Source organism: Pygocentrus nattereri, chromosome 2 (assembly GCF_015220715.1).
Source record: "Pygocentrus nattereri isolate fPygNat1 chromosome 2, fPygNat1.pri, whole genome shotgun sequence".
In the NCBI taxonomy this organism is placed as follows: domain Eukaryota; kingdom Metazoa; phylum Chordata; class Actinopteri; order Characiformes; family Serrasalmidae; genus Pygocentrus; species Pygocentrus nattereri.
In genome coordinates, this window is record NC_051212.1 from 29,222,434 (window position 1) to 30,375,866 (window position 1,153,433).

A 1,153,433-nucleotide genomic window follows, 5' to 3' on the forward strand; every position below is an offset into this window, starting at 1 on the left:
TTGTTCACCAATTCACATACTACACTGCACTAATCCAATTATCAGGCCTAATTACACTATTTATAATGCAAAATGCCGTTAGTTTTACCAACCAAGTACTAACAATATTCAAGACATCTAAGAAAAAGCAGAGTGATATAATTTATCACGACAATGATTAATAAGGTTATATTGTCTATATTTTACCAATAGCCTGTGTTGCTGCAACAGTGGCCACATCTAATGTGCATGTGTCTAATGAGAACTCTTTCTATTCTGATGCCTTTGCAGAAGTAAGACCACCCATCCGCAGTGGAACTACTGTTTCTTTAAATTTTGCAAGAAATTATGTTCTTTTCCTGAGAAAAGGGAGGCAATTTTTAGATGGCAGGCACCCTTACACACCAAACTGATGCTTTGTTATCGGTTATAAATGCATCAGATTTGCTGCACAGTGTCATTCATACTGCACACAATGCTGAGAAATGCCAATTAAAGGGAACTCTGACAGCCTTGAGATACATATCCCCTTATTACTGAAAGTAAGCCGGTATATCACTACAACTCCTCCACGAGTAGCTTCCATAACGTACAGTGCTGTGCAAAATCCAGAGATGTATGTGTTTATTTCCAGTAAGCAGCCATCAAGTACAAGTTAATCTTTTTCAGTGTCAGGAAAAAAAAGTAAAAATAATTAACAGAAAATTACACAGAAACCTAGATAACTGGATAAATCATGTTGAGTGAGTTTGACTTTATTTGCCTCCATTCTTTTAAGAGACTTGCTTTTCAAACAAAGTGATATACAGTGATATTTTCCACACCTCCAAGGTTCAGTCTTACAAGTTGGTTGCATTTTTTGCTTCTCACCATCCAAGCAATCCAAACACATTCAGTGATGTTGAGGTCTGGACATTGGGGTGGTCAATCACTGCCAAAAAAAAATGAATAACTTGCAACAGCCATTTTGACTGGAAATGACAAATGTAGCATGTTCTATGACAGTACTGTATGAGCCTGTCTGCCTGTGTATGACACACACATGCTTTCAAAGAAAATGTCTCCTTATCACAAGAGTTAAGGCACACAGATCACCTGAGAAAAGCAGGGGATTGGGTCTATATTTTAGAAACGACAGCAACAATATGGAATGCCTTTAGGCTATACCCACTGGACAACACAGAGCCTTAGGAGAAACACTAAGGTGGACACAGTTGCACTACAATTTCATGGCTGGGAGTTTGAGGTGAAAGGTGGGCTTTTATTGATTCCCGCAAGCCTGTCAATCACACAGCAGAGAGCAGCTGCAGTTCCAATGAGCAATGCTACGGCGTGAGCTGGAGACGGCAGCAAGTCTTTATTTTACATAAAAAAGGACGGTAACCCAGCACTCGCTCACACTCTCTGACACACACAAAAGCATACAGAGGCACAGAGCTCAGGGTGAATCACTCTGTCGACACCTCTGGCCTCTGAGAGACTTATTAGCATAACAAAAGCAGAATGTCATGCGCTGTTAAAAGGAGAGGGAAATGGGGGGGGGGTGACAGACACAAGACACAGAGCAAGACACAGAGACTAAAAGAGACACAGAGACCGGCCAACCGGCAGACTCATCCGTTCTGCCTAACCGCAATGAGGCAAACCTGAATTCCTCAGGCTTCCAAGGCGTAGGAGGATCAAAGCTGTTTACACTTTTGATGGGCTCTAAAAGACATCCATTTATCTGCCTCTCCTGAATTTTACCATTTCAGCCACTTTGCAACATGACAGAGCGTAAACAAGGAAATGTGTAGTTCTAATCTTGAGCTCAGAGATGTCAGGATGAAGCTTTGCACCTGGAGCAAAAGGTAGCATTTACACTCTTCAAAATAAAGGTTCCTAAACAGATCCTGACTTGGACACCTGGATCTAAGGAAAAAATAATTAGTATAGAATCTAGGCATGGGTGATATGGCCAAAATATAACATCACAATACCTCTTCACAATACACTATAGGTACAACAACATTTAGCTTTCTGGAGGTTTGATACGTTTGAATGAACAAAAAACAAAAAATACATTTGTAGCATTTTATAAAATGCTATAAAAATCTATGATTTTTACTCAGTACTTACATACTGAGCTGCACTACATTTTTGTTTACGTAATGAGGATAAATATCATCATAGTGCCCACTCCTGATAGCCTGATGGAAGCTTTACATTACGTGGAGAAACAATTGATTGCATAATTCTTAGAAAAGACTATCTATCTATCTATCTATCTATCTATCTATCTATCTATCTATCTATATATACACACACACACATACATACATACATACATACATATATACATACACACACACACACACACACACACACACACACATACATATATGTGTCTTTTCTAAGAATTATCCACTGAAAAATACATTAGAGAACCTAACTGGTTCTTCTCTGGCAAAAGAAACCTTTCTGGCACCACTATATAGCGTAGTGCAGAAGGCTTGATTGTACTCACAGGGCATACTTTTCTGAGATAAGATGGGTAACTGGAATTCTGGAGTCAGCTCTGCTGAACACAGCCCGTCATATATCTTATACAGAATAATTTGTTTCACAGATGTCCACCTGGTACAATTCCAACCATTTATCGGCTTAAAAAGACAGCTAAAATACAGGACTTCAATATCTCTGTAAACAGTGAGATTACACAGCATGCTTTTAAGGCCAAGGGCACAGCAGCAGGGTCAAAGGGAGCAGTGCTTGAGATGTGTCTGTAGCCAGCATCACCTCACCACTGCCAGATTATCCAGAAATACCTCAGCAAGGCCCCTTTCCTTGGCTCTTCTTTTACATATTACACAGGACTCACAATAATGACACGGAAAATATGCCCTTCGAATTCCACTTGGATTGAGTCATGTTATTTTAGCCCTCATTGAAACACAAGGCCTATTAATGGCCTGGTTATTTTATCTGCACGGAGCTGTTTTTCAAGCAGTAAATCACCTCAAGAGCTACACAGTAGGACCTTAACATTTCCCCTTATTCTCCAGAGAAACACAGTTCTAACTCCAGACATTTTGGCCCATAACAAGATAGGTTTTCATAACTTTTATGTAAAGTAAATTTAAGCAATGCAAAAATGTCAATGACCTGAACTTTAGAAAAAGGTCTTAACATGAGCTTAGTATCTTCACCCAATTGTTCAATGCATCCATAAAATAAGAGTCATGTCAATCAATGGAAAGGGTTTAGGTTTAACCTCTTGTACAGCACAACCCAGGTCAGACAATAGTGCGCCCTGAGGGCAGTCACTAAAATTAACTCTCTCTTCTACCATCCCCCTTCTCCACAGGCACTTAAAGATTCCTCAAATATACAGACACACTTTTGCTGGCAGCTGACTGGCTAATATAGTAAGAGAGTGTTCACTCTCCATTTGGCAGCACTGCACTCACAACAGCAGCAGTCAGTAAAACCAAATGAATAAGTTGGTTGCCCACAACTATTTTCTTAGCCAACATTTGTTCAGCATTTTATTTACAGCCGTTATGAATTTCAAAAACACTAACTGGCAATTTGTGTAATACGGCATATTTTAAACTCCCCTAGGCAGAACTAGAGCCTCATCACACAATGTCTATGTTTTAATAGACCTTTTTAAAGGATTCAGGGTTGAACCTTTTCCCAATAAAGTATTTTGGAATATTTCAATATTTTGGATAATATTTGGATATATTGCTTGGCCTTTAAAAAATAATAATAATAATAATAATAATAATAATAATAATAATACTTTTACTATCAGCATGTTCAATATAATCACACTACAACAAAAATAATACAAGCAGAATCAAGGAAACAGAGTGCAACTTACAGCCTCTCGAGCGTGGACAAACCGATGAAGGAGCCATTTAGGAGTTCTTGGATTTTATTGTTGCTTAAAATCCTGCAAAGACAAAAGTGCCATTAATAGTCAGATTATAACAAGCAAATAAAGCACAACTCACATCAGGTCACTTGAATCACCCACCTTCAAAAAGTATCATTAAAAGTATATTGCTGTATTGAAATAATTGCTAATTGAAATAATTAACTGATGCATTTGTTTTGTTCTATTGTTTATCTAAGCAGTTTCAAAGTGTTGAACTATCACGTTTTTCCTACGTGGAGCACAGAAAACCCACTAGGCTCACTCCCTCTTGTAGTATCACACTTCAACAGAGGACTTGGTAGACTGACTTTGCAAATCACAACCGAGATAAGACGGGTGTTTCCACATCCTGGCTACCGCTCTCATGTATGAACTAGTAAAGGCATGTTAATCTGATCATGTACAGGGAAAGACTGTTTGTTTTAATGTGCCACAGATGTACAGCACAGTGTGAAGTAAGTTTAAACATCATTAGTGGCTAAATTATGGAGGCCTGAAGACAAATGTTGACGAATTATCTACAACTGACTAGTGTTGTAAAGCTGCACTCAAGCAGAAGTTCAGACAGACTATTTCAGTCGAGGTGAAAGTGCTTTTTCTACGGACATGCTTGAGTAGGAACAGAAGCGTAGGTGTTTTTGAACTCATGAAGTTATGCTACTTGTGTTATATCTAAGATCAACAGCACGACTACTGTTATTTTCATTACTTACTGCTGTATTAGCTTACACCCCATGAGACGAACTTCAGCTCAGGAAACACAGATACAGCAATGGTATGCAACAGAATAATAGAATGCAACTGCAATTAGACACATTTTGAGGGACAAAGTAAAACACTTGTGCTAATGCACGATCAAGCTCAAGCAAACCGACATGAAATGCTCAAAAGGGAAAAGGAAAATCTAAGAGGGAAATGCTTGTAAGGACCGTATGTAAACTTACAATTGCTCATATTCTACTGCTAAGAATCCTGTTTTTCATCATTAGCTACTTCAAAGCTTTTCTTATGAGATTTTACTACATATTTCAGAACACACAGCAGCACTACTTTAAAGTACTAGAAGGACCTCGCTTTATGCCAATTGTTAACTCTTAAGCACTATGCTAAATTGTTTGCAACAATGGATGGTAGGAAACAGAGTTAATCAACGCGCCCTACAGGAAAACTACTTCCTGGCCAGAACTTTCTCAGAAAGCTCCAGAGAGCATAGTGGTTTGCACAGTCAGCCTTTACTCACACAGCCACACTGTTGTTGTCACAGGGTGCTGAAGGCTAACTTTATTGCAGGCTAGGTCAGTTTCAACAGCTCAGCCAGCATCGATATTTCTCTCTCGCCACCCCCCCCCCCCCCCCCAAGAGTTGATAGCACTAACTTCCTGCATTGAGCTAAAGCTCTTACAGTAAAGTTTGCTCTGAGTCAATCTCAATGTCTCCTGATTGCATTATATGTTCAAAAGTCTTTAGACACCTGCTCATCCTTTGCTTCCTCTGAAATCAAGGGTATTAATAGCCCCCCACCCTCACTGCAATAACAGCCTTTACACTAGATGCTGGAACACTACTGTGAGGATTTGATTGCATTCAGCCACAAGAGCATTACTGAAATCAAGTACTGGTGCTAGATGATCATTTCTGGATCATTAATGCCACACCAACTCATGTCAAAAGGCATTGGTGGAGCTCCATCTCTCCAGAGAATGTGGTTCCACTGTTTTGGGAGTCTGGATACTTTTGACCATTTACTGTATTTGAATGAGGAGAGACATAAATCACTAGTAAAATCTGACAAATCTGACATACAGCTCAAGGTGTTTGGCTCAAACGACACAAAAATACCCCATTCATATTTCAACTTCTCTGTCTCAGACTCTGCATAACACCAAACATGCACCAAAGCGCTACACCATACACAGCCTGTGTGATGGCATCACATCATATTTAGGTCAAATAAAGTCAGACACTACACTAGCTACAACTACAGATTTGCTTGGCTACTTGCATTGGAACATAGCCCTGCTTCATATGCACACATGCATGCTCACTGGTCACCTGGCACCCAAGAGCTGGAAATAAATGTGCTATGATAATGAGGCAAAGGAATAAAATATGGCTGACAAAGAAACTGGACTACTGGATAAATCTAATTATTGGTTTTGGTGACTGCAGGTTGGTAGCTAATCAAGATAGACAAATGGCTGGAGGAAAAAAAATAAATCTGATTTGTATGCTCACGTGAAATTGTGCAACAAAGCAAGCTAATGCAGTACAATCTGGATCTGTGTAATATCCCTCTGCAATTTCAGCAGCGATCACCCACAAATAATTATGCTTTCATACTGAACAGCTGTAATTTGGATTATGGAGCCAATTCCCAGGCAAGGGAGAAATATTCTGGAGATTGCCTAGATAAATATGCACGCAACCTTGTGACTCTCCAACTGCTGAAATAAACTGGTATAAAAGGGCCAACCAAGAGCCATGTGTACAAGCAGCATGCCTATAACTGTCCTTCAGCCTGTGCCTCTCTCCTCTTGAGAATGAGTTCCCAGAATATGGGAAAAATACCAGAGATAGAAGACTCAATTCTATGGCTAAAATGGTCAACTACTGCCAGAAATGACTCCAATTATCACTCTAGCAGTGAAAAGGCTGCATTTAAAGGGAGGTTCAATATTCTGGTTAACTCAAACTACCCAAAATGCTTTAAAATACCAAAATTTTTAAAAATGGCATGTCAGGTTTATTTGCAAACTGCATTCTTCTGGTACATCAGTATCAAAAGTCAATACTACAGTAATGACTGACAATCAATATGCTGTGCAGCACAATTAAACCCTGACAACCACTCAGCGATGGTTCTTCCTACTAACTATGAAAGCTATAGAGAGCTTCAGCAACAGACTTTGCTAGGTCTGATGTACTGGTTGTCCAATACTGAGAATGTTTTTATCTGTATCTGCAAAAATATCAGTGATTATCAGCAACCTTTCTGGTCAAGACACCACTGGAACTTCACCTTGTGATCTCCTGCCAATGTGGCAAAGCCTTAGATGGGGAATCCAACATGATACATGCACTACTTGACTATATGACAGCAAAACAGGCTGAACTGGTGAATCCGAACACAAAACAAAATAATAGCCAGAATATTAGTTATCACAATTTTTACCCACTAAACATTGGCATTAGCCACAAATTTTTCCCATCTCTCACACCCTAGACTTTGAAACAGACTGAAATCACCATCGCACAAATGACAATGCCTTATTATAATGAATTCCTTTCCAGTATGTTTCTTAATTTACCCAGATTTTTTTACTTCCCCTTTCAGATGTTTCAGAACGACGAAGTGCAAATAATCTTCCCTTATCTCTTGTTCTAAAGATCAGCATAAATATCTAGCAAACTGAGAGACTCCAGAAAAGACCGTTTATGAAGCACAGGGACAGGCCAACCTGATTCAGACCTCTCCTGCAGCCTTTAAGCATGGACAGGAAGCTCAGACAATTAGCATGTAAATGAAAATTTGCCTTGGTGCCTGTGCGTCTCAGAGGCCAGGAGACAGGAATCTTCTGGGGTATTCTAGCCCTTATCTTCATATTCAGATACAAACCAAGAGCCCAAGGGCCTCAGTGCAACCAGGACAAGTCAAGTCACAACTGTGAGTTGCCAATTGGCTAGACATGGTAGAAATCTCAGCCCAAGCGTTTCTTGCCTCAGGGCCAAACACATGTTTAATTACCTACTAGAGTCTGACAGCTCGAGGGGCCTCTGGTGGGATGGGAGACTATGCTCAGCCAGTCGCGAAGTTGATAGAATTCAGAAAACTTGGATATCTTTGACGGTGCTGAACTGGACATTTTCAAAAAGACTCTCCATGTTTTCAGGGAGGCCCAAGAGAGGGTAAATAATAGCCAGCAATAACTTGTTCATGTTACACCAGCCTTTCAGAGACAAAACTGAAAGACCTGATTAGCCAGCCCCAGATTTCAGGCTGACAGACAGACCCAAAAGGCATGGTTTATTTACAAGTTACTTTAATATACTTTTCAATTATTATATATTTTCTAAAATAAGACAGAATCTAGTCAAACTTGCTTCAGCACTTGCATGCTGCGCCACAGAACATAAAATATCAACAGCCGAAATCAGGCAGTTAGCCTAGGTTTATATCGAAAGTGACGCTACATGGCAGCAAAGCAGAACTGTTTTTAAAAAGTTCATTTTCCCATGGTGAAGAACTTGCTATGAGTAATCTGTACATGCTTGTAGGCACATGCAATTAATAACAAGCACTAAACAATTGCACATCATGCGCTCATGACTGTTGCTTGCTGCACACATTCAATATAAAAGGGTGCACTGACTAACACAGCACAGTCAGCAGTGCACTGCAGAAAGTTCCACCATCTGTGCTCCAAGAAAAACAAAAAAAACAAGAAACAAATAAAAGGGTGTAAATATATGCAGCTATGGTGGAGATGTGTCCAGCACTGTAGCTGCCATGTTACAAAGCACTGCGTTAACTGCCAGCCCCAATTGAATCGACTGATTAGAGGTGGGGAATATGATGACTTTATCGTAATCGTGATAAACAATACACTTTTCTACGCATATTGTGCAAAATCATCCATATGACAAAATGTCTAAAAATCACACTCTTTAATAGCCATTTTTAAATGTCACACTACTAGTGCACTGTGTTTTGCCAGGATACATAGCGCATCATGACAATCACCCATGACTGATACAATATTTCTGCTGTATTGCTCACACCCATGACTGACTTCAATCAAAACATCATAAACATACATCTCATGGAACAATGGTGCTTATTTGCTGGTATCCACTTAGCTTAACTGGCAAGTTAGCTAGCCAGGTAATGTTAACATGACAGCTGTTTGAGAAGTCTTGCGCTTGTGTTTGTTCTGCATTGTTAGCATTTCTAGTCTCTGAAACCTGCTCTACAGTATACACCCTGCTTCCTCACAACATATACTTAAGATATCTTCGCCAGTAGGAAGTGGATGGGGCTAAGAGGTAAAAGGCCAGTTGCTGAATACACACTGGATTACTAATTACCCTTAAGAACATTTAAACAGCAAGCATGGCTGTAAAATCTCACCAGCAATGCTAATGCTACTGCTAAAAACAGCACAGGCAGAGGCAGTAAATACCTTTGGCAAGCACTGTAATGTAACATAAACCATCACTTCCAGGTTCTTCACAAATATATACAATGAGGTATGTGTGTTGGGTAGTATCAGTTATCTGGTTTGAAAATGTATACCCCAATATCAAATCCATACACTTGTATAACAGCTGACCGGCTTGGAAGGTATACTAGAACTATCACGTCTCACTATTGTTCTACTGTGAAAGTTGCCACAGTGAAAGGCTCGCTGACCTGTAGGCCTAAAACTATTCAGATAGGTTTGCTGGAGGTAGCATTCACCTCAACATGCATCCTCAGCTTTTTGCCAAGAAAATAAAGGCACACATAGTCAGCTTTTGTGAAGTCAAAGCTGAATAGGTTTAGGTAAAGAGAGCTTTCCTGAGCAGCAAGCTGCCAAATATCTCCTTTCACTTCCAGTTGGTTAAGGCATAAGGCGCAAATGGAAGCCACTTTATAGCACACAAGGTAAAATAATAACCTTTATGGGTAAAAACAGAGTAAATGGTTTTACATTTGGGAAGACTCCACACTGCTAGAAATAAAGGTACTGTACAGGTACATTTTTCTTTCCTTAAGGCACAAACAAAGTGCCCCCTCAAGGTAGAGTGGTTTTAAGGTCAAATTGTGTACTTTAAATAAGCTTTTCCCAGTAGACAAGTATGTATTTGTACCCTAACATAGCCTAATGTTTTAAAACAGAACAATAAAATGAAAAGCCTAGAGATGATAAATGATACATGGGTTCAATGCAACTTAAATGTCATTTCAATGGGTTATGGTACAATGATGTTCACTGACTAGAAGTACTGAAGTGTACCCTTGAGGGTACCAGCCCAGTGACAGTTTTTTACCATTTTTTCTGAGAGTTTAGCACAGAAATCAACAAATCCCACCCGAGTTCTCTCTAAAACCACTGAAAAATACTTTTTGGTGGAACTTTGGGAAGAACACAGTTGGTAAAATAGGACTAAACTGCCTAGATTTGCTTAATCTACAAAAATCTTCTTTTGTAGACAGAACAATAAAAGAAAATGTTTTTCTCTGCCAGCAATGCAACCGAACCCAGAACAGTGCCTGAAAGGTAAAAGCAAACAGCAACACACAGGAGCTCTGCATGTTTTCCTGGGCACCCCTTACACAAACACTTCAAACAATCCCAAGTTCATCTTTTCATGTGGCAGCAGCTAAACAAATCAAACAAGCCAGTAAAGTGCTCTACCACCTGAAGCAACAACTTCTTAGAGCAAAAACACATCTGCCAGAAATAGTAAGAATCTTAAAAAGGGAAAAAGCAGCCATGTCAAAATGAAAAGCATATCAGATGCTTCTCTATGTGTTATAATATTCTTTTAGAATTAAAGGTTCATAAATGGTTCTTGTCTTGCACTTATGGATCTACGGGGGGTCAAGCATTTAACAGGTATAAAAAAGGGTTATCAGAATACTAGAATTTTGATTTTGTTACCGATACCAAGTGTCAGGAGGCTCAATACCGAATCAACAAAAAAAAAAAAAAAAAAAAAAAAAAAAAAAAAATCAATAAAAAGACGCTATGATAAAAAGGTAAACGTTCAACACATTGTGAACAAGTGTTTATTGAATTGAAAATCAGATTTCTACAGCTTAATTGACATGTTTGTGTTTTTTCATTTAATCTCTATCAATATAAAACTTCTAAATGCATGCAAAATATGAGGTCAACCTGGCACAAGCTTAATTGAGAGTACAGAAAGTTAGAATACTGAATTGTTGGTCAGACTGAGGTACTGAAAAAAGTACTGGACTTTCATACACAACCTTGACATTATATAGAGGTTTTTGACACTCAAATGTCTCATTTAAAAATGTAGTACTGGCTTAAAAAAGATCTTAAGGCAATCAAAAGGGATCTATAGCATCTCTTTTGGCAAAGATTTTTGAGCCCGTCTTGTCAGCATCACATCTGGCTAAATTATGGCCTGATTCCATTTACACTTTAATGAAATGTGTCCCCAGTTTGACCAGTTGACATCCAATTTTACTTTACTCGCATAAAAAGCACCTGAATGTAAACACAGTACCTGTTTTACTTCTGTTCAATTTTTTCCTATCACGATACGAAGTTTTAATCAGTCTGGAGATAACTCCCGTCTTGCATATTTATCCTCTCACCTACCAGTCAGCCCTCAGCAGCCGTATTTCCACTCACATTATTCTACTGATATGAAAAATGCATTTTGTCCACACTTGTGCACCTCCAAGTGGGGTTTAGGTGACCTGATCACAATCCGATCACACTGTGATCTGTGGATGTTTACACCTGGCTGTAACGTCGGATCAAGTGAAATCAGAAAACGACCCAAATACCAAATGTGCCTGTTGACTCAAGGTGTCAACAGGCCCTTTGGTTCCATTTGGCAACTTTCATTTGAAATAGTGTCCAAGACAAAAATATATACTTCAGCATGGTTGGAGGGTTGCGTTCTACTGATCAGAACTGATCCGGTTTCACCCTGAACCACACATTTAATGGAGCTCTGCTGGAGTATTAAACTGAGGCTGCTCTTCCTGCCATGGGAGGAACTCTTGTATTCCCCAGTGTTTTGCTTTGGGCACCAGGTGTGCCTTGGGGAGAGAGAAATAGCCAGGTGCTCCTAAAGAGTGATTATGTTCGCACTCGACATCAGCCTTCTAAAGACACACAAGAGCCACAGCTGTGTGTACACACACCCGGAAATGCATTCAAAGATATTTCACACACTGCCATTCTCAATTCTTTCTCTTCACTAAATGGAACACAGATAATGCAGATCTTCTGAAAGAGTGAGACAAAAAAGCGAACAATACGTCTGCAAAACACATCAAACATGAATCATCAGTGCAGCGGAACCTCTGCTTAAAGACAGGAACCAACAGTCAAAGTAAACAGTACCTCATGTACTGCGTGGTTTCCACACACAGTCCAAACTGAAGCCCAAAAGAACACTTCATCACACAGCAACAATGGGATGTCTAGTTGCTTGTAGTTTTTGGTATGGTTGAAATCGGGAAAAACCTTACAAAACGTGACCAGCTACACTTGCACAAAAAAGCAGATCACCACCATAAATATCAGCTCTAACAGTATTTATCAGCCTTTTCCACCAGAGTTCTAAAAGAGAGTGGGCTCCTTTTCAAGTTAGAAGTATAAACAGGACATTTTCTCCACATATGTGATAACATTCAATTATACATCTCATGTGAGAATCCTGAAAATTACCTTGCCTGCAGCAACTTCAAGACGACAAGTGTTCCTCTCCCGAGTTAATTGCTCTTCCAAGTTAACTGCCAAGGATGACAGAGCAAACGTGATGACCTCACAGATTTTATGTATGTGCTGAGACTCAGTCTAGGCCAGAGGAAGTAAGTGACTGAAAGGTTCAGAAAAGGCACCGCAGGGCTTCAGATAACTGCTCCAACAAGGTGCTAAACTATGCAGCGAAGTGAGAGGTCAGTCAATAGGTCATGAATAGACATTAAAGTTCAAATGCTTAAACAAATTTACAAAGTCACTCTCTCTTTTATCCTTTAAAATATTTTCTGTTAAAAGAGAAAAAAAAACTTTCTGAAGTTCTTAGAAGACCATCCATTTACTACCCAGTCTTACTACACATTCTATATATGGAAGCTATGCTGAAGAAGAAAAAAATAATAAATAAAATAAAAAAAATAAGTGTTTAATTCACTGTTATCAACACATTTACATCCATTCAGCCTACAGCAGTTTAGCCACATTAATTCTTGCCCAAGACTATTTTCTGAATGAGGCATGATGCAGGACAACCCATAAACTCAAAGGTCATTTACGTATTTAATCTTAAAGGCACAGTAACAAAAACAGTGTGTTTAATAGTGAAGTAAAAATGGATCCACTTAAATAAAAGGATTAAGTGAATATTTAAAGTGAACATTTGTAAATGTATCCGACTGCTATTAATAAACCCTGAAAATATTTTGCCATCTTCATTATTCATTTCCCCACACAGTATCTCCTTTCCATTTTCCGGTACATACACAAACTGTGAAACATTAGAATTCTGTTTTCTTTTCACCATCCAGCAGGCCGTCTGCTAAACAACCTAAACTCAATCTCCTAATTTCTTCACAATTCACAGAAAGATTGGACAGATTTGTTTTGGCTGGTCTGCATGATTCATGCTCAGGAGGCCACAGAGACACCATGAGTTAAAATGGGAGTTTAGATACACCAGTGGAATGTGCAAACATCCCACAGAGAGGCCAAGAACTTGACACTGGCTGAGGTTTAATTACCCTGTTATTCACAGAGGACAAACTTTCAAATTTTAACTGCCAGAAAGTTATTCATAGAAAACATATGTACAAATATTGTATACCAAAATAATGAAACAGTTTTTGAACCGTATACAAAGTTTGTTTGAGTGTACCCATTTATAAATAAGAATATTTGGCAGTAGTATGCAGCCTAAAGCAAATCATGTATTTTACTTAGATATGGCTTTGTATCAAGCACCTTGGGAAGTCTGGAACAACTGCACTCTCTCAATGAAATGGAATGTGGTCCGGTTCAAGTGCAGCAATTGAACAGTAATTTAAAAAAAAAAAAAACAACAACAACAAAAAAAAAAAAAAAATCAAAACTTTGGCTAAAAGTACAAAAACCCCACCAGAGATTTGTCCCTTCACATTTAAGACTACAATTACATGAACAGTTAGGACAAATGCTTCACTCTGCCAACTTTACTTTCTAAAGGCAAAAGGAAGCTGTGAAAACCTCTTTTGTCCAGAAAAATCAAACTCATTTGCACTTAAACAATGCAAATACACAAAAAGTGAAGGGCAAATGGCTGATCAGTGGATAACAGCTAAAACAATACAAAGACAATGGCCCATTAGAGCAGTTACTCAAAGACTGGCAATTGTAAAAGTCTGGAAATACTCTGAACCACTGCCAGCTCTTTATAGAAATTGTTTACACTAATCAAGATGTCTTGCACTGCACATTTCGGTGTGTCCCCTCCTTTATCACATCTAACTAAACTCCTTAGCTCATTATCAAAGCCTTGATTATGGATGCACCAATATGGGAACTGCAAGCCAGTGCAGATCTCTAATATATGGTACAAAAACATTTATTGATATTGGGACAAATAGCTACCTGGTTCAGTGCTACAAATCCAGCAAAATGAATAAAATAGATTTTTTTTGCACAGCAGACCAGCGTCATCTGAACAATAACTACATCACCAAACACTGGTTTGAAATATCAGTCAAATGTTTGTCTTTTTTTCAAGCAAATACAGTACATGCCAATGTCAAGATGATTCTGACATCATACATCCCTAATCTTAAGAATGTGGTTTTGTCAAAGGAAAGGAAAACAATATGAAGTGTAGGGTGACTGCCAGGACTATTCACAGCATTCGATTACATCATTAAGAACACCGCTCTCCCATGCCGATAGGCAAGCCGTAACTCTGACTGTGCTCTGAGAGATCCCGTCTCATCACAGTTACTGCTGTTACAACTCTGCAGGTGGAGCATATGTTTTAGACGCAGTCTCCAGAAAACACTATGACAAGATTAGCTAGACTGGTGGACTGATAACAAATAAAACTGGCTACCAAAACTGCCAAAGCTCTTAAATAATAAACTCAAACATATATATCAAACTTAGCCCGCTTCTTTGGGAAACCTCGACCGATTTGGCTTTAGCTTTCATTTGTTATCACTATAGCAACAAATCAAATAACATCAAGTCAATACACTCAAATACACCGGTTAATATACTTTGTAAATGAGATTTCAAAAGTGCTTCGTCTGTTTTGGCTTTTTTTCTTTACAAACCTCCACAGCACTGCTTAAAGTTGCCTACCAAAATGGTGGCAGCACAATTGTGACGTCATGGGAATACTATCAACGACTGCCAAACACTGCTGCTTGATCTTAGGATAGACTAGAAGAAATGCTGGTGACAAACTTAAACTGAGATTAGGACCTGTATTCGTGAAGCTTCTCAGAGTATGAGTGCTGATCTAGGATTTGTTCCTGTCAGTAAAGTCATAGCAAATGAGGGAGAAATCTGATCTTAGATCAGCACATCTACTCTGAGGAGCTTTGTGAACACAGGCCTAGAACTTGACCAAAGTCATAACAATAAATACGCAGTCTTGCTGAACAACAGACATTTTATACTGCCACATCTTTTTTGAACCAAAAGCTTAACTAATTACAGTGACGGATGGAAAAAAAGACTGGAGCCTCCGTTACTGGCAGGAAACATGACTATACACCATCTGCAGCTGCTGATGAGACGTTAAATGATATTTTGGTTGATTTTTCAAAACAAAACTAAGATAATCTATATTTTGGGGATGTTGTGCCTGGATGGCATTTTTCATAATATACCACAGCATTTCAGCTGCACTGAGGTCAAGCCTATGAATTGGTGGTTCAAAAACGGGCAAGTTCTTCTGTTTCTGCCACTGTTATTGATTTACTCCTACTTTTCATACGACTGTCATGTTACACAACCCAACTGCTTGGGTTTTAGACTGCAAAGTGATGCAGTGACATTCTGCTGTAGGCTTTTCTGATACAACTTGGAATTTATTGGTCCCTGAATAATTGCGAGCCAATCAGGCCCTGAAAAAAATCTCTTGAAATTCTTCTGTAAACGTTTCCAGTCAGATGGTTCTGTGAAGTTTCTTCACTGTGCTATATTGTGCTGGAACAGAACTTTGTGGTGAAGAGTAGGCAATCAAAACAGTAGTTTGTACATGGGGCCCCCACCTCAAATGACTGGAACACCTGAGATCAATTACCTTCTTTTCAAAAAGGACATTATCTTAAAGGCTGACATGCTGTTTCCATCAATGACCTTGATTTTTATTATATTGTTTTTTCAATAAAAACATGCCACAGTAAAATGAGAGTTTTGTTGGGTAAATAAGATTGACTTTATTTATTATTATGACTTCGGAGCCATTCATACAGAAACCTAGATAATTCTAAAGCATTCACTAACTTTTTCTTCACTATTGTGTCATGTTGTTTGAGCCCTCCCCTTTCGGGAGGTGACAACAAAGAAAAAGAACTGGCCTGACAATTCGCTGAAGCTGCACAGAGGAAAAACATGCAAACAGTGGACAGACACAACAACCCACATTTGCGCAATGCTGGTAAACACTGCTGTATCGAAGACGTCCAATAATCCCATGCACCATGTTAGCATCTCACACTTTAGTCAAGGAAATATACTGATGTGCAGTTTTGGAACAGCTTAAAAGTGATTCTTCAAGGGCTCTTTACAGAACTGTGAACACTTGTAGATCCACTTGCTTTCTTTTGCATATGACCCTCTAAAGAACCTCTCCTTAAATGGTTCTGTATAGCACCACAAAGAGGTCTGGTTTGTTACAAGTCATAAAATCCGTTTTGCTAAGAGAGCAGGTCTACTTCTGCACTCAAACAGGGTCAGCGACTAGGCCTAACTGGCAAGCAAGTCAGAGAGAGTACTTTAGTAGCAGCAGCCATGTTCAGGTTACATTATGTACAAGATGATTTGCTTGCTTACATATTACATATACATGTGGAGACAGACAGAGAAATAATTTATTGCATAAAGAGAACTATTCACTTTACTAAAGAACCTCTTTTTTATCATGTGCAGCAAGTGGAAGGCTAGCAGTGTTTTAGAAATTAGTGCAATATCCTGCCACTGCACTGTCATGTCATGAGTCCTCACTTCATCATCAACTCTGGGGCCTAACTTGACTTTGGCCTAGTAAATTATATAGTATGATGTGTTTAGTGTGAGAACTTCTACCCCCCAGCGTCGGGACAGCCAACACCCACAAGAAATGGTAGGCAAAACAGTGAAGTAGAAGGTGATTATATGTGGTGCCTATTTTACTTACAGTGTGACTGTCCGGTTGGGGAAAGACTCTGGAGGCAGCACCTGATGGAGCTCCATGTTGCTGCAAACCACTTTCCTGTCCTCCGTGGCCACCGACGGCGAGCCTTTCCCTGCATTTCTGGAGCGCTCGTCATATGATTTACAATCAGATGATACTGCAGAGTCTGAGCCTCCGAGCAGCTCCAAAGCCAAGACAAGGAGCCACAGACCGCAGACCGACATTTCTCGCTCTTCTCAGGCGATAATAGCCACAGTCGACGATGAGAATTCAGCGTAGCCTCTAATTAAATCTCGAAGAAAGAAAGAAAGAAAAAAGAAAGCAAGCGGGCTCTGGCGGGGGTTCTTTGAGAAGGTAGCCGCTTATCTCCGCGAGAAAAGACTCGCTCTCAAGCACAAATCAGGGCAATTCAGACACAGGCTTGATCAGGTCATGTTGGAAGCCGTCGTGCCCAAAGCAGCGGTTTACGCCTTGGTTTCTCGTGGCTATGAAAGCCCCACATTAACGCGGAGAGGTGGTGGGAGATCCTTTGTTTTCCTGGCGCCTCGGTTCAGCATTCCGCTCCGCTGCTGCATCGTTCCTCCGGCACACTAAAAGTTCACCAGCGCAAAGTAGCTAAGCGAGAAAACAGGCAACTTTAACTCGAGCATGCTTTATTTCATTTCTTGTTGCTCCTCTATTGAATCCAAGTCTTTTCTTTCTAAGCTACTCCACGACGAGAGCGCTGGACAGCTGCAGCCGAGCTAAGATAACACACACACACGCACACACTTGGGGGAAATCTGATCACACTTCGATCAAGAGCAACTTTTCCCTCGCGCTCCTCTCATGACACACCGACTCCCAGGTCTGAACACCAAGCAGAAGACAAAGCCACGAGCGCTCGCAGAGACGCCGTGCGTCCCAACTCTGTGCGTTAATTGCATATCCGCATGCCAAAAGATGAGCTTCTTGAACTACAGCAGACCGAGGACTTTTTCTGTCAGGTCTTGAGAATTTTATGCGATATCCACGTGTCGGAAACACGTCTGCGGCTACTTCAGATTAAAGGAGCGTGGAGAGCCCAGCGCTGTAGTCTCGGCGGCTGCCCGTAGTTTATGAACTCCGTCCATTCACACTGAACTCTCCCAGCCTGAGAGCTCCATGTTCCAGTTCCTCTGCTGACGTCACGGCAGCTCGTTAGAAGAGGAGCAGCACTGGAGCGTCCGATTCAATTCCCCAAACCGATTCTTTGGAACGACTCGATTCAAGGAATCGAGCTGTCCGATTCGGCGATTCATTTTAACAGGCACACATTTATTCAATGCAATATAAGCAATAATAAGACATTCATTGGAATTTTGTCTTGTCAGTAGCTCACATTAAAGGAGCATTGCACAATTTTTGTGCATAATTAAATATTTAAGATATAAGGAAAGTCTTTCAGAGTGGTTTGATGTGAAACACTGAGTCAGAATTGTTTGCAGAGCACTTTCAGGAAAAAAAGGTACTAAATCACTGGGGTGGTAATCTCAAGGGTACAAAACCGTTAGTTATGGAAAGTGGAAGCAGAGATTTCATAAAAAATAGTGTTAAGTAGATTCATGCTATATTATATTACTTTATATTTTGTTGTGTTATAATGTTTTAGTATAAGATGAAATCTAAACAATCACCGCAAACTGAGAATTTTTGTTGCACTTGGCAAAGTGATTTTTTTTCTCCTTGTGTGTCAAAATTGTGACCTAATATTTAAAAATGACTTATTTTCTCAAACGTACGACTTAAGGTTATTTCTCAAAAATCTAAAAATATGGATTTTCATAGTACACATTAATACTGTGACTACTACACAAAGTACAAAACTGAACTTGTAGGTTGAAAAACTAAACGTGACATAAATGACCATGGAAAGTTTCAAAATATTGACCAAAACGATTACTTATTTTGGTCATATGGTTACTTCTGGTCACCCAGCATGATCAAACTAGTACTTAAATCACTGGTTTGTTTTTCTAGCAGTGTTGAATTAATATGTTGAAATAATTATTTTCTCAAAATATCCACTTACTCAGTCAACATTACATATTTAATAGGTAAAAACAGGAAAATATCATTCGAAGCATTAGGATTAAAACCTGATGGTTTTGCTTTCTAATGGGAATTGGCTTATTGTTTACCATTAGAGACCACTAGGTTCCTGTAGAACAGCTTTAGATTCCACTAGGAAACCATCAAATGCATCTAGAATCAGCCACAGTTCCCCTGTTAAACTAACAGCAACTTTACTCTGTGATATCAACCCATCAAGAAAACACAGAACACAGAAAAGCCAGCATTTCGAGAAAAGTACTTATTATTTCGAGATATTTAGCCGATATATTGACGTACTGCTGCCAGAAACAGTGGAGTTAGAGGAATGTGCTTTCATGCCACCGCAGAGGACTAAACAACCCCGAGCCTCTGTAAACGGGCAGTTCAGACCAGTGGTCAACCGGAAAGTCGAGAAGACCCTGTGTGAAGGTGTGGATTAACACTGGAGCCATAACTGGACCTGGTGTGATATTTGTGATAATTCCACCTCCTTCTAATCCCTCATTCAGACAGTCTGCTCACTCCGGCAGACCCGCTGACCTCAAGCAGAGCGTCTTCCTCTTGACTGCGCGATGACGTAGGCGACGTAGGGCTGCGCGTACGGACGCTCGGCGCTGCGTTTCCTTTTCGTGCGAATACAGGAGAACATCTCGAAACAAAACCGCAGATGCCAAGGAAGCGCTGACAGAGCAGGAGCGCGTTATATGAACGCTGCTCTGGGATAAAGATGTCTCTTTCTAAAGAGGTACCAGCGGATGCCTTTCCACAGGGTTTCGCGTGGGGAGCTGCAACCGCTGCTTATCAAATCGAAGGTAAACTCCAGCTCCAGCTGACCTGCATGTCCAATCCAGCTTTTACGGTGTACTCCACAGTTCATAGAACCAATTTAAAGGGGAATTCCAGTGAGTTTACAAAATTCCTCCATAACTCAGTGGTTGAGATGTAAGAGTAATTCAGAATAGTTTGCTGTGCAGTGGTTCATCATAGAGCCATTGCCTGATCGGATGTCTGTACAGTAACGTTATTGGTTTAAAAGCAGGGGTTATGATGTCTGCAGCACTGATGTCTACTGTACAGAACAACCAGTGACTCTACACATCTTCTACTACTGGTGAAATAGTGGTAACTGTTGGGGGGAAAAGTTTTATTTGGCAACTTTTTTGGCAAACAACAATGTAAACATGCAAGGTGTTCCTGAGCAGGTGGATTACCGAACTGCTAGACATTAGCCCACCAGGACGGGAGCTCTGCACCCCTGAGTTAATCTGTTCAAAAGTCTGGTTCCTGTCACCACCACTGGAAACAGTTCTGACTGTTTCTCTAGAATGGAAGAATGCCTGCTTGACTGTTATACCAAAGACATTTAATCATGGAGCTGCATTAATAAACTGGGTTATGACATTCAAAGAAAGGAACAGAATGAATGAAACTAAAGATTTACAGTACAAATCATATGCTTCCTGTATTCTGTTTGAAAATAAAGTATTATTTAGAATCATTTTTCTAAGATGTCGTCTTTGATGCAGGGTGCTGGGACATGGATGGTAAAGGCCCCAGCATATGGGACACGTTCTGCCATGCTAAAGGCAGAGTATTTGAGGATCAGACAGGAGATGTGGCCTGCAACAGTTACCAGCTTTGGGAAGAAGACCTGAAATGTATCCAGCAGTTAGGCCTCACCCATTACCGCCTGTCCTTATCTTGGTCCCGACTGCTTCCTGATGGAACCACAAATTATATCAATCCAAAAGGTACAGTATTGTACACGGGGTGGACAGTATGATATTTATCATTATTGTCATAAACAGTCATTTTAGAGCACAATACACATTTCTGAGAATACTGTGGATAGTGTCAGTACTTAAAGAGCAACTGCATATTTGATTACAAAGAAAGCATTATTAGGCCTGTTTAACTGAATATTGTACAATATAGTATGTGAAATAATAAATAAAAATCACTGTACTCATAGTTTTTGACAGTATTGATGCATTTTGTCTTTTCCAACTTTTCAAACCTCAGAAAACAGAAATATTGTGATGCACATTATGTATCAGCAGAACGTCTTAAAATATCAATATGTAACATTTATGCCATATCTAACACCCTTAACTGTACATTGAAAACCGGTATCTGAAGAGTAGATAAGACACATGCTGTCATGCATGATGCACTACATTGCCAAAAGTATTCGCTCGTCTGCCTTCACACGCATGTGAACTTGAGTGACATCCCATTCTTAATCCATTGGGTTTAATATTATGTTGGCCCACCCTTTGCAGCTATAACAGCTTCGACTCTTCTGGGAAGGCTCTCCACAAGGTTTAGGAGTGTGTTTGTCTGAATTTTTGATCATTCTTCCAGAAGCGCATTTGTGAGGTCAGACACTGATGTTGGACAAGAAGGCCTGGCTCGCAGTAAAGTTGGCGACCTCTGTGCACTATGTGCCTCAGCATTCGCTGACCCTGCACTGTCATTTTATGTGGCCTACATGAGTTGCAGCCGTTCCTAATCGCTTCCACTTTGACATTGGACTTGTTGCACAGGTGGCATCCTATCACGGTACCATGCTGGAATTCACTGAGCTCCTGAGAGCGACACATTCTTTTACAAATGTTTGTAGAAGCAGTCTGCAGGCCTAGGCACTTGGTTTTATACACCTGTGGGTGTGGAAGTGATTGCAACACATGAATTCAGTGATTTGGATGGGTGAGTGAATACTTTTGGCAATATACTGTATTTCAATACAAAAAGGTGGTATGCACCAAATATCATAAACATACACCAAAAATATTTCAAGGTTTATTAAAGCTACACTCTGTAATTTTTGGAGATTTGGAGTCCTCTCTGGTGGAAATGTGCATAATAATACTTTGTAATGTTGACTGAGCTTCCGACTCCTTCCCTGAGCATATGAAACTGATAATTGCGAGTTCATTGAAAGAGTATTCAAGAAGAACTCAGTCAAAACTTGTTGACCGATGTCAACATTGAAAATATGTTAACCGATAATGCAAGTGAATTACTACTATTACTGTCATCAAATCGTCATCTTTTTTTTTTTTTTTTGGAGCCTGTGATTGTGACGTTAATATGTAAAGACATGTGACATAGTCCAAAAAACATCTGTGAAATCCAACCCAACAGCTCTGACTTTTACATGATTGTTTATAGGGCTTACAGGTGACTTCACAGCAGCACAAACACACCATTAGCATGCTTTTTTCCTTCTGACTCCTTTCACTTTTACCAAAAATCTTACACAACTCAGCTTTAATACACACCTGATTCATTGTCAGGACATGACTTCCGAAAAAAGATGAATGAATTATTTTATCTTTTAATCTGCAGGTGTTGCATATTATAACAAAGTGATCAATGATCTCATTGCCAGTGCTGTTATGCCCATGGTCACCCTGAACCACTTTGACCTGCCCCAGGCCCTGGAGAATCGTGGTGGATGGAAATCTCCAGAGATTGCAGATGTTTTTGATTCATATGCAAAGTTTTGCTTTAAAACCTTTGGGGACAGGGTGAAGCTCTGGATTACAGTGAATGAGCCTTACGTGTGTGCTAAACATGGGTACGAGGATGGCCTTTATGCCCCAGGGCTCAGAGAACCAGGCACCTCTGTCTACCTGGTGGGTCACAACATGCTGCGTGCCCACTCCAAAGCCTGGCATAGTTATGATGCTAATTTCAGACATCTCCAAGGAGGGAAAGTGTCCATAGCTCTTAGTAGTGACTGGGCTGAGCCTTTGGACCCAAGCAATCCCGAGGATGTATCAGCCACAGAACGATACATGGACTTCATTCTGGGCTGGTTCGCTTGCCCTGTATTTTGCACAGGGGACTATCCAGAGAAAATGAAGACCAGGATTGAGGCCAGGAACCTGGAACTAGGGTTCTCTGAGGGTCCTCGGCTGCCAAAGTTTTCAGAGGATGAGCCCAACCCTTTAGGCACAGCAGATTTCTTTGCACTGAACTACTACACTTCACGTAAAGTGAAGAATACAAGTTCTCATCGCAGTGAGCTCAGTTTCAAAGGGGACCAGGGAGCAGAGGTTGTGATGGATCCGTCATGGCCAATCTGTGGGGTATCCTGGCTCGCTGTAGTGCCGGAAGGACTGCGCAAGTTGTTAAATTACATAAAGGTACAGAGAGATGTTTACGCCACATTTTTCAATCCATGCATTTTGTATTTAATCTCTGAAAGCAAAACCTTGTACCTCCAAAAAAGTAAGTAGGAGTAGGAAACAACAGTCAACAGTGAAATTCAAACTAACAAGATTTCATTCCAAGTCATTTTAGATTATTTGTTTTGGCCCATTTATTATGAAATTTTAAAACAATGTAAAGGGCAGCTGGTATTTTCAAATGACATAAAAAGCTACAACAATGGAGATACAAGGTTTTGTTCTGACAGCAATGATTTACGCATTATCTTACTGACCTGGAACGTTTTCTCAGGAGACCTACAACAACCCAGACATCTACATCACTGAAAACGGCTTCTCACAGATAGGACCGGTTGAACTGGAGGACATTGAGCGCTGGCAATTTTATCAGGACACTCTTCAGGAAGTATCTAAAGGTCTTTCAATATCAGTGAATGTTACAAAAGCTATGTCAAATACCCATTACACATCTCAATATCACAGGATTACATGGCATTAAAATGATTGTAGTTACTGAACACATGCGTCAAAAAAAATTGTAGTGTGACACCAATACCAGTATACTAGTACAGAAGTTGCTCGACACGATTCATACTTGCCATATATACATATATATATATATATATATGTGTGTGTGTGTGTATGTGTATATATATATATATATATACACACATATATATATATATATATACACATATATATATATATATATATATATATGGCGAGTATAAATCATGAATGACGTTTTGTTGATAAATCATGAATGACGTTTTTTGTTGTTCCTCTATATGCAATGCAATTTTTCTTTACTGCAGTGTTTCTTTGCTGAATTGAACATACTGGAGGGTTTTTCTATTTTTTTCTCCAATATAGTAAATCTAAACAAAAAAATAAACATAAAATAAAGTAAATAAACAAATAAACCAAGTGGTCTGTAGTGGGCCATAGATTGCATTAAATATAAACAAAAAATGAATTATTTTTGCAAAAGAATGAAATAAAATGTTTTCAAACATTTTAAAACAAAATACTCCGTTATTCACATCCATGGTCATTCACATAGGGGTATTTAAACTTTTGCGCTAGACTGTACAATTAGACATTGTCCTATTTCCTTTCCAATCACTTATCAACATACCCGCCTTGTTTTCCAGCTATCAGAGATGATGGTGTGAGTGTGACGGGATATTTTGCATGGACGCTCATGGATAACTTTGAGTGGGCAGAAGGCTTCAGAGCACGATTTGGCCTCTTTCATGTGGACTTCTCCAGAGCTGAGCTGAAGCGCACCGTTTACCACTCCGGTAGAGAATATGCAGCTGTGATATCCAGACATCGCACCCACATCAAGCTGGAAAAGACCTGAACACAGAATTTTGTGTTCTCACTATTCTGGAGGCATGTCTAACCGTGATGAGAACATTCTATCCGGACTGAAAAAGGAAGTAATAATCCATAGTTTAAGTGAAGAATGAAAAAAACATTTTCAAACTTTTATAAACATGAAATACTTGAAAAACATGAAATATACAAATGTTTCCTGTGGTCAAGTGAGTGAAAAAAGTCATTTGAAAACATCTCAACATATGAAGTCTGTGCTTTTTCACAGCTTTGAAAAACTGTTTAAGAACTTTCTTAAATCACTTCTGGAATAAAGTATTAATAATAAGGAATAATGGTCTCTATTTAAGCTGAAATGAATGCTGTAAAGTGGGAGGACCAGAGATTGACAGGCAGGTAGTGATTTGCTGTTATCTACTGCCACAGTGTGGCAGAAAATGGTATCACAAGTGTATAAGCTTCAAGTCAGTGGTCACCAACCCCTGGTCCTGGCGATCTGCCTTCCTGTTAAGTCTAGTTCCAACTGCAATCTCCCACACCTGCTCCAGTTAATTAACTTCTTCAGAAGTCCTTGATTGGCTGGATTAGATGCATTGGAGGTACAAAAAAGGGGGTAGCATGTTAGAGGCAGGTTGATGACCACTGGTTCAAGCAATAAATCTGTTTTCACTACATTGTTGAATTTAAGCTGTTTAGTTTTTCAGATTCAAATATTTTTACAGTTTGGGTTTTTAATGTTTCAAAATGAAATGCCTTCCATTCTCCTCAGATCATATAAAAATGACCTCATAGTTTTATGGATACGAAGGGACAGTACATTCATTATAAATAAATCCATAGGTTATTATAAATCATTAAGAAATAACATAATTATTCACCCCCATACAAATCACATGCTAATAATTACTTCCATGCTGGTTTCACATCAAGCAAATGTATCAATATTTACTTAGACATGGTTGTCATATATATGTCATATTTAAGCCTGTCTGAATTATGAATTTTCACCAATATTTTAATGGTTGTATTAATAGTGTACTTAAATGTCATCCCCCTCTTGTTCTGATCAGATTATATATTGTTATTATTATGATTATAGATGATATTCTATATATACATTTTATATATCTGAGTTGATGTGTATCAGTTATATTTTGAGCAGCAATGAAAGGCCTTTCTACAGCTGTTTCTGCAGATCCATCATGTGCAGTAAAGTAACTTGCGAAGATGCATTAGTATGTTTAATTGTAATATTTAATCATATTCTGCAGTGGCTGTGGGGACAGATGAGCCCATTTGCAGACGAGACACACATTTGTATTTGACCAAAGTTAACTTGTTATATTTTGACAGGCTTTTAATGAAATATTCAACGACAAGGGAACTCATTTGCTTAATATAAATTAACTGAATAATTTAGCCGCTAATTAAGTATCTCTGTTATGAATTATATACAAAACTGGGAGCTTATGTCCTGAGCTTATATAGCACATACAGGTACAGGGGAGTTGACTTGTGGCAAATAATTAGCCACTCTATTACCCATCACCCTCATCTGCATATTCCCGCAAGTAAGTTTGTAATGAAATTGTTTCTGTGATAATCAGTTGAGGATGAGGATGATCTCTCTTTACCCTTGAGCTCCCTTATCACACACGCTCCATCTCCAACTATCCCTCCTTCAAACTCGCGCTTTTCTCTCCAAACACGAGGCCGAGAAGCCTGCTTTTCCCTTCACCTTTGCTTCCTTTTCTTCTTCGCTCTCAGGAGAGGGAAAGAGAGCAGGAGGGGGACGTGAGGAGAGAGGAGAAAACCATCTGCTCTGCTGCTTCCACTCCAGCGTTCAGCTTCCAGCGGTCAGTGTTCGTGTCTCTCTTCAGTCTACAACAATCTTCATTCTGCAACCTGACCCGGACACATACTGCTCCTTACTTTCTCCTCTTCCCTTCTTTTTTTTGTCTTCCCTTTTTCCTTTCCATTCATTCTTTCATTTGCTTCACCTTCCTTTTTCAATCTTTTTCGGGTTCTTTTTTCTGTATTATTTATTTTGAACTTTTCCTAGTTTTTTCTTCCTTTCTTATTTCATTCTATTTTTTCACCTCTGTTCTTTGTTTCTTTTATCTTTATCTATTTTCTCTCTTTTCTGTTTCCCTTTTCATTGTGTTCTATATTCTTCCTAATTTTTCTCTTTTTCTTTCTTTCAGTTATCTTTTATCTTTTTTTTCAGAATTGATGTTAATCGCATTGGTTTCGATTTGTCATCTGTGAAATAATCAAACATTAAAAAAATCTCATTGACCTATTTCTCCTCTCACTGCTGCTGGGAACAAATTTCTGCTCGTCGTACCGTGTGTGTGTGTGTGTGTGTGTGTGTGTGTGTGTGTGTGTGTGAGAGAGAGAGAGAGAGAGAGAGAGAGAGAGAGTAGCAAGCTGGATGGATAAGTGCTTCCAGTAGCATTACTTGTCCTTTGAATCCATAGTGTGACTTTTATCAATGCGGTAAAAAGCGTGACGCTGGAGTTAGAGAGCGATTTAGAGCCTCTTCCCAAGTTTGAACATTGATTTCTGAGTTTGTGGGCTGCAGACAGAGATGGAACAGTCGAGAACATGTAGATGATGCTTTTGCGTGTTCTAATCACTACAGATAAAATTGTTTAACAGGTTATTTGGAAATAAATCAGGCTGAAGGTTTTCTCATAAGACTGAGATCTAAAACACTGCAGAACATCGGCTTCAGCTGCAGCAGTGCTCTGGTTTGTAACAGAGACTGAATAGAAAATAAAAACAGAAAGCAGAAGTGAAACGACTCAAATCACGGAGAAAATCACAAGAACATCTGAGGTGATGAGTGTAGAGACCAGATACACACAGCAGACCTGCTACACTGTACTGCACCGATCATTACACCACCCTAAATACACACATCTCTCCTCTCTTTCCTCTTTCCTTCTTCCTCTGAAGACTTTCTGTACTTCATTCTTTCTTTGATGATTTTTATTCTTTCCTTCACTCTTGGAGGCTTTTCTTTGCTTCTTTCTTTAAGGATTTTCCATCTTTCCTTGAGGTCTTTCTTTGCTTCCATATTTCTTTGATTACGTTTGTTCATTCTTTCCTTCTTTATTTGAGGACATTGCTTCATTTTTTTCTCAAAAGGTTTTCTTTTTTCCTTCTTTGAGGACTTTTATTATTTCCTTCTTTCATGGAATGTTTTTTTCTTTCTTTTTTTGATGTATGTCTCTTTTTTGGGCCTTCTTTCTATCTTTTTCTTCCCTTCCTTCACCTTCTTTCCTTCCCTTTTCTTTATTTCCCTTCCCTTTTCCTTACTTCCTCCCTTCGCCATCTTTCTTTCCCTTCCTTCTTTTCCCTTTCCTTTACCTTCTTTCATTCCCTTTCCTTTCCTTCACCTTCCTTCCTTCCCTTTGCTTTCTTTCCTTCCCTTTTCTTTCCTTACTTCCCTTCCCCTCGCCTTCTTTCCTTCCCTTCCTTCCTTTCCCTTTCCTTCACCTTCCTTTCCTTTGCCTTCTTTCCTTCCTTTCCTTTCTTTTCTTCCTTCCCTTCGCCTTCTTTCCTTCCCTTACGTCCGTTCCCTTTCCTTCACCTTCTTTCCTTCCCTTTCCTTTTCCTTCCTCCCTTTCCTTCACCTTCTTTCTTTCCCTTTTCTTCCTTCCTTCCCTCCTTCCTGTTCACTGCTCATGCTTCCTCTCAGCATTCACTGCATCTCTTGTCTACTGCACTGATTAATCCGTGTTCAGGAAAGTGCGAATACGTTAAACACATCTGTCAGGTACTTCAATCAGTTCCAGCCCTGAACTCCTCTGTAATGAATAGATGCACCATCATCATCCTCTTTATTACCTCTGGAGTAAAGATGGAATAACAATGCACTCTGACTAGTTAACATGCGCTCCAGTAACACCTGAATGAAGACATGATCCTGCTAGAACACTTACATGCCAGTCAGGGTTTGAATAATTCTGTTGAGACCAGTCTTAGACGATTACATTAATTGTAAAAGAACATGACGGGGCTGACCCCTGCTGCTGTTAGTTCACATGAGGATGAGCCGTAATGCTAATGAGATTAGCACTTGGGCTACCCTACCTGCATAATATCCAAACACTTAATTTATGCGATTGTTATGCAAATACTTGATTAATATGTATACTAAGGCTATTGTACATGCATAACCTGTAAACACTGGTGAAGTGAAGTAACTGAGTGTGTGTATCCCCCCTTATCATGTATATGCAGAGGAGGATTAACAGGTTAATAAGATCACAAATTTACTGCCAAAATTCTCCCCAAAATAAATAAAGAAAAAGAGACACTATGCACTGTGGCTAAATATGAAAGTGTAGTCCACAAACAGAATCCCCATGACAAATTACATGTTTGTTATTGACCTGCTTTATTCATATGCAACATAATTACCCATTTTCAATGCTAATATGACCGTGTATGTTATATAAAGCAGGATAATTAAGTGCTTGTAGCCTAATAGATGAGCTACTACAAAAATAATGAATTGCACCCATTTTCAGTACGTATGCTAAAGTAAGCAGCAGCGAGCAGCATGTAAAAGATGAATGCTCCTGAAATAGGCCACTTGGTGTGCAGAATTCCATAAAGCGCATACAGGCTTCATCTAAATCAGAATATAAGACAGTCTTTTGCCACAAAACAGAATGAATTAGACTAGTCTTCTCACTATGCATCCGCAGCAGCCTTGAACTCCACTACTTTCAGCCATAACCTCATTCTGATACTGCAGTGCTGTTGTCTTTTCATCCTCAGCGATACCAATCTAAACAGTGCATTAGCCTTAGAGTTCAAGGTTGCTTGCAGATGCTTCACTACATTTTCTCTGCCTTTTTTGCCATGAACAGCATGCACTCATGTGTACTTGCTGGGGATTGTATTAAAGGTGAACTCTTACAAACAAAGGTTCCTAAATCATTCTTAGCTTGTATGTTCAAGGAAAAACTTAAAAGGACCATATCATCAAAACGGAATTTTTTCTACATTCAACACTTACCCCCACTCAGAAAAATATATATTTTTAATTTTTTATGATGAAGTCTTTTAGGATGGATTTACTCTACATTCTTCAAAAAGATAAACTTCTTAATGATGCAAAGAACCATTTAATGATGCAATGGGCTCTTTTAATGTTCATGGTTCTATATAGAATCATTTTCTTTATTAAAGAACCCTTAAAAAAACCCCTCTTTTTAAAGTGTGAGAGTGCATTACTACAGAGCAGAATTCACAAGTTTTCATCCAAAACCCTGGTTTTCTCAGTATATCAGACAACTTGTGAAGCACTTTACAGCAGCTTAGCTTTGTACATCACAAATGAGCTTGAGCCTATAACAGGCCTATTTACTAAATGTGCTAAAGAGAGGATCATGCCGGGCACTGGTGAGAGCACCGAGAGGCATCATGAGTGTAGCGTCTGAGCTCCGAGCGCAGACGGGGGAAGCAGCGTGAGCCCATGCTGCCTATGCTATGCTTTTTTCTCAAGCCCTTATTCCTTCGGCCCTCTCATCCCACTGAACACCAAACATGAGGGTGGCCTGGCAGACACACTGCTAGATGTTAGGACTAGACGTTTGCGTTAGCTTAATGAGAGAGACTATACACACAACCATGCAGGTTCATTTCGGCTTACTAAACCTTACTGACCCAAGTTTAGAGAATAAAGGCTTAAATGAGTTAATATATTTATATGTTTGTGTTTCCAAACTGTTTCTGCAGTGGCAGAACAATTATCTCTTTCTAATCTGCCGCATCTCAAATATAAACTCAGCATGCAGGATAGTGGGAAAGGGATGGGGGTCACAATTTGCATAACTGTTCGTGTTCATAGATCTTCGCATTCTTGATGGGTGTTGAGAACTAGGCACGCTCCTATCCCATTTTAGTTGTTTAGGGCATAACAATATGGAAAAAACTTAACACATTTAAAATGTATTAGTCAACATAGATTTCTTTGTGTGTTTTAGTTTATGGCTTTAGGGGTACTCTAAGTGAAAGTGTTTGATGTACTATGTGAACATACAGTCCAAATATGGAAACTAAGCTGCAAATCAGCCGCTTTTAATTTATTTTGTGATGTCTCAAATTCCAGGGTATGTGAATGTAACCACTTACAACAGTTTAGCTCCACTCATGAAGTTATAAGGAGTGACTCTGTCTGGACTTTTGAAAGAGGTACAATGCAGGGCGGCCAATCAGAGCAGATGTTATTACATATATTAGTCTTAAAGTCACAGTAACAAAAACAGTTAATTCCTCCCTTTTAGAGAATTCTGGTGTGCCACACAAGATGAAAACACTTTTTTTCTTCATTTTGGACATCATAACTTACAAGAAAAATGTAGGATATGGACCCTTTAATTGGTATATAACCTTTCTGTGGAGGTTCTTCACATCTGCACATCAACTTCAACTATTTTTGTAAAGAACCATCCATTTAAAGGAACCCAAAGTGACGTCTCTATGGCAACTCTCGAGAGAACTATTTTGGGTCCCCTTATTTTTAAGAGTGTGCATGAATGTATTTTGGGATAACAGAGTAAGAGGCGTAACACACACTCAGTACAGTTGGTTTTCAGAGGAGGAGCAAAAGGTGAGCAAGACACTCACAAGTGCATTCAGCAGCTTGACTGCTGACTGTTTGAAACGTAGCGAATAAGCACCCTAATGACACAATTATGAGGGATTACAAGTGAACACGGCATATAGTTTTAGTAGCTCACTTAGTGTTGAACGTACATTTTCGGTTCCATTTACAGCAGAATAATAGGCACTTGCTGTGAACCGGCAGCACTGAAGAGGCTCAACGAGGGCTCCCTGGGGTCGCAATAATCACAGCATTACATTCTTACACTCGTACTGCCGCAGTCTTTGTTTATATCACGACTGGTGTCATGCTAAAACCCCCTCATCAGGCTCCTCTAAATAGCTGCAAATACTATCATTCGGAGCATATTGCTCTTCAGGAGAAAAATGTAGACTCTTCTTTGCGAAGCATGCAGACAATCTGAACCATGCAGTCACAAATTAGATAAATGCAGATCCTGTTAAGCATAATAACAATGTCAGCTGAAGTGCGCTAGTAATGCCCTACTTCCTTATTTGTTTAACTCTTAGATGATGCAGTCATAGCTGGCAATATCAAAAGAAAGGCATATTTATATGAATTATTTCTCACCCCTGGCTCATTAAACAAAGTGTAGAAATTCTGCTGAAAGTGCAGGTTCTAAACTTTGAATCAATATCAGTATAGGACGACAATTTTTTATGGTGACTTAACTATCTACAGTACTGTGCAAAAGAGAGCAAAATTTCTACTCAAAATGGCCATTAAGTTTTTGGGAGACATGTCTGAGGAGATTAGATGCAAGTTAATCCACTTGCATTAGGAAGGGGAAAGTCAAAGTCAAAGAAAAACAAGTGAATAATTTTCAGTGAGAAAAAAATGAGAGCAAAAGAGTTTCTAAAACAGTACTCATTTATACTTATGTAGAGTGACATCCCATTCTTAATCCATAAGATTTAATATGATGTTGGTCCACCCTTTGCAGCTATAACATCTTCAACTCTTTTGGGAAGACTTTCCACAAAGTTTAGGAATGTGTTTATGGGAATTTTTGACCATTCTTTCATAAGCACATCTGTGAGGTCAGACACTGATGTAGGAAGAGAAGGCCTTTTCTGTAGGGTTAAGGACTCTGTGCAGGCCAGTCAAGTTCTTCTACACCAAACTCACTCACCCATGTCTTTATGGACCTTGCTTAGTGCTCTTGTGCACAGTCATGTTGGAACAAGAAGGGGCCGTCCCCAAACTGTTCCCACAAAGTTGGGAGCATGAAATTGTCCAAAATCTCTTGGTCTGCTGAAGCATTAAGAGTTCCTTTCACTGGAACTAAGGGGCCGAGCCAAACTCCTGAAAAGCAACCCCACACCATAATCCCCCCTCCACCTCCACTTTACACTTGGCACAATGCAGTCAGACAAGTACTGTTCTCCTGGAAACCACCAAACCCAGACTCGTCCATCGGATTATCAGACAGAGAAGTGCAATTTGCCACTCCAGAGAACACAGCTCCACTGCTTCTAGAGTCCAGTGGTGGCACTTTACACCACTGCATTCAACACTTTGCATTGCGCTTGGTGATGTAAGGCTTGGATGCAAGTGCTTGGCTATGGAAGCCCATTCCATGAAGCTCTCTACACTGTTCTTGAGCTAATCTGCAGGTCACATGAAGTTTGGAGGTCTGTAGTGATTGACTTTGTAGAAAGTTGGCAGTCTCTGTGCACTATGCGCCTCAGCATCTGCTGACCCCGCTCTGTTATTTTACGTGGCCTACCACTTTGTGGCTGAGTTGCTGCCGTTCCCAATTGCTTCCACTTTGTTACAATACCACTGACAGTTGACTGGAATATTTAGTAGCGAGGAAATTTCACGATGGGACTTGTTGCACAGGTGGCATGTGGAATTCCACACTGGAATTCACTGAACTCCTGAGAGCGACCCATTCTTTCATAAATGTCTGTAGAAGCAGTCTGCAGGCCTAGGTGCTTGGTTTTATACTCCTGTGGCCATGGAAGTGATTGGAACACATGAATTCAATGATTTGGGTGGATGAATGAATGGCTGAATGAGTACTTTTGGCAATATAGTGTATACATATAAATTTATAGTGACAAATGTGACAAAGGTGCAAGACCTGGTAGACCAGCAAAACTGTCTTCATCTTTCATCTTGAAGAGAAGAAAATCCAGTCTTTAAAAAAAATCCATATACTTTAAAAATTGATTGTGTTTTAACAATAAAAAAGTAAATAACCAGGTTCAGTTGAGTTCACTGAAACATATGAATGTAACATATTATTGTTCTGTAACTTACTATTTAACTTCTATGAACTCAAAATCTTAAGACAATCAGGTACTTATTACAGTGCAGCTATTTCTGTCTATCCTTCCACTGAGATATTTTTCCACACCTCCAAAGTTCAGTCTTCCAATCTGGTTGCATTGTTTGCTTTGACAAACTGAAAGCAAGTGTCTTATAAAGAATGGAAGCTGTAATAAAGGGAAAGGATGGGTTGTTGAGGCTTGTGTGTTTAATGTCTGTTTTGACTGGCAAGGGTGGGTTCTATCTTTTTCACTGTGCTGTACTTAACCAATTATGTAATTGCATAATTAAATGTAAAGAGTACAGCAAATCTACAGTGATAACTCTAGACATGTAAAGGTTAAACATAAGTGTGTAAAAATGCATCAGTGATGTAATCAGAAGGTGGGACTAACCTGCATCAAATATGTCATGCCAAATTTTATCATTTTTTAAGTTTTCATTTTTGTCCAAAACTGAGGGGTTTTTTTTTCAAACCTAAAAATAAAAAGCTGTATATTTTTTGTCTATATTCCACTACTGTGTAAACATCTGGTCACATCTGTTTATTCAACATATTTTGAAAAAATGATCACATTAAATACTCAATCAACTCACAAATATTATGATGCACTGACTCACTTCCTACAGATCATAATTAGAATGCATCAGCATGAGGTCAGAGATCTACACCCCTGCTTAAATATAAATGATTATAACCAATCATTATAGAGCCATCTTGCCATTCCCTCATTATGGAGCGTTTGAGCAAAGCGAGTGTGCCATTATGTGTAAGTGGGAGTCCATTGGCATGCAGGTCCTCACAGGTAAGCGACAGTCATCCATACAGCTGACACGAGGAGCTATCAGTGGAGACACAGACTGATTTATGGGCGAGGGTGCCATGCCAGCGGGGGTGTCCTGGAGCCTGGAGCCGGGTGCAGCTGAGAGGAGATGGATGCCACCCCGCTCTGTGAGCTCTGGGGTGGCCGTCACAGAGGAGGGGGCAAGGCTGAATCTCTACAACCTAGACAAGAAGAATGGGCATGCTGGCTGAGAACGGCTCCAGAGGTGATAGATTGGTTGATGTGATGGTGCCAGACTGAAGGAGGGTGCTCAGCGATGTGTGTGTGTGTGTGTGAGTGGGTGTTTGTGTACCTGTTGCTGTTGATTTGGTAAGTGCATTGGTAAATGCATGGTAGCCAGTTTACTGGACAGGATTATGAAATAACACTAGTCCAATGACCCCTTAAACTCCAAGGGTCTGCACTTCAATTCTTTACTCTCATAACCAACATACATATTAGCTACATAGTAGTTCCTCAGTAACTCACAGCAGTCACTGAATAATTCCTTGTACTTATGAATATGATATGCTTTTTGTTTTTTTAAAAAAAGCAAAAGCAAAATACTTTTTCTTGTCTACTTAATTGGTACTACTGGCAGGCCCATATGTTTATTACACACTTATATAGACTAAGGCTTTTTGCACTAAGCCAGTTTGCATTGAAATTCATTTAGCTACTGAATAATAATCTCGGATTTAAAGGGTTTAACATGTAAATTTTCATGAACATAGATTTTCCAGAAATTGAAAATGTTTTAGTTTTGACTGTAATGAAACCCTAATTTTGAGAAAAACTGTTTGGGCCTACAAGTTGCATTACCTAGTAAGATTTAGTACAAAAGAAATAGAAGTACAAGGACAAATTCTACAAGAATCTACCTTTTCTGTGATATATGACAACATGGCTGTGTCTGGTGTGGGTGCAACTAAGTCTTTATTAAAATTGCTGATATTTGGGATATATACAGTTAGATGCGAGCGCACACAAATTTCAAATATAAACATTTATGTTTATGTTTATGTGGAGTTGAGATATTTTTGTGATTGTAATTTAAGAGAAGACATGTTATGCAACTTCTCGGAAAATCTGAAAGCTAATTGACGCTTCCAAAATTTCTGACAGACATGTCTTGCCTTAAAGCTTCAGCACTTGCCACTGGCTTCTGTATATTTCTGGTCAAATTGTCCTGTTCTTTTTTTCTGCTCATAGGTAAATGCACCAAAATCATCGTCCATTATAATTGACTACATGCTACAGATGTGATTAGGTTAAAAATGCTGGAGTATTTCATGTTCATTTAATTGGTTACAGGTTTGGGTCTCGCTGTATTGCACTTTTCATTTGGACAAGCCTGCAGTAAGTACTTCTGTGTAAACTTTGTCTCATCAAGCCCAAAACCACTTAAACAAACATCTTCTCAAACATGATGGTAAACGAACACCAGCCCACGTTAGTAGATGGCCACAAAGGTGCACTGCTGAATTAGCATGATGCTAAAGCAGCTCAGCTGACGTTTCATGCGAGTACTATATTGGTTAGAAAGGGCAAAGCCCCAGAGACAGCAAGCTATAAGCATTCTCTTTGTCCTTTACATCTAGCCTCCTCCCTGCATCTCGCTGGCGGCCTGCATTTTATAATAGCCGCTCCCCGACCTGCCTGCTAATGCATAGCCTTCTCATGTCCTTCCCCCAGCCCACATGCAGCTCAGCGGGCCCAGTTTTATTGCTTACCATATATGTATGTCATATTTTTAGAGGGTGTTTATGCTTTAACCGTCCAGTGTGTACTCCTAGCTGCAGAATGAAATAATGACCACAGTTATAGCCCATCATTCCACCCATATGGAGCATGGAGTAAATTTGTTTTATGGCCTGCCTGAATCAGGATGTGTGCTAAAACTACTATGTATAAAACAGAGATAAATGTTAAAAGGGGTGCTTTAACGGTACCCTATAATAGCCCGAGTGATCATTTATAGAAGAAAAGACCCTCGTGGTCATTTAAAAGAAAGATGTGAAAACCTTTGTGATCATTTATATGCTTAACCTCTATTATTTAACCATGGCTTTACATCAGAGTAGCTATAAAGTGCAATTTCGACCTGCCACCAATAAAATTCCACAAATTGTATTTATTTATATTATTTAAAAACACCAGATTGGGTATTTTTGGATTTCCATTCTGAAGGTGGACTAGGGCATCTGCAGCAAGAGGCTACAGGAATGTAGGTGTGTCACCATCATAACATTTTCACTGAAAATGAACTGCTATATAAATAATTGAGATTAACAGTTTAATTAAATTTTTTTGTACATCATACAACTATAAAAGTACAACCCTAAATATGGCCATCTTGGTGGGTTAGCTGTCTTGCTTCACAGCTGTTGAATCTTAGTATTTTCCAACTGAAATGTGTTATAGCACTATTTAGAACTACTGTAATGACTCGTATGTTTCAATAAATGGATTTTCATTTCCTTTATGTCCCTTCTTTTGCTTTAAGTCAAGTAATCAATCAATTCTCTGTTTATTGGTTCTTTAGCATAGGTTCAGTTAACATGGACACTGATTTCGACATGTTTCCCTGCTTTTCAAAAGAACAGAACATTTGCTGGCAAAAAAGACAAACGCAGTGGGATGCTAAAGCAACTGTCCATTTGCTTCAGTTATGTGCTGGAGTATTCCTTCAATTTTCATGTTTACTGGCTTAGTTCTTACTGTGTCACATTACTAATTCGGATACTTGCTTCACATACTTCTGACCTGCCCATTGATTTCTACCACAAGCATGTTTTGAGTTTTTTTGTTCGTTCCTACATCCAAAAAAAGGACTGTCCATGGTAATCGACCATATGTTACAGATGGGGTAGATAGAGAGGTTGAAAAATGCTGGACTATTCCTTTAAGATCTATCATACATCTTTTCTTACTTACATCAAACAGCCTCTGAAGTGCAAGCCACTCAGAAATCAATGCGTCTCCACTGCTGTTGTCTCACTTACCTCACACGCATTGGGGAGGGGAGCGCCTGTCCACCAGAGGACATAGGAATCAATTTCCTTTATTGAAACAAATGAAGGCTCGCCGCCTGAGCTGCATATTTTTGGCTGGACCCTTGTTATCCTAATCAACCCTCCCCTTCCAAATCTCCGACCCCGGCTCTCCCATATAGGCAATGGCCATTCCTTTTAATGTAATGAAAAGTCCTAGCTCCCAGGTAAGCCCCTGGCTTGATTCATGGCATCTCCGACATGCAGAAAGGTGTGCCCAAACCTGGGGGGACGTATTAAGGACAACAACTGCAAATCAGCGCAATGTGCTGGGGTAACACTTTGATTTTATGGTCCTTCAATAAGCGTCACAAATCGCCCACCTCTAGAAGATGGAAAGAGCATGCTAATAAGTACGGAGAGGCTCTTCTTATGGGAAAACGCTATCAAGATGGCTTGCAAAATAGGCCATGTTATTATGTTTAACCTTCATTTGGGTTGTCCTCTTTTCTCATTATATTTCATTTTTAAGCATGCCTTAGGTTTGATGGTTCTTGCAAGCTATGTGAAAAATTCATTCCACATTCTTAATTTGCAACCATGTAATTTTATTTGAAGTTTTAAGGGTCTCACCGCAGTGCCCTTTGGAGTTTTTTTTTCTTTTTGCAATGGCCAGAGCACCCTGATTGATCTTAAGCCTGCCATGAGCAATGTAGAGGATCAATACTAAGAGAGAAAGAAAAATAAATAAATACAGGGTCACCTCACAGTGTGAGTGACCTCCAAACTGCCACTACATCTGTCATTTGACACCCCAGACCACTCCATCTAATGGCCTATGTATAAACACCACACCAATTCACCTGAGACTCAACAGAGCTCCAGCCACAATGCACTATCAAAATGACCTCTGTAAGCAATCAAATTTGGTATCAGCTCCTGTTTCAGTCAAGAAGAAAACAATGTTTTCCCCCTGAGTGCACAGGAGAACAGTGATAGTAGCATGCACAAAGCCACTGTGCTGATATGAGCTTGATATTTCACAATCGATAGGCCAATCCTTCATCTGCAGAGTGCAGAACAGCTGAACATCCACAAAGCCTACTTAAAAAAGTTAAGGCCATACTTCACATGGATCTTTTGCGCTGGTTTAACTCACAGCACATAGATCATTTTTATCATAAACACCAGTTTGCACTAATTAGCTCTACTATTTGGATTTAGCATTAATAACCTGCATTGAGCCAACATTAACGGATCTGTGCTTTGACTATGAGAGCATAAATCCTTTAACACAATATAAGGTTTTTGGGTCCTGTAGACCTCAGACCCTCTTTAGAAGATCAGAAAGCATACTTAACATTGACTTAACAGCCTTTCATGATTTTGTAAGGACCAGTAATAGACATAACTTGAAACCAGAAACCACCCTTCATTTATTTAATTTTCAAACAAAATGGCCTATAAGTTATTATTCTTGCAGCGTCAGGAATAAAAGCAGAAAACATATTTAACAGAAAATCGCACAAAAGCCTCAGCAACTGAAAACAATATCATTTTTTGTTATTTATTCTGGATACCCTGTACCTTTATTACTGTTTCCATTCTTTTAGGGAGACTTGTTTTAAATGTTCTGAAGAAATCTGCAGGGATATTTTCCATTTCCATATACTTCTCATTATACAAGTGATCCTAAACACATTCAGTGATGTTGAGGTCAGGACTCTGGGACGGTCAGTCCACGGTTCTGAGAAAAACAGCTGCTAGTTTGTTTGAGTTACAAATGCTCTTCTTTTATTGTTTATTTCCTTTTCTTACTAACAGCTACATATCCTTTCAGACTCATAGTGTTGAGTTGTCTTCTCACAGTGTAAGGATGGACAGAAATATTTTAGATTGTTTTAGATCTGAAGTGAGAGTGAAGCTTGATTTTTTTTCTTAAAGATAAAAAGCTTTAAAAAATAAGCAGAAGTATTGTTTGTCCAGTGGTGATATTCTTTTGTTTTGTGGTCTACCAGGTCTTGCACAGTTGTCAGCAGTCCCATTTTCTCAGTCACCGATTATTTTTCTTTAGCTTTTTTGAACTCCAGTTTTGGAAAAGCTTGTTTTTTCACTTATTTTCCTTTGACTCTTCTCTTCCTAATGCAAGTGAATAGCCTTATATCTAATCTCCTCAGAAATACAGCGCCCTCCACAATTATTGACACATCTTGTTAAGATGTGTTCTTAGGCTTCTAATATTTTTTTTTAAATAATATAAGACAACAATGCAAAAAAAGAAAAATCCAACCTTTAATTCAAGTGCATTTATTCAGTGGGAAAAAAATCCCACATTAAGAAATAATTCTTTACATGAAAACCCCTCAGGTTTTCAATTGGGTTGAGGTCTGGGGACTGAGCTGGCCATGGGAGGAGCTTGATTTAGTGTCTGGTGAACCATTTTTATGTAGATTTAGCCACATGTTTAGCGTCATTATCTTGCTGAAAGACCAAGTGAGGACCCATCTTCAGCTTTCGGGGAGAGGCCACCAGAGTTTGATTTAAAATGTCCTGGTATTTCAAAGAGTTCATGATGCCATGCACCCTAACAAGTTTCCCGGGGCCTTTGGAAGAGAAACAGGCCCACAGCATCACCAATCCTCCCCCATACTTCACAGTGGGCATGAGGTGCTTTTCCACATACTCGTCTTTTGTGTTACACCAGACCCACTCAGTGTTTGTTGCCAAAAAGCTCTATCTTGGTCTCATCTGACCAAAGCACATAGTCCCAGTTGAAGTCCCAGTACCGCTTAGCGAACTCCAGACGTTTATGTTTATGCTTGTAAGTGAGAAAAGGCTTTTTCCATGCAGCCTCCCAAACAGCTTGTTGGCATGTAGATAGTGCCTGATGGTTTTTATAGAGACTTTGTGACCCCAAGATACTACTCTTTGATGCAATTCTCTAACAGTGAGCTTTAGAGAACTTTTTACTTCTCTTACCATCCTCCTCACTGTGCGTGGTGGCAAGATAAACTTGCGTCCTCGTCCAGGCTTGTTTGCCACTGTTCCAGTTGTTTTAAACTTCTTGATGATTCCTCTGACTGTAGATATGGGCAGGTGTAGGCGAGTGGCTATTTCCTTGTAGCCATTGCCTGACTTACGAAGGTCGACACACATCTGCCTTATTTTAATGGTGTGTTCTCTTGTTCTTCCCATGTTGTGACACATCATAATTATACCCCAGGGAAATAGGAAGTCATGAATTACTAATTAAAGGTTCCTAGATACTCTGATTAACTTCATAAACTACAGTAGAAATGACAGAAATGCTTCAATTACATTTATTTTCTAGGGATTGTTAGGGGTGCCAATAATTGTGGAACGGGTGACTTTAATTCACTTGAGTTAAAGGTAACATTTTTCTACAATTTTCAGCGTGAGGTTATGCTTCTGAAATAAAAACTGAATTTATTTTAAGGCTTTTAACACATCTTAACGAGGGTTACCAGTTCTCAGACAAACTTTTAATTGCTATAGAGCCTATACATTATGTAGAGGTTCTTTAAACTTTGAAACGGTTACTCACATTCACACATCTCACCCACTGAACGTTTCTTTAGAGAACCATGTGTGGTTATTTTATGGAATCTCTCCAGAGAACCCTTTCTGGCTCCTGTACATGTACCAGTGAAGTACTGTGTTAAAACGCTGTTAATTTGAAGGAAGAGATTCAGGTAGGAGGTCACTCTGGATGCTCTCTTCCTCACAGCTGGCTTGTGTGTAAGTAAGCAGCGGGCAACACTGATAGTACCCATTACTGCCATGCCATTTTGCATAAGCTGCACGACGTGCTGATGAAAACAAGTGTGGCTTCAGGTGCAAAGCAGACATGCAGAAAATGAGCTCCCCTGTCTCTCTCTCTCTCTCTCTCTCACTCACACACACTCACACACACACACGCATAAAACAATAGGGAGCTATTTTGTGAAAATGTCAGCCTTGAGAGGGAGCCAGGGGCAGCCAGCGTGACCAAAGGCGGTCATTGGGCACTCTGGACTGACTGACCTTGTGCCTGCCAATGCACTCACTAACATTTGCATCAACATGCACAAATGGATATCCCAGGCTTCTGTGCCAATGGACAGCTGCGTTTATGGTAAAGATAAGGCTCATTTGAGAGGTCTAAAAACTATAGGAGATCTTTACATTGACAACTGTTTTGCTTCTTTCCAACAACTGCAAACGGCATACAAATTTCCCTCTTCACATTTTTTCACGTATTTACAAATTCGGCATTTCACCAGAATACATTTAGCTGAATTTGAAACCAAACCGCATCATTCATATTTGGAGAAGAGTCTTTCTATCTGTCCAAATACTAAAGGAACGGTTTCCACTTTTTATAAAATCTTACGTGATCACATTATCATCCAGCCCAACTCTTTCAAACAAGCATTGGTATAGATATTACTCATGAACAATGGAAAGATGCTGTAAAGAATATCAACAAATGTTCAATAAATACAAGACATACATTGATACAGTTTAAAATACTTCATAGACTTCACTATTCAAAGGCCAAATTACATAAGCCCTTTCCTGAGATTTCCCCCATATGCAGTAAATGTTATACTGAAGAAGGAACTTTGCTTCATCAATTTTGGACATGCTCTAGTCTTCACAAGTTTTGGAAGTCTGTTTTTGACTTCTTTTCTGTAGCATTCGATACAATATTGCTTAGTTGCAATATTGGGAATAAGAGATTCTAATTTATATCTTAATAAATTTCAGAAACAAGCAATTTCTCTTGGTGTACTTTTGGCAAATAGATTAATATTACAACAGTGGAAATCAGACACTACACCATCATTTGAAGCATGGATCAGAGATTTTGGTAATGTGCTCCATTTGGAGCAGCTACGATACAGTCTAACCAATAGACCAGAGGTTTTTGCCAAAATATGGCAACCAATACTGGGCCATATAGGAGAAAGATAACTGATGTCCCCACCCACTGTGCAGCTTTTCTTTCTGTTTTGTGTAACTCTATCCAAAAAATGCAATTTTAAGTGCTGTGTTTACTGCCATCGTATGTAAAGAATGTTGCTGTGCAGGAGGCAGTTTTTAGTTGAAGGCTTTTACTATGTCCACATAACTGTCTGTTACATTATCTTATTAATTTACTTATTTGTTGCCTGTTTTTTTTTTCTTTCCCCCTTTTCTTTTCCCCCCTTGTCTGTTTTTCTTTTTATATGTATCACATCCTGAGTGGGGAGCGATGAGGCGGAAGCACGTGCTGAGATAAGCGACTTTTATTATGGGCAAATCCAGGGTCATGGTCAAAATGCTCCAGGTTCATATAGCCAACACGAAGAGCAGGAGGGACAGACATGACAACCAGCACAAAACCACTGCACAATCAAACAGAACAGTACAAAGACCAACACAGACCAGGGCAAACACAGGGCTTAAATACATGAGGGCTAACAAGGGATCACAAGACACAGGTGGAAAACAGGTGGAAATAATCAAGGGCGGAGACAAGAAACAAGGGGCAGAACCAGGAGGAAACCAAACAAGAAGTACATGGACGATAAAAAGTAAACAGAAAAGCACATGGAGGAGTGGGAGGAGCCAATCGTGACACTAAGCTTAATTACAACAAATGCATAATTTCTTTGAGTTGCATTTGAAAAACCAAATAAAAATATTTCTGAAGATGAGGCCCATTTGAAATCTGGAGAACTGTAGAAACAGCTGCTCACAATCATCATGTATGACTTTCTCCTTATGTCATCTTTAAACAGACCTATTGATCAAGTCCTTCAAGCTGCATTATATAAATTTGGGGGATGTGGAAGAACATTTTGTAACATTGGACCCCTTCCCCAAGTGGATGAACCTTATGATTGCGAGTGTACTGAAACAATGTCAGTCAAAACTGAGAGAGGATGTATCTTCTGAAGATGTGAGTGAATTATCTACTAACGTCATCTTATCTTCATCAGTTTAATGTTGATTTTGCATTTGAGACCTAAATATCAAACCAGACCTTCTTTCTGGCCCTGTGCGTGTGCTGTTAATACATAAAGACATATGACGTGGTCTGAAAAAGTCCCACAAAATCCGAACAGACAACAGAGTACAGCATACATACTTATTATTTGTTACTGACTACAGGTATAACCACTAGCAAATACTACCATACACAACCTAATGCACAGAAAAGGGCTAAATGATGTTAAAAGAAATATGTTTTACATTAATATTAGTTTCTGTTATATCATAGCTAGCTAGCTAAGTGTTCTTCTAAACGCTTTAATCAGGTTATTTCCGAGCATAAAGCACTCTTCTTCTAAACTTCCGATCAGAAAAACATGTAATGTTCAGCTACAATCTTTATAATCTCAGTACACACAACAAAAATGTCTTTATATATATATATATATATATATATATATATATATATATATATATATAGTCAATACACTGAGAAGCTGCCAGAGTGTAACACATCATTTGAATGGAGAAAAAATATCTGAACACACCATTTATCACTGTTTTAGAGACTTTTTAAAAACTGTTTGGACAGGTTTATGTTGTTAGCTATGTTGAAGATTTTAATCATACATTTTTTAAAAACCTTGGGGTTAAAATGGGACACATCATAGGAACATTATAATAAGGGGTGTGGGAAAAAAATCGATACTTAGATGCATCGCGATGCAGATGTGAATGATTCTGAATCGATTCATAAATGTTAAGAAGAGCCATTTTGTCCTTTCAACAAAAATCAGACCTTGGGAGCCACAATATTTAATGCCCAGTATGTTTCAGTGAGTGCTGATGTCCTACTGTAGGCTAAACAATTATTACTCTGCTCTGCTTTAAGCTTTAACTCAGCTTTAGCCGCTTTCCTCCGCTTTCCATCGGGAAACTTTTCCTCAGAAGTAGAGCAGCTTATTGTAAAATGTCTCTCAGCGTTCGACTGTTTTACGAGGCTGAAGTCGCTTCTTATTCTCCAGCTTCTCGTTCAAATTTTTCCATTCCACTTAAATTCTGACTGAGGCGGCGAATGTAAATGCGGCACCATTTAAGGTGGAACGGGAAAATTTGAAAGAGAAACGACTTCTGCTTCACAACTTTTTAGTGTTTGACAGCCTTGTTGCAGATTTAACGTACCAGGAAACCAACTGCGCTGCTTATAAATGTGAATAAGTCTCCAAATGTTCGTCTGAGCTAAATCTCTCTCTGTCTTTTTGTAGCTACTAGCCAGGAGGGACTGTGTTGCTAAGTGACCTGCAGTCTTGTTGAGAAATGAGGCTTTCTCGCAAAGTTGCGCAGGTATTTCACTGACACAGTGACCCCAGACTCTCTACAACACGTCCAAATCCAGAGTTATAAAATCACTAAAGGAAACAGGCTGGACGGCTGTAACATGCGCTGCGTGGACATCCATCATCACTGGATCTTATTTCACTGTAACAGTGCATTTTATCGCAGATGAGTGGCAGCAGCGTTTGATGTGCTCCAAACAAAAGCAGTGAATGAGTCTTCGAGTTCACTAACCACATCACTTCCATTTGTTTTACTAATAAAAGATATTAGAAGTAAATTCATTAAAGATCATTACAAATACTTCACTTTAAAAGTACCAAGTCGTCACACAGTGAGAAAAAAAATCCTGTATAGAAAAAAAGGTCAACAAGAAGCATCGAAAATCGTTTTATAATGGCATTGCGGCCCTCTGAATCGTAATTGAATCAAATCGTGAGGTGCCAAGAAATTCCCCACCCCTAATTATAATATATAGCATATCGTATTGTATACAAGACGTATACAGAATTGTTGAGTATGGGCCCCTCAACTCAATATATATGATATTGAAGAATACATTCAAGAGCCAATACTCAGTTCAATAATAATTATTTTGCCTAAAATATACTAGAAATTAAACAAGCAAGGCCCCAATGAAGGCAATGAAGACCCCCCTCCTCCAAAAAGATCAGATTCTCTTCACCTCAAAATCAAGAGCAGGAAGGATAAGCACCCTCCCCGTGAGCAAGTAGAGCTAATGGCCAACATATTAGCTTGTGGCTAGCATATCATCACGTTCTGTTGACTTTCTAAGTGAAAATAACAGATCCTTCACAGAGAACACACTTCTCCACATTTTAATGCACAATTACTGTTTATTCGTCAAATATAGTACAGTACAAAAAATAAGACATAAAATGTTTTTTAAAATGATAAATTAGCAGGAAAATGCCATATTTATTATGTCATATATTCTGTGTAGAGGACATGTTGACTTATTTTCAATTAGAAAATCAACAAAACATGTAATCTGATTGGAGGAGTTGAAACTTTGCAAAATGACTGTACTACAGCAAATGACTGTATAAGAGTGAGGAACTGAACTGACCCACATAAATAACTCCCCTTCCACACACACATGAAAATTGACCAATGGTGCTTGCATCTCCAACTCTCTCACTGGCCATAGTAACCAAGGCACCACATCCATTTTTCTCCTGCATTTTGTTCTCCTGCTCACTCTCTCTCGCTCTCTCTTGCTTTTTCTCTCTTTAGAGAGCTGATTACAAATGGTCAATTTGAAAATGGAGTCTGAAGACCCCAAGGCCACTCGCTTGTCAAACTGAAAAGGCACAAGGACAAGCGGGGCCCAAGTCGCTCCTCCTTGTCCGGAAATGGAGAGATGAGAGAACATAACAAATTCCCCCGTGTGACACCGCGCCGCCCGGCCGAGGGAGGAGGGAGGGGAGAGAGGAGAGAAACTTGGATCTGCAACATCTCGCCCTCAGCATTTATATCACAAGTCTCCACAAAGCGGCCATGGATCATCCCAGTCAGCTGGTGTTAGTGGTATCGAGAAAAGCCATGGGCTGTCACCGAGTGCAGGCCTTTCATATTTTACTCGAGACAGCGCCTCCTCTCTCCCAGCCTCACTCAAAGCTGCCGCTTTGCCTTTGAGGATAATATCTTCAAAATCTCTCCCCTCTCCCTGCTGAGAGGCTATTTTTGAAACCGTTGTCTTCACTGCCATGCCATTCGCCGACCGCTTGAGGAATCGGGGCGCAGTCATCCTCCACTACTGGATGTGACACTGTTCATTTTTCTGTCAACTGCAATCTGGAAAGCCTTTGTTTCTGCCCAGCTTTGTCACTTCTGATCAGTTTTTTAAAGGCCATACTGTGTTTTTTCTCTTTAAACAGTCGAGCACGTTGCATTTATTTGTCGTAGATGGTTTAACTGTGACAATAGGCCCAAGAAGAAAGTAAGAAGCTGGGGAGCAAGATGCAGTTGTGAAAGAATAAAGGCTTGCAATTTCGTGACTCATCTTCACAGATATTTTCGTGCACTTCAGTTCCCATTCTAATCGTGAAGGAACGCAGCTTCTGAAATTCTATGACCCTATGATTCATGGCGGGGGTACTTGTAATGAGGTAAAGTGTATTGTGGTGTATTCTCTGCACTTCTCATCAAAGAGGCTTACGCATTACTCAGAGGTTTGAATCAGACAACACCAAGGAACCAATCGTACAGTACATAAACTCACAACACCTTTAAAACTTATAAATAGCAACAGAGAAATGAAATGCTTGTAGTCATCACTATGAGTCATTGTTAAACCCAAGCTTAAAGCCACGGCTCAGACAAAAATCAAACAATTTTTCCCTTAGCCCAAATGTAAACAATCAACAAAAGATTTTGAGGGCTGAACCTAAGTTTGGAGCTATGATGCTACTGTAGCAAATGAAAGCTTAGAGGCACCAATCTATCATGCTAACTGCTTGCCTATATTACATCCATCCATTTTCTAAGCCGCTTCTCCGTCAGGGTCGCGGGGGGTGCTGGAGCCTATCCCAGCAGTCATCGGGCGGAAGGCAGGATACACCCTGGACAGGTCGCCAGTCCATTGCAGGGCAGACAGACAGACAGAGACAGTCACTCACACTTAGGGGCAATTTAGCATGTCCAATTGGCCTGACTGCACGTCTTTAGACTGTGGGAGGAAACCGACGCAGACAAGGGGAGAACATGCAAACTCCACACAGAGAGGACCCTGGTCACCCGGCTGGGGAATCGAACCCAGGCCCTCCTCACTGTGAGGCGACAGCGCTACCCACCATGCCGCCCTGCCTATATTACATTCTTGTCTAAATGCATGGTCCATTATTATGTAGCCTCAAACAGACTTGCTTATGTGGTTTCTGATACACTATGACATTATCTATAAACATGAACAATAGAATGGCTCAAGATGGCTACTAGTCTTTAGGTATGTAATGATATCAGCTAAACAGTGTCAGAAACCACATAAGCAAGTGTATTTGATACGATGTAACACCGCAACATTGTATTAGCATGATGTAGTCATACTACTTGCACAATGCTAACATGTTCCCTTACATAAGTTTACATTGCTTGTTAGCTACATCAGCCCTATGGTACTGTTCTATTTCGTAAGCTATATTAGCCCTAAACTAACAAAGCCAACTTCAGACACCAAACGTGGTTTGACTGACTGACTACATCTGGGGTAAGGAGAAAATTGCATGAATTTGATTTTCTGGCAGAACTACTGCTTTATGTCTCTGAGTCAACCATTACTTTATTGACCGAGTCAATTTGATCGATTCATTCCTTTTTAATTACATTAGGTGAAAAAAGCTTTGAAGAAAGTTTTAAACATTTTTATTTTAGTGTGGGGTTCAGTTTCAGATCTCAGTTGTGCCATTGCCAAAGGCCAGAGACTGCAATTTCTCACCATGGTCCCTTTCTTCTGTGTCAACACGTCATTTGAGAATACAGCGGCAGATTTCATACATACTGAAGAGACACATTACAATTCGTCTGTTATGTGGTGCTGAAACACAAGCAAAAGAGATCTAGAACAGGCTACAACCACACTATGAGAGAAATAAGGCCACATAAAGGGGAATCCCACTGGAATACAATGGTTGAGATGGTCGTTCAAGAAAGATTTGATGTGAAATTGTACAGAAATTTACTATCTTGGATTTCTTCATGATGGTGGTGATAGTAAACAGTAAAGTTGCAATGTTTATGAGGCAAACAATCATTTTATGTGCTATCTAAAAACAACTTTGAGCCTACACATGTGCTTTGAGTTTTATATGTAATGCTGGTGATGATAAAATAAACCAAATTTTATTGTTGTGGACTGTTTTTACATTTACAGCATTTTCGCTGATGCTCTAATCCAGCGCGACTTACAATTTGATCAATTTACACAGGTAGGCGAAGGTGGTGTTAGGCATCTTGCTCAAGGACTCTTACTGGTATAGTGTAGGGTGTTTGTCCAGGCAGGGGATTGAACCCCAGTCTACAGTACAGAAGGCAGAGGTGTTACCCACTACACTATACCAAGGACATCACACTGCATCTACCCCTCCACCATCAATGATGGTGACCTTAATTCAGGTCAAAATTAGGTCATAATCTTACCTCAAAACTATGGTGAAAAGCACCTCTGGCATCAGGTATTCCTAATTATTTCATGTATTAACTTTTTCTGAGCTGGCATTTAGAGACATTAAACACTTCCAATGTTCCCATCACCACCCCTGTGAACAACTCTGAGTCTCTAAGTTTCTCTAGAAAGAGCATTTGATATCAAACTATGAATGACTTTGTTTGCATATTAATGATTTAATTACATAAAAATTCAACAGCATTCCTTTAATGACATACCTACTAATGAAAAGTTTCTCATTCTGAACACATTTGACTGAGAAGGCCTCATTGGCAAAAGGAACGTCACAATACATTTTTATGAACGAGCTCAAATGAACAAAATACACCAGCAAAACAGTAGAACCCCATATGAGGAAGGCTATAAAATGGCATAATGGGCCAACATCCAATCAGCTACTTGCACCTAAGAAATTAACATAATCACTATATAGTAGTTGTTTTTTATGGGTTCTCTAAATTGTTTGTCATACATGCAGTTGTTCAGTGTTTCCGAAGTTCTACTGATACTCAGGATACACTCAAAAAATGTATCGTAATGTAATTTATCATAAAATGATAATGAGAACATATTGTCAGACTGCCCACCTCCAACTCCAGATGTCTTAAGCTATAACTTTCCTTTTGTGACCCCGACAATCTTGTTGCTGCTGACGATGATAGGTAATGTTTCTGTCTTCGCATGATGGAGAAGAACCTCAGAGGAATCGCATTGCACTTCGATCTGTCTTCCTCGCACTTCCCCTCTCTCGCTCACGCTGGGAAAAAGAGGGTGAAGGGTGCTAGAGGATAAATCCTTGTTTTTCCACAGCTATGTATTTTCATCATGGGGTGGTATATTGTGGCTTGAGACAGTTACAAAAAAAATCTACACAAGGCAATTTGTAGAGAAAACTGCAAAGGTATGAAATTTAAGCTTTGTAATTTTACATAATGTGCTATGTTTTTATATACATTTATTTTATTTTTGTGTACACAGACTTGAATAAATACCCTTCAGCATCAGTTCATTTAACATGACCAAAGTAATTATGTAGGACTTTTAGCTTTACCCCTTTTTTGGAGCCATGCACGCATAAATCAGCAATATATATCATAATTATCATAAAATAGCAGCATGCCTAAAGCAGTTTGAGTTTTTCTAAATCCATTTATTCTGGTATAACATTTTCAAAGCTTGCCAATAAGCCTCCATTTCTCTGCTATCCTCTGACCAAATGGGAAATGTTTTGACAATGGGACCTGACAGGGGCTTTGCTTTTGTAGACATGTGAACGTACCCCACAAGACAGCCGGCAGATAGCCTCCAAGCAAGCTGGCACAAATAAACAGCGATTCAGCCTCAGATCTTTAGACAGGCACCATGGTCGTCTGTCAAGCAGCGCTGGGCAATTTGAATGCACAGCATGCATCTGGACTTCATCGGCTTGGAGCGAGGGTTTGGATTTCTGCACTGCCCCCCCCTCCACTGATCTACTGTCACTCATTTGCATAACGTAGCCGTTTGATAGCAGCCTCCTGTCAGAGCATAAAACTTGCACAAAGCTGCAAAGGAACCGAACAACAGGTAGTGCAAGACTTTTGCTTTCTGTATTGATGAAGGACAGCTAGGCCGATATGCTGATTCTTACCATTGACATGATTTAACACAGCCAAGACATGTTTGCTTCTTTAGTTTTGCAATGGAGCTATGAGGTTAATAGGTTAATATAGCTAGCAAGTAGAAGGTTCAATAATTATGATGGTCCTCAAAATGGAACATCAAGATGGACAATTTGTTGGCTAAAAACAATAACAGCAGCCATCTACCCTAAAACATTTCTATACTTCTGTGCATTTTTAAGTATACAACAATATATTTGTATGCAAGTTTATACACTCTCCGGTCAAGTTACATATCTTGTGGAAAAAATCTTACTCTACAAGAAACCTAAAATTAGCATTTCTGCTAATTTTAGAGCATAATTTTTATTCACTTGCTGAATGTGCCATAACTTTTACACAGGCCATATTTTATATTTCATTTCCCCCAATACATTGAATTAAACTAAACAGTGATTGTGCATTAAAATGTGCACAAAAAGTGTATTTTCTGTAGTTCCTCTCTTGGCAAATCAACAAGTTATGTCAGTTGACAGCCGAACTGTTGCATATCTGTATATTACTTAACAACATCACACAGTTTAAAGCATGTGTGAAATGATCTAGCACAACGCTATCTCTTGCTATATATGCTTCTTTCTTAGCTACATTAGCACAGCTCCTGCGCAAAACTACGGGAGTAAACATCTGACACCAAACATGTTTGGGCTGATAATAATTTGGGGTAAAGGGAAAACTGTAAATTAGATTTTTTGCCAAACTACTGCTTCATTTTGCTTTCTGGACCTATGATCTGATTTAGAGAGTGCAAGGAGAGGCTGAAGGAACTAGCCACTCAGAAACGGTGCAACTGGCTAAGAAGGTTGCATCCCATCACGGGGACCTGAGTTCAATTCCCAGTGATGCCACGGCCATTTGTGAGACAGAACACAACTGGCCATGTTCTCATTGGCTTGGAAGGATGGCTTAGTTCAGTGGCTTCAATCCAGCCTTTGGGGATCCCCTGGATGCTCCACATTTTTATCCTGTTTCAGTTCCAAACATCCCTCAGCCAAGTAATCAAGGCTGTATAATTCTGATTACCTGGCGCAGGTGGGTCAGGAAATGGGACACAACAAAGGTGTGGACTGGAATCCCTATGTTAGATCATGGTGTGTGCAGAGATAATCAATAAAAACAAACATTTCCAATGTTACATAAAAATGAAATAGAATAGTTCATAAGGAACAGAAAGTCTTTTAGAGAATGCTGGTTTCAGAAACTCTGGACATCACTGTGGACATCACTGCATGGCACTGAGTGAAAATTACATTCTGGTGTCCAGTGGAAAGGTCGTTATTTTCACAGATCACAGTGTGTGTACATGCACTCAAAAATCCAGACATAATCGGATTTCCGCAATTATCTGATTATTCAAATGGTCATGTAAACAGCATACTCCCATTTCTTCGATCAGAGTGAGGTCTTTTAAGGTAAGGTAAATTTCAGCTGAGTAATCAGATATCTCAGTGCATGTGTACTCTTACTCTGATTTCTCAGCCTGTGTATGCGTGAAAACAGATGGTGGCACTGGAAATAAGCAAGTAGCGTTGCCGAAAGATGGCAAAACACTTTTGAGGTGACGCTGAAACCAAACACACACTTGGTGAACTGAAGGATTTAAATATTCTTCCTCTGTTAAATGATGCATGTTTATAATTTCAGGTAAAGTGATGTTATGTTTTAAAGATAAAAGCCACAGTATAAAGTTTGAGTTTTACATTACATTTATGTCATAAGTACATGTAAACGCTTTGATCAGATTACTGACAAAATCTGATTTTATAAAGCTATGGAATTATTAAGTGTATGTAAACCCACTCAGAGACTGATGCAATCATGTGTCAGTCAATCACATCAACATTCAGCAAGACTGAGGAGAAACTAATCGTTGCTGTCAGCTCACATCCAGAACTGCACCCAGCTCTAAAGATCTGTACACTACCTCAGTAACTATATATAGCCCTATAAAATCATATGTAGAAGTTTGGGCATCTCAGGTCAAATGACATGTTGATTTTCTAAGTGAAAATGAATGAACATATCCTCTATAGAGAACACACTTCTGCACATTTTAATGCATCACTATCAGGGAAAACATAAAACATAAGACATAAAATGTTCATTTTTTGCACCTGTAATAAACGACTCATCAAAAATAATATTTCAGGATTTAGGTGTTCATGGATTCATATATTAATGCAGGAATTATACAATTTTGAAGTATTTTCATGCACTTATGTTTAAGGTTGTGTAGTTATAGCGGATTGTGACACATAAATACTCTTTTGTAAGTGATGTAGGATTTATTAAGTTTTAAGCTATTCCTGTTTTAAAAAATGCACATAAATGTTTGTAAATGTAACATCAGGCTGACACAAGTGGCACCCACCTAATGCACATCTCTACAATTCCATGGTAAATACAACTTAGGACTGTGTCAAAATGGATTTACATCAAATGCTCTCTCTCGCTTTCATAGTGGTAAAAGTCCCTTTCACTGTTAATCCCAGAGCCATCACCATCATCTTGACCTTTGGCTCTGTTGCCTGCGGCATTGATTGGTCAGTCACTTAGCAGAGACCACAGGCACTCTGGCCCAGCCACTTAACCCCTGTGACTCTAGAAGAGCTTCACAAACCTCAGGTCACCCACCTTAGCCTTCCACACACACACACACACACACACACACACACACACACACACACACACACACACACACACACACAAACACTCCCCAAAGCCCACAAGATTTATTGCCTTTTAAATGAGCTGTCATTGAATTAAACAATGCTGGGAAAATGTTAGTTGGCATTCGTCAGCGGGGCCGCACACACTAAATATAGCTGGTGATAATTGTAGCGACCCAGTTGTCCTCTGCGCATGCAGCAGAAAGGCACAGTGGGGTCGTGCTCACGTGTCCGAGACCACCAGTCCTTCCCGACACCTTCTCAGCAAAGGCAGGGATTCCCTTAGGAAAGGTGAGAATCAACACTTCGGTCTAGCTTGTGCTACATATGCCAGCAACAAAGAACATAACATTGTGTTTGATTCTCAAAACGACTGAACGTAAATGCAGTGGTGGGATACAGGCTATTTATTTCTATTTATTTCTTTAACTTATTGAGAAAAAACTCAACATTAAATTTTCAATGTTTCATAACCTTTGCACAACCCACATTTTATGTTTATGTTAAATTCAGCAGATAAACAGAAATTGTGCAAAAAAGTATGTTCTCTGTCGAAGATGTGTTCACTTCTTTTCACTTGGGGCGTCCAAATTTTTGCATATGACTAACTCTAGTTCTAAAATCTGATTGGCGAAAAACATTCAAAGACATTGAAAAATACTCAACGTTCACATATCAAATCATTTATAATAAGTTATCAATAACCATTGTACTGTTTATCACTGTGACCTATGTTACAGTTATGTAACTAGCAGCACTGCCTGCTGTATAGGTGTTTAAGTACTGCCTTGCTTGGCAGAAGATAATAATAATAATAATAATAATAATAATACATATTTATCACACATTCATTATTATTTGTTGAACATTCATACAAATGAATAAAGATAATGAATTCAGGGACAATTCTTTATAATTAAGTTGCTAGAAAAAGCACAGCCTCTTGTAGTTAATTGCTTTAGTAACTACTATGAAAATAACTAAGGCTAACTAAAAGGGCTAAAACTATACCTACAACAGGTTAACATATGGCCATTTGATATATTTTAGCGTCTTTAAGTCCTAGGAAAGTGGTATAGAAAATGTCATGTATTATTATTTTTTAAATAAGGAAAATAAGGTTCTCTTCTTAAAGTGAGACTGTGATAGTTTTAAAGAATAGTTCAGTAATTAGTTCCACAATGACCTAGCAAAAGCATTTACCCTGTAGATAAAAGCTTTGTTATTACAATTATACATATTACTATGGCAATGCTGATCTACACCACAAACGTCGAAAAGCAGCTTAGGTATTTGCTGTAAAGGTAAGAGATTTTCTTTTCTCTTACTTTTTTACATGTTTTCTAGACTGTTTTGAATAATATTTGTGTCAAATGTTAAAGAGCAAAAAACACCAAACACTCTCAGTCTCATCCTGAAGCATTAGAGGAGGGAAACTGAACTGAACAGAATAAACTGTATTTATCCCTGAGGGACAATTCATTATCATCAGGACACTCATAATAAAAGCAATAGCACAGAACGTGAATAAAAACAACACAAATAAAGTGATGGACGAAAGATCACAGATCAGAGAAAGAATCTGAGGATTGTAAAGCACTTGAAATAATGCAGGGGAGAGGGTTGTAACGTGGGGCAAGGTATAAGTAAATAAGTTACATGGTTGAGATCACTACTGTACACATTCACCACCGTCCTGAGCTGAGAGGAAAGTCTGTAAGAAAGACAGTTTTCACATCTGGATTACAGCTGAGTTAGCACTCATATTAATGGAGGTCAAATGCTGTAACTGGTCTAGTTTAGCTTGATGTGCCAAATATATGCTATTCTCAAATACACCTGCCAAAAAAACAGCAGTGTCATGACTGGTCAGGACAGGACCAATGTGGGTTAGATATAGATCTATAGCTGGATTCCACTCCAGTGGTGCACACTCTTTGGAAGTGTTTCCGATAGACTTGCTTGATTTTTAAAAACTTTTTTTCTTAAATATATATGTGAATTAAATGTATTGTTTCTTTTTTTTAAGAAAAATGCTTTATTTATTTATTTATTTATTATAAATCCCATCATTACAGTAATGTCTTTTTGCTAGCATCTCTATAAGAATCACTATGGTATGTTAACACCAAGTTGTACTGGATGTATTCTGCCTGAGCTGTACATAAACAGGGATTTTTAAAGCTGGTTAAATATTCATATAACAAGTGTTCATTTTTTACTTTATTTTGCAGTTTCTTTCAGGGACAATATATCAGTTTCAAGCCCTACTCTGTATATTCCTGAAGGAGTATTTTAGCCTGTTAAAGCTGCTGAGCTGGTCAGCTGACAGCAAGCTACACTAACTAAATCACCACATACGTATACAGGGTATGTTGCTTGAGCACACAATGCAAACGTAAGTTATGTACCTTCCTGGTTGCGAGTGCAAAATATCTTGAAAATGACAAGATAATACATATTTATTTCTTTAAATGAATTAATTAAATTCTATTCTTTCTTTTTTGATTCCAAACTGAACTTGCCTTTTTTAGATACCCAAAGTTTGGCCATTCACATATTTGAACTGCTGCTGACCAAAGAACAGCAGGCCAACTCACAGTTCTTATATAAACACACTTAATTAAGGTGAACTTTAGTTGCTTGAAATCCACATGTAACTAAATCGCACTTAAAATATCCTGCAACTCATTTGAAACTCTTTGGTTGGTAGTTTCTCATTTTACCAGTTTTCTGATCCATGACAACAAACAGACAGGTTTCCCAAAGCTAATGTTCCTATAACCTGCTGGTTCAACTAGTCATCTAATCCTAACAGCTGTTTAAACGTCTGCCTGTGCCAGCGCTTATTGTTCTTTAGCTTGCTGTTAATGTGACATGCGTAACTAGATTAATTTATTTTCTTTCTTGACGCACCCTAATTTTACACAGAGCTCAGATTAAACTGGGATCTTAAGGATGAAAATGAATACAGATGAGAAATCACAAATGCAGCCCCCTATGAGCTTGCAGCACTTTAAAAACAGAATGAGCAAGACACCAAGTACTAACTATAGTAGTAACTATAATGGCTAATTTCCAAAGGCTTAACATTCACAGTATATATTTAAAATATGTACACATATGAGTCAATGACAAATAAGGTTTTTCAAAGCTACAATAAAAAAAAAAATCTTATTAAAAAGGACATGATGTGCACTGTTATATCTGCATATACACTTGCATTTATATCTATTTGCATTTTATGTCAAAGTTAGTGTTATCTTTTTTTATTGCCTATTGCGGTTATTAGAACTGTGCTGTTCTGGTAGCACCATTTGCCTATTACTGGTAGAGCCACCTGACTTTTCAGACTAATTAAACAGGCATCTACTAGGACACCCATAGAAAATTTTGTCCTTGAACATGTGTTTATACTTACATTTTTTCAGACAAATGAACATTATTATAATGATGACACATTTTCATGTTTTTCCTGAGGTCATTCCACTTGACATGGTAAACTGAACCATTCTAACCATGATTCAAATTTCTTTTTCAAAATTTTGGAAAGGCCTACTGACATGGCTTTGCACCATTAATGTCATTTGGGGTCTTCTTTATGGTAATATACACAAGCCCCTTTTTGTAAAAGCATGTCAAAATAAAAGTAATTAGTTTTTGCTTGTGCTGCCAAAAGTTTGAGGAAGCAAAAATTTGTAGACAAACGTTTCACTGAGTTGACTACTTTAAAAACCATGCCACACTATTTTATTCACAATTTTATGTAATCATATCTTTTTTGAAAGATGGTGCAAATATATAAATAACACCTCACAGATGGTGTGCCAAAAACAAGAAGTAATAAGTAATCAACGTGTTAGATTCTTGAATAGCATAGAAAATCTGTTAGTTGCAAGAAGTTTTTACACTCACAAACTGTTACTGGTTTAAAGTATTTCAGCATCAGTGATTTTTTTTTAGTGATTTTATTTAGAAAAATAAAGAGAAAAAATAAACATCCTTTATGAATGTGCAATAATCCATTCTTTCTTTCTCCACCTACTGTTACAACCTACACCCAAGACTGTATTTGACAAACTGTATTTGACACAGACTTTTTTTGGGGGGGAGTAAGTAGGAGAGGAGATTTCTACACTGATCTCTAAACAACCTCCAAGACTGATACAAAAGGGTTCCAGCCCCTACTTTAGAAAATGTTTGGCTTTCATCATTTAATTCAACTTATGGGGAATAAAGAATGTGATGCAAGTAGACTGATGAAAACATCAGAATATATGAACATCATGAAGTTCAGAGCAGCACAAAAACACACACCATACAAGAAATGATTACAGGAGAAATTTTAGAAACAGAAACCGATGTACATAAATCAACTTGATCGATCGATGAGTTTTCTTTTCCAACTAATGGCACAGCAACATTAGTCACACAGGATACTCACTGGCTGAAGTGTCATGCAAATAACAGGACATTTTTTGTATTGTTTCGTAAAACATATGAAAAGGAATATGGCACAACCCTCTAGTGCACTGTAATACTAAAAAAAAAAAACTATTTCTCCACACACTTATTCCCTGATGTCAAAATCAAATTTCAAGCCTTTTTCTTTGAGAATTTTAGCAGCAGCAGCAGCAGCAGGGCTAAATTACACTGCTGGATAATTAATCCACGTCAGCTAAAATAGCTGATGTAAGGTGCCTTTGATGATGCAATGCCTTTTTTTTCCTCCTCCATCCTGTGCATTGTTTGGCATTCAAAGTGAAATGTGTAAGCCCTTAGGAAGCCATTTCTTCAGTGCTTTCATGTTTCTGATGCCCACTAAAGAAGGATATGAGCTCTCCACATTCCAGTGGTAAAAGGCAGGGCCCTCAGAAAAAGCTACATTTACAATATTCAGTAGACATGTAAGTTTTAATATGTCTTTACACATAGTCACATGAAAATACTGGACACACCATGAAAACCTTTACCTTTTTAAACATATGAACAGGTGATTTTCATTGTAACAATACTGAGAGATGGAGGTAATATAACTAATCAAATAAAACTGAAAAAAATGTCTGAAAAATATTTAGTAAAGTGTAACAGAAATGCAATTGTCCTGTGACGAAAAAGTTAGGAGACCATATTTGCTAGTAAAACATCTAAAATTAGAATCGGGTGCAGCACATCAGCTGCTCATGATTAGAACATCATTATAGAGGATTTTGGAGGAGAGTGTCTTATATAAACCTCAGATATTTAGTTTGGTTTGCTCATGATTACTAAAGTGAGAGGTATCACCATGGCAAGATCCAAAGAGCTCCAAGGCCTTCAGAAGAAATCTTCAGATATCAAAAAAGATCTCAAAACAATTAAAAATCAGCCATTCCACTGTCTGTAAAATAATTCAATGTGAAGAACATTTAAAACAAATGCCAACATGTCCAGGTCAGGCCCTCCTAACAAGTTCAGCCCAAGAGTAGACTGTGAGATGTGTAAAGAAGTTTCCAACAATCCTACAATGTTATCATGGGACCTACAGGTGGCTCTTGCCACAGTTGATATCAAAGTATATGCATCTACCATCAGAAAGAGACTGTGCAAATCTGATTTTCATGGGAGATCTGCAAGGAGGAAACCCTTACTGTGGAAAAAAAAACATCAGACTAAAGCTTGCCAGATAAAACCTAGACAAAGACTAGGACTTCTAAAAAAATGTGCTTTAGACAGATGAATCCAATGTTAAATTATTCAGGAACAGTATCAGAAGACACAGCTTTGAACACAAGAATCTCCTACCAGCTGTGAAGCATGGAGGTGGACATGTCATGGTTTGGGGCTGCTTTGCTGCAGCAGGGCCTGGCAAGCTCTCTATCAACTATGGATTCTTTATTGGGTCAGAGGAAAATGTGAGACCATCTCTCCAAAACATGAAGCTGAAGCAGAAGTAGATCATGCAACATGACAATGACCCAAAACATACCAGAAAAGCCACCAAGGAATGGCTCAAAAGAAAGAAATGGAGAGTTCAGGAACAGCTAAGTCAAAGCCCAGATTCTACGGAGATGCTGTGAGGTGATCTAAAACAGGCTGTGCATGCAAAAAACCCCTCAAACATCACACAGCTTGAGTGATGCATGGAGGAGTGGGAAAACCTTTCTCCCAGATACCGGCAGATGGTTATAGGATATCTCAACCAAAGGGGAAAATGCCAGCTTTTAGGGCATAAGGTGTCCTAACGTTCTGGAATTTTTTTTCTATTTAGTTTGTTAAATAAATGCCAACAAACTACAATTTTCATTGGTGTTGAAACGATGATGCAATTATTATTATGATGCAAATTATTGTTTTCAAGAAGACTGAATATTAACATGTCCATATTTCTTAACAAAGAACTAATGATTTAATGGGGTAAGTTATGCAGTTCTAGTGTTTATGGTAGTTGCAGTCCACTGGTAATTCAAACACAATAGAGTGAATCCAAGTGCCTGTATAAAAAGGCCTTGCATAGAACAAAATGCACAGAAGCTGTTCGTTTTGGGGCTGCTACAATTTGGGGTTTTACCATTTATCTGCTGAAAAAAAAAATCAGCCCAAAAATTTCTGGGTACAAAGGCTAAACTCATATTAAATAACAGTGAGCCTTCCCTTTAGGCAAGTTGTGAAATACAGGGGGCCTTGGGGGATCCGAGACCCCCTAATTAACTTATTGGACCCCCTGAATGTCTCAGGGGATCACTGAAAATAAATGTCTTATGATGTTAGGCTTTGCATTAAGGAAAAAAAAGGTGTTCAAATGCAAATTCAGGGAAGAGTCAGTGTTCAGCCTTCTTCACTCATAAGACAGTGATCTTCTGTCTTTCCTAACTAACAAGAGCTGCAGTAGTGGGCTGCCTCAGAGAGGCGTTGTAGCAAACTGGTTTAGCGCTCACATTCACATTACGTTCAAGCATATTAGCTGACACCTGAAAATACACTCACCAGCCACCTTATTAGGTACACCTGTTCAATTAAGTAGCTAATCAGCCAATCACATGGCATGGCATGTAGAGGTGGTCAAGACAACTTGCTGAAGTGCAGACCGAGCATCAGAATGGGGAAGAAAGGTGATTTAAGTGACTTTGAATGTGACATGGTTGTTGGTGCCAGACAGCCTTGTCTGAGTATTTCAGAAACTGCTGATCTACCTGGATTTTCACACATAACCATCTCTAGGGTTTACAGAGAACGGTCTGAAAAAGAGAAAATATCCAGTGAGTGGCAGTTGTGTGGACAAAAATGCTTTGTTGATGTGAGAGATCAGAGGAGAATGGGCAGACTGGTTCGAGATGATAGAAAGGCAACAATAACTCAAATAACCACTTTCAACCAAGGAATGCAGAATAGCACGCACAACACGTTGAACCTTGAAGAAGATGGGCTACAGCAGCAGAAGACCACACCGGGTGCCACTCCTGTCAGCTAAGAACAGGAAACTGAGACTACAGTTCGCACAGGCTCACCGATATTGGACAATAGAAGACGGAAAAAATGTTGCCTGGTCTGATTAGTCTCAATTTCAGCTGTGACATTCAGATGGTAGGGTCAGAATTTGGTGTAAACAACATGAAAGCATGGATCCATCCTGCGTTGTATCAACGGTTCAGGCTGCTGGTGGTGGTGTAATGGTGTGGGGGATATTTTCTTGGCACACTTTGGGCGCCTTAGTACCTATTGAGCATCGTTTAAATGCCGCAGCCTACCTGAGTATGGTTGCTGACCATGTCCATCCCTTTATGACCACAGTGTATCCATCTTCTGATGGCTACTTCCAGCAGGATAATGCACCATGTCACAAAACTCATATCATCTCAAACTGGTTTCTTGAACATGACAATGAGTTCACTGTACTCCAATGGCCTCTACAGTCACCAGATCTCAATCCAATACCACCTTTGGGATGTGGTGGAACGGGAGATTCGCATCATAGATGTGCAGCCGACAAATCTGCAGCAACTGCACAATGCTATCATGTCAATATGGACCAAAATCCCAGTATGCCACAAAGAATTAAGGCAGTTCTGAAGGCAAAAGGGGGTCCAACCTTTTACTAGCAAGGTGTACCTAATACAGTGGCTGGTGAGGGTATATTTATAAATAAAGCATATGTTTGCAATTACGCAGATGCAGATTTATTATTGGGCCTCAAACACAAACACACACACACACAGAAATCTGTCATACTTTGAAGAATTTGCTCATCCTGCCAACAATTTTCCAATCACCTCTGTGTTGCCATCATGTTGGACCTTGTTGTTGCTTGGAGGATTAAAGTATCGACTGTGTAGATGAATCATTTACAGAGAAAGCAGCTCAGATCCAATCGATTCCAAAAAAGAGCAGTATGTTTTTAATAAGTGTGCCAGAACTGGGGGAAATAAATTTAAGCATGAGATGGAGGTGTAATCCAGGATCAGCTCCAGTTTTCAGCATGTATCTACTGAGACTATCATGATGTGCTAAAAAGACAGCATGCCCCCAATCTCTCTCTCTCTCACTCTCCCTTTCTCTCAAACCCTTTGGGAACGTACACAGAACATACATGATCCACACAGTCTATAAAAGGGAATTTAAAATTAGCAGGAATACACTGATATGGATATTCCTTGTGGGTTTTCATTTCCTTGACTTCTTTGCACAGGTGTTACCATGACCTTATTTCAAACATTTTTAGCTCAGCGTTTCCTACCTCAGAAATACAGAGCTGGAACAATGAGAAGTTCAAAAACGAAGAAGAAACAGGAAAAAAAAGTACAAAACCGCTGGATCTGAAGTCAGACAAGTAGAGAAGTAAGTGGTGAGAAAGTGCAGTGTGAAACTTCTAAACCCCATTTCCACCCTGGACAGATAATGTGTTCCACTGACGGCCCCCTCAAAGGATGAGGGATTTTCACTCTCATTCCCTACCCCGGCACTCATTTAGAACTTATTAATCTCATTACCGGCCCAATTGTACATATTTAACATTTTCGGCTCCATTCCTGCTTGATGATGGAAAGATGCAAGCCGAAACCAAGGTGCTTTACAATACCTATAAAAAATTGCTGGAGCATGCAGATAAGGTGCAAATGACTGCAATTTATCAAACGATTACGGCAATTAAATGGCAAGACTTTGAACCGGACAAAATCTCCGGCGGTTTGGTGGTACTTTCAGTGCCCGTCCTTAGCGCCCCATGACTCTGAGCTGCAAGCCATCACTCAGAGTTCAGCTCTAGCTCAATACGTCCAGCACATTCTTCTGAGTTAAGAAACGTCTAAGCCATAGTGGACAGGTAATGGAGAACAATAGGATACTGCTACCATCAGAATATGAGAATAAGAACAGTTAAGAGATGGTTGGCATATGACAACCTGATGGAACAGTAGACCTGAGTTAAACATTGAAACAAAGTTGCTGTGGTTTGCTGCTAGAAACTGCATGGTTGTCCTTGAAGACAAGTGAACAGTAGGTATTTAGACCTTAACCCTCAAGATATCAAGATCTTTTAGATTTCAGGTAAATCTAGACAGCACTGCAAAAATAATGTAAAAAAAAAGCTAAAAAAATATATTGTATCAGATAAAATGGACAAATCTATGAAACAAACATCTACAGCAAGTTAGTGCCAGCTTAGTTATCCTTGAAGAAACTACTGTACTACACAGTATACTTACAGTAATACCGCATGTTTTTACAGCTAAAGAGCACAGATACAGTAACTATAGCACAGTATCTTCATATTCCTATCATGTCTAACGCATTCAACTTTGCATGTATATTAAGCAAAGTTTAAATGCATTTAAATGCATTAGACATAACGGAAACAACAGAATAGAAATATGAAATCTTGCATAATTTGGATTGTACAACTGCAAACAATGTCATTAGTTTTCACATTTTACTTTTCTCTAAATTTCTGGAATTCTGGGATGATTAATTTTACAGAAAATTTTTTGTTTTGTAAACAAAGCTCCCAGAATTCATAGCAAAATACATTAACTACGCTAAGAAAACAGAACATTATTGAATTGTAAATTTGTTGTTTTCATTCTTAAAACATGCAGACACCAAAAAATGTATTTGTTCTTTACAGTGATGCCATAGCAGAACCCCTTTTGGTTCCCAAAAGCAGCTTTTATTGAATGTTTTTTATGGAACTATTATTGTAAATAAGATGTGCGAGTGTAAACAATGCTTTCAATCAAATGACTTTTTTATTTTGTTTGTTTTCTACATGAAAACAAGTGAACAGAGAACACACGTCTACACATTTTAATGCACAATTACTGTTCATTTCCTGATATATAAACTAAAAAAAATTATCTGTGCAAATTTAGAGTATGGTGCCAAACTATGTGAAATAAATGTACATTTGAGCACTAAAATTTACAGAAAAATGACGCGTGAAAGTTTATTTCATTGTAACTTATTTTTACATATAAAAAATCAACTAAACAAGTACTTTGACGAGGGAGTGTATAAATTTTAGCACATGACTGTACTGGTTTACAGTGAAAACTGAATTTAAATCTTTTGCTCCAGTCCTGTATAATTTAGACTGCTTGGAGTTCAGCTGGTGTGAAGAACCTGCATTCAGGTTCACTAGCTTGCATAAAGTTATGTAATGTATTTAAATAATGTAAAGTTATTACATTCAATCATTATAAATATGGCTGATATAGTTTCATGTTTTGGCCTAAAATTTATTTTTAGAGTCTATTAATGGTAAAGAGGCACATGAAGAACATTACAAGGCAAATTAGCACCTAAAGAAAAGGTATTTTTTGATCACTATTTATCATTATTTTTCCATCATCAATATGTATACAAAACCTCAAGAGACACATGTGGTTTTACATAGTACATAAATTGACCACATGCACTGTTGTAGATGCTGCGACCCCTGGTTCCTATTACCACCACTGTAAAAGAAATCTGCAGCTGTTATTTGCTCTACAGTGGACCAACAGTGGAGGTAGGGGTGCGGGAAAAAAATGATTCTTAGATGCATAGCAATGCGGACGTGAACGGTTCTGAATGTAAATGTTAATGGAATGCAAAGGGCGGAACTTGGATGTGGTAAGTGCAGTACCCGGACAGTCTGTGGCAGCACGTAACAAAAACACAACTGGATGAGTGAGAAATCCGACCGGCTCTGCATTAAAGCCAGTTTAGGTCCGGAGTCACACCACAAATGTTAAGAAGAGCCATTTTGTCCTTTCAACAAAAATCAGACCTTGGGAGTCACAACATTTATCTGTGCAAATTTAGAGTATGGTGCCAGACTATGTGAAATAAATGTACATTTGAGCACTAAAATTTACAGAAAAATGACGTGTGAAAGTTTATTTCATTGTAACTTATTTTTACATATAAAAAATCAACTAAACAAGTACTTTGACGAGGGACTGTATACATTTTAGCACATGACTGTACTGGTTTAGAGTGAAAACTGAATTTACATCTTTTGCTCCAGTCCTGTATAATTTAGACTGCTTGGAGTTCAGCTGGTGTGAAGAACCTGCATTCGTTAACAGTTTTTGTTGTTGCTTCATTATCGCTGAATGGTATGTTGCTCCTTCTGTGCCTTCTTAGGTCAATAAGGAGCTCTTTTACTTTGCTGACATTCAGGGCCAGGTTGCTGCTGCTGAAACATCTCTTTGTCAGCTCCACCACTTCATGTGTGTGGTTAATTAGCCCAATTGTGGTGCCATCTGCAAATGTGATGATGTGCTTGTTGTGTTTTCTTGTCCAGTCATAGATGAAGAGTGAACATGCTTCTGGCAGAAGTCGTGGCCAGTTACACTGGCATTCAGCATTGGGAAGCGTTTTTGAAGCATCCACATTGACATTTAATCAAAGAAATTAAAATGAACTGAAATCCACTGCAGATTTCCCCTTTGTGCTGTCCCTGTTTCTCTGCCCTGATTAGACACAAAACGGTTAAACTGTGCTCATAACTACATTAACCAACACTATTTGCTACCACTGCACCTTTTAAAAGCTGACAGAGCTGAGAACATTTCAGGTGGAAATGAAGAAATGGTGCTGAAGTACACAGTGTTACATCCTCACCGCTTGTCTTTGGACGGGTTTAAAACATGAAGGTGGGAATAGATTGGTAGCCTTAGGTAGGCGAAGGCAGGCCCATTCCCCCTGAGAGATGGATTAAGAGAGCTAGTGGAAATGAATGATCAGGCTTTAAATAGCTTTTTGGCTTTCTCTGTCCTTTCCCATTCTGTTTTCCAAATAGAGGATGGGTTGACATTCAGACTCCACTGCCTAACATCTACCACTTCACTTAGACTTTAGCATCCGTTTATCCACGACTGCACTCAAGGCAAGCCCAAGCCAACCCTTATCTTTATGTTGATGGCTGTTTTTGTTTATCTAGAGGTTCTACACATGCTCTGTACATTAGTCCTGTCTCAATTACTCAATTTAAAAATAACAGGTTAAAATTTACCTTCTCAATGAATCAGCAATGATCATAGTGCACAGAGACACCATCAAATATACCTGTTATATAAAATCTAATTTACATTAACTCCATTATTAATCCAGGTTTATTTCATACTAAGGCTTATTATTCAGTAAGTACAGGGACTTCAATGCAAACTAATGGAGCTATTCTTAGGTTACAGAAGTAATAAAACTTTGGGCCCACCATGGCTTGTTAAGGGTTTAACGTAACTTACATTAAAGCGCAGTCCTACAATTTTTTTCCCTAAATTTCTACATTATTTAAACATTTAGATGTAAACAAATCCATTCAGAATGGTTTGGTGGGAAATTCTCAGTTCTAGAGAAACTTGCCAAGTCAGAATTGTTCACAATGGTGATGACAGGAACCAGACATCCAAACTGTTTTATGCATCTAATAACTAGCTTGCATAAAGTTATGTAATGTATTTAAATAATGTAAAGTTATTACATTCAATCATTATAAATATGGCTGATATAGTTTAATGTTTTTAGCAGGTTTTGGCCTAAATTTATTTTTAGAGTCTATTAATGGTAAAGAGGCACATGAAGAACATTACAAGGCAAATTAGCACCTAAAGAAAAGGTATTTTTTGATCACTATTTATCATTATTTTTCCATCATCAATATGTATACAAAACCTCAAGAGACACATGTGGTTTTACATAGTACATAAATTGACCACATGCACTGTTGTAGATGCTGCGACCCCTGGTTCCTATCACCACCACTGTAAAAGAAATCTGCAGCTGTTATTTGCTCTACAGTGGACCAACAGTGGAGGTAGGGGTGCGGGAAAAAAATGATTCTTAGATGCATAGCAATGCGGACGTGAACGGTTCTGAATGTAAATGTTAATGGAATGCAAAGGGCGGAACTTGGATGTGGTAAGTGCAGTACCCGGACAGTCTGTGGCGGCACGTAACAAAAACACAACTGGATGAGTGAGAAATCCGACCGGCTCTGCATTAAAGCCAGTTTAGGTCAGGAGTCACAACACAAATGTTAAGAAGAGCCATTTTGTCCTTTCAACAAAAATCAGACATTGAGAGCCACAACATTTACTGCCCAGTATGTTTCAGTGAGTGCTGATGTCCTACTGTAGGCTAAACAATTATTACTCTGCTCTGCTTTAAGCTTTAACTCAGCTTTAGCCGCTTTCCTCCGCTTTCCATCGGGAAACTTTTCCTCAGAAGTAGAGCAGCTTATTGTAAAATGTCTCTCAGCGTTCGACTGTTTTACGAGGCTGAAGTCGCTTCTTATTCTCCAGCTTCTCGTTCAAATTTTTCCGTTCCACCTTTCCATCTTTCCATTCATCTTTTCCGTTCCACCTAATTCTGACTGACGCACCGAATGTAAGCACGGCACCATTTAAGATAGAATGGGAAAATTTGAAAGAGAACAACTTTTTAGTATTTGACAGCTTCTCGTTGCAGATTCAATGTACCAGAAAACCAACTAAGAAGCTTATAAATGTGAATAAGTCTCCAAATGTTCGTCTGAGCTAAATCTCTATCTGTCTTTTCGTAGCTACTAGCCAGGAGGGACTGTGTTGCTAAGTGACCTGCCATCTTGTTGAGAAACGGGGCTTCACGCTGTGTTGTGCGCGTCCTGTCTCACAGATATTTTACTGACACCATGACTCCTGACTCTCTACAACACGACCAAAGCCACTGAAGATAACGGGCTGGACGGCTGTAACGTGCGCTGCGTGGACATCCATCATCACTGGATCTTATTTCACTGTAACAGTGCATTTTATCGCAGATGAGTGGCAGCAGCGTTTGATGTGCTCCAAACAAAAGCAGTGAATGAGTCTTCGAGTTCACTAACCACATCACTTCCATTTGTTTTGTAATATAATAATATTATGAATAATAATCGTTATTCGTTATAATAAATTGATAATCGTTTTATAATCGCATCGTGGACCTCTGAATCATAATCAAATTGAATTGTGAAGTCCCAAGAGATTCCCACCCCTACTGATTTCTCACTTAATTGCCTGATTGTGAATATAATTGATAGCGACAGCTGTAGTTTTAAAGCAGAAGTCTAGTTAAAGTTAGGTGCAATGTTTCAAGAATCTCCTTTCCTACACCATGTCTGTGACTCTACATTCATGCTGTCAAAATACCAAATATCAAATGTGCAGTAATAATAATAATAATAATAATAATAATAATAATAATAATAATAATAATAATAAATGTACAGTGAATATATAATTCTTCCTAAATGCTTCTTAAAAAAGAGAGTATAATGGCAGTCAGTTAAACAATTGTCTTGCACTGAGTTGCCGGATTATTTTCAGTCTTTTCACTCTAGAGTGCTGACATAAGCAGTTCTACTAAGTTCTCTCACTTGAAGCAAAGGCAGTCTACTCAGTCAGAGAACATTCCCCCGGTGCTCACTGGTGAATGACACAGCTGGTCAAGGAAGAGCTGTGGTTGAGCCGAGTCTGGAGACTTAAACATCATGTCACATGGCATTACAAATATGATGTAATGACCTGGTAATGAAGGAGACCAGGGCGATCTGGTTTCTCCATATTCTCGGGTCTCATACAAATGATGTACTAAATTATGCTCAATTGATTTGAAACAACTTTAACAATTTTGTTTTAGATGTGGGTACAAAATTAATAAGTCATCTGGAGGATTTCACACGCCTTGTCAACCTTCAAGGGGGATGGAAACAGAATCCCACTCCTGCCTTTAACAAGACAAGAGTGATAATTAGGACATATGATGTAAACCGATGTGTAAATAACATAATGATGATGAAATGATACTACAAAGAAGAGAATGACAAGAAAGACAATAGGAAAATAAAATGAGTAGATGTATAGCCGTATTTAGAAGTCTGAACACTACACATTATACACTATATTAACTTAGTATAGAAAGGTCAACTCATTTTTGTAACGGGAGCGAGGAGGTGGACGCATGTGCTGAGATAAGCTACTTTTATTAAGGGCAAACCCAGCATTTGGGATAAGGCTTGCCACGGGAAGTGGCCACGGGATCAGGAACTCGGGCTGGGGACAGCTGCTCAAACCTGGAGGAACACCTTGGCTGTTCCCAAGGCTCACTCGAGCTATGGGAAGCTCGCAGCGGCACTTGAGAACGCACCGATTACCATAGTAAGGGTTATCTGTATGCTCCTTCCCTCTAGCCTTGTCTTGCACTGCAGGTTGCTCCTCTCTGCAGCGTTGCTCAAGACCCAAGGCGCTTACCTGAGCTCGTCATCCAAACCGAAGACGGGACGGTCCTTCGCCTTTCTACGGGGCCGAATAGACGCTGTCCCCTCAGTGCCAGAGGATTTGCTCTAACTGGCTTGGCAGCATTGGGACGCAGGTAACTAGGGCTGCATAGAAGCAGCCGAAGTTTTGTCCCAACGGAACAGCCACATCCCAGTGTGTCGCTTACTCGCTGCGTCCTCTGTTGGTTGGTCTTTATGTAACGGAGAGCCAGGAACCGGATGCATGTGCTGAGATAAGTGCTTTTTATATTAAAAATTCAGGGTTGTGGTCGATACAGTTCAGGTTCCAATGGCCAATGCGGAGAGCAGGAGGGACAAACAGGACAAAGAACATGGAAATCCAAATGCTGAACCGAACAAGCAAAACAAACACATCAAACATCAAACAATCAGCACGATCAAAAAGGCTTAAAAACAAAGACCAACAAAAACTAGGGGCAAACACAGGGCTTAAATAATCACAGAGATGACAGGGGACAGGTGGGAAACAGGTGAAATGAATCAGGGGTGGAGTCACTAAACAAGGGGGCTGGACCAAAAAAAACAAAACAAAGAAAACACGTGGACTATCAAAAGCACATGGGGGAGTGGGCGTGACAATTTTAGGTTAAAATATTGGTGACTTTATTTTGAGTGGTTCTTCTTAAATGAAATAAACTCTTTACAGATTCTAAGCAACATAACATATCTATTGTGAAGCAGCGAATACATTCAGTAGATTATCAATTTCACTTTAAATGAACTGCATGCATATATATATATATATATATATACACACACACACACACACACACACACACACACACACACACACACACACACACACACCGGCCACTTTATTAGGTACATCTGTTCAATTGCTTGTTAACACAAATAGCTAATCAGCCAATCACATGGCTGCAACTCAATGCATTTAGGCATGTAGAGGTGGTCAAGACAACTTGCTGAAGTGCAGACCGAGCCTTTAAACATGGCATGGTTGTTGGTGCCAGATGGGCTGGTCTAAGTATTACAGAAACTGCTGAGCTACTGGGATTTTCCCGCACAACGATCTCTAGGGTTTACAGAGAACGGTCAGAGAAAGAGAAAATATCCAGTGAGTGGCAGTTGTGTGGACGAAAATGCCTTGTTGATGTGAGAGGTCAGAGGAGAACGGACAGACTGGTTCAAGATGATAGAAAGGCAACAGTAACTCAAATCCTCTTACTCTTAACTCTTAAGTAACTCTTTCCCAGTCCTCAGGGAGCTCCTCACTGCCCCCAAGGGCCATCTTTGGCTCTGTCTTCACTCTCTTCCTCTTCTTTGTTTCTAACCTCATTCTACAGACAACCACCCTATGCTGCCTTGCTACACTTTCCCCTGGTACCACTTTACAATCTCCAATCTCCTTTAGGTGGCATCTCCTGCTAAGGATATAATCCACCTGTGTGCACCTCCCTCCACTCTTGTATATCACCCTGTGTTCTTCCCTCTTCTGAAAATATGTGTTCACCACAGCCATTTCCATTCTCTTTGCAAAATCTACAACCAACTGACCATCTGCATTTCTGTCTTTCACACCATACATACCCAGCACCTCTTCATCCCCTCTGTTGCCTTCACCAACATGTCCATTGAAGTCTGCACCAATCACTAATCTCTCCTCTCTAGGGACACCATCTACCACTTCATCCATCTTACTCCAAAATTCCTCTTTCTCCTCTAACTGACCTGTGGTGCATATGAACTGACCACATTCAAAATTACACCATCAACCTCCAACTTCAGGCTCATGATCCTGTTTGACACTCTCTTTACATCCAGAACACTTTTCACAAGCTGTTCCTTTAGAATTATCCCTACTCCATTTCGCTTCCTCTCTACACCATGATAGAACAGTTTGAATCCACCTCCAATGTTCCGGGCCTTGCTTCCTTTCCATCTGGTTTCCTGGACACACAGAATATCCACCTTCCTTCTCTCCATCATGTCTGCAAGCTCTCTGCCTTTACCAGTCATTGTCCCAATGTTCAGAGTCCCTACTCTAACCTCCACACTCCTGCCTTTCCTTCTCTCTCGCTGCCTTCTAACCCGCCTTCCTCCTCTCCTATTTGATGGTCTTCGACCTACAGTAGTCCAATTTCCACCGGCACCCTGTTGGTCAACAGCACCGGAGGCGGTCATTGTTAACCCGGGCCTCGACCGAACCGGTATGGCAATCATATTTGTGATCCACATGATAGATTTGGCACAAGTTTTACGCCGGATGCCCTTCCTGACGCAACCCTCACCATTTATCCGGGCTTGGGACCGGCGCCAAAAGTACACAAAGTACACCCCTAATGGCTGGTTTGCAACAGTAACTCAAATAACCAACCAAAGGAAGAACATCCTGAGGAATGTTTCCAACACCTTGTTGAAAGTATGCCACAGGTGGTTCTGAAGGCAAAAGGGGGTCCAACCTCTTACTAATAAAGTGGCCGGTGAGTGTATAATTAGTTTATAATCTGCTGAATTCAACTTTATTTGGAGGGTCCAAATTCATATCTGCAGATGTTAACCTGAGAGGTCATTGAACATGTAACAGATAAAATATAGACCATCTCAACGTCCTCAGCAAGCTGTTACAGACACACTGCTGACACAATTCTGTCACTGGAGCTTAACTGGATTAGGTTCTGGGTTGAGTTATAGATTAGGGTTGGGATTTAGGGCCAGGGTGAGGGTTCGGATTACATTCTGGATTTAGTTATAGATTGGGGTTGAGATTAGAGCCAGTTTGAGGGTTAGGATTAGGTTTTGGGTTGAGTTTAAAGTTAAGTCTTAAAAGTAAGGCCAGGGTGAGAGTCAGGATTAGGTTTTGAGTCGAGTTTAAGATTAAGGTTAGGAATTGGGCCGGGGTGAGGATTAGGATTACGTTTTGGGCTGAGTTCAAGATTAGGTTTGGGATTAGGGCCAGGATGAGGGCTAGGATTAGGTTTGGGTTGATTTAAAGTTTAAGGTTCGGAATTGGGCCAGGTTGAGTGTCAGGATTAGGTTTTGGGCTGAGTTTAAAATTAGGGTTTACATCAAGATAGTTACTTCAATGTATTCAGATGCTTCATTTACATGTTGTTGATTGTAACTGTTACTCTATTAAGAGTTTATTAATCATCTATAAAAGGAACCCTTCCAAATAAAGTGTTAACAAAATAAAAGGTTTTTCTTACAATGCAATTTGACACTTTTTTTTTTTTTTACAGAAAACTGTTTATTTGCTATTACACTAAAAAAGAAATGAACTGTATTTACTTGAATGAAGTCAACATTTATCTTTCAGTTTATTCACCTTTGGCAGTAATTGTGTTGATGTAACATTTTATTTGTGTAGAGCTCAAGCACACATTTGAAAATTCAAAGCATAACTCTGTTCAAAGTACTTGTTCTTGCACTCATAATAGTACTTGTGCTTCATATTGGCAGTTTGCATTAACATTAAGACCAGGGATTTTTCACAAATTCTCTTTTAGCCAGACAACTTAAGCCCAAAGATGAAGACTGTCCAATAGGAATGTCCCTCAGCTCTTTTCCTGTTGGATAGGCCTAATTTTGGGCTTAAGTTTTCTGGCTAAATTGAGAAATCCTGCTTTGTGAAATAACTCCCTGGTATTTGTGAAAGTTTTTTTATTATTTATTTTTGTGTTCAACAGTTAAAACAGCAAAGTGCCATTTCATTTTAATAATCTTCTCTTTTTATTCTACCAGCCTGCAAAGCAGTAATGCAGAGTAGGGCTGTTTCTAGCTATAAGTAGAAAAAGCAGTTACCTTAGGGTGTCTGAGCCGCAAGCCACACCCCTCACCCTGAGAATGTAAGGCTTCTGCTGTTTGTTTGCTTTTTTTTTCAATCACAATGTTAATAATATAAATAGTCATCAATAATGTGTTCATAAGATGTTTATAAATGTCTTAGAAACACATAACTCTTGAATTTGCTTTCAAAAAAGGAAAAATTAAGGAGGCACAATAAATATAAAAATATGCACATACTACTTAGACAGATATTCTATTTTATTTAGATTTTATTTGATTTATTTATAATATTTAGACATCTACATAAGAAATTTGCTTTATCATGTTAACATGGAATTTAAGGAATTAAGTATTTGTTGCTTTTCTTTCTTGCACACAAAATAATATGACAGGTGTGTGACCCTCCAAATGAAATGGCGTTGACACAAAGCAAAAAGTGAATGCAATAAAAAAACAACACCAAACACAGTGCCATGGTTGTTTGCTTGCACCAGGTACACAGTACATATAATGATTTATAATTTTTGTATGAATAAAAATGTATGTTTAAAGTAACACTAAACCTACATGGCGACAAAGCCTTCTGAAAATGATCTGTGAACTTTAACAAATTAATCACCAGACAACAGAATGACTGTGGGGCTTAAACAAAGTCTCTAAATTACGAGCACAGTATGTAACTCCTCGAAGGTCAGTATGAGGGGCATCCGAAGAGTGGAACAGCGTGCCTCCCCACAGATGACCACGTGAGCAAAGACGTGTTAAGAGAGCTATAATGCAGCGGCTATAAATAACACAGCAGTCAACACTAGCCCAAAATATAGCACAGCCATCCATCTTACAATATTTCATGCAGAAGTGGAATGGAAGTCAGTAATGCTTGAATAATACACCCCACTATTGCTTTATATGGAAATGTAGCCCCTGGGCCTGGAATAACAAATGTAGCCCGTTTTAATTTCTGTTATGCTAACTTTCATTAAGATTTCTTATCCAGGTCTGAGATCCATCTTCATAATCGGAGTGTGAGAACTATAATGGCTGATAATGATTTTGTTAGATTTATTTCTTCACTTTAAAGAACAAAGATAAAAAACTGTGTGTTATGAAATTCTGAAGCTGAAGCAGATTTCCACAGATTCCTTTCTCTGACATGCCATACAGGCAAATAAGAACAGATACCTATGAAGGATAACAGGTACCTCCAACCTAAACAGCTCAGGCACTAAGGATTAGGTTACATGAGTAACCATACAGCCAACATATATAAGTACATTTTAATGCTATCATGCTTTCATGTCTTTACTGTGACAACCAAAATCTATTTCAGAAGTATCTTCTATGAATCCATATGTGTAGGACCACATAGTGAATATATCAAACTTTCTTTTTGTTGAACGGGCCTGGGCACCTGAGTAGACCACCCAGATTAAATGAGTTTGGGGGGCTTGGGCTCTGGTCTGGAGAGAGACTGGCGATGAGGACAAGAGAGATCAAGATGGATGGGCAGCAGGACACTAGTCCTCTATCATCATTCTCCATCACAATGTGTGTGTGTGTGTGTGTGTGTGTGTGTGTTTGTGCGGGTGTGTGGGCAGGGGGCTGAAAGGTTTCTAATTTATTTATTTGAAAGCCCAAAACACATATCCAGATAAAGTTACAGTCATAAAGTCATATATATATATAAAATGTATATACAGCACATAAACTGAAAATCTATTATGTCAATATCACAGTATTCTGGCATAAAATGCTGGATTAGAAAACTCAGCCAAAAGAACTCAGACATTTACTGACAATCACAACCAAATTTTATATCGGTGAAATGGCAACTTTCCAGGAGAAGAAAAAAATTCTAAAATTTTAATAGAAATGAAAAGAACCGGATTTTCTGTACAAAACACACAAAAATAGAGATAAAAGGACAAGAATCAGTCACCATACGTATCTATGAAACTGAAAGTGACGATCTGGCCATCAAATTTACACAATTATCCTAAATGTAGTCAGGTGGCCAAAACTTAGACTTGAAAAATAGACTTGCTTATGTAGTTTCTGACACTGTATAATATTATTATTTATGAAAAGGGAAAAAGTTTTGACAAAATACATGTTTCAACATCACATAAGCAAGTCTGTTTGAAATGACTTAACTACTTTATGTGGACTGAGCAACTGTGAGAAAATTATGGACAAAATTCAGGTTTTACGACGTCTACAGTGAGGTACTTCTCCATTTCCACAGAGAACAGAACATCCAATAGTCTACGAAACCACGTAAGCATATCGAGTTGAGATTACTTAAAAACTTGACTTGGAGGCAGATGTGTGATGGTTTAGGCACACAGTTTGCATATTGCTAACAGAGGCTACAAACGTCCATTACATGTTAGCTACATTAGCTTCACAGTCCCAGTGTAAAACTAAAGAAATTACATTTGGACACCAAATATATGTTGGCTGATCAACTTCATTTTTAAGATGAGAAATGATTAGATTTATTCACCAAGTCATTGCTTTAGCATGCAAAAGAGACCAGGACACTTTCGACTTCTCTACACAGGACATTTACAATAGTCAAAGGGTGCAAACAGTAGCAGAGGTGAAAAACAGCTCAAGGGTGCAACCAGCAGATGTGTTCCTTAACACACAATACCCCATTTGTGACTTTTGTACAAAAACGCACAGAAAACCTTGGTCCTTTTGAGACACACACACATACACACGTATATCAGCACCGCACACTCAGCCGGGCATGCGGAAAATGGGCTTAGGGAGTCCCATCCTGTGTGGCCTGCTTCCTCAGCCCTGTTCAGACGGAGCCTGTCGATAACTAATCCTAACCTTTCCCCATCCGCAAAATTGAAAATAAGAATAAAATAAAATAGATGGTGGATGCTATCAAGGGGAGCACGGTGAGGGTGGAGGAAATTGTGTCACTAATGGATTTAGCGGAGGGAAGGTGGAAATATATATGATGTCTCTTCCCGGGACAGCCCTTCCACCCCTGGACACACACCAGAAGATGTCATTCTTCCCTCCGTCAAGCCAAAATATCCCTATTTCAGCTGCCAACCATGTGGCAATCGCTCACACACACACACATATGCGCACACACGCACACGTGTTGGATGGCATACCATGAGTATCCTTGTCAGCCTTGGAGGCAGGCGTAGATGAGAAGATGTGGTAGCATGCAAGCTGGAAAAGATGACCTATGCAGAAGTTGATGTTTATCTAGCCAGGCCTACTCTTCCAACCCACTGGCTCGTTCAGGTCGTGCAGGAATTGAGTTTGTATCGGAGTGCCAGCTTACCTGTGGCCTTTCCTCGCTCCGCTCCACACCAGTCACACCTGTTAGAGCTGGAAATTAGCTTCTCAGCAGCACTGCCAGCATCTCCACGCATCAGGAACGTGCTGCATACATTTGGTTACCATTATGCCCCAAGTTGCGAGGAAAATGGAATACTGCATAGGTATCAAAAAAAGCTGGCTGAGGGGAAAACAGCTTCTTTATTGGTCACCTTTGTCTGTAGAGCTAGTTATTGTACTAACTATGCACCCCGCAGTATCCACTTTCTTTAACACCACCTCTGGTTTACAGCGTTACCTGGGAGAGGAAAGGACTTTTCACTCCACCAGTCAATCGACTTCACTCCCTCAGACTGGAGTCTTTATTCTCCAAACTTCAGTGCAGCATCAGCCAGCAAAATTATCCTCTAAACTTGTGTCAGCAGAGTATCAGTTAGATGGAATCTAACCTGCCCATTTCAGTGTGGAGCTGAGAGTCTACTAGTTGAGCTAGCACTTCCCCACTCTAAGGTCCTAGTTAGCTGTCTTCAACATTTTGCAACTATTATTAGATTTTTCTGGTTTAATGTTTACTTAGAGATGCATGGAATTTGTTCACATGAACTGAAAACTGCACATGGCATTTATTTATTTATTTGGCTGTTTATTAGATAGCTGTAGAACAGAGATCTGACACTGCTACAATGCTGAAATGTTGTCCCAGTTTTCAAATACCATGAGATACCACATTACAGTCATAACGCCCAGCCTTACCCAACAATGATCAAAATCAATTGATTTTATTTCCCCTTTCAGCAAAAAGCCAGTGTTAGTCTAGTCTAGTCATGTCTGAACATGACTCTCTTTCACCTCAGGCTTGTACAGTTCTTCTCTGATAACCACTGTACTTCAGTTCTGCATAATTACCCTTTAAGTTCATTTATGCTCCAAACCGTACCGCAACATTAAAACTGCACCAGGAGCATCTTCCTAAATCCATCATGGAGAAATATCTCTACCTTTCCTCAAAAAGCCTCCTAAAGCATGACTCATTTTAAAAGGACAGCTAATAAAGAGACAGTAAATGTCTACGTTTTGTCCTCTCACCCTCTGGTGGATAAATCAGCACATTTCAAAGCTAAAACTCAGCCACAGGGATGGGCAGGGAATAGAGGAAGATTGCGGTGGATGTGCTGCCAGATGCCACTAGAGGGAGGTTTTGTATAGAACTGATAAGGCTGCGGCCAGTCCAGCTTGTTAATCCTTTAGAGAAGGGCTGTGGGGGCTCTTTGTAAGAAAAGAACCACCAGCCCATCTCTGAAGTTCCCTTGAATGAATCCAATTGCCTTGAATACTGTACAGGCATTTTAAAAGTGGTAAGAAAACAGCACGGACAATCTGCTTAATAATTTTCAATTGCTCTGATCTAATGATGATACTAAGTTCCAATTTAGCAAATGGATGATCACTGTTCTTAGCGGTGTGTGTGTGTGTCTGTGAATGTGTGTGTGATGGATACTTAATGTCTACTGAGATTTCAAAAGCTGAGTGTTTCCTCAACCTTTTTCTTTTTCTCCATCAGCTTGTGCAAAGCACATCTGTAGCACATCAGCATTTCCCCTACCAGTAAATGCACCTGCCACCTGGCTTGAATAGAAACTGACAGGCTGATGTTTGTTTCGTGTCATTTGTTTTTTATGTGATATGTACTTTTTTTTTTGGCCAAAGTAAAGTTCAATCCATTTTCACGTTTTATTCATGTAAAATTGCACTGAATTCAGATCCCAAATCTGGAACTAATCTGATTATTGATATAGATAGTATTCGACCGACATTTGTCACCACTGCTATACTGACGATATATCATCAGTCAACACAGCGATAACAGCAGCGAATGTAGAGCCAGCATTTGTTCACGGTTAGTTAATAAAACATCCTGACAGATAACATATAGCCATGGTGTGCTGCATGGTACATGGTTGTACTGACAGTGGCAAGAAAAAAGTAAATGGTGTAAGCTTATATAGCATCCCAGCTGTCTGACGGCGAGAGGGGAAAGAGGCTAAGAGCTGAGCTAGCTGGATAGTGAAAATAAACAGGAAAAAACTTTCAGCCGCATCCCAACCGCAAAGCCTGCTCTGCTCTCATCATTTTGTCACAGGTAGACAAACAGACAGTTGTAATTTCATGTTTGTGTTGGGACTGGTTTATTATTGACAACTGACAATGACTGATGGTTGACTTTTGCAGTCTTGACCTCTTCTTAATATCTTGTTTTTTTAAGCCATAGCCAGCTCATTTATAGTATACTCATGGAATGTTTATAACATGGCTGAAACAGGAATGTTTAGAACAAGCCCCAAAAGAGCAAACCAAAGGCAACCGTGATAAGGACAAAACTTCCTAAGAGCAAGAGGAAGAAACCTTGAGAGGAACCAAGACTCAAAAAAAACTATCATCCTAAGGTTGACATAGTATAATAACACAACAACAGGAATATGAACAAAGAAGAAAGCATTTCAGTGAATATCCAGTAGTGAAAGAAATAAAATGAGCCTGTCACTGGAAAGAAATATGTAGGCTAAACAAAGACAACCAATGACGAGATATTTCAATGAACCAGTGATAATCAATGACAACCGTTAAAAGCATATCGAAGTGACACACACAGAAATCACACATAAACAGTCCTTTGCAAACACACTTTAGCATGAACCATTAGTTACTCAGTGGGTGACGAGGCTACACCAGTGCAGAAAACCAACAAGACGGCGTGAAAGGCTTTTAAACAACGACTCTAAACGCCTCACGTCACTCTGAAAGCGCCCGACTCTAAAACACACCAACACCCCTCCACATACCTAACAAGCCTTTTTTCTCCACTCTGGGTCATTTGGCATTGCCCTCTAGTGGTTACCTGTCCTTTATGCAGCTACATTCCCCGATGTGGAATAGAAAATTGTGCCTCCAGTCATCCACAGCTTGCTTAATTAATTGGAGTAATTATTTGCTTAGGCAGACAAAGTAAACGCTTTGTCCACATTCGGCACTTTTAAGGGGGAACAATCTGTCCCAGGAGATGACAAAATGTACTGAAGAAAGAACGAACCAGAAGTGGCCAGAGATGTAAAGAGTGTGGGGGTGGGGAGAAATACTGTACGTAATGAGGGATTTTTCTTTCCTACACTCACTGTCCTGATCTGACTTCAAAACAGCTAAATGCAGGAAAAAGCACCCAGTGCTTAAATATATCACATTATGATGGTGTGAGATGAATAATATTAATGAGCCCATGCTTCCTGTGTATACCACTCTTAAAAATGACTGGTTCTTTGGAGCGATGCCATTAAGAACCTTTCAGTTGAGTGGTTTCTACTGAGTTTTAGGGCTGGTTTCCTGCACATGGATTAAGTCTAGTCTTGGGCTAAACTGCAGTGCCACAGTCTTTTTAGTCTAGATTTAGGCTTAATCTGGGTCTGAGAATCTTAAAAATAAATGTATTATCTATGAATAAATTCCTAAAATTGGTTCTTCTATGGTATTGCTTCAAAGAACCCCTTTTGGCACATTTATTTTTCTATAGCATACAAAACACAAACCTGACATCGCTTTTTTTCTGTGCTGCTTCTCTTGTTTTTAGCATTAACATGTACACATATTTAAGCTGGTTGGATATTCCATTCCAAAACCATATGGGCATCACTATGGAATTTCCTCTCCAATTTTGTGAAAGAAAGGCTTTCCATAAGACTTTGGAGTGTGGGAATTTGCTCCCATTCCGTCAAAAGAGCTTTACTCTTGGCACTATGCATTCCTTTAGATAGTGTTCCCTGGCATCTGCTTAACTCAGATTCACCCATCAGACAGTTGTGAAGTGTGATTCAGAGAACATGTTTCCGCTGTTCAAGCGTCCAGTGGCTGTGTGTTTTACACCACTCCAGTCGACGCTTGGCATTATGCATAGTGATCTTAGGCTTGAAGCTACTGACACACAGGCCTAGTGCTGCTGCTGCTTCCAGAAACAGTTTGGAACTCTGTAGTGACTCATGCAGGTTTCTTTTTTTTTGTGTGGGTGTGGGTGTGTGTGTGTTACATGCCTCAGCACTTGGTGGCACCTGTGACTGAGCTGTCACAGCACCACTATGTGAGTTTGCATGATCTATCCCTTCCTTGCCAAGTTGTTGCTTCTAGAGACTTCCATTTCACAATAATAGCACTTACAATTAACCTGGGCAGATCTAGGACAGAATTTTTTGTGGCATCCTATGACAGTACCACTTATTCAAGAGCTCAGTGTTTCTAGAGATGAGACAGTGACTGTACAGAGAATGAAGACTTCCAGTCCCATATCATCCCAGCAGTCTTGGAATCTTATTTACGCCTGTCAGGGAAACACTGTGACTGGATGTCAACCGAGTAAGCAAACTTTTTTTTTTTTGATGGAAATGGTGGTTCTTCCATGTATTTTGATAGTAAAGGTCACCATCATTTTCAAAAGTTATCCGTATTTATTTTACCACTATCAACAAAGAACAAGACAAAAGTCAAGTGCAAGTTCAACCATAGGTGAGGTGCACCCAAAAATCCAAAACACTCTTATAAAGATGAAAGTGAATCTACTCAAAAGACGGTGCAACACTCTCTCTCTCTTTAACCAGCAAAATCTCAAATTTTATTTAGTCAAAATGCTTTAACTAAATAAAGTAAGAACTTTAGCAGGTAAAGAGTGAGTGTTGCACCTTCTTTTCATATGACTATTACAAGTGATGCGTAAACAACCTAATGATGATGAAATGATGCTCCAAACAAAAGTATAACAAGAAAAAGACACAAGAATGAACACATGTATAGCCATATGCAAAAGTCTGAACACCTGTGTTATGACTTGTTGATTTCTAAGTAATAATTACACATGCTCTAAAGAGAACACACTTCTGCATAATTTAATACACAATTAGTGTTGATTTGCTGAATATAAATACATCTGTGTATACATGTATGTACACACACACACACACCCACACACACACACATACACACACACACACATTTAATAAAAAAATAAAAATACAAAAGATTGTTTGGACTTTGCAGTGGCTTGATGTATAGGGAGCCGGAAGAGAGAGAGAATGCAAAGTAGCTAGTACAGAAGCAGATTAGCCTAAAGCAGATGGAAAATGGTTCTTCTGTGGTATTGCTTCATAAAACCTCTTTTGGCATGATTATTTTTCTACACCATACAAAATACAAACCTGACATAGGTTTTTTTTTTCTGTGCTGCTTCTGTTAATAAGAGGATTCTCTTGTTTTTATCATAAAAATGTAAATTGTAATTTATGGGCAAAAGTATGTGGACACCTGATCATTACACCTATTTGATCTTGCTGGATTTTCCACTCCAAAACCATATGGGCATTAATATGTATTTATATATGGGCATTAATATGTATATACATATTATATATACATACACACACTGCTCAAAAAAATAAAGGGAACACTCAAATAACACATCCTAGATCTGAATGAATGAAATATTCTCATTGAATACTTTGTTCTGTACAAAGTTGAATGTGCTGACAACAAAATCACACAAAAATCATTAATGGAAATCAAATTATTAACCAATGGAGGCCTGGATTTGGAGTCACACACAAAATTAAAGTGGAAAAACACACTACAGGCTGATCCAACTTTGATGTGATGTCCTTAAAACAAGTCAAAATGAGGCTCAGTATTGTGTGTGGCCTCCACGTGCCTGTATGACCTCCCTACAACACCTGGGCATGCTCCTGATGAGGTGGCGGATGGTCTCCTGAGGGATCTCCTCCCAGACCTGGACTAAAGCATCCGCCAACTCCTGGGCAGTCTGTGGTGCAACGTGGCGTTGGTGGATGGAGCGAGACATGATGTCCCAGATGTGCTCAAACGAATTCAGGTCTGGGGAACGGGCGGGCCAGTCCATAGCTTCAATACCTTCATCTTGCAGGAACTGCTGAAACACTCTAACCACATGAGGTCTAGCATTGTCCTGCATTAGGAAGAGCCCAGGGCCAACCGCACCAGCATATGGTCTCACAAGGGGTCCGAGGATCTCATCTCAGTACCTAATGGCAGTCAGGCTACCTCTGGCGAGCACATGGAGGGCTGTGCAGCCCTCCAAAGAAATGCCACCCCACACCATTACTGACCCACTGCCAAACCGGTCATGCTGAATGATGTTGCAGGCAGCAGATCGCTCTCCACGGCGTCTGCAGAGTCTGTCACGTCTGTCCCATGTGCTCAGTGTGAACCTGCTTTCATTTGTGAACAGCACAGGGCGCCAGTGGCGAATTTGCCAATCCTGGTGTTCTCTGGCAAATGCCAAGCGTCCTGCACGGTGTTGGGCTGTGAGCACAACCCCCATCTGTGGACGTCGGGCCCTCATACCATCCTCATGGAGTCGGTTTCTAACCGTTTCTGCAGACACATGCACATTTGAGGCCTGCTGGAGGTCATTTTGCATGGCTCTGGCAGTGCTCCTCCTGTTCCTCCTTGCACAAAGGCGGAGGTAGCGGTCCTGCTGCGGGGTTGTTGCCCTCCTACGGCCTCCTCCACGTCTCCTGGTGTACTGGCCTGTCTCCTGGTAGCGCCTCCAGCCTCTGGACACTACGCTGACAGACACAGCAAACCTTCTTGATGTGCCATCCTGGATGAGCTGCACTACCTGAGCCACTTGTGTGGGTTGTAGAGTCCATCTTATGCTACCACGAGTGTGAAAGCACCACCAACATTCAAAAGTGACCAAAACATCAGCCAGAAAGCAGAAAGGTACTGAGAAGTGGTCTGTGGTCTCCACCTGCAGAACCACTCCTTTATTGAGTGTGTCTTGCTAATTGCCAATAATTTCCACCTGTTGTCTATTCCATTTGCACAACAGCTGTGAAATTGATTGTCAGTGTTGCTTCCTAAGTGGACAGTTTGATTTCACAGAAGTTTGATTTACTTGGAGTTACAGTATATTGTGTTGTTTAAGTGTTCCCTTTATTTTTTTGAGCAGTATATATATATATATATATATATATATATATATATACAAAATTCGAAAGGAAAATACATATAAAACATATAAAAAATTATTTATGTATGTTGTTTAAGGATAGATATATAGAACAGAAGGGTCGCCTCTTGATAGCTCTGCGTTGTGGGAGGGGCTAAGAGTTCAGGAGAGTAACAGAAGGGGGGAGGGTAAACAATGGTCTGTTCGCACTGGAGAAGAAAAGATGGAGTGGTAAAGCCAAACAGTTTTTTGCCCTCACTTTAGCTCCCCTTTTTGGTTGACTTTGGAACGAATTTTGGAAAGGAATCTGTTTCAACCTGTCTTTCAAGCAGTAAACTTTCAACCAAGTGGTTCTGTGGAATTTTTGTCGTATTCTTCCCTATTTCTTTTGGTGGACTTAAACCAATGGGAGAGTGGTAGAGCGTCAAGCTAAGGCTCATTACTACATGGAAACTATATAAGATAAGATAAGATAATCCTTTATTAGTCCCACAGCGGGGAAATTCACAGAAAAAAAAAAAAAAAAAATATATATATATATATATATATATATATATATATATATATATATATAATCACATTGTCGGAACAAAACCTTGTTTTGTTTCCAAAATGGTAACTTCACAGGAGAAGGAAAAAACACACTTTACTTTTATCATTCAAGTCATCATTCAAGTCATTGGAACCAGATTTTTTGCCAAGACATTTTGGTCCATTCATCATGAAATTTACACACAATGCAAAGAGCAACAGGTATTTTCAAATTATGACAAAAACTGAAAAAAGACAAAAATGGAGATACAAGCTTTTGTTCCGAAAGCAACTAATTATTATATATATATATATATATATATATATATATATATATATATATACACACACACATATACACACACACACACACACACACACACACACACACACACACACATATATATATGCTGAATTAACAAGGCGAAACGATGTGACACTAAAGCTTACAGATTACTGCAATTATCTTATCTAGTTTCAGCATCTGACAAGCAGCTAAACTGGGAGTTCCTCTGCTGGCTGACCATCCAAAGAACAAAACTGCATTGCAGGTGGAACAGTACATTCATAAGCATTCATTATATCTAAAAAGATATTACAAGCAGCAAGCATATGTGAGGGAACACAGTACTTATGATATCTAAGTAAGAAAGAGGGGTAGAGTAATGTGAGTAATGACCATCTCTTTCTCTCTCAGACACATACATGTTAATGCTGCAAGGACAAAGTGCTAGTATTGTAATTATATGGCTACACACTGCAATTGCAATTCTCCTTGCAATATTTTTAAACTTAACCAGTAATGTGACATGGTTGAAGATTATCCTGTATTATTTTGGCCAAAATAATTTTCTTTTGTAGGACTATGTCAATACCATAAATGGCCCATATGTCTGTTTGGGAAACTTTTTTTCTTTAATTATTTGAAATAAGAGTTTTATGTAACATGTAAACATAGCTAAAGCTTCAAAAAGTAACCTTCACGCCCATATATATAGACCATATATAGGAATTAATCTGTATAAAACTTTTAGAACTTTTGTGGTGTCACAAAACCCAAAACAGTTACATACATACTCTTGAGTCTTTTTCCTTTCCCTGTGTTAAAGGGTCAATTCAATGGAAAACCACAATTTCTGTTTTTAAAATAAACCATGACTATGAGCGCTTAGTCTTCAGTTCAGACCTTCAGTTCTACTCAAAAAATGAAGAAAAAAACATTTCTGTGAAAATGCTAATTTGTATGTTAAGTTGTTTGTTAGCTCTAAGCTAACAGTGTCCCACATCAACATTTTTGGTTGTTGTAGATTAAATACAAACCTTTTAAACGTGTAAAATACATTATACATTTCACTTGAAGCTTGTAACAGACATTATCATATTATGGCGATTTGCAGAAGTAGAGTCCGGGGAGCGTTCATTTTTCCCCATTAAATGCCCTTTTCTTTCGAGCAAGGCAGAGAAGCCATAGAAAATCAGTCTACTGCAGGGAGGACACTCCAAGCTATGTACCTTCACTACAGTAAACACTCAAACCCACACAATCAACCCCACAGCCCAACACATTAAACCACCATCAACACATACACACAACAATAGCAACTATAACAACAAACAGTATGGTTTGGGGGGGGTCATGCAATGGCATAGACTTTGCAGTCTATGCCATTCTCTCCCTCTCTCTCTCTGTACAAAGAGCTTATGGCAGCCACCACAATATATTTAAGCTTGCAGCAGTTTTAGAATGATTCTCTATAGAGTCCTGGAACAGAGCTGCTGCTGGTACCACAAGGTTACCACTTGTACTGGCTCTCAGTTAGGGCTGCTTGATTCATTTTTTCATAAATCAACTAAAATCACAATTTTTTGTTAAAATATTGTGTCAAGGAAAAGGGGTGCGCTGGATTTACAACACAACTGAAAAGGAGAGCATCATTGCTAAATGGAATGCAGTACAATAATCATTTATCTATTGTTTTATAATCGTTGGAAACCAAAAACATAAATGAATTCCAAAAGGCCTGTAGTAAAGTTTTTCCCTCACAAAGACGGTCCCCACTGAGGGCTCATGTGCATACTGCTGTATTCTTTAATATCACAAAAGCTGATATTGCAATATTGATATATTGTGCAGCTGTAGTGCATGCTTGATCCATGTAGACAGAACACATGGATATAGATATTCGTCTACTCTTAGAATATCTGCACCTACACAAAGAGCTTTGTATCCCATGTACTTGTCAAGATGTTGGAGTATGTCCCCACATACACACACAAACACACACATAAACACACATACACACCCCATAGTGACTCTCACACAAACACAATGAAAAATGTTTTCCATTTTGCCACCTGCATCAAGGATGAAGTCCCCAAAATACCTCAAATCTGTCCATCTGTCAAAGTGTCACAGCCTATGAATCATCAGTTGTCTTCAGTGCAGTGGAGTAAGACAAGCGAGCCGCTCAAAAAATGCAAAGGCAGAACCTCTCAAAATGGAATCTGATAGAAGAGCACAGTGAGAACAGTGCACACAGAGGTGTCCCCGCATAACTGCTTGGGTGAAGATCCACAGTGAAGTTATTTTCAACTGCAGAGCATCAACACTGAGAGAGAAAGAATGCCACACCCATCGTTCTAAACAGCTACAATTAAAGATATTTAAAAAGACACAGTAAAATTACTAAAACTTTACTGGAATGGTTGCAGTACTGTAGATTCTTAGCAGATGCTTCAGATTAATTTATCATAAACTAATTAAATTCTATGACTTTATACTTACTAACAGTACTTTACCCCCCAAAATCACTGATTAAAACTTGCCTTCTCAATGAATTGCCAATGATTACTTGATCATCTTTTGCTGTTAAAATAGACTGATGAACACACCCGTTCATGCTTTTTTAAGTGTGTAAAAGGGCTTTTGAAAAGTTTCAGTTTTTTTGACAAACCAGAAGGCTACTGGAACAAAGTTTTGTGGAAGGATGAGACCAAAATAGATCTAATTCATTTAAGTAAGAAGTGAAATGTTTGGAGAAAGGAAAACAATGCATTCAAGCATGAAAAACCTTATCCCATCTGTGAAATATGGTGGTGGTAGTATCATGGTTTGGACCTGTTTTGCTGCATTTGGGTCAGGGCAGCATACCAACATTGATAGAACAGTGAACTCTGAAGTATACGAGCAAATTCTGGAAAATGTCAGGACATCTGTCCATGAGCCATGCAGCAAGACCCTAAGCACACAAGTCATTGTAATAAAAAATGATTAAAGAAGAATAAAGATAACGTTTTAGAACAGCCAAGTCCTGAATTTCATCCTACAGAAATGTTGTGGAAGGACCTGAAGCAAGCAGGTCATGAGAGGAAACCCACAAACATAACAGAGGCTGTTTTGTATGGAGGAATGGGCTAAAATTCCACCAATCCAATGTGCAGGATTAATCAGCATTTACCAGAAACATTAGGTTACAGTTATTGATGCACAAGAAGGTCACACCAGATTCTGAAAGTCTCAGATACCTTTGCCACTCACAGATATGTAATACTGAACAAATTTCCTCAATAAATAAATGACCAAATCTAATATTTTTGCCTCATTTTATCTACTAGTAGGACTTGTGTAGGACAGTTTAAAAAATTGGGATATAATTTCTTCTGTAATTCATACTTTTAGTTCTTTCATCCATAACTGGATGTTCTCAGACAGTAATGAAGGGTCTTGGATCTGTGTGCAGTTCACCACTCTCTCGGTCTTTGCTAAGCTCTCTCAGTGCTGCTAAGCTAAACTGTCCAAGCTGGGTACTGTGAGTTCTTCAGGCCATGCTGTGAAGTGCTGGAGCCGTGCAGAAGAAGAATGATAATGTTCTCAAATTCCCAGCAGGCCGCTACCTGCTCTGCACCGTCTGTCTGACTCAACCACTGAACTGAACTTAGCATAGATGTCACAACCAGGCTTGCAAAAGTTCTTGTTTGTGAAAGTGAGATGGTTTCTTTGCGAAATATTTCAAAATGCAAAACACACAGACTCTTGACATTACCATTTTATTATAACATCATTAGTTGATACAGTTTCCACCATCATTTTTAATTCTCAACAGCTCTGATCAATAGGGCTGGGTATTGTACCGAGATGTTTTGGTCAGTGCCTTTTCGGTTTTGAATTTTGGTACCCATCCCTACTGATTACTATTCTGAACAAATCTAAAATTTCTAGCTTCCTGCCATATGTATGCATCTTGGTGAATGTACGACAACTCTATATAACCATAACCTCCTAATACATGCTTATATGCTTGTCTGTTCTAAACTGCTCATTTTATAGATATGCCTTTTTTATTCCATGAGATATATATATATATATATATATATATATATATATATATATATATATATATATAATATCTGTGTGCTTTTATGTACCAAAAACAGTCAGAATTCTTCTTTGAATGACCATTCCGAACTTCCCTTTTAGCCATTGTTGTTAATGTCACTGTGCCTTTAAGACTGATTTATGTAAACGATCTCTGTTGTGACTGGCTATACTATATTGTGCTATATTGCACTCTGGGATGAAACAAACTTAAAACATTAATGTGATCAGGTAGAAATTAACTGACGAGGGCTGAAGGGCAGTTTTTTTGTGACTTCACAACAATGAATTCAAGTGGGCTAGTTTTGCACTTTAGACTTCATATACGGACTTCATGTAGTGGGTAGTCAATGGCATTTTTTTACACAACTTGTGATTTAAAAGAATGGAGGAATATTCAGTGTTCCATGATATCAGCCCTTTAATGTCCTTTTAGCAAATAAATAAATAAAAAAAGTAAAAAATTTTTAGAAAAAACTTCTGAAAAAAAGTTTAAAAGATATGTACCAAATTGCTATAACAGTACATTCAGGAACCTTTGAGTTCACTTTACCTGTGTCACTCTTACATACTTTATTCTTCTATTTGGCACTTTTCCTGTATGTTCAAACTGAGCCAGTACACTTCTTCCTCTTCTTCGGAGCCATCCTCTCTTTGGTGGGTCCCAGCTCTCTGGCTGTGTGTGTGTGGTGGCGACATGGCAGATCACAGTGTGTGTGATGTGAAGGGGTTTAGTGTCAGAGCTGCTCTGCTGTGTGTGTGATGGAGTTTTTCAGCTCCTTCACTTCTCACTGTGGCCCTTCTGCCTCAGTCCTTCATTCTCCTGTTTGATACTGCAACCAGTCCGCTCCTCTCTGGTCTGCACTGCAGCCAGGTTTGGGGCTCAGCAAACATTTTAAATGACTGCGCACATCCAAGTACGAGTTCATCTACAGTCAACAGACTCCTTATATTATGCAGGGCTCTGTGACGCAACAATATTATTTTACATGCTAGGAGAATGAATCCTGTGCCAGTACAAACATGATGACAGTCACATGAATGTGATAGACTTTCAAATTGATCAAGTCCAAGTACTCATTTAAGTTGTCATCAACTATTTATAGTGAACTGTTTGTAAGCTATATTGCACATTTCCCCACTGCCCAAGCTAACTGCTCAAGCATACATGCTATGCAGATTTAGCTCTGGTGCTTACAGTAATTGTAGTCCATCAGGTAACACAAACACTAGAGATCAAATTTAGATGTTTGTACACAAAGGGCCTTGCAATTTACAGAATGCCCAAAAGGCATTTAGTTTGGTGCTGCAACATCATATTTAAAGCCTGCAACAATTTAAGTGTTTATGGTTTGAAAAATAAGCCCTCCTAAACACATTGCTTTGCATTCAGAGGCACCCTTTGCTTACTGGCTTTCTGTTTTTATCATGAGATCCTTGTGATGTTTTTGTGTGTGTTTGCTTATTTCAGTCACATGACTTATTTTTCCTTGTGGCCATATTAATACATAACTTGTGTAACATCTCAGTGGAATAGTCACAGTGAAGAATCAAAAGATAGCAAAACCTATTTTGGAATGAAATAATTAATAAAATAAAAACAAAATAACTGGTAATTATTCAAATCTAATTCCTATTAGTTCCTGTTTTTAGGTCTGTAACTCCAGATAACACACTGCCCCACACATGGAAGAGCAATTTTTTTACATTATATTACAGCAATAAAAGTACTGCACAACTCTTCATGCCACTGTTTTATACCTATGTGGATAACAGCTTCTGCTAAAGATCTACAAGTAACATTTACTGAAATATATTCTGTGTTCAGTACACAGTCCATTCCTTCTGCTGGGTGAGCAGCACAAATCTAAAGAGCACTAATCCTATTTTTTTTCTTGTGTTTTTCACTTTAGGTTCACTCTTTTTATCTCTTAGAATTAAACAGGCTGTTTTTGTTACTGAGCCCTTAAGACTGATATAAGATTAAAAAGCTCTTAGCTTGTATTGTGCTTCATTCCAAGAGCTTAGAGCTTTCACTTTGACCACACTTACATATTACTTCCTTTATTTCAAAAATGCAAGGGCAATTCCGTTTTCCATGATATGGGCCCTTTAAGGATGAAAAAACACTGTATGAGAATGGGGAGAGGATATGAACTCTTCTACCAGCCCAATTCCAAAAAAGTTGGGATGCTGTGTAAAATATAAATATCCATCCATCCATCCATCCATCCATCCATCCATCTTACATCCATATGTAAATAAAAACAGAATCTCATAGATCCACATTTTATTCACAATAGAACACAGAACACATATCAGATGGTAAAATGTCTCACTTTCAACATTTCATAAAAAACATTAACACATTAAGAACTTGATGGCAGCAATGCATCTCAAAAAGTTGGGGCAGAGGCAACAAAAGGCTGGAAACGAAAGTCATACTAATGAAAAACAGCCGGAGGAGCAAGTTGCAACTAACTCATATAACTGGGTATAAAAAGAACATTTCATAGAGTCTCTCAGAAGGAAAGATAGGCAGAGGTTCACCTGTGAAAAACTGTGAAAAACTGCATCTAAAAAATGTGTAACAATTTCAGAAAAATGTTCCTCAACGTAAAATTCTGAAGACTTTGGATATCCCACCACCAACAGTACTTAATATCAAATGATTCAGAGAATATGGAGAAATCCCTGGACATAAGGAACAAGGCCGACGGTGAATGGATGCTCGTCATATTCGGGCCTTCAGGAGGCACTTCATTTTTGAAGAACATCATATTTTTCCATATACGGACCACATGAAGAGGGAAGTGAACGGTATCTTGTTAAACTTTTGCAAAAAGAAAACACTACAGTGAAACTTACCTTGTAAGATGAATTGACTTCTTTGAAACACTAATTAGAGTTAGTTGTTGTTGTTCTCTGTATTTACCCTCCACTTTCTCTCATTATATGACACATTGGAGAGGAAATCAGTGTCTTCACAGATTGTAAATCCTTTGTATAATTTTCTGCCCAGTAACACTGGCTGTGGTGCTGGAATATGAACACATGAGTAGTGTTTAAACATTGCTTTTACACTTAGTCTGACTGCACTGGCTCTCGCATTCACTCTCCCTGTAAGACGTGGATAATGACACTTGTTCCAACAGAGCAGCAGCACATTGATCGACCTCAAATAACCAGATTACAGCTCATTCTACTTGAAGCTCCCTATAAGCTAGGCACCCAGCGCTCTTTCAAAACAGAGGCTTCCATTCAACTGAACGTCAAGATGGATTAGTTTTGATATGTGAAGAAAGCTTTGCTGTAGTTTTTTTTTATTTCATAGACTCATTTCATAGTGATGAATAGGAAAGAGTGGAACTAGGACAAACAGAAATCAACAACTGAATTAACTACATACATAGTTATATTCGCCTTGCTGGAAATCCTCAAGCTAAATGTACATCAGTGAACCTCAATGTGTGCAGTTTAATGTTCTATTGATTACCTACATCAGCTACTCATCACAACATCTGACAAAAGCTCCGTTTTATGTCTTATATACTGTTGAACATGAAGACGCAAAAAAGGGTTCTTTGGTTTTGATGCATTACAAGAAGCCAGTTCACTAAAGAATCTTTCACTGGATGGTTCTTTAAAGATTGCTCTTTTTGTAAGTAAGATGTGTGAGTGTAAAGAACCTTTTTCCCCACAAATTTGCTGTATAATTAAACCTGTAAGATGTTAACAAAGTCATTCAGAGTGGTGGATGTGAAATGTTCCATACTACAGAAACTTGCTGAGTCAGAATCACGCAATAATGGTGAAAGGAACCAGATGTTTTTCCAAAAGCTCCCCCACAGAAGCTCATTGCATTAAATCATTATGAATACACAACCTGATGTCTGCAAGGCTGTTTTATGATTTTGGCTTAAAACATATCTTTTCAAACCCATTCACAGCAGAGAGGTACATACAAGGGTGCTGAAAAACAAAAGTAAAAAACCCAAAGTACCCAAAGAAAACTTATTTCAGTTATATACTATTTTACCATCAACAATATTACATATAAAACCCCATAAGACAGGCATTTAATGGTTGTTTGAGCAAATATAATGGCTCTTTTTACATTGTAGAATGCTGGTTCCTATCATTAGGTAAAGATGTCAGAGACAATTACTAGAATGAACAATTTCACATCAAACTACTCTGAATGACTTTGTGTACACAACAACAATTAAAGTATGCAACATGCTTGGAACTAGCTCACACAGCTAACACAGCTCAGTTCCTACACTTTGCAGAAAGGACTGAGCAAAGTGAGGTCTGTTTTGGGACGATCAGAGTGAGCTTTGGTTGCCATTTTTTAGGGGAAAAAGGCATCCGGATCCAAGAAGTGCTTTTGGGTGTCATTCAGAAATATGGATCTACACATGCTGCATATACTGTAAAGGTTTCTACCAATTATGTTTTTTGTAGGATCTTATATATTTGGGAATGCTCATTTTTTACATTTTAAACCTTAACTACTCTGTTCATTACAGTGACTTCCTGCTCTTAAAAGTGAAAGTCCCAAAAAGGGTTCTATGGACCAATGGTTCCCTAAAGAACCTTTCAATCCAGTATTTTTTAAAACCTTAATAACACTGTTCGTTTGAAAGGTCCTTTTAGAAAAAAAGTGGCTGTTGTAAGACACTGCTCACAAAAAGTTTATTAGGTACCATTACTTTAGCCTTTATTATAGACCAGAAGGTTTAAGAAGCTACAGTTTCTTACTGCTCTCGCACAATTTAGACCAACATATCGTAACAGACCAAGTACTCAATAGTCAGGCTGACCTTAATATTACAGCGTATTTTGACCAAGCTTTTATGAGTTGTTTAGTGCACTATTTGAAAGGCACCTTCACTCAAAGTAACTCACTTCAATCAGTTTATGCCAGCATTATAATAAGGAAAGACATTTACATTTACATTCAGAGACCTTTAAAAAGGGGAATATGTGAGTCCCTTTACAAATATTGCTTTATTCAAAAGGTCTTTAATTAATGTTTAACACTGACAATGATGTTCAGACCTAATAAAGCAGTAATAATAATAAAAAAGGGGATGATTTTTTGCACACTGACCTTGAGCCAAAGCACTCAACAGACACAGTTTTGTGAGATCAAAAAGCCATACTCCATCATAGCACTAAACCATAAGGGTAACATTACTTTATTCTTCCATATATCAAAATAAGGGAGAGGTATGTCTTTTGTCTGTAAGTGTATATTTACAAATGAGAGCTTTTAATTTAAACAAATGACCCAATTCGACGGAGGTGTCAAAGACATGATGACTAATGCTTTGGCTGGCATGGTGCCGCGAGTGATTGGCTTTCTATTGCATCAAAATCAGAGATTCATAGATCATGATAAAGTACAGTGGCCTGAACCCCTCTTCATTAATGGCTGTGGGCTTAGACCTGAGACTGCTTTTGAAGACGGATTCTTCCAACCGTAGGCCTAATACATTGTTGAAAACTTCGGTAAGAAGATACAGAAGCAATGTTATCTCTGGTTTATGTGAAGCTCCAAACCCAGTGAATCACACTTTGATAGTGTCAGTTTTATTTAACTTTAGTGTTAGTAATACGCCACAATCTTGGAACATCCTACAGAAACTTGAAACTTGAGGAGCTCATTTCATCAGATTTTAGAAGCCACCACACTGTAAAAATGAGAAGCTAGCTCTGTTTAAAATGATGATGCAACTTAGTTAGCAGTGTTGCAGAGTTAATTCAACTTGAGAGCAAGAGAGTTCACCCAAAGTCAAACTTCTTCGTTTAGTCAAGAGTTCTCCTAACTTGTTCCTCCTCTTCGGCTTTCAGTTATGGATGGCGGTGGCATCAACTAGGGTTAAATTTATCACAACCTTTCAGTGATGGAGCAAATGCCTTGACAGCTGTGCCACTCAGAAGCAAATAGTAATAAAGTAAACCATAACAAATTACAAATTACTTCGTTCAAAGTTTAAGATTACCATTACTTCCTGGAAAAAGTAATCTCACTGCTCATTACTTCTGAGTGACTCTCTAAAACACATTGACTAGAAAGTAAAATGAAAACATGATCATTCTTTCAACAATTTATTTCGAAAACATCAAATAAAAGGTATTAATGTTCCTGACTTTACTCCCTGTCAGTTATGCTGATTAAGCCTAAAATGATGGATGGCTGATGCTGTTTAAAGACTGAGAAACTAGTCAGTAGAAAGAGTTGAGAAACACCAGCCTCCAAACAAAACCTTTAAAAAATAAAAAGTTTGCAGAGCTGTTTCTGAATGAAAACTGAATCAGGCCTGTTTATGTGGAATTCAGGCTCTCTCTTCTTCAGCACAGAGATCTCTATCCATGAGTTTCATCATCAATCAGAATAATTAGATGCAACAAATTGTTCTCACAATGCTCTGTGCACTCAAGCTGCCACTGCCCACATTAAAGTCTTGAGGTCTTGCACATTTTATGTACAATCAGACATGTATAATATACAGACAAAGTTTATAATTTAAATGCACTGCATGTCATATTTTCTTAGAGACACAAGCAATGGAATTTTTATTAAGTCAATAACTGTAATGTGATTACAAGAACTTAAACTACTACAAGGTAATCACTTTACTCCCACTATTATTAATAGTGTGGGGGTCCTGAAGTTAGTTACAGTTCTGAGTGCAAAAATGTTAAATATATAGTGAAAAAATCTAATAAGACTGCATTATTTTTTTTTCACTCACTGAAGATCTGAAAATATGTTTTCCTAACAGAATGAAAAGAAACATTATTTTGTTACTACTTGATGTTCAATTAACTCAATTGTAAGTCACTGTGTGGAATTAACTAAAACATTTTAACCTAAGATTTTTCAAATTTTTTTGTTAAGGCAGCAAAAAAGTGATACTCTTATAGTTGACCTGCAGCAATTGCAGATTTATTTATGATTAATTTAATATTTTATTGATTCGTCATTTTTGTATGCTGCCTTCTGTTAAAAACAATGGTTCCTAAATTGTTTCGGCCTGTACAAATTCTTGATAAAAATGCATTTAATTGGCCTACGCTGAATGAAGATTCCTTAAAAAAGTTTTTCACAGTTGCAAATCTCACAGAAATGGCTCTTTAAAGCATTGGTTCACGAAACTGGTTCTCTGGAACCCTCAAAGAACCCTCAACCCAACTTGCAGTGAACAGGGACACAGCAAAAACATGGACTGGTCCGGGAGTCCCTAGAAGCACTGCTTTAAAGAACCATCCTTTGACAGATTCTTTAGAGCACTGGTTCCCAACCAGGTCCTCAGGACCCCCCATATTTTTCATTCATCCTTATGTGTTGAGTTGAGCTAGACTTTAGCCATAATGTGGACTGTCTAGGAAAACCTGAGGACTGGCTTAGGAACCATTGCCTTAGAGAATCAAAAGTGGATCTTCTGAGGTATTACTCCAAAAAACCCTTTATGCCACTTTTATTTTGTATGACTCAACTGGAAAAGAGATTTTTAAAAGACATGCCGATGAGACTACCATTGTTAAAAATGTGTTTTTCAGGTTTGACTAAATGCAAAATATTGCTTTTATTCATTAAAAACAAAAATTCAGCCTGGCATCATTCTAATTAAAGCATTTACTTGAGTTGAAACAAGCCAGTTTAACTGCTTGTTACCATGTGAATTCATTTTTGACGAGCCATTTTTACTGTGTAGACCAGGTCTTGAGGGAACTGCTCTGACTGCATAGTTTAACAGAAACAATGATATCTGTGTAATGATACAGAAACAATTATAATGGAAATGCTGGTTTTTGTACTAGTCTTTAATTATCACTATCATTTTATTGCATCTGAAAGTCCTATTCACAGGACGCTGACTATCTCTTCATATTATTCTGAAATATTAATAACAGTGTGTCTTACTGGGTCCATAAGCTGCACACAGTGTAAAATGAGCAGTGGAATAATTCCTCTACATTAAACCATTTCCTGCCGCTGAAAAGTCGCCATTACTAGAGTCCAGGCTAGCAGCAAATGTGAGCAAGTCCTTGAGTTGTCCTGAAGACCCTCCCTCCAACTCCAGCCCTATTTACAGTTCCTCTATGTCCCTGCCAAATATGAGGACTCAAATAGAGATGTGAGGGGCAGAGAGAGAGGAACTCATCACTGGATACACTGAGAAATCAATGGCGTCTTTGAAATGAGTTTTTTTTATTTTTTTATGAAGAAGCAGGGAAGAGTGTGTTAGGGACGAGAGCAAGTGGAGCTTCCATTTTATGCAACTTTGAGGATGCCATTACACTTGAGGGTCACTGAGCTTATAGTGTCCATTTTGATGTTCATACAAACGGTTGGATGGTTTTACCTAAATGACTGTAAAGGCCAGATAAAGCATGCTGCTGCACTGGAATACCAGTGAAGGAACATCTGGCAGTTTCTACAGTTTATGATTTTTTTCAATTAAAACTGACCTATTCATGCTCCACCACAAATGCGTTCTTTCAACCGTTGTGAGGTTTGACAAGCTTTAGAGAATTTTGGCAAAAAACTCATTCAACCTAATGAGAAACTGTGGTGGTGATTATTTAGTTGTTATATATGTTGTGACAAACTGGAAACAACAACAACAACAACAACAAATCTGCCATCATACAAAACTGCCTACCCTTACAATTATTAACACACTGTTAATATCTTCATTCAGAATGCAGTGTTATCCAGGACTGAGCCCCTGTTTGAGAAACCAACCCTTAAAACAGATATTTTGTCAAAGATTGAGTTAAGCGCTTAATTTTATCATTAGGTTGAATGGGATTTTTTGTCAACATTCTGTAAACTTGTCCAAGCCAGCAACAGCAGCTATAAATGCATGCATTTGATGGTGGAGCATGAATAGTTCAATTCTGAAGGAAACCAGTATCACTGAACTTTTCTACACATTATTTTGGACACCTTCCATCAAACTGAAGTACTCGGTTTATGAAATAATGCAAAGAGCAGAGCTTAAAAACATCTGTCCCAATCTGACAGGACAGTGAGATTTGGGCAAGGTTGGACGCCATTTCTCAGACCAGGCTCAAAGGTAAAGGGAATTCTACAGTCCTACGTTATTCTTTGACCAAAGTCGTTTTTTTTTCTTTCTCATTTTTCTTCCCCCTGGTGAAGTGGATATCTGGTCATGAACTCTTATGGTAACTTCAATGTCAATGTACATCCCTAGTTCAGACTAGTTTTACAAAATTGTTTTACAACTGATATGGACTGAAACTTCAGTGCTGTGGGTCGCATCTGGTCTGTCTCCAACAGTGTGTACTTGGGTTTGGACCAGGTTTATCAAAGACCCTTGGTTTTAAACTCACACAATCAACAAAGAAACAACACATAAAACCAAAGGTCTAGACTCAACCCTGTAACACATAAAATCAAAATATTAGACTCAACGCAAACAACACTTAAAACCAGAAGTCTAGACTCAACACTAAACCACACAGAGACACATATGCTTTCTAAGTCACTTGTCCTTCTGGGTCACAGGTCACAACATAAAATAAAAAGTCCAGACTCAACACAAAAACAGTTATCATGACTATACAAACTCATTCATTCACAAAACCTGAATGAGAAAATCAGGGTATCTGTGCCAAATCACATGTACTACACGTGTCAGATGACAAATGGAAGAATGAAGTGATCCGGCTCCAACTGCCCATTAATCTTTGTTGAAATGTTTAGTTTGTGATTAACACTCTTGTCCTTTCCTCCACAAATGACAAAGCTGGCACTCTACATAATGGAACAGGCCAGAGTCAACAGCACAGCAGTTACAGATAAAACTCTGTGACGTCTACGTCTAACGTAGACCAACATGCCAAGGATAACATCTTCTCTAGAGCATATACGATATGTGATCATGTGATCTGATACGGAGATTACATGCAACAGTTGGCCTTGAAGGCATGGTGCTAAAAGAACATTGAATTTGTATGGTTAAAGGACCACACAACTGTTCCCACAAAGACTCATTCTGAATCTAGCAGAAGCACCTTCAGAGGGCCAGGAGTTGAAGATTAGCAAGAAAGCTTGAAGAGAGAAGGAAGTCTTCTGTGCGCTGGCACTGACAGGTGGCAGGGGTCTCCATGGACCAGAGCTGATTTTAGAAACCTCACAAGACTTATCAAACAGTATAAACACAAACACACAAATGCACAAGCTACATCTGCTTGACCCTACCAGGTCTTGAAGTAGCAGCAGGGTGTTTCTTCAGCACATGCTAACACCTCCATTAAGCTTAATTGAGGAGCTCCTCAGTTGGGTCGTACTGTGCACATATGGTCATCCAGTTCAAGTATGATGCTGCTGATAAATCTGTGAATATTGCACAAGAACACAAACTATTTTAGATGTTTATGCAGATCAAATTTTAAAGAGTCTGATGATTAAAGTAGTATAATTTGGTCATCTGTCCAAGATGGACAACACTGAAGTTTCTAGCTGGCTGCTCCTACTGTTTTAGATATGCACTCAACACTTAGCAGAGGGGTCGGCAACATGCAGCTCCACAGTAGAATAACATAAAAATAACAATAAACAAATCCCCTTTTGCTGTAAAATAAAGCTCGGCTGGTCGTTATAACACCGTTTTAACATTACATGGTCTTAAACACTAGAGTTAAAAGTAGCCTATATCTGCTAATTCACCAACTTTTACCCTGAAGATAGGTGTGCAGACTGCTGGTCACCATAACAATGCAGACAACAATCTTACCTAATTTGAAGCTAATTTAACAGCAAAGAGACAAATTTAAGATGAACGGCGATAATTTGGAGACAAAGCCTTATTGCGTTTATAATCACTGATACGTTTAATTTGCAATGAGAAACTGTCAAACACTGAAAAGTGGTGAAGCTGAAGTCAGCTTCGTAAAAAGTCGAACGTTGGGAGACATTTCACAAGAATTTATTCCACTTTTGCTATAAAGTTTCCTGCTGGAGATGAGAGAAAAGTGGCTATAGCTGAACTAAATTGTAAAGCACAGCAAAGTCTGTGTTTTCATTTATATTTTTTTTAGCCTTTATTATATTAGAAACTCATACTAAGATATATTTACAGCCAAGATGGTAAAATGGAGATAAAATGTTGTGGCTCCCAAGGTGGTTTGATATTTGCTGCTTTTCTTAATATTTGGGTTGCTAACCCCTGACTTTGCATCATGGAAACTGCACACTTGAACCAGCTGCCTCAAACCAGGTCAAACTGTTAGGTAACCTAAAACAGACATTTTATTTGGTTTCTGCCGTGCATTCAATCTACAAAAACAGACATATGTTGCATAGCTTTAACAGGCATCAGCTACCTCGATGCCAGAACTGTGCCCATGCATTATCGACTTTTGTAGATAAGTGTCATTTAGTGTCAGAAAGCAAATAAGTCTGTTTGTTATTACTTAGCCACTAAACACAGTAGGAACTGATTTATGTCTATAGGTTGCACAGTGCTAACTGATTGGTATAAGCTTTCATGATTTGTTATTTCGTTATTAACCTTGTAGCCTCAACGCAAAACTAAAGAAGTAAACTTTAGGCACCAAACATGTCATAAACTACCTACAACACCACTTTTCTTTTCTCTACACTTAAGATTAGCATCTCAAAGTAGGCAAAATTACTTATGTAGTCTATCCCACAGGGAGAAATACACAACTAACATCATCACATCACACAGTGCGAGTGTGAGCCATTTCAGGACAGATTTGTGGATCACATTCATTCTTTTTTCCATGACAAGCCAGCATCTTCTGCTGATACAGTCCTCATAACGATACCCATCTACACTGATATGCCATATCTAGTCAATTTGATTTCTATATCACTTTAATCTCCAAACTACAACCTGTAGTTGTAGTGTTGGAACCAGTGGGTCGCAGTGAAGCTGCATCAGGCTAATTTCAATTGTCAGCACGAGGCAGGCAGAGTATCACACTGCACTCAAAGCTTTGAAAAAAATGATGAGGCATAAAATAAGACAAGACTTGACATTTCTAATTGACAAATTAAAACATTCCTTTTTAATCAAGCTTACAACTGGCAAAATCTTTTTGGTTAATTAATTTATTTAGTCATTTTTATGAACCTTGTTGTTCTGTGCATTTTTCTATTATCCCTTTAATGTGTTGGATTTTTTTTTATTTGTTTTATTGTTGACAAACTTTCTCTGTTGTTTTTACTGTAAAGCAAAACAACAACGACATGTCCAACTAAATATCAATTAAATGTATTCATGCGTTCATCCTGAAGGTACGGGCTCACATCTAATAGATCACATCCAAATACAGAATAAATAGCAGTAATTATTTTATTTATTTTTTACTTCATTTACATTTGTGGCATTTTACAAGTAGGTAAAGGTTATATAAGGAGTCCTGCCCTAATATAATACACCTGCTCTGGTGGGGATCAAACCGCAGTCGACAGCGTGTAGGGCAGAGGTGTTACCCACTACACAATACCTTTCCCACAATCATTAAACATATAATACTAAAATACTGGTGGGTCTCAGGACAAACACTAAATGTAAAAGATGGGTCCTGGCATGGAAAAGTATGGGAACTGCTCTAGAGATACTAGAGAACCACTCACCACCATCATTTTACAATCACATAGAGACACAGATACACCCATTTTAACCAAAAACATTATTGCTTCATTATCTGTGGTAAATCTATGAGAAAAGTCTCATGTTTATCTTTTACAAGTGTGTGTCTCATTAGAGATGAATCACTGACTCCTTGTTATTTTTGATCATGAGGCTGAAGAAATGAAAGCATATGCAGTTAAAGCAACAGAGTTCACTAAATCAGAGGAACTAGTGTAGAAGCTATAGTGTACATTCTCATGCTGGGGAGGACGGGAATAACAAAACTTCACATACTGAAATGTTACCTTAGCTGATGTGTGCATTAACACATTTTCTACATTTTTACATGGACTCATCAGATGATGTGCATATATACACTAACAGAAGCGGCATCAGTGTGGAGTGATTCAGTGCAGCGTTATGGGTGATTATTATATACAGGCTGCACAGTGAGGCAGCAACATGTGGCGAGCGTGATTTACGATTAACGTTAAGTTTACGCCAAAGAAACAGATGCATCTTAAAGCAACAGAAAAACAGAGTTTGTCATTTGCGTTGACATTTTAAAGAACTGTTTTAAATAAATGCCAAACAGAGATCTTTGAAGCAAAGACGCAATTTTGTTCCATGAAGAACCTGAATGATGTTTCTCTCCCCGATAGAAATTTAAATAAGTAAATGAATAATCATCAGGGAACTAAATGTGCTTCTGCCAACCATGACAGCTCTCAGGTGAACCTTATTTGGTCCTTTTATTTACATTCTCATGTTGGTGCTGAAATAAATATGGCTAAATTCCTCATAGTGGTGACTGACAGTGTGACTGACAGCAGCATACAGCCATGTTAACGTTGCCACGGTGACAGCAAGTTGCTTGTTTATTTAAAGCCCCAAGGAAAAAATAAAAATAGAAGAAATACAAATTGGGTAAGGGGTGATCACTTTGCAGTGTTATGAACATCTTGTCAATGTCCACTAAATGGCCGATGTTGTAGTGACTGTTTTGGTAGTGACCATTTTAGCTCATTTTCAGCATGTTTCAAAAATGCTAGCTACTAGATGACCAGCAAACACAGCTTTAAACATGTGTACACAAATATAATCATATTTTTTTTTAAACACAGTGTTTAATTAATTGCAGAAAATGTTTTTTAGTGACAATTACTGATGTTACACAATGATTCAGACTTTTGAGACGTTGCTTCAGCTCAAACTGGGATCTAGTTTGGGCTGAAGATTTTTGAGCTGGGATCTGGGACAATGGGATCTAATTCCTCACCATGTGGCCATGAGGGACAGGGATGCAGGGTCACTTCCTGCTCTAAAATGCAGGGGTGAAGCTAAAATGAAGCTCTGCCAATGGACTTAAACTCTGTGTTTCAGTAGTGAGGAAAAACAATGGAACATCAGTTTTTTTATTAAACATAAAACTCATGATATGTTTAAATCTCCTCATTTTTTAAGATATATTTTACTTTTTACTTTTGAAGTGAAGTTGAATTGGATTAAAATATTTTAAATTTAGCATTGTTAAAAAATGTAATTGTGATTTTCACAAGTTGAAATGTAGGGGTTAAGGTTTGGGACAGCCTCCTCTCAATGGAAAGTAATCTAGAATGATTTTGAATACATTCAGTTTATTATTATCTCAATAAATGTCTGGTCTGGAAACCCAAGTGCTTTTTTAATGTTAAATAATTCTTAAGATATATTTAATTTATAGGTATTTTATTTATAGATATGTTTTACCATGCAACTGCAGTTTGAGCTAATTTAGTAGAATGATGCATATACATTACAATGAGAGAGAGAGAGAGAGAGAGAGAGAGAGAGAGAGAGAGAGAGAGAGACTCTCCTTAAATGACTCTGTGTATCAATCATGGCTTCTTTTCTCAGGGAAAAAACCCTCAAAGAGTAACACAGCTGTCAATCTCCAGCTAAATTGCTCCCATTCCCAGAGATGTGTCAGGCTTGATTTCCAGGGTCAGCCTAGAGTTTATCTCCCTCTTTCATCCAATTAGGATATGAGTTCACTTTAAAAAGTCCACGCGCAGCACTGAGGAATACCAACACACATGGACAGGCCAATCACTACTACTGAGTCCCCATTTAGATCACAGCACGGATAACCAGCCAGCACACAAACACACACTCCAACACAATCCCACTCACTTATCTGTTTCTATTCCACATAAACACACACGTACAGACACTCGTCGGTCCAGGAACACACACAAACACACACACACACACACACACCTACTCACATGCTACTTGAAGAGGTGGGGGCCTAGCGTGTGAGATAAGCAGCAAACCTGGCCTGACAGGCTCGGCTGGGCCATTATTGAATTGCAGTGAAGACTATATTACTTTAGAGTGAGATAAAAGACTACATACAAGACAGATGGGAGGGGGACATCAAACAAGAGCGTGTCCATATTGTGCCAAGAGCAATCCCGATGAAGGCGGCCTTGATTTCCCCTAGGCCAGGTGCCATTTCTCCTTGAATAATTCTTACGAGCAATTCAAGCGGCTTCGCTTTTTGGCCTTTATTCCTCTTCCCCAACTCCTGCACCCCCCCCCCCCCCCCCACCCCTCTATGTCTCTGCGTCTGCCCACCACCAGCGAACAAACACTACTCTGATGTTATGATTGGAATTCTTCAAAATCATTTAATTTCACCACGTGCTGTCGAGGGTCCACAGAGAATGCCATGCCATAAGAAGTGGGGTGGTGGTGGTGGTGGGGGGGGGGTTGGGGGGGGGGGGGTTAGTGGGCTCTACAGGGAAATCCACAATATGCTTGCAAGGATAGCCTCCAATAGCAACAAGCACTATTGTTGAAAGCAGCCTGCCGCCGACATGCTATTCATTAATCCAGGTGTTTATTGAGCCTGTTACGCTCCGATGAGCTTCATTGTCCCCTTCAACAAGAAATTAGCTGCGATGTACGCGGCGAGGAGATAAAGAGGCTCAGGTAGCGCTCTTGCTTTTTTTTTTTTTTTTTTTTGCAAGGCAACATTAGCACACAAACAACATGAAATAGTGGCCCTTAATGTAAAAGGGAGGCTCACTCAGTGATGTTAGTCACACTCTTTCCTGAGCGCCACAGTCAGAAACAAAGATGCCCTGTTTCAGCTGTCCATTAATGGCAAGTCAAAACGTGTACAAGATGAACAAACACTTGTTTACAGCTCTGTGGCAAGATACTGCTTTCTGAACCTCAGTGTCACTGCTGGACTGAGAATAGTCCCCCAACCAAAAATATCCAGCTAACAGTGTCCTGTGAAGGACTAGAGGATGACCAGAACAAACTGCAGCAGCAGATGAGCTATCGTCTCTGACTTTACATCTACAAGGTAGACTGACAAGGTAGAAGTGGACAGTGAGTGGACAGTGTTTAAAAAACTCCAGTAGCACTGCTGTGTCTGATCCTCCATACAGTCCATAATATCTTCAAAAGATTTAGAGAATCTGGAGAAATCTCTGCAAGTAAGCAGCAAGGCAGAAAACCAAGGCAGAGGCAGAAAGACCAAGCAAGGCAGAAAGACATTCAATCCCTCAGACGCCACTGCATTAAAAACCGTCGTCATTCTGTAACGGATATTACCACATGGGCTCAGGAACACTTCAGAAAACCACTGTCAGTGAACACAGTTCGTCGCTCCATCTACAAGTGCAAGTTAAAACTCTACCATGCAAAGTGAAAGCCACATATCAACACCACCCAGAAACGCCGCCGGCTTCTCTGGGCCCGAGCTCATCTGAGATGGACTGACGAAAAGTGGAAAAGTGTCCTGTGGTCTGATGAGTCCACATTTCAAATTGTTTTTGTAAATCATGGACGTCGTGTCCTCCGGGCCAAAGAGGAAAAGGACTATCCGGATTGTTATCAGCACAAAGTTCAAAAGCCAGCATCTCTGATGGTGTGGGGGTGTGTTAGTGCCCATGGCATGGGTAACTTGCACATCTGTGAAGGCACCATTAATGCTGAAAGGTACATACAGGTTTTGGAGCAACATATGCTGCCATCCAAGCAACGTCTTTTTTAGGGACGTCCCTGCTTATTTCAGCAAGACAATGCCAAGCCTCATTCTGCACGTGTTACAACAGCGTGGCTTCATAGTAAAAGAGTGCGGGTACTAGACTGGCCTGCCTGCAGTCCAGATCTGTCTCCCATTGAAAATGTGTGGCGCATTATGAAGCGCAAAATATGACGACGGAGACCCCGGACTGTTGAGCAACTGAAGTTGTACATCAAGCAAGAATGGGAAAGAATTCCACCTACAAAGCTTCAACAATTAGTGTCCTCAGTTCCCAAACACTTATTGAGTGTTGTTAAAAGGAAAGGTGATGTAACACAGTGGTAAACATGCCCCTGTCCCAACTTCTTTGGAACGTATTGCAGGCATCAAATTCAAAATGAGTGAATATTTGCAAAAAACAATAAAGTTTATCCGTTTGAACATTAAATATCTTGTCTTTGTAGTGTATTCAATTGAATATAAGTTGAAAAGAATTTGCAAATCATCGTATTCTGTTTTTATTTATGTTTTACACAACGTCCCAACTTCATTGGAATTGGGGTTGTAGTAAGTGGAGCTGATAAAACATCTTTTTAAAAAATGTCTCCTTGTTGTCTTTTCCAACAAAATATTTGAAGTATTAAAGTATTTTTAAAGACTGTGTGTGGTTTGTTATTGGCAAGTAAATTTTTTGCTGCCTAATTATCAGTAATTAGTAAGTAAACTAGCAACTCTGTTTATAGGAATTAACACAAAAGAAAACATTAAGCTTAAGGATCTTTTCAATACTAAGCCTTACATTTGCATGGGCAAGGAGAGAATGCTTACCGATGGCATTTCATGAACATAATGGCTGCCCTGAGGCTAGGTTTTACTTTTTTTTTTTTTCTTTTTTTTTATAAAGAAAATCCAATGGGATTTTGTCTTCTGTATAAGGATAAATCCAGAAATCTCGTAATTCATCAGCCGTTTCAGGGATTTACTTCAATGTAGAAACCAAAATCCTATCAGATATTTTTGGGGCAGAGAGTAGAGGTACAGCTTCACAATATATACGGAGATGTTTTGTTTAATATGCTTTATGATGAATATTTAACTGAAATATCTTGAGAGTAAAATCATTCTTAAGCTCAGGAGCTCTTGTTCCCAGTCAGTAAAATGTTCGATGAATACAAAACGCAAGCTCTTAATCGTTCCAAACTCCTATCTCTAGTTATGAGTGAACTTTTCTCACCTCATCATTAGATTTGTCTCATTGATTTAGAGCACAGAGCATGGCGAGTGGTGTCGAGGGATTCATCAAGAAAGCAAACACTGGTCTCTCTTTAATTAGACCACTGGATGAATTGCATAACAGTGTGCTAAACAAGTTACGACCACTTTCCATGATAGGGTGTCAGTAACTTTGTATTTTTTTTCTCTGTTGTGATTTGTGTGTGATAATAATAATAATAACAATTAAGTAACATGATTAATTTTTAATGAGGGGCCCAAATGATGTGCCCCTTGGGCCTTTCGCCTCTTGGTTTTAATTAATAAGCACATTAAGTCTTTCAATTAAATTGGTGGAGGAATGGCAATCAGTAGGTAGCTTTAATCCATACGCTTGTGAAGGTCCGAGTGGTGCTTTCTTAAATCAATCTGGACCTTGGAGAAATGGCTATCCACAAGTGCCAAGATCAAAACTTCAGAAACCAAAATTTTTTGAATTATGACTCTGTGAAAACTAGGGGTGCACCAGTATAGAATTTCTGTGCCGATAACAATAATTAATAATTAACATCATTCTGGGGTCAGTACCAAAAACCAGTGATTCTACTTTTTACAAGTAGAAAGTAGAGTGTGCATAAGAGAGAACGCTGAAGACAGATCATTAATTAAGTCTACCTTAGTATTACATAGGGGTGCAGGAAAAATCAATTAGATCCATCGTGATGCAGACGTGAACGATTCTGAATCGATTCACAAATGTCAAAAATCAATTTTCTAAATTTTTATTTATAACATAATGTTGATGGAATGTAAAAGGGCAGAACTTGGATGTGGTAAGTGCAGTGCCCGGACAGTCTGTGGTGGCACACAACAAAAAACACAACTGGATGAGCAAGAAATCCGACCCGCTCTGCACTAAAGCCAGTTTAGGTCAGGAGTCACAACACAGATGTTAAGAGCCATTTTGTCCATTAAACAAATCAGACATTGAGAGCCACAACATTTAATGCCCAGTATGTTTCAGTGTGTGCTGATGTCCTACTGTAGGCTAAACAATTATTACTCTGCTCTGCTTTAAGCTTTAACTCAGCTTTAGCCGCTTTCCTCCACTGACCATCGGGAAACTTTTCCTCAGAAGTAGAGCAGCTTATTGTAAAATGTCTCTCAGCGTTCGACTGTTTTACGAGGCTGAAGTCGCTTCTCATTTTCCAGCTTCTTGTTCGAATTCTTCCGTTCCACCTTAAATTCTGACTGAGGCACCAAATGTAAGCACGGCACCATTTAAGGTGGAACAGGAAAATTCGAAAGAGAAACGACTTCTGCTTCACAACTTTTTAGTGTTTGACAAGACTCTCTTTGCAGATTTAACGTACCAGGAAACCAACTGCGCTGCTTATAAATGTGAATAAGTCTCCAAATGTTTGTCTGAGCTAAATCTCTCTCTGTCTTTTTGTAGCTACTAGCCAGGAGGGACTGTGTTGCTAAGTGACCTGCAGTCTTGTTGAGAAATGGGGCTTTCTAGCAAAGTTGTGCGCAAGTCCCGTCTCGCAGATATTTCACTGACACAGTGACCCCCGACTCTCTACAACACGTCCAAATCCAGAGTTATAAAATCACTAAAGGAAACAGGCTGGACGGCTGTAACATGCGCTGCGTGGACATCCATCATCACTGGATCTTATTTCACTGTAACAGTGCATTTTATCGCAGATGAGTGGCAGCAGCGTTTGATGTGCTCCAAACAAAAGCAGTGAATGAGTCTTCGAGTTCACTAACCACATCACTTCCATTTGTTTTACTAATCAAACACAATTTAATAAAACTGGCTAAACGTAATACTTTATCATACGTCAAACTCAACTCAGTAACAGTGTTTATTTACCTTACATTGGTTCAACTTCCTCGTTGGTTTAACAGAAGCCACTGTAGTGCCCAGTCAGTTTAGAACCACAATTGGCAATACAGAATATGGTAGCATGCTCTTACAGCCCAGAATAACAAGACTAGAGGATTAACCAAAACATAAAATATGAGGAAAGATATCCTAGGAGGAAAGACAACACAGAGATGGTATGAAAAGTACAACAAACTTATTGCAGTCAGCTTGAAAGCCCACGAGACTTTGAAAAACACAGTTCATTCTCCTTAAATTGACTTGCTTCTCTTGGCAGATTTAACGCTTCTTTCAATGCTAATACTTTAAGTACATGTAAAAAAAATGATCGATTCAATTAAAATGGGTTTCATTTACTTTAACATACATGAGACAGTTCTAGGTCTTTTGAGTATGTAAAATCACTGAATTTTAGTGTGTGTGTGTGTGTGTGTGTGTGTGTGTGTGCGCGCAATATAACATTCAACAAAGATACATTTTTGAAGGTTCAAAGACTCAAAAGGCTAATCTGGTTAACACCAGAAACCAAAAACAACAGAATTACAAATTGAAATAGAATAGCGAGTAATAGAGGGATATAGTTGCAGTGCACAAGCACTTCATTACAAAAACACTGCTAGTTAACTTTTCTTAGCAGGGCCTTAAAATACAACAAATGTTTACAACTAGACTAAACTTTACATTACGGATCCTTGACCTTTTAAATTATGACTGGATTAACTCTGATGCCAACCCACCGGACTGGACTCTGACATCTCTAGTAAATCCGTTAATTAAGAGACATGCAGAGTCAATCACAATATTAAAACGACAAATAATACATCGGTTGCTAATTTGTGCAGTGCTAATAAAATAAAATTTGGGTGCAATTACTTTGTCAATATCTCTTCACTTTTTAAAGCATTGTGTAGGAGTGACATTAAAAATTCACAAGAGCACTCAGCGTAACGCTGCATGGAGCGAGACCTCGGGCTTCTGTTACCAAAACAAACTCAGCTTGCTGAGCTGTGGAGTCAATTAGTTGGTCAGGACTTCTGAAAGATAAGACAGCGCAATTGGTTTGATTTGAAAACAACATCATACCAGGCTAAATTAGTCTGCATGAGTCAGATATTTGGGACTAATCATATGATTCATGGCAAGCAGGTTTGTTACTCTCTGTCTGATTTAAGAAGCCCAGGCAAAATTGACTTCTGCTGCACTGGGAATGAAATAGGATTAAGACAGTAGTACAGCTTGAAAGAATTCAGGGAAGACATATGCTATAAGGCAGATTTCCATGAGGGGGAGGATTAATGAGATGCAAATCAGTCCACGTTTGTTGTGGAAGATGACTGCTGAAGTGTCACTTTGATGGACACAGGCCATCAGCTCAGCAATAGAATGATTTTCCCCCCCTATATTGCTTACTGTTTGTTCAGTTAAAACAGCAAATAATGTGGGGAAAAAAAATCATGCAGGAAAAAAATATACAACGAGAACAGACTTGGCTTAATAATAAAGTCTATTTATTATGGAAAGCCTCCTTTGCTCAGGATCTCACTCTCTCTCTCTCTCTCTCTCTCTCTCTCTGCAATAGCTGCATGTCACTGGTCCCAACACATTGTGCCACCTCCCCTGAGGTCAGCTAGAGTTTGACAAGGCCACAACAATCCTTGTTCAAAGCACTTTCCAGGAAAGAGTGAAGAAAACACTTCAGATCTGTCTCATAGACAGACTAGACCCTCTAGAACACCAGAACTTTTTTCTGTTCCAGTGTCTGTGAAGACACCTTGCAAGAGTGTATGAGGCCAAGAGTTCGGCAATACGATAACATTATTGTTTCATCGTGACATTCTTTTGTAAGTATTCTCTACGTAACACCATCATGGGTTTGCACTTGTGGAACACTGAACAACTGCGTATGTCACAGAAAAGAGTTTTAGATTCTGTAAGTCTGCAAGTGGCTGTTTGGATATTAGCCTACTATGTCATTATCTTACTTTTACCAGTTGTTTGTTTTTTTGTAAACACAGGATTGTGAAAGCTAAAACATGTGGTAACAGAATGTTTTAGCTGTTTCAGCTTGACAGCCTATTTTTAGACGCTTATCTTAAATTAAGTGCTTCAAATATATATGTTTTTTATTTTATACTTAGTTCTTTTCTTTACAAATATCCTTACTGATTTCCATAGTTTACTGCAGCTATGTTCAATTCCCACATGCTATCTAAGTCTCCCCATTACATGACGCTATCAAGCTGGGAAGGTGAAGGCTAGTACGTGCTTCCTTCGAGCCATGTGAAGCCAGCCACCACATCTTGTCCAGATTGCAATGTCACTGGATGGCTCAACATTACTAATTGGAATTGTTACATCAGATAACAGAGGTCTGTGCTGGCTAGCATCATGCTAAGTGATGGGAGAAAAGTAATGGCCATCCTACCCACCCAGAGACAGAGTCCAATTATGCTTTCTTGGCTAGGGCATCGCTGATGACCAATCTCAAAATGGCAGGGCCAACAATCAGGTGGTTGCGCCAGTCGGAGCCAAAGCTTAGTTGCTTTTAAAAAAAGAAATACTCAGTATTAGCCGATAACGATATTCACTAACAGTATTAATAATGCAAAAGAAAAAGTGCTATTGTGCCTTGTTCACTTCATCCATTCCAACTTGATCATAAACCTCTACATATTGTGATATTTAAAGCATTATACATATTATACATTATTCAATTCAATTCAAGTTTATTTATATAGCGCTTTTTACAACAAGGTTGTCACAAAGCAGCTTTACAGAAAAACAGGTCCACGCCTCTTATGAGCATCACCACAGTGAAGCCAATTTTGTGGTGACTACAGTGGTAAGGAAAAACTCCCTTTAAGAGGAAGAAACCTTAGAAGGGACCAAGGCTCAGTCCGAGGAACCCAACCCCCGTGGGTCGACCCGCACAGAAGAAACAGAACAGAAACAAGAACAACAGTACAAAGAGAGTGCAAAAAGATGGCTGGAACGCTGGAACCACGAATGGGGCACCTCCAGACAGGCCAACGGGGCATCTCGACACATGTGAGAGAGATAGAGAGAGAGAACGGAGTGGGAGGGAAGAAAGATAGGTTAGAAGGGTACATTATATATATATAATGCTTTAAAATATTGTGATGTTATATTTTTCATCATAATTTTTAACATATTGCCCACTATTAATTGGGCTTCAACAAAAGCTGATTCAGATGGTACCACACGAGCACACACACACACACACACACACACACACACACACACACACACACACAGATCCAGGGCAATCCATCATTAATGGGTTTCTCCACTGGTAGGGAGAAGAACACTGGTAGAAGAAGAGCACTTTCCTGTAAATAGATGTTACATATAAATGAAGGAAGGTACAGAATGAGTTCTGGATTCAGTGTAGAAGCAGTTTTCTGCTGATGGTTCAAAACAAGGGACTCCTGTTTTGATGTGTTAGAGTGTGGGTCTGTTTGTGGTTTGTGAAGAGTATGAGGACTCTACTAGGAAGTGTTTTGAAGTCATCAGCAGGATGTGTTTGTGGAACATACCAGGAATAAGGATGCAAAACATGTTTCACAGAAAAAGACCCAGGCCCATATTTGTCATGCAACGATAACTGAGACCAGGTCTGTTCTGTATACAATTACACATCATTAAGAAGTAAGAGGCAAACACAATACCACATCTGCGTCTTTAGTCTGATGGAGTTAAAACATACATGAGCTCAGGTTTGAATAAGGACACAAACGAAACACACAATACAATTACAGCAGGGTGGGTGGGAACCACTAGAGGCCAGATAAACATTATAATAGGCTTAAATGAAAAATGGCAGAGTCACTGTCTTTAGTTCAGCTGCAGATAACTATGAGCGTTATCGTTTTGACCTATCTAGGCACAATGTGAGACTTTATTGAGATCTCTTTTAAAACCTGATATTAATGGGCTCTTTTGGTCAGGAGAAATATCGGAGCAGCAAGAAACTTCAGTACAAGTCTCATTTGTCTTTCCATTGTTTCTACTGGATCTCATTGTTGTCTGCAGAAACTACTGAGATATTGGAGATCTCTTCATTTTTCTTTCCTACGGGCCTTGATATGATATTTTCATGATATTTAAGCCACCATATGATTCTAATGGGGATCTGTGATGTGCTAGTATGTACTATATAGTTATTTAATATATTAGACAACAAATAATTCCTGTAAATTAATACTTCTGCTTTATCAAATGAAGTTCACCCTTCATCTCTCTTTACCGTTTTCCTCAAAGCAAAACAGAACTGCGAAAGAAAACAGCATCCCAAATCTTCCTCCTATAACTGTGTCTTTAACAGATGTTCCTATCCAAAGTGATTTACTATATTAGGTGGAAGTAACACTGAGAGTCTACACTTTAAAAATAAAGGTGCCCAATGCGGTGCTTTGGAGAGATGCAAAGGAAGAATCTCACTTTTGGCTCCGTACAAAACTTCTTAATGGATGGCTCTTTAATACTTCTAGGCCAAAAAGTGACTATTTCTGCAATATAACATGATTTCTTAATGCTGTTGCTGCATCCATCCATCCATTTTCCAAGCCGCTTCTCCGTCAGGGTCGCGGGGGGGTGCTGGAGCCTATCCCAGCAGTCTTCGGGCGAAAGGCACGATACACCCTGGACAGGTCGCCAGTCCATCACAGGGCAGACACACAGACACAGACAGTCACTCACACACTCACAGGGGCAATGTAGCACGTCCAATTGGCCTGACTGCATGTCTTTGGACTGTGGGAGGAAACCGGAGAACCCGGAGGAAACCCACACAGACACGGGGAGAACATGCAAACTCCACACAGAGAGGACCCTGGTCGCCCGGCCGGGGAATCGAACCCAGGCCCTCCTCGCTGTGAGGCGACAGCGCTACCCACCACGCCACCGTGCCGCCCGCTGTTGCTGCAGTTACTTGATATATAACAGACATGACCTGACAAGGCTGAAAAATGTGTAGGTTTCAGTTTTTGTTTTTTAGTTTGTCACTATCTTGATCAACTATCTTTCTGAAAAAGAAAAAAAGTATGAATAGGAATGTGACACATCAGCCATGTTTTATTATACTAACCACTTACTGATCCAGAATGTGTTCTAGATATGCTTACAACAATACTACAAGCCTCACAGTGCAGGCTCTTATATAATGTGCACCTCTTATATAATGACAGAAAACACAGTAGCCACAGAAACCTTCAATTACAGACACTGATACATTTTACTATGGCCAACAAGGACATGCATGCACCGTAACTTCTCTGGCAGCAGATGTAAAGTCTCTGAATCACCAGCAAGACTTCTGATTTGATGGGACTTTTCTGTAAATGAGAGGTGTGAATGTGAGGAACCTTTTAATAACATATTGTAAAGTTTTCAAGAAGCTCTATGAAGTGGGATTAAAAAGCTTGAGAAAAAGTGAATATTTATGGCACGCTTCATTAAAAAGCCTTAATTTCAGGATGGCTGTGGACACAAAATCTCTCACAATGTAGTTTATATGCAAATTTTACTAGAGTAGTATGTCCTAGAAAAAGAACCATTTACAAATTCATGGGTTTTGTTAATCTGGACTTAATACACATAAAAAGTATTAAATAAAGCAAATTAATACTTGGGCCTCTTTGTATCAATACTTTTTCCATCCTAAAGTATTGCAATGTTATGTTGTATCTTCCAGCCCTTATTTATGCATGGCAATTCAAAGTTTGACTTATGAAATGTCAGCTATACTTCATTCGGAGGAGAACAATGTGAATGCAAAAACGGCACAATGCTGCTGAATGAAGTACTCTCTCATCGCCCAATATGGTGAGCATTTCACGAGTGGCTCCAAATTAGAAACACTCAACATTAGGGGAGTTACGACGACTGCTAATGCACACCGGCGATTACGCCTCTTTCTAATCACGGCATCCATTGACAACATAATCATAGCACAATCAGGTTGTGAATCACGAGCAATTTGCAAAGTACCCCCGACATCTTTAAGAGGTTGGCTTAGGCGTCACTGTGTATGTGAGCCCCTGAAAGGGCCTAATTAAGCTAATGAGGGGGTGCAAAGCAGGTATCCAACACTGCGGTTTGATATATCTTCATTGCAAACACACAAAACCACCATTAGCACTGTGCTTGCACTGAAACACCTGGAAAAAGGCAGTCAGCAGTAATGTTTAGCACCATTCCTTTCATAGCCAGATTGAAACACACAGGTGTCAAATTAACCTCAGTAGAGAACTCAAGACGAAGCAGATGGAGCACCGGAGTTGTGTTTCTGCTGTCCTTTGGGTGTGTTTCTGGAGGAAAAATAGAAAGAACGCATCAAGGTAAAGAGCTACATAAATATCTCGCTTATTTTCTTGCCCCGTAAGATTAATTATTCAAAGCAATGCTGTTGGGCCGCTTGCCAAGATGCGCAGTGATAAGGCTCAGTTTAGAATTCCAAAGACTAATGGGTACATTTGAGCATGAACATAAAAAGCATGCCCTCTAACCCTACAAAGAAGTTTCTTTTTGGAGCTGCAATGCACTGTAGATACCTTGAGGTAGCCGAACACTTATTAAACTTCAGAAATGACTAGCGAGGAAAGCATGAATTAATCTGCTGCAGACGGAAGCTGATACAGGGTGGCAAACAAACAGAGTTGGAATGTAAATGGTAAAAGCTGCACGTAGGGTTTTCTAAATCCAGTCATTGCTTTCTCCCCTCATTGCTCAAATATGTGGATAACAACAAAAATTAATTATACATACTAATGTTCCCTGCCAATTTATTTCCCAAAAACGCATCTCCAAGAAAACAGCTTTTCCTTGAAAAGTGCCTGTCTAGAATTTGAACTAATTCAGAGCTTCTAAAATGAGCACTTAGTGAAGTCCAGGCTTAATTCTGAATAAAACAGGCTACTTTTATGATGGCAAATAGCCTCAAAGGGGTTCAGGCATCTAAGTGAAAAACTGGCCAAAAATGGCAAATCACCCAGGAGCAGTAATGCCTTAATAAATTAACAAAAGGTTGCTAATATAATAGAACTTGGTGCCAAGGTTTAATGCCACAGTTCATATTTTTCCAACCCCCAGGTCTGTCTGTCAGTACAGAGTTAAGTTGGGGACATGATTGATTAGAACAGGCATCAAATCAAATCCTGCCATGCTAAAAGGGCTTAAGAAAGATGCGAGGGTGCTGTTGTGGCCTACATTTCTTCAGCCCTGTTCCCTGTGCTCTTCAAAAATCCTTTGTTATGTCAGGTACTTGCTGGACGTCTCCCAAAGCCCCTCAGGCTTATTGGTACTGCATGTCTGCAGAACTAATAGAGGACGACCAAAGGTAACAAGGCGTTTTGGAACAATGCTAAGCACCGAAATCGCAGCTGCAGTACTGGGGTGCACTGAGTAGGATTAAAGTGAACCACAGTCAAGTGCTACAACTACACAGGGCTGAGAGATCTCTCTGATACGTCCAAATGGAAATTCTTACCATACCTCACCCCATGACAGCTGACTGACTGAGTGATACACATTGTTTACAGGCTGTTGCCCTTGATCGCTGCATAAATGATGAAAAGGGTCAAAAAAAAAGGGTTCAGAATGGACTGTTTGCAAAATACGGAAAAAGTCCTGCCCCTCTTTTTAGTCATTGCTGCTACGTCCGGCAATCTTTCAGTCTTGGCTCATTCTGACTAATTCACCATCGTTCTTACTGCAGGTTTGCTCTGCCGAAGTTTTTCCTTTGCTTGATGGAGGAAGGAACATTTAGAGATGTTACTGTGTGTGGCTGAGAGATGCGTTAATCATTATTGTGCAAACCGGTAATTTACTATTTATTTGGTCATAAGCAGGTATTAACAAGTGCTGACATTCATGTAGGGTCGTCATGTCTACTTGATAGAACCCCTTAAAAATATTGGCAAATATTAGTTAGCAGTATGTAAGAAAACCCATTCCTATGCATTTTTTAAAAGTTATTCTTCAGTCCATTTCAAATCCATTTTTATTGTGTGGTCATTTTAAGCTCTGATTACTTAATTAAAAGTGAAAATAATCAATAGGTTGCTCAATTGCAAATAATGTGACAGTCCTAGTCCTATGTAATCTTGTGTAAATCTGAACAACTCCCAGGGCCTCCAAGTGGCCTGACTGTCATTAACGGAACGAAACGATCGGTTTACATTACAGTACACAACAAATTACAATGTGCTGTTTACAAAACAAACATCTGGCAGTGCTGTGGGTGCTGCAGCTTTATGAGCAACAATGAACCTTAAGAAATGCTGTGAGCACCATTACAGCCCTGAAGGCTTCATTTCAAATACATCACCTGAGACTCCTCATAAATGTTTGCAGAGGTTGCCCCTAACAGATGAAAACCTTTAATGTTATCACTTCTCTCTCTCTCTTTCTCTCTCTCTCTCTCTCTCTCTCTCTCTCTCTCCCTCTCTCTCATACAAGTCAATCTGAGAGAATATCTATTATGCACTTCATCAATCTTTCTGGATTCTGGCATTTTTCAGCAGCTCAACAAATTGTCAGTTATCAAAACTCAATTTCAGAAATGACATGTCGAACTTAGAGCAGCAGAGTTCACTAGGCACCTCATCTCCCTTCCTGCATTGGATAGAACTGCTGTCAAAGGACAAATGAAGTTCAGTTCGGTCCATGGCTGCTGCTAAACCAGCTAAGGGAGTGTATTTTACAAGGTTAATTTATCAGGGTTAATTGTCCCTTAGCACTATACTTCTTACTGAACACTGTATTATTGAGCATTTGTAAACTGATTTGGTCATGATAGGGACAGCAACCTAAGCAGCACACAAAGTTACTTTGGAGAAGTGATCAGGACCCTGGAAACACATAGTTAAAGGGAAACTCCACTGACTTTTCAAAATGTCTGCATAATTAAACCACTGTATGTAAAGATGTAAACAAAGTCATTCAGAGTGGTTTAACGTGAAATGATTCACTGCAGAGAAAGTTGCAGAATCAAATATTCAATACAGCGGTGGGGACAGAAACCAGGAGTCACAAACAGTGGTAAGTATAAAAAATGTTTTCTTTGGGGACTATTTCACCCCATAAGGCCCTGCATGTGTTTCTGTGCGCTGTATTTTAAAACATACACTTTATGTACTTTAGACCAAAACCATAATGCAAAACTATCACAAAACACCACCAGTGTGAACAGCTTTCACTGAGTTGCTCTAGAAAGGAGCATTTCACATCAAGCAACTTTGAATGACTCTGTTTACATCTTAATTTCACTATGCAGAAATGTGGAAAAAGTCAATGGAATTCCCGTTTAAGCCAAAACAAAATTCATGGGCAAAGCTTGTAATCCACCACAAATTAACATTAATTGCATCATGTATTATTGAATGTGTGTAAATAAGGAAAGCATGTCCATCTGAATATGAAGAGGTAACTTTCCATAACCCTTAATAGTATTCTTTCATGACTGACACCATGTCTACCCTGAAAAAGGCTATATTCTCTAAATGAAGAGCATATTAGCAGGTGTAGCTAATGTGATTTTTCATTTCATGGTTGCCTGACAAACCTATCAGCACAGACAAGATGATCATCCTAACCAAAACAGAAACAAAGGCTATTTTGATGTGTCGTCCTTTTGTGGGATCCTCAATATACTGACTAAGGCCCAGATTTAGCATGCACATGATTTATGCAACTACTCCAATAAGGGCGTATACTAAAGAGGTGAACTTTACACTCAGTGGCTTCCAAACGCCCATGATGGAGCCACGGTATCAAATTCAATTTACATTGCCATATAACCTTGACTGAAGTTTTGAATCATTTGATTAGTTTTCCACTAAACCTGCTCGATCAGTTTAATAGGATTGTGGGGCCTCTAAAATATGCCTCCTTCACATAGCAGGACAGCGCAGGGCTGAAGAGGATGCCTTCTTGCTGACTAGATGATTGTAGAGCCATATTTCATCCTTCCTTCTTAGGTCCTAGATTAGTGCTGATATTTGGCTCGTGAGGCAGGACCGGCCAATGTGTTATTGTTCTTGCTAGTGCTCACCCACAGTCTTAAAGATCAGAAAAGAACATACTCGAAGGTTTCTTGGCTTGGATGTACAGATCAAGAAACTGTTCTTCACTGGGATAGAACCTTTACACTATGTAAAGGTGAACTTTAAAAACGTTCTTCACTTTCAATACTGTGTTTACAAAAAAGCTTGTTTAACACTAGAAAAGTTGGAATTTGAACTACTACAGCATTTGAGTTTTATATGATTAGTAATAATCACAACAGGGGATATTTTTGTTTTGTTGGGATACATCATAAATATCTGGACAACAAATTTAAATAAATTTTAGATTTTTGATAATCATTTATTACCCTGCGATGGACTGGCGACCTGTCCAGGGTTTATCCTGCCTTATGAATGCTGGGATATACTCCAGCACCCCCCCCCCCCCCCCCGACCCTGAGGGAGAAGCAGCTTGGAGAATGAATGAATGAATGAATTTATTAATTAATTAATAAGCGCTAGTAGTGGTGCTAGACAACTGAGGCAATACAAATAACTTGAATTACTTTTTTTGGTAAGAAAAGCTTTACACTTCGAATCATTTACAGTCACAAGGGAACACAACGAACAATAAAACAGAAAAGACATGTTTCTGCTGTGTAATAAAAGCTTTTTATACTACTATGCAGTAAAAATCTAGCCTTTTACTGCTAAACAGCCAAATAAACACAGGGAATTAGACAACATGTTCATATCAACAGCTAGAAATGAACTTACATGTATTCATACCGCCATTAAGCATATATTAGTTTAATATTTTAGTATAATTGAATATTATTTGGTGTAATCAAAACGAAATTAAATCATCAGAATTTAATCATTCAAAAGACCATTCTGTGGCAAAATGCATGTTGTGTGGAATGGCACATGGCTAAAGGCCACACCACGTAAAAACGTGAACGCAGGGCACATTCTAAATAAAGTCATGTCTTTTGTCTTCCTTAGATGGAGCTCAACCTCTTTTAACACCTCACTCCCTCCTAGTTCCTGCCTGAGTGTTCGCGTCTCATCTTTGTCGAGAAACTCTGTTCACCACACGTTTACAGCCAACCAAAGCTTTCACATGAATTTGAAGGGTTTGTATGCCACATCCTATATTCTCTGGACTATTCCACTGTATTACTATTGTTTCATTCAATTCTGGATCATATTTTGTAAACTATTTGCCAGCTGTTTCCAGATGTTTTGTGAAGTAATTCAGATGAGGCAAGTGTGTGCTGTGGATTAACCACTGCTAAAATAAAGACTTGCTGGGATAACGGAAAAAAAGACTCTCAGAGGCAAACACAGCCTAATGACTATGATAAAAGTATTGATCCAGTAATACTGTTATTTATTTATTTATTTCTGGCAAAATGATCAAGCCAAAGACTTAAAACAGTCAAAATGACCGTCTTCACCTTCTAGTGTTAGGAATTTTATTTTCTTTCTCCTATAAAGTGGCCATTCCGGAGATAGGAGGTGATAACATACAAGCCAGTTAGAAGAACTCAGGTTTTGTTCTAGATTTCTTCACGCCTCCACCCATCATATAGATTTCTTTAAATCCACCCCAGCGTACCTAAGTAAACCTAATGAAGCATTGATTAGCCTAACTAGGAACTAGATTATAGCTACAAATCATTCAGGGCTTCCTCGAGTAAAGGTTTAGAAACAGTTAAACAAATATACTGATATACATAAAATCCCTACTTTTTGCATGAATGTTATTTGTATTTATTGTAATATATAAAATAAGTGTTTTTCTGAGCAAAATGTAATTTTCCCAAAACTTTAAAAGAACAAACAAATAAAGCAGACAGTATTCTGAACTCTAGCTCTGGAGAGCCAGCAAACTGTACAGTGTTTATAATGTTTAGCAAAGTAAAAGTCAGGGAACAGTAGATATGGGGGGTCTTATTCTGTTAAAGTTACCACATCTCAAAATTTCAAGTCAAAATGACCATCTCTGCCTTTCTGGTGTTGAAGAACCATCTTCTTATAGATTCTTTAGAGAACTAAAACTGGTTTATCTTTGTAAGATTGTAAGTACATGTATAATATGATTGGACATACTATACCTTTAATAAATGATGAAACAGATATGATAAAATAAGCCTACTTGTACAACGAGAAATGTACTGATCACCATCAGCAGAGTATCATTCAAGCCTATGAAGCTGTGAGGCCCGAGAGCCTGTCTACGCTGCTTGGGGACTCCTTTACGGAGGCTGGCAGTGCTGAAGCAAACGGAGAGAGGCCGAAAAACAGCAAAACATCGACTAAGCAGAAAGAAAAGCCTCAATTATCATAAACATCCGGCCCCGCACTCGCCGCCCCAGTAAATCCCCGCGGCCGGCTCATCAACATTCCAGGGACCTGCCAGATTACTCAGGGCACTCTGTAATTTGCAGTAAAGAATAAAGATGACGCCAAAACAAAAACAAATCTGAGATGATACAAATTAGGAGTGCGCTCCGTTAGTCTGTCAACGCTGTAAATTTCCACCATGTAAAAACGTCGTTCCGGGTGCGGGAGTGCGGAGGAATTAATGAGCTGTCCATTTGCGTTACTTTATTCCCTCGCGTCGCCGGCGCCTCCCAAACGACGGTGAATCAATCTGCCTTTATGGTAATGACGCTTCAATGCTGGAAATTATTACATTAAATGGATTGCGCTGGTTTGGAGTGCATAGGAAGGCCCACGGCAGGCTTTGCCTCTCTCGCCTGTGCACCTCATCCACACAAGCGCTTTTGGGTGCGACGGCGAAGGTTTCAGATGGTCTTGTCTTTTCTACACTTCACATCACATCTGTCTCTGACTAAAACACTTTAAAATACTCCTCCATTCTCTTAAATGTGTTTTAAAGCCTCCATTTGTAATGCATAGCCCATTAAACCATATTTACGTGTTGTGTGTAGTAGAGCATTGTTTGTTAGCTCTCTAGAACATTGCTTGGCCTTAAAGCTAAGGAATGTTCGCTTCCACTGAACAAGCTGAGCTAACTTCTTTTGAAAAGTAGAAGCTAGTTCAGAGGTAATGGTGACTGCAAGTCCAACAAGCTTTGTTTCACTTCCATGTTAGAGGAACCCTCCACAAATGAATAACGTTTCAGACGTGCCTTGCATGATTTATATGACGCAGGGGAAAGTGGTACCTCACCTGGTAGCATGTCAAGCCTCACGAGGCTGGCCCAGTAGCACCTCAGGGCTTGACTGCGCCATCAACCTGCTCTTGTCAGTCCCTGCATGGTTGAGTAGAATAGTTCTTCCAAGCCTTCAGTCATGCTAGCATCACACGCAACTTACGTAAAAACAATTCCTGGCTACAGCAGAGACTTCAAGTTGTGTCACACTGCTTCCACTGACCATTCATTAAATCTGAGATGAAAACCAATTCATTACAGCTACAACTGCCATTACAATTCCAAAGATGCTATATGATATGCTTTGAAAAGTTAAAGGATTCTTGATACTAAAATCTTATCATTATTAATTTTTCTATAACATTCACTATCTATAGCTCTGTTTCACCTTAATGGCACAGCAGTTACATTTTGGGGACTGTAATTTCTTAAGTCTGAATAGCGTATTCAACTGAAAAAACAAAAGGCATCTGTTATAATAAAAAGAGATGTATCCAATTTAAGAAAACAAACCAATTCCTCACTGCAGTGGGTGTGACCTTTGTTTTTTGACCTTTTATTCTCATCTTGTTCTGAGATATAAAAGGAATGAGACTCATGGCCTCTGAAGTTTCAACACTGAAAACAGCTGCGTTGCCAACTCTCTGGTCTAACGCTGAACTAATGGCTGTTACAAGTGAATGGACAGACTTTTCCACTTGCATTCACTGAGTAAATTGTGCAACCAAAATAGATTATTGTTCAATGTTTAAGGCTTTTCTGCTATTAGTGGATTGGAGAACAGAAAACAGTCATTTAACCAAAAACATCTAAAATATGCTGTACTGACATGAAGAAAATTATTGAAGAGCGATTGTTATGCCCAAGTCTACTTGATACCTATAAAATGTGCATCTTCTTGAGACACAGGCAAGAGATTTAAACATAGTGAGGTCAACAGAAGTTCACTGGAATGGGACAGATATCTCTAATAATACACAGCAGCTTTCTTTTCCCACACAATTCGCTGCGTGCCTTCCAATATAATTCACTTCAAACCAATCAACTGATAAGATACATTCCTTTCACAAAGAAATGCAGAAAACACTTGCAAAGGCAAAGCACCAGGTGTCACCTTGACAAAAAGAACATGCAAAAACTCTTCAAATAAAAATGCTGCTTAGAGAGAAAAAGCAAAAAGTGCTGATATAAACTGAGTCTGTATTTATAACTCAGGTGCTAAATATAAATATATACATTTGTGTTTTCCAATTGGGTAAGGGTGAGACGCATGGCTGGAGACAGAAGACCCAAATAATCCATCATGTCACCAGGAGCAGCAGCAGCAGAAATGCTCGAGGCCCTCTCGGTGGACCCCAGCACTCTGATGTCAGAGGTGATTCAGACAGCACTTCCTGTCGTTGTTGAAAAGGGGGGGCTTACGAGAAACGGAACACAAAAATACCCTCGTCCCTTACCCAATACCCAGGGGTTCCTGCTGCTGCCATGTATCCATTACGGGTGCTTTTTGCAGCTCGTACATCGATACGGCCCAGCGCAAACGGGCTGCAGGGAGCGCAACTGGCAGACCCTGCTGCAACAAAAGCCTGTCTCCATGGATCAATAGCTTATTAATACAGGACAATGGGGCATGAGGGCTGGAAAGACCAGGGCCGATGGGGCGAGTTTCCTGTGGAGGAATGGATGGGCTGGGGTGGGGGTTCTCTGGCTGCAAGGCTCCTGGGACAGTGGTCACTGAGCCACAGCGCTAACCTTCAGGTCAGGCACAACAAGGCTGTTAGTCTGCAGAGCTGGCAAGGCAACTGAGGTTGAGTGCTTAAAACTGTGGTCTGAGTGATACATTTCTCAGCACAGTACAAATTTAAAGGGACATAATACACATTTTTCTTGATTCCATGAAGTCCATGATCATTTTACAACTTGTGATTGTCCCTTACAATACAACAAGCTGATTGTGCCTTCAAGACTGATGCATGTAAATTACCTCCATTCTAAAAGCTACCATGTATTGTCCCTCATTCAATAAAAATGGTTGAGGCTAAATCACTCTTTATAAATCCAGTGTGAATGGGTGGAGCTGATCTGTGGAATGCTGAATGGGTGGATACATGTTAATGCACCTGACAACAAAAAAATTCAAAGTTATTTGTTCTTGTAGCTTAGCTTCCATATCTGGACTGGGTATTTATAAAGGGATGTTTTGAAACGTTGGCAATCTATTTACTAAATCACTAAATCACACAATATTTGGACCAAGGAGTGAATGGTATGCGAAAAAAAAAAGAAACCCCAAAACTAAACAGAAGAATTTAGTTTTCCTTGATGATACTTTTAAAAGGGACCAGCTCATTCCTCCACAATATGTGCCCTGTATGTTAAAGGATTTAATGGATGTCACTATTGTGTGATTTTGCGACTTTGGAAGCATCTTTTATGTCTATTGTCTAGTCTATGATTTACTTATTCATAATTATATAAGTGAATTTCTTAATAACTTGCTGCTCATTTATCTACTTTTTAAACTGTCACAGAAACAAATGTGAGCAAAAAAAAAATCCTTTTTTGCCGTTTACCTTCAACAGTATGGCATTTATTTATGACCTATCATATCCACAGTGCCTGTGGAATCTTCCCACAAAATCACATAACAACAGTAATCAATCAGCCAGAGCTTGCGCTATGGAATGGGCTGTGTCATAGCCATCCGTTTTGTGTACGCAATATGGCAACATAGCTAGCGTTTGGAGGTGTGATGATGTCAGTGGTGCGCATGTTAATTTTGTTAAAAGGCGAAGGATAAATCAATTCTTTATTCAACATCTTACTATATATGTTGGACGCATCTTCCGCGAGGGTGCATTGCATAAGGCAGGTCATATCTCATCGACTTAGAGTAAGGGAGGGGTGGGTCCTCCTTATATGCATGTGCACACATCCACACATGCACATGGGTGGAGGGATATGTGCCATTCCTTGGAGTAGGTGTTTTCCATTCAGTGGCCCTGCAGGGAACCTGTTTACAGCTTTTATTGGAGCCGTATGGAGGTCCACGCCGCACACACACACAGCACTCCTCAATGAATAAATCACCCCCATGCTGTGCTCAGGGTAGAGGGATCATGCCGCTGGATGTGGAAAGAGACTTGAAGCTCCAGTCTCTCCTCAACCACTTATTACGTGTGGGGGAAACGGCTGCTCTAAGGCCTGGTGGCCAGGGGCTTGTTTACTCCTCTATCCCCCTTGGTGGCAAGTGGCATGTTCCTGTACTGAGAAGATTGCCTGTGCCCTCCCCCTGCCTTCTCTAGAAGCCTGACCATTTCGAAAACCACACCCTGTGCCAAATAAAAGCAAATATGCACTGCAAGAACTGCTATCTTAGCAAGTGAAAGCACCTTAAATGTAGGTAATATAGTCTTCAGTTCCAGGCGATGCGATATTGCATGAATTTAAATGGCCACTGCTGTGGAATCAGCCTTCCATCTTAAGACTAGTCACAAGTCTACTACAGACACAAAGGCAGTATTGAAAAGGTGAGAATTCCAATGTAAACATACAAGTACATCCCGTTTAGAAATAAGTAACTAGCTGAGCCTTGGATCTCCTTCATCAAGTCAATTCAATTTATCTGGTATGCTTCAAACATAACTTCAAATTCATTGTGTTTAATGAGCACTTTATCTACAGCTAATGCTGCTCAATGAGGGCTTGTTTGAGGGATAGACTCCCTGATTGGTTGTGTAAGCTAGATTTTCTCAGAGTTGTACCCAACTGGAACCAGAATCACGTAAGATGATCCTTTATAGGCCCCACAACGGGGAAATTCTCAGATTCTTAGTTAAAACTTCCTGTGAAATTTAAGGCCTTTTGCACTGAGACTTCTGGTAAGATATCTGATATTTATCTAACATAATTTATTTACTTAACATACTGTGATCTTAAGTGATTTAATCCAGTGAATTACCAAATATTTTACTCCCTTCTAGCATTAGTTCTTGCAACAAGACAAATGATCTGCCAGAGAATCACTTAATTTGACTTCATTTTGAATTAATTAAAATAAATTAAAAATATAAACATGAATTCTGTGCAAAATCTAGGAAAATGATATGTAAAGTTCTCAGAAGCATCAGTTGGTATTTTTAAAAACAATATTAGAATTAATACAAGTAAATATCACATTGTGATGTGATTTGATGTCTGTCAATGAGTTAGCTTAACCATTTCCAAATATGTCCTTAAGTACGTGCAGTATTTACAGTTACCATTCAGTAAGTAGTTTATGTAATGAGTCCATCATTAAATTAACTCATGAGTGCTGTTGATAGAATTTAAAAAACCAATGCAATGACTGGAGTGCATTGAGAACCAAAGTCCTTCTGACTGTATTTTTCCATGACGGAAATAACGTTTTACTGATTAAGTCTTTTTGCTTATTTATGTTTGAGTTTATTGTAATGTTATAACTTTATTTAGCTCAGGACTGTATATCTGGAAACAGACTTACTGTCTTTTTTGTTACTGTCAGAACAAAACACTTTATCTCTATTTGTGTCTTTAGGTAAACATTTTGAAAGCATTTTTACATAATTCCAGTTGCCATGTATGGTGTCAAAACTTCACAACAAAAGAAAAAAACAAGAAATGGTCCAAAATGATTAAGGATAAAATCTTACACTCATCATGTGCTTTGCTTGTCCTTTAAAGTTCCATATATGAAATTATGCTTTGTCAGCACTGAAATAATGTCTATATTCACTTGCAAAGCCATTATTCTTTGCAGTGTGTGGACAAAGAAACTAGAGCAGTCACTGTCATTTATATTAGCAACAGTGTGAGCGACAGTTTTACATGTAATTGTTTTGATGATTATTTGAGAAATCAGAGTTTAAAAATAATCCAAACATTAAAAACATACTTAACAATACCAAGCCACGCACAGACGTTCAAAGGTTCTAAAATATTTACTGAAGATTTACTGAAATACTAAGTATTTTCAAATCTTAAGACAAGAAGTCTTCATTAAAAAGTACAAACATGTTATATGGCAGAACATACATGTGTGGATGGGTGGGTTTATCAGACTTCTTATTATAAGAGAGACCAGTAGGAGATAATATATGCATTATCATCATACAAACTGCCCACTAATAACTGCCTTCTCAACAAGATCAACTTTAATTGATGATTTTTTTTAGCTGCGTATTCATGACAGTCCTACATGGTACATCTTTCATCTTTCTATGCCATTTGAATTTAGATGTGTGCCCATTTAGGAGAGCATTCCACTCCGATAGTTACCTGAAAGAGTAGTTTCCTGTATTTTGGTAAATCAAATGTCCGTCCACTGATGAAGCTGTAGCTACATTCCCATGCAGCCAGAGTGAGCTGATGAGAGTTTTTTCTCTGTACCAGGTGAACGATCACCTCATTCTACAAAACCATTACTGCTGAATTATCATCATAATCGTTGTAATTATTTTCCCTATTTCGCTATTCGCCAAATATGCAACCTTGCGCTATCTTCTGCTTGCAGCGAGGCGAGCGTGCGAGAGGCAGCAGCCTGAGTGATTCGCAGAACTCACAAATTGATTTAGGAGGCTGGGGACCTACCTGCCATTTCGTTATCAAAGTTCATGCATCGTATTTACCCCAGTACGATTACCTTAACAAGGGACATATATCACATAATTAATCCAGCCGATTACCATCAAAAATCCATAAAGCTGTAGCATGTTTCTCTGCCTTGCCTCCATTAATTATGTTTGCCTGATAAAAAGCAAGAGAGTGAGAGAGAAAGAGTTATGCACACAATTATGTTACCATTTACTCTATATATAGTTTAGGTCAGGGTGCGCGTTGGGGTGGGTTAAGTATTCCACTGCTAGCATGCAGCCCGCATATTGAAGACTTTATTACTGAATAGAGTGCAAACATGAATGCTATTATGATATACCAGAGATTATCCATTCTACATGTCAGTAAATGTTCTTAGCCCTTTGTGATACTTCCATTAAGTAAGGTGCTCATTTCCAACTGCCTAGCAATAACTCTGATCAGTTACCGTCAAGAAACTAGTTCAGAAAAAAGACTGTATCTTGGGCATTAAGCACTATAAATGTTACACTGTTTTGTTCTTCAGTATCTAGAGCATGGGTTTTTGCAGGGTATTATACAACTGTTAATGCCAACTACACAGTCTGATTGCTTGGGTTCTGATTAGTTCTACTTGTGCCTTTTATTTGTGTTAACAGCACTTTTTTCTATCAACTCAACTCAACTCAAATTTATTTGTAAAGCACTTTAAAAACAACAGAGGCTGCAACAAAGTGCTGAACACTGCAGGTATAAAACAGACATATAGACCAGTAAACCAATAAAACCATACCAATAAAATAATATAAACTATAAGCAGTAAGAAAGTAAATATAAATAAAACCATACACAAATAAGATGCAGGAATAAAAAATGTTATGTTAATGTTAAATGAAAGGCCAAGGAATAAAAGTGGGTTTTGAGGCTGGTTTTAAAAGTGGACAAAGAAGAGGCCTGTCTAATAAAAACTGGCATTTCGTTCCATAATTTCGGAGCTGCTATTGAAAAGGCTCGGTCCCCTCTGAGCTTAAGCCTAGACCTTGGTACCTCCAGGAGTAGCTGATCAGCTGACCGGAGGCACCGTGTGGGCACATGCAGATGGAGGAGCTCAGAGAGGTAAGGCAGGGCAAGTCCATTTAAGGATTTAAAAACAAATAAGAGAATCTTAAAACGAATCATTCCTATCATTCCCCTGAGCACTGGCTGTTTAGCAACACTTGCTGCATCTAACTATTATTAGGTTTCTACTTTAGCATATCCAAACACAGATGAAATTAGATGAACATTACACTAAGTTCTATAAAATTGTCTTTAACCTGCAGCCCATTTGGTCAGATTCTGAAGAAGTGTGAAGTCTGAAAAACAGGCCTATATCAAATTCCAAAGCTGTCATTGCTATTCAGTCAGCAGCTGTGATGGCGAAACAGCTAAACAAACTAGAATTAGCCAAGAACAAACATAATACAATTTAGCAAACAAGAATGTCTTTGAAATGCTTTACAGACTGGCTGAAACACAACAATGTTCAGGCTCATCTGGCAAGTAATATCACTCGAGTTCAGAAAATTCCAATGCTTGAGATTTTCCAATCTCCTCAGTCAGGGTGGAGTGAGGATAGGGGCTACGGGGGCTGCTGCTAATTATCCATGCCCACTGCTGCATACTTGCAGCTCAGTATCAAACATTCCATGGCCTGGTACTGATCCATGGACCCATGGTTGGGAAGCTCCGGAATACAGAATAGCACAATAGTATCGGACAGCAAGAGTTGCAAGGCATATAGTGGCCAGCTCCATAATACATGTTCTAATAATTTTTCTTTTGTCTGGAATTTTCTGCAATGCATAACATTTGAAAGATCTGGCATGAGACTGTGAGACCTCTGGTCTCTCAATTTCCCCAAGATCGTGAGTCTCACAGTTAATGCTCGAGACTTGAGAGGTATGCAAGTGTCGTAAAAGCTGAGATGAATCTGGTATTGTGGCAGTTTTAAAGCTCTATTTGTACAGAAAAAGTGTGTTACTTTTTTGTCAGAAGGAACTGCCAACATCAAAGTACACTGAATACAGTGTTCAGGCTTTTTTACTTTACTTTTTCTTATTTTTGTAAAACAGTTGTTAGGACACTATTGACAACAACCTGACTCTTGTGTTATGAGTTGTTTAATTACCACTAAGCACTAAACAGAAATGCCAAATTATCACATAGTACCTCAAATTATTAAGCTTCCAAGGAAATGACCACCAATTTAAACAGTGTACAGGCAGTCTTGCTTGGTATGCTAGCCATTTTAAACATTTCAGAGAATGTTCAAACTTGTAGTTTGGCTCCCTTGGTCCAGACAAAAAGACTAAATAGACTAAATGACTATTCACAATGTCTCTGAACGCCATCACAAACCCTCTGCTGGACCCCCTGCAGTTTGCATAGAGAGCTAACAGGTCTGTTGACAGCACAGTCAACTTAGCCCTGCACATCATGCAACAGCATCTCAACAGTCCTGTAACCTATGCTAGAGTTCTGTTTGTGGACTTCGGCTTGGCTTTCAGCACCAAAGTGCCAGACCTGCTGCAGGTCAAACTGTCACGGCTGCCTGTGCCAAATTCCATCTGCTGGTGGCTCATGGATTTCATGACAAACAAAATACAGCAGGTGCAGCTAGGAAAACACACATCAGACCCCCAGACCCTCAGTACTGGTGTACCGCAAGGTTGCGTGCGCTCACCCTTTCTCTTCAGTTTCTATATCAACGACTAGCCTAGGAACCAACTGAGAAGATCATGACGTTTGCAGATGACACCACTAAGGTGGGCTTACAGCCAAAGGTGATGAGTCTGCTTACAGAAAAGAAATTGGGCAGCTGTTCTCCTGGAGCAGAGGCAATCACCTGCTTCTTAACTCCCACAAGAGCATAAAGATGGTGGATGGAGTCTCAACTCTTCAGAACATCTATAACAGCAGAGTAATGAAGCTTGCTGGCAAAATTACAGCTGACCCCTCTCATTCTGGACGTCTCTTCCAGCCACTTCCCTCCAGAGCCACCAAATCCAGCATATACAGACATGCTAACTGCTCCGCCTCCCCAGAGTTTTACTGTATTATAGTAATTCATCTGTAACATATGGCTATTTGCACAACTGTGCAGATGTAAAATTTCTGTAAATATGAATATCATTGTGTAATACACATCAGGCCTTCATATGTATAAGCATTCCTATCTGCATATGAACAGATATTCACACTTCTCTTTAGCTCCTCCATAGCTCTTGCTTATTCTTTATTCTATTATTTATTATTGTCTGGTCTGTGTAGTATGTTACATATCACACATGTGTGCAGGCAATAAGGCCAAGGCTAAGTATGTGTAACATACTTGGTAAAATAAGGCTTTAGGTGTTTAGGCATAGTGACTCTGATCAGTCATTAATGTGAACGAATCAGTGTCCTGAAATGACCCATATGTGCACACCCTAATCGGTAACGTCACGTGAATGAATCACCTGTGTCATAAACGGCAAACAAACTAGCCAGTAGAACAAGTCTTCACTGTGAAGACAATTAACTCTGAACATTACAAAACAAAGGCAAAAAAGGACGAGATGTGTCGCTTCTTCATCTTTTACAGGCTTTAACTTCTGTCAGCGCTGCCGCCATAGTAATGCAGAATAACGGCGCAAGCACAGCGAAAAAAATTTTAATTAAATTCCAATCTGAGTGCCCTCATTAAGGTTGCATGGCTTGATCTAGGACCACTCATGGCCACACACCTCTGAAATTACCATATCTGAGTCACATTAGGGCAAAAAATCAGATTTGTTCCACATCTACCTAGTAATATGAACACAGCCATAAAGTGATTCTGATTCGGTCTGGGCTCATTTGTTTTATTTATGTTTTGTTTTATCTGTTTTTTGATATTAAAGCAAATAAACCACAAGACGCCCTGCGTTACCACGGGTTTTGCACTTTGCAAAGTAGGGTGAAATCCTTCTAACACAGCTGCAAGTAGCTTACTGCTTTTCAAAAACAGAGAAAACTTGACTCCTTAATACATTCAATTATGCGTGTGGTTAAATATGTATCTTTAGAATTTAGACTTTAAAATGTGCCTCAACCCATTTAAAACCGGAACTATCCATTTCACAATTCACAATTCAGAGCTTGTGAGAAGATGAGAAAGTACAAGCACGTGTTTGGTATGTATTGTGTTCACACTTAAAATGAACCTAGTCTATTTTGAAGTGAAGTGACCTGCTCAGGGGGTCTCGATCCGCTTATTAACAGAGCAATCACACTAATGGGTGTTCATTTTAATTGAACCAAACCTGCCAGGTCCACAGTGGCCTCTGATGGATTCCTTCCACTTGTATGGCACTTTGTGGCCCATCAGTCCCAAGCACAATCAGTCCACTGTGAACACATTACCTGCACTAAGTGTCCAGAAGTGTAAAAGTTTGCAAACCAACCAGTACGACATTTATTTATGGCATTTATATATTAATCTGAAAAGACTGGTCAACTGTGATTTATCAAATATGACTATCAGGTCCCAATTTCAGATTTTTTAAAAAAAGTATGTAGTACTGAAATGTTAAAGTAATACCAGCAGTTTATCAACAGGATTTAATATCAGCCAACCAGTATATTGGTCAGGCCCTAGTTTTCAGGGCTTGAATCAGCATATACTTTCTGACATCATGGTGCGCACAGCTTGGAAGATCATGTCTCTTTTTCTCCCTCTATTGGATGAAATAGCTGTGGTTTAGATAAGTGAGCCTAACATAAAGCATTAGCAGTCACCTGCTTCTGATACTAGTGGCATACCCCTCTACCTGCCTTCTCTCCCTTTCATTTATCCTTCATTCTCCATCATCTACATGGCCTCCTTTCAGACAGTGGTCTCAACCCTGACAACCCTGGTAAGAGGAGGGCAGAGGAAAAAAAAGAAAAGAGGGGTCTTGAATGATTGTCAGCCTTTACTGTTCACCATTCTCCATCCAATGCCCCTTGACAAACATCTATTGGTGAAGACAGGCTGTTTGCACCGGGGCCTCACCCCACGGGACGTGGGGGTGACCTGGCCATCTTATCGTCCCATCTGGCCATCCCAGGCTGCTGTCTGGCCAACGCTGTCCCCACAGCTAGCCCGCCTTCAGTCCACTCCACTCCTGTCTTCAGACGATCTCATCTCCTCACATCAATCACAGCTGCTTTTGGAGAGGCCTGTGCTCTTCTAGGACACATACACCCTCAGTCTTTGCTTTTTCCCTACATCTACCTCTACCTCTTACATCTTCTGAGGATTTTTCTCTCTCTTCTCACTGACACATGGCTGCCTCTGGCTCTCTTTCTCTTGGTGCTGTCCTCTTGCTCTGGCTGCTCCTTTCCTTGCTATTCAAGTGGGCAACTGAGTAAATGCATGTTTCGATGTTACTGTCCAGTAGTTTCTCTATGAAGCATCTGATACGATTAGTCACAGGAGCAACTATAGCCAAAGCCAATTTAACTTATAGGGCTACGGGATCCCTCAGTGAAAAATTAAAGGCCAACTAATAAGAATGACTACCACAAACTGTCTAAATTATGTATATTTATTATTGGCTAATTTATTTATTGTTGATGATTAGATGCCCATTTGGAGTTCTAATAAGTTACAATTTAAATTACAGTTAATCTTCTCATCATTCTCAATTCAGGGCTCTGTCTCACAATGCAGTACTTCTTACTTAGCCAGCTAACTTTAAACTTCAGTCAATCTAACCCTGTTTAGCGGCAACCTGCTTTTTCACTGCTATAAATGTTTTACTTTCTACATATTTAGGTAGCATTTCCTTTTGAAATTGGCGTTGCCTCTTCAGGTTTTCATCTGTGTGACTGTCGGTTGGTCAAAAGCATCATTCTTTCATGTGCATGCTCACAAGTATTAATCACATCTAAATTGGTTTACTAGAGAAAGCTGTTAACCACTGTTATAAAATGAGTTATCCGCAGTTGTGCTCATTTGGTTCAGAGAATCCAGAAAGCCTGTCTATGTTGGGCCTGCTTTGCAAGAAGGACTCCAGATTAATTAGCTCTTGTTGTCCAACTACAAGTCAGAACAAATGATATAACGTTCACACCACAGAAAACAACACACATTCTTTATGCTTTGTCTCATTATCTTCTCTTGTTCCTTTTCCCTTTTTTGGCTCAGAATGCATACATTCGTTGTGAGGCACGACTAAACAGTTGCTTTTTACTCCCCTCACTTGAGCATCTTTCACAACACAATGGTACATGAGTTGTTAGGAAATTTGGCCCTAAGCAGCTGCTCAATAAGATGTTGCTTATTAGGTAGAGCCAGAACTGCTTCTAGGGCCCTGAAATGCAATGTATTGGAAAACAGATTGAAACTAATGATACTACTGATAGACACATCACAAGGTGTTTTAAACAGCTGAAACTTTGAGCAGCATATCTGTGATATAGACAGTTTAATTTCAGTTTAGTATAACAATTAATTTTTATTTGAATATTTTGGATAATTTACATCAAATAGAATGTGTCATATGTGCGCTATAATGTAGCACAAGAAGATAATATGGCTCTACACATATAACTCACACAGCAAAACCTATTGTCTAAACTCACGTGCCACCTGGCTTGGATAAGATACAGACATTAAGATGGAACATTTTTTAGGGTTTGTTATGTGGTATGTGCTAGGGCTTTGGCCAAAGTAGAATTCATAATCCATTTTCAAATGTAAATAGGCTCCAAATTCAGATCCAGTCACTGATGTAAACTAGGACTACATAAGCAACTGAGGAGCAGAAACTTGTAATGGAGGAGCAACATCTAACAGTGATATTTGCTTGTCTGTAAAACAACTAAGGTTTCATTACATCATCATGCATGAGTGGTCGGGAAAAAATAATACTGACCTGTAATATGTTTTACCTCTCCTCCAACAACCTCCACCTGTGATCAAGTGAAACACTCCATAATACCTGTTCTGGAATGTCCCAGAGTTCAATTGTCACAACTTCTGCTGTCAACCGCACCAGTGAAATAAATGGGATTGGGACTCAAAAAGAATGCCGACCATGTCATTTTTGTCCAGCTGTAGCCTTAGCAACGTTTCCATTTCCGTAGGGCATTGTTGGGTGTGTCCTGCTAGAAGGTGTGAAACAACAGTATTTTCAATGCTTGTGAAAGCAGGACTAGTATCAGGGTTAGGATTAGTACTACAGTCAGGTTTAGGACCCAGGTGAGATTTAGGTTTCAGGGTGAGGCTAGGTTAGGGAAAATTAAGGTGAATGCAATTTACATGCAAAATAAGCATCTACAGTGGGCTATCCAAATAAAGTGTTCTTTACATTCACTTATTATACACATTAAAACACTGCTGTTCCTCCGTTTCCTTTTAATAAGAATTTCATTCTCTCATATTTATTGAAATGTACAGCACCCTATCACGCTGTACATTTTGTGACATACAGATCACACAGCATCAGTCACAATACACAGTCCTACTTGTTTACACAGTAATATGAAAAGACATGGATGAAGGTGGAATGGGGTAACAAAACTGGAAAAATCAGGCAGTGTATAAATATATGGAAACTCGTCTTCAGAGCAGCTTCAGTCCTTCTTTTATTGCTGTTATACATGTAGGTATTGAACAATTTACAGTGGGGAAAGTAGGCCACTCTACATGGAGACAGGCCTGCTGCTGTGTTCTACAGTTGGGAGCAGCCAATGTAGGTTGAAGGCTTTCTGGGATTTGTTCTCATTACACCAGGTTATGTGTGTTAAATATTAGCTTTAGTTACATGAGGTTTCCAAATGGCAGTCTAGTCAAATATCAGCTTAGTGACGCCTAGATTTGGTCGAGACTGCACAATCGTTTGTAATTCATTCAGAGCTCATATACGCAATTCTTTTTTTGTACGAATACCAATCAGGTCTGTTCCTACTGCTCAATTCACTTGAGTACTCGATTTAATGGAAAAAAAAATTACTTTGATAATAAATCAACGATGGTTCATTGGAAGCTTTCATGGTGATGAGGCATTTTTTTAATTGTCCTACTGGTCTCTCTTACAGAATTCATGGACACACCCATTTATTATATGCATCATTTGCATATAATAAATGGATGCATATGCATATAGTGTTACAAAAATGTGTGTTCATTTATTATTTGAATGAATCATAAACATCTTTACTACATTGCTTATTTACTCACATTATCAGTAGTGATGTAACAGAGATAAAATAATACAAATATATTTTTACAGCAGCATTTTCTATAGTGATACACTGACATCAGTATAAATTTACTTGGATGGAAATAATGTGTTTTTAAACACTCCAGATGTTAAAACAGCACAGACTGGAGAAAACTGCCGGCGGGCCTTAGATGGGGTGTACTCTTGTTTGCAGCAGATTTCACTGCACTCCAGCATAAAAAGTTTAAAAGTTCAAGTTTTACCCAAATGTGTATTCTCACTATGATGACACTTCTAACCTACAAACTACAGGAAGGTTTTCAATGACTGCTGCAGTCACTAAGCACCATCACTGTATGAATTCACAGATCAATATTACCATGACAACCAAAAAGCAGGGTTTTTCTGGTTTCTGGCCTCATTCACCAATCATAACCATTCTTAAGAAAAATTTCATCTTAAAACCCACTTACACAGTTTTCACAAAGACAGCATAGTTTCAACAATGCTAAGAAATCAGTGGATCAACCACTGCTGATGACGGCGCAAATGACTAATATATACTGATCTCTAGCAGTGGTCTTACACTCTAAGGTCTAGGCGTGAGAAGCTAATAGGTGCTTACATGTAAAAACCTCAGGTTTATCTCTATATTATTTAGTTTTCTTTTTAACAGTTTTGCATAATAAAGTAATTTACATTTATTTGTTAAATATGGGTCTTATTAATAATCATATGATAGAAAAAAAATGCTGCCTGCATAATCACACAACAAAAGAAACTAAACATTTCCAGCATTTGTCACTCACCTAATGAGATGGCTGATGTTGTTTGCTAGCTACCAAATGGTGATTGTCAGGTTGAAGTGCAGAAAGTTGCAAAAATTTACCAAGGACTTTTGTGAAGAAATTAATTTTAAAGCACTGTCACAAGAGAGATCAATAAGGCTGTCCTGCTCAGACGCACTCAGACTTGTGATGGCTCCTTGGCATATGTCGACAAAGGGATTTTCTATCCAGCTGAAATGAACGTCTAGAGCTGGAAAGTAATCGCATAGCTGCATTTTCAAACTTTGCAGGTGCTCAACAATCGGTCTTGAAACCGCAGAGAAGCATTTTCTTTTGTCAGAAAATCTGACAGATCGTCAAACGACTCGTAGTTTACGCTTAAATCAAACTCTCCTCAATCGTATGTGGCTTTCCAGCCTTTGCTATTAGCTGCGCAACACGGTAGGAAGCCTCAACAGCTTTAGCATTATCGGTTCCAGAGCAAGCCAATTCAAGGGTCTTTTTCCTGCTTTAGTATTCTTTAAGTTTGTTCCCAAAAAATCCCACAGGTTTAGATGCATACTCGCTGGATTTTCTTCTTTTCGATTTATGCTTGCTTTTCTCGGTTCTCTCAGTAAGAGATACAGTGGCTGCTTCACTTGTAGATGGTCCAGCTTCAGGGTCTTTTGTTGTCAAAGACCCTGTTTTTAACCATTTATCCATGATGTGTACACAAGACAACAGCTTCACTCAGACTGAAGTAGCTAACTAACTAGCTAGTTAATCCACTAGCTAGCGCTGCGTGTCATGTGACTGTACTACGCCAAACCAAATCAACGAACTCAAACTAAACACGTTTTATTTTGCAAATAAACTAACTAAATATGCTGAACTATCTATTTATTGGAGAAAAAATACTTAGCAAAAAAAAGAAAAAAAAGATTTTTGGCCTACGGCCCCCTTGCAGTACGTCTGCGGCCCACTGGGGGTTGAAAACCACTGAGCTAGACCATTTACATAGAATAAGTATTGGCCGATACTCAAGGGTCAGGTATTGGTATCAAAAAGGAAAAAGTAGTATCAATGCATCTCTAGTGAATTGGGTAGTAATTCTAGCAAAGGTGACAATTAGCCAGTCTGTTTATCTTAAAGACTTCAGAATTATTTCTTTCTCTGCGTAGATTTCTGTCACGTGATCTACGGTGTTCTGTGATCTAGTTCTGGGTTTCATTTAACGCAATACAGACAAAATGCTGTGTTAACACCGAATGTTGGTCCCAGCATGTGCACTTTCATTAAACACAAATTTTCTGATGCTGTGTAACACACATCAGCCTTCAGTCACCACAAAATATGGCCTGATTTTCATCTGATGGTTTTGTTTTGGCCATCTGAATTGGCACAATGCCAAAAACATATATCCCCAAGCAACTCTACACTAAAACGCAATTAGATAGCCTCTGAAACGTAACACACCTGGCCCTTCTCCTCCACAATGAGCTGTTTAACTAGCACAGGTTAACATATTTTAAAATGTAATCATGTCTAGCTACCCCACAGGGAAACAGGCAGTGGCTTTAGTATTGGCAGGAGCACTTGGAGCCTGTTTGCTCAGCATGTTCCCCCACATTTAATGATTATTTACATGTTACACAAACAAATAAACTGGCCTGTTTGCATATGCAAAAGAACACTGGTAGGTCACGATGGCACAAACAGAAAAGACAAAGATGTGGGAATGAGAAAGAGCCGCCACTGCTCAAAAAGAAAGACAAGCCAAGCAACAAACCACAGGGTTCCCACTCCATGTGTCACAACTCTGACAATGGGGTATGAATGACATTTTGACAACAGACATTCTGTGCAGTGTCTGCCAATCATATTTGAATGCTCTGCTTGGAAAAGACATTTGACTCCATTTTCAGTGTGTAAATACATAAGATTGATTTAGAACACAAGTGTAAATATTGAATCAGGGAAATCAAACTGGCCTGCCACTTCACCTTGCATATACAAGCTACTTCATGTAAGGGCTGATCCCCCCCCTCCCCTTCGCAACACTAGACTATATTGATGTGACATTTTGATATGACACAAAGGCTAACTATATGTTTGAGACCACGAATCCCCAGATGAAGCTTGATTCAGTGGGCAGCCAGTTCCATTAGCATTAATAATCAGTTAAACTCAGAGTGTCAGAGTGATAAACCAGGGCTATAAAGTGCCAGGCTCCTCGTATAGTGGAATGTGCCATTCTGCCAACTCCTACAACTGGCTCTGCTAGCTGTTTGCTAACTGAGATAAAAGGTGTTTTCCATGCGTCACAATTCATCCTGTGTCAAAATGCAAATGTGGAACATTTGGAACGGTGGGGGGACCGTCCTGCACAAATCCTACCATATTAAGGTCAATCCTGTTCCTGTGTGATATAGCACAGGTGAGGCTATTAGCATGGAAAAGGTCACTTTGAAAAGTGGAAATCAAATATGTGATTCTGGAGGCCATTAAAGCGACCGAGCGATTAGTATTCATGTGGCGGGGATTAACAGAAAATATGAGTGCTACAGAGAGGCTGCGGCAACATTAAACTCAATCAGTTCTGATTTTCCAACCGGAGGACACTGTTTCTCCACCTCTCAGCTCAGGACTGGCATGAATATTAATAGCTTGAAAAGCAAACGCTATTAAAAACAAGTTGGTTGACTGACCAGCGCTGGTGACGCCGTAAAGTTTTCATGGCACTGATATCTTCTCACCTGTGATTCTGACTTGACTAAAGTTTCAGCCATGTGTGTTTTCAGGTGGTGTTTTCAGAGCAAGACAAACCATGCCTGTCCAGCTAATATGGACTTTTTTATTTGCCGAATGTTTTTAATAAAGCAGCACAAAAACATTACATTCTGAAGACTAACCAGGTCTGTTATGAGGAAAGCAATGTCACACATCTGTGACATTTGTGACAGCGCTGCCTTGTGAGAAATGACACACCTTACACATTTTATCCCCTTGTTGTGATTAATACTCGTCTTAAATCACTTTTGGGACAAAAGGTTTAACGTGATTTGAATAACTGTTTGGAAAAAGACAACTGTTAAGCAAAACTCTTCATACCAAGCAGGACTCTTTGATGAAAGAGCTGAAAAGCAGTCAAGTTTTTTACTATAGCACTTCTTACAACAGGCATCACAAAGCGGCTTTACGGAAAATTCAGGTCCAGGCTCCAGTGAGCAAGCCAAGGTTGACAGTGGCAAGGATAACACCTCTTTAACAGCAAGAGGAAAAAACCTTGAGAGGAACCAAGAAGCAAGACCTCCTCTGGTTCATCAGATAGCAAAACACAGGAACAATATGAAGAGAGAATAGGATTTTACAATTAAAATACAACACTGAATATAGAGAAAAAGAAAGAAATGAGCTTGTTAAGGAACAGAAGTATTTAGGTTTACCAGTGATAACTGATGATTACTGTTAGTGGTCTATCATAGTAACAATAAGTAATGGATCTATAAAGAATCAGTCACTGTTACCAGTGAAAACCTGTGACTACTGTTATGAGTGTATCATGAAAATGAGAGTTAAAGCCATGTACATCAGTGACTACTGAAGTAATGATGATATTACATGCATAGTAATATGCAATATCAATTTTCATCATCACTTTGATTTATACAGCGGCTGTCCCATGCTCAAGGACGCTTTACAATCAAAGAGCATGAATACATTAAACTATAAGCAACAAAGGGACGATGCAGGTATTGAAGTACTTATGGAACAATGCTAACAAGTGGAAAAAAATAAGTAAGAGATTTAAATAAACAGAGAGAGAAGGCACGGATGTAATAGTGTAATATATTTAATGTAATATAAAAATAACTATTAGTAAAAGGCTGTTTTGCTAACAAAACCTTTATATTTTTTCCGTACTTGATGATTAAGACTAGCAGATAAAATAAAACCAAAATGTTCTGAGATGTTCGCATTCTTTAAAAACACAGCGCAGATCACTAGTCAGTGTTTTATAAGCACAGTGTTTTGCCCTTTTTATGTTGATCAGTTATTTTCCGTTTTTATGCTGATGAGTTGCTTTCCCCATTTTTTATGTTGATCAGTTGTTCAATTAGGTTTACAGTGGGCTGGGCTGATTTTAGATCATCATAAATGGACTTTAAGTGGAGTTTGAAATGTAAACTGTAAATGAGTGCTGAGGAAGGTTCTGCCAGGATTCTGGAGGAGGAGATGAAATGCTGACAATCCCCACCCAACAGCTTCAGCCACCCCACCCAACAGCTTCTCCACCTTCTGCTTCAGGAGTACCATGCACAGTGAATACATGCGCACACACACACACACGTGCCTGCCACTACAGATAGAGCTACAGTAAATACACGCATGCACTATACATCTTTGCCTACCCATGCATACGTTTATGTTTTTCTACGTGTTGTGGGTGTTAAAATGTACTGATTCATTGTGATGAACTTGTGATTCATTGTGATGAACCAGTACATAAATGTTATACAATGTATAGACTACTTTCAGGAGTAAAGCAAATACACTATATTTCCAAAAGTATTCGCTCGTCTGCCTTCACACACATATATAAACTTGAGTGACATCCCATTCTTAATCCATAGGGTTTAATATGATGTCGGCCCACCCTTTGCAGCTATAACAGCTCTAACTCTTCTGGGAAGGCTTTCCACAAGGTTTAGGAGAATGTTTATGGGAATTGTTGACCATTCTTCCAGAAGCACATTTGTGAGGTCAGACACTGATGTTGGACGAGAAGGCCTGGCTCACAGTCTCTGCTCTAATTCATCCCAAAGATCGTTCTATCGGGTTGAGGTCAGGACTCCGTGTAGGCCAGTCAAGTTCTTCCACACCAAACTCTCTCATCCATGTCTTTATGGACCTGCTTTGTGCACTGGTGTGCAGTCATGTTGGAACAGGAAGAGGCCATCCCAAACTGTTCCCACAAAGTTGGAAGCATGAAATTGTCCAAAATCTTTGGTTTGCTGAAGCATTAAGAGTTCCTTTCACTGGAACGAAGGGGCCGAGCACAGCTCCATCGGACTGCCAGACGGAGAAGTGTGATTCGTCACTCCAGAGAACACGTCTCCACTGCTCTACAGGCCAATGGTGGTGCTTTACACCACTGCATTCGATGCTTTGCATTGCACTTGGTGATGTAAGGCTTGGATGCAGCTGCTCAGCCATGGAAACTCATTCCATGAAACTCTCTACACACTGTTCTTGAGCTAATCTGAAGGCCACATGAAGTCTGGAGGTCTCTATACATATATATACACATGTGTATATTAATGGAAAAGGTTAAATTCATTTTGAGTCATTTCTATTGATCCATTTTAATTAAATGTTTACATGATCTGAAGCACAGGTGTTTCCAAAAGCTAAAACGGTGTGGCTTGAGACAGAATAAAAACTTACTGCAATTATAACTTCATAAAAAAAAAAATGTTACATCATTAAAAAGACAATGGTCACCATGGTGACCTTACGAATCGCTCTTAGTTACCATGCTGCACGTTTTGTGTGGCACAGCGCTGTTACCATCCTGGTTTTATAAATCTGGCCCAAAGACACTCTGACATCACAGCCAGGCCAAGAACACCCATAAACCACATACTATACAGTGAAGAAATAAGCAGGACACAGCTTGCCTTCCCTCAGACAGACAGACAAACAGACAGACAAACAGACAGACAGAGATGCACATGCTCGCTGGTACAGTTATGATGTAAAGAGGACAGGAGCAGGGCCCGTGGGCACTATCTGGCTGTTACATTTCCTCAAGCAGAGGGATGGGAGGATGAATTTCAGTCCACTGAGAGAGAACTGCAATTAAGGGAAGGGCAGGAGAGCAGATCGTCCAGACTTCACTCGTTTTTCAAGCTCCTGTTGTACCCAGTCTGCCTCTGTCTTTCTCTCTTTTTTTTTTTTTTTTGGCTGAAGGTTGACCATTTGATGACAACACATCACTCTCAACATGTAGGACCATCTGCTTGCCCTGAAATACAGCTATACCATGGCCCACTTTCCAGAGACTCCAGAAGGCAGCAGTCATATAAAATAGTGTAGTAATCAGAGTGTCTAAAAATAATTTTATATTACTATATAACGAAAGCTTAGGGCTGCACAATATATTGTTCCTTAATCATTACTGCAATACTGATATGGCAGAAATGTGCAATATGGAGACAAGCCTCAAACCAACCACTGAAGAGGTTTTGGTCAAAAATAAGGCAAACCTCTAACCTTAAACCACATCACATCAAGAGATCACTGTGTTTTTAATATATTGGAAGGTATATTGCAATTGTGATATATTTGTAATGTGGTATTTTGTCCAAATCAGTCCTAACCAGAACATTGAACTCCTGGCTCGATGTACCGTCTAAACTCACTCCAGAGTGATTATTAATTATTATTATCTGGGAAGAGTTTGGACTAAATAAGTATAAAATAATTTGGCATGCACAATGATATCAATCATACTTACATTTCTGGATAATTGCTAAAAAACAGCAGCATTAGACAGATGATTACATTCAACATATTCGACAAATTACATATTTATTGTGTGCTGAAAGAGCAGAACATCTAGGCAACGCTTGGCTACTGAGCCAAAATGTCTCAGCACAGGAGTAAATGTAACGCTGATCCAGATGAACATAGTCCTAATTTTTACATTTCAGAAATGTTTTAACATCTACAGATATGCACATGAAAAAACACCAGATATCATGGACCCACAATTCCCATATAGAAGCATCCTTACAATATAAGGCAAAGTGACTTTTCCCAAATATCATTCAGTCCCTGTACAGCTAAACTGTACATTATATGCATTTGGAAGCTCAAATTTAAAACAGTTTAAAACTGAGAATCAGTAGTCATGCCAGAGAGGTTCTAAAAGAATTATGTTAAGCTTTCTGTACAAGACAAATAATGTTTTGCCACATTTAAAGTACATAGTTTATGAATAATTCTTGCCAAAGCCTGAATTCTCAATTTCACCATCAGATACTGTCAGGAATATTTGAGAATAAGTCAAACGATTCATTTATGGTAAATAGCTAAATGACTGTCAATAGACGCAAGCAAATATGGGTCTTGTGCTCAGCACTGGATCACAACTGAATGCAGGGGCCTGAGGCCAAAAAATACCCTGCCCACAAAAAACATTACAAAGCAATAACAATAGAGCCCTTCAACACACTCACGAGATGCCCCAGTCAGCTTCATCGTGTCAGCTGTGATTTTCTACATTCTGTCTTCCTCCAACCTCAATAAAAAAAAAGACCCACAATTAGTCAGCATTAGTCATAAATGAATAATTGATATCCATTTAAAATTTAGATGAAGCTGCAATAGGGTTTCAAACTGTGCCTCCTGTGTGTGAGCGTAAGAGAAAGCCTGTCAGGAGAAAATGTATGTTTCAGTATTAACAGCGGGCCCCTTGCCACTCGATGAGCAATATTCCACCTCTGTGTGGCCTCATCAATTCACTGCGCTACTGTTTTAGCTATCAAAAATGTTCTGCCGTACCCATCTATACAGGGGCTGCTGAGTTTCCTGAACATCAGTTCTCTGAGAAAACTCTGAGAGGTTTAGTAGACGTCAATATAACGCTGAAATGCTTAGTCACAGTCAGTCAAAGACATCATTTTATGTCAGTCAATCCCTGACACAGACACAAAATAACATTCTTTATAGAAAATATCAGTCACACTAGCACTCTGTCAGGGAGATTTTGTGAAAAGCATACATTTCTTCTGCAACTAACAGTTTTATATATTTAGATATTCTGTTGTTAGCATGATAAATTATGCCACAATGCTGTTTTCAGAGGATTTCGTAGATATTGTCAGTACTGAATAACTACATAAGCGGAATTAAGCCGGTTTACTTGGATTTAGTGCAGTGCGGTTTGTAAAATACTAAATAAAAAGCAAATGCAGTTGTAGATTTAGTATTTGTATAGTATTTTTTATACATGGCATTACAGGTTCCATTTTATTTGTTCCTGTAACTTTTTCTATATATCAATGAATAGACTATTTGCATAATGGAGCGTGAGACATATAATACCTTCCTGAACTACATGTACTTCTGGTTCATGCATGTCAACTGTTCTCTTTGCATCTGTAGGCAAGTCCTCCATCACTAACATCACTAACATCACTAAGCCGTCTTTCTGGCAACACTTCTATGCACTGTGTACAAAAGTCATGATTAATCTGTGAGAGGGGCTAACGCCAGTTCTGCACTGAGTAGGTTATATAACGTCACTCTTGAGAGAAAACTATAAGCAAAATGAATTAAACATAATTAAGAAATGATGGTGAGGAGATAACTGTAGATAACTAGCAGTTAATGGGCACTAACCAGAAGTATATACACGTCACACTTCGTTGTGCAAGTAGTCCATAACACTTTGACAGCATTTGGGAAGTCCTTTCTTATAGCAGCCTTAAACATCCAAAATGGAAGACATCCTAATTTTAGTAGAGTCTAACCCTCACACCATTTCCAGACTGACTACATTTTAAACCTAAAAGAGATGGTATGCAGTTAGACATGAGACTGGAATAGATGGTATAACTACATTCCAAAAACTAGTGTGCAGCTGTGAACACTGGGTCCTCTGAAGCCTCCCGGTTTGCATTACATAAGCAAAAATGGAGTGGTTTACCAAGGCTGAGCTATGAGGGATAGCTAGGCCAGTTGTGGACTGTTTATGGTTGGGGAGTTAGTTAGCTTCCTAAGTGCACCAAAATGAGATTATTTTTTATCATCTTCCAGTCCAGCATTGGTTATGCCTATTTTATAAGGCAACACAGAGGCAACTAGTAGTGACATCTGCTTAATGCTAGCTACTGAGAGAGAGGAGTTCATTGTCTACATAGTAATAAGTCGTGGAAACGGATTTGTAGAGTCAGCTGCTCTATATTTTGTCCAAACACATTTAGGCCAGTAACTTCAATAGCCCATAACCTCCTGTATGTTTCTTCAATAACTCATTGCACTTTTGAGCTGCAGAAGGAGTAGACAACTTTGACAGTCCTAACACTGTAAGCTCCATCCTCTCCTTAAAGAAACAGAGAATGCCATCACCCTAGTGGAGATAAGACTGCTCCTCAAATATACTGGCTCAAGGAGCATTCTTAGAGAAGCCAAGCAATTATGGTGACTTCAACTTGTCAAATCTGCTATGGAGCTATGCAACTGAGCAAAAGCATTTCAAGCAAGTTTTGACAGGATACTTTAAGAAAGAATAAATGTGCAGTAACCTTTTGGGGTTGCACTACTGAACTGTTCTGATACTTTTCCAACAGTAAAAAGAAGTAGAGGGGGAAAGAAGCAGACAGGGCCTAACATCTGTGTCCTTTTAGCAGCTTGCCTGCATGTGTGCGTGCTATATTTCCAGTCTATGACTTTTCACAATTTGATAATGGCTTACATTTTAAATGGAAAAGAAAGAATTTTGGGACCGCTTGTCAAATAAAGGGCGCGGTTGTCATCCAGCTTCTTGTCCTGATGCAGACAAACTCTCTTTACCCTGTCCCTTTCAGTCTCTGTCATTGTCTCCCTAAATCTGTCAGACACAGCCTAGAATATGTTCTTCCAGACTACACTGCATCGCTTAGCTGTAGCCCATAAACGCCCAGCACTTTAACACTGACTAATATCCCTTTGGTCAATTTGAATCCCAGTTGACCTTTTTATAGTGACAACAAGGCACAGAGTTGTCTACTTGCCCTACTGCATCTCTGCTGTGGACCAGGAAGCTGGATAATATTATACAATGGCACTGTCTCTCCTGTTTTGGGTCAAGATCGGGTTTTCACCTTTGAAGTGATTACAGATCTTTTGTTAATCTTGCCGATTTGTTTCTTCTGTTATTCTGTAGATTTTACTTCTGCAAGCGCTATACTTTTGGAAAGTGTCTCTCTATACTATACACACACACACACACACACACACACACACACACACACACACACACACACACTCCAACTTGCCAATACATCTACCTACCTAGACTAACTGACTTGATTAAGTGGTTAAGCTATTAAGACAGAAAGGCTATAAGCTTCCATGATTTCAAGATGCAATGACAGTGTTAATATTTTGTCCATATCATGCTAATCATGATAATACAACAGCACCTGAAATAAAAGGGAGCGTAAGCATCCTCTTCTACTTTTGCCGATACAACTTGATTGGAGACCAAGTCTCACCTGAATCCTATAGCATCTAACGTCAATCAATAGTTTCATTCACCCCAGGGGTTGATATCATTAATAACTTCTGACATGTCTGTGCTGATAATAAGCTGGTGAAATCTTGGCTTTTATAGTGCAGTAATGACACTCAGGCCATGTTCCACAGGCACCTCTTGATCAATAAACTGAACTAAATAGACTCAGACTTTCACAGTCCACTGCCCTGATGTTGGCCATTCTTTCATCAGTGTTGAAAAACTATATGCAATGTAGCCGAAGATCATAGCCTAGCTTAGTATGAAGCCTATGAAGATCATAGCCTAGCTTAGTATGAAGCCTATGAAGATCATAGCCTAGCTTAGTAGCTCTAGCTTGCTGGTTGGTAAGCTAGGACATGTTGAGAGCATCTAGCCCTGCTCAAAGCCACAAAGTTAACAAATGTTTAGCATTTGCTTGACTCAAGTTCCATGTTCTACACAGCTCAGTAAAGCCTTATCTAGCAATGCTACTAAAACTTTAGTTGTCTGGAAGGCCTTTAGCCCTTTACTGGTTGAACAGCTGAATTTGTATGACTGAGTTGGGCAAGTGAGGAGTTGCCTCACACCCATGGGGATGAAGCTCAGGCTAAGATGAGAGATTTCTCCACTAGCCCCTCTGACAAGCCTGAAATATGGTCTGTACTGGTTAACCAAAAGGAACACATACATTTTCTACATTAGAAGAGTTCCCATTATTTCTCCTTCAGCCATGAAAATCAATTCCGAAATGATTGCGTTCAGGGGAGAGGAAAAAATAGTTGATGTGTCTTTGGCTGGTCAAATGGATAGAAAGAAAGAGAGCTTGTTTTCTTTTTTTTGTTTTCTTTTCATTTTTCCCCCATTCCATTTTCCAATACCACCGAGAGCGACCTTTGAGAATAAGGCTTGTTTTTGTGCATTTCTCTCTCTTTTCTCTTTTTCAGTGGAGACTTCTGTTTGTCACAGGTGTCTGTGTTCTGTGTTTCTCTGGTGATCCTTGTGCTGTGCTTCTCAGTGAAGTGGCTCATGTTGGAGGTGTATGGATGCATTTGACTGTGAGGATGAAGTGGGGTTATGAAATATTAACTGTTGCCAGAATTAAGATAAGTTCAATAATCATCTCTTGTGAGCGGCTATGCTGAATGGGAGGAGGGTTCAGCCCACAATGACCATTCCCCAAGCAGACATCCACATAGTAGCGAGAGTCCACTGAAGACCCAAGAACAACAATGCACACCAACTCTCCCACTCTTGTGCAAGTTATCAACTCCTTTTTCAGATAAAAAAATCTGCTCAACTACATGCCTGCAGAACTCCTATCTGTATGTAAAGGTAAAGGCTAACTAGCTGTAAAACAAGCCTGAACAGGAGCTGCGTGACCCCATTTAAGCTCTGCTACACAATTCAGGCATAACTGTAAGATGCACTAAAACCAATAAAACTCAAAACTTTAACAAAAACACCATTCTAAATATTACTGTCTTCAAAATACTTTTAGGATAAAATAGTGGCTAACATCATCGCCATGCACACGGGCAAGCATGCCACAGCTGTTCCAGGAACAGTATCATCATGGTAATGTTGGCATGTGCTGCTGTTGATAAGACTGAATCTGTAAATCTTGTCCAATCTCACAACATTTGTGGATGCATTTGTGGACAGAGTATGTATGTCAATTGTTTTTTGTGTTCTGTGAGCATCTGTCCCACTCAAAGGCACTTCAAATAATCAAGGTGTTGAGGTGATCCTCCAAATGTAAACAGTACTGGTAAAAAAAAAAAAAAAAAAACGCAGGCCAGTCTGTAACTGTGTCATATTATGGGTTCAGAATTTAATATGCTGTGAGGCATATCATAGATGAGTAGCGATGACCAGCATAATATTATATTTAATCTATATCATCCAGCCCTCAGGTTCATATCAAGTTCTACATACAACATGTTCAACAAACACAGCAAAAAAGTGCCCTGGCATTACTTCATACTCACATCAGGTAATAACAGTACAAGCAAGGCTTTAGTGTACTAAGTACACTGATATCTGAAAGATAATAAGCAAACAGGTCTGTCAGTCTTCAGATGACATAGACTTTGGAGTTAGTAATAGGAATGTATTTGTAGAGTGCATGTGTATGTGCCACTGTATGTCCTCATGTGATGTATGTTAGGAGTGTAAAAGTGTGTGTGAGGAAATTAAAATGCCAACTTCACATCTGTTTGAGTGCTTCAGCACCATAGCTCATTCTAGATATGTTCATCTGTTAAAGTGGCATGGAGTGACATCCTCAAGGAGCCATTGCATCCCGTGGAGAAGCATGAATATAAACGAGGAGCTGCCTGAGGATGGGGAAGAAGGAGAAGAGGGGGAAGAGAGAGAGAGAGAGAGAGAGAGAGAGAGAGAGAGAGAGAGAGAGAGAGAGAGAGAGAGAGAGAGAGAGCGAGAGGGACGGAGAGAGAGGGAGGGAGAAAGAGAGAGGGAGAGAGGGAGGGAGGGAGGGAGGGAGGGAGGAAGAGAGAGTGAGAGAGAGAGAGACCCTGACACCAACCCTGTTCTTCAGTGGGACTCCAGCCTCCTAAAAATATCCCCTCTTAGATCGATTGGCACATTTCCTTAAATTACCCACAATCACAAGAGAGGGGCAATTTGCAAATTTGAGGAGCTAAAATTTGCATGTCGCACAAGAGGAGGGATAGACTTCTCTCTCTTTTTTCTTTTTGATCTGCAGTTCCTGGAGAGGTAAAGAAATACGAATGGCTTTGCCTCCATCTGGGTGGGGCGTGTTTGTCTGTCTGAGTCGGGGGAGTTCTAGGGAAAGAGGGAGAGAGAGAGAGAGAGTGAGAGAGCGAGAGAGAGAGAGAGAGAGAGAGAGAGAGAGAGAGAGAGAGAGAGAGAAATGAGCAAATAAGAAGCTACAAAAAGAACAGCCAGAAACATAAAGGGTGAGAGAGGGAGGGTTAAAGAAAGATTAGAAAAATGAGCGAGTTAAAGAAAGAGAATAAGAGAAAGAAAGAGAGGAGAAAGAAAAACAAATGAGCGAGAGACAGAAAAAATAAGATAGAGAGAAGGGAGAGTGAGGGTGAGAAAGAAATAAGGAATTGAACAGAGAGACAAAAAGAGACAGAACGAAAAAACAAAATATGAGATGGACAGAAAAAGAGACAAGGACAGAAAGAGGAGTGAGAGTAAGACAAGAGTGAACTGAGCATGTGATAGGGAGATAGGACACACAGAGAGAGAGAGAGAGAGAGAGAGAGAGAGAGAGAGAGAGAGAGAGAGAGAGAGAGAGAGAGAGAGAGAGAGAGAGAGAGAGCGCTCTGTGGACCTATCTAGCTTTACCTTGCGTCTTGACTGACTACTCTGAACCGATTAAAGATGAATGAGAGCGACTCAATATCGCTCATCACTCTCTGAACATGAAGTGTTGCTGCTGTATGGGCACCATATAGGCCACATCTGCCCGGCTAGCCATACACTTCACTCTCCCCAAGGTATTTCCAAAGGGTTTTTAGTATTTTCAAAATCATAACCTTCGCCTGAATGCTAAATGGTGAAATGCATGCTGCAGGAAAAGCCTGGGAGCTCTCCCACTATTCTGGCTTTTCTTAGTGTTCCAATGCCTCTTACAGAGTAAAGCTGATCACAGTACTTAATAAAATATGAAAGTACTGAACACACCCTGAGAAAAACAGCTGAGTTCTCCAGACCAGGCTATCATTTAACTGAGTTTTACTCTCTCTGAAAACTTAACTCTCATCGACAAGCTTTGACAGTTGAAGTCACAAAGTTCTGCATTGTAGAGACGACAGGCTGGAGAGAGCTGTGGGGAGAGCTGGGGCTGGCTTCAGCTGTTTATTGATTGGGCTAGAGTCATACATCAGGGCACTCTCTCTCTCATAGTGAAATGCTCTCACTGCTCTGCTAACATTCATTCTCTGCTCCTCTGTGTCAAAAACGCTGTTCAGCATGTTGACAGGACACCTATAAGAAAGCTCAAGCACATCAGCTGATAAAAAGCGATCAGTTACCATGATTAGTGCCGGAGCCAGAAGGCTACTCCAAATGCCCGATGCCAATGCATAACTGATGACACTTCTTGCGAGTTAAAGCATTAGGCCTGGGTATTATCACTGAGGTCACAATACAATACAGTTTTATCTCCACCACGATCAATGTGTAGCAAATGGCAAACCAGGTAAAGATGCTATAGAAATGAACTTTTGAGGTTTTCAGGGTTTTTGTAGCTACCATGATCTGTAGACGTTAAGTATGCACTTCTTCCACATTAACTGAACTATAACAATGGATATGAATACAGAGCACTGACACAGCTACAGGTGGGTCTGAGGTGGACTAGGGCCTCCTACTTGGTAGCCAGGTAGACCCCAATTATCTAGTTTAAACACAGAAGCTCTCCAATGCCAATGAAAATATTACGTTATAACAGATTATTTCCCCCTCAACATTAATTTGTAAACACAGCTAATGTATGTTCCACTGTTTCTCCTGATGGTGAGAACTTACCTAGCTGTGTTACTTCCTATAGGGTACATACCAAACCACAGAGTAGTGGTTCTTGACTATGGTAAATAAAACAAAGTTGAATACTGTCATAAAGTGATAACAACTACATACCTAGTCGACATCTAAAGAGAGAGAGAGAGAGAGAGAGAGAGAGAGAGAGAGAGAGAGAGAGAGAGAGAGAAATATCTACACCCACTGTTCTGAAAGGAGGGCTCTGGTTAATTAGCCCTTACCTCTGTATCAGTTGCAGTTTGCTTTATCAGTTGTAGCAAATAACATTGTTAGTCAGTTATATGTAAGGTAAACAGTTAAGTTACAGTCAAGTGTTTAATATTCATGTAAATGATTATGCTAATGATCAGACAGTTTTGTAATGATTTAGCTATAATGAAGTTAACTAGTTAGTGGTCATGAATCCTTACTGTAGTCTCTTGGCCTTAGCTTACTAGGCTGGCCCCTCCTGACATGTAGCCAGACCTACGCCCTAAAAATAAAATTCTGGCTTTGCCACTGATGCAGTTAAATAAGTAAATATCAATTCTTGAGTTTGTGATTAGAAAGGTATAGGATTGAAACCTGCTTTTCTTCCTTAAACCGATCTGTATAGCGATTTTATTTATTTTTTTATTAGTGATTAAAAATAAATAAATAAATAAATAGCCTCCAGACAAAGCCACAGTGTAATTTTCTCTATATGCAGAACTTGATGCATGCCCATCTGTGGCCATTGCCTTTAATATCTTTATCACTGACTGAAGTGACAGAATTAAAATAACACATTAAAAAACACTGACCTCATTTTTAGGTAACAAATTATTTCACTTACTATTTTGTATTTTGCAACTGCTGATAAAACACACATTCCTGAGATCCTACTGATGTGGGTAGACTTACTCCCAAAGCACAGAAGTGTTGCTTAAGTGATAGCGTTACTTTATAGGGATTCTGAATTATTATGGAGAAAATGTTTACACAAAATTAGCTTCACAATCCAAATATTTTATGACACTTCTTTTTTAGTTTAGTATTTAGTTTAGTATTTTATAACATTACAGCAACTTTCCCAGCACCAAAAAAAGCTTTCTGTTAACAAATTCCAGAACTTACAAAACTATACAGTACTGTATGACTTGCTGCACTCAATCTGTGCATGTGGTATGTTGGCATGTGGCTTGGTCACCTCTACAGAGATGCATGTTGACAAACACATGTGGTCCTACACGCATGATGCTATTAGCCTGCAGTCCCCCCTGCCAAGCATGGAAAGACAAGTTAATCATGTCTGACTAGCCTTTCCCATCACTGGCAGGCACTTTAATCAAATTATGACCTTGTAAAGCATGCACTTGTCATTGGGGACCTGAGAGTCCTTACTAATGACTAATTAGCCCCATCACCTGTTCTCCTAAACTTCCATTACACCCATAACTGCGCTTAACGTAATGAAATAAACAAGAAAACACAGCACCACTGAAACTTTGGAGACGACATCAATCAATGAGTCAGTAATTTGCAATGGGGGAGAAAGCGATGCCTTTCTGTTCCCAAAAAACCACCCTTCACTGGGCTAGAGGACGATAAGGATACACATTAATTACTAATTAGCTTGTGATTACTTCATCATGGAGGGCAAAGAGCAGAAGCTCAACTTAATGTCATAACCCTCACACCCCAGTTTAATATTGTAGTAATTATCAGTTAAAAAATGGCACAGGATTTTCATTTAAACATCATTTTATCATGACAAACAGATCTTTCCCTTACACAACAGATTTCACTCCAAAACACACGTTATTTGCCACTTTCAGGAACTTTCTTTTTTCATGATACAGTTGTTGTGAGAGACATAGACATGAAATATTAATGCTAAGTTACGATTAATACCAGGTTTATTAGAGAAATAAAAATGTGCTTTTTTCCTTTGTACATCAGCTGTATTTCTTGTCAATTCATAATATCCAAATTGTTATAAATGGCATGATGACAGCATTAAAAAACTCATAATTGCTGGCACAACAAAACCTCTCTGAAAGTCACATTTTGCACAGCAAAAAGAAAACATTCTTAAGCTTTAAGATTTTATTCCAAGATTTTTGATCTATATTTGGATCATTTCTATTGGTCCAGTAGGTACAGATTGAATCATACAACAATTAAGTTTAAAAAAACTGAACTTAAACGTATTTTAGTATAGAGGGTCTGCATTCTGTTTAATGCAGAGTTCAAAAAGTTTTAGTTCTGTGTCTCTTAAGACTTTGAAATAGGTGAGTGCTGAGTTATTCTCTTAGGGATGAAGGCTGGGTTTGGGCCATTGAGAGGCATACAGATGTGGCGGTTGGCGCTGAGCGCCTAAACAGTTGGGGTGATTCATTAAGGCTTTTATTTTACAGACACTCCATCTCTCTGGGGTCCCCAAGCATCTGCCTGCAATATCAGATAGAGAGGATCACAGTGAAACAGAGACAACTAATGGGGAATGGAAGGCAGAGAATAAATAAACAAGAGATAGGTGGAGAAAATAATAATAGTAATAGTAATATTTTATTTGCATACCACCTATACAGGTAGGCATCTTAGTAGGACTACGAAGAAAAAAAGAAAAAATAATAATTTTAAGCATCTATGTTTATACAGCACCTTCAATTTTCAAATATGTTCATGTGCTTTACATACCAGTAATGTAAGTACGTAGACACCTATAAATTCTATGAACTGTTTAAAAGGTAAAAAAAGAAAGAAAGGAAATAAGTAAAACCGACGGGAGAGAAAGCTGGAGAGCGAGCGAGTCTCCTGAAGGCTGTGGATAAAGAGGTAGTTGAGAGATGGAGTACGAGTCCCTGAGCTGACATCACAGACACATCTGGCTCAGGAACAAAATGGCGCCTTTTTGAGGCACACATGTGGTCAGACCAAATGCTTCATCTACCTCTTCTGGGTTTTTAGTCTCAATGCAACAGAGCTCAACTGAGCTTGGTTTAATTGAAGCACTGTGCAAATTAAACAAATCTGTGAAACGCTGCTCCTCACATTTCACACACTGATAGTAACTTACAGCAATGAGATGCTGACTGCATGCTAATCAGCTACAACCCCCCACAAACCATCACAACATCTGGATAAGGCCTCCTTCACACTCTACAGTTTTCACCAGGACTTCATTGTACGGTTATTACTATGACAACCATATGTTCTAAAAAATATTCAGAGGCAATTTGGAACTAGTATATTGGTGGGCCAGTTCTAATTTCAAAGCATGGTATCACATAAATGTCATTTTATAGGTCAGGCAGCGTCGGGTGATTCAAGCACTGGAATGCATCACAGAGGTCATGTTATACCCATGAAACACTACAGGAAAAAAATGTATATGTATTTGAACACAGCAGCTGTCCTTTACACTTAAAAGATTTCAAGAAATGCTCCAAAATTACTTTGAACAAAATCTCTTTACATGAAGAACATTTTTGCCTATTAAAGTTACTTCTAAAGTTACTTTTTTGGACAATATGCAACACTGATCTCTTTTGAAAGAACAGAACACAAAACCTGCTGAATCAAAACACACTGCCTGCTGGCATATTAGCATTTGTTTGGAGTCTATGTCCTTTTTGGTGTTTTATTAAGTACAGCAAAAAGTATCTGTGGTAGTCGACCACAACATACAGATGTGCCAGGTAGAGATTAAGTTGCAAACCAGTATTCCTTTAAACTCTAAGCATATTCAGTTCTTAAAGATGAATTACAGTACTGTGCGAAAGATCACTCGTCAATTATGTCATTTCCAGTCAAAACAGTTGTTAAGCACAAGTTATTCATATTTCAGAGAACACAAGATAATCCACTTTCATAAGGAAGAGCAAAATCAACAGAAAAAACCTAAAATGAACAAATAGCCATTTCCAAAACTGGAGTTAAAAAACTATTAAATGAGACGCCTAACAACTGTGTCAGACCGGGAAGACTACCAAAACCATTTCATAGACAGCACTTAAACATTTCATCTTGGAGAAATGGGTGAAAATCAAGCTCTACTCTTGCTTCAGATCTGAAAAAATCCACAGGTGTTTCTGTCCATCCTTCTAATGTGAGAGGACGACTCAACACTGAGTCTGAAAGGATGTGTAGCTGTCAACAAGCCATTATTGACAAAAGAAAATAGACAATAAAGAACACTTGCAAATCAAACAAAGAAGCTGCTGGCATTCTCAGTACAACAGACTGACCACCTCAGAGTGCAGACCTCAACATCACTGATCACTGAAACTATTCAGGAAAAATTTAGGATTACTTGGATTTTAAAAAGCATACAATGCAACCAACATCCAAGACTGAACTTCTGAAGTAAAAATAACCCTATAGATTTTTTTTGAAAGATTAAAAGCAAGGATCTCCTAAAAAAGTTTAAGCTGTAATAGGCAATGTATGGACCCCCCCAACACTTAAATATTATTGGCCTATACTAAATGGCTGTTTTGACTGGAAACTAATTAAATGAAATTTCTCAAACTTTTGCACAGGACAGTACTTCCTAACTACTATGAAACTAATATATGAGGTATGTAAAGAGAATGTATAAGCGAAGTCTGAATGTTTTTTGTTTTTTTTGTGAGCTTAGAGGGTTAAAGAGTTCCATTATAAACTTTCCATTATAAATGGCCCAGAGCATCTGAAACATGGCACCGGAGTTAGCTTCATGGTTAGTCACGCCAATGCAATCAAGAAGCACGCAAGACGTTGCGTTCATACTTGTCGCTGTGGCTCCGTGTTGTTATGGCGCTTCTCCAGTTCTTTATCTAGCATGATGAATGAGGGCTGCAGCATCCCAAATGAAGACATCCAGCCCCCACTGCCATTGTAATGAAGCACTTCAAAATAATGTGGCCAGCCCCAATGGAGGTTGCACTAAATTTGATCTCATTCAATTTTGTTAAACTATCTGCCAAGCATGCAAGGACAATGGCTGTCTTATATAAATCACGGTCTTAAAGGGCACCTGGGGGTTGTCCCTGGGGGGGAAAAAATAAAAAAATAAATAATTCTAGATAAATAAAAAGGGTAGGGAAACAGCAAAACACAGGCATATTCAGTGAATACTTTGAAGGAACTCAGCTGATAAGAGCACATCAGAGTTTAAACCATGTCTAATATAATAAGCTGAAATGTTATTTGTGGAGTAGCCAAATGTAGGTTAACACTGTAAACCTAGAGTGGGGTTTGTTCTGAAAAACGGTAAAAATCAAGATGCCACTCAGTATTCTCCTCCTGCCCTACACAGTGTTCTCCATTGTGATAATCCACCTTATGCTAATACCATGAGCCATGTGTGTAGAATGCTAAATGGAGATTAACAGTACCGAGAGCCGACTGCGGGCTATGTATGTAGAAGCAGTGTGCATGTCATAATAGAGTCTGAATGGCTTGTGGGCTTCATTACTTTGGAAAGCTGAGGAGATTAACTTCTACAATTAACCTTTATTTATCATGGACACAGCACCTCCAGCCAGGTCAAACGGCCCATTTAAGATCATTACCTCAAAGTACATTTTAGCAGACATGAGAGACATGATATGTTAGCATGATGAGAATAAATGAACTGACCAGCAGGAACCAAGGGAAGAAGTGAAGATGTGGGGCCTCACATTAGTCTAAAATTTTCTCACTTTTTTTAAAGACACAAAGACACATGGAGGGTAAAGAAAAGCATGTGCTAAATATGAAAACAAAATCATTACACATTTCAGAGCAATCTGCAGGTCCTGCAGTCCTAATCATTCTGTCGATAGCCCCTCCAGTGTGCAGGTGCGCTGTTACAGATGGTTTTATGAAGATCCATTAAAAATAATTTAGCTCATCGCTAGGCCCAGGAGGGGCTCCTAGGCTAAGACTAGTGCTTCCAACACCTCGCCGCTCTGCTCCCCTACAGTGCCAAGAGCCATCGCCATGGGAACACATGAGACATCCTGGTGCGGTAAAGCAGCCAGACGAGGTATAGAACCTCATTTGCGTCAGAACAGAGACTGTGCAGCCGCTTGATCAGAACGTTAGAGAAGTTGTTCACACAGAGATTTACAAAATCATGCAAGTCACATGACCTACAGTACTGACCTATGACGTTCTACCCATAGAAGCAGATGGACTGTCTGATACATACTGCACGCTAAGATGGCCACAGCTATCAGAATTGTCATCTGCACTCTGGCCATCTGCACTTTCATGCCTATGCACTTCTAAATAGCAGTTTTTAATCGGTCTGATGGGAAGCAAACTTACGTTTATTAAGTGAAATGCTATCTAGTTATCTTGTCTGCAGATGGTAACAATAACAAGCCTTTTGGAACTTTTCGGAAGTGTACATTGTAGACAAAAAAGTAACAAACATGATATCCTCATCTGTTCACAACTTTTGCTTTAAGCAGTTGTGTTATTGTTGTAGCTACTAGGGACATGCATTTCAACTAATTTGATGCTCAAGCATCATGAACAGTTTATGAATGGATGTCCAGTTAATTGAGGAGAAGAAAAACAACAACCACCACCAAATAAACTGGCTGGAAATCAGATGGTTTTCATGTAGGGTGAGTGACAACAAGTGACATGCTGGATGCTGATGTGTTGATGTTGCAAATAGGGCCGGGTCATAAAACAATAACTATACTTTTACTGCAATATAACTTCTCCAGATAGAAATATAAGAATTACTTGATATAATACACCATTCTAGCGACAGCACTGGTGGCATTTTCCGCTGCAAGAGGGAATAAAATGGATCCCCAAATATATTTAGATGTTAATGTCTGAAACACAGGGTTTGTCTGGTGCAAGAGAATCACACTGCAGTTACAGCCACAGAGGTTCATCTTTCAACAGCATCAGATATTTTGCAGTTCTTCCACCCCTCCAACTATTACGACAGTATAGAGAAACCCAGATGTCTGCTAGGTTGTGTTTAAATACTGTGACATGCTCTGACATGGATGTGGTAGGAGTGATAGGAGTAAGGCAGTGTGATCCATCATTAACATACCAAGCCAGCTAATGTTTACTGCTCGTACTAAGCTGACGCTGTTGAGTTTAGCAGCAGGTAGCCTTGCACTTGTCACTAGACAGACAAAAATAAACAGGCTTTTACTTAAAGTATTAATATTACAAAAATCACATCCATGTTGTGGGTGTGAGCTGGTAAAAATACCTAAACTGGGAAACTTTCTCTCACTTTTCCAGACAGACGTGAAATGTTCCTCTGTTCAGCAAGTGTTTGTCATGTTCTCTTCATAAAAAATACTTTAAAAACAATTACTGTCTAGTTTCTTCAACAACAAAGCAAAAATCAAATCAAATCAAATCATTAAAATAATGATTTGACATTTATCAGGGTAATTATCAATATCGACTGATATGCAAATTTCTGTCGTCTTAACATTTTTGGCCATATCACCCAGCCCTGCTTGCAAATATAAACTGTCCTGTTTCACTGAATTTTTAGCCTGTATATTTTCTGTTTTTCCACAATGAAATGTTAAAAAAAAAAAAAAAACCCAAATAGTGATTTCAATTTTTGAATAATGGCACCATGAACCGTTAACTGTGTTCGAGTACCCATGCACATTCCTAGCAGCAACAATGGCTTGCCCCTGCTTTTCATACTAATACGGTCGCTTTGCATGGCAGTCAAATGCCCCTTACTCGTCACTGAAGGTTGTGGAGCAAAAAAAACAGACAACAGTCTAATGTTTTGCTTGTGCAAACCATCTTTTTCAATTCCTGGCCATTTCTTCTTGAATTCATAAAAATGCAGCGTAAATGCACTGTGCCCAGCAGACATGATTATTTAATAATCAGAAACTGTTATTCAAATTACTCTAAATTTACATTACATTCAATTACAGATTCTGCATAGAAGGCAAGTGATTACAAGCTGATGACAGACTGGTCTGGGAAAAGGATGAATCGGACCACCAGTGTTTCATTTAAAACATTATTAACTGTTCATTTAATTTGCTTCAGCTTGTAAAAAATTGTGAAATAAACAGCTGTTCCATCATTAATATTTCTATGAGCATTCCCATAGATTCCACAGCTTGCACAAGGCTGAAGTGTTTGGACAGTTCTGGAACTGCTGATCTGGCCCAATAGCCTCCATGAGGACAGTTAAGTAGAATAATAAGCAGTGCTGTCAGATGTCACATTGTTGCAGTGATTGGCTGTCAATACACCAGTAACACAACACCTCGCGCACTGAGGAACAGTTTATTGGCTGACATCATAGCTGAAAGGGAGGGTAAGCCAGTCTGTAGATGTGACAAATGGAGAAAATGACTTATGAAAAGCTGCCACTGAACAAAGCGAGGTAGAGCAAATTAGAAAGAGGCTGGGAACTGCAGATGTGCGCCAACATTTATATGATAAGAAGGTTTATCAAGATGTGTGCAGGCAGTGTTTAACAATGAGGCTGTAGCGGCATATAAGATCAGAGGAACCATAGGAGGTTCTGCTGTCTGCACACTCTCCCTGAGGCATCAGATCTCAGGAAAAGGCAAATATTTTCAGGGTAAACACAAGTGACTAGCTCTCACATTGCTCTTTTTCAGCTTGAGAAAATTCAGCTCCCTTATATGCAGAGACTGCAAAGCCATTTACTTCGAAAAAATCTCCCAGACAGGAGAGCTAGGTAAAAGACATTTCAAAAGCATGCAGTCTCTGCATCGCTAAGAGCATTGCTTTATCCGGCGCTGATATGCATTTTAATCTACTTTTGATCAACGTGTAGGATGACGTTGGCAGAGAAGAACATTTGTATCAATTACCGAGGGATAGTCAGCTGGATGGCAGCGGCTGATAGTCTACGAATTACCTCTAATTAGCTCTCAAAAGTGACATGACTCATCTTTGCTGTTTTGCTTTTGCAATGTTGCTGTAATCTAGACTTAAAAATATGTGGACCATTTCATATTGAGCATGAAATCTACAAGCTAATGGATACTTAAGGCCCTCCAATTTATTTTACACAACTTTTACATTAAACAGCCAAATTATGCTTTATTCCCATTTTAGTGGTCCCTTCATTTAAAATACAGGTCATTATTATTATAATTATCACCTTACTGTGGTTGATAATACACATTTTAATGATTCACACTACAATGCATATACAAAGTATATAATACTTATTAAGTATTATATAAAAAGTATCTAATACATCTAAAGGTGACTGCATACTGGACACACTGAATTTTAGAACGCTGCTCAACATGGTGCAAAGTCATTCATTTTAATGAATGGTCATTTTTTCACAACCTGAATCAATTTTCCTGGTCAGGAACATGATTGAAAACGATTGGCAACATTGATTATCTAGTAGTACGAGTTGGAAAAAGTCAATATTTAATATTTCAATATTTAATATTTCAAACAGGTCTGATTTTTATGACTCAAAATGTTCATAAGTCTTGTAGTGTGAGGGATTCTGGGATTCTGAGTGCTTTTTCATAGACAAAACTTGTGTGGTACCTACTCTTTGCCTTATCATATGTTTATGCCCAGACAAGAATTTTAAAAGTTGTGTAGCGTAATAGTATATTAGATTATTGCTGCTAAAAGTCTCTGGTGTGTTTTCCCCATCAGTGTACCTTGGAGCATGAACATTTGTGGCAATCAAATTTTTTTGTAACTTTTATCAACTGCTGAAATTGTGAAATTCTGCCACATGCTGACATTTTCTGCATTTTCTTTTACAGCATTAATGCATGCAGTGTCCTTGCATGCATGTGCAAAAAATGGGGCGCCATCAACTGTAATTACTGACTGTAAATGCAAAACTGTACTAAAATTAACAATTAAGGTCTCTTACTTATCAGCATATACTAGTTGGCCATTATATATCATATGATTATGAGGTTACATTAAATTTACAATTGTATTGTATCCTGTGAGCTTCTATATACTGCTAAACTTTGTGCTGGTCTTGACCAGCAACAAGTATAAACACCACCTCACAGGGCACCTATTTTGATGTAGTAGCAGCACTCCTGCTAACGTCTTCTGTAAGCCTTTGAAATGGTGAACTGACACCTGCGAGCGCACCCTTCCACCAAATCCACATTCATCCAGATTAGCTCTCTGCAGCAACAGATGCTGCAGCGCACGCTAAACCAGCCATGCTGAATTCCCATAATTAATCTCCTATTACTCTCCATAGCTCTCCATCATGCCAGTTATCATACCAAAATATCATCCTCCAAGTAGACGGTGTAGGCAGGGATGTACATAAGCTCCTAGGCTGAAAAATACAAGAATTGGGTAATGCTAATAGCATGGGATTGCTTTAAGACTATTCTGGTCTATTTCTTTATGGGGAAACAGATGACAGCGCATTTGTGTAACATCTTGTGTAAACAGTGAACAAGGTCAGAGTGATGGGCATGTTATGATGCCCAAGATTCATACCACAGTGTGCTGTAGATGCTGCGATATTTTTTACCCACCATAACACAAATAAACTAAATGCCAGTGACACAAGGTACTCAAAATAGATGCCTCCTTGCAATCCAGAAATTAGCACATTTCTAGCAGAAAATCCTGAAAAAGAATGCTGAGCGGAAGAGACAAAGGTTTCAGTCGCTGTAAGATTCAAACATTGATGTTGATTACTGCAGTGCAATTAAAATAGCGACAAATGTTTAAGCATTTAGTTCAGTTATTGGGGTGTCTTCTCATGAAACAGTACATTCAAATACAGATATTTGACCTTTCTCTTGGTCATTTGAAATAGAATAAACAATTTACATAGCACTCTGCATATTACAGTCTCAATGAGACAAATCACACTTTAACACTTTGTCATGCATTTATATACTTGAGCATTTCCCAGCAGAGGTGTGAAGGTTACTTTCAGCATATAGGCCATTACAGATTAGCCTACTGACATGCTAAGCATGCTTGACATGCAGTTAATTTGCTTTTCATGGTTTTCCTGTGTTAAAGTAAGGATTCAGCATAAAATCAAGTTTACACAACTTTCTGCTTTCCCTAAATGTACTCTATCAGTCAGCACATATCTGATACATACACTATATTGCCAGATGTATTCACTCACCCAACCAAATCATTGAATTCAGGTGTTCCAATCACTTCCACAGCCAAATGTGTACAAAACCAAGCACCTACGCGTGCAGACTGCTTCTACAAACATCTGTGAAAGAATGGGTCGCTCTCAGGAGCTCAGTGAATTCCAGCGTGGTACCATGACAAGATGCCACTTGTGCAACAAGTCTAGTCGTGAAATTTCCTCGCTAATAAATATTCCACGGTCAACTGTCTGTCGTATTATAACAAAATGGAAGCGATTGGGAACGACAGCATCTCAGCCATGAAGTGGTAGGCCACGTAATATGACAACATGGGGTCAGCGGACGCTGAGGCGCATACTGCGCAGAGGTCGCCAACTTTCTGCAGTCAATCGCTACAATCGCTTCATTTGGCCTCAGATCAGTACGCAGTGCGTAGAAACCTTCATGGAATGGGTTTCCATACCTGAGCAGCTACATCCAAGCCTTACATCATCAAGCACAATGTAAAGCATCAAATGCTGTGGTGTAAAGCACCACCACTGGACTCTAGAACAGTGGAGACGTGTTCTCTGGAGTGACAAATCCGCTTCTCCGTCTGGCAATCTGATGGACGAGTCTGGGTTTGGTGGTTGCCAGGAGAACCGTACCTGTCTAACTGCCAAGTGTAAAGTTTGGTGGAGGGGGGATTATGGTGTGGGGTTGTTTTTCAGGAGTTGGGCTCGGCCCCTTAGTTCCAGTGAAAGGAACTCTTAATGCTTCAGCAGACCAAGAGATTTTGGACAATTTCATGCTCCAAACTTTGTGGCTCCAAACTTTTCATGCTCCAAAGTTTGGGCGTGGCCCCTTCCTGTTCCAACATGACTGCACACCAGTGCACAAAGCAGGTCCATAAAGACATGGATGAGTGAGTTTTGCTGTGGAAGAACTTGTCTGGCCTGCACAGAGTCCTGACCTTAACCTGATAGAACACCTTTGAGATAAATTAGAGTTGAGACTGAGAGCCAGGCCTTCTTGTCCAACATCGCTGTCTGACCTCACAAATGTGCTTCTGGAAGAACAGTCAAAAATTCCCATAAACATATTCCTAAACCTTGTTGAAAGCTTCCCCAGAAGAGTTGAAGCTGTTACAGCTGCAAAGGGTGGGCTGACATCATATTAAACTCTATGGATTAAGAATGGGATGTCACTCAAGTCCATATGCTTGTGAAGGAAGACAAGTGAATACTTTTGGCAATATAGTGTACATGTAATGGAATCTTACAGCATCCTGTTACTACTATGCATGCCTTAACCATCACTGACCTGCTTCAAACTGTAAGGAGTTGTTTAATAATCTCAAATAGATTTGCTTATGTGGTTTCTGATATTACATGACATGCTGTAAACTATGAACATGGACAAAGGTACACTGCCCAGACAAAACAAGAGTAGTAGCCATCCTGAAGTCTGATTTTTTTCTGAATTTTTATCCATTTTTATAGACAACAGTAACTCACACCCTCCCAAGCACGCACAGAAGCTCTTAGTGAAAGTTTGCATTTCTAAATAGAACACCATGCGGAACCCATCAGCAAACAACTGCCACTCAGTCACTCCATCTCCCCCAGAAAAGCCCAGAGCCCTTGAATTAAGTCAATCATTTAGTCGTAACAAATTAATTAAAAGAATAATTAAATCATTAACACATTAAATATAGCAATTAGAAATCATGTCTTACATGAGTGAATCTGAGTGGATTTGATGAGGGAGAGCAGAGAGAGCAATGGAGTGTGCCAACCCAACACAGAGTTGACGTTTTTTTTTTTTTGGAGGAGACGCCAAGCGAGGACTGGCGCAAGGACTTTACTCCATAATCTCTCTCTCTATTGCTCTCCTGCTCTCCCAGAGTGACACTGAGGCCAAGATTTTCTGGAAGGAATTATCTATAATTATCTCAAACATTATGTGTCTTGAATATCAAATGATGATGAACCTTGTCCTCCTCTTCTGAAGATTCGGTTACAGAGCCTCTTTCTTTAATTAATCAGTAAACAGTCTCAGTTTCGGTCGGTTCTGCAGTGATGTCTGGATTAGGTGCAATTTCACTGTGGATTTGTAGAGAGTAAGTATGACTGGCTGCAGGTACCATGACCAATCGTGAAGAAGCAGTGATGACTCACAGTGGTTAAATCCCACCTTGTCATGTCTCTGCAGTCATTTGATTTGTTGCATGAAAATGACTGACTTGATATTAAACACATTCCCTTTTTGCTCAAAACTGGAACATTTTTTCTGCGGTGCTGCTATATGGCCATATAATACTGTCCCATGATGCTAGAGCTAATCCAAGGACATTCTGATTGTGTTTCTCTGACTCATAACTGACGATCAAATCCTTGCATGTTCCCTGGAGCTAGTATCCATTCCCCATCCAAAAGTGCACTAAATGAAAGAGTACACTGAATTTATATGTACATGTTAACATGTGCATAATCTCCATGGGAATATTGGGATTAGGAATATAGACATTTTGTCTTTACATCATTTCAAAACCCCAGTGAACAATTTATCATTCAAAACTGCTTATAACATTAACATACATTAAACTGACCAATATTTCAAAATTTCTGCATAATTCAAATATAAACAGTGAACCTACATGTTTACATCTTTAAGTTGTATATGTAAAATGATGGTAAAACGGGTAAAAGTCCCTGTATGTGCCTCTCCACCATAACTGGAATTAAAAAAAATAGATGTTTCATGGCAGCGTTACACCAAAATTGTGTCACTGGTCCACAATGCTTGCTATTTGACAATAGGATGATAAGTGATGGATGAGTTAACGTAACCTGCAGAAGTCTTTATTCTGTTCACAAATTAAATAAACTTTATGCAGATAAAATATGAGCATAGCTATTAGTTAAATTCTTAATTTTTTCTCCCCAATTTAGTCATTTCTAATTCCACCCGCTAGTTAGGACTCCCCCAATCACATCATACTACCAACACTAGGGGGGTGAAGGCTAGCACAGGCTTCCTCCAAGACCTGTGAAACCAGGGATCGAACTCGCAATTTCCTGATGACAAAGCCAACGCTTAGACGGTTGCCACTCCGGAGCCCCAGCTATTAACTTAAAAAGGTGGTGTGATTACCTGATTCCATAGTTATTTCAGTCCAACAGACTCTGGAATCTTCTAGAGGTTTGTACATGTAGCTGGCTGTTATTTTGATTATGGACACTGGCTAGAAACCGCTATCATACTGCAAGCGTAAAGAGTTAAAAAAGGGCACGGGGTGTATTTCTGTGTTACTTGTGTTTACAATGATTCACATAGGAATGTGAATGCAGTATGGCATGTAAAGCTTTATTTAAAACTACCATAAGGCAATGTCTCTGGCATAAGACTGAGTACTCACAACCATTTCATGTTAGAAGCTTTATGCAAGGAGCTTCTGGAGGCATTAAACCCTTCAGATGTCTGATTCCCATCACCACCACTTCTAATTAGCAAGATTCTCAATTCCAACTACTGACTTTGTTTAAATGTTAACCATTTCATTATTTAGAAATTTTGAAAACTGGAATTTCCCAAATTTACCGTCTTCTCCTATAAACTTACAATGTCTTTCCGTTTACTTCTGGCAGAAACTTCATTGATGTAATGAATTTTAACCATGTGAAATTATGTACACATCATAATTAAATACATGCATTGCACCATCTTTCCAGTGTAGTGCAGCTTTAGTAACAGCAAGGAGTAAAACAAAATGCTATCACTGATGCGAGAAGAATGAACTGCAGTTTAGGTCAGATTACATTTAGACTGCCTGAGGGAGGTTGAATCTTAGAGAACTTGTATGTGATCAGATTAGCAACAGAATAAAAATAGAAAGAGGTTTTTCTTGGTGCAGTGAATAGGTCTTCCCTAGCTTAAACAAGGGTCAGTTTGAATGCCAGATGTCCATAAAAATACTCTTTCACGGGGGATCAATAAAAGTACGGTACATCAGCTGCATCCAAATGTGCATACTATATGATCTGTATCTACAATTTATCATTTGTCAGTTGTACTTGTCCTTGCAATGCATGGCTGCAATATGTAAACATGCTCTCTAAACAATCATCGTTTTTTGCTGTGTGCCATAAGCATCTTCACCAAACACAGATGTTACAGAGGAGTGTTTCTGAAGATGCTAATGAATCAGTCTAGGTAGTATGTAATGAATCAGTGTAAATTAGGGTGGAAAATATGGCAATATGTTTTTATTATAGAGAAATTACCTCTCAATATGCTTTTCTGAGTAACATTAGTATTTTCAGAGACACTGACCTACATGAACCAGAACAAAAGACGAATCTAGACCAAGTGTAGAGAGATTGTGAACAAAAGCATATAGTACTTGTACAAACTCTGTAGTACCAAAAAGCTAACTGGATGTCAACCTATAATGTCGTTATCTTTTTGTATTATTTCATTTTGAACAAGTTGAGTTTTCCTCCTGTCCTTCTTAAATTCTACATGAAATAGAAATCACCCTGCATTTAACTTCCATTTCGTGACAGACACATATGTAGACACGCACATTGTCCGGAAGACTTTTACCATGGCATGATTATTGGTGCCCAATGAGCTGGTTTGAATATTTCTTTATGTGCTGATCTCCTGAGATTTTCACGCAGAACAGTCTCTAGAGTTTACTCAGAATGGTGCAATAATGAAAAAGCATCCAGTGAGCGGCGGTTCTGTGGATGGAAACGCCTTGTTTATGACAGATGTCAATGGAGAACAGCCAGTCTGGTTCGAGCTGATGGAAAGGCTACAGTAACTCAGGTAATCACTCTGCACTGTGGCAAGCGAAAAAGAATCTCAGAATCAACAACACGTCAAACCTTGAGGGAGATGGACTTAAACAGTAAAAGACTATGTCCAGTTCTACTTCTGTCAGCCAAGAACAGAGGGTGTGAGGCTTTAGTGGGCACAGACTCACCATAACTGGACAGCTGAAGACAAGAAAAACACTCTTAATTACAGTTATGTCGTCAAAAAATAAATATCGGCACTGGTCTGATATTTGAATTTGACAGATGTTTCAAAACAATTTAATGATGGAGGGTACTGTACTAAAAAAAGCCCATTTCATTCATTTTACTGTATGTGTAGCCCTAAATAAATGTACATTTTTTCTGTTACGCTAATCCACCTACTCCCCATTTAATAAATCTTTTGTACCAGCATCAGTTTCTGCATCAGTAAATATGTACATGAAAAATATCGAATATTGAGATCAGCCCATATTGGTGCATCCTTACAAAATAATGCAGGCTAATCTTCAAACATGTCACACTGATTTACCAGTGTATTTTTAGCATGTAGTAAAGGATAATGGAATCACAATGTGTAGTAAGATAATCAAAAAACTATTATTTAGTCTATATCTTGCAGCCCCCGGAGTACCCTTTGAAAGGTTGTTTAAAAGCTACAGTAACCTGTGTGTTCTAAAGCAATGCTAAAAGTAGAAGGTTTCACAAAAGCAGTTGATATCATTAATTCCCTGGTCTAATCCCAGCACTCTCCTGTGAATAAGCATGGCTGAACAGCTTATCAGCTGCTGAGGCGGCACCTTTTTCTAATGGCTCCCAGCAGGACTGGTGTCATCTTGTGACTCTTGTTGGTCTTCTGCCGAGCTGGGCTATGACCTATTGTTTGATGTCCAGGAATCATGAAGGACACACACACACACACACACACACAATCCTTTGGGTCATGTTTTGAGTGATAAATCCTAAATCATTTGCATAATAATATTTAAAAATACTAATGTTTGGAGAGAAATTTATTTTTTGCATATCACTGGTGCAATATCAATTTTCTCAAACTATTTTTGGATGCCTATTTTTTCCCCCATTTTAATTACTGACATTAGTACTTACTGGCTAGGCTTGCTCTGATCACAGAGTACTACCAAGCTAGGAGGGTGAAGGCTATGACATACTTCAGAGTCATGCAAAGCCAGCCACCGCATCTTTTTAAACTGCCTAACGCCACATCATTAGAAAAACACTGACTGCCAATTCAGTTACTGATGTCCACGTTGGCTTTCATCGAGTGTTGGTGGAAGAGGGAGGTTTATCCTACCCACCAAGAGAGAGTATGTTTTTACACCTTTTGAAAATGCCAGCTGTGTCCCATATCTAGGTGTTGCTATTTGTATTCATCATGAATGAGTCATGGGAAATCCTCCAAAACTACTGGAGATACAGTCTTGTTACAACCTCATTTCTATAAAAGAGGGGACGCTGCGGAAAAGTTACAGAATGTACAAAGACTGGATGTCAAGGTGTTTTGAAAAACAAATCCCCATTTTGAATTTGATGCCAGCAATATTTCAAGAAAGTTGGGACAGGGGCAAGAAAAGACTCAAAGTTGTGTAATGTTTAAAAAAAAAGAGAAAAACCTGTTGTAACATCTAACAACCTATTAGGTTAATTGGCAACAGGTCAGTAACATGACTGAGTATAAAAAAAGCATCTCAGAGAGGCTGAGACTTTCAGAAGTAAAGATGTTTAGGGGTCACCACTCTGTGCAAGACTCCATGAGCAAATAGTGCAACAATTTAAGAATAACATTTCTCAACAAAGCAGCAAATAATCATCTTCTACAGTACATAATACCATTACAACATTCAGAGAATTTAGAAAATCTCTGTATGCAAGGGACAAGGCCAATAACCAGTACTGGCTGGTTGTGTTCTTCAGGACCTTAGAGATCACTGCAGTGGTGGAAAACCATTGTCTGCGAGTTCATCATTCTATCACACAAAGAAGAAACCAGATATAAACAGGATCCAGAAATCTTTGGGTCTGAGCACATTTAAAATGGACTGAGGCAAATTGGAAAACTGTCCTGTGGTCTGATGAACCAAAATTTGAAGTTCTTCTGGAAATCATAGGTGCTGTGTCCTCCAGGCTAAAAAGGAGAAATGTCACAATTGGCCCCTGCCAGTCTTCCATGTGCTTGTGTTTACCTTCTGGTCTTGTCCATGTGCTTTCTTTGTTTTGATTCTTCCCAGTCCTGCCCCCTTGTTTCCAGACCCTGCCCCTGATTGTAACCACCTGTGTTAACCCTCGTTATTCCTTGTATTTAAGCCCTGTGTTTTCCTGTTAGTTTGCTGGTCTTTGTTTGGTCTTTGTACTGTATTGTTTGATGTTTGTGCTGCCGGCCTCCGTTATTTTTTTCCAGTCTCTGTTTTTGTGCTTAGTCTGTGTTCCTTGTTGTCATGTCTGCCCATCGATCTATCCGTGTTGACTCTTTGACCATGGACCGTTTTGACCCTGAATCTGGATTTGCCCTCTTCGCATATGCGTCCGCCTCATCATCGCTCCCCGGCATTACAAGAGGGACCCTCTGGCTTGCTATCAGTGCTCAGACTCAGTTTCAATATTTGATATGTTGTCTTTGTACTATTTTCAATTAAATATAGGGTTTAAATGATTTGCTTTACAGTGGATCCAAACATATTTGAATATTTTAACCATTACTAAATGACAGTGAAGTTATTCAGGTTTCTTTATGAATTGTTTAAAAAAAATGACGTTCATTTCAGAAAACTTTCTGCAATTTCCCCCTGAGATCAATAAAGGAATCTGAATCTGAATCTATCAAACTGACAGCAGACCATTTGTATGGAGAAAAGTTGGAGAAGAATTCCAACCAGACAGCACCAAGACTACTATAATGTACAGAGTAGAAAACATCAAAATCTGTTTTTCTTTCAGTGGTGACAGTGAGCTTGCGTTCATTGTAAAGAAACTCCTCAAATGATGATCTGAAATACATTAGCCGTCTTTTGAAATAATACTTTTTTCAGTCTTCAAAATCATCTATTAAAAGCTGTAAGATTTCTCTGATAAAACGGAAAGACATAGTATTACCAAAAAAACAGTAAAATATGGTGTCCATGCGCTGCAGCGAGTCATGTGAGATGTCACAGACATTTTTGGACCATGTCATTCATCTTTACACACAGGCTCAAAAAAAGGCTTGATGTTTAGGTCTCAAATGTAATGACGATATGATGCCAAGAGATAATTCACCTATGTGCGCGGAAGACATGTCTTTCACCAAGTTTAGATGGAGTTCTTTTTGAATAGTCTTTCAACGCACTTGCAATCATAAGATTCATCCGCTTGGGGCAGGAGCCTGAAGCACAACGGATGTACAAAATGTTCTTCCCCATGTTATGTGCTATTACACATTTGCACCAGAGGTCTCCAAATCCACAAATTCTACATACTATAGCTTTAAAATATTGGTTTTGTTTCCTAAAATAGTGAGCCTGCTACATCAACACAAATATCTAAATACGTTTTGGGGTCTCTGTATATTAAAGGTTAAGGTTATTTCTTCCTCTCTCTGTAAAGTTTCAGAGATATGAGGTTTTGGTAAAACAGCAACAATGTGTCACATAACTATAAAAGCATCAGCAACTATAAAATTAACAGTGTGTCCATTAAAGGCATCATAAATGGGTGATATAAACTGGAGAGATGACCCACCACATATCTTCATCCCTGTTTGGATCGGTCTCCATGTTCACAATGTTCTTAATGCTCGACTGTTTTATGCATAACTCAGAGAAACACAAGCAGCAAAGGACAACCTGTGCACATGATGCAGCAGAGGATAGCAGTGAAAGACATTAAAGGGGCACAAAACAATCACTTTAGATGCCAAAGTCCACACACACACACCCATACACAGCACTTGTGTGTTCAGTAGGTGAGTCAAGCAGGTCTGGTAGCTTGTCGCCTCTCCATGTAAGTGGACTGCCAATGAGCTGCCTCGTTTGAGGGGCTTCTAAATAATGGAGGGTGCCAAGAGGCAGTCGCGCGTTGACTATGGAATGGGCCCCGGGAGAGAGGTAGTTGCTTATGTGTGCGCACACGCACGTGTGTGTGATCTGAACGACCGTCCTCAGGCAGGGGCACATGGCTCACTGGTTCTGGCTGCACGCACACGGGTAGAATTGACCAGCTAATTGTCTGTTTATCATTTCTGGAGGTTCAGCAGAGGCCGAGGCCTCCTGTTGCCCTCTGTTTGCTTCTGTCCTTTTTCCCCCTCCTCTGTCTCTTTTTATCTGCTTCTCCCACTGTCCTGTCCATCTTTTTTATTAAAGATTGTTCAACATTTCTGCACAGAGTGGTCTGATGTGAAATGATGCACTGTAGAGAAATTTACTGACTCAGATTTCGTAAGAATGGCAGTGATAGGAATCAGGGTAGCGATATTTTTTGTATGCAGTACTGACAATCTTGAAATAGAACAGAACAGATCACTCTTTGGGGACTATATGAATGTAACTGGCCACCACAGAAGTCTTAAAGAATATATTTCATGCCAAATCTGTGAGGCTGCATGACGCAGAGTGGGCATAAAGGACTGCGTTTGCTACAACTGACTGCACGGATTCCTCTAAGTAAGCTCCAGAGTTTTTTATTGAAGTGCAAACATGCAATTTACAATCTTGACAATAAACACTTACTTTAAGCTCATGTTTTGAGTGATCATTACATTTCTTTTAAGTCCTTAGACATGATGCATCAAATAAATAGTTGGGGTGATAGTCTTCATCACACCATCACACAATGTCAGGCATCAGGCAGTGCATACTTAACCATTTCACATAATAACATTGTGTCAAGTGGCTTTTAGAGGCTTTAGACGCCTGGTGTCATCACCACAATGCTGACTCTTCTCACTCTGGTTCTCTTTTGTACAATTTAATTATGCTGATATTTTAAAGGTAGAATTTCATTGCAAGCACTTAAACTGCAAGTATAGAGATATTATTCATTCAACTTCTTTTAAATTAAAATATGAGCAGTATGAGGGAGTTCACTGTTAACTAACATATTGATGGCACAGTATCATGTAATGTAATACTGAAATCAGCAGGTACATTTGGCTGTATTATATCTCATTAACTGTGAGTAGTTGCAGTCCATGGCTGGTTTTATTTCATTATTTCATTCAGTTTCTGTGCCTGTCTTTTATTCTCTTCCTTCTCTGTGCTCACGGATTGCTGAAAAAGCATACATTAAAAATACTTTCTGAAAGTCTGTCTCTACTGAACCCTGTCTAATAGGCAGTAAGAAACTCAGACAGTTAATGAGACATACTACAGCCAAATGTACCTGCTGATTTCTGAACATCATTACATGATACTGTGCCATCAATATACTAGTTAACAGTGAACTCCCTCATACTGGTTACAGTATGCTATAAGTAAGTAACACAAGAACTTTGAACTACCTGTGATTTCTGATCTAATCACTAACTGAGTGATCCAAAAAAAAGGGTTACATTTTACAGTGATGATCTGTTAACGACCATCATGAATTCTCACATAATTATGTTGCATGTTAGTCTACTGTATGTGTGCTGCATACCTGTAACATTACACCTTAAGCAGTTGTTCTGGGTAGCATTAGTGTAGTGTTTCAGAGATAAACACAGCAAGAACATAAACCTATGGCCAAACCACAGCCGTTCTAGGTCAGCTCAGAAGCAGTCACTGTTGACTGTGAAGTCTCATTGCTGGTTCCATATTGAACCATATACAACTCTTAAAATATTTCTGATTACCGCATGCTAGTTACAGGCATGACAGGTGCTGGAAATGAGCAGAAGGCTTGAGGCAATTGCATATAGCAACAGTTGCTAAGCAGTGATTGGAAGGCTGAAAAAATGAGGCGGACCATGGCTTTATGTTATTATTTTCACATTTTAATTGAATATGCACGTGAAGACTACACCCCTGAGTACATTACCATAATATCAGAATGACGCTATTTCCATATTAAATCTTATAAAGGATGATGTGTGTGTGTGTTGGGGGGGGGGGGGGGGGGGGGTTAATGAAACATCCGCTGTCTGAACCTGTGTCCTCAAATGCTAGTTACAGTCATGTATAAATCATGTAGTTATAAGAGTGAGCAACTGAACATGCACTTACACATGGACCAGTTAGATCATTTGATGCCAGTTTTTATTTCTGCATTTTAATGTACTCTTCTCCTGTAATGAGTTCCCTATTAATAAGAATAGACTTCATATTTTCAGTCATGTTTTATTGTTAGTTTGGTTAAATAAAATCAATTAATTGTGTAGCGACGTGAATTCTGTTCTGAACGTGTAGACAGATTTGAGCAGAACCTATCATGGTGTATCCAACAATGACATTGTGTTTCTTCTATACACAGATAGAAAACATGAAAACACACTGAAAGCTCCAGTTCCACATGCTGATGCATCTAAAATGCTCAGTGTGGACATGCATGCACTGCAACAACTCTGAGGGCAGATTGTAATGAGTTAAAAGGGACAAAGCCACAGTCTCTGAATGTATTGCAGATGAGGTGTTAGGTAAGGCAGGGATAGGGGCATAAAATCTTACATAGGAGAAAAGAGAAATTATATTAGAATAAATGTAAAAACTTGATTGATTGAATTGATTTTATGTATAAAGTTTCCATTAACCATTTCCATAGCTCTCCCTGAGGAAGCTCAGTACTATTAGCAGTTGTCATCCAATGCCTGGTTTGGCTAAGTAATACTTTAACAAAACCACGTGGTGGCTGTGGGTGTTGAGAAGTTGGGAACCATACCTGTGTTCTTCTAACTAGCTCACAACATGTCAACTACTTTTTTTTAAGAACAAGAAATTCTTGTTATTTTTTATGGCATTATTGAGCGTTCACATTTATTCTAATGTTATATGGTTTTTACAAGTAACTACAATGTTACTGTCTAGATAAACGGTTTTAAATTATTTGTTTTGATTATTCACACAGATTTTTGCACAGCAATGTATGACATGGCTTTTGTGTCTGTGTATGAGCATGTCATCATAATCATATAGTTACCCAACCAGATGAACAGAGAACTGCTGCAGTATAGTTGTGTGTGATGTGTGTGTTTGCACTTTAGCTACACGTGACCTCTGGCTGCAGTACACTCAAGCCTATCCACACAGCAGGCCCTGAGCAAATCCTTGCTCTCAGTAATGGTCAACTCTCAATCTGCTAATCCCTAAAGCATTCCGTTTGCACTCTCTATCCCCTACTCCAGATTGGTGCCCTTTGAAGCTGAATTGCTGTGTTAAGCAGTTGTGGAAACCTGAGGTGCTAGAAGGAGGTCCAAACACCAAGCACCTCATGGTGACCATCTCAGAAATGGCTATGCATCTGGATTTTTGATAGGCTTCAAAGATCACAACTCCATCGACTGCTGGCAGGGGGCCCAAAGGTGAAATTCCTGTTGCTTTTAGTGTCAACCTTAAATTATGGCAAGATTCTTAGTAATCTGGCAGCAGCTGGCTATCTGCTGCATTCTTATTTTTCCTCATATCGCAAACGGCATTAACAAGATATGGATCAAGCGCCATAAACAAAATCCCAACCGGATAATCTTGACAGCTGCTGCTTTTTGAAAGTTTATCATCTTACAATTTGCTGACAGATCAGAATTTCTGTTCTGCATTTATGTTGATTTAAATTCAGTTGTTCACTCCTGATGCATCAAAACACAGTGCACATTTTTCAATTAAACAAAAGAGACTGTAATAGGTAAGCTCAGTTACAATTAAACAAAGAATAAACATTAAAGCTAGTGATAAAAATTAAGCCCAGAGTAAAAATGTTTAATCAACTTCAAACACCTCTTTGAGGAAGCGCTATATCAATTGTAGCCATCACCCAAAACCTGGTTTGGCTAATCAGTACTTGATTATATTAAATCCAGTGCGCTGCTGATGGAATTTAACAAACCTAGGTGACTGCTGGGGCATCCAGGAGAAGTCCGTATTGTTCTTCAAATGAGCTCACAAGATATCGACTACTTTTTTAAAACAAGAAATTTGTTTTCTAGAGATTCGCTGTATTTTTACATGCAAAAATACCTTTATTGCCATGTACGTCTACACACGCACGCATGCATACACACACACACACACACACACTACTTACTACTTGACTAGGTGGTTACATAACAAGCACTCACAGTCCATCGATTACTGTGCCTATACCTATTTGTACTCATATACTTAATATTCTAGAATTTGTGGTGAGAAGAAATTGTGACTTCTGAAATTTTACATTTAGCTTTATCGTTAGATATTTCACTTTTTACAGTAATTTCTAACGGGTAATGTTATAAAGTCACATATTTCACACACTTGCCTGCAATTTTTTTATTTTTTTATTTTTAAATTAACTGATTACTTGATTTTTCATGCCCGAGTACTCAACATGCCCAAGAATCTGGCAATAAACTGTAGGAAGCTGCCTGAACATGTCACTCCTCTACACGCCAGGACTATAGAGTTGAGATAATCAAAAGGCTATTTTTTCATTGCACCAGCACAAAGGCATGAGAGTGATCTCTTCCATTGATCCAGTGTCTACATATTTTTAGAGAATTGATTTTATGCTGCAGTGTATTCCAGGAAGCACTACAACAGGAGTGTGTATACCCATGTGTGCATGTGCGTGTTCACTCAAGTGAAAGAAAGAAGATCCGCTCAGACGTTCTAGATGTTCTAGAATTCATGAACACAGTGAGAGCCAATGCGTCTTCTCTTGCAGTCATATGGGAATCACTTGCCTCAGAAAAGCATGTTTTCCACAACTGCCTTTTACTTTTTCAAAGCTACAATCATTTCACTTAATTTCATTTTGCACCACCTTTAACAACATTCAGCACCTGTGAAAGCTTCACTGAAACAAGCGTTTAACTATTAGCATACATCCTGAAACTAACAGATTTTTAATACAACCTCCTTTAATGTATGATGGGACTTTGAATGTTTGAACTTCAAAAGATCAAGCCCAAGGTCTGTTTGAGTTATGTGACCGTTTTCTTGCCGTAGCCATTAGGCGTGCAGGAAAAAATTGATTCTTAGATGCATTGCAATGCGGACGTGAACGATTCTGAATCAATTCACAAATGTCAAAAATAGATTTTCTAAATATTTAATTTATAACGTAATGTTGACGGAACGCAAAGGGCAGAACTTGGAAGTGGGAAAGTGCAGCGCCCGTCTGTGTCTCTGGCGGCACGTAACAAAAACACAACTGGATGAGTAAGAAATCTGACCGGCTCTGCACAGTTTAGGTCAGGAGTCACAACACAAATGTTAAGAGCAGCCATTTTGCCCTTTAAACAAATCAGACATTGAGAGCCACAACATTTAATGCCCAGTATGTTTCAGTGTGTGCTGATGTCCTACTGTAGGCTAAACAATTATTACTCTGCTCTGCTTTAAGCTTTAACTCAGCTTTAGCCGCTTTCCTCCACTGACCATCGGGAAACTTTTCCTCAGAAGTAGAGCAGCTTATTGTAAAATGTCTCTCAGCGTTCGACTGTTTTACGAGGCTGAAGTCGCTTCTCATTTTCCAGCTTCTTGTTCCAATTTTTCTGTTCCACCTTAAATTCTGACTGAGACGTCGAATGTAAATGCGGCACCATTTAAGGTGGAACGGGAAAATTCGAAAGAGAAACGACTTCTGCTTCACAACTTTTTAGTGTTTGACAGTCTCGTTGAAGATTTAACATTCCAGGAAACCAACTGCACTGCTTATAAATGTGAATAAGTCTGTTCGTCTTCAAGTGTTCACACATCCCATCGCAAAGATATTTTACTGACACAGTGACCCCAGACTCCGGAGTTATAAAATCACTAAAGAAAACGGGCTGAATGGCTCTAATGTGCTGCTGGACATCCATTACCACTGGACCTTATTTCACTGTAACAACAATTTTATCGTAGATAACATGCGCAGTGAATGAGAATCATCCAATTCACTAACCATATCACTTCCAGTTGGTTTATTAATAAAAGGTACTGGAAGTAAATTCATTGTGGACTGTTATATACACTATACATAAGTTGTAACACAGTGAGAAAAAGGAAAACCTGTATAGAAAAAAAGATGCATTGATAATCGCTTTATAATCACATCGCAGCCCTCTGAATCAAAATCGAATCGTGAGATGCCAAGAGATTTCCACCCCTAGTAGCCATAGTAGTGACCATCTTCTACGGTATCCCAACTGGACTAAAAGATTATAGAAATAATTGTTTTTGACTCATATGTAGTTCCATATAATTATTGATTTAAAGCCTTTAACAGCATAGTGAACAACACACCAACATGGGAAACCTGGGTTCGTTACTGCATTCAGAAAGTGCTATACCAACAAAAGTCCTTGGGCAAGACTCCTCATATGATACTCACTAACCATTGTAAATCTCAATAGGTAAGATTAGCCAGGTTTAAAGCTGCTGAGTTAAATTAAAAAATGGCTGAAATGTGAACACTACTTAATTTTCAATGGTTCTGTCCAGGAGAACAAAACTCTCCAGGTCATGTCTGTAAAAACATCTGTGAGAAATACAGACATGGTGTATGAAAAAATCTTTATGGCAAACATATGGCTCAAGAAATGGCCATTAATTGTCATTCTAATGTCCATTAAACCCGTGCTGCTTTTGGTTGCTTTTCCTGCTAGGGTACCAAGCCTATAGCTCTGGGATGTATGGCTGGAGCTAAAAATAGTACAGATCATTGATTGGTCAAATGCATTTGCCACAGAATCATCACAGGTCGTCACTCAAGTCAATCAACCGCCATTTTCAAAAAAGCCAGAATTGCTATCTGTGACATTCAAAAACACTCAGGGGCCTAATGCTTCTGATGCAGCCAATCAAGCATTTCTGAACACGCTCAATAGCTGAAGCAGGCATGGACTGTGGTTAGAACTAGACTCTGTAGATCTTCAAGACCAGAGTTAGCGACGTCTGGTGTAGCCAATTAATAAAGTGCCTACTGAATACATTTGTAAAAACAAGAAAAAAAAAGTGATCAGTCAGTGGGCTGACCAACTGAAGATGAATCTTTTCTTGTCGTGCTCTTACAGTAGCAAAAGTAATTGCGGATCTGAAACCAGTTATAAATGTCTCTGAACAGTTAATAAAAGCATTTAGATTAGAGAACAGATCCCAGAACAGTAAATTTGACTGTACTGAACAATCTCTGAACTGAACCCCCACAGAAGCCACAAACAGAGCACCCACCCACTTGGCTCAAAGGATAGCATCCCATTCTTCATCCTCATTTTTTATTAAATGGTGCAAAAGGATGCTTTAGATTTAAATTGATTTCTGGAGCTTAGTTAATCTGTGGGTGTATTTTAATAGAACTGCGGGGAATTTAGCATTAGTTGACTTTACAATGCACAAATAATGGATTAACTTCCTGAATTCATTATGAGCTAATGGTAAAGCTGACGCACAGGCCACTGTAAACATACCTAGAGTGTTTAGCCTCTGTGATAATCTTTCTCCAAATCAGTGATGATGATACAGATGATAACACTTTGTTGATATGCATCTGCTCAGATATTAATGCCGTCGGCTGGCAGTGGGCTGAAAATTAATTTTTCTGAAGCCTGTCTGCGTGAGGTGGCCATAATGACAGAATGACTTTGAAGAACAATTTGTTTGCTACATTAGCAGTGATACAACAAGATGATAAGCTTTTAATCAAAACTAAATCCTCTCTTCACAGGCTGATAGGCTCTTGTTTTCCATATAAGACCAATGACAATTTGAGCGAAACCATGCAAGGGTGTTTAAATCGCTCTTAAAAATCATTTGCAATGTTCAAGTGCTTCACTGACATGCTAATCATCTTTAAAGAATGCAAGAGCAATAAAATGTTCCAATAAAACACAAGTAACGTATTAGGGAACATCAGAAAACAAGGTTAATTTCAGAGGCATAAGATTGCAGTAAAAGTTTGGGTACCACTGAAAATGAACTGTAATTGTCTGCATGAGACAGGTTTAAATAGAACTTTGATGCACACTTATTATCCATCAACTACAACCCCAATTCCAATGAAGTTGGGACGTTGTGTAAAACAAATAAAAACAGAATACGATGATTTGCAAATCCTTTTCAACCTATATTCAATTGAATACACTACAAATACAAGATATTTAATGTTCAAACGGATAAACTTTATTGTTTTTTGCAAATATTCACTCATTTTTAATTTGATGCCTGCAACACGTTCCAAAGAAGTTGGGACAGGGGCAACAAAAGACTGGGAAAGTTGAGGAATGCTCAAAAATCACGTTTGGAACATTCCGCAGGTGAACAGGTTAATTGGAAACAGGTGAGTGTCATGATTGAGTATAAAGGGAGCATCCCTGAAAGGAAGTTGTTCACAAGCAAGGATGGGGCGAGGTTCACCACTCTGTAAACAACTGTGTGAGCAAATAGTCCAACAGTTTCAGAACAACTTTTCTCAACGTGCAATTGCAAGGAATTTAGGGATTTCATCATCTACAGTCCATAATATCATTAAAAGATTTAGAGAATCTGGAGAAATCTCTGCAAGTAAGCGGCAAGGCAGAAAACCAACACTGAATGCCCGTGACCTTCGATCCCTCAGGCGGCACTGCATTAAAAACCGTCATCATTCTGTAACGGATATTACCACATGGGCTCAGGAACACTTCAGAAAACCACTGTCAGTGAACACAGTTCATCGCTCCATCTACAAGTGCAAGTTAAAACCCTGCCATGCAAAGCGAAAGCCACATATCAACAACACCCAGAAACGCCGCCGACTTCTCTGGGCCCGAGCTCATCTGAGATGGACTGACGCAAAGTGGAAAAGTGTCCTGTGGTCTGACGAGTCCACATTTCAAATTGTTTTTGGAAATCATGGACGTCGTGTCCTCCGGGCCAAAGAGGAAAAGGACTGTCCAGATTGTTATCAGCACAAAGTTCAAAAGCCAGCATCTCTGATGGTGTGGGGGTGTGTTAGTGCCCATGGCATGGGTAACATGCACATCTGTGAAGGCACCATTAATGCTGAAAGGTACGTACAGGATTTGGAGCAACATATGCTGCCATCCAAGCAACGTCTTCTTCAGGGACGTCCTGCTTATTTCAGCAAGACAACGCCAAGCCTCATTCTGCACACGTTACAACAGCGTGGCTTCATAGTAAAAGAGTGTGGGTACTAGACTGGCCTGCCTGCAGTCCAGACCTGTCTCCCATTGAAAATGTGTGGCTCATTATGACGTGCAAAATACGACAATGGAGACCCCGGACTGTTGAGCAACTGAAGTTGTAGGAAGATGTAGCTAGCACAGGAATAGTAATGCTGTATAGTGTTGCTACTTAAACATTGTCTGCATGGAACAGTCATCAGAATCTAACTTTATGATCTCATCGCTAAACTTCTGAAGTCTGATAAAACAAAAATTAAACACTTTGGCTACAATCACCAAAAGTATGTTCGGAGAAACAAGAAGAACTATTTCAATAAAAGTACACCTCGCCAACTGTTAAGCATGGGGTGGTTTTATTACGCTTCAGGGTTGTGTGGCAGCCAGTGGCACAGGAAATGTGGGGATAGAGGTAACAAAGGATTCTACTAAATATCAACAACTCCTGGAAGCTAATATCCCAAAACCAATGAAGAAACCCAAGAAAGAAAATATTACAATGACACTGATTTGAAAATGTACATCAAAATCAAGCTTGAGCTACTTCAAGAAATGAAACATTGAGGTTTTGAAATTACCTTCACTTTCTTCAGACTTCAATATTATTGAAAATCTGTTGGTGGATATCAAACATGGTATGCATACAAGATGACCTATGAATATTTCAGTAACTTTCTGCATTCTGCAAAGAAAAGTGGAAAGAATTTCTACATAATGTTTCACCAAAGAGGGTCTTACTTGGTCATGTTTAGCATAGAGTGGCTGGGTGCCAACATTTATGCACATGCCACATTTTATGTCTTCATTTTTTATGTCTTTTCCCAAAATGTTAGATTCACCAAATAAATAATAGCCATGTATTACAATAAGCAGAAATGTGTCACATTTATAGTGGTGTGAAAAAGTGTTTGCCCCCTTCCTGATTTCTTTTTCACTTCTTTTGCATGTTTGTCACTCTTAAATGTTTCAGATCAAAGAAACTAATTTAAATATTAAACAAAGATAACATAAGTAAACACAAAATGCAATTTATAAATGAATGTCTTTATTATTAAGGGAAAAAGAATTCCAAATCTACAGGGCCCTGTGTGAAAAAGTGATTGACGTTAAAACATAAATTAATTGTGGCTTATCACATCTTTGGAAAGCTGTGTTCAATTTCCCACACCTATTCTCAATCATGAAATCACTTAAAGAGGACCTGCCTGACAAAGTGAAGTAGACCAAAAGGTCCTTAAAAGCTACACATCATGCTGCGATCCAAAGAAATTCAGGAACAAATGAGAAACAAAGTAATTGAGATCTAGCAGTCTGGAAAAGGTTATAAAGCCATTTCTAAAGCTTTGGGACTCCAGCGAACCACAGTGAGAGCCATTATCCACAAATGGCAAAAACATGGAACAGTGGTGAACCTTCCCAGGAGTGGCTGGCCGACCAAAATTACCCCAAGAGCGCAGCAATGACTCATCAAAGAGGTCACAAAAGACCCCACAACAACATCCAAAGAACTGCAGGCCTCACTTGCCTCATTTAAGGTCAGTGTTCTTGACTCCACCATAAGACAGAGGCTGGGCAAAAATGGCCTGCATGGCAGAGATCCAAGACAAAAACCACTGCTGAGCAAAAATAACAAAGGCTCATGTCAGAAAACATGCCAGAAAACATCTCGATGATCCCCAAGACTTTTGGGAGAATACTCTGTGGTCCGACGAGACAAAAGTTGAACTTTTTGGAAGGTGTATGGCCCACATCTGGCATAGAAGTAACACAGCATTTCAGAAAAGGAACTTCATACCAACAGTAAAATATGGTGGTGGTAGTGTGATGGTCTGGGGCTGTTTTACTGCTTCAGGACTTGGAAGACTTGCTGTGGTAAATTGAACCATGAATTCTGCTGTCTACCAAAAAACCCTAAAGGAGAATGTCCGGCCATCTGTTTGTGACCTCAAGCTGAAGCGCACTTGGGTTCGGTAGCAGGACAATGATCCAAAACATATCAGCAAGTCCATCTCTGAATGGCTTAAGAAAAACAAAATTAAGACTTTGGAGTGGCCTAGTCAAAGTCCTGACCTGATTCTGATTGAGATGCTGTGCCATGACCTTAAAAAGGCAGTTCATGCTCGGAAACCCTCCAGTGTGGCTGAATTACAACAATTCTGCAAAGATGAGTAGGCCAAAATTCCTCCACAGCACTGTAAAAGACTCATTGCCAGTTATTGAAAATGCTCGATTGCAGTTGTTGCTGCTAAGGGTGGCCCAACCAGTTACTAGGTTTAGAGGGCAATCACTTTTTCACACAGGGTCCTATAGGTTTGGATTTTTTTCCCCTTAATAACAAAGACCTTCATTTAAAAACTACATTTTGCGTTTACTTGTGTTATCTTTGTCTAACATTTGAATTTGTTTGTTGATCTGAAACATTTAAGTGTGACAAACATGCAAAAGAATAAGAAATCAGGAAGGGGGCAAACACTTCTTCACACCACTGTGAGTTTGTTTCATCCAGAAGTGGTTTTAGCTTCTTTTCATTTAGAAAATCAACAAAATGTGTCATTTGTCCAGGGGTGTCCAAACATACTGAGGCTCAGTATGAACAGAAATATGTGGAAATCCACATTCACATTCAAAGGTTCAAATCAGAATAGCAAACAAGCGAGTGGCCATCAAAAACCAATGAAAACACTCAGTGAACTTTGTCCTTAGGGGAAATCATGAAGCATAAACTCAGCCAGTTGTACCACATCTCCAAAAACACGTCTCAGATCAGCTTAAAGGGGCAACTTTACCAGCATGGAAGAGCATCAAATCAATGGTCACACTTGACTGAATATATTCTGAAATGTGGTCTGCCTGCTTCTACCATCTGAAAGTTGAAAGCTTCACACTGAGATGAGAAGTTCTTTTTGGTTCACCTCGTGTAAAAGATCCATAACTCTGGACCACTATGACAAGTCATAAGACTGCAACATGGAAGAAGGCCACATCAATGTTTGCTATCAAAGTGGTCAAGCAGAAACCAGACACATTCTGACATCAAACAACACTGAAAACTTCATCTGTCTACTCATTCGAGCAGAAAATAATCCAAACAACCCTGGCCTTCAGTAAAGAAAGTGCTCCTCTTGGTAGGTGTTATTACTTCCAATTGAGATGAGGTTTGCAGTGGTTAAAACTTGAAATGCATTGATATGGGAATTTTGGGCCAATACCAATATCCAATATTTTCAATGCATTAATCTGTCGATGCCAATATGTATATATTTATAAAATGTAGAAACGAACACAAAAATTAACCTGGATAAGAATTTCAGAGAAATATAACATTTATTTTTATAGGGTTACAAATGCAGCAAAACTAACAAAAAAATGCAGATATGTTACATCATCAAATGTTGGTTTGAAATATGGCCAATATTTTGAAGCCAATATCCAATTCTGATATTATTCCAATATCATTGTACATCCCTAGTGAAAACATTAACAGATCATGATCTACATTCAACATCAGTCTACACTTTTAAAAAACTGAAAAGAAGGTTCCTGGCTCTTGAATAAAATGTATGGTTCTAGCAAAAAATGTTAATTGGTTTCGAACCTTTGGATTACGGGGAGGTTCTGTAAATGTTAAAAGGTTTACACTTTAAAGAAACATTAACTGAAACCCAAACAGTGTTTCTTGATGTAGTACTGCTCCAAAGAACCCTGGAAGGTGCCTTTATTTTTAAGAGTGTAGAAAGGAAAACTTGACCTCTCAAACTAGAGCTCTTTTCCAGGTGGACGACCAAGGCCTTCAAGTCCTTGCTCTCCAAAACTAAATGCGCCATTCTAAAGGGTTCTTCACTTGCACAGATACCATGTGTTTAGACAAGATCTTTCACCCCTGCCTAGCGTGACATGATTAAGGCATCAGCTCCGCAGAGATAGACCTGGGGATAACACTGTCAATGTCCAGAGTCGCTCATTAGGATGCCAGTCATACTCCATTCTCTGTGCTGAGGAACATTCCCCTATTTGTCAGGAAAATGATCATGGAGAGGAATCAGGAAGAACAACTTAGCATCGAATATACAGCCAAATGTTAATACCACATAAAGATATTCCCTGGCATTAAATCCCCACTGGAACCCCTTGTGCTCTCGCAATCGCCAGTTGTAAAACGGCGGGCTGTAATGTGCTAGTGCCTTAGGGGCTTATTAAGAAACATAAAAGCCACATAAGACCTTCACTCCTGTTCTTCATGAACGAGTGCAGGTTCCTCTCTTTTCTTTCCTTCCTTCATGTCTAACGATGGCATACAGGAAAATGAGGCTGGTCTGCTATTCAGACAGCATGCTTTGTTTGCAAAATAGGTATTATCTGGAGACAAACTACAGTCAAACAACACCGTATTTGGTACTGTATGACTGAGCCATATCAATATGAAAATTATATGATATCCATTTACAATAAGGTACTGTTTTGTTCGTATGATATGTTAGGTAAATGGAATAAAGCATAATCAAGAATCATATCCACACATGAGCAAACGGTCTCTGAACTCTCCGAATGCAATTTTACCGACTCTGCTAAGGCAGCATAAAAACCTCACTTTCCTGACATTTCCTAGTCTCGGAATAAGGAAGTATCTGCGCATTCATTCAAGGTGGAGAATTATTCATTTTCCAGCGTGTGCAAAGTTCAATACCTGAATTTCAGTGCAGCCCGGGCTGCGGCAGAGACAATTACAGGCTCTGCGCTCCTTTACTGAATCTGCTTGCCGAGTCTATTATCTGAGGCCCAAAACAAATCTGGCAACAAGATCATACCTCTCCTTATCTGCCCTGTAAGAGCAGAGCACTGCAGTTAAATCACATCTGCACAAACACCCCACCCCCCACCCCCCACCCCCATATAAATGAAAAAGCTCAACTTTGCATCTGCTGAAAAAACCAAACTCAACTCATCTGCAGGAGAACCGCATGTGCACACTTGTGCTTGTATAAGTGCAGTAGGGCTATATTATATTAGTAACTGACTAATTATTTTGGCAAATAGAGTATTCAGGTGTTTTGTTAAAAGCAAAGAAGAAATAAAAATAAAATATAAAATGGAAAATAAATAGAATACAAGGCTGAATGATTTGGGCAAAATATCTAAATTTGAAACTGCCCACTGATACTCTTCTATATACTAAGCTCCAGGCCTGTTTGTCACCAAGAAAACCAGCACATCCATTTTTTTAGACTTGCCAATCCACCAGCTCATAGTTTAACCACTTGACAATGTTGACTAATGTAAGACATGCTTAAAATTGCAGCTCTTGTGATTTTTAAAAAACAGCCCTAGGGAATACAGATGCACAAAAAATGCACATAAATGCACTGTAAAAATGTTTTTTAAGCCAGATGAACTTATATAAAAGGACAATTATAAGGCCATATCTGTGTCGCCGCATACCTCTGTGGTCAACGCTTAGAGAGACATCATGTGAGACCTAACCTGCAGGTAGGAATTATTAATGACTAAGATGAGGGGGAGGAGGAAACAAACAATTCACCCAAAAAATGTGAGCAATTTATCTTCTAAGAAGGTAGTCTCACAGGTCAGATGTGATCTCATAACGAAATTACACACCTGGGAACAATCTGTTAAACTTTTAATGTTGGATTGCAATAAAATACTCCACAAACAAGAGCATGTCCACTCTAATACCCACCCTGGATTCCTCTACTCTGTGTTCTTTTAACATCCAGAGAAATCAATAACACAATAATAATACAGTTTTTATTGCATGTAATGTGTTCTCCACACATGCAACATGTCTACATGCTTAATTTGAGCATTTTTGGGAGGACTTTTCAGCTATGCCACTGCCCCCTACTTTAAGCTCTGCCTACACAAAGCATTAGATTGGTTTAGAAATTTTACACTCATTTTGTTCCTATCCGTGTTCCCACAGCAAGCACAAACAAACTCCCGTCTGGCTCCTATAAGGCAGCACAATTACAGGTTTTAGGAAGCTCATCTTAAACTGTATTGTTGACCTAAATCAGACGCAGTCTTAATATGTTAGCACAGCTTTTGACTACAATATAACCCAAAAATGTAAAACCACTTTTTAAAGTAATCAAGTTTAACCACGTAATCATGACGCCTCTAATGTGTACTCAGGCGAGAAAGTCACAGGGAGAGAAACTGATGTTACATAATGTGGGATGTTTGTAAAAATTAATGAATTCTGTTACTGGCAATAACAAAATATGCTTCAACAGTAAATCCTTAGGACTCATCATTTCATTTTAGGTGAATTTAGAACATTCTACCAAACCTGTTTCCAAAGCAAGTGAGAGGTGATGAGACTGAGCTGAAAAAGATGCCCCCAAGGCGAAGCTGTGACAGGTGAGCCATCCATCACAAAGCAGAAGCTTATTATACACGTGCCATCAGCCTGACAGGCACCTGCCACCACCATAAAACTCTGCTAATACAGCTGACAATGAGAAGAAAATATAACAGACAAAGACTTTGTTAAAGGGGACTGCGTTTAAGGTGCATCTAATGAATGCTAATAATGATTTTCAGTCGCATTTTGATTTGAGTAAGGCTGATATTCAGTACAATGGCTTGTCTTTGCCACCATATTTGACCGAAGCTGACTTAACAGGCCATATTAATTTCTCTCGTATTTTATTTGTTTTCACTGATGTTTGTTTTTCTTTCAAAAACAGTTATTCATTTTTACTTGTCCATTTTCCAACCTCTCTTTATCACTTAGAATTAAACAGACTGTTTTTGTTACTGTGCTTTTAATATGTAATATGTAAATGACCTCTATTTTAATTGACTGCCCTTTATTGTGGCTTACCCAAAAAGCAGTCTGAGCTGAAAAAATATATATAACTTCAATGTGAATGGGCAGGAGTAATCTGATATAAGCTTAATAGGTGGGTTTTTAATTATTTTAGTGATGTTGCAATGACATTGCTAAAACAAGTCATTGTTGGGCTGTTTTTGCAGCTTAGCTTATTTACTGGGGCATTTTCTGAGTGGTGGAAGCTGTTAGGTGCAATTCTGACTGGGAAGAATTTGTAATCCTTAAAAAATGACAGCACTCAGTGCATCCATGCACATGGACTCTGCCTTCCAGCTTTTCCAAGTAGGTCATGGCAAATCAGTGATGCTGAAAATACTCACAAAAGGTGTGACCCAGCTCCCTACAGGTACGAATGAAGGTTTCAAACAATAGAGCAACCGGGGAAAAAAACTGTTACTTTTACAAATGTACCGATGAGCAGTCCCGTAACTGTCTGCCATATTTACACGGAACATAAGCATGGAGAAAACACTATGTGGTAACATTTTTGGAAAAGTAAGTTGGAAGCTGCAGTGTAGTTTGAAAAAAAGCCGGAGAGTTTTGTGCGCTCTTTCGCCGCAGTGTGTCGTGCGGGTGTTTTTCCCATAGCGCCATGGCTAAAGTGGCCGAGTGGCTTTGCTGCGAGCTACAGCAGCACTCAGTCTAGCAGCAGCAGCGGCGTGTGAGTCCCAGTGTTGCTGCCCTAGCCTCGCCTCTATATGAGCAGTGTACATTGCGGTGTGATGTCCAGAGACTTGGCTTCATGCACAGTTAATGTCTCTGCTGTCCGGATGATTAACGCAGGCCGTTTCACGCTCCCGAACGGCCCCCAAAAATGTCCTCCCCTTTCGCCTTGTCTGCCACACTCTTGGGCCGCAGTAAAAATAGCTCACCGCTAACCTATGTACTTGCTTTTGTTACGCTGTGGCAAGAGCACAGCGATGCATTCTGTCTTCTGCTATGTCCTGACTGATTTTTACAGAGGAAAGTGATTTTAGTAACAATTCCATACAAGACATTCCAGGTATATCATGTATTTTGACAGCACTGGACTTTCGCACAGAGACTCACTGTCATCAGAGATGTGCATTCTGACTAATCTTGTTATTCAAGTATCCATAAGAGTTAAAGGGAACATCATCGATTTTGCAAAATGAATGAATCATTTAACGCTTTAGATATAAACAAAATCATTTCATGTAGTTTGTTGTGAAATGCACTTTTCTAAAGAAATTTACCAGTCAAAATTGTTCACCATTGTAGTACTAGGAAGCAGACGTCTTATGTCTACTCTACTAACATCACAATTTTATCTGCTATCCAAAATGACCAGTGAATTTACATGCGTCTTAAGTTTTTATATGTCAAACTGATAATGGTAAAGAAAAAAAACACATTCTTTGGGTACTATTTTTTCCTTACAACACCCCACATGTGATTTGGACAAGGGTCTGATCAGATTTACACACCTGCAGTTTCACTCCAGCAGAAACTGAAATCAAGGTAAGACACATTTGTGAGCAAAATAAATTGTACGGTCAGCCACCGTACATATATCACTGTTAGCCGTTAGCTTACAACAGACCTCCTAAAGTAGGCCTACGCAAAAATGACAAAAACAGCCTACATTGCTATCCTACCTTATAAACTGGTAAGCGGAGTAGCAAGTAGTTTGTTGTTGACACCAGCAGTTTCCATTTGCCCTGGGTTGTTCTGCACCGGCGCCAGCGGGTTAAGTCTGTCTCTCTCTGTCTTTTGGCTGTGTCTGATTTAAATCGCCGCAACTCCTTCGTCTACGACATCTTGGAAACAGACCTTGAAGTCCTCCACATACTCTGCCATCTTCCAAAATCAGCAAAAATAATGTAAAAATAATCTGTTAACAAAAGCCGCTGCTGGCATTAGCTGTGCTGAACAGCTGTAGCTACAGGCTAATAACAACAAAAGCACATTAGCTTGCGGTGCACTGATCTCACTCAAGAATGCGCTTTTGAGTGGAAATACAGAATTAATCCTGGAGTAAAATCTTATGCTAAAAATACGTTTTAGGTCGAAACTATGGCCAAACTATCACAAAACAGTCTTCTCAGTCATGAAGCTATGCATTCATTACTATTTTGTGTAATAACTGCTTTTAGATCCATTAAGTACTTTGGACGTCTGGTTCCTAGTATCACAGTTGTGAACAATTTTGAATAATTTTTCTGCATTTTATACCAAACGACTCTGAATGATTTTGGTCAAATCTAAACCACTGAATGATTAAGAAAATTAGCAAAATGGGTGGAGTTCCCTGTTAATGATTTGACATCTGTTTACACACTGATAAAGACAAAAGATGGACTGAAACTGAAAGCTGTGGCTTGCCATTTTTAGGTGACAGCACTGATGTTGACCAAAAAATAGCACCATGCAGAGAAATACATTTCAAAATGTGTTTTATTACTCAAAATTAGCTGAGGGAAAATTGGTAGAGTCTCATGTCAAATGAGTAAAATAACAGACTGTCTCAGACGATCTAATGAGCTAAAAGCTACAGCTAAGCAGAACAACACTGGATGTTGATGAAGTTTTGTCATTTTCTACAATATTTTAACTGTACCATCACCCTCTGTAGTGCTAAAAGCCACACTACCTCTGTCTTCTCATGTCCACAACAAAACGTCCTTAGCAACACATCAGTGTTAAGGCACTTGGGTTTGGGAGTAAAGTATAACATACTTGGCTGCAAATATGAGCAAAACTTTCATGTTTTACAGTTCTGCTGGAACATAGAAGTGGTGTTTAACTGAATTGCTGGTCTGTATATTTTCTCAGTCTTAATGTGATGAAATGTAAGAAATACCCGATTAGTGATTTCAATACTAGCACCATGACTGGATAACCGAATACTCGAGTACCTGTGTAGATGCTTAATTGTCATCATAATGATTCCTCCTCGTTTTGGAAAATCACTTATGTGCATCTTACAATAACACAAAACATAACAAGCCTTATGATTATGGCAACAGCAAATTCCTTAGACTTAACACTGACAAGACTTTTTAGTAAAGAGCTAAGCCAGAGACTGCATGTGTGATAAAACTGGTGTGAGGGCTATTAATTTCAGTGATAAAGTGTGGAAACTGCAAGGCCTCTCAGCGTGCTCGTGACAGTGGGGGAGTGTTGTGCTTGAATGGGAGACAGCTCTGTCCTTCACACTGTCTGATCTGCTTGGGAACGGTGTTCACGTCCAATGCTAATTTGAAAGACACCAGTGAAACTCTTGGCTTGATTTCAGGAGGCAAAATTTGGGCTGGCCCAACGACCTTCTTCGCAAGAACATGGAAAACTTATTTTCTTAATAAGTCAGATTCGCTGCAAAGGAGGATAACAAGTTGCTGAAATCATTTAAATATTTTCACAATAACATAACAGCTCAAGTTGGTATATTGGCTGTATTTCTAAGTGTTTATATAGGATTTGAAAAACAGGCAAAAACAAACGCGATTTGTTTTCCATCACTTTGTATCTAAGCCCTCATCTTCAACGCCATTCAACAGTCGTTCTAACATCCTATATGATACAGTACAAAGCAAATATGTGTGCAGAGAAGATAAACAACCCCTGCTTATATTTAGAGACCAAACGATAATTGCATTTAGTGAAGTTAAGTTTGAAGCAAATTAGCCCTGTAGAAAAAAGTTGAAACAAAAGTATTAAAATGGGGTTAATTGAATTTTAAGCCTCATCACAGAAGATTACCAAGCGCATGAAACACCACTTTAATTATGTTATTAGCACGTGGATTAAGGCATGAAGTATTTTTAACAAGTAATTATGGCCTGGCTGTCTGTACATTATAGTAGCCCGTTTGGACACAGTGAATTCACTCTACAGTTTTGTCATTCCAAGCATACACCAAACTAGGATGACATAGAAATGACAGCACTATTCAGCATAGAGAGGTATTACTGACCACTATGGACTCTTTTCTGAAATCTGAAACAAAAAATAAATTCAAACTGAAAAAAATCCATTAGTTTCACATAAACTACAACTGCTGTGATGGTATAATATGCTGAGTGGTCCACTGTAGGCCATGAATATTTGACAGAGTCGTGCATGTTACTTTACTCCTGTACGTTCTTGACTAAATTATTTGTAAGAACATCTAATAGGATAGATCATGGAACTCCCTGAGTTCCAGTAAGCTCTACATCATGGAGCAACCACCCATTTGCTTCTATTTAAAGTGCATTTTGAGTCGAGCGGCTTCCTGTTTCTGTACAGGGAAACGTGTTAAAATGACTGTCTGTGATAACCGACCATACCATGCAGATGTGGCAGACAGAGATTAGGCTGAGAAACCCTGGAGGAAACCTAAGGTTGAAAAATTCAGCACTCAAGTAATTAAAAAGAGACGAATTTATATAATTTAGGCAATCCTGTTTTTTTTAACAAACTGTACAGATCATGCTAAGGAAATACACATATCCAACATTTTGAATCTATAAATAATACTGAAATTTTCCATCATTTATAAAACTGTAAATAATCAGGGTATTTTTAGTCCTGACATTTGCTTTAAGCGAACGTGTTCGCATATTAGGGTGGCAACGTTCAGTGAACTGCTGTCTAAAAGTGCAAATGAAGTCATTTGGCTTGTCAGTGCCTGTCATTATAGGCCATGCACATGTCCAACATTACTTACTAATGAGTATTGATGACAGCTGATAATTACCAAATTACCGATGATATAGCAAATGCTTTCGCATCATTACATCTGCATGTTTTATTCAATGTGAGTGTGACAAGCTTTCACATAATTATTCCATTAAAAAGCTGCATTGCCCTGGACCATAAACCATTGAGCAGTGATGTCAGTTCAAGTTAATATTTACCCACCCCTGAACCCAGCCCACCCCCACTCCTTCCTTCCTTCCTTCCTCTTTCCTTTCCTGTCAATCCTTCACCTTCTCTCTTTCTTAATCTTAATACATTTCACTCTCCATCACTCTCCTCTTTCTCCCTCTCAGGTAATGCACTGACAAAAAGAACATCCCTTCCACTTCTCTCCGTCCTAACCGACTGTGTCAGCTGGCCGTCCCCACGGTCACCTCAGCCACCACGGCCACCTGACTTTCTGCTGACGTTCCCCGGGGCGCAGCGAGACTTGCCAGCCGCAGCATTCTGAAAGGCCTGTGCTGGCCTGGGGGCATGAAGCACACTTCTCCTCGCAAAGCTCACCAAATCCTCCCTACAATAACGCCCGCCACCCGCACCATCTCACTCGCTGCCTCCTCAGAGCTGACAGTTTATTTGATCCTCACTTTTTTGATGATGCTCTCCAAAAGTGTTTTTTTTCCTTGTGGCCGCTCTAATTAATAAATGTATCTTTGGTGCACTTGAGGTAATTAGCGTTGTGTTTTGCTGGAGGACCAGATGGTGAATTAGAATGGAAGTGAGTTGCTCAATCAGCTGCTGTTTGTCTGGTGTCATTAATTATCAAGTGAAGTATACGTTCTGCTCCCAAATGTTGATACTTTGGGAAAAGAATTATATTGTGCCTTCTGTTGCTCATTACTCCTTAAAGCCTAAAATGGCAGAGCACAGGTAGGGACGGAGACAGTGCTGCTGTTGTCGGGTCTCGATCAACAGCTGCCAGAGGCTCTGCTAGAGATGACAAATGCGTTTGGATTGCCTGTTACAAGCCAAATGGTTTGCTTTCACACCTAGTTAATTGAGTTAATAAGGTTAAGTTACTCAGCAGTTTTATATACGAAGTGTTTTAAAATGTTCCGTTCAGAAGTTCTCTTCTTGGGAGGGTTCTTTAGTAAAGGCAGTGATTATGCATTCAATTTTCTTTTCCCCCAAAATGAACACCGCTGGGAGTTGCATTACACACACTAAATATCAATGCTATATGATTGATACTACCTCTATTAAAAAATGAAGTGTATTAAATGTCAAGCGTTACTCTTTTCAAACCTTATCTTGATATCGCTGGATGCTCTGCATTTTGGAATGACACTTCATATAGAACCATGAAAACTCAGAACCATTTGAATGCTTGAATTGTTCTTTGCATGGTGAAAAGGTTCTTCTCCATGGTAGAGAACCTGCTATGCATACTGTATATCGCTGCTGTCGGATCAAAACCTTGTATCTCCGGAATCGTAACGTACAGGAGAAGTAAGTCAATGGAACCAGACAGTCATTTTGGGTCATTTCTTCTGGTCCGTTCGTTACGAAACGACATACAACGCAATGGACAATAGGCATTGAAAAACGACAAAAATGGTTTTGTTCCGACAGCAGCGGTATATTTATTTCTCACAAAACCTCGTATAAACAGTCACAATATTGTTATAAAATAAATAACCTTTTATTATACTATACAGAACACTTTTTGGCGAGAATGTTCTCTCCCCAAAGGCCCAGATGCCAGCTCAGGAGGTTTATAGGGTGCAGGGGCTGAAATTACACCGGCTGCCACAGGCTTTTTTTTTTCACTGAGTGAACACCACAAACACAACAAAGACCAAATGTCCATTGGTCAATCCCTATAATGTCCATTTAGAACAACCCTTGAAGCAACTGTTCTTTTTTTACTTGGGTTTTCAGCACACTTGTTTCTACCTCACTGAGTGTTATTTCAAGTTTGTCATTTGTAAGACTGGGTTGAAGTTTTTAGAAGCCAAGGAATTCCCCAATCTGCCATCCAGCAAGGTCTCAACAAGCACACAGCAAGTACTACCTGAAAACCAAGACATAAAAGCAGGAAAGGTTTACCTTTATTTAGACTTTAAGTCAGGAATCATTTGTCCACTACTCGACTCTTGCTCGTCCTCTCCCATTCCAGCCTAAAGAAGGCTTCCCGGAATATGTGGAAATCTTCAGAGAGCACCTGATGAAAAACATTCCAGCAGCCTCGGCCCAACACACCTGACACGATCTCTGCGGACGGACGCGGGTTTCACGTGGTGGTACATTCAAACCAAGCCGGAGCGTTTTTTTGTCTAAACCCTTTAAAAAGGAAAAGGAAGAGATGGAAAAGGAAGAGAATTGATTCTCTGAGCTGCAGTGAGGGTGAACTGGTTGTTTCATGTCACTGGGGAAAATGCAGTGCTCTGCTTCTGTTTGTTGCTCCTCGTTGAAAAGCAGCGCTCGTTAGCGAGGTAAGCTAACATCGTGCTCATAGCTCGTGGTTCTGTGTGGACATGAACAGACTTGAATCCACTTAGACAAACTAAAAAACTGCTGTAACGTACTCGTCGTCATTCCTCAGCCGTTCACGCCATATATTTTCTTTAACCTCCGCATTTTATAACCACCGTGTCGTTCAGGCGGCGGTGCGGCCGTTACAGGGAGGCTTGGTGTGATTGGTCAGCCACATTTTAACGCTTTCGTACAACGCCGAATATCGAGCAGCCTCTGAAGACCGTCGAAAAGACGACATCAACTTAGCTACGTGCCATTTTCCTCTGAACAGGCCTTTGCCTACACCCTTGAATGGACTGCGCCAGAAGGCCGTCGTTAAGGGCTCTAGATTCAGTTCCCAGCTTCCACGCGATTGAACGATATTTAATGTCAGCGTGTCTGTCCTGACTCGAGTGTCTAAGCAGCGATTTGAACGCGGTCAATATCCCTTTCAGAAAACTCGGACACACCTGCGAGCTCCGGTTTCGGGTTAGGTCCGGTAAAAGTTAAAGGATAACTCCACCAGTTTTTTAAAAACATTTCCCTAATTAAATTGTCAAGATGTAAACACTCAGAGTGGTTTGACGTGAAATGACGTGGTTGTACAGAAGCTTCCCGAGTCAGAGTTGTTTACAGTGGTGACAGGAACCAGACGTCTGAAGAGTTCAATGCCTCTCAAAGCTCGCTCACTCAAAGATATTACACATGATGGTGTGGCTACGCTGTCTAACGCCTGAGACACTGGTTTACAGTAGTTTTGTGCTAAAGGTTTGGCCTTAAACGTCTTGTTAACACATTACTTTTAGTCCGTCTGTGGCGGAGGCATGCAGAGCATTGCAAAAATAGTATTCAGGTTTTCCGCTATGTGACCATCATCAAAATTACATATATAAACTCGGACACGTACAGGTTCACTGGGGGTTTGGTTAGTAAATAATATGGGTACATTTGTACTGTAGACATTGAGACCCTCGGCCCATCACCAATAATGTAGAACTCTGAGTTGCTCTACAGTGAACCATTTCACATCAAACCACTCTGAATGACTTTTTTACCTCTCAGTGACAGCATTATGAAAAAAAAACCTTTGAAAAATCTGGAATTTCTCTTTATTGATAATTCATTCGAGTTGTGAAAGGTCTGTGTACGTTAGAAGAAAGCGCCATATGAAAAGAGCATAACACAAGCATATTTTACTTGGTCTTCTAGCAAGTGTAACCCAGAGGGTCACGGGTGCTAACTTTTTAACAAAACAGAAAATAAAGCTGACATTATGCTCAAAAAGAATAGCTCAGAGACAGCCATCACTATTTCCAGTCATGAATGGTTGGTCTAAAAAGTGCACCAAGTGGACGAGTTTATTAGCGTGGTTTACGGTGGATTTAGCTAAAGGAACAACAGCTAAAGTGAGTTGTAAGAAGAATGTGTCATTTAAGCCTACTTCACAGGACCTTCACATGCTAAAGGGAAGGCTGCGTTTTGGTTTGAAGGTTTCACGAAGCAGAACCCAACAGTGAAGATCAAAACACCTGAGTCACTTCCCACTGCCGGAGCTGCTGGAAAATTCGATTGCAGTTTGTTCTCTGCCTTCTCCTGAGAGAGAAAATGAAGCTTTGATCATTTTTGGACGTTTTGTTCACAAGAAATCGAAAAGAGAAACTCCAATATCCTCCAAATGTCCAGCATAAAAGCAGCTTGACCAGACTTTAATAAATATCAACAACTTTGTACAAATAACCCCTATTTTGGCTGTAGGAAATGCTGGGATCAGCCACAATAAATAGCTTGTTTCAACTATTGCCTCAGTAGAACAATCTGTTGAGAACTGGTGATATTTACTAGAAAGTCAATCCGTTTTTCAGGGCATGTAGAAGAAGAGTTTCCCACTGGGGTCTCTAATACCAAAATGACAGAGTAGAGGGGGAGCGAGAGCAGGCTTGCCTCTCATCATCCAATCCCATTGTATTTGTTATTAAACAATCTGGAAGGCACATCAAAAACATAACAGTCTTTAAGATCCATGTGCATGGATCTGATTTATCTGTGTTAATTTGAACTTACTGTGAAATCATTGTGATTTCAGGGTTTCTGTGGCTTCTTGAAGAAGACCAACATAGATGCAGCCTGACCGGTTACCAGCCGTGTGACAGCTCAGAGATGTGATGGATCATCACTTGCTAATGTGGCTTTATCAAGTAGGAAGATTGCAGGGAAGTGGAGTTCTCCAGTTTCCAGTTCCATTGTGTGGAAAAGGGCACACTGAGGGAGACCTCCTGCCTGTGCGTGGTTGCCGAGCCAAAATGAAAGAAACAGCTCTTTTCTCTGGGGCTAAACTGCAGCATTAATGAAAAAAAATACAATCGGATCCCTCTTCTTTAAAATTTAATGCCTACTCCTGCCATATTTCTCAAAGCAGAGAAAAGGTTATTCACCCTCACTGTGAGATTCACGTACAGGTTGAATAATAATAGCATGCTATTACGTTTCAGCTGGACAGATATGCTATCAGATGTAGCAAGCTATTTCTAAAGATGTTTCTGTTTTTTTGAAAGAGCAGCGATGCTGCTTTTGTTTTAATTCATATGCAAAACCTGTCAGAACAATTTATGTATGTTAGGAAACAAGACTCTGCAGGATTATCATCATTCATTTCCCAGGTTTGTGCAGAGTTGGCAAAAACATAAACATCAGCCAAAAATAACTGACTCCGCAAGTGAGTCATCCACAACAACCTTTTCCAGTGCTTATAGAGATAATATGGAAAATTCAACAAATGTTGCTCAGGTTCAATGCAAAATTAACCTAGACGTAGATACTTGAGTTTCATTAGGTGGAATTCCTTAAGGAACCAACTGCTGCTATTACTCCACTATTTGCAGAGAATCCGAACAGATTACTCTGGAATGGCTCTTGCTTGAGAGTTCATTTCACATTCTTTTCTGCACAAACATGCAAGCTCAGACAAAAGGAGGAGAGGACAAAAGAGAGGGGCAAGTTTGGGGTATCCAGTGTGTTTCTTTGAAACACATTTCCCTTTATTGGCATGGTGAGGCTGATGAGAATTGCACATAAAAAATAAAATTCACAAGAAAGATAGTACAATAGGTATAACCACAAAGGCATTGGTAAGGACTCAGCAGAAGGCAACATGGATAGGAGACAAAAAAAAGAAAGGTAACAACGAACAACCCCCCCCCACTCCCCCCATCCATATAATCACTATAACCACTCACTCTCATTCACACACACACACACACACACACACCTTTTCCTTCCAAACAAAATATGATCATCCACATACAAACGTCTACAGCAGTGGCAAATCCCTCAGTAGTTCACATTAGTAAAAACTCTGCCACACAGTTGAAAAAAAAACCCCGCTGGGGATTGTAATATATTGCTACTCTAGCAATTTACAAAGCATTTTTTTATATCACAATGATTAAAGCCACATATCAAATGGGACGTGACACCATTACCCAAGCTCTGTGCAGAAAGAAAACATTACAGAAAGAACAAAGAACGAAGGGTTTTCTCTCCATCCTGATATTGCCTCTTTTTGCAGATGCAGTCTCATCTACACAATCATACTTCATGAAAGGTGTTGTGGGGTCTGTTGAGATTAATACAAAAGATCTTGGGCTCGTTTGAAAAGAGACTGGCTTTCTTATTACTCTCGCTATAAATTGGACGTTAATTGGACTAGAAACCACAAGGTTACCTTAAGTGTCACTTGGAAAGTAGTGTGATTTCTGGGCAGCCTCACAGTTTCTCTGATGTTATATTGGGTTACTGAAAATGTATAAAAACAAAGCCTGTTCTTTTTTAGTGTGACATTTAAAGAGAAACTCTCATCTGCCAATACCAATGTACCAAAGGCTTTACTTCAAGCGAACAAGGAGTATGGGAAACAGAGTTGTTCTTTTTGGGTTTACCCATAGGTCAGTAGTAGTGTGATATTTTTCTCTTTAGTTCTTCAAAAAGACACACATATCCAAACTTGAATGTACAGCACATACACAGGAGCAAATGGTAAAAGTATTTTCTCAGTGTGATGACATGTACTAAGACACTGGAATGAGTCCCCCATGTTTAGACAGAGTCTGGGTACCAGGTCAGGTCAAACCGTACAACAACATGAGCTAAAATACAATTTCAAAAAATAATTTATTGCTTTTTATTTTTACCTTTTTTATACATGTTTTTGTCTTTCATTATTACTATTAATTTTTTTTATAATTATTGTGAATAATGTGAAGATTAGTATTATATATAGTTTTTTTACACATCAAATACAAGATTTTTTAAAAAATTCAGGAAAGGAAACTGTAAACTTTAGTTTGGCATTCACATAACCAAGCGTGTGAGGAGCAACGAGACAGATTGTGGGATGATAAAATACCCGCAAAATGAGTTTATTGCTTTATGTGTTTTAGAAAACAAAACGGGATGATCTGATACGGCTGCAAACCACCTGACAAAGTAATCACTTTTTCTTTTAAGAAATCATCACTGTAGAACAGCATTCATTATGTGCCTAGAGGTGATCACATGAACTGTTTTTTTGTTTCTGAAAGGCATAGAAAATAGATGATATTTCAACAGAACATTGTACATCTTTCTCAGCGAACGTTAAATAACAATATAAATAGCACAATTTGTATTGCACATCATAATCGATGGCAACTATAAATATTTTGATCAGAATACTGAAATAAATACATCTTTTCCTCATGAAAAATGAGCACGAGTTTCTCTGTGTTTGAGGAAGAGCAATCATCTCTTAGTGAAAGTGAAGTTCCAAAATAGCAACAATAAAAATGATTGGTATGCACAGAGAAATAAATTAAAAGCTTATTGATTCCTTCAAAAATCTTGGGCTATTGTTTTATACAGTCATGGAGATAAAAACAGTAAAATATACATAGGCTGTGTAAGAAAAACACTGAGTTTAAAATCAGACAAAACCATACATGACATAACATTTTAAAACAAATAAACAAAAGAAAACTTTAAAAAACATAAACAAACAAAAAAAAATCTGTTCGCATGCTCCCCCCAAGAGCAACCAATCTCCATACAATTTTTTTTACAATCATATCACATCACCTAACCGCCATGTTGGTTATACATCATTGTAATGACCACAGATCGACATTCTCCATTAAGAAAAATTCATCTTAAAAAGGCTGCATTTTACAGTGCATAGCTGTAACAAATAAAGAACTTTGCTTGATATGTACACAAAATAAAAATATTCCATTTAATAATATCTGTAAATATCTGACTACATTATTTTCCCCAAAATGTAGACAATATTATCTTGAACACCCAAGATATTAATCCCATACTCTTAACAATATTGTAACACCACATCCAAATACCAGGTTAAATAAAAAAGGCCAAAAAATAATAGTAAAATAAAAACAGACTGAACTGGCTGCACGTTTTCACTCCTCAAAGCGCTGAGACTGGAGCAGTGCATGGAGGAAATTTGTGCGGAGATCACTGTCTAATACAGCAGCACAGCACACGCACATCTGTGCACTCCTCTAAAAGTTCATTGGCTATCCCCACAGGTAAAGTCTCACCTCAGCTTTGCAGCAGCTATGTTCATGTAAACTTTGCTTTGAGATATATATATATAGAGAGAGAGAGAGACAGAGAGAGATAGTTATATATATATATATATATATATATATATATATATATATATATACATACATATATATAATTCTCTCTCTACATATACACATATATTTATTTATTTCCCTCTTTATATAGACTTTCCCTTTACACTGAGTGTAAAACTTATAGTAGTCTCAAATTCAGAGGACTGAAACAAAAGTGAGGTATCACAAATCCCTCTCTTTGTAGCCAGCAGGTGTGTTGGAGCTCGTTACCTTCTCAGGCTGCATTGGGCCTCACGCAACAAGCTGTCGAAATCCATAGAGTCATACTTGCTTTTAGTGGAAGCCGGATCAAAGTCGTCAGAATGGGAGTCTGAAAGAAGGAAGAGATATTGACAGAATTTGACATCAGAGCTGAGCAGGGACACTGGCCTCACGGCCAATTCTTGAATTTTAAACTCAGTTATTTCACCTCTGTGAAATAACTTGCTAAACTACTTTCCAATTCTGTATATTTTTGACTAGACTGTTAAGAGTTGCTTCAGTCTTGAATACTACAAGGAATTCAAAAGGATAACACTGTAAAGCTGCAAAGTCATGAAAAACATTGAAAAATCACAAACTTTAGGCTCATAATTTTGAAATTTAGCTTAATCAGCTTTGTGCACCTTGGCCTATGATATTATCTCAAAACACTCCCTTAATCTCCAGTGTAAATGCCCTTAATTAAACCATGTCTGAGTGCAAAAAAAAAACAAAAAAAAACCAGCTATCAAAGCAGGTGGCAAAAATAAGAAGCCAGTCAAAGTCAGTCAGCATAGGGCATGTATTATGATTTGTAGCTACGATAATAAATACGGCTGTCTTATCTCTGGTGGCAGGCAGCTTCACAAATGGGGCCCCCACACGGACAGTGGCATAGTTGGGGTGTGTGAGAAATGGGAATGACCATGGCAGGCAGGAGATGCCAGTTGTGATCTAATACTATGGCTAAGGGGAGGATTGTGTCACGTTGTGCACCTTGAAGGATGAAAAATGCCCCTGTGCTCTACTCTGAACTAATGGACAGTGTCTCAAAAAACAAGGAAGAGACAGGAAAAGACAGCCCCAAGCTGGAGAGGAGGGCACTGCTGGGGTGCAGCATTATTCAAGTCACTTTTTCCCCCTCTTTCTTTCCCCTCTTTGTCAGAACCTGACGCTGCTGTTCTGGCCAAACTTAATGTAAAACCCTCCGTTCTCTGAAAGGGGTGACAGAATGAAGGTCTCTTCATCCATTTGCTCCAAGGTAGGTGGTAGTCTCCTAAACACAGTGCCTCTATATGGCCCCTCATGTTAACAAATGTCACCCTGCTTGGATCTGGAGAATGTATGATCTCCACCATCTGACTACCTTTGGCCTTACCCGTAGCCATTGAAATACAGTAATGTCCTCATTATTTGAGAGAAAGTGCCCTTGTTCCCTTCCATTGGCCTGCACAACCATCAATGACACATAGACAGATCTTTCCAGTGTCCCCTACCATTCCGCATCCTTGACCTCACGTTTTGCAGAAAATAAATGAGAAGTGGAAAATCGACCAACTATTAAAGTCACCACCAGGCGTTCCCCACTATAACAAGAGAAAATGATCTTGGTTTTGTCTGTAATGAGCATCTCCTAGTGCTTGTGTGTTTAGACACTGCCCTTAGGATTCCCCTACTTCATCTTCCCATTTTCCTGCCCCTGGAAAAACGCTTGCCCCTTTTTCTAGAGAGATCATGGCCGGCTGTTACTTTATGCTCCTCCTTAATATAATGACTAGAAAGGGTCCTAGCACAATTTCTTGAGGAACTCCATTAACCCATAATACATAATACAATGTAATTCTCTATAGATGGTTACTCCTGTATGCCATTGTAGACAGATGGTATGGAGCACATGTACAAGAGCATTCTCTTTGAGATCACTGCAGCCAGAAGACACTATTCATACATGCTTTTAAATCTCAAGTCAGGGTAAGAGCATTACTTGAAAGAGAGAGCAAGAGAGAATAAAGAAAGAAAGAAAGAGGGAGGTGGGGGAGATACACAGGAGAGATGCATTCTGAGGAAAATGGGGGAGAACAGAAGACAGAAAAGCAAATGAAAAATGGAGAGCGTCAGGAGCAGATAGAGAACTGGCAAGATATAGAGCGATGGGGATAGAACTGATTAAATCAGACCCCCCAAGTCACAGCTCAGCCTCATCCTCAGCCTCTCTCTGTCTCCCTCCCTCACTCCCTCCCTCCACGTGCAGCTCAGTGTCATGACGATCTTGCCTCTGTTGAACATCCCAGCAGCTGGCAGCAGACAGAGGCCCGCTTGGGAAGAGTGAACTGATGGGACTTGACCTTGCCTTCCTCTCTTTTCTCTTCATTTTTTCAACCCCTTTTCTTCAGCCATCCAGTGAGGCAAAGCATGAAATATGCATGTACATGTGTACAGTATCAAACCGTTACTGGGGCATTTCCAAGGCTCTACTGCACCGAATCGCTACTATGCTGATTAACTGTCAAAAGTGGCATTCTGTGGGTAATGGTGTACCTTTTGCATTCCTCTACATACTGCTATAATGCAAAGATGTATAGACCTATGGTTCTATTTTGAGTTCAAAAACAGAGTGCCTGTTGAACTCCATATGCCCTCTTCAATGCCTAAGAGAAAGATACGGCCCTCGAGGGGATATGGCAAAAGCATCCTCTTTGATTTTAAGGCATCACTCAAGCCTTTTGCTTTCCAGCTATTTTCTCCTGCTTTGAAAGGCAGCCCTTTGTCTGTCGTGACTTCAGGCACTTATGTATGGCTGGAGCCAAGCTGGCGCACTTACCCAAGTCTGTGTAATTCGATTTGAAGAACTGCTTTTGTCCACCGAAGCACAGCTCAAACTGAGGCTCGTTTGACCTGCGCAAGGTGTGTCCATTCTCAAGGGCAGCAAAGGCATCACAAGTGTAGCGGTAGGTGATAAAGCCAAAATTGTCCCTGGATCAAGAACAGAAAATGAAGCGTCAAAGTATGGAGGAGACATCCACTGTGGGCCTCAAGCTGATGTTTACACAATATAAACACAAAACTGCAATCAATAAAACTATGATGAACTCTATTTTGGGGTCAAATCCTACTAATATTCAAGCCAGCCTGTCTTTTGTTGAGTTCGGCCAGTTTTCATATTTGGATAGCTCTGAAGTTGTGAGAACCCTTTTAATCGTCTGCCAATGGGGCCAAATCTAAACTAAATTTTTTTTTCCCCCCCCAGACGACAATGGAAATTGTCCCTCCTTGTAACTTGAAGTAGTGTGCACACACAAACTGGCTGATGGCCTTACCCGTCATGTCTTAAGTTGATGGCACACTCCTCGATCTCGCCGAAGACTTCAAAGCGGCGCTTGAGCTCAGAGCGTGTGCTGTCGGCGCGAAGACGTCCCACATACAGCACCCGCCTTTCCTCCTGGTCATTAAAGGCAAGGCAGAGGGAAGGATTAGAGAAGTACAGCGCCTCTGTCTTCTCTGTCTTTTTGCCCTTAACCCTTGCTTCATGACTATAATTAACAGTCACCACTGTGGGAAAGAGTAGTCCAAAGAGAGGGACTGGAGGACTCTCCTTTGTCTTTTACTCCCTCTTTCATCCTGTATGTGTGCATATGTGTATGCAATAGAGCTAAACTCTTCCTCTTATCTGATGTGAGAGTCAATTGGAGCAGCTTTGAACAGCCCACTCATCTAGAATGTTCCAATTCATGACAACTAAGCATTGACCATGGAAGTATGGTCACAAGATAAAAGCTCATGGAAAATAGAACAGCTCTTAATCTTTCCCCCTTTTTTCTGCCATAATGTACAGTGGCTGCCGTGGATGTTCTATGGAATAATGATCACTGGTTCTATCAATACAGAGCCTCAAAGATGCTGCATATATGAGGCCACAGAATATGCAGCTGGCCTCAGCTAAAAGTGCTGCTACTGCCGCATTCATTCAAAAAAGCTGAATTTTCTGAAATTTGAAGCTGAAAGGATTACTGATCAGTCTTTTACTAGCTGCATGAGGATATTTCAAAGGTACTAAACTGTTACTAGGGTGGCACACCTCATGTTGCTGGAGTTAGTTGGGGAATATAATTGTACCATATTCTATTATAGTGAATTTTATTTAGGGTACATTGGCTCAATACACTCGGTTTCCAGTCTTTTTATTGTACTTTACTATTTTAAAGTGTTTGGTTAGGGGAATGTTCAAATATGCACCTTTCTCCTGGGAAAGTGAAAGTAGTCTATCTGCAAACCTATTTAAGGTACACAATTGGACCACTGTTGTACTTTTATAGCTACATTTACAATGTTTGTTTACTGGTGAATGAAAATGAACCCATACAGTTACTTCTTCTGACAGTATGGGATAAAGCCACAATAAATTATCCATAGGCATAACAGGAACATATTGTTCCACTGTTTTACGGACTAAAAAGGACATTAAGGTCACAGTGCAAACAAGAAAGCTTAAAAAACCCACTAGGCTGAATATATAAAATTGGAGCCGTTTAATTCTGCTTGCTAATCATAAGACACAGCACAAGCCTTGGGCCATTTTTTGTATTACTGACATTATTTGTTTATGCACTCATTCACTTACTCGCCATTATCCCTAAAATATATGAATACATACAATTTGTAGTCATATCCAGAGGCCTGCTGTAACTTACACATGTAAATCAATTGCTGGCACTAAACTAATGGAACACCTTGGCACATGATGCCATTCTCAGGTCACAACATTGCCCTTTCCTCTGATTAAGCAAACATATTACAAATTAACCAGAATATTCTGCTTTCAGACCCACCCCCTCCATCCCCTCCTCCTTGCTATCATGTTAATGTAGAAGACAAAAGTGTTTGCTGAATTGGTGGTTTAGTTGCTGACAGCTGATAAATGCAGAGAGGTTTTAAAGATGACACCCCGAGGCTGGCGCTTCATATGAAGCTCTCACATACTCTGGCCCCCAAACCACTCCTGACAGCTCAGCCCCTGCTACCCATAATTGTCTCCCTGCCACAAAAGGGGGGTGGAGGAGGCGAACGTTGGGACCAAGTCACGCGTGCATTATTTGACGTGTGCATTTATCAGTGAAGGGCTGAACTGAGTTGGAAACCTGTCTTATTTCACACTCTGGTCAGGCAGAAATGAGAAGAGCAGAAATGATGTTTTGTTTAAGATTTAGGGAATTGTATTTAAAATAGTTATCCGCTTTAAGTCCACACTTCGGGACTCATATTTCCATAGCTTTGGGAAGCTGGGCCGTCTTATTTTAACACATTTTTTTAGCCGCTGTCTAGTCGATAGCATTTAGCCTGTGGTGTGATTAATAGGATCCGACAACATTCTAAGACGCCACAGAGACGTTAAAAATACACAACTGGGAGATAAAGAGGAAACGCGTGTAGCCTGAATGATTCAGAATTCTAGCTATGCATGAACTCCCTCACTGAAAGAGAATGCGAGGAAGACTGTGTGCTCGGAGCTGTCTGCAGGCATCGTCAGAGCAGGGAGTGGGAGACAGCTAGAGAGATTTTCTGCAGAAATGTGAGATTCCAATAAGAAAGGCTGTGGCACCAAAAATTAAATTAAATTAAATTACTAATAATAAATAAAATGGGGGAATGTGATCACATGTTAACTCACTATTGCTTTTTGTCGTTGCCGCTCCCTCTGTTCAGCCCTCTCACCCTCCCGTTTTTCATAGTCCCGCTGATACTCCTCCCTCTTCAGCTGCTCATGCTGGTATTCTTCATAGCTGTTGTACCTATGAGAGAAAAAATAAAGACACAGATTATTTTTTTCACAAAAGCAACCATGTGTGCATTCATGTTCTAACACTGGGTTCATCATACAGGGTCATAAAATGGCCAGATCACGGTGGACAGAGATTGTGTTTGTTTGTTTTTTTGGAAGCAAAGAAGAAAAACAAATGCATTAATAAGACATCTCCTCGCATTGCAAAAGGTTACGGCTCCCATAGGAAGCACTCCTGAGGGAGCACGTCAGGAATTGGGCAGCTGCTTCTGTCAGCACAACTTCACATGCCATTACTTTCTGCTTAGTTTGAGCTTTGTGCCCAAAAGTGGAACTTTTTTTCTCATTTGCAAATGGCTGACTCCCTTTGCAAAAAATAGGATTTTAAATCTTGAAAGCAAAATAGGCTGCTAACAGTACAGAGATGCAAAAGAATTTTGTTTAGATATTTACCTAGGTCTCCGACCGAGAGTAGAATGAGATTGGGACTGAGGGCTTCTGCGAGTCCTGGATTTGAAAGTGCTGTTGTCAACAGTGTGACGAGACCTGCATGTCGAATAACAAAAACACAGAATTTGTATACATTTCTTATTTATTTATAACAGAATTAGTAGGAGCTTAGTTCTTATTGAATATCTATCTTACACTCTTTCAGGACCACAACCAATTGAGTCTTACCTTTGCCTTAGACTTACACTGACACGTACATATGATCTGTACTGCATGAGGATAAAAGTGATAATGCAGACTAGAGATGTCAGCTATGGCATATCAGAGTGGTCGACATAGACATCTACACTTGTGGTCAGCACCTATGGCTGACAGTGGCCTTTTTGGGATTCTGTTACAGGTTATTGGGTTAGATCTATTAAATGACAGCTTATTACTATGTAGGAAACCTGGCATATCACAAATGTTTGTGAAACTCTGTGATGCTACTTCATTCAGAAGGTAGTCTAACAAGACAGTGTATTACCTCAGGAATGTCTGGGAACTCCCCTTTTTTTGGAGAATTCTCTTTCAGTACTATTCCTTTTGCCTTTGGTGCAAAATCAAAGGCAGCACTATAAATATTGTCTCCCTCGTGTTCTGTGATGATGTAACCCCCTTTAAAGGGGTCCGGTACTTTCATCTCCCAGGGACCGAGTGGCTAACACTGATGAGCCAAAACAACAGCTGCCACTAAAAAAACAACAAAGCCCTGTCAAGCAGTGAGGGACATAATCTAAAATCCAACATAAAAAGGATGAAGGTTGCGATGCTAAGAGCTGTGAGGTCTTCACATACTCTCACAGAAGACTTGTTTGTTCAAGGAATGACAGAAACACACCCCTATTTCCTTCACGTGTGATCAAGACTACATGTCTACAAGACACCATTCAGAGAGGTCAATTTTGTGTGCTGTAAGAATTTTTAAATGATTTCATTCAAGTTATATCTAAAGTTTGAAAATGCAGGTGGACTGAATAAACCAGCTCAGATTCTTGATATCAAAAACGCATAGCTTCTATCTCATGATGCCAGTGCCCTTTTATCTAGCACATAATGCAGGGGTCACCAGTCTTACCCTCAGATGGCATTGCAGTCAAGCAGAATAACATGTGATTCCACTCATTTTATCAGCTGGTTTCTGTCTTTAAAAAACTCAGTAGCTATATGAGGTGTGTTTTGCTTGTTTGAATGAAAACCTGCAGCCACATCGCCCTTTGTGGGTAACATTGGTGTAACATAGCATACACCTTTCAGGATGTGCAACATAAGCTGTCTGCACTCAAATGGTCATGTTGAGAGACTTGAACTAAACTACAAACACTGTGACTATGATGTGTAAGTAAGATCCTTCATCTGTACCTACCAAGAGGGGGAGCGGCTGTCTGGGGACTGGGAACAGGAGTAAGGAGACCTAGAGAGGGATCTACGTCTGTGGTGTGAGGAAGACCTGGAGCGGGACCTGGAGTGTGACCCAGACTGGGGCCACCTGAAGTGCCGTGGAGAGAGCAGAGTTGAGGGTGGCGAGACTGAGCTCCGGGAGGGCGAGCTACTGGATGGGGAGCAGGAGGGTGAGCGTTCAAAGAGGAGCTCCAGTGGAGTCCCTTCCCACGAACAGAGAAGACGCTCGCGGCCCACCTCCAGATCCTCAAAGTCAGGCAAACCCGTGTGCATGTAGCTCCCAAAAGGGTAATAGTTTTCATCCCCGGAGTCACTTTCATCTAGTGGCTGGGATCCTCTCTGCTCAGCCTCATTGAAGAAAGCTTGCTGGGGGTTACCAAAGTGCTTATTGAGCTCATCCCGTATCTCCTGGTCTCGCAGCAGCTTTCTGACAGCAGAGTTGCTCTCTGCTGAAGTTTTGGCACCCAAAGTGGGGTTGTGGTCCTGCCCCTGAGCCTCCTTGTCTGGAGAAGCCTCCTGAACGGTGGGGGGAAGGCCCTGCAGCTGCTTGGCCAGAGAGGAAGACAAGGGGGAGACGGAAGACGAAAAAGATGTAGGAGTAGAAGAGGACGGCATGGCTGAGTCTTTACATTCTACATGCCGGCCCTCCACCGGCCCAGTTAGTGAGGCAGCTATGGCGCTGCCATCTCGTTTTGTGCTGGCAGACTGGCAATAGTCATGATCACCAAAGACACGGGGCGTGGGCCGCTTGCCCCGGCGCTCCTCTGAGCCTCCCAGAGGCAAGGCAGAGGATGCCTTGCTCAGCTGGGCATAAAGCTCAGTCTGCTCTGGGCCCTTCCTGCTGGAGCCACTGGATGGCTGAGGGCATGGGCCTCCATTGCTCAGCTTGGCCCTCTTGCTCGTCAGGGCTGAAGAAGAGCATGAAGACAGCTTGGTTTTGAGTGATACTTTGAAAGGGTTCTCTTGACTGGCTTTGTGAGGAGGTGTGGTAGGTGGTGTCAGACCTGCACAGAAGAGGGAAGACAGGATATAAATTCACAATGCTGTTTTTTTTTTTGTTTTTTTACAGTGTGATGCAGTTCTGCCTGTACTCCATCTATTCAGTCAGTGAGTACCCTTGATTAAAATATTCCTTTTCATTCAGCCCTAATCCTGATCCGTATTTTATTGGAATATTGACAGATTAATGAAACCTCAGATGGCACACTGAAAGAGCACAAGTCACTTCTCCCGATTTCCTCCTGACCTTGCACAAACCCCATTCATTAGAGAAAAAAAAACTCTTTCCAACACCTACATCTTATTAGCAAAAAACACTGGAAATGTATAGAACTCTCTAAGGGTTCTTTGTAATAAGTACAGATTATGACAAAAACATCAGAGAGGTCTTAAAAGATCTGAATCCTGCATTTGCGTGGGTGTTGATGGCCTACTTCAGTACATGTATAAACTACATGCCTTTTAGTTTGGAATAAGAGCTCAGAGGCTGCTGGGGAATGTGTTATCATTCTCCTCGGCTGTGCCACCTCTTCCCCCTCATGAACCACGGCAGTCCTGACAGATTTATGTGGCACCAGATGGCAGCTATATGAGAAATCCTGAGATGTGCCGTTTTACGACATTGTTAATGCACTTGCACAAACAACTGAATGTAGTCCTTTCTCCTCTCTCTATCCCCCTCTTATCTCTTCCCAATGTCTTTCCTCTCTAGAAATGATTAGATATTTGTCTGATAGTCTTCTGAGCTGTACACATCTTGCACATGTACAGGTCTGATCATTAGTAGTCAAGAGAGGCTTGATGCAAATTTGATGGTCAAATTCTAGCAATAGGGAAAGGCCCTGTCTCTCAACCATAGCTCCTACAGCACCCTCTACAACTGTCCCTCTACACATGTACAATTGTGTATCTCTCTTTTAGAACGATGTGGTACAGGTACCAGCATGGCTAATGCGATATTTTAAATAAAACAGCCCTCAAAATAGATGTATTATTACAGTGGTGAAATGAGCTATGGAGAGTAGGGAGGAGGGGTGCTGCCAAAGGATTTTCTGCTGCACCAGTGAAACGCCATCTGGGCAAAACAATGCACACATGATCGTTAAAACTAAGAGCCATTAGCACCTTTGGAATAAATCAGAATTAGATAAATATATGCCGCACAGTCGGTGATGGATGTGACATAGACACAAACACTAATCATCCAGCTGTGGGTTTTCTCATCTGTTTCCATCCGGGTGTGAATTACACAGGGACCTTCCAAACGAATTACTACCTAAAGCTTACAGAGCTGATCCCTGTGGTAATCTCAAAAAGCCATGCGAGGAGTGACACATGGACTGACCTGGGTGTCATAGATACCATAATTAAAGACACCAGCAGCCCACAGTAAATCTATTAGAGAGGAGGGGATTAGGGAGCAGTATTAAAGCTCCTGCTCTCTGTCTATTCTGCAGGTGTCTTGCTTCAGTCATTTTCTCCACATCAGCCTTAACTAACTTCAGCATTCTCCAGTACGGTACATCCTAACCACTGCACTGTTTCTACCTCTGCACGTAACACAGCATTGCCTCAACTGAAGCCAAACTGTCACTGAAACATGTGTAAGGAAATGTGCTGATTTTTGCTACCTAAATGGACATTTTCCCTCACTAAAACATTTCTGCCAGTCTTGCTCTGACTCATTACCAATTAATCAGGTGTAACAGGAATTATCCTCTGCAGCTCCACATTATCTGAGCATGTAGAGCTTGAGGTAGGCCATAGGAAGTAATAACGGTACAGGACCCTGGCAAGCTAATCCCTAAGTGGAAAGGCTCTACATCAAAGTGCTTACTTTAATGGCCGCTTTACACTAATATCCAATCCCAAATCTGTGTTGTGTAAGGGGTGCAGGATGAAAATTTGTGTAGCATAGCTACATTTAGCACTAAATGGAGCTAAACCTTTCCTGAGGTTAGGAGACACAGCCAAGTGCGATAAATAAAGGGAAAAATTAACAGCCTCTGATGGTTCCTGAGCATGACTTCAGTTGCTCTAGGGGAGACCCAGTGTAACCTTTAACTCTTATGTACACAAAAGATTGAGCAGCAGTTTTATCAAAGTCAAATACAAGAGCCCACAGAAACCATAGATACCCCCCAAATCCTAAATCCTGTCAACCATAATACAAAGTGTCACCCTAAATCTCAGGGGTGAGTCAGATCTGTGCATTGAGGGCTATTAGTTGGTGGTAAATGAATATCAAATGACCCATTCATTCTGACACTTTGTGAGATGAAAAGGGCAGCCATTTTGTTTTTATTGACCTGAAATGATTCATCTCTGCATGGGGGCTACTGAAATAATTACCTGCATGAGAGAGAAAGACAAGGAGACATCTATCGAAACCTTGTGTTTAGCCTCAACTGACAATCATTTATTTGCCTTTAACTACTCTTTTCCTGCAGCTTTCAACAAAACAATTTATTAATAAATATGTAGTGGACAGCAATGACGGCAGTAAGAATAATAAAAATCCCTTCATATTAACCCATCACGTAAATGGCATTCTTCCCATAAATATTGGACTGAACATCGGAAATTACAGCAATGTCTCTAATCAGATTGCCAGACGGCAAAGATACAGATACTATCAGCAAACTAGATCACATGCCAAAACTAATTAAAACAATACTAATGCTGCATCAATTTGTGTGTGATATATTGAGGGAGACTGACTCCTAGTGAAAGAACATTAAGATCTAAATGAGAGGAGAACATTAACTCTTTGGAAGAAAGCAAAGCAAGTTCCCTTTTTTTTTTCTTTTCGCATTCATACAATTTATATTATGCTGGTCTTTCATGACTGAACAATGAGTAAAATACACTGATTTGCTTACCTGGGGTTCCAGAAATCTCCACACTCAATGTGCGTTCAATGGTCTTGTTCTCAAATGGAGATCCTTTGTGGTCACTGCAAGACATAAAAAACAACCGATTAATCACAATGAAGAGGCACTTTTAAATGGTTGTGTGGTTTTACAAATGGAAATGAAATCTAAAAAAAATGCCTCATGGTTGGAATAGATCACTTTCTTTGCTGCTTTAGTTCAGATTTTGTCTGCTCTACAAGAATGGTGGAAAAACTCACTTACTTTGGAGACTCTGGGGTCAAAGGAAGTGGCAAGGTGGTTGGTTTGGCTGCAGAACACAAAGGAGCATGGGTAATTAATTAACTAGATTAATTAACACACTGTGCCCAAAAGATATCAGGTCCACATCTACAAATCAATTTAAGATTTCGATCATTAACAGCGATGATGTGGAACTCCCAACCCAATACAAAGCGGCTAGAGTTTTATCCAGCCAAAAGTTTAAAAGAAAGCTAATGGTTTCTAGCTTGACCCCATTTGTTTGTTTGCTTTTTTGTCTCATTTTAGTCTCGCTGCTCACTTTCTGAGGCAAGGTGAAATGATGGCATGTGTCCAGATATCCAACCCATGTGAAAACTCCCCACAACACAGAAGACAGAAAATGAAAAGAGAATGAGTTGAAAAGAAAACAAACAGCACACGCATTACAAATGGAAATGATGGAAACCGAACTGAAAAGTAAAATATTTGGCATGCAATTTAAACCAAAGCAGGAGAAGAAAGAAGAGTCGAGGAAGCATGTGCAGTTGCCTGAGGCTGCGACTGTCTCCAACTGTAGCTAGGGAGTTTCTCTCAGTTAGACAGCTATGTCAAGGCAGCCATGTTTGCTTAGGACCACATGGAAATTCAGCGCACTTTGCTTGTTCCATGCTGGAAATCAGTTGACTCCAATTGCATTTGTGAGTCAAGGTTGCTGGCTCAGCCGCCCCTCATTTTGTCTCAAGTGAAGGGTCTGTACCCATTCAGAATGTTGCCCTTTGTAAAGCATGATGCAACTGGTTGCATTTCTAGGGTGTCTAGTTTAAGTTAGCATCAGGGTTAGTCTGGAATCAAACTGGGAAGCAGTTAGAGGAGGAGAGGCAGAAGAAAGAGAGGGTAGGGATGCAGCAATGTTTACCTAACAGTGGTGGGACCTGGTCATCAGGGTGCCTGCAGAGTGCCTGTCTGTGTGGGTTCTGCCCTTGTGTGGCGGAGGGGGTGTGCTCTGGAACTAAAGAGTCTGGGAAGAGTGGACTTGGCGAGCCCCATGGGAATGACACAGGGCTGCCTAAGACATCATTATAAACATCCACCCTATTTTGGCCCACTATATCTTTAGACTGTCCTGTCTCCTGCTCTGATTTCATTAACCAACTTTCTAAGTCCAAGTCAACCAGTATGGAAAGCTCGAGGTTTGATGGGTCAGCCTGACAAGCATCTTGGAAGTCTGGAACAGGTTTTTTTCTGTGTTGTTCCTGACTAGCTTTCACTTTATGCCCAGCCCACCCTTCATCTTTAGGAGTCATTTCGGGTGGGTCTTGCCTGTCCATCTGGGGGACATTAGGCAACTGCAAGTGGGCCCGGTAACGGGCTGGCCTGGGCCTGGAGGTCAGCAGCTGGCTGAGCATGGGATGCTCTTGCTCTTGCCTCCTCTTCCTAATGGTTAACATGATGTGCCTGTCGGCACGGCTGGCCCCAGTCCAGCCGCCCGCCTCAAGACAACGGCCACAGCTGCCTGCGCGACCCATCTCTCTAGGCGGTAGAGAGTAAGAGTGCATGTACCTAATGAAGCGGGCGGCGGCCAGGCTGCCTGTGTCTGCACCCGGCTGCAGGCCCGGCGGCCTCCCCTCTTCACTGGAGCAGGCGTGGCCACAGCCACTTCCACAGGATGGCACAACAGGGGCGGATTGCTCCCCATGTGTACATCGCCGCCAATGCCCTGCCCCCTCACCAGCCACACTACACGCTCCAGCTCCCTGGCTCTCACCTCTCTGGGCCTGCGCTGCCAGCTGCTGCTGCTGCTGCTGCTGTTGTGATGACAGGGAGGCAGAGGAGGTCTTCTTCTTTGAGGCTGTAGAGGAGGAGCAGGAGGACAGGGAGGAGAAGGAGGATGTGGACGAGGAGGACGGAGAGGAAGAGGATGAACAGGACGAGGTACCAGGCCCACCCCTGTCCTTGCCGCAGCCTGACCAGGTGCTCTTGGCTTCACTGGCTCTTGTCTGGAAGGCATCATCGCTGGCGGTGAGGTACTTGAGCAGCTCCGTGCAAGGGCGTCTCACCAGCCGGCTTGGCTGGGGACAGACCCCTCTTTGTTTGCTGTTCCAGGGGTTTTCCGTCTATAGAGAGAGAGCAAGAGAGAACCAAAAAGCATGGAGAAAGAGAGGAAAGGGCAGAAGGAAAGGGAAAGAAAAAAATGGGAGTCAGTTAGCACAGAGGTGATGTTGTACCCTGCATAGGGCAATACAAGCATGTATCAACCATCATCTTAATTACTAGGTCTTGGGATAGCTCTGGTGAGATCCGGATGCCAGTGGCAGGGGGAAGGCATCACAGTGTCCTCTGGGAGATTGCCATGTGTAGCACTCCAGAAACAGGAGTCAAAGTCATTAAAGAAAATTAACTCCTCAAAGAGAGGCATTTGTGAATGTGGGTAAGAGGGTCACACATGATGTGTGCAAATGACTAAGATGAATTGAGTCTAATTAACAATTTTACAATGTGATACACTTGATGATTGGTAAATATGTCAATTTTGGGGCATAGAGCATAACATAGCTTGATGTTTTTTTAACTTTTGTGGACAAATTTAACACAACAGCATCACTGAGATTGTAGGGGTATTGTAATCTGTACCACTTGGTAAGTTTTGGATAAAATATACCCAGCTTTGGAACGGCCTAAATCCCATTCCAAGAAACAATACTATATAGTAAGAAGAGAAAAGAACTGGGAGACAAAGGAGCAGTACTTTGATGAAGCATGTGACACAAAACTACCTTGGTAACAGCAGGTGTTGGTCTAATCCTGTGGTTGCTGGCTGCATGGTTCTGTGCCTTGCCACCTGGGTATTGATTATAGCTGAGTTGGGAATTAGGGGGAGCCAGGAGGAGCTTCTTTAGCTGCAAATTAAGCACATAAACAATTAGATGTTGGTATTACATTGAAACATTAGCAGTTGAAAAGCAGGTTTCAAAAGTTATATATTTTTGTGACATTTTTATGATTCCCAATAATTTTTATTTCATTGCATGTTTAGCTTATGAGCCCATTTAGGATAACTACTACTACTACTACTACTACTACTACTACTACTACTACTACTTTTAATAATAATAATAATAATAATAATAATAATAATAATAATAATAACAACAACAACAACAACAACAACAACAACAACAACAAGATTTACAATAGTGATAATAGTAATAATAAAAGAGAACACGAAATATCAGAAGAAAGCTAATCACACAGGTCTGGAGAGATGTTTGTATTATTTATATTAACCAGAAGCAAGTGGAACAAAAAATACTGCAAATACTAATAACTGTTTGTGCTAAAAAGTCAGCCCAAATCAAGCAAGTGTTGTCATAACACATACCCCCACGCATACTTTCAACATTTCTGTGATGAGCAAAATAATGAGACGTGGGGAGATGACTGATTGAAAATAAATAAACACAGTGTACGGAAGAGTTCCACACTGGTAGCGTCTTGGTACAGATCCCTGTTGTGGTCTGAAGCCATCTTGATCCTGGAAGACTGCAGATCTGCCTTATAACCCATAACAAGTGCCACTGCTGGTATATATGGTATTCTGGTCATGAGGAAATTTGCCACTTTTGCAGCCTTTCATCAAAGGTCACTATTTTCTGAACTTTTAACTGAATTTGTTAGATGCAGAGATTATCAGTACATAGTAAAATGAACGGCTTTCCTTCTCTTTGCTGCAGTTTGACTGCACAGGGTGCTGGAACATTACGCCGGGACCACCACTGTGCATGTGTGTCTTTCTGGAGTAATGTGCAATGCAGTTAACACTTCAAGAACACTGATCCACTTAGATTTGCTCTTTCATCTGTGCTGTATGGCTTAGTTCTGCCCACAGACGTCGTGCTGGGCCTGCCAGAGCTACTGCCTCCATAGCCTGTGCCCGTTTTTGGTCACAGGCCTGCAGCATGTCCTTATCTGGTGCATGCGAGAGCCAGACAGGGAGAGCAAGGGAAAGAAACAGGGAGAATGTGGCACTGAGAGAAGCTGAGTGAGGGTAAGAGACAGAAAGAGAGGGGCTGGACATGGCTCATGGCAGCAGGGGATTGGGGGCATGCAGAAGCAGAGGGAGCCTTACCAGGGAGGGCTCCTCTGGCTCTGGGGTGCGTGGCGAGCCATCAGGGGTGGAGGGACAGCTCTGATCGCTGGCGTTGGTCACGTCCCCATCTGCCAGGGCCTCGAACGAAGGCAATCCGTCCTCGTCCACCGGGATACTGTCCAGGGTTTCTGTGAGCACTGCCAGCAAGTTGGCCTCATTTTCCTCATCTATCTTCTTAGGAGGTGGAAAAGGAAAGGGGCGAGAGAAAGAACAGTGGGAGAAAATAGGACAGTTTAGTTTGGAGAAGTCGATTTCTGTCTGTCTCTATGTTGGCGCAAGCACCGGAGGGAGGGGTACTGCTCCACTGTTAATAGAATGTGGAGGGTTTTTTTTCTGCAGTGCTGTACGGGAAAAAGTGTGCACAGAAATTTCTTTCAACTACAAATTGCCTTAGCCACATGAGTCAGTGCTGTCAGTCATACATTAAGCATGCGGCTTACTGGACCAAAATAATATCTCCCCTAAGAAACCCATTAACTGGGCTGACACACAGCAACTACCCAGGGAAAGAAAAGGGAAGGGAGGGGGAACAATGGATAGGAAGTTGAGTTGCTCTAACTCCGTTCTCCGCAGAAGGGATGCAAGTAGCTTGTCCACAAGATGTTGTGAATAATTATCATCTGTTAATGCTAAATGAATGTAATTTTATGAAAATGGTACTAGACAACTGACAATATAGACTGTGAGAGATCCATTGAGAAGACAAAAATGAAGGCCATCCAACTCATGCGAAATAACAAATTTAAGTTGCTGGGACATTTTCCTCGTCAACATGGGGTTATGGTAACATGGGGCCGTGCCTGAGGAACAGCAACGGGCGGATGAGGAGGGGTTGTGACAGGCCCTGGAAGTTCCACTGCCAAAACTCTTGGGACTTAGCAACCACAGAAGATAAACACCCAAACTGCTGTGGGTCATGGCACATACAGCCCAACAAGAACAAATCCTTTTATGCACACCTAAGGATTAGTATCGCTTGCCGATAGCATTCGGGCGCAATCATTGTGGCTGCAGGCAAAGAGTCCTCTTTAGATAGGGGTGTTGCGCTACTTAGCCTCCAGTCCCATGTGCAACGATCACCCTGTTTGATCCTCTTTCTATTCATAGTTTCCCATGATTACATGCCAGCATGGCCTCATCCTCATAGGAGCAGCTTTTGAGAAAGCAAAACATGGGCCATTCCCCATATCTCTCCTCACTTAAAGGACCCCAGTAATTGATAACATTGATTGGATGAATGACTGGCACAAAGAAAATTCTAAGCGGAGCTTCACTGAGAAGATTATATATATATATATACACATATACACATACATACATACATACATACATATATACACACACACATATATATGTTATGAGCACCAGCAGCTAATATATACATAATATATACATACCTCATTCTAAAAAGTAACTCCTCAGCAAGCTAATTACAACGCAGATCATTTAGTATTATTTTCAATGTTGCTGTAACCTTCCTGAGACAGGTATGGATGAAACCTATCTTAACAGAGATTCCATCATAAGATGTCAGCGGCACCAGAAATGTCCGCATCTCCAGCTTCTGTGGCACAGAAAGGCTACCATCACTTAGTGCTCAAAGAACTGCACTCTGTGGCCTAGGCCCTTTACTAGTGAACATATTTTTACAGCAGCATGACACCACAGCTACAATCACTCAGAGCATAGTGTCTATTCCTAACAAGGGGACTTCTTAGAGATACACATGGCCTTTGATTGCACAACAATCAGGCACTGAGTCATACCAGAAATTGCTTTGCTGTCACTCTCTTTCACCAATCTGTTGCCACTACCAGTAGTCTACCATCCAAAAACCCCATTCAGACTGGTGTAGCTGACACTCAAAATGAAACAGAGAAGCTATAACCTGTGCCAAGGCAGATGCTGAAAGGAAGATCTGCCAAAAAAAATCACATGCAATCTCTGATAGGCATGTATACCTCCATTGATTGCCCGCAGCAAATGCTGCAAGGCTGGACTGCAGGGGAAAAAAGTAAAAACAAACAAACAAACAAATAAATAAATAAAAATAGCCAAGGCCTACCTATGACATTTATTGGGCCCAACAGAATTAAAGAGATCTTAACAATCGTGGGCTAATTGTGGGATCACAATATATTAACCTGCTTCAATTCTAAAGGGTGCCATTCATGGATGTTTTACTCCAAATGCTTCAATTAGCCATAAAAGACTCTGGCAAGCACCTGGCACCTTCACTCCATCTCCACCTCTATTTCCCTCCCCTTTACCCCCCCCCCCCCTCCCTCAGAGGCAAGGCAGCGCTCACGAGTCGTTCATTATCAGGTGAGCCCTTTTGTTATCAGACAGGCTGTCTTTGAAATCGTCCTTGCTTCAACTCTTTTATTGAGTTCCACCCGAGCCATTGTGTTCCCAAGATACAATTCATGCCACTGATAACAGGCAATGCTTTTTTTGCCCTCCTAAATATGCTTTTGCACTCCAAGGCAAAAAATTTAAGCAAGCACTAATTGTTATAGTAAGCCACCTTCATGGCCCTAGAAAAGGCAAAAAAAGATGGTGTATAAACAGCCGTGCACATGAAAATGAAAAACATTCTAAGGATAATAAAATTGAGGGCAGTTACTCAGAAAGTTTACAACCAAAACCTTGCACTGGCAGCGTAATGAGAGAGACTAAAGACTTAGTGTGATTGAAACTTTTCAAAGAGATCTATCTTATCTCAAATAGGCTTTATCTCTCTTTCTTTCTCTCTCTCTTTCGCTCACTGACTAACTTCCACTCAGATTGAAAACATTTAATAAACTGGTCTGCAGTTTGCTTGCGGTTAGCCACAGCTTTGACCATTTAATTGCAGTGAGTTTCGTAGGAGTTTTTTTTTTTTTGCCCTCACACAAATATCAAAGGCACCAGATGAGGTTAACGAAGTTGCCAGACCCTCTAATCACAACACAAGCTGAAACAAGGGTGTGCATGTGTGTAGGGGATTGAGTCCTAGTGTTTTTGGCCCAATGGAGAAACTACATTAGATCTGATAAACAAATAATGTCAGTCTGTGTTATTACTCTGCTCCCTGATTTCACAGCAAATAAATCAAAGTCATTCGAAGCAATATGTGAAGTGTGCTCACACACAACAGGCCAGCCACAGCAACATTACTTAAGCAGGGGTTTGTGATGGAAGACAGAGACAGAGCTGCTAGATTAAGAGAGAAAAGGCAAGACATTTTGATATAAAATGGCTCTCAAGCAAGACAAATACAAACACAAAAGTGCTATTTTCAGTCATTGTACAACATGGTGCAACCACAATGTCAAACACGTCCAAAACCTACAATAAAGAGCAAATCTCTGTAATTTCACATTATCCATCATATTCTAATGTGCCTACCAGATAATGTCACAGTGCATATAAAAATGGCCTAGCGTTCATCTGTCAACCGCAAAAATAGGATTCGGCCAGTGGAATGACTAGCACTATTTCAAACCTCATTTCCCCTGCAAATGATCCTGCAAGCCAGCCACTGATGCATGCTAGCTCCAGAGGCAATGATCACAGCACGCCAGGCTACCACATGGATTAACTTTTCATAACGCTCACCAACATTACAAGCCTTCCCCCTCCCTATCCTGCTGTAGATGGGCATGGAGTCTAAGGCTCTTCACTTTTAGATTGAAAACAGCCAGCCAAAAAAAAAAACAAAAAAAAAACCCAGCATGGCGCAGATCTCTCATCCTAATGGACTTGAAAGCAAGGAAGGACACAGTGGTGCACACTGGAGTAATTCTCGCCAGTCAAACGTATTGATGAGCGGCACGATTGCTTATTGGAACACTCCATTAGTGTCAATAGCGCTTTTAAAAAGGCACGCTTAAATGGAGCACACAGCAAGTGGTGTCAAGTCGCATGCTCTCCACTTGGTCCCTCTCAATAGAAATGACAGATTTGAGTGATATCATGTTACTCTGAACACCAAGAGAAGAGGGAAAAAAAAAATCACTCATGTAATGCATCACTACGTAACTCGAAAATCTCAGATACAGTAAATTTGTAGCACAGGGAAAAACATTATTAACTTAATACCTTTTAGAAAAGCTTACTGGTTTAATTATTAAAAATGGTCTCACAACATCAAGTACGGCTGACGTTTGACATTCAAACAGTGTAAAAATAATTAGCAAATGACAAAATGGAATTATGAAGTTTCTTCATGACAGTCACAATTTGATGTATTAATTGGAGAACAATCCTAATTAGATGGTGGCACATTGTTCTGAGTGTGTGTGTGTGTGTGTGTGTGTGTGTGTGTGTGTGTGTGTGTGTGTGTGTGTGTGTGTGTGTGTGTGTGTATGAGGAAAAAAAGAAAGCCTTCAGGCCTCAAAGGGGGCTACAGTCCTCCGCCCACCCTCTCTGACGACAGCTAGAACTCTCTAGTGACTGCAACATGCTCTATGGAGAGATGCAGCAACACGCACATGCAGTAACCTCCCATCTCCAAAGACAAACAGAGATAGGGGGAACAAAAAAGAGTAACAAAGCAACCAAGATTAAAAAGCACACAATGACACACAAAGGGAAAGAAAAAAACAAATGACACAAAGAAAGAAAACACTGCAGCATCTTGAGCCTCTGTGTACCAGTTTCTGTAATGTTTCTCAGCCGCCGCAGTACAGCAGATGGTCAAGGGGCCGCTTCTAATGCTGTTCTAATAGTGTGTAATGTTTGGATGCTCAGACATATTGTTGCTCTGCTTTTTTTAGAGTGTGCCGCCGCAGCGCTGCCAGAGCACTCTCATGTTCCTCAAGAAAAGCCTTTTGCTGGGATCAAACGCTTTAATGGAAGTAGTGAAAAAAAAAGAGAAAATACTGTGAAAAGAAATGTGAAGACACTATTTTGACAGATGGCAATGAGGTCTGTAGTACTGGACGATATGTTATCTGAACCATTATAGTAACACTGGTGTCAGAAGTGGTATCCATGACCTAACAGTTAACCACAACTAATGTTATTTCCTGGGCACTGGATACTGAACAAATTAAACAGTAACAATCTATGAAAACTAACCAGCAAGTTTCTTTCCTGGAAATGTGGGTTCTGTCTGGTTGAAGTGTACAATACTGGGAGGATACATTTGGTGGAAAAGAACACAACAGTCCAATCAAAAGAAGCTATATCACTATATCAGGAGCAGTATTTAGGAAGCATGGTTTCATTAAATTTATTAAAGCTAACTTCATCAAACTGATACAGTCATATCATGATATATTTGGATCGTGATTGGTATCGTGATACTGTCTCTATCAATATCGGCCAGTGCTTGAGGTCCACTCAAAGTATCCAATAGCGAGACCGAAAGTGCTGCTGCTGGTCACTGGATAGATGTAGTTAGAGAAGGAGAGAAGGCAGTGTTCACTTTATCCGGCTAAGCGGGTGAGCTCACATTTCATTATGAAGCACAGGGTGAGAAACTCTTGCAACATGGAGAGAGAGTGGCAGAGAGAGAGAAAGGGAGAGAGAACTTTGTCTTTAACTGAAATCACAGGTCTAACTGGCAGGTGTGAGCTCATGTGTATAGGGGTTTTCATTTGTTATCTCTTGTTGTCATACGTGTATGTATACAGCTTGTTTGGGTTTGTCTGTGTTGTGTGTCCTCTCTCGTTAAGAGCGCTTCGTTACCCTCCGGATCCCCCTCTGACCTTTCTGCTGCTGGCAGGCTCATCAGCGGCACTGAAGCGGGGCAGCCTGTCATTTATCACTGAAACTAGCAGGAAGGGCATGCCATCACAACCAGCAAAGCCAAGCAGGCCAAAGGAACCCACTCCGCTTAGGTGTGGGTGTGTGAGCCTACGTGTGAGCTTGTGTGCGAGAGCGCACGTGGATGAGCGTGTGCCGAAGGGGGAACAGGTTACATCCCCAATATCAAAAATTTATGATAATTGAAAGCGCCAAATCTTTGTGGAAATGCAGTCAATTTGATTCAGCGGCAAAAGGTCATGCTATTCAATTTACACTCAATGCTGACTACAGTAGCCAGCAAAACACCTGAAAGCAAACGATCTTATCAGAGTCTGCTATTGCACCCTCACCCTCTGCATAAAAGCTATTTGTTGATTACTAAATAAATGCATTATCTTTTACCTTGACTTCTATTGCGCACTCTATCACTCTCCCTTTCTCTCTCTTTCTCTCATTGGCCCTGGGGTGTTGTTGAGGGAAGCTTTGTCAGACCATGACTTTGTAAGGGGATTATTGCTGCAAGATTCATACATACTTTTTACCTTCTAAGGGTATGACTTTAGACTATAGTACGTGTAGGGGAGCATAGGTCCACTTCTCAGAAAACAGGGCTCAGGTTCAAATGAACAAGAAAAATCTTTTAGCACAGGAATCAATACGTGACCTAGACAAACAAGAAGGAAAACTGGACCTCAGTAAAATCCAAATACAAGAGTACAGAATCTCACAGAAAACTATCAACATTGACAGCCAAGCTATGACCCATTATGGTCAACTCTATATGTTGAATTCAAAAGTACATGTAAAAAAAAAAAAAAAAAAAAAAAACACTTCACAGTGAAAAACGAATTTACACAATTTTCCCTCTTTACTCCTGATGTAATACATCAGGCAAGACATGTTTGGTTTGTAAAGTTTGCTTCTTCAGGTCTGCACTGGGGCTAGAAGTCTCATGTAGCTAAAAGAAACTTATACCTCACAAGTTAGCACTGTGTAAACTGCCTGCTAAAATCACTTGCCTCCAACTATGCAGAGTTGTTAAGTAATCTCAAATAAAATTGATTATGTGGTTTCTGACACTGAACAAGCATGTGGGCCAACTGAGAATCACTTCGCTATTTTGTCTTAAGTCACCAGTTTATTTAAATGAGGTTTTTTGGCAAACTGTCGCTTAAAGACCAACATACCCAGCAATTTCAATCTTAGCTTTTAACAAGCACAGATAAGCCTAAATGACGCCATGCTCTGCATGTCATGATATTCCATGCTGCATTCTTCCCTTCCTGCCCAAAAGGACTATGATTTAAACCACCGTTGCGTAAGTCCAGAGAGTAGCAGTGTTCCTGGAATCTAGAGATCCAAACTCCCCCACACCAGAAGGCTGAACTATTAAATAATCCAGGAAGTGTCCGCGTTGAGGCGCTCTCCCTCTCTCTCTCTCTCTCTCTCTCTCTGAAGTGAGGTGAGCCAGACACCCAAGGCTTATTGGCTCAGTGTTTCCGGCCAGGTTAGAGAGAGAGAGACAGGCCCCGAAAGGCTCTTAGAAGAGATTACCCACCCGGGCTAAAAATAGGCCACACTGGCTTGCCCTACTACTCACAACGTAGCCAACGCTACTGCTCCAATTCAGTGTCCGAGAACTACAAAAAGCCTTCTGAAAACTGCACGTGTGGAGTTGTAGGACTGTGCATACCTGTGGATATGAAAGTCCGATGGCATGTGACAAGATATATATGTATGGACTGTGTAGCCTGTACATAATTTCTAAATACAGAATGTGATTAAGTGTTTACAATCATGCAGACTTCAAATGTTTATGTTTATTTATCAACCCTGAATGGTCAGTTTTGAGCAGAATATTTTTTTCCTGTTAACATGGTACAGTTGTATGCAAAGGTTTGGGCACCCCGGTCAGATACATTTTCTAAGTGAAGGTTTATATATATATTAGAATATATATTAAAATTAGAAGCCCTGGGTTAAAATATGTGGTGAGCACTGTATCAGCCTGGTATATATATACATATACCATATGTATATATACCAGGCTGATACATGCCATATTTAAGTGTGATCCCTGTACAGGAAGTGTAATTTGACTGGAGGTGTGCAAACTTTTACATGCAATTGCACCTCTATAATAATAACTGCACAGGATGAGAAAAACTTTCTTAAATTTAAAGGACAATGTGACGCAAGTCATTTTGAACTATTTCTACTGGTCCATTCATTATGACATGTTCACACAGCATAAAAAAGGCAGCTGGCATTTTCATATAAACATGAAAACAACTGGGTTACAAGGTTTTGACAGAGACAGCATGTAAGTTATGTAACTATGAGTGTGAGGCCCTTGCACGCTTAAAGGTTAGCGGTCAGGGAGAGGCAACAAGTGTGAAATCTGTGTGAAAGGGTGACTTCTAAATGGAGCAGCTTTGTCCCAATAAAATGTGATTTGTGAGAGGCCTTGTTGGTAACACAGGGTCACAAATGTGACCCCACTTGTAGTGCTTCAGTCCTGACCTCAGCTCAACTGGCATAGTACAGTGTGTTCCAGGTCCATGACAGCCAAATGCTTTTTATAAGCAGACGAAACTTTAGACATGTTGGGGTGGCTGAGGTAACACCAGTGCACTCATACATTCATACATGCATACACTGCAGCCACATGAAGAGGAATGCTTAAAGTAATCCACACCAGTGACTGGAAAGCCATAGATAAAGATTAGTATACACATGCAAAGTGTTGATAAACACTGCTGGATCACAAGCATGATGTTGATTGGTTCAGACTAGGTCGGTCAAGAGATTAAAATAATTCATCGTGATCAATCGCATTAATTGGTGTAGTTAATTGCATTTATTTCACATTTGACCCTGAGACAGATTTTTTTCCCCCCATTTCAAAAACAGTGCACATTTTGTTCTGACAATAATTCAGTAACATTAATTTCATGTTATAAATGCATGACACATCAAAATCACATGATTTCTATAGGGTGAATGCTGTTTCCATGTTTGATGTCCAGTGAAAGCAACAATCTCTGCATGTTCCAGCTCTCATATCGTTACTTTAGATTTTATTAAGAGGAACCGTAGCTGGAAATAATTTGCCATTTGAAAGCTGTATTTGAATGAGAAGGCTAAAGTTATGGACTCAAGCATTGCATGTTACAGTACGGGAACAGCTGGGCTTTAGCCTGGAACTGCAGATGGTTAGAGGGATCAAACTAGGAAAATGTGTTAATGGCTTCAATAACATTCATTTTGACACCACTATTGATTATATGTCTTCAATCACATACACAAACAAGCGCACACTTTTTTCCCCCAAAATCAGAAAAATAACAAAAACAAAAAACCGTCCACACTGCCACACCTCTGCGTGCTTCTGCTAAATGAATTCTTCCATTCTCTCAGGGTGGCACACATGCACAGGTATTCCTCATGTTCTCTCTCTGCTCTCCAGGGGTGTGTATAGGGGTAAAGGAGTGTTAAATGGGCTTTAAGATGAGTGTCAGGTAGCTGAGAGGAGAGCTCAGCTTGGGCTGTTTCCCTCAAGCTAAGCCTAAAATCAAGCTTCAGCGTCTCTCCCTGTCAGCAGCTCTAGACTTTGTACCATGGGTTAAAATTACGGACACCACGATCCGACTCTGCGGGAGCCGTTCCAGGCCTATTTTAATGCAGCAGTATCAGCTATATTAAGCTCGATCTAATTCCAATCCTTTCCTACGGCTATTTTACCCCATTGCTCTCTATTTTCGCCACTGCCATAGAAGTGACGTACACGGATCTTGTACATAACTTGCAGCAGTGAGACACACTTTTAGAAGTTCACAAAATGCCAGCAATGTGGAACTATTTTAAGACTAAAATGGAAGTTTTAAATATCTGAATTGTTGACTATTATTTGGTGACTATGGTTAAACTAGAGACTTTTCGTCAAAACACAGTAAAACTAGCTGCACGTAAAATACGAAGGTGTGGCTATTACACAGTTAGCAGTAAAAGTAACAGCGCGTTCAAAGCCGAAGTATTTCAGTTACATCGGAGCGACTTAAAATATTAAAGTAGGCATAGGTAAGACACCATAAAATGGCCATTTAAAAAAAAAAAGGTACTCACAGTATCAGTATCAGTATGGCTATGAATAGAGAGTGTGGAGAGACAGCAAGTGATGGAAAAAGAGAGATAGATGGAGAGAGAAATGCATAGAGAGGGAGGAAGGGGGTGGAAGAGCTGGGCAACAACCATAAGATGTTAACTTGCTCTTTTCCAAACATGCCCTACGGGGACAATTTTCCAACTGCAAGTGATGCTTCCTTCTCTCCCCCCTCCTTTCCTCCCTCTCTGCGTCCCTCCTTCCTCTCCTCCTCTCGCTTTTTTGCGTTTTCATTTCTTCTTCCCTTTTCTACCATGGTGAAGTAGCTGCAGGTGAATATATATTCGCCTGCTGGGAGTCCAGCCTTTTCTCTCCAGCTCGTCTGCTGGCCTTGCAGGCACCAGAGCAGAGATGATGAGGCTGAGATGTCCAGTCTGATTGAAATGCACTGAAGGAATTAAAGAAAAACTAACTTAACTCTTTGCGTCTTATTGGTATGCCTTAGTATTACTTTATTATTACTAATAGTATATCAACACTTTCATAACTACACAACATACATGTTAGTTCTATGGTAGTTGACTGATTCATAGTAGTTACTAAATAAATAAGCTGAGCAATACACTTGGAATCTACTCCTAGTTTACAGCATCCTTGTAAAGGAGAACTGCCTTTCAGAATGCAGAATGTTGTAGAAAAACTGACAGTTTGGCTCTCTTTACAGTGGTGGTTAAAGAAACCAGGGGTTGTGATGTTTACAACACACATATAATTTATTTACTATACAAAATGAAGAGTCACATGTCTTTTTTCTTTTTTTATATGCAGTGTTGATCATGGTAAACTGATGATAAGTCATGGAAAAAGCAAGTTTTCTCTGGGTACTGGTCTGCCTTACAATGTTCCATATGAATGGATTTTTTAAAATGTTGAAAAATATAGTTTAGGCCAAAATCTTGTCTCAAAACGATCACAAATCAAATGCATCAGGTAGCATATTCATGACCATTTCGTGTAATAACGTTCTTTGAGCATGCTTTCAGAGGAATTAAGCACTTCATAAGTCTGGTTCACACCTATATTGTCACACAGTATTTCATATCAAACCACTTTAAACAACTTTGTTTCCATCTTAATAATTTAACTATGCAAAATTTGTCAAAGATAGGTGGAACCCACAAAATATGTCCAGAAAACCAAGTTTGGTTGGCTTTAATTAATAATTATAGCTGTATATGTCTGGAGTCTGTTTCTTGCTTGATAAAAATTTCCACCAGTAATAGCAAGTCAGTTATTTACCGCTTATTCCATTCCAGGTTTATCTCATACAAAGTCTTACTATTCAGTAACTACAGGAACTTCAATGCAAACTAATGGATCTATTCTTAGGTTATAGAAGTGTGTAATAAAACTTGGGGCAGGCCCATGGCTTGTTATGGGGTAAAAGGAGTCTAAGAAAACAGCAAACTTCACCAAAAACTCACCCAAGATTATAAATTAGAAAGAGAAAGATACTCCAAATTATCTCACAAACAGTGCGCTTAAATTACACAAATGCCTTTAAAGCAAACAGCAGGATCAAAGTAGACCTGCCGGCAACGGCTCCTTGGTGGTGAGATGACACAGCACAGTAAACAACAGATGAAAAAAACAAAAACAACAACAGTCACTACAGAAGCTGTTAAACGGCAGCAAAGTATACAGCCGTTTTACCATTGTTAGCAATGTTTCTGAGTTGGCTGACACTGAGCCACTTATGAATGCATGTGCTTCAAGAAGGAGAGCAGCGACGCAATCCTCTGTGTGAGAATGTGTGTGTGTGTGTGTGTGTGTGTGTGTGTGTGTGTGTGTGTGAGCGTGCGTGCGTGTGTTTCATAAGTGTTCACTTGAGGAAATCATATTATACAGCACAATATGATAATGTGCTCAGCCCAGCTGAACTGCTGCAGCTCAAGTAGTGGTGTGCCTTCAAATGTCAGCATAAATTTGCAAATTAAACATGCGAAGCCATCAGCAGTCACTGTTAACGTGTGCGTGCACGCGTGTGTGTGTGTTCTGAGGTATGCTTGTTGACTTTGGAATGCAGCAAAGGCGAGCTGTAATCAATCACCCTCTCCTTCTATTGTTTGATGTATGACTGGACAGATGTGTCTATGTGATAGATCAACGAATTAGTAGACAAGCAGGAAGCAAACTAGCTACTGTCTGGGGGAAGTGTTTGTGCGCCATCTGATATTCTGTAGACTCTTCCACTTCTGTGATTAATGCATAAACACATACATCTCTAGTAGTAGAGTAATACTTAGAGGAAGGAGGAAGTACAATACTTCTGTACTTGAGTAAAAGTAGATGTGTTCTTCATAAAATACTACTTGAGTAAAAGTACTCTACTGTATTTCTTTTGGGGGTTCCATTTTTTCTCCCCAGTTTAGTCATATCCAATTCCACCCACTAGTTAGGACTCCCCCAGTCACAATGACACCTCCAGTACTAGGAGGGCGAATGCAAACACAAGCTTCCTCGGAATCATGTATAGCCAGCTACTGCATCTTTTTGAACTGCTGCTAACGCAATGTCATCAGACAGCTGAACACTTGGAGGAAAGCAGTAACTGACAGTTCTGTTACATCAGCCAACGCACACCTGTGCTGCCTAGCATCACGCTAAGTGATGGGGAGAGAAGAAGGGCCATCCGACCCACCCTCAAAGTGTAAGTCCAATTGTGCTCTCTTGGATTCTCAGCCATGGATGGCTGTAGCATCACTGGGGATTGAACTGCTGATCGTCTAATGATAGGGTCAATGCTTAGCCGGCTGCACCACTTAAGAACAACAAAACAAACAAATAACCCAAAAAATACTCCAAAATAGTAACTTCACAGGAAAAGGTAAATACATTCTTAACTTTTAATGTAAGTTAATTTTAAGAGATTTCATTACAAGCAAATTCAGAGCATTTCTGTTGGACCACTCAGTATGCATTGTTAACACAATGTAAAGGACAGCTCATGTGTTTAAACAGGCATGTATTTCATTTTGTGGTCAGTGAAGACATGTAAGTGATCACTGTTCTTATTGGATGAGCTGTATTGTGCCTCATTCAAAAAGCAGTCCAGGCACAGAATTGTGGTAGGCTGCTATGCGCAAATAATTTGCCTCAGTATATGAATTTCAAAATATACTGTTTTTCCAATACGGTTTCCGTATATGGACTGTGTAGTGAATTAATGATAAAATTTGAAAATTTAACACTGTTTTCATACTACACTAACACAAATGCAAGATAAAATGTGGTATGTAAAAGAACTTTGAGTTATATTTTATTTTGCTGATAAATAGACCTGTGTGGCTACAGATATGATGAAGTTTTTCATGTCTCCAGCCACATAGATCTCCATAACAGTCTATCAATACAATATTGTACAGGATCTGGAACTTTTACTTTTGGTTACTTTTACTCTATTACCTTTTTATGTATGCTCACAGGCAGTTACTTTTGAACGTTTACTCAGTAGAAACACAGATATAATACTTGTACTTTAACTCAAAGAACATCTACTTTTACTCCAGAACTTCATCAACCGATACCTCTTGTAATACTACAGGAATTTCTACAGGATCCCAATGGGAATCTTAGAGCTTCATTTATTGTGATCAAACTTTTTCTTATTGATGGGTTCTTATAGATCGAAGAATGCACAGACACTTTCTGTGGTTTACTGTTCTGAGTTCAGTTTCATAGCTTCAAAATTGTGGAACACCATTTGCCACTGCAAGGGAAATATTATAGTTTCTTATTGTATTACAACTGTTCTTTTTTTGTAAGGGACACACACAGTCCCCTTGGCAGTTGCACCTCATGAACAGCTGAGTGACATGTCAACGTGTGGTCAAAGTCTTGATCAGTCAACACCAGCCACACTCACATACCCCTGACAAAAGCAGGGACGGCGCCTTTTGCTTTTTACATTGTGACCAAGTCAGAATTCCACGCTCTCTCTGGCAGCACACTCATGCTTTCAAATAGCAATAAATCCTCATTGGATGATCTAATACAGTAGGGCAGTCGCTGGGCAGTTATTTTGACTAGGTGTCAAGTGCCCTCAAAATAAAGGGCCACGGCGATCTCTGTTGGAGCCAGGGACTGTTCTATTCCGTGCAGTACATAGAGAACACACTTCTGCTGTGGATACAGTAGCAGAGGCCATTCAAGGGCCAGCATGCTGGACAATCAAAGAGTTAACCAAGTTTAGCATGTATGCTAAGAAGGAGAGAGCCTCTCCATTAGAATATTAGGGCAGCTCGGAACTGCCCTAATCTGAATTTCATGACTACTTTTAAGACCAAACAGAATGCTCTGGCTACAGAATGTCACTTTGGAAGACAGCTGGGCAATAATTGGTGGCATATTTTATTTAGTGATTGAAAGCAGTGTATTAAAAAAAAAAATAATAATAATAAAAAAAAAAAAACAAGTTAGACTTGAGTCAGTAGATTATAGATTCAAGCCACTGATGTAGGCATGGCTATACAGCCTTTAGCATGTAGAGATTATAGTTTTGACCTTTGGTGATGGGGACTGATAGAAACACTGACGTTCTACACTCACGTCAAAGCTACTCTTCAAACAGGCCGGACGTAAACAGTTTCACCACCCCTCTGTTAATCATCAGTCTTTGGCCTGTTGAGCCATAAATTCTTTCATTTCTGTGAAACTTTCTACTTGGTTACCATTCTATTACACATTAGCCACTTTTTTAAACTGCTGATTAGGTTTAAATTGTAGGCATATCAAACAAAAACTGCTGGATACTAGCACTTCTAGAAAGACTACTGTAGCTATATAAGTGAGTGTATATACACGTAGTATTAGTAATATAATAATTATAATAATAATATACACGTACTAAGAAAAACTGAATATTGGTAATGTTGCTGTCATAAGAAAACCTTGGAATTCCTTGTGATTTATTTTTATAATTATTTATGGACCAGTGAGAAATTTTGAAAAGTAAACATTAAGTTTATAATAAGTTATAATAAATAACCAATTTCTCCTTCTATACACTTTCTGTTTCAGAGATATGAGCAGTAATGATGACATTGGCAATGTTTACTTGAGAATGAGGCCTAGAATGTTGCTTGGAAATTGGCAATGCTGTTTAAATGTCTTAAAAGGCATAGAAATGCATATTTCAGTGTGTCATCATGAACTGAACAAAACCTAAACAATATTTCGTTAATAATTAAGTCCGTTTTCAACCATTTCTGTTAGTCCGTTTGTTATGAAATTTTCACACAGCATAAATATCAGTTGCCATTTTCAAACAGAGACAAAAATGGAGGTATATGGTTGTGATTATATATTTATATGTAAACACAATAAAAAAAGAGAAAAGAAAGAAAAACAACCATGCCTTTTTGAAGACTTGAATGTACAGTTTGTAAATGCATGCAAATGCACACAAGAGTATCTACAGTATTTGGCATGTGACAGTATTTAAATGTATAGAAATTATGCATAAAGGGCAAAAAAGAGAAGAAGGGTAAGAAGACCTTGTCTCTGACTGCCATGTCTTTTACAAATTTGTTGGCGAATTGTTCTAACACCTCTCCAGTCCATTCCCAGGAGATGGCTGGTCAGTGACAGTGCAGCCCAGCATTATGGGGCAAAGGAAAGGCCCCCCCGCCGGCCCCCACCTCCACTGCATTTTAGCCCCAGAGATGTGCTTGATAACTGGGAACTGAAGGGCATTAGCTATCACGTCACACCCTTTCAGTAGGCAGCGCTGCCCTACTGACTGCTATCTCTCTCACTCATCTGCCTGCTAGCCAGCCCTGCACGGCCCTGCAATAATGGGACATGATGTAAAAATGTCAGAAAAGAGCAAGACATGAAATAAATGACTTCACTGAATCCGATTCATTAAAAAGGCCTGAAGCTAGATGCGCAGGAGGGGAGGGCGGAGTGCGTGTGGTGTAACTCGGACAGAGAGTATGAGGGGAGAGAGAGACAGAGAGAGAGAGAGAGAGAGAGAGAGAGAGAGAGTGTGAGAAAGTGTGTGCCTGAGTGTGTGAGTTTAGAAGACTAGGCAGGCCACCTATTAACTACACTGCAGTCATGCGGGTTAAGAAAACATTGCCAGGGGTTTGAATAGGAGCAAGGGGAGGAGATGAAAAAGTTCTGCCAACTCACTTTACACAAGAGCTGGCCATTTATTAACCTGTCTTCACGTCGCTGCTGAGCGCTGTAGTGACCCATACAGGCCAGCAGCGGCAGTGCACTGGAAACACGCATACTTAAGTGTTGATATGAATACCCTACACCACTGCTGCAGGGCCTACTCATAGCCCCTGGCCAATATCAGTAGTATAGGCATACAGTGCTAAATTCAACTCGAAGGATAAAAGTGAGACAGTAAATATGCATCAGTTCTTCAAATCTCTAATCAACAACAAGCTGCAAGCATTTTTCAGATTTTATCCCTTAACCTTTAAATGGCTCATTTAGTAACCTTATATCTAGCACAAACTGATCTACACACTCTTGGGGGGAAAAAGTATGAAACTGTCAGTGAGGCAGTACCCCTCTTGACACTGGGGTAGTACTGTCAAGGGTACATCTCAGCTACTTTAGTCAGGTAACAATTGTACCATAATCCATTGACATTACATTTACATTTGTGTTGACTCCACACACGCCATCTCTTCTCCAGGCTTTTCATTTTATTGTTCTGTTTTAAACATTAGGTTATGAAAAGGTACAAATTTGTACTTTTAGGAAAAACTTGTTTAAAGTGCACAATTGTACCTTATAACCACTGTTGTACTTTTGAGGGTACATTTACATTGTTTGTACCTTGATGAACAATAAATGTACCTGCACAGTACCTTTATGTCTAACAGTGCACCCTTAAAAATGAAGGTACCTAAAATACGCTGTTCAGAGAGATGCCACAGAACGGCTTTTGATCTCTAAGCATTTCTATGAATGAGATATGCAAATTGTCACTTTTTTTAAGTGCACAGTAAAACTTTTTTGTTGACATTTACAATAACAAAAGAAGAAATCAAATGCGTTACCTCTTCATATTTTCTTTGCCGCTTGTCTAAAAATGGACAGGATAGAGTGATGGAAATGCCATAAATTTAAGGTTTAAATCAAAGCTGTCCAGTGTGCCCTCCTTCAATGATATCTGTATCCTATATATAGCTTATTCAAATGCAATAAATGTATATGTATTTTTTAAGTATTTTAGCAACACAATGTAGTGAAATGTTATAAAATACACTAAAATGCACTAAAGATTAAGGTGCCTTTGTGTGATGCCATTCTGGGTTCCTCAAAGAACTTTTAAATGGGTGGTTTCTTAGAGAACTATATTTGCATATTTACCTCCATATAATGTAAAGAACCCTTAAATTGGTAAAGAATGTTTAAAAGTTTAGATTCTTTCCCACTCACACATCTCCTTTATAAACATGCATCTTCAAGTACCTAAAAATGGTTCTTCTATGCTTCTTCTACATTTTTAAAACTTCGATTGAAAACACCTGCTTTAAATAATGCTAAATGATCGGCTTTTATTATTACATTGAAGTTATGAACTGTGAGAGGAACAACAAAAATATGGATGTCTGAACAGGGCTTGGACATTGTTTCTAAGCCCCTTGACACTGATACAGTGTTTAAGACCCAACAAACACACAGGTATTTATATCCTGCCCTCTCTCTCCTCTTCCTCCCGCCACAGGAACCATGAGGCCCCACAGAGTGACTGTATAACACCACAGAGTCACTGTACAGTCCCCAGGGCCAGCACAGCGCACAGCCCTGTACACGCTCTCACAAACAAGCACCAGCGAGCCTGAGCAAAAACAGTCCCTGCTCTTTCACCAAGCGCTCGCTTCCACTGACGAAGAGCAAAGCCGTGTTATCATTTTTCCTCTGTATCTCCACAGATAAGAGCGTAATGAACTAGCCAGTTAGCCCGGGCCTGAGCCGCTTTGTTTCATCTGCCATGTTTCTTCTCCTCTGGACTTTGCTTTCTGTGTGAGTGATGGAAAATGCTACAGAGTAACAAGTGTAAAGCTTTAACCCCTCCTCCTCTTTCAGCAACATGACAGCACTGAAATCGGCCCGGCTCATTTAGAAGCTGACACGCTTGATTTACTGCTAGACTAAGATTTCAGTGAGCTAGAAGAACAGAGCATTACTCCACTGACTCAAAATAAACTACAGTATGTGTGCCATTAATGAGGGAGCTAATGTGTAGGTCGCTTGAGGTATTAACCCATTATTGTCTCCATCCACAATCAGTAGCATTCTGGCTTAACCACTACTTTGGGAGTTTATAAGCAGCCTCTCCTGTAAGTGAGCAATTTAAGGCTTGATAAGGCATCCACGACAGAAACACAAAGCTAACGTAGTAGGCAAAGGTTGCTGGCTTATCACAATATCAAGACCCTAAACATGAGTCAATAGAATATTCCTTTGTACTTTCCGAAGGATAACGAAAACCCAAACACAGCAGTTTATCCAATATTAACTATCAAAGCTTTCAAAGAATCCAGCACTCACTCGCTCATACTTTCCATGATCTCTAAACCCTGTAAACTAGAGCGTGAACATTCAATAGTCGGGTGCCTTATACTTTTGTGATGACCTCTTCAGAGTTCCAATCCAAGTCTTCAGTGTAACACACTGAACCTAACCAATGTCCTCTTGCATCTATTTAGTGAAAAAATACAACAGTGGGTATGTGCCAGCAAAAGATGGCCCTCCTTACCTCGAACAGATTGGACGTCTCATTGCCATACTGGCTGGAAATTATTTCTGATTGGTCGCTGTACCACTTGAGTCCACCCAGAAAGCTATCCGCATCTAGGTCGCTGACGTCCAGTTCGGAGAGGTCCAGTTCGGGCAAGTCAGGGCAAAGGGGCTGGTCTTCCCCAACCAAGGCAGCACACTGCAAAAGAAAAGAATGACCGTCATTCCTTCTGAGTGAAATGTGCACAAACCAGCCAATCTCAGACTACAGAAACAACACTAAAGATTATTCAGCAACTACTATGAAAGTTAGATGCAAGTAATGCTCCTATTTTTTATATAAGTTTATATGATGTAAGAATATAAGCTTCTATACAATTACAAATATCTACAGTATACTGTTTAACCCCTTAAATGGCCAAAGGTGTGTTACACACTTCTATAACCCATGAATAACCTGACAGCACTGAAGTCCCTGTAGTTACTGAAAAGTAAGCCTTATTATGTAATAAGCCTTGTTATTTCAGGGGTTAAACAATCTTCCTGAATGGTTCTAAGCCTGGACAGATGGTTCTAGGAAAAAACCCTTAACTTGTGTAGGTTCTTTAAGGTTCTTCACATGCACACTAAAATATTCTTTAGTGGCATCACTGCAGTAAGTCCTTTATTTTTCAGTATTTGGGGTTTAAAGTGTTGACTGAGAGAGAAGTAACATATGAACGTTGTGGTCAGTATAGTTTCTATAATTCTCTCCAGTTCTTCCACTATGCCACGCACTCCAATGCTTAACATGCTGTATGTAAGGACAATACTATATAATTTCTCTGTTTCTGTTGGAGAAAGATGTTTCTGCAGCGCTGCCTATTAATATTTCGACTGTTCGCCAACTGCCTCACTATGCAACAGTGCGGCAGCTGCTGCGTGGCTCCTCGAACACAAATTATAGGCTTCATCGAACTGCTAACACTGGGATCAACACACTTAAAACCTGCCAACCTTCAAATCTATCCAAGGCTTTATAACACTGCAGATCTACAATTGGCTTGTGTTTGCTGTGTAAACAAGTTCCTGGAATGATTTTGCAAACCTGCATTGTGTTTTTTTTTTTATTCATCTGTTTATTTGTTTATTCTGCTATTTTTTTCTGCATATGCATTAAGGATAGACACTGGAGTGTTTGGTCAGTCTGTCAGAGCTGTGCCATTATGTCTGGATCCTGTTATGATTGTGTAAGTAATCAAAGCAGCAGAGGAAGATTGTGTTCCTATGTCTGAACCTTCAAAACGGGAACAAAGCAGCCATAAACAAAATGCAGTGGTTTTGGTGTGAGTGAGTGTGTGAGTGTGTGTGTGTGGGGGGGGGGGTGGTCATACAGCCCTCAGGGGATAAATCATACAGTATCTACAGTAAAGAAGACTGAGAAGAGGGCTGTGGGCAGGATCCAGTCGAAACGCTTGCGCTGCATCCATAATGTGTTCACCTTTGCACCTTCTGCTCTGCGCACCCTGTGAGTTTTAATTACGAGCCCGTAACTGTGCTTACGCATTGCTTTCCAACACAAACATTTCCTCCATCCCTCTGGTTTCTATAAGTGACCGGGCCTTATTTGTGCAAGCTTGCGCAAAAAAAACGGTTTGGACATGTTTTGTGTATGTGCTGCCATGTTTTTAGCTCTACGCGGGGACCCCATGTTCCCAGGATGACAAGATATTGTCATTGTGGGGACATCTGGAAAATAACCACAAGGGGAAAAATGTTTTAGGTAGAAAAGCAGCCTTTACATCAAAGTACTCTTTTTATTCATTAATTATTCCCAGATTTCTTTTGGTTACTTTTGGGTTTTTGGTTTATTAAGTTAAAGTGGGAGATGGGTCAGGATAGACAGAATCCAGCTACAGTAACAGTTTAATTGAAAGACACCACGAAGAAAGCAATACAAACTGAGTGCTAAGTGAACGTCTATGCATGTGAAGTGTGTGTGTGTGTGGTGTGTATGTGTGTGTTTGTGTGAGAGGGAGACTGTGAGAGAGTGAGAGTGAGAGAGAGAGAGCGAGAGAGAGAGATGGGGGCGGGGCTACTGCTTACCCACGAGGCGCACGAGCATGACGCCAGAGTTCGACTAAGGGCGCGTGGCCACAAGACCCAAACACACACACACACACACACACACACACACACACAATCAGTGAGCCCCACTTCAGCAGCACTAACCCCTACAATGCGCGCAGCTTTGATTTCGCGCACAAACCTGCAGCGGCGCAACGCGCGCGATCCACAGGCTCACATTACAACAAGGAGAATCTAAACACCCACAACGTCTGTATCGACTTCCTCAGGTGCCGTTAGAAGAGAGAGAGAGAGAGAGAGAGAGAGAGAGAGAGAGAGAGCTACTGCAATTGTGCTTTACTGGAAAGCAGCCGCGAGACTGCCTGGCGAATGGAAAGAGCAGCATGACCGAAGTAATGAACGATAAATAGGCTAAACATAGACGGCAAAAAACTCGATATACAGCGTCAGACTTGAGCCGTCTATGCTATGAATAATTGAAATGTTGCACACCGCTTCAGTCTCACAGGCTACATTTACCGCTCCGGTAAATTAAGGCAGAAATAAACAAACGTGCTGCGCTGTGCAGGCAGTACACACACAGTCACACACACAGACAGACACATGTATGTACAGCTGTCTCTCAGCCAGCAGACTGACTCCCCTGAGCGCGATCACAGTGTAATCTCCTCATTTCACTCCAGTTCCCGTATTTAAACACATTAAAACACCTGTCCTGCACCACCACAGCTCATCAGCCCATCAGCGCAGCCTGGGTCGCTCCCTGCGCTCACACTCAGCATCGCCTGCGTTACTTCCCTTCATCCACCGAGCTGGTGAAATCCCGTCAGCTGGACGGACACAACCCCCCGGCCCCCTCGCGCTCTCTCTCTCTCTCTCTCTCTTCTCACACTCTCTCTCTCGCTCTCTTCCGAACGCGCTCACACGCGCGTCAGTGTCTGCATGCACTTCTCATCCCTTCGGGCTCCGTTTTAAAACGGCTGGAATCCGAGAGCACGGAGGAAGTTGCGGTGGGCAGCACCTGGCGCGGATACATGTGAGCGATCCCGAGCAGGTACCTGCATGTACGGCGCAGCTCGCCGTTCAACCTGCTGCCCAACCACACAAAAAAGGGAAAACATGCCAGACAACCCACCAAAAAAAGCACAATTTCTCTCAAAAAGATAAAAAACAGCCTTTCCTCTCTCGACCCGTGTATTCCCGTGCGGTCCGGAGCTCCGTTTATCTTTCGCTCAGGGCACCGGAGCAAACAGCCACTTCACTGAACGCAAAACGCTGCCAACGTCCACCTTCCCCCCTTAAAGAAAAGAAAGCCCGGCTCCGGCGGTCAGTTCAGCCTGTTAAGTTTGCCGTTATTTCTCACCTCTAGTTCTCTCCACACCGCGTCCTGGTTGCACCTGTCCCACGCCATCCAGACACTGAATGACGGTTGCGGAAGAAAAATATGTGTGTATAAAAAAGAAAATCAAAAAAGGAAAAAAAAAAAAGAAAATCAAAAGGATGAGGAGAAAGATCCGAGTGGTTCCAGCTTGCTCTCATGCAAGGAAGTGCCCCTCACTGTGCGAGAGAGCGAGGGCGACCTGTCTTACAACTGCTCTCCATCACATGACAAAGCTATTAAAAGTAGGCAGGCGAGTGACTCCCCTCTCGCCGCTACTCGCCGGAGACGTCACGGAGAAGAGGCGTGTGCTCCGCGTAGTAAAAGCCATCCCGTGCGCTCTGTTTTTCCTTTTCCCACCCGTATACCGCGAGGTCACGCCCATCCGCTGCGTGGATTGGCTAAGAAGAGTCTGCCTCCTGCCCTACGATTGGCTAGCTGAGCAGTCCGCCGTGCGCCTTGAGCACCAGCGAGGAGCCAATCACAGCTCAGAAAGGCGTGGCTTTCCGGACTACGGGTGGGAGAAAAAGGAACGTTACCTCCCTCCTCCCCCCAGCAACGACTCTCAGCGACGTGTTTCTGCCAAGAGACTCCGACACGGCTGCTTTCCTCTCAGGTTATCGAGTGGAGTTGGAATGGAAGTGAGGGAAAACAGCCAGCCGCTGTGTTTAGACTCTCTTCAGTTGTCACTGCAGTCGTTTAGAGCTAATCAAGCTCACGTTACTGGCTTCAGCAAGAGTCGTTTTTTTCCTGCTCGCTAGTCAAAACACTCGAAAGGATCTGATGTGCTGCCGTGGCTGCCGGAGACTGTTGAGCGTTCAGTGCCGGGCTCAGCGCTGGGCTCAGCGCCGGGCTCAGAGCTGCTACGCTCCGAGCGTATATACTTTACGTATTAGCGCCGCGGCGTAGACTTTTGCCTTTTCAGCGAACTGCTTACTCTCAGTGTAATTGCTGTATTGGTGCTGCTTAAGAAAAGCTTTTAATCCTTAATTACTTTCGCTCGGCGAAGTAAACAGTTGCCGAAGGGGCCGCGTTGTGAGCAAATCTGAAAAATCGTTATCGCAGATCTCCAAAACATGAGCAGCAAAAAAAAAAAAAAAAGATTAATTTTTTTATTGTCATGATATTTGCACGTCTTTTAAAAAGTTATTTCGACTTTTTAACACTTTTTCGCTTCATGAATTTTATGAACATTGTCCATGTATGTTTGCTGACGTTGTTTTCGAGGAGGATGGGTATCTGTTCTGTTGCTGCTGTGCCACACGCGCACGCCTCGACAGCTGTACTATGAGCGGTATTTGTTCTCTATGTAGTCTACAGAGTGACATGTGAGCACAGGCTCTGCTCACTGAGCCCTGTTCTCCATGTGAACGGCACGCTGCTCTCTTGGACGCAGTCTGGCTTCAAGCAGCAGAAAGAACCGGGCAGGAATGGAAAATCATCCCAACTGCCAGATTAGTTTTATCCGTTCTCCACGGCCTCTTTTTTCATGAAGCAGCAGGTGACAAGGTGTACAGTGTCAGCATTTCATGTGTACGAAACAGTGGCGTACAGACCAACAACAACAGCTCTGTAGACAGTCAAAACAAAGCATGAGGCAGAGTAGTGGCTAACGGTAGCTCAGCAGTTAATACTCTCTGTGATAGGATTTCATGTGGACGGTTTTTTTTCTTCCTGGTTTCAGATGGAAAATAAACTCATCTCCTTTCCAAGCAGGAGAAGGGCCGTCCATTAGATTGAATTCTGGATTTTTCAGAGCATGGACAGATGTCCAGCACAAACCATATATGCCTTTGCATGACATGCTACAGTTCACACGATTATATTGGTGGCATGCTGGCTGTAGGCTGCACTATAATATTGCATTTCATGACATTCTAGAGGAATATAATATATTTGGGGAGATATACAGCACCCTAAGGCTTTAACTCTGTATGCCTAACGCTCCAGCGCTGAGCCAAACACTCAAATCCACAAAACTTCAAGCAGGATGGATTTCATAATATGCAAAATCTGTTTGAACCATAGTGGCAAAGGCATGTGCTTTGACATGCTCTATACGGACAAATAGCACAGGCAACCTTTCCTATCCATTGCATGATTGAGTAGATACAATATGGGCGTAAAAAGAGATGAATCTGCAACCCACCAATGGTGCGATTGCAGGCTGGAGCAGAAGGGATGGAAGTGGATGGCTGCATATTGCACGGTAGAGGCATGTGAGACACACGCACACACACACACACATACACCCAAGCAAACCTTATCTGATTGTACTCGTCATGCCAATTAAGAAAACGCAGGCTAAAAATAGGCTTGTCTCTGTTGTGATTTTCTTTCAAATGGCTTTTGATTAGGTTTGCTTTTTTCCTGCTGGCAGATGAAGTCTCCAAGAGGGGTAGATAGTCTCTTCTAGACAGAGTCAGTCTACAGGCAAATCAGCGTGAAAGCATATGGCGGTACCCTGTTAGAATGACTGTACATCAACTTGACAATGGACAGTTGATTTAGGTGTCAGATGGGACCATGCTCGACCAAAAAATCAGCTCAACACAAGATGCATAATTCAGGGAGAAATTCAGGCCTAATAAATCTCAACAGTGCACAGTAATCCTGAAATTAAGAGTAAAACTATGATAAGATCTCAGTTGGAGGCAGGCTTTATTTCAGATACGACTATGTATATTTGCATGCCATGCATTTCACTGCCCAGTAAAGATAGTGTATATATAATTCTTTTCAGATAAGGTTACTTGCCCATAGAAATGCACTGATAAGCTATGTCTACTGAAAGCTTGGAGACACCAGCCCAGTAAAACATTTATTAATGTGGGCTTGGAGGCAGATTTGGGGCAAAGCCCGGTGAGCTTACCTTGCAGTTTGAAGGCATCTGTGCTCATGTTTGCTAAGCTGACTCTTTTCTTTTGTGGGCTGTATTCCACCATTTGTGGTGGGGGAAACCATGTTTCGTAGACATGAGGAAAGACTATGCCTCTGATTCTTTCAATGTGGTTTCTCCTAAAACCTGCTAAAGTAGAATGGATGCATTTTCCACAAGTCTCATATAGCAGTGTATACAAGATAGGGTAAGCAAATGGTTTAGACATTCTGGAACAGATGCCAATTACTCATGGGTTATGATTGCCCATGCATTGTGGCAAAGCTTTAATAATCCGCCTGGTATCCATGTTGCTATTCTTTGGCATTCTACCATGGTGCATGTTACTGCTGGCAGCATGCAAGGATCATGCTGGAACTGCAGCATGCCAATCCAAGTAAATTATATAGATAACATATTGCATGTCCTTCAGGATGGGTCTGCTGCCGCAGCATGCTTCCGATGAAATCCAACACAGGCGGATATCAGACATGGAAAAGCAATATACACAGATTATATACAATATGAAGAAATGAAGTCACGTCTTTATCCATATGATGAACAGCTCAATTAATGTCTCCAGGAATACTAAACCAACATCCAGCCCTGTATCTTCAAATCCAGCATCTCTGAAGCTTTTCTCCACTTTCTGAGAAGCGAACATGTTTTATCATCATTACATATCCCTCTGCAAGAAAAAAAAACAAAAGGAAAAATACATGAAAGCTACTTTAAAAAAGTAATGAGGGGGACTCACCTGAAATGCATCTCCACCTCAGCACACAGGATACCATCTTAAGTCTACAAATAAAGCTAAGGATAATTACAGCAAATGAAAGCCCCACACTTCTGAAAGGAAGTCATCTCCAGAGAAGAATGAAAGAAAGCTATTCAGCCCCACTCTAGCAGAACAATAGCCTTTCTATTGACGAAAGTCAGCCATTTCACAGAGGGTTTGGAGTGTGGCTGATTGCCACCTTGGAGAGTCCAGCGTGTATTACTGCGGTGAATGCCATAGCTGGGCTGGGGCATGCTAGCCAGGGCTCAACTATGAAATTGGAAATAACAATGGTGCGAAACAGCAGCGTGTCAACAACAGGAGACAACTCCAAAGAGAAGTATGGACTTGGTGGGGAAGCCCCATGTTATTTTGCAGAGAGGCCTTACGACGCCGAAGCCTCGCTCCCCCTTCGGGTGAAAATATCATGGTCATGTAAGAGATCAGGGCCCAGATGCATAGATTCATGTTGCAGCAACGCGTGAAAAAAGCCTCCCCATCTGTGCCTGTTATTAAGGTGAGTTAGAATCACCACGCAGTCATGAAAGATGCATGGAGAACAACACAAATCTGGCAGGAAAACAGGCACTGGCAGGGCAGCGTTTTTACGAGTCTGGAATGACATATGCGCATGAAAGCTGGAGGAGATTTGGACACTAGTGCAGTCTTTAAAATAAAGATGCCAGAAAAGTGTCTTTGGGGTGGTGCCACAAAAGAATCACTTTTGATTCACTGAAGAACCTTTCGGTGGTTGGTTCTTTAAAGCAGTGTTTTTTGATCCTAGTCCTGGAGACCCAATTATAAAGGACCTCATGAGCTGGATCAGATATATTGGGGGTAGAGAATACAATAAGATTGTATGCCAGTTAAAGGATATTCATAGAACCATATGTCTAGCCAAGAACCATTTAGGGACCTTTATCTTGAAGAGTGTAACTAGCCTAGCAGATGAAGCATTTGACCATTTGGAAAAGTCACACCTCCCCTTTACTGTTGCTAAGTCTGTCAAACTTTCAATGGGGCCCCTGATAGCATCTGTAGAACTTGTTCTAACAGATTAACAGTTCAGTAGTTTAAAGAAAAATTTAGAGGAGCTCATCTAAACATACTTTGCAATTCAATAATATTGGCTTTTCAAGAGACATACATATTTTGAGAACTGACAATATCACCGCAGACCAAGTTCAATAAAAAAACAACATTAATTAAACCTGGGAAATCATTTAATCACTAGATTGTGCCAGGTTTTTGTGGGTAATAAGGAGGAACTGTAAACGCTGCCCCTTCAGATGAGCTGTGCTAAAGCTGGAGTTAGGCAGTTGTATGTCATATTTGGTAAGCTTTATTATGTAGTATTATTTATCTTTAAAAAAAATTAATTGCAAAGAAAAGCAATAAAAGTACAGACCTATATATCAAACTGTCAGCAGCTAATCTCAGAAAAGCTAATTAGCTTAGCTGATGTTAAATCTGTTCTGTATTGTTTCTTACTGTTAGACATGATATTTAAAGGTGAATTAGCAAATACAGTAACCCAGTTGAAGCGTAGCTTACCTTAAAGCCGGTAAAAGTCTGCCTGTTAATAGTTTTCACACTGAGCTGTGTGTGACAGTTTAATCCAAAACTTTTTCAGCTTCAGGAATGAAATACAAACAAGCACTACCCTCTGTATGATCAGGATAGCATGTATTTGAATGAATTGGTCCACTGTAACACCTTTTCACATCTCTAAGATGACTGATTGACTGACTGACTGACTGATTTACCTTCAGCGCCACTCTCACTGCAGGTTTGTTGTAAGGAGTCTTTCTTCACTTGATGGAGGAAGTAGCTCTTGGAATCGATTGAAACTACCTGAGAGGTGTCAGTCATTATTTTAGAAATGGTCAGATTTTATGCTGCTGTTTATTGACATGTAAAAGGTTCCTTATCAGATAAAAGTATTCCCTAAATCTGTACACTGAAGTCAAGAACCATTTAGGAACCTTTACTTTTTTTTAGAGTGTAAAGGAAAAGGGTCCTCAGGCATTGTGAAGGGAAAACTGTCAAGTTCAACCAACTGAGGCCGCAAGCCCCAAACATCCAAATGCGTTAGCTACGTTGAACTGAGGGACGGGGAAAGCGCATTAGCAGCTGCTTTTATGAGGCACTGGTATGATTAGAACTAGAACTCCCTTTGTGTGAGAAGATGAGTTTGCCTCTCTTGCTCCCACAGCAGTGTGTTCATGCCAGAGAAGAATTAGGTCACTATTTGAGTGGTGTGCAAGCTGCAATTCTATGTTAAAATCATATCATGAGGTGGTGGTGTTGGAGGGGGGCGAGGTGGAACATTCAGGAAACGTTATCAAAAAGCCTGTGCACTGCCCATGACCGGCCTAATTATTTTTGAGAAAACGTGAGGGGCTGGAGAAAAAAATTACATGTGAGATGCATTTCTGTGGCTGGCCTGCATACAGGGGTGGAATGGTGAGGCTGAAAATCCTTACGGCATCATAAAAAACAGTGGATCATCATCTTTTTTTTTTTCCCCTTACAGAGGGACTTTCTCCCCCTACCCCACACCAGCTCTTGGGCTGTGCCGTGAAGCAGGGAAGGGGCAACTGGGAAGAGACAAAACAGTTCATTTCCATCTCCACTGAGGCTTCTCCTTACTGTCACACAGAGAGCGAGAGACAGAAAGTAAGAGAGAAAGAAGAGAGAGTGAGTCAGGGAGAGGTGGAAAATGAAAGAGCAAGACAGAAGACAATAGAGAGAGATGGAGACTAAGAGAGAAAGAAGACAGAGAGGCAAAGAGAAGTGAAAAATGGGAGATCCAGGCAGAAAGAAGAGAGAATGGAAGGAAAGAGAGAGATGGAGAGAAAGAGAGAGAGAGGCAGGGAGTGAAGAGAGCCAGAAAGAAGAGAATGGAGAGAGACAGAAAGAGAGATGCAGAGTCAAAGGGGGCAAAGAGTGAGAAGGTGAAGAGAGAGATGGAGAGTAAGAGAGAAAGAAGAGAGAGGGAGGCTGAGAGAAGTGGAGAGTAAGAGAGCTAGAAAGAAAGAAGAGAAAGAGTGGAGGAAGGTGGAGAGTGAGACAGACAGAATGAGGAGAGAGAGAGAGAGAAAAGACTGACAGAGATAAATTAATTGAGACAGCAAGAAAGTAAATAAAGGCAGATAAAGAGAAGAGAGGAAAAGAGAAAGAAAAAGAGCAGTGGGAATGACAGCGAAAGAAAGATGTAAAAGAGATGGAGGGTGAAAAAAGAGGGAAAGTAGACAGCGGAAAGTGAAAGACAAAACAGAGAGAAAGAAAGAGCAGTGAAATGAGAGATGGAGATCACAGAAACAGAGTTGTTTCATTAGAGAGCAATAAACAGAAGTTTATTCTCCCCTCCCTAACCAGTTCCCCAAGCCTCCTATGTAAATATATGTGGCTGCTGCAGGTCCAACATTTCTTGGTTTACTGCATTTCCTGCCTACAATGTGTATCTTGCCCATCATTGACTGTGCTATGTATTCATTTACAGTAACATGCACCCTCTCCCCCCTCTGCTACATGCTATAAGCAAACCGCTGCCTGAGACCAAAGTGAATATTGCATTGCATGTAAACGCCTGTGGAGCTTCTTTCACAGTTATTTGTATGAATTATTCTTATGTGAGAAAATTTCATGAATAATTGCAAATCGGATTCGGATTCACTCAGAATTAACCACACACTTTCCAGCTCCCTGGTGCATGTGAGGAAAAACTCTAACCTCTTGGACAGAATTGTGCAAGCATTCTGGCTGAGGTTTGTTCATGTTCTCTGCTTGTTCTCCAGAGCAGCTTGCTAACCACAGGAATCTTTTGCACGGTGGCTTTTGTGGTGTTCTCAACTTAGGTCAGAAATCTTCAAAGCAGCTCCCATGCTAATGAATATTTCTCAGGCTAGCTCCCAAACTCCTGACTCATTAAGTTTATGGTCAATGTCTCCATTTATACTCTGTACAGTGAAGTGTAGAGGCCTAGCTGGCCTCACAGTTAGCCATGCAGCAAAGTGTCAGCACCACAACACCGGCATAATTAAGCCAGAGATGGTTGGATGGTTCTGAGATGCAAGCAGTTAATGCTAAAAGTGGAAGGAAAGCCTCAATGCATGGTAATACCGGAGAAAAAGCGATGTCTGCTTCTCGAAAGAACTTTCAATGGAATAGAGTTCATGACCTCAAAAGTTTCTTCTGAGAAGGTAGAGCAAAACTTTTTTCCTCACCAAAAATAATCAATTCAGTGAGCACCTCATTCTCATATCAGCAGGTGCTGGAACTTGGCTGTTTGTTCGTTATTATTAGGCACGGCTGCTCTCTTAGAAATGAAGGTTCCTAAAAGGTTTTGGGCTTGGACATACAGTTCTGAAATGAAAAAAACACTTAATAATGACAGAATTTTCTATAAGCAATAGGCACATAAAAATGGTGCCACAAAGGGTTCTTTGAGTAATGCCGTAGAATAACTACTTTTAGGTCCATGAAGAACAAGAGATGTGTGAGTTTGAAAAACGTTTTTCAACGTTTAATGACCCTTTGCATAATGTAATGGTTCTATTCAAATCTGAAGGGTCTTCCTATGACCCTTTCAGTATGTGGAGATTCTTTACACAATCTTTAAAAATCATATTCTTCACAATCGCACACCTCTTTTAGAAAAATGATTCTGTACACAACTGAACCGATAGTGGTTCTTATATGGCATCACGCAAAGATTGTTGTTACAAGCTTGACATTGTAACAATAGCAGAGCCCTTTTTGTGCTACATAGAACCAAGGAATCTCTCAAGGAACCATCTCTCAAGGAACCGTCTTTTTAACAGTGAAGAGCACAACCTACTTCAACCTACTACAACGAGAGAAAAAGTATTTTTATACAACTTCTTGTTTTTAAAAGTTGGGTTTTCCTGTTAGGATTGTATTGAAGGTAAATGGCAAATACTTTTACCTTCACTACAAAATAAATTACGAATCCAGAGAGGCTATAAGGTAGTTCTAATTTTCTGGATTGTTATCTCGAGATATCAAGTTAATTATCTTGTGATCTCAAGTCAACAAAGTTATCTTAAAATAATGAGTTAGTTATCTTGTTATCACACGATCACAAAAGTTGTTATCTTGAGACAACAAGGTAATTACATTGTTGGCGCATGATGGCAAAGTAGTTATCTTGAAATAACAAGTTAGTTATCTTCTTATCTTGAGATGACAAAGTTGTTATCTTCAGACCACAAGATAATTAATCTATCTCAAGATAACAATCCAGACAGCAATTACAGCAACAGCTCATGGCCTGCAATAAATAGTGCAATATTACAGAATAGCATTTTTAAAAATACAATTTGCAACCCACATACCATCTTAACCTGCATACTGTTTAGTGTTTTTAGCCCTCCGAGACAAAAGAACCTCTGTTCCATGGCATCACTCCAAAGAACCCTTTGGCTGCCTTTATTTTGAATAGTGTATGTCTATTATCAATGTTGTTTGACAACACTGAACACTTGGCTTGGCTGTTCCATGAAGGTGCAACAACAGACTTAACTAACAACAAGTTCTCTAACTCATCTTGTGGCATTATTTGGGCTAAATTAGCCTGTCAGATATGAGCCATTGTTTGCATCCAAACACATTCTCAACCAGTTCTTCTAACAACTTCAATCCCACGTCGCCCTGAGGGCTATTATTCTAAACGCCCTCGTTTCATCCCTCCCTCTTCTCCACCTCCAGGTCCATCCCTCCATCAGTGCCTCTGGAGGCTAGCCGTGAGCACCGCGAGGCTTGTCAGCGCGGTAAACAGGATTTATCAGGCTGCAGTCGGCCCCTCTCATCCAGATGACGCATGTAATTAGGGAGTAATTGGCACATCATCTGGACATGAGGGAAGATGATCCACGTAAGGCAGAGATACGCAGACGCAGAGCTGCACAGACAGAGGGAGCACATTCAAAAAGCAGAAAGAGAAAGAACTCGGCTGCAAACAGACTTACTAGTTCGCCTGCAGCTGAAACACTTTTAAAGTCTTTTAATTAATAATGACTGCTGGGCCTTTTATGTGTTTATTTGTGTGGCTACACAAATATGGTAAACCTCCAGTCCACAAATTGCAAAAATAATTCCTTTAAATGCCATTAAAATAAAAATAATTTACATTTTTTGTAATATGTTGGAATGTAAATGTAATTTGTAACATATAACAGTATATTCCTTTTCCACAGGAGGATGGAGAGCCTTTGCTGTTTGTTTATTTTTTAATATTTTATCACATACTTATTCTTCCATTCATTCACTCACTTGCTTTGCTTTTGTCTTACTCTCTCTCTCTCCATCTTTGTCTCTCACATTACCCTCAATCCTTTTAAGTCATGTATTTATTCATTTATTTACATACTAAGCTATTTATTGACTTTCCCTTCGCTCTCTTATGCATGCATTTACATACAAACTCACTTATGTAACATTTTTATTCATTTACCTCTTCATCTATTTCCATTCTAATTCACTTATGGTGCTGGTCACTTACTTATGCACTAATTTACATACTAAATGATACTCTTCCATGTAGTAACTCATTGGGCACTCTTAATTGCCGATTTGGTTATTTACCCATATTTTTAGTCAACTCGCAGGGCTGGCATATTTACGACTATAGCACAATAGCACATTAGCTGAGGCCTCACAGGGCCTGGATCTGAGGGCACTGGGTGAAACTGTGAATCTGCATATAACAGAGTTATTAGGTATTCAGAGTCTGTGAGCATGGTGTCACTTAGCCATGAAGATGATGATGCGCAGGTCTATGCTACCTTAGATATGTTTTACTTAAACCGAGGGTAGGGTGTTATAAATATGTGAATATGATTTTTTTTTTTCTTCACATGGAATCTAAGCGATTTTTTCCCATTTGCCAGGACTTCAGGTGCCGAACTGAAGATTTTACTTGACGGAAAAACTGGCAATATAATTAGTGACAGTGGAATCAACTAATCACATTTTGATTTACAATGACGGGATAAGCAAAAAACATCACTCTTAAAGTCCTATATACATCACTGGCTACAAATATGAGCAGTAGTCTACCCAGAATACAGTCAGATATTAGACATGAAGAAGAGTGGCAGCTCTATGCCAGGGCTCTCTACTGAAGTCACTGCAAATCTGCCACATGGTAAATTATTTTGATGTCTGTCACAATCTTCAAATAAAAATAATGGAATGTCTTTTACAAGCTTCAAAATAGCCAAAACATGTCTTTGTGCACCAGCTATGTTACCACTAGCATACTAGAACTAGTACTAGAGCATTATTATTATAGCAACTAGTACTAGAGCATTATTTTTTTTTTTTTGACCAAATTTGGACATTTATGGCCCAAAATGAATGCCTAGCTATAGTATTGATGGTTTGCCACTGGTTATTCCTGAACACCTCTGGCTAACCAGACAGTATTTTTCATTATTTAGAGGTTCACTTAATTGCAACATCAAATTTCAAGAGCTTTGAAGCAACACACTAAACTTTTTCCAATATTCACATAGTGGTCTGTGTGCTCTCAATTTTGAAAACATTTATATAAAAAAAAAAAGTTTTATCTGGGCAGATGCTTATCTTAAACTTCAGGCTAATATAATAAACAAAACCTACTTATAGACATGACCATATATACGTATATATATTGGTCACATTACACAAATAATTTATCCTGTCTGATTCGGTCAGTCACATATCCCTTAAAACTGCATAACAAGATCTCCCCTTGCAAAATGAATCCAGCTCCAATACTGCTCAGTAAGCCTATTTGTTGTGATGTGTGATGTATTAAACAAAATGGCAGTCATGAGAATGAGATGGATGCTAGCCACAACCTGCCAGTCACAGGTCAGTCCCAGAAAGTGAAAGAGAGAGCACAGAACCAGAAGGTTGCCCCCACACCACATCAAAACGGAGGAAATGACTGAAAAAGTGTGTGTGGCCGTTCAACTGGAGCTTGGATGACTGAGCTTCAGGAGGGGAGTGAGTAGGGGTATTTCAGAGAGGGGGGTCATGGTTGTGGACTACTGATAACTTGCGATAGTGGCTGGGTAATTTGCAGCATGTCCCCCCTATCACAGCAGAGGCATGGGGACACGCTGGGGCGCAGGGCGGGGAATCTTAATGGCGCAGCCAATGGCTCAGAGAGATAGCCCAGTTGTTTTTCATCACGTCAATTTCATGCCTCCATCACCCATCCCCTCTGCACATGAGCCAGGAAAGACAGACAGACACAGAGGTGGAGAAAGAGAGAAAGAGAGATGAGAGACAAGAGGGAGTATATCCTTCTCAACAGGGTGAGAGACACAGGATAAAGAGAAGAGAGAGAGAGGTTTACCACTTACACTTCTAGAAATAAAGGTTCCTACAGGGTTCTTGGTTTGCACATATGGTTCTTGTTAAACTTTGAATTGGAACAAGACCTTTACATTATATGGAGGTTCTTTGGACCTTACAAAAGGTACTTAACACACACATATAAACATAGTTCTTTAAAGAACCAACAAACAAAAGTTGTTCTTCTATGACATTGTTCCAAAGGACCCTTTCTGGCTCAGTGCCAAAATGAACCATTTGAAAACTGCAAAGTAGTAGAAAAAAGCTAAGTGTAACCTAAGTCTAACTGTCCGCTGGTGTATATTCTCACGACGTACAGCACATCCCTATAATGCAGCCAATATAAAGTGATGCATGCAAACACTTTCATGTTAATTGATTTTTTAATTCACCTTTTATATCAAGCTTGAGTGGCAAGCAGTAGCAGCATGCAAGTGTTTCGACAACTAGCACCATAAAATCAGTATTTAAAAAGTAGAAGGTTTAGAAGAAGATCACTCAAATCAGTGAGCGGTGTAACAATACTTGCTTTCAGGATTGATATGATTTTTTAGTTTTGAGGTCAAGATTCTATTCAATTTTCAAATTTCATGTTTCAATTTTGTTAAAAATATCTTTATTTATAGTTCTAATACATACGGCACACTGGTTTAACCAGTATTGGTACTGACTGGTTTAACCAGTATAGTTGCAATGCAGCATGTTTTTGTGCAAAATAGTGATCTTAATAAGCACTGTACAAACATTATGAACATTGCATACAATGATAGACCCTCAGAAAAAAAAGGAAGAGCAATACCAGAGATGCACTTTGAAATTTCAATACACTATTTCCAAAATCCATTTTTGATACTGTCTTAAAATTGTTACATCTTCAGTGTTTTGAGCTTTTTTTTTTGAGAGAGAGAGAGAGAGAGAGAGAGAGAGAGCATGCAAAGGAGAGATAAATAAAGAGGAAAGAAAGAGAAGCACATGTACATATAGGGTAGGGAGGATCTAGGTCATGGCTTTTTAATATTTTCTGGAAGCATCGCAACAACAACAGCAGCTTATTTTACTCCCCCTTTTTGCATATTTATTATGTATTGGTATGTTAAACCAGCATGCTAAGTAAATTCCACTAATACTGATTCCAGGCAAGGCACGTGCATTTAAAGGTGAAGTTAAACAGAGCTCACAAAATTCTCTGGGGGGAAATTATAATCCTTTGTCTGTGCATATGGAAACAGTGCTGTCATTCTTTGACAGTGTGGAAAAAACAAATACCTTGCATGAGGGCATTTTTCCTTGAATCCTGGCTATTTTTATAGGACCTGATATTTCGTATCTTTCGGAGTATCTGCTACGCCAAGTTCCTCTTCAGTGGAATTGGAATCTCGCGTGACATGTCACGTTCTACTACGGGCTCCTTCCCCTTCCTGAGTCCAAACTTTTCCCTGCACTAACTTCTTTCTGCTTGGTTTCGATCTGTGCCCCATCAAATCAGCACTTAAACTACAATCTGTTTACTCATGCCTGGGGGCACTTTGAAGATCTAAGAACCCAATTTGAGCAAGTCTACAGGGCTGTTAATGTGTAACTTCATGTGTGTTTTTATGGTTTTCTTGACCTAATGGCTCTAGGTCGACATGCATAGGCATTTCTATAGACAACAGTCATGAAGGTTGATTTGAAGGGCTTTACTCCCTCACAACTCAAAGCCATGCACCGTCCACTAACCACAGAGAAAGGTTACATATACAGTATGTACAGTTTTCTGTCCTATCCACACTCCTGCATTTCTCCCTCAGGCCTGTTTACTCACTAGATAAAAAAGCAATAGAGGGGGTCAGTCACCATGTCTGTTTGTGATTTTTTTCATTTATTTATTTCCTTCATTCATTCTTTCATTCATTCATCTATTTACTTTACAAAAATTGAATATTAAAGAAGGAACAGGAGGTAAATATGTAAAAATTAAGTAATAAAATAAGGTGATATTATAATCAGCTGCTCAGTAACTACGCAGCGTATGCTGTTGCTATACACTGGCTGGCTGTTCTTGTTTACAGACTCTCCATAAAACACCTTAAGTGCTTCCCTTATGTATGAGCCTTAAGGGAAAGTTTTCCCTCACCCAAAGTACTTAGTTAAGAGTGTTGTATAAAACCCTTTAGATGTTTCTCATGGCTAAACGGAAAATGCTGAAGGCTTTACTACCGTCACTAAGGTGTCCAGTTAACTTCCATCCTATCTATGACGGCACTCTTTCATTACTTACCATCACCAGCTAAATTTGCTCAATACTGAAACTAACCCACTCTCCTAAAATCTGTTTTGATAGTCCGCTGCTCCTGCCAACATGAAAAATGAACAGTCGAGTTGTCCTTTTGGTGGCTAGCCTTACACATAAGAACACAAAAATGGAAAATATCTTCCACAATGAACTGGAAACTCCACTGGAACAGTCTAAGCAATGTTTTTTTTTACATACAGCCAATATAAATATAAATCAAAAAAACTTTAACCCAAAAAAAACAAGCAACTGTTTACTGCTCCTGTAATGCAGGTATGTTTTTAACATCATGGCTATGTATCATGCAAAACACTCTATAGTTCACCATTTTGCATGTCAGTCAAGCTGAATATCAAAGCTTATCAGTTTCTGTGGCTGGGGCAGAGATGAGTCTATTGTATATTCACACACACAAATCAAAACTCTTTTCATGATTACTGCATGGCTGCTACATTAGATTTTTTATGGTTATATATATATATATATATATATATATATATATATATATATATATATATATATATTAGGGGGTCCTGTCTCTAACTTAATGTCTGAAAGTTAGTATAAAAAAATAACATTTCTATATTTAATGCTCTGTCTGAAAAAATATGTTTGGTGCAGGTACATTTTTTATTCACCAAGATGCAAACAATGTGAACATATCTAATTGGTCTAATCGTGTGCCTTTAATAAGTTTTTGTACCTTTTCATAACCTAATGTTTCAAAACAGAACACCAAATAAAAGGCTAAAGATGAAACAGGGTCTGTGGCATCAAAACAACTTAAAAAATATAACTCAAATAGAAAATGGTAGATATGTTCCCTAACTAAAGGTACTGAAGTTACCACCCCAGTGTGAGAGTGTATATGTAAATAATTCCTAAGACATTATTTCAGAATGTTTCCCTATATACACAGAAAACATTGACATATTTTTGGGAATGCCCGGGTTGAGGTTATCTTCTAACTCACTAGCTGTTTCTTACATTGATTAAATCTCTACTGTCTCAAAACTTTCCATCACTTAACTTCGCAAAGAACTTGCATAGGTATATTCTCTTCTTCAAACATCTAAAACTCTATCATATCTTCAGCTTCTCATGTTGCTCAATAATTCTAAGGTGGCATTTTCCTTATCTTAAATGATCATATATCAAGGAAATGACAATTAAGAAAATTTATGAAATGATACTTAAGGCAAATTCCAAGGCTGCATAACAAAGTACATTTACCCCTACACTTAAATCACGATTTCACCAAATACTTTTGTTTGAGAATGTATTTAGGCTGCTCTACACTCTCAAAGCTTAAGGCTTGAGTTTGACACCCCTGGTATAAGGTGTAGAGATGTGCTGCTGATTTATGTGGGCAACTGGCCCTGTTAGACTCGCCTGGGTGAAGTTATTTCCTGAGCTTACAGACAACAGAATGCGACAAGAGTACAAGAATAGTTGGTGCATTTGCACTGACACAGGACACATAAGCACTGATGATGACATCCTACATTTTTGCTTTACTTAAGATGCTTTGTAGATGCTTGCCTTTAATTAAGATTTAGCTTAATATTGTTCAATTTTTCATAACCTTTACTAACGATGAATGTAATTCTCACTAACTCTAAGCTCCACCTGTGGAACCTAACCCTAATGCTCCAAAAAAGAGCACACTGAGGACCATTCAGACAATGCCTACAAGCGCCAATAACAGGTTCTGACGAAGGAACGCTACGTAATTAATGACGGCACATTTTTAATTGGCCCTGCATGGAGCAGACACCACTGCTTTTGTTTATTAAGCCCTGCTGCTTCCCATATTAACCCAGTTAGGTTAATGACACAGGTATTTTACTTAATAGCACTTTTATTACTCCTCTTAAGTATGCGGCAATTAGTTAGCGATGGGCAAATTAAGCTTCTTCTACATAATGGCCTACCATCGCAGGACATCAATGATCAAAACAATTTACAACGCAAAATGCCAAAGAAGAATTAACATGAGGAAAACAGATCACATTTTCCAGTAACATGGGATTATTATGCTTCTATGAGGTCGCTACATTTACATTAGCCTATGCATTATAGATTGAGATGACAGCATGCAGTTGGTGGGTGGTGTGATGAGCCATAAAAGGACACATAACAGCTAAAATAAAGTTTAGACAAACTCAACTCTGTTCAAAAAACAGCATCCAACAGACCAGACATACACTGAAGTCTGTAATCGCCTAAGCTGAAATCTAAAGTTAATCTTCTATTTAAGATATAAGTCATTTTGATATGAAAAGGAATTGCTAAGGCAGCAAAATCACTATAGAGGACACTTTTAAAGCAGTGGATGGTGACAAGACAAAAAGGTGAAAGAGAGCAATCTGCAGATTTCAGCCTTCACAGCGCTGCTTTTATTCTCTCTGAGATGTTGGACTCTTCTTATGTTAATGCTGGCTAATTCACGCAAGACTAAGCAGCACATGCTTAGCTGGTGCTACATCGTACACCTCGTCTGTGCTGCTGACACCCATTTTTTGGGTTGAGGTCTCAATTTGCATGACTTTCCAGCAAGGAATTAGTACGACTTTGGTAACTTTATAGGAGAATAAAGGAATGACTGTTCAAAACTTCATTCTCTGTTAATTTTGCACCATTTCACTGTCCCTTAACTCATACTGTGCTAGGGCTACAACTAATTTTAAATGATATTTGATCAATTTGAAAAGCCATTCCAATAACCGACACATTTACCACTTTTATGAAATCAGGAACTTCTGTGGGTAAACAAATGCTTATCAATTTATCAAGCCAAACACTGGCTTCTCACCAGCAGCACCTCTGCACACTGCAGAATATTTGACGTAGTATTGGTTTTAACTCCAGATGCAGTCCGGTTGTTTCCTACACCTCTGGACTGCTAGCTAGCAGGCTCTCAGTTGCATTTATTACAAATAAGAGCATGCTGGTTTGCTAGGTGTCCAAAGTTGCTCCAAGTACACTGGCTATTAAAGCAGAAGTGGCTGAGTTTAGCACATGTTCTAGTATAAAGTAGTTGTGAAAGGCTTAAAATCCTTAGTGATCCAGGGCGCCCCGAAAAGTTGTTTTCATTTTTCAAGAAGACGGAAAAATAGATGCTGTTTCTGCTCTCCGTCACCGCTCACTTCTGTTCAAACACAGCCAGATGAGGGCTGCCAGATTTTATAGCATCAGCTTTTTAATGTTACTTGCTATTAAATAATCATTTAATAGTTGTTTTTTCATTACCTTGTAGTATTTCAAAAAGGAAACACAATTTATACAATACTGCAAAAAATGAACAAAATACAGTACTGTGCGAATGTTTTAGGCATCTGAGCAAATTTTTTAAACCATTTACCTCAGCAGTGAGTTTATCACAATGTACATTAGAATAAAGTCATATTCATAATTCAAATAAACATAAAAACAATAAAAAGTAACAAGAATTTATTGGGTCCGTGTTTTTCATTGACACCTAAACAGCCACCACAGAGACTTGTTAATATCATCAGTTACATCATGAGCACAATTTAATGAAGCACTGATTGGTCAAAGCAGGAGCTGCTTTTTAACTACATATTAAGATTAAGAGACCCTTATTAGTCCCACAATGGGGAGATTTCACCTCCGCATTTAACCCATCCGTGAAGTGAAACACTACATACACACTAGTGAGCACACACACACTAGGGGGCAGTGAGCACACTTGCCCGGAGTGGTGGGCAGCCCAATCCGCAGCGCCCGGGGAGCAGTTGGGGGTTAGGTGTCTTGCTCAAGGACACCTCAGTCATGTGCTGTCGGCTCTGGGGATTGAACCGGCGACCTTCCGGTCATGAGGCTGGATCCCTAACCTCCAGCCCATGACTGCCCCAAAATATAATACTGGGCTTCCTCAAGGAGAGGTTTGAAAATGGTTAAACAAACACACTAACATCCATAAAAATCACTCTATCTATTATATATTTATATATATATATGATCATTATTAATTAATAATATATTAATACATATAAACACAATAAATTGTGTTTATTTAAATACTAACACTTTCCTCACAAATAAACAGATTTTGAAAATGTGTCTTGGGTGCCTAAGACTTTCGCACAGTACTGTAGATAAAATAGAATATTCAAAAATGTATATATTCATTAGTTGCAGCTTGACACTCTACATTGCTAAGACTCATGCTTTTATTTCCTCCTGTTTAGAGTATCTGAAGTGATTGTTAACTGGCTTATCTGAAAAGAATACAGACAAACTACAGCTTGTACAGAGTGCAGCAAGAGTTCTCACTTGAGCAAGGAAGAATAATCATATTACTCCAGTACTGACAGCACTCACTGACTTCCTGTTCAATACAGAATGCCTTTTAAAGTCCCTTTATTTGTTTTTAAAGCCATTAATGGACTAGCAACCTCTCACCGTCATACTGTCTAGGCCAATATGTTCCACAATGATGCATGTCTAAGATCATCAAGAACAAAACACAAAGTAAGTGGTGAGGCTGCATTTAGTGTATCTGCTCCCAGAACTGTGCAACTTCCTAACTCCCAAGACACACAGCAAGCATCCCTAGTTTCTTTCAGTTACTGTATTTTAGCTTATTAATTGCTTTTTTGAGTACAATTCCTTATTTTTTATTTCATTATTTTTTATTGTTTTTTGCTGTATTTAGAATGATTTATTTTTAGAATTTACATCATATTTTTATTGTTCCCCGCGGCCCTGACGGAGAAGCAGCTTAGAAAATGGATGGATGGATGGATGGATTTTTATTGTTCCTGCCTTTTTATCAATGGTTTTATCTTCTCTATTTTTTGGTTCTTCCCTTATGCTGCTTTTATTTGCCCCCCCCCCCCCCCCCCCCCTTATTGTAAAGCACTTTGGCCTACATTTTGCTCTGTGAGAGGAGCTATAAAAAAGTTTTCTATTGTCATCAGTAAATTAATAATAAATTAAATTTTAATAATACTAGTTTCTGGGGTTGCTACCATAATGTGGCCTCTTGATTAGTCTGTTTCACACATCGCTACACAAGGTGAATCTGAAAGCACCATCTGCACATTCTGTGTCAGTAAGAGTGACAACTATGTGTTCAGAAGTCCATAAGGTTGAAAAAAAAAGATTGACAGGATCTGCACATCAATATGTTGCCATGCATATGTGTGTGCAGGCATGGGGTGCCGAAGTGCTTCTGTGTGGCCAGCAGAGCTTTGCTGGCTGTGCCAGATTTCTGGCATCACGTGGCAGCCAGCTGGCATCTCATTCTGTGCCAGTGTCTGAAAACGGTAGGGGAACAGATCCTCATCCTATATAAATGCAGCCTGGTGGCTTTGGACCCCATTAAAAAAAATGTTAGATCATCCTGTGCCTGATTTCATGACCTGGCCTAGAGTACATTCTATAAACTGGTGCAATTAAAGCAGGTACTTTGAGCCCTCGGGCTGGATGAAGTGTTATATATAAGAATCAAGATGTGATTGGGCAAGACTGTTAGGTTGCACAATGAAAGATGGGTGGAAGATTCTAAATATAGAATTACAAGGATACAAGGGCATTTTTTTACTAACATGACCAGAATACTGACCCTTAGGCTGCTTTACACTTGTATGCAACATTTTGGGAGCCACTGGATATGTTACATTTTTAGTGGATTATTTTTTGTGTGTGTGTGAACAGAAACAACACAACCTCTGCTGCAAGAAACACCAATGTTCTGCAAATGCAAATGCTCAGTTACTTTATACTTGATTTGCTTTTTAAAAGTAGTAGTGGTAGCATAAAAAAATTTTGAAGACCCTATCAAGTCATTACTTAGTAACAGCCCCTTTGGCAGATATCACAGTTTGCAAATGCTTTTTGTTGCCATCTAAGAGTCTTTCTGTTCTTGTATTAGGAACTTTCACCTACTCTTCCTTGCAGAACACCTCTGGAAATGGGGTTGTACCTCAAAATCCACCATGAACTACTTGGCCCAAGACTAGCTTAGGACTTATGCTAGTCTTAGGCCAAGAAGTTTGAGGTACAACCCCATTTCCAAAAAAGTTGAGATGCTGTGCAAAATGTACATAAAACAGACTGTAATGATCATTTAAACCATGTATTTAAAAGAACACAGTACAAAGAAAATATATCAAAGGTTAACACAGAGTTTTATCGTTTTTTGAAAATATATGCCCATTTTGAATGTGATGCCAGTTACCCATTCAAAAACGTTGGGACAAGGCAATGTTTACCACTGTTTCGTCACAACCTCTTTTAACAACACTCTTGGCATTAACTTGAAGTAAGGCCTTCCCTGAAAAAGGTGTTGTCTGGATGGCAGCATGTGTTGCTCCAAATCCTGTAAATATTGTTCAGCATTAATGATGCCTATACAGATGTGAACTTTACATTTTGATTTGTTTGACCATAGGATACTTTTCCATTTTGCCTCTGTCCATCTTAAATAAGCTTAGGCCCAGAGAAGGCAGCAGTGTTTCTGAATGCAGTTTATGTATGATTGCTTTTTTGCATATTAGAGTTTTTAATTGCAATCGTGGATACAGTGATGAACTGTTGCCTTGATTTCCATGGTTCTCCCTAACTGCCATGTTTTATTGATACTTGATATTGAACAGTGGAAATTGTGAGCTGGAAGCACACTGATATCTTTTTATAGCCTTTCCCTGCTCTGGGCACCAATTAGCTTTATCCACCATCAGTTGCCAAGAGGATCCTATAGCTGTTGAGTGTTAGCACAAGGTTTGAAGAGTCACAAAGTTTATCATGCTCTGGAATTGTCATCAGCTGAAAATTAAAATTCTTCAACTGAAAACTCAAATTCTTGACTTGCCAAACCAGTCCTAACAAGCCAATTAAGGCCTAACTTTATTCCACAATTATTCGTTTTCATTTCAATTTTTCATTTAACCAAATATAGAATAACATCAACATTTGTGCATTAACATTTGCAGAAAATTGTTATTAAAAAAATGTCCAAACATGTGCATACAACTGCATCTACTGTATACTAGTAGATAGCCCAGTTGAACTGTCTTTAGGGAGAAGGTGGTTGTATGTGACTCACAGACAAATGAACACATTCTTTCTTCCCAAGTCACTCGACTGTGGAACATGAATCACGCTCATTTCTGAGGAGACAGTGGCATGTCAGAAATATATATTAGGCTGCTATTTCTGCAGGTACCCAACCCAGCAACTCCTACAAAACCTAAATGTTTGGCTGGTCCGCCAATCTTTTCTGACTGCCAGGAGATTTAACAACCTTGTCTTCCACCCACACTGTTCTAGAAACGTGTTCTAAGATGGCGCCGAGCATGGCTGCTGAGTTACAAGCTCCCTCAACTTCTGTTCGTTTTTTGTTCATTTTGTTTTTATTCGTAACTACTTTTGCACTTAATGTTGCCAGCACCTTTGTTTGCAACAGAAAAACACTTTTGGAAATCAGATTGAAGATCACGCACCGAAAACCGTACTTTGAATTCCTAAATGCAAATCCATTGTTTGGGAACCTCAAAGAGGCTCCATTCATCTAGGCCAACCAGCCGAGGAAACGGCGCAGATGCCGGGAAAGAGGCAGGAGAGCCGGCGTTCTGGTCAGGTTGACACAGCGTGCTAATCGCCCCCCACTCCCAAGCATACTGCTGGCAAACATACAGTACCAGCACAACAAAATCAGGAATGTACACTTCATCGAGTCTTTCTGCTCCCTGGACTTGGAATATCTAGATATTAGAGGCATCACACAATAGCATTGACGAATATGCAGACTTTTCATCAAAAAGTGTATAGAGGATATTGTGCCCACAAAAACAGTTTATGTTTACCCCAATCAGAAGCCATGGCTCAACTGTGAGGTCCACGCTGCTCTGAATGTGCATACCACTACTTTTAAATCAGGAAACACGGATGAGTATAAAAAAGCCAGCTATGATCTCTGTAAGACCACAAAAGCAGCCAAACACAACTATAGGGCTAAAGTGGAGTCACAGTTTAACACCAGGAACATGAGAAGCCTGTGGAAGGGACTAAGCACAATAATGGACTTTAAGAGGGAAAATCCTTCTGTGAATAACATCAGTGCTGTGCTCCAGACGAGCTGAATGCTTTCTACGCCCGTTTTGAGGCACATCACACCGCACACGTGGAAAGAATCCCTGCCCCTGCTACCCCCGAGTCAACACTCCCCTCTGTCTCCGCAGCTGACGTGTGCAGAGCCTTCAAGCGTGTTAACATCCGCAAGGCAGCTGGGCCTGACGGGATCCCTGCACGCACTATCAAAGCCTGTGCACATCAGCAGGGAGGAGTGTTTACAGACATTTTTAACCTCTCTCTCACTCTCAGTTGTTCCCGCATGCTTCAAACCAGCCACCATTGTGCCAGTTCCAAAGTCAGCTAGGGTTAATGCTCTAAATGACTGGCACCTGGTTGCTCTGACCTCCATCATAAGCAAGCGCTTTGAGAAGCTGGTCAGAGACTTTATGTGCTCCTTACTACCTGCCACTCTGGACCCACTGCAGTTTGCTTACAGACAGAACAGATCCACTGATAAAGCAAAAGCCCTGACTCTACACACTGCCCTCTCCCATTTGGACAAAAAGAACCCATATGTGAGAATGCTGTTTGTGGACTACAGCTCAGCATTGAACACCAGCATGCCGTCAAGGCTCGACATTAAGCTTCGGGATCAGGGTCTGAACAGTTCTCTGTGCAGCTGGATCCTGAACTTCCTGATGGGCCAATGCCAGGTGGTAAAGATGGGCAACATCACCTCCTCCTCATGACATCACCCTTCACACCAGAGCTCCTGAGGGCCGTGTGCTCAGCCCTCTCTTGTACTCCCTGTACACTCATGATTGCTCAGCCAGACACAGCTCTAAGGTCATCATCAATTTTGCAGATGACACCAGAATTGTTGGCTTGATCTCCAATGACAACGAGGAAGTCTACAGAAGAAGTCAGCTTTCTGACACTCTGGTGCCAGGAAAACATCCTCTCTCTCCATGTCAACAAGACCAAGGAGCTCAGAGTGGACTTCAGGAAGGAAGAGAGAGTGCACACCCCCATCACCATCAACAGTGCCATGGTAGAGAGGGTCAGCAGCTTTCAGATCCTCAGTGTTCACATCTCAGAGGAACTGACATGGAGCAAACACACCACATGGGTGATAAAAAAAAAAAAAACATGAATCCCTGCATCCTCAGAACATTCTCCACATGTACTGTGGAGAGCATTCTAACAGGCTCCATCACCACCTGGTATGGAAACTGCACTGCCACTGAGCAGAAAGCTCTGCAGAGGATGTTGCGGACAGCCCAGCACATCACCGGGGTCCAGCTCCCAAACCTTTTCAGCCACTGCCTGAGGAAGACCAGGAGGGTTTTAAAGGACTCCACCCACCACAGCCACTGTCTGTTCTCACAGCTGCTGAGCGGGAGGAGGTACGGAAGCATAAAGTCCAGAACCAGCCGTTCCGAGACAGCCGGTTCCGTTTCTTCTCCCGGGCCATCGGGCTGCTGAACAGCCAGTAGTGCTGATGTATCGGTCTATAGGCCTGTCACTGCACCTCCGAGTCATCATCTCCATGGACAATCACCACCTCATCCACATCTCATCAGACTCACTCTGATCCTCTGCACCTTCAATCTAGCAAATCTGTACTTACACATATAGATTGACATCTTCTATCCATATCCTGTACAATCTGGATGATTGTCATATCAGTATTCCATCCTGTGTACCTGCATCTCATTCAATATCTACCTCAGACTAACTGCAGATACGGAATGTGTACAACAGCAGCTTTCATAGTTTTATTTAATAACTTATTACTGTATACCTGTATATTGCAGTAGTGCAAGTATATTGTGTATATGTGTATATTCAGAGTTGGTGTGTATATCTTCTTCTTCTTCTTTCGGCTGCTCCCTTTAGGGGTCACCACAGCGGATCATCTGCCTCTATCTTGCCCTATCCACTGCCTCCTCTACTTTTACACTAACCATCTCCATGTCCACCTTCACTACATCCATAAACCTTCTCTGAGGTCTACCTGGTGTGTGTATATATATTTTTTTTTTCTTTTTTTCTTCTTAGATATTTATATTTTTCTATAAGGGGCTACACACCTAAGATTTTCACTCACTTTCCACCTGTGTAAATGTGATATGACAATAAACGTGATTTGATTTGAAATATTCTAGAATGTTCCTCCTATCCATGCTGTTCTACACTCCTAAAAAGGATGGTACATTTGTTATTACTGAAAATGGTTCTTTATAGAACCATGAACAATCACAGAATCCACTGCACAATTAAAGGGTTCCTTGCATCATGAAAAGATTTTCCAGAATGATGGAGCACCTTTTTGGTGTTAAACAGAACCATTTTCAAAAAGGTGCATATTAGAATAGCTTAGAGCACATTCCATCATTCTTAAAAATCTTTTCACGATGGAAAGAACCCTTTAATCACGCAATGGGTTCTGTAATTATTCTGTGATTGTTCTATGAAGAACACTTTTCTTCAACCAAAGAATCCTTAAAGAACCATCTTTTTAAGTATTTAGAATGCTCTTATCATTCATGATGTTCTAGAATGTTCACCTTAATATACACTGTCCTGCAATGGTCGCACCCATTCACACTGTTCTAGAATGTTCACCTCAATATACACTGTCCTGCAATGGTCCCCCCATTCACACTGTTCTAGAATGTTCACCTTAATATACACTGTCCTGCAATGGTCGCACCCATTCACACTGTTCTAGAATGTTCACCTTAATATACACTGTCCTGCAATGGTCGCACCCATTCACACTGTTCTAGAATGTTCACCTTAATATACACTGTCCTGCAATGGTCGCACCCATTCACACTGTTCTAGAATGTTCACCTTAATATACACTGTCCTGCAATGGTCGCACCCATTCACACTGTTCTAGAATGTTCACCTTAATATACACTGTCCTGCAATGGTCGCACCCATTCACACTGTTCTAGAATGTTCACCTCAATATACACTGTCCTGCAATGGTCCCCCCATTCACACTGTTCTAGAATGTTCACCTTAATATACACTGTCCTGCAATGGTCGCACCCATTCACACTGTTCTAGAATGTTCACCTCAATATACACTGTCCTGCAATGATCCCCCCATTCACACTGTTCTAGAATGTTCATGTCAATAGTGATTTACTTCATTATTTCTTGTTCTAAACATTCTAAAGCCAACTGTGAAAATCAAAATGCTGGGATTGTTAGTTTGTTGTGATCTGCTCTTAAGAGAGACACGGAGAAGAGTAGAAAAATAGGGGTCTATACTACCAACCCAAAAGGCAGATCAGTGTAAACCTGAGAACTTCTCCCTTTTCGTAGATGCAGGCTCTTTTAAAAGAGGGAAGTCAACTGCCTAAGAACTTCCATGTACATTAATTTATTTATGGAAGTCTTTGGGTTGTGGTTATATCTGGTTTGTCAGAAGATTTTCAAAGCCATGTTAAGCTTCCTTCATTGGACGTCACCATTCCACTCTGTGCCCTTTTGCCAAGCCCACCTGTTGGCACCATAATTCATAAATGCCTAGCAGGCCCCTCGCCCACATTCCTCAACCTGACTATTCATCTTGAATCAAAATGTCCCTGGTGTAAAGTGCATATGGTGTATATATATATATATATATCAGCAGTGGTTTGAGAAGCAGTGCATTGCAAGTGGAGTTTTATTGGCAGCCATTCGTTTAGCATGTAGGTTATGATGTCACAGTAGAACAGTGAGCAGTTGTTGTTTCATGCCCATATCAAGTCACATTGGATAACGATGTTGACAAGATGAATATGTAATAATGACAGCCATGAGGCTTTAATGTGCTGAGGGGGTGCGAAAGGCAATTAGGGAGTCAGCCAGGGAAAACAAGAAAGAGACATAAGAGATTGTGCTGGAGGAAGAAGACAGCGAGAGGCAGTCAAGTAGTCAGCTAAACAGGTGTTTGCGTGTGCCTGTGTGTGTGTCCGAGAGAGAGAGAGAGAGAGAGAGAGAGAGATAAAGAGAGAAAGAGAGAGGTAATTGAGAAACGTAGACAGACATAGATAGAAAGAGGGAGCGTGAACGTGCCTGTACACAACAGCTTAATGTGTATGTGTACACCTTCTCATAGTCGTGTGTGTAAGTCAGGGCGGATGTGTGCAGTTAGCAGCATGTGGGACCCAGCAGTGACTCTGTACTTTAACACTTGCCCTCGCTTTGCCCTCAATTTAGACTGGCGAGTAAACAAGTCAGAGATGTAAGAAGCAGTGGGCCAAAACAGAGAGTGTGATAGCACATCAGGAGGTAGTGACACATGCTAGCCTTTTTATAAATAACCCTCTGTATATAATAAGCACTATATGAGCGTGCCAGCTAGGCCGAAGGCTAGACACCCTCATTTCTTCCATTCTGACGTTTTGCCTGCATTACTTAACATCAACCTCAGCCCCAACCTCCACGCACCTACATTCACTTAACACGCTCTTCATCTGAACATTCCTCATGAAGGAAAATGCAAGGGAGATCAATTCTGCAAAGACATTGAATTTTATTCATTGCATCATTATTTGAAATGGTCAATTCCTGCATATTCTGGGACAGCACAATAACTACAGTATTGTCAGTAGGGAGCCTTTAGGGTTCTTTAGGCTTTCTGTGAAAAAAGGAAAAAAAAACTTAATTAATCTATCATTTTTAAGGGGATTCCACAGATGTTTCAAAATGCCTGCGTAATTAAATGGTAAAGACGTAAACAATGTCATTTAGAGCAGATACATGTGAAATAATTTGTTGTTTGAGTCAGAATTGTTCACAGTGGTTGTGATAGGAACCAGATGCCCAAAGAGTTTAATATCTCAAAGATCCCTCACAGAAAGCGAATTCATGAAATGGTGAAATATGTACTGCTTGATGCCTCATACAATGTTTTGTGATGATTTTGAAATAAGATTTTAGGCTGAAATTTGTCTTTTAATCCATTTAAAGAGGGAGGCGTACATGCAGCTGATTATAAGGCAAAACAGTCCCCAAAAAACACCCCTAGAAGTAAAGGCGTAAAGTTTTTTTTTTTGATCAAATTTTGACATTTAAAGCCTGAACTAAAGGCCTAGTTCTAATAGTTACAGAAGTCACAATAATTGCCACTGGATCTTATGAGCCTTTGGGGCCCTCATACAACATTTTCCTTCAATTAATAAAAAAAAGCAACACTATTTGCTTGTTTACTCGCTATTAATATGTAGTAACCAAGTGCTCTAATGAAGGCTAAGTTTTGGTAGTAATTAGCAATATAAGGGGTCCTTGAACATTAAAGATGTAAGCAGGCCCAGTTGCTATGGGCCACACTATGGGTTCCAGCAGGATTGCCCCTACTGCACTGTCAGACATTATGCCACTTTTCTTGACTTTCTTTCTAGGAAAAGCTACATGATCAACATAACAGCCACATTCTGTAATTCATTCAAGTACAACATTGTTAACCTTGCTGTTTTCAATCACCAGAAGTGCTAGAAATGCTTTTACAAAAGCACTGCCCTGAAAGAAAGAGATCTTTTTTGACATCTCGTTTAAGAAGATATATTTTTCTTGACAGGCTCTTTTATTAGCTTTAGCTTGACAATAATGTTTCTTAAAGAGCTATCAACCTGACAGAAAGCTAATTTAGACACAATTTATCTTGTATCCAGCGCTGTCTTCGGTCCAAGTCTTAGAAAACATTCCTTTCAGCTCTTTCAGCTCTTTACTGTCATCATTTTCAGTTGTGATCACTGGTCTGATGGTTTATTAAGATTCATTGATTGGCTTGATGAATCATATTTTAGTAAATATTTCATAGATGAAAGATTGTTCTTCCTTTGAGAGGAAAGTGAGTAGCTTAAACGTTGCTGTAATGATAAAGCACAAAAGCGAGGCAAAAAAAAAAAACAAAGCTCACATTTTTGCAGGCTGGCACTATATGAGACAAAGCAAGTTGGCTCAGGTGCACATTTTTTCCCTCTCACTCTGCCTATGCAATGAGGTCCAAGATTCAGATCTTTCTTTTTCATTCTCCTCCTTAGTGTCCTTTGTCTCCATTGTTACCACTTAGGAAAACAAGTCGGACTGCTCGCAGTCAATTATCTGCCAAGGTGTCTGACCGCCATCATTGTAAGCGATCCCGATGGCTCGGAGAAGGCCTCCAATGAGCCGCTCCTGAATTAACCGCGAACAAAACCCCAATTCAGCAGAAGCAAAAAGAGGCAGTGGTTTTAAATAGGAAAGGGAGAGAGAAAGGGAGCGAATGCAAAAAGAAAAGACTCCCCATAAAGTTGAATTCACGCTCTCTCTCTCTCTCTCCTCTGCTCCTTCCGTCACTGAGCCTATCACATGCTGTAGCCAGTCTTTTAGTGTGGTATAGCTGGAATTGCGAGTGTGGAGCTTCCAATACCTTTTTTGTAGCGAGGTTAATTACTGGCGAGGCTTGAGAAAATTACATTCTCAAAATAAAGTATTATGATTGGCTCTCCACTGGCTATTTTAAGTCGTGCATGCTTTTTCATGTGAGATTGCTAGGAAACCAGATTTGCGGACTTGTCCAATATCGAGTAACCTCATTTACAGTTCCCTATTAAACGCGCCGTTCTGACATGCAAATTACCTTGCCATCTCCCTGCCCAAAAAAACACAGCTACTCGCAATAAAGTTATCCCTTACTCTAGCAAATTCTCTACACTGTCCTAACAAGCTTCTTTTTATCAAAAGAACAGACTGTTTTCTTCCCTTTTTTGCTATCATCCACTCCCCGCTTCAAGCCTCGCATAAGGTAACTGTGAGTTTGCTGACATTTCAGGCTCTAGAAGGGCACCACTCCTCACTGATCAGAGCACAGCGAATTCTCTTAAGACATTATGAAGCGGTTTCAATGCATGATTTCCTTGAATTCTTAAGGCCCTTGGAGGAATTATGCCCAGAGGCCAGGTTGTTGGGTAATAGTCAACCCATGGTCACCCAACCGAACCCCAACACCACCTCCAACCACTCCACCCTGATAAAATCCAACTGGCTTAATAGTATTGGTTCCTTTCAGTCCCATTCACTGTTGTATATGCACTCCTCAATTAAGTCAATAGAACTCTACCGTCATTATTATGTTACACCTCTATGTCTCTTATGTCTTTTATAAGGTATATGATGTTTAAAGTGTCTACCTGTTTAGAACCTATTCCTGTATTGCACTTTATTGTTTACTTTATTGTTTGTGTACTTAGGCTATTCAAGCTGGAACACCCATTAGATTCAGGATTTTATTTCAGTATAAATCTGCATGTATCGTAGTTTTTATTGATCTGCTAACTAATAATTGTGGTGCGAATTACATTCTACAATAAGCTGAACCCATAGCTCTCCTGGGAACAGTAGCCATGTTTTTGTAGCCACAATTTTATGGCAATGTAATAGGAAATCCTGTTAACAGACAATGACATCTCTATTTTTGACAGTCACTAGACAAGGATAACAGCTAAAATGGAGTTCAACTTGGCAACGTTCCTTCATCCTTAACCCCTTAAAATCCCAGGCTTATTACATAGGCTTATGATTCAGTAACTACAGTGACTTCAATGCAAACTACCTGAGCTATTCTTAGGTTATAGAAGTGTGTAATAAAACTTTTGGCATGCCAGTGGGCCATTTAGTGGGAGAAGGTCACAACAATACTACTGTAATTTACAGCATTTTTGGTAATGGCCCAATTAAAAAAAAAATCTTGCAAGTATCTCTTGCAGGGCAGCTTGCTGTCCTGTTGGCCAGCATTAGGTATGCTACCTTACTAGCCTAATATTATCCTATCTAAAATTAACTGGCTGTTAACTTTTGTTATGATCTTCAATTTCGTTGTGCAAGTGTACGAGTACATGTGCAATGACAGTTAATTCATTCATTCATGACTGTTTGTACACTTTTGATTTTGATCTTAATGCTGAAGTGAATTTAGTTTTGTTCCGGGCTATTTGGGGAGATTATACAGATTTATTTTTATTTTTTTCCAGACTTTATTTTATACAAATTGGACAGTCAAATTACAAATGAAATAACTGGACCTCCTCTGGTAAAACTAATACTGCATGATTAGGGCTTTATATGCACAAATCTAAGTAACATCAAGGTTATGTAGGATCTAGAACTGTCACTATATTGTCAGTAAAAAATGAAGAAATCCATAAGCGTTATGGATAATTGATTAAGGCAAACAATAAAAATGGACTTAACACAACAGTAACAAAGCACGCATAGACATATCCAAAGACATGTCCCAGAAACTAAAAGAACCTTTCGGCTCTGTAAGCCAGTAGCCCAGTACAAGAATTCACATTATATCACATTTGTGTTATTTGCATTAATATGCACCATTACGCAACTTACAACTAATCACTGATGACTCATTAAGAAGTTACATTTAAAGTGAGTTTCAAGCAGTCGTGACAGCACTGTTTGAATCTTGACTCTTCTCAGAGCAGTGTGTAAATATGATGAAAGGTAGATCTAAGGCTAGGCCGGCGTGTGCTCCCTCACTCTCAACTTCCACATGAGCAGTCAGCGTCAAGCATGGTTTACATCTTCGCTTCCAGTCCACTAACTGGACACCACACGCGCACACACACACACACGCGCACACACTGGCGTGCGCATCGGTGCAAATAAACAAGATGCAGGGGATGAGCTCAGTAGGCATGGAGCTTGAAGCAGAAACCAAGGGGGTGTTTCCATGCATACAGCACACACACAGTGTGGGATTCACTTAGCAAGAATTCCACAAATAGGCACTACATGCTTCATATGCACATTAATGCACCTCGGAGCGAAGCGGACTGTTCCAGGCCCTTTTACGCAGGCTAACATGCACAATAGATGACCAGTAAGGAGCAACCTATGTGCACAAATTTCCCCTACAGCAAGGAAGAAAATGTCACATCCGCGTTAGCTGAATGAGTAATGATGCAGCCTGGCTCTGGCCATTGTTTGTACAGTTTTAGCCTGTGCGCTGACATGACTGTTACTACTGTTAGCAGACTCTACTTGATGTATGCAGGTACTGTGGATTGCAGCCAGTTTTTCAGGGGAAGCACATTTATGTGTGGATATGTTATGCATTCTGTAGGAACTGGAATATCATTTGAGTTGACTATCAATGCACTGCAAACCTAACCGGTTCTTATTATGGGAATGTGATATTTGTGTCAGGACATATAAACATATTTAGAATTGTTAACGTAATGATTGTTCAAACTTACTTGTTCAAAGTAAGTTGGCCTGCCTGGCCTTGGATGGTCTGATTAATAAAGGAGTTTTTGTGGGACTCAAGACATAAGACAAAACAAAATGTCTTCAAATAGAACCTCTAACTTGTAATAATTTAATAAAACCTCTCATTTCCAACCTTACATGTGTGACTTTGCCTGTCAACCTTGCTTTGTTCATGCACAGTCATTACTGCAATGTGGTTCTGTTACAGGTCACAGTAGTGTCAGATTTGATACAGCTATAAATAAGCTTTTTGTTATAAAATGATGTAGCTAACTAGCAGACTTGCTATCTCAACTACAGATTAACATTTTAAAGATGTTCTTTTCTTATATTTAAACTGCACATAGTATTTCAATTATGTTCCTCAAACAGAAGATCTTTCAGTAATAAAAGGCTCCTCATTTGAAGCCGTGTTCACAGATTTTTAAAGAGAGTTTACTTTTGTGCAATGCACCTGCACCCCAGAGACTCGAGACTCAACTTGGACTCACATAAAGCAACTTGTTAACATCTCTGGTTCTTGCAATATGTTAGAAATAATAAAAAGCTGTAGCACACAACTATTTTAAAGTGATTTTCCCCAAAAAACAATTTGGTCTATCAGCCAAAATATGTTTGGTGTCTGATATTTTCTTCTTCAGTTTTCATTGCAACTATGTAGTTAGCAAGTAATGGAAGCTTATGTCTACCAGTTAGCATTATGCTAACTGCATGCCTAATTCAGCACACACCACACTGTGAGCTATTATAATCTCAAGTAGACTTGCTTTTATAGATTCCAACACTGTTCTCTACAAAAAGGAACAAAAGTACAGACTTCAAGATTGTTGTTACTACTGTTTTTAGCTGTGCAACTTATTTTTGATGATTTTTACATATATATGTCAGAAGCCTCATAAACAGGTCTATAGCCTCTTATAATCTAAAGAAACAGGCTTCACACACCAAATGTGTTTTGACTGATGGATTATCTTTGGAGAAAGAGGAAAACAGTAAATGTATTATAGCTGTTTTGTAAATGTAATTTAATGTTTGCCCAAGCCTTTCTTGAAGCCTCTTGAAACAGGAGGACATCTGATATGGACCATTCTGAAGCTACTCTGTGCCGCTGTTCTGACAAATTTGACATTTCCCAATTAGCTGTCCCAAGAGGATCTCACACATGAGATTGAGAAGGCTGGGGGTGTGGGAGTGGCGATGGAAGGGGGTGGTAAAAGTATGATGGAGTGAAAAGAACGGAGTAAGGTTGAAATCCCATCTGCCAAAGACCACCTGCACAAAGCCAGCTTCAGCTGCTGTGTGTCACTTTGAGCTGACACCTTGTGTGTGACGTCTTTCTAGTGTGGGTCACTCCCCACCAATACACACACACTCCTGTAATGCCCTGTGATGTGTTAACTGCCACACTTTCAGAAAGATCAGAGACTTCAGTCCACTCTTCATAATTAACAGTGTGACTGAAGAACATTCACTTGGCCTTAAGTGCTTTTCCTTTACCAAGATTTAACATTGAGCTTTGAGGAACCCTCATGGAGGTGCTTATGCTAAGCTGGAAGCAGCTGTGAGTGTCTCCTGGTGAAAATGGCTTCGCACTTAACCCTTAATGACATATCAAAGGCATTTATGGCTTCATTTTGGTTTTATAGGAGGGAGATGATTACCAATTAGCTATATCATGCTATATCTACTGAGTGAAAACTCAATAGGCACCATCATTTGGGTAGAAAGTGTTGCCCAAATTACACCGTCAGGCCTTGTCGCCTTGTCGCAATTTTGACTCTACAGCTTAATATGAGCAAGCTACCTCTCAGTCAAAGTCAAATATTACCTTCTCAATAATATATTTATTGGTCCAGCTCATTGCCCACCCCAGCTACTAGGAACTTAAAGCAGCTCATTACAGAAGCAAGTGCACCCCATTCTGGGAAATGCAGTTTGGGTATAAAATGTAACTGGATGTTAGTCTGTTGCATTCCACAGAATAATGTGGATGGGTGGCTTTTCTTTGTAGCCGTGCCCGTAGCATGTGGATGACCTCTAAGAGCCTGTGTGCTCCCCAACGCGAAGAGAAGGAGCCTGTAAGCATCATAGCAGCCTAAGACTGCTGCTCACTGGCTATCACCACTCAACACAAGTGCAGTTAATTAGCCAAATCTGCCATGAGGCAACCCTTAAAAAGCATTTGTAATAGAAAGTGTAGAGAAGGAGTATGTGTGTGTGTGGAGGAGGAAAGGTGTATTTGCATGGGGTTGGGTGGAAGGTCAGCGTTATCCAGTGTGGTTCGTTGTGATTGGCATGTGAATGGGCCATCTCTTCATTCATAAAGTAGCAATAAGGAAACACAATGTGCAGGGACACAATGGGGGAGGTCAATACACACCAACAAGTGTCACTAATGCAAGGGCCGGTCAGTCAAGGTGCTGCTAAAGAGAGAAAGGTGATTGCTTTTAAAACTACATTTAAAGGACCAAATATAGGTGAATAAATAGATGTGATAAAATGATATATATATATATATTTTTTTCCCACTTAAAATAATAATAACTACTGCATCACACATCAATAATCTGATTGGTCAAAACCCAGCTTATTTACTGTTTGTCCCTGAATGTGAGCATATAGCACGTTATGACACATTCTGTTTTGCAAATAATACAAAAGGTTCTAATTAAAAATGGTTTATAATCATACATCATGTCACTGTACATCTTGTATTTGCTGCTTAAAATTTCAGCACCCCCAACTTAAAACACTTTTCCATATCCTTAGATATTTGTATTTTGCTATGTTTTTGTCATTGCTTAATATCAAAACAAACTAGTTGAAAAAGTTGGAAGCGCACACTCAGAGTTGTAACTATGTGGTTAAATATCGCTGCTGCCGGAAAACAAAACCTTCAAATCTTCAAATTGGTAACTGTACAGGAGAAGGAAAAAACATACTTTACTTTTAATGTTAGTCACTAATGTAACCAGACTTTTTTCCCAGTAATTGTTGGCTATTTCCTTTAGTCCATTCATAATGGGCTTTACATACAATGTAAAGGGCAGCAGGTATTTTCAAATGATGTCAAAAACTGAAAAATTACAATGGAGATACAAGATTTTCTTCTGACAGCAGTGATACGTAAATATGTAATTACATTTGAATAACATAGCAAAAGTTAACTTTGATTCAATTTTTGAAGTATTGGTCAAACTGAGAATGTTCTGCATTTCGAAATATTCATTTTTTCAAAGTTCTTTCAATTTGCCAACAAATTGGATGGAATCCCAAGAATTGCCTACTCTACAAAACATGTCTGGGTGATGATACTGTAAGCCAAGCAAAACCACCAGTTTATATATAAAGCTGCTCAAATATTTGTGTGGTGTATTAAAGGAGATTACACTCATGAGCTCTCAAACACCACCACATACTGGCAACATGTTTGGGATTTGCTAATTGATGCTCTCCTGATGACAGCATTTTATCTAAATCTTAATTCACTGACAGCATGAAGTTTACGACTAAGTCAGTTACGACTAAGCCTCCTGGATTCACAGTTTATGTAGGAAGATGAAAGATATGGTGTTGATATAGGGGGGAAGTCATAAAGACTTGCTTTAACAATCCTCAAGAAATAAGGGAACATAAAGGTTCTATTCAGTCCAAGTGTTCTGATAGACCTGCATACTGGCATGGAATTAGCGAGTCTCATTATAATTCAATGAGTATAACGCTTTCAGCTAATTACTGTTGCATTTTAATGAACATTGTTGTATCAACTTCACGCTCATTTGTAGGACATTTATGTAACAGTGTATTGTACAGTGAGTGAAAACATTGCTCTCTCAGCTTGAACTGTGAGCACAAAGCAAGCCTATAAAACATTTGTCTTCACATTCCCCCTAGAACTTTACACCATCATAAATTAACTGCTCAATGCTAACTCCACGTCCAAGCTCAGCCACAATAAGCTTTGACAAAGCACTTGTATAATCTCCCGTCTGCTTAGTCCCAGTGCCACAGTGATGTCTGGAAGTCCTTCATTCCTTCAGCTCCTTAAACTTTCTCAAAAAATCTGGGCCAAGCACATTACAAACATCGGTCAACCGATGTCACAATTAGCTGGAGTTGCGAGGATGGGTGGCTCCGTCCTCAGGGCCTGGGTTTAAATAATGTTTTGAATACCCTGACCTTGTTGACAGCAGTGTGAAATTTCCCAGAGCTGGAGGTCAATACAGACATCTGCCTGAAGACACACACACACACACACACACATAAAAGCGTTTTTTCAGTTTGAGGTTTTAAATTCCAAGATGGCGCCGAGCATGGCTGCTGTGTTGCAAGCTCCCTTAACTTCTGTTCGTTTTTTGTTCATTTTGTTTTTATTCGTAACTGATTTTACACTAAATGTTGCCAGCACCTTTGTTTACAACAGAAAAACACTTTTGGAAATCAGATCGACGATTGCTCACCAAAAACCGAACTTTGAGTTCCTGAACGCAGGTCCATTGTTTGGGAACCTCAAAGAGGCTCCATTCATCTGGGCTGAACGGCCGAGGAAATGGCGCAGATGCCAGAAAAGAGGCAGGAGAGCCGGCGTTCTGGTCAGGGTGAGATGGCATGCTAATTGCCCCCCACTCCCCAGCATACTACTGGCAAATGTGCAGTCCCTGGACAACAAAATCAGCGAACTCAGGACACAAATCTCTTTCCAGCGACAAACACAGGACTGCTGTATAATCAGCCTCACAGAGACCTGGCTATCAGTGGACATTTCCAGCATGGCCATTGAGCCCACGGGCTTCTCTGTGCACCATGCAGATAGAACAAAGGACCTCTCTGGGAAGAGCAAAGGGGGAGGTGTATGTTTTATGATCAGCAATGCTTGGTGTGATCAGAGGAATGTACACTTTATCGAGTCTTTCTGCTTCCCGAACTTGGAATACCTAATTGGTCTTGTCTGCATTCAAGGAAAGATTGTTGTCATGACACCAGGCCACCAGCTCAGTCAGCTCCTTCCTGTATGCTGTCTCATCTCCACCAGGGATCAGTCCAATGACTGTAGTATAATCAGCAAACTTGATGATGCTGGTGTTGTTCTGGCAGGCCACGCAAAGACAAAGGGGGCTCAGCACACAGTCCTTGGGGACCCCTGTACTCACTGTTCTTGTGCTAGATGTGTGGCTGCCAACTCTGACTGACTGGGGTCTGTCTGTTAGAAAGTTCGGCACCCAGTTGCAGAGGGTGGGTGTCAGTCTGAGGGTGAGGCGCTTTTGCAAGTTTGTGCAGGATGACCGTGTTAACTGCTGAGCTGTGGTCAATAAGAGCATTCTGACATACATGTCCTTGCCCTCCAGTTGTGTGAGGGCTGTGTGAAGGGCAGTGTTCACTCTGTGGACTTCGGGAGGGGCATGATGGTGGTGGTCTTGAAGCAGGATGGCACAAAAGCTTGTGTGAGGGACAGATTGAATATGTCCACAAATACGTCATCCAGTTCTGATGAGCAAACCTTGAGTGCACACCTGGGGATGTTGTCTGGGCCGACTGCTTTCCATGGGTTTATTCTCTTCAAGGTCCTGCACACATCCACTGGTGTCACAGTGAGCTATGTGTTCTGCTTGGCTCTCAGTCAGCCAGGGTTGAGGGCCTCGAAGCAAGCATAGAACTCATTCAGCTCATCAGGTAATGTAGTGTGGCTGGTTGTGACTGCCCTGCTTATCTGTTAGTAGTTAGTGATGTCCTTGCCACATACACTGGGAGTCTGTGGTGGTGTAGTAGCCCTCCAGCTTCAGCCTGTACTGTCTCTTGGCCTCTCTGATACATCTACGCAGATCATATCTGGACCTTTTGCAATCTTCAGTGTTACCTGAGAGAAACGCAGCATGGCAAGCATGTAGCATGGATCAAACTTCACTGTTTCTGGTTTGGGGTATTTTCTGCAGCACTTTGTAGGAACATTGCTTTCAATGCAGCTGCTGATGTAGCCCGTTACCCCAGAAGCATAGTTCCTCTAGATCAACAGTACAGTCCTCTCTCACAGCAGCAGTTCTGAGCACATGCCAGTTTGTACTGTCAAAGCAGACCTGAAGCATTAGGTCAGTTTCTTCATTCCACATTCTAACAGGCACCATCACCACCTGGTATGGAAACTGCACTGCCACTGAGCGGAAAGCTCTGCAGAGAGTGCTGCGGACAGCCCAGCACATCACCTGGGTCAAGCTCCCAAACCTTTTGGATTTATACACCAGCCGCTGCCTGAGGAAGACCAGGAGGATTCTAAAGGACTCCACCCACAAAAGCCACTGTCTGTTCTCACAGATGCTGAGCGGGAGGAGTTATGAAAGCATAAAGTCCAGAACCAGCCGGTTCTGAGACAGTATTTTTCCTCTGGGCCATTAGGCTGCTGAACAGCCAGTACTGCTGGTGTATCGGTCTATAGGCCTGAATCATCTCCATGGACAATCAACACCTCATCCACATTTTTTCTTCTAAGATAATTATATATTTTTTTGTATTTAAATTCTATAAGGGGGCTATGCATTCACTTTCCACCTGTGTAAATGTATTGTGACAATAAACATGATTTGATTTGAAATACCACCAGAGCAAATGAATGTGTGTGAGATGATTTGTTCATTAGTAGATGCTTTGCAAAGAAAAATTTCAGGGTTACTGCATGTGAGGAATCAGTGGAGTTCAGAGGAACGCGGAGTTCCGTAAAAAGAACAGTTGTATTTACAAAAGAAAGATCCGGTGTCAGAAAGCAAGCGTGGGTCAAAATCAGGAAGGCAGAAATGATCACGGTTGTGATCATTCCAACAGGCAAACACAAGCAAAAGGGTAATCCGAAAAGCAAGGTCGAGTACACAAACAGAGCAGTCCAAAGCACAAAGTCAAAAACAGGCAACCAGAATCCAAAGAACAAAGCAAAAATCACAGTCCACGTACACAGGCAAAAGGTCATACACAAAGAAGGGATATAGCAAACAGAAGGAACGCTCAGTATGTTCATGAATGAAGCAATACTTCACAATTAAACTAAGTGAAGCCCGGGCTATTCTAAGTAGCACTTGTGACAAACCAGTACAGGTGACATGAATCAGTAATCGGGAGACTGAGACCGCTGATAGGTGCGTGACCGATCGTCACCAATCACGTGATCTCCTTCATGCTCCTGGGAAATGGAGGTCGCTGCAACTAAAAGTACTTTGCAAAACACATTTATTAGGAAAAACTTTTGTGAGACATACAATAGACTGAAACAACAGTGAGTTTGAAGATATGAACATTTTCCTTAAACAAAAGTTTGAGCATCCCGGTAAATATTACATGTTTTGTTGATTTTCTAACTGCAAATAAGGTACAAACTGTATCCAGTTGTAAAAACTTGCACAATCAGTGTTTAGTGCTGAATGCTAAATTCAATTAACCTGAGAAGACTATATGGATTATATGGAAAATAAGTAGAAAACCAGGAGTTTCCTAATCTGGAAAAAATATTAAAAGATAGATAAATTGAGACTTCTAACAACAATGCAAGAGCTGGTAGACCATCAGATAAACAGCACTTAAAGCTTTCATCTTTGAGAGAGAGGAGAAAATCAAGCTCCAGTGTTGCTTCAGATCTAAAAAAATCCACAGGTGTTCATGTGCATCCTTCTCCTGTGAGAAGACAACTCAACACTACGAGTCTAAAAAGATGTGTAGCCGTCAAAAAGCCCTTACTGACAAAAGAACATTTATATATCAAACAAAGAAGCTGTTGGTGTTCTCAGAACAGTAGACTGACCCAGAGTCCAGACCTCAACATCATTGTATGTGTTTGCGATTATTTGGATCACGAGAAGGAGAAAATACAGCCAACATCTAAGACTGAAAAGCATGTCTCCCTAAAAGAATGGAAGCTATAATAAAAGTAAAGGGTGGACACAATAAATATTGAAAAAGTGATAACCTGTTTAGTTGTTGAGGCTTATGTAGTTTTTGGTTAAATATATTTTTTTCTGCTTTTTTCTTGACACTGAATAATGAATTATTTGTACTTAATAGCTGTTTTGGGTGGTCTCTTACTTTTGTACAGTACTGTATATATAACATAGGGCAATTTAAGTACAATATACTCTCCATAAACATGTACATGGTGTACATACCGATAGTTTTTTAAAAGTACTGTTCATTATATGTGTGTGATTGGTTCAGTGTACCACACAGTGCATCAGTGTGTGATGCAGCACAACTCAAGTAGTGGTATGAGAGGACATGTATTATTCTATTGGCTAATGATATCTTTCAGGCCAATGGTTGTCTGGGTGTGTATGTATGTATGTGTGTGGGGAATTAGAGATCAGAGACAGTACAAAGCCTTTCTTAGGCACACGCACAAACACACATACACACACACACACACACACACACACACACACACACACACACACTTACACTTTTAAAATAAAAGACCAGTCAGGTTCTGTTGACCTCTGGCAAATTCCAAGACCCCCAAACTTGGCCTTCATGTGTTTTTCCACCAAAGTTCAACAAAACACAATGAGGATACAGTTTCAGTCCCAGACATTAGAGATCTAAACCATTAAATTAAACAAAAGAGAAAGTGTCCATAGTTAAGCTCTGACTGGCACAACCACAATAAATACTAGCACAGGTGATGCTAGTATAGCTGTACTACAGCTGTATTTATTATAAAACAGCAGCTGTAGCTTCAACATGAGCTCAGAAAAGCTTTGGTTTGATTATAATATTGTTTCTAATATGAAGTATGCCATCACTAGAAAGACTCCGTCCCTGCTGGTTATTATTAGCATGTGGGTTGCTAGAGCTCCACTCATAGTCAAAGGGCAAATTTGAATTGGACAGGATGAGGGTTTTATGAGGAGATGTGGTGCGCGTGAGAAGGGAAGAGGAGGAAGCCATGAGGAGAAATCTGAGCTGGGACAGGTGCCTTTAGATAGGATGTATGAAACAACACAAACAACATGTGTTCTAGAGCACTTCATACAGAGATGCTTAGCGGGTCACGCGTGTTCTCGAGTGTGAAGGTCTATGACCACATTGGCATTGTGGAGGTGTGATGTTATCCTAGGAACAGCATGCAACGTCTCCGAGTTGGAGATTTATGGAAACGTTTTCATTTTAGCTGCTATTACTACCACAGATGATGATAATAACACTACTACTGCTACTACTATTAATGATAATAATAACTTTCTTGCAACAAAATAGCTTTATACAGAGAGTAAATAAAAAAAACATATGGCAACAACAGAAAACAATAATGGTCAAACACAAAAGCCAAACAAGTCAACGAGGAAGAAAAGAACATTTAAAACATGATAAAAATGAATATAAAAGCAACGGAATTTAAATGCAGCATGCTAGACAATAGACGCTATCATAGTGCCATCAGTCTTACTGTCAGGGGCATATGGCGTATACTTACTTGTAAAGATGCATTTTTGTTATATTACCCCTTGTATTTTTCACTCCAAAAGGCCTCATAAGACAAGGAGAAGAAAAATGGCACATGTGAGTTTCAAAGCGCCGAGTGTGATTAGTAAATTACATGATTAATAAACAATACTGACTGGTGCTGCATTTCTATGGATACTTTCACAAGTTAACACCATGTTTTAGTCTCTTGCACTCAGTCACAAATGTGCTGCTATGATCCGAGGTAAAAAATAGACACCCTCCTGTGAATGTTAATTCTGATAAATATTAGCCTGACATACTAGTCTAGCATACTAGAAGCATGACACGTTAATTAACCTTGGGCAAGGTTTGCTAGCACCAGCTCAGTGAAACTAGCAGCATTTCAGCAGCTATTAGACTATTAGCATTTTTGTAAAAGATAGAATGACATCAAAATAAAGCAAAACAATTCTGATATGTTTATAAACAAGAGGGCGGTCACTGATGTCAGCGTTTAAAAATGGATTTTTATATGATTAAACTATCATGTCACTATTTTATGTTGAAGAGAGAGGAAAGAACAGAGCAAGCAAGCAAAGTTTATTTATATAGCGCTTTTTACAACAGGTGGTGTCACAAAGCAGCTTTACAGAATAATCAGTATTACAGAAAGAAAAACAAAAGAAAAATCAGAGTCCAAGCCCCCATGAGCCAGCCAGTGGTGACAGTTGCAAGGAAAGACTCCCTAAGGGCAAGAGGAAGAAACCTTGAGAGGAACCAAGACTCAAAGGGGGAACCCATCCTCCTCCAGAGAAGTTACGTGAGCTCATGGATCTCTGACTTACACTCCCAGCAGTGTAAACCCAGACTACAGCAGTGTTATAGTGAACTATATACATTATAAATGAATAACTGTGTTTCAGGGTTTCAATTTCAATATCAAAAGTTTGGCACAGACACAAACATGTACACTTTTTTCCTTAGAAGTACATCAATAATCACCATACCAGTACTACACTCAAGCAGTAGAACTACTGTATTATTATTGTTGTTATTATTATTATTATTATTATTATTATTATTATTATTAGGAAGGAAAGATAGAATAGATTCAATAGAGTATATAATAACCGGCAATTCTAGCATATTTAGAAAGGCAAACATAAGCATTTGCTGACCCGCAAGTAACCATTTAATCATTCCAAAGGTTCTTTGAGTTGTCATGGTTCTGTAAATAATGGTTGCCTTTGTGGAAGAACCCATAAATAGCCCACTTCTTTAAGAATGTAGCATGCCAAATGACCTAGCTGAAGGATAGTGTAGGATTATGACACTGTAATAATATGAAGCTCTTTGAAAACACTATGGACTAGTTTTTCAGATGAAGAGTAAACTTAGGCTTGGACTACATTATGGTCTCTGCAGGGAATCTTCTCCGGAAAGCCTTTTGAGTCCAGAAAGCCAGCCCTAAATCTTTTAATTGCTTTTATATACATTGGGGACTGTTGTATTCCTCAGTCTTCTAAATCCCAAACACACCTCAAACACGCAGACAAACAAGAGCACTACAGCAAAAAGCGCAGACGCAAACAGCCCAGCACCGACAGGGAGCACGGAGAGCGCTGGACAGAGGCTAAATCTGTGAAGAGAAAGAAAAAAAAAGTCCTAATCCCTGGATTGCTGAAACTTCGGAAATCCTGGAAATAGATTAGAAGGCGGGCGGCCGGCTTTAATAAGGCTGCCTGTATTTCTCCAAAAGTCATGAAGCAGCACTTGCGTAATGTGCAAAGCCTCCAGTTCTTGCAATTATCATTTTCCATTTGGAGAATGATTTGATAAACAGTGATCGGGTGTGTCGTGAGCAAACTGACAGCAGTGCTGCTGAAAGGAGAGGGCTGTGTTTAAAAGAGCATGCGGCCACATCAGCGCTCAGAGGCACCCCCCCCCCCCCCCAACTTTGGGGGGCTAATCAAATGAGGGCTGACAATATTGACAGTCTTATGCAAAAAAGACAGTTAAATGCAGCGCAGGGCACAAGGCAGCCCAACATTATTTAATCCTGGGTGATGAGGATTGAAAATACCAGAATAGAAATTTTCATCAGCTCAGAAAGCTCAGGAAGTCCGGGGTCCGTCGTGTTAGAATGCCTTAGCATGGTTTGCGTAACTTTTGACAGCACATTTCTAATCCTGTTATTGTCATTGCAAGCCCAGTTCGGTGTTCAAGACTTTGATTTCCGAGGTAATCCAATTGAGCAGTTGGAATTCTGCGTTTATGCTTTAGTGGACGTGTACAATGAATAAGAAACACAAAATACAAGCCTTGGAGAATTACTTCAGGGTACCACAAGACTAGCTGGGCAGTTTTGTACAGGGTTTGACACAAAGTGATACCTCTTGTTGATGAGCACTTCATCCTGGGGGATTTAAATCATCATCTAAATTGAAAAGGATAATGATTTCCCCAGCTTCCTGATAACACTTTGCAAGATCCTCACTAATGCTTATCGCTCTGATCCATGGATTTGTGTCACCTCATAAGCATCCTTTGCAATTTAATTATGCTAATCTATCAACCAGGAGACAGCTGGAGTGGACAAGCCACACTGCTGTAATTGATGTGTTACAACGACAAATATTTACTGTGGTTGTCCCTCGATCAATTAAGAACACAGGTCAAGGATGAGAGGGCTGGAGGTTGAGACCTGAGTGAAATGAGCTAATCTGGTGGTACCAGTAAATATGCTTCATCACGTGTGTACAAAAACTGACCAAAGGCAATGCATCACTATAGCAAATAAATGCTGCTAAAGCCTTAGAAGGTCAGGGCTCAAAGTTTTATTACAAATGTCTATAACCTAAGGATAGCTCAACCAGTTTATATTGACTCCCCTGGAATTACAGAATAATAAACCTAAGAATGTAATAAGGCTGGGATTTTAAGGGGTTAAATAATCACTGCTCAGTCCTTAGACCAGCAGTTTAGCTCTGCCCACATTAAAGTTATAAGGAGCGTTTCAGCTTGGACTGCTTTTTAAATGAGGTGCAATACGGGACAGCCAATCAGCACAGAGCTAATTTACATATTTTAAAAGGCCAAGTAACAAAATACAGCCTATTTAATTCTAAGGGATAAAGAAAAGTTTGAAAATGGCCATGTAGAAATGAATTATGACTGTTTAAGTGCATAAACTCACAGATGCTTATAAATAGATATTAGGGGAAAACATCAACTACACAAAAATATGTGGCTCTTTAAAATCTGGTTTACAAATCCTTCACATAAAAAAAATGTTATTGAAATATGTCGCCTGCAGTGTCTGACAAAGGTTTTAGCACTCCTCACTAAAAATGTCCTCATCTGTTCCTCTCTTCCTCTGTCTCCTATGCAGAAGTGAGTGTAACGTGCTTTGAAAGGTATCCACTCTTTCACACCCTTGCTAGCCCACAGAGACTGCAGGGCCAGCTGTCCTTATCACATCCTTACTCCTCTCACACAGCCCCGGCCAGGCCTGACCACGGGTAGTCACACAGGCAGACGCGGGTGGCCAGCTGGAGGCCTGCCGAAAACACTCTGGGCCTGCACAGTGAGTGGAGGGCTTAAAGGTGCCACATAGCAACAGGCCAGGCACTGCGAGCCCTGAGGAAGAGGCGAGGGCTATTACAGGACTTATTGGGAGGTCTGGCGTCTTACCATAACACACACTCATACAGGGCAGGAAAGAGACGCACACACAAAATTCAATCTTTCTTCTCTGCTCTCAGTTACATGTAATAGATTAAGTGATTATAGAGTATGTAATACATAGCTGGTATGTGCATATATGTATGTGTATGTAGTCTGTAGTTTCTGTATCTGTGTGAATAATACATCACTGATCTGTCAAAGTATCCTTGTCAGACAGGTTAATAGCAAGAGTAAAGCAAAAACAATTATATATAATTTCACACCTAGTCATTGAAACACAATTTTCACTATTTTTAATAGCCAATGCCATTATTCAGTGATAAGTCATTACTATTAGAGCTAGACCTCCAGTTTCTGATTGCACCCCAAACATGGATATTTGAAGCCTGCATAAGACGTTACATGTTTTATTTGGTATGAACATGAACATATATTTTGCCTAGTATGCAGCAGTTTTAGTGAATCTTTCAGTAAAAAGCCCTGGAACCCACCATTATACATTGCTGATATTGCTGACATATAACTTTAAATCACAACCTGCTCATTAAAAAAAAAATCTTAAAGCCACCTTACATTTCTCAGTACTGGACATAGCAGTTTTGTTTCAGCACAACTAAAGAGCTACAATATGTATCATGTGATCCAGTGTGAGAATAATGTAGTTTTCCATTTACTAGTGTGATTTTCCACTGACAGGAGTCATTTTCCATTGATGGGTTGAATAAACTGTTTCCACCTGGTGAAGTAAAGAAACCCGGGAGGGTAACTATCCAAGGGAAAAAGAAGGAGCATAACAAACAGAACCACTACTCAGAGAGAGAGCTGGCCCAACATTATTTGGCCACTGCAAGGAAACTTAGGTTAAAATGTCTTGTCAATGGAACAGTGAGAGAGGCTCATACTGAACTCATGCTGAACCCACCATCCCTCTTAATCTTCTCAGGTTCTCTGACTGCTTGGTTAGCACTCGGCTAGAGTGACCTAACTAGAAAACCATGAAGTGACTAAGCAGGAAAAAAGAAAAAAGCATGAATCAAGAAGTCCAAGATAAAAGTAAAAAGTATAAAGTAAAAAGTGAAAGTGTTGACATCTTAATAAATCTCAGTAACTATTAGTTTAATGTTTTACTTCACGTATCATTTAACAATTAATATTTCGCTCTCGACAAACACACACATTTCAAAGTCAAACTATTATTCATGCTTCAGCAATAATGATCAAAAACAATAGGGGTTTTAAAATATGTATTTTCAGCCTTAAGAGCCTTGACAGCCTGACTTCTTCCATGGCTTCATAACCGTATGCTGCTCAGGATTTGGTCTCTGCAGTCGTTGCAGTGTAAGCTTAATGACCGTCTTTAATTGTGCTAGCTGCTACAGTGTTAGTATCTATTTTCAAAGAATAGGCTTTACATACTGAGTGATGCACTGTTTCAGACTATGATGCCTCAGTATACTTCTAAATAAGTTCTTCACACTTCCCTTCATGAGCCATGGTCAATGACAGCTGTTTACTGCAGGTCATTGGTTTTACCATGCAAACTCTAGGTGCACGCTCGCGGCATGTATAAGTTTATACACTTGTAAAGCCCCTAGTGAGGTAAGAGCAGTGCTGGTTAGCCCCCCATGCTATCCCTCACAGCATGAGCCCTCATTCCACAAGCCTTGCCCTCTCCTCTATCATGTCATATGAAGCACATTCAGTAGGGGACAGGGTGTTATTCAGAATATGCCGGGAGATGAAAGCCAGTCCCTAGCATTGATGACACATAGTTGGGCTTTAGACTGCCCACTGTGAGCCATGACCACTGGAGCTTTTGCTTCCATTGCACTAGCATTAGCGACAGAGGGGGTCATATGTCCTCACTCAGCCTTCGGTTTCACCAAGAAAAAGGTTGACGAGGTGACGCACATTTGTATTTCGCTGATTACAGTGGGCTATCTTGACTATCTTGGCTGCCTGCTGTGCTTCCCAATCATAACTTAGTGTTAAGGATCATTCTAGAAGAAAAAGGAATAGTGGGTAAATAGTGCCATCAGCTCAATGGGAAATGCTCTGTAAGTTTTGTAAGCCTTATAACTGAGTGTTTGTTTCTGCTTCTGTAATGTTATTTCAAGGAAGTCTTTCAATACTGAAAATCAGAGGACAGACATTACTGGGCAATGTGGAGCAAATCATTTTATATACAATCTCTCTCGCTCTCTCTCTCTCACCCACCCCCCCTCTCTCCGCACTGCACTGAGTTGGGTCCAGAATCCTAACCAGATCTGCTCAGGCCCTTAAGTGGCTTTTTACGATATCAGAATTGATAGCAGCAAAGCCTTAATAGCTATTTCTCTGTAATCTTTCCTATGAAAGGCTAAACTATGGGCTATTGATTGTTTGAAAAAAAAAGTGGGAAAAAGAAGCAGAGAGAGTTCTCGATCTGAATTAGACATCTAGAAGTGACAAAGCTCTTTATGGGCTGAGGAGATAAGCCAAGATTGAGCACCAAGATGTGATTAATCTAAGAGCGTTTTGGGGGACCAAAAGTGAAAACCAACTACCAAGCAAACAGCTCAAGAAAAATAGAAATTTAGTGCCATGTTCTGTCTGTTGGCTATGCCAGGTTGACGGCCAAATGCCTAGACTTTTAAACTGAAATTTGTCTTAGCTACACAAGCAGATTTCACATGCTTGGAAGCAAATATATTCACCAACATCTGAGCATAGAATATGCAGAGAAGCATCTATCTAGGCCAAGAGATAAACATTTCCTAGACTTTACTTTAGGATATATAAGGATATATAAGTTATTATTCTTGCACATCAGAAAATAACTTACTAAAGCACACTGATGTAATTTCTGCAGATACTGCTGTGCATTTCATTAGATAACAAGACAATGAACCTTTGCTGTGGCCCGCAATGTCTAGAGTGTTAGCAAGTCAATAGTGTGTCTGCGCCTGGAAACGTCTTGCTAACATTAGCAAGTTTAGAAAATGTTGTCTTTCCCGCTGCCTATTTATACATCTAATAAGGACTGGCCAGGCACTCTGTAAGGTGTGCGAAGCCATTAATATCTGTCCTCTTCTTCACTTTGCTTTTGGAAGTTGTGCAGTTTTGGTGAATATGTAACTGGAATATGCAACTGGAAGCCTGAACTTGAGACACTTTTTTGCAAACTCTTTTTAGGAAAAATAAGCAACTTGGAAAACACTCAGGTGCGCCCTTGAGGCTAAATTTTACAGTGCTGTGTATGTACGGTATCAGACACTGCTCTCTTTGTTGAACACATTGAGCTAAAGATCATTCAGAACTAACACAAACAACTGAGGGGGCCATTTCCCTTTGAAAAAGCAGTGATGTGACACAATCAGAGTAGGCAGTCTTTTGTTTTATGTATGTATTTCAACAAGCCAAGCAGATTAATCTACATACTGAAGACAAGCTTAATTTTGTCCGTCACTCTTTAAAGAAGAGCTTCATTAAATCTCTAAATGTCCTAGCATATCTTACTGATCTGTGAAGTGTCATAGCCTATCTAGACTTAACTGATGTAGGCTTACTGCAAACTCCTAGGATCACTCACAACGCAGTTTCTTATATTCTTGTGTAAAGCACTTTAATATTTTGTGTGTAATCTTAAAGTACAATATACACACACAGAATCTCACAAGACTGAGTACACCCCTCACATTTCTGAAAATATTTTATTATATCTTTTCATGGGACAACACCATAGAAATGAAACTTGGATATAACTTAAAGTAGTTAGTGTACAACTTGTATAGCAGTATACACTCACCGGCCACTTTATTAGGTAAAGTGCTAGTAAAAGGTTGGACCCCCTTTTGCCTTCAGAACTGCCTTAATTCTTCGTCACATACTTTCAACCAGGTGTTGGAAACATTCCTTTTGTTTTGGTTGGTTATTTGAGTTACTGTTGCCTTTCTATCATCTCGAACCTGTCTGCCCATTCTCCTCTGACCTCTCAGTTCAACAAGGCATTTTCGTCCACACAACTGCCGCTCACTGGATATTTTCTCTTTTTCAGACCGTTCTCTGTAAACCCTAGAGATGGTTGTACGTGAAAATCCCAGTAGATCAGCAGTTTCTGAAATACTCAGACAAGCCTGTCTGGCACCAACAACCATGTCACATTCAAAGTCACTTAAATCACCTTTCTTTCCCATTCTGATTGTCTAAGTTGTCTTGACCACCTGTACATGCCTAAATGCTATGAGTTGTGGCCATGTGATTGGCTGTTTAGCTAGTTGTGTTAACATGCAATTGAACCTAATAAAGTGGCTGGTGAGTGTAGATTCACTGTCCTCTGAAAATAACTCAACACACAGCCATTAATGTCTAAACAGCTGGCAACACAAGTGAGTACACCTCACAGTGAACATGTCCAAATTGTGCCCAATTGTGTCTTTGTCCCTCCCTGATGTCATGTGACTCATTAGAGTTACAAGGTTCCAGGTGTGAATGGGGAGCAGGGCTGTTAAATTTCTTCTTTTGGGTACAATTCACTCATACTGGCTACTGGATATTCAACATGGCAAAGAACTCTAAGGATGTGAGAAGTAGAATTATTGCTCTCCACCAAGATGACCTAGGCTATAAGAAGATTGCCAACACCCTTAAACTGAGCTATAGCACGTTGGCCAAGGTCATACAGTGGTTTTCCAGGACAGTTTCCACTCAGAACAGGCCTCGCAAGGCCATATCCAGAGGTTGGCTTCTACAAACAGACACTTGAGTGCTGCCAGCATTGCTGCAGAGGTTGAAGAAATGTGAAGTCAGCCTGTCAGTGCTCAGACTATACGCCGCACAATGTATCAACTTGGTCTGCATGGCTGTTGTCCCAGAAGTAAGCCTCTTCTGAAGCTGATGCACAAGAAAGCCCGGAAACAGTTTGCTGAAGACAAACAGTCCAAGAACATGGATTACTGGAACCATGTCCTGTGATCTGAAAAGACCAAGATAAATTTGTTTGGCTCAGATGATGTCCGGCATGTGTGGTGGTGCCCTGGTGAGGAGTACCAAGACAACTGTCTCTTGCCTACGGTCAAGCATGGTCGAGGAAGTTTTCCAACACAATAACAACCCCAAACACACCTCCAAGATGATAACTGCCTTGCTGAAGGTAAAACTGATGGACTGGCCATGTATGTCTCCAGACCTAAACCCAATTGAGCACCTGTGGGGCATCCTCAGGCAAAAGGAGGAGGAGCGCAAGGTGTCTAGGGCTACGTTTACACAGCAGGTTAAAGTGGCCCAAATCCGATTTTTTTGTTTGGCTGTTCACACTATCTTTTAAATGTTCAGACTAATGTCACATACAGATCATGCTCCCAAACCGACCTGTATGTGCAAAAGAATGCTTTGCGTGTCGTGCTCATCCGGAGGTAAACAGTCATGGTGGCCAGAGAACGCCTGTCACTCCCGGAGCTTCAGTTTCATCTTCATCAGCATCACAGGAGCGATTAAAGTTCTAATGACTGACAGCAACACAGTGCTGGCAAAAAAAATGGCATGTTATTTGGCCATGGCTTCTTTGGTTCCTGCCCTCTTTAAACTGTTCTCTGACACTGCAGCCTCAGGCTCCTCCAGCCGCGCTCGGATGTTTCGCTTGAAACCTTTTTAAACTCTGAGTCTCGATGAGTCTCTTCTATTTTTGGATTGACGTGAAAGTCGCATGAATTCTGATCTGGCTGTTCAGACTGAGTCGCACCGCCGCAGATCGGATACGGATCGGATTTCAGTACCACATATGAAAGTGTCTCAAATCGGAATTGAAAATGTCAGATTCAATGTGTTTTTGGCTGTTCACACTGCCACACAGATGATACATCTCTGTCACATACGAGGAGAAAGATCGGATTTGGGCCACTTTTACCTGCTGTGTAAACGTAACCTAACATCCACCAGCTCCGTTGTGTTATCATGGAGGAATGGAAGAGGATTCCAGCAGCAACCTGTGCAGCGCTGGTGAATGAAGAGGTTTAAAGCAGTGCTAGGTAAGGATGGTGGTCACACAAAATATTGACTCTTTGGTTGCGTTTACACAGCAGGTAAAAATGGCCCAAATCCCATCTTTTTCCTCACATGTGACACAGATGTCTAACTGGTGTGGCAGTGTGAACAGCAAAAAACACAGTGAATCTGACATTTTCAGTTCCGAATTGAGATGCTTTCAGATGTGGTACTGAAATCCGATCCGTATCCGATCTGCGGCGGTGCGAACAGCCAGATCAGAATTCATGCGACTTTTACGTCAATCCAACATTCGTCATCATTTCGCACTGATAGACTCAAACATTTAGGCTGGTGTTTCTGTACCAAAAAATAAAAAATAGAAGAAACTCATTGCAGCCGCTCCGGGTTCAAAGAGGTTTCGAACTAAACGGTCGAAAGCGGCTGAAGGAGCCCGAGGCTGCAGCATTTAAAGAATCTGAATACACAAACCAAAGAAGTGGCTGTGACCGAATAATGCGCCATTTTTACGGCAACTCGAACACATTGTGCGTAATGAGTCCAGCTGTCAGCTACTGGAACTTCATATTTGCTCCTGCGGTGCTGGCGAAGATGAAACTGAAAGCTCTGGGAGCGACAGGCGTTCGCTGGCCATCATGACTGTTTAGCTCCGCCTTGTGAAGTATTGTTCTTTTGCGCATGCGGGTCGGTTTAGGAGCCAGATCTGTTCAGACTGATGTCACATACAGATCACACCTAAAAGATAATGTTATCAGCCAAACAGCAAAATCGGATTTGGTGATAAAATCAGATTCATGCCAGTTTTGTCTGCTGTGTAAACGTAGCCTTTGAGCACTCACTTGTGTTGCCAGCTATTTAGACAATAATGGCTGTGTTTTGAGTTATTTTGAGAGGACAGTAAATCTATACTGCTATACAAGCTGTACACTAACTACTTTAAGTTATATCCAAGTTTCATTTCTATAGTGTTGTCCCATGAAAAGATATAATGAAACATTTACAGAAATGTGAGGGGTGTACTCACTTTTGTGAGATACTGTATAGGGGTTAATATGGACCTGCAACAGTCTGTTTGATAAATAGCATAAGGAAATAGTCACCATGTAAAGACACAACATGAATGCTCATCTAACAGTCCACTTAGTAGTGTGCAGGTAGTCCAGGAAAGACCAGTCTAAAAGAGCAGATGGAAGCCTTCCACATGGATTGTTGGCTCAATGGTCCGCAGCCCTTAGAAGTGAGCAGATCGACCTGAAGAAGCATAGTTAATATAAAGCTAAAATCCTATAGGATGCATGTTTGAGAGCATATACTGCATGCACACCTACACAACATTTACATTTGTGGCAGGCAGAAACACACACACAAACATCTTCTAAGTCGCTTCTCCTTCTGGGTCGTGGGGGGTGCTGGAGCCAATCCCAGCGGTCATTGGGCAGAAGGCAGTATACACTCTGGATAGGTCGCCAGTCCATCGCAGGGCAAGGCACAAATATATAAAATGGGAAGTAATGTAGAGGTAAAGCTGCCACAGCCAGGCCCACAGGCTTCATGTAAAGTCTATACCAGCATTATGTACTTTACCATACTATGCAACTTGCTGAGCTTGTGTTGGCAACTCCATTTCATAAGGTGTCAGCAAGTGACGAACACGGCCTGCAATGGGATACCTGGTGCAAGCACAGAATTTTAGTTCCATTTGGCATTAACCACTAACTAACTTTGCTGACAGCTGAGTAGCTATAATGCTAATAAGAGAGAGGTAGTAACTCATGCACAAGTAAACAAAAATGGATTGATAAGAGTCACAAACTAAATGAAGATGAGCAAAACGGTGTCAGACCAGATGGCACAGCTGGCATGCCACCAGAAGCATGGACAAAAATACCCCATGAAGAAAACTGCGGAGAAATGTTCAGCTGTACTGGCTATGCTGGGCACTTTTTATATAAATCAAGCTTTGGGCACTAAGATTTACGTATACTCATCTCCAGACTCCTCTGAACCAGCTCAGAGCCCTCAAATGGTCAACTTATATTTGCCTACATGTCCCTGCAGACCAATGGGCATCTTCTTTTTGCTTTAGTTAGCATAATGTAGATGTTTGCTTGCCTATGGCATACAGGGGGCCATCAAGTCCTTGAAATTCATTTTCAGTTCATTTTTAATGCTGGAATAATTTGATCGTTGTATTTTTAAGACTATTTGACAACAAACTCACTCAAAATGTCCATCACTTCTCTCTACATGACTACAATAAACAGAAATACAAAGTAAGGAAACACAAATGAGCAGAGAGATTTGCTGAAAAGTTGGGTTGACTATTATTAATAATTTATTGCTATCAATGTAATAATTTGGCATCAGAGTTCTTATGATATCAAATAAATAAATAAACAAATGTGGTTCTCCTGGTGATAATCTTCTGAATGTGTTGTTCTTTTAGTGAAAAAAGCAGAGAAGAAAAGAAGACCGAAAAAGTGGGGGAGGTGGAGGAGATCAATAATGTTTATTGGAGCAGCTGTTTGGATCCCATCACAGCATTGTGCATATGTGAATGTAAGGTGATTCATGAGAAACCTCCTTCCCCATCTTCCTTCTCTGTGAAGAATCTCTCTCTCTCTCTCTCTCTCTCTCTCTCACTCTCTCTCTCTCAATGACAGTGTTCCAGGATGGATGGGGTCTTTATTCAAATGAGCACAGTGGCTATTTGCATGGCAGTGCAGCTGTGCATAGTGACGTGATCGACACGACTCAATCACCTGCATGGCAGTGGCTAGTGGGCACTCATGCAAACATCTACATTATGCTAAACAAAGCAAGCAGTAGATACCCATTGAATTGCAGGGACATTTAGGCAAATGTAGTTGACCATTTAAGGGCTCTGAGTTCGTTCAGATGAGTCTTGAGATGGGCATACATAAATCCTAGCGTCCTAGTAATATCATTCTCAAAGATTCTACACTCTTCTGCATGTGGTTACTAAATTATAGTGTACTAACCAAAGCCGTTCACAATGATCTATTAACTATTAGCATGTAACCTAATCCCAAGGCAACTTATCTAGGGCCTGTCCAGTTATGTCATGGATTTCCATTTAAAATCCAAGCAAAGTACATGCTATCTCATGCAGTCTTGCCAAATTTTAAAGCTATGATTATTAGTTCTTATTATTTTTTACATTTTGTTCAATCAGATTCTAAATTGCATCTGAAATAGTAAGTTTAATGGATAACCAAGCTTAGATTACCAAGATTACCAAGCCTCCACATAGAGAGGAAAAGAAGCATTATGCCTGAATGCACACCCGATAACTTGGCACCATCTAGTAGTATACTGCTGTACATATAAGCATATATTAATAGGCAGAGACACTGGAACATAATCAGGGTATTTAGACAAATTAGCATCAATGAATGGATCGCTTGTGGCAGTGAAAGCGAATGTGGGATGAAGCCACAGTGTTTAGCCAGAAGAGATGCGTCACTCCTCACAATTGTACTGGCACTATGATGGTAAGTTCAGGTCTTCCTCTCCCCAAATAGGGGATGGCTAAGAAAGTGTTTTGTTTTCTTTAGAGGGTGAATTACTTTATTAACTAACATCTTCAAACACTGAGAGCTGCATGTGATGCGGAATGTGTGACAAAGTTTTGCTGTCTCAGTTTGCCATTGTTGGGGTTAGTGCAAGGCTCTTATATACTTATCATTACCATGTTTTTCTGCTCAGTCTGTTGACATATTCACTGCTATATTTGATACGTATGGATCAAAAGCTAGAGCCTCTTTACACTTGCAGTTTACACAGAAAATTGATAGTGAATCAGAAAGAGGTTAAGCGTGAATGCAAGCCAAAACCCAGGAAGATTGATATTGCAATTGACTGTAATCGTCATGATTACAGTTCCAGAGAAATTACCAGGAGGGGTTGTACGAATGGACGACAGAATTATCCGGAAAAAAGACATCTTGATTATGGAGTTATTATATAATTCACTGGCACCTTTTATTATTGATTTCTACCCAATTTTTCTACTCAGTTTAATCGTGATGAATTTCCAGCTGCTAGCTAGGCCACCTTCTACAACACAACATTACATTGGGAGCATGAGAGCTAGCACAGGCTTCTTCCAGCCACTGTATCTTTTCTATTGCATACCCCAGAAATTCTGGAGGAGCATGCTAACTGCTAATTCTGTATCAGCTAACAACACTGATGATACTGTCAAGAACTGATGTAAATTTACAGTGGAAACACTGCATTAATCTACTGTATTCCTTAAATACAACAGATTGCTGTAAAGAATGATGAGAGGTACAGGGCTCGTTCTTGTCAAAGATGTTAGATTTTACAGTAACTACTTGCAAAGCATATTGGGAAAGTGACTAGTCTTGAACAATCTGCAGTTTTGTGAGTTTTTGTTCATTTGTTTTACTTTTCTCATCTTTAGTTCATTTTGTAAGAGTTTTTTAAACATGCTATTCTTTCCCAAAGATATATTTAGTATATGTATTATGCATGTTTTGGTAACCTAATCATTCTGGTATTTTGCATTTCAGTTAACTAGTTCCCCCTGTAATAATTTCTTTAATAGATAGTAATAAAATAAGGTCTGCTGTAATATTCCTCGATTACAGTGTGAAAACACTTTAGGAAATGCAAATAAAACGAGCCAGCTGAACAAACTCCAATCACACATTAGCTACTATTCTCTGCACTCAGTTTCTGAGAAGACTGTACATATTAAATGAAATATAAACATACAAAATCTCACATGCTCCAATGCGCTGTAATCATCACCAATCTCATGATTCATCTTCCATGTGCCTACACCAGTGTTGTTACATAAATTCCTGTCCCATATAAATTTTTCCAAAAAGGCTCCAGAGGCACACAGGGGGAGCACGTCACACCATAATGTGTTCTAGGTGCAATGAAGGCTGCAGGCAGAGTTATTGGGCCTGGCACTGGCGTTGGTGAGTCAGAGAACACAGCCGGAGACTACAGACTTCCTGTCGAGAGAACATAAGCTCCATTGCGGAGCTCAGGCAAAATCTCCCCCCTCTGCTCGTGCGTGCGGGTTGCCAGATTAACAATGCAAAAACCTTTGTGTGCATAATCTGCCTGCCATTGCAGCGGCGGGAAGCCCCGCGTTTTTGTCCTAAACAGCAGAAATGCAGCAATGGACAGGTAGATTCTAAGCAGTTCTGGGCAATATGCCATCAGCCATAAAGTGAGGGAAATTCACCATTTCTGTCATTTTCAGTCAGTCAATACTTAGTACAAGTTATTTTTCAAGCGATTTCTGAGGATATTTTATGTAAGACAATCCACTTGTACGAGGAAAACGGAAGTAAAAGAAAAAGGAGTTTGCAAGTTCCCCTCAAGCTGGTGTGGGCACATGAGAGGCATGGCCATGCAGAGTGGCTGCATGAGGCGAAGAGATGCTTATTGTAAATAGGTTGGTATTGTTAGCTTAAAGGTACATGCGTTATTTTTACTATTTTGTGTTGGACTGTGAAGTGGTTAGTGCAGTGTTAGTGCCTACCACCTGGTGAAAGTGTATGGCTAGCAGTGACCTGCCTGCTATCTCATTTCAGCAGTTCTGAATGATGGTTGTCCTACTGCCTACTTAGTAAAAAGCATCTTATTCTTCACTGTTGCTCCACTGGTGTCAGAAGTGGGATATAAACCCCCCCCCCCTTTAAAGTATAATGGAAGCAGAAGAGAGTACAAGAGCACAAGAGAGGCATTTGAGAGGAATTATGCTTCCATGAACATCAAGGCAGAGAAGACTGAGCCTGCCCAAGTACTGTGGAAGAAGCAGCAGGCCGAGGATGGGCAGCAAAGATGGTGGAAGAAGAAGCAGCATGGTGAGGCTCAGCAGCAGAGCCTGGCTGGAGGACAACTGGTAGCCAGGACCTGCTGGTGGAGCAGCGTAGTGACCTGGCAGCATTGGCTACGGCCCTGCAGCGACGCTTTGAGCGGATGCTTGGAGCATGGTTAACTGTATCAGAGAGTCGTGGCTCCTGAGCACATGTGTAGCACCCTTGCTTGTGTTGACGGCCCAGTGGGTGGCAAAAGAAGTGGAGAGTGGCCGAGAGAGTGCCACCGCTGTTGCTACCACCACTAGTAGCATGAGAATTGCCGCCTAGAGCTGCGAGAAGTTCCACCATGCATGGGGAAGAGGAGGACAAAGCGCTCAGTCTCTTCGCTGCAGCACACTTAGAAAGAGAACATGGCCCTGAGAGAGGATTGAGGATGCACAGGGCTGAGGAGTGTGCAAGGAGACTACTGGGAAGTGCTGCAATTGTTGTGAGAGAGACATTTGTAATTGTACAATTGTAAACAAGTTGTTGTTGTCAGCTTAAAGAAGTGTATGGCTAGAAGTGACCAGTCTGCTGTCTCGGCTATTTCAGTTTTCCCTTGCTGCCTGTCTGATAAAAGAGCATTCGCCTTTAAAGTTTCCTGCATCTTATTCTACATATCACATGTTATTCTACATATTATTCTAAATATCACAATATAAAGAAAACGGGACTCCTACTGACAATACAAGACGTGCTAGAGCACCAAAACGGTCACCATCATATAGAATAGCAGTACATGCAACCAACTTCTAAGAATGAAATATATCCCTGCAGATTTTTCTGTGAAATATATGTTTTCTATTTTGTATTTTTCTCAAGACAAAATGGCAAAAATGAGTGGAAATTAAATAAATGAATGGTGGTTTATAGTGTGTAAATGCATCAAGTGGCTAAAGTATCTTAAATAGTCTTGCTCATGTAATTTCTAAAAATGAACAAAAACAGCTTAAAAAAGTAGAAGTGCCCATCATGAAGCCTGTATTTTCTTTGTACATGGTCTGCAGGGCAGCTCTCTGAAACACTCTGCTCTGCAGCGAGCTAGCATTAATAGACTGTGCCGTAGTTTTACACTCAGGCAGGAAAGAGAAGTGAGTGGCACATCATTCTGTGCATGGCGTGATTGCTTTCTGTCCTCAATTTTTTCTTTCAGACAACAATGCGAAGCTTTCCATTTGCTAATACATGGCAGATATTAAAACACCAAGTCTCTCTCTTTCTCTCTCATGCTTTTCCCCACTCTGTGATTAGGGGGTGTCTCGGAGAATGGACATGCTGTTCCTCAACTGTGTGCTGTCAACAGCGGCTTTGGCAGAGTGGGATCAGATAAGGGGGGCCCAGCGTGGAGAAGTGTACGCGAGGAGGCGGCTCAGCCACATGACTCCGGCTAGAAGGCACAGTCTTTGCCCTTCAGCTGAACTTTGGCTCACTTGAAGTGGTAATGCGAGGCAGGCTAGGCAGCCCGAGCCCAGCCAGGAGAGAGTCTGTGAGGGAAGCACGTGGAGGAAGAGTCAAAGGAAAACAGTGGAGGGGTGGACTTAGGATAACACCCTTAAAAGAAAAGGTGCCAAAAAAGGGCTCTTTGAAGAAATACCATAGGAGAACCACTTTTGGTCCCTAAAGGAACCTTTCAGTGGATTGTTCTTTAAGGAACTGTTTCTGTACATGAGATGTGTGAGTGTAAACAAATGTTTTTAAAGTTTAAATGACTCTGGATGTAATGTTACAGTTCTATACCAAAAGGGTTTTCCTAGAACCATACATTGTTTATGAAATGTAAGTCTGTTTTTTATTCTGAACTCAGTTGTATGTGGACTGTAGTTCAGTGTGGGTTGGGAAGAACGGTAGGCTATATTTAGGTTTGGACCAAAAGTTGAGCTCTACTTAGCATTAATGATAAGGCTGAAATGTCCAGCTCGTTTAAACAATTCTTTGGGAAGCCAATTCTTTAATTTATTTTTTAAAGACAATTCTTAGTGTTTGATTGGCTCACAGAGCAGGTACACTTTGGGTGGTGGATCATTCTCAGCACTGCAGTAACACTGATTCGGTGGTGATGTGGTGTGCTGGTATCAGTGGATCAGACACATCAGTGCTGCTGGAGTTTTTAAACACTCAGTGTCCCCTCACTGTCCACTCTATTAGACACTGGTGCTGCACAGTTTGTGCTGGTCATCCTCTAGACCTTAATCTGTGGTCACAGGACGCTATTGGCTGGATATTTCTGTTGGTTGACTATTCTCAGTCCAGCAGTGACTTTGAGGTTTTAAAAACTCCAGCAGCACTGCTGTGTCTGATCCACTTAGACCAGCACAACACACACGAACACACCACCACCACATCAGTGATACTGCAGTGCTGAGAATGATCCACCACCCAAATAGTACCTGCTCTGTGAGGGTCCATGGGGGTCCTGACTACTGAAGAACAGAGTAAAAGGGGGCTAACAAAGTATCAGAGAAACAGATGGACTACAGTCTGTAATTGTAGAACTACAAAGTGCATATATGTAGTAAGTGGAGCTGATAAAATGGACAATGAGTGTAGAAACAAGGAGGTGGTCATTATGTTATAATAATGCCTGATTGGTGTGTATATATGTGTGTATATAATATATATATACACACACACACACACACACACACACACACACACACACACACATTCATAATACATACAATGCTCTTCATTTGCTTAGAGAGAGAGAGAGAGAAAGAGAAAGAGAGAGAGAGAGAGAAAGAGAAAGAGAGACAGGCTGAAGCAGTGTACTATAAATAAGTGGCCTAGTGTTTAAGACCATACACTTCAAAAATTTGAACAAACATACCATAAAAACAAACATATGCACTTGCTCCAGCACACCTACACACACACTGATGCTCAAAGCAGTGAGGTACTGTAAGGTATATACCGTAACATATACAAACCCACACAGGTCCTCATACGCTCATACAAATATAGAACTTCTCTTGTAATATGGTTCTACTAGTGCAACTACTGCAAACTTACTCCATTAAAACATTTAACTTTTCTAACAGATTCTCAGATGTGTGTACGTGTGTTTACACCCACACATATAAAAGTTCAGTACGTGCACTTCTACAAAGTTCGTGGAAACTAAGCTGGTCCTATCAGTTCATTAGAGTCTCCTGGTGTGCTTAGGAGGAATGTCGTGCTGCCTTACTTTAAGCCGGAATGCCCTTCTATGGAGGTCTGTAGGCAGAGCTGCTGGCTGCAGAGAGCTCATTCCAAGCTCAAGAGCCTGCCCTTAGTTACACCAACAGCACAGCAAGGTGACAGTTCTGTGCCCTGGCTGGCCTAACTGGCCTTCCTCTCTGGATGCCTGTGCTGACAGGAATGGAGCATGTGAATGGGGGCAAAGCCTTTCTTTACTGCTCTTAACCTCAGGCTTCTTGGTTTACAGTTTATGTTCAGTTGTACATCAGCAGGCTCTACATGCTCACAGCTGGCTTGAAGCAGAAAGTTAGTAACACTGTTAGACAGAATGAAGCAATACACCTACGTAATGTCAATATTGAAAGCTTGATCTCTGAAAAGGCAAAACATTATTAATATCTTTTAATGTAGCTTAAAAACATTTGACATGCTTTTTGAATTTCTACTGCCCTGTTGGCCATCAAAATGAACTAAAAATGCCTGCTTTTCAAAATGTCTATTGGTTAATGTTCACACAATGCAGAGGATATTTGGCATTTTCTTAGGCCAAGTTCATAAAGCTACAAGACATTTACATATGCCTTTCAAAAATATTTATAACGGCTAATGCTGATTGGAATAAGCCTTTATGAATGTCTATATAGGTTTATGTCAGCTGTCATGAAAGGGTTATGTAATTATCCTGTAGACTTATGAAACTGACATACAGTAAACACTTCATTTTCTAATGGTGTAAAAAATAACTGAAAAAAGTAACTGAAAAAAAAAGTAATTTCCTTATAAGTCGGACAGCAAGAGATGCTAGCTTCCACGGTGTGACCACTTTAAGCTTTGAAGTCATGCTCATTTCAGGTGCCATGCACAAACAGACTCATCAGGCAGTTGAATTGCATGACAGAGCTAAACTGCACAGGTTTAAGTATCAACAACTGCAAATGCATATAGATATTCAAGCAATAGAACTTGAGATTAGGTCACAGGCACAAGCGAAGTAGAGTACTGTGTTTATTCGCTGTAACACACAATATCCAGTTGTTCTATTACTTTCATACAACAGTTCAGCAAAATAAACACAAAAGAATAAAAAAGATTCCTTATGCCATGAACTAACCCTAACCCTAACCCTACCCTTTTATATTGTGGACAGGGCCATAAACCTGTTACAATAACAGCCTCAGCTCAGCATTTTCAACATTGCCAGATTAACCTAAATGTTGTTTAGTTTCAGTCAGTCTGCAAAACATTTCACAGCCCATCTTGTTTGCTGAATTCTATAACCTTCTGGCTTAGTCTAGTTTGTATGGCTCATGCTAAGCTTGCTTAGGGGAAGTGACGGTATTGAGTAATCCTGCTGTCGCAGGCTTCTTCAGAATCTAACCAAATAGGCTACAGGCCGAATTATTATATATTATCTTATAGACGTTTTGTGTCCATTTTCTGATTTTTGTATGTGCTAAAGTAGAAACTTCATAAAAATGAGCTTCAGTGTAAGGCAAGTCGTTACTTAGCAGCCTATGCTCAGCAGAATTATAGTTATCGTGGAAACTGTGCTATCGCAAATAAAAAAGGCCAGAATGCTTCACAGCCAATCTGACTGTGCCTTCAAACTCAGATGAAGCTGGTACAGTCTGAGCCTTTTCAGTTGAAAATTATTAGGTTCTATGCCAAAATGGCTGACAGCAACTGCCAAAAGTATGCCATAAAACATAAGAACTGGATGTTCAAAAAAATCTCAAGCTGCCAGTGTTTAACATTTGTGTTATGCACCTTGCTATGCTGTTTGTTTAAATACAGTCCCAAAAATCAATTCATGCTGTTACTCAGTGCCAAGTCTCTAATTTTTCATTGTATTTCTTTGCAGAAGGAATGGACTACATGCCACTGATTAACACATCCAATTCTTCCACTTTTTAAAATAAATGTTATATATTTTTCTACTATAATACACAATATTCATTCCTTATAACAGAGATGTTTCACATAGTTCTATTTATAAAAAGGTGAAAGTAATAATGGCATAACTGTCCAGTGTGGGGTGGGGTTAGTTACACCAGAGCCTATGGCGAAGGAGGGCTTGCAGTGACTAGGCCTGCAGCGACTAGGCCTGCAGCGACCAGTTCCCCAAATTGTTCTACTGGGGCCCTCCACACTCGGACTGCCCTATCAGGCAAAACAAAAGATTTTCCAGCCAGTAGCCTGGCCTGTCAGTTGGACCGTCCAGGGCAGTTGCACTAAAGATGAACTAAACTAAAGCCCCGCGCAGCAACAGCCATTAAGACCAAGCCCCTTGGCCTAGAGACTAATTTTAGTATAAACCGGTGAGCTACCTTAGCCAGTTAATGAGCACAGCATCACGATTATTGTTCACAACTAAAAAAAATAGACGAGAAGAGCAGAGAAGCGTGGAGCTGAGAGGAAACGAGAGAGTGTGCTCAGAATAATTCAGCAAATGAGCAACAGGTCAGTCTTCATCCTCCTTGACTCACCTGATCACTCTGGTGAGATGATTTCCATTATCAATTTTGCCATGTTTTTGCTTACAGTAGTCCTGGTTCTGCATTCCCATCTTACAGCTGATTTTACTCAAGCAGAACCCAGCAGAACTGTCTTCAATCATGTGGAACCCTTCTGTGCACACACATATTTGTAGCTTCTGCCCTGGCACATTGAATCACTCAGCTATACTTTACATGTCCAAGTATTTAAAAATCATATGGATTGAGCATTATTTGTGCTGGAATGTTAAAGTGACTGAGCTGATTCTGGTACTGTCATTCAGTATCACATGATACAAATAAACAGATATTTTAAAAGTTTGGAAAAATGTCTTATTGTAAATAAGCAACAATATTCTAAAATGTACGCTCTACTGTGCAAATGTCTCATACATCTGAGAAAATGCTGTATATGGCTAATTATGTAGGCCATTTGTTTTATTAACTGAAGGTCGTTTTCATGTGGGGGGCCCATTAGTTGTTTTTGTACTTAGGCCTGTAAGACCCAGGTTACACCACTAAAAAGTACTGCTGGTGATCTTTGGTCAAGGGTTACAAGGTCTTCAATAAAAGATAGGAAGGACCAAGAATGTCTGCATATAAAAAATTAATAAGCCTTTATTCCATTTACTATTTCTATGAATAGATATTTAACATGCATATTTTGACCTTAGCTACAGCCAAAACTATCAGCATTTTTATCTGTTCACAGAACTGGCAGAGTGAGAGGCTTTTTAACCTTTTCTTGGAAGAGTTCCTTGATCTCCTTTTTTATAGGAGACATTTTATCAGTGTGCAGGCCTGCCAAACCAAGTGAGATGTCTGGATCTAGAATCTAGAATGCAGTAATCTAGAGGTTATGTGTTTTCAGTGTCACATGGCACTGCATAAACATGGGTCATAATGTAGCTTATCCATGGTACATGTAAATGGTAAATATCTCAGCTTGTTATAATGAGCTACAAGTGAGAAATTACATTGCTTTTGCCTTTGGTGTTGCCTGCAATAACTGTAACTTCTAGTGGGTTAAACACAAGTGGGTCAATCATAGTTTATATAAGTACCTACTGTCCTGCAGATATTGCCATGGACATTTGTGTGTGATAGTTTGTACAAAAGTCAAAGACCACCCTTCATTTATTCAATTTCCACTCAAAATGGCCTCAATGTTTTTCATTCCAGGAAATATGACTGAGGAGATTGGAAATAAGCTGATGTACTTGCATAAGGATGGGAAGAATCAAAAGAAAAGTCGAGAAAAAAAACAGGAGCTTTTTTTGCTGTTAAATAGATGTTTTATTGCTTTTTTTCTGATACTGAAGAATGAATAACTTGTACTTAATGGATGTTATGACTAGGAGTTAAATAAATAAAGGGTGGTCTCTCATTGTATATTTTGACACTATATATGTAGACACTGGGAAATTATTCATAACACTGACCTTGAACGTTCCTATTTAGTTATTGAGGCTTCTGTTTACTTTTCCTGATGCTAAAAAAATGAATAACTTGTTCTTTCTTGACTAGTGATTAAAGGAAGGATGGTCTTTGACTTTTGTACAATACTGTACATATCCAGGCTGTCCCTCTGAAAGTTCTCTTGAATTCAGCTGCCTTGGCTGCAGAAGATGTATCTCTTGGTCTTTTCTAACAGTTTTGGTGAATGCAGATGTTTTCAGCCTCCCTACTGATAAACCCTCAGCTTCGTTCTCTATTTAAATTTTATCTTTTACCCACTGACTTCAATCTTTCTGCCTAGCGCACAAGGAAGCATCCGTTAAGTTCACATCAGTTCTGCTGCATTTGAATGAGCAGTGTGTGTGATTCTTTGAGAGTGTGTGCAAATGACTGCATGCTTGTAGCCAGAGATGCATGTATGTTTTATTCTGTCTCATGTTATTTTATCAGAAACACATACATAGTTTTGCCTCACATGGCTCACATGCATCTTGACCAACATGAAATACATGCACATGATCATTAAGCATTAAACACTTGTCAAAAAATACATTAAGGCCCATCCACCTGTGTGTAGGCCAAGGTCTAGATCCATCACTCCTGGAGAGGTTAGATGTATGGAGGAGTGAGTGCCATGAGTAAGAAAAATAAAAGCAAGCAGCCTTTTGGCCCCCATGGCTGCTCACATATGGACACGTGAAAGAACCTCGGCCAGTGCATAAGGTAGCATGTCTCAAGGCCCAAAGTGTGAAGCCTCCATCTATTTGTATGTAATCCATAACACATGAGGGTCTAGCCTCTCCGCACAATTAGCAATGGTCACACAGCAACATGCTGCGTATCAGCCTTTCCCTCAGGCCTGGAGTCAAGGCAGAAGGAAGCTTTTCTTCTTCCTCTCCTTTTTCCCTTCCTCGCTCCACTCCTTAAGGTGTTGCTAGGCCATTGCTATGGTTTTCCAGGTGGTTGTTAATATGTGTGTGTATATGCTGCTTGTGCTAATATGTTTGTGAGCGTGAATGTAATGTCTGTGAGGGGCAAGTTACATTTTTTTAAAGTTACAAGTTACATTTTATTAAAGGCTTTATATAGTAATATAGTTACTTTTAAGAACTTTAGGTGGATACATTCTGAATACTTACTTATGCAGTAGTAAGAAAAACATAGACTTCATCAATTGTTGTTTTTTACCAATTTAAAATCGGCAAATGGTTTGCAGCAAGCATGCTTGCTAGATGGAGCTCAACAAACAGCTCCTTTACAAACACTGAAGTTACACTACCCATCAATGAATTTAAGAACAACAGCCACAGACTTTGATGTGTCCTCCTTTGTGATTTACAGTATTCCTTGTTTTCTCCACATCATTTTGTTAATCTAAAGAAACATTAAAGTTTACCACTTAAAAGGCCAGTGTTATTACAAACATCTTTATCCCAAGAATAGCTCGACCAGTTTGCTTCGGTGTACTAAGTATGGTGTAATAAGACTTAATGTGTAATAAGCCTGAGATTTTATGTAGTTAAATGTTTAAAGTGCCCAAATACCTTGAGGCCACTGTGTTTGTCATACATGGGACTGTGTTAAAGACATTTTGAAAAGTTAGGTGCCCCCAAACTTTTGACAGGCAAAGTACAAGCGCACAAACATACACACACACACATGGCTGGCAAATGTGCTCCAGGCCTCTAAGAAAATCTGTCTCCCCCTAGACCACATGAGGTGAGCATTTCTCAAACGCTGGGCCTTGCTCGCTCAATTTCTCCAGCACACCGTGGCAGCAGCAATAATCTGCCCTGGAGACAGAGTGACCAGCTTGCAACACACACATTCGCACACATACACACACACACACGCACAGTGCGCATTGTGCCTGCTGTCTGATACACCTGATGGATGTGTGTGAGGCTAACATTTAATCCAGCACAAGCAGAAGCTCTCTGCTCTTTGATTACTGCAACACATGAGAGAGAGAGAGAGAGAGAGAGAGAGAGAGAGAGAGAGAGAGAGAGAGGGGTTGACAGAGACTGAGAGAAGCAGAGAGAAACAGATGGCCAAATAGACAGACTTTGAGAGACAGTAAAAGAAAGGAAGGTAGAAATGGACAGATTTAGAGAGAGAGAGGTTGAGATAGAGAAAAAAGGGTTGGGAGGTCAAGTGATGAGAGAGAGAAAGAGACAGAGAGAAAGAGACAGAGAGAGGCAGAGGGAGAGGCGGAGGGAGAGAAAGAGAGCGTGAGAGAGAGGAAGAGAGAAGTTGAGAGAGAGAGAGAGGAAGAGAGAGATAGGAAGAGAGAGGTTAAGAGAGAGAGAGAGAGAGAGAGAGAGAGAGGAAGAGTGGAGTTGAGAGAGAGGAAGAGAGAGGAAAAGAGGTCGAAAGAGAGAAAGATAGGCAGAGAGAGAGAGAGAGAGAAGTGGACGGAGAGAAAGGAGAGGTTGAGAGAGAGAAAAAGAGACAGAATGTTTTTTTTTCATGCAAGCTCTACTTTAACTTATCACTTTGCTCAGTCAGTTCAGTTTCAGTTCTGCTGTTCTGTTTATTTAGCTTCAACTGCTGCAGTTAATAAACATCATCTTGAATAATGAGCCATGGAGCTGAGCGAAGATGTCGAGTGAGAAGCTCTCTCTTACTCACACACTCACACACACACACACACACACACACTCTCCCTCACCCAGCAGATACAGGGAATCACACACACGCAACAAAAATGTACTTTCCTTTGTGCAGAGAAAAGGAAAACAAATTACATTTCCCTCTCATTGCATATTTATATGGAATCATGGGTAGAGCTTTGCTGAACTGATCGCCCTCGTTTGAGAAATACACCTGCCTCAATTTGCACAACTACATATCCATTACAGCCTACATATTCTTCATTATTACATCACTCCCCATTATTCCTCTCCCATCCTCTGATGTATTTCTCTTGTCATTCAATTGAAAGAATTAGTTAAAGAATCCCAAACATAGGATGTAACACCCTATAAACTCTAAAATAAAGGAGCTAGAAAAAGTTCTTTGGAGTAATGGCATATTTCCCTAAACTTTATTTCAGTGGATGTTTTCTTGAGGAAAACTTGAGAATTTTTTTTACAAATGAGATGTGCACATGTGAAGAATCTTCACATAATTTATAGGTTCTATATCAATTAAAGGTTTTTGTCCTAGAACCTTACAACCAAGCCAAGAAACAATCAGGAATGTGTGAACAATCCGAACATGGAATGCCAATCCACAATGAGAAATATAGACCTTTAATATAGTTGGTTGAAATGTTACCTGACACAAGCCAAGAACCATTTAGGAGCCTGGAGGGTGTCTCTGAAGGTGGCCTTTAAAGGGGGTGATACCTCCAGGCTCCTAAATGGTGGGGAGGTTGTTGTGGGGCATGGGCAGGGGGAGGCAGGCAGCTTTATGCAAATGAGGAGAGAATTTCACCACGCTGCAGCCAATCAGCATGTTGAAAGATGGTCAATAAGCTTGTGCTGTCCATAATCAAGCTACAACCTTATTTCCAAAAACCTTGGGATGCTGTCCAAAACGTAAAAAAGACAGAGAGCAACGATATGCAAATCATGCAAACCTTTTCAACTGATAGCAGTGTTCAAAGTTTTCAGCCCGAAATCTGAGTAAAGGCTGTGATTGTACGCCTACTTTTGGGTGCTGGATTAGTGATGTAACTGATGAACTGATGACTCCAACTGACCTGAAGTGGCAGCAGTTGTTTTCACACTTCTTACCTTTTATGTTTAGTTCAGTGCTTTTCATTGTCTGTTGGAACGAATATGAAAGCTGTTTAAACAAAATAATCATTTTAACTATCATAACCATGTTTGCCAGAAATAATCCACTGTGACACTCTTGCAAGAGCAAAGTGAATAGATTTTTAGTAACGGACTGAAGATCAGTGTTTTAGGGTGTCAGCTAATGTTTTGGTTAAGAGAACTGATCTTATATGTGTGAGACAGTTAAACAATAGTCATATTTTGCAGAGAGGTGCAAATGATTCTGAACTTGTTAACTAATTGTATTTATGCTACATGAAACATGAAAAGGCACATGAGCATTTTCAGGGGGTGCTAATATGGGGCTGAATAATTTTCAAGAAGTGTCACCCCTGTTTAGGAAGCTTTTAAGACTTTTTGAGAGACATTCTGTGTTCCATTAATTCCTAGCAGTGATTAAACTATCAAACCTATAGCAGCTGGGACAAAAGCATGAGCGCTAGCTAAATGTTAATGACCCCTACCCCTGCAGTAAGGCCAGGAGCACACTTAACCTTCATCAGTGGCCTTGGGTAGGAAACAGTCATGGCTGGTTTTACACACTGTGCAGCTGCCATGACTGGGCTGACAGAAAGAATGGCTAGCATCTAACCACATGTTCAAAGACAAGACATCAAACCCGACAAGCTATATAACAGTAACTGCAGTAGGTCTTGTTTATTTTAGTTTAGTACTGTTAACACTAGATGTCAATAATCACCCAAATCTTGTCTGTAAATTCCTAAAACGTCTCTCAGCCCACTCAAACCCCATTCAGATCATTTTTAGGGAAATATTTACAGTAAAATGTGTCTATGGACTTTTAGTAATTGTTAGCAATGTTACCCTCGTAGTTCCAGTGCTATACTAAAGAATTTGGACACCAAACTTGTACATCTGAGATATGAAAATCATGTAAATTTGATTTTTCATCACACCATTCCTTTAAAGGCTCCATAATGAATTATGAATTATCAGTGGTGGAATGTTTCTGCCTTCTGCCAGATGACCACTGGTATAGGCCCCAGCATCCCTCTACAACCCAGAAGGATGAGCGGCAGTGGAATGTTTCCATATTAAGTGAGGAATAACTTAAGAAATTTTCAAGTATGAGTGGAAGCACGATCATTCACTTTGAAGCCATACTTTCATCCATACTACGTGTGAGAACCAAAACGGACGTTTCAGAGCAAACTATGAAGGTGAGTGGACTGTTTGTAAGAGACCTGAATGGTCATGCATGAGCGCTACCAACCTACTAACTTAACAAATGAGTCATGTGTATGCAAATGAAAGAAGGCACTGGTGAATCTGGAGAAAAAAATAACTGTGGAAATCTTCTGCGCGCCACACTTGTGGTTAGCACAATCAGCCTCATTTCTTGTTACTCAACAGGAACCTCAGAGGTTTAAAACATTAAAGAAGGAGGATTATTGTGCTCTATTTCTTTCCTTTGAAATCCAACCAGCTCAAAGCTGTAACTCACACCCCAACTCCCAGCTAAATACACCCAAGGACTTCAAACTCCAGCAAGGCCAACACTACATTCAGGTTTTACAGCCTTGCAGCTGCCATGACTCTGTCCACCTTGACACAGGGAATGGCCAGCATCCTACCACTTTTAGAAAGAGGAATCATCACACATACAAATTGACAATGTAAATTCGACAATATGTGTGCAGCTTCTGGTCTTATACGCGTAGCTGCATGAAACACAAAATAATGGGCTCTAATTGCTCACCATGTGCCCATTGGGGACAGAAATGCAGCCTCACTTCTTGCTCTAAAACGAAGGGGTGTGGCTAAAATAATACAGACTAAAAGTCTTTGAGTTTTGGTAGTGACATTGAAAAAGGGGGAAGCATTAAAAATTGAACTCAAGTTAAATCTAAATCTTTCCATTTCAGTTTCTAAGAAATCAAAAAGATTTCCTTGACATCATCAAGTTTTGAGTCCAACCCTGACTCGAGCCTGACCCAAAGCACATCATTCTGTTGAGTCCAAAATCAACCCACGTTCAGCAAAATCAACTAACACCTGAAAAGACAGCAGCACTTAAATTACTGCATTGTGACAACAACAGCACTAATTAGATCATGAGTAATAAACTTAAAAGAGTATAAAATACATATATGATCAAATAATCAGCTGTCCAGAATTATGTTTAAATTTCACTTTAATTCATTCAGTTATTCTCATTTAGCCCTCAAGATATGCTTTGGAACAACATCCCAGATCATTTAATCTATGGGACTAAAATAAACTTTTCATAATGAGCTGTTCTCACACTGTGCGGTGCTGATATAGGAAGAAAGGAAACAGAAAGGTAGCAAAATGCATATACCATGATGTATTTTATTTCTTTACACAGAACATTTCACATGTAACTTACAAAAAAAAAAAAAAAAACATACTTGTGACCAAAATGACATAAATAGAAATAGGAATATGGCTGCACTGAACTGTACTTTCCTGAATCGTTTCAATGTTTCAATTCATATACCTTCATTTTCTCACAAACAAAGGTACTCACAGACTAACATGCCACACAGCAGAACTACAAGAACATGCTAGAACTTGAACCATGGAAAAGGTAGAAGGTGTACATAATGACATAATGACTAAGATCAGCCTAACAGCTCTGTTTTGTTTGAGAACCTAAACAGTCTTTTATACAAGAAGCCAGCAGAGATGAGAGAGAGAGAGAACAAAGACAAAAGACTGATCCAAATTTTCAAACTCATTCCCAAAACTCTTCACCACTGTTTGGCAGAACCATAAAAAAGAGAAAGAAAACCAAAACTCTCTAGAAAACCAAAAGTCCTCTATAAGCAGCTGGAGAGCATAAAGCTTGTTGGAATGCAGGGACAAAAGGCTACAAAGCCAAAGTCAAATAGGCCTCAGAACTTAAAATCCGCATGAACACGACAATCCAACTGCTCCAAAGCTGCTCCGGATTATTTTCAATCCGACCAAAAGCTGCACATTTCCAATGCGCATTTTGTGCCTAACGCTGCTGAAATCACCAAATAATCATCCTGTGCTGGGTTTAGAAGGGCACTGCCTTATCACCATAGAACTTCATTTTGTTTCTTTAGGTCACAAAGGACCAGAACATACAAACAGTCTTCATTCACTGAAGTGCATGCTCAAGTGTGACCATAACAAATAAACATAAGCATGGACAGTTTTGTTATTTGTCAGTTTCATTTTTACTGTACAAACAGTGGATGGAGTGCATGTAACACTGAGCTTAACAACCTTTAACAACCTGAAAAATGCGTGACTTACAGGTACATCATCAAAATCATTCTCATTAACATCACCAGAAACAATATACAATCATTGTAATTGTGCACAGGGGAATGGTATTAAAATGGTAAGTAATTCAGTTTGAATACAGTCAACACATAATTTGCAAATGTTAATTAGAATTTGCAGACTTGGATTTAAAAAGTTCATTACTCCTTCACTTCAGAGGAACGTATAAATAAACATATGCTTGAAGATCTGGTATGTTTGGCAGATTGGAATGTTGGAACAGTCCATGACTAGATGGATATTTTTATGAAGCATAACCAACGGTTCATGATCCTGATGATTCTTTTATTGATATTAAATCAATAAAAGATACATATGAGAAACTAGTGAGTGAATGCTCGTTTCCATGTGGTTGAAGCTAATTCATCCGCTGTGCTCGGATCGTGGTTTGTTTCAAAGTTGTATGATAGTTTCATGAATCGAACAACATGTTCAATCAAACACGCCATTCCACTCCAGTTTGCACTGACTTTTACACCATTATTTTTTTACAATAAGTCATTAAGATCGCTATATGCTGCAGGGAGAACCCTAAATCTGTCCATGACTTATATCATTAAGACGTAAACAAAGTCATTCAGAGTTGCTCAGTGTGAAATGCACCATTCTAGGGAAACTTACAGTTTGAATTGTTCACAGTGGTGGTGATAAGAACCAGACATCGAAAGAGCTTCATACCTTTAACAGCTCCCTTACAGAAAATTCTTACCTGAAATGGTTATTAAAGTTATGAAGATATAGCAATAGTAAAACAGAAATAGTACAATATACAGTAAAAACACTCCGAATTACTTTGTTTACATCTCATTGTTTCAATTATGCAAACATTTTGAAAAATCTATGAAATTCCCCTCTAACCTAAGAAATAAGCCCTGGTCTATGGGCATAAATCCAACATCTTAAATCCACTCCAGCCCTCTCAGGAGCCATCAGTATAGGAGAAAGGACAGAAATAAAATTTGGGTAGTTCTGTTGTGCCACTATAAGCACACTGTAAAGAACCGAAAAGGTCAGAAGCCTTTCTCCCTCAGGGCCACATCAAATGGCATAAGAAGATTTGAAAGAAACTATAAGAGTTTGAAGGCAATGTACTGCTGTTTGGACATGGCAATGTCTAAGCATATACTGCAATCATCACACATTGCTGGCTTTGTCTTACGTGAAAGGAGTTCCCACGTAACAAAAGATGGCACCAGCAAACATGTCAACATAGATGGCTTTGCCACATGGGCTGGAATGCAGGCAGGAGAGCCACGTGGCACAGACAGACACACAAGGGTAGCAGCCCATGCCAGTTAGCCTGAGGCATTCACCACAAAATGCTTTATCTGCCAAATAGCATCACACACATACTGTAGCACCCAAAGCAGCTCTGTCATCATCTGCAGGGCCTCCAGCTCAACCTGCCTCATTGCATTAGGGTCAATATTAGATCTGGTCAATAATAGATTTCTCACAAGGACATTCATTTAATCTTAAATAGTATAATGATGACATATGTTTATGCACACAAGAATGACCATGATTATGCAAAACAAACATAAGGCAAGCTTGCAATTCATGCTTGATCAATCAGCCCAAAGAGATGCAATATATGCTATATCCAGAAATCAAATTTCTCTGAAACTGTATGTTTACAGGAAAAGGAAAAATGTACATAAAGCTGAACTATGCAAAAATGTTTTGGTTAAAATTGAAGAAAAACAACACACTAAAATATGGCGATTGTAAAGTCTGAAGTAATAGTTAGAAGCGTCTGGATTTTGTGGGAAATTTTCAGACCACAGCATACATCTTTACGTATTAACGTCACATGCACAGAGTAAAAAAGGTCTAGCTCGATGTTAAGATCTCAAATGCAAAATCAACGTTGTACAGGTAAAGAATAATTCAGTTACATCCTCATTACATACTCGTTTACTGTGCTTGCAATTATCATATTCTGCCACTCGGGAAGTGGTCTGAAGCACATTACAAAATGCTCTTCCAAATTTTATGTGCAATTACACATTTCCACCAGAGAGGTCTCCAAATCCTCAAAACTTACATAGTATATGTAAATTTTAATGTATAATAATGTAGCTAGATTTTAGTCAAAGCTGTTTTGGACCATTTTAATTGATCATGAAACTGAAACATGAAAGATATCTATCTATATATACACTATATTTCCAAAAGTATTTGGTCATCTGCCTTCACAAACATATGAACTTCAGTGGCATCCCATTCTTAATCAATTGGTTTTAAATATGATGTCAGCCCTCCCTTTGCAGCTATAACAGCTTAAACTCTTCTGGGAAGGCTTTCCACAAGGTTTAGGGGTGCATTTATGGAAATTTTTTGACCATTCATCCAGACGCGCCCATTTGTGAGGTCAGACACTGATGTTGGACGAAAAGGTCTGGCTCACTCTAATTCATCCCAAAGATGTTCTATAGGGTTCAGGTCAGGACTCTGTGCAGGCCGGTCAAGTTCTTCCACACAACTCACTCATCCATGTCTTTATGGACCTTGCTTTATGCACTGGAGTACAGTCATGTTGGAACAGGAAGGGACCTGTTGTTCTGCAGAAGCATGCTCTGTAGAGCCTCAGTAGCATCTTAAAAACATGAAACTAAATGTTAGATAGCAAATCTAAATGAATTAGGTACAAAAGAAAATACAAAAAAGATTCCCATTTGCCCTTAGCAACTCTGCAAACAGGGCCTGAAGCAAAAAACAGCTGAAATAGGGGGCTCGCAGGACAGGGCAAATGGCCCTCAGTGCAGCTATCAGATTGGCCTTGCTGTGCTCTGGGTCATCACTGGGCTTTATTATTGCTGTGGCAGGACTTTGAAATCTACTGAAGTCCACTCTGGGCCAAAAGAAAGTGGGCGATAGCATCAGAGCGCACTGGGCTGTAGGAGGTCAGCCTTGTATTAACCTGCACAAGGATTAGCTAAAGAACCACAGGGGGGATTCACTCACTGCTCTGAGCTGCCGTAAGGCAGGGTCCCCAAAAGGTGGCCTCGGCAGGTGTGTGTAGGTGATACAAAGACGATGTGTGTGTGACAGCAAGTGGCCGGGCAGGTGTGGGGATGTGGGTGTGTGTGTGCAAGTTGGAAAGTGCTTGTATGTGAGTATTTGAGGCCTAGATAAGCATTTGACTGTGTTTATGTGTGTGTATGTGCACGTATGCGTAAGTGTGTGTGTGTGTGTGTGTGTGTGTGGCCCCTGGCATTTCAGCAAGGCACCTCTAAAACATGACTGCCTGGGGTGCAGCACATCTCTACAGCTTGCTTATCTGCTGGTGCTGGCTGGCTGCAGAGGGGGCTCTGGGGCACATCAGTACATTTCTGTCTAACACACACACACAGCTGATGTAGGGGACTTGCAGCTTGATGGGGAGTCTTCAGACTGTCTCCTCCTGATCTCTATGTGAGGCCTTCAGGGCTGCAGCACAGGGTCAACCTATCATACCCACAAACTCCCTTTTAAAGCACATCTAAATCAACAACATCAACAAGAAGGTGTTGAGGCTGTTAGTATATGTTTAAAGGTCTTTGAACCATTTAAAGCAGGCTACTGAGCATGACACACATTCAGTACATGTTCAACCCTTTGAAGCCCAAAGGTATCTAAACAAGGCAATCTAAAGTGGACCCACACGTCAATACCCTCATACCTTACAACATACCTTACATGTTATTAGATTAGTACAGATTACTAATTACTGTAATATGCTTACTTTACTTATTACTTCCTAGTAAAGTAATCTCATTATTTACTTTATATCAACTTTGCTCTTTAAAACCCATACAAATCTGTACCTACTGTACAAGGGGAACCCAACAGCGCTTTCAATGCTTCATTTTGAAGAAACCAATTATAGTAAATATGGTTTAAAAAGCATTGCACTGTCCCAGCCTGTCATGATGATTACAAATCTAAATGGCTGATGCTGTTTGAAAGCCTACAACCTGGTTTAAGCTGCTTTAAAATGAAATATTTAAGAATAAAACGTAAAGATTACAGAGCTGTTTCACATGGAAATAGAGCCTGGCTTACTAGGTTGAGGTTGGAACACTCTTCTTATGCACAGAAACCTTTATCCATTAGTTTCACATTAGCATGATTACATGCTTTGACAGATTGTTCACTGAGTTTACAGTGCTTCCAGTGCTCATGCTGTGCTGGTCATATTCAATTCCAAAGTCGTGCAATCAGCACATGTATGAAAATTACACACAAGGACGGGCATGGAGAATTTATATAGAGTAAATGTTTGTTTAAATGTAACACACATAATTAATATTGTTCTGTTAAAGACATGTGAGTAGTGCAATTAACAAAGTTCTCATTAAGTCAGTGACTGTGATGTGGTAAATTAAACTGTTATGTATTGCTCTGTTTCACTTTGTACTACCCCAACACTGTTACCGAATAATAAGCCTTGCAGCTGGGGGATTTGGAGACCTCTCCAGTAGTAATGTGTAATTGCATGCAACAAGAAGAACATTACATAACATCGATTTTGCTTCGGACTCCTTCTCTGAGTGGATGAATCTGATGATTGATCAAAGAGAAGTCAATACTTGCTGTAGGACATGTCTTTCAGGGATGTAAGGGAATGATCTACTGTTATCATCATATCTTCGTTTGAGACCTAAACACTGCATGTGACATTAACACAAAGACATGATGTGTCAGAAAAACTCCCATAAGATCACTTTACACTTTGGAATTTTTATTTCAGGTCTTACAGGGAGACTCGCAGCAGTGCACATACACCATATTTTAGCATGTTTTTTGACTCAGTAATGCTGCTTCTTTTCAACAAAACATGTTCCGTGGTGCAACTTAAGATTAACAAACAATAAATAATAATCTTCAAAAACTTAACCTTTTATTTTCATATATTCATACACCAATTTCATGAGTTAATAAACACAAGATTATCCTGACTTAACAGTTTTGGTGACAAGGAGCAGAACCGCTGGTCCATGCCATCACTAACAGTCTGATAAGATCTGTTTGACACTGTGAGATATACAGGCAATCCCCTCTAGCTTCACTGGGAGTGGAGGCTACACAAAATATTCAAATTCTTTCGCTTAATCCCCTTAAAATTCCATTTTAACATATATTTTTTTGCCATTCCCACGGTTAACGTAAAGGAGATTAAGAGTCAGTCGTGCTATATGATGGTATTATTTGTGTATCATTACATGACCAGGAGATTAGCTGAGGCTTAAGTGATGAATGTAGTTGCTGACTTCCTAGAAGGTGACTGTGTGAGACTGTAAACGTGAAACATGAGTGTTGGTATACAATTAGGACAGTATTTCACACATTACTAAGTCATAATAACTTCAAACTAACTTTTCAGGTTTACTAACAGTTAGAAGTTGAATTTATCACTGTCTATAAGAAAAGGTGTGATTTTATATCAGTTATTTCTCACTCGTAGTTCATTATAACTAGCAAAGAGACTCTGTCCAAAATGTGGATTGATCTAGGAGCTATTTTATGACTTGAATGTGATGAAAAGTTACTGTTGGCAATAGAGTCTTGCTTTGCGAACAAAACAACTGTTCGTTCTTCAGCATGTTTTTGGCATTTCTTCACAAACCAAAAGGGAAGCAAAAAGAAGACAGAGGCACAGACTTGAACCTGTTGAAATACAATGTAAATGTAAATCAATAGGTCATTAATGTTATTAATAACTATGTAAATACTATATAATAACATGTTATTAACTACAGAATTTTATTAAAACCAAAACAACACCAATTCTCAATTTCTAAGGGCTAAGGTTAGTGATGCCTGCTTGAGTACTAAGCCTTATTACATTTTAGGGTAACTCTGCTGATTGGCTTGAAAAACACAAAGAGAAAAACAATATAAAACAGAGGGCTGTAGTTAAATGTGTCCACAGAATAGAAAAAGTATTAAGTTAGAACTCATTTGAGCCCTTGAGGTTTCATTCACCCAAACCCAATTCAAAATACTAGACTCCCTTTAATAAGTGCCTCTGTTATTTTGCTGAGAAACAAGCTCTGGTATTCAACCAATTCTACACTTACAATCAGAGCAAAATCTTAAAAGCCTAAAAAAGCTCAAAGGCCTAAAGCCACACCTAAAGCATAAAAATGTTACCCTGCATGGGTATAAAAAAGCTCTGTACTTCTATGTAGTTGTATCCAGCAATATCAATCTTTATTACAATTCCTAACAATAACATAAAGACAGCTAGACTATGATAAACCCCTGAAAAGACACCTCAAAATACTAATGATTTATTCAAAGAAGAAATAAGGCTTATAACAATAAGTATGACTTTTATAAATACACAGAGCCAAATTGTAAAGTTTTTCAAGGGTGAAAACCCTGACAGAAGTCGAGAGAACTGCACGAGATCATTTGTATGCACTTTGGGAGTCATCTCCGCAAGGCTTAAATGAATTGCATTTCAGGATGCTCAAAAATTACAGTCAAACTCCATTGACATTCTCAAAGTTCTGCAGCCATAATTGAGAATATTACAGTGCATAAAGCGTGCTCTATTTAAGATTATCCACGGCTGACCTTATGAATATCATTTAACATGTATATTTGGGGAGACAAAACGCATTTCAAAAAAGTGCCTTAAAAAGTGAAAAGCATGGTTCCAGCAAATTTGGACAGAATAAATATCCAAGCAAAATTCCAGAGGCCTTTTTTTGACAAATCTGTCTGTGTTTGGTCACTGCTGAGGACAATGAGGGAAGATCTGAAGACATTAGGGTTTAGGTTACTGCCACTACTCTGCTTTTTAAAAAGGCAGCCACTGTGCCTACACAGCTTGAACTGGACAGCACTCATAAAATTCATTCATTCATTCATTCATTATCTAAGCTGCTTATCCTCCTGGGTCATGGGGGAGCCTAAAATTAAAGATCAGTTCCAGTGCATTTCTTTATTAATTTCACTGATTTGATCATGTGAAATTAGTTCAGAAAAGGCCTGCACAATAATAAAACCAGAGAGATCTTAAAAAGAGAAAAATAATATAGAAAAACGAGGCAAACATTTTGTCACACTTCTTCACTGCATGACGTCTTTTTAAATAGTCTGCAGGCCTTTTATGTTCCACACTTTATGGCCGTAGGTGCAGTGCATTTGCTCTGGATGATTATTTAGTAATTTGTGTACATTCCACAGCTAGTCATTTATCTAATCTTTATATCTGCCGTCCCAAGTCTTTAAGTTATCCCAGGCCCTGTGAACTGAGGGCCTCCTGTACCCCTGTCAAAGGCTCCTGGAACTGGAAATGCACTGGAACTCCTGGCCCGGTCAATAATCCTGGTTTAGCTTAAAAGAACTACCCTTTTAAGGACTATATTTTTAAAATGGATAGAACACTTGTTATCTATTGGTAGTGGTAACATGATATTGTGACATCAATATCTTTACACAAAGGTTCATATGCAAAAAACATCCTTAAAATAAAAAAAAGCTGAAAATCATAAGTTATTCTTAACACACAGCACATTCTGAACCCTTAATACGTTCAGTCACAAAGGCTGGAAGGCACTGCACATTCACATTTTATAGCAGAAACAGTCAAACACCAGAGCTGCTCATGAGCAGAACCCAATGAATCTGTTCAGCGTATCAGTGTGCAGTATTCAGGTCAGGTGATGCAACACTCCCTACAAAGTGCAGTATGTAGGTCTTAAAATAATGGCTACTACATCTAAGCAGTGCACAGCATATCTACCAAAGAACCAATGCAGATTCAGCCATGTGTTCATATGGACACCCTAGCAGACAACTTTTGTTTCTTTTACACAACTTTTTGTCGAGTGATGCTTGTCGCCTACAAATTGGCCTTAACTCACACAGTGCACTGTACAGGGAGCCATTTGATATTCGGCCTTAAGATTTCTAAAAGAGATGATCTGATAGATGCTTAACATTACCCATTAATGGGCTGTTTTTGCTGCAGTTTTCAGCACTTTACTGACTTAAAATGTTTTTAAAATGTTAAATATTGGACTTGTATCTATGAAATGCCTTTGTTCAACTCTGAAACATAAAAAGACCAATGGAGTTATCTGATTTTGCCAAAAAACAAACTTTGAACAAAAATATGTTCAGTGTTGTGGAGGTATTATGTTGAGCTATTTTTACTTAATCAAAACAACCCAGCTGCAGTTATATTAGATCGATAGATTATATTACCTGGAATGCACAATAACATGATTTCTAAATCATTCAAATGGAGATATCCATTTTTTCTTCAAATATTGATTATGTGTATTTCACAGCACTTAGCTACGTGCCAGTGCACACTGTGATATGCGGTTTACTGTGCTGCCCTTAGCTTTTCATCATCACAAACCACATGTGTGCACATCAACATGGTAACTTAAAACATGTAATATATATATATAAAAAAACAGTACATTACAGATTTCTGTGTCTTTCTGTCCATGAAACAAGCATTTGATGGTGATTCATTCACAGTGTCTACAAAGCGGTTGAGGCTTGAATATTTCATTCAATTTCAAGGGTGTGGCTTTTATTATTTATGATGAAAAGAGCCGTGCGCAGTCTTGTGTAAGGACTATTGTAAAATAAATATTGCTTCACTGCTATAATGAGCATAAAGCTTTAATGGCACCTAAGCATAGACAATAAAATGTTATAAGATAGATATATCAGTCTACGCCTCCCAGGGTGATGACCCCTTTTCTCTTTCCTAAAACAAACAGCCCAAAAATATGGCTTAGAAATACAGAGATTTCTCATAGTTTGGCTCCTCTGTCCCTGGAGAGTGGCATCATATTTGGATTTTTGAATGCTAATCTATGGAGAGGCAAGAAATAGTGTGAATGACAGGCTCTGAATAGACCACTTTAATAGTTATAAAGCCAAGCAGATTATCTGTGAGATACTGGACACGTAGATGATGGCAATGCTGGTGATAATGCAGAAAATGTCTATTAGATACATAAACTGATATCAGTGCGTATATTAACTGCTTTATAAGAGACCTTTTGTGTTTGAGAAACGCAGCCAAATCTTCTGATGCCAAGTGAGATCATCCCCTGGCCTAACCTCTCATCATTAGCCTGGAACTCGCTCGCATCAGCAGTCATTTGCTGCCGCTTCTTGTCTCGCTGTAATGACCTGGATGAGCTGGTAGGTGGGTGCTGTGTGTAATGGAGTGGTGGGGGTGATCCCACTGCCACATCTGTTACCCACATCGCCTTCACGTGTCATTTGCCAAGTATAGCAAAGGAAGACAACAGCCAGACCCGACAAGTTGATATCAGAGTGCCATTAGCACTAAATGCTAATGAGTAAATCTGATGTTATTTCAAGAGACAAAAAAAGAAGTGTGTCTAATGACCTTCACCTTCAGTCAATGTAAACGTAGCTTTGTGTCCATGATTTTCATCAGGAGATCAATTAAGAACAGAGCTGTGAATTCTGAATAAATTTTCATTCATTTTTTTGAATTTTCACTGGTTTAAATAAGTGGATAAGCAAAATTTAAATGTGAGAAAAGCACATTTAAGAGAAGTAAAATAATTCTGAAATTGAAATAGGTCATAGTTGTTTTTTGCAGTTTATGCATTCATAAATGATGTCAAATGTTTTTCCTCAGCCATGTAGTCCATTATGAAATTCATAATTTGCCAGAAAAAACAACATGAACACTATTTGTGTATGTAATAACCTTTAACTTCCTGCAATTCATATTCAGTTCCTCTGGCCAATCAAGTAGGCTTGCATAAATCATGACAGATGGAAATCCACATTGAATTCAGACAATCAAACAAAACAAACAAACAAACAAACAAACAAACCCTCATTACCTAAACATAAACACACATCTCCCTGCCAGTTGGCTTCAGTAAAAAGGGCAGGGGGGCTGGTGCTGGCTGAGCAGTGGGGGGAGCTGTGTGTTAGTCTCATGTCTATCGGTGTGGATAATTGAATGTTGGAGCGTTCTTTCCCGCCTGTCTTTGTTGTTCAATCAATACAAGAGCTAATCTGTATTAGCAGAATTAGCCGCTCTCAACCTCAGATGTCTGAACCTTTTCAGACGGCTTGTACATGTCAACCTTTTCCCAATGCATGGAAAGACACTATGATGGGTAACGATTATTGTATCATCTGACAGAGCACAGTAAAATGAGGACCTCTACATATATAGCAGGTGGGAGATCTGAGGTTCAGTGTCTTTCAGAATAGAAAGAGAAAGTTATCTTCACAAGGTAAGTTAACCTCAGAGCTTGTTATTTCTTTTATTTTGTTATACTACGCAATGCAATGTGTTATAATAAAATTGTAATTACATAATTAGATTTACATTGCATTTATATTCTATCCATCAATAGCTTTGAGTTTGCAAAAAAGACTAAACTGTAAAAAAAAGAAAAACGTGCATTATAATTTTATATAATTTTTTAATCACATTAAATTACAATAAAATAATATTTAATGTTCAAACAAATGTTTATTGACTGGACGTTTAACAGAATTTCTTCACTTATTTCAATAAATTGCAAGTAAAAAGCAATGTAAAACTTTAACATGTCTTTGTTATTGCCTGTTATCTGCAGCTTCTAAGGGTCAAATGCAATATAAAGTGAATTATACTTTATCCAAGCAACTGCATTAAAATAAACTATTAAACCTATTATAACATGTCTGGTCCTGGTTGCGTCAGAGAACTAGTGCAGTGAATGTGTAAGCATAAGAGTCAGGCAGCATTTATTTATAAAGTGAAGAGGACGCTGTGGTGAATTAGCATTAGGGCCGAGAGGCCTGGCCCCTCTAATTAGAGGTGAAAGGGAGATGGTAATTAAATCTCAAAGGACGGAAATGGAGGCGCCAGATCGGAAAAACAACACGCACTCCAAACGTGTTTTCTCGACGAGGGAGCCGAAATGCTCTCCTGTGAGCGCTTGTCTCGGGACCTGTGTTAACACACCTGTCCTTGCCATGTGTATATGCATGTGTGAGTAAATACGGGGCAATAGGCAGAGTGCTGCTGAACACATGCATCACTGACCATGGCAACGATCTTGATTCACCTCTTGATTCGCCTTCTCTGCAGCATTTTAAAGAAAGATGAAAACCTGATTATGTGCTTTGTAATGCTGAGTCATTCAAAGCTAATGACTAGCTTAGTCTTCATTTTCAACCACATATAAATCACACCGCGTTAAAGACTGACTTAATACTGGTGTCAGTTTGAACTACTTTGAAAATGATAGTAGGCCTTGTGTTTTGCTTGGGACATAACTGGCTTTATATTAAGGCCTTTGGCTTTGTCACTTTTCCCTCATTCAAATCAGTCTCCAGAGTAGTTGAGACGTGTGCATATCCATGTTGAATATAATAAAATGCATCAGTATCTTGCTTTCAGCTAGTGTGTTGTTTTTTTTTTACTGTATCAAAGAAGCACAAGCCCATCTTTATTGCTGGTTTCTGAATTTCTAAGAGGTCATGACCCCCCTTCAGAGTGGAATTCAGATGGCTAAGGGCTTATTTGTTTCAGCAGTAAAATCTCTGATCTGTCTAAAATATCTGATACATCAGCAAGCCAAATTAGTAATACTGTGCATCAGTTATTAATTATACTGTTATCCATCTGGTACTGTACTGTAAATCTCTACTAATCAAGCAAACATGCCCTATCGCAAAGCATAAAGCAGCTAAGGGCTCAACAGGGGATCTGACAGCTTCTTCACACAGATACTGTAAGGCACTTTTACAACTTCTGTTTTAGTAGATGATTTGTGAGTTTGGAAACATCACTGTTGTTGAGCTTGCTTTCCTACAGCCATGTCAGAAATGATTTATTCACGACAACTGGCCGTCGAACGAGGACCCATGCGAGATAGACGGCTGCGTGTCCCATTACACTGCAATTTCGGCTCTGTACAGTCTGTAATTGCCATGGCTAACAGCAGCTGCATGCTTGCCCGGGACTGACTGTGACAGTGAAATAAGAATTGATAGGGCTTTGCTGTCCTCAGCCAACCTTTGATGTGGGACATAAAAAGTTAAATGTCTTCCCAGGAACCCTGGGAAGCCAACATGTGTACTTCGAACCTCACACTGCCCTACACCCACCCATCTCCCCTCAATACCCAAACACACACCACCACTCCAAAAGAGCTCTGGAGAATAACTCCTAACAAAAACAGAAGCTTACTGACAGACTACAAAGCAAGACTTTGCACTTAGCCATCCTTTCAGATCAGGTGCTAAATAACACAAAGCCGGGACTAACTGTGCACAATGCCAAGTTAGGCGATATATTGGCTGAGAAGACTTGTTAATGGTAAGTGAACAGTAACATAAGAATTATTGCTGGTTGTTATCTACAAAAGCAGTGCATTCTTGAAAATAAAGGTGCCAGAAAGGGTTCTCTGGAGAGATTCCATAGAAGAACCACTTTAGCTGCCTTAAAGAACTTCACTGCATAATTCTTTGAAGGAACATTTTCGTGTGCAAGTATGGCAAACTTTTTTAAAGTCTGAAGAACCTCCCTATAAGGTAAAATTTCTATACCAGTTAAATGTTCTTCCTACCCTCTTAAAACAAAGCTCTTTTTTACTCTCTAGAGTAAAGTTTGACTATATCGTCGCTGTCCAAAGAAAAACAAGTATCTCCTAAATAGCAACTTTACAGGAAAGGGCTAAAACATTATTTGCTTTCTTTGTGAAATAATAGAAAGAAGATTTATTCTAAGCAATTTTGGAGCATTTCTATTGGTCCAATCATCATGAAACGTTCACACAATGTAAAGGACAGCTGAGCTCAAATGATGCATAAAAGTAGAAATTGCTAAAAATTGATTTGTTTTTCATTGGACAATGATGAAATGTTGAATGTGAGCACTCACAGAACAATGTGAATTATTCACTCTTGGTCCTTCTATATGATGGTAAATCTGTTGAACCTTAATCAGTGGTTGTATAAACCACCAAATAGGGTTCCATTATTTTTGGCACTATGTGGAACCTTGGGGATTGATAGATGGTTGCTAAGATGTTGCCATGTCATAAATGATGGTTGCTAAAGCATTGCAAGGCCTTTGCTTTAGTATCCCAGGTGTTTGCTAATGTGTTTCTAAGCCATTGTTCTGGTATCTCAAGTGGTTGCTGAGGTGTTGCTAGCATACGTTTATGATGGAGATAAAGAGGAGTGTCCAAAAACATTTGGTTACGGAGTGTATACTAACTGTGGTGGAATAAGAGGTGGAGATGTAAGCACTGTATATCATATATCAAGCCAACATAATTACCTTTACATGGATTTGGTCATGGACTACAATTTGCTACACTTCTGTATTATATATCAAAGCAAGAGGCAAAGTTCAAGTCTCAGAAAGGTAATCCAAGTCACGATTCAGAAGGGTTACAGCTCGCACTATGAAGTCACGTGACCAGGTGTGAGATGTTGTAAGAAACTTAAGTTGTCACGGCTAGCTGAAAATGATCACACTTACTCTTGCCTACTCTCGTTTGCACCTGCCCAGTATGTCCTGAAACATGTAGGCCACTCATTCCACATAATATACACATAAATAAAAATGGTGGTGTTCAAAATTAGTCGGCAGGGTTAATACTCCACTAAGCTTGGTGGCACGCCTGCTGGTCCAGGCAGTCCATTAGACAGAGAGGGGGTTGTACGGCCCTGTCCTCAACCTCCTCTCCAGGGAAGTTCTGAGTGGCCAGGCTTGATGATAAGGGGGCAGGCAAGCGGAGAGGTTGGCCAGCGGCTGGCAGCCGTTCCAACAGCTGCGGCTGAGGCTAGCATTCCGCCTGGGCCACCGCAAGTAAATAAGCACATGGCCCAACTAATTTTGGGGGCGGCAGAGGAGAGAAGTGGCTGCAGCCATGCCATGTGCTCAAATGGTTGAGTGGCACTGACAATGGAATGGAGTTCAAACTCTTCAAGGGCTGGCTGGGCCCATGCTTGGCCGTTATGGCCAGAACATCATGGCCAAAAACACACCCATATAAATTTGGCCCCCAAGAGGCTTGATTTATGAGCGTTTGCTCAGTATGTAGGACCATGAAGGAGTGTGAACAAGAAGTCATGAGGACTACCTCATAAATTAGGCCAGTAGGTACAGGATGACCCTTTGTCAACAATTAAATCAGGAACAAATTTTCAGACATCCTACTATCAACTTGTCCTACTGCTTCAAACACATACTTGCCCATTTTAGCACATGCAGCACATTTAGTCCCTGAGAGTAGCAGCACTCTACAGCTTAGAGTTTCCTAGGGATGGGTGGGCAAAAAACAGAACATCATGATACTTTGATGATACATACCATATACAGTGGGTTGCAAAAGTATTCATACCCCTTGAACTTTTCCATATTTTGTCACATTACAACCACAAACATGAATATATTTCACTGGAATTTAATGTGAAAGACCAACACAAAGTGGTATACAATTGTGAAGTGGAAAGAAAATTATACATGAATCAAAACATTTTTTACAAATAAAAAACTAATAAGTGCGACGTGCAAAAGTATTCAGCCCCCCTGAGTCAATACTTTGTGGAGCCACCTTTTGCTGCAATTACAGCTGCAAGTCTTTTAGGGTATGTCTCCACCAGCTTTGCACATCTAGTGACTGAAATTCTTGCCCATTCCTCCTTGCAAAACAGCTCAAGCTCAGTCAGATTGGATGGAGAGCGTTTGTGAACAGCAGTTTTGAGATCTTGCCACAAATTCTCAATTGGGTTTAGGTCTGGACTCTGACTGGGCCATTCTAACACATGAATATTCTTTTTTTTAAACCACTCCATTGTAGCTCTGGCTTTATGTTTAGGGTCGTTGTCCTGCTGGAAGGTGAACCTCCGCCCCAGTCTCAAATCTTTTGCTGACTCCAACAGGTTTTCTTCCAAGATTGCCCTGTATTTGGCTCCATCCATCTTCCCATCAACTTTGACCAACTTCCCGGTCCCTGCTGAAGAGAAGCACCCCCAGAGCATGATGCTGCCACCACCATATTTGACAGTGGGGATGGTGTTTTCAGAGTGATGTGCAGTGTTATTTCTCCGCCACGCATAGCGTTTTGCATTGTGGCCAAAAAGTTCTATTTTGGTCTCGTCTGACCAAAGCACCTTCTTCCACATGTTTGCTGTGACCTCAACATGGCTTCTGGCAAACTGCAAACGGGACTTCTTATGGTTTTCTTTTAACAATGGCTTTCTCCTTGCCACTCTTCCATAAAGACCACATTTGTGTAGTGCACGACTAATTGTTGTCCTGTGGACAGTTTCCCCCACCTGAGCTGTGGCTCTCTGCATTTCATCCAGAGTCACCATGGGCCTCTTGGCTGCCTCTCTGATCAGTGATCTCCTTGTTCGGCCTGTAAGTTTAGGTGGACGGCCTTGTCTTGGCAGGTTTACTGTGGTGCCATACTCTTTCCATTTCCGGATGATGGATTGAACAGTGCTCCGTGAGATGTTCAAAGCTTGGGAAATCTTTTTATAACCTAAGCCTGCTTTAAACTTCTCCAAAACCATATTCCTAACCTGTCTGGTGTGTTCTTTGGACTTCATGATGCTGTTTGCTCCCCAATATTCTCTTAACCAACATCTGAGGCCGTCACGGAGCAGCTGTATTTGTACTGAGATTAGATTACACACAGGTGGACCCTTTTGAGTCATTAGCAGTCATCAGGCAACTTCTGAATGCAATTGGTTGCACTCAGGGAAAAGGGGGCTGAATACTTTTGCACGTCGCACTTATTAGTTTTTTATTTGTAAAAAATGTTTTGATTCATGTATAATTTTCTTTCCACTTCACAATTGTATACCACTTTGTGTTGGTCTTTCACATTAAATTCCAGTGAAATATATTTATGTTTGTGGTTGTAATGTGACAAAATATGGAAAAGTTCAAGGGGTATGAATACTTTTGCAACCCACTGTATGATATCATGATGTTTAGTGTTTTAGTTAGAATGGATAAAAGGCATCGACAAAACACAGTGGTCATCTAAATGGCTACTTTTTACTTGCACATTTTGCTGGTACTACATACTGCACTGCAAAAGTGGATCAATGTTTTATCTTAAAAAGAATGTTACCTCAGTTGCCTTACATTTTGAGTTCACTGAACTTGAAATTACAGAATTTACAGAACGTAAAACACAGATTACTATTCTTTTACCCCTTTACAATCCAGGTTTATTTCATACAAATGTTTATTACTTAGTAACTACGGGGACTAATTGAGTTGTTCTTAAGTTACAGAAGTGTGTAATAAAACTTTAATGGGTTACCAATGAACATTTCAAGGCAACCAGATCACAATTTTTTTAAGCTAAACGCTGAATAATTTTTACAATTTGTTGCTGTTTACAGGCATTCTATAAATTATCTATTTTATTATACCTGTAGTTCAATGTTCTAGAAGTACTTACAATCCCTACAATGCACTCAGAAAAGCATACTGTACAATTTACCATGTCAACAATAATATACTGACAAGTTTCTTTTGTATTTTCTAACTCATCTGCCAAATTATCAAGCTCATCCTGGTTGCCTGCAGCAAACTAGGAAGTGCAATGTTTCACTACAATAGCGGTAAAACCAATTTTGCATAACATATAGTTGAGCCTCTTCAGGTGCATCATTTATGACTGGTTTTCTCAGTGAAATGGTTTAGTGGTGTATATCATTTTATAATATAGTCCAGTCTAATGAAAGACCTCAAATTGACCTCCACACCTCCACTGTATCTCACTCTGTCAGACCAATGCTTTCAATCAGATGAGGAAAAATATGTATGCAGTCAGAGTAATCCAATGTTGTGAAGGCTTTGGCAAATCTGCCTTCTTTCCTGGAAAGGAAAGAGTCTGGGTGATGAATATCTTCTATTCCTAGGTGAAGCAACAGCCTGTTAAGCATCTACATGAGCTTAACGAATACTAAGCATTCTCTTGGGAGCAGGCATTCACAGTACTGTGTGGCTAGTAGTTTGACAAGCTACAAAAGAAGCATGTGTTGGCCTTCGTTTGCCAAGACTGACAGTACTGCTGTGCAGTAACCCACTAATCTAAAAACAGGCCATGTGTAAATAAATGTTAAATATATTTTAAAATATCTTGCTGTGAGCCTAAAATAACCAGTGAGTTACATGTCAAAAGCCAAAGTCTGAATTTCTTGCTGAACAGTCAGATCCAAGGGTGGACTTTTGGTTTGAGTAGTGTGGGAAGGCATTTCTCTGTAATGCTGTGCATCTTCTCAGAAATCATTGCTAGTGTAGCCATGGAAATTGATGTAGTCCATTGATACATATATCAATGAACTGGTCTACTTTACATTTTTATCAATTAACACATGATATAATTCTATCGTCCAAATAATGAAAGCTGGGCAACATGACTAGACTTATTTAGCAATCTACCCCCATAACCACTACCTACCACCTATGCTATATACACTCTAAAAACTAAATATAGCAAAAGCGTTCACTGGAGTGATGGCACTCCAAAGTTCCCCATAGAACACAATAAAAACCTGTTAATAGACAGGTTTTAATTCAGCTTTAAAAAATTCAATTGAAACCTGTCAATTGAAAGTGTGCATGTGCACTGACAGACCCCAAAGGGGGCTTGAACCTTTGCCACTTTGCTCTCAGAGTGCAAAAGTGCCCTCATGGTCAGCATGTATAATAATTGAGTTCAATATGGTCAAACTTCAAGATCTGTTTCAGTGAGACTCACCCCCTCATGGGCCATACATCAGCTCGGGCTCCACAAGCTTCAGGGCTGTTGAGCACCCTCTCTGGTGCAAGATCAGCCCCTTCTGATTTCAGTAACTCTGACCAGACACTAACAATCTCTATAGGAAAACCGTCACTCTGCATAACGTGCTTATTTTCAACAATGATCAATCAAATGGCAGCAAGGGGTTGATAATAATTGGTTTTTAATATGTTTTTGTTATTGTAAAAAATACCACACTCTTTCGCATTCTTAAATAGAGCTGCAGGTCTAAAGTCCATAGCAATTAGACATCATAGTGGGTAACATTACAGCTTAATAATTTGAAGAGCTTGTTGTTCAGATCTCTGTTTGGATGGAAATGTAAGTATTTTGGGGTTTTGTCTGAAACATGATTAAACTTGGTTTCTAAATAAGATTACGTTCATGTTTATGTTGCCTTTTTTCTTTTGTCCCTGCCTCCCAAAATGTCCATCCACGGGCTTGATTGAAAGGGTCTCACAACAATATGGGGATAACTTAAAAATGTGGACCATCTTGGAGGCCCTAAAGACTGGGTGTGGCATCTCTCCAAAGAACCCTTTTTTGCACCTTAATTTTTAAGAGTGTAATGCTGAGACTGGAGGGAGGGGTTATCCTGTAGGGGTCAGCCTACAGAGAGCACTTGTCTTTGCAACTGTTCTCCTGACCTACACTCATCTGAACCAAAACTGAGCATTGGATCAGGTGGATTAGAGGTTTGTAGCTGCACACAGGCCAACTCAACCTTCACCTTCACTTAAGCACCAAAGCCAAGCTGAGCCCTCACCTTCCCCTCTTCTGGGCCCAGGCATTCACATTCATTTGTTTGGATCACTTCCGCCTCAGGGACGCTAATCCGCTAACTGCTTCATTCATACGGATGACATCATCAAATCCTTTCTCAGATGTTGGCTGCCTTAATCCTGCTCATTCTCTCCCTGACTGAGTCTATTATGAAACACAAATCCTGCGGGTTTCAAGGAAGGGCCAAAACTGTGTTAAAGAAGCACCGGGCCTGTTAGCTCCTTCGGCATCTGTCCAAGAAACGAGCATGGCTGCTCTCGAACACTGTCATTGAGGAGCATGTCTGAACATTTACACAAGGCTAGAATACTGCGTGGCAAAGCTTTCATCTCTATGAGCCTGCGTGCTAACACATTTCCTGTGTCACTTGAGTGTGAATTTCTATTGATTACAGCTGCACATGAAAGAGCATGTGCCAGGTTACAGGCCTAGTCACCTGCATCAGAATGCATGGCTGCTCATGTGTACGGCTGTGTTTGTGATGTGACTGAGTGTGACTAAAATCCCCACCAGAATGCAGAGTGTGTTATGCTAGAGTACAAAGCAAGAGAGATATAAAAACAATACACATATTATTGCTGTCGCATGAAAACCTTCCTTCTTTTTTTTTATTACTTGAAAATACCAGCAGCCATTTACACTGTGTCATGAAACTTACATTAACGTGCATTAATGTTAAGAACAGTTTTTTCATTCTCCTATGGAACTAAACACATTATCCACTGATAGACATTTTACTAGGAAAAGAAGAAAGACATAGGTCTGTGGTCACACTAGTACACATGACAGCCGCAGCAAACAAATCTCTCTCTTTAAAAATATACCCTAAAATGACCCCTCCATGGACACACAGTAAGAGAGCACACCGTCATACACACACCATAGTAAAATTATATATATATATATATATATATATATATATAAAAAACAGCTGCAAGGAAGCAGGCAATATGAGGAATTTCCCTGTTGCCATGGATGGAGTGAGAGAGGGATTAGCAGGATTCTCCTTCTGCTGTTAAGCACACGCCTGCGGCAGCAGTTGTGTGTCTGTACAATATAAGGAGGACATGAGCTGAGAGACATGAGGGAGAAAGTGAGAAAGAAAGGAAGTGTAGAAGAGAGAGTAAGTGAGAAAGAGCAAGAGAGAGAGCAAGAGAGGGTGGTGGCAGAGGCAGGGGATAAGAAAGAGAAAGACAGCGAGAGAGATGCAGGGTGAGAGAGAGAGAGAGAGAGAGAGGGAGAGAGAGAGAGAGAGAGACAGACAGACATATAGAGAGATGCAGAAAGAGAGGGGTGAGGAAAGTGTGCGTGAGAGAGAGAAAGACAATGGGTATATTGAGAGACTGAGGCAGAGAGAGGGGCAGGGTGAGAGAGACTGGGAGACAGAGGAAGTGAGAGGATATAAGAGAGAGAGAGGCAGGGTGAGAAAATCAGAGACAGAGAGAGACAGAGAGAGAGAGAGAGAGAGAGAGGCTGTAAGCTGTGTTCCTTTGCGTGACAGTGCTGATGGGATTGCACATTGGCGGGAGTTTAAGAGCTTGAAGAGTTGAGGGGCAAACCAGGACAACCTGGCTGCATACACAGCCTGCACACAGTTAATACCACTGAGCTCCTCATCACAGACCGGCTTGATGCCTAGACGAGATTTATCAGAACTGAGTCTGGTTCAGCAGTTAAAGGCTAAAACGCTCTGCACTCCCACAATAGACTGTGAACAACATGCCGTGATGAGGTCAGGATCATGTAGTGACTTGTAATTAAGCATCTTAACTAAGCAACACAGTGTCCATAGTTAATACAGCATTAGCATTAATATTAGTAGAACTACATGTACTCATTCAGAGGACTGCATGTGTGTATGTATGTGCAGTTATTAGCTCCACCTACCTTGCATCTACATTCATTGGCCATTTTATTATGCACAGCTGCCATGTGCATATATTTTGTAGGTTTTGTAATATATATTAGCCCTTGCTACCCCACACTTCAATGGAATGGAACCACCACAGGTCCTCTTCTGACCAACATAACGCTACCACAGTCAGTGTAACTGCTGAAAATGGTCCACCAGCCAAGTAATATGGGGTCAGGAGTCCATTTCCATTGTTGTACAGGAGAGGGTAGGGGGTGGGTAATAAACTATATATAAAGTACCCCTATATGGTAGGTGTATCTGTTGAATTGCCAGTACTAGCACAAATAGCTTTAGCAACATTTATAATATATATTTTTAAAAATAGGAAACGAGTGAGTTTTATTAGTACAAAGCAGGCCTGTCACAATCATATAAATTCAGCTGGCGTTCTAGTATCATATAAATAATTAAAATAATTTTTCAATGTGTGTCACTCCTCAGTGGCCAAATTGGCTGATTAGCTATTCTGCTTCCCAGCTGTCGAAGCTCAGTCACTCCTACATGCTTGCTCAGCAGTAATGACAGTTTGGGAAGTCCATGTAGTCTCACCTTCAGAGTCTGACCAAATGAGTTGTTGGTCAGATGTGATCTTCATATTCATTTTCTGTTTGTGTGCAAAGCAGCAAAAACGTTCAAATGGCCTGAGCATCTCGTACAGCTGTCAAACTTGTTGCTTAGCAACGGCGTCTTAGCGTAGTGGTGCAGTGTTTGTGAAACACCCGTGATGTTATGGTGAAATATCAGCATGGTTAGAACGCCTCTCAACCAATCAGCTTGCGTGGCCGCAACTGTTGTGTAATATGACTTAGCTTGCCCAGTCAGGTTTGTTGAATGAAAGTGTTCTGTGGTCCTTAGACAAAGTGAGTTTCATTTCACCATTGATGAGATTTACATAAAGCTACAAAGTCATTTATTATAACTATGGTATGTCATTTCACTCAAAAAAAAGTATCATGACAACCTAATGTTGGAAAAAATTGGTCATAGACATAAGTTTTGTCAACTTGACATCAAAGCTGACAAAAGGAGCCTTTAAGACAGATGACACCTATTGGAATAAACCACAGACAGCTAATGTTATATTGTAATTCAGTGGTCCACATCATGCCCATATTATAAGCTGTTATAAGCCAATGACAATTAATGATGCATGACTTCCATGGTATTATAAATGTTTATGTGGGTTTATCTCAGTTGTCATGTCATATCATATAGCATTTTGAACACTGCAAACACAGCAAAACATTTCAGATTTTTTTTGCTTTTGTAAACTCTGCTGTGTGTTTATATATATATATATATATGTTTGTGCCTCAACCCAGCTGACTCAAACCCAATTCCCATTCTGTTTGTTGCCCTGTAAATATAAGATTATGAAAACTAACAACAGTGGAAAATAATTGTGGTCAGCTCACATAGCTACAATCAGGCAATCATGTAATAATTCTAACATGCTTAGCATAAAGGCAAAGCTGGATTTCAGTCAGTCTCAGGCACGGACATGTGGGAGTGTATGTGAACATCACTTGTCTTTTTGTTACAAATGCGAGTAGGCACACATGTGAATCCGTACACACACCACGCAGTCTGAATCAGTGTGTGTATCTACCGTTCTCGCCCCCTCTGTCTTTCTCTCTCTCTGTCTAGTTTTACTAGTGTACTCTCCATCAGCCTGGGGACTTGTTTAAAAACAGCAGCCGTACAGAGCTCCCTGCCTGACAGCATTCTGATTGGCTGGGAAAGAGAGGCTTCGCACCAAAGGCAGCATTAGTTGTGCTTTTTTTCCACTCTCCCTCTCTTTCCTCCCTCTCTCTGCCTTTCTCTCTCTCTCTCTCTCTCTCTCTCTCTCTCTCTCTCCCTCTCTCTCTCCTGTCAGTGAGAGGATGACAAGCGTGCGGGGCGATCTGTCACCATGCTGGCATCATCAGAGAGAGACACTGGAAGATGTGTCACAGATAGAGTGTCACGCTCTAGCCCCTCTAGTGAGGGGGGAGAGAGCGAGAGATAGAGAGGATGCATGCCAATGTCATATAGACTCGGACAGGACTTAACACATACTCTACTCACTTAGGCCTATACAAATAAACAGACAGAGCAACATACAGGGTTTCAGATACAGATCCAGGTACACGCACAAAAAACCTACATACAGTGTGTATACATGTTACACTCACATGCTGCTGGCACACACATAGAGAGACCCTAAATAGAGATTCTATTTAGAGCTTAACCATTAGAAATCACAGTTGTCACCAGTGTTAACAAAAGTGTGATATGATTTCACGTTAATCATTTCTCGCTCGAAGCAAGTGGAGAAATTGTGTTGAAAGTGTGGATTCTACATTTTGAATTGTTACCACATATTTGTTGGTAAGTAGAATAGAATATAATAGATATTTTATTATGATTTGAGTTCGTCACCTCTGTACGCACAGTCTTGTTTTGCATGAAGCAAAACCATTCATTACATTTTTACTGCATTTTTCAACAGCAAAACTAATACAAAAAGTCAGACACACACATGTTGATATAGAATGTGGGCCTCCTGAATGGCACAATTGTCCAAGCACTGGCCTTGTTGTCAATGTCCAGTGATGCCACCTGTGGCTGGGAGAATAATAGACTTTGCTTTCTCTAGATGGGTAGGATGGCCGTCCATCACTCAGCACAATGCTAGCCAGCATGGGTGTCTGTTAGTCTGGCTTTACATGGTGCAAATTTAGATAACAACTTCAGAAAATGGAACAAAAGTTGATTCACTGGATGGTTGAACTGGATGGACTTTATGCAAAGCTGGTAATTTTTCATTTTGTCAGTTACCTGACAAAGAAATAAATATGCGGTTCTCAAAGCTAACATTTCTGTGAACAGCTGGTTTAACAAAGCAGCCAATGCTAACAGCTCTTAAGTCCTTTAAATACCAATAATTTCATGCACTACAATACAAACTGGCTGAGTTATTCTTAGCTTATAGAAGTGTGCAGTAAAACATCTATGCAGGTAGACCATTCATTTTCACCTTTCTTGATGCCCCCAAATTGTACAGATCATAGTTTATTTTGTGATTTAAAGTATAAAAATTATTAAGGCAGGAGTCTGAGATTTGGTCCTCATGAACCTGTAGTGTTTCTAGGACAGGATAGACAGGATGGACAAGCCATCAAATACAACTGTAACTTAATGACTACATATTCATTATCCATCACTGGAAAAAATAACATGTTGTAGATGCCCTCATATAGCAAGAATGTGATATGATGCATTAAAAATTACCTGCTAGTTTGGTGAACTATTGGACTAACTAAAAATGTTGCATGCAAGTACCTGCCATATTGCAAATTATGTGGCATGCTGTAATGGTGGGTAGCAATGAGGTGGACGCACGTGCTGAGATAAGCAACGTTTATTATGGGCAAATCCAGGGTCGAAACGGTCCAGGTTCAAACAGCCAACATGAACAAATTGGGGTGCAGACATGATAAACAACACAGAACCTCAAACAAGAACCAAACAAAAGAATACAATACATATATCCAACAAACATCAAACATATCAAACAGTACATCCAACAAACATCAACCAAAGACCAACAAGAAACTCAGGAAAACACAGGGCTTAATACAAACAGGGATAACGAGGGATAACTGGATGCAGGTGGAAAACAGGTGGGAACAATCAGGGGTGAAGTCACAAAACAAGGGGCCGGACTAAAAACCAAAACAAAGAAGCACATGGACAGGACTGGGAAGTAAACACAACACGAGCACATGGACAGGACAGGGAGGGGCCAATCGTGACAGTACACAAACCCCACCGGAGGCGCGGGAGTGCCGCGGGGATGCAGCCACGGGATCAGGCTTGCTGCAGGGATGCAGCCATGGGATCAGGCTTGCCACGGGGTGTGGCCACGGGATCAGGAACTCAGGCTGGGGTCAGCTGCACCAACCTGGAGAAACAGGCAGAAACAGGACCCTCTCGTCCGTTCCCAAGGTTCACTCAAGGTATGGGAAGCTCACAGTGGCGCTTGAGAATGAGCTGAGTACCCCATTAAGGGTTATCTGCAGGTTCCTTCCATCTGAACATGTCTTGTGCTGCAGGTCGCTCCTCCCTGCAGCGTTGCTCAAGATGGGCAGACTCAAGGCGCTTACCTGAACTCTCGTCATCCATAGCGAAGACGGAATGGTCCTTCACCTTGCTACGGGACGGATGAGATGCTCATGTACCCTCAGCGCCATGGGGATTTGCTGTCACTGGCTTGGCGGCATTGGGAGGCGGGTAATTCGGGCTGCGTGGAAACAGCCGGCAACGAAACAGCCACAGACCAGTGTGTCGCTTACCCGCTGCGTCCTCTGTAGGTTGGTCTTTATGTAACAGTGGGGAGCGATGAGGCGGACGCATTTGCTGAGATAAGTGACTTTTATTATGGGCAAATCCAGGGTCATGGTCAAAACGGTCCAGGTTCATATAGCCGACATGAACAGATCGGGGTGCAGACATGATAAACAACACAGAACCTCAAACAAGAACCAAACGAGAATACAATACATACATCCAACAAACATCAAACAAAGACCAACAAGAAACTCAGGAAAACACAGGGCTAACGAGGGATAACTGGACACAGGGGGAAAACAGGAGGGAACAATCAGGGGTGGAGTCACAAACCAAAACAAAGAAGCACATGGACAGGACTGGGAAGTAAACACAAAACGAGCACATGGACAGGACAGGGAGGGGCTAATCGTGACACATGCAAATCATGGCTACATGTAAGTTTTAACTTGTAAAGCAAGTCTTAGTGGACATAAAATAATTGTCAATTAGTGTTCTCCTCTAATTGCTCAGAACTGTCCAGTGTTGTTGCATTAGCAGTAGTTCTGTCCTTTACCTCTTAGCTTGGCACCACTGTATGATAGTTGGTGGGACCTTGCTGTGACTTAATTAGATGGAAAAATGTATAAATTAAAAACTTTCATGATAATGAAGTGGGCCAATATAAAAGGCTTTAATACATTAAATACTAAACACAGACAGTAAAAAAAATGACAGTAATATCTCAGACATTAAAGGGTTAACCCTTGCATCACATTTCAATTAGGAAGCAAGTAGAATCAACAAACACCAAGACACTACTAATCTGGATAAACAAAGTGAAGTTTTCTCAAGAGAGATCAGCTCATTTTCAGAACATGGTATTATCATAACCTCAGCAGGTGTGATGATATAATTGTATATGGAGAGAGAGTTCATTATATTACTCTTCGCTGTTACGTATAGCTGCCTGAAGTTTAGGAAGCTAGATCTCACACATCAACACGAGTTGAATTCACATGACGGTCAGTTACACGTTAGGGGTAATACTGGAGCAGGGTCCACATCCCAGGCCTAAAACCCTCTCGCTGCTGACATATTTACAGAGTTGCTCATACATGAGTTGCCTGGAGGCCACTGATACATTATTAAGTGGACGGGGGTTCATGTTTCTTTCCACTGTTATTTATTGATCCGATGGGGGGCTTAAGAAGACTTAAGCAAGGCGAGTTGCCGTTCATCCGAGCCTGGCCTGCCAGCAGCAAGGTCTACAGGTTCCAAAGGGGAAGGTGAAGAGGGCCTGACTGGATCTGCAGTGCTAAAGCCACCCCCTAAATCCCCCTCACCAAACCACCCAGCCCACCTCAGTGAAGCTGGCTGAGTTTTAATGGAATTTCCAGCTCAACAGAATGCACCTGCTCTTCAGCCACAGAGACCCCCCCATATCGATTGGCCTGCCATGCCGCACCACCATTCATCAGGCGGCCCGTGACGCTCCAGCAGCACCTACATACCCCATCCCAGACCCCTCCATCCACCCCCCGGCAGACACACACACACATACACACATGAATGACTACACCCAGGTGTGTTTTCCTGACACCAATCACGTGCAACAGAGGATCACGACTGTTGGAGAGGATTGTTAGCTAAGGGGTAGGGGTGTTTTCCAGCAGGGAGGCAATTGAGGAGTGATGGTGAGTGTGTGTGTGGAAGGGAGTGGTACAAGACTCCAAGCTTACTTATAAAGAACTTCTAGGAGCCGTTTGTCTTTTTGACTGGAGGCTTGCTGAAGAAAACATTATTTTGCAGTTTTTACAATTCTAAATTCAACTAAAAGTCAATAGTGTTAGTGATGGACCTTAAACAGATTTTCCCATTACCCCATATATAGTCATTGAGACCAGACATTTTTAAAGTCTCTAGACTGCCAATTGGCGTTTGCACCACTGCACAAGGCTAACATACTGCTCTCTTTTTACTGCCTTAAATCATCACACAGTTGCTTCAAAATTTGTAAGGTAATCCAAACAGACTCACTTATATGCTTCCTGTCAGTTTGACATACTGCTATTGAGATACTATAGACCATTTCTACAAACCAAATTCTGTTTGTCTTGTGTTGAACTGTGATATTTGGTGTTTTACCTTATGAACTTTATTGGCTTTTTTGTAAATACATGCTTAATCCACATTTGATGGCTACAACACATGTGGCTTGGTGTGTGGCCTGTGGTTGTCATGAGAGCATGGACGTCCCTGAAAAAGATATGTTAACATTACTAGCTCACATTAAGCTGAATATCACCTATTTATTAGCCACTACATGAGTAACTATGCTAGCAGTTAGGATATCTTCATCACTGCGAAGGGGTTGTATGATGTATTTACGTTAAGTTTAAAAACACAAAGGATACACAATTGTGAAGTCTGTTAAACCAATTAGGGAAAGATGCAATGCTGCACTACCGAATACTGCATAGCATGACAAAAAACATGAAATAGTAATTTTAGGTCAGAATGCCCCTTTAACAACCTAAATTAACAGTAATACAGATGGAAGCCGATGCAGCTCTGAATGGTTTATACAATGCTAACTGATGCACACCAGCTTCCTTTACTTTCATTAACTAAAGAAACTTCAGACAGCAAATGCGTCTTGGCTGATTTACTATTTTTGGCTAAGGAGCGATTCTGTAAATTTGTTTTGTTGCTAAATTATCACTTTAATTTTGGTAGATTTCAATAGTCTTACTGGAAGGATGACTTTCATTGAAGCACATGCTACAAAGGAGCTTTACAGTGCTAAGTTTGTATCTTGGCATGGCGACAGTCAGCAGTGGGTTTGGTCCTCCTTTCAAAGGCAGGTCCGCACGTGACACGTGCCCTTCTGCTGCCATCAGTCACCTCAACACCATGGCTATGGCTCCTTGGCGATGTCATCATTACATCGCTATTCAATTACCCTGACCTCCACGCACGCCCTGGTCTCCCACCCCTGTCCCGCTCCGTTGCTACAGAAGGTTAATTGAAACAGAATGCGCAGCTAATTTCTTTTCTAACGAGAGCGGCCAAGGCGTAATAAGTCAAAGAGACATTATAGGGCTTTTCTTGAAAGAGCTTTGTGTGTGTGTGTGTGTGTGTGTGTGTGTAGTGGGGGTGCACAATCCTTTTGTCTGCTCTGTTGTTTCCTCAGTAGAGAGATATACAAGTGCATGGGTGAGGGAGGGAGACAGAAATGGAAGGAGAGAGAGAGAGAGAGAGAGATGGAGTGAGAGAAAGAGAAAGAGCACATTTCTAACTTATTTTTCAGTCAGCGCTTGAGCAGAATGGTAGGGGCTATAGTGGACCCAGCAGGTCAGGCCATGCGTGTTCATTACTGAGTGTGAATACATTTTCATATACATGCATCCAAAGGTCAGAGGTCATAATTGTTCTCATACCTGTAAACACAACCCTTGCTTTCGACAGCCCCCCTCGCAGATTTGAAAGCACAACCTCTTGTGCTATTCTTCCCTGAACAATAGTTATGTTAATAGCGCCAAGGCAAGACAAGAATTTCAATGCAAGGTTACAGTTCACACTCTCTACCCATAAGAACACTCAGCTTTGCCAGCATTGTAATTCTCTCTCAGCGCCAGCCTGCTACAACAGGATAAGATTTAAACTTTGTGCAGTCAAATAATAAGGTGGCACCTTCTCAGTTTATTCATACGAGTAACTGTCAACATAGTGAATTCTGAACAGCTAGTCCCCTATATCTGCTATACGTTCAGTTTGGGATTTGGTTACTTCTTGTCCTCTTGTATTGCACTTTTTTATCTGTTCCTGAAGCAAGCTGAGAGATGTGCTCCGATCTTCCTCCTCTTTTGTTTATCAGCCTAATGTCCAAGTCTATTAAAAAGCAATTAAATTTCACACAGGTAATGTGTATAATCCATCGTGCAAATCCTGGATCAAGTATAAGAACAGCAATAAGAAGGGGAGCTGGTGCAGCTCTGCTAGAGTTGTGGTTTTAGTGTAATTTTTTCACCACTCTGCTCAAAGCTCACAGCTCACAGAATGTATAGTACAGCAAATAGGTGCCACAGGTGCTGCATGCCAAGTCAACTTTGAGGAGAAGCCTTTACAACAGAGGTTTCCAATCTCAGCCCTGGGGAATCCATGCTAGTTTCAAGTTTCAAGTTTATTTGAAATGCTTGTGGTGAGGCTGAGGTAATCACTCTACAGAAAGTAAATAAGTAAAATTATAAAAAACAAATGGAAATATATTAAATATACACAAAATATAGAGAAAATATACACAAAATATAGAGACAATATACATTTTAAAGTGGCTTAAGTGACTCAGTGTTATTGTTCTTTAAAGTGAGAGTGTTAAGGTGCTATTGTCCATAGCAGAGATATGATATAATAATAATGCTGACAAAGTGAGTGAGTGAATTGGTAGTTGGGAAGGACCTGCAGCTTCACAGCTTGTTCAGAAGCCTGACAGCTTGTGGGTAGAAACTGATCATTAGCCGGGTTGTTCTAGCCTGGTTGCTGCGGAATCTCCTGCCTGATGGCAGAATGGTGAACAGGCTGTGTGCTGGGTGGCTTCTGTCTGACCGGATCTTTTTGATCTTGAGGCAGCAGGACTGGTAGATGTCCTGTACGGCTGGTAGTTTGTTGCCTATGATGGCTTCTGCTGTCCTCACCACTCCTTTAAGTGCCTTGTGGTCATAGGCAGTGCAGTTGCTGTACCAGATAGTGATGCGGCCTGTGAGGATGCTCTCTTTGGTGCATCTGTAGAAGTTGGTGAGGATCTGAGAAGGCAGACCAAATGTCCTGAGGCTATGCAGGAAGAGGAGACGCTGACGGGCAGATATCACAATTGTGTTGGTGTAGAAGGACCAGGTGAGGTCATCAGTGAGGTGTATTCCGAGGAACTTCACACTACTGACTTTCTCCACTTCGACCACCCCTCTGCCTGTAGTCCACGATCATCTCCTTTGTTTTGCTGTTGTTGAGACAGAAATTGATGTCATGGCACCACTCTGACAGAGCGCTGACCTCGTCTCTGTAGGCTCTATCATCTCCATCAGTGATGAGGCCTAGGATGGTAGTGTCATCAGCAAACTTGAAGATGATGTTAGATGTGTGTTTGGCTAGACAGTCATGTGCGACAGAGAAGCTGTTCCCAACTTTCACCACCTGGGCTCTGCTTGTCACGAAGTCCAGTGTCCAGTTGCAGAGATGAGTTCAAACCCAAGTCTGTGAGTTTAGGAATGAGTTTGGCAGGGATGATTGTGTTGAATACTGAGCTGTAATCTATAAACAGCATTCTCACATATGTGTTTTCCTTCTCCAGGTGTGTAAAAGCTGTGTGTATTATTGGTGTAATGGTGTCGTCTGTGGATCTGTTGGAGCAGTATGCAAATTGGTGAGGGTCCATGGTGGCTGGAGGTGTTGAGCAGATGTGAGCTTTGACCAGCCGCTCTGAGCACTTCATTACTGTACTTGTCAGTGCAGCAGGGCAATAGTCATTCAGGCAGGTGACAGACGATTTCTTGGGGACTGGAACAACTATGATTTCCTTAAAGCACTTGAGAATCAGTCTTAAGGAAACAGTCTGACAGTCTTAAGGATCGTTTTAAGATGTCAGTGAAAATCTTAGCCAGCTGGTTGGCACATACTTTAAGCACACGGCTATGGACGCCATCGGGACTGGGTGTATTGCATGGGTTAACTGCCCTGAAGAATCTCACCACCTCAGACAGGGGAATGGCTAGAGCACAGCTCTCATCATCTACTGGGAGTTTCTCAGCAGGTGAGGTGTTAGTTGCCTCAAAACAAACATAATCAGCATTGAGTTCATCTGCAAGCTAGGAGGAAGAGCCCCCATCACAGATCACCTTCTTTGTAGTCGGTGATGGTGCGCAGGCCAGTCCACATACATCTGAGATCAGAGCCAATATAGTTGGATTCCACTCTGTCCCTGTAGCTCCTTTTGGCCAGCCTGATGGTCCTCTGAAGTTCATATCTGGTATCTAGCCGGGTCACCAGAGTTGCAGGCAGCAGGCCAAGCTCTTAGTTTGGCTTGAAACCTCACCATTTATCCAGGGTTTCTGGTTAGAAGATGATCTGAAATTGATTTTTGGTACAATGTCTTCAGTGCATTTATTGATGTAACTTGTGATAGAGTCAGTGTATTTATTGATTCATTGAACATCTTCCAGTCTGTGGATTCAAAGCGGTCCTGAAGTGTGAAGATGGCCTCCTCACTCCATTGATAGACTGATTTGAGAACTGATTTTGCCTGTTTAAGTCTTTGTCTGTATGCAGGCAGGAGAAAAACAGAGGTGTGTTCAGCTTTGCTGAATGCAGTGTAGTAGTGGTCAAGAGTCTGTTCTCCTCAGGTGGGAAATTTAATGTGCTGGTAGTATTTGGGCAGAACCTTCTTCAAGTTTGCCCTGTTAAAATCGCCAAACACAATAAAAGCAGCCTCAGGGTGAATGTTCTCCAGTCCATTAATGGTCTTGTACAAAACCTCCAAGGCACATGAATTATCTGCATGAGGTGGGATGTAGACTTTAGTGAGAATGACTTAGCTAAAGTCCCTGGGCAAAAAAAAGGGTCAAACTTTGATTGTTATGAGTTCACTGTCTTGAGAGCAGTGACAGGCAAAAACCACTACATCTCTTCCCCATCGAGAGTTCACCATAACACATACCCCTTACCAGAGTCCAGAGTTCTGTCCTGGTGGTAGATGGTGAAGTCGGCCGGTGTGATGCTGTTGTTTGGTATAAGCTCTGTGAGTACTAAAACGCAGCAGCTCTCGATGTCTCGCTGAAACCTGATCCGTGCATTCAGCTCGTCTTTTTTATTTTCCAGCAGCTGAACATTTGCTAGCAGAATACTTGGAAGCAGAGGGTTGAAGCACGTTTTCCTTGTCCTGCATAATATCCCGGCACATCTGCCCCACTTGCGCTTCCTCCTGCTCCGCCGGCGCGCACGTGTTGGTAAACAAAGAGGCAGAGAAGCTACATAGGGGCAGCCGTGCGCATCCAAGTGTGTGCTTGTGTTAAAGTCCGTCTTGAGTGATGATCAAATGTTCAAAAGAGTTTGGCGATCATACTGAATGATCCCAAAAGTGGTATGTGCAAAAGAAACAGCACAAGAAAACATATCCATGTTTTTGTCTTTTCCTGGTTCTAACCCACCTCAACCAGCATAAGGGGAGATTGTGAATTAGTTAATTAGCTGAATTAACTGTGACAGAATGTATGCAATATAATAATACAGTAATATTATTAGAAAAACAAGAAATAAAATATTAGTTGAAAATGTTTATAGTTTATGGGCTCATTTCTCAAACAGTTCAAGGCCAATCCAAAACTAAAAACAATTTTCAATGGTGGTCTATCATTGGCACTGCAGTTTAGTCCAAAATTAGGCTTAATCCATAACTCATTACTTTGTTGTGATTTTTTTTGCTATCCAGTGTCGTAGCAGAGGAAGATGGGTTCCCCATTTGAGTACTGGTTCCTCTCAAAGTTCCTTCGCCACTGACCTGGGGCTTGAACCTATATTTCTGTAAAGCTGCTTTTTTACAACACCCTATAAGTGCTATACAAATGCCTGGTAGCCTAGTGGTAGGAGGCGAGACAGTTCAAATCCGAGGACTTACTGGGTATACCTGGTGGCGCTCTGCTGGTGAGGTTGTGCTGCTCCTAGGCTGGGCATATTAAGGCAGCAAAATGACAATGTCCCTAGTAAGAACAACAAAGTACGTAATAAATAAATATGCCTTGAACTGAATAATTTAGTTTGAATAAATAAATGGTCTTTAAAATAAATCAGTTTGGTCTTTGAACGTAAGGAAAGTCTTGCTCCTCATTCCACCGCTCTGTTTATGCTAAATGGTCCATTTTCATTACACAGTGCATTTTTAACAACAAATCAAAATGTACACATAATAATATAATGATAATGAGAAAAACGCATAGCTAGCTAGCATTTGACTTTACACACAACAAAGGAGGGGGATGCAGGTGTGTGGATATATAGTAAACATATATTAGTGACAAAAGAAAAGAAACCAGCTACATATTACTTTAGTAGAACTGAAGGGATCTAAAATTTACTTAAATTCGGACTCATTAAGTTTCTCTAGAACGGTACATTTGACAATACACCAATCTGAACAGTTCTCTGAATGATTGTCTTAAAGGAGCTGAAATCTCACAGGCTTTCTCTTGTGCACTCGTACACTAAAAAAGGCAAGCTCTGCTTTTGGCTGGAAGGCATGGAGTTTAACTTGAAAGTGAAGGACTGTGTTTTACACAGCAATGGCAAATAAACATACATTTAAAACATGAATTATTGTGTGTCCAGCATCTTAGATTTAATCAAGAATAGGGCCCCTGTTAATAAGACATTTGCCCAGAGTAACAACCTTCTGTTTTCAGAGAGTGAGAGCGAGCATGCGAGAGGGAGAGAGGAAAAGAGGTAGGTAGAGAGAGAGAGAGGGGGGGGGGGGGGGGGGGGGGGGGGTAAGTGTGTGTGTGTGTACTGGATATACAAGATTGGGAAGTCATCATCAGCAGTGTTGATTTCCAAGACAAACATTCCTAGAGTTTCACTGGAATGAGTTCTTGGCTTTAGATGTCAATCTAAATCATCTCTTAACTGTCATCCCATAACTGTCACTACTTGGACTCTACAACTCTACTTGGAGCTCTACAACTTCAGTCATGACACTTAGGTAGAAACTAAAGTCCCATGCAAAGGAGTATAAATATTAAAATTATATGGCTCTGAGTTTGAGCATGATTCATATGTAGTAAACATTTAAAGGAACAAAACAAAAATATAAACAGCCGAATTAGCTAAACAGACCTATATCAGAACTGTTTGGCAGGGGCAGGGCAGGCCTGATTGTCCAAGACATCCACTATGCCACTCAGCTACACACAGTGCTAGAGAGGACAAGCAGGATTATTCAACCAAACATTTAATAAGAACCTACCAATGCAGATTTCAGGAATCAGATAAAAGTTATGTCACTAGATAACCTGTGTTCATGGGTGGTGACAGATTCACCACAGTAAGCTGCCCTTTTGAGTTTAACTCTTGCATGCTAGGTTAGCTTTTGTACATTACTTCGCTAGTTTGCTTTTGCATAGACTTAATGCGTTCACCATCAGATAACCAGCACTTAAAGCTTTCAACTGTGAGAGAGCTCAATTCAGATTTGAAAAAATCCACAGGTGCTTCTGTCCATCCTTCCACTATGAGAAGACAACAACACCATGGATCTGAAAGGACATGTAGCGGTCAAGAAGCAGCTACTGGGAAAAGAGAATAATTAAAAAGGGAGAACATTTCCAAATCAAACAATAGCTGCTGTTCTTCTCAGGACAATGTACTGACCACCCCAGAGTCCAGACCTCAAAATCACTGAACATGTTACTTGGATTGCGGGAGGCAGAGAAGTTTTGGAAAAACATTCCTGTGGATTTCTTTGAAAAAACTGAAAACAAGTCTCTTGATAAAGACAATGTGTTTACCCAACAAATACTGTAAAATATGATATTACATTAGTTTTTGATGCTTTAGCGTAATTTTCTATTAAAATGTGCTTGTTAGCTGATACTAAAAATGAATAACCACGCTATTCTCCGTTTCAATGAAGAATAAGACACAGGAAGCAGCGCTCCAAGCTAAATTTCCATTAATCAGTAGCAGCAGGGGAGAATCACCACTCAGTGCTAGCTGATACAGCTGAGAAGCAGGCAGGTCACCAATTGCCGCACATTGTTCATCCATGGTGGACACCCAGACTTTCTAGCTTCTCTACAGCCTGACAAAATAACACACACTACACATAAACATACTTTAAACTAACAGCAATGGCTTTTACACAACACTCTTCTACCAGCACCAGCACCTCCCATGAACCTGTTTTTGGCCATACCTACTACGCAGTCAGAACCAGGATGCTACATTATACTTCATGGCTGTTTTGACTGTACATAAATGAATGATGGTCTCTTACTTTTGTCTTGTATATGCAGACACTGGAAAGTTATTCATAAGCCCTAATTTGTCCATGTATATTATGTGCCTGCAAGACCAACATTAACCTAATTAGAAAACAGTAACAGATTTAGGTTTCTCAAGATTCCTCACGGCATGAGGCTCTCAAATGTCAATACCTTAGAGTCTAGAAACAAAACTTAGCCCCTTGTAGCTTTTGCACACAAGTATCTGAAAACAAAACCTGAACCAACAAAGCCCAACCAAGTGCAAACCCAAACAGACAGGTGATCATTGTGCACCCGGATGGGTTATTTGAATACAAGCTTCAATGCAGAACTCAAACACACAACTCTTATCTTGCATGCTATTTGATTCCAGTACCTGTTTTGCCTTTTTTGTTTTCTTGTGTCTTCTCTGTTTTGAAAGATTAAAAGCACAGGGCCAGAGAGGAAGGACAGAGGAAGGAAGAGAGCAGAAGGAGAGAAGAATGAAAGAGTGAGGGGTTTTATTGACGTGCAATGCCAGGACTGATAAAGCGTTACAGGAGAATGGCTTTTCTATCAGTCTCCCTCAGCACGGCCGTTTCTGCTTTTCAGGCCCGACACGTCAGGAAAGGCAAGCAGACCCTTCCCCTTAGTGTACAGGTGTGATTGCTGCTGCCTTTACTTCTTTGTCAGATGGTCCTATTTCCCACTTGCAAAGACAGAATTACAAAGTTAGAGATCACACTGTACTGATTTCTTTTCAAGCTGATACCATTTAAAATCAAGGATAGTATCCTGAGACCAACATGAAACCTACAGTGCTGAATTGTGCCGGCTTTGCATTCTTTGTATCCAGCAAAGCATTCGTCTGACTGCCGTGTGTGTTGTGGGAGGAGTGGAAGGAGAAAGTGGAAGGAACAGTAATTATTACCATTCACTACTGTTAGCTGCAATAATTTTCACCACTTTCCAATTCATAATTATTACAATAAATACAAAAAAGTGTTATTGGTGTGTTTATGTCAAGACTGATTCTTAGAAATAATCAGAACTGGAAATCAATTCGTCTTTATCAGCTCACCTGTCCTTACTTGTGTTTAAGTGCCAGGGTTCAATTCCCTGGCTGGGTGACCAGGGTCCTTTCTGTGTAGACCCATGTCTGTGTTATTTCTCCGGGTGCTCTGGTTTCTTCGCACGGTCCAAAGACATGCAGTCCGGCCAGCTCGACACACTAAATTGACCCTAGGTGCAAGTGTGTATGATTGTATACGTCTGTGTGTCTACCCTGTGATGGACTGGTGACCTGTATTTCTTGTCTTCCCCCTAGTGACAGCTGGGAGAAGCTTCAGCAAAGTTATAATAAAAAAAAAAAAAAAAAAACAACAACAACTAAGAAAAAACCTGAGATACTGGTCCTAATATTCTAATGAGCACACTTGATTGACATCCCTCTGTTATGTGACCTAAACCCAATAGTGTGAGCAGAGAGTAACAGGCTCTACATATAGGGGTGGTCTTGTAGACTATTATTATCCCCGTTGTGTCCACCACTCATAAAAAAAACACTGTCTGTCTGTTATATTTATGTACAGGTTAGTACAGGGTACAATGTGTCTTGGAGGCACACTGTGATCCAAAGGCTCAGACCACATTCAGAGGTTGTCAGGGATGCATATGACCAAAAAACATTTAACAGTGTGACTGCTAAAGCACCCTTTGACAGCGGTGAAGGAATACCTTAATTAGTTGCTTCATCAGAGAAGATACAAAAGCAGCTAAGCAGCTTCATTTCTTGCCTCCTCTACTGTTCATTTACAAGTCGCATTAGTGGTTCATGTGGTCTGAACATCTATAACAGCCCTTTCATTTACACAAACATGTGCAATGACCTGCTGTACACTTTTGTCTGGCAACTAATACAGTGAGAGAGTGATAATGTGTGTGGTACCCTTCCTCCAGTCACGACATCCAATCACTGAAGATACATTCGATGCACATAAGCTGTCCACTTATGTCCGTTTATGATCAGAACAATCAAGTGTGAACAGGGCCTTATTCTCTTTACCACTGGATGTGGTACGAACAAATGGATGTTCTTGCTAGGTTGCTAGATTGCCAGGATTACTAATTTAGCGTTTGCTTGTTGCTAGCTTTCTCTCAGTGTCCCTGACTCAAACCAGAGAGAAACCATAGTTGAAGACAGTTTTGTTAAAGCTGTGTGAGTGGGACAATGCACATCTGCCCTGGTGAGTACTGCCCAAGATTAGGACTGCCCAGACTGTCCAGTTTACACAAGAGAATGATGGCAAAATACATCAACCATTTAGTGGACATTGGAAAGTTATTCACAGGACATGTTTGTGCATGTGCATTATATGCCTACAAGAATAAGATAAGAAATTTACTCAGAAACAGATTTCAGTTCCCTGGGGCTTCAAAACTAATTAATTTCAGTAATTACAGTAAACATTTTTTTATAATGAAATGGGGGGGGGGGGTTAAATTTTCACACAACTAAATTTGCTATATAATTAAAATAAATAACAAATGAATAAAAATAAATCAATGCAAATAAAAATCATACAATGTGGTTTAAGTGGCATTTGCTTTATTTCTGATTTGCTCTTTCTCTGGAAGCAGAGTTGATGCACAATTGACAAGTAAAAAAAACATTTGTGGGGCCCCTTGCAGCCTGAATTCTACTGCTTCTAGCAAAAACTGTCTCTGCATTGGGTTGATGCCATGGAACACCCTCTTGTGGTTCCCTAAAGAAACTTTTAGTGGATGGTCCTTTGAGTACGAAAACCTCTTAAAGGTTTAAAGAACCTTTACCTAATACAAAGGTTGTCTAGCAAGTAACGGTTTTTTCCTAGTACCAAGCCAGTCCATTTAGGAATGTTTTAATTTTAAAAGTGTCATTATGGAAGCTCTTACTTTGCAATTTCTCAGCAAAGAATTCAACAGTTTTGGTAGTATCTGAATGCAATGTGTGTGTGTATGTGCATCCCTTTGCCCAGTCCAACATGCATACCAACCTCTGTCCAGTCCTACATGCATACAAAAGAGCCAGAGAACATACTAGATGAGCTCTCTAAACAAGGTAATGGAGCAGGCATGTCCCAGACTAAATATGATTATCATGCTTCCTTTTCCAGTCATGTTTTCAAAAGGCCCCCACATGCAACGTACTGCACAATAATGCACGTCAGATCAATATCCCTCCTCCTCACATTTAGAAAGAGGTGGGCTGGGAAATAGAAAGGCTAAAGAGTGAGAAGACGCCACTGCTTTATCAAAAATATATATTTCACTGGTTCAGCTGATTTACTGAGACAGCCGCCAATAATGACAAAAATGACTTATGGGCGGCGGACAAAAAGGAGGAGGAGAAAGAGGGGAAAAAGAGGTAAGGAAGAATGTGCTCTCATCTTTTAATCAAAGTGCTGTCATCACAGCTGTGGCCATGTGCAGCCATTTCACCATCGCTGGCTGGCCAACGGAGTCGGCTAATGGAGTTCTGCCATTATGCGCCTAAATGAAGGTGACAGATATTAACCTGCAGCTCCAGGAATAGGAGCGCTTCCTCAAATTGTGTCACTGAATTTCATAGGAAAAAAAAATCATGGCCAGCAGGTCAAAAGCCACAGAAATGGAAAACAACTGTAATTTCTAGAGATGCCTGGCGTCACATGGCTTGAACTGTGTCCATTATGATAATGCCAAGCAAGTCCTGAGCGAGCACAGAGCTCTACTATTCCAACATGTATTAATTAACTACATCAACATGCCTTTCTCAGAAAGCTCCAGACAACAGACCCTCATGCAGCTATTCATGCCCAGGTCTTGTGATGAATTCTTGTGGCTCCACGTGCACAAATACAAATCTGCTCTTGGAAAGGAGCACTGAAGTGTTCAGTCGCAGAATAGGAACCTCTTTTCTTAATTCACTTTGTTACAACCGTCTCATTCTTGCTTAAACACTTTTTGCTACTATTTCCTATTTAGGAGAAGCTGCCCATCTACTGCTGCTATACAAAAGATTAAATATAAGTAAATATATCTAGTTATTCACTGCATATCTCATGATGGTCAGGTGATAATCTTGGAAATGCAACTCCCTTTTAATATTGTCGCTGTCCAAAAAACAAAAAATAATAGAAAGGCAAAATAAAAATGAAAATATACGAAGTAAATAAAAAATACCAAATAATTTCAGGTCATTCCTATGTATGTAAAAACACTATGTGTATTTATCATGAAATGCTGACACAATGTAAGGGACAGTTGCTGTGCCCAGAAAGATAACACTTTTTTTTGGGCAGTGATGATTTTAGTTAATAATGAGCAGTAATTAAAGTATATTTATGATGAAAAATATATAATTGTTGTCAGAAAAAAGCAGTTTCTCAGGAGAATGAAAAAACACTCTAAATGTTTGATCTGAGTTGATATAACAAGAAGTTTTTCCAAGTAAGTCTGAACCATTTACTAGTCCATTTGTCATGAAACTTTCATACACAGTTGGAGCATGTGATGCTTACAAAAAAAAAGTAACAAAAAAAAAAGTCAAAAGGTTTCAGATCATATATGTATATATATTATTAATTTCCAGTCAAAATGACCACTAAATATTAATTAATCTGCTTAGTTAAATAATTCATTTTTCATTTTCAAGTAAAAAAGTAACATTTAACCGAATTACTCAGAAACCTCAACTAAATGTAATTCTTTTTTTTTTTTTTTTTAGTACATATCATGTTTACCCTTTCCTTTTATTACAACTTCCATTCTTTTCAGATTTCCTTTCAGGTTTTCAAAGAAATTGGCAGATATTTTTCCACACCTCCAAAGATCAGTCTTAGAAGTTGGTTGGACTTTCTGCTTTGCACAATCCAAGTAATCACAGTCAGTCTCTAAAGTGGACAGCCCATTATTCTGAGAAAACCAGCAGCTTCTTTGTTTGATTTCAGATTGTTTCAGATTCAGTGGTGAGTTGTCCTCACAGTGGAAGGATGCACAGGAAATACGTGAGGATTTTTCCAGATCTGAAGCAAGAGTGGAGCTTGATTTTGAGCATGTGGTGGTTTACAGTTAATGCTAGACTCTTCTTACTTTCCAAGCTTGCTATTTATAATCTGAGACTCTTCTATTTATAACCTTCATTGACTAATGCTGAACTTGTAGTCCTTAAAACCAGAAAACAAAAACTGTACCTATCATTTAGCATTTCTTTATAACTGAAGTTGCTCATAGAGGACCTCTCCTTTTTCCATACAATGCTACACACTGACAAACAGGCCTATGTTCTGTGACTGCCCGTTATTATGAAACTTGATTATGTCTGTTTCCTGGGAGGAAAACATGTAAAGCTTTGTAATGGTTCTTCATTCCAGTCAACTTCTGAAAAATTCCTCCTGCTTCCTTTCACCCCCCTGAGTTCACACACATTCTCCCTCTTTGTCGCTGTCTCTGTTGCCATGAGGTTTCTGTGCTTGAGTGATCAGGTCTGCGTTTTTTCCAGCCCATTCATGGTCTCAACTAGCAGCCGCGGCTCATTAGAAAGCTTGGAAAGCTGGAGGGCAGCCTTGCCTTCCATGCCGCAAGAGAAACCGATACGGGTTCCAAGGCACAAGTGTGACCGAGGCTGGGGACGGGGGGTGGGGAGGGAGGGGGTGTCTGATGAACTCTGAGCTTTGTTGGCATTGGTTATGGGATCACGGCAGTCCTCCGGTCATGAGACTGAAACCCAATCTGAGAGAGAGTTGAGTGGGCAAGGCAAAATGGAGCCGCTCGCAGGTTTGGAGGGACACCGTGCTTTGAATTCCCTTCTGGTATACCGTAGCAGAATACACATACACACACACAATCCAGCACACACATTCCATTGACAAGGTTCCTCTCATCAAGTGTCTCAAGCTCAGTAGCCGCTTTGCCTTGCCTGCACTGTCACATGGTCATAGCTTTATCTACTTTGGAATAGAGTTAAAGGAGCCATGGAAAAACAAACACTTTTTTGGATAAATGTAAACACTGTTTTAAGTTTCAAAATGTACTGTTAATTCCCAGTTCACACTTGGAAAGAAGAAGGAGTTCATTTTAAATTCACCAGAGTCGTGATGTCACAAGCATGACCATATTTACATATGACTGCCCTTTGCCTGCCCATTCACACTGAAGTGAGAAGGATTGTTGTTACTGCAGACAGTGAGTAGTGATCGGAGCAGAAACTGTGGGGAAAAGAATTCACATTGTGATGTTCCTGGCGTAGGAAAATCTAGCACAGCACAAATATCGGAAAGGTAACGACTGATTTTCATGTTTTCTAATGTCTCTTAGTATTTCAGACTAAACTTATAGGATCACTCTGGCCAAAATGAAAAATGCACGCATTGCTACATGTCATAAACATGCCAACTCACCTATGTTACTGCTAGGAAGCTGAATATTATATCTTGTTTCCATTATATTGAATATTATATCTTGAGTCTCTCCAGTGGTGTCCGTCAATATATTTCTTTCATGCCAATTGAGAGCTAAGAGGAAATTCCACATTTCCACCTATGTGCTTTTTGAATGAGGCACAATACAGGGCATCCAAACAGAACAGAGGTCATTGACATATATCAGTCTTAAAGGCACAGTAACAAAAAAAACTTGCTTAATTTTATAATATAAACAAATGCTGGAAAGTAGTAAAGGCAAAAATGAACTGTTTTGGGCACATAAATATTCACAAACTGTATGAATAGATTTCATGGAGCAAAATAAAAATACAAGAACAAATGTAGAATATGGCCCCTTTAAGTATTTAACAGCAGATACAGATCCCTTGCCCAGTGCTTGGGTCGGCTCTTGGTTTCACAAACCTGAGACGGTCAGGATAACCTCTTTAACACTTTACTCAGAAGAGGTAAGACATTAACCCAGGCATGTGATCCAGCCGAGCAGCTCAGCAGTGGAAAAGTCAAGCCAAGTCTCTTCCATCAGCGTTCAATGGAAACGGTCAGCTCACCGTCATCATTGTTCCGGTTTAGCCCGCTCGGCCTCGGCTGTGCGTCAGCCGGAGCTCAGGCCTGGAGTGCGGGCTGTAAGGGGAGAAGGCAGCGCTCTCTCTGTAATCTCCATAGACTTGATCTGTGGTTGTCATACAACGCCATGGGTCATGGCTGGGGCAGGCCAGCCAGTCACGAGGAGCGTTGCCATGGCGGCATGCAACACATGCTCTTTTTAAAGGAAGGAGAAGAGTGACAAGCGTATGGGTGTGCACTATGTGCACTGATGTGGAAAGGCCAGTGCCACGTGCATGCATTTGTGTGTGTGTTGCATCCAGAGTGACGGGCCATCAGTGGTGAGGTCATTGGGTGAGATGGGAGCTGCCGCAAGAGGCCTTCACTGCCAGCAGGCCAGTAAAACACACATTAAGACAGAGCCATTTCTTCTCAAACACTTTTGTAGTGCAGTAGCCACAGTACTGTGTTCATACTGAGAGCTACAAGAAGATGTAGCAGGGATGTACATGAACACTGATTTTTTTTCCAATTTATTTATTCATCTATTTTTCCTATTCCTTGTACATGCAAACATGCTTGGCTAATACCTCATTCTGATTCTGGCAATAGCAAGCTCAAAAAACCTTTTTTCTGTTCTCCTGATACCTCAACAAACCAACATGTTGACATTTTTTAGCCCTTTAGTGCGACTGTAGCAATTTACAACATTTGTGCATTATGAGTAAGGTTCATTTTTTAACTATGATCTATTAATGTCTTTTTCTTCTTAATCTTCTTCATCATGATTAACTTAATTTCAATTTATTAACTCTCAAGGATACTTGCATAACAACATTAGTCAGATTGAGCATCCCTGGTCTAGTGTACTCTGAAAGTCATCCTGAAAGCAAAATTGATCGTTTTTATTTTGTTGATTCACCTATCCGGCCATATTAAACACAATTCATCATACCCTGTCATATAATACATCATATCATGCATTTAAATCACACAATTCTAGTTGGGAAGGCTCAAGAGTATTATCTTTTGCCTGCCTTGCAGTCAAGGTTTTCACTATGTCACAGCACTCTGGGGAGAAATAATATTAACCAATAACATCATGTTTCACCTCCCTGTCCCACCACCCCCTCTTATTACCAAGAGAAAAACTAAGCAAGCTCAGAGACCCTCTCTGATATCATATTTCACTCAGAAATACAGAAAGGAAATGTGTCATGATTTCTGATTCACAATGACTTTAATACTCAAATGATGTACTAGAACCATCTAAAAATGAAGAGTGGAATATTGCACAATGTTAGCAGAAGAGGTGAAGAGGTGAAGCATTTAGAGCCTGGTGTAATTTGAAATCTCAAATTGAGTCAGATGTCTCTGTCCTTCAATGCCTGCAATTCTGTGTGATATTATTTATTTACTATATATTTGCAATATGCAGCAAAAAGTTTAAAATGTTCTAATGGGACCACCTAAGCACTGGCCCAACCTCAGCCAGATTGGTAGCATCATATGATTAGGGGAGACCTTGCTAGCAGGTGAAATATTATGTGTGTGTGTATATGTATATTGCTAGACGTGTACAAATGTACAGTGTACAATGTCATCTTACAATATCCACTGTGTATATTATAATTGTTCTTTATTCTTCAAAATCTATCTTACAGTAAGGCTCAGCTTAGCCTTACTTTGGGAATAGAACTCATGGGTCACCCTGGGTTCCCTAAGCTCCATCGCTTGAGTATGATTATGCAGTACTGGCACCTATAGAGATTTCTCTTAAGTAACTCAGGTCTGTCAAAGATGCAAACTTCACACAATGCTGGAAATCTCACCAATAAAGCACTCATACTTTCTTTAAGAAAGCTTGTTGTTACTTTGAGCGTCCAAAGCTTTTATGCCAAACTGTGCGGCTCTCTTAAACAGGGTTGTGACTCCAAAGCTTATAGCAATTAGATAGCAGAGTGGATAACAGTTCACTTTACTACAACCCCAATTCCAATGAAGTTGGGACGTTGCGTAAAACATAAATAAAAACAGAATACGATGATTTGCAAATCCTTTTCAACCTATATTCAATTGAATACACTACAAAGACAAGATATTTAATGTTCAAATGGATAAACTTAGTTTTTTGCAAATATTCACTGATTTTGAATTTGATGCCTGCAACACATTCCAAAGAAGTTGGGACAGGGGCATGTTTACCACTGTGTTACATCACCTTTCCTTTTAACAACACTCAATAAGCGTTTGGGAACTGAGGACACTAATTGTTGAAGCTTTGTAGGTGGAATTCTTTCCCATTCTTGCTTGATGTACAACTTCAGTTGCTCAACAGTCCGGGGTCTCCGTTGTTGTATTTTGCGCTTCATAATGCGCCACACATTTTCAATGGGAGACAGGTCTGGACTGCAGACAGGCCAGTCTAGTACCTGCACTCTTTTACTATGAAGCCACGCTGTTGTAACACGTGCAGAATGTGGCTTGGCATTGTCTTGCTGAAATAAGCAGGGATGTCCCTGAAAAAGACGCTGCTTGGATGGCAGCATATGTTGCTCCAAAACCTGTATGTACCTTTCAGCATTAATGGTGCCTTCACAGATGTGCAAGTTACCCATGCCATGGGCACTAACACACCCCCACACCATCAGAGATGCTGGCTTTTGAACTTTGTGCTGATAACAATCCGGACAGTCCTTTTCCTCTTTGGCCCAGAAGACACGATGTCCATGAGTTCCAAAAACAATTTGAAATGTGGACTCATCAGATCACAGGACACTTTTCCACATTGCATCAGTCCATCTCAGATGAGCTCGGGCCCAGAGAAGTCGGCGGCGTTTCTGGGTGGTGTTGATATTTGGCTTTCGCTTTGCATGGTAGAGTTTTAACTTGCACTTGTAGATGGAGCGACGAACTGTGTTCACTGACAGTGGTTTTCTGAAGTGTTCCTGAGCCCATGTGGGAATATCCGTTACAGAATGATGTCGGTTTTTAATGCAGTGCTGCCTGAGGGATCGAAGGTCACGGGCATTCAATGTTGGTTTTCTGCCTTGCCGCTTACTTGCAGAGATTTCTCCAGATTCTCTGAATCTTTTAATGATATCATGGACTGTAGATGATGAAATCCCTAAATTCCTTGCAATTGCACGTTTAGAAACATTGTTCTTAAACTGTTGTTCACAAAGTGGTGAACCTCGCCCCATCCTTGCTTTTGAACGACAGAGCCTTTCAGGGATGCTCCCTTTATATCCAATCATGACACTCACCTGTTTCCAATTAACCTGTTCACCTGTGGAATGTTCCAAACAGGTGTTTTTTTGAGCATTCCTCCACTTTCCCAGTCTTTTGTTGATGTTTGAACATTAAATATCTTGACTTTGTAGTGTTTTCAATTGAATATAAGTTGAAAAGGATTTGCAAATCATTGTATTCTGTTTTTATGTTTTACACAACGTCCCAACTTCATTGGAATTGGGGTTGTACATTGGAGATTGGGTTAAAATCCATGGTCAATAAAGCATGTTTTTAATTATCTTAGGAAAAATGCTAATATAATTAAGATAATGTGTGTCTCGATGAGAGTAGTTTTAATTATGCTGTAAATGAAATTACGTTTAACTCATATTCATTTCATCTTACCCTTTTAGATCTCTTTAGATCCTGCCCCTAAAATGTAAGTGTATGGGCCTACTAACTGAGGTCATTCTCTAAAATGAATATGTAGTGTAAGGGTACACTGAATTGTGCCTCAACTGAGACACACAAACTGTCCCTCTTTGTATTCTCTCTCTTTATCCTTTGTCTCACACACAACAAACACAGAAACACACAATCGGACAACTCCATCCCAAAAAGCATTATACCATCAAAGTAATTCACGACGTAAATATTTGATGTTGAAGTACAGTCGATGAAAACTATTCAAAGTCTCGAGAACCCAATACTCTAGTGCAGTTAAAGGGCTTCTGATTAAAACAGAACTGACAACTAAGAGAGGCCTTTTAAGAGCCACAGGCCAAGGTTCACATCACACTCGTATGAAATGTTGTAGGAGAGACGTGTTGTGAGTCACTCCAGCATTCGACCCACAGGCAAAAACGGAGAACAGGCTCAAAGCTAAGACAAGCCTGCGATTCTCCCGGCATCAACAGAGTCTTGAGAGTGACGTACAGTCAATTAAAAAGAGGCGTCACAGTATGTGTGACAGCTCTCTCATTCTCTGCATGAGGGACATGGGAATTCCTGCCTGAGCTTTGACCTCACTGCTACTGAGCCAATCAGCAAGCAGCTAACTGTGCTATTGCACATGCAGTCATGTCATGTGAATTTTCTGTCAGCTCTGCATGGAGAGGGAGTCCAAACCTCATTGAGATGTGAGGAGCTACATGAAGCAATTTTTGCTGATTGTGGAAACAGCTGTCTAGGGAATAGATTCAAAGTTGACTCTATTAGATCTTTAATAATAATGACATTTACTTAATTTAGTTTCTACAATATAAAAAAAAGAACCATAAATGGTTTTCATAGAAGGCACTGAAGTGGTATTTCAGGCCTGATCCTTCCCTGTGTGTTCACGTACAATCACCAGCAACTTTATTAGAATCACCTAGCTTGTGGCTCCACTTTGGGAATACTGCTGATGCACAATGGGTGTTAACTCTCTTAGGTTGTTTTCACATTTGTCCTGAATACTTGAGTCTGCACCGAGGACCGATTTCGGGATCGCTTTGGGAAGCAGCTCTTATTGCCGTTATGGTTTCAGGAGGACAAAAGATCGATTCTCTGAAACATTTCCAGGCTTGAAAACTGCTTTCACACTTGACCAAATGCACTGAACTCACAGAGCAAGTGGACCTGTGTCCAGAAAACAAAACATCTAGTGGTAAAAACGTCCTAGCTCCTCATCAATGGTCAGATTTTGAAGCTGCTTTTGGCTGGATATTTTTGCAAGCGGACCGTTCTCAATCAAGCAGTAGCACTGACACATGTAAACATCCCAGCAATGCCCGATACACTCATATCAGTGGCACTGCACTCAAATGGTATCTGATCAGCAGCAGTACTGTGTTCAAGCTGACCTATCATCAATGACAAAGTGCAGCTGAAAACAGTTGAGCTTTCTTTCTCTAATAATGGCAGAATTAATCACAGTGTAGCCCTGAAATGTCACATGTGTGAAAAACAAAAAAACTGATGAAAATAGCATTTGATGGATTTTGGAACCACTTCAATTGTGCATCACAATTCAGAGACCACCTATTTTACATTTAATTTCATTTCATTTATTTAATTTCCTGTCAAAACAGCCATTAAGTACAAGTTGTTCATTTTTCACTGTCAGAAAAAAGCTAAAAAAAGGAGAAAACAAATGTCTAAGGTCTAAGAGAAAATTACACAGAAGCCTCAATCACTAAATATAATTTCACATTTGCAGATTTGTCCACATTTGCCTTTATTACAGCTTGGATTCTTTTAAGGAGACTTGCTTTCAGGGATATTTTTCCACACCTCCAATGTTCAGTTGTAGAAGCTGGTTTAGCATTTTCTCCTTCTCACAATCCAAGTAATCCAAACCCATTCAGTGATTCTGTAACACTCGGACAGGGTAGTTAGATGCAAATGCAGGGAATCTTTAATAACAAAGTGCACAGAGCAAAAATCGTAGGACAGGCAAAGAATCAAAAAAACAGGAAAGACCAAAACACAGTCACGATGGCTCAATAATGACACAGAGAGTGGCAATACCTCGCAAGGAGGCAGAGTGAGAGTCCGGGTTATAAAGGGTTGCTGATGAGTAGATTGTAGGCAGGTGTGTGAGTGTGGAAGAGTCAGCTTCTCAATATTCCAGAGAAGCTGATCTCTGAATGAAGGAATGCCAGCAGGCGTAACAGAGCGGCCAGTAGTTGTGGCAGATATTGAGGTCTGAGGTGGACCGTCCACCAACATTTTCTTCTTTGTTGAATATTTCCTTTTCTCAGTAACATCTTCACAGCTACACATCCTTTCTGACTTATAGCTGTGGGTTACATTAATTTTCTCTAAATCAACTACTGAAAAAGAAATAACTGTTCTGACTGTAAATAAAATCAATGAAGGGTGGTATTGCAACAATACTGTAGGTATACATAAAGTGCATACTAAAGTGTTCTTAAGTGTATAAGGTAGATGTTTGTCTTGAAGCGCACATTAGATACAGACAACTGGTAGATTTTTCCAATGTTCAAATCAAATATATTCATCATGGAAACAATCACATTCACACTCAGGCACATAGACACTGTATAATTAAACTGAAATAACTGCTATGATTCTCATAAGGAATACTTATAATGCAGTGCACATTGGTGCCAATACTCCAATGTACTGCATGCCAAATCCACAGTACACATTTAGTAGAGCAGACGTGTACCTACACCATCAATCGTAAAGACCAAGTACCCAAATATGTGCTACCATACAGATCCAGCCATGACCTCCCTACGGCCCTAAGGAAAACTCTGCAAAGCGGCATTCCTACCTGAACTGTGAGCCACGTAAACCATTAGCAACACAGTCACACAACCACACCTGACACCTCAGTGCTCCCACTACAGTCCTTTAAATAGTTTGCTTCATCTGATGGTCTAAGAATAAGTAGACCTAGACAGACAACAGTATTTACTGAATAGAATATTTTCTATAGAATCTTAAAGGAAAGTGAATATTAACATTACCCTTTCAAACTGACTCCCCAGAGCCAAATATGAAGTAATATTCATACTACTTGCCTAGTATGCCCAGCTAAACAACATTTTAAATTCAATATTTAATAAACGGTTAATGTCAATCCATTACTTTCCATTCAGCATTAGTCCAGAGTTGTACCTAAACCATGACAGAGATTAGATCATCACTGTCTTGTTTTAAAATTATGTGCTCCTATGAGCAGTGCGACATGTCCTTTTATTGTCTGGACTAGACTGGACTCCTAGGAGGCTGCTGTCGCAAAGTGTGAGTTTCATGTTTATGTGCGATGCAGTATGCAGTTTGTAAACACTGTTGCCTGTCGGCAAACATTATAAATAGTTGTATTTCACTTATACAGACTACAGAGAGATGCACTGCCAAGCTAACACATCAACTTTTATTTGTTGAATATCAAATGGAAGAGGAGAGAACACAAGTGTAACTGATTGCTGTTCGCTCAATTCACTCTCATGGTGTTTTTCGTCTTTCTTGGTGACCAGATGGTTAGTTCTGCTTCATCCTCTCAACAAAGCCGTAAACAAAAGCAGCTTTGACACGAGGGGGCGTACAGGGCTGACCACACCACCGATCCTAAAAAGTGGCAAAAAGGCTTATTTAGAATGATGCCACAGAAGAACCACTTTTGGCTATAGAAAGACACTTTTAATGGATCGTTCTTTGAAGAGCCACTTTTGTAAAAGAGATGTGTGAGTGGTTTTTAGACTTTAATATTAAGATTCTACAAAAACATTTTTTTCCTGGAACATTACTTGAAAGCCAATAAGCTTTTAGCAACCTGTGTTTTTAAAAGTGATGTGTTGTATTCCACTGGTCTTCTGCTACTGCCTGCTGTTGTAAAGGAGCTGAATCTCCTTCTAGTAAGTGAGTGGCTGCCTCACGCTGCTGTGGTGGGCTGCGGGCTGCACTCAGCCATGTTCCTGGCTCGTTACTTGGCTTCACAGACAGTATAATTTCAGGCTGACATTGCCTCAAACGAACGGCTGTCAAGTCCAGTGTTGCTGTGGGGGAACTCGTGGGACGCCCGCTCAAAAATGTCCTACTCGCCAGTGGGGGAAAAGAAAGAAAGAAAGAAACAACAAACTGCACGAGCCCAGGGAACAACTGTTTAAGTTGTGACAGGAAAAATGGCCAGTGCTTGCAGAGAGAGAGAGAGATAGAGAGAGAGATGGGAAAAGAGGTTTGTGTGGTGGTAGCACATGTTTTCAGGTTGAATTATCATTGTAATGTAATAATGGGGTTAGTGACTACTGTTATACTTCACCAGCAGCCTTTCTAAATAGTCCGTTAATGACTGAGATTCTTCATCAACCAAAACGGAATGACAGTGGTCACTGACATCTGCATGGATTGAAATTTTCAATTGATGTCACAGGGCATACTTTGTTGTGACTCTATAATGTAAGTAAGAGTTTAAAGAAGTTTTCATACTTTTCTACATTTTTTAACACAGACAGAAGGAGAAGTGAAGTCTATGTGATATGTAGGTATAAACCACAAACCTCCTAGAAAACCACAAGATTGCATATAGTTAAAAATGCACATTGATATATAAGAGATTAACTTGTTTGGCTGTTTCTATTTCTTTACCGCAAGAAAGTAAACAGTTATGCTGAAACACAGGTCACAGTCCTGGAAGTAAAACTCTCATTCTTATCAAGCTGGCTGACAAACTGAAAACAAAATCTTACGCTACTCTTCAAATCCAAAGCATATGGGCATTACAGAATTAATATGACTTCTGAATGGTACTCCCTTACAGAAATGAGAGTTCTGCCACTGCCAGGCCAGGTGCTATGGCATAAAAGGTCATAAGGCATAAGTTGACTTTCTGTATGTGAGTTAATACTAGCAGTAGCAATATTGTTCTGACTAGTCCTTTCGGTTGCAACTAATTTTGCCCCATAATAAGCATGAAAAGAAAAACTTTATGTTAGAGTTTATGTTATACCAAATGAAACATATTCAGTGTTATAGCTGCAGTGAATTTACACCATGAACGCCACACCAATGGGTTGCAGATTTACATGGAATTGTATGTAGTTGCCTCAGTTGTCATGTTATCATTATCAAGCCAGCTAATTACAGTATATCCACTACTTCAGACCACTGGGCTGGAATTCCAGTTCCAAGATTATTACTCATTTTGAGACATTTTATTAAAAACAATCACAATACAAAGCATAATTTCACAGTCACTGCATAATTTCATAAGCAATGTCTGCTTATGAGTAACACTGTGTATTAAGCTTTTGCAGCAGCAAAATTTGGACGTGTGTGTTATGTTCAACATCGGCATATGAGTCTAAATGCACAGCTTTTGGGCCGTGTGCAAGGTAAAACATGCATGTGCGTTTGGAAGAGAAGGCCGCATAAAATGTGGAATGAGTTTGAACCTATTGAAGTGGCTATTTTTGCAGCTTCTGTCCTCCTGCTGTTAAAATTAGGCACAATTTGCAATATCTCTCAATAGACATGCTGTCAGGACTTCCTCCAACAATGGCAGCAGTTAAATGGATAGATCACATGCTGAAAGAATGTCTACCATTAAAATAACGGTTAAAACACTCTGGACCAGATACACGTATGTGAGAAGACGCAACACAAAATAAGCCATGATGTGGCTGCAATACGCGCTCAACTCCATGTATTACTGATTCACAAACTCCATTTTCTGATTCAGAGAAAAATAAGCCCTTTAGAATGTTTTGGTGGGAAAGAACTTCCATCATTAACACTGCTGTCTCTTTTTCACTGAACCTGTCACAGCAGTTTCTGTTTTGTCTCCAGTTTGTTGATGGCTTTATTTCACGCTGTCTTTTAAACCTCTAAACATCTAAGCATCTAAGTGGGTGGAGCTATGAGCAATTTGTATGATTAACTTCAGTCTTAGTAAACTGAATGTTAAATTCAGGTGCATTGTGAGCGCATATTGTCAGTACATCAAGGCACATTGTGTGCTGTGCTTATTCCAGAGTTTTTATTTTCTGTTACGGTAAGCGGCTACCGCGCTCAAATCCGTCATCTGCCATTATGCAAATTATATGTGGCAGTCGTGCAGCACTGACCAATCTTTCCAGTGTCCATACACAAGAAGGATGTACACGCACAGTTCTGTCTGGAGGACAGGGATGAAAAGTTGTGTAACAGCTGCGTTTGCGTTCCAATTCTGTATAATCCAAAAGTTAATGAATACAAAGACAAAAGCAAATGAATACAACATGACTTAACTGATTTAGAGCATTAAATTGCAGTTTTGATAAGTCACTACAGTTTTTTTTTGTTGTTATTTTTGTTTTTTAAATGGCATATTTAGACAGCGGTGCATGTCCCTGGATGACATTGTAAACAAACAAGAAAAAAACAAGGAATACTACACAACTCTTTCTTACTGCACAGACATATTTCATTTAAACAGGCATTTTTAGAACCAGGTTTATGAGAGGAGCGTACTAGAGAAGAGAATTTATTTGAAATTTATTTGAAATCCACCACTTCATTACTGGCAGGTTCACTCACATCCTACACTGTAGACAGACACGCCCCTTAAGGGACAGGGCACTAGTGGATTCAGCACTGCATTCAGGGAACATTCAGTGCCATCACAGAAAAGAGTAAAGCCAGTGAGTTCAGCTACTGTGTTTGGTAACAGCTTAACATGAGCAGCAGAATGATGCTGTCAGGTTCTGGTGCAGCTATGGTGCTGTGTGTACATGTGTGAATGTGTCAGCTGATTAGTTATTCATGTGTGTTGTTTATTTAACTGTGTAAATGGTTGATGCTATTTTATTAAAACATTTCTGAATGTTGCTATAAATTATACATTATTTTTCATGTTTTTTATATATTTATTTGTGTGTGTGTGTGTGTGTGTGTGTTCTCTCCCTCTGCGCTACCTGGCTACACTACAAAGGCTTTCTCCTTCTCTCTCAGCGAGCTGCAACCACAGGCCTTGTCGTATCCCAGTGCCTGCAGCACTTTCTCTGGCGGGTGTTTATGTGCGCCAGTGAGCTGCACACAGGCTGGCACCCTGCACACGGGCACTGGGTGCTTACTGTGCCCTCATCATTTACATCCATTAAGCCAGGGATGGACGGACAGAGCGGGCCGCCAGCGGCCCAACGCCAGGCCTAAGGTGGCCTCTCGCCAGGCCTGCCGCTGCCGATAAACGCACACACACCCTCCTCCCTCTGCCCAGTGCTCTGCCTTTCTTCTCCCTCACTCCTGCTCACACACATGGGCGAAGGACAGCCAGCTGCCAACGCTGTTATTTTCTCTATTTCTGGTTTAAACGGAGCAGATTGTATGGGTAGCAAGGAAAGTGAGGAAACAACTGGGATTTTGCATCTGCATGTTCGGTATAAAGTTGAAAACAACACTGGATACCCAAGACAATACAGCACATGCAGTATGCAGTATGGTACATATACAACAGCTCAGAGTCCATTCCAGTTTGGTGCCTACCCAGGGAAATCATCAAACTGTTGTGGACCCTCCAGGACCAGACTTCGAGACCCCTGGCCCAAATGCTTATGAAATCATATGCATGGAAAAGCTTGGAAAATTCTATATTATTTATTAACTTGTAGCTAAATGAAACAAGTCAAGAAATTCTGTCCATTACATTTCAATCACCATTTGTTTTTAGAAGTAAGACAGGAGAAATATTGTTATTAATTCAAGATAAAAGTTCCATTACAACAGAGTCTCGTTTTACATAAAGAAAAACCAATACTGACATATGTGCCATGTTTTGTCTGTTTTTGGTATCAACAATATTTTTGACAGCACTGGAAAAAAGTCAGAAGTGTAGATTCCAACTCCAGCAGTACAGATTATAAACTGAATGTAAATGTAATATGTAACTATGCTATTATGTAATTACACAATCACATATTAACAGTGAAGTAAAAAAAACATCAGCACTAGACTTAATAATAAACTTAGGAATTAATGTTTTCTTTCATTTCTTGTTCATATATTTCAATATTTCAATTTAAATCGTATGCAAAAGTTTGGGTGTCCCTGGTCAAAATCCATGTTTTGCTGATTTTCATACATCCTCTGAAGAGAAAACACTCCTGCACATTTTAATGCACAATTATTGTTTATCTGTTTTATTTAAGAAGAAAAGAACATAAAATGCAGCCTGTGCAAATGTTATGGCACATAAGATTTTCAATGTCTTTCTTTCCAGTGTGTTAAACTTTTATGGAAGCCCTAAAGAGACATGGATCTGCACTTTTTTCTTTACTCTGTTTTTCCATTAAGCTATCTGCACTTCTTTTCTTGAGATCTTGTGCTATTTATGTCACTATCCCAGCAAAATGAATGTTGTTTTTTGACATCTTGAGCTATTTATAACATTATCATGACATAATGGACATGTTATACCATGGGATGGCACAAATATTTCAAAAACGTAAGAAAACAATAATTTGATCATTCTAATGATATAAATAACTTATCGCTGAAAAATGGACTAAAAGCAATGTGCAAATCCATGTCTTTTTAGGGCTTCCATAGAGATCTTCCCTGTAGAGGATGTGCGAACTTAAATCAACAAAACGTAATCTAACCTAGGGTATTCAAACAATTGCATACAACTGTTTTAACTGGCATGATGTAAATAGTTCACAACACAACCCCTCAAAATGCAAATAGGTAAGTAATTGCAATATGATTCTTCCTAAAATATAATAAGCTATTACATTATTAATTTATATTTGAAACAAGAAACCATATTGTGTTCATTAATATGCAATCCACAGTGACCTCCATGTGGTTTCGCCTGGCTATTATAACATAACTATGTTTGGTACAGTCATACTTCCAGCAGATTACCTCTAGCACACTCCCTAGCGGTACAAGAACGAGGAAGGTTAACCACCCCATGTTAACCTCATTCTAATTCTGTCCTCCCTGTGACATCATCGGCCCGCGTCCCAGGGGCGGGTTTTGATGTGACTATTCCCACACGGTTCTTTCACTGAGTGCAGGGCTGTGTGTATATGTGTTAGGGTAGTAGCTGGAGCATTCCCCTTCTCTCATTTCACACCTCACTGCTTAAGATCCTTCATAGTCAACATAGTAACCTCAACCTGTCCCAGGGACATGCGCTCACACATGTGCATGCATGCATGTGTGCAGCCACACACACCCTGACACATTTACAAGGATAGAGCTTCAGCGTTTTCAGCAACAGCCTGTGTGGAGCTTCAGCTAACCCAAATACTACTCCATGTTGTAAGGAGGGCAAAGACCCCACTTATGCCACTTCTACATGATTACACAATACAATTCTAGCCCGAGCACATAGCATAGTTTTCTTTACTTTTCTCTTTCAGGAAATCACACCTGTAAACTTTTCATCAGATGTCACTTTTCTGGATTGACTTTTGTATGACTTCCTAAATTTGGCATGGATTTAGATCTTAGTAAGCAGATCAGACAATGTTATATCCTACGTATTGGTCTTTGTAAAACAGTAAGACAGAGGAGTAAGATATATTTTCAACTAATTATATTAACCATATATGTAATATCTATTTATATTTATAATATAACTATTGTGGCATAAGCTCTGTGCTTCAAGAGCTCAAGGGTTGTGGCATGTAAAGCTGCACCTGCATGTGCCATCTCCTCAGTTAAAAAGGACAATTGCTTTTGTTGTTTATTAGTTCAAAATGTGCTTGTGTGTTAGTTGTGTTTCAATGTGTTCTGCTGTGGGTTAATTAGTGTAGGTTTGGTGTTCACTGTCAATGGGTGTTGTACTGCTAGAGGTGACCTCCCCCACTTTTCTTGCTGTGCATCAGTGGCCTTTTCTGCTTTGTTCAATAAAATAGCAATTTCCTTGAGTAGAACAATGGCATTTTCTGGCTCTTCTTCTTCACCACTATTTATATTTATTATTTATGTCATCTATGTACATAACATAGGTCTTAAATGCTTTAAATGGGGGACTGAGAGGGCGGCACGGTGGCGTGGTGGGTAGCGCTGTCGCCTCACAGCAAGGAGGGCCTGGGTTCGATTCCCCGTGACCGGGGTCCTCTCTGTGTGGAGTTTGCATGTTCTCCCCATGTCTGCGTGGGTTTCCTCCCACAGTCCAAAGACATGCAGTCAGGCCAATTGGACGTGCTACATTGCCCCTAGGTGTGAGTGACTGTCTGTGTCTGTGTGTCTGCCCTGCGATGGACTGGCGACCTGTCCAGGGTGTATCCTGCCTTCCGCCGGAAGACTGCTGGGATAGGCTCCAGCTCCCCCCCGCGACCCTGACGGAGAAGCGGCTTAGAAAATGGATGGATGGATGGATGGATGGGGGACTGAGAGATATTAGCAAGACATTACAGAACATCAGTTATATTACCTTTCTTAAAATTCATTTATTTCCTTTATTCTTCCAGTGTTAAAAGTTGTGTTGTTTTTTTTCCTGATAGAGATGTTCTGGATACTAGGATATTGGGATTTTTGGAACCAACATGGACATCATCATGGGTGGTATAGTGTAGTGGGTAAAACCTCTGCCCTCTTTGCCCTAGATGGGGGTTTTGTTCCTCACCCACACCAGCACCCTACCCTATAACAATAAGAGTGCTTGGGCAAGACTCCTAACACTACATTCATCTATGCCTGTAAAATGATCATCTGGCCATAAATTTAAACATTAATGGATTATTTAAAAATAAACATCATGTTGGTTTGATAATCATATTTGGATGTGTTCATGTTAAGAAAAGAGCACAATCATATAATCTGAACCTGAAAATGGTGAATAGATCAAAACTATGGAATAACACAAATGGAATAAGAACAATCAGAAAGAGTGGTTTGGTGTTGACAAAAGCACTCATTAAGCAGTTTTCAACAGAACTCTTCTTTTGTACTTCTATATTTGCACTTCTGCAGGACTCAAATACATCCTAAATGGCACATTTGACATAATACTTTGCACAAAGCACCTATAAAGTCACATCCCACTCGATCTATTGTTGTAAATCCCCTGTACTTTTGGTTTTCCTTACAGAGGATATGTGTAATTTACAAAACTGTAAACATGTTAAATTTTATATTTTAGTGAAATTGCATCTGTTCTAGACATGTCCTACCTAATCTGTATTATTGTAACTGTGCAGGTTATTCATTTCAGTGTAAGAAAAAAAAGCAGAAAACACATTTAATAGCAAATTACTCTGAATTCTCAAAAACTAAATATAATACTTAATATTGAAAACTTTTTAAGAGACTCAATTTCAGTTTTTCAAGGACATGTGCAGGGATATTTTATCACACCTCCAAAGTTTAGTCCTAGAAGTCTGGATTTTCTGCTTCTCATGATTCAGGTTTTCCCATTTACACCGAATGATGTTAAGGTCTGGACTCTGGGGTGGTCAGAACATTAGCAGCTTCTTTGTTTGATTTGCAGATTCTTTTTTTGTGTATTTTTTTTTCTCAGCAACATCCTTTCAGACTCAGTGAGTCGTCTTCTCACAGTGGAAGGACGGACAAAAAACACCTGTGCATTTTTTCTGATCTGAATCAAGAGTAGAGCTTGATTTTCTCCTCTGTCTCAAAGATGAAAGATGTAAGTACTGTTTATCTGATGGCGACAGTGGTGGTGGTCTACCAGGTCTTGCACAGTTGTTAGCAGTCCCATTTTCTCTGTACCTTTATTCACTTTTTGAACTGCAGTTTTGTAATCTCCTGTTTTTTCCACTTATTTCGCTCTGACATTCCCCTTCCTTGTGCAAGCAGATGCACATAAACGTACATATCCTAAACGTAAATGTAGAAGATGTTTATGAAATCCATGACTGTGTCTTTGTGTTTACTGTACTTGCACATATTTGTGTTCTGCATGATCTATTTATGCTTGCACTGCTGTACCATGAAAGGAAAAACTAGTATTGGCCTAATACATGCAAATGTACTTGGCCAATAAAGTGAATCTGATTGGTTCAAATGTATTATTGACCAGAGACATTCTACAAATTAACTTTTAATGAGGCACACATAGTAATTAGGATAATAAAAATGACTATATATATAGTCTATGCCGACAGAAAAACGCAGCATAAAAGACTAAAAGCTGTTGAACTCCCATAATGACAACTCAGCTGAAAATAATCTCCGTATGGTCTCCCGATGCCTTCCTAAATCCCACATCAGTGACAGGGACTTTCGAAGGGAAGGAAAAAACTGCCTACCGAAACACTGTGCTGTGCTGAAAGTCTGTCCAGCACAGTAAACATCCCCCAAGAGCTATGCAAAAGCCACAACTTTGGTGCTAGTTTTGTCACCAGACGCGGTGTCAGTAGAGCAGCACGGATGGTGAAAAAGGCCAAGGGGGCTCCCACCCGTTCACCCAGTCGCAGGCCTCGTGGGCAGATCAACTTCGACACTCAGCATGGAAAAGAAGGGGAGTGAGGGAAGTAGAAAAAAAATTCAAGTGAAGTGAGTGAAACTGACAGAGTGGCTGAAAGGAGGAAAAAAGACTGTGAGTGTTAATTACAAACACCATGCAGAGAAGGAGAGAGGGAGAGAGGGAGAGAAGAGGGGGATTAAGTCAATTGTGGAGGATGGCCCTATATAAAACAGGATAGAAAAGGCAAGAGGAGAAAAAAATAGCTTTAATTAGCATTAGCTATCATTAGCATTCAGAGGGCGGAAGAGAAAGGGAGCGCGAGGACAATTTTGGGTGACGGGCGATTTGGGTGGGCAGCTTGGAAGCCTACGAACTGCAGACAATGAAGTCACTGTATATAGTCAGCTGATTCCTCTCATCTTCTTCACAGTATGGTCCAGAAATCTGCATTTTTCTGTCCTGACAGCTACACAGAGGACATTCCTCCATCTTGAGTAATGAGGAAAGTACTTTGCAGAGGGAATTTTTTACAACCCACAAGTCAGAGCGTGTAATAATTCAAATTGATTAGCTGCATGTAACTGTGTCGTGATCTTAGACAGCAGAGGTCGTATTACAGAAACACAAACTCTGAAACCTCATATTATGTGTTTAGTCACCAAGATAGCTTGAGTAAGGACTGGATTTTGGACAATAGCTATTACATAATAACAGTTCTAAAATTCATAACCTTATCCTAACTCCACTGATAATAATGAATAATGAAAGACAGAGATGAAAATGTGACTTGATATTAGGAAGAATAACATTAGCATAGCTCGTGTGCTGGCTAAAGCTTTGGGAAACTGAAACTGCACAATGGCAACACTGTTAAACAACAGCAGGCATTGTCATAATTTTCTTACCTTCCAGTTTATTTCACTTTAGTTTTGCTTTGACATTTGTACATTGGGAGATGTCTAGCTAACTCATATTTTAACTTTTTTTTATATTTGATGGTAGTCTGCCAGTGTGAGACCATAACCTAACCAGAGTTTCTGATATCAGCACACATATTTTAAAGTAATTAACATGTGTTGTATTTTACCCAAAAGCAATGTCTGAATTACAAAACTGTCACTGTACCCACATCACAACTACACAGGAACTGTCTACTTATTTAAAATGTAACCTTTATGTAGTAGCTATGGATTTTTTTTGTTTTTACATGGCAACCTGATCAAATCATAAGGATCATTTAAAGATGAATGGACATCTGCCTTTGCTGTGTACATACTGCCACATTATGGAATGGTTTACATCAAGAACTACAGAAGGCACAATACATGTATACTACTACAGCTACCTTTGCAGATGCAGTGTAAGTACTCTCACAATGTAAGTAACTGCACACTCCTTGTTTCAAACAGAAAAGTCCCGTTTGAAAAACAGCAGTTCATACAAATGCAATTACCCTTACCCTATTAGACATGTGTAATTACATAAGAGGAAATATGTTGATGCATTTATCAAGTGATGCTTACATGATTGAAAACTGAAGTTATATATGTTTACATAAACCACACTCCTGTATTCCATGGGTAACAGAACACAGCACCAGTGGTTATAGTGTCACATGTATTAGTAATGAGTAACTACACAGTTATTAGAGACGCTTATTTTAAAGTGGTGCCTAAAGAAAACTTAAGAGCTGGACTAAAGGCCACATGTAGTGTATCAGAGAATGTAAGCCGATTTCTGACCTTGAATCTGTCGATCCAGAAACTAAATAAAATATAATTCATCACACAACTAACTGCATTTAAATAGTATACACACAAAAATCACTGTTAGGTTCAATGTAATTGTACCACAATTTTCCAGCAATCAAACAGAGCCAGCTTACCTGGGCTTTATTACTTCAAAATAAAATGTACCCAAACAACCACAACAACCCAAAAGAGCTGAACGAAAGGTCACATGAATGATGTTCTAGTGAGGGACTTAAGGGTAGCTGTTGTTGAAAGAAGCATATCAGATGGGAAGTAATTCTCCGATTCAACATCAGTTGGAGGCTAAAACTAAATTATCTGTTCTCGCTCTTTAAAGACTCAAGCAACGTTACCTTATCATGAGGCTTTGCTGGCTTCTTTGCAAAGCAGCATCTCGGTGACTGTTTCATCTCTCGCCTGACACCACGCTTCAGCAAACCTGTACCTCATGTGCAACATCAAACCTCCTTCAATGTCAACCATCCATCAAAACCTGAATATGCTTAGCCCTTCAAAGAGGATTTGAGGCCTGCGTCCGCTTCCTATATGACAGCAATGCTAGCAAAGGACTGTTGATTACATAAGAGCAAATGGAAAAAGACACAAAGTTACAATAGCATGGCATTTAACGTCATGCTATTAGCCTAGCCTACATCAGAAAACACTGATAAGTATGACTCTACTCTTCTTGCCACCCGATATGCCTGGTTTTTCCTTTACTTCTCTGCATCAGAGGCATCTTACGCAAGCATCTGACTAGCATTGCTAATAACGTTCATCCTTGCCAGTTCTAACAATTTTACCCTGACAGTCTGGTGGGTTTTGTTGCACAACACTGCTTGGAACGTCCTACTTTAACAGGAAAGGGGAGTACGGCCGATATGCAAAATAACCAAAACAGGGCTTCAACAAAAAACACACCCAACTGGAAAAATGGTAAACAAGGATACAGCTGATCAGTGCTTTTCAATGTGGTGCCAATTTGGTGCTGTAAACTTCACAGACTTTTTACAATCCAGAAACTATATCTCATGCTAAAAGACCAATTCAAGGGTTGGCAAATTGCGGCTCTTTTACTGCCCTGTTGTGGCTCCACAACAGAATTAGAGTTTTAGGTAAACATAAATTAATCCTCCTTTGCAGTAAAATAAAACTCTGCTGATCATTCTAATAGTTTTAACAAATACTGGTGTTAATGTATAGCAGCTAATTCACCCTTTAACCCTGAATGTTGATTTGCAGACAACTGGTCACATAGCAAGACAAGAATCTAGCCTAGTTAGTAGCTAAGGGAAAGATTTAATGTGGATAATGGGTAATGTGTATAATTTGAGATGAATGGGTTAATTTGTATGTATAAGCACTAAAGCTGGTTTTCTGATTCGCTTAATCTGCAACAAAAAACTTTCAAACCTTAAAAAAGTCAGTTTCTCGTTCGCCATCTTCTCGTTCGAATTTTCCCGTTCCGCCTTAAATGGTGCAGCAGTTACATTTTGGCACTCCAGGCACCATTTAAGGTGGAAAAGAAAAATCTGAACAAGAAGCTAATGAATAAGAATCTGACTTCAGCCTCATTAAAAAATCAAACATTTAGAAACATTTTATAAGAACTTGTTCTATTTTTGAAGAAAAGTGTCCTGTTGGAGATGCGAGAAAAGGCTATAGCTGAGCTAAAAGCAGAGCAAAGTAAGCCTGCATTTTTGTTTCTATTATACTTTTAGCCTTTACTAGTACATTGGCACATACTGAACATATTTATATAACCAAAATGATAAAATAGACATCAATGTTGTAGCTCCCAAAGTGGTTTGATTTTTGTTGAAAGCACAAAATGGCTCATTTTAACATTTGGGTTGCCAACCCCTGGGCAAATTGCTGGCATGCTGCCGATAACAAGCAACTCACAAGCAAAAAGTCTGTTTTCCAACATAGTTAAAAAAATGGGTGCATGGAAATGTGTACACAAGTACCACTGTGGGTAACCTAAAGTTTATCCAAACAAAATTCTTATAAGAAGACATTAGTTGATAAAGTTTCAGCTTAAATTAAGTTGATAACATCTTCTAATATCTGGTAATTATGCTATTGCTTATATATTTTGTTAATTAATCATCTGATGATGGCTCTAGTTGTTGATGGTCTGGTTTAGGTTAATTTGGCCAGAATTTTGTTACAAAAACTGGTGTTGTATGGTTTTCATGTTTGGACCAAACTTTCGGGCCTGATTAATGCTGTACCCTGAAGCAGGTCTTTTTTGGCCTTTCATTAACAAACTATTTGCTGAATGTCTGCTTTAAGTACTCCTTCCTGCACATGAGCCGCTTGCTGCTAAAAGCTTGACATTTGTTTCCATTAGGCACAGGCTAAACGCTTCATTAAGAACAAGTACAAAGAGGAACGTATCTCACTCTTTCTCTTCTCGTGCTGGCCGCTAAAAAAACGCAAGCACCGTGTGGTGTGTTTGGGGTAATAGTAATTGTCACGGTGTCAGACAGGGCTTTTGTGGTAGCAGGCTGGGTTAGCGGGCCCCATCAGTGGGAAAATTACAGAGCGAAGGGAACACAATTAGCCTGCACACTTGTTAAAAATCGTCGCTCCTAAATGAGCTCCTTTCTAGGAAACAAGAAAGAGCCACGAGAAAAAAAGACTCTCAAACAAATCCCAATGTTTATTAAACATCTGCTTTTCTTTTTATCCCTCGCTTCAGGGACCACAGAGTGAGGAATGAAGAAACGGGGGGGAGGAAAAGAAGTAAAAGGAGCTGGAAAACAAGCAGACATCAGTGCTTATTTCTCAAATATGTGACAACAAATCATTACAGCACAGCTACAATTGATCAACAGTCACCTGATAACAGATAACAAAAAAAAGTGTTTTTTTTTTTCTTTTTTCTTCCCCATACCCCCTCTTTCCACACCGTAGGGCCACCGGGGCCTCGGAAGTGTTTCCTCACGTTGTGTGGAGCCTTCAATCTATCAAAGCAAGTTGGTAGGGAAATTGAATTACAGCAATGGCTACAGCAAAGGAGATCTTATTTTCTTTGGGTCTGACTCCTTGTTTTTGTGCACTCGTAACTGTGCTAGCACGCAAACTCAAAGATATTTAGAATCAATGGCTTTCTGCCTGGAAAGATGAGAGGGGATTGTATTTACAGCACGGAGAAGCTTCTGCCGCATCATTGACTTTAATTAGTAATATCACACACCGTTTTCCGCACCAGTTACGTCTCTGATGCAACTCCGGTAGCCGTTAATGACCTTCATTTGTGTGGATTAGTCCTTTTGGGGGACACGCAAACACGCATGCAGCAGACGACGGCACAAAAATTACAACACACAGTCGCGCTTCCTCCTCCGCATAACTTTCAAGTTGCTTTATGCAAATCAGCCAGGCATTAAATTGATGTAAGGCCTGATGGTAAATAGCATGCATTTAAAATGGTGTAAAGTTCACATGGAGCTGCTGAGGGAAAAGTTCTTAACCCCTTGTGTACAAGGGAAAAATGACCTCTTAATATTATATCTCAGAATGTTAGCACTGCTCTTGAGAAATTAAGCAATGAAAGCCCAACAAGATGACACCTGAGGCTTGTAGACTTTGAAGCGTATCTACAACATTACAGTATCTCCATCACTAGTGGATGTATGTGTTAAAGTAAAACAAAGGGTAATAGAATGGCTTCAAAGTCCTATAAAGAGTAGGCCAGAGATCTTCACATCCAGATCTGGGATGCAGTTTCTGTTCTGACTATAAGAAACAAGTGGCCCTGATATGTGACACACTTAACTTCTTTGGCATTGTAAACATGGTAGAATCTCTCTCACATGTCCGCTGTATCTGAAGACCTTACTTGGTCAGCATCTGGTCAAGCAGTAAATGCCTGCCATGGAGATTTAATGCTTTTTCACAGCAGACATAAAACGCCATTTCACTAAGCTAACCTATGCATTTATTTTCAACTTTCATTCAGAATTATGTGTTTCGATTGAAATGTAGAATTTAGAAATCTAGAAACTAACAGGATATTTGTGCTTTTAAGTAAGCAAGCAAGTCAGTGTTTTGATTGTTTTTAAATGTTTTTTTTTAATAAATGCTAAAATTTTAATATGAAGGAAGCTTCAGTTATGCTGTCTGTTATATCTATGCATGGAGAGGTGTGAAATGTTTTGACAGTGCGTTGTTCATCTCTTCTTTTACCCACAGTGTCCTACTTAATCAGAATTAATGGGAAAATGATGTTATTTGATTATATTGATTTAAAATTTTCATTTCATTTTTCACCTACTTCCCAGAAGGCGAGCTTTCAACCCTCCTCCCACCCACCCACACACCCACACACCCACACACCCACCCACCCACACACACACACACGACTCCTGTGATAGCTCATCTGGCAATGATTACATCATCTTTGCATTACTTGTAGCTTGCAGACCCTCTACCCTGTGGTTCAAATATGGATCGCAGTAGGTGGGGGGTAGCTTTGATTGAAGCAACGGTAGGGGTCCAAGCATTCAACAGTGATGCAAATCAAATATTTAGCTTGATGCTGATAGTGAAGTATGATGACTTAATTACCATATTGAAGAGGGATGTGTGTGTGTAAAAGTAAGGTCCACAGTAGCTTGTTATCACACTTTGCAAAGCAAATTCACACAAAAATAATCTTTTCACATTTCCCTCAATTTTCTGTCTCTTCAGCAGAGAGAAATAATGGCTCAAACTGCTACATACATCTCAGGCGATAAAACTTACTTTGTGGTTCTGAAGTAAAACAGCCAATAGGGTCCCCTTTTAAGACTCACCAGAAGCATTTTGACAAGCTGACAGAATCAAAAATAGAATATCTGTTCTCTCTTTTGTTTGAGCATAAATCTTTCTTAAAAGAAGGGAAAAAGTACAGAAAAGTGACTTGTGATTATGTTTCCACAGAAATGACAAAATAATAGAAGATGGGCAGATACAAGTTTTACTCACTTTGGTAAAACACAAATGCTGGCACCACTGCATACTAGAGAAGCTTAATAACAACTCTACTGTACAGGGGTACAGTTGTAGACTGTAATCTGTTGTCATGCACAATTTCTCAGTCAACTTCTGCTCCATTCATCATTGGAGAGTTTCTGACCACTGGAGCGATCTTAACCAAACATTGCTTGGGTGTCGCTGTAGTTTTTACAGAATCAGTAAAACTCCAAGGTCAAGAGAGGTCCAATAATATCCAGCTAAGGTTCTGTAGATAGAAAGTGACCATTGATGGAGGGCTAGAGGAGGGCTGACACAAACTGAGCACAGTTTTAGACGGACAACTGTCTCTAATATAGTGTCTAGTGAGTGCACATACACTTTACAATATGCAGCCTATATATTACATTACTTATATTACATTGCATGATTATAAGATTCTATTAATACAACAATAATACATTATATCACATTACATAACATTACTTATGAATTTTGATACATTTATGGCTGTGGCAATTATAAAGAAAGTATTGTTAACCTCTTGTATAGGTTTAGGCTGAAAAACAAATCAGCTCTCTTGCTTTCCAGCATCCTTTATTACTTTGCAAATATGCATACTGCATATGCATTTAACTCCTTTTCAAATTCAATGCAATTTCCATTTCTCTTTATTGAATCTTACACAGTCAGTCGTTCAGAACATTCTAAAGGGTTTTATACACTGGCCAGGGTCATTTTACCATCCATGTATCTAAATCTACTAAACCAAACATGTAAAACGTAGCCATCCTAAGAGTTCCTAATTACCTTTTTAAAATTCAACAGGCCTATTTAGACCCCATTCTGGTTTTTCTGGCGCTTCCCACACACACACTCACACAAGGAGACACATGCATATCTTGAAATGTGGCAAGCAATTAGGTGGAGTGACTTAATTCATTAGGCGCAAGCTCCTGAAGATTATTAAACTGCAGACAAGCCAGTAATCAGTGGAAATGGAGAGAGAACGGCATGGTGTGAATGTATGGGAGAGATAAAAGAGGAAATAATCTTACTTTTGCCAACTGCTACATGTGTACTCATACATGAATGTATGTCCTCACCCACAAACATAAAGACTCTGCTTGAAATGCACCCTCATAAATAAATACTACTGAGTACAGCAAATACACTGTAATCATAGCTACTATTGCAGGATCTTTTACAGAAGATATTTACACACTTTGCCCTCTCCCCAGATGCAAAAACATGTTTGCTGTCTGACGTTTGCTTCTTTAAAGGAGCATTCCAGCCTGGAACTACACTGGATTGACAGAACCCACAGTTATATACCATTTTGTGTTTACGTTTATCAGTGTTCTCTCACTACAATATGTGTAAATACTTCATACAAACATTGGGAATCCTTGTGGTCGCAACCAATCCAGACTGCTAGCCTAGCCACCATCTATGGGCTAATAAATACAACCAGGTTACCATTTTCTTACCATGGTTGCCAAATAAAAATGTAAAGAAAACAATGATTCACTTTCTATGCAGTACATTTCAGTGCCTCGAGTTTTTTTTTTCTGTATTTACTGTATTTTCTATTGTTTTTATACTTATTTTATATATACTACTGTCATTGAACTAGCACATGTGCACACAAACTTCTGAATATCAGTTACATCAACAACTAATATCAGTTACATTACATTAATTGACTTCCTCCTGCATTCGCCAGCTAGCCAAAAAAAGAAACACTTCAAACAACATACTCCCTAAAAACCCACCCCAAAGCAAACTCAGTTTATGGTTTGTGTTTCAAAAGTTCATCCTTCCTTCATATTTTACATTCAAATTGGAAAATTTCACTTGTTCTTAATATGTTTACAGCATATGTGATTTTTTGTTGCTAAGAAGTAATAAAAGCTCACATTCTACCAAACAGCATCATACAAACTGCATGCCTACATCATCACACTTAGATCAAACCATATGGAGTTGTTAAGTAATCTCAAATGAAATAAATTATGTGCTTTTTGACACTGTTATGCATAAAATGAATAAAGAATTGATGCATAGCTGCAAACAATAGCAGCAGCCATCTTGTAGCCTGAATATTGCTTGTATTTTTGTCTACTTTTATAGTGCGGCATAAGTAAGTCTATTTGAGATCACTTAAGAGCTCAGTGCACCATGAGGCAAGTGTGTATATTGATTTAGATGTAGTTTGTATGATGCTGATTGGTGATATACAACTTTAGTTTTGCATTGGAGCTACAATCCAGCTAAGAAGTAGCAGAAGATTATGTACAGCAAATATCATTGTGTATTGTGAAATATTGTTAAGTCTACTTCTACAGTTTTGCACTGAAGTGAATACTGCAGTCACATGTTTGCAGTAGGCATGACATACCCCATTTTCTATTGTTTTTAATGGAGCCCCAACAGAAAATTCTGCAGAGTGCAGAGTGTCCTCCTGACTTTTTCCACCATAAATGAACGACCTACATTGCTAAAACTCTTCTCTGATAATATTCCATTTTCATGGGCCATACAGTCATCATTTGCATAACTTCATGCCACCATCGGTTGCGCACCGCTATGTGGTGCACAATAATGTTTTCTAATTGCAAATGTGTGGACACAGTATAATGTAGCTAACACGTACTCTTCACAGCGACTCATAATACACAGCACTAAGCTTCCATTACTTCTTAGCTGCCTTGTAGCTCCAGTGCAAAAGTAAGAAGCAAACTGGATGCCAAACATGTCCAAAAGACTACATATAAGGGGAAGACTCAGTACATTTTATTTAGCAAGTTAATTAGTTATTTAGACAATTATAGAGAGATAATTAGTTAGTTATTGCTAAGCTACCTTTTTAAGCATCTTTAATCAATGAGGTTTACAGAAGTGCTTTTAGAAGACTTCATGCAGATCTGAGCGGCGGAAGCCAGGGGGCCGATGAATGTATAGTTCAGTGGAGAGTCGCAAGGATGGAATGAGGCTGATGTAGCTGCTTCTGTTTAGTTGGAAACCATACTCTGACACACTCGCTGCAGAGCGCAATTACAGTCCCACCCAAGAGCCAGCAGCATCACAGTGGTGTTCAATACACACTCACAGTATGAGGGAGAGGAAGAAATACTGGCCTTTAGTCTGCCGCACGCAACACCTACATACAAACATCTCATTTTTGTCTTATTGGACAAATGGTCCAACAGAAGTAGCCCAAAATGATGTAAAATAAAATCGCATTACATTAACTTTATATTAACAGTAGTGATGCTCAGAGACAAAAATTCTTGGCTGGACACACTGATCTGGACACTGAAGTCAAAAATGAATAAGAGCTGACCGTAAATAAAAACAGTTCACATAAAATAAACTTTCTAGAAGGATTACAGTATGTACCGTGAAATCCAACATCCTAGGCAGCAAATCAGTGTTATCATTTTAGGTTATGAATTCAATTATTTTATATATAAAGTGCCTGTTTGTATATATTTCTTGAGAATAATACAGATGAAAAAAGTATCAGATGAAATTCTATACTGAGTCGAGTTTGAGTTCACACAAAACATATTTGCATATTTAAGCTAATGCCCTGAGTATGTGGAATACAGAAAGTGCAGACAGAGTGAATGCATAAATGCAGGTATACGCTCGAGTATTTTGGAAACAGATTTATGAGTACGCATGCAGGCACGCTCACAAAAAGCCAGATAAATGCACACAGATCACCCAGCCTCACTCACTCACTCTCTCTCCAGACGTTATCAGTAAGGGAGATTTATGCACTCTCGGAGGAGAATTTATGAGAGGCAGCTCCTCTCTGACGGAGAGGCCAGCTAAGAAATTACTTTTAGAAAACAAAAAAAAAAAAAAAGAAAACAACAAAAAAAATCTGATTCGAAAGATTTATTTCCATCTGTGCCAAGGATGCATGATACATTCAATCTGTTTATTTGAGTGAAACAATCATTTTGAGGCTTGGATAAGTCTGAAGGCAGATAAGGCTGAATTGCGTTTAGTGCGGTGCCGTCCTAGTCTCTGTCCCAGCTTGTTCCATTTTGTCAACGCTGTTTCGTTTAATTCTGGGGGGTGGGGGGGTAGTGATGAGGATGGGTGCATCAGTTATTCCTTTGTTTGTTTTTCTTCATTGATAGATTGATTGCTACCTTGGACGTTCACGGAGTGATGAAAGATGCGGAAAGCAAGGACAGCTAGTACATCGTCAGAGTGGCATGAAGAAGCGTCTCTCTCTTTTGTCTTTCATTCACAGCTGACTACGGACTCATGAAATCTGATCAATATTCATTTCTGCCCACACTCTGCTGTTCATTACTTGCAAAATGGTGACTTGAAGCTGGCAGCTCGAAACCATGACTTCAGTGGTCCATATTTGGAGGCCTGAATAACTGCTATATAATTGAATGTTTTATATATATATATGATGGTGATGGTGTTCACTTAATATGACATTGCAAACCACAATGAAGTACAGCACCTGAACTGCACTTTCTAGGGAAAGCAAGATAAAAATAATTCTTACTGAATGGTTCTGGACATGAATGGAAATCAATTAAATGGTAGAGAACCTTAACAATATGTGGAAGTTCATGGAACTTCACAAAATCATACAAAACATAAAAAGTAGCAAGAATATGGTCAAATAAAAAAAATAAGAAACTTGATCAAATAAAATAATCAAAATGTACAAAAAGTAATAAAAAATAATATGTAATAAAAATAAAACCAGCAATAAAAATAAAAAAGGAAAAAATAGTAGCAGTAACAATAGTAATGTTAAGCTGATTAGTAGGAATTTATGAAAAAAACAATTTGTACAAATATGCCTTTAGCTGCTTCTTAAAATGGTGTACTGACTTTGCCTCAATTGGTAGATTGTTCCATTTTTGGGAGCATATAAACAGGTTCTCTCACCACGCTTTTTCTTGTTGTTTTGGTACATTAAGCTGGCCTCTGGTACCAGATCTTAAAGAAAGATCTGGGACACAAAGAGAGACAATCCAAAGTGTATGATGGTTCTAATGCATTTAATGCTTTAAAAACAAGTAGCAGCACTTTAAAATCCATCCTAAAAGACACTGGAAGCCAATGTTATGCTTCTTTGAAATAACCATCCATTGAAATGTTTTTGATGGAACTAAAAGTGGTTCTTCTGTGGCATTGCTCCAAAGAACCCTTTACTTTTAGGAGTGTAGCTACAATGGCTACAGCCAGGTAAAAGAGAATTGGAGAAGGAAAAGGTCATATCTGAACAGAATCTGAGGGTTGGTGCTCTGAGAAATATGGCAAAAGGACAGGAACATATTTAGCCTAAAGGTACTGTGGGTACTGTACTGCTCTATTCTGAGGTGCAAAAAGACAAGGAAGGGGCAAAAGTGACATCAGAAAGTGACGATTTAAAAAGCACACAAAGAATGCACAGATAAAGAAAGCAGTTTTCTTAGTCACGTTGAATGATGGAATAAGCACAGGACAGGGTAAACATGGATAAAAGTAAATCTACAGGTAAGTTTAGGTCATCTTGGATCCACTTGGTCACATGGTGTTTGCTCCAAAAGGCCACTGGAAAAAGTGTAGATGGCAGAATTGTAGATTTGAAATTGATGTATCTACCCAGGCAGCACAGAGGCCGGTGAGAATGCAGCACATGCTCTGGATAAAGCTTGGTAAATCCTGCTGGATTAATGGATCTGGATTCACAGGGTACTGTGGGGGCTTCTTGCAGGAGAGGGTCAAAAGGTCATGACTGCGGTTCCCTTCAGACAAGAGCAAAAACCTGGACTAGGCTCAATTATGGCCCTAACATGCACTGATGGATGACAACAGTTAACCCGTCCACAGTTGATCAAAGTAACTTTGTGACAGTGTTGCAGTAACTAATATTAACCGGTCAATAGAAGAATGTATTACTGGAGGAGGCCATTGTGGACAGCCTGGCAGAAATTTGGGGTGGCCACTGGGGTGAATTTCATTGGCCACTGGCTACCCCTGCACATGGCTATACAACAAAAATGATAAAATGTTTCATTATAGCAGAGCAGCTGGAGTAAAGCTAAGTTCACATTACAACCACATGCTTCTTGAACAACAAACTAACAGCAGAACAAGTTTTCATCATTATTGCAAAATCTGATTTCTGCCACTTCAACTTTAATGTGAACATAGCCACTTAGGCTGTTCACATTTTGGCATAAAAAATGCACCTCTGCCATTGATTACAATTCACAGAAAAGCGTTGAGCTTTGTTAAACTTTTGATGATATATGCTGCCATAATCATGTATCAGCCAACAGGAGACTGGGGCAGTGCTTCATTTAGTCAAATCAATGTTGAGCAAGCTGGAGAAAAACTAATATGCATCCAGAGCTGTACAGTCCTATTCTAAAGATCTATAAATACAGCTCACGCCAAGCCTCAGCCTTTTTGCTTCCTTCTGTGAAGAATTACAGCAACGCCCAGCATTTTTCACTGTTTATTATCCATGTTTTAATGAATTTCCCTGCGATTTAGACACAAAAAAGAAAAAGAAACATGCCAGCAACACTACATGAACATGGCCTAATAACAATGTAGGGTGCAGTATATATCTCTCTAGGATGTGTATCTGTAAGCTTGTCAAAGTCCACAGCAACGCACAAGAGGTTTGAGCTATTGTCCCTGATATTTTGCTACAACATGAATACCACATTGTGTGGGAGTATTTGCACTAGACAGCCACTGCAAATATCAACTCCAACCCGCGCAACCACGGCGAGCCCCACACATCTCCCATCAGTAAACTCACCACTGACTCACACAGAGAGAAAGAGGGAGAGAGAGAGAGAGAGAGAGAAAGAGAAAGAGAGAGAGAGCAATTAAATGAGGAGATCCACCAGGTCATGGGGGACCTTGGCCAGTCCATGTGGGCGTAGATGAAAATTGTAAAAGTGTGGCTGCATATGCATGATTAATGTCATCATGAAGTCTAGCAGACTTACAACTCCCACAATTACACTCTAACCACAGAGACCACGCCCCATTGCTTCCCCGCTCATGAATAATGCATGAGGGCTCTCCATTCCAGGTGTGAGTCATAAAATGATATGAATATTCAGTCATGGCGATAATGAAATCAAAATGTTAAGGATGGTTGTGCGTTGGTTGAGTGTGGAACTGTTGGGGTGCGCAGATGGGGAAAAATGAGAGATTTGATATGCATTGACAGAAGGGAAAATGCAGGCTCACTTTTTTAATGGCTTGTCAAAGTTCAGACAGAGACATCATTTGGAGAGAGGAGATGGCAGCCATTTTATGATGCCTTAGAAATGGAAATGTTAGAAAATGTTGAAAGGGCGGTAGAAAAAGGGTTGAATTAGGGCACAGAGGCCATTCTTGGCTTGCGTGCTTGTGTAATTTTTATAGTGAATCTAAAGAGCTTGGAATTATTGATATATACATTACTGATATCCCATCATATACTATACTATCATATATATCAATATTACTGATACCTGGTGAACAGATACAGATGAAATAGCTCTGCGACAGCATAAGCCCAGTCCTAATGTTAATCTCAGCACATTTACAGTATAAAAGCAATAAGAAAGGTTTATGCAGTCTGGCTTTCAAGAAAGATGAAGCATCAGACAAGAAATACAGTCCCATGTCAATGTCAATAGGCCTGCTTCAGAAAATGTGTGTTTGAAGATAAAGGCATTTGTTTGACATCAGCCTAGTAACACATAAATTACACTGGTCTAGGTGTCATTTGAGTTCAAGGATGTAGTTTATGTAGGGGGAGGGACAATATGAGTTTACTGAAAGAGTGGATTACCCTCTCCTTGAAAGGCTCACATCTCCTTCTTTTTATAATTTTGAACATTTCAAACAAATTTACTTGTCTCCTCATCTTCACTGTAATAGCACTCAAGCAGCAATGGTAGATGTCTTCTCAGACATAAAAATGAAAATGACTCTACCATAACCATAGAAGTGGGTATAGCCCACAGATCCACACATCATTGGTGAAGAATGGTGATTGATTTTCAGTCAACCCATGTTATAATTACATTCATATCATCTGAATCACAGTGGCTGGACGGTAAAAGCAGATCTCTTAAGTGTTTTCTCACTAAATGTCTGGGGGAGGAGGCAAAAGATGGATTTTGAAAAATGGAAAGGGCTTTGCATTCATAGTGGAATCTACATCTGCACTCTTAAAAATAAAGGTTCCTAAATGGTTCTTGGCTTGGACATATGCAGGGGTAGACATGGCCTATTCCTTAGTGCCCTTGGCCACATGTGACCACTCAGTGGCCATTTGCCTTGGATTTTTGTGCCCCTTTTCCCTGCATGGTTGGACACTGAATTAATTGCATCAAATCAGATTTTGTCTGAATTTGTTAGCTGTAACCACCATAATAGCTAATATGGTGATCACAGCGGTCCCTCCTGTCAAACTTATCTAACTGACATCATCAATGCTGTTTAGCTGAAGTTTGCAAATACCAGTTTATGAAATTAAGTCTTTAAATGAAATAAAAGCTGTCGTTACACCGAATGTTTTTTTCATTTTTTCAAAGCAACACCTGACTGTTCTTTGGTACTGGAGCATGCTTGTTAATACTAACTACAGGATATATTATATACATGTTTCACATGTTTGGTGGACTCTGACATTAATCTTCATTTAATTTAATTTACACAATTACACAGAAACTTTCCTGATATGACACAAACAGTTCTTAGAACAGGGCAAACTTATGCTGTAATAGTTCAATATTTTACTCTCATAAAAGACTGTATTTCACCCTGGCTTCTTTTGAGCACTTTTACCACGTCAGTGACAATATATATATATATATATATATATAAATCTAAGCATGTATGTGTGAGACTGAGAGGGGGTACACAGCAGGAGGTTTAATATCTGAGGGGGTACAGGGCTGTCAAATATAAGAAAAAAAAGGACGGGCCTTTTTAAGAGTGTATGAGGCAAAAAGGATGAAGACCTCATAAATCCTACACCATCTTTTGATTCACTGGAAGAAAATAACTGGTTGGATTTACAAAGCACTTCCCTTGTCCAAATCGAATGGCCAATTCCATAACTGGAACCCAAGTCTACCTGTGTATTAATCTGATGGCCTTTAAGAAGGACGTTGTAACCAGTAGTATTATATGGCAAATTTTGGTATATCCGTGAAACGTAGGCTTATTTTTATTTTTATTAACACTGATGAGTACAAGCTGATCCAGTTTATGAAACGCCCATGATTTGTAGCTTTCTGTCTCACACCAGGTATCTGCTTCATGGCAGCCCCAAGTTTGAACTTCTTCTTCTCAGTGTGTTTGTCCTTTTGTCCTGACTCCTGTAGTTGCTAGTGGCGATTAGCATGTCTTGAGAGAGCCATGGCTGTGTGGACGGCGGTCGGCACAGTGGCAGCCGGTGAAGACAAACGACCCGGGCCGAGCGGAGGTTAATGCACAAGACGTGGTGAACATGGGCCGCCAGACGAGCCGGCCTAGCGAGGAGAGGGGGGTCGGGGACCTCCATAGCTCCACCTCGGGCCACCGCCACTAACGTCGTGATTAATACACGGCGTGGCTAATTAGCCCCGCGCTGGACGAGCGCTTTAATGGCGGAACTCATCAAAAACAAGCTCAGCCGCTGTGAAAGTCAGGGAGATGGAGAATGAGCGAAAGCGAGAGAGAGAGAGAGAGAGAGAGAGGAATATTAACCTGGCTTACGCAGGGGTTGTCTGGCACCCTTTCCCACACCATTACCCAAGTCCAGAACGCGAGCGCCTGTTTGTACCCTTTCAGATTTATCTCCAAGCAGCACCTACAGGGACCATTTACTGCCTGCTGATGCCTTCAGCTTAACTCTCATTGAGCAAGAGATAAACAGGTTCCCAACAGCAATGGGAGAAACCCATACGTCCCACCAATACGTGCTAACACACTGGGGGCCCTTTGCTGCTCCCTGTGTCTCAGATTCCTATTGACTGCTAATCTATTTCCACTTTTTGCAAAGCTTATAGTAGGCTACAGTAGGGAGACAGAGCTGCTTTTAAATGCCATTTCATTTTTTAAAATTTTCTTACATATGCTGTGAGAAATAAAGGTATTGTGCTAGCACATTTTTCATTAATCAAAATACAACTTATGTAAACATTCCCTCAAAGGTACAACAGTCATTTTAAGGTCCAATTCTGTAAGTTTTTCATAGAGGAAAAGTACATATAAATATCTTTTCATAACCTAACGTTTCAAACAGTAAATGGGATGAGACGGGGTCTGTGGCGTCAATGCAACTTAGAAAATGTCATTTCAATGGATTATGGAATAATTAGGTTACCTGACCAAAGGTACTGAGGTGTACCCTTGAGGGTACCACCCCAGTGACAAGGGGGTACAGCCCCAGTAGCAGTTTCATACCTTTATGACTGAGAGTGTATGTAATTGGAACAAAAATATGATGTGTCTTTCAGTAAGAAGAAATAAAATAGCACTAATACCAGAGCACCTGTCTGTCAAACACATTTTTTTAAAAATCATTCCTGAATCTGCTCCAAAGCTTTACATTTTATCGACTGTTTAGGAGAGATATCTGTCTAAGAACAGAATTCTACAGTGTCTGATGATATTTTAAATCAAATTTTTTTTTTATTTCACAAAGGAATTACACTGGATAATCTTAGTTGACATTAGTTAGCTAGCTATCAACTGATTACCAGTCTAACCAGCAAAACATGTAATGATCAAGTCAAGGCATGGAGTCCTATGACCACATGCTTAGAAATGACAGAGTGAAGCATCTTATTAAGAAGAAGAAGAAACCCAGTAGACTGATTTAAACACTTGTTTAAACAAATGCATTAAAAAATCAACACTTTGTTACAAGTCTATTACAGTTTTACTCTCTTATGCACCAAAGCTAATTAGCTAAACCACAAAATGCAGACTTTATAGAGACTTGCTGAGCCCAACCTAACAAAATTGGACTCTCTGCTCAGACATCTCAGAAGGGTCTAATGAGAAATGAGTGTCTGTCAAATTTTTGGACACTGGCAAAGTGTCCTCTCTCTGACTGACAGAAAAGGGCAAACAAAGTTTAAAGGAAAAAAAGAAGAGAGGGTTGAAAAGAGGTGTCGTATCACCACCACAGGTTGTTTCAAAGAGCTGTTTCCATCAGTGATTAAAGAGGAATTCCAGTAATTGTTCAACATTTATGTATAATTAAATAATTAAAATGCAAAAGTCTTGGAAAGTGTACATAGAATGGAGAAATTCACATCATCATATCACATCTGAATGAGTTTACACTTCACTACACTACAGTTTACAATTCAGCAGAGGCAGCACTACTAAAAGTAAAGGTACCTGAAAGGGTTATTTGGAGCAATGGCCTGTTTTGGTTCCATAAAGATTCTTTTTGTGTATGGTTTGTAAATGAGATTCGTGTGAAGAATCTTTTTAAAGTGAGACAATATAAAGCTTCTACAACAGTAAATTAATAAACAATGTTTTTTTTTCCTAGAATTAAATGTCAGAGCCACGGAGCATTATCAACCTTTATTTTTAAGAGTGAATGTCAAGCAGTCTCAGGAACTCCTTGAGTTTTATGGGCTATGTATGAGAGAACATGTCTCCCAATCATTCCATGGCTCTGGCAGTGATCGCAGGGCTAAATTATACCAAACAAACATCTTGTTAAAGCCCATTTGACTGCTGGAGGACAGCACAACACGATATGATCACCTCACTGCTGACTCCACATTTCTGAGACTTCTAATAGAAAGAAATATGCTCCCAACATGATGTCCCCTTCCATTAGCACACGCGGACGTGCGTGAGGCTGCTCTGTGGAGTGTCACTCAGGCTGAGGGTCTGGCAGAAAGACACACAACACACACAAAAACAGTTCCTTGCTCAATCAAAAGACCCATCCACACACACAGGCCACCCGGTGCTAATAAGTGGCAATCATGATAATCTATATCCACACACTAGCAAAATCCCTGGTCGGACATTAGCCGCATGTTGCTGGCCAATAAATAACTGGGCAAATAAAACGGCTGTCCCGCATAGCACAAAATGTTCCATGGTGTATGCAAAATAGGTCAATTACAGCCCACTGTAGGTCATTCCAAGCCTATTCCTTTTTATCGACTCTTGCCGCAAGGCCCCAGGAAATAAGGTACGTCACAATTCATCGTCGTTGCCGGCTCATTTCTTTTTTCCCACAGAGAAGAGCCGCCAGAGAAAATGACACAACTCATTTGTTTTACAAGGTTGCACTTGAGCTTTTTTCCCCTCTCCTCTTTTCTCTTACACTCTTCAGAAAACCTTGAAATTTGCAGCTTTGGTTGCTCACTGCTTGTGATGTGATTGAGGATCGCTTCTCTTTTCACTTGTTACAGGGGGAATCGCTTTGATCACATCCAAAACACATGCTTAATCATTTATTAAGGCTGCCTACCACCTCGGCCTAGTATACTATGCAGCTCCGGCACTCGAGTACAAGCAGGATTGTTTTCACTGGTCACCTGAATGCAAATGGTGTAGCTTGAATGCCTAAATCCTCAAATCTCTGCCTTTTTTTCCAGAGAGCAGCCAATGTTGCCTGAGGCAAATAACACTGCTAGTTCAAGCGGAATATCTGAGGGACAAAAATGGCAGTGCTCAATAGGAGGCCAGATTTGAATTCAAGCATTTACGAATACTAACAGAACACTGTCCTGGTCTCAACTAATCAGATCCCTCTACACCAGCACCTCTTGTCCTGGAGTACACCCTGCCCTGCATATTTCAGTGTTTTCCTTGCTATAGCCCACAACACAACATAGAAAGGGCTTGTAAACCTTGGAAATCACAATTATTGCTGGTGATAATAAAAGAATGGTTTAATTCAATATTACTTCTTACTAATAGCACATTGAGACTAGCTGCAAAATGTCAAACTTTTCACATTTGTTTTCAGAAAAATAAGAGAAGATTATTATGATTTTAATACGAGGAAAAAATCTTGTGCATACAGTCTAGTTTTATGAGAACAACATTTTTATTATCATACCTTGATAACAGAATAAATGGAAAGGTGCAGACATAAAGCTGTCAATACAGAATGTAAAATGTATCTTACCCATATTAAAGCTGAAATGTAGTTCACCTTATGTTTCAAAGTCACACTGTAAGTCGAAGATTCCAATACTGCGTTCGTCATATGTTTTGAAAGTGAAGCCACTGATACAGTCTTTCTGTGACAGATGAAGCTGTCAGGCTATCAATATTGTAGTCAAATGTATTAGAAACATAAAGACACATCAATAAACTTTCAGTCTTTCTTCTTTTGAGATAACCATAGAAGAAGCAACTGACTGTTTTTTAAGAAGTAACTTTTTTAACGACATGTTTCTGTAACACTGATCTTAAAGGATTTATTATCAATACAAACATTTAACAACAGGCTAACGATAGATTTTATATTTATCACACTTTTTTACAATTAATGCTGTTTTTCAGAGACAACATAACTAAAAATGACTTAAATAATTCAAAAACAGAAATGATCATAGCTTGAATAATGTAGGAATAGAACAAAGAATAAACAGATTAACTTTCTGTGTTTATTCTTATTTTAAGTTCTCTTTCATGGCCTCAATGCTGGGACACCATTTGCCGCCAAAATGGTAGAATAACTACATTTTGAAATTACATTTGAAAAGTATACAAATAAAGTAATCAATTTTGCCTTCAACAGATTAATTAGGTGATAAACATGAAAGGTAGGGGTCCAGAAATAGGATTTTAAACTACTGCACTATATTCATAACCACACTGCACTAGATCCACATGCCTTTGCTGAAGTCAACACAGCTGGAATCAAGCCTAGCTAGTAAGGGCATGAAGTTTTGAAAGTGTCTGAGACCTCTGGCAGGGACATTGATGGGCGTCCTATCTTAAATGTCAGTGCCTCATCAATAAAGGTTTAAGGCCATTCATTAAGTTTTGTTGCATGCCAAGATGAGGGCAGTAAGGACAAGTGCTAAGGATGGACTTCTATGGGGCCCAAAGGGAAGTGGTCATCAGCATGCCCAGGGTGACTTACTCTCACAGATCAGTGCTGTCGCAAGCTCTATCCATCACTGCTCTCAGCAGCTCTTGTTTTTTTTCCTCTTGTTTTCTTTGGTCCTCTTTGAGCCTGTGGTAGATGTCTTAGTGTCAGAGTCCTGATCTCCTCTTCCCCCTCTTTTCCTGTCTGTTCCTGGAAAGCTCCTTGCTCCTATAAACACAGCTGTCATGTCTATTGGCTGACTGAAAAGAGGCCAGCACTGACAAGCATCGCCAGCTTGGGTCTGTCAGAGTGCCACAGAATGTCTTCCCAAACACACACATACACATACACACCATACACACACACACACACACACAACCGTAAACAGACACAAACATACGGATGCAAATGATATGATACCCGAGTACCTAAAATCTGCATGCACATATACTCCTAAAATGAAAGTTGAACAGCTGAACATTACACGGAAGTTTTTTAAATGTCACACGCATGCAGTTGAGAAAATGAATCTCATTTGTCACACGTCCATCTGGATTAGCACCACAGAAAACTCCAACTCCCAGAACTGCCTTGAGGATCATGTGACTCATTATGCTCATTCCACAACCTATCGTTCTGCTTCACCCGAATGCTGATTATCTTCCTTATGCATGTGACCAATGATAGTTAGCTAGCATTTAAAGCCCAGGCTTTAGCTAGTACTTTGCGTGGTATTGCTTTCTTGTGAGCTACTGAGTGTTTTCTCTGATTTTCAACCCTGTTGTCCCTGCCCATTTGGATTTTGGATTTTGATTGCCCTCTGGTTATGTTTGTCTTTTTGTGTTTTTGGACTGTTTTGGATTCGACCATTGCCTGTGTTTTGACGACGAGTTTATATTAGTAAAGCCTCTTTTTCTAATTTCATCTGCAAGCTTCTGATCAGTTCTGGAGTGTTACACATTTACAAAAATGGATTTTTGAGAACCAGTCACTGAAAGCATTTCTTCTATGGCTTTGCTCCAAAGAACCCCTTCTAGTGCCTTATTTTAGAAGAATGTACAGTTTGCAAGATAATGTCTCCTCATAATAGACACAAAGATACTGAGAGCCAGGTAGACAACTGTGAGAAGATGCAGCGCAAAAAGTTCCTTGTTGCAATTGTAATATAAGCTTGCAACATGAATCTTTAGTTTATAAAAGCTGCAGTTAATTACGCAAATGGAACGCATGGCCACCTACTACTTGTGCTATGCCTGCGAGTAAGGTCACCATGTGTCCAGTTTTGGACCCGATACTCTGGCTTTCAGATTCGTTGCCTGGTGTTTAGATGGTACAATCAACTGGACATTAAAATATAGTTGAGTCTCATTCAAAATGCATTCCATTTGTTGAAGTAGATATGGTGCTTTTTCTTTAAAACCGTTCATTTCTTTCAACTTCTTGACTATTCTGTACTGCTTTTATCATTATAATGTAGTGGACTGACTTGTATGCCATTGTTGTCTGCTATTTGATTCACAGTTTAATGATGCAGTATAAATACTTCATACTCATAACATATTGGATGCTTGGTGAATAAGCCCTCCAACTCCCTAACCCTGGCATCTTTTCCCACTAAAACATTCTATGGGGTGAAATTCTACTCCAGTTCAAATTAACAGATTTTTTTTTTTAAAAATATAATAACTTGGAAAGTCGATGGCATAAGAATCACTAGACACACTCCGGAAGGGTTCAGAAAATTGTAATAGTTTTGTGTTGGTAAGAATTTTGGTGATACTTTATTCTAAATGGTCCTTTTAGATGAAGCAAACACTCAATGGACTTTGGAAGAAAACCTTGTATCTCCAAAATGATAACTTTACAGGAAAAGGAAAAAACCTACTAGAGTTTTCTCTTTTCTTGTGGTCCAAGTATTGGACAACAAGTCCAAGTATGACAACAAGTATTTTCAAACTTTTAGTCAAAAACTAAAAACGCAGTGATATGAAGGTTAGGATTAGGTTTGGTTTGAGGTTAAGGTTAGGGTTAAGACTAGGGCCAAGGTAAGGGTTAGGTTTTGGGTTGAGGCTAAGGTGAGTGTTAGAATTAGGGCCAGAGTAAGGGTTAGGATTAGGGCCAAGGTTAGGGTGAGGTTTTGGGTAAGATAAGATTTTGCGTAACATATTAACAATAAATCTACTTAATATAAGTAATGTACATCAACAGTACGTCATCAATATGTTTGCTTCAATTTATTCAGATGCTGCACAACTGCCACTTCACTGATATATTGTTGATGTGTTACTGATGATCTGTTAAGAGTTTATTAATCATCTACAAACCCAAACTCTTTCAGCATGTGTTCAGGCCTTTGCCTCTATCTAGCCACTTTGGCTGTTTCCACCATTCAAGGAATTCCCCCAACAAAACACTTTTGAGACTACTACTAATTAACACCTGGGTTTAAAAGGTGGAAAAAATTCCACACAAATCTGGCCAGCGCTACTTGCCCAAAATTTAGTTTATCGAACCAAATATGTAATCACAGATAGTCCCAATATCTCATTTTTTGCATGACTGTCTGATGTTTTGTTCAATCCTCCATCAAATGCTTGACTGTGACAGTGAGAAATTAATTTCACATATTTTCATGTACTTGGCAACTGAGTGTTGCGGCTCATGCACCGTATTTGCACCTGAAACTAGCACAAAAAGCCTTAGTACACCTGGTCTAGAGAATTTACATGAGCCTGTTAGCATATGTAGCTTCCCTCCCAGGGAACATTGAGCTATTTCCTATTCAGCTCAGGGAGAGAGAGAAAGGGAAGGAGGGAGGTCGTTCAAATTATTATGAGGCGAGCATCAAATGAGAGCGAAAGAGGCCTTGACATGAATCAGGCTGCATGCGGAGCTTGCAAGGGTGGTGGGGGGCTTGGGGAGGGATGATGCTGTTGAAGTGGAAAGCGTTAGTCCTCTTTATAACAATCTGCTCGATTAGGTCCAGCAGAAACCCTTCTCCTTCCTCTTCTTCTTCTTCTGCTGCTGCCTGGCCTAAAGTGACAGACAGTGTGAATTCAGTGATAGCATTTGACTGTCAGCTGAAGTGGCAGTTATAAATTTACTCCAGGATAGCTATTTGCTGCGACGCTTGGAGAGGGAAGGGGGGGGGTTAGAGGAAGCAAGGAAGTCAAAGCGTCTCTAATCTCTGAGTTCTATCATTCCCTCGATAAAAGCACTTTTACAGAAATCACATTTCTTGGCGGATATCCTCTGAACTCTTGGCAAAGCGACTCCTCTCCTCCGCCGCCGGCTTGTGGGGCTTGTAGAGGCTCTTGGGCAGCCTTACAGTAAAATATGTTTTTCTGTTTGTTGTCGCTTAAAAGCACATTCATCTTTGTTTACAGTATAATACTGGCAAGGTTCAATATTGCGGGACATGCGAGGAATAGCAATGGTTTTTCTGCCTAACACAACCTTCACTGGGGATGACATTTCGCAATATCTTAAAAGCTCAGGCCTACAAACCGCTTTATCCAATCAAACGGAATCAGGTACACAAGCAGGATGTTGGGCAAATACAGCAGGCGTATTTGAAAACATTGAAAGCATACAGGACATGACTACACACTGGAGTACGCCGCACATGGGCACACACAGTGACATTCAGTGCCATATGATGTCAAAACATAGTGTTGCTATGGGGCTGTAGCAGGTGTGAGCACATGTTAGTGTGAGTAAGTCAAAGAGAGAAATGGAGAGAGAGGGAGAGAGAGAGAGAGAGAGAGAGAGAGAGAGAGGGAGAGAGAGGGAGAGGGAGAGAGAGTGAGAGAGAGAGAGAGAGAGAGAGAGAGAGAGAGAGAGAGAGAGAGAGAGCGTGTAGCCTGTTACCAGGCTTGACAGCCTTTTAATTACCATCAAGTACCTGCACGGCACTCCTTTCTGGCCGATGGAGGACGAAGGTGAAAACACACAAACGCACATACACATCTAGACCTGAGGTAGCAGCTCTTGCCCACACTGATTGCTCTAACTAGATGGCAAACAAAAGGTGCTTCTTCATTCTCAGAGAAGCAGCTGCTGATAGTTCCATTATAACGAGGCCTAGGAGGAGGCGGGACCAGGGCACATGACAGCTGGGTGATTTATAAGGCTGTCCGAAGGGCTGCCACGGCAACGGCAGCCCCCGGCACTCTTCCTCTGGCGTATGTGGAGGAGGAGACAGGTTAACGGTGGCTGGGAGGCAGGTGGCAGGTAGGAGGTGCCACAGAAACAGCAGCCAACTTACTGCCTCTGCTAATACTGATTCATGCCTTAACCAAAATCCTTATATGGCTACTTTGGCCACTCAGCAGCTGTTTTCAGTTATTTCTAAAAATTAGAATAGACTATCTACTGGAATGGGGAGAAACATTTAAACCTGAAACTGAAAGCCACTGGTATTTTTCAAGCTTTTTTTTGAGCATACGCAAAATTATGACAATAAATGTTCCCTCCTCTTTGAAGCTAAAGAAAAAACTTTGACAGAGCTCCACAAAACAAACATGCAATGAAAACAATGCTGGCAATAAAATGGTCAGAATTATAAGCGTAAGGAAAGGAGGAAAGGAGTCACTGAGAAATGTATAATACCTGACACAAGCTATCCCAATCATCTAGAGGTGGTACTGTTTTTATTTCATTAATGAAGCTGGGAAAGTTTTGGATTAAACTCTGTGGAAGACCAAACTCACAGCCCAGTGTCAAAACTATTGTAGCATCCTGCTAGTGGCTTGTTTGGCCATGTGCTTCTGCCTTTTCCTTTGTGTTAGTGAAAGTAACATTTAGGTCTGTTAGTACAACTCTAATGGAGGATACCATGTAGTAAAGTTTGATAGATGTAGCAACAATAACTAAAGGTGCCGGGTCTTTCTCAGAATTTTACAAACACTCAGTGTTGATACTTTCCCTTTTTTACCAGGTTTGACATCAAAACAGATTGGATCTACATGGCATAAATCAAAAGTAAATGTAATTATTTGACTGACTAATAAATTATGCAATTATACATAAATAATTATCTGAAGCATAGAAAAATGACAATAACAACTCTAGCCTTCTAAGTGTTCTTATTGCCACTGTCCAAAGAAAAACATATCCCCAAAATGGCAAGTTTACAGGAGAAAGCAGAAATGTTTGTACCTTTTAATTCAAGTTCATGTAAAAAGATTTCATTCCAAGTCATTTTGGGGTAGTTTATTCATTATCTGCCATATTTAATTGGTGCAGAAAAATAAAAATCAACAAAAGATACTTTTTTTTCTGACAGTGACAATATAATTCTCTCTACTTTGCTTAGATCTTCTGCAGACAATCTTGTATTATGTTAGCTTCATTCATGACATTATCATATATTATTGCACCATTTCTCCCACCCACTCTACATGCCTCTGGCTCTTGCAAGCATAAAACGATTTCTTCTGGGGCTTTCCCAGATTCCTGTTTTAGAACAATGTGGCACAGAAAGAGGTCACTATGTGAGACAAGGAAGATACACTTTGATTTATCAGGTGCTTTGATCCCTCTACTACTCCACTATAAATAGAAGACAACTGCTGGAGGGTCCATCCATGAAAGAGTGGAGATTCCTCCACCCAGAGGTGCGATGGACAGGATGAAGGTGCGCCACTGTGAATGTCATGCTCACAGTGGACCTGGACAGTGGAGCTCTCTTAGCCAGAGCTGAGGTGTGAAAAAAATGTGCTTTACAGAAATATGATGGCTAAGACAGGCCAGCTCCAACCACAAGAAGATACACAGAGAACCTGAGAAAGCCTTTTTCACACATGCTCTGTGATAGACATTCCTATATGTGCCCGCTGTAACGTGTTAATAGCTTGAGATGGCTTCACATGTAAGAAGCAAAAAATGCTGTCACATGAAGACAGTGTCTTTGTATCAGTCTTTGTGTATCACTGCATATGAACCTTAAAGTGTATTCTGTTTTTTTATTAACTTGCTCCAGGGGATAGTCAGGGGAAGGTCTGGGCCTACCCAGATTGATCATTCAATATTAAGCTGCATTTAGATAATGAAATTAACTTGGTAATTATATTATGGACAATCAAAGTCATTACTCTATATCATTCATGAATGTACAAGGCACAGTGGAACTGACTAATCCCAAGCTCTGTCTTACTCTCAGCCTTCCAATCATCGCTTAGCAACCATGCTATCCACCATTGCCTCAAGCAGTAGTCATTTATCAGTGTGCCACTGTTTGAATTTGAAGCTCCAGCTGTGGTCTAAAGATGTGCCTGCAGGACCTGTAAGAGTGAGATCCCATTCCTGACAGAATATGTTGTTTTCTGGACTGTGCAAAAATGTCAATTTAGTCTATCATCAAAGGTAAGACATAAATGATCCATATACATTTTTCATGTTGACCGTGGAGTATGCTTTATCTCATGATAGTTAGGCTCAGGTTTTCATTGTCCGACACTACAATGTTGTATTCAGCAGGCAAACACTGAGCCTGTCACAAGTGGACACATGCTTTATAATGATTTTACATTCTCATTGATGTGCTTACAGTCTTGCTACTGTTTTATATCACCACAGAGCAGAAGCATTGGAATCAGAATGGTGATCACTGCACTGCTATTACCAAATGTTATGGCATCATAGGGGCATTATAACATTTAGAAATTCTGTTTACTAAGTTGGCCTGCTCAGTTTTTTACAAGCTTATCCAAAGTTGCATTTGTTTTTGCGCCACTGACTTGTACATGATTCTTGTTCAGCAATAATACTCTTGCACCACTAGACTGTGTCTGTCTCAGCCTAGCAAAAAGCAGCAAAAATACCCAGTATGCACTCAGGCCTGAAGGCTGGTCTCCATTAACCTAAATCTGTTGTACTGTCAGTTGCAAACAGGCCGCTAACAGCTGAGTCAAGAAAAAAAGTAACAATAACAACATGTGAATGAGGAAGTGATTTAATTTAAGTCTCATCTGGTCTCCCTGAGCAAGTCCTGAGGGTTGTATTACCTTCTACTCAAGCCACAAATATGATAAAGCGTCTCAGTTTTCCTTGGGGAAGATGTCAGTGATGACGGTTCGAAATGAAGGTAGCACTTACTTTAACCTCATAGAAGCATGTCTTGCTAATATAAGCTAGCCATTACGCTAAGGTGTGAATAAGTGGCTGCAGCTAATGCAGGGGCCCTCAGCTGACACCAGCAAGGAAGACTGATAAATACGTTACTTTGCAAACCCAATAAATGACAAATGACTTTTACTGCTGCTGTTAAAGCGTTTATAATATTGATGAAGCAGGAGTCGATATCAGACTCCATGCATCCTAATATAATATCACTCGATCTGTGTCCTAAAAGAAGTGCAAAAACCAAGGGGAAAGGAGCAAAAATCAATGACTGGTCCTGATATTAAAAGAAACATGCAAGTTCTTAACTAATGGAGATAAAGAGGATATAAATGGCTCCATCGAACCACTAGACTAGACTTGGCTTTCATCTTGACAAGATTAAACCCTCATTAGGTTGCTAATTATTTGGCATGTCTATATTTACCATTGACAGTGCCAGTGTGGCTCTTCACTCTCGCAGCAAGTGGAGAGAATATTTCACGATGACAGTGGACTCGTCTAACAACGTCTACACTCCAGGTTGCCAAGGGCAGCAATTGATTAGGGAAAGAGGGATGCAGGTCAACTTCTAATTGAAATAAATTCACCATAGAGAGACAAACAACAGCCTGTGTAGATAGGGCTTCATCACTAAGTGGAGGCAACGGCATTTTTTTCCATCTTCTACCCCAGTGCCTTAGTGGCAGGGATTTCTCAAACTGAGAAATTACATTTCTGATGATGACTTAATATCAGTGCAAAGTGTGCCCTACTTTCTTATGCCATAGCACGGTCAGGTTGCGGAGCTGTAGAAGGTTTGGCATTAGGTAGGTGGGGTTCAGTGTTCAGTGGGAATGCTAATAACAGGTTTCTGTCATTGAACAATGAATGCACCACTTTACTCAAAATGTTTTTTATTTGTGTAAACCTGTATAAGAAAAAAAATCTGTATAGTGGCTCAGAAAATACACCCATTTTAAGATAATTTTGCATGTTTTCACATGTTATCAAAACCCATCATTTATGGTAGAAGGGTAATCACTAGAGACATCACGAAACTAATTTTCTGAAACAACTAGGTTATTATTGTACCATTATCATCTACGACAGATGAGTGAGGTGTAGGAAGGAACTAGTTAATCATGTCTCAGTAAACCAAAAACAAAAAGAGAAGATGAAGAGAAAAAACAAAGATAAAGGTGGTTTATTTTTTGTGGTGCTAATATTATGCCAACTATTTTGGTTTGTAGTTGGACAACAAGAAGTAGGGGATCTGAGGTCTGTCTAACAACATAGACACAGTTAAATCATCAGCAATGCATAAATAACCAGTTATAAATTACATAACGTGGACAGATTGTGGTAGTCATCGTTATCAGTTAGCCTCTAATTTTACAGTACATCAGCTAAAAAAATCCCATTTATGGTCCCCAGAAGGATAGAGCCAGCCCTGCCTGTAGCAACTGTTATCACATCACATTCTTTACTTTGTTTTATGTTGCTCTACAAGCAATTCTGTGATATTTCAGGCTGGATCTCTTATAGAATGGGATCGGATTCATTCGTTCTTCCTCTGATATCCGATCTAGTATTTTCTACTGATATCGATTCAATGCTGATAGTATCAGTGTCAGACTGGTGCCATCTCTATTTATCACAGATAGCAGCAGCTACAGTCTTATGGAAAAATTTGGGCGCCCCCGGTTAAATTACAGGTTTTGATGATTTAATAACAACATCCTCTACAGGGAACACACTTTACACAATTTAATTGCTATTTATTTGCTCAATGCTTTGTTCATCTATGATTTTAATTTATATTCAGCAAACAGAATACATTATGCACTAAAATTTGCTGAATAATGGATTTAATCTCTGTAGAGGATGTCTTAACCTTTCAACAATTAGAAAAGCAGCAACTTATATAAGTTTGTCAGGGATGTCCATCTTTTGCATGAGACTGCATACCAGTCTATACAATGGCCTGGAAGTCAGCTTGCTTTGAGCTTCATACTTGACAGACTGTCTATTTTGATTGATGTCCACCACTTGTCACACTCACACAAACGCAATGTTCACCTCCCTGAGAAACCAATCGCCCACACACAGCCAACAATTTGACTGTAGAATCGCAGTGAAAGAGCAAGAGACAGACTACAGATGAGTGTACAAGACTGAAGGAGGAGGAGGGAAAGAGTGAAGTCCGTAGAGGGAAATCAGAGTGGAGAGCAAAAAACAAAGGCAGAGAGACCAAACCAACAAAATAAGAGCGGATAAGCAAGGGACTCTTGTTTGTACCTTTCAAACATCACATGAAAGGTAAAAATTCAAGCTGCAACCGTTTCTGTTTATTATCAATGACAAAGGAGTGGTGAAAAAGCCCCAGCACCAAAAGCTCACTGAATCATAGTTGCAGCCTGAGGCTGATGGCACAACTTACTCATAACAGCAGCAGCCATCAACTTCACTAACGAATCACAACTTCAATACCCAGACAGTGCACAACTACATCACATCATCGTAGCATGCAATTATATCCATTAGAGAACAATATAAGAAGTCTTGAGATGTATTTCCATTTAACTGCACTTCCTTTGTTTTGCCCACAAAAGAGCTTTTGTAACAACTGTAGCAAGGTTGGACAAGCTTTGCTAAAGGTTGGCAAAAAATCCATTCAATCTAATGAGAAATTCTACCACACAGCTCATTTTCTGTCAAAAACTCAGAGTGGACTATTCATTTCAAACAAGTATTCTGCATGCATGTGAACGATCATGCTATTTGGAGTAAATTAGAAGTAGTTACTGTTGTCATGCATACAAGCTAAAATTAGTGTGGTGGAAAGTTCATTTCCAACCTGCCTCATATTAATTTCCTAGAACAGGGGCACATACTTCCTGGAGGGCCATCATCCAGCACAGTTTGGTAGCCCTACTTAAACACTCCCACTCAACTTGACAATTAACACTTGAGTGTAATCAGGTTTGAGCAGGTGTGCAGGACACTGGCCCTCCAGGACCAAAGAGTTGCACCCCTGACCTGGAACAAAGCCCATTTAGCTGTTATAGTAAAACGTACCCTGTTGTATTTTCCTTACAGTGGTGACGATTGGTACTAGGAGTCGCAATGTCACTTAAAAACAACCTTTTTTCACTATTCAACCACCAGAAACCTACACGTGTCTTTGTTTTATGTAATGCTAATAAAATAAAATTGGGAGTTTTTGCTTCACAACACCCTGCATGTACTACTCAACCATTTAAAAATAAGTTTTAGGACAAATCCTTATCACAAAATAGTGTAAAACAGTGTCTCCTGTATTAGGCAGTGCATTTCTAACCAGTTATAACTTTCTATGAGGGGGCTGTTAGAGGTACTAACCTATTCATACGTCTTTAAGTTTCGCTAGAATGGAACATATTTCACAACAAACCACTCTGAATGACTTTGTTTACTTTTTACTATTTAACTTTTTAACTATTTACTTGTACAGGAATTTTGAAAAATCTTCTAAAATCTCTTTAACATTAAGAAGTAGTTCTAACTGTGCTGTAATTTGTCATTCAAACTTCTAACAATCTAGATTACTATATTACTCATTTTCAAGCTCTACTTTTTACATGTTAACAAACAGACCATTTAAGAGAAAAGGGTAATCATTAGAGATGACATGACACCACTTTTCCTTTCAGATAGCAATTGATACTTATAGAAAAACAGAAAGAGAAAAACAGAAATCACTTACAGTGCAAATATGTGATTATTTAAAAGAATTATAATCGAAGATTCATTCCAAAATACCTATTTGTGGCAATTTTATGTCATTTAGTATAATAATCTAGTATAATGGTATACATTCTAGATGACATGAGAGTACTATTAACATATGACATGCTTTATTTTACATTATGCTATGAAATATCACAAACTCCAATTTAGCGCTTATATAATACCTACTTAGCTACTCATTCTTCTGGTAATATTACAGTCTCCTTTTTGTTTGCCAACATTCTGTAAAGCTTACCCAACCTCAGCTTCACAGATCCTATGAAAGAATGCATGTGTTGCTGGAACATAGATAGGTCAACTGACCACATATATGGGTCTAAGAATGACCTGGGAAAGGCACAGTACTGTTTATCTGGATCATGCATACGAGTCCTGGTACAATGGCTGTGTAAAAATCATGAGCATCATTCTCATTCACTTGTTCCAGGTGATTACAGAACTAGGTCTGACAACAATGCTGAAGCATTAATCACCTACCTAGAGTGAAGGAGGTTTCCCAGTGGAAGAAGCAGGAGCAACATGAAAGAGAGAAGAAGAAAACAAATGTTGAGTACAGACAAACATGCCAACTTCTATCTGCTGTTTACACACTCTGTGGGCTGTAGTTTCCAGCTATGAAAGCAGACCTACTTATTAACAAATACCAAGCTAAATCATACATTTAATTTAACAGCTTCCACAAGCAGGGGTTAGAGACAAGTTCATGGAACAAACAAAAACATGCATGGCCTTGGAGGCGATTAGCTGTAGTAGTGCTCATAATTAGCATAATAATAAACTATATTTATTTCACAGCTCATGGTGCTTTAAAGTGGAATTAAAACACTTACAGGCCAGATGACACAAAATCAAAATACATTCTGACCAAAGCTGAAAGTGTGTGTTAGAAGCATATTAAGGTAAATTAAACAGTAGCACAACTGATTGCCTTTTTGTTGTCTATCAAAGTGTTCATCATGTAAATCTCAATTGCCTGTCAATAAACAAAGCCATCATTTCCGCGTGATTATGTTTGATGGTGCCATATGGCTTCATCCACTTCCTGCTAAATCATGTCCACACTGTGGAAGGACACCGGAGGAGCACATTTATCCACTTGGCAGAACCCCCCCCCCCCCCCCCCCCCCCCAAAAAAAAAAAAAAAAAAAACAAACAAAAAAAAAAAAACAGAATTTAATGAATATAAGTTTTGTTGATGGTGACAACGAATGGAGAAACTGGGAATGGCAAAATAAAAAAAATAATAATAAAACCCAAATGAGATGGATGACAAACAGTTGTTCTCTCTCTGTCTCTCTCTCTCTCTCTCTCTCTCTCTTTACATTTGACTTTCTAATTAATGCGGGAATTTTATGTGTTTGTTGTCAATAGTAATTATGTCTCCTTTGGCTGGCATGCCCATGTTTTATGCTAATGTGGATTTTTTTTTTATGCTATTTGTATTTGTGAACCTCGGTCAGACAACCACAGCCAGCAAACAGGCTCTGTCCTGACAATTAGTTAAGCTAAATATACTTCAGAAACAAACTCTGCCAGTTTCTATACTTTATAAGGTTTTTTTTTCCCTAGAACTGTACTCCCAAGCCTTTGGGAAGCTATATTTTTAAGATTAAGTTATTTTTTTAAGTCATCATTTAATCACAGATATCAAAACTTCCCAACATTGTTGCTCTTGCAGTTTTATGACTCAACTTTGGTTTTTTGGGTTTTTTTTTTCTCAGCACAACGTCCTGCATCCTTTTCCTGAAATAAGGCTGCTGTCTTTGAGTTTTTGGAGAATAGAAAGTCGCATGGTCAGCAGTTAGGCAAGGACAGCAGTTCCCATTTAAAACCAGGAGGCTCAACATGGAACACTAAAGTTTTTCAACACTGTCCTTTTCTCCTCCCACAGGGAGAGTTGCTTTGGTGGAATCCAAGCAAAGTACAGCAGAACATGATTCTGAGGCCATCAATCACCTGCTTATAGTCGGAGAGGGCTAGAGAGGAGTTTGTCTTCTTTTTTCTGTTTTGTTCGTTTCTGAGTCATGTCAGTGTCCTAAGTGTTGAGATCTGTCCCCCCTGTTCTCTCTCTCTCTGTCTCTCTCTTTCTCTCTCTCTCTCTCTCTGAGAGTTATTTCCTCTAGGAAAGATGGAGAGAAACTTCCAGACACACTACATTACTTTTTCATCAGCACACCGGCAGCAGGGGAGTCCCACATCCGTGAGTGTGCATATGAGTGTGTGTGTGTGTGTGTGTGTGTGTGTGTGTGTGTGTGTGTGTGTGTGTGTGTGTGTGTGTGTGTGTGTGTGTGTGTGCGTGTGTGTGTGCAAGGCAGAGGTGTGCACTTTGCATTACTGCTGGCCTTTGCCAACTCCCAGCTCACTAAATTGCACATTCTCAAAGACATGATGTCTGCATTTCTGATAAAGCCCACATAAACACACACACACACACATAATGTAACAGTATACCAATATGGCAATACACAGAGGCATTATGTCATAATAAATATGGTCATATTGTTAAATAAAAGTTATTTTACACACAGAGAGACTGTAAATTACTGGTTCCTGTTTATTAAAATGCTATTTTTAACAGCGAATCAGAATGTGGGGTCGGACATCCCATAGGTATTACATACTGCTGTCAGAACAAAACCTTGAACCTCCATTTCTGTGACGTTATTAAAAACTCCTGTCACCCTTATGTTGGGTAAAAGGTTCATGATAAGTGGAGAAAAACTACTTAGAATATAATATTTTCACTTAAAAATAAAGAAAATTACCATTATAGACATATGAGGTTTTTGTCCAACAGTAATGATATGTATACACCCATATGTAAAATAACATCATGTTGTAAAATGTATAATTTATAAATACTTAAAAATAATGGAATTCATTGCCAATCATCGACAAGCAATAGCTCTCTGTAGTGAAGAATGTTAGCTGTGAAACATCCTATAGCCTGCACACTGTAATCATTTTAGTAAGTTCATTTTACGAGTCAGCTTTTTCATTTTTTTCAGTTTCAGTTTTAAGCCCAGTGCACCCTGAATGCCAGTTTCAGCCAAGAACTTTCATTTTGGTGCATCACTAACAATAATATGGTTTGATGTGTATATGTTAGCTTAACCATTTCCAGATCTCTCTTCAAGAGAGTCTGGTGTTTCCAGTTGCCGTCCAGTACCTGCTTCAGTTCATCATTCTTCATTAAATGAAATCAGTGAGCTGCTAAAGGAACTGAACAAATCCATACCAAGGATACAAGTGAACAGAGAAGCCAGGAACCAGACCTGTGTTCTTTTAACTGTCTTTTTCTAGCATATTAATTCCTCTTTTTTAATAAATTACATAATCTTGTTTATCTTTGCTTAAGTTCAGTAACAGTGTATTTTATTAAACACAGCTCATGGAAAAATCACTTTACCATGTCCGGACTATATTTTCTCCCGATTTTCTTACAAAGTTAGAGCATTGTTCTGAAAATGTACAAACGCACATACACACACTCATACACGCACACAGAGATCCAGCGGGGTTTGACTGGTCAAATAAAGATGATTATTCTGAGGCTGTCATCCCAGAAAAGGCCCAGTGCATGAAATGAAAGAGTGGTGATGGGAGGAAGAGGAAGGACACATTTGCTGGCACAGGCTGCCAGACTGCAGCAGCTGTCCACAACACTGGACAAAACTGCATATCCACGCTTTACGATATGGATATGTTCATCTGCAAGATGGCCAAACATCAAACAATGTGGACCGTTTTCTCTTTTAATGCTTACGCCTTTAATATTTTCTGAAAAGACAGACAGACTGTAGTAAACAGTAGAATAAACTTGCCTGTACCTCTTTTTTTGACCATTCTTGCTCAGTTTTTTTTCACCATGCACTACTTGCTCATTAAATTAATAAACAGATCAGTTTTCACTGAAGTGGAATTCCTTTCAAAAGTTCTGCCTATTTGTTTTTTTACCACTTTCTTCACAATGGTGGTGTTACGAACCAAAGGTTGTTATGTCTACAGTACATATATAGCCATTTTACTACTCAAACTGACCTATAAGAGTCTTCTGTTTTTACTTAACAATGTAATGCTGATCTTAGTCAACTAGTTTATTTTGTCTTACTCTGCATCTCCCTGCCATGAATACATTTAAAAAATACATCTTAGCTCATCTCAAAACTTTTGCAAAACAATGTCTCAGGCATGCGGCAATGTATTTGGAACAGTTTTATTTAAAACCTCTAATATTTTCTAACGTTTGCGGTATTTATTGAGTATAGCTGAGGTTGTGCTGAAGGTAGGGATGAAACTACTCAATGTATCGGTCACTGTCAAAAATGACCACATGATTATGTAAATCACAGCAAAAGGAAAAGAGTGGAAGTCTTACTGTTGGCATGAAAAGGTTAACACCTTCAATAATCCTAGTCTTAATAAAGCCCAGTCTTATTGCTGTATGTTAATTATACTGTATCAATGCCTACCAATGGAGCTGGTCTCATATATCCTGATAACTGTGACCTGAAGCGGCTCCCTCACTGCACATTGTGATGCAATAATGGTTTCTCAGTGACACAATGGCTAGCCCTATGAGTAGGTGTGCTATCTGAGGCAAAAGATAAGAGACACAAAAAGGGGAGTGAAGCGGTCAGTTCATTCCCCACTCCTGTATAATAGGTAATAAAACGCAACAGGGCCTCAGACACCACTCTGTTTGGAATTGGACGCTTTTTTCTATTCCCCCCTCCCCCACCACATAAATTGGCAGCATGGCTGGAGGTGAGGATCATAAATAAGGAAATGACCACCTCCTCCCCTCGGTCCCTCAGCACCCCCTCCCTCCACCCACCCAACGGTTCCGCTCACCCGTCACTGTCTTTTTCGCTCCCGTGTGCTTGTATAGCTGGAACGTGAGGCAGATGGAGGAAGCGAGGGAAGGAGAGAGCAAACAAAGAGACAAACTGAAGGCAAGAGAGTGAGAGATAATGTGTTTATGTGTATGGCAAAATGAAAAAGACAAAGTGAGATGGAGAGAGGAGGAGGGAAAAAAAGTAGCCCTAAAAATATACTAGGTCCACAGAGAGCTGTGTGACGGTGGAGGTTAAGCAATCCTATGGCTGCAGGCAATCACTCAATTTCAGACTCTCTAGAAGCCCTTGAGCAGCAGCGAAGCAGAAGCAGAGTGCATAGAGAAAATTTAACAACTTAATGTTTTACAGTCAGCGGAAATTAGATCTGAGCAAGGTTTAGAAAAGCGGCAAACACATCACACATCCAAACACACGTACTGTCAAAAGGAACATTAAGGTTGATCTCAAGTTTCACTTTCAACTGTTGTTGTTCATTTGAACAAAAATAAAATCCCACGATTTTTGCCACGTTGCCCAACCTCAAAGGGGAACTCCCCTGAATGCTCTGAAAAATTCAATCACTGATATGCAGTCATTCCGAGTGGTTTACCAACTTGCAATGGTGATGATATGAAACAGGGCCACAAAAAAGCCTTTTTATTTACTATCTGAAATGACCACTGAACCTACATGTGTTATCGTAGTATCGTACACACACACACACACACACACACACACACACACACACACACATACATATATATATATATTATAAAAAATGATGATCATGATAAAATAGTGGTAAATCTGAAAAAAAAAGTTTTCTTTGGGAACTATTTACCTCATAACACACTGCATGTACCTATCGGCTATTTTAAGCTAAAAACTTCTCAAAGCATTCAAAAAACAATGTCTCAGGCATCAGACCAAATACACAGAAGCATTTTATGTAATAACGTTCTTTGAGGGAGATTTTAATGGCACGAAATTCATCAAACATTCGGATCTGATCACTACCACTGTGAACAATTCTGACTCATTTCACATCAAACCACTCTAAATCACCAATCTAAATTTTTACATGTTAAGGAATTAAATGCGCAGAAATTTTGAGGAGTCGGTGGAATTACTCTTTAAGTTTAACTTCTTGTTGTTGCTGGAAATAGACGTTTGACTGGGTGACAAAATACACATACTTTTTTTTTTTTAATACAGTGTCTACACAAACCTCTTGAACGAAGCGCAATAACAAGCATACTCATAGAAACAGGCTCCAAAGCAGTAGCATGTAATACATTTCTGCGCTCTGTCAACAGACTTTATCAGTTCCGTTTTTCCTCTAACCTCCCCTTCGCTCCCTCATTTTATCCATCCTCTCCTCTCTCTTCTCCGTCACTCTCTGTCTCCCTCTCTCTCTCATTCTCATTGTAAACACTGCAATGTGCTCTATTGTCTCTCTGGCTCAGAACTAAATGTGGAAGTGCCACTGAATGGGGCCTTGTTAACGAATCAATAGCGCAGACATGTTTAAAATCCGTCCTTGAAACACACTCCTCCTTTGTTTTCATGAAGAACAAATGCAAAAGCTTCAAGAGGAAGCTCAACACTCTCGCTCCCTCTCTTTCTCTCGTCTCTGTTCAGCATTCTTCTCAGAGTCTTCCCCTTCCTCTCATTTCAGCAGTTTCCCTCAACTGATTAAAAATACAGGGAAGTATCAGATGCCATGTGTTAGTTACATGCTGACATATTGCGCGAATCAAGAGAGTAATATACGAGAAAATGAAGCTACATAAAACGACTGAAGCTGAACAGATGTTTGATTGGCGTGGGATGTAAGTAAGTCACCAAGAAAGTTACTTATGCGTGCCTGTCAAAACAAACAGACTAATGATGAAAGAACATGTTTATCACTAATGCTTATGCCATCTACACCTTTCTTTCACAGGTCAAAGGCAAAATACAGAAATTAGTAAGCAATCAGTCAGGAACAAGTCCAATGAACCTATCAAAGCTCCACCTGCGAATGTGTTCACTCATAGCAACTGTTGGCAAAACTATTTGACAAAAATCCTATTGAGCAAAATTAATATGGCAGCAGTTGGGAAACCTCAGGGCCTAATGCTTTCTTGGAGGGGTGGGGGTGGGGGGGGGGGGTGCAAGCAAGCTCTCCCATTGGTTAGGACTTCAGGAGCTGAGCATATGGCCTAATGTGGCAGATTAACCATTAACCTAATTAGGAACTTACAGTGAAAATCAACCAACAATGCTTTGCTTTCCATAAGGGGTAGAACCAATATACATCATTCTAGGCCTTCTAGAAGTGCTATGTACATCACTGACTATGAATTCAAGTGGAAGCCAGCAGCAGCAGCTTTGTTCCAGAGCTCTTTATTGATGGAGTCACTGTAAAATAAGCGACTCATTACTGGCTGGCTCTGGCCTCTAGATGCTTGTTAGGCGTGGCCATGATGATGACCACACCAGGAAGGTCATGGGAGGGTACGCACCCTTCAGAAAAGGGACCATTAGTGTTGGGGACAATCCTGTTGTTCACCAGTTAAACATATGTAGTATGTGTTATTTTGTGTCGGTTGTGGGTTTGGTTATTGTGGGTTGGTAGTCACCATGAGACTGAACTATATGGCCAGTGGTGACCTCCCCCAATGCTTCATATGTGCGTTTCCGCCTGCTGTTTAGTAAAAGCACTATTCATTATAGAATTAAGGCCTTCCTGTGTCTTATTCTATGTGGATGTGACAATATGTTAATCAGCTACAAATAAAACATAGAATGTCTTTAACAAACTTCAAAAGGTCTGCGTTTAATCTAGAACATCCAAAAAAGTGCTAACATATTACTAGAATCCCATAGAGGCACTAACAAAAATTTGAATTAATGTCAAATGTTTTGATATTTATGTGGCCTAAATTAAAAGCCCAGCTCTAATAATCATGGCTTGCCATTAAGATTTACACTGTGTTATTAATTAATTTATGTATTTGTATGTTTCTGAATGGTCTCACTTTGGATGGATCAGGCGTACATTTTTCTTTGTCATGTTATTCATTCAACATTCTTATGGTGGCAACTGATTGATTGATAGAACTGACTGATTAGATTGATTAAGATTTTTGCAGACTTTTCTGTAAAGCTATAAAACTACACAAATGCTTTGTAGGTGGAGCACAAGAGACACATGAGAGAAGTGGAAGGAGCAATGCTAACTGCACATCAGATACACTGTATATAGACCTTCATAACACTTTTAATGATCGGGAACATTGTTAGTGTCAGTGATCAGTTTTACCAGCAATCAACACATTTTTCAGCTTGTCATACAGGGGACCTACTACGTTATTCAGGTTTCTTCCTTTCCTTTAGTGTGTCATGTAGCTTTTTGTGCATGTAAACAGCTGCAAAGTTACAAAGCTCAAAGTACACACCAGACGGAGTAACTCTCTCCCATAGAAACCACTTGTACCCACTGCCTGAAACAACTTGTTGCAATTTCAGCCCTTTTCACTTTGTTACAAGATGACACAATCTCATAACACAGGCTTTAGTGCCTGCCTACCTGCAAGCCTAGCACATCCTCACACAACATGCAGTAACTACTGGAGGCTGGAAAGACTTTATTCAGTTTTGTAGTTATGTCAAGAAGATGCTGACCTGACTTTCAGAATCAGAATGTGGCTTAAACTGATAAAGAAGAACTGACACCATTGAAAAACAGTAGCACCGCTGTTTACAGCTGGTCAGGAGAAAAGGGTCTCTCTGAAGGCTGCAAGACAGGGGCAAGACATGTAGAGGCAGAGACGCTCTGGTGATTGACCAATCACAACAGAGTGGAAGTGCTGACCAATCAGAGCACACTAGGCTGATCGGCAGAGGGCTGCTTTAAAGACAGGGGCTCTAACAAAGCATTTCAGACACAGAGTGAATAGAGTTGTACAGTATGAGAAATTTTAATTTTTTTTTTCTTTTTTGTAACATCATATAAATCTATTCTATTAAACCCCAAAAATAAAATTATGAAGACTGAAAGTGCCCCTTTAAAGGAAGTCAGGTTTCAGAGAGAGCAAGATAAGAGAACTGAAAGAGCAGAGACACCAGAAGAGACCCAGTGTCTGTGATTAGTAGAGAAAAGGAAGGGATTCTATTAAAGGAAGCACGTCTGCATCATTTGAAATTTATATCTAATCAATCTTCCACAAATACTTGTTAACCCAAAACATGACTTTGTCTAAAACTTTACAAACATAACCAGTTACAAGCTGCCAAGAAATTATTTCCTACTTTAAGAGCAGTATAAAAGGCTTCTCAAATATTTAATAAAGAAATCAGCACCTTTTGTTTCTTAGTTTGAAATAAAATCTCAAATATATAACATATGCTTCTATTTTCTTTGTATTTCGTTTGGACTCTAATACAACCTGACTTTGAATGATGGAAAGTAGAGTTTGTGCTGAACATTCCCTTGCTATGATTACATTTGCAGCAATACAGGAAGTGATTGGGAAGCAAAACAGAGAAGGACAATGAGTTTCTGTGCTTTGGGGACCCCTTGCTTTGTATGCTCAGATAAATAACATGTCTGATTTTAAACACAGATTGAATCGGGGCACTTCTGAATGCTCTGCATGATAAGTAGCACTACAGGTCTTTGTGCTCCTAATTCAACAATCTGAATAAACAAAGACATTCTTAAAAGAACGGGTTACTCACTTCCAATAAACTCAATCCCATGCACAAGGTCAAGGCTACAACACCGCAGTCTCTGATTATTAAAGTCTTGGTTTAAAAACCAGTTGGAAAAATGACCAGTAGAAGTATTATAATAATAATATTATTATATAATGAGCATGAGCAATACCCCATTAAAAACGTTTAATGTTAAAAACCTTTTAATGTTAAAAATAACATTAAAAAGTAGTGAAGCTGAAGTCAGCTTCTCTTTCCCCAGTTTCATATTCACATTTTCCCCATTCCTCTTTAAATAGTGCAGCAGTCAGCAGCATTCAGAAATTCAAACAAAAAGCTGGAGAACGAGATGCAACTTCAGCCTCGTAAAAAGTTGAACATTGAGAGACATTTTACAAGAAGCTGTTGGGAAAGTTTCCTGTTGGAGATGCAAAAAAAGCAGCTACAGCTGAGCTCAGGCTTAAAACAAAGCAAAGTAATTCTGTGTTTTTATTTACATTAAATTAAATGTTTCAGCCTATACTAGCAGATTAGCACATATGGAGACATACTGACAGCCACGATGGTAAAATTAATGTAAAATTTACAGACTGCAGTCCATCTATTTCATACTTAGTTAGCCCCCCTTTTACTCTGTTCTTCAATGGTCAGGATTCCCAGAGGACCCATACAGATGAAGTATTATTTGGGTGGCAGCTCATTCTTAGCATTGCAGTGACGCTGATGTTGTGGTGGTGGTGTGAGTGTGTGTGTGTGTTGTGCTGGTATGAGTGCATCAGACACAGCAGTGTTGCTAGAGTTTTAAACACCTCAGCGTCACTGCTGGACTGAGAATAGTCCTCCAACCAAAAACATCCAGGCAAACAGCATCATGTGGGCATCATCCTATGACCACTGATGAAGGACTGGAGAATGACAACACTAACTGTGTAGCTACTGTGTCTGACTTTCATCCACAAGGTGAGCCAACATGGTAGGTGTTGAGTGAACACAGTGTTTAAAACTCGAGCAGTGCTGCTGTGTCTGATCCACCCATCCAACACACATTAACATGAAGCAGTGCCACTGCAGTGCTGAGAACAATCCAAAACCCAAATAATACCAGCTCACTGGTGGTCTTTTAGGGGTCCTGACCACTGAAAAAGAGGGTAAAAAGGGACTACGAAAGAGAAACAGAGAAACAGATAGACTACAGTCTGTAATTGCAGAACTATAAAGTGCACCCAGATGGTAAGTGATGCTGCTAAAATGGACAATAAGTGTAGATAGGAGGAGGTGATTTTAATGTTATGGCTGACTGCTGTATTTGTTCAAATTTGTACTTCTATCTCCAGACAACCTAAAATGAGCACAACACAACTAGAGTTGACTAGAACAGTATGCTCTAACATGCTCTATGTACATTAGTGCACGGTGACTAGAGGCGAGATGAAATGGCTGGTCAGCCACTCGTTCATGGTCAGGAAAGCGAATCAAGGCAGTGCTTGTCTAGCTCCTCAAGTGGGAATATTCTCTTACAAAATGGTGAGAGAGAAACGCTCCTGGCAGCTGCTATTTGTCAAAGTTCCTGCATGGGCTTCGAGCCTGACTCAGAAGGGGGCCTTCCTCGTGCAGACGGGCTTTTTATTTTGTTGTTGTTGTTGATATCATTCTTGCCATTGTTATTGTGCCTTCTCCCTCACCCCACCCCCCCACCTCACCTGAGGCCAGTGAAATTAGGAGAAGAATAAACGGCATTAACTGCGAGCGAAGGAGCAACAGCTGCAGTGGGAGAGAGAGTGGCAACAAAGTAGGCCCTGATGAACAAACGGGGGTTCCATAAACGGCACCCTGGCATTTTTATTTATTGGGCTAGGCATGGAAAGTCAAATTAGATGGAGTGTTTCACACAGTGGGATGTGATCATCTATTTTCCATCTCATCTCAATAAAATACATAGATATATTCTTTTCAATACATGCCTATATGCTTGACCCTGCACTTGACTGATATTTGTGAGAATGGCCTCATTATTACAGAAAGTGCACACTGCCCAGAGGAGAAATAAATAAAAAATCTAAATTTTCATGACCTAAACACTTTTCTGTAACACTTCCATGCTAAAGTGTTTAGTTGAACTCTTTCAGAACAAACTCTGAAAAGCCTAGCTACACCATCAAAGACAAATCAATGGATAAACAGAACTCAATAAAACAAATAACACAAATATATGGTTAATGTCTTTGTTGGCAAAAGTTTATGACCCTGCGCTTCCTGTAAATGGCACTACTCCCTTGAGTAGCAATGACTGCAGGCAAATATTTCCTGTACTCTTGATCAATTCCAAACACTGATTTTATGGAATTCTGCCCTGTTCTTTCTTCCAGAACTGCTTCAAATGAGTGATATGGGTTGTATGAACTCTGCTTCAGGTCCTGTCATAATTCAACATTTCAACTGGACTTTGACTTGGCCATTCCAGTACACAAAATTCGTATTTGGCAGCTACAATTCACTGTCAGACCAACATATATATTTGCTATTGTTGTTCTACTGCAAGACTGAACTTCTGTTGAGCTTCAGTTCATAGACGGATGACATTCTACCCTAGAAATTCCTATTACAATTCAGTATTCAGAGTAGCAAATGATGGGAAGCTATCCTGGTCCAATAGCAGCAAAACAGCCACAAACAGTGATAATGCCACCACCATGTTCCACAGTTGGAATGAGGTTCTCATGCTAAAATGCAGAGTTCGGTGTTCACTAAACATGACGTTTTTCATTCCAGCCATGAAGTTAGATTCTTCCACCAGTCTTCTGGCTCGTCCAGATGACCTTCAGATGATTGCATGCTAAAGATAACTCTGAACTTTTATATTCTAACCCTAAAAATGTTTGATGCCGAGTAGTGGCTTCCTCCATGCAATACACTTTATGTTCGGTGTTTATCTGATAGTAAACTCACAAACACTGACATTAGCCAGTGCAAGAGAGGCCTGCAGATCCTTAGATATGACCCTGGGATTCCTTGTGATCTCCCAGAATATTATACACTTGTTCATGGAGTGACTTTTTTGCATGACCTTCTTAAAAGGGCAGCAGTTGTGTTGAATTTCCTCTTTTTGTATGCTATCTGCCAAACAATGGACTGGAGAAGTTAAAACTCCTCAGGAATTGTTTTGTAAATTCGTCCAGCTTGATGAGCACCGACTGCGTTTTTCTGGGACGCTCAGAAATCTCCTTTGACTAAGGTGTGAAGTGTGCTCACAAGCATGTGGGGGAAACACCAGACTTTGATAGTGAGTACTCAGGCTTATGTTTTATAAATAGAGCATGGTCTCTCACTTGACACTCTCACTTGATTGTCATCCAATTGAACCTCCTGAACCTAATTATCCCCACCAAATTGATAACTCTAGAACAGTGTTTCTCAACCCTGGTCCTGATGGTCCTGCACATTTCAGTGTTTTCCTTGCTTCAATACACCCACTTCATTTCAGTATGGGCTTAATGAACTTATTCATTGGATCAGGTGTGTTGGGAGCAGGGAAAACACTAAAACGTGCATTAGGGTTGAGCAACACTTTTCTAGAGGCTCACATAGTTTTGCCAACAAAGACATATTTTGTTCAATAAATGAATAACATTCTATATAATTATCTGTGTTGTGTGTTTTATTAGTTGCTCTGTATCTACTGTTAAGACGTTTTAGGTCAGATTCATATGGAAATTTCTCTTCTTTGAAACTGTGATACACTTAAAACTGTCCAACATTTGGATTTATAGTGCAGCGTTCTTCATTTCTCTGTCATGCTACTACTACAGACAATAATTTCAATACATTCTCTTGCACTTAGAAAAGAATCAGTTGACTCAGAGCATGCTAATAATCAAAGCAAACAGGGAAGTTAAATTCCATCAGTAAATATTTAAGCAGGACATGTATTTTTGTACTACATACTCCAGTCATCCGTCAAACACTATAAATTGCTTATAGTCTGTTCTTTCATAAATGGGACTAGATTTCCAGGTGGAAAAATCTGGAGTACTATCCATCATAGAAGTGTAGATAGGAGTTTTTACAAGCCCCTGCCTGATTACCATGAACACTTAGAAATGTAAGGGAAAAGAGTGTTAGGGAAAGTAACCAGAACTTCTTTTTCACTGTGTTGTTGGGGCTAGTGTAGTGTTGTAGTTTCCCATTATATGGTCAAATGTGCCCTCAGAAAGTTTCTAAATAAATAAAGACTCCTGCAGCACAGCACAGTGCCTGCATTTAAGGTTTCTTTCTGCACAAGTCAGTCATTGACTCACAAACTAAAATTGCCAGCTTCATTCCAAATACTACTAACTGCAAAACCGTTCTCAGGGTAGATGCTATGTAACCATGTTTTTCTGAGCCAGAAGAAATATAGGAAGCATTGGGGAACACTCAGGATATTCTAGGTTTTCAGAGGAGGTTGACTGCTTTCTGTGACAAAAAAAAACAAAACAATTTTTAGCTCAATTTCATTTAATTTAACCATTATGGACATTCAAACATTCAAACATTCAAACTCTGCAGGTATTGTAGTAATACACTTATTCCATTGTTGTGCTGGTTGGAAACAAAAGGGTTCAATTCTTGAAATGCCCAGCAGAAAATGATGAAATGAGGATTTTTTTTTTCATTATGCGGTATTTAGGTAGAGATACAAATAATATCTTCTATTTGTTAGGACTTCAAGAGCTAGACTGAAAGGCCTAATGCATCAGTTTAACAACATTATTAGGAAGTACAGTGAAACCAACCAATCACTGTGAAAAATCAATCAATTTGTGAGAAAAAGATATATATATATATATATATATATATATATATATATATATATATATATATCACCTCCTGGAAGTCCTAGATAGGTCACTGACTGTGAACACAAAGGCAGTGGTTGTATTACCAGGTTCCCATCAGTTGTCAGAAATGGAAAACAGTACTGACTCTGTGTCAGGGCTCTTTACTAAATAAGTCACTTTAAAACTACATGGTGAAATATATATATATATTAATATACCTTCTACAAGCACTATATAAAACACATAGAATGTATTTTACAAGCTTCAAATTTCAACATTTAATCTAGAATGGGTTAACTGCTGTTAGCTTATTGCCAAGATACTGCCAGAATCCCACGGGGCCACTAGCAGAAATGAACATTTTTAGAGAGGTGTTATCTTTCCTCCATTTGACAGTCATGGCCTGAACTGAAGGCCCAGCACTACACAGTTCACCACAGGTAGGAAGAAAAGATCCACCAAATTTTTTAGTTCTGATTTTTTCTGCTTAAGAGAACCATCGCAGCATCAACCAGATAGAACAAATCAGTGGATGTTTTGTGTGTGTGTGCTTTTAAGACATGGTGGGGACCACAACTTGTCAGCACACTCCTACCATGGGGACTGAAAACTGCCACTCCCACCATGTTTTTCACCACATTTCAATGGAAGCCTCACAGAACCATGGCTTGAATGTGTGTCTGTAGTCAGATTCCCATGACTTAATGTGCATTTAGCAAGAGATATAATGAAAATTATCTTGTACATAACAGACTCAAAGTGCTTTACATAGTGACATCTATTGAAATCTAACATTCCCTTGCTTTGCTGAATAAAAAAGCTGTTTTTGCCATGTTTCCATTAGGAATTTCCATGTTCAATTTCCTCACAAATTGCACTTTTCCATTGCCTAATCATAAGGGCACATGCAAGTGGCAAAATACACAAACAACTGATTAATATGTGGTGTCCAGCTTTCTCCTGATTACAGAAGCTATGCCGCCCTTGGCTAGTAAAGTCCTTTCATGTCATGCACTAGACAGGTGGGTTAGAGAGTGGACATTAATAATAGATTTCTGAAGCCATAATCCAAAGTTCTATTATTCTTCAATTATGCATTGCACACATAGAAAGTATTATAATTTTGTCTTGATACTTCAACAGTGAACTCTGTGGGTTCTGTGGTATGATATTACTATGGACTCTGAATCTCCATCTCCACCTCTATCTACTGTAATGTGCATGCAGTCACTTCTTCTGCATGCCATTTCGCTGTAATTGTTGTGTCCCTTTCTGCATATAATTATTGATGTTAGGAAAACATATGCAGGGAAGCACTGAGATGTGCATTTGAATTCATGCGGCATCTTCTGTCTATGAGAGTGGAGCCGGCGTCCCCGCAAAAGAGGGCATGTGGATAAGAAGGGTTACGTTTCAGATCTGTTCCTGCTCTTGCCATAAGTGCCCTTTATGAATTGTCCTTCTTTAGTGATCTAAATTGGGCCCATTGGTTATTTAGGAACATTAAAAACTGAGACGGCGAGTGAGAGAGAGAAAGAGAGAGTGAGAGAGTAAGGCATACAGGGATGAAAAGAACGAGAGGCAGAGGGAGAGAAAAGAACAGTGTGCATGGAAAATGTGGCGTGCTTAATTCTCAGGGGAGTCGATGGGGCATGTTGCTTATCATTGCATAATGATGATTGCTTCGAGTGTCTGTACACACACACACACACACACACACACACACCCTTTCTCTCTCACTCTCAGAGTAAATGTTCTGTGGTAAAACAGAATTTGACAAATTTTAAATATATCCATATCTATCTATCTATCTATCTATCTATATATATATATATATATATATATATATTATAGGACATTCAATTGCCTAAGATTAAGCCTCAGCTCCTTAATAAGAGTTGTAAAAGAAAAACTCATGCATTTAAATATGCTTTTTAGCCACGACTGTTTTTGAGGCCCATTGTGGCATCAGTGAGATATGCCACAGCATTATTTCTGCCTAAACTAGTGTTTGTTTGCTTTACATATAAATGCCATCTTTTTCCCCCTTTTTTTCCTGAAGTGCGCAAATCACTTTTGGTACATTAGATTCTAATTAGCTCAAGCCCCAAAGGCAGAGAGAGAGAGAGAGTGCGAAAGAGAGAAAGAGAGAGAGAGAAAGAGAGAGACAGCAAGCTACTGAGGGGATGCAAGTATAAGAAGCCAGTGGCTTGCAGATGTCTATTGAAAAAAAGAGATGCGATTGATGCAGGTGATACTATGCATAGAGATAAAGATAGAGAGAAAGAAAGAGAGAGAGAGTCTCTCAGCTGGATTGTTGCGAGAGATCCAATGGCAGAGTGACACAGAAACATTTGTCGGAAACTGGAGTCCCCACTTCTGTGCACCCACACTTACCGCACACACTCTAACACACCTTTAGCACCCCCACCTGGAGAACAGCCCTAAACCGAAACACGTGGGCTTTACAGCCCCTCTTCTGGGACCTTCAGTGTCTAAGGGCAATAAGTACCAAACACATGACAAAAAGAGACTTGCAATTAAACAGGAATTTGGTTTGTTCCTCTAACATTACTCTTATTTTGAAATGTAATTACATAATTACACATTTATCTACATGATGATTCTACATTTTCATTGAATTTACATTCTGTATCAATATCTGAATCTGCATGTTTGACTATTTTCCATTATTTTCATTCTTAAGGAAGTACAAAAACATGGTAAAAAGTGTAAAGGAAGTTTTCTTTCCCTGCAAGTTTTTCTTTCCCAACAAGACGGTTTGCATAACCAAACAACAACTTTATCACATTCAAATCATAAAATATCTTCTTTTTCTACTTGCAAACATGTATAGTACTGATTGAAAGTTCATTTTCAATGAGCTACAAATGAGAACTAATTAATAACAAATGCATGATGTAATTTGATGTCACTAATTGGGGTAACTACACAAAAAGTAATCCGTTATAAATTACTAACCACTTCTTTTGAACTGTAATATGATTATTATTACTGCCTCGAAAAGTTCTCTCGCTACTCATTACTTTACTTCCATGTTACTCTCTAAAGCTCATACAAATCAGGTGGAAAAGTACAAGGAAAAATCTGTTTTTTTTTTTTTTTTTTTGGACAGAAAACAGTCAACATCATTTAAAAGGCTAATCACCAGGGGCATCACTGAGTTCTGTACAGAGGGCTAAGCCTTTACAGGGGGTGGGGGGCGTGGGGGGGGTCTACAGTCTTTTAGAGTAGCAGTTTATGGAAGTCCAGACAGGCCATGAGCTGTTGCTATAATTTTCTGAATTGTTCTCTTGAGATAACAAGATAAGTAACTTGTTATCTACTCATGTAGATAACGAGATATGTAACTCGTTATTTGAAGATATCAATTATGCTTGATTAAAATTAAAAATGGCTAATGCTGTTTGAAATAAATAAACTGAAGTCAGTCAGTTTTATATTAGACAAAGTCAGGCACGCAGCTCATGTTCACAGTTATTGCAGGTAGCACACATACACACAAATTATGTACAAGTGCAGATAATACACAGAAAGCAAATCTATTATGGAAATGCATTGCACATAATTGATATAGCTTGTTATAAAAATAAGAGTAACACAAGTAGCTAAATTCTTTTGAAGTCACTAACTAATGTGATTACAGAATTTGAAGTGTAATATGTTGCACTGCTTTATTTAATTTATTTTATTTTAAGTAATCACATCACCATACAGCATTACTTTGTACATAATTACATTACATTAATTACATTGTACCATAATTTCAAGCACAATTGTGTCACCTGTTCATGCATATCTCTGGGGTCATACACAAGATATAAAAGCCACTGAGTTGGACCCCATGCATAAAGCAGCGCCACAGATGCATCTCAGCGTAAACAGTAAGAGAGCAGCCCTGATGGAGGGCTTGCCTGTCCTCTATCTCTGATTAACACTCAGATAGCTTCATCCATAAATAGGGACGTCTCTCTGTTTTTCGTTTTTATGTATCTCTTTTTTATGACTACCATAACGATGAGGGCTGTGTTTATGACTGCTGCTGCTGAGCTGCCCCAGCTGAACTGTGATGTGGACACTCCAAGCATGTTGCTGAAAAGCCCTGGGCAATAAAAGCAAGGGAGGAGGATGAGAGATGGAAACGAGCGAGTGAAGATGTGTCTGGTGGTGTGGAGCGAGGCTGAACGTGCGGGAATCGGCCAATGTGAAGCGCAGCGGGGTTAACCTGCCAGATTAAAGCGGCCAGCAAACTCTGAGTAAGCAACCAAGTAAAGCTGTTCTGGAGCCAGGAGCTGTGCTGTATGATACCATTCTATTCCTTAAATAGTGTGTTTTTAATTCATTTATTTATTTTTTTAACATTGGGCTCATTATACATGATGTCCCAGACTGGACAGTAAGCTACAGTGCATGTCATTTGTTTTGCTGGGTGCTTCAGATTGTTTTGATTTTCATTGTATTGTTTTCATTTTAGAAAGCACGTTTCTAAAACACTGGCCTAACTACTGACAGTGCAATCGCACAGGGGTCCAAAGCATGAAGAGCCATGGAGACCAGGACTCCTTAAATATTCATTTAATGTTTAATATTGTAACTTAGTTTTACACCTACAGTATTTAACAAATTTTTAGTCATTCTATTTAACTTACAGTTTACCATTACATATTTCAATTTGTTTTTAGAATCAGGGAAAAATATATATTTAACAGAACCTTACACAGAAGCCTGAACAACTAATATAATAAAATATTTTAGCATTTCATTTGTCCAGCCTTTGCCTTTATTACAGTTTCCATTATTTTCAAGAAACTTGCTTCTTGTTTTTTTTCCCCCAAGAAATCTGCAGGGACTTTTTTACACCTCCAAAGTTCAGTCTTAGAAGTTGGTTGCATTTGCTTCTCGAAAATCAAGTCATCCCAAACACATTCAGTGATGTTGAGGTCTGAACTCTGGGGTGTTCAGTCCACTGTTCTGAACACTACCAGCTTTGTTAATTGATAAATATTCTTTAATGATTATTCACTTTTCTCAGTAATGGCTTCTTGACAGCTACACATACTTCCAGACTTTGAGCTGTCTTCAAACATACTTATATTAAAAGCTTTCACTGACACAGAAATTATTTAATAAAAGCAATTATTGCATGAGGGGGGCATTGATTATTAGTTTATAAGTTTACTTTCTGGAAATTTGCTTTTAGTTTGTTTAGCATCCATAATGTGGGGTTCATTTTAGTATAATATAAAGAAGAAATGTTAATGAAAGAAGACAGACATTTTTGGCACAGATTAGCATCATTCTGAAAGTATGTGTTATTATTTACATATCATTAAACTGTGTGATATATCTGCAAAAAAGTGTCTGAAAATATTTGAAAAATACTGAGATTTTGTTACGGACCCTCTAAAACCCAAAAGTCCTAATGATACCAGGGCACAACACCATAAATGCTCTGGAGGAGGCAAATAAACCTAAAATGCAGGAGAAAGCTAAGACGTTTCAGAGTTGAATACCACTATTGATAAGTGGCGCCTTGCACCCTTGTTTAAATATACATGCACCCTTATTCACTCTCGCCAGGTCATGCAAAATTAGTGCTAAGGTTTGAATACTGTCTTGCCCAATATAAGAGTTGGGTACCTTAAATATTTATTAAGAGAAATGCAATTTTGCATTTAGAAAGGTCTACTGGGAGCTTATTAAAGAGAATAATAGAATAAAGGGCCTACTCACTGCTATAAAGATTTCAGGCAATGCATGTCATTAATAAGCAGCCTTTCAGTCATCTCTGGTATCGCTTACTATAAAATATCCAGGCATCTATGTAATTACGAACAATAATAATAATGATATTAAAATGGAAACAGCGAGAGAGAGGCCCTCATTAGGGAAAATTAATAACACATACACACTCAAAGATTGGTGAGGTTTTTGTGTGCGTAAAATGAAAAAGGTTCTAAAAAGGTTAGAAAAGGTTATTTACTGTTCGCAAAACATGGTCCTTAATTTATTGATACTGGTTTGTTTTCGATTTAAGCCCTGGCCTCCAAAAGCATCGCTAAAAAATTTCAATTATGTTCTGGGAGAGGCAGACGACGGGGCCCTTTGAGAGCAGCAGGCAGCCAGGTGACGTGATGAATGGCTAGCCTTTAATGTTATGGGGGATTAAAGATAAGTTTTGAACAATCCCTAGCTCAATGTATAGGCAGCTCCTCTTTCACCCAAGCATAATAAGTTTTCAGCTGCCACAGTTTTAATTGCTTTCTTTTTAGGCCTTAACCACATTGGCCCTGGTTTTAAAAAAACAAAAAAAAAACCCACACAGACCCACCAGGTTGGCAATGTTAGTGGTTAGTGTGTGTGCGTGTGTGTGGCACAGGTATCCCATAGATTACAAAGGGGTGTCACTTAAGCTCCAGGAGAGGGAGGGTGCTAGGAAACATCCATCTCACAGTAAGACTGAAGCTCCGTTAATGATCCGCTTGTATGCAATAAATTATGCTAATGGATTTTAGCTCTTGAAGGCTAGAGCTTCGTTCAGTCCTGATAGTGGAGCAATTTACGTCCTCATGGCAAAAGAACTACTGCAGAAGCGTCGAGAAGCGCAAGGAAGCAGTTTTCAGAAAAAAGAAATGCATGTGTTAAGTCGCTGTTAACCACTGCTGATTAGCTAATAGGCGGGAGTGAAGATTACAACAACCCCCCACCCAGCCCACCCTAACCCCTATTTCCACTGCACACATGAACAGCACACAAGTGGGTTTGAAAAGAACTGCTTTTTCATGCTCACTTAGAGGAGCTCTTGCAACCTTCCTCATATCCACTACAGCAGGTGATCCCGATCACAGTTGCAGGGAACACACACTCTGTGTAATTTTGTGCCTTCATCTAGCACATCTGATTGACTCATTTACTAATTAACATGCTTCTCGGGTGCCGGGTAAGGTGTACTGTAGTGCAGAGATCACAAAAATATATACGGAACAGAAAAATACAGAACATAGAGTACCCAGAACCAGCATTGGGAATCATTTCATTAGAGAATGTGCTGATCAGGAATCAAAACTAACTACACTCTTAAAAATAATGGTTCTTCAAGGCTGCTAGAGTTGTCTTCTAAGGAACTCTCAAAGAACCATTTGCATGCTTGTATACAGGGTTCTTTGCTTGGTGAAATGGTTCTTTAAACTGATGGAGAATGTGTTGTATATGGTTCTATGTAGAACCAAAAAGGCTTCTTTTAACAATAGTAAGTCTATAACAATAATAGAACATCTTTGGCATAGTATAGAACCACTTTCAAAAAAATTCTGTGTAGAACCATATACAACATATTCTCAAACAACATAAAGAACCATTTCACCATGCAAAGAAATATTTAAGCATGCAAATGGTTCTTTGAGTGTTCTTGGTTCTTCTATGTAGAACCATTCTTTTCACTAAAGGACCGTTGAAGAACCAGCTTTTTTTAAGAGTGTAGTTTTGGTAAGACATCACTAGCAATGCAGTCTTACAGGGCCAGATGTGAACTCAAGAACGTCTGGGGACAACCATGAGAAATTTGTTGGTGGGCCTGTTGGTGGGAATGTAGAGTTATTAGAGTGGGAACAAGAGTGAAATTTCTAAATAATCTAACGCATCATGAAAATGGAGCTTAAAATATGGGGCGTCAACATTGTCTGACAGACAAGCATGCCATTATCCCATGGACAGAAGGTAAGTTAGTATGGCTCAAAAGTCCTCCCAAAGGCATGTAGATGTTTGTCACATGTGTGGAGAACATATTACATGATGAAAAAAATGACCTCTTCCAAAGCAAAACAGCTCAATTGGCTAACCATAACGTTTCACTAGCTAGCTTGTTTTCCATTTTGTCAGCAATTACTGTGAATGTCAAAGCACAGTCTAAATTTGTGGGTGGGGTTTAGAGGGGGCATACTCTTTTAACAAGTTGTTCCCAGATGTGTATCCACATTGCAAATCATGTCGGGTACTGTGAAACAACAGTCATTCTAGCAGACTGCAACCATACCATGCATTTAATTTCTAGATATACTGTGTAATTTGGCTTTACCTCACTTTTGTTTCTTTAAATGTAAGGATACCACCAAACCTGCCAGTTGACAATACAGGCAAATATGCAAATCTCTCCACCAGCTGCCTAAATCCTTCAGAAATGAATGATTCTTAATTGTTGATCTATGCACCAGTGAGCTAACTTGCACACATATATCTCCCTCTCTCTGTTTTATATCCTCCCCTCTTACCCAGTCTCCTATGACATGCCATCAATTTCCACTTTCCACTCCCTCTCTTAACTGTAGCCTACTGTACGTGCCTGCCTGTCCTTAGGTTGGCAGCTATTTTACATCAATTAACATTTATAACATGATTCATTTTCATTTTCTACAATTTTCAGTTTCAATTTCAGTCTACAGAAAAAAAAGCTTTTTGTGGTGACTGTGATAAATTTTGAAAGTGGTCCAAAAAAACAAATAAATCCAGCATCCAGCGACTATCATTTTTACCCGTGACTGTATTTAAAAACCTACTGAATCTGGTGGGAAAACCGTGAATCTGGCAACACTATATGCGTGCTGTAGATCACGTAGAACTAAAAGAGAGCAGTCCACTGTGAGAGAAAATGGGGGCGAGTGAAATTGTAATACTCATACTGTAATGAGAAAAACAAAATGTTAACTATAATGAAGAGATTTACACAGAATGCTTATTAGGTACATACAATTGCTTTTATCATTACCATTTATCACTCATGTAGTTATCATGGTTTATTTATGATTATTATTTTCTCCATCTAGGCCTCCCTACTTATAAATTTCAATGTGAGTTGTAAAAACCCATTCTACAACAGAAATGTACTGTTTCTGGTGCAGCTGTTTTATGAATTCATAACTTAGAGTAACAGGTGAACAGAACAGGCATCTACCAACTCACCATCTATTTAGTGCAACAGATATTATTCTACTCTCACTATTCATTTTTTTGTTTATACAAAATAAAAGCCATAATGATCAAGATTTTGCATTACCATAATAACAAGCTTTACTTTAATTCAATTGCTTTTTAGTCTGTATAAAAGCGGTTGCTGTAAGTCTTTATCATCCCTGGAGTAACAGTCCGCCCACGCCTAATCAAGCATGTAGTGTACTGTATATCATCTGTCCTCGAGGGGAAAGCATTTTTTCTTCATGTTTGAGCCCTAGCTTGGCTCCAACAAGCATAGTGGCTGGTCACGCGGGAACAACAGCACCTCATTGGCTAGCGATGACAGCTCCTCTCTCAGCGTATGGTCATCTGTCTGCATCTCCGGGGGTATGGTCCTCTCCACTCACATGAGGTTAATAGAGAGACTTTCACTGTATTGCACATTCCAGAGGATTAGAGCACTGATATGATCCTCCTCACTCTCCAGCACCATTTCTGAAAGCTTCCCAAAACTTCACGCATCGTTTCATGGCATTATGTTTCATGTCATCTGCTGCGTTTTGTAGCCTTAAAATAAACCACGGCAGATTCCTCGTTCAATATCCTCCAATTCCCCGTGCGGCAGCCTCGCAAAGTTTGTTCTGCTCCAGCTCCCAAGTTCTTCATTGTACTTCAAAGCTGTGCATCGCCCAAGGTGATGGTATTGTTTTTGTGCATCACAACGGCTAAGGAGAAACAAATGAAGGTGAAACACAGGACAGCGCTCGGCTGTTTGAGAGAAAGCTGATGATCTGAGCCACAAAATGCAGGTTTTTGCTTGTTTGTGTGTAAGAGGAGTCTATGAGCAAAAGCGGGTGCACAAGCGGGAGGAGAGCGGTGTAGAGAAATAAGAGAAAGCAAGTGTGTGTGGGTATCACTGAGACATTTTAAATGCCTGGGATACCTTTCACTGCCAAGGCCTAAGACAGATGAGATGTGGTGCCCTGATAACCCTCTTCATTGACCAGTAGACTGATTAACCAAGGTAGAGACTACTATGCTCTTGGACACTTAGTATGCATGTAGCAGAGATAGAGCATACAAAGGAAAGATATCATTAGAGTGAATTTACTTTTGCTGTTGTATTCTTCCAAAGAATAGATTTTGATGAAATAATCAATAGAGCTTTTGGATGGCTGTCCCCATGATGTCATTCACGGCAGAACTGTGAACACTGCAACTCTCATTGACTGCAGTCCACCTAACTGGGAATCTGACCAGTGAGTAATCTTTCACCAAAACTGTTAACTATGTTCAGTAATATAACATCATCATGTTACCATTACTAATAACTGTCATGAAAAATGCCATAATGTTTGATGTCATGCTGGTTAAGTAGTGTACACTTTGCAAAAATTAGCATGTGAGATAAGCTGTCATCAATTTATATGGCATCTGATTTGACAAGTACCCATAATGGTAACATGACAATGTTACATTACTGAAAAAAAGTATCTGCCCTGGGGGCAACATGGCTTCTATTATTTTAGCACCCTAAACGTCCTTGTCACAGAGTTAGAACCTTTCAACATGTCTAAAAATTCACACTTGTGGTTAGGTGCACTTCAGTGCATGCTTATGTACATTCTGGTAAATACCAAAGTGTGTGCCAACTTCAAGCGCACAAGACCATTTAAACAACACACAGTAAATGCACCCCTTGCTGAATACTGCATTAAGGCTAATTCCATATCCCACAGTTCAATGCATTTCTGACATTCATATATATATATATACTGTTTCAGAAATACTGGGGAAGAACGTTAACACTGTGAGAACATAAGCAACTGCTAATTCCTCCAAGACATGACAATTACGCCAGTGTACAAGAGTTTGGAATCACTTACATAAGATGTTTTATGCAATATTTCAAGTTTTGATTGGTTGATTCCTCTGTCACTCGTAATGATGCTGATGCTTAACGTAATCTGTTAAATGTTCTTTTTTGATCTATAAATTCTAACAAATAGGAGAGCTTGTTCAGCTATTTCTACCCTGATACCATGGAGAAAACAAGTATGATGTTTCTTGATCCAATGTTTAAAGGATTTAACCCTTTTTTTCTATCTAAAACTTGACAAAAGAGCAAGAGTTGTACTGTAATACTAGCAGTTGAAATACATGTTTTATTGAATAAGCAACATTTCAATGTTCATAAGCATGTCATAACAGACAATATAAGTGTTATCGTTAACAGTAATTGTCATGAAAGAAGGCATAATGTTGGATGTCATGACAGCTTTCGTCACTATAACATCTGCCATCACAATTACTGGTAATGATATAACATCACTGTTATATATGACAGCATCTGCCATGATATGTTTATGGCATGGTTATATCAATGTTATGTAGCAGGGTTCAAGAAGTGTTACTGATGAGAGAAATAAAAAATACAGACTGAGCTCTCGAAAATGGCCAGTTAGCATTAGCATTCAAATGCATTTGATGCCAAAAACTTTTTCCACCTGCACAAATCTGTTACAGAACCTATTGACCAATCGTAATTGCGACCTATCTGCCAAGCCTGATTTACGCTCGAATATTCCGATGTTAAGTGGGGATGATTATACTAATTGAACTTAATGTGCAGGTGAGGACCCTTACTTTAACACAGCCTGTGTGAAGGTGGGGGGAGCTGGAGGTGCCTCTGTGCTGTGTAACCTAGAAAGGCAGCAGGCCCTCCTTTTCCTCTGCTGGGCTGCAGGAAAGCAGGTCAGCTGCACATCAGAGACTACAGCCCAGCTCGGTATACCCGCAGAGAGAGAGAGAGAGAGAGAGAGAAAGAAAGAAAGAAAGAAAGAAAGAAAGAAAGGGTGCAGCACAGAATGGACAGTGATATCAGAAGGCATTAAAGGGATTGGGTAAAAAGAGGAAATGAGTACCACTCATATCTGTGGACGTATGTGGTGGAGTCACAGTCACAATAGCTCTTTTCAACAGAAATGCCTCACAATGTTTAACCTATTCAAAAACGACCAGAGAAACCTATGAATTACACATGTCTGACAGACAAAATACTCCTTTAGATTGCAATTTAGTTGTGGAATCTCTGTTGGAAATACTGCATTTAAGGAAGTATGTCTCAATTGAGGAAACAGGTTAATAGTGATTGTGTTCCGTTTCTGGCAGCAGTTAAAAGTTTGACTTAAAATAATAACTCAATTGTTCAAACAAGCAAAAAAAAATCACTTATACCTCAACATTTCCCACAATTTTGACTCTGTATGTTATTTTCTTAAAACGCTGACTTACTTTCTTAATCATTTTAAGATATTATTTTAATATTCTATGTTGAAATGAGTTATTTAATTTCAAGGAAGTAATTATTATCTCAAGATAATGCATTCAAATTTGGAGAAAATTTGTCATTATTTGGAGTCAAAAGTTTGAGAAAATACATCATTACTTAATATAAAGAATTATTAAAGTTAATATATGAAAGTATTATATATAAAACAAAGTGATTATTTCAATAAACTTAAAGTTAAAAGTGTGACATACTACTAGAAACACTTCTCTACCTGGCAGGTACGCACTTCCATAAAAACAGCTCCAGCTCCAGTTCCAGGGTTTCAGTGGAATAGACCAATTAACTATCAGCTGCTGTTTACAGGTCCCCACCTTAAGAGGATGTGTACAACCCAAAAACTGCTCCCAAGGTCTGCTACCGAGGGGCAGAAAATATGTAAGAAAGGTTATTGCAAAGCTATTAGCCATCCAAATGCTGTTTGTACCCACTCCCAAAAGATGGTAGGCTACAAAATGGAAACATTGTCCAGCCAGTGTCCAGCCACTAGATCTCACTTTGTTCAACACATTTGTTGGAGGACTGTACTGAAGACAGTGCTGTTTTTGCCAGTAAATTGCAGCTCCAACAAACCAACTGCCATGCAACCTGTAAATAAATGTCTTGCTAGCTGAATGCAGCCCTTTGTCTGTATTGTTGTTGCTGCTTTTAGCTAAATAAGTGTGTCAACCTGTCAGCAAACCTGCTAGCAATGCTAGCACATTTAGTAATGCTAGAACATTTAACACTCCACAAAAACTGATTTGAACTAAATGAAAACTAAAAATATGGGATTTATAAAAAGGAAGAGCCCTGACAGCATACAGCTAAAGCAGGGTTGAGAAGTATATGGAGGGAGACTGGAAGGGGGGGGGGGGGGGGGGGGGGGGGGGGCAAGCCCACACCCCTAAGGAAGAGAAGCACACAATACTGCTATCCACAGATATAATAGCATTTTGTGCCGCATCAAACCAGTTTGGTTAATCTCTGCCACCCTCATCAAATCAGCACTTCATTACCTCAGGTATTCTCTTAATTACTCCTGAAATCTCTAACCCAGGTAGCAACGAAGACGTGCCTTCTATGCTAATTCTACCCAGATCTACACCCCAACCCCCCCACCCCCCACCACCCTCTTCTTTTTGTCACAGCAATAGCAAGTTATTTTGTTGTTAGCAAATGTCTGAGAGTTAGCATGTCTGCTATAGATCATACGACTTTAAGGGATATGCATCTGCAGCACTGCAAACATGTTTAGCACAACAGTGTCCACAAAACAGCAGATAAGCTTTGTGCCCCAGACAAAACCGCCAGGCCCAAATCAGATAGTCGCAAGGCAAGATGTGATTAGAGAGCTGCTTGCTAGAATATCATCGATAGTGCAGTGTTCGAGGAAAAGCGAGAAAGGCCTGACTGCACAGTCCGGCTTTTGTCATCTGCTACCAGTGTGTACTGAAATACAGCACATCTAAACCGAGAAGAAACACCTTGCCAAATTCCTGTTTCAATATTAATGTGATGATCGAGGCAAATGCACAAAAACCTCTGAAAACCTAACCCAGCCCAACACAGACAACAGTCAAACTGAGGGCAAAGGAAAAAGATGTTCAAGATCACGAGGATAGCTAAATCAGCTGTGTCCTCAGTAAAGAGTGGAAATTAAATTTTCCGAGTTTTTTTTTTTAATGAAATCCTGCCTCCATCGATGCCACTGCTCAGATGGAAAGATGGATGGAGAGATTAGATAGAAAGGTATGATTTTCCGAGGCAGATGTCCTTCACTTCCTTTGTCCGTGTTCAGCCACATGTAGAATCCTAGATGCACGTGATATTGAAGTTCCGCTCTTTGGAATTAGACATGGAAAGTCACAGGCTTTTCATGCATTTGATTTCAAAAGGGATGTTTTTTTTTTTGACTTTTTACATTAAACTACATGGACAAATGGTGGCAAGTAGTAGCAGTAGTTCAAAGGGTTTAAGCCCAGTAGTTCAGTTCTATAAGCGAAATTACAAATGAATCATTGTTAATAAACTCACAACATAGGCCTACAGTCATATGCTGAAGTTTTGACACCCCGGTCAAATGACATTGTTTTTTTTGTTTTTTTTCTCAGTGAGAAAAAGTTTACACATCCTCTACAGAGAACACAATTCTGCACATTTTAATGCACAATTACTCTTTATTTACTGTATGTAACATATTGTGGGGAAAAAACTAGTTAAATTCAAGTTAAATTCAGCAAATAAACAGAAAATGTGCACTAAAATTTTATGAAAAATGCCATATTTACGTTTCCTCTCTGTAGAAATAACACATGATCTGCTCAAACAAAGCAAATGTGGCATTTCATCCAATATAACAATTTCCATCTTAGATCTATAAGAAGTAGAGAAGCTGAAAAATAAGACAAAATGAATTCCTACAACATACTACAATAGCTTTACCTTGACAACGAAGGTCTTACTTTATATGGATAGCCCTCTATAGAGTATCTACAAATGATCAAATTATTAACAATCTCTTTGGTGAAACAGTTCTCAACAGCATTAGGTTAGGGTTGGGATTAGTACCATGGTTGGGATTAATACCAGGGTTAGGTTCTGGATTGAGATTGAGGTTATGGTTAGAGTGGATGTTCAAATAGGAGTTCTTTGGTTAGACATGGTAAAATTACAGGATGTCAAAGTCCTTCAGATAATTTACCAAAGGTATTCAAAGTGTACTTAAAACTCAAAGCTCTCCAGCAGCCCTGTCACTTCTATTTAGACCAATTTGCATGTTTATTTCAAACTTGAGAAGCTTGAAAGGCTAATGCTAATAATTGTGGATTTATGTTTTTATCTCCTCTTGGCTATCGCTGCAGCGGAGGTCAACTACATCAGAGCCAGACATGCGGGCTTAAAGCATGCCTTTATTTCATCAAGGCTTGATTATTTCTGTGAAGATTCTCCCCCCACTTTCCAATAACCTGATGCTTCCAAATGAAAGCCTTTTCGGAGTACAGCAGGTACTGCTATGATCAGAAGGGGGGGAGACATAAGAGTTCTACACTTTCTCATTTGTCTTCATTGTGCTCAGAAGACCTCACAAAGCAGCAGCTCATCAGAGTGAATGCTAATACGGTATTAAAGTTATAGACCATTAAATCTGAATTCTTCTGCCATTTCTGATTGTATGCAAATCATTTGAGTAAAGCATGAGTATTTGAATTGATGTACCATTTTGAAATTACCTTTTAGACAGTGTACGGGTTCTTCACTGTACAAAATAGGTGTCTGTTGTCAGTAAGAAATAAGCTTGAAGGGCATAAACTTCAAGCTGGTTTACAGTCTGCGTCATTGTTCTGCAACAAATGCTATTGTTAGCTGTAATTAATCTCAGTTTGTACCGCGCACTACAAAAAAATTAAACTAATAAGAAATCTACTATGAGGGTCCGTACATTACTGTGGTCTTCCCATGATGCAAAGCAGGATGAAATCGCTGTGAAAGCATAGAGCCTCAATATGCTTACTGTTTTTACGATATGTCAAAAAATGTGCTGCATTAATGTGATATGATTGATGCGTGGTCATATGTGCATATATTAAGGTGTGTAATAATGTTTCAATTGTATCTTCATGTTAAAAAACTAAACCATCCATTACATAACTCAGAGCGCATGAAATCTAATCTTTCTAATCTTTCGAACTCTAATCTTTATGTTCTAACAAACCACCTGTCCAGTTGAATTTTCACACATTTATTATTATCCACCATTAATAACAAAGCAACTACTTTTCATCCTTCCTATGGGAGACCCAGAGTCTGCTTGATCAAACATAGCATGAACTACATCAAACCAGAAATCAGAATTGGCCGACTGTAATGTTAAAGTTACCACTATGACTTCCAACCTGATGGCAGGAGACAACTCAAGCATTTCTTTACAGCCTGCTGCAAAGCCTGGGTTACTAAAGTCTGACTTCACTGACACTGGTGACAATAAGAATAACAGTAATAATAATAATAACAATCCAAAAAAAGGAGTGGGTAATTAGAACCACCACAAAAAAAACAACACCTGAACATTCAAAGTCAAGTGGAAAAAAGAATTTGTGTAGCTTTTGTGTGGCTGGAGTATGATTTTGAGATGCTCCACGTCATTAAGCAGACATTACAAGTTCATTCATGACCATGAATCAATTAAGCATTAAAAAAAAGCCTTGGCTTTCACTAGCACTGTTATAGCCCAGTCTTTAGCGATCCTGATAACAAATCCAAAGGGTCAATTGATCAAAGCCTGGTAAACATGGTAATGGCTCAGTGAAAAAATAAACATCTTCAATCTGACTAACTGCTTCATGGAAAACAAGGATCCTTTCATGCCATTCCCTGGTTTGACTGGCATAACAAAAATAAAGTGAATGTGTGAGACTTGCAACAAAAGCAACACTTGACCGTTTTATGAATACACTATAAACAGGTGTCTATAATTTCTTAATTTTGGGCACAAGATTCTTTGGCATGGTGGTTGAGTGGTCAATTCAAATTTTCTTTGTGTGTCTGCTTCTGCATACATTTAAAAACAGCTTCAGGAATGTGTCTGCTGCAGGAACCAAAGAAAGTATGCAGGAAAGAAATGATGGTTCATTCTATCTTTGGTCCATATTGCTTTCATACCTCAAACGAACAGCATCAGAGCTCCTTTGCAAGTGGACCGAGAATGACCCCCTCAGGGGGGTCTTGGTCTGCTTATTTAGCGTGCATCAAAGGAATATAAGAAGACACAGACTGTAAATACCCCACTGCAGGTTTTGGGATGATCAACATCTGTTATGAGATCTTTAAAGTTTTTACAAAGTCACAATAGGGATTCTTTGAACAACAAAGGTTTTTTGTCTTGAGACAATGGGAAAAAGAAAACAAAGTAAGATGAGATTCACTGGTTAAATGTATTGGCCTATTCCTCTGAGAGTGTTCTTACAATGATCTATTACAATTTAATACATAAGTATAGATATTCAAACTTGTAACGAACTGCAAGGCATTGTTGGTAAAGCTTCAAATATAATTGGAATCGTTTTCCTTCCGTTAACCCCATTTATACTCCTTGCTCCCTTAGGTGAGCAAAGAGAATAATTACAAATTCCTCTCATCCAGCCTACCATCTTCCTTCAGGGAGGCGCTACAGATCTTCAAAATCTAAGATAAGTAATTTAAAGAACAGTATTTTCCTTTGTGATAAGCTTACTGAACTCTTCTGAGTAATGTATATCATTTTAGTCTGTCTGTGAGATTTCCAGCTGTTGTAAGAATGCACTGATTACATTATTGCGAGGTTTCTCATGATTCTTCTGTTCTATATGTTGCATGATATATTGTATTGTATACTGTTCGCTATATGTATACCTTAGATTTTTATGTTTACGTACACCTTCATGCACCAGAAACAACTACCACCAACACTGTAGGGCAATAAAAGAATCAAGCAATTAATCAGTAAATATGCTAACAGAGCAATTACATTAGTTTTTAGCCAATCAAAGTTGTCAAGTGTGAACACGCCCTTACAGAACCTTTTACGCTATTCAGCATCTAAAGTTTGTAGAGTCTTCAGCTTTTTACAGCTCAATGAGTTATGGTACAACTTATGATAAAATTCAAAAGATAACTTATTCAAGAGACCAAAACCTATAGGCCTATCTGAATGCGCCACAATACACTAGGGTCACGCCCTTGTTCTACCATTCCACCTCACATAATGCATATTCAATTATATATCTTGTTTTGTCTGACTTGCAACTCACTAAAACATCCAGAGCAGCCAACAAGAGCGCATATAAAAGTCTTCATTTGCTGAGGATGACTACCATATCTAAGTAGCAGCTCCTATCAGGCAGTTGTAAACTTGCCCCGAGTAATGCATTTCTATTATTGCACAAAGCTATGGGTGTCACATTGGTGTTTTTATCAGGAAGTTGTTCTAGGGTGAGGGGGATGTTATTCCATGAACCAGGCCGGCATTAATCTCTGTCACTTGTCCCCTCTGATTTATACCCCTTCCCAATGAGGCGAGGGTGAACCCAGCCGGAGTCTCTGCTGTGTGATAGCAGGCGTGTTTCGGCCCCCGACGACATCGCCACTGACATTGAAGCCTTGCTCCCCAAATAAACGTGGAGAGTAAACAAGAGGAATTAAACTTCCCGCACTAGGAACACAAACAACGAGATAACGTCATGCGCTCAGTGTGCTTGGTTCTTTTTTCCCCTCTTCTCTCTCTTTCCTCCTTCCGTTCTGCTTGATGTCCATTACAATGAGTGCAAAAAGCGCATGACAACTTTGATCAAGAGCAATTAATCTCCTACTAAGAGCAAGGGGCTTTCAGCCACGAGTGCAGGAGGGGAGAGAGCGGAGGTCTTCCATATAAAGTATGCATGAAGACATTTAAAAAGCAAACAGAGACGAATGTATCATAATGTGCTACTGATTAATGAACTGAGAGCTCAGCCTGCAGCTAGCTAGCAGACGAAAAATGGAGGCACCACCAGCTTTTCTCCTTAACAATTCACTAGCCATGGCAGGGCTCACCCAATCAGCTCTCTCAACTTCATTAAAAGACCACCAGGATGGGCACCAGGCATCGCCCTCCACTTGCCAAATTGTTTAATTAGAGATGATTAATTTCCAAAATGTCGTTAAGAGACAAACCTTCTCCCTACCGTGAGGCGAAATCGGAGTGTTGCTATAAAGACCTCATTTACATTAAAATGAGTATTACCTCTAATTCCTCCAATACATTTTGAACACAGCATGCGCCCAGAAACCACTCAGGCTCCTTCACCTGATTCATATGGCCCCTGTCTACATCTACCGCTTTATTATGGCTGAGTTAATGCATGTTTGATCTTGCAGAGATTTCCCATAAAGATTAAAGGACGACACGGCCCTGATCTCATATATTAAGCCCCCCATCTCATTCGCCTTTACTGCAAAGCTGTAAATGCATCGTAATTACTTATTCGGTGCATCTCCCAAAACAAAAAAACAAACAAAAAAAAAAAAAAACAAAGAGGAAAACAATATGGGACCTCTTTTTTTTTTCAAAATGACATTACCGATGCCTGCCCTTTACTATTTTAATCTATATGAAGGTCATTCTTGTTGTGGTGAAATAGAAGCTGATGATGTGAAAGCAAGAATGCATAGCTTTAACGTGAAACCATACCCCGTGTGAAGAGTGATGCACGTTAGGTCTCCCAGTGGTGGTCTTGGTTTGGATGTATGGCATATCTAATGAAATCTGTTGGTTCTTCAAGGAAACCAAAAGTGCTTATTCTATGGCATTAATCCAAAGAACCCTGTTGGAACCTTTATTTTTAAAAGTAGAATGAAAATCGCACTGCTTTAAAGAGAACCAAAATAATCAAAGAAGCCTGAGGATTCTCCACATACACACATGACGCCACCTCCCTGATGTCTGATGACACAACGCACCAAATGCTTTCAACACAGCATCCTTCAGGACCTTCCCTCTACAAATATATTCATCCTTAATCACGAGCAAACAGCTTATGAGAGCACACAGGCGTACGTATACATGCAGCATGTGCAAATGAGAGATGTGCAATGAGAGTTGAAACAAAAGAAAACGTCTGGTGAGAGGAAGAGCAGATCGAGCACCAGGGGGCCTGGAAGAGGGGCCTTGATCAAAGCAGGAAAATAATAATGAGAGTATTAAATACAGCCAGCAGATGAAAAATAATAACATATTGATCGCACAAGTAGCACTTTAAAAAGGCGTAATAGCCTGATTCCTAGTATTGATCTGCCTACTCTCTGTGGAGGGGTTTACAGGGACCCCCAGTAACAGAGAAAGAGACTGCCTAAGATTTTTGCCATGTTACTGCCACACCTTCATTTTGGCTTGTGAGAGTAGAGGAGTCAGAACACTGCATCTGCTATGGACTGCGTGAATGTGTTAAATTCACTCAAAATTTCAAACATGTCGGGCTGCTTCAAAGGGCAGAACATTTCAACATTTGAGTCATTTTCACTTTCGAGAATTACTTATACTGATCAAATGTTACCAAAACAATTTTTTAGGTCCCAAAATTATGCTCTAGGAGAATTCTAATTATGTTTCTATTGATCACACACATTCATGTTTGCTTTTTCAGCTTGTCAGAATGTGGGGTAAAACATAGAAGTGGCTACCTAGATAATAAGATTTTAGTAAGTACAACTTCACCTCAGGAACATTTTCAAAGAAATATTTTCAAAGAAACATCTTTTGTAAAAAGCACTTTATGAAGTGAGGTTCATTTTGTGGGCCCTGGAATTGTAGGTCATCCATGTTTCCCTCTAGTTTTCCAACAAATCCAACACTATACTATCCTATTACTACTTGTTTTTATGTTGCACCTTCATGCCGAAGCAAATTCTGTGAATCCTGTTCATTGACAATGGCAATAAAACTTCTTCTGATTCTGATTCTTCTGACTTTTCTGTCTGAAAAAATGTACAAAAACACATACTTTTAAAAGTCCTACTCTACTTGCACATTCCATTACATCCCATACCTTCCACTTCTACATCCCATACATATAAATACAAATACATGTTGTGTCATTTGACCTGATATATAGACAGAACAAGTTTCATAAGGCAATTAAGAAAACTTCAGCAGGAAGTGTCTGGTGGATGATGTCTGTGCATGTAATTGCTTCAATGCATGTCTAAACATGACCCAACAACATGCATCTTTCATAGAAAGTATATGTGTACAAAGAACAAAGGGAGAATCATTTTGTTGGTCATGACATCATACGCTACCTGTGATTTCCCCTGCTTTTCCAATGAAATCTGGACACTTTTGCCCCAACAATGCACAAAAACAAACTCACATTTACACTTTTTCTATTCACACTCTACTTGCACATGTAAATCCATCTCATACATACAAACCCCACTTAATGTGTCATTTGACCTGTTTTCTCAATATATTCAAAAGGCAATTAAATAACCTCCAGCAGGAGGTATCAGATGGATTATATCTGTGCATGCAAATGTCCCAATGCATGTCAACATATAACCCTAAACTTAACCTCATTAATATTTTTTAATGAAACATGTATCTTTCATTACAAAGCAGTTCACAAATCGAGGATCACGTTGTTGGTCCTGACATCAAAGGTTACCTGTGTTTCTCCTGGTTTTCCAACGACATCCTGAAAATTTCAACTTGTACTCGATTTGCACATCAAACATATTCTGTACATACACACAACTCCACCTAATGTGTCATGTCACTTGACCTGTTTCCTTGATATAGTTGGAAAGAGATCCATAAGGCAAAAAAAACTCCAGGAGGAGGTATCAGGTGGATTATACCTGTGCGTGAAATTGTCCCAATGCATGTCAGGCCTGTGTGTTAACAATGCCCCCTCTCCTCCTTACCCAGGGTCTGGTGGAGGCGAGACAGAATGTGACACCTGGGGAACACTGGCGAGGCTGTGTGAAGGCTGAATTAGATTACCATTTGGGGAGAAACAGGTGGGCTTTTATTGAGTGTGTGATACTGTCAGGAGCCCTCTGACACAAGGCCTGCGTTGCGTGTTGCATGTCACTAACGCAGGGGATCAACATTTTGTGATTCATGCTGGCGACTAGCTGAGCATACTCAACTGTGCTAGCTTGTCATGTGTAGAGAGCGACTGGAGGCTGATATAGTAGCATTAGAAGGTGAAGGTGGAGTGAAGTCTATACCTTGTGTTCTCGCATTTATGTGAGTTGGAACACATATCCTATACTCTTAAAAGAACTCAATAAATAAAAGGTACTAAAAGGGTTCTGCAGTGGCACAGAAATAAGCACCTTTGGTTCACTAAAGAACCTAACTATTGTTCTTTAGAGAACCATTTTTGCATATGAGATGTGCAAAGATAAGAAATGTGAAGAACCTTTACAAACTGTAAAGAGCCTCCACATAATGTGATGATACCAAATAAAGAATTAGCAACCTATAACATTTTAGTGGTGTCATACATCCAAGCCAAGAACCATTTAGGACCTTTTATTTTTAACAATGTACTCTACTAAATGGAGCAAAGGTTAAAATTGCCAAGTGTCTAACAGGCAGCAACTCCAAGCAAGATTTGTTGAAAATCATGCCAAAGTACAAAGACTTGTTGGTGTGCCTGCCAAGACAGGATTCTTACAAGAAATTCGTTTTGCCTTATTTATGGCAACATATTATGTATGAATAATGTATACTGCCATTTGGGGACAAAAATGCACCATGTGAAGTTGCAAGGGCTAGTTTCTGTGCTAAATGCTGGTGATGCCTGGTGTCTGTGGGAATCATGCTTATCTGTGGATCTAGGGGAACTGGACTGTATGGCAGCTGCTGGTGAGCTTAAGTAGAATTACAAGCAGACATCAGAGAAACGGAGAAACATGGACAAGATTTCCAGTTCTGTCGTGATCCACACAAAAGGCCTGACATATGGGATTATTTGTAAATAACCTAGGCACAGCCCCAGAAACAGATTGGCTTCTATGATTATGAGATGTGTGGGATTCCACCAAAACTAATGGTTTTCAGAGGCAGCCAAATTTAGAGCATGAAAACAGATGTTGGAATGCTCCTGAAGGGGAAGCGTGTTGACATCTAGAACTTTTGCTTTGATGAATGAGGGGTAATTATATTCTAAAGCATCATTTTTAATTGTTTGGGCAGTCATCTGACAATTGCTGTTCTCTGCAATTTCCAAGCAGCACGGTAAAGTTTCCACTCTGTTTTTTGTTTTTTCTCTTTCATCAGTATTGTACCATAAAGACTTTGTTCAAAGACTGGAAATGCTATTATGATGTAGTTTACTCAAAGCTGCTTTAAACCACAGCTAAAAACAAGCTTGTCACAACATCAATCCATTTATCAACAGACAACTGCAGCTAAGAGTGAATTTGCAGCAAGAGCAAGAGATGCTGATTTTTTTGGAGTTAAGAGTGAAAATTGAGTAAAGCAGATAAAAGAATGGAGGAGAATGAGTGTGCAATAAGCTGGACTGACAGCCTCAATTGTAAGAACAGCCCGTACCAGGGAGCAAAGGAGAGGATAGACTGTACCTTTCAGCCATCCAAAGAACAGAGAGGGATAGGGTTTCTGTCGAGGGCACATTGGGGATGCAAATTCTTGCCAGCGCATTAGGGAGAAGCTGCAGCATCTCTTGCTCCCCAAGCTGCGACTCTCTTGTGGGAGCTTGCATTGAGAGGAAAGTTGATACATGAGCCCGACAGCACTCATTCAGCTCGCATTAAATTGGATTCGGTCATCTTTTAGGGAAGCGAACAGCCTGGGTCTTTGAAAGGGGCACTGCCTCATACTGCTATTCCTTTGACAAATCCTGCTGGAACATATGTAATTCATTACAAAGCTCTGCTTTGGACAAGAATGGCATTTTTGAGGACGAGAACTATAGAAAGAAGGCTCTTCTCTTGCTGTCACTGAGAAACCACAACGATGAGGCAGTGAACAGTTCACTTCCAGATATAGGAGGCAAGAAAGAAGATGCTGAACAGGACTAAAATGATCACACTAGGCCTAGTGCATGACAAGGTGGATTAATATGTAAAAGTGCATTTATTAGGCATTGTCTGCATTTTGACAAAGAAGAAGGACTTAAGGGTTAAGAATTATCCCCTCTCCCCAGGAATTCTTGTGCTCATTATGTTAAGGTAATGTTGAGATCAGCATGGGGTATGTAGACTAGACCCCTTGATGTCAGGGGGATAACCTACAGAATCCTAAAAAGACATTTATCACAGTAGCAAGATGAATGAACTGGCTGTATCACACCTATGGTACCACTAGGGCTGCTAAATGAATAATTGGTGATAAATTACTACTAATGTTTTTTTAAAGCAGACCTTTCCTCCACATCACTGTGTAAAAAAGCCACATGCTGGACTACAGTTGGATCAGGGAAGCTTCAGCGAAACTGCTAGGATACGTGTGCATCCTAACTCCTAAATCTTGTCTTTCTAATCACCATCACCACCATTTCAGTTAGAACTGAATACAGGACCATACCTATTACAGAGCAACAGTTTCTAAGTTCATAATCATATCATAACTCTAGATTAGAAAACAGTATTACAAAAGCATCTCAAATACACAAAAGTCCCTAAATACTATCATCATCACTTCACATTTCTATTGTTTTCTATTCTACTGAAAATACAAAAGCAAAATACAAAGGTTTTTAGGTAAATGTGACAGGCAGCATAGGAAATAACTGATATAATGCCATTAGATTTATTCATATTGCAAAATGGTGGTTACACTTATGAGAGAGATGCTTTTCCCTAAATTTGCAATTCAAACAATCCTAGACACTGAAGACATTTCCACCATTCAATGTTATTATCTGTGTGTGTTATCATTGGTAAATACCTACCTAATAAAACACTGCAGCGGTAGAGGTAAGTTATGAGGAGATGTTGGCACAGCTCACACACCAGCTTTGGGGAAATTGAAACTGAAACTGGGGAGTGATGGTGTCCCATTAAACAGCATGAAGTGCAGCCACAATAACTTTTTCCAACCTGAAATTAATCGCACTTCTGTTTTGGCATTTTCTTTTACATTGGTTGTTAACATCAGGCATGTTAAAATGGGCAGAAAAGTTGGTACTCCAGGAATACAGTTGGGAAACCCTGACATACACAATACATCCAGAATGTGCAATTAGCATAATTTCCATTCAATTATTGTGGAAATAGAAGGAAATTTCAGAAAAGTTGGGAATGGTAAAGTTCAAATTATTATTATTTTTAATCCAGTACTCTTATGTACAAATTTTCCCGGACTGAGCATCGAGAGATTCAAACCTATTATTACAGTTTTGACAGCCCTCTGTCAACCGTGCACACACGTAGGCCTAACAGTTCAGAGATGCCAGGCAGAGTAGCTGGTGGCACATTTGAGAAACTCTGACATCAGTGTTCTACTTCACCATTGTGCCCATACACCCCCAAACCTCTGGGAAGGTCAATTCAGACATTGCATTGATAGCCGTGTCACAATTCATATACTACGTTATTAGACAGTATACACAAAATTGTAAGGGCACCATTGGTGGTGCATAATGTGCTGTAAAATGTAGTTTGCTACATGCAGTTTGAGATGCAGTTAGTGATTTTCATCTGCAGCTATGTTTGATATTTTCAGATGGAACAGAAAAATATTGCTACATCATTTATTTTACATTAATTAGTAGTTAACGTAAGTAACTAGTCTTTAATAGATTAATATTCAGTATTAAATTACTTGCAAATACTATGTGTACCCATTAAAAAATAGATACTTTTCATAAGTAATAGTTTTTTCCCCAAATACATGCTTTTTTGCTTTTTGTCCTTTTTAATTTGCATTTTACAAATTTGCATAAAAGAGGTGGATGTACAGCAACTAGTGTGTGCTTTCATGCTCCGTGCACAAAACTATGTATTTTTGCTGTACACCTTCTGCATGAGTGCTTTGCCTGCAGACAATGTGAATGCAAAGGGCCCCCATGCGAAGGGCCCCTGCTGCAGCTCAAGCAAAAGGTAAAAGCAGCAGGAAGAATTAATATGTCTTAATGACATTATAATGAATGGGGAAATATGGGCCATCATTTATTAAATGGAGTCAAGTGTGTCAGAGAGGTGCGAGGACTCAAAAACGCATTAATTATCCACACATGGCATGGTGGACAGCCCAAACGACAGTGAGGTAATGACAGTCATGAGAGTGTCATAAATTACCTCAGGCAAGGGGGGCATCTTCACATGTGGAGGTCTTCTCACTACAAAGCAGAGTGGCAAGCTCTTGACTAGGCAATAAGTGTTTGTTCCTGAAGTGAAGTGGCTTTCTTTCCTTTTAGTGAGTCATAAGATGAACAACAAAGCTGTAAAACTCAAAGTGTGGTCGTTCAAAGAAATTCAGTGATTTATATACAGAGTGTATATACCACGTGTAGGCAAAATACAGACAAACATTTTGGTCTACATTCTGATGCTTCACCAACCTGTAGGGCATTTTCACCTGTCCAAAATATCTTTCTGAAATAAAGCCTAATGAGGCTGAAAAGAATGGGACTTGTGGTTGCTTCATTTGGAAATAGTGTAATTTCCCTCAGATCCTACGTGTGACACCATTAACATAAAAAAAACCCAATGTATCATTCAGACTCATCTCAAAGCCTAAGCTGAGCTCCTGCAGTTAACCTTAGCCTCAAGACTTCAACCATCAACACACTCACGCTACACATCTAGATTAGTGGGGTGAAGAACACAGAATTTTAAGAAGGTCTTCATGTTTAATCGACCTGGATCTCATGCCTGGGAGGCCCCTTTCTTTAAAAGAAGGTAAATGCATTGTTTTTCAGGCTCTTGAGCATCAACATTAGCATTTAAGGGTGGTTCACTGAAAACAGGACAAAGACCATCAAGGGGAAATGGGTTTTAAATGAGCAAGCTTGTCCAACTGGACTCATTGATTTGGAATTGATCAGCAGGTTCCTCTCAGTTCTGAGTTAAGCATCCCTGTGATAGTCGGGGTACCCAACCTTTTTTTTCTATATTAGTCCTTGTGATACCTATAGTAAAATATCATTTGGTGGTTAATTCACCTAAACATGCTTCCAAAACATGACAGATTCTAAATAAATCATGACTGCTGTTTTCTAGGAGATAATGACTAGAAGGAGGTAACTGGACTATATAAGTGCAGCTGTTGCAACTAGTGGAATTCTAAACAAAGACAATAAGTGCAATACAATATTGTTAACAAAGTGCAGTGCTGCTAGGGAGTGCATCCACTGATCTACTTCTTGGACGCTTTCTTTCGTTAACCCTCAGTGAGCGGCTCTAAAACAACACGATGACCCTGGAGAAACTGGGGAGAGCGTGAGCCACCTGTCCGTTCCTGGCTCCAAGGATTTACAGCTTTGAGGCCATATGCTGCTATAAAAACACACAAGCTACATTCTAACAAAGCTTCATCTCTCACAGTTTCTCTACAGCCAACATCCATCAGAGTTTTAGGATCTGAGCACCAGAACAGTGTTTGAAATACATATATAAAGGTCATGCATTACAAAAAAGCATAGTTTTATTAGCAGGGACTGACGTTCTTCTTAGATAGAGGTTGACACCTATTCAGAACATGGTTAGAGGAGCTTGAAAAGAGTAGATGGAACATCATGAAACGCTGCTTTATTAATTCTGTTGTCGTTCCAGATATTTATTACTATAAAACACGTCCAGAACAGAGCCACACAGCATGGAATATATGAGTTACTGCAAATGCTTCTGTTATAAGTACCTTCATCCACTGGTGCAGCGTGATATGCTGAAGACCTTTACACTTATTTATTCCACCCATTATAAAAAGCTGATATTCTCAGAACACTGTGTTCTTGTCATCAGCTCTTGTAGTGCTATAGTGCATGTTAAGATTTCCTCTCTCCCTCTCTTGATGTAGATTTCAAAGCGGAGCTGTATATGAGCAGGTGCAACACTGTGAAATCACATTAGGCCACACTTCTCCTCTTAGATGAGACGAGGGGGAAGTTGGAAGCGGGAGAACCTCAGTGCAAGTCATTACACACATGCAAACGATTCAATAGGCGTACAATTGTGCGATCGGCGACTTAAGTCGCGCCAACAGCTTCTTGGAGGCTTCCAGTGCGGGAATGCACACAAGCTCTTCAAAGGTAATTAGTCTTCATATTGCAGCATGTCCATCCAGTTTGCCCCCACGCTGCTCTTGGGACTGAACACACGGACATGGCTAATAGGCTCTGTTAATGAGCCAGTCCTTCATTATCAATCTTGCTAGCGGACCTCTAGTTTATGAGAGTGGCATGCTGTGGATGCATTAGCAAAAAATGTGATAATTGCTGTGCACATTCATGGAATATACATTGACAGCAGACTAAGCACAGAACAGCCCAATCCCAAGCTGGAACCCAAGTGTCCCTGTGAGTAAAGGGAGAGAGGTGACTAAATTAAACACACTCATGCACACACACACCACTCAATTCCAGGCAGTTTCTAGAGGGGGAATGCCCTTTTTGCCCACCACCACCTGGAAAAAAATACAAACAGCTGACTTGTTGCTGAACTCCACAATAGCTATAAATCATTGGCTTGCCTCTGGCAGCCCCCACTACGCACACCCTTGCTTCCTATTCAGTGCAAGGTACTAGCTGTCTCTAGATGCTTTATGGCAGGATTCTGGACAGTTTTATTTTCCAGAGCGGCGTGCTCCCCTTGCCAATGCTGCTCATCTTCTACAGTCTCCTTCGGGCTGAGAGGCACTGGCCCTTTGAAGGGGGGATTCCATTTATTCACTTCTTGGATATTTATAACATTTTGGGTAGATGTCACAAATGTGGTCTGCAGATACTTCGGATAGTTTTTGTTGGTCTTGCATTTGGGGAGAGACCTCCTCATTCAAAATAATTGTTTACATGAACCCTTAGAAGTTCCTTTTTGGTATGCTATTCAAATGTAATGATGTGATTATGCATTTCTTTAAATAGTGAGTTATGAAATGAATTACATGTCAATTCAATTTACATTCTTTGATGGAAAGAAATGATATAACACATGGCAAAGATGTAAAGGATGTTTTTTTTTCATTCTGCAAAACATGACTGCATGCATTACAGTAACTTTCATCAAATTCAAATCATAATAGTCTTCTGTACTACATAAGGAAAAAATGTATTGACAAAGTTTAGAATTCTTTCAATGAGCTCTAAATAAGCATTAATCAATATTGAATTTAATGGTATCAAGGTTACTGTTTTAATTACATAAATTATTAATGGCACTAATGTTTTTAACCGGTGTAGGTTGAAGGCCAGCTGCCTGTATGCTGCTATGACTGACTCAGTGTCTATAAACCTCTTGTTCAAGAGGTTTTTAATGACAAACCATTGATGTTGTCTTGGAATTCTTTTCACACATTGACTCACCAGAAAAATGTATAACATTACCACTGGCAATCTCTGGCAAGATAACTATGAACAAATCAATGAGCAGCAAACTAACAAAAGTAATAGCAAAGTCAAAATCTCCAGTTACCTTTGAAAAAGACAAAGCAGTAGTTTGACAGAGAGAGGCCTACAATCACAGAGAAGTGTAACATGCAGCCACTGTTCTCACTTGCCTTTGATGAAGAAAAACATTGCTTTTTAAATGGGGAAAAATAACTTTCTTTAGGAACAAAGTTGAGCAAATAAGAGAACTGAGATTAACCAAGATTTATTGTTTAAATAATTTGTCAGCCGTAATGTAACTGCAATATGCTTGTGTTATTGAACCCATGGAAGTGTGGGTTCAGATTGCAGTTCTGACATGCATTACCTCCTTGCACTGGACTTCGGCAGTTTGGCAGGTTTTGCATAGTGGGTAACCCTGTTGTACTCCATGCAGCAGAATAGCGTTGGATTTACCGCTCAGGCAAGAGCACCACGCTATGCCAATAAAACTTCTTGGACAAGACTACATGACACTACATTTGCGTAACTCTGTAATTTGACTGCTCTGGATTAGAGTACCTGCCAAATGCAAAAAAAAGTGTAACCACATGCTGTGGTCCTGACTAATGCCTATGCAAGTGTTATGAATGGCAACAGCACCTCCTAAAACAAGGTAGTAACAGAAGAAAATAAGAGATACATCTCACCTCTTTTGTAAATAAATATTATTGTGTTTTGCACAACCTCCCATGAAAGAAGTCTGCCTAGCAAGAGTATGCATGTGTGCATTATACGGCCTGTTCCAGCAACGTGCCACTGACTTTACATGAACTTCAGTAGGGAAACAGTGGAGGAAACAACTAACAGAGGGAGGCCTCCATCTCTTTCAGGCTTTTGCCCTTGTGCTTATTTGCTTGTCTTCCTTTTGTTGTCTTTTTTTCATGCTTTTGATAAAAATAACCAATTCTGCTGCAGAGCTCCGCGTAATGTGAGCCGATAAAAGCTAAACCATTGAATGAACTCTGGGAGAACAAAAACACTGCTTCTGGCTGGGTTTTAGGGAGAGTGAGGGTGACCTTATAGGGATTTGTTAAGGGCATCGGGCCCCCAGCTCTGTTCAATTTCCTCCATGTTTAATTAAAAAGCGCAGAAAGGCACCTTACTGGCGACATGGGCTCCTGTGGACTGACATGGACCTCCACTACCTGCCTTCCCTTCCCACAGACCCCTCCACACACATGTTCTCAGTCTAGGCCACAGGAAACTCTCAGCGCCAGTGGGAGAGCCGTGGGGGTGTTTTCTCATTACTTCTTATCTCATCCCATCAGCTCCAACAACCAGGAGCCTGCTGTGAATTCCTTGTTATGTAAAACGTGTAACCTGTCAAAAACAGAGCCAAAATGGCGTCCGCTTAGCCTAGTGCAGTCAGGCAGAAGCTTTTTCGCTGCCTTTATGCAAGGTGGTAGTGGAATGAGACATAGAGAGGGAGGGGACAGCTAGGATGCATTTGTGTCCTAGCTGCAGGGGGATTTTCTGTGTCTAGAACACTTACACCTGATGTGACATGTTCAGTGGTCCTCAGGGACTGACAAAGTAATAAACTGACTTATAATTCGAGCCACAGACAGAAAGAGATAGCATGCAATTTCATCACAGTACCATTTTCTGACATTCTCCTCCATATGCACTGGACCTCTGACAAGCATAGTATATTCTTAGTTCCATATATTGCTGGCCGATATTGATAAATATGTTTCAATATCAGGCTACCAGAAGATTGTTATGCTTGCAATGATAAAGTTAACAAATTACGCTTGCAAAGTGCAGATGCTCTGTGTTAAAAGAATGTCTTGAGCCAGGGTTCCACTGTGTGACTTAACCCGATTTTAACCCTGATTCTCACTCTGGCTGAGTCTGTGCTAATTGGCTCTAGTCTGCAGATTTTTGGGTCAGTCGGAGACAGTTGCAGACGGAATTGAATAGTTTGCAAGGGACGCAGACTCCGATTTTTGGCCTCCCAATCACATTTCAAATTAGTCAGAATATATCAAACATGTCTGATTTAGGGCTCCTGAGTGGCACAACTGTTGGCTCTATCATCAGGAGGTTGTGAGTTTAATCCCTGGTAATGCTACAGCCATCTGTGGCCAGGAGTCCAAGAAAACCCAATTGGCCTCACTTTTTTCTGGGTAGGATGGCTCCCCTCATCTCCCCATCAGTTAGAGCAATACTAGTCAGCACAGGCGTGTCTTAGGTGATGTAACAGAACTGGCGTTTGGCGCTTTCCTCCGAGCATGTTCAGCTGTCTAACGATGTTGGCAGTTCAAAAAGATGCAGCAGCGCTTCACAGATCTTTGGAGGAAATCTGCGGTAGCCTTTGCCCTCCTAGCACTTGTGCTATCGTGTGACTGACTGACTTAACTAGTGGGTGGAGTTGAATATGTCCAGACTGGTTTATTTCTGCTGACTCTGAGTGTAATTTAGTAGTGTATACTAGTCAACAACTCAACCAGAACTGACTCCTGCAATAGCCAATGAAAACTGAGAACACAAAAGAAGAAAAATAAAAATGGCAAAAGATTGTGTAGTGTACCTAAGGCGTTACTAGCCTGAACTAATGAAATGTTTTGTTTTGTCCTGCTTCATGTAAAATTACACCGAAGGAAACCTTATATGGCATTGTAAACATTTACCAGACAGAAACCATTTTTTCAGAAGATATTATTATTATTAGTTTTGATGGTTTTTATTGGGGTTTTTTAAAACTGCTTTTCAAACCAAATTGAAACACCTGGCAAATAACAAAGTGTTCCTTGCATGATGCCCTTGAAGAACCACTTTGTTTCCTTAAAACATTGGTTCATAAACTAGTGCTCAGGGATCCCCAGCTGGTCCACATGTTTTCTAACTTGCAACAATTAGGGACAGGGCAAAAATGAAGACAATGTGGGGGTCCCTGAGGACCTAGTTTTTGGAACGACTGCCACAGACACAATTCTTTGGGGAACCAAGAGTGGTTCTTCTAAAGAGTGGTTCTTCTAAAGCATCACACAAAGAATTTGTGGCACCTATTTTTTAAAAATAGTTTATGTTGTGATCAATGTAGTGGCTATTTGTTGTTTGATATTTGTTTTTGGGGATTGAACTGATGAAAATTCTTGCTTTTGTCCATTTAATCTAATCTTTGCATTATTTCATTCGAAGTATTCATTTGTTCATTCATGAGTTTAATAAAATCGGTTAAATAATTGCCTTGTTAACTTTTTTTTTTTGCAGTGAAAATGAAAATTGTTCATTGACACCAATACCAGTACACCAATACAGATGATATTTCATCCAGCACTACTTCCATAATGTGGCAATTGTGCATGAACATGTGCGGCAAACCTTTCAGATGAGAAAAAAACATAAGAATAATAAGTAATGACTGTACCGTGTGTTTGTGTAACTTACATGAGAAACATAACCACTGGTTGGTCATGTGCTGTAAATGTCTCCCATAGCCCTCGAGGAACATGCAATGGAAGACAGATGTTTCATTTCATGCCATGTTCTCACCACCACCACCCCCCCCCCACACATGAATACCCACACACACAAAGCCTCCACTCTGTGAATGATAAAGACATCTCATTCAGAGCGATAGCCTTAGTGTGGCCTGCAGCTCAAAGCACAAAAGCTCCACATCTATAAAGGTCCCAGAAGTCACTCAGTCCATAACAACAACACAATCACTATCAATAGCAGGATCCAGCCTCTACTTATTGAAGAGCACACACACACACACACACACACACACACAAACATGGTTGCACATAAATACACCCATACAGGTGCACAGTCTCCCTGACAACATACAAGATACTGCAGGTGAAGCCAGTGCTTGGTAGAGTAGCCTAAACCCACACTGAAGTTAAAATATTCTTACAGCATTAGCATAATGACTTAAGTAGAAATAAAAGCATCTAAAAGCAAAAGAACAACCTGCGTAGGAGTGTAAAAAAGCAGCAGGTCAGAAAACTAGTTCCCTGTGGAACTGCAGTGAAACTTCTTAGTACACCCAGCATTTATCAGCACAGAAGCTGAAGTTTAGTAGGCTCTGTTCCTCTCTTTGGGCTGCTTTTGGCCTAAAATAAAATGCTAATGCTTGAAAGTGAGAGGTGTGAGTGGCAGCAAAGCAGTCCAGATGAACAGAGCAGAATTAAATTAAGCAAAAAAGGAAATTGGAACTGCAGTGTGAGTGACTGCAGTAGAACTAAGTGAAAGGTACAATACCTTCCTTACAAGTATACTTGAGTATAAGCAAAAATACTATTACTAAAAAGCAGACGAGTATAAATCTACTATATATTACTTGACGTCTTGAATCATAGGCGTATTATTCTTATAGATTTACTGATGTTAAAGGGTTAGCAACTCTAATGCAAATATTAAAACTCAGTCATGCTTTGTGACTTAATGATCATTAACTGAGGTCAAATTGGGAAATAAAAAAAATCCTACAAAGTGAGTGAAAGGCTATAAAAACCCAACTTCTCTGCTTATTCAGAACTATGTAGGTGTCTGTTTCTGGCCACAGAGTGATTGGCAGAGGTGGACAAAGTGCACACCTACATTAGTAAAAGTATAGACACTTCAGGTCAAATATTGCAATATAAGGGATTTATTAGTCAAAATTGACTTAGTTAATGTTCAAGTGCTGGAACATTTTTACAACTATTCAAAAGTACATTTTCTTTTTAATGCCATTGCACTGTTGTATTCTTGCCACAACACATTTACAGAACCTAATGACTCTGAAACAACCTACTTAATGTGCCGACGTGCTTGTAAGAACTGTAGAATAAAAAAAGCTTGTGGACTTTGCTATAAGCCTAACTGTTGGTATGTGTCAGTGGTGGATTCACACAGGACCTGGTGTTGTGTCCCAACTGGTTTCCAAGCTAACTGTTTCCCATACTCGTTCATGCACTGTGTTATTAGTGGCAGTTGTGGTCTGACTCTGTCACCAGATTAGTCACACATTCACAAACATACTACTTGCGATTTTCACTGGCGCACCTCATACTACTGCAGGAAATATGACTGTCGAAGTAAGCAGTGAGCACTACATCACAACCACCTCCAGAAAAAAAAAGTTAGGCAAACACAATTGAGACATAACGTCATTTAAAAGGTTTACTTAAATCAAATAAATGTTCACATACCTTGGCATGCTTTCTCAGGTTGGAAGGTGAATTTTTGAAGGCATGGATGAAATTTGTGCATGGTAAACACAGCAAACATTTAGAGCAAACAAATCTGTCTTCATTTCAAAAATCTCAAACATGGACCTCAGATATGGCCACAGATGCTTTGGGGAGGACCCTTTATCTTTATCATATTTATCTGCCATAGCAGCAGCCACCAAGCTCAACTGCTGAAAAAACGCAGCACACACTTTGAACTTGACTGACGTAGCAGTAGGTTACTCTGACTGGTTTTCACCTGTGAAGATTTCAGAAAAGAAATTTAATCTGCGGACTTTGCTTCAAAGTAATGAGTAACAAGAACCTTCAGAGAAATGTAGTGGAGTCAAATGTACAATATTTGTTTTTAAAAGGAAGTGTGTAAAAGTTTCCAAAAAAGTGCTACATAAATAAACAGAAACTTAAAAATTGTACAATAAATGTACAGTACTTAAATAAATATCCCACTGCAGCAGCTTTTTTGAACTTTAGTTTTCTGGCAGAGGTCAAACTTGGAATCAGTGTGAGATATATGTTTACAAAGGTAAAGTTACATTCAACCCAATGTGACTGTAGTACATATAGTAGGCAGAAATTTGGCCCTTCATTCACATGTTGCTGCATTTGCTCAAGATTGGTGTCTGTGATTGGAGACTTCATGCAAGCAACACAAGCATTTGCTAGATAAGTTAGACTATCCAATAAATGATGCAGAAAGAATTTTGTGAATTTATTTGCACACTTTGCCCGGAAGCTCAGACATCCATTCACAGTACAGGAGGAGTACCTGTACAATCAAGCTGATCTGCAAAGTTGATCTGCTAAAGAGATCTTTGTTTGTGTGAGTAGAGTTGTGGAAACAAGCTGCTGAGGAGAAATATTCCCTAATTCTTCCAATATAGTCCTGCCCAATCCAAATCCAACTGAGAAAACAGAAAAGGGCAAACATCTGTCAATCGAAATGACCAACATAGTTCTTTAGTTGGCAGTCAAAACATTTATGTGGGGCCCCATAGCTAAAAGCAGACTTATTATTCAGGAACTTCTATAAACTATTTGATAAATACCTTGAAGCAAATATGCCATGTAGGTACTGAAGTGTGAGTCAATGTACAGGCCCTTAGAGTTTGAGGGGTTAAAATATGTAAGTTAATGTAGTTATTACAGCCTGTGGGTGAAAGATTCATTACAGTGAGTACCATCACAGTACTGAATCATGGACTCACTCAGACAAGGCTGGATGCTCAGTGAGGTTAAAGCTCCACTGACCTCTTGACCTGTGAGATATCAGCACCAGCACTGGGCCTCTCCCACTAGGGCCAAGGATGGTGATCTGGTATAAACATTGAACCTCCACCTAGGGGAGCAGAGGGCAGGCACTTGCTGGGTTTCTGACCTCTGTACGTTGGTGAAGTGCAGTAGGCTGAATGTCACACTTTCTAGCAACCAAGCAGGCATTCAGTAGGAGAATGCATTAATGTGAATTACAGTGGTCTTTCACGTTAACATCTGGTATCATTTAACATAAAATTACGTTAAGACAGCTATTCAGTATATGTATCATGTAAATGATACAATGAAGCTACACTGCAAGGGTCTGTGTGTAGGTCCACATTTCTAATTCTCAAACTCATCAATACATCACTTGCATGCAGAAAGTTCAGCCAAAGGGGACATCAGGTAATGCCGGACACATATATTTTATGCTAGATTGCTCTTTGAGTGAATAGAGTCTATGTGTGGCCGGAGCGGCTGAGACTGTAGCCTGCTGACACACAGCACAGAAGCTGCATGCTTCATTCTGGAAGCACATCACAGGTTTAGTGTAGAAATAATCCAGTGACTGGACAAACATCGCAGCTCTGGCAAATACTGTGAGGACTGGTTGAATTTGCATGAATTCTCTTGTTTATAAGATCGCAAAGGAGGGTCTGTTATTAGTTTTATAGTATTTAAAATAATAACAGTAGTCATAAATAATCTATTAAATATTAGTTACTAGTTATTAAATAATAACCAACAGTCTCTTTTAACAGATTGAATAACAGACTTTGTACAACGCTGAGACATATTACTACTAGAAGCAGTATTGCTATTGTGGGTGCAGTAGTATTTCAATTTCCTGTTTTTTTTTTTCTTCAAACAAATCTCCTATTCAATAGCTTTGGTCCTTGGGGGGCGAACCCCTGACAACAACAGCGAGATCAGGTAGGAGGTAAAGGATCAGGGGTCAGGTATTCAAAGAAGTCAGCTTATCCAACTATATTGACTGTGTGCAAAGGTTAAAATGGCAGACTGACCCCAAAAGTGATGGGGTTTTTCAGGAGTGCCATAACCGTACACTCAGCTGAACTGTTAGAGCCTTACAATGATACTCTCTCTATCATCTCATGATGATCATAGTGTTATGATGCCTTTGGGAATTTCAGTACTCTCATCTGCCTTCCTCTGAGCACAGCTCAAAAGAGCCCATCACAAAGATCAGTTCTAAAATAATATCTTCTGTAACATCCACTCATACATCAGATAAATTTTAAACAGGCCCACATTGTCTTAAGCTTTCTGTTCGCATGTCTGTCTGGCCTGTGATATTGTTATGATCATAACAGAAGAACGTCTATTGTTACAAGCTTGACATCGTAACAACAGCAGAACCCTGATGTATGAGCGCATCTTTGGAAGAGAAGGTGCACTTATATATCAGGATCATTTTAAAACCTACACATTTAAAAGGTGGTTCTTCAAGGGGTCTTTAGTGAAGGCAGTGGTTCTATTTAGAACCATGAGCTGCTTAAATAGTTTTCTTGCATGGCGAAATGTTCTTGAGATTCTTCAGAACCTCTATTGTTCTATTGTTCTGTTATTCTGCAAGATTGACCTTGTAACAACAGCAGAACCATTCTCGTGCTATATAGAACCATTTTCAAAATATATAGAAACAAATGCAACACATTCGTCTGAAGAACCCTTCATAGCATAAAATGGTTCTATATAGAACACATAGTTCTAAACAGAATCATTGCCTTTGCTAAAAAACCTTAAAGAACTATCTTTAAGTGTGCAAGTTTTAAAAATGATACTGATGTATAAGTGAACTGTCCCTTGCAAACTCTCCTAAATAAATGGAATATGTACAGTATGTGGGTGTAATAACCATCTCTATACAACAAAGGATATTGTACTGCATCATAACTGATTCCCTGAGTAATGGACTGGGGTAACATTCAAATTGAGGCATCAAATTGAGCTGCTTTTCTTGTGTCCAGGCTTAAATGGCCCAAGTCAAGTAATTCTAAGAAAGTAATCATTTTCACTGTTACATCAAAACTTTAAAACACTTTTTATGTATTTATAAACTTTTAACATAATTTGAAAACACCATTTTATGGAATAAATTTTTAACATGTTGACTGACTCTCAGCTCAAGCCGACAGTAGACTTGTGAAATACGAACCAAACACTAAGTTAAGAACACCAATTTTAAATAACTTGTGTTGCTTTGCCTTTCAGTTTTGCTGTCCCTGCTAGAAAAAAAGCATATACCAGCATTGCTGATCACCAGCACATATGCTATATTTTGGATACTGATATGCTGGTCAACCAGCACGACCATGGTGGGTGACCAGCTAAACCAGCATCAGACCAGCACAGAATTCATGAATATTTTTTCAGCAGGTTAGGTCATTCAGTCATTACTGCAGTGCCCTTTTTCCTGCAACTCACTGTGACGTCAAGTTCAATATGCCTTCAAATACCAAGCCTTTCATTGCAGATAAACTTTCAGACCGACAAGACAAGTCTTTCTAAAGGAAAGAAGCAAAACAACTTGAAACAGTTAGCTAGTGTGTAGTTTGAACGGCAAGTATACAAGCTAGCAAAATAAAAACAAAATTAAACAAATTTTGAGGTTATCTAGCTGGCATTTTAATCGGTCACATAAAGGCACTCAGTGAGGATTCTGTGCCCTTGATTTCAGGACTGCAACTACTAAAAACTATAATATTACAGAGATCTGAAGTATTTAATAATTTTAGCATAGTAAAGATTCATGTTTTAGGGAGGAGCTTGCTTGTTTTAGAGAGGATTTGTGTCTTTCTATTTTTATTTATATATTTTCAAAATGTACAGCAATCGTTTACTATCGTTTAATCGTCACACAGGCTCAAAGAGAGAAAGTGCATTCAGAGGTAGATGCCAGTTCTGAAACGCAAGCAACCTAATACTGTTTTTAAACTTAAAAATCATCCAATGTAATAATATCTGATCAACTGTTATATCTCCCGCTCTGAGTTAGTGTTAAATCTCACCATGTGGGCGTGACACAATCAGTGACTGATTCATTCAGAATGAGACCGCAGAGAGAGGATGTACATCAGCAGTCTGATGGGTCAGTCATGTGAATATCTTGTAGTCTCACCTCATTACAGTGCTGCATGATGCACAGTATTTGCTGTATTTACAAAAAAATGAAATGGAAAATAGACAAATAATTTATCGTGATGTCATCATTCACATTGCATATATCTAGCTTAAAATTTCAGCACCTCCAATGTAAAACGCCTTCCGCTTGCCTGGTTACATATAAGATCACAATACATTAATTTAAGATTGATAAGTTATTATACTAGCTAGCTACCATACATGCTGCACACTTTCCTCTTTCCTTTAACCACTGCATTTACTGTTTGTAGCACTGCAGTTCTCTCCTTCAGACTGAAGGTCTGTCTATAATAAAAGGCTGGTTTTCTGAAGTTGACAGGTTTTAGTAATGTAAGGCCTGCTGCGAATAACAATAATAAACTGAAAGTCTGTTTCACACTCAATCTCCAGAGCCTTGACACATACACTCATGCCTTACGGCTCAAGATTCAACTCTAACATGCATAATGGAGCAGTCGTGGGCTGGAGGTTAGGGATCTGGCCCTGTGACTGGAAGGTTGCCGGTTCAATCCCCGGGGCCGACAGTCCATGACTGAGGTGTCCTTGAGCAAGACACCTAACCCCCAACTGCTCCCCGGGCGCCATGGATAGGGCTGCCCACCGCTCCGGGCAAGTGTGCTCACTGCCCCCTAGTGTGTGTGTTCACTAGTGTGTATGTGGTGTTTCACTTCACGGATGGGTTAAATGCGGAGGTGGAATTTCCCTGGTTGTGGGATCAAAAACGTATCACTTAACTTATGAAGTCACATATGAATGATATACAATAACAGATTTACGTTTCAAACTCAGAAAAAAAGGTAATAAACTGTCACTGGGGCAGTGGCCCTCTTGTCACTGAGGTGGTACCCTCAAGGGTACGTCTCAGTACTTTTAGTCAGGGAACATAATTGTACCAGAATCCATTTAAATTATATTTTTGAAGTTTGAGGGAACATTTACATTGTTTCTACCTTGAAGAACAAAAAATGTACCTGCACAGAACCTTTATTTCCATGATGTGCATGATGTTATCATTTCAGAGATATAAGGATTTGTTGTGACAGTGATAATATGCTATTGATCTGCGCAGGTGATCTAAACCATATACCGTGTAGAGAGAAGCAGTATATTTTCTAAACGTCCTACACAAACTTATTCCTAATAATATATATAGATGAGCAGCAATGCAGTCAGCTCTGTGTGCTGTCCTGTGTTGTATAACTGTAAGGACTTTTCAGAAGAAGAACAAAGATCTACCCTGAATGCTTCTGTCATATCACTTCCCATCCTTCTCAGAAGACATCTTGTCTACCTTGCATGATGTGTGTTTGTGATATAATGTGATATAAATATATCACGCTCCATTTTCCTTTCTTCTTTCTCCTCAAAGGGAAATGAATGTTGATAGCTCTATGAAATTCCACTCATTTTCCCTCAGTGAAAGTATTTCTCTCTTCTTGTTTCTTCAGCCCGCCAAATGAATTCAAGAACACTTTAGCCGGATTGGGGGAGGGAACGAGTGGGAATAAATGACGCTACGCAGTTAAATCAAAATCAACAACTGAAGTCCCATCTCTCTGTTTTTCTCTGAAAGGAAAGCCCAAGCCTGGCTGGCCCCAGAGACTGTAGCGCTGTAGCAGCGGCGTCTTCATTTTGACTGTGCTCTAATGTAGCATGAAAATCCAATCCTACATTTCGATACAACACATGTGAAAGCTATCAGATGGAGAAACAAACATGTGCTGAGCTAACACAAAGCCACAAACAACTAACAGTAAAACCTTGCATCTGTGGTTGTGCCTCACTTGAAAAGAAGATTGTTTTGAGGATGAAAAAAAGATCGCTGCAGTAGAATTTATATTTCTTATAGGCATTTATTGATCCCTTGACCTGGAAGTGTGCCATCTTCACAGGCTACTAATACAGTTGGATAGAAAAGAATGAATGGGGTAAGATACAGTGCAACGGTATCCAATCAGGCCTACATGGCAGGGAATAAACATTCACCAGCTGACAACAGAGGACTGGAATTGAGTTGCTGTCTGTAGTCAAAATTAAATTTCTACTGAAGCTATTTTAATTCTTCAAATTCAGGAACTAGTTAACAAATCCATGAGCCTATGCAGTGACAACCTGCCCCCCACCCCAACACGATTTACCTACTTGTTGCCAATATCATGTGATATATTCAGTTACAGCCCATCATTACCTGCTAGCACTACCTTTTCACTGTATGGTCACACATTAACTACGGCCTATGGGAAAAAGCAGAAATAGCATGTGCTTTCTGAAATAACAACACTTCTCAGCAATGCTTTCTTACAGTCCCCAACATTCTAGGCATTAACCATACATGAGATGTAAAAACCCCGAAGTACTAATGATTTTGGGCAACACATTAGTAAGTGCAAAGACTAAACTAGTCTAAATTAATAACTAAATTACACTGATATAAATGTTTGAGATGTTCTAAGACATAGTTGTGATGGTGACAGAATCACAGACGAGCGCGGATAAAAGACAAGTGTGATTTAATAAAAAAACAAATCACCAGTTGTCAAAAGGGCAAAACGGCAATGTAGTCAAAGTCCAGGCAAAGGCAAAAAAAAAACAAAAAACACAGATCCAAAATACAAGCAAAGGTACAAAAAGGGCAAGGCAAAAGTCGAGAAGTCAGCAAATGAAATCAAAGGTCAAAGCACACGCGAAAAAACAGCACAATGAGAAAACACTCAGTAAGTCTCAGAGAAACAATACTTCGCAAAGATACTGTCTAAAGCCCAGGCGTTTATAGTCTAACCTAATAGTCACATGATATAAACACAGGTGGACAGTATTAGTAATCAGGAGACTGAGATCGCTGATAGGCGTGTGGTGGAGAGTTGGAAGTCACATGAGACTCCAGAGGATTCTTGGAGATGGAGTCCTTCTCCTCTATGGGAAGTTCCGAATGAGTGACAACAGTAAAATACCTCAAAATGTAATATTTTAAAATAAAAATATAAACTACATTTTTAAAATTTTTAGTAACAAGGTGGTTAGTACAACCATGTAACGTCACAAGTAAATCAGAAAAAAGTCCAAGTACTGGATAAAGTATGTGGCATAAATGATGGTATGAAATGCATAACCGAACTGTATTGTGTCTCACTGGTGTCTTGATAGGTTGCATGGGCTGTGTGTCGGATAAGGACATTTAGCTACTACCAGCTAATTTATTGTACTATATGCTAGTTGAGGACCCCCTAGAGGCCAGTAGCTCTGGGCCGGTTGGTTATAGGTCACTAATTAAACAGCAAGCACCTGTTTGTGGGCCAACATTTCAGTTTCTCACTTTCATAACTACATAATGTGCAAATTAGGTTCACAGTAGTAGTTATATCTATCATATCTATAACCTTCACTAACAGAATATTAACAGATTTGAAAGTTATCGTTACCAAACACTAACTACTGGTAGGCCAGCTTGCACTGACTTCTGAGCTAAAGGAACTCTATAAGTCATTTAGTACAAATGCAGCAGTTTTATGAGCATTTCCTGATTCAAACAATTTCTGGAACTAAGTTGAAGTATCAGTTAACTAAAGCACAATGAAACAGCCATTTCAAATTCAGAGCTACTGAATTTCTTATCAAAATAAATGGGATAGACTTCTGCTGAACTCTGTGTGGCCAATTAAAAAAGCAATTTCAGGCTATGGGGCAAATTGTTCTGCTCTTCTTGTGAATATGCAGCTCTTTCTGGGCCACGGGGCTTAAGCTCCGCCACACGTTTGAAAACTGGTGGTGACCTTTCACCTACTATCCCCAGACACCTGAAGTTCCAGATGGAGAGCAAGTGCTGGAAGGTTCTTCAGCTCCATGCTTCAAGCCTTCACCTTATTACAGCAACAGCTTGTGTTTCGGTGCTCCTCCAACAGAGCCTGACCTCATTTGGCAGATTGGCTTTGCCTCTATAGATGATGGGGCTGCTGAAATTCTACCCCTATAGAGATTTGAACAAAAATAAAAGGATGATGGATATGCTAGGCAGTAACCAATGGCTGGTCCTCATTTTTGGGGCAAACTGCTCTAGCCTAGACTGCAACAAGAGGGGTTTTTTCTGTGTTTTTCCCGTTTCTTTTAGATGAAGAACAATGCATAATACAGACCAAGGTTATGTTCAATTTATACATAAAGAAAGATTTCCTTTGAAAGAATTTCCAGGGTGGTTCCCCAGTGGTAGGTTATGCTTTATAGGGATGTTTGTGCTTTATTTTTACATTTCTCAGTTACAGATTTAGCTGTAGTAACTGTAGGTGTAAGGACCAGTGGAATATTATGGAACAAGATTTGTCATCACCCTTAATGTTAAGTAATTTTTAGCCATAACTGATAAAAAAAATTGGCAATTTGCAAAATAATGATTGACAAGTCTGCAGCAAGAACTGTGCAGGAAGTAAATGAGTGATTTCATGAAGCTGCAGTAGTCTTGGATTAAAATATGTGAAAGATTGCTCAGAGCTCAGTGTGAAAATTATTAACAGGCAGACTTACGCAGGCTCTAAGGTAAGCTTATCTTTACATTCTGTATAAAGATAAATATTAAATTAACTCCTACACCTGCCATCATTTGTATTGTTTCATGAGTTTGATAAAATACCTTGTGTACAAGATGATGAGTTCTCCTTAGCATATGACTAGCAGTGAGGGCAGTTCTCAAATATTTGCCTGCACTGAACATAATGTAAAGCCAGATTATATTTAAATAATAATGAATACTGCTTTCAAATAAACTCCTCTGCATGTTTTTACATTTGCTTCCTTTTCTTGCTGTCTGTTAGCATAAGTGCTATACAAACCCAATTCCTAAAAAGTTCAGTACATGTAAAGCTAATAAAACTAGAAAACAGTGATAAGTGACATCTGTTTGACCTGTATATTCATTTTAAACCAGTAAAAAAACACAATATTTTATGTTTTACCTCATGAACGTCATGTCTTGTAAATACATGCTCACTCCAAATTTGATGCCTGCAACTTTTTCCAAAAAGGAGCATACTTTCCACTGTTCTCGATTATGTTTCTGTTTAACAACATTTACTAATCTTTTGGGGACTGAAGGCACCTACTGATCCAGTTTGAAAGTGTATTTTATGCCATTTTTCTGTTATGCAAATCTCCAGCTGTGCATATATAGGAGTCTTTAATTGCTGTGCAGGAAGACCAGTCTAGCACCCACACTCTCTGATGATACAGCCATGCTGTTAAAACATCCAGAATGTGGCTTGGGCTTGTCATGCGCATAGAAAAAGACGTCATCTAGAAGGCAACATGTTACTCCAAATGTGTTAATGTACCTTGATACTCCCGCTACCAAGACAGATGCAGGATTTTGAACTTTACGCTGGTAACATTACTTTCTTCTTTGGCTTAGAGAAAACAAGATTCACCATTTCCATAAACTATCATACAAATTATACAATATTCATCTGCCTTGTGCATCAGTCCATTTCAGCTCAAGCCATAAGAAGTCAGCACGGACATATGACTTCTGCTGTGCATAGTACAGTCTTAATTTGTTTGTGTGTATGCAGTGGCGGATGGTGTTCATCTACAACAGCTTGTCAAAGTATTCTTGAGCATATGTGGTGATATGGTTTGGCATTGTTTTTAATGCAGTGCCATCTGAGGGATTGAAGGTCACATGCATTCAGATGTGGTTTTTACCCCCTTTCCTTTACATACAGAGACTTTACATATTCCACAGATCTTTTGATTATGCACTGTAGAGAGAAAAATACCCAACATCCGTGCAACAGCTCACAGAGAAACATTCTTAAACTGTTGGATTTTTTGCTGATGCATTTTTGTCCAAGTGGTAAGCCTCAACACATCTTTGCTCATATAGGACTTTCCAAAATACTTTTATTCCCAAGCATATTTGCGTCACCGGTTTAAGATGCTTTTTGAACATTTCAGAAAGTTCCTAGTCTTGAATTTCCCTTGTCCAAGCTTTTTTGGAACTGAAGTTTAAAAATGCCACCAGGTGGCCTGACTTAAAAAGTTTGATCCATTTGGCAACTTGATTTTCAAGCATGTACAATGAATTATTCTGGAACTACGACACAACTAATAAGTAGGTTGTGTAGTTATGATAACTGTTTAAGGGGCACAATCATGTCTGCTTTACAAGTTCATTTAAAGATAAACTGATATTGCAATAAAAAATGCACTTCTGAGTTTCCTCTGTTTCAGAAATGGGCTTCAAAAACCCTTAAGATCAAAAAAAAAGTCCTGGCAGTACTCTTGGCACTACATCTTTCATCAAGAAACAGCAGGTGTAAAACACAGACCCCTTGTTTACATTTCCCAGTTGCCTTCTGGTTATTTCCTCTATGTTCTTAAGGGATGTGTACTTAAGAAGTAACCCACATGAACATAAACCCTTAACTGCAACGTCTCTGCTCTCAAGTCTCATAATATGAATATTCACGTGCACAACCGACTCGGAAAATGATAGCAGGGAATACCAACTCCCCAGCTGATGCTGAAGTGAGGTCTCATGCTTTATAATGATGCTTACTGTCAGATGACATGAACCAAAATATCAACATCATTTAAACCTGCAGTATGTTTGTCAGTTACTGACAATTTTCCTTCATTGTGTTACGTGTAAGCATGTCATTTGGTGCATTTCTCTGTGATTTTTGGCTCTTCAGAAAGCTTAAAAAAGTTTTTAAAAAAAAATTAAAACATAACTTTGAAGAAGGACATGGGGTTTATTTAGACTGCTCCATCAAATCATTCGTCATGGTTTAACCACTGCAGTTGTTAAGCCAAAAGCTTCCTTTCTACTATCAGCTCCAGTATATCTTGATAACTAGGTGAAACTGTCTTCCTTGCTTTGGTGTTTTCATTTGTCTGTTTGTAAAAGCCTACTTAGCATTTTATTTCAATTAAAAATAAAGTTCTTGTTCTTTTTAATTATTATAAAATTTTTATTTAATAATTGACACATTAAATTCCGAATCTTACAGTAAGTCTAAAAGTCACATACAAAAAAAAATTCATATCATCATAATCACCAGTCATCATAATCTTCTAATCCTTTACAGAACCCCTAGCTGGGGGGGAGAAGAGGGCTGCCACCACGCTCTGTGTCCACTACATGCTATATTTAACTTTTTGCTTTTATCATTTTGCATTTTTTGTGTTAGGAGTGTACTTATGCTTGATATTCCCAGCTGCACATCACCATAACTTACAAAAGGTTGCTTAAGACTTTGTATCACCTGAGGTTTGAAACAGGTAAGGAAGCTGCACCACACACAGTTCTGCCAAGCTTTCTAGGATAGAGGGTTTGTTTAGTTTATTTTTGTAGCAAAAGTAATTAATTTACCTTAAAGAAGGGTAGCATGTCTATATGTTGTGTCGTTCATCCCTTTAACGCCACCTACAGTTGGTAGAAAAGATGTGAGGATAGATGTAAATAATGTAAAATGCTTTGTGTGTTCTGGTGCCTGGTATCAATAAATCAGCTTGAAGACTCTTTGTCTGTTCCTCAATTCTAACCTTCTTTCAAATCTAGTTCACTATTCACTATCATGATGTACACAACAGCCATTTAGCTTCACTTAGTCTATTCTGTAAATGCACTAAACTGTGGGTGTGTGTGATATTCTAGCTAGCCAGCTAGCTTTGGTAGCTAACTGTTAATTTGCCATTCACGTTAAGTTGATGTGAAATTAGTGTCGCAAAAGGAGCTTCTCACGCTGGTGTTTGTTTGTGCTCGCGCTGTAAGTGTGCAAAAAAGAAGAGCATTGCACACCATCCAAAATGCTTACTTCCCCTTCACTGGGGACATCACACTGCTTTTATGCCACTTGTTACAGATCCCACAACACTCTACTTTAACATGGGACTGAAGCTACTTCTCCAAACCATCGGATTCTGAAAGGGACAGGTGTGCAGGTTTGGACCACACAAATAGTAAGGATACACAATCAAAACTGGCCAGCTTTGGAATCGGCAAACAATCGCCAAATTGCCTGTTTACTTTTACTTTGGCCAACCTGTGTAAAGACTATGATATAAATAACGTGAACCAGCCAAGTACACATGCACTGTTCCTGAAAGTGGTCACATCGACATGTTAGGCCTGCAATCGCTTATTGTTTCATATCAGTGCTTTAATTTAGCCGGCAAATGTGATCTTCAGGCAAAAAGGCAAATAAACCAATGATATCGTCTTTGTTGCTTAAAAAATTATTCTGCTAAAAAAAAAATAGCCCAAAGTTAGACCACCAGCCAATTTGACTGTAAAAAATCTAAATCAGCTATTAAAAAAAAATCTGGATCTCTGCACCCCTAGCAAACACACATATAAGTGCCTAAGAATGTGTATGGACAAATACTTAAAATGCTACCATCTCTTCTAAATCAGCTCTGGCACAATCCTTTATCCCTGTCTGTTTTATTGTCTGGTTGCAAATTGATTTTGATTTGGTATAACCAATAAAAGCACACCAAATAAAACAAACTCTAAATAAAGCATTTAAAAGCCTGCATTTGGTTTATGTCTATCCCAGCATTAAGTAAAACAGGCAGGACAGGAGGCAGAAATGACAAAAGCAGAAGAGAGGAGATTAATAGGGCTGAAATTGATTTCTTAAGCTTCTCTCCTTTCAGCAAAGAGCCAGTCAAACAGGATTTAGCGTCCTGAGATGCCCATCTGTTAAGAATCTGTCCTATTGAAGACCAGCATGTCCTCTCTGACTCGCAGAAACTAGTGCTCTCTCCACCAACTGGACCAGCTATGTCTCTAGGAGCAGCAGCAGCTGTGTGTGTGTGTGTTTGTCTGCCATGCTATGCTATGGGTGCTGTGTGTGTAAATGGTTAGATGCATACTGTTTGCATACACAGAACAAAGGGCTTTGTCTAAAGTGCCTTGTATGTGTCTGGATGACTGGACTGAAAAAATCTCCTCCACCAGTATACACGTGTGTGATGATTAGAGTATTTGTAAATGTCTTGTGTGTACATGTAAATGAGCGGAGGTATGGGGGAAGAGGGGGAGTTTTTTTTCCCCTCAATCTGTCACAAGCAGTTACAAGGAGCTCGTCTTCAGTGGAGATAAATGAAGTCTTAGCCCCCCAGCTCATTCATAAGGATGCTGCTTCAGTAGGTGTTTCTATAAATTACGTCTTTGAGTGCGTGTAGAGAAAAGGTCTGCTTTAATTACATGTTTTGAAAAAGTCATGGTTATATGTGATATACCTGGAACATGAAGTATTAAAGATTTAACTCTCAGAGATATAAAGCTCTTCAAAATAAAGGTTCCTGGAAGTGTTCTACGGAGCAATGTCACAGAACACACATATTGTCAATGTGATGTGTAAGTTTAAAGAACCTACACATAATGCAAAGGTTCCAGGCCTATGTTCTAAGCTTTTCGCACCACTTTTAGGCGCAAGTCTAACACATTGTGCCCATGTGTTTGGTATGAAACCACTGGCAAAGGTTAACCACCTGCAGACAAATGACATGTTTTCTTACTTTTTTAAATTGAAAATTAAATGTTAACATATCATCTACAGGGAAATAAATTCTAATAAACGGGAATGTCTGCATTGTTAGTGTTCCATTTCTATTTATTTGCTGAGTTCTACATACTGGAGGGAAGAACTCAAAATATAAAAAGTGCCATAACCTTTGAACAGGCCACAGTTATTATTTTTTCCATTTTACAATTATGTTTAATTCAGCAAATAAACAGCAATTGTATGAACATGATGAAGTGTGCTCTCTGTAGAAGATGTGTTAACTTATTCTTAACTTATGTGTAAATGTATTACCAAATTACCAAACAATCAGGCTAGGGCCACCCAGACATTCGCATACGACTGTATGCATTTGAGGGAGGATCATGCAAAATATGGGTGGAGATATTACACATGCAGCTTTTTGCACTTTCTATTTGATTTACTAAAATTTGCACAGAGTAGCAGTGGCTGGTTTTGCATGTAGTTTTCTCCTTTTTAAACCAAACATAAACTTTGCATGAGTGCCTAAAAGGCATATTGTGGTAGGATTCTTTTAACAGTGGTAGCAGATGTTGTAGCTCAAAGGATGTACGAGCCTTAAACACATTCTGAAAGAATATTTATGAACACATTATTTTGGCTCTCAGGATCAGATGTATGTTTGTGAGAAGATTCAGCACAAACACTGTGCAATATTTGTGCACTGCCAGTGTTACTGTTTTACAAATTCTGTTTTCCTGAAGGAAAATATCACCTCTGTACCAAAAAAACTCGCCAAACCAAATTTTCTAAAGGATGTGCTAAAGTCACTTTCCATCAAATTCAAACCAATATCACCAATTCTATTCAACACAAATGCAATTAAAAGTTTGCACATTCAAAAGAATTTCTGAGCTTTCAATGAGCTATGAAAGAGAATCACTTCATAGACAATTATACCATGCTTTGGTTATTGCTGGTGGTAACTGCGACTACTAAGGGTTAAACTAGACCTCGAAAAAGTGTCCAGTCTCAGTTAAATGATTCAGGAGGTGGGAATCTCTCCTTTAACTGTGGCCTCAGTGTTCAAGCCCCAACAATAAGTGTCATTACTGTACAGTCCACAGTGACAATATGTTAGCGCCCTTATGGAGCGAAGACAACCTATTCTACCAGTCCCATCATCTTGTCAGATGAAGCAAAACTGAATGCCACTTCATAAAAAGGCTCATCTTCTAAATTACGGACAGAGCACACATGTAATTGAGACACTTAGCCAAATGTGGGGAAAAAAGCATAATTTGCCAAATTGGGCCTGGTACATAAAACATGAGATTGTCTCATGCATTATTTATAACACTGCAAGATCCAATTAACAAAGACACGGCAACTGCCTCATGAGGAGTTAAATTCAAGTGCACTTTCACATTAGGTGTGTCAACAAGAGCGTTTGATGCAAAGCTGATAAGGGAGAGGTCCTTGGTAAAGGTGAAAGCTGGAAATGGACAATGAAGAAACCTAAAGTAGAATCGATATGGACATAAAAGTTAAAGATAAACTCCCAACATTTTCTACCTAATCTACCCCATCTGTAGCACGCAATCGATTACCATGGAGCATAATTTCCCAATATTTAGAAGAAAAACTATTTAATTAAAGGACCCACATTATACATAGTTCTTATATTTTAACTTTTCTTCTGTGGTTCAATTACATTTGTGTGCTTTTATGTATCCAAATTTACATGGACTTATAGTACAGGCCAATAGGCAGATGCTCCAGCAAAGCGTTTTTAAGCCAGTATATTTTCTTTTCTTTTTGTATACGGTTTAATGACTTGGTAAAAGTTGGAATAACTGTCTGTGGCAAATGGCTACACTATATAATTAAGGCAGATGGAGATTAAGTTGAAATATGCTGGAGTACTCCTTTAATAAGTTACATGATATCAACACCATTCCATACTGTAACTAGCAAAAGTATAGCAATTCCATTGCTGACCTTGGAATGGCACATACCCCACTAGCTCCCCAAAGCCCTCCACTATAATGAGGTTCTTTGAATGTGTCTGCAAGGCAGGGGTGCGCTACGATTCTCCAGCACACGCAGGGCTGTTTACTTGCATTGTTAATTCCATTAGCCCTCTGGCAACTACTTCAATATTTAACATTCTCGATTTAGCAGCAGCATCCCCCCACCACACACCCCATTCCCCTATTTCTATTTTTTTCCCCATTTGCCTCACCCAAATCGAGTCACACAATTAAACAAAGTTGCCTAAAAACCAATAGACAGCTAATCGATCTTAAAGCCTTAAATACAGTGTCACTCACTGTGAACTGGACTGAAGGTAAGACACGACCTCAGTGCTCAGCACAGAGTGAAAAGACTGCTGTGATTTCCAGTCTTGATCACAAGATGATAAAATAATGATAAAATAAATAACAAAGTGATACAGTTTCTGCAGTTAAATAGGCTGTGATGCAGGCTGCATCAACTGAAGCAACGAGTCAGGTATTGCCAATGCATTGTCCATGTTCTCCCAGCTAGAAAGCCATTCATAGTATCATAGTATTCCTCACTGTAATGATTTGTATTGGTCCCAGTGGATAGTAATTACCAACATTACAGCATGTGTATTAGCAGCAATGGAGAGTAGATATACACACACGCACGCACGCACGCACGCACGCACGCACACACACATATATATATATTCACATTGGGTTCTTAACTGATTTATATATTGTGTCCTTAACTGATTTAACAGACTGTTACAAATAGTCCCTCCATCTGTTACAGTCAGTACCACACCAGTGACAAGAGGGGTACTGCCCAGTGACAGTTTCATACCTTTTTATCAGAGTGTACATCATACACATTCTTTGAACAAAACAAGCTTTCCAAATAATATATTTTACATTTTTACATGACATCTATAGCATGTTTTTTATTTATTTAGTTTATCCATAAAAAACTTCATAAAACTGACTATTTTGAATTTAAATGGGAAAAAACTGGAAGGCTCTCATTGGAAGGCTTATTTGTGTGAACATTAGACTTTAACTTGGCTAGCTCTCAGTGAGACCTGTTCACATGCTTCAGAATGAAGCTGTAATACTGTCACTTGCAGGGTGAATAATATAATGAAATAATATAAGTGCACAAGGTGTGAACTTGTAACGTATACACAGGTCCTTGCACATTTTGGGGATTCTGGGGCTAAAGGGCAACAAAAACAGGCATAAAAGGGCAACATGCACATGAATCAAACCTTATCTAATTTACTATAAATTGTAGTCACTCTTTTCAAGACAGACTGTTTTTCAGAAAAAAGGCAGCCAGAAGCAAAATGTTACTATCTATGCAAGGAATCTGAACCTGAGTCAATAGCGTGCATAGCCATGGCGTGAATAATCACACTGTTTAATCGCTATGAAGCACTTAGTCTATTTAAGAACTCTTTAAAAAAAAACATGAAAACTTGACTTCGAAAATTATTAATTAATGTTCTATTGGTGAGATTTCCAGCATTGTGCTGATGAGTGACAGGTCAAAGTTATGGTCGGTCAGTACTGCACTAGAGTAGTTCCTCAAGAGTGATGAATCCTGTAGAACCCAAGTCAACCCACAAGCTCTATCCCCAGGTCAAGGCTCAGCCTTGTGTCGCTGAAATGGAGCTTGAAGAATAGTGGAGGCAATATAAATAGTTATTATACAGACTGACCAAGAGGGCACTTGTAGAATCTGAGGGCAAAGTGGCACTTTATAGTAATAAAACAGTTTTCATTGTGAATCTCAAGCAATTTCCAATTTCTGTTAAAATTGGCAGGTTGCTATCAGAATATAAAAAGATGAATTAAAGTGCCTTGAGACTTGAGCCTGTTTAGCTAAATTACATTTTACCTCATGTTAGTTTGTATGTTGCTCTTCCCCACAACAATGCTAAAGACCAGTTCTAACTCTTAGCAGTCAGGAGTTTTTAAATTATGCGTTATACAGTGAGCTACAGTAACAGTTGATTTACATTTTGTATTAAGTCTGTGCTTCTGACTTTTGTTTCAACTGAAATTTTAAGCTTTTTGCATTTATTTCAATGAACAGTGACTGAGAAATAATATCAAATTACACCATGCTTTTGTTGTTGCTGGCGATAACTGTGACTCTGAGAGTTACTGGATACAATTCTGCTATGGCAGAATGATTTGTCTCATGTAATGAGTCACTACAGTCATAGTTGAGTAAGCCCAGTTTCATTGAGCTTTATGCTGGTATATCTGTATCAGTGATTAAAGCTCAGCATGCGTGAATGTGTGTGTGTGTGTGTGTCCAAAACTACAATTTATGGTGGTATTTGCATGTAAAAAGAGGTAACTGACACAAGCAGAGGCAAATTACAATCTGGCCCACACAATAGCTCAGGAGACCTTTACGTTTACCCACGTAAACAACCAGGACCGCACTAGGCAGAAAATAAATTCTGACTTGTAAGTAAATATGTGTAATTGAAGCAGTGGACTGTTGAAAATGCATCAAGAGCAGGGCTTTTTCTATTATGAGGATATTTATCTTCCCCCACAAACAAAGAAGCCTGCGAGAAGAGAAAAGAGGGTGAGGAATGGACTGTTTGGGGAGTGTGTGAATGCATGATATCTGTGTGTGTATTACAGAGAATGAATGGAGGAGGGAAAAGAGAGAGAGGAGAGCGAAACAGAGAGCCAGAGAAAGAGAGAGAGAGCAGGGGAGAGAGGAGAGAGAGAGAGGAGAGAGAAAAGACACAGGAGGGAGAAAAATGGAGGGGGAGATAGGAGAGAGAAGAGACAAGGGACGAGAGAGAGAGAGAGAGAGAGAGAGAGAGAGAGAGAGAGAGAGAGAGAGAGAGAGAGAGAGAGAGAGCACAATGCATCTGAAATCAGTTGTGTATGTTTTTCTCATTATCCAAGTGTGTTAATATTAGCATGACAATGATTCCTTCACTGTAATTGATCTACCCATACTCCACCCACAAACATGTTCATTCATAGCAACTGTTGCTAGGCTGGACAAACTTACAAAACGCTGACCAAAAGGAAATTAAAATAATAATTCAACCACATGAAAAATTGCAACACATTAATTTTTGTCCAAATACCTAAATTATTTGAACTGGAATACAGTGTTTGTTTACAGACATCAAATAATGTTGAGTTTCCAGTTTAAAATACTACTCTACCAAACTGCACCTGTATTACAGCTAATTAAAGTTTGGAAAATACAATGACATAACATTTGCAACCATGCTAACATTAGCTCAATTACACAACAAATACACTTCACCCAGTCTTAACTATCCTATATATCCTTTAACAAGCATAAAAATGAATATCCCTTGAAATGAATAAACATTGTAAATTTGAGTATTTTGACAAAAAATGCCAAAAATGCTTTTGGGAAAAAGCATGGATAAGTTGGAGTAGCGTAGTAGGTCATACAGTATGAGTGCATTTTTGTTATTCAAGGTACAAACAATGTAAATCTACCTTCAATAGTACAAAAACAGTTTCCCTCAAGTCTTTGCAGTTTTAGTTTTGTACATTTTTTCATAATCCAATGTTTAATAACATAAAAATAAAATAAAAGGCCTGGAGTCAAGACAAGGTGCATGGAGTCAATATAACTTGATTGCAATGACACATGGTAGAATTACGTTTCTTGACTAAAGGCACCTAACTGAGGTGAGGCGTACCACCTCAGACAATTTGCTTCCATTTTTTTCTGAGTGACAAGGATCTGATCCCCCACACTGTCAAAAAAACCCCCAAAAAACTGGTCTTAATATCTGGTTATACACCTTAAATAAGTTTTAAATGTAGACTACATTCTGTTTCCCAGAGAAAAGATACATAAAAATATCAGAAAAGTAAATAAAATAATAAAGATGAGGTGAAGGCAGAGTTTGTAGTTTGTAGTCAATATAACACAAAGAAAATAACTGCAATGGAATAGGGTTCAATTATGTTCTCTAACTAAAGGTCTTGTACTAAAGATGTACCACATGTACACCACACTGTTGGTCCTTTAGCAAGATTCCCCGAAATATATTTGTCCACCAAATTCATTAAATGCATCTGTATGTGTCAATCCTCAAACTAGATAACTTCCTTAGTAAGACGCTGAGTAAATCCTATATTATGAGGATGCTGCGTGTAACATTTCTGTTGAATGTGCCGATATAATGCGCCATGCTCAGCGTGTGATCTCCTCCCTCTTTCTGTCTTTCACCATCCCTCCATCATGGTCAGTTATATTGGAATCTCTCCTTCACTTGGATTACCCAGACATCTCTCCAGGCATTTTATTGCCAATTCCTTTCTACAATATCAAACTCGCATTTATGACCCTAACACACACTACTATTTTCAGCCTTCGTGAAGTAGTTATTCTTTGAATGCTGAGGGAAGCAAACAGAAGGATTTTCTTCAGTTATTTTTATATCATTATTCTTATCCTCTAAAGGGTGCAGGTCACACGTTCACCACTGTACATTGGATCGGGTTCAAATGGAGGCCGCGCTACCTCCAGTAAGGCACATAATAGTCTATAATTGGGGGATTAGTCCCTACGAATTGGATCCGGGCACAACAGATAATGACCAATTTGTCCGTTGACACCGTGAGACAATTTCTGCTGAGCCGTGACACCAAATGGGCCGTCCATGGGCACACTGGGGAGGATTTAAGAGTTGATCGGGTGAAAAAAACACGTAAAACTCACAGCTTAAGCCGACAGTGGCAGTGAAACAATCCAGTGAAAGGAGGGTGTCGGGTGGCTGTGCGTGAGCATGTATGAGGTTGGACTTGCTTTCGGGGGCACAGGCCGAGGTCTGTTTTCCAGCGATGTTATTTTGTAAACATGGCGGCACAGCAAGGATCCAGCGCACCCGTAAACGTCAGTCAGAGCGCTCTAGCATAATTTCATTTTGTTTGGAATAAATAAAAGGCTCATCCCTCAAAGTGATTGCGTGCCCTCCGAATCTTTCGGCTTGACTCCCGCTTTGATGAAACGGCGGGTGCTTAATGATGCCGCTGATTTATACCGCTTGGAGATCAGAGGGGAGAAGAAGTGCAGCTCGATTGCTGAAGAGAATCGGGCCCCCATCTCACTCTCAGACATGGACGCAGAAAACAGCTACTGATTCCCTGTTATGAATAAGTCATATCAGCCCTGCCATACATGTACATGAAAAGCTAATTACCATATTTTCCATTAATGGGGGAAGAGAAAGTTTTGTGCAGAGTTCATTTTCCAAAGTGAGCTGTAAACTCTAATTACAGCTTTTCTTGTTATTCTGAGTTCGTGAGGACGTCAACGCTGAGGCCTACAAAAGGAAGGGTTTAGGCTGTTTTTATGAACGTCAACAGAATGCTGGCCGTAGGGTGATAAAGAACCGACTGTTTAGAATGCTCACCATACAAAAGGCCCCAAATTGGAAGTGTTTACTGTAAATGAGTTTATGAGTTTATGAGCGCTGAAAGAATGACAACTCAACAATTAGTCTAATAGAACAGCAAGGATAAGAAAAAATGTTCTCTGCAAGCCACTGAAGATCACATACTAGTCTGAGTAGCAGATGTTTCAGACATGTGACTTTAAAAAATGGCTTGTGAAGACCCCACTGCACGGTGGAGGCCACTGCACAACTGACATTATAAAACATTCTTCCACATTTTCACCAGAGAGCTTTCCAAATCCCCAAATATTATATGATGATTTCTAGGCTACTACTGTAGCTAGCAAGCTAAGCAAGCAGTAAACTTTACTGAGGAAAAGATAAAGTTAAAACTGTGATGAAAACAATAAGAAAATCACAACGATTCGCCCTAGATATCCTAATCAATACCTTCTGTGGTTTGCTGTCAGTAGTTACAGCTATATGCGAAATTGTGCAAATTATGCACAAATTATTCCAAATTTTGGAAGCTACACTGAGGTAGGCCAATCGTTTAGATGTCAACTAGCTTCCCCCATCCAAGCCAAACCAGGTTCTCCACTACAATGAAATTCTGGGTATGTCACTGGCCTGTCCTTAGTAAAGAATAGAAAACTTTTTAACTGGAAACTGACTGGCAATAAAAGCTGAAACATCATCCCATTCGTTTCAAATGTAAGTCAATAGGTTTTCTGTTTGGGAATTTATTACTAAATATGCATCAGATAGAGATTATGTCAAAAAATGCTCCTTTAGGCTCAGAGCTCATCTGATAGAAACAGAATGGAATACTCCTCACTTTCAGTTTACATTATCTGTTAACTGAGACATCCTACTTTGTGAAATAAGCCCTCATGTTCACATCATCCAAAGCTGACCTGAACTTTTGCAAATAACTGATTATGTTCTATGGGCGAGGTACTGCGTCCTAACGTGTGGCATGCATCTGCCCATTTTCATACATTCCTTTACTCAATCAACCCACCTCCACAGGGAGCTCTGTATCTCTGCCAGCGAACGTTAAGTCTCCGAGCACTGGAACCCTTCCAAGGCCAGATTGAAAAACAAAACCAACATTTCCGAGCAAACACGCTAATCCACACACTTTGCCGGCTTGTTATTTGTGCAATTAATTAAAACCCTCATGCTTTTCCTTTATGCAGTTACTGATACTTGATGCGCTGGATTACCGGTGGCACAGTAGGACATAATTTGTTTTTAATAAAAACATTGCGAGGATTAAATAAATGAAATGAGTTTTATTGCAATTTAAAAAGCCAGGATCCCTTGGTTTCCTACGCTTGCTGAACACAAATGAGGCCAAAGATATTTTGGCATCTAAAATAGGTATTTAATTACCCTTAATAGTGTACAAATGAACATAATAAGTGAGATTATAACCACAAATGCAATACTATTTCTATAGCAGATGAACTTGAGTGCACTTCACTGTACATATTTTCAGCTTTAAATAATTTTAGTTGAAATAACTGGGCTTAATGTTAGAAAAAAAGGTACTATTAATTAGTGGCCTAATGAGGATTTTTATGGGTTGCCACAGCAGAGAGCACATAAAAAGACACCGTCATCACTAATTCAACATGGCAGGCCTGCAGAAGACCATCTGCTGCTCAAGAAACTGTTAATAAAGTCACAATTATCTTTTTTGTAAGCATTTTATTGAGAATAAAATTTGCAAATTCGTTAGCTGCAAATAGACTGTACAGCAGGAAAAAGGGAAGGAGAAAAAATTAAGTCCTAAATCACCACAGACAACAGCCATTTGATTCCAAGCACTGTTTGTGACCAAAACAAAGCAGACAGGCTGATGATAATTCGAGGTTTTGTCACAGTTGATTTTTTTGACAGAGCGCTTTGCTTCCTTCAAAATGCATACAAACGCATGAATGAGAGAACACGCCGGGTGGCTCATTTTTCACCATTCGATGCAACAAGTGCGTCAAAAAACAATACTGCACAAGTTGAAGAGGGTCTACAAACAATGCAGGCAATCTATATTCAACAGAGCATGCAGAGGCCTTTTTTCTTCTTAATTGGTTTCAGCTTTACTCTCAACCTGTCTTTGGCCTTGTTTTTTTTTTGTTTTTTAACAGTCTTTGTCTTTACAAAAAAAAAAAAAACTAGAACAACACTGGGCAGCCAAAGTGTGGCCAGATAATTGAGCTAATCCCCGTTTGCCTAAGACCTTGAGAAGTTTAATTCATGCTGATTGTTCTGCCGCCCCTTCACTGACAATCAATATATTCCATCTCAGCACTTTCAGTTAGCACCCAAAACCTCGCCTCTCTTCTCCTCTTCTCCCCCTCATTCCTTCTCTCTCCCGTTTTTCCTCCTTCTTTATCTTCCTCCCCCTCTATCTTTCCCCTTCTGCAAGTTCAAACACTTTTTACTGGCATGAGGTTCAAAAGTAGAAATACACTGCCAAAAGGTCTGAAATGTAATCCATTAAAAATACAAAAATATTCAAATTTTACCTTATCTCTCTTCTAGCGGAAAAAGCCTGTTTAGAAGAGACTGCAGAAAAGCCATCAGAGGCCAAACAGATTGGAGGCAATGCCTGTATTTACTCAAATAATTTTCAGCATCTTTTTTTTTTCTGCATATAATGACATATCAGCTTGCGGATTTTGATACAGGAAGCACACACATAACTGTAATTTGAAATGGCTACTGAGTGGAAGTGGATGTTTTGGTATGAATCTCAGGAGCACATTCATCATTGGGTGCTTCAGCTCCATGTTAGTGGCTGGAGTTATCAGTGAAGCATTATTCCTCACGTCTCCTCTGTCTCTTATCTACAACAGCAGCCCGCAGGCAACCTATGACCTTAACCACAATGTACATCTGACCTCCAACACGGTCACACTGCGTTCTCACACGTGTGTGCGCATGGAAATCCAAAAATATCCAGACATGCTTTTTTAATGAGTGGATTATAATTAGTGAGTCTGTGGTACAGCGTTCAATAGCACACACAATACTTTTATAACTTCTATTAATTGAAGGTTCTAAAGAAGCCACACATGAGTCTAAGGTCACCATGCCCAATGCCAAGATCTGTCTAGAGGGGTACAAAGCCTCCCCAGCACTGGGCTGTGAAGCATTGGAAATATGTTCTCTGGAGAAACGAAGCCCCATCAATACCTTTGGGATGAGTTAGAGCAGCATTTATGATCCTGAACTAATCAACTAACATCAGTGATTGACCTCACTAATGCCCTTGAGGATGAATGCAATCAAATCCTCACAGCAATGTTCCAACATCTAGTGTATAAATACACCTGCTATGAGAGTGTGTATATTATATATATGTATAGAGAGAAAGAGAGAGGGAGAGAGAGAGAGAGCTCTGCTCTTTCTAAATAAAAGGTATTATCTTCACAACATATTCTGTATGCTATCTATATATATATATATATATATATATATATATATATATATATATATATATATAAACACACACATCTAGAAACTTAAAGATGCCACATAACATTGCTGTTAGGAAATAAAGCTGGGCAGATTAATAACGAAAGGCCTTCATATTGCCCCCAGTGCTGGAAATGCAGGCACAAGCACTGTGACATTGAGCCAGATTCAGATTAGCCACTCAGCTTCCATTAATTTCCTATTAAAGCAGTGGGAGATTCAAGACCATGTGGAAAAAAGCCTAACTACTAAAAGGAAGTGCAAGCTAATTGTCCTCATTAGCATGATTTATGAACCATAAATTCTTGTCTGCTGAAGAAACCCTCTTTGAAAAACGGGGAGTGTCCTTTTTTAATTTTTAATTACATGGCCCACACCATGATTCATATATTGATAGTGAGAGCACTATCATTCTATGCTCCATGCTTTAAGCCACAAATGAAATTTGTATGACCATATATGCATAATCGGATCAGCCATAAATAAACAAATTCAAACCGATGCTTTCCTGAATTAAATTTGGAAAATGGCCTCATATATTTTAGGTGTGGACAGCCAGAGTCTGCATATATTAAAGTTTGTGTGCCAAGGAGCAATTGACAATGTAGTAATGAAATCCCAATGTGCTATTGACTGTTTATTGGGCCAAAGGAGTAAATGCAATGTTTCCCACTGAGTAAGGGCCTTCTCATGTGCAATTATGATCCATTTGTGCTCCAGTAGCAGTGTTTTTCTTTTTGGCCTCACATGGAGAAAAAGGTTGTTAAGCAGAATCAGTTAAATACCTCGATCGTTTCCAGTCGTCTCTTCGCTCACAGCAGTGGTAAGTGCTAACAAAACAAACACATGTGGAGCAATCAGCTCATCTCTGCTTTTACAATGCCTGTGTGCTGCATCGCTTTAAAGTGTTTCCTACAGTTGTGCAACAATCAAATGCACAGTGCAAAAATACTCATTAAGACAAACTTGTTATATTTAGATTATGGGCAAATTCAATCTTAAACTAACTGTCATACTAAAAAGTGATGCATTAAAACAAGGATAGATCACTGAGTGGGCCAGAGGGGCCTTTTTTTTTACACCACAGCAATGGCCTAGCAACACCTTAGCAACCATAAGAGATACCAAGCCAAAGACCTAGCAATACTTTAACAACCACCTGGCACATCACAGCAATTCCCTTAGCAACACCTTAGCTGTCACCTGGAATAACATAGCAAAGGCATAGCAACAACTTAGTAACTATCTGGAACACCATATTCACTGCCTAGCAAAACCTTAGCAACCACCTGGGATTCCATGGTAGTGATCTAGCAACACCTTAGCAACCACTGGGACAACATAGCAACACCTTAGCAACAACATGAGATTTCATAGCAATGGATTTGTCAAGACAAAGTTTAAATTTGTCATTATTTCATTAATATTTCATTATTTATATACATTTTATTGTTAGAGTTTAGGGGGCCTCCACAGACACTTGTGCCAAGGGGCCTTACAAGATCATGATCTATCCCTGCTTTCAGTTGCCATGATTCAAGTGTATACATAATTTTCACATGAATAAAATACAACCTCAATTCCAAAAAAGTTGAGATAGAATGCAATGATTTGCAAATCTCAGACCTACATTTTGTTCACAGTAGACCACAGAACACATATTAGATGTTGAAAGTGAGACATTTCACCATTTCATGAAAAATGTTAGAACATCATGGCAGCAACGCAACCCAAAAATGTTGGGACAGGAGCAACTAAAGCCTGGAAAAGTAAGTGGTACTAATAAAAACAGCTGCAGGAACTATTTGCAACTAACTCACATAACTGGGTATAAAAAAGAGCATTTTAGCAGAGGTTCACCAATCTCAGGAGGCACTGCATTGAAAACAGGCATGATTCTGTACTGGAAATCACTGCATGGGCTCAGGAACATTTCTAGAAATCATTGTCTGTGAACACAGTTCTCTGTTCAGTGCACAAATGCAAGTTAAGACTGAATCATGCAAGGAAGAAGCCATGTGTCAACACGATCCAGAAACGCTGCTGTCTTCTCTGGGCTAAAGCCCATTTAACACAGACTGAGGCAAAATGGAAAACTTGGAAACCACGGACGCCGTGTCCTGAGTACACAAGAGAAGAGGGGCCATCCAGCTTGATATTAGCTCACAGCTCAAAAGCCTGCATCTATGATAGTGTGGGGTTGCTTATGTGCTTGTGGCATGGGAAACTTACACATCTGGAAAGGCTGAACACTATATGAGGTTTTAGAACAACATATGCTCCCATCCAGTCTCTTACAGGGAAGGCCTTGCATATTTCAGCAAGACAATGCTAAACCACATACAGCATCCATTCACAATAGTCTGAGTGCTGAACTTGTCTGCCTGCAGTCCAGACCTTTCACCAATAGAAAACATTTGGTGCGTGATGAAATGAAATATCCAGCAAAGAGGACCAAGGACTGTTGAGCAGCTAGACAAATGGGATAACATTCCTCTCCCAAAACTCCAGTAATTGGTCTCCTCACTTCCCAGACATTTAGACTGTTGTTAAAAGAAGAGGGGATGCTACACAGTGGTAGACACAGCCCTGTCCATGTTTTGAGATGCGTTGCTGCCCTCAGGTTCTAAATGAGTTAGTTTCTCATGAAATGGTAAAATGCCTCACTTTCAACATCTGATATGTGTTAGATGTTCTACTCTGAATAAAATGGGTCTATGAGATCTGTGAATCATTGCATTCTGTTTTTATTTATATTTATTTACATTTTACACAGCGTATCAACTTTTTTGAAAATGGGGTTGTATATCATTGCTGAAGTCATTACCCAAAACTTTTAACTCTGTTTTTTACTTTCCTTTTTTAATCATGTAATTTTAGAAGAAATCGGCTGCTCTGTACATTGCGTGAACATTTCATGATGGACGAACTCATAGAAATGGGCCAAAATTATTGGGAATCTTTTTTACATGAAAATGCTTTACAATGAAGATCACGGTTTTTCCTTCTGTAAAGCTACCATTTCTGAGATACAAGACTTTAACAGTGATGATGTATTAATGTAGAAATGGTCCACACATTTGACTGAAGTATATTCAATGCATTACGTTTTTCAGTGCACATATACACACATTCATAGTGCATCAGAGACGCATTTATCCTTTTTCTCCTATTGTTTTTTCAGTTATCATTCTTCTCTGCCTTCTCTCTCTCTCTCTCAAACACACACACACCTCACTCCCCTTGTTTCCTCTCAGTTGCCACTCTGCCTCCTTCTACCTTCTCCCACATCTCTCTCTCTCTCTCTCTCTTCTTGTGGATTCAGCCTGCTGTCTGCTCTTCTGGACGATCAGTGATTTATGTCGTCCCCAGGTGAGTGTGTTCACATCAGCATTACCTTCCCTTTTCCTGAGCACTGATCTGTTTCCTCGAGCTCACCGCTCTCCAGCTCGTACCACTTCACTGATCAGGGCCTTGCTCCTGTTCCATCCTCCATCTCTCTCTCTCTCTCTCTCTCTCTCTCTCTCTCTCTCTCTCTGAAAAGACTAATGCCGAATGACACTATTCTGCAGGGAGAGAGACATCTAAAACACATCGACTCTGAAGATTCATTGACTTCTTGTCATTTGGGCCCGATCCACGAGTGCATAGAGGTCGTCTTTGGGTTCACAGCAGCAGCCGCCTTTGAACCGGGAAAAAGCTCAGCTGAAAACAAACACTTGGTTCTAGCTTGAGAGCTGGTGCACTACTAATAAGAGATTTTTTATGCCTACTGTTAGATCATTCATACCATTAAATGTTCCTATGATGCTACTGAAATCTTTTAAAAGTCATCATTGCCTGCTAATTAAATACTGGATGTAATTTCTCTCTCATAACAAGGTTTAAGGGACTTCCAATATATAGCCTCAATGCGTCTCTTCAGACAGACACTCATTTGGGAGTACAGATATACTACAGTTAAATAGTGAAACTGCCAGTGACTAGCTTTTTAGGCCCACAATCTGATTCATCATATCGGTCATCTGGTAGCCCTAACTGTGTTCTGCTAACTACACCTAACACAGCCTTATTAAGAATAATCCCTAGCCACCTAGATTTTCCAACCAATTGTTCCTGAACACAAAAATAAATTTCACTCAAAACAGAAGCTGATGTCAAAACACTGATGATGAAGTTACTATAGCAAACTAAGGACGTTTACTTTTACACATTTCTTTCAAAGTTCAAAGATTCAAAGATTGTACACTCACTTAGAGTGACAAATATTGAATATAGAAACAGGTACATCCCTGGTATCAGTAGTACACCTTTCACTGTATTATTATTATATTTAATTTATTTAGAGTTTTAATAACTCTCATGTGGCTTAGTGGCTCTGTAAAATGAGAAATTCCATCAGTAGATTAATAATACACAGATCGGACATAGTGATTTTAGATAGGGAAGATTGAAAGAAAATATCTACATGCAAGGCATGTAACAAAGTATCAAATGATTACAGCAGGAATTTGGCTTTAGTATCAGTATTCAGTATCAGGAGTTGAATAAGACCTGGTTCCGAATTAACATCAGCCTTAAAAATTATAAAGTATCTGTACATACCTAAACATTACTGTTACACAGGTTTTAGGCACACTGTGAGAAATAAAGGTTCTACGCAGGTACATGTTTTGTTCATCAAGGTACAAACAACACAAAAGGTATAACATCCAATTGTATACCTCACATAAAATTTTCCCACCTGAAAAGTACACATTTTTACCTTTTTATAACCTAATGTTTTGAAACACAACAGTAAGTTAAAAACCCTGGAGATAAGACATGGTGTGTGGAGTCACTACAACTTCAATGGATTATGGTTCCCTCACTAAAAGGATACTGAGATGTACCCTTGACGGTACTACCCCAGTGACAGTTTCGGACCTTTTTCCTGAGAACACTTTTAAAATACTTTAAAATTCCACTGACTATGACTTCATTAAGGAGTTAATGTTCCTATCACCCCTACCCCCACACCATTTTTAATGTCACATTTAACTCTCTGATGAACTGAGATCAAGATGGACTTGTTCCAGGTCTGCAAACCATTAGATCTCTAGTAAACACTGTATAGAGAAGAGATTACACATTTCTGAAAAGCAACATGTAGAATATGCAATTTCTTATTTACATAAAGACAAAACTACCTTTCCCTTTCACTTACTGGGAATGTTTGTTTCTCACTCACCCATGAAGAAGTCTTGGAAGATATTTGGTGAATTTCAAAATATCTGCCTTATCATGGGGATATCACAAGCTGGAATGAAGCCAAGAGCAGACAACACAACATACTGTTTGTTGTTCATCTGCTTACTTAGCTCAAATTCATGCTGGTGAACACTCAACAATCTGAATGAACCCACTGACCCCTGCTTGTTTATCATAGCTACTCTTCTGGATATTACTTCTCTTAATATACACTTTGTGTTTATCATAACATTCAAATCTGCTGAGGTAGTGAAACAGAAGAAGAGTTTCAAAAAGCGTGCTATATCAAGTTACCACTGGAGCTCTGAGAACAGGTTTCGAGACGTCTGCATTAGAGCATCAGTGTACATTAGTTGTTTTTCCATTCCATTCTATAGATTGGAGAGAGCAAGATGAACACAAAAGGAACAACAGCTTATGGTCGACATTTCTTTGGCCATCATTACTGAAAAAAAAAAAGAAAACATTGTTTTTGGAGTTAGTAACAATTGGCAGGATAATACATCTAAAACTCACAAAGCTTTTACTGTGTAATATAGTAGCACTTTAAAAACAGAAGGTACAATGCGCAGCAAAAATGCTTTTCAAAAGTTTATTGCAGGAGACTGTAGGAAAAAAAATGAAAGAAAACAACTTCAGGAGTATTCAGAGTATTCAGATTGCATTCATTTATTAGTCTGTATTATTATTTATTATATGTCTGTGATCAGATTTTTGCACGTGTCCTCAGTAATAAAACTTTTACATTCAAACAGCCATAAATGTAAAAAAGAGTGATCCAGGTTCTGCTGCCTTGTATTTTCCATTAACCTGCAATTAAGTAACATTTTATCTATGTAGACGCCTTTATAACCGCCCCTTTAATCAGCCTAAGGGTTCTTGTTTTGCTGATTGACACTGGCCCCATTTCAATTCTTTTTTTTAAACTTGCCCTCTGGCTCTAAACTTTGATGCAGATCTGTGGTGATTTGCATTTCTTTTTGCTGTTGTTAGCTGTGTAGCCTTTAGCATGCTAACTAGCCAGCTAGGGAAGTAAAGTGATGATGAAGTTGTATCAGCAGTCAAGTATAAGAGATGGAATAGTTTGTAACTTTAAGCTCAGCAAATCTAATGTTATGAATTTGAAATGTTAAGCATTTTAAATTAGCCATAGCTTACGAACAGCTTTGTCCACCATTTTTTGGGGTTTAATAAGGTTTAATATGCATCAGGTTGCAACGATTTCTGGGTGATTTCGACACTTGTGTATACTCAATCCCTCACCTTTCCTAGGGCTCTTCTAACATCCTTCTCTTGAGCTAATAAAGTAATGGAACAGCTCTGAAAATGGCGCTAGAGATTCCCCCGAGGGGAAATAGCAAAGCCAAGTGGATGAGGGCTTGTTAAAACTGGCAGTGAAATGGCTAGTTTATTTTCTTTCTTCTTCTGCTAATGCTCTCCCAGTGTAGACATGATAGCGATGAAGATCTACCACCCAGACCGACTAAATGGTTGAGAGACTCTTCCAAACCATCCATCATTTTGCCATTTCGGAATTCTTTAACATGGATGCGCACTTGGAAACAAATACAATGAGTAGCAGCAGTCAAAATCCTCTCTTTCCAATGTGAGGTGACATCTATCTGGAAAATCATAGATTATATATGCAAACAGAACTTAAATTATCAGACCACTGCTGAGTTTGCGGAGGTAGGTAATTTGGCCTATAATTTTCTCAGGGGAGAAAACCATCGGCATGGCCAATCTGGACAAATAAAATGATAGAGTAGCACCTACAAAAGAGGACATTTATCAGTACATCATGCAAATGTAATCCCATCTGAATCAGGCTTTAGAATGGTTTTCTCAAACACTGATGTACACAAAACCATAATAAACCCCAATTACGTAAAACCATAACAACTACCATTTAACCCCTGACCCAATAGCTCATTTCAGATTCCTGCCCGTCTTTGGATACTAATCACACCGAGCCTCAGCATCATTATTTCACATATTTCACATTTCACTTTTGATAACATAGCATGTACTTTTTAATTAAGCAGCAGTACCCCAGAACCAACACAGGGGCCAACATATGAGAGCTCAGGCCAGAACGTGGGCCGACATGTAACCTTTGTTTATTGATTCTAGGTGATCCCTTTGTATCCCTGCGGATTTCATGCTGAATTGAGGCCCCGTTATAAATCTGTAATGGAATTCTATGAGCACATACAATGGCCCTCTCCAACAGTAGAATTTTACCATGAGGGCTGGGAATGTCATTATTGTTGTTATTGCTACATATATTGCAGACTGGCTGGAATTGAGTGGTCAAAGAGAGTGGTATGTATTTCACAAAGGAAGGTATGTATTTCACAGGCTCAAAGAAGACTTAAAGCCATAGGTTTAGAGCAGACTTATGGCTATTTTGGAGACTTACAGCTTTGACTAAGGTGGCCAGCAACAATGCATGACAAAGCTTACTGACTGATAAATCAGAGGAAGCCGTTTCCAGCCATTCAGCTTACAACTGTCTACTGATGTTAATGTAAACATTAAATAAGAAGGCGGAAATAGAGAAATCCAAGGAGGTAGATAAAATGGAACGGACAGTAAAAGTGTTACTAATTACTGCTGCGAATGGTGTTTAATTTTTTCCCATCGGTTTTAATCATTTCCAAAGTAGATCCCATCAAACTGTTTGCAGCCCTTGTCAAGATTTACCCACATCTCTTGGTCCTTGTGTCAGCAGTTAATTAGCGGTTAATATAGAGTCTGCCCGACGACAGATTAATGGACATCAAACGAACAGCCAAAGGAGATGTCTAATTTAGTACCCATGAGCTCAGCTACCCACCCTGGATCCCCCTCCCACCAAGCACTCTCTCTCTCCTCGTAATTCTTCAGCCTGCCCCTTCCCCTGTTGACCTTTCTGAGCTTCTCGCACATCCACAGCATTCCTAAAGACCTGCTGCCACCATGAGGGCTGAGGAACCTTCACCAGGCTCACTCTCAGGCCTACAAGCTAGGGATGGTTATGAATCAAGTCTGAATCGTTTGGACAAAATGCTATATTGCAATTATATTGCTAGATGTTAGAATTACGATATACCACACAATACGTTAAAGGGCCTATCAACTACATGTTTTTGCATTACATTTGCTTCTACTTCAAAGTTTGTGTCTCATAATTCATTTTTATGTATTCCTTAGAATTAAACAAGTTGCTTGTGCTACTGTGCCTTTAAGACTGACATATGTAAGTGAGCTTTGTTCTGACTGGCAGCCCTATATTGTGCCTCATTCAAAAAGCAGTCCAGGCTGAAACACTCATACAACCTATAACTGCAGCATGAACAGGCGGAGCTAAACTGCTGTAGGCTGAATAGCATGAGTCTTTTGTTTTTCTGTGACACAAAAACAATTAATTCAAAAAGGGTATTTTAGCATTTCCATATATGAACAGTATGAACAGAGAAGTGCAAACTACGTTTGGAAATTTTTGTAATGTTTATATGCTACATCAATGTTCCACAATATGGGGCCCTTTAAAACACAACAGTAAATGCTTGATGTGACATCAATATACACTCACCAGCCACTTTATTAGGTACACCTTGCTAGTAAAAGGTTGGACCCCCTTTTACCTTCAGAACTGCCTTAATTCTTCGTGGCATACTTTCAACCAGGTGTTGGAAACATTCCTCTGAGATTTTGGTCCGTATTGACATGATAGCATCGCTCGAACCAGTCTGCCCGTTCTCGTCTGACCTCTCACATCAACAAGGCATTTTCGTCCACACAACTGCAGCTCACTGGATATTTTCTCTTTTTCAGACCGTTCTCTGTAAACCCTAGAGATGGTTATGTGTGAAAATCCCAGTAGATCAGCAGTTTCTGAAATACTCAGACCAGCCTGTCTGGCACCAACAACCATGCCACATTCAAAGTCACTTAAATCACCTTTCTTCCCCATTATGATGCTCAGTTTGCACTTCAGCAACTTGTCTTGACCACCTCTACATGCCTAAATGCATTGACTTGCAGCCATGTGATTGGCTGATTAGCTACTTGTGTTAACAAGCAATTGAACGGGCGTACCTAATAAAGTGGCCGTTGTGTGTGTGTGTGTGTGTGTGTGTGTGTGTGTGTGTGTGTGTATATATATATATATATATATATATATATATATATATATACAAAACTATTGAAAAATCTATCACACAATATAAAGTGCTCGTACTGATGCCAAAAAAGAGAGGAAAAAGTGGACAGAGTAAGCAAAGTTCTTTAAAAGCATAGTATCTCCTAGCTAATATGGAAAGAGTTCAGGAAGGCTATTCTCTCTTGCACAATAGAAAGCATGTATGCTACACGAGAAAAATTATTTAGATCGTGCTCTCACTGGAACCCTAATGGAAGTCTTCCTTAATGCAGGACATGGTGCAGAATATAGAATCAACTTTTATTGGCTTTGGTTGCACTTCCAGACCTGACTGGGATGGCAAGCACTGCCTACTTACAGCACTTTAGCAGGATCACACGGGGTAAGCTCTCCCTCCTGTACTGAAAAGCACAACAACAAGGCCTGTCCCAAATTCCTCTACACAAAGCTCCCACACAAGGGCCCAACCAATATTATAGCTCAACCAACATCAGCTGATCAAGCAGCAATATTTAGTGTCTTGCCTTGTAACAGATAAGGAACATAAAAACATAAAATGTGAACATAATTTGAAAATAAAACTCCATCATGGTGAATGAAAAAAAAACATGTAATATGAATCCAAAACTAACCTTAAGCATAACAAAAACATGTTACAACACAAAAACTCAGAAAAAGCAGTTCTAAAAAGAGAACTGATGAAAAAAACAGCAGCTAATTAACTGAAACCAACAAAACTGCAAGTAATTTTGGGAAAGCTCCACCCTCACTCTACATTATTTATATTATTTAATGAACTGGAAATTCCCACTTCTGTTATTATTCTGACTAAACAAATCAATAATAAGTCCTTATTGATCTGAACTCTGTTGTGAATGTGCGCACATGCTCACCCAGAAACTAATACAGCGCATCCAACAATAAAAGCAGCATGAAATGTCGTTTATACAGCGATAGAAAACACAGAAGCTCACAGAAAGCTCCAACATGCTTATACCTTTTATTGTATGCAACATGGACATGCAAGCGGGACAAAGCCAAAGTCAAAGCTCCATAAAACTGATTGAGATATTGGTCACTACATTTTATGTCACTACTACCCTACTCCTTAATGCCTCAGCACTTAGTGCATGTGTCTTCATACACTGTATGACATTCAAAAGAAGAAGCTGCTTTCTCTCCAGCCTTCCTCCTCAAGAGAAGCCATGTGGTATGTTCGAAAAAAAGGTAAATGTTGACAGAGGAGCCAGGACATCTGAAGCAGAGGTCAAGTCTGATAAGTGAAATCAGCATATGCCAGAGGAAGATAATGACAAAAAATGACAGAGGAACCCTTGAAAAGATGGAGAAAAGAGAGAGGCAGAGTGACATAGAGGGCAGGCCCACTGAGGGAGATTAATAGTGCAGCCAGATGGAATGGCGAAGGGCTGACCCACGCATGCACACGCACCACACAGGAAAGCTAATGGATGTAGCACATTCACATGCATGACAAAGCGTGGAGGACTGAACTATACCATCCAACATCATGTACCAACAAGCTAAAACCTATGCTAATCTGTTATTTTCTTGTTGGTTGATTGAGTACTGTGGTGATTGTGTTGATGAGGGATGAATGAATAATGTTCTTCTTTGCTTTGATATAAGGAGCTTAAGTCTATCATAACACAGTTTACAGAGGGTGTGGTCATCATCAGTCATAATCAAAGTATGCGATTTTGTTAATTAAGGGATACGAGATAAATGCGCTGAGGCTACATGACATGCATGGCCATGTCATATATGCTATATAGAAAAAAGCATTGGGACACCCCTTCTAAGAATTAAGCTCAGGTGTTTCAGCTACACTCATTCATAACAGGTGAAAAGAATTAAACCTTGCAGTCTTGATAAACAAATCAGTGGCAATAAAATGGGTTGTACTGACTTTAAACGTGGTACTGTCATAGGATGCCACCATAAGCCAGTTTGTAAAATTTCTGTCCTGCTAGATCTACCCCAGTCAACTATAAGTGCTGTTATTGTGAAATTGAAGTACTAAGGAGTAAACCAAGCTTAGCTTGACTGCACTGTGCCAACTGTAAAGTTTGGCTGAGGAGGAATAATGATATGGTGTTGTTTTTTGGGGGCTAGCCTAGGTCCCTTAGCTCCAGTGAAGGGAAATCTTGATGCTTCAGCAGACCAAGACATTTTTGACAATTGTATGCTTCCAAGTTTGTGGGAACAGTTTGGGGAAGGCCTTTTTCTGTTCCAGCATAACTATGCCCCAGTGCAGAAAGCCAGGTCCATAAAGTCTTACCTGTAATTCTTTGTAATAACAGCATTGCAATGTCATATATGTTCGTCTTTTTTTTGGCTGGGGAGGGGTGACATCTCCTTGCATCCCCTTTCAAATTGAGCTTTGATGGCATCACTCCAAAGAACTGTTTTAGCCCATTTTATTTATAAGAATGTGCACAGCTGCATTATAAAATATACCATTTCCACCTGAACACCACTTCCTCTACACTAGAAACATAAGCATAGCAAGTGACTTTCTTCCCTCTGAAGAGATAGCGCAGTATCTGTAGCTGCAGTGTGTACTCTGGAAGATTGGCAGAGGCAGAGGCGCTGATTTTGTGAAGCGCAGCTCTCTTCCTCTCTTCCTCTCGGAGCGCAGCGACCTCCGCCTCACCTCCCCAGTCACCGGAGCCGAGCGGCCCATCACGCCTGTGTCAATATGGCAATTTGTTTTTCTATTGCCTCCCTTATCAAGGTTAAACGGAATAAATCAATCATCCTCCATGGGGCAAAAGGGAGAGTGAGAAACGGGGGGGGGGGGGGGGTGGAACTTCCTGTCAAAAACTAAGGGTTATAAATAATATGGCAGCAGAAACCAAACCCTGCCGTCGTGAATTTGTGACAAAAAAGGCAATTAACCGGCAGAGGAAACCTGAAACAAATGTCTTTTGAAAGACCTTCTGCCAAAAGTAAAAGGAGGGGACACCCAGCCTCATTTCGACTGTCTCCGCGTGTAAATTACATGCTCCTGGCCCCTGACGGGTATATATTAATATTTTATGTTGATACATTGCTAGTGAGCTGCACTTTTCATTCATTTTGTTCTTAAGACGAGAGATTTGCAAATAACAAAGGCCATTTTTGAATTTTACAGTCTGCCACTGTTTCCTATTCATCGCTTCATTCACACATAAGTGTCATACGCTTCACCAAATGTAGCCAAAGCTTTGATAATGCCATACTGTAAGTGCAACAAAGCATTAGTTAAATGCCTAAAGGGATCCATACCAGCTTTGAACCATCTGATCCCCTGTTGGGAATTATTTACAGGTTTTTTTTTTTTTTTTTGGAGGGTAGGGTGCATTGTGTCAGTATGCAAGGTCATGGTCAACACAGGATGAAAGGGGTCAAAAATAAGTGGGAAGAGTCCAATTTTTCCCCAATACCATGCAAGTATGCATAAGTGCAAGTGGTGTCACATAACCAACAATAAGTAATGGCAATAACATCATTGGGGAGCCACTCGCCAGGAAAATTCTCACGTCGACATACATGCATGACCCTGTAAGGGCCTCATGTAGATGAATCAACACAGCAGTGCAGAAGGAATCTGGGAGTCTGATTTGTTGTCCCACTAATCCAACTGATTTACTGAGATGTGCCTTAAACATGGACGTTATGTGCTACTTTGTGTTTTATCAAATGAGCATTCTACACAATGACAATTTGCATACAGCTGGCATCACCAGTGCTTCAGCATTTTGCAGCATGAAAATATGCAAGTATGTTTGTTCCAATCAGAATTATGCAAAACATCATCTGCCATTTTTTAGCACCAGCTGCTATGTGACACCACTCCCTAATACTGAAAAAACTCTCTTTTATTGTCTGTGTTCTTATAGTTGAACTTCAACCTGTAGTAGCAGCCCTGCCCCAGAACAATTCTGTCTGACTTGCCATGCATCATTTGGTGGTCACACAAAAAAAAAAAGAATTAATTAAAAAAGAGGGGAGGAGAGGTATTTCAGCAGATATTTTAGACATTTTTAATAGCACTATGTCCCACAATGTCTTGACATTATTTTATAACCAATTGCTGACCTATTTCAAAGCAACTATACAATAGCAAAACTATTCATATGAGAACACAGCTTTACATACAGTCATGTACTTGGTCATCCTTGGTCAAATTATGTTTTTTTAAGTGAAATTAAGTTAACATATTCTCTACAGAGAACACATTTCTGCACACTTTCACATGCAGTTACTGTTTATGTACTGATTTTAACATATTGGGGGAAAAATAAAACCTAAAATGTGGGCTGCAAAACTACACCTGGGCAGTTTGTCTGGGCAAAAATTATGGCACATTTTTTATTTTTTCACTATGTTAAACTCTGCAAATAAATAGAAATTATGCACTAAAATGTCAATTTTAAGTTTGTTCTCTGCAAAGGATGTGTAACGTATTTTCTCTTTAACTTAACATATAATATGACCAGGGTGTTCAAACATTTGCATACAACTGCAAACCCAACCAACACTACATCACAGTCCCTAATGCATGCATCAGTTTATAACAGGCACCACTTATACCTCAGTGTAGACCACAACCCTGAATTGAAATCAGACAGCTGAGATGTAAGGTAAACCATCACACTTAAACTCAGCTAACGCGTACTGCTATGGATGGCATGAAAAATGTTTATGGACAATTTATCTTTTACCTTTACTGACTCGATGCACAATATAAAATAAAGCAGGGCTTGGCCGGGGGTGGGCTCTTCTCACATGTTTTAGAAATGATGCAGAGCGTGTCTTGTTTTTGACTTACCGCAATCTGAAGAAAAACACAGAAAACAAATGTCTATATTTTAAAAACCAGAATCTGTAATTAAAATATACAAACTGAAACTTAAATAACTAAAAAAGTTTATATATATTTAGCAATTTATTGTCTTCTAACTCCTGTCCAGCAGGGGTCAAAGCCTGCCCCATATCGCCCTTGATGCCAGGCCTGCACAATATGTGGCTCTCATGCTGGTGTCAAAGAAAGACAGGGCTGTAAGTAACATTAGCATATATTCAGTCCAAATGCCCTCCAATAATGGATACTTCCAAAGTTCTGGATGTACCTTGAAAGGCCTTGAAGCTCACTTCTCTTTTCTAGGCAGGTCCATAGGGGCTCAGTATTTCTGGCCATGCCTGGTCCAGGTGCTGTGAAAGCCAAGCACCTCACTTTTGTTTTTATATAGCCTTTATTGCACAGCTGTTCCACGGTCTGACACTGCGGTATAATCATCCAGCAAGTGTGGCTACCATAATCATCATGGCCTCCAGATAGCTGAAGTATAAAGCCAGAGAGAGACATAAACCCCTGTACAGCAGGGAAGAACCACAGTGGTCAGGACACTCTTAAAAACTAAGGTTTATTATTGGTTCTTTCTTGGAAATTATAGCAGTAATAGTATATTAACTTGGTGTTTACGTTGTGTGGAGGGTCTTTAAAGGGTCAACACAGTCATCTCCTTTACAGACATGGTACTTTAAGGACCACACATTGAAAGTTTTTGTTTTAGGAAACCAAAAGCTTTTCTTCTATGTTATTATCCCAGAACCCTTTCATTTTAAGAGTATATGATCAGCACTCAAAGTTTGCATGTGGAAATGTTGGAACGAGCAACTGGCATACATTCCTTAAAACCGCTCACTCCTCCCTTTCTACTCACATGACCCACCCCTTCATAGGACAGGAACATCAGCTTAGCTACAAGAGCTCTGGTGCAGCCGCAGTCGAGCAGCAATGCGCTGCAGTGCCACTGTAATCATTGTAATGCATCTCTGTTCTTTTAATTAAGGGATAATGTCCAATTTCATGACGTTTATGAGGTTATAACATTCATTAGTCCTCAACAGATGCTGCGGCTGAATAGCTAACTAGCCTGGAGCAGAGCAGGTCTGGGCCCTCCTCCTGGCCTTAGCCACTCAGCGTCCAGCCCGCTAATGGTCAGGAAGACACATAAGCACTGCTTCTTCCGTCTTCCTCTGCTCATCTGCAGAAATGGGACAGATTTAAAGAGTACAGCGATTGAACTTTAAACAGCTTATTGCCATGGCACATAAAACTGGCATTAAAATTTGTGATTGCAATTAAGGGGAAGTTACTCGCAATGAGAATGTCAAAAGCAGTTCTAATCATTTTTATTGTGGTGCTTAATTATTGTTGCCCGCGCCTTTGCCAGGGCCAAATGTTTTACAGGCACATAATTTCAACCTTTAGTTCTCCGTTTTGCCCATAGCAAGAGGCGCAGAGTCTCAAAGGTCTACAAATTCTGCCAAATACATTCTTACCCTAAAAGCAAAATTCCCAACATATATTTTGAGCCACTGCCTGCCTCCTTCTCAAGGCTGACCTCGATTTTCTCACATAGCCTACTCCCTGCATGCAAGTGCTGAAGGACAAATATGTTAAAAGTACTAGTTTTGGACACATTATGATTTCAAAATAGGGTTAGGTGCACTTTTGTACAATTTAGTTTGGTTGACATCATTCATTACCTATTGCACACTCAGTGGTCAAAACTGTAGGAGACATTTAGAGCACATGTGGAACGTTGTCTTAACCCCTAAAAACCCTAAGGGCCCTTCAGCAGGTCCAGACATAAATTCTTCACTCTCCTAATTGCATTTCTGGCATACTAGTTAAATGGTAGTTACTGTACAATTTGCAGTAGTATTCACTGTCTAGACGTTGGCCCTGCCGTGGAAGTTCACAAGCTCGGTACCTGGACTGGGTTGCACCAGTTTGGTCTAAGTTTACACTAGAGTTTGTGCATAAAGTCTTTACTAAGCCCTTAGTGAACATTAGCTAGTTTCAAAGTATCCTTTAACCAAATTTGGTTGCACCACAAAGCCATGTCTTAACTAGTAACAACTAACTAATGTGTATGTCTGTTTAATGTGAAAATAACATGTTCAGAACCAATCAGTAAACTTGCCAAGCTGCCAAGGAAAAATGCAGCAGCAGTTGACTCTGACTTCTCCATGGAAAAAAATATCCAGCCTAGAACAGAACAATGTGTATAAGTTGTCTACAGCCTATATGTCTGTTTATTCTTTAATATTTCCCTTAAACAACCAAATACGTAGTTTTTTATGGTTTCTGGCTAATCGACACAACAGCAAATCAGTTTAGCCATTTGGGCAGCTGCTGAGTCTCACTGAGCTGCAGCTGTGAATGTTAGCAGCTTCATGATCAGAATTAAAACCATGGCCATGATTAGAGCTGTTAGTAATGAATAAACTTTAACTTAGTAAACAATTACGTTACAACATAGCCTACATTTGAACTTGCACAGAGCTGGTATAACCGGCCACTGTAATGCCATAGCCATCTGAGGCCGGGAGTCCAAAAGACTAGCATCACTCTTGTTGAGTCGGAATTGGCAGTGTTGAACTGCCCAAAGACATTGCTTTACCAGCAGTAACTGACTTCAAGATTCTAGGATGATATGTGGCTTTTAGTTTACCGGCCTGGTAGCATTATGCAATATGGGGAGACCTAACTACCAAGTGTGTGTTAGATACTGGTCTAATTAGGGGAAAAATGTGCAAAAATCCTCAAAATCATTATTACAAACACAAATTAGCCTTTCAAAGCATAACATTCAGAGGCAAAGGTGAGAAAATATTATAAATTATTTTCTCCACCATCACAAAACCAATGTGAAGCTGGACGTATGTACTATTGCAATTATAATCAAAACTTTTTATTGCAAAACTCAGGACACTCCCTAACCAAATGTGCTCCAGGTTGTCCTGCAGTCCCGCAGGTATATAAAGTGACAGATGAATAATAGGTAAAAAAAAACAAAAACAGCATCTGTAATTGAAATTGGAGGAAAAGATGGAAACTATATAGATTTTTGGGGTGGGCTGGGGAAATGAGTTAATAAGGCTTATTAACTATGTAGTTAAGGGGTTGACATTTTCATATAAAAACACATGGAGCAGGGCATATGTATTATTTCCAAACCAACCAACTGTTGTTACTGTAAAACTCAACATTGTGTCAACTAAATGTGTTTCAGGTGTAGTTTTGTAAGTCAGGGGCAGAGCATTTGTAAATGAATTTGGCTAAAAAGTTGAGAAACAGCAAATCTGATGTGGATTTAGGGGAGCTAAGGGCCATTTATGGAGGTGTATTTTTGAAGGAGGGCTGGAGATGGGCTGGTCTTCCCAAGGGTGAGAGGAGAGCTGCTGGGCAGCTGTCTGCTAATTAATCCCCTCCCAGGTGCCTGGCCCCTGGCATCTGTGAGTGCAGCAGAGCCGCTGCACCAGGGTGGCCTGCGTCCAACGCTCAGGGACACACATCAATAAGATTCATTACGCTTTATTTAACCGCACGCGCACACACTAGCGTCAGTAATGCACAAACACACCCACACAGACACTTAAACTAACATATTGGTCCATTTAGAGCACATTAATGCCAGGTTAATCAACTCGACTTCCATTGGCTGCACTTCGGCTCAGTGCTGATTCATCCAGGAACGATGAACTAATCTGAGCTACTTAAAGGAAAGTAATATAACAACCTGGCTATGTATAGACTACTTTATGACCATTTAAGTGTCTCATTTCTAATCCATTTAAAAAGACCTGAATAGTATTACTCAGTTAACACACACATTCACAAAAAAACTCTGACAGGCTACAGGACTCACATGATGGAAATCAGATTTTTCAGTTTTGGAAAAAAAGAAAAAAAATGAACTACATGAAGTTTGATGAAGATTCAAAATCTACAGTCCATATAGGGAAAATAAGCTGCAAATACAGTCAATTCATAGATTTTTTGATATCACACATTTATGCATATATGCAGTGTTCAAATGTGTGCATCAACCAGACAACAGCAAACCAGATATTCCATTGTTTTCAATGGAGCTAGGACAGAAAATTCGCCACCAGCAGCAACATTCTGCAGAACACAACATTCAGTTGAATGATCCATCAAAAGTTCAAATTTCCCAACTTTTGATGTTGACTGCAGCGGTGAAATAAACCAGATGTTGATTTTTTTTGGGAGCCATGAATGCCAAACATCTCATTGTTGAACTGCATGCAAACCCAGTATTACACAAGAGAAAATGACGCTTTCCATCTTAAATAAAAAATCTACACTGATGAAGCACTGCTCTGATAATCATCCACTTTTGCTGGTATTGCAGTCGACTTCAAGCCACTGTTGGCTGCTTACCACTGCGAGGTGCAGAATGACTGTTTTTTCAATGCAAACATGTCAACATAGCATTATGGTAGGCATGGACAGTATGACATTATTTATTTATCACAGAATGTTTTTATTAGCATATGTTTTGTATCATTAGCACTGAACAACTGCATGTTTTATTACAAAAAGTGCATAATTAGTCCAGGTTAACTGGGAAAAACCTCCCATACACGGTAAAGTTATAAGGAGTGTTTCACCCCAGACTGCTTTTTGAAAGACACACAATACAAGGCAGCTTATCAGAAAAGAGGTCATTTACATACATCAATCTATAAGGCACATTAACAAAAACAGCCCATGTTTCTAGAAATAATTAGCTTATATAAAAGAATTCAGTTTCATAAAGTGCTTATTGATAGACATCTCAATTTGTCAATCACACCCATTCTTTTGCTGCTCATGTCTTTTGCCAGTTTTGTTCTGTATCTTTATTTTCTGTTGCTGTGTCTTTGCTGCCCCCTGCTCTCTTCCTCCACCTCTCTGAGTGAGTGACACAGGTAACACAGAGAGAGAATCTGACTCTGTCCTTGGCTGAAGGGGGTTCCTGAGGAGTTCATGGCAAGCCACTATGACTAATGGGGGAAACCATGACAAAATAAGACAAATGATGTGGACCAACTTCATTATGTTTCTGACAGCTTGACAGCATCATCGCTTAATATGGTATTTTTCATCTGCAACTCATTTGGAAAATAAAAGCGACTGTGCCAGTTTTCCTTTTCACAATATAAAATGGACAGGTATCAAATCTTCCTCAGCCAAGACAGACATTAAGAATCTCAGTTTGACTTTCAGAGGTAAACGTGTAGCTGCAGAAACAAGCTGTGGGAACATTAAAGCTGAGATGATGTTTTTATTGGAAGGGCTTAGTAAAGGATTCAGAAGTCCTACAAACAATATCTCATTTTCAGCCCGAAAACTGTATAGCTCCACAGCCTGTCCATTTCAACTTCAACTAAATGATGCAACAACAGCTCAGCAAGCTTGTGGATTGCTATGCTTGAAAGAAACAGAAGGAGGAATTACATATAGTTTTACATAAGATATCAGTAACAGTTGGACTCATTCACCAACCATTCTTAAGAAGAAACGTCTTAAAACATACTCACAGAGATTTTCACAGAGATTCTGACATTTACCAATGTTTTCTCATTTGGGATTTGTTTTTAAGTAAGAACAGAATCTACACACACTCAAGAGCATAAAGGTATAAACAATTCTGCGATTTAAGTACACGTCATGAATCTGACTAAGACTTTTTCATAGGATCTTTAAGAAAAATTTTAAGGAAAAACTTGGTAAGATATTGGTGCATGAGGCTTTGGCATGTGCCCGCCCCCCGGGCCCGGACGACGATGGCCGAGAGAGCCGGCAGAAAGGCGGGGCCCGAGCACTCAGCTGTGACGTACCTCGGTAAGGTCGCCAGCAAGAGAGCCGCGAGTGCTGAGGGGGCAGAATGCAGAGCCCGAGCTCCCCTGGCGGACAAGAGTCACGGGAGTGACAGCGAGAGGAAGAGGACGATGCTGGTGCTGGCTACAAGAGGCCCTGGAGGAAGGAGCGAGTCCTGAGCTCTGACACCCTGGCCCCGCTCCATGTTACACAGCGACTACGTTCGACCCAGGTGGCTGAGCAGCTGGGGGCGGTAACTGGGAGGCGGAGCAGTGAGCTCTCGTTCCCTCTCGGCTCTGGTGCTCACCCTGCCCTTAAGGAGAGCCAGCTGATTCTCATCTGGCGGGCAGCTTGAGCGCCTTTAAAAAGAGCTGAGAGGGAACAGAAAGAAGAGGGACGAGCAGCAGCACAAGAAAGAGCTGAAAAGCTCCGTGAACAGACAGAAAAGGTTAGATAACGACGGCCGCTGAAAAGTGGCCAGCTGAGCGTTGGTTTGGTTTTTGTTTGTTTAACTTGGAAAATAAAGTAATGGCTGCTGCTGCGCTGAATCCTGCCTCCAGCGTCCTCATTGAGCCAGGGGTAGCACGTGCCGTGCTAATTATTTTAACGACTATGATTTTTGAAACAACTTTAAACTCAAACAAAAACAACATCCAACCCTTGGACTGGAATAAGCCTCTTAACGGAGAATCCACTGATTCTGAATTACAAATAATGAGCTTTTCTTTGGGGACTATTTTGCCTTACAACACTCTACATGTACACCTTTGGCATGAATGTTTTAAATATATAATTCTCAGACTAAAAGCTCATCTCAAAACTATCACAAGGCAGAATATTAATAAACATTTTAAGTAATATTTTACTGTAAGGGAGCTTTAGGAGAAATTGGACTCTTTGGACATCTGGTTCATATCATTACCATTGTGAACAATACTGACTGGTTAAGTATCTCTGGACTGGAGCGTTTCACATTAGACCACTCTGGATGACTGTTTTATTTAATTATGCTTAAATTTGAAAAATCTTGCAGAAACATTTAGAAGGCCATCTTAGCGCTTTCTATAAATAAACCATTGCTCTGCCCAACAATGGATCTCATATAAATTACTATAAACTATAAAGTTTGTACAACCCCAATTCCGATGAAGTTGGGACGTTGTGTAAAACATAAATAAAAACAGAATACGATGATTTGCAAATCCTTTTCAACTTATATTCAATTGAATACACTACAAAGACAAGATATTTAATGTTCAAACGGATAAACTTTATTGTTTTTTGCAAATATTCACTCATTTTGAATTTGATGCCTGCAACACGTTCCAAAGAAGTTGGGACAGGGGCGTGTTTACCACTGTGTTACCTCACCTTTCCTTTTAACAACACTCAATAAGCGTTTGGGAACTGAGGACACTAATTGTTGAAGCTTTGTAGCTGGAATTCTTTCCCATTCTTGCTTGATGTACAACTTCAGTTGCTCAACAGTCCGGGGTCTCTGTTGTCGTATTTTGCGCTTCATAATGCGCCAGATATTTTCAATGGGAGACAGGTCTGGACTGCAGACAGGCCAGTCTAGTACCCGCACTCTTTTACTACGAAGCCACGCTGTTGTAACACGTGCCGAATGTGGATTGGCATTGTCTTGCTGAAATAAGCAGGAACGTCCCTGAAAAAGATGTTGCTTGGATGGCAGCATATGTTGCTCCAAAACCTGTATGTACCTTTCAGCATTAATGGTGCCTTCACAGATGTGCAAGTTACCCATGCCATGGGCACTAACACACCCCCACACCATCAGAGATGCTGGCTTTTGAACTTTGCACTGATAACAATCCGGACAGTCCTTTTCCTCTTTGGCCCGGAGGACACGACATCCATGATTTCCAAAAACAATTTGAAATGTGGACTCATCAGACCACAGGACACTTTTCCACTTTGTGTCAGTCCATCTCAGATGAGCTCGGGCCCAGAGAAGCTGGCGGCGTTTCTGGGTGTTGTTGATATCTGGCTTTCGCTTTGCATGGCAGAGTTTTAACTTGCACTTGTAGATGGAGCGACGAACTGTGTTCACTGACAGTGGTTTTCTGAAGTGTTCCTGAGCCCATGTGGTAATATCCGTTACAGAATGATGACGGTTTTTAATGCAGTGACATCTGAGGGATCGAAGGTCACGGGCATTCAGTGTTGGTTTTCTGCCTTGCCGCTTACTTGCAGAGATTTCTCCAGATTCTTTTGATGATATTGTGGACTGTAGATGATGAAATCCCTCAATTCCTTGCAACTGTGCGTTGAGAAACGTTGTTCTTAAACTGTCGGACTATTTGCTCATGAAGTTGTTCGCAAAGTCATGAACCTCGCCCTGTCCTTGCTTGTGAATGACTGAGCCTTTCAGGGATGCTCCCTTTATACCCAGTCATGACACTCACAAAAAACAATAAAGTTTATCCATTTAAACATGAAATATCTCGTCTTTGTAGTGTATTCAATTGAATATAAGTTGAAAAGGATTTGCAAATCATCATATTCTGTTTTTATTTATGTTTTACACAACGTTGGGGTTATATTTGGGGTTATATTTATAAAGTATTATAAAGTATAAAACATATGACAAAATTCTGATTTAATATGTAGCAAAATGTCAACAATCATAACAATAACTTATACATATAATGATTTTCTGCTGCTATCCCTATATTTTACAAAGTCAAATATCTCAGCATCAGGTAAATTCCTAACTGTCTGTGCATTCACAGATTCCATACCCATCTAAAAAGTGGAGAATTCCCTGTTTAGAGCCAAATATGGACCTAAAGTTAGAAGTCACATGGACTGAAAGATATATTAAGGCAGAGACTTTCTACAGAACATAGGCTTTACATTTGGTGTGAAATTATTTGAATAAAGTCTAAATAAAGCATAAAGTCTGCTCAATATCAGCACTGTAAATTTTTCATGATGTGGGGTCAGCGGGTCCACTGTAATCTAAGGAACAGAGACAGCCCTAAGTGTCAGCTGTCGGTCTGTCTTTGACTATCACATGCATTATTTAATGCATGCATAGGTGCCTGCTACAAGCCTCTTCTTCATTTGGGGAACCTTGGTTTGTTTTAATTCTTCATGGAATTACACAAATTTATTCCAAGAACACTGACACACATTTAAAAAAGCTTTCAGAAAATTGAGAACTGTCTCAAACAGCAAAAACCTTTCAAAACTCTAAAATACTTGACTGGAAAAAAGGTTAAAGCACTATACGGATTAAATTAGCTCTTCTTGTATGTAACAATGTTGTGCAAAATGACAATAAATGACCACAGGACAAGCAAGTTACTACTGGGTTACATTTTCTACAAACCTCAATGTTTGTGCCTATCGCGATGGTCATGTGATCTTGATAAAAAAAAAACAGGGAAAACCACAGAGGTTTCTTTCCGGATGAGACTAAAATAATCAGACCATAAAAAATAGGTAAAAAATAGTAGAACATTCAGCCAAAGGGGAGAAGGGAGAAAAACCCTTACATGAAGGTAAAATCAAAAATAAAAAAAGTAGCACCTGTAAAAAGGAAGTCACCCCAGGATCCCATGTAATTTAATAAAGTTTGAATCATGCTTAGCACAACTTTGAAAAGACTGCATTAAAACACATTAAAATAGACCGGCAAAAAATATCCGTTAGACTGTGCTTCTTACTGTAAGAAAGACCGGAATGAAAAATCACAGTAAGCATTATCATCCTGCAAACCCCTAACTAATCACTGTATCTTTGTCTTTTCCAGTTCAATTAAGCTACTTGACAGGCTGCGTGAGCAATAAAGTTGACATTCTGCCTTTACTGTAAGAGTTTAGTTATGGATTCACAAGACTTGCAAACAAGCTTGTTTTCAGTCTGAAACTCTGTTCCACTATAGCCAGCCCATGTTTAAAGTTCAACTAAATGATACAAGCTTGTCGACTGTTCTAAGTAAAGAAAACATATGGAACTCCAGCTACACAACACAATGTTCAACACTGGGTCTGGAACAAGCTCCTTACAGAAACTTTCAGTAGGCCTGTTTTAGCAAAATCAGCGCTCGTTGCTGAATTATTACAGACATGGTGTAGCATTAGAAAGTATGACACATTCTCTTTTTGGTAGGAAATGTTATAATGATAGAAAATAAAGGTGCATCAAAATATGACATTCAATATGTTAATATGGCTATGAGTGCTAGGAGGCTAAATATAGTAAATAGCAGTTTGCCAATCTATCATAAATGTAAACTTTAATCTGTATATTTAATCAAGTCATTGAGTTTAAATGAATCCCTGTGACAGGTTTACACGTTTGAGACAGGTTTCCAGTGTGTTAACTGACAAATGATGCAGGATATAAAAGTACTCCAGCTTGCTTTTCAGATTATGCTGTTTTTGATAACTATTCTGATGGCAAGATTAGCGAGTGTTTTGGAGCATTTCAATGCATAGTGGCCCACCCCAGCGTGACAGTAAGCCTAAATGAGGTGGGGAAGGTAAATGAGGTGACACACCCACAGCGTGCCCTCTTAAGCACTTAAGTGTAGGTATCAAAACAGGAACACCTTATTCACCTGGATAACAAATGGAACACTGCAAGAACACCGATACACAGGGACTCGTAGAGGTCAAGCCTTACAACAAACTCCACAACCTGCAGGGCACTGGGGGGGGTGAAGAAGAAGAATAAGAAAAAAAAAAAAGAAGTATTGTGCATCAGCTAGAGGAAAAGGGTGCGGTATCAGAAAATGTGCAAACTGCTCATTTCCTCAACACCATCCACAAACAGCCATCCAGGACAATTAAGAGAAAGCTTGGATCACGGCGGGCAAAAATAAATCTTCCTAGGCCCCGTCCTGCTGTATGATTTGGCGTCTGTGTGCGGCTCATTTCTGTGTAAATGTAGCACAGCTCGCGCTGTGTTTAAGCCCAGGAGTGGCTGCCTCCTCCTGAGAGGGAGAATCCATCAAACTCTCCCGGGAATAGCTTAGCTAGAGCAGCTGCTGCCCCTGTGAGGCAGAAAAAGTGTTGTGGTTGCAGATTGTGTGTTATTGTAGAGGCTTTTCTCTTCTTCTGCCTCATTCTTTCCCTCTCTCGCAGTTTCTCGTCTGAACTTACCTATGCACTATATTTGTCTGCAGTAGCGTTTTTTATCATTACTGAGAATGGGGCTTGGGTCATTACACAGCTACAATTCAATGCAAATGTTACTGAAATTGCACCGCAACTTCCCCCCCCTCCAGATCGCACTCCAGAACAGAAAGCAATTCCAGGCCTTTCTTATTAGTGGGGGAATCTTTTTAAAATGGGCCTGAGTGCAAGCCTCCACCAGCAACAGATACGTGAGTAAAGCAGAGAAATGACATGCGTGAAGAGAACGTTTATCACCTCCTAAAGAGGCTTCCTTTCCTCATGTGCACATTAAAGATGTGTAGTCTGTAAGTGTTGTGAGTGACTGGACTTTTAATTACATGAGATGAGTGTAGACTACTGCACACTCCACTGGAATGAAAATTCAGTTACTACAGTAACACCAACTAAAGCACATTAGGGCTGCACAATATACTGTTTGTTAATTGTTTTTGTGATATGCGCCCTTGCAAAACTGACATCACAGGACTGCAAATCACTGCAAATGGCCTGATTTATTAAGATTTGCGTGCCAGTTTTGCTCATAACCCACAGGCAGAGTGTGTCCGATTTGTGCCTGACACTGGTATGAAAGGCTTATTACGTTGGGCCCCGAGTGATTTGTTTCCATATTTCAACAGGCATTGTGAAAAGAAAACGTCGTAAAAACAGCTGACAAATGATATAGTTTGTAGAATGAGCCTAAATGCATAGTTCATGGAAGGTGCTCATGGAAAAACACATGGGTGGAAATTTTACATTATATATTTAGGTTATGTATTCTGCTCTGGAATATGTAGGGTTTGGGCAACTAGTGACAGCTGATTTTGGATGGATTTGGATGGATAGTCTGCTGTTTGGAGGGCAGTGGCATTATTTACTATGCTACCCCAACATCCAGCATCACGGATTCACTAATGAGTTTTTAAAGGGCCCATATTAGGGAAACATCACTTTTTAAGTAAAAAAAGTAAAAACAAATTGATGTGGTATATATAAATATTGTTACATTTTCAAAATTAGGAAATTATCTACAAGAGGCCATGCTTATTGTGATTTTATCATGGGAGTAATCACAGGCACAATGCAGAGCAGAGTGCCAATAAACTCTTTCCCACGGTAACATCACTGTAATACATGGTCTTTTTAAAAATATCAACAATAAAATAACACATTCAACTTATAATTAATAATAAGGGTTTAAGTTACTTAAGGTATATCTAGCAAAAACACAGGCATTTGCAGGATGTAAGATATATTCCTTAATTTTGTCTTGAAGTTTTACAGTAATTAATTCAGTAAATAGTCAAAGCTTAACAGAAATTTACCCGAGGAGTGCTTTAGCCTGTTAGCTCTCTTTTAGCCCACAGAGGCACTGTGCTTCTAGTGCATAGAATTTATATAGAATTGTCACACACATATCACAGCTATAAGTGATGCTAGGCTAATAACTGCTGCTAACATGTATTACAAATCTAACAAATCCTTGATAGCTTACACTGGTCATTTTGGCCGCAATATAGGAGAAAAAGCAGATCAACTTTCTATAATGGAAATTTAAAAGGAATTGCAATGAGGTCAGCTGACCAGAGAGTCTCAGCTCATGGTTCACTCAAGCCCATCCACTCAAACAACAATAGTATCATCTCCCATATTGCCTCTTCCTCTCTTTTTCTGTGGTCTTTTCTCAAAGCCAGCCTGTATACAAGCAAAGCCTTTCTGGAATTAAAGCCTGAACCGAGCGGCCACCTCATCCTCTTTCAGTCGAGTGAAGTCCAGCCTCTTCTGAAGAGAGGTTCTGCTGCCAGGTCAGTGACCATGTGATCTACCAGTTCAGTAAAGCCAGGGAAGGGGGAAAAAATGCATTTGCGGAAAGTATTGGAAAAATATTGTTCAGTGTCTGTGTGTAAACATTGTTTCTGGCTTTCTCTCCAGAGACAAAGGAGGTCTCCACCTGGGGCTGAGCAATAGAGGCTCAGAGAAACTGACACAACACAGTGAATGTCTTATGATGCTCAATAAAAGAAAAGTCATAGAATAAAAGTCAGTGTATCAAAGCCTTCCTTTGGCACGTCTGATGCTGTTCTTTCAAGGTTTTCCCATTCTAACAGAGAAATGAGATGCAGGAGGAGTGATGAAACAAATGTTTCAACTAAGCTTCCCAACAGGGAGATCAAAAATGAGCTTTTATAAAAAGAAACACTTCATCAAGTTTCTTTCATGCTTTCCTGGATTTGATGAACTAAACAGTTACAAAGATTTTGTGCGTTTTCATCGTGCACAGCTGTACTTTTCCGCTAGTTACACAAAAAAATATGCATTTCCTCATGAGCTGTCCTACACACAACAAGAGCTACATATCAGTACTGTCCAAAAAAACAAGTCTCTCAAAATGTTGGGTTTTTTTTTCTTCATTTAAGCAGAGCAGCTGCCCTCCACATTGTGTGAAAATTTCATGATGACTAGACCAACAGAAATGCTCCAAAATTGCTTGGAACATTAACTTACAATAAACATGAAAGGTTTTTGCCTTCACCTGTAAAGTTACCATTCTGGAGAGTGGCAATATGCTTCCTCTTAAGAGAGATTAGGTGAAATTTCTAACCAATTTAATTGGCTGAAAAATCTCATTTGCAATAAGTAATTGACTTCATGTGTATATGTGCTTTGAAGTGATCTAAGCATTCACTGCAGCACTTAGGCACAGCTGGAGTTCATGTTTCTTACCACCGAATAAATAACTACACATAAACATCACAATGAGCATCAAAAAATGATTGTGCCTTTTCTTTGAACTTGCCACAGGAATCATAAATATACATAATGCGCATGATCATAAATATACATCATGAACATTATATCGGTAGGATTGTTGTGACTGGGTTATGCTAACTAGCCTTCGCCTTCAAAACAATAGTCTGTATGTTCCACACAAACATTGTAAACACTGGGATTGTTTCTGCATGTGATTGATATACTGCCTACTCTTTAGAGGCTTTTCTCTCTAGCTTATACTTTCCTCACACAAATTGCATCTGAAAGGCAGGCGCTCAGATGCCTCTCAAACGAAATCAAAGAGACTTTTTTCCCCCCTGTAATTAGGGCCCATTCTTTGATGGGAACTTAGTAGGAATAAGAAACGGTCTACATCAATAATTAAATGGAAAAACAACAACAAACCCAACAACCACAGAAACAAGAAATTATGCCACATTTTCCTGCTCCCTGACGCTTATCGCCAGGAAATGTCGGCAACAAGTACAGCATCGATCCTGAAGTGCCCTCCCCGTGTGTTTTGCCCTGTCAAAAAATCTAGAGCAGCCTCCTCACACAGCCGTAACGTTCCCTGACCTCGCGTCTACAAGCAGAACTTGACAGCTTTTGATGAGGCCACTGAGACAGCACTGTAAAAACACTGGATCTGTCCATATGTACTCTAAGCTCTCCCTCTGCCCAATTTCTGTAGAACTCACAATCCACTAGAGTTGGGCAATCTGACAGAAATGCTGCAATACCTAAAAGACATTTTCACACTACACATTATGCATTACAATATTTAATGTTGCTGTTGTTTGATAACAGATTAACAAAACTAAATGGTAGTGGCTCTACTCCACACAAAACGTTTGATGTGATAATTCACTTCTTCATTCATAAAGTTACCGCTGTGGTGTAGATCACACCCTTCTCTATTCACTGCAGTGCTATATTTTTACCTATAACCTGAGTAATGCACATGATCCACAAATTCCACATAAACAAGCATATCAATGACCAATGCCCAGCACCTTCTTAGTGTCAAAATGGAAATGTGACAGCAAAGAAAGACAAAAATCAGAGCTACAGGTTCTAAGGAAAGAAGCAGAAGTAGCCTATTCTTTGAACTATATCAGCATAGCTAGGAATCAAACCAGCAATCTCATGATGATTTACATCCTCAACATCATTACATTCAGTGAATCATTACATCCAGTGCCAGTTCAAACTCGCAAACTGCACAATAAGGTGAAACCTTGTTGACTGTCTAAAATGTTGCAGTTGTTCACCGTTTTAGAAGCACTGACCTCACCAACGACATGCTCAGAAAAGTTTATGCCCCCCCTCCTCCTCCTCCTTCCTCCCCTCCTCCCCTCAGAGAACAAAATAAAAGGATATATTAGCTAACAAAAACTCCAATCCACATTCAGGAACATAAGCGCCACGTTTAGGCAGGGGAATACAAATTAACCTGAGGTGCCATCAGCAATCAAGCCTAATTTCAATAACATTGTGTTTCATATTCGTGTGCATTCCCATTAGCGTAATCAAGCGACAACAAAATGTTTTCCTTCCTGATAATAGCGCCGGCGTCCCATGCACATGAGGAAATTACAGGGAGACACGAGTCCAGATTGCATTTGGAGACTCCCGTCAACAGCAGATAAACCAACCTGCAGGACCACTGATAGCCCAACTTGATCTGATTTGAGACAAGGGGGACACTGGAGTCGCAAACTCAGCGATGCCCGTCAAAAACCCTCCAAAGCACAAAATCGATTACTTTTGTCTGGCCACTGCGCCCTAACCACGTTATCTCTCTAATGATGCAGTGGCCACCTTTTGGAGACGCTGCATTAATATTCCCTTTGGCATGCATCATCAACACAGGACACAGAACATGGCGTCCACAGACGACGATAAAAGAAAATGCTGCATCGAGGGAGCTGCCTCAAGAGATAAACCTGGATCACTCATCCAAGGCTAACCTTGCTCTTTTCATTTCATCCCATCCAAAATACCTTTTCACTGCTTATAGCCTCCAAACACTGGATTGCTTTTGCATACGCGGCTCCAAAAAAGGGATGAAAAGTCAATATATATGGATACAATGGTTTCTCTATTTTTCATTAAAACACAAAAAGTTAATAATTGTAGACTTTGGGACATATCTGCATGCTTTTCAGACTTTGGGACTCATTTACTTCAAAACAGCAGGACCTAACTACAACGGACAGGGATGCGGTTTTCCTTCCTGCTCTAAAGTGCAGAGGTGTGGCTAAAATAAAGCTCCGCCTACAGACTAACTCCCTGTTTCAATAATGGCTTAACAAGTGCTCTTCTACTTTGCCTCAACTTTTCCCCTGGGGACCCCCCAGCACCTTCTTAATGGCTACCATATTTCTTTTTGGCTTAATGAAGGGTGAAGGAGTCCTCGGAGGGGTAAAAGATGAAATGAACACCAATGTTGACTTCAGCAGCAAAACTTGCCCAGAAATGATTTGATGCGACCTGATGCATTTTCCTTTTTAAATGCCAGACTTTAGAGTCAAACAATATGCCTGGCCTTGTAAACATAACCTGACCACTAAAACCCACATGTGTCATAAAGAAAAAGGATTACATACATCCTGGATGTCCAGAAATCAATGATGTTATTGGCCTTGCCAATGTGATACAATCCACATAGACGTCGATACCTTTTTCTCTGCCATGAGTAAACACTGAAAAAGGCCAAAGCTGAAATGTGTCTGTTCAGACACAATGCATTAAAGTGCTGCTTGTTTTGTAAAAGAGCAGTGGTGTTTTTCACCTTATTTACAAGGGCAGATTTAATGATTCTGGAGCTCTTTGAATAAGACAGGCATGGGGCACCATGAACACACATTTCTGAATTAGTGTCACACCTGTCTACACTGTCTACTGTCAATACAGTAAGATAAAGAAAGCTACAGAGAAAGAAAGCAATATGTATAAGTAACAAACGTTACAGTTTGAGAGAAGAAATTAGTAACGCTTTTTTGAGTAATTACCTCAACACTGTTTATACTGGCATTAATGCTAACACTATATATGGTCTGCAACACTCTGTTCTGACTAAAAACTGAAGATAGCTTTGGAAGAGTAGCAACAAACCTTTTGCCTTCCTCCCTCTTTTTCCTTTCCTTGCTACACTTGATTTTCCATCTCAACTGCAAGAAAATCACTCCAAGGGACCTTCTCCCCACAATATACATGATCACTTAATTCTCTTTTTCTTACTAGCCTGTCTTCATGCAGTTCTGTCATCACATAACAACATAGAATAACCCATTATAACCATGACATAGGGGAGGTCACCTGGCCACTTTGAAATTACTGAAAATAAATCACTACATCTGCAAATACCAGCTATTTAAAATGTATACATACATATACAGGGTGACTCAAAAAGATGAATTCATTAAATTTCAAACATTCATTTCACTTGTAAATCATTACAGAACAGTGCAATAAATTGTAAACGGTTTAAGTGAGCATAAAGTTAATTATGTCATTTTACAAGTGCTCAATATGAAGCTCCTCCAGCTGTACGGACAACATCAACAACCACCATAGTCAAATTCATCCCATACTCGATTGAGCATGTCAGGTGTAACTGCACTCACAACTCTTTCAATGCAGTTTCGGAGATCATCCAGTGATGCGGAACCAACGACAAACGCTCTGAGCTGCTGGAGGTTCACTGCCAACAAAAATCACGTTGCACAGTTATGACAGATTCACTCTTATTGAAGCAGAGAACGCAAAACACTTTCTGCTCAGGGGTCACCATCTCCTTGCAGACTGAAGGGAGCCATCTTCCACTGACAGTCAGAAACTCTATGACCCTCTCTTTCAATTGGTATGTGATTGGTTCCTCATGGTTGTAAAAATATGGCGCTTTAAGTTCGGATGAAGCTTTGAATCACAATGTATAATACAGGAATAGATTATTTAACATCAACACGTTCAGCATAGCTAATTTATATACGGCCTTCGACTCAAATGGGCCCTAGGCCACTTTCTACCTTTACCTAGTGCAAGGGCTACCCCTGCTTATCTAGATTATTTATGTGACCATAGCAGTTTGGTACATTTCCAAGACTGAATTGAATGTATGTAGGAAAACACTACAAGATTCATTCCTAACAACGAATTGTAAACAGATAAAGAAAACACACACTGGTAAAAGATTTCCACAAAAATATAAACCACCAAGTGCATTTCCTAAACTGATTATTATGACTCAAGATTTCTTTTATTGTCATATGCACAGCAGAACAGGCAGTTACACTGTACAATGAAATTCTTACTTTGCTGTTCCTCCAGTCACCAAATATGATATTAATATAATCCTAGAAGAAAATAGAAAAAAAATAGAATAACACTAAAAATAATAGTAAAAAAGTAAACAAAGCACAGTTTTATGTGTATTTGTAGTGTGTGAGGTATTCACAAGCCTGATAGACTGTGAATAGAAACTATTATGATTTTGACATAAGAATACAAGCAATTGTTCAGCATTGTGGGGGATTTACTTGAGGCAGGAACACTCTAAATTAAATGCCAATTTTCAAAGTGATAAGGAAACAATTTAGCAAAGACCCATAACAATAATGCTACACCATCCATAATGTTAACAAGTAAACTGAGTGCAATATAATAACACAGAATGAGTCTTAGATGCACCCAAGAGGGAAATATTCAAATAAGGGGCAATAAAGGATACTATTTAGAGATATCTGTGATTGAGAGTAGATGAATTACATTATGGCTTTTAATATCATCATCTTGCACTAAGATGAATAGGTTGGCAAAGAAATCAGCTTTTTACATAATGAACAACAGTACAGAGATGCAAGTGAATCATTATAAAACAGCACCAGACAAAACATTAAAATGGTCAAATGTGAAAAGGGCAGCTGAGAACACAAGGATGCAAAGTGATGCTAGAAAATTACAGCTGATCTGTAAAGCCACATATATTTGCTGTCGGAAAAACCCAGAATGGTAACTTCACAAGAGAAGGAAAAAATATTCTTAGCTGTTAGGTTAATGTTTCAATATATTCATGCAAAAATATATTATAAAATCAACACAATAGCACTAACAACTTGAAAGTGACATCACTAACAAATGGTGGTGATAGGAACGAGACGTTCATCGTGTTTCATGGATATGAAAGCTCACCCACAGAATGATATATGAAAAGGTTACTTATATGTTGCCTGATGACTAAGAAGATAAGTGTGGATTCCCTGGTCATTTTGGACAGTAAATAAATGTCTGTAATTGTGATGTAGACATTGTGAGCCCTAGTTCTTATTACCACCACTGTAGTTGATATGTTTTTCTATAATACACCCTTTCACATAAACTAATTGCATAAATTTGTTTACATCTCAAGAACTTCGTTGTGTAGGGTATTTTAATTTTTTTCCTTGAGGTCCATTTTTAAAACCTGGGTGGTGTTATGTCATATATTTGGCAAATATTGTTGCTACATGACTGTTCCAGCCTCTCTTTATCCCTTAGAATTAAACAGACTGTTATTGTTACTATGCCTTGAAGACTCATATGTAAATAAGCTGTGTTCTGATGGGCTGCCCTGTATTGTGCCTCACTAAAAAAGCACTCAGAGCTAAAACACTGTAGAACTCCAATATAAATAGGCAAAGCTAAACTGCTGTAGGCTGAATAGGTGGATATATGTAAATGAGCTAGTTCTCATGACTTCACAGAAATAATGAATTAGCTCAAAATTGGCTGTTTTTGCAGCAGAGTTTCCATATATAGACATTGTGGACTGGGGAGTGAATGGTCTGCTTTGAAACTGGCAATGCTTACATGGCACTCAATCACTGAGATATGACATTGGGTTTCCTTGGTCTGCACCCTTAAAAATGTAATGTTTGACCAAAGAGTGAGAATCCAAAGATTGTTTCTCAGAAAAATCAGAATGTCAGGAAGAATAATCAACAAACACTGTACATCATGGTTGCTTTTTTGTGGCAGTATATAGTACTACCTGCTGGCTAATGCAGAATGAGCCATATGTTTCTCTCCTAAGATAAAAGGAAAACTCCCAATTTTGTGCAAGAGAAACAACAAGAGGTTGAGAAACTAATCAGCAGCATTCATACTGACTGCAAAATTGTCTGATCATTAGACATCTTTTGATCGCCTGCTAGGCTCTTGGATAAAGGGACATGACTGCATTGTTTTGGTGTGTATCTACTTTTACTTATTTACTAATAAGGCATGTGGAGTTCATTAAAAAATGCCTAAAGTACTCAAAGTTAAGTTACCTTGATTGCTATTACAATCTGAGAGGCAGATTTGGTACATGGGGAAATTTCTGTTTAAAAAAAATCCCCTTAATTCCTGAAATGTCAGCGCACATTTATGAAAGACGAGGTTGTTTGCAGGGACAACCGTAGTAGGCCTTAAATTCTAATGAGCTAATCTGAAAGCAAAATTGCCTTTTGAAATGCTTTGCATCTCTTCCTAAAACTCACCGGGAACAGGTTTGTTTGTAGCTCTCCAGTGGACAGAGTGATGGGTAACAGACTCATCGTCATCATTTTTCAGTGACTCTTCTCCTGGTTTTGTGGAGGCTTGGTGGATAAGAGTATTTCCCAGATAGTTATTTATACATTGCGGTGCAATCTGCAGCCCAACACCTTGGGGAGATGAAATACAGCCCTGACCTATCTCTGGAGGCAGGATAGATTGACCCTACAGAGTGCTGCTGTTCCTCATGCACACATGCACCAGCTATCATTTTGATGCACTCTTCTGCCTCATTTATATGGCAAAGACGGGAAGGAAAGTCACTGAAATATCATAGAAGCATCCATTGTGTTTGGGACAGAGTTTGCCAAAAATACAGGGCATTTGTCTCCATTCGTCTCCATTTTTGCATGGGCTTCTAAGAAACGTCTTAATTAGGTATAGAACCATCAGAGTTGTGCAATCCTGCTACTGGAGATCTAGGAACCCATTTTCTCGATTTGACTAAATTCTCTTCAATTTACACATTGTCCTTTAAAGACACTTGCATATAACAAGATACCCACGTTTCATAATTAAAAAAAAGCTACTGTCCAAAACTGCTCCTGAAACTTCAGCGACTGTAAAGTCTTTGCATGTCTTTTCACATGTGTCTCTGAAGATGACTGAATGAGGACTGACGTGATGGGTCTGACGTGATGGGTCAGTCCTTACTGATTTCCTTGGAGTTCATTGGTAAGTTTCACACAAAATGAAGACGGACACACAAACCCACCAACTGCACAAAGTGCGAGGCAGATGACGTGTATTTAAACCCCTCTTTATAGCCTCATAACTCATAAAAGTCATAAAAGGCACATCTCTGATCTTGTTTATGTGTCTCCACTGTGTAGGTCCATACATAGTCAAGTCAAGTCAAATTTATTTGTATAGCGCTTTTTACAACTAATGTCATCACAGAGCAGCTTCACAGAATTCCAGTAAAGACAAAGTTTTAAAAACCCCAAGATGAGCAAACCAAGGCCAACAGTGGCAAGGAAAAACTCCCTCAGGGCTGAGGAAGAAACCTTGGGAGGAACCAAGGCTCACAAGGGGAGACCCATCCTCCTCTGGTCAAACCACCTACAAAGTTATTATACTACTAATTTTAATAGCAGTAGTATTAGTGCTAGCAATAACTAGGAGTTCATGAAAACTTCAATGTAGGGTGGGCAGCTAGTCCAAGGCAGGTGGTCGTAGCTGGGGCGTGGGCAGCTGGTCTGAAGCGGATAGCAGGAGAGCTTGATAGTCAGTTGTCCTTCAGTGTTCGACCGGACACTGATCTTCCATTAATGCAAACTAATCCACAGTAACTTAGTGATAGACGTGTTACTTGAGGCCTTTTATTCCTAGCGTAGCTACAGATCAAACTTCCATTCTTCTGCATGCAGAGCCACAGGGTAACCTGCTGCACCATCCTTCACACCCTTTTTGAATGGCTATGCATGGCTTGTGTCATTATATATTGGCAGAATTTACATAGAAATATAAAAACAGAGGTATGTAGCTGTCAAGGATACTGAAAATTTGTTCTGCATAGAGAAGCTTTGAGGTTTTAGCTCCACCCAGGCAGCACTACAATGTAGGAATAAAAGTCCTTGGAAGTCTTCAAATGCTGCACTCACCTACCTCTGTAAGCTGCTCTGGATTTGAGAGGGTTCCAAATGCCTAAAAATATATGCACAATTGTTGCATGAAACATGAGGACTAAGACATTAGATGAACAGCTATTCAACCATCAGCGAGTGCTGCTGAATCAACATTGGATCAGTGTTCAACATGGTTGATTGTCCACTGCTGAATCAATGGCCAATACAACAGGCAAGATCAATACAAATTCAAGAGTTTTACATTCATTCAATGGTTTTGCCCAAGATAAAATCAACACTATTTCCATTGTAGTTAGCTATCTGGGACATTTATGTATTTATCTGTGGCCAACAAAATATTAGATGGTGTTTTTTACTTTCACGCCAACTTAAATCAAAAGGTTGGGGGCTGGGACTGAGCAGTGAACTAACTGCCAGAGAAAAGTTTTTTTTCTGTCAGAAGGAGTGGAGACAGAGAGCGAGGGAGGACGGCAGTGAGGGATGAGATGGGGAGGTTTTCTGTGCATCAGGCTAAATGTGACAATGCCTTGCAACAAGAGGAGAGTAGGAGGAGAGAGATGAGGAGGTGAGGTGGAGATAAAAAAGGAGGAAAGTGAGTAACTGGAGCAAACCAAGAGCCATTCCTTTGTGTGTTGTGAAGGTATATAAAGGCATATAAATCGGACCCCTGAGCAGCTCCTTTAACACAGTAAAGATGAATCGTATTTAACAAAGCCAAACTACACCATGTTCCCTTCTTCTCATTACGTGCATCACCAGACATTCCCTTTTAAAAGTGATTCTGTTGTGCAACTCAATGTTTCTCAAAGCAGGAGGGCAAAAGCATCAGCCAAGATTTAGATCACACGAACAGTGCAGTAGTGCATTAAAGCGATGGTTTGGCTATTTTTTTAAGGGTTTTTAAAGGGTTATTTACAGAAAAAAATGCATGTGAAAATCAACACACACACATAAATGCTGGCTTACATTAAAACTGCCTAAAACTTTCTCAGAGCCAGCTCGATTTTCTACACTGTATAGCTGCATTAAAATTAATCTGACCAATCAGAGCTCCACTGTCATGTTGCAGTCCAATCAAACAAGCATCAAGGTGGTTGCAGAACAGGTTGTATTGCTTATGGCTGTTGAAACAGAAATTTTAAAAGAAAGTTTTTTGAAAAATATATGCCCATGCCATGTGCACTAATCCACTCCTATGTCATGCCAGATGGACCCTCTCCTCTTTAGCTCAGAGGATTTCCAAAAAGAATTTCAAATTTTGATTTTTCAGAAGAGAAGACACTTTTCCACTTCTCCACAGTCCATCTTCAATTAGCTTGGGCCCAGAGAAGGCAGCAGCATTTATGGATCCCGTTTAAATATGGTTTTCAGAAGTGTTCCTGAGTCAACAGAATTGTGCCTGTTTTGAATGCAGTGCTGTCTGAGGGCCTGAGATCATGGCTAGCAAATACTGGGTTTTAGCCTTGTCCCTTGCATTGCACTATTTGCCCATGCAGGAATGGTGAGCCCCTCCCCATCTTTACTTCGGAAAGACTCAGCCTCTGAGATGCTCTTTTTATACTCAATCAGTTACTGACCTGTTGCCAAGTAACCTAATTAATTGTGAGATGTTCCAACAGGTTTTTGTTGGGTTTTTACATTAAACAACTTGACCAGTCTTTTGTTGCCCCTGTCTTAACTTTGTTGAAACGTGTTGCTGGCAAAATGAGCATTAAAAAAAAAAAAAACCAAACAAATTAAATATAGGGTTTACAGCCTCAGTCAAAGAACATTTTGTTGTTTTTCACACTTAAATGTGGCCATTTTGTGCAAACTTCAATACACAGTTTCTATTTATTTGCTGATTTATTTGCTTATAAAAATGTGCCATTACTTTTGCACAGGCCACATTGTGCAGATGTTTGCTCTCTGTGTTATAGAAAATCAACAAGACATATCATTTAACCAGGGGTGTCTAAACTTCTGCATATGACTGTAAATTCTTGCCAGTTAAGGCAATAAAATAATCTTGACACAAATATATGGATGATCTAGGAGTGCAGTTTGCATAATGCTAAACTGGTGGCAGTAAGCTTCCATTAGCAAACATTAGCCTTGTAGCTCCAGTGTAAAACTAAAGATGCTAAATTTGGACACCTGTTTAGTTTTAGGTCATCAACTACATTTAATTTTTGGTTGAGCTGTTTTTGCTGTAAGCAAGATAAATCCTGGTTCTACCATTTCAAAAGTGTATAACTGAACACACCTCTTTGGGAGAGCAGGGTATTGCCCATCTATCAGAAACACCAGCTTGTGCAGCACTTGTGCTTTAATGTTTAGGTTTGTAATCTGGAATGTTTCATATGGAAGCAGTTATGTTCAATGCTTTAGTTGTTTAGCTGTGGAAAAAGAAGATGTCCACTGATCTACTGTTGTTTTCAGTGAGATGAGCATTTTACTCAACAAAACAGGGAACATATCCATATGAATAAAACATCTGCCTGGTTTCAGAGGACCTAACAGAAAAAAAACAGCAAAAATAACTAAAACACACTCAGCTTGGACACTGGGATACATTTCCCCTTTCCTCAAGATTATGGAGAATGAGTCGTGCCCAAACTCAGTCCTTATCTTGACACAGGTGCACTTGCACATGCTCATTAAATGCAGTCAGGGATAAAAAAAGGAAATAAGAACAAGGAGAAACAGTGAATCTTTTTCACAAACAGACATTTTCAGCTCATGATACTACATGTTATTGTCTGTGCTAAAACTAAGTGCTCCAAATTAATAAAAAACTTTTTCTGACAGAATGTACACAGTTTTAGAAAGCGTACAAGCTCAATTTCAAATGAGTTGAGAAATTAGATAAAATGCAAATAAAAACAGAAAGCAATTATTTAAAAACATTAAACTGTATTTGAATGAAAAACAGTACAAATGACATGCTGTGTCATAATGTACTTTATCAGGTTTACTGTTTTTGTAAATATGCCCATTCTAAAGTGGATGCCAGCAAAATGTTTCTAAAATGCTGGGACAGTAGTAAGGCCAACAATATTGAGGAATGTTTAAACATCTAAATTAAATATAAAACATCATTGGAAAGTGTTTTTTTTTATTGTATTTAAACGTTATCTTTTCACTGTGGCAGTTTGTGGCATGATTTTTTTAATATCAAGAATACCAAGCTGCAGTCATGCGGTCAGTCATGCATCTCAGCATGACCATCTCTGTGGAGGAGTGTGAATTCACAGCAGAAGGTTCTTATCCCTCATCTTTCATCCCTCATTACTCGCTAGCAGCTCAACAAGGACACAATATTTCACACACAGAGAACCAACAGTGTCCTAGTTAATCTGAAAACAGACTTTTGTTTAAAGCCAATGTGGTTATTTCTGCTTTTCAGTCTTCATTTATTTGATATGTAAATAATGTGTTCTAACAGAGCTGGAAATTCATAGATTTTTATTTAGTTTGTCTTTCTACCTACAAGACAATGCATGATTGGAATGCAGTGCATACGTCAGACAACAGTTCTGTTTTTATCGCTACTGGGGGCAGTCATAAGCTGGAGGTTAAGGAACCGGCCCTGTAACTGGAAGGTCGCCGGTTTGATCGCCAGAGCCGACAGTACATGACTGAGGTGTCCTTGAGCAAGACACCTAACCCCCAACTGCTCCCTGGGTGCTGCAGATAGGGCTGCCCACCGCTCCAGGCAAGTGTGCTCACTGCCCCTAGTGTGTGTCCTCACTAGTGTGTATGTGGTGCATCACTTCACAGATGGGTTAAATGCGGAAGTGAAATTTCCCCGTTGTGGGACTAACAAGGGTCAGTTGATCTAATCTTAATCTAATCTCTGATTAAACAAAACAATCAGTGCTTACAGATTCAAACTGTAGTTGAGCTTGTAGGTTTGCTTGTAAAACAAAAATGCATTCAACAGTAAAGAGAGCATTGAGCATCTTTTATGCAGTGATAGAAGTTCACACAAAGCTCAAACTGACAGATACTGTACCTTTTTAGGTTGTTAATGGACATTCACGTGTCTTAAATTCTCTGGTAGAACTTTTAAACAAGTTTAGAATCGTCATCGTCAAATTCTCAAAATGGATCTCCAGCAAGACACTCAGTTCAATAGGGTAAAAAATACTTGAGTCAACTTTCTGCCTACCTGTGGAATGACCGGGGGCCTGCAAAAAGAGGCCACATACACACAATCTGTGAATGTTATACAAGACTACAATTTAATAATATTTTGCAAATGCATTTAAAAATCTGCCAATCTTCAACAGGGTAAAGTTCTCAAAAGAGTAATGTAGTAATGCTGATCTAAACAACTGGCTCATTGACACTGATTTATCAGCCACTCATACAGTAACAGAAACATACTTCACAAAGAAGCTGCTGAGTTCCTCTATTGTCTAACGAGTGTGTTTAAGAGTGTTTGTGGCTTAAAAAAACTTAACACACTCACTAAACCCAAGCTCTAATGTTTTAACTAAATTTACCATGAACTGTATGTCTAATAGATCTTTTTAACGCTGCAACTATCAGCCCTCCTGGATCCATCACTCCTCAAAACTTACAAATTATGCATTGGTTAAGATAAAGCTGTCTAAAGCATCATGTGAGAAGTGATGGGAATAGAGCTGCATGATAAATCATGTTTTTAACACTACTGCAATATACACATCATTAACGGTTGCAATGACAGATCAGATTAAACTCTCTCACTCAAGCAGCATAAAACTTAACATAATGAGATTGGTAGGAACAGAGTTAGAAGTCCAACGTGTACCTAACTGTGCCCGGCTTGAACATTGCTCTCCATTTGGTGAACGGCTAAATAACAGTCATTCGGCCAAACAGCCAGTTTCAAAACCCACACCTGCAAAGACTGTATAGCACAATGGATGAAACAGTAATGGTTATTGTCACAACAAATATGAGCTTTTTAAGGAATTAAATATATATACATAGGTTTGTTGCCTCCAAAGATGAATCAAAAAAAGCTGTTCAGGGAATCCAACAGTTTTTAGACTGAAGCAGCTCATGGAACTCTCGTTTTGAAGGCTACAAATTCTCCACAATGGGACGCAATTAACACCCAGATAGTTTTTAGTGCTCAGATCAGTAAAACAGTGCATCCTTATTCAACCTTATAGTGCATAATAACATGCTTGCAGTTCTGATGTAAGCAGCTATTAGTATTAGATTATTTTTATTCTGCACAACAGTCAACAGTGCTTGTGTAATTCTTTCCCCCTTGCTTAAAGGAGAGGTTGGTTAGATTTCTGTTTACACAGCAAAAAAGTCTGTACTTGCAGCACATCCTGTCATAGGCACATTATTTTAAATAATAGTATATCACCATCGTGACATCATACAGCCTCATCAAACACCACATTTAATGCCTATATCACGCAGCCTTTGAGTCGAGATATGCAATGGCACTGAATATGACATGGGTATTGTATCATTTTTCAATTCATTCACCTGAGTGCAAGAGATAAATAGGTGCAGTTCTGCCAACTGTAATATTTTTCACAAGAACAAGCTGTGAAGCACCCGATGCCTCTGTGGCTGCGGAGACAGTCTAAAAAGAGAGAGAAGAACAGAATGCAAAGCTATTAAGAGGCAAGGTATTACGTCTGCACGTGGTGCAATTCGCCTCTTATCTGTTCCAAACAACACATCTGTTCAAAACAAGGCGATCAAAAACGCGCCGTCTGAAGAAACCCAATCAGAAATGTTTAGGTTACTGTGACAGCATGCCTGCCTTCATCTTTAGCTGCACAAACAGAGGCTTTCTTCCACGTCGCAGGAGACAGGGAGGACACTGTTCTGCAAACCCGACAAGGCAGCCATGCTTTGTGGAGATCACAATTATTGGCACCCATGTGTGAAAATATTATGTTTGTGGAAAGCTGCAACCAGTGTCTCGGGTAATAAGTTTGGCTGGGGAAGAAAAAGAACCTACTGTTTGAACAGCCTGGCAAAACTTGTCAATGGGGAAACACGAGAAAATGACAGAGACTTGTGGAACAATAAGAATAGTCTTCTAAAGTACTTCAGAACCTTCGCTACCGGAGTCTCATTTTGAAGGACATGAAAACTCCTTGCTTGGTGTTTGGCTAAGAATACTGACATTTAGTTTAGAAACAGGTTCCACACAGTGACTCATAGGATGCTCTCTGAATAGACAAGAGGAGAAATGAAAGCAGAATCTGATATTCAAGTAGAGAACATTTGAGTTTCTGTGGCGCCAGTACAGCAGCATTGCAAGGTTTTAGTTACTGGGCAATTTATTAAATAAACATCTTTTAGGTAATCAGGTCTTTTTACATGCACAATCCTTGTCAGTCGTCTTTGATCCCTTCATCAGTGGTCAGTTCTGTCCACAGGATCACTGGATATTTTTGGATGGCAGACTGGAATACTGGAATTCTGTGAAGCTGCTTTGTGACAACATCAGTTGCAAATTAGCCAGGTTTCCTGTGAATTGTGAAGGCCTTGGTTAAGGCATCCAACCATGCTGAGGCTGTTTTATACAGACTTATCTTTTCCAGTGAAGCACACACTTGACTCTCAGGTGGATTTGATCTACTCATCAGAGGCTTTTGCACGAACTTCTGCAGTCCATAAGCAGGTTCACACTGTCTTTAAAGCAAAAGGAGGACATAAATACTAAGAAATTCTGAAATTCATATAAACATTCAAAGATTCTACTTTTCACTCAAACTTATGTTGATAATAGTGTTTGTATTGAAATACTTTGTATTCAATTAGAAAGGAATGCAAAACAGAAGCAATTTCACCAGTGGAATTTTGGACCCCATTATAGGTTCAGGAAACGTCCATTAATCAGCGGCAAGCAGATGGTCTGTGTACTATTTAAATGTCATAATTATGTTTTTTGTTTTCCATTTATGCCAAAGGTACAATTTAATTTCTTCATCAGTTGACTTTATTCTATTTGCTGTTACATTATTTATTTGGCAAATGGGTTTCCATCATATTTAATCACATTTATTTTTAATCTGCAAATAAATTATTCACCTCAAGCAAGCATGCAAACTTATAAGTGAATTGTGGCTTTTTTAATCAATACTTGTTTCATTAAGTTTTCTTTATATGTCAAAATACTCAAATATATGGTGGAAATCTATAAACTGATATGTTTCAAAAATCCCAGCAATGTCTACTGTGCCTGATATCCCCACACTAACCCAACATACACCCCTACATGAACTACCATCTCAGTGTCTCTGTTGTGCTGAGAACAGCCCACCAACCAAATTAAATCTGGGCAAAGGCCTCTATCCATAGATGATCGAGGTGGGCTGAGAAATTGCACAGCAATATATGACCTAAAGTCCTGTGAATACAACCCCATATCCAAAAACCTTGGGATGCTGTGCAAAATGTAAACAAAAATAGGAAGCAATGATCTGCAAATCCTGTAAACCCTCTTAAAAGAAAAGACTACAAAGACTGAAACTGAGAAAATGTATTGATTTGAAAAATATTTTGAAAAATGTGCCCAATTTGAATTTGACGCCAACAACACGTTTCAAAAAAGTTGGGACGGGGGCATGTTTACCACTGTGTTTCATCACCTCATCTTTTAACAACACTCAATAAGCGTTTGGGAACTGAGGAGACAACTCCTGTAGTTGTGAGAGTGAAATGTGTTCTCATTTGTGTTCGATATAGTACAAGGTATATATATATGTCATATTTTTCTTTTCATAACAAGCTAAGTGGTCTTTAGCCTGGAGGACAGTGTCCATGAATTCGAAAAAGAATTTCAGATGTTGATTCATCAGACCACAGGACACTTTTCCACTTTTCCCCTCAGTCCATTTTAAATGAGCTCAGGCCCAGAGAAAGTGGCAACATTTCTGGATCCGGTTTCTATATGGTTTCTTCTTTCTGGTTTAGAGTTTTAGCCTGCATTTGTGGATCCAACGAGAAACTGTTTTCACAGACAGTGGTTTTCAGAAGTGTTCCTGAGCCCATACAGTGATTTTCACTACAGAATCATGATTGTTTACATTGTGTATAGCAGATGAACCTGAAAAATGGTCAATGAGTGTACGTACAAGGAAGGTGTACTAATAAAACAGCAAAAGTGTAACCAAAAGTGTATGGCCACCCTTCTGACCACATCAGTTATGGAAAGTGAGACCATCACCAGTCATCACCAGTCAACCATCACCAGTCATCATTAAAAAAGCATCAGTTAGACATTACGGTGTAAATCTGCCATTGGGGATGTTACTAATCAGTTATGAGAGGCTGATAAAGCTGCATTTAGTAATTAGCGTATCTTGTTGCGATAGGTTAATTTACTCAACAAACAGCCGAGTGAATGTGCACTAGGCCTCTTCAGCAGTTCTGCTCTGCGAGCTTCATTATGAAGTAGACTATGAAGTAGACAATGATGAGATGAGTTAACTATTAAAAATTAGTCAGCTATAATTGTTTATCATGCTAATTTCATTTTACTGTTGAATACATGCATGTGTGGTAGGTTTTACAATGCTGTCTGTCTAACTTTCTAATCATTAATAAGAACCTGTAGCGTGGATGAGCTAAATGAATGACTTCTATGGCCTGCATATAAAAGGTTTTCCTTAAAGTTTGCATTTTGCACTGAAAAAGTGAAAAGGCATTTCATTTACTTGACTTAACTAAAATATGATGCATCAACACATTTCAGTTTACTTTCGGCAACAGTCGTATTGATTTAATATTTTAATTACGTTAAAATGATGGACAGGTTTAGTTAAGTGCAGACGCTAACGCTTTTTTCCTAGCAGTGTGCCCCCCAATTAACTCTCTGGGTCTTACCTGGCCACCCCATTTTAAGGTGTAGCTATATCCCTGTAAACAGGCCACTCAGAAGTACAGATTTTTTAATTGCATCTGTCAATAGGGGAAAAAAGTGAGGCAAAAAGAGAAGGGTAACATGAGCCTCTAAGTCATTCAACAGCAGATGCATCAGCAAGACTTTTTCAGCAAAATGGGTCATTAGGAAACTTCACCGCTTTGAGAGGAACAAAGTGAAGTCTTTATGAGGTTTCACTAACGCAAGGGCAAGTTTCATGCTAAGTTAGTACTAGCCAATTGTATGACACTTTTGATTAAGGTCAATGTTCTTCAGGAGAGTGCACTGCATAGATATTTTGATGGCTTATTACGGAGCTCTTTATTCAACCTTCAGCGACTATACACTAGATTACAGAAAACCTCTTAGTGTTGAGATGACTCATGTCACATTAGCAGCTTGATCATCAAAGTCTAAGGTAGAGTGACTGTCGTTATCTAATTAATTTACAGCAGGCTACATTGATATAGTATTTCAAAATGTAATTAGATGCATACAGCAAAGGCAGCTATATGTTAAGCATTCAGGCATAAATGGATTTGATTTAGGTTGTCCAGTGCAATTATGTGGAGAGGAAAAATCTGCAAACAGAATGGCAATTTAGCCTCAACCATCACACCACACTGCACAACACTGATTATCTTCATATTCCCCTAAGAATTCCTGGTGACATTATGAGAGGCAATTTTCACATTCAATCTTGCCTTCATAAAAATGGATATTAATTTAAAATCACATTTCCAAATCTCCATTTTGCACTACCTTGTGCAGTCACATACATATGTATAATGGGGCTTCCCTGCAGAAATTAAAGTCATGATTGGCCTGGTACTTTCAGTAACCTGGTAAAAACTGCCAGACCGTGGAACAGGTCCAGTGTACTTTTAGTCAGTGCGATTTCTCTCTCTCTCTGCAATAGACATCCTATATCTAACGCGGTAGACATACACAGTTAATCCTAATGTATTGCAGATTAATGCAGATTACAGTAAAAAAAACACTCTCAACACTTACAATTAGCTGCAAGAACAGGGTGAAAAGGGTGTCAAGATCCAAAAGGCCATGAGTTACAGTCTAAAATCTAAAAATTCTAAAAGAAGAAGACATAAAATTAAGAGTTCTTCAAAGAACCACTTTTGGATCCCTCAAGGATCATTCATGCTCCCACCACATACGACTTCTTTCATATCAACTGCTGCAAAATTGGACAACCTTGCAGGAAAAAAAAAAAACTCACATCCAACTTGATGAGAAACTGCAGTATACAACTAGACATAAATTATTCAAATCAGCTTGCTGCAATGTTTCTTTAGCTTTGGGCAATAACTGAGTTTCCATCTTAAAATGCAAAATTTAAAAGCTGGACTATAGTGTAGCTAATTCTAATGTTGTAATGTTAGCATGATTACATAACAAAACTACTACACAATCTATTTTAACAGTGTGATGCACCCACAAAATAAGTATCATCTGACAGTAAATGCAGGCATTTTGACCACAGTGTAGGCTGCGTAGATTTGTACTACATTTTCTCATTGGGTTGATTGGGATTGTTGCTAAAAGTTCTGTAATACTTAGATAAGAGCTTGCAACCATTTCATCATTTATTTCCATTTGCAGCTGTGACATTTGGCATGTGATCCTATTGGGATATGAGAGGATATACAAAATATGAAGGTATTTACAAAAAGAAAGAACGAAAGAATGCATCTGTGAGCTGAGCATGCATAGGTCTGTTGAGTGGTTTTAACGGAGTGTTCAGATGCAAAGCACCTTACAGATCTGGCTTGTGACTGATGGAGTGACTAGCTGTCTGACTGACTCACTCACATTTAGCAGACTAAAGGTTCTCCCCAAGAGGCCATTAGCCATTACCACTAAAATAGCTTTTAGTGCTTCATAAGACCAGCAGGTTGGTCTTGTGTGTCCTTCTGTAAAGAACCGTCCAATAAAAGGTTCACTGGGGAACCCAAACTGGTTTATGGCATTGTTCCATATGTTTGTAAAAACATGTCTAAAACCAGTCCTTAAACTGACACACAGAACAGCCAGCTGAAGCTGCCGTTTGGATTTACTGATTACTCTTTTCTCACATTATCCTTATCTGTGATTAAATAGGCAGACTTGTTCATAACCAGAGAGAGCGAGAGAGAAGAGAGAGAGAGAGAGAGAGAGAGAGAGAGAGAGCGAGCAAGAGAGAGAGAGAGAGCGAGAGAGAGAGAGAGAGAGCGAATGCAGATAACCTCCTCCTCTCACCCTTTTCCATCTAATCAAAGTTGCCCATGCTGCAGCAGGGAACACGTGTGAGAGAGACATAGCTCTCGATCGCCCACTGTCCCTCCAGCAATTACTGTTCTGACAGCTCCACAATGCCTCTGTAATTATGGCACTCATATTTATCCGCTGAGCCCCCAATCTGGGTACGGTTCACAGCCACATGTGATACAAGTACATATCCACAGATGTGAAGGCTAATAAACTGTTAGCATCATTAGCGTGCATGGTTGACATCTGCTTTATTTCACTAAGCAAAGAACTAGTAAATAAATAAAAAAGCTACATCTGTCCCCCATTAAATTTGGGGAAGCTGAAAGGGGAATATGGAGTTAATTTTGTGTCGAAAGGACTCGTACATGAAAACAACGGTGAAACTGTCATTGTGAGCTACAGATCCATTATCAATTTCATAATTCTGGAACTGGACCTGGAACACCAATTGCATGTGTTCTTAATTGCTTAATTCTCTCATTCTTATTCATATGTTCATAGTTAATATCCAGCATGGACGTTTTTAATATGTGAACTGTAATTCATACTTGCAACATGAACATTATGAGGAATCAAGTTATGATTTGTAGTTGCAATATGAGGATTGTACGTGGAGATCTCATAAGAATTACAGTCTTGTTGACAAATTCATATGTGACACCATTTGACAATTATTGGACTCAATATTCCACTTTCCACAATTTTACGTGAGACCATTGCATTTTTGTGTTTGTTTTTCTTTTTACACAGCTAAATAAATCAGATGCCCACCATGTATGCTAATGATGCTAACAGTGTATTACCCTTTACAGATATGTATTTGTGTCCCATTTGGCTGTGACAGGACTTTCATTCAGAACTTTCACCCAATTTTACCATTTGAAGTTGCAGTTTTCAGAGGTGATTGAAATAAATTATTCCTCACACAGCTCAGTGCAACAACTGAAGGAACTGTGTCAAAAACCAGCTCAGAAAACGACCAAGTCTGGGTAAGTAGGCTGGCTGCAATGACCTCATCATGATTTTAGAGTGTAGCACGGCATGTGCTACCTCAGGCTCAAGGAGGACGCTGGAGGCAGGGTTCAGGGCTGCAGCAGCCATATATAATTTCACCCAATTAAACAAAAAGCAAATACAACCAATCAACGCTAGACTAATCTGGCCGCTTTTCAGTGGCTTAAGCTAGAGCTAGACTTTTCAGGCTTACTTACTTGAGCTTTTCAGCTCTTCGTCAGTCTCTTTTTGCTTGTCCCTCTCTACCTCTCAGCTCTTTTTAAAAGGGGAACAAGAGCTCACTGCTCCCCCTCTCACAGCTCGGCCACCCAGGTCAAACGTGAGGTGTAGTGAAATGGCCTCGCTACATAACAGAGGCCCTGGCGGCGGAGCTCGGGACTCGGCTTGCTCACTAGGGGTTTGGACCCTTTGAAATACTCACTGTGTAATTCAATATTTTTACGCAACCTCATTTGAACAGTACAACAGAAAAAGCAATAAGCCAATGTCTAAGCAATAAATCACAGCTGATGAAAATCCTAGTGAAAGAAAGGAATATACTGAGAAGTCCACTTGGCAAAGTGACATGGTCAAACTTCCCCATGTTGATTAAATAAATTAGGGTGAGGTTTTGCGTCATTGATCCCCTACCTCTATTCAGGCTGTTATTGAGCCTGCAGGAGTAAAGAGTGCTCACTGCTGAGAATGCCTGATTTTGATGAGCGTGGATGAGCCTGTCTGTGCTGATGAGGGACCAAGTCTGAACAGGCACACGCACACACACACTTTTAAAAGCACCTCCAGTGATTGACTGCCCTGATGAGATAGGAGATAAGAGTCTAACAGGAAGCCGAGGCTGGCCTTCCTGGCCCATTCCTCATCTGATGAGATCAAAACCCGGCCATGATGAAAAAGCAGGACTGCCGAGCACAAAGTATAGATGTGGATAAACTTCACAGTGTAGCATCTCAGCGGTCATGTTGAAAATCCATTAGGACACTTGTGTCCCTCATTATTTGTCACATATTACATGACAAGGGTTGTCTAGAATGATGTAATAGAAAAAACACTTTTGGCTCCCTAAAGAACCTTAAAGTGGATGGTTCTTTAAAGCTACACTAGGCAAGTTTGGGGGATCTCTGTGGTAGAAGGGTGAAATTGTGTGCAACACCTGCAACAACATTTAGTAACGTCAGCTGTGCTTCAGACTCATTCTATGAGCAGATGAATGCGATGATTGTATCAGGTCAGAACGTGAAGAACGCATTTTTTGAGGATGCAGGTAAATGATCTACTGTAGCTTCCATATCTTTATAATAATAAAGTATAAATGTTTCTTCTGTGTTTGAGATCTAAACATCGAGCTGGACCATTTTTTTCAGTCTGGGCATGTGATGTTAATACGTAAAAACGTATGATATGGCCCGAAAAACCAAACTGGAACCCTTTTTGGTGAAACTTTTGTTAAAATGTTATTTAAAGAACAATATACAAGATATTCTGCATCACAGAAAAGGACCCTCATAACTAGGCAAACAATATTTAAGCATTCAAATGATTATCTGGTTCTATATTAAAGAACTCTTGAGGAACCTCTTTTTTAAGTACACTATTAAAAACTTTGGTAAAGAAAATTGTTCTATATAGAACTATGTACACTCTAAGAACCCTTTGCATGATTAAAGCGTTCTCTGTATCATATAGACCATTTCTATATAGCACCAAAAAGTTTTTTTCTATTGCTACAATGCCCAGCTTGTAACAATACAAGAACCCTTTTCATTGCTAATAGAGCCCTTTTCAAACACCTACAACACATTCTACATCAATCTGGCATGAACACTCTAAGAACCATTTAATCATGCAAAGGGTTCTTAGAGTGGTAGAACCATACAGAACCAAAGAACCCCTGAAAAAAATGTTTAAGTGTGTAGTAAATTGATATCATTTTGCATTGTTAAAAGTAAAGTAAAAGTAAATGGAACCAAAGAGGGTTCTTTGAAGCAATGCCATTGAAGAACGGGGTTGGGATAATGTAGTGGTTAACACCTCTGCCTTCTACATTGTAGACTGGGGTTCAATCCCCCACCAGGGCAAGTGCCCTACACTATACCAATAAGAGTCCTTGGGCAAGACATCTAACACCACCTTGGCCTACCTGTGTAAAATTGATCAAATTGTAAGTCGCTCTGGATAAGAGCATCAGCCAAATGCCGTAAATGTGAAACCACTTTTGGTTCCGTATAGACTTTTAAATAGGTATTTCTTAAACAACAACGTTTTTGCAAATGCGATATGCCATTGTGAAGAATCTTTTTATAGCTGAATGAACCTCCACATATAAGGTTCTATACCACTTACAGGTTTTTCTTTGAACTGTACATCTAAGCCAAGAAACTTTTAGCTGCCTTAATATTTAAAAGGGTATTTTACATTTTCAAGGAAGAACGAAAGTCCTGTGAAGTGATTTTATGTCCTACAATGAGGGATGCACGGTTACCAGTGCGCACTCTGACATTTCCATATCTTAGTGAATATGTTCATATCTCTTGGCACAGCATAATGACTTGCATCCTTGGAGAGTTCTGTGCACTGTCAAAGTCGGTAGTCTGTTGGTTCTGAACATCACCCCAGAGATGTATTCTATCTACATTGATTTTCATTTCATTACTTCTCTTTTTGAAGTCCTGTGAGAGTTGTGCGTTTAAATATCAAGAGCCTTCATACTAAAGATTTTTCCCACCTCCAGAGGCACGGATAGGCATACCTGCTTTTGAGACTTTAGAATTGTCTTTCTGTTGATTCTGTTTAATGCAGTAGTGACCGCTGGTGTACAGGGCTGCAACAAATGACTATTTTGATAGTTGAATAATCTTGTGATTAAATTTAGCTTGAGCTTGTTTTATGCATTTGCTAACTAAAAATTAAGACAAAGATGAAAACTATTTAAATACTTACTGCTTTAATGAACTTTCCTGCTAATAGAAAAGAAAAAAAAAGTTTTTCCTGTCAAATTGTATAATCCATAAATGTGAGGTGTGTTCAAATTCGGCAAACAGTGGCAAACGTTTGTGGCAAACTTGTTCACTATAAACAAATTTGAACGACTGGTGTAAATGTTCCACTTCAGTGGTAATCCTTCATGCAGCTAGCCTGTATGTTCGCATAGAAGTACCTTCTCAGACATTTTGCTGATGGCGAACGTTAGAGGAGAACTCGAGGTGAACAGAAAACTGTGTGCAACTGCTCTGAAACGTTCTCTTATGTTAGCCAAATTTGAATGCACTTGTGGTCTCCACATTAAGACAATGATACAGTGTTTAAGACTAAACATTGTTTGCAAAGTGAACAGGGTCATTGTGAATAATAGTTACTTGCTTGTCAATTAGAATTCCCATTAACAATTCAAGAGAACATGCATTTCAAAATAGAAAAATGAAGTAGGACTTATATAGTACCTTATAACACTAATATTAGCTAACTAGCCTTGCTAGCACAAGCACCTTATCTATATGAATCTTCATCCAATGAGCCGATGTGTTTCCTCTTCAGATGTCCAACATGGAGGATGTGCTCTCGTGCCAGCTAAAGTCAGCTTTACATACATCACAACTGACCTTTTTTTTCGCAGCTAAGCGTGAAATACTCCCACACGTTTTTTAAGCTCCATTGTCAAAACATTCCTAATTAGCATGAGAAACATAGGTGATGATGTCATCAACTAATCAACTTTTTTTTTTTGGCAACTAATTTGGTCATCGATCCCAGTCGCCTAAGTCGTTACACCCTATTGGCGTATCACCGCAAATGCAATCTCTGAGCCATCTGATTGGAGGAAAGCTTGATGTGCTGACTTGATGTGCATTTTTGGTTGTTTTTCTGTCAGAGGCTCTGTGTAGATTCTGTATCAGCTTGCTCCTGAGTAGTTGTGAAAGGGCTGCTGCCTGCTTTCCTTTCTAGCAGCTTCAGCGTGCTGTCACTTTGGCTCTGGATCCAGCTCCGCTGACTGCACTCATTAAGAACAAGTCATTAGTTGCCAGTCCAAACCAAGCTTTTTTGTTTCTTTTAAATATGTTTTTTATTCGTTTGTTTGTTTGCTTTTTTTTTTTGGATGACAGGTACAAAAACCTCCACAACTTCAACTGCAAGCTGTGCAACAGGGACATGCACACTTTAAAAAAGTGGAACAGAAGGGTTTGAACTGTAAACTATTGCTTTGTTCATCTGAACTATTTGCTTCGCTTTGCATTGTTTTATTTAAAGTATTAGTGCTGAATAAATCCAATAAGTCATTTTAAGTTCAACTGACCAAAAACAATGTTTTACAATGCTGTGTGTTTTAGAGAGGACATCAAAAAGAGCCAAACAGCTTGCAGTTGAGATGATGCAGTTGTACTGATACCAGGGGAACACATTACAATTCATCCTAGGGATAACTGTTCAGTTACTATGTCCATGAATTACAATGTAAGTCGAGTTATTAGATTATTTATTTTTTAAATAGTACTGGTGAAAAATGGGGTGAAAAATACACTGCATACATACAACATGGCCATAACACTAGCAGGAGGACACAGAGGTCTGGACTGCGTTTTTATTTCACATAATCATGAGATTCAATGTGGACACAGCAAGGTCTTGATAATGTGGTAGCCTACCATGCAGAAAAGCTTGCAGTCCGAGACCAACCAATCAGTGACATGACACAAGCTGACCTCTGCTGTGGCTGCCCAATGACTTACTGCCCAGTATATTTAGACCCGATATGAGATTCTACACTGCCCAGAGTGACTGAGATTTTGAGATGTACAGGTATGCAATTTATGTTCCCTTAACTCTATGAGTGAGGTAGCATTCTGCAACAGCATTTAAGGTTGAACAGAAAATTCAAATAAGATGCTAACTTCAGCCTTGCCAGAAAGTGTTAATGTGAATCACCATTAGCTTAGCACTCACAAACTGCAGGAACAGAGCTTAGCATTTGGTTCATTTGTTATGCTTCTGCAGGGACTTTTATTTTGAAGGGCAACGCTATGTTTGTGGTGTCTTGCTAGCAAAGCACCACAAACCTATCCCTGCCCTTCAAAGTAAAAGTCTGTTGTGCTATTTAGTTTTGAAGAAATATTAATATTAATTTGGTTTATTTGGTTCATTTGTTACATTTTGTTCTTCTGCAGGGACTTTTACTTTGCAGGGCAGGGCTAGATTTGTGGTGTCTTGCTGTAGGAAGCTTCATAGTGTAATGCTAGTAGTATAAGCCGGGAGCAAACACAGAAATTGCATTCTTTGTTATGCTTGCATTCTGTTTGGCTGTGCTGAGTTCTGATTAAAGCTGCAACATGGACAAGAAATCAGAGTTGTCTCCATAATGCTGCAATATTATTTTAACTGGTTATATTTAATTACTACTAACATTCCAAAATTGGCACAACAGAATTGCCACCTACAAACTGCATCTTTTTTGCTACTGCTCGTCTTTGGTTCCATCATGGCACAGTGATTTCATAGAAAGGCGAAAAGGACTGTAGTCTGGAGAGATCACACATGACCAGCATGGCTTCAGATGTGCTGGCTTCGACCAGACTGAGTTTCAGAAAGACTAGCGGTTGGAGAGTGCAAAGATAGCCGGCCGCAGCAGGTGAAGTCTGGCCCCATTACATTCTCAGGTATCACCTCAGAAGGCAGCCAGGGCTGGGCAAAAACTCAAAACCTCTGCAGTTCTGGACCAAAGCTTAGCATGTCTCTGGGAGCCTTCCTCACCTACCTATTTCAGAGTCAGACACCACTGCGATCACAGTACACAAATAAAGCTTCAAAAACAATACAAGGTGTGCTGGTAAATGAGCAGGGTCTGCTGCTGCAAGTTCTGAAGAGAGCACTTCATTTCTGTCGTCTAGCCTTCGTAGTATTTAAAGCAGTAAAAATAATGGGGGCAGGAGCCAGACTACAATAATAAATAGGGACACTTCAAGATGACGCAGGAACAGCTAATTAAGGTTTAGACGCATCAACTGAAATAGCCGTGCTAGAACTGCAATGTTCAGCATCCCTATTTAAGTTACTGAGCTATTTGTATTTGTCAGAGCTCAATGCAACCAACCTTTTTGCAAAATGAACAATTTAGTAAAGAATATGGTGCAGTAGATTTGATAACACTAAGCAGTTACTGGTTTTGCTGTACTAGCCTCAATTCATATTGCACCTGCAGTGACATTGGCCTTCATTGAGGAATGTCCATTATTTTTCTAGAAATCACGGCCACAAAGAGAGTGTTCAAAAAACAAGGCCAAAACTAATTCTCTTTAATATCAATTTTTTATCAGAGAAACTACCCAAGCTAGCAAAGTACACAGTACTCTGCAAAAGTCAGAGACCAGCCTTCATTTACTTAATTTCCAGTCAAAACAGCCAAAGTACAAATTCAATTTTTTAGTGTCAGGAAAAAGAAGAAAACACACATTTAACAGGAAATTAAAAGGAATCTATCAAGGCTGACCAAGGACCTAGGCATGCAGACTGCTTCTACAAACATTTGTGAAAGAATGGGTCGCTCTCAGGAGCTCATTGAATTCTAGCATGATACCATAATAAGATGCCACATGTGCAACAAGTCCAGTCGTGAAATTTCCTCAATACTAAATATTCCACAGTCAACTCTCAGCGGTACTATAAAGTGGAAGCAATGGGGAACGACAGCAACTCAGACATGAAGTGGTAGGCCACGTAAGATGACAGAGCGGAGTCAGCGGATGCTGAGGTGCATAGTGCACAGAGGTCACCAACTTTCTGCAGAATCAATCGCTACAGACCTCCGAACTTCATATGGCCTTCAGATTAGCTCAAGAACAGCGGAGAGAGCTTCATGGAATGGGTTTCCAAGGCTGAGCAGATGCATCCAAGCCTTACATCACCAAGCGCAATGCAGAGCGTCGAATGCAGTGGTGTAAAGCACCACCACTGGACTCTAGAGCAGTGGAGACGTGTTCTCTGGAGTGACGAATCGCACTTCTTCATCTGGCAATCCGATGGACGAGTCTGGGTTTGATGTTTGCCAGGAGAACAGTACTTGTCTGACTGCATTATACCAAGTGTAAAGTTTGGTGGAGGGGGGATTATGGTGTATAGTGTTTTTTTGGGAGCTGGGCTCGGCCCCTTAGTTCCAGTGAAAGAAACTCTTAATACTTCAGCACCAAGAGATTTTGGACAATTTCATGCTCCCAACTTTGTGGGAACAGTTTGGGGACGGCCCCTTCCTGTTCCAACATGATTGAGCACCAGTGCACAAAGCAAGATCCATAAAGACATGGATGAGTGAGTTTGCTCTGGAAGAACTTGACTGGCCTGACCTCAACCCAATAGAACACCTTTGCGAGCTGTGGCAAGAAGGTTTGCTGTGTCTGTCAGCGTAGTGTCCAGAGGATGGAGGCGCTACCAGGAGACAGGCCAGTACACCAGGAGACGTGGAGGAGGCCGTAGGAGGGCAACAACCCAGCAGCAGGACCGCTACCTCCGCCTTTGTGCAAGGAGGAACCGGAGGAGCACTGCCAGAGCCCTGCAAAATGACCTCCAGGAGGCCACAAATGTGCATGTGTCTGCACAAACGGTTAGAAACTGACTCCATGAGGATGGTATGAGGTCCCGACGTCCACAGATGGGGGTTGTGCTCACAGCCCAACACCATGCAGGACGCTTGGCATTTGCCAGAGAACACCAGGTTTGACAAATTCACCACTGGTGCCCTGTGCTCTTCACAGATGAAAGCAGGTTCACACTGAGCACATGTGACAGACGTGACAGAGTCTGGAGACGCCGTGGAGAGCGATCTGCTGCCTGCAACATCCTTCCGCATGACCGGTTTGGCAGTGGGTCAGTAATGGTGTGGGGTGGCATTTCTGTGGAGGGCCGCACAGCCCTCCATGTGCTTAGCCAGAGGTAGCCTGAGGTACTGAGATGAGATCCTCAGACCCTTTGTGAGACCATATGCTGGGGCGGTTGGCCCTGGGTTCCTCCTAATGCAGGACAATGCTAGACCTCATGTGGCTGGAGTGTGTCAGCAGTGCAAGATGAAGGCATTGAAGCTATGGACTGGCCCGCCCGTTCCCCAGACCTGAATCCGTTTGAGTACATCTGGGACATCATGTCTCGCTCCATCCACCAACGCCATGTTGCACCACAGACTGTCCAGGAGTTGGCGGATGCTTTAGTCCAGGTCTGGGAGGAGATCCCTCAGGAGACCATCCACCACCTCATCAGGAGCATGCCCAGGCGTTGTAGGGAGGTCATACAGGCACGTGGAGGCCACACACAATACTGAGCCTCATTTTGACTTGTTTTAAGGACATCACATCAAAGTTGGATCAGCCTGTTGTGTGTTTTTCCACTTTAATTTTGTGTGTGACTCCAAATCCAGGCCTCCATTGGTTAATAAATTTGATTTCCATTGATGATTTTTGTGTGATTTTGTTGTCAGCACATTCAACTTTGTACAGAACAAAGAATTCAATGAGAATATTTCATTCATTCAGATCTAGGATGTGTTATTTGAGTGTTCCCTTTATTTTTTTGAGCAGTATATATAATTCAATGCTCGTTTAATTGCTGTATAAAGAGAATGAGTCTTCAGTCTGCATTTGAAGACAGCAAGAGACTCTGCTGTTTGGACAGCCAGGGGGAGTTTATTCCACCTCTTGGGTCCCAGTACAGAGAACATTATCGACGCTTGTCTTCCACGTGCCTTGAAGGATGGCGGGTCAAGCCGAGCTGTACTCGAAGCTCATAGGGCTCATGGTACAGTTCGAGATTTCACCATTGCCATCAAGTAGGTATTTATTACAACTTCTATTCTTTTTTGGGAGTCTTGCTTTGAGACTTGATTTCAGCAGGGATATTTTTCCACATCACCAAAGTTCAGTCTTACAGATCAGTTGCGTTTTCTGCTTCTGGCGATCCAAGTAATTCCAAACACGTTCAGTGATGTTGAGGCCTGGACTCAAGGGTGGTCAATCCATTGTTCTGAGAGCACCAGCAGCAGCAGCTTGTTTTTATTTGTTTCTTTTCTCAGTAACAGCTTCTTGACAGCTACACATGCCTTCAGACTCATAGTGCTGAGTTGTGTTCTCACAGTGGAAGGATGAAACACAGAAACACCTGTGGATTTTTTCAGATCTGAATCAAAAGTGGACCTTGATTTTCTTTTCTCTGTCATAGAGGAAGGCTTTAAATACTGTTTATCTGATGGTCACAGTTTTGGTGGTCTACCAGGTCTTACATAGTTGTTAGGAGTCTCAGTTTCTCTGTTCACTTTATAATGAAGTCCAGTTTTGGTTATTTTTTCACTTGTTTTCCTCTGACTTTCTCAAGTGGATTATATCATCAGAAATATCATGAATAATGATCTACTTGTACATCTGACCTTTGTGCAGTACTGTATGTCTTAGCTAAAGCTTATGCCATTCAATACTGGGGGACGGATTTTCTGGGCAGCTGGCAGGACTTTCTGCTGAGAAAGTGAAGAAAGGTACCACTCTATTCAACTCCCCATTGCCAGACATCCTGGTGGAAATCAAGGCACCTGGTAGCCTCCCTAAAGAAATAAAATCCTAAGGGAAGGGGTGAGAGTTGTGCTTTTATCAGCTCTTGTTGTATTGGCTCACTGGGCCAAGCAGATTTACATTCTTTTTTGCCTCATGTTTCCTTCTGTCCACTAGGCACAACAGCAGCCACAGACTGTGGGAGACAACACTATGATGGTCTTTGAGAAGCTGGTCTTGCCTTTGAAAAAGTCCATTTCCAGATTCTTCCCCGAAAGACGATGAAATAGAGTCTGATGCCAGAGACAAGCTAAACACCCCGTGCTTCGAAAATTAAATGCTCAGTAAAAAGGAGTGTCTGCTGGTGTAGCCTTAATAATTTGTAACATTCCAGGAGTGGAGTGTTATCATTCCAGCTCAAGTAATTAAAACATCACTCTGCAAAGCGTGCTGGATTCCTCCCACCCCAACCCCAACTCACCGTTCCCTGTGCAGCATCTGGTCTCCAAAGCATCAGCACATAACAAACCAATTTCCCTATATCAGCTTATATTCATATTTGATTCTGTCGCATTGCTGATGGGAGTTGGAACAAGGTCTCAATACACAGAAACCTAAATAACATTATGGCGCCTGGCGCAAACCTCATTTATAATCCAGTGCCTCAGCTGAATTTGATTACTTTTTTGTTTTCTCCTGTCTTTACTCAGGGAACATAAGTGAAAACTGCACATAATAAAAGCACATCAACACACGAGGCAGAGAGAATGAGATGCCAGCAAAATGCTTGCAAAGAAACACCCACAAAACTGCCGAGGAGATCATGTTAATCATTAGCATGTTGTTGCTGTCATATCAAAACAGCCTGTTACAACATCTGAACACACTAGCTGCCCTTGACACTGTGTGAATACTTAATGATGAACGGACCAATAGAAATGGTCTGAAATTGCTTGTAATTATTTATTTGTACAGTAGCCTGGATATTTCGATTTATTACAACCAGGTCCTCCCCCCCCCCATAGCTAAAATGTTTTCAGATTAATTCAAACACTGTTGGCTCTCTGTATGTACCATGTTGTGACTATTTCCAGACAATGTCACACATGCACAATATCTATTATGATATTTAATTTTACTGAGATTTGCAATTAAGTTTGAAAGGGCCAATTCTACCAGCAAGACAGTAGCAAAAAGCCTATCAGATGAAGATATTAGTAAAAAATATATAAATATAACAGGCCAACACCCAAACAGCTACTTGTTCGTATGCAATTGTTTCAGTGTGCTAAAAGTACTGACGACACCCATGATACATGGCGATGATGATAATGGTGATGATGGTGATATCATCCACCCCTAAAGCAGATGCAAATACATAGCTGCACAAAATATTAAGGCAGGCATTTGATAACAGTGGTAGGCTGCTGGGAGTCTCTGGTGGGAACATCTGGGGTTGCTCATGGTGGGGGTTGGGTGGCAGCCAGTGGGGGAAAAACTGCAGGCTGGAAGAGACAGATGTGCGGCCAGTCTGAGAGACACAACTGATTCATTAATCAGGCCGACCCTCCTGAACACACAGCCATAGCAGGCAGTGTAAGCAGTGATTTATATTAATGATTGACCTTTGACCTTTGACCTTGCCTTTTTAATGGCTTCTTTCTATATCAAATGTATTCCATCGTGTACAGCGCCCAAATAATGTGCCTGAACCTGATGTATTTACTGACTGCTTAAGCTATATTTTAATATTTACATCGACACTTCAATGAACTACTAGTGAAACTACACTAGAGCATTCTAATCTAATCCAGGGGCTCTCAACCTTTCTGCAATTTGTATCTCACAAAACTGATCACAAAAGCAAGTAAGAAGAACAGACCTGATAATCTACAAGGCAAGTAAATATATATTAATACATGAATAATATTTATAATAATTATAATAATAAAATTGGGTTAAATGTCTATATATTGCAATACAATTTGAAAAAAAAGTTACAAGTTGACTGCCAACAGCCCAATTTGTTGGCAGTACCACCACAGATTGAAAATGACTGATCTAATCCAAAAGGCATCAATGTTTTAGTTGCTATGAGAAAATAAAAGTTCTGTGAGAAAAAGAAAGTTCTTATAAACTGAAGCATCAGCATTTAGCACCCCATTGGCATTTTTTTTTTCTTTGTTTTTTGACAATCAAGCTAATTTAGGTAGGTTGGTATAAAATGATGTGAGAAAGTGAAATTCCTCCAAAGCTAAATTTGGGAGCATGAAATTGTCCAAAATCTTGGTCTGCTGAAGCATTAAGAGTTCCTTTCACTGGAACTAAGGGACCAAGCACCCGCCATTAAAAAAAAAAAAAAAAACCCACACCATAATCCCCCCTCCACCAAACTTTACACTTGGTACAATGCAGTGAGATAACTACCATTTTCCTGGCAACCGCCAAACCAAGACTCGTCCATTGGATTGCGAGACGGAGAAGTGTGATTCGGCACTCCAGAGAACACGTCTCCACTGCTCCACTGAGTCCAGTGGTGGTGCTTTACACCACTGCATTCGATGCTTTGCATTGCACTTGGTGATGTAAGGCTTGAATGCAGCTGCTCAGCCTGGGAAACCCATTCCATGAAGCTCTCTACGCTGTTCCTGAGCTAATCTGAAGGTGACATGAACTTTGGATGTCTGTAGCCATTGACTCTGCAGAAAGTTGGCGACCTATGCGCCTCAGCATCTGCTAACCCCGCTCTGTCATTTTACGTAGCCTACCACTTCGTGGCTGAGCTGCTGTCATTCCCAATTGCTTCCACTTTGTTATAATACCACTGACAGTTGACTGTGGAATATTTAATAGTGAGGAAATTTCATGACTGGACTTGTTGCACAGGTGGCATCCTATCACAGTACCATGCTGGAATTCACTGAACTCCTGAGAGCGATTCATTCTTTCACAAATGTTTGTAGAAGCAGTCTGCAGGCCTAGGTGCTTGGTTTTATACACCTGTGGCCATGGAAGTGATTGGAGCACCTGAATTCAATTATTTGGATGGCTGAGTGAATGCTTTTGGCAATATAGTGTATATTCAATAAAAAGTATGCTTTAACATGCTCTACTGTCCGGTTGAAGAAAAGACAGTTCTATCTTTGTAGTTGTGGCTCTCTTATGATTAAAGGAGCTGTGGAGATCTCATACATACAAGTCATACAGGCAGCATCATGGCCAGAGAAAAATTTGGGCCACTGTACAAATATACTGCAGCCAATCATAACAGACACATTTATTTATCTTGGTCTTAAAGGCACAGTAACAAATGAGCCACTTTTTTTTTTACAATAAGAAACATTATAAGTGGACTTTGGGGAAATTAATAACATACAATTTACATACAAAATTGTATAATTTGGCCCCTTTTCTTGTAATGATCATCACTAAAGTCAGTTGATTACTTCCCCCTTTGGAATGCTGTGCATTGTCAAAGCCCATTGGCAAACATATTTTTGAAAATCACGTCGAAAAGCAATTCTGTCCATTCCCTGTAGACTGTAGACATCTTCAATATGACAACAGCAGGCAGAAAAACCTAAGGTAGAAAACTGTCCATTATCTTTATAGGCCCCAATGTTGAGGAGGATACCGGTCACCTTGTCTTGGGTAAAAGGGGATTTAATTACTTATAAAGCAGCCTCACAGTGTCAACGAGCTAAATCTGTTTCATAAATGTGCATGTAACCGTTTTTGACTTCTCACTTCCCGAGGGGAGGAAAATCAATTTTAATCAAAATTCTCGCAGTCCTTCCTTTCCATATGTATATTCCACCACCGTGCACTGCACATCATCTTAGGTAATAAATATTGCTGTCTGCTTGAGAAAAGAAAAATAATTGAAGTTGTTGTTTGCTGATGCTTAGTGAAGCACTTTTTTTTTTACTTTGAGTGTAGTGCTCTATATTTTATTGCCAACTACCCTAATGAGTTTGTCATATAATTGAGAAGCAGTGAAGGCCTGGATACAGAGGAAAAAGCACCCCCATGCACAAAAGATCCCCCCACGTTATTGATCAAAGCCATTACTGCATTATATGAGCCATCCATTCATTCTTCAAGGGGGGGAAGAAAAAAAAAACATAATTTTAGGCAGAGCGCTTGCGCCGTGCCCCATCGGCAATGCTAACAACTGGAGAAAAACACAGATGTTATGCTAATGCTGAGATGCTAATGCGCTTCCATTTGTCCAAGGATGGGGTTTTCTTCTCTGTATGTATATAAAACTAAGCTCGCCTTTAGTTCAAGTCTAGATGCATTTGCCTTTAATCTGCGGGAGGATGGTGGGGGGTGGCTTAGCAAAAGCACATACACATTAATAGAGCATTCGAATTTATTGCTTTCAGTCTAAAAGCTAAAGGGCTGCCTTCTTTTCAGCTCCTATCACGGCACTTGGCAACAAAATCCCAGCATATTAGCGCGAGTGACAGGCCCCCAATGCAACATGAGCAGAAACTCATTTGCTTCCTACATTTTGAAAACTAATCTATTTATCACACTTGGGGCGTGTGATGCTAACTTGACCGAATTGCTGTATGGTGGACACAGCATACCAAATCACGAGTTGTTCCAGGAGAGTTCTTTACTTATTTATTTTGTTTTTTTACCCCCTTTCTGCCTATTTTTCCCATCCCATGATGGAAAGTCAAGCATGTTTATACATAAAATGCCCTGAGAATATTTGCTCCGAAGGGTTCCGTCCATGAATCACAACAGCCTTCTTAAAGGGGGGGGGTTTCGGGAGGAGAGAGAGAGAAGAGGGGATGGACAAATCTGCTTACTTTGGAGCTTATTGAGCAGAATGAATCATGCACAGAGATGAAACGTGACTGCAAAGCAAAAGGCAAGCAGAGATTTCAGTGAGAGAGAGAGAGAGAGACAGAGAAAAAGAGAGAGAGAGACTGAAAGGCCAGATGAAATTAGTTCCATCAGGCCACTCTGATTGTTCTTTTTATAGTGTGGCTGCCACCGGGGGAAACAGTGCCTTCTGGGAGTGTCACAGCGACAGGCTTGCTGACACAGAGAACTCTCAATATCACTGACAAAATTGTCCAAGGTGTCAGTATTGGTAGTGACACAGCTCTTTGAAGAAGCAGGGAGGAGGAGGGGGGGTTGAAGTGGGAGTTTTCACATTTTGTTGATCTTTTTCTCTCCTTTGCTTTCTGTTCTCTTTTTTTCAGAGGCGCACCAGCAAAATCGTTTTCTTTCTTTTTTATGTTTTGAACCAGAACCAGGTTAGTGGAGGGTGGGGGAAGGCGAGACACAGGGATGGGTGAGACCTCTGAACACCAAATTACTATTCAGATCGCAACACCTGAAATAAAGTCACTGTGTGTATTGTGCATGTGGTCAGGGTCATACAACAGAGCAAATTCACCTGGCAAACCTGTACCTTAAAAAGGGTACACATAGAAGAATGAAGAAGTAGTGCAGTAAAGTGTACACACGTGGTTTTCTTTACACAATGTCAAGATGGGCTGTCACACATGCAGTATATATTTATGACCTATTTAACTAACTACATGTAATAATAATAATAATAATAATAATGTCCCCTGTCCATTACATATGATGTCTACGTGTAATGGTAACATATATATACATACATATCTACATGTGGAGCGGCTAAAACTCAAGGTCTCAAGTGGCTTATTGATTTTATAAAACGGCAGCCAACATGAAATATGATCAAATACAGTTTTTCAGAAAACAATTGAGTTAACTGAATAATTGACATAAACAAGTATTCTGCCTAGAAATGTAGTTTCTTTAGAGTATAGCCTCACTGCCAAGCAGCCACGGATCGCTGAATGAGGAGAACGTTCAGTCACCCATCGCTGTATATTGTGGTATATTTCATTCTTTTTTTTTTTTGTCGTAAAACAATGAACACATCAAAATAAAGCACTGTTCAGTGCAAAAACCTTTGCTTTATAAGTACTTTTGGGTCACCAAATTACCACCAAGTCGTATTTAGTATTAATCCAGCAGCACCCTCTTCTCGTGCTGGGGCTGAATTTCAAACAGTTCCCTCAGCCACAACCATACTGGATAAATGATGCACTATTTGGCTGCAGAGGCTAGAATTTCTAAACTTTCATAGCCAGCACACTATTCAGAGAATACGGAGCCATATGGGATTCAGTCTTTCTAACTGAAACACAGACATTTGAAGCATGTAATCCATTCGTAATATATAACAGAAATAACAAAAATAATAGAATATATATAATAGAAAATTACAAAAAATAACTAAACAACAAAAGGTATTATGAAATTGGTCTTGACTTTTGCACAGTACTATATTTAACTGTCTATATGTAATAATAATAAGATAAGATAAGATAATCCTTTATTAGTCCCACAGCAGGGAAATTCACATAATAAGTATATATAAAATCTGATACTTGTACTTAACTTATTTGTAATATGTCCCATGTGTGTTAAATGTATCTGAAACTGTACTAGGAATGTTCTAAGCTTAACCCTAAACCTAGCACCAACTGGAATCTTAGTAGATAAAAAATTATGTTTTTACCCCTTTAGTGTTGGTCAGTACATTTCTGTCCTGCAAATGTGCCGCCACACTCATACACTCACATCCCATCACATGATAAAACCTCTCTTACTGTTAAAAAAGACTGAACATCAACAGCTTCAACTGATCTCTGCAGTGAATACCATCACCAGAACATTAATGACTGGCTTGTAACTGTCCACAGCGATCTGAGCTGTGCCACACAAGCACCAAGCCAGGACACTTTAATGCAGTCGATCAATCATGCTGAAGATAAAAACAGGAAGATTTCTTATCAACAAAATCACCACTCTTAGCTCTTGCTGTCATTAATTCTACAAACCAATGTATGTCATCACATAAAATACTGGGGGGAAACATCTTGGTTCATAGAGAACAAGCTGATGTAGCCAGAGGCAAGCATGTTTCCTGTTTTGTAAGTTGGATTTTTCTTGTCAAGACTATTTTGTTCTTTTAGTGAGCTCAAAATAAACTTTAACTGGTGTAATGTTGATGTTGACGTTACACACAACAGTAACAGGGTCCCTGTCTTTAATAATGGCTTTGAATGTGGCTCAGCCAGTCAGACTTTAGAACCAGAACTATCCATTTACGAGCAGAATCATAAAATGGTCAGTCCTAGTTCTAAAATCTGATTGGCTGAGCCATGTTTGAATACTTGGTTTACACAAATATGACAGCAGATTTCAGCTTAGTCCTATTGTAAAAGTTAAAAACTGTACTGTTCATGTTATCTTGCCTAGTAACCAAACTGTCAACAATTTACATTTGTGGTTGAAGAACTGTTTATTGCACTAACCACTAACAGTAAATTTAATTATTCACTAGTGAAACAATACTGCCATCATTTTAACATACGGTATTTGTTCCAGTCAGATTAAAAAAGCCTGTTTAAAACTTGAAGTATTTTTAGAAGCCTCTAGAACAGAGGTCACTAATAGTAGGACCGCGGTCCGAGTCCAGACCCAGATGCTGTCCTATGTGGACCTGGGCCTATAACCGCTAAACTATGGAACATTACTTAATTTCGACGCAGTTTAACTATTTTAATTGACATAGCTTTTCTAGCCTTTATGGTACCACTGTAGCAGGAAAATCAAAGACCAATCACATGTGTTATAAATATCACGTGACGCTACTCAGCCAATCAAATCTGCGCATTAAGATGAGCACTGAGACTCGAGTGAGTGACGCATACACAGGGGAGGGACGAGGTGTCGGAGAAGAAAGTGAGTCAGAGGGAAGTTATTTCACATGGTGTGATCTAAAAAGAGAAAACTGACAATAAATGCTGTTGAAATATGACTGAATTGTACTTTATTTGATTCTACATTCAGTTGTTGACTGTTTAAGATGTTGATAGACCTACAAGGCTACTTCAGTAAACAGTATATGGTTAGACATTATGATGTTCCGGACCTTTGCTTGAGGAAATTACCTCTAACTGGACCTTATTGAATTTTAATTAAATACCCCTGCTCTAGAAATTCTTAGGAACACAAAAAAGTGACAAAGTGAACAATACATGGGAACATGCCTTAAAGCCCACCTGTGTTCAAGAACCTAAGCAGTCACCCATGATGCCCTGACTCACTAGAGTATAAGGTGCCACAGAGGCCAATTTCACTTATTCGTTCATCAACACGGGCAAGATACACAAAGAAAATGAGCTAAAAGTGCCTGTGCTGACCTTCATAAATCAGGCAATGGCTTTAAAACAATTAGCTACATGCCTGTAAATGCCTCTATCTATGTAACTGCCCCTATGTAAATGCACTGTTAGGGCAACAATTAGGGAACTTAAAACAACCAGAGCTGTAGTAAACTTCTCTGGAAGACAACACATATTTATTCTGCTCCCACACACAGTAAGATATTTTTTGTTCAATTATAGATTTTTATATATATTTTGAGGGGTTTTAGTTTTATTAGACTAAATTAACTTCAATTAAAGTTTTCCCCATATTTTCAGTGTGACATTGGGCCGATTAAATCACAAAGACATTATTTCAGTACCTTTTTACAGCCATTTTTAACAGGGGGTGCCAATAACAATGGAGCAAACTGTACCTTTGTACAGGTTAAATCATTATAAATCAAAGACTTTTATCAATTCATTCAGCTATTTCCTGTTTATGGTTGGCCAGTTTTAAAGAGACTTTAAGGTTTAGTACATGGACAAAACAATAGGTACAGAAATCATGTACTCTGTCTCTCAGTTTTGCAGCACAGCACATTATTATGTATGCAGAGTGGTGGCATGATTATGTTAACCATATGTTAAGGCAAACAAAAATTAACCAAAGCACCAGGGGAATGGGAGTACACAGGCAGATTTCAAACAGCAGAGGATTGGCTTGTCAAGCTATTTAATCTACAAATATCAGTGCCGCGACTCAATCTGTGGCTTTGGGCTACAGCACAAGGACTGAAGCCGTCCTAAAAACAGATGTTAGGGCTTTTTTCCTTAACACGGATACCTTTTGGCATCCAAACATGCATATTTAACAGCATTATGCTAGCAAGGCGTGTGTCCGTCAGAACTCAATGCGATGCAGCATTGTGCGCTCTATCTTTAACAATGCACCTGTCGAAGCTCAAAATGGGGGCTTTTACCTGCTCGGGGGAATTCAGAACCCCCTGCCTACTTTTGCCAAACCTGCTGAGACAGAGCCGCCTGTGACAGGCTTCTCTTGATGAGATGTTCAAGGAAACCACAAACATTGCTTTGATCTGTTGATAGGCGTAATCAGTGAGCTACAGTATTTCATGGTAAATTGGGAGCTTTTTTTTTTTTTGTTGTTGAAAAACTAAACTTCTGAACATATCCTTTAAAAAGTCAAACAAACAACAAATGGTTCCCAGCTGAGAGTGACGTTAACCTCAAATGTACTGATGGATATGGCTGAAAGATATTCAGGGTGGATTAAAACTCAATTAAAACGACAAATTGCTTGTGTTTCCCTATGTGCTTAGCACATACAAACAGTCCTGTCCTGACGATGTCCTTGCAATACACCAGAGCCCAGGAGTGCACAGCTGACTTACATAACTAGACATAAACACCTGCTTCCCGCATATTCTCCAGGAAACTGATGGAGATACACTTAATTAACTAATTGAGGTCACTAAGGTCTAGACAGTGTTGATAATACTAATTAGAAGAGGCCAATGGATGCACTGATTCCTTCTGACCACAGAAAATTAAACGTATTACTTAAGCTGTGTCCCAATTGTACAGTAACATTAATACGGTTAAGTATATACTGTGTACTAAAAGTATTAGCATAACAATTTGACAGGTTACTGAACAAAATACTGACATCTTGCACCACTATGCAGTACTAGAAAATGATGGCATGATGCCATTGTAGATCATTGAGCTGCAACTTCATTGGATACTTTGGAATCTGAATTGGATCTGATTAAACCTTTGAATTTGATTAAAATTGTCTGGACATGCACCTACCAGTTTATGTTTTGCTTTTTTATGTATGCTATGTAGCAATAGTTTGCAGGAGAAAATATGTGTGGAAAATATGTATTAAATGTTAGAGGTGCTGGTCAGACTATTTGGAAGTTTTTGGACCACATCATGTGTGTCTGTGTATGTCACAAGCACAAGCTTGTCCTGCTTAAGGTCTTAAATGTAAATTCAACATTATACTGATGAATATCTTATGACAACAGTAGGTCATTCACTTACACATGCAGAAGACACATCCGCCACACAGTCTTGACAGATCACTTTGAACACTAAACACACTCGCAATCATGAGCTTCTTCTGCTCAGAGAAGGAGTCCGAAGCACAACCAATCTTACAAAATGTACTTCCACATATAGCGTGCAATTTTACATTTCCACCAGAGAGGTCTTCAAATCCCTAAAACCTTTATAGTGTAGCTTTCACTGCTCTTTTTATTGTACTCCCAATAAGTGCTGCTTTATTACTAATCTTGCATGCAAGTTCAAACTTGAAGTTGTTAGTCAGCGCACAACTCTGCATCCACCAGGGTTTCAAACTTTTCCAGCTTTGAGTACCAATGGGACACTGGTGTCCAACATCATACACAAAAATTGACTCATGTTTGTTGACTGTGGCCAGCTAAAGATGTAGCCAGCGAGCATGCTACGTGAATGTTATCTAGAATGTAAAGAGAAATACCTCAACAATTCCTCAAACACCACTTCAACACCAGCAGTACACTGAAGACATCCCACTCCACAGCCTAGACTACAGTCTGATTATACCTCACCTAAAGCAGCTTGGACTTTAATCAATACCTAGGATACCCAGAAGAAGGTAATTAATAAGATGGTGATTTATCTCCATATATGTTTCATCGATGGAAAGACACAAGTGGGACTCTGTCATTTTCCTTTGAGTTACCTAAAACTGCCTGTGCATTACGTGCTGGAAGTACTTCCCCTATATGATGACACTGATCCCTAATACACGGGGGGGGGGGGGGGGGGGGGGGGTGAGAGAGAGAGAGAGAGAAAAATGTAAGATATAAAAAATAGGAAAATAAAGAAGGAAAGCAAGGAATACATGAAAAGAAAGATATCAAAAAAGAGAAAAAAGAAGCTAATTGAAAAAGAAAGATGAAAAAGATGGAGAGAAGTTAAAAAAGAGAAAAAAGGAAAAAAGAAACCCAATGGATAAATAAAAAAAACAAAAGAAATTATGAAACAAAAAGAAAAAGAATGCGTGAGAGAGAGATAGTTAGATTAGCAGGCTGGGGGTCAGACTAGGTATTGTCTTTTCGGAATTCTAAACTACTGTTTGTGTGTGTGAAGCTCTCTTTGCTGTATGCGAGGACAATCTTTATACACAGGTCTGCTGGTCCACATTCACAGAACAGCTCATAAATGTAATAAAATGCCTCTTCACTGCTGCTTTATAAATAATACAGCAGCTACCTGTAAGCAATATCAAAACAACTATTCCATCCAGGAGTGCTAAGTTTAATATTCAATGATGGATCAGTATTCATCCCATTGTCAACAAAATGCTATTTCCCCCCAAAAGCAGCTGAAGGGCCCTTGAGCACTGTGGCCTCTCTTATTCTCTCATACTGTCTGCCTCCACTAGACGACGAAGGGCAGAGTGAGTGAAAATGAAATGCACAGTTGCTGCTCCGCAATTTAGCCAGCAAATTGTAAGAAAGTGGGGAGAAAAACAGCTCCCAATTACTGCAGCTGATAGAGATACATCATCATTACGCCATTTCAAAAATCATAAGGTCGAACATCACGCCATGATGAACAGCAGCCAGTGCCAGAGGAGAGAGGCAATCAGAGAGAGGGAGAGAGAGAGAGAGAGAGAGAGAGAGAGAGAGAGTGTGTGAGTGAGAGTGAGAGAGTGTAAATGGAGAGCATGAGAAAATCAAAGAGAAAGAGAAAGATATGAGAGAGAAATTAAGTGAGAGAGTGAGAGAGAGTAAATGGAGAGCATTAGAAAATCAAAGAGAAAGAACTAAGTATGAGAGAGAGAGGAAAGAGAAAAAGAAAGAGTGGCAGAGAAAATAAGAAAGAGAGAAACAAAATGAGAGAAAGAGTGGCAGAGACAAAAAGAAATAGAGAGAGAAACACAATGAGAGAGTGAGAGAGAGAAAAGGAGATCGAGAAACAATGAGAGAGAGAGAGAGAGAGAGAGAGAGAGATTGAGAGGGAAAGAGAGAGAGAAAGGGAGACAGGGAAACAATGAGAGAGAGAGAAGACCTGCTGGTGACATTCCATCTAAATAAAAATAATGTGTGGTCTAGACTTAGTAATCTTGCTCCCATGCCTTACAAAGTTGTGGCCATGCATTAAGAGAAAAAAGAGAAATAGGGAGAGCGAACAGAAAAAGCAGCGAGAGAGAAAAAGAGTGGACGGAATGAGAGAGAACAAGAGGAGGAAAAAACGGAGAAGAGAATGTGAGAGAATTTGAAGGATAAAGAAACAGAGAAGGAGAGAGCACGAGAGAGGGAGAGAGCGCAAGATGGTATAAGCGTGTGCATGAAAGCTGTTCAGTTCTTTCCCAAGTCTTCTTCTCAAGTCTTTTTTCCCTCTCGCTTTTCGGAGACCGTCTCTGACAATCAAACACATATTTCAAATTGAACTGTCACATGGAGGCTTAGGCATTGCTCATCTCTGAACTGCGCAAGTAATACATAAACATTCCCCCCGGGTGGAGGGCAGATAAGCTATGGGCGTGCGAGTGGAGCGATAGCAGGGGTCATTTCTCCCTCCATTCAACTTCCTCTTCTCCCTTGCGCCACTCTTTCATACTAATTACGAGCTTTGACTGTAATCCCAGGGAAAGCCGTGGATGCTTGTATAGGAAGGCTGAATGAAAGGTTAGCACTACCTCATACATACATTCAGAGCATTTAATGGCTTGCTCAATGCTTTTAACCCCCACTGCGCTACAGGTCAGCAGTCAGTGCGGTCAACGTGTGAAGTCCAGCGGATACACGTGTGGGGCGGAGTGCCGCGCTGCTCCATCATCGCTGCAGGCAGGTTTAGAGGCCTGCTAGAGCGGTTTATCTCCCAGCAGGACAGGGACCCTTTCTGAAGGTCATACACAGATCCTCAAGAGTGGAGGTAAGTCAGTAAGTCTGTAATGCAGTGTGGCTGTAAAACCTGTTTACAGAATACTTTCACAATACATTCTTTTAATAAGGCCAAGAGAATAAAAGAGATAATTTTATGTCCTGGTCATGTCTTACGAGAGAACAAGGAAACAGTGTTATTAATGCGAAGCACTGCTCTTATGATGCACCAAAAGCTGTTTGAGCTCCCCCTTGTGGAGAATATTCAGCCTGCTAAACATGAGTGAGTCATTGAGTGAGTTACAAACTGGCAGAAGTGTATTTTGTACATGCTTCCGGTGGCATCCTGTCTGGCACCTCAAACATGGTCAAAATGTGAAATTATTTTATAATGGCATTTAGATTGCTTTGCTATCTTCTGAAAAATATGCCTCACTGCTTCAGGTTGTGGATTATGTCCCTTTACATCACATCTATGAAAGTAACGTAAGTAGAACACAACGTAAGTAGAAGCAAAGGATCGGAACTGGATCAGTATATAATATAGCTGACCCTACTATCTATTAAAATATGCCTGCATCAGCTCCAGTCCCCAGTCTGGACATCTCTATTTATTATTGTACATTTAAATCCATGTTTTATTGTTTAGCCAGTTTTTTTTAATCTGATTAGATGATTAATCATTAAATTATCAACAGATTACTTGCTACTTAATGTAGCGCAAAAATTTGTGACCAACATTATCAATGTATCAAGATGTAGCCTTTTAGAGCACAGTTGTACAAGTACAGGTTCTGCTAGAGTGAGCAATATCAGATGTTACAAAGCCGTGAAAGATTCATCTGACAACTTTTTTTTTTGTTATGCATCAGTGTAGGTAAGTGCAAAACTGCACTCCAATCCGGTGATTAAAAAGCTTTTTAAGAAGCACATTCGTCACTTAAAAATGAAAAAAGAAAAAATCTAACTGAATGAGAAGGCTACCAAAAATAAATAAGAGAAAATGGTTTGCTTGTCCTGATGAATACCTAATCACGCATATCGTTAAAATTGCAGGAATAGAGAAAAGCATAATTAGTTTAGTACCCTCAGGGAAGTGAGGGTACTATGGCTATGAAGCAGTGGCGCTCCCCTGGTCTCAAACCATAAAATTAACATTTAGCAAAAAACATTTCTCAATTTTTTTTTCTTTTTTAAAAAGACCATTTTACTTCATATTTGCACTGTGGTAAAGTTTCCAGTCTCTATCTTCCCTAAGTCAGATAAAGTTAATTTACTGTTAAAGAAAAAAAAAAAACACACACACACACACACAACTTCTACAAATACAAAATAGTGTCCCCTTTGGCTTTAATATTGTGCCTGTACTGTATAAAGAATGGCATCATACCCACTTTCCCACAATACACCTGTGATCTGACACAGTTGTGGTTGAGGGGGTTTAGATTGAAGGGGTGATACATACTGAATGACACCCTTTCTGTCTGTCTCTTCTTTTTCAGAGAGAGAGCGAGAGCGAAACAGAGAGAGAGAGAGAGGGAGAGGAACAGGAGAGAGAAAATGAAGTCCATGTTTGTGTAGAAGTTTGCCTTTAACTCTTTGATGGGGTCTTTTTGTCCAAAATGTGCAATCTCCCAAAGCCCAGCCACATACATCAGCAAGCCAGACAGGCTGCTCAGTAATAACTCTGCAATCTCTAGAGCAAACAAGCAGTCACGCTGCATGAGAAAGTATCTTTTTTTAATCATCCCGATGCGTCAAACAATGCACACAGACAAGCGCCATGGAAAGAGCGGCGGCGGCAGCCAAATACCTGGGCCGAATAGAAAGTGGTACATGCACGCAGAGAAAGAATCCCAATGAATCCATTCGAGGTCAACTACAATACATAACTGACAAGAGTGGGTAGACTCTTTGTTATATCTAGATGGTTAGATATAGAACCACATCAACTCAAAGAACCACTGAAAAAGGAATACTTTACATCTTCTTATAATTTATTTTTCCGTGATATCCATTTATGACATTTGTCTGGGTTTAGGTACCAAAAAAAAGTCATATTTCATTTTCATATGACCATTTTCCAACCTCTCTTTATAACTCAAAATTAAATAGGCTGTTTTTGTTATTGTGCCTTTATGACTGATATGTAAATTACCTGTATTCTGATTAGCTGCCCTGTATTGTATTTTCAGTCCCTCAGTTTAAACAAAAACAGGTTCTTGCTTCATCAGTACACTCGGTGCTCTGTGCGATCTGAGCATCCATGATTTCACCATTTACAGCAGAAAGGTTTGTTGTGCTATGGTGCAATAATACAGGGTTCAGTTGTTGTGAGGTGATCGTGGTTTATCGTGGAATTTATAAAGGCTTAGAACACGGCTCAGCCAATCAGATTTTAGGATATATATATATATATATATATATATATATATATATATATATATATATATATATATATATATATATATATATATATAAGTGGTTCTTTTAAAGTGCAGTATGTAAATGATGCTATAAGGTTATGTTGGTTACATATTTTATATAATATTCATTGTTTCATCATTGCATATCATTATTGTTGTCGTTTATATTATTATTGTTGTATCTATGATGGAGATCCTGCTGCATTGGTCTCTAAATACCTTTTAAAAATAGTTCCACATATAGCACCAAAAGTGTTCCGTTACTGTTACAACTCACAGAACCTTTTTTATCGGTACTGTAAAGAACTCTTTTTGCTAGGAATGTAGAAAGTCAGTGCAGAAGACACTCTTACAAGAGTGCTGCCGATTTCGGTACTGTTCCTTTCCATCACTTTCAATTATCAAACACTTCCCTTTAAAATGAGTTATTTTATCACTGCAGAAAGACCAATTGTCCTCCGAGCTGAATTTTACATTAGCCAAAGCCTTTGGAGAAAAAACGACTTTCATTAGGCTTTACAGCTGACTGGTTCTTCAGCTCCAGTCTCAAGAAACTATTCACAAAGCTCCATGGAGTCACATGACAGGATGCTGAGACAGAAAGGCCAAGATGGATGTGAGGAGAGGATATCAGTTCACATGCACAATGGATACAATTAATCTTCTCCGCTTCCATCAGAAGATTATTTAGGAAAAATGTGGGTGAGAATCCATGGAGAAGAGGATGGGGGCGGTAAAACGACTGTTTGAGTCCATGAGAGGTCAGTCTTCTCCCAGCAGCACGAACATCTAAACGGAAAAGAAGCAAGCAGAAGTGAGAATATTTCCCAAACTGATGAGGTTGATGATAGTCCGGATCAGCGTTGACAGCAGTCAGTCAATATTTTGGACGGTTCCAAATTGAGGTGGCCGAGGAGAAATACGTGTTGACAAGGGGACTAATATGTATTTCTTGCCCTATTTTATCTCCCCTTTCTTCTTTGGCTAAGCTTAAAGGTTACAAGAAGGTTTCCAACTGGAGCTAGCAGCATTCCTCTGACTCTGGAACCCGTGTTATAATCAAGAAAATAGAGTTGGATGTGTGCCTAAAGAACTTCAGTTCTTACATTATTTAATAGGAAACAGCCTTGTTTTGTTCGAAACCTTGTACCATCATCTTTTCAGTTATAATTTTCATTTAAAAACATTAGCTGCCCTATTTATATACACTATATTGAATATATTGAGTATACACAAGTATTTACTTGTCTGCCTTTACATGCATATGTAATTGAGTGACATCCCATTCTTAATACCTAGCATTTAATATGATGTCGGCCCACCCTTTACAGGTACAACTCTTCTGGGAATTCTTTCCACAAGGTTTTGGAGTGTATTTATGGGAATTTTTAACCATTCTTCCAGAAGCGCATTTGTGAGGTCAGACACCAATGTTGGTCGAGAAGGCCTGGCTCACACTATCCAATCTAATTCATCCCAAAGGTGTTCTATCGGGTTGAGGGCAGGACTCTGTAGACCAGTCAAGTTCTTCCACACCAAACTCGCTCATCCATGTCTTTATGGACCTTGCTTTGTGCACTGGTGCGCAGTCATGTTGGAACAGGAAGGGGCCGTCCCCAAACTGTCCCACAAAGTTGGAAGCATGAAATTGTCCAAAATCTCTTGGGCTGCTGAAGCATTAAGAGTTCCTTTCACTGGAACTAAGGGGCCGAGCCCAACTCCTGAAAAACAACCCCACACCATAATCCCCCCTCCACCAACACTTGGCACAATGCAGTCAGGCAATTACCGTTCTCCATCTAGCAATCTGATGGATGACTCTGGGTTTGGCAATTGCCAGGAGAAGTGTGATTCGTCACTCCAGAGAACACGTCTCCGCTGCTCTAGAGTCCATTGGTGGCGCTTTACACCACGGCATTCAACGCTTTGCATTGTGCTTGGTGATGTAAGGCTTGGATGCAGCTGCTCAGACTTGGAAACCCATTCCATGAAGCTCTCTGTGCTGTTCTTGAGCTAATCTGAAGGCCACGTGAAGTTGGTGACCTCTGTGCACTATGCACCTCAGCTATGACCCCGCTCTGTCATTGGCCTACCACTTCATGGCCAAGTTGCTCCTGACTCACTGAGCTCCTGAGCTACTGAGCGACCCATTCTTTCACTAATGTTTGTAGAAGCAGTCTGCAGCCCTAGGTGTTTGATTTTATACACTTGTGGCTATGGAAGTGACTGGAACACCTGAATTCAATGATTTGGATGGGTGAGTGAATATCTTTGGAAATATAGGGCATAAGAGCTGACTGCCTTGTCGGTAAAGCCGCAAATGGGGAACCTCCCCCTTAGTGAAGATATGCATATGCACAGCAGCCAAAGCAATCCATAAAAAACATTACTTGTGCATTATTTGAGCCAAATCCTACAATATTATCTATGCTTACTTTTGCTAGAATTTATTAGTGACTTTAAATAGGTTTTTTAATGTTAACACGGCTTAGTTTCAAGTTTATAGAACCTTAATGTGAGATCTTGTATGAATGGAAATATTTGTCCTCCTTTATAATGTCTCTGATTCTGCTCAGAGAGCAAACTTTGGTATCTAACATCTCTGAAGAACTTCAAGTCTTAGTTTAGCTAGCAAAGTTTCCTCTCTGAGCAAACTCAGAGACTCTGAAAACTCTGAAACGTACAGTAAATACTGTGACTACTTGTCTATCACAGTAAAAACATATTTAATGCATTAGTGAGCTGCAGCTGTTCTCTCACTAAACTAAAAATCATAAAAGGTCCCATCTTGTTTGGGAAGTGACGCACCCTCAGCTGAAATGGAGATTTTAATTTGCATATGAAGTCACATCACTGTGTTGCTTTGCATTGTTTACGGTTGCTCAAATCAATCTAACAAAAAAACCACAAGCAGCTTTTTTTGAGTACTAAAAGTTGTTGTTCATTAGTCAGAAAAATGAAAGAAATTCACTGAAAAACACTTTTGGCAGATTTGAAACAATAACTACAAGCAACACTGCCAACACTTAACCCAGGGTTAATAGTTACACACAAGACAGGCGAATGTACATAAGCTATCCTGCCATGCCAGCTTCTCGTTCATGTTCAGTTCCACCTTAAATGGTGCAGCAGTCACAGTCTGGCTTCAGACATTTGAATAGTAACTGCTGCACCATTTAAGGTGGAACGGGAAAATTCAAATAGGAAGCCAACTTCAGCCTCATCTATGCTTTCATCTGTTTTCTTGAGTAGAAGGATGTCTGGAGGAGTGGTTCCTGCCTTGATAGCAAAAAAGTCTTTTAACTCAGCTGAAAAATTGCCCCTCTTCTTACCTAAACTAGCACAGCCTCCATTTGCCTCCATCTCTTCCTGCCCTCTTCGTCCGGATTTTGCACATCATCGTAATTGCATGACTGCACAAAACCTATTGACCTATAGGTCAGAAGCCCATGTGGCTTAAATGGAGATGTAAGCGCCCTGAATACAATCAAAAACTAGTGGGGCATCACCCCAGTACTTTGAAAAGTGGTATTCAAGTGTCTGTTCAGTCATGGTGTCTATGCTCTAACTAGCCTTTTCTTTTGGGTGATCCAGTTTGGAAAACTTTAAGTAGGATGATGATGGCAGTCTTATGTTTTGGCTTGTTAGTAGCAGTTTTAACTTTATCCTGGTGCCAGCAAAACTTGTCAGCCCATCCAGTGACTTGAGCTTCTTCACAATATTTTTACTGCTATTTTGTAGTACTTCAGGAACTTTTAAGAATTCTTTTAAGTGTTTTGGGTTGTGAAAAGTTGCACCAGCTAAGATCTCTTTGTAACACGCTGGCAATGAGAAGAATCCTGAGCTTATACGTCACTGGCACAACTTCATTTGGAGCAGCATCAATAGAGAAACGGGGCCAGTTTTGAGTGCAGCTCACCTCAGCTCTGCTTGAATCTAAATCAGTGTATACTGTCGCAGATACTGACTGTCAGTTAAAGCTTGTGTATATAGAAACAAGAAAGATTTTAACAATAACAAAGTTATATTTATTAACTATTAAGTTAATTAGTAAGAAACTAACCAAACTGAGCATAAATGGATTGAACTATAAACCTCATAAATGGGTACAATGTAAAAACCAAAAAATGTACAGGCAAATCCCATTTGTCTCTACCATTTAGGGTGTCCTAATTTTTGTTGAGAGGAGTATAGTGAAATGTCCCAAAATTTGATATTTTTCAGACACTTTACACTTTAGAGAGCTATGAGGAAAAAAAAAGAAAAATGGTAAGATGTGCATGTGACCAAAGAAAACCACAAACTTATAATCAGTGTATTGTCTTAGTTTAATGTTGTTTCAATATATTATGGCCCCTTTCTTCATGAACAGTATAAAAAGTCTAGGTGGCTAGCTAAGAAGATTTTTTTCCGCTCCACCTTAAACAGTTTAGGTGGAATGCAAAAATGTGGACAAAATGTTAGTAAACAGCTGAGTTCAGCATCATATCAGCAAAGAATTAGGGGTGGGCAATAATAAACAACTGTCTCACCCCCCTGTTAGAAAGCATATGATTCCCTAAATTTAGCTAAAGAAAAGCTGCAATGTTGCTGAACTTAACCGAAAGTAAACAGAAAATAAACAGTGTAAACTATGTGTAGAGTATTAATTCAATATATAATTACATAACTGTATTCAAAAGGAATAGTAAATAACACTCAACTTTCAAAGGTTAAGGCACATGGCATATAGGGGTCACTGATGGACAGCTTGGGGCTTATTGCTCAGGTCCATGCACTGTAGTTAATCTCACATCAACTCAAGTTCAAGGCTAGCTAATACCAACACACTCGCAATCCTGCCACTCCCAAGTGTCCCAGAGCACAACCATGAATATAAGATCAAGTGGCCTTCTCTAATGACATGAGCACTAATATTGATGCCCTGTACTCACAAGGAGGAGGCAAGCCTCTGAAATGTCAACAGTGGCATTTTCTCTGCTTAATGCCATATGGATGCAGTGAGCTGGTAAAAAGCCTTTCCTCCAGCGCCTCCATGCTCAAATGCTAACACCTCACAGTGCGAGTGCTCAGGTCCGCTTCGTCAAGATGAGCAGTAGCGTGCTGCAACGAGCGGTCAGCATGCAGGAAGCAAGCAGCAAGGGGTGGCCGTGACTCAACCTCGACAGATTGGTGTGGCGTAAGAAGGGACTGAAGAGAGAAAGAGAGAGAGAGAGAGCGGGCTGCGGTCCTTCTTTTTATCCAATCGTGATCTGCATGAAGACTGTGTTGCCTTCATTCTTTCATTATGAAGCTCTCAGGTGGTCTATAATAGTCAGACATAATTTCCTGGTAATAAGATGTTAATTAAAATGTGTTGGCTTATGTGCATTAAAGAAATCCATGAGAGGCCCTCTGTTAAGGCCCAATCACACCAGCATCTGCCAGCAAAATCTGAGAGTAAAATTACATCCATTTCCACTTTGGTGAACTTTGACGCTCCAATTCAGCTCTTCGATGAATAGCACTACCGCTTTGACTGTGTTGATCTGTGAAGGGGCATACTTCAAATAGCCGTGCTGAATATCCAAAATGCTAATTTAACCAGTGTCTAAGCACAAACCTTTTTGTCTTGTTAGTGCTTATGGTGGATGAGTTAGCCAGCTTGCAAACTGCTATGTTAGCTCCTTGGCTAACTTCAGCTGCATACAAGTCAACCCACTGCCACCAAACGCAGATCAGTGTGCAGCACTATATGGTGGCGGGTATATATTTATCTGATGTAATTGCTCTCTTTTCTGTTTCCAGTGTTTATAGTAGGCGAGTTAGCCAGATTGCTAACTGTGATGTTAGCTCATGGACCAACTACTGCTGTACACAAATCACCCTACTGTTGCTAGCCAGTTGCATGCACTTTTTTTGCTACAGATCAGTGTGGAGAACTACATGCTAAAAAGTATATCATTATTTTAAATTAGTCTGTTCACCTTTGTGGTTTTACTGTTTATGCTTAGTTAGCATAAACAGTAACCAACAGTAACTGTCACCAATCTTCTGGACCAGCCTCGGTCACACCCATTTTGCAAGGTGACACAGTTTGCAGTCCAGGTTGACTGCAGTACAGTGATTTTGCTATGGCTAAGCTATAAAATACCTAACGTTCAATAAATTATTTATTATTAACAATAATCACAGATAGCAGCTCTTCCAGGAATCAACACAATTTGTTAACAGTAGGCCTTATTATTATTATTATTATTATTATTGTTCCATAAACTACACAATGTATTTAATTACTATGTACATTAAAACAGAATTCAACTGAAGTGTGTGGTCACGTGTATGTATTTTACAACAGCTCTGAATGTGACTAGAACTAAAACTTTTTTAATAATACATACTTTAGTACAGTGTTTGGCTATAAGCTTTACAAAAGATACCTTCTTCAGATTTAGCTATTATTCTACTGATGCTATATCTCACAAACATGGACTTTTTGCTAATCCACCACAGCCTCTTTTTTAGAATAATAAATGCTAAAAAGCATCAATTTGATTTAGCAATGAAATACTCATAATATGTCTTGCTAATGTACACTATATTTCCAAAAATATTCAGTCACCCATCGAAATAATTGAATTCAGGTGTTTCAATCACTTCCATGGTGACAGGTGAATAAAACCAAGCACCCAGGCCTGCAGACTGCTTCTACAAACATTTATGAAAGAATGTGTCGCTCTCAGGAGCTCAGTGAATTCTAGCATGGTACCGTGATAGGATGCCACCTGTGCAACAAGTCCAGTCGTGAAATTTCCTTGCTACTAAACATTACACAGTCAACTGTCAGTGGTATTATAACAAAGTGGAAGCGATTGGAATAACACCAAGTGCCATGCAAAGCATCGAAAGCAGTGGTGTAAAGCGCTGCCACTAGACTCTAGAGTAGTGGAGACGTGTTCTCTGGAATGACGAATCACGCTTCTTCATCTGGCAATCTGATGGACGAGTCTGGGTTTGACGCTTGCCAAGAGAACGGTAATTGTCTGACTGCATTGTGCCAAGTGTAAAGTTTGTTGGATGGGGGATTATGGTGTGGGGTTGTTTTTCAGGAGTTGGGCTCGGCCCCTTAGTTCCACTGAAAGGAACTCTTAATGCTTCAGCACCAAGAGATTTTGGACAATTTCATGTTCCCAACTTTGTGGGAACAGTTTGGGGACGGCCCCTTCCTGTTCCAACATGACTGTGCACCAGTGCACAAAGCAAAGTCCATAAAGACATGGATGAGCGAGTTTGGTGTGGAAGAACTTGACTGGCCTGCACAGAGTCCTGACCTCAACTCGATAGAATACCTCTGGGATGAATTAGAGTTGAGACTGCAAGCCAGGCCTTCTTGTCCAACATCAGTGTCCGACTTCACAAACGTGCAATAAACACACTCCTAACCCTGATGGAAAGCCTTCCCAGAACATTTGAAGCGTTATAGCTGAAAAGGGTGGGCCGACATCATATTAAACGCTATGGATTAAGAATGGGATGTCACTTAAGTTCATGTGTGTGTGAAGGCAGGTGACCAAATACTTTTGGAAATATAGAGTATGATTAGATTAGATTAAACTTTTCATTGTGCAGAGTACAGGTACAGAACCAATGAAATCCAGTTAGTGTCTACACAGAAGCACAAAACAGTATCATTTACATATAAAGTACACGAAAGTAACCGTAACATGAATTAAATGTGTTGCTCTGGCACTAATAGTCAAATGTGCACCACCAATACCTCCCCATACCTGGACTGTTTATTCGTGTGCCTCGGACTCACTTTGAAGCTTCTTCCATTTTCTCAACACATTTTTTTTCTGAAGATAAACGATGCCAGGCTTTGCCTGCATTGGGTCTCCTGCAGGTTTTTGGCACACAGTCGGCAGGATGCTGGGGCTGACTGGCACAGGCATGCAGGTATTGTGAATTGTCAATGGATTCACAATGCATGCTGCACAATGCACCCTGGAAAATATGGTCATATTTGTAAGAGGCATTCATTCCAACCTGAGATGATATGAAATGATCCTCTGGCTTAACGGCAAGCATTTATGAGTGACATAATATAAAACGAGGAAAACCATGCATAAAGGAGTTCAGACTCATAAGAATGCATTATGTTCTGTGGTTCTCCATTTAGTTGCCTTGAAATGACTGGAATACGGCCACCTCAAAATTATGGGGGCTATAAATATTTCATGATGCTTCAAGTGCAGCACCTCAGACTACCATGTTCATACAAATGCTGCCTTCAAAAACACCATTTCTAATAGAGTTCCTCAACTTCTACCACCACAACTCTCAATAAGTGCTAAATTGTACTGTTCTAAAATAATATTTGCATTTGGCCTCGTGCAAAAGTCAAAAACACTATCAAAAGTCTGTTTCTAGCCAAAACAGACAATAAGTTACTATTTTTTTGGCATGAGAAAATAAAGAAAACATTCATTTAACAAAAATACATATTTTTTTCTACACCTCCACAGTTCTGTCACCTTTATCCAGAGCTAGTACAATTTGATCATGTTACAATGGTATGTGAATGTAGTGTTGTGAGTCTTGCTCACCACGTTATATCAACCACACGCCTACTGTCTTTTTGCTTTTTTCAGTAACAACTTTGACAGCCATACAAACTTTCAGACTCAGAGTGCTGTCTTCTCACAGTGAAAGGATGGACAACACTTTTTTTTCTGACAGGTTCTTCTGCTAGACGTTCCCAGCAAACCCTCACTATACGTTTGGGCTTGCCTGGTCTGACCGGCATCTTCCCCCACCACCTGATCCAACTCACCACCAGGTGGTGATCAGTTGACAGCTCAGCTCCTCTCTTTACCCGAGTGTCCAAAACACATGGCCGCAAGTCCGATGACACGACTACAAAGTCAATCATTGAACTGCGGCCTAGGGTGTCCTGGTGCCATGTGCACTTATGGACATCCTTGTGTTCAAACATGGTGTTCGTGATGGACAAACTGTGGTTTGCGCAGAAGTCCAAAAACTGAACACCACTCAGGTTCAGATCAGAGAGGCCATTCCTCCCAATCACACCCCTCCAGGTCTCACTGTCATTGCCCACGTGAGCATTGAAGTCCCCCAGTAGGACAATAGAGTCTCCAGGAGGAGCACTTTCAAGCACCCTTCCCAAGGACTCTAAGAAGGCTGGGTACTCTGAACTGCTGTTCGGTGCATAAGCACAGACAACAGTCAGGACCCGTCCCCCAACCCGAAGGCGTAGGGAAGCTACCCTCTCGTCCACCGGAGAAAACCCCAACATACAGGCACCGAGTCGAGGGGCTATGAGAAAGCCCACACCTGCCCGCCGCCTCTCACCATGGGCAACTCCAGAAAAGAATAAAGTCCAGCCCCTCTCAAGGAGATTGGACCCAGAGCCCAAGCTGTGTGTTGAGGTGAGCCCAACTATATCTAGCCGGTATCTCTCAACCTCGCGCACCAACTCAGGCTCCTTCCCCGCCAGTGAGGTAACGTTCCAAGTTCCAAAAGCCAGTTTCAGCAACCGAGGATCAGAACGCCAAGGCCCAGGCCTTCGGACACTGCCCGATCCACAACGCACCGAACCCCTACTCCTGCCCCTCCCATTGGTGGTGGGTCGATGGGAGGGGGGACTCATGTAACTCCTTCGGGCTGGGCCCGGCCGGGCACCATGACTAAATGCCCGGCCACCAGACGCTCGCTGGCGAGCCCCTCCCCCAGGCCTGGCTCCAGGGTGGGTCCCCGGTAACCCTGTTCCGGGCAGGGTACACAAGTCCCGTTTTTGTGTCTTCATAGGGGTTATTATGGATCACACTTTGTCTGACCTGTCACCTAGGACCAGTTTGCCATGGGAGACCCTACCAGGAGCTTTTGCTCCAGACAACATAGCTCCTAAGATCATTCAAGCACGCAAACCCCTCCATCACGATAAGGTGGTGATCCATGGAGAGGGAGTCCCATTCCCTCCTACATAATTTTTTGGAAACTTTTGGAGGTTTTATTGTCTTATTTTCCTTTGGCAGTTATATTACTTATGCAAGTCATATTTCTTATGAATTCTCTTGTATTTCAGAAATATCTGTCTGACTCCATGTTAAATAAAAAAGGGTGGTCTATTACACATTTTGCACTGTATATTTCATACCAGTATGCTGAAACAGCCTCAAGCTAAACAGAATATAGCAAGAACTGGGAAAGAGTTAATGGTTAATGTGCATGTCTTGTGACCTGGAAGTTTGCAATCTATAATAGTTCAGTATTTCTAAGCTTAAAAAATAGAAAGAGTACAGTAAAAAAAGCAGCTGTGCAAGTCATGTGATATAAGGCTATCGGCTTACAGCCACTCTCTATCAGCACACCTCAAATCCACACCTGCCAGGCAAGCGTTCTTCACACAGCTAACACGCTACTCCATCCAGCACTGACAGGCAGTGGTCATTTTATCAGTCATCGCTGTCACTTTGCTGCACATCATCATAGCTTTGTTCCACTGTCAGGCAGCTTGCCCTCAATCTGTCTGTGTGGGCGTGACGGGGCAGAGGGACGTGTGGGGGCTTTTTTGGAAATAAAAAAAGATGACATTCTGCTTTGGATGCCAGCGGATACATTTACACATGCAAACATGCACATTCAACATGTCTATGCTCCTTCCACAAAATGTGATTTCTCTTAGCAGGTGTTTTGGAGTTAGACAAGCTTTACAGAACACAGGTGAAAATTCTTCTCATTGAATTTGGATTTGTTACATATTCCTGAGTTCCAAATGCTACAGTGCTGAGGTGGACTTCAGTTGCATGCAAAGTTTGGGCAGCCCTGGCCCAAAAAGTGAACCACTTCTGCCAGAAACTATGTTTGCTTTGCTGTGATTACTTTATCTTTGATTAACTGAATTAAAAAAAAAAAAATAGTAATTGAAAAAAATTGAAATGGAAAAAAGTTTGGACACCCTACAAAACGAGTACCACCCCCGTTGGTAGACTGCAAAACGTTTTTATAGCCAGCTAAGAGTCTTTCTATTATTTTTAAGGAATTTTCATCCACTCTCTCTTGCAGAATGCTTCCAGTTCTCCAGTATTATTGAGCTGTCTTGCATGCACAGCATGTTTGAGATCAAACCATCGCATTTTACTGATGTTCAAGACAAAGGATCATGCCTTTTTCATGCAAAAGACTTCTTTTCCAAAATATCTTTTTCTGAACACTATATCTGTACCTGCACTGCAAAAAAATAGCATGGTCAGGTGAAATTATCTTAATTCTAGTCGATTCATCTAAGCTTACAGCAATCTCAGCCGAAGAAATATAGGACATCGATAATTTTACTTGACAAGATGCATTTTTCGCAGTGTGGGTATATTCATGTTTAAGAATCTGCATAAAACATAGAATAAGTAGCACTTATTATATATTTGCTAGCAAATCACTGTAGAAGTACACATTACAACATCACATAAAAGTCCCCATATTCAGTGTGTGGTACCTTGGTGAAAAGATACTTGTTTTTTTACATTTTCTCCCAAATAAGTCAAAGTGCTGATACAGCTGTCACATTAGAGCCCATACAAATGGTTGCCCTGACCATTATCTTCCTTGTTAAGCCCAGCTGAAGGGTTTGTATGTCTGACTATTGTTCAGGCCCCTGATAACAGAGATGAGACTTGCCATTAAGATTCAATAAATGGGGAGAGCGGCTAGACTTCCTATAGTGAGGATTTTTAGTCTCACTTTTAATGGCAGAGATGACCTTAAGATGTGCTGGCCTCCATTGTGAACCACATGCCATATTTGTCATTTTAGGAATGCACAGAAATGCAGGCACTAATTTGCATTTCAGATTCTATTGCTGCATTAATTAGAAATGAACTGATTTCAACCAAATTAATTAAGCCTGAAAGAAAGACAGAGAAAGAGAGAGAGAGAGACTGCAATAAAAGACGGTCGTTTATTATCTGTATTTCTGCATGGCACTTCAGAATAAGGAATAGAAAAGGAGCTGCCCAGTCCGCTTCCTTGGTCGCCATGGAGATAAACAGCTCCGGTGGGGAAGCGAGGCAGCAGCGATTTGCCAGTAAACACACAGGCGCCTACGAGTGGAGCCTCAGCCGCACAGCACAAAACGAAATCCCCCGTCTCGGGTAATAAATATACACACACATGCTGCTATCAATGTGTGCACATGTGGGAAACTAAATATAGAGCGTCTTCAAATGCACACCTCGTGTTGTGTGTCTGCGCCTGTGTCAGGCAAAAGTAATAGGGAGATGAAACAATCCTGAGCAAATTTGATTTCCTTTTAATAATCTAGCCACTATTTGGCTGGCTCGAGGGACAAAGGAGGATGCGGATGATCCTAAGGAGGCAGGCAGCATCTGTGGTCAATGAATTAAAAATAGCAGGGGAGCGAAAAAAAACAGTGGTTGGTTTTCCGAACTATTCTTAGGAGGCACATCATAGCCTACCACACATGGACAGACAAGCAGCTTTTGTTAAAGCGATGGTTCGGCCAAATATCAAAAGGTACACAATTTGTCAATCATGTTTGCCATTGGAGTTTTGCTACTACAGGTTTGTACTGGAGCTATGAGATCAATGTAACAAGTAGGGAAGCACCAATGCAGGAATTGTGGGCTAATGTCAGATATTTCCTATTTACATATCTGCCAGTGCAGATACAAAAATGTTTATAAAGCATAGAAATTAGGACTACATCCACCTGGATTAGTATTAGCATGGTTTTATTATAATCCATAACAAAAAAGGATCCGCCAAAGTAACAAAACAAAGACAGAAGACTAGAGATCAAAATACATGAACAGAAAGAAAACAAAAGACTACGGGCCATAAAGGAAACCAATATATAGCACAGAAAACACAAAACAGGCCCTATGAAACAAACAAGCAAACAAAACAAACAATGAGCGGGATAAATACACAGAGAACAAAGAATAAACACCTAGGGCTAATGAGACAGGTGAGACAGATAACCAGAAGACAGAACATGGGAGGAGACAAGAATAAAACCAAAAGCACATGGCTAGACACCTAAACAAGGGCAGACATGGACAGAAACAGAGCAAGGATGTTACAAAAATGCAGACCAACTCCACCCACTAGCAAGGTCTCCTTATATCACATAATGCTAACATGCTGGCAGGGTGAAGCTAACACAATCTGCTTAAACTGCTGCTAACGTAACATTGTTGGATGCTGAACATGACTGGAGAAGAACGCTAATATTGCTCTGAAGTTGTATCAAATAAATCTAAATAAAACACAAAACAACAGTTTCCCCAAGAAAATCACACAACCTGAACACCCTTTACAGAGTTGTGACTTCAAAGCAGTTTTCAACATGGCAGAGGACAGAAGCAAGCAGTCCAGCAATGTAAAACAGTCAGATGAACTTAAGAAATGGTAGTAAGGTAATCGTAAAGTAAGCTTTAAAGATGACCAGTTAACCCACATTTTATTTCTGCTCTATCTGAGCTCAAAAACACCAGTAAAATAGGCCAAAGCGGATAGATGCCAGCTAGCTGGTAACGGTGGTCCATGGTATTGTCAAGGATTACACTTGCAATCTCCTGCAATCTCTTAAAAATCGGGCAGATGCTTAGATGGGTGGTACCACAAAATATTTTTATCATCTATTTTTATATACAGTATATGTTGTCACACAAACTGGCAACTCTAGCCCAAAACCAAAGAAGCAAAGTCTGGACACCAAACATGTCTTGTCTAATTTGAGATAATGTGAGAAAACTGCGCAAATTTGAACCACTGCTTTAAAACTGCTTCCTGGACGTCCATTTAGATAAAAAGTCTCCATTACATTAAACATCATGTGGCAAACTATTGACCCACATAGCATAGTCTTGACAAAGCTATACAGGTTGGAAACTAAGCGATTACACTGGATGAGGGGCAGCTTGGTCTCATGACTGCATGAGGCAAATCAAACTCATCTGCCTAGACTGCGTCCACAAATGCCGGGGAAGGGCACATGGTGCGACTGATCAGTGCAAATGCCACCCTGTCTTGTGGTGTGGCTTTTCATTTGCAAAGTGGACACACAATGGCACACAGCCCACACCACAAGATCCTGGCACAGGCCACTGGAGCCAAAAACACACACACATACGCCTCTGCCCCAACTGGCACGGGTCCTCAACTGCTACGCCCACACTCACACCCGAGTTGAAGCAGTGACGTCAGGGAGGGATATATTTGGGATGACGCATGCAAGTTCCCCACAGCTTGGAGCAGAATCGTTTTAGCTGCATGGGTGAGATTCCTTCCTACCCCCGCATTCCACTAAAATGGGAGTTATTTTGGGGGTTGGAATGCTATATGAGGCAAATACCCCTGCTGGACAGACATGACGCCAAGGCAAAAAGGACACATTCCATTCTCTCACACCTTTTGTTGGGTTCTGTTCCCTGACAGTGAAGAAAATGTTCCCAGAGTGTGAAGAAGGTGGTTATAGCAACACAACCTGGCTGCAAAGCAGGGCTAATTATAACGGTAGCAGACTGACAATAGGGCCGAAACAGTTACACTATAGGTCATATCTAATAAAAGCACTTAAAAGTCTCAGCACAAAATTTATTAAAGAAAAAATCTCTTAGTCACAACTATATTTATACATGACACCCACTGCAAATAGCACTATTAAAAAGGGCCCTTTCATACAATCTGTATTTTATCTTGCCTTACACTTATACACGTATATTTTTATGAGTGTATGTATCAGTCATAATGGTCTTCATTCATTTTCACATGACCACTGTCAAGCCTCTCTGTCCAACAGATTTAAACTGGCTGCATTCAAAATCATCTTCTTATTTCATATCTGTTTAGTCCAAAGAAGGATGCATAGAAATGCCATAACAAAATCATAAATAAAAAACCATGGTGGGTCTGGGGAGGTGGGGGTACAGCGTATCCACACAACCAAAAAGAAAAAAGAAAAAGATTCAATGGTAAAAAGGGTAAAATATGGGTAAGTGTAAGATTTAAGAGAAAAGTGCAACATACAAGATAAAATATATGTTAATATGTCTGTTACAGGTTTCAAATAAAACATAGAATGCCATTCACAAGCTTCAAATGCTCATGTTCAATCTACAATGGCCTAAAAACATTCATATGAATCAGTGTTACCTGCACTGATTCAAGTGGTATGTTAGCGCTAACGTACCAATTGAATCCCAGAAGGGGCGCCTTGTTTCCTTGATTTTCTTTGGTTTACATACTACATTTACATAATACTTTACTGTATTCATAAGAACTTAAATCTCATGTACATATTGCAAATTTCTCTTTATCTTTGTTTTAAATTATTAAAGTGTTTATTATTTTACATTAATGGTTGCAACTGTAACAACTGCAATTTCCCTCTAGGATCAATAAAGGATTCTGATTCTGATATCAAACTATTATACCTGTAAATAATTCCAAACAGCCCTGACTCTAAAGCATATTCGTATAGAGATTTCCAAAGAAGGATCTGAGGTGCCATATTGTTCCCAGCTCACAACTGAACTGTATCTGTATGGCATCTTAATTATGTCTGAATGTTGAGAAGCATCAGATGACATGGATCAGCACTTCTGCTGCCTATTTCTAGAGCATGGTGAAATGGATGCATTACACTCTATTGGCTGTGACATCACTGTGTGGGATCATACGTGTGCAGCAGGCTGATGTGAATAAATATCCTGAGCTGATATCGTTGTCTCTGACAGCGCTAGCTTCCACCTTTCCAGGTTTCCGGTTGCACAGCGTTGTGTGGAGGTTGCATTTTCCCTTCGCCCGGCTCCATGTAAAGTGATCCAGTCATGCGGCTTCATTCCGGAACGACAGGAAGAATCTGTGGTATCGCAACAGCGGCAAAGTCCTTTTAGATCCTTATGTTTTTGACATTTGAAGTATCTACATGTACAGTGGGTCAGGCAGGTGAACGAGGGCAAACTCCAAGCCAAATCTGTACATACATACTCACAACACGATGCATTGTGACACATAAATGTGACAATTTGCATCATAAAGTATAGGTGTTCTGCTAAATTGTGGCATCAAATGCAATTGCGTTGTTTGAGCAACTGAAGTTAGCAAACAATCAACAACCGATACTAGCATATTCACTAGTAAGTAGGGATTAGTCAAGAGTTTACAAACATGTGAACAGTAAAATGAGACAAATTAAATGATGACAAATTAAATATATAATAGTTTGTCATCTGTTTAGTCCAAAAAAAGGAAGCATAAGACTAACTACTGCAGCTACCTGAGACACACTGCACCATGTAGAGTCTCTCCACAAACACTGGCACCCCTGTGGTGCAGGCTGTGAAAACATTCTTTGTTGATCATTCTTTTGAGCTTTCATTCAGAATATTAACAAAAATATAACATTTTTAGGTATACAGATTGAGGAAAAAAAAACCCTCAATTTTATCAGGAAATAAATATTTTCTCAAATCAACTAATCCATATTACATATTAAACATATATACAGTACTGTGCAAAAGTCTAAGGCACCCAAGACACATATTCAAAATCTATTTATTTGTGTAGTATGTGTTTATTTGCTGAGAAAAGTGTTCATATTTGAATTAACAAAATGTATTAAATATTAATTAATAATGACATATATATATACACACACACACACACACACACACATATATATATATATATATATATATATATATATATATATGTGTGTGTGTGTGTGTGTGTGTGTGTGTGTATGTATGTATATATATATATATATATATATATATATATATATATATATATATTAAAAATAAATAAATAGTGAGATTTTATGGATGTTAGTGTGCTTGTTTAACCATTTTCAAACCTAGGATGCCCAGTATTATATGTAGTTCAAAAGCAACTTTGACCAATCAGTGCTTCATTAATTTGTGCTCATGATGTAACTGATGATATTAACAAGTCTCTGTGGTGACTGTGAAGGCGTCAAGGAAAAATATGGGCCCTCGAAATTCTTGTTACTTTTTATTGTTTCTATGTTTATTATGAATATGACTTTATTCTAATGTACATTGTGATAAATCCACTGCTGAGGTAAATTGTTTAAAAATTTGCTTAGATGCATAAAACTTTCGCACAGTACCATATATATACATATGTAGATAACAGCTTTGAGTCTTCTCCTATAATGCTTATTAAGCTGGAGAACACACGACAAGGGGACTGAGACCATTGATTCATACAAAATCTCTCCACACCCTTCAGATTCCAAGATACACACTGTGGGGTTCAACTTTTCAGCTAATCCCACAAGTTTTCTATGGTGTGTAGTTCAGGGGACTGGAGTGGCCATGGCAAAAACTTAATTCTGTGGTCAGTGAACCATTTGTGTTGATTTTGAGGCGTGCTTTGGATCATTGTCCTGCTGGAAGATCAAAACTATGGCCCAGTTTAAACTTTCTTGCTGAAGCAGTCACTCTTTGATTTTATTTCTACTAGTACTTGAGGGAGTCTGTGATACCATATATCTGAATATATTGTCCAGGGCCTTTGGAAGAAAAATAGCCCCACAACATCACAGATCCACCACCATACTTCACAGTGGGGATGGGATACTTTTTTGCATGGCGATCTTTGTGCTTACGCCAAACTCACCTCTAGTGTTTATTGCCACAAACCTCTATGGTCTCATCTGATCATAAAACATGGTCCCACTGGAAGTTCCAGCAACGTCCAGCAAACTGTAGATTCTTGACTTTGTTGGTCCTTGACAGCAGAGTCCTCCTATCGGTAACCTCCCCCAAAACAACTTCTTGATTGTGGTCTGGGAAATGTTCTGACCCCCAGACCTAACTAACATCTGCAATTGCCCATCTGCGATTCTTGGAGAATCTTTATCCAGTCTAACCATCCTTATCACTGTGCACAGGGTCAGTATAGACATATGTGCTCTTCCTGGCAGATTCTTAACATCTCCAGTTGTTTTAAACTTTTACTTTATTGACCTGATAGTGGAAATTGACATTTTTAACTGTTAAGCTATTATTTTGATGCCATTTCTTGATTTGTGCTCAATGACCTTTTGTCTCATATCATTACTGTTTTCTCTGCTCTCTCGCATAATGATAGATGCCTAAGGGAATTTGGCCTGCATACCCTACAACCTTTATATTATATTTTGTATATAATTAGCCTATTATTATCTATATTAATGCCTTGGGTTTGAACAGATCATAGCATAATCTTGAAAATATCTAGAGTCTGAATTCTTAACTGTTCTTTAAATAGTGTTTTTTAATGTGGGAGCGCTGTTTGAACCATTTCAGTAGAGTGATCCACCTAATCCAATGAGACGGCTGTTTCATTTGCCACATCTATCATACTTACATTCCTCAGATCAGGGATCAAAGTGGTCATTGTGATGAACATGTTATCATTTCTGTTTCAAACCTGGAACCAATGCAGTGTCACCAAATGTTGCCATCTTATCTCTGAGAAAATACAGATAAGCGTAGCTGAGGGTGTATGTCCTGCAGCATTACAGTTCCTAAAACAGATTTTCTTCCATATCATAACTTGCTTTGCAAGATTTTATGATTGATAATGTGGCCATCTGAACAAAAAAAAACAATTAGGTTACAGGTTGTGTGTTTACAACTGTAGCATTTAGTATTGTCTGTGTGTTTCATTTACAGATTATTCAGTATTTACTGTACTGATTATTGCACAGTAGTGGTTTGTAAGCCTGAATGAAAATGTGGTCTCTTCCCAAAGGCTAGACTGACCACCCAAGCCTTTATATTTTCCTTTGATTCTTATCTACTCTTCTATATGATCTACTGTTTCCAATCATCTGATCCTTCACTGGGTAACCTGATACCAAAGGGATCGTTTTGACGGAAATATGAGAGTTAAAGTTGCGCATAAAGCTCTTGCTGATTGATGTAAATAAACCAACATCCTGCATTGTACAACATCCTACAGCTAATTTTTTGGTATATCATTTCTCTTTTGTTATTCACCATCAGCATTGCAATTTAGACCAAAACCAAGACTAAATCGTCCAGGAAAGCAGCGCCATAAGTTTCAATGTTTCAACTGATGTTTGTAAAAATGACAACTGCAAGGCAAAGAAAATGCCTTTGTAAATGTTCAGTAACGGCGTACAAAAAAACCTCTCCAGGCTCAAGGCCACTCAGCACAAAGTGTGAAGTGATTCACAGTCTGACTGCTAATGCTGAGGACTCCAACTCCAATAAAATATAAAAGAAAGAACAGAAGAAAAAATAGTTCACCTTGCTAATCAGCCGCTACTCAATAATTAGCTCCCGGTAGACTCGACCAGATAGGGAGCAAGGACCGACAGAAAGGGGGGGGGGGGGGGGGGGGGGGGGGGTTTGTAGGGAAAAAAAGAGAGAGGGAGAGGGAGAGGGAGAGGGAGAGAGAGAGAGAGAGAGAGAGAGAGGGAGAGAGAGGGAGAGAGGGAGAGAGAGAGAGAGACAGAGAGACAGAGAGAGAGAGAGAGAGAGAGAGAGAGAGAGAGAGGTAGAGAGAGAGAGAGAGAGAGAGAGTGAGTGTGTATTTGGTACACAGCTGTGTATCATCTCTGTGACATCTTGCCCATTCAGCAATTAGTGTCCTCTGTGACTAACTAAGCAGAGAAAAAGCAAAAAACAGAGAGAAAGTAAAAAAGGAATGAGTGCATTTCCTTAACAACAGTACACGTGTGTCATCGGAACCGTTTTCATGATCAGCGAAAGTCAAAGGTTGTGCTGAGGAGAGGAAAAAAAAGCAACATTACACCACATGCGCGCCTCTTGCCTAATTGTGGGGAAATACAGACTACTTACAGGAGCAATGAGGAGGGTAATGACAAAGTAATTTTGACTAATTTCGCCTGGCTCGCTCTCACATTCTGTCTGATTGTGTGAGAGCCTTCTGCATCATTACAGCAACATCTGCAGAGACTAACTGAGCGTATGCCAGCCAGAGTAAAGAGAGAAGAGAGGGAAGGGAAAAAAGAGTGAGAGGAAAGAAAGGAGAGGCTGCACACAGCAGGAAGACACGTTAACATAGCTGCTCAATGTAAACATTGCCTCCTGGTGTCAGCGAGTGAAAGAGTAGAACTGGGATGAAGCTCAAAAAGCAAGCAGAACTGAAACATGTTGAGATGTTTCTCATAACCATACATGACAGCCAGGCCTGCTGATTGCAAGGCATGTCAAAAGCTAAATGGCTAAACTGGTTCCTCCATAATCACGGCCTTGGAGCCTTGCAGGGAGACGAGTAAGCAAATTTGAGCCTACATAAACAAACAAAAGCACATTAATGATCATTGTCTGTCATTTTAACTGGCACGGCCTTAATCCAATTGAAAAGGCCCTGATCGGCAAAATTCATTATCGTTTCATCTCATTTGCCACTGAAGCACCTAAATGCTTAGTCAGACTGTCCACATGTACACACAAAAACAAATGTTTTCTAACTTATAGTACTGGACAAAAATAAAAGGTAGCATATTATTTCTTACTCTAATAGGGACTACTGTGAATGTAGATACACACTGACTTAATGTATTTAATGCGTCACATGAATACAAAATTAATATCGCTTTAAATTACCTCACTATTAATTAATGTACCTATGCTCCACTGACAAATTTGTTCTTTCTAAGCAACTGTTGCCAGGTTGAACAAGCTTTATAGAACTCCGACATAAGCTTGTCATGGCAACTGACATACCCACATACAAATGTTTACAAATGCTTATTCCAACAGGCGACATTCAAAGTTAGCTAAACCAGCCTTTGTGACACATGACTTGTACTGGAACAAGCTTTTATAAATATTTATACAGGGTTATGTCAGCTGTTATGACAAGTCATGTAGCCTTATGAACAGTGTCTTACAGTAAAGTGTTACCATTTAAATACACCACAATGTTGAATTTTCAGATTAAATTGGTACCGAGTCGTTGTAGCTAAGCAAAATTAGGTAGCTTGGAAACAACAGTGATGAAGCCACCAAGCCACTTGAGCATCAACATTAGTTAGTAACATCACTGACCATAACGTCGCTGACAAAATGACTAAAACCATTTGTCCCGCTAAATTACTAAAGTCCTGACACTTTAGTTTAAAAAAATAAAAATAAAAAAAATTCACACTGCATGTTTGAAATGACAAATCGTTCATTCATGTCATTTTATTTGTATTTTAAAATTACTGTTTAGCTTTTTTAGTCAACAATGTGTGTTTCTGTAACACCAATGACAAAAAACCTGATACAAAACTTATTTAAAAAATATAATACTACCAAAGTACTACTTACATTTTTAAAATCATTAAAAAATACATAACGCAGACAATTTTGATGCATTTTTATATTCCAAACTGAAAAGCAAGCATCAAAATAGCATCTGTGAAGTCACTACTGTCATATGCTGTTTTCCATGTACAAAATTATTTTCAAAATTCACTGAAATAAAAATTCAAATATATTGAAAAATTCAAGTATAAGAGGCAAGAACACACAGATATCAACTTCTTGAGGTTTAATCTTATTTTGAGCTAATTTTTAGCCTTGAAGTTATAGGATGCCATTCACCACCGTAAAGGTACAGTGACCCAGCTATAAAAGAACACTTTTGTGGGCGTAACATGGTGAGGAAACACACACACACATATACACCAGCGTACACGTGCACGTGCACGCACGCACGCACACACACACACACACACACACACACACACACACACACACACACACACACACATCTGGCTGTTCTCCATTCACACTGTCCCTAGAGAGCAAGAAAGTAAATTGGCCAGCTAGTATAAGGCTGTACTTCTATTTGCTTTATCACCTGGTCTATGTCTGTACATTAAACAACCCAGGGTGGTGAATAGCCACTTGAAATGACTGACTCACTGACCTCTTCCATTCGCCAGCCTGTGTAGAGCAAGCATTGCGTATTACACTGCACACACGCAATCAAGGTCCGGCCCTGCTGAGAATAAGCTTGTGCGGGACATTTTCTGCTTCCTAGGAGTTTCTGGCTGGACCCCAGTGGTTATATAAGCTCTCTCATCTGGCTGTTTCTTCCATCCAAACACGGCAGAACAGGTGCCCGTGAAATTAAAGTCAGTTTACCCAGACGTATAGAGGGAAATACAAGGAAAACGTCTAACAGTGTTGTACTGTCACTGAGGACTGGGTGCAGGAAGAATGAGCAGATCAGCGAAACATAATCCTTCAAAGTGGAAGTAACTGCTGTTTTTACACATGGCTCTCCAGTCAAACTTAATTTTATACAGACTAGACTAAAGCTCAGTTAGCATGCTGGAGTTTTAAACAGCTACTGAAGTGTAATCCCTCACAAAAAAGAAAGACTTAGACAGGCTACATACTGCATAAATAAATTAAATAACTAATTATTTTCACTCCTTTGTGTAGTTAATCTGTTTTCTTCAATTTTGATTTTTCTATGTCATTTGAATGTAGCAGCTGCACTTTACATTGCGTGGAAACTTCATGATAAGTAGACCAGCAGAAACGCTCAAAAATGACTTACATTATATTATCTCTTTACATTAACCTGCATTAAGAGTAAAGAACATTTTAGTCTTCTTTGGTAAAGCTACTGTTTTGGAGATTCCAGTTAAAGTTCAAAGTTACTGAGTAAAATAGATGAAAACCAAAGAAGCTGCTGATGTTTTCAAAACAATGGACTCACCAGCTCACAGTGCAGACTTTAACATCACTGAATGTGTTTGGGATTACTTGAATCATAAGAAACAGAAAATACTTCTAAGACGGAACTTTGGAAAATATCCCTGCAAATTTCTTTGAAAAAGCTGCAATGAAAGGCAAAGAGTGGACACACCAAATACTAAAAATGTGAAACTATATTTATTTATTGAGGTTTCTGAGTTATTTTGTGTTTTACCTGAAACACACCTTAGAACTTCAGCATGAATGGGTGGAGCTAAACTGATAGGCTGAAGGCTGTTTAGCCAGATATGTAAATCTGTTGATTTTCACACACACAAAAAAAAAATATAGATAGATAGATAGATAGATAGATAGATAGATAGATAGATAGATAGATAGATAGATAGAAAGATAGATAGCCACACACATACACAACCACTTTATTTCAGACAAAGCAGGGAAAATCAAGTTTTCTGTGATATGGGCCCATTAAATAAATGAAGCAAATTTAGAGACAAGTAGATGGGCTACACTGACAATGACGTTCATTTACACTTTGCAGCTGATGTATAGTGTTGGGCAGCAGATGGGTTTCACATTTGCACAAGAGAGTGGACAAACCAAGCCGTTATTTCTCCTGGCCCAGTTTCCCATCCTCAAGTCTTAAAGCAAAGTCAGGCCCCATCAGAGCAGATACATCAGAGTGTGTCACGAATGCTCTGAGCTTGGAGCGTTATCAAAAGATACAGTTGCGTTCCATCGTGGCCGAGCCCAACACTTATTATAGATTCCATTAAGATGGGCCCAAATTGGACCTCTCCGTCAGGTCTGGCCTACCTTGTTTGTTTTAGTTCTTGACAGTGAGTCAGAAAGGCTTTATTAAGCTCCACAGAGATAAAGAAGGAATTAAAGGGACAATGAAATAAAAAGGCTATTACTACTATCACTTATTGCTTGTCAGCAAAGAAGTGGCAGAAAAAACAAGGATAAACTGATGAAATGCAGCAAACTTGTTAAAGTACAGTGCCCTGGAAAAGTACATGCCCCTGTCTGATTTTGTGCTTTTGTTGCATATTTTTTCATTTAATTTGTTATGTTGCCTCTATGGGTTGCAGCAGTAGGCATAGGCAAAAAGAAACATCAAAGTTTTGTGACAGTCATTTGGTGCATGATATAACTAAACATGAAAAATTTGTCCTGTCTAATGAGCCCAACCCAACTGGAATTCTTTGGTAAACAATTAGGACTGATTTGGACCTGCGCTGGCTGACTCCAGCCTTTACCATGAGGATTAGGCTTGCCACAAGAAGTTCTTACATCCACTAAATGAAGATAGATACACCCAATAAAGAAAAAAAGAACGCAAAGTAATGAGTTACAGGCCCTCATCTTGAAATTACACAGTCTATGGGTAGAACCATGACAGCAGTGCTCTATGCCTACACAGCAAGACATTCACCACACATGGCTGAAGACACAGCACAATGTCAGTGACTGATTAAAATGATCAGGCTCTGTAACGATGACGCGCAGCTCGCTGCGGAGACTCCCCGTACACAGTTTATTCTGATTTGTAGGCATATATTCTATGACGTTCCCTGCATACTCTCCTGTAATGGATGAATAGGGTCTTAAATTGTTGTGTGGTGGAAGCAGTTCAATTAAGATCACCATAAAACAACTATTTAACTGACACCAATGTTGATGATTGAGCGCATAAGCCGGAGGCGAAGGATGGGGTATATCATAATGCGATGTACTAAATGTACACCGGCAAATGGAGTACTTTGTCGAAAATGGGCTCTACAGATTGGAGGCCATGAATTGTAAGACCACCAGGCACTCACACAGTGTATGAGGGGTGGGAAGCGAGGAACAAATCACTAACTTCTTAGCAGCGTGACAAAAGACGGCTCATTTAAATATTTATGGCCATGCTCGCTGCTCATAAATGATCATTGGTGATTAGATCACAGGCAGTCAACATGGTGATGAGCTACGGCAATGGAAAGTGGAACAAGTGTACAGGCGTAAATAAGGCAAGGCAAGTGGGAGACGGCTGAGCTCATTTCATCACTCAATTCAGGTACTATATGTACTGATACACAAGAACATTTTGTTCATTTAAATACAAGCTGCTTACGTGAGTGAACACATGATTGGCTGACTTCAATTCTCTGTCAAATGTCATGGCTACATAAAGTGCCCTACATGAATGTTGGCACACCCCTGAGTAAAACAGGCTGTAAAATACTTTCTTCATTGCTTATCCTGTTGACCTTTCATTCAAAATATTAAATAAAAATGAAATATTTATTTTTCAAATCTCTGTGCACCACAATTGTGGCATCTCTAGAAATTCATATGAGTGAAATCTCACCAGAGTTTATTCCCATTCATATTTTTTGCTTTAGAATTCACTTGAATGAATAGATACACGTAAAAAAGGGCTAAGGCCAAATTCCTGTAGTCATTTATCACAATGAGAAAGACCAAAGAATACAGCGATGACGTGCAACAAAATGTTCTTGAGACAATCAGGAAATGGCAATAAGAAAATATCTCAACAGTTTAAAATTCTCATTTCCACCATCAGCGGAAAAACCAAGAAGTTTAAAGCAACTGGAGATGCTGGAAAGAGGACATATGCCTCTACTAATGCCACACACAGTAAGGATAGTTCAAATGGCAACTGGACTCTCCGAAGGTCCACAGTTGGGAAATTGCAGACAGCAGTTAGGTCTTGGGGTCAGAATGTCTCTCAAACAACATTCAGATGACACCTACATGCCCTGAATTTGTTGGGGAGTGTTGCCTGAAGAAAGCCTCTTCAAACAAACACTTACAGTTCACCTGCTGCTACTAGATTTTTTATGGTCTCATCTTTGGTCTTATCTGTTGTATGGTCAAACGGGACAAAAATAGAGCTGTGGCAACAAACACCTGTGAAGTGCAGTGGAGGATCTCTGATGCTATGGGGCTGTTTTTCTTCCAAAGGCCCCGGACAACTTGTTCGGATACATGGCATCATGGACTCCAAACCTGACTCCCCCAGCCAGGAAGCTTAGTTGGATTTCCAGCAGGACAATAATCCAAAGCAAACCTCAAAATCAACAGAAAAATGGTTCACTGACCACAGAAACCAGTTCCCTGGCCTAAACCCCACAGAAAACCAGTTGGATAAGTTGGAGAAGACAGTTCAAAGGCACTGACCTAGGAATCTGAAGGATCTGGAGAAATTGTGTATAGAGGAATAGTCTCAGATCGCTTGCCATGTGTTCTCTAGTCTCATTAAGCATTATAGGAGAAGATTATCTTTGCAAAGGGAGGCTGCACAAAGTACTAAAAGAAGGGATGCCCACAACGGTGGCACACAATATTTTTCATTTCGGTTTTTCTTTCCTTTATCGTACTTCAAATAAAAGTTCTATTTTTTGTTCAGATTCTGAATGAAAGATTAAAAGGATAAGCAGTAAACATGTTATTAGCCCATTTTGCTTACATTTATCAGAAGTGCCAATAATTGTGGAGGGCACTGTAAATACACTACGTTCCAAATGGAGTACTTCCATAGTGTACTAGCTACCTTTAGTGCAAGTAGCATGTTTACAATGGTAAATAAGATGTAGAGTACTGTTGAGACTTGGATGATGCACTAGAACTAGAGCTGCAACTGTTGAATATTTAAAATTTTAAATATTGTGTGTTACCGTGAATATTAAAATATTCTATAAAAAGCACTACATTTTATCGCTTAAAAGGAAGGAAGAAGATAAGGAAGAAACAGTGCTACATCTACAGGCCTAAATGGCCACATGTTGCGTACCAACGAAAAGCTCTACTCTACTATTACGAAGAGAGCTTGCAGCTACTGCAAGGCAGATGGGAGTTTTTTCTTAATTTAGACTCTGCCACAATAGTGTGAGCTTAGTCATGGCTGCCATCCCCAATTGCTCTTTGGAGAAGAGTTTTATTTTTGGTGATGCTGCACGGTCAAGTTGGGACAAGAGTTTGTTAGGGCTGTCGACTGTGACACCTGCCTGGGACTTTAGTTTCAAATCATTTGATGAAGAAACTTACAATTGACAAGCATGGAAACTTAAAGAAGCATTCAGGGAATACCTTCAAATTCATTTCACACTGAAATGAAAACATTTGTGTAGTCATTTCTAGGACAAAGAAGATCTGACTGCAGTTTACTTGTTTCAGTCAGCATAAGAAAAATCTTATTTGTGCTATCAGAGTCTCATCTTCCATATCAGCTTTAGTGGAGGTATTTATCTGGCTCAGTTCTTAGTTCTTTAGGCATCTTTAACTGATAAACCCAAATTGATCTCTCTCTCAAACACCCACACACATACATGCTCAGTCCAGACTGACAAGACAAGAGGTGACAGAGTGGGCCACCTGGCTGATGAAATAGTAATGTTCTTACTTCACGCCATGACTGATGCTCCATCCACGGAAATTAACGGCTGCACAAGAGATAACAGCAAACACTCTTACAAACTTCAATTCCAATGTAGTTGGGATAGTATGTAAAATGCTAATAAAGCCAGAAAGCAGTGGTTAGTACATTGTTTTGCCTGTATTAAAAGGAAAAAAAGTACAAAAATGCAATATTTTATGTTTAACTGTATGAATTCTGTGAGCACACAGCCACCCCCACTGCCCCACACAAGATTTGATGCCTGCAACACATTAACAAAAGCTGGGACATGAGCATGTTACCACTGTCTTACATCACCTCTTCTTAACACTTAATACTCAATAATCATTTGGGGAACATCCTTTTCAAAGCAATTTTTATGGCTTCAGCTTTTTTCTTTAGCTGCACAACCACACAGGACCTTCATTGTTATATGTTATTGTTCTTAATGTGCCACACTTAGTAGGAGAGTATGGACTGCAAGCAGAGAAATCCAGCACCCACACTCTCTGATGACGCATTCATGCTATTATAACATGCACTATGCTGAAATAAGCATGGGCGTCATATAGAATGCAGCATTAGTTGCCCAAAAATATGTATATATCTTCTAGTATTAACTGTTCTCTTCAGAGCTCTGCAAGTTGGCCTTATCACGAACACTAATAAACTGACAGACCTTGCCATTTGAAACTTGGTAACACTGATACGCTGGTAACAGTCTAGATGGTAATTTTCTTCTTTGGCCTAAAGAACATTGTACATTATTTCAATAAACAAACTGAAAGGTAGACTCAACAGACGGCCACATTTCAACAGTGCATCAATACATTTCAGATGAGCTTTAGCCCATTAAATACCTCAGCTTTATACTGCTGTTGTTTAATACAGGTCAAAGTAGATAAATCAATTATTTATAAGCAAGTCTGACATGTTACTATGCATTACTCGTATGTGTCTATTCAGTGGCACAGCTAAATAGGTGCTAACTGTGAGGAGGCTCTTTAAATTAAAATAAAACTCCTTTAGACAAAAATATGCTCTATAGCATTGCTCAAATATGTTTAAATCAATTTCATAACATACAAGTATAATTATAGAGGATTGCTATCCTCATTACTGCCATACACAATTATTTATAAGTTAGTTTGTATGTTTATATACATTACTATATTACGTGTCTATTCAGGGGTACAGTATACTCTTAAATAATGGTTCCTTAATGTGTCCTAATTGGTATAAAACCCATACACGTGTGTGAAAAGGCCATTTGACACCTTTATTCTTACAAACCTCAATTAAATGTTGGGACAGTATGTGAAATGCAAACAAACAGAAGGCAGTGTATTTGTACAAACTGATTTCAAACATATGGGGACCTTAATAATGAAGAAAATAATGTTTCCTTCAATACATTATGAGCCCTCTGAATTGAAGGCCTTTGGCTGGCAGAATGAATGAGGGAGCCAGATGCAGTGTGCTTATACACACACTGTAGTTTGTGGGAGAGGAGAGTCACACACTGCCAGCGGTGATGATAAGCCACCATACCAAAACCCTTCACTTACTTGCTCCCTGCTTCAGGCTCAATCAATAGCTCAGCTACTCTTGGCTTAAAGGAAAGGAAGAGTGTGTGATTTTGCTCGCAAAAATAACTATATATCAAGTGCCAAAAGTTTTGACTAGCATGAAGCTAATTGGAAAGTCTCACTTCTAGTGTTGAGCAACTTGTTACATTACAACATCACTGCTATCAAAACAAACTTATCACATGACAATGTTATATGTAAAGAAAAGTGATGTGTCAGGGTGTAATGATTTCATAGTAAAAAAAAAAAAGTCAAGTGTCTCATCTGTTGCATTTTGCAGAAACCACTGTTGCTGATGAAAAGTTGCCATCTAAATGCATCCTATCAGAATAAAGTGTGTGGGGTGAGGCAAGGGGTGGGACTTATACTCTCACAGACACAAATGTCTGGGCTCTATCCTTATGTTGCTTATAAATTCAAAGGATTGAGATTTTTGGGGCTTATTTTGTTTAAAGTCTGGCGAACTGTAAATGATCTTGAACTTAAAATTAGATGTATTATTATCAGCCCTTGTAACACAATATAGTACTCTTGGCATTACCACAAATGAAAGTTTTTTGCTCCTTAGCTTCCCTGGACACATTCTAGATTGGCTGGTGCCATGCCATAGGGGAGATTCAAACCTAGGCTGGGAAGTGGAGACAACTAACACTGGGGAGATAATTAGTGATTTTTTTAGCATTACAGTTGTATTTGACTGTTTCTGTAAAATAAAATAACATTCTCTACAGAGGGTGAACACAAAACAGAAACACCACATGAAAAAGAACTTAAGTTTCTAAATCACAATTATAAATGCAGCTTCACAGGTGGATCGTATTGAACTGAATGCCAGTTATCAGCATGCATCAGCTAGAAAAGAACTTGGACAATGAGTATTTTGATATATGAGCTATCAAAGCAACATGAGGCAAATAAGTTCCAAAGAGTTCAAACAGTTGGTGAACGGAGATGCACTGGTCATGCAAAGCTCCACATTATTTGATGCATTCATGGGAATAATATTGAAAAATTACATCTGCAAAGAGGAAGAAGCAACACTGATCACTACTAGAACGTGACTAGTTGATGAGAAATAGGTTGTTTATTGGATTGGCTACGCTGACTATCGATAGGCAGGACCAAAGGGATGAGGCATTTTCAGTCTGAGGACGTCACAAGTTTTGGAAAATAGCTGCTATCTATTGCAGCACTAGAGGGTAGATCTGTGTGCCATTTGCATATACGGACTCATGGAAACTGTAATGCTGGCGTTTAGCTGTGGAGCACCTCTTGTTCTGCATTATGCATGTCTCTTCTTGATAGAAATTAAACATGATGTTAATTAAGAGCAGTCTTCAGCTTCTGCTCAGTTCTTTTCACAATGAATGCTGCAATATTAGGAATGAGTTATGCAGCTGCTATAAAGCATTTGATCTATTAACATGGAATTTTTATTAGCCTAGTAATTCGGGAAACAGTAGTGAAAAAAGGCTTTTTGGTCATTGTGAAAACTGTAATTATTCCCCGTTATACAGGAAACACAAGACTGGAGATGATTTCTTTTCCAATACCAATTTCTTTTTTTCTTTAATAAGCTATTTTAAATTGAAAGGTCTAAAAGTAAGCCATCATGTTTCAGACTACTTGAACTCTCTACTACCCACAGCAAGACATAATAATATATAATATACAGCTAACATCACCATATCGCACACTGTTCCAGGCTAGATTTGTAACAAGACTGGATCAGATTCATTGTAACGAAGTAATGAAGAAAAGTAGTAGAATCATCATGCTTGTTGTATTTAAATTCTATGAGTATGATACTAATACTTTTATTTCATATTTTTGCAGTGTTTAGAAACAGTATTCATTCATTTAAACGCTCAAAGGAAAAGTGTCTAATAAGGATTTTTTTTTCACTCTGGTATCTAGGCAGGTACAATCAAGTAAATTCAATTGGTTAGGCTTTCAGGAGCTGTTCTGGAGGCCTACACATCAGAATAACCACTAACATAAGTACAAACTGACAGCAAAACAATGATTTTCGATAGGTGGGATCAACTTGAAGAAAAAAAAACATCACTCTAGGTCTTCTGGAAGTCAAATGGTAGTCAAAACGTCTTTCAACAGATGTTAAAAAAGGAAAAGGCAGTTTTAGATTAAAATGTTCATGTTTAATTGAGAAATGGGCAAAAATGTTGATGTAAACTGCAGTAACCTTAGTATTAACATACTACCAGAGTCCCAAAGAGGTGCTAGCAGAAGCTACTATTATTGTAGAGGTTTTATTTTCCAACTTTTGACATTTACAACCCCAAGTGAAGGCCTAGAACTAACAGTCAGTTCACTTTGACATAATACAAACCTTTTCCCACATTAAAAAAAAAAAAAAAAAAAAGATTCAGAAACCGATCTACACAACAGCCCAGGAAAAGCAGACAGTGCTAGTATGCTCTCCCTCTCTGTCTGTCTCTCTCTCTCTCTCTCTCTCTCCGTTCATAGGAACAGGGCATACTCTCGCTTCCTAAAGATCATGTTTGCATTTAAAGTTGCTGATCTCTCTTTTCCTCACTGGCATGTAAAATATTTTGGGGGGAGGAAGACATGTCAGTATAGTGTTTGTCAGGATACATTAACTGCAGTGGCTGTTTATTAAACTTGAGCAGATGCCATATCATTTTCAATTTTCCCATCTATCCATGCTTTCTAGCAGCCAAGGAAAACTAAGGTTAAAAGTACATTGGTGGCTTTTCAAAGTTATTGGCCTGAATGTTCAAATCACTGTCCGACATCGTAGCACAGGGTAGTGAAGCATTTGCATGTCGGCTAAGATCAACTGCAGGCCAATCCTGTTTGGTTTAACTTAATAACATAAATTCATGTTGTCTTTCAACTGTATGTTTAACATAGGAAGAAATGTTCCAAAGAAACAAACAATAAAAACAAAAATCCTGGGCAGCTTCAAATATCCAATTAGCTCAATTTCTAGCCCACTTCTTCAGCTGACTGGTTCTGCTGTCTTGTCCACAGAGTGAAGCTGTCTGCTTCTCACAGATCCAGGCCCTTCCCCACCACATACTCCGGGTTTCCACTTAGAGAAAATTATATCTTTTCTGTGGCAGTAAGTGAGAGCGGCTTTATTATTTCATATTGCTTTTGAATGCAAGTCTATGGAAGGCTAATACCCGGAGATAATGTGGCCGAATGGAAGTGCGAAACATGGGTGCCTTTCAAGCCTCGGGGCCTGCTTTGATATTAAAGGCCATATCAAACTTTATTTTAGGCTGAGGTAGAAGATAGATCCAGGAATAGCTGAGATATGTGGCTAAGAAAAGGGTTGTCACACACTTACAATTCTGAGACCAATAGAAGCGAGAAAGATTGTCTAAAACCCATCACATCCGCATTCCCAAAATTCCCTACCATTTAGTACTAATGTGTATCTGTTAAGGACAGCAAATCACCTAAATGTGCATACATGCTTAGAGAATGAACAGGTTGTACATCTTTGATGGGGGTAACAAGCCAGTTTGATCAAAGATCATGAAATCTCTTAACTGAATGTCAAAAACTATGAATACATTCATGTGTATTCAACATTTCACATAATGCACTGAACTAAATTCTGAGCTAATTATGCTCACTTTGTAGTGAAACATTAAGCATTTAAGTGTTTTTAAGTACTGACAATTCACACAAAATGCTCAGAAAAGTATATTGTGATGTTCTGTGATGTAACTCATCAGGATAGATATTGCCATATTGCCCGGTCCTGCCTTAAGAATTAACAAACAGATAACCAGTTAACCACAAGAAAAGGAAAAACAACAGCAAAGAAAATGGGCATTGGCTGAAAGCAATGCAGAGCTGTAGGCCTACCTTTTTTAGGTGAGCACTAACAATTGGCAGCATGCAAGTAGCTAACATCAGCTAGAGTACCTTCTTTGCTCATGTTACAGACAAAGCCATGCTATCCCTGCCTTCTCAATCATGTCCTTAAAAATACATCCCTGGAAACACGCTTACATTGAGCCACTCATGTTTTGGAATAGCAAGTATAGCATAATATACACAGTAACTGAAAATACAACACTCTCCACATTTTATAGTCCAGTTAAAATATAAGACTGTCATTTAACTGAGTTCATATGATAAAACATACTGAAACAAGTGATTTCAGTACTCGAGCACCTTGAACGGTTAACCAAGTACTTGAACACTGACGCACATCCTTACTCTAAACATTATTTCAGGCGTGGGAGGTCAGTCCTGAATTAATGTAACAAATGAGTGCAGTTTATTGATTATGTATTGTTGGTTCCATTCCATACATTATTACCAGCCATTTATCCCGACAGAGAAGCTGGAGTTGAGGCTGATATTTTGAAAGCAACGTCTTCACTATTAGAGTACAGCTGTAATGATTAGGCAACATTATCCATGTAAAAAAATCCATGAATGAGAATTTTCATATTCAGCATTCCATGAAAAAAGATGATCTAGATGGCGGCGGATGCACCCACCTCCCTGGGTCACAATAAAGGTGCTAATATGCTAACTTCTGTGTTACACCCCCACACACACTTTCAGCCTTGCTGCACGTGTATCTACTTTATCTTTTTTGTCTGTTGCTTTTGTCTATTATCTGAAATTATGGTTTGGCATCGTTTATTGCAGTGTCATTTATTGTTTATTGCATTTATTGACTGTTGTACCGTTGTCACCTTATCCGCCTGTCTGCTGCTGTTTTATGTAAGATTTTTCATAGTGCTCCAGATGAACGGTATTTTGTTCCTCTCTCATCACATGGGTATAGCAAGAAGGCAGAAGTGGTATCATCCAAATAAGGTTTCTGCTGCTGTTCCAAGACAGGAGGCTCACCAGCGTACCCTCATTTATGAAACAGACCAAAAGCAACTGAACAAATGCTAGAAATTCATGCAACCTGTCTGCCTAGTATTACTTACCTTTATTTTAAGCACATCAGAATGCATGTGTAAGTAAAGAAAAAAAAAATCTGCTTGCCACTTTGTGGTCATTTGTATAGACTCAGATTGAGCTCTACACTTTATATCTGGTGTGTATTTCCATTAAATGTTTTTAAAAGGATGTTTTAATCCTTGATTGTAAACATGCTGACACATTTGATCTGCTTTCTCTTAGCTCAGGATTCCATCACAACCTGTAAGAATTTACATAAATGTAAATGTTACTTCACTCAGACACTTCTTATGGCTGTTATCAGCTTCCTTGCTTCAAATCTGACAGCTTGATTATAGCAAATAGATGGTAATTGATGTGTTTCATGAATATAGTGCAAACATACAAACACAATTTACAATATTCAAATATAATAACCAGCAGCATGCAGAAATGTCTGTCAATTATAACAAAAAAATGGTGAAAATCGATTATAAAATAAGGACTTTACAGTTAATTCAATCCTAAGAACTTCATTCCTCCATACATGTGTATATACATGCTTCCAAGTGGCTTTTGATCGCTCCATGGGAAAAAGTTAATGCCTCAGACTGAGAACATCAGACAACACAGCATTTATTTATATCTGTGATGCAGAGTGACATTATCCAATCGTGATTAGCTAATGCTAACCTAATGATTCATTTTATAGCTAGTTAAGCTAGTATGTCACTAGCTACCACTAATGTATTAGCATAAAACAGCATAATTTGCTGCCATTGCAACAATACAATGCTGAAAACTGTAATACTGAAAATTACTAGAAAAAAAATTCACTCACAGCAGCTTTATTATAAAGCATGTGTAAGAGATCCAGCAGGCTTCAAAAATCAAGCAGGCCAGTTAGTGATGAGCCTGTATCCGTTATGCACTTTCAATGTGAGAAATATGTCTGGACTCATAACACTTAATGGGGAAAAAAGTTAATGATTTACAGTGTAATGTTTGAGGTCTATGAGTAAAAGAATTTGAATAACACTTAAACGTAACGCATGGAGAAGTAATATGGCCTTCTAAGAGTACTACTATTACTAATGAGCAGTTAATCATTGTTCCACACACTGTACATCTCACACATTCACTGAAGCAGTCATTTTATTTCTGTCACGTTCACATTCCTGGTCACTCTGAAATGAGAGTAAAAAGTTCCCCATGCTTTGATTTTTCCTCTGGAGATGAAACGATAATGTTAATTTAAACCTTAAAAGACCCCCTTTAGAATGAAGCTTTTAGGCATTAGCTACACCGACCAGGGTCATAATCACAGCTTAATTCTTTTGCAGAGAAACCACTTTCTTGATCATTCTGTTTCAGAAGATGGACTGTCCTGATTTAGCAAGCTGGAATTAACAAGACCTACATGGGATAATAGAAGGAAACTTTCAAGTCCTGACAGATCTCTTGGAAGCTGTAAAGCTTCTGCATCAATAATTCACACATAGAGGCTGCAGTTTTGATTATGGGGATTTACAGTCCTCTAGTTATTTTAAATTGTGCTAACTTGGAGGAGAACATGGAACACAAATGGTTCTCAATTTAAATACAGCACTTGACATGTCAAAACTTGTAATTAGTAATATGTCGTATTAGTTAAAAAGCGTCATTGACTCTTATATTTTATTTATGAGTTATTTCCGGTTTCACTGTAAGGGTGGGCTATATGATGATGATATGTTTCTATTATTGTGGTAAATTACATCATATTTTGTCAGTATTTCTATAACACTGGCCAAATGCATGCTTTGCAAAAATGTAATTTAGACCAATTGCAAAGAGCCTGTAAACAACACCCAGTGACGACATACTGTCAAAGATAATACTGACATACTGATAAGAATAATAAAATAATAAAACAATAATAATAATAAGAAGAAGAAGTTGCTGTTGTTATTACAACCCCAACTCCAATGAAGTTGGGACGTTGTGTAAAACAAATAAAAACAGAATACAATGATTTGCAAATCCTTTTCCACCTATATTCAATTGAACACACTACAAAGACAAGATATTTAATGTTCAAACAGATAAACATTGTTTTTTTTTGCAAATATTCACTCATTTTGAATTTGATGCCTGCAACACGTTCCAAAGAAGTTGGGACAGGGGCAACAAAAGACTGGGAAAGTTGAGGAATGCTCAAAAAACACCTGTTGGAACATTCCACAGGTGAACAGGTTAATTGGAAACAGGTCATGACTGGGTATAAAGGGAGCATCCCTGAAAGGCTCAGTCATTCACAAGCAAGGATGGGGCGAGGTTCATGACTTTGTGAACAACTGCGTGAGCAAATAGTCCAACAGTTTAAGAACAACGTTTCTCAACGTGCAATTGCAAGGAATTTAGGGATTTCATCATCTACAGTCCATAATATCATCGTCAGTTGGAGAAATCTCTGCAAGTAAGCGGCAAGGCAGAAAACCAACAGTGAATGCCCGTGACCTTCGATCCCTCAGGCGTCACTGCATTAAAAACCGTCATCATTCTGTAACGGATATTACCACATGGGCTCAGGAACACTTCAGAAAACCACTGTCAGTGAACACAGTTCGTCGCTCCATCTACAAGTGCAAGTTAAAACTCTACCATGCAAAGCAAAAGCCAGATATCAACACCACCCAGAAACGCCGCCAGCTTCTCTGGGCCCGAGCTCATCTGAGATGGAAGCAAAGTGGAAAAGTGTCCTGTGGTCTGATGAGTCCACACTTCAAATTATTTTTGGAAATCATGGACGTCGTGTCCTCCGGGCCAAAGAGGAAAGGCACTGTCCAGATTGTTATCAGTGCAAAGTTCAAAAGCCAGCATCTCTGATGGTGTGGGGGTGTGTTAGTGCCCATGGCATGGGTAACTTGCACATCTGTGAAGGCACCATTAATGCTGAAAGGTACATACAGGTTCTGGAGCAACATATGCTGCCATCCAAACAACGTCTTTTTCAGGGACGTTCCTGCTTATTTCAGCAAGACAATGCCAAGCCACATTCTGCACATGTTACAACAGCGTGGCTTCGTAGTAAAAGAGTGCGGGTACTAGACTGGCCTGCCTGCAGTCCAGACCTGTCTCCCATTGAAAATGTGTGGCGCATTATGAAGCGCAAAATATGACGACGGAGACCCCGGACTGTTGAGCAACTGAAGTTGTACATCAAGCAAGAATGGGTAAGAATTCCACCTACAAAGCTTCAACAATTAGTGTCCTCAGTTCCCAAACGCTTATTGAGTGTTGTTAAAAGGAAAGGTGATGTAACACAGTGGTAAACATGCCCCTGTCCCGACTTCTTTGGAACATGTTGCAGGCATCAAATTCAAAATGAGTGAATATTTGCAAAAAACAATAAAGTTTATCTGTTTGAACATTAAATATCTTGTCTTTGTAGTGTATTCAATTGAATATAGGTTGAAAAGGATTTGCAAATCATCGTATTCTGTTTTTATTTGTTTTACACAACGTCCCAACTTCATTGGAATTGGGGTTGTATTATTATTAAATAACTACAGTATATACATGCATACTTAGTATATATACATACATATAAATATATACATACATTGTGTACATTGTGTGTGGGTGTAGGGATTATATATATATATATATATATATATATATATACACACACACCTACGTAAACATATACACATACACACACACCTGGGGCCAGGCCTTGTGGCCTAGAGCAGAACCTGCCCAGAACTCTCCGCTCCTGCAGTCATAAAATATATTCAACAGCTGCAAGTGGACTGCATGGTTCATACTCAAACTGCACAGTAATGAGCTGATTGAATGTTAGCCCATTATGCTATTATAGCTCATTATGCTAGAACACATTTATTTTTCCCAGTGTTTTTCTCCTTCTCTTCCTTATTATATGGAATTAAAATCCTATATGCTATAGGATGTAGATGCTATACTACAGTACAGTATTATACTAGTACATTATTACTTCTGTTCCAAAACACTTCTGTTTATCTTGTTCACATACAGCAAAACACAAAATATAATGACTGTGTATCATAAAAGATGTCTTTTTTGCCATACTGCCCACCCCTACTTCATTGTGGCCAAAAGATATCTAACAAACAAAACAACTGTCATTCTCACAAAGACTGAGCACAAAGCTTGAGCCCTGATTTCCCTGACAGGTTTATTCCGTTTCATAGAGCATCAGATTTTAACAAGTGGCATTTGGCATATGGATTAAGTAATGGAGATGCACTGTTTTGTTCAAACGTGTATGAGGGGACTCGCTAGTCCAGAGTTGCACCCCGTCGTTGGAATTCGGCTCCAAATGTGCCCTGTGCTCTTGGATTTTCCGAAAAGCTATATGAATTCATGCTCACTGCCAAAGAATGTACTGTTTATTCAAGTACACCCTCAATTTGTCAAGTTTTTTGGGGCTTTACATTTATCAGCCTTTACATGATCTCACTGATTATCTTAGCGAGCAATTTGGTACAGCCTCTAAACACAGCACTTATCGCATTATTTTTGTTTATTTATTTTGTATTTACATTTTTTAAACACACCTATGCACTTTGTATTAATTGTCCTTTATATTTATTATACCTCATGTGGTGTAATAAATATCTTACATGGTCCACTTTTGATGTCAATAACAAAAGGCAACACAAAGCAAAACCTGAACAATAAATTAATATTTACACTCATCAATCAAAGTGACTCTTCATACTAATTTGGAAAAAGCAGATTCTGGTTGGTTAATGTCTGAGACTGGCCTTCTTTTTGGTTTGCTTGAAGTGCCCATTTGCAAAGTGTCACATTTAATTTCTCTCTGACGTTATGGTAAACAAACACAGCGCTCATGAGCCTGATAGGAGGCTAGTCGCCCTTTGGGAGGGGAGGAGAGGCGCCTTGTTAAGGATCAATTTGTGCGGACAGCCGTACAAATGGCAGCAAGACACAACATTGTCTTTGGCGCACGACCGCGTGATTGATGGCTCCACACCTGCACCGTAAATCCTCCTGACAATACGGAGACGGATCTCCTGTGTGCATTCATTCACTTGCTCCCTCCTCCTCCTTTCCTTTCTTTGCTATACCATACACTTGAATTTTTTTTTCCTTTTTTTTTTTTTTAAAAAAGAAGATATCCAGAACACATCGCTCACATTTCTCCTCTTTTATGTTTAGCATTATAATGTGCAAACTCACATGGGCTACACATAAATATGCTTATCAGACACTTTATATGTAAATTTGCTGTGAGCACTGAGTGGCAGGGAGTTTATATTGTGAGGCTGTTATAAAAATTAAAAAGCTATCCCTAGCGAATACCAGATGAAGTCATTTCCGTACAGCCTCCCTCTCTTTTCTTTCTAGCTTTTTCTTACCATTTTTCTTCCAAGAGGAGGCCTACAAGATATCACCATTTCCTTATAACGAAGGAGAACAAGAGCTCGGCAGGCAAAGTGTGTAAACCCTAAAGTTAACGGCAGCAGAAGATAAAATAACTTCCCTCGGGGGGCATTCTTGAGAGAGAGGAAGAGTGAGAGAGAGGGAGAGGGAGGGAGAGAGAGATAACAGTCATCCCTGGGGAGTCCAAACCACTGTTTGTTTCTATGGAGGCACCACAGGCATCTTTAAAAAGCTGCCGCCCTAATCAAATATGATCTGTTCACATGTGCCATCCTTCCTCCCCAGGGTGGCCTTCGGTCCCTCTGATAGAGAGGGAAACATTTCCATACCACAGAGAATTTAAGTAGTTAGGCCATCGGGACTGTATGTGGATCAAAGACAAGTTCAGGGAAACAAAGCATGGTGGCACAATTTAGATAAAGAGCATAAGCTAATATCACTCTTCTGGAAATACATGAAAATTTTATATTAATATGTCATTTATACAGGTCCATATGATGTCTTTACATTTTATGTCTGATGGCAGAAAAGAGTTTTAAAAGAAAGGTGCAAGAAAGGGATCTTTTGGTTCCCTAAAGAAACTTACAATGGATGGTTCTTCCAAAAAAAAAAATCACATAAAGGTTGGTTCTTAGGGTCAGCCGTATTTATTTTTGCTCTCTCTCAGCTACCAATACACAGCAACACACTGCAAAATTACCACTGGTTCCCTGTAAAATATTGCATACAATACAATTTTTATACACACAAAGCTCTACATAACCTTGTTCCTTCCTACCTGTCTGATCTCCTTATTCCCTATAAGCCAACACACACACTCAGGTCCTCCAAACTATGTTGGTATGGCGATCCTGCTTTCTCTAGGTTGGCTCCCCAATTCTGGAACTCTCTACATTTAAATCTAATCTTAAAATCTCTTCTCTCTTGCTTAAAACTATCCATAGCTTGCTTGCTTAAAACCCCTCTGCCAAGTCTCTGCTTGCAATCATATGGTTTTATGTTCTTGTCTTCATGTCTGTCTCTATTGTTTTGAGCTTTGAATGTTTGTAAGCCTCTTTGAGTTTGTGAAAAGCTCTATGTAAGTATAATGTATTATTATTATTATTATTATTATTATTATTGTTATTATTATTATTAGGCATAGAGACAGAACAAGACTGTCTGGGGGGCTCTGAGAACCAATCTGACAATTACTGCTTTAAAATCACCATCTTAGGGAACCAAAAGTGTTTATTTTTTTGCATCGCTCCAAAGAATTTTGCACCTTTTAAAGTATACATACAGAGTGTATGCACAAATCAGTTATTAGCAGAACGCTGAGTAAAACCATTTCAGATTTCTTGCCAAAGGTAAGGCCGCCTGCATGCTTTGTTACTTGTAGTAAAGTAGTTCACTTCAGTGGAAGGTGAGACAACAATGTGAACAACACTCCTCAGTCATAGCTGTTTCACGTCCAAGCAGAATGGCTGTGATGCAGTTAACGTTGGTCGTGATTATGCATGGAAAATTAGAGATTCTTCGCCAGTGTTTAGCCTGTCAATCAAATGCTTCAAACATGAACAGTCTGACAACAGGAAAACTGTGGTTACATACCGACTGGTCCATTGTCCAAAGTTATTACTAAACACTTTTATAACTATAAAACCAAAACTGATTTGATCATTTTATCTGGAACACTGCAGTGACTGCAATTTTTCACAGAATTTGCAAGCTTTGCAAATTCTACAGGGAATGCAATGTTTTTCAACGAATTCTGCAATCACAGAATTGTAACACCCTGGTGGGACTGCATATGCTCGAATGGTCTGTGTGCAAAATTTCTCTGGAGTCCGCAGTGTATGGTGTAAATGAGAAAGAATTTAGAAATGTATTGCTTGCTTATTGCATGCAAGGTGTCGCAGTGCATCTGCTTGTGTGTGTATGCATGCATGTGGCAGATATCATCTGCTTAGGATTCAGCTCACCTCAGTCCGTTCCCTGACTAACACGACTTGACTGAGAGGGATTTCCGAAAGAATAAAGTCTAAACCTGACACACGATGGGGTGAATATTAGATTTATTCTGTTGTATGCATGTTAGTGCCCTCCTGCTGTAATGGATCGCTATAAATAATTAAGCACCTCACTTCCTCAAATCGCTTTGGAGCAAAATAGGAAGAAATGAAGATTGTAAAAAAAAGAGGGAGAGGGGAAAGACAGTCATGATCTCAGCACTCGTGGGTAGTTCTGCATGCCAGTGATTAGTATCTCTTTCTAGGAACTGTTCACCACTTGGAAAACCAAATATTTCTCTGGTTTATCCATCCAGAATTACTGCTATTTCTTTAATGGTACCATAGAACCTTCCATATATTCCACCTCTTTAAAGAGCATCATTTAATGCTGTGCTCATTTGAGCTATTTACGCATTTCATGGCATAAATTTGTGGTGCAAAAGGGCACAAATCACACCACTGACAGATGAGGGGCAGCTGTGGTAGCAGCATCCTGTTATTAAATGATGCAAATGCCCAACTGCGGCAGTGGCATCTCATTAGGCGCCAGGGGCCCGGTCACGGTTCCAGATACTGCTCTCTCTGCAGGTGACTGGCTACGAAAAAAGTGCTTAAAAAAGGTACAGAGCAGCATATGACAGAAGGAGAGGGGTTACATTCTGGATGAATGTGCATTTCAGCACCTTTCAGTGATTCCCAAAGACTGCTGATAAAGCGGACAAAAGAGGAAAGAAAAACTGAGCAAACAAAAGCATAATGGGATCCGGTATATTTGTGTTACTGCAGGTCCAGGAGCCTACTGTCCATAAGAGTTTGCTGACTTTTAAAAAGCAATTTCTACCAGTAGTCTTTTTAACCTAAACTAAATCTTCACACATGATCTAAAATTAAGCACTAGTCATGCTCAATGATATTATTTTTGAAGTCCAGAAATTGTGTACAATGCACAAATGGAAAGGTGTGTTTTTTCCTGTACTTTTCACTTTTTAATGTAGCCATAGGATTTTATCCATAGGAAAAAACATGAGTAAATCCTTCTTTGAGTGATCCATACTTTAGAAACCTTCCACAAAATAGGATAGTATTTATAGTATTTTTACTGACATGTTGATTCGCATGGCATAAATTTAACCTGGGGTTGTTTCTATGCTTAGTTTTACTGTACAAGAGGCCAGAATTTAAATATTACAAACGAGACACCAGAAAGTGTTTTAGTCAAAGTATTTTGTGACATTATTAAAATATCATTTATGTACTGTAATTAACTATTTACATTAGGTTGATCAAGTTGTCTGCCTTCTGTATATTTATTATAGTCTCAGAAACCAGACCATGACTTTTTGATAACTTTATATCAAAAAAATAACTTTGATGCCATGAACTTCACTAGTAAATATATGTTGCTCCTAAAAGACTCATGATGACAGAGTTTGCAAACCTGTGTTTCCCATCAGACAGATTAAAACCAGGGCAAGAAAGTGTGTAAACACAAATGTAGGCAACTGACAAAGTCTGGATAGTTGCCACCAGTTTAACACGCAACAGACTGTAGATGGTCCACAGCTGTATGGGCGAAGCATCTGAGGCTGAGAGTTATTTTATTACATCATTTGTGATGTGAAGTCATTTTAGAATCTTTAGGAACAGCCTCATTTATCATTCTGGACACTTCCTAGTGCCTTGCTAACTATTTGAAGTGACACACAACTAACATATTACAATCAATTAAAACACATATTTGCAACCAGATTGGTTTCATATTATTGAAAAAATTTGTTTCAAACTTTTGAACAGCAGTGTATATATTTTACGTTGTCCAACAGTCCAGCCGCAGACATGCACTCTCAGCCCCAGCGACGTCACATGTACATGCACTCTCTGCCACGATGGCAGAAACAGCCCAACGGCACATTAACCTTTGGCTGCTTCTGATTAGAGACATCATCACTTTTCTGTAACTAAAACAACTACAGAACTGCATTTAATGTACTTCCCTGGGGAAAAAAATAATAGAACCCATTAAAAATTTCTGTTGGTTCCTGGTGGTGTCCAAAATGTCTGGTGGTACTTTGTGATGCATTCAGAGTAACTATTCCCCAGACTTAAAAAAAAATGCCTTTGGCACTTTACTCTAATCCAAGGTACACTTTGGTTCTATGCATTTGAAATAGGCTTGAAATACTGAGAGCGCTCAATTTTCACAATCTACTCAATGATCAGCATTGAGTTCAACTTATCCACTAAATAATGAGGACTAAAAAGGACGTGAGAAAAGTGAAGGAGAAAAAAAAAATCAAAGTCAGATTGTCCTAACAGATGACGACCAGCTGTAAATGGTGAATCTCTTTTCTCACACAATTAAAGTGTGCACTTATTGATTTCCAATGGGCCGCTCAGGTGACTCCATTGCAGCTTCCCACAGTCACAGTGAGCTCTGGTGTAAGGTGACCACTTCCTCTATCTCTCTGGTGTCCTAAGGCAGGTACATATAGGACATGGCATTCCTAAGGAAGTGCCACTACAGCAATTTATAGAGTCACCACCACTCTCAAACTCAAACCACTTCATTAGCTAATGTAACCAGGATGAGACCAGGGTACAAGAGAGGCTACATCTTCCACACACTGTCTAGGAAGCATATTCTCATAGAGAAGGATTAAGGGTCTTCAGTGTAATTGTGCATATCATCCAAAGAAATACATTTATTCTATTTAATTCAATTCAAGCTCCACCCAACTGATAATGCCTACCGAGAATGCCCTTATAGCAATTTTTTGAAAAAAGCAGTATTTAAAGGAAAGACAAGCACGGCAGAGCTAGTAAGAACAGAACATTTCCAGCAAATAAAACACGACAGACAAACACGCAAGCTCTCGCCATAAATAAAGTCACAGGCTTTGGGGATATTTATTCATGCTCATATGTGCAAAACAGCTGAGCACTACCCATTTTAATAACAAATGCCCTCTCTAACAAATATTTTTCCTGCAAGGCAAAGCATTTATTGAAGTCTCTCAGTTTTAATAGCCTTCCATTACAACATACCAGCAGCATGGCTTTCTGAAGATTTAAACCAAAGACTGCTGTGGAAAACATGACTACTGTGTAGGCCATTAATGGGTTGCCATACTGTGGACTCACTATTGATGTTGCATGCATGTCACATCATCTAGAAGCACTGGCCAAAGAACCTGCTGACAAGGAGATGCACTCATGTTGAAGATTTTCTGCACACAGTTTGCTGGTGGCAGCGGATAAAGAGACATGACTACAATGGCATGCTGTCTGGTCATGTAAGGTTGCAAACTGAGGTGATGCTGACTTAAGATGGTGACCAGCAGTGACTACTTGGGGCATCAGAAAAATTAGGAACTTGAAAGAATTATACAAGATTGAAAAGAAAAGAAAAGAAAAAAAAAAACAGAAAAAGGCAGAGTTATCCTAACATTTAGGCCCAATCCTATTTCACCCCCTGCCCCTACAACTTGGCCCTTACCCCTCCGTTCACACCTAGAGGTACAGTGTGTTTTTGTTGAGACAGAAGGGTCAGGTGAAGTGTTAAGACTTCATGGCCCTACAAGTAGAGGTTTTTCAGGGGCACACTCCAAATGGTGCATTATAAGGAAAAAAAACTGCAAGATGGCTGCACAATTAATAAATAAACATTAACGATAAGGCTGATAACCATTGTATTATCTCAGTTTAATCACTGCTTCAACTTATCATGGTCCTTTTCTTCATAACAAGCATTAAAAATCGCTAATAGTTTGCTCATGTCTTGGTAGCTAATTAGCTAACTATTTCATTCCATCTTAAATGGTGCAGCAGTTACATTCTGGTGGCTCAGGTGTCAGAACTCCTGCACCATTTAAGGCAGAACGGGACAAGTCACACAAGAAACTGGCAAATAGCTGACTTCAACCTTACAACACAAAGGAATTAAGGGTGGGCAATAATAAATGTTGCATTCCCCCTTTGTAGGCTCATGATGCCCTATATTTATTTATTTTATTTTTTTTGAAGGTTGTCCCATTTTGTAGGGGAAGATTTCAACCACTACCCCTTGTAACTCCAAAGGGAAGGGGACACTTGAAAAAAAGGGGTAGAGGTAAAAATAAGGAACAGGATTGAGCCTTAGGCTAAAGTGGGCAATACAAATGCAGTCAGTTTTCTCCATACCCCAAATATAGTCAATCATCTAAGACATGTTTCGTGTCTGAAGTTTGCTTCATTGCTTTCGTAACGGAGCTATAAGGCAATGTGGAAATTCCTAGGCAATTGTAACGATTTAGGCATGCAGTCTGTACAGAGTGCTGGCTAAAAGCATCCATTATTTGTTAGCTACATTTGTTTTTTAGCTCCGTTGCAAAACCTTAGGAGCAGATTTTGAACGCTAAACATGTCTTGGCTGATTTACTGGATTTGGGGTAAATGTACCTTTTTGGCTGAAGTATGGCTTTAACTTATCTAGAGGAGAAAAACACCACTAAAATGAAATACTGAGCCTGCCTTTGTGAATCGGTTTTAACTAACTGTTTGAACACATAGCATTACACAGGTATTAACTGCTGAGGATAATTCCCCAGGCTGCAGCCGATTGGTCATCTAAAATAAGTCACATTCAAGCTCATTAGATTCTGCAGCTTTTAATTGGAAAACAGGCCTCCTGTCTCTCCTTCAACAGCTTGACATGGCTTTTATGACTGTCCTCTAGAGCTGGGGAACACCACAAACTAGCTTATTACCCTGAAATAGATCACAGCATTATGCCTCCGCTTCAATGTTTATCTGCAGTACAATAAAGAGCAAAATGCTAGCTGACTGCTTGACTCATTCCATTTTCACTATTTCAGTCACGTTATGTGTTTAGAAGAAACATGAAAGATAAGGCGGTCAGCATTAGCTGCTTAGCCTGGAAGGCATATAATAATCCATCTCACAGTTTGTTTGTTTTTTTATTCATCTTACAGCACATTTTTCCCCCAACAAGCAAGGCAATGTGAGACTGGACTTGACTTGACTGACTGTGCTGCACATTTATGGAGAGGGGTGAGAGGAAGTGACGTGGGTTTTCTCTGGAGAAAAGCCTCTCTCCCTGCAGGGCCTCCCAGCTCAATTAGCTCACCTCAGCCTGGCTCTTTCTGCTGAAGGGGGAATCAGCATGTGACAAGAAGGAAAAGAGAGAGAGAGAGAGAGAGAGAGAGAGAGAGAGAGAGAGAGAGAGAGAGGAGAGAGAAAGATGTGTATGTGCACATGCCTGTGTGTCCTGGTGGCTCAGAGCTGTCCTACTCTTATGAATTGGAACCCCACAGAGTTCAGCTTAACGAGCCTAGACTCGGGCAATACCTGCTGGACTGCTGGATTTCAGTGATGTTAATTGATGGGAAAAAACTTAGGGAAAGAATAAATAAACCCAGTTGAGAAACCAGCAGGTCAGCTTGAAGTGCCCTACACTGACTGCACGCCTCTTGATTTAAAGGGACCAGATCCTTCATTGTCTTGTACAATTCTTTTTTTTTGTTTTTGTTTATCCTATATTTGTAGTTTTATGTAACAATGTCATAACGTTCTCACAAAAATGATGTTCTTGTTACTGCACTTTTAAGACTTTAACAGGCTTTTGGAGCTTATAAGAACATTATGGACTAGGAAGTGGACAGTATATTTTTTAAACTTTGATAATGTTTACATAACATATAAAACTCCTTCATTTAAAAAAATCCATTATATGACCACATAAAGTAAGCAAATGGAAGCAACAGACATTGCTTTAGAAATCTGGAGCAGAGCTGGGGAGACTCAGCAACAGTGAGATGAGATCCATTCCACCTACTCCAGTTTAAAAACCATTAACATCTGAATAAGACATTGTTTGAACTCCCACACAAAGCAGCAGAGTAGGGGGAAAATCAAACAAAAAAAAAGCAGCTGGCAACTATCTTACATTGAAACTTTTATTTTGCTGCCAAAATCTTTTGCAAAACATCTTAACTTCACAAAGAGCTATCAAGATGTTGGGAGAAGATGCAGATAGAAGATATATATGCCACTGAGATGAGCATTATATCTGCCTCCAGGATGTCCTATAAAGGCCAAGGTCAGCATGGGAGGGGGGTGTTTTATATATATATATATATATATATATATATATATATATATATATATATATATATATATATATATATATATATAAGCCCCTCACAGAATTATCACCCCTCTTCCTTCATCACCCAACAGAAGCGTGGTCTTGTGAAGGGACACATGCAGCACACGCTTCAAAGGCAAAGTCAGGGGGAAAAGCTTTGGAAGGGGAGGAAAAAAAAGAGGAAGAGAGAATTGAAGAAAGTGCTGGAGCAGCAGATCTCAAGGCCAAAATCTATTTAATCACTGAATAAGGACAGTTCAAGAAGTGGCAACGTAATATTCCCTGCATAAAAATTCCCTCAACCTCTGCTAGTGACCTAGAGACAGTGGAGCTGGCTTGCTTTTATGACACAGAATACATTTAGACAGCAAAAAAGCTCACCACCAGAAAACTCATTTCATCCATTCACTGCAAAACTGGCCTCGGAAATTAATATACTCACGATAGCCAAACCAGACCAGGCTTGCCACAAAAACGTGAGGGAAGCCTGTGGAATAATTTGGCTCAGTGCCCTGAGGTGCACATATAAGAAAGAACAAACAAGTGAACTATACTGATAGTGGTAATAATAACAACAACCTTTGCAAAATGAAAGTGGGGAGGTCAGTAATTGCCAGTGAATTTGAGATAGCATTGTGTCACGTTTTCCGTTTGCTGGTAATTTGCGTGGAGGACAGTGAGATCCACAGTGAGGCAGTGTAGAGACAGGAATTTACAAACACAGTGATGCGCACTCTCTCTCTCTCTCTCTCAGGCTTTGGAAAGCAATTAAGGCACTGTTGAGATGATCAAACACAGGCACCATGCATAGGGAAAATGCTAGATCTGACTAAGACCTATTTACGAGCTTAAGGGTGCATCATCATCAAACGCAAGCTCTCCACTGACAACAAACACGTCATTTACAGATACTGCTTTACTCAACAAATAACAACAAATGCACCAACTTTTCCTTACCCCTTCACCCGTCCCCAAAATCTGATCTCTGCTGAGAACTGATCTTTTACCTCTGTTGAGGCAAGTTCTTAATTATATTGTTCTTCAAACCTCACTTCTGAAAAAGTTGGGGTAGCATATGAAATGCAAATCAAAACAGAAATTTCTAAATCCACTTTTTGTTTAAAACAGTACAAAAAAAAATTAATGTTTTGCCTTATTAACTTATCAACAGCTCATTCTGAAATTGATGCTCATAACACATTTCAAAAAAGTTGGGACCAGGCAATTTAAGACTAGAAAAACAGTGAAATGTTCAAAAACATTTTAAAACAGATGATCCAATCATGCTTGGGCATTAAAGGGGTACCCAGGCCTAATCCTTTATGAGTGAAAATTAGCCAAGGTTCATCACTTCAAAAGTCATGTCAGTGAATAATTCAACAGTAAGAACATTGTTCCAAAATGGGGAATTAAAATAATTACGTATTTCACCCTCTATGATGCTTTATAACAAGTTTTATGAAACCTGAAATATAAAGTGCAAAGCTGAAAACCACCTCTGAATGCATGTGATCTTCAATCACCACATGAGCCACAGCAAAATATAAACATCATCATTGAGACAGAATCAGAGCTTCATTCATTCTTGAAGAGGGATCCCACCTGTGGGCCTACACAATCCTGTCTTTACCTCGCACCATATTGTAGTGCCATGGACGGATGCCTATCTAATCAGACTTCCTAAGAGTGCTGCTGCAGATTCATAGCTGACCTGTTAAACATCTGCCTTTAGTGCATGTAGCAGAGGAACACAAGCAGAGGCTTTTTCTACAAGCTATTACTATGATTTTTATTTACCATGCAAAAGCATACACAATATCCCACTGCTGGCATACTGTCTAACAGATTCAGGTGCATATTTAAGGCTGTTTTAAAGGAAACACATAAGAGAAAAGGCTATGCCCTCAAGAGAGGGACATTGATTGGACAGATGCAAAAGGCAGAGCTGTGAGAAAAAAGGTTGTGTATCTCTTAAAGTCATCTGTAATTCTTTATGAATGGCTGTGGTCTGTTCTTCATCCTAGTATGAAGATAAATAATAACAGTTTAATAAACAACAAACATATTTCCCAAGGTTATGTCTTTATTAAATTACTAGATTAAACAAACATGACCTGCTGGATAATGATTTGTTAAACAGAAGGTTATTACTGTTGTGTTCTACTCAGTTCAAGGGTGGGTTTGATCTGCCCTACCACATGAAAAACTCCACAACTTTGATGATCTGCTCTTCAAAACAAAAGTCTCTTCTAGTGCAATACAGCCTGATCAAAAGAGACTTTAGAGGGACTCGGAGGAAGAGTTGTTGAAGCTTCTAAGGCAGAGAAGAGTTACAAAAGGAGGTCTAAAAACTTGAACCTCCATCAGTAGAAAGTTTACAAATAACATTCAGCAATTCAGCAACACTTCTTCTCTCCCTAGGAATCCTACCAAGATCATCCTACCAAGATCAGAGCACTTTGTAGGACAAAAGCATGCAGCAGAATCCTCAAACAACTGTCAAAGAACCCTAGCGTGACAGCTAAGAATCTGCAGGTATCCCTTGACAGCATTTGTGTTCATGAGCCTAATTAAAGAAAAACACTGAACAAAAGTGACTAGTATTCATGGGAGGTTACCACGGAGAGAAAAAAAAAATCACGGCCCATCTTAAGTTTGCTAAAGACCACCTGGATGTTGCTCAGCACTACTGGAATAATGATGTGTTAATGTGTCAAAAGCTGAACATTTTGGTAAACGCACATGTGTTAGAACTGAAAAAGTAATGGATATTTACAGAGAAATCTCATCCCAACTGTGAAGGCTGATGGAGGGAATGTAATGTTGGAGAGCAGCTTTGCTGCCTCCAGTCCTGGGTCCTTGCAATCTTTGTGGGACGAATGGATTACAAGTTACAGGAAGTTTCTTTTTCAAAAGAGCTAAAATAAACTCTTAGTAATATTTCAACTAAAATGCCAAAATACCTTCAAAATGCTTATGAGCATCTACAGGAAGTGTTTGGGTAAGAATAATGTAAATAAATATGGTTAAATTTCCATGAGTTAATAAACACAAGGGTACTGTGCAGAGTCAGAGACCATTCTTGATTCATTTAACACCCAGTCATATCTGCCAATAAGTAAAAGTTATTCATTTTGCAGGAGATTATTCAGAAACGATAAAAAAAGGATCCACTCACATAAGGAAGGGGAAAGTCAAAGGACAAAGTGAAAAAACATCCAAAACTGAAGTTTAAAAAAAATGGGAAAAAAATTATATATATATATATATATATATATATATATATGGATTTCTTTAAAAAAAAAATAAAAACAAGTCTCCCTAAAAGAATGGAAGCACTAATAAAAGCAATTGGTGGACAAAATAGACACTGAAAAATGTAATACCATATTTAGTTGTTGAGGCTTCTACATAAAGTTCAGCTTATTTGTACATAACTTTTGGACTGGAAATTAAACATATAAAAGTGGTCTCTGACTTTTGCACAATCCTGCAGTTTTTCCATCAATTATTTAGACTGTTTCAATCTTGGGGTTAATAAACATTGGGTAGAGTAAATATATGTAAACAGTTCTGCCTTTACTTACGAATGAGAGAAAGTCCAGATTCAATGAGAAATCCAGACAATTCCAAAGTATTTGAAGATGTTTTAGTACTGTATTGGATCAATCTCTGTAATATATACTGCCTTATATTTTAGATGAATAAATTCACCTTTATTAAGATGGCAGAAAATGGATTTACATACAATAAAACATAATTGGGCCTAAGGTTGTTCAGATGTTACTGCATTTTCTGCTCTAACTAGTCTACACAGTGTAAAAAGTTTTCTTAGTCTAATAGAGCACGGTAAAATTAGACGAATATACACAGAGGAGTTCTTACAATTCACTTAACTCAGGTTAACTCAGGCAAAGAAACATCAGCACCGGATTTACTTTCAGTAAAAGAAAAATAGCACCACAGAGACTCTGAGCTGTAAATGAACACAGTCCTCCAAAAGCAGTTTTGAGTGGCTGGTACTGTTACCTGACTCCATTTTGAAGGCTTTGAATGATAGACCTCACCCAGTAGAGGATGCTTGTGCGCATTGTGGAGACAAACTGAAAGCATCGCTTTTGAAGAGCAGGAGAGGATGGGCAGTTATTGAGTCTGGAATTTTAAAGCATGCACAAAATACAGAATGAAATTTTCAGCACCACGGACAGCTTCCTCAAGAGAAGCAGCAACTGAAACAGCCGCCTCAGATGGAGACAGTTCCCACACATGCCTACATATCCAGCGTGTTAGCCTGTTTTGCTCTCCTTCACTTTTGCTGTTAGACTGGAGCAGCTCTAGACTACAGAGCATAGAATTAAATGAACCTGTCAGCCTCCTCCTGGCAAAGCCTGAGAGAGTCATGTAGGCTCTTAGCTGAAGAATGTGAGGGAGTTGGAGTTAGACCATAGCGGCCCCTTCAAGCCCCCTACCACCCCCCATCCCCTCAGGGCAGCACCCAATGATTCTCTCCCACAGCCCGGGCCCAGCGTGCTGCGCACAGCCAACTGAATAATATAAAAGCTTTACCCACTGCTCAAGCATGAGTGGATAATCTGGCCACAAGGACACAGTGTGTCAACATTGCACTTAGTTTATTTATTTATTTATTTGGCACCCGCCATCCGAGTCAAAGGGGGGCGGGGGTTGCATAAAGCAAAAGCCTACTCCCTCAAGTGAGCCTTTTCCCCCTCTTTTTTTCTTTTTGCTTTTTTTTTTTTTAAGTAAAGGGGTTTTTAAGAAGCTTTTAGGCTACATCACCCCACAGTGGCTTGCATGCACGTGGACCTTGGAAGAGCATAAACCTCTCGATACTTTGGGAGAATAATCGGCTGTGCAGGAAATGAGGAGCGCCCCTGGTTTTTAATTATCTGGCTTAATTCTGTTTTCCACCCATTTTTAGCCTGTTTGTGGAGAACTATGCACCCTGCAGTCTTATTGACAGGGCAATTATAAAGCATTTTACAAAATGACTCTTTTCTGACTCTTGTTTAATGCCTAAAAACTGTAGCAAAAGGGCTTTTTGGAGAATTACCCATTACCTGTCAGGGATACATTTGCATTAATGTGAAATCTTTTGTCAGTTGAAGCGGAGTTTGCTCTGCTCAAGCACATGCATGGTTAAGACTCTTCATCTGAAACAATGACACAGAAAGACAATATAAATATGCCACTGGCATGAGAAGCATCAGTCACAGAGGCTTATGGGTGTTCATTATGCTGTGAAAGCACGTGGAAATTTTAGCTGGGAGCAAACACTTACGTTAGCATGAATATGTAATGAACACTGCTCTGTCAGTCTTTCTCCGCGCTTGATGTCTTTAATGACTAGACGAGAGTGAGTCAGTAGAGGCTTAGGCTTTGGAGACGGGTTCATAGCAAGGATGCAGCTAAAGGGGCCGGGGGGTGGGGGGGGGGGGGTGGAAGCCAGGTCCTCCCAGACCAATGAAAGTATTACAAAATGTACAGCCATCACACTTATGCCTTTTCCACTTAAATAAAAGAGACTAACAAAGCTCTCCTTAGATTATCATAAACTGTTGGGGGACCCTATCACATGGGCCAGCATCGGTCATGCAAAAAGGCCTAAAAAGCCAATTTTTAAAAATATGTTAATACTGGATATGTATTTATAAATACGTAATATGTAAATTTGTTTCACAGTTAACCTGCTCCAGTGTTTCTCCTGATGTTGAGAACTGAGCTGCACTAGGTCCATAGCTACTCAAGTAGTAGTACCTGACCAGGATAAAGAAAGGTTCAGTACGACACTTTGAAAAAGCATTGATCATTCGCTCTGAACAACATTAAAGATTAACATTTAAGGCACCAGCATGTAACTGCTGCACCACTCAAGGTGGTACAGAAAATTCTAATAAAGGCAAATTATAAGCCAACTCCAGTTAAGTCTGTGAAAAGCTGTCAGTTGCAACTAATGTAGTCACAAATGTTGGCCAGATAAATGTGAGGTGAGCAACAGAGCATTTAACATAAAAAAAGCTTCCCTCCAATTATGGTAATGGGGTGCTATGACTTAGCTACCACGAACCAAACTAGTTGGTGGTCATCATCTTCACCATGGTAATGTCTCTGGGACATAATGTTTGCCAGCCTGTGTCCAGTACCCTCCAACCCCCCCCCCTCCTCCTCCTCCCTCCTCCCTCCCACCTTAAAAGAAACACTATTGGTTCACAGAGCTATGGGCAGTCTAATCACAAATGTACTCTCTCACGTTTGCCTGGGATTCAAACTAAAAGCACTAAGCGCTGATCATGTGAACTGTATAGCTACATCTTGCAAAGCGTTAACAAAGCAGCATGATTTCATTGTAAAGAAAGGATCACTGCCTCCTAACAAATCCAATACATTCAAGCAGCCTTGAATACAGGCCTTAAACTCAAAAATTCAAAATGCCAATACTGCTGAATGTCAGATGTCTTTTCCTACCAACAGACTCATACATCATTTAAAGTTGGTCTCGCACACGCCTCACCTGGTACACGTCAAGTTCAATTTTGCTCCTCCAAAGTCCGCTGGAATGCTGATGTCAGTGTAAATCTTATAGGTCGGTTGCCTGCATTTCTCCAGAACTGTCCAAAACCACACTCCTGCCTGAATCTCTTCAAAGCTTTACTATGAACCTCTTTGGTTTTATTTTATTAATGGGATTCCTGGAGTGGATTCACTTATTCTGTCTATTGTGTGTATTAATTATTAACATCAAGGGCATGGCTAGATTTATTTATTTATTTATTTATTTATTTATTTTTTTTTTGATCACTTGCCGTGCAATGTAACTTTAGACCGGTGCCCTTGTTAAAGGAAGATGTTTGTAAAGCTGCATGTTGCTGCATCTACTATATCAGCACTTGCAAGCCTCCAAAGAAAAGTTGCACATCTCTAGAAACGACCTCTGCTTTGCAGGCCTGATAACAACGAATGTAGTCCGTTTTACAAGTCCTGGTTCCGTATGCCACGCCATTTTTCAGTCACGTGTACTTCCCCTCCAAGTTTTTTAAGCATTTCTAAGTAGGACAACGTCTACAAAAGTCTCTTCAGCGTCTGTTTGTACTCCCACTTTAAGAACACGCAGGTTTTTTTTACTGAAACTCTTGGAAGTAAATTCAAGGTTATCAGTGCTGAGGTGCCCAAACATCGGCTGACTGAAGAAGCCCTGCCAGCATGAATGTTTAAATTCGTCTTTAACATCGACATTTCGTCGGTGCAGGTAGTTCGGGAAGTCTTTACTCGGAGGTAACGACAGTTTCGTCCATAATTAGCCTGGAACAGAGCGACTGGAGGGTGAAGGCTGGAGAGAAACTACACGCCAGCGAGGCTAAAGCGGACAGTGCTGGTCTTACCTGCTCAAACGAATTCTCCCAGGTGAAGTTGTGAAGAGAAGAGGAGAAGAGGTCCTCTTCTGACAGCCCGTAACCTTCCATCGTCTCAGGGGTCAGGAAAGGACAGCGCAAATGTTTCTTCGGGTGGGGAGAAAACGTCTTCACTCGAGTGTTTGTATGTGTGTCGGCTCGGTTCTGCTGCGTCCTGTGTAGCCGAACGGCAGCTGTGCTGCTGCTGCTGCTGCTGCTGCTGCTGCTCAGCTGAGTCACGTGGTGTCTTCACCAAAAAGAGGGAATCCTTCAGCGGCGCGAGACGCTCAGCGCCTTTACCCCATTCATTTAGCCGCTGTTAGCTACTCACAGCAGTTAGCGAGCCAGTTTGGCCTGATATATTACAAAAAGTCTATTTGGATTGTTTTTCACACACCTGGCTCGAGTTGTCGTCGGAATTCGAGTGAAGAAAATGAAAGACACTTCAAGTTCTTCAGGGAACAGAAAGCATATTACCTTTTCATTTTAAAAGGGACATTCTGGCCAAAATAAAAACACGCGACTATGTACAGTCTGTAAGCATGACCATGCTCACACCACACAGCAGCGCTGCCATAATCTCTAGAGTGACATTTTCTGGTTTTAAGACCCCCTTTTGATGATGTATCTTGAAGGTGGAGACATTTTTGGGCCAGTGATTGCTTGGTTGAGTGCTCACTGGTGAATCCTAAAGGAAGGCAGAAAGGAACAAAATTACCCAAATGATGGAAATGACTAGTCAGATGAGGAGGACGACCACAAGCTAAGCTAAAGTAACAAGGGGGCTGGCTATCTAGACACAACTCAGTTTGGCGTGTTTCTCTAGGTAAAACGTAGTTTGAAAAAAAAACTTTCTCGGCATTTTTTTGCTATATACAGTTAGAGGAACTGTTTGCTTTACGAGTGAGACTAGTTTTGAATGACTATCTTACATGAATATGGTTATCAGCTCCTAGCACTGCTTCGCTTCTTGGCATACTTTGCCAGTAGTGAGGGATGTGATGCTAATGCATACAAATGCTTCGCCTACAGGCACATGACATAGCAGCTTAACATCTGGACATGTGAGTTCTCTGCATCTTTTAGGTTGGCCTCTTTAAAGTCAGCTTGAAATGAAAATGGACCTTCTTCTTATTTCATGTGCCATGTGTTAAGCATGGCTAACCAAATCCTGTAGTCTCCCATCAAAACATGATCGCTGTTCTCCACCCCTAAAGTGTCTTCTGATCCATGGCAAGATCACTGTGTCTAAACCTACTCACTCGAAGGTCATATGAACTTCTGTATAAACACCAAAGGTGTTGAAAATGAAAAGGACCAGAGAGGACATTCTCTCAAACACCTGACTTTTGTGCACATTCTACAGTATAGTCAATGCTAACCATTTTTAATGTGATAGAGGGTCAATACTTTGCAAACTGACAATCCACTAAAAAAATCTTTTTTATCTTTTTCTAACACACCTAATGTGTTCTTCCCTCCCACTAGATGTTATGTTCTTCACACAGACAGTAACCTTTTGCATTGTGGTTGAACGGCTCCATGCTGAGGCATGTTCAGGCTTACCGAAATTGTCAAGACTCACTTCAGTGACTAAAGTAATGAGAAGATGAAATTGGCATTGTTCTGTTTGTTGTGTCCCCAACAAAGTCATGTAGCAAAAAGCCACTGTGATGATGTGTCCTTTGTTTGAAATAGCTGATAATACATCTCTGCATACTTCACATCTCAAGTGTAATAAATTAATTTGTGAATCAAATCATTTAACACGTGAATATTTTTCGTAAAACATTCAAGGTTATCTAAAAATGCAGCACTCCTGGAACAGGCTTTTGATGGTTTACAGGGTTTTATCTACTAATTACAAAGTTTGGTGCTTGTAAGGAGCCCTCCAATGCCAATGATGTGCGAGTCCAAATAGAGATAATAGAAAATATTTCTTAAAGCAGTGACGTCTAAAAGCAGGAGAGTGAAACAGACATTGTATCTAAGCCCAAACAACAAGTGATCACAGACCCAAAATAGATTTGTTAGATAGAGAGGCTGAACTGTTCAAAAAAGCAAGGGGGTGGATGAGGTAAGAAGCTATACTTACGTTTTTCAGCACAGGAAAAAAGCCATTTCAGGTATCTCATGTGCTTTTACTGTGATTAGACCGCCTGGACCACAGTAATACGATTTTTCAAAACCATGGTATTAGTGCTCATCTTGGACTGTGAACTGTGACTGACTGAATAAAAACAGCTTCTGACAAACCTACAATTACTTTGAGTTTGTTTTTGGTTTTCATGAAACTTGTGACGCTTCATACATCCAAGGCACATTATTACGCACAATAGAAATAGAATAAATCATCAGCAGAAGATATCTTTGGGATATCACATAACATTGATTAAAGAGGTTAGAAAGGCGAGAATACTTCATTTTGGACCAAGATGATCTAACATCCCGCCTCAAATTGAGCTCTAGTTGTTCATCATCCTCTTATATGATATATAACTTTATATAATTGTCTCCATTCTGTATGTAAATTGATATTTAGTAGCGTTTTGTAGTTCTATCCATGGGTTGGTCAAATTAGAAACTGTTGTATTACTCTTACTTAAGTAAGTTTCAAATTCAAATAAGCCCTGCATGTCTATCATGGTCATGAACATTTAATGGGCAATTCGACTGATTTCCTAATATTCCTGTACAATTAAGTTCGGAGAGGTTTGATGTGAAATCCTCTGTAGCAGAGAGACGTACTGAGCCAGAATTGTTCACTGTGGTGGTGATAGAAAACATCTGATGAGTTTTATGCCTCTAAAAGCTCCCTCACAGAACGTTATTGCATGAAATTGTTAAGAATACAGTGGCAAGAAAAAGTATGTGAACCCTTTGGAACTGTCTACTTTTCTGCATCAATTGCTCATAAAATGTGATCTGTTCTTCATGCCAATCACAAGTGCAGACAAACGTGATCTGCTAAAGCTCACAACACAGAAAACAATTATAATCTTTCATGTCTTTATTGTGCACACCAACTAAACATCCACACTGCTAGTGGACAAAGTAAGCGAAACTTACAAAGTAAATGAAAGTGGTCAAACCTCGTTTGGCGGCATTAACCTCAAGCATGTGCCTGTGGTAGCTGTGTCCTTCAAGAACAACTCAACCTTAGTTTCCATAAATCGTTTTCCCAGTAGCATTTTGGAATGTCAAGGTGCTCTCTGGCAAACTTCAGGGGTGCAGTGATTTTTTTTGGAGAGCAGGAGTTTTCTCTGTGGTGTAGTGCCATGGATACCATGGCTATTCAGCTTTTTTGTATGGCAGACTCATGAACAGAGATATTAACCAATTCCAATTACTTCTTCAAATCTTTAGCTAGGGTTCTTTTTTTAACTTCATTGATCCTTCTGCGCTGTGTTTGGAGTAATCCTATGCTGGGCGGCCACCTGTAGGGAGACTAGACACAGTACTAAATTGTTTCCATTTAATTGCAGTTTGTCTGACCTCTTTGAGATCACTTCGTAGCCGTTTCCAGTTTTGTGTAAATCAACAATTATCGATCACAGGTCTTCTTTTTTGGCGAGGTGAGCATCCCATTTGCAGGTGTGCTGTGTGAATAGCAAACTCAAAATGTTTGAGCGGTTTTATAAGCCACACCTCCAATCTCATTTCATTTTTTGGACTCCAGGTTTGCTAACTTCTGACTCCAGTTAGCTTTTGTTGAAGTCATTTGTCTAGGGGTTCACACCACACTATGCATGTTTGATGTATTCACTATGGCACAATAAAACATAATTTTTAGAGTTCTTTTAAACAAATTTGGTTTCTTCATTGTAACTTATTTCCAGATCATCAACTTGAAGATGGCCTTTTTTATATTCTTATTTTATATTCTCAGTATATGGATCCCCGTTGGTGACATGCTGTATAAATAAAAATAATGTTTGGCCACAACTTAGTAAGGCATGGGAACGAGATAATTAAGTCATGGCCATGCCTTAGTAAAGCGTCAGAACGAGATCCTAATGCCAGCACTGAATGACCGTGATCTTCGATCCCTCAGGCGGCACTGCATTAAAAACCGTCATCATTCTGTAACGGATATTACCACATGGGCTCAGGAACACTTCAGAAAACCACCATCAGTGAACACAGTTCGTCGCTCCATCTACAAGTGCAAGTTTAAACTGTGCCATGCAAAGCGAAAGCCATATATCAACAACACCCAGAAACGCCGCCGGCTTCTCTGGGCCCGAGCTCATCTGGGATGGACTGACGCAAAGTGGAAAAGTGTCCTGTGGTCTGACGAGTCCACATTTCAAATTGTTTTTGGAAATCATGGATGTCGTGTCCTCCGGGCCAAAGAGGAAAAGGACTGTCCAGATTGTTATCAGTGCAAAGTTCAAAAGCCAGCATCTCTGATGGTTTGGGGGTGTGTTAGTGCCCATGGCATGGGTAACTTGCACATCTGTGAAGGCACCATTAATGCTGAAAGGTACATACAGGTTTTGGAGCAACATATGCTGCCATCCAAGCAACGTCTTTTTCAGGGACGTCCTGCTTATTTCAGCAAGACAATGCCAAGCCACATTCTGCACGTGTTACAACAGCGTGGCTTCATAGTAAAAGAGTGCGGGTACTAGACTGGCCTGCCTACAGTCCAGACCTGTCTCCCACTGAAAACATGTGGCGCATTATGAAGTGCAAAATATGACTACGGAGACCCCGGACTGTTGAGCAACTGAAGTTGTACATCAAGCAAGAATAGGAAAGAATTCCAGCTACAAAGCTTCAACAATTAGTGTCCTCAGTTCCCAAATGTTTATTGAGTGTTGTTAAAAGAAAAGGTGATGTAACACAGTGGTAAACATGCCCCTGTCCCGACTTCTTTGGAATGTGTTGCAGGCATCAAATTCAAACTGAGTGAATATTTGCAAAAAACAATAAAGTTTATCCGTTTGAACATTAAATATCTTGTCTTTGTAGTGTATTCAATTGAATATAATGAAAAGTATTTGCAAATCATCATATTCTGTTTTTATTTATGTTTTACACAACATCCCAACTTCATTGGAATTGGGGTTGTATACAGGATGTCACCAGTGGGGCTTCGTATCAACATGATATATAACACTTATAACACACCTGTAGGGTTGCTGGTTGTTTTGAATAGTTAATAAATTGGCTATACTTGCATTGTTGACATCACAGCCCCTGGTTCACCACCATTGTAAAGAAATTCGGTTCAGCAGATCTCCATACAGTGCATAACTCATGGCAAACCACTCTGAATGACTTTTACTTCTTAATTATCTATAGAGACATTTCAGTGAATTGGTGTAATTCCTCTTGAACACCTGTTACTTTAGCCATGACCAGCTATTGTTGCTGTTTTTCCTCTTCATATCTTTTGCAACATAAAGGAAGCTGCCACTTTTGGACTGACCTCTCAGTGTGTGTGATGTAGGCCTGTGTACCAGTATTATAACCTGCTTTTAATATATATATTTAAATTTTATATCTTTTATCTAACTCTAGGAACAAGAACAACACAACACGTGTGAATTGATTTTCTAACATTAGATGCGTTCATCAGGCTTTATTTAATTTATTTAGTAGTCTCTGAGGAAGTTGAGACTGAATTCCTTATTTCTTGCTCTGTTTCAGATGGCGTAACATTTCCCTAAACACCATTTCAACTGAGGTGTGATTAATTCCTTGCAGAATTTCACCATTTCTGGCATATCTGAATCATGCTGAATGCGCCTCCTCCCCTGAAGGCCCTATACATCAGCACCAACCCACTGTACATCACACAGGACCCTGTCACACACAGGCTGGTGAGTTCTTGTCAGAGATGCCATGATTGAATTGTTCCACCGTTCAGTCACCAGAGGGGCCATTACTTCAAATTAGCATACAAATTCAAACCAGGACAGATGGATTTGTCACATTCCAGTCGACAGCATCATCTTCGAGATTGGCTTCGCTAGCACTACGTGATGGAGATAAGACACCTGTCTCAGCTTCATTCAGGACAACTGGTGGAAAAAGGTGAGAAAAGGGCTGGGAAACGCTGGGGTCTCTACAATAAATGTTCTTCCAAACCTGACAGAACATGCTTAGAATGTCACAGGGGGTCTCACAAGGAGGGGCAAACAGGATTCAAATGCTGACCAAGGCTCTGGTTGCCGTCTGGCTGATGGGGCAATGCCAGTCTGTCAGCAAGTTTAGGTGGGAGGAATGGAGGCTGATGTTGGCAGTTCTTGAATAGAAGCACGTGTATAAATCTCAATACTTCTGTCAAAGGAAAACATTAACCATTCAAACAAGATGTAACAATTATGGAACAAATCACTGAATTAGTTGCAAACTCAGATTTTCTCAGGGTCAATATAGTGCTGTTTCTGCAAGTCCTGACTGGATGCTTGAACTGGATCTGATCTGTCAAAAAATCTAATTTCTTATAATCTATAGAGAATGCCACTCTGGTAATAATTTCATCATCTTTTCAAGCCTAAGAAATTCAATACACTGAGAAGGATGATAATGTTTTAATGCCCACTTTTACCCTCATTTGACACTAAACTGAAATTCAAGTAATAGTGGCTTTTTGCTTTCCACATTTGTGCCACCCATTCTCATAACTAAAATATATATAAATAATGAAATCAAGAATAATGTATCTGGTAATTACAAAGGCGAGGATCAATTGAAAACCCTGAGTATGACAAAAACCCCCCTCTGCCCTCAAGATCAATCCCACATAATTTCCCGATCAACTCCAACTAATGCGTTTTCTATCGGCTTTGGAGAAACTTGCTTTCCGGCCCAGTTTCATAGTTGAGAGCGTAAAGCCTTGTGTTTAAGAACTTGGGGCGCAGAGCTTTCTTCCCAACAGTCACTGAAAGATCAAAACAAACATGCTAATCTCTTGCTTTTGCATATTACACACGCAGTAGCCTTGAAGTGCAGCTCCCACCGCAGCAGAAAGGCAATTTTTCTCTGCCTCTCTTCTCCTGTTCGCTGAAGACAGACGGAGCTGAGCAGCACTTGCGAGTGGCCTTTCCTCTCTTGGTGACAGGCCTTTGAAACTTCAATTGGGGCCAAATGCTAACTTGAGGTCGCTTTTGAAGCCCCTGCATCTCCCTCACGTGTCGCCTTGCAGAAAGCTCATCCCTTCTTTCTGCGTGTGATGCCATAGGTGAGGAATGGATTTGGTTTTCATCTACGGCTAATGGATTAACGCGGAGATAGAACAAAAAGAGCCCCTGGGTACCATGATTAAATGTACTTTCTCTCCCAACTGAAGTGCTGTGTGAACACAACGATGAAGCAGTGAATGTTCTAGTCTCAGAGCTGTGGTGTTTGGGAGGGGAATGGGGGGCACTGGGATGGATTAGGCCTGGTGCCCTCTCTAGGATTCTAAGAATACCCCAATTTAAAGAGAAACAAGTCAGAGAGCATTTACTGAACACTAAGAATTTAGCACAAGCTACATGAAAATGCTGCAGTAAGCTCTAAACGCAGCTGTAGACGCATATTACTCCGAGCTCTACAGGGAGGAATCAGTTCAGTTCTTTCAACTGTCAGGAGTGGAGTTAACCCGATGCTTTCGTGGAAGTCAGCAAAAAAGAAAGAAAGAATATGTTAAAAGGCTAAACTATAATAATGAATGGGAAGAGCCAAAGGAGCTTTGGTCCACAAGGGGCCCTCTGCTCAGCACATGGCTTGGCCCCAAAATCATTGCACTGCTCCAGTGAACCTCAGCTGACCTAAGCCTGGAGGAACAAGTCCTTAAGGACCCTCACTTCAGAGATGTCCTGCTGCCCAATTCCTGGTAGTTTCACGCTCTGGCTAACTCGGTATCCTTCATTTGGGGAGCTGACCCAGAGAATGAAGAGGCTTTTCAAGAACCTTCACAACAGGGTGCTGCCAACTTCCTTGAGCAGACACAATTACATCAAGTCTGCTTTTTCAAGGAGCTTACATGACGAATCAGAAAAGTTGCCTAGTGGCAATTGCAGTACTAGGTATGAAAAAAGGATGTTTAGGATGTACATGAAAGTTGTCCCAAAGGAACAATCATAGAACCCAGAACTATTGTCCATGCAAGAGTAGAACTTCGTTCTACAAGTTAATTAGTCTTACCTCTGTCCAATTTAAAACATATACTACTAAAAATACAATCAAAATAGTGCCCGTTTGACTTTATCCTACCAATACACCGAAACTTGTGCAACAGTCCTGAAAGTCTTACATACAAATTGCATTATCATCTTTTATCAGTTAGTAATCAATATTTATTGTATTTTTGCAACTTCATATTTTACATGAAACGGAAACTTGACTAAAATACATTAGGCATTGTAGCACACTGTGTATGATTGTTGAATGTTTTATACAAAATATTTCCTATTCTTTTTCATTTTCTGACAAAAATCTCAGGAGACTACTTCACAAGAGCATACTCTGACAAGGCAACCACAACTGATATCAATAGTTTTTATTGAATTCAAAGCTTTTTTTTAACAGAATAAACAAGGACTTGTCTACTCAGTTACATCAGTAAAAGTTCACAATGTTTATAAGGAATGTCAACATCCACATGAATGATCATGCATAAAGATGGTCGATGACTGTATCCCTGTTGAGCATTCGCTCCCAATTTAACCAATCCTTAGTGCCTACAGTGACCACTTTGCAATACGCTATCTCGGGTGATCAAAAAAGGAAGGGATGGGAGCAAGAAAAAAAAAATCTTATAAAAATAATCTTAACAATAAACTGAAACAGAACAGAAAAAAAAAAAAAATATATAAATGGCAACCTAATGTTGAAAAGATGACAATATACAACTTTCAGAGTTCAGAGAGGAAACCTCATGGAGAGCTGAGGGTTAAATTTCATATTGTCCTTAAGCCAACCAGGGCATTTAGTATTGAGAGTATTCCTTGGTTTGGAGTTTAGCAATAATGCGCTCCAGTTGCCTCTTGGCTTCACACTGAGGGAAGTTGCTCATCTCATAGTACTGCGGTGCAATTTTGACCAACCTGAAAGCAACAAAACAAATGAATGAAAAGCACATCACATAGCTTTACCATTAGAAACATTTTACACTTTCCTCAACTAATTGTTCGACAATTTGTCTTTCTAAAAGGTGTATGCCTGTACATTATGTAGCTACACTACTTAACAATGGTGACAATTGCTCCATTACAACTCATTGTCACCATTAAAAAAAGGCATTTATTGTTTTACTGTAATCTTTAATTATAATGGTCACTTTTGCCTGCCTTTAAACTACTCCCTGATTTTTGATTGTTACCATGTCTCAGCAGGTAGGGAAAAATACTAACTTTGCATGTTGACCACCTATTATTGAGCGTAATGCTCAGCTAGCTTAGAAATCGCCTCTAATACTACATTTCACCCAGAAATGTGTCACAATATGGAGTGAAAAATACATGGGATTTTTGACTAAGGCTGGCTTTAAAATCAGACCAACTCCAATACTAGCAAGTATTACTGTTATACATATATTTTTTATTACTGGACTTTACCTTCTATAGTGTGAACTTCAACATAAATTGAATTAACAAAAAACTGCAAAGACACACATCATGCATTTGCATAAACACATAAGCACAAAAACCAGATTTTTAGCTTACCACTCAGGTTTGATGTCTGTGCAGGTGCGGATGTAATTCTTGGTGGTCAGCACAAACTCATTGTAGAGCACCCACTCAGGTTTGTGGTCCAGCACAGTGGAGGGGTGCAGCTGGACCACCTGGTTGTCCTTCACCGTCAAATAGTGCCCTGTACGCTCCAGGTGGGCCACCTGATAACACCCCAGAAGCAAATTAACAAATAAATCTCACACGCGCAGTCACCCTCCCACACGCACTCTAGTTCTCCAGCCACTTAAACATGCAGCATACGAACATAGAGATTAACCTGGGCAATCAGTCTCAATAAAATCCCACAAGCAAACAGAGACGTCAGCGATAGAGCACCTCTTAATTTGTACACGGAGACGCAAATTTGTCTCGCCAGTAAAGGTTAATGTTGACAAATATTTTGATATTAATGGAGTAATTCAACTAGTCAGATCGCTTATTTTGAAGCAGCCTCTTCTTGAAACAACCCCACTAAAAATGTCATTTGTTTTCCTCAGGCAGGAAAAATTGACTATTTCTTATTATGTGCCTAACTGGTCAGAGTTTGAAAGAGAGCTATCCATTATAATGGCAAGCATGAGTGATTGTGGGTTTCTATTTGTTATGAGGAAAGAGTGTAAAACATATGGTCTTAATTCCAGGCGACAAAATAAATAAATAAGAACTTGTATATGGCATAATGTACAACCTATATCATATTTAGAATGTCTGCTAAATAATTATCTTCTCATTAACCCTAATAAGCTGCCAGCTACGCTTATGTGTGACCAAATTTCTAAGACTTGGCAGCTCCATTATATTGTCGCTTTTGGCAAAATATGTTTATCATTTAGGCTGTTTGCCTATCGTTCTGCTGGCTGAAGCCAATACAACTTGATTTTTCATGATCTCTGATGGGAGCCTTAAGGCCACATCAAAATGGTTCTGTGTTCATATGTCAACACATTAGTTTTGAGCCTCCAAGATAAAAAGCACTAATTCCAATATATTAGTCCAAAAAGGAACTCTGATAGCTGCAGGACAAAACTACACATTTCTAACAGCATCAGCATCCTTGGAATGTAAGAAGAGGAATATTCAGTCCTTCAGGGCCCTCAGTACTGTCTGGTATTTGGAGCAGAATTTAAAACCGTTACTAATCAGCCATCAAACACAAAGTAACAAAGATAACCCAGCACTGACCCCCGACTCCCCATTACACACACGGCTGAGCACACAAACGCACGCACAAACACACCTGCATAAAGAAGCCAGTGACAAGCGCGCGGCGGATGTTGATGTAGTAATCTCGGCTGGTGAACTCGGTGCTGCGCCGTGGCAGGTTGAAGCGGTCCATGATGCGCGACAGCTGTTGCCGTACGTTATCGGCGGACATCAGTGAGCGGTAGTTCACAAAGTTGTCATAGCACCACTGCACTGACTCATGGTCTAAAACGAAAGGACAGACAGGATAGTAATAACTGTATTAGGCGTTCCACAAAGACCTAAAAGGCCTGAACTATCTTCACAGGCATCGCAAAAATTACATTTTATCTGACAAACTGATCTCGTTTTCGCCATGTCTGATGGATTTGCAATTACTTAAATACAGGCAAGTTGATGAGATTTAGCAGTTTGGCTAGAGAAGATTAATTAATTCATCAATCTATTAAAATGACAGCAACAAAATGAACATGATTGATTAACATAAGAAAACTAAGGAAATTAAATGACTAGAGAGCAGATCAAACAGCATGCCATGTAACTATTTACAAAGGGGAATAGTGAAAAGATCAGTGAAAACTGCAAGATATAAACTCTATGCGACACATACTCTGTTTGAAGGCATGGTAGACATTCAGCAGGGTCAGGTGGTCCCCGTCAATGTGGGCGAACCTCATCTTCGACTCATCAGCCGCCTTCTTAGCCTCAGTTGGGCGCACGAAGCACTGTGGGACTAAACAAGGTTGGTATGGGCCCCAACACAGCCGCCCATAGGGATGAGTCAAACGTTCACCCAAACAGGACACAAGGCCTAGTTCAGAGGCTAGAGCACGGCACAGGGTATGCTACACCAAGTAGGGGGTGGGAGTAGGCACAAGTGCAGCTTCCGTTTGCCTTAATGTGGGACGTTCCAGAGGTGTTGTACTGTGGCAATAAAGTACATCTTCAGTCAAATATTCTCAGGAACCATCCCAATCAGGGCAAGTTAGCAGGTGAAGACACCAATTTTACCAAAGTCTAGTCTGAATCATTAAAGCTTATTTTCTTCCAGTATATTCAGCACGGGTTTTGCCTGAAGGCTTCCTAATTAAGCATAATCTCCAACAAGAATTTTAATTAACAGACAAATCTTAAGTGCTTAATTTGGATCAGGCATTGCATTAAGTTCAGACTGGTATGCTGGACATAACCAGGATGGGCAACTGGATGGCTCACAGCGCTAGCCTGACAGCAGTCTACATCTCACCTAAAGCCTATTGTTCCAGTCTCCCTACTCTCCCCCACCCCTCCACTCAACAAATCCTGAATTCATCTCAACAGGCATGACTGGACACGTTTACCATGCAATTACTGCAGGGGCACATTGAAGCTACAAATTAATTATAGCTTTTTTTTTTTTTTTATACTTTGACAGATAGTAACTGTCTCTGAAGGTAGCTTGTGGATAACAGCATTAGCTACCTCAGAAACTGAATGTAAGAACAGAACTACAGTCACTTTTATTATTGCTTTCAGGAAGAAAAAAGGTCTCATGAAATGGTAACCTCCAACATAGTAAGTAAGGACAAAAGATGTTGAAAATGAGATTTTCTAAGTCTTTACCAAACACACACACACACACACACAAACAATTTATGGACTGTTTAAAATACTAGGAAATAAAACGCAACACATTTATGTTGTAGCCACCAACTCACATGCCGCATTTATGCAAACTGCACCAAATTTGGCAGTGGCGTTGAGTGTATATTACCTGATAGCATGGCTGTGATTGAGAGGATCTCATTGGAGCAGTTGAATTCGCAGCTGGCAATGACCATTTTAGCCAGCTGAGGGTCCAAAGGGAACTCAGCCATCATAGAGCCCAGCTCTGTCAGGTCTCCATCATCATTCAGTGCCGCAAGGTAGTTCAGCAGCTCCAGAGCACGCATCAGGGTCTCAGGAGCTGGTGAGGATTGATTGAATGAAAAGAAGAAAAAAAAAAAAAAAAAAAAAAAAAAAAAAAAGACTCATATTACAGGTATTCACAATTTAAACAACAAGTAAAGAAATCAAATACTCAGACATGGAACAGAAGAGAACATACATCCTCTTGATTATCAAATAACTTTCAATGCAGGCCATCATGATTTTTCATCCAATCAACAAAACACACCAAAACACGGCCACTAAACACAATTACAAGGAAACCCTGCAGTTAATATATCAACACTAGTCACACACCACCAGAATGAACCCTACCCACGTGCACACGTACCACAAAATTCAATTATTGACCTTTGGCTCTGGAGAGGCAGGGCCTAATGACCAGTTGCATGTTAAGTGAAAATTAGCTTTGCCTTGGGCTTTGAGGAGGCTGCTGAACAGTGGAAAATGCAAAGTTTCTCATTCAATCATTCAGGAAAACTTCATTTCATGAAAGGCAGCCATTAGTTAGTTATTAAGACTTTATATTGATCGGGTGTACCAAGAGTTCTTTTTTTTCCGCTGTACCTGGTGAAAGCATGCAGCGTTACATGTGCTGGCTCAAGTCATACTTTGGGCAAAATATCGAAGGTGGGAGCCATGTGGTGAACCCGGGCGGAAAATGTAATCTATATACCGTGCACCCTCATCAGCAATAAACTATTGACTTCTATAGCACGAGGTGCTGATATGTTAAACCAAGACCAAATCAATGAAAGAGAAAACTAAAAGGTACATTAAACTGCAAAGCAGGGAGTGAGCGCTCAGCAAATGTCACCAGGCAAACGGTTTGCTTTAGCTTCATCTAGCACTATCAATTCCTCCACATTTTCAACTTAGCTTCATCGGGCAAAAGAATCTGTTGTTCCAGCGGAACGATGAGAGACTGAAATCAAATTAAAATATTTACTACACACTTTTGAGATGGACAAATACAAATTTGAGCTATTTTAAAAACATACACTCAGATCTAGCCTCCACATGTTCAGCACTAATCAGGGATATTAATGATTAAATCAACCATAAATTGACAAATACATAAATATTCAGCCGTCAAAAACTGTATGTAATTCTTAGGTGAGGTGAGTCTTTTGTTGCAAATGTGTTTGTTAACTAACAGTTAGCCAGTGTAGTTAGACACAAGTCCTTATAGGAATGTGTCAACTTTGCAACAGCCCTGGGCAGTTATTGTCATACCAGACCAGACTCCTCTCTCTGACTGGGTTTTATAGGTCTGTACCCAAACCAAAAGCCAGTTTAACGTTTCAAAAACATATTTTAAATAACACAAAATTTGACAAAAACAGCATAAATATTTTGTACCATATGGCTTAAATATCACAGTAAAAACAATTTAGCACATTCTGGCTACTGCGCCTGCATATACCTCCACAACGAGGGGAGCTTTTTCTAATAGTGGCTTAACCACAAAGCTGACTGTGTCATTTTAATTTTAAGCATATACTTTCCTTATAAACAGACGGCATGTTGAGCATTAAGCGCTTTCCAATTTATTTATTTTCCAACAGTGACCCGTCTTCTTTAGAACATCTCCGGTTAGTAATATGACAAAAAAAAAAAGCTAAGATGCAAGAATTTGACTATGATTATTCTTGTTTAAACTACACATACGAACTTTCAGCCAGCCCCAGTCATTGCCATAGACGTTCATTAACTTGGGCCAATGTGTGGAAAGTAAGTAGATTATTTTACATCATTTTCATATCTATTACATTAGGCTGTGATTGTCATTCAGCAAAGCTCAAAGCCTTGTTTAGATAAAATGCAGTGCTGTGTCTGATGTTTTCATGGGTCATGTCGCTGGTTTTAATATTGTTGTCAATAATTCACTGACCAATGCCTGATGATTATCCGACAAAAGAATCTCAAAATTTGCATCCCTAGTACTAATGGCTTTAAGACAAACTTTGTTAGAGGAAGGATCACTGAGTCAGGATAGCTTTATAACATTAAATAAAGCTACTGTGCATACACATGTCAGAAAGAGGCCAAAATGATCATTTTTAAAAATTACTGTCAATATGCATTTAGGACCTTGGCAGGAGATGGGAAAATAATTGTTTAGAGGACATGCAGGATCAGTCTCACTGTTCAGAAAGACACTCAAACACACAAAAGGCAGTGTCTCATTTATCGATAATGGAATAATACAGAAGATCCTGGCATGCTTTCAGCAGACAGACAAGGACAGCAAGAGCCCAGTGAGATAGACTCAGACAAAAATAAAATCAGTCGCACCAATTCAGTCACTGGCCATATCATGAAGGATTAGGCTATCAGTAGCACCCTTGATCACTGCCAGCAAAAGTGTGCCAAGAGGCAACCGTCAACCCTCAGTCAAAACATCTAATTCTCTGAAAGGTACCTCTGTAATTAGGGCTGGGAGATAAAATGATAATTAATAAATGCTCCTCTCAACTAAAGCGCCGTTACAGTGCTCAAAAGTATTAGTGCATTTCCAAGCAACAAAAGTGAAAGAAAGTGGGTTCATGTCAGTTACAGCCTAGATTTAAACGAAAGTGAGGAAGCTGTGAAAGTGGGAGGGCGCCATCTTTCCAGGCTAGCTGTTTTTAGCAGCTGGCTAACCTGAAGCAGCTGCATCACCCACACAACACGGCGAGCTGATGATACTGTAGCTTAAACAAGACACAAAAGCCCCACTTTCAGTTTAAACGTACCTGAAAGGAGGACTCTGTCTGGTATTAGATATATTGCGGTTCACCACTCAAATTACTATGGATAAACCCAGTCGTCTGCTAGCTGGTGTCTGAAAACTGTGATATGCTCTGATATGGATGTGGTAGGAGTGATGCCAGTAAGGTGGTGTGATCCATCACTGATGTACAGAGCCTGCTAATGTTTGCTGTTAATACCAAGTTGACGTTGTTGAGAAACTAAACAATTTAGTACTGTTGTTGGCCACTAATTTTTTTAATCATTTGCAATGGTATAGCCTAACACTCATCATCTTTTTCAAATTATGACTATTACAAAAACTGTGGCTGTGCTTTTCCAGCTGGTAAAAACAGGTCCTCAGGCACATTCTCCCACTCTCCCATGACTGATTGGTGAAATGTTCCACTGTTTGGTGTTTGTCTTGTTCTGACCATAAAGGATAGTTTAAAACAGTAACTGACCACCCAGGAGCAAAAATCAGCCTGAAGGCAATAATGATTTGACATTTACTGTGATATGCATCAATATAGAACTATATAATTTTGTTTATCGCGATAACATTTTTGGCCATAATCACCTGGTTCTAGCTGTAATATATTTTGGCATGTACAAAATATTTGCTCTCATTCTGTTCCATACATTTCCTATTCCTCGGTTTCCGCCACATCTCTACCAGATCACGCAGAGCAATAGCAGTCCGCTACAGAAAAGCACTCCTAGTTTACTTAGACAGCAATACACTTCAAAATGTTAATGTGATGGCAAGTATATACAGCATATAGAAGTTTAACAACTCAAAACAGTAAAAGCTGTAGTTTTTCTATTACCTTTGTTGTTCTAAAATGACAAACATCACAGCCACTCAAAATCACTCTTGATTGGTTGAAAAAACGCACAATGGGAGAGAACACCACTTTTCACAGCTGCTTTTCATTTTACTGTACATAAACATGCAGTCTGTAACTGCTTAACTTAAAAGAGCATAGCAACTTAATTTTTTTCTAATACCAATAATTCAAAAGGACAGAAGTTCTTAATATGGATCTCAAAGTAAGCCTAAACCACTACATAGATCTATTTAGCAGCCATAGTTTCATACCTGGTGGGTCCATGAAGTCAAAGTGCACCAGGTCATCAATACCTAGTTTCTTCAGCTGTAACACCACAGAGCCCAAGTTGGACCTGAGAATCTCTGGGTACGTGTTATCCTGTCAGTACAGAGAGAGAGAGAGAGAGAGAGAGAGAGAGAGAGAGAGAGAGAGAGAGAGAGAGAGAGAGAGAGAGAGAGAGAGAGAGAGAGAGAGAGAGAGAGAGACAGACAGAGACAGAGAGAGAGAGACAGAGAGAGAGACAGAGAGACAGAGAGAGAGACAGAGAGACAGAGAGAGAGACAGAGAGAGACAGAGAGAGAGACAGAGAGAGAGACAGAGAGAGACAGAGAGAGAGAGAGAGACAGAGAGAGAGAGAGAGAGAGAGAGAGAGAGAGAGAGAGAGAGAGAGAGAGAGAGAGAGAGAGTGAGAGAGAGAGAGAGAGAGACAGAGAGAGAGAGAGACAGAGAGAGAGAGAGACAGAGAGACAGAGAGAGAGAGAGAGAGAGAGAGAGAGAGAGAGAGAGAGAGAGAGAGAGAGAGAGAGAGTGTGAGAGTGAGAGTGAGAGTGAGAGAGAGACAGAGAGAGACAGAGAGAGACAGAGAGAGACAGAGAGAGACAGAGACAGAGAGAGAGAGAATGAATTAGTCAAGGTTTCCCATCAGAACCTAACACGTCCTCATGTGTCAAGAGAGCTGAGACTGGTGCTTTTGAGGATTTATTTAACATGTTTTCAAATTCACTTTTTCGTCTGTTTAAGCAGAAGGGTGTTTTCACACTGCCATTTGTCAGAATGTCCTATTTTAAATAAGGCTGTTTAAAAAGAAAAAGACTAAGAAATGTCTCTTAGAGATGACTGAACATTTACACAGAGGCAAAGTAATGCTGGCAAAAATGCTGGGTCTTTACAGCACAGCGATGAGCACAAAAAAAAAAAAAACCTATGCAAGAAACATGGAAAACATTGTAAACATTGTGTACAGAGGCAGTAATGCACATGGAGACATTGTGTTTGGAGTTCTGTTAAATGGCAGCTGCTGTCACTCACTTGCATCTCAGTCTTGTATGCCTTCTCAGTGTAGAGGCGGAAGCACTTCCCTGGACGTGTACGTCCAGCTCGCCCCGCCCTCTGCTGGGCTGATGCTTTGCTGATAGCAGTCACTAGCAGTGACTCCACCCTGATTCGGGGGTTATACACCTGGTATGACACAGAAGCAGAAACACAATTAAATGAATATTCAATATACAATGCAGCAGAGCCCCAATACAATATGCCGATACGACCCCATCACTCAGCTGAGACAAGACTACATGTGTGACAGGAGCGGCAAGGCCACGGAAATGTCAGCAGAATAACTAACTAGCTTTTCCATCTCAAACTGCTGTCAGGGCCCTGCCACTCGGTTTATCAGGGGATTTCAGAAGCAGGAGAAGCAGATGATGGGGTGAGATTAGCCAAGTGTAGTAGAGGAGGAGAGCTAACCTTTTGCTTGGCAAAGCCAGGATCAATTACAAACACCACGCCGTCGATGGTCAGGGACGTCTCAGCAATGTTTGTGGATACCACGACCTGAGGAAGCAGAACAGCGATGAGGTCCAGATTAAGCGGAGAGGATAGCTGCAGTGTGTGCTGACTAGACTGGTAAACTCAAGATGTAGCAGTCGAAAGCTGAAGATATGCCCCAAACACTGCGATATTAGCTACACCGCTTACTACTGTAAAAGTAATAACATTCACTGTTCAGAACAGTAAACGACCAGAGTTAATTAGTTAATAATACACATGAATCAGTATATTAGAGAATAAATATATTAACTGGCTATTAATTACAGCATCTAATGCAACTACATTGTTTTAACACCAAGTTTTTAAAATCAACTCCCTCCAGAATGCTCCTCCTGCCTTACTACTCTAATCACATTAAGAAGGTAGATACAATCAATCATTCTAAATTGTGTTCCAAATATCACAGGAATGTTGACCTGTGAACCCGTTATTTTGAACTTAATTATGGCCTGTTTATATTGTTACACCTCTAGTGCAGACAGTTTGTGCATATTTAAGTGAAAATTCTATGTAAAAATTGTATTCACATATGCGAACAAGCACTGTATTTTGGTAAGATGTAAATGGCAAAAATGTAGGGGAATGAAATCCGGAACGACACTCCAGTGAGCTGTTGCAGAAGAGAAGCCTAACGCAACCCAACAGGGGAGTACAGCAACAGTTGCTGCAATCAAGTCAAATCGGCCGTGCGCAGACTGAGCTGGACCGCTCTCCTTCGAGCAGCCCGTCCAGACACATTACTGCTGCTCTTTTTGGAGAGAAGACACATGCCTGAGCACAGCGTGGTGCTTCCTCTCAGTGGGGCAGCCCACCTCCAAAAATCTCCATTATTCATGCCACGTCACTCCCCCCCCCATTCGCTCAAGCTCTTGGTCTTAGAGTACGGGTGGCCCACGCGTGAGGTTTAGTGACACACTGAGCACACTCAGAGCTGGAGACTGTAGGCGTCTTTGATACGCTGAGACGACAAAGCGTCTGCTCAAGAGGAGAATGAAAGCTCAGAAGAGGCTGGCGGTAGAAGGGATTTGAGCTATAAATCGCCTCAGAGAAAAGCCTGTCACATTGGACAAACATAGTAACGCAGAGGTAGATGATTCATACACCCCGAGGTGTTCACAACATGCAAATCATGATGCAGCATATTAGAGGGCCAAATTAAAATCCATCACACTGACTAACAGAGGGGTAACTCCTGAAGTCCAAAAAACAAAGTTAGATTTCTCATTAACTGAAGGTGGGAAGAGGTGATTATTTTTGATTAACAGCTTTGAGATGAAAGAGGTTGCACATCTTGAATCAAAGCTAAAATACACCTTCACATTGCGAGGGGGGGGGGGGGGGGGGGGGGTTGGTTGGATTCAAACAGCAAACTGCATCACAGCTTTAGAACCGGGGTGGAGAGTTCAAGGGATCAGTTGTCAGATTTGCACACAGTGGATCAAAGCATCAGGGGTGGCGGCAACATTTTTTGTCTCTCAGATTTACGAGAGCATACAAATGCACAGAAAAGAGAGGGAAGTGCAAAAAAGGAACCAAGCAGGTGTGTCTGGGAAGGTAGAAGAGATGGGAGCATGCAGAAGCCCCTTAAAAGAAGAGTTAAGACTCCCCAGTCCTAGATTCTTTTCTGTTACAATTATCCCCTGAAGCAAGATTGTATATGAAAAATGACAGCTGAATCGGAGAAGAGAAATCAGAGTCACATCACCCTATGGGTCTCACTGGCACCGTTTACACAAACGGGGATGTGGGGGGAGGGAGGAAGGAGGAACGCATAACAGATCCTTGCACGCAAGCCTGCCCCGCTGGTGGATGCTCCCATTACGTAAAAATGCCCTTCTGACTGCATGAGGCACTGACGCAATCCAGAATGCACTGGACATTGCTTGGATTCGCTCTCTGAAAATTTCATGCTTTTGGAACATTAATAAAACAGCCAGTCATGCCACTGAACAAATCATCTGTGTAATTTGGAACAATTCACAAAAACACTGCAGTAAAAAATAATTAAACACGGGCCATAACCGTGACCGTGTTTTTGGCCAGAAACATGCACTTAAAATACAGGTCCCTGAATGACTGCTAAAAGACATCTCTCGAACATTGTTAGACTGTCAGAAGAAAGTGTCATTCAGGATCAGTCTTCATGAAGCATCAGCCTTAAAACGGTGAGAAAGCAGAGAACACTTTACACATCCTGAGCCATGCTAACTGATCTGTACGGTGTAGAGATGGAACAACCTTCCATTGGCAGGGAACAGAGAACTGTACTGGGAAGAAATCCTTTCCCTCACATCTCTAACCAATCTCTAATCTCACCATGTCAGTACAGCTTTCTAGCAACGAACCTTTAGTTCGAAGTTTAAAAAAAGTTTCTTCATACCCACATTTTTTTTTTTTTTTTTTAAATGGTTCCTTAAAAGAAGTACCAAGTGCTCTTTGGGGAAACAAAAGTGATTCTTTTATGTCACTGCTCTAAAAGACTATTCAGCAACTTAATTTTTAAGAGTGCATTCACAGATTGATACAGATAGCTGGTGGTTTGAGCCCCAGACCTCTTGGTAACATTACAGCCTAGTATGCAGTAGATGCCTGTGAAGAACTTTTAATACTAGGTTTATTATCCTCTGAATCCTATTTACACTGCCTTTGGGTGCTTGCTATATATTGTGAATACATTTTAAAAGTTGAATTCACATTCATGCTGCCCTTTCCTTTCTTGAGCCCTGTATAGCAATATAAAACATGTTACTTCTTAAAGTTCCAGGCCCATTTCTGAATTCAAGCCACAGAAAGATCCAGGTTTCCAACGCACAGAATTTAAAATTTTTTTTACACAGCAGACAAGCTGGCCATTTCGCGTAATTCTCTTTCTTAAACCAAGTGAAAGAATAAGTCATCAAGATGTTTAAATCCTACATTGAGAGTGGGTTTCTCTCCAGTCAGAGAATGCCTGATTTTAGTTATTAATACAGCCCTTGACCTCATGTATTTCAGCCACTGAAAAGAATCATCTGGCTATATATTCATGGAGAGGATGGAAGTGCTAGCTGAAAAAAGGCCCATCTGGTGCCTGGAGGCAGGGGGCCATGACCTGAGCCAACAGAGCACATTCAAAACAGACTACTAAATGACAGAGGGTTCTGGAGCATTCTGTTAGTTTGACAGAAGGAAGGCCTGGTGACATTCATGATCAGTTTAGAGTCTTCAAAAAAAGGAAGAGCAACAAGAAAATATCTACATTAAAATATTCCAGGGAAGGCATGGAAATTATCAGCTCAAATTGCATGGCAAAGGCACTGAATGCATTACAAATTCTGAGCCATATTCATTGACCCATAAGGTGTAGAGAAATTGCATCTTTGCGGATTCAATGATCCACACGCAAAAGGTCCGGAACAAATGTGGCTGGCTGAGCACGAGGCCAGGATGGGTGATATATCTCACCTGAGCGAGTCCAATCTAAATTTCCAAAATCCTCTAAAATAGCTCCTCTGCACTATCCTACCCTCCATCAGTAACCTAAAAAGTAGTTTAAGACAAAGTAATCTGGCAACAGCTTACTTCCATTTACACCCTACAGCAAGGATTCAGGAGCTCAGTTGGCAGTTTGAGAAAATGGTAGTGGCAAGCTTCACAAGCAATGGAAGAAGCTTACGCAGCCCTGTTACTAACTGTTACTAACCTGCAAGAAAAATAGAAAAATAATTTTAATAAACGTTAAAAGATGTTATAATCAGAAAATTTAGGGCAATACCCTAAATTCAGGTATTCAGTATACCTGAATAAGAATTCACACAAAAGCCTAAAATAGTGCAAGTTTTCAGTAGTGTTGCTATTCTTCATACTTCCTATGCATGCAAGAGACTACGACACACATGCTTACTTTGAAAAGCATTTTAAAATGTCCTTTTTAATTCTAACATTTTTTCAAAATGTTAATTTAATCAATTTAATCAAAATGGTCATTTAAAGATTATGAACTCCCCTTAAAAGAACAATCTTTCAATGTAATATTTTAAGTCCGAACCCAAATTTTCACCCAAAACACATGGTTTACTTTAAAACACAGTGCTGTCTATATAAGACAGTAACATGGGCATAAATGGGGGGGGGGGGGGGGTTGCCTGGTTCATCACATCCAGCGATTACACTGGTCACCTTACACCCACTGAGAATAGCCTGCTCATAATCATATATACACATGAGGCCTCTCATCAATTGCATTGATTGCTTGTACTTATGGAGCCAAGCACAAGCCACAAACAGTAACGACTGGCTCCAATCAGTCTGTCACAGTACTGAACTAAACAGCCTTTTCATCAGTAATATCATTAGGGTATCATAGTGCTGTGTTACTTCTGGGTTATTAGACACTGAGGGGCAGAGACTCTGCCTAACTTGAGCCATTCTTCACCAACGTCACCTAGGAAAGTGTCACACTGACAAATTAAACCAGATTTACAGCTCAGGCTGTGTGCCTGATTTGGGCTGAAGAACTCTTCTGCAACAATCAAAAGGGGAGCGTGGGCTTGGAGGAAACATGATTTAATCCTCTTTCACAGCAGCCATAAAAAATTTCCTCCTGTTTTTGGAGGTCCCATTTCAACTATGCACTATTCCCCTCTTAATAACATTAATTGAATGTATTGATGGAAATGTATATGAAACCAGATGCAAACTGGATTTTCATCTTTGTAAATCAATTGTATTAATTTTTTTTATTATGCAAGTTCTCAATGATTTACTGACAGCAAGAAAGTTGCAGTTGGGTTGTCCGTTTTTATCTCAGTACAGCTGTATTTGTGGAGAGGTGTGAATTGTTTTCACAGCAGGGGGTTCTCACACCTCCCTTTTCACCCCTCATTACTTGCTAGCAGCTCAACACAGTCACAACATGTTACACCCAGAGAGCCAGTCCTAGTTAACCTGATGGCAGATTACCAATATATTGTATTAATTTTAATAAATCTGAGCTTATTTCCATTGTACCGGTAAAATGGCCTGCTGTAAAAATTAGCATGTGTGACATGCACCATTGTCTCTGCCCTTTAATTCCCCAATCACCTTTCCTTGCACTAGCACAAGTGACATTTCCCGAAGGCCTAGATACATATGACGATCAAAGTTTACCTGCCACAAAGATGGACTGCCTTCAACTGATCAAGGCTAAAAGACGTGCATTACTGATTAAACTAGCCCTATAAAATCTGCTGTTGTCAGTGCAGGACTGGCAACTGGGCTCTTGCACAGGTGTGCAGTCAATATCCACACCCTGTCCCCTAGTCACACCAAAGAAACCTCATTTGCATTGTGGGTAATGCATGCCAGAGGGTCTGACAAGATGACATTTTAACAAGGTAATTTGAGCTCATCTCTATGCAACTGAAGTCACCCAGGGACAGACAAGGTAGGATGCAGAAAAATAATACCTGAATGCCAGAAGGCTGGTCAGACACCTCTAAGAAATCACCGGGCTGTGGGTGGAACTGCTGTCATTTCAAAGTCTGCGTCTGGGGTTTGGGGGCCGAGTGAGGACCTGATTACAACTGAGTAGACTGTTAGCATTACCATGTTCTGCCCAACGTTTCATCGTCAGACACTGTTCCTTGTTGCTTCCCCCATCCCAGTCAGGAAGCTGGGGGTTTGCTTCCCAGGAGCTCCACAGTAGCCACACCAGTGTATCTATGTCGCTGTTTCATGTCAACATCCCTTTGAACAGCCTGAGCAAACACCGGCTGATGTTTGAACTTTTAAAGCAGCCAGAACCTGGCTTACGGGCAATCAGACCAGCGCAAATTCCTGCACCTCTTTAAACATAGAAGTGGTTGAGGAAGATGAAATGATGACATGAAGCCACAGAGGAGCAGAGCAGAGGCAAGAGAGGGAGGCTGAGATAGCCGTTTGATTCTGTGCGCACATCAAAAGGCAACTGTGGGAGAATCAATTGAAGGGACTGCTAATGCTACAGCTTCTAAAGGATGAAACACACTGGAAACAGCTACAGCAAAAAAAAAAAAAAAAAAAAAAAAAAAAAAAAAAAAGACTAAAAGAGGACGGCTCCATTTGTCCCAATAATATCTAGTATAGAAAATGTCTGCACATTTGTAGGCAATGATTAGACTGGAATTCCGTCAGATTCCCACCAAGTAGTAGGGATGTCCTAATGGTCCCTTTGCAGTCGAGGGAGTAAAAGGCACTGGAGGAAGAAGAAAACACCAAAAGCAAAAAGCAGAATGTGCCATAAAAGTGACTTCATCAAGATTCATATGTGCCAATGCAGTGGCAAAAAAAAAGATGGAGAACATTTTGCAAGGGACAAAAACTATTGGCCGTGATAATATATCCAGTGGCTAAGAGCTCATGAGTAATACTCTGCTTGTGATTTAGAGAAGAGAATCATATGCTGACAACAGCAGCATATGCTGTGAGTCAGTGCTGCACCAAAGCTTGGGGAGAGTGTGCAAAAAAAGAAAATTTAATAACAATAAATAAATAAATAAATAAATAAATAAAGATAAAAAAAAAAAAAAAAAAAAAACCACTTCCACAAACTCCTGCCACCACTCACTGCCCTGCCTGTCTCCACTACTTCAGCTCATGTTCTCAGCCTTCCAATGTCTCTCTGTCTTGTTCTTAATGAATGACTGAGTAGAGCAACGCTTGGAAGATGATAGGTGACGTTTACCTTCCTGCCGATGGCTCCGTTGGGCTTGCGAGGCGGAGGAGGCTCGAAGATCCTCTGCTGCTGTTGGGGTGGGAGCGTGGAGTAGAGTGGGATGATTTTGATGTCTCCTACCTCCGGGCCCAGGTCATCAATTTCCCGTTTGATCCGCTTGCAAGCTTCGTCGATTTCCTGAAGAGGAAGCCAGGCACAGTAAGATAAAGAATTGACTGGTTAAAAAATGTTGACAAGAGATATACCAAACAATTTGCATTAACAGGTGGAATATTGGCGTTAACAGATCCCTACTGTTATATTTTTTGAGCTCTATTTACACAACTCTGAGATGTGCCATGGTCAGATATTATGATATTGTTGCATATTAGATTGTAGTGCTGGACAATCATACCAATATACTGATTATTATTACTAAACGACATAGCTAGTTAATGATATTTAATAAAAATTGAGAACTACAGTACATAATTAACAGGGTGCGTGAGATTTTGGAATAAAACACAAAACAGTAAGGCTCCTTTCTAGAAATGTAGTTTCTGGCTGTAAGGCTCCCTATGGTGTAATTAAGAGAGAACAGCACAACAGTCCACAAGCTATGTCAAGTTTGTAAGACATTTTTCGCATAATGCAGCAGTAGACAGAAAGCAAGGATTCACTACCTTACACATCAGACACAGCAATACCATGATGTTTGGAAAATACTGTGATACTGAGTTTTATCAATACCAGCACTCGCTAACAGTAGATACTCTGATCGTGAGCAAAAGTTGCACTGGGCTATTCCTAATGTTGCCACTTCCATTCACTGTAATAAAATGTGAACAAGTGATGGTGGAAGAGCAGATAACCTTAACAATTGCACACTTTACCACCAAAGTAGCATCATATGTCCTTGTTCATCAAGTTTTGTTACACTGCATTCTGTTTGTCCCAGTTACTTGAGCCAGCAGCTGGTTTTGGACCAGTCCTCCACTAATCTTGACCCTAGCCTTCCCATACAAATCACATTAACTGTCCCTGGAACAGATCCCAGGGGCATAAAACACCAACAGTGGTGAGGCTCTGGTGCTTTAGTGCCAGTACACTTCATGTGCCAGTTGTAATGTGGCTGGGGAAAATTAAACTTGGAGTGCATGGTGCTTGGGTGAGCTCCCTGTGGTTCTGCTGTCAAAAGCAGCAGTCACAAGGGCATGTGCACACATACATACAGACAGGCATGGTTCATTATTCCAGATGGCAATGAAGAAGGGCTAACATGAAATGAGAAAGCTGTACTGATGCATAACCCAAAGCAAATCACAAAGGATCAGTTAAGTGAGGCTGAACATTACAAACACAGTGGGCTTCGACACAGGGGATTCTCTGCTCCTCCAGAAACTTGAAAAAATGACAGTTGACGCACTAGAGATACAATAGAGCTAACCAGCTTCAAAACGCTTATAACACCTGGAAACCAGCATAGTTAAATGACAGTGTTGCTTTTGTTAATACAAGAGTGCATTCAGAGTTTAAATATTGTAATCATTTTTATGCAAAAACATTTTGATGATTTAATTCACTACAAAATAACAGCGCTCAGCTCTGTTCTAAACAAGCAAGTATTTTATTCAATTTGCAATCCATCCATTTCAATGAATGATATGTTCTACCAATCAGGAGGGCATTATAGCTCAAGTGAAATATTTGTTAGACACAAACACAGATCCTGCTTTAAAAAGGAAAAAAAAAAATCCTCTTTTTCTTCTTGCTGGAACATGAACATACCAAGATCGCCACAGCTGGACAAAAACCAAAGCCTATACACTAGCACCATCCTCAGGCTGAAGGGTGCAATGCAGCCAAAGCTGCAAGGAAAGGGAGCGATCACATGCCTGAAATTCCAAAGAGTCTCCTATTACAACAGAATGTAGGGGCAGTTTAATATCTGCTGCAGCAACTCCCAGAGACCTATATTATAAGTATTACGCAAAGATTACCATGCCACACTGAGGACATTCAAATTATTTGAATTTTGACTAATAAAGTAAAAGAGTGGAACTTATTATTCACTATGTTTCGGGTCAATCATTTAAAACCTATCCTATATTTGAGCTACCAAGACCGTACTTACACATCTGTTTCCAGGGTACAAAGTGTGCATGCAAAATTGAGCAAGCAGCCACGTGCCTCTTAATCAAAGCCCTGCCACCACAGCGCGGGACAGTAAATGTGAATGGATTGATCAAATTAGTCAAAGTATTAATAGACCATCAGCCCTCTGGATGCAGCAGCTGTCAGGAGGACTGGCGTCCACACAGCCAAAACACCAGGGAGAGGGATGAGAGGCTGTGTCCAAAGAAGAGTGCCTGCACCTGGGGCAGGACGCCAACACAAGCCCACTTGCTCCACACAGCCGGCTTGATACAATGCTGGATGAACATTCTTGAAATGCTCTTTTTAATCTACATAGTGCAGATGTAAATTAGTTGGAACCGATTCAAAAGGGAAAAATAATCTTCAGCCGTGCCAGTTTGAGGCTAATCTGAACCCACTGCAGTTGTGCAAATAACAGAATTTCATCTGCAGGAGCTTGTTTAAGATACAGCAAATAGATAACTGTGCATCTGGCAAAAAATTCAACAGCATCACAGGAAAAAAAGGATTGAATCTTCATAAAAATGCACAATCATTTAGCAACAGAAAAAATGAACAATCTGAGAACTGCAGCTGAACATTTCTATTTCAATAAATTAAGCACCGTTTCTGTGATTGTAATGGTTCTATTCAAAATCTTAACTGATGTAATCTACAGATTCATTTGCTTAATCAAACCTCTGCTACACTTTTTTTTTAAATGCACAAAACACTACAGGCTTCACAAGCTGTTCTATGAACAGTATTATTTTACAATCCCAATTCCGATGAAGTTGGGACGTTGGGTAAAACATAAAAACAGAACACCATGATCTGCAAATCCTTTTCATCTTATATTCAATTGAATACACTACAAAGACAAGATATTTAACGTTCAAACGGATAAAGTTCATTGTTTTTTGCAAATATTCACTCATTTTGAATTTCATGCCTGCAACACGTTCCAAAGAAGTTGGGACAGGGGCATGTTTACCACTGTGTTACATCACCTTTCCTTTTAACAACATAAGCGGTTGGGAACTGAGGACACTAATTGTTGAAGCTTTGTAGGTGGAATTCTTTCCAATTCTTGCTTGATGTACAACTTCAGTTGCTCAATAGTCCGGGGTCTCCGTTGTTGTATTTTGCGCTTCATAATGCTCCACACATTTTCAATGGGAGACAGGTCTGGACTGCAGACAGGCCAGTCTAGTACCCACACTCTTTTACTATGAAGCCACGCTGTTGTAACGTGTGCAGAATGAGGCTTGGCATTGTCTTGCTGAAATAAGCAGGACGTCCCTGAAAAAGATGTTGCTTGGATGGCAGCATATGTTGCTCCAGAACCTGCATGTACCTTTCAGCATTAATGGTGCCTTCACAGATGTGCAAGTTACCCATGCCATGGGCACTAACACACCCCCACACCATCAGAGATGCTGGCTTTTGAACTTTGCGCTGATAACAATCCGGACAGTCCTTTTCCTCTTTGGCCCGGAGGACACGACATCCATGATTTCCAAAAACAATCTGAAACGTGGACTCGTCAGACCACAGGACACTTTTCCACTTTGTGTCAGTTCATCCCGGATGAGCTTGGGCCCAGAGAAGCCGGCGGCGTTTCTGGGTGGTGTTGATATATGGCTTTCACTTTGGATGGCAGAGTTTTAACTTGCACTTGTAGATGGAGCGACGAACTGTGTTCACTGACAGTGGTTTTCTGAAGTGTTCCTGAGCCCATGTGGTAATATCCGTTACAGAATGATGTTGGTTTTTAATGCAGTGACGCCTGAGGGATCAAAGGTCACGGGCATTCAGTGTTGGTTTACTGCCTTGCTGCTTACTTGCAGAGATTTCTCCAACTGACAATGATATTATGGACTGTAGATGATGAAATCCCTAAATTCCATGCAATTGCACGTTGAGAAACGTTGTTCTTAAACTGTTGGACTATTTGCTCACGCAGTTGTTCACAAAGTGGTGAACCTCGCCCCGTCCTTGGTTGTGAACGACTGAGCCTTTCAGGGATGCTCCCTTTATACCCAATCATGACACTCACCTGTTTCCAATTAACCTGTTCACCTGTGGAATGTTCCAAACAGGTGTTTTTTTTGAGCATTCCTCAACTTTCCCAGTCTTTTGTTGCCCCTGTCCCAACTTCTTTGGAACGTGTTGCAGGCATCAAATTCAAAATGAGTGAATATTTGCAATAAACAATCAAGTTTATCCGTTTGAACATTAAATATCTTGTCTTTGTAGTGTATTCAATTGAATATAGGTTGAAAAGGATTTGCAAATCATCGTATTCTGTTTTTATTTGTGTTACACAACGTCCCAACTTCATTGGAATTGGGGTTGTACACAAACACCTTTAACCTATTTAAGAGCATGTTAAACATACAGTGGGAGAACATGCAACATTATACACTTCCATCAAAGATCTATGATATTTTTGAGGCTGTTTTGCCTCATAATGGATACAAATGCAAGATAATTGTTCCAGTAGTGAATGGGTTGTGTTCAAAATACAGCGTGAACATCAATATATTGTGGACAGTGTGCGTACCGATAAACTGACCTCCATGTTACCAGCACAATGAAAACATGCTCTTCTAAGTTATGGTTCGAGTTTTGCTGTTTATTAATGTTTGAAAACTAAGTAGATATTACTGCAATGCATGTTACATGATACTTTTACAGACACTGACTCACAACCACTTCCCTATCAAGCCTCTGTGATTAAAAGTGCGGCACGTTCACTCTTTAGCCTCTGCATCCAGCACCTCAGAGGGAGCAACACCTATAATAGTTCTTACAAGCTCCTTCAAAATTATTGTTGATCATTATTCCTGCATTTTTTAAAACTTAAACAGCAACATTAAACATTAATGAAAACGTTATTTGCATTGCCCACAACCATATGTCGCTCCTGATTAATGTTCTAAATTTTATGAATTAAAAAAAGCCTGACCAAAAATGTCTGCTGTACATCAGGTGGCTGTCATTGCATCAAACTGCACTGAGGAAATTGTATGATGACACATATCGTGATACATAAGTTACTGACAATACTCAGCCCTCCTACAAATTTTCCATAATCATCTCTTTCCTAGAACTCTACTGTAACACATTTATGGCATAATGTAAATGTAAGCGGTAAACCTAGAGGTGTGCAATATGGCAAAAATGTAATATTGCAATACGTCCAGAGATGTTCATGATGTATGACATCTGATCAGTTGCAACAGGGAAAAAAAGAACCAGCAATGCTACATTTTTAAAACTACCCATCCAAATAAGTGAATACAAAGCTTTTATTCAATATTTTGCATATGGTGGTGCTCTAAATCCAGTTAAACTCGACTAATTTTGCTCCCGTTATAATCAACATACAGCTGATCAGTGTTCTCAAGATAAACAATATTCATACTGTATTGCATCAATCCTTCATGATAGCAACATGTCATATTGCCCAGTCCTGGGTACACCCATCTTATTCTTGTTATTATGCTTCCTTTCTTTTTCTTGTTATTATGCTTCCATCCCACAGTGTTCCTCTGTTAAACATTTTTGCCAAATGGTTGTTTTGACACACCTATGGCTTAAGTGACACAGACTACAGCAGATGACTACAGAAAAAAAGTCACATTAAGAATCAACTTTTTATTAATCTCATGAACTACTAATGCAATGACACACATCCAGCCAAAAACCAGAGCAGACGACTGACCAATTATGTCTGGAATTGTCCAATTATTTATAGAAAATGTGGGCTGTGGCTCTTTCACTCAATACAGATGTAATTACCCTTGAATTAAGACTGACAGTGTGTACTTTAACCTCAGACATTGATTCTTTTCAAATTCAATAGGCTGGAGTGCAGAGCAAAAAAAACCAACAAATTGTGTCACTGTTCAATTACTTACAGACTACACCGTATACAACACGCATGCACACATTCATCTCTCACACCCACACACAAGGATGCTGCTGACCCTTCATCTGTAACCGTATTTATCATTTTGGGTGGGAATCTAAACCCCTATTCCAGTTGGGTGGGCACCAGTTGCAAGAAAGGGAAAATAACAAATGACTTAATTTCAAGGCTGAATCTGGGTCACACACTGCCATCACACACAGGCTCTTCACCCAACCACCAAGCCCAGCTGAGTCCACAGTCATTATAAATCTTAACGTTGATCTCAGCTCTGCAGGACTGTGTAGAAGGGGATGGAAGTGGATTTGCTAAATTGTTTAAATAAATAAGTAAGTAAGTAAGTAAGTAAGTAAGTAAGTAAATAAATAAGTAAATAAATAAATAAATAAATGCGTATGTAAGGGACATATTTACTAGGGATGCACCAACACTAATACTGGTATCCGGATACCGTGCTCATTTATTCATACTCAACCTCACAAAAATGTACTGATATTAACATCTGACATCAGCTGATATGTCACTTAAGCCAAATATGTGTACACAGCCACACAAGCTGGCAACGAACGAGGGTCTGCTCACACAGAGATCTTTTACAGACTCCGTCACAGTCGGACACAAAGCCGCTGGTCACTTTGAACATTCCACCTTGGTGTATTCCCTCTAGGCATACACCATTAGCCTGTTTTTAAGCACACACAATCACAATCACTTCTCCAAGGGGTGGACACATGTAGGCTAGCTAAACAGAGGCAAAATGCAGTTGGCATTTGATACATAAGTCTGTATATGCCCACTTCTTTCTATCTGATTGAATAGAATATGTATTATGATATGGCAATAGAATGGTATTAACTTTAAAATTAAAGCATGTTTTTAATGCAGTTTAAAATATACCCAGTAGGCAGCAACAACATGCCAAAGCCCAGCTCCCCATGAGCAGCATGTTACTAAAGAAGTCATGATTGGTGGGTTCTCCTTCAAACACAGATTTTTTTGAGTGACATTTACATTTAGTGTGTGATGATTTACAAATAACATTATCAACACACTAAATTGTAGTTTGTTGCTTTTATTTTATTTGCCTAATTTGCTATCTTGTGTCATGGAAAGCAGCAGTGAGGGAAAACTCAAAGGTTTCCTCTACGCAACTGTTATCGGTATCAATAACATGTTCGCTGGACTAGACTTGGGCACAAACGGATTGCGGCAGAATATATTTTACTAATGTTAATCACACTTTGAAATACTCCTACATGCTGCTTATCGTGCACTTTATTTGCTGAAGTTTCAGTCAGTGAATTCAATAACTCACAGAGTGAGCAAGCTGTACAGCGCAAAAGGCATCGTTTTATTTAAATCATTACATAGCGCATCTAGCACCTGTGTTTCTGCATACCAGGTGGACTGTTCTAAAACTCAAAAAGCAAACAAGCAGAAGCACAGCATTCACCACTGGCTGAACAAGGGCTTACCTCCTGTCCTGTGAGGAAAAGCAGAACATCTCCCTCGTCTTCCTCACACATGTGGATCTGGATAACCGTTCTGATGGCTGCCTCCAGGTAGTCTCGCTCTGGCTCCGGTGTGTAGAAGATTTCCACAGGATGTGTTCTGCCAGGAATAGTGAGCAGGGGGCAGTTGTCGAAGTACACCTGGAACTTTCCAGCATCCAGGGTGGCACTCATGACAATAACCTGAGGCACAGAGAACAGCAATGGAGGTAATGACTCTGTATTGGCTTTTAAGTGGCCGCTATGCTACAATAGACTGGACTAACCCTGGTGCGTTTCACCCAGGTCAGGCTAGAGTGGCCATGCTATGCTCTCCCTGGAGCCAATTCTATAAGACACATTAGGACTCTGATGGAGGAAAATGAACCTCTACGCCTTTCAAGTGAGACGTTCCAAGGTCCACCCTGCCACCTTTCCGCACCATGAGACATCATAATTGCACTTAATCAAGGCAAATTAAACTTCAAATTCGGATGGGGACACAGGGCCAGGGATCATTCGGAGTCACCTAGACCTCATTTAACAGTCTCTGAACACATGTATAACCTTTGATTTGATCCCAACAACAAGTAGTCATTACCCATCTGCTTTATGAGAACTGGGTCCGGCACATGCCGCCCATAAAAGGCGATGTGCCTCTGCTCCCCTTGGGCTGATTGCCTTAAAATGGGTTGACCCCGGGGCAGGCTTGGCTCTGCTGCAAAACGAACTGGCCTTGCATTGCTGAGCGGAATGGCCGCATTTGTCTGCAAACAAACAGCCACACAGCTGTCAGCCATTCAAGCAGTGAAGAAGCTTTATCAGTGATTTCCAGGCAAAGGAAAAAGGGATCGTTAAAGCGGAGCACAGAAGAGGCAGGGTGAAGAATGCGCTCACAAAATTATAAGACTGCAGTCGCTTTTCAAAAGGTAGTTTTTGGGGCTTAAACACAAAGTGGATGAAGTTTGTGACCGATCCAATTTTTCTAATGTATCACTAAAGAGCATGTCACTCACTGACCCAGACAAAAGAATCCCATTTCCGTTCTCCCCAACTTATTATCTCTAATCTACAAATTGATTAATTTGTCCTTTGCTTCTACACCTAATAGATGAGTTACAGTTAGCTCTCATTATTCACTTTTGGTAACGTTCACAGAGATAAGCATAAATCCTCTTAAATAAATTAATTTGACTCCAGTGTACCCTTTTGCTACTCCAACAGGATTACTCAATATGTAACCCTTTTTAAATAGCCTGTTAGTTTAAAAAAAAAACATTAATATGTAAATAATAAGCAAATGCCCACAAACATAAGACAGTAATCTAGGAGGTAATGTTCATGGGTGTGACATCTCATGCCGTTCTCCTTTCATGTGGAACGCCAGGAGAATCACGTATCAGCACTCCCTCAGTCAAAGCAGTTACCAAAGAAATGACTTTGATGAGGTTGGAGGGTTCAGATGACAAGATCACATTATAGCACCCCATTTGAAACATGGCCAGCAAGCAGCCCTTCACTATGCCAAAGAAACACAATGTGTTTTATTCTCTTGTATTTTCCTCTTTTTTCTGCAGCTCAAACTGGAACTGAAATGGATCTGGATTGTACAAATTGACAGTGATGGAATGCTGACATGTCACAGCAGACCAGCGCTGATGTGCTTGGAGGTTTTTTATTTTTTTAAGGCATACGCACCTTTAGGTCCGCCCTCTGGCGAACAACCTCTTTGAGGACACCCATCAGAATATCTGTGGCCAGTGTGCGCTCATGAGCCTCATCCAGGATAATAACACCATATCGCTCAAGGAGGGGGTCGTTCATGGCCTCACGGAGCAACATACCATCGGTCATGTACCTACAGTCAGAACAGCTTATTAGGCATTCCTAATGTTACAAAGCAGTACGAATGACACCACATCATTAACTCAAAATAAAAACACTATACTTTTTCTAAGAGGATGCAAACATCCCCCCACAAGAGATGGCACCAATCAGACACGAGTTACAGTATTGGGTCAATATGAGCAGGAAATGCTAGAATAAATATAGGAGGGGGAAAAAAGATTAAATCCAAAATGGTCCTGTAACATTGTGTGACATGGTCCCGTGGGGTAGTACAGTGTTTGGGCAGTCTGATATAGAGGGGAGCCTGTTTTTTGTTTAAATATTCAAAATAGTCAATCATTTTTCAATATTCAATCATTTAAAAAAAAAAAAAAAAGAAAAAAAAAGAAAAAAAAGAAAAAATAACATCTGGTATGCAAATGAGTATCTCAAATGTTTTACATTCTCATATTGAAGAACCATGCATGTCTAAACTCTATGCTCCACCAGAGGGAGATGAAGAAGCTCATCATCTGCTCAGTCCAAAGCAGGAAATACAGAAATTCAAGTACGGCCAGCTACGGACTATTGCAAATCAAAAGCTGCATGGCAGCTGGATGTAGTTGAATATCTATGCTTCCATCTTTAGACTAAACCAGAGTTTAACCAAGCCTGCTCCTGGAAACCTACGTTCCCGCAAAATTTAGCTCCAAGCCTGATCAACCCCATTTCTCAATAGCCAAATGAAGTGTGTCATTTTCAAGCTGGACTGGAAAGTGCAGGAAGGCAGATCTTCAGAAGGGCTGGTCACCACTGGACTAAACAGACCTACTTTTAGATACTCATTTACAGGGAAGAGCTTACAGAAGCCAGAATACCTGCATCAGAACAGAAAAAGTGGTATTGTGCCAACACTGTTTATTACTTTCCTCCTTGCATTTCCATTTAGTTAAATTTTCTGAACAGAACACTTAAGTGGATGTATGTGTTTGTATACACAACACCAACACTGAAAGTGTTTTTTCCTATATTTACTAGAATTTAAATGTTGACATGGCCCAAGACAAAATCTTGTATTTAAACTTAAAAAGAATTAGATTCACACAATGGACCCACTTGAGGATGGTTTTTGCAGAACTACAGTCCTCAAATCTGATGGAGTAACCGACTTCTTGTCCCAGCATGACATCCATCTCATCTGCCACTCTCTGAGCCACACTCATGGCTGCCACTCTTCTGGGTTGAGTACAGGCTACACCCCGCTTAGGCCCCGGCAAAGACCGGACCATGTCCACACACCACTGAGGGATCTATCGGTAAAACACAGAGAACCAAACACACAGTTTAGACAAGCATATCTTCATTTCTTATCATGTTCAGTCAACTGTCAGTGTGCCAACATGCAAACAGCCTGAACATGCCGGCAGATCTGTAAAAACAGTAAAGTCGAAATGTGAACACTTGAACTAACTACCTTCTAGCAGCTGTGATGATGGAGGCAGCTTTAATTGTTATAGTGACTCCATAAGGAAACGTACTAAATGGTCTCAAGTTAGTGTTCACTGTGCTGTATTAGTCTTCTGTCCAAAAGCGTCTCAATGCAGAGCTCATCTTCCAAAGCAAGTGTTAAAGAATTCTGTACACTGAACATGTAAATAAACCCATGACTGAGGTGGAGGTCATCACAGAGCTGAAGAAACACTGTAAACATGTTTGTGGAGCCATGATTTACAGACTTATTGATGAATAAAAGTATTTGACGTTGAGGGACTGTAGACTGAAAAGTTAACCTGTCACTTCATAGCTGCTTGGGTTTGTCATTAAAGCAAAACTGAAGTAAACCTTTGAGGCCCTAAAAAACTGACAGAAGTGATGCAAACATCTGAAACATGAAATGCATGAAAAATTAGATAGATGGTTACATCAGTCAAATTAAACCATGTCAGCACTGTCAACTGCATATTATCAGGGCTTTAAAATATGCCACTTTTCATTCATTATCCTACTGTTAGTCTCTGCAATACTGGAGTCGCAAAAGGCTTCAATACGCAAATGAGCCCTCTAACCAACCACAACGTTTTCTCTGTGTGTTGCGAGTGTCTTGACCAATTACAGTGCTGCCATCATGACAAATCAAGGTGCACACAATCAACAAAGGTTAATCATATTGGTCAAAATAAGGCTTGTAACAAACATCAAATTTTTGCTGATCATCAACTTTCATAAAAATTATTGTGATTAAATTTTTTTCTCCCTTTTATGAAACTAATACAAATACAAGTCCAGACTTCTCTGCTTTGGAGCCAAGACCCCATTGCACTGACATTAAAAGGCAATTACAATTAAATAGTAATGACAACCAGAATCGTGGGTAGTCAAGCAAAGCTTACATGTTTCTTATAACTGTGAAAACAAGAATGAAAATATTTTTTCTGCAAGCATACAGAAGCTACAGAAGATGCTGTGTAGGCTTTGTTGTCTACTAAATTTGGGCCAAATGGATGGAAAAAACAACAGAGCAAACCATGGTAGTTATCATCACAACATCTCGGGCAGTGTAACAAACCTGTGTGGTCTTCCCAGACCCGGTCTCTCCCACCAGCACAAAGCTCTGGTTGCGGGTGAGGATGTCATTGAAGCGCTCTTTGTACTCCCAGACAGGCAGCTGAAGGCGTTTCTTAAGGATCTCATAGTAGCGCTGTGTGTGTGGCAGGTTGGTGAAGGGGTTGATCTGCTGATGAACAGCCGCTTGCTTAAGAGGAAGCATGCCTCCTCCAGCCGCTAGGCTCGAGTTCAGAGTCATGCTGGGGGCCTTGCTTTCCCTGTCTCTGTCCCTCTCTCTATCCCGGTCCCGATCTCTGTCACGATCCCTGTCCTTCGACCGGTCATCACGATCTCGATCACGATCTTTTCTGTAGAAAGAATGAAAGGGCAATTTGTAATTAGAGATTACCAAAAACAAATCATGTGGCTAAGCATCTGTAAATGGCATTCAATAAACAGCATTGTATTTAATTGGCATTGATATCCATGACCTTTAATACAGGCTAGTTTAGTTGTGCGTGCATTATAAATAAGTGCAACGCTCCAATCGCGATGGACAACTTACAAGCCCATCAGGTGCACAACTTTAATGCAAGTTTGCATTTGCCATTTATTCACTGAGTGGGAGACACACAACTGACTAATTTGTAAAAATTAGACTTATTGCACAAAATCGAGGAAAATATTATACAGTCTTTTACTAAAGTTCACTCTGTAGCTTAAAAAGTAAACCTAAAGCTTGCTGCTCTGGCTGCAAACTGAATGAAAATGATGTTGCCCTGCGATGGACTGGCGACCTGTCCAGGGTGTATCCTGCCTTCCGCCCGATGACTGCTGGGATACCTCCAGCACTCCCTGCGACCCTGACGGAGAAGCGGTTTAAAAAATGGATGGATGGATTGATGGATATTTTCCATGTTTTCCCTGGTTTGCTGTTGGCTTGGTAGGACAGCAGAACAGCCTTTTTGCTTCCCCCCCAGGCATTTAAGTCAATCGCACAACAGCGCAAGACACGCAGTGGACGTAATTTACCCGTTTCCCAGTTAGGATTAGCATTTTTACATGTTGTATTTGAGCCATTCTCCTCTTCATCATCACCATAAGGCAATAAATAACTGACAATGAATGCGCAAGTATGTCAGCTAAAAAGGGGACACCGTTTCCCCATCACAGTCTCTGGGCTCCCTGAACCACTTTCCTTTGTACATGTCAGCTCTGAGCAAGAAATGATACATCTAAGAATTTATATTAACACCAGCTGCTTTATCCTGACTGCCTGTTCTGTACTTGATCAAATCAAGCACATTAACTATGAAGAATTAGTTACACGTCTGCCACGGTTTAGATCTACAACGCTGCGATCACTGCTGTCTAACCGGTTCGCCTCTACAACTCATTTGTTTGGTAAAACCGACTTCTGGGGTGGCTGCTGTCCCCGAAACAAACTGACAAAAAACCTGAAAGTCTCGACTAACGTTAGCGCTGACTGCAAACCAAAACCCCAAAGTGCTTAGCCCGGATAGCCAGGTTAGTTAACCTAGCTAACGCTAACTGACACCGCCTGATCCCAACGTGCGGCGCCAAACATGAATTCGTCTGTTAAGCTAGCAAGCTAGCCCTTGTTGCTAAGCATTTCTATCACGGTAACAGCCAGGAGCATCGCAGTTCAGCTTAAACACCAGCTAAATATGCGTGTATATCAGTCAACAATCCCACGAGTTTAGAAACCGATCTGGACTGCAACGTTGTGCTCTAACGTTACCCAAAAGTAAATCTGCAGAGGCCGCATGGAAAAAACAGGCAAGTGAATGGCGGCTAAGCTAACTAGACCGGTTAACTGCACGCTCTGCCCGTCCAACACCAGTTTAACACTCCCGTCGGTAGACAAGCGACGACTGAATGAGTGAAGCGCTTATCGCGCATATAAACTGCAGACTCGCAGCTAACGAGTGAATTAACCGAGCCCACAGCCCACGTGCTAAGGTTAGCGAAGCGACGCTAGCCGGCTGCTCTTAGCCTAACCTTCATCCTCCACATGAAGAGCTGCCGAGCTCGGCCATGTAGCCTAGCATAACCTGAGACGCTAAATGCTAACCAACTAAGCCATCGCGGCTCCAGTCCGTGTGGCTGCTCGGTTCACATGTTGCTTCTGGTGTCACGGCACTTCAACTCTATCTGGCCGACGCACACGAGGCTGAAACGGGCTTTTTATTCCAGCTTTCCGCTCCACCTTAAATAGTGCGGTGGTTACACTGAACACTTCACTGGCGTCAGAATGTAGCTGCAGCGCCATTTAAGGTGGAGCGCAAAATTCGCAGAAGCCAAACTTCAGCCTCAGCCGACACAAAGAGGCCGAGCGGCCGGCCGGACTGCGCTTTGTGCGGCCACACACACAAACACAGCAGCGCTTTCCGAGCCCCCCCCGATAAAACCTACCCGTCAGAAGATCTCTTTTTGCTCGACGAGTAATCATCGCCTAAATCCAAGCGATGTCGTTTAGACATCTCGTAAAGGAAAGGTTAACAACTAAACAATAAAAAGGAGAGAGATCGGCGGATTATTCAAAATAAACCCACAAACACACACACACTCGCTCTCTCACACACGCCGCTAAACGACAAGATGGCGACCGGAAGCACTTACCTCATCATTATTATTTCTGAGATTGAGAAATGGAAAATCTTTCTGCGGGGAGAGCGGTGAATAAAACCCCTCCTACTGACAGAAAAAAACACTGCATATGCTTTACGCAGAGAGCACCGTTTAGTTCGGGGAAGAGAGCAGGTTACGGGCGCTGCGCAGCGCTGCTCCGGGGAGGATGTTGTATGAAGCGCCAAGTTACTGTTACTGCTCTTCATCAGCGTGCAGTACCGACACCCACCGAGCGGGGCACCACCGAGCAAAAGACAACTGCATAGCGGCTCCAGCAGGCCTGCCGTTAGAGCTGGGCGGTGCTGATGAAACGCAGCATCACGATATACTTCCCAAACGTACATAGCTTAGCTGTCAGCTCATACGGTTTACCCGTGTTCAGTACATTTTTACGCATTTTCTGAGGTGGATGGCTGTATAAGGCTGGGTCGTGGGGAATGTAGTGTAACACAGGTTCCCCGTAAACTCTGGCTAATAACTGTGTCACTATTAGGCCAGTTTTCCATTTTCCATTTCTTTAGATTTACATGTCCAAAAGTCATCCGATCAGAAGGAAGTTAAGCATAAGCACGTTCATTTATGCAAAATTATTTTGTCACGTGTACACAGACAACACTGGGGTGAGAAATGGGCCAATCAGAGGTCACTCACCACAATTAATTAAAAAGTATTGTGCTGTAATATTCATGTGTTTTGAATTGTGTAAGAGACTGTTTAGCAGCTTACCTGTCAAAGTAAAATACATTTCTGATTCTGTATGAGAGATGATAAACAATACAAATAATAATAAAACATGGATAAACTGCTGTTGTTTCTACAGATTTTAAAGGTAAGAAGTTTATACAGTTTAAAGCTGTGAATGTGAGGTTTACTGTCTGCAGACACTGACACCCATGAAATACGTAATGTTATCAGATGTCAGCCTGAAACCAAAATGAACTTTTTTATTTACAGTTAGGCAGAGCTGCAAGGTTGCTAGCTAGAATAGGTTAAACATAACATGGCCCAGCAGCTGTCACACTGAGATAAGCATTGCTCATAAGCTGTAAAGAATTTTTAAAAATAGGCTCTGAAATGTTTAACTTAGATTATGTTCATGTTTTACAGATCACCAGGATAAGCAGCTTAAATAATTGCCACACTTGTTGCCCAAGAATATTTTTCCAAGCTTCCGCGGGTTTTAAAGTTCCGCTTCATAGCTTAGCACAGAAAGATGGTTATGACAGTTCAGACGTAATTTGTACACAGTATAAACGTCCCTCATTAGATGTATTCTTATTTCACTATCCATCGTAGAACATAACAAAAGCCACAGAGCTACTACGCAGTACTTGATTTTGCTGCTTAAATAGTCACTTAGCAATGAGGTTTTTGCTAATTTATTTGACTTTCTTTGTCAGAATCATGCTTTAGATTTTTTTCATAAATATAGTATTTTATAAATACTAACAGCACCCTGCTGGCTCTAATATTACATTGTGATGAATCAGCTAGTGCAGAAGGCAATCATTGCCACTGACACTGATAATTATACCACCTGGGCATTTCTAACAAGCCACAAAACCACAACTGGCTCATTGCTTGTAACTAGTGACTGATGGGGAAGACAAAGTTAACATTACAACAAAGTCTGTAATGCGCTCAGTATCCAAGGCTAATACAAAAATACTCTGCTTTTTTCCTTTTTCACTTTCACAGGCAATTAAGTAACAGTTCAATTGTGTGTGAAATTGGACTGACAACCCCTTCACACACACACACACACACACACACACACACAAACACACACAGAAAGGAAGCTCATGAAACAAGTGAATTGTTGATTATGCTCAGTAACATTGGACCCTTCCCTTGAGATAAAAATCTGTGTAAAACAAAGTGCCCATGTTGCAGAACTGATACAGGTTCCCTGTAGAGAGTTGCCAGGTACACTGAAAAATCATAGCATATCATAGCAAGTAAAAACAGATAAAATATAGGCCATAATTACGTATATTTTTGTAAGTATATCATAGAACTATGTCAAGATATTTTTTTAAGCTAATATAGAAAATTGTTGTGAATGCTTGTTGTGATGCCTGAGACATCGTTTGACACATGTTTTGTAATAAGGTTTGGCCTAAAAATTTATTTTTAAAATCCATTCCTTGTTGAGAGGTGTTATAAGGCAAAATATTACCCAAAAAATTTTTTTTCCCCACATTTACCATTTTTACTACTATTATCAACATTACATTTAAAAAAAAAATAGTTCCTATCACAACCATTGCAAATACATCAGTGTCTTTCTCAAGGATATTGCATTTCATATCAAATCACTGTGAATGAGTTTACATCTCACTTTAAAAACAAAATCAGTGTATTGAGATGTTTAGCTTACCAAGATAGCCTTTTTTAGTGTAATTTCATAACAAGGTAAAAAAGACAAATATTAAAAACTTAAATGTAATACACAACAGAGCAGATGTCTGTATTTCAGCATTTTTGCATTCTAGTCCAGTCTCGACAAAGTTACACCAACACGACTTCCACAGTGGAACTGAGGACAGCAAGTCTGAGCTGACCAGTAAATCTTGTCTCACCACGTCTTTGGTTATTTCATTCAGAAGATTAAAATGGCTGTTATTTTCAATACACTCCCTTCCACAAACTGACAGCTATGGCTCTGTTTTTGCCACTCATATTGTTACCTAGAAAGTTTAGAAGAACATTATTTTAATGTGATTTACAAGGCATTCTCTGTACTGACTAGAAGAGTAAATGCTGTTCTTCAGCCTATTCTGATTGTATGAGACTCATCTAAGCAGTATCCAATTTACATGATAGTAATATATCCTTTATTGTAAAAATATCTCACAATTTCTTAGGCAAAATACTACTGTTTCTGGATTGTTTGATTCTATATATTGGAGATGACTGACTTTAGGGCGTTTGATATGCTTACCCTGCATTGAGAAGTGTGTCAGGACGAACTCTGTCAGATAAGAATGACTGATTAACATCTAATGATGTTTTTCTAATGCAAACCTGGATCAGAATGATGTGGGTCTGATTGAAGATACACTGTATGACCAAAAGTATCCAGACACCCCTTCTAATTAGTGAGTTCAGTTACATTAAGGTGCACCCAATGCCAACACAGAGTTATTGTTTTGGGATGAGGTGGAGTCGGCATTTGTGATCCAGACCTAATTATCCATCATCAGTGCCTAAGCTCACTAAGGCTCTTGTGGCTGGATGCAATGGAGTCCTCACAGTAATGTTTCATTATCCAGTGTAAAACCTTTCCAGAAGAAAGTAAAGGCTGTTACTAAAGCAATGGAGGACAAACTCTCTATTAATACCTTTGATTTCAGAAAAACACTGGAAGAGCAGACGTCTACAAACGTTTTACCATATAGAGGAACAAACTGAAGCTTTATAAGCGATACTAGAGCATTCGTGTAACAGCAAGCCCTGTATTATAGCAACAGCACAGCAAAGTAACATTCCTAAAGCACTTTTTGAAAAGCAAGTGCTCGTTGAAAAAACACCATTTGTCCGCCCTGGTGGTTGCTGGACTCAAGATGACAAAAAGCTAGTTTGTTTAATGCAATTCAGAACTTTAGCTTCAGCCGTGAAATGTAAGGAGCTTGTGGGTTACTCGGTTACTGTGGATGCACATATAAACAGGATTTTTCAGCTGCTTTTTTATATGCAATGTTTCAAGAAATTTCCTGAACCAATATATATGTCACAGACAAAAGAATATTTGTAAACTGTATATATGATAAGATATGGTGCCAGTCAAAAGTTTGGGCACACCAACTTTAGAAATTATCCCCCTTTGCCTTCACACAGTTGATCATTCTCTTGAGTTGCTTCATGAGGAGCCACCTCAGCTGATTTTCCAACAGGGCTAAAGAAGAGAGACACTGTTGTTGCCAAAACCCACTGAATGGTGTAATTACAAAATATAGACTTTATTATTTACTATTATTTTTAAGTGTACCATAAAAAGGTCTTTAAAAAGTAAATATGGTGCAGCAAAAATCTGTCTTATGTTCTGTTAACTTATTATTTTAAGTTCAGTGAACTCATTCTGGACACATCTAAAATTCCTGTTGTACAATTTTTTTGCTAAATATTAGAAATCTGTGAAGTTGTAAAGTAATAATATCATAATAGAATCATTTAACATTTGTATCTGTAGCACTTTTTTCAATTTTATTCAATTGAACACATGAAGTTATAATAGCAATGAACATCCAGAATTCTGGTATAAGTTTCATTTTTGTGTTAGGAATACATTTATACACAGGCATCAACTTCACTGCTTATATAGGGCTTAGAAATGAATTTTCATTTGCACTTCAGTGTAAGCCTTTAGACCAAAATGTCCTCAAGATGATAAAAATGTATGCTGTTAGGTTCAAACGTTTGCTTGTTAGTGTACATAATAAAGTATTTTACCTGTTCTTTCTCTCAAAAACAGCCAAAAAGATCAATAAATGTAATTTTCTAACACCACAAACTAGCTGGGGAATTTAAAAAGCCCCAGTATTTGCCCCCCCCCTTTCTCCACTTCTGTGTATGCAAAAGCAATCAATAAAACAAAGTATCACTGCAGAGTGTTGGAGAACAGCGGAGGGGAGAGGGGTCTCCCACATTACACACAAGATTTAGTTTAGCAGTAATCTTGCGATGACATAGTTGGGATCAGACCTCAAAGAAACAGTAATGTATGTTTACTACAAGTTTTGTGTGGCACTTGAATGGAATCGACTTGAATCATCTTTCTCAATAATACTGCACCGGAAAAACCCTTTTCAGATATTTGCTGGAATCAATATGTGTCTGTTCAAAGTTCATGAAATACACAGAGAAGCTTCGCTGTAAGTAATCCTGCAAAGCACTCAGTGTAACTATAAAAATATAAAACAACATATAAAACATTTTGACACATTGACATTTATGCTTTCATTTGAAGTGCATTATTACATTAATGTAATAATATAAGAATGTTAACAATGACATAACAAGATAAGGTTATTAAAGTTAAGCAGTAAACCTGTTTTAGACCAAACAGGCTATGATGGTTTTATTTTTATATTAAGTAACGTAATATGTATGTGTAAAATGTAGTGTTGAACAATATTCTGATTCTAAATCTACAAAAAAGTGGAATTTAACAATTAGGCTATCTTATGACAATTTTAATACTTCAGTTCTTGTATCTTATTTTCATTAGTTATTGTTTTAGTTAATTGTATTAGTTATTTGTTTTGATCTTCCACATGTTTTCTATGTTTTGGTTTCCTAGTACGGCCCCTTGTTTTGTGACTCCGTCCCTGATTGTCGCCACCTGTTTTCCGCCTGTCCCTCGTTATCCCTGTGTTTTATAAGCCCCGTGTTTGCCCTTAGTTTTCGCTGGTCTTTGTACTGTTTGATTGTTCTGTTTGATTGTGCAGTGGTTTTGTGCTGGTTGTCATGTCTGTCCCTCCTGCTCTTCGTGTCGGCTATATGAACCTGGACCGTTTTGACCATGACCCTGGATTTGCCCATAATAAAAGTCGCTTATCTCAGCGTATGCGTCCACCTCCTCACTCCCCGGCGTTACAGTGTGTGTGTGTACTTTAACTCAAGTACATGATTTGTGTACCTCGTCCACCACTGCAAAAACCCTTGGGACAGGATTTATTATCAAAAATAAGATTTCACACAAGACAGACAATAATTCATTTATTTTTTAAACTGAAACAGAAAAATAAATTTAGCAAATAAAAAAAATCTTTTTTATGTGAAATTTATACTTTCGCTTCATTGAAGTCATTCCCATGACAAGCTGTTTTTCAAGATGAATAAAAATCACAAAAAAATAAAACAACAATGATTATAGTTTATTCACTGGTTACTTAGCTTTAGAATAAAGACCTGGGCAACTTTGTCTCCAGCAATGGAACCATAAGGAGATATATGACAGTTGATGGGGCCACACTTTTTGGTGGTCAGTCCACTCTGGGAGGTGCTCTGGTGGTCCATGAGAAGGAGGACGACCTAGGATTAGGGCCGGATGAGGAGAGCAAATGAAGTGGCAATGCAGGAAGAAGGATAGCTGGATGTGTCATTAGCATCTCCTCTCTGAGCCTGTGGCAAAAGAACATGGAACTCACCGAGGATGTGGAAGAGGAGAAAGTGATGGGCAGAACAAAGAAGTAGGAAGAGAGCGAGAGCCAGTCATGGAGAAAGATGAGGGAGGAAATAAGACCACAAGAGAATGTGATGCAGGTGATTCTATACAAAAGATTTTTAAAAGGGTTCTATATAGCACCAAAAAGGGTTCTGCTATTGTTATGGTGTCAAGTTTGTAACAGTAGAAAAACTCTTTTTGGTGCTACATAGAACCCTGTATAAAAGGTTCTATACAGAACCATTTCATGATATGAAGAACCCTTAAATCATGAAAAGGGTTCTTTAAGCGTTCATGGTTCAGAACAGAACCTTTTTTATTACTGAAGAACCCTTGAAGAACCTTGCTTTTTAAGAGTCTACTCTGTTGTCACTTGCAGAATGCGCCTTCTATCAGTCTATACTGATCATAAAGAACATCACACTGAATTGCTGAACATAATATATGTAAAAAAGTCAGTGTCATAGAAAAATCTTAGTGTTCAACAAAACATTAGACATGTTAGATTTTGCTACATGTTTCATACATACAGTACATTGATGACTTAATCTAAGGTATTAAAACATGTGAACACAAACAAAACCTGATCATATTTACACATCTCTGAGGACTATAAATAGAAAAAAACAGATCAATATTCTTGTTTTTTTACAACATTATCATTACAGTTTTCCCCAAAACTGCACTTGCAAAAAGCAAAGTCTAATGTGTTTTAAAGATGAGAGACAGACAATTCACAAATCTAAAAATAGTTACTCTGTCTTATGTGCAGACCAGACCGTTTGCAGAATGTTAACAGAATAAAGATGACCTGTACACCAATCACCTCCTTGTTTCTACACCCACTGTCCATTTAATCAACTCCACTTACTATTACTATTACAAAAATATCCAGCCAACAGCGTCCTGCGGGCAGTGTCCTGTGACCACTAATGAAGGACTGGAGGATCCAGTCCAACACAACTGTGCAGCAGCAGGTGAGCTATCGTCTCTGACTTTACATCTACAAGATGGACTGACAAAGTAGGAGTGTCTAATACAGTGAACAGTGAGTAGACACAGTGTGTAAAAACTCCAATAGCGCTGCTGAGTCTGATCCACTCATACCAGCACAACACACACAAACACACCACCACCACCACGTCAGAGTTACTGCAGTGCTGAAAATGATCCACCACCCAAATAGTACCTGCTCTGTGAGGGACTATGGGGGTCCTGATCACTGAAGAACAGAGTAAAAGGGGGCTAACAAAGTCTGCAGAGAAACAGATGAACTACAAGGTGGACCTATATAGAAAGTGGACCTGATAAAATGGACAATGAGCATAAAAAAACTAGGAGGTGGTCATGATGTTTTGTCTGATTGGTACATAATTAATGTCATGAAACATATACTGTGCTGTGAAAAAGTATTCGCCCCCTCCCACAGTGAATTTGCCACTGTGAATGCTTTTAGATATGTCAACAAAATTTTACATAACAAAGAGAAACATTTCAAACATAAAACACATTGTAAAATTGACATATATTTAAGGAGCAAACTTATTCAACAGGAAAATTGCCCATGTGAAAAAGTAAAGTAATTGCCCCCTAAGTTACTGTAGAGTCATGAACACTGACCTTAGCTGAGGCTTGAGAGACCTGCATGTCTTTGGCTGTTTTTCTGAAACCTTTGGCAGGCACGTGAACAGGTAGACCCTAGAGGGCACTTGAACCTCTGCCCGTTTGCCCTCAGAGTATAGAAGTGCCCTCTTGGTTAGCCCGTAGAATAACTGCGTTTTATGTGGTCATCATTCAAGATCTGTTTCAGTCAGATTAGCTGAACCCAGGAACAGAGCTTGTGGGTTGACTCTGGCTCCACAAGCTTCAACACTCTTGAGCGCCCTCCCCTGGTGCAATACTTCTCATTTCATCTCAGCACTTTCAACCTGACTCAAACAATCTCTGCCAGAAAGCTTCACTTTGTATAATGTGGTTATTTTGAATAACGACCAAACAAAGGGCAGTAAGGGGTTGCTAATAATTTGTTTTTATTATTGTTAAAACAGGGATTTTTACCGGATTCTGGAGTTCTTATATAGCGCTGAAGCTCCAAAGTTTATAGCCATTAGACGGCATAGTCTGTATAATTACAGCTTTGTACATTGGAGCTTCCTGTTTTTCAAATCCCAGTTTAAATGGTAATATATGTGTTTTTGGGAACTTAGATATCTTTCTTGATAAGTCTTATAGCAATACTATAAATGAAGCCCCTACCCATCAAAGTGTCTGTGCAACAGCCTGACCTTTAAATGACCTCATAGATGATTTGAAAATTTGGCAGGCTGTCCACTTCTTGGAAGACACACCAGCATTCCTAAGATTCTCAATTTGTAGGTTGTGGCCCTCACTGTGGTTCAGTGATGTCCTAGAACCTTAGAAATGGTTTTGTAACCCCTTCCAGACTGAAAGATTTCAGCAGCTTTTTTTATAACTCTATTGGATTTTCCATTAATCATAGACCAGCGCGCTTGTAAAATCTTTGATATGAGTGAGGCTTACATTCAATAGTCGGGCTCTGCTCAGTCAGCATCAGATTTGACCTTTTGCAAATACAGTTTTGGAGAAAAAAAACAAGAATTTTGTTTATGGGTTATGTTTGTGCTCACATATTTTAGTACCAGAATCTCATTGTCATTTAAAGTTCAGCTTTCTTGAGTAACAAAGGGACTAGGTAAAAGAGGCAGTCAAGGAGGAGTAGTGAGGCAAACACTGCTAACCAAAAGAAACATCAATAATCATCTCACATCTGCAAAAAAGGCATCTTGACAATCTATAAGCCTCTTGTGATAATGTAATATTAACAGACTAGTCTCAAGTGTAACTTTTCACTCAGCACAGGTCCCTTTTTATCTGCCATAAAAGTTCTGCATTTCACATTAGGAATATCATACATTCAACATTCAAACATGGTGGTGGAAGTGGAAAGGTGTGGGGATTATTTGTTGCCACGGAGCTTGGACAACTTGCTATTACTGAAGAAACTATGGATTCTGTTCTGCATAAGAGAATTCCCAAGTAGAATGTTCATCTGTCCACAAGTTGAACACATAATCAAGTTATACTGCAAGATGATGATCCAAAACAGAAAAATGAAACAAAATTGATATTTTGGAGAGGCCTTGTTAAAGTCCTGATGTGGACCCAGTAAAGATGCTGGGACAGAGTCTCAAAAGTACAGTTCATGTTTGAAATCCTACAAACATGTCAGACTTAATCCCTTTAAATCCCAGGTTTATTACATACTATTATTAATCAATTACAGGGACTTCAATGCAAATTGGTTGAGCTATTCTTTGGTTATAGAAGTGTGTAATAAATTTGGTCCTGCTGGTGCGCCCTGGCCATTTAGGGGTTAAAGCAGCTGTGCAAAGAAGTGTGGGACATTAAATTATAGGAAATGTTGGCTTCAGTTATTGCTGCTAGAGGTCATGACCCAAGTTCTTAATTTCAAGAAAGGATTTACTTTTTGACATGGGTGATTTACATGTTACTCCTTAAAATAATTGAAATAATAGTATTAAAAATTTGTTTTATGTTCTCTTTGGCAAATAAGACATTTTGTTGAAAGATTTAAAAGCATTCACTGTGTCAAATGCGCAGTAACTGAGAATATTTTTTACAACACTGTATAATGGCTGCATACACATTCTAGGACAACAGGGCTCTGTATAGTACCAAAAAAGGGTTCTGTGCCTTGTAACAATAGTATAACCCTTTTTGGTGCTAGAATCATTTTCAAAACGATTCTTTAATCGATCTAGAACCATCTACAGTATATTCTCTGTCAATCTGAGAAACGCTTTCACAATGCAAAGAACCCTTTAATCATGCAAATGGTTCTTTGAGTGTACACGATTAGTCTTAAATGGAATTAGTGAGATCAGGTACTGATGTTGGATGATTAGTTCTGGATAACAAACTCTACTCCAGTTCACTCCTAAGGTATTTGATGAAGCTTCATCACTCCAGAGAATGCAGTTCTACTGCTCCACAGCTTGAAGCTGGGGGCCTTTATACTTTATACTGGACAGGGTGACCTTAGGCTCATGTGGGGCTGCATATGTAGCTAAATTCTGTAATTACAATAGGACTTTTGGACACCCTGTATATAATACTTTTGTAAAGCACTATAGTATAATTTAGTGAACAGGATTTTTGGTAAATTCTCTCTCTTAAAATTGTTCTGCAGCATTGTCTTGAGCAACATAAAGAACTTTGTCAGCAAGGACAACATGTAAGCCACCTAAGTTTAGATGAACTCAGCCAATGGCAGAAACCTACTTTAAGATTTATGTATCCCTACAACCACACACACACACACACACACAGACACACACACACACACACACACACACACACACACACACACACACACACACACACACACACACACACAGCACTTCAGTTCTCAGTCTATAAACAAATCAAATGGGCTATAAATAAAGGCATAAAATGCAATGTCCCGAGCACTTCTTCGTAAGGCCTCTTCGGGACATTGCCCATGTGGGCAGCACAACAAAAATAATTGAAGCCAATAAATAACTTAAGGAAGAGTGCACGGAGATGAAACTAGTTGTGCGTGCGGCCAGTTGTTTAGGGTCAAGCCGACTAGATTGGAATGATTTGCTGTTTCAATTAATTGTATAATTGTTCGTTATTTAAACTTGTCATGGTTGAAATGTCGAGTTCAAAGGCAAGGAATTGGTATTTATACAGTACTGTGCAAAATTTAATTTGAGACTTGCTCTTGGTTTCTCAAATAAACCTTGCAGGCATTTTTCAGCACTGGAAAAAAAACTCCCCAAGCATCTATTGCCTAAAGTTGCCTAAAGTTGCCTAAAAATTTTAAGCTGACCCCATGGAAAGCATGGAAAAATATCCCTGCAGAATTTATTTGAAAAGTTGACCCAGATTTTGTTTCTTTTTTTTTTCATATTTGCAAAGTTCAAATTAATGAAGTATGGTCATTAACTTTCACACAGTACTGTATTATAAATATATTACCCAGTACTTTACTCACAGAAGGTGTTGTATGTGTAGCTACAGGCAGGCTAGTTTTTGGTACTGCAACAACAGAAGCAGTGCAGTGACTTACCTTTATGCTTAGCTAGTCTACAGTCTCCTTTGTGAAAGTGCGTGGAAATTAAGTGTAGAAAATAGTGAGCGCCTCTAGCACCCTGTGCTCTTAGTTGCGAGTATCTCCTGCAGGGCACCGACTGTGCTAGGTTGGTGTAAATAAATAAATGTATGAAGTGCATGTCAGTGCCAGTATAAGTCATTCGGAGGCCTTGTTTCACCTGAAGTAATTAACCCCATGGAGACAGTTGTGTCATATGAGATCATTACCCCTCTGGAAAGCTGCAGGAGTGATAGAAAAATAAACATAAGCCTAAAAAAAATCAGAAACATCTTCATATTACACTGTGGGCAGGAGTTGCCCCTGATTCTCAGATCTCAGTGCTCTTCACATTCATTGTGTAGTCTATTTTTTTTATTTTAATAATAATTATTATTGTTATTATTTTATTATTATTATTATTATTATTATTATTATTATCATTATTATCAATAGCATGTAATAATATTTCACATTGTTCAGTGGATGTTCTGGAGAATAGCTGTACTCATTAAAACATGGAAGGGCTTGTCTGAAATAGTAAAAGGTATTCTTATTTTAATCCCTTAAACTGCAGGCTTATTATATAGTTACTAATGTTGTGTCTTATTATTTAGTAACTATTGTCGTTATCAAGTGCTGTCAAGTCAATGCCAACTCCTGTTGGATAGCGTATCTCGAGAATATCCTGACTTGTTTTTGGGACTTCAGGCTTCTGAATGTCTTGTTTACGTTTTTCTCCATCCGTTTTCTCTTCCTCTTTTACCTTCAACTGTTCAAGGCATAGCTGTCTTTTCCAATGAATCGATTCTTCTCGAAATATGTCCAAAATAAGAGAGCTTCAAAAATGACCACAGGTTCAACCATTCTGATCTTTGTTTTTAGACACACATCATTACATTTGAAGATCTTTTCAAGCTCCTACATCTTTATTCTGTCGAGTGCCAATCTGTGTCGTATTTCATGACTGCTGGAATCTTTGTTGTTAATAATTTAGACTAAAGTAGACTAAAGTATCCACCACCCCACATCCTCTTCTTCATCAGCAGTACATCAGATTTGGTTGTTGTCATAACCATTGCTTTCTTCCTATTGAGCTAAAGTCCCATTGTTTTACGCTGTTCTCTCCCCACCAAACAATACAGGTTTATTTCATATAAAGGCTTATTATTCAGTAACTACAGGAACTTCAATGCAAACTAATGGAGCTATTCTTAGGTTATACAAGTGTATTGAATAAAAGGCTTCTAAACATTCCTTATAAGGGCCTTCAGATCTGCCAGATTTTCTGCTATGATTGTCATGTGAAGGGTATTGATGTTTCTTCCATCAATCTTGAATCCTTGATCATCTTCCTCCATTCCTGCTTCTCCCATCACATGGTCAGAATACAGGTTGAACAAGGAAGGTGAAAATTTGCAGCCTTGTCTGGAAAACAATCCTTGTGTTTCTATGTTTGTTTTCACTCTATGGGCCTAAGGAAACTTTAAGGAATTAATAAACAAGAGCTCAGGTTTGTACCATTTGATGTGAATTATCTTTAGTTAGCCAGAACATGCATTACTATTACTCTACTATAGTAACAAATCAGCCAGACGTCATCTCTGTAACCCCCCTCCCCACTCCCACCAAGCTCATCAAAGAGCCAAAATATGAATATTTTGTATTTGATGAGTTAGCACCATAAAACTGGCAACCTCAACAAAATACTCCACAAGAACCAGCAAGCTCTGTCAGGTATGGTACTTAAGTTGCTTTAGCAGTAGTAGATTACATTCTGAGTAGCTGCTATTAATATGTAGTGGTGCTGAAGTGTAATAGTAGACTTACTTTTACGCTATTACTATTTATTTCATTGGGCAGCAGTGTTAGCTTGCTTTTAGCATAAATGTAGCAATAGTTGTATTTTGACTGCTTAACAACTGCATAATTCAGAGAATCCAGTAACACTGAGGGGGGAAATGTATGAAGGACAAAACAAATCAGGTTTTGAACATTACTGTTTACCCGAAGATGTGATAGCAGTTTTCGAAAACCATATTCATTTATCTCACAGAGAAAAACAGCTTAAACCTTGTGTTCCTAATATGGATGTAATGCAACTACAAAATGATAATCATACACTTCAAAGATAAGCCTATATTTTACATAGCAATAGTGAACAAACAAGCAAAGTATATGGTCTTTTTTAATTCATTGAAGATCCTTTTCATACAGGATCACTGGGACCATAAACTCTTAGTTACCACCTTATCCGGAACTATTCATTGGACCCAGTAAACAACTAGGTAAAGTAAATGAAACCATTTGGAAGAGTGTTAAAGAAGTCTGTGTGTAAATGAGATCATTACCATGGAAAACACTGATATTACTTTACTTTTCAATTCATTCTGCTTTCCACTTCACAGGCAGGCAACCACTCGCTTCCTGTTCTCATAAGCAAAAAAAGACTGTTTGCTCGCTCCAGAATGGTGAGTCAAACCATTTTACACTCACACCTTGTTCCATCACTCAGATCTGACGGCATGTTCTTATTCTTAAATGAATAATTGAACAGTGTCTGTGTGCATCCTCCTGTACAAATGCACCGTTCCCTGTCTAATAGAAGCAAAGAGCAAGCTAAAGCAGCTGGGAATACGTTCCTTCCTGTGGTGCAGCTGTAGCAGGAGGAGACTGACGAGCTGCCACTGAGATGGTGGGGAGACGGTGGGCAGACGCGGGGGGGCCGGGGGTGGGGGGCAGAAAGTGGATTGTCGACTTCAGTCGGCATCACGTCAAAATCCTTATTTCACCTTGAGCCCAGCGGAGCCCGAGACAACTCAGCTCAGCTGCGGCGGTGGAGAGAGAGCAGTACTCAGATGCAGTGGGCTCCACAGTGTGAGGGGCTTGTCTGTCATGAATAGTGACGGAGATGACAATGTGTGGAGACAATGGTGGGACGGCTCAAAGAAGAGACATTAAAAAAAAAAAAAAAAAAAAGTCCCTCTGTGCCTGCTAAGAGTTGAATATATAAATTTTAACACGTGCAAGTATAGATTCCTGCCTGTATGCTCAAGAATAAAGCCACAGTGTAATGTTTGATGTTTTTTATGCTTCAATTAGTTATTAAATGATGAATAGTGTGATTATCTATTTTCATTGTTGCTGTAATAAACTAAAATCTGTAAAATGTTACACAGGACTAGCATATTGTCATCTGTCCAAAGAAAAACCTGCATTTCCAAAATAGTAACTTTACAAGAGGAGGCAAACATGTTCTTAACATTTAATATACTTTAATGAAAAGAGCTCTAATTTCAAGCACATTTGAAGTATGTCTGTTGGTCCATTCACCATAAATTTACACACAATGCAAAGCACAGTTACTGTGCTCAAATGACATAGAAACATTTTTTTAAAAGGAGGTGCATGTCTTTTGGGAGGGTGGGGGGTTTAATGACATTATGAGAATCATTTTACACACATACTGGAGTCTATCCCAGTGGTCACTGGACGGAAGGCAGAAACACCCTGAACAGGTCGCCAGTCCATCACAGGGAGGACACACAGACATATACATCCACACTCACATTAGGGGCAATTTAGTGTGTGCAATTGGCCTGACTGCTTGCCTTTGGACCAGAGCACCCAGAGGAAATTCATACAGACATGGGGAGAGCATGTAACTGTGCACATAAAGGACACTGTTCACCTGGCTGGGGAATCAAACCCAGGCCCTTCTTGCTGTGAGACTACAGCGCTACCCACAGCCCCTTATTTTATACAGTACTGCACAAAAGTCAGAAACCACCCTTCAATCAAGTACAAGAAATTAATTTTTCAGAAGATATTTCTTTAGATTACAGATTACATATTAGATAATAAGGAAGGGAAAAGTCAAATTAAAATAAGTAAATTGGGTTTCCAAAACTGGAGTTTTTAAAAGCATTCAAATATATGGAGAAAATGGGACTCCTAACAACTGTACAACACCTGGTTGACCAATAAACTCTCACCATCAGATAAACAGCACTTAAAGCTTTCATCTTTGAGAGAGAAAATCAAGCTCCAGTGTTGATTCAGAACTGAAGAAACTCCACAGGTGTTTCTGTACATCCTTCCACTGTAAGAAGACAACATTATGAGTCTAAAAGGGTGTGTAGCTGTGAAGAAGCCATTATTGAGAAGAGATAATAGAGAAACAAGAAGAAAAGTTGCTAAACAGTGGAATGACCACACCAGAGTCCAGGCTTCAACATCACAGAATTTGTTTGGAATTATTTGGATTATGAGAAGCATAAAGAAAATACAATAAACTTTTATTTGCAGAGTTGATGCAGTACATACTGAAACATGTGCTTAGCTGTTAAGGCTTCTGTGAAATTTTCTATTAAATATATGTTTTCTGTTTTTTTCCCTTATGCTAAAAAATGAATAGCTTGTACTTAATCTCTGTTTTGACTGGAACTTGAACTGCAAATGAAGTGTGGTCTCTGACTTTTGCACAGTACCAAACTGGTTTGATATTCATACTAATTGAATTTAAGCTTCATACTCAGTGTGAACTTTTGAGCGATACTATACAGTATACGAAGCACTCTTTCTCTATTAGACATGCATACACTCCTTTAAGAAGGAGCAGGCGGTCTTCCAGTGCTCCATGTGGTTAATATTCTCTCTAATCACCGGTGTGCCAGTCTGGCATTGCGGCGGCTCACTTCAGTCCCCAGCGTCAGCTCACTGCACGGCTTCATTAGCACCAAAATCCACCCAGATCCTGCCAACAGGACACATCAGCTACCTGGCACCACGCCTCACCCTCAGCCTGGCTTCTTCAGAGTTTCTGTGTCTGTGATTGAGTGAGGAGTGTGTTTCAGGCTGTGTGTGTGTCCAGGGCAGAGTGAGATTAAAAATAGAAAAACCTTGCCTTCTGCAGAATAAGCAATTCAAGACTTTTTGGCTTTGATGATGCATTTGCTCGGAGGAGCCAGCTGCCAGCTGAGACCAGCTGAGACGGGATATCTGCGTGTATGTGTATATGTGTATATGTGTGTGTGTATGTGTGTGTATACTGCTCAGATCAAACCAGGCAGAGGTAACGGACTCTCGTGACAGAGTCTGCATTTGAATGAACACTTTCTTTGATTGCCCATTAACACAGCAGGTAATTAACATGCTAGGTATTAACCAGGTAACCATGAGGTACAACCCGGAAAGTTCTAGGTAATTATTTTGATTCCAAGACAGTTTAACTAAATTACACGTAAATGGCCAGCAGACTCTAGGTATTAACTAGGTATGTGTACAGTACACTCCGCACAGTACTGCGCAACTATTTTGGGTTAAAATACCAGGTAGTTATTGAAATAAAAAGACTACACAAATCAAGTAGAGAGTCTTACACAGTATGAGCCTGTTTAGTACCTATAAAAATAAAATTTAATTCTGGGCTGTAAAAGAAAGTGTTCTTACTGTGCACTCTTTAAAAAGACGGTTCTTCAAAAGGTTCTTTAGTAAAGAAAATGGTTTTATATAGAACCATGAACCCTCAAAGAACCCTTTGCATGATTACAGCATTCTTAGCATTATGAAATGGTTTTTCAGATTGATGAAGAATTGTGAACTGTATAGCACCCAAAAGGGCTATACTATTGTTACAAGATTGACACCCGAACAATAAAAGAACCCTTTTGGGTGCTATATAGAACATTTCTCAAAAATGTTCTATATAGAACCATCTACATCACATTCTCCATCAGTTTAAGGAACAATTTCATGATGTTGCAAAGGGTTCTTTGAGTGTTCATGGTTCTATATAAAACCATTTTCTTTACCAAAGAACCTTTGAAGAACCATCTTTTTAAAAGTTTATTAGATTGTGAAGTCCTCAAGTTCTTTGAATAATCATACTTAAATTATTGAATTCTTTGATTGTGCAGTCTTTCACAGAGTGGCGAGCCCCTCCCCATGTTTACTTCTGAAGGTCTTAGCCTCTCTGAGATGCTTTTTTCATACCCAGTCATGTTACCGACCTGTTACCAATTAATCAAATTAGTTGTAAGATGTTCCACCAGGTTCTCTTCTTCAGCATTACACAACTTCACCAATCTTTTGTTGTCCCTGTCCCAACTTTTTTGAAATGTGTTGCTGGCATCAAATTCAAAATTGGCATATATTTTTCAAAAAACAAAACTTATCTTTTTACTATTTTCGATTAAATATAGGATTTACATTATTTGCACATTACTGCATCCTGCTTTTATTAACCTTTTGTGCAGCGTCCCAGATTTTTTGGAGAAAGGTTGTAAAGAAATTCTGAAATTCATGGAGGTTCTACTTTTCCCTCAAATTGTAATAAGGTAATCTGTAAAGAAAAACTTCTATTGGATTAGAAAGTAATGCAGAATAGAAGCATTTTTACTGCCGGTCTCAGACTTTTAGACCCCACTGTATTGTCTAATCATTTTGTGCCATCAAGTAACACCATAGCACACTTGGAGGTATCTCTAATTTACTTTCCCATTCAAATGTGTATAGTGAAATTTCTGAGATGTTCACACTCACCTAGTACCTCCAAATAGGTAACTGAGGTACTTTACTTTAATTATAAGGCATTTATGTCCTTTACCATTGTAGCAGCTAGATCCTGTCGTTTCAATGTAATTATGTTAGATTTTCTAGATGCTCAGCATATTACTCAAAATAAATGCATATGTAAATGTTAAAATACCTCCCGTTATATGATGTTTTGTTGATTTCTAAGTGAAAATAATAATCCTCTACAGATGACATAGAAGTATAACAGTATTCTGGAAATGTTACAGCATAATGTAAATTGTTTTACTAACTTTAACATATTCTCAAGAATATAATACAAAACATAAAATGTCACCTTTTATAAGGGCCATATTATATGGTTTATTTTCTTTCCAAAATGTTGAACAATTAAACTGTAAATGACAGAAATGAAATAAACAGAAAATACATCAGAGTGGAGGATATGAACTTATTTTCACTAAGATGATCAACATGATGTACTTTACCCAAACCTTTATATTTGACTGTTTATATATTTTTGTTGCATTTTATTTATCTTTTGTCAAGTACCTGGAGATGAAACTGTCATGAAAGCGTGATATATAATACAACTCATTACTAATGTTATTATTATAGGCCACAATACAACCAGTATACAGAGCACAGTGTACTTACGCTTGTGAACGAGGAGTATAAATCACGGCTGTAAGAAACATTTGTTCATCAAGAACATCTGTGTTTGCCACCACTCTTTGGTCAGTTGTGAGAATCCATGACCGAATCAGTTGAAGATTAAACAGCACAAAAATTTCTGAAGGATCCAATCAACAAAAAAGCCTAAGTTTTGTCCCTCAATGAACTGTGTGCCTGTTACAAACAGAATCCATGTTCTTTCCCTAAGCAGGAGAATAATGACGGCACAAATCAATTCCTGACAGCTTGAGAAAATATAGATTTGTATTTGGTCAAACATGTATACAGTTTCAAGATTACATACACACAAACACACACATCATAGGCTGGTCCCACACATTCAATCTGTTTCCACTAATAGAGAAAGCACAGGCCACTTTATAGTTTATAAGGCACATGCAGCAGCAAAGCACTGTAGTAGAAATTCAGGCTTTTCATTTAAATGATGGTATAATAAGTTAAATAGTAACATTCACATATTTGATAACCCATGATTTGAGATGTAGCAGTGTGTTATCATACATTGCAATTATTATTAAATTATTTTATTATGCAATTATTATTAAAGGGGAATTCCATTGATTTTTTCAAAATGTGTCAATAATTTAATCACTAAGTAGTTTGATGTGAAATGCTGTGTTCTAGTCTGAAATGATGTAGAACTACTTGGTTCTAACCACATCAGAACTATTCACACGTGTGGTGACCGGAGCCAGACATCTGAAGTGTGTAACACCTCTAAAAGCTCCCTCAAAAAAGTTATTACACAGAATGGTTATGAACATGTTCTGATGCCTAAAACACTGTTTTATGATAATTGTCCAATAAGGTTTTGTGCTCTGGTGGAGAGCTTCATACAGCACTATAAGGAAAATGGCACCAAAGTAAACTTTTTTTCCCAGGTTTATCACACTTTTACCATAATCAACATATGAAATTAATAAGATTTGTAGGATCACTGCATTACTTCAGACAGTACATAGCTATAGTTTTTATTCTACACATCTCAACACTGGTTCTAATCACCACCACTGTAAATAAATTGGTAAGTTTATCTACAACAAATTTCACATCCAACCACTCTGGATAATTTTGTTAACATCTTAATGATTGAATTATGCAGAAAGTTTAAAAAATAAAAGGATTTCCCCTATCAAAAAAAACTAAAGAAAATGGCTGCAATTATTTTAACAAAATTTTTACAAAATCAATTTTTAGACAGGCTTTCTTTAGATAACTCTGAATATCGAACACATTAACCCTGAACAATAAGTCTAACTGCACTAGATGTAAAGTGTAAACACATGCTTGAAAGTGTGAGCACTTCAATGACACCAATTCTTGGACTCCAACTTGAAATATTTAGAGCATATACCGGGATTGGAATAAGTACATATACTTGGAAAAAAGGAGTGGCCAATATGATGATATTTTATCGTAACAGCCAATGACACATGCAAATAAATGGCATTTTAGAGTGAGCGCAACTCATATCCATTTTGATGGAAAAGCAGCCACCATTGCTAGTGAATTTGAGTCTGATGCTAGACTTAATTTTTATTCAGTAGACTATAACTCAATTAGTGACAAACATACATAGGTGGAGGCAAACAAACAGAATAAAATTAATGAATGGAACACAGAAATCAACACGATTTTCAACGCTGGCCCAATATTTCATGTTCCCTCTGTTCTGACTAAGGTCAGCAGCTACACAAAAGCAATCACTTTTGGTCCAAATCAGCCCTAGTGGATCTTGAAGTTCATGAAACATGCCAGACAGTTGTACATAAAAAATGAAGACTCATGTTTTGAAGACTTCAAAATTCAGGATTCTCTGATAATGGAGAAGAACATGATTAATACTTAAGCCACACTTTCACCACGACAGCCATCATTTTCTCTTGGTTGACAGTCCCGATTCCAACTTTGTGTAAGAGGTGAAGGGTTTGACTGATTGGACTCTTCGGAAATGGAAGCAGGACTATTCTCTTGCAAAATATGTTCCGGATTAATCGCTACATTTGACACCTTTCTGAAGCCATGACAGCTGTAGCCTTCATGTTGACTTTGCTCAATGCCATTGGAAGTGTTGTGTGTTGAATTGAGACTTGGAGAAAAATCTGAGGTATCAGACAGTGGAGAAGCCAATGACATTGCAGCATCTTCACCTTCCTCCACGGTGAAGCTGCTGTCCCCCTCTACAACCTCCCCCTCCTCTACGACAGGCTCTGCGATAGGGCCCAGCTTTGCAATAGGCCCCAACTCCGCTAAAGGCCCCTCTTCTACTTCAGCATTTGGCTGCTCTTCTGTCTGTTTCATGATTTCAGGCCCACCAGAGACCATCTCTTCCCCATGCTCAGATGTGACAGGTGTCTCCACCTTGTCTCCACCTCCATCTGGACTGGGGCGGGAGCCTGGCCACACGTTCAGGAAGCTGTCATCACCAGCTGTGTCCTGTTCCCATGATGATAGCCCTCCACTTCCTGTCCTGTCATCTGAACCAGTCAGGGGGACAAAGAAGATTAATGGTCACTGTGTTAGCGCCATGCTAATGAAGAGGTGCCCTGTTGGCTAATGTGTGCAATGTGGCAGCGATGGAAGGCCTTCAAAAATTCGTATTCAGGGACCACTTGAAAGGACAGCACAAGTGGCACAACCCTTGGTACAGCGGTCTGCAGAAGAAGCAGCTTGAGTTTTACATGGAAGAGTTTCATTACAACTTTAATTATATTATTAGTCTTAGGACTTATTGCTCAGTAATTACAATGAATTGATCCGGAACTAGTGGCAAACTAATATGCAACATATTCAGCCATGAGGGCCAGAAACTAAAACACGGCATATATAAGGACCCTTATAAGACCCAATTCCAGCAGTTGTTTACATTTGTTCAGGATTCAGTCATGGAGGTGTAAACAAGGTCATTCAGAGTGGTTTGATGTGAAATGGTTAAGTGTAGAGAAACTCAGCATTTCTGTACATTTACATTTACATTTACATTTATGGCATTTAGCAGACGCTCTTATCCAGAGCGACTTACAAAAGTGCTTGTCATTACTTCAGAATATCTCATGTTAATAAAGGTCGACATAATTTTAAAGAGCTTTGCTCTAAATTGCTACCTGAAATTATCTATGCATTGAGATCCAAAACAAATACAACAAGTAGAAAAATACCTACAACTCAACACAGAGTCTACACAACACTAAACCTGCTGAAAAAAGTTTGTAATAAAATACAGTGAACACCACTGTACAGTGGTGGTGAGAGGAACCAGGGGTTGTGATTTCTACAACAGAAATGTAGCCATTTTATTTACTATTCAAAAAAAATAGTGAACCTACATGCATCTTCTGAGTTTTAGAGATAAAAATGTGGCAAATCTAAAAAATTAGTATTCGTCTGGGGCTATTTTTCCTTTAAACACACTCTGCCATGACCGGAAAAAAGGCCAAAACCTTCAGGCAGCGTGTTTGAAAACACTTTATGTAATATCCTTCTGTGATATAGCTTTGAAGAGCATTAAACTCTTCACACGTCTACTTCCCATCACCACCACTGTGAACAATGTTGACTCGGCAAGATTCTCTAGAACAGAACATTTCACATCAGATCACTCTGAATGACTTTGTTTGCATCCTAATGATTGAATTATGCAGAACTGTTTGAAAATCAGTGGAATTTGTTAAGGCCACTACACTGGATGTGCTGTGCTGTATTGTGCAGCATCCAAAAATTAAAAACCATTTAAATTATTTTTTTATGAAGACGAGTACACTGCCATGCTGGCACTCGGCGACTCCCTGCACTGCTCAGTTTCTCTAAACACCACATCATGCCACTTCACATTTTCTTATTACTGAAATAAATTAAGCCTACAAAGAGACCACAGAAATCCACAGTGGCTCAAAGTTTACGCCACAAAGGTACAGACCGGCAGACAATATAAAATCTTTAAGACGAACAGGCAAATGCTACTGGTCTTTAACCATTTACATTTACGGCATTTGGCAGACGCTCTTATCCAGAGCGACTTACAGTTTGATCATTTTACACAGGTAGGCGAATGTGGTGTTAGGAGTCTTGCCCAATGACTCTTATTGGTGTAGCGTAGGGTGTTTTACCCAGGTGGGGATTCAAACCCAGTCTACAGCATAGAAGGCAGAGGTGTTACCCACTACAGTAACCAACCAAATTTAACCACAATCAACATTACTAGCCTAGTCCTTTTTCGCTTCATATCTTTTAGCTCAAAAATGTGGTACAGCTGCATTTTGTACTACACAACACACAACAAATTTATATATATATATATATATATATATATATATATATATATATATATATATAAAAAAAATATTCGACTTTTATTGTAAGTCTATGGAAAAAGAAATTTTTCCAAGCAAATTTGGGTTATTTCTTTTGGTCCTTCTGTCATGAAATTTCCGCACAGTATATAACACCACAGGAAGTTTCAAATTCTCAAAAACTGAAAAATAACAAAAATGGAGATACAAGGTGGACAGCAGCAATATATATACATTGTATACATTGTACACACACACACACACACACACCATATGGACGAAAGTATTTGGACTTCTATACCTACAGAAGCTTAAATGGCATCCCATTCTAAATCTACAGGCATTAATTTCTATAAGATATAACAGCTTTCACACTTCTATAATCTATAATTTGTGAGAGTGATATTGGATGAGAGGGCCTGGCTCGCAATGATCAATGAGGCTGAGGTCAATGAGGTTGAGGACCTTGTTTTGTGAAATGGGGCTCAGTCAATGGGGCTAGAACAGACAAGGGCCTTCCCCAAATTGCCCCCGCAAAGTTGAAAGCACATAATTGTCCAAAATGTCTTGGTTTGCTGAAGCATTAAGATTTCCCTTCACTGGAATTAAAGGTCTAGACCAACCACAGAAAAACAGCCCTATATCCCTCCTCCACCAAACTTTACAGCTAGCATGATGCAGTCAGAAAGGTAATGTTCTCCTGACATTCGCCAAACCAAATGCTCTCCTGGCAAATCAAACTGTCCATCAGAGTGCCAGATAGAAAAGCATGATTTATCTTTGACAAATGTTTATAAAGGTGGACTGCATGGATAGGTGTGCTTGATTTTATACACCTGTGGCAATGGGACTGAATGAAACACTTGAATTCAATGATTTCGATGTTTGTCCCAATACTTTTGTCCATATAGTCTATATTTTATAGTGTATACTTTAGGGCTAAGCAGTTTAAAAATGTCTTTGTTTTTCAAATGCATAATTAGGCTACACAAATAATTTGGCATGCAATGGCGGTAAAAAAAATATGTGAATCATTCACTGCCTGTGCTTTCATCGAATTAAAAATAGCACTCTAATGTAAAGTCACCCAGGCGGAGACGAGTGCATGCTGAGGGGGAACAGATTCTGCCTCCACGCCCAAATCCCCAACACCCATTCTGCTGGATTACTGACCCATATTTGGGAGCACGCAAGCAAAAGGTTAAACACTGCAGCCTTCTTGAGGAAGTGGAGGAAAGAGAAACATAGCTCACAGTATGGTCTGGCATCCATATTTATGGGGCTGTCTCTCGTTTACAAAAAAAAAAAAAAGCCCCCAAAAGTTGGTGAATGTCAGCGGGCAAGAATTCGCTAGCATTTACAAAATGCCACGGCATTTGAGGAGGATTGGCAGTTTAGTCACCACGACGATGAGAGCGTGCAGGAAAGCAGAGGTGGGCTAGTGGTGATGCGTGCAGGGTGGGCTACAGCCAGCGATCAAGCTAATTATGGCACTTTAATGCTGAGCTGAGGGCATGATTAGGGAATGGTGGTTTCAGTTACACACAATTACTCACACTAACCTGTGGGGGGCCGCGCATTGCTGGATTCAGTGGGCACAGGTTGCAGTGGAAGGCCAAGCGAGGCAGGCGGGGTGGCGTGCTGACTTTCGCTCAGGGTAATGGCATCCTTACCTCCTGCAGGACACCATGACCAACAGGGAAGAGAGAGTTATCTCACCATTTCATTAAGACCGCTAACACACCAGCACCATGAAATGGCTTTTAATGACTGAGGGGGAACTGGGAAGGGTCACAGTGACCGCAAGATGGGATGGAGAATGTGGAGGATGTGTCTAATACACACTACACTCAACATGTGTGTAAGATTTCAACACATGGACACAGAAAGTAAAAATACACTGCTGTTCAAAAGTTAGGAAACAATGTTTTCCATTAACAAAACTAATTTGGTTTGCGGATAAATGTATAAAATTATTCTAAAGGTTGATTTGTACCTCTACCAAGACACACATGAACATATCAGCATCAAGACACAGAGAAGGTGTCACCTATGTTTGCAACGTGGTGGTTCAAATCTGACCTTCAGCATTTTATATTTTTGGGTGTCTGCTCACCATAACCACAACACAGTATACACTCATATTATTATTATCATCTATTACATAGCTTGTTAAGTGTGAATGGTCACAGCTATTACTAGTGAAATTTTATAACAACCCCTACTGTGCAGCTCATAGCTGTCGAATTGAGGGCTTTTCCATCTATGATCAAAATAAAATGACTTTTGATAATCAATGCATATATTAAAAGTGCATTTCTGTAGACGTTGATGTAGTATGATGTCATCTTCAATTTGGCTATTAAATCATAATTAACACTATAATAAAGAATGGAACTTTATGAACTGAGGCTAAAGTTAGCTCAAGTTCGCATGAAGCTGATTTGACTGATGTTTGAAACCTGATGCAGTTATGCGATAAAGTCCCTAAAGGTACATATAATATACTGGCAGCTTGTTGCAGGCATATCTGCCTGTGTACTATCAAGCATATATCAGCACAGCTCAACAGTTCTTATCTATGTTGGGTACAATAAATATTATTAAATGTACTCATGTAACATATCAAATCAACTAATAAGTTTGAAACTTCAGTTACAATCAGGGGTGGGAATATAACTGTCTTGCTGTGGTTCACATAAAATAAATAAATAAATAATTAATAATAGGTTTTGAACCTATTATTGAACCAGCAGCAAAGTTTGGTACATAGTTTCAATTTCACTTACACATTTTTTGAAAAAAAAAAAAAAAATTAAACATAAAATCTAAATTGTGCCATAATCTTTGCACAGGCCACATTACTGTCTTACTTGTTTTCCCAAGCTGAGAAATTCATCAAATAAATAGTAATGCTGATGACTGTGCAACAAATGAACAAAAACAGAATTTGATCAGGGGCCCTAAACTTTGGCATGTGATTATATATATAATTTAAAAACTTAGCAATTTTAAAAAGAAACTCAAAATAGTGAATAAAACGTAATAATATACCTTGTGGTATGTATAGCAATTTACAATTCAATCTACACTCTATAAGATGTTATATTATTATATAAAAAAACAACAAAAATGTGGAAAAAAGAAAGTGAAAAATCTGACCGGTGATGATTCCAACAGTTTGAAGCCTAGTGTACGCATAGGCACATACATAGTCACACATACACAAAACTTATGTATCAAAAAATCTGAATTTCAATAGTTTCGGAAGTTACCAGAAAAATACGCAAAATCTATGGAAAATCTTAAAAGTCATGTAGCCTTAAGAGGCACACTTATGATCTAGAATAAAACATGCTATACACACACAAACACACACTTGGAGAAAGTGGCTGCAGCTCTCCTCTCATCTGTCTTCATTAGTGCTAGCTGTATGCATCGCAGGCTAAAGCCATATGCTACTCACAGGGGAATGTGCACTATATGCTTGTGCCATCACAAACAGCAGCCGCCACCACTTACAAGTTAACACTGTCTGATCTGTCTGGAATAATCTATTACTGGAAGCACAAGAGTGCAAAACAAACATAAACAAAAATACGAGAAACATATTAGACAAAAAATGACCGACACTGTCAGATAGTCGCAACAATGCTGTGCCAAATTATAACTAAACTGTAAAAGCAAAGCCAGTGTCACATACAGATGCACAAACACATTACCGAGTAATGGTAACCGTTCAGACAGCAGGCTGAGGAGGCTCATATTCATAAGAGTTGCAAAGAGGAGAAGACCTAACAAATCTGTCCATTTCGGTAATTCTTAAGCAACAGTTCAGCCAAAAATCACATTCACATAATCTCCCCTTATCCCATGATATAATCAGCCAAGACATGTTTGGTGTCTGAAATTTACTTCTTTTGGAGCGCTAGAGCTACAAGCCTAAATTAGAAAATATAGTCAGCTTCAAAATTCTTGGTAAAGAGGTGAAGAAAGTTATTAAAATGTTATTTAGATTAAAAATTGGGTTAAAAAGTAATTACAAATATTCTTGCTTTCATGGTTTTTGACACTGGTTTCTATAAAAGTGGACAAAACTCAAGGGTAACAATGGCTACTAATGTTTTAAGCTATGTAATATATGTTTTCATTGAATTTCCATTGCGTGTTCATGCACTGCATAATGCACAAATCAATAAACAGAGCTAAGCCGGTGGCTTTAAGCATAAATTACTGTTTGAACACTGTTCAAAATACAGGTTTTGTTGATTTTGTGAGTGCAAATAGGTTAACACACATACTTCTGAATTTAACAGCTTGGAAAAAAAATTAAACATATAATGTGGCCTGTGCAAAAGTTATGGCACATTCTTTGTGTGTTTTTACCAATATGTTAACTCTAGCAAATTAATCTGAAAATTACACTAATTGTTGTACTTACAAAATCAACAAAACTTGCATTTTGACCGAGGCTTTCCAGCTTTTGCACATGATTGTCAAAATAGTCTCATAGCGCCAGTTAAAAAAGTACAGAACATGTCTTGGCTGATTTTGGAGTAAGGGGGGGAAATTGAGCAAACCTGAGTTTTGGCTAAACCACTAATTTTACTGACAGCCACTCATGCTGTACATGAGGGTATAATTTTAGCAGTGTTGAATGAGTGACACTTTAAAAGCACTATGTTCAGCTCTCTTGGTTTGAAAAGGTCATTGACGTGATGCAGAGACTCGCCTCAGAACCAATTAAAAACTTGGGCTAATTCAGTATGCAGAGCAGGGTGGAGGCTTGGCACAGCCTGCTGTGCAAAGCAGAATGGATGGATGAGTGGCTATACCCACCTGGCAGCTGCCCATCCATCCGTTCTCTCGCACTGTCTCTCTGCGTCTGTCACTCTCTCACAAGCAGACACAAAAAGCAGAATGGACAGAGTATTCTCTCTCACATCCCAGGAATTCAAGTCACAACAGACCGCTATGCGCCACAATTAAAAGCAAGAAGTAAGCACAATCCTTTTCCTCACACTGCAGAACACTATCTGCATGGTTCCATGCAAATGTACACCTGCCTGTCTTTTGTATCCACAGAAAGCAAAAGGCACAGGGTGAGGAGCAGACACCTGTCTGAGCACACATGCATTCTGACACAACTCCAAGTCTATCAGACAGTCAGCGTGAACACAACCTCCTAACACACACCATCACACAAAGAGACAGCAAGAAATAGTGGAAAAACAAACGATACAGCAAGTGATGTTTTACAGTTTGAAATTTCTCTCTGCTGTTATGGGCTAATGTATTATTACGTTGGCAAAAGAGGTATAACTGTTAACACTTAATAAATTGTCTGTTATACTGAATAACACTGGTAATGGTGCAACATCACTGACTGTAACAGCACTGATAAAGTTTTTTTTTTTTCTTCAAAGTGTAGTTCACTACCAGATTCAAATACAATATGTGGAGTGTTACTTATATGGCTTTCTTGTTGTTATTGTATTTCAACTTGTTTCAATCATTTCATGTTTCACAAGTAACACCACTGACAATATATTTGTAACACTCTTTTGGATAGAAGCGGTCAGTATTTTAGCAAAACAGATCAGACAAATAAAAGCAGATTTCATTACTCATGCAGATAGTCTTTCTTCCACTGAGATATCCATACAAGAAGAAGTTTAAAAGGACCTTAAAATGTTTTTTTTTTTTCTTCACATTTTGTCTTTGTAACACCACTTGCAGAAAATATTAGAATAAGATTTCCTTTCAATACAGAAGTTTATTTATATATTTAAAACTACTTTAACAAAAAAAATATATATAATATATATAATATATATAGCATTTCTACAATTTAAACTGAAAAACAAGCACTAAAATTATTGTTACACAAAAAAGTATACTTTAGCACCTATGCTGTCAGTGCTGTTCATTCACTACATGACTAAAAATCAATCAAACGAAACTTGATATAGCAGAATTTCTTATTAGTTAATATAGGAATACAACAGTAAATACACAGACATTAACGTTCTGTGCTTTTCTCTGATCTCATTTTTATGCTTTCAAAGTTATGGGACACCATACACCACTGCAATGGTAAGATGACCCACAAATGGCTGCTCTTTCTGCACTATGTGCAGGTTTATTTTCACTATAAGCAAGACAACACCACCTTAGTTAATTCTCAGTCAGATGTAAGCAGTTTAAATCACTGGTACACTGTGAAAATTGTAAAAATATGTTATGGGTATTGTGCCTGTGGTCACTCTCCTTCTCTGTTCCCTCCCTGGCATTAATGGCTAGTAGCTGTCTGCCTTCACAAGGCCACTCGCCCCCCTGCATTTACTTTCACAGAGCGAGTCGTGAGCCCCTCTCTGTCTCGTCTACAAATTCCACTAATAACACCACATTCCCCAAATGTGTTTGTAATGTGGGCAATCATTTTCTGTAATGGATGCTTGTCAGCTTTATGGTGGTAGAATGACAGTCTTACGACAGCCGAGCTTCACTGGGCCTCAGTGCAGCACAGTTATTTAGAGTGAAAGTGCCACACTGCCCTCTTGTGGACCGAGAGTGCAGGACTAGTTCTTGCTGTACTGTGGTATTATTAATAATATAGAAGGCCTTCTGTGACTGAATTTGTTTTTTTTTTCAGATTTATGCCTATTTTACCATCATCAACATTCCATAGCAAAAATAGCTATATTTACATTGTAGACATTGTGGCCTCTGGTGTCTATTACCACTACAGTAAAGAAATTTGAGTCAGTAAGAGTTCTTTTTTTTTTTTTAAACAATGCACAACAGTAAACCACTAAATGACCACTTCAGTCCCCGTTTTTTTGACAAACCTGTTAATCATTACAAATCACAGATTCCTCATACACGGAGTGGCTAGTTCATTAGGTGCCATGGCCCTACACTCTCTGGTCTTACTGACTCTAGTCCATCTGTTGCTGCATAAGTTTTCATCACCCCTATATCCTATCGATCAATGGAAAGTGACCATATGACCATATATTATCTGAGTGGTGGACCATTCTCAACACAGCAGTGACACAAGCTAGTAGTCATTAACTATACACCTATGAAGTCCACCTACACCACTGGTCAAATTATACGTTTTGTCCACTACACAGCTCAAATCCTTCTGCACATTTTAATGCACACTTAATATTTAGGTGCTGAATTTAACATGCTGGGAAAAAAATATGTTAAAATCAGAAAATAACTAGAAATTATGCGCTAAAAACCCCATGTTTATGTTTCTTCATTGTGGAGGTATGTATTATTTTCAATTAGAAAATTAACAAAACGTCATAAACTGGACAAGGCCTAATAAACTATAATAGATTTTCAGTCATCTACGACTGACAATTTGCCCATAATATGTTATGAATGGCCACCAAGTTATAAGAGGAAGAGATTTTCATACATTACCTAAAGTCAAAGCTATACCTACACTGAAGTGATCATGGTTCTGTACATTTTGTTTCTGCCTTTAAAAATAACGGTTTAAATAACGGTCCATGCTATTAAGCAAATATGACCATCAGATTACATTTATCTTGTCAAAATATTAGTCATCTGAATTGACAGAGACATAAAGAGTGGTTTCATGGTAGCCTGAATGCGAAAACCTTATATTTTTGTCAGTCTTGTTCTGCTGAATAATAGCACATACTTTCACAATTCTCTGTCAGTCGTCTCATATTTTTAGGAGAAGTTGGAGCGCCCTGCTGACGTTGACAAATGCAGCGTGAATGCATCCACAGAACATCTATTCTTAACACACCGCTGAACGTGTCTCTCTGTGTACTATAGGAACATCAATGAATCAAAAATAATGTTTAGCCCATATCTTCAGCTGCTTTGCCTGGCTGCCCAGCTAAGACATTGGGCACCCAATAACAATGAGCTTCTCTTAAATCAGCTACACAACTGTGTCATTACATGTAAAGATAAAGCTAGCTGTGACAAGTCTTACTGCTCCATCACAGTGTTTCTAACACTGGTAACGTGACAAATAAGGTAAGAGCTCTTTCTATCTGAATGTGGGTTTTCAGCTGACAGAATCTTTCTGGCAGGCTGTATTTTGGTTTAATATTTACACTCACCAACTAGCAATGCATAAGACAGGAAAGCTAAGTTTGCCTTAAACAGCTGTATTATATTCATCTGATTGTATCAACCAGGCTTTCACTTGCCGGTTCATTCACAACTCACTAATGAAACTTTTTAAATCAAATTTCATTGATGCTAAATGCAGATCAAAATTAATGAATTCCTTCATTCAGTCATTCCTTCATTCCTTCCCATCATTTTTAAAAATTGCCAGCTGCTTTCTGCATTGTGTGAAAATTTTGTGATGAAAACACAAATAGAACTGGTCTGCTTTAGGCCAAATTAATTGGAATAAAGTCTTGTTACATTAACATACATTCAAGTTAAAATGTTTTTTTCTGTCTCCTGAAAATGTACAATTTTACCAAAGTTTTATTGCAACTGTGATGAAAATATAAAGCTTATATATTCTGGAAAATACAAAATAATTGTTTTACAAAAAAAAAACATGCATTCCAGACCAATAAACCTTATAACACTTATGTATTTGAGGTAATAGTTTGGCAAATAGTCAAATGTACACAGATTTTCCTCAGATGTAGCCATATGTAGTCATGTTTGGTGTCCAAATTTTGCTTCTTTAGTTTAACACTGGAGCAACGAGTCTAATGTTGCTAATTAACCTTAATAAAGACCTGGAAGCAGTCTGAGAGAACTTTTAAGGATGTATTTATAAAAAAGATTTTGGGTGACTGCTTAACATCTAATGTTTGTTAGCAACATAAGCCTTGTAGCTCCAGTGCAAAGCTAAAGAAGTCAAATTTGCACACCAATCATATCTTGGCCCATTAACTACATCTGGGGTAAGTGGAAAAGTGGAAAGTGTTCACTATTCCTTTCATTTATAATCTAATCATCTAAACCCTAGCTGAGTTAAATCAGGCAAGTCAGAGCAGGTTAAACTCTAAACTCTTCACTGTCATGGCCTGGGATTTCTGTCCCATGTTACAATGCACATATGAGTCATGGACACACACACACACACACACACACACACACACACACACACACACACACACACACACACACACACACACACACACACACACACACACGCACGCTACATAAATATGGAGTGTTTATGGGACAAAGTTATGACTGAGACATGTGGGTCAGGTTTGTGGGCAGCCACTCAAACTCCTGCTGACATTACAGAATGAAGGACATGAAGAAATAGCCAGAGGGACAGAAACATACTCCCTAATCCCAGCGATAGGTTGTAGGTCAGGCCTTCGCAAGGCAGCAAGAGAAAGGAGAAAAAAAAAAAAAACATTGTATATGTGTATATGCTACATCAAGACCAAGACATGCAGGTAGTGATGCAACAGGGCTCAAAGTAGATCAAAGCATAAAGACAGGCATAGATAATTGTTTTGGAAGTGATTTCTAGAAAGTGACCATTTTAAATGATGGCAGTGAAGATGAAGTCATAGATACCATTGGACACTGCATCATGGCCTAAAGGTCTGTATAGGCATAAAATCGAAGCCCAAACACGATCAGTACCCATGAAACTGAGACCCGACCAGGCCCAACACGCATGTACTAATAAATACAGATTATCGCAGACACTCTTTTACAGTTGTTCTCTTCTCTGAAAGCTTAACATTTGCTGCAGCTACCCTGACCTAACTGGCACAATGACTCGAACACCAACAATGTCTTCTGAACATTAGCTGCTGTAGAATCACTGCACCTATGTTTAATGTGTCACTGAAGAGGCAATGTGGCCATCCTCCTGCTGTCATTGCTATAAATACATAAACCATAAGTTCTACGCTGTTCATGACCAGGGCGCTTTTTATCTGATAACCTAGTCATAATGCTTCTACACTGAAAACAACATACTTAAAACCAATCATCTTAAATTTGATAAATATTAAATGTTGCAATAATTACTTGCCAAAACAATAATACTCAAATATTTAGGTCAAGCTCAGTAACTGGTCTGGCAAAATGGATGACCGATATAGCTGGCTAGATAAGTCGATATTTTCAGTGCAAGTTATCTATCATAGAAAAATGGCTACAAACAGAAAATTATAAGATGTTGGAGTTTTTTAATGTAGGTTTTTAGGTTTATTATGTAGCAAGTGAAACCTCAGAGGTTACATTAATTACTGGGTTATATTTGCTTACATGTAAAACAATCAGACCAGTTAAATGTTCTTGAGTCTTTTGTGTCTGAGAGCGTGAAATTTACATAGGCATATTCCTTCAAATAAAAACAAACCTACTACATTAAAAGAAAGTCACTCACTAGAAAACAAACTCGAGTCCGACCCAAGCCTGATGCTGTACATGAAAACTGTCCAAACCTGAACCTATTTAGTTGGGCTGTGTGGGACTTGAGTTGGGTAGGAGATCTGTAATGGGGCTCCAGTAAGTACAAGCATAGAATAAATGTATTTGATTGTGATGTTGCATTTGTCGTCTTTTTCAGTTAACAGGTGTAATATCAAAAACAATCCTAATGCACAGCAATGTCACAGTAATGCACTTACATGTGCACCATTTACAGACAATTAGCAAACACCTAAAGTGTAAAGTGTGTACGCACCTGGCAGACTCCAAAGCCCAGATACCTCCAGTGTCTTCAGCTTCCTCTCCAGCTCCTCCACTCGGTTCCCCAAAATCCTATTAAAGGAACACAAACACCAGAGTGGCTGTTCAGCCTGCAGACTTTTGTGCCGACCATTAATCTAACAGTGTAGGGCAGTCATTCAAAAAGGCTTGCAAATGTAGGCATGTCTGCCTGCCATCTCACACACACACACACACACACACACACACACACACACACACACACACACACACACACACACAATATCGACACCACATTTAAGTCTTACATCACATCTGCAGATACTGTTATTAAAATTAAAATGGTGCTTGCTGAATGGACAAATTTTGAAAATGCACATAAGAAATTTTTTTTTTACTACTTCGTTCTCCTGTGTTCTCCCTTTCGTTCTTCTGTATCCAGTAAACTGCACTACTTAAGCCCGAAACAATGCATTTAGAAGAATACAATGATGCATAATCATTTATGTAGATTAGCTACTTTCTGCAATATTGACCGTTTTAACTATTATTCACGTCAGTGAATCCACTGTGCAGATTAAAGAAACACCTAGATATGACAAACACTATAATAAGCTGACTGACAAATCTTCAACAAAGGTCACCCTGACTTAATCACCTAGAGGCACCCCAAATACAGTGTGCTGGACCCCTGGTCATAATATTTCTTCGATGTGCCAGGAGCTGTTTTGTGTGCTTTTTCTTCCTTCTGTGTATGTTGCAGGATGTGCAGGTATATAATCAGCCACATTTGGGAGCTCTCTGGTATAAAAAGGTTGACCAGGCACTCCCTGGGGAGACGTTCAACTTTACTTTGCTTTGCTTTGTTCGCTTTGTAAAATTCATGTAATCTCTGTCAGAGTTTGTGTAACTCCTGAAAGCTGTTAGATTTTTTTGAGAACGTGCGCCATTTGTTTTCCTTAACTTTTTCTCCTCACTTTAAGTAGAGAATTAGGGTAGCTCTTTGTATTTTTGTTTAATTTAGTTTTAGGTCCAGTCAGGTTTTAAAATCCTTAGCGGTTTTGTTTATTATTGTGACATTAACTCGTCTCTGACGTTACAACATCCAAGCATAACATATTGACATTGAGACTTTTTAAGTAAAATGTAAATTAACTTGATCTGGGTGTTTGGTCAAGTATGATACAGTAAGGATATAAAAATACTAAGACAGAAACCAAGATGGGAAGAGTTTCATAACAGCAAAAAGTAGGTTTATAGAATAAATATATATATATATATATATATATAATATATAATAAATAAATAACACCTGTTGGTCTGGCGTTGGTGCTGAATAACCATGTTCTTTTCATGAATGGTCTCCAGCAGCGCTGTGGCCAGAGACTTCAGGTCAGAGATAGACTGAGGAGTGGCTGGAAGACTGCATCCGCTGTCTTCAAGCAGCAAATCTTGCACTGCAGTGAAGGTGGTTTATGTGTGACAGTCAGTATGGAACAGAAAAATAGAAAAAAGATAATGAGCATTTTTATAAAGCTTTTTTGTTTCAGGGCCACACCTTTTGCTTTGAGTGAGCAATTGAGTAATTTTTAGTACAACAGTCCCGACTTCACAGAAAACTGTTCACTTCTGAGCTTCTTCTCAATTACCTTGTCTGGCAGAGAGCACTCCAGTAAGTGCATTTCTGTTAGATGTGCCACCCACTTTAGAGTCCTTTCTCCTATCCAGGGCAGTCTGCAGAGAAAAATCCACACATGGACAGACATCCAAGAAAATTTGAGCAAATAAGAGAGTCAAATGAAAATGCACAAACTCTTAGGTCAAACTTTTGTTTTTTACCTTGTACTTCATTATATTGGATTTCAAGAGACTGACTTCCTCTTGCACTTGTTTAAGCCTTTCATGCAAATACCTGGAGTTAAATGAAACATGACATTATGAAAAATAATGAGGTTGCTTCACTTACCAGTCTAATTCACAGTCTTAATACACTTATACCTCAAACTATTTAGAGCACACAGATGCTCTGTATTTAAAACAACAAAGCAGAGAGATATCTCATATAGTACAGCTAAAAGACGCAGAGTAAATGCAGAATTAGCTTGGCTTTTTAATTTAAAGGGACAATACATAGAAAACAACATAACTAATAATCCAAAAAAGGGGAGAATGGTTAATATACACCAATCATGCATAACATAATGACCACCTCCTTGTTTGATGCTCATTGTCCATTTTATCAGCTCTCCTTACTATATAGGTGCACTTTGTAGTTCTACAATTACAGACTGTAGTCCATCTGTTTCTCTGCATACTTTGATAGCTCCCTTTTACCCTGTTCTTCAGTGGACAGTGAGTGGACAACAAAAACTCCAGCAGCACTGCTGTGTCTTCTCACTGAAGATCAGAAGAACAGATGGACTACAGTCTGTAATTGTAGAACTACAAAGTGCTCCTATGTAGTAAGTGGAGCTGATAAAATGCACAATGAATGTAGAAACGAGGAGGTGGTCGTAATCTTATGCCTGATCTGTGTATGTTTTTTTTTTCCATTGGAGAGACTCAACTGAACCAAAACAGTCACAGTTTTAGTCCCAAACAATGTACATTTACTATTTACTAAAAATCACTATTTAAAAGTTTATGATGGATTTTATATTTGTTATCCTTCTGGTTCTTCAAAGTCTAATTGGTGCATTTTAAAACATAATATGTAGTTTTAAAGGCCCCATCTACTGTCTCTAGATTCATGCTAGATTCACTTATGGCAATGTTTACCAATAACAGATTACGACTGAATTCCTAGTTCTTGCATTTTTTATACGTATACAAATATCTCCCTTAGTTTGCTGTTAGTAAACTGTGCTAGTATTATTCTAACACTGCCTGACCTATTCTCCATGCAAAGGGCATCCACATCAATGATGCGTTTGCCCCGGCCACCCAGTATGTGGTTGAGCTCCACGTTGAGGCGGTTAGCTTTCTCCTGGAACACAGTCCTTTCAGCCTTCACGTCCTCTAACTCATCACTCACAGCCTTCAAACTGTTCTCCAGCTCTGCTCTCTGAAACAATCACAAAGGGCGCTATTAGAATTAAGTTCTGTCAACAGCCACTACTGTTACAGTTGAGACTACTACACTGAATGCAGTCATGATTCATTTTGATATACAGCAGTGCTACACTCATACATTACATAACACTAAACCATAGGCCTGGCACACTGCCCGATTACAATTATTTAAGATGACACAATTATTTTGTTTCGTATAGTAGCTTATTTTCCACAAAACACATTTTGTTTATTTGAGCTGGAGCTGTGTCTGCTGTCAGTTGGGAGCTACTAAGTCCTGACAGCTAGGAAGCAAGATAACTATAAGCCGATTTGACCACATTACACTTGCAGTTTAATAGTTGCATACAATGAACAAAAAAGACAAATAAATTGTTAATCGTGTCGTAATTATTTAAATGACTACCACAGTCTTCTTACAGTTTTGGTCATAGAATCTTTTTCACATAACACATTTTAAAGTGATTTTTTTGTCGTCATAACTTTCTCAAGGTCTAGATATGTACCTAGATCAAAAGGTTAGTGAAATATCCAAGGAGAGTTTCTGATTAATTAAAAGTGCTGCATCACATGCATGTCAATTCAGAACATTACAACAGTCTATAGAGTGTGAAAGCTGTTTCAAGTCTTGCAATTTATGCTTACTTTTATCTATAAAATTTGCTAAAAAGTATGTTGGAAAGCTAAAAACAATATCATTAGTCATCTTAAAGAGAATTGTATTCACTGACCATTTTTAAAGGTAGCAGTATGTCAAACAGCATCAGAAAGCACATAAGCAAGTCTATTGAGGCATGTGTGAGATCATTTAGACTTGCCGATGGCACAGTGCTAATGGGTGGGGTATCAGCTTCCATTTTTAGCTACATTAGCCTCCAGTTTTTAACTAAGGAAACAAACTTTCAAGGTGAAAATATGTCTTGGGTTGACTAACTCACATTAAAGATAAAGCTAACAGAGGATAATATGGGCTTCAAACACAGGGAGCCCATTTTGACAAAAGCAAATAAACAACTGTCCATCAAAGCGATTTACTGATGAAAATGATTCCTGTGGTATCTAAGGGATAAATCAAGAGTCAGTGGTATATCAAATAAAAGGGCTGCATGGGAAACACTAGTTGGCTGATATTATATCAGTATTGCATAAAATTACTTAAAGAACTTTGATTAAACGCATGTTTAGATTTGCTAAGAGTTGCTAAGTAGCAAAGCTGTCTAGGGTTTATCCCTTATTTTCAGGAGACTGAGAGGTCAAAAACTGTCTTTTTTATTGGTTGTATAAATGAGCAGTACATGTGTATTGAATTTAAAAAATACAATTGCACTACAGTTCCCCCACAGTGTTTTCTAAATCTGGCATTACTAGTGTACCTTACTTAGCATATCTCAGAAAAATGAAATCATGATACTTTTCATGCATCGTAAAATGATCTTTAAGCATTACAGTATTTGGTATTTCAAGACGGGCAATTTGCCTAATACTTACAGCAGATGCGTGTCTGAACAAAGATTCTACTGACTCTGTGCTTTTAGACATCATTGCCTGTTTACCTGCAGCCCTGCCTCCTCCAGCTGCCTAACCAGGTCTTCGCGTTCGTGGGCTGGGAAATGTCGGACTCCAACTTCATCATCTCCTAGTCTCTGTTTAGTAATGGTCATTCTCAAAAGCTGGATAGAGAGAGGAGAGAGAAGTGTAAAAGAGGTACAGGAAACTCGATAAATGCATGTGGGTATTCTTTTACCTTGTTGTCTCCCTGAGCCTCAGTTAGTCTCTGAGTCAGCTCCTTCACCTCCTCTACTAACTGCTTACACCTCTCCCGTGAATCCCTCAACAACTGAGCCAGATTCACCTGTGTCACACAGAAACGGAGAGACAAAGCTGATGTGCACTGTACAGTAGAAATTGTACAAACCTGTACAGATAACTATTAAAATGACATGAATAAACAGCAACAAATACAGAAACAACAGCAAGATTAGAATTAGTAAAGCCTGAGCATTAATATTACAGACCTGGTTTCCTAAATGGAATAGGCATAATGATCACAGACCCACCTGATTGCGTTTCTCTGGTGGCAATGTAGGATCTCCATCCTGAAACACAAGTTGCACAAAAGTACACAAGAGTAGTGATGAGAAAAGCAAAAGCAACAGTATAGTCTCAAAAGAACATTTCAAATAATCTTTTACATTTGTCAGAAGTTATTAAGTCCTTTGAAGAGTCCATATCCTACATTTTCTTGTATTTTATTATTTTCATTTGTATGAATTTATGTTCCATTTTACATGACCATTTTCCAACTTTTCTTTATCCCTTTGAACCAAACAGCCTGCTTTTTAATTTTTTTTTTTTTTTTACACTGTATCAAAGTCCTTTATTTGAAAAAAAAAAAAGATTAGGGCCCCAATGCTGTTCCTAGAGGCCTTCCTGTATAATTTCACTTCAACCCTTTCGATCACACCTGATCCAACTAATGACTCACTTCAGAAGTCCTTGATTAGTGGAATCAGGTAGGTTAGATTTAGGGTCAAAAATATATTTTTAGGGTGAAACCTGCAGGACGGTAGATCTGCAGCAGGAATGTTGGACTATTTTAATACTACATGACTTTCTATGAAATATCATTTGTAGAACAAGCACCACATAAAAATATCACTTCTAGGATTTATTTTGTAGGATTTATCTATTTATGTTTTAAAAGACCCACAATAAGTTCTCTGTATTTCTTTTTCAGGCCCTGATGTCTCTCACGAAGCTGATTGGCCATCAGCTTGTACTGATCTCTCTCCTGTTGGCATGTGTCCAGCTCCTTGGACAGAATCAGAAGAGCCTCCTTCTTACTCTCCAGCTTACGCCTGCATATGAGGAACTGCAGAAATAAGGAACAAATTCATCGGTTTAAGTCCGTGTTAGCAGTTAATTCTTTCCTTGCATCTGACACTGGTCTCCAGCTCATAAACGAGCCCCTCAGGTCCGTCTTCTAGGACACTTGTCGCTCTCCCTTATACCTAGCACTGCATACCTACAGAGAATGTTTTGCCAGGGTTTTAGTTTTCGGCACTCCTGGTAAAGTAAATATTGAGCTTTGACTGAGGGGTGGAGATAAGACTCAACCTGTTTTATGTTTCTTGGTAGAATGGATCTTACTCGAGTGCGGCCTTTCTGGATTATGCAAAACCAGTCTAGGATGATAAATGCTATGGACAACATCCGCTGTAAAGGCTACACAGCTCCATGTAGCAAACTGTTGATCTGTGTGCTCAGCTTTTACCCTTTTAATTCAAAATGATGAGCCAACACATTAACAGATATACAAACAAAACATACTGCTATCCTCTTTATAAAAAGTCTTGAACTACGGTATGTTTATTTGTTTTGCTGCAAGTAGTTAACAATCAGTGGCATGGTAAGAGCTGGCTAGTACTGTCATTGAAAGATCACCTTAATCCATACTAAGCATTAGGATTATACCTCAGGGGCACACCTGAAACATGCACATAAGGCCACTGTGGCCACTGCATAGCCACAGGGCAATTTCTTAGACAATGTGAATGAACAATGCTGCCTTTATCTGTAATGAATGAAGCTGGGCATTTAGAGATGCTGTTAGACGAAAATCAACATGACTACGTGAAACAAATTCATGACAGAAGTAATAACTGAGAAGACCTTAAAATGAGAAAAATCAGCAAGAAAATGAAGACAATGTAAGCAACAAACAATATTAAACATACTTTACAGTGCATTACTGTACATTAAACTTTAAACATACACATAAACAACCTTGTCGGCAGTCAACAAGAGCAACTGTATGTTCAGATCTCACATTTATCATTAAATCCTGCACATAGCAAAACGCGCTGCATGAAGGCAGAGCTGTGTAAAAGTTAAGGCATCATTAACAGCTCGTGTTCATCCTGCTCCATATGTTAACGCCACCCAGCGCCACGGGCGTCGAACAAGGGCGACAAGGGCGGCTTTAAACGCTCACCTCGCTCACCAGACCCTGCCAGTCACTTTCACTCCTTCTGGAAGGCTCCATTGTAGCAGCATTTAGCGTCAATGAATTAAAGCATCTTTTCTGTCTAGCTCGTGTTCAGACAGCAGCGGCGCTGCCTTGAGTCGATGAGGGAAGCGCAGCTCCTGCTCCTCCTCTCCTGTTTACTGCACGTCACCTGGTGCGGCGGAGCGTTTATCCCCACCTGTTTTCCGACACTTCCTCACTTGCATTCCGCCTCTTCCGCTAGGATTGGCTGGAAGCTCCAGGATACCAGGATTGGCTGGAAGCTCATACTCAAAGCCGTCCGGCGCAGAAGCGCTGCTTCATAAGCCGCTCAGTCTATACCAGAGCCTACAGAGTCTTTAGCGCTTTAGCCGAACGCGCACAAGTGGACTCCAGATAATTCGGCAAATGCAACCGTGTAAAATGCATGTGTAAAAGTGTTGAAAGGTTTGTGTTTATTTTATTAGAAGTGTGGCCCACCGACCTCTCGGACGCTAGATGGCGTGGAACGACAGTTTAATGGGAGCCTGGCTGCTTCCTTTTCCTCCCTTACATTAGAAACATGACTGCGAAACGCCAGAGGGCGCCCGCGAGCGAGTCCGATGGTGGTGAATGGAGCCAAACGGATAAAACCTAAGAGTTGAAATAGTTTCTAGCCACAGGTCCAAGACTAAAGTAGACAGATGTCTTTCACCACAGGAGCAAAGAAAGTACCAGCATATTTTCTTGTTTACTACAGCAAACAGATTACTGCTACTGAGTGCTGACTGACTAGCATTACTGCTACCGAGTGCTGAATGACTAGCATTACTGCTACTGAGTGCTGACTGACTAGCATTACTGCTACTGAGTGCTGACTGACTAGCATTACTGCTACTGAGTGCTGACTGACTAGCATTATCACTACTGAGTGCTGACTGGCTAGCATTACTGCTACTGAGTGCTGACTGACTAGCATTATCACTACTGAGTGCTGACTGGCTAGCATTAATGCTACCGAGTGCTGACTGACTAGCATTACTGCTACCGAGTGCTGACTGACTAGCATTACTGCTACCGAGTGCTGACTGACTAGCATTACTGCTACCGAGTGCTGACTGACTAGCATTAATGCTACCGAGTGCTGACTGACTAGCATTACTGCTACCGAGTGCTGACTGGCTAGCATTAATGCTACCGAGTGCTGACTGACTAGCATTACTGCTACCGAGTGCTGACTGACTAGCATTACTGCTACCGAGTGCTGACTGACTAGCATTACTGCTACCGAGTGCTGACTGACTAGCATTACTGCTACCGAGTGCTGACTGACTAGCATTACTGCTACTGAGTGCTGACTCACTAGCATTATTGCTACCGAGTGCTGGTTGTCTAACATTATCACTACTGAGTGCTGACTGGCTAGCATTAATGCTACTGAGTGCTGACTGACTAGCATTACTGCTACCGAGTGCTGACTGACTAGCATTACTGCTACCGAGTGCTGACTGACTAGCATTACTGCTACTGAGTGCTGACTGACTAGCATTACTGCTACCGAGTGCTGACTGACTAGCATTACTGCTACTGAGTGCTGACTGACTAGCATTACTGCTACTGAGTGCTGACTGACTAGCATTACTGCTACTGAGTGCTGACTCACTAGCATTATTGCTACCGAGTGCTGGTTGTCTAACATTATCACTACTGAGTGCTGACTGGCTAGCATTACTGCTACCGAGTGCTGACTGACTAGCATTACTGCTACCGAGTGCTGACTGACTAGCATTACTGCTACTGAGTGCTGACTGACTAGCATTACTGCTACCGAGTGCTGACTGACTAGCATTACTGCTACTGAGTGCTGACTGACTAGCATTACTGCTACTGAGTGCTGACTGACTAGCATTACTGCTACTGAGTGCTGACTCACTAGCATTATTGCTACCGAGTGCTGGTTGTCTAACATTATCACTACTGAGTGCTGACTGGCTAGCATTAATGCTACTGAGTGCTGACTGGCTAGCATTACTGCTACTGAGTGCTGACTGGCTAGCATTATCACTACTGAGTGCTGACTGACTAGCATTACTACTACTGAGTGCTGACTGGCTAGCATTACTGCTACTGAGTGCTGACTGGCTAGCATTACTGCTACCGAGTGCTGACTGACTAGCATTACTGCTACCGAGTGCTGGTTGTCTAACATTATCACTACTGAGTGCTGACTGGCTAGCATTAATGCTACTGAGTGCTGACTGGCTAGCATTAATGCTACTGAGTGCTGGTTGTCTAACATTATCGCTACTGAGTGCTGACTGGCTAGCATTAATGCTACTGAGTGCTGGTTGTCTAGCATTATCACTACTGAGTGCTGACTGGCTAGCATTATCACTACTGAGTGCTGACTGACTAGCATTACTGCTACCGAGTGCTGACTGACTAGCATTACTGCTACCGAGTGCTGGTTGTCTAACATTATCACTACTGAGTGCTGACTGGCTAGCATTAATGCTACTGAGTGCTGACTGGCTAGCATTAATGCTACTGAGTGCTGACTGGCTAGCATTACTGCTACTGAGTGCTGACTGACTAGCATTATTGCTACCGAGTGCTGACTGACTAGCATTATTGCTACCGAGTGCTGACTGACTAGCATTACTGCTACCGAGTGCTGGTTGTCTAGCATTATCACTACTGAGTGCTGACTGGCTAGCATTAATGCTACTGAGTGCTGGTTGTCTAACATTATCACTACTGAGTGCTGACTGGCTAGCATTAGTGCTACTGAGTGCTGGTTGTCTAGCATTATCGCTACTGAATGCTGACTGGCTAGCATTAATGCTACTGAGTGCTGATTGGCTAGCATTAATGCTACTGAGTGCTGACTGGCTAGCATTACTGCTACTGAGTGCTGATTGGCTAGCATTAATGCTACTGAGTGCTGACTGGCTAGCATTACCGCTACTGAGTGCTGATTGGCTAGCATTAATGCTACTGAGTGCTGGTTGTCTAGCATTATCGCTACTGAGTGCTGACTGACTAGCATTAATGCTACTGAGTGCTGACTGGCTAGCATTAATGCTACTGAGTGCTGATTGGCTAGCATTACTGCTACTGAGTGCTGATTGGCCAGCATTACTGCTCATTGCTGGTCATTAAGCAGCTCATTAGCTGAGTGAAGCAGTTATGATGTTAGGAATGTACAGCACTGTTGGAGAAACACTGTTAAAGTCCTGTAACTGGAGTTCAAAAGTGCACAGAAATATAACAGTGGTGATAAAATGTTGTGCACTGTTCTGTGTCCAGGAAACAAACGCATTCACGTTCTATGAACATTCACATTTACAAAGTGTAATTTTGCTCAAACACTCCACATAAACTCATTCATTTTGGACTCACTCGGTAGTGCCCTCTAGTGTTTGACATCCCCAAAGACACTACTGAGTGGCAATTCTTTGCTCTACACATTGTCTGAAACCACTACTATACTGAATAGTATGTTAAAAATAAAACACCACCATCAGAGGTTCATTCATTATATGTATAGTACGGGGGTTTTGCAGCTCTTTTAATGTCCTGTTGCAGCTCCAGAGCAGAATTACATTTTAGGTAAAAAATAAAATAATCCTCCTTTGCAGTAAAACAAAGCTCTGCTGATCATTCTAACTCAGTTTAAACAATAAATGGTTTTAAATGCTGGAGTTAATGTGGCCTATACCTGCTTATTCACCAACCGTTAACCCTGAAGGTTGGTGCACAGACTGCTGGTCGTCATAGCAACACAGACAGGCCTCTTTCTTGTCAGAAGGTAACAAAAAAAGTCAAAGAGAACGAACAAAGTTTAAGATGAACATCGATATTTTGGACGCAAATTAACTTGTTTGCTTTTACAAGCACTCCAGCTGATTTTCTGTTATGTTTCTGCAACGAGATTTGTAGAATTTTCCCGTTCCACCTTAAATGGTGCAGCTGTTACTGGTGCGTCAGCTGAAATTTATAGCTTTAGGAGCTGGCGAAGAGGAAGCTGGCTTCAGCCTCGTAAAGAGTCGACCGACATTTTATAAGAAACTCTTCCACTTTTTGTTTCCTTCAAATGCAGCAAAAGCGACTAAGTTAGAGTTATGCTAAAGCTTAAAGCAGAGCAAAGTGTGCCGTTTTGTTTATATTATATTGTTTATCCTATAATAGTACATACTAAGACATGTAGCACATACTAAGACATATATTTACAGCCAAGCTGTTAAAATGGACATAGCTTAGCTAAACGTTGTGGCTCCTGAGCTGGTGTGATTTCTGAAAGGACAAAACGGCTCTTTTTAACATTTGCAGTTTTAGACGTAGCCTTGACTCCAAAGCCTTTACTTGGGTTTAAATAGAGTAGCTGGAAATAATTCAACATTTACTCATAACCTTAGCTTGACTAACCAAGTGTGGATATATATTAGTGTGTAAAAAGAAAAAAATAGGCTCCTTTAATAAATTTAGGCTACGTATTAAACGCTAGGTGGCGTTGACAGACAGAAAATACGAGTATCCGTCACAACTCAATAACCTAGCTAGGTTACTTCAGTTAAAGTTCAGGTCAAGCAGAAACTCTGAAATGTAGCGAAATGAAAGTAATAAGCATTCACCTGAGTTAAAGCAGAGTTTATTAATTTACATAAAAAACAGCTTTGCTTATAGGGCTTGGTACTATTTGTCGTTATGACAAAGTCCAGTCGGATTAAAACATAATTGTTTTGCTTTCAGACGGGATTTGGTTTAATGGGTATCACTTGTTTCCAATAGAACATCTTTAGATCCCATTTGGAAACCATCAAACACATTTAGAATCAGCCGTTGGTCGCCCGTTGAACTATTATGATCCTGTTAACAAATATGATCCTTTACGCTGCGATATCAACCCATCAAAAAGCCAGAACACACAAAACTATCAGGAACCAACCAGAACACTTAATGGTTTCTATGTTTTTTTTTTTCCAGCAGAATTATGTCACAACAGCTTCTGTGCTATATCATGGATATCATCAGTATTTCAAGAACAATGAACAACTGCATGTTACGTTAAAAAGAGAGCAATGTTAGCACTGTTAAAACAGTATGTAAAACAGTAAACATCATTTGTACTGAATTTATGATCTTTTACAATATGGCACTACTGTTGGAACTATTTGCCTGTTCCAAGATATTAGATGTCAAAAACTGTGATATTGTGTATTGTAAACATTTATTGAAGTATCATATTTTTTGCAATATTGCCCATGGCTAAATGTTAATATCTGTAGCTTGTGCTCCTGAGAACAATGTTCAGAAAAAGGAAGAGAATGATAAAATAAGACACTGATAGTGTCTTATAGTTACTGATAGTAACTATAAGGTCTGGAGAATACCAAAACCAAGGCATTTCGTATGTTGGTACTAGGGTGGATTCAGATACTGTGGCCATCAGGAACATAAAGTTTAAGAACATAAAAATACATCAGGCCATCAGGAACATAAAGACGAGAGACAAAAGCAAAAGCCAAGATGAAGTTAGTAGGTGTGGACCACACCATAACAGTGCTTAGGACCCTCTCACTGCAAAGATCAGCATTCAGGTCTGTACAGTTCTCTGGGTGTATACTACAAATGCACACATATTTACTTACGCTTTTCCCTTAGAAGCAAATGCAGATGTTAAAACACTAGTCAACTGAACAGTCTTTATGACTTGGATCTTTTCCTCCTGTTATATTGATAGTAAAGTGAGGTCAGCTGGGCTTGCTCAGCATTTTATTATGCCATTAGTATGGTGTTAATAGCTTATTTGTATCCTGCAGTATACCCAGCTGAGATCTACACTCACTGTATTTCTCCAGGCATTTATTCAGGTTTTATCTGTCACTTTCCATAAGCACTGAATAAGAAATGAATTGTTTATATTTCATTTTATTCTAAAAGTACTTTTCTATTTTAACAGGTGGTTGGTTAGTGTAGTGGTTAACACCTCTGCCTTGTAGACTGGGGTTCAATCCCCACCTGGGCAAAACACCCTACACTATACCAATAAGAGTCCTTGGGTAAGACTCCTAACACCGCCTTGGGCGACCTGTGTAAAATGATCCAATTGTAAGTCGCTCTGGATAAGAGCGCCAGCCAATTGCCATAAATGTAAATTTTACAATATTTCCTTTTACTTATTTAAATTAAAGTTTAAACCTGAATTGAAACTAGGAGTTTCTCCTAGTGTCACCTGATGGCTCAGAATATGAGAATCCACTGTTTAAGCAGAAAGAAATTTAGACAGTAGAAAGCTGTGAGAATGCATAATAGTGAGTGTGTAATTCTTAACATTAAGTTTATGAATAAACTAGATTTTTAATCAAATAAGTGGTGCTCAAGGAAACACACTGTGAAAGTAACTATATTTCATATTTTGTGAGATTTTAGCTTAAAAATGTATTAAACAAAGATTTGAATGCTCTATATGAACTGACACATTTGACTAATCTTTGTCTTGATATTCCTTAGCACCCTATTTATTCTCATATCCCATTTCCTTTGCAAATCACCTTTTCGCCATCACAAATTTAGAGTAAACTTTCATTACACTGATGACACAAAGCTGTAAGCCAAACCTAATTAGCTAAATTAACAGAATCAATTGTCATTTGTGATCAGATCCTTTAAATTCGGTCGTTCATTCCATCCTCTGTTTTTGGCAAACTTGACAGCACTTTCAAAAAGGTCAGGGAATAAAGCCATTAAGTTTATTTTGCATGCTTCCGCAGGGCTAAACAAACAGAAAAAAATGACTTGGTTGTGGTCCAACACAAAATCATAAAGTATGTTTTGTATGCATAAGGTATATTTTATACACAACTCACTAGTGTTCACACAGATTTCGTATGAATCGTAGCAGGCCGAGTGTGTTCTCTGGCTAGGACTTTTTCTTACCATCCAATTTTTGCACAAGCTCAGCAGGCAACTGTGGAAAAACAAGTGTTAGTTGCACAAATTCATTAAAAACAAATACTCCTAAACCTAAAAATGTGCATTTCATAGTAAACTAGATTCAGGCATAATGTAACATGATTGAATATTTGGATTACTGCAAAGTCTAACCTGGTTTGTAATCTCATATTGAACATACTTGTTTAAAGCCTTAACCATCTCTAGTAGGCCCAAGGGCAAAGAGTAAAAACTGTCACCATTAACGCCGGAGAGGCCTACCTTAAGTCAGTGTTAACTGTGGAAGAAATTCTTACTGAGTTGTAGTCAGACTCACTTTTGTTCTCCACTCTGAGAAGGATTTTTGTGGTTGGATAGTGTAGTGGTTAACACCTCTGCCTTCTACGCTGTAGATTAGGGTTCAATCCCCTGCCTGGGTAAGCACCCTACACTATACCAATAAGAGTCCTTGGGCCAGACTCCTAACACCACTGTGGACTCCATATGTAAAATGATCAAATTGTAAGTCGCTCTGGATAAGAGTGTCAGCCAAATGCGGTAAATAAATTAAATGAAAATGATTTTCCTACTGTCATTTCCTCCATTGAATGAAGGAACTCCTCCTCAGGGCTGCAGCAGTTCACTGCCTCATTCTCTTTCCCCAATTTTTTTTAAGTAGTCTACTTTCCTAAAAAAATATAAAAAATAGAAAAAGCAGTACACCATGCAATATGAATAGAATGTTTCCAGCTGCAAGTGACAGTTTATTCTAATGACGCTCTTTAAAAGGGAAATTCCACAGGTTTTTCAAAATTTCTACATAATTTAATCATTGAGATGTAACAAAGTCATGCAAAGTAGTCTAATGTAAAATGCACTGTTGTAGAGAAATGTAGAGTCAGAACTCAGTGGCAGTGACAAGATTTGCAGGAAACCATTACGAATACATTGCTCAATACCAGAGACATTGTTTTACAATAGTTTTCAGATTTATACCACAATTGTACCATTACTAGTACATATAAAACCAGTGATATGCGGTTCACAGTTTGCATAGTAAATAAAATGGCTATATAATGGCTGTTGACACCAAGATGTTTTTTCACCATTTGTTCCCATTGAACAATGAACAACTAAACAATGTTCCTAGTCTTAAACTGCTCCTGTCCAAGTTGTAAGTTATAATATTAGAGAAATTATTTGGTTTTACATGTGTTTTCTTATTATTTGAAGTTCAATGAACTCAACTCATTTTAAGGTAATAATATTTACCTTTTCAAGTTAAAAATTCATCAGTTTTTACAGCGTGTTTTTTGTATTTGTCCTGTCTGTGTACAAATAAGAAACGCAAAGGAGTACAGGACTTATCATTTTCTAAAACAAATCATTTTAACTAACCCCAGCTGTTAGTCAACGCTCGGCATACACATTTCTGCTCACGTAACTGTATACAGTTAACAAAAATGCATTCTGTTTACACTTGTGTTAACTCTCTGAGTGCTCCAATCATAATTCACTCACAGGGCCTTTCAGGTGTGTGTCTGGCTTTTTATGCAGTCAAATTAATTCAGAATGTGATCAGTATCCACCAAAAACATGTTCGTTGTGTTGACTGCCTCTGCAGAGATTCTGCATCTGTTTTCTGTATTTGCAGCATGTTTGTAAGGTGTAGCGCTGGTTTAGTCATTTTGATAAAGGCATTTACTGAGTTTGCAGAGGGTCTATGAGTTTGTGGTGTGTTTAATTAAAATTGTCATTTTTATTATTTTTTAAAAAATTTTTTGTATTTTTATTTATTTTACTTAGCAAAGTGTGTTGGGCCTTGTCGGCCACCGAATAATCCACCTTACTTTTAAACAGAAAGAAGTTCAGAAGTAACTGGAAGCACTGATAATACATAAAAGTGATTGTGAATAGAATGGAATTTTAACCAAACAAGTTTTTTGTGTCCTTATAAAAGCACATACACATTAAGTAGACCTCAGAAAAAAACGGGCAATAGGAAAGAGAATAAAGATGACAAATTTTACTCACCTTGAGTACAAGTAGAGTTTATTTAAGAGAACAATCTAAATAAGGTTAATATAGTGGTATTTATTAAAAATTGTGTTCACAGACAAAAATATTAAAGCTATCTGATGTTGAACTGTGATCATAAGAACACCATTTCCAAAAAAACAATAAAGTATAACAAAGCAGCAAACATCAGCTCTGACAGAAACCCTTTCTGAGGACAGAAACAAAACCTGTATATTTTTATATTTTGACGTTAGGGTGGATTCAGGTTTTAGATCATGATCAGATCATGTAGTTATACTTATGTTGCAGGCCCTCATTGATGAAACCATTACCTTGCTTGAGTTCACCTTAAAAATATTTTCACATATTAAAAAAATATTTTCACATATTTAAAAAGATTATTTGATGATACTGATTGTGGAATTGGAACCTCTTAAAGTGTCTCAGATTACCTGATGGCCCAGAACACCAGAATCCACCTTACTTTTAAGTACAAAAGTATTGGGAAGTGATAAAAACACATAGAAATCAGCTTTTCTTATTACAGATCGAGTAATTATTTTGCAATGCTAATATCATAACAGTGGTGAAAACCAAAAACAGCTGAGGTCACATCATTTAACCTTTAGTTCATGTTATTTAGTCGTCATATACAGGTACAGATCTCAGCAGTTTTCTCAGACTTGGTGTAGTGTTCCATCCTCTCGCTTGGGCAAACTTGAAAGCATTTCCAAAAAGGTCAGGAAATAAGGTCATCAGGTTTATTTTTTCTGCATCATCAGGGCTACACAGACAAAAAGGAACCAGTTATATATGATCTGACACAAAAGACCACTTTAATAATGTATGTATATCTATAAATGGAACTCACTACAGATTGCGTATGAATCGCAGTAGGCCAAGCAAGTTCTCTGGGTAGGGCTTTTTCTTACTGTCTACTTTTTGCACAATTTCATCAGGGAACTGTGGAAAAACACATAATCAAGCATTTATTTAAAAAAATAACTGGTATTGTTTCAATACTTTTTTCCCACCGGTCATCATCAGCTTTGACTCACCACACGCATGTGCGTCACCTACGTTAGTAAGCAGCACAAGGGGAGGAAGATTTTTCAAACAGAATGCACTCACCTTTGGCTTAACTAACCCCAGTGTGCTAATCAGCTAGCTAGGTAAAATTTGCAATGGGAAAAAAGTTTGCACATAACAGAAGGCATATGATAGGGTGCCAAGAGAGGAACTGTGATACTGTATGAGGAAGTCAGGTGTAGCTAAAAATATGTTAGGGTGGTGCAGGACATGTATGAGGATAGTGAGACAGTGGTGAGGTGTGCAGTTGGAGTGACAAATGGTTTCAAGGTGAAGGTAGGGTTACATCAGGGATCAGCTTTGAGCCCCTTCTTGTTTGCAATGGTGATGGAAAGGTTGACAGATGAGGTCAGTCAGGAGGCTCCATGGACCATGATGTTTGCAGATGACACTGTAATCTGCGGTGAGAGTAGAGAGCAGGTGGAAGAGAATCTGGAGAGGTGGAGGTTTGCACTGGAGAGGAGAGGAATGAAGGTCAGTAGAGACAAGACGGAATACATGTGTGTGAATGAGAGGGAGGCAGGTGGAAAGGTGAAGATGCAAGGAGTAGAGGTCTTAAAGGTGGATGACTTCAAATATCTTGGGTCAACCATCCAGAGCAATGGACAGTGTAGACAAGGGGTGAAGAAGAGGGTGCAGGCAGGATGGAGTGGGTGGAGACGGGTGTCAGGGCTGATGTGTGACAGAAGGATAGCAGCAAGAGTGAAAGGGAAGGTTTACAAGACAGTAGTGCGTCCTGCTATGATGTATGGTTTGGAGACTGTGGCTCTGTCTTAAAGACAGGAGGCTGAGCTGGAGGTGGTGGAGATGAAGATGCTGAGATTTTTGTTGGGAGTGACAAGGCTGGACAAGATTAGAAACGAGCAGATCAGAGGGACATTGAAGGTGGAGCAGTTTGGAGATAAAGCCAGAGAGGCCAGGTTGAGATGGTTTGGACATGTGTTGAGGAGGAATAGTGGATATATTGGACAAAGAATGTTGGAGATGGAGCTGCCAGGTAGAAGGAGACGAGGTAGACCTCAGAGAAGGTTTATGGATGTAGTGAAGGTGGACATGGAGATGGTTGGTGTAAAAATAGAGGAGGCAGTGGATAGGGCAAGATGGAGGCAGATGATCCACTGTGGCGACCCCTAAAGGGAGCAGCCGAAAGAAGAAGAAGAAGATATATGAAATTTGCTTTGTCTGTCTGTGAGCTGTGGTTTAACAACATGGTGTACTGCCTTTCTTCTTTGTTGTTGTAAAGCAGTTATGTAAAAGATATGTAGTAGTTTGTATCCTAAAGCCCAGCAAATTGAATATCTTTTGAAATGTTAATCATTTTAAGGTAGTTCACTGCTATAGCTTATTACAGCTTTGTCCACCAATTTCTTCTGGTTTGAAAGGGAATTGTTTAAGGTTACAATGATTTCTACTGCTTAAGTCAACACTTGTATACGCTTGATCTGTTGCCCCTCTATGGGCTCATCTAACACTTAATTTGAGCTAATAAAGTAATGGAACAGACCTTGGGATGGTTTTGGAGATCCCCTCGAGGGAAAATAACGAGACCAAAAAGAGGCCTTGTTAAAACTAGTACTGAAACAGACATGTACTTAGGAATACTATTGGAACCCATGTTGAAATATTTTAAAAATAGAGCTATTTCCTCTAAACCCTCAGAATAAAAACTGTCTCATTAGAACATGTGTGAGATTTATGTTGCACCTTATTTATGAGAAAGTGAGTCAGGGTTAAAAAGAAACTTTCTCTGGGTTGAGGTCAAACCTACTTTTGTTTTCCATTTTGAGAAGGTCTTCCCAATGGCCATTTCTTCTATGGCATGAAGCAGCTCCTCATCAGGTTTGAGATAGTTCTGCACCTGTTTCACATTCCCCAGCTTCTGTAAATACTCCACTCTGCTAAGAAAAATTAGAAAATGTGAAAGCAATACACACACACACACACACACACACACACACACACACACACACACACACACACACACACACACACACACACTTTCTAAGCCGCTTCTCCCTCAGGGTTGCGGGTGAAAGCAATACAGCAAAATGTAGTCTAGATTTGTTATTTCTCAGTTCTGTTTTGGTCTAAGAAAACAGTTTAGACTAGTCTATTCATAGTCAGCATAACTGGGTCTGGAAAAACCTGTATTCTGCTCAGTTAGTGAGCACAGAACTGCAGCTGACTAAAGTTGGTAGGCTAAAGCCATTTTATTGTCTTTTAATTTATCGTCCTCCAGGTCCAGTAGGTCAGTTTTTATTTGAGTTTACTGACTTTCTGACCTCCATTATTAAGATGGACAAAGTGTTATTGCTTGGGGACTTTAATTTGCATATTGATGATGACACGGATTGTGTAGCTACTGAATTTCTTAATATTGTTGAATCTTTTCATTTTAAGCAGTTTGTTACAGGTGCTACTCATACAGCTGGACATATTCTGGACCTAGTTTTTTCTCTGGGGTTAGATATTGATCACATCTGATCTTCTGATAACTGATCATAAATGTATTTTCTTTAATCTTTTTGGTAATACTGACCCTCTCTGTCCTAAAAGAACATCACTTACTCGTTGTATCACTCAGAAATCTGTCGACCAGTTCTCAGCACAATTCTGTTGTAATTTTAATTTAAACTGTAATGATGTTGAGTTCTTAATGCAGTCTTTTGATGAGAATTGTTCTATGTTACTGGATAAAGTGGCACTGTTAAAGGTCAGGTCTAGGGCTTTCAACAATAAAGCTCCGTGGATGACTGATGAGGTTTGTTCTCTAAGACAGAAGTGTCATAGGTCTGAGAGATTATGGAAAGCTACTGGGTTAGAGGTTCATCGCCTGTATCTTAAAGATCTTCGTTTTTCTATTAATGCTTTAGTAAAGGAAGCTAGGACTGCTTACTTTGCCAACTTAATTTTATCTTCTAAAAGAAATTCTAAGATTTTATTTAATACTATTAGTAATAGTGTTTCTCCACCACCTGCAACATTGCCATGCTTTTCTGTCAACGACTGTAATAAGTTTCTTTCATTTTTTGTGGATAAGGTCATGGCCATTAGATCCAGTATTTAGCCTGAGACGTGTGCATTTAACATTAGTCTCCCACCTTCTTTTGCTGGTTTATATTCCTTCCAGCCTATCAGTTTAGTGGATATGCTGGATGTGATTAAGAAATTAAAGCCATCCACTAGTGCTCTGGATGCGATACCTTCATTTGTATTTTTAAAAGTTTTACCAAGTATTGGCCCTGAAGTTCTAGCTATTATTAATTCTTCATTGACTAATGGCTATGTTCAATCTTATTTTAAACATGCTACTGTTCAGCCTTTAATAAAGAAAACAAATTTAGACCCAGCTGCTTTAGAGAAATACAATATGTATGACAATTTCCAGTCTGGGTTTCATAAGTGGCGACCGCTCTCCTGAGGATTTGTTAAAATCGGCTGATGCAGGTGACTGCTCAGTGTTAGTTTTACTCGATCTTAGCTGTGCGTTTGACACTGTTGACCATCAAATTCTGATAAATAGGTTACGCAACTGGGTGGGCATATCTGGCACAGCACTAGATTGGTTTAAATCGTATCTTCACTGAAAAGCTTCACTGTGACTATTGCAGATTTTGTGTCTGAGTCAACTTCATTATCCTGTGGGGTTCCGCAGGGTTCGGTCTTGGGGTCATTGTTGTTTTCTTTGTATATGTTGCCTTTGGGGCAGATTATTAGTAGTTTTAATATTGCTTATCATTTATTTACTGACGATATTCAACTTTCTTTCTCATTTAAACCTAGTGAGGTGCATAGTCTATGTAGGCTCATGGACTGTCTTAAAGCTATCAGAGAATGGACATCAAATAACTTTCTACAGGTGAATGCTGATAAGACTGAAGTCTTGATTGTTGCTCCTGAAAAGGTTACCCCAATGATTAAACAAAATCTTGGTCTTCTTTCCCCTGTTGTCCACTCCAGCCTGTGTAATCTGGGTGTCATTTTTGATCAGTCATTGTTGTTTGACACATGTTAAACAACTGACAAGATCTTGTTTTTTCCACTTAAGGAATATTAGTAAATTGAAGTCTGTAGTTTCAAGGGTGGAGCTAGAGATGCTTATACATGCATTTATCTCATCTCGTATTGATTACTGTAATGCTATTTTTTCTTCACTTAGTATGTCTGCTAGTGACCGACTGCAAGTGATTCAGAATGCTGCAGCAAGGTTACTGACCAAGTCAAATAGACGGTCTCACATTACCCCTCTGTTAGTTTGGTTACACTGGCTTCCTGTTGAGTATAGGATTCAGTTCAAAATCCTTACACTTACTTACAGAGCACTGCATGGTCAGGCTCCTATGTATGTGGTTGATCTGCTTCATCCATACGTATCAGCACGTTCTCTCAGGTCGAGTTATTTAAATTTACTGTCTGTTCCATGTTCTCGATTAAAGACTCGTGGAGATCGAACATTTGAGGTCCTCGCTCCTAAATTGTGGAATACACTACCCTCTTTTTTAAGATTAGTTGATTCTGTGGAGTCTTTCAAAAAGCAACTAAAGACCTTCCTTTTTAAGCAGGCATTTGGATAACGGTCAAGGCAGCTAAGGCATTGCCAGTCCTGTTTTTGTTTTAAATCTTTTGTACTGTGATGTTGTATATTTTATATTGTGTTATGTTTTGTAAAGCACTTTGTGGCTTGTGTCTGTGAAAAGTGCTGTATAAATAAATTTTACTTACTTACATACTTATAATCTCATAGACTTAACTAGAATGCATAATGTCCCTCCTGTCTTAAAAACATACTGCCAGACATTCTAAAGCTAACTTTATGCTACTCAGACTTTAAAGTCTATACATTATATTTACAAAAGTATGTAGACATCCCTCATAATTATTGATATCTTGTGTTTTATCCACACCAATTGCTAAATTCAAGCACAGAGCCATGAATGAGCTGTACAGAAGAATTCTGTTACTTTAAATGTGGCACTGTCATAAGATGCAACTTTGTCATAATTCAGTTAATGAAATTTTCACCTTGCTAGATCTTGTCTCTTGTCAGCTGTAAGTGCTATTATTGTGAAATTGAAGCATGTATAAGCAACAACAGCTCAGTCATGTTACGGTAGACCATGCAAATTTTGGACACACTGAGAGCTGAAGGATGCAGAATGTAGCATAAAAATCTCCTTTCCACTGTCAGCACAAGAACTGCATGTTGGACACTTTAGGAAATGGGTTTTTATGGCAGAGCAGTGAAACACAAGCCAAACATCACTATGCTCAATGCCAAGTGTTAACTAAAGTGGTGTAAAGCATGCTGCCACTGAACCCTGGAGCGATAGAACCCTATTCTTTGAAATCTCATGATCTGCCAGGAGAATGCTACCTAATGGAATGTATAGTGCCAACAGTAAGGTTTGGTGGAGGAGTGATAATGATCTGGACTTCTTTTCAGGGTTTGAATTTGGCTCCTTGGTTCCAGTGAAGGGTAAAGTTAATGATACTGCACACAAAGACATTTTAGACAATTATATGCTTCCAACTTTGTGTGAACAGTTTGTGGTAGCCCCTTTCCTGTTCCAGCATGATTGTACCCCTGTACACAAAGCAAGGTCCTTAAAGACATAGTTAGATGAGTCTGGTATGGAGGACCTTCAGTGGTCTGCAAAGAAATCTGAACTCAACCTCACTGAACACCTTTTGGATGAACTGACACGTCAACTGTGAGCCAGGGGCCGTATTACAGAAACTTCTTATGTCTGAATTCGTATCTGTTTAGTCTCTGTGACTACTTATGGTAGGACTGATTTTAGGACAGAGACTATTACAGAACAACAGTTCTTAAGTTCATAATCTTATCCAAACCCCAGATAACAGCATTACAGAAGCATCCTAACTCACTAATATTCCTAAATTGTAACGCGGCGCGAGGAGGCGGATGCACATGCTGAGATAAGCGAGATTTATTAAGGGCAAATCCAAAATCAGCAAAGATTCAAACACATCAAACATAGACCAATACAAAGACCAGCGAAAACAAAGGGCAAACACAGGGCTTAAATACAACACCAGGAAGATGAGGGACAAGTGAAAACAATCAGGGGCGGAGTTACAAAACAAGGGGCAGGACTATTGATAACAAAACAAACGCACATGGAAGATCAAAACAAAGGAGTGCATGGAGTGGGAGGAGCCAATCGTGACATAAATTCTGTCCTAACTTTAAGACAACCCCAGAGCCGTCTTACCACCTGTTTTAGCCATCCATTTCTATCATTTTAGGCAGTGACAGGCAACATGGTTCACTACTAGCTAGCATAATGACATTCATCTACAATGAAAACTGAAAAAATTGCTTTGACTTATGAGGGTTTTTAATTAGTTTTAAAGATCTCAGATACTGCAGACATGATGTCCACCGTCCCCTCTTATTAATTACCTTCTTGTGTTTATGTTGATGACAACTTGTGAGATAATACACCATCTCCAATAAAAACAAAATGCAATGATGTGTAGATCATTTAAACCCTGTATTTCATTGACAATAGTACAAAGACAACATATCATCCATCCATCCATCCATCCATCCATCCATCCCTTATCTTCCGCTTCTCCGGGGTTCGGGTCACAAGGGCAGCATCCTAAGCAATGAGGCCCAGACCTCCCTTTCCCAGAGATACTTAAACTCCTCCACTTGAGGCAAGCGCTTATCCCCAACCCAGAGAGGGCTCTCCACCTTTTTCTGCCTGAGAACCATGGCCGTGGATTTGGAGATAGAGATTCTCATCCCAGCTGCTTTACATTCGGCTGCAAACCGATCCAGTGAAAGCTGAAGTTCACGGCCTGCGCCTAGAAATTCTATCCATAAGGAGCCCCCCATGGATCACCACCTTATCGTGGTGGAGTGGTTGCATGCTTGAATGATCCTAGGAGCTATGTTGTCTGGAGCAAAAGCTCCTGGTAGGGTCTCCCAGGGCAAACGGGTCCTAGGTGACAGGCCAGACAAAGTGTAATCCATAATTACCCTTATGAACAAGGACTTGTGTACCTTGCCCGGATCAGGGTTACAGGGGCCCCACCCTGGAGCCAAGCCTGGAGGAGGGGCTCGCCAGCGAGCGTCTGGTGGCCGGGCATTTACTCATGGTGCCCGGCCGGGCCCAGCCCAAAGGAGTTACATGAGTCCCCCCTCCCATCGACCCACCACTGATGGGAGGGGCAGTAGTAGGGGTTCTGTGCATTGTGGATCGGGCAGTGTTCGAAGGCATGGGCCTTGGCGTTCTGATCCTCGGTTGCTGAAACTGTTACCTCACTGGCAGGGAAGGAGCCTGAGTTGGTGCGTGAGGTTGGCTAGATATAGTCGGGCTCACCTCAATACACAGCTTGGGCTCTGGATCCAATCTCCTTGAGAGGGGCTGGACTTTATTCTTTTCTGGAGTTGCCCATGATGAGAGGCAGCAGGTGTGGGCTTTCTCATAGCCCCTGTATGTTGAGGTTTTCTCCAGTGGACGAGAGGGTAGCTTCCCTACACCTTCGTGTTGGGGAACGGGTCCTGGCTGTTGTCTGTGCTTATGCACCAAACAGCAGTTCAGAGTACTCAGCCTTCTTAGAGTCCTTGGGAAGGGTGCTTGAAAGTGCTCCTCTTGGAGACTGTATTGTCCTACAGGGGGACATCAATGCTCACGTGGGCAATGACAGTGAGACCTGGAGGGGTGTGATTGGAAGGAATGGCCTCTCTGATCTGAACCCGAGTGGTGTTAAATTTTTGGACTTCTGTACAAACCACAGTTTGTCCATCACGAACACCATGTTTGAACACAAGGATGTCCATGAGTGCACATGACACCAGGACACCCTAGGCCGCAGTTCAATGATTGACTTTGTAGTCGTGTCATCGGACTTGCGGCCATGTGTTTTGGACACTCGGGTAAAGAGCTGAGCTGTCAACTGATCACCACCTGGTGGTGAGTTGGATCAGGTGGTGGGGGAAGATGCTGGTCAGACCAGGCAAACCCAAATGTATAGTGAGGGTTTGCTGGGAACGTCTGGCAGAAGAACCCGTCAGATTGATCTTCAACTCACACCTCCGTCAGAACTTTGACCAGATATCGGGAGAGGTGAGGGACATTAACTCAGAATGGGCCATGTTCCGCTCCTCCATCGTTGGCCTGCGGGACACCAGAGGCAGCTAGTAGGAATCAACAGGCCAAGCAATCTGCGGCTTCAGTCGTCACCAAGGCAAAAACCCGGGTGTGGGAGGAGTTTGGTGAGGCCTTGGAAAGTGACTTTAAGTCGGCTCCGAAAAAGATTCTGGCAAACCGTCAGGCGACTCAGAAGGGGAAAGCAGTGTGCCACTAGCACTGTATATAGAGGAGATGGTGTGCTGCTGACTTTGACTGAAGATGTCATTGGGCGGTGGAATGAACACTTTGAGGACCTTCTCAATCCCACCGACACGTTCTCCAGTGAGGAGGGACACGGGAATAGGGGACACGGGAATAGGCTTGTCCATTACTGAGGCCGAAGTCGCTAAGGTAGTTAAAAAGCACCTTGGTGGCAAGGCTCCAGGGGTGGATGAGATCCGTCCGGAGTTCCTCAAAGCTGTGGATGTTGTGGGGCTGTCTTGGCTGACACGCCTTTTCAACATCGCGTGGACATTAGGGGCGGTGCCCCTGGATTGGCAGACCTGCGTGGTGGTGCCTCTTTTTAAAAATGGGGACCAGAGGGTGTGTTCCATCTACAGGGGAATCACACTCCTCAGCCTCCCTGGTAAGGTCTATGCAGGAGTACTGGAGAAGAGAGTCCGGCTTATAGTCGAACCTCAGATTCAGGAGGAGCCGTGCGGGTTCCGCCCTGGTCGTGGAACACTGGACCAACTCTTCACCCTCTCCAGGATTCTGGAGGGTTCATGGGAGTTTGCCCAACTACATGTGCATTTTCTGAAGTGTTCCTGAGCCCATGTGGTAATATCCATTACAGAATGATGTCGGCTTTTAATGCAGTTCTGCCTGAGGGATCGAAGGTCACGGGCATTCAATGTCGGTTTTCTGCCTTGCCGCTTACTTGCAGAGATTTCTCCAGATTCTCTGAATCTTTTGATGATATTATGGACTGTAAATGATGATAATCCCTAAATTACTTGCAACTGCATGTTGATGTTGTTCTTAAACTGTTGGACTATTTACTCACGAAGTTGTTCACAAAATGGTAAACCTTGCCCCATCCTTGCTTGTGAACGACAGAGCCTTTCAGGGATGCTCCCTTTATACCCAATCATGACACTCACCTGTGGAATGTTCCATTTTGAGCAATCCTCAACTTTTCCAGTCTTTTGTTGCCCCTGTCCCAAGTTCTTTGGAACATGTTGCAGGCATCAAATTCAAAATATCTTGTCTTTGTAGTGTATTCAATTGAATATAGGTTGAAAAGGACTTGCAAATCATCGTATTCTGTTTTTATTTCTGTTTTACACAACGTCCCAACTTCATAGGAATTAGGGTTGTATTTACACAATTGTAACATATAAATAACCAAATGTGAGACAACAACCCTACATGTTATCTGACTGTTACGCTAGGTATCTCACATTGAATAATGAGCAGAGAAGAGACATGTTTGATCCTGGTAATGTTGTTCTGCAGAATTTGCAACCCTCGTCTAACACACCTGATTATATAAAATTAATTAATTGCAAATTGATTAAGGTGTCCTGGAGCACCTGAACATTAGAGTCTGGGCAATGTGGCAATATTCATCGTTACTATGATAAGTTACTTAACAGTTTGTTACAGTAAGCTTTTCTGAGCATATCATAGACATACAGTTACTTCCCAACTGCATGTCGGACTACCAAGATGAAATTATTAGTCCTGCATAATTGGTTTTGGTTTAGCTTGTATGTGAAATATTGAATACAATCATTCGATTTATAGATTTGACTATTTTTTAAAATATGTTTTCTGAAGAGTTCAGATATAAGATCATTCACTGACCATCTCAGAGTCCAGACCTTAACATCATTAAATGTGTTTGGGATTACATAATTGTGGGACACAGAAATGCAACCAACATCTAAGACTGAACTTTGGATATATGAAATATATACTTGCAGATTTCATTGAAAAACTGAAAGCAAGTCTCACGAAAAGAATGGAAGCTGTAATAAAGACAAAAAGTGGACAAACTACATATTAAAAAACACAATAATACTATACTGTAGTTGCTGTGGATTTTGTCATTTTTCCTTATGCTGAAGGAATAACTTATACCTAATGGCTGTTTTAGTGAAGATAAATGATAAATGAAGGGTGATTTCTTTGATTTTTGATTTATATCTTCTTCTTCTTTTGGCTGCTCCCTTTAGGGGTCGCCACAACCATCGCCATGTCTACCTTCACTACATCCATAAACCTTCTCTGAGGTCTACCTCTTCTCCTTCTACCCGGCAGCTCCATCTCCAACATTCTTTGCCCAATATATCCACTATTCCTCCTCAACACATGTCCAAACCATCTCAACCTGGCCTCTCTGGCTTTATCTCCAAACTGCTCTACCTTCACTGTCCCTCTGATCTGCTCATTTCTAATCTTGTCCATCCTTGTCACTCATGATTCAACAAAAATCTCAGCATCTTCATCTCCGCCACTTCCAGCTCAGCCTCCTGTCTTTTAGACAGAGCCACAGTCTCCAAACCATACATCATAGCAGAACGCACTACTGTCTTGTAAACCTTCCCTTTCACTCTTGCTGCTATCCTTCTGTCACACATCAGCCCTGACATCCGTCTCCACCCACTCCATCTTGCCTGCACCCTCTTCTTCACCTCTTTTTTGCACTGTCCATTGCTCTGGATGGTTGACCCAAGATATTTGAAGTTATCCACCTTTACGACCTCTACTCCTTGCATCTTCACCTTTCCACCTGCCTCCCTCTCATTCACACACATGTATTCCGTCTTGTCTCTACTGACCTTCATTCCTCTCCTCTCCAGTGCAAACCTCCACCTCTCCAGATTCTCTTCCACCTGCTCTCTACTCTCACCACAGATTACAATGTCATCTGCAAACATCATGGTCCATGGAGCCTCCTGACTGACCTCATCTGTCAACCTTTCCATCACCATTGCAAACAAGAAGGGGCTCAAAGCTGATCCCTGATGTAACCCTACCTTCACCTTGAAACCATTTGTCACTCCAACTGCACACCTCACCACTGTCTCACTATCCTCATACATGTCCTGCACCACCCTAACATATTTTTAGCTACACCTGACTTCCTCATACAGTACCACAGTTCCTCTCTTGGCACCCTATCATATGCCTTCTCTTCTCTTGATTTTTGATTTATATGATATCATCATTTGCATTACAACTGCATCTACACTATATGGCCAAAGGTTTGTGGACATTTGATCATTACATTTAAAGAGCATTTGAGAGGTCAGACTGTATTACAGAAACTTCCTATTTTTTGTCTTAAGTTAAGATGTGGCAGGTCAAGATGTTTCCCAAATCCAAATTACATTATCAAATCTAATCTTAATTAGGGAATCTTATTTTACAACATCTTAAGTTAGAAAATCTTAACTTACTCGATCAAAGTCGAAAATCAATTGTCATGTTTGTTACATAGCAACCTACCATACACACATAGCTGAAACATAGAAAGCTAGCTACTGTTACTGATGTAAAAAAAAGTCACACAAAACTAAAGCATGATAAACTTGAAGTGAGGAATAGCACTTAGTGCTATTTATTAGAGCATTGTCACTCTTCAGTTTTAGCTTTAGTTTCCTATTTTAGTTAACCACTTCCGTTATTCCTTCGAATAAACAAACTTTCAGCTCTGTGTCCTCACTGACATTGCTGTAATATACATCCCCATTTCCAAAAATGCTGGGATGCTGTGCAGAATGTAAATAAAAATAGAATTTGATTGAATTGATTTGATTGAAAATGATTAAAATCCTACAAAGACAACATATCAGATGCTAAAGCTGAGAATTTTTATTGTTTATTGAAAAATATATGCCCATTTTGAATTTGATGTCAACAGCACGTTCCAAAAAAGTTGGGATAGGGGCATGTTTACCACTGTGTTGCATTACCTCTTCTTTTAACATCACTCTATAAGTGTTTGGGAACTGAGGAGATCAACTGCTTTAGTTTTGACGTTGAAATGTTTTCCCATTCCTGCAATCCTGATTTTTGGCCTTGTCCCTTGCATACAGAGATTTCTCCAGACATCTTTTAATTTTATATACATACATACATATATATATATATATATAAAACCCCTCTCTGATTGAATTAGATGTTTTGACGGTGAATGTGAAATGTTACAAAAGAAAGTAAATGAGAAAAAAGCCAATTCTTTATCAGATGTGTTTAAAACTATGTGTGGGGTTCAGCATGTTGTCTGTTGCCCCTGCCTCCATCTACAGTCTCCATGGGAATTAAGTTTATGGCACTTTAATAAACTATTGGTCAGATTCATATTCAGATTCATCAATGCAATGTCAGATTTAATGTCACATTGAGAGCAAACAACACTGTAGTAACAATTTCCCATTCATAAATGTGTTATAGCCTATTTTTTCTCTGGCCTTTTCTCTAAATTGCTTTATACAACCCCAATTCCGAAGAAGTTGGGACGTTGTGTAAAACATAAATAAAAACAGATTTTCAAATCCTTTTCAACCTATATTCAATTGAATACACTACAAAGAAAATATATTTAATGTTCAAACAGATCAACTTTATTGTCTTTTGCAAATATTCACTCATTTTGAATTTGATGCCTGCAACACGTTCCAAAGAAGTTGGGACAGGGGCAACAAAAGACTGGGAAAGTTGAGGAATGCTCAAAAAACACCTGTTTGGAACATTCCACAGGTGAACAGGTTAATTGGAAACAGGTGAGTGTCATGATTGGATATAAAGGGAGCATCCCTGAAAGGCTCAGTTGTTCACAAGCAAGGATGGGGTGAGGTTCAACACTTTGTGAACAACTGTGTGAGCAAATAGTCCAACAGTTTAAGAACAACGTTTCTCAACATAAAATTGCAAGGAACTTAGGCATTTCATCATCTACAATCCGTAATATCATCAAAAGATTTCAAGAATCTGGAGAAATCTCTGCAGGTAAACGTTGACCCCTCAGGCGGCTCTGCATTAAAAACCGACATCATTCTGTAATGGATATTACCACATGGGCTCAGGAACACTTCAGAAAACCACTGTCAGTGAACACAGTTCGTCGCTCCATCTACAAGTGCAAGTTAAAACTCTGCCATGCAAAGCGAAAGCCAAATATCAACAACACCCAGAATGTCACCAGCGTCTCTGGGCCCGAGCTCATCTGAGATGGACTGACGCAAAGTGGAAAAGTGTCCTGTGGTCTGATGAGTCCACATTTCAAATTGTTTTTGGAACTCATGGATGTCGTGTCCTCCGGGCCAAAGAGGAAAAGGACTGTCCGGATTGTTATGAGCACAAAGTTCAAAAGCCAGCATCTCTGATGGTGTGGGGGTGTGTTAGTGCCCATGGCATGGGTAACTTGCACATCTGTGAAGGCACCATTAATGTTGAAAGGTACATACAGGTTTTGGAGCAACATATGCTGCCATCCAAGCAACGTCTTTTTCAGGGACGTCCTGCTTATTTCAACAAGACAATGCCAAGCCACATTCTGCACGTGTTACAACAGTGTGGATTCGTAGTAAAAGAGTGCGGGTACTAGACTGGCCTGCCTGCAGTCCAGACCTGTCTCCCATTGAAAACCTGTGGCGCATTATAAAGTGCAAAATACGACAATGGAGACCCCGGACTGTTGAGCAACTGAAGTTGTACATCAAGCAAGAATGGGAAAGAATTCCACCTACAAAGCTTCAACAATTAGTGTCCTCAGTTCCCAAACGCTTATTGAGTGTTGTTAAAGGGAAAGGTGATGTAACACAGTGGTAAACATGCCCCTGTCCCAACTTCTTTGGAATGTGTTGCAGGCATCAAATTCAAAATGAGTGAATATTTGCAAAAAACAATAAAGTTTATCTGTTTGAACATTAAATATCTTGTCTTTGTAGTGTATTCAATTGAATATAGGTTGAAAAGGATTTGCAAATCATCGTATTCTGTTTTTATTTCTGTTTTACACAACGTCCCAACTTCATTGGAATTGGAGTTGTAATATGATGAGGCTATACAGAAGATATTGTAAAAAAGCCACACTGAGAATACTACCTGAGATAACAACCTGAACATTACCTGGTAGATAGATAGACACACACACACACACACACACACACACACACACACACACACACACACACACACACACAGAAAGAGAGAGCAAGAGAGAGAGAGAGAGAGCTAAGACCAGAGGTCTGGTCTCTCCACAGAATCCCTTTTTCCAAGTGCTAGTTCTACTCTTTCTGTCCCTCTAACCTCTGACCAAAATCCTTCCCTCCTTATAATGACCCAACAGTTATTATTTAAAGCCAAAAGTTTGCAGAATTCTGACCATAATACTGATAAAAAGTGAAAGTTTATGAAAGACGTCCCCCAGCCTGAAAGTATTAACAATTTTTGACCTGTCCATTTGGAGTTGGGGTAAGGTAGCTTCTCCCAATGCACCAACCTTTTCTGGCCCTACAATCTAAATAAGCATTCAACTTAGTTAGGACATCAAAAGTTTGAATTACGTCTTACTTCTCATCTTTCCAAAAGAAGGGATGAGCAAGGGCCTCCTCTACTTTAGGTCTCTTCTTTGGATCATGACTGATCATGCACTCCACCAGGTCCTTCGCCATGTCATCTTCCAGATGTTCCAGCGAGTACTTCCCATCAAGAATGTTACTCTCACAACGAGCCCCTTTACCAAAAGGATGGTGTCCACCAGAGAGGATGTAATATACTAACATTCCTGCAACCTAAAAAAGGTGTAACAGTTACACATAGCGTTTTAAAAATCTCAGATACTGCAAACATGATGTCCACTGTCCCCTTTTATTATTTTCCTGTGTTTATATTGATGACAACTTGTGAGATAAAACACCATCTCCAATAAAAACAAAATGCAATGATGCAGATCATTTAAACCCTATATTTCACTGAAAATAGTACAAAGACTACTATAAAAAATATTACAAAATATTCAAAAGAAAACTTCCAGCCACACCAGTTCTTTGTGGATAAGACTTATGACCTCTGGTTAATAGCCATGGCAATTTATATTCTTATGAGTTTTACAAAGCAAAATCTAAATATCACTCTCTGTTTCAGTTTCAGTACATTACCTGAATGTCCGAACTCCTCTTGTATGCACTGTAATCATCCTCTTCAATGGTCTCCCTGGCTTTCCAGAACTTTGTTCCAGCAGCAGTAGTGCGCAGTGTCGTTTGTCCTAAATTCAGCCTCCGGCTTATACCAAAATCAGCTAATCTCGCTTTTCCAGTTATATCTGTTAACAATATAAATTATAATTCCATTGTAAATGGCTATAAAATGTTTCAGGGGTTAAGTCCGTCATTCATTTATTCCAAACAAGTATAACTCCTACCCATCAGAACATTCTGTGGTTTGATGTCCCGATGGAGCACTTTGATATCTTCCCTGTGAAGAACTCCAAGGCTGGACAGCACATCCTTCACAATCTTCTTCAGGACAGCAAGCTGCTCACAACTGTCTTCAGGCAAATGTCCTTGGATGTATTCTTCCAGTGTGTATTCACAAAGTTGAAGGCCAAGATAGCCAAAATGTTCATCTTCTGCAAAGTCCACATATCGCACAATAGAAGGATTGTCGAGTTCTGGAAGCCTTAAAAACTCCTCTTCATTTTTGAGGACTTGATAATTGGACTTAAGCATTCGTTTCACAGCTACCTCAGTGCCATCATCCCTCAGACCAAGAAAAACCTCTGTTCCATCACTTCCTTTAGCTATCTGGAACTCCGGGCCAACACCAATTGTAAGACTCCTGAGTCTATAAACCTTACTCGCATCTGTATTAGCAAGTTTCTCCAGCTTGGGCCTCCAATGTTGGCTAATTTGGAGCCAACTTCTTGGTAGTTTTGGACGTCCTGTAGTAGATGTAAATGGATGCACGGTGGAATTTGATTCCTCAACTGAAGTCATGGTTGTGTCTGTATACTCTTTTGTTTCATGACCCTCATCTTCTTTTGATGTCATCTGATGCTGTGCTTCTTTCTTCTTCTTCTTTTTCTTCTTCTTTTTCCTCTTTGGCAGCATGTTCTCCACTCCCTCACATAAACTACCTATGGCCCCTGAACTTGGATGTGGATGTTTGAGATCTGTGTTCAGTTTTTGCAGCTTCTCCTTAATGACATCATCCATCTTTATCTCTGCAGCATCAAGTACCCTATCAGGCACTGAGAGTAATCCACATGAATGAATATGTTCTGGGATGAACTCATAAAGATCAGCAAACAATCGATAAGTAAGAATGCTGACATCAGGTGAATACTTAGGACTGGTGAGAGGTATAAGACCAGTGCATAAGTTCTGAAGAACAGAAACATTAAGAACGTCAGCACCAGCGTTGTGCTTTGAGAACTTCTCTATAATCACACAAAGTATGTTCAGGATCAGCTGATTGTATACATCTTCCTGAGTGGAGCCAGCAGGATGTAAACTTTTTATCAGAATGGATCCAATCTCATCAAAGACTTGGGGAGATATTTCTTTCATCATGCGTATTACAGCCTCTAAAGTGTTCAGTGCAATTAGCTGATGCTCATTAGGTATTCTGGGAAAGCGCTGGATGAACCCTTCAATGTAAGTGTCAGTGTTCTTGGAGTCCTTCAGCCACTTGATGCTACTTAGTCGAAATTGTTCAGCACCTCGACCAATGACATTAAAGTAATTTTCAAGAAGGGTAATATGGCTGAATGGATGTTCTTCAAGAAATTGTTCCTTAAAAAGGTTGAAAAGTTCTTCCTGAGTTTTCTTGGAAACTAATGTAGTCAGTTTAAAAAAGAGCCTGCATTTCTCAAAAGCTTCAGTCCCTGAAGGTAACCGATGAACAATAGTCTCTAGTTTCTTACCGATATCTGGGTGTAGTCTGTAATTTCTGTCAATAGAAGCTCCAGCGTCTATAAGAGCTTCGACCATGTCTTCTCTGTTATTATCAGCAGCAAACTGTAATGGTGTAAAAAATTGTGTTTGATGGCCATCTGGATTGGCTTTTGCTGCAAGTAATCTTTTCACTATACTGAGTGGAACTCCTTGTGTACATGCAGCATAGTGCAGTGGTACTAGCCTGTTTGTTGAGGCTTTATTAGGGTCTGCCTGCTCTCTCAGGAGAAAGTCACAGATCTCTTCATTTGCACTACCAGCTGCAGCCGACAGCAGCGTAAGATCATCACTCCAAAGTGCAGAAGAATAGAGTCCATTAATATCACATCCTCTGAGTAGTTTCTTTAACTTCTTAAGGTTTTTGTTAATGATGCATTCTATTATGGGGTTTGTGGTCCTTGGCTCTGCAACTGGAACTGGTACTGTAACTGCTTTCCACTGTATTGCCATTGACTGTTTAATGTCAGATAAACTGGAGCATCCAGCTTAGCATTTTGTATTCATACGTTTCAGATTTATCAGTTCAAAGAGATCCTGCACACGCCTACAAAAGAAATGGCTGAAAAAGAGAGATAAAAAATATAATTAAAACATGACACCATGTGCAAAATGTAGAACTTATTGGTACTGAGATAACATCATTGAGTCATAGGGCCAATTTATACCTTAGTTTATGCCATATGCCATAATTTACAAATTAATTAACAGTTAAATAGTTAAGCAGCAGTCTGTATATCTGGGGGTGAGGGCAATGCTTTGGTATCCTGTAGTGAGTCATCAGCACTCAAACTTTTTAGTTTATCATTATGTTTAAGTGTCTTCACCTGCTCCAGTTAAGTGGAGCAGTGTTTGAGCTGATGTTTCAGTTCAATTTAAGTTAATCTTTATAAATGTATGTAATGTGTTTTAAAACGTTACACATTAGTACCATTAACACCTAGTGGACACAAGGACAATCGCCAGCTTAAATCCTTCTCTAAAGAGCATGCTTTTGTATTTCAGGCTTTGGCCTATCCTTTCTAGTGTTTTGACAATGTCATTTGTTTCTAAGCAATAAAGGTAATTAGTAACAAATTTTGGGCATGTTAGATAATAAAAAATTGTATCAGCTTAGGGGCTTCTTGGAGGCTTCAGGCAGTGGAAATTTCTGAACACTTCTGGTACTTCTGATACAGTCAAAAATGATATTTTAATGGACAGACTTGAAAACACAGTCTGTTAAGACAGACAAGTTCTTGCCTGGTTCAGGTCTTAAGTTTAGGTCTTGTCACTGTAAATAGGAAGCTTTCCGAAGAGTGCAACATGGTGCTTCACAATTTTTGGTTTTCATGCCCTCAGTGCTTCCATTTTTTCCAGGCCCTAGGACTCCTTGTTTGCCAATACAGTGTTTTTACTATTTGCCAATACAGTGTTGGCTATCGCTTTTATGCTGATGCTGAAATAACGGAAGATTAAAGGAATAAAAGTCTAAGAGACCACGAAGACCTGATAACTTCTGATGAAACATTCAGTGATGTCCTAAGCCTAACGCATTCTGTCGGCTCTATTGTTCTGCTGCAGATCTTATTTCCGGTTTCCGCTCCAATACGACCACGGCTGCGTTTTCATCATCTTTGGCTGAACTCCCCGCTTTAGGCAGGACGATGTGGTCAGAACTGTGGAAGAGCTATCAACCACCAAGCGTGCAAAACTCGATACGGGCTATAAACTCTTTTTTGAGCAGTTTACTTACGAAGGTAGATCGTTAACTAGCTGGTTCTCAGTGTTGTAGTTAGTTACCTTCCTTAATGCCACAGACGGGAGGAGTAATGCTGGGTAGTTTCAGCATTTCTAAGATTTAAAGATCTTCAACTGTGCGTCTGTTTAAGAAGTAAATAAACGGTGTCTAACGTGAGTTATTGTGTTAAATGTTATCCTTCTCGGTGTCCAATGCTCCAGGTAGGGAGATCAGTGTGTTTCTCTGAGATACAGTTTTATCTCCTCAGGAATAACACCACCTGACTTCGCAGTTGAATTCCCCGTATAAACATTATCAGTAACCTTGCAAATTCCCTTGTTGTGCATGTTACTTGATTTGGAAAAATATTCACAAATGGATTTTGTGATACTTTATTGTTTTATGCAGGTATATTTCCATTACCATGCATACAAATGGGACCTTTCTATCATTTAGCCAAACACTGACACAGTCATATATATACATATGTAAGGAGATGAAAACAGGCTAGGATTATTTGTCAGGCATTGATTAAAAAGCGAGGAAAAGCGAGTGCGGTCCGCGCCCTGTTCAGTTTATATCCGCATCCCTGAAGTTTGTACTGATACCCAGACAGCGCAATGTACCATAAGTTGTTAAAAATAACAACTGTACTTACAGTTTGGGGTATTTTCGTGTTCAAAAGTTTACCTCAAGGGTTTGAAGTGCGCAGAAAATGAAACTGCGATTCTTCTCCTCTTTAGAGCTGAAATACTGGGCGGGGTTTCGTGTTTACCCGTGGACAGTCCCTCCTCCCTGCACACTTGGACTACAATTTTGAACATTTCACTGTTTTGAAACTACAGAAAGAAAATGTATTTCTTCTAAACGTTTTAATGGTTAAGCTCTTTCAGCGGCCAGGTCGCCCTTGTTGATGGATGGATATTCACTGAAATAAAAGGAAACGTGCCGCAAAACTGCTGACAGCTGTTCATCCAGGTTTCATTCTGTGATGATGTTGCTGTGAGGCTGAGGAGCAAACCTATCTAACTAATCTAAACAAGTAGGTTAGCTAAGTTTCACTCCAGACGTCACATCTTTAATGTTTTTTTCTACACTCAGCGAGCAGTGGTCTGATTTTAAGGTCAGATTAGTTTTAGTATTCCGCCTATAAATGTAAGTCCCTTTAGGAACTTATTTAGAAATGATTCATTATTTAACTGTAGAAGCCAGAAGTTCTAACCGTTCATAGCCAGCGCACTGTTTAGGGAGTACAGAGCCTTTTGGGTTTTAGCCTGGGTCTGACGCTTCTTCTGAAAGACACACTGACATTTGAAGCGTGTAAGTCATTAAAGAGATGTTCTCTAGTGTTTTATATTGCCATTCTACAGCGAATCACATCGTAAGGACTTGAATTCAAGTCTGTGATGATAATGATGTCGTTAAGGCTGTTAGCTGTCTTGTTGCCTGTTAGCTAGCTCACCATCGTAGTGCTAGCTAAGACAAGCAGGTGCCAGCAGCTCAGTTTAAACAAACAAAAAAAAACGGGTTCTCACTTCGTCAGTACACTCAGTGGTTCTTGCAAACAGCATTACAGTCAAAGATTATTCCATTAACAACACAGTGATTTTCGTGCTGTGGTGCAGTGATACTGAGGTCAGTCGCTGTGCTTATATTATGGATTTTACAGTGGCCCGAACGCGGATCAGCCAATCAGATTAGAGAACAATCAGTTTTATAAATTGGCTTGTGCTTCTTAACCCCTTCGGACCCAACGTTCATTGCAATGGACATGACATATTTCTGTCTCTAAACCAATAAATACCTTGTATTTGAATGACGTCAGTAATGCTGGTTACTGATTGGATCCTGATTATCCAATCACAATCATGTCATGACTTTGAGCATGCTCTGAGAGAGTCACAGACATCGGCCAAGACAAGCATGGCGGAGCAACTGCAGAGAGGGAGAAGTAAGTACCCATTTTCAATCAAAAATATACATTTATGCTCATGCTAACCAAACAAATTTGCTGTCAGCATATGTGTAACTGTTGCAAATGATAATATTTGAAGTTATTTTGAACAAATATATTATCATTAATTTACAGGATTTTTTAAATTTTTTTTAAAATTGCAATGGACATCAGGAGTTGGGCGAGCTAAGCTAACACTCATATGTTTAGTGTCAGTATATACAGAAACAAAATACTTGTAAGCTTTCCATAAGCAAAGTGTGGTGTCACAGTATATTTATTCATGATTATAAATTTGTAAATATATATTTTTTGTACAAAATGTTCTTATAGAGTATAGAGTCAAAGACTTGAATGTCTTGTAAATGGAGAATTATCCGAACTTGACTCCTTGAATTCAGGAGATGAAGATGACACTTCCTTTGAGAATCCTCCAATTCATGAGGATCATCCCATGAGACCCTTTGAATACTTCAAACGGTATATACCAGATGAGATCTTCAATTTGATGGCTGACAACACAAATGTTTATGCCTTGCAAAGTGCTACATGATGTTTCAAACCAACAAGTTCAGGAGAAATCAGAACCCTAATTGGTTTCCCCCCCCTATGGGAGTGATGAAAATGCCAAGAGTTTCCATGTACTGGGAAGCTGGGATGGACATTGGTATTTTTCAAAACACCATGCCCTGTGACAGATTCTTCCAGCTTCGGTCACATTTCCATTTGGTCAATAATTTGGAGAAGCCAGCTGAGAACAATGATGTGTTTTTCAAGGTACGTCCTCTCTATGATGCCATACGCAGTAGATACTTGGAGCTTCCACTAGAGGAGAACCTTTGCATTGATGAACAAATGGTGCCATTTCGCAGAACTCTTGTCTGTCAAGCAATTCATCAAAGGCAAGCCACACCCATGGGGGGGTGAAAATATACTTCCTGTGTGGGAAAAGTGGCATGGCCTATGACTTCCTGCTGCACCAAGGTACTACAACTATCACAACAGCACAGTAAGCAGCTGGGACTTGGAGCGGGAGTGGTGTACCATCTTAGCCAGCGAATCACTGGCCAACCACAAGTTGTATTTTGACAACTATTTCACAACGTACAATCTTCTGGAGCTGCTAGCTGACAGGAAAATTCATGCCGCTGGGACAGCAAGGGTCTCTCGCTTTGCCAGGCCTCCTCTACAGTCTGACAAAAAGATGGCTAAAAAGCCTCGAGGAAGCTGTGATGAAGTTGTAAGCCGTGATGGTAAGGTTGCACTGGTCAAATGGTATGACAACAGACCAGTTCTCATTGGCCTCTAACTTCGTTGGTGTTGGCACAATGAATGAAGTTCAGCGGTGGGACAAAAAGAAGGCCCAATTTGTGATGGTGTCCCATCCAGAGGTGGTTAAGTTGTACAATGATGCAATGGGTGGTGTTGACCTGCTTTATCAACTTGTCAGTCTGTACCGTACAGAAATTCGGTCAAAAAAGTGGACCCTGAGAATGATAACACATGCCTTTGATATGGCTGTGGTCAACTGTTGGTTGGAGTACAGGCTGGACGCCAAGAGGGCCAATATCCAGACCAAAGACATCCAGGATCTCCTACATTTCAAGATGAATGTGGCCCAGTGTCTGGTGAGAGTCCATAAAACAGTGGCAGCAAAACGTGGAAGACCCAGTATGTCTCCAGAACCACAGCATGTCCCCCCAGAGACCAGTTTGCAGACCATTTCAGGATGTAAGGCCTCTACCTAAAGTGCAGTATGACATGCTTGACTACATGCCAAATTATGATGTAAAGAAAGAGGCTACCAGATGCAAGATGCCAAAATGTACAGGTTTTTGTGTACTTTTGTGACAAGTGCAACATCCACTTGTGCTTTGTGCCCCAACGAAACTGCTTCAAGGCTGCTCATCGAAAATGAGAATACAGGTTCCAGTTCCATTCCAAGTTAACATGTTATAAGTTCATTGTCCTACAATAAAATGTATGGTTATGTGTTGTAGTTCCATAATAGTTTACTGAAGGCAAAACTGATTTCAGGTACTCTACAATCATACATCTTGTGTTCATGTGCATGTTCAGATTGTGTTATTTCCCTCTCTTCTTGCAGGCTCTGGGTTTTCCTGGTGATGACATCACTGCTGTTCCCTACCCATGCTGTGACATACTGATCAAGTTCATGTGCATGTTCAGAACTGTACACAGACTCAAGCACATGCAAACATCCAGTTCCAGATGTTTAGGTCGTACCTGATTGATTACTATGTGGAAAAACTCAGCCTTATTCTTCCTAAGTTTTTATGACATTTTACGCCCATTGTGTTGTGATGTCTGTTGAAATGAACATGAAAAAAAACTATTAAAAACATGAGTTAGCAAAAATTTCATTTTTTCAATTTGTTTTTATGTTGGAAAGGAGTCACAATCAGTTTTAAAAAAATTTTTTGGCCCAGCAGAAAAAATGCGGGTCTGAAGGGGTTAATCTCTCCACCACTAAACTCGACTTCCAGTGCAGAAACTGCGCTCCTAAATTCTTCAGTTTTGGCACCACAGCTTTGAGTCTTCGTTTGCTGCATCACCTGATTCAACAAAGCCGGTTTTTGTCATGTTTCCCACCTTTAAGAGTCAAACGAAGCACCCAGTAATATCCGTCTGCAGAGCCCCAGCAGGTGCAAGCCAGTGGCGTTCAGCGCATGCGCCGGGTTTATCTTAGCGAGTTTTGGGCTAATCAACATTTCAGTAATTTTATGTGAGTAAATTTGTGAGACATTTGTGTTTGGCTAACGTTCAATTTTAAGCTTTAGACAAAACATTGGTTTGAACGCATATAGAGATTCACAGGGTAAATATCACACAAACTACAGCTTATGTGGCTTGAGTTATGAAGACATATAGCTAGCTCAGTTAAATTAACGGTGCCTTTAATACGGGGGCTTATGTGCACACTTACATTATGTAGTATAGTTGATGTTAATGAGCTATCGCGAGAACGAGACAGACATGGCAGCTAGAACAAAGACAGAACGTGTGTTAATAAAGTAAGCGTAAAAACTAAAGTAAAGGACTGTTTATTGACAACACAACACATTACATGTCTTCTTCTTTCAGCTGCTCTCTTTAGGGGTCGCCACAGAGGATCATCTGCCTCCATCTTGCCCTATCCATTGCCTCCTCTACTTTCACACCAACCATCTCCATGTCTACCGTCACTACATCCATAAACCTTCTCTGAGGTCTACCTCGTCTCCTTCTACCTGGCAGCTCCATCTCCAACATTCTTTGCCCAATATATCCACTATTCCTCCTCAACACATGTCCAAACCATCTCAGGTCCAAACCTGGCCTCTCTGGCTTTATCTCCAAACTGCTCCACCTTCACTGTCCGTCTGATCTGCTCATTTCTAATCTTGTCCATCCTTGTCACTCCCAACGAAAATCTCAGCATCTTCATCCCTGCCACCTCCAGCTCAGCCTCCTGTCTTTTAGACAGAGCCACAGTCTCCAAACCATACATCATAGCAGGACGCACTACTGTCTTGTAAACCTTCCCTTTCACTCTTGCTGCTATCCTTCTGTCACACATCAGCCCTGACACCCGTCTCCACCCACTCCATCCTGCCTGCACCCTCTTCCTCACCTCTTTTTTGCACTGTCCATTGCTCTGGATGGTTGACCCAAGATATTTGAAGTCATCCACCTTTACGACCTCTACTCCTTGCATCGTCACCTTTCCACCTGCCTCCCTCTCCTTCACACACATGTATTCCGTCTTGTCTCTACTGACCTTCATTCCTCTCCTCTCCAGTGCAAACCTCCACCTCTCCAGATTCTCTTCCACCTGCTCTCTACTCTCATCACAGATTACAGTGTCATCTGCAAACATCATGGTCCATGGAACCTCCTGCCTGACCCCTGGCACCACTTTACAATCTCCAATCCCCTTTAGGTGGCATCTCCTGCTAAGTATATAATCCACCTGTGTGCACCTCCCTCCACTCTTGTATGTCACCCTGTGTTCTTCCCTCTTCTGAAAATGTAAAGGAATAAAACTTTACCTTAAGCAGGCTTAAACTGAGCATGATATTAAGCTTCCGGCTTAAACAAACTTTAGTTTTTGAACGTATCCCTGTTGAAAATCCTTACAAACCATTAAGAGTTTCTTTAGGTTTCTGATTTTAATGGCGACGGTATCCCTTCCTGAATGGTAATATGCATGGTGACATATACAACTAGCACAAACAGTTGCTATTTACATCAGAGACACTATAAATGAGGAGACTGGCCACTGGTTGAAATACGATTGGGAACGCTTGTAAAGCTCAACTTTCCTATAAGGACTTTGTTTACTTAACACATTTGCGATTTCCTTCTGCACATGCTTTCCACTGGCCTGAAACTGCTGGAGTGAAACTGGGGGTGTAAATCTGTGGCTCTGTGGCTCTGAGACCCTTCTCAAATGAAAGACTGGTCCAGACCATGAGTCAATCCAAACTAGCACAGAAGGCTTAGTCTTCAGTTACAAGAATGCTTTGGAATGACGCACAAATACAGGGTAGTCAACCAAAGTAGAGATTATTTACATCTCTCTCTCTCTCTCTCTCTCTCGTAAAGGCACAGTAACAAAAATGAGCCTGTTCAATTCTATATGTTGGTAAACAGCCATGTAAAAATGAATTACATTTGTTTTTTGGTACATTAAAGCACATAAACGATATTAGTGAACCTCTGAGGAAAAAATAGACAGGCTAAGAGAGAAATAAAGCTGATGGATCAGTGTTAACTTGCCATGAGTGAAATAAGAGTTTATTTAAGATAGTGTGTTTGGTAAAATAAGACTAATGGAGTAGTGTTCAATAAAAATGGTGTTAACAGACAAAAATCTTAGATGCAATAAAGTATGTGAGAAAGTATGACACTGCAGCAAACATCAGCTCTGACAGAAACACTTTCACAGGACAGAAACAAAACCTGTATATTTTTATATTTTGACATTATTATTATTATTATTGTTATTATTATTATTATTATTAGGGTGGATTCAGGTTTTATGGAACATCAGATCATGTAGTTATACTTATGTTGCAGGCCCTCATTGATGAAATCATTACCTTGCTCGAGTTCACCTTAAAAATGATTTTGTCACTTTAATTAATCTGTTTACAGTATTTCTTTTCACATATTTAAAAAGATTATTTGATGATTGTGGAATTGGAACCTCTTAAAGTGTCTCAGATTACCTGATGGCCCAGAACACCAGAATCCACCTTACTTTTAAGTACAAAAGTATTGGGAAGTGATAAAAACACATAGAAATCAGCTTTTCTTATTACAGATCGAGTAATTATTTTGCAATGCTAATATCATAACAGTGGTGAAAACCAAAAATCTCATCATTTAACCTTTAGTTCATGTTATTTAGTCGTCATATACAGGTACAGATCTCAGCAGTTTTCTCAGACTTGGTGTAGTGTTCCATCCTCTCGCTTGGGCAAACTTGAAAGCATTTCCAAAAAGGTCAGGAAATAAGGTCATCAGGTTTATTTTTTCTGCATCATCAGGGCTACACAGACAAAAAGGAACCAATTATATATGATCTGACACAAAAGACCACTTTAATAATGTATGTATATCTATAAATGGAACTCACTAGTGTTCATACAGATTGCGTATGAATCGCAGTAGGCCAAGCAAGTTCTCTGGGTAGGGCTTTTTCTTACTGTCTACTTTTTGCACAATTTCATCAGGGAACTGTGGAAAAACACATAATCAAGCATTTATTTAAAAAAATAACTGGTATTGTTTCAATACTTTTTTCCCACCGGTCATCATCAGCTTTGACTCACCACACGCATGTGCGTCACCTACGTTAGTAAGCAGCACAAGGGAAGGAAGATTTTTCAAACAGAATGCACTCACCTTTGGCTTAACTAACCCCAGTGTGCTAATCAGCTAGCTAGGTAAATTTGCAATGGGAAAAAAGTTTGCACATAACAGAAGGCATATGATAGGGTGCCAAGAGAGGAACTGTGATACTGTATGAGGAAGTCAGGTGTAGCTAAAAATATGTTAGGGTGGTGCAGGACATGTATGAGGATAGTGAGACAGTGGTGAGGTGTGCAGTTGGAGTGACAAATGGTTTCAAGGTGAAGGTAGGGTTACATCAGGGATCAGCTTTGAGCCCCTTCTTGTTTGCAATGGTGATGGAAAGGTTGACAGATGAAGTCAGTCAGGAGGTTCCATGGACCATGATGTTTGCAGATGACATTGTAATCTGTGGTGAGAGTAGAGAGCAGGTGGAAGAGAATCTGGAGAGGTGGAGGTTTGCACTGGAGAGGAGAGGAATGAAGGTCAGTAGAGACAAGACGGAATACATGTGTGTGAATGAGAGGGAGGCAGGTAGAAAGGTGAAGATGCAAGGAGTAGAGGTCGTAAAGGTGGATGACGTCAAATATCTTGGGTCAACCATCCAGAGCAATGGACAGTGTAGACAAGAGGTGAAGAAGAGGGTGCAGGCAGGATGGAGTGGGTGGAGACGGGTGTCAGGGCTGATGTGTGACAGAAGGATAGCAGCAAGAGTGAAAGGGAAGGTTTACAAGACAGTAGTGCGTCCTGCTATGATGTATGGTTTGGAGACTGTGGCTCTGTCTTAAAGACAGGAGGCTGAGCTGGAGGTGGTGGAGATGAAGATGCTGAGATTTTTGTTGGGAGTGACAAGGCTGGACAAGATTAGAAACGAGCAGATCAGAGGGACAGTGAAGGTGGAGCAGTTTGGAGATAAAGCCAGAGAGGCCAGGTTGAGATGGTTTGGACATGTGCTGAGGAGGAATAGTGGATATATTGGACAAAGAATGTTGGAGATGGAGCTGCCAGGTAGAAGGAGACGAGGTAGACTTCAGAGAAGGTTTATGGATGTAGTGAAGGTGGACATGGAGATGGTTGGTGTAAAAATAGAGGAGGCAGTGGATAGGGCAAGATGGAGGCAGATGATCCACTGTGGCGACCCCTAAAGGGAGCAGCTGAAAGAAGAAGAAGAAGATATATGAAATTTGCTTTGTCTGTCTGTGAGCTGTGGTTTAACAACATGGTGTACTGCCTTTCTTCTTTGCTGTTGTAAAGCAGTTATGTAAAAGATATGTAGTAGTTTGTATCCTAAAGCCCAGCAAATTGAATGTTATCTTTTGAAATATTAATCATTTTAAGGTAGTTCACTACTATAGCTTATTATAGCTTTGTCCACCAATTATCTTCTGGTTTGAAAGGGAATTGTTTAAGGTTACAATGATTTCTACTGCTGAAGTCGACACTTGTATACGCTTGATCTGTTGTCCCTCCTTGGGCTCATCTAACACTTAATTTGAGTTAATAAATCACCCTTCATTTATCATTTATCTCTACTCAAAACAACCATTAAGAAAAAAAGCAGAAAACATATTAAAACAGAAAATGACAATACTAATACTACTGCTATTAATATTAGTAGTATAATCATTTGTAGGTAGTTTAACCAGAGGAGGATTGGTTCCCGCCCTGGTGAGCCTGGTTCCTCCCAAGGTTTCTTCCTCAGTAGTGAGGGAGTTTTTCCTTGCCACTGTCGCCCCTGGCTTGCTCACCTGGGGTTTTTTACACTTCTTGTTAAAACTCTGTCTTTTCAGGAAATCTGTGAAGCTGCTTTGCGACAACATCCGTTGTAAAAAGCGCTATACAAATAAATTTGATTTGATTTGATTTGATTTGATCAAGAATGTTAATCTCACAACGAGCCCCTTTACCAAAAGGATGGTGTCAACCAGAGAGGATGTAATGTGCTAACATTCCTGCAACCTAAAATAGGTGTAACAGTTACGTGCCTGTGTGACCAATCTTCTTCACAAAGCACAGGTGTAGCCAGACAATTTCATTCCAACCAAGCATCTCATATAACTCATCAGTTGTTTGAAGACTAAAACCAACTGATTGAACTAGCAGAGCCAGGTTTACATCTGTCTCATTACTCTGGTTAATAGAAATGGCAATTTATATTCTTTTTACAAAGTAATATAAAAAAAGTTTTACAAAGCAAAAACCGAAATATCACTCTCTATTTCAGTTTCAGTACATTACTGGAATGTCAGAATTCCTCTTGTATGCATTATTGTATGCGTTATTGTTCTCTTCAATGGTCTCTCTGGCTTTCCAGTACTTTGTTCCAGCAGATACCAAAATCAGCTAATCTTGCCTTTTCAGTTATGTCTGTAAAAAATTGAATATCATTATTACATTAAGACTGTGACGACTGGCGACTTGTCCAGGGTGTTCCCTGCAGTCCACCCAGGAATGGGCTCCAGCACCCTCTGTGACCCAGAAAGATAAGTGGCTTAGATACTGGGTGTGTGTTATTTTTGATAAAAAAATTTAAGGGCAACAAAAATAAGTCCTACCAATTAGAACACTCTGGGGTTTGATGTCCTGAAAGAGCACTTTGAGCACTTTGACTTTTTCCCTGTGAAGAACTCTAAGGCTGCACAGCACCTCCTTCACATTTTTCTTCAGGCCAGCGAGCTGCTCACTGCTGTTTCTGGCAGGTGGTCTTGGATGTATTTCTCCAGTATGTATTCACAAAATTGAAGAACAAGATACTACAAAAGTTCATTATCTGAAAAGTGCTCATATTGCACAATAGAAGGATTGTTGAGTTCTGGAAGTCATTAACATGTTTTTGAGGTCTTGATAATTGAATTTAAGCATTAATTTGACAGCTACCTCAGTGCCATCATCCCTCAGACCTAGAAAAACCTCTGTTCCATCACTTCCTTTATCTATCTGGAACTCTGGACCAACCAACTGTAAGATTCCCCAGTCTATAAACCTTACTTGCCATCTATGTTAGCAAGTTTCTCCAGTTTGGGCCTCTAGCGTTGGCTGATTTGGTGCCATCTGCTTGGTGTTCATCCATTTCACATTTTCCTTAGTCAAACAAAACCTGAACAATGCTACAAAAGAAAAAAACAAACTGTTAAAATTATTTCAATAAACATACATCATACGCACAGAAATACTAATAATAGGCATTTGCCAGCTTCTTGACAAAATGTTCCTGTTACACATTAAATAGTGCAACAGTTCCTTTCTGGTGCCGGAGGCATTATAATGGACCGCTGAAGTGATGGGTCATTCTGTAGTTGCCATACATGTAGATGCCCACATTTGGAGGTCCAGGTCTAAGCTTGAATTCTGAGCTGAGCTGCATGCAAGTGTTCTGATGAGTTGTGGGTGTTCGGACAAATCGTATAGATTATGATATTTAAGGCTGTTTTGATAGCTTAAATGACCTTATCAAAAAACACTAGCAGCATTAAAATTATGAAGCTGAAGTTATCATTATTATATCATAATGCCTAAGGTAGCAAAATGTAACTGCTGCACCATTTAAGGTGGGATGGGAAAATTCAAACAAGAAGCTGGCTAATATTTTTTATCAGAACATAGTGTCAAATAATAAGTAGATCTTATCATGACATAAGTTTTACATTAAATTAAGCCTGTACTGAATTAACATTAAAATACAATAAAGCATTTAAATCATTGAGTTACTATGCTGTACTAATGATAGGCGTGTGAATGGAAGGATAAATTGTTAGAAAACGGGCTATGGTGATCTTTTTGTGCTCTGTCAGCCTTTTCAAGAATTACCAGAACAGTGTTAAAAGAGGTGAAAGTCACTTTCAGTCTGGTTATGTTGAACAGTGTAAGTCAGCTTATAGAGCTAACAAACTGGCAAAAAAAAGCTGATTTGCACTTTTTATCTAAAGTCAACATGAATCAGGAGTCAGAATGATTTTTTTTTCTGTAACGCAACGTATTTGATTGGAGGTGATGATGGGCTTCCTCACTGTTGATTGGTCAGGTTGGTGGGGGGGGGGGGGGGGGGGGCATGCTAAGATATTACCAGTTGGTATATGCTCTTGGCTCATGGTGATGCAACCAAATGTCAGAAGGCATTTAGAGAAGGAAGGCATTTAGAGAAGGAAGCCTGGGAGGAAGAGAACAGGAAGAAGCTATGCTGTAGTAACGCAGACCTCAACGTGAACCTCGGCAATATTGAGCAAGGCAGCAAGTCAGTAATCTATAAACTACATGGATTAGTTTTCTTAGCCAACATAGTTATAAAACAACTTTAAAAGCTATAAAATTTATATTAATAAGTTACTCACTACCGGAAGTAAGTCTTCTAACCTATCTTTCTTCCCTCCCACTCCGTTCTCTCTCTCTATCTCTCTCACATGTGTCGAGATGCCCCGTTGGCCTGTCTGGAGGTGCCCCATTCGTGGTTCCAGCGTTCCAGCCATCTTTTTGCACTCTCTTTGTACTGTTGTTCTTGTTTCTGTTCTGTTTCTTCTGTGCGGGTCGACCCACGGGGGTTGGGTTCCTCGGACTGAGCCATGGTCCCTTCTAAGGTTTCTTCCTCTTAAAGGGAGTTTTTCCTTACCACTGTAGTCACCACAAAATTGGCTTCACTGTGGTGATGCTCATAAGAGGCGTGGACCTGTTTTTCTGTAAAGCTGCTTTGTGACAACCTTGTTGTAAAAAGCGCTATATAAATAAACTTGAATTGAATTGAATTGAAGTACACTGGAGGACGGTGAAGAAGATCTGGACAGTTTGCAAGCATACATCGACGAGTGTTTCGACCGAGTCGTAATGGGAAAACCAACCATCCAGCAGCAAAGGAGCTCCATCCACCAAGAGGAGTCGCCCAGAAGATTCACCAGGGGCTTCTTCTCAGTCCAGCGAAATGGTGGACATTTTGGAGTCCATTGATAAGAAGCTGTCCAGTTTCGACGCTCGCCTATCTATTTTGGAAATTCTTCACAAGGAGTTTCAGGCTCTCCGGGAGTCGGTAGAGTTCAGCCAACAGCAGGTGGAAGAACTGGCTGTGGAGAACGCTGCTCTCAGAGAGTCGGTGAATTCCCTCACCAAGGGAATGACCCGGCTCTCGGAGGAGAATAAAAAAAATCAGGGAAACCATCACCGAGCTCCAGGCCCGCAGCATGAGGGACAACCTCGTGTTTTCAGGTCTACCGGAGAAATCGGAAGAAAACCCGGAAACGACAGTGAAGGAGTTTTTGCAGGCCTACTTGAAGCTCCTGGAGGACATTGTAAAAACCATCAACTTCGATCGTGTTCACCATATAGGAGCTAAGCGACCCGGGGCACACAGACCCAGACCAATCGTAGCCAAATTCGAACGTTTCAAGCAGAAAGAGCTGGTGAAGAGCCGCGGACGGGAGCTAAGAGGAACGGATTTCAGCGTCAACGATCAGTTTCCTAAAGAGATCCTGGAGCGACGCAAAATCCTGTTTCCTCTCCGGAAAAAACATATTCAAGAAGGTTCACGAGCTATCATCGCGGTGGACAAACTCTATATAAACGGACAGCTCTATCGCGACCAGGAAACCACGCCATGGCTATACTGATCAGGTGACCTGTGTACACAAACGCCTTTTTTCTTGATCTTCTTTGGGTTTTTTTTTCTTTCTTTTTTTACATGTCTGTATATAACAATTAATGCCGGTTCAGTCAGCATAGTGGACTTTGTTAAGTAATTATTATTATTTTAATTTTATTATTATTATTTATTTTATTTTATTTTTTCTCATTCTTTTGCTATATTTGTCACTTTGGAGCACCCTTTCCTTTTCTTTCTGCGTCCAACATGTTTGCTACACAACACACACAATGCTATAAAGGACACACAACATGTAGTGTACACTCACATACACATCCACACACACACACATCTTCAGTGAGCACGCAACACTTTCTCGATTAATTTCAATATGAGCACACTGAGGTTTGTTTCATGGAATGTGCGTGGAGTTGGTTCAAGGGAGAAGAAGGTGAAAATTATTAACCGGTTAAACGACTTACAGGCTGACATTGTGTTCCTACAGGAGACACATGTGTCCAGAACATCTGCACACACACTCTCCTCTTCACAGTTTCCTCATATGTACTCAGCCTGTTACAACTCTAAACAAAGAGGTGTAGCTCTATTAATTAACAAAAGGATAAACTTCTCTATTAGAAACACGATATCAGACCCCGAAGGCAGATTTATAATACTTAATCTATCTATTCAGAATATAGATTTATGTATTGCCAGTATATATGGACCAAATGTTGATGATCCCTCCTTCTTTCATACCTTCTTCACCTCACTTGCTGATCACTCTGACACCACACTTGTAATAGGAGGGGACTTCAACCTGGTACTTAATGCAGAGATTGACAGGCTCAGTACAGCAGTGAGTCAAAGAAACTGGCAGTCTGCAGACATTCTTAAACAATACATGAAGGATTTTGGTCTTTGCGATGCTTGGCGCTCACATCACCCCACTCTGAGAGATTATAGTTTTTTCTCACAAGTACATCACTCCCACTCCCGCTTGGATTACTTTTTAGTCAGTAGCTCCATGATGACGGAAATCACAGACACTCAGATACATCCTATCACTATTAGTGATCACGCACCTGTATCTATGTCTCTGACACAGAAACGAGTTACACCACCAACTAGGAACTGGAGATTTAATACATCATTACTTAAAGAACAAGATTTCATTAATTATTTTAAACGAGAGTGGGCTATATACTTAGAACAAAATAATCTGCCGGAAATATCGCCATGTGTTCTATGGGAAGCAGGAAAGGCAGTAATGTGGGGTAAAATAATTTCTTACTGCGCACATAAGAAAAATAAAGAAAAAACACTTATATTAGAATTGGAACAGAAAATTAAATCTTTAGAAAATGCCTATGCTGCATCACCACAAGAAAATATAATTAACAGCCTGAGGATACTTAAATTGGAATTAAATGAAATACTTGATAAGAAGACACAATTTATGTTGCAGAGGTTGCGTCTGGAAAACTTTGAACATGGAAATAAATCTGGAAAATTCCTGGCCAATCAGTTAAAACTGAATAAAGAAAAAACAGCTATTCACTCTATTAAAGACTCGGTCGGTAATATTACTCATGACCCACAACAAATAAATAACTCCTTTAAAGACTTTTATGAAGCCTTATACTCATCACAGATTAATCCATCTGATGCTGAAATTGAAGAATTTCTTAATGACATAAATCTTCCTAAATTAATCAGATTACAACTCTTGATTCACCGTTTTCATCCTCTGAATTCTATAAGACAATACAGCACCTTCCAAATAATAAAGCCCCAGGCCCAGACGGTTTCCCAGCAGAATTCTATAAAGAATTGTGGCCTGTGTTAGAACCTACTTTTTTCAGGATGGTGACTCAAATCAAGAATAACCACACAATCTCTCCAAACATGAACTCGGCCAACATTAGCCTGCTTCTTAAACCAGGCAAAGACCCAACACTTCCATCTAGCTATCGCCCAATCTCTCTTATTAATGTAGACCTTAAAATTATTTGCAAAGTTCTCGCAAGAAGATTAGAAAAAAGCACTCCATATATTATACATTCGGACCAAACAGGTTTTATCAAGGGCCGGCACTCGGCCGATAACACACGCCGACTAATAAATATAATAGATTACTGTTCCATTAACAAATTAGAAAAAATAGTAGTCTCTTTAGATGCAGAGAAAGCATTCGACAGGGTAAATTGGAAATTTCTGTTAGCAGTTCTACATAAATTTGGATTTGGCCCATCCTTTATAAACTGGATCGAAACATTATACAGCTCTCCAAATGCACGGGTTAGGACAAATGATCTTATCTCACAAAGCTTCAGTCTGCAGAGGGGAACTAGACAAGGTTGCCCACTCTCTCCCTCAATGTTTATCATCTTCATTGAGCCACTAGCAGCAAAAATCCGACAGAATGTAAACATCAAAGGAATCCAAACAGAAAATACAGACCATAAAATAAGCCTTTATGCTGATGATGTATTACTTTTCCTCGGGAACTCACAAACCGCTCTTCTAAAGACAATCACACTTATAGATAAGTTCTCATCTGTATCAGATTACTCCATTAATTGGAGTAAATCAACAGTTTTGCCTCTGAATTGTAAATTTCAGAACATCATAACTACATCACTACAGTCGGGCAACATTAGATATCTAGGTATAAATTTTTCTCCCAGGCTGTTAGATCTGGTACGACTGAACCATATTCCTCTACTAAAAACAATAGAGGACGATCTCAAACGTTGGAACTCTCTACCTATATCTCTCATGGGGAGAGCTGCCACAATAAAAATGATGATTCTGCCTAAAGTAAATTATCTGTTCTTAATGATCCCTAATAAACCTTCTATAGCTTGGTTTAAGTCGCTAGACTCATATATTTCTAAATTTTTATGGAAAAGTAAAACATCTAGAATAAGCTTGAAGACTTTACAAAAGCTAAAATGCAGCGGTGGTCTAGAACTAGGCAAGATTTAATCTAAATAATCTAAATCTAGAAATCCCTGTGTGGATAACAGACTTTCTAAACCTCTATACCCCTAAACTGTTATCAAAAATATACAAGTTATTATTAAAAATTAATGATTCAATATCCCTTCCAATTACAAAATGGGAGAGAGATCTTTCCATCATTCCGGATGAAAACTTCTGGACACAGATATGTCTAAACACTTTTAAAATGACTAAAAATCCAAATTTACAACTTATACAATACAAAACTCTCCATAGAATACATTATACAGGGCACAGAATGTTCCAAATGGGCCTCAGAGAAACAAATATATGATATTTGAAATATATAAAAATATATAAAAGTCTTCCCTGCGCTGGAAGGGTCTGCGCCCCCCGGGCGCACCGCCGGGTGGTGGGGGGTCTGGGGCGCGCCGGGGTGTCTGTCTGGCATTCCGGGATTCTGGATGCCTCCCGGGAGGAGGGGTGGGGCACTCAAGTAGGGGGACAACCACATAGGGCCGGTTGGTTCTGGACCCAGGACCACTGTGTCTGCGTGTATATGGGTGGGTGTGAAGTTTGTTGCGGGTGAGTGTGTTTGTGTTGGTATGTATGTGCGTGGCCGCTTTGGGCCCTGGGCCGGCCTTCCCTGCGCCGCGGCCGGGTGTAGGAAATCGGGGTGCCTAGTGAGCTAACGCCAGCTGGCTCTCTTCCTCTGAGGGGTAGTTCTCTGCCTCTCGGTCTTTCTTATCCTGACCCTTCCCCTCCTCTCACTCAGTCAAACATCACACTACACATGGGGATTCTGGGGGAGGGGGGCCCATGCTGCAGTGAGTAGGGCCACCTACCTGGCTCTGCTCGCTGTGATGCGTGATGTCCCACTCCTCCCCTTTTTTCCCCTTACAATGACACATTTCATGACACAGTACAGTACACACAGGGCTTTGGGGGGCAAGTGTGTCACTCAGTGGATGGTGGGTGGCGCTGCTGAGGTGACCTCACTTATCTGCTCACTGCTACCTGCCCCTCAATTTTATTTACACATTAGACATTGAGGGCCTTGGGGGGCAGTGTGGCAGTGTGCTGTTATTCAGTACTACATTGCCTCTGTCCCTCCAATTTGAATTGCACTGTAGCTCGCACACATTCTTTTCATTTCGCACACATATTGAGTGGGGGGGGGGGTCCTCTCACACCCCGGTTTAGTGCACCCTGCCTGGTGGGGGGACTGGCCAGTCGTTCGGGGCCGGGGTGGCTGCCTCCCTGGGTTGCCGCTGGCCCGGTGCTGGTGTCCGCCCGCCGACACTGTGAGTCCATGTATGTGCCGTTATGTTTTTTCCCTTCTCTTTTTTTTTAATTGACTTATTTATTTATTTATTTATTTTTATTTAGTTGTCTGTTTATTTACTTATTTTATTTGTTTTGTCTCTCTTTTTTGTTTCTTTTATTTTTTTTATTTTTATTTATTTACTTATTTAATTATCATTATTATGATTTATTATTATTATTATCTTTTTTTTTTTTTTTTTTTCCCTTCCTTCTTCTCTTTCTTTCCTGTCCTCTTTTTTATTGCCTGTCAGGCCTGGCCAAACAAATAAAATACAAACTTTAACAAGAATAGGCTTTAGTAACCTATAGAGCTTTTCTTGTGAAAACAAATATGTTTGGTACATCAGTACATTCAGATTACCATTCCGATTGCAAAAATTGCCAGACATGACAGGTTAAAAAAAAAAAAAAAAAAGAAAAAAAAAAAAAGAAGGCATTTAGAGATGGGCAAAAATGACCACACTTCAATCAAACATTACGGAGAAATAGAAATTTTGCCATCAACATCAGAATATCAACATGGCTTCAGTGATCTATAAAAAACTGCAGCACCTTTTAAGATAGAACAGGAAAATTTGAGCAAAAAGCTGGTAAATACGAAGCTGACTTCAGCTGACTTCAGCTTCGTAGTTTTAGTGCTGGTAGTATTTTTTTTGACAAAGTGATTAAAGCTATCAAAATATCCTACCTAGAGGTTTTGTGTAGGGAACTAATAAATGTGTATTTTCTGTATTTTTACAGGGTAACAGCAGCAAAATTCCAAAGAACACCTGCCTTAATTTTGTGTAGCTTAGTGGCGTCAATTTGATTTTAAAATGTCAAATTGATTTAAAGACCTCATAATTTAGAGGAGAAAAATATACACAGTACAAAAACTAACGGCTTCTGCACATTATTATTTACCACAGCGCGTGATAGAGGTGGCTTTTTGAAAACCTAATTAATTCTTTTCATAAAGAATCCATGCTTAGACCAGGAGTACTAACAATTTGTCCTACCCATCCAGTGGTCCTACTCAGCATGCACACATCATTACTATAGAGTAGTAACTAGTGTTTTTAAATGTTAATTCAGCCTTACCTCAAGTCTATTATACAGGCTCAGCTTTGATTTAGGCTGTCAAAATGTCCTATCTTTACATTTCAATGCTAGTGACTTTTTTTTTCTGAGAAAGCGAACTCTTCAGGAAGGCAGATCTGCAAGGGGGTGCAGAAGAGTAGAAGAACCACTCTGCAATGTCTTCCAGGTTTCTCAAACACTAGAGGGAGCTCCTGAGCGAGTCCAAAATAAATGGGTTCTCTCGTATTATGAACCATCACGCCTGCTTAGATCACAAGGTGCTGGCTTACCATAGGTACCTAGAATTAATAAAGTTACATCAGGGGGGGGAGCTTTCTCAAGCAAAGCCCCCCAGCTCTGGAATAATCTTCTTGTTAATGTTTGGGAATCAGACACAGCCTCAGTTTTTAAGTCTAGGCTAAAAACTTACTTGTATAGTCAAGCCTTTGGTGATTAGTCTTCCCTGTCAGATCTAGACTTGCTGGAGTCTCTGCTGCTCTGTTATACTGTAATCTGTGGTCAGTCACTCTTTACAGAACTGACTGTGTTTTTCTTTCCTTTCTTTGTCAAGCTGAATAGCTGCCCATCTTGTGCATCTGATGCTGTTGCCTCTTCTGCCTTGACTGGGTGCCACTGCTCACCAGCCTTCTGGACCGGCTTGACCACCACAGAGCTTCTTGCTTTACAATGCTGTGCAATCCTCACCCTCAGAAGCTGCTGCTGCAGCATAATCATAAATGAATCAAGTTAACCACTGCCTTTTTCCCACTTTGTACTACAATACTTTATACTAATAATGTTTGCTATCCAGTTTCGACCAGAGGAGGATGGGGTCCCCTTCTGAATCTTGGTTCCTCTCAAGGTTTCTCCCTCTTTAGGGAGTTTTTCCTTGCCACCGTCACCGCTGGCTTGCTCATGGGGGCTTGGACCTGGATTTTCTTTTCTTTTTCTTTCTGTAGTACTGATTGTTCTGTAAAGCTGCTTTGTGACAACATCTGTTGTAAAAAGCACTATATAAATACATTTTGCTTAGCTTTTGCTTAAGATGAAGCATTTGAGCAAAATCATAGTTTCTGAATGCTTAAACATTTTGATATAAATAATTCACTCATTACCTGAACAGCATAAAACCTTTTAACACCACTGTTATATTTTTAAGAAACAGTAACACTGGTGTCCTGCTGCCTAAAACCCATTTGCTGCAGAAAAAAGGAAACATACAGGTATACATTTGTATACTTTCTAAAATTAAAGAAAAGTTCTGGAAAAGTAATTAGAAGCTATTTTAACTTATCTTTTTAGCCATTGAGCTCCATTCACCCCCATTTATTCAGGACTGGCTCACAGGCACCCTTTGGTGTTTTGCAGCCCTGTCTTTGATGTAACAGGCAAAACAGAAATAGGCCAAGCTCCTCATTAAACAGCTTTGGTACATTAGTCTTCTGTGGGGAAAAAAAAGAATAGTTTCAAATGGCAGAGAAGTTCATATTGAATAAATAATAAAAAATATTAATTAACATTATAATATTATTAATATAATAATGATAATAGCAGGCGCAGCACAACCCTAACATGTGTCCTGCCCTGTGCGCCTCACACCAGCTTCTTCACTCCTCACGTCTTCTTTTCTTTTAGATAAGTGAGCAATAACCGTGACAGTGTTATAAAGCAATTTTAACCATACTTACGTTTTCCAGTCTGGCTTTGGGGTTAGAGACTGGTAAGGGGGGTTTTGTTGTGCATGGAAAATAAAACTTGAAACAAGATTTCCCTCCTCTTCACTGTTATTGTGAGTCTGGGAGGAGCTTTCACTGAGCACACACATCCTAGCCCACTGAGCAACATGTTGAGGATGTGTATACTGACTCAATTCTTTTCAACTGAATGGAAATGTGTGGCATCAATGTATTGATGAATGGAATGCAGATATGAGCAGAACAGAATAGAATAGAATGGATGAAAAACATAATGGAACGCAAAATAATAGAACAGACGAGAACAGAATCCAAGATTATAGAATAAATGTCAGTTTACAGTTTGGCGGAATTATAGACCATGTTCAAGAATCTTTCAATATATGCATTGTTGGGAGTGAGCTTTACACACACAAGAAATATCAATGTTATATTATGATTAATGTCATATTTATTAGAAAAATAAAAAGATGTCCATTATACACAAGCTGTAATTCTTTCCAAAAATCTTTTATATCCAAAATTGTTATGGATATACAGATTATACAGCATATACAGCTTTTTGGAATTAAACTCTTTGTATGGTCTATTATTATTGAGTTTTTTTTAGAAAGAGTGATTAAAGTCTTTAATTTAAAACTTTACAATTTTTCAAAATTATGGAATTTATTATCACTACCAAGAATGATGCTCTTTAAAATGTCTTGATTTTTAGCATATTTCGGCAAAAAGACGTCCTCATCTTTATGTGATGTAACTCCAGCTCTGGCTTACCAATGAATTAAAGTAACAATTCAACAAACAGTGCCAATTATATGTGGTTTCATTTATTCCACAAGAATCAGAAGAAAAGCCATGATTTGATAACTCTACAACAGAATGGCCTAAATGAAGGGAGAACTTTGAGATAGTAGATTCAAAGATCTAAACTCAACCCAAATTTTGTTCAGTTTTCAGTATTATTAACACACACAATGCGTATTGACTCCATTCTAATACATAAAGAAAAGGCAAAACAGAAGTTAAAAAGTAGAAAAAAATAGTTTGATTCCATTATTATGATGCATCTAACCAAAACTTATGTGTGGACAGTGCAGTGTAATGCCCTGTGTGGGCATTGACTTATCCAAACAAAACTATTCCAAAATGAGTTTGGTCTGTCCACAAAGGGCCAAAGCTGCAAGGCCCTTGTTACATGGATGAGCGCTTTAAATCCACATTCATTCTCAATTTTTTTTCACCTTCAGATGAGTGGAGGACTTTATTCTTGATCATATATGGAGCCCACTGGCCTCGTTTATAAAATGAGAGAATACTTTAACATTAAACGATACTGTTAAGCATTTATTTTAGATTTCAGTAGTATTCAAAATGTAATTTCTTATGCTAAGTTCTGGTCATTTGCATACAATTCATTTAGAAAAACACAGTGTTGCTCACTTTGTGCATGTAGCACACTGGCCCTGCAACTACAGCAGGTTGGAAACTTGATCTACATACATTTTGATGTCAAACTCATGTTATATAAATAATTATTTTATCAATCAAGGTGAGGGACAACAGCGGTGGCTGGCCCAAAAGTGGCCTGGAGTTTGGTTGATGAAGATTATGAAAAAATGTGCTAGTACAAATGTGCTTGATTTCTATATGTTAACTTTTACAAGGCTGCAGGGCTTACTTGTAGAGAGACAACATTAACATTAAATGTTAAGTATGCATTTATTTTAGGTTTCAGTAGTATTCAAAAACATACATGACATTCAAACATAATAGTAGCATTCGACAAATAAGCATATAAACAAATGACCTGAAAAAACCTACAACAAAACATATCTTTCAAATACATTATTAGGCTAAAAGTAGAACTATGAAGTTTTGTTTTGGATTTGCATTGGTAGATTCGTACTTCTACAATTGAAGATTGTGGCCAGCTTGAATGTGTTGGACGTTCAGAACTGAACAGCATGCTCTTACAATCTGCAATGATATTTTAAAGGTTGAATCTGTGTTTACATTCCACATTACAGATAAAAAGTGATTTTGTTTTGGCACACATACTCCAAGCATGTTTGACATTCAACATTTTCTCAGTACACAACAGAAAATTACATGATTTTAACATATTCAGCATGGGCCAGTAATTGTCATCCAAAAAGCATGACAGCATGACAAAGTCGAGGAACTATACATGAAAAAGATCAGGAAATGCAGTGAAGGAGTAAATGTTTAAAGGTTTGTGCTTTTATGCTTTTCCCTGTAATTTGTTTTATTTGCTTTTGACAGAAATATTTTTATTGGATGTTCCAGTAAGTCTCTCCTCAGTCCATGCATGATTTTTTTCTACTTGCTCCGTGTAAAGTAGCAGATGATCTCTCAGCAGCATAGAGTTGTATGCAAAAATGAACACTTCTTGTATGGTGAACACACACACACACACACACACACACACACACACATTTATATATATATATATATATATATATATATATATATATATATATATATATATATATATATATATGAAACTTATCAGCCAATTATAGTGGAAAGTTTCTAACAATTTTCTGAGTTTCACACATTGGAAAAAAATAAAACAAGTAATAAAATGTGCCATAACTTTTGCACAGACCACATCTCATGATTTATTTTTCTTAATCTGGAGCACAAAGTAATAATAAGCCTGGGATTGTAAAGGCTTAAAGTGTGCAGAAATGGGTTTTCTGTACAGGACGTGGTAATTTATTCTCACTTCTAAAAATCTAGACTCTCAGAAAAAAGTTCACTGTCACTGGGGCAGTTCCTCTCTCGTTACTGGGGTGGTACCCTCAACGCTCCATCTCAGTCTCTTTAGTAAGAGAATGTAATTGTGACATAATCCATTTAAATGGTACTTTCTAAGTTGTATTGACTCCACACACCTCGTCTCATCTCCAGGCTTTTTACTGTATTGTTCTGTTTTAAAACATTAGGTTATGAAAAGGTACAAATATGTACCTTTCACCTAGAAAAGCTTATTTAAGGTATACAGCTGGGCCTTAAAACAACTGTTGTACCTTTGGGGGAACATTTATGTTGATTGTACCTAAATAATTGAAAAATGTACCTGCACAGTACCTTTATTTCTAAGAGCGTACAAAACAAAATTCCAATAGGTGCGGCCAAATTTTTGCATATGACTATAGTGTGAGAATTGAGCCAAAAAGGCAAAAGGTGGAGGACGATAAATGCTACTAATAGATAATGCCATGAGAGGCTTCACCATCATCAGACCTACATTTTCCTATCAACTACAATTTTGATGTTGTATCGGTTTCTATGTATGGAGAGGAATTTGTGCCAAACTGAAATGTAAGAAACGTAAAACGTAATTAATTTCTGACATGACTTTTCCATAGTGACATGCAGAATGTGTCCAAATGAAAACCAAACACTCTATTACATTGTTTTCCTGTTACTTGACTTCTTTACTGAAAAAAACTGCATTTGCATTTCAAAAACTAAAGAGTTTTATATATATAGAGGGATTTTTTATATAAAAATAGAGGGAACACTTAAACAACAACACAATATAACTCCAAGTAAATCAAACTTCTGTGAAATCAAACTGTCCACTGATTGACAATCAATTTCACATGCTGTTGTGCAAATGGAATAGACAACAGGTGGAAATTATTGGCAATTAGCAAGACACACTCAATAAAGGAGTGGTTCTGCAGGTGGGGACCACAGACCACTTCTCAGTACCTTTCTGCTTTCTGGCTGATGTTTTGGTCACTTTTGAATGTTGGTGGTGCTTTCACACTCGTGGTAGCATAAGATGGACTCTACAACCCACACAAGTGGCTCAGGTAGTGCAGCTCATCCAGGATGGCACATCAAGAAGGTTTGCTGTGTCTGTCAGCGTAGTGTCCAGAGGCTGGAGGCGCTACCAGGAGACAGGCCAGTACACCAGGAGACGTGGAGGAGGCCGTAGGAGGGCAACAACCCAGCAGCAGGACCGCTACCTCTGCCTCTGTGCAAGGAGGAACAGGAGGAGCACTGCCAGAGCCCTGCAAAATGACCTCCAGCAGGCCACAAATGTGCATGTGTCTGCACAAACGGTTAAAAACCGACTCCATGAGTATGGTATGAGGGCCCGATGTCCACAGATGGGGGTAGTGCTCACAGCCCAACACCGTGCAGGATGCTTGGCATTTGCCAGAGAACACCAGGATTGGTAAATTCGCCACTGGCACCCTGTGCTCTTCACAGATGAAAGCAGGTTCACACTGAGCACATGTGACAGACGTGACAGAATCTGGAGATGCCGTGGAGAGCGATCTGCTGCCTGCAACGTCCTTTAGCATGACCGGTTTGGCAGTGGGTCAGTAATGGTGTGGGGTGGCATTTCTTTGGAGGGCCGCACAGCCCTCCATGTGCTCGCCAGAGGTAGTCTGACTGCCATTAGGTACCGAGATGAGATCCTCAGACCCCTTGTGAGACCATATGCTGGTGTGGTTGGCCCTGGGTTCCTCCTAATGCTAGACCTCATGTGGCTGGAGTGTGTCAGCAGTTCCTGCAAGATGAAGGCATTGAAGCTATGGACTGGCCCGCCTGTTCCCCAGACCTGAATCCGAATGAACACATCTGGGACATCATGTCTCACTCCATCCACCAACGCCACGTTGCACCACAGACTGTCCAGGAGTTGGCGGATGCTTTAGTCCAGGTCTGGGAGGAGATCCCTCAGGAGACCATCCGCCACCTCATCAGGAGCATGCTGAGGTGTTGTAGGGAGGTCATACAGGCACGTGGAGGCCACACACAATACTGAGCCTCATTTTGACTTGTTTTAAGGACATTACATCAAAGTTGGATCAGCCTGTAGTGTGTTTTTCCACTTTAATTTTGTGTGTGACTCCAAATCCAGGCCTCCATTGGTTAATAAATTTGATTTCCATTGATGATTTTTGTGTGATTTTGAAAGCAATATAGCAAAGTGGACCATATTCAGTTCTGACATGAAATCAGTAAATCATTGTGTATTGTTTTTTAATAAACAGGTCAAACATCGAGAAAAGAATGTAATTATTATTATGAACATAAATAAAGTGTTTGCTTATTATTTTGACACATATTCTGCATGTCACTATGAAAAAGTAATTCCACGTTTTTCCACTGTAGCGACCGCATTTCAATTAAATAAATTCCTCTCTACAGTAAGTTATTTAGGAAGAACTCATTAATGCTGTCCTCTTTGGGACAGACATGGTGCTATAACCAATTTGGAGCTGCATCTGACTGTGAACAATGTACATTTTTCAGTAAAACAGAGGTTCACAGTCTCAGTCATGAGGATGGTTAAATGTTGTATGTTGTAACAATGGCATTGTAAGATTTCTACCATTCACCACTACTAGAAGTAAGGTCAGTCCAAGGTCAGGCATAGTTACAATGATCATGAGTTTACGTAAAGATCTAAATACAAAATTGAATGAGTGTGAACAATGGAAAATTTTTGTACATTCAATGAATATTTACACAACACTGCTCAAACGATGCACCCCAAACATGTAGATTAAAAACTATTTTTCCCCAATATTTCAAAGATGGCTGTAAGGATCTGCAGTCACTTTCTCTTGAAACCATTTCAAGGGGTTATAGGCACAGATTCTATAAGTAGGTCTGAAGTGTTATTGCATCTGCATAGTGTACCATGCTGCAAAAACAGTAAGTTTATGAGAAATCTATGAGATATTGAAATCTTTTTTAATTAACAGTGACCTTCTAGATACTATATTTAGGTAAAATAGTATCCAGAAACGTCTCCAGAAGAATTTCAACAAACAAAACATAATAAAAGACAGGCATTAAACTGTCCAGGTCTTTAGAATGAAAGCACAGCAATAGCTCATGCTCCAGTATTAAGGTAGAATGTTCTTTGCACTAAAACTCAACACACTCATAAGGCAATGTAAACTAAAGGCATGATGCAACAAACCTAGTTTGAGTTTTGTATGTACTACAGTACTGAGAAAAAGTCAGAAAGCATGCTTCATTTAATATATTTCCAGTCAAAATAGCCATTATGTACATGTTAGTTGTTTTTCAGGAGACTTTACTGATAAAAGTAAATAGACAAAAAGAGAATAATTTGCAAGTCAAACAAAAGAAGCTTGTGTTCTCAGAACAACAGACTGACAACCCCCCCAGACCTCAACATAAACATCAGAAAATGCAACCAGCCTCTGAGACTGAACTTGGAGGTGTGGGAAAATATCCCTGCAGACATCTTTGAAAAGCTGAAAGCATGTAATACAGACAGTGTGGGCATACGCCATACTGGAAAAAATATATGTTTTAGACGTTGAATATATGTTTTCTGTCTTTTCTCCTGACATTGAAAAATTAATTAATTGTACTTGGCTGTTTTGACTGAAACTAAGTAAAAGAAGGATGGCCTTTGACTTTGGACAGTACTGTATGTAGTTGTAGAGCAAACAGGTCCTACATTCAGCAAAGAATTGTAAAAATATTGTAAGGATATGTAAACGTAATGAACTATCACAAATACGGTGGTATTTAATTGTATAGAATTTGACTGCATTTCATCAGTCACCTGAACGTTGCAAGTTAACACCAGAAGTTTTTCAGCATGCCTGCAATAAATTATTTGTTTATTTATTTATTTTTGCAACTCTATCATGCATGGTGCCACAGCATGATTGCTGCATAAATGCCAAGTCCTTCAAGATATTGCTAGTTTTATATATGCGAGTGATTTGGGTATAGCTCCACCTAGCACTATGTGTCCCCAATGAATGTACTCATTTCATGGGCTGAAGAACATCTCAGCTAAAGGTGTACCAAATAAACAAATCAATCAGTAAATCAATAAATAAAAACATGAACAGACAAATGGCAAGCAACATTCTAAATAAATGTAGAGCTTTATACAAACGCATGAACTACTATGTACCATACCATGAAATTACATTACATACCTGATAAAGCTTCTTGAACGTCATTTCCAACCAACCTTCTCCACATCCAACATTCCCATATACCCTCCCCAAGCAAATAGTAAGGTTTTGAATGGAAGACATTGTTGGATGCTGAAATTCTTCCAGATGGCCTTTTGGACCCTGTGTCCATGTAGGATCTCACAGGCTCAGATCGATAATGATGTGCTCAAATATCTGCGTGCTACCCTTGAAGCTGGAAGCGAAGATGAAGTCCCGGCGGTCTGTAGAGACCACGGTAAAAGAGCGTGGGGCTTGGATGTACACTTCCTTAAAACGCTCAAAAGTCTTCTTCTCCGCATCCCACAGGTAGATCTGTGAGAAGGTGTAGTCACTACCTAAAGCCAGATAATACCGATCTTTGAAGGTGAATGGTTGAAGGATCATGGAACCTCTTGAAGGAAGGGCCTGAACCTCAGAGAAATGCTTGGCAGTCCAGTGAAGAACTTTAGAGTCACCAATGTATCGTGTCATAGCCAGGTAAATTTCCTCCTTAATCCAGAAAGCCTTGACAGCCACTACGTCCTCCATATTGGGGATTTCACCTTGTAAGACAAACTTCTGTACACTCTTGCTCCACTGGTAAATTACTGGGACTTGAGATCGACTGGCCAGGATGAGGTGAGCCTTGCCATCCAAGTCCACAAACTCTGCATCGGTATCACGGTACCATTCATGCAGGGACTGGTAGGAATAGAAGCCCTTGTCATTCCACTTATAGAGGGTTGAAAGACCAGCCTTAGAGCTATCGGCTATAACAAAGAACCAATCATCACCGATCTGGAAGGCTTCAATGTCATTGGGCTTGGAGATCTTAGACACTTCAATGTCCTGAAACTTGGTGAACTTGCTTTGATCTTCATCAAACTTGTAGATGTGAGAACCACCAAAAAGCTGAGCAACAATCACAAACACCTGGTTCTGGATGATCACTGACTTACAGCCAACAATAGACTGACCTGCAATTTGAAAATGAAACAATTCATTTGTGACAGACTTATAAGTGCAGAATGGTTCCTAAACAGAACTTGATTTGGACAGTTTTTTCCTTTATTGAGCCCCAGAATAGTCTGGATAATTGAATATATTGTACACATTGCAATTTTATAGCAATGGAATCACCATTACTTCTAGAATATATTCAAAAACATTGGATTATGATAACAGAGTAACAATAAAAAAAGTGTCACCTTTTTTTGTGAACATGCTGTATGTAGGTAATTTTACTGGTTTCAGTTTGGGATGGGGTTAAAAGACAGTGGTCATATTGTTTTTAGAATGGAGTTATGGAGGTATTGGGCATGTTTTTAGGATAGGATTATGTAGGTTTATTCATCATATTGCTTTTGGGATGGTGTTAAATAAGGTTATTGGTCATATTGTTTCTGGGATGGAGTTGAGTGGGTTTATAGGTCATAATGTTTCTGGGATTGGGTTGATGATGTTATTGGTCATACTGTTTCTGAGACAGGGTTGAATAGGGTTACAGGTTGTACTGTTTTTGAGATATGGTCTGAAAAGGGTTATGATCATATTATTTATTAAGAAGGGGTTGAATAGGGGTATTAGTTGTATTGTTTTTGAGATATGGGCTGAAAAGGATTATTGGTCATATTGTTTATTGGGATGGGGTTGAGTAGAGTCTCTCTGCTTTTGAGCTGTGGTCTGCTGAGAACAATACTGTCAAGATGTTTTGTATTTTGGAAAAGCAGGGTCTTCAGAGCCAAATGCTGAAGATCTGCAGCATTATTCTCCTGCTTCAGTAAAAGTTTGCTACTCATCAATAAATTATCAAGTTGAATCAGGTGTGTTAGAGGTGATAAAACAAACTGTGCTGTGGGGACACGAAGTGTAGACAGAAAAAAAAATTCATTTCAGCTATTGAACTTAATAATTGTAAATTCAATTACATATGCCTTATTCACAAAATATTTTCTATACATTTGTCTGTTTCACCATTTAAATACAGAACAAGAACAACAATTTTAACTAAATTGCTTCCCACCTGTAATGTTGTCATAAGTCCTGAAGTTCATTTCAATGTGGTCCCATTGAAGCACCATGCAGCTCTCTATGTTAGGGGCAGCAATGGCCACATACACATCATTCTTGTGAGAGAATGTGTCCACAGATAGAGACTCAGTGGTCACAGAGTGAAGTGGAATGAAATCTGTTAGGGCAGACAATATTAGCTCAGGGTAGCAGACATTAGTTAAATAAAGCATGCTAATATGCTAAGATAAACATTTTGAATTCTGGCCTAGGAATTCTCAGCACTGCAAAAACAGCTGTAAACAGCTTGTAACTGTAAATTAGTGTATAATTATTTTACAGTCCTGTTAAATACACTGGGTCTGTTTTGTAGATAAGTACAGTAATTACTGCAATTAATGTGGATCATAGGAATAATATATATTTCTGTAGAGTGTGTTATACTTATTCTATTTTTATCCCTTTAATTACTGCTACACGTTGTTATTGTAGAAACAATATAATTTCTTAACCTCGTAGAAACACACTTGTCAACTATATGCAAATAAATAACATAATATTATTATGCTCTTGCAAATGATTACAAGGTCACTGTACTGAGAGCCTAGCAGGGTATCGAAGGCAGCAGCTGAATTACACACAAACATGCACACAAACTGTTTTCCTGCTTCAGTACTCATTATTCAGTTCATCAGTTAATTATCAAGTTGAATCGGGTGTGTTAGAGGTGAGAAAACAGTGCTGTGGGGGGCAGTTAGACACACACACGCACACGCACACGCACACACACACACACACACACACACACACACACACACACACAAAGAGAGACAACCTGTGGAGATGCACTCGTTGTGGAGGCTTGCCATGTCATTGAGCCGCTTGCCCTTCATCTCCTCAGGGCCAGCACAGAGGACATCTGACACAGTGGCATTGGTGTTCTTCAACCACATCATCAGCCACTTAGCACGACAGTCACACTCAAACACATTACCTCTCAGGTCTCTGCAGGTGGACACACCAGGTTAGAGGCCTTTTAGAAGGACTTTAGGTTAGAGGACTTTAAAAGGCTAAAGGTAAGTAATTCATAATAGATATGACTAGAAAAAAGCTTTGAACTGGAACAATCCATCAATTCAGCTGAAAGGAATCAAGGCAGTCAACAACAGTCCACCTATTTATTTTATAGCCAAAGAGCGAGAAGGACCATCACTAGTGAAACTAAAGTGTCTTGAAACACACTTATTCACACTTATTCTGAGGATTAACAATGTTCATCTTGATCAAGAGATGTCAAGGTAAAAGTGTGACAAGGCTTACAGTCTTAAAAAAATAAAGGTTCCTAAATGGTCTTTGGTTTTGATGTATGGTTTTAGGAAAAGCTTTAATTGTTATAGACCGTTTACATTATGTGGATGTTCTTTAAACTTCAAAAGAGGCTCCTCATTCTCATACATCTCACTTACAATGAAGGTTCTGATGGAACTACCCATGGAGAGGTTTCTAAGGGAACCAAAAGGTTTTTTTAAGGACATCACTCCAAAGAAATTGTTTGGCACTAATCATTATGAACTGCACATCTAAACTGCATACAGCACAAGCTCACTTTTATTAAACAGTGAATGAAGCAGACTGAAATGCAGGCTCACAGCTCTATTAGTGAATCCAGATCAATGAAGAGATCTCTTGGCAAGGCTTTGATGTTGTTGTTCGCCAAAGACCTGCAAGAGTACAGATAGACTAGTGCCCAAGAATCAGTTTGATGACATAGCTTATAGGGAATTAAGACGAGCTATGATGTAAACTTACAAATGAGTCAGGTCTCTGAGCCCTCTGAAGGAATATTTTGAAGTTGTCTCAATTTTGTTGTTTTCAATGAACCTAGAAGACGAGGAGCAGACCAATCAATCAAACTGAATCAGTACGTGGGAGGATGATTCAAAGAATGGAGATGAAAAAAAATGCAAGACAGGAGATGGAATACACGATCAGTAACACAATAACGTTTCCCTTTTTATAATTTGATAGGCCTCTTATTATATCAGTTGGAAACAGGGCAATATGAAATAGGAGTGAATCAATACTGACATAGTAGAAGCAAAGATAACAGAAGTGTGTATGGCTCATTCTACTGCATTAGTCGTCAGACCTTAGTTATTTACAGGGATTATGTCATCATCTATTTACACCCAATGTATTTGAGATAATGCATACAAACATAAACAAGAACATGTATAGGATTCTTTCTATTGAGAGGTGACTGTCCCAAACACTAACCCCTAAAGTTCAACTTGTGAAAATAATCTTTACTTCTTTGCATTCTTTTAATGTTGCTTTTAAAAAGATCTTTCATTACTTTAAAGTGAAGCTGAAAGATGTAGTAGTTTTATTATGAACTTACATTTAAAAAGAAAAGTACTATTAATAAATGCTGTCCCACGTTTTAATGTCACTACCGAATTGCAATGAGTTTTAGTCCATAAGCAAAGCCTTATTTTAGCTTCACCCCTGCATTTTAGAGCAGGAAGTGAGACTGCATCCCTGACCATCATTGGCACATGGTGAGCAGTTAGATCCCATTGACTTGTGTTCAGAAGTCTGAAAATCAGTGTGTAACAATAAAAATTGTCACTACCAAAACACTACCAAATATTTTCTGCAATTTAGTAACGGTGTTGTGTTTTAGTGAAAATGATCGTGATTTTATGTGTAAACAACTGTTCAACGTTATGTGTGCTAATCATGTACTGGCTAAGGATTTTGGGTTATGGCTAAAATTGGCTAAAATTGGCACTACTACCAAAACAATTCAACGATTTGATTTTCGGAAGAATGGTGACATAATTGAATGTTAATGATTGGTTCTAATAAAGTAAATATACTGAAGGCATAAGGTTATTCAAAGCAAAAGCATTTTAGTTTAAAGTGTATATGTATGGAGAGTGATAGGAAGTTATTAATATATTAGTTAGGAAAAGTATTGATTACAGGACTGATTACAAAACTAGTTTTGAGATGGTTAAAACAGGGTTTCCTTGAGAAGAGGTTTGGAAACACACTGACAGACATAAAACAATGTATTGTATACTTTACAATTTATTCACATATGTATGTATTCATCAGTTCCTTTTTTTGCATTTTTCACAGTAAAATCCTTCAGATTTAATAAACTGGCTTTACATGACACAAAAGAAATTAAACTTACAAATACTCCAGATGTGGTAGGCCAGCAAATGCATCATCCCTGATTGTAGTAAGTGCGTTTGAGTTAAGCAGTCTGTGAAAGCAAACAGAGGACAATGACTTTGTGTAAAACAATACACAAATCAAACTCAGCAACTTCTGATTATAGCACAAAAGCAAGCTCTTAGACTGAGCAATGTATAACAACAACAACATCCGTTAAACCCCTTGACAGTATCTGTTTTTCAGATGCAGTATTTTTAGCTTGTTTACAGTATATCACAGCAATGACGTCTCCAGTGCCAGCAGAAAGTCAAAGGAGCCACTGTGCTCTATAGAGACACTGTCTTGTTCACTGTGAGACAGTGAGAGTCAGGGGCACCATCAGCTCAACGGAACTGCTATCGCCGTAAACAACAGCAAGTGATAAATCCGCCCTAAAGTGACCCCTTGTCATTGGACATTAATTCAATGGAGCACATGGATGCTTTCAAGGTTGTACAGAGATATCAGAGACAGTGAAATGCACTGCTGTTAAAATTTATGTACAGTGTTAGGTCACAACCTTTCCACCAAAGCCACAAGCTTAAATCTACTTCAACAGTGGCTCCTTTAATGGGTTGACTTCCTTCCATTGACCTTCAGCCCATGACATTAGTATCTGCCAATGACATCTTGGCTGTCCAGGATTAAATGTTTCCTTCACAAGACCAGTAAAAGCTGCACGAGAGCAGTAAAATTAACAATAAAATTTCACACAGTAAATAAACCATCCATGTATGTTTTAAAAGATTTCAGCTCTAGCCCTGTCCACAGTGACTCCTACAGTGCACATAGCACTGCTCCAGTTACCTCAATCCACATAGGCTCAATATTTGAAGAAAACAAAAGATCTAATCAATAAGTAGAACTAGTAATAACATGTTTGCCCTCAAATAACTTAACCAAATAACCATCAGGCTTTCTAATGTTGCTCTGTAGCATTTCTAATGTTCTATAGAAAAATATACACATTTTACAGCACATAACTAAAACACAGCTTTCAAAACACACACAAATCAAATCCATAAACACTACTCATTATCAACTGAACACTAATGCAGTCAATTAAAACAGTTCCACAAAGAGAAACAGTATAAATAGTAATGCAAGTAAAATACTTGTAAGAATTGAAGGAACAAAACCAAAAAAATGTCTAGATCTAAATGGTTAACTTGTATTTATCGATATAAATAAAATATCAAACCAAATCAGTTTGATATCAAACATAGCCGTCCTGAATTAATCAGACAGAAAAAAATAGTGTGGATTTGTTATATCTAAGCATTCAGTCCGTGGTCCAAGTTAAATCAGAGGACTTTTATCTACACCACACACAAAGTCTACTCTGACCAGGCACATTCCCCTGCGTCAGTGCCTTATCTGTGTTTCATTACAGTGAGTTTTACATACTGAATAGCAGAGCTTTCTAGAGGAGAGCAGAAGGCTAACTGTGCTCTGCAGTGAAAAAGAGTTTAGGAACTTCACGATTAGTGTGTATCAAGACATTATTGCTAAACGTTTGATGTTTTCCTTTAGCTAACTGATCAAAAGGTTTGAGGTTTAGGGCAGCAGGTTTTGTAAGTGAGCAACTGAGTTGTAACGGGGCGTTCAGGCCTAAGACTAGTGCTTAATGTGTCATTCGTCGTGTTATGTAATATTCTGTAGCATAGTTTTACATCTCTCAGCCCCATCGGTTTGATAGAAATCACAATTTTAGTATCAATGGGCATCATTCAGCAACTGTGCTTATAAAGGAATTTCTGCTTAAACCCGTTTTACACAGTTTCTGACATTAACCAACGTTTTCATATTTATTCTTTGGTAAAAACAGAATCTACACACACTCAAAAACACAAAGGTGTGAACAATTCTGGCTTTAAGAACCCGTCATGAATCTGATGTAGACTTTTTCTCAAGAACAAAAATGAAAGAAAAACGTAGGCAGATATTGATCAATGAGGCCTAATGTTCTCTCACTACAATACCAACCACACACACAACCACTGCGGTTCCCCTCCAGTGATAGACGCCCTGATTGCTGGCATTCAGCTTCCAAGCAGTAACGTTATCTACCTGGCTTCCAAACACTCTGCCCTCAGAGCAGTCTTAGTGCTCAAAGGCTCCTCCCACCTTCAAGATGCATCATCAGAAGGGGGATTTCCAGAGTTTAAACCAGAATATGTCAATCTAGCCTCTACTGTGGCACCACTGCAGGTATGTTTACAGGTGAAGCAGCCACGGTTAAATCGGTGATTTTGGCCAGGGAGCCCCTTTAATATAAACAGTCCATCATATGTTATTGTTTAAATCAGAATGAACTCGTGGGTAGTGATTGTTGTTTCTTTTTTTTTTTAGAAAGTTTATATTTGAAATAAGTATGAAGCAGCTGTAGCAGTAACAATAATTTGTGGTAATATGTATTTGTTTGCATAACAATTATTTTTCTTCTTATTATTAATAATAATAATAATAATAATAATAGCAATAGTAGTAATAATACTAATACAACAGCCACAATTATTATTATTATTAGTTATTATTGTTCATAATAATAATAATCACCATCATCATCATCATTATTATTGTTGTTGTTGTTTTGTTAAATAATAATAGTTATTTTTGTTAATGTTGTTGTTGTGATTGTTTAAAGCTGAATCCCCTGAGAGGGAGCAGGTGAGGAGTGGTGGTCTTACAGTAGCTGCAGGGAGGGCATGTGGGCGAACATCGCCTCCTTCACCTCAGAGAAGGTTCCGTTCACGATGCTCCTGAAAAGCACACGAGCATCGCTCATGAGTGACATTTACAGTGAAGACATTCACTCATTCACACTGTCTTTACAACTAACAGAGCAGAACAGCTTTCCAGCCCCTCATTGTGGCAGGACCACCGGCCTCTCCCGCATCAGCCCGCGCTGCGCTCTCTGCGGTGACGCTCTCGCACGGAGACGAGCTGAAAAGCCCTCACTGTGGACCTTCTGCTGCTCAGACAGACACGCAGGGGTACTTACAGCGAGCTGACATCGTTGGGGGTGACCCGGGGGACATACGAAGACCCGACGCAGATGATGGACTCCTTGGAACAGCTGCATGATGAAAGGCATTTAAAGACCTTTTTCCCCGAGTGGACGGACGGCATCAACCAGAGCAACATCGCCGACATTACAGCGCACTGTTTGACCGTGGAGACCATCTTTCCTGGCTGGTTTGCATGTGGGAGTCCGGAGAGGAAAGACCTGAGCTCCACCGAGTCCTGCCTGCAGCCCCAACTGCAGCACTGAAGCTCCTGACATCAGCAGTCGAGCCGCAGCTGAAGCTCCTCGCGCTCAGCTTCATTATTTATTAAAGGCGCCCAACACTGACGACTGCTGGTCAAACCGCCTCTGTGAATGAGCTCGACCCTCAGCAGCGCTGCGCTGCCGTCGGTCAGTCAGGACGCTCTGAGGAACAGACACACGTATGAACTATTATTCTAGCGTCATTTTCTGTTTTCTAATTAGTGAAAACGACCGGCCCAAGTCTAACAACACTTACTGTTTCTTGAATATTCCTTAGTTACTGAGGTAAATCCAGTTAAGCTCGGTTAGTCACACAGACTGAAGTCCTTTGCCCAAAATGTTTCCCAGCATTCTTAGCGGGTTTGTTGGTTTCTGTTAATTACCTCTTTCATTTTCTAATTTATAGACAGATTTCTAGTTGTTAAATGTTATTTTATGTCATAGCTTACTCTCGTGTTATAGGAGACGTCTGGATACACTACATGTTGTTAATCTCACCATGATTGTGGTTTGTGTTCAGGTTTTCCAGTTGAGCCTGGAGCCGAGCCCAATTAAAGAATGACTAATATACTTACAGTAAGTGGAGAGTTCAGGTAAAGAGTGACTGTAGCTTTGTGTAAACCTGGTATAATCCATTGTGTGAAAGGGAATAGCTGTAACTGACGCGTATACATTACACAAGAAGGGTTTGATACAAGTCGACCTGACTAATTTAAGAGTAAGCAGAACATTATGAAGGTGGAGCGCTGCCAGCTCAATGGAAACTGTTTACAACCCCAATTCCAATGAAGTTGGGATGTTGTGTAAAACATAAATAAAAACAGAATACGATGATCTGCAAATCCTTTTCAACCTATATTCAATTGAATACACTACAAAGACAAGATATTTAATGTTCAAAAAGATAAACCTTATTGTTTACTGCAAATATTCACGCATTTTAAATTTGATGCCTGCAACATGTTCACCACTGTGTTACATCACCTTTCCTTTTAACAACACTCAATAAGCGTTTGGGAACTGAGGACACTAATTGTTGAAGCTTTGTAGGTGGAATTCTTTCCAATTCTTGCTTGATGTACAACTTCAGCTGCTCAACAGTCCGGGGTCTCCGTTGTTGTATTTTGCGCTTCATAATGCTCCACACATTTTCAATGGGAGACAGGTCTGGACTGCAGGCAGACCAGTCTAGTACCCGCACTCTTTTACTACGAAGCCACGCTGTTGTAACACGTGCAGAATGTGGCTTGGCATTGTCTTGCTGAAATAAGCAGGACGTCCCTGAAAAAGACGTTGCTTGGATGGCAGCATATGTTGCTCCAAAACCTGTATGTACCTTTCAGCATTAATGGTGCCTTCACAGATGTGCACGTTACCCATGCCATGGGAGCTAACACACCCCCACACCATCAGAGATGCTGGCTTTTGAACTTTGCGCTGATAACAAGCCGGACAGTCCTTTTCCTCTTTGGCCCGGAGGACACGACGTCCATGATTTCCCTAGGAAATCCCTAGATTCCTTGCAATTGCACGTTGAGAAACCTTGTTGTTAAACTGTCGGACTATTTGCTAATGCAGTTGTTCACACAGTGGTGAACCTCGCCGCATCCTTGCTTGTGAACGACTGAGCCTTTCAGGGATGCTCCCTTTATACCCAATCATGACACTCACCTTTTTCCAATGAACCTGTTCACCTGTGGAATGCTCCAAACAGGTGTTTTTTTGAGCATTCCTCAACATTCCCAATCTTTTGTTGCCCCTGTCCCAACTTCTTTGGAACGTGTTGCAGGCATCAAATTCAAAATGAGTGAATATTTGCAAAAAACAATAAAAGTTTATCCGTTTGAACATTAAATATCTTGTCTTTGTAGCATATTCAATCGTATATAGGTTAGAAAAGGATTGCAAATCATCGTATTCTGTTTTTATTTATGTTTTACACAACGTCCTAACTTAATTGGAATTTGGGTTGTATATTAAAAGGTGACACTTTATTTTTAATGGTCCTTTTAGATGAAACACACTCAGCAGGCTTTCTGTAACATATAAGGATTGAGATTAGGTTTTGGGTTGTGGTTACAGCTAGGGTAAGGATTAGGATTAGGTTTTGGGTAAGGCTGGGTGAAGTTAGATTTAGTGTAATGGAAGTAACATATTAACAATAAATCTACTTAATTTGAGTAATGAATCTACAGAACATCTACAAGATATTAACTTCAATGTATTCAGATACTGCACTATTTCTACTTCACTCATGTGCTGTTAATGTGTACCTGATAATCTGTTAAGAGCTTGTTAATCATCTACAAAGGGCCACTCCAAATATTCAGTTTCATCTATTTGGACCAACCAGAAGAAGTTGTTGTAGCTTATGTCTGTTAACATACTGCATTTAACCGTTGGATATTAATGCATTACAGAACTTAAAGGTTCTTTAGACACCAAAAGTGTTTATTATATGGCAGTAGTTCTTAATCCTGGTTGTGGAGTAGCACTGCACTTTTTAGAGTTTCTCCTGCTTCCAATACACCTGAGGGGAATCAGGTGTGTTTGAGTGGGAAAACACTACAACATTCTGGGCTGTGCTACTCCAAAATCAGTCTGCCTGAAGAACAGTCAGTGAGGACCACTGCTGGAGACAGACAGCTCCTGCCTGTGTATTCAACAAAAAACAAAATATGAAGTTAAAACAAAATACTTATTTTTATTAGCACTGCAGACTCCACATAAATATAGATAAAGGTAGCCAGAGGACTCTGACAAAGAGTCAGACTATCAGACGTATTAGCAGTTCCATTAGGAAGCATTGCAGTGATGTTGATCAATATTACATAATTATTAGACGCATATTTATTTCTGGCTTTGAGCTACTCTGTACTCACACTCTGAATGCAGAGTCAGCAGCAAACGAGAGAGCAGTACACAGAGTGAGGATGTGAAATGAAGGACTGTAGCCTATAGATGGAGTGGGAAAAAAATGTTGAGTCAGCAAAGAGAGAGAGAGAGAGAGAGAGAGAGAGAGAGAGAGAGAGAGAGAGAGAGAGAGAGAGAGAGAGAGAGAGAGGCGAAGAGTGAAACAAAACTGGCATAGTGGGGACAAAGAAAACCAAATCAGCAGAAACAGAACATGTAAAAATGGCATGGAAAGAGAGAGAGAGAGAGAGAGAGAGAGAGAGAGAGAGAGAGAGAGAGAGAGAGAGAGAGAGAGAGAGAGAGAGAGAGAGAGAGAGAGAGAGTGTAAGGGAGAGAGAGTGAGGGAGACAGAGACAGAGAACTCTATATCACTGAACTCTGTGAACCATGCCTGGACCAGTGATCAACAGCCTCCCACCTCTAGTAAGTTTTTCAACAACACTGTTATCTTGAGCTCTTCAGCAGCTCTTCCATAAACTGTTTCATTCTCACTACTGCTTAAGAAGCTCCTGATCAAAAAGATAGTGAACTTCCATTCTGTGCAGTATACTGCTCACAGAAGATGTAATGCAGACTTTCCCAACATCCCACCACTGATTAAGGGGTTTGAGCTGAGCCTTTGTTTCTCCAGGCCTCCAAAAAACCAATGAAGTAGTGAATTGCACAAATTTGCTATTCTTATGCCAATACGACTGCCATTCTCTGGGTGGTGTACAAGTCATATCAATATAGTAATGGTCACATAGTGGAAAGGGGACAATACAGCTATTGAAGAACTGGTCTTTACGACAGTTCTGTACATAGAAGTTTTCACTCATGTATACTGACTGGCTGGGGGAAAAGATTCCCTCCACACGTCAACCAGAGTGCAGTTAAAATATCCTGTTAATACAGAAGCAAGGGAGAATGAGAGGACGAGAGAGAAGAAAGAGAGAGAGAGAGAGAGAGAGAGAGAGAGAGAGAGAGAGAGAAAGATGGTGAAAGGTGATAGAAAGTCTGAAGCATTTTTCATTTTTACAGTACCGGCTGATCCTCCATGAATTATTAATGTTGCTGTGCTGCATTTAAAGGGTTTATAAACTGGTGGTAGCGCTGACTCAACAACTCTGACTGAGAAACAGTTGCTAAGCATTCAATCTAACCAGCAAATACAAAACTCCTACATTATTGTTGGTAACTAGCAAAGATACTTTCTCTAGATTGACAAAGCACTTTTTGTAAGTCGCTCTGGATAAGAGCGTCTGCTAAATGCTGTAAATGTAAATGTAAATGTACTGTATCCACAACTCACTTTTCCTTATAGAGACTGAAGAAAACAAAGTGTTCTGTGTAGCTAATTTAATGCAATATCAGCCTATGCTATTGTTATGTTCCCCTCAGATGTAGCTAAGGGGAGAGGGGACATAACATGGCATGTAATGGGAGATGGAAGGGAAGGACACAAGTACACAGTAGTGGCGTTTGCATTTAAGGCTTTTTACTTTGCTTCCCACATGCAAAAGTGTACAACCCCAATTCCAATGAAGTTGGGATGTTGTGTAAAACAAAAATAAAAACAGAACACAATGAATTGCAAATCCTTTTCAACCTATATTCAATTGAATACACTACAAAGACAAGATGTGACAAGGTGGTTGGTTAGTGTAGTGGTTAACACCTTTGCCTTCTACGCTGTAGAGTGGGGTTCAATCCCCCACCAGGGCAAGCACCCTACACTATACCAATAAGGGTCCTTGGGCAAGACTCCTAACACCGCCTTAGCCTACCTATGTATAATGATCAAATTGTAAGTCGCTCTGGATAAGAGCATCAGCCAAATGCTGTAAATGTAAGATGTTCAAACGGATAAACTTTATTGTTTATTGCAAATATTCACTCATTTTGAATTTGATGCCTGCAACACGTTCCAAAGAAGTTGGGACAGGGGCATGTTTACCACTGTGTTACATCACCAACACTCAGTAAGCGTTTGGGAACTGAGGACACTAATTGATGAAGCTTTGTAGGTCGAATTCTTTCCCATTCTTGCCTGATGTACAACTTCAGTTGCTCAACAGTCCGGGGTCTCCGTTGTCGTATTTTGTGCTTCATAATGCGCCACACATTTTCAATGGGAGACAGGTCTGGACTGCAGGCAGGCCAGTCTAGTACCCGCACTCTTTTACTATGAAGCCACGCTGTTGTAACATGTGCAGAATGTGGCTTGGCATTGTCTTGCTGAAATAAGCAGGGACGTCCCTGAAAAAGACGTTGCTTGGATGGCAGCATATGTTGCTCCAAAACCTGTATGTACCTTTCAGCATTAATGGTGCCTTCACAGATGTGCAAGTTACCCATGCCATGGGCACTAACACACCCCCACACCATCAGAGATGCTGGCTTTTGAACTTTTCGCTGATAACAATCTGGACAGTCCTTTTCCTCTTTGGCCCAGAGGACACGACGTCCATGATTTCCCTAGGAAATCCCTAGATTCCTTGCAATTGCAAACCGTTGGACTATTTGCTAATGCAGTTGTTCACAAAGTGGTGAACCTCGCCCCATCCTTGCTTGTGAATGACAGCCTTTCAGGGATGCTCCCTTTATACCCAATCATGACATCCACCTGTTTCCAATTAACCTGTTCACCTGTGGAATGTTCCAAACAGGTGTTTTTTGAACATTACTCAAATTTCCCAGTCTTTTGTTGCCCCTGTCCCAACTTCTTTGGAACGTGTTGCAGGCATCAAATTCAAAATGAGTGAATATTTGCAAAAAAACAATAAAAGGTTATCCGTTTGAACATTAAATATCTTGTCTTTGTAGCGTATTCAATTGTATATAGGTTAGAAAAGGATTCGCAAATCATTGTATTCTGTTTTTATTTATGTTTTACACAACGTCCCAACTTCATTGGAATTGGGGTTGTATGATACAAGAAAATTATTTATATGGAGAGAGAGATGGTACAATAAGTTGAGCTGAAGCTGGGTATAGATCAAAAGAAAGAGAGTTGACCAACCGTTCAGTATGCAAAAACATTACCTAATGGAGCCCGACCAACCGCAAGGGTGGACGATGGGTGATGCCAAAGAAATAAACCAAAGAAACAAATCTAACCTGCCTAGCCAAATCTAACCCTCACCAAAATACAGCAGGTGGCACTCACCCCTTACCTGATGTATCTAAACAAGCCCACCACTACTGTGTATGCATGTGTATAGGCGCGCCCAAATTGCCTGTCCACACCTTGCGCTGGAGAGGGGAGAAAACAGAGAGAGAGTGAGCTAGAGAGGGAGCACAAGAGACTAGTCTTACTGGTTACATTTTCACAGCTAAAGTAGGACAGTTTTCCACTACAAGTCTCACACATGCTAAATGCTCACCCCCATAACTGGCCACAGGTGAGTCTTTTTATCTGCCAAGGCCCACCCCTCAGCAGAAAACAACCATTTGATTGATGAAGAGAAGAGCACAGCCAAGTATTCGATATCCACATTGGTCCATTTTTCGCACAGCTGCACCCGATCTGGTTGGGGCGAAAAAGAAGAGAGAAAAAGAAAAAAGAAAAAAGAAAAAGAAAAGAAAAACAAAACATACGTGCATCGCTGGCACATAATGCCCCACCTAAAAGAGAGCAATGTTAGTCTGCGGTTTACACAGAAAGTCAAAAACAAACCATTGTTTATGGTTTATGGTTTATGGTAACAAGTTTATGTTCGAGAAAGAGCATCTGCCACCCCATTATGGGCACCTTTCTTGTGTTTAATATCCAGTGTACAATCCTGTATCAAAAGGGCCCACCTCATCAAACGTTGATTTTGATTATACATCCTGGACAAAAACACCAAAGGGTTGTGATCAGTGTATACTGTGACAGGCAAACTACTTGATCCAACATACACATCAAAATGAGTGCTAAAAGTAAGGTTAAAGCTTCCATTTTGATGGTAGAATAATTAAGTTGATGTTTGTTAAATTTTTGTGAGAAACAACACACAGGATGTGCTACACCGCAGCTATCCTCTTGCAATAGTATTGCTCTTGCACCAACTGTATTGACATCAACCTCCAATTGGAATGGTTTTGCAACATCTGGGGAGTAGCAAGAACATGTGTCTCTCTTAAAAGCACTTTCACACTTTGAAAAGTGTAAAATCGTGAAAAATGGAAAAATGTCCATTGTGGTGTAAAAACAACCAGGCCAGTCCAAAAGTAGTTTTGTCAGTTTATTGGATGAAACCGCTGGACAAAACAATTTAATGATAATGAAGAAAAATATGAGAAATATAAATCAAGACAAAAATCATGCTAAATATGAAAAAGTTTAACAAAGGTGAAAGAGAATAAATGAAATTGGCTTGAGAGCCATTGAAGCACCCATCACCCCAGTAAAAATCGAGTGTGCACTCCACTGCACTCCTTCTCCCCTCTAGGTCAAAACAATGTGTTCAGTCTTATGTCTTAAGTCTCAACTATCCGTCCTCCACCCGAACTCTCCCCCCAAACTCTCCCCATAGGAATTTATAACACTGACGTACCCGAAGTGGCCTCTTGGCCCAATCAGCATTCACCATGAGACAAACACTCATTGTCAAAGCCTAACAGAGAACAAGCAACAAGATGAACTGAACACTCCAAGCTTTACTCCCTTTACACATAAGAATACAGTGTAATACATACAGATGAACCCATGACTGTCAACCCATGATCTTCATACCTAAAACTAAAGATACTTTGTACAATGTGTTCAATTGAGGTGAAAGGTGTAGCTGTGTATGTGAGTATGTTTGCGTGTGGTATGTATGTGTGTGATGTGCAGATTTTGTGGAGCCTAACTTGTATGTGACATTCTCCCGTTCTCTTGACAGAGCAACCATGGACATCTGCTTTGACCTAGATTAGTTTGGCCAGAGACACTGTAAAGATAAACTCAAGGCACAGAAAATATCTAATCTAATTAACATTTTTTTAAATAACCGGCACACTAAGATTCATGCCTATATGAACATTTTAATAACACTGCTGTAATGATTATATTTCTTTAATACCACTGAATAACATATTGTTGGATGGGCAAGATCCCCAGATCTATTACAAAAGCATGTTCACAATTAGAGGACCACCGAAATGGTACAGAAGGGCTGAGCAATTTAGTAAGTGGCTCAACAACAGTGGAGAAGTTTCTACAAAACCCCCTATAATACCCAGCCATGCCTAGAAACTGGCGCAGTTCATGTCGGGTGGCTGGAGAAGGGAAGCTGACAATAGCCGCTACCTTAGCCTCTAGTGGACGCATATGACCTCTGCCTATCTGCTTTCCCAGATAGGTCACAGTGGCTTTTGCAAACTCATACATTGCGAGATTAAGGGTTAGAGAAGCAGTGGTGAACCTTTCAAAAAGTGCGTGCAAATTTTCCATGTGGCTGGTCCAATTAGATGAATAGACAACCAGGTCACCTAAATAAGCAGAACAACCAGGAACATCACCTACTACATTGTTGGTATGTCTCTGAAAGGTAGCCGGTGTATTTTTCAAACCAAAAGCCTTTACTGTGTACTGTAGAAAATTATCGGGGGTCACAAAAGCGGAAATGTCTGAAGCTTCTGGGGTTAATGGAACTTGCCAGGATCCCTTCAACAAGTTTAACTCACTGACATACTGAGCCGCACCTACATTATCCACACAGTCATCCATGCGAGGTAGATGAGTCTGATACTGTAACAGCATTGACCTTTCTATAGTCAGTACAAAATCTAAAAGTTCCATCAGGTTTTGAAACCAATAAGCATGGTGAACTCCAGGGACTTTTACTGGGTTTGGCAAAACCATGTTCTAAAAGATACTCTACTTCCTGTTGCATAATAGCTCTTTTGGCAGTATTAGGCCTATATGTGTGTTGCTTAACTGGAGTGCTAGTTATAACTTGGATATCGTGTTGCAGGACAGTGGTTTGGGAAGGAACGTCACTGAATACTGAAGGAAATTCTTGGACAAGTTTAATAAGATCGTTGTGATGTTCTATTGACAAATAGTCTAAAGTAGACGACAACCCTGATAAAGCCTGAGTGTTTGAAAGTCTGGCAGTAGAGAGAGTCTGGCTATGGAAATTCAACCCATCTGCCTCATCAACAAAGGGGACATCAGGAAGGGTACTGACAAAAACCATAGGAGCTGAATTGAGATCAGCATCTCCAACAAGTGCACTTCTGCAACGATAAGCCTTCAGCATATTAATATGACATACACAATTTTTTTTCCACTCCAGAGTCTCAATAACATAATCTGTGTCACTTAACCTTTTCTGAACAGTATATGGGCCTGAAAATCTAGTTGCAAGGGAGGAACCAGGAACAGACAGTAATGCCAGAACTTGGTCACCAGGCATAAAACTATGGGACACAGCTTTTCTTTCAAAAGTTTTCTTAATGTTTGCTTGGGACAGTTTCAGAGTTTCTTTAGCAAGGTCCCACAGCTCATGCAAACGCTCACAGAACTTACTGACATAATCCAGTACAGGGGTGTCTTCTCCTACAGTATCAGCTAGAAATTACTCTTTTAGTAACTTTAATTAATAATTAATAACATGCACAGTGTGTCCAAACACAAGCTCAGCAGGGCTAAAAGACAGTGACTCTTGTACTGCCTCACAAGCTGCAAATAAAACCAAAGTAATACCCTCATCCCAGGCCTTTCCAGTGTCCAAGCAAAATCTGCACAGCATAGACTTTAATGACTGAAGGAATCATTCAAGCGCTCCTTGGGAATCTGGATGGAAGTTTTCATAACTTGTGCAAAGAGTCTAAATAAAAAGTTAGTACCCTGATCAGTCTGAATTATTTTAGGCAATCCTGAAGTAGAAAAGAACTTCACCAACGTCTGTATCACCACTGGAGTGGTAATGTTATGCAAAGGCACAGCCTCAGGGAAGCATGTAGTGGTACACATGATAGTGAGTAGAAACTGATTACCTGTTTTTGTCTTTGGCAAAGGTCCTACACAGTCAACCAGAATCCTTTCAAATGGTTCACCAACAACTGGGATTGGACACAAAGGAGCTGGAGGAATAGTTTGATTAGGTTTTCCTGCTATTTGACAAACATGACAAGAGTGACAGTAGTTGGAAATATCAGTTTTCATTCCAGACCAAAAAAAAGAAATGTTTAAGGATGTGATTGTATGTCTTTCCAACACCCAAATGACCTGCCCAAGGATTGTCTAGGATGAGCTAAAGACAACACCTGCTGCCTGTACACTGCCAAAATCAGGATCATTTGTACCTTAATACATCGTTGTCAACAAAATATGTTACCAGTTTGTCAGGTACTTCTTCCAGTTTATTTATCATGGAAAAATATTTACTCAAGCTAGGGTCTGCTTTTTGTGCCTCAACAAGTTGACTGTGACCAACAGCCCATTCAAGTGGAGTTACCCTGGTCTTTTCCTGCTCTTTGCGCTGAGCTGACAGTAACTGCTGGACATGAAGTTTCAGACTTGTCATCACCACAAAGAAATGAGTCAGACAAATCTACCACACTTCTCAACTTCTGCGACTGCGCTCAAGTAAGTACACAGGCAGGAAAAACGTCGGACTGATCTTTAACAACGTAAGATGACACAAAAGTAGTGGTAGCAGAAGCAATCAAAACTTCTGAAACCGGCAAAACCTTCCCTCCAGCTACGACATCCCCCCAAAATAAAATTAACTCCCTTCACAGGTAAAGCATGGCAGACAGCAACTTTAAATACACCAAAACATAAGTCAGTATGCAACTGAACATGGTGCAATGGTTCTTTAGCATAGCCCATTTCAAGCCCCTGGCATACTACAAATGAGCCACAGAAAGAGTGGCACGTAACAGCTATGCATGAATATCAGTAGCACAGCAATGACACTGAATGTGTGCCAAATATATAGAGATTTCTGATATGTCAGTATGCTTCAGTTCACCTTAGGGCAGTCCATTCAAGTGTAATAAACGTCCCTATTTATCAGACTGATTCTGGAGATAATGGAAGTCTCATTAGGCTTAGAAAATGGAGGGAACTCAGGGGGGAACTGGGGGACCTCAGTTTGACGAGTTTCTATAAAAGACATCATTTTGATTCCAATTTTCCTCTCAAATATCCTTTTGTTAAAATATCTCTTCCTTGGGGAAAATAATTCAGATACTATTTGACGTAGTTAGCCAGCAATGGTGATGTCACACTTCAGCTTTTGTAACACAACCCGCAACCGGCCTGCCCATACTCCACTGACAAATGCCTTTTCTCATAGTAATGTTGAAAGTTTACAGAATGCTACGATGTTTGTTTAGGTGCACTATGTACTCGATTACACACATAAAAACACAACTGTAAATTAACATGCTCAGACAAAATCTTTGTGTGCTACAAGTCTCATTAAATCATAATCATCCATCTGTCAACATCCTGTAAAATCTGCCCAAGGTTAGTTGGACAACACTTCTGACCAAAGATAAGCATTTGTGGGGAGCAGGAACAGGTCAGATGCCTACATTGTAAGTAAAAATGTCCAGCACAGGTACATTTTTGTTCACCAAAGTACAAGGTACCCCATCAAAGGTTGGTCTTAGTTTTAAAGGTTACTAACAGAAAGTTGGATATTTTTACACCTTCGAAGCTCAAAATTTTAAATCAGAAAAATATAACTGCATTAGAATATAGTACAATTATGTTCCCTAACTGCTGGTACTGAAGACATTCCTTTCAGGGTACCACTTCAGTGGCTGTTTAGTAAATAGTAGTACCTACTGACACTTTCAGTCCTGCCCTCTTGTTTCGTGACTCCACCCCTGATTGTCTCCACCTGTGTTTCCACCTGTCCCTCAATTACCCTCATGTATTTAAGCCCTGTCTGGCTGCTGATCTTTGTTTGATATGATTCATGTTTGGTGTTTGATGTAAGCTTTGTGTTTGAAGTGTATGCATTGTTTACAGAGTTTTCTGGCCTGTTTGGAGTTCTGTTTTCATTTTTGTCATGTCTGTCCCTCCTGCTCTCCATATTGGCTCTCTGACCATGGACTGTTGTGACCCTGATTATGGATTTGCACTTAATAAATCTTGCTTCTCTTTGCACATGCGTCCGCCTCCTTGCTCCAGGTTACATACATGTGTCAACTTATTATCTGAAGTACAATGAACTCAAAATTTGAAGTCAAGCAGGTTAAAAAGTTGTAACCTTTTTTCCAGTTAAGGCAGCTTCAGTCACATACTCTACCTAGACTCCACTCTTTGGCTTGACAGTACGACCAACAATCCTCAACTAAAAATTCAGCATTCCCTCTAAAGCTACTGCTCAATTCCAGATCATAGTAGAATTGTTTACTGAGTCTTTTATTCCACTCAGATCCCAAGATAAATGCGCAGAACATCTTTTAAAGCTAGGATTTGATTCAGGGCACCGTTTGTTCATCTGATCCTTCAGATGGTGTCCCCAGCTCACTTTTTTCTCAATGTTTCCCTCTTTCTTAAGGGCTTTGTGGCACTTGTCCGGCTTTTTGATCGACAGCTCCACATCATTTTTGGTGATGCCAATGGCAGAAGCAGCATTAAGGTATGGACATGGGTAAGCATCCGAATGTGACATGAAACCATGGAATGTGTGCCCACTCACAGTTTGCTTCATCCCTAGAGGGATAACCCTGAAACAAGAAAAAAAAAGGAACTGATTCAGGAACAAAGGATAACATTAAATTAATGACACCACACTGGAAGTATGCTGGGCGATATATTGTCTAGACGGGCATATTAACGGTAGTGTCTCACAACTATAATGACGTTTATAGAAGAAAACTTGCAAATCAGACTGAAGCTGTTGGTGTTCTGGACTGACCTCTGAGTCCAGACCTCAAAATCACTGAATATGTTTGGGATTGATTAGATAATAAGTAGAAAATGCAGCCAACTTCTAATACTGAATCTTATCTATACAATACAAAACTAAGCTGGATAGTCATTCTAGCCTCACAGTCAGACTTTATATCCCTTTATATTTTGTATTATTTTAGGGCACATTGTGTTGCTGACCTCTCTGAAAAGCTAAATGCCATATTAGCCTAACGCTAACACACTGCATCACACACAGGGCTACGCTACCAGAGTTATGCTTTTTGAAGTTAGCAAGCTCATTTAAATTATACACAGGCTCTGTTCAAGGCCACTTAGCATCCCAACAAAATTGCTTACAGAGAGAAAATTGTCTCCTCTGAGACAAGCCTTAGCATTTTTCCATTTCACCGTGCGCGCTTCATCAGACTTATCCAAAAGCACTAAATAGTTCCATGCGGGTGGCAGTTAATAAACCTACACAGATTAACGTGGTTATTCGGAATGTTAAAGGCATATGACCCATCTTACTGATGTTGAAGAAGAAATATTAAACAGTACTTTTCAAAGACCCTCACATACATCAACCACTGTGAGGAGAGCATAACAATTGCATATTGCTACACCTCACAAAATGCATTAGTAGATCCATTTGAAGTCCGGTAAAAGCATGTAAGCAGTGCATCCATCAGGTCAGTGAAGCAGAAAAATCAATAGAAAAGGTCTTGAATATGTACACTGAAATCCATTACGGCCCTGGAGAGCAATAAGCACATATAATAAAAACTTACTCTGTTTCGCTCATGGTTTTCAATAGATTCAAAATATCGACCTTAACATGGGTCTCACTTTTAATGTATATCTCACAAAACTCTATTTCATCTTATGGATTATGTTTAATGAACATGCATTAACGAACATGCCCACTAATACCAAAAACCAGCAAAGTTTACACCATGTAAAGATACGTTTACCAAGTCAAAGAGCCAAGCATTTCATTAACGAAAGCATTACTCCTTTATTAAGTAAGTAAAAGTGAGCAATTACCTGGATAAATATGGGCAAAATATGGGCAAAAACAAGCACAAACAAAAAGACTGGTATTTTACAAACTGGAAGCAAAAACAGAAATGACTCAAAAAGCAATACGAAATCCTTTCATTAATATTGCAGAATTTTGGCCTCCACAGTTGATTATGAACACTCCAGTACTCTTACTGTGGGAAAATACACTACACAGTAAAGAAAACAAAAAAGTGCTTTAGGGACAATTTAGATACTCATTAATAAGCATGAGGACAACAAGCTGTTTTTGCTTAACAAATAATTAAATATTACATTTTAGTCATTCTAAGCAAAGACAGCAGTTGACAATAGTGGGAACAGAAGCATTCAGCAGAATAGCTCACCTGGCTCCAGACACCTGTCTGGTGAACAGCATGGAGCCCAGCTGGGTAACTGCTTTATCACAGCTTGACTGAAGACCATCCAAAGACATAGCTGACAACAGGACAAAATGTACACAAGAAACAGCTTTCAATGTATACCACTTTACTGAGTGGTTAATTATAGTTGTATGCAAATGTTTGAAAAAGTCTGAAAAAGTCTCATCAAATTACATGACTTGGGCATTACATGGGCACTTTTGCTATACAGAATCATTTACTATACAGAATAAAATTCAGCAAATAATCAGTAATTATGTATTAAATTGCCAAAAGTGGATTCTCTGTATTAGATGCGTAAATTATGCCTACTTCGAAAATCAACAAAATGTAACCTGACCAGTTGGGTTCAAACTTTTGCGATGTATAGGTCCTTATGTATAGAAGGTAATGGGCAATTCTATTTTAATGCATCTAGAAAAATACATTATTTATTTGAACACTGGTGTATTTTATTTATCACAATATCTTGTTTGTGGTTTATGAAAGCATGCTGAACTGACATGCCTAACAACACTCCTTAAACAATGGCAAAATCACTGTAATGCACAGCTTCCCACAGCATATTGCTTTAACCCTATCAAACCCAACACCTCATCAGCTATAAGAGGACTTTGAGATTTCAAGCACTACGCCCTCTAATTGTACACCATGAACTACAGTCATATGCAAAGTTTGAAGTCCCCAAATTTTTGCATATGACCATGTGTCCCTCTCTCTAGAGCCTGGATTTTTGTAGGGTAATATTGTCTCAAATCTAACACTAATGTTTTGCAATAAATGGAAATAACAAATTAGCATGTGATACCTCACATCATTTAGCTTAACATGTCCAGATACCTTTATAATATTTCACAATTCTTTGCTGCACAATGAAAAAGGGTAATCAAAAATACTGTTGCATGATATGCAATTATTGAAGTACAAAGAACATTTGAAGTCACATTTAACATTTGAAACTGCAGTGGCCTCTACTGCCTCCTCCCCTTACACCATATTACAGGGACATAGCCACAGGCAGGCATAGGCCTACCCAGACTGGTCACAGGCACTGGTCCATTTAAACAGGGGAAGAATATTTATTAAGCTGCATTTTTTTTTAAATAAAGAAATTTAAGAAATTCTGTTGTCAGTGGTCTGTACCTACAATGCCCTTTCACCACAAATGCTAATATGGGCTGCGTCAAAACATCTGACACAAGACAACATCTACTTCAATGCATCAAAGGTAACATATAACTGGTCCATAAACATTTTTTATGCCCAACATGGCAGTACACGTCGGCCTACGATGATTAGGTTTAGGTTTCAAGTCTGCAGACTGTCCATTCCACTGTCCAATTTTAACCGTTATGTTGTCTTCATTGGGCAAAAGCACCTGTGGTGAGCGGACGCATGCTCTATGTGGAATTGGGGCTTTCTGTGTGCTACTGTTTTTTCGATCACTATAAAGAAGTTCAATGCTGCCTTTATTGTGGGATAAACTACTACAGTTTCTGAGTGGTTGTGTACAAAGATGCAGAACGCCATTTAGACTGTCCTGCAATTATTATTGATTTGTTTTACGGCTCTGTTTAACAATAAAATGTGATTAAACTGTGGAGTGTATTTCTATATTTGTTTATCTGTGATAAACGTAAATCTACAGATTTTTGGCTTTGTTAAATATTTCAGATACACTGGCCATGTTTATATACCAAAAGGTGGCATCTCTCATATTGCAAATGTAATAAAGGAGAAGAGTAGATTAAACGTCACAAATAGTTCTGTTACAGTGTGGGCATTAAAGGGTTCACTCAAAGGAGATGAGAAATGTTTGTCTTGGTCTAGTGACAAGTATGTGTGTGTGTGTGTGTGTGTGTGTGTGTGTGTCTCACCCAGTGATATGGGGTTATGTGGCGTATGTAGCAGTCTCTCTCCATGCCTTTCAGCCAGTGCCTTTAGTTCCTGAGCCAGGTGGGTGTACAGCTCCTTCAGGCCACGCAACAGCACAGTTATAAATAGCCCCGCTACGACCAGACTCAGCCTTTTTTTAGCTGCACACTCTGTTTACTGCTCTGGTTGCAATTTTCCATCTGCTGGCCTGCTCCATCCATCTGCGTCTCCATCCCTGCTCCCCCCCTGCCTCTCTGCCTCTCTGTCTCTCTGTCTCTCTGTCTCTCTCTCTGTCTCTCTCTCTTTCTATTCCCGATTCTATACATGGCTCGCTTAGCACCCCTCCTCTTGCTTTAGTGGCAGCACTGTAGCAGAAACAGCAGTGCTGGCAGCACTGAGATTCAGCACTGGGATCAATTACAATGAGACTATAGCAGAGCAAGAGATAAAACTGATGCAGCAGCACTGGATAATAATCCAAGTCCCAAGTGAGCATAGAAAAAACGAGCTCTCATTATCGTGCAGCTTTTTAAATAATTCTGAAGACACCATCACATCTATATGCTAAAATGTTAATATAACAGCATCACATATATAATTCAATACAGCACAACATCATCCACATATTAAGTAACATATACATACACTATATTTCTAAAAATATTTGCTCGTCTGCCTTCACACACATATGAACTTGAGTGAGATCCCATTCTTAATCCATAGATTTTAATATGATGTTGGCCCATTCTTTGCACCTATAACAGGTTCAGTTCAGAATTTTTGACCATTCTTCCAGAAGCACATTTGTGAGATCAGACACTGATGTTGGATGAGAAAGCCTGGCTTGCAGTCTCCACTCTAATTCGTCCCAAAGGTGCCCTGTCTGGTTGAGGTCAGGCCAGTCAAGTTCTTCTACACCAAACTGGCTCATCCATGTCTTTATGGACCTGCTTTGTGCACTGGTGCACAGTCATGTTGGAACAGGAAGGGGCCATCCCCAAACTGTTCCCACAAAGTTGGGAGCATGAAATTGTCCAAATCTCTTGGTCTGCTGAACTGCCCAACTCCTGAAAAACACCCCCACACCATAATACCCCCTCTTACACTTACACTTACACCGTCTAAACCTTACACTTTGCACAGGCAGACAATTACCGTTCTCCTGGCAACCGCCAAACCCAGACTCATCCATCAGATTGCCAGAAGGAGAAGTGTGATTTGTCAGTCCAGAGAACACGTCTCCACTGCTCTATCGTCCAGTGGTGGCACTTTACACCACTGCATTCAACGCTGTGCATTGTGCTTGGTGATGAAAAGCTTGGATGCAGCTGCTCGGCCTTAGAAACTCATTCCATGAAGCTCGCTATATGCTGATCTTGAGCAAATCTGAAGGCCACAAGAAGTTTGGAGGTCTGTAGTGATTGACTCTGCAGAAAGTTGGCGACCTCTGCACACTATACACTTCAGCATCTGCTGACACCACTCTGTCATTTTACGTGGCCTACCACTTCTCGTCTGAGTCGCTGTCTTTCCCAATCGCTTTCACTTTATAATACCACTGACAGCTGACTGTAGAATATTTAGTAGCAAGGAAATTTGATGACTGGACTTGTTGCACACATGGCATCTTATCTTGGTACCATGCTGGAATTCACTGAGCTCCTGAGAGCGACCCATTCTTTCACAAATGTTTGTAGAAGCAGTCTGCAGGCCTAGGTGCTTGGTTTTATACACCTGTGGCCATGGAAGTGATTGGAACACCCGAATTCAATGGTTTGGATGGGTGAGCAAATACTTTTGGAAATATTAATTAATACATGCAATATAAGGGAACACTCAAATAACACATCCTAGATCTGAATGAATGAAATATTCTCATTGAATACTTTGTTCTGTACAAAGTTGAATGTGCTGACAACAAAATCACACAAAAATCATCAATGGAAATCAAATTTATTAACCAATGGAGGCCTGGATTTGGAGTCACACACAAAATTAAAGTGGAAAAACACACGACAGGCTGATCCAACTTTGATGTAATGCCCTTAAAACAAGTCAAACTGAGGCTCAGTATTGTGTGTGGCCTCCACGTGCCTGTATGACCTCCCTACAACGCCTGGGCATGCTCCTGATGAGGTGGCGGATGGTCTTCTGAGGGATCTCCTCCCAGACCTGGACTAAAGCATCCGCCAACTCCTGGACCATCTGTGGTGCAACGTGGCGTTGGTGGATGGAGCGAGACATGATGTCCCAGATGTGCTCAATTGGATTCAGGTCTGGGGAACGGGTGGGCCAGTCCATAGATTCAATGCCTTCATCTTGCAGAAACTGCTGACACACTCCAGCCATATGAGGTCTAGCATTGTCCTGCATTAGGAGGAACCCAGGGCCAACCGCACCAGCATATGGTCTCACAAGGGGTCTGAGGTTCTCATCTCGGTACCTAATGGCAGTCAGACTACCTCTGGCGAGCACATGGAGGGCTGTGCGGCCCTCCAAAGAAATGCCACCCCACACCATTACTGACCCACTGCCAAACTGGTCATGCTGAAGGATGTTGCAGGCAGCAGATCGCTCTCCACGGCGTCTCCAGACTCTGTCACGTCTGTTACATGTGCTCAGAGTGAACCTGCTTTCATCTGTGAAGAGCACAGGGTGCCAGTGGCGAATTTGCCAATCCTGGTGTTCTCTGGCAAATGCCAAGCGTCCTGCACGGTGTTGGGCTGTGAGCACAACCCCCATCTGTGGACATCGGGCCCTCATACCATCCTCATGGAGTTTGTGCAGACACATGCACATTTGAGGCCTGCTGGAGGTCATTTTGCAGGGCTCTGGCAGTGCTCCTCCTGTTCCTCCTTGCACAAAGGCGGATGTTGCGGTCCTGCTGCTGGGTTGTTGCCCTCCTATGGCCTCCTCCGCATCTCCTGGTGTACTGGCCTGTCTCCTGGTAGCGCCTCCAGCCTCTGGACACTACGCTGACAGACACAGCAAACCTTCTTGCCACAGCTCGCATTGATGTGCCATCCTGGATGAGCTGCACTACCTGAGCCACTTGTGTGGGTTGTAGAGTCCGTCTCATGCTGCCACGAGTGTGAAAGCACCACCAACATTCAAAAGTAAACAAAACATCAGCCAGAAAGCAGAAAGGTACTGAGAAGTGGTCTGTGGTCCCCACCTGCAGAACCATTCCTTTATTGAGTGTGTCTTGCTAATTGCCAATAATTTCCACCTGTTGTCTATTCCATTTGCACAACAGCTGTGAAATTAATTGTCAATCAGTGGACAGTTTGATTTCACAGAAGTTTGATTTACTTTGAGTTATATTGTGTTGTTTAAGTGTTCCCTTTATTTTTTTGAGCAGTGTGTTTATATATATATATATATATATATATATATATATATATATATATATATATATATATGATAGCTAGCTAGCTATCAAATGCTAATAATGAATGCACATTCAATACAAATATTCATATGAGACTGATAAATTGGTCTCCTATGAAAAAAGGCTGAAAGTGCGTTGAGAAAATGTCTGTGCATCTCCAGCCTGCAGTACTACAGGGATTAGTGAAAGCACTGCAGTGGGCTGCTGCGTCAATAGCATTGCACACAAGTACCACAGCTTTTTTGGAAAAGCCTCAGCTTCTCCACAATCAATATCTCTAAGCAGCTCTTCCCTTTCTAATGTTAGAAGCAGCAGCAAGAGTGAGAAATTCCACTGCATTAGGTATTATATTTATCACAGCAGTGCGCCAAGCTGCTCACCTTTCTCTCAGAGAGGAGTTTCTTATAGCCGCTGGCCCCCAGGGTGAGCAGAGTGATGAGCACGTCCAGAGATGGGGAGGCTGATGCGCGACCTGTTGGAGAACAGCACATTGAATTATTAATCAGAATAAATCCAGACAAGAGCAACAAAAACATATGACAATAATGGCAATTGCATAGGAGTGTAGTAGCACATATACAGCTGGAATACATGGAAAAAAGGCATTTGGAATGAGGGGATAAAGTGTAATGATTCTCCCAGCAATCGTGGCAATGTTGATAGGAGTCAAATCTCTGTAAATGATTACTTGTTAATGCTGAGGCAAAAAGCTGCCATTTCTGCCTTTCAATGGACTTTTCTCCATTAAAGGAGATGCAAACAAAACTGCATTTTCTTTGCCATTTAACTTGCAAGATACTGATTCCTGTATCTACTGTCCACAAAATTATGAAATTTATAGTCTCTGTCATTTTACCATATTTCCTCTGCTGCTGACTGTCACAACAATCAAGCACTCTGTAAATAGAAATACTCCCCTTTACATGCGTGCAATACCCTCATGTGCAATACCACAACTGCTACATTCTTTTACATCCACCTTCTTTATTTTACTTTTATAGTCTTATTTTACATTTTTTGTTGAATCTTCTATTTTTACCTTTTTAAATCATTTTAAATTGTCATCTTCATTTTAATATCTTGCACTTTATATTAGCCAATATTTTTTGCTTTGTTCCTAGTTTAATCTTTTTGTATTTATGCACCATTAGGATTGCTACCTAAATTTCATTGTACCCTGTGCAATGACAAAGAATCCAGAATAAAGAATATGTCACTTGAATATCTGTGACGAGCTTCAAATGTTTGTTTAATCTGCAGAGCTGCTGTAAACTGCAAATATTAACCACCATTAGCTTGGTGATAACACTGTAATCTCCATTACTAAGCTGGCTGAAATGATCATTATCTTGGTAAACAAAGGCTAATAATGAAGTAAATTATGAGGCTTCTGCATTAAACACTGCTGTGTAATTACATGCTTGTGGCCACACCCCTTACTCCACCCCTCTACTAAGACAGCCAATGAAATCTATGTTAATGAGATTACAAAATCAACACCCAGAAACCTTTTTTTATCACAGAAGCACAAATCACAAGGTTAAAAGCAAGCAAAATTTATTTATATAGTGCTTTTTACAACAGATGTTGTCACAAAGCGACTTTACAGAACAATCAGTACTACAGAAAGTAAACGAAAAGAAAATCCAGGTCCAAGCCCCCATGAGCAAGGCAGTGTGACAATGGCAAGGACAAACTCCCTAAAGAGGGAGAAACCTTGAGAGGAACCAAGATTCAGAAGGGGACCCCATCCTCCTCTGGTCGACACTGGATAGCAAACATTATTAGTATAAAGTATTGTAGTACAAAGTGGGAAAAAGGCAGTGGTTAACTTGATTCATTTATGATTATGCTGCAGCAGCAGCTTCTGAGGGTGAGGATTGCACAGCATTGTAAAGCAAGAAGCTCTGTGGTGGTCAAGCCGGTCCAGAAGGCTGGTGAGCAGTGGCACCCAGTCAAGGCAGAAGAGGCAACAGCATCAGATGCACAAGATGGGCAGCTATTCAGCTCGACAAAGAAAGGAAAGAAAAACACAGTCAGTTCTGTAAAGAGTGACTGACCACAGATTACAGTATAACAGAGCAGCAGAGACTCCAGCAAGTCTAGATCTGACAGGGAAGACTAATCACCAAAGGCTTGACTATACAAGTAAGTTTTTAGCCTAGACTTAAAAACTGAGGCTGTGTCTGATTCCCAAACATTAACAAGAAGATTATTCCAGAGCTGGGGGGCTTTGTATGAGAAAGCCCCCCCCCCCAATGTAACTTTATCAATTCTAGGTACAGTGTATCACAAAAGTGAGTACACCCCTCACATTTCTGCAGATATTTAAGTATATCTTTTCATGGGACAACACTGACAAAATGATACTTTGACACAATGAAAAGTAGTCTGTGTGCAGCTTATATAACAGTATAAATTTATTCTTCCCTCAAAATAACTCAATATACAGCCATTAATGTCTAAACCACCGGCAACAAAAGTGAGTACACCCCTAAGAGACTACACCCCTAAATGTCCAAATTGACGACTGCTTGACATTTTCCCTCCAAAATGTCATGTGACTCGTTAGTGTTACTAGGTCTCAGGTGTGCATAGGTAGCAGGTGTGTTCAAATTTGTAATACAGCTCTCACACTCTCTCATACTGGTCACTGAAAGTGCCAACACGGCACCTCATGGCAAAGAACTTGATCTTAAAATACGAATTGTTGTGCTACATGAAGATGGCCAAGGCTACAAGAAGATTGCCAACACCCTGAAACTGAGCTGCAGCACAGTGGCCAAGATCATCCAGCGTTTTAAAAGAGCAGGGTCCACTCAGAACAGACCTCGTGTTGGTCGTCCAAAGAAGCTGAGTGCACGTGCTCAGCGTCACATCCAAATGCTGTCTTTGAAAGATAGTCACAGGAGTGCTGTCAGCATTGATGCAGAGATTGAAGAGGTGGGGGTTCAGCCTGTCAGTGCTCAGACCATACGCCGCACACTACATCAAATTGGTCTGCATGGCTGTCACCCCAGAAGGAAGCCTCTTCTGAAGTCTGTACACAAGAAAGCCCGCAAACAGTTTGCTGAAGACATGTCAACAAAAGACATGGATTACTGGAACCATGTCCTATGGTCTGATGAGACCAAGATTAATTTGTTTGGTTCCGATGGTCTCAAGCATGTGTGGCGGCAATCAGATGAGGTGTACAAAGATAAGTGTGTCATGCCTACAGTCAAGTATGGTGGTGGGAATGTCATGGTCTGGGGCTGCATGAGTGCAGCAGGTGTTGGGGAGTTACATTTCATTGAGGGACACATGAACTCCATATGTATGGAATATGTATGTATATGTACTGTGAAATACTGAAGCAGAGCATGATCCCCTCCCTCCGGAAACTGGGTCGCAGGGCAGTGTTTTAGCATGATAATGACCCCAAACACACCTCTAAGATGACCACTGCTTTATTGAAGAGGCTGAGGGTAAGGGTGATGGACTGGCCAAGCATGTCTCCAGACCTAAACCTAATAGAACATCTTTGGGGCATCCTCAAGCTGAAGGTGGAGGAGCACAAAGTCTTGAATATCCACCAGCTCTGTGATGTAGTCATGGAGGAGTGGAAAAGCATTCCAGTGGCAATCTGTGAAGCTCTGGTAAACTCCATGCCCAGGAGAGTTAAGGCAGTTCTGGAAAATAATGGTGGCCACACAAAATATTGACACTTCAGGAACTGTCTCTTAGGGGTGTACTCACTTTTGTTGCCAGTGGTTTAGACATTAATGGCTGTATATTGAGTTATTTTGAGGGAAGAATAAATTTACAGTTATATAAGCTGCACACAGACGACTTTTCATTGTGTCAAAGTGTCATTTTGTCAGTGTTGTCCCATGAAAAGATATACTTAAATATCTGTAGAAATGTGAGGGGTGTACTCACTTTTGTGATACACTGTACCAGTAGTAAGCCAGCAACTTGTGATCCAAGTAGGTGTGACGGTTCATAGTAGGAGAGAAGTTCACTGAAGTACTGAGGGGCAAGTCCACTTAGAGCTTTATAAGTCAGTAATAGAATTTTATAATCAATGCAACATTTAACTGGTAACCACTGTAGGGTTGATAAAACCTACTCTGATATGGTCAAACTTTCTGGCTGCAGCGCTCTGGACTAACCAAAGTTTGTTAAGGCTTTTACTGGGACATCCAGACAGCAGGGCATTAAAGTAATCTAGCCTTGAAGTAATGAATGCATGAACTAGTTTTTCTGCATCCTGTAGAGGTAATGAATTTCTTAATTTAGCAATATTGCAGAGATGCAGGTAGGCTGTTCTAGTAATATTTATTATATGTGCATCAAAGGACAGATAAGGGTCTATCATGACACCAAGATTTTAAACAGATGAGCCTGATGCAACTGAGGAATAGTTAAGTTTACGTGTTAAGTTAGACAGTTTGTTTCTAGCTGCTTTTGGACCAAGAAGGAGGACCTCTGTTTTATCAGAGTTAAGTAGCAGAAAGTTACTTGACATCCAGTCTTTTATACAGTCCTCAATCTTGTTAATCTTGTTAATCAATCTTGTTCTTGTTTTATCATCCGGTTTGCTTGATATATATTGTCATCGGCATAGCAGTGGAAATTTATGCCATGTTTAATGATAATGGTACCTAATGGTAGCATATATATTGTGAATAATATAGATCCTAAAACAAAGCCTTGTGGAACACCATACTTTACTTTTACAAAGACAGATGATTCACCCTTTACATTAACAAACTGATACTGATCAGTGAGGTAGGATCTGAACCATGAAAGAGCTATTCCTGTTACCCCTACAAGGTTTTCTAATCTACCTAGTAAGATAGCATGGTCTATTGTGTCAAATGCTGCACTAAGGTCAAGGAGGACTAGCAAAGACACATTTCCTTTGTCAGAGAATAATAAAAGATCATTTACAATTTTTACTAGTGCTGTTTCTGTACTGTGATGTGGCCTAAAACCAGACTGAAATTTTTCATGTAGATGATTCCTATACAAATAGGAGCTTAATTGCTCTGCTACCGCTTTTTCCAGGATCTTAGACATAAAGGGGAGATTCGACATAGATCTACAGTTTGATAGTTCACAGGGATCGAGGCTAGCTTTCTTAATCAGTGGTCTAATTCCTGCAAGTTTAAACGTTTTAAAAGCATTATAGAAAAGTGGATTAAGGTGTTATTTGTTTTATATTCTTCACAGCTGTCCTTCAACAAACACAGGGACTTATTTAACTTGAAAAAAGTCTCTTATAATAATGTGATTTCTCAGAGCTGTGTCACATTTATTTTTGCATAGAACATGATCTTACAATGCCAAAAATATGTAATTTTTTTATTGTATGTGTCAAAAACTACCATTTGAACAAGCCTAGTCCTATGATTAGGAATGTACTTCACATTTTAGACTTTCTAATTGTCACTCAGTGATCAGTAATAAGCTCTTAGAGACCTCAAGTCCATTCTGAATCGCTCAAAAACTACTACAGTACAATACATAATAAAGGCAGCAGTGTGCTTTTAAACAGTGCTAGAAAACACAGCATCATACAAAAAGCCCCAGATCTGACTATAATCAGCATGGGTGTGCATGATTCATAAATACTCTGGGAGCAAACTGCAAAGATCTAAAGGGGACAAAGCCTCACTGGACAGAAGTTCGGTAAGACAGAGATAAACACGGAAATAACATTCATTGCTATGAAATTAGGCAAAATGTTTATCTTGTGCACAAAATGTATTAAAAAGACATAGAAAACACAACAAAAGAATTCAGACACTCACCAGGGTACATTTTACTGATCTCCTTAATGAATTCATCATCAAAGCCAGCAATGATAGCACCTCCAACCGGAACCATGAAGTTTTTGTCCAAGCTTTGAACAAAAGCATCAATTCCCCCCACTCGTGCGCCCTGTAAAGAACCCAAGTTGTCTACCCTGATCAAAGATCTTAAATGCAACACACACACACACTTTGTAAGCCGCATCCTCTGTGGATCGGTTTTTCCGGTACGCGTACTGGTGTGGATCCCCAGTGACGTCAATGTTGGCTTTGATGTGGGTCATAACCAGTCTTTCAAAGCACTTTGTGACTATAGGGATGAGGGCTACTGGCCGATAGTCATTCAGTCCTGTCACTGTGGAGCTCTTAGGGACTGGGATGACGGTGGCAGTCTTCAGGCAGGTGGGGACAACTGCCTGGATTAAAGAGGAGTTGAAGATGTCTGTCAGCACCTCGGAGAGTTGGTCTGCACAGCACTTCAGAAATATACTAATATTAATCATTTGCTTGAGGGATATACATATATAAGTACACATGCGTTTTTATAGCTTTTTGTTTTAAAGAGGGGTTGATTTATTCAATATTCTGCCTCCTTTTTAAAGGTGACAAAAACTGACCTTTGCCAGAGACTGTAAATATAAAACTAGCCATTAAAAGTGTAAGATATATCGGATTTAATGTTTGTACATGTGTGTGGATCAGCTTTGTGTTCTTTTCATGGTCACCTTTTACTTATTAATTAAAAAAAATCATTATTAGTGAAACATGGAAATCAGACTTCATCAGAAAAACCTTTTATTTGGCTAAAGTTAAAAACGGTTAACAGATTTGAATCATCTTGAAAACAGAGGAGCACAGAAAGACAAGACAGCTGTGGGTATTTGATGGATTTGGTATTACCAAAAAAAAAAAAAAAGAGAGAGAAAGAAAGAAAGAAAGAAAGAAAGAAAGAGAGAAAGAGAAAGAGAGAGAGAGAGAGAGAGAGAGAGAGAGAGAGAGAGAGAGAGAGAGAGAGAGAGAGACGTACACATTACTGAAACACGTAAACGCTGCATTTATTTTCTATCCTGGTCTCAGTCATGATGTGGAGTATTTGGGTAGCTGCTAATGTCTAACGCGAGTTGTGCGTTAATGCTACTGAGACACGGCTGTATTAGGACTTCACTCGTGCCTTCACGTTCCTCCAAACGAACAAACTTAATTCAGCTACAGAAACACAGCAGATACTGTACAGGAATGGCTCACAATAGATTGATCAACAGACCGGATGGTAAAAGTGCATACATGCGGTCTGGCATGTCTAATGTTGTCTAAGTGCAGAGACGTACAGTTTGTTGCAGGCACTTTCAAAGATCTACGCATTACGATTACAGATTATCTGAGTACTGTTACAGCATACAGTAAAGTCAGCATTTCAGTCTTAGCCGTCTGAATCATTGGTAAGTTAACAGTAACACTAGTTGGGTAATACTACTAGACTGGCTAAAAAAAGACAACGAAAGATGTTAAAGAGGAAGTGAGGACTAGATATAGCAAGTACCAAAACGTTACTATTTCAGTTACTTTGGATGGACCAGACTGACATTCAGTTGCAGTTCTTAAACATCTTTAACTTTTTGTAAAGAATTCTCCATGTAAAAATATAATTTATTTCAGTAATGATCAGTACATAATGTTTAAAATTATATTAATGCAGACACTGGAATAGAGATGAAAGATATTTTTGGGTACCACTGAGGTAGAGCTACAGGCAAAACTACTGGTGGATGTGAACCCACCTTGATCGGTCACTATAGTAATGGAATCTAATGATTCTCTAAATCTCAGGCTCGATCCTTAAGCCCATGTTTAACTGCGCTGGTGCTCTTTAACTAACCTTATTAGGCTCTTTCGATCACAGGCCCTCATGTTATCACTAAAGCTCAAGCTTTATTCCCTAGCCTGTTAGTCAGTGTGCTGTTTGAATCTCAGTGTTATTACAGGATTCAGCCAATAACTAGCCTCATCACCATCACTATCACCATCACCCCCCTTGAATCAAGGACTGTGCAGTATGTAGTGTTTGTTCCATGTGAAATGTATTATTATTATTATTTTTTGAGCTCACACAAACAACTGACCAACACAAAGTCAAATAAGGCAAAATAATATCAGTTTGCTCTTCCAAATGAAAAGAAATATGAAGTAAATTCAGTCCCGTGGACGAAAGATTAGAACGTTCAGCTTGCCAAGTGCACTGGAGGGGAACGAGGGGGTCTTTATTCGGTCATTTTGTGGATCATGTAATTAAGGATGCCGCCGTGGTGGAAGTAGGTGAGCTCAACGTCAGTGTCGAAACGCATCCTTGCCTGGAAGGTCTTCCCTGTGTCCAGCTGAAGACAGGGGAAAGTTCAATGTTAGATGGTGGTTATAATGAAAAGGTACACTTAACAAGCAACTTTTCAACTTCAAAAGTAAGTAACCTGGTTAACTTGAAACTGAACTGAACAGAAGAATCATCTGTTTTCATTTGAAGAACAATTAACTCAAAAATTCACGTTAACCAGGTTACCTTAAGTTTTTAAAGTTTTCTACAGTTTTTCTAAAAATTCTTCACTGAAACCAAACGTTCAGATGAAAAGAGAAAGGTGTTTTTTTTCTTTCTTTTTTTTTGCCATTGTAAATGTAATGATGCTGATGGTGCTTCAAAAGGCAATAATCCCAGTGCTTGGAAAAAGGACTGACTTTGAAGTAGAGAGGACTAGTTTGCAAAATTGCTGAATAACATCAAATTTGCACATGGAACGTTTTCCTCCTTTCTACTGTTAACATGATGGATTACTAGGACATAAGAGGTCCGACAGCAGGAGAGTAAATTTTCCACTGTCTCTGCTTCTGTTTCCTGAGTGCGACATACCATCTGAGGAAACTTCTCAGCATGAGCATCTCAGCATAAAATTTCATAGTTTGCCACAGGCACCTACAGGTGAATCCCAGAGTCCTTTGCATAACGACAGAAAACGCCTATTTTTTTGTAATATGTAAAGCATGTGAACATCAATTTGGAACTCCCTGCTCATGGCTAGCTGACTGGTGATTCTGCAACAGACTTTAGTCACTTTATTGTGCATAATATATAGAAAAGAAACAACCAGAAACCCCAGCAGCAAGCAAATGCAGCACAGTCAATGGTTTGCAGCTACAACTTTTGAATGCTGAAAAGTATATAAACTAAATACTGCAGCAGACCAGACAAACTAGCAAACAAATAAGTAGGTAAATCAGCAAGTTAGATGTGCCCCTTTAAAATTTAACCCATCACAATTACTTTGCTTCTTCAAGTGTGCCTGATAAAACAACTTCCAAGCACTTGACTATTTCACAATAAAAAAGATAGAAAAATATATAAAAAAGATATAAAAGATATAAAAAAGATTACTAGCAGTAATTAGGTGGCTGAAGACAATCCATATTTTAAATTCCAATAAACTATTCAAGCACTCTTTGTAAGGATGTTCCTAGTCTGTCCATTTTTATTGTTTGCTCTTTTCTTGATTACTTGTTCAAATAATCTCAAGATTGATGGTGATAGTCCTATAAAGGTATCTGCAGCACTTTGTCTTACATTTTTCATTTATTATCATTATCATACCTATCCCATGTACTTTTTCTGACAGAAATGTGAGTCATTAATTAGTCACTAATTTATTTAGTAACTTGAGCAATGTATCTCACCAGTAAGAAAGGTCCTTTGGCAGCCCAGTCTCTGGAACTACCAGAGCCATACTCTTTCCCAGCTAGCACAAGCAGGGGGTGCCCTTCCTGTTGATATTTCTCTGCAGCGTCAAATACGTCCAGCTGTTGGACAGATCAGTTTACATGACATTTTGTTGCAGGCAATGCATTTTCTCCATCTCCATAAAGGAAAACGATGACCCAGAGCAGACACATTTCAGTCTGAAAGGAGGTTACTACCTTAAACCTAAAACTCTAAAAATAAAATAAATGGAATTATTTGATTGCAATTAAAGTCATTATTATTCTAATTTTTTTTAAATCTTTTTTTCATCCTTCCAACATCATAGACTAAACCAAAGTAAGCCAGCACCTCTCCTACCATGTCTCCGGTGGGCAGGAAGGTGGTACAAGGCATTAATGTGTCTCACCCTCGGCTGGTCAGGTATCGAGCAGCAGGGCTGTTACGAGCGATGTTTCCGGCAGGAGAGATGTGGTCGGTGGTCACAGAATCTCCTAAATTGAGCAGCACATATGCGTCCACTATAGACTTGGGCTGCTGGAGCTTTTTGGTCTACAACACACACATGTTTATAAGTAAATCAAGCTCCAAATGCAAGTAGTGCACTGTAATTCCATTAAAAAAAGAAAAGAAAAAAAAAAGACAAATCTGTCTGCCTCAATTTAATGACCTCATTCTGTTTGTTTGGTGTGCAATATAAAACTGATTTTCTTATTCAGAAAGTACTGTAGAATTTGTAATGCATTATGGTACCAGTCCTTCAAAGAATGGTGGAGACTTGATGTAGGTGGACTTGGGGTCCCAGCTGTAGAGCTTGTCAGAGGAAACACTGAGTGAGTTCCAACGCTCGTTTACTTTCTAGAAAATAGAGAAAACGAAAAAACACAATCCACAATGACTAATTTAAATCTTAACACAACAGCCTGTATCTATATACCTCTACAGTTAACACAGAACTGATTTACTACCTAATGCTATTTCACTAACCTCCACTTTCTCATAGACCTCTTTGAACATTGCAGGAATAACAACTGTCTCTCCACAGCCTGAATCTCCTCTCGCGTGGGCCAGATGTCCCTCAGGAAAGTCTGCATTCACTGCTACAGCAACACACCAAAGAGGACCTTAAATATTTACACTCTTCTCGCTTACACTCCTTATAATCCAACTAAGACAATTTCTTTAGATATAATTACTTAAACCAAGTAAACTGTTCTAGAAAAATACAAATAAACAACCTCCTAACATACAGTATTAGACATAGGTCAGATATATTAATGAGATTTAAGCTTCTTTCACTTGATCACAAGATCAAAAAAAGATAAGATCTTTTTTTACAGTGTAGAATCGCATGATTGATGAATTGAACGTTACGCATCGTTTGTCTTTGTTCAGTTAAGTCTATTTTTACTGTACAGCCTTTTTATTCGACTGCTCAGCAAAATAACCTGCATTTGATTACTCGTATTAAAAAACTAATCAAGAAAAAAGCACAAAGGACAGCACAGTATAGGTCATATGGCTTTGTCAAATCTGACTCACCAATAGGCTCCTTTTCAAATTCTATCCTCACTATGTCTGCAATAGCATAATAAACAATAAGTACAACTAGTAATAGCATATTTGCCCTCACATCACTTTATATACATGATATATACATACATACATACGTACATACATACATGTATACACATGATTAACACTGCCATATTCTAAAATTATAATCAGTAAAAAGAAACATCTTGAACACAACATGCAGAACCATCAGGCTTTCTAATGTTGCTCTGTAGCATTTCTAATGTTCTATAGAAAAATATACACTTTTTACAGCACATAACTAAAACACAGCTTTCAAAACACACACAAATCAAATCCATAAACACTACTGATTATCAACTGAACACTAATGCAATCAATTGAAAACACTTATCAAAATTGCCCAATAATTCTTAACAGTTCCACAAAGAGAAACAGTATAAATACTAATACAAGTAAAATTCTTGTAAGAATTTAAGGAACAAAAACAAAAAAATAAATCTAGATCTAAATGGTTAACTTGTATTTATTGATATAAATAAAATATCAACCCTTCCTGGATCGGGGCCTTGTCGTGGCGGAAGGGCTTATGTGGTCTAAGAATCTTCAGAGCCAAGTCGTCGGGAGCAATATGCTCCTGGTAGGGTCTCCCAGGGCGAACAGGTCTGGAGTGAAGACCCAGATTAACACGATCCAGAAATCCCACCATGAAAAACGGGCACAGAACAACATGTACCCTGCCTGGGAAAGGAGCCAGGCCCGGGGGTAGTGTCCCCCAGTGAGTGCCTGGTGGCCGGGCAGCCCATGTAACCCAGCCGGGCTCAGCCTGAAGAGGCAACGTGGGGGGACCATGTGGGCCCACCACCCGCAAGGTCCAGCATGGGGGAGTGGTGCAGTGCTGCACAGGCAGGGGGAGATTGCAGGAGGGCCCTTGGCGGCAGAAACTGGCTCTTGGCACATGGAATGTAACCTCACTGGGGGGGAAGGAGCCGGAGCTTGTGTGGAAGGTTGAGAGGTACCAAATAGATATAGTTGGGCTCACCTCCACCCACAGTGTCGGCTCTGGAACCAAACTCCTTGATAGGGGTTGATCCCTCTCCTACTCAAGGGATGCACACGTTGAAAGGCGCGGGCAAGAGTGGGGATACTTACGAGCCGGCTGGCGGCTGCGCAGTTGGAGTCTCGGTGGATGAGAGGGTCGCCTCAATGCGAATTAAAATCGCAGAGAGGAAAACTCTGACTGTTGCGTGTGCTTATGCACCAAACAACAGGTCAGAGTATTCGGCCTTCTTGGAGTGAGGGGGCGGGGTTCTGGAAAGAGTCCTGCCTACAGACTCCATAGTCTTACTGGGGGACTTCAATGCTCATGTTGGCAATGACTGGGAGACCTGGAGAGGTGTGATTGGAAAGAACGGTTTGCCCAATCTAAACCCGAATGGTGAATTGTTATTGGACTTCTGTGCCAGGCATGGATTGTCCATAACAAACACCAAGTTCGAACACAAGGATGTTCATAAGTGTACATGGTACCAGAGCTCCTTGGGTCAGAGGTCAATAATCGACTTTGTTGTCATTACATCTGACTTGGGACCATATGTTCTGACCACTCAGGTGAAGAGAGGTGCTGAGCTGTCAACTGATCACCATCTGGTGGTGAGTTGGATCAGATGGCAAGGAAAACTGATGGTCAGACCCGGTAGGCCCAAGCGAATAGTGAGGGTGTGCTGGGAACAACTGTCGAAGGCCACTGTTCGGAATGATTTCAACTCCCACCTCCGGGAGAGCTTTTCTCATGTCCCGGAGGAGGTAGGGGATGTGGAGTCTGAATGGACCCTGTTCAAAACCTCAATTGTGGAAGCTGCTAGGCATAGCTGTGGCCAAAAGCTTGTGGGTGCCTTTCGGGGCGGTAACCCAAGAACCCCCTGGTGGACACAGGTGGTGAGGGAGGCCGTCAAGATGAAAAAAGAGGCCTTTAGGGACTGGATGGCCCGAAGGACTCCCGACCCAGCAGAGAGGTACCGACAGGTGAAAAAGGTTACAGCCACAATGGTGGCAGAAGAAAAATCCAGGGCGTGGGAGGAGTTTGGCGAAGCCATGGAAAAAGACTTTTGGTCGGCTTCAAGGAGGTTCTGGACAACTGTCCGGCGACTCAGGAGTGGTTGGGATGGCTGCGCCCAAGCTGTATTCGGCAAGGGTGGAGAAACTCTGACTTCAAATGAGGATATTGTCAATCAGTTGAAGGAGCACTTTGAAGAACTCTTTAATCCGGGAGACATGCCTCCCTCACGGGAGTCAGGGCTGGAGGCCTCTGGCGTGTCAAGCTCCATTTCCCTGGTAGAGGTCACTGAGGTAGTTGGCAAGCTTTTTAGTGTCAAGGCACCGGGGGTGGATGAGATTCATCCGGAGATGCTTAAGGCTCTGGATATTGTGGGGCTGTTGTGGCTGACGTGCCTCTGCAATATTGCATGGACCTCAGGAACAGTACCCTTGGACTGACAGACCGGGGTGGTGGTCCACATTTCCCAAAAAGGGGACCAGAGGGTGTGTGCCAACTATCGGGGTATCACACTGCTCAGCCTCTCTGGGAAAGTCTAAGCCAAGGTGCTGGAAAGGAGACTCTGACTGATGGTTGAACCTCAGATTGAGGAGGAACAATGCTGATTCTGTCCCGGCCGTGGAACAATGGACAAGCTTTTCACCCTCTCGCGGATTGTTGAGGGGTCATGGGAGCTTGCCAACCAAGTCTTCATGTGTTTTGTGGATTTGGAGAAGGCTTACGACCGGGTTCCCTGAGATATCTTGTGGGAATGAGCTGGAGGAAGTTGCAGGGGACAGGGTGATCTGAAATTTTCTGCTCTCCCAACTGCTACCGTGACCCTATCTGGATTAAGTGGTCAACGACAATAATGATAAAATATCAAACCAAATCAGTTTGATATCAAACATAGGCCTCCTGAATTAATCAGACAGAAAAGAAATAGTGTGGATTTGTTGTATCTAAGCGTTCAGTCCGCGGTCCAAGTTAAATCAGAGGACTTTTATCTACACCACACACAATGTCTACTCTGACCAGGCACATTCCCCTGCGTCAGTGCCTTATCTGTGTTTCATTACAGTGAGTTTTACATACTGAATAGCAGAGCTTTCTAGAGGAGAGCAGAAGGCTAACTGTGCTCTGCAGTGAAAAAGAGTTTAGGAACTTCACGATTAGTGTGTATCAAGACATTATTGCTAAACGTTTGATGTTTTCCTTTAGCTAACTGATCAAAAGGTTTGAGGTTTAGGGCAGCAGGTTTTGTAAGTGAGCAACTGAGTTGTAACGGGGCGTTCAGGCCTAAGACTAGTGCTTAATGTGTCATTCGTCGTGTTATGTAATATTCTGTAGCATAGTTTTACATCTCTCAGCCCCATCGGTTTGATAGAAATCACAATTTTAGTATCAATGGGCATCATTCAGCAACTGTGCTTATAAAGGAATTTCTGCTTAAACCCGTTTTACACAGTTTCTGACATTAACCAACGTTTTCATATTTATTCTTTGGTAAAAACAGAATCTACACACACTCAAAAACACAAAGGTGTGAACAATTCTGGCTTTAAGAACCCGTCATGAATCTGATGTAGACTTTTTCTCAAGAACAAAAATGAAAGAAAAACGTAGGCAGATATTGATCAATGAGGCCTAATGTTCTCTCACTACAATACCAACCACGCACACAACCAGGCGGTTCCCCTCCAGTGATAGACGCCCTGATTGCTGGCATTCAGCTTCCAAGCAGTAACGTTATCTACCTGGCTTCCAAACAGTCTGCCCTCAGAGCAGTCTTAGTGCTCAAAGGCTCCTCCCACCTTCAAGATGCATCATCAGAAGGGGGATTTCCAGAGTTTAAACCAGAATACGTCAATCTAGCCTCTACTGTGGCACCACTGCAGGTATGTTTACAGGTGAAGCAGCCACGGTTAAATCGGTGATTTTGGCCAGGGAGCCCCTTTAATATAAACAGTCCATCATATGTTATTGTTTAAATCAGAATGAACTCGTGGGTAGTGATTGTTGTTTCTTTTTTTTTAATTTTTTTTTAGAAAGTTTATATTTGAAATAAGTATGAAGCAGCTGTAGCAGTAACAATAATTTGTGGTAATATGTATTTGTTTGCATAACAATTATTTTTCTTCTTATTAATAATAATAGTAATAATAAGAATAATAAGAATAATAGCAATAGCAATAGTAAAACTAATACAATTAAATACTAATACAACAGCCACAATTATTATTATTATTTGTTATTATTGTTCATAATAATAATAATAATAATAATAATCACCATCATCATCATTATTATTGTTGTTGTTGTTGTTGTTTTGTTAAATAATAATAGTTATTTTTGTTAATGTTGTTGTTGTGATTGTTTAAAGCTGAATCCCCTGAGAGGGAGCAGGTGAGGAGTGGTGGTCTTACAGTAGCTGCAGGGAGGGCATGTGGGCGAACATCGCCTCCTTCACCTCAGAGAAGGTTCCGTTCACGATGCTCCTGAAAAGCACACGAGCATCGCTCATGAGTGACATTTACAGTGAAGACATTCACTCATTCACACTGTCTTTACAACTAACAGAGCAGAACAGCTTTCCAGCCCCTCACTGTGGCAGGACCACCGGCCTCTCCCGCATCAGCCCGCGCTGCGCTCTCTGCGGTCACGCTCTCGCACGGAGACGAGCTGAAAAGCCCTCACTGTGGACCTTCTGCTGCTCAGACAGACACGCAGGGGTACTTACAGCGAGCTGACATCGTTGGGGGTGACCCGGGGGACATACGAAGACCCGACACAGATGATGGACTCCTTGGAACAGCTGCATGATGAAAGGCATTTAAAGACCTTTTTCCCCGAGTGGACGGACGGCATCAACCAGAGCAACATCGCCGACATTACAGCGCACTGTTTGACCGTGGAGACCATCTTTCCTGGCTGGTTTGCATGTGGGAGTCCGGAGAGGAAAGACCTGAGCTCCACCGAGTCCTGCCTGCAGCCCCAACTGCAGCACTGAAGCTCCTGACATCAGCAGTTGAGCCGCAGCTGAAGCTCCTCGCGCTCAGCTTCATTATTTATTAAAGGCGCCCAACACTGACGACTGCTGGTCAAACCGCCTCTGTGAATGAGCTCGACCCTCAGCAGCGCTGCGCTGCCGTCGGTCAGTCAGGACGCTCTGAGGAACAGACACACGTATGAACTATTATTCTAGCGTCATTTTCTGTTTTCTAATTAGTGAAAACGACCGGCCCAAGTCTAACAACACTTACTGTTTCTTGAATATTCCTTAGTTACTGAGGTAAATCCAGTTAAGCTCGGTTAGTCACACAGACTGAAGTCCTTTGCCCAAAATGTTTCCCAGCATTCTTAGCGGGTTTGTTGGTTTCTGTTAATTACCTCTTTCATTTTCTAATTTATAGACAGATTTCTAGTTGTTAAATGTTATTTTATGTCATAGCTTACTCTCGTGTTATAGGAGACGTCTGGATACACTACATGTTGTTAATCTCACCATGATTGTGGTTTGTGTTCAGGTTTTCCAGTTGAGCCTGGAGCCGAGCCCAATTAAAGAATGACTAATATACTTACAGTAAGTGGAGAGTTCAGGTAAAGAGTGACTGTAGCTTTATGTAAACCTGAAATAATCCATTGTGTGAAAGGGAATAGCTGTAACTGACACGTATACATTACACAAGAAGGGTTTGATACAAGTCGACCTGACTAATTTAAGAGTAAGCAGAACAATATAAAGGTGGAGCGCTGCCAGCTCAATGGAAACTGTTTATAATTATTGGGTTGTTTGAGGTAACCTTACTTGTTGCGGGAGTGTGGATCACTAAAACCAGAATAATTCATATATAAAGTTATTTCAGTTCGAACCTGTAAAGTAACTTCACCTCATTTTTTTTCCAGGCCATACGTTTGCATGATTTTTTTAAAGTCAACTAATTTAGGTTTACAATGTGGATTTTAAGTTTTTAGCCTATTAAATTTGGTTATTTGGTCTCAGATTTTCTTTGGCTAAAGAACATTTCAGCCCAGACCAAGAAAAAAGTAAATTTTTCTCACTTCATTTATCATGTTTAGCAAATTCAGTCTTCAGGTGGCATTGGACTTCTGAAAACTGACTGCTAAAAACGATAGAAATTCCAAATTTGACTGTGAATAAAAGAATGAAATTGATACTCAATGTGAATCAAATCCAAACAAATCCAGTGCACACAGTGCATACTGTGAGATGTTCATTCAATGTGTAACTATATTAAAAGGTGACACTTTATTTTTAATGGTCCTTTTAGATGAAACACACTCAGCAGGCTTTCTGTAACATATAAGGATTGAGATTAGGTTTTGGGTTGTGGTTACAGCTAGGGTAAGGATTAGGGTTAGGTTTTGGGTAAGGCTGGGTGAAGTTAGATTTAGTGTAATGGAAGTAACATATTAACAATAAATCTACTTAATTTGAGTAATGAATCTACAGAACATCTACAAGATATTAACTTCAATGTATTCAGATACTGCACTATTTCTACTTCACTCATGTGCTGTTAATGTGTACCTGATAATCTGTTAAGAGCTTGTTAATCATCTACAAAGGGCCACTCCAAATATTCAGTTTCATCTATTTGGACCAACCAGAAGAAGTTGTTGTAGCTTATGTCTGTTAACATACTGCATTTAACCGTTGGATATTAATGCATTACAGAACTTAAAGGTTCTTTAAGTGATAATTTATTAATCCCACAAACAGGGAAATTTCACCTCTGCATTTAACCCATCCATGAAGTGAAACACCACATACACACTAGTGAATAGACATACACACTAGGGGGCAGTGAGCACACTTGCCCGGAGTGGTGGGCAGCCCTATCCACGGCACCCGGGGAGCAATTAGGGGTTAGGTGTCTTGCTCATGGACACCTCAGTCATGTGCTGTCGGCCCTGGGGATTGAACCAGCAACCTTCTGATCACAGGGCCAGTTCCCTAACCTCCAGCCCATGACTGCCCCCCAAGAAACCAAAAGTGGTTATTATATGGCAGTGGTTCTTAATCCTGGTTGTGGAGTAGCACTGCACTTTTTAGAGTTTCTCCTGCTTCCAATACATCTGATGCGGCCAAGTAACAGGCCATTCCTGAGGGGAATCAGGTGTGTTTGAGTGGGAAAACACTACAACATTCTGGGCTGTGCTACTCCAAAATCAGTCTGCCTGAAGAACAGTCAGTGAGTACCACGGCTGGAGACAGATAGCTCCTGCCTGTGTATTCAACAAAAAACAAAATATGAAGTTAAAACAAAATACTTATTTTTATTAGCACTGCAGACTCCACGTAAATATAGATAAAGGTAGCCAGAGGACTCTGACAAAGAGTCAGACTATCAGACGTATTAGCAGTTCCATTATGAAGCACTACAGTGATGTCGATCGATATTATGTAATTAATTGACGCATATTTAGCATAGATGCTGCTAAAAACAAAATATAATGTGCAATAATTGATGCTGCATATGTCAATTCTTGACTGTGTATATAGGAAACCACTTGTGTATATAGGAAAGCTTAGTGTGTAAATAGGAGAGCTTAGTTAATTTATGCTTACGCTGTATAGTTAACCGTAGCTCTAATCTGTTATTTAATTTGTTTATACTTTAAAACTTTTCTATTTTATATTTTAACTTTCTATTTCTATTGCACCAAGAGGGGAGGGGGGCTGTAAATCAATTTCATTGCGCAAATGTACAAGTACAATGTGTAATGACAATAAAAGTTAATTTCATATTTATTTCTGGCTCTGAGCTACTCTGTACTCACACTCTGAATGCAGAGTCAGCAGCAGACGAGAGAGCAGTACACAGAGTGAGGATGTGAAATGAAGGACTGTAGCCTATAGATGGAGTGGGAAAAAAATGTTGAGTCAGCAAAGAGAGAGAGAGTGAGAGTGAGAGAGAGAGAGAGAGAGAGAGAGAGAGAGAGAGAGAGAGAGAGAGAGAGAGAGAGAGAGAGAGAGAGAGAGAGAAAGATGGTGAAAAGTGATAGAAAGTCTGAAAAAAAGCATTTTTCATTTTTACAGTACCGGCTGATCCTCCATGAATTATTAATGTTGCTGTGCTGCATTTAAAGGGTTTATAAACTGGTGGTAGCGCTGACTCAACAAATCTGACTAGGAAACAGTTGCTAAGCATTCAATCTAACCAGCAAATACGAAACTCCTACATTACTGTATCCACAACTCACATTTCCTTATAGAGACTGATGAAAACAAAGTGCTCTGTGTAGCTAATTTAATGCAATATCAGCCTATGCTATGCATGAATATCAGTAGCACAGCAATGACACTGAATGTGTGCCAAATATATAGAGATTTCTGATATGTCAGTATGCTTCAGTTCACCTTAGGGCAGTCCATTCAAGTGTAATAAACGTCCCTATTTATCAGACTGATTCTGGAGATAATGGAAGTCTCATTAGGCTTAGAAAATGGAGGGAACTCAGGGGGGAACTGGGGGACCTCAGTTTGACGAGTTTCTATAAAAGACATCATTTTGATTCCAATTTTTCTCTCAAATATCCTTTTGTTAAAATATCTCTTCCTTGGGGAAAATAATTCAGATACTATTTGACGTAGTTAAGCCAGCAATGGTGATGTCACACTTCAGCTTTTGTAACACAACCCGCAACCGGCCTGCCCATACTCCACTGACAAATGCCTTTTCTCATAGTAATGTTGAAAGTTTACAGAATGCTACGATGTTTGTTTAGGTGCACTATGTACTCGATTACACACATAAAAACACAACTGTAAATTAACATGCTCAGACAAAATCTTTGTGTGCTACAAGTCTCATTAAATCATAATCATCCATCTGTCAACATCCTGTATAATCTGCCCAAGGTTAGTTGGACAACACTTCTGACCAAAGATAAGCATTTGTGGGGAGCAGGAACAGGTCAGATGCCTACATTGTAAGTAAAAAGGTCCAGTACAGGTACATTTTTGTTCACCAAAGTACAAGGTACCCCATCAAAGGTTGGTCTTAGTTTTAAAGGTTACTAACAGAAAGTTGGATATTTTTACACCTTCGAAGCTCAAAATTTTAAATCAGAAAAATATAACTGCATTAGAATATAGTACAATTATGTTCCCTAACTGCTGGTACCGAAGACATTCCTTTCAGGGTACCACTTCAGTGGCTGTTTAGTAAATAGTAGTACCTACTGTCACTTACAGGCTTCTTTGCTGATGGGCTTTCCACTGCTCCTTTTAAATGGCTCCTTATGCTCTGCTCTGACATACTGCTTTATATGCAGTGCTATCGATCCAAACTCACAGGGAGCCCACATTTCACTTCTAGCATTCCTTTGGTATTTCATTCTATGCAGATGTAGATCAGTAACACTAGTGGGATGTATTAGCATTGCTGGGTGCATATCAGTTTTACCAGTAATAAGGATAAAGAATTATCATGAGCTAATGCCTTTGCAAAGTGTTATTGAATCTGCTATAATATTACAACATAAGGCTGTATTGTTTGAAAAGGGATTAATCTGGTTGTAAATTGAATTGTAATAGGCCAACATTCTCCATTAGAGGCCAAATGTGTATTCTTTGATCTCTTATGGAGTTGTATACACCACAGTATGGTATGGTACTTTTGTGTAAAGGTTTTCCTCAAATTAGGACTGTTTTGCAGGCATTATTTCTAATAGAGAAAATCTCATGGGGTCCAGTGTAGTTAGCTTATTGACTTGGAAACGTCGCCATTAAAGAGCTGCTGTTGAGCATGGCATCACTGCGAAGAATGACTTTCTGAATTATAACAGCAACAATGCCAAGACAAAAGGCATGAAATTACACTGTGTTCACAAAAAATGTCCAACTTTTTATTGTTTAAAAAAAAAAAAAAGAAAAAAAAAGTAAATCTGGTTAACTTAAAACATCAAGTTCCCTGGACTTTCATTTGTGTTCAGAATCATTTGTGTTTTACATGCCTCAACTTATTATCTGAAGTACAATGAACTCAAAATTTGAAGTCAAGCAGGTTAAAAAGTTGTAACCTTTTTTCCAGTTAAGGCAGCTTCAGTCACATACTCTACCTAGACTCCACTCTTTGGCTTGACAGTACGACCAACAATCCTCAACTAAAAATTCAGCATTCCCTCTAAAGCTACTGCTCAATTCCAGATCATAGTAGAATTGTTTACTGAGTCTTTTATTCCACTCAGATCCCAAGATAAATGCGCAGAACATCTTTTTAAGCTAGGATTTGATTCAGGGCACCGTTTGTTCATCTGATCCTTCAGATGGTGTCCCCAGCTCACTTTTCTCAATGTTTCCCTCTTTCTTAAGGGCTTTGAGGCACTTGTCCAGCCTTTTGATGGACAGCTCCACATCATTTTTGGTGATGCCAATGGCAGAAGCAGCATTAAGGTATGGACATGGGTAAGCATCCGAATGTGACATGAAACCATGGAATGTGTGCCCACTCACAGTTTGCTTCATCCCTAGAGGGATAACCCTGAAACAAGAAAAAAAAAGGAACTGATTCAGGAACAAAGGATAACATTAAATTAATGACACCACACTGGAAGTATGCTGGGCGATATATTGTCTAGACGGGCATATTAACGGTAGTGTCTCACAACTATAATGACGTTTATAGAAGAAAACTTGCAAATCGGACTGAAGCTGTTGGTGTTCTGGACTGACCTCTGAGTCCAGACCTCAAAATCACTGAATATGTTTGGGATTGATTAGATAATAAGTAGAAAATGCAGCCAACTTCTAATACTGAATCTTATCTATACAATACAAAACTAAGCTGGATAGTCATTCTAGCCTCACAGTCAGACTTTATATCCCTTTATATTTTGTATTATTTTAGGGCACATTGTGTTGCTGACCTCTCTGAAAAGCTAAATGCCATATTAGCCTAACGCTAACACACTGCATCACACACAGGGCTACGCTACCAGAGTTATGCTTTTTGAAGTTAGCAAGCTCATTTAAATTATACACAGGCTCTGTTCAAGGCCACTTAGCATCCCAACAAAATTGCTTACAGAGAGAAAATTGTCTCCTCTGAGACAAGCCTTAGCATTTTTCCATTTCACCGTGCGCGCTTCATCAGACTTATCCAAAAGCACTAAATAGTTCCATGCGGGTGGCAGTTAATAAACCTACACAGATTAACGTGGTTATTCGGAATGTTAAAGGCATATGACCCATCTTACTGATGTTGAAGAAGAAATATTAAACAGTACTTTTCAAAGACCCTCACATACATCAACCACTGTGAGGAGAGCATAACAATTGCATATTGCTACACCTCACAAAATGCATTAGTAGATCCATTTGAAGTCCGGTAAAAGCATGTAAGCAGTGCATCCATCAGGTCAGTGAAGCAGAAAAATCAATAGAAAAGGTCTTGAATATGTACACTGAAATCCATTACGGCCCTGGAGAGCAATAAGCACATATAATAAAAACTTACTCTGTTTCGCTCATGGTTTTCAATAGATTCAAAATATCGACCTTAACATGGGTCTCACTTTTAATGTATATCTCACAAAACTCTATTTCATCTTATGGATTATGTTTAATGAACATGCATTAACGAACATGCCCACTAATACCAAAAACCAGCAAAGTTTACACCATGTAAAGATACGTTTACCAAGTCAAAGAGCCAAGCATTTCATTAACGAAAGCATTACTCCTTTATTAAGTAAGTAAAAGTGAGCAATTACCTGGATAAATATGGGCAAAATATGGGCAAAAACAAGCACAAACAAAAAGACTGGTATTTTACAAACTGGAAGCAAAAACAGAAATGACTCAAAAAGCAATACGAAATCCTTTCATTAATATTGCAGAATTTTGGCCTCCACAGTTGATTATGAACACTCCAGTACTCTTACTGTGGGAAAATACACTACACAGTAAAGAAAACAAAAAAGTGCTTTAGGGACAATTTAGATACTCATTAATAAGCATGAGGACAACAAGCTGTTTTTGCTTAACAAATAATTAAATATTACATTTTAGTCATTCTAAGCAAAGACAGCAGTTGACAATAGTGGGAACAGAAGCATTCAGCAGAATAGCTCACCTGGCTCCAGACACCTGTCTGGTGAACAGCATGGAGCCCAGCTGGGTAACTGCTTTATCACAGCTTGACTGAAGACCATCCAAAGACATAGCTGACAACAGGACAAAATGTACACAAGAAACAGCTTTCAATGTATACCACTTTACTGAGTGGTTAATTATAGTTGTATGCAAATGTTTGAAAAAGTCTGAAAAAGTCTCATCAAATTACATGACTTGGGCATTACATGGGCACTTTTGCTATACAGAATCATTTACTATACAGAATAAAATTCAGCAAATAATCAGTAATTATGTATTAAATTGCCAAAAGTGGATTCTCTGTATTAGATGCGTAAATTATGCCTACTTCGAAAATCAACAAAATGTAACCTGACCAGTTGGGTTCAAACTTTTGCGATGTATAGGTCCTTATGTATAGAAGGTAATGGGCAATTCTATTTTAATGCATCTAGAAAAATACATTATTTATTTGAACACTGGTGTATTTTATTTATCACAATATCTTGTTTGTGGTTTATGAAAGCATGCTGAACTGACATGCCTAACAACACTCCTTAAACAATGGCAAAATCACTGTAATGCACAGCTTCCCACAGCATATTGCTTTAACCCTATCAAACCCAACACCTCATCAGCTATAAGAGGACTTTGAGATTTCAAGCACTACGCCCTCTAATTGTACACCATGAACTACAGTCATATGCAAAGTTTGAAGTCCCCAAATTTTTGCATATGACCATGTGTCCCTCTCTCTAGAGCCTGGATTTTTGTAGGGTAATATTGTCTCAAATCTAACACTAATGTTTTGCAATAAATGGAAATAACAAATTAGCATGTGATACCTCACATCATTTAGCTTAACATGTCCAGATACCTTTATAATATTTCACAATTCTTTGCTGCACAATGAAAAAGGGTAATCAAAAATACTGTTGCATGATATGCAATTATTGAAGTACAAAGAACATTTGAAGTCACATTTAACATTTGAAACTGCAGTGGCCTCTACTGCCTCCTCCCCTTACACCATATTACAGGGACATAGCCACAGGCAGGCATAGGCCTACCCAGACTGGTCACAGGCACTGGTCCATTTAAACAGGGGAAGAATATTTATTAAGCTGCATTTTTTTTTAAATAAAGAAATTTAAGAAATTCTGTTGTCAGTGGTCTGTACCTACAATGCCCTTTCACCACAAATGCTAATATGGGCTGCGTCAAAACATCTGACACAAGACAACATCTACTTCAATGCATCAAAGGTAACATATAACTGGTCCATAAACATTTTTTATGCCCAACATGGCAGTACACGTCGGCCTACGATGATTAGGTTTAGGTTTCAAGTCTGCAGACTGTCCATTCCACTGTCCAATTTTAACCGTTATGTTGTCTTCATTGGGCAAAAGCACCTGTGGTGAGCGGACGCATGCTCTATGTGGAATTGGGGCTTTCTGTGTGCTACTGTTTTTTCGATCACTATAAAGAAGTTCAATGCTGCCTTTATTGTGGGATAAACTACTACAGTTTCTGAGTGGTTGTGTACAAAGATGCAGAACGCCATTTAGACTGTCCTGCAATTATTATTGATTTGTTTTACGGCTCTGTTTAACAATAAAATGTGATTAAACTGTGGAGTGTATTTCTATATTTGTTTATCTGTGATAAACGTAAATCTACAGATTTTTGGCTTTGTTAAATATTTCAGATACACTGGCCATGTTTATATACCAAAAGGTGGCATCTCTCATATTGCAAATGTAATAAAGGAGAAGAGTAGATTAAACGTCACAAATAGTTCTGTTACAGTGTGGGCATTAAAGGGTTCACTCAAAGGAGATGAGAAAGGTTTGTCTTAGTCTAGTGACTAGTATGTGTGTGTGTGTGTGTGTGTGTGTGTGTGTGTGTGTGTGTGTGTCTCACCCAGTGATATGGGGTTATGTGGCGTATGTAGCAGTCTCTCTCCATGCCTTTCAGCCAGTGCCTTTAGTTCCTGAGCCAGGTGGGTGTACAGCTCCTTCAGGCCACGCAACAGCACAGTTACAAATAGCCCCGCTACGACCAGACTCAGCCTTTTTTTAGCTGCACACTCTGTTTGCTGCTCTGGTTGTAATTTTCCATCTGCTGGCTCCACATATTAATTAATATATACATACACTATATATTTCCAAAAGTATTTGCTGCCTTCACACTAATGAAATTGAGTGAAATCCCCTTCTTAATCCATACGGTTTAATATGATGTCGGCCCACCCTTTGCAACTATAACAGCTTCAGCTCTTCTGGGAAGGCTTTGTGAAAGATTTAGGAGTGTGCTTATTGGAATTTTAGACCATTCTTCCAGAAGCGCATTTGTGACATCAGATGAGAAGGCCTGGCTGCGCTCTAATTCATCCCAAAGGAGTTCTATCACGTTCAGGTCAGGACTCTGTGCAGGCCGGTCAAGTTCTTCCACACCAAACTCGCTCATCCATGTCTTTGTGGACTTTGCTTTGTGCACTGGTGCGCAGTAATGTTGGAATAGGAAGGGGTCGTCCCCAAACTGTTCCCACAAAGTCCCAAATCTCTTGGTCTGCTGAGGCATTAAGAGCTCATTTCACTGGAACTAAGGGGCCGAGCCCAAATCCTGAAAAACAACCCCACACCATAATCCCCCCTCCACCAAACTTCACACTTGGCACAATGCAGTCAGACAATTACCGTTCTCCTGGCAAACGCCAAACCCAGACTGGTCCATTGGATTGCCAAATGGAGAAGTGTGACTTGTCACTCCAGAGAACACGTCTCCACTGCTATAGAGTCCAGTGGTGGCGCTTTACACCACTGCATTTGACGCTGTGCATTGCGCTTGGTGATGTAAGGCTTGGATGCAGCTGCTCAGCTTTGGAAACTCTATGCGCTGTTCAGCTCTCTACGCTGTTCTTGAGCTAATTTGAAGGCCACATGAAGTTTGGAGGTCTGTAGTGATTGACTTTGCAGAAAGTTGGCGACCTCTGCACACTATGCACTTCAGCATCTGCTGACCCCACTCTGTCATTCTATGTAGCCTACCACTTAGTGACTGAGCTGCTGTCGTTCCCAATCGCTTCCAATTTATAATACCACTGACAGCTGACTGTAGAATATTTAGTAGCGAGGAAATTTCACGACTGGACTTGTTGCACAAGTAGCATCTTATTAATGTACCACGCTGGAATTCACTGAGCTCCTGAGAGCGATTCATTCTTTTGGAAATATAGTGTATTAAATAATACAAGCAATATATATATATATATATATATATATATATATATATATATATATATATATATATATATATATATATATACACACACACACACAAATATTATATATATATATATATATATATATATATATATATATATATATATATATATATATATATATACACACACAGATGGCTAGCTAGCTAGCTATCAAATGCTAATAATTAAAATACATTCAATACAAATATCCATGCGAGACTGATAAATTGGTCTCCTCTTTACAACTCACTCAAATATTACTTGAAAATAATCACTACAGTTGTTCCTTTGTGACACAGACACTGTTTTTACAATATCAAGCACTTGTCTATGCATATATAATAATAACTTATAAATAGTGCAAAGAAATTGAGAACTTGTGTCTACCTATGAAAAAAGGCTGAAAGTGCGTTGAGAAAATGTCTGTGCATCTCCAGCCTGCAGTACTACAGGGATTAGTGAAAGCACTGCAGTGGGCTGCTGCGTCAATAGCATTGCACACAAGTACCACAGCTTTTTTGGAAAAGCCTCAGCTTCTCCACAATCAATATCTCTAAGCAGCTCTTCCCTTTCTAATGTTAGAAGCAGCAGCAAGAGTGAGAAATTCCACTGCATTAGGTATTATATTTATCACAGCAGTGCGCCAAGCTGCTCACCTTTCTCTCAGAGAGGAGTTTCTTATAGCCGCTGGCCCCCAGGGTGAGCAGAGTGATGAGCACGTCCAGAGATGGGGAGGCTGATGCGCGACCTGTTGGAGAACAGCACATTGAATTATTAATCAGAATAAATCCAGACAAGAGCAACAAAAACATATGACAATAATGGCAATTGCATAGGAGTGTAGTAGCACATGTACAGCTGGAATACATGGAAAAAAGGCATTTGGAATGAGGGGATAAAGTGTAATGATTCACCCAGCAATCGTGGCAATGTTGATAGGAGTCAAATCTCTGTAAATGATTACTTGTTAATGCTGAGGCAAAAAGCTGCCATTTCTGCCTTTCAATTTACTTTTTTTCTCCATTAAAGGAGATGCAAAGACATAAAAGACTGGATGTCGAGTAACCTTCTCTTACTTAACTCAGATAAAAGAGGTCCTGCTTCTTGGTCCAAAAGCAGCTAGAAATAAACTCTCTAACTTCAAGGCTAGATTACTGTAATGCCCTGCTGTCTGGATGTCCCAGTAAAAGCCTCAACAAGCTTCAGTTAGTCCAGAGCGCTGCAGCCTCCTCACAAGATCCAGAAAGTTCGACCATATCAAAGTACGTTTTATCAACCCTACAGTGGTTACCACTTAAATGCTGCATCGATTATAAAATTCTATTACTGACTTTTATAAAGCTCTAAATGGACTTGCCCCTCAGTACTTGAGTGAACTTCTCTCCTACTATGAACCATCACGCCTACTTGGATCACAAGGTGCTGGCTTAATACTGGTACCTAGAATTGATAGTTACACCAGGGGGGAGAGAGCTGGGGGGTTTTACATACAAAGCCCCCCAGCTCTGGAAGAATCTTCCTGTTAATGTTTGGGACTCAGACACAGCCTCAGTTTTTAAGTCTAGGCTAAAAACTTACTTGTATAGCCAAGCATTTGGCAATTAGTCTTCTCTGTCAAATCTAGACCTGCTGGAGTATCTGCTGCTCTGTTATACTGTAATCTGTGGTCAGCCACTCTTTACAGAACTGACTGTGTTTTCTTCCTTTCTTTGCCGAGTTGAACAGCTGCCCACCCTGTGTGTCTGATGCCGTTGGCCCCTCTGCCCTGATCGGGTGCCACTGCTCACCAACCATCGGCTTGACCACCGCTCTTGCTGCTGCTGCATAATCAAAAACTAATCAAATTAGCCACTGCTTTCATTTTTTCCCCACTTTGTTCTATAATACTTCATAGTAACAATGTTTGCTATCCGGTGTTGACCAGAGTTAAGATGGGTTCCCCTTCTGAATCTTGGTTCCTCTCAAGGTTTCTTCCTCTTCTAGGGAGTTTTTCCTGGCCATAGTTGCCACTGGCTTGCTCATGGGGGCTTGGGCCCAGATTTTTCTTTTCTTTCCTTTTCTTTTCTTTTCTTTCTGTAGTACTGATTGTTCTATAAAGCTGCTTTGTGACAATACCTGTTGTAAAAAGCGCAATATAATAAACTTTGCTTGCTTGCTTGCAAACAAAACTGCATTTTCTTTGCCAGTTCACTTGCAAGATACTGATCCCTGTATCTACTGAGCACAAAATTATGAAATTTATAGTCTGTCATTTTACCATATTTCCTCTTTACTGAGGATCTGCTGCTGACTGTCACAACAATCAAGCATCCCATTCCTCCCTTGAATAAAACATTCCAACTCACTTCCAACGGGCTTTATTCTGTCCTCATCTTAAATAAACAAACCATATCGCTAACAGGCTCCAATGTTCAGCCTTTGAGTTTAAAACTTGACTGAAGGAGACAATATCCAAACTGCAACATCATAAATAACTGCACTCTGTAAATAGAAATACTCCCCTTTACATGCGTGCAATACCCTCATGTGCAATACCACAACTGCTACACAACTACTCCACCCTCTTAATTTTACTTTTATATTTTTATTTTACATTTTTTGTTTAATCTTCTATTTTTACCTTTTTAAATCATTTTAAATTGTCATCTTTCTTTTAATATCTTGTATTTTATATTAGCCTATGTTTTTGCTTTATTCCTAACCTTTTTGTATTTATGCACCATTAGGATTGCTACCTAAATTTCATTGTACCCTGTGCAATGACAAAGAATCCAGAATAAAGAATATGTCACTTGAATATCTGTGACGAGCTTCAAATGTTTGTTTAATCTGCAGAGCTGCTGTAAACTGCAAATATTAACCACCATTAGCTTGGTGATAACACTGTAATCTCCATTACTGGCTGAAATGATCATTATCTTGGTAAACAAAGGCTAATAATGAAGTAAATGATGAGGCTTCTGCATTAAACACTGCTGTGTAATTACATGCTTGTGGCCACACCCCTTACTCCACCCCTCTTCTAAGACAGCCAATGAAATCTATGTTAATGAGATTACAAAATCAACACCCAGAAACCTTTTTTTTTAATCACAGAAGCACAAATCACAAGGTAAAAAGCATTATAGAAAAGTGGATTAAGGTGTTATTTGTTTTATATTCTTCACAGCTGTCCTTCAACAAACACAGGGACTTATTTAACTTGAAAAAAGTCTCTTATAATAATGTGATTTCTCAGAGCTGTGTCACATTTATTTTTGCATAGAACATGATCTTACAATGCCAAAAATATGTAACTTTTTTATTGTATGTGACAGAAACTACCATTTGAACAAGCCTAGTCCTACGATTAGGAATGTACTTCACATTTTAGACTTTCTAATTGTCATTCTCAGTGATCAGTAATAAGCTCTTAGAGACCTCAAGTCCATTCTGAATCGCTCAAAAACTACTACAGTACAATACATAATAAAGGCAGCAGTGTGCTTTTAAACAGTGCTAGAAAACACAGCATCATACAAAAAGCCCCAGATCTGACTATAATCAGCATGGGTGTGCATGATTCATAAATACTCTGGGAGCAAACTGCAAAGATCTAAAGGGGACAAAGCCTCACTGGACAGAAGTTCAGTAAGACAGAGATAAACACGGAAATAACATTCATTGCTATGAAATTAGGCAAAATGTTTATCTTGTGCACAAAATGTATTAAAAAGACATAGAAAACACAACAAAAGAATTCAGACACTCACCAGGGTACATTTTACTGATCTCCTTAATGAATTCATCATCAAAGCCAGCAATGATAGCACCTCCAACCGGAACCATGAAGTTTTTGTCCAAGCTTTGAACAAAAGCATCAATTCTCCCCACTCGTGCGCCCTGTAAAGAACCCAAGTTATCTACCCTGATCAAAGATCTTAAACAATTACAGCAATACACACACACACACTTTCTAAGCTGCTACTCCCTGAGGGTCGGGGGGGGGGTGCTGGAGGTCATTGGGCGGAAGGCAGGAAACACCCTGGACAAGTCTATTACAGCAACACTACATCCTAAATAAATGGCTCAAAGGAAAAACAAGCCTGGGTACCTGTTGTATGAGGTGCATGCACTTAGATGATTGTACTCCATAAGCGTTGTTGACTATGTGAGGGATATTATATTTGGCACACATAACAGCCAGCTCCTCCAATCTGTAAAACAAAAGACATAAAAGTGATGTTCTTACTGTACTATTATACTGAGTTACTGTGGATTTGCGCTCAAAGGTTTTTCACATTTTATAATTTTTACGAATGAAAATGCACGATAGGGTGCCTTCTGCCTTTTGCAGGTTCAACATGGTTTATTATAACTGTACCAGTAATTAACTGATAGTGATCTCAAAGGAAAAACAGCTTATTAAAAAAAAAAAACAGGCAGAAGACTCTCAGTCAAACGCATAGATGTGTTTTATGTCAACTGTATAAGAACTGCCCCAATCAGAACTCTAACTGAGCAGGTGACCTGCCTGTCAGGAACACGAGGAGCAAAGCAGGAAGTGGTGGAATGGATACAGAGGATGTTCTCAGCTCCAAGTTCCTCAATCTTCTTCTCAACTGCCTCCAGATCTGTCCTCAGTTCATCTCCTTCTATAACGTTCTCAATAACCACTGGCTCAAAACCTGCTCACATTTACATCACATAAAAGAGGCATGTTAAATTGTGTATATATATGTATTTACACACATACATACACACTAAACAAAAACATTCCCATTTTTCATGAGCTCAAAGATCTAAGACTTTTTCTATGTACATAAAAGGCCTTTTTCTCTCAAATATTGTCCACAACTGTGTCTAAATGTGTTAATGAGCACTTCTCCTTTGCCGAGATAATCCATCCACCTCACAGCTGTGGCACATCAAGATGCTGATTAGACAGCATGATTATTGCACAGGTGTGCCTTAGGCTGGCCACAATAAAAGGCCACTCTAAAATGTGCAGTTTTATCGCACAGCATAATGTGACAAATGTCGCAAATTTTGAGGAAGCGTGCAGTTGGCATGCTGACTGCAGGAATGTCCACCATTGTGTTGTCCGTGAATTGAATGTTCATTTCTTTACCATAAGCCATCTCCAAAGGCGTTTCAGAGAATTTGGCAGTACATATAACCAGCCTCACAACCGCAGACCACATGTAACCACACCAGCCCAGGACCTCCACATCCAGCATCTTCACCTCCAAGATCGTCTGGGACCAGCCACCCAGACAGCTGCTTTTGCTAATCGAGTGGCCCTTGATGGCGGTGGGGTTATGGTATGGGCAGGCGTATGTTATGGACAACGAACACAGGTGCATTTTATTGATGGCATTTTGGATGCACAGAGGTACCATGACAAGATCCAGAGGTCCACTTTTGTGCCATTCATCCACAACCATCACCTCATGTTGCTGCATGATGATGCACGGCCCCATGTTGCAAGGATGTGTACCCAATTCCTGGAAGCTGAAAACATCCCAGTTCTTGCATGGCCAGCATACTCACCGGACATGTCACCCATTGAGCATGTTTGGGATGCTCTGGATTGGCGGATATGACAGCGTGTTCCAGTTCCTGCCAATATCCAGCAACTTTGCACAGCCATTGAAGAGGAGTGGACCAACATTGCACAGGCCACAATCAACAACCTGATCAACTCTATGCGAAGGAGATGTGCTGCATTGAGCGAGGCAAATGGTGGTCACACCAGATAGTGACAGGTTTTCTGACCCCCCTCGGACCCCTGCAATACAATAAAACTGCATATTTTAGAGTGGCCTTTTATTGTGCTCAGCCTAAGGCACACCTGTGCAATAATCATGCTGTTTTGATACGCCACACCTGCGAGGTGGATGGATTATCTCGGCAAAGGAGAAGTGCTCACTAACACAGATTTAGACACAGTTGTAAACAATATTTGAGAGAAAAAGGCCTTTTGTGTACATGGAAAAGGTCTTAGATCTTTGAGTTCAGCTCATGAAAAATGGGAGCAAAAACAAAAGTGTTGCGCATATATATATATATATATACACACACATACATACATACATTCACCTGCACATTTAAGAACATCCAGCAGCACTACTAAATTGGTAATCTTGTTGAGGAGACTGGAGGCAGCAGCTTTCGGCTGAACAGCAGCAATATCACATATATACATATATACACACACACATTATATATATATATATATATATATATATATATACACATACATACACACACACACACTATATATATATATATATATACACACACACACATATACACACACACACATACATATATATACACACACACACACACACACACACACACATTATTATATATATATATGTGTGTGTACATATGTTAAACTACTGTATTAATTGGCAAATGTTTGCTAGTATTACTCTGACTTCCCTATGCACAGATTTAGGATCTACATTGAGGTTATCTTGCGGCACTGTGCAAAAGTCAGAAACCACCCATTCATTTATTTAAAGTCCAGTCAAAAAGACCATGAAGTTCAAGTTTTTAGCATCAGGAAAAAAACTCCACAGAAATATCTCATTAGATTATAAAGACATCTGTGAGGCACCTAAGGTGTGCTTGGGTAGTTGCTCATGTGAACATAATGTCAGTGAGATCTTTGGGAACAGCTTCTCGTGGGAGGACACAGCTGTAACTCCTTGGCTTTAAGATTGGAAGGATGGAAGAGTAAAAGTGCAGTATAGGGTGAACAAAAGAGCAGACAAATTCATTTTTGACACCTTTTATGACCTACAGAGTGTTGGAAGCTTTAGTTAAATTTTCTGCTAAATAGGCTTTTTTTTGACACTCAAGATAAATAACTTGTACAGAGCTGTTTTGTCTGGAAATGAAGTAACTGAAAGGGTTTTTTCACCTTTGCACAGTACAGCACCTCTGCAATTCATGTGTAAACTCAAAACTCCATATCAATCATTGACTTGATGTGTATGAGAGAAAGCAGTGAATGTTCTCTAGCTGTACTTATACTACATTACTGAGGGTATTTGATGACCTGGATTCCTGTAAAGGAAACTAAAGGTGTGCACAAGAAATCAAATGGTTTTTCTTTCCCCATATATAACCATACATTAAATCATCAATATCAACCCCAATGGATACAAACGCATATCAGCTGACTCATGAGTCAGGACTGTACAAGTCATACCAGCAGTAATCATCGATTTGAAGCAGGACTTCTGATCAATGCGAGGCCAAAGAATGTAGCGTGCTGCTGGTCTCCTGTGTCTCAGGGTGAGGAAACACAGCGTCAAGCTCATTCCAGTCGCCATGGGGACCACAAAGCATGAAGATACACTTCTGACACCTGTGTGAAGAAAATAAGTGTCATGCCTCCGTATGACATACACAGTAAAAGCCGTTGTTCAAAAAGCCCCCTCAACACAACAAGCAAACACTTCAAGAGCGGCATTCGTTCACAATATCTTAGAGAAATCGTTTATTCACCTGCACATTTAAGAACATCCAGCACTACTGAATTGGTAATCTTGTTGAGGAGACTGGAGCCAGCAGCTTTCGGCTGAACTGCAGCGATATCACCAGAGCGGCCGATGCCGTGGATTAGTCTGATGGGAGAGAGGACCACAAGTCTTCCTCTAAGTTTGAAGCTGTGTTTGGTTTTGAACATGAATATAAACTCATGCCAATAGTTTCCTTGTTCTTTTCATTACAGTTGTTAAATTAAGTTTCCAGTCCTCATCAGGCAGAACAGTGCAGTAAAAATTCCAGTTGAAAAGTAGTTCTGTATTTTTCTGCTTGTGATATTTAACTAGAATTTACAAAATGCAAATTATATTAAATACAGAAGAACAGTGGTTCCATGTTAAAGTAAAACTCTAATGTTGCCTCAAAAACAAACAAAAAAAAGCATATTTTGGTGGTTTTAAAACAAAGTTTTATATTTGTGAAATGTGCGTTTCCCACAACGGCACAACAGCCAGTTCAGGTTCAACATTATTTTTAAAAAAAGAACCGTGTTTTGTTCATGTGTACCTAAGATTCTGGGAAATCAAAGACTGATGACTGAAAGACTTACACTGAACAGGCTCGAGCACGGCTGTTGATAGTACACTAAGCACCTTGATTTATAACACAAGACACCATTTTTTTCCCCAGTTACACTCATTTTTCACAGAGCTGCTCTTGCTCACGAGAGCGTGGTGATAGCTAGAACATTCTAAATCAAACACAAGACCTACCTGTAATGACGTCTGGCTACCAGGCTGGACGCTACTCTCCCCTCTCTCTCCCCCACACCACAGTTTCCTAAGAAGTTGTTACTGTCCAGGACTGCAAGTTCATTCAGAAAGAGCTCTATTGTGCTCTCACTCCATCCTTCCTCTGGACATTTCCCCTTGAAAGGATGGCAGAGAAAGTAAATGAGCACTTCCAGGCAATTATGACTGTGTGTAAGTGTGTGTGTGTGTGTGTGTGTGTGTGTGTGTGTGTGTGTTTGGGAGGTAGTTTTAAATGACAAACACACAGTGCTGTGCAGAAGTCTTAGAAACCTAAGCCAACTTTTTAAAACCCTTTATCTGGGGCAAGAAATACGATAACATGATATAACATTAAAATAAATATAAATAGACATTAAAGCAGTAAAAATTAACAAGATTTTTTGTTTTTTTTAAGACAAGTATTCGATTTTTACTCTTTTTGAATCGTAGTAGTACTTATTCTTTATTAGTCATTTATTTCTGTCTCTGGGTATAATTTTCCAAAATAAATACACAAATAGACATAAAAGAAGGTTTTGAATTAATAGGACAGATAAACAAAACGAAAATTACTGACTGAAAGGGTGGAGACTGAAGGTGTAGCACTTCTTCCCGTCTTCAGAGAGAGGGGCAAAATTCCTAAAACTGTTCTTATTGCATCATTATGACACCAAAAGCCCTCATACAGCTAAGACCTGGATAATGCACTCATATCCTGAGCTGGATGTTTACTGGGTACCAATCTTGTGTCCATCATTGCCCATTTGATTAGAAAACCTACCATATGGGTGCACGTTTTATACCATTACTGTCTGTAACCCATCTGCTCCTGCAAATTTTATCAGCCACACGGTACCTTATCAACTTGAAAGGGACCACCACTGATCAGACATTCAAAGGATGAGTAGGACCTTCCTCAGCACAGCAGTCACGCTGACATGGCTGCAGCATTGTAGAGTGTGTTACACTGGTATAAGTGCATCAAACACAGCAGTGTTGCTGGGGTTTTTACACACCTCAGTGTCTGGGTTGAGAACAGTCCACCAAGCGAAAACATTAAGAGTGTTAACACTACACCACCATGTGTCACTGCAGTACTGAGAATGATCCACCAGCCAAATAATACAAAGTGCACGTGTGTGTATCTACACACAAAATGAGCGTAAAACAAGGTTAGTGAGTGAGTGTGTGTGTGTGTGTGTGTGTGTGTGTGTGTGTGTGTGTGTGTGTGTGTGTGTATGACACACACTCTTAATTCTCATACTTGTATTCAGAACTCAGTTTTTTATGTTAAGCTGAAATAACTCTGTTCTTAAGTATCATTAGCAGCTGATATAATCTGCAGTTAAAGGAAACAGAGTCTTTAAGTCTTTAATAGTGTAAATGAATGGGCGTCAGGCCACAGTAACAGGTGCCCCTGCCTCTTTACCTGCTCCAGCAGAGCTCTGATCCGCTGCTCGTGACCCCGCCGAGCCTGCAGACCCTGACGAACATACGAGGGGGACACAATCTTTTCGCTAAGGGTGAAGTTTTCGTTGTTCATTCCGGAGAGGCAGCTGATTTAACCGTTTAAAGCCTGCGGATTTTTCTAAGTGCGCACATAAATGAGCAGGATTGAGAAATCCCAGCAGCGTCTGGCTGCGCTGTCCTGTCGCGGAGACTCCGTCTGTCACAGCAGCGCTACTACAGCTGAAATTACAGCGCTGAGAGCTGATTGATGCCGGACTGTTAGCTGCTGTGCTGCTGTGCTGCTATTCGGGATAATTAAACTAAATCCGTCATTTCTCCGCACCAACTCGGCCTTTTTGTTCTGGAAAACGAACTTATGAAACGCTCATTCAGCAGACCGAAACCTGCTGCTGAGCTACTAATCACTCCTCAAACCCAGCGGTCAGCAGGACTGGCTCTGTTAGCGGACGTGTTTCCGTGTTCACTCCGCCCATCAACATCCCCGCTGTTTCAAAGTAAAAGTCCTGCTTCTGCTGTCGCAATAACACGAGCTCACCTGTTCAGGGAACCTTGAACCTTATATATTAGAGCTGTAAAATCGTAAAACGAAGTCATGCAAATAAACCGACAATATCATTCAATGTAATCAATAATGTAATAACAGCAGCAACAACAACGATAATAATAATAATACGAAGAAGAATAATAACAACAAAGTGAAATCAGAACATAATAATAATGCCGATAACACACGGCAATTCTGTGTTAGTGTACTACATGTTCAATTTATAGATTTTCACTTCATACTACTGAGAGTAATTAACTACCAGTATTAACTGAGTACAAACACAGCTTACCTAGTACAGTAGAACCTACTGTAGTGTTATTGCTCGAGCAGTCTGTGTTACTCACACTACGCAATCAAACACTTTACCTGAAAAAAGGTTACGACAACTTTTGCATTTCATGTTTTATTCGTTTCGATCGTTGCAGTTTTAACCCTATAAAGATGTTTAAGCTCTGGCCAGTAGGGGGAGCAGCGCACCTGCTGCTCTGGCCCAAACTCCTCTGCGAGGACCGTCATCGGCTCGTGAGCCGCTGAATGCGTGTCTTTTCTCGGCTATAGGGCTCCATTCAGAACCAATACAGTCAAGATAGCCGTGCGCCTGTTTCCACACACTGAGGCTCAAATCACAGCCTGTTTGGAGTTTTTAAAATAACAGAGCGGAACATTTGATGTACGTTAGAAGATAAGATAAAATAAGGCTTCAATATCCACATTGACAACCCTCACGACGCATTAAGTAAGGCATTCATATCTATCATAGGCTCCATGGGATTCACCCAAATTATAAAAGGGCCCACACACCACCTCAGCTGTTCCTCAGTCTGGTTGTTTTACTCTTAATGCTACACAACCTCCTACCTGAGGGGAGCGGGACAAAAAGTGTGTGTGCTGGGTGAGTGGGGTCCTTCATGATGCCAGTGGCACTTTTCCTGCATCTGGAAGTGTAAATGTCCATGGTGGTGGGAAGGCTGACGCCAACAGTCCTCTGTGCAGCCTTCACCACCCTCTGCAGAGCTTTCCTTTCTGCCGCAGAGCAGCTTCCATGTCACACAGTGATGCTGGAGCACGGAACGCTCTTCACCATACATCTGTAACATGAGGTGAGTACTGAGCTCCCGAGTCCAGCACGCCTCAACCACCTGAGGAAGTAGAGGTGCTGATGTGCCTTCCTGATCAGGCTGGAAGTGTTATTACTCCAGGTAAGATTGTTATTAGGTGTACGTCCAAGTACCTATAACTGGAGACCACTTCCACTGCAGATCCTCCGATGTGTAGGGGGAGGGGAGGGATGGTGTTGCCCCTTCTGAAATCCACAATCATCTCCTTTGTTTTCTTCACATTGATGCAGAGACTGTTCTCACTGCACCAACTCTCCAGGTGTTCCATCTCCTGCCTATAGCCAGACTCATCACTATTTGTGATGCATCCAACCACTGCTGTATCGTCCAGAAACTTTACAATATGACAGCCTGGATGGATTGCTGAGCAGTCATATGTGAGCACTGTAAAGAGGAGGGGGCTCAGCACACAGCCCTGAGGGGAGCCAGTGCTGAGGATGATGGTGGAGGAAGAGAAGTTGTGGATCCTCACAGACTGCGGCCTGTTAGTCAGGAAGTCCAGGACCCAATTACAGAGAGAGGTGCTCAGTCCAAGTGTATGGAGTTTGTAAGCCAAGGTCTTAGGAATCATGGTGTTAAAGGACGATGTGAATTCCACAAAGAGCATACGGATGTAAGAATCCTTACTCTCCAGGTGGGTGAGGGCAGTGTGGACCACCGAGGAGATGGCATCCTCTGTGGATAGTTTTTTCCGGTACGCGTACTGGTGTGGATCCCCAGTGACGTCAATGTTGGCTTTGATGTGGGTCATAACCAGTCTTTCAAAGCACTTTGTGACTATAGGGATGAGGGCTACTGGCCGATAGTCATTCAGTCCTGTCACTGTGGAGCTCTTAGGGACTGGGATGACGGTGGCGGTCTTCAGGCAGGTGGGGACAACTGCCTGGATTAAAGAGGAGTTGAAGATGTCTGTCAGCACCTTGGAGAGTTGGTCTGCACAGCACTTCAGAAATATACTAATATTAATCATTTGCTTGAGGGATATACATATATAAGTACACATGCGTTTTTATAGCTTTTTGTTTTAAAGAGGGGTTGATTTATTCAATATTCTGCCTCCTTTTTAAAGGTGACAAAAACTGACCTTTGCCAGAGACTGTAAATATAAAACTAGCCATTAAAAGTGTAAGATATATCGGATTTAATGTTTGTACATGTGTGTGGATCAGCTTCGTGTTCTTTTCATGGTCACCTTTTACTTATTAATTAAAAAAAATCATTATTAGTGAAACATGGAAATCAGACTTCATCAGAAAAACCTTTTATTTGGCTAAAGTTAAAAACGGTTAACAGATTTGAATCATCTTGAAAACAGAGGAGCACAGAAAGACAAGACAGCTGTGGTTATCTGATGGATTTGGTATTACCGAAAAGAAAGAAAGAGAGAGAGAGAGAAAGAGAGAGAGAGAGAGAGAGAGAGAGAGAGAGAGAGAGAGAGAGAGAGAGAGAGAGAGAGAGAGAGAGAGACGTACACATTACTGAAACACGTAAACGCTGCATTTATTTTCTATCCTGGTCTCAGTCATGATGTGGAGTATTTGGGTAGCTGCTAATGTCTAACGCGAGTTGTGCGTTAATGCTACTGAGACACGGCTGTATTAGGACTTCACTCGCGCCTTCACGTTCCTCCAAACGAACAAACTTAATTCAGCTACAGAAACACAGCAGATACTGTACAGGAATGGCTCACAATAGATTGATCAACAGACCGGATGGTAAAAGTGCATACATGCGGTCTGGCATGTCTAATGTTGTCTAAGTGCAGAGACGTACAGTTTGTTGCAGGCACTTTCAAAGATCTACGCATTACGATTACAGATTATCTGATTACTGTTACAGCATACAGTAAAGTCAGCATTTCAGTCTTAGCCGTCTGAATCATTGGTAAGTTAACAGTAACACTAGTTGGGTAATACTACTAGACTGGCTAAAAAAAGACAACGAAAGATGTTAAAGAGGAAGTGAGGACTAGATATAGCAAGTACCAAAACGTTACTATTTCAGTTACTTTGGATGGACCAGACTGACATTCAGTTGCAGTTCTTAAACATCTTTAACTTTTTGTAAAGAATTCTCCATGTAAAAATATAATTTATTTCAGTAATGATCAGTACATAATGTTTAAAATTATATTAATGCAGACACTGGAATAGAGATGAAAGATATTTTTGGGTACCACTGAGGTAGAGCTACAGGCAAAACTACTGGTGGATGTGAACCCACCTTGATCGGTCACTATAGTAATGGAATCTAATGATTCTCTAAATCTCAGGCTCGATCCTTAAGCCCATGTTTAACTGCGCTGGTGCTCTTTAACTAACCTTATTAGGCTCTTTCGATCACAGGCCCTCATGTTATCACTAAAGCTCAAGCTTTATTCCCTAGCCTGTTAGTGTGCTGTTTGAATCTCAGTGTTATTACAGGATTCAGCCAATAACTAGCCTCATCACCATCACTATCACCATCACCCCCCTTGAATCAAGGACTGTGCAGTATGTAGTGTTTGTTCCATGTGAAATGTATTATTATTATTATTTTTTGAGCTCACACAAACAACTGACCAACACAAAGTCAAATAAGGCAAAATAATATCAGTTTGCTCTTCCAAATGAAAAGAAATATGAAGTAAATTCAGTCCCGTGGACGAAAGATTAGAACGTTCAAGCTTGCCAAGTGCACTGGAGGGGAACGAGGGGGTCTTTATTCGGTCATTTTGTGGATCATGTAATTAAGGATGCCGCCGTGGTGGAAGTAGGTGAGCTCAACGTCAGTGTCGAAACGCATCCTTGCCTGGAAGGTCTTCCCTGTGTCCAGCTGAAGACAGGGGAAAGTTCAATGTTAGATGGTGGTTATAATGAAAAGGTACACTTAACAAGCAACTTTTCAACTTCAAAAGTAAGTAACCTGGTTAACTTGAAACTGAACTGAACAGAAGAATCATCTGTTTTCATTTGAAGAACAATTAACTCAAAAATTCACGTTAACCAGGTTACCTTAAGTTTTTAAAGTTTTCTACAGTTTTTCTAAAAATTCTTCACTGAAACCAAACGTTCAGATGAAAAGAGAAAGGTGTTTTTTTTCTTTCTTTTTTTTTGCCATTGTAAATGTAATGATGCTGATGGTGCTTCAAAAGGCAATAATCCCAGTGCTTGGAAAAAGGACTGACTTTGAAGTAGAGAGGACTAGTTTGCAAAATTGCTGAATAACATCAAATTTGCACATGGAACGTTTTCCTCCTTTCTACTGTTAACATGATGGATTACTAGGATATAAGAGGTCCGACAGCAGGAGAGTAAATTTTCCACTGTCTCTGCTTCTGTTTCCTGAGTGCGACATACCATCTGAGGAAACTTCTCAGCATGAGCATCTCAGCATTAAATTTCATAGTTTGCCACAGGCACCTACAGGTGAATCCCAGAGTCCTTTGCATAACGACAGAAAACGCCTATTTTTTTGTAATATGTAAAGCATGTGAACATCAATTTGGAACTCCCTGCTCATGGCTAGCTGACTGGTGATTCTGCAACAGACTTTAGTCACTTTATTGTGCATAATATATAGAAAAGAAACAACCAGAAACCCCAGCAGCAAGCAAATGCAGCACAGTCAATGGTTTGCAGCTACAACTTTTGAATGCTGAAAAGTATATAAACTAAATACTGCAGCAGACCAGACAAACTAGCAAACAAATAAGTAGGTAAATCAGCAAGTTAGATGTGCCCCTTTAAAATTGAACCCATCACAATTACTTTGCTTCATCAAGTGTGCCTGATAAAACAACTTCCAAGCACTTGACTATTTCACAATAAAGGTGAAAGCTCAGAATAAAGATGCCCAGGAAGTCTTAGGTCAGCATATCAAGACCTACCTTTATGTCAACAACCATCCTGGGGGTGAGCTGTGGAGGGATGACCACGGTGTAGCGTTCTCGGCCTGTAAGCCCAAGACTATCGGCCGTTTCTCCTGGAAGATACTCCAGCGGAATGACGCCCATACCCACCAGGTTGCTCCGGTGGATTCGCTCATAGCTCTCAGCCAGCACAGCTTTGATTCCCTGATGACAGACAGCATTGTGAACACTGAGAATGCTGATCTTTCTGCTCACGACTACAGTGCAACTTTATATGGTCATTACTTGATTAAACAAAATCACACTTTAAAAATTATCAATCAAACCCTCTCCCAATGTTCACCAGCAGTAATTAGGTGGCTGAAGACAACCCATATTTTAAAATTATTCTTCTTTCTTCCATTAAAAACAGCACTTTGTTTACATGCATTTTCTTGCCATAATGTGATTTTACATATTCTCCAATAAACTATTCAAGCACTCTTTGTAAGGATGTTCCTAGTCTGTCCATTTTTATTGTTTGCTCTTTTCTTGATTACTTGTTCAAATAATCTTAAGATTGATGGTCCTATAAAGGTATCTGTAGCACTTTGTCTTACATTTTTCATTTATTATCATTATCATACCTATCCCATGTACTTTTTCTGACAGAAATGTGAGTCATTAATTAGTCATTAATTTATTTAGTAACTTGAGCAATGTATCTCACCAGTAAGAAAGGTCCTTTGGCAGCCCAGTCTCTGGAACTACCAGAGCCATACTCTTTCCCAGCTAGCACAAGCAGGGGGTGCCCTTCCTGTTGATATTTCTCTGCAGCGTCAAATACGTCCAGCTGTTGGACAGATCAGTTTACATGACATTTTGTTGCAGGCAATGCATTTTCTCCATCTCCATAAAGATATAAAATGATGACCCAGAGCAGACACATTTCAGTCTGAAAGGAGGTTACTACCTTAAACCTAAAACTCAATAAATGGAATTATTTGATTGCAATTAAAGTCATTATTAATCTAATTTTTAAAAAATATTTTTTTCATCCTTCCAACATCGTAGATTAAAACAAAGAAAGCCAGCGCCTCTCCTACCATGTCTCCAGTGGGCAGGTAGATGGTATGAGGCGCCTGCTTATTGAGGAACTTGTTGAAGAGGCGGATGTTGGCAAATGTTCCACGAGCCATGACAGCATCATTGCCTCGCCGAGAGCCGTACGAGTTAAACTCTCGAGGTGTCAATCTACAGGAAGCGAAAACACAATTATTTACTGCCTTTCCAGAGACATTCCAGCCTAAAACTACTGTTCACTGTTGTTCTCTCACTACCTAGCAGACACAATATTCATTACACTAAATTACGCTAATGTAGAGGCTAATAAATACAGACATGATTTCTAGGTTTCTAGCAGTGTCTGCCCCAAAGTGCTTGTAGCTTTTAAAAAGTTCCTCTAACCTTCAAGACACACCACCTAAATAGAAGTTTCCTAGAGTTTAACCTAAAATCCCTTACTCTTACTCAATTGTGTAACCACTGCAGAAGCTGAGTACAACAGATGTAGTGATGACTCCATTTTTATTTTATGTCCCTTAAATACCTAAATAGTGAAACAGTGAATCTTTCAATATTACAAAAGCTCTGCAAGTGTGCATTAATGTGTCTCACCCACGGCTTGTCAGGTATCGAGCAGCAGGGCTGTTACGAGCGATGTTTCCGGCAGGAGAGATGTGGTCGGTGGTCACAGAATCTCCTAAATTGAGCAGCACATATGCGTCCACTATAGACTTGGGCTGCTGGAGCTTTTTGGTCTATAACACACACATGTTTATAAGTAAATCAAGCTCCAAATGCAAGTAGTGCACTGTAATTCCATTAAAAAAAGAAAAGGAAAAAAAAAGACAAATCTGTCTGCCTCAATTTAATGACCTCATTCTGTTTGTTTGGTGTGCAATATAAAACTGATTTTCTTATTCAGAAAGTACTGTAGAATTTGTAATGCATTATGGTACCAGTCCTTCGAAGAATGGTGGAGACTTGATGTAGGTGGACTTGGGGTCCCAGCTGTAGAGCTTGTCAGAGGAAACACTGAGTGAGTTCCAACGCTCGTTTACTTTCTAGAAGATAGAGAAAACGAAAACACAATCCACAATGACGAATTTAAATCTTAACACAACAGCCTGTATCTATATACCTCTACAGTTAACACAGAACTGATTTACTCAGCTCTGCACTACCTAATGCTAGTTCACTAACCTCCACTTTCTCGTAGACCTCTTTGAACATTGCAGGAATAACAAACTGTCTCTCCACAGCCTGAATCTCCTCTCGCGTGGGCCAGATGTCCCTCAGGAAAATCTCCTTCCCCTCTGCATTCACTGCTACAGCAACACACCAAAGAGGACCTTAAATATTCACTCTTCTTGCTTACACTCCTTATAATCCAACTAAGCCAATTTCTTTAGATATAATTACTTAAACCAAGTAAACTGTTCTAGAAAAATACAAATAAACAACCTCCTAACATACAGTATTAGACATAGGTCAGATATATTAATGAGATTTAAGCTTCTTTCACTTGATCACAAGATCAAAAAAGATAAAGATCTTTTTTTACAGTGTAGAATCATATGCATTGATAACATTACGCATAGTTTGTTCAGTTAAGTCTATTTTTACTGTACAGCCTTTTTATTCAACTGCTCGACAAAATAACCTGCATTTGATTACTCATATTAAAAAACTAATCAAGAGAAAAGCACAAAGGACAGCACAGTATAGGTCATATGGCATTGTCAAATCTGACTCACCAATAGGCTCCTTTTCAAAGTCTATCCTCACTGTGCCTGCAATAGCATAAGCAATGACCAGAGGAGGAGAGGCCAGGTAGTTGGCCCGTGTGTTCGGGTGAACACGGCCCTCAAAGTTCCTGTTGCCAGACAGAACTCCTGCTACTACCAGATCACCCTGAGAAAAACAGTCTTAGCTTGTACAGTACTCCATAAAAATGCTGATTTGATTAACTGCAGTAAAGGAGTTTAGTATTTACCTGAGTGATGGCTTCTACAACTGGCTCTGGAAGGGGCCCGCTGTTCCCTATGCAGGTCATACAGCCATAACCAACCACCTCAAAACTGACAGAGAGAAATGCAATCAAGAATGGCATCATCAAACCAGGGGAATTAATAGGAGTCAACCACGTCTAATTTTGCATAACTGCCTGAAGAGGAATTGTAACGATTTTTAACATTTCTGTGAAATTCAGTGGTTGAGATGCAAACAAAGAGATTTAAAGGGATTTAATGCAAAATCGTTAATTTGAGAGAAATTTAGTCTGAGGTTTCTTGACAATGGTTATGATAGGAACCAGGGGTCGCAATGTCTACAACGCAAATATAACCAATATTCACTACCCAAAACAATCAGGGAACCTAAATACTCCTGTACATAACGTTTATAATGGTAAAATAAAGATAACTAGTAAAATAAGTATTCTTTGGGCACTATCTTGCTTTATGACACTGCATTTACGTCTCTGACATGAATGCATTTTAAAATGATATCAGGCAAGGTATTCATGACCATTTCGTCTAATAACATCCTGTGAGGGAACTTTCGTAGTCATTAAATACTTCAGACATCTGGTTCCTAACTCAGAAGTTACCCACCCAGCACATGAATGCTCTAAACTTACTGTAAATGGATTAAACAGACAACAGTAAAGGAATAGTAGTAGTAAACAGGCTTAAAACATTTTAAACTGACAAAAAAAATATTTAATTTTAGAATTTTTCTAAGCATGCACAAATGACATCGTACCCTAGTTCCGCAAGGTACTGCATGACCCCACTTTCTCTTAGATAATAGGTGACCACTCCACTACCAGGAGAAAGGCTGGTCTTAATGTAAGGCTTTACACTCAAGCCACACTGGATGGCCTTCTTGGCTAAGAGACCTGAGAAGAAAGTGCAGAGTAAACTGCTAAACATCAGCAATAACATGTGAAGCATTAACATTTAAAAAAGAAGTTGTTTCATATAGCACATGACATTATTACTAAATCATGCTTAATCATAGTACACCCTAAGCATCATAAGTTTTAATAGATGACCTTGGGTTACACAGTCAACACTTTAATGATGACATTCATACCTGCACCCAGCATGACTGAGGGATTACTGGTATTGGTGCAGCTGGTGATGGCAGCAATAACCACAGAGCCATGAGAGAGGGAGTAGTCCACACCATTATACTGGAATGGTATGCTAACATCTTGGCACTCAAGCGGCACTTGAAACCCCTTAAAACCTTGCTAAAATATAAACAAGCATGCAAAATGGTCACTATAATACACGTCACACTATAATACACATCATTATAATACACTCACTGCATATTTGATGCAATTAAAAAAGTATAGCGGGACAGTAGCATAAGGCACATACACTAAGACAGGAGTGTTTAAGTCCAAATTTAGCTTATGGGCTGATCAAGTCCTTTAATTACATTAATGCATGAATAATGTGATGAACAATGTAATGTGTCTTAAAATATTAAATAGCTGCAGTATTTGTTTATACAAATGTGCATGTAAAATGTTTGTACTGGACTGCCATGCACACAAATTGTAAGTATTATCGTTATTTTGCATTTCAATTCTGATTATTGATATAATAGATGATACTGATTATAGTTTTGGTTAGTTAACAGCAAACTTATCCAAGGTTGTTAAACTATTGCACATAAACACACACACACTCCCACCAGACTTGAGTTTCAGATCATACAAATATGCCCAGGATGAAACTGATAAATAAAGTTGTCTGTAAAATATGTGCACGTTTTATAATCAGATTTGACAGTACACAACTTTGATGAGTACAGACCACTGAGTGTACACACATCACAGCACAGAGGAAATCAGGTGTTACTTGATGTGGGAAACTCACTGGTTTTGACTGTGGTGAGAAAAAAAATACTGCAACAACATGGAAATAGTCTGTTCTTTTGGATCTTCAGGGACCATCATCAACTTGGTGAGCTCCACAAAAAATACCACTGCTTTTTGGACCTTATGCCTGCATCACATCTAAACTTGTTTACATTCATAAAGCAGCTTTTTGGTAGCTTATTCATGGTAAAAAAAAAAATGTCACCCTAACATGCCCTATTCTAAGCTAATATTAAAGTATTGCCAAGCATTCTCTGTATTGTAGTGTGATGTACCTTGGCCGCTAAACAAGCCTCAAAGTCCTGCTTCATTTCTGATACGGCCACTCTATCCTGTGGCCTCTTCGGACCACTGCAGCAAGGGACAACTGTGCTAAGGTCAAGTTCAACAACCTACACAGAGAGGGAAGAGAGAAACAGAAACAAATAACCAGTTATAAAAATATCTTTGACATGGAGATGGATGAATCTTGACTGAATAAAATTAAAGAGAACCAAAATAAAACAATCACACTGACTGTAAACTAATCACTTATTTCTTTAACATTATTTAGAAATTAATTGACAAATGACAGCTGACCATACACAGCTCATTCTGGCTCCATTTAAGAAATTACAAAAAAAAAAAAAAAAAAACACACTGTTTTATATACAATGTATAAGACTGCACATGGCTAATTTTGATTCTAATAGAACTGTAAATTATAGTAATAATGACTGTTCTTATTTAGCTGCCTACTGTGAGTTACACAACCCCTTTTTAAAGTTGTCAATAAAGTCATTCAATGATAAATATAAAAAACAGAACTACCATTCAGTTACACAGTATGCAGGATGTCCTATCTTTGTTAGGCAACTGCAACAAACCGTGCAATCACAGCTACATGTTGCAAAGGTGCATGTACAAGGCATTTGTAATGGTTGTTAATATATCATATAACTGCAGATGCATCCAGAGCCACCATATGCTGTTGGTCAGTGACACCGAAATGTTGGTCAGTATTCTTCAAATGCAGATGATGTCCATGATATGCTCAGAGAAGCAATACAATTTATCACTGTAAGGATGAAATATTGTCATATTGCCCACCGCTGCTTAAGCCCAAACTGGACGGAGAGTGAAGCAAATGCTTGACTCAAATTTAATAACGTCTCAGGGTGACTCAGTGTGCTGGTACAATATTCTCCCTCTCTCTGTATGACTCACTTACCACACAGTAATGTATAAACCAGAGGTAATTAGAGACAGATTATCAACATTGATGGCTGTTGAATTCTATCATAAAGGACAGGATGCATATTTGTGTGCATCACTGCAAGTAATCTCAGTAATCATTATGATAAATATATTATTCCATGATTTACTGGAATTTTGGCACATTTCCAGTCTGTATATTGTTTGCATCTACTAGTAGAACCATCAAATGATCAAAGGACTGTGCTGGGTTTTATTACAAAATGTGAAAAAACATTTAAAAGATCATGAAGAGACCAATAAAATTATCAAAATGCACATTTTAAGGTCATGAAGAAATCAATATGTCATAGCACTGCTTGCATCTGCAAAGATCTGGTTCTGTATGACTGTTTAAGCCCTATAGCCTCACACTATACCAAACCAAGATTAAACTAAGATAAACGCACATGAAATGAAAGAGAAGAGCAAATTAAACATATAAATGAATGAACTGAATGAAAAACTGTATTATAGGCAGTGACACATTTGGAGCTGTGCTGTGGGAGAGTTTGCCTGTGTAGTACCTTTGTGAAATCTGGATCCTGAACTTCATTGCTGTAATCTCTAAACATGCCTACTGCTGTCAGATACTGAGAAATGTAGCCAAGCTTCTCAGCTTCTCGACCTAATAAAACACAGACATAACACTTTACAGCTCAAGTAAGCAGCTTGAAAAAAATTGCTTCAGACCTTAAAACAAGCATACTTTTTATAACCTTTTTATAACTTTTCCAAAAAAGTTGGAATACTGTGAAAAATGTAAATTCAGAATGCAATGCAAATTCATTAGTTATCATACACATACAACACATGATTAGAACAGCTCCTTCTGTTGGTATCCTAGAAACTTGCAGAGGTGGCTGCTATCTGTGAAAAAGAACTGCACTGATACACAGTAGTAAGCACTAGGGTCACACATGATTTGAAATCAGTGACAGTCTACCTGTCTGTTGGAGATACTGCACACTGACGTGGTCTACAGGAAAGAAAGCAGCCGTGGCTCCATACTCGGGGCACATGTTGGCAATGGTGGCTCGATCAGCGATGGAGAGCTGGGCCACACCAGGGCCGAAAAATTCCACAAACTTCCCCACCACACCAACCTGACGCAAATGCTACACAGATACATTAAGACATGAGCAGCCTTATTAATTACAGTGTTACCCTTAATTCATAAGAGCAAAACAGTAACCGGATCTTTGAACAACAGAGTTGTAAAAGAATACTGAAGAATAACGGTCATATTGTTCTATTCACTGATCGTACCTACACTAGAGCTCAAAAAGTTGAACAAAAGCCACAAAATCTTCACTGAAGAATGTTTGTGATTCAAGTTACCTTGGTGACCGTAAGGACAATGTCAGTAGAGGTGATGTACTTGTTCGGTGTGCCCTGAAGTTTGTAACCAATGACCTCTGGGAGCACCATACTGATAGGCTGGCCCAACATGACTGCCTCTGCTTCAATACCTCCCACACCTGCTCACAGAGATGGCAGACAACATTACTACAGTATCATAAAATAAGTTTGACAAAGAAAAAGGAAGAACCATGAACCAGAAACTAAACAGCAGAGATTTTGTTATCTATATTGGGGCAGTCTAAAACAAGCAACATAACCTCAGTCCTACAAAATTCATGGTCTTTTCTGTATAAAAGGCAATTTGCATGAAACACAATGAAACTCAAGCAGCTAGTGCCTTAACTGAACCATGCAGAGTTAAATGCCTAAATTTAAATTCACTCAACATTGCCATTTCTGGAATCAACACTGTAGACTGAAAATAGTTATTTTCTAATGTTTCACACAACACTGCAAGTGGTAGGCTTTTGGAAATTGGTTGAGTTAAGGCTCCCATATCTAAACTAGCTCAGCTCAATCCCAAGCTAAACTAGTACCTATCAATCCCAACAAATTCTGTTGACACAGAGAGGGCCATGTCATATCATAAAGAAGTATTTGCATCCCTGAGACAGAGGATGAATCCTAGCAGCATTGCCTGATTTTTCGTGCTCACAATACTATCATTAAGCTACTGGCTAGGCTACTGTCTCATGTAAATAACAAATGCTATTTAATAACTGCTGTGAAATGGAGACTTATTTCCACATTCATTAAACATTTATTTTTAACAAGCAAGGTCTGTGAAATTAAGCAAATTTTCCCATGAATTTAATAGGGCTTTAATAAAAGGGTTATAAACTGAGCTGCACATGCCACACCTCTGATAGTAAACTACGTATTCTACATACGCTTATTATTATACTTCTAGCAATGATAGCAGTTATTTATGAAAATATAGAGGAGATAAATCAATTTAACACTTGGGTACAAAACCACACTCTTAATCACCCGAGTCAAGTGTTGTGACAACAAAAAAACTAGAAGGCAAAATTGTGCAGGTATGTGCACCATTGGCCTAATAGTAAGACACTCACCCCATCCCAGCACTCCCAGGCCATCAATCATGGTGGTGTGTGAATCAGTTCCCACCAAGCTGTCTGGATAGTAGTAACCATCCTGTTGGAACACAACCCTGGCCAGATACTCCAGGTTGACTTGGTGCACTATTCCTGAGCCAGGAGGAATGATGCGCATATTCTGGAATGCTTTAGAACCCCACTGAGGACAAGAGGCAAAGTTTACTACTCATGGTTAAATGTACATTGACCATTTTTGGCTAATTATCTTTTATTTAACACAGCATTTGAGAGATTACCTTTAAAAACTCAAAACGTTCCTTGTTCCTTTCAAATTCAAGTTCTTGGTTTTTTTGGAGACTATCAGACCTGGAATACATGAAAAAATATGTTTCATGTATACTGACCGTGTAAATGGTAGCTTTGAAAACACTGTAGCAAAAATGTGAGAACAAGGACAGTCAAAGCAAATATTATGTAAGACTGGATTTGGCATCTTTAGGGCTACGTCCTAAAATTCAAATATATTTATGAAACTGAGCAAATTACTCCAGCACTACTGATTAAGTACCTAAATAGTCAGTCTTAGCATCCATGAGCCAATTAGCATGCATGTTCCAAAATCTAGATGGCTCTCTGGCTGTCTAAACTAGGTTCTGTAAGCATGCCATTACCGTCACATACACTCCCTTTCAGCACCTCACAGTCAGTTCTGTATTAAGTCACACCCAAATTTGGTCTGCAATTAATAAGAATGCATCAGAAAACCTATTAAGGAATCTATATCAAAATTAAGGTACTGGTATCAGTATTGGTATATTAAAAGCTTGTTAGCCATTCCCAGCCCTAATGGTGTTTATTTTTAGACCTTAAGGGCTCATAAAAATGCATCATGTAAACTAAATATACAAATATTTAACATTCAAATATAAACAGTGGCTTCCAGTGATTGAGTGCCTACATGGCATCACTTCATCGAGTTAAATACAATTTACAACCCAAATTCCAATGAAGTTGGGACGTTGTGTAAAATATAAATAAAAACAGAATACGATGATTTGCAAATTCTTTTCAACCTATATTCAATTGAATACACTACAAAGACAAGATTTTTAATGTTCAAACAGATAAACTTCATTGTTTTTTGCAAATATTCACTAATTTTGAATTTTATGCCTGCAACACGTTCCAAAGAAGTTGGGACAGGGGCAACAAAAGTGGAGGAATGCTCAAAAATCACCTGTTTGGAACATTCCACAGGTGAACAGGTTAATTGGAAACAGGTGAGTGTCATGATTGGGTATAAAGGGAGCATCCCTGAAAGGCTCAGTCATTCGCAAGCAAGGATGGGGCAAGGTTCACCACTTTGTGAACAACTGCGTGAGAACAAGGTTTCTCAACATGCAATTGCAAGGAATTTAGGGATTTCATCATCTACAGTGCATAATATCATCAAAAGATTCAGAGAATCTGGAGAAATCTCTGCAAATAAGCGGCAAGGCAGAAAGTCGTCGCTCCATCTACAAGTGCAAGTTAAAACTCTGCTATGCAAAGTGAAAGCCAAATATCAACAACACCCAGAAACGCCGCAGGCTTCTCTGGGCCCAAGCTCATCTGAGATGGACTGACGCAAAGTGGAAAAGTGTCCTGTGGTCTGACGAGTCCACATTTCAAATTGTTTTTGGAAATCATGGACGTCGTGTCCTCCAGGCCAAAGAGGAAAAGGACTGTCCGGATTGTTATCAGCGCAAAGTCAAAAAGCCAGCATCTCTGATGGTGTGGGGGTGTGTTAGTGCCCATGGCATGGGTAACTTGCACATCTGTGAAGGCACCATTAATGCTGAAAGGTACATCCAGGTTTTGGAGCAACATATGCTGCCATCCAAGCAACGTCTTTTTCAGGGACGTCCCTGCTTATTTCAGCAAGACAATGCCAATCCACATTCTGCACGTGTTACAACAGCGTGGCTTCGTAATGAAAGAGTGCGGGTACTAGACTGGCCTGTCTGCAGTCCAGACCTGTCTCCCATTGAAAATGTGTGGCGCATTATTAAGCGCAAAATACAACGGAAACAGTTGAGCAACTGAAGACATTTGAGCAACTGAAGTTGTACATCAGGCAAGAATGGGAAAGAATTCCACCTACAAAGCTTCAACAATTAGTGTCCTCAGTTCCCAAACTCTTATTGAGTGTTGTTAAAAGGAAAGGTGATGTAACACAGTGGGAAAGACGCCTCTGTCCCAACTTCTTTGGAATGTGTTGCAGGCATCAAATTCAAAATGAGTGAATATTTGCAAAAAACAATCAAGTTTATCCGTTTGAACATTAAATATCTTGTCTTTGTAGTGTATTCAATTGAATATAGGTTGAAAAGGATTTGCAAATCATTGTATTCTGTTTTTATTTACATTTTACACAACATCCCAACTTCATTGGAATTGGGGTTGTACACAGGAAAGATGTGAAAGCTGTTCTGCACCAACATGGCGTCAGCTGTTAAACAGTGAGTGAGTGACACGTAGTCCATATGGTCAAAGGTAACATTTTCAAACACGCCCTGTTATAGACACTTTCTGTATAAAGTTCACTATCTGAAAGTGGTGTGATTATTTGTTCTCATGAGCTGGACTTGATACAGCAGACCCCATTTAAACCATGATCTCAAGTCCATAATATCAATCTGGAAACAAAGTGTATCAGCAATTACTGATAAATTAGTTGTATTTTGTGTAAACATAATCTGTTCTCTTCCAAGCAGGAGCTCATAGTCCAAATTTAGACGGCTTATTCTCCCACACACCAACTATATTTTCTTTTCTTGGCATACTACTCTGCTAAGAGCTCATTAAAATGCAATTTTCCTCTGCCCACTCTGTGTTGGCTCTTGGTAAGACGCACCACAGCCCAATTCCTCATGTTCACAACATGCTTAAGCATACTCAAGAAAAGACCAGAGTTCAGAAATCTGTGAGTGTCTGTGAGATTACTGATATGTTTTTGAAAAGCGTTTTTCAAATTACTGCAAAAGGAAAAGGACTTACTTCCTGTTGAAGTCGACCTGAATGGAATGGTCAATGACAAGGTCAGCTGGGCACACGGGGTTGATCTTCTCTGGATCTCCACCAAGCTGTTTTACAGCATCACGCATTGCAGCAAAATCCACCACTGCTGGGACTCCCCTGTCAATTTGAGAGATACAAAAATTACCTAGCAGATTCAGTAGAAAGCTTCACAGCACTGACAATCTAGGGTACCAAATTCTGCAACACTTTAAAGCCATTTCCTCGCCAAGACCTGTCCCAGGGAAAGGATCTGCACAATAAGCTTAAATAACGGAGATTAAAATATAACTTAAAGGTAAAACAAGGGGTAGAAAAATGTACAATATTAAAGCACATAAGACTAGCATATGTAAATGAGCCCTGTTCTAACTGATTGTCCTGTATTGTACCTCATTCTAAAAGCTGTCTGGACTGAAACACTCCTTATAAGTTCAGCATGAATGGGCAAGACTAAATTGCTATAGGCTGAATAGGCAAATGCATGTATTTTTGATGAGTTTGTATGACATTAAAAAAAAAACAAAAAAAAAACAAGCTGGTTTTGCTGCTTAGGATCCATATACGGACTGGGGAATGACTTATGTTTTAAAACGTTAGCAATGTTTACATAGGACATCTCTCATTTTAAAAAAAAATTAAAGGAAAAATTCAGTTTAGAACTCCAAATGTCCTTTTTGGTTTACAGAATTCATCAGAAAAACCAGAAATCTGACAAGGACACTGAAAAGAACCACTAGTAGGGGTGCAATGATTATTCAACGTAGTCAACTAAAATCAACGACCAAATTAGTTGGCAACTAGTTTAGCAGTCAATTAGTTGGTGACGTCATCATGCGTCTTTCTGGCACTCACTAGGAACATTTTGACATTACCGTTGACTGGTGAGTTAACAACAGCGCGATGGTAGCCTCAAGAACAAAATTGCAGGAGCTAAACTCAGAGAAAAGGTTGTCAGTTGTGCTATTTGTAATGCCGACCTTCGCTGGCTATAGGAGCACATCCTCCATGATGGAGCATCTGAAGAGGAAACTCGTCAGCTCACTGGGTGAAAAAGATTCAGCTCAGTAAGATACGCCCCGTCCCAAATCGCACACTAATTAGTGTGTAAACATAGCACATATACCATTAGAAATGATATTGACTTTCCTCCATTTCATTAAAGACCTATGACTGTAAAATGTACTTGCAGCAAAGTGTAGACAGACAGCAGAGCACAGACTGCACTGTTTACATTTAACATTTAAATTCACATTGATTTTTTTTATATACTTCATTAAAGGAAAACTGATTTAGTTTTGTTATATTTTCTTGGTGCTTTGCACATCCTTTGTTTTAAATTTTGACAGGAAAAATATATTGTAGTTTTATTTTTTAATGTTTTGTATTAGCAGGAAAGTGAATTAAAACAGTGAATTCTTGAATGGTATTCATCTTTATTGTCTTCATTGTTAGCGAATGCATAACACAACCTCAAGCTATTAGCTTTTAAGTTTAGCTACATAAAAGTTTCGGTAATGTAGTGATTCATAATCTGAATAACCTTTTTTTTTTGTTTTCTTGCAGCCCTAACCACTAGTAACAAGAACATCAAAACAAGAGCTACATGATATGGACAAAGTACTAAAAGTGCAAATATATTGCTACATATTGTGATTTTGATCCACCTGGCAATACATTGATAACGCACTGGTGAATAAATAGCATGACAAAAATTGGCCAGCATCATTTTGAACGCAACTGACTGCATTTGCTGCATTTCCTGCATTACATGAATACCTTGATTCACCAAAACACCCATAGTAACACTTATAAAGGAACTGTGCGCAGGGTGCTCACAGTGACAGTGTCAAAGATTAGCAGACTTATTTACAGGCTGTAACTATTTGTTGTACCACAACGTCAAAAACCAATATCGCCATAATGAATAACCAACGAAATACTCTGTAGCTCTAAATAAAACTATGCAAAAATTAAGAAAAAGAAACAAGAACCAACAATTACAGATAATTATGAAACTTAAAGTAATGATTAAACCTACGTGAAGTCCTGGAGGATGACACGAGCTGGTTTGAAGGGCACCTCCACTGTCTGGGTCTGTGTCTGCTTCCAGTTGAGGATGCGCTCCACATCCTCCTTCTTCACCAGGAACTCATCACAGTTCCGCACTGCCGACTCCAGCAACACACGAATGGAGAAAGGTAGGCGTTCTGCATTGAAGGTGAGACAATAAGGTATGGTGCAAAAAACTCATACTGTTCACATACAGAAAGTGCCCTATGGTTTTGAATGACTCAGACCAATTGGTCAAAACACAAAGTAAAACATACAGCAAAACACAGAGAGGAAACACCCGAAAAGTTGGTATCGGCTTTAACATTACACACACCTTTCACAGACATCAGACAAAGTAGCATCTTCAATGGCCTCAAAAAGTATCTGGACATTTGTGCCATACTTATAAAAACCAACCAAACAAGTTCACTGGGTTACGTCAAACCAAATGTCACAAATGTCAAACCAAGTGATATTTGTTGAAAATGCTTTTTCATACTCAATGATTTGCAGATATCCTGTGATGATCACTGTTAGACCCTCCAACCAGCCCAAAAAATCATACCCATATATAAAAAAGGAAAGAACTACAGAGTTCACACTGCAGTCATTCTCTTACCATATCTAGGGTCTCCAAGTTTTGTAAGATTGAAGAATTTATGTTCAGGCTTCTGGGGGTCCAAAGGCTCTATGATGTGTGCGTAAGGGTTACTCATGGCTGACACTGCCTGAGGAATAAAAGAAGAGTACAGTTTGTCTTAGAGCAGAAAAAAGCATTAAAACTTTAAAATTGATCTACGTATATTAAGATCATTAAAAGCTGCATTGGTAACCAGGCTGTTTAACCAAACTTTCATGACTAAAGTCCTACTCTCAATGTGCTACAGCCAGCTAAAATCCCCCAACCTGGCACTCAGACTTCTCTCTGCAAATGACCATTATGGCTTCTTTTTTGCCCTATTTATCACCAAAGGCTTGATCCTCTGCCAAACTGCAGGGGTTGGTACATGACAACCATGATTACTACATCTGAGATAGTGTGGGCCACCATCGTTGAGCAAAAGAGGGGAGAAAAAGAAAAAAAAAGAGAGAGAGAGAGATATGAGGGACGTTTATCTGCCCACACTAGTTTACGCAGGCCCAAGGCTACATGTTTAAATCTAAAGTTTACATCAAAACCTTCATATCTGGTCGAACTGAAGATGATAAACTGAATCATACAGCTAAGATCACATAAACTAAGAAGTGTAAACGTGCCTCCCAGCATGCTAATAGAACAGTGACTGATGCTGGATTGTGGTGTTTGGGTTTACACGTGAATTAAGAGGCTCATTTCAAACAAGTACAATTAGGCAACAGATAAGAGTAAGAACATATGATGATATCGGTGACAAATCACCATCAGCCCACAATTTCTACAGTGGTGCATCTCTAGATAAGAGCTGTCTATTGTTACAGTCTGTATGGAAGCTTAGTCACACATGGAAAGAGGTAATACAGCTGATGGGTCTCATGATGGTGCCAGCGGCTCTGTGACAAAACTATTATTGACAACATCAGGGTTTTCTTTTTTGCCATATACTCATTTTCAACTAATTTCCTTGTTATATTCCTTCCGTATTCAAATGCTATCAGACTCACTGTTGAACTAACTGCAGGAGTAACTTGAGGAGTAGCTGACAAATTTCAAAGCTTCATAAAATTTCATTTAAGCCAGTGTTGCAATAATATTACCAACAATCTCACGATTCAGATTTTAAAAGTTGTATGGCACCAAACTATGTAGTAAAAAGTTGTTCTATGGTGATCTTTTGGGAGCTTTAACGCTTTGCTTCTGGTTTCTCTGGGCTTAAGCATTTAATACTAGTAGTAATGTTATTGTAAACAAGCCCAACACATTGTGTGGCAAAGTGATGTAGACTTCTTCAAAAATGGGGCCATGCTTTGAGCAGAGAAAAGCCACCAGTAAACCAGCCAAGCACGGTAATCCTCTCCACTCTGCAGACCAAGTCACCAAACTCTACTGAAAGGCATAAAATCAGGGAAGTGATTTCCTACAAACAATAGCTGATGTCTCGTCTGTAGTGTAGCTGTAGTGAGCTGCACATTACTATGCCAAAGGCAGTGAACAGTAAGAAATCCAATGGGGTGGAGGTCTCTGTGGACTAAGGACATTAACCTGTTAAACCCACAGACGTGTCTTCACAAACCATATCAGTTGTAGAAATGCTGATCTAGGATCAGTTTTTTATGGCTATAACCATCTTAATACGCGAGGAGTCTGATCTAAGATCAGCCTTCTTACTCAGATCTACTAACTTCGCTCTGGTCCATACAGCCCTACTACACTCATACACCTGCTGAGGTTCACCTCTGGGTCAATGGAACTGCACAGGTATCGGCATGATAACGCGCACTATAACCGTGCTGTCTTCATACTAAAGTCCTTTCAAATACATACATAAACCCTCTTCAACCACAAGGGTCTATTGGCTTGTTATCTTGCTATGTAGCTAGCTAATTCAGATAAATGTTAGCTCGCTCGACCAAGCCTTGGCTCTGTTACCCAACTGGTTAACGTTTGTTTAGCCTGCAAAATAAACTTCGTGTTTCTAGACACGTTTCTCAAACTTCACATTAACGTTCCTGTTGCAACAGCTTGCTGTGCTGGCAGCCACAATCTCGACCTTGCGCCCTGTCACGAAGCTGAAGTCGGTTTCTCATTCGCCCAGCTTAATGTCCGAATTTACCCGTTCTGCCTTAAATGGTGCAGCAGTTACTTTCTGTCACCTCAGGTGTTGTAATAACCGCTGCACTATTTTAAGGTGGAACGATAAAATCCGAACATGAACCTGGCGAATAGGAAGCCGACCTGTTAGTGGCCTGTCTGCCACGGCTAACGTTAGCTAGCGTTTCATTACCAAGCTTTCACAATAACATGCATAGAAACCAGTTGTATTAACTCAAACACTATGAACATCTACAGTATTGTTTCCAAACTCCACGCACGTACTCTGTTTTTCAGGACTTACCTAACTAGCTATCTCTCACACTTCCCAAACCCTGGAGTTGAGCTGTGCTACCTGAAGAGCCAGGCAGCAGAGCACTGCGTTACCGTAATACACAGCACACAACAGAACTGCGCCTCACACACTCTGTTCATTTCATTCTCAGTCCTAGCAAAGATCGACCATTGTTTACATACTTGCAGAGATACTAAAATATTATTCATTTACAGTGTCATTTTCATTCGATACGAAACACGATCATGTTTTTTTGCTGTCAAATTATTTTTCATACATGTTATACTACGTTTTATACGGTAATGAATTAGCTCTGTATTACAACCCATGACAGCAGAGGTCAAAGCCATTAGATTTTAGACCTAATTAACTCTGTTTATTCTTGTCTTGCGCCTCTACAAAGGTGTTTCATAATATTTAAGAATCATATAAATAGACTAAACTGTATTTCAGCTGGATGGCTGAAATGACGCTCCACTCCTAGAGTGGTTAACCAGGAACCAATGAAAAGTGTTTTGCATATTGCACAATATGCCAGTATGAACTCACTGGTCCGGATTGAGTCTTAGGAATACACCATTTCACCATGTACTACTGCTGAAACATCAGAAACTGCTGTGCACTGAAAACAAAAGTCTTGATTTTTCCTCTTCTCATCACTGTTAGAGAAGCAGGGGGATTAAGAGTCTTTAAATTAATGTTAAACAGAACAGGGATACATTACATACACGTTCATAATCTTTATTGCGTTAAAGAAAAAAAAAGAAAAGTATTTCTGTTGACGGTTATCCTGCATGTATCAGAGCTTTAAGGGGCTCATTTAATGAAAAAAAAACACATTTTACTTAATTCATTTTTTTTAAATAAAAGAGTTTGCTGTAGTATGTAAACATTGTTAAAGTTTCAGAGTACATATGGTTCATATATGGAAATTAAACTGCTAAAACAGTCTGTTTTCATATCAACCTATTTAACCTACAGCAGTTTGGCTGTTTCAGCCTGGACTGCTTTTAGAATGAGACGCAATACAGGCTGTCCAAATCTGAACAGAGCTCATTTATATATAATATATATATATTTATATTAAAACAAACAGTCTTATAGACAAAGTAACAAAAACAGCTCGTTTGAGTCTAAGAGAAAACAGAGACACTGGAAAAGAGTCACATAAAAACAAACAAAATTTTGCTACACAAAACCACACACACATCATAAGTTAACCTCATGGGAAGAACAAAAAACAAGATAAAAGTAGCTGATAGGCCCTTTAAGTCAGTTCTAATCACCTTGTGAATGCAAACATGTACTAGTTCACATTCTTCTCTTAAAGCTTATAGAGGCCTGGAATGAGTGGTTGGATTGTTCTGAGATTTAGAGAGTGCACGTTGGTTTGGCATGCGGCCTGACAGGGTCTGATGATACGATTAGTCCTTGGCTCTCAGTGATGGAGCTCCTTCCTCTTTTTGCTGCCCTCCCTGATCCTCTGCATCCTGTAGGTCTTCCTGGCCAGCTCTCGCTCTTTCTCTTGCACTTCTGTGTCATCTAGGACCTCTAGGCTGGGAATCTGACTGATAACGTACTGCCTGCAGAAGAGGGAGTGGAGACAATCGAGCTGAACTCAGAATGAACCTATGTTATCATAAACACACAGAATGAGCTTTGAGCTTCTACACTCTCAGAACAAAAGATAACAGTCACTGGGGCAGTGCCCCTCTTGTCACTGAAGCAGAACCCTCAAGGGTACACCTCAGTGCCTTTAGTCGGAGAACATAACTGTTCCATAATTCATTGAAATGATGTTTTCTAAGTTGTAATGACTGCACACACCCCGTCTCGTTTCCAGCCTTTTTGTTTTTTAGTTCTGTTTTAAACATTAGGTCATGAAAAGGTACAAATCTACACTTTTCACCTGCAAAAACTTATTTAAGGTAAACAACTGGATCTTATAACCACTGTTGTATCTTTGAGGGAACATTTACATTGATTGTACCTTAATGAAAGAAAAATGTACAGTATGTACAGTACCTTTATTTCAAACAGTGTAAAAAAACTTCATTTTGTCTAAAATCTGTCAACGAAATCTCATTCTATTTCAAGTTATGGATCAACTTTGGATATATACTTTGTAGCCCATACATGTTTATTTAATGTACAAAGTCTACAAAGTCCTACTGGAACACTGAGCTGTTGTTGCCTTTTTTGACAATTACACTGGGGGGTTTTCCTTCACAATTACAGACTAGGGTCCTTCTTTGTACATGCTAAGTGCTTTATTTACAATCAAATCTGCAGAAAAATCTTGTCTGTTCAGAACTGCATATGAAAAATACTCCTTGAAACATGACATCAAATATCACAGTGGCTTTAAGGACCTTATCAAATACATAGCAAGTGAAATAAAATGTTTTGGCTCACTGGCAGTTTCTGGTTTTCTTTTTGTCATACTTTCTCTTCATCAAGAGGCTTTTTAAAGGTAATTTTTCTATGCCCGCCATCTTCTTATCCACGTGAAAAACTGCTTTCTATAACTCGACCACCAGATGGCACAATACACCAGAATTAGTACAAAGAAGAATTCTACAGCATTGTCAAAATTTCTGCTTAATTCAACAATTAAGAAGAACACACAGCATCCGGAGCGGTTTGATGTGAGATGGTGCGGATTTCTTTACAGTGGTGGTGACAAGAAGCCCGAAGTCACAATATATATATGCAAATATAGCCATTTTATTTGCAACCCAAAATGACCAGTTTGGTGATGTGTAATGAGTTTTTATGTGTAATGTTGATGATGGGAAAATAGTAGCAAATCTAAGGACTATTTTGCCTTATGACACCCTCCATGTGCATCTCCACCATAAATACATTTTAATATATGACGGAGAAGCGGCTTAGAAAATGGATGGATGGATGGATGGATGGATGGATATATATATATATATATATATATATATATATATATATATATATATATATATATATATATATATATGTATATGTATATGTATATACATATATACACACACACACACACACACACACACACACACACACACACACACACACACACACACACACACACACACACACAAGCTAAAACCTGATTTCACAACTACTATAAATCAAAGTTTATGTCGTCAGGCAGTGTATTCATAACCACTTCATGTAATCATTTTCTGTGATGGAGCTTAGTGGCATATGTCTTGGGACATCTGGTTCCTAGCGTCAACACAGTGAACAGTTCAACAGTTCTGACCCTGTATGTTTCATCTAGAACAGACCACCTCACATCAAACCACTGAGAATGACTTTGTTTACATCTTAATGATTGAATGACACACACACACACACAAATGATGCAATCCAATTCAATGCAATAAATAAATAACTTTCAAAAGATAATCACATTACAAGCATTTTTGGTGACCAATCTTGTGTCTAATCCTCACTGATCTCATTCACAAGTTTTAAATATAGAGAGGATAAGTGTTAGTTTCTTTACCTGTAGTCAATATACTGGGTCAGACTCCCTCCATTAAAATAACTGGGTGCTGCTTCATTGTTCATCATACTAAGTATCCTGTAAACACATCAACAATGACATTTATTAGTTTTTCTGAATAAATACAGTCATGTGGCATTAACACAGAGTCTTCAGCTCTTTTATGGCAGATCATACAAAACAAGAGATGAATGTAGCCCACTTGATATTGGGGAACTTGCAGCGGATCTCCTCCACTATGATGGGCAGGTTGCTGATTTTGTTCTTGTTGATCCACAGGGTGGTGAGGCTGGGCATGTAGGGGAACTTGACGTGAGCGGTGTAGTTGTTGCAGTCTAGGATAAGGGTGCTCAGCTTCTCCAGCTCAACCAGCAAAGCTGGGCTCCGTTAACAGCTGAGTTAAGGACTGCCACACACTGATAAAGGCACCAAAAAGACCAAAGACCAAAAGCTTCTATTAGTGTATGTGATGTGATGGCACTGTAAAAGCCTGCAGAACACATAATCCAGTAACATAATCAGGATTTTTTGGGCCCAAATAAATATATTTAACCAATTAAAAAGACAATGGAATATTCTCATTTAATATTTATGGCTATGTCTCAACCAAATTGGTTGCCTAAAGTCAAGCTAATGGTTGAAGTAGAAACAACCCACCCTCAATCACTAACACCACCATACTATTGGCCCTTTTGCATACATCCTGTCTTCAATACTAAAGGGGACTATTAGGGGACCCTTAACCTTACAATGGTTTTAGTAAATGAGCATATTTTCTTTTTCAGTTTGCAATAATTTGCAATAACCTAGCATATTAAAAACTAACCAGGTTTATTTTGAGGAAAACAATATTTGCGACAGTATGGCCTTGGGAACAAAGCAAAATACATATTTTATCCCCTTATTGTGAACATCAGCTCTCATCAGCACTCAAGCTTCCAGATGTTTAAACTACCTTATGGCCAAAAGATTTTCAGTATGTACTTTTAACAAATTTACCAAAACATTTTTTTGGTAAAACTTGCTCTTATTAGAAGGCACTTTGGTGAGCATGAAGCTGATAACAAATGCAAAGTGTTAGAAAATTAGCAACAGTTGTTAACATCCTACTTATTAGTAAAAATAACTGAGTGAAATTCAAATTTCAATTTTAGTTCATTTATATTAATTGTGGTTGCAAATTGTCACTGTCGGGGCAAAATCTGGCATTTACTTTTTTGTCTATTTCTATTTTTTCAGAATTTGAAAAATCCAGCTGCCTACTACAGTATGCTTAAATTAATCATGAACAGACCAATAAAAACTGTCCAAATGTTACCTAAAAATGTAACTTAAAAAATAATATACAAAAAAGTTTTTTCCTTCTTCTGTAACGTTTCCACCAGCAAAGGAATGTGTATTGATGTATTGTGATGCATCAATATCAAGGATTTAAACAAATCAATTTTTGGAGTGTTATAATCTTTTATAGTCTATTAAGATAATATTTAATAAAATGTGTGCTTCTTATTTGGCTAAAAATAAAAATTCCAGGCCATTTTCAAACCTAAAGAGCCTAGTATATTGTTTTAGTTTGTATTGCTACTGCTGTGTAAGTAGCTCCTGCAGTCATTAGTGTATTCAATGTATGTTTAAATGATTAAATCAAATCGAATCAAAATGTCATGATACTAAAATTCTGATGATGTACTGAATCGTTTCCTAAGGAATTGTAAACTAATATCATTGTGATGTCATAATGTTAATATAAATGTTTTCTTTTCCCGCACATACGGGAAAAGGTGCCCTTTAAAGGATACTCATCCAGCAGGTTGTAGCTGAGGTCCAGAACCTCCAGGGTGTCCCTCTGCTCCAGAATGATGTCATATGGAATCTCTAGAAGGCCCTGATATGCGAAGGAGAGCCTTTTCAGGCCCAGCTCTATGGTGGGGCTCCCAGGGGCTGGGGCCCCTGCCTCCACTACACTGCACTCACTTTCCTCCATGTGGTCAGATCCCCACCACCATGGCATCAGTACACATAGTGGCCACCAACTGACCAGGCTACAAACACTTTAAAAAAATGTGTAACATTCAGTAATTGTTATCTTTGTATTGTTACTGCAATAACGTACAGTTTGCTCCACAATATGCAATATGCAGCATCATAACTGCAGTATGGTGTTTTGTGCAGCCCTGGTTCTGTTTAAATATCATCAGTTTACAATCAAAATAGGTAAAATTCCACTGTCATGTAAATACTACACTGAGAGAATGTGATCACATACACGTACAGAGCTTAGACCACTGATCACCAACCTTGGTCATTGAGCCTTCCTGCAAAGTGTAGCTGCAACCACAATCTGCCACACCTGTTCCAGATAATTCACTTCTTCAGAATTCCTCGACTGACTGGAACAGATGCATTAGTGTTAGTATGTTAGATGCAGGATAAACAAAATTCCGTAGGAAAGTAGATCTCCAGGGTAACCACTGGTTTAGACACATGTCTGAGCTCAAGCTAATACCTTTTAAGTTCTAAGCATGGGTGCAAATAAAACCGACATCATAGAAGACTGTTTAGGGACAGTTCTCAATTTATTTTGACTGCTATCCAAATGAGCAGATGACCTCAGTGCACGTCATATCTTATCTGGGTCATGCAACAATCTTGTGATGCAAAACTGCTCTTTTAATCAAAGTCATGCATTTCAAGTATCAAAAAATCACCACCGATCTTTTTGCCTCAGACTTGTCACTTAGTTTTCTTTCAACAGCAGGAATAGTTTGATGTCATTCAAGCTAAAATGACAAATGCTTTATAACTAAAACATTAAACAGCTGCCAACATAGAAAGCACTGAGAACAGTCAGGACTAAAAAATAATTTACAAAACCATAAAGACATTGTCATGAGAAATTCACAGTGATGGATAAATAACATCTACATACATACAAAACTAAAGTGATCCACATCAGTGGAGTTAACCACATCTCAATAGCTAAAATCATACTTACCAGTGTTAGCTGGGTTAGTAGGGTGTGCTGTGACGGTCCCCAAGTGTGTGCAGTGAAGGTCTGCTCTAGACTCATAAAGGCCTTCTTTCATAACTGGAGTCGGGATCACAAGATCTGGATAATCACATTGCCTGTTAACCCCTTCCTTCTCCCCATTTAGGCCAGCAGCCAGTAGACTAGAATAGATGAACAGCTGTCTCCAGCTTTAACACTAGTTTATTGATTATGTAGTTTTAACTGTTGTTTTTATGACGTGCTTTTGTCATATGCTCTGCTTGTTTTAAGGTGAAACTCAGTATTAATTTATATGCCTGTTTATATGTTCTGTCCCATGATGGTCAGTGCTTAAAGAACACATCTCATACCACTGACGGAGATTTAGACACTTGTAGAATCCACGCCAAGACACAATTAAACTGTTCTTTTGGCTTGTGGGTGCTCTACACTTTACTAAACCACCATCATCAGAAAAGAAATTTCCCCATCAGCACAGAAAGGTAAACAGTCAGAATTACTTTTGTATTGATTTGCAATGACTCTATCCTCTAAGGGGACAGGTGGAAAAACCCATATCAGCAAAACAACTCTACTGGAATATCCCTCTCTATGTAGGTGTGGGTGGACTTTTCTTGTCCTTTGTTGACATTCTCACTCACCTCAGGAACAATTTCAACCAAATTCACTTGAGTTTTGTGACTGAAGCTCCTGCTGTCTGTAACCTTCTTTCAAAGACAGTTTTCCCCCTTGCTCTCTCGATCCAAAATCAAGGTCTAATGGACCTGCTTAGCACTGTTGTATATTCCACAGAGCGTAGTGGGATATATTACTGATAAACTTTATCACACACACCTGTCTAGAAGCATCTGCAATTGCGTTTCTCCACTCATTTGTTCAGGGTTTCCCCTCAATGTGTTGCTGATTTGTAAATGGTTTCTGTCTAAAAAAAAAACCCAGTATCTGTTTTGGCCATTTTTAGTTTTCTCCATAAATTGAGCTCAACAATCGTCCTTTACCTTGTGTGAAAATTCCATGATGATTGGACCAATAGAATTGCTCCAAAACTGCTGAATAAAATGTCTTTACATTAACTTACACTGAAAGTAAATAATGTTTTTGCCCTTAAAGTTTCTATTTTGGCTATACTTGTTTTTCTTTAGACAGTGTTGTAATTTTGCTGACACCAAAAACCAAAAATAAATAAATAAACAACGAATTCTTACGGTCTGGGAGGTGAATAACACGTTTTAAAACTTTACCAATACTACACCAAACGTGTTTCAAAGAAGCAAGGACATTTTCGTTGTATGGGCCTTTCACATTTCTTTCAAGAGGCTTCTGAAAAGAGAAAATGACAAGGCTATGCAGTTGTGTGTGTGTAGACCTATTTCTTGCACACAAACAGCCCTTTGTTGGCGAAGTCTTCAGATAACAGACACGAGCGCGATTCTAAATCGACTGTGTTTACCCAGAGACTGTGAGTGAAAGCCCTTGAAAGTCCCTCCTTTGTGTTTACTTTGTTCGTGTTGTGGCGTGTCTGGTTTCACTCCCCATATATGATGCAACTCCAGCTCAAGCCGACGCGCTGTGGGAATTTCTGGAAACGTTACGAAAGAATTTCCCGGGTTGCCATTGGAGAGGTACGGTAAGCCCCACCCCCAGTGTGCTGACGTCTTCACTCATGATATAAGCGGAGTCGGTCACTCACAGAGTCATTTCTATTTACGGACAGAGAGAATGAAGCGCATGAAATAGACACCGAGCGAGAGAGATGTTTATGAACGGAGCTAAAACTGGTTACTTATTCGACATGGACTCTATTCATTCGCTGTACACAACGACTGTTGTCGATAATATCAGTGAGTTCAACTTCGCGGCCCGGAATCTTCGCTGGAGTGATTGTCAAGCAACTGGCTGATCTTCAAGGTAACGTCAAGCCTTTTTGTTTAGGTTGGGTGTGACTAATGATGTCCTAATCGACCAAAAGCAGGATTTCTTAGCCAACTGGAAAGTTAGGAATAACGATATCCAACAGGAGTGTCTTCGTCACGAAACTGAAGTCGGTTTCTGATTCGCCAGTTTCTTGATTGAAGTTTGACGTTCCACCTTAAATGGTGCAGCAATTATCTTCATCCTGTCAGAATATAACTGCTGCGTCTTTTAAGGCGGAACGGGTAAATTCGAAGAAGTAGGTGGAGAAACAAACCAACTTTATCTTCGCTTTCCCTTGGACAGGCTTGTCTTTTTGGTTTAAGATATTTTGTTAACTGATACAGTCTACTTCGTGAAATAACTCCATAGATTTTGTTTTTAAGAACTATTTACGATATCTGTTGGAAATGACCGTTCAGTTTAACGTACTTCCGTAGCAGCGCAGTTGCCTAGGTTACAGCATACGTGAGCGTAAACACGCAGTCACTGTGACTCATCTGCCCTGAACTGGAGCTGACCGGATGTAAAACTACATAGGCTAAGAATGTCCTCAGTCTAACAAACACCCAAGAATGGTATCACTGACTTGTGTTCGTGTATCTTCGTAGTAATTTCACCTTCACATTGTTTTCTTACAGAGTGATTATGACTGCTATGGCGCTGTTCACCACAAATCTGCATCACCCGTTATATTACTGGTGCCTACCACAAGCAGCCCTGTACATCCCTTCTGTGAAGAACCTAGTGCATTCTGCTAGCATGACAAGGACAAATACAAATCTGCCACTAAGCCCATACACTGGAATGCCCGTCCTTACCATGCTAGAGAAAATTGGACTTCATCTGTGGGAAGTCATCCGGCAAGTCATCCGTCGCTTTATGAGCGTTACGGAGCTTCTGAACTCCAAAGTTTTCTTTATGTGTGCTGGAGAAACAGGGGCCATGATGGGCAAGTCAAAGAAAACGACCATGGGCTTGGAGGCCCCGGAGGGCCCTGGATGGGAGGCCAGGAACATGGAATTTAGACCAACCACCATGTACAAGAACACATTGGATCCGCAAATGAAGATCATGGAGGATCCTGTGACCAAACCTGATAAGCTTGCAGGTGATGGAGATGAAGTTGTGCTTTCCGACTGGCTAGATTGGGAGTCTGAGGAAGAGGAGGAAGATGGTAGGGGTAGTAGTGATGAGGAGGAGTCTAATGATGATGGGGATGAAGAGGAGAATGAAGAGGATGAAACGAAATGGAGTGATGAAGAGGATTCAGACTGGTCAAATGACGAAGGAGATTCTGATGCATCTAGAGAGAGCACAGAGTTATGGGAGTCCTTCTTCAACAACAGCGACCCCTACAATCCATTCTACCTCTTCTGCCCCACTGGAGTCAAAACAGAGTCTACAGACACCACACAGAACTGCACAACCTCAAGGCCTCCAGTAAATGAAGTTCAAAAGTCAGCATCTGCAGACGTAAAACACAGTCCTGGGGAGGGCGCAGAGGAAGGAACAAAGAAGGTAGAATTGCATTAAAACTCGGTTCACATTATAGCTCAGTAGAACTGACTAGAATTGTTTTGGATATAAGAATCTGGAGTTCTTTTAAATATGTTACTTCTGATTAGGCAATGTTTACATTCACTTTACACTGTGTGCCAATCTCTGTAGTCAAAGACTTTAAAAGTACTAAGAACTGCAGGATGGATGAGATGGTCTCCAGTGACCAGCATACTAGGGATGTTTCCTAAATAGAGATCTGTTTAGGAAAACTACTGATGCAATGCTGTGCAAGTCATGAGAAAGGACAGTTCATGGAAGAATGAGATTGCCATGACTAGTAGTCATGAGCCTTGTTTTCATGACATTTGATAGTGTGTTGACAACACCCTTGTATGTCACACCCAATGATAAGGCACAAATATGACTCACTATGTAAAACTTAGTGAAGCATAACTTTTTAACAGCTAGAAATCATAAATCATAGGAAAAAAACCCTTTTTTTTGATGTAGTCTGTATACATTGTAACAATTTCACTGCCTTTTGAGATGCCCATATCAGTTTTAAGGCTACAGTAACAAAAACAGCATATTTAGTTCTGTGAAATAAAGAGAGGTTGGACAGTGGTCATTTAAACTTGAATTATGACTGTTTTGGTGCATAAAACGTCAGAAATATCACATGGAATTTGGAGGAAAATGTTCAACACAAGAAATCTGTAGGACACAGGCACTTTAAGAGTTCTTCTTCGTACCTTCTTATGCTAACAGGTGCGGCTGGCTGTAACACCATGATTCAACCTCTTTGGCATCTTCTGAATATTTTTTACTGAACTGTAGATGTTTTCATTTTCAGGTACGTTTCAGTGAGGAGGTAACAGTGCACCACCTGATAGCCTGGAGCTCTGCCAGCCAGGCTGCACGAGATGGTTCCTGCTGGTTGGAGCTAGCCAGAGATCGAGAGCGTTTCAGAAGAAGAGTGGAGAGAACCGGAGAGGTGCTCAACCCATGCCTAACAGCAGAGCATAGAGCCAGGGTTTGGGACCGACTTCAAAGAGGAGCTCAGCCAGAACACCGCTAAAGCATTGTACCATTCTACTGATTGTATTTTATGCATTTCCTGTTTATACTTCCTACTTGTTAAGGTTATTTATACAGACTGTTTCTGTGGTGCTTTATATGCTATTTACCTCTACACATTTAAGTTACTGCACTACAACAAGCACTTTCCATTGACTGTATTAGTGTGACTTTTTTACTCTGTGTTGTACTGTTAGTTATGTATTTTAGTTCATTCTGTGATGTTAAGGGAATCTTAAATTGTAGAACCGGCTTTGTTAACTATTTATATTCTTGTGTCAATAAACACTTTTTTTTTAGGTTAACTGGAATGAGATTGCATTTCTTTCTCAGGAGGCATTGCCAGTCATTGGACGTGCTTCCTAGAGAGCCTTTCTATCCTCTGGGACGCATCATTGGCAGGGGGTCAGTGTGTCCACTGAGGCTCATAGACCTATGGAAAGTTATGGACAGATGTCCAAGAATAAATTGTCCCACAGAAAGCCAAACAGTACATGGGAATTCTCAACACATTTGTCTGTAGCAAGCTCCATTTTGCCTAAAACATTAAAAAGTAATTCCTTCTTATAAAGGACACACAGTGTCACTGATGCAAAGCGCTGCTCTTCAAAAAGATTTGGCTACTAATAGTACCCATGCTGTGGAGAACTTTCAGGCTGCTAAATGAAAGATTTAGAAGACCGCTCATGTCCACAAAGCTTAAAAAGTAGGAGTTCTGACTTAGAATCAGATTGTTTTTTTTGCGCTATTCTTACAGAAACATGTCCTAGATCAGCATTCCTAATCAGAGGTGTTTTGTGAATACAGGAACAGGTCCATGAGGTGATTTGCATCTAAAAACAAATGTTCCTAATGGTTCTTAGCTTGGCTGTATAGGACAAAAACTAATTTGTATAGAACCTTTACAACACTCTGATGTCCTGAAAAATGTTTAAAAAACGTTTACACGCACATCTCAAAAATGCTTCTTTAAAAAGTCCAATAAAAATATAACAAACTGAATGTGTTGTCAACATGCTCACTCACCTTCTACAGTGGAGTCACAGTAGTGTCTATGGTCTGGTTTGCTGGTTGAAAGGTCAGGAAAGCCTCTTTCTGATGATACATCTTGAAATTGCAAGGGACTGGAAGCTCTTTAGGGAATACACAAGGACAGGCTCTTTTTCCCCCTAGCTAGCTAATGCAGAAGGAAGCCAGACATTTAACATTAGTACTATGAAGCCAAATGTCTGCATATATATATATATATATATATATATATATATATATATATATATATATATATATATATATATATATATATATATATATATATATATATATAAAATATGTATTTCTTAGCCTCTATATCAGTGGCTACACTAGCAGTAAAACACAAAAAAGCAACAAACTTGTAAACCTGATAGGGCTGAGGGATGCAATACTGTTACAGAATATTACACAACACTACAAATACCATATTAAAGACTAGTTTGAGACGAGAAACAAGCATTAATTGATAGGTTCTTTAGGGAACCAAAAGTGGTCCAGTACTCCGGAGAACACTTGTCATCTGGGCATCACTGTCACAAAGGCATCACAACAATCTACACTGACATGAAGACAACACTGCAGCTGGTAATATGAATCTTTTTAATTACATAAAATAAAATGCAAAAATACAGTCATTAAATGTTTTTGTTCCAATTACAAACAGTCATTTGTCAGCAATACCTACAAAAAGATTAGTTACCACCAAGAAAAATAAATAGTCTTTGTATACTTGGTCCCTGTGTCACCTCTGAGTGACAAACAGCAAAAAACTGATGTAACAGCCCTTCATGGCATTGTTTACCCTCAGACTTCCCATCATTTTCTTCTTTACAAAAGTAGAGGAAGCTGATTAATAATAACTGTACAAAAACAGATTTAGATTTCATTGCTAAAATGGACCCGATTCAGTATCAGTAACACTGACACTATGTTGTGGCACTTTAGACTTAAATTCTTGCATGATGTCATAGCAAAACACTGCAAGGGAGACTGTGAATGTGAGGATTGCTTCACTTATGTACAATGATTAATTGTCATAGTGCGTTCATCCTCCTTAGTCCTTCATCAACCAGCCGCACACAAAATGGCAGAGTGATGTTAGAGCTTTCAGTCTCCGTTCAAGTCTTTTAGCAAGAAATATGCTCAGAAACTCGTCACTGAATCCCTTAAGAAGAAGAAATGCAACCAACTGGCAAACATTAGCTAAACATTCTCAGGGGAACATTCTTTTATATGCAGTTCACCAAACAAACTTCCATGCAATAATTTATGAGCAGAGGCAATAGCTAGAATAAGTCCTCCAACAGAGCCTGCAATACAGTTTGCCAACAACACAAAACACCTCCCTTTTTAACAATCAAAACATGTGTGTTAAGCTCTGTTAAGGTATTAATACATATTAAACATAACCCTTCATTAAGTGAGATCAAAAGAAGATCATGTGACTTAGTTCAGCCCATTAACACCATTAAACTAAAGATTAGTCCAAGTCCAAATAGGTTATAAAGATATTCGTATCAATATTAATAAAATTATTATCTAATGTAAGGAAGAGAACTTGGCATAATTAAAGACATTTGCTCTTGGTTTAGATTCAGTCAAGTGCAAAAGCTTGGGCACCCCTAGTCATATAACATGTTTTGTTGATTTTCTAAAAGGAAAGAAATATGTTAAACGGGAACTCCACCAGTTTTTCCACCGATTTTGTCAAAGTTTCTACATAATTAAATGGTTAAGATGTAAATAGTCATTCAGAGTGGCTTGATGTGAAATGCTTCATTCTAGAGAAAGTCAGAATGCTGGTGGTGACAGGAACCAGATGTCTGAAGAGTTAATGTTTTTTTTTTTTTTTTTGTAAATAGTTAATGCTTCTGAAAGCTGGACCCCTGGATCCTATCACCACCATTGTAAAGACACCTGAGGTGGTACGTTTCTCTACAACAAATAGTTTCACATCAGGCCACTCTGAATTGACTGTTTACACCTCAACGATGATATTATGCAAAATAATTACTGTTTATTCGCTATATGTAATATATGAATTTAACATATTAGGGGGGAAAATACCCAAAATGTTCCCTGTCCAAAAGTTATGACACATTTTTTGCTAATTTGTAAAATTTGTTCCCTAAAATTAGCAGGAAATGTCATATGTATGTGTTCTGTAGAGCATGTGCCAATTTCTTTTTCACTGGAGGAGAAAAAAAAAAAAAAAAAAAAAAAAATCAACAAAACATTTGACTGGGGATGTCCAAATTCTTGCATACAATTGTACTTCAATCCTCTGGATTATTTTTAGCACATGATACATGGCTATTTGGTAAAACACACCAACAACCAATTGCTATAAAAGGTGCTCATTCAATCATTTTGTTAAACATCTTTGCATATCTGCTAAAGATTCACTGTAAAAGTGAAATGATATACACACCTCACCATCAACACTCAGAGAAGCAAGAGTAAAAGAGCTTTTGTGCGAACAAACAATTATTTAATCCTCTGTGCTTTTAGAACGTACTTTGAGATAAGATAGTGTTCAGTACTGTGCAAAAGTCTTAGGCACTTGATAAACGACTTGGATTCATTCTGGGCTGTTTGCATTTACATGTTAAAATTAAACCAGGTGTGCTGCTCATGGAATTGAACAAATTCGTACAATGGCTGGAGTGCACAGAGAGTGAACTGTGTTCTTCTACGTCCTTCCAACCAAAAAGTCAATAACTATAAGCCTTGTGAAAAAAAAATCTCATTATATTTTATTATATTTAAGTTTTTGTATTTAATCTAAAGTTATACAGTGTTTTTACTGGCAAAGATAAACAGATTTACTGCCAAGATAACAGTATTAATCAATGTTGCTGGCTGCCTAAGACTTTTGCACACTACTGTAGGTTTTGAAATCCAGTGTCCACACATAACAATATAGGTTTAATTAGGTGCAGGAGACCAGACCTATTAATCCCACAGTCCAACAGGAGCATCTGAGGTTAGCTGTGTGCTTGTCCTGTGCTGTTATACACAAATGATTTTGCTGCCGCATCATTTCACAATAAAACACAATGAGGTGCAGATTGTAAATTATTATTAATACTGACAAAAAAACATTTTTATCCGCAGTCTCAGAAAAAAAGTGCATTGAGAAGGCAGTAAGTTAGACAGCACCAGCCAGTCACGTGACCTTGATGGAGGGCTTCCGGTGGACGCACAGCAGAGTTACATAGGGCACACCGATGAAGGCCCACTTCTCGCTGGGCCAAAATTTGATCACCGGACCCTGCTCTGGAGCCTCAGATGCCGCATCAAAGTAAGCGAAGCACACACAGCCAAGGTAGGAGGCCAAGCAGATCAAAATGTGCCTACAGATTCAAATAACATCAAAAGAAGAAGTTATCAAATTAATAATCTAAATCAGAGATCCACATCTGTTCCTATAATTACACATATAATTACACTTATGTTTCCTAGTACTTAGAAAAGAGCAGAAACCCTGTTGACTCAAAACTCTCTCTTCTAAAAGAAGCCACTGGGCACATTAATCAAAGTAATTTTAACAGCATTGAACCTCTTTGTCTCTGATAGACATTGATTTGAAGACTGATTTAGCTGATTGGTTGAGAGGTGTTCTAATCGTGCTGATATTTTCCCATAACTTCACAGGTGTTTCTCAAACACTGTATCACTCGGCTAAGACACTGTTGCTAAGCAACGAGTTTGAGAGCTGTAGGAGAAGCTCAAGCCGTTTGAACGTTTTTACCTCTGACTTTGCCACAAACAGAAAATGGATACTTTGAAGATCACATTTCACTGACAGTTGATTTGGTCAGACTCTGAAGATGAGACCACACTAAATTCCTAAAATGTCACTTAGTTTGTGCGGAGCTGGAGAATGAACTGCCGGCTGTGCAGTGAGTGAGCACAGCTTGTTACTCAACAAGCAGCTTGTTGCTACGTCTAAGGAACTGTAATATTGCTGAAGGAACTGCTGACATTAAAACATATTAAATGCCACGTTCACAGCCTAAGTAATTAATTCCTTAATTTACCTGTTGTATAAAAGCAACAGAACACTCAAAGTTGTATGTTATCGTGAATAACATCACAGCTGTGATGATCTACTGCAACCAAATCACAGCTGTGATGCTATTTTGCGACAACACGCTTCCTCTCGTGTTTGACTGCTTAATTAAGCATAAAAATGCATGAATGGAAACCTAGCTAGTGTTGCACAAATATACAAGTCTCGTGTAAACATTTACTGATGGACTTCAGCACTTGCCCCTTGGCTTTTATTTTAAGTTAAGGATTTCAGATCTAAACACTACATTACAGCTTCATTTGAAAAATGTGTGAAAATTACAGTGGGACTGGATAGTGGCTTCCTCCTCTGCTAGTGAATTTTCAAGTGCACTCCATGGAAACGGACAAGTGCAGTTGCTACTGATACAGTGAAGTGTGCTGCTTGTGCTCTCTACATGTAATCTGAACGTGCACTTAAACATGCTGAGTAGACATAGAAGTGTACTCACCAGGCGCAGTGCAGGTAAGGGAAGTTGACAGACGACCACATCTCGCAGAAGATACGGTCACTGATCCAGCACATGAGCGCAAGGGTCCACCAGAGGCCAGCCAGCAGACCCAGCTTAAACACACGCACGTTCTCACATCTGCAAAACAACACACAGTGAACATACAGTTACTATTCAGGGGATATTTGTCACAAAAATATTAGGAATGCAAGTTTTATAGATTTTAAAACATTTGCTCCGGCTAGCATATACCTCCCATACTGGGTCTCTTGTTTTTCAATTCACAGTTTTAATTTCATTTCATTTCAATTGCACCATAATGTTTTATATTTCAATGTTTTATTTACCTTTCTCTGTAAAGCACTGAGTGTTATATAAACAGAGATGGATAGAGAACAATGCTTCTTTACTTGTGTAAGAGTAGGTAAAACACTACAAGTATTTTCTGTCTATACTTGAGAAAGTAAAAAAAAAAAAAAAAAAAAAAAAAAAAAAAAAACCACTTGCTTGTGAACGTACTTAAGTATCAAAAGTAAAAGTGCTTTGTGTTATAGATCTTGTATAATATTGTTTAGATGAACATGTTCTATTAAGAAGATGAATTTATCAAAATTCATCAAATACTTTTACTTGATAATTAAAGTACTTTCATAAGTACTCTTGGACTCTTACTCAATAATACTTTCCCAAAGGTATATCTACTTCACAGTGATGTTGTTTACAAATTGAATGACTGGCACTGGTGAACGACTTAGCAGTTTAAATGTCACCCTACTGAGCACAGCAGACGATTTCACTCTGATAGTCTGTGCTCCTCTGTTTTCCTCCCTCTCCCTCCTATGTGTGCGCACACAAACAATCCCCGAACTGACGCCACTGAATATCCACATCTCTCAAATTTCACATTAGGCAAAATGGCAGTGACATAACATTTGCGTCAGTGTGAGTTGTTTTGCCTCATTTAGCCGACAATGTATGCGCCTGTTACTGATGGCTTTCGTAAATATTCACAGAATTTCTTGGCCACATGGGTCAGTCATTTTTCCTCAGACAGAACACAGATAAAGCACTCTACTGTCCCAGCACACTAATACACCACTGACACTTCAAGAACAATAGTCCTCAGAAAGAGAAAGAGAGAAGATAAAAAGTAAAAGTACTTTTCTGATACACACAGATTAACAGAGACAGATCAAAAGAGAAAGAAGACAGGCAGAAAGAGAATCAGAGGGGACACAGAGAGAGATAGAGAAGGACAGAGAAAGAATGAAAATAGAGAACAGAGATAGGAGAGAAAAAAAAAATAACAAAAACAGATAGATAGATAGATAGATAGATAGATAGATAGATAGATAGATAGAGAGAGAGAGAGAGAGAGAGAGAGAGAGAGAGAGAGAGAGAGAGAGAGAGAGAGAGAGAGAGAGAGAGAGAGAGAGAGAGAGAGAGAGAGAGGGAGAGGGAGAGGGAGAGAGACAGAGACACACACAAAGAGAGAGACAGAGAGAGACAGAGAACCAAGCTTGTTCTCTTGTGCAGGTGTGACTGGTGTTCAGTGAACAGTGCTGTAGGTGGTGAATGATAAGGTCAGTGCTGTTTAAAGGTTTAGTCCGTGTGTCACACTGTATCTCACAGCTACTGGGAATATGCTAATTCAACAGCTTGAAGACAGCTGCTAAAAACATGTTCAGTTTTTAACACACTGCAAACACATACAACGCAGTTTCACACATAGTGCTTCTCTCTGCACGCCACTCATTACTCGCTACAAGACTAATCACATCTGCTCTGTGTTAACTGGGTCCATGAATTCCTAATCTAACTTCTCAATAAAACCAATCAACCATATTCATCATCAATTTCTCATTAAGAATATTTCCATTCATACCACAAATTATATTCAAGATGCATTACTGTTCAAAAGTCCAGAATCACAAACAAATTACTTGGTTATTCCATCTAAATATAAACAGATATGAAAAACATGAACCTGAAAAGAAAGGAAAAAAAAAAAAAAGAAACCTTTTTGGATTGAAAAGATTGTTCATGTTTTCACTGTCCCTGCATACAATACTACAGCAAACAAGTAGGACTGAAAAGAAAAAAAGTTTGCATTACACACACACATTTCAAAAACTCATCTCACATATCTCAGTAACCCATAATGTTGTGAAGCCTAAAGCAGTCTAAGCTTTACTAACAGTCAAGAAAAATGATAAGGACCTTTTGGTAGCATTCCCTTTTGCATCCTTCAACATTCCAGTATAGGACCTCTAACAGAATTCCTTTAGGAAAACTGGTGGCGCCAGTGTGGTCTCTTATCAATTGTGTGTTGACCCCAAAAAAATCTTGACACATCGCTAACAATATGTTTGCCTGCCAAATGTTCTAGCACAGAGAGAACAGGAAGATGACATGGGAAGGAACTAAGAGCATGAGAGCCAATGAAAACTTTACCAGCAAGGGTGTGATGCCCAGACAATAAACTGCACAAAAACATTAATTAATTATTAATGACAACATTTTGGCCTCAAAAGATCCTAATATTTTGTACTACCAAGGTTCATGGAGTCATGGAACTCTTAGAGAAGACAACTTTTATACAACAAGTTCTATATGATGCATTACTGTGCAAAAGGTTAGAATCATATTGACAGGTTAGTGTCATATTAGCTGCTGTTATTTTATTCTGTGATTATTTATTCACTGTAGATATGAAATGCTATATGCGAGCCAACAGAAGGCATTTTAAAACGTTTTATAGAATATTCTAAGCTTCTTGGCAACATTATTCAATGCATTTATTTATAGTCATCTAGTATAATTGTAACACTTTTTTTTTACACCTTACAAGTTAGATCAACCTTATAAAGTTATAAGGAATCAAAGTACAAGAATCCAAAAACCATGATTCAAACTGTTGATCGGCAGTGTAGATTTTATAAGTAGAAACTGGTGTGCAGAAGTAACTCTAAAAATAGACAGGTTTGAGATAACCATGCACACAACCATGAAAATGTAACCTCACCCCTCACATACACTTTCTAACTTGAACGTGTGTGACCTTATCACATGGTTCAGTGCAGGACGTACTGGGTGCTGCTAAATTGAGAAAAGCGAAGCAGAAGTTGGACTACACTTCCTGTTTTGATAAAACCATCATATTATGTATAGAGAGTCAGCGAACAAACAGGTTAAAATAAATCAGAATTGAAAGATCTGGTCAAGCCTGAACATTGGACTTCTACAAAACAATTTAACACACAGACACAGACACAGACAGCACACAGAGACTGTGTTGCATATGAAGGTATATCCTGCACAAAGGAATCCTACTGAAGAAGTCTGACAGCTATGCGCTATATAACAGAGAATTTTCACAAAGTCAATTTCTTAATCGGAGTTAAAATAAAAGTAGTAAATCTACATTACGTACAAAATTGAAAATGTATGAAATGAATTTTCTACATATTTAAACAAAATAAATCAATTAAAACCAACCTAGGCATCTGCGAGTCCTGATATCTATGATTCTTGAATAGCTTTCAGTAGCGGTATGACACGTTACAGAGCATGTCAGGTCATAATTGAAAGCTCCAAGATAATGTAGGAGCCTATATGTGGGCTGCAGCTGGAACACTGACCTCTTAAGCTCTGTGATGAGAAGAGCTGTGCATGGGATTCCCAGGGTCATTAATGAGATTGAGTTAATGGCCGGCTTTATGAAGGCCAGGCCAGTAGTGATTCCTGAGAGAATGCCTACGACCAATTTAAACCTTGACCTGGTGAGAGAGATAGAGAAAGAGAGAACACCATATCAGCGTACAGGTATAAAATGCACATTATAAAAAAGATTTTTTCAGTTGTAAAATCCGATTGGCTGAGACAGGTAATGTATTATATAACGAAATATTATAATGAGGAAACTTCTTATGCCCACACAAAAACAGGTCCTCTTTTAGTGGTTCATAGTTGTTTAGAAAGTCTAAATAAACTTCACTTCTCAGTTAAAGAGCTGTTTACAGAGATTATTCTTCATAATAAATTACAACATTACTAGGTTTGTACCAATCATGAATTTTTATGGTCGATTCTGATTCCTTATAGCCAAATTGAATGATGGATAGATTTTATTTTTTTTTGCATTTCTTTTGCATGCAGCAGCAGTAACATCCACCAAACTTTACTGCTGTCACCATACAGTCACCTTTCAACACTAGATTCGTCTATCAGACGAACTGCCAGTTACTGGAGTGTGATTCCACGCTCCAGAGATACTTTTCCATTGCTACAGATATGCTGCTTAAAATACAGCACGAGTGATCTTACCATACTCACATTATTTACGTCTAAAATTGCAAGACAGAAGAAACAAAATAAAAATAATAAATTGACTGTTTGGAGATGATGCATTTGGAGCAAAAAGCTACTGATTCCCCTTTTACCTGATTCAAATTGTGCACCTGTAATTATTTCTTGAACATCTCTGTAGTTTATCATATTTTATGTTGTAGGAATATGAGCATATTCACCTGTCTCTACGGAATATCCTAGGAAGGTATCTCTTGGGGAACCACATGCCAATGGCACACATAAGCACCCACAGTATTGCTAATTCATCCAGCATCTGTCCCAGGAAACTCAGTGTAGCATGGAAGTAAGTGGAGCCAATCCCTGCACAAGAGACACATGGGATGAATGTTCAGGATGAATTGTGAACACAACATGTCAGCCCATCTCTCAGATGAAATGAGTTGGACCACTGTACTGACAGTATAAAAGCTATGGCTTGTTCTGTCCATGAGACCACCCACCAAATGAAAACGGATGCTTTAGCTAAACCATGGGTGTGGAATGTGTTGCACAACATTTGTTTTATTCTTGCAGCATAGCATGCATTTCTTTTCTTTCAGCACACTGACCCATTTCTTCGCTTTTAATTTACATAACTTCTCTCACATACACAATAATACAATACAGGGCTTCCCAAATTGTGTCTGATATATATAGATTTGAGGTTTTGTTCAGACAGTGACATTTATTTTCACTGAGTGATTGCTAAGCAATAGATTTAACAACAATGCACAAGCAATGCAACCATTATATAGTTCTGAATAAGCACTAGTAGTACTGCATTTTACTCTGATAACCAAAACATAAAAATCTCTGCCTTTAAAAAAAGGCTGATCTGACACTGTTCAGCGCAGATCTGCCCTTTCCCAAATGCAGCTATGATCAGTAATCACAGCACATCTACAATGCTGCCTGTATCAGCACTCCACCTCTTTGGCTCCAAAAAAAAAAAAAAAAAAAAAAAAAAAAAAAAAACAGCCTTGAATAAACCGCTTCTAATCCTGATCCCTTAAATAAACCCATTATAGATCATGAGGGTGAGAGGGATATTTCTGAGGTAACAAAATGTCACCAATTCCCACAGAGTAGAGGGAAAAAAAAGGAGGAGATGAATCGAAGTGTTTGTGCTGAGATGGCTAGTTTCCTACACAATCACTGTGCTGATATTTTATGGACTCAGCTGTCAGCTGGCTCACAGCACCAACAAGCTACAGTCAACCATTACAAGACAAAGTGTCAAACTGGTGTCAGGTCAGCAACTGCAAGCAAAACAACTGACACTGCGCTGACAAAATCTTGCCTGGAATCAGCTCACAAACTGTGACAGTGACACTACATTAGAGGGCACCTTTCAAGCTGCAAAATGTGACAGGGCTTCCCTTGTTTCCCCACTGAACTCCAGCAAAGACACTGAGAGGTCACTGTTCTCACGTGCGGGATATTTTGGTCACCTAAAGATTTAAAGGTTTTTTTTCTCCCACAGCTGACACAGGAATGCGCTTTGTGCATCTTACCATATGCAAGTCAACGAGTAAGAACATCAGCGGAGACAAAAAATAATTCAGTGAGAGAGAAACAGAGGCCAGTATGAGCTGGGAGAGTTACGGGACCAGCAAAAGGAGTTGAATGCATTTCATAATGGACTGGCACTAAAACTGAACTTCCCATTTTCTCCAGCGACACAGAAACTTCAATTAGCCCTTTAATGTCTATGTGTACATCTATTTTTAGACTTACTTTGGTCCATACAGAATATATTTCTCTGAGGTTTGATAAGCTGGAACAATACAATAACCACTAGTGTGACAAAAAAACAATCATCAATTTAGTACTTTTTTTTTTTTAACCATTTCACAACATGACAAAGTAAAGAGATTTAATTCTGAGGCTCTGTTTGTAATGAAACATGCAGTTGTTCAGAGTTCTTTAAGCACCACTTAAAGAAGCACTACTAATATGCTCAGGCCTACTGTTACATGTTTGCCCAACAAAAATGTCATCACTGTAGAACCACTAGAACAAGCTGTGTGGCACATTTCTTCTCATATTAAATTTAGTTCTTGGCCACAAATGGGTTTGCAGAGGAACTCCATCGACATTCTCGAAACTTTCTGCACAATTAAATGGTTGACATGTCAGCAAAATCTTTCAGAGTGGTCTGGTGCGAAATGCTTTGTTCTAGAGAAACTTACTGAGTCAGAATTGTTCACAGTGGTGGTGATAGGAACCAGATGTCCACCTCTAAAAGACTCCTCACAGAAAGTTACAAAATGAAATGGTTATGAATACATTGCTTGGTGACTGAGACAACGTTTCATGGTAGCTGTGTGATAATGTTTTGGTCTAAAACCCATTTTAATCAATTTATGTTCATCCATTCATGGCAGAGGGATACATGAAGGCAAAACAGTCCCCAAAGACTCCTTTCCCCCCCTAGATTGACCATTATTTTTACCACCATCAGCATTACAGACATAAGCTTAGAGGAAATCTGAACTGGCAAGTTTCTCTACAAATGAATTATTTCAAGCCACCCTGAATGACTGTATATATGTGAACCACTGAATTCTGCAGAGATTATGAGAAAAATAGTAGGATTCCCCTTTAAGGCATGTTCGCCCATCTTTAAAAGATAGAGATTTATTTGCTAAAGCCTCATCTCCAAGCCTCAATCTTAATCTTCCAGAAAGAGAGGCAGGCAAGGGCAAAAAGAATGAAGGGTCTCGCTGTCCTAAACACAGATGAACTCAGCTGCTCTTGTGTGTGAGCTTCCTCTGAGGGGTTACTCTAGATCAGAGAATCTGAACTTACCGACCACAACCAGCAGTGTCCATATCAGATAAATCCCACTGTTGAAATGAGTTGCATACTGGCGAAAAAGACACATCAGAATAGGAGGCAGAATGAAAAACAGAATGTTGCTTATCTAAAAGAAGAAAGAGAGAGCAAGAAAATCAGGTAAAGCCATTGAGTTGTCAAGTCACACACGGGTCCTAGAGTTAGACCACAGTCAGACTAACAGGCTAAACTGTGACAGGCACGTCGACAAACCTGGCCAAAGTTTCACCATTGCGCTAACTAAATGACGATAAATTAAAAACAGACGATATTTGGGGCTACAGATAGAGTCAAATTGTTAGAATTATGAATCAAAGTCAATCCAAAGCCACGTTAATCCTCCAGTCAGACAACAAAGCCGTGGCAGCAGCAGCGCTGAGGAAGCAGCGAGGCTGGAGTTGGCTTCCTACTTGCCAGTTCGTTGACCGAATTGTACCGCTCCACCTTAAATGGAGCAGCAGCCCGAGGCGCCAGGACTTAACTGCTGCACCATTTAAGGTCGAACGGGAAAAATTCGATCAACAAGCTGGCGAATAAGAAGCTGTCTTCTGCTTCTTCGTGAGGAAGCAGGCAGACAAGCCTGTTATCGGCGTACCGTGTTATAAAACTCCGCTATTCCTGGATAGATCAGATAGTTCCCCTCACACCAGTCCACCTCCGAGCTTCCAGCTTGGAGCTGGTTCCAGAAAAGTACATTCATGGTTAAATCGCGCTCCCACAAAGCCAACAGCAGCTACCACAGCCGCCTACTTGGCCAGATAGACAAACTGGTGCAAACGAGATGAGTCTCGACACTGAAGCAGAATCAATTCAGCGCTAAGTTAACGGACGCAGGCTAGGAGTTCTGGATGGACAGCGAGACCTCGACAGGACTTGGAGTGTTTCTATACCGCGTCTGCGTTTTGCTCAGTGATCTGTAGCTAATCGCCAGTCTTATCATCTTGCCGTCCAGCTGAAGTGTGGAGCAGCTCGGAGCAGCTGCTCTCTCCTCATTCCCCCTGCACGGCGCTCACAACAACACAGCAACATGTGATCCGCGCATGCGCACCGCCACCACACTCTCACAATGTCTGCTGATTAACGACTCACCGCACACACCAGCGACATGAATCGGACCTCCGATTCGCCATGCCGCTCATGAATTCGCAGATCCACTTTGCTCTCAAATGAAATGTCCTTAATATTTTCAACCGTGCTATGTTTTTGAGGTTAAGTTTTGATAGGTCATTTTTCAGTTTGCTACACCACTGAGTTCCCGAGTCGACTCAGTTGGAACCTACGAATCGGCTCCAGTAGTTCAAAAACGATTCGTTTGCGAGGCAATGATCGGACAGATTGTCCTACAGGTAGGCGTAACACTAAAATAACCAGCCAGGATAACCATCCTTACATAAAACACGCTTCAGTAAAAGAAGCTATCCTTTTGAGTTTTGCTCCATGATTTTGGCATATGGACTTACATTTTGAATAGATTTTAATCAGTGAAGTCTACTTTTAAAGGAAGAGCACAACGACTACATTTGCTGTAACCTAGTCAACTGCAAAATCTTTGCAAAATGCAGGTGCTTTCTGCGGGAACAATGCTTATTTTCCAGGAAATACCAAAAGTACAAAACATATACCCAGTGAATGTACCTTTAGTCAGGACGGAAACGCCAATATAAAGCCAGTAAACACGTTTTATTGAGACACTGACGTTGCTGAAGTTCCTGTGAGGAATGAAAACAAGAGGTCAACCAGGGCATGGCCAGTCCTAAAGCATGGCTTCACTTGTTAACTGCCTATACAGAGGATTAAAAAACAATACATCCGTCACATGGTCCTTATATCTACAGACATCCTGTGTTGGGTTTACTTCTAGAAAGAAGAAACTGACAAAATGGCCTTGAGACCAGTTTAAAGTTTGTGGTTTGGAGGACAGGTGGATTAATCTGTCTGGAAGTTAAACATTTAAAAAGTTGGTTCTTTTCTCTTTAATAAAGAACCATCTTTTTAAGAGTGTACTTAATGAAAGCTGTCAAGTTAACTGTAGCAAACTATTGGTTCAGAAAAACATCTGTGACAACAGCTGGAAAACAATGATCAAGCTTTGTTCATGGGTAAAAAGTGATGATTACTTACTATACTGCTAGTAACATTGTTTATTTCTGCTCATTTCTCCCCAAATAAATGTCAAATTCAGTTAAATGAACGACGCTGCAAAGGATGAAGTGATGCAGCATAAAATCAGGACAAAGCATGTTTATTGCAGGACAACTGAATGTAAAAATTCACACTCATTCCACAGGATGATAGAGGGTAGATGAACAGGCTTACAGAACGCTCTCCTGCTCAACAGAATCAGATCCTGGCCCAGAAGGTCCTTATGCGTCATGGTTTAACCGCTATCCTGGATTTCTCATTGATCCAGGACTATGACTTATTCATTAGTATTTCTGTTCTGACAGTACCAGGATTTGATGCTTTTAACAGGAGAGGGTTAGTTTTGCACTGCCTGGAGATAACCAAATACACTGTACGCAGTTAAACAAGCAGGAACTGCCTGAGTTTAAAAAGAATAACTGCAGTTAATGAAGCAATTCTATATCAGCTGTGTAAAGTACAGTTGTTCAAAATAAAGTCTGTTACATAAATACGTTAGTTGGTTTCCCATCTTTAGCAAATGGTTTACAATGTGATTTACTACAGCAAACACAATGTAATATTTTTGAGGTTGGAATGTTATTTTCTGCATTTGAGACAGGTGTAAAGCAACTACATCTCGCTTCAGCATTTATTCTAAAATCCTGGATCAGTCTCTCTTTTCCATTTAATCATATTGATTAGGATAAAACAGATTACCGTGTTGGATGTTAGTCAACACTGTCTAAAGTGAGTGGTCAATAGAAACCCATCACATTCATTCATTTCACCCTAATACTGGGATTAAGTCACCAAACTGATCACGTTGCACTGCAAGTGTGTAAACAACATAATGTAGAAACCGTCCATAGAGATCTTCACCATCCCGTTTTCTTTCATGAGTACATTCAGTACATACACACATGCCCTGATTCAGTTCACATAAACTGTGCTGGGGGTTCTCATAGGGAAAGAACTTGCATTTATCGTGTTCACCATCTTGAGAAAAAATACACAGATTTACAGATACTCATGGCTAGACACAGTGGTTTTTGTGTTACAACCAGTTCGACCTTTATACACATCTCGTTACACAATTGATCGTGAATCAATCATATATCCACATTGATTTCTTACTTCAATCAAATCTGGGTCATTTTACAAAGAGAAAGACATGGGACATTCACATGAGAACTAAGAGATAAAAGATAAGAAAAGATACGATAAATAAATTAAGGCAGACTGATTGCACTCTATGGTGTTAATTTATTAGTAGTAAAACCTACCTTGACTAACTAACAAGGCACAAGAACTACTAAGATTTCTCAAATGATCATCTTTCTACAGAAGTTTACCAAATGTTGTCCATCTCAATGTTACTTGATTTTGATAGCAAAATGGACATTAAGACTTGAGTATGCATTTGTATGCAGCAATAGCATAAAAGGTTATTAAAAACACAGTTAAAAATATTGACAGGTATTTGAGGGACGCCGTACATTCTCACTAAGGTCCGACCTCAAATTTTCCTTCTCTGTGAAAGAAAACGGTTTATATACACATATGGAGGGATTATGAGCATTGTTCAAAATGATAACGACTTTATTCAAGATGATTATGTCTGAATGAGTGAAGGAGAATTCTTCCATTTCAGTAGTTAAACTGCCAAACTCCCAATGCAATTCATTCTTTTTCCCCCCACAACAGAAGTATATTTCAATTTAGATTTAAGGTCCAAAAGGTGTATAAAATGTAACGTCTAGTGAAAGAACTTCACTGTCTGTTACAGAACCTGAACTCACCACCTTACTGCCTTGTTAACCTAGTTAAGAGTTTCTTTAGCTTCCTGGTGTATTGATGTGATTGTCTGCTGCCTCAGTGTGTCTTTCCCAATGTATGCTGAACAAAATTTACATGCATGCACACACTCCCTCTCTCTCTCACACAGAGTCACACCTTGCGCTGTGACACCGAAGACCCTCACTGATGACACAGGCTTGACGTTTAAGACTGACTAGAAATTTAGGTAAAGATCCATCACTGAAAAAGGCAGCCTAGTTCTGATCTCCCATCATATAAAAATATATACAAACAAGAACTGAGACAGATAAAGCAATCATTTTCAAAAGTGCACATCGTATAAGACCATCGCAACTGATATCTTGAGAGAATGCAACTCCATTTAAACTGGACTCCTTCCACAGGTAAGGTTAGAGGAAAAGTCAGGGACGCAAGGCAGTGTTTGAGGGACTGAGGGATTTTCCACTCTATTCAGTTCTTAACTTCACTCCCACAGGTCCATGGACATACACAGATCAAGCTTTCATCATCTGAAGACATTTAAAGACTCGCGCCAATAAATATCCACCTGCTACATATCTGGTTCTGCTAAACGTTGCAGAATGCAGGCGCTGAACCAAACTCAAACATGTTTTTGGGGGATGATGAAGTACCATCTTTGGATGACGGTGCAAACAATTCTTCTCGATGCACTGTCTTGCTCCTCTCACACATTGAACTTTAGATTGATGGGGAGGATTTAAGATAACCTAAGGCTACGTCAAATGAATGGCGCTCCAAAGCACTTAAGACACCACTGCACGCTACTGGAAGGTGGTCTGTCAATGGGTGAGAGAGCTTTCAGCTGCTCAGGGCTCAGCTCATCAAAGGCTAGACGATACTCCCGATCGAAGGCCTCTGTAAGCAGGAAACATAAAAGGTGGTGCAGAATATTAAGCATTTGAATGCATGGAGTGATGCCAGGATTTTTTATTTAAGGGTAAAGGAATCAAAAGGGTCCAAATCTCTCAAAAAAAGATAAATGCACTTTTCTAAACCAGCATTTACTCACCAATATCAATGTTTTCCCTCCCCAAGGCCACTAGTGAAAGGAACATGATCTCCCTGTATACACTCCTAAAGATGAGGAGAAAAATATAAATGTTTAAACATTCCATTAGCAACAGCCACGTTTCTTGTTTTTACTAAAACAATGACTTGATTGTTGCTTTCCCCCCAAACTAATGCTAAAAGTGGATACTGAAACAGTTTTCACCCACAGCTGACAGGTTAAATTGCTGACATCAAATTAAGAGAATACTGACACGATTCCCAAACCAGTCCTTTCGTCAGCGGTCCCTTCAGTTTCGTAGTTTTTAAAGAAAATCTAATATGTCTAAACAGCTTTCTATTTAAGAGGTAATTTATAGTTAAATGATCATATGCTCAGCTATTAAAAACATTTTGAAAAGATCCCCTTTGGACTAGTTTAGACAACGTGTCCAACACTGAACTCCCACCTCTGCCGTTTGATATCTGGGTGTCTCTTGATTTCTCTAAGTAATAAGTTGATAGGGCCATAGACGTCATTTGTCTGGATGCTCCTAACAATGCTGTTCAGTAGTGTCCGTATCTCCTGGTGGTCAGTGGGGCCCAAAGACCCCTTCATCTGCACTGGAGGAAAGATAAAATGAAAAAGATTCAAAAGTCATGCAGATAATGTCATCTAGTCAAAGCTAAACTACCACAAAAAAAAAAAATCAGGTTTTTTTTTTTAATCTTATGCAGATATAGATATATGCAGGCTGATCTGTGTGAATGATTCTGAACCGTTAGGATACATCAAATAGCTCATTACAGTCACCCCATGGTACTCACAGAAGGTCCTCCAGAGCTGGTAAAGCGGGTCAGTGGGCTCCTGGTGCAGGTTCACATTGTCCCACAGCAGCTGCACATACACCTGTTTACTGTCCTGAGGCAAGGATGTCTGCGAAAGCTACAGAAGACACAGATAAGAGATAAATTAGAACAATTTCATCAAATTTACTACAAAGTTAAGCAGTGTTGGCAATTAAAGAAAGGAAAGACTGGAAATACTGAATAGCTAAAACAGAATTTCTTGCTGATGTAATCTGGAGCACTTACCGCAACATAACTAAGATAGATAAGCAAAGAAAAAAGCAGAGGGGTGGTGGGGAAACTTGGACAACAAAGTGAAAAGTACATGAACCTGTACACCGTTGTTGCAGTGTTCAGAGGTCAGTATAAGTCCAGGTAGAATACTGGGTACGTCCAGTCGCCGGAAATACCATACCAGGTTCCAGAAGATGATCGGGTGCTGGCTGAGGAACTTTTGAGTGTAGATTACCTGAATATAAAAAGAAAAAGAAAAAAAAAGAAGTGAAGGCTACCGACAAAAATAACAATGAAATAACATTAACAAATGATCTAGACAGCTTTAAAGATCTGTTGGTCAAAGAATAAGTACCTGATCCCCTTCATTCTCCAGTAAGGACTCCAGCTCTTTTCGTAACACCAGAGGGCTGAGGTAAGGCACAGACACTGGCTTTGGGTTGGGCCGCTTCTGACCGAATGTGTCCTGAGATATGAGAAAACTTCAACTTAAATAAAATGCTTCTATACATGAGATTATGCAGAAACACGCAGTACTGCTACTAAGTGGTTTGCATTAAATTCTGACATTTTATTCAGCCCATAAAAATGGACAGTCCCTCAGTTTACATCACCAAGATGTATGTACGTGGAAAAAGGTTAAACATTATTAGATTTTTTCCATACAAACTAATGTCAAAAACAAAAACACTGTGGTAGCATTCACCACTACCTCATGCAGGCTGTTGGGGAGGCTGGTGGTAGAGATTCCGTGATTTGGCCGCTGGGCTGAGTCCAGGCTCTGCAGAGGCCCACCTACACTGTTGCTGCGGGTCAAAGAGGTGCCACGCTTCTCTGCCTGTCTCTTCAGCAGACCCAGGGGGTCCAAAAGCACTGGCTCTGGCACAACACTGAGCAAGCACATAGATTCAATAAAAATGGCACTGTGTAGTGAAAAGGAAACAGTCTGTTAATGTAAATATGCCTAAGATATGTTGCACGCCTTTTCCATTTGTACACAGACACTGCACCAATGGAACCTAGCATTCACTTCCGTCTCTGAAGAACAGTGTAAACCATAAAAATGTGCCAAAGCATTCAACAACAGAGAATGTGGCACTTTCACCATGTGGCCAAAGCCCTGCTAGCCTTAACTTGGCACTGGTTTCTAAAGCTACTATTGTCTAAAGCTACTATTGATATTCATGAATATCAGTAATATATTCTAAAATGTGGCAAGTGATACTTACACAAAATATACACTATGAATATAATAAGTGAATGGTCACTGGTAGGGGTAGGAATTTTTAGGCATTTCACGATTCAATTCGATTACGATTCAGAGGGCTGCGATGTGATTATAAAACGATTATCGATGCATCTTGTGTGAGGACTCGGTAGTTTTAAACCAAAGTATTTGTAATGATCCATAATGCATTTACTTCCAATATCTTTTATTAATAAATCAAATGGAAGTGATCTAGAAGGCTCTCATTCACTGCTCTTGTTTGAGATGCTGCTGCAACTAATCTGTGATAAAATGCGCTGTTACGGTGAAATAAGATCCAGTGATAATGGATGTCCATGTGGCACGTTACAGCCGTCCTACCCGTTTAATTCCGTGATTTTATAACTTCAATTTTGGTCTCATTGTAGAGAGTGAGGGGTCATTGTAAAATATTTGATACCGGATGCTGAATCTCAGCTCCAAAGTATGCAACATGGCGCGAAAGCCCTGGCTCTCAATAACTGAGAAGACTGCAGGTCACATAGCAAAGAAGTCTCGCCTCACTAGTAGCTATGAAAAGACAGAGATTTAAGACGAACATTTGGAGATGAATGGACTTATTCGCATTTATAAGCAGCGCAGTTGCATTCCTTGAACACTAAATCTGCAACGAGAGAGTGCAACTTTTTAGTGTTTGACAAAGATGAAGTTGCTTCTCTTTCCTTAAATGGTGCAGCAGCTACATTCTGCGGCGCTGGCAGAATTTAAGGTGGAATGGAAAAATTCGAACAGGAAGCTGGAGAATGAGAAGCGACTTCAGGCTTGTAATATAGCTGAACGCTGAGAGACAATTTACAATAAGCTGCTCTACTTCCAGAGGTGGACGAAGTACACAAATCATGTACTTGAGTTAAAGTAGAGATACCCAAGGTAAAATATTACTCCAGTAAAAGTAGAAGTCCTTACACTAGACCTCAACTTGAGTAAAAGTACAAAAGTATTTGCCTTCAAATGTACGTAAGTATCAAAAGTAAAAGAACTAAAAGATTAATTATGGCTCTGATGTCCTGTTATCACTTTTATAACAAGACTCGCTTCATGAACTCATTTTAGGTGAAAGTCCTCCAGTGTCTCTCTTGGTAAACCAGTCTTTTAATAGAACGTCATTAATTAGTGACGCTGACGTCTATTAAAATGATCATAAGCACAAAACACTGAAGGCAAACAGTTTCCATCAGGTAGTAGTGAGTGGCTCTGAAATCACTTTTACACACAAGCAAAGTTTCAGTTTAAGATTACTTTGTAACTTAGTTTCAAGTTGAATAAAAACTTGCTTTAAACTCAGGATCACAAATAAGTTTTCCTTTACTATACTGATCTGTAAACTAACCGAAACTAATTTACTATAAAATGAAAGTGTTTGTATGAATTCAGAAAAAAAGAAACATGCCAGTCACGACTGCATGCGTGTACATATTTCTATATTGTGGTCTATTTACACAAAATTAGGTTAGTTCCATCATTTAGGTCGATGCATGTGCTCCCACATTTTCACGCTGCTGCGCTGACGCCGAACTGTGTGCTTGCACTGGGTTGGTATGACCAACAGGTCAAAACAAGCTCAGAACAAAGTGACCACTGTGCCCTGATTGGTGTTCTGGCTTTGCACTTCTTTTGTTTTGAAAATGTTAAGTTTTTATACACACAAAAACAAAAGGAACGAAAGAATTCTCATATGTAGTGAAGTAAAAAGTAAGATATTTGACTGAAATGTAGTGGAGTGAAAGTAAAAAGTCACCAAAAATGGAAATACTTAAGTAAAGTACAGATACACAAAAGAAGTACTTAAGTACAGTAACGAATTACATTTACTTTCCACCACTGTCTACTTCTGAGAAAAAAGTTTCCCAATGGAAAGGGGAGGAAACAGCTGTAGCTGTGCTAAGCTTAAAGCAGAGCAGAGTCAGTCTGTGTTTTTATTTATATTTTTTAGCCTATACTGGGACATCAGCACACACAGACATATTAGATATTAAATGTTGTGGCTCCCAAGGTGGTTTGAATTTTTGTTGAAAGGACAAAATGGCTCTTCTTAACATTTGGCTTGTGACTCTTCTCACCGAACCTAGCTTTAATACACAGTTTGCCGGCCGGATTTCTTGCTCATCCAGTTGTTTTTTTTTTTAGATTTTTTACCACAGACTGTCTGGGCACTGTCCTTATCCACTTCCAAGTTCCACTTTTTATGTTCAGTCAACATTATGGTATAAATTAAATATTTAGAAAATTGATTTTTGACATTTATGAATCGATTCAGAATCATTCACATCCACATCACGATGCATCTAAGAATCAAGTTTTTCCCGCACCCCTAGTCACTGGTATCATGCGTGTTGTTAGGCTGTTCTTTATTTACTCTTATCAGCTAAAATGTGCCAAATGGATTTGAAATCTTGATCTATATGATGCCATGTAACATCAAAAACCAAACATGATGATACATTTGCACCATACAAGTGATGTAACCAGCTTGAAGAAAACAGATTCTTTATGTCAATGTTATGACAGATATATGTACTACACAGTTCTACATGTGCAACATAAATGTAAAATACATATTTGATGCAAATAACATACACTTTCGGTACTCCACTGCAGTCAGTCAGTGTCTCTTCATGTTCATCTTTGCCTTCAGGGGGATCTGAGAAGCTGATGAGGTCAGGGGTGTCACTGGGACTGCCCACCTTTACTTCTGATGAGGTGGAGGCTGTAGGCTGTGTGCTACTACTGTGGATACTGTCCCCTGAAGTGCTAGTCTTCAGATAGAACCTGGGTTCACATATACAAAGAAAAAGAGTCAACAGATCATCATCACAGGTGTAAATGGGACATTTCTGAAATTGTACTGAACTTGATAAAATGATATAAGAGAAGACACTTCAGAAGACTCGCTAAGAAAATGAAGGTGTCTCAACTAAAGTTTACTAAAGCTAAATATTTGAACATATCCTTGTTACAGTCAACAGACCTAACATTAAGTTATCAAGACAACATGATGATCTTTGGATACAGTGAAATTAGCTCAAATGACAATATATCTATTTGAACATGTGATAACTAATACCTAGCAAACCAAAACAATTTTTTTTTTCATGGAGTAATTTAACTTTTTTTTTCTTGCAAATTTTCACTTGACATGAACTCAGTTGACCAGTCATCAGTGTCTCTGTCTTTGGCATAGCAATAACCAAGATAAATCATTGGCTGTATCCCAGCAACAAAAACTACTTGACAAATGGTAAAAAGTTATAGGTTGTCCTCAGCTTCGCCTTGTATTGTTCCAGAATCTCCAAAAGCAACTTAAACTGGGCCACAGGCAACTACTCAGTTTCAGCTCCTGAATAAGGCAGGGAAACTCTTCATTGTCCTTTCACTTTTCCAGCACTACAAAAGAGCATTTGTCCTTTTCATGAGGACAAATCCTAAAAAACTGCAATGTACCTAAATTGCATAATTTCACCGAGAAAAAATCTTTTCCTTATATTTGCCACTTGTTTGAACCAAAAAAACCCCACGACACTTATTTTATGCTACATGTCCAAACGTTTGTAGACAACTACTCATTTCTTCTGAAATCAAGAGTATTAATTGGGAGCTTGTCCCACATTGCTGCAGAAACAGCTTCTGCTCTTCTGGAAATGCTTTACATTATACATTGGAACATTGTTGTGAGGGTTGACTGGATTCAGTCACAAGAGCATTAGAGCCCTCAAGTCCTAATGTTGGATGATTAGTCCTGGAACACTACACACCCATCCTAAAAATACTGAATAGTGCTCATCACTACAGTAAACACAGTACCACCTGCTCTACAACAGAAGGGGTTTCTGTACACTTTCGGACATATAGTTTATGTGGCTACCATTGCAAAGCCCTGATTTGGATTTAGCACCTTACCCAGGTGTAGTGCGTAGGTCATGAAATTCCACATAGAGCAGGGGCAGGAAGGCGATCTGGCAGAAAGGACAAGTTGTGTTCAGGTTGGAGTCATCCGCTGTCCAGCCTGCCATGATCTCCTCATCATACACCAGAGCCTCACAGGAGCGACACTGAGAACAGCTGGACATTAGCACCTAGGAGAGAATGGAGACAAACAGCTTCATATGACAAAATGTAAGGTAAGGGTCATTACATTTTCATGGATGATTACAGCAAAAAAATAAATTTTGTCTTTAAAATGAGATACAATGAATTGTGCATAATATGACCAAGCACATGAAGTAACCAGCCAAAAAAGGTCAATTTTCATTTCATGTTGATTTTAGAACATATGCTGAAAAGTAAACCTTTGATTAAAGAGATCACTTTTTGCAATGCACAAGTATGGAGTTGGATCAGCAGAGGGCACTGTTCTCACCTCTAATGCACAATTCTGAAAAATGCTTGAGGTGCTGGCATGGTGAGATGAGCTCTGCTCAGACCTCTCTGAGTCTGCGCCTCTCATGGACCTGCCAGGAGTCACAGCTATAGAAAAAGAAAAAAGAAAAAAAAAAAGAAAAAAAATATGTTTAATGAGTACAATAGACACACAAAATACAGTAGGTCAATGGCATGATTACATCTGGAAAACACAAGGTGACTCTTCTTGTGTGTGACTCACGTGGCCCGTGCTGTCCACGACCATTATCACTGCTGCCACTGCTGCCTAGGCTGGTATTACTGCGAGTAAGGCCATTTGCCGCCAGGCTGGACATCAGGCCTCTGGGTACGGTCCTGTCCACTTCTTCACCACTGAGAAGCTGTTCCTCCAGGCGAGCTGGGAAGTTATCCCTGGGCTGGCTTTGCTCCTCCTATTATCAGGAAAAAAAAATTGGTTGACTATAACTGTCGCATGGTGTGTTCAAGAAGAGTAATTTTGCTCCTCAATGGAGGGGAATATGAGAGGATAAGGTGCTAAACAGGAGAGAAGCATAATAGGCTAAGCAATGCTTTCTTCTGCATTATGTCGGTCCTTCAAAAAAAATGAGGAAAAAAAAATGAGAACCACCATTCTAAGAAACACTTGCTACAACTGAAACTGTATAATCTGCTCTATAATTAAAGGCTCATCATCAACATTCATCAGAGAAAGCACCTTTCCAACACACAAACACAATGTAAGGTCTGCTAGATCAGGGTTGTAATTCAGTGACTGTATTGGTCCTTTAATGTAATGATTTATTATCCATTTCCCGTTCCTTTTTCCTGACTCTCCTAGTTCTCCACTGTTAAACCTGCTCACCTCATCATCTGAGTAATAGGCCGAGGCCACCGCTCCCCACACTTTGCTGGCCACATTAGCCGCCTGCTTCATGCCGTGCTTCAACATGTCCACTTTAGGCCCTGAAAGCAAGGCATCCATCTTGATGCCTGAGATGGAGTTGATAACAGACCCCAGAGATCCACTCTGAGAAGACCTGACCAGTGCGGTCAACGAGGATGATCTTTGTCCTGTAGAACCAGGTGTCTTCGGGGACTTGATTGCGAAGGTCTTTGACCGCGTGACGGCAGGGCTGCATTTGGGGGTTTCCAGTAAATCAGGGGTTTTTACAGGGCCTGCGGGAAGGCTAGACCTTCGCTCCAAAGACTGCTTGGCGGCAGGAGAGTCCACAAGGTCAGCTTTGCGCAGCTCCAAATCACGCTGTGGCCCCTGGTGTAGCTCCATGCTTGAGGCCTTGGCACCTAACGGGCTCTGGAGGTTCATGTACATTTCTATCTCGTCAGCAAGGTTTCGTGAGACCACTGGTGGGACAAGACGTGCAGACTCTTGGCTCTGGATAGATGCTGCCTCCTCGCTTTCTGAGGCCAGTAATGAAAGAGGGTCTGCCCCAATTTCCACATCCTCTCTCTCCACCGCCTTAGAGGAGGAGACATTTGCACTTTTCCCTGCTCCTTCACTCTGAGGTGTTGCCTCTGCTGGCTTCTTCCCTTTGTCCTTACTTTCTTCCCTCAAATTAATTATTTCCATTTTCTCTACCCCTTCTTCATTATCTTCCTCCTTGAGGGCTGAGCTTGTATTAGGCCCAACATCCAGTTCTTTGAAGACTGAGCCTGAGGCAGTAGTGGGTGGTGGACTTTTGCCTCCAGAAAAAGCAGCTGCTAGGATTTTTGCATCAGCGCCCATGTGATCCACACTCAGCTCCAGACTGTTCTTCTTCAGGAGCATCCCAGCTCGGCTCTCTGCGCTGAAACTACAGCTGCGCTCAGCAAAGGCTTTGGCTCGCTGCTGCTGGCCAGTTTGGGCCGGGACTGGATCTGGGTCTATGGGGCTGTCATTGTCAGGCAGGGCGATGTCTTCACTCTTACTGCGAGGGGTGAAGAGTTTACCACCACTTGCTGAACCACCACCTGCAAGAGTTACGAGAACACATGACAGTTATGGTTCAGGTCTTAAGGAGGATTATTTATCATACTATTTATTAATATATCATGATCAAAACTAACTGCTAAGTCCACTGCAAATACGGTAAATGTGAGTAGCATGTGAATGCTACTAAGGCTACGTTCACATTACAAGCTTTTGTTAAATTAAATTTTTTTGTGCCTACCCGATACATTTCTGCTCTGTTGGTTCACGTGTGTTTCTAAGCGATTTATCATTTGAATGAAGACCAATAATGCTGTGAAAATCAATAATGCCGTTGACACCAGACAGCATGTGCAGTGAAGTGTGGTGTTTTTTTACACAGCTCTGAAAAAATAAGATCTATGCCACTTTTTGGCAACAGAATCAAATACCACCCTATAATGTGAAAATAGCCTGTTATCTAGGAGCGCAAAATCAGAGTCTGCTATTTTTTGCTCTAAAACATGCGACTGGCAATTGGGCAATTTGCATCGTTTATTTTGGTCCATCTATGTTCCAATTTTATGAGCCATGTGAGTGCACTCACAAAGTGCATTTGAATGCTGCTGCAAAAGATATACTGTAGCATATTATACAAATATTGCAGCATAATTATGCATGAGTCATTGTATAAAATAAGAAAATAATACATCTTACTTTTGATGTAGCATTTTTTATTTTTATTCTCATGTTTTCAAAATGACAATCTGGGCCAGTTAAAGAGCAAATAAATGTTACTTATGTTACAACAGTGGAAAAGAATATAAAAAAGATATTTGCATTGTCTATATTATACACCTCTACTGTTAACCACTATTGTATTAATAGTCTGCAGTAAATCACCTGAGTCTCTTCTCCCTGTGGAGTTATCAAAGCTCCCAGTGGACAGTCTGACTATGCTGGCTAGAGGAGGGGTTGGCTCAGCAGGACTGGGGGGCTCAGACACTGCCACTGCACTGTCAACAGAGCCAGCAATGTCCTTCCCTGAAGAAAAAAACAAAACAAAACCAGAACATAATCAAATTAGAAATGGACAAAAACTTTCTCCTAAAACTAATATCACTCAGCTGCTAAAATAGATTGCAGCAAGCTAATACTAAACAATAAATAGTAATTATCTTCAATAATTAAATGTTAAGATCCATATTCATTAATTTCAAAATTCCATTACAGACTACGCAGTAAGTGTAGTACCATTTTCTTGGCTCAACACTGTCTTGCTCTTGTTGTCATGGTCACCAGTGGACAGAGGAAAGACTGTAGCTTTAGAAGCATCTACAGAGTCCTGATGTAGCTCATCCTTAGAGCCATAACCCTGGTCAGACTGGCCCCCTTTTAAACATAAATGAACAATAGTGAGCTTGAATGTAACATATGATGAGAACAAGTTTTACATTAAAAAAAAAAGGTGAGCAGGAAAAAATAAATAAATAAAAATAATAATAATAATAATAAAAAAATAAAATAAAAGACAGGCAAGGTCAATTATGAATGCATGACTGCTTTGTGGCAAGTCTTCATGTACACATTTCGTGGGTGGTACCTGCGCTACAGTGACTCCCATTGGCATCCTCAACAACAAGGCGGCGTGAGAAAAGTGTGTGTTCATCTCCGTTAGCTTCACTGGAGCTATCGGCACTACAGTGACTTAGTCTGTCTCCATCACCATCTGCTATCGCATCCAGGGACACTACTGCACAACAATAAGCATCCTCAATACATAACACACAACAGGAACTTCAATGGAAAGTAATGTTTAGAAGCATTATTTGTTCATAACTTCAGACACGATCTGAATAAAATAAACAAGAGCAGTGTTTTTGTAAAAACGCACAAATTCAAGTGCTTGTAGGGGAATTAAAAATGTGTTTGCATAATTCAGTCATTAAGATTGTCAAGGTCCTTCAAAATCGGTAACACCTCAAACTATGTAAACAACCATCACACATAGTTAATAAACTGGCTATATTTGCATCGTATTGTCATCCCTGGTTCCCATCACCAACACTGTAAAGAAACTATAAAGTCAGTAGTTTCTATACAATCAAGCACTTCGCATCAAACCATTTCAAATTACTTTGTTTATGTCTCACTGAATTTTGCAGAAATGTAGAAGAATATGTGGAATTCCACTTTAACCCATGACCCAATCCTGTAACCCTGCACTGCAGTTTTGGTGCATCACAGCTCTGATTCTGATAATTAGATAATGACAAACTGCTAGAGCAGAGAAAACAAAAATATACATTAGACTAAGAAATTCTGCAGGTCATAAGTTAAAAAAAAAACAAACAAACAAACAAAAAAAAAAACAACAAAGCAGCAGTGACAGAAGGTTAACTGCAGGTTTACTGTAACACAAACTCAGTGAACGGCAACATGCACAGCACTATTCTGGACTTATGTGCCCCTCACCTGTGGTAATCGGAGGAGGTCTTTTAGATTGAGCTGAGCCTCTCAGAGCCTGCTTGAACTGAGCCACACCTCGTAGAACGTTACGCACTTTGGTCCACATGAAGTGGCCGCTACGATTCCGGCTCGGCCAAGGGCTCTCCAGGACAGCCTAGAAACACAGACCAACACACACACACAGCCAATCAGACACAGAGGTCAGGGTAACCATAACAACCTGCCTTCTCTGCACCTTCTCCCGTGGCAAAACATCTTGGTTTTTAAAATTTCTCTTTGGTAAAGCAAAAGCATCCAGACAATTTTACACTCTGTGTGGTTCATGTTGCAGGGAAATACTGAGTGACATTTCATCAGGGGGCACTGAAATAAAGTTATTTGCCTGAACGGCTTCAGGGGATTCTAAAAATTGAAATCCTGATGGAGTAGATGCTTTGCACTGCGGAACAGACAAATGCCATTCATACATGTCAAAATACCTTTTACCGTTTTTTTTTTTTTTTTAAACGTTTTAATTCAGCATTACTAAACTTTAACCAGATTCAGGTAGTTCCACAGTAATCTTCTCTTTCATGCTTGTTTATTCATGTATTTGTTTGTTAGCTAGGTCATATACAGTACACACCTCTTATAATCAGTGAGTAGAAGCAATTCACTGTCTCACTCTTTGCATCACCGTTGGCCCAGGTAGGATTTATACAGTCATGTTCCTATTGCTGCATATATGAGCATACTGCCCATAAACAGGTCTGTTTAAGTGTTTATTTATTTTATATGTGGTGCCAAAGTAATGAATTTAATGCACTACCTTATTGTAGTAACCATAAGTGATGGCATTGCCCTCAACTCCAGCCTTCTTCATTTCCATTAAAACTCGCACAGCCATGACGGGCATGCCCCACAGCCCACACAGTTGCATTACCACACGGTAACACACCTGCCAGAGAAAAAATCATTCATTTATTCACTCACTCTTGTTTAAAGTGAGACAATACAGGTGAACAGAGCAATTTTTGTAAAATAACATATCACAATCTTTGCCAGTAAAACACTTATCTTGCGAACATTTTGTAACATACAGGGAAACATGCATATTTATAAAAAACAAAACTAAATGTAGCCTCTGAATGTTAAAATTAAAATGAACAGAAGACACACCCCAGAGTAAAAATTTTATAGAACAGATTACTGAAATCTCATTGTTTTACTATTTAAATCTAGCAAATATTATTCCACAATGCATATAAAGTATGTGCAAAACAAGCAATATATTTGGAAATCCTTCTGTAATATCGTTCAGAGTAGCCGAGATTTTTGGTTTGGAATATAGTAAAAGTTGATGTGGAGAAAAACGATTGCAAGACTGGGTCTCAGAAATGCATTACCCAGTGACACTGGTTACTGGACTTCCTGACCAACCGACCCAAACATGTCCGGTGGGACAACCACTGCTCATCCACCATCACCATAAACACCGGTGTACCACAAGGCTGTGTGATGAGTCCCTTCCTCTACTCCCTCTTCACCCATGACTGCAAGCCTGTCGATGGTTCCAATACCATCATTAAGTTTGCAGATGACATCACGGTGCTTGGCCTCATCAAAAACAACGATGAGACAGCCTATAGGGAGGAGGTGGATCGTCTGGCTGAGTGGTGCGACACTAACAACCTTCTGCTCAACGCTGAGAAAACTAAGGAGCTCATTGTGGACTTCAGAAGGAATGCTGACCCACATCCACCCATCCACATCAAGGGGACGGTAGTGGAGTGTGTGAATAGCTTCAAGATCCTTGGTGTCCACATCTCCAAGGATCTCACCTGGACGACCAGCTGCTCCAAGCTGGTAAAGAAGGCTCACCAGCACCTCTTCTTTCTGAGGAGGCTGAGGATGAACCACCTGTCCTCAGACATCCTGGTGAACTTCTATCGCTGCACCATTGAGAGCATCCTGACCAACTGCATCACAGTATGGTACGGGTGCTGCTCTGCCTCAGACCGGAAGGCACTGCAAAGGGTGGTGAAAGCTGCCCAGCGCATCATCGGTGCACCACTTCCTGCCATAGAGGACATCTACAGGAAGCGGTGTCTGAAGAGGGCTGGGAAAATCATCAAAGATCCCAGTCACCCAGCACACAGACTCTTCACCCCCCTGCCCTCTGGGAGGCGCTACAGGAGCCTCCGGACTAAGACCACCAGGTACCTGAACTCTGCCTCCTGACATCTAAACAAATAACAATGGACTGTACCCTAACACACAGACTTACACACCACTCAACACCACTTACCGGCACTTACATCTGCTGTATATACTGCCCATTATTGTATATACTGTGTAAATACTCTACCTGTTCATAAGTACATACTTATCCCTCTTCATATTTATAACCTGTTCATAGTACTTATACCCCTCATATTTATAACCTGTACATTCTTGTTTATAACCTGTATAACCCCCTCCATGTTCATACCCCCTCATATTTTTTTAACCTGTATATACTATACTTACTGTACATTGTAAGATATATATTTATATTGCTGCTAAGCACTTCTGGATGGATGCAAACTGCATTTCGTTGCTTTGTACCTGTGACATACGCAATGACAATAAAGTTGAATTCTATTCTATTCTCTCACAATCTGTGTAAATGCTATTTTAATTACAAAGAATTCTACATGCATGGATATTCCAGTTAGATTCCACAGATTACAGCTATTTAGTAATATAAAACCCTACATCACTAGTACAGGTGGAGCCAAGCCTAAATTAAGGTTGCTTAATCTTTCGGAAAATACAATTAAGACACAAGTGGATATGATTCAACATGCTGAAACAAGCATATTTCAGTTGAGTTTCGACACTGATTGTGGTTTAAAAGAAGACTAGGGAAGATTATATTACAGGTGCAAGTTATCCAAAAATCTGAAAAAGTATTGACTAGACCAAAATTTTGTCTGAAGCGTCTTGCCTTAAAGTTATAGTGTCCACATCTCTTGAAAGTTCAATTATTTATTTTACATTTACCTAAGCAGTAGACTTGATTAGATCATTATTAAAAGAAACTGGACTAGAATAAAGAAAGACGTATCAACTCCAGATTCCCCAGATAATAAAAATCTGACAATGCATTTAATTAAACCAAATTTCGTAGGTCAGTGGTGGACATTCCAATCCTAGAGGCTCACGTCTAGCACAACGTCTAGTACCTGGTAAGGACTAAAGCCCTCCTAGACTGCAGCTGGACCCCACATACAAATGGGCAAAATCACACACACCTCATCAAGCACCTCCACCTCAGTATTCCTCATCTTCACTAAGACGTTGAGGGCTTGCTGCATGGCGCGAGGTTTGGACTGGGCTAAACGCACGCCTGCAGGCAGACAAATGAACCACAGGCTGTAGCAGTGGCTAAACAGACACTTAGCCCACTGAGGAGGATTTGAGTAGCAGCGCTTTGCCATCTTGTAGGCCAGCTTGACTTCCTGTGGAGTGAAAGACATACAGTCATTGTTAAATCAGGACATGAAAATAGGCGTGACATTGAAAGTGTGCTGAAATTAGATTATTTAAACTTTGATTCATATTAATTACAATTAAATTAGTTACTATAAATTATGACTCTACAAGCAATGGGTGACATCTGCTTAAGAAAACCAAAATCTTGAGGCTATACATGAGCCACTTGTCAAATGTGCTGAAGGGGAAGTGATTTCGAGTTCATTCATCAGCTCAGACTGATTTAGAGAGAGACTCCAAGATCAACACCAAGACATGTCCAAAAGTGTGAATAATGCTTTAGTATGTGTGCAAGTTCAGCATGTGAATGTGTTCAAACAATGCAAGAACTCAGCCCCTCTGCGAGCACAGCAACAATGGCCTAAAAATAATATTTGACTCATTTCAGGAATCCTCTCCACGCTGGGACACTCGGTCCTGAAGTAGTTTCCGTGTCCTTTAGTGCACTAATATCCTGCCATGCCATTAAACTAGGTCTGTGTGTCTGCATGTCAGAAAGAACCTTTAAATGTACGCTGATAATATCATTATTATCTGATTTGCAGATTCAAGAGTCATGTTAACAATATAGTATGAAATCTTGTACAAGACTTCAAGAAATCCAGTAAAACACCTGAATTTTGTCCCAATCAGGTTATTTAGCAGTGGTACATATGTACAATGGTAACCTTGTATCACTACAGCTCTAATAGTACACTTGAACCAACAGGTCAAAAAAAAAAAAAAAAACCCACACCAGACCAGAATTTTATCGTTATGAGATGAGTACACATAAATACAAATTATCGACTGATTTTTGCTGTTACTTCTGGGATTTTCTTCATTTAAACCTGGAATTAATAGAGAAAAAGATTTCTAGATAAAAGATAAAATTGACATATTCAAGATTCTGCACTAGTCCTATTCCTAGGTATTCAAATTTGAGCAAATGCCACACTGATCATGTTAAGGCCATTGTACAAAATGTGTTAAAGCCTTTTTATCCCTTCAATTGAAGCTTGTGTGCAGATGACTTTCAGGGGGATTTGATCTCATCAGTGGCTTTTGCACAAACTTGGGTAGTTCATGCCAGGTCCAATGTAAGCTCTCATTAATGCAAAAGGGGGACATACTAAAATGAAGAAATTCTGAAAGTCGTGTAAAAAAAAAAAAGGAAGTGATTTCAATAATATCACTAATTACAAAGACTTGTCATGAAAAAATGTTGTATTAAATTAGTAAAGAATGCAAACAGAAGCAGTTTTGCAGTGGTCTCAGACAACTGGACCCCACTATGCACACTGTTAGAAGAGACACCATGGAAAGCTTAGAAAGCGAACAACGAGAGAGAGAGAGAGAGAGAGAGAAAGCGAACAACGAGAGAGAGAGAGAGAGAGAGAGAGAGAGAGAGAGAGAGAGAGAGAGAGAGAGAGAGAGAGAGAGAGAGAGAGAGAGAGAGAGAGAGAGAGAGAGAGAGAGAGCGCAAACCCAGACCCCACCCCCACCCAAGGCATAGTCGCCACCCAGACATAATTTCGTTCCTCCCTCTCGTCCAGCTCAGCGTGTGACACGTGTGCATCCCCCTTGAGCCGTTGGCCAGTTTGGAGCGTTAAATGCATGGTTAACATTGGGGAATTCTCAAAAAGAGCCAAACCGCAAAGCTAAGGGAAGTGCAGCTCTGTTTTTTTGTTTTTTTTTGTTTGTGTGGCATTTGTGGTCCACAGCCCACCCCTCCAACCCCTTTTTAGTCATGGTCAGTTTCAAATGAAGTAGCTCTCTTTTCCTTACTGCACAAAAGCACGACTGCTAGGGGAGTGTGAAGGACATCTGAAGCTGCTACAGGCATTTCTAACATTAAGTAATTTTGTGGTTGAACACGACTATGTAAAACAAACAAGGTGTTGATCTGTTTATCACGCTAAATGCCAGCTCTTCCCTAGTAGCAAGCAGTTGCCTACTTCTCACTCTGTGACAACAATGAGCCTTTTGGAGCAAGATATAGTCACTGGATTAAAAAAGGTGTTTTTGTTCTAGCTGGCAAGATATCTTTGTGTGTTTGGTGATGGTCTTTGTTGCGTCACTGTTGTGACAATCATTTCCCCTACACAAACACTGGTTGTTTTGCATGTCCCCTTCCTGTCAAACCAGGCAGTTCTTGTCCTCGTTAAGTGACAAACCTACTCAACTGAAAGGAAAGGCTGGATTTTCAAAAAGGTGTCTTTTTCATGTACTGAGAGGATCCACTCCAGTAGTGAAATCAAAATGAACAAAAGAATGACTTTGCCTGTATAGTAGGTTAGTTACCTAATGTATTAGCAAAATGCAGAGACAGAACTGCTTGCAATTGGAAAAAAATATAAATATAAAGAAAGAAAAAAATAAATAAATACATTAGTTCAATAGAAACTGTGGTGAAAAGTGCATACAGTGAAGGTACAGTGAATATATTACAATCACACCTGCTTAGTTCTTTTTGCCAGGAGTGCGGGGCTGCTGGACAGACTGGCACCTGCTATTCTGGTGCCGAGCGTTGGCTTCAGCTCCCGTGGCCGATCAAACAACTCCAGCCGTAAGCGAGGGAAGCTCTTATAGCTAAGGGTGAGAAAGGAGCAGGATGAAATGCAATTTAATGCAGAAAACACTAGAGGGCTAATAAAAAAAAAAAAAAAAAAAAAAAAAAAAAAAAAAAGCACAAAAACAAATGTTTTTTAAAAAGCACTCAAGTAAAAGTACTCAAAAAGGGCAAAACAATAAAAATACTTTTCCATAAAAGATAAACAGAAGAAGGAGAGAGTGAGCAAGCAAGTGAGAGAGACAGAGACAAAGAGAGAGAGAATATATAAGGGGGGTAGGAATATGACCGACTGTGCCAGCAGACAGCAGAGAGCTTGGCACCAGTACCTGCAGCCTTGGCCACTGGGCACAAACTCAAGGCTGGCATGGGCATAAGTGTCAGGTCCTGAATACCAACAGAAGCAAGGGAATAGATGTCATCGGCCTTGTACTCATGGATAAAACCTTTTAGATACTGAATAGCTACTGCAATGTGAGAGGTGTAGTAAGATCAATAGCTAAATGAAGGCGGCATGTATTAAAAAGCTTAAAGCTTCCATTTGCTTAGTGCAACTGTAGACAAATATTTCATTAGCCCTGACAATTACAATACTGCAATGACACACACACACACACACCCACACACTTTTGCTCCTGCTAAAATTAATACACTTCAGCTTTATATTTGAGGGTGTAAGTAGATGGAATAATGAATTCCACTAAATATTACCAAATTCTGAAAGTACATGTGGCAAAGCCAAGAAATGGAAGCTGGAAAGAGGCAAACAGGGAGGAACAGTATATATATATATATATATATATATATATATATATATATATATATATATATATATATATATATATATATATATATATATATATATATATATATATATATATATATATATATAAACATCAATTATGACCTAATAAGAAACATAAGCTGAAGCTTTTGGAATGCCCCCCTCAGGCCCGACTGCAGCATAATTGCAACAGAACTACCCCCTGTGCTTTACAGCTGACAAGGTGTTCTTTTCACCAATTGCTATTTTTTAAATAGTTTTAATGAGAAAGTTGTTTACTTCTTTTCACAAAAAAAAAACAAAAAAAACAACATACATATGTAACTTTTAAGGGGTACCCAAACTTGTGAATGCAAGCATAGATATTAGACCTCACCTGTATTTTGGAGGAGGTTCTGAGCCATCGTCAGGTGGTGGTTCCGGGGGCATGATGAAAACAGTATGCTCACTCTTCTGAGACTCATCTAGCTCCAGCAGCTTTGCATCCTCTGACCACTCACCTTCAACCTGCAGAGTCACCATAAATACCATCAATTCATCAAACCTTCCTTTATGTCACTGCCTTCATGAAAAATGTCCTACATTAAAAGGATTAGAAAAGGTACTTCTGCTTTTAGAGTTAAAAAAGCCCAGCTAAAGCTCAATGTAGACTTTCATTTTCAAAAGATAATGACTTTCACACACTGGCTTATAAAACCACTGGTCACAACATCCCCCTTATTCCCAAAAACTTACAGGGACTTTCCACTTCTGTTATGGCTCAACGTGTTTAGATTAACAATGTGCCAATGTACCCAACAGCAGATGGCAGAGTTAATTATTTACTCCATTAAACCGATGGCACTGCATATGAACAGCAACAGCCATCTGTGCTTTACTTTCCTGAATGGCTGATCTAGAGCCTGCTACATTAGTGAGAATCTTAATCCTAGACTTCACAGGCCTAGTAAAACTGCTCTCAGTTCAGCTCTGAGGGCATTTTCTATTCTCACCTCCATCTGCGCTCATCAAGGTTTATGCCCCTAGTCTCACCCTAACACTTTTTCCACTGCTGAAATTTAGCATAACAGCCAGTTCTGATGATCATAATGACAGAGCCACGCTATGCTGAAAAGGTTCCAGGGAAAATAAGGCTCACCTTTGTGCCCTTGTCTGTTCCTTTATCAGACGGGAAGAGCTGTGAAAGAGGCGAGAAAGGAACAAACTCAATCATAGGAAACTCTGTTTCCTTTGTTCCTCCCAGTGGGAATGAAGTTATGTATTATGGCTTAGGAAAAAAAAAAAAAACGATTATTTTACTAGAACCATAAAAGTATCTCAAAACAGTTCACAGAGGGGAGATGTGTAGGTTCATTTTGAAGGTGAAAGTTTTTGGTTTCCTGCCAGAGGCAACAACAGAACTGTTTTTAACGCTTTATTAGAGATGCATGTGTGTGTACCTTTTCGATGCAGTAGTCAAAAAAGGCCAGGCCTGTGTCTTTGTCACTGACAAAAGTGCATTCCTCGATGAAGCGAATAAATATCTGGGTTTTGGTGAGCTGGGAGTAGAATTTCTGGTGAGCGCGGTCTCTACTCTTCAAGAAGCCTGCAGGGCACAAAAAGCCACAACACATTTTTCCATTGAGCTCATTTCTTTTTACAAACACTGGTGGGCAAGAGATAGCATTGTACAATCCCAAATCCAAAAAAGTTTGGATGCTGTGTAAAATTTTTATAAATGTAAATGAAAAAACAAAGCACAATGATCTGCAAATCTCATAGACTGGCATTTTACTTACAATAGGACAAAGAACAAATATTAGATGTTGAAAGTGAGACAAAAACATTGACTCATTTAGAACTTGATGGCAGCAAAGCATCTCAAAAAAGTTGGGACAGTGCTGTATCTACCTCCCTTCTTTTAACAGTATGTAAATGTCTGGGAAGTGAGGTGATTAATTGCTGGAGTTTGAGAGGAATGTTGTCCCATTCTTGTCTGATGTAGGATTCTAACTGCTCAACAGTCCTGCTGGATTTTTCATTTCATTATGTGCCAAATGTTTTCTATTGGTGAACGGGCTCTTCTTCAGTGAAGCTCTTCTTCTGTTATGATAGATACAGTATGTGGTTTAGCATTGTCTTTCTGAAATATGAAAGGCCTTCCCTGAAAAAGATGCTGTCTGGATGGCAGCATATGTTGCCAAAACCTGTGTGTTCCATATTAATGGTGCCTTCACAGATATACAAAACACTCATGCTGTGTGCGCATTAAGGTTCCCCCATACCATCACGGATGCTGGCTTTTGAACTGTGTGCTAATAAAAAGCCTGGTGGTCTTTAGTGTAGAGGATGCAGTGTCCATCATTTCTAAAAAGAATCTCAAATTTTGAATAATTGGACCACATGACACTTTTCCATTTGCCTCAGTGCATCTTAAATGAGATTTGGCCCAGAGAAGACGGTGACGTTTCTGGATCGTGTTGACGTATGGCTTTTTCTTTGCATGATACAGCCTTAACTTGCACTTGTGGATCACAGCGTGAACTATTTTCACAGACAGAGATTTCTGAAACCGTTTCTGAAACCATGCAGTGATTTCCAGTACAGAATCGTGCCTGTTTTTAATGCAGTGCCTCCTGAGGGCCCGAAGATCACGAGAATCCAATACTGACAATCAGCCTTGTTCCTTGCGTCCAGGAATTTCTCCAGATTCTCTGAATCTTTTGCTATGGTGGTGTGATGGTGGGATATCGAAAGTCTTCACAATTTTGTTGAGGAAATTTTTTCTGAAATTGTTCCACAATTTTCAGGCAGTTTTTCACAGATTGGTGAACCTCTGCTCATCTAAAATGCTTTTTATACTCGGTCATGTGAGTCAGTTGCAAATTTCTCTTAGTGTTTTTTTTTTTTTTTTTTAAATTAGTACCACTTATTTTTCCTGTCTTTTGATGCCCTGGTCCAAACTTGTTTGCTGCTATCATTATCAAAAATAGTTATTCATAAAAATGGTAAAATGTCTCAGCTTCAACATCTGATGTGTTCTATGTTCTACTGTGAATAAAATATGGATCTATATGGATCTATGAGATTTGCAAATCACTGCATTGTTTTTATTTACATTTATATACATTTCACACAGCATCCCAACTATTTTGGAATTGGGGCTGGAGAACTACTACTAAAAGTAAATGTTCTTTACCTCAATTGGTTAACTTCTAAATATACTGAATTGCCAGTGTCTATTAGATACATTGTACCCTTGAACACACAATGGTTAGTGGTGGTCTGGTGGTCCCTTTGCACTAATGGATTAATTGTGGAGTAACAGATGGGGTACAGTCAGTAACCGTAAAAGTACCCCTGCAAAGTGTCCCTTATATGCTGGGCGTATCTGATAAAATGGCAATTGTGGGTAAAGTGTGCACTAGCACATTAAAACTAGGCATTTGAGATGCCAAGTGAGGTTTTATGGACTGACTGGTACAAATAAATGGATTAAATTTGTAAATGTGTCTACTGGGATCATAGGGAGCAGAAAATCCAACCCACTTCTAAGACTGAGCTTTGAAGGTATGGAAAAATACCCCTGTAGAACTTTTTGAAAAACAAAGCAGGTCTCCCAAAAAGAATGGAAGCTGAAATAAAGGCAAAGTTGTGACACACTAAATTCTGAAAATGTACTTTTTAGTTGTGAATGCTTCTATGTACTTTTCTGCTTTGAACAGTAATGAAGGTGTACCTAATAAACTAGCAACCCAATGTATGCACTTCTGTAAAACAGAGACATTAACTGTAATAACTACAAAGTTCTTATCCAGTGGTTTCTTCCTTCCTTCAGAGAGAAGAGAAATATTAAGACCAACAGTGACTCAATAAACTAATCATTGATTAACCAAATACCCTCTTGTCTTTTAGGTCAGAGAGGCAGGCCATATGCAAACACACGGGCAGATATGGTGTGTTATGGTAGAATTACCCTGCAGGTCATAGAGAGAGTCAGCAGCTGTGGCCTTCTCTGAGGGCGCCTGGGTGATGGGTTTGAGGTAGCTGCGGTAGCCCTTTAGTATAGAGGCCATGAAGTGCAGGAAAGCTTCCTGGACTTCCATCTCCAGCCCAGCCATCTTATTTACCCATGAGAAGTCAGCCTCAATGGGGGTCATCTCTACTGCTCCAGAGTTTTCTGGAGCATTCTGCCGCACTGTGGTCAAGAACATGCAAACATAGGGAGTAATTTAAGTGAGTATAAGCCAATCTGATTTAACAGCTTCACTGATTAAAAGGTCTGCAGCTAGAGTATACAAGATTATTGCAATCCTAAAATCATATCCACCTATTTCCTACATTCAGAATCTCCTTGCTTAAGTAAAAGAGATGTTTAAATAGGAGTTTGTACATAATTAAATAACGGTCAATTTCAGGGTCATATTGACAAAGACTGTAAAAGTTTTCACACATTTCAGGCTGCGGTGAGACTTATAAACTCAGATAACAACATAAACTAGTTCTTATTCAGTGATATAAATACGTTCAACGTCCTTTGGGCTGAATCAAGAATCACAGGGATTCGTACCAATGGTGAGCTGGTGGTGAAGGTTGACCAGAGCATTTATGAGGCTTTTGCAGGGCTTCTTCGGGAGATTCTTCCAGCTACAGTGCCTCTTCTCATCAGACCTACCAGAAGATTAAAGCAACACAAAAGGGTACAGTTCAAGAATAACATACGGTTTTGGCAATCATAGTAGATTTAAAACTATGGTATATATACAAAAAAAAAACGTTTCATGAGGTTTTGTAAGAGCTCACAGGTAGATAGTGGTGGTGTCCAGGTCCACACAAACCACATCTGGAGGGGGGTCATAAAGGTCAAAGTATCTGGAGTCCACACCCACAATGAAAGGACAGGGGGCATTCAAGACCCCAGCCAGGGAGAGGGGACACAGAGGAATATAGGGACACTGCCACTGGAAAGGAAAGATCATCTGAAGGGAGAAAGGCATGAAAGAATATGACTTTCCTCAGCAGACAGTATGGAAAGTTTTATTGCACTATAGCACCGTGATTATGTAAAAATGAATACTGGGATTGCAATATGCCTTGCAATTTATTAAAAACACAGGTAAAATCAAAACTGTGGCATAGTTAGATCAGCCTACATTATTTTGATAAAAATTATTTACTTTATTTGATTCATTAAAAACAAACCATAAAAACACTGTTCAGTAATCGTAATTGATTGTCTGCAAAATTCTGATGTGTCCCACCTCCTTTAGTAATTGTTGCTATATTCATTTAAATTTCAGCTGGTGGCACCCGTAGCACTTGAGCTAACAGACTAATAAGTCCAGCAGCACAAAAAGATACAGTCAGAGCAGTACATCTGAAATCACTTCATTATGTAGAAATAACCCAGCATTACAAGATGTTCAAAGCAGAACATAAATGTAGCCCGATTTAAAGCAAAACTATATATGTAACCATGTTTTCAGTGTAAAAAAAAAAGTGTTACTGTGAATGGCGACGGGAATAGCCTTTGCAAACATTTTTGATCAAAAAGGATTGTTAACTTAGCTAACTAACTAGGCTTAGCATTGTTGTGTAATGTTATTGTTTGTCGTCATAATAGTATGTGCTAAATACGGTAACCTAGACAATGTTTTGGTTACCTTAGTCCTGCTGGTTAACCTTGAATTTACATTACAACGAAGTGAGTCATTTTTCATTTTTCCTCTCATTAAGCTTTCAGTGTTAAAATGTGACATGTTACTTCTGGCATCACATCCACACCCACACACTAAAATCAGTGTTGATATAAGATGGAGGTGAAATTAGTGAGAGGTTTTTACATTACTTTATAGAGAACCAGAACTTCACCTGGACAGGTGAATCTGAGCTTAATAAAGCAACACCCCCAAAAAGTGTCTGACAGTTGGTAAGGTAAACACTTCAAGCTGCAAATGCTGTGTGACAGTTTTAATACTGGATATGAGTGTGCTCTTCCACACAGCTTAATCCAAAACATTTCCAACTTCACAAATGAAATAAAACCTTTTTCATCTTACACTAGGTTCTGAGGAGTTTTGTCTGAATGTTTCCTTCACCTGATGGAGGTAGACAGCACTTAAAGATAGCTTTGTTTGGCTGAGAGGTATGTTAATTATTACTTAATGGTCAACTGGATAAGGTGTTCACAGCATACCTCATTATAAACACTGTGACTAGTTAAAGGGCTCACATATGCATATTACAAACCCTCTACAATATCAGCATTGCAATTTCCACAATCGAAACACCAAGCAAATAACCCCAACAAAAAAAAATACAAAAAGAAACCTCACCGCCACCACAGCCTCAGCTACCCCAGTCAGTACGTCTGGTCTGAGGGAGTGGAGAAGGATCTTGCTCTCCAGCAGAACAAAGTGCAGCAGTGTGGCACAGTTTTCTGGGCCCAAGTTCTTCAGCAGAGTGCTATAGTCTGCCCCGCTGTGTTGGACAGGAGTGAGAAGAATTGAGATGATGAGAGAGAGGGGGAGTCTGGGAGATTTTAAGCTGCCAAGAAGACACTACTTTACATGAGGTAAAGAAAACACTTGATATCTTAGGCAATCACCTCTTTTAAGTGATCCAAGACAGACCACAGCATCAAACAACTAGTGATAGCACTAAACTAACATCGCCACATATACAAACCGCTGGGAAGTGGATATTTTGTCCCTTGTGTTTCATTATTGAGACACACAACACATTTCTAGAAAAAAAATGGGCAGAAACCCCACATTAGAGGATGCATGGAGCCATCAAAACCCTTCTCTAATCTCGGGATCTCTCATCCAAAATGTACTGTAAACTGATGTTTTTTCACTTTGCCGTATTAGATAAGCAGTATCTGACATGTTATTAATTTCCTGGCACTGATGATTTACAAAGAAAAGAAAAAAAAAAAAAAAAAAACAGATTGGGAGCCGTCAAGCTCATAAAAATGCTCTTAGGCTGACAGATGATTGGATGTGTTTTGCATTAAGCTACACCAAAAAAATGGAAAACTTTGGAGTGGGCAGGCGAAATTCAAAAATGTTCACATTTAGAAAAAAGCTTTATTTTATATAAATGAAGGTTAGAAACAGATTTAGAGAAAAATTCAATAACATAAATGCAAGCTTACCTTAGTGGTAAAGGTGTGGAGACAGGTTGCGACAACATTATGCTTTCATGTGCCGAAGTCTGAGGTATGGGGGAACAAATAGGCTTAACATGTTTTCAAACATAAAACTGACTGAAATTCTAAATCCAACATCATTCTCCCACTTTGCATATACCATCTTACTGAACGGCAAAAAGGCTCAAATTAGTTAATATAAACCCTACGTGGTTTCCACAGTAAGGGGCCTTTAAAGCCAGAATTTAAAGCAAGAATTCCATACTGTCAACTATTAGGAATAAAGTGATATTTGTATCCATACCTGGACCATTATTCTGGGCCTCTGTGGTGAAGGGAAGGGCACGTTATGCATGAAGTGGGAAATGTGCCTAAAACCAGGGAAAGGAAAACAAAAACAAAACAAAAAAAAACAAAACAAAACATATAAAGCCGAATAAGAAGAGGCACAGCAATATCCTCAACTAAAACCAGTACTGCAATCACAACGACAGTAATTTCTCTTGCTGCACAACCTGTTTAACCTAGTTATAAACCCTATACTAAATCAAACCCTAAATCATGTACACTGTTACGCTCTCTTACTTCTCAATGGGGAGGGGATTGACACTGTTGGCTGAAAGCCTGTAGAGGAACATGAGAAAATCTTTGAAGGCCTTGAAGAAGGGCCATCGCGACAGCAGACAGATGCACTTGTTGGTGTTGACTGTGCGGTCGAGAATGGGCTTCTTGTCCACAGCAGTGAGAAGCCCAAGCTGGATCTTCTGCTTCTCACTCAGGTTCTCTACTGGGTAGAGCTCATAGAACTGGACGGCTGCACCATAGACCTAAAGTAGAGATTAAGCGTATAGTTCAGTTTTCTGAAAGGTTTAAGGAGGTCTTGGTTGAGGCCTGAAATGGTGTTAGAAGTCTTGGTAGAAGTTTGGAAAGCTTTGGTAGAGATGTAAACTTGAGAACGCAGCTAATATATTTTCCAATGAGAATTAGTTTCTTGGCTGATAAAAACGCTTCAAAAAGGAATTTAATTTGCTAGTACAATTACTTGACAATTAAATGCAAATTGTCCAATAAAAGACAGAAATTATGCAAAAAAATGCACAAATGTTCTAGAAGGTGACAGAATGCTAATGAGAAACCTCTTAAACCTTGTTTTATGAGATGATTTCTTGGGGAGGGACTTTTACTTTACCTTTTCCCCTGAGGAATTGGTCAGGACAAAAGTAGAGAAGACTGGTAAGGGGTAGCGTGTATTGGGTGCCCAGGACTCTATCTTGGCCCCCATAGGAAGGCAGAATAGAGGCACTGACTCTGAGAGGGGAAAGGACTCATAATCTTCCTCTGGGTAGCGGAAGATTAAACCTGGAGTGGGGAGAAGCGAAAACAGCCTGTCAGAACAGTTTGTATTTTGAATTTGACAGCTATCCTGGCACAGAAACATGTAAACAGTATCACTTTCCTCTGAACATATCAATCTTCAAGTGTAGAAGAAAGTATTTGAGCTTATCATGGGGCAACGGCAGAAACAAGGAGGGTACTGAAGATTATTTATGTATGTTTAATTTTAATGTCAGCACCCTGCACATTTCACCTACTCTTTATTTGGTTAGAAGATAGTTTCATAGTTCCTATGAACTGGGTGGTGCACACACACACACAGACACAAATTGCACTGCTATAGTTGCACTTATTTGATATGTAAATGTGAAACAACTAAGCAATGAACACATGAACAAGAATAAGTCACACTTCAGTCACATTTTTTCATTATTATCATAAACCCAGTAGGGGTGAGAATCTCTTGGCACCACACAAATCGATTAGTGTTGTGGTAGAAGTGGGGTGGTCGCTGTGTCAGTACAATATCTGAGACAGGATGTTGCATCTTGGCTGTGCAACATAGTGCGAAAGCTCTGGTTCTCAATGACTGAGAACAGACGCAAATCCTTGGCAATAAAAGCCGCGATAGAATTTGTAATTTGCTTCCAAATTAGGGGGAAGCTTTGACATCGCTTGCTCCACGGTCCTCTGGTTGGTACCAATTACAACCGGTATGAAAACGGGTGGAAACGTAATATGGTTTCTCATGACATTTCCAAAATATTTAGTTTAGTGTGACGTAACTTGCATATCGTATGGCTCTTATTTAGGTACCTTGTCCCCTGGCATGCAGACTGCAGGTCACACAGAAATGCAGACAGTCTCACCTAGCTAATAGCTAACAAACAGGCAAAGAGAGATTTAAGAGAAATGGACTTATGAATGCGAATAAGCACCGCAGTTGATTTCCTGGTACGTTAAACCTGCATCAAGAGACTGTCAAACACTAAAAAGTTGTGAAGATGAAGTCATCTTCTCTTTCAAATTTTCCTCGTCCACCTTAAATGGTGCCGCATTTATATTCTGGCACTTCAGGCAGAATTTAAGGTGGAATGAAAAAAATCTGAACAAGAATCCGGCAAATAAGAAGCTGACTTATGCCTCGTGAAAGTCAAATGTTGAGACATTTTATAAGAAACTATTCAACTTTTGAGGAAAATTTTTCTGGCGGAGATGGGAGGAAAGCGGCTATAGCTAAAGCCTACAGCTAAGTAAATCTGCATTTTTGCTTATATTTTTTTAGCCTATACTATTACTTTACCACATACTAAGACGTAATGGACATAAAATGTTGCTGCTCCCAAGGTGGTTAACATCTTAACATATGAGTTGTGACTCCTGATCTAACCAAGCTTTTTTGCAGAGGGTGCCTGTCAGATTTGTCGCTCATCCAGTTGTGTTTTTGTTATGTGCCACCACAGACTGTCCAGGCACTGCACTTCCAAGTTCCATCCTTTGCATTGTCAACATTACGTTATAAATTAATTTAGAAAATGTATTTTTGCCATTCATGAATCGATTCAGAATCATCCACATCTGCATAATAAAACCATAATAAACACCTAATAAAAAGTGCTTACCAATTTGAACTGCACTCTGAGAAGAAGAAAAAAAAATTAAATAAAGTAAAAAAAAAAAGAAAAATAAATAAATAAAGATACTAGTTTTACTACTTTCAATCTCTCACCAAGTGGGCATGCATGCACTGCCGTAACTACAATAGACTCCTAAAAGTGTACTGAGATTTTGTTTGACAATGATAACATCACACTGCCCACTGCACTGAACAATATGACGAAAACTCAAACAGACTGAACATGTGTGCGTTTTACATTCCCAACAGGCTACAGTCAACTGGTCCACAAAAAAAAAAAAAAAAAAAATGTAAGCGCTATAAACAAATAAAAACGTAATGCTAGAATTAGTAACATTTTTGTATTTCAGTCAAGCAGAACTTAAAGGCTAAGTTCAGGTATTTGACACTGTGTAAGACAAGTGTCAGGAAGTCCTGCCCTTTGACTTTTAACAAGTCCTATCAATTGACAGGAAGTGAGGCAGTGTGGAGATAAAAAGCTTTAGCTGACTGCTCTTAGAAAATTAACCATGTTAAATTACTGTGAAAGGGCATGACCGTTACATCAGCTCATGTACAGTCATGTACAGTTGGATAAACAAAATTTTTTTTTAAAGCAAAATATCAAATGAGCGGCACTGACTGGGCTACCAGGATAGAGGGAAACTATAAACATTGATAATTTTTACATTTTCCGGACTCTATCAGTTGCACGTTACCCCGTAAAAAGCATTTTACGAGAGGGATGGAGGTCAACACAAGGTATTCTCTATTGTGTTGAGTTTCAAAATGATGAATGCAATTCACTGAAGCATTGTGCAAGTCAAGAATACAGCACCTTCAAAAACATAACCTATACACAAGCCTTAAGGCTCATTTCATGTGCTGTACAGACTGTCCGCAGTCTCCCTTGCTCTTTACAACATTAAGGTCAGACGTTTCTTTCGGCTGATGACTCACAAGGCCAAGCAAAAGCTCAGAGACGCCCGTCCTCAGGTATTTCTTCAAGAGCATGTAAAATCTTCCTTTATTTCATCAGTGTGATCCTGCGGCTGCCAATTTGCTTTAATAAACAGAAATTCTGCACGGATTCACTATGAGAAAATGAAGGCTTTGCCTTTATGTTTGAGCTTGATTCCCAGTCCTATAATTCCTAGGCTTAATGAATTTCATCTCTGTCTCTGATCAGCACCTTGATCTTAGTTTTCTAAGAAGGAGGGGCTGACAGGGTGTCACTTACTGTGCAAACTCATGATAACACAATTGACATTTAGAGTTCCGTCTTATCTGTCAAGACGGGCTGGGTTACGAGAGTTCAGTGTTGATCACTGGGGATCAGAACAACGAATAGAAAAATAAACGTGTCAATGTGGGAAAAGAGGGAAAGGCGGACTGTATTAGTGAAAGACAGTAAGATAGAGACAGAGAGAGAAAGAGACTCACCTGCTTTATAGGCAATAGCGTTGGAGGCAGACACTGACTTTTTATAACACAGGAACACACTTGACCCCCACTGTAAATGAACAGAGGATTAAGTTTTTAATTTCTGGTGAACTTGTCTTAGAATATTTCTGAGGAGATTAGATATAAGATAATTAACTCGCACAAGGAAGAGCCAAGTCAAAGGACAGTAAGTGGCAAACATAGTAGTATTCAAATCTGCAGTTCAAAAATGTATTAAGAAACTGCTGGTGCCCTCAAATAAATGAACTGACCACTCCAGAGCTCAACATCACTGAATGCATTTTGGATTACTTTGTAAAAAGTAGAAAACTTTGAAGTTATGGAAAAATATCAACACAGAATTCTTTGAAAAACAGAAAGTCTCCTGAAGAGATTTGGAGGAGTAATAAAGATGTTAAAAATGTTTTCTGCTTTTCTGTCCTGATGCTGCAAAACGAATAAATTGTGCTTAGTGGCTATTTTGACTAGAAATTAAACAAATTGAGTGTAGTCTCTGACTTTTGCATAGTACTTTGGACTCACCATGCCACAATTGAGGTTCTTGTCCACCTTGAGGAAAGTGTGCGGAGGAATCTCTCCTTTGCTTGCGACTATGACACATATATCTGTGACTGCCAAGGAGTTCTGTGGCTGGACTGGTGGTGAACGGCGGAAGGTGATGAAAATGCGGTGAGACGTGGCTGAACTGTTGTTAACGTTAGCGCAGCGGCCGTACGGCGTGGCCTGGATCACTTCACAACCCTGGATCAGCCGGTCCTTCCCCTCATACAGCACTCTAAGAGACAAGGACACAGTGAATATGATACCACCAGTATTTTATCTTGAAGCAAGTCACTGTCATTGCTTAATAACTGTACCAAACTTGTTATTAACAAAGTCGTAGCATGTTTGCTGCACTTTATTTGTTAGATTGCAACCGGATCAATACCAAGATTTAGCTGGCTAACTTAACATAATTTTGTTCTTTAACAAAACAAACAGTACTCTAAACTATATCTCATGTGGATAAATATGTAACCTATTCTTTTGTGCTGAAGGCTCCTCAAAATCAATTTTTATTAATATTTATTTTAGTATGGACCATGGCTGTTTTGGAATCAAAAAGTAGTCCAATCTGCAAATTTTACGATACTCAATCCTAGTTTTTATACAGACCTCATTACATTTTAACACCACTAACAGGCCTAGGACACAATTATCCTAGACCAAGTGGGGTTTAACAATGCATCATCCTATTGAAATACAAAACTGTCACAAAGAGAATCAGAGATGTGATGGTATCTTGTGCAACACTCCAATAAAGCTCTGCCTTCAATATTAATGGAATTCATATTTGTTGCCACGGCTGTCAAACTTTCAGTAAATGCTACCTGGTAGCACCTGTAACACTAACAGACTAAAATCACACAGAGAAGCACATTTAAAACATTCTTCATTCAAAAATAAACTGGGTCTACCAGATAAACTATTACAGTTTTACAGAGAATTAATGTTGGCCAACTTTAAAGCAAACGAAAAACTGACCACGTTTACATTAATCCCATCCATAAAATCTCTTAGTCACTTGAAATTTAAGAGATAGAACGTCATGTCTAATGAGGAGGTTTCAGTCACGGACATGGACCTTTCAGATGAGCTAATGCTAAAGCAATCACAAACGTGAGCATTGCACAGTCCTTTTTAATGTAACCATCAAGCTGTCAACAGCTATGTTAAGCAATGCAAACTAGTGAGCTAACTGATCAACATTTTTCTGTGAAGTTATTTATAATCATGCATATCAAAATGATTTTTAGCAGAGTAACCCAGATAAAGTTTGGCTTATCTAAACATCAGCATAATACTGTCTGCATTGATATTGAACGAGTTTGGGCTTCCACATATTTTAATCCAAAACTTTTCAGCTTCGGGAATGAAAAAAAAACAGCCACATCCTCCAGTTGATCATGACAGTGTGTCTCACATTACATCAGGCATGTCAAACTGGGGACCTTCGAGGCTAAAGTGCTGCAGATATTAGCGTTTGTCATCTAACTCCCTGAATTTATTTTATAAAAGCCTTGCTAATTAGCTGATGAGCTGAATCAGGTGTGCTTAATGAAGCAGTGTGCTGAAGTCTGCAGTGTTGTGGCCTGAAAGGACTGGAGCCTGACATGTCACATGATGTTCTTTAGTAACACCTTTCCACCGTTTTTTAGCCTAATAATTCTGGTCAAATTACTGCCAGCCCCATTTTCACGGGTTTGCTTTCAAAAGGTCTTTCAAAGTTTTTTTTCGAGATGAAGCTTTGAAGTAATTTTTCTTTATTCAATTATATCTTTATTACAATTATATCTTGAGACTATCAAATAATGTAACCAGTACTGTGAATCAAAATGAATTGTGAAGTGAGTGTGTCAATAAATCCCTACACGCAAAAGGTATAAACCTCATCATTTATTGCTGCCAGTATTGCCGCAATAGCATGTTTTGATTTGGACACTGATGATCTCACAGCAGTTCTCCTAATGACCGCCTGAAAACAAATGCATAACATTTGTGTATTTCAATACGGAAGAAGGAGAAACATGCATTTGCTTCGCAAGAGGGAAATGGCTAAGGGTGTTGATTAAACAAAGACTTTTCTGAGCCATTCATACCCTTTTACCTGGATTAGGAAAGTTAAAGGAGTAAAAGTCAAAGCTAATTCAGCAAGACTCCTTAAAATACAATAATATAATAGTCCACAAAAAGGTGCTGGGCAGGCCATGACTCATTCTACCCAGACCACATTACATTACTTCCACATTTTCCTCTCAGTCTGCACAGTACTATGACATTACTGCTAAAGCCTTTCAGCTATTTCAGACAGCAGACTTACTGCCTTGCTTTTTATTACAAGTAGTGTCTTCAATTCATTTTCTTGGCACAAAATGCATTCAGTTATCCCATTTTTAGACTATATCAGACATTTGCACACAATATGATTAAGCTATTTCTAAACTAAAATCTTGTGTGTTCTCTTAGAGTTGTTTTTAAGTTTATAGAGTCTGGCAACTGCTTTTAATTGTATTGTTAACCTAGTAGCAGAACAATATTTGTTAAAAAAGGCAGCACACAATGGCAGAACCATTAGGTGTCCTCAGAACGAACTTGAGTCAATATTAGTTATGAAGGCTGTTTTAGCTGTTTATTCTTGAGGATATCTGAACCGAGGATGAAGGGGTGAGTCAGACAGACCCAACAATTATGAGAAAGCCAAAAAAAAAAAAAAAAAAAAAAAAAAAAAAAAAAAAAAAAAAAAAAAAAAACACCTTCCCAGCTGGAAGCACATTTCTGAAGCCTTAGTCAAACTGCTGGCACTAAGGAAGTTAGAGGAAGTTGTCTTATCTTAGCTAAACAGATAAACAACGTTTGGTAACTAAATTCACTTTCATGATGAACTTGGAAGCTGCAGTCCAGGGCAATAAGACACAGACACCAAGTTTTTAATTTCAGCAGGCGCTCATTTTTAAATTTAAATATAGTAGTAAAGGCTACATATCTGTGCAGAAATAACTTCTTAAAGGACAGAGCCCCTTCATTTTTTCAGCACACTCAGATCTTTCAGGTAGTTTCTAACATTATAATGGTTTATTTTAGGACAGTCCTTAGTCAGCTTAGTAAGAACGTTAAAGATTTGAGAACAGGAACCATTCAGAATCTTTGAAAACAGAAAGATCAGAATTGCACCTGACGTGATCGACAAAAAAAAAAAAAAAAAAAAAAAAAAAAACACTTTCATACTGGCCAATTTGCATTAAGATTTTATGTTGTAAATAACATAAGCCAGCCAAGTACATGCACACCCATGCATGTCTATACCAGCCTATTTGTTTCATGCTACTATATTCCTTAAGCCCACAAAGTGTAAACTTCAGTTAAAAAGGAAATTAAAAATTCTATTGGCTTTGTAAACATTTATGATCAATGCACCCATTACCAACAACTTTGGTATCCTCGCCTCACATGTCCCCAGCGGGTCAGTTCAGGGAAAGCTTAATATAAATCTTGGTAGAGGTCATAGGAGCAGACGCCAATCGACTCAAGTAGACACTCAGAGCTCAGCCTAGCCTTTGTGTCGGGATCCTTCCTTCATCTCCCTCATTACAAAGAAGTGAAAAAGAACACTGGCCCAACCAGCAGCTCAAGCCAGCCCTGACTGAAACCCAAAAATAAGCACTAATGAGAAACCAGTCATAAAAGCATGAGGCCCAAATGAGGAAACAGCCTAGTTCTGCCCACTGACACAGACAGTGGAGCGATGAATAATTAACAGACCGTGTTCTTTTAAGTGCCAACTCATAAAGCCACGTTTGATCTGACACGAAGCAGTTGTCAAAATAGATGAGCTCAGAACAGACTAAAAACCTAATATTAATTTAGGTTCAAGTATTACAGAACAGAGCAATTCACATCGAGTTAACCTCCATCATAAAATAAAAGAACTAGCTGACACCATTAGCTATTCCCATGAGACTAATTTGAATCGGTTTTGTCTATGTTTAAATGAATCAGGACCAACAACCTCTGCTAATATTTATAGGCCTATGCGATCTCAGTCTATCCTTTAAAAATGCTTTAAAGAAGCAATTTTGAATCAGAAAATCTGATGTAAAACTTTGTCCAGACCACTCCTTGCATGCCTTTTAACTACACTCCAGGAACTGCGTTGTGATTACCTCATTTTGTTTTTAGGCTTTAGTAACAGCTCAACAAAGCATTAGTGCAACATAAAACCCACTATCAGTGCAAACAAATTCACAAACCAGCTAAATGCAGGTTCCCACAGGGACAAGGTTAATATGTAAAAAGCCTTCACTGCTAATAAAAGTACACAGAAAACATTGTTTTTTTAAAGAAACGTCCAAACACACACACACACACACAATTCCTTGGAAAGCCGTTATCCACAAATCTCCTGCAGTACCTAGATAACTAAAAAAGGTCACTGTTTTTCTGAACACAGAAAGCCCTGATGAAATCTACTGTGTGATTCATGCACAACACACACAGAAGTTTGAGCACCCCTGTTTTTTTGATCATTTAAGTGAAAATGAGTCAACACATTCATTTACAGTACATTTACGTACTTATTTACATATAGTGTAGGGTGCTGACCTGGTGGGGGATTGAACCCCCAGTCTACAGTGTATATTTTAAAACATAAAATATAAATTGTGCTATGTTTAATCCCCCCCAACATGTTAGATTGATCAAATAAACAGTAACTGTGCATTAAAATGTACTGAAATGTGTTTGCTGTAGAGGATGTGGTCAGATATTTTCCAAAAATCAACACTTTGTCCAGGGTGCATAAACATTTTCATATATTAGAACGTAAATGGCTATGGCTAGCTAATATCTTCAGTCCGACTTTAAGCTCACGTATTTCCCATGCCATACCCTGCTTTACTGTGGCATTGCACAATCCAACTCACGTCCCACTATAACAGTACTTTGATCAGATTGTGTTGCATTTTAAATGGATAAAAACAACACAATACTAAATACCTAAGCTTCAGAGGTTGACAATCAGACACATTCGATAACAGTAAAATGATAATATGCTGAGAGTCAGAGGTTAACGACCTGAGTCGGTAACAGTAAAACTGCTTGCAAAAGTGGGCACAAGAGTGAGAGACAGAGAAAGACAAAGATAAAAAGATCTTTTGAGCGAACAGCATGTTTGAGAGCTTTCTTGCGCAGTAAGAGGACTGTTACCAACTTCTCTGAGCATCTGTAACAAGTAAAGCATGACGCAAATAAAGAGGATGCAAGTGCACTCCCAAACCTAGTCTAGGCTCGCAGACGTCACATGCTGTCCATTGTCTATTGACAAATGGGGCACTAACTGGTAGCATCATCAGCTGCTTTGCACTCACCATACTAGTGTACATCACAGACAGTTGACTGGCCAATGTTTGCTGTAGACCTTTAGTCATGAAGGAGATTTATGAAATAAAATGGCTTTGCTTAAGATATAGTGAAATCTTTTGTCAATTTGCAGTGGACATAAGTTTTTATATGTCTTTAAGAAAATGTGCTGACTATGATTAAATGTGATCTATTATAGCATTTACATATTACAATTATGCAAGGTTGAATGCAATAAAGTTCAAATTAACATGTTTGGCATTAGTGCTAGTAGTTACAGACATGCAAAAAATAACTAGGCAGCTGTCAGACATCTGTTCAAACATTAAACACTGATACAGTAAACAGTGATAAAATAAGCAACTCTGCGTTCACATTAACAAGCTACACAATAACAGCTTCATAAAGTCCTTTTCTTTCTGCAACTAGCGCTAGCACATTTCATCAGCATAATAATGTAGGCAATAAAACAAAACCCATATTTATGATGCTGATTTACAGTTTACATTTTTAAGCTGACATTAACTACAGTGAGTTAATGACCTAACCTAAAGATGGCAGCAGTTCGCTTAGTGTTGTACCTATGTGAGCGGATAGCAAAAGAAAAAGAACAACTATTGCTGAAAACTAAAACAGAAGTAAATCTGTGAGCATTTTCTTAAGACGAGGAATGAAGTAGTCATCATATACAAAACATGCAAGTCTGAATCAGCTTTCCACGGAAGCATAACATTATCTTTGACAACCAGAAAACAAAACATGGTGGTGTCAATTCTGAAGCAGTAGAAGTCAGTAAATGGTTGCTTTCCCGCCATGCCGGTGTTCTGACAAACCAAACTACTCCCTGAGGACGGAATTTGCACTGAAAATTGTCACAACATTAGTGTTGCAAAAAGCTTATGTTATATTACTAACACTAGTCAACGTAATATTCTAAGCCACACCAGTTTCTGTTAATGAGAAGTTCTGTTAATTAGAAAGCTTCATCAAAAACCAAATAAACATTCCGGTTGTTTTTTTACTGTTATATTGAGCTCACACTGAACTGTGACGTCCAAACCTCAGTAGAGAGCGTACCGTGAATTCGGCATACTGTTATGCACACAACAGCAATATTCCCCTCCTGATGTGAGAAAAGTGAATAGTGCAAAAACACAAATTGCCTATAGCACATCAGCGACACTCACTATTAAAAGCTCTTATAAAGAGTCATAATTAAAAAAATTATTTCATTCAAATGTACCTTCCAGATGAATCAGCAGTGATTAGTTAGCAGGTTTCATAACACAAATTTTAAACTTTCCTTCTGGAAAAGTCTCTCATATAGTAGAATTTTGCGATGCAGGCTTGAAAACAATGAGACTTTTTTTTTTTTTTTTTTACCACTTAGTGTTTCATATATACATTTTTCCAATTTATTTTTCCCATTATAGTTTTGATTGCCAAAATTAGTAGATTAAATTTGTAAAAACAATAATATATAAATTACAGCCCTATGTATGTATGTGGAGTATTCACACTCACCCAATGTCGCTTAGTGGAGGTTTCCCGTGGCCCCTCTTGTAGCACAGGAAGAGCTCTGGGCTCTTGAGGCTGCCATGGTTGAGATTGGCTGGCTGGCCGGTGTAGGTGCTCTCTATACACGTAAAGCCTTCAGGCACAGTCTCACCTGTGGACTTGTTAATTACTGCTAGGTCAGTAATGGGGGCTTTGGGTCCACTGGACTTTGTCTCAGACAGATCCTGCTCCAACGGCGTGGACTTGTCTGTCAGTCCAGCCACCACAAAGTAGTCTGTCACGCGATGACCCTTGTCTTCAATCATGGCTGGACGTGCCTAAGAGAGACGAAGTAGTGCTTTGAGAAATACAAAGTTCCTTATATTTTGAGGTTTTGCAAACAACAGATACCCGTAAGCTATTTACACTGCATATGTAAACTTTCCTCTACTGACAGTGGCGGTCAAAGTCACATCTACGGCCCATATTTGGCTGGTAGTGAATAATTTTATGGGCTGAAAGTAAATACATGCCTAAATAGGACATTGTTGTTTTCTTCAAAATGTTTTTATAAAAAAGGGAATGTATTTTATTCCAAATAGCCGTCTTCTTGAATTATTCACACATAGGTTAGCATTTTCATACAGTGTAAAACAAGTAACAGTTTATATATATATATATATATATATATATATATATAGCTAGCTAGGATGTTTTTAGGCCTTTAAAAGTCTGATCAAATAAAAAAACATTTACTTTTGACAACAATTAACATTGCATAACCTATTGTTTTAATGATGTAGTCTTAAGTAAGAGGCAAGGTTTTACACCAGTAAAACCTTTTTGGAGGCGGCTGTGAGAAGTGAGGAATCACTTTGTGCAGCTGCTGGAGTTCACACATTTGCAGAACTGTTAAGTGTTTGCTGACTACCATGCATACAACTGCCAGCATCTATCCACTATTGTTTACAAACCTACTACATCAAACAACTTCATTAAAATGGACCTTATAGAAAATCTATATATAGTCTATAGAAAGGAATAACTGTAACATGACATGAGAGCTTTGCTCTAGACTGAGACAGACAGGAAGCCATGACTACAGCCTTAGAGAACAGAAAGCCAGAGGAATGCACCAAAGCGCCACCATGGATATATATCAAGAGATTAGCAATGTTCCAAAGGATTCCTTTGAAAAGATCTCTGCTCTTTAAAAAGGAACACAGATACACATGCTCAGATGCACAGTCTTTAACCCAATACAGAATTTGCAGAGAGCACTTGTTGGTTGCTGTGCTTCTTTACAATAATCCCTGCTTAGGCGAGAGTCGATAAATCTGAGAGTACACAAAACTAATAATTAGAAACACAATATGGTAATTACTAAAGGTGTAATTTGCATGGCTGGTGCTAATGTCATGCTCCTCTATTAAAATGGTGACAACCATTACAACAGCTGTTAGGGCGTGGCATTAAAATAACTTCAATTTAGATAGTTCAGTAATTGTCAGATGTTCAATGTCACACAGGGAGAGACCAAAACACTACTGACAATATGAAAAATATCAAATGTTTAGCTTTTGTCAAATTACATCACAAAAAGGTCTCGTCAGTTCATGTTTGTTTTCCCCATACAATCATTAACTAGCTCAGAAATTGCAGAATGTCAAATGAGTACACAAAATATACTGAATAAGGCTGTGGAAAAGCACCAGGTAAGGTCAAGAACTGCCTTCACTGTGACAAACAGGTCACCAGAATCAAAGGGAATTTGCTGTAATTCTTCCAAAATACATGCATAATTAAATCATTCAGATGTAAACAAAGTCATTCAGAGAAGTTTGACATGAAATGTGCCGTTCTATAGAAACCCATCAAGTGAATATTGTTCACAATGTTGGTGATAGGAAGCAAACATCTGAAGTGTATAATGCCAGTAAAACTACATCACTGGAAGCTGAGAAGTGAAACGGTGCCTACTGCCCGAGACACAGTTTTATCAGAGTTGAGATAAAGGTATGGCCTCAACTTTTTTTTTTTTTTTTTTTTAAAAATACATTCACTGCAGTGACACACATGCAGGATGTTAAAAGGCAAAAACAAACGTGTAGGTTTATTGGTCACTTTGGATAGTAAATAAAATGGGTGTATTTGCATAGTTCTCATTGCCACAGCATGTAAAGAAATCTGAGTATCAGTTTACCTACAACATAACATTTCACATCAAAGTAACTCTGAATTACTTTGTTTACAATCTCAGAACTTGAATTATGCAGAAATTCTCATTTAATGAGCTTCAGCTATTTGATGGACGAAAGGAAGACCCCTGCATTACACTGGAACTGAATGGCATCTACTCAGCAAGCTATGTAATAGTTATACAACTCTGTTACAACTTAAAGACCAAAGAGAGTTCATTGAGAAGAAAAGTGAAGCTTTACAAAGCAAATACTGCTTCTACCATGAAAGGAGCTCATTGACCTTGATATTTCCAGCCACTAATCAGTTCAGTCAGGCTTGAGGTTGAGGTCTCTGAATGTACAGGATGCATGAGAATACAAAGCAGCACAAGAGAATTCTTAATCCCTTAAACTGTATGAAGTTCTGTAATTACTACAATTAAGTCTAATTATTAATTATAGCATAATGAGCCTGTAGTTTATTGGGTTAAATATGGCCCAATCCCATTTCTTATTTTTACCCCAAACACTTTCGAGTGTCACACCAGCACAGGCTTCCTCCGAGACCTGTGAAACCAGTCACCGCTTCTTATCAAACTGCTGTTCATGCAACGTCACTGGACAGCCAAAATTGTTGAGGAAAGCGCCAACTACCAGACCTGTTATGTCAGCAAACAGACTGCTGTGCTGACTAGCATCGTGTTGAGTGATGGGGGAAGAAGGAGGACCATCCTACCCACCCAGAGAGAGCGAGGCCAGTTGTGCTCTCTTGAACTCCTGACTATGGATGGCTGTAGCATCACCAGGGATCGAACTTACTATCATCAGGAGATCGCATCTTAACATTTCTTTGCTAGAACCTACACATAATAACTCTCCATTAGTAAGGCCAAGATAGAAGAAAGGTCATCCACATCAGCTGATCATGGTTATAAAAAGCGACTGACTGAGTTCAAATACATTTAAACTAATATGGAAACAAACTTCAGGAGTGCTGAGCTACTGCCTGTAGCACAAATCATTCATCCATAATGCCTCCTAAACATCAATCTTCAAGCCAATCGATTCTGCTTAAGAGAGAGAACAGGGAAAGGAAAGAGAAGATGTACTGATTGATGGTATGAGATGGAAAGAGAAAGAACATAGACTTTATCTCTCCCATTTATCTTCTCCATCAGTCATTCTGCCTTACACATGAGTAAGAGATTATAGGGATTTACCTGCAAGTTCTTGGGTGGGATCATGCTCAGACAAAGTGAAATAACTGAGCTCTCCCTAAATCTGTTACTTTCATGCTGGAAACTGCTAAAGTCAGCTATCAAGCATGGCAAGAAAGATAGCTGTTTACTGCTGAATACTTGAAGCTCGTCTGCTGTTTGTTTAAGCCATGTGTTAAGCTCCACAACATGATGAAAAGCAAAAGAGATGCAGTTGACTGCTCATGTCACTGAAAAGAGAATTTGCTCTTCAAAGTAAAGAGCTTGTGTTTATATCTGTGGGGTGCAGTTTTACCCTTTACCATGGATAGAAGGTTATTTGCCGACATTTGCATATGAAAAGTATTAAGTGTTTTATCAAAGTTAGTTACAACATAAGGCAGCCCCAAGACATCGCTGAGTAGCTTCCTTGCATGTTTCCCACGCCTCTCTTAAATCCCCTGGCATCTAGCATAAAAGCTTGCAGTGTTGACAGTCATACTGTTTTGTCAGAATGGGATGGGCTTTGAGCTGTGTTTACAGAATAGCACTAGAATCTAGCCTGCACAAGCCAGTACCCCCCCCCACAAAAAAAAAAAAAAAAAAAAAAAAACACCACCACACAAGTGAAACACATAAAAATTCTACACAATGAGCTCCCAATACCTCATTCCTTCAGCCATTTGAAGCCTGAGGCTAGGATGACCGAGGGTAACCGAGGGTGACTGGAAAGGGCACAGGCCTTCCAAAAACCTCCTGAAGCAACCCTGTGATCTGTGTGGGGTGGTACTGCAAGGCTAAGGCCAAAGCAGTTTCTGCTGTTAACACACAATGGAAATAGTGTCTGTCTGGGCTGGACTGTCCAGTGTTACTAAAACTAGCATGCAGTCTTCAGTGGTTTTCTACGGTGGGCGGGCGTAAAGTCTTATACCTGACATTTCAAAACAAGTTAAGAGTTTAATAACTTGCATATTTTTCAGGTGCAATTCTATTTTAATTAAATTCTTGATATTTAAAAATGTAAAAAAAAAAAAAAAAAAATGCCTTGATTTTACAGAACTTTCATAATACACTGCGCTGACTGGTATAGCTCAGGGAACTAAAGATTTTCAGAATTCCAAGTAGAAAGTACTGAATTTACAAGCAATTTCAGAAAACAAAGCTCAGCCACTTGAGCATGGGTGCACGTCCATCCCCCATCTCTGCCTTTTATACTCTGGTGGATGCACCAAAATGTCTAGTTTTGACCGACAATGGTTTTCAAAAAAGCCATCAAAAGTCATAGATTTAACTTCCAACACACTGTTTAAACAAATATTTTTAATGCAGCGAAAGCACGTTAGGGGAATTTTGCAAGACGGGTTCTGTAGGATCTTTTTTCACCAAGCTATGGATTCATAACAGTACAGCTATGGTTAGTGTCCCTGGTCAATGGAAAACTGAGCAATTTTGCCCTCACTTTCATTTCACTTTGTCACATAATGAGCCACGCTCGCACCAGGTTTAAAATGACATCTCAATTACAGATGCAAAATGAGGATACACTTAGGTCTGCTGCTGTGCTGTTGAGTTAGAGGAGTTAGATGAGTGAGCATGACATCATGAAGACTTTCAGCTCTAAATACTTGGCGTGGAGTACACACACCAGGATGTGAATAGCCTAGACCAAATCTCTTATTTGGGTGGTGTGTGGGTTTAAAGCCTCTCAGCGTTGAAGGTGTAAAGCCTGAGATCCATCTCGGAACACGTAGTCCCGTCTGGCCCCAGCTGCTCCTTCAATCCTGCAAACCACCGTTACCTTCTGTAACCTTAGTCTACATACCTGCTTATACATTTCTGGTTCGATATCTCAGGCATGGAACCTCAAGCATTTCTTATGCATGGCCTCCTTTTAACAATGTTGGATCATCTCTCAAGATGCTGATCCATATGTCCAGAAGCATGCAGTCCTTGATCCTCTGCACTTTCAGAAATGAATTGGTGAATTATTGAACTTAGAAAGTACAGGACAATCAAAAAATCTCAATTGCTGTGAGAGCGTCTTTCGCTTTACCATATAATAAGTCACACTGCAAAAGAGATACCAGTCACATGCATACGCATGGCTAAGGCACTAATTTGATATTATACTTTGCAATATTAGTTATGTGTATGTAAGCAGTGACCAATATACTGTATCCTGTATTTCTAAGACAACAATGCAATGGTCTTATTTATAGGCTTGCAGGGAAACCACTGACAGTGATCAAAACTAGGCATCCTATCAGAGTGACATAGGAGGTGGGCAGGCATATCAGAGTGAAGGGAGAAGGGGTGGGGCTTACACTAAAATGACCGAACCCTTTACTGAATTTACTTAAAAGCTCTAAGGGTTGTTATTTTTGATGTCTACTCTGTTTGCAGGAGTAGTATATAATTACAACTCTGAATCAAGACATTTTAAAACATACAATCAAATCTTAACCTCAGAACTGAAAATTGCACTGAATCTGAAAACAAAAACAGCTGTTGATGGGCAACAACTTGGTCACTGTACTGCAAAGAACCATTTAACATTCAAAGAGTTCTTTATCAGAAGGCTCTTTATCAGAGTTTATCATCCTCAACATCAGAAAAAACCTTCCTCCACTGTTGTCAAATCTCAAAATAGTTGGCCATTTGCAGTTTAAGTTTCATGATGAACGGAATGTATAAAAATATTATTTATATAAAAATAATAATATTTAAAAATAATTATATTTAGGCATGGATTCCAGGTGGAATTTGAACCAACATACATTGGACTTGTGACGGACAACTAATCCAAATGTACACATTATATTCCTCTACAAACACCATCAAGGCTTGGTTCTTCTAAACTGGAAGCTTTGCTTTGTGCTCTTGGAGGAGTAGGAAACATTGAGTCATGGGACTACAGTGCCTGATTCCCGGCAGAGTGGGTACTTCTATCAGCCAAGCATGAGTTCACCCCTGCTGAGACACTGGCTGTGACTGGCCTCACAACTCAAACGTAAACACAGCCAGGAGTGTGAATCTACATTATTATTTATGCTAATGCTAATGCTAAGCCTTAACTATGCAAGAAAAAACACTCTTTACTCCAATTATCTCTTTGTCATAGACGTGCCATATACCTTCAAGCACTGATAGTTGACAACAGCAGTATCTAGTAGCAGTAGGAGTAGTAATAACTGTGACTTTGTCTTATTTCCATTTTGTTTGGATTTATGTAACAAAAAGCAATAATTCATGTTTACATGACCATTCTCCAATTTCTCTCTCTCTCTCTTACAACACTGGTGTCCAATCATATCTGCGAAGGGCCGTCATGGCTGCAGGTTTTCAGTCCACACAAGCAGGAGCACATGATTCAACTCGTTAATTCTATTGGTCTCAGTCTTCTAACAACGGTTTGCTGCTTCTTTTCTTGTAATGAAAACCTGCTGCCACACTTGTCCTTTGCAGATGTTTTTTGTTAGTTTAAGACTGATATGATAAGTGACATCTGTTCTGATTGGCTGCCTTGTATTGTGCTTCATTTAAAAGGCAGTCCAGGCTGAAACACTCCTTATTAACTTCAGCATGAACAGGCCAAGCTAAACTGCTGGAGTCGGAATAGGCAGATCTCTCTAAATGTGCTGGTTTTTGTAATATCACAAAATCAATTCATTAAAAGGGAGCTATTTCCCAGCTTAACCTCCTGCCTGGACCGGGAACAGTACATTCTGAAACCTTCAAAATATCACATCACATGCATTTAAAAAGTGAGGGAAAAAAGGTTCTCTGTGATATGAGCCTTAAATCGTGCTATACATCTATAAATAAAACAAACTAATTTGGAATCTGTTCGTTAATCCACAGAGATCCACACTGATCCCAAAGAGCAACAGAAGAGCCAAATTAGCTTGGAGTTAATTAAACCTGAAGCTCCAACCCAGCATTCGCTCACCTCTCACACACAGTCATAGTGGCTTAGCCTCAGGCTGTTACCTTGGCAACTACACTCCAACCTGATGGCAAAGGATTGTGGGAGAGACTACCTCCTCAACATATATGCTCTGACATCAAAGGTTTCACCTCCTCCACCTCATCTTTACTAGATCTCCACCATATCAAAGTGAAGTAGCAATGTAACTGATCTGAAGAATCGTGAGAACAGGTTCTGTAGCGAGTCAGAATAGAAAGAGGCCTCTCAGTTGGGATCAACAGGATGTGCGAGAGGTGACTGCCAAACATCTAATCCACCATGTTCAGAACCTCACTAATTACTGTCTTACTGGCAGGGGATACAGTTCACATTCCACCAGCACTGAAGGAGGGTGGAAGAGGGGAAAAAAAAGAAAAAGAACAAAGGGATGGAAATGGACGACTGCCAGTTACAACATATCATCTGCATTTCAGATGTTAATATTTAGGTACTTCAGCATAATGGCTAGTTCATCTTAATTTAGTCTCTTCAGTCTGACCAACACCTGTTTATTTTGACAAGAAGTGATCATCTGACTGACATGCAAATTAACCAACCATGGACCGTTATATTTGTATTGAAATTAAAATGAAAACGTTGATGCCATCAACCAAATTACTTTAATACTAAATAGTAACGAAATATTTGGCACTGTATAACACCAAACGTCAAAACCTAGGCAGTCAGGGAGACAAAAGACATGCTTGTTTAAAAATCTAGACTGCTGGATTACATGCCATGTTAAAATCTCCTCCAGTTCTCCTTTAATTACTCTGCTGTGCCTTCTGCTGCAATAAAGAAAAAAAAGTTATATTTACAACTGGCTACCACACATATTGGTACAATGTAAACAGACCTGCACCAAACAAACTAACACAAGAAAACGCTATACTGATAACATAAAACAGTTAAAGATGGGATGCCATTAACTTCACAAACTTTTTTCAGTCCAAAGACTATAAAGGTTCCTCTGAAAGTTTTGTCGTCATCATGGTGCACAGAGCAGGCAACTGCTTGTTTATTAGCCAGCAAACTGGTTGATTAAAAAAGCCTGATAAACAGTTTTCAGAAGCGAGTGCACAGATGTCACTGAGAACGCTAAAGACAAGATTCCGACATTCGTCATTTTGGTGCCCAATATACATGAGACAGTCAGTATAACTCGGAATATATAACGTCACATAAGGCCATCAAAGGTTTCCTTGACTTTTGATTGCAACTGATAAGTTACATAACATTACTGTACAAGATGTTGGATCACATCTGATGGGTTTTTAGTCATTTACTTCATTTTTTGCAACTTTCCATGATCTTCATTTGATATAGACCAGCATCCGTAGAAGCATAGACAAAGAAAAACCTCACCAGCTGTTAAGATTAAGCAGTAATGGACCCGACGGTGCACTGTATCGTGAATATAATCACACTTTAAATGAGCAGGTATGCGCTATGGGACACAGCCAGTCAGACAAACACCTGGAAAACAAAACAAGATCACCTGGCAGCTTTAGTTCACTAAAGGCCAAATGGTAAAGACTGAGAAACAAGTGTTATTTATTTTTTATATTAATATGGACTTTGCAATATTATAGTTTTATTTTATATAGGCAACAAGATCACGTCTATTTAATAGATTTATCTCTGAAGGTATACTATTTAACTTCAATACAACACATCAAACTGTCTGGTGTGTCTACAGCTTTAGTGGCCAAGAGGAGAACTTTGCTGTTGCGTAATATCAGCATGACTGAGCACAGAGAGCACGTGTTTGATGCACTATGCGCTGCATCATTCTTGTGAAAACACTACATACTAATTACACAAGGCTTCTTGAGCATACCATTGTAGGCTAATTTGGGAAACCAGATAAACATAAAAGCTTACAGACATTGTAGTTTAAAAGTAAAGCAGTGATGTCAAAGTGGAACATTTCTGTACTTCTACTCTTCTGATCTAATTTGTTTGGTAGCAGCGTGGTATGCATATTGCTCACCACCTCAGCAGTTTAAGCCTGTCCACACCTGGCACATACACATGGTGGATTGTAACCCACTTCTACAGGCATCCAAGCCTGAAAGGGAGTTAATTGCTCGTTCAAATCTAGTCCTTCAATTGAGCAACAGCATGGAAACGCAAAAAGGCTGCTCAATGCTAAATTTACTACTTCAGTGGCAGAGCTACTTCCTGTGCATAAATATGACAGACACTATGTTCGAGGCATGGCAGAGCACACACGCACTGCATACCAATCTGTAAACGTTAAATTGCACCGAGTGAGCAGGGGGAAGGGGGGCAAAGTCCTCTTTGTCAACACAGTCACCAGTAAACATTGTTGCTGTCATAGCAACTGGCACTATAACTGATATCCACAGTGGCAGGCACATACAATTCCCTGCCCAATTTGTATCTGCACTGACTGACATTCAGGGTAAAATGAAGTCAGCTGTATAAAATGTATATGCACTACTACACAAAAGTTAGAGAACTCCCTTCATTTACTTAATGTCCAGCCAAAACAGCCATTAAGCATTAGCTAATCCTTTTTCAGCATCAGGTATGTATTTAACAGAAAATTATACAGAGGCGTCAACAACAGACATATTTTTTCAGGATTTAGTGTGTCCATTCTTAAAAGCTCAATCTTCCTTCATCATTTTCTGATTCTCACAATGCAAGTAATCCCAAGTTCATTTAGCGATGTTGAGGTCTGGACTCTGGGGTGGTCAGTCTATCGAGAACATCAGCAGCTTTTGTTTGTTTAAGTTCCTATGTTTTTAAATGGTCTTCTCACAGCTGAATGATGGACAGAAACGCCTGTAAATTTTTACAGATCTGAACCAAGAATGGGGCTTGATTTTCTCCCATCTGTGCAGTGCAGCTTATGGAAAACGTGGCTGTTTTAACTGCAACGTTAGGGCAGCTGTGTTCAAACCAATGAGCAAATTGGCCCAACTTTGGCAAACAAAGACTTTCTGTTTCAACCATCAAATCCAACGTCATCCACTTTGATGTTAGACGTCATGAATGACATTGCTCGTAATATACACACAAAAATAGCATGACTTTTTCTGTTTTGGAGGACTTTGTTCAACACATACCTGTTTAGACACTACTATATAAAGACAGTGGGAAAACCATATCATTCCCTAGTGACTAATAATTGCAGTGACCATTAATGTGCTAAATAAAGTCCTAAGAGACAAGTTAACCAAATTAAAAGACAGTCACAAGTGCAACATGAATGTTAATAATGCACACAGGGCTGTCACAATTACCTGCCTACACACAATTATTCGACTGGGAAAAAAAAATGATTGTATGCAACCTCAACAAGTTGGCATTGATTAGCTGGTAATTTGCATGGTGATAACGCGTGTTGTACATGACACACCAGTTTATATGTATATCTTGCATTAAGTGTCTGTTAGTGAAGTCTTTTTAAAGGGTCTATTTTAATTCTTTTTGGAATTTTTGAAAAGTCACATATGGTTTGTTATCCCACCTCTATTGTTTGGCCTGTTTGGAAAAGCTGATAACAACCAATAAAATAATCAGTAGGTTACTTGATTACTAATATAAAAGACATTAAGGTTGAACAAAACAAGTCTGTGACTTTTCACCTAGTTCACAACTTTTGTTTCTCTTGTTCTCATTCAGGAAAAGGTGTAATTCAATGCCATGTGATATTCTCTGAAAGCAGCCCTTCCTAATTTCAGAACTGGTTTTGCTCAGGTTTTAGATACAGCATATCAGGTGTCACAATAGTCTTTGTTTAGTGTAAAGAGTGCAGCTGAGTAGTGCTCAGCTGTGCAAATGGTAGAAGTTAGTCTTTCACAAATCTGCATTCACACAAAGAGCTAAAGCAGCCATCCACCCAAGTCAAGCCAAGTCGACAGTATCTTGCCTAGGCCTTATTTCATTAAACTTCTGTGAGGGAGGCATTATCAATTCCATGAGCACCGATGACAACTTTGCTTAGGCCTGGAAAAAAAAAAAATCTTGGTACACAGGAACAGCCTGTTCTGAATCCCATCAATAATGTATCAAGTGAAAAAATGGAATGCGCAGCAAAGATTTCTAGAGCAAAACTACACCGTTCAGTGGTACAGAACTCAAACAAATTACATTAACTGAACAAGTAAATAAGCCGCAGTCTCAGGCTATGCAACATCTAGGTAGTACTTTAGATCTGAGCACCTTACATTTAGCACTGCTGAGGGCAGGTGCGGAATTTGAGGCTTTGTGAAAGTCTCAATTGTTCATTCCCATTTCTCCTCACAGAGCCTTCCTTTCTCACAGAGGCGTACAAGTGGACAGCCAAGCTCTTTTGTCTCTGTGAAACTGAGGTCACATTTCTTGGCGGCAATACTGACCTCAGATTGAAAAAGATGAGATCGTGCAGCACAGTCCCCACAGCCTGCAGGCAGATGACAAAGTTAAAGAATTGCCTTGCTGTCTAAAAATGGAATTCTCATCTTCCTCTGCAAGCATCACATCTTTTACCCGTCAGCCTCAACTTTTCACATACTGATCAGGACTGTACTCTAAAAGTGATTAAAGACATTTACACAAATTTCCCCCTCATCTCAAATTCAGTTAAATAAGCAAGATGTGTGTTGTCTGAAGTTCGCTTATTTAGTTTTGGACAAGCGAAAGCAGCTTACAGCTACCAGTCAGCACTATGTAAATTACTTACCTAAATCATCAGCCACTTGCCTCAAATAGTGTCCAGTGTGAAAGAATCTCCACATGGTTTGAGGCAAATGTGTTAAGACTTAGGCTTGGAGCTCACACTGTTCTCACTGGTGGCTAAAGCAAACTATAGACACCAAACGGGACAAATACAACTGAAGACAAAATGTCCATAATTCATAAATTGCTTTAAGAAGTTAAGTAAGCGTCCCTGGGTTTGTGAAAGGCGCTATATAAATTGAACTAATTATTAAGTAGAGCGATTACTTCAGCATTTTGAGCACAACACCACCCATCACCCAGCCAGCTCCATCCACGGTAACTGATCTCATCCAAGGCACACAATGGACCGAGCACTTTGTAGCAAAGGGACGCTCCCCTGGGCTTGGGCAGGGGGAGGGCTGGGCAAAGGGTTGTCTTGCACTGTCTGTCTCAATTCACTCTGTCCAGCCTCTATGAGGCACCACCACTCAGTCCCGTTCAAGATGGCCTTGCCTGAGGGGAATAGCAATGGCGATGTCTGATTATCTCTCACTCTCAGACATGCACAAAAACATTTTCGCGAAACAGCTGTGTCCATTAGCGTAGTGGTAATACTGATATATCTCACGCTCTGTTATGTCTGATAAAAGAAATAAAAGACACTTTTGAAGCAAAAGCAAAGACAGATGTCAGGTCTGTGATTTAAGTTTCAAAGCCTGTTCCTGTTTCCTGCACACTTTGGCCGTTTTCCGTTTCACCAACAAACCAACAAATCAACTAATTAACAAACCCTTCTTGAGTTAAGGCCATGGCACATGGAATCAATACTGCACAAAAAACACCAGAATTCTCAAAGACCTCTGACATTGTCATCATTCTGCAGTCAGAGAACTCTAAATACAACAAAGTGTATCAGGTTTGGATTATTACTGTTTTTGCAATAACTTTGAAAACAGCTAACTCTCGGTTAGCTTTATAATGTCTGGAAAAAAAAACAGACAAATAAACGGGAGAGAAGGGGGGAGAACAATCTAGAACTGTGTGAACAGAGAAGAACATTCTGGAACAGTGTAAATTGGGAGAACGTTCTAGAACAGCGTGAATGGGGACAAAACACTGGAACAGCAAAAGGAGGAGGACAAATAGAGGAGAAAATTCTAGAACCGTGTGAAATGGAGGGAGAACAATTATAAATAGGTAGCACATCACGTCCGGGTTCGTTGGCGTTTACACAGCAACAACTGCAGTTCCTACCACACAATCTGATTGGTTCAAAAGTGTTCCACCTCTGTTTTCACACTTCAGAACAGTACGTTTCATCAGCATGCCTGTATATTCTACTGGCCACTTAGTAACAACAATGGCTGCTTTAAACTGCCAGAAATACTTTTTTGGTGGAAAAAAACGGCGCTTTGCAAAACCGTTGTACAAAAGTGACAGAAGAAGAGCATCACAGCTGTGGTAATCTGTCAATTGTCTTCAGCTGGTGCTTGCAACCAATCTACAGCTGTGATGTTATTGCTGTTAACTCACTCGCTCTCATTATCTATTAGTTAAGTGAATTTTGGGTCAGTGTTTCATGGCCTTTATAGCAAATAAAACACATGGTGTACTCCAAGAGCATGAGTGAGAAATGGTGATTTAAGTTATTGGCCTACATCTTATCTAATATACTTTTAGCTACTTGCTTGTCAGAGTGTGCCCAAGTGATCTCTCAGCAAGTCTTCAATGGCCTTCCACTAGTGCAAAAAAACAGTCCACTACAAGTGACACTTGGAGAGCTTCATCAGCAGCCACCGTTGGATATGTAGCACATGCTCTCAGCCACCTGTCAGTACAATGTGGTGTTGGCAATGAGGATAGCAACAGAGGCGAAAAGGAACACAACCAAGCTCCAGTTTAAGATGAAATATGAGGAATCATGCAGAATATACATATGAAAACGTTTTATACTAAAATAAAAGCAATGCATATGGTACAAGCCCTGTGTGTGTGCCAGGTAAGGCTCCTGAGGGGATGCCCTTTGACAAAGAAAAGTGGACTTATTTTTGTGTCCAAGCTGGCTTTCACCTTGACATTTCTGGCAGGTGAGAATGCGAAAAAAAACGAAATGTCAGAACTGTGAACAAACTTCACTATACATTTGATGTGAAAACAGAAAACCGACTTTCAGAGTTCCACTATCTTGATGTGAAGTTAACAACAGCTCAGCTGTATCTTATCTGAGATCATGGTTGAGCTAAGATTTGCAAGTCATCAAATGCAGCCTCAGGAAACGGGCCTTGCCATACCAGAACATGGAATCCACCCACACTCTCTTGCTCAGACAGGAAAAATGAGCTACACTACAGTGAGTAACCGGCTACACCTTCTTCCTCTCAGGTGAAGAGCTAGGATTTCTAGAAGTCCTGGGCAAACTCGAAAAAGATGCATGAAATGATTGAGGGAATACGATACCTTCACAGCCACCACTCACTGGTGACAAATATAGCAAGACCAATACTTAATCAAAAGCAAGCATGCTGGCTATATGGAAAGAAATTAGTGATCCAGAGGAGAGGCTCACTGGTCTGTTGATTGCTGATGTAGCCAGACATAGTTATGCAACAGCTTGTGAAAAGCACCCTCTGCATACTAATATGTAGTTAGGTTCTAAGCTGACAGTAGGGTTTAGGAAGGAGAAGTGGCATATTTTGCCTCCAGCTGATAGAAGACATTTTTAGCCAGACTGCGATCCAGGTGATGGATCAGTGCTTCCGTGGCAAAGAGAACTGCTGTTAGACTGGCCCTATCATAGCAGAACCAGCATACAACATAACAGTACAGTCAGTGCTACGTTAAAGATTTGACTATAATATTCAGGCTAACACAAATTCATTTACATTAGTAAAACTTAATGCCTGTAATGTTAATTTATAAAGTACTGATGAGAATTGGTCATCACTTAGCTAGTCATAAAATGCAAGGTGGATTCTGCTGCTCTGAACATCTGCAAAAAGTGCCTGACTGTTTGCAGAACCGGCATGTTCTGGGTAAGATCTCACAAGGCAGAGGCATTTTGATAAAGATAAGTCCCATAGTTTCACATTAGCTACTGCTACTCTCTATGGCTTTCTCACAAAGTTATACTACAGAAATCACATGTGCTGTCCCATTTCTTGAAATGTCCATGGACATTTTTGTGGGGTGAAAAGAGGTTTTAATGAAAAGACATTTTGCTAGACAGAACTTGACAACTGTAAATGGTCTCTTGTCATACAGGTCAGTACCACATGTAATTAAAATGAAGTAGAGGGCCAGCATCCCTTTTAATTCAGCACAGGCCTCACGTGAATTAATGGTTTTATAAAACAATCAGAACATTTTTTGCAAGGACACACATCCAGCATAATATTGCTTGGTAAATTATGAATTCAATAGCATTATGGCACACAGAATATTTAACAAACTAGCTACTGTCCTTATCAGGCTACCCCCAAACTAAAGAGTGACCTCAGAGAAAAGTGACAAGACCACAAGCTTAAACTATATCATAGGCTGCACTGTCCTACTGCTATGTTTACCGACATGACATGGTCACTTATAAAACCCAAATAAGGCTAGGTATCAAAATTCAATATGTTCATAGTAATGACCAAACATCAACAAATTAAATAGCAAACTTTAATTCCCAAGTAGTGAGTCTTAACATTCGTGAGATAAGAATTCCAAAATCTAGATTGGCGACTTGATGTCTAAATTAAGGGTGGGCAATATGATGGTATTTTATCATTATCATGATAAATTATGATCTGGTTTTGTGAGCATATCATGGATATGGTCAGTACTTAAATAACACTGACCAACTGCATGTTATATGATAAACATAATTAGGCCTGTTGAATTGGATTTACTGCAGACTGTAAAACATAAAATGATACACAAATCACTGTAGTTAAGCTGTTTATTGCTATCATTTTTAATAGCATGCATGCATGCATATATATATATATATATATATATATATATATATATATATATATATATATATATATATATATGTATATACACATACATATACATACATACATACATACATACATACACACACACACACACACACACACACACACACACACACACATATGGCACTACAGGTTCGGTTTTGTCTGTTCCTTAAATTAAATTAAAACTTATTACATCTCAGAAAGACTAAATATTGTGATGCATTTATTTCAATGTGAAAGAAATGTCATATTTTTGTCATATCGCCACTAGTCTAAATTACAAATTACATTTTGTATGCAAGTCAGAAAAAGTCAAAGTATAGGTGCTGGTAGTGGTATCATACAATTTTTAAGGATACCCAGCTACTGGCAGCAACAGGTCTACCAGTCCAGGCCCAGGAAAGTGCTTAGCAGCATACAGAATCAATATAATCCCTCATGTCTAACAATGCAAATGCCATCTGTAGTATCATGGTCAGTTTTCAGTCTCTCGCCAAAAACGAGGGCTATACTCCACCGCATCACAACATTCTTTTTCTACAGTAACATGCAATTAAAGATTATAGTTATATAATTAAATATGGCTCAAATAAATGTAAGACCTGTTTACATCAGGGCTGCAGGCTGATTGTATTCATGAGCACTACAAAGCTCAATTCAGTGGTTCTATCAATCAGGAAAATAATACTCACTAGAGGAACAAACATTATCTAGTTCAGTGCAACAAACTGCACACCACAGAAGAGGACACTCAAATTACACCATGAAACTTTAACCATTTAGCTCAGACACATGACCTGACACATTTGCCTGTAAACCATTTTATTTATAGATTCTTAAACTGTTCAAATGTAGTTTCTGGTGCTTTTGAATTTCAATAGCATTCAATGGGGATTGCTCACAATTTTCTTTGCATGACACTGGTTGCTATCCACAACTTTTAGGCAGTTTTTAATAATAACTTGTTGCTGTATCTTTTGGCTGAAACACATCATGCTTTCCATGTAGTGACTAACCAGTGAAACCTGTGGTTTTGTGTGGTAGCCTTCAACATACATGCCAGCTCAAGTGGATATGGTGAGAGAGAGAGAGAGAGACAGAGAAGCAGAAGTGACTTACTGATCACTGGTACAGCCTAATCCCTCACAAAGGCCTGAGTGTACATATAAACAGACTAGGGTGTGCTTGGATCATGTACTGAGATAATCTCCATTATCAACCATTAATTTTTCATTAATTATAAGTTAAAAGTGCATAAAAATCTATAAAAGTAGCACATCATTGCTGTCAAAGCAAATACAGTATCATCTTAATTGTAATTTGATCATTTCTATAGTTCCACACTCATGTAATGTTTACACTACTACTACTACTACTAATAATAATAATAATAATAATAACAACAATAACAACAATAAATAAATAAGTAAATAAATAAATATATAGGGAAGACATCACATTTTATTTAGTTTCTTGGGGAAAAAGTATGTGATGACTAAATTGTGACATTTGAAATGAAATAGGAACCTTGTTGTCATCTCATCCCCTGGATAATACCTGGTATTTCCAGTACTTTGCCCAGGGCTGAAGGCGAGTTCAGCAAAGCTGTGGTGTCACAGCATGAGAGTCAAACAGGAAGCCTAACTGGAAGCAAAACCAGCTCTTCTGGCCCTCTCTGTTAAAATTTTGCACAGTCTTGCATTACAATCCAAGCCACAGCTGGCTCCAGAGCCAGTTAGGCAGTAAGCAGCCATAATGAATCATCTCACGAACGGATAAAGGATTAAGAGTGTTGTGGGCTTAACAAGGTTTGACACTTCATATGTCATCTAAAGAGAAGAATTCCCTTTTAAGGAATGCTACATAATCTTGATCAGCGTCGGCGTATAAATTCCTTCCCTACTCTTCATTCCAAACACACAGCACCTGCACTCATCTACCGCACAAAGCCATTTGTTCTTGGGCTGCCAACACATATCATAACAACAGCCTGGCCTAATCACTGCAGTTTTGAGTACATCTGAATCAACACTGAGGGGAAACACATGAAAGACTGCAGCCCCCTTGCACAGCTCACACTTCAACAACTGTCAGCAAGCTAGAGGTGGAAAGGACACACCTACAGTATAACAGTGTCATGTTTCTCTTTCATGGGAGAGAGGCCTGCCTTCCTGCCACATGTCCTGTCTTTTACTGTACTAACAATGCCCTTCTTTTACCTTTTCTCTCAATCTTTCCTAAGCCCTTATGTCATTTTAGCAGGCCTCAATGAGACAGTACAGCTTGGGCAAACATACATATAGACACATTTGAACTTTGTGAACCTCATGACTAAATGGAAAGATCTCATTTGTATAATAAATGTAATAACAAGGTCACATCATATAATGCCAAGGTCACTATTACAAGCAGACTTTAACCAATCTTACAGTGAGAGCCTGCTTAACACACATAGCCTTACAACATCTGAGAAACCACCCTCCAAAATATACATGCAGAGTGAAGTGACTATAACCATGTTACAATTTGTCAGGTTTTTTTTTTTTGGCCATTTTGCTGCATTTTTGTTGTGCAACTGCAGCAGTCATGTAAAGCAAGACTTCTGAGAAAAAGGTCCATCAATTTCATTCTGATAATAAATTTCATCATGTTTAGTTATATTAGTAGTGTCTGCAAAAGCACCCTCAAAAGTAGTTGTGCACAGGTAATACGAGAGCTGTGGGCTGATGCCAATATCCAATATTTTTCATGTGTATGTCTGCCAATACATAACCTTTTTCTAAACTCAGAAATTGAACTAATCGTTTCTAATCGTTCTCGATAGAATTACAGGTAAACGTAGCTTCCATTTATATAGAGCTACAAAGCCATTAAAATGAATGAAGTACAGATATTTTAGCACATTAGGCCCAGCGGTAGTTAACCAGTCTGCTCACTCATATCAGTTTGAGCTTTCAGCCAAATCGAAAAATCAATTTGATGCAATAGTTTTTAAAAAATGAATAATTGCCAGTACAGTTACAACTGAGCATCCTTATTAAAAAGGGCCTTGTGCTAGCATTCAGAAATATATATTCTCTGCTATTTTACCCTTTTAGATTCACAAAAAAATTTAAACTAAATTACACAAAATACACAAATTAAATTGTCATTGTACATCTTTTAGATGAACCTTACAAACAGATGAAGAAATAACATAAGAGCATCCACATGAACATATCTTTAAAGGCTGTAAATACACGTTGTTGATTAGAGATGGGCGATATGGCAAAATGTAATATGAGAAAGTTTTTACGTTCCACGATGTGCCATATTTATTGTTTTCCTGGAACCAACAAAGTAGTGTTATTTTTTTCCAACAATAATGAATACAATTACTTTTACTCAGCACTTCGACACAATGTGCTGCATCCAACCCAATTAAACAGGACTGTTTTTGCTCTCTTTTTAATTAAACAGTAGTTGGAAAGTGACATGCTGTATTGTAATTTGTCACGATAACGATAAACATCGCCTTCTTGCCCAGCTCTGCTCTGCAGCTCAGCCACACACTCGTTTGTTTATTGCAGAGCAGGACCGACTGTTTGGCTAAATTAGCCTAGCCAACCTGGAAGTCCAACAGAAAGTGAAGCATATCGAGGTTTAACAACACTGACTACAGATGGTCAAACCATGGCCGTCTCTACGAGATAGTTAAAGACATATTGGGTTACTTAAAAGTGTGTAACGCTTACGATTCCGCGGAGTATGAGCAGGTCAAATCTGTCCGCTAACCTCTCCGTTAACAGCAGCAGCCGCCCTCAACTTCCTCAAGCGGCTTTACAGTTGAGACGGGCCGACTTTCTGAAGAGCTGAGTTCACATTAGTTACGGTGGACTGCGCTCTAACGTGTTCCAAATGTGTCGAGCTGAGGGAACTTAAGGTGGACTGTAGTTTACCTGTGCCGACCGACACACCCTGAAACACCTGCACACTTCGCTGCTGCAACAATAATGGCGCCCAGAGAAGACGAAGCTGAAGTTGGCTTCTTATTCGGGAGCTTCTTGCTCGAATTTTTCCGTTCCACCTTAAATGTTGCAGTACTTGCGTTTCGGTGCCCGTGTCTGGGCCGCCAGGACGTAACTGCTGCACCATTTAAGGTGGAATGGGAAAACTGAATAAGAAGCCTCCTGTACTGAAGTGGTCTTTGCGTGCCCAACTGTTGCATCCCCCCCTCAAAGCTAGTAAGTAAACTAGGTCAGCGTCACACAGTCCGCTCCTCTCACTCCAACACCGCTTACAACCTCCGGGCTTCACGGGCGGCGTAACGCTAAACCTCACCCGCACGGATCGCTACGGTAGTTAGCCGTCCTAAGCTGCTAACTTTCCTCGTCTTTAGCCCAAAGCAACGACCAGCCACACCGCTCACTTCAACTGAGCGCTTGCATAAGCCAGCGAGCTAAGGCGAGTGGAAAAGTGAGTCGCCGCCACCGAAAATGCGGTTGTTTGGTTTCGAAGGCGGGTCGTTTCTCCGACTCTAACGTTTAGCTACTGCAGTGAATTTGAACGGCAGCGTTTAAGACACAGGAACTTCTCTAACGACGGGGAGCGCGCATACATACCAGATGTTTACACGTCTATAAGAAAGCACGCTGACATGTAGACAACTTCCAGCTTTCTCCGTGCTCGTCTCCTGACTGAAAAACGTCCGCAGGATGTCCACACCGAGCGTGGCCTGGTCCTCCCCGGTAACTTTCCCCCACTTTGCTGTCGCGGCTCTCACCAATGCGTGGCGTTGCGAGTGGGCGCCATGTTTGTGTTTTGTTACTTTGGTGAGCTCTTGGCTTTCTCGGACGGACTGACTGACTGCTGGAGGCGGAATGGAGCCGCCCAGAAGAATGACTCGCTCTGCTCTACTTTTTCCGCCTTTCCCTCAGTTACACAGGTTACTTGTGCCCCCTATCTTGGCGTTAGCCTCACTGTAACAGGTGCCTCTTCTGTTCTTTCCCAAACGCGGTTAACAGCACAGCGTTAGAAAGCACGTCGGTACGGTTGAAAACAGTGTGGTTGTTTCCTGGATGACTAATCTAAAGTACCTGAGTCCACTCAAAGGGGAACTCCAGTGATTTTTCAAAACGACTGCATAATTCAGTGGTAGAGATGTAAACAGTCGTGCCGAGTGGCTCGATGTAGACTCGGGGTTCTTTACAGTGGTGTGATCGGAACCAGAGCTTACAATGTCTGCAACACAGATACAGCCATTTAATTCCTCCTGAACCACCAGTGGACCCAACTTCTGAGTTTATACCTGTAATGCTGATAATAGTAAAACAATCTGGAAAAGGAGTTTTCTCTGGGGACTAGAGAAAACGCATCCCTCCTTAATGAGAGTACTGATTAAAATACTTTTTAGACTTAAACCTTATCGTTAAACAACGTCTCACTAACCAAATACATCCACACCAACAAGCTGCTTTCTGTGAGGCGGTCGTCTAGTTCCTACCCCAACCTCTGAACAGTTTGGACTCCGTTTCTCCAGAGCGAAGTATTTTACACAAAATCTCTGAATGACTTTTACATATTAAATATAAAAATATGAATTTATCAAAAATCGGTGAACTCAACCTACATTTGAGATCGTTAAAGAAACCGAGGGGCCAAATAGAACCAAAATAGAGAAAATACTAAAAAAAATAAGTTCAGTATAAATGTAAACAAGTTTCAAACATACACTTTAGCTTCTCAGTATAACCTACAGAAACTAGCTTATCGTCTTCATCATGAGAGCAACCAAGCCTAGTATACCAAATATTGGAAGATAGGGTGAGTAGTCGTGCCCCAGAACTCATCGTTACAGCATAGGGAGGCAGAGATGTTGACCAAATACACTACTATACCAGTCACATAAGGAACATTTCTGAGGCTAGACTGCTGTTTTGACAGAGGCAGATCAGAGGGAAGCCACTCAGAACTGTGCAGTGAAATAGCTTAGTCACAGTAACTTTGAATACTAAAGATAAATAAGAAGGATCAAGACTATTTCTGGTACATAAAACCATAAACATCAAATACATACACAATATAGTAGGCCCCTTTTATTCAGACACAGGATGGCTGCACAAAGTTACTTTATTACAACATACATTCACATCTAGTTTGTTACATTTATTAGCCCAATTTATTTAATTTCACAACTGTACAATCCGGTCATGTGACTCATTATGTAGCAATGAACTTTTACAGAAATAGTAAAAGTTATCTTAAGACAAAGGCAAGTGTTAAAACAAAGAGCAGTAAACAACTTAAAGCACTACAGCTAGGATGTGGGAACTTTTCCCCTCCATCCGTTGTCTCTGTGTCCTCAACCAGCCAGCCTTACGGTACTAAATACACAGGGATAAAAGTTAGAAGGACTGCTTGAGCCATGCATGGTCTAGACTCGAGACCATGCTTAGAATTCATCCATGGGTGAAAATGTCACTAGATTGGGCAGAGTGAGCTCCTCTCGTGGAGGAGAGGAAAAACCCTCCAACTGGTCCAAGTCCAGAGAAAACACCTTCCCACCATAACTTTTCAACCCTGGGCTCATTCTTCTTGCTGACATCAAGACATCAGACTCGGTCTCCCTGTCTCCCCCTGTAAAGGGGGACTCGCCCAAAATGGCCAAGCGTTTTCGAGCCATTTGGAGGGCAGTTTCTGCTTCAGGAGATTGTGCAACAACTGGAGGGAGCACAAGTTCTTCCATCTCTTCCTGGACTTCTTTAAGTTGATCACTGAAGTTGAAAGAACAGTCATTTTCCATGTCTGGAAAGGTCTCATGGGCAATGCTGAGCTGTATGATATTGCTGGAGCTTTGGTCAAGAGCCTCCAGCTGAGAGGAGTTCCAGGTGACTGTGGAGTGAAGGGAAGCCCCCTGCTGGGAAGGAGGGGGACTGCATGGTTGCAGGTCAGCACATGACACTGTAGAACCACTCGGCGAAAACGGTTCTGGACTGTGGCTTCTCTCTTTGGCCTCAGATGTAGGTGTTACGAGAACAGAGAGGCAATCCTGGCCTCTCCCATGCTTTTTCTCAGCCTTCCCTTCTTCTACAGCTTTCCTCCATGAAGCTCGGACATCCATAACTGGAGAGGAAAATAAAGGGAAAAAAATATGGTACACAAGACTCACAATTCAGAAGACAATGCTAGTGTATATTAAATGTATTGTGTCATTTTCTGAAACTGTTGCACAGTTGTCACTAAATTGGAGTAGAAACAAACATTTAAAAAGTAGCAGGGAAACATACTCAAGCTTTCTGGTGTGCGAGGCAGTTGTTTCTTGGTTGTGAAAGGATCTGACAATGTGTTTAGCAACTGCTCAAGCTCCATACCGCTTCTCCTACCATCCACTGGACTCATTGTTACAGCTTCAGCAAACTTTAAAAAAAAAAAAAAAAAAGTAAAAAGCATATTGAATTATAAGAACAATTAACTTCAAAACACTCAAGAACAGAAGGACTGTCTGCTCCGTATCTGTCCGTAGCGATTTCCCTCAATTCGCCCCGGTCATCAGAAAGCAGGTATGATCTAGGGAGAGCTAGTGATGGGCAGAACATAGTTTAAAACTGTCCATGTATCAGTCTCCCATACATTTTTGTACATCTTTACCTTGAAATGTGTCAGTTTGAGAATAGAATAAACATACCTGACTTGCCAGGTTGTCATATTCCAATTCTAGAATCTTAGCCTTTGGCTTTGCAGCAGATGTCTTAGTTTGTGAAGTAAAGGGTTTCCTATGGCTGGCCTGTAGATTGCAAAAAGTAAGACGTTTTTCCATGCTGGATATTTTCACACAAAGCAAATTCTTATAGCTACTTGGTAAATTTCTGTTGCAGCTTCTTTAATAGGTCACCTTAGTGGTCAAAAAGCAGATATGCTACAGTATAAGAATGTGCTGGAAAGCTCTGCAACATTAGCTCTCCTCCATCACAAGTCAGAAAGTGATTGTGAATTTAAGTCATCAGAAAGTCAGTGTTCAATAACAAAATATATAACAAAAACACCAGAATCTTTGGTAATTCCAACCCTACTTGAACAGAGCTCGGAGTGGGAACAACTGCTGGGGATTCAGCAAGGCCAGTCAGGATTTCAGGATGGGTCACATTATGTGCCCTGTGAGCTGACACGCACTGTGGTGAGGTAAAGCAGGTAGAAAACAAGTCTTCAGTTTTGTCCGCAGTTAGGTGAGAGCTGTTGGAAACAAATTTCCTTGTAATGAGAAAGTCACTAAAATCAGCCAACAAATAAAAAAATTGACAGTCTAAACTCTTGTTAATATTTTTTTTAAAGCAAGGACAGTAGGAAATCACACCTTGAAAAGTCAACTTCCTTTTTGGCTTCATCGAACAAACAAGGTTTTTCTTTATGGCTCTGTTCTGTCAATTCTGTAAGAAACAAAAAGCGTTTGGCTTGGTTGCACTGAGGAACATGTAACCAAAGAAAGCCAAAAAAAAACAAAAAAAAAAAAAAAAAAACAGAATCTAGACAAAACAAGTCCAGAAACTTACCAGGAAACTTCGCTGGATATCCTGAGAAGATACTAGCCTTAAAAATAGCTTCACAGGCTGGTTCAAATGATAAAGGTGCCATTGGAGAAAGGAAGTCCAAAACCTGTAAAACATACAAAAAAGACAAGGCAAGCCTGGTTTATAACTTCTTGCTTTAACAAACAAAATGCAGAAGGGCATTTAACCACAAACTCCCTTTTCAGAAGTTAAAATACAATAAACAAACAGTGGAAGCACTTCATTTTAGATGGAGTTTAAACCAGTCAATAAAGCATTCTTCAAATCAAGTAAACTGGTTACTCATATACTTACAGGATCTTCCTTGAGGAAAGAAATCAAGGGAGTGTGCCTCAAACACTCAGCCCACTTCCTTTCCCAGTCCAACTCCAGTTTCTGAATTGAGCTTTTAGTCTGTGGTACATCCTCCTTGACCAATTTACGCCTAGAAAAACACCACATAAATTTAAATGTGTTCCCAAGGCTTTGGAAAAGAAAAAAAAATACCCATACAGGTGAACATAATCAATTTAGGCACTACAAATCCAATACCCATTATAAGTTAAGGACAGAACTAACTAAAGCTCAAAATGCAGGAAGAAAATATGAAATTAAGGGTTTATCATTTTTTCCCACTCCCTTCATTCATTACAACTGCATCTCCCCTAGGCTTTATATTACAGCAGGAGTGTCCAATCTATTCTACAAAGGGCTGGTGTGGCTGCAGGTTTTCACTTCAAACAAGCTGAAGCACACCTGAATCCACTGTTAAATCACTCATTCTTAGTCTTCAAACGTTATCAGGTGATCTGCTTTGTTGGTAGTGAAAACCTGCACTCACACCAGCCCTGCGGATAAGACTGGATACCCCTGTATTAGAGCAAAAATTGGTCTTTCCCTGTGGGTGGGGTCACAAATTGCTCGCACCTGAATCCAATAAACAGCTCATTAAAGTAGAAATCAATCGTAGCAGCTGGTGTAGCCGCAGGTTGTCATTTCAATCAAGAGGAGCACAAACAGCACTTATTCTGATAGTTCTAATGTGTTATTGCGTCTGTCCAAAAAGAAAAACATACATATGTGCCTACTACCATTCTGTTTAACCGATACCTCATGTTTTTCAGTGTCTCCTTTGAGCGGTTCATGAGCAAAGCTTGTTCCTGAAGAGTCTGTTGGTTGAGCCGTAAAGCGGGATGTGAAACCTTGGCTCGCTCTTCATTTAGGAGACTCAATCCCACATTCAGAAGCTCTAACAACCGCAGGAGGACAGGTTGGTCTCCCTCATATAAGCTTCCAGTGCTGGTCTACAAACAGCAAAGGGAGAAAAGGGATGAATGTGACACATGAAGTCACATTAGTCCAGCAATCTTAGCTGAAATATTCAACATAACAGTTTACTAATACAGGTTAGATTACATGTCATACTTGACGATAACAAACATGATGCCTGGCAAGCCACAAAACAACAAGAACCTCTATTTAGTGCCAGGAAGATAAAAGATCTATTCTCAGCTTCTCATAAAATAAGAGTGCAGTTATTCTGCAAAATTTTACCAGGAAAATTCTCTGAGATAGTAAAGAGGGGATAAAATTCAACATGCCATGCCTTACCTGATGTGATAATCTTTCCATTCGCTCCAGCAGAACTGCAGGTATCTTCACACTGCTATCCCTTCCATCTAGTGCATATTGGTCCACCTTCCCCTGGATCACACTATCCAACACGTTTTGTTCTCCTTCTAGGCTGGACAAGGTTTTATCAATCTCAGCCCATAAGCTTCGAACCTAATAAAATCAAAGATGAAAGTCAAGTTTGATGGAAATTGGTACCACTGTGCAAAAAAAGATGACACTGAAAAATGTATTGCATATAGATGTGAATAGCAAAATGTTTATCTTCAAAAGTATGATTAAATGTGGGTCAAAATAATTATTCAGCCAATGACTTCTATATATCTGCATTACATATGAATATCAACATTTGATGTACATTACACATCTTTTTGAAAGTACAACAAACCTTGCATTGAATCTTTGCCAGCTGTTCACTTTCCAAGTCCGTGTTGTTCTCATGTTTCCTATAAGGAGAAGTCATATCACAAGAGGGTGAACCACTTATAAATAGAATAAATGGCACAAAAATGTTTGTACATAACATAGAATGAGCCTCAGGCTGTATTTGTCACTTTGACTCTGGTCACTAATGATAAGAATTCTCAACTGTGACAATTGTTATTAATATTACAGTGTAGCCTACGAGCCTTATATACAATTTAGTTTCCAAAAAAGTGGGGATGCTGTGCAACATGTAAATAAAAACACAATGTAGAAATATGCAAATAATTTAAATTCTATATTTAATTTAAAATAATACAAAGACAGCTTATCAAACTTTGAAAACTTGAATTTTATTTTTTCTATAAAATATGCTCGTTTTGAATTTGATGCCAAAAGATTTGGGACAGACGCAGGTTTACCACTTTATCACCTCATTTTTAAAAAAACTCATGTTCTCATTCTTGCTTGAAATAGGATTTCAGCTGCTCAAAATTCTTCTTTGCCAAATTTTTCTTGTCATAATCCACCAAATGCTTTCAATAGGTGACAGTTCTAAACTGCAGGCAGGCCAGTTTGGCATCCGGACTCTTACACTACAGAACCATGCTGTTGTAATACATGCAAAATGTAGTTTGGCACTGTCTTGCTGAAATAAGCAAGGCCTTCCCTGAAAAAGATGTCGTCTGGATGGCAGAATATATTGCTCTAAAACCTGTAAATCATTCACCATTAAAGGTGCCTTCACAGATGTGCAAGTCCCCCTTGTCATATACACTAATACACTCCCTATGACGGATGCTGGCTTTTGAACCGTGCGGTGAAAAGCCAGATGGTCCCTCTCTTCTTTAGCACGGAAGGCATGGCGTCTGTTATTTCCAAAAAGAATTTCAATTTTTGATCCCTCAGACCACAGAAACCTTTTCCACTTTGGCTCAGTCCATATTAAATGAGCTTGGGCCCAGGAAAGGAAGCAGCTTCTCTGGATCCTGTTTATATATGGTTTTATCTGCATGGTAGGAGTTTAACTAGCATTTGTGGATGCAGCGATGAACTCGAAAGTGTTCCTAAGCCCATGCAGTGATTTTCCCCAAGAATCGTGCCTGTTTTTAATGTAGTGTCACCTGAGATCCTAAAGACAACAGGCAGCCAATATTGGTTTTCAGCCTTGTCCCCTGCATACAGAGATTTCTCTGAATTTTTGATATTATGCACTGTAGATGATGAAAACCCCCAAGTTCTTTGCTATTTTCCGCTGAGAAACAATATCCTTGAATTGGTGCACTATTTGCTCACTCAGTTTTTTTACAGAGTGGTGAACCCCTCCCCATCTTCACTTCTGAAAGTGAAGGGATGGGATGCTCTTTTCAAAGAAATCATATTACGTTGTTGACATTTTGCAGTGTCCCAACTTTTTAGGAAACAGAGTTTAAATATTTCAAAACTAATATGTTGAAGTGCAGAGCCTAAACATGTCAACTCATTAAATCATCTGTTTGTGCATCACAACATATATCTAAAATATCAATGTAAATAATAGAAATGAGAATATAAACCATAATATACATCTATACAAGTTGTGATGTACATGTGATTATTGAAAACCACTTGATGGCATTTGTACCTTTACTATGAAAAATTAGCACTTGATGAAAAGCACAAGACTGGATACGAAAATTATGCATTTCAACCTGGACATCTAGTTGTGCGAGTTGAACTAAGTAATTAATGCAAAATAGGTTTGTAACTCAACCTGGTCCTTGAACTAAACTGGCTGTCAGAAATGGTTCGATTCTACTGCATCTGAATTCTGAGTTAAGACTTACTTGAGCAAATCATCATAGTTGACTTCTTCTGCTTTAAGGTCCTTCAAAGACTTCTCCAAACGTCTGCAACAGAAAGACACCAAGTCTCTTTGAATGAACTCAAGTTTCTCAAAAAAGAAAGTTATAAATCCCCATGAAGACCATTCACTTTCTGTACAATATTATTTATATTTCTGTAGCAATAATAACTGTTGCTAACCTAGCCCTCTTCTGATAGTCCTGAATAAGACTGTCCTGCTCCACAGACACTCTCTGAAAAAGTCGCTTCACCACCTGAAAACGCTTCATTGCCAGCTCAGGAGAGCTTGCAGGAACAGCTGCAGCCTCTGGAACCCATGTGCCATCTAAATGTTTGACAGAGCACAACGTTTGAGGGCAGTACCTTGCATAAAACATAGCACAAATCCTATAGCCTATCTAAAATACTGTACCTGTGGTGAAAGTCATCATTATTTTTCGCATGACATGTTTGGCCAAGTGAAGCATCAAATTGACGAATCTTGGTCCAGAAGGAGACAATAAATGTGATGCCACCACCTTGGGAAAGTTGCTCCCTTCTTCATTCTAAATACAAGACAATAGTTATGCAATTATATTTCTTCTACACTATGTGTGTACAGCTCTTTTCAGCCATAATTGTTATTATAGGTTGATCATGTAAATAATATACATTTTTTTTTGCCTTAACAACAACAACATACTGCTATTTCCTGGAGCCATCCGACTGCCACCTTACGAAATACAGCATCTGCCTTGTGATCCAAAACTGGCCAGCAATGTCTATGTGACAAAACAAATGACTGTTTCAATTAGACATCAAACAGTAGAGATTACCCATCAGTGCAAGTCTTCCTTTTTCAGTTGTAACCTACCTGAATGCATCCTGTGCACGTGAAGGGTTCAGCTTCTTAAACAAGAAATGGATGACAATGTAGAAAGCCTCTTTGTTTGGTTTATCAAACATGTTCCTAGCAAACAGCAAACAAGATGGTGAGTACAAGGTGCTTGAGAATTTATGGCCAAAGTTATTTCACTATGCCACAATGTTCTAGATATCTAAATAAATCATATTTACTATGCATACAGCATGACTAGCACAGGCAAATATGCCACATTTCTGCATAAATAAAAGCAAGGTGTGTCTGCCGTGGACAGTACGTTCTAAAAACTACGTAAACTTGATGAATTTCTTTGGACATTGAATTGGACTGTGACCCAAGGACTCAAGAGTGTATTCTCATTTTTACCATCTGATGAAAAATCAGAACACAATGAACATTTTCAACTTACTGTGTAGTAACAATCAGTTGGCATGTGGGTTTTAATGTTAAATTCAATAATAATCAACAATGTTATGACGATCGCACATCTTGTGCATCATGAAGTCCCGGATGTACAGATATCTTTAGACACTTTGTTCCCTGCTGTTGTACTGCCATCATTTTTACCTCCTGGTTGCATAAAAAATGTCATATTTATTATTACAGAAGTTTATCCTATGTAGAAGACGTTGGCTTATTTTCACATGTAAAATCAACAACATAGGTCCAGGAGTATTCAAACCTTTGCCGCATGATTGTACACGTACTGGAATTCCTTAATAGTTCATCTAACTTCAGTTTAGTGAAAATAATTTTAAAAAGTTATCCCATGTGAAATCTCAAGTAACGGATAAACGACAAAACTACAAAGTACACTTGGGGATAAAATCTCTAGTACTATACCGCCAGTATGTGAAGAAAGTCATTCAGTACTTTTGCCTTATGTCGGTTGAAGTTACTTACACTCCGAGATTGAGATGCTTGGAGTTGGTTTTGTTCGCCGTGTTATTGGCAGCGTCGAGGTGGAATTCGAGACTCTGGAGAAACCACCACAGGTATTTACCGTTTGATTCCTGAAGATGAGACATCATGGTGGCTACATAAACCAGTTAAGCGGATACTTCGTCCGGCGAGTCGGAGAATCAAAACAACAGCTAACTGACCGTCTGCGGGACGTTACCGCTGGCTAATGTTAGTAGCTACGGCGCGCTGCGCTGTCCGGAGCATTTCCGAGTGTAAAAAGTCCGATAGAAAAAAATCACACACGAATATTTACTCTCCGACATAACAATAACTCAGTAAAACCTTCAATGTATAAATCCTCCGCATTTGTTCAGCGGCCGCCGAACTTCGCTCCGTCCACCATTTCCCACAAACCGCCAAAGTGTTTGAGTCAACTGCGCCACTCCGGAAATCAATTGTAGCTACATCCGGCGAGGGAACGTGCTGCGCTGCTTCGGGCGAGGCCGATCTCCGATCTGTATATCATAAACATTCAGCGTTTAAACCCACGATGACTTGGAGATCAGAGAGTCTGCTCCGTAGTTTTAATTTACAACACTTTCACTCTTAACAAAGTGTATTTGTTAAAAAACTTTTAAAAAAACTTGTTAAAGTTTAAAAAACTTGTTAAAAACACTTTCCAGCTTGGTCCATAAAGGCACGGATGGGTGAGTTTGGTGTGAAAAGACCTTGACTGGCCCACACAGAGCCCTGACCTCAACCCCATCCCCATGGGAGACTGCGAGCCAGGTCCTCTCGTCCAGCGTCAGTGTCTGACCTGACAAACGCGCTTCTGGAAGAGGCCTCTGGGTTTACAGTGGGATGCCATATAAGCCCCTATAGGTGCCCCAATGCTCTTATCCGTATAATGTATTTTTACTCGAGTGCAGTGGCACTGCTAGGCCAGCTTAGCTGAACTTTAGTTTAACGTTATTTAGTTCCTCTTTCCAAATAAATGTACATTAGTATTTAACTGTACCTTGGTATCTCCAAAGCACAATGTGCTTTGATAACAGAGCGCGACCTGGGGGAGGCGCTGCTGCTCAGTTGTTACCCTCTTTCTGCTGTGTGACCAGTGAATTAACTAATACCATAAGGTGAGAAGTGGAGCCCCGACTTGGATAATCACATCAGACCTTCCAAGCTGTAAGCCAGTAATATCATCCATCCATCCATCCATCCATTTCTCCGTCAGGGTCGCGGGGCCAGTAATATCAGACAATGTAAATTGTAAGCCCATCATATCAGATCTGGGGGAGGGTCTGCTGTTTTACTGGCTCCTCAAAGTACAGACAACAATCAGTTTAGGACCTTGGACCTGGATTATTCAAATCTATAATATAATGTAATGGATTTGTGTCAAATTGTGGTCAGTGTAGCTGGCTATTGGTTGCCTTTTAGCTAACAAGCTAACTTTGTTAGGCAAAGAGCACGTGACAAGGCCTACTCTAGCATTAGCTAACTAGCTGACAAGCTCTCTTCTTTAAGAATCTGAAGAAACGTCTCTTTATAGTGGGAATGTGAACCAGCATCACGGATAGAAATGACATTATTGGCAGATCTTTATATTATTTGTTTTTACATTTCTCTTCAGTATTTGGAAGCACGGACACTAATATTTGCTCTACGTTATTGTTTTAATGTCGGTGAAAAGGTCATAGAGTGTTGATCGTAATGCAATTTTATATCCGTTAACCCCCTTAACGTCCCAGGCTCATTGCTCTGTAAATACTGGGACTTCCATGCAAACTGGTTGAGCTATTCTTAGGTCATATAGTTAATTGTGTAATAAAACGTTGGGCCAGTCGGAGATCCCTGGCCATTTCATCGTAGCCTTGAATGGCTGCAGCTCCATTGAAGGGCAACTGTAACTGTAACCAAGCTAAAGCAGCAAAGAGGTCTGCTTGGGGGCTGAGAACACTGGTATCTTAAAATCTACTTACATTAAAATTTCTGAAAAAATTATAAACTAACTAATAAAAGCAGTGCTATAATTGCACGTTAGTGAGAGCAAGGATAGTGAACAATATGGACCCATTCAAATAGTAGAAAGCAACTGCCTAGATGCTTCTGTTCCAGATTAAAGGCATTAACATGAATGCAAAATAATGACCAGCAATCAAATGAGATATTTGTAAGGTATTTATTTTGATATTTTGATGTGAGGACAGACTTAATCTGTTCAAAACTCATCCTCAGAGTTATCACAGTGCTCAACTGATGACATATCAGGTTCTGAGGCCAGATCTGAGAAGGTAAAGTCAGGCACCTGTGAATGGTATGGAAGAAAGTGGTACTCCAACATTATTCAAATTAAAGTAGATTTTTTATATATATATATATATATATATATATATATATATATATAAATATAAATAAATATAGACACTTCTATATATAATTCCAAGTCAAACTGCCATTGAGTAGAAGAATTGGTTTTTCATGTCAGGGAAAAAAGGAGAATAGATTTAAAACATATTTAACAGAAAATAATCCAGAAGCCTGAACACATTTGTCAGTATTTAGTGTGCCCATCCTTTGCCTTTGCTGTAGCTTGAGAGACTTGCGGTCAGTTTTTCAAAGAACTATGCAGGGATATTTTTTCCACATCTCCAAAGTTCAGTCTTAGAAGCCGATTTTTTTGTTTTTTTACTGTTTTTGTTTTATACCAATAACAAATTTAGACTCAACAGTCCATAAAATCTCACTTCACGTCTTGGATGTCCAATTTCAGTGGTGGTGTGCGCATTTTCATTGTTTTTTTGTTTTTTTTTGCAGTAACAGCTTCTACACAGCTTGTTGAGTTGTCTTCTCACAGTGGATTTTTTTCAGATTTGAAACAAGAGAGGAGTTTCATTTTGTCCTCTCTCTCAAAGATAAGCCATTTTACATGACCATGAGAAAAGAAAAAAAAAAAAGGTTTTGTGGAAGCGTTAAAGTGGCAATAGAGTGCACAAAAGTAAAGAGTGGACAAATTAAATATGGATACATTTGATGTTATACTTAGTGTTGTAGACTTTTTGTAGTTCTAGGTTAAATGATTCCTGCTTTTTGTCGCAACATTGAAAAATGAATAATTTGTTTGGACTGGAAACTGAATAAAAGAAACAGCATTTGCAAAATACACAAAAGACAACACACTGCAACAAAATGTTATGTTAATGGGTTTATTAGAAATGTAGAAATACCATAACAAAGGAATGCATTACATAAGAAAGCTTTTTGTGGTTACCACAACATTGTGATTACACAATCACATCAAAATACATTGTTAAATTCTTTATCTGTGGTGTGTCTGTTGTAAACTAGAGTTAATCGAGAACATCGTGCAAATGTGGCAAACTACCATTTATGTAAAGGATGAAAAAGATGGACATTAGCAGGATGTGGTGTTAAGGAATGCAAATTAGAATCATCTCCACAAGATAACATGGGCTTAGCTGAAAGTCAGAAAGCATTATGAAAGCCTCAGAGTTAGTGAACTGATGTTCCTTATCAAGCTGCTGCATCTATTGGGACTTGGTATCCCTTGCTTTTTTTGACTGTGTGTTGGAACTTGCGCTTTGCTCCATGCGGGGGTAAAATGGACCTACCAGCCAGTTAAGTGGCGTGTTGTTGACCAAGTAATCCAAGATGTTGTCAATGGAATCTCTCATCCGGTTCAGCTGAACTCGAGTAGTGGTGAGGACTGTATCGGACATGTCACCCAGAGCTGCAGTTTTACTGAATCTGGTATAGACCTCCATGGCCAAGTGACTGATGGAGACGGCCTGCTCTTGGATGTTCTGTGGAAGCCCCTGGAGGCTGGACACAAATGTCAGACAAGTGGTCTGTAGCTGCTGGGTCAGGTTGCGGGTGATGGCCAAGGTACGTGATTCAATTTGCTGGAGACCAAAAGAAATGAAAGTGTGAATGAGGTCAGGTACATATGTTTGTCTTATTGTTATCTATCAGTAAAGGTGTATCTGTTAACAAAAAGAAATGGTGTCTGTACCTCTGCCTCACTGTCTGGGTCACTGTCACTCTCCATGGTACTCGGAGATCTAGACCTCCAATCCATCAGTGTGCTCAGTTTGTCATGCATCTTCTGGTTGGCACCATCAATGTTCTTTTTTGTGTATTCAATCTGATGAATCAAAACAGACCATTCAATCAAATGTTCTTCTGTGCCGTCACACTAATCTTCCCTATCCAGTGGATTTCATGACAATATTGGATTGTAATGAAATGGCAAGATAAGTGTATTAAGTATTTACGACTTGGCAGATTTTAGATCAGATGGCCAAATGAATAAGCCACTTGTTTTGCTTTTGTGTCAAGGGCCAGAAAGTTTAGGGACTAATCCCCTCCATAATTTAGCATTCTACATATTTCATTTTGTGAAGCAAAAACAAAAACTAATATTCTTTACATTTTTGAAAAGGCAAATAAAGGAAAGAATGAGTAAACTCAAACAATCAGTGCTTCATGACAAACGAATAATTTGTCTGGACTGGAAATTGAATGAAAGAAACAGTGGACTCTGGCATTTGTAAAGTCCATCATTATCCCAAGGACAGCATTTTACAACAGAATGTTGGGGAGTTAAACAATTAGTGCTTCCTCCCAGAACCGAGACCTAGATCAATAGAGCTCATCACTAAGAGTAGAAAAATAAATGGCATCTGTCTTGGCTTGTCACGCTACATACCATGTCCATGGCATGGTTCAGCTGGGAGATGGACTCTTGGCTGCGTTTCTTGGCATCATGAACCTTGGTGACAGCTTTCTGGTATGCCCTCTGTCGCAGCTTGGTAGAGAGAGAACCCAGTCGCACATAGTAGCTGGGTTCATCTGTGTCACTATCAAATCCTATGGTTGAATTTGTCTCACATTCTGCAAGAGGATGGAAAAAACAGTATTAATAAAATGAGGCCAAGCAGATGCTGTTTAAACGTCTGGGAATTTCCTTAGGAGTGATCTAAACAAAGGATTAGTCATGAAAACAAAAAACTGTTTATATTTGCACTCAAGGGCCTCTTTGAGATGAGCTTGGTCAGATGACCGATAAATTCATTGGCTTAGAAGCTGTTTTCTGAGCAAAGAGGAATAATTCTAAGTACTTAGGGCATAGCTAAAAGGCTTGTATAACTGATCCATACAAAAATGAGGCATGTAATCTCCCAAAATAGAATGCTGACATGAGGAAATACCCGTTTCAAGAGCATGTGACAATTAAAATGCACAAGAGAAAATATGGGATATTACAATGGGACAGTTGCAAATGTGACAGTTTACACAGAGTAAACGTTAATTTATACAAGCCTATTCACTACAGTTAACCAGAAAATGCTTTTTTGCTACATTTCTCACCTTGCTTAGCCTCAGTTTCAGGCAAGTAGCGCTCTACCAAGCTTTCAGAAGTGCTCAGAGCAGTATCCATGCCGCTGCTCACCAGCTTGCCCACTCGGCTCTCCATGACCGTGTAGACACCACCACTGACCACCAGTCTCGTTTTCACAACGCTCTCCTGCACTGCTCCCCTGGTTCTGCCCACCACTCCACTCAGGGTAAGAGACACAGTGTCCTTGGCCCCATTCATAGTTTCAGATACTGCTTCTTTGGCACCAGTCACTACTTCTTTAGCACTGGCGACAAGCTAAAGAATTAAAGAAAAGGTTCATCGTATAGAAGGAAAAGTGAATCATTAAACTCTGAGACATGTGGTTGCTATTCAATTATTCTGTAATACAATTAACATCCATGTTATTTGAAAGTGAGGACCTGAACTGGGGCCGTGAAAGGAGGCCATGATAAAGATTACTGGAAAACCATCAGACAGAAAACATTTTGTTGAGTCATTGAGTAATGTTGGCTGACCTGTTCAGAAGGCTGATGAAGAAGTGGCAGTGTCTTCTCAATCTTGTCAAGACCCTTACAGGCAAGGTCATTAGCCAGAGAGACTAAAGAATAAAGGTGTACGAATTAGAGAGAACTTGTTTTGTGTTCATCTCAACCATAACTTCTCTGTAGACATGTTCTTATTTTTCTTTTCTGCCGAGTTGAAGTCTTTTTGTTACTTTATCTTCATTCCGATTGGGACTTCTGGAGTATATCTTAATGTAAAGGCTTTATTATGGATTTTGTGTGCAACCTGGCGCTACATAAATAAAACTCATTATTTACTGACACAAATCAGTCCTGCAACTATACTTACTCTGAGGTTCCAGCTTGCCAATGATTGGTAAAGCACTGGTCAGGGCAACTGAAGTGAGTGATTTCACCCCCATCTCTGCAGCATCGAATATGGACTTGATGTATGGATGGTTGTCTTTGGTGTTGCAGTACACGTTGGACACCATGTCATAGGTGGAGCTGACCAGGGGGAGGTTGGCCACTCGAGTAACCACATTCTAAACATGATGAAAGGTTAATCAGTATAATTTAACCACAGGTGCACATTAGTTCTGGAACGATCTTGGAGCTGGTTGCCAATTCTGTCATGCTAAACACAAAATATGACACCTATTCTATCAGGTTCTCACACAAATGGTTCAATAAATGTTTAATAGTTTAGTTATCTGAGTAGGACAGAAAATTCTTGAGTAAAACCCAGAGGTCCTGGAATGAGGATCATGCCTGTCAAGTAATAGCTTTAGGAGAGGGAACACAATATATACACACAGAGGAAAGACACTAAATGTTCTAGCAAAGAAAAGAAGAAATGATTCCTTCAGTTAAAAAAAGACTAACCTTCCTTGAAATTGGTCCTTTATGTTAATCATTTGCAGCACACTTTTTTAGTATTTGTTAAAGGGGAATTACACCAATTTTTCAACATTTCTGCATAATTAAATGGTGAAGATGTAAACAGTCATTCAGAGTTTTCTGATGTGAAATGCTCCATTCTAGAGAAACGTACTGAGTTGAATTAGTTCACAGGGGCAGGAATAGGATCCAGATGTCGGAAGCATTTAATGCCTGTACTTGCTACAAGACTAAAAGACTAAAAGCTATGACATGAAATGACTGCAAACGTGTTGTCTGATATGAGACATTCCTATACAATGGTTTTGAAACATATGTTTTTTAAAAACATATTTATGGCGGACAGGTACATAGATGGCACTGTAAGCCAAAATAGTAATATTTACTTGTTTGAACTATTACATCATTATCATCGTTGCATATCATTAGTGGCATTGGTTCCACTTCTCACCATTGTAAAAAAAAAAAAAAAAAAAGTTTTCCCACAATACACCTTTCATCACCAAAACTCGGAGTGACTGTTTACAGCTCAACAATTTACTTATGCAGTAATTTTGAAAAGTCGGTGGAGTTGTCCTTTCAGCATCCTGCTATCAGGAAGCAAGTGTGCTACTGTACAGTACGAGCAGTTTTATCTTCCGCTTTCATCAATTTTAAGAAAATACAACGTGAAGAGAATAAATGTGGCGCACAGAGCAGCATTAGGAACACGATTAGACTTTCACTGCGCTGTGTAACATTTTGAGAGGATTTTAAACACACCTGGGTTGTTATTTCCATAGGAGCCATCTTTCACTGTAGAAAGAGAGAAGAAAGTCAGGTAAACCAGGTTCGAGGCTGTTACACGGATTCTTGAAACTACCAGAGGGAAGACTGGGAGCAGACAGGAGGAGTGAACGCGGTGGGAAAATAAAAGCTTTTAAGCTCACCTGTATCGCTCTGAGTACCGAGTACAGACAGGCTACTGGCCAAAAGCGAAGTTCGGGTGTCCTGTCAGGAGAGTTCAGCGCGCCTGCTGGGTGTCTCTGAGAGGCTCTGCTGCTTTTATACTCTCTCACGGGAGTTTGTGGCAGCTGACCAGCAAAAGAGCAGAAGTAGGACAAAGTAGTACAAAGGTCGCGCTTACGTCACCGCTGTCTTCTCAGGACTACGAACCAGCGCGCGTGGGCTTTGCAGCGACGTGACGTCAGGCACGAGGACGGCTCCTGAAGTTCATTCAGTTAAGTTTAATGTGAAACAGAGTTTACAGGGCAAATGGCAGAGAAAACTCGCGGGGAAGAAACACCGAGAGGAACTGAGACCAGAAAAGTTTATATTACATTTATTTTTTTTACATTTATATTACATTTAGCAGACGCTTTTATCCAAAGCGACTTACAAAGTTGCTGTGATAGAGGCAGAAGGCTGTATGTTCACCAGTGAGACGATCAGAAAAGTGTGAGTGGATTCACAGCATGGACAGCGTCAGGCAGTGTGAAGAACTAAACTGTCTTTTCATTGCAGCTTTACTGACGTGAAGACTTTGAGCAAGCAGTTGTGATTTTCTGTAACCTGTCTGACTCACGGCTGAGTAATTTCCCTTTGTGAGTGACCCAGACTAAGATGTAGGTGAAGGTTCACACATGACGGTGCCCTGACACTTCCATGCATGTTGTAAACAGTGGTAAGAAGTAATGAAGTATTATCTGCTTCACTATAAGCACCACCTACTCTTTACTCCACGTTCTAAAAGAAAGTTTTACTCCATTCAGTCATTCCAATCCCAAAAGTTTGGACTGCTTTCAACAATATAAAACCATTTTGTTGCAGACAGACGTATAAAATTCTTCATAAACAATGAAAATATTCCAAAGTTTTAAACAATTTATAGGAGGGTGTTAAAATGAATTTTCATTGAGGAATGGAGCTGTAGATGATGCAGTAATAAGAAGAAAGCTGTATAGCATTGATAATTAACTTATAATTCAAATGCAAAGCACTGAGCAAATCTTGCTGACTAAACAGCTATTTATAGTAATTGTATGGATAGTATTTTGATGTTTTTTATTATTGAATAATATTTTAAGTTTTAAAATACTATATATTGTGAACAGACCACTGATTTATGCTTTGGTGGAGTTTATAACATTTCAATCTACAATGTACTGAATAACAATTATTGTATGACAAGCTATTTTAAACTTTAAACTTTACACACAGTAGTGTGTAAATTCTAATACATGCAGTTTTTTGCTGGGGGGGGGGGGTTGAACTGAAATAGTAAAGGTGCAGTTAAGTGCAGTTCTCTCATGGCTAATGGTAAGTAGTTTGTAAGAAATAGAATAGAATAATATAGAAATAGAAGTGAGTCATAGAATCACTGACATGTGTTTTTACTGGGTGTAACATTAAATACTCAACTCTTTCACTTTCAGAGTCCCTTTAATTTGTCTACAGATTAAGTGTATTTATAAAATAAACAGCATTAAACCAGCCATTAGGGGTGTACTTTGTGTACTTCTGGTGCCGGTCCCAAGCCCGGAGGGAGGTGCACACAGGTGGATTATATCCTTAGCAGGAGATGCCACCTAAAGGAGATTGGAGATTGTAAAGTGGTACCAGGGGAAAGTGTAGCAAGGCAGCATAGGGTGGTTGTCTGTAGAATGAGACTAGAAACAAAGAAGAGGAAGAGAGTGAAGTCAGAGCCAAAGATTAGATGGTGGAAGCTGAAGGAGGAGGATGGTTGCAGGCAGTTCAGGGAAAAATTGCAACAGGCCCTTGCGGGCAGTGAGGAGCTACCTGAGGACTAGGAAACTACAGCTAAGGTGGTGAGAGAAACTGGCAAGAATGTGATTGGTGTTTCATCTGGTCAGAGAAAAGAAGATAAGGAAAGTTGGTGGTGGAATGAGGAAGTCCAGGAGAGTATTCAGAAGAAGAAGGCAGCTTAGAAAAAGTGGGATAACCAGAGAGATGAAGGAAGTAGGCAGGAGTACTGTGAGGCTAGTCGCATAGCAAAAAGAATGGTGGCAAAGTCAAAGGCTCAGGCCTATGATGAGCTGTATGAGAGGCTGGACAGTAAAGAAGGAGTAAAGGACTTGTATCGTTTAGCTAAACAGAGAGATAGAGCTGGAAAGGATGTGCAGCAGGTTAGGCTGATAAAGGATAGAGAGGGAAATGTACTAGTGAGTGAACAGAGAGTGTTGAGTAGATGGAAGGAGTACTTTGAAGAACTAATGAATGAGGAAAACGAGAGAGAGAGGAGGACAACGGGGGGAGAGATAGTGGATCAGGAAGTGCAGAGAATTAGTAAGGTGGAAGTGAGGGCAGCTTTAAAAAGGATGAAGAATGGAAAGGCAGTTGGTCCAGATGACATACCTGTGGAGGTATGGAGATGTTTAGGAGAGAAGGCAGTGGACTTTTTAACCAGGTTGTTTAACAAAATCCTGGAGAGTGAGAGGATGCCTGATGAGTGGAGAAGCAGTGTACTGGTCCCCATTTTTAAGAACAAGGGTGATGTGCAGAGCTGCAGTAACTACAGAGGTATAAAGTTGATGAGCCACACCATGAAGGTATGGGAAAGAGTTGTTGAAGCAAGGCTAAGGTGAGGGGTTCAGATCAGTGAGCAGCAGTTTGGTTTCATGCCCAGAAAGAGTACCACAGATGCAATTTTTGCTTTGAGAGTGTTGGTAGAGAAGTACAGAGAAGGTCAGAAGGAGCTACATTGTGTCTTTGTGGATCTAGAGAAGGCATATGATAGGGTGCCAAGACAGGAACTGTGGTACTGTATGAGGAAGTCAGGTGTAGCTGAAAAGTATGTTAGGGTGGTGCAGGACATGTATGAGGATAGTGAGACAGTGGTGAGGTGTGCAGTTGGAGTGACAAATGGTTTCAAGGTGAAGGTAGGGTTACTTCAGGGATCAGCTTTGAGCCCCTTCTTGTTTGCAATGGTGATGGACAGGTTGACAGATGAGGTCAGGCAGGGGGCTCCATGGACCATGATGTTTGCAGATGACATTGTAATCTGTGGTGAGAGTAGAGAGCAGGTGGAAGAGTATCTGGAGAGGTAGAGGTTTGCATTGGAGAGGAGAGGAATGAAGGTCAGTAGAGACAAGATGGAATACATGTGTGTGAATGAGAGGGAGGCAGGTGGAAAGGTGACGATGCAAGGAGTAGAGGTCGTAAAGGTGGATGACTTCAAATATCTTGGGTCAACCATCCAGAGCAATGGACAGTGCAAAAAAGAGGTGAGGAAGAGGGTGCAGGCAGGATGGAGTGGGTGGAGACGGGTGTCAGGGCTGATGTGTGACAGAAGGATAGCAGCAAGAGTGAAAGGGAAGGTTTACAAGACAGTAGTGCGTCCTGCTATGATGTATGGTTTGGAGATTGGCTCTGTCTAAAAGACAGGAGGCTGAGCTGGAGGTGGTGGAGATGAAGATGCTGAGATTTTCATTGGGAGTGACAAGGCTGGACAAGATTAGAAATGAGCAGATCAGAGGGACAGTGAAGGTGGAGCAGTGGAGATAATGGCCAGGTTGAGATGGTTTGGACATGTGTTGAGGAGGAATAGTGGATATATTGGGCAAAGAATGTTGGAGATGGAGCTGCCTGGTAGAAGGAGAAGAGGTAGACCTCAGAGAAGGTTTATGGATGTAGTGAAGGTGGACATGGAGATGGTTGGTGTGAAAGTAGAGGAGGCAATGGATAGGGCAAGATGGAGGCAGATGATCCGCTGTGGCGACCCCTAAAGGGAGCAGCCGAAAGAAGAAGAAGAAGATAAAATAAACAGCGTTCCCATGTTCTACTGTTATGGCACTGAACAGTAAAACATTGGAACCTGGTTTCACCACTAACTGAGAAGCAGCGAACCCATTTTGGAGGGCATTTTGTGCACATTTTATATGCATGTCAGTCATTTTCCTCTTTTAAGTCAACTAACCAGGCAGATGGTAGTCAAGCTGTTCTGGAGCACTAGGAGCTCTCAAAGAGGATGGTGAATACTACCAGCCAGATCCCAGTCATACTGTATGCAGTTGGAGTTGTCTCTGTCCCTGAGGCATCGTAGGCCTTGCTCAAGAGTTGAACAGCGGTCATGGACATGACCTACCTCTTCCATTCCACTTCATCACAGCTGCCTTTAGACTACAATCTGATGATATGGCTCAGGATCTACATCCACGTTTTTATTGAACCATGAAAGTGTCACAATCATGAGGAAGAACAGGGCAAAGTGCACTCTGACAGCATTACCATGACACCATGTTTTATAGTATGATTTAATCTAAATCTACTAATGAGTTATACAAGTTTAAAGCAAAGCGCTTTCACTACTGGTTGTTTAGACTGTGTGGTGTTTTGTCACTGATTTAATTCAGTTATCACCAATAATCCCCATCATGCTACAGAAACGTTTAAATCTCTGTTAGTGTCCTTGACTAAACTCTGTTTCCTCTGTTTTTTTAGTGTGAGGTTATGACCGTCCTTATTTGCCAGCTTACTTTTAGAAACTCTTGTGACATTGATTTTTTATATAAATATTTGCAGTTTGGCTAGCATACATGATAAGCAACAATGACATTTTATTGGTTGCACCACGTAGGCTGTTGCAGCTGCGAGGGTTCAGTGTCCTCAAGTGAACTTTCCGCCTTTCTGTTTTAAATCTTCTCTCACAGCACAAACAGGAAAAAGCTGTCCTGGTTGGAGTGATTGATGATGCTCTATGCAATGGTAGTGGAAGCATTTTACATAAAGAAAGCAATGAACCCAACCCCCAAAAAAGAGGAAAAAAAGAATAAAGCTTCAGAGGAAAATAGCAAATTGTACTCTGTAATTCATGTATTATGTAATAAATGTATTAGAAAGTTTGTGAACCCTTTATGATTCTCTAAATTTCTGCATAAAATGTGATGAGATCTTCATCTAAGTCATAATTGATAATGAGGACAAACAACTGTATAATTATTCATTGATTTATTGAACAATGTTTGTTGGTAAACATATATGAGACTTTATTGTTATCAGTCTGGAATTGGGGATAATTAGGCTCAAGAGGTACAGTCAATTGACAATGAAGTGAGAGTGTAGGTGGCCCTATAAAATATCAACTTGAGCTTTTACAATTAAAGTCAGGTCTTTCACACTCACATTTGTGGGCACACACCCTGCCTTAAAAAAAGAGGAGTTCTGAGGATCTCAGAGAAATAGGTGGTTGATACCCAAAAGGCTTTAAGAAGTTACAAAATGATTTCTGAAGAGTTTGAAATTCTCCACAACACTGGCGATATCTAAAGATCTGCAGACCTCTCTTGCACCAGCTAACATCAGTGTTCATGAGCCCACCATAGGGGTGTCACAATGCAAATGTCATGAGATGATATGCACTGTGAACCAAATACAATTAGATTTCATGCTATAAGATGCCATCCATCCAGAGAAGCGGCTTGGAAAATGGATAAATGGATGGATGGATGGATGGATGGATGGATGGATGGATGGATGGATGGATGGATGGACTATAAGATGCAGAAATAAATTCTATAGTTCTGTTTAATGCAGTCCATGATACTCCTAAAACTGAAAACCACAAATGTAAAGAAAACTGTGCAGCTCTCAGAACTGGAGAGTCTACTTAAAGTCTGTGAACTGAAGCTTAACAAAAAGTGGATCATATAATAATGGGCTGTTAATGATCTGAATAGTTGGATCAGGTGTGTTGGGAACAGGAAGGACACTAAAGTGCAGGGCAGTGGACCTCCAGGACAAGAGAAACACTGATTTAGAGTCTATGGTGCAGAAAGACAACAGCCCTAAAGACACTGGTTAGTCTACCAAAGAATGGCTGAAACAGAAGAAAATTTGTGTTTTCGAATGACCAGTCAAAAGGCCAGACTTCAATCCAATAGAAATGTTGTGACAGGATCTGAATATGTTCTTTAAGGAAGAATGGGCCAAAATTCCTCCAACTTAGTGCAAGATTATTACAGGAAATGTTTAGTTGAAGCCATCGCTGCTCAAGGAGGTCAGTTACTGAAAGAAGAGGTTCACATACTTTTAACGTTGGATCATTTTATTCAATAAATTATTGAAGAAAAAAAAAAAAAAAAAAAAAAAAAAATATATATATATATATATATATATATATATATATAGAGAGAGAGAGAGATTTATTGTGCTCTCTTTATCTATCATTATGACTATAAAGATCTAATCACATTATATTATTATATTATAAAGGGTTTAAAAACTTTGGAGCACCGCTGTATGTAGTATCCTATATACTGGTTTAAACTGTTCAATATCTGTATTCATGGTAGGGTCATTTATGATATACTGTTGTGCTCCACACTCAGGAAAAAAAAGGTACGACACTGTTACTGTGGTGATACCCTCAGGGGTACATCCCAAGACCTTCAGTCAGGGTGACATAACTGTACCATAATCCAGTGAAATGATATTTTCTAAGTTGTATTGACTCCACACACCCCGTCCCATCTCCAGGTTTTTTATTTTAATGTTCTGATTTAAAACATTTGGTTATGAAAAGGTACAAATACCTACTTTTCCCCTAGGAAAAACTCATGTAAGGTACACCATCGGACCTTAAAAACACTGCTGTATCTTTGAGGGTACACTTACATTGTTTGTACCTTGATGAATGAATCATGTACCTGCATAGTATGTTTATTTCTAACAGTGCACAAATGCAAATTTCACAACATTTACTGAAATCGATATTCTAGCCTTTGTATTTATAGGCATGATCTTTAATAAAGTAGACTCAAATGTTCCACAAATGTTTCTTTTTATGGTTTGAATTTATTTTTAAAGATATTGTGAATACTATATTGTTGTTAAATTTGACAAAGCCAGTAACGGGATTTAAATAACCCTTGGTAAAATAATGGCAATAAATTATGGCACTGGAAGGTTTACCATAACACTTTACTAGATCTTCGCAGCAGTTACCAGAAAACAGCTACGTAGTTTTGTGCTGCTGTCACTGGTGTGATATTGAAGAACAATTCAACATCAGGGTGTGTGGTGAAAAGTAATTGCAGCCTTGCTTCTAGACTGGTAAGGCAAAAGAATTAATAAACAACTTTACCCGGAGGATGACCTACTTTTTTCAGTAAAAAAGAAAATGTAAGAGGAGCAGTTACAGCTGTCTGCTAATACAGACGCAGGCTAGATAGAAGCCACGATGAAGAAAACAGTTATTAAATTTAGTCCTAAACTTAACCTTGGAGAGCAGGACAGTCAAAGTTGATGTTTGACAGTCTGCAATACTGAATTAGCTAGTTAATTTTAGGAGCAGATTGGAAATTGTGTTGAAGACTTCAGCATGTTCTGTAGAGATCATTTAGAACAGTGCTTTTCAGTCCCAGTCCTGGAGGCCCACAGCCCTGCACACTTTAGTGCTTCGTCCTGTTTTAGGCCAAGCAGTTTAATTCAATAATGGGCTGTTTATGAGCTGATTAGGTGGGTCAGGTGTTGGGAGCAAAAGGAAGCCTAAAAAGTGCAGGACAGTGGGCCTCCAGGACAAGAGAAACGCTGAATATATGGCGCTAGGAAGAGCAGATTTAGCGCCGTGTTATACTGCTGATACTGCCATCTTGTGGACAAATAGCAGAGACACACTTCACATTACTTGTAGGAGTTTAACGGTTAGCCTGAGCGGTTTCCGTCACAGTGAAGTCTGTGATTACCATTATGGCGCTTTTAGAAATCAGAATGTCGTGTGATGAAATAAAGAAACACATTCCAAACGAACAGCTCCCGCTTTCTGGGCTTTCAGAGAGTCTGCCGATGAACACGTGCCACACCAGGACACCGTAAAGAGGATTGCACGCGCTTCCTTTTCAACTGCTCCGGGAAAGGATTAGACTTGTAGAAACTAGTGCCTTTCACCGGAGCGGGTCCTGAATGCTGGAGACTCATGGCAGTTCAGCAGTGCATATGCCAGATATGCACCTGTGGGTAAGAACAAAGCTACACGGTGCTCATACACTGAAAACCAGACCGCCGCTTCAGAGACACAGAGTAAAGAGTAAACACCTTAAAGACACAGAGTAAAGAGTAAACACCTTAAAGACACAGAGTATAGAGTAAACACCTTAAAGACACAGAGTAAAGAGTAAACACCTTAAAGACACAGAGTATAGAGTAAACACCTTCGCTAACAGTGGAACTTCACAGCATGTCAGGATATTACATCTTTACCTTTAGAAACGACTTTAGCACATGAGAAAAACATATTTCATGCAAGTAAATCTGTTCCATCATACTGAATCGCTAGCACCCATGAATTCTTATTAGTGAGACCTGAATTGTAAGTCATATATATAATTCCTATTAATAATATCTTTGTAGAACCTAATATTGTAATCAATTTCCCAATAATGTATTAACCCCCAAATGGGATAAAAATTTGCACTTCAAAAAAGAAAATAAAAATAATCAATAAACTCAATAATGTAATAACCTGACCAATAAAGTAATTCTTCAGTCTTAACTGAACATCTAATAATAATTTATTACATCAGAAATGTACTTTCAGGTTGACCCTATATATAATAAATTCTTACATTTTTGGAAATGTATTAAATGTGTAAGCTGATCATTTTTCCTGAAATATGTTTTAAAAAATGGGTGCTACAATATACTTAGGTTTAAGCTCATCAGGTGAAAGAAATGATATTTGTGATTGTCACATGTCCTCCTCCATCTTGATCTGTCTTGGCTCCACCCCTCCTCCACTGCACACACCTGCAGCTACTTTATGGACTTTCATCCCCCATATACACCCTTTGTTTAGCCCAGAGTTCCTCAAGCCTGGTCCTGAAGAGCTACCTTCCTGCAGAGCCTGGATCCAACCTGAACTTGCCACACCTGCTCCAGCTAATCAACCTCTTCTTAAGTCCCTGATTGGTTGGATCAGAGGTATTAGAGCCAAGCAAGGGGCAGGGCAGCTTATTCCATACAGGCTGGAACTAACTAAAGGTAGCTCTCCAAGATCAGGGTTGCAGACCACTGGTGTAGCCTGTTCGACTGCAAAGTCTCTGTTCCTTACTAAGCTGTGGTTCTTCAGGCTTGTCTTCCTAGTTTTTAAATATAGATCTGCCTTGGTACCTGTCTGCTTGTGTTTTGACCCAAATTGTTGGAATGACTTAAATAAGGCCAGTAAATCAGTTAAGTCTGACCAGAACAGAACCAGAGGACTAACAGTGGTACCTTTTCTTCATTATAAGGTATTACATATGGTCAAACCAAAAGTGTACTACATTTTCAAAAATGTCATATTACTTGATCAGTACTAATTTTATTACACTATCAGTTAAGACATTCTATTGCATTACTGGGTTCTAAAGGTTTCTACATGTTATTATCAGATTTTTCTACATGTCAAATTCCATATTTTTACTAGAACTAATAAAACTTAATTTGCATTTCTGATATTGAAAATAGTGGATGAAAACCTCAAAGCATCCATATCCTTCAGGCTAAGAACAAACAGCCAATCAGTGAGTGTTTGCTGCTCTTTTATGCTCCCTCTCTTTCACATCTCTCCAGAGAAGTGAGTGCCACATGGGTTTATTTTTAGCTAACCACCTCCGCTGCCATACTGCTCCAGCTGTACAACTGTACAGGCTATCTGTTAAATTATTTAAAGTGTGATGGAAAGGAAGGCTACCATTGAGTGTAGAGCACAGCTGTGAATGCACTTGCAGCTGTATGCTTTCAAGAGTAGTGTATAGCACAAATGGGACAAAGTTGCACTATTGGCCTGTTAAATGAGGTAAGGGTGTTTGATTTTGTGGTGTGTGTGTGTGTGGACGAGCACTTACTGCAGGCCATAGAGCAGCACACTAAATTCACCCACCGCTAACTGTCTGGTTGTCTATCAGCTATTTTATACAAAGAAAGAGTGATTCGAAAACTGTAAAGTTTCTCGGTGCACTATGTAAACTTCTCTTTTGTTCTTCTCTACTGTTTTCCGGACTGTCCTGTTCTGCACAAGGAAACATCGCTGCCCACAGCAGCCAAATGTAGAGGAGAATTTAGTCCCTACTGGCTGCCTACTCACGGAGTACCAGGAGAATTTCCTCGCTCACTGTACCACAGCCACCTGTGCTGCTACAAAACGACAGAATGAGTGGAAGCCGTTGGAGGGAAAGGTGGAAAACACGACCACATTCAGGTAGATGGGATCACACAATGTTGGGCAGTGAGGGCCAGAGTTCTGCACAGCTTGCTGATTTAACTGCTCAAACACACCAACTAAACCTGGGAATTAACCAATGAGTTGTGATTGGTGTCTTTGAACAGGAAAATCACCAAACTCTGCAGCTTTCCACTCTGAGGAAAAAAATGGTAAAATTGCAAAACTGAATTTTCTTCTTCTTTTTTTTGATATAAACTTGTTTGATGTAGAAAGGTTTCAAAATGTACTGTTCACTCCCCAGTCCATATCTGGAAACTAAGCTGCAATCAAATGAGTACTCATTTATATATCAGTCTTAAAACCAGTAATAAAACTACCCTGTTTATTGCCAAGACACAGTACAAAGGGACGTTAGAACATTTTTGTTTTGTAAGAATTCCGACTGGTTTTGGTACATAAGCCTACACAAAGATAAATGGAGCACAAGAAAATTAAGATACAAAAGTAGGATATGGATCCTTTAACACATTTTCACTTATGTGATATATGATGTAGATATGTTACACCCAAGCTTGTGCCTGAACGACCTGTATGAACAGCCAAACTGTTGCACAGTAAGCAGAAGTGGACACTGTCTTTCAGACGGGACTATGTGCCCCATACAGTGACCAGAAGGTCTACCACAGCAGCAGAAGTTTATGTTCCTCCTGATGGTACCATGATGTTGACTAGCACATATGCAGAAGACTACAAAAACCATCCTGTGCAGCAGCACATGGTGAACAAGCAAACTAGGGAATACTCCCCTCCAACTACCAAGATGGTGGCTACGTCCTTATACCAAGGTCGGTACTCTCATGATTGGATCCATATGAGACTTCTTGTTTCCATTTGTCATTCATTTTAGTTCACTTTCAAGACCATATTTTACCATTTTAAAACGTATTCTCCGTCCCTTTCAACTACAGAGGAATTTAAGCCATGGTCTTTAGAGAGATGCCAGCCCTTCAGAACCAATGACAACCTGAGAGTAAATCAAGAGAAGTTTGTGAACACCACAACTTTCAGAGATGACTTTTGTCCCAAGATATCCAGTTCAACCAGAGAGAAATTTAAACCAGTTCCACAGATTCAGGAGTCTCTGCCTTTTGATGGAACCACCAACTATAAACTCCATTACGTTCCTCACCCTGTAAAGCCAAGGAAGCCTAGAGAGAAGGAGAAGTACAGGCCGTCCAGTGCCTCTTTTGATGGAGTGTCCACTCACAAACAAGATTACAAGGGTATTCCCACAGAAGTACCTAAACCCATAAAGGTAAAAGATGCTTGGGGGACTAACTGTGCCCCCTTTCAGGCTACCACAGAGTTCCGTGACCAGTACAAACCCTGGTTCCTGCAACTAAAACAGGCACACAAAGTAGAGAATGACAGACCTGTAGTAGGTAATATGGACTTCCTATCCACTACACATGCAGACTATGTGCTGCATGAGTATAAGCAAGTTCAACATGTTCGGCCACCCATCAGTGCCTTGGAAAAGAACAAGGAACCATTCCAGGGAAAGTCGGTCATGAAAGAAGACTACAGAGCATGGGACGTGGCATGCCAACCACAGGTTAAAGACACGGTGAAGCCATTAGGAACCTTTGAAAATACCACCTTCAGATCCCAGCGTAGATGCAAGTCCAATACCTTCATGCATGTGCCTATTCAGAATGCTTCAAGTCATAGACCAATGTTACAGGGCTTGTACACAGGGAAGCCACCAGGATTTTGCCCTGCCAGTTTTGCAGCGCCACCAGGTTTTGAGTATACCTGCAGCAAAGCAGGACATAGGCTATATCGCACCATCTCAGTGAAAGATGTTTCACTGGCTCAAGAGATGACAGGCAAAGGTTTGTCGTCTTCCCAGCAGCAAAAAGTCTGTCCAGGCAGGGCCAAAGACAGGAGAGCTCATTAGAAGTTCTCATCAACTCAGCTTATTTTTTTAAGCACCAAGATTGGAATAAAAGTATTTGATTACATAACATTTTCTATTGCAAGATGGAATTATTTCGATAGGTTGAGACCTATCTTTGTATTTGAAGTATTTGTATTCCTCAGCAAAAAAAAAGGTACAAACCGCTTAAATTCCCATCTGCCACCTTAAAACACCATAAAGAAGTATTTCACACATGAGAAACTGTTCTTCTTTACTGTATGTGCAAATGCCACCTTCTCCTCATGACCATGCTAGACAGAAACATGCCACAGCAGCAGCAACCAGTTCTCTCACTGGACTTGATCAAACACATCAGCTAAAATCACTAAAATTCAGAAGCATGAATGCCTCCAAGAACCCCATGTTTCTATAATTATGGAATCATTTGAAAAGGACTCATTTTAAAGTCTTCAGGGGAGACCCATGGCAACCCATGATAATGAGTTTTTGAAAATCCCAGTTCTATTAAAAATACAGTTTAAGTCACTGAATTCCCCATTGCAATAACGACACAAGTGAAAATATAATTTTCTTACTGTCCAAGTCAAAATATGTTATTTTAATTTTGTCACACCAATCAGGATTAACCCAAAAGCATGTAGTAGATGTAGTGTATCTCCCATAATATTAATAATTAGCATGTCATCAGGAATAAAAGTATCAAAAAAGGTGTTTTTTCTGACTTCATAGTACTAATACTGAAATATGATCACTAATGTACTGTAATGCTGTGCTGTACTGTGTGCATGTAAATTTTCATATTTGTGATAAATGACTTCATTACAAATGCCAGTTTTATGAAAACAAATAATTTATTTTTAAAAAGTTGCACCACTACATTTTTTTTTATTTAAAAAGCACCTGTGGTAATCTGAACATGTTCATTCCTGCTTTATTAAAAAGAAAACAAATTTCACCTTAAAATTCATCTTTAACACAGTCAAATTAGATCTGCAAACAAAACAATGCATTTGGGGTAAAAAAAAAAAAAAAAAAAAAAAAGACTACCTAAAACAGTTGAAGTACAGTGCTGACAAAACTTACTAACGGAAAAAAGGCTTTAACATCAGGTGGAACCTCACTTGACCATCAGTCATCAAAGTAGATATGCTTATTTGCCTCTTTTGCCCGAGCGATGATTATTTTTTCAGCCTTAGAAATAAGCTAAAAAAGAAGATATGGCATGTTAAATTCATGAATTCAACACTGAAGTTTTGGAGAAATTATAAAAATATATAATCAATATATGATGATAAAAATACTGTCTCTCATAGCCAGGAATGCAGCTAAGAAAGGCTTCATTCTCTGCCATTACATCACTGAAGGCTACCCTGTTTTTTAGGATCTTTCTAATGTGGCTGAGAAATGCACCCTTCGTTTTTGAGAAATCAAGGGACTTAGCTGTTGGATCCTTAGAGAACTTCAGTCACAATTCTCATGCGTAGCTCAAACATTTGAAAAACGGTGGAAACAGCCTTGAGTGGCAAGATGCATTACAAGAATGTGGACTAAATAATTATGAAATGTAAATTTAAATCAGTGTTTTAAAATGTGTCATGGCTTACTGGCGCACACATGTTGATACAGCCAGCTCAGACCGCTGCAAATGTGCACTAATGAGCACTGAAGGGGTGTCTTTGTATACCAGTTCTAGCAAAGTCTCTCCTACCTCTGCTGAAGCCTGCAATTTGAGACACATCTATAGTCTAAATCATAAGTGTCAAACTGGATTCCATTTGGGTCACAACTCCAGAGAGATCAGCATTTCCCTCTTCTAATAAGTTCTACTCATGAACACCCTGCTAATTTGCAGGATTCAAGTGTGTTTAATGAGGCAGAACACTAAACTCTGCAGAGCTGTGTCTTGGAAGGAACCCAGTAAGACACGTCTGGTCTAAAGATTTGCTCACCTTTTCTGTGCCCCGTTTTTTGTCTCTGGAACGATTCAGTTTTGCCTGTCGATCCACCAAGATCTTCTGCCAGTACCTTTGCTCATGGTCACCTTTACATAAACAATAAGATAACAATGTTTTGGAAAATAAGAACAGTAGCATATTCCATAGCTGCACAGAAGACATGGGACTGCACTTTGTTTTTTTTATTCATCAAAACAGGATAAGGTCTGAAATGTGTTTAAGTAATTGGGATTATCATTAAATATGACAAACACAATCATTTATTTAGCATTCTAACCAGTAAGAATCTCCAGGTTCCAGTTGTGTTTTTTCTGCAGTTCAGACCGAGCTGTAATGACTGCTTTTGCATCCTCATGTGTATTAAATCGGATGTAACCCTCAGCATCTCCTTCCAGGATATCCACATACTTCACTGCAGACACTTCAGACAGGGTGTCCTACAATTTGAAGAAAACTTGATTTATCAAATTGATTGCCTGGAAACTGATGCATCTTTAAACAAAAAACATGTTTAGAACACCAACCAGTGTCCTAATGCTGTACCTTGACAAGTTTCTTGCTTGGCAAAGGCTGGCTGTGGGTGATTTTGACAATGACTCCACTCTCAAACTGAGGGCCAGAAGTTTTTGCTTTATTCTTTTCCTCTTTAAAAAAGGAGAGGGGGAATGTAAGTACACAGTTAATACCAAACTTCAGGACCTTCATTAACAGGGTGCTAAAATATGGTACTACTGTTACAATGGAAAAGGAAATATTTACAATCGAATGATTCACATTAATCTGCAGCACTTACCAGCTTTCTCATTGTTTTCAGTAGTTGGATTGTCACAATCCATAGTTTTTTGATTGATGTCATTAATGTTTTTCTTCAGAGTTCCCATGCAGTGCTTCTGAAGTGTTAAATACTCCTCCTTCATGTCCAACCATTCTTTCCTTAGTTAACAAACATTAAAAACAAACCAGAATTTTAAATTTTAATATAAATAAGAATTTAAAAATTTGACAGAAATCAGAAACTATTGAAAAATCTCTGGTCTTTGCATTAGAAGAATTAAAAAATGTATATACAATCTTTCTTTGACCCAGGTAAACTTATAAACAACACAATCACATACTTTTTGCTTTTCATAAATCCTATTTTTCTGTAATGATCCTACACTGACTCCACATACAGTAGATTTACATTATTTAATGAATTGGTGGGAAAATGCAGAACGTTTTGGTTTAATCTCTGCAATGTACCTTTTTCAACATCTCTGGGCTGTTGGTTAAAATTAAGTATCGAGGATTCCAGAAAACCTGGATTATTGCATCACTAAGTAGGGCTAATTAAAGAAATTAGGCTCTTGTGTATATTTAAAAGGCGGTCAAGCTGAATGAAAAACCTCAACTATTCAAATATCAATTGTTTATCAGATATTAAACTAACTTTTAACCAAAAACATTGGTTAAACACTTATTTGTTGGTTTACTGGTTAACATCAACATTGCTAGTTTAGATGTTAAAAGCATAAAACCAAAAAGCTTAGTGCACCGCCTGACACCCACTTTACCTTTCATATACAGTCATTTGCAAAAGCTCAAACGTTCTCAGTTGTTCACATTTTGTTGACTGAAGCGAAAATACATTAACCCTCTGCAGAGAACACACCTAAATATGGCATTTTTTTGCATATAACTTGTGCTTATAGCTTTACTTTGTTGTATGTTCAGCAATTAACTGCAGTAATGCATTTTCAGTGATTCTTACTTTGAGAGCACTCTGAGAGGAATGACCTCTTCCTCAATCTTCAGTCTCTCCTTATGTTTCTTCTTTCTCTTCCTCTTGGCCTTCAGTAAGGAATCATCCTTTTCATCCTTTTTTCCATCTTCCTCCTGTTTTTCTTTGTTGTTCTCAGAAATCTCTAAACACAATCATCAACACCAACAAGTCATGTACGATACTTTGAATCTAGTGCTAATTTTAGTTAAACAAGCACTAAACAGGTTAGAAAAATTAGGGTACGCAATGTCAGTGATGAGTCAAAGAGTTTGTTTTGCCATTTGTTCTGGCTTGTAGTTGGACAACAAAAGGTAGTCAATCTGAGGATCAACTTAGGCTTCCTGTCTAAGTTTCAGCTTACAAAACCCACAACTGTTTTTAACTCATTGTATAACAGCAATTAACAATTATAACTGCTAACCATAATACTCAAGGCTAATCCTTGTTTGCACACACTTTAAAGCACAAAACTTAATGACAATGCATGAAACATAAGGGGAAAAACATACTTCCTAAATGGGTAGAAAGTGAAACTTTTCATACATTAAAAACAGCAAATCTGCCACCATTGACACCGGGGTTAAATCAAACTCAGTTTAAAGTTAGTTTTGTAAGCAAGAAATACTGAGACAGACCCCTGGCTCAAGAATGCTGAGAAGGTTATCTGTAATTTAAACTGTAACCCCAAATGAACATTCAAATGATCAGCAATATACAAAATAAACCATTATAAATGTATGTAATTTATACTGCTTGTGCTAGTCATTGCCTCTTATCTTTTCGGCTAGCAGGATTTTGGGGGGGGGGTTCCTACCCTCTGCATCACCAGCCTCCTCCTCCATTTTACTCATTTTGGCTGGTTTCTCCTCTTGGCCCTCTACTCCCGACACCTCTGAGCTGTGTGACCGTCGTCTTTTCTTCTCTGCCTTCTTGGCTGAAGTCATGTCAGTGCCACTCTCTGTCTCGGTGCCCTCTGAAGACTGTTTCCTTTTCTTACGGGACACTTCAGCTTCACCAGGATGCTCTTTGTCGGTCACATTCTCCGTTGCCATTTCTTCAATAGAATCATCTTTCAGTTCGCTCCGGGCTTTCTTTTTCTTCTTCTTCTTTTTCTTTCCATCCTCATCTTCATCTTAGGGTGGACAAAATAACAGACAGAATTTAAGTGTTCTGAAAATTCTGATCTAAAAACTGGTCAAGTACAAAAAGTACAGAGGGCCTCACTTATCCTCAAACACATGCCTAAACTATATGCACAACAGATTTCATGCAAGGCAGTGTGTTACTGAAATAATCTTCAGATTTTGCACACATCTCAGTAACAGTTAAACCATTTATACACAATATAAGAACCACAGGAAAGAAGAACAATGACAATTCATAATATAAAAGGCAAATATCAGAATTGCAGCCAAGGAATGAGAGTTTTATACTTTATTAATTTAATCTTTCATGTTTCATCAGCGTATCTGTATGGTCAAACTCATGTCTGGTAGGAGTGTGTGCAAGTGTTAATACTTTAACAAGCTGGGGGGAAAAAAAAACACCAGATTTACCATCAACTAACAAACTTTTTTCAATATCTTCTAAAATACCAATAATAGGAGGGGAAAATAACAACGGGCCTCAATCGCCAACTATTCTTAAGAAGAAATTCCTTCATAAAATCAATTTGCGCAAAAATGATTCTGACATTCACCAGTGTTTTCTTATTATTTGGGATTTGTTCTTAAATAAGAACAGAATCTACACACACTCAAGAGAACAAATGTGCAAACAATTTCACAGTTTAAAAACAAATCATGAATCTCCTGAAGGAATTGTGAGGTCCTCAAGAACAAAATTTAAGAAAAAACAAACAATATTAGTGAAAGAGGCCTAATAATACTAATAATTTGTGAACATGGCTATCCAGTACAAACATCCATGTCGCTGTTGTCAGAAGAAAACTCCAATTTTGAAATTTTCCAGTTTTTGACAATATGACAAGCAAATGTTGCCCTTTACATTGTGTGTAAATTTCATGATGAATAGACTAAAAGAAATGACCCAAAATGACTTGGAAAAAAATTCTGGTTCCACTGACTTACATTGAAAGTAAAGTAGGTTCTCCTTTTTCTGTAAAGTTACCATTTTGGAGATTTTCTTCCGACAACAGCGATGTACTTGTTTTATATGCACACTAGTATAAACAAATGCTGAAACTATTCCAAAGCCCATTTAAAGCATATTATACAGTGCCTTTTATACTACGGTCCCCTGTCAAAAAATAAAAATACCAAGATTGGTCATCAGTGGGAGCAGTGCAAAACGCCACCTACAAGCACAGCCATTGGCTCATGACGTGACGTCATTAGGACGTGGCACATGTAAATGAGGTGTAAATGTAGTTCATATATGTATTTTTTAATGCAACTTTGATGAATAAGATCCTATGAAAGCAACTAGGCACAGTGCCAATAATGCATAACCAATTTGGATAAAACAAAATGAACCAATGGAGTACATCACTGTTTTTTTTTTTTTTTTTACAATCACAACAATACATTCAATCACTTCAATGGATAGTTTTTTTTTTTATGTCTTTAACTATTTAGGCTGTAAAACCTTAACGATTATGACCATTAAAGATTCTCCATGTGCACTGCACATAATATTTTCGATAGAAAATTATTAGCCACCATATGTTTATAGCCAACTTGTTAGCTTTAGAACTTTCTAAGGTATTAGGCAAATCATAAGTCAGAGAAATAAAAGCAAAACCTACGATGCACCTTTCAACACATCAAGGTTCATGGTGTGCTTTTATTGTTGATATTGTTAAGCACTGTACAAATCCTACATGCACATGGGTATATATATGAATCTTTTGCACTTGCACAGTAAAATAATTACATTTGCACTCACATTTTGGACAGAGGCTTACAATGTGTTTTATACAGTTAGTTAAACAAGCAGTTTAAAAAGAGAAACAAAAAGGTGCTGATGAAGGCAAAAAGAAATGTGTTCTGTATGGTAAAGTACCTTGCGTGGCATCCTGGACTGTATGAAAAGGGATAAGTTTTCCTTTATGAGTCTTGGGGAAAATGCCTGCTTTCCTTGGCACATCCTCTGGAGGATTATTCAACATCTATGACATGGTAGACATCCACTGGGTTAATGACGGCAAAGAAGAAAACCCTCTAGGCATAAGGGTTTATTAAAGAATTAAATCAAAATACTAAGAGTAATAGAAAAATCAATCCTTTTGAATAGAAACAGATACCTCAATGGCTTTATGTGCTTGCTCTTCCGTCTCAAACTCCACAAACGCAAAGCCCTTTGGCTGCCCTGAGACCCTGTACCTTGGCAGACTAACATACACTACATTTCCACACTTGCTAAACACTCTTTCTATCCAAACATGGGTTACGTTGTATGGTAGGAGCTCCTGAGAGAAAGAAAAAACAAAAACAACAACAACAAAAAAAACAACACCAATTTAAAGCCTTTACAACAAAACATTTACAGATACAACAAATCAAATGTTACAAGCAGAGGAATGTTTACCACATATACTGTGCGGCTGTCCACGTCTTTTGGACTATCCCCAATTGGGTTTTTTCGCCTTACTTGAGTTCCTTCGAGATTAACCTTACAGAAAAAAAAATATTAAGCATCACTGCAGCCAGAACAGACATGACCTACTCTTAAACATAATATAGTGCACAAGGAAATCTTACCTCTACCACTTGAGAATTTTTGAGGGCTCTAGCTATCAATTTGATATCAGTGGTCAACTTTTTCATTCGATTGAATGTTGTTAGGAGAGCTATATCAACATCTACAAAGCAAGAGCAAAATATCCAATTAGACACTTGTATTCACATTTCTAATTCATCTATCAAAGCTGGGACTATGATTTAGTTACTGTTTAAAGGAACAGCTGAAGGCATTATGCAGAGTTAGAACGTAACATAATGTCATCAATTTGAAAGAGCACTAGGATCAAATAAAGACACTACTAAAAAAAGAAGAAGAAAAGCTAATGGGTCAGGGTAATCTTTTCATACATCCATCTCTTGACTGCGTAATGACGGTCTTCAGATATCTGTCCTTGTGGAGGTTCACATCATCAAACCAGAACTCCACTTGTTTCTTTACATCGGCCAGCAACTGCTTCACCCGAGACCTCTTCTTTTTCTCATTCTCTTGCTTCTTCTCACTCAGCTCCTTGGTGGACAAGTCGCCGCCAATCGACATATTCTCGGTGTCCGCCATACCTGAAATTAAAAAACGTTACACAAAGTAAAGCCTATGTAAGCGTTACACTGCATGTCCACAATCCAATGTTTCTTTTGAATTTAAGAGTATTAATAGGGAGTCTGCCCACCCACAACCATGCTGCAGTAAAAGGCTCCATTCTGGAAAGTCCACTAGATATTGGGGCATTACTGTTGAAGCATTCAGCTACAAGAGCATTAGTGAGATACAGGAGGTACAGGATAGGCTCAAACACAAAAACAAGGGATAAGTTTTCCTTTATGAGTCTTGGGGAAAATGCCTGCTTTCCTTGGCACATCCTCTGGAGGATTATTCAACATCTACGACATGGTAGACATCCACTGGGTTAATGACGGCAAAGAAGAAAACCCTCTAGGCAAAAGCCCACCCCAAACAACACATAACTAGTCAGCTGTTCGGAAACTGGGACCAGCTGATTACTGAAGTGGAATGAGGGCAGTTTGAAATGAAAAGCTGCAGCCACACCGACCCTTTGTGGGGAATAACACTGGCGAGCCTCGAGCTGAGTGAAGCCATTCCAGAGCTGAAGAGGGTTTGTTGGCGCAGTAACACATTAAGCTGTGCGGCGAAGGGAGGGTTTACTGCAGGCACAACGGAATCAGGGTTGACAAACACGGCTTTGGCTTACCTGTTTGCCACGGCGAAAGCGCGAAGCTCAAACCAGCCTCACATGAGCAGCGAGCGAGAGAGCAGCACACGGCGCTCCTGACGGACTGGAGAAACGCTCCAGCAGCGCCGCAGCTCCTCTAGAAACTCCCGAGCAGCACAAACAGCTCCAGGCCGCTCTTCTCGCAAACGGCGCTGTCGACGCGCGCTGTTTGATCGAGTCTTAAACCAGAGGCGGTTTTAACAGAAAAAACAGTCTGAAAGTTTTCAGCCGTAAGTTAAGCGTGTCGGACTCTGGGCGCACACCGATGACGTAGCATAGCGTGCGCGCTGGCGTTCTCGCTCCTCCTCTCCACGCACGCGCACGCGCGCGCACAAATATTAAACTTACAGCAAGATATCGCCAATAAATATAATAAATCACCAGATATCAGTGTTTGGGAAGGATATTAATTTGTCATGAGTTGCAGTATTGATACTGAAATCAAATTTCTAGTGTATTTCTTTGGTTTAACGTTGAACATTTTTTAAAGAACCACACAAAGAAAAATATACTTCATGGATTTCTGGTGGAAATATAGATCATTAACTTTGGTATATCATTAATTAAAAACGTCATATTTATACATTAAAATGGGTAAAAAACAACTAAACCTAAAATGAAAAACTAAACTGTGTAAAATAGAAATTGATTGTTATATACATACACAAACAGGACTAATGAGCCAAGAATACTGTAAAGTCTACAATTTTGTAAAACCTTGAACCTTTTTATTTTAACAGGACCTTACTATCTTCACACTAGCGTTCTTGATATAGAAGCAGATACATGTTTTGTTTTAGAGATTGTATTATAAAGGTTATTGATATGTGACACCTGTGTAAAACAAAGGTGAAACACGTTTTTCTAATTATTTCAATATGCAATTTAATAATATATAGAATACATTGTACATAGTATTATGTGCATGTGGACACCCCTCCTAATGATTGAGATCCAGTGTTTCAACCACACCCATTGCTGCAGGGGTATAAAATCAAGCACACATCCATGCAGTCTCCTTGGACAAATATTGCCAGTAGACTGGTTCATTGTGAAGAGCTCAGTGACTACATGTCAGTTTGTGAAATTTCGGTCCTTCTAGATCTGCCCCACTCAACTGTAAGTGCTTTTATTGTGAAATGAAAGAGTCCACAAGCAACAACAGCTCAGCCACGAAACAGTAGATCATGAAACACTTGAATCACTTATTACACAACTGTTTTGGAAAGCAACATCAGCAAACGACCTGCAGTCTAAATCACTCCATTCAGTTCTGGAGCGAAATTGCTCTAGAACTCAAGATGACAGTAAAAAGATGACAAGGTGTTCACTTAACACCACCGGTATGCATCTTTATTATTAAGCCATGCATAGCAGCATACTCTCATCAGTGATTAGTAATGACACTGACAGTTAACACTGGGTTCTATACAGCATCCCACCACTACTTCATTCCTTCAAAGTTAAGGTGTGCAAAACAGACACATTTAACCCCTTACCAAGCCATGGGCCCACCGAGTTTAACTGCACACTTCCATAACATCTAACCACAGAAATAAAATATTACTACAAATAAATACAAAAAGACTGTAGAGTAATATTAATGATAAATAGATAATATGCACGAAAAATACAGCACCCATTCTGCACTGTTTTAATATATAAAACCTCTTAATATGCACCATGAGATAAATGAGATCACTCTCATTAGTGATGACATTAAAATAGCTTAAAATAGCCTACTATTTCTAAAATAGCTGTTATGAGGTCAAAATTGTCTCAAACTTCTTCAGTTTACGCAGCACATCCTCCTCCAGGCACTGCTCTATACGTGTCCTTATCAGATGTGTCAGGCCCACATAGAAGGTCTTGGCCCAGGAGCCTTCTAGACTGCAGATAGATCTGTCGCACACTTTGTGCAGAAATGTCACCAACTTCTCACTGCTGCTGACCTCACATCTCTGAAGAACCCACTTAGCCCAGTCCTCCCACATACTGTCATCTGTGAAGGACACAGTGAAGCACCGTCCAGGACAGAGGCTGTTGAGTTGTTCTCCTTCATCGACATTTACATTATTCCAGATAACACTGAAAAATAAACAAACATAGTTAAAAAAATGAAATAGGCTTGTTCTTATTTTCCTTTTCAATGAACTTCTTGCGCTTTCAGGTGTTCCAAGAGCCTTATTAATGTCACTGGATTTATACAGAATGGAGCATATAATTAACTGTTCACTTACACGACTCTCTTCAGAGGAGACGGTGTTAAGGCACTTAATGATGACAAGCCTGCAAGGCTGATTCTGTTCCCCTCCAACCTGAGCAAAAAAACTCAGCCTCAGTATTAAATAATGATGCTCTATTTTGCTTCCATACAATAATGTACTAAATACATAACACACAATAATGTACTGAATACTACTAGTAATACTAGTGTTATAAGCGTCTAACGTTATAGTGTTATAAGCGTTTATATGAATCACTCAACAGATCATGCTGTGGTCTCACAGTAAATAGAAGAAATTAAAACCAATTAAAGATTCAGACTTTAGAAATGACATTAGATAACACATTAACAGAGCTATCCATCCATCCATCCATTTTCTAAGCCGCTTCTCCGTCAGGGTCGCGGGGGGATGCTGGAGCCTATCCCAGCAGTCTTTGCTCGGAAGGCAGGATACACCCTGGACAGGTCGCCAGTCCATCGCAGGGCAAAACAGACAGACACAGACAGTCACTCACACCTAGGGGTAATTTAGCACGTCCAATTGGCCTGACTGCATGTCTTTGGACTGTGGGAGGAAACCGGAGAACCCAGAGGAAACCCACGCAGACACAGGGAGAACATGCAAACTCCACACAGAGAGGACCCCAGTCACCCAGCCGGGGAATCGAACCCAGGCCCTCCTCGCTGTGAGGCGACAGCGCTACCCACTACGCCACCGTGCCACCCTCATTAACAGAGCTAAATATTTTTAAATTCTTAAATATCATAATTTTTTTGGGGGGGTGACTGTCCCAAATCCTAATCCCTACATTTCAACTTGTGAAAATAATGCTTCAAATGTTTTTTGTTTCAGCAATCACTAAAAGGGACAAAATGGATTGTTCAATCATTTATTTCAATAAAATAAACATAATTACGAAACAGGGTCACTCAAAGCAAAAGTATTTTGTCAGTTGAAAGTCTGAAATGTATTTTCAGCTTTGACTATTAAACCAGTGAAGTAGAATGATCCACATAAACGGTGTGACGGTATCCACTCACCATAGCTCCGTCAGTGTTTGTTTGACCTTGATGGCGTGAGTGAGCAGGAAAAGTTCCTCATCACCAATGTCGGTCCATCCTAAACTGTATGTGAAAGATAAAAGTATTGTGAGGTGTTTCAACATCAGAATATTTTAGATGCCAATCATGCAAAAAGGTTAAAATGGGACTCTGCTCTAAATATAACATTTAACCTTTTTGATGACACAGCTGTCTGAATCAATTTCCTTTTTTCTGCAAGTTGCTGAATGAACAAAGAAGACAGCTAGCTATCATCATGACTAGGATGCCAAATATCAAGTCTGTATCATCAGTGAAGTTCTTTATGACCTTTGGGAGATTCCCAAAGGTTGCATGACAAATGTCCATAATGCATACTGGGTATTACAGTGAGACAATACTGTCAAATCAGTGAGGTAGAGGAATGCAATGTTGCATCACAGAATACTACATAACATGAAAATCTACCTTTGAAGTATTAGTTTATGGTCTAAATAACCGCTATAAAAAGTGAATCACCTACCCTAACTCCTTTAAAATGTCAGATGCTTCCAATACATCAGCAACTAATTTAATTGCTTCCATGTCCAGACTGTTTTCTCCCAGCCTATGATAGACAGATAGACATTAGAAAATGTACCATAATTCTGACTTGCAGATAACAAGTAATAAAAGCTAATACCTAATTAGTTAGTATCATACAAAGTGCACGTCTAAATCACTACTTAATCCTTTGTTTGTGACTGTTTACACTTTGCATCCATATGGATATCACATCATGTGCGAATTTCACTTGAATGCATGAAAAGCCAGGTGTAAACACCAAGATACATTGTGTTTGGATTATATATGGATCAGTCAAACCACATTGCACCTGTGTACACCTTGCATTAACACATGTTTCGTGTCTGGATTGTATCTGGTTCAGTTTTGGCCTGACTAGATTTACTCTATTAAAATCTATCCCTAATAAGGCCAGATGAAAGCTTTTTGCACAATTGTGGATAAGCTTGCTTGGACGCTTTCATCGGCCTAGAGTGCAGGAAGGTTCTTGGTTTGGAGCTAACTTCTGCCCTGCATATCCTATATTCCTAGTTCGTCCTCTCAGCTGCTAGTCAGTGATCAGCATACCCAATTCTGCTAACATAACTGTACACAGATATCAAAAACAAATTCTGTTTAAACTTGTGTTAAATGCAGTCAAGATCCATCTCTGACTGCTTCTGAATGAACAAAGAGACCTAAAGCTGTTTGCATCTGACTTTTCATTAGGTCAAGTTAAATCAGAACTTGATTGGTCACAATGCAAGGTGTAAACACACCCGTTCAGACAAATCATGGCCACATCTAACATGTGTGTAAATAGCAAGTGTTTTTGAAATCTGTATACAGTTAAATAGCAGAAATGTGTATTCAGAGAACAGAAGACAAACAAGGAAACAAAAGATGAATGACATGCAAGGCCAGAGTAATCCTCACACCGAGAGCCTTCTTGCACTCTGGGCAGATGAAAGCATCCAAGCTGAGCTTGTTTACATGTGTTATGTGCTTTTTATGCTGGAAAGTAAAATTAGTGTAGTAAAAGCATATTAAAAAGTGTAAATGGAATTTGAAAGTGTAAATGGGCGTTTATCCTGATATCATTATTATTATTATTATTATTATAAAAATGGGCAAAAGTACACTACATAGCTAGAAATGTTCCACAGATTCGGTATATGCATGCTTCAATCTGGTTTGCACTGCAAAGTTTGTGTAATTAGTTAATGAGCTCACTCAGGCCAGTCCAGTGCAACAGCGCCCCCATCAAAAAAGCTTATATTTTGCATGACCTCTTGTGCCCTTTCATGGGTTTTCTGAATCTATCAATTTGAGGCCTAATGTTTTACTTAAAGAGCAAAAAGGATGTACAGGCCAGGGAACAAAAGAACAAATACACTCCTGTAGAATTCACCTAGAAGCTTTTGTGTGCACTTTTGTCCATTTATATAAATAGCAGCATGTCATACATTGTCATACAGTTTATTTGACACTATGTAAAAATTTAAAGTGGTATGAAACAACAAGCCTTATAGCTTATACCTTAAAGTAAAGTTTTTTTTTTATGTTTTTTTTTTTTTTAAGCAAACTCACCAAAGCTTCTCACATCTTAGGAAGTAGGGCTGTAGCTCTCTTAGGGCTTCGGTGGTGATGTTTGTCCCAGTCAGATCCATCTCTGATACAGTGAGCTGGATTTCATTGAGAAAGTGTTTCACAGCATTGTAGTCCATGGTGGAGAGAGTGACGTCACTGAGGTTAATTCGTAGACACTGTGGCTGAAGCTCCTGCATTAGTAGAACATCCTGTTGCTCCAGAAGGCAGTGCAAGTGTGTGAGAATGTAAGCTCCATTCTCGCACAAGGCTCGAGTATCTGCTATAAGCCGTGTCCTGAAGGACTGCATTTTATCCTCCTGAGGTCTAAACCCAATATGTCTGGAGAGCAGTGCTTGGTTCCTCTCTGAAAGGAGACCAGAGAGGAATCTGGTAAACAGATCCAAGTTCCCTGGCAAACTTTCAATACTGTATTCAGTGCCAAAAGCTAAGGTCTCTGATAAACATGCATCTTCCATGGTGGAATAAAGTGCTGCAAAGAACTCTTGAATTGTCAGATGTGTAAAGGAATAAACGTCCTCCGTGCAGCCTGGCTCCTGAACCGATGTTTTGTCCAGGAAGGTGCTTACCAAGGTGCAGTTTGATATATCATCATCGTTGCCATAAAACAGGGTTTCTTGATTCATTAGTTTCTGATTTGCTATTCGGCCAAGCTTTAACAGAACTTTTTGTAGATGTTCTTCAGGCTCCGTGCCACTGCTATCCTTCAGAGATTCAACTCGATTCTTTGTGTGTGATTTGACGAGTGCCAGCAGGTACTGCACGTAAATGTCTGTCATTGTCCTAGGGCTAGCTGTGGACAGACAGTTGTTCTCTTTCAGGATGCTACATACAATGTAGCAGAAGGCTGGAATGTAGCAGAGAGTTAGCATTAGTTCATTAGCCACCACAATGTCAAACATCTTAGAAGCCAGCACCTTATCTTGGTAGAAACGTTGGAAGAAGTCACAGATCTCGATGGTGGAGAATCCAGTGATGACAACAAAGCGGTCAATGGATCCAACAGGGATGTGGCTAACAGCCATGGGCCTGCTGGTCACTAACACAGAAGCTCCTGGTAGGAGTTCTCCCAGCATTAAGCTGGATAAGACCTCCACCACCTCACCCTCCTCATCAAGCTCGGTCAAAAAGACATCTACATCACATCCCTTGTAGTGCTTGAATTCATCAAAGCCATCCAGAATGATCAAGAGTTTAGTATCATTTTCAGTGATGGTGTCTAGATGCTTTGCAAGGTGTCCATTCTTACGGAGAATCAGCTCTTGAAGGCTGACTGGCTTGCTGATGAGGTTCAGGTCCCTGAAAGTTAGGTGGATGATGAAGTCAAAAGACTGGTGCTCCCTGCAATTACTGAAATCATGAAGGATCTTCTGAACAAGTATAGTCTTTCCTATACCTGCCACTCCAGTTACTAAGATCTTCTTGGTTGGGTGTGTACCTGCTTCACTAGAGAACAGTTGGGCCGGTTTGATCAGTCTTTGCTCTGTAGCTCTTTGCTGAAGAGAAATACGCTGCTGTCCAAAAGTTAGAAGTTCATGCCTTTTGAGCTCTAAACTGTTATGGCCCTTGACAATGAGCAAGTTGACATAGTGTTCAGAAAAAAGGATCTTCTCTCCATGCCGTGTGTTGTAGTAGAGCATACTCTCACTCCTGCGTTTCAGGATGGATTTATGCTTTGCTATGAGCTTCTGGTATTCTGGAAGACAAGAGAATACAATAGACCTCCAGCCATTATATACTAATACATCTGGAGAGCCCAACCTTGAGACTTACTATTTTCAGGTACAGCAAGGTTGTTCAAAACATTTACTGGTTAATTCCTCAACAACAGAATATGTCTTAAGATTAACTGAATTATAAACCTGGAGTTTAAGGGGTGGACAAAACAGACTCATGTTAAACATTGGAATAAAGCAAAATATTTGTAAAATGTTTATATTATCTCATTTAGTCACTTACCTGTTGTCTGTTTCACATCCTGATTGACAGCCTTTACGTTGGGCTCTCTGAGGTCTTTAGTGACAGAAATAAAGATTCTTGCGCTCTCTTCCCCCTTGCACTCCAATATGTCCAGTACTTTGCGGACCTTTCCACGTGGCCCCTTTTCATACTGTATCTCCTCTCGATCATCTCTGGTGAAGACATTTTTTTCAATCAGTTGATCTACAAGAGAATCTATGTGACCCTCAAGCTTGTCAACAAGAGAAACACGAATTTCCCTGAGGGTCCGCAGGCAGGGTTCAGATGTCACAGGCAGCGTCATAACAAAACTATTTCTCCATTTAGACCCAAAAAAAATCATAAGTTGTTGCGATATGTCAGGAAATGTCATTAAAAAAAACAGGCTCGTAAATTTTCTTCAGTTATTTTCACCCTGTATGTACCCTGCTTGTCTCCAGTAGTTGCAAAGTGAGATACGGAAGAGTGACACATTGCATGACACTGAAACCACACATGCGCACAAAACAATCTGCTCAACATAGAAGCACCCAGAAAGAAGAAGTCAACAATTCTGGACTGACAGAGCGACATACAATGACTATACTGTATACTTTCATGTGGCCCTAAACACAATACAGGTTGGTAAGATTTGATGTATACTTAGCTACATTGCTCTTCTGGGGTGTTTCAGAACAGTTGTTTATTGTTCATTCAATAAAGGAATTGGAAAAGGAAGACGCTGTGTTCTTTGGTATATATTCTCACCCTGTGAACTCTGAACGCACTAAATAAAAATACAGCAGTGAAAGAATTTAATGCACTTTATTATTTGACAGGCGACCTGTTACTAACAATGAGAGCTGGCACAGAAAGTCTAGGCTGGGACATTTGCATGCACTGAATTTTCTACAATTTGAACAGACCAAAAGAAGAAAAAGTGCATAAACAATATCACAATGTTCATTTACAGACCAATTGCACAATGAAAAAAAGCAATAAATAGTTCTAGAAGACAGCTAGCAATGTAAAAAAAACCCCATAAAAAACAAAAAAAAAACGTGCTCCTCCCAGCAAGTAGTGTTTTCAGCAGTATTTTCAGTGGGGTCCATATCATGGAAAAACATATTTCTTTTTTTAAATGCTCAGATTAGTTTGATGTAGCGTGCAAACATTTCAAAGAGTTTCAAAGAGCCCCTTTACACCAGTTATTTTCATGCATTTGCATCTCCAGTTAATCAGATTGAAATGTGGCATGTAATATGAAAATCACCTCAGATACAACAGCCAATCACCTGCCTTTTGCTGTTCTGTTTAAAAAAAAATGCTTGTCACCTCGACAATCACTTTTTTATGCTGTTTCACTATTTACACTGACTTTACACCAATGTTGACAAGTCAGTGACTGTTTACAATAATTAGCTTCCTATGTCAGCCATCACAATCATGAGCCATAAATTGTTACATATTTTAATGAGGCGATGAAGAACAACATAGTGAAGTAAAAACTAAACTAACTGCCACTTTATTTTGATTAACTTGAGCCAATAACAGCTACTGAATTAAATTCAGAGACGAAACTCCTCTGAGTCAAGTCAAGTGGCATTTAAGTGGGCATTTTTTCCTCCATAAGGACAACAGGGGAAGGCACCATCACAATACTGGGAGGGGCTTTGGTTGCTGGAGGTGTCTTGGAAAGAAGGATGCATTTATATTTGTATAACATCTAGCTAGCATTTGTCTCTTCCTGGTGTGTTTTGAGTAAACAGATTCAAATCTGATTTAAATGTATCTTAAATATGATTACACCTGCATTTGTATGTGTATATTCCATATCCGGAGACAATCTGGATACAATCCTGATACACATGAAACGACCAGATATTAACAGTGTTGAAATGTGTCGTTAACTCCCCCTTCCATCTATACACAGAAACTAAACAAAAACAGTGTGTTTTAATTTCTTTCTTTTTTTTCAATTCCTTTACATATATTCTTCCAATCAGACTAAAGCGACTTAGCTTCACCCATTAATGCTGAAGTTATAGAGAGTATTTCAGTCAGAAATTGGTCATGCAAAAATCAATTATGGCTGTCTTTGGTACATAAAACCACATAAATCTAAGCAGACTTTTTCAGGGGAAATTACATGTAAAAATAAAGGTATGGCCCCATTTAAATTTCAGGTTTCATTAGACTTATTTTCATTTTGTGTTGTCCATGTCATGAGCTCAGGATTTCCAAGGAATATACTGAATGTACTCAAGGTGACATTTAGTATCTCTAATGCAATTGAAAGACGTTGCATCATCTGGGGGTTTCCTGGAAATGGGAAATTCTTTTCCTATATGTGTAGGAAGTCTTTTCATTTCCTCTTCTTCAAAGACTTGTGGACGAAATAAAACACATTTTAGTTACATGCTTGACTTCACATATTATCTAACAGTAATATTTAGTTGAGGAAGAGCAATTCTAAGTAATATCTTGATAAGTGGTTAAAAAAACTGAGGACATACAGATAAACCACAACAAAAATACAACCAAACAATAAAAATAATACAAATCAAGCCACATTTGAACATGGACCTGGAAATCTTGAGTGCAAAACTATAAGGGTTCCCATCCACTATTAAGTTTTGAAAATTTTGAATACTTGGCCATTTCTTCTGCAATAAGACTAAAGATAAGATGACTACAAATCTTGACACTGATGTCTTAATGCATCATAACCTAACCATTAATGCAGCAAATGTAGAGGAAAGTAGTTTCCCACCAAAATCTAGAAGTTTGCTGAAACCATGTTTTTTTAACATGATTATAAAGTCCTAGACTCCAGAAAACCTTCGTGGACATTCCTTTCTGACTAGAGGACACTTTGGAGTTAATGGGGATGGAGTGCAATCCAGTGAATTTCAACACATCTTATATCTCTCTGGACCATCAGAAAGGCAGTCAATGCAAAAACAAAGAAAGAGGAATACAAAGACATACTTAAATCAAAGCCTTCAATGAAGTCAAATTAAGGTCAATGTTCATTATTAATAATTTGCGTCCAGTCTAGTGCCCATGTGTTCTGTTCATGGGGCTGATTAATGGATTTAATCACTTGCCAGTCTCTGACATCCTCCAATCTCAGTGACCGTAACCCTTCACAGATCCTGGCCCTTGGAGACAAGTCATATGTTGGGCTGTGCAGAGGAGTTCTTTAGTCTCTGGATTAGTCTCTGTCCTTTAGTCCTAATAGAGTCTCAGGTGTCTCTGCAGGACCGGCAGCAGCGTGCTTTAAACTGGGGTAGAGGACACAATTCTAGCTGTCTGACTTTCTCGCAGTACCTGGTGCTGTCCTGACATTCACCTGTGAAAACAATGCAAGAACTGTTACATAAAAAGCTCACTTTTTAAAAGCCAGTTATATTAGTTATCTATCTATCCATCCATCCGTCCATCTATCTGTATGTATGTATGTATGTATTAGTGCAGCTACTGGGTATCACAGTGCAGGGATGGCAAATTTCTGTCAACTTACCAGCTTCAAGGCCTTCATGAGCTGGTTTCAGAGATTTAATATAAAAGAAAAACAACGGTGCAATGCTGTAGCCTTCCAAGACCTGAAGTTTGATACCACTGGCATAGATAGAAGAAAGGTTTGATCCTCTGTCCACTACCAGCATGGGTCCATAGTAACTCCTAAGATCCCCTACCTGCCATTGTAAATCACTCAGGATATGAAAGTCTGCAAAATATGTATGCTTGCTGGCATGGATGTCTGAAAAACAACTAATTATAGTTTGGCTGGATAGAATAGTGGATAACATGAACATCAACCTTCACATGGACGATTAAAAGTTTTATCACAGTGCATTATAAGTTGATCTGTATAAGAGTGTCCACTAATTATATGTAAATAGAGTGTTTCATGACGAGACAGAATGTCAGTAGCTCTGATTAGAAACAATATATAATGAAAGTGGCAGATTTGCAAATGTGGTTCTTCACACCTTCATACTGAAATTTAGATGGGTAACAGACCCAGTATTGTTAATTCGGAAAGCAGCAGTGCTTGTGTCACGTATTCGGCCAGTCAGCCTAAGAACTACACTTCCCAGAGTCCTCCGCCTCATCACCTGACTCTGGGAAGAGCATCAGTGGCCAATCACCGCTCAAGTTCATCTGAATACTGATGATGTTCACCTGTGTGCTTGTGTCATATGACTAGTGTAGGTTAGTATTTAAGCCTGGGCTTTAGACAGGTTACTTTGTGAGGTATTGTATTCTTAGTGAGAGTTTATTCAGGTTTGTTCTCCTGGGTTTCTGACCTTGAGATTTTTCTCCTGTTTCATGCTGATTTTGGATTTGCCCTTCTGTACCATTGCCTGGTTTTTGGATGTTTTTGACTTCTGCCTGTGTTTTGGACTCTGCTCTGCTTCTCCCTATGTGGTATGATCACCTCCCATGTTTTTAGGTTTACTTTGGAACTGACCCATGCCTGTGTATTGACAACGATATATCTGCCTGAATCCATAATTAAAGCTTCTTCTCTGTTTTATAACTGAGAGCGTCTGCTTACTGGTCAAACGTTACAGCTTGAGTCTGCTTTACAATTGAGTCTAATTTACAAATATAAGTGTTTAATGCTGTACAGGAAGATACTGAATATCTTTGGTTTAGAAATGTACAGTACTGTGTAGGCATTTAAGACTTTTCATGTAGCCAATTTTTAAAACTAACTTTAGAATAGCTACAAATAAAAAAAAACATTGTAATTTTGTTATCTCCAGTATTGACAGTTATCATCTGATACCTAGTTTTTACTTGCAAAAACAAAAAAATGGACTGAGTTAAAAAAACATGTTTAGTGGTGTATATAACTGTTGCACAATACTTTATTTCTTTATGTTGTTTTCAGAGTTTCATTCCAAAATTCTGTGTATCTATTTGCCACAATTTAGGAAATAACGAGTTTTTGAAACTATAACCACTGACACATATTTGAAAACATTTTCATTTTTTTAAAATAAAAATGGCATTAATCACAATATACTACTGATATTTTTGGATGCGTAAAGACCACCCACAACAATGTATACTAAAAAAAAAGAAAATTCTTGAAAGTGGTTAAAAATGCATTTTTTTTTTGGAATGACCGACTGCTCGTACCTCTCCCACAGGACAGAATGTTGCAGCGCTGCCAGCTCGCAGGCCGAGGCCTCCATGCACAGTGGAACTCTCGAGCTGGTTTACCGCTGCGGCGGTGCACACACGTTATGTGACGTGACTGGAAACCATGGCGACCACAAGTGGCTGTGCACTGTGTCCATGGGCCAACTCGCCAGTGCAGAGCACAGGCCTCTGAGGTGCAGTTTTGATGAGAGATGGGCCTGAAAACCATAAACAAAAACAAAATTTTTATATTTATATATATATATATATATATATATATATATATATATATTTATTTTGTGTGTGTGTGTGTATGTGTAGCTTGCCTTGGTTGACTGCTGCACATTCGATGTCCTACTCTGGTGCTGTTCTTGTCCTGGCAGAACACATGTCTGTGCTGCAGTGCCTGCTTCGGTCCAACACACTGCCCATTACACTGAGTAAAGCACATTATTCATAGAGAAATCTTAATAAAAAAGTTATCTTCACACAGATCATACATCACCAACAAGATGGTCAGCTATGTTACATTTTCATTTGTTTAAAACAGGCAAAAAATGCCCTGTGGGGGATTTTTTTTATGTTGCTTCCTCTTTCATCAAGTGACTTTGAGACCGTTATATCTCTACTTCCTCAATAAAACTATGGTGCTTCAAACATTAAAAAAACCCTTTTCAGCAGAGTCACTGTAATTGGACAAAAAAAATTTCAGTAGAGACGCTATAATTAGAAAAAAGAAACCCCTTTTCAGTAGAGACACTATTTTCTGTTTCTATTCTCAATGTCACCAATTTTTATTAAAAAGAAAAAAAAACATTATGCTGTTATCATTTACAGCACAGATGACATGGAGTTGTAAGAACTAAGAGCCAAAGTCACACAATGTTTAGGTTCATTATGTTAGGATCAATCTCATTTACTAACTCACTTTGTGCTTGCTGTATATAGACCCAATACAACTGATGTATTGAATTACTCAGTATTACACAATAAAATGATGATAATGAGCAAACCTCTGCAGACATCTCAGCTGGTCAGTGGTAGAACATGTGCCTCAGTCATTACAAACCAAATGATTAAATAACACCCACTGTCATGACACTATACTCACAGGGCCCCATGATGTTGTTGCCCAGCTGACACACAGCTGAGTGTTACAGGGCCGGGTTTCTGCTGGTCTCCTACCAGCACCCAGACATGCCTCTGCTCCCTCTGCAACACCTAAACAAGTCACACTGCGACTCTGTATCCCACCACCACAGCTCACAGAGCAGGACGACCAGGATGACACCTGCCATCTGATTTCCAGAGAGAGGAATATAGAAAAGAAGGCAGTTAGACAAATAGTGAAAGACGTCTTCATTAGGAAAAACAGAGTTTTCTGATAGAAACTTTGTCATCATATACCGTACATACACAAAGATTAAATGGAATTTTACTTTTATGAGTATACACAGAAACAGGGATGTCATAGATAAAAGAGAACTGGCTATTTTGTTACTGCCATAGGAACGTAATGACTGGTCTGACTAGACAGGAAGTTCATCAGATTATAATTACAATAATTTTCATGTAATAAATTAAAATCAGCTTGGTGACTGTAAAAAATTCCAAAAAACAAGTAATGATTGACATAATGTTCAACCAATCACTGCTTAGGAAACACCTCTAAGCACTACTTCTTCTGACAAGTGAAGGTAAAACTGAAGGGTGGTGCTGCTTTTATTTAATTCCTGGATCATGCAGTGTGGAATACCACATTCAAAACTCAGGGTGAAAACTAATAACAAGCAGCTCTGAGATAAGCTAAACTGAATAGCTTGTTTCGCTAACATCAATTTTAATATGAGGTCTACTGATAGGTAGCTGCGTTAGCTTTTTTTGTCCTAGCTGCTTACATTGCTGCCAGCTTAATTTGCGATAAGAACATTCTGTTTGTAGATAAATATTAATGCTAAATATTAATGCATGCATTGCTGTTAAATGACAGTAACTAAAGATGTGTGACAAAGGAAAAACCTAGATCAAAGAGTGGAGAAACATTATGAGTGCTTTCAGACAGAGACTTAACATCCTACCATGCTCTGTGTCAGATATAAAAATGCTGAGCAGGCCCAGCTGATCTTGATTTTGAGTTAAATGCAGATTGAAAAAGATCTAAGTGATTTTGAAAGAGGTTTAATAATTGAGATGCAGATAGCAGCCAACTGGCCACTGCTTCAACAAGAACAGTGAGTAAAGTCAGTGTATCTGCATTTAGATCTGTGGGAAAGACACGAGTAAACAGAAATGGAAATGTGTTCAGAAGTGTACATTCAGTGACTGTGAAGCTTGTGCATATGTGCGATATGTACGGAAAAACAAAAGAGCAACTGTTGCCCTCAGATGAGTGAGAATGTCAAAGCAGGACACGATCAGATGGTGTCAGCAAGAACAGTCTGTCCACAACTACGTAGAGAGGGTCATTACAGTGGAGTTGTCCCTCACTGCAAAGAAGAAGCACCATTTCAGATTTCAGAGGTGTAAAAATTATAAACACTGATCTACAGAGATGTGGAAAGAAGTGATTTGGTAGGATGTGTCCTTCACCACAAGTAGCCAAATGCATGTGTGGTGTTCACCAAGAGAACAATACAGACCTGAATGCTTGACCCCTACAGTGAAGGGGTCCAGTGACTCTGTTATGATGTGTGGGACACTTTTCTTGCATAGTTTGGATCCTCTTAAAGAGATGGGTAATCACATTTGGGTAAACTCATCACATTTATCCTACAGTCTTATCCTGTCATGTACTATGGCCTTCGCAGACTGAAACTCAGTTAAACATCTATGGGAAGCTTTGGACTGATTTGTTAGACAGTGGTGGACTTTTTGTAAAAGGAGGATCAACGACCCCTTGCAGTACCATGATTGTACCTGTGGCGGCAGTGTAGTCCATGGCAGGAGTGAGATGACAGCAAGTTGTCTGGGCATAAAGAAGAGTTGTTTTCATCAGCACCACTTATGCAGCCACTTCCTGTAAAACAAATGAACGCAAAAAGTTATCAATTTGTCGTTAAAAAAAGTGCTGCAGTCATTAAACATACAAGAACACCATATAAAAAATATTTTAAAACACATCACAGTGCTTCATGAAATCTGGATATAATGCCAAAGCGCCCACTCACAATCCTTACAGACAACATCCGATTAACTAGTTTCTATACAGATTTTTATAAGAGACTCACTTCTCACATCTATATCAACTACAATAAAAATGCCTGTGCCTTCCAGCCATATCCTATTAAGATAATTAGAACTAAACCAGACACTGTCATCCAAAAACCTTTAGAGCCTTGGGATGTTGCACAGATAAGAAAGTGGAATCACGATTCACAAGGACACGTTGAGGTGATTTGGATATCTTTCAACATTTTAAGCCTCTTATCCACTCTGCTCTGATTAAACAAGAAGGTCCACTCCTACTCCTAACTTCCTTTGAAATACCGTCTGGATTTGCTAATTGTTGATGGATGCTGGGGAAAAGGCCAGCGCATCAGGAATGGGCCTTGACAGTGCTTTGTTCTTTCTGTCCACAGGGTCGGCAACTAATCACAAGTCGCCATGACTCACCGCTGACCCTCACTACATGCCACAGACATTGCCGGAAACTGATGATTTACATAAGGCTCCCAGTAGGTTATTTGGTGATTTGGGAAGGAAATTAGGAAATTCCCCATCAGTATCACTTTGTGTTAAACATTAAGTAAAGATACAGTGAAAAATCCTTTAACTGCTCAAAACTTTAGAATCACTTGTCATCTATTTTTGTTTCATATTTCATTTAATAATAATAAACAGTTTAGATTAAAATAATATAAGACACAAGAAGGATTTTTAAGATGTTTTATTCAATGTTTCTACATGTGTAACATTATGAGAACATGAAGGTAAGAAGTTATTAAATGCTAAATAATGTACATGAATTATGTATTTATACTAAATCTTTGATAAATATTTACCTCAAGACTTGTTTATATGCAAGGCATTCTGCATGCTGATTTAATTATATTTTCATTCTCAATATTTTACCGCTTTCTCAGTTATTTTTATTATCATTATATCTACAGCCCTGTTCATCATTCTAGACACAGCTTCTTACAAATTAGCTGAACCCTAGCATCATATTAGAATCACTTTATACATGTAGCTGCAACAAAACTGGTTTTATAATAATGTGCACAGTGATTCCAGATGTTTGAATGGCAGTGTAGTGGGAGTTCCATAGAGATCCCACCATTTACCAATGATCAATTTAACGGCTTAAAATCTAGGCTTATTATTCAGTTAATAATCTTATACTTTAAGATGAATCTTAACCTTAAAATAACTCACTAAATACTATACATATTTCAGTTATTCAGTGCAAGTATGTCGAATTTAAGGCTTACAATAAGTTCAAAATAACTAACTGTAAGTGCACTTATTATTTATTGATGGTAATGTTTTACGACTGACGCAGAGAATGTGATTTATTGACTGACCTCAAATGAAAATATTCGCTCTTTCTTGCATCAGAGTGAATTAAGCTTATTAAAGCTTATTAAAGTGTAAGTGTAAACTACAGCTTATCAATTGCATACAGTCCTTGCACTCAAACATCAGCTCTCAAGATGATTTATTTAAACCAAGCCCTCCTGTCTAGGCCCATCTAGGCCAAAATACACTGAACCCTTCTCGAAGTGCTGACAGTTCTAGTGCACGAGATCTGTTTTACCTGTTATTTGCACTTGAGATGACAGTGAAGTGGAGCCCAGATGATTTGTAGCTCTGCATGTGTAGAGTCCAGAGTCTGTCTCCCTTGGAGCGTCAATGTGCATGGAGCCGTCTGGCATTAGGCCTACTCTGCCACGACACAGAACATAAAACTACTGAAAGAAACACAAACACTTAGATTTCTTGACAGTACTTTTGCTGAGCAAGAGCCAATTTTATAGCCAGACAGGACAGAAAGTCCACTCCTACCTGCTGCTGTTTGTCAACTCCATGCCACCCTTTGTCCAAACGATCACCGGTTGTGGGTTGCCTTGTGCTTGGCATCTTAGCTCCAACCTGATGGCCTGCCTTGGGACCAAAACAAGACTACCAACATGTGCCACTATTTCATTAGGGAACTTGTAGCCTCTCAAGGGTTTCTGTATTATGACAGGGCTTCGGAGATGCCCACGCCATTGTCTAGTGGAATGGGATGGCATTCGTAAACCAGTTCTTTGTGAAATGTAACCCTGAGTGGAGAATTCCTGTCTGTCATTGGGTTCCAAGGTGGATTCATTATTCTCCCCAGTGTTCTTGGTTAGTTCTTCTAAAAGTTGAGTAATAAGCTCATCCTTCACAGGGCCCTGGAGGCCACCAGACAAATTCCGAGCGACCTCATCAAGTTTTGGCATGTCTGCCACCAGAACCTGTGGGTTTTGAGGATCCAATACCGCGTCCTCTTCTAGAATGGACCTATTCTTCTCAGCAGAATCCAGCAGTTCCTTGGAGACATAGCCCTCCAGGGCTAAATTCTTTAGGTCAAGCAAGTGCTGCACCACAGCATCATAGCGATTAAAAGACAGCAACTCTTTGGCTGTCTCCTCAGACACAGATGAAATTTGATGAGTCTTTTCTGAGATTTTAACACCATCTGTGATCCAGAAGTCAGCTTCTGGAACAGATATCTTCTGCTTGCCACCAATAAGCTTCAGGACAAAGTTTTCCTGTGCCTGACCCACAACGCAAGTGTACATCCCTATGTCCGAGGCGCGAACCTGCTGTATCTTGATGTAACCCATGTGAGATATGGAAACATGAGGCAAAAGAGCCAATGGCTTTCCATCCTTTAGCCAGCGAACATGGCCCTTGCGAAAGTGACGGGTCGGGCAACGGAGTACAATAGATGTCCATGGCAGTAAGTAAGCATATCCACCCACTACAAAGTGCAGTTTTGGACCCTTTCTCCACTGAATATAGACCTTCCTTTGAGCCAAGATGGCAGGATCAGCTACCGGCTTGAAAGTCTCTGTGAAAGAAATATGTATGTCCTGTTACTGTGAGCCAAAAGATCATCTGCTGATTCACTGATTCACCCCTATCAATCAAAATTAAATGAAGAAGCATATTCCCAAAAGTGCTATTGAAACCTGGAGCTTGGAGGCCATGGTGGAGGTGTTTGATCCTCTGGCAAATACCATTTGGCACTGATATTCTACAGCTCCATTTCCTGTATCAGTCCTTTGGACTGTCCTTAGATTGCTCCCTCACTGCTCTCTCACTAGCTCTCCCAGCTATCTACTCCCTCACTTTCAAAAAGCTAATGAATAACATATTTATATGTCTTGTAGAGCTGTTTCTGGCTTGTAACATGGATGACAAAATAAACAATTTAAGACATAAAGAAGTGTTAAAGACAATAGAGCAATAAATAATGTTACATGTGCCTAAACCTCGGCTTGTGAGGATTCATCACAGTCAGGCTGGAATGTCTTAACGGGTGCTGAGGTTTGCTGTCTGAAAATGTGTCTGGCGTTTAGCCGAGGTTCGCTTACTCTCACAGGGTCCGGCGGAGCACGATCGAGCAGTAGAGGGCTTTGTGAGTGAAGCACAGGCCTCTGGAACCAGAGTCCGGTACTGCCCATTCTGTTCCTTTCTCCTGCACACCACAAGCAGCCTCTGGGTCCCTTCTCCACAGGTTGCCGAACACTGGACAAGCAACAGATACCCCTACTCATTCACTATGGACAGATGACTGCATTCAGTAACTGGGCTGTGGATAGCTTGTGGCCAGGAGCTGTTATGCTAACCCCAGCATGAACTGCGCTCTGGTTCACTGAGGACTGTGAGCATTCCTCAAACCTGAAGAACAACCAGCGGTTCGCATACATCAGCCATATGAATTTGTCTCAAAGGGAACAGCGAAGAAAGACGCTACTGGCGTTGGATCCTCCACTTAAACAAACTACATCACAACAGTGTTACAGGTGGTAGTGAAAAATATATATCCTCACATATTCAAACACTACTCCCTTAGCTTGGGTGTGATGGAAAAAGAGAAGGAAAAAGTGGGTCATGTTTAGACAAGCCTATGCTTTATATTAATGTTACTTAACTTTGCTTGGGCCAGTGAGGTCATCCTACAGCTAGAAAAAATTATTCAACAAAAGACTCGCCAAGAGCTTTTAAGTGTGACAGAGTACACAAAACACACACAAAAAAACAGCATGAGCTCTGTAACTGCTCAAAACGTATGAACAGCAATAACAGGGTAGACAGAATTTTGAAACCTGACCAGGACCACAAGTTCAGTTGCAATATGAGAGAATATATGTTTCTGACCTGTGTCCAATCTGTGAAGACCCACTGGGCAGGGCAGTCTGTTTGGCCACAGACTTGCAGTGTGGGCAAGCTTGGAGAGGGACAGAAGGTCTCGGGTAACTCCAGCACACTTCCATCTGCCATTCTCTGCTTACAGACAACCTCCCTCTTCTGTGTGCCACCTCCACATTCACGAGAACACTGCATGAATGCAAAGCAAAGTCATCTAACTGAGTTCACTCTGCCTTGGCTTCCATGGCCATTACAAAGTGAAGAGCCAACATTTTAGCATGCAGTGAACTCAGGGAACTTAAAAGAAATCTGTAGGGATTTCTTTCTTAAATTATTGTTGATACTGCTACAGGGTCAACTGGAGTTTGACCAAAGAAACATATTGTCGCTGTCATAAGGAAACTTTGTAGCTACTTTTTTTTGGACTAGAAATAAAAAAAAGTCAAGATTTTTGAGTTACACTGCCAGATGTTAAGTTACGAAAATGTCCTATAGAGTTAGGTTTTCTTATGACACAGAAACTATGTATCATTTTAACTGTAGATAGATTAAAAGCGATGCAGTTTACATCACTTTTAAACACACTATACACTGTGAGAAAAAAAGACTGCATTAATAGTTTAATTTTAGTCCTCCAAAGTAAAAAGTACCCATTAAAGTAAATAAAGGTCCCTTAAAAGTCCAACTGTGTCTAATAAATATGTTTTTAAGTTGCACACATTTATATATACATATATATTTATACATACATACAATGTTGTCCAGTAAGGCAGTAGTCTCAAACCAGTCCTCAGGGACCCCCAGATGGTCCAGATTTAGTTTTAGCTCCAAACATGTAACACATAGGGACATAGCAAAAATCTGGACCATCTGGGTTGTCCAAGGACCCACTTGAGAACCACTGGGTCACCACCCCAATGACCGCATTTATTCCCTGAAAGGTACAGCTTTTTTCCTGAGAGTGTAAGATGATTATATCTTGGAATTGCTGAATTAACTAATGGAAAGTATTAAACATTTCCTGAGTCTCTTAAAGAACCTGGAAAAACAGTTTTCCATATCTAACCTCATTCCACTCTTTGGCATCCCACATTGGTGGGCAATCAAAACGATTACAAGCCTGTACAGAGGAGGGCTTGGCCAGCTGACACTTTTCATCTTTGACCTTCTCTGTGTGGTTGCTGTGCGCTTTTCCTTTCAGCACACAAGTAACAGCACGCGTCTGAAGACCAACCCCACATGTTGCTGAGCAGGAGCTCCAAGCCTCTACCTCCCACCTGGAGAGACACAAATTAATTAAATTAACATGTTAAAATCCATATTCTTTCCATGTAGCAGTTGGCATAGCGTAGTGTTTAACACTGCTTCTGCCTATGTAGCAGACCAGGCCAGAGCAGTCCCAAGCCAGGTAAGCACACTATACTATATAGTCCTTGGGCAAGAATCCTAACACTACATTTGCCTACCTCTGTTACATGATTAAATTGTAAGTTACTATGGAAACGAGTGTCTGCCAAGTGCATAAATAAAAAATGTTCAGTATCTCCATGGAAAAGAATGAATAATAAGTTATTATTGAGCTATATGTATGAGGAATGGACCTGTTGAAGGGTCTGAGATTGTTAAGACATTCATCAATTACATAAAAATAAAGGTACTTAAAAAGTTCCATGGAGCAATTTCCTAAAAATCTATAAATTCTTTACAAAAATTGTAAAAATGAGATGTCCAAGTGTGAAGTTCAAAAACTGTCCACATAATATAAGGATTCCATGTCATTTTTTAGAACCATATATCTAAGCCAAGAACCATTTAGAAACCTTAATTTTTTAAGAGTATAGCTGTTCATAAAGTGAGTAACAGTTTAAATAAAAATAAATGTATTTTCACACAAAGTCGAGACATAGAGAAAACACTACCACAGCTCATCAAACCACGAGAATGAGGTTTCCAGGGACATGATCAAATAGCCACATGGTCACAACACTGTGGATATTACAATCCCATTGGTGCCTTTGACCCAAGGGTCAGCCCTTCAACTCTGATTGTGGCAGCAGCTGAAGCTGGAGTGGGCCAGCATCTCCAACCTTCCAGGACCACCAGCGGTTAGCCCGAGCTCAGCTAGAGACTCCCGCTGCCTGGCAGCCAGTCTGGGTCTCTCCCAATGATATGACAGTTCAGGCTAGAACAGAAAGCTTCAGATTCGCCTTACAAGGGAAGCAACCCAAAAAATGGAGGGATTTTGAGGCCCAGAGAAGGACTGAGCAGGGGCCAAGGGAAACAAGCAGAACACAAAGTTTGTTGTGCTTGAAAACAAACGTAACACTTGGAAAAACAGGCTGGAGAAAGGCAGAATGCCTCTGGGTTTTTACGTCCATGGCGAGAGGTGTGGAACACCAGCACAGCGGGGTACGTGGTGGGTCTCCGTGTGTGTGTGGGGGAGAGGGGTTGTTGATTTTCCAGCCATAGGCCACCGCAATCGCTACTTTACATTCTGCAAATGGTTTGGATATCTTAACATAATTTATATTTTAATTACACACACACACACACACACACACACACACACACACATATATTACACATATAATCAACACTTAAAGTAGCGTCTCATTATCTGTTATCTATGGCTCAGCATGACATTTATTCTAGATCTTAGTAATACACAGATCTCAGTAATAAACATATGCAATATGCATTCTCTCTCCCTTCTCACTTTTCTTCATCTTCTGAACTTGCCATTTGGAAATGCAGAATGTGTTGCTAGATTGAGTGGTGGACTCAGAACACTTGTCTGACAGATGAGCCTCTGAAACCAAGACTTCTCTCTTCCTTGCGCTCATAATTGTGTGGAGGATGAACGGCCCTGAGCAGCCTTTTTAGCGCAGTGAAACTCTACACTGATAGTGTCTGTCCTAGACTACACTGCTACAGCAGGGGGGCAGCGGCCTTCATTTCCTGGCCTTGGAGGGGAGCTCCATTTGTTTCCACAGTGTTAGCAAGAGAGTGGTCTTTAGCCATGCACTCCCAACAATATTAGCACAGGATTCTCGTATCTACCAACATTTACAACCAAGAAACCAACCTTTTCTATCTATAAACTCTAGAGTCTCATTGGCTGGGCCACATAACTTTAAATCTGTAGTAATCACTGAATAATTCAAAATAGATAATGGATAATAAGCTTACGCTAGTAAACCACATAAGCCTTAAGTTAGAGGGCTATCCCCTTAAAATGTGAAGCATACAACATCCTAAAGTTTATTATTCAGTGAGTAAATGGATGACAATGCAAATTTGCTGAGTCATTCTTTGGTTATAGTAGTATGTTAGAAAGGTTTGGACCTGCTGGACTTTTAAAAGCTTATCTGAGACCAGTTAATTATGACATAAACACTGAGATTATTGGTAGATAATAATGAATCAAACTTCTATCCTAATTACAGCAATTGAATACTTCCTAACTGCTATAGGTCCTTACCGGGGTGGACAGGGGTCCGTGTTGCAGGCCTTTATGAGCTGAGGAGGTCGTTGTGCGCTCACACACTCACTTTCATCTGTAGCTTCTCTGGTCTGCTTGTTCAGACAGATTACCACTGCCTCCTTCATCCCTGCGGAGCAAATTTTAAAATCAAGTTCAGATTGAAGCTTTCAGTCATAGCACACACCATTAACTTAAAGACAACTTAGAAAGGATTCCTGAACATACACATCACACTGCCACTTTTACAGTCAACACTGCACTGCTTCGATTCATAGAGAGTACAGTTTCTTGTACAAGGTGAACGGAACAACATACTTGTGGGAAGTCTCATTTTACACTGATAAGAATCTGATGGGGAAAGAAGTGTGGGAATGCAATTCATTTACAAGAGAATAAGGAAAATAAAGGAGAATCTGGCTTTGAATTGTAGTGAGTACTTCTAAATCAAATTCTAAGAGTAAAAAGTAAGCTTTCCTCTCTTAGAAATGAAACTATTTACAGGCACAAATATTCAATTTTATTAATACCCAGGTAAAGTACAAAACTTCCAAAATTATACTGAGTATCACATAAGCACTAAACTAGAAAAACTACTTAAGTTTTACTTATTTAAGTAATTACTTAACCTTTCCACCCATGATGGAAAGTACAGACACAGAAATTGTGAAATAAGAGGTTTTGTCCATTCAGGCATCTTAGTATTACATTAATTCATTATGTATCACTCCTAGTTGTTGCATAAATCAATACGCACCACATAGCTTAAGAAATGCAAATGCTTCATCTGTAAATGATTTTTTTTCTCATTATTCCCACACACACAATTCCTTAGGAGCTCACCAATCACTATGCCATAAACAAATAAGGTCTTTGGGAAGAGATGCACTGAGCTGGACACTGATTCCTCAGTGAAAGCCTAACCTTATGGCCCTAAACACCCATATTGTAAGCTCCAGATTTAAAATCACGCTAAGCAAAAGTAAAGTAAAACCAGGTCTCTTGATAAGGATATTACGCAGACAAGAGGGTGATAATGTGTTAAATACAAGGTTAGCTGAGAGAGAAGGAGGCTGTTATTAAGGGAGGAGGTCATAAATTTATACAGTGAGGGTGTTAAGAGAGATATGGAAACAGGGAAGGAAAGGCCTGACTTTTACAGGACCCAAGATAACAGCAATATATCTCTATGTGTCAGAAAAGGAAGACAAAGCACCACAGGGTGCGTTCTCTTCTCAAGTGCTGAGCTGTTAAGGCAGCTGCAGATGTGGATGAGTGTGTGCAATGGTGGAGTCAAGACTGAGCAAGTAAATTAGTGTATGTCCATTATGGCTGATATCATTAATTGATTAAACTCGATTACACAATTAAAAATAAAACAGGGTCTCAAATCTATATGCTGGGTGAATCGATCAGTGATTAGTTGACAGTTTGCACAACAATAATTTAAATTTCCGTACTGCTCTCTCTTACTGTAAATAAATTTGGTATTACTGAATTATTTGTTATAATATAACTCACTTATATGTAATAGGTACGTTACTTAATGTCAGGATAAGTCAGAATTTTATAGTCATGAAAGTGAAGAGAGTGACAATTTGTTAGATCATTATTAATTTATAAACAGTAGTAATAATAATGAGTAATCGATTATTATTAAAATAGTAAATGAAAATTATTGCTATGCAAAGTAGCATCTTTTTAGTGCAATATGTTCTCATATTGTAGAACCTGAGCTACCTGAACTTTATGATCCACCAGCGGGCAGCATAGACCCCGTGTCTTACGTAATGTTCAGAGTTTCTTTCTGTGTAATTCAGAGAAGGAAACATAAGACTACTACGAAAGACTACTGCAGCTTTCTAAAAGCTATTGCTCACTGAACGAGAAGGCCCATGCAGTACATGCAGTATGTGTAGTATAAAGCGCAACAACAGCACATAGGAACAGTCGCAGGGAATTTATTACATTTAGTATTAGCTAATAAACTCTTCAAAAGGTATAAAGCTATAAACTAAAGGTCTGCATTTCTCCAAGACCCACCACAATATCTTGCAGTGTGGGGCTAATTTTCATTGTGAACTGTTGGAGCTGGCAGTTAACCAGCACCATGCAGGACAACCTGTGTAGACAGATCCCGGAAATTAATGAATAGCCAAAACTAAATGATAGCTAGCACTTAATAATTGGCATGTCAAAAAAAATCTAATAGCAGTGTAAAAATAAAAAAATAAAAAACGAGAAATATAAATATAAAAAATAATATACTCATTCTGGGGAGAAACTCATTCTTAAGAGATTCTAAAGTAGTTCTAAATAGAACTACAAGCTGCAAATTGCTCTCTCGTAGGCTACAGAAACGGCTGAAGCTTTACACAGTCAGGTGGCCACAGCTGTTAAATGAACTCTTAATAAAGCTGAATACGCAAGAATAAAGCAGACTAAAGGTAAGTCTGACCTACGGTAGTTATTTTCAGTTGTGACTAGCACAGATGGAAATGAGTTATAAAGGTCCACAGGCAGCGGAACAAGTCGTTTTGGTTACAGCAGGAGCAGCACAAACAGTGCATTTTCTGCAGGAGTGGGATGAAATCTTTCAGTAGTAGGTGGGAGCAGGACTTAAAGAACTAGTCCCACACAGACCTCTACCAAAAACCGAAATAGTTAAAGAACTGGTCCCACACAGACCTCTACCAAAAACCGAAATAGTTAAAGAACTGGTCCCACACAGACCTCTACCAAACACCAAAATATTAACATTATCTAAGTGAAAAAAAGATGACTTGCATTTATTTGTTCATCTTAAAGACTTTTGATTGTTTTTAAAGCAAATCTCAAGCCATGTGTCACCTTCTATGGATTTGTGGTCTTGGTTTATTATAGTAAGATGGTGAGGGGTGTCACTGTGTGCAGCACATTTTTTGACTAATGCCATATAAATTCTAATATCAACATCAACTGAAAAGACTTTCCATAAAATAATCAACTGTGACAGTCTGAACACCCCTGGTCTGCAAATGTTAGTGCACACTTTCTATTTAATTACAAGCTGGAAAAAAACATCAGGGATAAAACGGGCGTTTTATTTATGTATTGCATTATTTTTGTTAAATTGGGTAAATAAACAGTACGTGTCCATTAAAATGTGCAGAAATGTGTTGGCTGTAGAGGATGTTAACTTATTTCCGCTTAAAAATCAGCAAAACGTAATTTGACCAGGGGTGCTCAAACTTTTGCATACAACTGTACTTAAAGGTGCACAGACATAGAGACAATGATCAATGCTTTCGTAAATAAACATGACACATACACACATACACAGTAAGGAGAGTTCATTAGCAGTGCACAGAAAATGACTCATTGAGCCCCAATCTAAACAGCCTCTGATTACACTCAATGAGCCAAATTAACATCAAAACAAGCACATTTCTGTCGCAGTACATTACTCTACTGACTACTCTAATGACTCATGAACCTCTGATGCTGTCAGTTGTGTCAGAGTCAATAATGAAGCTGAAAACTGGTGTCTCCCACATCAAAAGGCCTGTTAGTGTGATACTACACAGGACTCCAGACCAGCAGGGCGAATGTCTGCATGGAAAACAGACCTTTTAATCAGAAAGAACAGTGTCAGAGAGCTACTCACTTTAACAACACCACAAAATGAGTGTTTCAGGGTGTAGGACTAGAGTTGTTGTATTCCTTTTTTTTTTTTGGTTGTTTTGACTAAGTACTCCAGCACGTTTGCTATTGAACGAAGTTAAAGTGGAACTCCACGGTTTTTTCAACCGAATAATCCCATCTTTAAGATGAAAACATTCAGAGTAGCTTGAAATGAATTTTAGAGAAACTTAAAGTGTCAGAATCTTGGTGACAGGAACCAGATGTCTGAATAGTTTAATGCCACTAAAAGCTACTTGACAGAAAGTTATAACATGAGACACTTACAAATATGTTGCCTCATGCCTCAGGCTCATTTTATGGTAGTTTTTAAAATAAGATTTTGGCCTAAAACATATTTTTAAAGTTGCATTCATGGTGGATGTACATGCAGGGAACTACAAGGCAAAATATAAAGAAAACAAACTGTTGCTATCAAAATAAATAAATGAATGAATGAATAAAAATAACAAAAAGCCCTTACTTTTTGTTGATTTTTATTTTTTTTATCATTTGAACAAGGCAGGTGCCTTTTACGTTGTCCAAAAATGTTTTCTCCTGTAAAGTTACTGTATCTCCTCTAAAGCTTTTCCCGGAGAGACGTATTTCTCTGGACAACAAAAATATGTTTTTTTTTTTTAAATATGTTTACCACTATTTTACTGTTTAAATTCAGAAGACATGTGTAGGTTCCCTGATCATTTTGGATAGCAAATAAAATGCCCACATTTGTGCATGTATTTTAGAAATAAATTCCCCTTGTGTAGATTACCCCTTGTGTAACTATCATCATGGTTATGTATGGTCATATCTACTGAACTGTATAGAAACAATAGGTACTTTTAGAACTTTTATGAGTTTGTTGGTCAGTTTTGAGTTGTTGCTTCATTATGTAATGCCAGAGTTAACAAAAGGCCTGGAGCTGATTCTAGATTTGGTATTTGTATTTGGAATTTGAAGCTGTTGTATGTCAAATCTAACTGTTTTGTACACTGCTGAGCATGGCAATAACAAACTATTTGGCAGCCCAGGGGCGATTACAGTTATGGTGGAAAAAACTTTCGGTCCTGAAGAAAAACAGCTTAACAGATCAAGAACACCAAGGATGTAGACACAGGCTAGGAAGAAAGGATACGCTGGCATGCCTTAAATGGATTGAGTATATAATCCAAAGCCTCATAAACAGAAAGGCCAGCTTGTTCAGACAGAGTTCTAATAATGTGACTGTTGTCAGCAGCAGCAGGATGAATCCTGAATTGTATAGAAACATCTTAACAGCTGAGATCCAACTGAGTGCTTCAAAACTGCTTGATCTTGGTGCTGCTAAAGCAAGAGTTTTTCAGGGGCCAGAAACTGAAATGTTCTTGACTGGAAAAGTCAGTCGCTCAACCCCAGTGAACACATATTTTACTGACTGAAGACCAAAAGCCAATCAGTTGTTAAAATGTAAACAGAGTAATTTTGTGTTGTTTGATGTGTTCTATTCTGGAGAAACACATCAAGTCTGAATTGTTCACAGTAGTAGTGATAGGAACCAGATGTCAGAGAGTTCAGATCCTCTAAAAGTTTTTATGGTTAAGGATTGGCTGCTTGTGGCCTGAGACAATGCTTTACGATAGTTTTAAGATCAAATTTTAGTTCACAACATTTTTGTAAGGCAAAATAGGATGCAGAGAATATTTTTCAGACCCACCACTGGTTTACCATTGTCCACTTTCATATAAAAACTCAGAAGATGTGTAGATTTACTGGCTATTATGGATAGTAAGTAAAATAGCTATATTTGTGTTGCATACATGGTGAACCATCTCACATCAAACCACTGACTTTGTTCACAACTGAGCCATTGATTTACTCAGAAATGTTAAAAAACCAGTGGAATTCCCCTTTAAAAAGCACCAGGGCTATGTGACCTAATATATATTTAGATTATGTTAATTTTCCATTTACTTTTGGCATCACAACGGCAACTATTTTGTGCTGTGTTTAATAGTCTAGAATTAATGCTGACACTCTCCACTTAACTGATTCCACTAATAACAGTTTAACAGCCTTCCAGAAGCTGCTGTAGTCAAGAGTTTTGAATAGAACCAAAGAAATCACTCACCTCCACCACACGTCTCAGAGCACTCAGTGAAACCCTCATACTCCCAGTCATGTAGCTCCTCCCTCTCTAGAACTACGCTCCTAACTCTCTCGCTCTCCTGCTCAGTTCTCACTCCAGGGCAGGGAGAACGGTAACAGGGCTGACTCTCTGCAGGTTTTTGCGCCTCACACTCATCGTCTGGAAGGTCAGCCACTGTCTGAGAGAAGGACAGCAACACCTGACATTTCACTGTGCGCCTCTGTGTTCCAGCACCACATGTCCTGCTGCAGGGCCCCCATGCTCCTCGGATAAACCTGGAAAACAAATGTATGTGTAGACACACACAGGGTTGTTTTCACACATTGTAAGCAAAACCTACATGCATTACATCATCGTTGTCGGAACAAAGTTGTGTTTCTCCTAAATGGTAACTTCGAAGGAGAACGGGAAAACATTCTAAACTTTGATGTACAGTGCAAGTCAGAGACCACTACTCATGTTTTTGAAAATTTCTGTAGGAATATTTGTCCACACTTCCAAATTTCAATCTTAGAGGCTGGTTGTATTTTCTCATGATCCAAGGAATTCCAAACACATTCTGTGATGTTGAGGTCTGGACCACTGAGGGTGGTCAGTCAGTTAATTTGAGAAGTTGATTTGCCAAGTGTCTTCTTTTTGTCTGTTTTCTTTTTCAGGAACAGCTTCTTGGCAGCTACACATCCTTTCAGACTCATAATGCTGAGTTGCTTTCTCACAGCGGAAGGATGGACAGAAACACCGGTGGATTTCTTCAGATCTTAATCAAGAGTGGGGCTTGATTTTCTTCTCTCTCTCAAAGATGACAGCTTAAGTACTGTTTATCTGATGATGACAGTCCAGATGGTCTACCCGGTCTTGCATAGTTGTTAGGTGTCATAGTTTCTTGACATCTTGCAATCATTTTTTAACAGTTTTCAAAACTCTTGTTTTTTGACTTTCCCCTTCCATATGCAAGTGGATAATTGTATATCTAATGAAAAGTGTATAACTTGTACTTCATGGATGGTTTGTTTGGAAATTAAATAAATGATTGACATTTGAATAACATAGAATGTACTGCACTGTACTGTAGAATGTTGTATGTCTAATCCTAAACTGAACCTTAATCTAAACCTCAAAAAAAAAATGTTCTTGCATTCTCAGGTCTAAAAAATTGTATTTATTTATTTTTTTTCTTTTAAAGAATCATCAGAGGATTTTCTCAGATTTTCCTACAAAGTCAAGATATTTTTGCTCGCAATAATGCAACCCTCACACACACTGATCTATATGAAATCATAATACAAATTGGCACTAATAAAAGCACCTCTTTGAAAAGCTGTGTCGCTTCTGGCACTAGCTTCATCTTCACACATTTTAGTCATTTGCAGCTAAGTTCATAAAGAGCGCAAGTATTTCTGAAATCCAGCCTTTCCTGCAGTTCATTCAACAGCTGTGAGACATTAAGGCCCAATGCACTTGAATAAATTGCTTTGATGCCTCCTTCCTCATAGTTAACAATGAAGTGAGCAGGAGTGACCTGATGGTATGAAAAGCAAGCTTTACCTACTTTCAACCTGAGAAGAACTGCCACACACTCATGAAATGAGCTTAAGAGGAGTAATTCAAAGAAAAGAGGGCTAATCTGTTCTGTAACTATCTTTCAAGTTAAAGATAACAGCTAAAAATAATGTCCTTTAATCCAAGCCTTGCTAACGACTAGAAGAGCTATGTGTCAAAAAGACAAATCCAGGCCATAAAGTGACCAGTAAATCAAGTCAGAGGGGAATTTTTGACAGCTTAAGTACAGCCCAAGGTGACATCATCTGCACTCCACCTATCAAACAATGAATGCAGTCCACTGTGTGGCAGTGAAGATGTGAATGGCAATAGTAGTATGTGAATGACGACCACATTGAGCATTGATTTCGTCAGCAGGAGCTTGGCCTGAGGTCCTCTATTCACTTTCACTGTATTGCAACATTGTACAGAAGCCCTGAAGGTTAAGGTGAAACCTCCTGACAACAAAACCAGCCTCAACTTTCTGCCTTTAAACACTCCACCCCTCCAGATTTTCCACATTGTTTAGAAGTAGTAAAGGGGAGCATGAAAAGAAAAAAAAAAACAAAACAGAAAATATATTTTTTTTCCTGAGCCAAACTACTGTAAATGTTGTCCAAACTTCAGTGAGCATCCAAATGTCTTATGTTATTTTAAACAGCCAGTAGTGAGTTAGCTCCTTATCTTGCCTATCAACAATTGACTTTTTTAGAGGGCAAAAATTTGAAAAAAAAAAAAAGCTGCAAAACATTTTTAAGCTAGTTTATTTACTAAGAGTTGCATACAGCAGAAAACAAACAGTGAAATCCAACTCAAGAATGTAGTTCTATATTTTAACCCTAGCTTTCAGAGCTGCCTTATCAATGTGCTATATCATTGTATATTTTACTTTATTTTCTCATCATTGTCTTTTCTGACACTATCTGTGCTTGCATATTAGTGTATAAATGGTTATTGGCTATATATTGTCTTCTAAAGTTTGCTGATTAGAGCATCTCTGAGAATTCCACAGTATTTGGAATTGCAATTGTTTCAGATGACAAAACTTCACTGGGGTTCATGTGTGATTTCCAGCTGTGCTATGTGCTAATGGTGTAGTGATTTTAATGCAATATGAAAAAAGCACATAAAAATTTAAATCTGTACTGCCAACATGCCAACGGCTCTCTTCAGCCTTCAATTAAGTTATATATTAATTCTAAATTAAATGGACAGGGCTTATGCTCTGCATGCATCCACACTCAAATGACTGGCTTTTTTTTCAAGCTGCTTATAAACTTCACAGCTGATGCTGGGATTTTGATTTTTGGAAAGACAAGTATTGAAAGTCTGGGTTGCTATATAACAGCTAAGTAGAATAAAGACAATTTAAATACCAAATATGAAATACCAAAAACTGAATCAAATGTTGATCAACAAAAATCATATAAAAACTGAAAATTTATTGAGGCTGTTGGGACAAAATGTAGTATTTTTTCCAAATGTAATTTATATACATCAACCATCCTTTACATTGTTTGATAATTTCATAATGAATAAACCAATAGAAATGGTTTAAAATTAAAATCTTTTTACATTAACTTCCACTGTGAATTAAGAACATTTTTCCTTCTTCTGAAAAAACTGGAGGTACAAGGTTTGTTCCAACAGGAGCAAAGTGTATCATTAAAACCTTACTATGTGCTATCCATGGAAAGGAGGCTTTCAGTAGATCACTGGCTTCATTCTTATTGATTAGAGGGACTGCATTGTCTCTTCCAGTGTACTGGTACAGTTGTTTAACAGGGGAAGGTCCTACTAACCTGAGAACTGGCTTAAACTCACCTGAGAAAACCAAAAGAAAAGGCTGAGATTTTTGAACAATTTTGTAATTGTTCTGTTGCTGACTCCCTTTGATGTCAACTAAAGCTCTTCCACATTAAAGTCTGAGAACCCTGTCTGGGTTTGTGTCCTGCAGGCCTTGAGTCACTGCATCCAAATAAGAATCAGTTCTGTGATATAAAAATACTGTGAGAGGATGATGAGAGCACTTTAACTGTCATCAGCTGCTTAAAGCATATGGCAGTGCCTTGCCATCTGTAGGAAATGTGTGATCCTGTGGAATTATAATAGGGTCAAGAGCTGGACTCCCTTACTGATGCTCTAGTCTATTTCTTTAAGTCACTGCTGTAGCACTAGCCATTGGCAGCATGCAAGTGTGATCGTGCCTCTGAGGCTGTGCTGCACATTTTTCTCTGGCTGAACTGTGAAACCACAGTATAAGCATGCTTCCCCTCTTCATGATCCGACACAATAAGAAACCAATAACTAGGCTCGGCTGGCCCTAAACAAGCACCCAAGCAGGCTTTTTACGACACCACCACAGATGCAGCCAAAGCTTTGGCTAATGCATCAACATCGAAACAACATATTGATGACTCCCCTTTTAGCAGAAATATATCATGACTTGCATTCCAGCCCTTAGACATGGCTTTATTTGTCATTTCTCTGTATACCCACTTCCAGCAGCCATGATTCATACATTGATACATGTGAGAATCATTTTCTCTTTGATTTCTTTTAAGCGTCAAAGTCATGGCAACGCCAAGACCTGTTGTTTGGTCACAGGCGTGGTAGTGCATGGTCAAACCTCTAAACTGGGGCAGTATGTTTTCTCCTTGATCTTTGCAAGTAATTGCTACAGTGGTTTTGAATGCATCTGAAGAAACAGCAGGCTTAAATCTTGGCAGTGAAGGTGCAATAAGTCTAACACAGGAATTTCCTTCTCGTTTCTCTCGCATCCGTATGCCTGCGCCCATATGGCAGGCAGATATTGTTGTTGGCTTCTGGACGACAGCATATTATACGCTTTTATTTATGCGCTTTTTGGGAAGACATGCCTTTTGCAAAGAACAAAATCATATGCTTTGGCATTAGTCAGCTCTCTCACACTGCAATTCTCTCCAAAACACTGAAAGCAGTAGGCTAGCAATGCTAAAATATATGGAGTATGGTGTAGCACAGTTACCACAAACAATACGTAATGCGAAGTGTTATAAGCTAACACACAGGCAAAAACAATGGCTCCATCCATTTAAAATGTCAATATTTAAAAAACTAATTCCAGTCTTTGAGGGCTGCCCCCAGCAGTGTTTGCTGCTCAGATTCACTTGATTCAACTCATTAGTTAACACCTTAAACTTTAACCTTAATTTCAGGCTTAGGCTTAAAGGGCCCCTTGGAAAACTGGATTTCCTTCCTTTTTTGTGTTTACTATAGTATATAAACATGAGTAAAACCTCAAAACATTCCATTAAAATACCATCTCCAATCCATACAGTCCATATATGGAAATGAAGCTGTAAAACAGCCCATTTTGTGTTTTTGTGATTACATAAAAACCAGCAAATTTAATCTCATCCACACCAGTTCAGCCTACAACAGTTTAGCTCCGCCCATTCCACGCTGAAGTTATTTGAGTTATGTTAGGTGAGTGTTTCCGACCGGACGTTTTTTTTAATAGGGCATAATACAAGCCAATTGGAACAGAGCTCATTTACAAACATTTACAGTGCATTTCAGTCTTAAAGACACAGTAACAAAAGACTGTTAAATGTAGAATAAAAGCCTTTAATAGGCCTCAGTAATTTTTTTCACAGAAGAAAATCATTTAGGAATTTTATCTTATTTTGCAAGTTAGAAAATCCTATACTACTCAAATCAACATAGATAATTAATCATTATATCTGTTACCAAAATACCTGTTAAAACAAAAATCACTTTTCTGTTGTAAACAAGCAACCACTGAAAAAAAAAGGAAATTGAGACAAACTGGAAGTTTTATCAACTTCAGTCAAAGATCAAAAATCAAGAATACTGTGGATGCACCATCCTCCTCACTGTTGAATGTTAAATGTTAATGTTTTAGCTTTCATTTGCCAACACCAAGCTGAAGCAGCCTGCTTGCCTGTGCTTTGTGCTTTTGCTCCACAGGCTTGTTTTGGTGTCTTTGTTACTCACTACCATCACTACAATACTTTGCCTGTGGAATTTACATGAATACTATGAATAAATGTAACACTACTATGCTACTTAAAGATTTGTTACCTGTAACAGCAGCCTAAGAACTATAACATTCTATTTTCAGCAAGGAAAGGTATATAAATGTAGGGTTCTGTAATCGCTACTGTCCATCAAGATAAGATTTTCACCCATTTGCATTACCAAAGCCAATTTTATCTTAATTTAAGAAACATTTTTTATCTCAAGTAAGACATGCCCACAACTGAAATGCAAACGTAATCAAAATAACATAAAAACTGTTATTTTGTTGGATAGTTAGACAGCTACTACTGTAAAAAACAAACAACCCCCCCCCCAAAAAAACTAAACAACTAAAGTGTAATGAACTGTAAGTTTGAAAAATTAAGAATTATGACAGCATTTCCTGCTTTTTAATACTGCTCCACAGTTTCCATTTCCCAAAACTTTAACTAAAAACTTTAACTCTAACGGGGGAAATATGTCAGCGGTAACATTCTCTTTCCAATTGAGCAGCTAGTGGTACAAATATATGGTTAAAACAGATGTCAGGACACCATTGGAGGACAGTATTTAGGAAATTTTGTCTAGTCAGACACTAGATGCTTCTAGATGCTCTAGGTGTGTAATACTCTGTTGTTATCTGGAGTTGGATAAGACAATGAAGTTAGGAACTGTAATTCTGTAATAGCTTCTGTCCTAAAATCAATCCTAAGTGAAGTTGTCTTGGTGATATACAAGATTTTAGAGTTAGGATGATATTGTAACAGGACTCCATGGAGTTTAAGGGGAATTTAAACACCAAAGTCTGACGAGATCGGGTCCTCCAGGACAGGGATTGATAACCCCTAATTAATGAAACTAATGACTCATGTAAATCATAAGCAAACAAATAATCATTTGGAATTTATAACTAATTTTATTAGCCTGAACTGACACATAACTGATGTACACCTTCAAGGCTAAGTGAAATCGGGCATTAAAAAGCTCTTAGAATGCAGCGCCAATGTTTTCTTATGGTTTAAAGAATGTCCTTAAGTCACAGTGGTTAGTACATCACTGATCCCTCTCTTTGAAACAAACTGAACTTCTTTAATCTTTGTAAGAGCTAAATAAATCATTCTTTACTTCAAAATGTCATGAAGTCATACAAAAATAATGGTCACCATCCAATTCTACCATGTCTGCCAAACTCTACAATTCCTGTGGTTTTCACCTTAAACAATGTACATTACCAGCAGCAGATACCTCAGCTTCAGGTCTCAGTGCTATTCTCGATTGATCTCGAAGACGGCTTAGGCTGTGCACTCATCCCTCTATCCCCCAACTCAATGTTAAATCTTAAAAACGGATATTTAGTACTGTAAATCTCCACATTTGTGTAGTGCGTCTGCAGACGCTGTTGTTGGGCTCCATTCCTCTTCATAAATCATCACCTGACCCAAAAAGCCTGTGATGGTTTCAACAGAACATCTGCTCACAAAAAGCTACGAGCTACCCCTACTCACTCTCTTCTTTCATTTCACACTGCTTCAACCAATCACATCATTTAAGGATCAGCCAGCTCAGGGAGACCCTTTGTGAGCGCAGATTTTCCATGTGAAGGCTGGAGAGTATTCATAAGATTTTTTTCCCTTTAAATCTGCACTAAGGAAATAACGTACACCTCTTTCGCTGATGTCAGATTCTTTTAAGGCGATCTTTAAGTCATGCGAAAGAAACTATGACCTGAAAACTGTCTTATTCTCCTTTAATTCAGTGAAAATCCAAAGCAACTACTGTAGGACCCAAAAACCTCCAGGTCTACAGCCTTACTGTTATTTTAGAGCTAGAAGCACTTACGTTGGCTCCTCAGACACAGCAGTATCTTCCTCCAGTTCTATGGCTTGCTTGAACCATGGTGGCTTTGCTTCAACAGGGAGCTTCTCTAAGAGAGGGAGAAACAAAAACACAATATTTGTGTATTAAGGCGTATTATAAGTAGGGCTGTCACTATTGTTTATATGATTATATTAATAATTACTGATAAATCTTTGGATTTAATTTTACAAAAGATCAACTGGAACAATGCTAAATATAGTTTGTTAGTAATAGTTATAGTTTTAGGCACCTGGGAACATTATTTATTTTTAATATAACTAATATAATATAATATAACTATTTAATTAGGCAATAAGTATTTTGTTTAAATGTAGTCATTTACATTTCAATTACGGCATTTGGCAGACGCGCTTATCCAGAGCGACTTATAATCTGATGATTTTACACAGGTAGGCAAAGACAGTGTTAGGAGTCTTGCCCAAGGACTCTTATTGGTATAGTGTAGGGTGCTTACCCAGGCGGGGATTGAACCCCAGCCTACAGCATAGAAGCACGACGTGTTACCCACTACACTAACCAACCACCATTATTTAGTCAATTTATGTTTGTTGATATGTTCCCTTAGCTATTATCAAACCCCTCATATATAAACCCAGTATATTGTATCATTAACATAATCTTTTAACCTAACTAACCCTGAAAAACAGCCCCAGACCATTTTCCCTCTTCCACCAAACTTTACTGTTGGCACTATGCACTTCAGTAGGTGGCGTTTTTCTTGCATTTACCAAATTCAGATGTATTTATCTGATTGCCAGATAATGAAATGTGATTCATCACTCCAAAAAACACATTTTAAACACAGTCCAGAGGCGTCGTGCTTTACACCACGCCAGTCGACACTTAGCACTGCACATAGAGAGGGGGTAGGTGAACACAATGCCATTAGATACAGTACACTGCAATTTCAACTTTTTTAGTATTCCAAGTTTATGATTTTAACAATGTAACCATTTAATACCTATCCTAAAAAGTGACTTCAAAATATTTATACATTAATGATAGTTATGCACATGCTTTATTTCAAGCCTGAATGATTGTGTCCAATTGCAGTGTATTTGTATACTCCCACTGTACGCATTGCAAATTTACGGCACATAGTTACAAAATTACAAAGTACCCCCTGATTTATTTTTGAATTTTTTTTAGATTTCTATTAATTATGCCATTTCTGTTAGACAAATCATGATGTTTTATCATCATTAATGCAGTAAAGGGTTAATAGGGCAAGTCAAATGATTTGAATGGTCATTTAAATAAAATAGCATCACATATCAGCTGCTGGGTAAGTACAAGTAAGTCACATTAAGTGCCTACCTAAGGGTTTGTAACAGGGAACAGGAACCAGGCACTCTTCCTTTATATGTGGCTTTGTGGTGGGATTGCAGCCTCCAGCATGCAGGCCTCTGTGATCGATGCACAGGACCACTCTGTAGCGAAGGCCTTGTCCACAAGTCACTGTGCACTAGATAGAAGATACTTCTATGACATATACAGCAAACAAATTAACAAATCAGCTAAATAGGCTAACAGAGCAAGCTTCATTAACAAACAGCTACTGCTAAAAAAGCTAACAGCTTGCTTCTCATTCTCCTGAAGCAGTGGGACCAAAATAATGATTTTATGACTGAATGACTGTTTACCCTGTTACTTCAGTAGAAACACAGCCTGCATGCTTAGCTGTAGCTGTTGACTGGATTTAGCCTGTTTTTTTTTTGCCATCAAGACCATTTTTTAAAACTCTGGCTGCTTTGGCTGAATTTAGTCCATATCCATTGTTTGTAGTAAGTTGAGATTCATTGTTTAAAATTTTGTGAAAGTGATAATCAAAAAACATTTTAAAAATTCAGTCAACTAGTATTAAAAGGAGGATCCCATCATTTTTTAAAATTTATGCACAGTTAAATCATTAAGATGCAAACAAAGCCATACGGTGTTTCAATGTGAAATTTATCATTTTAATGACTCCTACAGCTACCGAGGCTTGATGCCTTAGGCATTGTTTTATGTTTATGATGGTTTTAAGAACTAAAATGTATTTTAAAACTTATTCAGGTATATGGAGGTACATAGTTTGTACCATCATCAACATTCCATATAACATATTTGGATCTGGGATGGAAAAATGCCCCTAAAAATTTAAAGAGAAAAATTTACTTCCCAAACTTTGTACCATATAGTGATTCAAATGACCTAGTAAATCATATAAATCTTCTGTTTGATGCTTAAGACATTTAAATATTTATTGCCATGGATGGTGGTTTTGTGAAGATAACCCAATTGCATTATATTGAAATATTGAAAAATGAACAGAAGTCTTCAAGTCTGACTCTATAGGCATGTCAAATTATTCTCCTAAATTTCATATTTTAGAGAAGATTTTGCATCCTATTCGGAACATAATGAGTGACATAAGCACAAGGTGCATGCATACCCATCTGCAAAATTAGTAAGAATAGCCTGATTCTTTACTGACAATGCCTCTCTGGAAGCATTTCAGTCCCACGTCAAAAGAAAAGGAAGAAGACAAAAAACGCTGGCTGCCTATAAAGAGCTTTTTCAGTTTGTTCTGCCAATACAAGCATTTAACAGAGGTTTAGAGAGAGGAATGCTGAAGGTAAACAAAGCCCCAGGTTTTCATATTTTTCATAAGGCCACAAATGTGGATTCATTGGTTCTTAGTTACACTTTTCAAAAAAGAAAAAGACTTTCTTTTAGAAATTACAATTCACAGGAGACACTACTTTGGGGATAATCAGATGGAAAGAACCAGAGCTGAGCTTCTTCTTCAGAAGTAAGACACTGAACCTAAACACCTTTTTTTCACAACTGCCCTTTTTTGTGTAGATTGGCCTTTGGGTGATATAGGATTACAACTGCTTTTTATTTGTTTCTGTTTCAGTTTTATGTGTTCTGGAAGTTGTAGTGTTGTCAAAGATGAGAACCCTATCCTGCTACCGGTAATAATATGGGAGTGTAAAGTTTAGTGTCTATTTGTTTTAGTGGAAGCTTTGAGCCCACCATGCCAGGAATGCCACTTGCGGTGAGGTGAGCTGTTGGAGAAGTCATGCAGCGCTATTCATTCCAGACCCTGAGAAGATTAATTGGCATGTTTTTTTCACCTCCTTTCACTAATTAACACATCGTTAGCAGTGGAAAACTGTGTGGGATCAGAGATAACAGAGATTAATGAGCTACTCACTGATGCATGATTGCGGGTTAAGTGCTAACAGTGAAGAACAAAAAAAACGGGGCACAAAGACATTTCTGGTACAAAGATCTGAGCAGGACTCCTGAGATGCTTCTGAGGCCCAGAACAATTATAAGCATTTAACGGTCAATAGTACAATGCCCAAGGGTGAGCATTTAAGTTCTAGGTATACATAGGCTCCAAATTAGGATGACTGCTTATATCGAAGACAAAATGCTAAGGCTTGGGCTTATGCCAGCTCCGTAAAACAACTCCTTGGATATGCTAACTTCTCAGCTTACTGCAAAGAAGAGTGGAGACACAGTACCTCAGGGTTGGACTCCTTACACAGCCATTTGACATGTTGCAAAATAGCTCAGGTATAATTGTGTTAATTGCTTTTAATGGGAGTTCACCACAAGTTCAACTAGGAGACCTACCATTAAATGGGAGCTTGCCATCTAGTTTCTTTCAAATGATTATCCAACAAAAACACTGTTTCTAAGAGCAGCCCTTCTGAAACTGAGAAAAAGCTATATATCTGATAAGTACATAAGGACAAAGAAAGTCCTTATAAATACGAATAAAATGAAGTCTTGCCTAGAATAACAAACTCACTGAGAGCTTTGAATTATCAAAAAAGATGCTTGGTGTGCAAGTTATTTTCAAAGTAATTATTAAAAAAAAAAGCATTGAACAAAATGAGTCACAATTACCGGTGACCACTCCTGTGCAAGCCATGTTGGGCAGTCAAATGTATTACATGGCTGTACGATGGATGTCTTGGATGCATACAGACATTTCCACTCATCTGTAGGAGTGATGTTTCCCTGCATGTCTTCTTCCACACAGGAAACAGAGCGGCTCTGGACTCCTCCACCGCAGGACATGGAACAGGCCGTCCACGGGCTACTCTCCCACCTGGCGATATTGATTTAGACGTGAAAGTGCTTCTTTATTTCAGGTTGAAAACAATGTTTCTGATGTTAGTAACAAACAGCACACATTTATCAAAACAGACCAATCCATGCTCCATCCACAAATGTGTTCTTTCATAGCTTCTGCTGCGAGGTTGGACAATCCCATTCCAGCTTGTGAGAAACTTCAGCGCACAACAGTTTTTTATTAAAATACTCAAATTTAGAATGTTATTCATTTTAAATGAAATTCACTTTGCCTTAGTTAGGATGAGTTCAGATAGAGCAAAAGCAGTTTTTGTCATGTAACCTCACGAAACTCCTGTGGCTGAATCTGAGATCCAGAGATTTCTGACTCTGTTTGAGCCAATCGCTGTCAATTGACCTGCCTTGCTCAGCTTTTGCCTCAATTTTAGAATATATGTGACATATACACTAAATGGACAAAAGTATTGTGAAACCTACACATTACACCTACAGGAGCTTTTATGACATCCCATTCTAAATCCATTGACATTAATATGGAGTTGGTCCCACATTTACAAAGCTGTAACAGCTTCCACTCTTCTGGGAAGCTTTCTATTTTTTTTGGAGTGATTGTGGAGTGTGTTTCAGGGACTTTTTGATCATTCGTCCAGGAGAGTATTTCTGAGGTCAAACACTGATATTGGACTCGGTGCGGGCCAGTCAAGTGCTTTTACACCAACACACCCAGCATTGACTTTGCCTTGTGCACTGGTGCTCAGTCATGCTGGAACAGAAAAGGGCCTGCCCCTAACCGTTCCCACAAAGTTGTAAGCAAAAATTGTCTGAAATGTGTTGGTATATTGAGGCATTAGGATTTCCCTTTACTGGAACTGCAGGGTCTAGGCCAACCCCTCAAAAACAAACTCATATCATTATCCCTCCTCAAGCAAACCTCACAGTTAGCACGATGTAGTCAGGTAGTCAATGTTCTCCTGGTATTCTTCAAACCCAGATTCGTCCATCAGACTGCCAGATACTGAAGTATGATTTGTCACTCCACAGAACACATTTTCACTGCTCCAGAGTCCAGTGGCAACATGCTTTATGCCACTCCATCTGATGCTTGCCATTGCACTTGGCGATGTAAGGCTTGCATGCAGCTGCTCAGCCATGGATACCTATGCCAAGAAGCTCCTGGCGCACAGTTTTTGCGCTGATGTTAATCTCATAGGAGGTTTTGAACTTTGCAGTTATTAAGTCAGCGGAGCTTTTAGGCACTATGTGCCTCAGCACTCGGTGACCCCGCTCTGTGTAACTTTACGTAGTCTGTCACTTCGTGGCTAAGTTGCTGTGGTTCCTAAATGCTTCCACTTTTCAATAAAACCACTCACAGTTGATTGTGGAATATCTAGGAGGAAAGAAATTTCGAAAACTGATTTGTTGTAATGGTGGTATCATATTACTACACTATGATCAAATTCAGTGAGCTCTTTACATCAAATCATTCTTTTACAAATGTTTGTATAGACTAACTACACCTGAATTCAACCTTTATCCATATAGTGAAGAAAATGCTGTCAGCAAGTGCCCCAGAGTAACTTCCAGTACTGTACAGTAGCTAGTGCAGCAGGTTATGACATCAACCCTATCAAAATGAGTATCTCACTGGGGATCGATTCCAAGAATTTATTAATGGCCTTTTAAACTGGTTTAAAACTGCCTCCAGAGAAGAACTGGGACTTTCTGTATGCATCTGTGTTTTCTGCACAAGGCTTCTTTTATTGTTGGACGCACTGTGATTTTTTTTTCCCGAATGAGTTTGTGAGCTCAGTTCACGTCAGTAAGCACTAACAAAACTTGCAATGTCAAAGCTGACTAACTTTCTGCTTAGCCTACAAATCCCATTTTTCCTTAAGAGCTCTGATAATAAGGCAAAATAAAACTATTCAAAAATTCTAAATGTCAGCTTCTTGTAGGGAGATCACAAGTTAGATCCCTGGTGATATCACAGTCACCCGTGTTTGGGAGATTAAGAGAGCATAACTTGTCTTGCTCTCACAGATGATGCTAGCCACAGATGTCGGTTTAGAATTAGCAGTTAGCATTCTCCTTAAAGCATGTTCAGCTGTCTGTGCCTTCATGTGACTCACATCCTTCATGTGACTCAAAGGAAGTGTGTGCTCATCTTGACCCTTTCTGCTAAGTAGCACTGTGTGTCATAGGACTAGATCAAGCTATTTGGAATTCAACTGAGGAGAAAATTGGGTAAAAACAAAGAACCAGGCAGCATACTCTAACTCAGATATTTTGACAAATGCAGAGCTGGATACTGCAATTTGTTATAAGGCTGAATATTGTGCAAAGCTTGTCCAATCTCGCAACAGTAGCTATTAAAGAAAGCATTTGTGAGCAGAGCATGGATTGGCCAATTGTGGTTATTCCTTGGGTATTAAAAGCATATAAAATAAGTATTCACAAGAAAAAGCCTAAGCTCTCCAACCAATTCTTTTCTCTCTGCTGCATATACTGAAAGGCACAGGCCCATTAACTTGCTTAAGCATCTGTACTGACTACCTCATGAGGACTGAAAGCCTTCACTGTCTCAGCCTGGCTCTGGGCCCATCCCGTGCTTCACTGGAATAGAATCTGAAACCGCTGGCTCTCTGCTATTGTGGAAGGGAGCTTGAAATGTTACTCGGCAAAGGCAGTCTCAGGTGGACTGGAAAGCTGGACGAGACTTGGCGGTTAGCAGCAGGCCAAGGAAAAAGTGCAGCTTTAGGTCTAGGAGTGAGGTCGAGGTACATACCGTGGCAGCGGGTGGTAGAGGTCATAGGGCATTATTTGCTTGTAGCCATCACTGTGAATTGGACATTGGAAATATGTTAAGGTTATGATATAAGTTCTGAAAGCCATGACATTTATGACGTATGGTTTACTGTAGAGCACTTTTAACCAAATGCAAGAGAACAATTTCTAGGAAGAAGCACTTTCACAGTGTATAACAGTTTCAACTCCTTAAATGAGGCCTGGATGTGGGCCTACACTTCAACTACTCACTCTGAAAAACTGGACAACAGATATAGCTATGGACAAAAATCAGGCTTCAGCGTGGTGGCTAATAATGTTTTAGCCATACCACAGACCATTTAGGTTTTTGTAGATAACAGTATATAGTAGTTTCAGGAACCAAATAGGTAAGATCCATTTCATATTACTTAACAAGCTGACGGAGGCAATGATTTAATGATTCACGGCACAGTTTGCACAGTACTAAATGGATTGCTTACTTGTTAGCTACAATAGTCTCTAGTACAGAATTTAAAAAGGGAGCTTGGGGAAAAGGAAAACTGTTTAGTTTTAAGGGCTTAACCACCCACCTGGCAGGGCAAGGGTCCATGTTGCACTCCTGCAGTTTGGGTTTGGGTTTGACATTCTCAGGGTAATAATGGCAATATTGGTCCACCACCATACGATTACTGCGCAGGTCAAAGCACTCAGCTGAGGTCAGCTGATATCCTGGGTCAAATAAAAAGAGGGGTCAGAAATTCATGTAATGTGGTATAGGAAGAAAACACAGCACCAATATTTTAATGAGAGGTTTTTCACTTTGTTGTTCATGTGTGGTGACCAGAAGAATAAAAAAATGCTCCCAAAAAAGGGGGTTTTGTTGTGTTTGTAAGTATAAATGAGTTTCTCTACAGGAAAAAAAACATGAATATGACATTTGTCTGCAAATTCTAGTGCAAAATTTGTATTTATTTGCTGAGTTTAACACATTGTAAAAAAATTAAATATGCTTATATTTTATTATATTATATTTTTTTTTTTTACCTCCTCCACAGGTTACAGAACAAGGGAAGAAGTCAGTCTCTCTCCAGCGATGGACAATGGGCTGGTAGAAGATAAACTGTACCACGCTGTCCACACCACTGGCATAATGAACCTGACATATCAGAACAAAGCATTCATTAAAGGAATGGATGGTTTACATTCCACACCATTCTAACTTGTGTTATAGTTTCAGGCATCTTTGTCAGAAGATCTCATACTTGTAGACTTCTGGCAAACAAGCAACGAGTAACAGTAACACAACTTCTTCTGACTAAAACAAGTTAAAATCTTAAATAGTTAATTAACTCTTTCTGGGCTCAGAAAGACATTACTACTGGATGACTTCAGTCAGTTGCCAGGAACAGCTAGCGTGTATCTGTTTTCCATGATGTGCAGCTAACCATACTGAAACCATTTAGCTGTGAAGACCTGAATGCCAGTTCTATAATTGTGTAAACAGAGGATAATGATCAAAGTCCTTTGCTCACCATTCTACCATCAATTAAACTACTCTGACAGGACCTGTGAGAAACAGCATAACCCTGCTCAGAATCTTGAAGAACTCTTTGTCTCATGAAACAATGTTTGGAAAAAATGATCCAGGACTGATGAGGAAGAGGCTTAGAACCACTTACGGATAAACCGCTGCTTATGTAGAGAAGGTAACTGCAGAATATTTTAGGTCAATACAGAAGAAGACAAAAATAACTTGACTCTTAATACATAAAACGTTATGTGTTTTATAAATGTGTTTAAAACTGGTCACACTTTTGAAGGTCCACTATTGCTTATCTGCAATTGCACAAATTGCTAACAAAGTATCTGCTATTTATCAGCAGGGTTAACTTCAACAGTCAAGTCAGACAGCAAAGTTCAACAGGATTGCAGACTATCCAGAAGATCAAAGGTTAGACTGAACTTAGCATAAAGTTAGCTAGCTAAGCAAGATGATCTACACCACATTTACAGGGTCCGTATCGTATACTTTACTTCTATTTTATTTTTCCACCTGAAACATAATTAATTTTTACTTCACCTTGTTATTGTGCCTTTAAGATCGATATATGTAAACAAGGTCTTTTCAGACTGTCTGCTCTGCATCGTGCTTCAATCAAACAGTACTCAGAGCTGAAACACTGGGTAGAACTTCAATATACACACACCGGCCAATTTATTAGGTACTAGTAAAAGGTTGCTAGTAAAAGGTTGGACCCCCTTTTGCCTTCAGAACTGCCTTAATTGTTTGGGTCATACTTTCAACAAGGTGTTGGAAACATTCCTCAGAGATTTTGGTTGGTTATTTGAGTTACTGTTCCCTTTCTATCATCTTGAACCAGTCTGCCCATCTCCTCTGACCTCTCACATCAACAAGGCATTTTCATCCACTCAACTGCTGCTCACTGGATATTTTCTCTTTTTCTGACCGTTCTCTGTAAACCCTAGAGATGGTTGTGTGTGAAAATCCCAGTAGATCAGCAGTTTCTGAAATACTCAGACCAGCTCGTCTGGCACCAACAACCATGCCACATTCAAAGTCACTTAAATCACCTTTCTTCCTTGTTCTGATGCTCGGTCTGCACTTCAGCAACTTGTCTTGACCACCTCTACATGCCTAAATGCATTGAGTTGCGGCCATGTGACTGGCTGATTATCTATTTGTGTTAACAAGCAATTGAACAGGTGCTGAGTGTATATCGGCGGAGCTGCTGCAGGGTGAATAGACAGGTACATAAGTGCTTTGGTTTTTCTTGACATCACAAAAATAAATGAATTCAAAATGGGCTGTTTTGCAGCTCTGCTTCCATGTATAAACAACATGATATTGAATGGAACATTTTGAAACTTTAACTTACTAAATACTTTATATACTACATCAAACTCTTTTATTCCAAAGAAGCAAGGACATTTTGTTTTCCCATAATATATGCCCTTTAAAATAAAGCCAAAAATTTATATAAAAAGTATTCCCAGCCACTTTATGATGAGACATTACAAAAGTAGTATTATCCTGAGACTAGCTGTCGTCAGTCAAAAGAGCAGGCATATCCAGTTATCACCGGAGTTAGTGTGGGGGATTATGGACGTGACGCTGCTTTGACAGCCTAATGCCTCATGAAGATTGGGACAGGGCACACAGCCAGCAAGACCACAGCTCTTCACAACAATCTCTGCACACAGTCTGGCCTTACATCATAGCTCTAATGGCAGTGGTTACAATGCCCTTACTCTTAGAGAGCTGCCTGGCATCACTTTAACTTTATAGCTAACAGACATCCTATGAAGACATGGCAAACTTGAATCCCATTATCCTAGAAAAACAAAACACAGCTGAACTCCGGCTGACCCTTTCACACTCTCGTAGCATCTTACAAGGTTGGTCCACACCTCTAGCCCAGTTCTGAGAGACGGATAACAGTGCTGCACTGTCCACTGCAAATGAAGGGTTACGCATTTCCTCTAGGAGAAACGTGACACTTCAAAGAGGCTTCGCAGATCCAGAGATTTTGTTCTCTCTCTTCACAGCTGAGTTTGGATCGAAGCTTTGGGACAAGGCCTTGCCCAAATAAACCTCAGAGACTCGTCGCATTCTTTGGCGGTGACAAAAGTGTTTCATAGTATGGTAAGATATCGCTCCCCATGCGTCCTCATTGAGCCAGGCCTGGAGCTGGGTGAAAACACCCACCACCTCCAGACCTTCATCTACTAATAAAGTTGTCTATTGAAAACACACACTTGTGAGACCTCCCACTCAAAAACATAAGCTTCCTCTCGGACTCCCTGTTGGTCCCAGATGGATTGTGCGACAACCTGTTTGAGGGGTTTTGGATCCTAATCATTCATCGGGTGAGAAGAATGAAACTCAATCTATCAGAGGGATTCAGAAAGTTGCTTCAATATGAGGCAGAATTATTTTGAGCCAGATATTATACTGCATGCTGCAGTGCAGATGCGTTCATACCTCTGAAGCATGTTTATATATTCAAAATGACTGGTTATACGATTATACTAATTATTGGCTAAACCTGTTGAAAAAGGGACTTAACGTGTTCTCAGATATCCTGTAAACTGACATGTTTATATAAAATGGATTCCTCAAGGCTGGGTATCTGAACATTGGGCAACGGGTCAGAGAAACTGAACAATTCACATAATTATTTACAATGGAACAAACGTCCGCCTTGTTTTAATGAGTTTTTCCACATGGCTAAGCCTCTCCAAAACTGTGATATGAACTGGCCATCTTCCTGGTAGCAGATTAGAAAATTAGTCATTTACTACTTCTCAGATTTCTGTCTCCGACCATTCCTATTTATTGTGTTATTTGGATGTGTTTTAGGGGGATGAGGGTTGTTTTTTCTGGCATTTTCCATCTGTGGGCTGCTTCTCTTTGAATGGCTATTTCCATTAAATGTATGATGGCCAGCACATTAATCTAGGGAGCTGCTCGATGGATTGGGTAAAAGTAGAGGAGAAATAATTGCTGTGTGGCTTTCAGCCAGGAATCTAATGAACTTTTGGAAGGAGTTGGACATGCTGTACATGCTAGCTGACCTGCATCGAGGCAAATCCACCAGGGGACTCCAGAGTGCTGAGTGAAGCTCATAATTACCCATGGTACTGTATCCCTACCGCCTCCCTGACACCTAGCATGTGCCCCAAATTGGCACAGTGCATGAGCGTGAGAGAGGAGAGAAAAGGGTGGACGCAGGGGATTTCAATATACATTACCACACAGCCTAAAATCGTTTACTTTTGTGAGGCAACATTGATCCTGGTAGTAAATTTTGCATGTACTGTGTAGAATGAGTGGAAGCAGCTACACATCTGCACTACAGTAGAACCTTTCCCACTTAATTTGTATGCTTATACAACAGAGGAGCCAATAATTGTTTATGCAAAGAGACAGTGAGAGATTTAAATATGTCATACTGGAGTAAAAGTTGCAAGTTATTTTAACACTGAGAAAACGGACTATGAGGTAATTCTATAATTGACTCAGCTTTAGTAAGAGGCAAGAAGTTTATAACAAGAAGTACACATACTTTTCTTACTCCAAAACCAGCTTAGAAGAGAAAGCAGAACATTAACTGAATACATTACAAAATGCAGTGAAGAACCGTTATTTTAACCATGATGAACCTAAACAACTGTTCAATCAACAACTGAAAAATCCCTGGAAGCAGGAAGATGAGTAAAACTAAGAATAAGGTGAACCTGAATCAGATTGGCAACTGGCCTTCAGTAAAATGATTCCCGTATGCTTAGAACAATAGTTTTATGATATATAGAAGGAGGAATTTTATTTTTTCCTCAATGAGCATGTGCTGGACTCCTTGTCTTACTTTGACAGTAAAGTCGGCTTCTAGTGGTCCGGTGATTCTCAGAACCTCCTTGTCTGAGAGCTTTTGGAAGTCAATGGTTGTGTTTTCCAGAATGTACTGTTTGGTCCCATCCAGAGAAAGTTCTCCCTTGGCCCCCTGTAAGGTCTTGCTTTCTAGGTCTACAAGGAACAAAATCAACAATCATGTTTTGTTTGACTCATACATTACGTGAAATATCATAAATACTTTACTACTAATCAGTGTAAAATTAGGTGGGAAACCCTCAGGGCATTCTAGAAGCACTGATGACTTCCAGGAATTCAAAAATACATGTCTGTAATGAGTGTGTTTTTATTTAACACTACTTTACAAAGGCTTGTTGTGAAGCCTTTGTAAAGTTCTAGATATGTCACAGACTGCGTACTAATGGTAGTCTAATCAGTCAGATATTAGAAATGGAAAACAGTGGCAACTCTGTGCAAGGGCTCTTTACTGAAAAAGCCATTGTAAAACTGCTACATACCAGGTAAATGATATGTTAATGTCTGTTATTGGCAAGCTTCAGCAGTCAATTTTAAATTTAAAATGGCCAAAAAATGTTTACATGCACCAGTGTTGGTTTAGCACTAACATACTACACAAAGAGGTTTGATAATTCTGGTCAACACTGAAGGTATAGCTCAAATAATCACAAATTACCACTGCTATAAGGCCTACTTCACCTTTACAATTCAGGTTAAACATTGGTAACAAGACATTTGAAGGGTCTTAACTGAACCATCTCTTTGTAATGATAATGAGTAATAAGGACTGCTGGACAACAGACTCTAAAAAATCCCCCTTTACTTTTGTTATTTGGAAGACTAAGCTAAAGAAAAAAGAGGCAAAGACCAAAAGATTTTGTACTGGATTCACTCTCTTGTGCTTGGCTCTACTGAAAAGATGGGTAATGGCAGAGCACTTGAATGTGTGTCTCTTTCCATAATGTGACCTGAGGTCAACCTTCAACTAATGGGGTCCTGTCTTAACCTGTCTTAAGTGTGGACATTTACGGAAAAACAAAGTGAGAATGTGAACACATCCAAGAGTGTCAGTCACTGCCAACAGCCAGATGGTTACTATTTGGTTGCTGCTGGCAAGAAAATTGCCAAAAAAACGTGTCCATGAAAAAAGAAACTAAGATATCTTCAGGAAAAAAGCTTTAGCTGGCTGCAAGAAGAATAAAAAAGGATGGAACATTCACCTTAAATTTTACCGCAGATTATGTGAATGGTTGCCAACATCTTGACATCACTGATACTATCCCTAGAAGTCTCTAGATCTGAGCACAACTGCAATGTAAGGGTGTGTGTGTGTGGGGGGGTATGTCTCTACTAATTTGGTCTCCACTTTCAGGGGTCAGGTTTTCAGACTGTTGGCGCATTGCAGAACAAACTTATCATTAATGGTCATTATCGTAAAAACCTTCTGTTGGAAAAATCCCTGCCAAGCACCCCCTCAGGAGGTATCAATAAGAGGAGAGCTAACTCGTGAGATGTTCCTCTGCTGGACTGCTTATATGGTAACATAATACAGTAGCACATTCAAATATGCTGATTCAACCGGATCTTGAGCAGCAGGTCTTCAAACCACCAATATGTGCAATGAGATTAGATTCTCCAAGAGTCATTACTTATATATGTTCATTCAATGATTAACCCTTAATGCAGAAACAAACATCCTTTAATAATGTCAATTTTGACATCAGATTTTTGTTTTTATTACCTAGTACAAAAATGACAATGAGTGTAGATATGAGATATATACGTAATAAAGTGGCCAGAGAGTTAGCAGTAGAGTTTGGTCATTATTCAGATATACCACATGTACAATCAGTGGAAGCCTATTCATCATGGATGTTTCACTCATGTTTCAAAATCTCCTGCTTTCTAGTCCATTGTAGTTGAAGTAGTCCATTTTGTTTTTGAGGCAGAGGACATGGACACAGTCTTTCGGGGTTATCCATAGCCTAACATGGAGACCAGAGCTATTGCCAGGCTTCTGTTTTCTCTCATACCACTAGAGAACTACCTATATTGGTCAGCTGCACAGCTGCATCAGAATGGGCCACAGTCAGGGCCTTGTGCACAAAACCACAATGAATGTGCACGATTGTAATATTTTTATTAACGGAATTATAAATTGCATTAGTGTCTGATGGTCAGAAGCATGAGTATATGGGATGCACATTTAAGAGAAATGACTTGAGAAATTCAACAAAGCTGAAGTTGGCTTCTTATTAGAATTTCCCGTTCCAGCTTAAATGGCATAGCAGTTTCATTCAGTACAGGTGCCAGAATGAAACTGCTACTCTTTTTAAGGTTTTAGTGAAAATCTGAACAAAAAGATGCTGAACAGCAAGCAAACCTATTAGAATTTCAGACGTCAATTACTACTTTGCACAATTACATATTTCAAATTTACTTATCGGAATAATATGATGCTGCTAACGTACAAAATATATTTATTTAAGCATCTAAAATGGTTCTACTTGAAAATATACTGTTATACTGACACAGCCCACTTCTACAGTGAGTTTATCCATCCTCCATCCAACACTAAATTGCTATGTTTATTTTATACAGTGATAGAAAACATAGTAACACACAGAAAGTTCAAGTTCCCCATGCTGCTACATTTTACTATGACATGCACACACTACTCAGGAGCAGGTTTTAATGAGTTAAAGGGGGAAAAGCCAAAGTCTCTGAACAAATTGCTGGCAAGACGCTGATAAAACTAGTTTAGAGGATTTCTCCATTCTAAAACTACACTGGACCCTCTCTTACTATAAACATATATGATTAATGCAATAAACGTATAGTAAAATTAACAGCATAACCACTTGTTATCTTCTCAGTTCTGAATGGAAGCCCCTGGACCTACCAAGACTTACACAAGTGATCCGGGCCTTTCAGAACCAGCCGCACATGCCTGCTTCCATAGGGAATAACAATCACGGTGTCTTCAGCTGGGAAATGAGAAAAAAAGCAGGAGACAATGATTAAAGAGAATGAGAGCACTATTATTGAAGTCAGATGTGATCATTAAAGTGATGTAAGCTGTGTAGAAACAAGTGAGTCAAACCAAGAACAATAGAAAACAAAACCTGCACCATGTGCGATGAGTGGAATATGGCTTACTTGGGACATGCTTTGAAGCTTGCTGTTTAATAGGGTCAGCTTGGCTTAGGGATCTGTCCCAAACCTACTCCCTTGGATTTACTAGTCATAGTCATTCAACCCTCATAAAAATGCTAATGACAGACTGCTTTGACTGCAGCTTTGGCTGTATTCAGACCATTCACTATTCTCCCATCGCAACTATCCAACACAAACGGTAGATATCAAAGTTAGACAACTCCATGGGAATGAAATTACAGTGTGAGCTGGAAGCTAACCCACAATACTGAAGCAAAGTGACATAGCTAAAGCAGCACCAGAAGGTATGGGCATTAATTATAGTGGGCTTTTCACCAGAACTCTACTGGGCTTAAAACTCATTTCCTTTGATGAAGCAGTATAAGGCAGAGCTTGCTTTGAGACGGCAGTTCAAGTGTAGCACAGGTGCACAAGGGTTTAAATTAATCACAGGTGGTTGATGTAGTAACTGAATGCAGTGACACTGAGAAAAGCCAGACACTGTCAAACAATCCCTGCAACCAAAGCTGTTATTTAGATGGCTTGACAAGGCCATAAAAACATGCAAAGGGGAAATGTAACAATTTATAGGGCAATTTTTAATTTCTATGGAGTTAATCTTCATTGGTCTTTCTATGCAGTGTTAGAAAGACCAAAGAAGTTGACAGAAGAATTTGATAAAGTGGACATATTCTACATTTCACTGTATTTATTTTTTCCCCTCAACTTATAGCTACAACATTTACGTGGGTTTATGCACCTCAGTCATAATCCATTTCACAGGACCATTTTCCAACCTCTCTTTATCCTTTAAAGTTTTTGTAACTGTGAATTAAAGACTGATATATGTAATATGTAATATATTGATATATATCAGCATATTCAATACACAGTCCAGGCTTATGTCAACATGAATGGAAATAAGTAGTACTGGTAAATCATTCTTTACATATTAATGTCACACACAGACTCAAAAAGAAGGTCTGGCTCGATGTTTAGGTCTCAAATGCAAAATTAACATTATACTGATGAAGATATGATGACAGTCGTAAATCATTCACATACCTCCACGGAAGACACCTTCACCAAGTTTTGACTGAATTTTCTTTTAATACTCTCTCACCACACTCGCAATCATCAGATTTATCCTCTTGTGGGGGTCCGAAGCACAATCAGTGTTACAATATATTTTTCAACACGTTGCGTGCAGTTACACTTTTCCACCAAATCCCCAAAACTTACACAGTGCAGCTTTACATAAAAACAACATTTTGTCCTTACTTTTCCCACTGGCATGCTGGGATTTGTAGTGCCCTCTCACAAGTCTGCAAGACGAACCATCTCCATTGCAAATGCCGCAGTTGTCCTCTTTAGCAGTGCTCCCTAACTCATGATCACAGCCAACAATCTGCAAACAGGAACGAAAAGGTCTCAGAAGCAGGAATTTAACAAGAGCTCTGTTACTATTTCTACTGCTAAGTTAAGAAACTAATTTCCAGAGACCCAGGCCTGTTTCATAATTCAGCATGGTTCCAATCAGGACAGCATAGTCCAAATGAAAATCAGTGGCTTGAGGCACTGTTTGGACCTTAGGTCAGTGAAATGCTATTAATTCACAGCACTCTTCACACTACATTATGCAGGTTGAACTAAGGAACTGTGAGACTTTGCTGCTGTGTGCTTTTGATTTAGACATGCAACATCTCAAGACTGAGAAAATACATTCAAATCACCATGTTTGTGCTGTATTGGCAAAGACATAGGAACACATTCCAATAGTTTCCAGTAATTCCTCTACTGCAAATAGGCATAAGGCATTGATAAAGAAACCAAAGACTTCTGGAGCTGCTTTCATATGCTCATCAAATAGTCCTATTTCTAGTGGATGACCAACAGGTGGTTTTTGAGAGCTGACGCTGATGTCAGTATTTAGAGAGCAGCATGTCTGATAGCCATATATTCAACATTACAACAATACTATATTTATATTTATAGAGATTTATTTAACACTACATTTGCTGTGTTTCAGTTTTTTAGTATACTGAGGATAAGATGGACCACAATCTATAATTGTAGAACTGCAAAGTGCAGTTAAAATGGATGTTTTAAAATTTTCACTTGTAATTACATCTTGAAGGGATGATCATCGTCAGCTTTTTTTTCCAGATCTCATATTTACAAAAATTCCAACAGCACATTAAAATAGCCTTATTTTCAGATAGCTAACAAACCTGACAGGCCCCACTGATGCACATATCCAAAGACTCTGTGTAGCAACGTGTCCCATCCAAAACCTTGGGTGCCAGTTCTACCACCAGGTCAGTGCCTTTAGCTCTGCACTTGAGGGCACATGGGTTCTCGGGGTCATTGTCCACTGGAAGCCATTCGTAGTAGTGGCCCTGGTAGTGCACATCAGCATGGGCTGAGCACTGTTGAGCACGAAAGTCTCCGGATTCTGGTGGGCAATCCTGAAGAGGGGTTCCACAACATTAAAGGAAAACAAAACACAGTACACTCTAAACATAAGGGAAGCTGTGATTTTTGTTTCTGCCTACTGTCTGTGTAAGAGCTGCTTGCTCATATCATTAACAGACATGGTCAAAGAATGCACACTTACCACATTACTGCATGTGCGGTATTTGATATTCTGCCCCTCACAAGCCCTGTGTAGGAGAAAACGTTCACATTAAGATGGCAATTTATTTAGTAACACTTAGAGTTAGCAGTGGCGTTAGAAGCATGGATGAATTATTTCTCTCGTAGAGCAATTCTGCTGAAATTGTGAACTCTAAACTTTTAATCAGTGCCACATTTAAAGGAAATATTGTCATGTGAACTTGACAAGAAGTTGCTATTGTGCATAGTAGTTTGAAATGTTTTTGACAAATAGTTGTGCCGAAACAGCCTTGCTCAGTCAAAATGTGCAGACTCAAGCTTGTTGCTGCAGAATGCAAAAGTAACTGTTGTATGTAAATATGGATTTTGATTGAAATGATCATTTAATGAAATGACAAGACTAAATCTAGACAATTGAAATAGGGCCTCAACAGCAAAATAATGTCTTAAAAACAGCTGCCAACAGAATGTGTTATGGATGAGTTGTTTTGACAGTGTTTATGCATCTAATTTTACATCATTTCATTAAAGGAAAAAAACATAGAGGAGACTGCAGTGCAGGGATATGTAGGAGCCAAAAAGCCAAAAACATCATGTCATTGTAACATTATCTTAAAGGATGCTTTATTCAAAATTATGTGTATGAGATTGATGTGAGTGTGATAAGGAACTAAGGTCAGTTTTTCAGCTAGCTCTGATTTAATTTAATAAATACAGAAACATTCACTGAAAGGATTACATTGTGAGATCATTAATCTAAACTGCATGGCTAAATTCAATGTACACTCACCAGCCATTTTATTAGGTACACCTATGCCACGTATGCCAAGAAGAATTAAGGCAGTTCTGAAGACAAAAGGGGGTCCAACCTTTTGTACCTAATAAAGTGGCCGGTAAGTGTATATCGAACAAAAATATAAATACACTGCCATTGGTTTTGCTCCCATTTTGCAACAGTTTGATAAAAAAAAAAATCCAGGCTTTTCTTTAGAAATGTCTCATGCTGCTATATTTGCCTGTATAAAGGCAAATGGTGGTCACACCAGATACTAATGCAGAAATTCTGTTTCATGGCACACCCTTTTTCACAGGATTCAGTAAATTATTTCAGTAAGAAGTGCTGTTTTTTTGTTTACTGTATTTAGAAAATATTCAAAATATTATTGGTGTTTTTGAAATAGCTGGCCTCATTGTCCATGCACAGTGCTGTTGCTGCTAACATGGCTGCTTGTAGTAAAATATTGCATATAATGTTAAATATTTAGTGGTAATTATTGACAAACTAATAACTGCATGCTTTCTTTTTTATATCATACTGAACTGATTCATTGATTATGGAAATAGTTGCAGCTATAAACTGAAGGAAAACAATCTGGTGGAAATCAAAACGATCTTGCTAATCTCACCTGTATATTGGTAACGGTGCTTTTTGTACACCCTTCTTAAAAGCCAACTATTGCGCAACGTCTCCACTTGAACTCCTCTAGCTGAACTACAAACAGCATATCTTTTGCAGGACTCAACACTCAAACATGGCTTATTGTGAGAGATCCCCTAGACATTTTCAATCTCAAAGTAGACGTATGTTCAAACTGGGGTCCCCGTGTGCTTTGAAGCTTGAGAGTGCTAAGTGATAGATGAGGAGCGTAGGCTGTTCCACAGGGGTGCAGAATTTAAACAAAGGCTGTGCTTTCACTTCAGTAACATACATGAAATTCCAGTGTCATAAGGCCTTAGCTAATCTGGAGTTGTGATTAAAGGTTACATGACAATATTATGAGTCACAGACTCAGGGATCAAGGTCTTTATGATATTATTTGAGAGGAGACCATGGAGGAGACAGAGATATGTATATATACATATATATGAGTCAAGCAGCTTGGCAAAAGCATTAAATCTACAACATATCCAGACTGGCTTCTATGCCAAGTCAAACAGTTGTGGGGCCCTGAGCAAAGTTGATGGTGGACGGCTGAGCGACAGACAGCGAGGAGAGAGAATATCATGTAAAAACAATGCACAGGTGATTTATTCCAAGATTGTCTTCAGTATGGGTGAAACGATCCACTCAAAGCACAATTCAATTCTCAAATGATTTCATGATTCGATATGATCATGATATTTTCAACAAAATTTCAATGAGAATGAAGAAAAATCATGACTGTGTTCATGTTATTACGTAACTTATTAATAAATTTGCTTGCAGTTTGACATTTCTATACCAACCAAATGACTTTTTAAGGCGGCTTTCAAAGTAGGGGTGATGACAGACAAGAAAGCGTCCAGTGGGTATTGCCCAGCCAACAGTATTGCGGTAACATGGTACAAAATAACATAACTACTTTTACTGACTTACTAAGAATTTATTTGCATTACTTATAGATTTTAAACAGAGCAACGTTAATTGCATGTGATGCACTTAAAAGACACATTTCCTCCATACAAATTATCAATGCATGTCTTCTTATGGAAGTACCAGGAACAGTTGAGTATGAACAAGTCTAGCACAGTGAAGGCATGGAAAATTCCATTAACATAGTGAGCAATCTGTCGAAGCATCTAATCACACTATTATGTAACTGATGGATAAGTTTGCTGAGCTAAAGATGAGACCCGCAAGCTCAACAAGCCACAGATGATTTCCATTCAGGGAAAGCTCTGTAACCATAACATTTAATTGTTAAAGGTTTTATTTTGAGACGGCTGTTTTTGAGCAGTTTCTACTGCATAGTTAACAGCTTTAGCCTTTTATAATTTTAATCAGTATACAGTGGGTTGCAAAAGTATTCAGCCCCCTTGAACTTTTCAACCTTTTGCCACATTTCAGGCTTCAAACATAAAGATATGAAATTGACATTTTTTGTGAAGAGTCAACAACAAGTGGGACACAATCGTGAAGTGGAACGAAATTTGTTGGATATTTTAAACTTTTTTTAGAAATAAAAAACTGAAAAGTGGGGCGTGCAATATTATTCAGCCCCCTTGCTTTAATACTTTGTAGCGCCACCTTTTGCTGTGATTACAGCTGCAAGTGGCTTGGGGTACGTCTCTGTCAGTCTTGCACATCGAGAGACTGAAATTTTTGCCCATTCTTCCTTGCAAAACAGCTCGAGCTCAGTGAAGTTGGATGGAGAGCGTTTGTGAACAGCAGTTTTCAGCTCTTTCCACAGATTCTCGATTGGATTCAGGTCTGGACTTTGACTTGGCCATTCTAACACCTGGATACGTTTATTTGTGAACCATTCCATTGTAGATGTTGCTTTATGTTTTGGATCATTGTCTTGTTGGAAGATAAATCTCCGTCCCAGTCTCAGGTCTTTTGCAGACTCCAACAGGTTTTCTTCCAGAATGGTCCTGTATTTGGCTCCATCCATCTTCCCATCAATATTAACCATCTTCCCTGTCCCTGCTGAAGAAAAGCAGGCCCAAACCATGATGCTGCCACCACCATGTTTGACAGTGGGGATGGTGTGTTCAGGGTGATGAGCTGTATTGCTTTTACGCCAAACATAAGTTCGATTTTGGTTTCATCTGACCAGAGCACCTTCTTCCACATGTTTGGTGTGTCTCCCAGGTGGCTTGTGGCAAACATTAAATGAGACTTTTTATGGATATCTTTGAGAAATGGCTTTTTCTTGCCACTCTTCCATAAAGCCCAGATTTGTGCAGTGTACCACTGATCGTTGTCCTATGGACAAAGTCTCCCACCTCAGCTGTAGATCTCTGCAGTTCATCCAGAGTGATCATGGGCCTCTTGGCTGCATCTATGATCAGTCTTCTCCTTGTTTGAGCTGAAAGTTTAGAGGGACGGCCGGGTCTTGGTAGATTTGCAGTGGTCTGATGCTCCTTCCATTTCAATATGATCGCTTGCACAGTGCTCCTTGAGATGTTTAAAGCTTGGGAAATCTTTTTCTATCCAAATCCGGCTTTAAACCTCTCCACAACAGTATCTCGGACCTGCCTGGTGTGTTCCTTGGTCTTCATGATGCTCTCTGCGCTTTAAACAGAACTCTGAGACTATCACAGAGCAGGTGCATTTATACGGAGACTTGATTACACACAGGTGGATTCTATTTATCATCATCAGTCATTTAGGTCAACATTGGATCATTCAGAGATCCTCACTGAACTTCTGGAGTGAGTTTGCTGCACTGAAAGTAAAGGGGCCGAATAATATTGCACGCCCCACTTTTCAGTTTTTTATTTCTAAAAAAAGTTTAAAATATCCAATAAATTTCGTTCCACTTCACAATTGTGTCCCACTTGTTGTTGATTCTTCACAAAAAATTACAATTTCATATCTTTATGTTTGAAGCCTGAAATGTGGCAAAAGGTTGAAAAGTTCAAGGGGGCTGAATACTTTTGCAACCCACTGTAACTGGCTGTAGGCCATGTGGGCCCACCCCCCCAAGGTCCAGCATAGGGGAGCGGTGCAGTGCTGTATTGGCAGTGGGAGATTGAAGGGAGGCCCTTGGTGGCCTAGGCCCCTGTGGCAGAAACTGGCTCTTGGTACATGGAATGTAACTTCACTGGGGGGGGCAGAACTTGTGCAGGAGGTTGAGAGGTACCAACTAGATATAGTTGGGCTCACTTCCACCCACAGTGTCGGCTCTGGAACCAAACTCCTGGATAGGGGTTGGTCTCTCTCCTACTCAGGGGTTGCAGAGGGTGAGAGGTGACGGGCGGGCATGGGGATTCTCACGAGTAGGGGACATGGAGTCTGAATGGACCCTGTTCAAAACCTTCATTGTGGAAGCTGCCAGGTGTAGCTGTGACCAAAAGCTTGTGGGTGCCTGTCGGGATGGTAACCCAAGAACCTCTTGGTGGACGCCGGTGGTGAGGGAGGCCATCAAGCTGAAAAAAGAGGACTTTTCGGGAATGGTTGGCCTGAAGGACCTCCGATTCAGCAGATAGGTACCGACAGGCTATAAAGGTGGCAGCTATAACAGTGGCAGAAGCAAAATCCAGGGCATGGGAGGAGTTTGGTGAGGCCATGGAAAAAGACTTTTGTTTGGCATCAAAGAGGTTCTGGACAACTGCCCGGTGACTCTGGAGCGGTCGGGGTGGCTGCGCCCAAGCTGTATTCGACAAGGGTGGAGAAACTGACTTCAAATGAGAAGATTGTCGGTTGGTGGAAGGAGCACTTTCAGGAACTCCTTAGTCCAGGAAACATGCCTCCCTCATGGCAGTCAGGGCCAGATGCTCCTGGGGTGTCAAGTTCCATTCCCCTGGTGGAGGTCACTGAGGTAGTTGGTAAGCTCCTCAGTCGCAAGGCACTGGGGGTGGATGAGATTCGTCCAGAGATGCTTAAGGCTCTGGATATTGTGGAGCTGTCGTGGCTAACACGCCTCTGCAATATTGCATGGACCTCGGGAACAGTACCCTTGGACTGGCAGACTGGGGTGGTGGTCCCTATTTTTAAAAAGGGGGACCGGAGGGTGTGTGGCAACTATCAGGGTATCACACTGCTCAGCCTCCCTGGGAAAGTCTATGCAAAGGTGCTGGAAAGGAGACTCCGACTGACAGTTGCACCTCAGATTGAGGAGGAACAATGCTGATTCCGTCCCGGCCGTGGAACAATGGACCAACTTTTCACCCTCTCACAGATTGTTGAGGGGGCATGGGAGTTTGCCAATCCAGTCTACATGTGTTTTGTGGACTTGGAGAAGGCTTATGACCATGTTCCTCGAGATATCTTGTGGGAGGTCCTCCAGGAGTATGGGGTGCTGGGGCTACTACTCCAGGCCATCCAATCTCTCTACTCCCAGAGTGAGAGCTGTGCCCATATACTTGGCATTAAGTCAGACTCTTTCAGTGTTAGCGTTGGACTCTGCCAGGGTTGTACCCTGTCTCCACTCCTGTTCGTGATATTCATGGACAGAGTGTCAGGGCATAGCCAGGGCCGAGGGCATTATGTGTGGATGCCGGAGGGTGGCGTCTCTGCTATTTGCAGATGATGTTGTTCTTTTGGCTGAATCACATAAATGCCTCCAGCACTCGCTGAAGCAGTTTGCAGCTGAGTGTGAAGCGGTTGGTATGCGGATTAGCAACTCCAAGTTTGAGTCCATGGTCTTAGCCCATTAAAGGATGGCATACCCACGAAAGGGGAAAGGACCTGCCACAGGTGGAGGAGTTTAAGTATGAGGTCATGAGCTGTGGGTAATGACCAAAAGAACGAGATCGCGAATACAAGCAGCGGAAATGAGCTTTCTTCGTCAGGTGGCGGGCCACACGCTACGCGATAGAGTGAGGAGCTCGGTCATCCGGAAGGAGCTCAGAGTAGAGCCGCTACTCCTCTGCTTTGAGAGGAGCCAGCAGAGGTGGTTCGGGCATCTGATCCGGATGCCCCCTGGATGCCTCCCGGTGGGGGTGTTCCAGGACAAGACCCCGGGGTCATCCTAGGACCCACTGGAGGGATTATGTCTCCAACTTGGCCTGGGAGTGGCTTGGGGTCCCCGGGAATGAGCTGGAGGAAGTTGGGATTCTCTGCTCTGCCAACTGCTACCGCGACCCTGTCTGGACTAGCGGTCAACGATGATGGATGGATGGATGGATGTACTTTACTGAAGTATTTCCATTTTGGGCAACTTTTTACTTTCACTCCACTATCAAAGTCAAATATCTTACTTTTTACTCCACTACATTTTGATAAATCTGTCGTTCCTTTTGGTTTCTGTGTGTATAAAAACATAACATGTCAAAATGAAAGAACCAAACACTATTTCATTTTATAGTAAATTAGTTTTGGCTAGTTTATGTCTATGAACAGAGACCTACAGATGTAATATAGTAAAGGAAAACTCATTCGTGAACCTGAGATTAAAGCAAGTTTTATTAAACTTAAAAAAACTTAGTTACAAGTTTGTTAATTAATCTTTTAGTACTTTTACTTTCGATACTTAAGTACATTTGAAGGCAAATACTTTTGTAATATTTTACCTTGGGTATCTCTACTTTAACTCAAGTACATAACTTGTGTACTTTGTCCACCACTGCTGAATATCACAGTCAAAGCAACATTAATAAGCCTTACTTGTTATCTGCCTCTTAAAGACTGTCAGTTTGAATGTAACCAATTAGGTCACTAAAGAAATACATTCCATGATCCATGTGTCAGAATTAAAGAGATTGCTTTGCTATTATTTTATCACTTGCCTGCCATCATTAGCAGTTGTGCTACAAGAGCAATATGAAGGTTTACTAAGAGTCAAACATTAAAACAGGCAGATTATTCAGACATAATGATGTTGATTTTCCTCATTTGGTGTCGACCATCACAAAAATGTGTTCCCACCAGCAGCATTTGTTCCCCAACATGGCTTGCAAATTTGTTTCCTGTAGACCTTCACAGATCAAACATTATGTTGTGTCATTTTTGATGTGAAAACCAATCAATTAAGTAGGAAAGTGAATGTACACACAGGCTATTCAATATGATAGTTAAAAAAAATATTCAGCTCGAAAACGAATATGTCAGTGGCCTATATAACTGTCCTCTACAATGCTATGATTTAACTTTGCTAAAAGACCTTGAGAAATATATGACAAGTTGCCTTCACCACCTTAGCTTAGTGAGCATAACGGAGAGCGAGGATGCGGACGAATATGCAGAGATAAGCGACTTTTATTGTGGGCAAATCCAGGGTCATAGAGCCAACATGGACTGATCGGGGGGCAGACATGACAGACAAACCAGAATCAAACATACAAACAGTACAACCAGAACAAAGACCAGCAACCAGCCAGGGGAAAACACAGGGCTTAAATACATAAGGGTAAACGAGGGACAGGTGGAAACACAGGTGGAGACAATCAGGGGTGGAGTCACAAAAGAAGAGGCTGGACTAACAACCAAAACAAACACACATGGAAGATGGATTGGGAGGGGCCAATTGTGACAGTGAGCAGTTTACATTGGTTTGTATCTGCTTAGTTAAGGAGCTCAAGTTACTTGCAATTTTTGATGCTATTAGTTTGTTTAGTCTATCTGTTTACTGTGATGTGTTCAACATCCTGCCCATCACACCACCCATGTACACTCTTCTCTCTTCGCTTCACAAAACATATCATAGGTGGCTTCGTCACTGTTCAGATGCATATTTTTGGTGGAATAGTCTCTGCTGTCTGAACACAGCCTTAGTGTTTGTGAATAAATTACTGAAAGGACTACTGAATCTTCTCTTGTATTTTTCAGCTGGTACAAATTTGTTGAGTTTTAGAGAGTAACTCAAGATTTGTAGTGGATTACTTTGCTTGAGTAACTACCCAAACAATGCCATCAGTCAATAAACCTGTTGTTAGTGTCATGGATGTAAGCTAGCATGGCTGAAAAGTCCATAAACAGGACTTACTTGTTGTGTAAGACTGAACATGCTGCTGTGGGTTACGCTGATCGTGGCCTTTGGTGTTCAATTGCAATCGCATTAGACAGCACAAACAACTACAACTACACACAATAAAGCTTAAGTCCACAATGCATGCTACGTTGTTGCACTGCAGTATTTTATGTTGTGATTTACTGTTGCATGCCCAGTCCAGAGGAAAAAAGAGACTGCAGCGATTGAGTGTGAGCAGCGTGGATTGAAACAGTCTATTCAGGGAAGGCGAATGCCAATTTGTCATGACATCACTGCAGTGAGAGTAAGGCTGTTTTTTATTCCAGTGGCCTCAGGTGGACACAAGACTCCTTAATGGTGACCAACACACACATATGCAGCTACCACAGCCTCGATGTTTCCAGCGCTCTCGTCGAAACGGCCGCTCCGAACAGCAGCACATAACAAATTTTCTCTCTGACCAAAAGAAAACAGGATCTGACAAAATCATGGATATGTTACAGTTTTCAAAGTAAGCAGTGCTGATCTAAGATCTGTTAAGGCCATAAACAACTTCCCCAACGGTAATAGCCATGTATGCATGCACACACGCTCACATGCTGAAGAAAAAACCCAAACGTGCATTGATGTGGCTAGTCACGCACTGAATTAATCATGATAATGATAATGATAATACTTGTCATCGATGTGACTCAGATTGCAAATTACAGATTACATGCAATTGTGGAAATTTCATAAACATTGTCAAAATATTGATGTATTTGATATGTACAAGTGCTGTGAAATGCAGCCAATTTGTAATACATGAAATATGTTCACATTATGAGGTTCTACTCAGGGAGAGTCAGAGGAAGCTCACAACGGAACCTCTAACCAACAGAAGGTCAGCAAGAGGCTAAATGAGAAGGATCCAAGGATTTCTGGACCACAATTTGAGCAGAAGAAGAAATAGAGGGTAGGGGAAGAGAGGACAAATAACAAAAAATAAAATAATAATATTAATGATGATAAAAATCATAATTAGAAGAAGGAGACAAAGAATGAGGAGGAGGAGGAGGAAAAAAATGAAATAAAGAAGAAGGTGGAAAAGAAGAAGATGGAGTTGAAGAAGTATAACAGTAAAAGAAGAAGAAGAAGAAGATGAAGAAGGAGGAGGAGGAGAAGAAGAAGAAAAATGAGATGAAGAAGAAGGTGGAAGAGAAGAAAGTGGAGTAGAAAAAGAAGAATGTGAGAAAATAAGAAGAAAAAAAGAAGAGAAGGAGAAGAAGAATGAGATGATGAAGAAGAAGCAGGAGAAGAAGAAGATAAATAAGGAGGAGGAGGAGAAGAATGAGATGAAGAAGAAGGTGGAAGAGAAGAAAGTGGAATAGAAAAAGAAGAATGTGGATGGCAATAAGAAGAAAAAAAAGAAGAAGAAGAGAAGAAGGAGGGGGAGAAGAAGATAAGGAAGGAGGAAGAGAAGAAGGAGAAGAAGAAGAAGAAGATGGAGGAGAGTAGAAGGAGGAGAAGAAGAAGAAAGAGATGATGAAGAAGAAGGAGAAGAAGGAGAAGAAGAAGATGTAGGAGAAGAAAGTGGAAGTGGAATGTGAAAAAAAACAAGAAAAAGAAGAAGTAGAAGAAGAAGAGCAGGGCGGAAGAAAAGAAGAAATAGGACAATGAAAGGAAAAAGGCAGAAAACAGAGGAGATCAGTTCTTGGAACCTGCACTGATGAATTATTTTTCTGTAGCCCTGCTGGCCACACAGTCACAATGACAGAGTCTCTGCCTCGGAGTCTGTTATGAAAACATACATACACACCTACACACATGCTCCCGCTTTATAACATATACTTAACATAGAAAACACTTCTCTGTATATAAAACAACATCTGTTCACACACTAACACTGCATTATTAATTATTGGAAGGTGCAACATATATAGTGTTACCATATGCAGAGCCTAGTAAATCTATCATTACTATTCATTCATGTTACGAAACGAACACATCGCATGGTGAGTACATGTTGAGCGGGTTTGGTGGAACACTTCCACTCTGAAATCTCAAGTGTGGGATTGTTTTTGGGTCTGTATAAAGAACACACACAGGGTGGTCTGACATAGCATGTGTTGTTAGCATGCTTCATTGAGCTGGCCAATGACTAATTGGCATCATATGACCTTGAATTGCATGACCACTCAACCACAATCTTGGATACCATTCCCTAAAATATTAGTATGTTACTTTACAATTACCGCTGATTAGGGTTTCAGCACTTACTGTAAGTGTTGCATTCAACTTCTAATTCAATTTCTTGGTTTACTGATTGTAAATACAAGAAATATGTTTTTATTGGAAGATCTGAACTTGGTATAAACACTTTGTCCAAGAGTGGGCTTTGTAAGTTTGGCAAGGACTTGAGGCAAAACCAAAATATACACTTCCAACAAGCAACCACAATGTAGGCCTACTTTTTTCTGTGCTGCACACTACTGGTCTGTCAGGCTGAGTCATTTTCTTAATCTCTCATTTCTCCATTGTTTGGCCATCTCGTATGTCCAATTGGTTTTTAAACAAAGTCACTTTTGGATTTTTACAAACCCTCTGAAACAGAAGAAAGAAGACCTTTCAGTTTTTCTTGCAAGATAATCATATTGGCTGACAATAAGCCTAATGCATGATACCACAAAGGCATAAAAATGTCTAACTGTAAATAAATGGTCTGAGAAATTTACTATGAAGGCAACAGCAAAATTCTTTGCTGCTTTGAAGAAAAGACAATAGAGAGTGAAGGGAACTGTTTTTTGAGCTTTTTGTTTACTGATAATAACGCTATTCTCAGGGGGATTTGCATTACTTTCTAGTCAATGTTTGTTTCTGTGCTCATATAAGAGTGTGTATATAATTAGATGCCTACAAAATAAGCCAGGCCAGTTAGCAGGAGAGAAGGAGGGAGGGCAGGTTGTATAGAAGAGTGTGCACAGTGCATAATAACTTCAGTGTATGTTATGCCCTTGTGTATGTGTGCATGAGACTGTTGGTACTGGGTGCTATTTCATTTATACCAGTATACTGCTGCCACACAACAATGCAGATCTCTAGTTTTAGCAATCTATGATAGATAATAAAAACTGCAGTTTATGTCAATGTGTTTAGTGTCTGGTTAGCATTTAGGATTCCCTTTGTTGTAAGACAAGGGCAAAACAAGGCTTCTTTGATTTTTTTCTGCAGTTACTGATGCTGAAGAATGAATAACTTGTACTTAATGACTGTTTTGATTGGAAATTAAATAAATGAAGGGTGCTCTCAGGCTTTTGCACAGCACTATATGTCAGGTTTGTAAGATGTTCCTTTAGCATTGATGAAGCATGGATTCACTAACTTTATTATCATTAAAAATCCACAAATACAGTACTACTGTGATATATTTAGAAAACACTATAATACTGATTTTTTCTCAGTACCATTTAGCACTAGTGACTGTGTGTGTGGTGTGAGGGTGTCAGAATGTTGATTCTGATAATATGTACCAGTACATTTGACAGATTCTGACACACGTGTGCATGTCTGTATAATTCACTGGCGCTGCAGGCCCTTCAGAATGTGTGTGTATATCTGTGTGTATGTATGTTATTCAGCTTCGGGGTTGAGGTGTTACAGGAATATTTACAGTGCTCCCTCAGTAGCACACAAGGGCCTTGTGTGGTTCTCTTAATAGAGCTTTGATCTGCAACCAAGGCCAGGCTAACTGATCCCCATTCCCATGCGATGACTGCCCGCTTTACCCACATTCCAAACTCCCAACCCCCCCCAAGGCCTGTCAGTTCACACAAACACCCCCCTGCACTCAGAAACCCGACCGCAGCTCCTCGTAAAGGCCCGAACCTCAAACAACTCTTAACACAAAATCACAGGGGTCAATTTTACTGCCATTTCAACTTGAGGTTTTTACTCAACCGAGCGGCTCTCACTCACACACTGATGCTTTAATGAAATGTGCTCTGTATAATCAAACCGCAAGGCAGAAAAGCTCATTTTGGAGTGAGGGGTGGGGGCGTGTGTGGGCAATTTGGACCAAGCAGAACCATTTTCAGTTTGTAAAGCAGGATATAAAGAATAACAGCACGGGGCAAAGTGCAGTCCGATTCCTCCAGATTGCAACACTATAATCATCCTTATACAGGTCATACAGCAAAATCAGAAATGCACACTTTGAGGTACATTACTCATGACCACCTCACTTGGAAGCCAGGCCCCTCCCGATTTCTGAACAGAAGAGATGCCACCGACAATATTGCAAATTTTAAGGCCATTATTTAAATCCCCAGGGAACCTAAGTATGTGTTTTCTTTCTTCTGTAGGTTAATCTTTCTCTTGTGGTTGAACAATACACAAGTGCAAAGTATATCCTGTAAACAACTTTCCAATGACCAATGGCTGATCTAAACTGGGCCATCCTTATCTTGGGTAGTGTGTACCTAAGCAGTGTCCTCACCATATACGAGGCTGACGTGGGTTGCACCCGCCAGCACATCATTAACAAATCTGTGTTCCCCAACAGTCTCTTTCTCTCTGCTCAAGTTGGAGAAATGTACTATGAGAAAGCTGACGACAAACAAAAGCTAAGAACGTGCAATTTATCCATTTGTTTAATCAAGCGGCAAAAGCAGCATTCAGAGAATGCACAATCAACAGTAAAGTCAATAAGAATCTCACGTTCTTTAAGATGTCATCATACAAATATAGTTTTCAGTTATGCTTCAGTGCACAGTAGACTTGGAGCTGTGGACTGAAGGCTGTTAATCACACGTGCTCATCAGAATATTAGGACCACGACATTTTTCAGATGGAACTAATAAGCAACTTTAAAGCAATGTTTTATCTTTTTTTATTCAAGCTTTGCTGGATGTTTAGTACATTTAATATCAAGCAGACATTTTTATAATTTACACTTTGCTCCCTGGGAAGTGTTCTTACTGGTCAAACTGGGCCAACTCTAAAATCCCATTCCTGACAGAAAACACAATGCCCAACTAAACATCCAGCTGAATGCACCCAACAGCTTGCGCATTACCCTGGTAATGTTTACAAGGCTACATCATTTTTGTCATTTTCTCCACTGCCAACATTTAACTACTCTCAACTGTTTCTGCAGATTCTGGGGATTTTTGGGAACTTTGTAAAGAAGTGTGTATCCTGGAGGCTACACACCTAGCTGGTGTAGTAGTTGACTGGGGTACAGAAAAAAACTAAAAGACTGTAAAAACTGTAACCATACACTCGAGACATCTAATGTGCTACAAAAGGTAGGTCTTTGGTTAATTGGCCCATATTTGCTGTGATGTGCTGGCAGTTATTACATGATTCAAAATATTTTTTTCCCCTTGGTTGTGGCATGACTCACTATATCAATATTTCTGGAACAAAATACTTCCTGACTGGCCCAAACCAATGGTCTGTAGTTAAGGTGTGAAAAGCATTAATCTGAAGGTGTCAATTCAACAGCATTGCTTTTGGAATGTTATAACGAATATAATTGATTATGATACTGAATAAACTATACGCTCATTTTTCTTTTCAAACATAGCACCCCCCAGGATACCCCAAAGTCTCATTTGTGCATTAGGTGCACATTGTATGTACTGAAATACTGCCTTAACAAAATGTAACAGTATATAATATAAAACAATATAACATTAACATCTGTAGCTTCTTTAAACTGGTACTACAAAAAACATTCTCTGAAAATTTTTTAAAGGAAACTAAAATAGTGATTCTTTTTTTATCCACCCAAAGAACCTATTTTGCCCCCCATTTAACCTCAGTGTGGATGGGGGTAAGACACTGGCCAATTCTTTGTAGTTCACCGTACTCAAGTGATCTTGTCATGGTGGCAGGATTACACAAGGCTGAAGGCAACAAGGTGACACAGACTTGACCTCTTAATGCAAAGCCGGGTGGGTACTTTTTAAGCTGCCAACCACAAAGCATGGATTCCACGAGCACATTGTACAGATATTCCCCAGCCAATAAATGGGACAATGTTTAGAAAGCAGCCCAGTGATCTCTATAATTGGCTTCCTGATTGTGTGCACAACCCCCTCCTTCTGTTAAATGAATTTCTTGAATCAGCGCAGTACGGAGTGGGTTGTGATTTGTTGGATGTGCTTTATGTGCTGTCGATAATCAAGTCTGCTCGTTTTACCAGCCATGTCATCTACTGAAATACAGACGTCGGCTGGAGCCCCTTTGCCTGGGAAACGCAAGCAACCGAGGGGCTTTCTTGACCCACAAGGAGTCTTTAACAGTCACATAAAATGTATTTTGAGCACTTCTATTACAGCCCTAGGGAGAAGTGTTCATGCAGAGATTTACTTGCGCCATTACAGGAGCGTCCACATACATTTTGCGGATGTTAAACCATGCGGTGAGAGGGGACGCACTTCCATCATGGAGGATCTTAATGGGAACCAGTTGAACACTTTTAGAACTGAAGGATTACACCTGACTCCTATAAGCACATTCTACAAATTGTCAATGGATGTTTTCATTATAGTGTAATTTTTTTAAAGACTTCAGGGACACGGTGCAGTTCAGTGTGAATTAATTTCCCAAGCGGCTATCTTTGCACAGTCGAAAGCATTCCTTTCTTATGGACTGAGCATGCAACGTTACTTTCAGTTGGATGACTGCACACTTAATTTTCCAATAATTCAAGAGCAAGTTTCAACAGGTGGGGACAGCATCTGTATGTCCAAGTAAAATCTTATCCTCTGTCAGTTGTTAGCATATTTGTTAATAAAGCAATGAGCCATAAGAACCACAGTAATTGCAACAAAGCAGAGTTTATCATTAACAGTATATGGCTGTTAAACAACATAATCAAAGATAATTTCATTAACAGCACGTCTGCCTGATGGAAAAAATTCTGGCAGGTTCCACCTTCTTTAGTTGCTTTAGCATGGGCTAGCTCAGGCTACATGGTAGTGTTCACAGAGTAGCCACATGAAGTTTGTAGGTCTGTAGTGATTGACTCTGCAGAAAGTTGACCTCTACGTACTATGGGCCTCAGCGTCCGCTGACCATGCTCTGTTATGTTACGTGGCCTACCACTTGCTTTTGCTCTGAAGCTGAGTTGCTGTCGTTCCCAATTGCTTCCACTTTGTTATAATACCACTGACAGTTGACTGGAATATTTACTAGCGAGGAAATTTCACGACTGGACTTCGTTGCAAAGGTGGCATCCTATCACAGTAGTTTCACAGAATTCACTGAGCTTCTGAGAGCGACCCATTCTTTCACAAATGTTTGTAGAAGCAGTCTGCATGCCTAGGTGCTTGGTTTTATACACCTGTGGCCATGGAAGTGATTGGGTGCGTGAACACTTTTGGAAATATAATGTATTTTATTCCAAAATTTCTCAGCTTCAGGAATGAAATCAAAATGTGTGTCAGGTATCATACTTTCCTCATCAACACTTTCCCTCATGACTTAGTTTAGAACACATGACTGTGTTTAGAGGGGATTGGCTGAGAGACAAGAAAATTGTTTTTAACTTATAAAGTCTTTCATAGTGAACTCAAACACTGCTCGGCCACTTATATTTTACAACCAGAACTATTAATTTCATAAAATATAGTTAATATCTCTTTCTTATTGATATAGTTTCTGTCTTTGCTTTCAGTGCTAATCCCTTGGAATTATCTCATGTGGCCTCACAAAATTAAAAACAAAAGTCAAACGCAATATATCAGCAGACATGGTTGCTCTGCCAAGATGAGACAGAAGTGGTGAAAAGTTGATAGGGAGAGTGTGAAAGAGCATATGAGATGAGTGTGAACATGGGAATTGACTTACTTGGAGCTAAGACAGCGCCTGAGGGAATATGAAGCTCCTCCTCCACAGGTGCGTGAACACTCACTCCACACGCCCCAGGCATCCCACAGTGTCTCCCTGTCCTCCTCTGAGCGTGCGGTGCGAGAGCTCTATGGATCGAGCCAGCAGGGGTGGGAGCATGTTTGTGTGTGTGATGGAGAGGGAGAGAGAGATGAGAGAGAAAGTATATACATTAATGATTCTCTATGCACATTAATGATTGTGTACACAGTAAGTGCGCATTACTTCAGTTATCAAAGAATGTGTGTGCATCGATTTATTTGTTGTCTTCCACACATATTCTTACATTCTTTGTGCTTTTTACATTTTTCCCACAGTAATAGAGCATACAAATACAAATACACACATGAACAGTTACCAGCACAGTGAGTTTCACCATACAGTGACTCAACATACTATAATACTAGAACTTTTGCTGCAGTTTTCTGAAGTTGCTAAATTCATTTGTACCTGCATCTTGAAACTGAAACAACTGCAGCTACGCCTAGTAACAAATATTCAGAACTACATAATATCATATAAACTCACTATCATATGTGTGATATGTGTATTACTGTATATATATATATATATATATATATATATATATATATATATATATATATATATATATATATATATACACACACACACACACACACACACAGTAGTTGACATAGGTTTCACTCACAGTGAAACAGCACAGATGTACTATACATTATGATAACACAGGAAGCAGCTAACTGAAACCAAACTACAAATGTAGACATTAAATGGCAACCAAAATTCAACTTATTGGCTTGAAAAGTGAAAAGTGCACCACTGAAAAGTGGTGCAAACAACTTCTGTACAGGAGTGAAAGCGTAGATATCGCTCTATCGCTTCTATTTCTTTGCGATAACACAGTGCAGAAATCTGATTCAAACATTTCATGAATCTGCAGAGTCGCCTTTCCATTCTGTCTTATTGTGAGATTGTACGTGACTCACATCCAGAGTAACGAGGATAAGTGGGGCTGATATACACGTCATCTGCCTCTCAGCATTTGTAATTGGTGGGTTTGTGTGTCCGTCTACATTTTATGTAAAACTGACCAGCGGACACTCAGGAAATCAATAAGGATTTACCCATCACATCAGAAACCCTTCGTTCTTCATTCAGTCGACATTATCCATCCATCCATGCATCTTAGATAGGTCTTTTTTTTTTTTGATTTTGTGCTTTGAGCGCTGCCTGGGGCCACAAAACCACACACCCCTCCTGTATTTAGGCTCAACAACCCCCTACGTTCACCCTGTCAGCACTTTCAGCTCACTCCTTCATTGGCTATAGAAATTCAAGGTGAGGACAGCTGAAATACCAGGTGGGCCAAGGTGATCCACAATAGCTTCCTTCACTGTACTGTCTAACTCTGCCAGATCAAGCCTGGCACTGAAAGGGGCATGGGTATCTGAGGCATCAATCAGAGGTCAAGCGCTTCAACTTGCTTCACAATTCTGCTGCCCTAAATTGGCAGACTTAATCTTACCTGATTACAGGCGCTCAGCAAGCCAATCTTCTGAAACCAAGCCCTTCATTCTTCCTTTTGGCTCACTGTTGCTTGGAGCAGCCTTCATACCATTTCATGACATTTCATTAAACTTTATCAGAAGAGCACGTTTGGATTGAGTAAGTAGGACTGCAGTAAGGAATGTTCAAGGAGAGCTTATCTAGGCACACTGGTGTTACTTGTCCTTGAGAACTGATTGCGAATCAGATTTTTTACCATGATTATTCTAAACCAAGGTGATAACTGCCATCTGAAGAAAACTAAACTTACACCAACACCACAAGGCATAATCAGGCAAAAAAAGCGTTAACATGGTGGGGGCAGAGATTCCAAGCCAATGAAAACAGTCGAATGTCTGTTTAAGAGTGAATGGAAGAATATAAGGTCTGCTAGGAAATGGTCGAAATGTTCATGTTTCCTCCAGCATATTTCTGTCAGATGTCAGAGTCATCCTCTTTCACTGTGAAATGTTACGCCTTTCTTAACAAGCTCCAGCCTATTTTCCCCCTGCTATAATTGTGCAGCAGAGCATTTTGCTGTGAGGAGATATGAAATAGGAATCTGGTTCCAAGATCAATATTATGAGAACTTGAATTCAACACTTGCAAGGACAGTATGCATCTCAGGCATGTCGTGACAACCAATGGAGTGGCAGCCTCAAATCTGGGACAAAGCCAAAGACTACAGATCAAAATCTAATGCTGTTTTCACATGGGACTTATCACTCATACAATATCTCGCCTCATTTTTTGGTCAGGTGTCCAGCTGGACAGAAAAATAAGAGTGGAGACATCAGGCTAACAGGTGTAATGTATTCTTATTTATTAAAAAATATATAAATAAACAACAAAAGAAGCATTTAACAGTATGTACAATGAGTATACCTGGCTGCTTTACTAGATCTAAGACTGATAAAAAAAAATCAACCTTCTTAAATGATTCTGGGCTTAGGAAATACAGCTCTAAGACTATAAATGCTACAATAATCTTTACATTATGTGGAGGTTCTTTAGATTTTAGAGAGGCTATTCACACTAGCATCTCATTTACATAAATGGCAACTGAAAGGTTCTTCAGGAACGTAGCTCTGTGGGATCACGTCAAAGACCCCTGCATGGTACCTTTATTTAAAAAAAATTAAAAATAAATAAATAAAAAAGAATTTCCTCACTTTTTTTAAACAAACTGTTTAATGTAGTATTTAAACATAGCAAACGTTCCAAATCCCAAAAACGTGTGCTGCTTATTTTGAATTCCGTGTTTTTGTTATGTCATGAGAACCAGCACATTTGCATAAGACCACCAGTTCTGCCTACAGCTGCCTACCCTGCCCATTGACCTTGAATTTATAAGGGGCGTTTCAGCCTGGACTTTTTGAAAGAAATACAAAACACAGGGCAGCCAATCAGAACAGGGGCAAATTACATTGTTCATCATCAGAACTAAACCTTGTATCTCCAAAAAAGAGACTTTGTAGGAAAAGCATTTGGCTTTCCAAGTAGGTTATGTAATAAGGTTTTATTCTAAGTCATTCATCAGTTTTGCAGTTTTGACACTCTATAAACAATAGGTGGCATTTTCAAATTATGTAGACAAAAAGGCAAAGTTGATGATACAAGCTTTTCAAATAGTAATAATGTATCAATCTTAGCACAGTTTAAAAAATTAGAAAATAGTGGAAAATTGTGTTTTTTGTACAAAAACTGACAAAATGTATAAAAATTGAAGGGCCTTTTGAGAGTGTAGATCTCTGTGGTAACAGTTGACGAGCAAGCTACATTGTGATTCATTGAAGACAAAGAAATGCCATCAAACTGTGACTGATTTGAGCCTGTAACGCTCATATAGGTGCTCTGGAGTGTGTAAATGTCCCCAGTGAAGCCATTGTTACTTGCAAGTCCTTACAAGAATAATGGATATTTCAGCATGAGCCAACATCACGAGTGGGGGGTCATTCAAGCACACAAAAGACCAAAGGGAATGCATTTTAGGCAGCTGTCTTTGCCACCCTCATCTGAGTCCCATGCAGGCAGTGTAAGTGGTGGGGTCCATTCCAGTACCTGAGACTCGCAGAGGGCATTCATGAGTTTGGCAGACTACAGAGAGTTCCCGTGAAGAACACCTGTTCTGAAATGCATCCTGCTCACTGAACTGGTAAATGTTTTCTCTAACTAGGCAGCAAAATTAGCAAACCATTTCTATATCAAGGCAAGAACCACTATGCAAAACCTCATGCTGTCTTTGAAAGAAAAATAGATCAAAGAAATGGCTTTGAACCAGAAGCATGGCATCCTGTTTACCTTAAGGATAAAGAATGACCCTAGTGAAGAAAGGAGATACAAGGTAATGATACCATTAGCTTATTTTCTTTGGGCACGGTAGCAAAACGGCCATTAGTCATCTGAGGTTCTAGATTATTAAGGAGGGACAGCAATAAACAAATCAGACACTCACAATCTTAACATACAGCCGAGGGGAAATGGCGAGATCTAAACACAGCTGATGGAGCATAGAGAAAATCATATTAGCAAAAGGGTTCGCATCAAGTGACTTTAGCTGGGCCTCATCCGAATAAATAAACCCCCGGCCCTGGCCAACGGCTGCCCAGTTTCCTTTGAAAGCAATCATTGGATTTGCGCTCAATTACTGAAAGGCTGCTCACTTCACAAACAAAGGCAATTGCAGGCTTATTCTAGGCCTCATGGAAATGATCACCCTCACAACTGCTTATTCTTATTCTTCTCGGTCTCTCTGTTCTGTTGTTCTCATTCTTATTGTTCTTTGTCTCTGAGTCTTCAAAGCAGGGAGAGGAACCAGTCAGGTGGTCACACATATCTCTTTGGATAATTTCTACTGCTCTGATATGTAACACCTTGCATCCTCATCAGTCAGTATCTCTGTTCTCACTGGAGCATTGGCTGATTTCTAAACAGCAAATTATTCTTGTTAGGAACCATTCCCACCCCCTTTACTTTCCCTTTTCCTCTTCACGTGAGCTTCTTATTGAGGCATGCACAATCATTTCCATTTCTAACCTCAAATCTCCTATGGCCGAATAATAGATCATTTGGGTTCAGTAGGGCAAGGGTGAAATCCCACACGTTTCCGAACCATGGGTGATTACTTGAGACTTGTCTGGACAGGACCTTCTCTCAACAGAGCTGTGAATTTGATTTAGTAGATTTACTCGTGCAAAGAGTGCCCTTTGACAGGCTGAAGACTTCAGCACAAAGCTTACTTTCACAGTCCCTGGGTTACATCAATATACATGGTATGGGATTTATTTAATTGGAAAGTCATATGATCACCTCACATCTGTTTAAGCCCTTGTCTCCCTCCAAGTGCCACATACTGTCCACATCTCATAGTGCAGCGGTTTATTATTTTGAATTAGTCCTTCACAAAAGTCTCTAAAACCCTTAAATCCAATTTTCAAGATTTCACTTCAAATACGAGTAGAAGAGCATCAAAATGTCATTAAGCAGAATCCTTCTTCTTATGATAGATCATATCAACCATTCAGGGAAAGATTTATCCATCATTTGAGCTTTTACAAACTGACCATCATAGAGCCAGTGACCTTCCAGAGTGCATTCCATTTGTCTAATGCAATCTCTTAATAATGCCTTGGTATGTCCTCATGTCAAAAAAAGGAAATACTCAGAAAATTCCATTAAGGCTGCAACAAATACAAGACAACAATAAAAATGGACCACTAACAAAAGTAAATGATTGATAGCAAACATCCCAGATGTGTTCTAATGCTATCTTACTTGGTCAAAAGAGACAGGAGAAAGAGGAGGAAAGTTAACAGAACTGTACCAGAAGCACAAGAGCAGCCAGCAGCGCGGCAGCAGCAGTGGGTTGGTCCATGCCTGGAGGGACGCGGAATGACCAGCACGCGTGTTGGAGTGTTTGTGAGATCAGCGCGTGGAGCTCCACTCTCAGTGGCTGTGTGTGCTGTTCCAGCACTCTTTCTCTCTCCCTCTCTCTGTCTTTCTCTCTGTACCTCTCTCGCTCTGCCTCTCTCTCTCTCTCGCTTCTCTTTCAGAAGAGTCAGAGGGGTACTTCTAGACCCAAGAGCCTCCAGCCAATCAGAAGAAACCCTGCTAAACCAAACACAAGACCCAGGTCAGATGTACTTTCACTGACTCACACAATTTCTCTCGCTACTCCCTTCACTTCTTCCTTCTCCTTCATATGACGATCCCGCTTGTTTTTCCTCTCTGTCTCTTGGGCTCAGCCACTGTTTTTCATCTCTCTCTCCCCTACCTACCTTTTTCTCTCTTGCTCCCTCTCTCTGCTTTCTGTCTTCTCCCTCCAGCTAATCTTAGTTTTGGCCTGTCCTGCAGTATTCACATCCCCAATGTTTAACACTTACAATGGTCACCTTGGAAAAACTTGTGGATGACTTAATGGCCAAAAATTTCCATATCCAGATCCACCACCGCAGGCTCTCTCTCTCTCTTTCTCTCTTTCTCTCTCTCTCTCTCTCTCTCTCTCTATTTCTATTCAAGTTCTGACTCTGCAGTTCATATTACGTGACCCATACAAATGAGATGAAACAGTCTCATCAAATGGGGGCAAAAGATCTGGGATCTAAATCACAGCAATTCAGTTCTTTTTCAGTTAGAAGTAAAGAAAGAAAAAAAACCTCTTGGAACTTCAATGAAGTTCATTCAAAACATCTGCTTAGTGAAGGACACTCAGTGAGGGGAGAGAGGGAGACATTCCCATATGTGCCTCTGGAGGATGGTACTTAAGACTTTAAAATGTAATTTAATGAAAAGAGTGTGTGCTAAAAATACAATGCATAAAAAAAAAAGATAAGTTTTAATGATAACCCCCAGTTCTCATCCCCTAGTATTGTCCACAAACACTGTGTAGAGTTATTTAAAATAGCTAGATTCTATATTTAATATAGATAGATTCATTTAGATTTATGTCACTTTTATGTCGATTGATTGATCGATCGATCGATCGATCCATCCATCCATCCATCCATCCATCCATCCATCCATCCATCCATCCATCCCTCAAAGTTATGTGTCTATCATGTAGTTGTCCATCCATCCATATTGTCTATCATCTAAACTAGCTGTCTATTATCTATCTTTCTACCTATCCATACTTGTCTACCATCTCTCTGTTCATCCATGCATTCATCCATCTATCTATACCTATCATCTGTCTGTCCATCCGTCATCCATCCATCCTGTCTATAATCTGTCCATTCATCCATCCAGCCATCCATCCATCCATCCATGCAGGCATCCTTAAATTCTTCCATTCACTACACACATATAAAAATAAATACTGTAGGTTCCCTGAAAAACTATTCAGTGGACGGATCTTTAAAGAATTGTTTTTGTAAATGATGCATGAGTGTGAAAAATCTTGTTTTTTGAGTTTAAAGCACCTCAGTGTAATCTAATCGTTCTATACCAATTGAAGATTTCCCAAGAACCAAATAGGAACCTTTATGTTTAAGAATGTAGACATTTTCAGGTTGAATACCAATTCACAATGAGAAACATAACAATAGGAGTTAACTGACAATACAATGGTGCATCACATTCAATTTATAGTCCCTGATTTTGATGATTCTGATATTTACATTACTGATGCTCTCTTACTTCATGCTGGTTTTGTATTGAATACCTTATAGGTTCAGGTCTTTCATTCAAATCAGACCATTACCATGTTAGTGTAATAAAGTGATATCATGTCTGAAACAGTGCAGTGGCTGGATCCTGCAGCTTTATAAGATGGTCCTTTGAGGCAGTCCTCATTGAATTTTATTAAAGAGGCTTCAGATCTTACTGCTCTCTTGGATATCACTGTCATATTTAATTAGAAAACTGAGAAAAGATTAAAAATAGTATGTAGTGAGCAGCATGCTCTGGTATGGGGAGCACTGCCTTCAAATCCATTACAACCATTTACTCCCACAGTACAGCTGCAGTGGGATTACAAAATTTATTGACCCGATAGCTGAGCAACCACATATGTCTACCAAGATCCTTTCCTGAAGTTCAAGTGCGATGATATCATGCTCAGGAAAAGTTTGATGTCATCAGCAAGAATCAAAGAAAAGCAGCACATGATAAAGACCACTGATAATGCGCTATTTGAAGGCTAATTACATAGAGATTTAATAACACGTATGCATGAATGACATATTTATTAAGCAACGCTTGAAAGTTTGTGAACAGCTTTTGGCAGAAATCACAAAATGGCATAAGATGTTTTAGGGCATAAATGACACGTATGACACTTTTATGATGCCTTATTCCCAAGTAATAGAGTAAGAGCTTATAAGACAAGCCTAGCTAAGAGCTCCATATGTCAGCTCTTCACATTTCTACTTGAGTTAAAGTATGAAAGTATACTTTCTATTAAGGAGTTAACTCTACATAGGTATCCATAATAGCAACTATTCCTAAAAATAACATAATGTAAATGTAATAACTTTCACAACTTCTATGTTTGATAAGTTACATACATTTAAAAGTAAGTCAATTTTTACTTTCAAAACTAAATAGATAGGGGGACCTTTTTGTACTGGAACAAGTATGCATAAGAGAAAATATATTTTTAAATGATCACTTGGACGGCCCCTACCAATATGAACTCAATTGTACTTATTATTTTGAAAAGAAAGAGATACAGTCCATTTAATCCATATATGGAAAATTAGCTGTAAAAACTGCCTATACTGAATCCACTCTTTCAGTGATGTCACAAAAACCTGCCCATACACACTGAAGTTGTTAAGTAGGAACTTTTTCAAGGCACAGTAAATATAAAAACAGCTTGTTTAATTCAAACTGTTAAAGAAAGGTATGAAAATGGTGATGTATCAATGAATTAGAACTGTTTTGGTACAGAAAAAACAAAAAGTGTCTACTCACTGTCCACTCTATTAGACACTCCTATCTTGCTGCTCCACCTTGTAGATGTAAAGTCAGAGACACAGTTCACGTTAGTCATCCACTAGTCCTTCATCAGTGGTCACAGGATGCTGTTTGGCTGGATTATTTTTGGTTGGTGGTCTATTCTCAGTCCAGCAGTGAGCAGTCTATTCTCAGTCCAGCAGTTTTATGCCGTCTTGTGATTGCTGACATTAGCTGTTCAAAATTTTAAAATATTGCTTTTTCTTGTTATTCAATGTATGTGCATGTTTTATGTAGTCCTTATAGGGGCAGACCTCAAATAAGCGAAACCTTACATTACATTACATTAAGTCTTACATTTTCAAGTCATGAGGAAATTAGTATGGTAGTTTTAATTCCTAACCTCTGATTAGGAATTCCTCACCAATGGCAAAGTCTGAACTGGTTTTCATAGAGTAGAATCTTAAAATTCTAACACATTGACGAATGTGTAATAATACATAGAAAGTTCACCCTATAGCTTTGCTGTCACAATTCACCCCTCCCAGTCCGGTCCATGTGCATTTGTTTTGGTCTAGTCCATGTGCTTTTTGTTTTGATCCTAGTCCGGCCCCTTGTTTCATGACTGCACCCCTGATTGTCTCCACCTATTTCCCACCTGTCCCTTGTTTACCCTGTTATTTAAGCCCTGTGCTTTGCCCTTTGTTTCAGCTGGTCTTTGTATTGTTTGTTGTTTGAATGGTTTGGTTGTATGCTTCTGCTGTTTGAGGTTCTGTGTTCTTTATTGTCATGTCTGTCCCGCGATTCTTTACATGTTGGCTATATGAACCTGGACCGTTCTGACCATGACCCTGGATTTGCCCTTAATAAACGTCGCTTATCTCCACATATGTGTCCGCCTCCTCGCTCCCAACCGTTACATTTGCATCCTGAAGAAAAATGCCTTTCAGCTACTGAACGTACACACAAGCATTTATCATGCAAAAAACATTTTACAGCACAGTTTTTAAATTAAAGGTCACTATCAAATTAAAAGTAGATGAAGATGATAGCAGCTCACTCCGAAACAAAAAGTCAGCAACTTTATTCACAGTGAGGAACAAATTCTTTCTTCCCAAACATACACAAACTCCATATCCAGAGGGCTACTGCATACCTATAAGTGCACCAAAATAAACGGTAGGAAAGGGAATGACTTTAAAGGTTTCGAGAGGAAATGAACTTTATGATTGGCACCTTCTGTAGACACATCATTAGGTAAACGATAGGCAACCAAAGTTCTGCTTCAATGGCTTTTCCATACCTGCAGGCTTGTCAGTAAAATTCAACCTCAATATGCTGTCTGTTATTAACAGGGTGGGAACTAATCCTTCTTTAAGGGCAATTTTCCCTCACTGAATGAGGAACACTTAATAAGCAAACAGAAACACTTTGCAAAATATTCTAAATATTAAGTTATACTTTTTTGATCCCACAACCGGGGAAATTCCACCTCCGCATTTAACCCATCCGTGAAGTGAAACACCACATACACACTAGTGAACACACACACACTAGGGGGCAGTGAGCACACTTGCACGGAGCGGTGGGCAGCCCTATCCACGGCGCCCGGGGAGCAGTTGGGGGTTAGGTGTCTTGCTCAAGGACACCTCAGTCATGGACTGTCGGCCTGAGGATCAAACCGGCAACCTTCCAGTCACAGGGCCAGCTCCCTAACCTCCAGCCCACAACTGCCCCAAATAATCACAATAGTAGCCAGCAATTTTGACTCAAACAACAAAACACTCTACAAATTAAACAAATTACAGTGGCACTCTGGTCAGAATCAAAAATGTAACCTTTGTTCCATCTGTAGTAAACTTGTCTATTCATCTCCTAAAGTGGTGCAATAAAAGTATACAGAGTGGGATTTTCCAGTTTAATGACTTGGAATACCCCCTTCTGATTTAGTATCTTGAAGGTGGGAGGATCTTTTGAAAAAGCTACAAGCACTTTGGAGTGAATACAGGAGGGCTGTTTGAATTTTCCGTCCTCCACCGATAGATGGCTAAGCCAGTTGGAAGTCAGAAAGCTAACTGTCCTTTTAAGAAGCCAAATGTCATGCCTGTATTTATTAGCCTCTAGTGCATTTCTGTATTGCTGTTATTCCCAATGTTTGTATGATGTCTTTGTGAAATGCATGCTAGATATTGTAGTAAGAGAACACTGATTCATGAAAACACAAAAAGACACAAAATCGGGGTTTCTGTCAAAACAGTGATGCAGAGGAAAACAATGATCACAAAATACTATATACTACAAATAACATGCTGAATACTAGATTTAAGCCAAAATGCCTCTATATGAGTATCAGATCAATGTTTTTCAATGCAGCAGCATCTTGTATTACGTAGTTGCCCACCTTACCTTAAATAAGCACATTTACAACATCAGATCAAGATCATTAGGTGGTGCAATGCATGTAATTTCAGCAGATTATTGATTAAGTGATTTAGTTTTAGTGATTAGAGCAATAGCGATGCTCCTCCAGTGATTTATTACATTTGGAAGGGTGTTTATTAGTTTTTATTTCAAGTACGTTAGTCCTTCAGGTCCACCAACAATTAATTAATCTAATCTAATCTAATCTAATCTAATCTGAACAACTGTACAACTGTGAACTCACACTGTGAAAGTCACAATCAGTGTCAGAAATAAGGGTAAGAGTGCCCCCACATTCAACAGTTTTACCTTTTGCCCTGTTATTCCTGACACCGACTGTAAGAAACTGATATTCAGAAAGGTAAAAACAATCCATGAAGAGCGACTCATGACAGCACTCCTCTTGAGTGTTGAGTGTTGAGTGTTTTTCATATAACTTGTGTTGCATCAGACTTACAGTTGGAACATACTGTATGACAAAGATGAACAGCCTCCAATATGCTTTTACAGCATGTACAGAAAGACTAAGTACATATCCATCTTTCATTGCATAAATGTTGTATGACAATCAAAAATGAAAAGTGGCCATTCCTGGGCCCCATGCTGTGCTGACTTACACAGGAACCAGTGCTGCTGTCCATAGTGAAAAGCTCAACATGAAATAAAAAATCTTGTGTTGGAAGTGGAAAATGATTGAGCCATTTCAATGGATGAGAAGAGAGGAGAGCCGCGAGATAATGACGATGATGTAGTGAGGTCTACCACAACCCTAGATGCCAAGAGAAAGTTGCTAGTGTAGTCATCCAGACTTTGTCAGGCATTTTACAAAGTCCACTGGGAAAGGAAAGAAGACAAAAAGGAGCAGCCAGGTTTTAATCTTTGGTCTGCTGATGGCTACGGTTTGTCTGCAATGAGTGGCCACTTAATACTGTCTGGTGAGATTAAAAAACCTGATCACTGATCAAGAACTGAAGATAGAGCTGTAGTTTAGTTTCTTGGAGTTGTTTTTTTTTTTTTTTTTAACCCAATTCAATGTTCTCCCCAATATAGTTGTTGCCAACTGACAATTTTCGAACTACCACTGACATAACATCATCTGCCAGTTTCTCACACTTGCAGGAGAACACAAACTGCCAATTGTGTTACATCAGCTAACAGATGCCTGCTTTCACATGTTCACAGGTTTCAGAAAGCACAGCAATGCAGACTTCTCTGGTTAAGGAAATATATTATCATGTGATGTCATGACCTTGGAAACTTTTTTCCTGTGTTTTTCTGCATTTTCCGTGATCATGCTCCCCAAATTCCTTTTCCGTTTGGCTAGTTAGATGAGGTGGCTATTATCCTATATTAACAGCATAATCAGATCATACAAATCTTGAACTGAACACCAACTCAGGAGAAAGAAACAGAGCTCACATTACAGGGTTCCAAAACCTGACATTAAGCTCTGCGTCCAAGGCTCCTCTCCCAAGAGAAAGGTAAAATTGTGTGAGTGGGATAAATGGTGCCCCCCCTCAATAAACGACGCATGTGCTCAGGACATGATTTACACTAAAGTCATAATTTAAAAGCTTTCCAGGCCCAGATATAAAATGTTTTACCAGAAAGGAACTTTACAGCCTGCAGATGAAAATCAACCACAAGTCCTAAAAAGCAAGGATTAAAATAAAAACTTAATTCTCTGACGCCGTATTCCATTCGTTTTTTCTTCGGGGCTTGGGAAGGAGCAAAGTACACAAATACAGTGTGACAGAACATGGAAAAGGAATCCTGTAACAGATACATTGAGCCTTCCTTGAGACTACTTTATAAGAGACATGCGTGTTTCACTGCATAAATACTTTTTATGATGTAACAAAAAACTTTGATGAAGTCATATGAGTGTTTCAAAAAAGCCCAGGCCCCATTTTCGGTCACTGTCATTCTTCACTCTTATATGGACAATCCTAACTGCACTTGTCCCTTTTTCTAGGATGCTTATGCTCTACATGAGCAAGTATGAAATCCTTATAAATAAGGATTCCTATATGGTTCTTAGTTTGAATATATGGTTCTATGATTACTTTTTTTATCGGTATAGAAGCTTTACATCATATGGAGATCCTGTAAACATTAAAAAGAGCTTCTTCATACTCTCACATCTCATTTACATACATAGTCCAAGGAAGCACCATCAACTGAAAGGTTCTTTAGAGAATCCTAAGGTATGATTCCAAATAAGTGACTTTTATTTTTAAGACTGTATGGCACAATAGCATCTTAATCATCCCTCAATTGCCATCATCATGAACATCATCAGAGAAATAAGCATGACTCTGGTAATGTCGCTCTGTCCCAGACACCGCTGTTTGTCCATTACAAGGTGAAGACATTTTGAGTGGTCATCGAAATTCAAGGCAAGACATTTTCACTCGCTTGGAGCTTTCTGGTATTCCAGAGATGATAGATTTACTCACTCATAAACAACTCCACGGAGAACTCACTCTGAGTCTGAGTTTCTCAGGCCAATCCATTCTGAGTAAATAAGGTTCACATGGGAGTGACAAATGCTAGAGTGACTGATTGTGGAGTCTGCACACTTCTACTACTCACCTCCTGTCCTTCCCATCATCCACCACTCCACAGGAAGATCTGGGCCTGTACAATATCTTTAACCCCTTAAACTGCAAGGCCCTGCATGTGGACTCACCTCTGTTCCTTAGTTTCATAGCTACATATAACATAACTTACATATTAGAGTCATGGCAGATACTGAAGAGTTCATCATAGTTGCTGAATAAAAGTTCTTGATAGCATCAATTAGAGATCTATTTTGATTCTGTAGCAAATCTAGCACTGCAGCACAACACAATTTATAGCAAAGTAGGTCACATGATGTCAGTAGCCATGTGTAGCCTAATGTTAACTTCTGAATGAGTAGTAAGTTAAGTATCACAATTGGTTTATTTTAAGAAGTTTAATTCTGCATGCATTTGCATTGGAAGCAATATTTCTGTTTTGCCTCATTTTAAAGCTTAGTAACTTTAAAAAAATCTGTATCCATATCAGCAAAGAAAATTTCATTGCACAACAGTTATTTACAACCTTGCTTTCTGATTGGCTGAGATCACCAATCACAGTCAACTTACACATAGCACCCTATAAAGGCACACTGACCACATCTCTTTAAGCATCACTCCGCTTAAAGTTTCATCACAGTTCTTTATGACCTCCCATTCTTATCAACTGAGATCAGGAATAGCACTCTAACCACATCTCTTTAAGTATTTCTGTGTAACATAGCCACCAGCAGCTATCAATCAACTAACCAATTACTCCTACATAAGTCTTACATAATCACCCAGTCAACTAGTTAAATACTACTAGAAATGAACACAATGATTTTGTTATCTGAGAATAAACAGAACAAAATCCCAATATATAGCTCACTTAACAAAATTCTAACTGAATCTATAGTGCAACAGCACTTTAATCACCAGAGATGAAGTTTCGTTACTTATTTGTGGCCAAGAACCACCTACACTACATTTCCAAAGGTATTCAGTCACCCATCCAAATCACTGAATTCAGGTGTTCCAATTACTTCCATGGCCACAGGTGTATAAAACCAAGCACCTAGGCATGAAGACTGCTTCTACAAACATTTGTGAAAGAATGGGTCGCTCTCAGGAGCTCAGTGAATTCCAGCATGGTACCGTGATAGATTAGCTCAAGAACAGGGAGTAGAGAGCTTCATGGAATGAGTTTCCAAGGCCGAGCAGCTGCATCTAAGCCTTACACTACCAAGCGCAATGCAATGCACTGAATGCAGTGGTGTAAAGCGCCACCACTGGACTCTATAGCAGTGGAGACGTGTTCTCTGGAGTGACAAATCACGCTTCTCCGTCTGACAATTCGATGGATGAGTTTGGGTTTGGCGATTGCCAGGAGTACTGTACTTGTCTGACTGCATTGTGCCAAGTGTAAAGTTTAGTGAAGGGGGTTATGGTGTGGGGTTGTTTTTCAGGAGCTGGGCTCGGCCCCTTAGTTCCAGTGAAAGGAACTCTTAATGCTTTAGCAGACCAAGAGATTTTGGAAAATTCCATGCTCAAACTTTGTGGGAACAGTTGGGAACGGCCCCTGTTGTTCCAACATGACTGCGCACCAGTGCACAAAGTAAGGTCCATAAAGACATGGATGAGCGAGTTTGGTGTGGAAGAACTTGACTGGCCTGCACAGAGTCCCGACCTCAACACGATAGAACACCTTTGGGATGAATTAGAGCAGAGACTGCGAGCCAGGCCTTCTCGTCCAACAACAGTGTCTAACCTCACAAATGTGCTTCTGGAAGAATGGTCATAAATTCCCATAAACACACTCCTAAACCTTGTGGAAAGCCTTCCCAGAAGAGCTGAAGCTGTTATAGCTGCAAAGGGTGGGCCAACACCATATTAAACCCTATGGATTAAGAATTGGATCTCACTCAATTTCATATGCATGTGAAGGCAGACAAGCAAATACTTTCAGCAATATAGTATATGTTGATAGGAAGCAGCCATTTGAGTGACATGCAGAATGACCGACTATAAACCCTTCCTTTTGCGTGAGCAAAACAGACTCACATAAAAACAAAGTATGCAAAGTATGCCAAAATGTTAGGATATCACATTTTCAGTAACTCTATTTGATTTTTAGAGTACTAGGCCACCAAAATGCAACCACTAGACACCACTGCATCATCAGTAGGTCTACAGAAATTAGGACTTTAACATCTAGCTTATGACTGCAGCACACAAGTGCCAATATCTCATGTTATAGCTCTCCCTCTTGTGTACTATTGCGTAAGTATTGGAACAGAAAAAGTGGTATCTCGACCAGGAATAAATAAAGCCTCTCGAGAGGAGTGTTTTAGTGGGAGAGATTTTAAGGCTTGCTCATTTGTCTATGAAATCATCAGCAGGGGGTGCAACAGCTGAGTGATGCAATCATTCCCAGCCTAATAGTATCCTTGCTCAGCAGGTCAGATCATTTATCAGACACTGTACACATGCAGACTTTGCAGTGCCTTCCCACAATCAGAGAGGTATACATTTTGTGAAACGCACAGCATGTGGGAACGATGGTCTGCAGAGCAGAGCTTAAGTTGACTGCAGGACTGAGAATAGTGGAAGAAAATGAAATTTGCTTCATGCCAGGTGAGATGTGCAAATTATTATACTAGCGGACAGCCTCAAGGTTACTTGGCGAATAGAATAAGACAACCTGCACCTCATTTCCCAAGACAAATGATACACCATTCTCTACCATCCGACTCTAAGGCTTAGAATATTTTCCCTCTAAATAAAGCAGGGAGGAAAACCCAAGGTATTTATAACATCCTGAATCTCTGTGCACAGATTCTTTCTAACCCTCTCACGCAGACAAGGCACTTTCCGAGATTTTAGAAGAGATTTGGGGCAAACGCCAGAGCACTTCCCCTGGATTAGCACTCGCACCCGCTCCAACTTCACCACCCCGACTGTGACACAGGACTTTAGTGGAGGAAACCTCTCACCTCACTCAGTGGAAGGAGGCATAAATCATAAGTGTTAAGTGGCCTTGGATTGACTGTGGTGGAGAAAGTGGCAGTAAATGAAATAAGGTCAGCATGAGTTGAGCAAGGGTGGTCTAAATGTGCAGATGTATGCAAAAGTTGTGCCGATGCTCGAATTACATGTTTTCATGTTTTTCTAGATGAAACAAATTTAACACATTCTCTACAGAGAACACACTTCTGCATATTTTAGTCATGATTACTGTTTATTTGCTGAATTTAACATATTGGATAAACAAATAACACATAAAATGAAAAGTGGCGCAACCGTTTAAGCGTATCATGAGGACATCGTGTGCTTGATCCCTGTTGATGCTACAGCCATCTGTGGCCAATAGTCCAAGACAGCACAACTGGCCTCGCTCTGTCTGGGTGGTTAGGATGCCCCCCACCCTCCTTAATAGGTCTTGGAGGAAGCCCGTGCTAGCGTTTGTCCTCCTAGCGCTGGTGGTATTGTGTGACTAGGGGAGTCCTAACCAGTGGGTGGAACTGGAGACAACTAAATTGGGGAGAAAATTGGGGGGAAAAAATCACAAAAAAAGTACAACAGTAGTTTTAAGGTCTAATTGTGTACCTTAAATAAGTTTTTCCCAGCTGCAAAGTATGTATTTGTACCTTTTCATAACCTAATGTTTTAAAGCAGAACAATAAAACAAAAAGCCTGAAGGTGAGATGGGGTGTGTGGAGCCAATACAACTTAGAAAACGTTTCAATGGATTATGGAACAGTTATATTCCCTGACTAAAGGTACTGAGATGTATCCTTTGAGGGTACCACCCCAGAGACAGTTTCATACATTTATTTCTGAAAGTGTAGAAGAAAAACATTCATAAGCTTTATGGTCCATTATTGTAAACAGATTTTACTTGAAGTCTTTCTGGACCATTTTTGTTGGCTTAAATGTTCACAGAATATAAAGAGCTGCTAGTGCAGCTCTATGCAGTTTAGTCCTAGCACATAAAGGAGACAAGGGAGGGTTGTAGCACTATTTGTAACTTTCAGATTTCTGACCTTGTGGTTGTTTGTGTTATACATTTCAAATTTTAATGAAAGATTTTTTCTGTAACAAATAACAATAAATCTAGAAATCATCTGTTTACTCAAGGGCTTTACAAGGGTTCATACTCTGAAAATATCTAATGTAGAAAAAAAAATACAGTGAGGAGAATAAATGTTAAGTGGGCGAATGTGCTTTTACATCTGTTTATTTCATATACTCCAAACTGTACTGGAACAGCGTCATTATATGTGTTGCTTAAGCTTCTCACTGCAGTCCAGGCTGAAAGTTCCTTGGTTATAGTGGGGGGAATATACATACTCTCAATTTAGTTTTTTTAAAACCATTTTATCATGATTGCCTAAGCATTTTAAGCATCTAGGGACTTATCAACTGTGCTGAGTTGATTAACCATCTTTGCTTCATTGCTTCTCTGAGAACTCCCAGATGCAAACTTTGGTATATGGCCTGGACCTCAAGGGTGTCTCAAACTCTTTCCTCTGACCCCCTCCTGTCTCCCAACTGATTTGTTCTGGTGCTTTTACTCTGTACTGGAATACACAGGAAATAAGAGAGTTTAGAGTTGCTACCAGAGGGTAAGAAAAGCAAGCCAAAGAGCCCGTCCAGGAGATATACCTCCTCTTAGTCATATTCTAATACTCAATTAAGTTGTTATGTGAGGAACCCTCATGAAACCTGATTTTGTGAAGCTGCTTACTCACTTGCTTTTAAATCTTTGTCCACAAAAGGAAGCATTAAATCATCCTTAAAAGAGAAGACTGACATGTATTTAGTAAAAATGTAAATGTGATTTATTTCTCTTTTCTTTTGTTATGTTGATTCAAGTACAAGTAAATGCCAAAAGCAACAGTTCATTTCTCAGATAAGATAATCTACAGACCTCCAACACAGACATAATTACAATTTGTTTTTAAATAGTATAATCTGAAATAGCCCTATTCACAGTATTCAATAGGTGTGTGATATTTTACCATGAATCATTACAAAGTAAGCATAAGTAGGCTTGTTTGATAGTAGCTTCTTTTGCAAAATGCAGCTGTGGGCATCAGCATATGCAAACTATTTGTGGCAGGGAAAAAAAAAAACAATACAATACTGCAATATTTTGGGCTAAAATAAAATAATTTGCAATATTTGCAATTATGTCATGTGATGGTCCGACGGAAAAGACACGTGGGTACGTTCCAGTTTGGGGTGCAAAAATCGGTGTTTATTAAATCCCAGTGAAAAACCAAACAAAAAAACAAAAATGCAATTTATCCAATGCCAAAAAGAAAAATATTTACAAATATATACAGCTTAATATGAATAGTCAGTTATTCAATCACAACTTGAGAGGGTTTCAGGCTTCAACCACATTCCATTACCTCTCCCACAAGACTGGCTCATTCTGGTCCATCTAGGGCTTTTATAGAGCTAAACAGGAAGTGCTATGACGTCACTTCCGGTTTTTGCGCAGGGAAAGTTCACTATAAAAACGCAGCAAACAAAGGGTCCTGTTTTCCTCCCTGACTGAAAACACGGCTACCTTCCTCTGGAGTCTATTCACAGGTAAGTACTTGTTGCCTTCCCCAAGCGTTTCAATAATGTTAGTTTATAATATATGTTTCATTACATCACTAAATCAATCTAAATTTACAAATAATAAAACATTCACATTCACCATTAAGTTTTGTTTCTTTTCTCTGCAGGTTTACTCTTGTTCCCCAGCATAACCACTCAATCAATAAATGCTATTTAAAAACAGTTTGTGTCTCTGAGTATGAAATGTCCCCATTACCTAGAAAGTTCAAACATATGTACATTGTGGTGGAGGGCAGCTCCGTCACATTCCCTCCCCCATCTCCAGCTGATGGAAGGGGCTTCAGGACACTTCCTCAGCTGCCCTGGACAAAGAATCTGCCACTACGTTAGAAGCACCTGTCCTGTATGTAACAGTATATTTAAAAGGTTGCAAGGACAAATACCACCTGGTGATTCTAGCATTCGCATCTCTCATTTTATTCAACCATACTAGAGCCCGGTGGTCTGTCTCTAGTTGAAAATGCCTACCCAAAAGGTAATATCTAAAGGAGTCCACTGCCCATTTCACCGCCAAACACTCCTTTTCAATTGTCGAATATCGAGTCTCACGAGGACACAGTTTCCGGCTAATAAAAGCCACTTGGTCTGCGTTGAGTCCCATCCTCCTGCAACAGTACAGCCCCCAATCCTACACCTGAGGCATCAGTTTGCAGAATAAAAGGCTTTGAAAAGTCAGGACTCTGCAACATTGTGTCCTCACACAGAGCATCCTTTAGGTCCTGAAATGCCTTCTCACACTCCCCTGTCCATTTCACAGTCCCTGGTGCAGATTTCTTTGTGAGGTCAGTAAGGGCTGCAGCTCTAGTGGAAAACTGCGGTATAAACTTCCGGTACCAACCAACCAGTCCAAGGAAAGATCGAACCCTCCTCTTTGTTGTGGGCACAGGAAAGGACCGTATTGCCTCCACCTTTCCCACTTGTGGTCGTACTAGTCCATTACCCAGCACAAATCCTAGATACTTGATCTGGTTCTGAGCAATGGCACATTTCTGAGGATTGATGGTTAACCCCGCTGTCTTAATCCTCTGAAACACATTCTGGAGATGTGCCAGGTGGTCCTGCCAGGTGTGACTAAAAATGGCCACATCATCCAGATATGCTGCTGCATAGTCTGATGTACCCTCCAGAACCTTATCCATTAATCTCTGAAATGTTGCTGGTGCACCCTGCAGGCCAAACGGCATCACTGTAAACTGAAACATCCCATACGGTGTCCTGAAAGCGGTTAGTTCCTTTACGTCTGGTGATAAAGGTACCTGCCAATACCCTTTGCTCAAATCAATGGTAGTGATGTACTTTGCCCTACCCAGTCTCTCAATCAGGTCATCCACTCGTGGCATTGGGTATGGGTCAAACTTTGACAGTGAATTGATCAGCCTGAAGTCAATGCAAAATCTCATAGTCCCATCCTTTTTAGGTACCAGCACTATTGGGCTGCACCACTCACTATCCGAGGGTTCAATTACCCCCATCTCCATCATAGTATTAATCTCCTCCTGTAAAACAGGTAATAGTCTTTCTGGGACCCTGTAACACTTCTGGCGAGCTGGTGTATTATCCTTCAGGTGAATCTTGTGTTGAACCATGGTGGTGTATCCAGGCTTTTCTGTGAAGAGTGTCGGGTCCAGGAAGTTCATCACCTGCTCTTGTTTTTCTGAGGGTAAGTGAGACAGATCCACAGGCTGTCCTGGTGGCTGAGTGGGGAAATACTGCTCTGGCAGCTCTTCTTCTTTTACTGCACGTACCATGAGTTGCTGCATTGTTACAGTCCCTCTGCAATACTCTTTCAGCAGGTTGACATGGAACTTTTGGTGTTTCTTGCTCCGCTCAGGCATAAGAAGCTCATATGTCACTGGTCCCACTTTCCTGGTGATTTTGTATGGTCCATGCCATTTGGCCAGGAGTTTACTTTCGCTGGTTGGCAGAAGCAGCAATACTTCCTGCCCTGGCTTGAACTCTCGAGTACGGGCTTTCCGGTCATACCAGGCTCTCTGACTGCTTTGTGCCTTCCACAGATGCTCCTGGGCCAGCGCAGTCATCTCCTCAAGCTTCTCTCTCATCTTCACCACATAGGTTACCACATTCTCTCCCGTCGCCTTGGGTTCCTCCCACTGCTCTCTCAGGAGATCCAACGGTCCCCTCACATGTCGTCCATAAATCAACTCGAAGGGAGAAAATCCTGTAGATGCCTGGGGAACCTCTCTGTAAGCAAAGAGAAGATAGGGAAGCCACTGGTCCCAGTCAGTACCGGTCTGTGAAACAAATTTACGGAGCATTGACTTCAGGGTCTGGTTGAATCGTTCCACTAAGCCATCTGTTTGAGGATGATAGGGGGAGGTCTTAATGCCATGTATGCCTAGCAGTTTGTAGACACCTTGCAATAAACTGGATAGGAAGTTTGCTCCTTGATCTGTCAGAATCTCCCGAGGGAGGCCTACCCTTGCAAACAGATGGATTAGAGCATTTGCTATCTGCCTGGCCTTAATGGTACGTAAAGGGAAAGCTTCAGGGTATCGTGTAGCATAATCACATACCACCAAAATATACCTGTTCCCTGTCCTGCTCCTTTCTAGGGGACCCACTATGTCCATTCCTATCCTCTCAAATGGAGTTTCAATTATAGGAAGAGGATGCAAATGTGCAGTGGGGACTAATCTGCCTGATGTCAATTGGCACTCCTGACACGTTTTACAAAATTCAGTCACATCAGAGTATATGTTTGGCCATATGAAACGTGCACCAATACGAGCTAGTGTTTTATGTTTACCCAAATGTCCTGCCCAGGGTATGGAATGGCCCAGTTTCATTACAGTTAACCTTAGGGCAGCTGGAACAACTAACAACTCAACTTCACCTCTGCGTTGATACAGGATTCCTTTTTTCAAGACATAAGCTTCTTCAGTTATCCCTTTGCCCTTCTGCTTTACCCCATCAATCTCAGACACCTTATTAAACCACGGTTGCAAAGTTGGATCCTGACCCTGCAATGTGGAAATGTTTGATGGTATAACGAGATCTACTGGAGCCTCTGGCTTTGGTAGGGGCTCTTCCTGGTCTACTAATGTTGACCTCAGGAACTTTTCCCTGCGTCTCTGAGCTTTAGGTTTGGTTGGTTTACTGAAGTTAACTTCCACACTGTCTTTAAAAGGTAATTCTGCTAGAGCCTCTCTTGCACTCTGTGCTCTTGTCATTATCATACACTGTTGAGTTTTAGGAAGCAGGTCTATAATCACTGGAAGGTCCTGGCCTAAAACTACAGGATAAGGTAACTGAGCTACTACTGCTACTGTCATTAGAAATGTTTGCCCATCTACTGTTAAGTAAACCTCAGCAGTGGGGTAACTTCTTTCATCCCCATGTACACAGCTCACCTGTACTCTAGCCTCCTTCCAGTCTTCTCTAGGAACCAAACTTTCCCTTACCAGTGTCTGAGTACTGCCTGTATCCACCAAAGCATTTTCTTGCTGACCATTTATCAATACTGCAATAGTTGGCCCTATCACCTGTTCATCTACAACTTTTGGTTCTGGTCTGGGAACTGTACACAAAAGGGTTGACTTAGTTGTCCAACGTTGACAGTAGGGTTTAGTATGGCCTAATTCTCCACAATAGAAGCACCTAACTTCTTTATTGGTTCTTTTTATAGGCTTGTCACTTCGAGGTGTACTAGTAGGTAATTTAGGTGGAGAGTGTCTACTCTGAAAGTATGTTCTGCTATAAGCATGACCAAGGCCCCTATCATCCCCTACAGACTTACGGCTGAAGTGCTGGTCTCGGCTGAAGCTGCAGGGTCCTCTACTTCTTCTGGCAGAGATGAAGATTTCAACCAATTGCGCTGCCTCCTCTGCAGTCTTGGGGTTTCGCTCCTTGATCCACACCTCCATTTCTGTGTTCACCATCCGCAGAAATTGCTCCAGGATCATCATTTCAGATATTTCCTTTACTGACTTCTGCTCAGGCCTGACCCATTTTGAGAATAATTCCTTTAGGCGAACATACAATTCACGTGGTGTCTCCCCAGGATAAACCTCTAGTGCACGAAATCTCTGGCGGTAAATGTCCTGTGTTATTTCATACTTAGCAAGAATAGCAGCTTTGACTTCCTCATAGTCCTCAGCATGCTCACTGTCCATGGCTACATATGCACTTCGGGCTTTTCCGGTAAGCAGCGGAACTAGCCGAATTGCCCAATCCTCTTTGTGCCAGCGGCAGACCTTTGCAATACGCTCAAAGGTTGCCAGGAAGTGCTCTATGTTGTCCTCTGGAGTCAGGGGATACAGTTTGGGCTCCCTAAAGCCCGGTGGTACTCTCTGCTCCTGCTCTTTTCCTGTTTGGCCACTGGCTCCTTCGTTGGCATCCTCCTCAGGCTGTCCTCGCTGGTCCACCTGCTGTTGCAGTTGTCGGAATTGGTGCTGTAGGCTCTTCCATCGCTGCTCCTGTCGGATGGCTTCTCGCTCCGCCCGCTCATCCCTTGCAGCCTGGCTCTCCATGAACCCCTGGAGCATCTCAGCTAGCTCTTGCAGTGATGTGTCTGATGCATTGGCTGTTGCTTTTCTCTGCTTTACTTCACTGGGACTGGAATCTTTGCCTGAGCTGTCCGCCATACCTCGACTTCTCAGGATCATACCACAACACCTTTAAGTGGCAAAATCTCCTGATACTCTGAGAAATGCCTGAAAATGTTATGCACCCTTGAAAAACTGTAGTACTTCTGACACCACTTGTGATGGTCCGACGGAAAAGACACGTGGGTACGTTCCAGTTTGGGGTGCAAAAATCGGTGTTTATTAAATCCCAGTGAAAAACCAAACAAAAAAACAAAAATGCAATTTATCCAATGCCAAAAAGAAAAATATTTACAAATATATACAGCTTAATATGAATAGTCAGTTATTCAATCACAACTTGAGAGGGTTTCAGGCTTCAACCACATTCCATTACCTCTCCCCCAAGACTGGCGCATTCTGGTCCATCTAGGGCTTTTATAGAGCTAAACAGGAAGTGCTATGACGTCACTTCCGGTTTTTGCGCAGGGAAAGTTCACTATAAAAACGCAGCAAACAAAGGGTCCTGTTTTCCTCCCTGACTGAAAACACGGCTACCTTCCTCTGGAGTCTATTCACAGGTAAGTACTTGTTGCCTTCCCCAAGTGTTTCAATAATGTTAGTTTATAATATATGTTTCATTACATCACTAAATCAATCTAAATTTACAAATAATAAAACATTCACATTCACCATTAAGTTTTGTTTCTTTTCTCTGCAGGTTTACTCTTGTTCCCCAGCATAACCACTCAATCAATAAATGCTATTTAAAAACAGTTTGTGTCTCTGAGTATGAAATGTCCCCATTACCTAGAAAGTTCAAACATATGTACATTGTGGCGGAGGGCAGCTCCGTCACATGTCATATTGCAGCACTGAGCTTAACACATAGCATCTTTAAGTATTGCAGCAGAATCAAATCCTTACTCAACTACCAGGACAGCATCATATTGTGGGGTCTGCGGCAAAACCCAACCATAATCCAAGCATCATTGTGCTCTTAACAGTCAGCGCAGCAGATATCTTTAACTAGGAAAAACATCTGTGATTAATTTTAAAGATGTTAAATAATGACAGATAATGATAAAAAAGAAGGATGAGGTATTGTACAAACATTACGTGACACAAGGAAGCCTATGCTAACTCTTTATTCTTTGTGGAACATCATGGTGAACTCCAGTGTGTGTGTGTGTGTTTCTGCATGTGCATTTATGACTTAACCTTGTAAGATAATAAACTTGAGGTCAGACCTAAACAGTTGTTGTATCTCAGAGTTTGGGGGGTCTAGCCTTTATAGGGTTGTTGGGGTGGGATGTCATGGCTAAGGGATAGAAACCAAAATATTTTCAGTTGGTTTCAATACATTTTACTTCCTGCTTTTATGCTCCTCCAGCTGACATAAGAGTCTTGCAATTGTGAGAACAACACAAAAACAATACAAATTTCCATTTAACAACTTTGACCATTGAGTGGTGAGTCTATAAGGAAGATAAGAAATAAGATTAAACTTTATTTATCTGCAGGAAATTGTTTTCGCCAACAATAGCTCAGTAATGTGTAAAGCAGAACAATTCTCAAAAGGCAGTAAGCATGAGGCACTAGCAATAAGGCAAGAGTACTTTATTATATATACATATATATAATACATGACCCTTGCAACACCCCAGTATAAAAAACCTTTTTAAGGGTTAACCTCTCAAAATCCCAGGCTCACTACATACTAAGGCTTATTGTTCAGTAACTACAGGGACTCCAATGTAAACTGTTTGAGCTATTCCTAGATTACAGTAGTGTATAATAAAACCTTAGGCTGATCAGAGAGCCCTGGCCTTTTAAGGGGTTAAAGAACCTTCACATAATGTAAAGATTCTAATTAACCATTCATCCTGTTCATCCACACAAGCCCAGAAGCATTTAGGGACCTTTATTTTTAACAGTGGAGTGTGATCCATAACCATAGTAGTAATATTGGTAAATGTAGGTGTAGGGAAGCAAACAAGACACAACCAAGAGCTGCGGAACTGGAGCTGACAAGTAACTGATATTCATGTCACATGCTTGTATTATTATTTCCAAACTTGCTTTTAAGCATAAACAAAATGGCTAGGGATGCACATGAGTGACTAGAATAACATTAATCAAATAAGGTGCTATACTAAAGTAAGAGGCTGCTGGCTGTTTAGCACAATGAGTCTCATGCTATGATATTTTATGGTAGCAGTAGCATTCAAATACAGCAGAGCACGTACAGAGCATACTTACCTAACTTACATTATTTACGTTATAAAACTGCAACACAGATTGGCATAACTAAAAATATTTCTGATAAAGTCGATTTCATGTTCTGAGCAAAAATCTGTGGATTCTGATCTTGGTTGATTCTGATTGTGCACCCCTAAAAAGAACATTCAAAAACCAGTATGTTGGCTTTTGTAAACACTGGTTGCTGAAATGTTTACCATCTGGAAATAAAGCTTAAGTTTCCATTTTGTTTTGCTGTGTTTTTTTATTTATTCTCCGAACTTATTCCATCATTTGGTTATGATCACTTTATACCTTTTCCTCCCCTCAATTTCGAGATGTTTGTGGTTGTTGTGCAGCTTAAAGGTTTTTTCTTGGAGGACATAAGGGAGATAACTGTAAACACAGCAAAACTCAATGAAAATTATGGCTGAGCTGGGAATGAATATGGATTTTGTATAAGATGCAAAGGATAAGGAAGTTATCCCTCCACTGTGAAATCATGTCTGATCTTCTATGTAAGGCACACACGTCAGGTTTCAGGTTTTAACCCTAAACCGTGAGCTAACAAGGAGCATGTGCATTTGATTTCTCTACCTTTAGCTATATGTTGACTTTGGCCTGTTAGATTTATGAAGGTGCATGATAAGTGGATATGATGGGAGATGGTCAATAAGATGTTTGACTCGAGGGCTCGTAGCTCCTTCAGGTCCCCTCGACTGTGTGCACGCTGAGAAAACAGCATATTTCCATTGAAAGAATCAGTCAATTGGAGAATATCAGATATCAACTATGCTTGCACTGATGGTGAAAGTCAACACTGAGTAGTGAGCTAAGTTCACTTTGGGAGGCCGTTCTGGAGGCAGCGTTTAGGGAAAATACAAACTTTACATGTGGCGGGACAGCAGTGTGCTAAAGGAAGGTGCCTGCTTGGCAGAGAGAAAAGCCTATACGGCTGCTTTCATGCTTACTCTGTCTTCACGACTAAGAGACCAAGCTGTGGTGGGAACACGCTGCAGGTGTGTTCACTAAATCATTTGTGTGTTATTCCTTAAACTGTGTTTTCGATCAATTTTTCTTTTTTTTTTAAAAAAACGACTGAGTGCATGCGTTTACGGTGTTAATATTTCCCTGGACGGCCCCTGCATTCAATTGATGGGTCTGGCGTGTGGCTCTGCTAAAGCTATCTAGTGTTAGCTCCTCTCTCAACAGCGTTATGAACACAAAGCTGTCAATCAGCCCAGGGAACTTAAACAGCTGCGAGACAAATGAAGCCTGTGACATTGTTTGTTATGGTTTGAAATTCAGTTCAAATCATCCCAGTTCCATGCTTTAACTCATAAAGGAACCAGGCTCGTTTGCTAGCTTGCAAGCTAGTAGGTCTGGCTGCTAGTATCGGTGTTGATTTTAAGACTGTAGGTACAAAAGAAATTTGATTACTCATAATATTTCATACTGTGATATGATGACAGTCTACTTAGGAACTGTATATACCCAAGAGGTTTGAAGACAGGAGAGAGGATTGATTGTTCTCTCAATTCTCCTGTGTATAATTAAGATCCCCAAACAAAGTGAGAATATGAGGTATGTCAAGTAAGTTCTTCAAAAATCTGACACAAAAGATATTATATGAATCAAACCAGCCACACACATGCTTTCAACAGTGACTTTTTTTAAAGTGGAAACACTGATGAACCTGTCCTTACATGCCAAGTTAAGTGGACCTCACTTTTGGTCAGAATGAAAAACATCATATACAACCAGTAACTAGTCTTCTTCCTTACATGTCATTACATGGCATATGGCATATTTCTAAATTAAAACACTGTAAAAGGTCAAATAAGATTTATTAAACACATCTTGGGCAATCTTAAATGATAACATTTCAGATGTTGTTTTTGTAGCTGTCTACTGCAAAGTAGATGGGTTGTTAGTACATCTACTTTCATCCTCTGATCTTCTAATCGCCTAATTTGTTGTACAATTTAATCAACATTAAGATACCTCTGCCAAGTAATCAAGGCTAGATCTTTAAATTCTTATAACATTGATGCTTGTTTCGGAACTTACTACATATGAGACCAGCCTGCACGCATTTCTGTACACATCCTATCTTACATGCCAAAGTTAAGTGGACGTTACTTTTAGTTAGAATGAAAAACATCATATAAAAAGCGATAACTTTGTCCTCACCCACTTTGACTCACCACTCAAATGTGCATCACATCTTTCACAAGTGGCCGCTTACGGTAGAAGGGGAGGATCCTAGTATTCAAACAGAATGCACTCAATCTTGTCAGGTTTGTTTCAGGGAGCTAACTGCTTCACCTACAAATTTTGCAATGCAAAACATTTTTTTGAGAAATCTGAACATAATGTACATAAATTAGTGAATAATGGCTTTGTCTAACTGTAAACTTTGGGGCAGAGCAGTTATTGCTAGCCATGTAACCTTCAGAATGCTAGCTAAAGGGATGAAGTTGTAACAGCAGTCATGTATAAGAGATAAAATTTAATTGTTTGAAATGTTAAGCATCTTAAAGTACTGTAGTTTACTGCTATGGCTTATAAACAGCTTTATTTGCCATTATTTTCAAGTTTGAAAGGGAATTGCACTGATTTCTGGACACGTTCTGCTGCTAAAGTCGACACTGGTGTTCGCTGGCTCCCTTCTTCTAACTTCTAACTTCTAACCCCCTTCACTTGAGCTTTGTAAAAGTAATGGAATAGCCCTTAAGATAGCGTCTGGGATTCCCTCGAGGGGAAACTGCGAGGCCACATGGAAAACCAGCACTAAATCGGAGGGTATTTGACCTTTCTTAACCCTTTTCCCCCTTTTCTTTTTCCTTCTCTTTCTCATTTCTTGTTCCAGCAGAAAAGTCTGCCTTCTTCATAGTTGACTGTCAAGACTTGCAGTATGTTTATGGTAGGGGTGGGCAGTATAGCAAAAATGTCACAATATTTAAAAAGACATTTTCATAAAAAAGCATAAGTGGGTGTTAAGAAGAAATTTCTTCTTAAGAATAGTTGGTGAAAGAGGCCCATTGTGAGCATGTGCACTCTACAAAATATAGAGCATTCAATGGAAGCAGAGACTTTCTAACAAAGTAACGGTGCCCTCACAAGCACAGTAGGCTTTGACCTGCAGGCTACCAGACCTCCATGATAAAATATTTCACACAGATTCAAAGTCAAATTTTTGATAGAAAAGCTTATAAGTGAAAGAAAGCCAGTTGTTTACATGTGTGATTGTTTATGCTGCAATGGCTAGACCAACATCTCTGAAATGTCCATACAGTCATGACCAGAAAGAGAAGCTGAGTTTTTTTAGCTTTTCATTCTATTTGAGTTATTTTGAAAATCTGTCTAATGACCACAAAGTGAAATATATGTAGAATCACTGAGGTATTTGCAGTGCAGTACTCTCTGTTGCCTCCACAAAGTTAAATTCAATTATAAGCATGGTATCATGCCCCAAAATTACAAATGCCACTAAAACCCAAGTCTTCAGCTATATTTCAGACAGAGCTAGGTACAGGCATGTAAGTAAACAAACAAGTCAACAGTGTGATGCCAACCTTTACAAAAAGCTGCATTCTGCCTGTCCAAACTGAAAACACTGAAAGCAGACCTTTCAAACAATCTCCACTCTGGAAAGCATTTTTGTGTCGACAGGAGGCCAAAAAAGCAAAAAAAAAAAAAAGTTTTCAAAAATATATTGATATGAGTAGATGATGTCTAAAGCTCAGAGTGGATCATGAAGATCACCATGTGAAGACAGTCCAGTCCCTAAAACATGCAGATCTAAGCGAAACAGCTCTCAATACCAGGTCAGCTGGGATGCATATCCCACAGAAACCATCCAAAACTTTTTTCAGTGAAAACCACGAGGCAACCAGCATGCCGCATGGTCATCTCCCTCTCCAAAAGCTTCCGCACAATCCTGGCCAGCAGAAGAAAGAGACCTAAAACTCCACAATGGAAAAGAGAAAAAACACAAGAGGGAGGAAAAAAACGGAAGGAACTGAACTCCAAAGTCTATTTTACAATCTAATGCCAAAGTTCAGGGAGCTCATATCCAAGAAATATGACCACAAGATAATCAGTAAAGAAAATAGCTGACATCATCCTGGACGGAGGTGGAAGCTGAGCAAGGCAAAACGAAACTCGCACCCCCTTCTTCCGCCGGTACACACTGGAGCCGACAAGGTCACCCCCAGTTCGCTGCATGGTGAGGTCGTGAACGTGACTGCCGAAGCTGTGGGAGTTTCTTTAGGGGAGGCTTAACGAGAAGAAGTGTAAATAAACATCTCCTAATGGGAACAGAGGATATGCACATCTTAAAAGGATCTTAAGTGGAATTTAAATTTCATTTCACCTTCGATAGGGTTCATATACACCACCAGAAATTTCTAAGCACATGGAACATATTGGCTCAGAAGCACAAGCTCAAGCAAGGGAATACATACTGGCTTAATGCAACAATCTGACTTTGAAATTTCAATGCTTCTTATTATTTGGAAAAAAAATTGGAATGTACACTGAACAGCTCTATTTCACTGTGCAAACATCTGCATGTAAATTGAATTAAATAACTAGTTTCTTCACTATATTTAAAGGGCTCTTATCATGGAAAAGGACATTTTCAGGAGTTTGATGTAGCATATATACATTGAAAAAGTTTGACAACAGTTCACACTCAATACAGTCCATATATGGAAATAAGACTGCAAAAACAGCCTATTTTGAATGTATTGTTTTTGTGACATCACAAAAACTATTAAATTTCTACTTATTCAACCTTCAGCAGCTTAGTTCTGCCCAATCATGCTAAAGTTACAAAGAACATTTCAGCCCATACTTCTTTTTAAATGGGTCACAATACAGAGCAGCCAATCAGTAGAGAGCTCACTTACATATATCAATCCTAAAGGCACAGTCACAAAACAGCCTGTTTTATCTGAGGGATAAAAAAAGGATAACATCCATCCATCCATCCATCCATTTTCTAAGCCGCTTCAGCCGTGTAAAAATAATTTTAGGTACATAAAACTACATAAATGTTATAAATAAAAATAAATAATAGAAATTAATAAATGCAACAAAAGTGTGAGAAATGAGCCATTTTAAATTATTAATCATTGTATAATAACAAATGTTAAGTTTGAAGTGAAAACACATTTTCTGGAACCTTCTCTATGCTCCATGTAAAACTCATCACCCTGTATTATTTTGGTCTTTATACAAGCCTCTGTTGACCTGCCTTGCTGGGGTAGTCCACATCTTTTCCCCGCCAAAACCCAAATCTGACATCACCCTTTTAAAATTGGGGTCTGCTTCCGTGCTTGACCAGGAGTCTCCCATAAAAGACCTCATGCTCTCTGCTTGGTGTTCCACTCTAATGACATCAACTTCAGCCACACAACTGTGCAGTAGTTGGAAAAATCAAGTTCACTCTGCAAAGTGCAGCAGAATTAACGGAAACGTTTGCAATTAAATTTGCAAAATAAGTTGCCAAATAAATGTAATTTAAACCAAAATTTCCTCTTACCTCAAATATATTCAAACCAAAACATGTTTGCCATCTGATGTATGATTTGAGAGCTATGAGAATAATGCCGCTAAAAGGAAAAAGAAGCTTATACTTTGTCAATAAGCATCATGCAAGCTGCATGCTTAAATTACCACACATACATTGTTGATAACATCACATAGACTTATATATGGCATATATGGTTTCTGATACTGTATGATGGAAAACAAACTGACAAATGTACATTGCATAGCTGAAAACTGTAATAGCTGCCATTTTAAAGCCTCAGTTTTGTCAGTATTTATGTTAGCCTTGGCTGATCATCACTATTTGGGACAAACAGAAAGTAGTATAAATATGATTTTCATCCTTTTAAAAGTAAAAAAAAAATGTTTTTTTGATTTAGGGAGTTGGTGGAAATGTGTAACTGCAAGCAATGAGTGAAAGAACATTTTGTAAAGGTGGTTGTACTTTGGACTCCTTCCCCGAGCGAGTGTTATGATTCTAAGGGTGTTGACAGCATATGAAAGCGACATTTTCTCAGGCTTTACAGGGGCACTCACAGCTCTGCACACATACCTTAATTTGGGGTGTTTGTTCTCCTAATGCTACTTCTTTCAATTTTAACCAAAAAATAACACATATTGCAGAAGCCAGAGGCATATATAAAATACAAATCAACATTTACATTATATTTACAATTGCACTACTGTTCAAAAGTTTGGAATAAAGTGTTTTTATTAATATAAAACAAATTTGTTAAATGTACAAAATTATTTTATGATAATATTACACTACAGTCTTTAGGTTTTAACTGATTTGAAGGAAACTGTAGAAACTGTAGAAAGAAATGTTAGAAGTGCCCAGAATGAAGAACAGAGCTGCAGATGATCCCTTAATGAACAAGAAAGCACTTTCAGAATGAAGTTATAATAAAAGTAACATTGTGACCTTGTGCATTAATATGCTGGAAGAAGTTATTAGAAACAGTTAACTGCAGCCAAAGGATACACATGGTCACCAACAACACTCAAATGGGCAGAGGCATTCAAGTGATTATTGATTAGTACAATATTACACCACCTCCACCAGCCTGGACTGTTGACACAAAGTGGGTTGGGTTCATGGATTCGTTCAAGCCTTGGTGAACTTGTGCCCACTGTAGTCTTAGCTTACTGTACTTGGCTGAAAGAAATGAAATTTTGTTTGAGAGTCTGTCAGCTCGAACCATTCTGGCTATTCTCCATTGACCTCTCTCACCAACAAGGTGTTTTTCGTCCATAGAACTGCCACTCGCTGGATGTTTTTTCTTCAATGCACATTACAAATAAACTCTAGAGACTACTGTGTGTGAAAATCTCAGGAGATCAGCAGTTATAGAAATACTCAAACCAGCCTGCCTGCCATTAACTATCATGCCATGGTCAAAATCCCTGAAATAACATTCCCCCATTCCGATGGTTGATGTAAACATTACGTGAAGCTGCTAGTTCATATCTGCATGACTGTATACAGGGCACTGCTGCCAAATTATCAGATAATTAGATCATTAATTGTATGTGTACTTGCACTAGGGATCCTAATAAAGTGCTCAACGAATGTCGACATGACACACAGTGGAGTTAAAAGCCTGAGACCACATTGAAAATGTGATTTTCTTTCATTTAAACTGAAAATAAACAACAGAAAGTTTTACAATATTAAGACATTTAAAACAAAGAAAAGTTATGACTACAAAAAAGAGGAAGAAGTACACAAGATTCTGCATTACTTCTAAGTCACTATTCAAATTTAAGCAAATCTGTGACATAGTCAAGTCCTCTGTACAAAAAGGTCAGATTTTTTTCCTTCTTTTCTCTTGCATTGAAGCATGTTTACAGAGGACTCTTAGGTGGATCTGCTTTAAACAGCTACTCAGGGTCAGCTTGGGCGCATGCTGTCATTAAAGCAAATGGAGGACCCACAAAATACTAAGAAATTCAGAAATGTAAATCTTTTAAAGATTAGATTTTTAGATCATTTCAATTGTTTCTTTTATAGTATTTGAATAAAAATTGTATTAAATAAATAAAAAAAACAACAACATGCCCAATAGAAGCAGATTTTTGGACCTCAATGTATACAGCACTAACCATAACTACTGATCAACTGAGAATGAATCACAGTTGTGGGCAATTAAATGTGAAATGAATAGTGAACGATAACAGGTTATGGTTAACACTGGGTTATGGTTAGAGTTAGAGAAAGACAGTAAAACTGGAAACAACTGTTGAAATGACAACAGAGCAAGATTCCCCACTCATGCAGATAAAGGGAAGCTCAGGAGAAAGTCCAGAACTTCCCGGATCACAAAAAATTGCAAAGCATGAGGCAGTAACCCTTCATCTCCATAGTACTAAGTGATGGTCCAGTATCCTGCACTGTGCTGTGATACATATTACAGAAGCACGCCATGTCTGATCCCTTGCACTTTAATGTGCGAGCCAGCGGGACCACCCTGGTGCTGCGAGCGCTAAGAGAGGATTCACAGAGCCAGCACTGAAACCAGATACGACACATTCAGTGCTACTAACAATGGAGCTTTCACACTTTAACAACCTGGAGAAGACAGCTCACCATCCTTGCAAATAAACGCAGCATAGTTTTGCCTCCACACTGCATTATTCAAACTCAGGAAACCAAATTAGGCCATTGGATATATACCAGGGGAAAAACTGAAGTTAGGAAAAGCACTGAATATTTATTTCAGGTTTTTTACACACAGTTCGATGAACCAGTGAAACAGGTCCATGAGACCATTTCTAAAGACTACTGCACACAAAAAGACAGTCTGTCATAAAGATCACTGCTAAGAAATGTGTAATTAATTCAAGGCATTGCGATTGGTGCAAGGAATCAGCAAACATTTTTTGCTTGTGATATCCACAGGCTCTCTCAATTAATGCTGCTGTTTAAATACCTGTCATACTGTAAAGGTAGCAGAATTGAATGTATCATGTATTTGTGCTGATATGTATGATGTGTTTCAAGCTTTTTTACCTATTATACACACAATGTATGACTGCAAAGCTATGCACATTTGCTAGGTTCTGCTGGTGTGGGTTCATGCCAGTTTCTTCTCTTTCAGTGTTGCACAATAAAACTACTTGAGTGCTAACAGATTTCTCTTGTAGAGTACCTTCAGTCTCTTAAGTGTAAGGCTAAACGTAACAGAACAAACACTTACATACTACTGTTGGCAACTGTTTTAGGGTGTTTTCATATATAATTATTTTTAAATTAACCAAACTCAGTCTTGTTCAAATTAACCTGAAAGAAAACCAGCTGCGCATTGACCTCCGTGCTTTTTGTGTTCATAAAGGAAGCAAACTTTAAAGAGGACCACTTGTTGTTCACATTTCAACTCCTTTAGAACTCTTATGGAAATTATGGGTAAAGTTGTTCAAATTCATCAGATAAGGGGTGTGGATGCTTTATTTCAGCAGGCTCCCCACTTTCTCTCATTTTATCATTCATACTCAGGTACTTGTGCCTTATCTTCTTTATTTTGAAGAATATTTCATATTCTACAATCTACTCGGACGAGCAATGTTCAAAGCTGTAATAAAACACTCAATGTTCACACATATGGCAACACACATCATTTGATTTCTGCATGTGTGCCAAGTTGACAGTACTCAAGGCAGTGTGTTACAGTGATTTCACCATGTTTAAGGGGGTTTAACTCTAGGCATGACATGCCAAGCGTCACCTTTTAACCACAGTAAACTGTAACACCTGGCCTGTCGTACCTCATGTGCCACCGCTGCATCTCTACATGACATTGCACAAACCCAATTGCAGTCACTCACCTGAGAAGTGTATTTTCACCTGTGCTGGAAAATTGTGGCTGTGCGTGGTATGCCTCGGGGTTCTTTGACCAAAAAATAAAATGCAAAGTGGGCTTGGGCCAGTTTGTTTTCACAATGTTTAATCATTTTGACCATAAAACAAACCATAAGTGAACTGCACTGTGACCACGCCAAGATGCAATCTGTGTTTGGTTTCATTTGAGAGTCAATTTAAAGGAGTCTGAGTTCATTTAATGAGTTAACACATGCACAGAGAACCACCAATCTGAAACAACTCAAGTGTAAAAAACACCCTTGGAATGTTCAGAAAAAGAACTGATAAACCAAATTAACCACCACAAATGAAAGAGAGCATTCTAGAGCAGTGTGAATAGGAAGAACATTCTAGAACAATGTGAATGGAGGACAACATTCCAAAAAAGTGTTAATAAGGCAAGAACATTCTAGATCTGTGTTACTTGGAAGAACATTTTTAGAATAGTCTGAATAAAAAACTCTAAAAAAAAAATTCTAGAATATTGTGAATGGAGAACAACATTCTGAAATGCGTGTAAATGGGGGCATATTATTCAATAATAATGTGCATGGGGAGTAATATTTCAGAAAAGTGGCAACAGGGGAATAACATTCTATAAAGCACTGACAGAGAGAACTTCCTAGAACCTTGTGAATTGATGAGATAACATTCTGAGCACTAGAGTCTCCCAACAATGACACACATATATGGCATACCAATCCAGTGTTTGTTGGGTCAGTGTGTTCTGGCCTTAAGCGAACAAAATAGTCTGTTACCCAAGCCACTGTGATGTAAACAGCACTCAATAACAGAACAGCTGGGATATCTGAATGTCTTCCAGAAAAGTCCAAACATTAGATAGTAATCATGTACAATATTATCTAATGTGGGACTGATAGATAATTGCTAAATAAAACTAAAATAGACTGGTAATCAGCACATGTCTACATCTGACCAGTATTAATGACATATTTATTGTAACCCAGAAGAGCAGAATGTTTAAGTGATGCTGGTCTACTGCGATAAAATTTCTATTTTTTTTATCATTTTTTTATCACATCTGTACTCCTTCACAGATAAATGTTATACTTCTTAGTAATGTTAATTCAGGTGGATCTAGTCCCACTTTCTATTTCTTATAAATGTTTATGTTTTATCATCAGCACTGGTATCGGTTATGTACAAAATAATATCATAGAAAAATACAGCACATTGGCTCACAATGGCCATAATAGATGCATTGCATAATTACAATTCAGCACAAGCAGAACATCATCAAGTGAGACACTTGAGGAATTTAATCAGTGTGTCTGTCTAGTGTCTGCCCATCAAATAAGCTCACCTCTTTATATAATCAGCATTCACCAAGATATTGGCAACCAAAAATCATTAAATATTAATCACTGACAGTGAACAAAAAAAACCCACTACAACCGATGTTAATTAAATTCTAGATGAATGAAGATTCTGTACAAAAAATGGAAATTAATATATCAGTGGTATTAAAACTGAACTAGAACTTTCCACTTTTTAAAACACATTTAGGAGAGTATGATGAGACGTAATATAAGACTCTTTAGTCTTTCGCCTCTCGCAGCTCAGCATTGCTGTGCTTAAATGAACAGTGACATCTTGTGTTCAGCTTGATGAGCTGCAGGTTGTTTGCAGGCCTGAATGCACATTCTTTGTGTCTATCTTTCTTAGGTGTAATTAGAGGACTGAGATAAACTCTGATTTGGAAAAAAATATCAAAGCATGCAGACACAAGCCAGAACAGAGCTCCTTCAGTAGGCCCTTGTGTCAAATAGTACTGCTTACACTCTATGGGAAGTCTAAACCATGAAAACCATTGATACTCGCTAATGAAATATAATCAACCACAGAAACATGACAGCCAAGACTAATGTGTCTAATGTTTTCATTCATATTAATGACAACTTATTTCTGTCCATAAGTGAAAAGAATAATTAAAAATCAGCTACAACATAAGTTTATGTTTGTGAACATTATAATAGATTAATATCAGTGCAGCTCTTCTGAAATCAACTCTGATTAGATCCAGCCACAAGTGAGGTCAGGTACTAATATCTAGCTCTGCATCACAAACGTCACTCCAGCTCATCCATGGTGCTTCATCAGTGCAGGGAAAGTTCCACTGCACCACAGCACAATGCTGGTGGTCTGCATACCCTTTTAGCCAATGCCTGGCACTAAACATATTGATCTTGGGCTGAAGTGTGTCTGCTACAGAGAGTTTTATTTTTTTCTTGCCAATGTTCAACTACAGAGATTATATATGTGGTGAGAGTACAAATGAATTCCTACGTCATTAATGTGTGCACCTTAAAGTAGCTGAATTGACTAGTTAAATTGGTGTGTCTGGACACTTCTATACATACAGTTAACAACATGTTTCCCAACAATTGGTTTGACCAATTTTAATTTAATTTTCAATAAACAACAGTTCATTTTAAAAAATTGTATTTCCTATTTCTCCAGTTGAGAAATGTTTTTGAATTATACACATGAGGATGGAACAAGCAATTGGATCCATTAAACAAGCAAAAAATAAAGCAAGGAGCTTGAGATAGCTGTGATAAAACAGCAGTCAGACCTACAACAATGTACTGCATCGAAAGCAGACATCTACAAGCATTAACTCTTTCATCCATGAAGTTCTCTGAGAGAAAGTGTGATGAATGGTGATGCACGGAGTGGGGAACGCATGGATATACAAAACTATATAGAGTGGACAGCACTGGCTTTTGAGAGCTACCGGGGTACACTGAACAAAGTCTAGCTCTGTTCCTTACATCTATCTTCGTTTTAACTAAGTCATTCTATGTTCAAATCTATTTTAGGTTTTTGGTCATATAATCACAAACATATTGTTGTTGTCAGCCCCTAAGTTTAAACATAATTAATATCATATATTACTTTCACAGCCCAACATATCAGTACTAGCACCTTCATAGCCCCATATATTAGTATCATAATCTACAATCCAATCCATTCACTTAGAATTCAGTTTATTTGTGTAATCATAAGTATGAGAATATCAAGTAGTTTATACAGCTCAGCTAATCAGATTTCAGATACTTAATATCTTGTTTTAGTTGTTGGCAAACTGACTCACTGGAAATTTTTTTTCACCTTTATAAAATGACCAACTTCCATTATTTTGGCTTCTAGCATACACGCTACATACTCTCTCACAGTGTGTGGTGTTGCAGCGCGCTGGCCCGCAACCAGACACTCTAACATCCCTCAGACACCGTGGGCCCATCCATTACACAGCCTCAGTGATCCACTGAGATCATCTTTCACCATGTTTTGCTTTTGGATCCTGTAAACACCCTGCTCTTGGAACGTGATGATGTAAGCATCGTTAATTATCATATGACTCGTCCTAGTGTGGTATCAGTGTACAGTGCATGGAGTGCAGAATGAAAATAAACGGTAAAGACACAGTGTTTGTGATGATTATGACAAACAATAACTTTAACATAGTGGTTTGTGAAAAGAGTGCAAATGTAAAGACCTGTACAGTGTGCTGTTTTACATGTTTGGTTGGCCATTGGTTAGTTTAAGCTTACAGTGTTGCTACAAAGGATGCAAATGTGAATCTATTCAGGATCATCTTTCGTTACTATGCCAGGGGAAGGAGGGGAGCTTACACTTATGAAATGTGATGCTTAGTGTGTTCTAAATAATAATGTGAATAAAATTGTGTCTTGAAATGATCTGTATGCACATATTCAAAAACTCAGTAAGATCATGTGAAAAAAAGTATTTGTGCAGCAAACAAGAAATGAACAAACTAGCAAAACAAAGCTTTGCACAAAGATGATTCGCTCTCAGCTGATCATTATTAGTCATTTCTTTTGCAACGATTACTCATGCTAACTTAAAGTTAGGCACTGCTGCCACGTCAACACTAAATGATGGCGCATGTGCAATAGAAACAAAGCACATGAATGTTGATCTGATTGTTCGCACTAAGGTCACATAGCCACAAATTTGTTATGTATCCTATCTAGGGCAAATCTATGAAAGTCACTCAGATCTCATTTTTAAAGAAAACATCAGATCTGTGTCGGGTTTGTGCCACTTCAGCCTGGAAATGTGAGCGCAGTGTTACTTTATGTCAAGAGAAAGATTCATTCAAAGTTTGGTATTTTTATATTTGCACAGAGGTTTCCACCATTACTTTTCTGAACGATCAGACACAGAATATGTCACAAAAACAACCAATTTCATAACGTCTAGACCCTCCATGAAGTCGAACTATGTAGTTCTCTTAATCATATCACTGGCATACCCAAAATAGAATCTAATCTAAAAAAGCTATTTTGATACATTTCTATTTATGAAATTGCTAACAATATCATTAGCGTGTACAGCCTCAATCAAGGCCAAATGCTCAGAGTGTTGCACCACTCCAAGATACACAAAACCCTGGCTAGTTAGCACTAAATCAAACTTGTTATGTCCAACACTTGAAATCTGAACTTCTAAAAAGCCAGCCACATTAACAGCTGAAATCTTGCTGCTAAAACTGCAGCATCAGCAAAGATCAAAAAAGCCTCCTTACAAAAACATATCAAAAGAACTGCAGTGTGATTATTTCGTATTGACACAACCCTGTGTTCACCTAGATAAGCTGTATTATTTACAGTTTGGCGCAAGAAAGCAAGTTGCGGAATCTTTCGCCACCAAACGATAGAAACATACTTGCTTCTCTGATGAACGTGGGAGAGGCAAGTATGAAACAGAGAAGGAAAACAAGGCGAAAGGGGCACTCACTACAGTGTGAAAGACCAGGCCATCCATTTGTCATATTCTCTGACCTCTTTCCTAATGGTCATTCATCATGAAGTTACATCCCAAAGGGACAGATTCATCAAACATCCTTCAAAGACTCCGAGGCTGGGCACATGCACTAACATCAACCAAAAGATAAATCTGGGCTTGACCTGCCACGGCCCATGTCCACTGTCAAAGAAAGATGATGGAGTAAAGCCCTAAAAGCTCAGCAGGGTCAGACTTGAATGTTCTGCTGAAATTTAACAGACCTTCTTGATCCACCAGCTCCAACATACAGAAAAAGAAAACAAAGAACACTTGTAAGACAGTTTCAAAAACAAAGGTGCCATTGGTTTACTGGAGTAATGCCACAAAAGAACAACATTTGCTTTCCTGAAAACCCAGAAAATGATTGAAAAATTGACTATTGAGTGCTTAGTCATCTCATATTTAAACACAAGAACCTTGACTTCTACCAACAGCGGTTTTGTTGCTAAAAGGGTTCTTTGGAGTAATTCCACTGAAGAACCACATTTAGGTCCTTAAAGAGTCCAGATTTAAGGCTGTTAAACCCCAATAGTGACTGAATGTGGTGCAAAATGTTTGGTATCAAAACCATGCATGATGCACACTGGACATGTTGCAGTATTTTTTTGGAGAACTTTGCCGTGGGATGTCTTCAAGATATATTTTGCTTCTCACAAAACGGGGCACTGAGTAAATTTTTATTTTGGGAAAGTGAAAGTAGCGTGGCAAGCTTGATCGCTTCATTAAGGAGCTCAAACTCTGTATGTCTGTAGCTCAATTAGAGCCCCATTAGAGGTGTTTTTGGAGATGCTAACTATTTGAGAGAAAGCAGATGCAAACTGATCCTTTGGATTGCTTTGGATTAAGCAATTTAATTGCTGGGACACAGAATATTGGCTGTTGCCATGCTAATTCCAGTGACTGGTGAAATGGGTTCATGTTGCCTATAAAAGTTGTCCAAAAATGAACAGAGGCTCAGAATGAGTTTATCATATTTTCACCTTCCAAAAAAATCAAGATTGGTGTGCAAGATACCTTCAGAGTGCCTTTTGAATGAGGTACAATGCAGAGCAGCCTATCAGAACAGAGCTCATTTACACATATTAGTTTTAAAGGCTCACCATGTGAGCTGAGATAAAGGCCCACAAATGGTAGAAATGTAATGTGAACATATAAAACCACACAAGCTTTACAAGTAAAGGGTTCTTTGGAGTGATACCTTTGAAGGACCATTTTTTGGCTGCAGAAGAATCTTTCAATTTGGTGGTTTACCCAAGAAGGTTCAGCTGGACTGACTGTGCCTCAGATAGTTTTTCTGTTTTGCTCAGATAGTTTTTTTTTCTTCTGTATTTTTAGTACAGAATTTCAGGAACACTAGTAAGCAATTCTTTGACTTTACTTGAGGACATTTCCATATAGACAAAATACAGTACTATGATCAGCAAAATTGGCAAAAATCAGTGCAATGAATGTCACATATTTTATTTATTTGCAAACAATGTACACATTTAAATAAAACAACATCAGTAGATTTCTTATTAGAGTTCCAGAAATCCTCCTAGATTATAAATGATATAAAAAGTCTAAGGTTACATCACATACACATGAGGTGCCTCTGACAGGAACAAAAGAAAGGGAATTTGCATTTTGCCATAAACTGTTTAATATGATTTCTGTTCAGTTACAACATGTTCTCATTTGTAACTCCACCGCAGTGTATACTACCTGTCTGAGGTAATCATTATCAAGCAGTACATTCCTTGATCTAACTGTACTTCTGAGAAACCCTCAAAACATATGAAATCCAGAAACAAACCTGTATGTAAGCCTGCCATGTAGGACTAGAAGGAACATGTTAGAGCTCTCGTTAACCTGAGGGGCAAAACAAAAAATGCTAATTGAGATTCAGGAGAAACCAGAAAGAGAGTATGATCTTGTTTAAGGTTTAACCACATAACCCTTATCTTTGGGGACAGGGCAATGCTTGGAAGCACGTCAGGTTACCGTTCAATTTTGCGGTCGAGAGAGAAGATGTACAGAGCACGGGAACTCATTTGGTAGTTCTTTGTGTGCCGTGCCTAGCCAAATTCTCACCATTCCGCTCGGTGAGTTTGTGTGGCCCGATTATGCACACTCTGCATGGACCTCATTTGTTTCTGTTTATGCTCTGTGCAGACACTGAATGGTTCCAGTAAATGCTTCCTGCAGAAGCAGAAGAAAAGAAAGGACCACCTTTCCAAAAGGGTGCAATTTGATTCCAGGCACAGTGAGTAACTCTGAAAGCCAGAGCCTGTAACCTAACAACTTTCCTATTGGAAACGAGGCTTTGTATTCAAGTAGCAGACAAGTTCTGCAGGCCGATCTGTGGAAATGAATATTGTGAACAGCAGAAAAGTGAACTGTGCTGATTGGAACGACTCGGTGGGAAACTCAAGTTAAAGGGTGGGGAAAAAAGTCCATTCCTATCTGCTTTTCCACAACTTGGCCTCTTAGGTCCTACTGTGATCAACATCAAGGGATCAAAGGTCCTTTCAAATCTGTTGTTACCGTATAGAATTAATTTTCGTTCCCATCACCGTTTCATCTCTGAAAGCTAAGGCATGAAAGGGTTTTTTATTGGTGACTATTTGGTTGTACAACACCCTGCATGTGCAGTTTCCACCATGAATACATTAAAAAATGTTTTAGACCAAAAGCTTCTCAAGACTACTGTAAAGCAATATCAGGAAGTGTGTTTATATTTCATCTATATTTCTGTGAAAAATATCACATATCAAATATGAAGAATTTAATGCCTTTTCAGATTCTTCAGATATTTGCTTCTTTTCACCATCACTCTGAACAGTACTGATCTGCAAAAGACTGGATAGCTTAAATATGGCATTTTTAGCTAATTTTAGTGCACAATTTAGCTTTTTTGCTGAGTTTAACTCCTTAAATGGCCAGGGTCCACTGGCGGGCCCAAAATTCTGATACATACTTCTATAACCTAACAATAGCTTAGCTAGTTTGCACTGAAATCTCTGTAGTACGTAATTAATAATAAGCCTTAATATGCAATAAGCCTGAGACTTTAAGGGATTTTATTTTACACAAAATATGAAATGAACACATAATTTTTGCAAAGGCTACATTTTAATTTTTTCCAATGTGTTAAATTCAGCAAATAAACGGTTGAACAGACAAGCCATTTTTTTACAGTGTATGTACATTCTAACATGATAAGTTTGAGTCTGACCTCAACCTCAAGTTTTTTAATTGTTTAATGGTCAAGAAATTATGAAAACTGTCAGAGGCACTTTTTCTTTCTGCAAAACAAGACTGCAACTTTTCAACAAATTCAAACCATATAAAATATCTGCTCTTCTACTTACAATACAATGTAGTATTGATTTAAAATATTGAATTTTATAGAATTTCTCTGCTTGTTTCAACTACAAGTGAGAAACATTTAACACAGAAGTGCATAATGCTTTTTTTCTTGCCACTGATATCTAAGATTGGCTTTACATGGTGAAACTTTCTTTTGTTGTGAGTTGCCTGCAACATCATTTCTTTGACAGGTACACAGAGAAAGTTGCACCCAACATACAGTATTTGGATTACTCCACTAGTTAGCCAAAGTAGCAGCTGCTATTTTTGATACACCCTATTGGTCTAGCTAAACCCCATTTCTAAAAAGGTTATGACACTGCAAAATGTAAATAAAAACAGAATGCAGTGTAATGCAAATCATTTAAACCCTACATTCAATCAGAAATGGTACAAAGACAACATATCAAATATTGAAACTGAAATTTTATTGTTTTTTTTTTTAAATATATGCCCATTTTGATTTTGATGCCATCTTGCATCATATGTGATTTAAGCTGTTTAACAGTTTTGGGTCTTCTTTGTCATATTTTCGTTTCATAATGTGCCGACTCCTTTCAATGGTTGACAGGTCTGGACTGCAGGCAGGGAACTTTGGTACCAAGACTGTTACTATGGAGACATGCTGTTGTTATATGTGCAGAATGTTCTTTGGCACTGTCTTGCTGAAATAAGCAAGGTCTTCCCTGAAGAAGGCGTCATCTGGATGGCACCAAATGTTGCTCCAAAATGTGCATGTATCGTTCAGCATTAATGATGCCTTCACAGATGTCCAAGTATGCCACATATACTAATATACCCCATAAAATCATAAATGCTGGCTTTTGAACTGTGCTAATAACAAGCTGGATGGTCCCTTTCCTCTTTAGCCCAGAGGACGCTGTGTCAATGATTTCCAAAAATAATTTTACATTTTAATTTGTCGGACCAGAGGACCACGTAAATGAGCTCGGTCCCATGGAAGGTTGTTCATATATGGTTTCTTCTTTGCATGGAGTTTTAACGTTATGGATTCTGTGTTCACAGACAGCACTATTAAGAAGAGACGTGTCCCTGAGCCCATGCGGTGATTTTCACTGCAGGATAGCATCTATTTTTAAAGCAGTGCTGCCTAAGGATCATGGCCAGCCAGTACTGTTATCGTAGATGATGAAATCCCCAAGTTCTTTGCAATTTTACATTGAGAAATGTTATTCTTGAACTGTTGCACTCTTTGCAGTCTTTCATAGAGTGATGGACCCCTCGCCATTTTTACTTCTGAAAGACTCAGCCTCTCTGGGATGCTTTTTTTATTGACCTGTTGACAATTGTCACACGCTCAGAAACTACCGTACAAGACAAGGACTCCATCTCCCAGAATCCTCAGGAGTCCCACGTGACTTCCTACTCCCCACCCCACTCCTGGCAGAGATCTCAGTCCCCTGATTACTAAGGACAGTCACCTGAACTTTGTTATGGGACTCTTAGCTTGGGCTATTTAAGCCCAGACTATGTGCAGCTAGAAGTATTGTTCTGCTGAAGCTTATCGAGCGTTCCTCTTTGTACCTTTGGTTTTTCTTGTGTGTGAACTTTAGTATTGCTTTGCTGACTTCTGATTTTTGCCTCGCCCCTTTTGGATACCTCTGCCTTTGTCGCTTTGGATATTTTTCCTTTTGGACCTTGGATCGGACTGGGATTATGACTTTGTTTTGTTTCATTGTCAACTGAATATCTTGCCGTTTATTAAATTCCATGCTGTGTTCCAATCTGCATTAGTCTGCGACTCTCTCACCCTTACACAAGTAATTTGATTAGTTCTTCCACTAGGGGCACATTCAACCTCAAAACGTTGTGCACCATTTTGCTGAGGTTTCTGGGTTGAACAATATGTTTAGTCGAAACAGTGTGAAACGGTGTGCAACAGGCAACCGTGCCAACATGTTGCTGGCATTAAAAGCTAAATGGGCATTTATTAAAAAAATAAAAAACAGTAAAATCTCTCAATTTTAACATTTAACATTATACTTCTACTTCTTTCAATTAAATATATGGTTTGATCATTTGCATCTCATTGCATTTGGTTTTTATTTATATTTTATATTTTATTTATATAATGTCCAGGCTGATGCACTTTTACTGCCCAAGTCTTCAGCCTTTTCATTTTTATTGGAGATGAAATAAATTAAAGTGTTTTAAGAAACCCAGCTCAGTCCACAGCACAGGGCTTCTGCAGAGCATTCCTTTTGTATTTTTTGGCACTCTGTTAAACTGACATCTGCAACAAATATGACTGAGAGTGTAAATAATTAAAAATCAATCAGCAAAGAGAGCAGTCCATAATTTGTATGTGCCTTCACACTGTGCATATGAGGAGAGGAAGATTGGGGGGGGCAGTAAAGCAGAGAGAGGAAGCCCTAATGAAAAGACACAGCCATGACCTGAGAGCAGTAAAGAATCTGTAAATGTCTCTGGGCATGAAGTGTCATGTGATACCTGCACCATTGTAATCCTATGGCTGGGTAAACACATGCTACACAACACCCATTTTCATCCTCTTTGATTTCTGGGTTATGTATACATACTGGCTACAAAGCTGGTCTAAATTTGACTGTTTAGCAAAGTATTCAGTTGATGATGATTATTATTAGTATTAGTATTATTAGTGTTATTACATTTACTAACATTTTCACATCAAGTGTTTGAATTCTTTAGCTAAAAACCTGAGAGATTAACACTCTTAAGACTTAAAATACTTAAACTACACATACAGTGGTGCTTAAAAGTGAACCTTTTAGAATTTTCTATATTTCTGCATAAATATGACCTAAAACATCATCAGATTTTCACAAGTCCTAAAAGTAGATAAAGAGAACCCAGTTAAACAAATGACACAAAAATATTTTACTTGGTCATTTGTTTATTAAGGAAAATGATGCAATATTATATATTTGTGAGTGGCAAAAGTATGTGAACCTTTGCTTTCAGTATCTGGTGTGACCCCCCTGTGCAGCAATAACTGCAACTAAACGTTTCCAGTAACTGTTGATCAGTCCTGCACACCGGCTTGGAGGAATTTTAGCCCCATTCCTCCGTACAGAACAGCTTCAACTCTGGGATGTTGGTGGGTTTCCTCACATTAACTGCTCACTTCAAGGTCCTTCCACAACATTCTGATGGGATTAAGGTCAAGACTTTGACTTGGCCATTCCAAAACATTAACTTTATTCTTCTTTAACCATTCTGTGGCAGAATGAGCTGTATGCTAAGGGTCGTTGCCTTGCTGCATGACCCACCTTCTCTTGAGATTCAGTTCATGGACAGATGTCCCGACATGTTCCTTTAGAATTCTCTGATATAATTCAGAATTCTTTATTGAATGAATGATGGCAAGCCGTCCTGTTCCAGATGCAGCAAAACAGGCCCAAACCATGATGCTACCACCACCATGTTTCACAGATGGGATAAGGTTCTTATGCAGGAATGCAGTGTTTTCCTTTTTCCAAACATAATGCTTTTCATTTAAACCAAAAGGTTCTATTTTGGTCTCATCTGTTCACAAAACATTCTTCCAATAGCCTTCTGGCTTGTCCATGTGATCTTTAGCAAACTGCAGACGAGCAGCATTATTCTTTTTGGAGAGCAGTGGCTTTCTCCTTGCAACCCTGCCATGTACACCATTGTTGTTCAGTGTTCTCCTGATGGTGGACTCATGAACATTAACATTAGCCAATGTGAAAGAAGCCTTCAGTTACTTAGAAGTTACCCTGGGGTCCTTTGTGACCTCGCCGACTATTACACGCCTTGCTCTTGGAGTGTTCTTTGTTGGTCGACCACTCCTGGGGAGGGAAATGATGGTCTTGAATTTCCTCCATTTGTACACAATCTGTCTGATGATGGATTGGTAGAGTCCAAACTCTTTAGAGATGGTTTTGTAACCTTTTCCAGCCTGATGAGCATTAACAACTCTTTTTGTGAGGTCCTCAGAAATCTCCTTTGTTCTGGCCATGATACAATTCCATAAACATGTGTTGTGAAGAGCAGACTTTGATAGATCCCTGTTCTTTAAATAAAACAGGGTGCCCACTCACACCTGATTGTCATCCCATTGATTGAAAACACCTGACTCTAATTTCACCTTCAAATTAACTGCTAATCCTACAAGTTCACATACTTTTGCCACTCACAATTATGTAATATTGGATAATTTTCCTCAGTAAACAAATGACCAAGTATAATATTTTTGTGTTATTTATATATTCCACTACTTTTGCAAACCTAAGACTTTGGAAAATCAATTTCAAGCACCAAAAACTTATTGCATGTGAAATTTTATTCCATGTGAATAAAACTATGTTTTCACACGAGATATTAAGAATATGGAGCCTCGTTATAGAGAGTTAAGATTGTTCTTAACATTGTGATATATAACGTGTATTATGTCATGCAAGTGCCTTTAAAGGCACATTAAAACTCTTAGAACCCAGATGGTTAAACAGCAGGTGAAACAGGTGATGTTTTTCACATTTTTAATGTTTCTGAACACTTTTGTTCTTTCATTTTTTTTAAAGTATTAAATAATATATCAGTGTACTTTATTTGTGATGCTCACTTGTGGTGTTTGTATTTTGCAGTGCAATACACAAAAAACAATAACCCAATGTAAAATGTCCAGGCTTCATTGCCTGGACACCTAAAAACACAGCTAAAGGGCTAAAAAAAAGAGCAATACAATTTTGATTGCATTGCACTGAAAACTGTGCTGCTCGTGTGCACACATCACTAGTTTGTGGGCACTGACCCTGTAGTCTCTGCCAACAGCTCCCTGCCAACACCCATGGTGCACTTGGGTTAGACTGCATGCACAAAGAGGGATGGACTTTGCAAACAGGGCTCCGTACCAAACACACACCACTAACAAAATGACCACAGAGCATTGTGCCCAGGATGGCGCAGTCATTCCAGCAACTCACACGGATTCCCAGCACTCTCTCCACAGCTTAGCATTCCATCACAGCTGTGTCACAAATAGCTATTTAGTTGCCATGAATTACACAAGGGCTGACCAAGCTGAACAGTATTCATGTCAAACCAAGCATACATATGCACCTGAACAATCAAGTCATTAAAGTTTTCAGCTTCAATTTAAAATAAGAGCAGTTATGAACATTGACTGTGTGGCTACTTTATTCCTTACCCTAAATAAATGTGCAAAAATGATTCTTTGAGCAATGCCATAGAAGAACCACTTCTGTTTTTTTTAAGAATTGTGGTGAACCGTGACCATTACAGCAAGCCCTTCAGTTTGGCCCATAAAAAGACTTAAAAATATATGCACCTTCACAGTAATGCTAATTTCTGCTAGCACCTCTATGGAACTCTGTTGGTATGTTAGCGTTAACATTTGCTGTTCACTCTAGACATCTGAAGTTTGTAAAATATTTTTCTTATATTTATCTGAAGCTTATAACATCTTTAATATGTGACTGAAACCTGCTTAGAGTATGGCTTATCTAGAACTTTCAGACTGACTAGCAGAGTGGTGTTCCTTCTCAGAAAAGTTGGCCCCACCCATTATAAATCAAAATGTGATTGATTCTGCTATTCTGATTAGGCTGCTGGTTAATATGACTGTAGCACCACATGTGCTACCCTGGGCTCATGGAGGACACTTGAGGCTAGATTCAGAGCTGCAGCTACCATTTCTTTAATTTCACAAACAAACACAAACCAAACAAAGCCATTGTCGTCCTCCTCCTGCCGTCACTCCTGTGACTCGCGTCACTCTCATCCGTCAGGGGAGCTTGGGCTTTGCGCTCTGCTCCCTCCACACTCCCGGCTCTCTCCCCGACGTCATCACCAAGGTGCATCATTGCTGGGTGTTCGGGCCCCACCTTCATGCCAGCTCTCGCAGCCGTCATATTCGGGGCCTGGGGAGCAGGCGCATGCCACATACCCCCAACACCCAACTCAGGCCGGGAACCCAGTCTGAGCCATTGCACCCCACTGGGGAAAGACCCAGTGCAGGGTGGGAGAACCAAGCCGGTCCATGGGCAAGGCTCCTGACCATCTGTCGGGTTGCCACCTGTTGCTCCTCAAGCTGCTTCCGTGCTTTTCAGTATCTTGGAAGGCATCTTGCAGCCTTATCTTCTGCTGTGGAGACTCCCTCGGTGTGTTGGCGTCCTCCTCCCGGGTTTCAGCACCACTGTAGCACTGCATGTGCTACCCCAGGCTCAAGGAGGACACTGGAGGCAGGATTCAGAGCTGCAGCAGCCGTTTCTTTAATTTCACATTCAAACAAACACAAATCAAACAAAACCAACCAACACTAAGCTGGCCACTTTTCAGTGGCTGATGCTTACTAGACTTTTCAGCCTCTCACGCAAGCTTTTCAGCTCTTCCGTCCTCTTGTTGCTGCTGCTTGTCCCTCTCTCTCACTCTGTTCCCTGTCAGCTCTTTCTAAAAGGTGCTCACAGAATCAGCTGGCTCTCATTAAGGGCAGCGCCAGCACCAGAGCCAAGAGGGAATGAGAGCTCACTGCTCTGTCTCCTCGTTACTGCCCCTAGCTGGCAGCTCGGCCGTCTGGGTCGAACGTGGCTCGGGACTCACTCCTTGTCGGCACCATCATCGTCCTCCTCCTCCCGCTATCACTCCCGTGACTCCTGTCACTCTTGTCCATCGGGGGAGCTTGAGCTTTGCGTTCCACCCCCTCTACACTCACAACTCTCTCTCTGTTGTCCTCGCCAAGTTTCGTCACTGCTGGGTGTTTGGGCCCCGCCTTCCTGCCGGCTCTCGCAGCCGTCATCGTCAGAGCCCAGAGGGCAGGCGCATGCCACAATGACATTAGGCCTTCAGTCCAGTTTCTGAAGCCCTAACCAATGGGAGAGCTCGCTTCCCTGTATCTACCAACATCCCATAAAGAAAATAAAATCCTAATTAAATAACTTTTTGCTGGGCATTTGAAAAATGTAACCCTTTTAGTAAGAGATATTTACTAAAATATATGCAAGTTTAAAAACATCAAGCATGAAGTTTATGTTAACTACTTAAAATCCCAGGCTTACATACATTCTTTGTCTTATTATTCAGTAACAACAGCAACTTAATTGCAAACTGGCCGAACTATTCTTGGATTACAAAACTGTGTAATAACATTTTGGGCCCGCTGGCATTTAAAAGGTTAAACAAAAAATTAACCAAAACTTAGATTTTTTTTTATTTCACACAATTCATTAGGGCCTTGAGGTTCCCCCTAATGAAGAGACTCAACCTAATGTAATGTACATGTAATGTTTTTTCACATTTATTTATCAATTGAACCATTTTTACTCAAACTTACAGAAAAACCACCCACCAGCTCACTGCTCACAAGATTTAATCAGTCACTTAGTCTCCCCTTCTGACCAGTTATCTCTCCATGACAAATTAATGAGTACAGATGTTCAGAAAAGACAAAAGCAATTCCATTTACTCTGCAGAAGTGGCCAATACGGACAGTGGAACAAAGAACAAGGTCAACCCAAAGCCAAGCCTTAAAACCTGACCTGTGGCACACGCTGCCAAATCCAACAACTCATTCCCTCAATTAAGGGCTAAATTAGGCATTTAATTGGGCAGCATTTGTGTGCTGAAGCTTCACCCACAACACAGCTGGCGTGGCTAAGACAAGTATAACACAGATGGTCAAATTTTGCTCTTTGTCATGGCAGAAACAATGACCTTTGACCTCCAGACAGGCAGGGATGTAGCATGTGTATCATATGCGCCCACAGAATTTGAAAAGAAACACTATTTAGCAGATGTGCAAATGGTGCAAAAAAAATACTCCCCCACTGTTGTGATTCTGACATAGCGCCTGACCATCCATCCAGAAAGACGTCCAAGGCCAGCGCTCGTCAGCGCTGGCAGGCTGAAGGGAGGTGTGTGCAGTGCCAAGGAGGCAGGAGTGGGTTCTGGCCAAGCGTCTGCTCATTACAGTGGAGAGAAAAACAATTAGAGTAATGGTTTGGTGCTTCAGTCTTGCATACCACAGTTATCAGGGCTTCCTGTGCACAAATGCAACTTTATCTACAGGAATAAAAGCTCTTCTGATGGGGGAAATCTCAGATATGGAATTTATTCTCAGTGTTACCTGTATACTGTTACCCGCTGCTTAAACAGACAAGTAGCTTGCCATTATACAAGTGACTGGAGTATCTGGCCCTTACCCACATTGGCAGTGAGAAAAAGATGCTGATAAGCAGAAGACCATGTCCTTACGGTGCTTGACTCAGGCATGCTACAGTACTCCATCATATAAACATGTATAACCCCACCTTAAGTGCCTCAAAGTTCTATTTTAAAATTGGCATCTAACTGCATACACTTAAAAAAAAAAATGAAATAGATTCTCTGGAGGGATGGCCACAGGCCATTAACCACTTTTGGTTCCCTAAAAAACTGTCAGTTGAAAAGTCTTTAAGGAACCAAAGGTGGTTCTTCTATGGTATCACTTCAAAGAAGCTTGTTTTGGCACCTTCATTTTTAAGAGTGCAACTAATACTGCTGTTGGTAGAACATAAGGTTCTTGGGTTCAGAAGCTCATCTAAGAGCGTCCAACATTCAATAATCAGCCCTATCTAAAGTAAATAAATCTGCTCTTATCATCTCTTAGTCCAGGATTAGCAAAAGCTAGAGTCTGAAAAATAATAGGTATAAGCTGCCTCAGTAAAGTCAACTGAACACAAAATACCAAAACAAGAGTATCAAAAATGTCTGAAAGAGATCACTGTTCTATGATGTTAATGCTGTACACATCTCAAACGATCGTGGTCATTTAGATCCACTGCAACACTAAAGTAGGCTTTTTCAAAACACAAGCAGAAATAATTCTGTGTTTGGTTTAACATCAGGTATGCCTACCTTGAATAACTGGACTATTTGAATGCTTGTTTCTTACACTAGTATTTAGTTCTCTATTGAGTATTGATAAGTTTCATCCTTTTTAATCCACAAAATATTTAGCCTAAACTACAACACATTTAATCAAAGAACGCTTTTTAGAACAGTTAGTTACATACACACATATGGAAAATGTTAAAAAGAATTTAAACAAACTATATCTGGTTAGCTGAATGCATCATAAATTCATGCCAGCCATTCATGGCACCTCGCTTCATAGTGCAACAAACAGAATCGTTTTCCACAAGGAAAGGCCTGATAAATCATGTGTGTGGGCACTGAAAAATGATTTGAAGCTAAGAAATTATTTGATCACAGGTTGATATACTACTTAGCCATGAGAAGTTTCATAACATTTCTCAAATATGTTAGTATGGTGATATTTTTCCCAGGTACTGCATTCAACCACCAAGGGCCTGCAACTGCTTCAGGAGGGAATATCAGCTCTTTTCCTGCCTTTTTTCTAACAGGGTTATAGCACGTTTAAAACCTTTCAGCACAAACAGCAGTGCTTTTACTGGGCTTTAATTATTATTAAGCTTTTAATGCTGTATCACAGAAGATTCTGCTTCACTCAGAGTTGTTACAGCACAGGAGCTGATCTGCAACTTTCAAATCAACAAGATAATCACATTATAGCAAATTACTATGCCAACACTGTATTAAGGGTAGCATTCAACTTTTCATGACAACTGACATAAACCTACAAAAGCTTATAAATGCATGTTCTAACAAGAGTGAAAAATCTATGTCACTCTTTATTTGAGTAAAAAGGTATTATTTTAACATGGCTATGGATGAAAATCTCTCAAAGCATATTAGTGTGAGCCTTCATCAGGGAAAGACACTGTAGAGCGCATATATATCACTACCGACCAAAAAAATCTCCATTTCAGCTGATTTTTAACTTTTAACATCATTTGAACACGGCAGCTGATAAATGGATCAACAGAAACTTTCCAGAATAACTTCAAATAAACTCTTGTTACATTAACTTACACTGAAAGTAGAGCTGGGCGATATGGCCAAAAATGTTATAACGATAAACAAAATTCATACCGCTCAATATCAAAACATATCATGGTAAATGTCAAATCATTATTTCTTTAAAGCTTGAGGGCTTTTTTTTACTCCTGGGTGGTTAATCGCTGTTCTAAACTATCCTTTATGGTCGGAATACGACAATCAATCACCAAACAATGGAACATTTGACCAATCTGTCATGGGACAGTGGGAGAAAGTGTCTGGTGAGCTGTTTATATCAGCTGGAAAAGCACGGCCACAGGCTATCCCGTTACAAATGTTAAACAAGTGGCCAACAACAGTGCTAAACTGTTCAGTTTCTCAACAAAGTCAACTTAGTACGAACAGCAAACATTAGCTGGCTCAGTAGGTCAGTGATGGATCACACCACCTTACTGCCATCACTCCTACCACACCACAGTATTCAGACACCAATAGTAGTCTGAGGGCTGAACCGAAATAAATGTAACACCAGACAAACAGAATCCTTCTTTCAGGTACGTTTAAACTAAAAACGGTGCTTTTGTGTCGTGTTTGATCTACAATATCATCAATTCTCCGTGTTGTGTGAGTGATGGAGCTGCTTCAAGTTAGCCAGCTGTTAAAAACAGCTAGCGTAGAAAGATAGCACTCCCTCACTTTCCAATGCCTCACAGAGTCCTCGGTTTACTTTTGTTTAAATCAGGGTTATAACTGACATGAACTCACTTCTTTCTTTCACTTATGTTGCTTGGAAACGTACTAATACTTAAATATGATTTTGACGGCACTGTAGTCATGAGGATTGTGATTTAATGCTGCTAAAGCTTGTTAGGATGTACTTAAAGAGTTGAGTTCACTGTAGGTCAGCACAGCTACGCCACTTATCTCGTCACTCAGACTTGGTCCAAACTCCACGTTTCAGATGTTCCTAAAGTATATTTGGTGACCCTTTTTTACTCGTCGCCCCTCCCGCTCTAATAGTCGAAAAAATTAGAAGTGTGTACTCTCTTGGCAACAGCAGAGTTGTCTTGCTTTCCTTGCAGTAGATGAACGTGGAAGTGTGAGAATGGTATATTATATCAAACCTTTCATGTCACAATATATATATATATATATATATGCGCAAACTTGCAAACTCCACACAGAAAGGACACTGGTCACTCGACCGGAAATCGAACCCATGCCCTTCATGCTGTGAGGCGACAGTGCTAGCCACTGCGCTTGTTGGAAGAAAACCACTCATCTCCAAAATGACAACTTTAAAGGATAAGGAAAAAAATACTTTTCTTTTACTGCAAGTCAATGGAGCCGGACATTTTTTCCATGTCATTTTTGGCCAATTCCTTTGGTCCATTCTTCATGAATTGTACACACAAGGTATTTTCAGATTATGCCAAATACTGAAAAAAGGATATAAAAGGTTCTCTTCCACAGTGTGTGTGTGTGAGAGTGTGTGTGTGTGTGTGTGTGTGTGTGTGTGTGTGTGTGTGTAGTTTAGAACAATGTGTGAAGTAGGGGTGTGTGATTTGACTTGACGTTCATGGAGTTTATGCATCAAGTGTAAGTGGTATGAAGACCAGTTCAGATTGGCTCATGATCTGATGTTCTCAAGATGCATGTCCAGCACTGCTTGTTTGGAAGGAACGACTAATTAAAATGTAAGCTTATTTGTTCTGTTAGTTGTGCAACTAAAAAACAAACTTCAAAAATGATTGTTTTGAAGGTAAATTTTGACCATGTGTATTCAAGTACTTGTTCAGAAATACCAGCAAGTATTCAAAGCCTGCAAAATGCTGTTTGCGCCAACCCTAATGTCAGGACACAATCTAAGGTTTAGATTTATACAGAAGTTTAAAGAAAGCAAGCCTGTCTGTGGTTTTTCCTCTCTGGGGAGCCATCCCTCCCATCATAAACGTTTCAAGAGGATGTCCTCTCTGCTTTGGTGATACAGTGCCACCCATTTCACCATCCAGTATGGTATGGAGGATGTGTGGATTACTCAGATAGCACCAATGATAGTATTTTCCATTTGATAATGCTCTTCTTCTAAACTAGAATAACTGTCACAGTGTATATGCATAACATTCCAAAAAGACAGTAAGTAGAGAAAGAAAACAGAAACAGGAGTACACACTTTATGAGTGTAAAAGCAGCCTTCAGCTAGTGTTTTTTCATTTTTAAAAGGTCAGCTAAGAGAAGTTAATGTTCTTTGTCCATTTTTCCCCCAACGATCCTCCTGCGCCAACATCATTCCATACCAAATGGTCATTAATGTCCAGCTTGACCTAGATAGCCAATGAAAATATTTTCTCTCCCCACGATCACTTCCTCCATGTCATGACAGTATGACAAGCCAAGGGCGCACCAACATCTAGGCATCTATATAGTACTACAAATCTGAAAACAAGTTCATGAATCAAGACAGGGAATACTTCTGGAGCTGAAAACAACGCTCAAGGCAGCATATAATTGCTCTGGCACTGGGGTAAAACTAATAATTGCATAACAGTTTGAGGGGCTGAGGCAACACAACTGTACATCAAGTCAAAAGAGGCTGTTCCACAATAACTGGCCAAGTACATTATTGCCAACACTATCAGAACTATCAACTAACCCTTCTCCTGCAAGCACTCTGTGCTGCTGAGCTTAATAAAAAAAAAACAAGAACAACGCTCGAATTTCACATTTTATGAAGCTGTTAATGTTTAGCCATGTAAGAATGTATTCACTGAGGCCATTCAATTGGAATTCACACAAATGAAACTATGGCGTGATGACATTAAAACATAATGAGGGTCACAGCTGGCATCCATTTGCTCCAAGTAGGTGGCACTGAAGTTCATGACATCTGCAGCTCGCACTGAATGGCCTTTTGGAAACTGCACGAACTGGGACTTTCTTTGGTATGTGCCTTATGAGCCCCGTACATGCAATATGGAAGATTGTGTGGCCTAGGCCTACATATGACCTTAATTATGTTTCAAACACATTTTGATATTGTACACCTTTCATGTTTGTTGACGTCAGGCATCAAGAGGATCATTAAAAGTTCCAACAAACTAATTGGATTGAAGGCAAAGGTAGGTCAGATTTACTTTCCAATGAGATACAATGGAAAGCATGCCTTCTGTGTAGCAGGAACTTCAAAGAACCCCAATTAGGCAAAGCAAATAAATGCAATTACAGACTATTAACTTCCCCTCTTTGATTAACACAAGGAAAGTGTCGTTAGCATGGCGAGAGGTCATTATTCACGCAATAATTAAAAAGCAAAGGCTATGCCTAAAGCCACACCTACAGTATGATGTATACAGGCTTTATCATGCCACATACAAACTTGAGAAAGACACTGTAAGACATCAAACAAAAAGCTAACCGCTAACTTATTTCCAATAAAAGAGAGACTAAAGGGAGCCGTAAAAACTAACGTACATTATGACCATATATAAAAGATGTTTGAAACATTTAACTGCTCTCCATGGAAAATAAATAGCTTGATCTAACCGCTTTGATTCAAGACTCTGAAGAACCATAATTCTTATTGAAGTGTTTAAGGGTGAAATACAGGATGCATGTATGTGAAAGGAGAGCTGGATGCTATTATGTTCATGGACATGAGGGACAGATTCTTTGGGATGCTTCTAAAACACAATCTATATGCTGTGAATGTAGGGTAGGGCAAGCTAGCATGGACAACATTGATCTGCATTAGGCAAACAAAAGCACATTGACGGTGATCAGAGTGAAATGACGGCTGCTTAGCACCACAGGCGCTTCTGTGCGTCAGCTTTTTATGACGTAAACGTTAGCGCTAGCCAAGCGGCTAAGCTCGCGATGAGGTATTCACATCCATCATGGCCGTGTGCGACCATGCCCCGATTAGATAAGACAGGAGGCTGACTGACGGGCTTAGGAAGCAGCTGGACTGTGAGCAGTCCACTCCCAGGGCTGTGCAGAAGGGCCAGGTCACAGAGATGTCAAACCCAACCCCTGAATGTGCGTCATGCACTTTTTTCCTCATCTGTACATCTACTGTACATTCATATTCACGCAAGATTCATTATCATGGCAGTGCCAGCAGCGGAAGACTGTAATGTTTGTTGTCACTGAGGTTTTTATGACTGTCTGATATATGCCGGGCAATGGAATTATGAATTGCTGCAAACTATGAGGTAATAGAAGGCAATACTTAAAAGACAATGTTAAGGTTACACTCTTAGCTGTTTGTTTGACTAAATTAATACAGCGTAAAGTATAAGGCATCATACATAAGACTGCATTAAGATGACAGGCAAAACTGCAAAACTAGTAAAAATGACAATGTTGATAAGGCAATCATGAATCATCATTATTTTGAAAGTGCAATTGTGTCTAATGAGACAAATTCATAATACATATTAATGTATCTAGACCTTGTCATGGCAAAACCTTACAGCTGCATTTTCTTTTCATTTTATTATATTTTTACACCATATAAAAATGCCAGCTACTTCTCACATCATGTAAATACTGTACAATAAATGGGCCAATGGATACTTTGAAATTTATTTTTTATTACATTAACGTCCATTAAAACGATTTTTTTTTCATCTGTGAGTCTGAAGTGTTTTTTCACTTAACGTGACCAAGAACTGCCTACTTTCATAGGAAAGGGCCATTTGACTGATATGCAGAATAACCAATAATAAGCCATTATTTCTGTGTGACTAACTTAAATATGCAATGTCCTGAAAATGAAAAAATGGAAATGCATAATTTGAACGTATTTGCTGGTTTTCATACCGGAAACAAATTGCAAAGCATAAAATCTAAAATGAGCTATACATTTGCACAAGAAAGCTCTTGAAAAACTTTGTGATGTGATGCCATGAACTTCACAAATGCTTTTCAAACCAGAGAGTATATCTTATATAAGACTCAGACACAAATACAGTTTATTTCCTGGTAGACAGATGAAAACCCAACATGAATGTGCAAAGAGCCAATCAGAATGCATGTCCACATGGTTTCTATAGAGATCAGTCACTGTGTTTCCATGTAGGAAGAGTGTTTGAGACTGAGACTATCATTTCAGAGACAGGATATTTCCTCAACAATATGCATTTCACCTTGATTAACATTCAAGCACTTACAGAATCTTCAGACTTGTGGCTTCCAGGACCTTCATTCTGGGAATCATCAGGGAAGTCGTCATGGCGGCTCAGGGTGAACTCGCGGATGAAGACGGCTTCTCCATCACTAGCCTCTGCCCACACCTTAAGACAGCATTAAACAGAAACATTAATGTACAACTATTGTTATCCCACTTAATTATGCCATTCCCTCTTGGGTGCTATTTAAATAGACACTTAGATTGTCACCCATTTAATGTTCCATTTTCTAGACATAGATCAAACAAATGAAGCTGAGGAACATGTGCAGGCCTACTTTTCTTAGAAAATGGTCAGAACCAGCTAAATAGAGTTGAAATGGAGAAAGAGCACTGAACATAACTATTATGTGTCTGGGGTTCATTAGGTCTTGTCAAATATTCACCCAGTGGCCTATATGGACCATGAAAACAATGTGATCTCTCCACTGGGTTAAAACCATCTCTACTGTCTTTCACTCCTCAAATGTACCACAAGAACAGCATGTTTTTTCTAGCATTTCATGCACATTAAAATGGATTTTCAGGCTGTTTGCTTTACTAAACGGTTTACGTTATGTGGTTAGCCCCTGTTGCGCAGGGGTCTCCCGTTTGTGTTTACAAAAGCTTCCCATATTAGAAGTCACACCGGGGGAGAGCTTGGACAGGGCCCATTAACAATAGCAATCATTCTCAAGGATGCACAAACTCATGGGCCCCTGCCTCAGCTGCTCTCCTTGGGCCATAAACGCCCCATAATGAGGGAGGTCAACTGTGGGCCTTGGAGGGTCTGTGCCAAGCTGGAGATGGCGGGAGTTACTGGGGGGCCGAGTGGGAAAAAGACAGATCTGCATTGCTGCTAAGCAACATCTACAAAATATGGGCCAAAGAAGTGTGGGAATTCACCCATGAAGCAATGTGAAAAGTGACAAATCAAATATGTGCTAATACCCAAATCTCAGCACTGGCTGGCAAGGGATCTGTATCAGTACAACAATACATTAGGATCTAGTAGTATGATCCAGAAAGTACATACTGAAGTTGCCATCTCAGTTTGCCAGCATTTCTTTCCAAATTGTAATGCTGATAGCTTTACATTACAGTCTTATTGCGCTCACCTGCACTTTTATGATAATGAGATTTTTGTGTAACCCTTTCACCTTGAGTTGGAGGAAAGTAATGGAAAAGTTGGCAGTTTTGCCCATGGTGGTAAATTGCAACCAGCATGACTGACACCGGATATCCCATTCCCATTCTGAAACTAAACCAATCCTCCCATGGGATGCCGTCTATATACCAGGCATCCAATTTTTTTTAATACCTTTTGTTAGTGAGCTGTGCATTGGTAGCAGAATAACCCACATTGTTTAATGTGACATGCTAACAAGTTTGATTCCATCTGTAAATACAGTTGTTGCAGAGTTTTATAACATTTGGGCACTGGTGAGTAATTTGTGGTGGAGCAATGTTAGAGGCCAATGTAAAACAGGACTAAGTAAACAGGAGGCCCATGAAATGTACAAGTAATCCAGAAAAACATGGGAATGAGAATTAAGTCTGTTTCCACAGGGATCTATAAGATCCTCCCTCTACTGTTAGAGATGTACAACAGATCTGTCTTAGCAGATATACGTCTTGAATATGCTGAATAATATTTCATGGCCCCACATGACAGAAGTAACCAAAAAATGTGAAAATAAGACTAAAACCATGTATAATATCCCTAATGCCTGAAATGATTTAATATCATGACTGACAGGTCATTTACACTAGATGTTGGAATATTGCTGTAAGCTTTGACAGCATTCAACCACAAGCATTAATGAGGTCAAGTGCTGATGTTGGATGATTAGTATATTGTGGTGTTCCATCACTCCAGAGAGCACAGTTCAACTGCTCTATAGCACAATGTTGGGGGCTTTTAAAAAGCTGCTTTCTCTTTAGCAACTACTGTAAATCTGTTTAGTGATGCTTTCAGGACAATAAGGTTGTGTGCCTTAATACTCCAATTGTGCCAGAAACAGATAGAACCATATATAATGAAGAAACCTTCTAATATGCGATATAACATGGTCATCAGATTTCAACAGCATAATGCTAATTTCTGCAAGTGTATCAAGGAGATTTCCAATTATGGTAGCATCAAGCTAGCCATGGAGAACATATTTCAATTTCTTACATTTGTAAACAAGAACCATTTTATAGTCTTATTTTCAGTAGACTTTAATTTGGCATTAAACTTTGCATAGCCACACCTCCTACGCTCCTACAGGACCCCGTCCAGTGGAGGGTACGGCACAATATATACAGACACAGTTTTTGTTTTGTCAGTGGAACTGGATGAAGGGACAGAAAAAAAACAATGCCTGTTAAGAAATCCTATTTACACCAGCTAGAATCTGTCAGCATGGTGTCTCTTTCTCTGTGCCACTGTGCATCACCCTTAGGATTCCAAACTCTTGATCCGATTTGACCCTTTCCATTTTTTTGCTAAGCAAAATGAAACCATTTAAAACCATTGGCCACATTTCACCAATCCAAAGCTTCAGGCACCAGTTTTAGTAAACATGGCTACCATAACATAGCCTGTTAATATGTTTGAGTTGCTCATTTTAAATCTATTTGATAGAGCATAGACAAATTAAATGTTAAGCCGATATAATTCATGTTTAAACAGCACAAATATCAGACATTTTAATGAGTATTCTTGAAAGGGTTTTAGAATTGCATGTGACAGTGCTTTCATGTTACCTCATTTAGTTTTACGCCTGGATTATTACTGTGGTAAGCATTTTAATTATTCTGGTTTCAGGTCTGAGGCTAAAGGTCTGTATATACTGGCGCGTAATTTTACTAGACTGTTTTACTTTTATTTATATCTACTATTATTTGAACAGGCTGGCTTTGATAGGGATCACATGGTCTTGTGCTGTAATAACACCCTTATCTCAAGGTTGATATGCTTGATGGCAAGTATACACATTGTCCACAAGTCATATTTCATCATATACTCAATTCTGTCTGGCAATTTGTCATTTTCAATGCACAGCCTCTATAAAACAATGTGCATGTACATACATTTGACAATTTATTTTTTTTGCAAGGACCGGGCTTGTTATTACACTCAATTTTAGTAGGTTAAAGGTTATCCACAAGGGGGAGCTACAGACACTTGGATATCTTTTCTGAGCATCATTAGAAAGAAAGAACTTGCAAAAATAGTATTTATGGACACATTTTGCGATTATGGTGAGAAATATTTATTTCACCATCTAAGTTGCGGATGACCACAAAAAAAGCAGCACGGGTGTTATGGACGGGAGGTAGTTAGCATCAGTGACAGTGTGGATGGGGCAAGGCAGCAGAGTCCAGTATAAGACCGGACTCCTTTGAGCGGTGAAAAATAACACCGCCCTCCCAGTTGGTCGATAACAGGAAAATAAATGGAAATTCCTAACATGTCCTGACTGCACACTACACTGTGGAATTGGAAAACGAAGTATAAGCTCTTTGAACATCATTTATCTCTCTATCTGTCTACAACAAAAGAGGGTACGGACGAACACAGCAAATGCTTGTCAGATGAATATATATGCAACATCAAAAGCTTCTCATAAGGATTTGTGTGCCAGATAACATTTTTGAAGTCATTCACTCAACCAATAGTATTGGGTGTGTGTGTTATTCTGGCAAATTATCACATTTCAGCAGCACATAACTCCAACTTGGTGTTGAAGGTACAGGCTACAGTTGAACACATTCTTGGCTACATGATCGTGTTTAACAACTTCCAAGTGCTGGTCTACTTTATACACCTCATATAGCCTGAGCCCTCAAGCAATTATAGGATATTATATGGTATATATCTTATATATTAAGGCACATGTAAGACTGACACCCAATGCTCGAGTACATTTTAGACGGCCTCTATAAAAGGCAGCAACAGGAGTATGTATAGACATGGAATACAAGATGAAACATCAAGTTGATCAAATGTCCCTGCCATACAGCCATCAATAAAGGGTAGGAATGGAATGTAACCTCAATATGCTGCAGCAGAAAATCTGTGGGAGATCTGTTTGGTCCAATTCTTGAAGCATTTTCAGACATGTTGACACCCAGCTGACATTTTCAGCTCTTGTACTGTGTATGTTGGGTCACAGTCAACCTTGAAACAGTCTTGCAAGCCAAACTTCTGCCAATCGGTGCTTTTCACTACAAAATGTGGCCAAGAACCACCTACCTTTTCAGGAAGATGCCGTTTGACAGACATACCAAAGAACCAATCACGGCCCTCTGATTTACTGGAGGTGACTGTAAAAATTCCCATGGATATATCTTCCTCTGAAAAGCGCATTTTTATCACAATGTCATGTGGAGGCAACTGTTTGCTTTTGCCGACTAACTTTGATAAACATGATGGAAAAAGTTACACTGAAGTGCATATACACAGATGTGTGGACAGCCGATCAGAAAGCAACTGACAGAATCCTGATAGCTGCAGCCAGCTCTTTGTGCAAACGATATCAAAATGCCCCTGTTTCTGTGTGGGTGGAGCATCTATAGATGAGATTAACCTTGAAATGATTTTATGTTGGCTTCTTATTGAGCATTGGACAAAACAAGCCATTCAGATATGACTTCAGCAAATTTTCAGACCAAATTCTTTAGGGCTATGGACAACATATCCCCTCAGTGTTGAGACAGAAAGAAGTGGCACTTAGCCTTGTCCTGATGACTCCATCGTGCATCCACATCACACCGTCTTTCAATCAATCAACAAGCCTTTATCCAAAAACAGAGGCTGCCGAGTGAAACCTGGCTGAACTGAAGCCTAATAGAGCATGGCAGCCAAGTCTTCTCCAGAGTGTTTAAGACAAATTTATCAAATTCCCTTCTTAACGTCTTGCTTAAGAAAACAAGTCGGCTGTTAAAATCAGATGTCATGGGGCCTGTACTCCCACTGGACTAAGACGTTAAGTGCTGGCAAGAATCTCAACGCCCCTCTTCTCTTTAGACAACAGTGCTCTCCCTGGAAGACTGTGTTCCTCTGATGTGCTTCTGTTATGGCATCATTTTAGACCTTCTGTTAATTAATACTGCACACATACACTGCACCCAAACTTATTAATCTGCGCATCTGTAATAAAGGAAATCTAAGATAGACAACATATTAAGCAGATTATATGAAGATGCACCATTTCTTGAAAGGAATATTTTGACTGAAATGACAAGAAAACACCCATACCAAGAACGGCTTTGAACAGGCTTTGAGTCCTAAGAGGGGCCTAAAGGTAACTAGCAAGTACATGGCATCATTGGAATACCAATGGGATATACTTGCTTAGAATGAAGTCCCACCTAAAGAGGACCACTGAATATGGCAACCTAGCCAAGGAACATGACCCTCGACACCACGTGAGAAGATGATGAGTGGTACATGTGTGTGAAAGCAGGTATGTCACAGACAGGGTGGGCTATGGTGTGCCAGTGGCACTGATTTTCTTCTCCAGCAGGATTGGATTTCAAAGTGCGAGAACAGTGCGTGGACAGTGAACGGGAAGTGAACCCAGGGCACGATGGGCCTTCAGAAGAACATAATCAACAGTAATAACACCAACCTGATATTATAATTGGTCTTTCCTGAAGGGAGGTGCCAGCTACCAAGCCTGGAGGGAAATGAGAGTGAGGACTACACCTTCTCAGCACAAGCCTAACGTGGGCTTCTGTTTCATGCATGGCCTCCTTTGATTAATAAGATCCCTTCCACTGTTTTGATAATGGCGCCCTGCTTTCCACCCTGCTCCTGACCGTATGAAATGAAAGAGGAAGAGGTATTTGTCTAATCTACTTTCAAAGGGATCAGTGCAAGATTTCTCTTAACACATGAGCGATGAGGAATGAAGAAACCCTGAGTGATGTCCACTGGTGTTCCATTCTCAATTTCGTTTTGGATACTTCTGCTCTTCTTGAGTTCTCTAACATTACAGCCCTACTCTTGCTGAGGTTGGATCTTTATCCATGGACAAAACTACCATGTAACTATACTGCTTTCTGTACTCATGCTGCACAAACATGCACCACAGATTCATACTGTGATGTATAGGATGACTTTCCACATGCAAGCAGGAATATACAGGCCAAGATTACAAAAGCCTCAATATGTACTTGCTACAGAAGAAACAGCCATGGACACCAATGATTAAAGCAGCGATAAAGGCATACATCTCTGGAAAAATGACAGGGTCTTGGCTGGCTTGAGGCAACATTACACCCCTCACTGTGAATGTTCTCCTGGTTACAATTTGCACTTCAAGCATCACACCCAAAGAAGGAGGAGCTGCAGCCATGAAAGGAACTGCACGAAAAACACAAAGGGAGCTCTTTTCATCACTTTCTCTGATTCTTGACACAATGTTTGGTTATTTTGTATTTTTGCTCTCACCGCAGGGCCCTTTGATGGTGTACCTACACTTCTCATAAAATTTTTTCCTTGGCTAGAGGAAGAACAGAAATCAAGCAAGTGTGGCAAAGTGAGAAGCATACAGTGTGTGGAAGGAAAATTAGAAAGGAAAGATCTGCCACACAGTCTTGGATGAATAGCTAAAGCTGAACTAAGATTCTGTAGATCTCTACAATCCTCCATCAGCGTCTGCTGTTTCGTAAGGTCTAAAAATAAGTAATCTGTCTCCCTCTCCAGACTAACTGTCTCTGTTAGGATTCATTAATCTTTTTCGTCCCATACCTTTTATAGCAGGCGTCTCTACCTTATGGCCAAGTCATGTAAAACAAGCCTGTGTATGATCTGAGGATGCCTTGCATGGTGCCAGTCTGTCCTAGGACAAAAGCAATTTGTGACGCTGTTGGATTTTTCGCCTCTTATGGAAAGATGAAGCCATCTCATCTTGACACAGCCTGAGCAGGGAGGTGGGCACTTGAAGCGATGATGACTTGCACTTCTTTTGCTCTCCAGACCACAAGCACCTCACAGCTCGTTCGTCTTCCGCTGTTTACTGGTCAGCATTCCTGAAGGGCTTCCGCACTGTAAACTATGTCTGCCATGCAAACCTCTGGCAGTCTGTCTGTCCACCCCCACAGTTCCTAACATTTGCACTTGAAGAATTTAATTTAGATGGTCATAAAGGGTAGTGGCACTTGTTATGCTTAAAGCAGACATATGTGTACCCCTATTTGTCTTGGTATCGACTTGACCTCAAGTGTGGTTTAACATCGTTTACATGTAAACCAATACTGTGCAAAAACTTAGGGACTATTCTATATTTAAGTGAAAATGGGCATTAAATACAAGCTACTGCTTTTTCAGGAGATACAAGAAATATAAGATAACCCACTTGCGTAAGGAAGGAGAAATTCAAAGAAAAATGCATGGAAAAAAACTGAGTCCAAAATCTGATAAACAGTACATAAAGCTTTTATTTTTGAGAGAAAATCAAGCTCTTCCTTCAAATCTGAAAAAAGTTCACAGGTGTTTCTGTCCATCCTTCCACTGTGACAACTCCGAAAGTGGGTCTGAAAGGATGCGTAGCTGTCAATTAGATGTTACTGAGAAAAGGAAATATAATTGAAGAGCCTCTGCAAATCAAAGAAGCTCCTGGTGTTCTTAGAACAATGGACTGGCCAACTAGTCTGGACCTCAGCATTATTGAATGTGGAATTACTTGGTTTGTGAGAAGCCAAAAATGCAACTAACTGTTAAGACTCAACTTTTGAGGAGTTGGGAAAAATATCCTTGTAGATTTCTACATACTGAAAGAACTATATTACATTTAGCTGTTCAGTTTTCCTGCTTTTTTTACTTATACTCAACAGCCTTAATAACCTTCCGCATAGACATACACCACTGTAACTGTGCATGCTCTGATTACATTCCTGGGAATTTTATTAGCAGAGCTATTGTACCTTTATTGCAGAGGTAACATCTACCCTAGAAGCGGTTCCATAGAATGTGGTTAAAATATAACAGCTTGTGAATTGCAGGTTTTTCTTTTGCACTGGTATTAGCAAATAAGATGTTATATTTTAATCAATTTTGCAAGTCAAAAAAGTCAGAAACAAAAAAAATAGGCTGTCAGGGCTGAAGACTAAGAGCACTAGAGACAGTGTTACTATCAGGTTATTATTGTTCAACTGCAAACACCTGGATTTTTTTTTTTTTTTTTTTTTACTGAACACCTGATCTAATTTAAGTCCTAAAGAAAGGCACCAGCAAACAAAGCTATAAATAGGTTAAAAATACTGGTTTGGTCAGTTTGCACTTGCGCATACCAGTAGCTACAAGGAAGCTGGCACAAATATATTCAAGGGTTGGACTTCAAACATAATAGTGTGGTGTGATGTCAGTCCACTGAGGCAGAGAGTAGTGTTTTGTGATCTTTCACAGTTCTGTCAGATTTGAAGATCTGAGCAATAGACTTAAGTGTCATAACAGACAAAGGAAGAAAATGAACGATGTGAATTGGAATTCAACTGATCTGGGAAAGAGGAGGAATTCTAATGATGATACAGAAGAGCCGGAGGAAAGTTTTGGTGGCCAGGAAGACCGAACAGAGCTACAGAATAGAGAGCTTCAGCTACACAAGCAAGTCCAGAGAGAGCCATCAAAAGAGTTGTTTGAAGATTTTGGACGAAAGAAAGGCCCCAAAATAAGGTTAGATAATAACTCCATTATAACTCCATTAATGTATTATAGTGAGAGTTCTTTTGCATTAGATTTAAAGTCTATTAAATTCTCAAACATAGCTTATGAACAGAATATGCTCTATTTTATATTTTCTGTCAGTTCTTAATAAAACAAGCTAAAAGTCTAGTGAGAAATAAGCAATGATCACACTAACTTGTTTGGTCAGTGCACTCTTTGTTCAACAACAAAAAAAGCTTAAAAAAAAAAAAATTCAGCCCTGGTGCAATACTGGGGCAAATTCATTCAAGACAACAGGAACTACAGCAAGTTACTTAAAGGGGCCTTTCAGTAAAATGAACAAAACACATAATTAAGTCTGTATTAATGAATCTTTCATGCATAGTGGTGAGATGCTTATGCTTCTCTTGTTTATGTGTTTTTTTTGTTTTGTTTTTGCTATACCTTTTAGAAGTGCGGAGTGACTGAGATTTCTGAAAGAATGGAAAATGGCCATGCTGGAAGCTTTGGAAGAGGTTTCTTTTTCTTTTTTGTCCTATGGACAGACCAACCACTTCAACTTGACTTTATGAGTAAATTCAGAGGCGCCCAGCTATACAACAGAAACAGCCATGGAACAGGTCAAAATCTTCTTGACTGGGGAGTGAAACACACAGAGTGGACATAGAATACCGAAAAATACAAGTCAAAGTAAATTAAATTCATGCTCTGTCCAAACACAAGATTTCATCTTTTTGGAACACTCAACGGCTCATACACAAGCTGGTAAAGGAGGAAAACAGATGCTTGGGGAAAGGAAAAGAAGGCATGACGTTATGGACTTCTGCAAGTCGGAATTTACACTTTTACACTTAAACATCATATTGTTTTTTAGCATAAGAAGAAACTTGTGTCATAAAATCCTGAAAATGAAGATTTATTAGAAATCAACATGCAGTTCTTTGGGCTATGATGCAAAACTTTGAGTGATATTGTGTAGCATTGAGATGTGCCAAACAGCAAATGTAAGCCAGCCGTTAGCTTGCCCTAATTGCTTTATTTCTTTATTACAATCACGGGATGATATGGAATTAAATTTGCATAAGACAGTAAACTACTAGGGTCGCATGATGATAATGAAATAATATTGGTAGTAGCCGCTGTTTGCTTTAAAAAACAATATCAGCCAGATTGGATTCAAGTAGTATTTCAAACCGATATCGGTTAATGTATTTATTGTACTCCTGAGGAGCAGAATGTGTAGGTGGTTCTGGGTGATTGTGCTAAAATGTACATATTGTATTTATTTTTCTACTTTTGCAACCTGAAAAATTACTTTGAGTGCATCTCTATAAACAAAAATAATAAGATTCCAATATGAGATGTGAAGGCTTAAAGGATTAAATGAATAAATGAAAATAAAAATACAGCAAATCAGTTCAAATTGGTTGTTAATCCACCTGCATCGGTCCTGCATTGCTACAGTTACTGCTACAGATGCTCAGTTTGAGCTTACTGCCCTCACTTGCTCTGAATAATCTTAACCTTATTTGAAACAAATAAATTGGTTTCAAGCATAAGTGAGCATCTGAGAGTGCGTTCAGCCCTGATATATAATATTACATGAACTGTAAGAAATCTAAACCCCTGTGGGGGATGACTGAACTTGAGCTGAAAACCACACCACAAGATTTTGTTAGTGGGGTAAGGCATTTTGTTTGCAGTGACATTATGAATGCAGCAGTGCACTGAAGCAGGTGCTAAGTCCTTAAATAATGTTGATAATTTTGTAACTTTATGTGTATTTTTTTGGAACATATATGAATATAGGAATTACATGAACAAACTGCCAACCAGTAACAGCAAGGAACAGTGTAAATGAAATAAAAATGAATAGTCCCATCTACCTTATCCTTATTAAGATGTATTGGGAATGTACTCTGAATATATTACTTTTTTAAGAATTGCAATGGAATATGTTACTGAATACATTAATGACACTGTATTCAGTATTCGGCAATAAATACTTTTTCAAAGTATTCTGCCCAAAGTTGTCTATCTATGGACTTTAAAGCAGCACTGCATTAGAATATCTCAAGCCAAACTGTATATCTCTGATAGCCCTTTACATTTAACTACTTAACACTTTTCAGCTTCATAATGAGAATATAACTGCCTTTTAAAATGATCGCCTTATGAGAACCTCATTACTTACCATCATAATCATTCACATCCGCTGACTCTGCAAGTGCATGAACCAAAACAAGAGAGACCCCCCTCACCCTACTATGAGGAGATTTATCTATGGAGTTTTACTGGCCTCTCAGCACTACAGCCTCCTGGGTTAGGTCTCGGTTAGGTCTGCCACGATTGCCACGTGTGACTGCACACTTCCTGCATTTGACAGGAGTGACGGAGCACAGAGCAGAGGCCGTGTAGCTGCTCCTCATCTTAGCCACAGCGCGTCACGCTTCAGTCTACACTAAGATGGAAGCCATAATGTTCAAACTGGTCCCAGTTTTCAAACTTCATTGCTATTAGGTTTAATAAGGTCTGTAGGCTTTACTGCACCATCAGAATGTCTTGAGTATTGTTGAACACTCAAGTATTTAACCTCTTTATGCAGTGGGAAAGTATGATTACCTTGGCCATAATTTGCTCTTATTAAGCTAAACAGTTTAAGATGTTGCCTATTTCAATGAATAAATGAGAAGAAAATAATCTAAAATAGCAAAACATTTGTAGACCTGTGTCCCTAAATATCACCTTGAGCAGGAAAATGGATGTATACGGTTGTATGCAAATATTTGTAACATATCCTCTACAGAAAATATTTTAATACCCAATGACATTTTATTTATTGTTTATTGAATTTGCATATGGAAATGTTACGTCACCCCCCCCCCCCCCTCAATATATTAAACTCAGATGAGTGGATAAATATAAATTTAACCAAATGAGTGGATAAATATAGCCCATTTTGTTTAAGTGGTGGTTGATCCCGGCTCCCTTTCCTTTCAAAATGTAATCTGCATAACCACACAATGCAACCAAACTTGCTCTTGACACGAAATACCCACCAGCGACCAATTAAGAGGGATTTGTGTAGCACGCAATCGGTGTAGCTGGTGTGCTTTCAGCATTTGGGAAAACTGTTGGAAATATGTGCTGTTGCAAGTACAAAAAAATACAAACAAACAAGAGCAGAAGGCAGTTTTCAATGAGCCAAAGCTGCCTTCCACAATAAAACTGCACTGTACAGATATACCCAATATATGAACATATGCACCCATGGTTCATGCACCTCTAGCTGAACCTGTAAGCCCCTCTCTTTAGGTGGACCACTAATGCACAGTCCATGTCCACTGTTATGAGTTTTAAAATGCAATTATGTAACACTTTATCAGAAAGTACAGTAGCTGTTCACTGGTTCTAAGTAAGTGGGGCTCTGCAGTGCAGGGAGCAACAAATTTCACTTGTTACCACAATGGAGAAGGTTTAAAGGCCAAGCTCCACGTCAGTCTTACACATCAATCACACTGTTATAAAAGCGTCAATGTCATGGCCACCTCAGAGTGTTACCAAGTAACTTACAGTCCTGCTTCTTTAAAAAGCAAGGAAGTTCTCTCACGTTTCTCAGCTCATAGGTGACTATGCCTTTCGGATTTAATGCTAAATTGCACAGTACTTTACGGATCTCCTGTAAAATCCTTGACTGTTGAATGACCTATGTCCACACTCATTACTGCACCAGTATAATATAAGAAGTGTACATGGCTAAAAACCCTCCACATGGTGCAAAGTATGAAATCCAAGGCTCCAGGTCGACCTCTAAATGTTCTCTGGGGACAAATAAGCACAAATGAGAGCGTGATTCCCGTCAAGGCCCCACTTGTGTGAAATCTCACAATTCAATCCCAAGCGTTGGTTCCCAGACAGCACGCAGAGTCATGCTACGATGAAGGTGTTGACTGGCTGCAATGATCCAAAGAGGCTGAAAGGATCCAGTTTGGCTGCAGTGAAACCTGGACCTCCTGGTGAAATTAAGCAGGCAATCAACTCTAGACAGACAGTGTCATTAAAACTAGTGATTTAGTGCTTTCTCAGATCCGCAGAGAGCCACGAAGCCTGAGTACAGAGGAATAAGAGTGGTGTTTTCTGCCATGTGTGAGGAGAGACTATAATCAGCCACAGGAATGCAAATTGGAGACTGGCTTTGAGTTTGTCATTCAGTCAAACAAACATAATCAGCAGAAGAGATTATCTCTTAAATATTCTGTAGCCGTCCCTCATCAGCACCTCATCTATTTGGTTTTCTACTTATCCTCTAAAAAATTAAGCTTTCAGAAAGTGTGTATGACCTTGCCTGACTCCTGAGGTAGCCAGCGGCTATTCAGCACAGAGAAGGAAATGGTGTCATGCCAAAATGACGTAGATGGTTGCAGTTCCCACGGCAGTGTGACAGATCACAGTGCAGAGTGTGCAACATCTGCGCAATTCCCACACAAGGGCTAGTGTCACTTCCTAAGGCTGGGTGTGCACTATACAACTCTTAACATCTTAACAGATTCCTAAAACAGAGACAGAAACCTAAAACTCATAAACTTAAAACTTGTTTTTTTTTTAATGTTGTGAGGAAGCTCACACTAGACGACAGGGCAAAGAGAAAGTATAACACATACAATGAGTTTGGGCAGCGAATAAGAACTCAAACTCACAGATTTCCTCAGAGATCACATGATACAAATAAAACTAAACATGTTTGACTGGACCTGTGGAAAAATGCAAATTGGGGATTAATATGGGGTGAGAAGCCCTGATACAGTGAGAGCTGGAGAAATATTTCACTACAAACTTTCAGCTGAGCTGAAAGTGCTTTGATGTCTAGGCCCACACATTATAAACATGATACCAGCTCTTGTTTGCCTGTTTTACATGTAGCTCCTCTGGCTCCATGCTTCGCTGTTTAGGAGGTGTGCATGCATGTCACTTTGCCCTTTTCTTCGCGCTTCTAGCTCTCTGATTGTTTGATGTATCATGAGAAAACCTCTGACTTTCTCAAACTACAGGACTCGTGAACATTTTGAGTCATAAATATCAACTATGTCTGATAATATCAGACAGCCTCTGATCACTTCAGAGTTTGATCGGAAGGCTAAAGATCCACTTGTTGCTCCTCACACTACCAGATCATCAGTCGCTTCCAATTGAGCACCCAGCCTAAAAAATCACATCATATTGTGAAATTTTGTAATAAAAAGGGCAAATCGGGCTTAAAATCGGGCAAAAACGTGTACTGTAGGCCTAGCTTAAGATATTCCAGCTTTTCCTGTAAACACTATATATCCAAAAGTATTTAGACACATTCTTATGTTGTGAACTCACCTACTTTCAGGTGCACTCGTTGCTGACAGTAGAATAGGATGCTGTGTAAGAAGGTTACAGTTCCCCAGCACTGGGATGTTTTGCAGTGGAGTTGTGTTCTCTGGACTGATGGAGTTCCATCAAATTGAAACAATCTACTAAAGTCTTCCATGCAAATGAACCCAGGTGCGTCGTAATTCCACATTACCACCTTTGATTTCAGAAAAAACATTGGATAACCAGGTGTCTACATACCTTGCACACCAAGCTATGTCGAAGGCAAGAGAAAGATATCAAACACTGCAGACATCTTGAATCCCAACACAAGTGGTAACAGTTTGACTAATTTCCTCTGGCCTAGAGTCTTGCTAATATCTCACATAAAATATACAGACTACTAATGAATAACTATCAGTCTACTTCCTTTAAGGATATAATGAAATGCCTTCCATTCACTTAGTGTGGAAATGTCCAGACAGGCAAAAAAGTTGATGGTTGCAGGCCAGTTCTGCACCCAGACCTTACGATATAAACAACCCATTTCAAAATATCACTAACATTGTTTGTCAGAAAGGTATAAACACATTGGAATATTTCAACAAACCAGAAAAGAAACCAAGAAACCAACCAATCTCCAAGCCATTTCAGTTTCCAACATGTTCTGTTCAGAGGTTGTATTCTGGCCTCTCAGGAAGACTGAAAGGACACACTGTGACATAATCACTCTGCTTTCGATTATCCGCCTAGTTTACATCTTCCATCATAGTCACTTAGGTCAAAAATGCCATTTGTCTCTCCAATGGCAGCCGTGACACATGATGAATGGGTGGCTATATGTTATGTTTAGTGTTTGGGGTTTAAATGCATTGAGACTAAGACCTTTTTACGCTTGCAAATTACACAGCAATATAATTCCTAAGACCATCTTACCATCCCAAATCAGTGGTTTCTGCCAAATTTGCTACAGTGAAGGATAGACCCTATGTTCTGAAAGCTCTCCCAGGGCAGCTAAAGCCACCCTGCCTGTTTCCAAGAAAACCTTATGCAAAGGAAAATGTAATTTGGCAATTAATTAAAGAGGTTTTGTTGGATTTGGTGGTGTTTCCCAAGTGCCAGATGTGGTGGACACACAAGTACAGAGAGCAGGGCGTATAACACAGAATGGATTAGAGGGCATTCACCCAGCTTACTGCTGAAGGATCTGAGGAGCCAGAGAGGAGATAAGTGATTCCTTGCGAGCCACTCAGTTTGAGCAGTTGCATGAGTCACGCTGAATAGCAAGCTAGGTTGACTGAAGCATGCGCTGAGTAAGCATCAAAAAAACATTTTCTTTGGGTGAGGCAATTCCTCTTTAATAGCTGCTTGAAGAGAAGCCTATTAAACTTTTACTCATTTATTAGGAATAACAGACTTCTTACTGCAGCTGGTCCTTGTTCAGTAGAAGATGGACACAATTGTCAATACAGGTAAATGAGCAGTGGGAATGTTGCTCCTACTACGAATGTATCACTTACTGCATCTCATTTTTTCATGCTCTTTAGGCTGACTAGCATATGTATGTACAGACAATAGTAGTAATTAGTTACAATTTACTATATTACATGTGCTCAGGTAAATATGTGTGAAATACAACCCCAATTTCAATGAAGTTGGGACGTTGTATAAAACAAAAATAAAAACAGGATATAATGATTTGCAAGTCCTTTTCAACCTATATTAAACTGAATACACTACAATGTCAAGATATTTAATGTTCAAATGGATAAACTTTATTGTTTTTTGCAAATATTCACTCATTTTGAATTTGATGCCTGCAACACGTTCCAAAGAATTTGGGACAGAGGCAACAAAAGACTGGGAAAGTTGAGGAATGCTCAAAAATCACCTGTTTGGAACATTCCACAGGTGAACAGGTTAATTGGAAACAGGTGTCATGATTGGGTATAAAGGGAGCATCCCTGAAAGGCTCAGTCCTTCACAAGCAAGGATGGGGCGAGGTTCACCACTTTGTGAACAACTGCGTGAGCAAATAGTCCAACAGTTTAAGAACAACGTTTCTCAACATGCAATTGCAAGAAATTTAGGAATTTCATCATCTACAGTCCATAATATCATCAAAAGATTCAGAGAATCTGGAGAAATCTCTGCAAGTAAGCAGCAAGGCAGAAAACCAGCATTGAATGCCCGTGACCTTCGATCCCTCAGGCAGCACTGCATTAAAAACCGACATCATTCTGTAATGGATATTACCACATGGGCTCAGGAACACTTCAGAAAACCACTGTCAGTGAACACAGTTCGTCGCTCCATCTACAAGTGCAAGTTAAAACTCTACCATGCAAAGCGAAAGCCATATATCAACAACACCCAGAAACGCTGCCGGCTTCTCTGGGCCCGAGCTCATCTGAGATGGACTGGCGCACAGTGGAAAAGTGTCCTGTGTTCTGACGAGTCCACATTTCAAATTGTTTTTGGAAATCATGGACGTCATGTCGTCCGGGACAAAGAGGAAAAGGACTGTCCAGATTGTTATCAGCACAAAGTTGAAAAGCCAGCATCTCTGATGGTGTGGGGGTGTGTTGGTGCCCATGGCATGGGTAACTTGGACATCTGTGAAGGCACCATTAATGCTGAAAGGTACATACAGGTTTTGGAGCAACATATGCTGCCATCCAAACAACGTCTTTTTCAGGGATGTCCCTGCTTATTTCAGCAAGACAATGCCAAGCCACATTCTGCACGTGTTACAACAGTGTGGCTTCATAGTCAAAGAGTGCGGGTACTAGACTGGCCTGCCTGCAGTCGAGACCTGTCTCCCATTGAAAATATGTTGGGCATTATGAAGCGCAAAATATGACAACAGAGACCCCAGACTGTTGAGCAACTGAAGTTGTACATTAAGCAAAAATGGGAAAGAATTCCACCTGCAAAGCTTCAACAATTAGTGTCCTCAGTTTCCAAATGCTTATTGAGTGTTGTTAAATGGAAAGGTGATGTAACACAGTGGTAAACACGCCCCTGTCCCAACTTCTTTGGAACGTGTTGCAGGCATCAAATTCAAAATCAGTGAATATTTGCAAAAAACAATAAAGTTTATCTGTTTGAACATTAAATATTTTGTCTTTGAAGTGTATTCAATTGAATATAGGTTGAAAAGGATTTGCAAATCATCGTATTCTGTTTTTATTTATGTTTTACCCAACATCCCAACTTCATTGGAATTGGGGTTGTATACACCAGTCAGACAAAATATTATGACCACCTCCTTGTTTCTACCCTCATTGTCCCTTTTATCAGCTTCACTTCCTATATAGGTGCACTTCTACAAATACAGACCTTAATCCATCTGTTTCTCTGCATAGTTTGTTAGCCCCTTTTACACTGTTCTTCAGTAGTCAAGAATGTCAAGGACCCTCACAGAGCAGGCATTATTTGGGTGGTGGATCATTCTCAGCACTGATGTGGTGGTGGTGTGTTAGCGTGTGTTGTGCTGGTCTAAATGGATCAGACACAGCAGTGCTGCTAGAGGTTTTAAACACCTCAATGTTTCTGTTGGACTGAGAACAATCCAGCAACCAAAAATATCCAGCCAACAGCATGCTGTAGGCAGCGTCCTGTGATCACTGATGAAGGACTAGAGGATGCTCAACACAAACTGTGCAGCAGCAGACGAGCTATTGTCTCTGACTTTACATCAACAAGGTGGACTGACAAGGTAGGAGTCTCTCATAGAGTGGACAGTGAGTGGACAATATTTAAAAACACCAGCAGCACTGCTGTGTCTGATCCACTCATACCAGCACAACACACACTAACACACCACTGAACTGAGAGATTTCTCTGTGCATTGCATTGTGTGAGAATAATGTCCATCAGTACTGCCACAGTGGTTATCTTTAGTGTTAGTGTTATCTTATTAGCTCATCCGAAGCAGCACCATCTATTATTTATCTATCCTACTTTATCCTACTTATACTGCAATCACCAAAAGATTTCCCTTGACTATTTTTTGAATAATAAAACATCATGAAGTACATCTCTACTTGATGCTATTGATTTTTAGCCTTTTAGCATCAGTGTACCAGTTTGCCCTGTTTGTGTATAAGAAAGAAATATGATATATTAATAAAATAAAAAAGTTAAAAAGGGAATTAGTAATAAATATACAACTGCAACACAACATATGAACTTTGTCCAGAACTATAAGCTACCATTCACTGGTAACACTTTACAATACTGTTTCATAGTTAATAGGTAAGTAAGCAGGAACTAAGCAGGAACGAATAAGTAGTTCTGCTAAGTAGTTCTAACTACTCTTAAATTACCAAGGACTACTAGTTAACTACTCATGAAAAAATAATGAATGAATGATTACTGTAGTTCACTATTAACTAAACAATAACTACTGAGTCTCATAGAGAATGACTTAGTATCTATGGTTTCTTAGAATAAGAAAAAGAAAACACTGTTCTTTTCTGCAGGAGCACATGTGCCAGTGTTTCTTCTGAACAGTAGTTCTCCTTTAATGTCCTCTTGAGAGCAGAGTCAGTTGAAGAGAGGGCTCACAGAAACATCTGAATGTGTATGTGTCCTGCCTTCAATTTCACTTGGTTCTACATATTACCAAGTGATTATGTAATTACTGTATGTTAGATAATGATTGAGGTGTTGGTGTTCTTCATTAGGAGTTAATGATGATCAGGAACAATATAAAATGAACCACTGGTAACTCAATACTAATGAACTAGAAGTTGAAGATGATCAGGAACAGTTTTATAAAGTGCAACACATGGTAACTCATTACTATTAAGCTAGAAATTAATGACAAACTTGAACAGTATTATAAAGTGAAACACAGTATCTCACTATTAATGAACTAGGAGTTAATGATGATCAGGAACAGTATTATAAAGTGAAGCACATAGCAACTTACTATTAATGAACTAGGAGTTAATCATGATCAGGAACAGTATTATATAGTGAAGCACATAGCAACTTACTATTAATGAACTAGGAGTTAATCATGATCAGGAACGGTATTATATAGTGAAACACATAGTAACTTACTATCAATGATCTAGGAGTTAAAGATGATCAGGAAGAGTATCATAAAGTGAAACACATGGTACCTCATTACTATTAATCTAGAAATTAATGACAATCTTGAATAATATTATGAAGTGAAACTCGCTATTAATGAACTAGGAGTTAATGATGATCAGGAACAGTATTATACTGTGAAACATATAGTCACTTCCTATTAATGAACTAGGAGTTAATATCAGGAACAGTATTACAAAGTGAAACACATGGTAACTCATCATTAATAAACTAGGACTTAATGAGGATCAGGAACAATATACATTGAAACAGTAACTTACTATTAATAAACTAGGAGTTAATGATGATCTGGAACAGTATTATGAAGTGAAACATATGGTAACTCACTATTAATGAACTAGGAGTTAATGATGATCAGGAACAGTATTATAAAGTGAAGCACATGGCAACTTACCATTAATGAACTAGGAATTAATCATGATCAGGAACAGTATTATACAGTGAACATAGTAACTTAGTTCAATTTATATAGTGCCTTTCACAAACCCAATGACGCTTTACATCATCAAACAAAAAAAAAATAATACTACAGAGAGGAAAAAAGGAAGGTTTTAAACAGGGATTTGAAGGAAAACAGAGAAGAGCAATTACAAAGAGTGGAAGGTGGATTCTCTGGAAGAGAATTCCAGAGTTTGGGGGCAACAGCACTGAAAGATCTGCCCATGGTAGAAAGTCTAGTTGAGGGAACTGTGAGGAATCCAGCATTAGAAGATTGGAGGGCACGAGAGGGACATTATAAAGAAATGAGACCAGAAAGGTATGTCAGAGCCAGACCATGTAAAGACTTGAAGGTAAGAAGAAGCATTTTGTACTTGATCCTAGAACTAATAGGAAGCCAATGCAACTGTCGAAGAACAGGAGTGATATAAGCTGTGTGCTTGGTGGAGGTAAAAACCCTGGCTGCTGAGTTTTGGATGTACTGAAGATGATTGATTACTTTAACTGGAAGGCCATAGAAGAGTAAGATACAGTAATTGATGCAAGAGAAGAAATGAACTAGGAGTTAATGATGATCAGGAACAGTATTATAAAGTAAAACACATAGTAACTTACTATTAATGAACTAGGAGTTAATAATGATCAGGAACAGTATTATAAAGTGAAACACATGATATTTCATCATTAATAAACCAAGAGCTAATAATGATCAGGAACAGTATTATGAAGTGTAGCACATGGTAACTCATCATTAATTAACTAGGAGTTAATGATGATCAGGAACAGTTTTATAACATGAAACACATGGTAACTTACTATTAATGAACTATGAGTTAATGATGATCTGGAAAGTATTATAAAGTTAAACACATAACTCACTATTAAAGAACTAGGGGTTAATCATGATCAAGAACAGTATTATAAAGTGAAACACATGGTAACTCACTATTAATGAACTAGGGCTTGATCTAGAACTACATTAGAGGTAAAAAAAAACAAAAAAAACTAAAGAAATGACATAGTGTAGTACAAAAAATAATAATAGACACTTTGAAAAAAGTAAGAGTAAATAATGTTAATTTAGTCCTTTTTTGTGAAAAGTCCAAATGTGAAAACATCCCTGAGTTAGCTAAGTATATCACTGAAAATAATACAACCAAACAAAATGAAACCAAAATCTGTCATTACTACTGAAGGAGAAAGTTTGTGAGCTGAGACCAATCACAATATATTCTCCTAGTACATTAGTTACACATCTTTTTGTTTCATATCTGAGGCACAAAGCTGTCCTGATTTATGATGAGTGAATCAGACTCATGGCCGACCCCTGGGCTGCTAATGTGAGACTTTTGATTCAGAATCAAGGGTTTATTCAGATTGCAGCACTAATCTAGAGACAGAGTTAGCTGACTTTCTAACTACTCTGAGCTAAGGAGGTACGGTCTTCTTGAACAATGTCTGTTTTACCATGTTGTTTCAGAATTATATGCACATGTTAGTGCTTTAATAAACCTAAAGCTGCTTCTGATGTTCTGTTATGAGTGCATGCTAGCTAGCCAGGTACTTTAACTAATGTGAGCTAAGCTATGCAGTAAAATAGGCAGTAAAACTGTGTGCCTCAGATATGAAACAAAAATATGTGTAACTAATGAACTAGCAGAATATATTGTGATTGGTCCACTTCAGTAGTAATGAGAGATTTTGATTTCATTTTGTTTGGGTGTATTATTTTCAGTGAGATAGCTAGCTAACCCAGGGATGTTTTCACATTGGAAATTTATTTTCTCTTACGTTTTTCTGAATTTCTCTATTATTATTTTGTACTACAGTACATAATTTCTCCATGTTTTTTTATTCTAATGTAGTTCTCTTTATAATACTGTTCCTGATCATCATTAACTCCTTGTTCATTAATAGTGAGTTACTATGTGTTTCACTTTATAATACTGTTCCTGATCATCATTAACTACTAGTTAATTAATAGTGAGTTACTATGTACTTCGCATTATAATACTGTACCTGATCATCATTGTACGAACAAGAACAGTGTTTTCTTTTCTAAAAATGACAGGTAAGCAGACTGGTCTACCGAATACTGAAGTATTTTAGCAATTGTCCCATTTGTAGGCTGATGTGCAAACTGGTTCACACTGCCAAATATGAAGATGTACATTAGCCTTTTAAGGTTTCTGATCAAAACAAACACATGAGAAACACCAGTCATTACAGTGTGGTATGATGCCCCCAGCCTTCTCTGAGGATACGTGTTTCTGTAATAGAAATAGAGGGTACAATCCATTATATTGTAGAGATTGTACATTGTGTAGTGTATCTCACTACGGTTAGAAGTGTTGGAATACATAACATAACATTATTAACATTAACAGGTTAATAGTTCAGCAGGAACTTGGTCAGACACAGCTACCGAAAAATTAATGCTGATTTGATCAGTAATTTATGAGTAGGTATTCTAAGAAACCATAGTTACTAAGTCATTCTCTATGAGACTCAGTAGTTATTGTTAAGTTAACAGTGAATTACCCTAATCATTAGTTCATTATTACCTACTGAGTAGTTAAGTACTAGTCCTTGGTAGCTAAGAGCAGTTACTTAAGTATTAATGCAGAACTACTTATTCATTCCTGCTTAGTTCCTGCTTAGTTACCTATAAATTACGAAACAGTATTGTAACGTGTTTCCCCATTCACTTCACCCAAAGGCAATCATAAGAGGCTGCTTTGACCTTAAGGTTGAAGGTGATCATGATCATGATCTTTGGTTCATATCATCTCTTACTTTTAAAAACTATGACATTTCTACAGAAGAGCCAGGAAATGGAATTGCACACCCAGACTCGTTACACAAAAACAGAAACACTGGCATGCTCCTTTTACACAAAACCACAAACACGCTTCAATTGCCTGGGCACCAAGATGACAAATACTGCCCTCAGCCAATGATTATTATGAGCAAATGTCATAAGAACAGTGCCAAGGAAATAAAACAGGAGAGGGAGAGAGAGAGGGTGGGTTAAGCAGTGTGAGGCGATGGGGTTCATGATGCCAGCTGTCTGACAGCACTCCTTCACAGCTTTTCATCAAAATTCACATTTACTAGAACCACTGATTAGCACAAGGGGAGAACAGCACCTCTGAAAAGTGAGAAAAGAATGCTAGATTAGCCCACCCTAAATTACAAACATGCCTGATTATAGCATGCTTGTGCAGACTTGAACACATTTTCGAATCCAGCGTTGTGGCCACAGATTTCATAATTATACGACCTGTCACAAACAGCCTTTCCTGGCCGTCTCGTGCGGAGCTGGGACGGTATGCTGTGGTTTTGAGCAGTGCTCACCGTTGGAGCATTTTAATTAAGGGAGAGTGGGAGCGCATGGTTTTGATTCAGCCCTCCCTCGCTGTCATCTGTCCCACCTCATCATGGATGGTATGAGGAGGATTAGACTTGTCAGCTGGGCACTATAATGGTGTGGAGGCTGGGCAAGAGGTTTGTATAAAGCTTTTAGGGTGCCATGTGTGCACTGGAGCTGACAGTGAAGCCAGCTATACTGAGCTGTACTGTCTTCAGTTAGCATGTCTCCTTGCTATAGTGAACATGCTCCAAAGACATGAAGGGGCCATTAAAGACAGTGTAAATTTGGGATAGATTGCTTCAGCACCAAAATAACTTTTGAAATCAGACCTGCAGTGTACCATAATTATATTAAAAACTTCTGAGGGGGGCCTGCGGGGCACTGTAGTTTGGCGGAAACTGAATGAAAATATCTGAAGCAGAAACAAAGATCCAAGAAATGGAAGTGAATAGATAAAGCAATATAAGACATTGCACAACCATCTAAGAATTCACCCTTTGCAGGGAGATTGTATGTTCAATCTCTGATGATAGTACAGTCATCTATGGTCGGGACTCTCGCAGCACAAAGTTAGTTAATGCAGATGGCTGTAAGCTGATATAACAGAATTAGTAATTAGCATTTTTTTCTAAGCATTTTTAGCTGTTCAATGATGTCGTTTTAGGGAAAACTGTGTAATATAGGTAAAGTTGGGACGCTGTACAAAATGTAAATAAAGAATAATTGCATTGATGTGCAAATCATTATGAACCATATATTTAATTGAAACTACAAACACAATATATCCAATAATGAAACTGAGAAATTTATCTGTCTTTTTGAAAAAATATATGCCCAACTGGGGGCTGATAAAGTTATGTAATGCAAAAGAAAAAACAGGTTACAGGTCAGTAAAATGATTGGTTGCAAAAAAAAAAAAAAAAAAACATCCCAGAGAGGCTTTCAGAACTAAAGGCGCGAAGGGGTTTACTACTCTAGGAAAGACTGCATGAACAAATAGTGCAAATAATCAAGAATAATGCTTGTCAACGTACAATGGCAAAGAACTTAGGGATTTAATAATCATTACAATATCATTAAAAGATCAGATTACAAACAGACATGATCCTGTGGTGGAAATCACTGCATAGGCTCAGGACCAGTTCTGAAAGCCATTGTCTCAACAAAGTTTATTGATGCATCCACAAATCCAAATTAAACCTCTGCCATACAAAGAAGTAACCATATATAAAGAGGATCCAGAAACACTACTGCTTTCTCTGGGCCTGAGCTCATGTGGATGGGCTTAGGTGAACTGCAAACGTGTCCTGTGGCTTGATAAATCAAAATTTCAAATTGTTTTTGGAAATCAAATATGCTGCATCCTCCAGGCTACAGAGGAGAGGGTCCATCCAGCTTGTTATTAATGCATAGATCAAAAGCCTGTATCTGTGATGGTATAGGGGTGCATTAGTGCACATGGCATAAGTGACTTGCGAAGGCACCATTAATGCATTTGATTATTTTAGCTTGCTTATTTTAGCAAAACAGTGCCAAACAACATTCTGCACATATTACAACAGCATGTCTCCATGTCTCCAGTAAAAGAGTCCAGGTGCTAAACTGGGCTGCCTGCCCTCCAGACCTGCATTTGGTACAATATGAAATGAAAATATGACAAAGAAGACCCTGAACTGTTGAGCAGCTGTAATCCTACACTATATTTCCAAAAGTGTTCACTCACCCATTCAAATAATTGAATTCAGGTGTTCCAACTACTTCCAAGGCCACACAGGTTTATAAAATCAAGCACCTAAGCATGCAGACTGCTTCTACAAACATTTGTGAAATAATGGGTCACTCTTAGGAGCTCAGTGAATTCCAGTATGGTATCGTGATAGGATGTGCAACATCTACGCAACAAGTCCAGTCCTGAAATTTCCTCACAACTAAATATTCCATAGTCAACTGTCAGTGGTATTATAACAAAGTGGAAGTGATTGGGAATGACAGCAACACAAAGTGGTAGGCCATGTAAAATGACAGCATGGGATCAGCGGATGCTGATGCCCATAGTGTGCATATGTTGCCAACTTTCTGCAGAGTCAATCACTAGAGACCTCCAAACTTCATGTGGCCTTCAGATTAGCTCAAGAACACAAGAATGGCACATAGAGAGCTTCGTTGAATGGGTTTCCATCGCTGAGCAGCTGCATCCAAGCCTTACATCACCAAGCGCAATGCAAAGCGTCGAATGCAGTGGTGTAAAGCACCGCCACTCGACTCTAGAGCAGTGGAGATGTTTTCTATGGAGTGATCTTACAATACGATGGATGACTCTGGGTTTGGCGATTGCCAGGAGAACAGTAATTATCTGACTGTGCCTAGTGTAAAGTTTGGTGGAGTGGGGATTATGGTGTGGGGTTGATTTTCAGGAGTTGGTCTTATGAACTCTTATTGCTTCAGCAGACCAAGAGATTTTGGCCAATTTCATGCTCCCAACTTTGTGGGAACAGTTTGAGGATGGCCCCTTCCTGTTCCAACATGACTGCACACCAGTGCACAAAGCAAGGTCCATACAGACATGCATGTGCAAGTTTGGTGTGGAGTCTTAACCTCGACCTGATAGAACACCTTTGGGATGAATTAGAGCAGAGACTGCGAGCCAGGCATTCTAGTCCAACAACAGTGTCTGACCTCACAAATGCGCTTCTGTAAGAATGGTCAAAAATTCCCATAAACACACTCCTCAACCTTGTGGAAAGCCTTCCCAGAAGAGTTGAAGCTGTTATAGCTGCAAAGGGTGGGCCAACATCATATTAAACCCTATGAATTAAGAATGGGATGTCACTCAATTTCATATGCGTGTGAAGGCAGATGAACGAATACTTTTGGCAATATAGTTTGTCAAGCAAAAATGGGAAAACATTTCATTTTCAAAACTACAGCAATTGGTCTCCTCAGTTCCCAAACACAGTGTGTTGCTAAAAGAAGAGGTGATGAAACACTTATAAAAAAATCTATAACATTTCTCAGTTTCACCATTTGATGTGCAGTCTTTGCACAACATAACAGATGATCCATTTAAATGCATAACTGGTCATTTAACTTTACCCAGTCTGAGAGCAGCACATTCTCACTAGCAGGGCAGGGATGCAGGAAGTTGTTTTAAGCTGGGGTAGAGTGAGAGATATAGTCATTGATAAAAGCAGTTGATGATGTATTATCACATTAAATGTTTTTAGAAACAATTTTAGGCTGCTTTGGGACTCAGAATTGGCCTGTAACTTTGCATAGACTGCTCCTCAACCTGTTTGTGTTTCTGCTGCACATCCTCAAAACGGCCAAGAGTAGTCGAGGAAGTGATTCGGCATGCTGTAATGAAAATGCAGCAGTGTGAAAATATACAAATTAAACACCAACTCCACTCTAAAATAAGCACACATGACACTTAATCTATCATAAACCTCAGAATTTTTTATTATTATTTTAGCAATCATGAAATCTAGGGGTGTTGCAATACTCTCAGCACCCATACTTCACAGCAGCAAGGGGCTATATAACGCAAGGGCACAACCATTAACACCCAATCAGTCCTGAGATTTGCATTAGTGTCTTGCTGGCTTACCTCTCTTACCATTAGGATACCATTAATCCATTTAATACTCTATATTTAACTAAATATACCTATATTCTACTATTACTTCTTATTAATTATCAAAGAAATGGCCATTCTCCAATTTTTTTTGTATTACATAATTGATTGAAAGGCACTGTTGGAGTACTGGCCTATCCAAATGTAAAACTGATTTTAGATTTTTCAGAATCACTGGCTATATTTGCCTGGCTTACTTTGCAGGTTAAGTCACTTTATCTTCTGTCATTGCACATTTTTTTGCACATTCATTTTTGCACTGTGGATTAATTTTTATATTGCATCAACAGTCTCCATATTTATGGGTCATTGTAGCTTAGGTGTCTGTAACTTCCTAAAACAAATACACACAGGGTAACACAGCTACTTTTATGCATCTCATGTGCGCCTGTTTGCTTGAGGCAAAGAAATCAGATCCAGAAATGTCTACTACACTAGAAAAACTAAGACTGACAGCATGTGAATATCTAGGAGGCCTCTTTCTGCAACTATTCTATTTTCAATCTTGAATCAAATAGTGTGAATGATGAGAGCAGTGTCATTTAACGTTAACAGACTCTCATAACTCTTTAAGTACTCTCCTCTTTATACACTCTACTCATGTGCCAGTGGTAAAAGTAAGACCTCCCAGAAGCCCCATTCCACAATCACTATTTTCTTTGACAGAGACACAAAACCAATCTGGCAACCAAGCCCTTAAAGTGAAGCCACACGACTCCACAGGCAAAAACCAAGCAGGCTCTTAAGTGGCTGATATTGCAGTGACTAAAGGCTCGTAATTAGTTGTAGCAGAAAAAAAAGAGGAGACAACTAATCTTACATGGAGCCACTCCAGAACATTCCATTACGAGGCCAACATCAAGGGTTTGACAAATGCTCATCAAAAGTCATACATTCCAGCTCCAGCTCATTTATGACAGCAAGCCCCATTTTCTTAAAGGGGGCCTCATGTGAGTTAAACCATGAAAAAAGTGTGTCATTTTTCACAAGCCAGAACATCGAAGCTATTGCGTGAAAGCACCAACTGTTGAGTGCTGAAAGCTGCTGTAAACATAGTTTATTTCTTCGCTTATCTACTCATATTTCAGTAGTCTTCTTGAGCTGCAGCACTCTGGAGAACATGTGCAATGAGCCTAAGTTAGCTTGGCTCAATAGTGATTAGTATGCTAGCCAGCTAACTTCTCAGAAAGTAGAACACCCTTTTTCTTTGTGTCTTTGAGTAATTTCAGTGTTTCTTGTAAAACTGGAAATTAACAGCACAAGATTGAAAATGTACCACAAAATCATTCCCTGTTGAAATATTTTCAAAAACAACAATGATTTCTGCCTAAATTATGCATTATGAAATAGTGTACTTGATATTGGCGTAGGCTAGCACTATTCTGGGATCATCCATATTAAAACAGTATGCTCCTTGTTGTCCTTGTATTACCTCTGGTAATCCAAGCACCCTAACCGTGACCTTAGGGACCCTTTCATTGCTCTCCTTAATGTATTATATTGAAGTCTGATGTTTTGTTTGAAGAGCTAAAGGCATGTACAGCCTTGAGAACATGGGTCCTGGGTACATTTGTCTGCTCCACAGTTACAAGAAAATGAGCCTTGGCATCTTGATGTTGGCCTCATAATGGAATGTTCTGATATTCGGATTCTATTGAAAAACAAATCAAGTAGTCTGTGCAGTTTTGAAATGGTTTGCTTAAATTTTGGCACATGATCCTGTGTAGCAGTGTATCTTTCACGCTCAGGGAAAATTATGGCTGGTGGGGTCAGAGTTGCTGTATGCACCATAATAGCATCTGTTATTACTAATATCAACAGCATTTCTGCATTGAGAACCAGACAGTCCCTTTAACACTGGCATGCTCTGATCCCATAAATAAGGCTCCTGAATCATACTGAAGCAGAGGCAGTGTACATGGGTGGCTCTGGATTACATGGCTCTAAATCTAAATCAAATTCCAAAGGCTGTCTGAAATGATGTAGGAGACTTTTTCAGAATAAGGAGCTCTTTAGCAACATGTATTTAACAACATAATAGGACTTTGGCCTTTGAAACTGTATTTTTTTTTAGACGCATATCAACTCTTGGACCAAACTCTGGCATATCTGCCTATGTTTCTATACCTCTTTCTATATGAGATCCATTAGTCTGTGGTTATGTCAAGCCAGACACCCCTCTAACAGCCATACCGTAGACGTAATTCAACAGTGCGTTTGGTTAGAAAAACACTGGTTATGAGAAGAACATGTAAATGCACAGCATGAAGGGCAAGCAGCACCATCCATCATAGGCACCCCATCACCACAGACCAGCTAAGCCCTCTAACAGCTGTGCCAAAATAACTGACGCAAGACCATTTCTTTCTATTCTCTAAAAAAATAAATGGTGCTTGGCCGCACATTTGACTCTAGAAAAGTCTTTAATTGGTTTAGAAGATTATGTGGAGGTGTTTTAAACACCTCAGTGTCATTGCTGGATTAAGAACTGTCCACCAGCCAAAGATATCCTGCGACCACTGACTAGAGGATGACCAACACAAACTGTGCAGCAACAGATGAACTACATCTACAAGCAGGACCAATGTAGTAGGTGTGTTTAATAGAATGGACAGTAAGTGGACACAGTGTTTACAACTCCAGCAGACACTGCTGTGTCCGATCCACGCGTACCAGCGCAACACACCACATCAGTGTCACTGCAGTGCTGAGAATGATCCACTACCCAAATAATATCTGCTCTGTGGTGGTCTCGTGGGGGTCCTGCCTGTTAAAGAACAGGGTGAAGTTTTCAGTTCATGTATCACAATCTGTTACTTCTCTTTGATGAAACGCAAAGAATACCTGAATAGTGATTTAACATTTCAAATGCTGGCGGTTAACTGAAGGACCCAAATATCTGTACACCTAGTTGGGAGCCCTTATTTTCAAGGGTGCTCTTACTTCATACTCCAGCAACAATGTTACAGAATACCATGTGTTTTTTTGTGAAAAATGATGTCCTATCCAGTCTAGTATGGCTCCACATGTACCAATATTTCAAAGCCCATGTAAATGCACAACGTTTTATGAATGATGATAATAAAATCCCTGGCACACTCAACTGTCCACATTCCGGCTGTTCTAAAAAGACAGCTCCCTGGCACAATTTAAAATCTTTAACACAACAGAGGAGATTTATTGGGCACAATATATGCAGTGACTGTTGGTAGGCTGTGTAACATGCCGTAGGTCACTGTCTGTCCCCCCCACTGCGCTGGCTCGTGTGTGCAGTGAAGTTCTCTCAGTAGCAGTGTTTGCTCAGGAGATTTTCATTGCTGTTACCTTGCCCAAATACTGCCATGCTGAAAGGCAGCCCCTGTTTGTTTTCGCTGTTACCAGGATTGCAGGGGCAGCCAGATGCCCCAGTTATCTTCAGTGCTAAAAAAGAAACTGAGGTCAAAACTTAGCCAAAGTCTCCTGGGATTTTAAGCCCAACTGGCTGTCTGAATTGTTAGTCTAAGTACAATGTTGGTTTGCTCTGTAACAATACATTAACACAATGTAACAATACATTAACACAAACTGTGCGTGTTACAAAGTGTATTTTATGTTTGAAAGTGATCACTGTGTTGAAAGATTTGGTTTTCTTTTAGCTTAAGTCATCCATATTGTCTTATGCTATCAAATCTGTGGATGCATGTTTAGACCGTCTGTGTTTGTCTGTTTACATGTGAGTGTAACGCACTCCTTAGAGTATTAGATTAACAAGAGTATACTGTTGACTTTAACGGCAGCAAATGAGAGAAAAATGCAGTATGCCATAACACATACACATATGCGTAACACACACTTGTTTTTACACAATGTCAGAACTTGTAATTAAACAGGATGCCCTATAGATGTTATATAAATCTGGGACAGATTAGAGAAAGGCAGAAAAGCATAAAGCTAACAGCGATTCATATTAACATTTTTTGGCCATTCTAAATTAAGCACTGAACTTTTGAAGCTTGTAAAATACCTTCCATGTTTTATTTGAAGCTTCCAAATGACAAATTAATATATTTTACCATGTAGGAGTCTGCTCTTTCAGTACTTTTCAGACTCTTTCTGTAAAGAGCCCCAACACAGAGCTGCTGCTGTTGTCCATTTCCAACATGCAAAAGCATGGAAAGCAATGATGAGGCCACTACTTGTACTTGCAGACAGAGAGTGCGTTTAAACAGCACTCCTGAACAGTACACCTCCTTGTATCTACACTCTTACTGTACACATCTGGTTCTCTACATAATTTGTTAGTCCTCTTTCACTCTGTTCTTCAATTGTCAGGTCCCCCCCAGGACCTCTATAGAGCAGGTCTTATTTGGGTAATGGATTAATCGCAGCACTGCAGTGACAGTAGCATGGCGGTGGTGTGTTAGTGTGTGTTGTGCTGGTACAAGTGTATCACACACAGCTGTGCTGCTGGAGTTTTTAAACACTGTGTCCACTCACTGTCCACTCTATTGGATTCAACTACCTTGCTGGTCCATCTTGCAGAAGTAAAATCAGAGAATAGCTCATCTGTTGCTGCACAGCTTCTGAAAATGATGGACCACCCAAATAACACCTGCTCTGTGGTGGTCCTGTGGGGGTTGTGATAATTGAAAAACAGGGTAAAAGGGAGCTATCAAAGTATGCAGAGAAACAGATGGACTACAGTCTGTAATTGTGGAACTACAAAGTGCACCTATATAGTAAGTGGAGCTGAAAAAAGTGTTTTAATAAAGTGGCCATTCAAAACCTAATTTCAGTAACCAAAAAGCAATGTTTTTTGCCCTGTCAGCATTACAAAAATGAAACATGCACTTCACAGGTCAGGATCTTTTTGTTGGTCAAAACATTGCAGGCCAGCCCTGTTTTTCTCTGTTTTTCCTGCGAAGTCAGGACACTTTTGTCCTGAAAATGTACAAAAACAAACACATGCACACACGAAGGTACAGGGGAGTGGGTGTTGAGCAGCTCACATCCGCAGCATGGCCATTAACATGTCAACTGGTGTCTGCAGTCTGTGAAGTCTCCATAGCCTGTCAGGCTGCTGTGAATACGATAGCACCGGCTCCTATTGTTAATCTGCCAGAGATAGCTTTACATACCCGGCCAGCGAGCTTTCTAATGTAACCCAGCCTACCTGCTGAACCCTGTCTACATGAACTGAAGCTAAACAGCTGGCAGCAAATGAAGTCCTGTATCACTGTCTTTATTGGCCTTGCTGTTCAAAAAGAGCCTAATAATAGCAGGTATCAAGAACCAAGATTGACAGCACTTTGCATGCTATTAATGTGTAATCTTCAGTGAAACATTATGTTGATGGACGCACAAGGTCAAGGCTGCTACTACAACAAACAGCCTCCTGTATATGCTAGCAATAATAAACACTGAGGGCGCTTGTTTGCTTGTGTTGACTAATGGAGGATGGACCGCCTGTTTGCCGGCAAGTTGACTTTGGTGACTCAAGCAACGAAATATCTCCGCTCAGCTTCTTGGACGTGTCATTAAAAAGAGAAGAAAAAAGTGAGAAGACTTCAATGGAGGCTCTGTATGTGCACTAAGCTGGGTGGTGGGAGCTGTAAATACAGATGCGGAGATCTGAAACAAGCTTCACAAAACATAAAATAAAGGCAAACAGCTCAATTTAGCTGTCCGGCATGTGTGTGCTCAGTGATTTCATTCTGTTTGCACAGCTGACTAAAGGCTATATCTGACTCATTGATGAATAATGCAGTAAATACTAGTAAAGATAATGTAGTACCTGAATTTTTCTTAGAATGAATGTTTTTTGCCCTGAAGTCCACTTTTAATATTGATGGGATTATATCAGAGATGCTCACAAGTAGCTTCATGTGAGTCCAAATTGAGTCTCTGTGGTGACAGTGTGAGTGAGAGTTGAATCTTGAGTCCTTAGTACAGAATTTTAATTTAGTCTTGTTCTTAGCTGCATCACATTGTATAAAAAGCAACCCCCTGCCAAAAACCTGTTTTTGGCTTCCCGTTTCAGCATGGCTTCAAATAACCAGTCCATCATTATAGAAAAACTTTCAATCTGAAAGACAGAACCAAAGTGGAGACACAGTAAGCGCAGTGTTTAAAAGAAAGAGACAAAACAACCTGGTTAGTTTGTTGCTAATTGTCAGCAAAGCTAGCTGGCTTGTGAAATAGCTAATCTAAAAATTAGATAAAACCTCAGTTAGAACAGCAGACATTTTATTAACAATTTCACTAACAGACTTGCAATCCAAATGACATGCAAGCCAGATGTGTTTTTTTCCTTGAAACACAGCATTGGCTGCAAGTAGAACTTAGTTCTGTCCATCAGAGTGAAGGTCCTTCTGCAATGAAAGGCTGGTTACTTGAAGCAATAGCAAATTTGCTAGCTGCACGAGAAATATTGGTACATATGGAGCCATAATAGGTTGGACTGTTCATGATTTTCAACATAAAAACACACAAACACTGCTAGCTGTACGAGGACTGCATTGCAGTAATGACTGACAAGCAAAATCAAACACGCAAGAAATGAAGATGTTATTCATTTATGACTTGAAGAGTGGCTGTTTTAATTTAATCACTTTTGTTGGTGATTTTTTTGTTGGTGATTTTCAAGAGCCTTATTGATGTCTCAAGTCTGAGCCAAGTCATTTAAGTCGTTTAAGGATGAGTTGGCTGACAAGTCTGAGTTGAAAAGAGATTTAGGTTAACAGGTAAATGAAGTTGCGATGTGAGACAGATTTTTTATGACCACTGTCCATACTTTACATCAGTGCTTCCCAACCCTTGTCCTGGAGTAACCCCTGCCCTGCACCAGTTAATGATTTCCCTGCTCCCAACACACCAGATTCAACTAATCGGCTTGCCAACCAGCCCTTCATGACTTAAATTGGGTGTGTTGGGAGCCAAGTAAACACCAAAATGTGCAGAATAGGAGGACCAGAGCTGGGAACCTGTGCTCTATATTTCCCCACTAGTAACTAAATAGTAACTAAGCAGGATAAGCTTCTGTAGGCTGAATTCGTGTCATACTCAAATCCAAAATGGGCACTTTTTGCAGCTTAGTTTTCATATAAGGACTGCATGGCCTGAAGAGTGAATGATTTTGAAACTTTAACAATGTTTACACAACAGATCACACTCTTTTTAAAAAAGAAAATGTCAGTTTCCGATAATATTGTCCTTATAAAAGTATCAAACTAGTTCCTCTGTTAATAAAGGTCATGACATGTGGTTCCAGGGTCAAACACTTCACCATGTAGGAGCTTGCCTTCACCACAATGCATTCTCCAGATGTGGAGAAATCTCAGGGAAAACATACAGCAACTGTATCAAATGCCATTTACAGCTACTTTGGCTGGCCTTATGTGCAGCCGGCATCTGGGACAGGAGGTAAATAAAACCAGTTGTCGGGGAGAGTGTCAGGTCGCCTGGAGAGGACAGCATAACTAATGAAGTCTCAAACAGGTGTTTAGCAATTCATACACTGCACTGCATCTGTGCCCAGTGCCACTCACCCATGGCTTTCTTGGCTCGAAAAATGGGTACTTAGCCCTTTATAGGGGCCTTGTTTGCCTTGGAAAAACACCATGCCACTTGCCTTAGCATTTAAACCACAGGCTGTGCCCCACAGACAAAGGGGCTTTTGGCTGAATCCAACGGGCACCGCTTGCCTTATGTGTGATCTCTGTCCCAACACCACTTTAAATTAGCTTTTAAACTAGCAATGAAGTCTGTGCAAAGAGTAGAAGTGATATTAGCTCAAGCATTACTTTGAAAAGACTAAAATGTGAGCAAATAAGTCTAAATATGTCTTTTCATGCTTGCTCCAAAACTCATTTAAAGCATTACTGTTTCCAACATCAGTTCTCACTTGTCTACTGTCACATTTTAATGCATTGCTTGTTTTCTCTCTGCTCCTGATTTGATGGAGCACAGCTGTAAGAGGAGCTTCCTTCATCAGACTGCACAGAAATCCCAATGGCGTGAAACCCAAGAGGACAGAGACTCCATACAGCATGCCAAGCAGTTGGAAGCCATCTTTCATCAACAACAAATTGACAAGAGTCTTTGTGAGCATTAGTACACCCTTAGTTTGGCATCTTCTTCTTTTCAGAGGAAGGTGATAGTGCTGTCTCAACAGGCATGACCTGCCATAAAAGAGAATGAAAGGACCGGACTGCCCTTCAGTGTTCTGTCAATCAATTCAAATTAGGGAGTAAGTAAATCATCCACTACTGTCACTTTTCTTAAAGAGGCTCATGTCATGGACAAACTTACGTTCCTCACTTTTTTGAAATAAGAGTTTGATGTAGTGCAGAAACATTGTAAATGTTTCAGAACATACGGTTCACTCCCAATCAACACAGTGCTTGTATGGAAACTATGCAGCATAAACAGCCTGTACTGGATTAATGTTTTTTGTAATGTCACAAAAATGTATTTCCTTATATTTAATTCTGCCTACAGTAGTTTAGCCCCATCCATTCATGTTGAAGATATTTGGATATTTTCAGTCAGGACACAGCACATGGCAGCCAATCAAAACATTGACCAGTCTACATTTCTATTTAGTTCAGTGTCAGGAAGAAAAAACAGAGATTATAGTTAACATAAAATTACATAAAAGCCTCAGTAATTAAATATAAGATCATCTTTGCCTTCATTACAGTTTCCATTGTTCTCAGGACACTTTCAGTTTTTCAAAGAAATCTGCATGGATATTTTTCCACACCTCCAAAGTTCAGTCTTAGAAGTTGGTTTCACTTTCTGCTTCACCCAAACAACCTCAAGTGACGCTGATGTCTGGACTCTGGGTGGTCAGTCAATCTGGCCTTCTTTATCAAAATTTCCCTAAGTTTCCTCTTAAAGTTGTTCTTGAGAAAGGTCCCAAGAGAAAGTCTACATCAGATTCATGACATTCTTAAACTGCAGAATTGTTCACACCCTTGTGCTCTTCAATGTGCGTAGATCCTGTTCTTACCTAAGAATAAATCCCAAATAAGAAAACACTGATGAATGTCAGAATCTTCATTAAAGCTGTGTTTTAAGATGTCATTTCTTTTTAAGAACAAATGGTAAATGAGGCCTATTGTTCTGACAACATTAGCACCTTCTTCATTTGAAATTTTATTTTTTCTTTAATTTCTCACGAACAGCTTTTTGACCACTGCAAATTCCTCCAGATACACCTGTGGATTACAGTTTATCTGATGGAGACACATTTGCTGGTCTACCAGGTTTTGTTCGGTTGTTAGAAGTCACACCATCTTTTATTCCTTCGTTAACTTCAAAGGTTTTGGAAACTGCCGTTTTCTTGTTCATTTATTTTTCTTTTGACTTTTCCCTTCCTAATGCAAGTGGATTACCTAATGTCTAATCTGCTCAGAAAAATCTTATGAAAAAAGAACCTTTATTAATGGGCATCTTGACTGTAAATTAAATATAATGAAGTTGTTTTTAATTCTAAGAAATAAAAAGAGGCGGTAAATGGTCATGTAAAAATGAATCATGGTATATAAAAACACACAAATGTCAAAAGTGGAAATGTCAAAACATCATAAATGGTCCCTTTAAGGAAATACGATATTGCGATGCCTCTTGAATTTGGTCTGTGTTCAAAATGTGATTTCCATCAGAAATGAAAACAGACAGTAAGCCTGTAAGAAGACAGGATATTAGATAATGCACGCATGCCAAATATACTCTAAAGTTAAGAACACAGTGGCCACCATACATGCAGTGTAACATGTATTCTGATATAAATGTATTTCATTATAGCGATAAGAGCCCTTGTGCAACTTGAACTGAAAGCCAGGACAACATTTACCAGGTATCAGATCCATTAAACATCACAATCTATTTCAAAGAATAAATCAGCAGCAGGTCCTCAGGATATCACTATCAATGTAATGTCGCAAGGGTAACAGGAGAGGTGTAGAAGAACACTTGCTTAACATGAATGACCCTCAGGAGACTATGCATTTGTATGTCACTGACAGACACGCAAGGATATCCTGTTACTTTTTTTTTCAAGAACACACGAAACATAGTACATCGACTGAGACACCACAATCCTTTCTGATTGACGTATCTGAAGGCTCCTAGTGCCCATCAGGCCATAAATGAGTTATATCACGTTAAGATGAAAGAAAGAAAATGAAAGGAAGGAAAGAGAAAAAAATACACTTTCCATAAGCTGAAATACCTAAAGGCTACTAAAAAGCTAAAGCAGCTTGTGTTTCAATCTGATAAGTATGTGATTACCTTCCACTGCTCATCGCTTCACCAATCAGACTTCCGAGATCATAGCGCATGTGCTTCAGTGTATGTGCCTCAGAGAACATTTGCCCATTACACTGAGCAATGAAGCAATGCCATTTAGCAAGTCCAGAGCACGTTACATAGTTTTACTCTGTATTAACATGTACTTGAGACAAAAGGTTAAAACCACAAATAGTGCAGATGTCCATGCCAGTGACTCCAGTTTAAGGGTTCTAAAGTTTCCCTTAACATTAAATAGGTTGGGAGGAACACATATGCTGCCTGACCTGAACATGCATATGTATGTGTAATAAAAGTTTAGAAACTATACTAAATGTACTTTATAGTTCTGTCATGAACTAAATTACACTGAGACCAATTTGCTAATTAGCTAACAGGAACACAAGCTCCTCCAGTGATCCAGTGGCTTTAAGCTGAATTATTACTGAGGGACAGAAAAAATGAAACACTTAAAAAATGATGTTGAACGTTGCTTGCAAGCTTCAAATGTCTGTGTTTAAAGTAGAGCTGCCATATGTAGTATAAATCCCAGGGTAGGAAAGGGAATCTACACCACAGCCTGGCACTGAGAAACCAGTGCAAATCCCACTGCAGCAGTTGCGGTAATTTGCATTAGTGTAGCTGTAGTATTTGGATAAGCAAAGGCTAAGTGTCAAGTAAGGGTTGCTGCATTAAACACTGCTATATGGATCATTCATTCACAAATTCAGACTTTGACCTGACATCAGACTAAAATCTTTTTGCTTTAAGTGACCCTATACCTTAATTATGTTTATACAACAGTTGTATCAGATTGTATGCATACAATCGTGCAAGCTGACTGGTTGAGAAGCATTCTAACTGTGCTGATATTTCGCCACTGTTTTTCACAAACACTGCATCACTCCGCTGAGACACCATTGTTAAGTAAGGAGTTTGACAGCTGTATGAGATGCTCAAGCCATTTGAACGTTTTTAGTTCTTACTCTGCGCACAAACAGAAAATGGATACTTTTAAGATCATATTTGACCGACAGTCAATTTGGTCAGACTCTGAAGATGAAACTACACTAAAATCATTACTACTGAACAGCTTTCAGTTGGCAGCTGTGACAGAAAAAGAACCTGGAATTAGCTAGAAATGAACCAAATACCATTCGCCAAACGTGTACTTTCATCTTTAGAGTCAAATCGGACTAAGCCATAAAACTGAGGAGCTGGAGAACAAACTACCGGCTGTGCAGCGAGTGAGCGGAGTTCAATATTACACACTGATTTACAGACTCTTTCAGATTCTGGACACATTAACTTTAAACAATGGGATGTAACTGCTTACCATGTGGCTATGTGGCTAGGAATGCAGTCTCGTGTCCTGCTCTAAAATGCAGGGCTATGGCTAAAATAGGACTCTGCCTATAGACTACAATTCTTTGGCTGTGTTTGAAATAGCATACTGTGCACTGTTTACCTCATACTTTATCATTATATGCTGCATACTGCACACTGCTCTTCATCAGTGGTATACAGTACTGTAGCCAGTACCTGACACAAAGTGTGTGCCATACTACAGTGAAAGGGCGCAACTAATAACATTAGGGAGTGAGACTAAAGTGGGACAGCATGTAAGGGCGGCAAATACATGTATACATACATGTATGTACATATATGTGTATGATTTGAAAAAGTCTGTTGACTTTTACATTGTAATGTTTCATGATGAATGGACCAAAAGAAATGGCCCAAAATGATTTGGACAAAAAGTCTGGTTTCACTGATGCACATTAAAAGTATGTTTTTCCTTTGCATGTAAAGTTATCATTTTGGAGATACAAAAGTAAAGCTCTCAGTAAAGGTTCCTGTGTTCTATGGTATGGGTTCTCAACTTCTTAACTCCAACTTTTTTGCATAATTCGAAAAGTTACCGTTTGAACTGTGTTAAACATTCATGATGAACAACCAATAAAATGAAAATGTTCTCTTTCTACTGTAAATGAGGTTTTGTTCTAACAGTGAACCCATCATCATATGAACAGTCTCTCTTTAATTATTTGTCTTTAAGTCTTATTTTATTAATCATAATGGCAAATTGTGCATATTCTTTCCATAACCTAAAAGGGGGACAATGTACAAAACTGCTATAACCAAACTGGCAGTACAATTTAACTTCATTATTACTGTATCTGTTCATTCAAGAGGAACAAGGGGCTTCCATCTGGCATGAAAAAAACAACCATGGGAAAAAGATGCAGTTATTTGACAACAAAGGAAAAACTGGCTTAACTCAGATTCAATAAATCACAGTTTTGTGCTTGAGTCGCCTTGAACAATCAGGCCTTTATACTACAGGTTCTTCCACTTAAAGCCAGCTCATCCATAAGCCTCCCTGTTTATCAGGGGACCAGAGAAGGGTCAGCTATCTCCTAGCTGCCCAGCCTGTAAAAGTAATGCCTCTAGCAGGTGTACAGGTAGTGAGCGCTCTGTTAATCTTTAAGAGGGAGATGGGCAGGAAAGAGGGAATTATGGGTCACTGCGAGGGGAAGAGCCGTGCACCAGGCAGGTGCTTGGACAGCACAGTGGGGACAGTGAGCCAAAGACCAGAAAGAAGACTCTGTATGCTCTTGTTCTGGGAAGAAGAGCCTTTCTCTCTCCCTCTCTCTGTCTTTGGCTCAGTTACTTGCTCGAATGTTTGAAACCACCTCTAATGCGGGATTCATGGCCTGTTGCTTCTGCAGTCACAGATTTGTTCCACATAGTTTAATATTACATTAAGTTTCAATTACTAGGTAGGAGAAAGAAGGGTCCACTGTGTTTAATTCATAAGCCACACAAATGTTTCAAAATTAACTAGCAAACACTGTATTAATGATGTTGATATTGTTTCATATGTGGATGTTTATCTGCAACAACTCACTCCTGGACTAAAGGGCTCATATCATGGAAAAATATTTTTTGCAATAAATTAAAGGTGTTTATTTTTAAGGCTAGAACAAGCACAATACTCTGCAGTTGGCATGTTTAGTTACTGTGGCTATCAGACTAACAGGACATCCTGTGCACAGATGCTCTAATTTGTCCTCTATTGTCATTTGCATTCATGTACTTGCATTGAGTGTGTTTCTGGCCTTAAACTCAGTTTTCACATCTGCAGCCATACAGTAAATAGTAGAAATTGTTCATCAAAGAAATATAATGTGATAACCACAATAGCTAGAATTTCTCACAGCTCTTCAGCCTTTGATACCTAGATACATTTCAAAGCAAATCATTCTGTACTTTAGGTTTAAACGTAAATAGAAGAATTCTACTTTAAAATAACATTGTATAAAGGGTATCTGCACTTTAACTCAAGTACTGTGGTTATTTGTCTACTACTGTTGAGTACCTGGTACAGTGCATGGAGGTGAAATAAAACTTGTGGCACGCTGCACTGAAACAAAAACCAGGCGATACTGGATATCAACATATTAATGTTTACACATTGTGTAAAATATTCATACAACATTGACTTTTTTGCCTTTGTTTTGTTAGCCTACATGTCTTCACCTGTACTGGGGAAGTGGTGGTGATTGTGTGAACTTGTGTGACTGTTTGTGTGAGCCTGATATCTCAATAGTCAGGTGTAAGCCTGGTGGGAATCTGCCATGGCAAAACAAAGTGTTTATTTAGTTTATAGTGGCCAACGACTGCCTCTGACAGACCGGCCTCATAAACGCTTTGATGTGCAAGCAGACTCTCCTTCATTGCCAGCTTGCATAATTTCTTCATTAGTGTGGCAGCATACACTTGGCTTATTGTACATGATATCTGTTGGTTTCAGATGTTGGTATTGGTGCATTTTTTAATGAATATGTATATGAGTACATGAGCATGGTATCAAATGGATACTCGATACCAGTATCAGTGCATCTTCAAACTTACATTTTCAATCCTAAATCTTAAAGTGGCTAATTGAGGATTTGCTAATGCAGTGTTTTTTTGCTTTCCATGGATTTTTACCCTGGGAGGTTGTGCAAGTATTTAGTTTTCTTATTCAAGCACCTGTTTATATTGTTCATATTTGTTTGTTTAGTAGTAGAAGTGGTAAAAGTGGCATAGCTGTTAACCTGAAGTAAGTAATAGGATCATTGTTCAGCATTTCCAGCACACATCTTTTAAAGGTCAGCAATGGAGGGGAGGCGCTGCAAGAGTCAAGGTCATTCTTTTAATCAATTGTGGGGGCTGGAAGAGCATAAAAAGAGTTCCTGGCCTTTATAGTGGTCCTTACCTTATCTACAGTGCATGAAACTATACTTCCTGGTTTTTATTGTAGACCAGACTGAAAAAATCATCTACGGTCAGACAATCAGACATGACATAAAAATGTCTGGAAGAAACTTTTAAAAAGAGAAAAAAAAGCTAATCTGAAGTAAAAGTTGGGCAGACAAGACCTCTAAGTCAAGGAACAGAATGATCTGAACTGGAGCAATCTTGGTGATCTTATTCCAGAACTTTTTAGATCCTTTATTTTAGATCATTTTTATATCCCAAGGCCAAATGAACAGTTGCATCCAAGACTAAAATTAAACTCCAGATGTACAGTACTTACAAAAAAGCTCAATTTGCACTATAACTGAGGAACTTCTCAAAATGAGTTGTGCCAATTTTCCACTTCTCTGATTGAGGGCAGGAAATAATTATGCCCTCCTTGGCTTTATCCCACATCTGTACACTTCACACACTCACTTGGCATCAGCACGGAGAGAAAAAGATTACCCAATTTTGCTCCTTTCAGAGGAAATACATGCACAGAAGTGAGCACCTTTGGACGAAACCCTGCTCAGGAAGCCTGTGGGTCTAAAAGTGGTTAAAAAAAGGCAAACGTGTAGGGGAAAGATGAAGTAGGTCAAGTACAGGAAAAAGGAATGGCATTAAGGAAGCGTGAGGGTGACCAAGCTCGCTGACAGTCAGCGCACATGGGAAAGCTGATATGCTATATTTCCACATGACCTGGCTGATTCTGCTGCATTGAATGCAACACTGACTGGTCATATAATTTCAACACCAGAAGAAAAAAAAAATCTCCTATAAACTCACCTGCACATGACAAGCACCTCCCAGAGGGTGAATATCATTGCTATCCAGAAAACTGTAAATTTACAGGAAAGGGCAAAAATCTTCTTTACTTTTAATGTGAGTCAATGTAATGACATTGTTTACTATTGAACCATTCATTATGAATTTTTGACACAATGCAAAACTAAGGGCAGCTGCTGTTCTCAAATGATGCAGAGAAATGAAACATTGAAAAAATATGGAGATTTATGTTTTTCTTTTAATATGGCAACAAAACACATGTACACATACAGCAACACATCTACTTGACAGAAGAAAAACGCATGTAGTTAGATTCATTATATTACGCTATATTAAGCTGAGATGCTATATTGCTACATGTCCTATTCTTTGTCCCTGCTATTTGTCCTTCCTCTACTATTCTGGGAAGGCTTTATCCTAGATATTGAAAAATTGCTGTGGAGATTTGATTACATTCAGCCACAAAATCATTTACGAGGTCAGGTACTCATGTTGGATGATTAGTTCTGAGTCACAAACATCACCCCAAAGGCATTCAAGCTGCGTCACTCCAGAGAACGCAATTCTAAAACTTCATAGTCCAATGCTGGGGGCGCTGTAGACCCATGGAGCACACACTTTGAGTGTAGTGTAGTGTAGTGACCAAACGCCTGGCTGTTACACTACTGAACTCTGTGGAAATAATACTGTGAGCAGATTTAATGCACTTTTTCAGGCGATATAGAGGTCAGGTGAAAGCAAAATCATATAGGAAATGTAATTCACGTAATCATTCATGTGCAATATTTGATGAGTGATATTTATCTTGCCATTGTAGTACACAAATGGTGTTCTAATATTTGTTTTTAAATACAGATATCAGCTCGGAAAGTCACAAACAGAAGTTTGTTGAATGAATGAAACACAATGACAAACTTTGATCTTAGGCTATATGCTGCTCCAGAGCATCCCATTCTTTTGGCAGTGTCTTTCCATGAAGATTAATGCTGTGTGTGAGTAACTGTGTCAGCGAAGCGTGCGCCTTAAAGTAGCTGCATTTATTAATTAGAAAGGGTGTCAGGATGTCTTTGGACAGATGAGGTATGGATATAATAGAGAGAACTGTTCCAGAACCTTTTATGTATGTGCCAGAAGAAGAAAATCTATCTACTTAGTTTGACTAGTATTAAATTGCTAACATGCTACACCATATGAACTGGCTAACCGATTTTTAAAATTCACTGAATGTAGCACTAGCTGGTCATAAACTTTCCACTTTAAAAAGAAAAGCTCACCTGTACAGGACCAATACGTCCAGTAAGGACAAAACAAATGTACATATACTGCAAAGCACAGTACTGAAAACTCTGAACTTGGTTGCAAGCAAAAAGTGCACAACATGGAAAAGATCTTTGTGATTATACTGTTAAATTGCTTAAATGGAACATGCTTCAGTTACTTGATTTGGAGCATCACTCAAGGTAGTCAAAGATATGCAACTATAGCACATATGTTGTGTGGGTCTGCATGATTTGTGCTCAGCTACACTCTACAGTGAGTGCCAGAAGGAATGATTTACTTAGATGCAGCATGTACATGCAATACAGTGTATTGCCCAGCAGTAAGATAATGATTAACATGTGGTATGCTGTGTCTTCTGTGTATAAACACAAAGCTTTCACTCTTTTTCTCTCCTACAGCATGCACAAGGAGCACTGATTCTACCTGAGCTGCTACAGGTGGCAATACACACCCACTGTTTCAAAGTTAAAATGGATTTGGCTGTTTGTAAAGTAGAAATCTGGCAGCCATTATTATGCATCCCCACCCTCTCCTCAAGGAAATTTTTGCTTAAGAGCACAAGGCCTGAAAATAACAAGCTGACTGGAAGTTCAAAAGCCAATTGCAGCTTGATAGTCCATGTTTTCCTTTTTGTAAGTAATAAACATGGCTTATGTTGTGTTATGTAACTATCAGGATTACTCAGTCAAAAAAATAGATTAGAATTTACCTTTTCAATGAATCAACAGTAATTAGCTAAGTTTTCATCATGATGATACATACTGAATGATTTGTTGATCTCTCTTACTTTAAGAAACAGCCTTATGAACACACATTAAACAAACATTCATTGCTTGGCACAGAGGGTTGTTTTTAAATAAGGGATGTAATGTTTCACAAAATTCCTAATTCAGTTTGATAAGGTATGGTGGTGTCTCAATTCGATACATCCCTCGATACATCAAATATATGGGGAGCGTCAAATGTGCCTTATAGTAATACATTAAAGTCTTCATTTTCACTTTATTAGAGCACTCAACATTATAAAACACATTATAATGTATTATTATGTATTATACTGTACAATATATTGTAATGAGCTAGCCACATGCTAATATAGTAGCCTCATGCTAATTAATGCGTATAAGGAGTGAGTCTTTCCTCGCTGCTCTTGAGTATTTTGTTTTATTATTATTATTATTATTATTACTATTAATACCTGTCATGCAAATAAAGAGTATTAAGCTTCAGCTGCAGTCTTTATTGTTCAATACATGTGTGTTGAGAGGCTATTACTGAATGATACAGTATCTATACTGTACTGTTACACTTGTATGTTTAATGTAATCCTTTTGAGACTTTTGTTTAACTTTTTCATTAACATTCTAATATCTTTAAAAGGCTGTGCAAGGATTGTTATTGTTTGGATGAGGTCCATTTATATTGGTTGTTCCTTCTTTAATTCAATAAATCATCTAAATAATCAGGAGATTACTTGATCAACAAATAATCTATAGGGACTTTCTTAATGGGAACACACGCTTCTTTCCAACTTGATTCGATTCTCAAAATGCAGGTCCAGATATGAGTGTACCTGGCTCAGCTCCAAGGGAAAACATGTATGTGCACCCCTCCATCAACCTAAAGCATGTTTATACCTATCCCATCACCTCCCCACTACTTTCCCCCTCTGCACCGACATCTCTAGATGGCAGATAGTGTCAGTCAAAATGGCTAAACAAAAAGGGAATATGTCCTATATCTCTGTGCGCATTTCTCCTTTGCACCAATTTTGCTCTCATGAGGGCGTTCTTTTTATCTCTACACTGAGCAGTCAGGGAACATCACACCAAAAAGCACTATGCACATGGTTGGAATGTATGAAGGTTTATCAGATCACAAACACTCTGCTCCATCCTTTTTCACTATTTCTTACTCATTCTTAACAATAGCATGACATGCCTAAGCTTTGCTATAGTTATTCTCAGGGAATGACAGAAGACTGTTTGTTCGCAAGCCACTTTTCGAAGCGCCCCATGTTTTGTCTGATTGCTTGAGAATGTATTGACTTTTATGTCTATGGCACCTCAGTGCTTCTTTTCACATGTTTAACTTTAGGAGCGTATATCACAGATGTTTAATATGGTGTCAACATGCGCCTGTGTTGCATGAACTTCCATGCAGAAAAAAATGTAACATTCTAATTTTACATAATATAAATCAGTGGTTTAAAAAATATACAGGGAGATTCACTTGAAAGAGGCCCCGAATATTCTGTAATAACTCTCACTAGGACGAAGCAATCTAAACGAAACAAGGTGCAATGTGCTCCTCAGTATATGGAGCTTTGAACAATCTGGGACGCCCCTGCGTCGGAGTGATGAGGTAGACACTATTGTTCAGGCAAGCAACGTTGCTCAGGCAAGGAAGGAGAGGAGAAGGTGAAACATAATATAATTATCTAATAATATTACTTCTGCCTTCTGGTGGTCAGACTACAATCTCAACTTTTAGAAGCAGGCAGAAGTTATTACATTTGAGTGGAAGATTACAGACAAGAACCCTTTTTCACAGTAGCCGAAATATACAATTTTCTGTTATGTAGTTCCATCCATTTTTTAATAATGTTGAAATATTTTGATGGAAATGTGTTTCCAAAACGCAAACCAAACTACTAATCATTATGGCCGTACATGATTATTTTTATCAAGAAAGCTGCAGCTGTGCAATCCATCTTATCTCAGCACAACTGTGTGAAATTGTATGAATTATTTTCACAGCAGGGACCCACCATCCTTTTTTTTGCTCGTTAGCATCTCAACACAGAGGCTACGTTCACATTACAGGCCTTGTTCCTCAAATCCGATTTTTTGCTTAAATCTCTCTGACAGGCTGGTTCACACTCGTTTAAGTAGCTGATTTAAATGTCATTATTGTGAATGAACCAGTGTCCTGAAATACCCCGCAATGCACACATCCTACTCAGTAACGTCACGTGAATGAATCACGTATGTCACACTTATCACCAGCAAACAGACCAACGAGCAGAAGGAGCCATCACTGCAAAAATAACTAACTCTGAATAAGCTCTCTGTGAGATGTGTTGCTTTTCAACCGTTTACAGGCTTTAACTTCTGCTCGTCACTGCTGCCATGGTAACACTGAATGATTGCACACGTGCAATGGAAAAGGAGCACATCAATTCCGATCTGAGCGTTCACAATAACGTTGCATGGCCATGAATCAGATACGTAGGACCACATATGAAAGTAGCTCAGGTTTAATAAAGATCAGATGTGTGTGTCCACACCACCCTGAAAACATCAGATCTAAGTTACATAAGGACAAAAAATTGGATTTGAGCCACTTCAACCTGTTAAAGTGAATGTAGCTAGAGTCACAACAGTTGTAGAAAGCCAAAAGTGTCCTAGCTAATCTGCAAATAGAATTACGGGGAAAATCTCAGTCATTTTCAATTTCGACACCACTGTGGAGCACGTATAAAGGTTAAATGAAGTGAGGAATCATATGCATTATAACCAGGTGTAGTATGAACTATATAGGTAAAAGATCTATTTTGGTTTAGTATTATTATAGGAAAAACACCAAGGAATGTTAATAGCTACTTGTTTTTTTAATCCAACAGTTACAACTGTTATTTGTTATTTCTCAGAAATATCTCCTTCAGCTGAGAACCCCAAAGAATCTAAATCATGAAAAACATTTTTCAATCCATTAAAGTAGACTGGAGTAAAACTGACTGCCGACTTGCATGCAATTCTCTTAAAAAAATCAAATCAGTAACAACATACCTAATTTAGGACTCCTAATGGAATGTACATAGTTGGGAAAACATGAAGAGGTCAGATTTTTATCATTTGAAATGTTTTTCATGTATTTTACCTGTCAGTGCTGAGGCCAAGTAGGCGAGTCTAGCTGCAGCGGTAAAAGAAGATTATGAAGATGAGTCTTGTGATGACAGTTAAAAACAGGCACAGAGCCAGAATACAGTATGATAACGCATGAAATGGTAATTCCATTTACTTCAAAGATTGATGCTCCTGTTTTCATAGTGAGGGTGTGGTGAGTGTACAGTGGCGATGGTCTGTGTCCCTTTAATCAGTGTCTTCAAAGCCACTGCAACGTCTTATTGTGACCGTGACGATGGTTTAACAAAAATTTACATAGATGTATCAACAAACAAAAGCTTCCTTAGTATTAAGTGTGTTCACTCTTTGCATTTCCCAAAAAAGAATTTGTTTCTTCTTGTAAACACCTCAAAGTTCAGTTTTAGAATTTGGTTGTATTTTCTGCTTGCCATGATTCAAGCAATCCCAATTACAAATTTAGACTCACCAGTGTGTAAAGCTTTACCGGTTTCAGTGTCCTAGAGCAATTTTTATACCTTTTTGTCTAATTTCCTTTCCTCAGTAAGGGTTTCTTGATAGCTACTCATCTTTTGGACTCATGTTGAGTTGTCTTCCCATAGTTGAAGATTGGACAGAAACATGTGTTGATTTCTTCACATCTGAAGTAAAATGGGACTTTATTTTCTCTTGTCTCTCAAAGATAAAACCTTAAAGTACTGTTTATCTGATGGTGACAGTTTTGATGGTCCACCAGGTCTTGCATGGCTGTTAGGAGTTCCCTTTCCCTTCTTCTCTATATTTTAGAACTTGAATTATGAAAAAAAACTTGTCTGAATAAAAAGGGCATATTCTGCCTTTCTTGTATTTACAAGCTGTTGTATGTCATCTCTCTGTGCATTTCTCCTTTGCACAATTTTGCTGTCATAAAAACATCAGGCCTCATTCACCAACATCTTCCTGAGTTTTTTCTTAAATTTGTTTCCAAAGAAAAAGTCTACATCACAGATGCTCTTAACTCGCAGTACTGTTAGCACCTTTGTGCTCTTGATTGCATGTAGATTCTGTCCATACCCAAGAACAAATCCCAAATAAGAAAGCACTGATGAATGTCAGAATCTTGGTGAAAACTGCACAAGTGTGTTTTAAGAAGTTTCTTCTTAAGAATGGTTGGTGAATGAGGCCCATTCTTTTTATCTCTAAATTGAGCAGTCTGGGAACAACACATGAAAGAGGACTTCACATAGACATGGAATGTATGAAGGTTTATCAGATCATAGAGGCTCTGCTCAGTCACTTTTCACTTTTTCTTTCATCGTTAATTCATGCCTGTGCTTATCAGTTTCAGTGATCTAGTGGAATTTTATTTTGACTACACAGTTAGAAATAAAGGTGCTGTGCAGGTACATTTTTTGTACATGCATCCTCAAGGCTACAACAGTGGTTTTAAGGTCCAAATGTGTACCTTAAATTAGTTTTTCCTAGAGGAAAACTACATATTTGTATCTTCTCATAACCTAATGTTTTAAAACAAAACAATAAAATAAAAAGGCTGGAGACGGGACGGGGTGTGTGGATGCAAGCTTCTATATAGAATCACTCTCTTTCCTATAAATTCTTCAAAGAACCATCATTTATCTTTTTTAAGAATGTACTTTGTATGGGTGTTTATACACTACAGTTTCTTTGGGACCCAGGACTGCTTGCTCTGCGAGTTCAGTGTGTTTGGTCAAGTGTGAAAGCTGTTTTTGAGCCCAGGAGTGGTCTAGATAACCAATTTCTGGTCCTTCTGAAATAGGTGGTCTCGAGTTTGTTTCCAGTGAACTTGGGTGCGGCCTACTGCATGTGCGAAATCTATCCGCTCCCAGCACCACATGTGTGATTGCCTGATTGGTTCATTTTGTAATGTGACTGCTTCGACTTATTGTATTACTTCCCTTTTCAACTTTCGTCATGCTGGGGAAGGATTGTTGTGGACAAAAAGTGCTGTTTGCTGCCACTTTAAATATTTTTTTTGTATCTAAAGAAAATAATAAAAAGCAGCAAACGAATGAAGCTAATTTTGCAAACCTGCATACAGAAAAATGACATATGAAATTGCCCAATCAATCCATAATTCTGATGGAATTCTTGTGTGTGAATGAAAAACACATAAAGAGCTCCTCCCTCAGATGAGCCCAGAATAGTTCCAAGGTGTGGACTCAAGTATTCTGGACAAGTGTGAAAACACCCTATAAATTCTTACAGTTTTACAGAAAACAGCATGTCATACAGTGATAGAAACCATATAAGTCGAGTTGAGATTACATAAGAAGAAGACAAAAATGTAGACGTGTGATGATTTAGGCTAGTAGTTTACGCACTATTAGTTGGTAGGCCATTAGCTTGTATTACTTGTTAACCTCATTAGCCCCCAGTAGCTCCAGTGCAAAAGTAAAGCACCAAACTTGTCTTGACTGATCACCTACATTTGGGGTGAGCAACACCATTAAAAAACTTAACAGAAGCTGTCGACCACTGTAAACCCATACCTCCTATAACCAAGCCAAAGGTGTGAGCCACTAGTCTTTCACATCACATATGAAATGCTGTTAACCACACACTGTCCGGAACTCCTGCCTGTTGGAAGCATCAGGTTCAGCATTCAGTAATTCACATGCTCAGTCATGACCTGTTAAAATACTACACTTCAGTTTAACGCCCTCTCATGAGACGTAGGGCCAGTACCTTCATAAAGTTTCTGCTCACGTTCCCACGGCCGGGCTACCTGACTGCAGGGGACCACACAGGAGCTGGGGCTTCCTCTTAGGCAGGCCAGGACCCATATAACTAAGAGGAGAGTGATGTGCCAGAGACCAGATCCAAAATACATTGTACAACTGCGCTGAGACGCAGTGCAAAAGGTAAACAAAAACAGAAAGCAATGATGTTCAAATCATTTAATCCACATATTTCATTGAAAATAGTAGAAACAAAACATATCAAATGTTGAAACTGAGAATTTTTTTTTTGCTTTTTGTAAAATATGTCCATTTTGAATTTGATGCCAAAATACATTTTTAAGAAGTTGAGACAGGGACAACAAAAGACTGATTAATGGTAAAAAATACAAAAAACACCTGGTGGAACATCTCACAAGTAATTAGAATGATTGGGAACAGGTCGGTAACACGACTGGGTGTAAAAAGAACATCTGAGAGAATAATGTTTTTCAGCATAAAATACTAAAGAACTTGGTGATTTTATCAGCTACAGTATATAATATCACTAAAGATTCAGGGAATCTGGAGAAATCTTTGTATGCAAGGAACAAGGCTGAAAACCAATAGTGGTTGGCCATGATCTTCTGGCCCTAAGGTGGCACTGCTTTAAAAACAGACATTATTCTGTAGTGGAAATCACTTTTGAAAACCACCATCTGTGAACACAGTTTGTCTCTGTCTCCACCATGCAAAGCAGAAACCATGTATAAACAGGATCCTGAAACTCCTGGCCACAGCTGTCATGCCTCGGACTGAATCGGACTCAATGTCTCACAATGCTTCAGGAGATCACATGACTCTGGACAATCACATGCGTCACTACCAGCGTTCACAGTCTCCTGATTATTAACCCAACACACCTGTGCATGATGACCTAGTTAGTTAGTATATAAGCCCGGGCTTCAGCTAGATTCAGTGTGAAGTATTGTTCGTCCCTGAGATTACTGAGTGTTCACTTTGTGATTCTGAATTCTTTGTTATGACTGTATCTTTGTTATTTCGACTTTTCCTTTAGATCTTCTGTTTTTTTGTACCTTCACCGGCTGGTTTTGTGTATTTGAAATTGGACCTTTTTGGATTGTTTATCAACCAGGATTTTGTCTTCCCCTTGGATATTGGTTGCCTGTGCTTTTTGGTATTTGACCCTGATACTCGTTCTCCTGTATTAAACCTCGTTTGTCTTCTTATCCGTGTTCGTCTGACTCCTGTGCCCACATAACAACAGCTCACTTAGATGGACTAAGGCAAGGTGGAAAAGTGTCCTGTGGTCCCACAAATCAAAATGTTAAATTTCTGAAAATCATGGATGCCAAATCCTCCAGGCTAAAGAGGAGAGGGACCATCCAGCTTGTTAAGGCACATTTCAAAAGCCACCATTTATAATGGAATAGGGTCGCGTTAGTACACAGGTGACTTGCACACCTGTGAAAGCACCATTAATGCTGAATGATATTTACAGGTTTTGAAGCAAAATATGCTGCCATCCAGGCAACATCTTTTTCAGGGAGCACCTTACATATTTCAGCAAGAAAATGCCAAACCATATTCTGCGTGCATTACAACAGCATGCCTAGCAGGAAAAGGAGTCTGGATACTAAACTTGCCTGTCAGCAGTCCAGACCTGTCAACCATTGAAAAATCCAGCACATTATGAAATGAAAAACACGACAAAGGAAACTCTGAACTGTTCAGCAGCTGAAATCCTATTTCAAGAAAGAATGAGAAAACATTTAACTTTCAAAACTCCATCAATTGGTCTCCTCAGTTCCCAAACACCTACAGAGTTTTGTTAAAAGAAGAGGTGATGCAACACAGAAAAATGCATATCTTTTTCAAAAATCAAATTTCTCAGTTTCAACATTTAATGTTATCTTTGTTCTATTTTCAATTAAATTTAGGGTTTGAATGATTTGCATATCATTGCGTGTTGTTTCATTTACATTTAGCACAGTGTCCCAACATTTTTGGAAACAGGGTTGTATGCAATAATACAAAAAAATAACAAAATATATGTGATTCCTTCTTTTGAATAGTAATATATGCATAAATGAGAAAGTTAGAGAGAAGGAGCGAAGGCAGTCTCAGTTTATAACTCTCTACCTAGAAACATCTAGGATGAGGCAAGGCTCAAAGGGTCAATCATACAGCGGTCACACAGCGGTCACAAGACTACAAGAGTCACTTTACACTCTCTATCATAGTGACAACTAGTGCTGGCTGCTGATGCATTCAGCTATTGGCCTTACAAAGTTTGGAGAAGAGAAGGATACCACAGCCTGAAAAAGTGCACACAACCAAAACATCCTCAGGCCGGCATGCCACAAATTCCTAAATACATAATTATGTGTGCCCACACACACATATTAACATACCCTTTCAAAGTTAGTCAGGCTCTCCTACAAACCATAAATCACTGTTAATACAAACAGCAGTATTCTGCAGTTCATTTGGCTGCTGCAGGGGAGATGAGGACAGCAGGATATTTCATCATAAAGATCAAAGGTAAAGCATGTGATAGGATACTCTAAGTGGGAGCTAAAGTACAGCATGCATTTTCTTCCTCATGTTTCAAGCCTTCTGTCGTCTTAAGGCTCAAAGGTTTCAGACAGTTTCCATTTAAGAGCCACTGCTAATTTTAGCATACACATTTGTAACAAACATTGTACTGTAGACATTTGAAAGGCCTATAGTCTATATTTTCATGTATAACATTTGTGTGGTGTTATGTACCAAAAACAATAAGAATTTATTTTTATATGGTCATATTAATTACACAAGCTTTTGTGGCACTGTGTCTAGCTGCTGTCTGAACAAATCATCTAAAATGCTACATCTTCAAACTGATAAACTTACAGGAGAAGAAAAACATGATATCTTAATTTCGATATACCATGAAGCTGTACTATGTAAGATTATTGTTAAACTTGAAAGTAGCTTTACAGAAAAAAAAATTGCTTAAATCTGGTGTCTGTGTGCTGCTGCAAACCTGAAATAATCATTTTAAAGTTTGAGGTGTAAGGATTTCATGGGTTTTCAGACCATGTCATGTCATGTTCCTCTTTACGTATTAATATCACATACACAGGCTCAAAAATGTTTTTCCACACATTGCAATTGCTTTGCACCAGAGAGGTCTCAAAATCCCATGGTATGTAGCTTTAATATAAAAAAAAACTATTCCAAGTACAACCCATTCATCATAAAATGTTCATACAATTTAAAGAGCATTTGTTTTCATATGTAAAAATTAGGGCCTGTCATGACAGGAACAATACATAAACAACCTCTGTTCGGATTAGCAGTCCTGCATTTTGCCTCATTCAAGAAGCAATTTGGGCTGGAATATATGGAACATATTGTTATGTTTGAACACTGGAAAAAGTAAAATACCAAACATGATGCCACCAAGCTGAGAGGGGGGCAGCAAGTACATGTTTTCTCTGAGACATGTGAAAGCAGCCACTGCATCTTTCCAAACTGCCACTAACATGTCATCACTGGAGAGCTCAGCAGGAGAACCCTAACTGCCAATTCTCTTACATCAGCTAACAGATGCCTCCACAACTCAGCTAGCATCATCTGAGTGATGAGGGGAGAGGCTGAGCCAATTGTGCCATCTTAGACTCCTGGCCACAGATGCCTAGGGCATCACCAGGGAACGAACTCATGATCTTCCACTGATATGGCCAACTCTTAAACAGCTGTGCCACTCAGGAGCAAAATGTTAACAATGTTAACACAGCACACCAAGCTCTAGAGGTTGGAGTTGTTCGCTTAAGCTTTTAAAAGTGCGAGGCACAGTGAGTGCTAAACTTACATGTGTACCAAAGGCATTCAAGCATGTTCTGCAAGACCCTGAAAGCCGGCCCCAGAAAGCCCATGCTCCGTCTTTTCGGCGTTGCCGTGGAGTTGTGTTTAAACAAAGAACATGCGAAGGGGGGAAGCACATGTGCAAACCACAGGAAGCATCATTAGCTCCGCAAACATTCACCTAAGCGAGGCATGGAGACCCTGTCAGAGCACAACTGCCCTTTTCACTACAAACACCACCATACACCATCCCCCTCCGCCTCTCTCTCTTTCTCTCATCTCTGTGCTGGCATTCTTCCTTATTTGACAACTCATTTTTACAACTTTTTCTCTGCAAATTCTGCTTTACTTGTCTTCTTTTGATTTCCAGTGTCCTTTTCTGGAACTCTCAGCTAAAGCAATGGGTGCCATACATAGCTGACAGTAATGTTTAGATGCCTCTGAAGGCCTTCACTACCAATCTCAAAACATTGTGCACCGTTTTGCTACTGTTACTGAGTTAAACATGTTTAGTCAAAATGTTGTGAAACACCGTGTAATGGCTTTGAGGTACGTTTTCTCTCATTTGACATATATATAAATATATAAATAAACCCCACCATATTAAAAAGGCAGCACGCACAAAAGATTCTATTAAAGTCCTCCACAAATATGAGTGTTGGTGCTTGATGTATGCAACCACAAAAAATGTTAGAAGACATGTTTGTTATAAGTATTTTATTGTAAATTGTTTAAACAGAATATGCTAGAAGGACTGCAAGAATGGCCTTCTGTCTTTGGCCCAGGTGTCTTTGGTTAAGTTTGGAGCTAACTCTGCAGGACATGACCAATCACAGTTACAGATGAGTATTTCTGTAGGAATTTGAATGAATAATGGGATTCATGTAGTCCAACAATAGTAAATGATTCTGGTCCTAATATTGCAGGCCAATCTTTAACCATGTCACTGTACTGATTTACCAATTAACGTTTAATATATTGCTATGCATATTGCTATCACACTATATAGCAATATAGAATAAATAGAATAAATAAATAGAGCCTCTGCGTCAGCATTTCTGAAACTTACTAGGTTTTATTCTAACACTGTTTGACCTGGTTTGGTAAATTGACTTTTTATGGTGTATAAATCTCTTGTTAAAATAATAAAATGGCTAAAGCTTCGTGTGTTTGGTTTAGTTTACAGGTTACTGTAAATCCCCCATTGGGATTGAACATACAAAAATCTCTTTTAGTTTAACAAATCAGTTAAGCTAATATTCAAGTTTCATGAGGGAAGGCAATCTGTGCACGCAAGGCTGCGGTGTGGCTTTATCTGTTTAGCAAGCATGACCACAGTTTTCAAAAAAAAAAAAAAAAAGTGCTGCCTTGCACTGCTATAGAATGTTCTAAGACTAACATAGGACATTACATGTTAACAGATTAGGAGTCATAACTGCTTTCCTTGTATGCGTCTTAAAGCAATAGATGGCACCGTTTCTGACATTTAAATTTTCCAACTTACATAGGTACTGCAACCTATAAGATATTTCTGATAATACTGTCAATGAGTTTAAGCCTATGTATACAGGCTTTGCACATATTGTCAGCTCTGTAAGAATCATTTGTAAAGCCCCAGAGATTTCTGGGAACTGTAAACTGGAGTCATTCAGACTTCCCATACTTTCCCATAGACTTTCCCATCCATTTTGGATTGTGTGGTGTGTCCATTTCTTCTGACTTATAAAGAACAAATATTCAATGTTGTCTGAACATCTCCTTGATTCCACACCCATTTACTACAGTAAATTATATTGTCTTTCTCAATGTCTAAACTCTTATAATTGCTACTTGCCTACTTGCTATCCTTATTTATGCTTATGCAATTGAGTAACATAGCTATGAAGTTTTTTTGTTCAGAGCTTCTCAAGGACGGCTTCCTCCTCTTTCCCTCCCTCCAAGTATGCATAACCCCACTCTTACTACACAATTTGCTCTGATAAGTAAAACCCACTCTTCAGTTTAATTGGAAGGTCTCAAGCTTGGCCCTTGGCTTTAGCTGCCACCACCCCCACATACACAAACATCTTTTTTGATGAGCCCTGAGTTCAGTTTAGGGACGAGGCAATGACTGCAGCTCAAATCTGGGAGCCATATGACACTCTCTCGTTTCCTTTCATTCTCTTCCTTGCTTTTTTCAGCTCACCACAGCTTTCAGAGTTTGGGACTCTCCTCCAGGAAAACACAATAGAGGCATGAATAAGGGGACAACAAAGCTCCGTCACCCGTACGAAAAGTGGAAGCACTCTCTAAAGTCAGTCCCAAGATGTTCCAATGATCAAGATGTCAGAAGCTTACCTTTTATGTAAGGCTATAAATGATAATGACAAATAATCTTCATAACAGGTGAGAATATGAGCAGGAGCTACTTCTGAAAGTGACAGAGGGCAGAAACAAAAGAGAGACGATTTAAAGACCACTCAGCAGGCGCTAGGCCAAAGCTGTCATGAAGAACCAGCTTCATTAGAGACTTTTGTCATCACAAATGTATCACAGTAGCTTCTACACTATTAATTATAGAGTTCTACGTCTTCTTTGGCTTGCTAAAAAGCCTGATGGATGGATGGTTCTTTATGGGGTAAATGCCACAGAAGAATCACTTTTGGTTACTTAAAAACATTTCAACGGATAGCTGTTTTAAAAAAGATAACCTTTAAACAAAAGCTTCTTCAGGGAAGTAAAATGGTTGTTCTATGGCATCCAAGGAACTCTTTTGGCACCTTTATTTTTAGTACTGCACATTGTGCAGGTGAAGTGTAAACACTCAGGTGAACCCCAGAAGGTGGAGGAAGCGTCGTTGTACCGATCTGTTGTTTCAGTGCCCTCTGCTGGTCACTGATGGTCAATGCCAGACTGGCAGGAATCGCTCGAGAACTGTGGGAATCACTGAGGGTAATTAAACCCCTTCATATTTAAAACAAATCACGTTTTGGAAAAAAAGTGCTTTGTAATTCTGCACCACAAGTGCTTATGTTCCTCATTGTTGTTCAATATCCTGAAAGGCTGCTTATGAAAACAAGTAGCATACATTTCAATACACTACGGTTCACAAAATCTGTTTTCAATCCCTTTTGTTTCACAAGAGGCTGCCCAAAAAATATACCACAATCATGCCAATTAATCCACTGTTATGGATTCATATAGCTCAATTGGGATAACTTAGAGCCATAACATTCTTTGCTCTCTTTCTTATGGCACGTCCCCATGACACGACATGAAAGTCTGCCAACATCCTCTTCTCTCCTCCTAGGAGCTAATGACAGTGCCCTTCCTGTTGGCTGAGAGATGAAAGAAGCTGCCTAACCAACAGGATGTCCAGCATGGAAGACAGGACATAGTCTACCTACTTGGACAGAAAGGAGCACAGAAATACTCAGTTCCACATGCTTTCTTCAATAAACAAACTTCTTCACAGTATTCGTCAGGACAACTCTGTATCCTGACCTCTACGTCCAAATCGCAGATAAAATAAATGGACCAAAGAGAATACAACAAATGTAACCTATTATTCTGTTAGAACATCCAACACAACGTCAGGGCCAGATGGATGCAATAAGATGAGCTTTGTAAGAGCTTTTGCTGTTAAACTGCTTTTAAACACTCCCAAAAGCTGCCCCCTAAAATCGATAGTGTCACCGAGCATATTGGACCATGTATATTTTAGGCACTGAAATAACAGATATGATGTAGCAATGGCCTGCAGAATGCTAGAACTATTGCAGCTTTTAATTGAAAGCTACTATATATATATATATATATATATATATGAGCTTTTGCCCCAAAAGCACCATGCATTGAGTTAGGAATTATCTACTTGTAGGCCAGCTCAAATACACACCACATGAAGATCTGAGAAGTTCCTTTAGAACCTGGCCTGAAAGCACAGACTTATGAAAAAAAGAGAAAAAAAAATGTTCAGCTCAATGCACTGCGTTGTGGTGAGTTCATTTCACTACTTTTGACCAAAAAACGTCTTAACATTCCATTTCCACATCAAATCATACCCTTTAATACATGACATCAAGTAGGAATAACATAGCCTAATTCATTCCATTATTCAGTAAGATTACATATTCAGATTATATTCAGTAAGACAAATATCTGGAAAAAAAGATTTGTTTTGGGGTTTGCAAGAGCAGAACAAATCTTATATTCAGGCAAAGAACAGCTTGATTTATTCTTCTTGTCATAAAAGTCCTGGGAAAGTTGATCATCAAGAGACTTCTTGCTCCAAACATGGAAAATTTACAACAGATAATGCCATAAATGATTTATTCTCCATTAATAAGACAGTATACAAGATTCTAGTAGAAACATTTGTATGGCTGGGCACGTAATTAGAGATTACGGAACAACAGTTAGAAAGAAACCTTAAAATATTGACTTATTCTTCATCCAGACCTCTTTAGGAGCCAATTACGTGTCAGGAGCTCTTTTATTCGCAGCTTGTTGACCTCAGTGGAGTGGCAGAGCCAAGCTGTGCTCTGAAGGCGCAAGCTATGGTGCCCTAAGCTGCACTGATTTAGCTCTTTAAAGAGGAGGCTTTGGTTAGCGTTGTGGAGGATTCGCTTTGCTGCACCATTCGAAAGAACTTGGGATGGAGGAGGTCAAGAAGGCCAGCGGGGATCACTCTGAGCACATCACTATTTGTCTGTGACAAAGGGGCATCTATTCATTCTACAGTGACCACTGCTTGAGAGCAGTGGGTTTTTCAACCTAACACGCAGGTCTTTCAACCACACACAGACAACAGGTGTCTGACATGGCAAATTTATAACAAAGCTTTTAGACATTTTATAAACCACAATATTTCATTTTTTTCTGAGATTTGTATGAACAGATAAATCACACCAGCAAAACATTAGCAGCATTTTTAAAAATCTGTAACAAAAACTATGAGTAACACAGAGGAGTTTCTTTGTAAAATGCTGTTTATTAGTTTGAAAAGAAAAACAGCTGACGTCTAATGCACTTTGCCAAAAAAGGCTAATAATAGTGGTATTAAATGACATATATAATAAAAATAATAATAACTGAATTGCTCAGACCATGTGATCCAAATATGCAAACCAAGTTGCAAAATCAGCCTGTTTGTGATGTCACAAAAACTCATTTACATACAGCCACCTATTTAGTCTACAGGAGTTAAGCTCCACCCATTCACACTGTGAAAGCTTTTTAACGAGGCACAATAGACAGTAGCCAATCAGAACTTTACTGGTTTTAAAGCCACAGAAACAAAAATAGCCTGTTAAATTCGTAGGGATAAAAAGAGGCTAGAAAATGGTCATGTAAAAACAATTTGATTGTTTTTTTCTCTTATTTTTACTTAAATCAACAAAAATGTCTTAAGTGGACCTCAACGAAAAAAAAGTAATACAATGCAAAACTGTAGGACATGGGCCCTTTAATAATGATATAGCATTGATATTTCTTGTATGTGTAAATGCCACTTCCAACAACAATAAAAAAGGGAAAATGCATGGAAATAACATTTAATGCATTTTGGATCAAAACTGTCCAAGAAAATCTCAAATCTAACAATGGGTAAAAACAAAAAAATAAAATGAGCCAACATCCAACCAGCTGTTTGTTACTGTACAATTCATGCACTTATCCTACACTAGTGATTGTCCTTTTTAACGATACTTTAAGGCTTCTAGAAGAGCACCCAAGATTTACTCAGAAAAGTATACTGTGATGGAATTTATCATGATAAGTATTTCATATCGTCATATCACCCACCCCTGCAGGCTGAAGGCTCCCCTGGCTGCTGATAGCAGAGCAATGCTTCTTCTCTGCACTCTTTGTTGAGAATGAGGGATGAAAAGAGAGCATCAAAAGGAGCAGAATGAGCCCACACATCTGAGAAATGTTCCACACAGAGGCAGCTCAGAGAGTGGGAGATGTTGTTTTTGAAGTGGCTGCAGGGAAAACCGATTAGGTCACTTAGGAGTGAGTGAGTGAGTGAGAGTCTGTGTGTGTGTGTGTGTGTGTGTGTATGTGTGTGTGCGCGTGTATGAGTGTGTGAGTGAGTGACAGAGAAAAAGATGCAGAAAGGGAGAAAGTGGGAGTAAAGACAAGAAATAGACAGTGACAGAGAGTAAGAAGGGGAGAGAGAATGAGCGAGAGAGAGAGAATAAGATACATGAGATAAAAAAGGGCTTAGGGATCCATCTGGACTGAGCTGCACCACCAGATTTGTGTAAGTCTGTATTAAACACTAGTTCACTTCAAACTCTCCTGTTACTAAACTTTACATTTATTTATTCTTTACCATGTCCTTGTGACAAGCAGCATCAATTTAAACGTTTTAACAAGGGCAAATCATCACTTAACTGGAGCTATGGATGTTTAGAGCTGATAATTAAAACCAGGCTTATTCAAGGTTAGAGCTGTAAGCACAATCACAGCACACTGAATTTTGTGTTTTAGCTTTGTTATCTTAAGCCGTAAGATTTAAGTTTTGGGGAAACATGTAATTGCTGCACACAAAACTCGCTACAAAAAGGTGTTACATTCTTTGTGCTTTCACATCATTGAGACCTGCTTAGGGAGAAGGTGCAAAAATACAGTAACTACTAAGCCCAAGGTAAAAACTAGTTTGTATAACTGAATATATGTTGAGTTATAATAAACACTTTCATTGTAACTTAACTTACGTACAGCTGGTACAACCAATCCCAGGTGAACATGTCCAGAGCTGCACTAGGTGTCAAAAGGAGTTCTTTGGAGCAACGCCATCTAATAAACTACTTTTGGTTCCCTAAAACAGTCTTCAGTGGTCCTTCAAAGCTTCGGTTCTGTATTTGAGATAATAGTGTAAAGGTTCTATACCAATTAAAGTTTTTCCTTGTACCACACATGCAAGCCAATAACCATTTAGGAACCTTTCATTTCCAGAGTGTAGCCTAAGAAAGGCTGGAAGCAACAAAAATGCAAGCATGACTGTATTTGTGTTTGTGTCTTCTTGCAAGCTCATTGCAAGCAATATCAGTTCACTTGGTGGGTGATTAGACTGGGCCCCATAAAGTCCTCATGTTAGCTCATCTCCTCTGTAATGCTAGATATCACATTCCTTCTCTCCATTTAATCCACGTTACTAAAGGTCTCACTCCTTTTTACGACTTGTACTGCAAAAGCCTGTCTCATCTACTCACATTTTTGTATCTCTCTAAGCACTTTTATTGGGCGCAGCTTGAACAGCCAGGCTTTCCCACACACATCATTTATCATCATGAGTGCCACCTCGTTCCTGCAAGGAGTTAGCGCCCTATGTTCTTTCAGCGCCAAAAGACATACGGTTTTGCTTGCGGGCACCTTCTTGAACTTCTGTTCTCTTCCATCTCCTACAGGATCTGTTCTCTAGAACACAGTGAAAAAAATCTGCAAATCCATAGCCACGAAGATAAACAAACCTGATCTGGACTGGGTTTGTTAACCACGGCGTGTGCCAACACCAATATAAACTCAGCAAGGAAGGATGTTGCCTTCTCGCTGTGGCAGGTGTGGAGTTGCCAGGACAACAGAGCCCAGATAGGAAGCAGCAGACACACTGTCGTCCAGTTGTCTGAGAGAACATATCATCTTTTAATGAGCCTGACAGACGCACTTGGCCTACTAACAAAACCGCAAGCCAAACCTTCCCTCCTGTGGCATTTAGCAAGTGCTTATTAGTGGCGGGTGTTCATCAGCAAACTCACTACAACTTAATCCTCACTAAAAACTTTGTCTAGATATGTGCGGTCTGGAAAAAGGGGTCCTTAAAAGGTGATCTTGTTGCGTCATATGTGGTCACTCAGTGCACACATGCACTTAATAGTCAATAGAAAATGCAGTGAAGAAGACTTACAAACTTATAAATGAGTTGGTGTGATGGGCAAACTCTAGATGGACTGTACGTCAGTGATCACCACTATCCTGTGCCATTTATCAGCCTGCTTGAATGCATATTCAGCATTTAAATGTTTAGGAATTGGTTACTAAGGCCAATAAGATGCTCAGCTTTAGACAGTGGATAAATGTGTTCAGGTAAATGTGATGTGTTCAACTGTTCTGTTGCTACTCCAGCTCATTTGGCCTCCCTCTGAGACTTCACAACGTCCCCTAAGGCTCTTCATTGCAGTCACCTTAGGAAACATCATCCAAAAGAAGCAGCACCAAACGCAAAAACACTGCAGCCCATCTATAGCACCTGAAAAGTTACTTCATGTCCACTCATACATGTCATTCCCAGTAAGCACTGTAATTCATTGGAGGTTGTGCTAAGCACAGTTATCCAGTGACATTAACGGGGCATTCTGGCATAAACTAAGGATCAGTAAGTTATTTGTTGTGTTATGCAGTATTCTGTAGCACAGCATGGTATCCCTCAGCCTCAATGGTTTGACAGAATTCACATTTTTGTACAATTTTCACATTCAAACAGCCCACCCCCATCTATCTACTCAAACTTTATTTCCACCTTCAATATACACTCACCGGCCACTTTATTAGTTCAGTTGCTTGTTAACACAAATAGCTAATCAGCCAATCACATGGCTGCAACTCAATGCATTTAGGCATGTAGAGGTGGTCAAGACAACTTGCTGAAGTGCAAACCGAGCATCAGAAACGGGGAAGAAAGGTGATTTAAGGGACTTTGAACGTGGCGTGGTTGTTGGTGCCAGACGAGCTGGTCTGAGTATTTCAGAAACTGCTGATCTACTGGGATTTTCACACATAACCATCTCTAGGGTTTACAGAGAACGGTCTGAAAAAGAGAAAATATCCAGTGAGCAGCAGTTGTGTGGACGGAAATGCCTTGTTGATGTGAGAGGTCAGAGGAGATGGGCAGACTGGTTCCAGATGATAGAAAGGCAACAGTAACTCAAATAATCAACCAAAATCTCTGAGGAATGTTTCCAACACCTGGTTGAAAGTATGCCACAAAGAATTAAGGCAGTTCTGAAGGCAAAATGGGGTCCAACCTTTTACTTAGTGTACCTAATAAAGTGGCTGGTGAGTGTGAAATCTTGCTTTTGAGACTACAATGGTATCAATGGAGCAGGCATGGTTTCAAGAGATGGTAGCGATGGTTACTTCTTTATTTTGGCTGAGCTGTCTCGTTGTGAATCCATTCAAAATGTTCAAACCCAGTCAAAGAATGACCCCTCCTTTACAGTATGAATACATTTATATTTATCCAGGCAGACCAAAAGCATGTACAACTTTATTAAGACACAGTGGACATTCTCGCACTCAACACACACTATAAACAGCTGTCCACCAGTATTAAACTAAGCATTCTCTTGAATTACACTGTTTAAAAGGATAAAGTGAAGGGAATGGTTCTGTTCAGAGTCATGAGTTCTATGCAGAACCATTTCACGCTTGGTTCTTTTCACAGTGAAATGGTTCTTCAAATTTGATGGAGAATGTAGTGTACATGGGTTTTAAGTAGCACCAAAAAGAGTTGCGCTACTGTTACAATGTCAAGCTCATAACAACAAAAGAACACTGTTTGGCGCTTTATAGAACCACTTTCAAAAAGGTTCTACATAGAACCATCGACAACACAGTCCCCATCAGTCTGAAGATCCTTCTCACCATGCAAAAAACCATTTAAGTATGAAATGGCTCTATAGAGAACTCATGTTTCTAAAAAGAGCCATGGTCTTCACTGAAGAAGCCTTGAAGAACATTTTTTAAGTGGTTTAAAAAAAAAACATTCAAAACTTGTATGTATTCATTCAAGTGTGCTTAAAGGGGCTTTTAAGACAAACTGGACATTCTCACACCATACCAGCACTGCAGGAGGCAAAAACTGTTATTCCCCAACACCAACACTGTCACTGGATAGAGGATAAACACAGACATCTTACCTTGAAGAAGAGCAAAGCCCACCACATGAAGAGCAGTCCTGTTCGCCTCATTCTAGCTCTGACAGTTCAGTTCTGGGCGAATTGACAGAATTCACAGTGCTGAGCCTGGTGGACGCTGGAAAAGGCGTGAATGTGTCTCTTCTCGTAGTTCTCGCCGAGTTTCACCTCACTGGAAAAGTGCTTTCTGACATGACATGTCATATTTGCTTCCAGATTGTTGTGGCCGTGGAGCACGTTGTTGCTAAATTTATGTCAGCGCGTCAGTGAGGGGCTCTCCTCTCCCACCTTACGCTCTTAAAGAAACAGCACCAGCACGTCCTCAGAGGAGAGACGCTCCCACAGACTAACGGCTTTCCGCGCACTTTCTCCTGTCTGCTTTGACTCGTTTGGCGTGTTGGTGAAAGAAAACCGACAAGAACTTACACGAACGTGGCGGCCTAGCTAATTAGGCGAACCGACTCTCATCTCTCCTCACTCCTCCTCAAGGCAGCTTATACAAAGAAGCAGTGGCATTCTTCCCTGAATCAACAGCAGTCTTCCTCCTTTCACCTCAGCCGCTGTGATAAGTGACTACCTCAGGAACTCATCACATTCCAGCACCGGAGAGAAAGAAGGAGGGAACCGCGTTAACGTGTATTCGCAAGATCATGTTTGTTCAGGCAAAACGGCAAAACGGCAGGTTCATTTAGGTGCAAAGGAACATAATGAGCAGCTTAACTTCTCTTATCCGTTTCCATTAGCTGTCTAATCTCAGTTCCTGGGCGCTATCTCTGTAAAATCTCATTTAACCTGATCAATACAAGCTCTATCCATCTCACTGCACTAGACGAGGAGAAGGGGCCACATACACAAGCTTTGCTTATACTAAAGTGTGTTATTTAAAGGGCCAGTATCTTTCATGCATTTTATTTCCCCCCCGTGAGCCTCGTTTATGACATTTTGTGATTTTATGTATCAAAAACAACCGTAATTCGTTTTTATGTGATCATTTTCAAGCTTCTATCTACACCTAGAAGACGTGCTGCTTTTGTTACTGTACCTTTAAGACTAATATGTGTTAATAATCTCTGATCTGATTGGCTGCCCTGTTTTGTACCTTATTCAAAAACTATGGGCTAAAAAAAAGACCTACATGAATGGGTGTTAAATTGCTGAAGGCTGAATAGATAGATATATGCAATTTTATGACATCACAAAAAAACAACGAATTCAAAAACAAACTTTTCTCGCATCTTAGTAAGTGCACAGTTGGTATATGGACTGGATAATGACATTTGACGACTGTACATACTTAATCAAGCTCTTTTATTAGGAAGAAAATAAGCAACTTTTGGTTTTCTGTAATATGGGCCCTATAAGGAGAGCAGGATCACAGTAATGACAACATCTGACCGAAATGGCATCTACGTTCCTACCTTTGGTGAAGCTCAAAGGGCCATGCACGATGCACTCTGAGAGGAGCACAATGGAGCAGGCATGTCTGGTATGAGCTACCTGAATTGCTAGCTGACACGCAGCCTTCAGTCCAGCTTAATCTCTATTAACACGCCAAGCACAGGAATTCAAACATCCACACTTGAACTCTCTTGCGTGTGCTCTTCTTAGCCAGCGAGGGTAACTGATGCCCTGAGGGGCCATGTGAAGTGCGTTTTCAGGAACATAATAACGGTGATTAAAACCCACATTGGTAGAAGGCGTCATTCAGCAGCATTTTAAATGTTGTTGTTATAATAACTGTAGAGATTTTCTTCCCCTTGTACACAATAAAGTAATGAAGTCTTTTAGTTTTTATATTCTTTAGACAGCTAGCAGTCCAAACTTTGTCATCACACAATCAAAAAGGACATAAAAGAACAGAACAAATAGGTATTACTGCCATAAAAAAGTGTTGGGCATCAAGGAGATTAGAGCTGAATAAATAAGAACAGAAAAAAGCATCAAAGAAAAAGAAAAGCTGATGGATCATCATCAAATGATGACAGACACGAGGGTGTGTGCAAAATTGACTTAATTCTCTACCATCTTAAAGTCTTAAAGCTCTTGATTAAATTTTAGTCACAGTTAGAGCTTAAAATATTTACCCAAACATGACGGGACATGACTGCTCACGTCGGGTTCGGACATCATATGCCAAATATGTGCTGTGCTCAAGTCGAGTTCAGATTACACTCTTGGGTTTTAATATGCCTCTCACATTTAGCAGATTTTAACCTGCATTCCCCCTGCTTTATTCACCTTTACATTCATTTACATACATTTATTCACCTTTACATTTTTCTTCTGCTCTACTTCCACTGCCTTAAAGGGGACTCCCACTAATTTTTGCCAGATTTCTGTAAAATTACATTATTAAAATGTAAATAAAGTCATTCTGAGAAGTTTGATGTGAAATGCTTTGTTCTAGAGACAATTACTAAGACAAGATGTTTCGCAGTGGTGGTGAGAGGAACCAGACATCTAAAGAGTTTAATGCTGCTAAAAGTTACCTCACAAAAAGTCAGTTCATGAAATTATAACAAATCATTTCCCTAATGCCTGAGACACTGTTTTATGTTTGTTTTGAGAAAGTTTTATTTTAAGTTTAAAGTTTTTTAAATCTGTTCGTGGCAGAGAGGTACATGCAGGATGTTGTAATTCAAACAATAAACAATAAAATATTTTATTCAGATTATTTTACTGTTATTGACTAATTTTATCAGTATTACATTACATTATAAAAACTCAGAAGGCACATATCGATCTGCTAATAAAATGCAGCACTTCACATCAAAACGAATGACTTTGTTTACATCTCAAAGATTAAGCAGAAACTTTAAAAGAATTAGTACAATTCCCTTTTAAAAACGGCCCACGTTTGTTGTTGACAGTTTAGCACTGAGGTCCAAGAAGACCTCACGAGGACCAAGAGCACCAAGTTTTGGCACACATAACAAAATTGATGCACAGACAATAAAAAAGCCATTCAGTTCAGGAGAGAATAGCTCAGTGCAGCCAAAAAGATGTTTATATCTAATTTGTTTGGCTAAAAATATTCTTAACGTTATATGTTCAGTATAATGTATGTTATGTCTTACATGTTCTATGAAAAGAATGAGAGGTTTGGGGTTTAACGGGTGAAGGCAAACATCTCACTGTAGTTGGGTGTCCAAAAGCATTTTTTCATGAATAAACATGCATGTTAAAGCATGTTAATGAATTAAACTTAACTTTGGACACCTGATTATTTTATTTTAGCTATTTATTTTAGTGATTATTATTATTATTATTATTTATGATCTAACAAAGGTTATTCATTATTGAGTAGTTTATCTTGTGCCATCATTAGAAATATAAGGCATTTGGCACTTTGTGTGATGATGTGTCAGTTTCGGTCAGTTTCGGGAGTTGAGTCATTTTGGGACTCAAAATTTGAAGATGTGCTTCATGTAGGTTTCAAACAAAATTTTGTCAGGCTCAGCAAGTGTAGAAAACGTGGTGCTGTTGGTTGTGCCAGGCTTGAATAGAAAGTTCTTAGGCTCTGTTTGTGTTCGACCAAAATTTCAGTCCCCCTGGTGAAAAAAGGACCATCAGAAACCATTAGGAGTAAAGCTTAATGTTTTTTTCTTTCTAACACCTTTTGATCCCATTTATGTACATAAATGCATTTAGAACAAGCCACTGGTCACCTGGTAAACTATTAGGATCATTTACTTTGTGATACCAACCCAGTAAAAAAAACACATTACAAAACCATCAGGAACCAACAGAAACACTTAATAGTCTCTATTTATTTTTTCAGGAGGGCTGGTTAATGCTCTCACCATACGTGTGGCACATTCAGTGCACTACAACATCAGATATAGTTGTGAATACTTTGAATTCATGCTGGCTGATGATGCATGCCCAAGAATTCACACTGTAATGGGTGTTTGCTACTGACAGACTTCGGGGGGTGGACGTTAACTTGAATATGCTACCCTATGTGTTAAAGTATAGAGGTATTTCATAACTTTCACAAGTAAAATCTAGTAAGATAACATTTCATGTTAAAATCACAGCTACTGCCAATATGATGCGCCTTTCTTGAGTTGTGCATGGCGACGCCTGTATTTGTATATGTGCTGTTGGGTGTAATACTCCCTCTGCTCTTGAACTGTTTGACACCAAAGCAATGCTTTGAGTAAAATTAGCCTGCCATGTGCTGCATGACATGCTGCTGTGTGGCACTTACAACATGCATCTCTAAAAGAGAACCTCTATAACAAAAACTGCTTTGGTAAGTCAAAAAAGGGATATTAACGACAGAGCGGTCAAAGGTTAAAAGCTCATGTTTGAGAAGGATCAAGGGTTATAGAGGACAGCTCAATGTCCATGTTGTTCTCTGGGAATGCTTCAGTCATGACGGCATAGCGTCACTGTCATAATAAACCCTCATATCTCTCAAATGGTATCTTTAAAGAAGAAAAAACACAATTTTATATTTGTTAATGTAGCAGGATTTTAGCCATGTAATTTTAATTTGTCCATTAATTATGACACAAATGTTCCTATAATATAAAGGACAGATGATGTTTTCAAAAGATGTAGGAAAAAAAATCCACTATGACCCTTACTGAAATAAAAAGAGTACAAGGTCATGATATTTAATGTTCACTTTTACCTTAACTTTAATACCTTTAATAAGTTAATTATTTTTGTAAATATTTTCTTAGTCTGAAATTGATGGCTACTACATGTTCTAAAAAGTTAAGAACGACAATTTAAGACTAGAAGTGTTGTGTTCAAAATGTTCAGCAAACATGCTGAATAGGTGATGGCGTCATGCTTGGACATAGAAGAAGCATTCAGGAAAGGCTAATTCCTTAATGAGCAAGGATGGGTTGTGGCTCGCCACTTAGTCAAAAGATGCGTCAGTGAATAATTCAGCATTTTAAGAACAACATTTCTCAACAAGCAATTGTAAGGATTTAAATATTCACCTTCTATGGCGTATAATATCATTAAAGGATTCTGGAATTCCAGAGAAAACAGAACCACAGCTAAGTGCCCTTGACTTTCAAATCCTTTAGAACAGTCCCTTCTATTCCCTTCTCTCCTGTTGTCAATAAACAGTGTTTGCCCTTGCATCCCCATATGTTCTGTGCACAGCAGAAGCTGCATTACAGAAGTGTTTTCTGGGTTTGAGCTCATCTGAAATGGACTTATGAATAGTGGAAATGTGTATTGTGGTCTAATGAGTCAATCTTTTAGAGCAAGGGAATAATGGACATTGTGTTCTCTGGCATAAAGAAGAAAATCATATTGTTACCAGCATAAAGTTCAAAAGTCATTGTCTGTCAAAACATGGGATGTGCCCAACATTGGTTGCCTTCTAGAGAATGTTTTCAGGGATGGGATGACACATTTTGAACATGCTGCTCTCCATGGCGGTTTGTACGCAGGGGTTGCTGGGGATCTGTGGCTGGAAGGAGAGGAAGTCTCCTGGCTACGCTGTCCAAAGAATGCTCAGCCTGAAGTGAACGGTTACCTGCCTGTCTGTCAGCAGGTGTCCATTTCGGGGTAGCCGTGTGTTCCCTCTGTTTTGTCTGGCCACTCAGGTCAGGGCTCAGTGCCATGGCTGCCTCTAGTTCACATATATAATTTTCAGCCCTGGCTGTAAGCTCCAAACATGAAGCCTAATGTCACCAGGGTTCGCACTGCACCTTTAAGATGGATCTGGACTAAAAGTGTCCTTTTTAAATAATGGATGCAGTTTCTAATTTATGTTACATAGCTGATCATACACTATAGGTGCGGCACATAGAGATCAGATTAAAGTGCTGAAGTATTTCTTTAAAGAACCATCCACTGAAAGTTTCTTGATAAGAAACTCTTTTTAAAGAGTGTATTTAATGGTGTTTTAATGGTGACACATTGGTCTAATTAATTGCAGCACCTGAAGCCCACTGGTAACTTAAGCTTTTAATCCTTCAAAGTATAGTTTTTTTAATTATACTTGAACAAATACATATGTAGGAAAAAGTTATATAGATTTAGGAATAATAAAAGTCACAAATGGGTTAAATCACCTTGTAACACTAGCCCTATGTACAACCCCAATTCCATTGAAGTTGGGATGTTGTGTAAAACATAAATAAAAACAAAATACGATGATTTGCAATTCCTTTTCAACCTATATTCAATTGAATACACTACAAAGACAAGATATTTAATGTTCAAACAGATAAACTTTATTGTTTTTTGCAAATATTCACTCATTTTGAATTTGATGCCTGTAACACGTTCCAAAGAAGTTGGGACAGGGGCATGTTTACCACTGTGTTACATCACCTTTCCTTTTACCAACACACAATAATCGTTTGGGAACTGAGGACACTAATTGTTGAAGCTTTGTAGATGGAATTCTTTCCCATTCTTGGTTGATGTACAACTTCAGTTGCTCAATAGTCCAAGGTCTCCATAGTCGTATTTTCCGCTTCATAATGCGCCACACATTTTCAATGGGAGACAGGTCTGGACTGCAGACAGGCCAGTCTAGTACCCGCACTCTTTTACTACGAAGCTACGCTGTTGTAACACGTGCAGAATGTGGCTTGGCATTGTCTTGCTGAAATAAGCAGGGACGTCCCTGAAAAAGACGTTGCTTGGATGGCAGCATATGTTGCTCCAAAACCTGTATGTACCTTTCAGCATTAATGGTGCCTTCACAGATGTGCAAGTTACCCATGCCATGGGCACTAACACACCCCCACACCATCAGAGATGCTGGCTTTTGAACTTAGCGCTGATAACAATCCGGACAGTCCTTTTCCTCTTTGGCCCGGAGGACACGACGTCCATGATTTCCAAAAACAATTTGAAATGTGGACTCGTCAGATCACAGGGCACTTTTCCACTTTGTGTCAGTCCATCTCAGATGAGCTCGGGCCCAGAGAAGCCGGCGGCATTTCTGGGTGTTGTTGATATCTGGCTTTCGCTTTGCATGGCAGTTTTAACTTGCACTTGTAGATGGAGCGACGAACTGTGTTCACTGACAGTGGTTTTCTGAAGTGTTCCTGAGCCCATGTGGTAATATCCATTACAGAATGATGTGGGTATATAATGCAGTGCCGCCTGAGGGATCGAAGGTCACGGGCATTCAAAGTTGGTTTTATGCCTTGCCGCTTACTTGCAGAGATTTCTCCAGATTCTCTGAATCTTTTGATGATATTATGGACTGTAGATGATGAAATCCCTAAATTCCTTGCAACTGCATGTTGAGAAACGTTGTTCTTAAACTGTTGGACTATTCGCTCACGCAGTTGTTCACAAAGTGGTGAACTTGGCCCCGTCCTTGCTTGTGAACGACTGAGCCTTTCAGGGATGCTCCCTTTATACCCAGTCATGACACTCACCTGTTTCCAATGAACCTGTTCACTTGTGGAATGTTCCAAACAGGTGTTTTTTGAGCATTCCTCAACTTTCCCAGTCTTTTCTTACCACTGTCCCAACTTTTGAAATGGGTTGCAGGCATCAAATTCAAAATGAATAAATATTTGCAAAAAACAATAAAGTTTATCTGTTTGAACATAAATATCTTCTCTTTGTAGTGTATTCAATTGAATATAGGTTGAAAAGGATTTACAAATCATTGTATTCTGTTTTTAATTATGTTTTACACAACATCCCAACTTCATTGGAATTGGGGTTGTATCTTGGTATCAACACAAATGCCAAGCATTAGCTGGAGGAGTATAAAGCCTCCAAACATTGGTCTGTGGAGCAGTGGAACTGGGTTATCTGGAGAGATGGCACTCCATCCAATACTTCTGGGATGTGTTGAACTGATGTTTGTTATCCAGATCATCCACATAAGCACTTGACCTCACTAATGCTCTTGTGGCCAAATGCAATCAAATCCTCACAATAACGTTTCAACATCAAAGCCTTCTCAGAAGAGTAGAGGCTGTTATTGCAGCAAAAATCCAGGTTAACACTGTCGATTTCCTAAGAAATTTTGGGGCTGTCAACAAACTTTTGGACTTATACTGTATTTCTAGCTCTAGCATGTACATGTTTGGAAGAAGCCAGATGGATGGGTTAGTTGATTGATTTAACTCAAAGCCCACATTGCCATAGGTCACTGCAGCTGAGCTCTGATGCCCAGCGTTTCCAGAAGGCAGCAGTGGAGAACATTTCACTTTCATTCACAGAATTTTGGCAAATTTCTTTTCATTTATCCCTTACTTTCAAAGGAGCATAAATCATGGCCTACATTGTTGAACCTGTTCACTACCGTCTCAGGAGCAGAGCATTGCATTTATCTCAGAAACTGGAAACAATGCTTCTTCTGACCCCTGGAATTGCCTTGTGTTCTGTAACTCAATCATTCAGCTTGTAGACACTTCCAAAATCCTCCCTGAGGAATATCAGTTCATTACATGGCTTGAGATTCCAAACGCTCAATCAGGGATTAAGTGTCTGAAAAGAGAAATGGTGGGCAGCGAGTGGAAAGCTCTTGGGCTTCCATGCTGACTATTGTTACAGCAAAGCCTCAGGGCAGAGACCTGGATGAGGATGGAACAATGGCAGTCAATGGAGGACTCACTATTCCCCTGTATCGGTTTCATGTCGGCAGATCGCGCAGTAAAGCACTCGGAGCACAGGGAAATAGAGCAGAAAGGAATAGAATAGCTGTATCTCTTTCTCGCTTTCTCCAGCCAGTACAGTAAATCATGGCTTCAACTGCTCTGTTTGGATACTTAATTCCTTCATCTGTTCTGCAGTGACATCTGGATTCAGTATGATTTCACTGTGAAATTGAGTGGAGCTCCACTGATTGGTCCGAGCAAGACATGTGAAGAAATAAAGCTGTGATTGCCTTCCTATTAAGTCTCTACGCTTATTTGATTTGCTATTAGAAAATGATTGACTTGTATCTGAAACGTCCTGTCCTTTCCCAGATTTCACTGCAGCACCACAGTCTGGCTATGGGTAGATAATGCTGTTGGCCGGAAATCAAGCCGTTCTCAATTTCTCTTCCTGTCTTTCTGAATCCAAACAGCTCATATGGGGACCACACTTCAGTTCCTCACTCTCATAACTTAAATGGCTTACAGATTACTAGTCACAGAATAATTCAGCGTAGACACTGGATATTACAAAGTGGCTCGTTCTGGTTCAAAGATATGGCTGAGATACGTTTTAGCTGGAGTAAATATGTGACATACACACATATGACTGCACACGTGACTGATCTCTGCATTGATGTGGCAAGTCATTAAAATCTATTGTGCTCGTTGTGGAATAATCTTTGACCATTATATTGCTATTATAAACTACTTTGCTTGGCAGAATAATTATTGAAATGAGTGGAACTGCAAGTATAAAGGTCAATTATTTATGGAATATTGGTTTTTATCTGTATTTTGTAGCTGTTTTATAAAAGGGAAAAGTCACTTGCGATCACGGATTACAGTCATTTTCTCTTGGTTAAGTGTTTTTATTCTCATTTCTTTCCTTCTCCAAAACATCCCTTACCAGCGGTAAAATTCACTGTTACTCTTGTGACTTACCGCTTTAACTCTTAGGATTAATAACTGTAATAATAAATCACTCTGGAAATGCTGTAAATCTCATATTTCTGCCATGCATCATACAAGAATCATGTTAATTATTTTAACCTTTCTCTTTTTTGTTTGTTTTGTCCTTGCAAATTGGTAGAAAATAACACCCTTTGCTCTGTTGGGAAATCAGGTCTTGCTTTTACAGGTGAGCTAATGAAGAACTGAAAGTACTTAATTGAAGTAATGGTGGTGGGTAATGATTGTTAAGCACCGATTAGCAGGCTAAGAAAAGGCTGGGCTTGCGTTGGACTACTTGGCATGTTCAGGAGTAACACAAAAATTCTGATCATTTTGCCTTGCCATAAAATTCGCTAATAACAAATCAAACCTGTATGTCTTAAAACAAAACAGTTTAAAATAGCATCTTTTAAGCATCTAGTTTTCTCATACCTTTCCACATGCCTGGGTGTGTGTTAGGTTTGATGTTTTCTCAGGCCAGGCTAAGTCTGGCCACCCCTCTTAACGAGAGTTAAAAAAAAATTTGGAACCCTCATTTCATTTTCATTTGTACTCTTATCTTTTACTTGTATCTTTCTTCCACGTGAATAAAAGTCAAATGAAGACTCTTCAGCAGGGGTACTAGTAACCATCTCTTCTCATTTTCTTGTCCAAGCCTTTTGGTGGCTGGTGACCTACCCTGCTTCCATTCCATCCCCAGCCCAAATCAAGGACAAAATTACACGCATCCTACTGGCAAACATTCATCTTCTATATATGAGATATCCCCTGCTCAGTCAGTCAATGGGCCTTAAATAAGGCTTTGGCCAGTGGACCCTGCTTTGAGCCAGAGAGACTATAGAGGTAAATCCCACAGAAAAAGCGGAGAGCTAGGGCTCTCTTCCCACGTTGTTTTTGGCATTCAATCGTCCCCAGACAAACCCCTTACTAACACATCCAAAACAAAGAGATTGTCTGTCTCGGTGCCCAAATAACTGCTGCTTGGTTTTTCACTCTGACACAAATGCAAATGTGTAGATTTTACACAGAGCATGCTTTCCCACACACTTTTGTACACATATAGACACAAAAAGGCTTTCTTAAGGCTTTATATTCTGTTATGACTATGAACTATTTGGTCAACTAAAACTAAAGCTCTACTCAAACTATTAGTTTTATTAGGGGAGGTCTATTAATATAACATCTAAGAGATTAGATCTGTCAATTCAGACTACATAATTTATCTGTTTAATGTCCCCAAATTACCACAGATAGTGCAGATAGAGTAGTCATAGGCTGGAGGTGTAAGTCAGCATTATGCAACAGGTGCCACATTGAATGACAATAACAACACGGCTATTGCTTTGTCTATTAGTAGGTTTTTATCATTACATTAGTGTAAGTGTATTGACTTGATGCAGAAAAAAAATATTAATGAGGGAGTCCTAGGGTACAGAATGTAATCCACTTAAGAATTATTGCTATCATATTTGCACATTTGTCTCTGTAATCATTTATATTACATTACCTCCCATGGCAAAAGTAATAGGAGTGTGAGTATGGGTCCACATACAGGCCTTTAGGTTTTAAATAGTTAATGCCTTGTAAGTACATTTTTAAGCATCTGTTTTTGTGAACATCAGTGGTGGACATTACTCTCATGGTTTTAGAAATTTCTCCTTTATGTCATAATTACTACGTCTCTGAGTGCTTGTCAGCAACATAGCCCTAAAATATAGCTGTGAATAGCTTCTACTTTGCCAGAACAAACACTTGCCTCACTAATCCCAGCATGGCTCAGTGAAAATGGCTCGTCGACCCTCAGTTGGCCTGGCCCTGCTTTGGAACCTTCTCAAAACATAAAGACCCGAGAAAATACGATGCGATATGACCTGATGGTGGGCACTGCATAGAGTGTTGTTACTACTGTGAAAAAATAAGACTGTCAAATTTTCTAGAAACCTTACAGTGCATCCGGAAAGTATTCACAGCGCTTCACTTTTTCCACATTTTGTTTTGTTACAGCCTTATTCCAAATTGAATTAAATTAATCTTTTTCCTCTAAATTCTACACAAAATACCCCATTGTGACCATGTGAAAAACGTTTTCTCGAGAGTTTTGAAAATTTATTAAAATTAAAAAACAAAGAAATCATATTTACATAAGTATTCACAGCCTTTGCTTAATACTTTGTAGAACCACCTTTGGCAGCAACTACAGCCTCAAGTCTTTTTGAATATGATGCCACAAGCTTGGCACACCTATCTTTAGGCAGTTTTGCCCATTCTTCTTTGCAGTACCTCTGAAGCTCCATCAGGTTGGATGGGAGACGTCTGTGCACAGCCATTTTCAGATCTCTCCAGAGATGTTCAATCGGATTCAAGTCTGGGCTCTGGCTGGGCCACTCCAGGACATTCACAGAGTGGTCCTGAAGCCACTGCTTTGAGATCTTGGCTGTGTGCTTCGGATCGTTGTCCTGCTGAAAAATGAACCGTCGCCCCAGTCTGAGGTCAAGAGCGCTCTGGAGCAGGTTTTTATCCAGGATGTCTCTGTACATTGCGGCATTCATCTTTCCCTCTATCCTGACTAGTCTGCCAGTTCCTGCTGCTGAGAAACATCCCCATAGCATGATGCTGCCACCACCATGCTTGACTGTAGGGATGGTATTGGCCTCGTGATGAGCAGTGCCTGGTTTCCTCCAAACATGACGCCTGGCATTCACACCAAAGAGTTCAATCTTTGTCTCATCAGACCAGAGAATTTTGTTTCTCATGGTCTGAGAGTCCTTCAGGTGCCTTTTTGCAAATTCCAGACGGGCTGCCTTGTGCCTTTTACTAAGGAGTGGCTTTCGCCTGGCCACTCTGCCATACAGGCCTGATTGGTGGATTGCTGCAGAGATGGTTGTCCTTCTGCAAGGTTCTCCTCTCTCCACGGAGGAACGCTGGAGCTCTGACAGAGTGATCATTGGGTTCTTGGTCACCTCCCTGACCAAGGCCCTTCTCCCCCGATCGCTCAATTTAGACGGCCGGCCAGCTCTAGGAAGAGTCCTGGTGGTTCCGAACTTCTTCCATTTACGAATGATGGAGGCCACTGTGCTCATTGGGACCTTCAACGCAGCAGTAATTTTTCTGTATCCTTCCCCAGATTTGTGCCTCGAGACAATTTTGTCTCGGAGGTCTACAGACAATTCCTTTGACTTCATGCTTGGTGTTTGCGCTCTGACATGCAGTCAACTGTGGGACCTTATATAGACAGGTGTGTGCCTTTCCAAATCATGTCCAATCAACCACAGGTGGACTCCATTTAAGCTGTAGAAACATCTCAAGGATGATCAGTGGAAACAGGATGCACCTGAGCTCAATTTTGAGCTTCATGGCAAAGGCTGTGAATACTTATGTAAATATGATTTCTTTGTTTTTTAATTTTAATACATTTTCAAAACTCTCGAGAAAACGTTTTTCACATGGTCACAATGGGGTATTTTGTGTAGAATTTAGAGGAAAAAGATTAATTTAATTCAATTTGGAATAAGGCTGTAACAAAACAAAATGTGGAAAAAGTGAAGCGCTGTGAATACTTTCCGGATGCACTGTATATATTCGAAGACAGACAATGAAACTGAAGCTAGACCAAGTTTCCCCTTTCTCTATTACAACATGGAATAATATGACTGATGGGCCATCTCAGTGGGGTCTGTCAGTATAAAGCACAGGATAGCTAAGATAAGCCAGCACAGTCCTTATATAATTGCTCTTGCATTTGAGTAATCCTTTTTAAACCATTTGATCGTGCTGTGCCATGTTGTGCTCAGCTTTTAAGAAATTTTCACAATTGATTAATATGGTAGCAGGTGTGTTCAACTCTGGAACACAAGATCAGACGTTCCTATCATGAATTATATGCATTCCTGTCCTTCGACACTCTCCTTTTCTGTTTGGCTGATGCCATCATAGGATTGACCCCTTAAAATCACACTCTTATTACATCCTAAGGCTTATTGTTCAGTAACAACACGGTCAGCGGTCAGGTTTTTCTTAAATCATAGTTAGGAATGGAAGCTTGGAGTGGCCAGAGGGTTTTAGCTATTTAAGAGGTTAATATTTGATTGGTTTATATCCCTGTGTGAGCGTTTCATGTTTTCATCACATTCATTTTGCAGGTTTTTCTCCTTTCAAAGAAGTCAATGGTGCATATCTGGCAAAGTTTACTTACCCCTTATAAAACTCATTATTTAATAAAGGATGAAGTATGAATGGAAGGTTGGCATGGACTTCTCAATGGTTAGATATAGTCACGTTCCTTCTAAATCCAAAACAGCCTGCTAATGATACGATTCCCTGATGGCTTTATCTTTATCTCTGAGCTTTCTCTAAACGATGATTGGTCTCGTCAGTGTATTTCTTCGCTTTCCCTCATTCCTTTCCTGCTAAGTATTCACAGCTAGAAGAGCGGACGCACACTCTGATGCCAGTTTAAACCTAAGATGAAATACAGAGCTCCCATTCTATGCTGCTGAGCATAACCAAGCGGTAATTGTCTTGAGAGACAACCTGAATGTCCTGGTAAATGTTGGGGAAAAGGTTTTTCCAGTGGTAAAATAATATCCAGTTTACTTTGACAGCAGTTTCTCATGACTGGACAGTTTTCATGGGGATAATTTGACTTGGACTTGGAGTCCTTATAAAAAATGAAAAACACTTTCAAAACCTGAGAACTTTGAACAAACTTAATTTTGAACTTTGAGAAAATTTGCTGGAAATTTGAAAATGCTGGCCAGCTTCACCTGCCTTACATTTTCATATGGTTTGTCTTCTTTTAACTTTATACTTATGACATTTTGTATGTATTTAGTTTAGATGTCAATGCTAATAAGCTTGCATTCAGTAACAGAAAGGGTAATGGAATAAGTGCTCATTAGGTGCAGGCAAATAATTCAGATGAAATGTCAACCTCCACTTAGGGAATGACAGATCAGTAGCATTTGCAGCGCAGTCATTTGATTAGTGAGATGTACTGCAGTGCTAATCTTGTTTTTGTTTCCTCAAAAA

General features: G+C 39.6%; 21 protein-coding genes, 6 long non-coding RNA genes and 1 other non-coding gene across 47 annotated transcripts in view; 7 read left to right on the plus strand and 21 right to left on the minus strand.

The window, feature by feature from the left end:
- adgra3 (adhesion G protein-coupled receptor A3) overlaps nt 1-18,143 on the minus strand; it is a 49,168-nt gene extending 31,025 nt beyond the window's left edge. For both annotated transcript variants that reach the window (XM_017713959.2, XM_017713958.2), the window contains exons 1-2: nt 17,000-18,143; nt 3,848-3,919 (exon numbers count right to left, since the gene is read on the minus strand). In XM_017713959.2, coding sequence (XP_017569448.1) covers nt 3,848-3,919; nt 17,000-17,220 — 293 coding nt within the window. In that variant the 5' untranslated portion in view covers nt 17,221-18,143. The remainder of the gene's footprint in view (nt 1-3,847; nt 3,920-16,999) is intronic.
- A 1,386-nt stretch (nt 18,144-19,529) lies between these two features.
- On the plus strand, nt 19,530-25,262 carry gba3 (glucosidase, beta, acid 3). The gene is made up of 5 exons (XM_017713960.2): nt 19,530-19,881; nt 20,596-20,820; nt 22,421-23,223; nt 23,540-23,663; nt 24,402-25,262. The coding sequence occupies exons 1-5, from the start codon at nt 19,797-19,799 to the stop codon at nt 24,611-24,613; spliced, it is 1,449 nt and encodes a 482-aa protein (XP_017569449.1). The 5' UTR covers nt 19,530-19,796; the 3' UTR covers nt 24,614-25,262.
- Nucleotides 25,263-192,987: 167,725 nt separating this feature from the next.
- Nucleotides 192,988-193,784, minus strand: LOC108437080. Its single transcript, XR_001858583.1, has 2 exons — nt 193,483-193,784; nt 192,988-193,237 (listed from the first exon to the last, which is right to left on the minus strand). It is a non-coding gene; the product is annotated as an uncharacterized LOC108437080 (long non-coding RNA).
- On the plus strand, nt 193,235-195,776 carry LOC108437081. The gene is made up of 2 exons (XR_001858584.1): nt 193,235-193,389; nt 195,495-195,776. It is a non-coding gene; the product is annotated as an uncharacterized LOC108437081 (long non-coding RNA).
- A 3,354-nt stretch (nt 195,777-199,130) lies between these two features.
- Nucleotides 199,131-599,316, minus strand: ppargc1a (peroxisome proliferator-activated receptor gamma, coactivator 1 alpha). Its single transcript, XM_037547673.1, is given in 14 exon segments — nt 199,131-199,414; nt 201,887-202,038; nt 202,383-202,504; nt 204,731-204,851; nt 205,295-205,387; nt 206,697-207,735; nt 210,613-210,686; nt 210,868-210,913; nt 212,407-212,680; nt 212,682-212,960; nt 213,621-213,743; nt 214,973-215,167; nt 233,620-233,799; nt 599,131-599,316. Coding segments are annotated over 14 exon segments (2,883 nt in total). The 5' UTR covers nt 599,212-599,316; the 3' UTR covers nt 199,131-199,310.
- An 8,302-nt stretch (nt 599,317-607,618) lies between these two features.
- On the minus strand, nt 607,619-638,723 carry dhx15 (DEAH (Asp-Glu-Ala-His) box helicase 15). Of its 2 annotated transcripts, none has more exons than XM_017713962.2 (14): nt 638,358-638,425; nt 635,944-636,289; nt 634,494-634,687; nt 633,249-633,408; nt 631,536-631,754; nt 624,018-624,185; nt 617,249-617,335; nt 616,814-616,963; nt 615,775-615,883; nt 611,767-611,958; nt 610,624-610,746; nt 610,048-610,238; nt 608,802-608,971; nt 607,619-608,183 (listed from the first exon to the last, which is right to left on the minus strand). In XM_017713962.2, the coding sequence occupies exons 1-14, from the start codon at nt 638,423-638,425 to the stop codon at nt 608,066-608,068; spliced, it is 2,295 nt and encodes a 764-aa protein (XP_017569451.1). In that variant the 3' UTR covers nt 607,619-608,065. The 2 variants fall into 2 exon arrangements, with proteins under 2 accessions (XP_017569451.1, XP_017569452.1); XM_017713963.2 differs by lacking the exon at nt 638,358-638,425 and adding an exon at nt 638,565-638,723 and having other exon boundaries at nt 608,066-608,183.
- Nucleotides 638,724-657,355: 18,632 nt separating this feature from the next.
- On the minus strand, nt 657,356-679,399 carry ccdc149a (coiled-coil domain containing 149a). 2 transcript variants are annotated; one of them, XM_017713964.2, is made up of 13 exons: nt 679,154-679,399; nt 677,870-678,031; nt 677,217-677,255; nt 676,904-677,011; nt 676,713-676,829; nt 674,979-675,151; nt 673,927-673,999; nt 673,737-673,821; nt 673,400-673,544; nt 672,104-672,180; nt 670,741-670,773; nt 662,982-663,095; nt 657,356-659,607 (listed from the first exon to the last, which is right to left on the minus strand). In XM_017713964.2, the coding sequence occupies exons 1-13, from the start codon at nt 679,202-679,204 to the stop codon at nt 658,976-658,978; spliced, it is 1,809 nt and encodes a 602-aa protein (XP_017569453.1). In that variant the 5' UTR covers nt 679,205-679,399; the 3' UTR covers nt 657,356-658,975. The 2 variants fall into 2 exon arrangements, with proteins under 2 accessions (XP_017569453.1, XP_017569454.1); XM_017713965.2 differs by lacking the exon at nt 670,741-670,773.
- Nucleotides 679,400-688,112: 8,713 nt separating this feature from the next.
- LOC108437100 lies at nt 688,113-708,756 on the minus strand. Of its 3 annotated transcripts, none has more exons than XM_017713969.2 (7): nt 708,670-708,756; nt 704,729-706,821; nt 704,466-704,629; nt 703,879-704,099; nt 690,954-691,083; nt 688,968-689,059; nt 688,113-688,880 (listed from the first exon to the last, which is right to left on the minus strand). In XM_017713969.2, exons 2-7 carry the CDS (start codon nt 706,710-706,712, stop codon nt 688,736-688,738), a joined length of 2,736 nt encoding a protein of 911 aa, XP_017569458.1. In that variant the 5' UTR covers nt 706,713-706,821; nt 708,670-708,756; the 3' UTR covers nt 688,113-688,735. The 3 variants fall into 3 exon arrangements, with proteins under 3 accessions (XP_017569458.1, XP_017569459.1, XP_017569457.1); XM_017713970.2 differs by having other exon boundaries at nt 690,954-691,080; nt 708,638-708,741; XM_017713968.2 differs by having other exon boundaries at nt 708,638-708,741.
- A 24,485-nt stretch (nt 708,757-733,241) lies between these two features.
- On the minus strand, nt 733,242-743,951 carry lgi2a (leucine-rich repeat LGI family, member 2a). Its single transcript, XM_017712548.2, has 8 exons — nt 743,627-743,951; nt 743,313-743,384; nt 740,600-740,671; nt 739,204-739,275; nt 739,044-739,115; nt 738,230-738,399; nt 737,408-737,572; nt 733,242-736,361 (listed from the first exon to the last, which is right to left on the minus strand). Exons 1-8 carry the CDS (start codon nt 743,806-743,808, stop codon nt 735,544-735,546), a joined length of 1,623 nt encoding a protein of 540 aa, XP_017568037.1. The 5' UTR covers nt 743,809-743,951; the 3' UTR covers nt 733,242-735,543.
- An 11,973-nt stretch (nt 743,952-755,924) lies between these two features.
- Nucleotides 755,925-769,252, minus strand: LOC119265421 (O-phosphoseryl-tRNA(Sec) selenium transferase-like). The gene is made up of 5 exons (XM_037546098.1): nt 769,145-769,252; nt 763,727-763,818; nt 759,958-760,051; nt 758,045-758,135; nt 755,925-756,451 (listed from the first exon to the last, which is right to left on the minus strand). Exons 1-5 carry the CDS (start codon nt 769,218-769,220, stop codon nt 756,106-756,108), a joined length of 699 nt encoding a protein of 232 aa, XP_037401995.1. The 5' UTR covers nt 769,221-769,252; the 3' UTR covers nt 755,925-756,105.
- Nucleotides 769,253-769,922: 670 nt separating this feature from the next.
- LOC108436196 lies at nt 769,923-779,622 on the minus strand. 5 transcript variants are annotated; one of them, XR_005131358.1, is made up of 6 exons: nt 779,192-779,619; nt 778,878-778,949; nt 773,868-773,980; nt 773,634-773,738; nt 772,859-773,432; nt 769,923-771,516 (listed from the first exon to the last, which is right to left on the minus strand). It is a non-coding gene; the product is annotated as an uncharacterized LOC108436196 (long non-coding RNA). The 5 variants fall into 5 exon arrangements; XR_005131362.1 differs by having other exon boundaries at nt 772,859-772,981; nt 773,241-773,738; XR_005131359.1 differs by having other exon boundaries at nt 772,859-772,981; nt 773,232-773,738.
- A 4,682-nt stretch (nt 779,623-784,304) lies between these two features.
- Nucleotides 784,305-800,035, minus strand: LOC108436205 (O-phosphoseryl-tRNA(Sec) selenium transferase). Its single transcript, XM_017712551.2, has 11 exons — nt 799,524-800,035; nt 798,077-798,231; nt 797,325-797,443; nt 797,026-797,184; nt 794,335-794,488; nt 793,915-794,017; nt 793,574-793,703; nt 790,478-790,569; nt 788,480-788,573; nt 786,555-786,645; nt 784,305-784,961 (listed from the first exon to the last, which is right to left on the minus strand). Exons 1-11 carry the CDS (start codon nt 799,635-799,637, stop codon nt 784,715-784,717), a joined length of 1,458 nt encoding a protein of 485 aa, XP_017568040.1. The 5' UTR covers nt 799,638-800,035; the 3' UTR covers nt 784,305-784,714.
- A 2,439-nt stretch (nt 800,036-802,474) lies between these two features.
- Nucleotides 802,475-821,904, minus strand: aco1 (aconitase 1, soluble). Of its 3 annotated transcripts, none has more exons than XM_037534571.1 (21): nt 821,822-821,904; nt 819,409-819,517; nt 818,776-818,944; nt 816,717-816,854; nt 813,974-814,043; nt 813,693-813,876; nt 812,593-812,732; nt 812,198-812,369; nt 811,779-811,879; nt 810,294-810,410; nt 809,220-809,379; nt 808,887-809,022; nt 808,117-808,201; nt 807,878-808,034; nt 807,324-807,445; nt 807,080-807,184; nt 806,736-806,878; nt 806,165-806,312; nt 805,789-805,911; nt 805,098-805,283; nt 802,475-804,043 (listed from the first exon to the last, which is right to left on the minus strand). In XM_037534571.1, the coding sequence occupies exons 2-21, from the start codon at nt 819,503-819,505 to the stop codon at nt 803,930-803,932; spliced, it is 2,667 nt and encodes an 888-aa protein (XP_037390468.1). In that variant the 5' UTR covers nt 819,506-819,517; nt 821,822-821,904; the 3' UTR covers nt 802,475-803,929. The 3 variants fall into 3 exon arrangements, with proteins under 3 accessions (XP_037390468.1, XP_017568042.1, XP_037390473.1); XM_017712553.2 differs by having other exon boundaries at nt 807,324-807,448; XM_037534576.1 differs by lacking the exon at nt 805,098-805,283 and having other exon boundaries at nt 807,324-807,448.
- Nucleotides 821,905-822,528: 624 nt separating this feature from the next.
- LOC108436197 (U2 small nuclear ribonucleoprotein A') lies at nt 822,529-828,737 on the minus strand. The gene is made up of 6 exons (XM_017712539.2): nt 828,310-828,737; nt 827,612-827,704; nt 827,114-827,365; nt 825,517-825,699; nt 825,315-825,392; nt 822,529-823,395 (listed from the first exon to the last, which is right to left on the minus strand). The coding sequence occupies exons 3-6, from the start codon at nt 827,323-827,325 to the stop codon at nt 823,251-823,253; spliced, it is 618 nt and encodes a 205-aa protein (XP_017568028.1). The 5' UTR covers nt 827,326-827,365; nt 827,612-827,704; nt 828,310-828,737; the 3' UTR covers nt 822,529-823,250.
- Nucleotides 828,738-830,007: 1,270 nt separating this feature from the next.
- On the plus strand, nt 830,008-833,120 carry ppp1r15a (protein phosphatase 1, regulatory subunit 15A). Its single transcript, XM_017712554.2, has 3 exons — nt 830,008-830,232; nt 830,877-831,756; nt 832,592-833,120. Exons 2-3 carry the CDS (start codon nt 830,884-830,886, stop codon nt 832,814-832,816), a joined length of 1,098 nt encoding a protein of 365 aa, XP_017568043.1. The 5' UTR covers nt 830,008-830,232; nt 830,877-830,883; the 3' UTR covers nt 832,817-833,120.
- Nucleotides 833,121-835,625: 2,505 nt separating this feature from the next.
- acer2 (alkaline ceramidase 2) lies at nt 835,626-846,671 on the minus strand. 4 transcript variants are annotated; one of them, XM_037534407.1, is made up of 6 exons: nt 846,651-846,671; nt 845,535-845,592; nt 842,903-843,044; nt 842,015-842,152; nt 838,374-838,511; nt 835,626-837,203 (listed from the first exon to the last, which is right to left on the minus strand). In XM_037534407.1, the coding sequence occupies exons 1-6, from the start codon at nt 846,666-846,668 to the stop codon at nt 837,017-837,019; spliced, it is 681 nt and encodes a 226-aa protein (XP_037390304.1). In that variant the 5' UTR covers nt 846,669-846,671; the 3' UTR covers nt 835,626-837,016. The 4 variants fall into 4 exon arrangements, with proteins under 4 accessions (XP_037390304.1, XP_017568045.1, XP_017568044.1 ...); XM_017712556.2 differs by lacking the exon at nt 846,651-846,671 and adding an exon at nt 846,157-846,595; XM_017712555.2 differs by lacking the exon at nt 846,651-846,671 and adding an exon at nt 846,157-846,594 and having other exon boundaries at nt 845,535-845,649.
- A 1,101-nt stretch (nt 846,672-847,772) lies between these two features.
- On the minus strand, nt 847,773-908,329 carry dennd4c (DENN/MADD domain containing 4C). Of its 3 annotated transcripts, none has more exons than XM_017712558.2 (34): nt 907,989-908,329; nt 887,412-887,722; nt 880,515-880,767; nt 879,972-880,041; nt 876,768-876,937; nt 876,164-876,405; nt 875,883-875,949; nt 875,585-875,643; nt 874,761-874,905; nt 873,229-873,404; nt 872,996-873,096; nt 872,402-872,623; nt 869,886-870,031; nt 869,585-869,623; nt 868,823-868,953; nt 867,550-867,682; nt 864,871-865,077; nt 862,404-862,532; nt 861,602-861,749; nt 860,730-860,879; nt 860,381-860,518; nt 860,030-860,170; nt 858,083-859,188; nt 857,462-857,651; nt 857,219-857,325; nt 856,759-856,934; nt 855,439-855,630; nt 852,307-852,484; nt 851,950-852,060; nt 851,692-851,829; nt 851,340-851,457; nt 850,982-851,135; nt 850,534-850,598; nt 847,773-850,379 (listed from the first exon to the last, which is right to left on the minus strand). In XM_017712558.2, exons 2-34 carry the CDS (start codon nt 887,708-887,710, stop codon nt 850,243-850,245), a joined length of 5,838 nt encoding a protein of 1,945 aa, XP_017568047.1. In that variant the 5' UTR covers nt 887,711-887,722; nt 907,989-908,329; the 3' UTR covers nt 847,773-850,242. The 3 variants fall into 3 exon arrangements, with proteins under 3 accessions (XP_017568047.1, XP_017568048.1, XP_017568049.1); XM_017712559.2 differs by lacking the exon at nt 907,989-908,329 and adding an exon at nt 907,122-907,235; XM_017712560.2 differs by lacking the exon at nt 907,989-908,329 and having other exon boundaries at nt 860,730-860,876; nt 887,412-887,710.
- Nucleotides 908,330-909,446: 1,117 nt separating this feature from the next.
- haus6 (HAUS augmin-like complex, subunit 6) lies at nt 909,447-918,012 on the minus strand. The gene is made up of 16 exons (XM_017712561.1): nt 917,575-918,012; nt 916,663-916,758; nt 916,492-916,570; nt 916,222-916,354; nt 915,990-916,134; nt 915,791-915,853; nt 913,930-913,987; nt 913,521-913,694; nt 913,020-913,213; nt 912,225-912,354; nt 911,913-912,015; nt 911,717-911,789; nt 911,436-911,595; nt 911,051-911,149; nt 910,653-910,782; nt 909,447-910,488 (listed from the first exon to the last, which is right to left on the minus strand). Exons 1-16 carry the CDS (start codon nt 917,700-917,702, stop codon nt 909,818-909,820), a joined length of 2,436 nt encoding a protein of 811 aa, XP_017568050.1. The 5' UTR covers nt 917,703-918,012; the 3' UTR covers nt 909,447-909,817.
- On the minus strand, nt 910,862-910,992 carry LOC119262742. The gene has a single exon (XR_005129874.1).
- Nucleotides 918,013-920,764: 2,752 nt separating the features above from the next.
- Nucleotides 920,765-925,448, minus strand: plin2 (perilipin 2). Of its 2 annotated transcripts, XM_017712563.2 has the most exons (8): nt 925,290-925,448; nt 925,123-925,155; nt 923,810-924,005; nt 923,473-923,555; nt 922,966-923,251; nt 922,304-922,488; nt 921,608-921,739; nt 921,123-921,497 (listed from the first exon to the last, which is right to left on the minus strand). In XM_017712563.2, exons 2-8 carry the CDS (start codon nt 925,147-925,149, stop codon nt 921,123-921,125), a joined length of 1,284 nt encoding a protein of 427 aa, XP_017568052.1. In that variant the 5' UTR covers nt 925,150-925,155; nt 925,290-925,448. The 2 variants fall into 2 exon arrangements, with proteins under 2 accessions (XP_037400810.1, XP_017568052.1); XM_037544913.1 differs by lacking the exon at nt 925,290-925,448 and having other exon boundaries at nt 920,765-921,497; nt 925,123-925,149.
- Nucleotides 925,449-932,972: 7,524 nt separating this feature from the next.
- LOC108436198 (stabilizer of axonemal microtubules 2) lies at nt 932,973-937,528 on the plus strand. 2 transcript variants are annotated; one of them, XM_017712540.2, is made up of 4 exons: nt 932,973-933,312; nt 935,354-935,533; nt 936,140-936,342; nt 936,466-937,528. In XM_017712540.2, the coding sequence occupies exons 1-4, from the start codon at nt 933,272-933,274 to the stop codon at nt 937,455-937,457; spliced, it is 1,416 nt and encodes a 471-aa protein (XP_017568029.1). In that variant the 5' UTR covers nt 932,973-933,271; the 3' UTR covers nt 937,458-937,528. The 2 variants fall into 2 exon arrangements, with proteins under 2 accessions (XP_017568029.1, XP_017568030.1); XM_017712541.2 differs by lacking the exon at nt 932,973-933,312 and adding an exon at nt 935,017-935,131.
- Nucleotides 937,529-938,271: 743 nt separating this feature from the next.
- Nucleotides 938,272-946,347, minus strand: larp7 (La ribonucleoprotein 7, transcriptional regulator). Its single transcript, XM_017712564.1, has 13 exons — nt 946,069-946,347; nt 945,209-945,418; nt 944,879-944,979; nt 944,706-944,789; nt 944,422-944,586; nt 944,181-944,286; nt 941,971-942,288; nt 941,145-941,298; nt 940,188-940,327; nt 939,938-940,038; nt 939,672-939,831; nt 939,389-939,480; nt 938,272-938,642 (listed from the first exon to the last, which is right to left on the minus strand). Exons 2-13 carry the CDS (start codon nt 945,414-945,416, stop codon nt 938,568-938,570), a joined length of 1,704 nt encoding a protein of 567 aa, XP_017568053.1. The 5' UTR covers nt 945,417-945,418; nt 946,069-946,347; the 3' UTR covers nt 938,272-938,567.
- A 1,068-nt stretch (nt 946,348-947,415) lies between these two features.
- Nucleotides 947,416-953,927, minus strand: LOC108436199 (NACHT, LRR and PYD domains-containing protein 3-like). The gene is made up of 6 exons (XM_017712543.2): nt 953,468-953,927; nt 951,491-953,204; nt 949,881-949,964; nt 949,358-949,441; nt 948,330-948,407; nt 947,416-948,177 (listed from the first exon to the last, which is right to left on the minus strand). The coding sequence occupies exons 1-6, from the start codon at nt 953,838-953,840 to the stop codon at nt 947,850-947,852; spliced, it is 2,661 nt and encodes an 886-aa protein (XP_017568032.1). The 5' UTR covers nt 953,841-953,927; the 3' UTR covers nt 947,416-947,849.
- Nucleotides 953,928-954,252: 325 nt separating this feature from the next.
- LOC119265384 (ADAMTS-like protein 1) lies at nt 954,253-971,629 on the minus strand. Its single transcript, XM_037545795.1, has 12 exons — nt 971,172-971,629; nt 969,432-969,561; nt 967,017-967,227; nt 965,960-966,139; nt 965,173-965,326; nt 963,611-964,646; nt 963,363-963,490; nt 961,523-961,622; nt 959,718-959,904; nt 958,933-959,042; nt 958,604-958,824; nt 954,253-956,801 (listed from the first exon to the last, which is right to left on the minus strand). The coding sequence occupies exons 2-12, from the start codon at nt 969,557-969,559 to the stop codon at nt 956,695-956,697; spliced, it is 2,562 nt and encodes an 853-aa protein (XP_037401692.1). The 5' UTR covers nt 969,560-969,561; nt 971,172-971,629; the 3' UTR covers nt 954,253-956,694.
- Nucleotides 971,630-975,081: 3,452 nt separating this feature from the next.
- LOC108436215 (ADAMTS-like protein 1) lies at nt 975,082-1,139,316 on the minus strand. Of its 2 annotated transcripts, XM_017712567.2 has the most exons (15): nt 1,138,864-1,139,316; nt 1,075,355-1,075,477; nt 1,016,851-1,016,978; nt 1,000,680-1,000,725; nt 1,000,294-1,000,530; nt 999,344-999,470; nt 997,819-997,893; nt 994,905-995,062; nt 990,562-990,673; nt 990,108-990,246; nt 989,537-989,587; nt 986,563-986,767; nt 983,974-984,121; nt 982,618-982,702; nt 975,082-975,491 (listed from the first exon to the last, which is right to left on the minus strand). In XM_017712567.2, the coding sequence occupies exons 1-15, from the start codon at nt 1,138,912-1,138,914 to the stop codon at nt 975,191-975,193; spliced, it is 1,986 nt and encodes a 661-aa protein (XP_017568056.2). In that variant the 5' UTR covers nt 1,138,915-1,139,316; the 3' UTR covers nt 975,082-975,190. The 2 variants fall into 2 exon arrangements, with proteins under 2 accessions (XP_017568056.2, XP_037401706.1); XM_037545809.1 differs by lacking the exon at nt 975,082-975,491 and having other exon boundaries at nt 982,614-982,702.
- On the plus strand, nt 1,035,688-1,036,073 carry LOC119265387. Its single transcript, XR_005131621.1, has 2 exons — nt 1,035,688-1,035,878; nt 1,036,019-1,036,073. It is a non-coding gene; the product is annotated as an uncharacterized LOC119265387 (long non-coding RNA).
- Nucleotides 1,040,945-1,041,231, plus strand: LOC119265388. Its single transcript, XR_005131622.1, has 2 exons — nt 1,040,945-1,041,036; nt 1,041,177-1,041,231. It is a non-coding gene; the product is annotated as an uncharacterized LOC119265388 (long non-coding RNA).
- LOC108436217 lies at nt 1,083,707-1,086,027 on the plus strand. The gene is made up of 2 exons (XR_001858505.2): nt 1,083,707-1,084,018; nt 1,084,461-1,086,027. It is a non-coding gene; the product is annotated as an uncharacterized LOC108436217 (long non-coding RNA).
- Nucleotides 1,139,317-1,153,433: the final 14,117 nt, after the last annotated feature.

Coding starts and splice junctions, on each gene's coding strand:
- acer2 (XM_017712555.2), bottom strand. CDS start 846,261: ATGAATGTACTTTTCTGGAACCAGCTCCAAGCTGGAAGCTCGGAGGTG. Junction 842,153..842,902: donor AGGATATTCCGTAGAGACAG/GTGAATATGCTC, acceptor CTCTCTCACCAG/GTCAAGGTTTAAATTGGTCG. Junction 838,512..842,014: donor CTCATCACAGAGCTTAAGAG/GTCAGTGTTCCA, acceptor GTTGTTTTGCAG/ATGTGAGAACGTGCGTGTGT.
- lgi2a (XM_017712548.2), bottom strand. CDS start 743,808: ATGGTCTCCACGGTCAAACAGTGCGCTGTAATGTCGGCGATGTTGCTC. Junction 740,672..743,312: donor ATGCCCTCCCTGCAGCTACT/GTAAGACCACCA, acceptor TTGCTTTCACAG/ACTGCTTAACTCAAACGCAC. Junction 737,573..738,229: donor CAACGAGTGCATCTCCACAG/GTTGTCTCTCTT, acceptor CTGCCCTAACAG/ATTTCATTCCACTTCACTCT.
- LOC108436197 (XM_017712539.2), bottom strand. CDS start 827,325: ATGCCATGGTGGTGGGGATCTGACCACATGGAGGAAAGTGAGTGCAGT. Junction 825,700..827,113: donor AGCTACAACCTGCTGGATGA/GTATCCTTTAAA, acceptor CAGCTGTTAACG/GAGCCCAGCTTTGCTGGTTG. Junction 825,393..825,516: donor TGCAAGTTCCCCAATATCAA/GTGGGCTACATT, acceptor ATGTGTTTACAG/GATACTTAGTATGATGAACA.
- aco1 (XM_017712553.2), bottom strand. CDS start 819,505: ATGAGTAACCCTTACGCACACATCATAGAGCCTTTGGACCCCCAGAAG. Junction 806,879..807,079: donor CACCATTCTTCGAAGGACTG/GTACCATAATGC, acceptor TGTGTGTTATAG/ACCAAAAAGCTCCAGCAGCC. Junction 805,284..805,788: donor CCAAAGGACCTTTCTTACTG/GTGAGATACATT, acceptor GTCTGTCATCAG/GGAATCAAAGCTGTGCTGGC.
- gba3 (XM_017713960.2), top strand. CDS start 19,797: ATGTCTCTTTCTAAAGAGGTACCAGCGGATGCCTTTCCACAGGGTTTC. Junction 19,882..20,595: donor CGCTGCTTATCAAATCGAAG/GTAAACTCCAGC, acceptor TCTTTGATGCAG/GGTGCTGGGACATGGATGGT. Junction 23,224..23,539: donor AGTTGTTAAATTACATAAAG/GTACAGAGAGAT, acceptor ACGTTTTCTCAG/GAGACCTACAACAACCCAGA.
- larp7 (XM_017712564.1), bottom strand. CDS start 945,416: ATGGCGGACACCGAGAATATGTCGATTGGCGGCGACTTGTCCACCAAG. Junction 941,299..941,970: donor GGAGGCTGGTGATGCAGAGG/GTAGGAACCCCC, acceptor GATTGTGTTTAG/AGATTTCTGAGAACAACAAA. Junction 939,481..939,671: donor GAACCTGGAGATTCTTACTG/GTTAGAATGCTA, acceptor GTTTATGTAAAG/GTGACCATGAGCAAAGGTAC.
- dhx15 (XM_017713962.2), bottom strand. CDS start 638,425: ATGTCTAAACGACATCGCTTGGATTTAGGCGATGATTACTCGTCGAGC. Junction 616,964..617,248: donor CTGGCTTTGCCAAGCAAAAG/GTTAGCTCTCCT, acceptor GTGTCATACCAG/GTGTATAACCCCCGAATCAG. Junction 608,972..610,047: donor TCACTGGCTTCTTTATGCAG/GTGTGTTTGTGC, acceptor GGGTGTTATCAG/GTGGCCCACCTGGAGCGTAC.
- LOC108436205 (XM_017712551.2), bottom strand. CDS start 799,637: ATGAACAACGAAAACTTCACCCTTAGCGAAAAGATTGTGTCCCCCTCG. Junction 797,444..798,076: donor GTAGCCAGACGTCATTACAG/GTAGGTCTTGTG, acceptor CTCTCCCATCAG/ACTAATCCACGGCATCGGCC. Junction 786,646..788,479: donor ACATAACCCCATATCACTGG/GTGAGACACACA, acceptor TCCTGTTGTCAG/CTATGTCTTTGGATGGTCTT.
- LOC108436199 (XM_017712543.2), bottom strand. CDS start 953,840: ATGACATTTCCTGACATATCGCAACAACTTATGATTTTTTTTGGGTCT. Junction 953,205..953,467: donor GGATGTGAAACAGACAACAG/GTAAGTGACTAA, acceptor CTTGTCTTCCAG/AATACCAGAAGCTCATAGCA. Junction 949,965..951,490: donor CTAAGATGTGAGAAGCTTTG/GTGAGTTTGCTT, acceptor TGTCTATCATAG/GCTGGGAGAAAACAGTCTGG.
- LOC119265384 (XM_037545795.1), bottom strand. CDS start 969,559: ATGAAGGAGGCAGTGGTAATCTGTCTGAACAAGCAGACCAGAGAAGCT. Junction 967,228..969,431: donor ACGGACCCCTGTCCACCCCG/GTAAGGACCTAT, acceptor GTGTCTCTCCAG/GTGGGAGGTAGAGGCTTGGA. Junction 959,043..959,717: donor CAACAACATCATGGGGCCCT/GTGAGTATAGTG, acceptor TGCTTTACTCAG/TGTAATGGGCAGTGTGTTGG.
- ppp1r15a (XM_017712554.2), top strand. CDS start 830,884: ATGACTGCTATGGCGCTGTTCACCACAAATCTGCATCACCCGTTATAT. Junction 831,757..832,591: donor CAGAGGAAGGAACAAAGAAG/GTAGAATTGCAT, acceptor TTTCATTTTCAG/GTACGTTTCAGTGAGGAGGT.
- LOC119265421 (XM_037546098.1), bottom strand. CDS start 769,220: ATGGTTCCGGTTGGAGGTGCTATCATTGCTGGCTTTGATGATGAATTC. Junction 763,819..769,144: donor GATCAGTAAAATGTACCCTG/GTGAGTGTCTGA, acceptor GTTCTCCAACAG/GTCGCGCATCAGCCTCCCCA. Junction 756,452..758,044: donor AGACAGGTGTCTGGAGCCAG/GTGAGCTATTCT, acceptor TTCTTGTTTCAG/GGTTATCCCTCTAGGGATGA.
- dennd4c (XM_017712558.2), bottom strand. CDS start 887,710: ATGATTGAAGACAAGGGTCATCGCGTGACAGACTACTTTGTGGTGGCT. Junction 874,906..875,584: donor TCCACACCTTTACCACTAAG/GTAAGCTTGCAT, acceptor TGTCCAACACAG/CGGGGCAGACTATAGCACTC. Junction 857,652..858,082: donor CCTATTACTCAGATGATGAG/GTGAGCAGGTTT, acceptor TCCTGATAATAG/GAGGAGCAAAGCCAGCCCAG.
- ccdc149a (XM_017713964.2), bottom strand. CDS start 679,204: ATGGAGCCTTCCAGAAGGAGTGAAAGTGACTGGCAGGGTCTGGTGAGC. Junction 675,152..676,712: donor TGGAGGAGGCAGGGCTGCAG/GTAAACAGGCAA, acceptor TGATTGTTTCAG/AGAGCAGAGCTGGAGAACAG. Junction 673,545..673,736: donor AGTGCTCTCTGCCAGACAAG/GTAATTGAGAAG, acceptor CCTTCACTGCAG/TGCAAGATTTGCTGCTTGAA.
- LOC108437100 (XM_017713969.2), bottom strand. CDS start 706,712: ATGGCAATACAGTGGAAAGCAGTTACAGTACCAGTTCCAGTTGCAGAG. Junction 704,100..704,465: donor AGAGGAGTTCGGACATTCAG/GTAATGTACTGA, acceptor CACCTTTTTTAG/GTTGCAGGAATGTTAGTATA. Junction 691,084..703,878: donor TTCTTTTGGAAAGATGAGAA/GTAAGACGTAAT, acceptor AATTTTTCTTAG/CAGAGTGGAGTATTTACAGA.
- LOC108436198 (XM_017712540.2), top strand. CDS start 933,272: ATGGCAGTTCAGCAGTGCATATGCCAGATATGCACCTGTGG. Junction 933,313..935,353: donor TGCCAGATATGCACCTGTGG/GTAAGAACAAAG, acceptor GTTCTGCACAAG/GAAACATCGCTGCCCACAGC. Junction 935,534..936,139: donor GAAAACACGACCACATTCAG/GTAGATGGGATC, acceptor ACTGTCTTTCAG/ACGGGACTATGTGCCCCATA.
- plin2 (XM_037544913.1), bottom strand. CDS start 925,149: ATGGCTCCTATGGAAATAACAACCCAG. Junction 924,006..925,122: donor CTATGGAAATAACAACCCAG/GTGTGTTTAAAA, acceptor CATCATGTTTAG/AATGTGGTTACTCGAGTGGC. Junction 923,252..923,472: donor TTCATCAGCCTTCTGAACAG/GTCAGCCAACAT, acceptor TTAATTCTTTAG/CTTGTCGCCAGTGCTAAAGA.
- haus6 (XM_017712561.1), bottom strand. CDS start 917,702: ATGATGTCTCATCTTCAGGAATCAAACGGTAAATACCTGTGGTGGTTT. Junction 916,135..916,221: donor AATGATGACTTTCACCACAG/GTACAGTATTTT, acceptor TCAAACATTTAG/ATGGCACATGGGTTCCAGAG. Junction 911,150..911,435: donor CCACTCCGAGCTCTGTTCAA/GTAGGGTTGGAA, acceptor TGCAATCTACAG/GCCAGCCATAGGAAACCCTT.
- LOC108436215 (XM_017712567.2), bottom strand. CDS start 1,138,914: ATGAGGCGAACAGGACTGCTCTTCATGTGGTGGGCTTTGCTCTTCTTC. Junction 999,471..1,000,293: donor GCATCAGTGGGGCCTGTCAG/GTTTGTTAGCTA, acceptor TCCTGTTTGCAG/ATTGTTGGCTGTGATCATGA. Junction 986,768..989,536: donor CTCTACCACCCGCTGCCACG/GTATGTACCTCG, acceptor CAATATCGCCAG/GTGGGAGAGTAGCCCGTGGA.